Below are 1,051,978 nucleotides of genomic sequence, written 5' to 3' on the forward strand. Positions count from 1 at the left end.
CAAATGAGTTGCCTGAGGTAGGAGGAGCCAGGTGTCCCAGAAAATGGCCAGAAATGTGGGAAGCTGTTATAAGATTACCTGCCATGTCTGCAGGACAGAATTCAATAAGGATGAGGCCAATAAGCACTGAGATAATAATGAGTGTTACATAATAATAAGGGCTGGTAGTATTTATTGAGCTCTTACTACGTGCCAGATACCACCCACTGTATGAACTCTCCTATTATTGCTTCATTTCATCTTTACTACTTCACAAGGTAAATCCTATTATTATTCACACAATGTAGAGAAAAGGAAAGTTTCATAGAGATTGCAATTTCTATAAACCCAAGGTAATGTAATATTCAAACCTAAGAGTTGGAACACTGGTACTCTGGCTCTAAATAACACAGGCTTAACCATCATACTTTAGCTATCTGTAAATAAAGACAAAACTATTTTTAAAGGTGTTTCCCTGGTTCCCCAAATGTGCCCACACTTTTCCCCTTGGCCTCTCCTACACAAGACTTACCTTAAATGGAAAGAGTCTTGAAAGCTTCCAGTTCACTCCATTGAACACCAAACATGAGTACCACCAGAATTAGCCACACCAGGAAAGCCTGATTCAAGTCCAATTCAGTGGAGCTCTCAAAGATTTGTCTTTATTTCATTAATTGACTTATGAATTCATGACTTCCTTGCCCTGATTCCACTACCACCATCAGGAACCACAGCACTCATACTGAGCCATCCACCTTGAATTCTGGCCTTGTATGGGCAGTGTCTTGAATTCCCTGCTCTCTGAAAAGGGCTTGGTCTTGGTGCTCCTTCTGTGTTATCCCTGATGAGGACAGTGTTCCCTCTCCCCAGTATATTTCAAACCACATCATTCCCCTGCTTAACTCCCTCGTTTACTAGATAAAGCCTAACCCAGACAACCTGCCTGCAAGTCTCATCAGAATGTACCCTTTGCCTTCGCTGTTCCCTCTGCCTGAAAAGCTGTTCCTCTGAGCTGGGCACCCTCACTCCTTTCAGATCAGCACCTCAATGCACATATTAACTTAATGCAGCCCTGACAATGGTTCTCTATATGATTCTCTTCTTTCATCCTGGTCGAAAATTATCTTATTTCATTTATATGCATGTTTATTTAGTTGTTTTTCTGTTTCCCCTCACCAGAGTATAAGCTCCAGAGACAGGGGTTTTGCCTTCCTTGCTCAAAGCTGTAACCTCCAGTGACTGGCACAGAGAAAGTGCTCAGAATAAAATGAATGAATAAATGAATGAATGATCATACCCATAGCCAGATAATGACTGAGCAAGTGTTTAAACCTTGGTAACTTGACTCTAAATAACAGAGGCTTAACCACCATACTTAATTTACCTATAAATAAAGACAAAACTTATTTTAAAGGCATTTCCCTGGCTCCTGAAGTATGTCCACACTTTTCCCCTGGCCTCTCCCACACAAGGCTTACCTTAAGTGGATTGAGTCTGGTAAGAGAAATAATTTTCCTCTGAAGAAAGACAGTGTTTGATTACTTTCCCCTCTTGTCACATTGTTTTTTCTGAAAAGTTGTTTTCACTGGTCTTTTTTTTTTTTAATAAAACAGTCTTCTCTATCCTATGTTTTACATGGGCCACTGGGCATCTAGATGCTGGATTTAGAACATAGATTTACCATTTCTGGAGAACACAAGTCTCTTTACTAACATGAAAGAAGATTTCTTATCTGAGAGAGAGAAGAAACAGCTGGAATTTTTATCTTTGTCTTATCTATTATTAACAATTTTCAATATTGGGTGTCTAAATCTGTGTATTAGGATTTAGAAATCTGCATTGGGTATTCACAATAATTACTTTTGTTTGCAAACAACCCATTACACAGCCATACTCCTTTGGGTATGTAATAGCAGGTTTTTTAACCTTTAGTTAAGTTCCTTTTTTTTCCTGGAAGGAGGATCTAGAAAACTGTAATATTTTCCCAAAATTTTGGACTTAAACATGTTGTGAAACTGGCTGGCAGGAGAATAGATCTTACTAGAAAGCAGCTGGATAATGCTCAGATTCAGTTCAAGCAAGATTTAACATAGATCAAATCTATTTCTTCTGGAAAAGAAGCAATGAGCAGTCCTTCTTTAATGTCCTGGAGAGTCAACCTGGAGGACACGTTTGAGTACATGCCAAAGTGGACTTTGCCCTAAGAGAGCACATGCTTCTGGAATCTCAGGACTAATTAAGAGTGTGAGCATCTCTTCCTGTCAATTTCAGCTATGTGACACTGACTTTTTAATATCAAACCAACACATGAAAAAAATTTTAAGAGATGCATAATAGCCAAATATCCAAATAAAAAGTCAAGAGTTTACCTATCTAGTCAATTACTTGGTCTTCCTGACACCAAACTGTGCACAAAATATCTAAGAAGCTGATGACATTTTTTAACTTTTCAAGAATGTTCTGACATCATAACAATTTCACATCTTATTGAATTTTAACTGAAGTGACTCTAATATGATATTTTACTTCTAAAATATCAACCTACTTTAAAAAGACCACAAATAATTCTAAATAGCAGAATTAAATTCCAAGTCTTTTTAATTTTGTATGTTTTGCCACTATAATCACCAAAGCTCAGTAAAGTGATCCTTATAATTTCCCAAATCTGTCTCAATAAATCAATGAATTTTAGATAAAGGCTTTTTTTTCTCCACTTAGTTTAATCCTTGATTCAGTGTTCTATAAGAGTCCATTAAGGTCAAGTGACAGTTCATTGACTGAAAAACATGAGAAACACTCCCAGGGCAAAAGATCCCAATGTCGCTGAATGTATTTAAAATAAGTGGTTTTGACTTAAGCAAAGATTTCTACTTAACCCAGAAGAAAAGCAGTCACTCCTTGGAAATACCACAGAATTCAAGAAAGTGAAATGAATGATGGCAAAGGATTAAATTTACCTATTCCAGCCGGTACATATATCTACTGAATATATACAGGAACACGATGGCTCCACTCACATGTCATTTGTGGACAACCCTCTTCTTCTCAACCCAGGAGCATGATCCTCTCAGTCATGAAGATATGTCATAACAGAGATTAGTCAGTACATAAGCGCCATCCCTTCCTTGTTCTGCATGCTCCATTCAAGAATGTTTGAATATATCTCTTTGCTATTTAAAGTGGTATTCAATCCTTATGATAACAGCATCTATTTCAAAATTCAACAACAGAAAGTAGAAACAAATAATAAATTTCAAGAGTCTGTTTGTTGGGACTGAATTATAGATAAAGGAAATAAAAACAGTTTAATCCACGTGGAAAGTAATAGCTGTAACCTGGATTGATAGTCTACTCACTCACACATTCATTCATTCACTTATTCATTCATTGTATTGTTTTCTCATTCAACAAATATCCATGGAATATCTACTATAGATCATCAACCACTCATTTAACAAGCATTTATGGTATACCCATTCATTCATTCATTCATTCATTCATTCATTTAGCATTGTATATGCCAGATCATGTTGGCTTGTCCATTTTAGTCAACAGATAATTACTGAGCACTCACTAGGTGCTAGATGTAAACACTATCCATAAGAAAGTCCCAAATGTATGGGTGACATGGAATACCAAAATGTGTTTGTGAACATATCCAGGATGTTACTGCTGCTTGGACAAGGTCACTGGGCCTGTGGCCTCTTTGGTCAGTGGGTTTAAAACAGGGTTTAAAGGGCTTAAGAACCAAGTTCAACATTAGGGATGTCTCCCTGTGCTGGCAAGCCACTCTAGAAACCCCAAGGAGGATCAGCAGGATAGAAGGGTTACTTGTACCCAGTGGGTCACCATCAAAAGAATCATTTGTATATTGCTATATCTCTAATGAAGTGGACACATGGCCACAATTCAATTTCATTTATTTATTTGTTTATTTGTTTTTTTGTTTTGTTTTGAACCCCGCTGTTCAGTCTCATAATAGTACATTCTTTCATTTGCTTCCAAATGTCACTCTTCTTGGTGGAGAGTTTTCACTTGGGCCATAAAATGGTGAACATATTTTTTAATGAGGTCTTGCAATCCAGGAGTTTGATGCCTGAGTAGTACATCTGTTTCTTCCTTTGTTTTTTGTTAAACTTCCCTTGATATCCTACTATGTACCAGGAATTATGCTAAGTGTTGGACATGCAGAATGAATGAGCAATGGCTCCTACTCTCAAGAGCTCACAATAATGCCTGGGATCGAGGCATGCACAATAATGATGAGCAGGGTAATGCTTATTAATGCTACACAGTGAGGTATGTGAGAGTCACAGCAACAGAGGAAAAGCAGACCTGTTATTAAAGAAAGAAGATAAAGGACTATGTCAGCTTTGGAGACAGGACACCTTTTCTAGATGCTTAGAGTTGTTGCCTGTCCAGCATTGTTTACCCCTTCCTCTGGTGGGAGAACCTGATTGTCCTTTGAGGATTCACCTATACTCTTCTTCCTGTCCAGGAGATTTGGCAAGGCTGCCTTTGCCCCCTGATTCAAGCTAGGAGTATGTAACTCAGGCCTGGACAATCCAAGAAAAGTCATGCGACACAGATTAGACCAATGAATGATGATCTCAGAATTTTGTTTTGGCAAAAGTGAGATAAGGGAATAAACTTTCCTTTGAGGGTACTAACCTGGTTGGCTGTAAGTGTGGAGTTTCAGGGTGAGGGGTTGGAAAGGACCTCTTGACATAAGCAGTGTTAAAAATGAAGGCATCATAAAAGTAAGCAGAGCCCAGAAATGAAGAAAGAAAATGAGGCCTTGGTCTTTTGACATTTTGGAGCCCTGGGGTGAGGCCCATATTAACCCTTCTTATCTGTCTTTCATGAAATCGGTTTGCATTGGGTTTTATAGCTTTCAGTTCAAAAAATTTTGACAATATACAACATTTGGTTGTTTTAGGAAAATTAATATTTAAGTAAAAGAGGCAAAGCTGGGTAAATGGCAAATAACCTGTTCTCTGCTGAGGTTGGACCAGCCCCCAACGACTAAAGGAGATTTGATCTCAGACCATCCTCAGCTCCCTTGAGACAGGACATCCTGTCAGGCCAGTTCACTCATGGGGAGTGAACACTAATGTGCTAATGTATGAGTGCTCTAGAGTGGGAATAGAACCTGTACGTGAGTCAAGCAGGGATTTTGGGAGCACTTTGAGGATAAGCCACTGAGGTCCAACCCAGGAACAGAATACGTGAGGGTTTTCTCTTAGAGACAAAACACTCTGCAGCTGGGTGATGAATGATGCAGCCTGTGACCTATACCTACATGTACAGGACATCTGGCTTCAACATATTTGAGTCTACTAGTGGAAAAGTCAGCAACTACCTTTTAAAAATAAGCTCTGGATTGCTGTGGTCTCTCTGATACTGTTTCATTTGGAAACACAATTAAATAATTTAAATAAATCAATTATGGGTTGACTTTGGATCTTAAAATCCAAATATTGAGGAGGAGGGAAAAAAAGGACCTTACATTCACTGTACTCATTAGGAAAATAATTTTAAATAACTAGATTTTACATGTAGATTCATCAGTTTATTCTACAAAAAATACTTCTTGCAAGCCTGTGTGCCTGGCACTGTGCTCCAGGAAGGGCTACAGAGGTGGGCAGAGCTTAGATAAAGTTCTTGCCCTGATGATGCTAACACATCTTCCTGCCTAAGAGATCTTCCTCTTCCATAGTAATGAATATACTCATTCATTTATATACTCAGTCATTCATTCCATTGTTATTTATTTGCATCAACTTGTATAAATATATGTATTATGTATATCAAAGTAAAGCCTCAGGTAGCTGAATGTTCAAAGAAAAAGCTATTCTTTGAGGGTAAGTTAATTGTTTGGTAAATTGAGAATGTAAAAATTAACATGCAAAACCCATTATACTTTTAAAACTCCCCTTTTATTACCTTTGTTAAGAATAGAAAATCTATTAGTTTCTTCTTCAGTAAATACAGTGGTAAACCTGGTTGACACAATCTTCAAAGACTAGGGCACAACGGGGCAGTGGTTAGAGCTACACTGCCCAGGACCATGGTCATGAGTCACGTGTTGTTGTTGAACACACAAAATGTGCTGGCCCAAATTAAGATGAGCCAGAAGTGCAAAGTAGAAGTTGAATTTCAAAACCTTAGGATGAAGAAAAATTCTAAAATATCTCATTAATAATTTTTTATATTGATTATGTTGAAATGCTAATATTTTGGACATATTTGATTAAAATATATACTATTGAAATTACTTTCTCTTACTTCTTTTTACTTTTTAAAAAATGTGGTGACTAGAAAATGTAAAATTGTGTTCATGGCTCACATTATTTTCTGTTGGATAGCACTGGCTTAGAACGGGACTGTGATTCAGAGAGAGAATTGAAATCTGGCTTCTCTGTCTAATAACTGCATCGCACTGGATAACTTAACTTCACCAAACCCTAGTGCCCTGGCCTCCCTGTAAAAGGGGTTCCCAATAATACCTACCTCCCTGGGTTGTTGTGACTACAAATGAGAAAATAGATTTGTGGTGCTCAACACAATGCTTGGCATGTAGTTTCTTCTGAGTAAATGTCAGCTATTCAGAGCCACTCTGCAGGTCTGCAGCTGGAAAGTCAAGAGGCTGGGCCAGATCAGAGAGGACAGAAAAATATACCATGAGAATTTTGCATAAATACCTGACACTGAGTTGTTTCCTTTTGACTTGCTATTTTCCTAAATCTAAACTGCTCACAAAATGAGGGTCTCATTAATGGGATAGCTGCAGTTTGCTAGATTCTGGGAAAGCATACGATCTGAAGAGTTAGGTTTTGGTTAATTGGGGACTAGTCATCCCTAATTCTGCAGTTATTGTTACACATACTATTACTATAGGTAATGTTTCCTGAGAGCTGACCATGTGCCGGATATTGTGCTAAGCATTTTACCTGAAGGTTGTGCTACCAATGGCCCTGACGCATAAGAGGGTTGAGAGATTAGCTCAGTGTCACCCAGCCAGGGACTGGCAAAGACAGAACTCAACCCAAGCTTGTTAGACCCCAAAAGTCAATCAATATATTACTGAAATAGAAAATTGCAGTTGTTGGTTCATCCCCTGTGGCCACGAAGCCATGGTACCTTCCTCAGAGCTCCATGGACTTTTTAGAGGAGAAAGATTGGTTTACCTCAGGAGTTCCAGATTGTTGCACCAGCAAAGGAGAATCAGAGATTTCATAGTCATGGAAAGGTCTGCTTTCAAAAGGTTTCCATTCCTTAGTGATGTGGGAGCAAAGAACACCCATCTGTAATAATGATCCCATTAAATTCAGCCTTTTTTCCCTGCAATTCTAAAACATCACCAGCCAGAATTGCAAATGTGGTAGAACTTTTCCTCTTGGGAATTTTCTAGGACCTTACAAACATGACCCCATTAAGCCACTCAATACCCAGATGAGATATGTAGTTGGAAGTTATTATTATTGCCAGTTTCCAGATAGAAAACCTGAAGCCAAGAAAGATTAAGCAATTAGTCCAAGGTCAAATGGTGAGCTAGAGGTAGACCTGGAAATGAAACAATTATCTTGTGAAATTTGAATCAAATGCACAAACTGATTGGCTAGTTACCACCATGGGCTACTATCCAGTCAGGTGTTCTTAGTGCAAAATGACTGTCTTTTAAATGAGATTTCTGCAGCTACATTTGACTGAAGTTAAATGGAGTGTTTTAATACCAATGCTCAAACTGACATCAGATTATTTCAAAGCACTGGCTGAAAGAAAATGCAGCTCCTTGCTGCAAATGTGGTATCCATTTTACCCAGCTCTGTTATATTTAATCATACCTATGAACATAGTTTGGGAGGATAAAGGGAGAATTGTTCTACAAAGAACTGCTTCTGCTTTCTTTTCTTCAGAGATAATCTGTGAGACATAAAAAAGTTTAGGGGGATCTTGTTATTTACTCTGATATGAAGACTAAGGAAAGATGACCATAAACTATCTCTGAACTGTACAAAATCTGGAATCCAACTACCCACCTTTGTGCTTACCATCACTCTTAGTCAAATACCCTTTACTATTTTTAGCTGTATATTTATTTTTTTAATTTATTGATTTTAAAGAAACATTAATTTGTTGTGTCCACTCATTTATGCATTTATTGATTGATTCTTGTATGTGCCCTGACCAGGGATCAAACCCCCAAACTTGGCATATTGGGATGATGCTCTAACCAAATGAGCCACCTGGCCAGAGCCTCAGTTGCATGCTTTTGACACCAAGCAAATTGTATGAACCCAATCTGGGGGAAAAAGACGACTTCCTGGTGAACCAGCAGGAATCTATGCTTTGAGCTAATGAGTCCAAGGGCATATGCACAGATAACCAGTGTACTGGACAAAATGCTACTACTGGTTCCTCTTCTTCAACTTTGAAAAAGGCACTGCCCCTCCAAACACCTGGAGGAAATGTTTATATCTTTCTTCCCACTTGAGTCTTTGGTGGTTTAAAGTCAACTACTTCGTTATCAATTTTGACTGGTCTGGGACAACATGAGATGTAAACATTGGAAGGAAAACAAGGCCCCATTCCATGCACTTGGTAAGAGGGCATCGACACTTTCAGAAAAGCCATGTGCTGTGCTCTGAGCTTGTTCTTTAAGAATTGGTCACTTTTGGATTTCCTGGATTTGGGTTTCTTTGACCAGTCAAATCAGACTCTTGGAGAAATTCTTCTCCATGACTTCTTAATTTCTGCAAGTCCAGGAGATTTGGGACTGGTCATTCTAAGAAATTCCAATTCAGTCCCCCAATACTGCTTAGCCTGCTCTACCTTTTGTCACCTGCTTTGGTCTTGTGCTGATATGGACAGCTCCTTATCAAAGTCAAGTCAAGCTTACTGCAGTAATGTTATCTTGCTCACACATAGGCACTGCAAAGGAAAAATTAAGCTTATTCATTTTCTTCTTCCCCATAATCAAACACTTGGGGGAATCAAAGGCAAGGCTCTTCCTTTCTCAGAAGCTAAAAACGTGATGCTCAGAAACAAACATATCTTCAACCAGAGTGTGGGGCCTTATCCTACAACCTGCAAAGGACTATGCTGAGCATTTCCAAATGAAGTAATGGTGTCTTAATATTTCCAAAAGTCCTAGCTTGTTTCTGTCTTGGATATTTCCATGGAGCTCATTAAGCTGCCCTGTTTGAAGGATGTTGAATAGCATGGCATCATTTGCAAACAACCATGCTGTAAAACTAAGAAAGGCTACTTGCCTTGCCAAAGAAACGTTAAAACCAAGGTCATGGATTCTGGCCACAGGCAAGGACACTGGTCCCCAACCAATCCCTGGCTAATTCTAAAGCCTTAATTCCTCTTCCAGATGTCTGCAACATTTGGGAGGGAGCAGGGAAATGGTCCCATCCAATGCAAAGTCTTCTGAGGGTGCTTTGCAACATCAGTATTAGTCCTTTTTCTGTTTTTCTCACCAGGCATACATTTTGTATCCTACAAGTAGAACAGGTTTTGCCTGCATTTTAAAAATCTGGTGCTTTATTGTCCAAAACCCTTGCTCTTGACTTGAGTGCATGTGTTTTGTGGAAGTACAAGTGGTAATTACACAAGTCTTTCCTTCCCTGTCATTGGCAACAGTCACCAGGGAAATTTACAGCCCCCAATATCCAGATCTGGAAACTCATTATTAAAAGTGGTCAAGGAAAACCCTGGTGTAGCAAATGGCATCTGAATAAGCACAGCTTGGCAGCAGACTTGTGAGAGTGGCTGGGAGTCAGCAAGTGACCATCAGTTTTATTTCATTAAACATTTTTACTATTTATGACAATATTACTACTACTAACAGTTATAATTTCCATTTGTTTAGAATATATTATGTGGCTGGCATTATGTTAAGTGCCCATTTGATCTTGTTGATTTTTTAAAAACAAACCCCTGGGAATGTATTATAATTTTAGAGTGAGGAAACAAACACAGAGAGGCTAAGTAGCCAGCCCAGGGTCATTTGTTTGGGACATGATAGAGTCAGGATTTTAACAATTGCTGAAGCTTTGAACTCAGATATGTTCAGGGTCCAGGCAAATAACACACTGAGATGAAGTTGGCATGTATGGACTTTTAGAGAACAATGAGGAAAATGGAGAAATGGCAAGTATATCTAATACTTTCCCAAGACTCCAAGCTTACCACTACTGCCCTGCCAAAAAATTCTAAGACATAGTGCTGGCCAGAAATACTTGAGGCCTAAATTTATCTTGCAAGCCCTTGTTTTCTAGCCTCTGTAATTTGAAACTTGATTAATGTTTAACAACATTAAACATTTTTAGTATAACATTTTAAAATTAGATATAACATGCAGAAAGAAAAGTAAATAAATCTTAAGAATATCATTTGATGAATTTTGCAATACTGAACATAATCATATAACCAACTTCCCAGATCAAGAATCACAATATTATCAGAATCTAGAAACTCTTTTTTTCACCTTTATCAGTTATTAATACCCTAAAGGTTAGCTAGTGTCCTGACTTTTAACCTCATAGATGAATTTTGTCTGTTGCTGAGCCTTGTATGATAAAATTGCATGGTTTGTTCTCTTGTGCCCCCCTGCTTTCACCTAATATCATGGGAGATTCATTCATGTTGTGGCATACGACAACAGTTCCTTCTCAATGGCTTGTATTCTCAAATCTATTGTTTGACATACTCATCTCAATACTTTATACCTGAGAAGCTAAGGAGGAAGAGTTCCTTCTCTGAATACAGGTTCTAAAAATTGAAACAAGTCACTCTAGGACTTCATTAGAGTTATGGAGAGATTTTTGTTGTTAAACTATTTTTTCTAAACATGTTCTCATTTTATCCTTTCACAGCCTGTGTTGGGTAGTTAGGAGACTTATACTTCCCATTGGATACATTCACAGAGGGTGCATACAGCAATATGATTGTGTGCTACCTACCCTAAGAGCAAGTGAAGCAAATAACTATACAACTGAGATTTCAGTTGAGGTATGTTGATTGCCATTCTGATGCTGAGTACACATCTTGTTGCTCCTCTCTGGGCCAAAAGTCCATTCAAAGGAAAAATGAATCAGTCTCTACGGTTGTTTTTCTGTGACCATGTCACACTACTGTGTGCATTCGATGTTTGCCTCCTCAGAATTCATTTTCCTTTCTTATTAGGGCATCCACCTTTCCCCTTTCTTTATTTAAAAAATTGTCTGTTGATTGTTTTCTAGAAAGAGAGAGAGAAACATTAATTTGTTGTTCCATTTATTTATTTATGCATTCATTGGTTGATTCTCGTATGTGCCCTGACCAGGGATAGAATCCACAGCCTTAGCCTACTGGGACAATGCTCTAACCAACTGAACTACTCATCTTCTTGATCACAAGACTGAAGTGGGCCCCATTCCTAGGAGGAAAAGCACATGACTCCTCCCCTTGGGAGATAAATGTAGGTTCTGGGGCCTCACATTCAACCTTGAGAAGGCTTGGTAGTACATTAACATGAAAGACACAGAACCAAGAAATGAAGAGTAAGAACTTCAGCTTCTTGGACAAGCCACACCTGAAACTTACTACCTCTGAACTATTTATTGCATGAAGCAATGTGTGTGTGTGTGTGTGTGTGTGTATTTTATATTTGCTCAAAGTATCTTGGGTTAGTTTTTTTTATTTTTTCTTCTTTGGAGGGGGTACTTACAAAAGAAAAATCCTAAAAGATGCATTTATTCAAATAAATTATCATATTTCTCCTCTCAAACTCTAAGAGCCATAACGCCCTTATCCAGTGAGTGGCAGTTATGTAGACATGAAGGTTGTGTCTTGAATTTATGCAAAGTTTCTCCTGAGTTCTCCCTAAGTGAAGTCACTGTGTTGACACAGACAACATCTGTTTTCAAACCATAAAAATGCTGGCTTTGCCCTACGTTTGGGAAAGGGTCTCTACCACCCACATCGATCATTCCTGCCATAGATGCTCATGTAATCCAACAGGGGAAGGCAAGTCTAAGGGAGGCAAAGATATTTTCAAATAGTAGGGAAAACTGGTCCAAACAACACAGCTGTTGATTCAAACAATTTTTATCCAAAGACTTTTGGAATTTTTTTGTTTCTAGCCAGTGTATCATCTGCACTGCTGGTAGAACATTCTTTCCAAGACTGAGGTTTATTCATTCATTTCTGCACTTTAAAAATCTACCACAAAGAGGGAAAGAAGTAACTACAGTGGAGAAACCTGACAAACACTACTTCAGCCAGGTGATCAAGGCCAGAAGTCATGGTGAGAGTATGTACACTTGATATGATGTAATGAGAGTAGAGCTTTACCTCTGTGGTCTTCCTCCCACAAACCAAACCTCCATTCTAATCATGAGAAAAAGACCAGATAAATCCCAGGAGACGGGTAACCTATGATAGACTCCTCAAAACCATCAAGATCTTCAAAACAAAGATGGTGTGAGAAACTCAGAGCCACGAGGAGCCTGAGGAAACATGACAGCTAAATGTAATGTGGTACCTGGATGAGATCCTGGAACAGAAAAGGACATTAGGTAAAACTATGGAACTCTGAATGAAGTGAAGACTTTAGTTAATAACAATGTACCAGTGGTGGTTTAATTGGTGACAATTGTACCTTACTAATGAAACATCTTAATAATATAGGAAACAGTACATGTGGGGTGAAGGGAGCTTATATGGGAACTCTCTACACTACCTGCTCAACTTTTTGAAAATCTAAGACTATTCTAAAAAGTAAAGTCTATTAAAAATAAAGTTTATTTTAAAATCCATCACTGGATTTCTTTTGCTGCAGGAGGCTTTCCTAAAATTCACAGACCAAACTGGGTCCTTGAAATGATTTTAGATGGTTCACAGACAAAGGCTGAAGTAACCCTAAACCACATGGGTAAAAATTCCTTCATTGATCATTTCTCAGTCCTGATTCAGTAACAAGGAGAAACTCCCAGTTTAGCTCTGGAAATATACTTCACTAACCTTTGTCAGCTCCCACTTTTAACAAAAAAAAGGAAGCTCAGAACTTTGTTTCCATTATTTTTATTGTTCTTATATTTGGTGATGTATGTAAACTGAAAATGATCCTATTTTCTCATTTATGATAGAGAGATTTCTTTTCCTGAAGTAAATTTATTTAAAAATGTGAGACCATTTAATTTTTTTAAATTATTTAACTACAATGACATATTGTATTCAGATATATCAAAAACCAGGAAAGTGGTATTTAAATGTCTGAAGTTGAAAACTAATGGCCAAAAGCATTATTATGTCCACACCACTCAACATGGCACTCAAGCCCTCTCCTACCTGGGGACACCTGTCCAGTCTCTTGTCCTAGATACTCCACCCTGCAAACCCAAAGATACATAGGAGGACAGAGATGCTGATGTCCAAGGCTCAGAAGATATCAGAGAGACCCATGGATAACAAGTTTAAATCCATTGTACTAAGCATTGTCTGGATTCTCTTTTAACATGTGGCTTGTTTTCACTGGGATCTATGGCTATTCTCTCATGATATGGGTCAACTGTAGCATTGATAAAGCAACTGATTCCTTTTAGCCCCTGTGAGCTCTGTAGGTGTGTTAGAGGCCAAACCTACAAGGAAGCACTGCTGGGTGGGCACCAGTAGGATCTGAATCCCAGCCCCATATGTCCCTTCCCATCTGGCCTGGAGCCTGATGCATGCAAGAAGCAGAGGAGCTTGCTGAGCACTAGGTTCAAAGCTTGACTCCACCACAGAACAGACCACATAGGGGACCTTGAGTAAGATAGGTAAGGTCCCTGGATGCCCTCTTTCTTGTGTATAAAGTGAGAATAATAATAATATCTGTCTCATGGGATTACTGGGGGGATAAATGAGTTCATGTAAGCACGATGCTTAGCACAATGCTGGTACCAAATAAGTGCTCTATAAATACGCACGGTTACTTGTCATCCCTGTGGGCCCCACTTCCCTCACTGTCAAAGTGAGTCATGACAGTACCCACCTCGTAGGACTGTTGTCAGGAATGAAAAAGTCAATGAACATTAGTCTTTAGTCCTGTGGCCTGGCTCCCACAAAATGCTCAATATTCAGTTATTTTTATCCATGTTTACTTATTATTAGTGTGATGATTATTATGGATCAGCAATTCTAAGAATTAGAATGTCTCTCTAATCGTTTTTAGTAGTTCACAGATACTAGGAGCAGTCAAGGTAGATTTGCAAGGTCACAACCTCGAGCGTACTGAAATTAAGTCTATGGGTCCCTGCATGATTTTGTGTGTGTATCCAAGTCATGGCAGGGCTAGCCATTATTTCCACCTACCAGCATTCTTGCCCTCCTCTTCTAGAAGAAAACCCATCTTTTTCCCTTTGGAAACTGCCCCTCCCACACCCACTCTGACTATCAATCACTAGGGCTCACCCTCCCAACTCCCTGGAATAAGGTAACTGGATGCATGATCCAAAATGAACAAATGAAAGTCCCTTTAAGGGGACTGACATGGATGTGGGGGAGGGAAGGACTCTCCCCTAAAATTCAAGAATCCTCAAAGCCATTGGGAGTCAACTTTGCCACCAAGTGAAGAGAACCTTACAGAGGCTGATATCAATCCCATGGAAAGTGCAGAGGAAACAAGGAGAAAAGGAGGAATGGAGAAAAGAGGGAGAGAAGGAGAAAGATAAAGAGCGAACCATTGAGAGAGAGAAAAGCAAAAAGGGAAAGAACGATGGAAAGAAAGAAGGCAGATACCACCAATGACTCAATTTTTTAATACTAATTTCTAGATCCAGCAATGCATACAGAGAAATTTATACCTTGGCTGTTCTAGTAAAGTTAGTCCCTAACTTTCCTTTTCCTTTTTTTCCTTCAAGTCCATAGGTTCTTCAAATGGGTACCCATGATCCCCCCGCAAAAAAAAAAATTAGAAACCACCACAACTGGAACATTTATTAGAGATGGAATGAACTCATTTCAGAAAGAAACGAAGTTTATTTGATGAATATAAATAAGGCGATCAGCACAAAGTACTTCTCATACACATGATAACAAATTTATGAACTGTACGTATCTTGCACATTGTACTTCTAATAGACACGAGGTTACAATGACTGGCTAATACATGCCCACTGGTAGTTTCTGAGGGTTCCTTAGTTTTATTTAGTTATTTATTTCCTATCGAAGTCCATAATCACATAGTCAATATCACAACCCACATGCCACTCACTTGAAGAAATATTACAAGAAGCACTATCAAACTAGGGTCTTTGGGAATTAGATACACTGACCCCTGGCAGCATTCAAACGCCACTCAACACAAAAACATCTCAGATAGAACTTATGTCAACACATCTGAGGTCTTGTCATAAACACTGTTTAAAAAGTAAATTGAAACCCACTTTCAAATGAAAGTTGACACGTTGTTAACGTGCATACTGGATACACAAAAATCATTAAATACAAAATCGAGACTGTACACGGAAATCATATCGGGTATAAAGGACAAGCCTGCTTTTGCACAAGGTGAGAAGACCACCTTCTCCCAAATGTTAGCCTCGACTTCTTTTATTTCCAACTTCATTATAACTAGAGGGTGACCTACTAAAGTTTGCACAAAGGAAATATCTTCCCAACATCACAGTGTTTGTCGTAAACCCAGAGACTATTTTTATTATATTAAAAGAGAATTTTTGTGACCTCCACACATCAGGAATATTACATGAAATGGGAAGAGATGCTATGTTAGACAGAATTTAATTTTTCAGGGACTAAATGATATGCCCCCATAAAGGTAAGATCAATAATATTTTTAATAAACAAAAGTGGGGCAAAAATGTTCCCCCAAACAATAGCTGTGATGAAATTGGCACATACTTAGAAATAGCTAACTGTATGCTTTTGTCTGTTTCAAAGACCCTATTTTCCCTAGCGGATTTTCCACTTCCTACTTCAAGTCTTCAGTTGCAGAGTTCAGGTCAGGACTTGGCTATAAGAAGCAGTGAGGACCTCCTATGTGAGGACTTCCAAACCATTCATAGGGCCACATTTGTGACCTGGGTTTTCAGTGCAACATTGTGTCAAAATGTGCTAAATACATGTGCAAAGAATTCTGCTTACTTTTCCAATCAAGACCTATACCCCATTGATAGTTAAAGGACAAACTTTTAAAACATGAATGTATTTGGATGGTTTATGCAACACATAAGCTTTACAGAGCTCACTATACTTAGAACAAGAACAAAGCCAGAAGCAAGAAACCTGCTTGAATAGGTTAGTCCTAATGCACCAAGGATGAACAGTGCAACTCAGACACAGTTTCGTCTTTCCTGACAAATAAGGTGCCTTTAAATATCTCTATGGCTCACGGGAGAGGTCCAGTTAATTGCACCAACATTTGAAAAAGTAATAATAACAACTAAATTCAATGCAAGACTTCAGAAACATCTGTTTAGAATCCTTTCCACAGCAGCAAAGAAAGACAACTATATTTATTAAGGCCACTCATGCTTAAATTCACTGTTTGTCCTTTAAAAATGCAGATTTTCATCTCCCACTTGCATACACATGGAAGGGTTTCTTCCATTGACAAAAAAATGGATCAATACAAGAGTTGCACATGTTTGCCAGACTTGGTCATGAGTTTTATGAAGTTATAACACTTTAATTTCTTTTTAATCTTCAGAGGAAGCAGTAGGAGTTTAATTCTCCTTAGTACCATGTCACTGTATGTAAAAGACCTCAAAATTTGGTCTCTTTTCCTGGCATGTGCTTTAAGTAATGACTCTGTGCCCACAAACATGTTGTGTAGAGCTATATACAGATACACAGCTTTTGTGACTATTTCTCATTCATCAATGTTTTCATGTTTGATGCTGAAAATGCTTTGGAATCCATGTTGGAGACATTTTTTAAAAATTGAGAAATGACCTTTCATTTACAGAAGATCTAAGCTCACACTGTTTGCACAGCATTTGGATCTGGAAATGTGAATGAGTCCCAGCTTCTTCATGGAGACCTGAATGTACGGGAATAGTAAGAGTCTGAGGCTTGGCCATTCCCGAGCCACGGGGGTGCATGGAGCACGCAGAACAGAAATATACAGGTGCCTCAGGCTTTTGCCACTCTCCGGTACAGAAACAGGGTCAATAAAATTATGAATGATCAATTTAGATGTGCCACACATTGTCAGAGACACACACCACGTTCTCATAAGGCGATTTCTTGGCAAGTATTAGTGGTTTAAAAAACTGATTTCATTTCCAACCTGGCCCAGAGGTAACTACTGGTTACACCATCAAAATGTGGTTCTTTGAACAGCAGATTAAAGAAATAGAGGAGGGTAAAGGCTCGCCATTTTTGGTGTTTTGGTTTCTTTGTCAAACGCTCCATGCATCTTCATATACAAACACTGCCAACACCACTCACTCACAGAATTCATACCTTTTGATAATCTAATGCATTAGGAATGACCCCTTAGACTGAACCAGCAGAAAAATTGGAGATGAAGCTAGTTGTCCAAAAAAAGTTGAAGTCACAGTTAAAATCCCATGGAATTCAAAATTTAGTCAATGATGTTGAAGTAACATAAATAAAATGTTATCAAATAATGACATTCAGAAGAGATGGTCCAATTTTAAATGCCCAAATCCTGACCAAAAAAAAAAAAAAATGGAGGATCTAACACTTTTCTCCTTTGCCACATTTTTCCTCTCCAACCAATGGAACGACATGAGATGATGAAGGAAATATCAGGTAGAACAGAATTGTGCTCAATAATGGAAGTGAGACTCCTCTTCAGTCCTGATGAGCATTCCAGGTGGTGATGGACGGTGATGTGAGCCACGCTGCAATAGATTATCAGAATATTGCTGCAGAGCTGCGTTTTCCCTTTAGTCAGCCCTTCTGATAGCTGCAACAAGAAAGCACATCATTTAGCATCCCAATACCTGGCAGTGATATTGGAGACAATCCTCCCAGAGGCTCCTCACCTCCCTCCCTTGCACCGACCCTCCACCACTCTCTTTGTTGGGATTGGTTGAGATTGGCAAAGGGAGTAGGTAGCAATGAGAAGAAAGCATATAGGAAGGCTAAAGTGAGCAGAAAATTAAATTGTGTCCTGTAAACACATTTGAAAAGGAGTCTTTTTCAAAAGATGTCAAATATAGGTTTCAGCTGTCTCCTGATATGCAAAAAGAAATTGAAAGGAAATATGCCAAAATGTTCCAGTGATTATTCTTTTGTGATCAAATTACATGTCACTTTTTTCTCTCCACACTTTTACAATGAGTATGGCTTTTAAATTATTTTTTAACTTGACTTTATAGAATTTAGAGAGTTAAAGATGGTCAAAGCTTTAAGTTTTCTCATGAGAAAACTTAACATTCACTTATAAACCATGTGCAACCATTTAAAGAATACTGGACCCAGCGATTTCACATCTAGGTACATACCCAGAAGAATGGATAACAGGGACACCAACAGATACATGAGTGTTCATAGCAGCATTATTCACAATAACCAAAAGCCAGAAACAACTTCTGAGTGTCCATCAACACACGGATGAAGAAACAAAAGGTCATATATACACACCGTGGAATATTGTTCAGCCCCAGGAAGGAATGAATTTCTGACACATGCTACAACATGCATGAACCTTGGTGACATGGTAAGTGAAATAAACTGGACACCAAAAGGACAAATACTATATAATTACACTTACATGAAATATCTGGAATAGACAAAGTCATAGATGCAGAAAATAGATTAGAGAATACCAGGGGCTACAGGGGAGGGAGAATGAGGAGGTATTGCTGAGTGGGTACAGACTTTCTGTTTGCAGCTATTAAAAAGTTCTGGAAATGGATAGTAGCATTAGTTGTACAATTCTGCATATGTGCTTCATGATACTAAATTGTACACTTTAAGTTGGTTAAAATGGTAAATTTTATGTATATTTTACCACAATAAAACTGCATTTTAAGAAAGAATATTGGCATCTCTTTAAATAGAGCAAAATGAAACAAAGTTGGCTTTCATCTCCACATCTAAAGGTGTGTAAGCTTAAACTCAACCCTAAATGGAGCAGTGTGCATTTGCATGTTTCGTGCTCTGAGAAACAGGTATCCAGAGCACCTCAGGTGTTCTCACTGTACTAGTGAGAGGCCCTGAGTGTGGAATACAACTGCAGCCTGGGAAGAAAGAATACGATGGGTAAGAAGAGAGCACCATCCCACACTGACCTTTCAAATGATGACTCTCTTCCTTTGCTGATGCTCAGCTTTGTGAGCCTGCATCATTATCATTCACATATGGCCTTTGAATACTTTGGGAGTTTCCGGGCATATGGCAATAGTGCAGCTATCTGGGGAATATGGCAGGGAGGGAAAAGATCAAACACACGCACACACTAACACACGTGTGAGCCATTTTTTATATACAGCCTGAGCTGTCTGATTTGGTGGTTGATACACAGCACTTCTCAAGTCACACTGAATAATGAGTGTGCCAAAGATCCCAGTGTCTGCCCAGGTAGGCCATTATTTCAAGCCATCATTAAACAGTGTTAATGCAGTATGTGGCTTGGATGAACTCTGCTAATTCATACTCTGAGGAGTTTGGTGTAACTCTTCTGGTTAAGAAACTTGAATAGGGGCAAAAAAAATGACTTTTGCAGAGCCAGAAAGCTAGGGAGTTCCTAGAGCAGATCATATTACTCATTCCGGCACATAAAATCTCTGCAAAATTTGTATGAACATTGTAAGTCAGAGCACGCTTTCTGCTTCGTGAGCTGTGCATAGCTCTAATTCTTTAGTGCAGTAAGCATTTCTTAATCATCCTTTTAAAAGGCTGACCAATATATTAAAAGGGCACCTGATTAAAAGGTAAAGAGAAACCCAAAGTAGTACTAAAATGCACCAGTTGTGTTTAACTGATGGGGAAACGGATGAAAAATAATTACAGTGAATGTCCAATGGCCTTGATGTTTTTCCAAGATAAAGTAGCAAAAAACAATCATTTATTCAGTTGAGAGAAAGATTTGCAGCTAGGCAACAGGTTACAAGGCAGTGCAGTGTTTGGGGATAAGGTTTATGCTGTGGCAATGAGAAGTCTCAAACAGTGTCCTTCAATCAGACAATCCAGTAGCCAGAAGCTCTAAATGGATTCAAGAGGAAAAACTCCAGGGACATGGTCAGCTCTTGGAAATGCAGATGATCCCTTGTCAAGGGGCAAATATGCACATGCATTTAAAAAATTGAAAAAGGAATCCTGGTTTTCAGCAAAGAGGTACCCACTGTGGGAGAATCTCTGGCCAGTCCTCCCTCACCTGGATGGCTGCAGCTCACCCAACCATCCTATCTTACAGCACTGGACTCTGTATTCTCATCCAGTGCAGACAACAGTGCTACTTCAATGACGACAGCAACTTCATCTTGCATTCCATGCTTACAGCCCTCACGTATAATCCCACTGTCCTCAGATGGAGGATGGACTCCTGAGAACCCAGGCCTGGCCCATCTGGACCCTCTCCAGCAATGTGCTCCATGTTCTGCCTCTGCTGAACTTGCTTCTGCTGTCCTAATGTTTTCTTTTTCTCTCCACCTCACAATCTTTTCTTTCTGTCTGACGTGCATCATCCCACCCTTGACCTGATTGATTCTTACTTGTCAGTCTCAGTTTAGATGTCATGTCTTCTCTAGAAGTCTTTCCTGACCCCTCTGAGTTTAGGAAGTTGCACAGGATGTCTCTCACATACTGCATTGTCCCCTTCTGGTGACTTGTCTAGACTTTTACTGTTCAATATGAGAGCCACTGGTCACATGTACCTACTCAGCACTTGAGATGTGGCTAGTCCAAATTGAGATATGCTGTAAGTGTAAAATACACATTGGATTTTGAAAATGTAGTATGAAATTAGTTTTTTTTAAATACTTAAGTTGAATGAGTATAAATAATATATTAAATATTAGATTTAGTGCTAATATTTTTATATCAATTTCATGTTAAAATGACATTTTGGATGTACTGATCAAATTAAATATATTATGGTAATTAATCTCAACTCTTTCTTATTACTCTTTTTAGTAAGGCTGTAGTGTTGTGGCTCGAAATTACAGACATGGCTTGCATTATTTTTCTACTGAACAACACTAGTCTGGGCTCTAGGATGGTGGAGCAGGCCAGTCCTGCTCAGGTAGCCTCCCTGTGTCTAGCACAGTTCATGGAACAGAACATGTTGATTCCCTCATTCATTCCCCAGATATGAGAGAGCACCTAGAGTAGGCAGGGTCCTAAAGCCACTCCCCCCAAAGACTTCCTACTCTTATCTTTGGTACCTGGACTGTGAACATCTCATCCCATGATCATGTCACCTTATAAATGTAATTAAGGTTACTAATCCCTTAACTCCAAGTTAACAAAAGAGAGATGAGTGTACCTAATTTAATCACAGGAGTCTTTCAACAGCAGAGACTTTCTTCTTTCTGCTAGCAGAAGGGAAAGTGAGAGAATTTGACACACTAGAAGGATATGCTGTGCTGAGATGGAGGGAGCCATGGGGCAGGGACCTCAGAATGCACTGAGGGATCTGAGGGTCCCCACCTGACAGCCAGCAAGGAAACAGGACCTCAGTTCTACCACCTTCAGCTCACAAGAAAGTGAATTCTGCTAACAATCTGAATGAGCTTGGAGGTAGGTGCTTCCCCAGAGCCTCCAGGTTAAAGTCCAGCCTGGCTAATACCTTGACTTTCCTCTTTTGAAACTACAGAGACAACCCAGTGGAGCCTGACTGATCTTCTGACCTACAAAACTATGAGATAATCAATGGGTACGGTTTTAAGCTACAAGTTTGTGATTTGTTATGCAGCAGTCAAAGCCTAACATAGCTCTTCTCTGTGTTGGGCAATGTGTTTGGTGACAAGGATATAACGGTAAAAAAAATAAAAATAAAAACAACAGACAAAATCCATGTCCTCATGGAGCCTGTAATTCAGGAGAAAGGCAGACAACAAATAGACTTACAAATAAATAAAAGAATGAGGATTTTAAAAATTTGTGATTTGAAGGAAATAAATACAGAGTTGTGATGGGGATGCTCAAGATTTATTCAATGGCTATGTGAAAATTATGAGGTAGATTATCTATTTTATTATACAGAGAGATATTTACATTTTTTCAGTGAAAATAGCAGATTACAATTTTATGTGTGTAATTCAATCTCATTTTTGCCTCAATACACATAAACATTAGCATTGCACATGTGTATACTAGAATATCGTTAATTACTTCTGGACAGTGGTTTTACATTTTCTTCTTTAGAATTTTGTTGTTGTGCTTTTTGGATATTCTAAATCAAAGAATGTGTAACTGGTGTCATAGTAAAATAGAAAACTATTTGCATTGTGAAAAATCTTGAGTTGGTTCTTCCAAAGGGAACCCGGCAGTGGGTGTGCAGGGGTGGGGGTGGGTTTGGAGGTGGGGCGGGGGAGTTGAGGGGCAAGCCGAGTACAACAGACAGATTCCACCCCAGGACCAGCGCCCCCAGGAGAGCAGGCTATAAATGTGTGGTATCTCACAAATATGCCTTCAGACTGTTTTTCTTTGGAATAAAGACACCTGCCAGATTATAGCTTTCTTCTCCTGGCCTTTCAGTAGTGATTTGCAGAAACAGGCTGGGAGAAAGGGGTCTTTGGTAAACACGGAGGGGTTAAAGGGGAAACTGTTTAATAACAGTAGTAAAACGCAGGCTATTTTTGACATCTGGGTTAATGTCCATTACGCTCCATGTGCTTTCCAAATGTGAGCCGTGTGCCCCCAGGTACAAAAACAGACACCCATTCACTATGGCTTTGGATGCCCCAACATTGCACAGGGTGCCCACATAAAAGGACGCCCCCCTTAGGCTAATTAACAAGGGTTTGAAGAGACAAGCTCCTTTTAGGGGGCAGTAGGCATTGTGCAGAGCAATTCCACTCAGCGACTCTGCTCATAGGAAAACCCAATAGAGTCGTTTCTGCTACAAAAAAAAAAAATTCTATAACTACATCTGTGTTATTACTTAACATCTTTTAAAATGGGCCGGAATGGGTTTCCCATTTTCCTCATGAAGATTTATTTATTATTGTTGTGATCAAAGTGGCAACAAATTATGTTAAATCATTTAATTTTCTTGATAGGAGCAACCACCTTGAAGCCATAATTCAAAAATATGAGTGGAGAGCAGCATTTTACCTTGTGAGTGGCCTCCTACAGCTCCACAGGGCAATAAAATGTAACACTTCAGAGCCCAGAGGTTTGGGGGCAGGGTGGGTGGGGGCGGCCAGTAAGCCCTGGCTTGGGATTGCAAACTGCTGTTTGCAATGAGAGCTTGCTGCTGGGCAACTCAGAGATTCCGAACTTCATCTTTGGTTTCTGTCTGGTAGTGCAACCATTCAATATTTTATTTATTTTTTTAAATTTTATTTATTGATTTGAGAGAGAGAAAAAAAACATGGATTTGTTGTTCTACTTATTTATGTATTCATTGGTAGATTCCCGAGAGTATGTGCCCTGACCAGAGATTGAACCACCAGCTTTGGTGTACGGGGACAATGCTCTAATGAACTGAGCTATCTAGCCAGGGCCACCACAGTATTTTAAATGAAGGAAATCAGACCGATTCAGATGAGTACATAAAAATGGCAACATACTAGTACACTGCTATGTGTCCTTAGGATTTATTTATGACATTATTATTGGGGTCAGAATTATTCATAGCTAACGTTTGGTGCATGCTGTCACAACTACAACATCGTGTGCTTCTGCATGAATTACCTCAAATGAGTTGGACAATGCCACGGCACTGACCTGGTTGCTAGTCCTGAGCAGCTAAGGAAACTGAAGCTTAAGGGAACTGAATGCTTTGGGTCAAATTCCTACCATCCTGGGGTCTGACTTGCAGCCCAGAGCCCATTCTCTTTACCATGAGTCCAGGACTCGCTAAGCTTTAGTCTTTTGTGTTCTATCATCCCAATTTTGTAATCTCTCCATTACACCTGCCACATTTTTTTTCTTTAAAAAATCTTTTCTAAAAACTGAAATTTCCTTTTTAAGAGGAATTTTCTTAATACCATAATGGTGCCAGTATTTGTCCAACACACATTTTAATATGTGTATAGTTATTAAATGAAAGTGCTCACCCACCTAACACCTAAAACTATCCCCTGTAGAAGTGCAATGCCCTGCCTGTCCTGGCCTTGCCTCGGAGACCATCTTCTTTGCCCGGTGGTGACCAGGTGCTCCAGTGGGCAGCACCTGGCACGTGTCAGCTGGGCTTGCACATGAACCATACTTGGGCCACCAGCCACCCCCAGCACCACCTCAGGAAACATTTTAGCTTCCTTGGCTGCAGGCCAGGCTTCTATCTTCTCCAGGGCAAACAGCTGGCAGCAAAAGTAAAAATCAAAAGTCTGCCACTCAACATCAGCGTTAGGTACTCTATGCAACTTTTAAAATATTTGCTGAGATGAAATGTATTTTTAGTTGTAATTTTTTCTTAAAATAATAACTTCATTAGCATAAGGGACTGCCCATAAGCCAAGAGCTTTGTCACTCTACTTCCGGATTTCTCAGTCTTGGTCTTGTGGACGTTTGGGGCTGAGCAATTCTTTGTTGCGAGGCCTGTTCTGTGCATCATAGGATGTTTAGCAGCATCCCCAGCCTCTACCCACTAGCTGCCAGTAGCGTCACCCCCTCACCCAATCACGACAATAAAAAGTGTATCCAAATATTGCCAAATATCCCTTGAGGGAAAATATCACACCCAGATGAGATCCATTGGTCTAATCTATTTTTTAAATTTAATTGGTTGACTGTGCTGTTTTAAATACAATTATATTTTAATAAGATATACTTGCATACATGTATCTACCAACCTATACAAGATATAAATAATTTGTGGAAAATTAGAAATGAACTTCTAAGCTGCTATCATATTATTTCTGATGCAGCTGCAGAGATTTAAGTGTCCCATGAACATAGGTACAACCTAAGTAATAAAAATAATAAAAATGTACAGCCTATCTGACATAAAATAGAAATGCCACAATCCTGAGATAGCAAGACACCTAAGACACTTGCTGAGCTAAGTGAAAAGGTAAAATCTAGTTTAAATTTATAGCATTCCTTCAGTGTCCCTCCAGGAGTTTGGCATTTTGCCAGGGTTCCTTGTTAAAAATTTGTTAAACGTGTTTGGCATTAATGCAAACACAAAGTGGTCATTTGTTACAAATTCTATTGGAATGCATTCATTTAAGGCAATGAAGTAGTTACTAGAAAAGAAAAAAATGTTCATTAAGTACATTTTAAAAATACAATGATGTATGCAGTGTGTAACTGTGGCGCCCTAGTGGCTATATAAATCGCTGACAGAATAACCACACATTGTGTTTAGTTTGAAATTGGAATCTTTTAAACATAACTGATAGAACAAAAACTGGTTTTGTTTGTTGTCAAAACCAATGTTAGTCTTTCTTTTCTGAACTAGTGAAAATAACCAAAAGTTTGGCATACAATTTCTAACATCTCAAATCAGTGAAATGTATAGGTTAAATCAATGATTCGGGAATCTTTGGGGGTGTCGTGAATGACATCGGAGACAGGGCCAGTTCAACTGGCAGAACACCCACACTCCAGAGATCCAGGTGAAGCCCTGGAGAACCCCACTCAGGGAGGCCCATACCTCCATGCCATCATCTGGTATATCAGGTTGTTAGATTACCTGCAGAGGAAAAACCACCCACTTGCATCACCAAGACATTGGGATCCTATGAGAACATATCCTAACCTGGTGTACAGAACTTCCACCTTCCTGACCCACCCTCAACTGTTCATATAAAGGAATTATTGCTGAGTAATGGTGACTCCTTTGTTCCCCAACCAAATGGTTCTGAAGCTCAGCTTCTAGAGAAAGAGGCTATTTGACATTCTATGAAGTTTGGCCCTGCATCATAGCTTCCAATTGATGTTTAATTTAGCATGGACTATATCATTTCAGGGTCCCTAAATGCTTGCTAAGAGCTGATCTTAAGGCGAATAGAAAATGCAGACTTCACAAGAATATTCAGAAATTATTCACAGCTTTCTCCCTACCCCTCCTGCCCCATTCAGACATACTTATTGCCTTGAAGATGCCCAAATAATAGAATCTCAGTGGCCCCTGAACCTCTCTTTAGGTTGGCCTCTTTTGCCATCTGAGGTAGGTATTATCCAGGCTGCCCTCGAAGGGGATGGATCTGGGATCTCTAAGCCCTGAGCTCTTGAAACATTCTCTCGTTCAAGGGTAGAAACATTCTCTAGTCAGGCTTAGACAAAACCTAGCATCCTGCACATGGCCTGGAGAATTTTGCCTTTCCCCTCACAAATGACAAACAGAACTAGAAAGCAAAAAGTCAAAGAATATCAAAGGGAGAAAATACTTATCTGTAGAAACAACATGATACAAAAGGTAAGAGACACACCTGAGTGTTAAAGAGCACATCTTGGTTTTATATTATTCAGTGGGCCCTCTTTTAGGAAAGGAATACACAGATAGCTGACTGCTCCAAACTTGACAAAAGGAAGTATATGGCTGTGTGAACACATCAATAGGGGCCCCTCCGGCGTCTTGGGAAGGTCTGTGTACTCGAGGGACTTCAAATTTAAGCCCCATTAGCTCCTGGACATATCCTGTCTGCCTGAACTTAAAGTTGGTTTCTGAGATAGCATTTTCAAATTCAAATGAGAATAAAGTAAAACATTTTTTAATTCCCTTACTGAAAAGAATTCCATGTTAGGATGAGCTTGCCAGAGAAACAGAGATGTCTCTGCAGCGCGGGTGCTCAGAAAGCTGATGCACCTCTGAAGAAAGAGTCAGCAAGGCACTCTGGAGAATCTGAAACACTAAGGAACAATTTGATATCTCAAGTTTGCCGACCAGAAGTGACTCAGATGACAAGTGTTTACAACAGAATCTTCATAGAGCCAATAATGGCAATTAGTCCCCAGGATTTGAAGGCACCCTTCCCGCCTTGCTGAGGTGGAATGCCATTTACTCTTGGGCCAGGGACTAATTAGGGGTCTCTTTTGAAGATCAAGGTTTTGCGATCCCTGCTTCTTAATAACATGGTTTGCCTGTCGGCCACCTGGGTCCAGGCGAGACCTCCCTTTCCCCCACCCCAAATAACAGGCATTGCCTTAGGCCAGGAGCAAGTGTGGGCAGGAAAGCACACATCCAGGCAGGCGAGCAATTTAACCTCTTCACCGCCAAGGTCCTGCAACCCAGTGCTTGACTGGGCTGCCTAGAAATGGAGATAGTGACCTCGTTTCTCAGGCACAACTGAAGGCCTGTGTGTAAAGCAAAGAAATCACCTTCAAGGTGCAAATGACATGCAGCTACTTTCTTGTGTGGGAAGAGAGGCAGGAAGACTTCACTTTTCAAGATGAGTAGTGAGTCAAGGGGCTCTTTGCGTTTGCTTCACCTTGGGCCATTTCCAGAACTGATTTTAAAAGTGACTAACTAAAGAAGGCTGGAGGCAGAGGAGGAGGACAGTCAAGTATACCTTCTGGAGCCCTTATCTAACTGTCATTAGACCCAGAGGCCAAGGTGCTGGCCTCTGTGGACCTCTCATCGGGGACCCTGCAGCCTTGCTGTAGGAGGCTGACTGGCTTCTATGCTCTTTAAGACAGGGTGGGGGAGAGGCCAAAACAGCAGGAAAAGTAAGCTGCAAAGAATTAAAGTTGTAACAACTTGGGCAAAGTACAAACAGCCATGGAGGTTGGTCCTTTGGCTGTTGACACACTCTGGCCTGGGTCCGTTGTGGTCACTAAACCCATTAGCGTTCCAATGTGGCAACAGCTAATGTAGCAAGTTCAATGTGTTTTTGTTTAATTTCTAAATGCTGGGTGCACGCCGGCAGTGATGGCAGTGGGAGGCAGGCAACCTCACTGCCATAAACACAGTCATCATTGTCAGCAATCTGAAAATCATTTCTTAAACTATTTATTTTTGGCAGATAGGGGCTGAATGGAGTTTTGCATTTGATTAACTGTACTTTAATTTCAACGTGCTTCAAACTTTTTTGTGTTTTCTTTTTTTCTGTCGTAACACAATGCAAGAATTTATTGAAACTGACTACACACTACACCCATCTTCCACAAGAAATATAAGCCATTTCTATATCTACTTATGTACAATGATGAATAAAGGTTACACAGTGCGTTCACATATTCATCTTCAACTCTTCCTCATTGAGAGACTGTTGATGGCAGAGAGAATAATTTCGTATCCATCTTTTTCTTCCAGGTCCAGAGAATTTTTTTCTATGTGTTTATACCTCATCATTCAATTCTTTCTTTAAAGTGAATTTACTGGGGTGACATTGGTTAATAAAACTATATAGGTTTCAGGTGTACAATTCTATAATACATCATCTGTGTATTGTGTTGTGTGTTCACCGCCCAAACTTTTTTGTGTTTTCTAAGCAACTACCAAATCAGAGTTCTTGCAACAAAAGAAACTAGCCCTCTTGGGGGAAGAGACTCCTTTAGTAGGTGGAAAGGGAAAAGGAAAATGTATAAACACAAGCTGTCAAACAGCTGAGTGAAGTCAGGTTTTTGAGAGATATTCAGGGTCCCTGAGCCCTAGGAGCCCTAGTCCACACTCACCTGCAAAGAAAGAAATATGGAAAAAGCTACCTTATTTTAGTCTGTATAGTTGGACATGAAATGAGTTCTTAAATGGACACAAAGGCAAATTCAGGTTGCATTTTATATAATCTTCGAGCTATCTTTTTGAAAAGTACAAGAATCAATCCTTCTTTCATTCTTCCCTCCCTTCCTCTCTCCCTCCCACAATTTTTAAAGCATCTACCAGGAACCATGATAAGTCCTGGGGACATGTGGTTGAATGAGAGAGATGCTAGCTCTGACTTCATGGAATACACATCTAGTGACATGTAGGACATTATATTCAACGAATAATTAAACTGCACATGTGATTCCTTAATTAAAATAATGGCAAGTACCAAGAAGAATGACCCATCAACATTCACTGAGCACAGACTCTTTTGTTTTATGGCATCCACTCTTCACACTCTGAAGAGGTTGCTATAACTAACACATTGCACTGTTCCAGAAACAGGCACAGAGAAGTAAAGTTACTCAGTCTCACAGCTAGTATGTGGTGGGGCCATGGTGTGATTCTCCCACACTGAGATATCAAATCTCCAGCTTACAGGAACACATTAGAGCCCTGACCTAGTCTGACAGGAGGGTTGGAAAAGATTTCCAAGGAAGTAACATCCCCGATGGTGTGCATATGCCTACTGAAAGAGAATCTCTCCTCCTCCTTCTCCTCCCCCCTCTTCCTCCTGTTTTTCACAGGGCTAATTGAAGAAGTAAGTCTGTAGATTTCTATGCATTCCTAGAGTTTTGTTCAGACTCTCTCCTTTCAAATAGATTTTTCATCTGTGCTCTTTGTCTTTCATCATGAGCTCACCTACAGCCTCCTTCAAAAACCTGTACTTCAGAGCATCAAGACACATGCATCCTCCTTCCCCTCCAAGAGTTTGCATTGTAGACTTCCAGGTTCATGGTATTTTGGATGATTAATCACTTTTAAATATGAAAAAAATTAACATGTCTGAAGCATTCTTCTCCACTGTCAAATGTTTCGCTTTAACATAGATCCAGAATGTCTCCTTTTCCCAGTGATTCCAAAGCAATACATTTTCTGTTGAAAATTCAACTGCAGAAATCCCATCCAGAAGCCCCAAGCAATATATCTTAACATCTTAATTTCATTTAGGAGGAATGCAGTGATTGATCATTTATCATTCTGAGATTGAGTGAACTATCTGGAGGATTTCAATCTATTGCTTCTATCCAACTGATGGGATATTCACATGTCTTCTGGCTGCATGAGGGCTTTGGGGTCTAAGTTACCTTTGAAGGAGTGGGATGCTAAAAAGATTATTGAGGGAGGGCCTGCTTTTACCAGCAGAGTATAATTCCAAGGCTTGACTTGCTCAAAATTAGAGCGTCCCCCAGTGATGACCAGAATGTCTGCTCCTGAGTTACCCCTACTCCTCCATCCCTGCACATGGAATCTTGCTTTCCTGCCCTTATCTTTTCATAGGTAACTGGAAAGTCCTGGGGAAAACCTTGACATGAAAGCTACTTGGCTTCTCATCTAGGAGATTTCTAGTTAACCTAAAGCTATTTTGTCAAAAAGGAATTTTTACTGCATTATAAATAAAATGGCACCTTCCCGAGATATCTGGGCCAGGCCATTGGCATATCAACTGCCATTTTTGTTTCCATATAGGACATCATTATAATCTATTCTTGTTGGGTAGGGTTGCTCGTCAGCCGCAAAATTGGCCAGAATGCTACAGAACAAGATTATTGGAGTACCTACACACCCACTGATCTTGTGATAGATGTGGGGGTGGGAGCAGGAAACAAAAACATGCTCCTCCAGTCCAAGTATGTGCTTCATAGGGGTAGATCCCAATTAAGTACCTAGTCTGTGTTTTACATGATTAGGTTTTAAGAAACACACATAGAACACTATGCCTCCAAAATCACAACCAATCTACAAATATGCATATACAGTTTTCTCAGAAAGTCCATCAACCAATGGGCCACCTTAAAGGGATACAATGCTGTCCCCTCAAAAAATGAGGAGTTTGAGAAAAGCAGAGGTTATTTCAGAAGGAATTGAAGGTCAGGTACATTTGCACACTGCTAAAAAGTAGACATGCTCTCTGGTTTGAGTTTGCATGTAATTCCATGCTGAAGTCTGTACCTATAGTTCTATATGAAGCACATGGTCCTCCATCTGCCATCTCCTGCTCCTGCTTAGGAATAAGTGAACTCAGTAATTTTCACTGGGATTGATGGGCTCCAAGTGTAACTGAGAGAGTAACACTGGGCCACTCAGGTGGACCCATTTTCCCAGACGTTGGGAGGCTTTGGAGTGGAGGCACCTTGAGAGGGAATTCCTGCACTTCTTTTCCCATTGGTCACTTTAAAAATTAAAGAGGGGAAAACACATTTTCATAATACATGAACTGACTGGAAGTTTCCTTGTTAAATCCCAAGGTCCTGGCAGATGGAGGCTAGTTTAACTCTTCTAAGATAGGCCTGGAATCCAGGATTGAGGACTAGGAAATACCTTGGTGAAAAACTGGGCCAGAGCTCAAGGAGCCAGGGCATGACAAAGTGAACCCTTGAGGCATAACATCAGTAGGTCTGAAGGTGCCCTTGGAGCCACTTCCAAAGCTCAGTTCAGCAGGACTCCTTGTTTCTCTAGCAGTCCACATATGACCCAGGCAGGGTATACCAGTGGTCTCAGCTTTGCTGCCGAGGAGTTCCTTACGATCCAGCCCCATTTGATATTGCAACCCCATGAAAAAGCACAAGAAATTCCTGACTGGCAGTGACTCCAAACTATGAAGCAGGCAGATTCCTCCTGCAGGAGGAGGCACATAACTGGGTCCACCTTCAGGATTTCCAAAACATGCAGTTCTGTCTGCCTGGAGAACCTTCCCCATCACCCTTTACCTGGTTGCTTTCTGCTTGTCCTTAGAGGTCAGCTTATGGGCTACTTCTTCAAAGGGGATTCCCTTGACTTTGTTCCCAATCAAATCCCCTTGCTAAACACTCCTTTAGCATGTTCTCCCACTTTGACCCCATATGCTCTTGTTTTTGAACAAGTTGGCATTATGTGTTTGTGTTAGTATTTGGTTAATGTCTGATTGCAGCTTTGGCTGCCTTCACAGGGACAGGCTATGCATGTCTTGCAGTATTCCTTATATGTCTGCCATATAGTAGGTGCCAAATAAATAGTGAATTAAGGGGAGAGGTGAATGTATTGATTACAACAAATGTTCACCATGTGTTATTATGTGCCGGGAATAGTCCTGAATGTTTACAGCAGTGATTTTCCACGTTGGCACTATTGACGGTTTGGACTGTATAATTCTTTGCTGTGGAGCTGTACTGTCTTTTGAAGGAGGTTGAGCAGCATCCCTGTCCCCCACCCACCAGATGCCAGTGGCACTCCCCACCCCCTCCCACATCATGACAATCAAAAATGTCTCCAGACATTGCCAAATGCCTCCTGGGAGGGCCACCCCATTCCACACTCCCTGTTGAGGACCACTGATGTGCACATATTAACACATTTAATCTTTGCAATCACCCCATGAACTGGGCACTGTTATTTTCCTTCTGTTAATGTAAAGAACAGTGAGGCCCAGAGTTGTTAAGTAACCTGCCTAAAGACACATATGTGCTAGGAGAAGCTGAACCAGGTCAGAGGCAGTTCAGTTTCTCCCTTTAAAGAGGTGTTGGAATGAGAAAGGAATGGCTCAAGTTAATGTATGTAAGAGGTAACCAGTGTGGGACTGAGGCCTTGCCTTCCTCACCTTCACCCAGGCAACTTCTTGGCCATGGCCCTGGGCTGCATTTCCAGACTATCCCAAACTAAGTCCCCCCTTCACTGGGGCTCAGCTGGGTTTCTGGAGGAACTCCTCATAGATTAGAAGTAGCAGCGTATCTTCTTTTCACTGACTGTTTCTCTTTCCCTGGGTCAGTGGTCAGCGCTGTCCAGCCCCTATGGGAGTAAGGCTATCAGGAACCAGCAAGGTGAAGTCAAGGCCACCTCTCTCCTAGGCCTAGGGAAGGTTGGCTGGAATGTGATAGGGAACCTGGGATTCAGACTCAGGTCTCCCTATATCTCACCATGGGGGGGGAGCAAGTTCTAGACTGCAGCTGAGCCAAGCCAGGTGGCAGTCTAACTTTCTGTACCCACTCACGTGACTCCATTACAGGATGCTCAGTTTGTCTGACAAAGATGGGTGAGAAGGATGGCACTGCCTACCTGTGGGGGTTGCCATGAGACAGGGCCTAACAGGAGCTCTGCACATGTGAACCACCTATCACTTCTCCCTTTTCTAGTTTAAGTGACCTCAGGTAAGTCATTTAACCTCTCCGAGCCTCAGTTCTTTTAATCTACAAAGTGAAGATAATAATTCTAACCTCTCCAGGTGCTTGAGAAGATAAAATAATATGATTTTTTTCTGTAAAGCAGAGCTGCACAATCATAGTGATGTGTAATAGGTACTCAATTACCAATAGTTCTTACTACCTCCTTCTCTATACTAGCACAGACAGAACAGAGCTGGGCATCAGGACCAGCTTGATCCAGATGCACAAAGCTCCAACCCAGGTTCTACAGGGAGCACATCACAGGGGCTCGGAAGGAAGAGAGGGAGAAGGAACCCACACCTTCCCCCAAACTGCAAGTGCCATGTGTTTGACCTGCGGCAACTCCGGCAGCCAGCCACGTTGGCAGCCTCTCCCTTTCTCTTTGGGCCCTTCCTGTTGGCACAGCTCATCCATTTTACAAAGCCTCAGTAGGGGTTTTTCACAGCTCCAGCTGTTAGATAAACTTTCAAGGATATTTCTGTGGCAGGTACAAACCTGGACAGGAAGCCTCAGGAAGAAATCCTAAATTAATTATATGTCAACATTTAAGCCACAAGAAGGAGCAGTTGTCATAAATTTTGGGGAGGTTAGAATCCAATTTTAGTTGTAAATGTGAGCAAGCTCACTGACTCACTTGTGAATGGTGCCAACAAAATGATATATTTTACATTCTTTCACAGCTTGTTTTGGCAAAACACAATGAATGGGGTGGGGGAGGATTACCGTTTTTATTTTTCAGTGGGCCAAAATGTTCAATCATACAAAAGAGCTATACCACACATGTGCCAAAGCAGAAGAAATTAGCTCAGTTTACCCACTTTTTCCATTGCCATCCACCTTTATTGAGAAGGGAACTGGGGCTGAAAACTCAAAAGGAGGCCACAGGTACTCCATCCCCTTCAGGATAGCCCAAGGCTGGACATTCCCCTCAACAAACCATGCCTGCCTTGGAACTGCCCTCCTGGTCTGTCCTCAGACCTGATCAAACCCTGCCATGACAACAGTCTCTCTGAAAGGCACTTTCTCTGAGCATTGGAGCCTGCATGAATTTGGTGGCAGGTAGTCATTGGCAGAAAGGCAGAAATGCTTTTAATTTTCACAAAATTAGGAAGGCAGCTGAGCTCCTGTTATTCTTTTTGCTTTCTGCTTTTTCTTTTAGTCAACTAATTCAATTCAAGAAGCATATATTTTTGCCAGCCATCAGCTAGGACTGTAAGGGGAGTAAGATACAGACACTAATATTAAAGCCTTACAGCCAAGTAAGGCCATAGACAAGCCAGGAAACAACAGCAGCACAGTGTGATATGCGAGCTGAGGGGGCAGGACAAGGGGTCTGGGAGGCACCTGATACAGTATCAGGGAGAGTCAGCAAAGACTTCTCATGGGCAGTACCTTCCAGGTTGAGAAGTGAGGAACAAGAAAGAGGAGTTAGCCAGAAGAAGACAGAAGGAAGGCATTTTCTGGCTGGAGATGCAGAGTACAGAGAGGCCTGAAATTCAGAACCAGTGCAAGGCCCACGCGTAGAACTGCAAGCACAAAGGACAGCTGAATGTGGAATATGAAAGGAGAAACAGTAGCGACAGAGTGATGAGGAAGCAAGGCCGAGCCACCAGGACTTTGTGGCTATACTGGGGATGCTTCCCTGAGGGCAGCAGAATACTTCTGAAGGGGAGTGAGTAATTTGGGAGGGTCCCTTTCAGGCAACATGGAGGCTGGATGGGGGCAGCTGATGAGGCTGTGGGGAGGTATACAACCTTTACTTAAGGGACAAACAACCCCATGGGTAGGGTATAGGTTGAAATGTTCAAGTACCTGTGAATGTGGCCTTATTTGGAAATAGGGCCTTTGCAGATATAATTAAATTAAGATGAGGGCATACTGAATTAGGGTGGGTCTTAATGTAATGACAAGTACCCATTTAAAAAGAGGGAAATTTGGATACAGGGAGAATGCCATGTCACAGCAGAGGCAGAAAGTGGAGTGATACATCTACCTGTCGAGGGACACCAGGGATTACCAGCAAGCACTAGGCACTGGAAAAAGGCAAGGGAGGATCCTCCCCTAGAGACTTCAGAGAAATTATGGCCCTGCTGATGCCTTGATTTTGGACTTCAGGACTCAGAACTGTGAGAGAATAAATTTCTTCTGTTTTAAGCCATCCAGTCTATGGCACTTGGTCACAGCAGCCCTAAGCAAACTAACACAGGAGTCATAGTGGACCACTGTATTAACACTTCCAACACTGCTCTCAACAATGCCAAACATCAAGCTGCCTGTTCACTGAGACTGCTGGGGTCCACTGCAGATAGGGAAATCTGAGACACAAGGAGCATCTCCCCTTGACCCTGGCTTCCTGTGACCTGGGTGAGCAACCAGTGCTTGGTAGCCTGACATGGCCTCTCCCAAGACTGGCCATCCATGAGAGAGTTAACACCAAAAGTCAATATTTGTCCACATGCAACAGTGGTGTTTGCACTATGGAAGCCCCAACAGGGTTTTTTCCCCCCTTTCCCAGAGGTTTCAATCCATGTGGTCTTTTGTGTCTGTGTGTGTGTGTCTTTTTTTTAAAAGATTTTATTTATTTATTTTTAGAGAGGGAAGGGAGGGAGAAAGAGAGAGAGAGAGAAAAACATCAATGTGTGGTTGCTGGGGGTCATGGCCTGCAACCCAGGCATGTACCCTGACTGGGAATCGAACCTGTGACACTTTGGTTCACAGCCCGCACTCAATCCACTGAGCTTCGCCAGCCAGGGCTCTCTGTGATCTTTAATCCATGGAGTAACCTTGTCCTAAGGAAACCCCTGAAGATGAGCCAGGAGGGACAAAAGTCCCAAACAGTAAGGAGGCTCTGGCAGGGAGTGGCTCAGGAAGCATGATGGGACTGGTCCCAGGGCCAGGGGGGTTGGGGCGAGAGGACTCTGCTCACATCTCTATGCTTGTATTGCTGGTGGGCTGGACTTCCTCATGCAACTCAGCTGAACTCCCAGCTGGAAGTGCTAATATCATCTGCCTCCCAGGGACACAAGCGGACACAGCTGATGGATTCAAGGCCAGCAGAAGCACACATGTCCCCACACCTCCTGCGAGAGAAGGAGCTGCCCTGCCACCCTGGTTCTGCCTGAGTGAGGGTTCAGGAAGCACCTGCAGGACCACTCAGAGCCTAGCACAGTGTCTGGCACTAGGAGGTACTTAATGAATGAATAAGTAAATGAATGAAGACCATGCGGTTTTTACTTCACCTAAATTTGAGTTCAATCCTGGCCTGGTTAATGGGTAGCTGTGTAACCTTGAATGAGAAATTGTACTTTCCTGGTTCTTAACTACCTCACCTGTGAGACAGAGATACTAAAAATATAGAGGTGCTGAGAGGATTAAATGAGATCATACATATATGCACTTAGTGAAGTGCCTGATAGAAATTGGGGCTCAACAGACATAAGCTATCACAATTATCATTCTTTTTCTTCATGAAATCGTGTAACAGAAGTGCTAATATTTGCCAATTGTAGACTCTGAAGGAGGAGCTTGGGAGGAGAAGAGAGTGTGGATAAATCCTCATAAGAATTCAGTTTGCAAACTCTTATTGCCTTGGTCACTATTGGCTGTCATGACAACTCTGTGACACAGGTCAAGGCTGTCATTTCCACTTCCTATAAGAAAATCTGAAGTTCACAGCAGTTAGGAAACTCAGGAAAATTCAACCTAGTGATAAGTGGCAGAACAAGATCCAAATGCAGAAGTTTTCCTATCATATCAATGACAGACAGAGCACAGAGGCACTCAATGACTCTTTCCTGAATGAATGAACTTGACCCAATTTCAAAATGCTCTTCAGAACTGGGCAGGGAAATAAGGACTGAAAAAATTAAGATGGAAGCATCTGGAGACCTGCCTGGGGACCACTTCCTGTGTGGGTTTGAGCAAGTCAGAACCCCTTCTCTGACCTCTGCCCCTAAATCTCGTGTAGTTCTCAAACCCTAGGAGAGGGTAATAAAAAGAAATCTGAAGTTACTGACTAGCAGTCATTTAATTTCCTAAGCCTCAGTTTCCCTATCCTTCCATGTATGAGCCCACAAGCTTTCTCTGAGGCTCAACGTGATATGTACATGAAAGGCCTCTGTTCTGCCAGTAGCACTGATATTAAAAAGGATGAAGCAAAATATGATGGCAGATTGGAAAAGAGAATCGGAAGGAAATGCCCCAAGATAAAAATGCATTAATATTAACCAACAGGTTTCTTCAGAACAGCAAAGAATGAAACAATAATTTGGAAGAAATAAAACTCAGCCTAGGGAAAGTCTGCCAGAGGGAGCGGAAATGAAGGCACAACCAAGTGGCCCTTGGCTTACCTATCTGGAAAACACAAGATAAAAAAGATTCTTTGTAAACCAATATTTGTAAAAGCCCCACTGGGCTTTGTGCCTGCACAGACTGCCTATTATCTTGGCAAAGGATGAAAACAAGTGAATTCTTATTTAAAACAAGTATGAAGCAAATTCAGGTAAATGTTATCACATCATTGTAAGGTACCACTTACTGAATACCTACTATGTGCTAGGCACTGTGCTGGGGACTGTGCATAGATACTAAATTCGGTAAAAAAAAACCCCCACAAAAATTAGCACTCATAAGGCAGGCTAAAGAGTCAATCATACATATTCAGAAATTTTCATAAGTTTATTTGTTGAACAGCTATCTCTTGCATGTTCATAAGATGGTGAATATGGCACTGTTTGGTATACATATGATGATGGACAAGGTCTAATCCCTTTCTGCAAATCAAGATTTCTTGGCCCTGGTTGGTGTGGCTCAGTGGACTGTACAACTGCCTATGAGCCACAGGATTGTCGGTTCAATTCCCAGTCAGGGCACATGCCTGGGTTGCAGGCCAGGTCCTAAGTAGGGAGCACGAGAGAGGCAACTACACATTGATGTTTCTCTCCTTCACTTTCTCCCTCCCCTCCCCTCTCTAAAAATAAATAAAATCTTTAAAAAAAGATTTCTCAATGTCAGCACTTCTGACTTTCAGGACCAACACTACTTTATTTGATAATTTGTTGTTTTTCAGGAGTATGTTATGAATTGTAGGAGGTTTAGCAGCATCACTGGCCTCTATCCACATAGATGCCAGTTGTGCCCTAGTTTGACAACCAAAAATGCCTCCAGACCTGGCCAAATGTCCTGGGAGTAGGGTGGGAGTTGCTCTTAGTTGAGAGCCAGTCCCTTAAGTAAAAAGATGAGGAAAATGAATCTTAGAGAAGCAAAGTCCAAGGCTGCACAGCTAGTAAGAGCACCCTAGTAAAGGCAGAATCAGAGCTGATTTTTGGCACTGACATGACTTTGTTTCCGTATGTTGAGATTTGGAGGTGGGAGTATCCAGACTAGAGCCATTGTGATCTTGTCCTGTTTACTGTCAATGCATGACCACCCTGCATCTCTAGCTTTGCATTCGTTGGCTTTTTCTCACCCTACCTGCCAAATTTTATCAGTCACAAACATTTAATTCTTCAAAGTTGGAGAAACTTCTAGGTAACCCACATTCTGAACCCAAGACATCCCTGAGCATTGCTACAGACATAGATCAGTTCTCCAGTGAGGCTCTGGATGGCCCTTTGGAACACAGTTCAAGTTTTGATTCTTTAAACAGTAACTCAGTGGGGATGTACAGAAAGTCTTAGAGAATTGTTAGACTTCAAAGTTGTCTTTCAGTTCCAAGAGTAGCCTAACCTTTGTAAAGGTTACTCTGCAAATACATGCAAGTTAGGAATTCCCTGGGAGAATGTCTGCCAGGATCCTAAGCCTACATTCATATCTAATTTATAATCACCCTGGAAAAAAATGGGTTCCTTTTACAAGGAGCTCACATTACCCCTAGTCTGGCATTGTGCAGAGGAGTGACAGGTGCAATTTATGTGAATAATCACTGCAATCAGCCTCACTTAAGAAGTAACCAGGGACTTATCTTCAGAGAGAAAAACTGCTGAGGCCCACAGTCAACTATTGCTCTCCAAAACGCTTCCCAGGCCACTGGTTACTACGGACCCAATTTACAGGACATGACAGAAGTAATACAGCCATCCCTTGAGATCTAAGTACCATGGACTGGGAAACTAAAATTCTAGTTCGAACTTTGCCATTAACTCACCATGTGATCTGGAGCAAGACTTTCCTTTCAATGAGCCTCAATTTCCTCACCTGTAAAATGAGGTTATTGGACTAGATGAGAACAAAAGACTTTTCTTGCTTTAATGGCCAATGATTTTCCAGAAGTGTCCTCTTCTCCATAGCAGTCATGGCCTACAGCCTGGAAGTTCCTCAGGCGAAGGGCTATGGAGATGATGACATTGATAATGATACCTCATGGCAAACATTCCCTGAATGAATGACTCAACGAATGAATGTGGGAGTGATTTGCCTGCAATTTATGAACTGAGCTGCCTCTGACATCTTATTTGATCCCAAACCAAGGATAACTTACTCTGGGATGTAGGGATTTACAGGTTTATGAAAACCATCATGTGGACCAAGGGTTGGCAAGTTAGTAAAGGGTCAGAGAGTATGTACTTTAGGCGTTGTGGGTCTTATGGTCTCTGTCATGACTACTCAATTCTGCAATTGTGGCACGAAGGCAGCCATAGACAGTAAGTAAATGAATGGGTGTGGCTGTAATCCAATAAAACAAAAATAGGTGGCGGGCTGGATTTGGCCATAGGCTATAGTCGGCTGGCCCTCGTGTGTGGTCAAAGCATCTGACGTGTGTCCTCTCCACCTTGATCAGCTCCGGGTGCTCTGGGAGTGGAGAGCGGCACAACCACTTCCTGAAATATCTGCAATAATAATAGGCTCATCTCTCTGTCTGCTCATCTTCCTGTATTCAGAGCCTACAAAAATCTCTCCACAAGAGCCCACGATTATTGGCATCAAAAGCCACACTGTCTCCCTGCATTAGGCTGGGGCCTCAAGGGCCAGGAAATGAGATTGAGGATGGGTGGAAATGGAGCACCCATGCATGGGAACTTGGCTTATCTCCCCTAAAAAATCAAATCCAAGTGTTAAAAGAATTACAATGCCTGATTATTACAGGCAGCAGTTACAGGTGGAGGTGAGCTTTGCTCCCATCAGAACACCTTTCAAGCTCACACATGAGCACAGTTTGAATTCTAATGGGACTGTGAAGAAATACTTCAATTTATAAGGTCATCATATGGGTCTCCAGAGCTGAATTGACCTTTTGAAGTCTGCTCAGGGAACCTCGTAATGTTGCATTTCTGAGTCGATCCCTTCTCTGTTTTTTTTTCCCTAAGTCTCTTTGCCCCTGCATTCCTTTGACTAGATTTTTGCCTCAACAGAGAGGCACCAGCAAGGGGAGGGGAGCCACAGTGGGAACCCAAAGGAAAGACCTGATTATAAGTGAATAGTCCACCCTGGGAGTGTTGGCCTGCTACTCCTTGGGTGTGGGTTTGCTGGCAAGGATGTCCTTAAGGAGCAGTAATTCTCTAAAAGGCACAACTGCCATCGCTTACCAACACAATTGGGAATGAATTGATGAGACCCTTGTGTTGTAAGCAGGAGCCCCTGCCAGAGCAAACATGATGTTTCCCATCTTGTAAAGTAGTCATTGGGAGTAGCTTCCAGAAAAAGGAAGTCAATCCCTCCACATGACAAGCCACCCCTTCCTTGCCCCATGAACATGAATGTGTTTGCTCAGCCCACTGTCTGCCCCTGATGTGCATTTGCATCCCTGCTGCCATTTTTCATAGTAATGACTCTCAACTTCCCACTAGCAGATTGTCAGAGCATGGAGAGGTCCCCAAAGATTTTTGGTTCCCTTTAGAAAGATGATAAAGGGTGGCTTGGCTTATAAGAACATGAACAAATCACTGATACTCAGGAGCTAGTCAGGAAAGGATGTAATGTTCCCCCTGATTTTAACCTGCTGACGGGAACTCTCAGCCCAGCCCAGACTTCCAGCTCAGTGGCAGAAACCACCTCCCCTGCCTGGCTGCCTTTCTTAGAAAGCTGGGCTTTCCCTGAGCCACCACCAATAATGATAAGACACATCCCCCTCTTCTCTCTTTCCAGCTTCAACATATTTGAAGAGTTTAAAGGCACAAAGCAAACCTGCGGGGCTCCTCTCATGTTTGAATGAGAGGCTCAGAAATTTCACAGTCATTAAACATGCTTGTAAAAAGACTGGCAAATAAAACCCAGGGAACCATCCTCTGGGCTTCAGCCTTTGCATGCTGATATTCTGTAGCCAAGGATGCTTCATACCAAGATTGCTCGGCCAGACCAGACCATTGCCTAAGCCACATCGCCCCTCCATAAGAGGTCCTGATCTCTTTTGTGGTTTAAAGATTGGGGGCCATGTCAAAGTAACTGTGACTTGGGGAAGCTGCCATGTGAATGGAAGGACCACACAGCAAATGTCTAGCCCTTTCTGGGCCTGCATCCCTGTCCCAGCTTCAACATGAACACATAAGGTGACCTGGTTGAAAGTGCTCAACTTTTTAATGGTTTGATCAGGGCCCTACCAGGTGTACAGGTTTCTCTCTCTGAGAAGGACCAACACAACAGGATTACTTTCCCTTTATCATTTCAAACATCACGAGCAATAGGAGGTTCTGTTACAATGTAGACATGAGCTAATACAGGGTATAAATCTCAGTAAGACCCATCCTTGCCCTCAAACAAACAAGCAAACAAACCTCTCTGTCTAATATCTTAAGTGTGTGATACTGATGATAGTACTTACTGAGCACAAGCCAGAAGCCAAGTTTCTATATATTAACTCATTAATTCTCCCCAAGCTCCTTTTAAGTACGTTCTCTTTTCATCCTACCTTGAGACATTATACCAAGGACCTCACATATCAAGCCACAGGGTCACGCAGATACTGAGTGATGGAGCCAGGACCAAATTCATCCTGACTATAGGTCCCTCTCAAGCTGCACTACCACCTTAAAGGCACAGAGGTGGTATGGGGTGCCTTCCTCACTTGGACTGTGCTCTCAGTTAATCAGGTCACCTTTTCATTCATTCCAAAACATTTTAAGAAATTTCTCACATGTGCTAGGTGCTGAGATTATGGAAGCAGCTGAGAAAGACAAGGGTTCTTCCTCCCAGGGGTCTCACAATGGAGCAGGAAAGAACACAACCCACCCCTCTACCACCACCTAAACCTTTTCTTCACTGGTAAAGACACTTTGTCCCTAGAACCTGAGGCATGAGTCAGAAAATGTCTCCCCAGCTGATAGGATGGGCTACCCTGGTCAATGCTGGGAGGAACTCAGGGTAAGGCCTTGTTTTCCCAAAGTACATTTCACACCTGATGGGAGTTTTCTCGGCCAGCAAAAGATGTGTCCTTTAGGAGGCACAGTGAAGTCTGGCAGGGAGCCACAGACAGGAGTGGCCAGGCTAAGACAGAGGCCTCCTCAGCATGGAGGCTGAGTCTGAGCCTTGTCCTCCAGTGTCTCTGAATGTGGGGTGAGAGGCAAGGCAGAGAGAGAAACATGTGATAGGAGATGCTAATCAGGACTCAGGACTCTTCAAATGTTCCCTCATCTCCACCTCCCCTCTGGGTCCTTAATGATAATGGTAATATTCATGTGAATCATGTTGGGAAGCACCAATAGTCCAGTGCCCTGTGCCAGACATTAGGCTGAGCACATGCTGCATATTTGGGCATTTAACCCTCACCACCATCCTACATGGTGCATGACCATATTTCCATCACAATTCCAATCCCACTCTTGGTATGTCTTATCAAGAGAAGGCAAAGATGGCATAGCTCAGTGGATTGAGTGTGGGCTGCAAACCAAAGTGTTGCAGGTTTGATTCCCAGCCAAGGTACATGCCTGGGTTGTAGGCCATAACCCCCAGCAACTGCACATTGACGTTTCTCTCTCTCTCTTTCTCCCTCCCTTCCCTCTCTAAAAATAAATAAATAAAATCTTAAAAAGAGAGAGAGAGAGAGAAGGCAAAGAAACCAAAGAGACTGCAAAGAAGGGAAGAGAAAAATGAGAAATTGTAAGACAAGAAGTTGGGGAGACCCAGAGGCAGTTGTACCCTTTGGGCTGGTGTGTAGAGGTCAGGTTTACAGCTAACAAAATGGCAACATGTGCAACCCTCCTGGACGCAGGTGTGGCTCAGAGCTTCTTCCTGTTTACTTCTGACTCCTATGTACCCACACTTCCTCCAGGTCAGCTCCACCTTTCCTCTCTTCCATGTTTTGAGATGCCTTATACAATTTCCTATGAACTAATAGTCCCATACCATCTTGATGATGTAGAGAAAGTGAAACTCTGAGAGGGGTGGGTGAGTGATGGTGCAATGAGCCGGTCAAGAATGTGGCCTCTATAGTCAGAGGCATCGGGCTTGAACCCCAGCTCTGCTGCCCCCGGACGTGTTAGGCAAGAGACGCTATCTCTCAAAGCCCAGTTTCTTCCTCTGAAAAAGGAAAGGAACTCCTCACTGGATGGATGGAAGGACTTGCTAATAACCTGCACTAAAGAACTTTCACAGAGCCAGGTATGAAATAATAGCTCAATAAATAGTAGGAAGCATTATTTTCAGTCTCATTCAAATTCTCATTCTTATTCTTGGAGTCATTCTACAACCTGAAGTTAGCACCAAGCAATGACATGAGGTTGCTAGTCCTTTCAGAACCAGGACCCAAACAGAAGAGTGTGGTGGCCCCCAGGGCTTCAGAAAGAAAACAGTTAAGTATCATAAAATGGAAGGCATAAGGTGGAAAGGTGCATGTCCCCAAGGAATCCAGTGATTAGCATCCAGCTTCTGAAACAGCCTGGTGGACATGTGGCTGTAACTCATCTCCAGTGCATCCAGAATGTAGTATTTGTGATGTGTATCTTATGTGATGTCAGCATGTGAATGGGGCTGTCTATACACTCTCTAGGACCCATGACCTGGGAACAGGGATGGGACCATCTCTCCTACCCCACATCTCTTTCATCCCTTGTTATTAAAACAAAACAATAGCTTGAAGTCCCAAATTCCAATCCATTGTCCCCAGTGTGGTCAGAATGAACTTACTAAAGCACAAAAGCCATCAAGCTCCTTTCTTGTGTAAGATCCTGCAGTGACTCCCTCTTGTTCTCAGGAGAAAGGCACAATAAGGCCAGTACTCCCACTTCTTTTGTATCCCAGCTGCCTCCACATTGATCTAGCTCTTTCCTTTCATTATTACCTGACAAACTAAAACTCACCCTTCAGATCTCAGGTTAGATAGTAGCCCCCCTGCACCACCCCCCCCGCCCCCGCCCACCAGGTAGTCTTCCCTGAGTCACTACTCCCAAGGACTCCATCCCTACCCAGCCCTTCCTGGCATTTCCCACATGTATCTGCCTGGTCTTCCCAGCTCCAATTAGAGCTCCATGGGGACAGGGACCCCATATACCATCCACTGCTGTGTCCTAGCATAGTGCCCAGTAAGTATTTGGCAATTAACTAAGCTGGCTTGATGTAGGATCTGGCATAAGGTCTCAGAAAACCCAAATTTATCAGTCTTTATCTAAGGAGTTGAAGTTATAAACTGACATATTGTGAAATATAAAAACTGAAACCCACAGAATTTTATAATAATGACTCTGAACCTCCTGCCCTCTATGGAGAGGCTGTGCTACACACAGGGGTGTGGGCAATGGCTGGAGCAGGGGAACCCTCCTACTCTCCAACTCAGGTGTCAAGAGATCCTGCTGACAGTGGAAGCAAGCCCTAGATAATTCAGCCTGGTAACAAGCTGATGGCTGCCCCCCAACCCCCACACTGCCCTCTCTGCCCAGTGCCTCAGCCCTCCCGGAAGGGACTGTGAAACCTCAAGCTTTTACCTTGAAATTAGAGGCAACTAAACCTGTAGCTTAAGAACTTTTGCCACATGTAATTATTGACCTGAGACATCAGTCACCTTCAAAAATTCTGCACTGACAGAGGGCAAAAGAAAAGCGTCTAGAATATCAAAAGGTAAAAGGTCCAGATTAAAAAGGGAGATGCTAGGAGGGCTTTTCCCAAGGCATAGCCTTTAATTGACTTCAGTCTCTGCTGAGCACCTTGGCCTCCTTTGCCAGCATGCTGGGAGGTGGACCTCTCTCTGAAGACATGGGCAATGCACGGCAGAACAGTGCGGCCAGAAGCCACACGTCCCGGAGAAATCTCCCTCACTACAATGCTGGTGCCACAAGCAATCAATATCTAGAATGACAAGTCTGCTGAAAGAACAGTCTTAGAAGCTGGGACAGGTTAGAGCATAGAGGTAGAACATGGTTCCCCCTCAGAAGTGACAGACTCTAGAAAAGCCTCTAGAATATTACAGGGTGAGATGTCAGTCCTGAGACTTGACAAAGTCTGGGCCAAAGGGAGACTGGCAGGCTAGTGTTTTTCACTTAGAGGTCAGTTGAGCAAACTTCCTACTCAGCCCATTCCTTTGGGCCCTGGCTTACCAATCTGTGAAGTAGTTCTAGAAAACTATCAGTGTCTCTGCCCTTCCACACCCATTTTAGAGCAGAGGCGTAGTTTTAAATAAAAGGAGGACCTTGCTTCTCACAGAGGCTGTGTGTGTAGTTTGGATAAGCCTCTAGTTGAGTATGAATGCAACTCTGCACTATTTCAGGTATAAAGGAAGTCCAGAGAGCATTGGAAGGGAATTAGATGAACCCGAGTAATTCCCACAGAAAGCCTTAGAAATAAAAGTCCTACTTATCCTGAATGGAGAACACAGGCAATGGGGACACACATTTCATTATCTTTTTTGTTGTTGTTTTTTTTCATTAGCATTTTAACTTTCTGTGAAGGAGTCCAAAAATAAACCAATGGGCTTTTGAACCACAAGTGATGGCTGTGCCTACTAGTCTATCAGAACACTGCACCCTTCCTTAAGTTGTGGATGAGCACCAACACCTTGGATTTGTCTCTTTGGTAGGCATGTAGAGGGTAGTAAGGAGGACATGCTATGTATGACCAACCTGGCAAATCCTCTCAGCTCATTCGGGATAAAAACTGGTGTCAAAAGGAATGTTAAGTAGAGAAATCTAAGTACTAATTAAAATTTGTTTAGTGACTATAGGCAGACCACCATCTCTTTCTCTTTGGGTTTCGTCCCTAGATTTTTTCTTTTTTTCTGAATTCCCTACAAACCCGTGAGACTTTGCTGGGCAAAACCCAGCTCTCCTCTGGTTGCTGGGCTGTGCTTATTAAATGCAGATGAATGTCAATGTCACCCAGCTCATTAATAATTGATTTCCAGCCCTGTCTCTATTTGCAGAGCAGAAGCCACTTACACAGTCTATTATTCCACCTCTGTGTGTGGGTCATGGGGCCAAAGAGGTTCCACCAGGGGTAACCTTTGTTGACAGCAATCACCATGGCAACTCCACACACTTCCAGCCTCAACTCAGATGCCCAAGAAGGTGGAGAGTCCTGCCTTGCACTGGTGACTGGGCTGCAGTTTGCTGAGCTAAATGGTGATATTAACAACTCTGCTGGCAAAATGAGATCCTTGTGTTTTAATTTTTGGTCTTTGTCAAACAACATTGCATTAAGGAACACTTTTGGATACCTTCACAGAAAAGAGCATTTTTAGATTTAAAAAACAAAATCCTGTTTTTCTTTCTGTCTCCTCAGGCAAAAAATAAAGACAAAGTAAATCCCCCTTTGGCTGCTTTTAGGTCATTTTAAGTCAATGAAACCTATATAATCCCGGAATAACCGATTGTTTCTTTTCCACCCGACCAAAGGCTGCAAGCTTAGACGGGAAGAATTATTGTTTTGCCTTTAACCACCTATTAATATTTTGTCCTACCAGCCACGCTTCCTCTATCCCTCTACCCCTTCTTTGAAGATTTCCCCCACTAAATTAATGTTTAACAATTAAATGAAGCCAACGGAGAGTTTTGAAAGATCCACACAATTACGGATTGGGTGGGCATGCAAAGCCTTTAATTTAAGTGGGAAATGTTTCCCAAATTATGGCCTGAGACCTCACAGCTAATTACATAATTTTCTGCATCTGAAAAAACATAAGCTGAGAAAACGCAAACAGAATCACACTGATAATGAGAGAGAAAAACCTGGAAGTGGGTCCATCTATTATTTTAGAAAATAGAGCTACTAGACATATCAAGAAAGAGTGAATGAAAGAAGTGCGTTGCTAGAACTCCACAGGGTTGGCGAGACCAGCCGTCCTACACTTGTCAAGTTTAGTCAGGGCACTTAATTTAACTAGGCCGTCGTGGCCACGTATGTTTGACAAACAGTGTGTATTTCATTTGTGCTTGGAGATTTTCCAAGACACATTTCCATATTTAACACTCTGCTAAGTCCTGCAATGAAATAACATATTTTGTTTAGTTCAGGATTGGCCACATTTATGTGACTTTTCTAAAAAGAATACTGATTTGAGTAATACTGATTTGAAGGCAGAATGCACATGGGGAAATCAATTATTAATGAGCTGGGTGACATTGACATTTATCTGCATATTTATTGAGATAAGTTAAAGGTACTTAAAAATACTTATTTTAAATAAGTAATACTGATTTGATATAACCATGGCGAATTGTTTTTTTTGTGTGGGTTTTTTATGTTAACTTTTTATGATTCTGTGGGGCCTGTTTTACTTAGAATACACTTTCGGAAAGGCAAAAGGAATCCCGTACCTTATAAATGAAGGTAACTGAGACCCAGAAAGAAGAGAGAATTAACTCAAGTCCCAAGGGTATCTTAGGGGGTCTTGGAGGCAGGGGATGGTAGATTGCTGCCTCCCCAGGCCAGGACCTGTGGATTAGAGCTCAATACCTGAGAGGAGAGAAAACAGCTTTGTGACATAGGCTGGATGGTCTTCCTCTGGCATCTTTAAAAGATTGCACTTTTTAAGTGAGAAGGCAGAATGCACATAGGGAATTGGGGTGATGTGCACTTGGCAGACTGGAGTGCCATTCATCAGAGGAGGTGCCCACTGAGCATTCATGTGAATCACTTCACATTTTTCTCTTCTGCTCTGGCTGAGGATAACTTGGTGTGGTAGGAAAGTTACAGACAGAGAGCTAGAGGATTAGGCTGCTGCTACCTAAGGCTGATCCTTGCTACATAATATGGACACTGAGGTGACTGGGGGGTTGGGGCAAGAGGTAGCTACTTGGGAGAACAATAACAGTTAATGAAAGCTTGGCCGAAGATTTGCTTTTTGAGCTCAAGACATACCTTCTTATCTGAGGTCTTAGATTTCCCATCTGTAAAACAGGGGAGGTGAACCCCAGTATCTTGAAGGTGCCTCTCAGCTTTAACATTCTTTATCCTACTCTCCTGAGAGTGACACTCAAAGCCACATTCACACAAAGGCTGTACCATGAATAGCTGCTTTTAAAGTCAAAATCCTCTTCTCTGGGAAAGAATCCTCTTTGTTCCTTTAAAGAGTAAGGTCAGTTCAGACCAGCACCCCACAGACCAAATGCTTATGCAAAGCTTATGCTGTTTCTGGGAGGCACCTACAGCCCTCCAGTAAGGGGCAGGCTGTTCCTTACTCCCCAGGGACTGTGAGTCTTTCAGATAACAGCTTCTCTAGTTATAGTCTGGCTCCCACTTCCTATGAGGAAAGCTAGAGGTACAGATATGCAGAAGCCTATATATATATATATATAAAGTTTTCTTTGGAAGGGAATTTCAGAAACTAAGATAAGTTAGGTTCCAAGTTTGCATTTCAGCTCAGGTCTTCCTCCTGATCAAAAGTCCCCATTCCTGAAATGCTATTTGAGAAAACAACTTCCTCTAGGACATCAAGCCCTGAAGTCATCAACTTTAAAAAACCACCAACCTCCCAGACCATACCATCTGTTATGCAAGCTACATGCAACGTACAAGGTTGCTAATTTTTTTTGGCCAGAACTTCAAATTCCATGCTTTTAAAAAATTAAGATGACAAACAACTTACTTTTATAGACCATAAGCCAGCCAAAAATAGTCCAGCTCCCCCTTAGGTCTCAGCAAAACCACAGCTTTGACAAGAGGTCAGATTTGCAAGTTGCACCAGGTGCTTGCTGGGGTTTGGGCCCTGAAGCCCAGCTGACAAGAGGTGGTGGGGATTCTAAAGAGTAAGTTATGACTCTGCATTGTAAATAAAAGGTACGAATGGTCATTCTCATTCTTGGCTCTTATCTGGCTTGTGCATCTGATTATCTCTAGTTAGAAACATTCACAGGACAGTTTAATGGTTCATCAAGAGGAGATTTCACATCTTTATGTTGCCTTCTCCAGCATAAAAATTGGTCATTTCTCAGCACATACCATAGGTAGAATGCAAGAACTGTGTAGCTAAGTGTCTACACAGAATGGCTTGTCTCAAAAGCCAAACAAGGACTGTCATTAGATTCCAGGTAGTAATCCAAGCAGGAATGTTTCTTTCCTGCTAGTTAGTTTCACAAACATTGATAATAGACAAGTCAATGTGCTGATGTGCCGAGTCAACACTGTTGGAACTGACTCACTCCAAAACACACTAAGTTGAATGGGTAGACCTGAAAGAGTTTCAGGGTTTCCTCAATTTTTGTACCATTTTCCAGTCACTGTGAAGAGCAATGACAAATACCATCTTTAATCCTCACAGCAACTCTTGCATAAGTCAATATTTTAAAGCCCATTTTATAGTTAGGGAAATTGAGAGTTGAAAACCTAATTTATCGAAGATCATAGGGCTTGTATATGATGAAGGCAGGATCTGAATCCAAATGTGCAAAGCTGGGTTCCCTCCCCTGTGGCCTGAGTAGAACCCCAGTCCAGGTTCTTTTCAGTACAGCTAAACAGGGGTCACCACTCTGCCCACTTACTTCTAAAGTCTAAGGCTATGGACGACTGTATCCAAAAAAGGACATTGCCCAAGATGACAAACACGTCTCATCTAGAGTGCGAATTGAGACGAGCTGGCCCTGGCTGCCTGGGGTGCTCTAGTCACCATGACTCAGTAGAAAGACAGCTGGGATGTACAGCTGATTCCAGCCATGGGAGAGCAGAGTAACAGCACCCGTATCATATAGTTTCTGCCTCTTAACTGTAGGATACTATCAGATACTATCAGGACCAAAATTCACCTCTCCCCCAACCCCCTTGAAAAAGCAACACTCAGTGACTCCATGACATGCCACCGAACTTTATTTCCCCACTTCCCCAGGGACTTACTCTACCAGTAACAAAGTGAAGAATAGAAAAAGGAGAAGGAGAAGGAGAAGAAGAAGGAGGAGGAGGAGAAGGAGAAGGAGATGGAGGAGAAGGAGAAGGAGAAGAAGAAACAACTAATCTCCTTTAATGGAAAAGTGAAGAGCCCTGAGTGTCTTCCAAATCATTTCCTCTTTTGCCCCTTCTTAACAATAATAGCTGTGAGCCATCTTTTTTATCCAGATTTTTGTCAACTTCAAGGTGACCTATACCTTGCCTAACAGCAGACCAGATGTCTCTTTCTCAACACAAAGAGGAATGTCCAAAGACTTCCTCAAGTCTTCTAATGAATTCCACTGTGGCCAGTACTTATCTTCCTCTTGCATCCTATTTCTATCCAGAAAGGCATCTGGTCTTCCTACACTCATATATAGTCATTCTTGGCTTCTGCCCCTTAGGGGAGGAAAGCGTCTATAGGGGTCCCCCCCGGTCCTGTATCTGCCCAAAGCTTCTATATCCCCACTATTACTTTGCAAGCCCAAGAGGTTCTCTTCTCCTGGTCTGCCTTCTTGACTTCCTGCTTCCACTGTGTTTAATCTGTCCTCCCATCTGTCCCTGAACTCCATCAGACCTCTGTCTCTGGGAGGAATGGGGGAGCGAGGCTGAGAAAACAACAGGGGCTGTTGAGGAGTTGTTTGGAGGGAGAGAAACAGCAAAGGGCTGTCCACGTGTAAGCAGTCAAATATCTGAACTCCAAGGGAGAGCTGCGGGGAGACAGGGTTTATATCAGCCAGTAACATCGAGAGCCAGAGCTTAGACTAATAGGAAGAAATAAAAAATGGGAATGCTTCGGCTGGACATCAAGAAAAACATCCTGATGAAAAAGGAAGGCTCCCATGTGGGGGATGTTCTCATAAAGATGAGTGAATGGCCAGGTCACTGCTGCGCTCCCACAACTCAGCTCCAGTGCAGTTATAAACAAGGCCTCCCTGCCTCGCGGGTTAGAGGCTGGCCTCCCTCCAGCTTCCCTTCCCTTGAAGAAGACCACAGAGGTGGGGCTTGTAGATGATGCAGCCTGAGACCAGTTTTGGTTGGAGGAGTCAAGGAGGCAGTTCACAGCTAAATCAAGAAAAACAGAAGTTTGGAGAAGGATGCTGCTGGTCCAGAGGATGGGAAGTGTCAGGAATTGAGCAGTTTAGGGAAGGATGCTGCTAGTGCAGAGACTCAGAAGTGTCAGGAACTGGGGGAACATGGAACTCTTCTCTACTGCTGTGTGTTTCTGCATGCTATCTGAGTCTGTCTGCTGACCCTCTTCTGGTCCCTCCCACAATCTGTATCCTTATAACTTCAGCTTTCAGGTCAAGGCTGCCCTGGCCTCTCTTGCCTTTCCTGCCTTGTGGCCTTACTTCTTTCAGCTAATCCACTCTCTCTCTCCTCAATCCATATTCCCTGAAGACAAGAACCTGCCTAGCCCATTTCATCAGTTCCTGGAAGGCCAGTTCACAGGTCACCAACCAGACACCCAGCTCTTATCCAGACAGTGATGGCTGGGCAGTGGGATCTACACATGGCTGTCTATACAGCAAGAACTACAGACAGTGAGGTTTCTTTAGCAAGTGGTGTGGGCCCTTGGATACCATCAGACCCATCTGGGACATTCAGTCCTCCAAGCCCCATGTTTCTGCCTCCCTATTAGATCTAGACCCCCTCCTGAGCGCCAAGGCTTTTCTGGCTTGGCTGGGCGAGTGCTCGGCAGATGGAAAAAAGGCAACCTTCCCACTCACACATCTGGTCTGGTGACTGGCTACTAGGTTTATTGGGCCTCAACAACAGCCTTTTATCAGTGACGGATGTGCCATTTGTTCTCCTCCCCCTGTCCAGTTCTATCACATCCACCCTTTGCTTCTGGCTGTGAAGAGGACAATCCTTCCCCACCTCTGATGTCCTCCTCCTCCCAACCCCCATATCAATCCTTCTATGAATTGTTCCCTAGAGAGTTATTTGTTTTCCTTCCACTATCAATGTCATTTAGGATAAATCTGAATTCCAAAATGTTTGCCAAATGCTGGCTCCTTGCTTGATATTCTTTTAATTTGTTAAAGAAGTCATTTTGAAGTCCAGGGCCCACTTCTGAGACCTTTACCAGGCCAGAGAGGTGGGGGGGGCAATACAATAATGAGTTTCATTCAACATAACAAAGTACAAATCATCATAACATGCCACACAGACATTGTGCTATGGTGATCCCTGCCTTGGACTCTCAAACAACCCTAGGAGACAGAACTCAGTATTATGTCCAATAAGCAAATAAAGACATACATCTCAAGGTCTATGATTAGTTCCAAACATTAGATTTTATGTTAGTCTTTGCTACAGGCATATACTTTTGTAGTTGTCATTGTTATATTAGTGCCACATAGTATAGGATAGCTCCTGCTTATGGAGTAGCTAGTCAGTTGTATTGTTGGTTATCACTTTTATGGCTATAAGAGTGCTTTCTCCAAAGGACTTCCCCTCTACCACCTAACCCATCACCAAGTCCTACTGCTTTCACCTTTGGAATGTCTCTGGGAAGTGGTGCCTACTTCTCATCCTCACTGGCACAGCTGCCACATGTCTCCCAGACTCCCACATCATGTCTCCACAGGGGTGCCTGTCTTCCAGTCTCGGCACCTTCCCCATACACACCTCAAACTCCAGATCCAATTCTGTGACTGCTGAGAATGACTAGAAGGATGGAGTGGTGAGAAGCAGGAAGCCCAGAGGACACACAATGGACACTGATGTCCTACTGAATTTCTGCAAAGCTGTGATGGCTCTGAACTGCTGTGCTTGGGATCAGGTGGATGGGTCACTGACTGCGTCAGGCCTGAGCATCTCAGGAACAGATCACCCTCTCAGTGGGACTGCCAAGGATAATCTTCCCTATTGGCAACTTTCTTCCACAAGGAATTCTCAGTATCAGCAAATGCCTGCTCTCCAGGAAAGAGTTTCTGGATGTGTCTTATGGAGCAGAGGCAGTACAAAGAATGGGATGAAGAGGAAGGACTCAATAGGAAGAAGACAGGATGGCACACTGTGCTCATTTCTGCTGTGCCAAGGTATGACCCACTGGGCCAGTGCCCTCCTGCCATTCTTGTAAGAAGCATAGCCCAGAGTTCTGGGACATGATTCAGAGCATGGCTGGGCAGCTGGCAGCTCCCACTGTTCCTGGAGGAATCCATGGAGCAGGGGAGCTAGAGAACCCCATTTAGGGGGCTGTGAGTTCCTTTGCCCCATTTTCGGTGTCTTCCTTAGAGTCTCTGAGCATTCACTGGCTTGTAGCACACATAGCAGTCCTCAGTAGTTATTTGAGAAGGGAATAGGAGGAAGGTAGAGCAGGAAGGGAAGACCCAGTGGGCTGGAACAAGGCAGCACCAATACCTATGTTGGGAAGGTAGACTAGGCAAAACTTCAGATGGGTGTGGAGGGTCCAGACACCTGGCTCCATTGTTAATTAATGTAATGAAAACAAGAATAGCGAAAGTAACAGCTACCCAGGGGCCAGGTGCTGTGCTGGGCACTTTCTGGTGGTCTCCATTCCAGACACCCTGGCCTCAGGGCTGCTCCTCCTCAGACCAGCCTGGCTCACCCTGTCAAGGCCTTTGCCCTCCCTGTGCCCTCTGCCAGAAGCACTCTTTCTCACCTCTGTCAAGTCTCTGTGCTAAATCACATTTCAATGAGACCCTCCTGATCACCTCTTTAACCCTGTTCCTCACTCCCACCCCCACCCCTTCTTCTGGGCTGTATTTTTCTCCAAGTCACTTACATCTTCTTCTGACACATGATATAATATCCTTATTTAGCATATTTATTGTCTATCTCCTCCACCAGAATCCAGGCCCCATGAGGACAGGGATTTCAGTCTATGCTGCTCACTGCTACATCTGGCACACAGAAGTTTCTCAAGAAACATTTGTTGACACTAATCAAGACCGGGTGTTGTGGCTCTTCCCATTTCCTAGATGAGGAAGCTGAGGCTTAGTGAGGAAGAGGAACCAGCTAAGCACAGCCATCCAGTAAGCAGTGAGAGAGCAAAATGCTTGTGTGCCGTGGTGTCTCTGACACCTGACAGCAGATTCCTCCCCACCCCAGCTCTGTCGCTTCCAACTTACATGGAGAATGAGAAGTTTAGGCTCCATGGCTTTTAAGCCTCTCTTTCCTGAGGTCTAAAAGCCAGTTTAAGTCCACCATCATTTTCTCATAGGAGGTGGACTCACAGGTGGTTTGGGGCACTCTCTCTGGAATGAGAGTTTGGGTCCTATTTTTTCCACTCAGCCATGGGACCTTGGGATGCTTCTCAACATCTCTGAACCTCTGCTCCTTCTACTGTAAAATAGAAATGATAACAGTACATGTCTATTGGAGAGTCAGCAAGATGTTCAGGATGCATATAAAGGCTCTCTCAGTGTCTGGCACCAAGTGAACGGTCATTCTACTGCTGCCCAGGATCCCTTTCCCAGAAGCCCTGCTTCTGTCCAGACCCACCACCACTGACTCTCCTGGGGTGGGGTGGGGCACCCCAGCTTTGCATACTCTAGACCTGCCAGGTCTGGATGATTCAGCCTCTGAGAGGTGGGGTAGGGCCCAGCGGCCTGTTTGCAACTCGGTAAATGTTCCTGGAGCCTTGTTTTTTGTTCTGTTGCCGGGCCATTTGTTTTTATAGCTTATCGTTTCTGCAGGGGGGCTTTGAAAGGCTGCCATTGCTCCAATGGATGTTTCCGGTTCGCCTCCATCAAGCCACGTTTAATGAAAACCAGTTTAAGGTCTTCTTTCTCATAAAATGTCTCATTGTTGCCCTGGCAGCTCCTCTTTGGAAATAATGAAGATGAATGTTCCCTCCGTGGGGTAGCACACAAACCCCTCATAGGCAGGAGAGCCTTGCTCCATCCCCAGGAAGTTCCCAAGACTGAAGGAGAAAAGAGCCAGTGCTGCTTCTACCAAGGAGGAGGCCAGGAGGCCTGAATGCTGGAGATGCTGGGCATGGAGCTTGGGTCCTTGTCAAACCAAAAGGAGTTGTCAACCAAAGAATTTCTGCTATAGAAGGTGGTCTTCTATAAGCTCCTCAACAAACATGTTTGAGGACTAGAGATATCAAAGGCTTAAGGTCACCCAACAGAGTTGGGTTAGTTGAAGCAGAGCTGAAAAGAGAAGTCAGTTCTCCTGGGTCCCCATCTAGAGCTTTCTGTTCTGGGGGACTCTGTGAGACAAGGCCAAGGGACCTCTTTCAGGCTGTCAGGCCTTGGCTGGGCTCAGGGATACCAGATGAGGATCTGACGGGTCCACATTGGGTGTCAGGGAAGCAGCTCGTGGCCAATTTCACAGACAGCAAGAGGTCTCTTCTGCATATAAAACCTAGGACTTTACAATAGATTAATGTCCTTGACTGCCCAGGCACTCCATGGTTAGGAACTGATGTGAACACCCATGGCACAAATCTGGTCCTCTCCAAACATGCCACACAGGGGAGGTCCTACACAGCACACTGAGGCTCTCCTGGAGATATAGCTCTTTTCCTTTTTTCTGATTACCTTCATGGTGATAAATAATTTTGGAACTACTCTGTCAATTAACTCCTTTGTCAGTTGTTGCAGGAGATAAATGAGTTAAATATCATTGAATGATTGGGCCTTTTTTTTTTTTTTTTGCAAAAGTGACATGGACTTTTCTCCCCTAACTGTGTCTACACACTTACTCCTAATTTGTCCATCACTCCATCCACCACACTTGCTCTCCTTTGAGCCCTTTTTTTCTGGGTGGGAAAACCAAGAGCAGAAAGGAAATAGCCATGGAGGAGCCTTTCTTTTGGACCCAAGGTACTCATGCCAGCAAGGAAGTGATGTGGGCTGAGCTGGGGTTAAGGCACCCAAATTCTCCTCAGTTCCCATCCTCACATCCAAAAGCTGTGTGATCTTTGATAGGTAACTTGGCCTTCCTGGAATCAGTGTCCCCATTTCTAAATGATGAAATTGACTTAGATTAGGGGTCACAAATGTACAGTGTTTACTTGGGCACCAGGCAAGTGGCAGTCCCAAGGTGGGAGTGGAAAGAACAGTGGTAAACTGGGAGAGTTCCTGCACCTCCTAAGGGTCAGCCGCCTCTCTGTTCCAGACAATGCTGCTTCTTAGAAATGGAGACCTTCAGTGGCCTGACTATCCATTTCAAGAGAAACTAAAAACTTAGGTTTTAATATGAACCACCGAATTCTTACATCTTAACAAGATCACATGTTTAAGACATAGTGCACGCAGGCAAAAAAAAAATCCATTTGTTGATCTCTAAAGTAAGCCAGGTTTAAAACTCTGTGATCCATACTTACTTGCTGCAGAAAAGCAGAGTGTGTGTATAATAGAGATCTAAATCTGGCTGTACAAGACAGCAGCTGGAGTCCTGGATTCAGAGAATCTATTGCTCCAGGGTCGGATCTCTTTGTCCACAAAATGGGAATGTGATGCCTGGCCTACCATTCCATGGGACGATTAAATGGGTTTCCTTTTGCGAAGGGACTTGACAAAGGGTAAAGTGTCATGCCCTGGTTATCCTCATTATCTAAAAATTCTTCTCCTTACCACTGGGACCCTGAGGCCTAAACCTGGAACTCAGCAGTCGTCTCGGAGGCTGCTCTCCCAAAGCAGAATGCCTGAGACAATATGGAAACCAGATGCTCAGCAAACACCGCCTTACCTTTTTTTTTTTTCCTGCAGTGCTTTTGTAACTTTTCAAAGTCATTCCACATGCATGAGCGCTGATATCACTACACTCACAGCTGCCCTGCAAGGCTGTTAGGTCAGGTACTATTACATTACAGATGGAGAAACTGAGGCTCAGAGATAAGAATGATTGGGCCAAGGTCCCAGGGGAAGTAAGTGGTGTGAGATGGTGGTCCTGTGGGCTGCTGCCTGCTGGCAACCCTTTCTGGGTGGCTAGCTGCTTGCAAATCATGCACTTTTTTAAATACAGGCTTAATGTGCAGGGCCCTGCCCTCAGCAAGCATTAGGACAGCTGAAGAATCTTGGTAAATATTATTTTTGGTGGCAGTAAGAACAATGGGAAAAGTAGCAGCTGTCATTCTTGCCTAGAGAGTTGCTGCAGCTGACCCCTGGGCTCCCTCTGCAGTTTTACCAACCCAGCAAGTCTTCAAGTCCAGGGTCATCTTTCCTAACGGCAAATTAGTCTCTGTCTCTGTCTCTGTCTTTGTCTCTGTCTCTGTCTCTCTCTCTCTCTCTCTCTCCCTCTCTCTCTCTCTCTCTCTCTCACACACACACACACACACACACAATGTTAGTAGAAAAAACTTTCCATGGCTTTTTACTGCCCATTGTGAACACACACACACACACACACACACACACACACACACACACGATGTTAGTAGAAAAAACTTTCCATGGCTTTTTATTGCCCATTGTGGTCTGGACCACACTTGTCTCATACTTTTCAGCACGACTTCCAGACTGGCCCAGCCTGGCTCAAGCCTAGCTCCTGAGAACCTCTGACCTCTGTGATCTCACTGGCCTTGTGCTCCCTCTCTCTCCACAGGCCTTCTTGAAGTAACACTGGCCTCCTTCCCTCTCTCTTCAGGGCCTTTGCACCACCTGGTCCCCCCTCAGCTTGACCATCACTGGGTGACCTTCCTAAAGAACCTATTTGTGGTCATATTTCTTTGCTCTGAACTCATATAGACTCATGGTCCTTACTTTAAAGTCCTTTTTCCAGTTTTTGATTCTATGTGTGAGGGTGTGAGGAGGGTGTGATCTCATTTAACTCCACTAAAATCTAAGCTGTTTGAGGGCAGAAGTCTCATCTTTTTGCATTCAATGTCACAATGCAAATACTAGGGATCATGTATAGTAAATATTTGCTGAATCCATGCATAAATATATGAATTAGGTTATACCCACTGTCTTATGTAATTCTCTCCAAATTCCATGAAATAGATACTATGAATTGTCCCTTGTTGTAGGCAGACAGCCTGAGAGTCTCAGAAAGGTCAGCCACTCACCCAAAGTAACACATCTAGTGAGATTAGGCTAGGATTTGGCCACAGGTATGCCTGACTTACAAGCTATCAAACATCTACTACTTAAGAAAAGAATACAGTGATATTCCATATAGTCAGGGTTCTCCAGAAGTTCAGAACCAACAACGTGTGTGTGTGTGTGTGTGTGTGTGTGTGTGTACAGATAGGTTGATAGATGAATAGACAGTTGTATTTCGAGATATTTTCTCACATGATTTTGGAGGCTTGGAGAGTTTAAAATCTGATGGTAGAGGCCAGTAGGCTGGAGCTCAGGGAAGAGTTGCAGTTTAAGCCCAAAGTCAGCCTCCTGGCAGAATTCCTTCTTGCTCAGTGGAAGTCAGTCTTTGTTCTATTAAGGCCTTCAACTGATTGGATGAGGCTCACCATATTATGGAGGGCAATCTACTTTATTCAAAGTCCACTGATTTAAATGTTAATCTCACCAAAAAACAAACAAACAAAATAGCAACAACAAAAAATGCCACCTCACAGAAACATCCAGAATAATGTTTGAAAATACTTGGGCATCATGGCCCAGTCAAAGTTGACACATAAAGTTAAGTAATACAACTTTTATATGCTCATCACTGAGATTCCATAGTTATCAAGAAGTTGCTACATTTGCTTCAGGTAGCCTTCTTCTTCTCCTTCTCTACCTCCTCTTCCTCCTCCTCTCCTTCCTCCTCCTCCTCCTCCTCCTTTTTTTCCTGTTGGTGAAGTGTTTTGAAACATACCCCTGGTCCTATCTACTTTTGAACTCAAGCCTACCTAGCTTTAATGCATGCCCCCATATTCCCCTGTACCTCAAAGAACAGGCTCTTGTCTCAGAAGAACTTGGCCTCTCAAAATGGCGAGGAGGCATCATGCTGCTTGGGCCCAATCTCTACTTCCTGAAATCAGAGATCTGATTTGTGGCACAATTTCTATGGTCTTAGCAAGTCAGCACATAAGTTGACCTTGGCCAGAGGTGGGGTGGAGGGGGCAGATGGCAAGGCTTACCCCTTCCACTCCAGAAAATCATTCTCCAGTTTTCTACAGCTCTACATTGTTTTCATTTTCTTGTTGTGCTGGCCTGCTCCTGGTCTGTTTATTGCTTTCTCCTCCCTCTGCCTCCCCCTCATTCTACTTTTCTGGCTTTGAGGAGTCTGGACTTGGGCACACTAGAGAAAGGGACCCATTTAATCTACCATATTTACAAGCTTTGTAAACAAGGTACAGTGAGTAAATCATGGAAAAATGCATTTTATGTGAAAAAGTTCATTATATGACTTTGTTCTATTAAAATTGCCTGGTGTAACTAACCCCACCCCATGAATTTGAAGGGAGAGAAAGAGAGAGAGAAGAAAGGGACCTCTGACAATGCCTCAATGGCATATACATCCTATAATTGCATACCAACATTCATTTTTTTTTTGGTGTAGAAACACTTGAGCGGAGTTTCCTCTAGGCAGGAGATAGGGGTACTTATTTTTTGTTGCTTTCTAATAATCTCTTCCTTAAAAATTATTTTTTAATTCTTCAAATGGGTTTAGGAACTAAGGTTAAAAACCAACCAGCTGAATGAATTCTTGTACTGAGTGGTTGAATAATTTGCAATCATTCTTTTATTTCAGTATCATTTTGTTTGGATTTTGTAATGGAATAATTCTGTATTGTTATGATGGTGGGGCTTCCAGAGTTTCTGTTTTTCTTGTGATGATAACACAGAATGCATCGAGCCCTGTGCTGAAGGTTCTATGTTAATAATTTTGTTTAATCCTCATAGAGCTTGATGAGGACACGAGGGCTTTTTGGGGTTAAGTAACCAGCTGCAGGTCATAGCTAGAAAGTGACAGCACTGAGACTCAAACCTCATAGCCAAATGTCTGCATCATTTAAAGTCTACTTTTTTAAATTACAAAAAGAGAAAAGGAGACCAAGACATACTAATAATCATGGAATTGTCTTTTAGGACATAGGCCTATGGGTAGCTTTTAGTTTCTTCCTTAAAGTTATTAAACTTTTCAGATTGTCTATGACAAATCATGGAATAGTGTTTTTATGACTGTTTTGTAGGGGAAATAATGTAATCCAGCCTAGGCTTTTACAGGGAAGACTGAGTGTCTTCCAAGAAGTGTCTCAAATCCATCTGAGAGGGAATAATACAAAATATGCCAGATTCTCTGCATGTTGCGACAGAAGGCAATGTTCCAGGGTGCACAGGACCTGAGCTGTGCCAGCCGGCCAGTCCCTCATCCATGACCATGTGGGTGAGCTCCTCTCTTTTCCTCCTCAGTTGTATCTCATCTGTGACACGGGACTGATATATTGAAATGCTCCTAAGGGCCGTCTGTCTGTGAACTTCTTTGACCTCTTTAATTGCTTATGAAATAACTTGATGGCCTCTTTATCACCAAATATTCAAAAACACTGCTTTATGGGAGCTCATGATATCCTTAACAAGTAGAAAGGACTTTCAGGCATTTTCCATCCTTTTATTATGGTTTTTAAGACAGGTTCAAAAAGGGCCGGATGGGATTACAATGGGCCTCTTAGGGACTGTAGGAGGAGACATAGGCTTGTTATCAGGAGACACCAAATAGATGACACCTTCTCTTGAGGTACACTACTGTAATCAGCTCTTTCTCCTACCACTCCTACCAGGGCAGCCTTGCAATCTCCATCGATGCTAAATAAAGTCACTTGTAAATTGCATGGTTGTGATTTTTTTGTGCAGCTTCCCAGGAAGCTGGGTTTCCACACATGTGCTCCATGCTGCAGGCTGCCCTTGTTTTAAACCAAGACTTAGGGCTAAGCCAAGGGGCATGGCCAGTCTGGGATCTCAAAACTGGCAAACATCTCTGCCAAAGCCCTAAGGGAGGCTGCAGCTGCTCTGCCTGCTGAACCTTTAGCTCACACCTGACCCTGGAAAGGAAGGAAGGGAGCTTTGGGCTTCCTGCAAGGTGGGGCCCAAAGCTGACCCAGAGCTCTGGCCCCCAGACAGAAACTACACCAGTGATTCTGGGGATGCCATTCCCTACCTTGGGGAAGTCAGTACCAGGCACCATGGAAAAAAATCAAAATGCAGGCACAAATAATAGAAATAATCCTAATAATCTGAGACCTGCTGCCCTTGCTAACAGGACCATAAAGGGCATTTGTTTCTAATTAAACACCAAAACCCTAAACCTTTCAACTCTGCATCCACAACTACTGTAAATGTTTATGAAAAACGGGAAATTCTCCTTTAATTCAAACCATGCCAGAAATGAGTTTTCATTGTCCGGACTGGGAGAAATCCTATCAGCTCCAGCTTGAGCACATCTGAGCTTTAAATTAAGAAAGGCAGGATGCCTGAGAGCAGAACTAAGTCATGGGCAAAACTTGTGTGAGGAAGCAGCGTCTCTTCACCACTGCCAGACCCTCAGATGTGTCTCGGGCAGAAACCAGAGCATCTCCCAGAAAGACAAATGGGTACTAGAGGTACTAACATTTTGAGGGGAGGATCACAGGTACCTCAGAAATGGAGTAGGCTGCCCAGCAAAATGGTCACGAGTGGAAGTTCAAGAATTATACAACCCAAGTCAACTTTGTGGCACCAGGGTGACCCTATGCAAAGTCATTCAACTTTCTGAGTCTCAGGTTCCTTAAGGATCGTGGTAATAATAGAGAGTAAGACCTTAGCACAGCAGTGAGCAAAATGAGCGTGCTCCCTGCTCTCAGGAAGTTGATGGCCAGGCAGAAAAGCTGTGTTAATGGGTACTCATGCCCAGCTCTGGGGTGTCTCCTGGCAGTCCTGAACCCTTATTAGTAAACACCCTTAAAGTTGCTGAAATTGTTTCCCAGTCATGGAGAAAGCAGTTCAGAGAAGAAAGGTTTCAGCAGGAGAGAGGAGCTTTTTAATAATTCCAACAAGACTGTGTCCAAGAAACCATAGAACTTCGAAAGTTTCTAGCCCCAATCCTACTCTGGAGGTCACAGCACCTGAACTGTCACACTGATATCCACCAGGGGCTGTGGGAATTCCCAGGGCAGAAAGAATCTCTGCCTTCGTAATCAGAGGATGGGAGTCCTCCCTTACAGACAAACATTTCATTTTGGCAGAGAAAGAGCAAGGAAGAAGTCCTAAGGAGTTAGCATTTCCTAAATCTTCATCCAGCCTTAAAAATCATGGGGTTTGCTTTGTAGGTCTTAGAGAAGAAGGGTTAGGACCTAAAATCTAGGGCTAAGTAATCCTTTCTCTCACTCTCTGGGTAGTCCTACTCTAACAATGTCAGCAGTGGCCTTTCAAAAGTAGGGAGTCCAAAATGGGGTCACATTACTGCCCTCTAGGCAGATAAAGAGACATGGGTTTTTGCCCCATAGCATCCAGTGATCTTACTTCCAAGAAGGTAGACCTCCTTGCTTCTGTCCACATGCTCTACTCCCAGCTCCAGCCACAGATTGTGTGACTCAGCTTGACCAATCACCATATCACACACCCTGGCCCACAGTGACTCATTCAGATCCAACGAGGCTGGTTGAGAGTTTTGCTGGACTATTGGAAGACAAACACCTTATCTTTGCCAATGGACCTGAACCTGAAAGGATGAAGGCTGGGAGTCCTCTTGATGCCAGGTGGGACCTGGGAAGGTAACCAACACACAGGAATTAAGGCACAGGGTGGAGAGTATTCAGGTCCTGACTGCATCATTTGAGCCCCTAGATCCCACCATGCCTGAAGGTGTGCTTTCGATCTTCTAATTCCACAAGCAAGCAAATACATTCTCTTATTTGCTTATGTGACTTTTGAGGTTCTTTTTCTTTCATTCAGCACTGAAAAGAGAAGAGGTAACTATGTGATAGAGAAGAGCAAAGCCTGTTAGCAACATTCAGCAATTATTTACTGGAAGCCTACTTTGTGCCTGGCACTGTGCTCGGTATACCACATGGTTCCAGGGTATGAATACACACACAGACCTAGAGTTTATCATCTTTCAGGAGAGATGAGATATGAGCTTAAGTGACAGAAATACATGACAAAATGTGACAAATGCTGCAAGAAGGGGATCAAAAGTTCTGTTCACACCCAAGGAGTGAGAACTTGCTTCTGACTAAGGGCCTGAAGATGGCTGCATGGAGGTGGCATTGTAGCACCACTGTATAGAAAGCTGGAATTTGACATGCAGAATTTGGGGTGGGAAGTGACACATGGCACCCCTGGTGGAAGGGATAGTGTGGGCAAAGGTGAGGAAGATGTTCTGGAATGGCAGATGTCCACACTGACAGACTAGTAGCAGGGAAAACAGTGGGTGAACAATGGAAATTCTGTGGGGCACAGCCAAGGCTCTGCTCCCTCTCAGTGCAGGTCTCATGTCTTATCTCCAACCTGTAGCCATTCTGGCAGAAGTTCTGCCATCTTGGCTGCCTAGGGAAAAGCTTTCTACAACAGATTGTGGACTGCAAAGGAATCTAGCTTTCACTTATTCTGGTGGCCTCTGGAGGGAATACTTTAAGCACTGAGTAGCTGCCATTTGAGTTCTGCTACTCTGAAAGCTAAACAACTGCTCTCTTGGAATGCCCCCAAAGCTGCTTCCAGCATAAAGCCATGCAATGTGGGCAGGAAATCCATTTGCAAGAAGCCTGGAAGGAGCATGCCAGTCAATTCCCTGCATGGTCTGGCCACTGCCAACTGCTTCTCACTCCACCATTCCCTTTGCTTTCTGCATTCCCTATACCTTCAGCCACAGGGCCTTTGCACAAGCTCTTCCCTCTGCCTGGAACATCATCTCTTTACCTAATTGACTCCAATTTATCCTTCAGATCATGACTCAATTGCTACTTCTTCATGAAAGCATCCCCTGGACCTTCAGAGCTCAATTCCTCCTAGGGTATGATTTCAGAGTCAAAATGCCTCAGTTTAAATCCTGGCTCTAGTGAATTCCCGCTCTAGTGCTTACTATGCATGTGATCTTTGTGTGCCTCTGTTTTCACATCTGTAATATCAACATAATAATGGAGAGGTTCAATAATGGCGATAGTGTTAACACATAAAATCACTAAATAAACATGAACCATCATCATATGATTTCAGAGAACCACTTCCTTTGGTCTCTCTGCCTCTTCCCAGAAAAAAAAATTAATGTACTCAAGTAATCATTTGATTGACACCTATCTTTGCCAACTGACTGAACCTCCATGAGGCAGGGGTAATACCTAGTTTGGCCCACTCTTTACATCTAACACTTAGTACACTGCCTGGCACATAGTAGGTGCTTAATAAATACTTCAGGAATGCAGGTGTGAGTGAAGGAATCCAAATGGAAAAAAGTGAGATCCCAAATATCCTTATCATTTATAGAAACTATTATCTCAGGAGGTCCCTCCAAATAACTCAGGGATGATATCTTAAAGTTGCAAACACGTAGCTACAAAGGATGAAGAAAACAGGTTCCAGAAGAAGCTCCAGCCACTGAATTCCCCTTTAGCAATTCATTTCCTTCTCAAAAATGGACACAAGACTTGGAGCAAACCTGGCCAGCTAAACAGTTGCAACACTCTGAGTTAGCAGAAGTCAGTCTGATGTGTGTCAAACAACTACAATTCCTCTGCTAGCATCCCTGACAGTTTCAGAGACGTCTCTGTGTTTGTGACCTTTGGCCCAGATTTTAAATAATATTATGCTTTGTTCTGCAATGCTATTGTCTGAGAGTTTACATGTTTGGGATATGTTTTTAATATGCACCTCATACCATAGAATGGGCCAAAGTCTCCTCTGAGATCCACACTGAAACTCTGAAGTGTGGAATGTGTTATAGATAGAGGGGTAAACAGTGGTTTGCATGCCAAACTTTTGATCCATCTGTGGTCGTCCAAAAGGACTACTCAGATCTGAACGACCAGAAGTGGGCATGGCATGCAGGGGGGACATGAACACATCCCCCTGCAAAACTCCTCCCATTAGTCCTACAGCCAGGTCTGGAGAGGCAGAGGCCAAGTGAGCACTGACACAAATGGAGACAGGAGAGGCAGGGACTGGAGCTTCACCTTTGAGTCACCCAAGGCAGAAAGCCCTGGCTGCACCCTGCAGCAGGGATCCTGGACCTGCCTTCCCCTCGGCCTGAGTGCCTGAGCCAGCCCAGCTGTGCTCACTTCATGCATCCCTTTGTATGTCTGAACCACAGAAATTGTTTTCCTTCACTGACTGTTCAGCCTTCTGCAAGTTTTTCTACATCTTTCTTCCTTTCCTGAAACAAATGTGTCCCCAAATCAGGTTCTGATTCAAGGCAACATCCATGTGGTACAGTTCTGAGCCACAGTCTCCCTGCACAATGGCTTCTTACTTGGGGAACAAGGTGAAATGCATGCAGACACCCAAAACCCACACACACCCACACCGTGAGACTGAAGCCACAGCTCTGGGCTCCTGTAAGATCCAGCCCCCTCTTATCTTACCAACCTAAACTCCCACCTCTTAGTGGTCCTACCTACCTCAGTAGCTCATTTTAGGTCTCAATATCTACTTGTTTAGCAACTAACTTATTGGAAATCAATGCTAGAAATTTAAATTAGCAACATCAGACAACATATATGTCCCCAAGAGTCCTGGTTGGTGAAATGAGGCCGGATGGAAACCCCTGATGGATGGGGTCTGAGCACTGTGGTGCGCTAGGTTTGCAGGGTACAACCCAGATTCCTCCAAAACTCCACCCAGAGAGGCTTCAGAGGACAACACCCTCAGTCCATCCATCAACGTCCTCCTTGCCTTTGGCCCCTCTCCACAAGAGATGGCGAACAAAGAGCGAACAAGAGAGATTAATTTACTTTTAATCCTTCCCTTCCAGCAAAGGCCTGACCCCAGGCTTTGGCCTGTTTTAGTGCTGTCCCAGGGAAGGCCATATTTCAGGCTGAATCATCAGTTTCTAGGGGAACAAGGCACTTACCCCATGGGGTATGGATGGCCATCCTATCTGGAAGGAGCCCACAGGGGCTGCTCAGACATGATCTCATCCATCCCCACCCTCTGGAGCAAGGTAGGGGCAAGGAGTGTTATCTCAGCTGGGCTGCTGAAGAAATGTTAGCCCAGAGGTGAGGCACCCCCTCGAGTCATGAAGTACCAGGAGCGGTGCCCGTACCACCCCCCTCAACTCCAGGCAAACCCTTAGCAGCCCAGCTCTTCTTGGGCAGGAGGTTAGCATGGTGGTGACAAAGTCACTGCACCTCAGAAGCAGCTATAGGTAAATGAAGGGCATGGCTGTGTTTCGATAAAACTTTATTTACAAAAACAAACCTCATTTGGCTCACAGAACAGGTTGCCAACTTCTATCTTATTATAAGGTATGACGGAAATAGAGTTCCCTCTCAGAAGTTATTTTAGAATGTCAGACTGGATCTCAGACTCTGCACAATTAACATTTGGGGCCCCATAATTGCTCTGAGGGGCTGGCCTGTGCACTTTTTATAGCTACTCTCTGGCCTCCAGCCATTAGCTGCCAATAGCTCCTCCCTTCTAAGTCTTGACAATCAAAACTGTCTCCAGACACTGCTAAATATCCCCTGGGGAGCAAAATCCCTCAGAAGTTGTGAACTACTGGGTTGGAGGGAACTTAAAGAGATCCTGACATTTGAGTCCTTTCAACTGTTGTCCCTGCCCAGTTTTGCATACCTGGAGGCAGAGGGATACTTGATACTTGACACTCTTACTTGGAACAACCACTCCACCTGGAATCAGGATACCTGAAGGGGCCTATAGCTCCTACTTACTGAGCATAGCCTATGAGCCATGCTCTGTGCTACAGGCTTTGCACATATCATCACAACCACCCCATGCAGTGGGCACTGCCTCTCCCTACATTAGAGCAAAGCCTGGTGCATGGAGCTACACTCCTCCAGAGTCCACACTGATTCTGAGCCAGGGTGCACCTTCCTACAGCCTCAGGCTCCTAGGCAGTGAAGTAGGAATGCTAATAGTACTGCCCTTGAAAGGCTGCTGGAAGCCCAAAGAGATGGCTACAGACACATCAGTGCCTTTACTGTCACTGAGCTGATGGTCTCTTTCTGTAGGGCAGCCACTACTTTTGGATGACTCCCTCCCTAGCTTCCTTCTAAGTTTTTAGTGTTCATTTTAAGTTCAGAGACCTCCGAGCCCTTCTCTGAGGTTCTCTTGGTGGCAACTGCCCAGATCCGAGGTGCTCATGTGCCGGACCCTTCACCCAGAGCACCTCTGCTTCTATCTTCTGCACATATTGAGTCTCAACTTGTGATGCCTTTTGTAAAATGGGCTCAGCTGCTAAACAGAGCTAAAACTATCACTCTAGGGCCTTGTTCTCTAAGTGTGGGTCTTGAACCAGAACATGTTGTCAAGGCTCATCAGGGAGATCATCAGATATGCAGAATGTCAGGCCTTGCTCCAGACTTGCTATCTCAGAATCTGCATTTTCATAAGCTGAGAAGCAGCTCTGCTCCAGGGTCCTCTGATGCAGATATTTACATTATTGTTCCCTCTTGGGAGCTCCTTTACTGGATAAGGGACACTGCTTTGACTAAGTCAATCCAAGGCTGCAGCTAAGAAATTTTTTGAAAATGCACAGATTTCTGACTGCAACAGGGGAGGTGGGGTCTATGGTAAGGTACTATGTAGATTAAAGGTGACCCTGAGGAGTGAGATCACTTTACCCCCTTGAATCTGCTCTGGCCTGTGACTGCTTTGATCAGCTGCATGTGGTGAAAATGATGCTATGGCCCAGCCTCTACAAGGACAAGCAGCTCCTGCCTTGGTTTCCTAGTGCCCTAAACCACCATGCAAGGAACCAGGCTACCCATGGACAGGACCCAAGGAAGGGCCCCAGGAAAGGCTCTGCAAGCATATGGAAAAGAGGGGCCCCACTGAGGCTAGCCTCCAGCTGTCCTCACCAAAGCACCAAGAATGAGACTGAAGCTTTCTTGGACTCTCCAGCCTAGTCACCAGCTGAATAGCATTCAGTGTGATCTCAGTCTACACCACATGGAGCTGAATAGCCTAGCTAAGCCCTGATGGAATTTATGACCCACAAAATTGTGAGCTATAAGAAAATGCTTATTTAAGTCACTGAGTTTTGGGGTAGTTTGTTATGAAAGAAGAGATAACTGGAATAATTTCAGAGAAGAATAAGAAAAACCTATCTTATGATCAAGGCTTACCAACATAGATTAGAATACAATCAAAAGGGAATGTGATCAGAAACCCTCTGCTGTGGCAGAGTACTTAGGTCACTGTCTTGGCAGGCTGTTGGCACTTTTAGCCCCTAACATCCCCTTTCTCAATATGTTGAACCTTTTCTCCCACTAAGGCACAGGGAACCAAGGGATGGAGGGTGCTCTAGACCTCCTCCCTATACCTTAGGATGCAAACTTGAAAGATTGGCTCATCAATGTAAACACAGCTTCATTAGTTCAGGCAGATGGTTCAGGTGGGGTAAACATATTCCCAGTAGAAAGTATATCCAGCTACTGCTTCTTTTCTTAGAGAGAAAAAGAGAGAGGAGAAAATCTTTGGGTTAGAAATAAGATATCCTTGAAATTAGGACCAGCTCTGTCCCCTTGAAAGGTGACAAGCTTTTGTTCTTAGGAAAATTCCTTTGCAGTCCTGATTTTTCATTTTTCCATGTGTCCATTATGATTTTGTATAAGCTCTAAGATAATCACATATAGTTCTTGGAAATTCACAGAAGATCCTTGGAGATTGGTTGCATTCATGTGGTAGAGAGACGGACGAAGGAGGATTTAGCAAATTGGATTTGGGTCCTTCAGCTTCACTTCAACCAAAGGAATTTACTGGCAATTGGCAGAATATTTAATTTGAAAATAAAAGCTGAAAGCATTCCTGAATATTGCCAGTTTTCATGATTTGTGAAGGTCCTTCTAGAATTTTCATCTTGAAATTCTTGGCTCCTGATTTGGAGGGGGTGTGGCGGTGTGTTTATCTAAAGTGTTTCCTCCACTGCATCTTTCACAATGGTAGGCATAGTGGGCCACTCATCTTTTCTCCTGCATAATATCCACCACCTTCTTCTAATAATAACACCCCAAATTTGGGGGGGACCACCCATCCTCCATTCTCAGCCTATGCCCCATCTAAGGAGAGAGTATGTGACCAGATATTATCAAAGTACAGCATCTTCTTGGTGTATTTTTCAGCAACAGGTGGTACTGGTCCTTAACCATCCTAATGAGCACTTGCCTTGGACTTTTACAGGCACTGTTAGAAAAGTAGCCATCTCTTAATGGGGTTGTAAGATGCCAGCCTGGAGCTGACAGCAGCCATCTGGCCACCTCAGTGGGAAAGCCAGCCTAAGAATGCATCCAACCCAGAGGAGAGCAGAGCAAAGCAAAGCCAAGAGATGGGAAGAAACAGTATCTTGATGACATCACGTGTGCTTCTGGATCAAGCTATACCTGAAGTCCAAAGGTCCTAGACCTTATGGTTATTTAAGCTAGAAAATCCTCCATCTCTCCTTTCTTTTTAAATTAAGCCAATTTGAATTGGGTATTTGTTTCTTGAAACCAAGAGTCTCAACTAACAGAGTAAGTACATACAGCTGAATTGAGTCTGTGCATGTCATATGAGAAAAGCCCAAGTGCTTTGCATACCCTGCCTGCAGAGAAAGCAACCTGCCAGGTTGGTGTTGAGAGTTTATGCAACACCGACAAACACTAAGCTCACCCACCCTGGTGGTGTTCCCAAGCCGTTTTTTCCCATTTCTCTCCAGCTGCACCTTCATTTGTGGAGTTCATCTTTCTCCAGCCGAGACATCCAAAATGACATGCTATTGAAAGGCATTTCTGTCCATGCTAATACCTGCATTTAAATTTTTTGTTGTGTTTAAAAAAAAAGATCATGATGTGATAGCAAATGAATGTTGGCAAATTACCAACTGACAGGCGTAAAATTTTATGAACATGCACATTCCAAAGGAATGTGGAAATAAGCCATCTACTGTAGTCCAGTTTGGCAGAAATATTACAAAAATATAAGTTTGGCATCTATTGTAATTCATTTAAAGATGCTTAAAAACCCATCCATCAACCTTGCACGGAAGGTCAAAGAAACATATGAATCCCAAATAAACAGTAACTGATGTACAAGGAAAAGGCCTGAATATCAGTCCTGGATACTGGAGAGAATGCACACATGTGAAGAAGATGGTGGTGAGGTTTGTTTGGAAGGCTGTGCTTCTAAACCCTTCGTCAATGTTTAAAAAGAAATAGTAATGACTTCTAGCAATAAGTAGGCTGGACTGTTTCCCCCTAAATGGCCATCTGAAGTCTGCTCCTCAGAGACGATTTTGTTAATGGACTGATGAGTGGCACCCTTAGAGACTTTATGTTTTTTACTTCATGGACCATGTCTGTAAGAAGAGTACAATCAATTGTTCTTGCATATCTGGTATCCAGACCTTCTCTGCCTCATCATGTACCTGGAGGGGCTGACCCACTCCTTGCCAACCTCAGGATGGACTCCTCACTGGAACCTGGCCAATCAGATCATTCAAGCTCTGATCATGGTGATTGATTTAAGGGTAGTAAGTGTCCCAGCTGAGTGTTCCATAAGATCTGGTTAAGTGAACGAGAAAGAGAGAAAGAGACCCTTTTTCTTCAGGATCCAGAGGACCATGAGATATAAAGAAGTTGCTACCTTTCCCCCAGCCTCCTATAGAAGGGAATGAGGCCAACATGCTCAGAGAAACAAAGAATAGAGACAAATGCAACAGGGGTGGGATATATATCTAAGTGAAAAGGAGAGGGGGCGGGGGGGAGGATCTGAGACCCAGCTGTGCCGGCACACAGAATCACCCGTGCTCGGACTTCTCAGTAACATTAGCCAATAAATATTCTTTTCAGCTTCAGCCAGTTTGAGCTGGGCTTCTGCCACTTGGAACTGAACTAATTTTGACTGATACAGTTACCCACAATATTTGCAGCATGATCAAGACCATAAAAAAGTTGGATACAGGAGAAGAATGACACGGTTCTTACTTCAAAGGAGCTCACAATCTAACTGTGCTGACTTTGGTAATGGCTTGCTAAGTATCTTCTCTGTTCCAAGGCCTGTGTGGGGTTCCACGTGATCCTAAGATGAATATGACACAGGTCTCATCCTAAAGGAGCTCCCTGTTGAGCTCAGAAGTGGCTTTCTTCCTGGTGTTTTGAAGATGGAGGAACCTGTGGCTATCTGGAACCAGGGATGCAACATTCTGCTCTTAAAGGTGAGTGAAGTAGGGGGGAAGAAGGAAAGCTTAGGGGATAGGGACTTGGAAGTCCAGGTAGAGTATTTTAGTACAGTGGAAAAATATTAAAAGAAGATGCTTCCTTGAAAGCTTCTAATCCCCCAATTGTAAGTGGCCTATTTACCATCACCCACCCCACATTTTAACCATTTGTGAAACTAGGATGTGTCTTACAAATTGCTTCAGTGCCTGAGTTTCAGCTTCCCCAACTGTCATGTGGGAATAATATTACCCATGCTGCAGGATTCCTGTGACACAAACACTACTAGCTGTCCACCCCACTTTTTGTTTGACATTTTTGAGTCATAGGATCTCTGACTCTTAGACTCACAGCTGTATTTCCCAGCCTCTCTTCCTGCTGTGTGTGCCCTACCCATTTGTCTAAATTCTGATTGATGAAATACAAGCAGAAGGGTTATTTATATGCAATGCCTAGGACATGTCTGTAGAGGAAGAAGGAGGGCCCTTCCTTAACTTTTCTTCATTCCAATTGCCCAAAGTACAGCTGTGAAGGCTGGGCTTACATGGCCATTTTGAATCTGAAGGCAAAAACCATGTCCTGGGACAGAGATCAGCAAACGTTTTCCTTTCAGGTTCAGATAGTCAGAATTTTTGGCTTTGTGGGCCATATGTTCTCTGTGGCAGCTACTCAACTCTGTTGTGAGAATGCAGGATAGACAATACGTAAATAAATGAGCTTGGCGGTGTTCCAATAACACTTTATTTACAAAAACAGGCAGTGGGCTGCAGGCCAGTTTGCTAGGATGAAAGAGCAGCAAGTTAAAGAAACCAGGGTCCCTGATGACATCATGACACCCCTTACCTGGACATGCACTGCCTCTTACCAGACTTACTTTATATGAGAAAAAAATTAATTTCATGATTGTTTTAGAATTTCTGTCATTCTAAGCCAAATCTAATTCTAACTAAAATAGTTGTTTAAGAAATGAATAAATGGTGCATGTAAAATATCCAGAATAAATGTTAAAAGGCAAGTGGATATTGAATAAATGGGTATTTCATAATGATAACCAGATAGCTGTATTCCAAAAAATCTTATGGGAAGAGAAGGACAGAGGGTGGGCCACAGGCATTGTGTGCAGATTAACCCTTTCTGCCCTGGCTATGCACCCCTGTTCTGCTCAAGGTCAGGGAATGCACTCTCCTCTGTTCTCTCTGGCTGGTGTTCTTTCCCAGCCTGCTGAGATGCTGCCATTGGAACGACAATAAACCACTCAGACAAGAAAATGTGCTAAACTTGATTAAACATAATAAAAAAGATGTGACTGCTTAGGCCCGTGTAAGCTCACTGGGCTAGAGCACCCAAGCTTGGCCGTAAGTCACCCTCTGGCAACTGAAACCACATGAAGCACAGTGTTGAAAACTTGCTAAATCATTTGTCACTCAAAGCCTTTTAAAATAAAATACTTTCAGAAATAATCATTTGATTTCAGACTCTGAACTGTGGGCTGCACTGAACGGGATATAAATACTCTGTCTTCACAGGCATGTTCAATAGCAACTGAAGTGAGGGCCAGTCAAGAGACTTTTGCTGTCAAGTTTCAAATCCCAAAATACCCTTTCAAATTCCAAATTTCTTCTTCTTTATGCCTCAAATTAAATTATTATATCCAGTAAGGAGGCACAGAACTCTAAGCTTGGGAGAAAATATCCTAGCTGCTGAGTTCTCTGGCTCTGTATTTAAGTAGGCTTGACTTTTGTCCTATGAAATGAACTTCCTATTGTGTGTCAAGAACTTCTGCTCTGTAAGTTCAAATCCTGCCTTCATCACTTACCAACTGTGACACTGTGGACAAACGTAACTTCTCATCTGTAAAATGGGTGACATGAATTAAATTCACTCATTCACTCACTGTGAAAAAATTTCTGAGGATCTGCTCATGTACTGATATGCCAAGGATTTGGAGAAAGCAGCCCAGGAGTTCCGGCCATGATGGAGACATAGGTAGAAACGTTTCACTTCCTCACACAACTAAAAGAGGGACAACAATAAATTTAAAAACAAAAAACAGCCAGAACTGCTAGATATTCAAACTTCATGGAAGTCTGACAACCAAGGAGTTAAAGAAATATTCATCCAGACTGGTAGGAGGGGTGAAGATGGGCAGTTGAGGTGGAGAGGGTGCATAGACAAGGAGGTGGCTGGTAGACCAGATGGTCCCACATTCGTGGGCTGATAAGCTGAGAAGAACCATTGGGAAGCAAGACAGACTGCAGAACCCAGGGTTTCAGCATGAGAAAATAAAGACTCAAAACCTCTGGATGTAAAAATCTGCAGATGTTGTGGCAATGGGAAAAACTCTCATGATCACAGAAGAGTCCATGGGAGAGACACACAGGTCCTAGAACATACACAAACCCACTCACCTGTGAATCAGCATCTGAAAGGGCACAGTCCACTTGTGGGAAGTGAAGGAAGTGATGGAAAGTGGGGATAGAGCAAGTGGCATTGTTCTCTCTCTGACCTCTCCCCCACATAGAGCCACTACAATGCATCAAAGAGGGTTGCCTGGCCCTGGTGAATACCAAAGGCTCCACCCCTTACAACATAACAAGTGCACCAAGACAAATAAATATGGCCCAAATGAAAGAACAGATCAAAACTACAGAAAAAGAACTAAGCAATGAGGAGATAGCCAACCTATCTGATGCAGAGTTCAAAACACTAGTAATCAGTATGCTCACAGAAATGATTGAGTTTGGTCACAAAATGAGGGAACAAATGAATGCTATACAAAGTGAAATAAAGAAAAATATATAGGAAACCAAAAGTAAAGGGAAGGAAAGTGGGACTCAAACCAAGGATTTGAACCAGAAGAAAGAAATAAACATCCAACTGGAACAGAATGAACAAACAAGAATTTGAAAAAATGAAGAGAGGCTGAGGAACCTCTGAGACAACTTTAAATGTTCCAACATCTGAATCATAGAGGTGCCAGAAGGAGAACAAGAGCAAGAAATGGAAAACTTATTTGAAAAAAAAATGAAGGAAAACTTGCCCAATCTGGCAAAGGAAATAGACTTTCAGGAAGTCCAGGAAGCCCAGAGAGTCCCAAAGAAATTGGACCCAAGAAGGAAAACACTAAGACACATCATAATTAAGTTATCCAAGATTAAAGATAAGGAGAAACTCTTAAAAGCAGTGAGAGAAAAGGAGACAGTTATCCACAAAGGAGTTCCCATCAGATTGTCAGCTGATTTCTCAAAAGAAACCTTGCAGGCAAGGAGGGGCTGTAAAGAAGTATTTCAAGTCATGAAAGGCAAGAACCTACATCCAAGATTGCTCTATCCAGCAAAGTTTTCATTTAGAATGGAAGGACAGATAAAGTGCTGCCCAGATAAGGTCAAGTTAAAGAAGTTGAACATCACCAAGTCCTTACTATATGAAATGTTAAAGGGACTTATCTAAGAAATAGAAGATGATCAAAAATATGTACAGTAAAATAACAAGAAACTCACAACTATCAACATCTGAGCCTAAAATTCAAAAACCAAGCAAACAACTAGAATAGGAACAGAATCACAGAAATGGAGATCACATGGAGGATTATCAGTGGGGAGGGGGAGAATGGGGGGAAGGTACAGGAAATAAGAAGCATAATGGGTAGGCACAAAATAGACAGTGGGAGGTTAAGAATAGTATAGGAAATGGAGAAGCCCAAAAACTTATATATACAACCCATGGACATGAACCAAGGTTGGGTGGGTGGCAGGGGGCGGGGGGCGGGGAGAGGAATGCTGGGAGGGTGGTGGGTGCAGGGAGGAGGAGGATAAAGGGAAAGGAAAAAATTTTTGACCATCTATTATGCATCAGATACTGTTAGCTGTGCAGGGGAAAAAAACATTAGATAAATGCCATGCATGTATTATGCAAAGTAGTAATTATTCAATTAATGCATGCTATTATTATGCTGGTCTTTCATTTATATAAAAATGTATATGTATGTATATGAGTCTCCATTCTAGGTGCTAGAAATCCAGAGTGAAATGAGAGAAGTCCTTCTTCTCAAAGTACTTGCATATGAGTGGGGAAGGCAGGCAATATAGAAGCACATTAACAAGACCCTTTCCTATGGTTATAACTGCAATGGAGACAACTAGCTGTGGTTATAGGATGAAGAATAATCAATGATGGTATGGGGGGTGGTTTGGGAGAAGACTGCTTAAATCATCAGGAGCAGATCTGGGAGAGAGCATTCCAAGGAGCGGGATGGGCCCGTGCCAAGGCCCTGGGGCCCAAAAGGGCTTCACGTGTGAGAAAAATGGACAAGAGACTAATTAAACAAAGGAAAAAGTTGTTGCAAGTACAGTTGAAAAGGTTAGCAAGTAACCCATTATGGGACTGGGAAGCCCTGATAAATGTTTTGGATTTTAACCAACTGAAACAAGATCCCCTTGACGGACTTTAATCTGATTTCATTACTAAAACCCAGTCTTTATGATGACCAGTGGGGAGGATGCTACAGTCCAACGGGGAGATGATGGACTGGGGGTAAATGGTGAGATGATAAGAAATGGACAGTGGTAAGGCTGGTGTACTGGGTACAGGAGGTGAAAGAAAAGGAAGAGACAGTAATGACTCCAAGGATTTCCGTGAGGACTAGATTTGGAATGCGGGGAGAAGATTTCCCAGTGTGCATAGGAACAGGGGTCTGGAGGCCTGCTTTGGGCTCTCAGTCATCACCCAAGAATGGAAGATGAAGCCAGGGGGATGGTGAGGTCACTGCTGTGATTAGGGGATCACAGACAGCAGCCTGGAAAATTCCCTTCCGGACTTTTCCCTCACAACTGTTTTATCGCTATCTGGTGAGTTCCACTCCTGGTGATGGCTTCCCTCTTTGGGCCCTTCTAATCTGTTTCCTTTTAGAAGATGGCTGTTTTCAGTGGTTTTTCATTTCTTTCTCTGGACTAATTTTATTGCTCATAGCCTTCTCTTCAGCTGCCTTGGCAGGGAGATGCTGTATATTAAAATAGTTATTATTTTATTTTATAGCTCAGTCGAATCTATATTCAGCTCATTACAAGTCTATGGGCTCCACTAGCCAAGTACATTTCATAATGGTGAGCTCTTATTGAGAGAGAAATCTCATGTTCTCTTGGTATCTCCCAGAAAGCTGCCCCTAAATTGTGATGAATCTCATGTGGTCACAAAAGGCCCACAGTTTGGGTCAGTTCAGGTTAAGCTATTGTCCTGGTTCAATCTGGAAAACTTATAAAGCTGGAACCCATGTGGTCTGAGCTCAGAGTGACAGGAAGCTGAGAGAAGAATCACCCAGCAATTGATAGTTAGTAGGTATCTCAAAGTGAACATTTCCCAAACCTAGCTCCCGATGATCATCAATATATCCCCTCCTGTAACCATCCTTGTTCTACATGGCAGCAGCTCCACTTTATTAGTGGCTCAGGCCCAAACTTCGGATCCGTCATTGTCTTCTTTCACGTTCTATAGCAAATCTTTCAGCAAATACTGTCATTTCTCTCTTCAAAACACATAAAAAATCCAGCTACTTCCCTTTACCTCTACTGTCACCATTTTTGTCCAAATGCTTAACATTTCTTTTCTGGATTTTTAAAATAGCCTTCCTGTCCCTGTCCCCATCCTGCCTCTTCTCAAGTCAGCCAGAAATGTCCATCAAAATGAAGTCAGATCATGACAAATATTTGTCCCAAACCTTCCAATGACTTGCTTTCTAACTCACAGCAACAACAAGAGTCCTTATTGTGGCTTATGAGACCTTACTGGTCTGGCCACTTTCCTCTCTGACCCTGTGCCTGCGGCTCTCCCATGCTCACCATGCTCACACGGAGTGTCATGAGCACATGTCAGACACATTCCCACCTCAGGGCTGTGGCATGTACTGTTCCCACCAGGAATGTTCTTTTCCCAGATACAAGCAAGGATCGCCCTCACCTCCTTCATGTCTTCAAACATGCCTTTCTCACTGAGGCCTTCCTACAAATCCCTATCTAAAATTGTAACCATCCTGCTTTTTCATAGCTTCTCCTTTTGTGGCTCTATTCTTCTTCTTAACAAGATGAAGCGGAAGCACTTATCATCAACAAATATTTCAAATATTTATCTTTTTCAAATGGTCTGGCACCCAAAACTGGGATATACTTGTAAGCTCACTGAGTGCAGGGATTTTTGTTTTGTTCATTGCCATACCTCTAGTGCCTGGCATACAGCAGGTGCTCAGAAAACATTTGTTGAATAAATGAATTAATTGACTTTCTTTAAAAAATTCAAGTTTTTTTTATTGGATTATCTTTACCCTAGGAAGGATATTGGTCACATATAAGTCAGGACATACCAAGCTGTGCTGCAGTAGCAAACAAACTGAAATCTCAGTGGCTTTACACAGCAACGTTTATTCTCTGTTCATGCCATGTGTCTGCTGTGGGCCAGAATGTGGCCCTGCTTAGGGTGGTTACTTGGGCTCCATTTTGGCACAAGTTTCCACACTCAGAAAGACAGAGAGAAAAAAACTAAAATAAATTACATGAGACTCCAAAAGCTTCTGTCCAGACATGACACACATTACCTCTGTTCTTATTTCATTAGTCAGAGCAAGATACAAGGTCAAGTCTGACTTCAGAAGGAGAGGAGGTGGAATATTGCCTTGTGACCTGAGTGAAACTGGGGAAGGGCCCAAATGCCCATCCCAGTCCAGAAGAGCACAGTAGAATCCCCTTCGTCTGCATGTACTTACCTCATTCCTTGCAGCCTTCTCAGTTCCAACCACCTCGTCCCCCAAACCTCCTCTAACATGACTCTCCTTTTTTCACCAGGGAACATACCTCTCTAGACCTAACTCTTCCCCTGGACACACACACATATCAATTCCCAGATTTTGCATCACAGAAGCCAAGAGCTGGGTTCAGCAGGGCTGGCCCCATCAGAAAAAGAGGTTGGCAGGGGTAACTCAGCTGACAAAGCCAGACCTTTTCAGGGGGATGGCTGAAGGGCATGCCTGGGGAGGCTCACAAGTAACTAAGCTCTGTCCAGTAGCACAGCACATGGCATCCTGCCCACAAGCCAGAGCATGGTGCTGGCTGATCTCCACATGGCTGACACCGAGACCTTAAAATGATCAGAGAAAGATCCAGCCTTTTGGCATTCTGTGACTTTAAAAAAATCTATTATGATTAATTTTTTAAATAGATGGAACCTATGATGACTAATCAGACTATTTGGCCAGCAGAACACCTATTTCCTCTACTATTCCTTTTAATAGAGATGTTACTATGTCAATAATTTTGTGAATACTTACATCTCCATTCATCGTTTCAACAAATTGCTACTGAGTATCAACTATGTGTTAGGGACATAGTGAACAGGTCAAGGATCCTTGCCTTCAGGGAGATTAAATTCTATCAGAGGTGACAGCCAGTGAACAAGATAAGTGAGTAGTTGCAATGGTGTGGGGAGGGTTAAGAGATATGGTGAAAGTAGAGGTGAGAAGGAGGAAGGGGGCTCTGGAATGTGGTGGGAGGCAGATCTGTTGTTCCAGTCCCTGGCACATACAATGTGTGTGTGGGAAGGTGATACGGGAAGATTATGGCAAACTGTCGGGTCACCTGTGGCCCAGGCAAGCAGAATGGAAAGCTAGTGTCCCAGGGACGCTGTGGGTGGCTCTCATCACCCCCTCGCTCAGGGACCACCTCTGCTTTTTATCCCCTTCTTTTCAGAGTGATGAAAAATGGAATGGGTTCTCCATTTTCCTCACCTTTCATTCATCTCTCATTGGGACCATTCCAGGAACTTCTGGGTAATGTGATTGAGGGAGAGGGGCTAAAAGTTGCCTCTGGACCTGCTTCAAGGAAATGCCACTGAAACCCCAGAATTCATCTCACTTCAGTGAGCAGGTAGAAACTTTCCAACCTATCTGATTAAACAAACACACAAGAAGACCACATTTGGCTGCAACAAAGGATTAAACATCCCCCTGTGATTATTGGGCCAAATCTGAAGAAGGAATCTGCACTCATTCCAATAACATGGTAAAGTTCAGTGGCTGAAAAATCTGCGGAACAAGTTGGGTCCCAGTGTGGAAGGGCCAGGGAAGGAGCAAGCCTCATTCTGCCAGTGGGGAGGAAAAATATTTTAACGAGGGCAAGATAAGAGCCAGACGTGTGGAAATATTTCTCTTTGAGGACATTCTTTGTACCAATTACTCTTCAAAGATATCACGTTAGCGTTTTTGGCACAACTTGACAATTAAATTAGACGAATGGTTTTCAATGTTTTTGCATCTGATGTGCCTGAAACTCTTCTTAACGCTAACATTTTCAGCCTGTCACACACATTTTAAAAACTTTGGCAAGTCATGTAAACACTGATTTCAATTAATTAAAAAAGTTTTAAAAACATTTCACTATTCATCTTATTTTAAAAATGACACAGCAATTATTTGGGCTTGTTGATTATCATTATGTGGTGCCTGAAGTGTCTGTGTAGGAAACTAACACAGCCAATATATTTCTCCTTGATGCTTCCTGAGATGGCTTCATTTCTTGCATTCATTGACTCTCCTTTTTTCCCCAAAGATTAATGTAGCCTTGAATCAACCCCTTTCCAATTTTATGCTCCAAAATTGTTCCTATCCTGGTGCTTTAGGTCCCAAGTCCACCCCAGGTGGAAGGAGACTGCTGTGCTGGACGTTGGAAAGGAGCACAATAACAGCCTGGTCAGAATAGGAGCCTCAGCCAGAGGAAAAGCAAATTCCAGGTCTTATCTCTAGGGTTATAGTTTCCCAGTTGCTGATGTGACAATGTAACTTGACAAGATAATGATTTCCAGGCTGGTTCCAAATGGTCTGGGATTGGAAGGTGAGGGTGGATGGAGGGCCAGGTGGAGTTGCAGCAGCCAGATGACGCATGAATTGGAAGAGGTGGCTAATTCTGCAGGACATCTCTCCCAGGAGTTCAAAGCATTCTGCCGATATTCTCTAACTCACCACTGACAAACTCAGAGAAGAACAGATGGTCTATAGTCAGATAAGCCATCAAGGCTGGGACATGATAAGGAAGTTCAAGGAAAACTCTGAAACCTTGGAGCTTCCCTTTCCTTCTCTGCCCTCTCTTCACTTCCGGCCTTTCTCCTTGCACAAGTCATTTCTTTCCTTCTCACTGCTGACACATTCCCATTCTTAACCAGTTTTGTCAGTTTTGACCAACACTGCTAAAGAGAAGTAATGCTCCTGTCTCCATACCCATTGTCTGTGCAGGGGGCTCTTTCAAGCCATTAATGATAATTACTTATGAAAAATCCCACAGAAAGCTGTTCTTTCCCTATTTCATTGATCAGTGCATTTTATAATGATCAGTAATTTGATGTCTTCTTCCTTGTTGAATAGAAAATTCCACAGGGAAAGAAATCAGATCTGTTTTGTGCACCATGATCCCCCCTACCCAGAGCTGAGCTATGTTAACCATGTCTTTTTATTCTGAGGTTTTGACACTGGGGCCTTATGACCCTAGGAAGATGGCTCAACCCAGGGTTAGCCAATTCCTAGAGATAGTAAATGACTTGTGTACCTTTCATATGCAAACCAACCAACCAACCAAAGCCCATTCTCCCCAGCCACCTCCTTTATGGGGCATTTACAGGACTCTTATACTCCAAGCCTAATCACTCCAGGGCCAGATACCAGACAACTCTGGACAGCTTCTACCCTCAAGAGCCTGCCAAAATTATTCAAACTAGCCACTCCTCAGCCTGTTTACCCTGCCTTTTCTTTCCTTTCCTGTAGAAACTACAATAAAAACTCTTGTTCACCCCTGACTCCTGACTGACCCCGGGGCTTCCCTGCAAGGCCTGGCATGACATGGCATGCCTCCTCTTCTTGGAAACTGTGAGTTGCCAATTTTTGTGTGTGTTTTGTTTTGTTTTTCTGACAGTTGTCTCCTGATCTGTTGGCCTCACCAGGCCTCAATAATAACAAACACACATTTTAAAACACTAGCACAGTGTCTAGCAAATAGCAGGTGGTCAATTAATACTTGTAGGGGACTGACTAAATGAATAAGTAGATGACTCTTCCAGTCCTTTATCCAAACTTTAAAGTCTATGAAAATTCTTGTCCAAGGTTTCCTCACAAGATAAAGTCAACAGTAGGCCACTGGCTTCAGCCAAAATTCAAGCAGTCCTCCCAACCCAGGGAGTGGTGTTCTTCCCACAATCTGCAGGGTCTGTGTGGCCCAAGAAGGCAAGCCTAATGATATTGCTGAAGGGAGATGCTGTTAGGACATTGAAGGGGCTTTTTCTGGCTGCCTGTCATTATGAGACATTCCAGCCAGCAAGGAGAACAAAGACAACAGTCTGGGAGCCTTGCCTTTTACGGTCCCATCCTGGCAGCACTTCAGGAGCAGCCCAGAACGTAGACTGGGGCCAGGCAGGCCTTGTCACCCACTTATGTGCATCTTGGCCACTAGTCTTCCAGCTAGAAAAATACTCATCATAGTGAGAAGCATGGGGATCGGAAAGTGGGAATGTGATTGTTGAGGGGACACAATGCCTGGCAATTAGCTTTCCTTATACTTATCCCCAATCACCTCCCATAAACAACTGTGGGGCATCAGAAAGAAGAGACTGAAGTAATTCCATGCTTAAATAATAGCAGTGGCCATTTTTGACCCCTGCAGGATATTTGGAATCTTCTACAAAATAATAGGTAATATTTATACAGCAGTTAGTATATGTCAGGCACCATTCTGAGCACTTGGTATGTGTGCTAAACAAACCTCTCAATAACCCTGCACAGGGTTATCACTGTCCCCATTTTCAGATGGGAACATGGAGTTTAACTGCGGTGAAGGCACTTGCCCAAAGTTACACAGTGAGGAAGCCAGGTTTAAACTAGAGCTATCTAGCTTTAAAGTCTTTCCACTGCCACATAAGACCACCTACAAATAGCAAGATTCTGTTTAATGTTCAAAAGCCTGAGGTGGGTGACCTCTCAGGGCCTCAGTTTCCCTCTCTCTACTGTTAAGCAGCTGCCCCACTGGCTCCCACTAAGGGGCATTTTATGACCTATTACTTTGACTCAACAAGTGATAAGTCCATGCACTGCAGATTTTCCTATCTGAGGAGATGGCAAGGTGTTTAAAGCCCCATTTACAATCTATGTGACCTTGAGCAAGTTGCTTAGTTTCTCTGAGACATGTAAAAAGGAATAAAATAGTCCTCAAGAAGATGTGACCCCCCAAACCCTAATTTTTTCCCAAGTATTCTTTACCTCCTTCCTCAGCAATATCCCTATCTCAAAATATTTCTGGAATGTTATAGAATTACAGGACATGGCACATAGAGGTGAGTAAGATGTGAACTTTGATGTTGGACAGACTGAATGTTACACCCAGGACTTACTGGGAATGATTTAGCTTTCTCTGTACCTTGATTCTCTTACTAGTAAAATGGATACTGATAGTCATTGTTCCATGGAGTTAGCTGAGAATTGCCTGAGATGATGCATTTTGTTTGGAGCTGGGCAACAGTAGCACTCAATAAATATTACCTATTAACATGATCTTTATGATTGGACTTTGTGATGACTGTTCTCTGCATGCTTCCTATATTAAAAATGATGATGTGATGGCAGTCAGCATGGTGGGGTCCACAGGAGGCACCTGTCAGTGAGCTGGAAGGCAGCACCAAGAGCCTATGTCATAGCTAGTAGACAGGCATGCTGTAAAAGGGAAGACTGGTAGCTGGATGACCCATTGGGACACCCCCACCATGCAGTCCCTCACAGTTGTTCTTACTTCTTCCTCCATTTGCTCAGCCAAGGTCTGATCCTGTCCCTTGGTCCTCTGCTTGCCAGAGTCAGCTGCCTGGCCCTTCCTGAGCCCATATGTCCCTGCCTCATCTTCACCCCACAGGCACACTCTTCAGGCACTGATGAAGCCTGCAATAGGTCATCATCCTAAGTAAAACTGACTCTCTCTCTAAACTCTTCTAGAGTATGGAGGAGCCAGAAATTCCCATAATCCTAAAATGTATTATTTTCCTATCTTTAAACTTTTCTGAAATGAGAATACAGTTTACCTTTGATGAGTGCTCTTGATGTAGGATTTCTCCTTATCATCAAACATCTGTTAATAAATGGGAAGGGCACTTTAGAATTGAGGGAATACATTTGTTTGTCATTGTATTCTGTGTGAAGATTAAATACTGTCCTGCTGGGGGTGGTATTAGTAATATTAATTACTATTACTATTCCTAGCAGCTACTTGGTGTTAGGTTCTTACAAAGGCCCAGAACTTTGTATGTGCTAGTTTTAATACCTAAGTAATAGGTTCTGCTATTCCCATTTGACCAATGAGGAAACTGTTGTCCATAGAGGTGAAGTGGCTTTATAACTCTCTGGCCAATGGGCCTAGATTTGAACTTAGGCCCACTTGGCTCCCAAATGCCTCCTGCTTCATCTACACGATTTGGTAGTTAGTGTTTGTCTCTCAAATCCTTCATGAAATCTTTGATAGGATCTTCCTTTGCCAATGTCCCTTTAGGGAGCACTGCAATAAAACAAACATTTATCTCCCAAGTAATCTGGCCAATGCATGAACCTAAATAAAACGATGCAGAGAATAGATCATTCCATGAGTGATGAGCCCTCTGCTGCTAGATAATGTCTGAGAGGAGAAAGATGCTCCATGATGGGGTGCCAACTAAGGTTCCTGGAGCCTTGGGTCACTCACCAGCTGTGTGACCTGGAAGGAATCACTGTGGCTATCTGGGCCACCACTGGCTCTATATTCTGTGAGTGTGCAATGAGAACAAGAGTCTTATAGAGCCATTTAGGGATTCACAATGTTTGCAAGGCAATCCTCAGAGGAAAGCCCAAATGGTGGTGGCTCTGTCACCATGACTATGAAGACTTCAATTGATCGCTAAGGCTATCCCTTCAAGCTTCAAAGTTTCATAACTTCTTCTCAGAGGGGCAGAGCCCAGATTAACAATCACCAGTGCCCACCAGATACAGATCACAATGGGACCTCTGTTTCCCTGGGGCCAGTTTTAAGACTGTAGCTGGTCTCCACTGCCTACACAAGCACCCACTTGTCCATCATAGAGAGAACATATATGAAAGGAGTAGCAACTTTGGGTCCCTCTTGTGAACTACCAGCTCACTGAAGGTTTATTTCCCTGTCCCTTTCTTGGTCTGGGCAACCAAGGGTTCTCCTGGCCAACAAACTACAGCGGACTAATTGGGGTCCTATGATGGGTCCAGATCCTCCTGTCTCACTCTGACTAGCCTATATGACCTCTTGAAATCATGTAACCTCTAATTTATCACATCTACAAAAAGGGGATAATGGAAATAAACCCACCCAGAGGGGCTGTTATTAGAATTCTTTGGAGAGGATGTACATAAACTAAGTAGCACACGGATGTCAATTAATATTATTCTGGTGCTCACTAACCAAGAACCACACCTGATTCTTGGCCTCAGAGGCACCCCCCACACCATGCTGGGGCTTGAGAGCTCCTCCAGCCCCACTAGGGGCTGAGGTCAAGGCAGGCAAGGAGAAGGAGCATGGGTTCCATCAGAACATTACCAGACTAAATTCTACCCTCCCAAGGCCCTCTGGTTGAAACAGCATAGCTTTAGAGAAAAATCAGAACAGCAAGAGCAACCAAGCTCTGCTGGAATTGTGCTCAGCCCTGGGCTGTGCATTAGCCATACCTGTTTGCATTTAATCCTTACTGTAACTGCTCACACAGGTATTTATATTATGCTCATTTGACAGAGGAGCCAGCTGAGACTCAGAAAGGCTGCTGAGTGGTCTGCTTAAAGCCACATGGCTAGTTAATAACAGGTGGAATTCAAGCTTGGTCTGTGGGAATCTAAAGGCTCATATCCTTCCCCTCTACAGAGTCCTACTCCAAAATAAAGACATTTTATGGAGTCCCTTTCATGCACCAGGAACTACTGGCTATTTATACATATTAACATATTTAATGCCCCAAATAAGTGCCCTTGATGTGTCATTTTTCCTCATCACCAAAGAGCTGGCAATAAATAGAAGGGGCATTTTAAAGTTGAGGGAATACAATTGTTTATTTCTCAAAAATTAGTATACTTAAAATGCTCTGAGGAAGAGATATATAATTTTACAGATGAGGAAACTAAAGCTCAGGGATGTGAAGGGACATACCCAAGGGCAATGGTCCAACCTGACCACTGACCTCCAGTGTGCTGGGCTCCAAGCACTTGCCCTTAGCTACCCTGTTGTTCCTGCTCTGGGGCTTCTCCCAATATCCAGGCAGAAGCAGGAGCTGGGCTGCCTTTCAACTCTGAGCTAAGAGAGGAGGTAGAGAACCAGCCTTGAAGAAAGCTGACCACCTTGTGGGTCTTCCCACTGACTGAGAGCCCTGCCTGTCTCCTTAGAGGCTCAGCTGCTGGCCTCTTCTTGGTTCCAAGCCTTCAGTCCCTGTCCCACGGAACCATGTTAGAGAGCTACAGCTCTGAAGTGGCGACAAATGTTAGTGACACAGCATCGTGAAAGGCTCAGGGGAGAATCTCCTGGTGGGAAGGGGTGGGGGTTGGGTGTCACATCCTCAGGATCCCCTGGCCTTTCCTGAACCCTGTTCAGAGTCCTAGGACCATGCCTCTGGTCTCTCTCCAGAGGAGGGATTTGCCACACTTGGTCCTAGACAGATCGGTGATAGAAGATCAAAAGGCAAGCTGAGGCTCCCAGCTGGCCAATAGGCTACTGTCTGCCTGCTCCCCAGAGCCGCCTTCCAGGCCTCAGAGGCCTGCGTAGCCCCTCTGTACTGGGCCACCTTCTCTTTCACAAATGATTAAAAAAAATCCCCTCCTGCTCTTAATTGCATGCTGTGTGTTCAGATTTCCTGAAGTTCATGAACTGCTGTGAAATTTAAGACAAGTCTGCATTCCCGCTGCATTGCTACTTTTTAATTCTAAATTCCACCCACCCTCCCTAGGAGAAGATGGAAAAAAAAGTCAAGCTGAGTCAAAGAAAATTTATGCCAGTTGAAAGGAGAAAGCCTGCCCCAAATAATTTTACTAATAAAAGGGCAGTGAGACACAGGGTAAAAATAATAAGGTTATATCGTCATAAACATCCTTTATTTGTGATTCCCAACACATTGGGGAATGTTAGCTCATCAGGGGAAGGTCCCAACTATAGCATCTGTTTCCAGTGGCTGCCTTCATCACTCAGGGTACTCCATAAACACTGAACCACCATAGTCTAGGGCCTTCAAGGTAGCTTGGTAGGAAGCGTGAACTAGAGGAATTTTATAGCAGGAGAAAGAGGTGCCAAAACCCTAAAGACTTCCTCACCATCACCTGATGAGTCAGGCTGGACCTCAGACAGAGCCTAGGCACGCTCTGCATTCCAGGCTTCGGAGAAGAACCTACTGGGCAGTGGCCACAGCCATTAAGAGATGCTTTGTAATAACAAAGGCTATGATCTGGAGTTTCATGGGGCCTCCACAGCCTTGTGAAAGAGGAAGAGCACTTCTTCCTAAGCCACTGCGGTGAAAGCAAAGGGGAAAGATTGGATAGGACATCAGAGTGTGGCAGACGTTTACTAAGGCTTTGCTGTGTGTGAGGCAAGGGAGATGGGAGATGAAGGAGCCATGGTCCTCCCTCAGGGAGCTCACCAGCATCTGTGGGAGCACAGTTGGGTAAACAGAAGACTTTAAGCAAGGAAGTAGCAGGTCTGCAGGGGGTCTTCCCACTTAGGGCCATCCTCATCTGAGTCACCAGCATCTCTCATCTAACTTCTGCAGTGGTTACCAACTGGTTTCTGTGGCCTCTCTTGCCACCACACAACAGCCAGAAAGTTAAAAAGCAAAAACAAATAGACAAAAAACAAAACAAAACAATCACTCCCCTGTATCAAAGTCCTCCAAGGCTTCTCCCAGCATGTGTACTAAAATCTGAACTACTCACTGGAGCCCACAGACTCTGGAGGTCTGCCCCTGCCCCTCTCCCAGATCTTTCCTCGTACCATTCCCTTCCTAGTTCATTAGTCCACAAACCCTGTCCTGGGACCTTCACAATGCTCTTCTCTGCTCCAGGAACTCCCTTACCTCAACTGCTCCCACAGTCTGCATCCTCTAACTGCTCAGATCTTGGCTTACCTGTCTCCTCCTCAGAAAAGCCTTCATTCAACATCTTATACGCAGTAGCCTGTGCAAGCCCCTCTCTATCATGTTTTATTCCCCTCAAGGCAGTTGTTCCTATTGGAACTACTTACTCTCCCTGAAGTATTTGTTTGCTGACATATTGCCAGTCTCCCTGTATTAGTTATCTATTGCTGAGTAACAAACTATTTCAAAAGTCAGTGGCTTAAAATAGCAATGATTTATTATTTTTCATAAGTCTGCAGATCGATGGGATGACTCATCTGGTCTTGAGAGAGCTCCTCAAGTGTCTACAAGAGCTAGTCAGGTGGCTCTACTCATCTTGGCTGGGCACTCTCATAAGGCTGGGGTTTGGCTGGCAGTGACCTGGTGTAGGATGTCTTGGCTGGGACAGCTCAGCTCTGCTGCACATGTACAGAGCCTCTTATCTACCAGCAGGCTAGTGCAGACTTGTTTTTATGTAGCTAGGAGAGAGAAAGGGGCGGGGAGAGGGAGAGGGAGGGAGAGAGAGAGAGAGAGAGAGAGAAAGAGAGAGAGAGAGAGAGAGGATGCACAGGAGTTCACAAGGATTAAACTCAGAACTGGCATACTGTCATTTCTACTGCATTTTGATGGGCAAAGGAACCTCAAGATTAGCCCATATCAAGAGGGGGAGGAGAATTCCACCTCCTTATAGGAGGAGTTGCAAAACCACATTGCAGAGGGTATAGATATATGGATCCTGAAGAATTTGGGTCATTTTTACAGTTCATCTACCACATTCTCCTTCTACAGTATAACTTCCACAGGAGGAAAGACCTCAATGAGTACTTGCCATGCACCATACACAGCTTTAACCATTCCCTTACATAGTACACATAACTCATGGTCTGTGTTTGGTGTGTTTGTCCATTTTTTAAAAAAATGGCACAAACCCCTTTACAACGCTGGATTCAGGGACAAGGTTGTGTTCTGGGTTAGACAAGTTAAAACAGGCAACTGCTGTGTGGAGCTGTTCTATGCTGGGAGACATATTTGCCCCATGGGATATCAAAATCCACGTAATAACAGGTCACGTTATAATGAGGTTTCTCTGCACATGCTTGCTCTCAATTTAGACAGCAAGCCCTGCCAGGTCTCTGTACAGCTGCTGGCTTCAGACCTCTTTCCAGAAGGATAAGAACTACCTGTCAAAATGCAAAGCTCTAACAATGAAATATACAGCGCATGCTGTGGGAAAGCCCTCGGTTTACTTCCACAGGCTGCAGCTGGTGTGCACGGCTGAGATGATTCATTCCTTCACCCAGCAAAACAAGTCCGTTTACAGGGTCTCCCAAACAGAACACATCCTCAGCCTTTCACATGCACTGCATTTGGCTTATGATTTAACCTCCTTTGCGTTGAAGAGCAGCAGACTCAGCAGGCTTGTGCTGGAAAAGGAGGCTCCTTCCTGAATTGCTCTCTCTTCCAAGACAGTATACTGTTACATTTCTAGGAAATCAGAATGTCTTTTAAATCCTACTTCAAGTATCTACACATTCCACACTAAGCTGCAATGCTTAATTTAATATCTCCACAGCAGTGCTAAGGGTTTTGAACGATAGAGCCCACAGCCTCTGGGACATAGGAAGAGAATTCAAAGGGTGATATAATAGTTTGAGAGGATTATACATGAGATGAGGCAAAAGTGAATGTAAATGGCACTTCATAGCAACCCCAAGAGCATCTTTTCTCTAGGGGATGCTTGAGTTATACAGGGGATTCCACTTTTGAGAGTCCAGTGCTGCTACAGGCCAAAGAATGGGGGCATCACTGAGCTGAAAACCCAAGGGCAAGAAACCTAGTTCAGCCCCCAAAAGCAGCAATGGCTTTTCAATGTCATGGAAATCTAGAAGAAAAGACAAAGGAAGGAGAACAAAAGTAGATAAATTTATTTCCTTTGGAAATCACTGCCTGGATCAAGGGATCCTCAAGTTGTTACCTATTCCCACAGGAGCCTTGGACTCAATTTCCAAATCGAAGGTGCCAATTGCTTTTCTAAGGGTGCCCATTGGAATGGAACCCAAGAATGTGGCAAGTGTGATGTTTTCATTTCTCTGAGCCTGAGGCATGCTTGAGTTTTAGAAGGTAAGCCTCTAGGTTGACTACATACATATTCTGTCCCTGCGATGCTTATCTTCCTCACACCCAACCACAAACATTATTGGTCCATTAATTCATTAAATATAGATGAAATACCCCTGACATGAGCTATGTATTATTCTAGGCTAGTCTGCCTGGGACTTCTAAATAAAATCAATAGTTAAATACAATAGTACATTAGATGATAAGTGTCCTAAACCAGGGAAGGGGGTGGAATTTATTTTTAAATAGGGTAGTCAGATGAGGCCTCACTAAGTCTGTGACATTTGAGCAAGGACTTGAATGAGGTGAGTGGTGATTTGGCGGAAGAGAATTATAGGCAGAGAGGACAGGCAGTGCAAAGGTCCCCTGGCAGGGGGTGCCCAGCTTGTTTGTGAAACCTCTATAAGGCCCATGGTGGAGGAGACTGATGGGAGTGGGGGCAAAGGGACCTGTCTGACACCAATTTTAAGGATGTGTTTCTTTAATAGGAGGCCATGCTGGGTGATTCCCATCAGCCCTTGAAGGAGTCACCTTTAGGATGAGCAGGTTAGAGGGGAAACAGAGATGTTGTCACTCTTTCCCTTTTTAAATACTTAAGCAATGGTTTTCCCATTGCCACTTCCTATGAAGAGAAACACATAAATGGGAAAAAAATGGCATAAATGTATAAATAGAAATGCAATAATATCATTTAGTCCTGACACAGGGAGGGAAGAGGAAATGTCTGGCGGGTCACCCATTAAGGTGAGTTTATAGACTATGTAACTTCTTTAAGACAGTAATTACACTGATAGCTGATTAACAATGGGGAAGTGAGCCAGAGGTGGAGACTTGATGTGTAAGGAGAAGCCTGTGCGTGCAGGAAGAGTGGCAGGGTTTGCACAGAGGCAATGGGATGCCTGTGGCCAGCGCTGTTTCTCAATGGGTATCAAGGTGAGAACGAAAAAAACAGGGTTCCTGACCAGTGGTCCTTGCATCCTCACTTCATGAAAGGGTTTCAGAAGGTGCCTGTGAACCTCCTAAAGTCATGCGCAACATCTTATATGTGCTGAGTGCTTTTTTCTAGGAAAAGAATCCAGAGTGTCTCAGAAATTTTTATGACCTCCTCCAAAATGAAGAACCATTGATTTAGCATAGAGCAACCTGTGCTCTCACTTCTCTTCCAGGATGGTGGGGCAGCAGATGACTCTTGGGAGAACTCTGCAATCAGGGAGAGCATAACCAGTATCCTCGTATTATAGGAGTCTTCATTCAGAGTCATGAAATGGATAATGTTTAACTCAATACAAAAAAAAAACCATTGAAAAACACATGTATACTGTCCCCTCCCCACTCCAAAATCCAACCGTCCTGAGCATTGGCTAGTGCTCCAATTGTACACAGGCTCTCATTCACCTCCTGGCTTCTACCCATGCTATTCCATCTGCTTGGAACACTCTTCCCAGCCTTTCACATCATTCAGGTCTCAGCAACCTACATGTCCTCTATCACAATTTATCCATCGCAATTTATTGTGTGCATGGTTTCATAGCTTTCCCTGCTATAAAGTAAGCTCTGTGAGGGCAGGAAGTGGGGCTCTCTTCCTTGACCAGCATCCCAGACCTAGTAGGTACCCGATAGGTACTTCTAGATAGATGGGTGTGCTGCTCAATTAATCTTCTCAGACAGGCAAGGTCTTCTGAACACCAACCTGCTCTCCTTCCCAACCACTGGCCAGGTTCTAGGAAGTGGTTTACTACAACCTGTAACTGCCTGTTCCCATTGACCTGGGTCATTACATCTAGAAGTTGGATCAATCTTTTGAGGTGAGACATTCCTTTTAAAAAATTATTAATGTACCTCAGTGACTGAATGCTGCTCAGTTGATTGATTCCCATTTCAAGTGAGTTCTTGAGAAAACCTACACTACTGACTGTCTTTGTACCATATCAGTCTTCACAGCTCCATGTGTCAGTCCTTTTTCTGCAGGGCTCCAAGCTGAGCCTGACCTTCAGAGTGTTTGCTAAGACAGACAGGATAACATAGGTAGCCTGAGTTCAAGTGTAGACTTTATTACAAATCAGCTGAGGGCTCTTGGCAAGCCATCTAGCATTTCTGAGCCTCAGTTTTTCTGCACTTGATCAATTCAATGTACTACAGGGTGGTTAAGAGTATGAGGCTTCAGAGGCAAAGCTGAGTTTGAATGATGACTAACACTTGTCAGAAGAGAGGCCATTCACAGGTGCTTTAATCTTTGTGGGCTTCAATTTTCTCCTCTGACAAATAGGACTAATAAAGGCTATTGCAAAACTATTAACTGCTTAGCCCAGAGACAGAACATAGTAAGTACTAACTAGTTATTGTATTGTCCTCATAATTGTTGTTATGCTATACAGACCAGAACATAATAAGACAGATATTCCTTTACTCAGAATTACTCAGAGTCTTTAGAGTCAAAGCAAAAATGTCATATTTTTATCCACAAAAAGCTGACCTTTAGTTTCTTTGTATTAGTGAATATGAATCTAGAGAAATCATATGTGAAATTAAGTATCTGTTAGCTATTGGTTAGTTTCCAATGCAGAAGCATGTATTCATTCATTCATTCATTCATTCATTTATTCATTCTTGAAAAAAGGCATGGATGCACTGGGTGATATCAGCTCCCTAACAATTTAGTGAGTGCAGTTGTGTCAGCTACTACGTTCAGTGCTAGACTGGTATCAGACAACATGGGCTGGTGGAAGCTGGGGAACCTGCTCAGCACAGGTGACAGAACCAGCCAGCTGTATGATGGGAAAACCCCAGCTCTTCTACATATGCAAGGACTTGTTGAGCTGCTTCTCCCCTTTGGCCTTCAAAGGGCAGCAGAGGGCCTAGTAGGAGTCCTCATCAGCAAGTCCACTATAGCCATAATCTCTAGCCTCCTATCCCAACACAGGCACAGAGGTTAGGAGTCCAAGCTCCCAAGACTCCCTGGGCTAGAATCTCGGCTCTTCCACATATTAGTTAAATAATCCTGAGTAAGTCACTCAGCTTCCCCAAGCCTTAGTTTTTTTGTGTGTAAAAGAGTAATAAGCACTCTATCTACTTCAGTGAGTGACTGCAAGGATTAAAGGAGATAATGCAGAGAAAATGTTTCTTTAATAGTGCCTGACCCAGGGAAAGCCCTCAGTAGACAACCATTATTATTATTATTATTATTATTATTATTATTATTATTATTGGAAATAATGGTAGCCTCAGAGTCCCCACATCATAGCCTACTGGTTAAGAGCTCATGCTGGAGCCAGATGACCTGGGTTTGAAGCCTGGGCCTGCAGCTTCCTAATTGTGTGCTGGGGCAAGGTGTTTAACGTTGTGCAGACTCAGCTTTGCTATCTGCAAAATGGAATCAATAACAGCACCCACTTCCTGGGGCTTTGATGAGAACTCACTAAGTTAATAGGCATGAAACCCTCAGAGCCATTCCTGCTTTATGTCATTATGCACTAAAAACAGCTGCTATTACTATTAGCTATTTGTGCCAGGTGTTCTGGGCTTAGTTCCTGGCTCTAGGCATCTTGCTGAGACTCAGAGGAAAGGCAATATCCCTCATTTAGAGGAGGTTTTAAAACTACACCTCTCCTACTTTCCAACCCACCTTGCTTAATGCAGAGCCCCCAAGGCACAGAGCAGATTTTGTAGAGGCCAGAGACTCTCCGCTCTCTCACCTGCAGGTCACTTAAATGGGCTATTTACAACCTTGTTCTTGACTGCCTACAGGCAGCCCTAGCCCACATCTCACTGCTGGCTATGGCTGCATCTTTCAAGAGCTCTCCAAAGTGGGGTGAGGCTACAAGGATGTGTTCAGGAAGGACAACATAAGACAGAGAACAGCAATTCCTCACTGAACTGGGAAGATTGACAGGGCAACTCCACCAGCAAATTGGAATCTCCCACACAGCACTTGGGCATTCACATCCGAAGAGGGAGGTGTCCAAACAAATGGCTTGTTTCAAGCTGAGCAGACCTCTGATTTTATCACCAAGTCAATGGACTATGAGAACCAGACTTGCCTGCAAACACCCGGGGAGTTACAAATCCAAATACGGTCTTCTTTGCTGTTTCTGGAGCCTGATATATGTCAGTCCATTTGGTGGGGAGGAGCACAGGCAGAAACTGGGCTTTTCAAGTGAGCTGTTGCTGCTATAGTCTGTGAGATTTGGTTATTTGAGTTCCCCTGTTTACTGTAGAACTCAACTGCTGCTACCTATTCAGTTCAGATTCTGTGGCTTGTTTTAAGATAAATGGCACTCAGCATGGTCTCTGGAGCTGTTTGTGCTGGGCAGCACTTAGCAGGATGGGGTAATAGCCTTAGGACTAATTTTCTAAAAGGAGCCTCCATCTGTTTTCCCATTTCTATGTCAGAGCTCAGGGGTTTTGCACCAGGAACTGTCCTAGAGCATCAGGTGGCCCATTCAATGGCTAGGCTCCAGGGGCTCCATTCAGTCAAGGGTTCCTCCAACAAGCAACTCAACAATTGTGACTTCAGGTGGCTGCCAGGACTTTAATAATCCAACTAAGGGTCCAGTTATTAAAATATGAAGAAAATTCCTAACACAGCCTCCTCCCCTCACTGCAGCTGCTGGGGTTCTAGACTTTCATGATTAGATCTTTGTCATAGGGTATTGCTGAAAAATAATAAGCAAGATTTCTACCCCAAATTCCCTTGTTAGAGAGCTTTTGGGGGAGACTTCACCCTGGAAGATAATAAAACCCAAAGCTGCATCAGTATGCTTAATTGTTTTTCCTAGTCATCCAAGCCAAGGGCAGGGCTACTGAGGGGCCTCTGTGGGTTTGCATTTTTCTGACCCCAGTCCTTCCTTGTGGCCATGTGAACTACCTTCTTGATTATTAAGAACACAGAGTGACCTAGAAAAATCCCCAGGTTTCATGGAAATGAAAGATCCACAAATAAACACAGCTGGTTTCAGCTTTGATGCTGATAAACAAAGCGAAGCAGAGCAGAACCGCAGAACAAAAATCAAAAACCAGACTGAAAACAAGACAAGAAAATCCTTTCCCCTCAGCCTGTATTTATGGGAGGGAAGGCTCGAGGAAGCTTTGGAAAGAGTGTGTTTGAGAGCAAGGCCTCCTAGAGGGGAATCAGGGAGCCCCCAGGCTATATCCTGAGTCACACAGAGACCCCCCACTGCTGGCTTGACATCCAGGGCACGGTGCACCGGTGCACCCGAGGTGACCCTGAGCCAGAGAGGGAACAGTGATTATGGACACAGAGGAAGGACCAAGAGGAAACCAAGTGGGGGCTTGATATTTCCCAAAAGGGAGAAGATTGGCTGGATGGGGTCATTTTCCCAAAGGGAAGACTAGTATGATTGTAGAAGAGGAAAGCAGATGCCCACCAGCTGTCTTCAGTTGCAAGTGGAGGACCCTGATGTGTAAATGCCCCAAAGAAGTCCTGGGAAGACATGTAGAGTGGTTCCTGGACTGTTCATCTTTTCCTGCATTCTCAGTGCTAATTCCAAACCATCCCAGGCCAGCACCAAGGAGGATTCCGACCATGACACTCAGAAAAATGCTCTTCACAGATCCCACGTTACTCTGGGAAAAGATTTTATAATTAAAGTGTAACTTTATATTACTGCATTTGACGGTATATTCCCCATTCTGCCTTCACAAACATAGAAACACAGTCATGGTTTTTAAACTATTTTTTAAATCTCCTAATGCTTCAAACATTTGTGACACAAAATAAAGTTCTTTTCTCACCCACTCCTTTTACTGTAGGAAAAAGAAAGCCAAACTTCTTGAAAGAAATATTTTTACCCCTTTATCATTTCTTCTTTTCCGTAAAACAACTTAATTTTATTTCAATTTTTACTGTGGAATATTTTAAATGTGCAAAATAGAATTCAAAATAGTATTTAAAACATTTATATCCCCACCATCCAGTGGAATAAATAAATCTTAATATTTTCCATATTCCCTTTAAATATTTTTTCCAGGGACAAAAAATACAAATATAATTTAAGCCCCTTACATCCTTGATTTCCTTCTCCTCCCTCCCCAATCCTAAAGTAAACACTAAAGTTGAGAGTATTATTTTTATGCATGTTTGTTATACATTTAATACTGTTGTTCTCCATGTATTCATTTATTAATAAATGTAATATAAATCTACAAGTTCTGAAATTTTAAATAAATGTTATCATACTCTGTTTATCACTATTAAACTTGCTTCATTCATTCAATATTATGTTTTTGCAATTTACCCATGTTAATGCAGTTGGTTCCAGTGCATGTTAATGCTGTGGTATATCCTACTTCACAGATACACAGAACTTCTATTGTTGAATATTTGGATTATATCTGTATGTTTGCCAAAGCTTCAGTGACACTAATTGCACATGTTCTCTTATACACAGATTCAAGCAATTCCCCAGCATATCTGCCTAAAAGTAGAATTGCTGTCACAGTGACTGTCTAAGTTCAACTTGAATAGAGTTTGCCCAGTTGTACTCTAGAGTGGCAGGAAAGTGCACAGCAACAGAGTCAGGACTGTCCATTTCCTCGGTGGGTGGTGTACAGTACCTTGTCTGCTGAGCTGGTGATAATACTGTCAGTGGTTCTATGTGTCAGGCCATGGGCTAAGCTCTTCACACATGTTATCCTGTTAATCATCCCATGCAATCTAGCAATGACCTTATAAAACAGGTCTTATCAATCCCATTTCACAGACAGGAACTGGAGCAGGGAGGCCACTTACACAGGGTCAACAAGACATAGAGTGATAGCTGGTAATAGCAACCAGCTGTGTCTAGCTTCAGAACTCTTAAAAAGTAAATAATATTGCCTTCAAAACTGCAAAAAAAAATCCTTTTTCATTGACCAGGCACATGCTTTGAAGCCACATAGATAGTAAAATTACCAAAGTGAGCACAAAAGCAGTATGTGTTCCTAGGCTGAACCCAGAGCTTCCAACTCCTTCCTCCCAACTGGAGGCTGGTGCAGACCTCAGGGTTGTTTCCTTGATGGTTTTCCTCAAGGAGCCAGCAGAAAGCTCCAAGCTGAATGGCATGAAGGGTAGCCATCTCTTACATCCAAAGCCTGGCTACAATGGTATTTCCAAGCCCCAGCCCCTCTTTTCAGGACAGGCCTCCAGCCAGGGCCTCCCTAACATCCATCAGGGTGCTATGCAACACATCTGACATGCAAACCATTTGGAGCATTTTTCCAAAAGAGGGAACAACATCATAAAGCCTTGGCACTTGAATTAGAACAAATGGATCCTAAAGACGACTTTTAACTTAGGCCCCAGTAGGCCAACAGTATGTTAAAAAGACACATGAACTTCAGAAGTGAAAGCAGAGAGCAAGAGGGAAATCCCTCTTGGCCTGATGAATCAATTCCAGAAAAACCTTTTCACCAGGTCCAGTCCCCATCCATTGGCACCATCATCAGGAGATGGGAAATGTTGGCTCTCATTCTTAGCACCTCTGAGTTACAGTTACCCACATTCAGAGTGTGGTCAGAGAAAATGGGTCCTGGGATGGAGACCAGGAAACTCTGACTCAGAAAGAGTGTGCTTCAGAAAAGTGGGGTTCCTCCTTCCCATGTGAGATCCAGAGGTGCTGACCTCCTGATGACATTGCTGTAGGGCAGGAGCTGGGCTCTAATGCTTCAGTGTTAGTCACAAAAAGGCACTGTTGGCTCATGAGGGTCCCTTGGATAGTTTCAAGTTCACCCTGGCTTCAGCAGTACTGCTCACTGACCATACCACCATTCTAGAGTGTTGTAGGGAGATAGTGGTGGTCTGAACCCAGTGCTTGTATCATAACCATGGCTTGAGGTATTGCAGAGGACCATTTGGGGGTAACAGAATCCCAATACAAAGAAAGGGCAGGCCAAGAGTTGAGCACAGACTTTGGGGTCAGATGGACATCAGTCAGAACTCACTAATTAGCTGTGTATCTTGGGCAAGTAACTTAAACTCTCTGAGGCTGTTTCCTCAGCTTTAGAGAGGGAAGTAATATCACCAACCTCAGCAGGCTATTGGAATGATTTAAAAACTATTGTATTTAAAGCACATAGCCGTAAATACATCGTTAACCCTGCTGCCCACTATTTTGGTGATTCTGTATCCATTTTTTCCTAAAAAGCCCCTTCTTCAAGACACTTAACTACCATCTGGCAGAAATAATTCTGCAAATCTACAATGATTACACAGTGAATGGTGTCCCCTGCAGTTGTGCAATGGACTACTTAGACAGTCATAAGCATTGGCCTTACATATGGTAAGTGCTCACTAAAGACTAACTAATTTTTATTTGTAAGAACAAAAACTACCATCACCCAAGGGCTTCATGAGGAGTATTTCAGATGGCACTGAATTCCTGAAGGAGGTCGTAAAGGACTCCCAGACTCCAAGTGTGTAGGGCTCATGTGGGATTTGGGAGGGGTGGTGTGGGGACGGAAATGAAAGGTTGTCAGGCAACAGTCCCAGCAGGAGACAGGCAAGCAGAGGATTCAGAATTCTCAGGTCAAGCCCAAGAGGCAAGCCTCATCAGTCAGGGGCAAGTTGAAGGTCTGACAGCTTGGAGGTCATTCGGAACTCAGCCTACCTCCCAGGACTGCACTGAGGAGCATATGGGGGCAATAATACATGTGAAAGAAAATGCTCATGAGCTGCACGGCACACTAAAGGAGTTATTACTACCTTTCATTCACCCAACTCCACTCTCCCAAACCCTTGTCTGTCCAACAGCCTTGGGAGGTCTTGCATTCTCAAAGTACCTATTAAAAATCACTGTATTCATTTTTTTGCTAATTATAAAACAAGATAATATATTTTTTAAAAGACAGTTTTACTCAAAAGGGCACAAATGGGCAATTTTCAGGACAAAAGTTGCCAATAAGCAAATGAAAATAAGTTAAACCTAAGTAAGAGAAATAAAATGAACACAGAGTGAGACAATTTTCCACTCATCGGATTGGGAAAAAATTAAGAGTGGTGATATCCAAAGCTGGTAATGTTATGGGGTAATGGGTGGTCTGCACTGGTTATTGCTGGTTATGTAAGGTGCTTTCAAACATTGTAGAAACCAATTTGGAGGTTTTCATTAAAATGTAAAGAGAGTATACCCTTTAACTCAGAAGTCATACTTTTAGGAGTTGATTCCACAGAAGTAAAACCACCATAATATGTAGTAAAACATAAACATTGTTTGCTGCAGCCTCCTTGGTACCAATGGAAAGACTGGAAACAACCTATTGCGCATCAAAAGTGTATGACTGAATAAACATGGCCTTCCCATAATATGAAACAGTATGCTGCATTAGACATAGGAGGGACATCTATATACACTGACCTGAAAGGATGAACTTGATATAGTATCAAGTGAATTGCAACAACCCAAAAATGCAAAATGCAGTCCACCATCCTGTAAAAATCACATACATATATATGCACCCATGTAAATAGAGATATGTATTTTAAACTTAGGCGGAAAAGTAGGAAGGACATACACCAAACTGTTGGTGTGACCAAACTGCCAAAAGCTGGGGGGTGCAGAAAATTGGCTTCCTACTTTATACCACTGTGTAACTTTAAGGGGTAGAACTGTGGTTGATTTTCACTTGTGTTTTTAGTATTTTTTAAACAAATTTTTGAAAGCACATGCTCTTCATAGAGTAGTATTTTCATTTTACTTTTGTGTTTTGTCTCTTTTCTTACTTAGGATTGCATTATACTGCACACAACCTCTTGTTTCCACCTTTGTGGGACCCAGCACTGGGATCAGGAGAGGAGGTCTCAAATGTAGAAAGTCTGGTGGAGAGTCCTCAGGCATCAGGGCTGGAATGAACCCCCAAAGGTGGTTCAAATGAATCAAAATCGAGTTCATACCCTTTGTTTTCCAGATGCAGACACTGAGACCCAGAGCACAGGCAGGGCTGGGAGGATGTTGTCGCTCATGCAGGCTAGGAACTATTTACAGAGAGAAGGATCACTCAAAACATGATCATGTGCGTGGTTCTGATCGAAGAATCATCTGACTAAGGCCCAAACCAAACATCCACAACAAGGGTAAATCAGCACATGTCTTGACTGGGTCCTGGGTCTCTCCAGCCAGTTTCATTGCTAACACTGACCTTCTCTTTGCCAGACGATCTGTCAAATACACCTCATCTTCATCATCTTATCCTTACCACACCCAATGGCACAGGTCTGATTTATTCCATTTTACCAACGAGGAAACTGAGGCTCAGAAAAGGTAACAAGTTGCTTAAGACTGCACAGCATGTAAGTGGCCAAGGAGGATTTTAAATCTGGTTATGTCTTGTCTAATGCTCTGACACGTGGATTCTAAAGGAAAAAAAATGACTTTCCTGTTTCAAAGGTCTTTTTGTAAGAAATATTTGTGGAAAAGAGCAGTGCCCAAAAACATGCCAGCTAAAAAGTGGGCTTTGTGAGGGACGTCTCTTCAGTCATACCAGGCCGACTGCCAAGGAATGCCTGGTGAGGCTTCTTTGGGCTGCTCTAATATGTGGGCAGGGCAGGAAGTTGGGATCCTAAGTGACCCAGCAAAATTGGAAGGACAGCCGTGCCAGACACAACCTTCCTGGAGCTTACGCCTGGCTCACTGGTGAGTCCTGCTTACTCAGAAGGTGCCGCCAGAGCAAGAACAAAAGCCACTCTTGCTGACTCAGTAGCTTGGGCCACTGTGGGCATGTCCCCAAACCCAGGTACAAGCTTTGCTCATTCCATTTTTCTCATCTGTTGAAAAGTACCTGATCTGTAAGCTCTTGTTTTGAAAATAAACACCCTCTAGGATTCCACACACTCTAGGCCAATCCCTTTAGCCTTTATTGATGCTTCCATCTCTCCCCTCTGCCCTCTCCTTTTGAAGACATATTTTTCTTTTATTCTGTTGGGATTTGGCTGACAATGGATTTCTCCATGCTGGAGGAGTCATGGGGAAAGGTAGAGAAAGATCTTATTTAGGAGAGAGGGGCAGAGAGTATAGAAAGTGTAGATGAGAAATAAGCTCTATTTCTTTATTTAGAATCTATTTTCATCTCTCTTTGCCGTGCCTGGACCATAGCTTCTAGTCTACAATAACAAATCACTATATATTGTTTAACATCAAGAATAAGAAATGACTAAAACACCTTGGGTCAGATTACTGAAGAAATAGGAGCTGATTTATTTGTAAGCCAAACCAATAGATGTAGACATCTAGGTGGTTAAATCTAAGCAATCCTGGAGAGCCCACATGCAGCTCTGCTAAAAGAATCTCCTTTCACCTGCCCACCGGTGGTAGCTTACATTCTGCTATTAGTCATTCGTTGGAATGATATTGACCTGCTAAAATGCACTTAAGAATAAGAGTCCCTCACATTTGCATAGAATACTGGGAAGTTTGAAGATCTTTAATTGTCTCTCTCCATTAATCCATTCAAATAAATTCTATGAGCACCTATTTTATATTGTGTAATGATAACAGGCAAGCAAAAAAGACATGATACCCTGTGCTATAGATGGGCACAATACTTGACCTGGGGGACCACTTCATGCCCTTGACTCCTGATTCTGTGGTCCTTCCACTCACCTACTGGTCACACTAATGCCTGGGTGTGATGAGACCTTTGCAATCTTCCTCACCTTGGTGCAAATTAGTCTATTGGTTCATTTTTATGTAATGACCGTCTGATATCTGGGCTGGGTACTGGGTAAGGGAGGAGGAAAGGGAGGGGCCCATGGGTGAAGCGGGAGCAATAAAGGGCCATCTGTGGGATTACAGGGTGCTTATGGTGCACTGAAGATCCTAGAGATTAAAACCTGGGCAAGATAAAATGGGAAGATCTAGAAACACACACCTTCTCTGCCTTGGCAAGCATTCTAATCAGTTACTTGACTTCCTCTCCCATTTCAGACAGTGGTTCTTGTTAGACTCTCTCCCAAAGTCCATATGCCTCCAAACATCTCTTTCGCTCTCCCATCAGAGATCTCACCTTCTTTTAACAAAAGGTCAAGATCATTCAAAATAAGCCTCACAGATTATACTTTTCCTCACCTGTTTGTTCACTAGTGACCTGGCAGGTGGTTTTATGGGCCAAAGAACTTCTCCTTTTCCCATTTCTTTTGGGACTAAGTATCTGCTTGCTTTTATATCTTCATATTCAGCTTCCCCTGGCTCCTTCCTCTTCGTCTGTAAATAGGCCTTATTCTCTCCTATCTAAAAAATGTCTTTCCAGTGTGCAACCTCCTGTCTCTCTTCAATGTCTGTGGCCTCCACTGCCTCACCCCATTCTTCCTCTTTTAACCTCACAGTGATTTTTGTGTCAGATGCCAAAACTGAATTTTCATTGCCAAAAGTAATGGTATTGCCCAACCTTCCTCATCCTCACCATTTCTCTGATATTCAAAAATACTGACCTTCTTCCTGTACCTGAAACTGTCACCCTTCTTTGCTTCAGTGACACTAAGATTCGGTCCCAACCTTCCCATTGGCTCTCTTTTTTTCCTGTACTGCCTTCTCTAAGTTCCACACTCATGTATCTAAGTGATTAAAGAAAGAGAAGTTGGCAAAGAGATGACAGAGAAATGTTCAAACACACAGGAGAACTCCAAGACATCCCATGTCATAGATGCTAAGCAGTGAGCAAGCTTTACAAAGGAGGACGTCAACAGGATCAAATGACTCAAAGTAACACTTCTTGGCTTTTTCAAAGATAAATCCAGGCCTGAAAACACAATTTTATGAGTGAACTAGGCTTTTGTGGGTTTTGTTTTGTTTTGTTTGGTTTGGTTTGGTTTGGTTTGGTTTTGTCTGTAATAGAATTTTATTAAGAAAGTACCTCCTAATGACTAAAAATGCCCAAGTAGAAACTAGAGAACTGTAGGTCAGGTAATAATAGATAATTCTGCCTTTTCTCAAGTTATTTAATTACCTCTCTGAGCCTTTTTCAAAGGACTCCTAACATCCAGTTAACCCCACTACCACCGCCATCATCTTCCTCACCATTATCCCTAGCATCAACATCCTCATCACCACTACCACCACAATCATCATCTTTATTACCATTGTCTCTACAACTACTACTTTCTTCATGATCATCATCATCATCTTCCTCATATTCTTCACCATCCTACTATGTACCACATTTTGTGCTGAGTGAGCACTCCACATATATTGTTTTTACTTAATGTTAATATCAACTCTGAAAAGTTGATTTATTATTTTAATTTTAAGGATGAGAAAAACAGCTCAGAAAAGTTCATTAACACATCCCTCATTACACAGTTAGTATGTCCTGGAAGTATAATTGAAATGTTGATCTGCCTGATGCATAGAATTTGACTCCTCATGCTAGGCTGCTTCTCTTGAAATGAAAAAAGCAGACAAACCTTCCAATGACATATTCAACAAGTTAATATAGAAGAGGAAGTTCCTTTTAAAAATAAGAAACAATCTTGCCATAAATTGCAAACTTGTTGATTCCAGGAAAGTTAACATTTCTAGCCCTGTTGTATGAATACAAGTATGTCTTTCAGCACATACATTTTCCAGCTTGTTAAATTGAGATGACTCTACATTTGTCCGTGAATAGTTTGGCATCTTCTGAAAAAATGTTGAAGATATAGTGAATGATCAGAAGATAAATATCCTCCATTTTCTTATGCTTAGAAGGACCCACAGTTTAAAATGTTTTCTGTACTAATATACACAAGAGAGTTTATTAATCCCAAATCAAGATATCTGTTTAAATGTAGACCAAAGGATTGAGGTCACAAAGACATAGATATAACTTGCTTATCTTAACAGGATATTTTGTTGAAACTAAGTAGTGGTTTAATAGCATCTTTCCAACATTTTGTCTCCTAATGGACTCTGCAGGATATTTTACATTGAAATTTTGTCTGTCCAATACCAAAGTTCTTCAAAGACTCTATTTTCATCCCTTACATTTTTAGGAGATGGCAGGGGGAGGGGAGGGAGGCAGTGAAAGAAACGTCTTCAAATCCTTTTCCAAAAATCTTTGGCTGAGCAAAGACTTTCCCATTTAAGTGCAGGTGACAGTAAGATCTCCCTTATAGGCAGCACATTAAGACTCTCTGCAGAAGTAAACAAATCCATTATGATGAAAGCTGAACACTCCTCAGGGCCAGGATCTAATGAAAATGTCAGTGTTTTATGCAGTTTAAAAACTGACAATTCAACAGTTTTACAGGAGCTATTTAATGTGTATCATCACTTACAAGAGCTGAAATGCAGACAAGGCAAAGGGCAACAGAGGAAACCATGTGACTCCTTGCTTAGAAGCCACAATCCATGAGGGTTTTACTGTTCGTCAATTACCAAAACCCTCAGTCATCAGGGCACAGGTCTTGGCAAAGGCAAATTGAAAATCCATACTCCAAGATATAATTGTCACAGTGACCATGTCCTGCACTTTCATCTACACTCTTGCCCATTAAAGACCCAACCGGTGGGGAGTCAGCCAGGACACTAGAGAAAGCCATTAAACCAACTAAAGGTGATGCATTAAGAGCCTCTGTGTGTTTTCCAAAATCTGCTTTAGATACTACCCAAACAATGAAGAGAAGAAAAATGGAGTAGGTAACTTCCTAATCAGTAGAAGGAAAAAGACAAAGAAATAAAGAAAGCACAGTTGATTGAAACAGGGTAGTAAAGGAGAGAAAAGGAAGGGGAAAAACACCCATGATAACAGAACATGCAAAATAAGAAAACAAAATTAAGTCCAGATAAATTAATTACAATAAATGCAAACAGCTTAAATTCATTCTTCAAAAGATAGCGACACAAGATTTTTTAAAAATAAAAACTTTGTCATTTATAAAATGAACCAATGACATACAAACACTGAAAAATAAAAGGATGAAGAAGCATATTCATACACATTAACCAAAGGGATATTGCTATAGCAATATTATCAGACAAAATAAAAATTATAGGTAAAAACATTAATAGGGATAAAGGGAGGTAATAATTAGTAACAGGAACCCCAGGAAGTTGTAACAGTAGATAAAGAAAACTAGTAGATTATAGCCTAGAAATAGATGAGACAAAAAACTGATAGAATTACTAAAAGAAATGCCCAAATCTATAATCATGAGTATTTGAATGATTACATCTCAGAAACTGAGCAGTCAAACAGCTAAAACATTAATAGAGATATAGAAGATTTAAGTTATATAATTCATAAGCTTCATCTAAAAACATACAAAGACTATGCATTCAAGATCGAATACACATTCTTTTCAAGTAGACATAGAAGGTTTACAAAAAACTAAACATATGCCTGGTCCTCATAAAATCTCAACAAATCTGAAGAAGTAATATCACACACTTGACATCTGAGATTCTCTGTTGAAAGAACAATGAAATTTTAGACCCTTATGCATTAAACATATTCCACTAGTTCCTTGCCTAGAAAGCTGTCCTCATTTCCAAGGCTTATTTATATTTTTTGGTGCCATTTCCTCAGAGAAGGCTTCTCTGATCACTTTAGAGAGAAACCTTCTATTTCCATTCATTATCATATCACTCTAATGTATTTTTAATGCAATTAATGGGCCTCTGAAATCACCTTATTTGTTTGTTTATTGGTTTATTATCCCCCTGCCAAATGAAATTCATCTGCAATCTCTCACTCCTAGAATGGAATCTGACACATAGTGGGCACTCAATAAATATTTGCTGATGGCAGCCTGATGTAGCAGCCTGCAGTGTTCAGAGGTATTCCCAGAGCTACAGATTATTCTTCTAGAACAGATCACATAACTTTAGAATTCATGTGATAACTTCATAGATGCCAAAGATGGTTGTTAAATAAACTATGATATCCCATGTGCCAGAAGAAGTCTGAAACCTTGAGAAGCCATGTGATCAGCTTAAAGCCCCATCTTATCAATGGAAATGCCAGCTTCTTGACTGGAATATCACTCGGATCCCCTCCAAGTGACCTCTGTATCATATCCCATCATGCATAGAGGCTGCAAGTGAGGAGAGAAGACAAGTTGGAAATACTTTTCTCATCAAACTTAGTGTTTCCATTACTACTATATATACTAGCTTTTTCCAAACCTATTAAAATGGACTCAAATAATCATTTCTTACGATGACTGTGTATCTATAAGAAATTCAATTTCCAATTAAAGATATAATAGATACAGCTTAAAATAATAGCTTGTTGACTCAAAATCAGCAGTGCGGCTATATTATCATCTTAGTAGTTAAAGAAAGAAGAATCACTGTGTGACTTTGGACAAGTTGCCTAATGAGCCTAAGCCTCGGTTTCTATATCTGTGAAATAATCATAAGATCAGCACTTACTTCATAGATTACTATGAAGACTAATTAGATTAACCCAACAAAGCATTGAATATAGTATATGTCTCAATGAGCTTGATATATGTCTCTAAGATTTCAGACTTATGCATAGCCAGCTCGATTACTTTGCATGAGTTGTTTGCAAGTTTAGCTCAAGAAACTGGTTTCTGATAATCTGCCTTCAGGAGCTCTTCTGGAGATGTAATACTATAGAATGAGTCTTAAAATTCTTCTGAATCTGATTAAATCCATTCCTTGTTGTTATAACTGAGCTAGAAAAATTCTGGCCAATGCCAGATATACTTGTTGAATGGCCTTTTCAGGAAGATTGGGCTGCTAGAGGGGCAGCCAAGATGACAGCATTGATTAACAAAAGGGGCATATTGTCTGGCACATTCTTCTCTGACCTAACCTTCTTCCTGCCTCAGAAGAAACTATTCTAGAATGGAAAGTTTCCACCAGAAACATCTGCTTTCCAGATCTGCTCCAACACTGTAGCCACTGGTGAGAACCATCAGGCACTAAGGATTTTCCTTTGGATCAGGATCTACTGGACAAAGGCACAACCAAACTTCAGATTTGTCATGAAAGATATAAGCAGCACAGTTTTGATGGGGAATCCTTTAAAAGATCAAACAATTTTGCATATTCCTCCACCAGGGTAATATTATTTTTCCTATCATTTGATTCAGAAAAACACCTGATGATGAAAAGCTAGTAGGAATTCAGTAATCTTTTAAAATTAATTAATATTTTAGAAGTCACAATACTATCTATATACATATCAAAAATCATCACACATAATTTATGAAGCATTGTGTGTGTGTCTGGGGCGGAAGGAGGCAGATTCCCAAGGAGTTTTAGTCCACAGGTAGAATGTAGTTCACTGATTTAAAATGTAGAATTTTTTCCCTCTAAACTAAAGTTTTGAAACATCAGCACTATTGATATTGTGGGCTGGACAAACCTTGTTGTGAGGGGCTGTCCTCTGCATTGTGAGATGTTTAGCATGGTCCCTGGCCTCTACCCATTAGACACCAGTAGTACCCTCCTCACACACAACCTGGTGGTGAAACCAAAACTATCTCTGGATAATAACTCTGGATATTAACAAATAATAACTCTGGAAGGGGTAAGCAAAACTGCCCCCAGCTGAAAAATCACTGCTTTAACCTTTCTCCATATTCTAGCTTGCTCTATAGATAGCTGTTATTAAGGAAAGCTATGCTGTAGAAGAAGAGGGGTGAATATGGGGCAAGCAATGCTCAGTTGGAATATTCACACTTGATGGGTGTGAGATTTTAATTAGATTCATGGTAATAATGATTTTATCAATCTAATTAGTTATTTTGTACCTCTACTAAGAGTTGATCTTGCAAGTAGAGTTTTGGGGATAATAGAGTCCAAGAGCCTTGGACTGGTGAAAACCAGAATTTTATTCCCATCTCTACCAGGAACCAACTATGTGACCTTTGGCAAACCACACCCTTCTCTGGGCTTCAGTTTCCCTATCAGTCTAAAAGCCCCTATGGGGCACTGAGGCAGAGGATGGAAAATAGAAAGGAACTTTTGCCATCTATCACCCACCAAAAAATGCAATAATGGACTCACAATTGGCATCAGAAGCAGCTAAATGCTCAGTTACCATTATAAAAAAATAGCATCTGTGAAATAAAGCATACACTTGTGGAGGTTATCCCAGAATATAGAGATGCAATGTACAAGGGTCAAGATGATGGATATGGACATTAGATAGTGAAGAATCTGAGGATAACAGATGCACAAAAAGATGAGGCTAAAAATATGAAAAGAAGCAATAAATTTATATAGATGGACAATATAATAGCAGGTTAAAATGGCTTAGTGATCACCAGGAAAATTTAAAGGAGGCAAATACTCGATATACTCTGGCAAAAGTAGTGACTTGTTTACACAAAGGAAAAAAAAAAACAATTCACAATCATCTAAAAAGAAATTACCAGGCTGCCTATAAGAAGCACAAATCTACACAGTCTCAGGAACTTGCAGACATAGAAGTGCCTCCCACTTTTATGCACAAGATAAGATAAGCATTTGTGTTTACTATCTTCCCCACCCAAGTCCTATTTTTGTTTTTATAGTTGGGGTTTAAAACTGAAACATTTTTGTATTTTGTGTTATATTTCTTTTTAAGAGACACTTTTGACATGTGTGTTTTCTTTGATTCCATGTTCATGACAGCTTTTGTGATGATCAAGACCCATTCAGGAAGAGGATCTAGCCCAAGAAAAATGCTGATGAGAGCAGAATACTTGTCCAGAGAGCAGGTGAGCTGGGCACAAGCCACACTGAAGGCTTTCCAAAGTTCATGTGATCCCCCCAGAGCAACTGAGTCAGAATCCTTGAAGTGGGGCTTAGGCAAGTGCCCACTTGGTTTTTCTGAGAAGCTCAGGCTGGGTGGCATTCCACTGACATTGACCCTATAGGCCCTGACATGTGGCATCTGGACAGGTGACTGCAGAGCCAAACCTGGATACTATTCACATGCTGTGGATTGCAGCAAGCCCACCACAAGGCCATCTTTTCCAGGTCTCTATTAGGGTTGTACACTGTGCTGACAGAGACCAGGGAGGTAACATGAATGAGAAACATGAATGAGGCCTGGTGTAAACAAAGCAGGCAGCAGTGACCAATAAACTGGAGAGGGCACACTGGGACAAAGGGGGTGGCTGCCAGAATCTTGGTATATGGTCTTATGTAGCTGGATCACCTAATTTTTTCCCCTAATACAGAAAGCTACATTTAATGTGATACTTGCAGGTTTTAGGGACCCTGTGTGGGCCAGAGAAACTGGCACTTGGGCACAATTGACTTGTATCACAGGCTCAAAATTTCCAGGTCTGCAGAAATGGTCCCTTCACTTTAATTAAAGAAATCCTCAGTCCTTGAAATAGCAAGTAGAAACATAGATGCTTCAAATGATTGTCTTCATTAGTTAATATTTTAAGGAGCCGGCCAGAATGCCCTGAAGTTCAAGTACTCCCTGTCACTTCATGTTCACCCTGGCTTTGTGCAGACGGCCAGTAAGCTGTTCTTCAGCACTTTAAAATGTCAGAGCTCAGGCCACAAGTCCCCTTCTATGGGAGAGTTCTGCCTCTCTGAAGAGAAGCAGACACACTCAAAGCCTGGAACCCTGGACTCTCACTTCCAAATAGCAGGAGAGGGGGGACCACCTGGGGCTTCTGCAAAGCTCAGTGGGACAACATGAAGCCAGATGCCAGAGCATCAGAAGCCAGAGCTGGAGTTCTGGCCAAGATGGAGGTGTAGTAGAAACTCTCACTTACTCAAACAACCAAAAGGAGAATAATGACCAATCTAAAAACAATAAACAACTGGAAGTGCCAGAAAATCAAACTGCATGGAACTCTGACAACCAAGGAATTAAAGAAACAGTCAACCAGACCAACCAGATCAGTGTGCTGAGACAAAGAAATGTGGCCCAAATGAAACAACAAATCAAAACTCCAGTAAAAGAGCTAAGCAACAAGGAGATAGCCAACCTATCTGATGGAGAGTTCAAAACTCTGGTAATCAAGATGCTCCCAGAACTGATTGAGTTTGGTCACAAATGAAGGAACAAATGAAGGCTACCCAAAGTGAAATAAAATATTCAGGGAACCAACAGTGACAAGAAGGAAACCATGACTCAAATCAACAATATGGAACAAAAGGAAGAAATAAACATCCAACTGGAACAGAATGAACAAACAAGAATTCAAAAAAATGAAGAGAGGCTTAGGAACCTCTGGTACAACTTTAAACATTCCAATATCCAAATTATAGGGGTGCCAGAAGGAGAACAACAGCAAGAAAATGAAAATTTATTTGAAAAAATAATGAAGGAAAACTCCCTCAACCTGGCAAAGGAAATAGACTTTCAGGAAGTTCAGGAAGCCCAGAGAGTCCCAAAGAAGTTGGACCCAAAGAGGAACACACCAAGGTACTTCATCATTAAGTTACCCAAGATTAAAGATAAGGGGAGACTCTTAAAAGCAGTAAGAGGAAAGGAGAGAGTTACCTACAAAGGAGTGCCCATAAAGTTATCAGCTGATTTCTCAAAAGAAATCTTGTAGGGAAGAAGGGGCTGGAAAGAAGTATTTGAAGTCATGAAAGGCAAGGGCCTGATACAAGACTACTCTATCCAGCAAAGCTATCATTTAGAATGGAAGGGCAGATAAAGTGCTTCCCAGACAAGGTCAAGTTAAAGGAGTTCATCATCACCAAGCCCTTATTTTATAAAATGTTAAAGGGATTTATCTAAGAAATTGAAGAAGATCAAAAACTATAAACAGTAAAATGACAACAAACACAACTATCGACAACTGAACATAAAAAAAAAACAGTGAAAACAAATACTAAGCAAACAACTAGAACAGGAACAGAATCAGAATCAGAGAAATGGACATCACATGGAGGGTTTTCATCTGGGAAGGGAGAGGAAGAATGGGGGGAAAAGGTACAGGGAATAAGAAGCATAATTGGTAGGCATAAAATAGATGGAGAGAGGTTAAGAATGATACAGGAAACAGAGAAGTCAAAGAACTTATATGTAAAACCCATGAACATGAACTAAGGGGGTGAATGCTAGAGGGTTGGGAGGTGCAGGGCAGTGGGGGGATAAAGGGAAAAATTGGGAAAACTGTAATAGCATAATCAATAAAATATATTTAAAGAAAAAGAAGCCAGAGCTAGTTTTGCACTTCCTCTATAACAACCACAATTGATTGTGAACTACTATGTTCCAGGCATTTCAGCTACACAGTTAAACAGTAAGTCCTGAAGAACTGCCTTTGGGTGGGTAGATGAATACACAAATGAATCAGTCGTTGGTTGTATTTCACATTCCTAAAATCAAGCATCTGTATTGCAAGGACATTTGGATTTGCAGAATCTCTTCTTTCATTCATCAGTTATTTGTGAGTGCCAGATTTGTGCAAAGTCAGTGTGCTAGGCACGGATTAACAGAGAGAGAATCTGCCCTCAAACTGTGTTCTGGCTAGGATGGGTGACACTTGTGCAGTGATGACTCTGGGTCAAGAAGGCAATGGGTAGAGGCAGTTTCTCCTTCCTAGGAGCTGCTGGCTACATTCAGAAAGATTCTCTGAAGATGCTCAAATGCCTCCCTAAAAGCCATGTAGGAATCCTCCAGGGAATAATTATTGTCCCCCACAGGCAGTTTGGCTCTGAAGAAGGAGACCAGCAGAGGCTGCCCCTGAAAGGAAGGATCTCAGAGAGGAACCAACATAAGGAAGAGAAATACATGCCAAGGTGTTGATGTCACACTTGGGCATGGTGTGTCTGCTGTTAGTGAACATGGGGAAATCTTGTGTCTGTGTGGAAGAGCCCTTCCCCTGGGGTTTCTTCAGGGAGACTTTGGGTGTTTCACTCCAGTCTAGCTGTTGTAGCAGCTTCTATGGGCAGAGTTCCAGCTAGTAAGGGAGGTGGTCCCAGGTCCCTGGGCACACTCTCCCTTACCCCCTACTATTCCACCAGCCAAGACATGTATGCAAATGATCATCCTTCAGTTCTCAACCTTGAGCCCACAGAGATGCCCTCCCTGCCAGCCCCAGAGCCTGCTTCCCTCTTCTCTCCTCTCCCAGCTCTCTTATCCTTCAATGTGACACTTTGTATTATTTGCTGAAGTTTCTGGCCTCTGGGCTATGGGCTGCTGGAGGACAGGGACAGGGCATGCCTGTCTTATTCATAGCCACTTGAAGCAGACTAGCTTCTCCTTCCAACAGGAAGAGCTTCCAGGCGTGTCAGGAAGCTCACAAGGCAAGATTTGATTTCCCTGGTTTCCTGGAAGAACCTGACAAGGCAGGGGATGCCGAAAGGCCAAAAAGCTGCTGGAAGCCAGCACTTCCCCTCTGCCTACCCTCCAAGATGGCTTCTCCTCACCGACCTTCCCGTCCTCGGCTGAAAATCTTCAATGAGAAGCCTCCTACACAGCAAATAATACCCCAAACTGCATGTGCGCCACATAAAAAATATTGCCTGAAACCATGAAAGAGCTGTCAGAACAAAAATTCAGACAAAACCCCAAACCAGAACCAGTGCCCTAATCTTGGCTCTACTAGTCCTAAATCTTTAAGAACCCCTTGCCTCTTTTTTTTTTAACAAATTGTATTTAAAATATCTGTTTCCCTTTCTTATTGTAAAGAGAATCCTAAGGGAACACTTTTTACATTTAATAAAAACCTAAACAGCTGCTTTGTTCCCAAATCACATTGCACACTTAATATCCCAAAGGTCAAAATTAGCATTCATAGATAAGTTTTTGTAGAGTTAAAACCTAACAAATGTGGTTATTATCTTTCCTTTAAGTAGGTGAAGACAGCAAGAATCATGTGTTGGCTCCATTCATGCTCCCCCCACAGGTGAGCCCCCCTCAGCACCTGGTGCCTCCAGCCACGGTTAGTCATTACAGTGTGTGGCTGCTGAGCACTGTGTCTGCCCCACCAACTCTCAGAGAGAGAAAGATCAGTACAATTACATGATGCTAGGATTAAACTGAACTATATTTAATAGTTCCTTAATGATTGTAAAAGTCCTTTCATATGGCTACATTATAAGAGAGGCCATTAATATTATTACATTGAATAAGGTCACTATATACATATATAAGTATCAGTATATTAATATTGATGGGGACATTATATTAATGGGACATTGGTTGAGAAATATTGTACTGTATGGGAAAATACTTCAGTGACCAAGCCTATTACTTAACCTTTGTGATTCTCTTCCCTTCCCTTCCTCGACATGAATTCCTGCTGACCCTACAGACAGTGGGGGTATTTGGAGATCAGAAAGAAGGCCATTGTGGAGTGGCAGAGCACCAGGGGAGGGAGGGAATAAAGGTAATAGTACCAGGTGAGGCTGGGCAGGTAGGCAGGGGATGGAGAATGCCAGGCTTTGTAAGCCTAAATCAAGCATATTTATTTATATCACTACAAAGGGAAGTGCCCAGAGGAACTTAGGAAGTGAGTGTATGAAGTAATTCACATTTAATAAAGATCATTCTGCCTAACTGATGAATTTATGTCATTTGCCCAGGATTGGATCACAAGCTCCTGGATGATAGGGCTATAGGAGCACTCCTGTTACTGCCCTCACCTCATGCACTAGCACAAGTTTTAAGCCAGTAGTTCTCAAACTGTTGTGTGCAGCAGAATCAGTGGGAAGCTCATTTAAACTCAGCTTTCTGGACCCTGCCTGCAGAGTTTCTGATTTAGTAGGTCTGAGTGTGGCCTGAGTATCTGCATTTCTAACAAGCTCCCAGATGATGCTGAGAAGCAGGTTGCTGGTCCAGGCAGGCACTTAGAGAGCCAATGTTTAAATCTGCTTGCTGAATAAATCAGTCAATGAAGAGACATGAAAATGTTTTCTCCAACAAAACAAAAGAAACAATCAATGGTTTGAGTTTGACCTAAGATGGCAATCATTTATTCAAATTTTTCTTTTTCTTTTCTTAGATTATTCCCTTTGCTATGTAACAAAGAGGACTAACCCCTGCATGCAGAAGTACACTGAAAGGAAAAAGATTGTTATGATTAGACAAAATGAGACACTTCAGACACTGCATCACCAAGTTTAATTACAAATCAAATGTCATTCAGAGATTTTTTTGTTTGTTTCTTTGGCGTAAATATGTGATTTGTGTAGGCAATAATTACCTGCCTTAGTCCAGAAAGGATATGAGGTAAAGAGGCATCCCCCGGAGCTGTCCCAAACTAAAAATTAAACTTAACTTTGCCTTGGAATTCATGAGTAAAGCCCACCATGGCCCATCCTGTTTGGTTCACAGTACTCAATGTGGAAGAACACACCTGCTTTAAGAAGAGGTTGTTCAATAATGTTGGGATAACTATCTATGGGGCCAGGTGGGTACTAGAAATATCACAGGGAACACTTTGTAAGGAACACAATTATCTAACCACTATGCTGCATACCTGAAACCAATGCAAAATAATATTAAACTTCAATATCGACAAAAAATTTAATTGACAAAAATAAATAAATAACATAGAAAAATAAAAAAGTTGCTCAAACTCTCTTTCTTGTAGGAACCTCCAAAGATTCCAATTTATGTGTTTATTATGCAACTGATGAATGTAAAGTAGACTCAGAACAAGCAGAGGAAGAGTATTCAACAGACCTGGGAGAGACCTGGGACAGACCACTATGCAAGAGCACCCGAGGACACTGAGAGTTCACTGTGCCCCACCACATGCGAGGCTGTGGTTTCCACAAGCAAATGTCCATCTACCCAGAAACTGTGATTGCGGCCCAACCAACAATGAGCAGTCCAGACTTAGGGATGGCTGGGGGCCTGGGAGTTCACTAGGAAGCCCTCTTGCCTGAGGCCTACATTGTCATAGATTTACATTCTACTTAGGGAAAAAACTGGTTAAATATATCCCAAAATTGTGTTGGGTTATGATTAAACACTGAGGGCCTGTCCTAAATGAAATCTTATCTATTCAATAGTTATTCAGGATCTCATGGTCTTAGAGGTTGACCCTGGAGGAGGGGATTCAAAACATCAAAAGCCAGAGAATCAAAACAAGAAAGGCCATTGAAAATCATAAAGCTTAAAAAGAAAATAACAAATATAAGTCACGAAACAGGAACCAGTAAATGAACCATACACTCTGTCCACAAAGCAAAACACAAACAAAACACACCAATGTGACAATTTACCTCATGTGGATAATGAACCTGGATTTTTGTTCTATGCGGATGGGAATCATGGAACAGTCTGACTATGAATTAAATACACAAGTAGCAATCCCTACACTATAGCAAAATAATAAAGTATATGTGAGCCATGAGCCCCCAAATCCAAGGTCACAGGCAGACTCCAAAAGCCCACTCCCCATGGCATTTTCAGTTACCCACCTCCAAAAGGGTAAAAGTAAACATTGGACCTGCTCTGGTGTTACACTGCCACCGGATCCTCCCGCTGTCTCCCTCCTCCTCTTCTTCTTTACAGACAGGTAAAGTTGGATCTCTTGAAGGAACTGGGGGCTCCCACTCTAGGCAAAGGTTGGACAGATGATCAATGTACAGCATGAGATTTGACTGTGCCTCCGTGCCTCCAACAGAGCTGGATCATCTGGGGCAATGAAAATTATAAGCAACAAGAAAGCAGTATTAACAGCAAGGGTGGGAAGCCCATGCAGCACACACCATGATTTCCTAAGACACCCAGCAACCATTCCGTTCCTAATTCAGTCATTCCAAACACTCATCAAGCACTGTGCCCAGCTCTGCAGATATAGTAGTGACAAATATAAACACAAGCTAGGCCCTCATAAAAGTTACAGGCTATTTTGAACAATGAGACAAGCAATTAAAGGACAATAGGTACAGGAACTTAGAGGATGCCATGGAGCACAAAACAAGGGCAGCCAAGCCATACTTGTGATCAGTGGTCAGGGAAGGCTTCCTGGAAGAAGTGACATTTAACACTGAACACAGGGCACCCACTGAGTCAGCTAGCCAAGACTGGGGTGTGTACAAGTCTGAGATGGTGGGAAATTGAGATGAGAAAGCATGACTGGTCAAATGGCTAAAAGTCCTTTCTTCTGAGCAATTCTCCAACCCAAAATCCTTCACCAAAACCAGAGCACCAGATTTAGAGTCTACAGCTGTCATCACAAGGTACTTCTCTAGTTCCCACAATCCAATTACATTTCAATCTCTTGGGGTGAAATCCCAGGAAAGGGAAGAACTTAGAAAATAGTTTGTTCTATAAAAAGATAGAAAAATGAGCAATAATACAGAGTTGTATGCTATACAGTGGACTAAACTGCAGCAATCTGTTTTCTGCACACCAGCATCACAGGTGAGTGACATGCCATGCTCACTGAGGGCAGTTGAAAAAAGACCCTGGAGTATAATTGGGCTTCTTCACTTTAGCTCTCAGTTCGCCTTTCCTTTTTCTCCAAGTCCCTGGGAATTAGCAGAGGGATGCTTTGCTGCTTTCCCCTTGGTGTTTTTGATGTCTAAAAGGCAACCACACACACAGTACCTCCCACTTGCCTGATCCAATCAGTGAAGGAAAACCAGATAGCTTATGAAGCCAATCTTGTCAGGGGCCTCCATACAAGAAAACAAAACAAAATAAACAAAATACCTGTGAAAGCCCCAGTAGCTTGAGTATTGTCCAGGGTTCCAGCTGCCCTTGCATTACAAAAGAGGCCACTGAAGGGGATGGTTTAAGATATGGCAATAGGCACATGGTCATTTTACCAAAATGCACAGTCCAAAGTGTCTTGCCTTTACATTTTCATACTATCATATAATTCAAGTCTGCAAGTGACATCCCTGACTGAACATGGGGAGAAAACCCTCACTTATAAAAAGCAGAGCAGGGAGCTATTTTAGAGACAAAGAAAGGATGTCTTTTTAACCTATGACAACACAAATTTGTTTAGCTTTTCCCTCTACTAGGAAAGTAAGCAATTAGGCTTTTTCCAATAAAAATATCCCCATGCATGTGCAAACACCAGAGGCAATCATATAATTACCCTGCCCAATCAGATTCAATAGCTGACAGTTGAGTTCCCACTGCTCGTTAACTTCAGATCGAAATGAGGTCTTTATGGAAGCCCTTTCCCATCTCTTCACAAAGGTTCCTGTGATGCTGTGAGCAGTCCCAGCACTACCTCATGCAGGATAATCATCCCAAAATGGCCAGGGCCAAGGCCAGCCTACTCTGACTTCCCTCTGAAAAAATAAAAAGAGAAACTCGAAGAAAGACTGGCTTACACACCCTGGCTTCACTGGGGATCTCACTTCTAAATATAATAGTAACCTTTCACCCCCACACCTTAAGTGCCGTAATTATACAATTAAAACCAATTATGTCATTTAACAGACAGACTTTTTCAAGATCCATGGCAAGCCAATTACTTCAATCATTGACCTCAGAAGATTTCCCACACTGAACTACAACAATGATGACTGGGATAAATTTAGATACTGGCTTCCGAAGTGACCTGCCATTGACTAGCTGGGTGGGTTGTAGCTGGCCTAGCTTCTTTTAGAATCTAGAAGCTGAACTGAATTCATTGGCTGATAGCTGGCATCTAAATAACTACTTGTGTGCACAATGCTTCCAACATCCCAAGATGCCTGCTTGATTTTCATAACCACCCAAGTAGTATTACTACTTCCATAATTCAAATTATAAAAAGGAGGCAGGGAGAGAGTTGTAGAGTTATCTCAAATTATGCAACTAGTTAACAACAAAGCCAGGGCAAGGAACTGGGTCTTCAACTGCAGAATCCAAAGCATCTTAATAGCAAGTAGTGTGGGTGTGTGTTTATTTTCCTGGAAATCCATTCCTCCTATTTTGATAATTTTACCCCAATTTTCCTTTAAGGCAACACATCTGTCCACTTTCATTACACATGGGTCACAAGGGGCTTAGGGGTATGCTGTCACCTAGGCCTCAGCCAATTGGCTCCTAGCATTCCCCTGGCCACAGCATTGGTTCAGGGATCAGCACCTGAGCCAATCAACACTAATGAGAGACACTGTGACTTTGCCGAGAATCTTGGGAAAGAGTCTTACACATCCTAAAGGGGTTTGCATGTAAAAGGAGGGAAGGTCTGCTGGTTAAGCATCCATCTCTTGCTACCACAGAAAGAGTGTGGGAGAATGGAGCCAAGAGATGTAGTGAGAAAGTGGTTCTAGGAAACTCCCTGAATCCCTTCGTGTTGATAGCTGCAGCATTTAGAACATGCGGCAGTTGAATAGCATGCACACACACACACAACATGAAGAACATCACCACTTATATAGCTTGATTATAGCTACCCAGCTTGCTTACAAGGATGCACATCATTGACCATGGCTCTGAGCAATAGTCCTGCCTTCTGCTCACAACACAGTTAAATGCCTCCAATTTTTAAGTTATTTAAAGAACATACCATTTTATGGGCAGGAGGAAGCCCTTTAATCTGCAAAATGATTTTTATCACAAACTAAACATCCTTGTAACTTTTTGGTCCTCTGCTTCGGTCAAAGTTGTCTCTCCTTGGAGCTGAGACAGCTGTTGGTGCTGAGAAGGCCTGCCTTGACCTTGCACTTTGCCCTGCTCAGTGGCACTCTTGTGCTCTCCAATTCCTGGGTCCATATGGGATGTTGGACACCAAGACACATGTACTCATCAAAATTGAGAATTTCTTTCTTTTTTCTTTTTTCCCAAGCCTTGAGGAAAAAGAAAAAAAGAAGAAGATTCCTCTAACGCAGGATTTTCAACCTTGGCACTATTTAAAGTTTGTTGTTGGGGCTGTCTTATGCATTAGAGGATGTGTAGTAGAGTCTTCTCGCCTCTACACATGAGATGCCAGTACCACCCCTCTCCCCAAGTTGGCACAACCAGAAATGTCTCTCAACATTGTCAAAAGGTTTAGGTGTTGGGCCCAGATCACCTCTGGTTAAGGCCCACTACTTTAATAGAATATTTGTGGTATTTATTGGATTTGCCTCACAGCATCTTTGAAAATATAAGCTCATGTATTATTGTGGTGTCTTTTACTTAAAGTGTAAGGAGTGAGGGAACCACACATTCACTAGAACTTTACAAGAGCCACATAAGCTGTCCATGGAGGAGAACTGACAAAACCAGAGTATCCAATGTAGCAGTACTGCATTCTATTGTGTCCTTGAAACCACATAAGACAAAATGACCCATTAAGGACCAGGGTGGGGGAAACCTTTATGAAATATAAATAATTTTACCTAAAGACCAGAAAGAGGAAGAGGATATGGAGAGGAAAGTAGAAATGAAGGACAGGCATTTATAGGGAGAGTTCCAAAGTGGCTATTTGATTTCTCACTTCCACGGGAAAGACAATGAAACCTCAAGAGTGCTGCTGGGTTTCCTGGATTCAAGTTCAGCCAAACAGGCGGAAGAGGCTGGAGTCAAACAAACAGGAATGATCTCTCCAACAAAGACTTAAAACTCTCTCTGCAGAGAAAAAACCAAGAATGGTAAAGCCTCACTTATTTGGACAAATGTGGGCAAAGACATTTAAAATAAGCAAAATTGAAGGATTTATGGACTTTTTTAAAGGAAAGGCATTTACTTTCTTTCAAATGCCAGGAGTAACTAAGAGCAGGCTGGCAGAGCTCCTTCCTTTCCAAGAATAAGAAGTTAAGATAGCATTCACTTAATTAGTCTATGCATTGCTAAGTCTTCAAGAAGGCCTTTGAATTGGTTGATCCTTTCAAATGAGTTAATCAGTTATATCTTCACCCAAGTAGTTAGCTGAGGCCAGCACAGGAATTCCACAGTAATGGGATTTCTGGTGAGGCTTGCTTCAAGGCATAGACTTCTGCAGACCTCAAAATACTGATTTCTGATCAAGCCCCTCAAAAGAATCAGATTGGTTTGTGTGTGAAGACTGGTCTTTGCTCAGGCTTCATTGGAAAATATTTGGATTCTAGCGATTTTCCTCAGTAGAAGTTTCAGTTACTTGGACATTGGAGACATATATGGGGAAATTCAGGTTATCAGAGCTGGGTCACCACTGTTTCCTCAGGTGCCAGGCAGCCCTCCCTCCAGCCAGCACCCTTGTTCCAACTGCCCCATCTGTCTGGCCCTCATTCTCCATCTGCCTCACTTCCCTGCTGCAACCAGTGAGACCTGGCTGCTAGGGTGTGACCATGTCTCAAATGGAGAAACAGCAAGAATGAGAGGGTCTCTGAGGAGACTTTGGCCCACTCCCTATTAGTATTTCAAGCTTATTTTTTGTTTTGGTGAAGAGGTAATATTTAAAACAAACAATACTAGAAAAATACAAGGTCTGTCCAGAAAAAGTCCAGCCATTGTTAATATAATTACAATGGTTTGCACATGGTTACATTGATGTAACTTGGTAGCCAAGGGGAGTGGACTGGAATGCACATGTGTAAACAATGGCAACCTCACTGTACTAGTCAATGGGGATGGTAGATGCCATTGAGTGAGCACATGTACTGTGTGGCCCTCACATTCAAAATGACTACATGAGTAGAGCAATGAATCTGCATTAAATTTTGCATTAAGCTTTAACATTCCTCCGCAGAAACTGTGTGGATGATTCAGAAGGCCAGAGCTATGGGAATCTCAGTTTCATCACAACAACGTGCCTGCTTATGCATCATGTCTCATGTAGAAGTTTTTGGTAAAACCTCAAATCACCCAGGTGACTCAGCACTCCTACAACCCAGATTTGGCACCTTGCAACTTCTGACTTTTTCCAAAACTAAAATCACCTTTGAAAGGGGAGAGATTTCAGACCATGATGTGATTCAGGAAAATACAATGGAGCACTGGGAGAACTATGTGAAGTCCCAAGGTGCCTACCTTGAAGGGGACTGAGATGCATTGTCCCATGTACAATATTTCTTGTATCTTCTTTAATAAATGTCTCTATTTTTCATATTACATGGCTGGATACCTTCTGGACAGATTTCATAGACATACTCATCTGGAGACTCTATAGAGATCAATAGGGACTCCTGTAAGCTGTATAAAGAACTGTCCTTTGTAGAATTTAGTAATGAAATCTAAAGGAGCTAGTTCTCAACTGGAGCTAGTTCTCAGCTCTTGATACATAAAAAATGAGTTTCTCAGGGCACCTATGGATAAGCATCTCCAGCCCAACCCATTCTACTGGTTATATCGTCCTGAGATAAAAGAGAAGACTACCCTACCTCTCAATTCCAGCAGACACTAAAACCACAGGATGATTTGTGTGTGTTCTGGCGGATATGCCTCCTGACTAAGCCTACCTGCTAGCATGTGAGCATTTTGTTTGTACCAAAGGCATTAGCCAAGATGGGAACATGGGTCTGCTTGACCAGATATGTGCCACTGGTTCTTAAAAATAAAAAAATATCATAATAAATAAATAAACTAAGGCTCTCCATACACCTTAAGACAAATACTGCCCTCTTCATGCCCTTCTCAGAATGAAGTGTGGAAAAGGAGTATCACTGGGGTGGCAGGTCACCTCAAGTCATCTTCATCACAACTGGACAAGACTTCCAGGAACAGCAACTCTTTGCTTTAGCTGAGTGTAGGCCTTACTCCCAAAGGTGCAGAAAAGGATTTTAAGCATGTGGAATCCGGTTAAGGTGGGAGGTGGTATTAGAGATGAGCTTCAGTAGATCTAGAAATTGTATACATCATTTGGTGTAGGCACTTTCATGCTTTATTCTGAGGACTGGATTTATGGGCTTTTTTAATCACATTCTCAAATTAGTATGAAACCAAAAATAAGAAATTAAGCAATAGTTGTTATAAAGCTCTCCCTTAATTTTTAAAAGAAATTTTCTGAGCTATAATTTACATACCATCAAGTCCATCCATTTTCAGGATAAAGGTCAATGAATTTGAGTAAGTTTATAGAATTGTGCAACCATCACCACAAACCAGTTTTAGAACATTTCTATTACCTCCAAAAGATCCTGTGCTGGTTTATTGTAAATTTTTCTTTGTTTTCACAACAGAAGTTCTAGGGTTGAAAGAAGGCTGTTTGTGTGTCTGCAGGGGTGATCAATTTTCATCTTCTCAAGAGCTCTATTAAAAAATTACTTGTTGTTTATCTGAAATTCAAGTATACCTAAGTGTGCTGTATTTTTTTTATTTGTGAAATCTGGCAACCCTAATCTAAAGCCAAAGTGAAATTAAGCAAGTAAATACACACTTTTCTGGAGCACTACAAATAAACATGCATTATTTTATCAACTTTAAGTCTTCTAGGTTCAGAGATATTTAGAACCTAGTTCCATTTAGAATTCAGGCTGAGAACTAAAGTTGCAGAAACAACCTGAAGAATTCAGGACCCAATTGCTCTTTTACAAGCAAGCCTGGGACCTCAGGTACTCATAAGGTTATGTGCTACATTTGCCTTGAAAGGTTAAGAAAGTGGATGTAATTGTTAACCTTGCAGCTCACAATTAGAACTAGAACTGTGACTTCAGGGACTCAAATTATCAGGAAATCATTGTTAACCCTTTGAAGGATTACAAATCCCTTTAAGAAAATAGAATAAAAGTTAAGGACTTTCTCCATAAAAAAATTCATGTATACAGATTCAAAACATTTTGCACAGATACTTTCTGAGTGGGGGGAGGGGTTGAAGATTCTATGGGAAGGGAAGAAATCAGGGTAATGGCAAAGGAATTGTATAAAGCAAAGCCACTGTCAGACATCAGTCATGAGAACTATAGCAACTCACTGAACTCCATGGGCTCAAGGTTCATTGTCTGTAAAATGAACAGATCTGCCGAGCTCTGTTCTCACAGGTTATGTCCCATGGATCTAGCTGACAGAGGTACCTGAGAAGGGCCCTTTTAGATCCTAGAGCACTACACAGAATTTTTGTATTAAAATAGGTTTCTAAACTACTGGACTATATAGTCACTAAAGTCATCTGATTATCTGGTTGAATATTCTACAGAACAGGGGTCTGGAGACAGTTGGGGAAGATCTGGGAATTCCTCTTCTTGGGGTCCAAGGGAAAAAGGCATTTGGCAGGGAGAGAGAGAATGATGTCCTGGTCCTTACTGCTCTTCAGCTCTGCAATGTGTCTTTCCTCCTTTCTGCTGCTCTCCCTTTCTTCATATGGAAAACTCCAAATTGCCCCATTTTCCTTTGGTAAAATAAAAATAGTTTTCCCAGTTCCATGAACTTAATTGAATCAATTTCCATTGGGTAATAAGGGAATAGGATAGTCTATTATATCACTATGTGATAACATAGCGACTATAATTTTACTCCAAATGGACAAAGAACATGGGTGCTTAGCTCTGCATTTTAGAAATAGTATCTTATAGCACCTACAAAATAGGTCCTCGTAGTATAATCCCCATTTTTCTGAAGACAAAAATGAGAGAAAAAGGTTAAATGACTTACACAATTCACCCAGCTAGCCAATGGCAAAAGGGGATTTCAAGTCCTAATGTCTACACTCACAACTACTCTACTATATTGAAGAGGTTAACTACAAAACTATGACTTTAAAAAAAAGGCAAGCATTACTCATTTATTGTCTCTCAAAAACAAATAATTTACCACTTTAAGCAGATCTACTATGTACATATTTATCACCTCAAAGGAAAATATATTATTTAGTTTTGGAGTTTTATCTTAGCCATTCTTGGTCCTTGAAACAGCACAAGAAATGCATATACTCTGTTCTTATTTGTTGTCATAAGATACAAGTGGCATGCTGGGAAAAGCATGCTGGGAAGTAATGTTCCACATTGTGTTAAGACTTTTCTTTTTCAAATACAGCTTATGTAAATCACAGACAAAGTTGACAAATTTCATGGTTTAGTCATGGCTAACATATCAGATAACAAGAAAATCATATAAGAGTTGCAACTATTAGTAGATTCTTAGATACTTGGTAAAGAAACTCCAAGCTCTCCAAACTTCATTGCCCACTGCACACCACAGTCACCTTTCTCCCCCAAATGCAGAGCTTCCATGGATCCAGGGAGCAAATGGGATCCTCCAGTGTGTTCCTTGGTCATCTCCTGGCTATCTCACCGATGAGCCAGGGCCTAATGGGTTCCAGGGAAAGACTACCATCCATGGAATAAGTCAAGGTTTAGCATATATGACCCAATTCCTAAGAGTGCCGGGAGAAAAAAAAACACCCCGTTTGTCCATAACACAAGCATTTGACCCTAACATCGCATGCACTATGGAGAGGAAATGAATTATCATAGTTGTTGAAATGAAAATATTTTAGGTAAAAATTAAGTTTTCACATCTTCAGAAGGGGGCATGTCAGCAGAGGCCTTGTTAAAAGTAGGGGCATGCAAGCAGAGACTTCAAAAAGTCTGCTGACTGCCCAGCCATTTGGCCTGGGGGCTCTGCATATCCTCTTTCGGGTAGCAGCCCCACTTGCTTGTCAGCTTTGCATAAAAGACAGCCAATTTGTCAGCCATTTGCTTTAATTCTCTTTCCAAGTCTCCCTAATGATAAACTCCCTATACCTTCTGGTCTTCAATATCATATATCTGACTGGAGAATGAAAATTCACTCGTGGCTAGGCCCAGTTTCCTTCCCAGGCGATCCTCCTGGGTCTTATAGGATGTCCTTAATCAGAACCACATTACTGGGCTAGAGGAAGTCCTTGCACAGACCCTGGCAAGACACTATGGCAAATTAGTTTCAGAACACAGAAGGTCAGATTGAGAATAAAAGCTGCAGTTATCTATTGTGTTTTCTTTAGTTCAGACAATTAAGACAGGGTTCCTAACTCTTAAGAAACAAAGATTTGGATAAGCAGCAGCCACTTAGGAAGGAGTTCTATTGACAACTGAGCACAAGAGTCAGTTGTGGAAACTGAAAGACTTCACATTCCAGGTTTTCTGGACATGAGCAAGGACTTTCTTGTTTTATCTGGATAGGTTTTTATATTTCTGTAGCATCCTAGATGTGTGAAATAAAAATATAATTGTCAACTAAGTGTGTGTGAGTGTGTATGTATACACAAATCTATATATATTGCAATACGTGTGTTAAATAAAGCATATTTTAATAACAATAATAACAGCTACTATTTATTGTGTTCTTATGTGACAAATACTATGCTAAGAACTCTCCATACATTATTTCATTTATAGTCTCAACAAACTAGCATGGTAGGGGCTATTGTTGGTCCTATTTTACCAAAGAAAAAACCCCTTCGATTAGCCATAGTTAGCAATAGAGCCATAAGTCAAACCCAGGGCTTGCCTGACTCCTTAGCCAGTGAGAATGTCCTGGACATTCTCATCAGTTTCATTGACATGAGTCCCCAAGGTGAAAAAAAAATACAAATTTCCTGGGGGTGGGGATGAGGAGCTATATTATTTCACCGACACATGAGTGTGAGAGTTCTGCCTGCAAGGCTTTTGGAGAGGGTGAAAAAAGGAAGAAGTTGTTGCAGAAATTCAAGACCCAACTCCTTCATGATTCTGCCCAGGACTAGCCTGTCTAGAGACCCTCAGAGAACCAGAAGGACCAGAGGGCTTTGTGGAAATATTCCCCCATCCAATTTCAAACTGATAGACTTCCCGTCTTATGACTGGAATTGCCCTAGAGATTTGAGGCAAGAAACATTTCCAGTATGTCTCTACCTTAACTAACACTGTGTGTGTGGGGGGGCAGCTAACAAAGGGAATGAACTTTTTCATCAAAAGCCCTTCCATAAAACCATTTCCCAGGAAATGTAACACAGCATGGAGCTAGCTGACTGCAATTTTCCACCAACAATGAGCATCGTGGGGCACAGGTACTATACTTAAATGATTTTCCTCCAGCTTTTTGGCAAGAATTCCTCTCGAGGAGACTTAGAGTTGGGCTGAGGTCTCACTCCCCTCCAGCCAGCAGGATTGGAATGTTTAATACAGCCCTGTGTCTTCAACACCCATGTGTAAAACACCAATAAACAAGCCGGCAAAGACCTGCAGGCCTAATTGCCTTTTAACTCCACCAAGATGATAAACTCCCAGAGCAAGGAAGGAAAGACTCCTAGGGATTTAACAAGTTTATCTGCCTGCCACTTGAACATTTTCTGTCTGCCTACACTTCAGTGAATTCACCAATAAAAGGATAAAAGGGCCCCGAACCTAAGACCCCTCAATGGCCAAAAAGCCCCAGATTCAAAACGTATGCCCAGCAAAAATCAACCCAGTAACCAAATTTTGTTTTACGTGTTTGTGAGGTCTGGAGGGAGGAGACTGGGGCCACTTGCCTGTTTCTAGCACCCGCCATTTCCTGTTTATTGACCACGGACCACAAATCTTTACCTACAATAAAGAAAACTGTTCTCACAAGGAAACTGGGAAAGGCAAGTCATTGGGAAACCTCTAAAATTCAAGTCAGGGAATTGTACTGAGCAAAGAGAAACCATACAGCTCCCGGTGGCAGAGGGATGGAATGCCATCATTGATGGCGACAAGCATAATCATTTTGAAGGACATTTTTCATCTTTCCCTCCTTGAACTGACTTTCAAGCTTAGAATTTTAGTGGTTTTTGTTGATTTGCATGCTACCACCCAGAAGAAAAATTCTGAGAACTCTGTACCAATTGGAGTTAAACTGGAAAAGCAAAGTAAAACAAAACCAAAAGACTTGGGGGTAGTACAGCAAGGTTGTGTCATCCAAGATGTAAAACATAGGACAAATGGGCATAACCTCTCTGGGAGGCCACTTCACAATATTTATCAAGGTAAATGTGCAACTTCCCTTGTGGGGATTTATTCTACAGAAATTACTGGACAAGTGCTTGAAGGTGAAGCCCCAAAACTTGTAGCACTATAATAGGAACAGTTTAAAAGGAACTAAATGCTCATCATTAAGAACTGGTTAACCAATGCAAAATTGTTATGCTTCTGCACTTATAAAAATGATATTGTAGGTATATATCAATTAGTGTGCAAAGGGGTCCAACAAACAATATTAAGTTCAAAAAGCAAGTTATAAAAACATTTATAATATGGCTTCACTTTTTCAAAGAGGCTAGATATAGGTAAAAGACTAGGAAGGCACATAAGCTTATTAAAATGTCAGTGTTTCTCAATGGTAGTCTTCTGCAAAGACTTTTGAGTTGTTTGAAATTTTTAGTAATGAAAATGTATTGCCTTTAAAAGCAATGAAAACACTGAAGCTAAAAAATAAAACATCCCACCACCACTACCACCACTGCTGCCTCCACCACCACCAGCATCACCACCATCATCACTAGCACCATCACAATCACCACTATCATCATGAACATCACCACCCTACTGCCACTCTCACTGCCACTTTCATGACCAACAGAAAGAGAATCACATCTGTAATAAGTTATGGAAAGAAAGATCCAGCTTTCCTTGCTCAAGGAGACATGAGCAAAGAACATTAAAGGATTTAGTCTTGATTTATCAGCACATCTAATTGTTATTTAAGTATACTGTCGGAAGAAATGAGAATAAATGGTAAAACTATAAGTGGACTAAAAAATCCCAGAGGGTGTATTTCCCAGGTGGCCCATGCTTCTCTCTTCCCTGAAATCAGGGTACGAATGCTGAGAACTCCTCTATTAAGCCAACCTGTTCCACTTAATAAAACAAGAGTAGTCCTAAAGTAGGGTGGTTGCAAAATGAATAGCTGGAGCACTATTTTTTTCTATTAAAATCTTATCCATGTTTTTTCTATTGGAATCTGGAAACTGGACAAATTCTGAAGGAATGCAAAGGAATTTATTTAGAAAAGGTTCTGTTAACACCAAAAGCTCCCCAAGCACTACACAAAACAAATGTTAGATTGCATTATAATGAAATGTAAAAGCAGGGGTTCAAACCAAAAATGACCTGAAAAGGCACAATGTGTCCTTTGCACCAGGCTTAGCATGTATCGGGGCTTATGCATTTGTACACTTATCCCCATGCATTTCTGCATCTCCTTGCTTCATAATTTCATAATCAGTTCCAGATTTTCTATTTCTCTCAAATTGTAAGGCATGGAATTCTGGATTTTAGAGATGCAAGCTTTAAGAGTATGGTAGTACAATGGAAAGTATGATAAAAAATAAAACCAAAATTGAAGTTTTGTTTTATACCCACTGAGAACTAATAAATTGAATGCACACCACAAGACCCACTAGAAACTGTCAGAACAGAGACACATGTTACAACATGTACACATGTGCATGAAATTCATGTGTAAGACTGTTTAATTAGGACTCATTACCAATGGAGCTATGGGAAGCTAAAATCACTCCTACATGCCATAATACATCAATGATAGGTACATCTGCCAAAGCACAATAATACTACTCCCAAAATTCAGACCTCTGTCCCTGATAAACAGACTAAACTGAAAGATCACATTCATCTAGGATAAATTCATCTCTAGAGTTCAAAGACAACTGGCTTCTCTATGGGTTTCAATTGGAGGTTTCTTTGAAGGATTGTTCTCAAATTCATTAAAGAAATTTCACTGATTTCACAGACTTTGGCATAAAATAGATAATCTGAACTCTTTATTGCCCTGCAAAATGACTGTTCACCTTTGAGCTCTGCAAATTGGGATTAGGCTGGCTGTTCGCCTTTTACCCCAAAGATGACTCCACTTTGTTGATCATTGAGTCCCAGGGCAATCATTTGGTTGATCAATAATATAAGATTTGTAACTATAATGTGTCTCTTTCAGAATACTCATCCTTTCATGGGTAGGCTTTGTTATAATTTTTGCTTTAGATGTAGGAATACTGCTTGCTTTTAATGCCCTCCCTCAGTAAAAAACATCAGGAAATCATGTTATAAAAATCCATTTAATTTTCAACTAACTTGAAAGATAGGTGGAATTATTAGATACGTAAATTCTCTACTCCAAAAGGCCGCAGAGGCTGAGGCTTCTCATCTTTGGAGCAGCATTCACTGGCTTTTCACAATGACTCTGCACATTCCTAAGAGGGCTCCACATAAACACATACACCAGCCTTCAGCTTTCACCCTCTAACCCCATGTCTGCTTCCTGAGCACCCCATAATCTAAAACATCTCCTCTTCACAGGTATATGGTCTTGGATTTGTCACGGTGAATGCGAGACTTTACAAGACCAATAAAATGACAGCTGCACAGAGGAGATGGGGTGGCTTTTACCAACTCTGAAATACCACTGCCTTTAACTCCCAGGGATCAGGAACTTGAAAGCACTCCAATTCACTTAGCTCTGGGTTTGTTGTAAAGTGAAGGCTAATCAGATTTCTCCCAACTTGCAGCCCTATCTTAAATCCCCAAGCTTCTCCTATGCAAACTTAACTGATGGAAGATGTGATTATGCCTTCTCAGGTCGTAAATTTTAGATATTTATAACATAACTGTTGTCATTTAGGTCAATTAAGATGCTTTTACTGGCTCGGAACAACTACCTATGGGTCTTGTCCAATACTCTGGCAGTGGTTTATGACCTTTAGGGTGATTTTATCTTACAGGGATATGAAAGATGGCTATGCATGAAAATGGTCATGAGACTCTCGCAGCATTTTTTTCCATATTATGATCAACTATGCCCATTTCCAGTCTATCTATCCCTGGAAGCTTAGACCCCTTCCCTATCCATAAAAACAAACAAACAAAACAAAACAAAACAAAACAAAACACTGTCTGATTCTAAAATTTCCCTTAGAGTTGGTTTCTTTGATCATCTTTTCTCCTCCAAAGACCTGAGAGAAAAGATAACACCTCCTGAGACATTCTGATAAAATTCCCAACTGGTGGGCTGGCCAAACACCCAGCTGGGAAATGCTAGACTTTCCACATGCATAATATGTCCCTAAAGACAAACCCATTTTACTTTTCACATGGGGTAAACTGCTCCCTCATGAAAGGCAAAATAGGGTAACAGCAACAAAAATGAATAGAACATATCTGGGTATTTCAAATAGACAAATTGTACCTCCTTTTCCTTTGAGTAATATCTCTTATTTACCACCATCTTCTTCAAGCTGTGTATTCTTTCAACAATGCCCCTGGACACCCTCTGTATTCCAGGCACTGTGCTATGTTGGGAAATAGAGATCAAGGAATTCTCATGCTGGCTGCAAACAGAGATACATCAATAATTATAATACAAAGTGTTAATAGGCAACAAGAGAGTTATGAGTAGTAAATTCTGAAAGCACTGAGAAGTAGCATGTCAGCCTTTGGATGGGAGGGAAGTAGTATGGAAAGGTTCCTTGAAAAGAAAGAAGTCCTAGTCTGAGGCTTAGAAAATGCACGAGACAGCTAGGTTAAGCAGGGGAGAAGAGCATCATCAACAAGTAGAGCAGGAGCAAAGACATGGGCTTGAGGAGGGCACAGAACATGTGAGAATGCCAAGAAGGTCAGTGTTCGGAGCATCACATTCCTGATGGGCTATGGTGAAAGTTGAAGCTGGAAAGGAAAGCCAGGATGAGATCTGGGAGGGCTTTGTATTTATGTTACATAATCTATTACCTTCTTGTTCAAAGAAGACCTCGTATAATACTTTTCACAAAAACAACTGGATGTAGTTGAGCAGGGACAATTTTTTTCTCATCCAAATCTATTTGCTCCATTATCTTCATGAACAGCTAGCATTGTAAAATCCCCCAATCTAACTTGACAAACATAACTCCTTGAGACTCCAGTCACACCTCCATTTGTAGAGGACACTGTTTTTGATTACCAGTCTACCACTATTTCCAGAGGCCAGGTAAAATGACCAAAATTCTACCTGGTAAACATATACTATGTGCTGACTCCATACAAGGTAAAGTCCTTGGGTGAGTCAGAAATGTGGTAGACGAGGCATGACCTCATCAGTGTGCAGTGTGATTTTTAAAAGGATTTTATTTATTTATTTTTGAGAAAGAGGGGAAGGGAGGAGAAAGAGAGGGAGAGAAACATAGATGTAAAAGAAACATCAACTGGTTGCCTTCTATACATGCCCTGACCAGAAACTGAATCCACAGCCCAGGCCTATGTCCTGACCAGGAATCTAACTGGTAACCTTTTGCTTTTCAGAACAATGCCCAACCAACTGAGCCACACCAATTAGGGCTATGCAGTGTGATTTTGAGGCACAGAATGACATACCCTGGGTCTTAAAATTTAAAAGTCTTTTAACAATTTGATTTTTTCTTGCATTTCTGATGGTGATGATTTGGTTGAATTTTGCTGAAAAACACCCCAAAAGCACAACATCTACTAGGCACAAGGAGGATACAATGTGAAGATATGCTCCAGTAATAGCATGTGAAAGTGCAGTAGGAGAAAATGCAAGCTACCAGCAACTTAATGAAATTGTCTGCTTAAATGTACTAGAGAGATGCAGGGTCAGAATGCGACAGTGTTGACTCTGGTTGTCACAAGTTTCTCAAAACAATCAAATTGTAGTTAATTTTCAAGAGTAAAAGTTTTTGCTGCTGTTAAAAATTAAAATACTTGACTTTGCTTGCTTCTGTATTCTACCTTGTTCCAAAAAGGATTAAAATGCCTAATACCAAGTAGAAGAGGCTTTTATTGCCGGAGAAGGGAGGAGTGGGCGCTGAGTCATACCCACCAAGCAAAAGTCAGGTTGGTTCCAAGTAGGACTCAGATAGTGCTGATGAAACTTATAAAGCTCTTCTAAAATAGAACATTCTGATTTAAAACATAAATCAGCTGCTAGGTGATAGAGGAGGAGCTGAGGACCCATTTCTAGAGGAAGTCTGGGAATCATGAGCTTCATCAGTTGCATAAAAATCTTAGATAAAGAATTCACACTCATTCATTTGTTCTCTATGCCCAGATGTGTGTTTACATGTATCTTACCCATAGGCCAGTATCAAGCAGCACAGTGTAGTGTATAGCCACTGACTTTACTATCTGGTCACCATTTCCATTTCAGCATTTGGGAAAGTTACCTAATAGTTCAGTTCCTCAGTTTCTGTGTCTGAACATGTAACTAATAGCAGTCATCATGGTAGAAGATTATTGTGAAGACAACAAGAGTTAATACATGTAAACAGTGCTTGGTGCAGATTAAGTGCTCAATAAATGTTAGCTATCATTATTATTTTCTAGTTCTCTGTTAAGTACAGAGAGGACAACAGAAATAAAGGCCATTGCTTTGTCATAAGGAGCTTACAGTCTAGCTGTAACCAAAATCATCATAGAGAAAACCACTGTGATCAAGAAAAGAAAATTTGGGGGTAAATTAAATTAGGACTCTTAAGAGCCTCAGGAAAGAAGGAGATAATAACATTTTCAAAATTCAAAGTTTTAGAAGAGGCTGGATCCAATAGGTAGGATTTTGGCAGAAAACAGGGCATTTCAGATAATGGCAAACAATAGTCACAAAGACATGGAAAGAAAAATAAACCCTATATATTTTTAGAAGAGAAAAAAAATATCTCATTATCTGGGAATAGTGGAAAATTCATAAAAACTGCCCAGGGATCCTATTTGGGAGGTATAAGAGGACAGAGTAGTGGTAGTTGAACCTAATGTGAAAATAGGGGGCCTAGCAATTGGGCATTGGGGGAGGGACCCAGAGAAAGTGGTAAACCTGGTTGAGGCATGAAGGTTAGATGAGCTGGGAAAGTTCTGAGTTAGATAAGCCACCAAGAGGCCAGTGGAAGGGTGAGACAATCTGGTCCACAGCAGACCAATGCTGAGAGGACAGACACAAAGTGGAAGATGGGAGAAGAACTGGCTGGCCTTTGTCAGTGATTAGACATCTATCCATGAGGTATAAATGCACAGGGTCTGGGCTTCCAGAGAACCCATCTGAGGCCCCAGCACTGCCACTCAGCAGCCCTGAGCTCAGGGTACTGACTGAGTGTAAGTTCAGCTTCCTCCTTTGCAGAATGGAAGTGAGTGCTTACTTCACATGAATCACTCCTGGCTTATCCCAAAGTGGTAAAAAAAAAAAATAGTAAGCATTTCTTTGGTATTGGCATAAGGAAGAAGAAAAGAAAAAACAAAAAGCAAGAAAATGGATGTTCTCTACACCTGGTCCCTAAGCCACTGACTGAGACCCAGACCTGCCTCTTCCTGGAGACCCCATTAACTACAGTATCAGCCATTTAATGTTTTGGAGACAAGCAGAGGTGTCAGTATGAACAGAGACTAATTGTATTCTTTTTACAACATACCAAACTCATACTCACAGCCACCTCAACATGGAAACCAAGTCTTTCCAAAAATATCAGACCAAAGGAAAATGGTGATAACTTTGCTTCATTTAAAAGAATTAGCTTAAGGGACAACTGTAATTGAAAAATAATAAAAAATAAATAAATAAGAGAAATAGCTTAAGATTTTTTAAAAAAGGTAAGTGCTTTGCACTTTATTTCATAAGAAGAGGAGGAAAAAAGATGACACATTGTACCAGTGATTACCTGCCCATTTTAAGCTGTGTCAGCAACACGAAGACTTAAACCAAAGCTAAATCCAGGGCACATTATCCCTTTAAGCTCCTGTGTTAGCTCAAGGGGACTGAAAGGCATGTCTGTATTTCTACATGAGGTTTGTGGTGGGCTCAGAGAACTTTTAAAGAAATGCCCTATTATCTCAGGTAGGTGTGTTCTAAAGAATCCAGACTGAAGGATCTTTTGTTTTAGTTCCTGAAGAAATGTTTCTCATCTACCTAAGTTTCCCAAAGTCCATCTTGCATAATGCAAATTGTAGAGATGGGTTGTGTTTGACCTAATAAGCCTGGAATGAAAAGCTAAGGAAGTGAGTAACACAGGGAAATTCTTCATCAGCACGCCCTTTTGACCCCCGCAGAAGTGTCCTTGATGGCCCTGAGTGTCCCAGGCTTTGCTTCCCTCTTAAGCTGTGAGGCATTTGAAAACAAAGTTTTGAGAAAAGTCACAGAATCAAAGAAGAATGGGCAGAATGACCTGCTGCTGATTAGTGCTGATAATCAGCCCTGGTGGTCACCAAGGTAAGGACTTTTGACCCTTCAAGAAAGCAGTGGGAGAGAAATGATGGAATAATGTCCCTACATCTGCTTAAGCATATTTAGTGAGGAATGGCCCCTTCAGTCCACAGACTCTCCTAAACTATGGCATGCCAGACCAATTATTTTTTCCATCCTTTATGTATGCAACTGACTAATATTATGACATAAATGAGCTTTTACAAGGCAGCCTTGTTTCCTTAATGACTATAACCCAACCCAGTGACTGCTTTGATTACAGAAGGAAATAAATGGCTTCTCAATGTCCTTTGGATATGGTGACATTGGAAAAGTAACCTCTCAGATGTATAGAACAGAAGAATTGCTATTTCTCACCAAGGACATAAAGCCCAAAGAAAAATACCTTTAGCTGCCACAGAAGTCCCACAAATACTCATAACATGTTGTCTGTGAGTAAGAGCACAGATTGCAGGGTCTCTTTGGACCTGAGGTTCTGTTCAACACATAAGACCCACATGCCCTTGGTCAAGCAACCACATCTCTGAGTTTCAGTTCCTAGCCTTCAAAATAGAGCCAATATCTGCCTACCTTACAGGACATCATACAGGTCAAATGGACTAATGTCCATGGTACATTTAGATTATGCTGATGTATGAAAATCATTCTACAATATTAGCTGTTGCTATTAATGTGAAATCCAGAAAAGCACAATCCCTATCCACTGGGCGGTGTTGTCATTCAGATCTAGCAGTAAATTCTTTTCAGTGGAGAAATTCTCCCTGAATGAGACAGGAACAAGTCAAACTTTGGCTTCAGCTCCATAATAATATTGGGTCAACTGTTTCTTTAGAAATTTCTTTTTTTCTCTGGGTCTATTTAACAATCACCTTCAGCACCGCAAGTCAGATTGGCCATATGGGCAGTCTAGTACCATCACTTCAACACCTGGGAATGGTAAATGTGCAGACAAGGATAGCAGGAAGACCGCCCACTTAAAGTCTTGGAAACTGGGGCCAAGGAGCTGCCCAGGCCATTGAAAGCCTTTCAGTTTAACTGCTTCAGAGTACAGACACCAAGAAGGAAGGTGTCTTACCTTGGGACACAGGCCATGAAAGAGAGAGATGGACTAAAATCCTCAATCCAGGACTTTCTGGCCACTGCCGCTTATAATTAAGAGAGTAGCTGTTCCTTGGAGATTTAGTATAAATTGACTGTAAAATCATCTTGACTTGGTGTCATATTTTGGTGGAGAGGAAGGTTGTATGGTCATATTTTAGCTACTCTCCTGTTCTTTCAATAGTTACTGAGATATTCAAGCTAGCTTTCTATTTTTTTTTTGAGTCAAATTCAGAAATATGTACCTTTTCAGAAAATTGCTCATTATATCTCGTTTTTAAACATGACACCTTTTACAATAAAAGCCTAGATTGTATCTGTCATTATAACCCTAGTTTTTGTCCTAATAAAGCATTCTGTACTTTCTCTACTGTCTCTGTTTTATTTAACCTAGATGAAAGTTAGACTGTAGAAGAGATGTGCAACAGAACTTTCTGCCACACTGGGAATCTTCCCTTATCTGCTTTGTAAAATATGGATAGACTGGCACTGTCCACAGCCATCAGCTCAGTGTGTTACTGAACACTTCAAATATAACTAATGTGAGTGAGGAATTCAATAGACATTGAAATTTAATTAATTTAAATGTAACTAGTAATACGTGGTTACCATATTGGATCTTTTCAAAGATTCAGCTTCCTTTTCAGCTTTTTTTGTGAGTGTTATTTCTTGTTATTATTGTTGTTTTTAATTTTATTTAACCTAGCTGGGTTGTGATCTATGCCTCTGACTTTTACAATAAACGTTTTTCCTTTTACTTTGTTTTCACTGTTTTTATAAAGACGAGTCACTAGTCAAGAAACAGACTTGTGCAGAGTTCTTTCAAGGCCTGAATTCCTTTTTCCTTGCATTCAAATCCCAAAGGCTTAGTAGGAAAGGCCCGTGGAAAGGTGATTGAAGAGAGAAGATGAAAAGCTAGAGGCCTCCCAGATGAAAGCCAAGCCAGAAACCTAGCTGTTAAGAATATTTTCTCTCCTCCGAAAAATGAATTAGTTGAATCCAATGTGACACTGAAAGGAAAATCAAAATGCTTGAAGAGCAGGTTGTGGACTTGAACTCCCATGTAACTGGATTCCTCCTTGGGACTTAAGGCTCTGACACATGATACTTTATAGAGAGGGTCCTGCCAGCCCTGCTGAAATCTCGATACCATGGGCCTTTTTTATATGGGGAATTTTTAATATAAATGGGGTTGAGAACCAGGAATTTAGCTATCCAGGGATTTCATTCACTTGGGATGAAGATTGGGGATAGAAGCAACAGGAAAAAGAAGCAGATGAACTACTGTAAAGGGACAAAAAGAAATCTCCTTCTGCCTGGAGGGAGTCAGTCTCCAGGCTTGAAGATGAGAACCACCTTCCATAAAGCAAGAATTCATTACATTTTCAGTCCCCCAGGCCTTACTATAGTTTGAGCCAACATTAAATATATTTTGTGAAGCTCAGTACCAGAAGGGATGCCAGGGAAGTTGGGTGACAGGGAGGCCACAGCTCCCAGAGATGATCAGAAGCTACTGAGCACTGAACCCTGGAAAGCCCAGACTGTTTCTGCTTTGATGCCTGGGGTTAGGAGGAAGGGGAGAGGCTCACTCCAAAGGGACTCTAAAATGCCAGAGATAAAGTGAATGAATCTGAAACACTCTGACTTATGGTAACTTGGAGAGTACTTCAAGTAAAGTTAGCTTAAAATTTTGAGTGTTCCTGGTAATTTTACTACAATAATTCAAGTCTTCTTAGACTATTTCTTGCCTCTTGCTACTTTTGGATTATACTTTAAATGGCCAAGGAATCCTAAAAACTTACATTATATAATTATACCCAGAAAGCTACAGACTCAGGTACTACCTGTTCCATGATAATTTATCTCATTAAACAACCAATTACAGTTCCAGGCATTATGCCAGGAACTAGACTCACAACGGTAAACCATATAGATAAAGGCACTTCTCATGAATGGATATTCTACTGAAGACAGGCCTGTTCACAAATAAATAACATAATTCACATGGTGACAAGTGCTGTCAAGAGTACAAAAGAGAGGAATATGACAGGGAGGGCCTGGGGGGCAAGGGAAGAACCTCAGATGGTATGGTCAGATAGGGACACTTTAACAGTAACAGCTAAGCTGAGACCTATATGATGAGAAAGAGCTAGCTCTACAATGATAGAGGGGAATGGGTTCTAGGCACAGGAGGCTGAAGGCTCAGAGGTCCTAGGGTGGGAATAAAGTTGGGATGCTGGGGGACAAAAAGAGAGCCAGGGTTCTAGGAATTTGGTGAACCAGGGCAAGGTAATGGGAAAGGAAGAAGAAAAGGGGTACAGGGGACAGACCAGAGGGGATCTCAAGAATCAGTATAAAAGCTATGGATTAATTATGGGTTCATGAAATATTTAAGGCTATTCTCCTATAGTACATTGTCAGCTGAGACAGTTTTTATACCTCCTTAGTGACTCTGAAAACATAACAGACCTTGATCTGAGCAAGTTTTCCTCAAAGAAAGGGCAGATCAGATTGGTGCTTTCACTCAATTAGTTGGGCAAAAAACCAAGTTCTTCCAAGAACTCCCCATGTGTCTCTGACCATCAAAGATACTACTATTGGGGTTTCACAGAGCTCAGGGCCCTCCCTCATAGGCACACGGTCAACTCATGGACCTAAGCCCTTTGGCAATCGTCCCTGCTTCTGCCTCTGGGTTTTACACAAAGATTTTTTCCTCTGCCACTGGGAAAAGTACATAAAAATAGGTGTGCCACTTGAAAATTAAACAAAGAGTAAATACACAGAGCAGCTGGGTTGTGATCTAGATAACACTGGAGAATCTAAGAGGGGGAAGTCACGTAACATAAAAATAAGAAAGAAAGAAAGAATCATGGCAGTAATGATCAGTTTGGAAAAAAAAAAAGAGAGAGAGATGGAAAGAATTTGGAAGGTAACAACTTCCAGATGGTCCTGGTGGTGAAGATAGCTATATATAGAGAAAGAGGGGCTAATTAGTTCCTGGGCCGAGGCCCCAGTTTCTGTTAAGTGAGTGATTGTCTCGTGGTGGTTTAGTTCAATACTAGGGGACACACACCACATTGCGAGTAAATTAAGTATTTGGCATTTTTTTCCCCAAGCAATGGGAATTGCCCAACCTTAATACAATTAATTAAGACTCAATGAATGTTTAATTTCGTTCTGGTGCTTGTACGAGGGACACAATGGGCTCTTTGTTTTGATCAAGGCTCGTACATATTGGAAAAAGGGAGACAGGCTGAAAGAGAACAAGGGTTGTCAACAGCTTTTCCCCAAATGCTCAGATGCACAAGTTGGTTTCCAAATGCAACAGCCAATTCAGTGAAACCCAAGAGATTGCTCTAGAAAGAGGCTGTGGACCTTCCAGGAGAAAAGGAAAAATACTGCCTCATGCCCCTAGGTTGGCACCAAAATTTACAACCTAGTCTTTCAAACACTCTCTCCAAAACTCTAGCTCTGTCAACTAAATGGACCATCTTTCCAGTGCATGCTCAACTAAAGTCTCACTTGGTTTCTCCCCATTTTTGGGTCAGGAGCTCTCGTAAGTGAAAAGAAAGTTTGAGAAAATGTAGGTGGTAGGAAGAGTGGTTGGAATGCTTCTTCCAAGATACTGTGACCAAATGAGCCACTTTGGGCTGGCCACCAGCCATCACCTAACAAACCACTGGACAACCATGAGGGGACTTTTATCACTATTGAATCCACACTATTGGATCCTGAGAGAATTCCACAAAGAACAGCAATAACTACATTATAAAGTGCTTTTGTTGACTATGTATCTACTGTGTGTCAACCCTGTGTGTGTGGTATCCCATGTAGATTATCTCATTTAACTTTTGAAACAAGGTTGAGCAGAGTTCTTATCATCCCCTATGGAACACATGTGGAAGCTAAAGCTTTGAGATACTAAGTTCTTTGCCCAAGGTCTCATAGTTAGTAAGTGGACAAACCTGGATTGCAACCAAGGATGCTTGACTCTGGAGGCTGCACTAACTTGCTCATGCCTGATACTGTGTTAGGTTACTCACTAAGTGAACTCCCACTGGGTGGAGGAGCTAGAGGGATTGCCAAACAGCTGGCTCTGTATGTACACCAGCAGAAGTCTCGACATTTAAGCCAGAGAGCAAACATGGGCTGTGTGCCCATTTAGATACCAACTTGCAGAGCTGGCAAGTGGTGAGATCTACCAATGGATCCATAGAACAATGGTTTCCCATCTTGATCATGCTGGACCAGAAAAATTAACTGGCTGGAGAAGAAAAGCATGTGTGGTTCAACTCATTTTTTTTCCTGGAATCTGGTCCTGTTCACTTTTAATCCACTGCTGGAAAGCTGTCAGCCAATTCTAGGAGACAGGGTGAGATGGAGGTGAGGCAGCAAGGATTATTATCCCAAACTCCCATCTTTCCTTTTTCTCTTAAGTTTGCTTTCAGGGGAAGCCCAAGAGGTAATCCAAAGACATCTGGTTTGGCCATGTGTTAATTATATCCTACCTTCACCCTATCCTATAGGATCTGTAGTAGGCTGAGGTGACTGCGGTCAACCTAGAACTTTAAGACTACTCAGAAGATGTAACTCATATAGATTTTCATTACATCACAATATTTAGAGTTGGTAGGACTCTTGGGGGTAAATTAGACCAATATCTTCTTCTTCCTAATTACCACCAACCTACAGCCAAGATCTTCAATACCATTCTGTGAAAAAAAGGAAGAAATAGAAGAAAGCTGGTTAGTTAGTTAAGTTTGTAAAAGGTTAAATGACTTATGAAGGGTCACCAGATTGGCAGAAAAACCAGGACAAGAACTTAAGTATCCAAATTCCAAGTATGTGGTCTTCCCATTATATCATCTTGAAAGTCTACAAGTTGTCCATATATCCACCTATCCATCCAATAAGAGAATCCTTATTGCCTACTATCTGCTAGGCACTAGAAAGTGCAAAAATAAGTAACTTGCCTCTTTTGTGGGCTCTAATACTGTGTCAGTCTGCAGTATCAATTTTGATACTATGCCTGGCCAGCAGAAGCCCTCAGTAAATTTTTGCTGCAGAGAAAGTACTCTCTAATATTTGTTGAATGAATGAATCAATCAATCATTCAATAAGTGAATGAACCAACAGAAGTGAATCCAGCATAATCTTCACTGCTGGGCTTTAAGAACAGTACACAACAGGGTCTGTAGAGGAATTACTCCCTCACGTGACCTTTCCTGGGTGGAGGGTGGAAGGTGTTCTTCTGTTAGTTCAGAAGCAAAGATCTCAGGGCTCTGAAATCAGAAAGACTTATATTAGAATTTATTTGCCATTTACACATCATATTCCCTTGGACAAATTAGTACTTTGTTTTCTCTGACTCTTGTTTTATAAGAGGGCAAAATGACAGAACCTCCCTCTTCAGGTTGTTGGGAAGATTAGAACTCAGTAAAGTAAAATGCTCAAGAAACATAAGAAATTCCTACCAGGAGTTCCTATCAGTTGTTACTAAATGCTTCTCTATTTTATCCATCCATTCATCCACTCATTTATCTATCAGCACTTCCTATTTATCAGGCATTATCTTAACACTCTAGAAATATAAACACACTCAATCATCATAACAACCCTATGAGTCAGGTACTATTATCTCTCATTTTACAGACAAGAAAAAACAAAGAGCAAAGGGGATAAATGTCTTGGCAAAGTCACAGATAAAAAGTGGCTGAGTTGGGATTCCCAGGGGAGCATGCAGCTTGGCCCCAGAGTCCGTGCACTTGGCCACTATGATACGTTGCTTGCCAACAGTGGAAAGAGGCTCACTTCCTGTCCCCTGAAAACATGAACAGTCTTTTCACCACTGTTCCTGAATGATTCAAAACTCAGGGGCAGTAAATTTTAAGAGATTAGTACCTTATACCTTTTAAAAAGTGTAATCACCAAAATGGTCGTGGCAGACTGGCAAGGCAGAGGAGTGACAGGTTCAGCAGCACCAGGACACTGGCGACTAGACACTCATCACCTCAGTCTGGCAGGACCATCAGGTTGTGGCAATGTGGTTTCCCAAACACAATACAGCTGGGTTGGTCTGGAACCTTGATTTGATGCTGGGGAGAGCACAAGATGTTCATATAACTCTGGTGGCATTTCTTACCTTGGAAGACCCAGTCACTGCCTCATGCCACCTTCTGAATTCTTTCCTATATACTCTAATTCTTCATCATTATAATCATTTATAATAATAATACAAATAATAGTCTTTAATTTTTAGCACAGTAAGCCAGATATTTTGTGTTATCTCATTTAACTTTGTAACAACTCTATGAGCTAGGTGTTGCTGTCCACATTTTAAAATAAGAGAGTTTCCTTCATTTCTCTATCTATCCACCTGCCCAGCACCATGATATGCCAGGACTGTGCCAGGTACTGGGCCTCTGAAGACAAGAAAAACCAACCTCCTGCTTTCATGGAGGTTAATCAACTAAATTATATGAATAGTGGTAACATGACAAAGGATATGAGGAGTAGGAAGGAGAGGCTCAGACTATGGGAGCATAGAGTAAGGGGACCAGTCCAGGTGGGGACCAGCCCAGGCAGGGTCCAGGGAAAATTTCCCTGGAGAAGAAGAGGGAGGCAGTAGTTGGAATGAACTGGGTTAAGGGGACAGAGTGCAGGTGGCATTGCATGGAGCGACCCAGGCAATGGAAAGAGCATGCACACAGGCTTGATAGTGCAGAGCATCATGAGGCCTTCAAGGGTGGGGCCCTTCCCTGCCTTGCCCATGGTTGACCAGCTCATCCTGCCAGGAGTGTAGCATGCCACCAGGTTCTCCTTCCACTACACAATTCTTTCTGCCCTTTGTATAGCACACAACCCCATGGCCCCCTCATGACAATATTTTTAGAAATCACACAATGACAACACACAATCAGGAACACATTAACCTTTTTTCAGTTATTTTATATTTTATCAACCATACCAAATCTACATACATTTGAAAAATAGTCAACTATACTATATTAGTTATTTATCATCCAGTGGACAGGTGGGCACATTTGGGGATTTTATAAAATAACTCCATGTCCCTTGTCCACATGTTCTGAAAAATATGGAAACTGTTGGCTGGCTTATGTGTCTCCCTTTGCTGGCCTGGGAGCTCTGTGGGGGCTGCTCCTCACTTTAGTGCCTGGCATATAACAGTTGTTTAATTTAACATGTGTTGATGGGACAGATACACACACAGACACTCAGTGGCCTTTCATTCACTCAGCAAGTATTCACTGAGTGCCTACTGTCTGCCAAGCACTGGTTTAGAACCTGGGACTACAGCAGTGAAAAAGAAAATGGGTGAAGTATCTGCCCTTTCAGACCTTACATTCTACTGAGTCCAGAAAGAATTAATATATTTCTCCTTTGACCATTCATGCAAAAGCAAAGCTAAACCTTAAATGACTTTGTCTTTAATTCTTTTTAATTAAAATAAAGATGTTTCGTATATATACAGATGCTCCATTCCCCTTTCTTTTCTGGTTCCAGGCTTCAACATGAAATGTACCAGGCTGGCAGTCAAGGGTCTCAGATGGGAAAGTCCAAGTGCTCTGCCCGCCTCCCACATGGCCTGTTAGGGGCTCCATGTGTGTTTCAAGACCAGGGACCTGCCCCTCCAAGGGAGCCCCTTCAGATGTGGTGAGTTGGTCATCACTTATCAAATGCAACTGAAATCTCTGCATTAGGCCAGCTTAGCACAAAAGGGCCTGTTTCTTCCTCTTCCTGGGTACGTGTATTTTACAGGGGATCTGAACGGGTGGTTAGGAATTCAGTTTGTGGAAGACTCCAGACATGAAGACAGTTTATAAGAATCTGCTCATGGCATAAGTAACAAGCAAAAGTTGAAGTAATTTATTTTCTTTAAATATTACATTTTATGTATCCATGCATTCTCCCAGGATATTCAATTCACAGACTGCCTTGAAGCTACTTGGGATGTATGTACACCATACATCCACGTTCCTACTATTTATTGGGACCAGCTTGCTCCATTTCTACAATCCTGCCTGAATTTTACCTATTAAATATTGTCAGTCCCAGCTGTAACATAATCCTGGCTGAGATTCACAAGCAAGATGTAATCTTGACAAGCCATTTGGAATCTCTTCTTTAAAAAATGAAAAAGCCAGCATTCTTTCAGAGGAATGAATCAGCCTGATAAAAATGTCTACCTACAGGGGAAGCCCAATCAGTTCACATGAGAACTTGTCAGTAGAACCTCTACTTGGACTGTAAGATTAAACCATCTTCATAAATTGTCATTAGTGAGAAGTGTGGTCCATTCAGCTAAGATACTCTTCTCTTATTTCCAGTTAGAAACCCTGGTTTGCATTTCTCAGATGAGGATGCTGGCAAAAACCATGTCTAGTATGAGCATCAAAAATGAAATTGCACTTTTGCTCACCAGCAATAGTTCATTATTAACTGGCAGGATGGGTACTCTTCTCTCTCCCCCAGAGGTTTGGAGTGTTCTGAAAAGGGAAAGTTTCCTCTCTTTATTATTTCTTTTTTTTTTTTCAAATACATCCTTTTTTGACCTCTTGTCCAGATAATCACCTACAGATTATTTTAAAGGTACGCTACTATTTAGACAAAGCCTCCAAGATCACTCTCAGATTAGAACAGGAAATGCTTTATGTCATTTTAATGTTTATCAACATCAGTGGTGAAATCACATCATTACAAGGGAAAACATTTTCAGATGATTTTTTGATATCATCTAAAGCAATTAGTGTGTGAGTTCAGGACAATGTACAATGAAGGACCATCTCAACAGAAGCTTTGCCAAGTAAGTAGCAACTTCATTCACCCATTACATTAAATAGCAAGAGTTTCCATCAATGCTTTTTTAAAATAAATTGTTTTCAACATATTCATCTTTCCTCCCTTCTCACAGGAATCCATACTTACAGGGGAGGATAAGAACAAATGTGATTCTAGTCCTGGGTCTGCCACTTACTGGCTGAATGGCCTTGCGAATGTCACTCAGCCTCCCCCAGCCTCAATTTCACCATCTGCAAAATGGGATGATACCATCATGGACTCACAGCTATTACACGGTTTGGGTACAGCACCCAGGACACTTGGTGGGTAGCACAATAGGTGGGTAACACTTGGTATAGGGCACCTTGGATGATAATTATTTGTTCAATGAATACATCAATGAATGAATCTATTCCTACCAAAACTATAATGTTCTAGATGAGGGGTTAGCAAACTTTTCCTAGAAAGGGTCAGAGAATAAATATTTTAGGTTCTGCGAGCCATATGTTCTCTGTCACAATTACCCAAGTCTGGGATGTAGCATGAAACCAGCCACAGACAATAAACAAATGGGTGTGGCTGTGTGCCAATGAAACCTGATTTGCAAAGGTAGGCAGGGGACCGGATTTGCCATAGTTTTGCCATCAGGGGTCCGGATTTGCCGGACCTGCATGCCATAGTTTGCAGACCCATGTTCTAAAGTGCTAGACCATACTAATTCTTAAAATAAGGGCTTGGTCATGACTTATAGGGAAACTAGGAAGCAATAAAAATCAGTCCTTCCCATTTGCTGTATCCTGTCACATTTTCCTTCACCATGGACAGGACCCCTCATGGTCCTGCAGGTATGCTGGGGTCCTTCCAGCTGTCTGGGGACTCACCATCCTGTAAAACAACCTGTTTCACCCCAGCATACCTGCATACCTGGTCCCTCCTGGGACCAGGCCTGTGATGAGGCCCTTGAAGGTCAAAGGCCCTCCTGGAATATCAGTATACCCCTTATTTTCCTACTTAAACTAATGACAACTCTCTTTTGTCTAAAATCTTCAGAGCTAGAGATGGGAACTTTCTTGTCCACACCTAGGCAAAGAAAGGGAAAGGATGAGCCACAGATACTAGATGCTAAAAGGATTAGCTGGAGCCTTATTAAGGTAAAATTTCTATGTGCTGAGCACCTACTGTATTCCAGTCACTGCTGAGAGTCCCCCACCACCCACCAACTGACCCCTGGCTACAGAGAGAATGAGAAGCTCAGAAAGCATGGGAGAATTGCCCAAAGACACAGGCTGGGAGCAGGGACTAGTGCCCAAGATGCTCTGACCCAGGACTGACTCAAAAACCCAAGTTATGAAAAGCCACTCTCTGCTCATAGATACCCTGCCAGCTCGAATCCACTGAGTACTCACAGGAGCCCTGAGTACTCAGGGCTTTCAAAGTTAGTACAGTTGGCAAGCATTTTACTTACTGATGTGTTCACATGTAGGTTATTTTTTGCCATTTCCCTCACTATAAATTTAAAAAACCCTGATCTGCGTACCCAGTGTAGTCCCTGGCACATTGTTTATTATATATTTGTACTATTAGTTAAGACAGAATAATTATGATACTATTAGGTAGCAGTAACTACCTAGTTACTTTCTATTAGAATTTCACAGGAGGGATCTCAGGGCCAGGCACAGGGCTAAGAATGTTACATATATTAATCTCAACAACCCCTTAAACTCCACAAGTTATTTTCCCCATTTTATTGATGATAGAACTAAGGTTCTGAAAGGTAAACCCTTCCAGGTCAAGGTCAGAAAGCTAGCAAATGGTAAAAGCAATAATCAAACCCAGTTCAGTGAGGCTCTTAACCCAGATTCCTCTTATTCCATTTAGTTCTACCCAATACAATAATTGCCTTTGTCCCAACCCAGACAGTGAGTTCATTGGCCCAGGGCTCTGTTCATTCCACAACAAAAGTCACCTTTCCCCTTTTTTCTTTGACCATGTTTGTTTCTAGTCTGGAAATTGCCCTCACCTATAAAGCCAGGATAATTTTCCATTGTCAAGACATATCACAATCTCCTCCATGGAATTTTTGTAAGAATTAACTCCATTTGCAGTTATTAATTAAGTTGTTAAAAGTACAAGTAGCTTTTTCTCCATTTTTACATGGCTTCCCAAATGGTTAATGCCATTTTCTTTCTTGGTGCAAACACAAGGAGCTCATAACTTTTCAATGGCTTATGCAAGTTATTCCCCCAGGGGCTCAGCAGGGCAGTCATCACTGGGCATAGCTTTGACATGATGTCAGTGAATGCAGTCCTTCCCGTGCTCATGGTAGTTTTTTGTAACATTATTGGAATTATTATTACCTTCAATTAAAAGGTTGGCCATGAATGACTGACTACTTCAGAGAGATTCCCCAAAGAATCACGTCAGAGTTTGCTGTCTTTCTGCCAAAGGGCACCATAAGAACAGAGTCCTTACCCATCCCCCTAGTAAATACATTAATTAATAAACATACAGCATTCAGATATTTTATGATTTTGGCTGATTACCAGGTTTTAAATTTACTTCCTTAAAGGTGGATAGGGCTGGTTGATCACTACTACTTTGTTTTGAAAACTAAGAGGAAATCAAGAAAACTTTATTTTTTTTTCACTTTTACTCACTAAACATTAGAGTACTATTAGCAGTGCAGCTGCAGCCTTCACAAAATGACCCACCTCTAATCTTGCTGTAGACAGGGAAGCATATGATGACAATATGATGAATGGTTCCTGGTAAAAAAAAAACTTACCTATTACATCTCCCTTGACAGTACCCCAGGCCTGAAGAAAGGGCTCTGAAGCCCAGTGAATTGTTCATTGGATTCAGGATCAGTGAGCTTGATCTGCCTCGACTTGCTAGAGTTGACTCTACCAAGTGATGTCTTCTACTTTAGGCAAATAACATTTTTAAGTCTGGTCAGTGACCTATAGCTTGTGGCCTAGTTCTGAGATTGACCAATGAGCTTGTTCCTCTAGGGACTGAGAAAGAGAGATTCCAACAGACTGAGTCAGTTCATAAAAAGGTGGTGGAGACATGCAGGCCATGGCAAGAATACAATGAAGGTAGAGGAAATTAGACGAGAGGGGAGAGAAGAATACATGAGAAATACAAGACAAACATCCTGCTCTGGCTTGTGTGGCTCAGTGGATTGAGCCATGGCCTGTAAACTGAAAGGTCTCCGGTTCAATTCTGGTCAGGGCACATGCCTGGGTTGTGAGCCAGGTCCCCAGTCAATCAATGTTTCTCTTGCACATTAATGTTTCTCTCCCTTTCTTTCTCTCACCCTCCTTCTCCTCTCAAAAAATAAATAAATAGGGTGGGTGGAAATGGGAGGGAGGAGGGGAGGGCTGGGAGGGTGGGTTGGGATGGGAGTGAAAAATAGAAAATTGTACTGCAACAACAATTAAAATAAAATTTTTTAAAAAGAAAATAACTGTAAAGAAAAATGCAACAGATTTCTGAATATAAATTTTCTATTTTGCTGTATTACTGAATTCATTTATCAGTTCTGCTAATGGTTTGGTAGAATCTTTATGGTTCTCAGTATTATATCATCTGCAAATAATGAGAGTTTTGTTTCTTCTTTCCAATTTGGATGCCTTTTCTTTTTTCTTGTATTATTTATGTTGCAAGACTTTTATATTATGTTGAATAAAAATGTTGAAAATGGAAATAAATAAATAAAATATTTTAAAAACAAACAAAAAAATGAACACAAATACCCTGATTTTCCACTCTTCAGATCCAGTCTTGAGCAGCTCAGCTACACATCCAGCCTTCAACTTTGTGAAGAATTTTAACAAATTCCCAGCAGGAGATGCTCTTTTTTCTTTGCTCATCCTTCAGTACAGTTTATTTTTGTAGCAATATCTTGACTTTTTTTCCCTTAGAAAATCATACTTCACCCATTGTCAGACCCTGGAGGACATGACACAGGCCAAATTATCAAAATATCCTACTTCTTAGGTACACAATGTTTGGTTCATGGGTGGGAATGTGGCAAAGGCTGGTGTAATGAGTTTCACTGCAGCACATTTGCTGGAACTACTAGGGAGCAGGTTTCCATGCTTCTGGGGGTATCTATATTATTATATAAAGATCTGTGGATGTCAGTGGCTGTTTTTCTATCTTCTGGTGAAGCTTTTGGTAGAATTCTGCTAAAGAATAAATATCTTTAGGGTAAGGCAAAGCTGAGATGGTGAGAGACAAGGTTTTAATATTTTTCTTTACTCCCTTGAATCCAGCCATACCTGGTGCCATTACACCTTGACTTTTTTAGATATAAGAGCCAATATATTCTTCTTCTTCCATTTAAAAACTAGTTTGCGTTGATGCGAGGGTCCTGCCTACTTCATATTCCTTGTGGATTCAGATAGCATGGTTAGATTACTGTCCTTGGCAGCACAGAAACCTGACCTCTCAATCCTGTCCCCTTTTCCCTTATACTACTTACCATGTCAAAAGAAAGGTATTAAAAGAAGAGCTGACATTTCTACCTTCAACTACCTTGGTGCCCTTGTAAGCACCATATTCCCTTTCTAGCCATCTTCTCCACACATCTTGCTATCTCATTAAATTTCTCAGTTTGAGTAAAGTAGTCTCATATATCTTCTGAGAACATAAAAAGATTATAAAGTCTATTTTATGGGAAGAATAGAAGTGTTGCCCATCACTTCCACTCATGTTCCATTGGCTGGAACTGAGTTGCACATTGGAGAAATGCAGTCTTGCCCTGTCTGCAGGAAGAAGAGACAGCGCTGGTGAGAGGGCAGTTCCTGCAGCACTGATGCCCTACTGGTCCACAGTAGGCACTCAGTCTCTGTTGAATGAATAAATAATGAGGAATAGGTAGAGCTGGGGTTTGTGGATGATTAGAAATTCCTTCTTATAGTCCAGGAAAAGAGGAAAACACACGGAACCTGAAAAGCCCTATTCCATTATTTTCCATGGGTGAGCACCTTCTCTCCTTAGAGGACCCTGTTAAATTCCATCTCTGTATCTCATCCCTTCCACAAAACAGATGTTTAATTGATTTTTGCTTTCTACTCTGATATGTACTCTCTACATAATTATACTGTACCATTACTACAGCATTCCAAAGTATGTCTGATATTTGGTTAGGAGGGGTGAAGAAAGGAAGGTGAAGTTTGCTCATTATGTTCAAATCGTGTATTAATGTAGAGGTGTTTTACTCTCAGACTCAGCAGTTCAGAAGTAGATGAGGGTCAATATTTTTTATGACTGGAAAAAAAAAGATAGTTTTACACAGAAAGTCACATACACACAGGTATATGTATGTCTCTATTTGCTTAAAAAGTAAATAATTATGAAATCTTATTACTACTTGATTTACCTAGGTTTATATTTTCATGATAAAATATGGCATAGAAATTTACTGTTAAAAATTTTAGAGAGATTTTTCCACAAGTTTGGTCCACTTGTGCTCATGGGTGGGCTCAGCAGTACACTTGTCCTGCTGACACTATTACAGTTGGTCAGCATGGGCACAAACTAAGAAAGAGGTTGTTTTTGTCACAGGTACAGGCAGGTGTGACTGATGAATATTTTTTTTACTTTCCCTCCCATCTATGGGTATCTTTTAGTTATAGACTAAGCCTTGAAGCCTTTTGAACTTTCCCAAAGTCAACATTTTTTAAAAGATTTATCTTCCTGTAAAGTTAAATTTTTAATTTCTCCCTAGATTTTTTAGGTCAACACAGAGATAAAAATTATATACATATATACACACACTATATATATATATATATATATATATATATATATATATATATAAATATATGTATATGTATGTATGTGTGTGTGTGTGTGTGTATATACAATAAACTATTTTTCAATAGGATCCAGGTATTTTGTTCACAGGAGTATTATCAGATTTTTATAAAGGTAAATAATGGAATTAGCAATCAGAATTAGAACGCAACTTTAAAAATACATTTAATAGAAAGCTGGTCTAACACATCTTTGAATACTTCTTTGATATTGATATTTCCTTGATGATCCAGCTGGTTTTTCAAAATTATATTCTGCCTTGAGGTAACCATTATGAGCATCAATCATCATGTAGACACAACATTCTGGTAAATACAATGTTAGATAAAGGAGGGTCTCTAGAGCCTCCTCTGGGGTGTAGGTCTGTTTTCAAGATACTTGCAACTGTATCACCACATTGAATTTTACTAACTTTGGAGGAACTTGCACACATATTTCTTATTAGTGCTACAATCTTGGGCAAGCAACTCAACCTCTCTATGCTTCAGTATCTTCCTCTGTAAAATGAGGATAACAATAATTCCTACCTCTTATGGTTGTTGCAAAGATTACCCAAGTTAACACATGTAAGATACTACATAAGGTATTTGGCCCAGGGTCAACTTTATTGCTATGATTATTTTCTCATAATTATCAACATATTACTGGACAGGCATATTTTTATGGAAATTTGTGGCTCCCTTTTATAGTGAAATCAGATTTTAGTCAGCATCTAATACTGAAAATAAAATATTTACAGAAAAATGAGTGTTAAATTTTAAATAAAATTGGACTTTGAATTATTAATGCAAAGCAGTTTTCACTATAAGTATTAGGTCTCTGAGTTTCAAGATATTTGGAAATAATAACAAGAGCCAAACTCACTAATGACCTCCAGACTCTGTGATGCTAAGGTAAGCTAAAAAGTGACTGTGGACATATAATGATAAAGGGGCCTTTGTGGACATGATGAAGGGGGTCAAGAGATGCCAAAAGCAGGGTGGGGTGTGAGAGGGCAGCATGGCCCCACACATAGGCTCAAGGCCCAGGCTAGGCACCCTGAGTTACAGCATCAGTGAGCTGCCAGCAAGTTGGTTGATCTTGGCAACTCATTGAAGTCCCAGTACCTCCATTTTACCATCTATAAAATGTGAAGAATAATAATGCCTCCTCTTTCTTTAACCTAAAATGAAAAAAAAGAATGGGGAACACTTAAAAATTTAGAAGTTAAAGTGTGTAATTGTTTTACAACAAACATACATTTCTTGTATAATAAGGGAAGATTTTGTAAAAGTTACTAAATAAGAAAAAAAGTTAGTGTACACTATGTGAACATACAGAGTTGACCTAATGTTATAGAAAAAATAAGGGGTTAGGCCTTGGAACACGCCTGTGTTTGAAATGCAAAAGTAGGCCCTTACTATAGCTTGAGTGAGCTTCTTAACTTTTCTCAGTGTTTAGTTTTTCCATATGTTAAACTTAGGACAATATCACATACCCCATAGGATCACTATCAGCAACAAAAGAAGAAAACAAGATATAAAATGCTCTGGCACTTAGTAGGGGTGTGTGTGTGTGTATGTGTGTGTTAAATAAATACAATATGTTTGGGAGTCAGGGTTATTTATACCTATGATCTGGTATCTATGGTCTATGGATAAACATCAAGAGAGTAGATGAATCCCTTGAAATTTATTTTGTGCATGTTCATTTTCTAGAGAGAGACTCTCCAGTTATCATGTTCACCATCCATAGGGACCATGGCCTTGAAAAGATTACATGTCAACAGTGTAGACAGGGAAATCATTAGATTGATGGATACTTTGTTCCCATGTTGCCCTCTTCTCCTCATCCAGAGTGCATAGACAGTGGTCATCTAGAGTAAGATCATTCCCAATGCAAATACACCAGTTTCTCTTTATTGGAGGAAAACTGGAACCTGGACCCCTTTAACAGGACCAAAAACATCATGGTAAATAGTAGGGAGAGATATGGGACTTAATGTTTTAAAAAGAGACTAACATTTTTATAAGTGCATATATATATCTTATTTTTAATAAAATGTATGTTACAATTTCAACAGCTGACTAGTTTTTATAAAATAGGTATTTATTTACTTGGTCCAATTTTTTCTTAACTAGGTTGTATGAGTGCATGATATGACATCCTTCACTTTCATCAGCACAACCATCAAGAGCATGATATTTACAAAAATATTGGAGACTTGTCCCATTTTCCCTAGAATTTGTCAAAAGTTTCTAACATCCAATCATTCACTTTGAAGTCCCATCTTTTTTTAAGGGATAATAAGTTATCTTCATTAGCTAATGAATTTGCATGTGACACAAATTTGATTTCCAACATCAACTTGATAAAAAATTTTATCTTTTAAATAACTTGCTACCTCATTTTATAAGTAATGTGTAATATATTTTCACTGTATTTCTGGATATTGGGTAATTCAGAAAAAACAAATTCCCAAAGAGTTGACTCTCAACATAATGGGCAGCCCAGCATTAAATTGGGAGGATATTTAATTGAGACTAATTTGGTAGGTGCTCAAGTAATTTATGAATGTTTTAATGTTATGACAACTTCCACTTTCCTGCAATCTTTGAACAACTAGTCTTTGATAGTGAATTTTCAGATAAGGGGAATTGCTATAAAATTAGTGCAGACTGATACTGGGTCAGTACAGGACAAGCTGGCCACCTCCACGCCTTCTCCCATAGTTGCATGCAGAGGCTAGTGAGGGGAAAGAGTACATTTCAGTCCAGTGTATGTTAAGTAGGCTTGAGGATCAGTGCGTGAACTCTGGTCTAGTGAAAAATGAGGCCTGCATTCCAAACCACTTTCACAAACACCCTCTGCCTTAATTTTAATAACAGCTTGTTTTACGTAGGGGATGGCCTATTCCGCAATTCTGTAACAGTGAATTTTTGCTTATTGTGTTTCTGGATAACAAGGTGTGCCTGTGTCTCTTTCTTGTGTATCAGTTTGCAGAAAGTAATTGCCCTGAGATTCTTAATCCAGCCCCTTTGCGCATTCCTTTCTGCGTTATTCCAGTTTGTCATGTCTGAGCTGTCACCTGAGAGCTGATCTTCCTTTGCTAAAGTCCATTCAAGAAGCATCTTTATCCTTCAAGATGTCTGCTGCAAAGATGGACTGTTTTGACTGATCTAGCAAAACATACACAGACCATCTATTCCCAAAGCACTCTTGTGTTACTTCTCAAAGAAAATCAGTTTTTAAAATAAAACAGTGGACTTTAGACTCATGACTTATTTTTTTCTTTTTCTTTTTGAGGGGGAGTGTTATTTCATAAATACAACCTAAAGAATAATAATATTAGTATTTGCTCTTTTTAGCCAAAATCAATGTGCCAGGCAACGTGCTAAGGATTTTATATGCACAATCTATTTTAATCTTTATAATAACCTTCCCTGTACATTTTGTTTCTCCAGTAGAACAGAAGTTTCATAAGGCTGGTATTTTTGTCTTTTTGATTATTGCTTCATCCCAGGTTCCTACAACAGTGCCTGGAAGAGCATAGGCACCCAACCAATATTGGTTGAATAATGAGTGAATCCCTGTTTTCAGGGCACTGTGAGGCCAATTATAAGCAATTTGCCTAAGGTAACAGAGGTAATAAAGGACAAATGATAGTTCAAACAAAATCTAACATTAAAACTTGTAGTCTTGAAAGATAAGTTCCCTCCCATCCAAGACACACTCATATACCCACAGGTTCACACATACCAACACATGCAGACACCCACCCAAACGCACACAAAGAGGCCACCCCAGCTCATCTGCTTCCTCAGCTCAGCACTGGTCAATTGCTAAAGGAAGCCCCTCCCCTGCCCTAACTTTTCCTCCTCCAACAAAAGTCCTCCATGGGTTCTTCTGTTGGCAGTTCTCACCAGCATTTGGTGACCTCCCTGCCCAGTTTTGATCCCCCATGCTACAGCCCCTGCCCCCAAAGACTTGTTAATTAAAAGCACCACATAGTCTACACCGGCCTGGGAGGGAGGCTGTTTGGCAGCAGCTGTGAAAGCTGAACTAAGTTATTTGGGGATTAATCCGCTGCTGAATGTAGTCTTACAAGTATGGCTTTGGGAGGGAAAAAAAAGATAAAAGGAGCTAATGCTGTTCACATAAATGTGAATTTATACACAACACAGACACAGGCACACCCACAAGTACATTGACTAAAAGTTAAAATATGATTATCAAAGGATAAGAAGGACTTACAACTGTAATGTAAAACATTAAGAAATACGTCCTGGCTTTGTGTGTTCTGCAGGGATACAAGTGTGCTCTGAGCCAAGGAGAGGGGGAAAAAATGAAAGATAGCAAATAGAAATATCTTTAGGTAGACTTAAATATAGCTTCAGAGATTATAATTCAGATCAAGGCTAGAGCTCCATTTCAACATTCCTTTACTGCTAGTAATATAACAAAGGCCTGCAAATTGGGAGGTACGTCTGCTTGAGAAGGGATGCTTATCTGATCTCAGCCCATCTTTCTTCATGTTTCAATCCCAGAACAGCTGCCCTCCGCTTGGTGAGAGACTCAGCAGTGGCAGCATAAAACTCAACAGGCTGAAAGCCCAGCTGACTGATTCAGCTGAGACTGCGTCTCCCTGTGGCATGTGGGGAGTGGATATGGGCTCCTGCTGGCAGGTAGCTGCCTTGCCCCATAATTACATAGTGTCCCCATGTACCCTGAAGCAGGGGATGGGACAGTGAGAGAGAATGAGACCCTAAGAAGGTGGTGGCTCAAAATGGGCATGGCTGCTTTTTCCCAAGGACAGGTAGGCTTCTAGAAGCTGGGAGTAAGATGGGGGCTACCTGTCCCTCACATGTTCATTTGTTCATTAATTCACTCATTCATTCATTCACTCAACTCACTCATTCATTCACCTTCCATTCATTCAAACATCAATAGAGCAACGCAGTACAATGATCAAATGCACAGACTTGGGGGATAGACTTGAGTGAGACTTCCAGCCTCCCACAAACCAGCTGTGAGACTTTTGGGAAGTTACTAAGTCTGACCAAACCTCAGTGTCCCCACCTGTATAGTAGGAATAATATGGGGTCCACACCTCACAGGGCTGCTGAGGGGACTGTGAATTAGTGTAGACAAATCTCTTTATACATTGCCTGGCTCATAGTAAGTGCTCAACAAATAGCAGACATTAGAATGATGAAGACAGTCCCATGGTGGGCATTAGAGATGCATCACACTGGCTCTTGCCTACTAAGTCACCTAAAAAGGTCTCTAGGGAAAGTTCCTAGGGAGAATGAGGCTGCTGTGGTCCGGGCGCAGGGAAGAGGCTGGAGTACACAGAAGGCTCCTAGTGGGAAAGAAGCTGTTCCTGTCCTCATGCTCCTTTGGAAGATGGCTTTTGTGGGTCACTGAATGGGACAACAGAGAGGGGATGAAGGTTGGGCAGGGGAGGGGACACACATGACAGAAACACTGAACAATGTCACTCTATGCCCTTGATTAATAAAAAGGAACAAAGACAGGAATAGAGGCTCCCTTTGATGTCAGTGTCTCGGAACCTCAGGCTCATCTGCAAGACAAGTGTCCTGAGGAGCACAAGTTCTATGAAATGTCCCCTCAGAAGCATTCCAAGGCCATGCACATAAATATACCTGTGGCGTGTGTCAGGCTGTATTTCTCCCTTGGTGGTGCTTGTTAGCACAGTAAAGGCTCTGAGAAGTCCTGCAACAAACAGCCTGTTCAACTTAGTTTGGTTCAAAATTATTTAAAGTAACTTTTCAATAAGGCCTATGCCCCAATCCTCTCATCTCATACCTAAAAGAGTGCAGGTCCCGAGGGAAGAAGGAACTTTCTCAAGGTCAAACAGTCCATCTAGGCACCCCAGAACCTGAATTCTAGCTCTGACAAACAGCTCTTTGCCTTCCTCCTTATTTTCTCCTGGAGCCAGGGCACTGCTGGCATGTGCCGCTGCTCCTTGGAGTAGGTGGTGACAATACTGACACTTCTGTCAAGCAGAAGTCACTCAAGGTGACTGCCTTTTAACACACTACTAAAAACAAATCACAAAAGCCCTCTCTGAAAGGTCTGATGGGGAACAGATTTTAAATCCAAGTCTTTGGAAGATATGCTTGTGGGTAAGGAGGCAGAACACACAGGCAGGAGAAAAGCACAGGATTGGGCATCCCAGATCCTGTGCCCAGGCCCAGCCCTCCCATTGCCCAAGCTGGCCACATGTGTCGACATTTCGAGCCTCAGTGTCTTCATTGTGAAACAAAAGGATTATGTTTTCTTTTAGGTCCACCTATTTATGTTCCTAATGAAAGGCCTGGTGGAATTCCGGCTAACTGCCTGGCATTCCGGCAGTCACTCCACCACTACAATGCCTACCATGGCCGTTTTTATGCTTCTCTGCCTCCCAGCTCAAACAGCATAGCACTCTCCTGCTCAACACCCTCCCAAGACTCCCTCGTTCTCCTACAAGGACATTCAATGGCCCTGTGCAAACAGACTCATGTCCACCTCTCCAGCTTCTCCCAACACCTTCCTCCACCACCTGGGGTCTTCTTTGTGCTGACCCCTTCTCAGGCCAGGGGTCACACCAGCCTTTTATCTGAGGCAGCATCCTCACCCTTAGGCTTTCCCATCATATCGCCACCTTTGCTTCTAAAATCATCTTATTTATCCATTTATTTACCTGTTTCATTTCTTATCCCTTCCAAGGGGCTGTAAAATCCCTGAGAGCAGAGTATGTTTACTGCTCTATTTTTACTGCTCATTTACCTGCCACAAAGATGGGCAAAAAGTGAATTTCAATTAAAAGAATGGATGAATGAATGAATGAATGATGGACTGCTTTGCCAAGAAAAAGCTTACTCATCCCTTCAAGACCCAGGTCAAATAAAACTCTTTGAATTACCTAGGCAGAACTGAAAAGTCCCCTCATTACATTGCCAAAGCCTCTCGGGGACATCAAGTATGGCTCTGCCCCTCATTGCTTTGAGAACAGAGACCAGTGTGTACCATCTCTAAGTCCTAGGCCTCCCTGGAGGCTGGCCCTCTGCAAGTCCAGTGCTTAGAGAATTAACAAATTGCTCTTCTAAGACAAAATGACTCTGTAGTTGCACAATCAGGTATTTTCTGCCTCTCCAAAAAAGAACAGCCATGAGAGTTTTTTTAAAGGTTACATTTAAACTGTCAATAGTTTTTTGTCCATGTGTGCCCCCCACAAGAAAGATCTGAAAGTAGCATTTAGCGGAAGCCTTGAATCCTGGGCTCTAGTCCTGGGCCTTACAGAGGGATCTTGAGCTGGCCCTTTCACCTCCTTGAACCTTTCTTATCTCTTCAGCATCTGGAGTGGGTCTAAAAACATGGAATCCAAATATCCTCCTAGCTCTTACTTGTTTTGACTTTGTGGCTCCATCCTCCATATTCTCCCTCTGAAAGCCAATACGTACCTAAGGTTTGAGAAGGGGCATGTCTGATAAGTGTAGCCCAACAAGTATTTGGCAAGGGAAATTTTATCCTAAGAGAAACAAGAGATCATCCTTTTCACTGTAATTGGTGTTTTAATTCAGATTCAATCTGTCACGTACCAGGTGAAGTGATTTTCATATCTGTTAAACATTTAAGTCTTTTCACAGATTGCAAAAAAGTCAAAATTACAGCAGCTCCCAACCCTATTGCATTTCATTTTACTCAGCCTTGCAGATTAGCTTCAAAGCTTGCTTGGTTGGCAAACATTTCTGCTGGCCTGGAAAAGCTCTTCAGTTTTTCCCAATCAATACCTACCAGGACTGCAATGCCACAGCTATGAGTAGTGGGATAAGCCATTTTCCATTCCTGTGAACATTTCAGGGCTTGAAGTCTGCCTTCTTTCAGATTCTGTGGGCCTTTGCTAATTTGTATGACAGCTTCAATGTAAATAGGACACATCTGCATGGGTTAAAAAAATAGCCACTCATTGTAAAGGGCAGTATACTGTGTTTATTTATCATCTACAACTGGAAATCGGGTTCTGTTTCTGGTCTAGAATAGATGATGGTTTGCGACAACCTCTGAGGCATTTTGGAATACTTTTAGTTGACTATTGACTTTAAAAATAATTTTACACTCATTTTATTTTCCACAATTCTTTCTCAACTACCTGGCTGGGAGAAGACAATGAGCACATGTAAAGGGTGATATTTATAGTGTGTGTATCTCATATATCTCATAAGGCATACATACCTGACAGATGTCAGCTGTCTGCTGGTGATCACACTCCTGTTCCTACTACTAATAACCCCTGTTTGCTGGTCAAGTGCCAAAAGCAAAGGCTTCTTAGGCCTTCTCTCCTTTAGTCCTCTCAGCGACACTAGCAAGTACATGCCATCATTTGCTGTGAGAAATAAGGAAACCAAGCCACAGAGAGAGATAAGCACACAGACTAAGACTGTAAGCATCAAAGTTGGTATCGGAGCCCACAACCTATATTCTTAATCACCTATAGTGTCTTCCAGGAGCCTTATACTTAGCTACTGAGCAGCAATGCCAGTTAAGAAGTGCACACAAGCCTAAAATTAAATCCTGGCTAATGGGTGAAGTAATTCATTTAGGAAAAGTTAATTCAGGTATAGAAGTAACATCTGGTTTTACTTAGACAGCTAATTATCTCTCTTGAATTTTATCACACTTTACACACTCACACTAAGATGTTTCATATATATATATACATATATATATATATATATATTCAAAATCAGTTTCTATAACCATTTTTATGACTTCCTCCAGTCTTCACTTTAATTCTATTGAATTAAAGAGATAAGATAATAAAAGATTACTCCTGCCAGAAAGGATAACAACAATCAGCTAGTAACATTTTTGTTTGTTTAGCATGGGCTGGCAATTTGGGAAGCACTCTAAGTCACCTTGAAAGGTATAACACATTATTGTAATCTATTAAAAGAGCACCACAAAGTAATGACAAAGATTATACTGATGTGGAAAGATGTCCAAAGTTCAGAAGTGTGAAGGGGATAATTTATAGAGTACAAGCTCATTTCTTGTAAAATATGTATGTGTTAGTGGGTGCATGCCTATGTCTAGAAGAATCTGTGGAAGGACAAAGGGGTGGAACTTGTGGATGTTGAAGAGGAAACTTTCATTTTTCACCTCATGCATCTATAGTCTATCTTTTTATTAGCATGTATTTATACTTTAAAAAGTAATACATATGACATTTAACAGCACTCCCAGCCAGCTCACGCTGGCAGCCCATTGCCATTGGTAAGCTCTTTGTGGTGATTCCTGCCATTGAGGCCATGGCTGCTTTCCTGGATCACCTGCCTCCTCACTCCAGCTCTGTGTTAGAATGCCGACTCTGATTCAGCGTCTTTGGGCTGGCTCAACCAGCTGAAAGACATGGAGCATCATTCTGTATCGTTTTCAGTCATCCAGGTCTCTTCTCATTCTGGCTACATATCCCCATGGCCTCACCTTCTGCCTGCACCAAGGACCAAGTAGCTGGAAACTATGAGGCCCAAACAGTGGTACTGGACTTAGCCTTCTAGATGAGGAGGGTTGTGACAACCCAGCTGGTCAAGAGGATACCAAGAGGAACACACAGATCTCAGCTCCTCGGCAGAGCAACACTCCAAGCTCATTCTGACTTTGCCTCCAGCTGCCTGGCTGAACCAGCCACACTGGTATGAAAATTCGCTCGCCTGGCTTCTCAGAAGGCACACTGCCTGGCCTAGCTGCAGGACACACATTGGGTGCTGGGTGGCAGCACCTGCCAATCAAACAGCTTCTCTATGTGAGCCTTCCCCCCACCCCACCCTGAGCTTTGAGAATGTGGTTTTCAATCTGACTTTCATGTTTCAGGGCTGAAGTTTCAAGGACGCATCTGGACAAAATATGCTTTCCATATAGGCCAACAATTTATTTATTTATTGCTTATGACATTGTACTTGGCAGCTAAGGAGATATAAAACAATTTGAACCACTCTGCAGAAAACGGTTGCAGAGTTGCCACTGGAGACCCCTGTGGAAGATAATGGAGGAGAACGGAATCTCGTAGATCTTTCTGTAATTGACAGGCAGATCCTCAAGAGACAAGCGCGGTGAGCAGGCATTCCCGTCAGGAGCTCACATCTCTTTCCAGCCTCAACTCCTGCTTTGGCATAAGCAAGAGACCAGAGCCATGTATTGGAAGCCTCATCTGATGGGACAAATGAAGCAAATGGGAAGGTCTTCACCATCTACCCCCAACCGCTGGAGTAGATGGGGCATTTTGAAGGGTCTCTTGAATATTTGCTAGTGTAGTGGCTGGCGCTGACTACATCCTTCTGCCCCTCTCACACTGGCACTCTCTGGGTTCCACCTACCTCCAGGGGCTGATACTAGCCTGCCTTTGTCCGAGGGCTGCTCTGGCCCCACAGTCCACCCTGCTCAGGCTTGTGGCGGGTAAGGAGTGTCAAGGTACTGATGCTCCTAGAGGTGCCCTCAGTTGATGACTGAGAGGAGGGTATTTGTACATACCCCAGTCCCTAACCCTCAAGCAGGTGACTCTGAGGCATGTGTCTAACATTGGTGGTCTCTGCAGGAGTAAGATCCAGTCACCAATCACCCACAGTGATGACTTGAAAACACCCCCTATTGGCTGCTTTCCCATCCCTGCCCCACTCCCCACTGCCCTATTATGTCTTCTGGGATCCTATCCCAAATTAACTGCTTGTAATATATCCTTGTTGTGGGACCTGCTCCTAGGGAAACCTAAACTCAAACCCCCTACACCCCCAAATTCTGCCCAGCCTTTAAAGTAGAGATGGTAAGTTAAAGCCCTAAGAGTTTCTGTTACGTGGGCTGGCTGACCTCATGGAATCTTTAATTCAAATTAGTTGCTCTAATGTAAAAGTGAGATGTTTCACAAGGAAATTTAGATTCTTGGTTTTTCATAAAAAATACACAGATATGGCCAGACTGGGCCTGTATTCCCTATGACACATGAATCTGGAGCTTACTTGTGATGCCTCTTTAGCCAGGCTGACTCTCCAGTCCAATCAGTCCCCCTGGGCCCATTTCCCTTATTGACAATTTCAGTCTGTACCCTGCGGCCAGCCAGGTGGCCAACCTATCTATTAGGCCAGCTACTCTTTTTCTCCAAGTCTCCCTGCCTTCCTGAGGGCCTGCATCACTGTCCTGGACACACAGGTCTGGATTGTATATAGAAAAGTATGTGAACAGAGGTGTGTACTCTGCCAGAGGATGCAATGACATCAGTGATGAGAAAGCCACTAACTGCTAATGAGTGCAGTTATGTCAAAGGTGCAGCTAAACCCTTTCCAGTCATTTTTCCTTCCATTTTTGTCCTCATAGTCACTCTGTGGTAGATCCTGCTATCATTCTCATGTTTTACATGAGGGAACTGAGACTTAGAGAGTTGAAAAACTTGTCTACACAGCTCAGTAATGGAAGCTGGGACTCAAGTTCAAGTTAATTTAACTCCAAAGTGCATGCTCTTCTTTCTGTCTGTTCAGCCCCTCTTTTCAAGGCATAGGTATGCACATGGAAGAATGTGCTTTAAATGGCCATTGTCATCGTCCAGACCTGACTTCCAGTCTGGGAAGTTCTGAAACCCACGTTGTCAGTGGATAGTGGAAATCTATTTCCAAAATAGAAGCTTCCAAAGTTGCCAGCTCCAGGCACTTTGTGATTATTTTACATGGACAATTCTAATAGATGTATGGACCCAAAGGCTTGAAAGCTTTTGACCAACTCAGTCTCTTGCAGGCACACTTACAAAGGAAGCCAAATTAGGCTCTGCATGCCAGTTTGCTCATTTACAGTGATATTAGGCCATCAGTGCAGAATGTCTATGTGTGGCAAACAGTCTTTTCCCTACAGAGCAGTGGTTTAAAAAACAATTTAAAGAGAGAATGGTAAGGGTCATGGCAAAGAGGAGCCTGGAGTCCAGAGAACTGAAGGTGTTGACTTAAGCACTCATTTAAGGCATCAGGCTAAGAGGCCCAGTGTGCTGATCCACAGTGGAGATGGAGGCTTTCATGGGAAGAGAGACTGTTGGGTTCCATGGCCACCACCTCCTCTCTTATCTTTCCTTAGGGATAGGCTGACCACCAGAAAGTCGTATGGATATGACTCCCATGCTGATAGTGCTAGAACAGGCATCCCCAAGGACTTTCTCTCCAACCCCCTTATTCTGGGCTTCCATGGTTGGCTGATATCTCTTCTGACACACCCATTACTTCTCAGCTGCCAATACATTCAGGCAGCTATATCTAGATTGGTTGGCTGGGAGCCATTCTGCATCTTTAGAGAAAGTTGATAAACTCTGCTCTGATCTACTCCATGTTGCTTTCATGAATGTGCAATCTATATCTCCTATTTCCAAGTCTCTGGGGATAGAAGGGAATAACTTTATCTGCTCTGCAGCACCCAGTGGGGTTCCTTTACGTCTCTGTGACTGGAGTGTAAGCACCAAGTTAGAAGAAGGCAAGAAAGCAGGGGAGTAAGAACACAGGCTTTGGAGCCATAGTACACCCAATTCCTAACTTGCCTCTTCAGCGACTAGCTATTATTCTTATTATTACATTGGATATATTTCTTAACCTTTCTGGGCATAGGTTTCCTCCTCTGTAAAATGCAAGTAATTCAAATGTCTGCTCATAATATCAAATAAATAACATGTGTAAAGTGCTGAGGAATGTCTAATAATGGGAAATGTCCAATAAATGGAACAATAATTATAACAATTGCGGCTGTGACTATATCATGCCTTGCGCATTTGCTGTAGCTCTCTGAGGTATAGCTCCCACCATAGACCTCAAATAATTGCTAAATTGACTTGAATCAGGACTCAATAATGGACACAATTTCTGTTCATCAGGACTCAAACTGACTTACTGAGAAAGACATTTATTAGTTCTCGTAGCTAAATTATTCAGGACTGGCTTTAGGCACAGATGGATTTAGGGGATCAAACAATGATCCCAGGGATCTGTCTCTGCCTGCCTCTCTCTCTTCTCATGCAATTCTGCTTTCCTCTTCTTTTTTACTTCCTTCTCAGGCAAGTCTTTCCTCCTGCTGTAGTTCACACACCTAAAACATCACCACACTAGATTACAATTCCATTGAATAAGTATTTCTTTTTCCAAATTGTCCTCACCCATTTTTCAGAACTGAGACTCATTGGTCTAGTGGAGTCATGTGTCCATTCTTGAGTCAATCACTCTGGCCCAAAGGACAATTCCCTCTGAGTGATCAAGTCTGAGGGTAGGGTAGGGAATTATGATTGGCTGGCTTGAGTCATGTGCCCATATCTGACATAGTCTGGGCAAACAGGTAAACTGACCCAGAACTGCAAAAACTAAAAGGAATTCACCAAAGAAAATCTGGCTGCTGACATCAGAAGACAGGGAGAGAGATTATGTGCAGAACAAAGCACATAATGCTAGGCACTGAATGCATTTCACATACTTGCTCATGAAAAATCTCCCTGACTTGCTGCAAGGCTATAGTAATAAGAGGACTGAAGAACCATTATTGTGTAAGTGGATCTGAGTTATCCTGACTTGTCAGTCTGTCATAGCTTAGCCATGGGGTCATAACAGTCGCAGGTGTTTAACCAACCAAATGCTACTAAGCCCCAGGTTTGCCTGCTCTTCCCAGAACCCAGTCCCAGCTCACTGGCAGCTGACATGATATGCCAAGGCCAGGAGTCAAGACACATTTTAAGACATCACAGAGCCTTAGGGTACATGATGTATGCAGATTATAACTGCACTGACCCTTCCTCAGGCCTACAGAACAACCTGCACTCACCACCTTCAACAGGAAAGGCATTCTTCTCTGCAGAAAACAAGGGCACAGGAAAGAAAGAGAGCATTTGAAACTGTATCATTTCCTGTTTTGTTAAGAGGTTGGGACTTTGTTTTCTTGAAAGCTTTTATTCTTCTGTCAGCATATTCCAAACAATCCAGTGGAGTCATCTGCTCTGAGAGCCCCAAGACACCAATCTACAAAGGCGCTCTTGGCTGCCCCATGCAGCAGGAGGAAGATGTGCTTCCTGGCACAAATTACACATTTTAATCCCATCTCACCTCTGCAGACCACAGCTTGGGCCTGTCAGCCATAATGATATTTGGATGATGATTTAGCCAAGGCAGGCCTGGCTGTCATCCTAGACTCCCTTTTTGCCCTGCATCCCACCACCGAATCCCTTTGACTTTCCCAGATATCTGTGGAATCCAGCTGCCTTTCTCCACCCCTAATGCCACCCTTCCTTTATATACACCATATTCTCCAGCCTCCCAGGGGCCTCCTTCCATCCATTTTTTACTCTTCCACCAGAGAGATCCTTTTACAGTACCCACATCTGATTATATTCCTGCTCACTTTTTTTCATTGCTTTCCAAGTTCACTTAAAATAAAGTTCAATCTCCTTAAAATAGTAGAAATCCTTTCTGACCTCAGTTTCTACTGATACCTTCAGCCTAATCTTTTGTCATTCTGTCACTTTGCCTTCTATACTCCAGATAAATTTATGGACAATTGTATGTTTCCAGATCAGACCTATATTATGAAATTCCCTCCATCTGGATCAGTCTCCCCTACTAGTATTTATCTGGCTAACTCCTACTTTTCCTTTAGGCCACGTTGAGGGCCACTATCTCTGATTTCTGAATCTGGGTTTGACATTTCTTCCACATGTTTTCATGGCATCCAGTACCTTCTTCATCTCAGCATTTAGCCTGCAATTACCTGCAGATCCATTCTCCTTTCTCTAGCCTGGGAGAGTCATGAACATGGAACTCATCTTATTCATCACTGTATCCTCAGCGTCCAATGCAAACTCTGGCCCATGAGAAGCTCAGTTCATATTTGTTTAATGTTTAAATATGTGAATGAATAAATACAAGAAGGAATTTGTTGCATTCTCAGAGTTTGAGTTTCCACTGGTTGAGTTTGAGCTCACACTTTCTGTACAGACAACTGAGATCAAATTAGCACATTGCTCTTCCCAGATAAATTGTCAGTTATGCACCACACTCATTCCACTTGATACTCCTTCTGTGTATGTCCAAGGTATAAAAATGTCTCCATCACAGCTTACACCTCTGGAATTGAGTGCCTGGTGCAGGGAAGAGAGTTCAATCTTTGACACAATCTAGAGCAAGTGGAACCTCCAAGGATTTGAAGAGAAATATAAGAGTGTGTGCTGTGCTTTTGCTTGAAGAGTCTGGGGGTGGGGGAGGGGAGTGTCTTGTTTCCTTGACCATACAACTTTGATTTTTTTCCCCTCCTTGCTCAGCATCTGCTGGAATAGGATTCCAAGGGCACTGAAACAAGGTCAAGGGGCTTTATGTGGCAAAAGGCATTTTTGGACGTGAATGTTTAGCAGGAGTTTAAATATCAGTGATTTATCTTCATATTTTATTGGATAGGTAGTCACAGTGGTGCACTGTGAAACAGTGTTGACATGCATAGACTTGGGTGTGATGTCCCATAGATGCAGGTTTGAGTCCCAGCCTGCCATTTATAGGCCCTATGACCCCTGCCCATGGACCCAACCTCTCCGAGGCTTAGTCTCTCATCTATAAAATGTTGATTATCATAAAAGCACTAATCCTTATGGACAGTAAGGTGGGGCTATTGTGAAAAATTAGGTAGGGAAAGCACATAAAGCAGCTAGCAGAGCACATGGTAGCATTCAGAAAATGTGAGCTCTTTTTCACATTATAATATTGGTCCCTATCCTACTTCAGATGCTAGGAAGTAAGAAATGGACCAGCCTGCCCTATGGGTACATTTCTGTTATTTAACACATAGATGTTGGATTAACCTCTGATTAGTTTTCTATTGTTGTCACATATTTAGCAACTTAGGAAAATCCATTTATGATCTCTCTGCTTTGGGTCTTCCAAGACCAAAATCAATGTATGGGCAGGGTGGTAGTCCTTTCTGAACCTCTAGAGATGAATCCACTTCAAAGTTCATTGAATTCATTGGCAATATTCAGTTCCATATGGCTGTAGGACTTTGCTGGTGGACTGGTGTCAAGGAGTCATTCTCAGCTCCTACAGCTCTCTTTCATTCTCTGGCTCATTGACCCTCCCTCCAGGTTCAAGAGCCTCTTCTTACACTTAGTATCCCTCTGACCTCCCCTTCTGCCTCATCTCTCATCCTTCTTTCCTTTTCCTCCACATGCCTCTGACTCTTCTGCTTTCCTCTTCTACTATTATGGACCCATTTCATTACATTGGGTCTACCTGCATAATCCAGGACTATTTCGAGATCAGCTGGTTAGTAACTTTAATTCCATCTGCAAAGTGCCTTCACCCCATGCCTGGATTAGTGTTTGACTAACCAGGAATGGGAGTCTTGGGGAGACATCTTTGAAATTCTGCCCACCACATCCTGTTAGTTATACTTTAAAATCTCCAACAATATTCATGTCAGCAGAGCATACTCATTAGGTTTTTAGTTTTGACTATTTGTGGAGTTGGCTTAGCTGAGAAGAAAACATGAAAAAATTACTTTAAAAAACAATGGCCTATCTTCTTTCCTGACAGACTAATGTTCTGTTCAATATGGAGGTGTTAATCCATTTATCAGGGAAACTCCCTTTATTCCTCTCTTTTCCACTTTCTGCTCAGTGAAGTTCATACCATTTTAAGGCATTAAATATTGTAACTCTAAGGTTTTTATCTATGAGGCTCAACTCCAGCTTTCAAAATGTCAGCCAGCAGTGTCCAAACATGGAAGGCTCTCAGGCAATCCTGAATTATTCTGACATGACAGCGTGGGCTGAGAAACTCAAGATGCAGGTTGGAGTGCATTTGCCAATTGGCAATGAGTTCTATTCTCATCAGTTTATCAAACCCATTCAGAAAAACTGGCACGTGTGCCCAAAGACATATACACAAAATTGTTACTGCAGTCTTATTTGTCAGGGCAAAGAAAAAAAAGGCAAATAATCTAAATATCCACCAACTGTGAGGAGTTAAATAAAACTTGGCAGGGGAACTCCATAGAATACTCCTTTAGCTACTAGGGAAAAAGTAGGTAGATTCATATATACCAAAATGGAAGGTTTACCAAGATATACTTACTGGAAAGTGAAAAATGCAAAGCTCAGAACCATCTGTATAATAAGATCCAATTTGTTACAAATGAAACTTGTAAATGTACATATATATGTAAATGCACATGAAGAGCACATCTACCAATTAATTGATGTTTACTGCTTCTGGGGAGAAGCATGGAGCTGGGGAGCAGAGTGGAAAAGGCACATTTGGGCTTTAAGTTGTTTACTTAAGTAAAACTTAAATCTTTCACAATGAGAATTGAATCATGAATTAACTGTAGACTTTTCAAAAGTTGGTAAAATATGCCACGTTTTGCACACCACTGAGAAGTTAGGGGGCATTTAGTACTTCTAAAAAATGGGACTTTCAGAAATTAAAGTCTGCCACTGTACTATATAGTAAATAACCCGTGAACATTTCAGCTGAAAATCACATGCCTACTCATTGCTATTGTAGGACTAAACAGTCTAGACAAGAGAGAGCTGTTTGTCCTCTAGTTTCTGAATGACTGTGGCTTTCCATAGATCTAGCACATAGTAGGCACTCAATAAATACTTGTAGAATAAAACTGCTGGCACTATTTAATTTGGTAAAGTATAGTGTCTGCCTTTGATTAATTAAATAAAGTATAGTGAAATCATGATAGACATATATACAAGATGCGCCTAGTCTCAAGAATGGATGGACAAAAGGGAAATGGTTTCCACTAGAGAATACAGACAAGGAAGGTTTAGAATATAGGCAATCCTGCTATACTTTAAAATAGAACAAAAACAACAACAACAACAAGAAACCCCTGAAAAACCAGATCCTAGAAATCTGATTCTAACCCCATGTATCCCCCTTGGGATAAAGCTCTTATAAGGTGCACATCAGAATAGCCAGCAAGAGAGCAAGGGGCTCAAGGAGGAGGAAGTTCTCCACAGCTCTGCCCCTCCCTTTGTGGGATTCAGGGGCTGGAATAAATGATTGCTAAACTGCCTTCAGGTACCAACCTTCTGGCAATAAGTGGCTGCTCAGGTGGCTCAGTGGCCTCAAAGGAGCTGGAATCAGTTCTCTTAGCTTCAAAGGAACAGAGAGCATGTCAAATGTCAGAGTAAACCTAAGCCCAGGACCCCACTTCCTCTGCAGATCACCTGTCAGGAGCTGAGCTGCAAGGGCAGTCATGGTGGCCCCTCCATTTCCAAGTGCAGGTTGGGAAGGGAGGCTGAACGTGGCAAAGCGCCATCCTAAGGCCCTCAGCATAAAATTTGGCATTGTTTTTAGCTCTTCTGGCCCCCTTTTACTGTGAAAGCTGTAACTTCACTTTGGAGTTATCAATATTAACTAAGTGACTAAGCCAATAAATATATAAAGCAAACAGGAGGATTCTAGGCCTGGGAGTGCAGGTAACCCCACTTGCAGAGCTGTATGTACAGTTCTGCTGCTACAGTTTTGCTGCTATTGGTTTGTTTCTGCCAATAACTGAGAAACTCCGTAGTGTGACTATCCTGTGAACCATGAGCTTGTTTTTAAATTGTACCAGATGTGCATCCATCCACTAACTCAGCCTTATGTTTTCATCCAATTTTTATGTTTTGATGATGTACACTCTTGCCACTCAAAGTGTGGTCCACACACCAGCATCATTAACATTGCCTGGGAGTAGGGTTGCCAGATAAAATATAGGAAATTTAAATTTTACTAGGCATCCAGTTTATTTTTTTCTTCTTTCTCTCAATCTGGCAACCCTACCTGGGAGTGTGTCAGAAATGCAAAATCTCATGCTCCACCCAGACCTGAGGACTCAAAATCTGAATTTAATAAGATTCTGTGTGGTTCTAAAACCCAAGAGGTGCTGGTCTCCTGGGCTGCTGTGATTTTACCCTTTTACCTGGAGGTCCTGCTGGCAAATTCTGATCTCACATCTCCACCAAATGCAGATGAAAAGAGTAATCCGTCAACAACAATGTTGGTTTATCTGTCTCCCTGATCAAAGATTTTCATAATGTATTCTATTTGCAAGTGGGTGCGTTATTCAACCTGGGCACATGGCCTCCCACTTTCAACCACTGATCAGTTAGAGCTGGTCCTGTGAGCTGAATCCCTGTCACTGGGGGGAGGAGACGCCGGGCTGTGTTAATTGCTTGCTGGGTGGTGGGGAGGAGGGGCGGGGTTACCATCTTGGCTTTGATCAGAAGGGAGAAGTAATGGTTTTACTTACATCCTGCTTGGTCTCCACTCAGGCCCAGAGCCCTGGGATCCATTTCAGGCTCTCTCTTTCTTCCTAGTATTCTGTTACTGACTACATACTGCAACCCAGGGCTTGGGCGGGGGGGAAACCAAACGCTCTTTGTGGTACACCCACATGACAGGCTTCAAAATGGAAACAATATTTAAGTTAAACCTGGAAGATCAAGTTTGCTAAGATCCTGCAACACAGGGAGCTTTTGAAAATAAAGCAGCATGTCTGAGTTTGATGAGGAGAGGCGAGCAGGGATGGAGAAGCTGCTTCCCTGTTAGCAGGGAAGGTCCTGCTAACAGCCCAAATCCCCACATGAGAATCAACATTTCCCTTTATTCCTTACAAAAAGAAGGATAATAATAATACACCTAGACAGAACCTGGAGAGTTTCAAGTTGTCTCTACAACCACTCTTCTGTGGTCCACAGAATAATTATTTTAGATGGGGGTGAAGTTGTAGAAAGTTGTCATTATTAGCCCCATATAACAAAGAAGGTCTAGCCAAGTAGACAAATTTTAAAAGTTAAAAAAAAAATCAAGACACTTCCCTGGAGTGGCACATTGCCTGACTCCTAAAAGAGTACTCTTTCCCTTGCTCATACGGGTTCATTTATTTGGTCACCCTAAACTACTCAGACCTCAGTAATCTCTCATGGGACTTCAGAGCTGGAAGAAACCTTAAAAAGATTCACAGAATGCTAAATTCAATTGTGTCTCCTCATATTTCATGTTGAAGTCCCCACCCCCAGTACCTTAGAATGGGACCTTATCTGAAAACAGGGTCTTTCAGATGTAATTAGTTAAGATTAGGTCATCTTGGCGTCCTGACTCATTGTGAATGACATCCTTTTCATAATGTATTCTATTTTCAATAGAATACAAAGGCTCATAGCCACCCAGGAAGAATGTCATATGAAGGCAGAGGCAGAGGCAGAGATCCAGGTCCTGTATCCATGAGCCAACTGATGACAAGATTTCCAGCAAACCAATGGAAACTGGGGAAAGGCATGGAACAGGTTCTGTGTCACAGCCCTCACAGGGGACCAACCCTGCTGACCCCTTGACTTCTAGCCTCCAGAGCTGTGGGACAATCAGTTTCCTTTGTTGAAGCCATGCAGTCAGTGGTACTTTGCTTTTTGGTACTTACAAACTAATACAAACCTTAAGGTGCAAAGTGCCACCATGTTGCTCACTAATGTGGACATCAGGCATGTTGTATGCCTCTTCTCATAGTCCCATCACATTGAGTCTGGGAGGTAGGGACTACAAATGAGGAAGTGGAGGCTCACAGAGGCTGAGCTACCCAGTTGAGATGATACAGTCAGCAGGTGGCCAAGCTGGACTGACACTTGGGTAGTCTGAGTCTAGATACTGTTTCCTTCACCATGAAACACCACAGCCTCAGGTGGAGTGGCCAGGACAACTGCCTAGCATCTACTGGGCCCTTTCTATAAGTATGTAGGCAATTGTAGGAACTCATAACACAACCATGAGGTAGAAACAAAAACATGGTATAGATTTTGTAGGGGAGAAAGCAGAAGAAATGAGGTTAAACGACTGGCCCGAGGTCACACAGCCTATCAGTGGTAGAACTGAGGTTTGAACCAGGTCTGTAAACTCTAGTAGGAGACCAGATAGCTCATGTTTTCTGGGTTCTCAGAGGTAGATGTATGTCCCTTTCCAGATCAGAGTCCATCTCTGTGTCACCACACAGGCATCATCTTTCTGTATCTCTACTCACCACACATGTCCCTCTTTCCATATCCGAATGCACACATGAACATTTTCAGGAAGTTCATTTCCTCCTTGCCTCTACAAGAAAGCTCTGCTTCTTCCAAGTAGTGCAGAAGGAAGGTGGATTCATGACTATAAAGTCCGTGAAATTGTTTCAGTCTGTGGGTCAAACTCTGATAATGTTCTAAGTCAATTCCAGGAATTCTCCTGGGCCACACATTTACAGCACATCTGGGTGTAGAACAGGGGTGCTTAACTGAGGGAAATTTTGTCCTCCAGGAGACATTCACAATCTCTGGAGTCATTTTCGGTCATCACAACTGGTGTGTAGGGACATACAGCTGAGGCCAGGGATGCTGCTAAATATCCTGCAATGCATGTTTGCACAGCATGGATGTGTCTAGCCCCAAATGTCAGTAATGTTGAGGTTGAAAAATCCTGACAGAGTTGCCCTGAAGAGGCAAACTGCCCATGTTCAAATTCCAGCTTGGGGCTCACTAGTTCCACAATCCGGGGCAATTTTCTTAGACTCTGCAGGGCATAGTGTTCTAATCTTCAAAACTGAAACTAATAATAGTCCCCACACTGTGCCTAGTACAGTGTAAGCGCTCAAGATAGTCAACCTTATTATTTCCAAAGCTGGAAGTTAGGCACCTGACCATGGGACTTCAGTAGCTGAGGTTCAGTTGTACTATTCTGCAATTTGACCTGAGGTGGGCATTCTTGGATTCATGAATGGCTGACTTAGGTACTTACTCTCCGCACAAAAGGCAAGGTGCAATGTACAAGGCAACTCTTTTGTTTCAAAGTAAAGGTATGCAGGTCATTCCTCTCTACAATCTTTTTAAAAGTATTCAGAAATTCCTTTAAGAATGTTTCAAAGGTCTCCTTTTATCCCTGCCACTAGCATTTACATAGCTTTTACAGCATGCCAGACACTACATGGCTTAATGGAATTAATTTTCAAAACAACTTGTGAGATGACCACTGCCTTCTCTTCTTCCTTTTAAACAAAATCACTTCTCCTGAAGTATCAGGACCCAAGGTCAATCAATGCCTTATTAAGTTTTCATTCAATGTTATTACTTTTCCTATTACCTTACAACTATTATCTTCTAATAGTTTCTCCAACCCTGTTCACAAGTATAGGCAATTTAGCAACATGACAGGCTCTATGGGTTAGCCTGGGCACATAACACACTGCTTAGCATATATAATATGCACTATATAACATGTACAATACATGATCAATTTTATATAATCACTCTTTGATTTCCTTCCCCCAAGCCATCTGACTTATGAGTTCTTAGAACTTAACCCACCTGGGGAGAGACTTCAGTATGTGATTTAAGGAGCTGGAATTGAAGAACACCTTGCTCTGTGGTGGCTGATGGTGGCCACATAATATTGAAAAGAGAGCATAGGACATGGTGGAGATGACAGAACTGGGTTCCAGCCTGGGATTTCCACCTCAAGCTGTGTGACCTCAGAGGCATGACGTTGCCTCCTCTCTGTAAAATGAGACACCTGAGACCCACATGTGGAAGTAGAATAAGACTAAGCAGAGTTACACGAAGAAGGAGACATTTGATAATGGCTGCCTTCCACCACTGAATAAATTTTGCTCCTTTTATGACTTGATTCTATGGTGACCAGGCTTATGAGACTCCAGTGGGGTCTGTTAGGTAACCACAACCTCACAGTTAAATGTCATTGTGTCACTGTCCTTTTAGTTCCTCTGTATGTTACCCCTCTTTGTTCTTACCCTGGTCCTGAATTGTTCATACTAATCTATTGCCATACAGGGTCAGTAGCAATATAGATCATGCAATGTAAAGTTGTCCTGTGCTAAAGTGCAGAGTCCTTGAATTCTTCGTATAACCTTATTGACAGATAATTAAGAATATACCTTAGTTGGACAAAATAAGGCAAGAAGAGCAGAGACCATTTCTGTCTAGTTTCTGTTGAAGTAAACATAGTAGGTACTAGATAAATATTTGTTGAACTAATTACTAAACAGGTGAGCATTAGTTAAGTGCTACATAAAAGGTATGTGGCATTTTTCCCTCCCAGTGCCTCCTTTCATTTCTTTTCAAATAATCTGAATAATTTGTAGGCAGAAGCATAAGAGCTTAGCTTTTAATCTCATCAACAAAGAACCTTCCAAAGAGGAGACATTCCTTTGGCCTTGGTTGTTGGCATTTCAGATGTAATTACATTTTTCACCCTAAAATTTCCCAACAAGATTAAGAGTCACACACAAAGTTTCCTTAACACTCTACTCAGAACTTGCACAAGGAGATCTGCCCACTTTTCATAGGATTTCTGAAGGATGCCAGCTGCTGGCAACCATGAAACCTGAAACACAAAGGACTCATAATCGCCTGGAACAACCGTGCTTGCACAATTCCCTGCAAGCCTCTCTAAGAATATGCTGGAGCCTTCAAGTGTGCACATGCTGTCCTGCAGGGGTAAAGATGCAACATTTCCTTTCTCACCAAGCTATTCCTAACATTTCATTTACTTATTCTGGATCAGACAAGATAAGAGTGTACAAACATCTAAGACAGGGGTGATGTTAGCATTTTCTTTGTAATTTTACTTGCTTTATGGCTTCTGTTGAGAGTTTCTCCTGACTTCACATCATGGTGATATTTCTGATGACGGCTGAAAAGTTTTAAGCTTCTTCAAGTACCTAATTCCAATTGGCTATTAATTGTACTAGTACACTGGGAGTGTGTATTGAGGGTTTTTGAATTTGTGCGCATACATTTTTTGTTTGATCCTAGGAAAGTTATGACCAACCCATTCCAGGGACTCCTCCCTTTTGGTGGCAAGCATGAAGATCCCCACAGAGATGGTTTCCACTTGTTTCTTTGAGGATGTGAGTCCATGTAAAGCAGTTACAATGGGCAGACTGGTGCTCAGTGCCCAACCTGATTTAGGAGATAGACATGGAATAAACATTGAGTTCTTTATAATGCACAGTATGACTGACAAATCATTACAGAAATACTGGTGCTGTAAGGGATGATCAGTGAAGAAGATATCAAAGGAGGTGATAGTGGGAAGAAAATAAGACAAAGTACTCACTATGTTCTAGCACTGGACTAGCATTTTAAATCATTGTGTTCTTTGGGATTCACATTCCCCTACCCCCCACTTTGCAGATAAGACATGGAGGCTCAAAGAGACTAAATAATGTGCCCAAAGTCCCACAGCTACTAAGGGACAGGTCTGGGAGATAGAGCTCCCACCCTCATTCCATGAACTTCCACATGAAAGATGGACATTTTACTCATGAAAAAAAAGGGAGGCAAGAAGAAGAGGAGAAGTTAAAAAGAAGGTATGAGGAGAAGGAAGGGGAGACACGTCCATGGAGCAAAATCCTGAGATACAGAAGAGGAAAATGATGGAGTCCTGTTCACTGTCTTCATGATTCTTGGAAAACAGCCGACCTTCTTGTCCCATGAGAGAAGACTGAGGGAGGAGCTTGGAGACTGAAGTGGAGATCTGAAAGAGTCACTTTGGAGAATGCAGTGTGACTCAGTACAGACAAACAGGAGTCCTAGAGAGAGGCTTTGGAGTCATATACACCTGGGTTCAAATCCCAGCTTCAACATTCCTGAGCTGTGTGATTTTAGACAAGGAACATCCCCTCTCTGTGTCTAAGTTTCCTCATCTTGAAAACAGGACAGTAGTAGTACCTACCACAGAGGGAGCTGTGAAGGTTGTACAGGGCCATCGATATGAAAGCACTTAGGGTGATGGTGGCAAATGATGAACCACTGGATCACATGCAGTAGCCACTGACTTTTGTACAACCTGCAAGCTACAATTAGTTTTTACATTTTTAAAGAGTTGGAAAAAATTAAAAGGAGAACATTTTGTGACACATGAAAATTATATGAAATTCAAATTTGTCCATCAATACAATTCATATTGGGACACAGCCAGGACCTCATGTTCCTTTGATGTCTTTTGCTACTTCTGTGTTGCAGTGGCATGGAGTACCTATGCCCCAGGCAGCATGGGGCACGCTCATGGCTGCACAGAACTGCAGATGGCTGTAGGGCAGTCAGGCCTTGACAGCTGACCAAGTGGCCCATGTATCACCTCTCAGTGGGGATAGACATTTTTAAACATGAAATAATAAAATACCACTCTGGATCAATACTAACAGATGAACATTTGCATAGATTTTGATGACAGAGAATAATAACTTTGAACCCCAATTAAATAGAATGTCATTTCCCTCCAAAAGAATCCTATTCTTCACATTAGTAGATATGTATTACAAAAAATGAACTCATTATATTTTTCATTTCATCAACAAAAAAGTTGTGAAAATGCATTTTCTTCCTTGTTATAGGGATACTATATAATATTCTTTATTTTTCCTTTTGCCCACACAACCTAAAATATTTACTCTCTGGCCATTACAGAAAAAATGTGCTCAGCCTTGACTGAGGACAGTGACTGACACAGGAAAGGAAGTGCTGGCTCTCACCTTGCTGACCTCACAGCCCTGACACCATTTCCCTTGTTAAGGCACTTGGCTAAAGGCCCAGTTCCTCTTTGTATGTCTTATTAGATACTGCATATATATGTCCATCAAGTTCCAGGTAAAAATACTAGGCATACATAGCTGCCCAACATAGGAAGGGAGACGAAAGCTTAATGCTGGTGCTGGGCTACATGCCTTCTCCTTTTCAGGCCCATTCATCTCTTTTTTTTTTTTGGCACAGGATCCTGTGGACTCCCAGTTAGCTACCCCCACATAATGGTGGCAGCTCCACCTGCTAGGGCCAAAAGCTTATCCTGAAGACCAAAGAGAAGACAGATTGTAGCAAAGCTCTCCCCATACATATTCTGTGGGCACTAATTCTATATGAGGGTCTGGGAAGAAAAGGGCCTATGAACAATATGCACAGCCACCCCAGCTAACTCCCTCTTTCTCTTGGAGTGTGATAACTAGCCTGAGGATCCTGGCCTATCAAAGGCTCTAAGAAGGCCCACAATGGAGAAGCCTATTTCATTTTGTTTAATCCAGTTTCACTCAAACTTATTTGAACACAGAATGCTTTTATTATAATTTTTAAAAAGTGCCTTAATATCCAAGATCATCAGTTTTCTGAGGAACAACTTTAGCAAATTACTATTACAGGGGGAGGAGCAGTTGACCAAGAATTAGATGTTTGAAGTTCATGTTCTACCTCCCATGTCCTATCTCTACATCCCTGAAAAAATCTCAACGGTTGAAACCTCAGGTTTTTACTTTGTAAAGCAGGCATGATGCTACCTGCCTGTCATCCCCCTGGAGCTGATGGGGGCTCAGACATGAGTGAGACAGGAATAGGAGAAGTGGCAATGTCAGCCCTTGGCACTTTGAGGATGTTTCTGATGATGAGTGGACTAAGCACAGAGCTGCCAGGTGGAAGACTTCCCCTCAGCTGCCCCTGCCCTCAGTGTTTGTTGGAAAAGCAGAGGCTACCTGAGGGGGTATGAGGAGAACCCATCCTTCTGTGTCCAGTTGCTGACCAAGGTGAGAGACACACTGATAAGAGACCCCCAAGTACATAAAACTCCCTGAAGGCCTCCAAGGATGGGAGTTCTGGGCCTCAGACCAGGTGCTCACATTCACTTATGAAGTGTGGAAAAGGCTTAACTGTCTGGCCTCTGCAACACACCAAGCACATTCATAATTTAAAAAATAATAACACGGAGAAAATTCCTCCAGCGAGTCTCAGCTTGCACCCTTACCCATAGTCACTGCCTTATCTGACATATCAGATTTCTCTGAGTCCCAAGCCTGTTGTGTAAGGAGGGACAGGAGTGCTCTGTGGCTCTGAACACTTCCTCATTCCCCCTCTTTGGTTTCCACATTCCGTGAGAAGGAAGGACAAGCCTTTCTGCCACTGATGGTATTGATGACCTGGGAGGCTGAACTGTGTTTCAAATCTGCTGGTGGCGATGCTGTCAGCTGGGTGAGTCATTTCTCTCCCAGTAGAAAGCAGAAGTGTTTCCATTTCCCATTGTGTCATCTGCCTCTGGACAAAGAGGAACACAAAGGATGCCTCTAATGTGATTTCACTATATTCCCAAGCTAGAGCCTTGGCACCAGTGGATGGATACAGGTGCAAAAACAAATCAATAAAATATAAAAGCAACCAACAACAGCAGCCCATAGCTCTACCTGCAGAACCTCATCAGAATCCAACACCATGGGCAATGGAACACCCCTTTTTAATCATGGAGGGTGTCTTGTTTTTGTACAGGGATTTGTACAGAAACTCATATCAAATAATGCAGTTACATCAGAGATCAAGGTGCACTGAAAGAAGAATGATGCTGGGGATCAGCAGGGCTGCTAATTCCACCACAGCTGACTCAGGGCAGCCACAGGCATCTGGGCTTCCTTGCTGATACCTGAGCATGGAACAAAGCAGTCTCATACTGCTGCCAAGAATAATCAAACTGCAGCAATGCTCGTTACTCCCACTCTCTCCAGACGGTTGCTGTGGGCCCACCCCAGCCTGATGAGGCTCTCTGACTGCTCAGTGCAGAGCAGAAATCAAAATTATACACAGGTATGTTAACATGGAAGAGAGTCATGTGACACGGAATAAATAACAACAATAACAGCCTTCCAAGGCTTAGCCAGCATGTAAGACTGGTAGAACTAGTATCTGAACTGGGTTGGTGTGACTCCAGAGCCTCAGTGCTTACCAGCCACATAGCACCAAAGACTAGGCAAAGTTGGATTCTGTTCCTACCGGGCATGTATTTGCATGACCATGTCTGCATGGGAAAATGTGCCTTAGAATGGCACTTTCTCTGAATGAGGATTACAAGAAGTGTTTTTTTCCTGATTCCTCATTAACTTTCTAAGTTTTCTACAGTGAACATGAAAGTAATAAATGGAGAAAATGAAGCAGTGGCTGTAAAACTCAGGTTTTCCAGTGAAAGTGAACTTTGTAATTTTTATTTCAGAGTTCCATCCTATATTTTCTTCTGAAGGATGAAGGTGTAATGGATATAGAGGGTCTTTAGCCACATATGGGTAGTTGCCTTTTCATTCTGGGTCTAACAAGTTTCACTAAGAAATGATCTCTCAGAGATTTTTATAACAACTTTTCTTTTATATCCTTCTGTAAGTTTTATTTCTACCAGACTATATGTGTACAGAGACTGAGGCACTAAGGAAATACTGCGGATGGATGGAGTTCTCAGTTGCCCAAGCCCTGCAACCCAGACACCCAGACTCAGACATTACAGGAAGAACCAGCTTACTAGGACACACAGTGGGGTTGCAAAGGAGCCAGGCTCAACCTCATGCTGTGGGAAGCTCCTGAAGGCTAAAAGAAACAACAGGAAGGGCTCCTCATATGCAGATAAGCATCCCCGAAATTCTGTTTCCTTGGGAACAGCCCCATGAGCTCAAAGGCAAGTGTCAGCCACTGCAGAATCTGCATGGGAGAGATGGGGGCAGCTCAGAACAGCACCCTGCAGGATGGAAGTTCTCAGTTGTTATATGCTGCTCTTCCTAGCATTTGCATTACATTTTCTGGAAAACATAGCTAGAGGGAATGTACACTTTTATCCCAAAGTTTCTAATAGGCATGCTCCTGGGAAAGGTGCCTTGTGGCCACTAAGGCAAAGTGGAGATTGCAGAACCTATTTCATGGGATCATCTAGTAGCTAAGAGGGCCGGCGGTCTTGCTGCAGAGATCATGTTACTCTGGGGAAGGCATATATGGGAAAGGCCTGAGGATACAGTTTAGATACATCTGGGCATGACCAAGGGCCTCCAACCAATTGATACCTCAATGGCAGCAAGGAATATAGTCATTCCAGTTGGTGGTGACCATAAACATGCACTCTTATTTTGGATGTTGTCTGTTTTTTCATTTTGGGGGGACTCTGGGAATGGTTGGAAAGAGGTAGAATTGGAGTTCCTCTCTCTGAAACACCAAGAAAGTTCTGGCTCAGCTTGTTAACATTGCCTATCAATTGGATGCCTTCCCAAAACAGGCCTCTGAGAAGTGTCTATTCTTGGTCTACTGGTCTAGTCAGGAACCTTATTAAATCCACATTTACATATCTTAACAGGAATCTGTTATGCTCTCCCTGAAAATGCCATTCTGGCCATGTGTTTGAATGATAACATTAGGAATTGAGAATCAACACCTGACATTGAATGGTGTTCTGATATCACTTAGTGGTTGTGTTCTTTAAAAATCCATCTTCCTGGTAATTTGGGTGATCCTCCGGAAAAGAGACTGAATAACATTGTGATGTCCTGAGTGTAAGACACAGTTTATGGGCAGCATTGTCACAAAGGGTGATGCCTGTCTCTGGCACCTGCTAACCTTCAGACAGTGCTGACTGCCATTGGTGCTTGCTTCTCCCTGCTCTCACTCATGGCTGGATTTCCCCAAGTCCATGCAGCTTATTATTTTTCTTCTAGCATTCAGTTTTCCATACTCCTCCCACCCATTGATATCTGATTAATTCTCACCAGATGTGAGTGTCTGGACTTCTCCAAGATTTGTTATTTTCCCTGCCATGTTCCTAACCATCTTCAGGCCATTTGTGTGATTTTTGTGACCTCTCTAGTGTTTCCAACACCTCCCAAATTAGTGTCATCTGTGACTTTCCTTCACATGTTCTTTACTCCCCTTTACAGATCATTAGTAAAGAGGTTAAACAGGACCAGACCATCACAACACTGTAGAGCAAATGACAAAGGGGTGGGAGAGGCTGGGCTACTCCCTGAGCGCCAGCCCTGGCACAGGAAGGATGTAATGTAATGCAACAACACTCCGCTAGACTCCTCCCGCCTCTGGCCCACATTCATTTATCACCACTGTTTGTTTATGAGTTCTCAGCCAGATTTCAGGTCCTGAGAGTGTGGTCATATCCAAGCTAACATGCATTGCTTTGCCAGGTAACTCTTACAAGCTCCAGAAAGAATCCACAAGAACTTATTTACTGCTCTTTACTCAGCTTAAAAGCTTCTATCCCAGCATCCGAGGCCATCATAGTTGAGAGCAGAAAGAGGTGGACTGAGACATTTTTAATATTACTCTTTTCTCTCTTCCAATTCATCAGCTCACAGTTGTTCGTTAAAAATATTCATTGGCTTTTCACATTACTCACTAGATTTTTCTTCCAGCCAAAAGAAACCCTCTGCTCAAAAGACAGACTAATCTACAGTCGCCAGCAATCAAACCTTTTTTTTTGCTATTCCCAGGTGTCATTAAAATCAAAGGTAACTGAAGAGGGTGTGTTTTTAGGGTAAACATGCTTTAAGACGTGCTGGAAATTGTGTAGCTGGCTTATGTAGCTATGGTCATAGGAATAAATTTCTCCTTTTGATTTTTATTCCTTCTGTCTTTCTCTTACACTCTCCAGCCCCCAAATTCACCCACCCCAGAGTTATCAACTACTTTCTCCAGTTGCCATAAACAGTCTGCTCTTCTGAGCCCAAAAGTAACAATATCAGTGATGTTCTATTGAGCTCCTCACCATGCAGCAGGCATGGCTAGGCATCCTACTCACCTCATCTCATCTAATCCTCACCATGTCCCTGGGAGGTATCCTGACATCACTTAGTGACACATGGTGTACAAAACCTTCTGCCACTGAGAACATGAGGTAGATTGAGAAGGACAATTACCCAAGGCCATCCAAACCCAGACCCATCTGAATCCAGAGACCCCACTGTGAGCCACTCTACACAGTGTCACCTAATCTCTATTAGATGAATGGTCAGTTCTTCACCTTTCTGAGTCACAGGACTCCTATAAATCTCTGTTGAGGATTCAAGGTACTCTCTCTCCTTGGGGAATGTGCACATACCCACATTAAAGTCTGTTAACTATGTGAAGGGATTTGTAGATCTTTGGGGTACATGGACACCAGCTTAAGAATCTGTGTACTATGAATTTTTGTACTACTCTAAGTTCTTCCAGGGTGAAATTGTACTTAGCTCACTGCCTCAACTTCAATACTAAGATGATGAATTATTTCTGAATGAATTATTGATTGGAAGCAGGTTGGGTAGTTCATTCAAGCTGTAGCTCTGAACAATAAATAGCCCACAAGCCTGACTGGAAGATGTAAATATATACATATCTTCCAGAGAAACAGAGGTGTCAAAAAAAAAAAAAGGTGGCAATGGAGGAAGATAACAGAGCACAAACATCTCACTTTGCCTAGCAATTAATTTTGCAGTTGGTGGTTCTGAAACATCTCATGGCTACTTCTAGTGACTTCTCATCTTAACTCCTTAAAACGGATGATTGGAAGGCTCTTTTGAAGAAAATAACAGTTGACCCCTGAACAACACAGGTTTTAGTGCACAGGTCCACTTATATGAGCCACAGCTGGGAATCTGTGAATGCAGAGGGCTAATTATGTGCATTGTCCTATGCCATTTAACATAGGAGACTTCAGTGTTCTCAGATTTGGGTGTCTGCAGGGGGTTCTGGAGCCAATACCCACAGATACGAAGGGACAACTGTAAAGTTTTGGGGGGTCAAAAGTTGTATGTAGACTTTTGAGTATATGTGGGGTCAACTCCCCTAATCCCTGCATTGCTCAAGGGTCCACTGTATATTTGGGATTTCAAGAGGGGCAATCATTAATTAAAAGCAGCCAAAATCTCATGAGGCTACCCCTTAACTGACAGAATTCTTGATTCCTGGGGAGTTCAGAGGGTACAAGAGCCAATGACCTTGTTTCCTTCTTTCTCTGGGTCCTTTCCAACCTTCTACAACTTCAGGAATATGATTTTTCCACAGATCAGTTTGCCCCACACATCTCCATATTCTATTACTGCTGATTTCTCTTTGCAATTTTTTGCTATTTAAGTTCTCTTCTTTTCTTTGAAAATCAGAGGAGCTGTATATTCTAGAAGTTAGACTTTAGCTATGCTGTAAACCTGACTTCCTAAAAATCACTGCAGTGAGAGGCAAGAGATTCCCCCCACTTGTACACAGGCAAATGGAAAAGAGGACAAGTCAAAAGGCTGCCTCTCAGTTGGCCTTTCCAACTGGATATCAAGGGAAAACAAAACTCTGGATTCCTACTCTGCCCCATATTGTTCAACAATGGCTTGCCCCAGTTTCAATACCCATGGTAGAAATCTGGAAGCATTCTTGATTTAGTCCTTTCTTTTACCTCCCCATCTGAATCTTACTGGCTCCACCTCCTACTCTCATCTCCAACTTATCCATTTGCCTGCATCTGCCTCACTGATTCCCTGGGTCAGCACCATCAATTCTCTCACAACTGATGGAGCAGCCCCTACTTCTGCTTTTCTTGCCATGACAATTCGTCTTCTACAAAGCAGCCAGGGCTGTTCTACAACATAAATCAAATTGTGTCATGTCTCTGCTTAAAGCCAATGATTGTTCTTTTCATTTTTTAATTTTTCTTAGGCTAAAACCCAAACTCTCTACTTTGACTTACGTGATCTGGCTTCTTCCCACTCCTTCAATTTCACCTACTGTCTTATTCTTCATCCAGAGTCGTGATCTTGAAGCTCCTCCAGCCCATAAAGCTCTTTCCCACCTGCAGCCCTATGCACAGATACCTAGGACCACCTCCCAGGCATAGATTCCTCCTGGTTCTCCCCCTTTTAATGTTTGGCATGAAACTCATTTCTTTGGAGAGATGCTCACTGAACATCCTTTTAGAAGTAGGTTCCTTTTGTTAATCTCCATATCTTTCCATTTGCCACTAAAGCAATGATCAAAATATGTAAGGTTTTCATTCATATTTTAATTATGTGATTTGCTTTCATTAACTAGATTGTAACATTCACAGAGTAGTAATAATGTCTATCTTACTCATCATTGTTTTGTCAGCATCTAACCAAGAATTTAACCATTTGATGAAAGGATGCATGAGTAGGTAAAATGATAAAATCAATGGATAAATACATGAAAGAAAAGCCTTTGCAGCCAATGGCACAAAAAGGAGATGCATCAGATCCTCAGTCATAGGAGATACAGATTGAATTAAAAACTTGTTACTCTATACAGGAGGTGCAAAAGAAAAACTCCACTTTGCAGAGAAAATAGGGCTTTGGTTGAGAGTCTAAGAGCACAGGGCTCCTTCCACAATTTCTTTCCCAACCCCTGGATTCCTCTTGCCCCAGGACAAATGCAGGCCTAGCGTCTAGACCCTGTCTATTCAGGGAATGCAAGGAAATCATACACTTTCAAGCCACAATAAAACACACCTCCTTCCTCATTCTTCCTGAGGGGAGGCATCCAGGGAGCTCCACCAGCCTTCAAGCTCTGCTTCTATGTGTAAAAAACCCTTGCTGGGGCTAAGTGCGCTGTAACTCATACTTGCACTCTGTAACATGGCCCATGTGCTGGTGGCATAGGGCTCCAATTTTTCATTTTGAACAGGATGTGTCTGCTGGCATCACAGCTCCGTGCCAAAACTTGTTAATGCCCACATCTGTATTTTTATGAATCAGGTCTGAAAAATTTGCATGTGTTTTCAATCTAAAAAGACTTATCCCTTTCTAGTGGTTTAAGAAATAAAAATGGTCTTGTGCTCTATGTATGCTCAATTACCAGAGTTCACAGTAAAAGCTGGAATATTCAAATGTCAAGGCCGACGTGGCACCAGATCTCACAAGGTGACTTGATTTGGTCCCTCACTGCCCCGTCTCATTAAATGTTCACAAATCAAAGAGGGGTCCAAGGGAAGCACCTCCATTCAATGGAAATAAAGAGTTATTTGCTGACACAAATGATTGCCACATTAAGTGGATTTTCCAAAAATAAAATAATGGAGAATTAAGTAGCTGTTTTCCTGTATTTTGCAAAGCAAGATAGAAAATGCAGTAAGGGCTCCAGGAGCACATTTTCACAATCAAAAGTTGGGGGCGAGAGGAGAGTGTTAGAATATGCATTTGAGGGATGCCCATGAGGGCAGCAACATGCTGGAAATGTGATCCCATGGAGTCTTCGTGAGAAAATCATCACAATAATGCAAGGCAAAGGTAAATTGTAGCCTTGAAGAAACAGGGGATGAGCCAATAGAGAGAGGGAGGGAGAGAATTTGGGGGCAATAGAGTATACAGTGGATCGAAGCAGCATTGTCTATGCAATTTGTAGTGCCAAGTGCAAAATGAAATCATGGGCCTTCTTCTTCAGTGGCAGCAGAGCATTATTAAACCAAGAGTGGAGCCTTTCTAAGCTCAGGGTTCTGTGGACTACATAGGTCACATGCGGATAATGTCAGGCTGGGTGTGAGGTTTGTGGTGGGGGGAGGAAGAGTGGCTCTAGGGGCTATCAAAACTCTTTAGAAAAGCAAAGTTTCCTCAGTCCGCTTTGCTCACAGTAAACACTACCCTTGAATGATCATAGCAAAAAAAATAAGTTGCACCTAGGCTCATACCTAGAAGTGACAAAAAAGGGAGGAGCTGTCAGGGTTGTTACACTAATTCCAATTTGTTGTCATTTTTGGAACAACTTTTCCTAAATTATGATTCATTTTAGCACCAAAACACCAGATTCTAGCCAAGGCCTTTTAATAGTATTATAAGTATATTACTGATGCTTAGTAAAATAACTTCTTGTAATGTTTCTTTTATAAGGGCCATAAATCAAAATATTCAAACAGTTAATTTTTAATGTGCCATTATTATCCATCCTTAGTTATAAATTTAATGTCTCCTTAGTCCCCACAGATTCCAATGTGACTCAAAACAGGCAACGGCTGTTCCAAAGCAGACAGTTCCCCAGTATCTCATTATTTAAGTCTCTAAGATTTGGTTTTAAAAGCCTGAAGATATCTGAGTAAACTTGTTTAAAGGAGTCATAAAGAAAGATAAGTAGTTTTCCTCAGAAGCCTATAAAATTTATTACAACATATTAAAGTAAGATTATATATTGACTAATTATCAGAAGACATTTGTTTTCTGGGGCACATGGTGTTTGGGGAAATTCACGAGCAAAGCAAGGTTTTCTATGAGCTTTGGCACCAATTCTACCCTGAGGATGACAACAAGGTTCCTCCTATCTCAGGAAATGGCAGGGTGGATGTCAGGAGTCTTATGACAGAGCAATAAAGATCTTTATGATCCAGGAGGAGACCGAAATGCAGCCCAGTACACCAACATTTATGGTACAGAAGAAGCAGCTTCATAGAAAAGCCCCAAGGAGGACCCACATTTCTTGCAACAACCCCCAAACTCTTAGGAGCTTACTCTGCCTACCTATTCTATGCATGTGTGGGTAGATTTGACATGCTGGTGTTTTTAGCATTTTAAAACCTTTTCTTCTCATTTAATATTGTATTAGGTCAAATGATTCTTTTATTAGCTTTTCAAGACACAGGGAGACTCTTTCAGACAGGCTCTTAAGAGTTTCTCTGACTTCCCTGCCTCCTCATACTGACAAGCTTCTCTTTGGAGCCACTTTGCACCTGACAGACATAATTCCAGTGCCATTTTTCACTTTACCCAGGAAAGAGTGAAGAGAGGAAATACTCTGATGTGACCATCAGGAAGGCTCTACTGGCAGCAAATGGACCCAGGAGGTGTTACATCTTTACTATACAGAAAGATACTGTATCTGAAAATCAACCCCTCCTACCACCTGGGTCCCCCCACCTGGTGTATTTCCTGCTGGACCAGAGAAAGCAATCTGACTTATTGGCAGGAACTACAACAAGTTCAAACCAAGTAATTGAATACATCATTGAAGCTGTCACCCATGGGCAAAACACACCAGTGATTGTTTTAAGATACACCCAAAGCCCCACTGCCATGAAATAAGAGGGCAAGACTTGAGGAAGGGTACACCTGTTGTTACCCCAGGTAACTGCCTCTCTAGTCACAGACTTGGTGATTCTCCAGTACTGTGATGTTTCATGTTTGTCCTAGAAAAAGAACTATATACTCAGTACTTTTGACCATAAAAAAATCACATGGCATACAATCTTTCACATTCCTACCATATTTCAGGTAACCATAGGTAACTCCAGGGAGCTGTGACTTGGTGTTAAACAGCCTACAGTATACTGGAGAGATGTGAGTCCCAGCAGCAAAAGTCACTAGAGTTTAGTGTTCTGTTTATAACTGTGGCAATTACATGCATAGATGAAACCATTATAATGCAGATAGGACAGAAATAAAGGGTGGGTTGTTAGTAGCTAAAAACCCACCTTTAGAACAGCAAAACATTCAGAAAAACTCCATGCATGAAATGTATAATGCAAAGATCCATAGAACACAATTGTAAAAAAAAGCAACAGATATAATGCCACCAATGAGACCTGCCAATATTAATATATCTCTTCTAATTTATTCAAAGAGGTGTAGTTACCCATTCACCATTACTATGCCTTGATCCTTGTGTTTTCTTCAGAACTGCCATAGAAGAGATAGTATAGTCCATTAAACAGGCTTTTTAGAGATGACATTTTCAGCTCCATACAAATATATCATTTCATTTTCCTTATTCCTTGCCAAACAGTTGAACAACCAGAAAGATGTGAGAATCACACCACACTGGCATGTCTGGCAAAAGCAAACAGTGAGCAGAAAACCACAACTGGAGAATTGTGACAATTTCTGAGTCCTCAATCATGCCTTTAAAAATGTGCATAAATCCTAGTGAGGGTGTAGTTTACATCTTAAATAACACAGAAGCATTAGAATTGTGCTCAACCCAGCCCCAACACGGCAGTGTGATAGTGAGGTCTCAGGTGGCAGGGAAGGGGCCGTAGGTAGGAAGGAGAGGGTTCTTGAGCATGGTCACAGAACACAGGGGCAAACACAGGGCACAGTCACAAACATCAATGAACATTATTGATCACACACACAATACAACACCAGATTGCAATCTTTTAAAGAAAAATGATATAAAAGATGGTTTCTCACCCCTCAAAACAACACTGGAACTTTGGTTTACAGGCCCGGCTATGCCCATATGCCCTCCTCGTCATCCTGCGGCCGGCCCAGGGAGGGAGGTGTGCGAAGAGGAGGGAGCACCGGAATGAAAGAAGAGAAGGTTAGTTACACCGTGATGCACTGCAAATGCACACTGATCTTCACTTTGTTATTTAATCTTAAAGAATGAGAAAAAAAATCCATAGTAACTTAAGTTCCACATCACTGACTTGTCAAATACATAACTAAGTTTGTATCTATGGCAACCCCCACACAAAAACATTCCACCCACCCAGCTCTGACTCTGTGTCAAGATTGGATTAGAAGATTAAAATTAGTCTACATTAGCAGATGATTATTTTTTTGGAAAGCATGCAATCAGAATTGCATATGCCTAAGGAGTAGATTAAACCTTTTAAGTAAGCAGAGAAGTAATTATAGTAATCAAATACCCTTAATATCTCTTAAGCTTAAAGTATCAATAAAGGCTGAAGAAGAATTTTTAAAAAGATCTACTTTTGTAGCAGGTGATAATTCACACTGGTTATTTCACAAAGACTCAAACCGGGCTGTGATCTTCTCGATTTGTCAGGTTCTATTTTGCTCTCAGCGTAAGGGAGAATGTGGCTGCCATGGGACGATTATACATTTGCAATCAAATAAGTTTCAAAGAAAAGAGAGTACACTTTCCATTCAGTAGAATGCTTATAGAAAGAAAATTTTGTTTAACTTAAAATTGTATTCAACTGTGGATAAACTGAAACTTATTTGGTCTGAATTCTTGTTGTTGAAAACATTTCCAGAATGGCTCTGGTGAGTTTCCTCACTTAGTGAAGTGGCAGATAGGCAGGGAAATTCAACCTTTGAAGACAGAAGTGAATTCAAAATAGGACCACCACCACCATAAGGTTCCATTTGCAACAGGAATGCTCATGGTTTACTGCAAGGATAGACAAAATGTTGAGGACTGAGTGGTTCACATCCTGGTCTCACACAGATTTGGGAGTGGTGTCTTTTAATAAATCCCTGATGAAACCAGTTTTTGCCATGACATGCTTCTTTGTTTTAAAAACCAGGACCAGAAAAAAAAATAACTTGGAACATTTTCTTACTACTGGATCTTTATTGCTTAAGTTGTTGCACTATTAGGTTGAATCATATGAAAATGCCAATACTTGGCCATTTTTGATCTAGGAAAACAGCAGTTTCATGCAGTTCAATCTAATCTTACCAATAGGCAAAGGTAATTTTCATCTACTCAAAGATTTATTTCTGTGATCTTGAAATGAATTTTCACATAATTTGTTTCCTTTTTATCTATTCATACTTTATTTTCTGCATTTAAAAGTATCATTTTGAGAAGAGGTTCAGAGAGTTCATCAGACTGCCAAAAGAGTCCATGGATCACAGAGGGTTAAAGAGTCCCTGACTGACAGAAGTCAATTAGGGGATTTGCACACAGTCAAAATTGGACACAGTACAAAATTGGACAATTTGCACTGGAAAGTTCAGATAGAAATATTCTGGGAAAAATAAGATACAATAGATATTTTTGGCTGAGTCTTCTCATGTAAAATTTACCTGTGTTTGTCACTATGCAGTCTAGTAATTACTCCTGACAGAAAAAAAGAAAAACAAAACAAAACAAAACAAAACATTATCTTTTCCCTACATCACTTGAGAAACATGTATTTTTATGTTCATTAAACTCCCTTTCAGTTCTTGGAGAAAAGCAAAGTTGATGTCCCTTTTTATGCTAGTAAAGAAGGAAAAATCTATAGCATCCACAAATGGATTTAAAGGGTTTTAGCAACCCCTTGAAATTCAGTGCAGAACATTGTGGGGGGTGGGGGTGTGAAAGTACATTTCTCTAGATGGAAACTTTCATCATCGGGGGTTCTTGACCCCCAGAGTTACTGCTATAGGAAAACCCCAGGCACAGAGAGATGCTATGATTTGCCAAAGTCACAAAACAGAACAACACTTTAGCTGCAATGCAGCCTACAGCCTCTCCTGACTGCTTCTAAAAGACTATAAAATCACTTTCCTTGCAGAGTAGTTTATTTCATTTTGCATTTAAAATGCAATAGCATGGATACATTCAGTTTGTTTCAAATCCATTCATACTGGGTTTTAAACTTCAAAAAAGAAGAAAGAAAGAAATGAAGAAAGCTACTGCCACCAACATCTACTACTATTTTCTTAACAGTGAAATGTGGTCTAATGCAAATCACTTTTAGCAAATTAAATACATTAAAAAGTGGTAATTAATTATGATTGAATGAGACAGGAATCGTAACTTGAAAATATACACTGCCAATATCACTACTGTGCCTCGTCCACCATAGGAATAAAAAGGAGCTCCCAGATGTCGAGGGTTATTAAAAACCAGATGTTGAGATTGACATCTTGTAAGCTGGTGAATAAAGTAAGGAAATATGACAGTCCAATATAAACTTTGCTAACATTTAACATGGTAGAAATGTGGATAAATTCCTTGAGTGAACTTGTAATATTATGCATATTTTTCAAGTTTTTAGTTTCTAAAGTTTAAAGTTTTTAAAAGAAAATAGAAAGGGAAGTGGCAGCCATTTCTGTTCTCTCTAATCTTCAAAGCTTAAACATGAATTGACCCTAATCACCAAGTGATCTGGGTCAGAGTGAGTATCTGCTTAGGGAATAAAAAACAAAAATGCAGGAGCTAATCAGAGAGGGAGCTTCAAGTATTGCCAAACGTTCGCAGCTGTTTGACTCCTGACTGCATCTCTGGATGCAAATATTGATTTATTCAGCAATCTTACCATAGAGGAATGTATAATTGGGGACCAAAAATAAGAAACAGATAGATATCACTTGGTCATTAACTTTATGCCAAGTTATTCAGAAATACTTGAGTTTTACAATGCATCCATCCTGAGAGAGTCTATTTCCTCTCCTTGTTTTTCTGTTTCTAAATCAACTCTGCACTGGCTCTCCTGGATGCTGCCTGTTGTTTCTTCCCTTGGGTGTCCTTTGTGTGTGATGGCTGTGCCAGGAGTTGCCAAAATATCTGGATGGAAAGAAGGCCTCTTGTCCTTCAGTCATCCAAGTGCTTTTGTCCATAGCATCTAGGGATGGGAACGTTCAAGGTGGGCTGAAGCCCAGAGCCCAGTGACCACAACACACAGCAAATTTTGAAGGGAGAGGAGGCTTAACTACCAAATAGCATCAGGATGTATCTATGGCTTCAGAGATGATACGAGGCCTTGATGGTAAATCTGCAAACCCAGATGCTGAGCCCTAATGGGATTCTGTAAATACTGAGATAAAATAAAATTCCTCACCAGATGGCCACTCACGGGGCCATGCTGATGACAAGATCTAACGGCAAAGGACAAAATCATCACCGATGAGACAGGAGACTCACTGTTGTGGGGGCATTTATTGGCCCCAGCAAAGCAGCTCTGGGAAGGAATGCTATGATCTGATGTGATGAATGGCCCAGAGTAAACCTTTAATTGGTCTGTATTTTGAAGTATTCAGTAAAACAGCAGGCAAGCCCCAGCCCATCACTGGATATTAAAAAACAAAACAAAACAAAAACAAAAGCTGGCAGTTCTCTTTGATTTGCTATGCAGCTTTTCTTCTTGAAATCAGAGGATGAGGTTCCTAATGGGGGCCTTGCTGTCATACCTGGAAATGAGAATAAAATTATGGAAGTGTCACCTTCAAATCAGCCCACTGCTGATTTGAGATCTCACTGCCTCTGTGAGAACTCAGCTGCCATCTCTGTCAGGGAGACATGGGAAGAGATGCAAGGAGGCTGTCCTGGTCATAGCAGAGACAGTCACCAGACCTGCCGATGCCCCTACTTCAGTCAGGGCTCCTCTGACACTTTCAGAAAACTTCAAGCCCCAGGGGTCTGTAAATTTTGGCTGCACAAATTCCAAAAGCAGGACCATAGTATGGGATTTATGATGTGCCCTGTACCTGGGTTTCACCAGAGCAACCCTCCTTGGCATATCCCACTGAAGGCTTGGCCAGAGCTGGGACAGACAGATACATGTGTAAAGGGAAACAATGGGTGGGAACCTGGAGAACAGGGGTTCTGGGCCTCTTCATGGCACTAGTAAGTTTTCTCTCAGGGTCAAGACCTCTCATTCATGTCTTTCACCTCTCCTGCCTCCTGGAACGCTTAGCCCTTAGATGGATGTCTTTGTTCGGGTGATGAGGTCAGGGATGGCCATGAACTCTTACTGGATTTGTATTTAGTATAGCCTGTAGGGCCCGTTTGCAGACAAGTTCCCCCAAATAATAGGAAAGTCCTATCTGTCTTCAGACACCCAGTTGGGGCTCTGTTTAAATATATATGTTGGCTTATTTCTGACCTGGGCTAGACACCAGCCAACAGGTATCAGCACCTGCTACAGGTTAGAGACAGTATGACACTTTCTGTGCTTCTTCCCTGAGTCTCGCCACAGCCTTGCAACACAGGTGTTGGCAGGCTTTTGTGCAGATGTGGAAAGGAAGGCTCAGGGAGAAAGTTCAGGAAACTTGCCAAAGGACACCTGGCCAGGACCTGTGGAGCAGGGTCAAATTTCAGTCTGTCTGGCCACAAAGGTTTACCCTTTCAGATATGGATGCTCTGAAGCTGCATAAAGAAGAGCTCATTTTGACTACGGAAAGCATTTGCTGGTTCTGCTGAGCTCAGTTTAGAATATTTTGGATCTTGTATGCCTCTTCCCAAGCTGTTGAAGATCTTGGTGTTGGATGATACAACTTAGTTGGGTCCCTCTGGCTCTTGGAAGACAGAGAAGTTCCCATGCAAGAACATGGGTCCCTTAAACAGGAATGTCAATAGCACCCAAACAAATTCCAAGGTCCCTGAGGAAGAAGATGGCACTTTCAGCCCCTTCACACTGCCACTCAACATCTCAGATCTGGGAACTTAACAAATATTTCCAAAGGAGGAAGGATATAAGGCTCGATTCTTGCTTTCTGCCTGACTGGACTCTGACAGGGAATGGCCTGGATTTCAGAGTTCCTGAGGGTTGGCCCAATTGTGTATCTTTGTTTCTCCACAGCATGGCTCCCTCTCCTTTGTCACTGCACCAGCCACATCCCTGGTTTATTCTTCTAATCCCAGGGGGTGAAAGCTGAAGTCACTGGAGGAAGGGAAACATGATGGGAGACACCCATATTTTATGACACACTGGGTTGGTTCTTCTCAGCAAGAGTACCTCACAAGAACACCCTGAGGAAGGGCAGCCATCTGAGTCCTTTTTGCCAAGCCACTGAGAACATTAGAGAGGCTTGGGGGGTTTTCTCCTTCACTTCTAAAATTTTTGGACCATCATTTTGGGGTGACATAGAAATGAGCTTTCTATTTCCGTCAAGCAAAATAATTCTGACAAACCGGTGTTTGGTATTTGGTGCATGGCTCCAGCTCTCTCAGCTGAAAGATATAAGATACCCAACTGAAGATAGAAATGCTGGGAGGCTCTATGTTGGCCAACAATATCGTATCAGAGCCCAAAGTCAACATCTGCTAAAAGCTGAGCCATTGCCAGATAACCATAAAAAGGGGGCAGTGGTGGAGACAGGCTTTATTTTCACTTCCTCATCCATCAGTCATTAAGGCTTGGCTTTGTTAAACACAGTGAAAATTGTGTTTTTAACATGAATCTGGTTCTGCCATTTCCTGGCTAGTGGGCAACCATATCCGCTGGCCCCTTGACCCTTTATTCCCTCTGTGGCCTCAAAAAGAATATGGGATCATATCCTGCCCCTAACGCTTCATGAGGATGCCATATACATTAAATTGGAGAATGTCAATTAAGCCACTCTGTAGACATTACAAGCATATGCAAATAGAACTGGACACACCACCCTTGTTGGTAGCATTTGATAGTTTGTTACTATTACAACAAATTATGTGATTTTGCACCAAGGCCAAAGACAGAATGCATGTGAAAAGAATCTGATACTGTATAAAACCATTCTTAGACATTTTAGCATCTCTGGGCTGTTCAAAGTTAGAGTTTATTCAGATCATTAATATTTAGAAGCTGAAATGATTTTTAGAATGCTGTTGTCTGCAGGAAGGCAGTTTTCTGAATCTGTGTGTGTGCAGTGTATGTTTAAAGGATGTTTCTGATTCTCTTTGCTCTGCTGTCCCATTATCTTCAGAGTGTGTTGAGTGCCTGGAGTGTGTAAGTCAAACATGATCCTTATTACATCAGTTCCAGAAAAAAAGGAGAAGCAATGGTGTTTAGCAACAGAAAATGGATTTCCCTGCTTTGAGATGTTTTAGGGTTGGCCACCTCCTTTCAATGGGGGAGCTACAGTGCTGCCTCGTAGACAAATGGGGACTGGATTAAAGCAGCAAGTTGAAAAGGAATCAAGCCTCATCAAGCCTCTGATGTTGCCAAGATGAGTTATACCTACAAGCTGGGGAGTGCAGGCTGTGTCTGAAAACCCCTGTGTCTGAAAATCCTGTTGACTCAAAGGATACTGCAACAAATCTCTTAATGAAACTCTAATACTACAAACAAGCTTTAAAACTAAGAGGAATCACTAAAAGGGTGGGGTGGGGGGATTTTACCAAAATAGAGTAAGACTGGAATTCTTAATAGGCTCAAATCTCCTTTAAGGAGAAATCCTTTTTTTTTTTTTTTTTTTAACAAGAAGATCCTAATGCATTAAGCAGCTCTGCCTTTTCCCATCCGTGAGGACCCTACCTGGCAGCGTTTATCAAATCAAACCCAGATTAAAGAGCTTTGGCAGTAACCTGTTCATCTGCAAAGCCAGCTTCCCAAAGGCTGTGTGTCACCCTCTACCACCTGTCCTCTTCTGTGGCTTGTAATGGTTGGATGAGAAGGTAACTGCTCCAGAGGCAGGAGTAGTTAAGCACCTCCCTCGACAACAATTTAGACATTTGTCCTATTCTTTTTCACCTGTGGCCTCACAGAGAGCCAGGGCCAGGTCATTCCAGAGTTCCTGCTCTTAAACACAGTAACTGGCACCTTTATTTCCCAATGGTGAGAAAACGCATTTACCTTCTGGTTCGTGTTTTAGTAGCTTTGGGGATGTTTAGTAGTCTTTAAGGGATAAAGCAAAAAGTGACATCTGAGTTATCTTTCTATTTCAAGTACTTAAAAAAAAGAATCTGTTGTGTTTTAAACACAGCATCTTCCAATCTAGTCTATGATAAAGGAAGTCTCAGAAAAGAGGCAAATAATCACACACACAAAAAAACCCAGTTTGTAACAATGGGTGGTAATAGATGTTAACTAAACTTATTCTGGTGATCATTTCACAATATACAGATATCAAATCATTATGTTGTATGACTAAGACCAAATACAATTATATCTGTTTTTAAAGATTAATCAATTGACTTTTTAAAAAGGAAAGAAAACAGGCAAGAGGCTCACAAGATTTGTTCCAAAAGGTACCAAAAGACACCCCAGGACACCTTGGCTCTGATTCCGACAGGACTGACCCAGGAGTGGGAACACTTAACATCTCTGAAACCCTCTCCCATCTAGTAAGGGTCAGCCCAACCAGAGGTTTCTTCCTGGGTTTTTGAATTTGAAGGCTTCATCCCCACATGAAGCCAAAACCCAAGGATTCTTCCAAGAAGTGGGCCAGGAAGTGAGGTTTGCAATGCAAACCACTTTGTTGTTTCTGTTGCTTCTTAACTGGCAAGCTAAACCAGCTCAGATGAGAAACAGGTATTAAAAGCCTAACACATGTAATGTTTCTTATTAGGTTAAATGAGGTTAAATTATTATTAGGCTAAAGTTCTCTGTTCCTTTACTTGTTCTGTAAGAATACTTTAGTAAGCTCTGATACGTGGTAAGTTTTCTTTTATATAGGAAACATGGAAATGTATTTACACACACAGGAACATATATATGTATATATAATGTATATTCAAACATGCTCTCAGGGGAAGTTAGGGAGAGAAATTTCTAGTTAAACATGATCTTGAGAAATTCTTCCATATGTGGAAAAGTCCTCAGTTCATCTGACATATAGCGATACATACATATATACACTCAGGACACTATGTATACATTTATCCCACATTCATTTAACCTCAAAACATAAAATAAATTCTTTTTTTCCTCCCTAAGCAAAAGCTAGAAATAACAACTTTATATACAGAATCCATCTTCTGGGGGCAATGGAGCAAGTTAAACCCCTCGTCTGTTTGTTAGAATTCAAAGGGCTGCACTTTGGCTAAGCTGTTGGTGAAAGTGCACAGAAAGCAGGGCATCAATCACAAAGCCCTGTCCAGCATTTCACACAGGGGCTGAGGGTAAGTGTAGAATCTGAGGGCCTTGAGGTGGCTTACTGAGAAGTAACAGGGCCCCAAGGGGGCTCATGTGACCCTTTCATTTTCCTGGTGGACGGTGAGACTCCACCAACTCCTTGTTGACCAAACATTAAATGCAGGCCCCTGAGAAGAGGAGGAAAAAAGCAGGAAGGCGATTTACCACACACATCTGAGGCCAAAAACACATGTGGCTTGCAAATACTGTCACCTTCTTCCAGGTACCACCTCAAGAGGACCTGATTGTAGGGGTGGCTGGAAATCTCCCTTGTATGGGAATGCTCTGCAGGACACTAACTCGTTCTACCTGTAAGCAGGTACCCAAGGCTCGGGTGTGTGCAATGTGGACAAAGGTGGGAAGGTGAAAGGGTAAGAACCTTATGTTTATTTTCTGAGCTAACTCTACCTTATGCCTCTTTTGCCTGTGGGAAGAGGGGAGAGGGGAAGAGGGGACAGCCAAGCCTTTATGGGGCAGGGCCCAGGTACAATCAGCATGAGTGGGCTCACTGGGATTGTGTTGTTGTATCTTAAATATACAGTCTGTATATTTGACCCATGTTCTCTCTCTTGAAAGAAGGCCAAATCTAGGTCTGAGTAAGTTATTTGATGGCTTATGGCAGAATGACATGTATCCCAAACAGAATTCTATAAGGATTTTCAACAGGAAATGGAATTGGACATTCAGTGCTCTAAAAGATGTCCAGCACTACAGACTCACATCTCAGCTGAAAGCCAACATGTTCCAGGACCACATGGTAACCAGGAGCTGCAGAGAAAGGACCAAAGGCCACTCACATCTACAGCTGGGTTTCAGAAATTGCCAAGTGGACTGGGTAATATATATGACTAGGGCAATTAATTTTCTGGGAATAAAATAGCTGAGTAGTTGTCCTAAAGTTAAAGATGCAAAATGAAAACCCACTTCCTGCCATTATCTGCAAGTATTCAGAAAACCCTAGCTGATCTGATGGCAGCCTTTGGCCGATTGAAGCATCCTTAACTTTGTTCAGGGGGACTGGCTTGTACCAGGCCCTTGTGTGTGCAGAAGCTCAAGGGTGAGTGAACAAAGGAATGTGTGTCCTGGCAAGCCATGGCCAAGGTCCTCCTATAACCTAGAGTGACTCCCCCTGCCCTCTCTGTGTCATGCTCTCCACTCCTTGAGAATCTCACTCTGGTGATTACATGGCAGTGGGGGAGTTGGGAGAAGACATATTTTGTTTGGCTCAAGGACAATGGAGATAGAGAAGAGAAAAGGTGAATAGGTGAAATGGGAGGAAAATGAAAGGAATGAAATAAAAAAAACAGAAAAAGGGAAATAAAGAAAATGAAAGCTGAGGCAAATGGAAAGAGAACTAAGGAGATAACATTTTAATTCAACATTGATCAGAATAAGAAATAGGATAAATTTTCCTATAATTTAATGGGGAAAAGAAAGCATATTTGCATTAGAGGAAAACTTGATATTATAGCCATGCAACAATATTCATAACATTTTGTTGCACAAATATGATGCAGGATCCAAAAAACCCATAATTTATTTATAAAAAATTATGTGTTTAATTTTACATGTTTAAACTTCAGTCACCTCCAAAGTACTCTCCATATGATGCAATATATCTATCAAGACTTCCTTTCCACTGCTCAAAATAGTTTTTGAACTCATCAAGTTTGATGCCTTTTAGTGATTCTGACATTTTTATTTCATTTCTTCTACATCAGCAAAACACTTGGGGCGAGATCAAGTGAATAGGGAAGGTGGGGTACTGGGGTCATGTCATTTTTGGTCAAAAACTGCTGAACACACAGCACAGCATGGGCAGGTGTGCTCATAAATCACCCATTGTGAAATGGGCAAACACAATGAAAGAGTCTTCAAAATAAATTCACTGAAGCCAAACACAGCCTCTCATAACACCACCAGCTGGTACACTGATACAGGTGGATTCCTAGAACACTCACCTGGCAGAGGAAGCCTGTACTAGAAAGGGCCTGCCCTCTAGGAGATAATTCCAGTTTTTGGGGGGTCCTCCCTTGTACATCCATACTAATATCCAAAGAGGTTTGCCACCAATGGACAGCACTCAGACTGAGACTCAGGTTTTCATCTTGGCCCTGTTGACTTTCAGAGGTGTGACTCAGGATAGCTAACAACCTTTCTGAGCTCCAGTTTCTTTATCTAGAGATCTCTTTCTTTACCGCAGAGATACTTCCATCTGCTCTTCCTAGTTCCCAGAGGTGCTGTGGAAACAACTCACTCAGATGTTCACAGAGTGCCTATTATAGGCCCGACAGGTATAAATGTGCTTTGCAATATGAAACAAAGAATATGGATAACATATAAAACTTGACCAACTCCTTCCATTATCAATTTAGTAAATATTCTGCCTCCATGCTCCTGGACTCTGGCTCTTCTTTAGAAGTGGGACTTCTATAAGTGAAATGTGAAATGCCTCTTCAAGGCAGCGAACATTTTTTGAGATTCCAAACTCCTGTGAGAGAGCATTTCCATCCAAAGGAAGGAGCAAGAGGAGAGGCGAGCTCTGGGCTTGGAAAGTGGCCACATATTCTGCGGTTTCCAGCCAAAACATGTTTAGGTTCTTTGCCATTTAGGCCCCTACACATTAGAATCAGAGTGGCAGAAGCTTTAACAAATGGAAGTGAATTTTTCACACACACACAAATAAAAACAAAACAACAACAACAACAATAACAAAAACAACAACAAAACAGTGCAGTTCAGGGCCAAAGGGGCCCAACACCAACCCAAAACCCAGGTATGGAAACTGGAGTCCTGAATGCCAAAGGGCAGCTTGACCAAGACCTGGCATTTTAAGTTGGCTGGAGTGTGGAGCTCACTCTGATGGTGTGCTTTTCTTACCCATGGGATTAGTTCACACCTGGGAGCACTGGAAGGAGATTAATAAAATATAACTTTTTTCAGGAACAATACAAATCATATGATGCCTGGAAAAAGGAAAGTAAAAAGGCTTGGCATCATAGATAAGTCAAGGAAAGATCCTACTTAAAGAAAATAACAGATGATACTGATGATGACAGGTACAGAGGGCATTTAGGAGAAGTTGAGCTTCCACTTAGTTTTCCTAAAATAAATCTTGGTGACTTCACAAAAAATAAAATCACTGATGTGTTTCCAGCATGTTCCATCAGTTCTTTGGTCTTTGGTGCTTCTCAAAGCTCATCAGTAGCTTGTATCATGGGAAATTTTTGTTGTCTGCCCTTGTGCCTGCTTCTTGGTTTAAAGAATTTCCGAAAGGTGTTACTGAGATTTGTCTGAATGTTCTATTTGGGCATATTCAATGACTATGGCCATCCCATAGGGGGGTCACAGGGCACCAGCTATTAACTGCTCCTTTTTGGCTGTTGGATTGCCATACCCTTGATTTCTCTTATATGTTCTCCAAATCCTCCTTTGTCTTCATCACACTCATTTTCAATCCCTGGGAGGCTTCAAATTTATGATTATCCTGGCTTTTTTGGGTCCTCATCATTACAATGGCTCCCTGAGTTCAGATCTTTTGGGTTTTGGGTGGCATAACACATTCTCAGATGTTATATCCTTTATAAAGGTATCCCAAGAAATAAATGAAAGGGGAACTCTCATTTTCTGCTATGCAAAGCATAAGGGAAATACTTCAAAACTCCACCTTAAGATGAAAAACACTGCTGGAAACTAGATCAGCCATGTTTTAAACTGGGTAGTCTCTTTCTTCACCTGATACTCTGAGAACAGTATTTCTCAGAGCACAGATGTTACTAGAAAAGGAAAGAAAAAAAGATTCTATGATCAAATAAATCTGGGAAATGCTGGATTAAATAAAATTGGAGAGTTTTCTTTCTTACATGACTTTTTCAGTCCTTTGATCTGCTAATTGCACCAAGACTCTCCAAGATTGAATTATAATATGCAGTACTTTCCCAAAATTCCTTGCCCACTGAATCTTTGTTACAAGACTATCCTCATGGGACTAATGTTCCAAAAGTTACTTTGGGAAATGTTAGTCTAGACTTATAACCCTTGGATTCAGTTTCTCCTGAGGAGAAAGAAAAATCATAGTGAAAGAGAGAGGGACAGGGAAAAAATGGAAAAAGAACTGAATTCTGCAAACCTGGCAATACTTAAATTGAATTTCCTAAGGAAAAATGAGTTTCTCTGGAAAAGTAGCAATGGGATGGATTTTTTATATTTCTTCATTTTCATGTTTCGATCTGTAATTAAATCACAGAAAGCATTGTCAACAAGACATTGGAAGAGGTAGGCCCTCTTCCAGAACACACTGTTGTCAACCTTCAGGGCCATAGGAAAGTTGGGGCTGGAAGACTGATGGGAAGGGGATTGGGAATTCTAGAAGAGATGTCTCCCCTTTAAATCAGCTCAGTTAGCATGGATACATTATGGACATTTAATTAAAATCATAATCAAATCATCTGTTATTTAGAATCCAGTGTTGTCACATACTGATATAAGGCTGTCACTTTCTCCTGAGAAGTAACCCACTCCATACATATTAGTATATAGGCTTACACAATTAATTATGTGCAGTTTTTAATCAATTGGGAAAGGCTTCTCAGCCTTTTAAGACTGTTACATTCTAGGACTTGGATTTATAACAATGCATCTATTGATAGGAGCTGTTGATGATTATGAATCTCAAATCTCCAGTATAGCAGGGGTCATCCTTTCCCCAGACCTAGGACAGCTAGTCCAAAAAGGCCTTACTATCGATAGCGTCAGCACACTCATACCAGGGCTCCTTGTTTAATTCTCCTTCTCTAACTGAAAGAATGCAGCAAAGGAGTATTATAAGTTTGCTGATTCCAATTTAAAACCAAAATTATCCTCCTGGCCAAGGGTAAGTCATTTCCTGGTGCACCCACTTCAGAGTAACTTCCTAAGTCATTGGCCCCTAATTAAATTATAACTACCTTTTATCTGTCATGTTCTGATTGGCATGATCCAGACAAGAATTAAATGAGACATCAGATGACCTGAATTTTTATCCCAGGACTAGACAGCAAACTCCTTGAAGGCATAGTGGTTGGCATAGAATATATGCTCCAAGTATTAGTTGAATGAGCAAATAACCAGCAGCAGGACTCTGGTCAAGTTCACCCCCATCCTCTCAGGGCTGGCTTTCTCATCTGTAGAGGATGGGATTATCTGCCTCCATGTCCATGGGTTGCTTAGAGTGGGCACTGAAATGAAGGATGTGAAAGTGAAAGGGCATCACCATCTTCCTAACAGTAGCATTGACAAAGGTGTGTCAGAGGTCCTGATGACATATCTTAGCCAGACACTCCTCAAAGAATGCTAACTCTTCTGGAAAGGGCACCACCCCTGAGTCATGATTTCTCCCCTGTGACAACCTCTCATGTCAGTGGACTAGCATAAGAGGGTCAACCAAGCAGGCAAGCATTCTAGTTTATGATTAAAGACCTCTGGGAAAGCAGCAAGAGATAAGCTTTTGTAAGAAATATCATTTGCAAGGCAGATAAATTTGATCTGCTGCCCTGTTGGTAGGAGAACATATTAGCATATGTGTCTCTGTGATGAAACAAGCCTGTCTGTGATCTCAACACATCCTTGTGTGATCCACTCCCCCAATGGAGCTCCAAATCCTTCTTTCAGCTTGTACAGTTCCTGTTTCTCTTGGGGGAAGCCTTCCGGGAGCACAGATAAAACCTTACACTCACCCCTAATGGGAGAAGTTTAAGGAACAAAGGGTCTGGACTAAGAATGAGAATGAAGAGATCTGATTAGCAGGATGCCAGTCATACTGTGACAGGTTATGGGGAGGGTATTGGTTGTGAGGAATGAGAACTGAAGAAATAAAACCAAATCAAACTAAAACCACAGTCATACAAGATAATGACATAAAAATAACATTTCTCTCCACTATGCTGATCTCCAAATTGAGACCAATTTTTAGCTAATAACAAACTGGTGCCTTTCTGTACTTGACCTCAGATACTGAGGTGTCCTGTGTGTGAACACCTTCTGCAGCATTGAGGTCTCTGAGGACAAATGTTTCCCAGTACAAGGGTAGGGCCAAGCTGGGGGTGAGGGTATGGGACTTCCTGGTTAGAGCAACCTCACTGCACACTCCAGGGAGCCTTTTCATGTCATATACTATACAAATGGCTCCCCCTGGAGTTGTACTCCTGGTAAACCTAGAATCCCCCTGTACTCCCCCTGTACACCTAGACTCCCCCTGTACTCCCCCTGTACACCTAGAATCTTAACCTCCTTTGGGATGTGAGTAACATGAAGTGAAAATGGAAGCCAAGCCAGCTGAAGCATATTAAGTACCTCTCCCTCCAACGAACAATTTAAGCCCTGTTCACATAGGTAATTCCAGTAAGTCCTCTCCTCACATTCAGAAATATATATTCAGAAATATATAACAAAAGCATTCACACTTATCCAGATGATTGTATTCTGTTACCTATGCCCTACCCCTCTTGAAATTTTGTAAGTTACACTAGGATCACAAAGAAAAGGTAATAGTATGATCAAGGTTGAAATACTGCTAATATTGACTATATCATCCTGCTAGTTTGCATTGAATTTAATAGTTTCCGTGAAACTTACCTTCAAGAGTTTTAATACCAAATGCCATAAGTAGTTTTTGTATTTGGTGGGCAAATGCAAAATAGTTAAAAATCACAGGAAATTATTGTTTTTGTCAATCCATCTTTTCACTTGTTTTACTTAGTCAAAGGAGAAGATATGGTCCAAATCAAATAAACCAGACCCCTTGATTTCACTGGCTAAAATACAAGCAAAACTGATTTTTTTTTCATATTGTTTTACCCCACTGTTAATTTGCATCACTGAGGAATTTTCTAGAAAAGCGCTCAGCAAATTCAAAACTTCTCTGATTGCCAAGCTCATGGAAACAAAGTGCTTTCTCTTAAAACTCTGAAAAAGACATTCCAAAGTCACCCACCATTAGATACTGAGCCAGCAATAGATGACATATCTATGAAAGAAGAAAGGAGGGGAGGAAAGAAAATGCATAACATAAACAAGAACAGACAAAACCTTAAAGAGGAAGGAGAAAGGAAAACATTTAGATTCCTTGAGTGATGGAAATAAATACCAAAGCTATTAGTTTCAGTTCAAAGAACGTATCACTTTATGCTGTTTATTATTTCTTGAGGATTATTTATTTTATCTTAAAATATCCAAAGGGTAAAAGGGGTCCTGGAGGTAAGCAGCAATGAAACTGACCTGGTCGGGAGAGGGCCTGTGATTGGAATGTTGCGACCTCCCAGGAGATCGGTGGTGGTGGTGATGGTGGTGGTGGTGGTAATGGTGGTGGTCCTCGTCATAGTTGTCTGCCATCAGCTTCATTCTGTTCTGGGTCTGTGCACACAAAAATCAGGGGAGATTCCATCAGGAGCTAGAAGACCAGCCAGAGACTCATGGCATCATTATAGCACCTAGAGGGCTCCCTTTGTTCCTAATCCAGAAATTTTTATATTTAGTCAAATTGACACTTCATGAAGAATGCACCATGCTTTGGTGAAAGAGGCTTTGTCACATCTATGAAGTTACTATGTTCTTGGACCTACATTTGTAGATGTAAATGTACTTCTCCCACATGATTTAAAAGGGGGAAAGAATGGACAATTCCTAAGGTGCATATCAAACAATCACAGAGATCCAGAGGAAGCTTAGGATCACAAACTGCCAACAATCATGTCCTACACTCTAGAGCAAGCAAGAGAAGGAAGTCCTAAGTGGAAAAATGGGAAAGGACTGGATGGAGACACAGAGCCACAAATAAATGATGGTTTTGCAAGACAAAGCAGAGAAATCCACTAGAAAGCTGCCAAAGGCAAAAATGTTAATGGAGATGGTTTGCTGCTATGATGACTTCTGGTAAATGGGCATGCTATGGACATTTTAACTCAGAAACTTTTGGGGGGAAACTGAGCAAAAGGAGCAAAGTCAATGGTGAAGAGCTGACCACTCTAATTTACTTCCCACTGTTTGCCACAGGAGGCAACTGGGTGTCATAGTAAAAACCCTTGGGCCATAGAACTGTTTTATTGTATTGTTTTGATATGCAGGGCAATAACATAGCAGTGAACTGACTTAACAGGGTCAGAGAATTTAGAAAAATACCTAAAGACCATGGAAAAAGGAAGATAAAAATATCCAGCCCAGAAAGTCTACAAATGTGAGTTTAGAGATAAGACTGTCTGGATTCAAGTTTTATTGATTATGTTATTACAGTTGTCCCAATTTTCCCCCCTTTGCCCTCCCCCATCCAGTACCCCCTACTCCCTCAGGCAAACTCTCTTCATTGTTCATGTCAATGGGACATGCACATAAGTTCTTTGGTTAACTATTTCTATGCCTCAATTTCCTCAACTCTAAAATGGGAGTAATAGTGCCACCCTCCTAATGATGAACTTCAAGCATCAGTTCAGGACCTGGCACACAGTGGCTCACAATAAAAGTCAAATGCTATTATTACTATTATTGTTGTTTACTTTAAGGCATTTCCCCTTCTTGATACATATTTTCTTTGCCTGAGACAGTTCCCCCAGCCACCTCGTCTCACCTCTAACTTCTGGGTCTGGCCAACTCACAGCCTTTTCCTGACTGCACCTTTGAGGCTAGGCGATGTGTACCTCTGGCTTACTACCACTCTGTAACCAAGGATTTATCTGTCTGTCTTTCTTCCATCTGCCTCACTCTAGAATCTAGCATATGGTCTAGCAAATGTAGATGCATAGGCATGTTGGTACAATGAGAGAAGGAAAGAAGGGCCATGATTTTTGAGGGATGCTGTCCTTCTAGGGGCAAGATGAGATTTATTTCCAGCCAGAGAAGGTCACTGAGAGTTGAGGATATCTCATGAATCGGCATTACAAACTCACTGGTAGCTAGGGATGACAACGAGCCATCAGCACTTTAAGAGTGTGAGAAGTCAGAGGTTAGCAAAACCTCAAACCAGTTGGAATTTTATTATGTGATATAAATAATACACTGATAATAATTCTGGACCTCGCATAGTGTTTTCTTATAGTATTTTTCATGCACAATCTAACTTATCCTTAAAACTTTCCTGGGAGAAACTATTATTATATCCATTTTCAATCAAGGCACAGATTTCAGCCCCCAGAGCTTCTTTCTTGACATAGAACATGGGTGTTTTCTGGGAATTCCAATTCTTAATCACTAGACTTTTCTCTTTGCCATGCTGCTAGCAAAAATGACAAACAGCTGAACAGGTAGAAATAACTTTCTTATACATGCTTTGATTCTGTTAAGTTTTGAAAACACCTCACATCTCTATTCTACCTGCCAAAGGATGTCTCATGATTTACTCATTTCATTTTTTGAAATGTGTACAATATTTGAACAGCCCCAGAACAGATGTAAAAAATGCATTATATGGATAAAATCAATAAAATTGAGGTGAAATAACAAATTAAAAATCCCAGGCGACCTTTGGCAGCTGACACCATTTCTATCCTTCACTTGGACACTTCGAGTATCAGAAGACCCGATGGACAAGTTATGTCTTGTGAGAAACAGAAGGTCAGTGGGGCTGTTGCTGACCAAGTACTGAGATATCCCTCATATAGCCTACCCTTGTGTAGGAAATTCTGAAATTCAGTGTTCACACATAAAATTCCAGTATTGTTAAGAGCCTGTACTTTTGAACTTGTGAACTAATAAATCTGGAATTGTGTCTTCTAATAGAATTCCAAGGGCCTAAAGGGACTTATAAGATCTGCTATGGTCAATAAGGAAGGAACTTGCCCAAGAATGAACGATGGAGCCTAAATGAACAAATAATAACTGCTATTGTAAATATCATAATGTCCTTATCCTTTGGGGAAGCTCCTGTGATTTTATGAGATTATTTTCTTACCAGCGACAAGCCTAAAGTTCCCTACCTTTGAACTGTATCCCATAAAAGAATGTACAAGCTAAACAAGATGCTATATGCAGTCCTAAATGTGTCTGCTGAAATGAGGTGTTGGAGAGTAGGCATGTCATGGGATAAAGACTGTAAATGAATGATGTCATCTTTCCAATTTGGTGCTGAAATATAAATAAACCACGTTGTTCATGTGAATACCAGATCTGGGGGAAATGTACACAGAGCAATTGTGAGCGGAAGAGGCTTCTTTTGATTAGTCTCGGCTGGAAGAGAAGAGCATGAAACGGAGATGAAAAATGAGAGTTTGGCCTGATACTCTAGACTACTTTTATTTATCTTGCTTGTAACATATCCCCTAAACTGTGACCGATTTCTTACAGACTGGTTGCTAGTTTTTTCTCCTACAAGAAAGTTTGACCAATCCTGCTTGCTAATTCTCAGATTGAAAATAAATCTCCGTTCATTTGTTTGTTTGTTTGTTTGTTTTATCTACACTACCTATCCTCATCACTACCCAATTGTATTGATTTCCTAACACACCCACACTGGGCTGGAAGGATAGAAAGCCATGAATAAGACTCCCTAAAGGTTAATGGGGAAAAAAAGCCTGCAGAAAATTTTAACAAGCTTTGGAACAAGAATATCATTTGCTCAAATCACTTCAGATATATTTACTGGGTGATTCCATACATACTGGTTCATAACCATCAGACAACATGGGGTGCCTACCACAAAGATTTAAACAGCAAATCTTTTGGGCAGTCATAGCTGAATTCCCAGGAAAACTAATATAGGGTTGGAAAGGGATAACTTTCCAATGCACTGCACTTGGGAACTCAGACTCATTTAGCAAGTCACTGAAGCCCATTTTTATTTCTTTTTCAGTGTCTACCAAATGACTGACTTGACACTTTCACTTTTGGCTGTGTTATATTCGTTTTATGATATTATGTCATGACTTCTGAGACAAATCTAATCAGATTTCATTTTCTACTTCCTTTTCCTTCCAGGCACCACCTTATTTCTCAAGGGCAATTGGACCCTAACAGTTCTCCTGTTGTATTCTTGCCTTCCATTGAACACAACCTGTAGCCAGAATGACACTCCCTGAAGTGAGCAACCTGAAGGCAGCTTCTCTTTGGCTTCAAGTTCCCCAGAGCTTCCCACTTCCTCAGGAAAACAGCCCCATTTACTCTGCAGCTTACATGGCTCTTGGGAGGTCACTGCTCTTCACTTCCCAGCCTCACCGCTACTTCCCCCTCTCTTTTGCCCTGGATATGTTGTCTCTGTTCCTATCATGCCTTCATCCTCTATCTTTACCTGAGTTAGACCCATTAGTTCTTCTGGTCTTAGCTTCAACACTGTTACTTCCAGAAATGCCTTCCCTAAGCCCACCTCAGAAGAGAGTAAGTTCTCTTCCACTGCCTTCCCCCAAATCCCAAACCCTCCTTCAACCCCTACCCCATCATAGCACTTTCCTCAGTGAATGCTAAATAACTATGTGCTTTCTTGGCTTTCTCCACCACTAGGTTGAAAATAGGGTTGGGTGGGTGGGCTAGAATGGGAGTAAATGGGAGAAAACTGTACTTGAACAATGATTAAAATAAAAAAATAGAAAAAAAAAAGAAAATATCTTGAGGGAAATGCTATGTCTTAATCACCCGTATACCCATCACTTAGCATAGAGTCTGGTGTATAGGTAGTATATATATATAAATGTATGAAGGAATAAATGGAAAGGGTATAGGCTACTGGAACAAATGAAAGGAAAAATACACAATCAGCATCTAGGATGGGCCAGTTGAGTGTGTAACTCTCCATATGATAGTTTAACTGTTCCTGATGTATATTTGTTTGTGATTACTGTTGTTCTTGGAAGTGGAGAGAGCAAGATAAATGTACAGCTTTGGGCTGTTGGAAAAGCAAAATTGGTCTTCTTTGAGAAAGATTCCACTCTTTAGTAAAATGGATCCAGTAATATACTCCATCATGTCCCTGGGTACTTGTTTCATTAATGATAAGGGGTATTGGGTTATTATGGGCTTCATTTTGTTACTCTCCCCTGGCCTTCGGAAGAGTAGGGGGCTTAGAATACTTTTGTAAGCACCAAAAACCAACCATAGTAAACTGAAACTTGCTCCATTAACTAAAATCCCCAATGAACACCATATGTGAAAAGGTGTCATTTAGTCCATCTCTCTTGACATTTTTGAAGAGTTTATCTAAGAAGCTCTTGAAACAAAATTAAAATCCTTGATTGACCAGTAATAGACTCAATAGCTTAATGGCAATATGTAGCTATAAAGTGTAATATTAAAACTGCCTTTAAAATATTTTAGCAAGGTGGCAATAACAAACTATGCTTTGATCAGTCATCTGGATCAAGTTAACAATAAAATCTTCATGAATATGGTTTAAATAAGAAAAAATATCATAAGATTTGTTGCTATGAGATATGGAGATAATACCATACAATAGCAAATACACTTTATCCTATCAGGTTTTCTTTTTCTCCCTCTTTCTTTCCAGGAAAATCCAAAATAGTCCAGAACTATTCTACCAATCTTATTTTTGCTAAATCAGAGCAAGGTCAACAGTTCTTGTTTCCGAGTAAAAGATGGAGCAACCAGGTGACAAGTGGACAATGAGGAAGGGAAGGATTTCCTGAATATCCATTCACCAGGCCAACCTGGTAATGAATCACAATGGACATTCATGTGGGTCTGGGTTCCAATGCCTGGGTCACTCTTGGAGGACAGAAGTGAAGCAGAAGGATAAAGAAGCAGCATATTAGGAGGATATGCTGCATTGGGGAACTTTATGGGAATAAGTAAGAATCAATGATGGAAAGGCTTTTACTGTGGATACTGCGCAGAAATTCATTCAAGACACACTAAACTTCTGCAACCACAAAGACAAGTACCACTTGTGTCAGGCTAAGTGCTTGACCAGTATGTTTTCAATAAATCCCTGCTTTTGACGTAGCCATTTTCAAGAGGAAGGAAGCCCATGATTGCTCAGCTAACAAGTTAAGGAAAAGGGCTTCACTCAGGTTTCTGACTCCACAGCCCTACTATAGTAACAAAGTGAAGATGAATAAAACATGAATAATTAGAGGACCAACGATAACACAATATGGAAAGGAAAACAAGAATAAAGGGATTGGCTTACATGAATGTCCAGAGGCAGGAGAAATGTCCTCTAGCTCCATTGGTCAGGTGCCCTTTGAGCTAAGACTTGAAAAGTTGGCATGGATACAGGTATAAGGAAAAGTGGGCTGGGGGGATTCTATGGTAAACTTACCCTCTAATCACCTTGAGAAGAAACATAGGTCAATATGGGAAACTGAAACCCAAGACATGAGGGGTGTGTGTGTGTGCACGTGCGCACATGCGCTGCTTTCTTCATTCCTTTAGTGGTTGTGGACAGAGCAGAAAACATATTTGAGATAATTCACTTTCTTATTTCTCAGTTCAACTTATCAACATGGGTCATTTTGGAAGGAATTTAAGATAGCCATAACCATATACATGTATGCTCACACTTGTCATACTATGACATTTTTGGGAAAATGCGCCAATCTCTTGACATTTATGTTTTTACAAATATCTACACAATCCACTGCTATTGCATCAGTCCTGCCTCAAAAATTCATCTGATCTCTCCCAACTCATTCAGTTGATCCGTCCCCCTGCTAAACAGGACATTGATGAAACTCTCCCTCCCAACTTTGGTGAAGACTCCTCCCTCAGTCCTTATTTATAGACAGAAAATTAGTAGGTCACCATAGAGGGCATGGCTGCTATTTTTGTACCTACTCTTTAAGGACCCTTATTTTAATTATTATAGAGAATGTTAGTGCCTCTCCACATCCTCTTGTTCTACCCTGGAGGTCACCTGCAGCTTGAATGGAGAATATTAGATGTGCTGCTGTCTTCCCACCTCATGCCCCTGCATCTCTCTCTCTGCTTGAAGTCTTCCTCTGGGCACAGAAACATGTTTGGCCAGGGAACAAGGCAGACCAGAAATGATGGAGAGCTCAGGCTCTCCAAACAACTCCCAATCTATGAGGGAGGGAGGTAATTAATAAATAACCAGCACTCTTACACCTTAGTGGGACAGCACTATGACATGTTCCAGAATGTCTCAATAGGTCCTCAGCAGGGTGCAAGCCTTGTTGATTATAACACAACATTTCTCATAATGCACCTTTATTCACCTTTTGCCTTCGTTGTCTCACTTTATTTTTTTCACCATGGGAGCTTCTTGGGATCACCTCCCAAATAAACCACCTACTCAAAATTGTTGACTCTGAGTCTGTTTTGTGGGAATGCCAGCTCAAACCTATGTTGAATGATGAACAAGCCAGTGCCTAACTGTTGCAGAGGACACATTCCTGTGGTAACAGGCCTTCCCAAGCTCTGCTCTTGAGATTTCTCATCACCTAGGGAGATAGATCTTTCACCTTCTGTAGGGAAGTAACACAGTCCTGGCACTAGTTCTTTTTTTCTACCAAATAGTCACTTTGAGACTCAGTGACTCACTGAGTGAGAATCACTTTCCTATGAGTCTCTGTTCCTGGAACAGAGGTAAATGGGAGAGGTAGGGTAGAGTGTCTTTAGCATGAACCACATTCTACATGGATAGATATTGGTGTATTGTTCTTATTTCATATTTTACATTTTGTGCAGCTTTTTTCCTGATAAAATCATGGGAGGGGTCTATTCCGGTAAACAACTTTCTGCTGCCACTTTAGGAACCCAAGGAATTCCACAAAGGATTAAGGACAATGACTGCCCAGGAGCATCATCACTTCAGTTATGCTACCTGCCAATGCGAACCATGGAGGGAGAATTATTTGTAGAGAGAGTTCTGTGTACTCTGCTGATAAGGTGGAGTTTAGGATCCCTAATAGTGGCAGAAAGACTACTGGCCCTGTGAGATGGAGCCAGCTACAGATATCATCGATAATACCCAATGCTCACCTAGCCCTTGCTGCTGCCAAGCATAGCACTTATCCTGTCATCTCATTGGGACAGTCACACTGACTCTGTGATGCAGGCTGCAGGAGGCTGTATTCAGAATCTTTAACAGTTGCTAGGAAGGGGCAGAAACTCTCAAGAACTAAGAGTGACTCAAATATATATGACCCAAATGTCAGCTCTGGCAGAGGCTGTTGTTATCCTCACTTTAGTGATGAAGAAACCAAGGCTTAGAAAGACAAAGAAGCATACCAAAGATCACACAACTAGCAGACTTGGAACAATTGTTTCAAAGCTTCCTACGTAACCACTGTACCCTACTGCTCAGATCCATAAAAACTGACCCTTCATTTAAAAAAAAAAACAACAGCAATTAAACTTAATCTGGAAATGGGCCCTGACTCTCTGGACATTGACCCCAATCAGAGCTGAGAAGAGAAGCAACTCACTTTAATTTTAAAGTTCTAAGTGAAAAGGAGGGAACTCAGACACATTGTAAAATCTTGATCAAGCTGGAAGGGAGTCTATGTTGGTGACCTATCCAAATATAAACTCGAAAGTCATTATCCACCATCTACACTAATTTTTAATGCTCCAACCAGCAAAACCTTTTTGAACCTAGGCTCCCACATGAGCAACTGCAGACAACCAAGGGCTTTCTAACATGAGCCCCTCCTTTGGAGATGGGGGGTTGTAGGGGAAGGGGAAAGCTCTAGAAGTTTCCACCACAAAGTTACTTAGTTAAGCGCAGGTCTGTTTAATTAAGTAGTGGGCAGCACATGCTATACTTAGCTTTTAAACACTTGTAAAGCCCTCTTCATTCATTTATCTTACTTGTCACTGACAAGCTCTTCAAGGACTGTAACAGTATGCAGAGCATGAAGAGCCTGGGTAAACAACACATATTTTATGTGGAGTCTAAACTGTTTCAGCTCAGAGAGTCAATAGAGGGTCTCCAAAAAAAATCCCAGACTCTCCTCATAACTAAGGATGCATTCTGTGTATAGTTTATTATGGGTTTCTTCATAAAGTGAGCTTCAAAATCAAATCCCAATTCTTTAACTAAGAGGAAGAAAAGAAAAGAAAAGAAAGGAAAAAGGGGAGGCCATGAAGAAAGGAAGGATGGGAGAGAGGGAGGAAAAGAAGAAAAAAAAAGAGAGGAGGTAAGAAAAAGAGACAGCTATGTGCAGGCATTGGAATTCAGACTCTAAAACTGTGCTTGCTGACAAGGGAGGTAAAGTTCTTCATTCACTCAATTCATACATTCAACACATATTTATCATTGGCCTAAGCAGAAATGGCATCACCAAATCATCTCCTCAACTAGGGAATTTAAGACAAAACACCTCAGAACATGGCCTAACAAAATTGGCCAATATACTGAAAACTGACAGTGCAGGTGACTAGTCTAAGGAGAACACACAGTGGCGCCCCAAGAAGGAGTAGAGAGTCTTACACAGTAAGGGCTAAGAAAAGCAGTGTCCACGTACCTGGAGATACACAAAATGATTCACAAGAGTAAACAGCCTTTTAATAGTTATGGGTTGACTTTGAAATGTATTTGAATAAATTAGAATGAGCGCATCAGAGAACTCATAGAAATTAAGTAATAGGACATGCGAGACATTGTGAAGGTTGTTCTCAAAATGACTGAAGCTTGAGACACCCTCATTGGAAGGCAAAAACTAAGCAACTCAGAGTGGACTGCATAGCAAACAGCAGAGACTAGAAATTCAGAGCAGCCAGGAGAGAATGTGTCCCCAAGGATTGTCAGAGTAGAGAAGGACATTCTCCCTCAGGAGCTTTGACCTCAGCATAGAAATGGAGCAAATGAAATCTGGGCCAGCTCCCAGTTCTGAAGCTCAGTGGAAGGGCATAAACCCAAATCCTCTCTACCTCACCTCTTTCAAAACAAAACAAAACAAAAAAACAAATGACAACAAAAGCGGGAGAGAAAGGAGGATGTGAGCAACACAAAACATGTGGTGGGGCTGCTGGCCCTGCTGAACGAGCAGCAGAGCTCCCAGCAAGAACCCTAGGGAGTGGGGTGGTGAGACAGTGAGGAGAGGTTTGGCAGGGTGGAAGGGGCCTGGAAACTGGGGGAGGGAGAGGCAGTCAGAAGAAGAGACAGCTAGGGGCCTTGGACAGAGAACAAACCCCCCTCTCTCTCCCAGCTGCTTTCACACTTGGGTGAAACAACTGGAGAAAGTGTAAACACACTCATTAGTAGTTCTCCAATCAGTTGAAAAACAAATGGAAAGGGAGAAATGGCAATGGAGTGTCCCAAATACCAAATCTATGAAACATGCCCTCCTATGATTATCTTCTCTTTGGGTTGCTTGCTGTGACATTCTCCCTCTGTTTGGATTTCCGTGCTCTCACTAGCTTTATGTGGGATAATCTGGACTTACCCAGCTAGGACCAATTTTGTTCTACATGGAAGGAGAGTCTGAGTCACATATTCCACTCTGGATAGAAGGTCCCTATGGACACTCCCAGAGGCACACAAACAAGACAGATGTATCATTCATTCACAGATCCCCTCACTCGCTCCTCCAAGCTGACACTCTCCCAGCACCCCAAAATGAAACTCATTTATAACCACCAGCCCTTCTCCTGGGACAACTTAACCCCCAAAGACAAGGCAAAGTGGAACTTCTGGGCTTGGGGATCTGACAGAAATCCAGTTTGAAATCCAGTTTTCAAAAAGGATGAAATTGTATTCTAATTTCCTCTAGAAATGCCCAGTGTGTTGAATTACACTGCTTTCCCCCTCCCAACACATCAGATTAAATTTATCAATGAACACATATTTAAAGTCAATTTCTCTTAGTCACTTATTTAAGGTGGAATTCAAAAAAACCTCATTTTCTATGACCCTGATGTTGAAATAGTGTTAAGTACAAAATGTCCAAATGTATTTAAACTTGAATCTACTCAGGAACAGGTAAAAAAAAAAAGTATATAGCTAATGTTTCTTCACAGCACTAGGAGATGCTGAAGTAATTTTCTCAAAGACTCCAGAGAATTTCAGGAGCTATCTCAAATCTCTCTCCTACAAATAAGGATTTGCCAGAATAATCTGGCTTCATGCAATGTTAGTTCTAGGCCACAAGGTTAGTCACAAACTCAGGAGGAAGCCCCAGAATACTTAACTGCCGGTCAGTCCAGGTCCTTCCCCTGCCCCTGGCTGTCTTCCTATTTGATTTGTATATGCAGACAGGTCCACCAGGCCCATGACCAGTAATGCCACAGGCCCACCTCATGTCTTTAGTTTTACATTCCAAAGTACTATGGTATTAATTTCCATTCCTACAATCTGAACAGCATCAAACACCTAATCATTTTGGTCTCAATGCCTACAGATAGGTTATGGAATTTTCCATTTTCTTTGAGATATGAGCCTTACTTCTCTAGCAGAACTACTGATTTAGCTTTATGATTTCTTCCTTTTTAGAATACCTATAAGTTTTTCATTATATAAAGCATACATATTAGCTATGAGAAATAGTACAAAAGACTTCATAAAAAGAAAAAAATATTCTCTTTCTCCCTACCCCAATATCTAAGGTTTTTGACCAGTCTTTCCAGAAAATGTTTACATATAATGCAAGCACAGACACATGCACATACCCTTTAACAATAAAGTGTCTAATATGTCTTGGCCATCCTTCCATGTTGAAATCATGTTCAGCTACCTAATTTTTAATGGATAAATACTATTCAATTCTATGCATATATTATCTTTAGTTATCAATCTTCTATTGATGCACTAAGATAGTAGGCAGGAATCTTTGTATATTTTGTTCCAAGATATATCCCAAGCAGGTAAACATTGTCTGGTGCATAGTAAATGTCTGTTGAATAAATGTCTGTTGAGTGAGTGAATGAATGATGGCCATATAGGTCATGTCCAGTTATTCATTATTAGAACAATGCTTTAAAGAATACTTTTCCAAAGGAATAGCTTTGCTTGTCCTCATGTACTTGTTTTCAACACAGATGGATGCTTAAACATATAATAGCTGTTTCTATAATGTGCTAAAGAAATTTGAGAAAGATTCCTTGAATAGAGCATATATGCTTTAAACTTTGAAAGATATCATCAAATTTATCTTCAAAAATGTTGGCCAACATCCAGGCTGCACCTCTTTGCTTATACTGTACCAACATGGAGTCTATTCAAATTCTTTAATCTTCAAAAATACGGTACATGGATATTCATGGATTGGAAGAATTAACATCATCAAAACGTCCATACTACCCAAAGCAATTTACACATTCAACTCAATCCCTATGAAAGTACCAATGACATATTCCACAGATGTAGAACAAACATTTCAGAAATTTATATGGAACCATAAACAACCCTGAATAGCCACAGCAATTTGGAGAAAAAAGAACAAAGTAGGAGGGATCACAATACCTTCTACCAAACTGTATTACAAAGCCACTGTAAGTGAAACAGCCTGGTACTGGCATAAGAACAGGCACATAGACCAATGAAACAGATTAGAGACCCTGGAAATAAACCCAACTCCTCATGGTCAATTAATATTCGACAAAGGGGAAGAAGCATAAAATGGAGTAGAAATAGACTCTTCTGCAAATGGGGTTGGGAGATCTGAACAGCTACATGCAAAAAAATGAAACTCCATCACCAACTTACACCATACACAAAAATAAATTCAAAGTGGATAAAAGACTTAAATATAAGTAGTGACACCATAAAAGTCCTAGAGGAAAACATTGGCAGGAAAATCTCAGATATTCCACACAGCAACATCTTCACTGATATGTCCCCTAGAGCAAGGGACATAAAGGAAAGAATGAAAAAATAGGATTTCAACAAGATAAAAAGCTTCTGAAAGGCTAAAGAAAACAGAATTAAAATGAAAAGAGAACCAATCATATGGGAAAACATATTTCCCAATGACACCTTGGACAAGGGTTTGATCTCCAAAATATATGAAGAACTCACATGACTCCACTCCAGGAAGACAAACAACCCAATTAAAAAATGACAAAGGACTTGAACAGACACTTCTCCAAGGAGGACATACAGAGGGTCCAGAGACATATGAAAAGATGCTCAGCATCACTAGCCATCAGAGAGATGCAAATTAAAACCACAATGAGATACCACTGCATACCGTCAGAATGGCCAACATAAATAAATCAACAAACAACAAGTTTTGGAGAGGATGTGGAGAAAAGGGGACCCTAGTGTACTGTTGGTGGGAATGCAGACTGGTGTAGCCACTGTGGAAAACAGTATGGAATTTCCTCAGAAAACTAAAAACGGAACTGCCTTTTTATCCAGCAATTTCGCTGCTGGGATTATATCCTAAGAGCCCTGAAACACCAATCCAAAAGAACCTATTCACTCCAATGTTCATAGCAGCACAATCTACAATAGCCAAGTGCTGGAAGCAACCTAGGTGCCCATCAGCAAATGAACGGATCAAAAAACTATAGTACATTTACATGATGGAATACTATGCAGCAGGAAGAAAGGAGCTCCTACCCTTTGTGACAGCATGGATGGAACCAGAGAGCATTATGCTAAGTGAAATAAGCTAGGCAGTGAAAGATAATAGCATATGATCTCACCTTTAAAAGGAACATAATCAACAAAAGAAATAAGAAAAAAATATAACCAGAGACATTGAAATTAAGAATGAATTGACAGTAACCAGAGGGGAAGTGGGAGGGGATAATGGGGGAAAATGAGGGGAAAGGTTTTCAGGAACATCTATAAAGGACACATGGACAAAACCAAAGGGGGATAGGATCAAGGGTGAGAAGTGGGGATGGCTGGGGTGGGGGGGAGTTGTGTGGGGGGGAGGAAATGGAGACAACTGTACTTGAACAACAATTAAAAAATTTTAAAATCTGGTACATGGAAAATTGCATCCCATTCACATTTCTCCAATTATAACTGAGGTTGAGCATCTTTTCATCCATTTATTGGTCATTTCTATTTCACTATCCATGATGCTCTCTTTATGTCCTTTTGTCTACTCTGGGAGGGAGAAGGTTTGGGGGACGTTTTACTTGCTGCTTATGAAAATAATTGTATATATTAAGAAAGTTAGTGGTAGCTGCTTTCAGGAGCTACCACTACTGCTTTAAGTAAAAGTGGGCAGAAAGCAAGTAAAAGCAGGCTAAGTGGGAAAGGGAAATGTGCACAGACAGGGAAGATTTGAGGATGCCAGGATCAAAGGAACACATTAACATCTGAAATGTTCATCTGAACAGGAGAGAGAAAGGGGGAAGCCTGAGCTAGTTGGTGTGCTGGGAGGTAGAGGCAGCCCCTTCCTTTTGTGCTGCAGCCCTAGCAGGTGGTGGTTATAGGTGAACCACTAATAGGACCCCTAGTGTGAGCAGTTAAAATGAGGTTTTACTTCTCTGCAAAATATTTTTTTTAAGTCTGGGTTATCCATGGAAGAATACTGGACATGTAAATAAATTACACTCATCATGCATGTGTTGGTAGAAAGAATCTAGTGCAAGCTTCTTACCCAAGCAGGAATTTCCCTACAGCTGCCCTGGAGGATGCATTATCAATAGGGATGGGAAACTCAATTGCTTATGAGACAATGTATTAAATGGCTAAAATGAGATGTCCTCCCTGCCTGACATACTTGGAGCTTTTGGCTGCAGTTTCAGTCTTTTTGCCCTAATTCTGCCTCTTTGGAGGGTACTGAGGGTTTTAGACATTTAAATGCAGTTATGCCCATTGCCTCTAGCTTATCGAGCCTAAGTATTCTGTGTCCTCTTGATTGGCCAGTCACTTCTCTGTACCCAGTCATATAATGTGTCAGGGATTCTCTTAGTGAATTCCCTGCACAGGGTCTGAATGCAATTCTTTACCTGCACTAAACACTTTTTTAAAATAATTACTCCCTGGCTGGCATAGCTCAGAGGATTGAGCGTGGGCTGCGAACCAAAGCATCGTAGGTTCGATTCCTAATCAGGGCACATGCCTGGGTTGCAGGCCACGGCCCCCAGCAACCACACATTGATGTTTCTCTCTTTCTCTCTTTCTCCCTCCCTTCCCTCTCTAAAAATAAATAAATAAAAAAATATGCAAATAATGTTACCTTAAAAATAAAATAATTACTGTACTCCTACACTGTATTGATTTCTTAACATCTGCTGTGTCATGATGACTTATGTTTAGATTTTCAATTAATTAAATGCATATCCTGGTGGGCAGTTCCTCTGCCATTCTCACGTGTGCGCGTGCGCACACACACACACACACACACACTAGGGTTTTAATTTTAAGTATAAGCTTCATTCTTTTCCTTACTACATATTTGCTTTAGACTTATCCTATCTAAATTTGGGTCCACAGTTCCATCTTGCTGAGATATTTCTCAATTCTAATTATGTCTTCCATTGTATTAGATAGCCTTCTCAGCTAAGAAGCATCACATTTTCAAAAAGTGTGCCTTCAAAGGCTGTATATACAGTTGACCTTTGAATAACATGGGTTTGAACTACATGGGTTCATTTATATGCTGATTTTTTTCGATAAATATAAAGGCATTCCTCTGTATCCCCAGGTTTTTGTATGCATGGATTCACCCATAGATTCAATGGAAAATACTGTTTCCCATTCTCAGTTGGGAATCCTAGGATGCTGAGGATTGACTATATGCATTGCTTTACACCATTTTATTCAAGGGACTTCAGCATCATGCTTTGGCATTTGTGGGGGGTCCTGGAACCAAGTCCCTGTGGATACTGAGGGACAACTGTAACTAAGTTTTTTGGGGGCCAAAAGTTTTGGCTGTCCTGGGGTTTGGCACCCCTAACCTCTGCATTGTTCAAAGGTCCACTGTACTTAAGTCTGTGTACAGTTTGGAAGGACAGAGCACAGCCTTGCAGCCTGCCTTTGGAGGTGACAGGATTCCCTAATCAACCTGCCTAGGATGGAGCTGTTCAATCAACTATAAACCCATCTAGCTGAACCACCATTCAGTCCTTATTTCTCTATTTGGTAAAATAAATAAATAAATGAATAAAAATATATGTATATGAGTTTGTTGTATCAAATGCTTAGCTGAAATCTTGGTACCCTGTGTCCATGCCATTCCCTTGATCTGCTTTACATTAACCTTAGCAAAAAACAAAGTGTGTTTAGCATTAGTTAATTTTAGTGAACAAATAAAGAATCTTGGTAATTGCTGATTTTACTGCAACTTCATAAATGCATTTGTCTTTTAGACATTGAGAGGTGAAGTTCCAGGGGCAGGTAAAATTCAGAAAAGCTTAGAAAATGGAAAGTTCATTTCCCTATTCTTTAGGCATTTCCATCCTGTTGGCAGGATCGCAAATTGGAATAAATGTTCTCAAGGTCAATTTGGCACATTTATGAAAATTCAAACCATGCATACCCTGGAGTCCAACAATCTCCTCCTGAAAAGAAAGCTGGACAGGTATGCAGGAATGAAAAATACAAAGGGATGTTCCCTGGGATGCACATCACAGTAGCAATTAATGAGAAATAAAGTGTCCATACATCTGGATTTTGCTTAATGAATTAGTGAATATCCACTATCCATATAATAGAATCCTTAGAAGCCATTCAAGAGCAATGGATATTTATATTTATTAGAAGGAGAAAGTATCACACATGTAGTTGAATTCTTAGAAGTAGCAAACAATAATAAACCATGTTCATATAAAATATAAAAAATGCTGAGATATAGATCATTTTTCAAATTAGAACGAAATGGTGTTGAAATCATGTTAGTTCAGGGAAGAGACTCCTGAGACTGATATTGGGGTAGATAGACTCCTGCTTTTATTTTGAACTTCAGCTGCCCAGAATTAAATGAAGCCCTGCTTTACTGGCCACAGCACTCCTCCTTTCAGCCTGATCCTTTAAAATTCTGATTACTCTGAACAATCAGGATCAACAATATCCCTTTAGTCCAGCAAGGGAACACAGAAACTTCTTCTTCCAGGAGAGGCAGTTAACAAACCTGGCCCCTTTCAAATGCTGAAGAATGCAACAATACTTCACAACTGCAATGAGAGCCATGGCTGTGGCTGTGCACCACAGCTCCACGGAAAAAGTTTCCCAACTCCCTGTCAGACTATGAACGAATATACTAGTGCCAAGTTCAAGTCCTCCCCCAGGAGTCCCAGGCCCTCAGCTGGATCAAGTCACTGTCCATCTGAGTTTTGCATCATGGGCCAAAGATTGGGAGTATCTCTTTGCTGGGTCTTTTCAAGTTGAGAGAGTTAATAGTACAGCTTCAAGTTCAGGAAATATCTTGTAATAATACAGCATTTGCAGTAATGTATGGGCTAAAGTCATGCAAAAAATATTTGTCTCATTCCCATACACTGAACTTGGTAATTACATAGGAGTTTGAACATTAAGGACCCAGACATAAAGGAGTGGGTTAAAAAGCATAATTATGGCTCAGAAACTGCAAGTGCCTGGGGACATTTCAGACCTACTCTACAAAATAAGAAAATAGCACCCAAAATCAAATGGTAGCCTCTCTCTCTCTGAGAAATAACCCATTAAAAGGATAATGCACCATAATGGTTATTTAGGAATAGACATAAGTTGGAAACTGGTAATACACTGAGGTCTTTAGTTCTAGAATTATAACATTGATGGTGCAAGGACTTCTCAGGTCCTGAAGCTTTATAGGACAGTATTTGAAATTTGTGCTAAAGAGGAAAGACTTCAAATTTCCATGTCCCATAGACTGTATAATTTAAGGAAGCTGCTGTTTTATCCTTGGTATGGCAGGGGCAAGGGGGGCATTAATGAAAGGCCCAAATCATTACTCACCAACTACTCTCGGGTATGTAGAAAACAAGAATGTGCCCTGGGAAGTGTGCACGATTCATCCAACCGAAAGCAAACTCTTATGAGCAGAAATGACCTAGCAATCTAATCTCAGAAGCCATTTTATCATTAATAAAAAATGCTGGTTCTAACTTGTTTCGTGTTGACAGTGTTCATATCATACTCTTCCATAATACATGGTGGCTCCCTATTATGCATTAGAGAGAAGCAGTTCAGGTGCAAGGACAACCTTTCCCTTTCCTTTTGAACAATCTACCTCTTTCCAGCTTCCTCCATAAAAACTCTCCCCAAATATGGTCTGTATGTAATCCCATGAACTAGGATTCATCTCTATCCTAGCCAGAAATGATCCCTCCCTACAAAACCAGGTCCTACAGACTCCATCACAGCTGGGGTCAGAATGTGCCCCATTAAGATAATTTCCATAACTGAAAGTGTTCTGGAGAGTGAAGAAAACTAGAAGTGGGATCAGAGGGCCTGGGACAAATGGTCAAAGTCAGGTCACTTAATAGCTGTTCAACTATCAGCACAAAGTTATTCAGCCACTCTGGTTCTGTGCAAAGGGCATCAGCAGGCTGGTGGATATCAAGGGAGGCACTCTAGGTACCTGAGCACAGTCTGTGGCTTCTAGTCCTTTTTATAGCCCTGGAAGGTCTGGACCAAGGCTTGGATCCTCTTTGTGTTCAATAGACTCTGTTGACCAACTGTTTCTCTTACCTGATATCATTGCATGCCCTGTGCTGACAGGCTTATCTCTAATTCCACCCTTGCTCCTGTTACATGGTCCTGTACCAGCCCTCAGTTACACCTCTTCTGACCACAAATGCAGCCCAAAGCCATTTCAAGTCTTGCAAATTATATTAAGTTTACAGTTCCTGAATTTGCAAGCTGTCTATACAGAGAGAGCAGGCATTTTGTGACACAAGGATTTCTACTTTTAAGGGTTCCTTGCCTCCTTCTTTAAACTAATGCTGTCAGAATTGTGGTCTGTCAATCAGATTTGTCAACTTTCTGGTGTCTCTCTCCTGAGATTCTGACTACGTAGGTGGAACGGCTGGCCTTGGAGTTGGTATTTAATGAAGGTGGGAAGAAGCTCATCAGGCCATGTCAAAACAGAGCCAGGTTTAGCTGCAGTTAATATAACCGTTTTAAAAATTAAGACACTTGTAAATTTTTTTTTGCCTTGAGATAGCCAGAAACACCACAGAGAACTGGAAGTTAAAATAATAATCTCTAACACTTTAATAATTCTTTCCTTTTATTTTCCCTTCTAATTTGTGACCTTCCTTCTTTATCTATGAATTGGTGGGCATAGCTTTAAGCCTTTTGGAGTTCCAAGATGAGAATCAAGCTTAGAAAAGGTCCAGTGTTTCTCCCCCTCCCTTGTCAGTGTGCCACTGCTGAAGGCCAATCAGGAAAGGATTCCCTCTTCCTCTTTTTGAAGTTTTCTCACATCATCCTTACCTTTGGGAACCTTTTGTGTCCATAAAGATCTTGGTATTTTGGGGAATGAAAACCAGCCTTAGCATATACTAACTCTGTCCCTGAATAACTGTGGTTTTTGTTTGGTTTGGTCCAGAAGCTCTTTCTTTGGTTGAGATTTCAGCAGTGTAAGATCTGAGAAACACCCTAACATCGTGGCAAATTATCAGGAGGATATTGATTTAACTGGAGAAGGTGGTCTTCTCTTTCCTGGAACTTTCCTTTGCATTCTCTGAGACTGAGAATAATATATAATATTTAAAAAAAAAACAAATAAATGAATCAACAAACATACATTAGGAGTTACACCAAAGACTTTACTCAGATGGTTCAAGGTAAGGAGAATAATCTACAAATCAATCAACAGATTGAGCAGAGCGGGGAGATACTGTGCTGTTTCCTTGATCCGTATCTGGATTCCCAGAGTTCACGGAACATTCCAAAAGTAATTTGGCTTTTGTGCACAGTGCACAGGGACTAACGTTTTTCAACAGAATTTCATAAGGAAATATGGGGATAATTTTGGGTCTTGCTCTCAGCAGAAGCTGAAAATTGGGTGTGGCAAAGAGGAGAGAATTGGGCTTTTTCATGTGACCATTCCTCTGAAAATCCATTCCAGTGATGAAAAATTGCCACCTGAACCTCACTGAGAAGTAATGGTGGATTTGCCTAAGAGGATTCCTGCTCATAAAAATCTGCAAAACAGATCTGTTAGAGCAAACCTGCAATTATGAACAGAACAAGAATCTCAGTTAAATAATTTTGCAGCTATAATGCCAACAGATTAATGACCCCCTAACCTGATCAGACTTGTCAAACTTGACAAGATTGGAGTCCCCTAAAGGTGATTACTGAGCATGCATGACTGACAACCAAACTATGTGAGATGCTGAAAAAAGAAAAAAGAATTGGACAACAGCTTTCAACCCAAGCAATTTAAAGTACTCAACAATGGTTTCCAACATAAAAGTGTTTGGCAGAAAAAAGGGAGAACCTATTGTCAAATATATTATTGGACCAAATTCCAGGAATGGAAGTAAAATGACAGGATGTGCCCAAGGTCATGTATATGTGGGTGACCCGGTAAAGGAATGTGGAATGCCTGACTTTTAGCCAACACCTAGCTCCTTCCGCTTAGAGGAAGGAGGACTGAGATTGAGAAGGATGCTCTGTGAATTCTTGTGGTTGTAACCTGCATCCTCATAGACTCTTTGATGCTCAGCGGAGTCATTATTAAACTAAAGCATCACACATCACTCTACAATTTTCCTCAGAGAGAAATTCTAGCTTTCAACTTCCTCAGTTCTCTTGGTCTTATTCAGAACATTAATATTTGTTGGACAGCCTGTTTTTTTTTTAAAGTGGAAAGATATTTCAAAAATCAAATATTCTGGTTTGTTTCAAAGAATATGTTCTCAGCTAAATTCTGATGCTTTCTTCCTGTGGGGGTGAGCCATAGTTGGCCATGATTCACCAAAGTTTCCACCAGCTAACAATAAAAAATTATGTCCCATTCTCAAGAAATAAAAGAAAAATTATAATAAAGTTGTGCATTTCCTTTCCAGTCCCCAAAGACAATCTGAAGAACTGACTCAACATGCCAAATTAAGCCATGAGAATTTATCCATATCTAATAGGGATTAGTAAATGTTACAACACTGAACATGGCCTTGAAATAGTTTATATTCCAACTTCTAAGGTGCTGGGTACAACATGGTCTCATTCCAGTCCTAACATGGGAGTAGATGTAGAACAGAAGCAGCTCTGCGGTACCCTCTGAGTCCCAATCATGTGTAGGACAAGCAGGAGAGCTCTTCACATTACAGAAGGTTTCTTTATACAGAAACAGTATCCTCACAACTGGAACATGGTGACTGAGCTTGAAGAACTAACTATCCAAGGGAGATGCCAGCCTTTCTCTCCTCGAGCCCAAGAGATAACTGTTCTGGAAGCAGAAGTTGTAGTGATGGAAGCCACTCCGCCTCTTGCCAAAGCTGGGTGTTCACCTGCAACTTGAGAACCTTTGGAAACAACACTAAGTTACGTATTTGGAGTGAGGAAGATTAAGACTCCTGAACTTAGGGCTAGCCAGCTCTGATTGGGTCTCCTCCACTCCATTTCTCAGCCATACTTGCCAAAAGCACAAAGAGACAACTGGGACTTTTGCTCATAGAATCTGCTATTAAGATAAATCAGCAACACTTAAGCGTCTTTGGTTCATAAAAAATAGTCCCCTGGAGATAGCTCTTTCCCGTCCAAAATATCAGCTTTTCATTTCCCTGCTTCACCAAGGATTGCATCACTAGAAAGCTCAGGAACACAGCGGCACTCTCTGGAAGCCCGACCTCATCTGGGAAGCCTCAGGAGACCCTGGCCCCAGCAGACCCCCAGGAGCCTGCACAAGCCAAGACTGGGTCTGGGAGGTCTGGACACTCCTTCCCTGGAAGGAAGATTTCTGAGCCCATGCCGAACTGGGTTCTTTCAAGGCAATGTTTGTACCTTCTTCAATATTTATTTTTCTCCCAGGATAAATCAGGGTCTGGATCCCAGAGAAACAGAAGAGGATGGCCTGTTTATGAACATTGCCACTCAAGTTCTTTCTTCTTTGGTCAGGGGAACAAGTCATGTGGAGCAGGTTTGTGTCAATGGAGTGTCACCTGAGACAATTTGGGACCATTGCTCCTCAAAGCACAGTGCTACCCTGTGGGGAAGAATGAGATAGTTCTGTCTTTGCACCTGGGAACTAAGATCAACATCCTGTGCATTTATGCAGCCCCCAGGGTAGATACTTCATGATAATGTTTCTCTGTGAGTTAGGTAGGAAACAACATACCCATTTTACAGGAAGGTAAATTGACCTGCCCACCATCATATACTAATAAATGGAGATTAGTCAGGATTAATTACTTAAACAATATGAGCAAACTTCAGAGCCTTCCTCCTTTCCTGTCACCTTTGAAAACTGGAGTTCTCAAATACTCCCTGAGGGGAAAGATGGCAACTTCACTGCAATGGGAAAACAAAGGGGCTAAGAGTGCGACCACCACAGGTAGATTCACTGAATATCTTTCTTACCACTCACCAGCTCTGTGAGTTGGTTTTTCTGTCTGCAAAGCACCTAATAATGGTACTAGGTCTTCAAGTTTTTGTGAGGATTGTGATAAAACAAAATTACAAAACTGTGCCTAGAAATGATAGCAGTATCAATGTCCTATTGAAAAATGCATCCTCCTACTCCACCACAGGCTCCATGAAAGCAAATACTGCCATTTGCTTGTGCATCCTTCAAATCCTTGTTGTTAGTCAGGTACTCAACACACTACATGTGAATGCCATGGAATAGTGTGTGACTATAGAAACTACAAGGAGCTCAGAGGTCTCTTAGCTCACTTCCTTCACTTTACAAATGGGGAAATTGAGCCTGCGACTGAGAAACAAATGAGGTGTCCATGGTTTCTCAGTGTGTTGAGGTCAGAGCTGAGTTGGAACTCTGATCCTCAGATCCATTCTCAGACGCTGTACCTTCTCAAACCTGCCAGGGCTTCTATGGTGAGGTGGGCTGCCTTGTTTTGTTTAAACATTTAACATCATACTTTCTAGATGGCTGCTTGTGTCAGACATCTTCAAGAGCATTGAGCTCCCAAACCCAAGAAGACTGACAACAGAAACTCTGCCTGGCCTGGTGACCCACACACCTGCTTCCTATCCTAGCATCCAAAGGGCACCAGGATATCCAATGTACCCTAGCACACCCAATGTAGTCCAAAGAAGTAGGGTTTCTGGTTGGCTTCTGACCTATGTTTGTAATTCTAGGAGTGCTGGACCATGAGAGAGAGGAAATAAACCAGCCCCAAGATGATCAGTTAATTGGAGGTTTCTGGGCATAAGAACCACTCTGAATTGAAACCTTCTAAGTTGCCATTCTTATTCATTCTTATTCATTTTGTTCAGAAAACAAAACAATTTTCATTGTTTTCTGAAATGACAGCCTGTCTGTCCAATCTGAACTTGTAACCTCTTTGCACAATCCTGTTCTCAGACTGTATCAAAGATCATCCGAATATAGATTTGCTGGCTGTGTCCAGCCGGCATTTCCCAATGGCCTATCAGGGCAGAGATAAGAATGTGGGGTTTTGGTCCTTGTTTGTATATTTAAAAAAATAATCTCATCTAAACATTGGTGTTGTGGGGTTCTGGCTCCCCCACCTTGTCAACTCAGCAACTGCACTTGGGTCTGGGATCTGAAAAGAATAGATTCCAACTCTCCTGGGTACAGTTTGTCCCCACCAGGGACTCCCTCCCTGCATAGTGCTCCACAGGGCTCACCCTCCACCTGTCTGCAAGTCTTTGCTCACGTGTTGCTTTCTCAGGGAGTTGTCTCAGGAACACACTATTCAGAATCACCTCCCCCACACTTCACAGTACAGCATCTTTATTTTCCCCCTACAATTCATTGCCATCTATCATGTCACACATTTGATGCCTTTGTTTCTATTTGTCCCTCATAGAATACAATCTCCCTTGGGGCAGGGATTTTTGTGTTTTGTTCACTGCAGTGTCCCCAGTGTCCAGACAGTATGTGGCACATAGTATATGCTCAATAAAGATTTTGTGAATGGACTGTCCATTTGTTCCCATGCCTACTCACTCCTCTAAGAAGTTTTAAAAATCTCCCTCAGCCTCTTGCTGTCTCAGTTTACTGACCATTTGCATTGCCTATAGTAAGATTCTACCCCAAATCTGAGTGGCATGTTATCAGACTTTGGCTTTGACAAACTTAACACAAATAGATGGCATTTCTGTAAAAACTTATAAACGTCAAGTACTTTACTGGACAGAACTATTTCTTAGTTCCCTAAAATACTTAAAATGACCGTAATTCCAATATGTCAACTTTGGGGCATTAATCCTAAGAAAAATAATGGGGGAAAATAATAGAAAAAATAATGTTTGCATACTGAGAGGTTCATCCAGTGAGATTATAAAAGTGAAAAACTAAAAACAAATTGAAATCACAATAGAAGAGTGATAAAGTTAATTATGGTGATGATGGAAATCATACAACCAAGATATATATTTTTGAAGACTTTTAAGGACATGGGAAAATGCATACAACTTTAAATGCTTATGAGGCTAAAAAAAAAACTTGATTATGTAGTATGTCATATTTCTGTTCAAATATCTACATAGACAATGGAATGTAGGAAACTATAAATCTTAATGACAGTTATTTCTGAGTGACGGGAATATGGGTGTCTTTAATTTTTTATTTATATTTTTCTAAGTTTCTCTACTGAACATGTTATTTTTATGATAAAGGATTTACGTATATGCTTCCAACTATGAAAAAAAACATTTATATAATAAGGATGGTTAAAATTAGGTCCTTGTTACTTTTTAATATAGTTCATTAGCATGGGTTAAATTAAAAAAATAAAACAGTAAACATGTGAAATTCTGGAACTTTTAACTCTGCTATTACTGTGTTGTAGAGAGTGAAAAAAGAAAATTGCATCTTCTCCAGAAGAATATGGAGCTGAGTAAGACTATAGATAAACTACTGGAAATGTTAAATTCTGTGTTTGATAAGTTTCTTTCTGTAATCATGAGAAAGGAGGGTGAAAAATCCTTTTCCTCTTAAATTATTACTTGAAAAAGCAAAAAGAGAAAATTGTGAAGCTGTTTTGCAACAATGCTGATCAATAACAAAATCGGTATGATTTAAACACAGTTATTCAGGAGGGAGTATGAAGTGAAAAGGGAGGGGAAAAAGGACTTTCCTTTCATTTTTGAAATTCAGCATCAGGAAGACACAGGGCAGGAAGTCGGATCTTTTTTCAATTCATTTGAAATGATAAGGTGAAGACAGCCTGAAAGGACTTTTAATTATATGATGAGAGGAAGAAAAGGAGGGAGAGAGAGAAAGGGACCAGGAAGAACCTGTTTTTATATGTTAAATGATGAAGAAGAAAAGGGAAAACTGAAGGGAAAAATGGCTTTCAAGCAAATAACTTGACAATGAAATACAAAGTCTACAAGGAGCAAATGTGGACATTTCATGCTGGAGACTAAAACTGCAGCCACTTGATCAAGCCCATAGCCTCCTCCCCCACCTCACCTCCCACCCCCAGCAGCAATGATGGGTGATGGATGCCCTGTGATGCAGAGTGAGATAAGTCCCTCTCCCCAGCCTGCACATGTGACCACAGGTCATGGTAGGGGCTACCAGGGGCCCTGGGGAGGGGCTGGAAGTGCTGCTAAGGGTCACAGAATAAAGTCTTCTTTTTATGCTACTTTTTAGCCCCATTCATTGCATGCAGCTCTGATCCAAACGAAGTATTGCACCAGCTTGGGGTCATCTGCTGGGAAGAGCCTGGATGAGCTTTGGAGTGAGATGCCACACAGGCTGAAGCATCTTGAACCTGTACCTGAGTTTCCTCATCTCTAAAATGGAATGAATAACACCTGGCTTTCAGAGTTGTGAGGATGGAGATAATATATTTAAAATCGCTACCAGTGGTCAGGTACATGGTAAGAATTTAAATATTTCAGTTCCTACAACTCTAAAATGTGAGTATCAAAACTGTTATGAAGAGCAAGAACACTGGACACATTACACCCAAACTTGTTCTCATGAAGCGATGTGAATCCAAGATCCCTCATATCTACCCCGTTCAACAGCAGAGTCCCTCTCTTCCCACATTAGGACAGCTTTTGTGGTGGAAGTCTTGGGAACCCTTCCCCATATCACACTAAGTGGTGAATTAGTGTGGCTTTGGTGGTGAATCCGAATGTTTTTGGAGGCAGTCATGAACAGGTTAAAGCTGAGGGGATTTCAAACATGTCTAATCCAATAAGAGGCTTGGTAAAACATGCGTTATCACTTAAAGAATAAATGTTTAAAAATAGAGCACAGATGTGAAATTTGAATAAAAAAAAGGGAGGGAGACAGCGCGTGAGAGATCTTCTTGGCACTTGTACACTAGTCTCTGTTTGGGTCACCTTCAGCTAAGCCTGCTATTCTGATGTGCTCTGCCAACTGCTAGATGCTATGGGGGTGCTTCAAATTACTGAAGCAAAGTTGGCAAATCACCCTATAACTTAAAAGTCAGACCCATCTCTCCTTTTTTGTATTTCTAAGAGTGGAAAACAAAACGGTAAAGTTGATCTTTTCACATTTTTCACTTAAAAAGGTATATTTGAAAAGCAAAGAATATGTTCTTCTAAAACTGGAACTATTTAAACTAGGGTTTTTGAAAACTTAAGAGAAAGTATCATGGTTCAATAGGCATTTGCCACAAAAGACAGTTTATGGATTGCCAATTATAAAATTCATAGGAATACCTGCTTCTGTAGGAAGCATTCTCTGACCCCTGCAGAATGAAAAGAGTTTGAATTTTGGTAACACTGCTGCATCCCCAAACAGTAATTTGCCCTGTTACTTGTTTCATGCATTGGCTTTGCCTGGTGGTAGAAATGATAAAACTCCAGGCTCAGAAACAAAGTCAATACCTCCTTCCACAGCCCAACACAGTCCCACTAAAGGCCCTCTGTCAATGTTTAGGAAAGAGAACAAAAGTAGTTTTTAGAACATGGCTTTGTTTAAATAAAAGACTCAGAAAGTAGTCCACTAGAGTCAGCTTGATAAACTTCTAAAGGGATTTCAGAAACATGGAATCTCAGAGAAAATACTTTGCCTTCACAAATCTTTGAGTATTATTTTGTGTAGCAGCTAGCAAACTGAAAGGATTCCCTGAGTAGAGGGGTGGAGGCCAAGTCTCCAGGCTCAGAGAGCACACAAGTCTCCTGACTGATTACCTGGACAATAAAAGGAAACTGCTTCCAGTAGCACTGGGCAGTTTTACCTCCATGAGAATGCCCTGCTCTTGGCCTGCTGAGGAGAGATCGGAGTATTTCTTTCCCAAACGTGTTCTCTACAACATACTGGAAGTATACTCTGCATTGAAGTCAATGATAAATAGAGATGTGGCCAGATTCTACCAGTGGGACATGAAAAGCTTAACCCAAAGTGAGTCTGCAGTGAAAACCAATGCATTTGCATTTCAGCAATTCGATCTGGGGCAAGTCTGTGATGCATTACAATGCTGGATTGGATCAAGCTTTTCTGGAGCTCATCCAACCACAACATGAGGCTATGGGAACCCTACTGCATGGAGTTCCTCCACTGCTGTTTAATTGTGCTCACCTCCTGAACCACAAAGTGTAACTCAAAGTCATCTACAGACAATACAAAGGACCTCTAAGTAGGAAGCACAACCTAGTGTGGCCTCCAGTAGAGGGGAAAGAACTGCCTGACCAACCATCCTACTAAGGAACTCCCCAGTTCCCCTGACAAGATGGTTCTACCTCTGCCAAAATCCAAGTTTGACTAGGATCTCATCCTTAACTACCAGCTTTCCTGAACACTTTCAGGTTCAGCTCTACCTTCACCCATTCTTAGCCACACCTGTCTGGATAATTCTTGAAGACAGTGCTATGACCTTCTGGATGACATAGAGGAAAAGGACACTCCACCCTAGTAGATTAGACTACATGGACCTGATGTAACTTCTAGAATGTTGACCTGGATGTAGCATTTTTCTTCTCTATAAACTCTGGGGGAAAGCACAGAGAACCACTGGACTCATCTCCTGGTCTTAACATTTTCCTGCTACCAACTGGCCAGGGTGTTTCCTGATAACCAAAAGCAATGACCAGAACTGGCAGGAAAGAAAACCAAGTACAATTTATCTCTGATCATGAAAGTGTTCTGACCAGTTCTGAGAAATAAGATGGTTCTAATTTTAACTAAACAATAGTTTCTGGCCCCCATTTTAAAAAGGCATTTTTATCTAGGATGTGCATATCACTACTTCAGCACACAGGGGAGCATTTGGAAATAAGGCTGAGGGGGTAAGATTTAGTTTTAAGCTTTCTTCAAAAATCCTTTAGCAGCAGGAAAATTCAATGATTTCAGAATTAATTATTTTGATATCAGTCCTTTCTTCAAGGGTAGAGGACAAGTTGGAGGAATTGGATCCAAGACACAAAAGAAGATGGTAATTTTTAATAATATATTTAGAACCACTCTCCCTAGAGAAAGAACAAAAACAAACACAAAAAGTTAACTCATTCCCAATTGAGACCCTCTCCCAAAAATGGAAAAAATCTGGAAGCCAGATTTTTTTAAGAAAAAAGGTCGACTAAAAGTATCAGGGGTATATGCTTGTGAAGAGATGGAATTAGGAAGAATACAATTATCTACCACCAAACTATAATTAATCCTTTATCCTTTTTTATACAACATGTAACAGAAAGTTAATCAGTATTGCTCTCTTACCTTTACACTGTACTGAGCCAACAACACCAACAACCAGCGTTTGCATCAACACTTGAAGAGTATCGTAAAGATTCTTTTATTGTTAAGCATAGTTGGAATTTCTGAACTCATTTCATTTCATCTTCCCTGGCTCTCCTGACAGATGTTTAACAGCAGTTCAGGTATTTCTAGGCAAACTGATTTATGAGACACTCAGTTTACAGGGATAATATGGATGGGTTCCCTTCCTAAAAAGTGATCTCTGTCACATCCAGAAACACAGTGGCATTTTAATTAGGAAGAATCCCCCAAATTGGAGAGGATTTGAACTAGGACATGAAAAAATTCAAAGAAAAGGTACAAAATGGTCATGACCGCAAATAATTCAAGTATGAGAAAAAGCATTTCTGTAAAATGTCTTGCAACATGGCAAGAAAGTATATGCACCATTTCTATGGTCATCATTTGGCAAAAAGGTCTCATCTGTCCTATGAATTCCTGGAAGTTGGTGGTTATTTGCTTAGAATATTGGGATAAGAAGAATTATGAGGTTGACTCTTGCTTTAAAGTCATAATTGATCAAAGATGTGTGTCTCTTTTTTTAAGATAAGCTGCCCTGAAAATTCATTTATTCATTCATTATGTTTAACAAATAATGGCCAAACGCCTACTATGTGCTAGGCCTGCAGATAAATGGTCAGTTTTCTACTGACCATTTGGCCACATTCTCAGTCCTCATGAAACTCATAAACTAGCAGAGTACATAGTTACTATTTAAATAATCGCAGAAAAAAATGCTAAAATGGTATCCATTACAGTGTAATTAAGTGATGTACACATGCTATAAGAGTGCCAAATTGGGGGTGAAAGTCCCAGAAGGCTTCCCTGAAAAAGTGATGTGGCACTGAGATGGAAAGGATGAGTGGGCATTAAGTAGATGAGGAAAAGAAGAAAATGTGTTCCAGGCAGTGGGAATCACATGTACAAAGCAGAGGGCACACTGTCCTGAATTTATCTCTGTCCCAACAGTGAGGCAAGACAGGGAAGGTTTTTCAGAAGTGAGGACTGGAGGGTAATGAGTATCCTAATATTTATCTTTAGAAAAGATCATTCTTCCGCCCACTGAGGTTTGAGAATCTCTGGCCAGTACTGGAAACTGGTTACATTTCCCCAAGGCATGGCCATCATCCTGAGCATGGTCGTGGCCACTTCTGTCCACCTGCCAGCCTCCTTACAGCAGGCAGAGTGCAGGGGTTTGGACTCCAGTGGTATGTTGTTGAGACTGCCAGACAGTCAGGGAGGGCATTTTGTTTTAGGGCCCTGCGCCTTCTCTACTTGAAAATCTCATCAGCCTTGACAAGCAAATTCTGGCATTCATTCTTTGTGGTTACAATAAAACTGGCAATGCTATTTTAAAATGCAAGCTAACTGGGATTTCTTAGAGCCTGGAACCAGGGGATTTGTAGAACAGTCTCAGTTAGGCAGGCTTAAACAGAGAGCTAGGAGTGGTCCCTGAGGGAGGCCTCCCTATTCTAAGGCTGCATGGATGGTGTATTCTGCTTCCTAACTGTACAAAATTTTTGCTCTCAAACATACCAGTTTTAGAACATTTTGCACCAGTTATTCCCTCTGCCAGAACACTCTTCCTCTAGATATCCACAAGGCTCACTCCCTCACCCCCTTCAAATATTTGCTCAAATGTCTCCTTCCCAATGAGGCCCATCCTGTCTACCCTATTTTAGAGTGTCACTAGCACATCGGTCGTATCCTGGTACCCCTGTTCTCCTTTATACTAGTCTATACTTTTCTTTTTCTATCATATAATTTATTTATTAATTATGTTCATGATTTGTTACTTTTCTTTCCCCTAATTATAAACTCCATGAGGAAGCAGACTTTATCTATTTTGTCACTAATGTATTCCAAAAATACCTAGCATTCTAACACAGAGAAGGCACTCAATGAACAGCTGTTGAAGTCCAACATGGCACTTGGTCTTGCCAGGCTACCCCCATCTTCTCACTCTCATGTCCCTGAACATCTTGGGAGCCACAGGCTGATGCATTGGAACTGGGCTCCTCTGATGACATCTGAGAGGGGGTTAATCCATGGCTCACAGTGTTGCATTAGGGAGTAGTGTTCAGCCCATTGTAGGAGACTATTCTGTGTGGCATGGGCCCAGCTCCCACTCAGAGATGCACAGGACCCACGCCCATGGATAGGTTCTCCCATGGGGAATCAGGTCTGCAATGTCTCGAGGCCACTTTGAGTCTTGTGTTTTTGCTAAAACTCCCTCACCCTGAATTGAGGACATTTACTGCAAAGTAACTTCCTAAAATCCATGCTAAACCTTCTAAGGATGAGTGTAACCAGTTCAACCACTTTTGCCTTTTCATTTGCAAATATCCCTCTTCTTCTGTGATGTCATTAGCAGCATTGGCTCCTTTGTTTTCTTTAAAAGGTAACCACTTAAAGCGAACCTGTGCATAGTAAATGAGGACCATTATGTAATGATCCGAGAGATAGAAATAAAGGCCTGTCATGGCAGAGGCCACGGCTTTTGCTCCCCTTAAGAGAAAAGCCGTGCTGTCCCTTTTCTCCCAACAGGCTCAGTAGTCCATGTGAATGTCTCATTTCATCCATGACTCAGACACTGTTGAGCCAGTGTCCACATCAGCCCAGCAAAGAGTAAAGTGTCAGCATTCCAAAAAAAGTGGGGAACAACTCTATTCTGCCAGGTATGAGTGGTATGATGGCAGTTGAATCATCTGTTCTTTCTGAGCCTTGCTTCTTCGATCAACTGAAAAATGAGGATGATGCTTTTCTCATTGGGACAGGTAAAATATCTGTTGGGGTGAACACCTAGAACCTGGCAGAGAACATAGCGCATATGGTTGGCTGATTGGGAGGAAAATATGAAATAATGTTTGTAAACTTATGTATCTATAAAGCACCTGGCATAGAGCCTGGCACGGGGGAATCATGCATTCATTTACACAACAAATGTTGGTTGAGTGCCTACCATGTACTTAGCAAAGTGCAATAACCATGGGGATTGTTGTATGAGCTATTCATGTCCAGTCACTGGGAATGTCATCAGCAGTGGGGAGACCTTCTGCATGAGATGAAACAAGCTCAATAGGCAGTATGAGGAGAGTGGCATCTCTCCTGACACTGTCTGCCTCAGCATCCCTGGAGAACATCAGACAGGTGAATACCCAAACCCACGGCCTTCCTCTCCCATTGTCCTGGGCATCTAAAATAGCTCTGTTCTCCTAAGTCAGTCACACAGATGGTAATTGAGGTTTGAGACTTGCTCTCCTGGGGATGTCCTCTGTTACTGATGTCTATGTGGGCTGGATGCAGAAACCAAGCAAATTCAATAATAAGTCTGTTCAGTGCAGGCTGAGAGCTGAGGTCTAGCATTCCCAGCATGTCTGCTCTCTGTTTCCCAAGTGCTTGGGTTTGAGGGTAGGGAGGACATCTGTCTGCTCTGCCTCCCATAGTTCAATAGTACATTCTCTGAACCGTGTTCAGTGAGTTGTGACTCCCAGGCATGTGAAAAACAGCAATGATGAAACTAAATTGCGTCTGAGGGTTGGTAGTGATAAAAACAATGATTATTAATCATAGTAGCAATAGCACCTCACATATAGTCAGCGCCTATCATGTGTTAGCCATATATAAAGTACTTCTATACACATTACATATCACAACAACCCATTTAATTACATAGGCTATTAACTCAATTTACGAATGAGAAAACCAAGGTTCAGGCAAGTTTAGTTTCTTGCCATGATTGCTCAGCTAGAAGCGAGATTCACCCTTAGCAGTCCAAATCCAGATGGCATCTGCAAAATCCATTTGTGGTTGTATGGCAAAGGGTCTCTTCCTGCTTCATGGTGCATCCAGCTGTGAAGCCCGAACAAGGCACCTGACCTCTCTGGACATGGTGCCTTGTCTATGTCCAAGCACAAGGCACCATGTCCTTTTCTGTAGGAGCATCGGTTCTTCAGTTGTGTTGAGAGTTCATTAGTTTACATATGTAAACCCCTCATACATATACCTGTCACTGGCAAATGGTGAGAGCCAAAAAGCATTAGTAATCATAGATGTGATTAAATAGCCTAAGTCTAAAAGCTCTGGGGAGAACCCACTCTTTGTGAATGATTGGAGAACATTGTTAAATGAGGATTTAGGCACCTAAACTTTGGGAACCTCACACTTTCTGGAATAGCCTTTTGCTTGTCACTCTGAATTCCTTCCTGAACTTGGTGGGGCATGTGTGGACTCAGATGGGCCACCCAAAATCCAAGCTCTATTGCTTATGAGCTGTGTATCCTGGGCTGGTTATTCTGCATGCTGAGTCTCAGTTATGCCCCTAGAAAAGAAAGGTAATCCTGGTACCCATACCACAGGGCTACTGTGAGGATGGCAGGACCAAATCCTCTGGACACTGAATACGCATCCTGGCATAGAACAAACACTTAATAAAAGAGGATGCTTCTATAAGCAAATTAAGCATTATTCTTAGAATCATTATCATTTATAAGAAGAATAAATAAATTGATGGCCTTTTCTTGCTCTGTGGTAGATAGGGTATGGAAAAGGATTTCAAACCTAAATCACCAAGGAGCCCATCCTCCTCCTTTGCTGCCCCTTTTTCTACAGTAGCCCTCCACACCCTGCCTTAGCCCAGGCAGGAGCCTACTTCTGCATGGCTGGGGTTTCCCAAAGGTGCCCCATGATACCCAAAACCAAGCCTGTCGTGAATAATGAAGGCTTTGTGCAGTTCCCCAGGAGTCAGTTGAAGGGCTACACTCAATCCTTCCTGGAATCCAGGAGTGCATTTTCATGATGCTGAGAAAGAAAAAAGCAGCCTTAAAAAAATTCCTTATTGGGAAAAAGTACAGGGATATATGAGGAGCAAAGTATCTAAGAGACAGAAAGAAAAACATAATCTGCTATGCCTGACAGTGAGGCCTCCAGCAGCCTTGGCTCCACAGCAATGCCACACCATTTCAGAAGAGCTGGCCTTGTAGGGCGGCCACCAAGTCTGGAACCCTTGGCAAACATATAATAAATGAAAGTATACCACAAATCAAAATATAATGCTGTCACTTATGTTCTCAGACTTTATGCCTACCAAGTACTGGAAATCATCAGAAGAGGTGAAGGTCAAGATGTAGCTCTTATTCACCCCCACCCCCGTGACAGGGGCAAGTGTCTCCTTAGCAGCTGACTGACCTGAGACCTTTGGATCATGTATGCATCGTAGCTGGACCCGTGGTACTTGGCCGTAATATCTGGGCTGTAGCAAGCATCACAAGTGCATGGTATATTCGAGCTCAGGGCCTGTTTCCTAGGTCTATAAACCTGTAGGAAAAAGCTACAATGGTTAGGTGTAGGAGGGGAGGGCGCAGGGCGCACAGCAAAGGAATTAGGAGAAATTAAAGAAGGAGGCTCATCTTGACTTACTGTGGCCAAGTGGGTGAAAAACCCAGTGTAGAAGATGCACAGCCCCAAACAAAGAGATCAGATGGAAGTGGCTCCCAACCCCCGGGGCCAGCACTAGCAAGGCATGCTGCTCTGTGGAATGACCCCAATGTCTGGCAGTGACTGGGACCCTTCCTCTGCAGAAGGCGCCCAGGCATGGTGGTGGTCTCTCTCTTTCAGCAAGGCAGCCCCATGAGAAATGGACTCTGGTTCAAGGCCAAAGGGTGCCTTTTCCTTCCTGAGGAGGGAGGGTTGGCTGGGCTTCCCTTCCACTCACTTTGCATTTTGTGCTCAGCCCAGATTAGCCTAGCAGGCAGTGATCCAGGCCAGGGGCTGAAATCAATGTGGACACACTCCACATGGTACCATGTGGCATTTGGAGAGTTTCAGAGCCACATGTGGCCCGAGCTAAGATGTGGCAGCCACCTTGTGAGACCACAGACCATTGAGCCATAATATTTGCTGGCTTTCATAAGAAGCTAGAATCTGAGTGAATATCTTTGACCATTGCTTCCCAAAGCCCCCACATTGTATAAAGAGCAGAAATAATGTCTGAAGAGTTTAGGGTTGATTTTCATAACATGCTTTAAGTACAATTATTTCTATTTAAGCCACTTCCAGAAAACCCTACAGAAAGTAAAGAACTTTCTGCACAAATTAGGAATTTGTCCCTCCTTCCTTTTCCCTTAGAAGAAATACTGTGATCTAGTGAGAAGGGTAAAAAAGCAGGATAATGGGGTAAAGAGGTGATAAAAAGAATATTCAACTGAATAATGGCCAGGGAGGTCTCCAAACATAGTCTGGCAGTGCCAGGGCTGGGAGGTGTTCCTCAGCCGAAAGGTCCAGAAGGAAATAGTTGAAGTACCAAAGTTGGAAGTATGTAAGAAAGAAATATAAAGAACTGGTTGAAGGGGTTTTTTTTATAGGGCCCAAAGAGTGAGCAAGACAGAAGACAACAGGTAGAGGATGGACCCAGAATTTAATTAGTAGTTCCTAGGATTGAGTCAGAAGTCATACAAAGTCCACGGGAAGGAAGAGAGCTGACAGCTATTTCTGCGGAAATGATGCTAATACAAAAGAAAGGAAAACAGCGCTGGCTGCAAACCACACAAGCCCAAGCACATGCACATCCACAGAAAGAAGCAGTAAATGGTGTTCCAGTGGCAACTTGGGCAACTTCACGCCTACCTGTTTTTAGCTGTTTGAGCCTGAAGGATGGACATAGGAAAATGAAGAGTAGCTAAACCCAGAGAAAGCACCCAAGGACCAAACCCAGCAAAACACACTTTCCATGCAGGAGGCCCCACCTGCTGCTTTAACTGATGCACCAGTCGGTCTTTCTCCCGCTTGAGGGCCATGACTTCTTCCTGTGTCTTTTTCTTTTTGGAGGCAGACAATTCCAGCAAGGCAATGTTTGCATCTTTTTCACTGATTGCCGCAAGCAATGCTTCCTGTCTGGTAAAATAAAGATTATTGTGATAATTTTTTAAAGTAAAAAAAAATGTCATTTATAATTGAAATGAGCAATGAAGTATTGTCTCAAAGGGAATGAATTATGGATAATATTTAAGACAAACTACCTCCTTGACTCTCAGAATGGACAAAGTTGTATGAGTCAAAATCCCTGAGACCCCACACACTGTGACCTCTAAGCAAGACATCTTTCAGTGCTTCATAGATATATCTGTATATGAGAAATGGAGGGAGTCAATCTGAACATTCACTTCTAAAAACACTTTCATCCATCTACCCATGTGTCCATCCAGTCATTCATCCATATGCCCATCCATCCTTCCTTCTATCCATTCATCTGTTTATCCATTCATCTTTCCATCCATCCATCCATCCAGCCATTCACCAATCCATCCACCCATCGATTTGTCAGGTAAAGTTCTATGTACTTTAAGACAACCCAGCAAAATTGGGCAGCAACTTCAATATTAAGTATTATTTTTCCCCTGCAAGATTTCCTTTTGAAGGCAAGAAGAGATATTTACTAGCATTCCCTTTTTATTTTCAGTGCAGTTAGTAATTCTTGTCATTCCACAAAAAAACCATACCTTCTTCAGTATTCCTCATCTCAGTAATTATAGCACTACCCACCAAGTAGCCCAAGCCCCAAATTTAAAGTCTTCCTTGATTTCTTTCCTTCCTTCTGCACCCAGAGATAATCAACAACATCAGTAGGTTTTACTACAAAATATATCTCTTATCTAAACTTACCTACTATCTAGGAAATGTTTCCCAGCCACTAGCATCTACTCACATAGCTCACCCACTGGTCTCCTTGGTACAGAGGCCAAAATAATCCATAAAAACCTAAGTCCAGATTCCAGCATCCTGTAGCATGAAAAATCCATTGCATCACTCATTAGACTTCAAATCCAGACCCTTTACTGATGCCTGCAACTAGTTATACCAACTGGCCCTAACCACCTCTGTGAGGTCATCTTTTTCCATTTCTCCCTCTTCAGTCACTAGGCTCCAGCACATTCTGTTCTTGAACTCATTTCTAGTCCTTGAAAATGTTACACTTGCTCTCACCTCATAAGCTTTGTCTGCATAGTTCCCTTACTAAAATGGCTTCACCTCACGCAGCTCCTTATCCTTCAGGTCTCAGGTCAAAGTAGCTTCCTCAGAAAAGCCATCTCCAGCTGCTGTCTCCAGCAGTCTCACCACCATCTCCCTTGTACCCAAGCTGCTGGCCTGTCACATTACACTGTTTTCTTTTCCCACAGGACTCTTCACTATTTGAAAGGATCCTAGAAATTTATAATTATACTCATTTTTCTTGTGTACCACTAACTCTCCAGCTTCTAGAAGAGCACAGAAAGGGTGTCAAAATTGTTTGTTCAAGGAATACAGACTTTCACTTTATACTTTTCAAAAGCTTTGAGGAAACCAATATACAACTCTTCCTCTCACTATAAAAAATATTTACAATGCTTTGATCCCTGATTACTCTGTGATCACTGCTTACTAGTAAAGTGTTAACATTGTCTCCTCCCATTTTATAGTCCAATCTTCTGGCAACATCTGTTGCAAATTTTAATCTGGAATTTTCCAGGACCATTATGAACTAGGAAATGGTTCTCCTGGTGTGTTTCATTTAGCTCTTTCTACTGAGGGAAGTCTTATCCCAGCTATTTGTGTCACCTCAGCAATACTCTAGATCACTAAGAAGATCCTACACTCCCAGGAAAGCCTCAATATTGGGACTTTTTTTTTGCGTACAAGTCCCAGGACTAAAACCTGGTCATGATTCTGTTTTGCCTTTCTTTAATTCCCACCACTAGACCAGACCCTCTCCAGATGTTTGGATAATATGGTCATTATTTGGATCTCACATATTTCCCCTTTTCACTGTAGGAATTTGTATGGACTTTTCTAGGCCCTGCTAATGCCAGGTAGCAGAAGCTTCTGACTGGGGCTCAGGCATGTAAGCAGTGAAAATATCTCCACTTTCCAGAGGAAAACCAATGCAGCCTGGACTACCAAAGCAGCATTAATATCCAGCCTCACAGAGCCTGTCTTTTTCTGGATAACATCTTGATAAAATTGACATACTTGTTGTTTATAGCCAATGCATACTTATGCATAAGGCCAAGCTGAAGAGGCTGCATGGGCTTCAAATCAAAAAGAACCCACTGATTACAATACTTTACCCCACTCTGTCCCAAATTAAAATGTCCAGATGAAAATTTTCAATGGAAAAAACCTAAAAAATCATTATGAGGAAAATTAGGAGTTGATAGTAAATTATTCTACATCCCTATGATTCACTCTTTATGGCTACAAGCAGCCATGTGAAATGCTGATGCAAAATAGCTTAATAACATGTGAAAACAGTTATGTTTATCAAAAGACAATTCTCCATGAGTCTTATATTTTGTATATTTTTATGAGCATAGGCACTACCTTTTTTTCTCACAATTTTTCAAGGATGCTTATATAATAAATAGCCTTGGAAGACAGAAGCAGTGTCTCCTTTAGGATCAGGAATAGTCACACTTACTGTCCTCTATAACATTGCCTCCTTCCAGACCAGAGGGCAGGCATGGTACTGCCCATTATAAAAGATTTGGGCTTCCTAAGCTTAGGGTTGCTCTCACTGAAACTATAGCTATTTATCAGGTCCATTTGCCTTGTCTTTATGGAACTTTGGGAATGAAGAATTGACATAAATATGATGATGATGCTGTCTTCACCTTGAGCAATAAAGTCCTTTGTCTCTGACCTAGAAGTCCCTGGTCTGCTGCCTGCTTCCATGAAACTGAAGCAGGCTAATCTATTAGTGTGCCACAGCGAAACTGTCAGACCCTTCACAGTTCTTGACATGGAAACACATTGAAATGTTAATAGTCATTATTTCATGGTTGGTAGAGTGGATAGGCTAGTTTTTATTTATTTTCTGTATATAATTTTCTGTGCTATTCTTTCATTCCACAAAGTATCATAACAGTAAAGATGAAAAAATTGTAAATGAAGCTTTTCAGTCACCAAATAAAATACAGGAACATGCGTCAAATACTTGGCACATGTGAAATTTGCTCATTTTCTCATCAAACTATTTATGGATTCCCTGCAGCTCTTGCCCCACATGCACAGTAAGTGCCCACACACACGGTCACACACACATGTCTGGTGCAGCTACATCCTCTGCCACAAGGACAGCTGCAAGCATCTTCTAGCCAGGCTACCTATGTCCATTTTTATAGCTCTCTGTCCTATGGTCCTTTTTAACACATTTTCCTCTTTCAAGTCAAAATTCAGAATTATAAAATTTTAATAGCACATAAAAGTCATCATCAATCTCAAGAGTGATCCTTAGAAACTCCCTTTTTTCCTGTAATTCTATAATTAGGCTTTCCAGAATTTAACATGTATTTCTCAATAAATTAATTTCTATCACTTTTCGGTCAGAGAATAACATATAACAATTCCTAAATCTTTATAGATGTTATCACTAAATACAGCCCCAAATCTAATAACATTTAAATTGTTTTTATAAAAGTACATTAAAAACACTCACTAATATTAATATACATATACAATATAATCAATTTTGTTCTTCATAATCATTTCCTCATTGCATTATTTTTGTTTGGTTTTGGCTAATAAATCTATTTTATAAGTACTGGCATTATGTAATGATAAAACTCTGAATAAAATTAGTGTAAGGAAGGTTATATATATACATATTTTGAAACCCTCATTTAACTAGTGACCACAATTAATGATAATGTCTCCTAAAATACCTTCATAGAAATCTACATTCAATAATCCCAGTCTATTTAAATCAAAGAGTAATTCTCAGAAGGTTATAAAAGTATATAAAAATAGAAAAAAAATGAACATTTCACACTTTAGGATCCTTACAAAGATGTTCTATATGTGACCATTACCTATTTGTATGGGAATGCCAGGGAAAGCAAACTTAGTTCTAGAAGACAGAGTCATAACATTAATTTTTTAAAGCAATGAGCTTTATAATATGAATTTAAATAACTTTTTATTAAGCTAATACATTTTAACTAATAGTTTTAATCACTGTGAGTTAATTCTGTAGTTATGGGCTTTCATTACCTCTGCTTTAAAAGTTGAGGTTTTTTGAGGGTGATGATTTCTGAACTTACATTTTTACAAAAGATTAACTTCATCTGCCAGCCCTGCATCAGATCCTACACCTTCACAATTCCCAGAAGCCAATTTGCCAACACAGCTACTTACTTAAAGCACTTAATGTTGAATACTTAACTGAAAATACACAGAGGTCTATTATGAGAAAATGGCAAACATTGTAATAAATTAAGAATGTTCCTGTTTTTTATTTTTCCAACAGGGAATTTTGATTCAACCCTCTAAATACTGAGAAAACGAAAATATTTAGAGTTCTGATGCTTCCTTTATATCTACAACTTTTTAAAAAGGCACAGTGCAAAGACTGTATCAGTGACAAGGCACTTGTATAGAAATCGGAAACACAAAGAAAAATCCTCATTATTTTCCCAATCAAGTGAATCACCTTCTAGATTCAAGGTCAGATTTGCATTTCTTCAGAAATTGCTACTGCCCCATCAACCTGAAGAAAGTTTCCATAGGCCTGAAATCACTTTCAGCACTTAATCTGCTCTTAGCTTATTCACAGACAATGCAAAAAGAACATAGGTATGTACTCTTATTTAGACAGTTAGTGGGGTTAAGTATGTGCTAAAGGCTTGCAAAATTATCTTTAGACATTGCAATGCTCCAGTGTACAATTACTAAGGTGATCTATCTTTGCCCAAAATGTAACTTAAAATATAAAAAGGAAGCCCAAATATTCTAGAAAGGAAGATAAGATAATGCAAAGAGAAATAAATGTGTAACAGCCTGCTGAATGCCAAACTAAGAAAGTAGACCATAGACAGCATTTTATCAAAGTGCAGCCTAAACAAATGTCAAAGGGAATAATTTCTTTAACAAATATGGGCAACAATGGGCAAGCAGGGGGTAATTCTGTGCCTTTGTATGCATTTAGTCAGGGTTAACAATGGATAAAAAATATGTGCAAGAAAACATTTAATAACCCTAAACTGTCATTCAGTTTGTAGGAGGTAGTCAAGATACAGCTAATAAAACACAAAAAAATGGTTCTAGCCACACTGAAAAAAATCCTCTATGGAATAAAACAAAAGAGGACTGAAGGGCTTCTCCCACCAAGATAAATGCCTTCTTCTGAGTGTTGCCTATGACCTTCACAAAGAGAACTCCAGAATCATCTGATGGTAATACATTGCTACTTCACTTATCACAGTCAATTTAAAAGGGAGCTTTATAAACATTTCTATTTCACTCCCTGTTGCTGTCTTTCATTAATGATGACTTGAGCTCTGAGGGAGGTGTCTAAAATTAATTTTCAGAGTTGTAAATGAGGCAGGCCAATTAGAAACTGTTATAAATTGGTTGGAGGAAGAAGCATTAACACAATTTTTTCTTGTGGGATTTTGTTTTAGTCAGCTGACCCATCTTTAGGAACACATTCAATTATAAAAGCAGAGGCTTAAAAAAGGCATTCCATTAAGAAATGTTTAGATAATGACATACAAGAGAGAACCTACATTATGTACGGTGCTCAGCCCACAGTCATGTTCTAATCACACTGTGGGAAAAAAAATTCCATTCAATCAACTTTGCCAGTTAATTACTGTTTTCTTTCCCTCATGACTCTGAATCTTCAACCATAAGTTCAGTAGGAGGTGACTTAAGACAGACGGTGACGAAAGATCCTGTTCAAAACAGCCTCTGTCTCACCCCTGGGGTGAGGGTAGGTGAAGGTTCGCTGGGATCAACCCTGGAGAAAGATGCTCATTTGCTTAAATTTTCAAAGCTGTATTTTCAAATTGCATCTTGAGAATGAAAAAGCTTTTGATATCAATTAATACCAACACTACTCATCAGTAGAATGATGTAATATGTATGCAGAACAGCCCACACAGAGAATGAAGTAGCTCACCTGAGTTGGGGCCCACAGGGTGAGACATATTGAACAGCTATGCGATTAAGCAAGGACAAAGAACAGACCAGATCTGTAAAGGCCAGGCTTTGGCAGCCCAGACTGCCTAATGCAGTTTGTTCTCTGTTGCCCACCTATAACTGACATCAAGCAATAGTTTACTCCAATTCTGCAGAATTTTGTCTTTGAAATCTAATAGCACATGACAGGAATTTCTTAACATGGGAGCCAGAATGTTGTGGAAAGTCTTAGGTCCATGCACAAGCTTCTACTCCATTACTCACCCAGGGCATGGCTCAGGGATGCAGCTGGCCCATCCTTGGGATCCTCTAAGTGCAACTGGACCAGAAAGCTCAAAAAAGCCAGTGTATGTTAGGGCACTAAGATGCATATGCTATCACCACTTGGCATTCTGCTACAAAGGAGTGTTGGTGAGTATGGGGGCCATATGGAAAAGGCCCAAGGCCAGATGAAAATGAGTGTCAGGAAGAGCTCTTGCCCCATCCTAAATTGCTTTCTCTAGCCCCATCCCCTTCGAAAATTGATGAAAAGTCAATAAGGGATTAAAGGGACCACTGTTTGGGTCCTGGCAGAGGACGTCTGTGAGACAGAACTTTAACAGTATGCCAGATCCATCAAAAATTAATTTTAAAAATAGAGAAAGACACCTTAGCCTATTACAATTTTTGTTAAACTTATCTACACAAATAAAATATCACTCAAGTCCTTCAGAGAAAAAGGTCCTGGGTTAGTGTCTCAGCTTTGGAGTTCAATATACTTGGATTTGAATCTCTGCAATACCTTTTGTTTTTATGAACCTGAGAAAGTTACTTAATGTCTCTAAAACATAGATTTCCTCTTAAATGGACTAAAAAGGATAATAATAACTCCCTCTTGAATTGTTGTGAGATTTAAATGTGATAATGCACACAAAGATTTTGTTCAGTGCCTGACACAACAATACAAAGGTCAGCAATTATTGTTTTATAATATGCACACCACCAAATGTAAAGATTCAAAAGTTTTTGCATTATTTTCTACTGGGCTCTCCTTTGTAAATGTAAATGTGCAAGTGGATTTCTTATTTCCAAGACAGACTCTCAGAGAAGCCTCTGGAATTGGTTTCTGGTAAGCTGCACATTTGACTTTCATAAGCTGATGTCTTTGTGCAAATAAAGGAGAAAACAGTGTTTTAGTGTGAAGAGGAATCTGTTCATCATAAAAGAATCCCTGGAGTTCCAACTAAGATGGAGGTAGAAACCGTTCACTTCCTCACACAACCGAAAGGAGAAAAATAACCAATCTAAAATCAATAAAACACCAGAAGTTCCAGAAAATAAAACCTCATGAAATTCTGAGAACCATGGAATTAAAGAAATAGTCAAACAGAACAACCAGGCCAGTAAGGCAGCAGACACAGAGAGAGAAACCTGTGTGAGGCTGCAGAACGTGGAGGCGGGGCTGGCTGCAGCAGGGCATCAGGCTGCATGGGAGGGGCTGACTTAAGGGGAAACTGAGCCTCAGAGGTGACTGTGGACTACAGTGGTTGCCATGGTGGGAGAAACTCCCAGTCTCACATGAGAGTTGGTTGAAAAGTGCTCTAGAGATGAGCAGGCAAAACTGCACTGTTCTCTTTCTGGTCCCTCTTCCACAGGCAGCACAAAATTGCAGCAAGGAGTGTTGCCCTGCCTGAGTGAATACCGAAGACCCCGCCCCTTACAACTTATTAGGGGCCCTGAGCAAAGAAATAGGGCCAAATGAAAGAATAGAGCAAAATCTCAGAAAGAGAGCTAAGTGAGAAGGATATAGCTAACCTATCTGATGGAGAATTTACAGTCCTGGTAATCAAAATGCTCACAGAACTGACTGAGCTTGGTCAAAAAATGAAAGAACAAATGAAAGATACTCAAAATGAAATAAGGCAAAATATTCAGGGAACAAACGGTGACAGGAGGGAAACCAGGACTTAAATTAATGATTTGGAACAAAAGGAAGAAATAAACATCCAATGGGAACAGAATGAACAAACAAGAATTCACAAAAATGAAAAGAGGCTGAGAAAATTGGAACAGCCTGAAATGTTTCAATATCCAAACTATAGGGGTGCCAGAAGGAGAAGAACAAGAGCAAGAAAATGAAAACTTATTTGAACAAATAATAAAGGAAAACTACCCCAATCTGGTGAAAAAAAAATAGACTTTCAGGAAGTCCAGGAAACCCAGAGAATCCCAAAGAAGTTGGACCCAAAGAGGAACACACCAAGGTACCTCATCATTAAGTTACCCAAGATTAAAGACAAAAAGAAAATCTTAAAGGCAGCAAGAGAGAAGGAGTGAGTTACCTACAAAGGAATGCCCATCAGGTTATCAGCTGATTTCTCAAAAGAAATCTTAAAGGCAAGAAAGGGCTAGAATGAAGTATTTGAAGTCATGAAAGGCAAGGACCTACATCCAAGAATGTTCTATCCAGCAAAGCTTTCATTTAGAATGGAAGAGCAGATAAAGTGCATCCCAGAAGGTGAAATTAAAGGAGTTCATCATCACCAAGTCCTTATTCTATGAAATGTTAAAGGGGCATATCTAAGAAAAGGAAGATAAAAAATATGAACAGTAAAATGACAACAAACTCACAACTATCAACAAATAAACCTAAAAAAATAAAAGAAAGAAAAACAATGAAAACAAAACCTCCGCTTACCGCTTACTAAGGTTAGCTACACTAACCTCCTCCCAGAACCAACCTGGGATTACAATTAAATTGTGGAGAAATTATCCAGAATAACAAACTGAACAACTGCAAAGAAGCCTTAAAACCAGACAGACAGAAGAAACCACTTCACCACAATGTGACTTGTACGGAGTGCAGAGGAGGCACAAGAGGGCAGGAGGGGCTCCCACAGGTGGCAGCTGAAGTGCTGGAGGAAAATTTCAGTGGCCAGGGGGTTCCCCCTGAGAAGTATGGGGTCTAAGCCCGAAGCTGGGCTCCCTGGCATACAGCACCAGAGCCGGTAAAGGAACCGAGGTAACATCCAAAAAAATGGCAGGGTTTCTGCCTGCCAGGGAGACATGGCTGGAGTCACAGAGAGCCTTTTAAAAGGGCCACCACATAAAATTTCATTTGAAGCCACTTACCCTGGGCTCCAGCAAAGGGTGGGCAGAGTAGACAATAAAAACTTGAGAATTTGGGGACAGTGGCTTTTGGGAGACAACTGTGGGAGCAGCCACAAGGATCCAGGTATTGAGTCATCCTCTATACCGCAGGAGCCATCTTGCTTAGGCAAAGCATTCCCTTCCAAGTGGCATCAGCCTGAGGGGAAGCAATAGCCCCACCCTCAGGAGTTACTCTGCTCCACCCTGTGGTACTTAATCCTGACAGCTGATGACAAAGTTACTAGATTAATAACTGAAGGAGAGAGCCACAGGCTGTGGATTGCTGGTAGCCTCCAATAGGCTGCGTAGGGCCAGACTGGGACACCATCTGACGTCACCAGGGGCAGATCCAGTAAGAGAAAACAGTGCTAAATACTAGATACTACTGAGAGGAATTACACCACAGTCTTCTTCATGATTTGCATTATTTTCATTCCTGCATAGCTTTTTAACATTCATTAAGTTTGTGCATATTGTCACTAGTTTTTATATTACAGTTTATTTCAAATCTCAAATTTTGCTCCTCTCTTCTCTTACTCCATTTTACCTTCATATGTCCTATTCTTGTTTTCATTTTAAATTTCATTTTCTTTTTTTTTAAAGATTTTATTTTTATTTATTTTTAGAGAGGGAGGGGAGGGAGATAGAGAGAGAGAAACATCAATGTGCGGTTGCTGGGGGTCATGGCCTGCAACCCAAAATTTCATTTTCTCTTGCTATGATTTGTTTCCATTTATTTATCCCCTTTCCAGCCACTCAAAACCATTTTTCTTATCATCAGTCAGATCATTTTATTTTTCCTGTTCTTAAAATACCCTTATTCTCTCTTTCCACCTTTATCAATCTTTGCTGGTTGGTTCTAGATAGGGTGGTTGTTGTTGCATTTCTTCAATTTAATCCTAGATCTTCACTGTTTTTCTATTTCAAATATCAAATTTTACCATTCCCTCTCCTACTCCATTTTATCTTCCTCCAGCCCTTTTATTCATTTTAAATTTTAATTTTTCCTTGTCTTAGCCTGGTTTTCATTCCTTACTCTTAGTATTCCTTCTTCCTCTGTCATGTCAAAATCACTTCCTTTTCCTCTAGACATATCTTAAGCTTTTTGTTCTTTCTTTCTTTTTCCCCTCTTATTCCCATCCCACCTATATTAATGTTTGCTCATTGGTTGTTGATAGTGCTGTGATGGATCTTTTTCTCCAATTTAGTTGCTATATTTTCTCTCTCTCACTGTATATATATTTTTTATTTCTATTTAAACCTAATACTATACTCTTCTCTCTCTTGCTCAATTTAGCCTTCTCCCCTCCCTTTTTTATTTACATTGTAAATTTTACTTTTTCCTCTCACCACCTTTTCCCTGTTCCCTACACTTATTATGGCTCCTTTTCCTACCCTCTCAAAATAATTTTTCTTTCACTTAGTCATCTCATATTCATTTTCCCTTTCTTATAATGTCTTAATCTTTTTACACCTTTATTAATACTGGCTCATTTACTCTTGATAGTGTGATTGTGGATGGTGGTTACTTTTGCAGGTGTGAGTTTGTTTCCTGTGCTGCCTGATTTTTTTTCTGGCAACACCAAAGAACAGCATACAAGACATAGTGGGCAGAGTGACTCTCAGTCAGCCAGCTGGAGGGAAGATTCCACCAAAGAATGACTCAACAACCAAAACTCAATTATAACCAGAGAAACCATATAAATGGCATCCCAAGAGCATCAAGTTTAAGAGATCAAGGAGATTGCAACACTGAATCCCACAGGTCTCCTACCACAGAATTCATGCCAAGAAGACAGGGAGTCAAACTAGATCAATTAAGAAACAGAAACAAAAAAGAAGATTCATCTAAAATGGAGAGATAAAGAAACAACCCCCAATTAAGAGCAAAGAAGGAATTTAGCACACAGAAAGAGTGCTAAATAAAGGACAGAATAAACAAACGGGACCTCATCAAATTAAAAAGCTTCTGCATGGCTAAAGAAAACAGAATTAAAATGAAAAGAGAACCAACTGTATGGGAAAACATATTTGCAAATGACACCTTGGACAAGGGTTTGATCTCCAAAATATATAAAGAACTCACATGACTCCACTCCAGGAAGGCAGAAAACCCAATTAAAAAATGGGAAAAAGACTTGAACAGTCCAAGCCCTCTCCAATGAGGGCATACAGAGGGCCCAGAAACATATGAAGAGATACTCAGCATTACTAGCAATCAGAGAGATGCAAATTAAAACCACAATGTGATACCACTGCATACCAGTCACAGTGGCCATCATAAAGAAATCAACAAATCAACAAACAAGTGTTGGAGAGGATACAGAGAAAAGAGAACCCTAGTGCACTGTTGGTGGAAATGCAGACTGGTGCAGACACTGTGGAAAACAGTATGGAATTTCCTCAGAAAACTGAAAATGGAACTGCCTTTTAACCTGGCAATTCCACCACTGGGATTATATCCTAAGAACACTGAAACACCAATCCAAAAGAACCTATGCACCCCAATGTTCATAGCAGCACAATTTACAATAGTCAAGTGCTGGAAGCAACCTAAGTGCCCATCAGTAAATGAATGGATCAAAAACTGTGGTACATTTACACAGTGGAATCTATGCAGCAGAAAGAAAGAAGGAGATCCTACCCTTTGCAACAGCATGGATGGAGCTGGAGAGCATTACACTAAGTGAAATAAACCAGGACAAATACCACATTATCTCACCTTTAAAAGGAACAGAATCAACAAAAGAAAAAAAGAAAAATATATATAACCAGAGACATTGAAATTAAGAACAATCTTACAATATTCAGAGGGGAGGGAGAGGGGACAATGTGTGGGTTTTCAGGAACTACTATAAAGGGCACGTGGACAAAACCAAGGGGGAGGGTGGAAGCAAGGGAGGGAGGTGGGTTTGGCTGGGGTGGTGGGGAGTGGTGGGGGGAAAAATGCAGATAACTGTAATTGAACAACAATAAAATAACTTTTAAATAAAGAAGTATAAATGTTGGGTACAAAATAGACAGGGGGAGATTAAGGATAGTATAGGAAATGTAGAAGCCAAGAACTTACATGTACTACCTTTGGACATGAACTAAGGGGTGGTGGAGGGCATCTGCAGGGTGAAGGGGAAGAAAGGGGGGGGGGAATGAAACAACTGTAATAACATAATCAATAAAATATATTTTTAAAAAACTGGTAAAGACACAATGAAGAAAGAAAACTACAAGTCAATATCGCTGATGAACACAGAAACTAAAACTCTCAACAAAATATTGGCAAACCAGACACAGCAATACATTAGAAAGATCATATACCATGATCAAGTGGTACTCACCCCAGGGATGAAAGGATGGTATAATATTCACAAATCAATAAACATAGACCACATAAACAAAATGAAAGATAAATATCATATGATCATATCATTAGATGCTGAAAAAGCATTTGATGAAGTATGGCATCAATTCATGATAAAAAACTCTCAGCAAAGTGTGACCAGAGGGAGATTCCTCAACGTAATAATGGCCATATATGAGAAACCTACAGCCAACATCATACTCAGTGGGCAAAAAATAAAAGTTTTCCCCCTAAGATCAGGAACAAGACAAGGGTGTCTGTTTTCATCACTTTTATTCAGCAGAGTATTGGGAGTTCTAGCCACAGGAATCAGATAAGAAAAAGAAATAAAAGGCATCCATATTGGAAAGGAGGAAGTAAAACTGTCATTATTTTCAGATGACATGATAGTTTATATTGAAAATCCATATAGAAAATCCGACTCCACCAAAAAAACTACTCAACTTAATAAATGAATTTGGAAAAATAGTGGCATACAAAGTCAATATTCAGAAATTGAAGGCATAGTTTGTACACCAACAATGAAATATCAAAAATGGAAATTAGGAAAAATATTCCATTTACTGCAGCAATAAGAAAAAAAAACAACCTAGGAATAAACTTAATCAAGGAAGTAAAAGACCTGTACTTGGAAAACTATAGAACAGTAAAGAAAGAAATTAAGGATGATACAAATAAATGGAAGCATATATTGTATTCATGGATTGGAAGACTTAATGTCATTAAAATGTCCATTCTACTCAAAGCAATCTATGGATTCAATGCAATCCCTATTAAAATACCAATGACATATTTCACAGATTTAGGGCACATATTTCAAAAATTTATATGGAATCAAAAATGGCCATGAATAGCCTCAACAATCTTGAGAAAGAAGAAGAAAGTAGGAAGGATCACGATACCTGATATCAAACTGTATTACAAGGCCACTGTAATGAAAACAGTCTGGTACTGCTGTAAGAATAGGCACATAGACCAATGGAACAGAATAGAGTGCCTAGAAATAAACCCAAGTCTCTATGGTCAATTAATATTTGACAAAGGGGGCAGGAGCATAAAATGGAGTAAAAATAACCTCTTCAAAAAATGATGTTGGGAGAATTGGAATGGTACATGAAGAAAATGAAACTACACCACCAACTTACACAATACACCAGCCTAAACTCAAAGTAGATAAAAGATGTAAACTTCAGCTATGATACAGTAAATCCCCTAGAGGAAAATACAGGCAGTAACATTTTAGATAACCCACACAGCAACATTGTCACCAAAATATCCTCTACGGCAAGGGAAATAAAGAAAAGAATAAACAAATGGGACTACGTCAAATTAAAAAACTTCCACACAGCTAAAGAAAACATCAAAATGAAAAGGGAGCCAACTGTATGTGAAAACTTGTTTGCCAATGATACCTCAGAAAATGGTTTGATCTCCGAAATCTATAAAGACCTCATATGACTTGACAACAGTAAGACAAATAATCCAACTTATAAAATTTGCAAAGAACCTGAACAGACACTTCTCCAAGGAGGACATACAGAGGGTCCATAGTTATATGAAAGATGTTCAACATTACTAGCTGTCAAGGAGATGCAAATTAAAATCACACTGAAATACCACCTCACAAAGGTCAGAATGATCATCATTAACAAACCAACAGAAAACAAGTGCTGGCAAAGATGTGGAGAAAAGAGAACCCTGGTACACTGTTGGTTGGAATATAGACTGGTGCAGCCACTGTAGAAAACAGTATGGAATTCCCTCAAAAAACTAAAAATGGAACTACCTTTTGACCCAGCAATTCCACTGCTGAGATTATACCCTAAAATTCCTGAAACATCAATCCAAAAAACCTATGCACTCCTATGTTGATAGCAGCATTGTTTACAATAGCCAAGTGCTGGAAATGGCCTAAGTGCCCATCAGTAAGTGAGAGTATTTAAAAACTGTGGTACATTTACAGAATGGAACACTACTCAGCAGAAAGAAGGAACTCCTACCCTTCATGACAGCATGGATGGATATGGAGAGCATTATGTTAAGTGAAATAAGTCAGGTGCTATGTAAGATCTCAACTATAAGAGCAACCACATCAACAAAACAAACAAATGAACAAAATAGAACCAGAGGCATGGAAACAAGGAACAGACTGACAGCAACCAGAGGGGATGGGGGAGCAGAATAAGGGGGGAAAGATGGGGAAAGATCTAGTCAAGGAACAGGTATAAATGACCCATGAACATGGACAATAGGATAGAGATTGACTGTGGGAGTGGGGGATGGGTGGGACAGGGGAGAACAAGGGAGGTAAATTGGGACAACTGAAATGGAAAATCAATCAATCAATTAATTAATTAATTAAATTTAGAAAACACTCTGCCAAGGTAGCTGTCTGTATAAAATACACCCAACCAGTCTGCCTGGAAGGGTTATTATGAATGATAGTAAGAAACCAAATACATGTGGATGCACCGTGAGCCAGAGCTTTGTGCAGCATTCCCTAAACCAAACCAACTGTCCATGGGTGATCAGTTACTATCATGAGGCTTGCCTCATCACATTAAATTTTTCATGGGAAATGAACAACTGTCAGAAAATAGGTCAATGACTGCAAAGTTTAGAGCCCAGGACATCTGATCAATTCTTTTCATATTATTATTATGAGATATATGTATATGTATGCATATGTGTATATGTAAATTTCTAAAAGATAATATATTTTAATTCTCTCTGTACTCTATATCAAAGCTAAGTTTGTTAATAAGTCTTTGCACAGAACAGCAAATTGCCCTCCTGTATCTTGAACTAAACATTCCCCTTCTTAATTTGAAATTTTTGTTTTAAATCAAACTTCTCTTTGTTTATGTTTACTTGAAATAGAACATTGCCATAGGTTAAATTATAATGAAAAACAAAACAGGTGGTTATATCATTGCTGTAAGAGGGATACAAGCATAAGGGGGCACATTCCAGAATTTTGCTAATGCAACATTTGAAGAAAATCAAATTAGAGTTCTGTGAAGCAGATCCTTGTAGAGAGAAATACAAAAAATGAGTTTTTTGGAAGTGGCTCCTCTGAGAGAATTCCTACTCAGGGGAAGTGTAAAGGTGGCTGGGCTTCCGCCCTTGGGGAAGGAAACAGAGTGCTGTGTCTGTGAGTTCTGTGGGGACGTTAGTGGCTGGGGAAAACATAGGTTTCTAGGAAGGGCAGGAAGGCATGATACCACTAAACAGATTCTCTTCGACTTGAAGCGGCTCTTTCTTGCTGTGCCTACCACAAAACTGAACAATTCAAGGTAACTTATAGGAGTCTTTCTCTAGGAAGCTGACAGCTTTTAAAGCATCCTCAGCCATGCAATTCCACACATCAATCTTTAGCTACTTTGAGAAGGCTGGATTTGAGGTCTGCCATCTCGTGGCCATTGCAATAAATACTGCCCTTTTCTATTTTTTCCAAAGTAGTTACACCTCTATAATCTATATTCTAAAAATGCACCATAAAGGGCGTTCACTTAAAAAAAAAAAGAACTTTAGCCACAGGAGAGCTCTACAATGCAGAGGGAGCTTGGGCATTTCACATTCTAATCCCCCTTCTACTCACATTGTTCATTCCTCAATGAAAGTCTTGATATAAATTATAATTTATCAAATTACCAAATAATCATTTGGGACAGGGCTGGTCCTCCTAAGAAATCGGTTGAGGTGATAGATATTTTTTAGGTGACTTTTTTAAGAGGTAACTTAATGGACATATAGCTGTTTCCAAATGAATGAACATCTCTGCATTTCTGAACTTGCCACAGACTTGCTAAGAGAATAAGAAACAAACTAAGAGAATAAGCAGAATAAAATAGATTGTAAATACAAACAGGCTTAGTACCTGAAAGCTTGGAAGATACGTTTTCCACTTAAAGTCCCAATGACAGAGGTTAGAAATACATACTTCACATTGTGAGGAAAAGAAGGTCAAATTTGTCACAGTTATATTAGAAAGAAATTGCTAAAATGCCACCATGTAAACACACTGAACCTGTCTAATGCACACTTAGCACCAGTTGTTGAATGTCACCTGCACATGGCCACTTTCTCAGCAAGTTTTCACAAATGTACCATAAGCCCTAAACTAAAAAGAGGTACCAGAGAAGATTTAATGACCGTAAATTAATTTCAGATCCCAAGTTACAGAAGTATAGAACTATGCACATACATACTCTTAAAATATTGCATTGCAATGGATTCAAATGACATATAGCTGCAAAAATCAGTCAGTGAATCCACAAATAATAAGTTATATCTGTCAGTTACCTGAAATTTCTGGATTCACAAATATAGTATGTGGGACGCTACCAACATGTCCCTTCTTCAAAGGGTCAGAGAATGTGAAACCAGACAGCAGATGCAGAATGAGTCTGGTAAACTACCTGAAAGCACTCCACATCTGGAAAGAATTGTGGGGAAACCAGCCCAGGACACAATGGTATAGAAAGCAGTCTCAGATTTACAGTATGGGTGGCCTTGTGGCTCATGGAAGTGAAATTTCCACTCCAGGAGGAGCAATCACTAGAATACTTCTGATGTAAAATTATGAAGTCTAACCCAAACCAACTGAACTGAATGTGTTCCTTTGGGTGGCTATTTACTGGCCACACAAGCAAAGTGCCCAAATGATCAGAGCCCAGATCTTCAATCCTTCAACACACATTTACTAAGTGCCCACTGTGTACCAGGTACCAGGGACAAAAGGATAAACCAGATAGATACAACCCCCACATTTGGGAGCTTATAACACAGCTGAGTCTCCATAGTAATAAGTTGGGTTGACCCTGTGATGATACCACAAAAGAAAAAAGAAAGAAAGAAAGAAGTATCCTTCTATTTCCATCAGGAACAAATACCAGATCATCAGCAATGCCACGTAAAGAAGATATCCATGAATCCTGTTTATCAATCCAAAGGTTTGGCATAACAACCCACATGGCATTTTCACTGACATGTGTCATGTACTGAGATAACTGATTTGTAAGCTCCCTCTCATCCCATCCTCTTCCTTCTGAATGTCCAATGCAATCCAGCTGCAATCCAGAAGCTAAAAAACCAAAAAATAAACAGAAACATGAAACCTCAAACTCAATGGCTACAAGGCTGAGTGATAAGTGTACTTTTTTGTGGGACAGAAAGAGTTGAATATCACTGACTTCCCTAATAATGGCAGCTTTATTGGTTTCTTTGCTTGTTTATAATATATGTCCATAGATAATTTTTAATTTTTTATCACTTCTACCCACAAAGACTTAAAAGGATGAAGTAACTTTCTCTGCATAATATGCAACTATTATCCTCCATGCATTCAAGACTAATCACTAGAGGCAATTAGACCAATCTGTAGGAGAGAGCCTGCTATGCAAATCAAAGAGGAAGGAGGGGTACCAGAAGCCTAGAAAGGTAACACAGCTCAGTCCCTTCACAGGGGCCCCCAGACCTGGAAAACCACTTAGTGAGAAACTTCCTGGTGACCAGACCCCAACCTGACACTGATTATCACTCCCCAAGATACTGACCTGTTGACTGATTGTTTTGAGATCACATCATTTATCTCCCAGGACAGCCTTGAGGCTGCCCAGCCCCCTGGGCAGCAGTGGAGCACCTTCCTTTAGATTTGAACTTCTGGTCACAGGACATAAGGCAGAAGTCAAAGAAGAATGGGGCTGCAGAATTCTTAAAAGGTTTTTTCTGAAGTCCTATTGATGAGCGGTCTAATACGAAAGTGTCCTTGAGGATAGTGACTCATGGTGGCAGCCTAAGAGGGCAGTCTAATGTCAACCAGTGTCTTAATATCCACCCACATCTGAAGGGAATTTACTATGGACAAAATACTGTGCTAGATGTTGAGAAAGATTACAAACTCTTCTGGCAAAGAAAACAAATGCATATGAATATGTTAATCACAAAACAAAAGATAAATAATTCTTGATTAATGACTCAATTGTTAGGAAGACAAACAATTATTAATAGTTATCAGTTTGTTTGTTATATGCATATATGAGGCATAAGTAAAGCACATTGTTTAATTTAGTCCTCTCAAATTACTCTCTAAGGAGAAAGTTAATATTATCCCTATTGTGAAGTTGTGTAAACTAAAGCTGTGAGATTTAAGCAGATTGACCAAAGTCACATTGCTTTTAAATGATGAAACTGAAATTTGGATCCAAGTCTGTGTGAATTCATAATTTTACTAAAATGCTTGATTGTAGGAAGGAAGAGACAATCAGTTTGGTCTGGGATGACAGGGGAAAACTTCACAGAGGACAGAAGTGATGGCTGGTGTGAAGGAGGGCTGGACTGGTAGGGTTCTGGGAAAAAAGGGACTCCCAAATGAAGATAAGTATGTGAGGAAAATCTAAGAAGATTCAGTCATTTAAATTATTTCTCTCTTCCTTATTTATGTCCCTATTTCCAGTTTCATAGCTTTCACAAATTAGTTAAGAGTACCACCAAGGAAAAATTGTGACCAATTTAAGTAATTCCTAGGTGCCAATCCAATGACTGGTATTAGCCTGTGCTAAAAGTCTTCATACATGCAATGATGTACTGACACACATACACACTCATTTACATAGGCATGCGCATGCACGAGGACATAGATAAATATTGTGGGAATGAGATTGCCAACACCTTTCTAGGCAACAGCAATTGAATTGCCTTATTTAATTTAAAAGTTTAAGTAGGTTATCAAGTTTTGTGCTGTTTTCAAAAATATATTTTTTTAAAGATTTATTTATTAATTTTTAGAGAGGGAAGGGAGGGAGAAAGAGAGAGAGAGAAACATCAATGTGTGGTTGCTGGGTGCCGTGACCTACAACTCAGGCATGTGCCCTGGCTGGGAATCGAACCTGCGATATTTTGATTCCCAGCCCACGCTCAGCCCACTGAGCTATGCCAGCCAGGTCAAAAATATTTTTATATTATTGGTTAACTGCATCCAAAGTCTGGAAAGCACTCATTTAGTTGCCAAATATTATTATAATTAAGGTGTATTTGAGGAGCATCTGAGGTATCCCCTCTTGTCCCTCTTTAATCTGCATAGATGGGGACTTGTCTTTTCTTTTCAAAAGTGCTAGATAATTCCCTAAATATTGTTGAGGCTTCCAAGCAGGCTGCCTTATAAATGTCATGTTGAACCCCAGTTGTTCTTACTTAGTGACCATTCCTTTGACATCTATATGAGCTATCATATATCCTTAGGATATAGGAGGAGTGTAATCTTTAATTTCACTAATAAGCCCTGTCAGCATGAGGTATAGGTCTTTCTGGGGGCCCTCAATGACCAAAGAAGGAAAAGAAAAGCTGAGTTGGTCCATATGAATTCTTAGGAAAACTGCATGTAAAGGTGACCAGGGGGTCCAATGTGAAATATGACATACTCTGCCTCTCCTTCTATTGTCCCTTTTGTTGGATTTTTAATGCAATATTTATGTAGATAGAACCTATGAATGTAGGAATAATCAGTGTTTGAGAAGATTTGGGAACATGATAGTTATTCCTTTAACTATCTGCTAGAGTGAGTACAGATGAGATCCACACTAAGGGGAGCCTAATATTTGAACTAAGACCTAAGGATGGAAGTCACAGGTAGGTGTAAGGCTAATGCCAATTCAGTAACAGGAAAAATTCTAGCTAAGTCACAGCTGTCGAACAACAGAATGGGCTGCCTCATTCCCATCTCTGAAGGTACTGGTATAGACAACAGAGGACCACGTTGAGCAATTCCCAGAGAAAGAATTCTAGTAAACAATAAGTGGTGTGACTAAACACGTGTTTTGGTTGAACTTCTTTGAATTGCAAGCAACAGAAACTGATTCTGGCTAACTTAGCAAAAAGAGGAAGTAGTAGAAGGATACTTGGATAACTCAAAGGAAAAAAAGAGCTAACAAGTGAACTTTAGGAAGGTCAATAAGAAAGTTGCTCCAGGACCGTCATGGCAGGAAATCCCAAATCTTTCATGGGAAGACCTACCATTTATATAACTCTGCTTCAACTTTTGGGCTTAATAGAAAAAGAATGATGGTTGACCTTCCTAGAAAGAAACAGATTGGCCCAATCCAGGTCATTCAGCTATAGTCTGGGGTCCCTGTCACTGGGAACCCACCCAAAATAATGAGGTCACATTTAAAAAAAAAGGGGATAGCTATGATTTGAAGGCCATGCTAACTGGCAATTACTCTAATGATCTTATAGCCTGAAGGGTCTGTTTCAGTGGTGTGCTGGAACTGGATTTTACTGACTAGTGAAAGTCAATTATATGCATCTCTTTCCAACTCCAGGGCAGTCTGTACCTTGGCCATGGTAGGATTATTTATACCATAGAAATAGGCAAACATTATCAATCAGAGTTTTTTTTTCATTGACCTGGTTTATCAGCACACCATTGGCCTATTTCAAGATTGGACAGTTTTGCCAAGACTGTTATACATCCTAGAGGACATGCCATAGATCCCACAAGAGGGAATATATAGCTAACACTCACCAGCACTTTTTCTATATCAAACACTGGCTATTCTACAGCACCACAGTACTATAACCACAGAACTATACACTATACTGTTCTAACTCTTTTATGTATATTAACTCATTCAGCCTATACAACAATCTAATGAGGTAGGTATTATTATTTCCCCACTTGACAGATAAGGAAATCGAGGCAGAAAGGTTGGAACCCAGATAGCCTATACTAGGTCCTCAAAATAAAATGGAAAATGTGTAGCTATTGCCATGAGTGGTGATACCTGTGCCACGGTAAAAAACTAACAACTCAACCACTCTGAACCCAGTGGGGACTTATCTGGATTCCAATAAGAGGCTCACTCCTCAGTGACAATCCTGATGTCAGTGAGAGTAGCCCTGGAGAGCTCTAAAATTAGTGCTTGGGTGTTCGCTCCTTTCATTACCAGGGATGATGGTAGACTGTATCCAAATCCACAGGGAAGAGAGTGATTCACAGGGGACAGTGTCAGATTTCCCATGTAACAGAGGGCAGCATTTCAGGACTCTGTGGGGAGTGTCTATCCCATCAGTGCTCTCGAAATGGCCATGATGCCGCAACCCCAGTGAGAAAGGGCAGAAAAATCTGAACTTTCAACCTCCCTCTCCCACTACTCCTACTGGGAGGTAGGTATGGGTAACAGCAAGCAGAAGGCTAATAGAAAAAGCATCACCTGATTTTAGATGCGTGCCTTGGATAAGTCACTTGACTTCATGCATCTTAGCTGTGGGACCTATAAAATGAAAATTATGTTACCTACCCCTAAGGTCACTGAGAGGTTCAAATGAGATGGCCCACAGGAAGGCATTAGGTAAACTGCTCAGTCTCCCAAAAATGGTGAACATTACTGTCAGCAGAATCCCTTCTCACATGGCAGTGGCCCCTAAAGCCCAAACTGTGACAATGCAATTTGATTCATTTGAAATGGTACCTGACATGAACCTACTATGAGCTAGGCACTACTTCTATCAAGTAAGTCAAACTTGTCAAAGTGTCCAATCATCAGTCCAAATGGCTGATGAGAGTTTCAGCTGGAACAAACATAAGTTCAGGAAGGGAAAATGACAATCTGAAGGAAACATAAGGCAGCTTTCCTTTTCCAATGATTCCTTGAGAGAAGTGACCATAATCCAGTGGCAAGAAAGACAATTGCTGTTTTTCAACAGACTTTAAAAATTATCAATTTTTAAAATCTACTGAGGATTCAATGAATATTTGTTGAATGAATGAATGCAATTCCACAGGCCTGGATTCAAATCCTAGTTCTGCAGTGCTATCATTTGTGTGATTTTGAAAAGTCCATTAGCTCTGTAAATCTCAGTTTCTTCATCCGTAAAATGAGAATAATAATCCTCACTCTCATGGGGAATTATATGAGGTAAAAGTGTAAATCATTTAACAAATTCGGTTGGGTACAGCAGTTATTATTATAAATGCAAGCTATAGTTTTCTTAATTATTATTATTATTTACTTATTTAGTCCATTAACTTACTATTATCATCAGCTACAAGATAAATATGCTCAAATCACCAATTGCCAAGAGAGTAATATGAGTATTCCCAGCTCCTTGAGACCAGAGTAGAAAGCTATCACCATTTTTTTTAACAAAAAGGAATGCTGAGTAGCAATAGTCTCGGTTTTCTGTATTTGTATCTACATATTTGATATGTTCCTAGTGTTTACCATGGTATCAACATTCCACTTACACACACTTACACAAATGTACATTGGAAAGTGAAAATGAATTTTTCTGATAAGTGCAAGAAGAAGAACTATTTTAAAATTGACAGGATATTCCAGACATTTCCACTCTAGACTTTAACTTCTTTTTTATAATCTAGCAAGACTCTTTTGAATGTCCAAATCCAATATGTCAATGGATCTTCAGAGCCAAAAAATTCTCTGCAAAGGATAAAAGAGGTAGCAAAGTGTCATTAAGAACATGAATTTAATTCCCTTCAAAGAAAAATAAAAGTTGTGGCTATGAGAGCTCCCCGGTTTGATGTAAAGAATTAAACAAAAAACAAAAAAATCATACCAGGAAAAATATTAACAACATGCTATGGTCAAGTAAACTAAAGTCTCATCAATTTATTTGTAGTTTCTCTTTGAACCTCAAATAGACCCAGGTGCTAAATGTCTTTCTTTGTCCCATTAAAGAAGTCTGAAATTCTTAGGCCTTTCTACCCTAAACAACTCAACATGAGCCCTGGCAAATCTTTGCTCAAATCAAATTAAGTTAGCTTCTAGCTTAAAAAAAAAGTAAAGTGTCTATTACCCACAAATTATAATAATATGGCAAAATAACTGTGTTGTATTCTTCAATGGTAGTTGCATTCTTTAAGTCATTCCTTAGTTTTAAAAAAGAGAGGGTGAAGGAGATACAGCAATTGTCCTGATATGAAAACAAAAATCTATCTCCACTTTAATACTTAAAAAACCTAATTATGAATGAATGCTCAGCTAATAATTCGCTATTAATCTATTTTTCAACTGACCTATTTCCTCAAAGATCAATCTACACTTCATTTATTTATTTCCACATAAAGACAGCTTATAATTCACTTAACCCAAATTTTAAATACTGGTTTGTCTGCAAATATGGAAGCGCCTAGAAGAAGCCCTGGTAATTGGTGCTTTTAGCCGCCCACTTAATCTTACTTAAATTACCAGCATTCACAATGAGGAATGACCAAGAGGCACAGGTTGAGTAACCACCAGGATGGAAAATGCAGGGGATGAGGTTAATAAAGATTATTGTCAGGAATCTGAACATTATTCCAAATCACGGTAACCAGCAAGTCACAAATTAAGAGCACTTGCTAACTAGAAGCAAGGTGACGGCCAACTGCGGTAGTTAAGATATTATTGCTTCTGTAAACGCTAAACTCAAGTATAAAGTAGACATGTAATCTTCAACTCCCCAAACACCCCAATTTGGCCACTAAAGATGCTGTTTTACATTTCCAAACATTTTCCCCTGTCACTACTTTTTATACTTCAGTTCTCAGGTTGTAAGTATTTGTTACTTGCAAAGCAGCCCCCTTTGAACACTGAATCATGGGAGGCATTTGTAACTAACTGCCAATGCCGCCTGCCAAACAAAAACTCCCTGCTGGTGACATGACCACCTAGTGACCTCTAAAAATGTTGTAACAATGTGAAAAATAGCTCCCTCTTGTAGGAAACAGCAATTTTTTAAATTAAACGTACATCGAACGTTCGCTTATATACAGATAAATGGTGTTCAGAGTCACCTTCTCTGTTTCCAATTTCAATCTTTTGAAACCCAGCCCAAACCTAAATAAATAAACGTTGATACTAAGAAGAAACTAAGAGCTCAAGAGCCTTGTGATTTTGCAAACAGCTTTTTTCCATTTTCGAAAATCTAAACTCTGGGCCAGACACAGAACAGGTAATGAAAAGGAACAGGCTTGGCAGTCCCTCTGTGGTTCTAAGCTGAAAAATACGTCAGGCAGAAATAAGTGGCTATAATTTGGCAGGCTTAATGTCTTTAAAAGTTTGCAGCTTGCTAGAGAAAAAAATTTTTATAAAACAGTTATAACATTTACAAATTGAAACACAATCACTAAGCTAAAAAGTCACCTTGATGTAATTTCATTATCCTCAGACTTTTTAACATACTTTTAGCATCATCTTCAAGTGTTTTTGCAGCTACAGAATTGTAGGCACTGATAATTATTAAAACTGGAGCACCAGGAGGCTTTGTGATGCTAACATAATCTTAGGTGACTGTAATATTGGTGAGTTTAGTTTATGCCATTTGACATCAAAATATTCAAGGCTAGTCTCACTTTAAAAGGTGCAGTGGAGCTTCCCCTACGTGCCCAGTGGGACACAAGAATGGGAAATTGGACTTGACAGTAAGGATTTTTGAGGCTGTGGATCACTGTTTTTCCGGTTAGCTTATCTTTCTAAAATTTCAAAATTAAAAGTCTCAAAGCACCAGAGGTATGACATGTCAAAGGCTGTTTGATTCTAATGTGTCTGTTGTTCATCCTGACATCTCCTTCTGATGAATTATTTCCAAACACTGGCCCAAGCCACGAAAAATCAGATCAGCTTGAAAACAAAGTGGCACCAGCAACTGTTTGTTTCCAAGCAGTTAAAATGCCGGTGCAATCATTCATTTTAGAAAGGATCCAGTCCTTCTTGCCTCTTGGAGTCTCTCTCACCTAGCATCACACTGCACCCTCCTCCTCCCTAGGTCCTGAACCTCCCTCAAAGCAAGTGTATCCACTTTCAACTATGACGTTTTTCTAAAAAAAAAAAAATCATGAGATGCAAGGAAAAAACAAAAAACTGCATACCCAAATTCATGTTAACACATGCTTCTACCTTTTCAAATTTTAGCTTCGAACCCACTTTGTTTCTATGTGAGCATACCAAATGTAATACTCTTTGGGAGAAGTGCTCCACTCTAAGTAAAAGTGAACCTTTGGCAATCAAGAAACACCACCAAATGATGTTAGTGCATAGCATGCTGAATTATCGCCATTTCCAGCAGAACAGGGCTTCTCCCTATTTTGTGGTACTTTCCCCTGCTTTAATTAGCAAGCCTAGGATATGCAGTTGTTCTAGAAAACTTATCTTCTGCAAAAGAGTACTGTGCAAATTGGGGGTTTTAAAGAAATCCCAGAGGTAGCAGAGAACCTGCCTTCCAGGCTGGTCTCTCTCTCCCAGGCTTTGCAGTGAGGCAGTTCATACCAGCAGTATGATGTCCAAGTTTATATGCTAGTTACAATTATGAATGTAATATCAGTATAACAAAATTATTTTTGATGGATCAGTATAAAACTTCTAGTGTCCAGGTATGTTCACCCCCCAAAATGACAGTATCATTTCAACCTAATAATAAACTATGTTACTTTCTTTATGATGAGTCTAATAAATAATTATCTCACAGGACTGATGTGGAAAGTCAGTGAATACTATAAATAAAGGACTTAATGCATTGCCTGCACATGGTACACATTTGGCAAATGAAAGTAACAGTAGGAGGGAGGAATTACGAACCTACAAATATTGTTCATTTGAACATTCTAACAGTTTTAGCCTATTGCCACTTACATGAGCAAAAGCTTCTTATAAAATTGTCTATAATTTAAGAAATGTAACCATAATTCTTAGTTAATATTAACTAAGTGTTTTCAGTCAGTGTAATATCTTTAAAAGTCCATTTTATTTTAAGTTCAGGTAATATTTCTCTTTTATAAAAGATAATCATATTAAATCAATTTTTTATTTTCTGTATTTAAACTAAAATAGAGACCATTTTTGTTTCACCTGGAGAGAATTACATTTGATCACTATTCATGTGGCTAAAATATTAACTCTTTTCCAATTTCTTGGTGGCCCAGCATTTCCCAGCAAGCTCCTGAGCTGTGCCAGGGGATTCTAGCAATCTGCTGCTGTCCCCCAGACTAACATGGATTGTTCTAAATGCATGAAGAAGAGATAGAGCTCCATATGTTAAGTGTCACCTTAAAACCTGCTATGCAAAAAACTGTATCATGCTAAATAAGGCTTCTGAAAGAGTAAGAGACTGGACTCTATGGCTAAGATAGTCTAGGACTCTGAAATAGGTTGAGCCAAATCATGTGAACTGGACCCCCCAATTCCAAACAGCAACATCACAGCCACACTACTCATACCCAGGAAAATCACAGAGACCTCTGTCTCTTCTCATTTCATACTTTTCCTAGAAACCCATCATTCTCGAAACCACTTCTCCTTTGACTGGTATTGTCACAGGTGAGGGCCATCTAACGAGGAGGGCTCCCTGCTGTCCTTCAGAACCCTTCTGCGGCAATACAACCCTTAGGAATCCCTGGACTTTTAAGGTCCCTGCCCCCATTTTACAACTTTCTGAGTTAGAGTTTCTTGTCTCCTAAGACATTGCTAGCCTGCATACTGTGGGCTGGCATTCAGACAAGGTGGGTCATGCCTTCTGCCAAAAGAAATCCAGCCATTTAATCTAAGAAATTGTGGATATTGGATCTTGCTACTCTCCTTATTATACATTAAAAAGCAAACCAAGTCCCTTGCAAAAAGCTCAAACTATGTAACATTTTCAAAGAAGGTTACAGTGGGTTTATGTCAATGAAGGTGAATAGATCAAATATATTCTTCAGTATGGTCTCTACCAACAAATAAGGTTTATGTATATTAAAAGAGGGTCCATTTTGGAAATTCAAAACATTTGGCTTGCCAAGGTGAGGGCTAACCACCAAATTCCACCAGATAAGGTGGTTTTATATTTTTCTTTTAAGATTATAGACTCTGAGTAATTCTTGATATTTTTAGTTCTTTGCAGTGGAATTTCAATTTAGAATAAGATTTTACTCCCTAACAATTAAGCCAAACCACAAAAGCAACTCTGTTTTACGACATTTCAGGCTCCCCCAGTTTACCTATCTGTGGAATTCCTCCTTTTATATCAATCCAACAAAGCATAAATTAAAGCAAATTATGAACAGTATTCTAAAAGAAATAGACAGTACACTGTTGTGTCATTTTCCTTCTCATTTTGAAAATTACAATCATATTAGAATTTTAAGAAACAGCTTTCTAAAATTTTTCATGAATACAAGAAGATAACTGCTTCCACAGTTCACTTAGATCTCTCAGGTCTTCCTCCAGCTTCTGGACACTTGAACAGGAGAAAAGTTCGTAGTCTCCTCCCCTCACTGGGAGCCAGACCAGCTGGGACATTTTAAGTCTCTTTCATTAAAAAAAGAAGGTAAAGGTCAAAATAAGTATGGTAAACATGCTAGTTTCTATTCTCAATACTCATGTATGAAAGACTAAACAACAAAAAATTGTAACATTAAAATTCACTAAATGTATGATGAAGATTATTTTTTCTTCCCTTGCAACATAATCATGAAGGAAAAAAGGTTCTGGAAAACAGCAGACTTTACCTTTAGTAAATCTAGTCTTTTAAATGAATCCAATAGTTAACTTTACAGGCCACATTCCTTAAATTTATATGTTTCCAATTAGCTGGATGACTGACACTTTCAAGTTTTACAGTTGATTTGGAAGAGCAGTGCACTTAAATGTACATAAAGAATATTTTCACACACACAAAGAGTAAGGAAATTGTGCTTTGTTTTAATGAGTTCATCTTTGAAGTTTTAGCATTTCAGTTGCAAGTTCTTTAAAAGTTAGCAAATTCCAATTCTGTGACTTTTCTTAATACAAACCTCATTATTGGGCTTAGCTTCTTTACTGACAGTGTCAGCACCCTTCCCTGACATAGGCCCTACCAAACAGTAGTCTAGTGTCAAGGTTATCACATGAAAATAGACCATGGGTTTCAGTCTCATCCTTCTCTAATAGCTGATAAAGGCAAACTCACAGCACCAGCAGAGTAACACATGGGCATCAGAGAGCCTGTGATATCATAGGTAAATTAATGTGCCTCCCTCTGCCCAAAGTCAAGGAGCAGACTGGATTCTTCAGAAACACATTCCGAAGCCATTTTATCTTCCAATCACCTTCTCCCTTAAAGGTAATGGTCTACTGTCTGTAATGTAAGCAAATACCTCAGGTTGTAAAAAATTGACTAGGGGCACTTTGGAGACCCCAACACAGTGTTTTTAGTAATAGCTACATGGATCAGCTTTTTGATAATTTTGTTTATAGATGCAGACAGACTCCCTTTACTTTTTAAAAAAAAACTTTTACTCTTTTACTTAGCTCAGAAGCACTTGATGTAGACTGAGTAGCAAAACTTGGTTGCTATTCAATACATTATTAACATATTTTCACATATACAATATGTTGGGAAGAAAAATAAGTGAACTGTGGTGCACAACTAATACATTGCTTCACAATTTGAGGAATGGATCACAATAATAGATAAGTTTGGGAAGACTGCCTTGAGACTATCTCTATTAAAAGCTTGTTCATATCAAATCCAGCTTCATGCAGAGTGTCTCTGCTGGACTGCATGGAGGTGGTTCAGTACATGAGAAGGTGCCATATAAAAACAACTCTCAGATAAAATAATCCAGAAATAATGTCATGTTTTTTGACACATATAATAAGTGAATTCCATCAGTTAACCAAGGAATGAAATGCAGCAAATGATAGTGGTTCAGGGGTGCCTTGACTTATTTCTGAGATAGCAGAGCCTAAAAAGTGATATAAATTCTGTGGGAAAATGATAACCCACAAACCTGCCCTCAAAAAAGAATAGGTAGGCCCAGGGTAGACTGGGAAGTGCCAATGAGGAGACAGGTGATGTAGTCTTAAGCATCACCATGTGCTCACTGTGTGATCCAGAGACTCTGCCAACATTAAGGTAGATGCCGCAAGGATTACATAGATAGTGCAACTGACACTGATAATGCAAATAAAAGAGGTCATTGCTGTTATTATTATTGTTGTTTTTATTCCTGCTATTCCTTTGTTATCAGTATTGTTATAGCTGATGTGTCAGCAAACTTTTTCTATAAAGTTTAGTAAATATTTTAGGCTTAAGAAGTAAGATTGTCAGATTTGACAAATAAAAATTGAAGAGTTTAGTTAAATGTTAATTTCAGATAAACAGTAAATACTATTTTTAAGAATGAGTATGTCCCATATATTTGAGACATGCTTATATTAAAAATGTATTCATTGTATACTCTGGTTTCTCTTCAGATTGTATAAATCTTTTGCCTTTTAAAAATGTATTCATTGTTTATCTGATTTTTAAACTTAGAGTTCTTATTTTATCTGGCAAACTTATTTACAGGCCATGAGTTCTCTGTTGCAGCTTCTTGATTCTGTTATTGTGGTGTTTATGACAGTGCATATACATATGGGTGTGGCTGTATTCTAATAAAACTTTATTTACAAATGCAGATGGGATGATGGTAGGACTTGGCCCATGGGAAATGGTTTGTCAATTCAGACCACAGCTCAAAATTTAGCCTACATTGAGTGAAATAATTATATTTAATAAAAGGAGGAACTATTCTAAACATGGTAAATGGAACTTTTCTTTTTCATTTGTATAAACAGCATGAGCCTTCAACACTGGACACAATTCCCAGGGCTTTCCACCTGCTACTATGCTCAGGAAAATGTTTCTAACATTGCAACACATGTGAGAACACAATATTTGACACACATACATGTTCCAACATTCTATCAACTATATCAGATACACAAATGAGACCTTGATCCTGACTTTAAAGGTCTCCCACTCAGATTATGAGAATCCACTTTTATAAGTAGTGTAATAGGTAATCAATATTGTAAGCTAGTTGGGTCAAGCAATCCTTGGTCAAGGTTGGTAGAAGAAACTGACTAAGGGACCTCATCTGGCTCAAACTTGAGAAGGTAATGTGGCTTTGTATTAGTGACAAATGACATGAACTCAGGTTGTTCACCTAAATGTAGTAGAAAAATATAATCATACTAGGATGTTTAGTCAAAGAAGAAAATGCTACAATGAAGAGAAGCAGGGAAGAGTGGCTGAATATTTAAAGGGCTACTGTGCTGGGGAGAGATTCAGTTTATTCCATATAGGTTCCAAGGTATCTGAATTATTTAGTATAGCTTGGGATGGCAGAACCAGAGGTCAGTTCAGTTCAACATAGTAATTCTCTACCGAACACATACTAAGTCAGCCAGCCAAAACCCGGCCCCATGTAGGTTACAGTTTAGCTGAGAAGATAGAGGTCAATTCATAATTAAACAGTGCATCAGGGGAGGGATTTCTGAGAAAATGGCAATATCAGGGATTTCAGGAATAACCAGCATTTGGCTAGAAGGGGTGGGAGGCAGCCTGCAAGCAGGTGGGAAAGCGCTGACAGATGCTAAAAGAATAGAAACAACTGGGCATGCAGAAGCAACAACAAGAAGTTCAATGTATCTAGGGAGTGGCGGAGTGGCGGGTGGAGGGGACAGTGAAAGAATAACTATCTCCCAGGGAAGTGGGTGAAACATTAAAGGATTATACTAATTAGCAGGTAGGTATTAATTTTACAGAGGTGGAATGTAGCTCAACTTAAGAAAGAGGTATCTACCATTGATGGAATGCTGCCCACCCATTGAATTCTCCAAGAAAGAAGAGAATGGACATTTTGACAGAGACTGACTCTGGGCAGGAGACTGCACTCATGAGGAAGATCTATGGGGTGTGTCTGGCATTAAACATACCCAGATACAGAGTTGGACTCTGCTTCCTACCAACTGGGTGATGTGGGCTTCAGTTCTGCCATATTTAAAGGAGGATGGTTTTATTGTCCTTGCAGGGTTGCTGTGAAATTTAGAAATGATGGATACCTAAATATCCAAGCATAACTGTCTGGCACATAAAAGGTATTCAGTAAATAATATAGATTTTCTGACTGTAAATTATGGACATTTTCAAACATACAGAAAGAGGGAGGAGAAAAGTATAATAAACACAAACCCATCACCAAGACTTAACAGATATACCATATTTTCTTATATTTTATTCCTGAAATATTTTAAAGTTAGATAAACATCAAGACATTTTGTCCCTAAATGTCAGTATGTGTTTCTAAAAAATAATAACTTTTTTCCTATATAACAGCATGTAATAAAATAAATAATAATATAGATATTATAAGCCTCTCTCTTTTTAAAATGTTGGATTTCTCATGATACAATTTTATTAAAATTATTTTAGTGAATTCACTAACTTACACATGCAGACCTACCCTTTTTAATCCTTTAGAGTCACTAAAACAAGTTCTAAATATTGACATTCACAGTAATACTTTCCTGACTCACTTATCCTATTTAGTTCAGAATAAGGCTTTGCAAATCTTACTTTTGAGCCCTGCAATGTTCTCTAAATTTAAAAAAAAAGTTTTTATCTCTCTGAAAACAGACATTTTAAAAAAATGCATTTATTTTAGAGAGAGAGAGAAGGGGGAGAGAGAAAGAGAAAGACATCAATTTGTTGTTCCACCTATTTATGCATTCATTGGTTGTTTCTTGTATGTACCTTGACCAGAGATTGAACCCATAACCCTTATTTATATCTCAGGACAATGCGCTAACCAGTTGGTCCACCCAGCCAGGGCTAGACAGTTTTAACTAATTTATGTTTCTGCAACAGTCTCATAACAGATTGTGAAACACAGGTGTGATTACTGGCCCAATTTATAAGCAATTTATTTTTCTTCTTAGGGAGTTTTCACTTCCAGGTGAACACAGAGCTCCTTCCTTTTTGTCTCCACTGCTCCTTGTGAGAGAACTGACCTCAGCCACATCTGCTGTGCACTTGCACTGTGTTTACTTGTTAGCGGATTCTTCTCCCCTGTGTACACAGGGCCTGTGTTCACAGTCTCCAATCCAATACCTAGCCCAGAGTTTGGAAGACAAACCCACAATACATGTTGGCTGAATGGCTACATGAATGAATAAGATGACTTACAGCTCTAGTCATGCTTTTATTTTGCTCGTCAAACTTTCCTAGACAGAGCAAAGACAAAGTGCTGCTTACGTCATATGATCCCACAGTCCGAATCGATGGATTCTAAAATAATAAATAAGGTTTTCTGATAGTGTTTTTGGCACCCCTAAGACATTTTGGCGATCACTGAGTGAATCTTCATTTGTGTTTATTCACATTGCTCCAGAGGATTCATCTGCAGACCAGCTAACACCAAATAGGGTCTAGAGCTCTCCTTTTCCTTGCTTCTTAAATGAGGGGGGTACTGCTCTCCACTGTGTGTAGCTGAATGTGACTATGAACAACGGAGCACAAACCAGCCAGGCTCATTTTTGGTGGGGCTTTTCTTCTTTTTGGCAACATGTGGAGTTAGAATACAGCTGCCAAATTCTAGAGCCCTTCAACTTTGTGCCAAACTGTCAATTTCAAGAATTGCTTATTAGAACAATTTCTAGGAGACAGGTTTTAATCTGACTCAAGATAGCTTCTTAGAAAATGTCAACATACTACTGGTTCTTCCAATGGTCATAAAAGTAAGTCATAATCAAGTCTCCCTACAAATCGACATACCTATTTCTTTCTTCTTTTTCTTCTCCTTATTGACTAAATGAAGCTGAAATTCTTAATATAAAGAATTCAGATCAGGGCACATATGTGAGTCTAGTATCCTCATAAATCAAATTATGCAAAACACATGCAATTACCCACATTACCTGCTTAAATAAAAAGTACATTTTTTCTCCCAAGACACAAGAGCCATCTGAACTCTTACTTTTCTTGGCAGATTAAGTTGCCCATCCATCTCCAGCCATTGGTATTTGTTCCAACTGGTGTAATGGTTCTACAAAGACTGATCCTAAAAGGTCCCCAGATTCATATTTAATCTAGCGATAAATGCAGTAATCAATCTTTCCCAGGATCTAAGAGAGCTATTGTATTCTACCCGATGACGTAGCACGTGCAGCTATTGTTATGGCTTTCTGCCCTAATGACTCAAAATGAACATATTTAGACAATCTAAACTGGCAGAGGCATCTTCAACAGAGGGAACAAGCATCAGTGAGTGGATTGTTACTTGAGATTTTTCCCTGAGGTTTGGGGAGTAGCCATCACTGGGACTATTATACCAGGCTGATAGTGAAAAAATGCTGCAAAAGTTGCTTTAAAGAGGGGGCAGCAGTCTAGACCAAAAGCCTGAGCAAGTTGCTCAGGTGAGATCAGTTTTAGTGTATTTTGCTACATAAAATAATTTGGTGACCCCGCTGTCTCTGTTTTATTTTTCATTAATCTGAGAAAAAAGTTCCATAGGATGAGTGTCAGAGGGCAATAGAGTTGGATGCAGCCTTTGAATGAGCTGGCTCCAGACTAGACTCCAAACTTGGGGAGGAATCTGCTAAGGGGCTCGGACCCCACACAGGGTGTGCCCAGGTTCTACATCCCAGAACATTAGTGGAACTGTGGGAATCTACTACGGAAGCCTATTGGGAGGAGGGCTTGATTTCAAAGTCCAGCCCATTCAAAGCAGCACTGAAACCCACCCAGTCACCAAGATCACTGCTGTTGCAGAGGGCTGAAGAAGGGGCATCTGCTCCACTTACAGGTTAGATTATGCCTTCTGGCTTTCTCCACAAGGAAAGGGAACAAAGACCCAAACAGAATACAAGAGGAATGGATATAGTGTTTGGGTGGATGATTTTATTGAATCAACAACAGTATGAGAGCTCTCCTTGTTTTGCCTTGGAAACAACCCAACATGGCCAGGCAGGGTTGGCATTTCAAGTGGATATGGAGGGAAGCAGACTGAAGATTACCCCAGGAACAATGAGGGGGAGAGGAGGTTGTGCAGAGCTTCGTACAAGGGCTGAAAACCCTTAAGGGATGGTATTCTATCTTAGAAGGCAGTGTTCACTCTCTGATCCTATCTCTTATGTCTGGCCCAGGCTGGGAAGGGTTGAGGGTCCTCTTGGAGACCCCAGGCACACTTGGGATTTGGTTATGTGCAGAACTTGGAATATAACTCACATTCTCTGAAAGGCCAACATATGGAAAAAAAAGGGTTGCCAAAAAAGCACACTATCTTTCTCCTTTGCCTTCCTATCTCCATTTCCTAGAACAGGAGGCCTGATTGTGGGCCGCCTACCTGACCCCCAACATCATAGCCCAGTTTACCTCCTCCCCTTACCATGTTCTTCCTGTCACTTATGATCCACAGGTGATATCAGCTTGGGGTTCAGAAAGGCTTTATTTACTCCCTCATTCATTCAGGCAGCAAATATTTATTGAGTACCTACTGAGTGCCAGGACCTGTGCTGGGCATCAGGGATAAAGGGTCCTGTTGCATTCATGAAGTTATGACTTTATGGGGGTGGGGGGTAATAACAAGTACTAATTAAATAGTCATATAAATAAAATGTAAACTTTGGAGCTCCAGCAGCATAATCAATTAACAAGAAGTATTTCTAAAATGTAAATTGCTCAGAGGGGTTTGGTTTCTTGCCAGGAGTGCTAGCTTCCAATTCACTAGCACTTACTTCCATTGCTAACATATTTGCCAGCTCCAAAGTGGCTGGTTCCAGGGGCTGTCAAAGGCCCCAGAGACTTCAGAAAGGCAGTCTATTCAATGTTTGCTGGCTGTCCTTGACTTCAGGTACAAGTGAGAGGGAAGTAAAACAGAAAACTCCCTGTGTGACAAGTGCCCAGCTCCACTCAAAGTCACTTCCCCTTTCAGCCCAGCATTCCTTATGATGCTTTATACTCCCAAGAGACAAGGTAGTCCTTCATGTGTTAGACCTCTAAGGAGCCTGCCTGGTCAGATATGCCCAGGTCCATGAAGGTTCAGTTTAAACCAGGGATGGCAAATAGTCCTGCTCTGATTTATGGGTGATGACCACCCAAAATACTAGGTCAAAGAGGATTTTAAGGCTGAGCAAGAAATCATTGCTTTGAGCAGTTGGTGATGTCTGCTATCGACATGGAAATGATATGTCCTCCCTACAAGATTCAGTCTATGAACACCCTCAATACTCATTCAATAAATATTTGAGTGCCTACTATGTACCAAATATAGAAGGATGGCAAAAAGGCTGATTTACAAATTGGAATACCACTCCTAGAAAGAAGCGCCATCTGGGTTTGCATAAGCCAGCCTCTTCACACTATTTGTTCATTTTTTCATTCATTCATTCATTCATTCAACAACTAGTAAATGATCATCAGTTCTATAATAGGCAACATGCATGGTACTGAGGACACAGTGGTGAATACAAAGGACTAGATTCTGCTTTCCTGAAATTGAAAGTCCATAGGACAGAATAACAATGAACAAATAAAGAAATAAATGTAATTTCAGATCAAGACAACATAAAAGATTAAATTGATAAAGAGTTACAGGGGAGAAAGAAGACTTTAGACAGGCTCTCCTTTGTGAAGGAGACAATTATACAAAGCCCTGAATGATGGAGGAAACAGGGTCATCCATGAGCAGATCAGAGGGGAGATCATACCCAGCAGGGGCCACAAGAAGTGTAAAAGCTGTGAGGCAAGATGACCTTAGAAAAAGTAAGTCAATGGGGCTGGAGCCTAGAAATGAGACGGAGGTGGATATCTGATGGGTTTAGGGAAGCAGGCAGCAGGCAAAGGCAGGTTGCATGTCCTAGCATGGGGTTTGGATCTTACTCTTTTGTTTTAGTGTTATTTAATTATGTAATACAGTGATATACATCTGAAGATTCAGTTCAGGAAACAGACATGTTCTAACTTGTGCCTCAAAACCATACCTGTGGCTGCCATGTAGATGGATTACAGGGCTGGATAGAACCAGGATTACATTTTCCTCACCTGTAAAATGGGGATATTGGGCTACAGGGACTCCAAGGTCCCTTTAGCTCTAAAACTCTAACTTGTGTGATGTACTGGGCTGAGCTCTAGGGCAACAGGGCACCTGTCTGCCTTGTTCACTGTAAACTCCTTGGAGCCCTTGCCTAGGGCCAGGCACACAGAGGTGGTCAGTAAATATATGCTGAACGAGCATCTATGTTCCACATACATAAGACCTGTTCTATTGCCATTTAAGGAGGCCATCACCACTGCTGACAAGGTTAAGTCATTCAACAGTTATTTGGCATGAGTTGAGATCTGAGTCAGCCCAGCCTGAGTTAGGAGCTCTGTGGCACATGAGGGTCCCTGCTAGTATTTTATATCCTTAGGGATGGCCTTCTTTCCCTCCCTTATGATCCTATTCCTGAGCAAATTTTAGGGGCAACACCAGAGAGTCTCTGCCTCAGGTAGGTGGAAGTAGGGAAGGTACATACAAGCAAGAGAAGAGCAAGAACAATTGAATGCAGCTGGAAGCGATAGGATATTGTTATGCAATGTTGGAGAGTCCAGCTTTTAGCAGAGAGTAAAAAGTTCCAAATATGTTTGCTTAAATGAGGTGAAATAATCATATTTCAGATTAAACATAGATGACTACCAGCAATTTCAACCTAATATATAGGTCCAAGTTATATGAGCACAGATGGCCTGAGTGACATGTTGAGAAATTGGGCATTCATCCCACAAGCCACAAAGAATATACTTGGTTCTAAGGAAATCTATATATGCTCTGATCTGCATTTTAGATGACAACTGGCAACAACTGAACAAAACTCTAGAGAAGCAAGTGAATGGAAGGAGGAAAATCATGCAGAAGTTTCTTGCTGTAGATTATTTTACCATTTCTAATTATTTGCTCTGTACCCCCCCCCCAACAAGAGTAGTCAACACACCTTCCCATTGGCAGGTGATTTGTAGGGTCTCCTATAGGAAGAGTACATTCTCCAGCCCTCATAGTCAGGCTTGGCCATGTAATCTGTTTGGCCAATAAGACATAAGAGGAAGTGATGCATGCCAGTTCTAAGCTGATTCTCTAAGGTCATTGTGTGCTTCCTCCAATTCTTGTCTCTCTGCCATGAGAATGGTATGTGCCAAACAGAGGCAGCTGTTTCATCCCAGATCCTCAAGTGAAGGTGACATAGAGCACAGCCCCTACTGACCCATGACTGACATATAACCATTGAACTGTGGAGGTCATTTTTACACAGCAAAGCTGACTACTATAGTTTATAAACTGACAGCCTTCAGGCCACATCTGACCCACAGGAACATTTTGTTTGGCTTGCATGGAATTTTAAAAGTTTGTTTTTTTAAAATTAGTTCTATAAAAATCCCAATGTGGGGCTTTCTTTAACAATTTAAAGAATTAGTAGTAATAAGGCTGTGTTTTTGCATGACAGAAATCACCCTAAACTGATGAGTTGTGACTGTCCCCTTCAAAGGGGCAGATGTGCTCATCCTCACTATCCCACAGTATCTCTCTAATTCTGAATCACAGAGCTGGTTGCCATTTTTTAAACTTATTTTAGAGAGGGAGAAAGGAAGGGGAGAGAGAAAGAAACATCAGTTTGTTCCACTTATTTATGCATTCATTGGTTGATTCTTGTATGTGGCCTGACAGGGGATTGAAACAGCAACCTTGGCGTATTGGGATCAAGACAATACTCTAAGCAGCTGAGCTACCTGGCCAGGGTCCAAGTCAGTTGCCATTTATCACAACTGTTAAAGTATTCTACTATGGAATACTCAGGTTACAAATTATCTTGATCATTTTTCTTAAAGATGAACTGAAGAATGACATTGGCACCACCCATCCTGCTAGGTACTTCCCATGGGTTATCTTACTGAGCCTTCATATCAACCCTGCTACTACCGTACAGATGAGAAAACTGAGGCTTGAAAAGACTAATAGATGCTCAGGCTGAGACAATTAGTAGAAAGTGAACCAGGACTTGAACCCAGCTCTGTCTATCTCCAAATCCCATGCTTATAACTTCCTTTATCAACTTGCTGATGGTAGAAAAATTAAGAGATGAAAATAAGTAAAAAGAATGACAGAAAAATACAACAAACCAGAAATTTATGATGTGGTTATTTCTAAAGTTCACTTAACAACCTTTCATAAAATTTAGATGTACCTTTGTGTTCTCAATAATTTTACTTGCAACATCCTTATCCTGAGCTTTTCCATTACATGGGACAGCTATAGGAATAACTTGTCTCAAGACTGATTATGAGCAAATTCTAAGAAAAGCAATCAGTTAACTGAGATGATCTAATCACCAGCTCCTGCCACTGGAACCTAGCCAGCTGGTATTTCTGAACACCAGGTCTTTCTCCCCAGACCTCCATCTTCACTTCCACCCAGGTGCTGAGGCACAGACCCTCCTAGGCTGGCTGTTTGAATACGTACAGAGCATGAGCAACTTAATCAAAGTGGGCTTCCAGTTAACTACTGTCCTCTTCTCCTGAGACCCTATGAAGGCAGCAATGTTTCTCATTGACATGGGGCTGAGATGAGATTATTAACCCCGAACATTTGATGAGACTGTGTCTTCTGCAAATCCCACCCAGCTCCACTACATGCCTGATGAGGCAGGATCTCCACCTGCTGTGGGAATTCACCTTTGAGCAGACTACCTAGCATGTCAGTGGATACTTATTTTCTCAGAAGTCCAAATCATATCTAGTCTTCTGCTTTTACCCAGTGGTGAGTCTCACGAATAACCACTCACTTTGATAGGTGAAATAAGCCATAAACAAATCAGGAGAAACTTAGAAAGGCTTTGGATTCCAAGGCCTCATGCCTGTAGGCTTCTCCCTGCATCAGAGAAGTCAAGGTGCTTATTAAATAAGAAAATCCATGCTAAAAGGATAGCATGGCACTCCAGGTATACTGTAAAGGGGTCAACACCTATTCTTAGAATAATAATAATTATTATTATTACTAATTATTATTCTTAGTAAAAAGGCTAGTTAAGGCTATTTCCCTTCCTTTCTGCCACCTATGCATTTTCACTCATCAGAACTGAGTCCAGCATACTGGAAGTATAAACTCTGCCAAGATGGAAAGTCCCTCAGCCTGAGCCAGCTACTGCTACAGTCACCTTTATTTTTGTTCAGAGCAACCACCTCTCAGAACCAAAACCTAGTTTCTACTTTAACACCCCCCATACCCAACTTCTGATCCTTCAGCACTAATGTTGGCCATACCTTCTAAATAAATCCAGAAGTGGATGACCACACCCCATCCCACTGTCATCACCTGGTCTGGATCACTATTATCTCTTGCCTGGATTATTGTTATTGTTTCCTAATTGGTCCCCTTACTTCTGCCCTTGCTCCTGCAGCCTTTATTCAACGTATTAGCCAGGGATCTTCTTAAAATATTATGTTGGAGCAAGTCATTACTCCATACAAATTTTCACAAAGGGCTTCCCCTTTTACTCAGAGTCAAGCCAAAGGCATCCTGATGGTACCAACCCTATGGGACCTAACCCTTACTTACCTAACATTATTCCTACTCATCCTTCACCCACTTACTCTATTGGCACTACTCAGGCCTCTTTGAGGGTCTCACTCAGGGCCTTTGCATATACTGGTTCATTCTGCTTAGAATGTTATTTTTCCCAGATATGTATTAAAAATTCAATATTTATCTTACTTATCTTGTTTATTGCTTTTCTTCCCCTCTAGAATATCAGCTCCATGAGGGCAGGGATGTTGGCTTTTGTTCACTATATTCCCAGAACCTGAGAAGAATGCTTGGCACAAAGTTGGCTCCCAGTCAATTACAAAGAGTATGGCTTGATGCTTTAATTTCAGTAAGAAAATGAAAAAACAATTAAACTGCTGACAGGTGCTCTTGGAAAAGGCAATTTTGGTTAAAAGTATCCTGGGCTTCTTGAAAGTGCACTGGGAAAATCTTTAAGGGTGTTTTTTGGTTCACTAAACATTTGGGATATACTGCAAGGAACAGAGATTACAGAGGGAAAGAAGGCAGCCTTTGTATATATACTTATCCAATTTGAGATTCTTGTCATTTCATTCTCTTCTTCCCTAAATTTGGGCTGCTACCCCTGCCTGATGCCCAAAGGACTCTAACCAGAATCCCCATAATCATAATCTCTTTAAAAAAAAACATCCTTCTGGCTGCCCTGCTTAAGTTCAAGGTAGTAATTAACCCAACAGCATTTTGAGACATGGAGCACCCTCTTTTAACACAGTTTTCATATGATACATGAACTCTCAAACCAGGCTGGGTGAAACATGGCTCTTACTTTAGGGAAAGAGGAGACAATGGGACATAACCACAAAGTTCCCAGTAATCCAAGAGACACCTAGATGGGTTGAGAAGAAAGCTTGTTCAGGGAGGTTTATGTCACCATTGGTTCTTCTAGCAAGTTAATATGAATTCCACAACCCAAACTCAAGGCCAAGTGTGCATTTCAACATCAGGGAAGTGAAATTTTCAGAGCTGTGGGCTGGAGCAGGACAACAAAGCACTCAGGCACTCCTGGATTCCATGGTATTTTGTCAATTTTATGATGCTGTGGTAGCTCCTGTCCTCGGCTCTCTTTTCCTGGGGTTGGTTGTCCCAGTCCTGCTCCCTAGGTGTCCCAGAGGTTTCTCACAGATGTGGTTCACAGATGATGACTTTGGTCCTCATTCTGCAGACTCAGCTTTGCAAGGCCAAGCCTTTAGAGGCGCTCATCTGCCCCAGACCCTCCACCTTCTGTCTGGGTAGCTGCTACCAGGTAAATAGCATGGTCTGGCTCAGCCAAGGGGAACATAATATGTTTTTCCAGTCAATTTCCTTTATTCCCCATTTAAAAAGGGCCTTTATCAAAATATCAAGCCATTAATATTAACTAATTACTAATATTTATTTTAATGTGGTTAAGAGAATGGCATGTTTTAAAAGTTTTAGAGACATAAAAGACAAGCCCAGAATGGTTCTTGTCTCATTAAATTTTAAATTGTTAGAAGTCACTGCTTAACACCAACACTCATTCTAACCCCCTGTTCTAACTAGAGAAAATATTTTAATTCAGCGAATATTTTAGGAAAGCTCCCACCCTTTATACAGCTCAGGCAGGAATCTATCTTGTCTCCAAAGTCCCCCCCACACAGTCCTTCTGCCTTTAATCTCCTTACATAGCTTTCAATCTACCAAACTTCAGGAGACAGATCTTCTCTGTTTTTAATTTGCTGTATCTTCCCTCAATTCCTCCCTCCCTCCCTCCTTTCTCTCATTGATGTTAAAGGAGAGAGAGAGAGAGAGAGAGAGAGAGAAGATACAAATGAGTGAGAGAGGATGAGATGGAGAGAGAAAATATAATGAGAATGCCTTCCCCAAGCTTGACTAGAAATGTCTGATCAGAGAAATAATTTTACTTCTTGACCTTTTGATAGTCATAGTGGGCAACAATTATTTATAAGCCCAAACCAACTCTTTTCTGCCAATCTCTGCCAGTTTCCAGATAACTTGCTTTATTCTGTGTGATGTAGGGCAGCCCCAAATGGATCCCCCAGGGGAAGTCTGTGGGTCAATATGATTCAGATAATCCCTCTGCCTTTCAATCTTAAAGGAAAGAAGGACAAGTGAGCATGTACACAGAGGGAAAAAGGATTAGGAAGACAGGTTGGTGACAGTCCCCCAGCAACCCAGTCCCACTGACCTGGGTCTAACCTTCTTCCACCCTGAGACTGGGCAAGACAGCCAGCCCCCTGGGCTTAGGCTCCTACTCAGAGGACATTGCATATATTATAACATCAACATCCGCCCCCCCCTCCCATTTTTTGTCTTTTCTGGCTCTTGAGAAAGTTTTTTTGTTGTTGTTGAAAGTTGAGTAGCTGACCAAGTAAACTGAAATTACAAAGAAGGACACATGAATCAAACTGGGTCTCTATTTGTTCTCCTGGAAATGTAAGAAACAGGCCTGTCTATACCCCACAGAGAGAGAACAGGGTGGAAATTGAAGGAAAGGTTGTTATGAAGAGGACTAAAGACTAAGAAGATACTGATGATTTAATTCCTCAGGCACAAATTGTGACTGAGAGGGAAGATGTCTAGACAGGAGAGAAAGGAGAGAAGGCAGACCCCTCCTCAGGGGTGGAGCAGGGAAGTGGCTGGGTGGCTAGAACAGGACCCAAGAGGGTATATTTCAGGAACTCACTAGGAATATCAACTTGAGATTCTTGAAACCTGAGGAACATAGGAGCAGAGGGAAAAGTCCTACCCAAAGAAATGACATGAATCCCTGATATAGACCCTGGAGGGACAGAAGGGGCCAATTAAGGGGCAAGCTGTGAGCCAGCCAGACCTGAGTAGAATACTGGCTCCAGAGCTTTCTAGGAAAAATGAACTGGAGCCAGTGACCTCAGACATGCCAACCAGAGCTCTCTAATGCTTGGGTTTCTCGCTGTAGATGGTAGAAGAATGTGAGAAGGCACATGGAGAGTAATAACACACAGTACCTGACACAGAGAAAATATACACAAACATTAAACATTAGTACTACAGTTAGAATCACCATCAGTATTCACTTTAGTATTAGTATTAATAGTAGCTTTTCTGATTAACTTGATTCCTTTTGGCTGCTGGGTCTTAAGAAACACTGTGGACATCTATAACTCATCAGCCACATCTTTTCTGGAATCTTGCAAATATTTACCTCTGGTTTACAGGCCTATGTCTCCCTTGTCTCTTCTCCCCTCTCACTCCAAAAGGCATATGATTTCTCTCCCAAAGCAAATGGTCTGGCCAGGCAGAAGCACCTGGCAGCCTATAGCTCACATCTGGTATGCATGTTCCAGTGCCAGGAGTATGGGACTTCGAGGTGGCACCTGAAGCCCATGCATCACCAAGTTCTGGGGCAACACTGTGTGGAAGGCAGAACAGCACCCAGCAAGGGCAGGAAACAGCTGCAGCTGTGTTACAGTGAGAACAGCATTTCCTGTGATGTGCTACTGATGGGGCAAAACAAGAAAGTCCTTAATCTACACCTGAGACACACCCTCCAGGCTATCTCTGCATGGAAGTCCCATAACAGAATCCAATGTGCAGCTGCCCTCTCAGAATAGCAGAAGGAAGAGGAAGTAAGTCTTTGTGTGTAATCTGAATTTATGATAGGCCTCCAGATCCTGTGGAAATGTTGCTCATTACCCAGAAAGCCATATTTGTGCAAGTTAATTTACAACTAAAGACGTAATGTTATGGAATAATCTAGATGTTGATTTATAGTAAATTTCCTACTGGCATGAATTTTTATACACCAGGCTTTAGCTGATCCCCCTAACCGACAAATAATGCTCAGCAATTATACACTATCAGGCAAACAAGCTGTAACATATACTTTTACCCTTAATCCTGTATATAAATTTTACTTTTTTACACTTGTGTGTCTCTCTTCCACTCATGAATTTCAGAATACTGTGCCCATTTAGTGCACAGTTTATCATGTATTTCCTATTTGAGGCTATTTTTGAAAAATCAGCTTTGTGGGGTTTATTTATATTTTTTAAAAGAAACAGGACTTTCAGGACATAGGAGACTTCCCTGACCATGTTTTACATCCAATTAGGTAAGATTATTAATGCTCACTGATGGTCAACATGACCCTTTTTCTTTTTTCTTTTTTTTAAAGATTTATTTATTTATTTTCAGAGAGGGAAGGGAGGGAGGGAGAGAGAGAGAGAGAGAGAGAAACATCAATGTGCGGTTGCTGGGGTCCATGGCTTGCAACCCAGGCATGTGCCCTGGCTGGGAATTGAACCTGCAATGCTTTGGTTCGCAGCCCACGCTCAATCCACTGAGCTATGCCAGCCGGGGCTAACGTGACTTTTTTTCAGTGGAAGAAATCCAAATACCCATGGGGACAAATATATGTTATAATTTTAAAAAGGGGCTTTGTTACACTGTCACCCATATGTACATGTGTGTGTGCTCATGCATAATGAAATGAGCATGTGAAGGCATGTATATACGTCCCTGCACCCAGGACTAGATGAGTGCAGATGATCCTTCAGTCCTGATGCTACTGATAACTGTGGAGAAAATCAGGTCCTCTGCAAATATTGTTTGGTAAGTCTGTTTCTAAAACTCTACTTTTGGCACTTTTTTCTCCACTCAGAGTGCTGCTATGAGTGGGAGGAGGAAAGAGCAGGAGGAAGAAAAGGGTAAGGAGGGACATTTGTTGAGTGTCTACTGTGTCTCAGGTACCTAGCTAGACATAATGTCCAGTTATTTTATTTCCCAATTCTATTTTTGAAATCTTGGCATTGAGGGCACTTTTGAAAAGACATGACATCCAGACAAAATAAAGAAAAGGCTGAATCCATATAATTACAAAAGTCCCCAAATGAGAGAAGGAGAGAATTCTCCAGAAGAAGAGCTGAATGAAATGGAGGCAAGCAATTTATCTGATAGAGAGTTGAGAGTAGTGATTATAAGGACACCCAACAGCATGAGAAAAGACATAGAAACCATAAAAAATGACCAGTCAGAAATAAACAATGCAATATCTGAAATAAATAATACACTGGAAGGGATAAACAACAGGTTAGATGAAGCAGAGCATCAAATCAGTGATTTGGAAGACAAGGTAGAAAAAAGTTCTGTGGAGCAAAAAATGAACCACAACAACACAAAACAAATAGCAGCAAAAGACCTCACATAAGCAAAGGTGTAAGATAAATGACAATTATTAGATAAGCACATTTCAGATAAAGAATCAATACTCACCTATGACTAAAGAAAAGGTCTAATAAATAGCCCAGGCAGAAATATGGACAAAGAATACGAAGAGACAAATCACTGACAGGAGACAAGCAAATGACTAATTGATGAAAGGATGTTCACATATAGCAGTAATTAGGAAAACAAAAAATAAAAACAACAGAAGAGCTCTTTCTTGGGAAATCTAATGAAAAAAGTGGGGGAGAATTCAAATAAATAATTATAGAATGAACAAAACATAAGAGAATATAACAGATAAAGAAGAGATAGGAATAAGGATAATAAGATACATGTGAATAAAATTGAAAATACTCTGGGAAAATAAAAATAATTAAGTTCATTGGCAAATAGGAAGATAATCTTAATGGATTAACACCCTAAAAATCACAAAATAAATGGAAAATCTTGTCAAATAATTATCTCCAATAATGGCCCTGGGTTTGGGTCACTTAAGAGGAGAGCATTTTTATACTTTCAAGAATAAACCAATTTTTTGACTGCTTAAGGATTTCAGGAAATACAGATTGCTTCACAATTTAATTTTCAAAGCTGCCATAGCTTGGATACATAAAAGAAGAAACTAGAAGTGAATTCCATTTGTGACTGTGATATAAAAACAATAAGTCATAATACTTCCAAAGAAAACCCAGCAGCATATTAAAAGAATAATATAAACATGGCCAAGTGAAATAAATTCAAGGAAAGCAAGGATGGTCTAATCTTAAAAATTCTATAACATAACTCACTGCATTAATAAATCAAGAGAGACAAATATATATGTAATCATCTGAATCAATTTTTCTTAATCAGTGGTATACCTCAGAATCATGGGTCTGATTTCTACCATGGCACATTATCCTGCAGCATATTTGGAATAAGTCTTTTTATTTTTTTTAAAATGCTCTTTGGAAACTCTTATGTATCTTTTGAGAACCACTGATTTAGAAAAATACTTAAGAGATGTGACAAAAATGGATCCCTAATAAAAAATATATTGGAAACTAGCAATATCAGTGTGTCTCTTAATAAGAATGATTTCATCTGAATAGTAAAGATGATAATGGTGAACTACTGGCAGTGGTCCCATGAGTACCAGGTACAAGACAAGGGTAACCACTATAGTCACTAGTACTTAGTATGGATTGTTCCAGATATTCTCACTAAGAAATAAGACAAGAAACTGATATTAAAACATAGATATTATAAAAGATAATCCCAACTGTGATTATTTACAGTTCATATGATTATCTGCTCTAAAAGTACCAGAGTCAACTATAAAAACTACTTGAACTTATAAAATAACTCAGAAAGGCAACAGGCTAAAAAATTTTGCTAAGCTCTCTTATAACTTAAAATGCCAGTTGAAAAAAACACTGTGAATAATTTCCATTCATTATAGCCAATAAGTATGTACAATACCAATAAAATCAATTATGAGCTCCACTTTGAAAAATATTAAAATTGAAAAATATACATCTTAGAATTAAGCCCATACAGTAAGTAAATACAAATAACATAACAAAACATTCTTTTAAATCTCAAATTACTACTTATTGAATGTATAATATGTACCAATAATTGCATGGAAGTAATTGTTTTACATGTGTTATTTCAGTTCCTACTCACAATTCACTCCTAGTTGGGACATGCCAATACTATACTAATTTTATAGTTGCACCTTTTGCCCAAGGTCACAAAGCTAGTAGGTGGCAAAACCAGCCAAATCTACCATGCTCCTGATCATAAGCTCTGTGGAAAGTATCTCCCACCAAGGGATGAGAGCATCTTGTTCAGCAGTCCTGTGCTGTGTGCTAGTAAATGATACTCCAAGAAGAGCTCATAAGAATAAAGATCTTTCACATCACTATTTAATAAAACTCCCTAAGTGGGGAATAGCAACAAAGGGCTTTGAAGGAAACTACTGGTGATGTACAGGGCCTTGGCTTGTGGTATGTCAACCAAATACATTTGGATACTCTGTCATGGCTGTTATTTTGGGCTCTTGCCCAACACTTTGTATAAGACCTTAGACAAGGAAGTTTACCTTTGCTAAGCTGAGTGCTCTTTGTCAACATTCAAAATAATACTGAGGCAGCCATGGCACAGCCCAGGAAGGGATGTCCAAAGCCATGACACTTTGTGGAGGGCATCCCATATTCATCACTGTGTTTCAAGCTCAGACCGGCCCTTGGGACCTCTTCCAGAGTTCTTCGTATGACACTGAAAGCAACACTTGAACTGTTGGCAGTAGAAACACTGGGGAGGGAGTAAGACCCTCTGTCCCTAAAACTGCAGGCCCTCACTGCCAGCCCTGCTCTCCAGGGCAGATACTTAGTGAACATTTCCAGACTTCTTCATATGATCATAATGGAGGTGTGAGGGAAGAACTGTTTGTTGCCTGTAAATTTTCAAGTTTATATAATGTATTAATTGAAATTTTTAAAAACTTTTAGTCATGCTTCAGTTCCTGAATATTTCTCTCAAAAAGTCTGAGGAGAGAAATAGTCCTTATATATTTAAAAAAAAAGGAAGAGGCATATGAATGGTAGAAGACCGTATTGGTAATGCAGCCTGCAGGTACCTTCTTTCATTCCAGTTACTTCCCTGTAAAACGGGAATAATTGAGTTGTAAGGTAAGGAAAAGGGACAGGAGGGAACATCTCACTGCCCCTCTCTGCTCAGGCTCCCATACAGATAGCTCTGGACTATTAGGCAGGGGTATTCCATATTTGTCCCCACTGTGTATCTGAAACATTCTTTTATAGTTCCAAGGCTTTCTCACACCTCAATTAAAATTTCTTTTCTGCCCACCTCTCCAGGAGAGACGGCCCGCTGAGAAAAGTCTGCTTGTGTCAGGCAGACACTCTTGCTGCTATCAAAGACCACAGGAATCTTATGTAAGGGGTAATGCCAGCATTTTGCTGGTGCTTGGAGTTGCTCAGTCCCATTGATTTTTCTGCTTATCCCCAACTCCTACATCCTTACCGCTTCCATTGCATTTTAGCAAAAGACAACATCATCTGGCTATTTAATCAGACCAGATATCCTTGCCTTCTATCTCTTTCTTACCTACCAGGTTCACTCCATTTACTCAACCTAAATCAGTACTTTTCTCTCCATTTGCATGGAGAAGATTGTTATCGTGTCACATGTCACAATTCCAATAATGTTACTGACTGTTCTACTTTTATTCATTTATTCCACAAATACCGAGTCCCTACTATGTTTCAGGACCTATTCAAGGTATAGGAAACACAGCAGTAGAAAAACAAAAACAAACCCAGCGAACAAAAAAACACAAAATGGGGAGTGAGGAGTACTGCATTACTATTATGATGAATAGGGTGCATCTCCTGGTAGGATTTCACAGTGGTTCTCTGGCAGCCACTCTCTACTAGACCTTCCCCACCCCCACCCCACCTTCATACCACAGGGAAGATCATCTTTTCAAATGCAAATCAGATTAAGTAGCCCTTCTACTTGGAAACATGCACTGACATTTAGAATAATGTTCATCAGCCCACCATCATTTCAACAAAGTAACTCTGTGCCTACTGTGCTTTTGGTACTCTATCCGCCACTTTGATGGAAAATACTGGAGGAATCTGTAAGATATACACCATACCTCCAGGGATTACAGTTACTGAAGCAGCAATTTCTTAAGCACTTACTGTGTGCTGGGAGTTTGATGGCAAAATACAAGCAAGGCTCCATTCTGCTCTTAAATTCTGTCTCCTCAACTAGTTCACAAGCTCTCTTTTAGGATTCTAATCTTCCCACAGCTATTCTTGTGTTGTTTTATGTACAGTGGGTACTCAGTAAACCTAATGAACATGCTAACATTGTATATGTTAGCTTGACAGGAAGTTTGTTGCCGAGACAGGTGAAATATCATGTATTTCTATCATTATGACAATAATGAATTTTGGGTTGACCAAAAAGTTCTTTTGGTTTTGTTCCATAAGATAGCTCTAGTAGTGCTTAGTTGTCTTTTTCATTAGAAACAATTTTATTACATTGTATTATCATAGCTGTAATATCAGTGTACATTTTTGAAAATATTTATCAAAATTGGTGAATTTTTACATAGCCATTTAAATATGGAATATGGAAGAAAATATACAACATTTTCAGCATATCATGCATTATTATGTCAAGAAAGGTAAAAACGCAACTGAAACGCAAAAAAAGATTTGTGCAGTCTATGGAAAAGATGCTGTGGCTGATCAAACATGTTGAAAGTGGTTTGTAGAGTTGCATGCTGGAGAACTCTTGCTGGGTGCTGCTCCATGGTCAGTCTGGTAGACTCGTTGAAATTGATAGGCATCAAATTGAGATATTAATTGAGAATAATCAATGTTGTACCACACAGGAGATAGCCGACATACTCAAAATATCCAAATTAATAAAGTTATTGGTGAAAATAAAAAAAACATGTCTTTTACTTCATGGAAAAAACTAAATGGACTTTTTGGCCAACTTAATACTACCATTCACTGAGCACTAGGTAACTGCTTTCTTCATGTTTTCTCACTTAATTGGCACTCCACCTCTATGGGGAGGGGGCTGTTTCCTTACCATTTACCAAAGAGTACAGTCAGGTGCAGTAGATAGTAAATGGCAGAACCAGAATTTACACCTCAGACTCCAAAGCCAGAAGCAGGTACTGTGGCTGCCACAAAAGAGGCCATGAAATGGGCACCCTCCTGCAGTATCCCTCACAGGGGACCACAGTTTTCACTTACATCACCTACTAAATTCTAACCCAGCAGCACCTAAAGGGGTGCAGAGAATACTCACCAAAGCCTGAAGTGGAGGATATATGTTTTGGGCACAAACACATGTGCCCAATAGCAAGGAATACAGACTCTGAATGAGTTCAAATGCCAGCTGGGCCACTCCCTGTCTGAGTAACCAGCCTGGGCCTCAGTTCCCCCATGGATAAAGAAGGAGTAAATATTTCTAGTACCTTAGCATAGTGCCTGAATTGTTATTTTAGAGATTATTCTATAAACAAATGTGATTTTTCTTAATCCGACAGTCCACTTATCACTGCTACATTTACTAGTGCCAAAATGATTCAATATCAAGGTATGAGAAATGTAAGTTTTACTTTTAGAAATATTTTGCTCTTTCCCCTAGAATGTCAGCTCTAAAGAAAAGTATTTCTACTGACTCCATTTAAAAACATTATTTTGTCTGCAAGCTAAATTCAGAAGTAGATTGATGACATGCCATCAATGTGCCTATCACTTCTGGTTATCAAGGTGGGGGAATACCATTTTTGAGTATATAGGACAAATAGTCATTTGCCCTAGGTGACAAAATATCAGAGCTGGCCCCTACGGGTAACAACATGAAGATCACCAAACACACAGTCCCAGAGCAGGGTCCCAAAAATAAAAGCCACAGTGGACATTAAAACATAGGCTAATAACTAGGAAACCAGGGTTAGCTGTCAAATAATCAAATGGTTTGACTTTCTTGACCTGTCTATATATTTCACCCCTGACCACTATAGGTTACCATATTTCATATCCTTAAATACAAAGATTTTAAAAATTAATTTCATGTGATTAGGATGTTTTTGTTCTAGAGCAGAAAAGTACTGGTTATAGTAGATAAAATTCATTTTAAACAGAGAAAAATGGAGTATGCCCTTGAGGAGTAATTTGTCACAGGTTATATAAAAGATGCATATTCCTTAGTTTTCTGGACTCTTAATGTATTTTCTGTTTTAGAGAACTCTGATTGGTCTCTTTTGTCTTTGTGATGTTCCCTTTATCTTCACAGAGGAATGGAATGAAGGTTAAGAGGAAACTGTAATTTGTTTCACAGGAGATTTAAAATTTATAGATATGTCACAAAAGTTCATCATTTTCATCTTTGCTGAAAAACAAAGTTTCAAGAGAGTTTCTATAGAACTTGTCAAGATTTTTCATTTCAGTTACCAATTTATGTAACTGTGTAAAAAGGGCTGTCTGGTGAGGTCATAGGGCCCAAACCAGTCATATCAACAACAGGACTCTGTGAGACTTTGAAATACTTCATAGGAACTCATAAATTATGTCTGTAGGTAAAAAGCCTCCCACAGTCTGTTCATTGTTTCAAGTCCCTCTCCTAACATAGGTATATGATTTGGAGAGATTTCTGTACCCTTTTCATACTTTACCATCCTACTATTCCCTTTTCCTCCCATATTTTTCATAGCTTTTGTGGATTCTACTCAAAGTCTACACAAATCACAATAACGTTGGTGAACTCTTCTTTGATTTTGAAATTATGCTTCAATTGTCACCCACATGAAGCTAACTGGAAAACATCCCTTTGTCTCTTGGCATTCATCAGGAATTAGTTCTTTGCATGTGACTGGGGAAGTTGTTACCACAAGCTTGAGTTTTCACCAGGGCCATCAAAGGAAAGAGTTGCTCCTGTAGGCTTTCATTATATACTACTTAGCATTTAATACTTGTGAATAATTCTGGATTAGAAGGGTATTCTGGATAAGAAAAAAGTTTTATGACAGAAAGCATCACAAGTGAAGGAATCCGAGTACAATGCTAGGAGGGGTTCAGAAAGGGTAAAGGTTACTTCCAGCTTTAGGGAAGACCTCTTGGAAAAGGTGTCATTTGAGCTAGGCCTTGAAGGGATCACAGGATTGTTACCCAGGAATAGAAAAATGAGCATTTGACCTAAACAGATTAACTGAAAAACTACCTGGAGGTAGGATCATTTGGGGTGCCCCTGGAAAATCTTAAAGTAAGTCCTAATCAGAAGACTTTTTAAATATTTCTGCTTAGCGTTTGAGTGTTCAGAATTCAAAGAGTTCCTTCACAAATTAACTACCACTATCCCTTCCCTTCTCCCCAAATCTCACTTCATATTATTCTAAAAAAAAAGATTCTATTAAAGCTATGAAGTTTTAAGTTTTCAGGCACCATTTTTCTCAGTTTATTCTTTTAGCTAACTTCTGTCCCTTGCTGTAATTTTGAGCCTATGTCTTCTTCCTGCCTCCATGGGAAATAGCAGCTTTCTGTGGTCTTTACATCAACTGTCTTTCCTTCCTTCCCTACTCCCTAATGCCCTGTATATCTCAACCTCAATTGTCTCCTATACTGTGGACCTCATATTACATTGAAGGTCACTCTGCCTTGTGCCAGTGTAAAGTAGTGAGAGATGCCTCATGAGACCTGTGCAGTCCACATCTTCTCATTAATGTTGCTTAGAAATGCTCCTGACTTTCAGCAATGCCTCTGCTGGGGTGGGTTCCCTTGATGGGGTGTATACAAAGCCAGCTCTGCACCAGCTTCTGATCATAGCTTATTTTCCTCCTGACCTATTGAGTTCAGTCTGATTGTTCCTGATCACTTCTTTAATGTATCAAGGACACAAGGAATTCTAATCCTTTCCTTCAAAGTGCCAGCTACTTCTGAGTGGGTTATGTTCCAACTCAGTGGTTACAGGGACTTTGAAATCAGCCATGTGTTTAAAATATTGAACAAAGACTTAGATCTTGAAATGTGCATTTATCCTTTCACTTATTTTCTTAATTCATGAATTGACTACCACTTATGGATCCTGCCTGTACATCTGTTTTAAATGTGGGATTTTTTTTAATTCCTTCATCATTTGAGTTAAACACTCCATCGTATGTCACACACAACTTGCAATATGCCAACATACAGTGGAACAATTATCTTTTCTATTGCAAATCTGATCGAAAATGAGCCAAGTCCTGTCCTTCTATGGAAAGTATATATAAATAGCAGTAGGGTGGAGGGGCAGGGGATTTCTTAGAGAAAGCCAGAGTCTGGCTTACCGTACATTTTGGAAGGGATTACAGAGCCCTCTATACACTGAATCTAATGCCATGGTAATTATTCAAATGCCCTCCAGGTGCTAATGCCCATAGCCATTGAATTCATTCCAGAGGGTCAAGAGAGTCTAGTCTCTGGCTCTCCATGCTGGAATCAGGCCTCACAACTAATTCCATGTATGTGACTGTGAATGTGGGGGTGTCCATGAGGCTCTCCTGTTGTTATTGCTGATTATATACAACCATATCCATACTTCTGTGATGCTTACTATGAGCCAGGCACCATGTCAAGTATTTTGTGTAAACTTCCCACTTAGCTTCCCCAGTAAGTCAATTATATTGGGTTAGTACTATTATTATCTCCAATATACAGATGAATAAACTGAGACTAGAAAAAGTAAAAATCCCATGAACTAAATTCTGTCTACTCCAAAGTTTGTGTTCTTAACAAACACCTGAATGTAAGTAGCTAACTCAGAGTCCCAGGGAATGTTGATGCCAGGTTTTAGCTGTGGCTAGAGTGGAGGGCAAGTTGAATGAGCTCTACCCAAGGCCAATGGTAGCCTTTCCTTCCAGACTGTGAATAATGCAAAGTGCCCCTGGCCCAAAGGAAATGTCTACTCAGCTAATGCCCCATTCCTTGGAAGTGCCACATATAGGGTGAAATATATAATGCTTTGAGTCCCTGTGCAGGAGTATATGTGGATGAACTGTGGGGTTAAACAGAACCTGGTTTTAATATCAGCTCCCCTAATTACTATCTGTATAACCTTACAGCTACAAGGTACTTAGTGTCCTTGAGCATCAGTTTTCTCAACTGTAAAATGGGGATATGAATAGCATGTATCTATTAATACCTAGTAGTAGTTATGAGAAATATGTCAAATAAAGCCCAGTGCTTGAATGCTAAGAAATGACTTCTATTTTTATTGTTAGCCATGCTCAGTCATCAGATATAGGGCTTGATTTGGCATCTTAATTATTTTTATGTGGCAGAATATTTCCCTATAAACTTTTAATGCATTTTACCTCTTATAAGATCTTTTACTTACTAATATTTCATTTTATTTTAAATGGAAAATAGGAACAAGGGAAATAAAGAGCATTAATCTCTCCAGTAAATCTATGAGGACTCAAAACAGATCTCCATTAATCATAAGAATTCACTAGAGAAAATTTACCACTCCACATCTGACAATACTACCCCTGCAGGCTCAAAAATGCCTCGAGGCCAAATATTCAAGAGACCACAGCTCAAGCCCGAAGAAGTCTCACGGTAGTTTCTGAAACGCAGGAGCTTCCTAGTTCTTGGACATTTTAGTACCTATGAAAATAAACCCATGTCTGGAACACATCTCTACATCTCTCCAATCTTGAGAGAGTTTTGATGTACACCCAGCCTCAGCTCCGAATATTATTGACTAAGAGGCAAGAGCACATCCATTCTTGCAATCCTTTCATTGTGTAAACCACATAAAATAATCTAGTGTTCCAGAACCTTCTTCATTAGGGTTACTAGAAGAAGAGGGAGGAGAGGGATCTTAACAGATTCTTCATAACCCAGGGAAACCCATTTACTTAAATATTGTTTAGGGCAAGACTTGCCACCTGTTTTCTGTCATCTGAAAGCCAAGGGAATGTGGCAAGGGTTAGGCCAGTTCTAGGGATAAAGAACCATGTGCCTGCCTTAAGATATGGTCCAGAATCTCCCCTAATGGTTTCAGAGTTTCTTAAGGCAGCAGAATACACTCCTCAGAGAGTATCTTGAGTCCTGGCCATGGGCTGGGCAAGGGCCATGAAATTTCTGCTTTTCCCCCGCAGGATCATTGGCTACAATGTCAGGATAGGAGGAGGACATTCAAAACAAAAACAAAAGCAGCACAGAAGTATCTTGATCCTCTTGCCCTGTGGATTTTTGTCTTATAAGTATTTTCCTTAAAAATTCAACTCCCACCTGGGTATACTGAGCCTATCATGTCATTAGGATGATATGGAGATAGGAGCAATGGCCTAGGAGAGGGTCCCTTTGGGTGCCATATCAGTTCTGGAGCTGGGCAGTTGTCTGTCTTGGGTCCATGAATGCTGTATTCCTTTTATGTCTTCGAGAGTTATGCCCAGAGAAGCTGAAATCAAAATGTCTATGGCACCAGACTTACTTAAGCAATACCTTTTTGTATTTGTTAATATTCCATGAGACTTATACAGATGAAACCCCAAACCCCTTAGGAGTTTCCAAGCTAAAAAAAGACAACACTGATGCACAGAAAGACTATAGGCACAGGCAGAAAACTCAATACACAATCCAGTTTAGAGAAAACACATTAAGTATAAATGGAAGAAAATCATTGATGTACAAGAAGAAGGAGAAAGGCATTTTGTGGGGTTATATCAGGTAAAATTGCTACCATTTTTCCAAACAATTAGTCCGAGAAAAACTCACAAGGAAGGCTGGAAGAAACAGTCACAGGGCAGTTGTATTCTGAGGATAATGAACTGGACAGAGTTAAGAAAAATAACCACATTTTTGAAAAAGGAAATAAAAACCTTCCCATTTAAGCAAATGATCAAACATAAAGGGTAATAATCCTACTGGTGATGCTGAAAGGCAAGAGAAGTTCCAGAACTATCATTCACATCCCCTGACAAGGCCAGGAGACCTTGGCATCAACATGATTTGATTTGGCAGCCAACACTGACACTGTTGGGATGTGTCAGCCTGAAGGGAGGCTGTTCTATTGGTCAGGTTTAAGACACTGACTTAACCTCACAAACCTGGATTATTGCAACATAATCTTAACTGGGCTCCCAGTCTCCAACTGTAACTCCTTCTCTACACTCTCTGAACTGAAGCCTGAAGGATTGTCCCCAAGCACAAACCTAATAATGATATGCCTCCATTTAACATCTTTCCACAGTTCCGTATATTGACCACAGGATAAAGTCCAAATTCTCCATTGTGGCTTTCAGTGCTCTTGGGATTTCACCTCTGCCCTTACCTTGCTCATCTCTCATCACACTCTAACCACATAAACATCTTCTCGTTCCTATGCTAGCACTCTTTCCCCTAGCCTTTACCAGGCTAATTCTGTGTGCCTCACCTGTCTCAGGGAACTACCAGTTTCTTATAAAAGGCTCCTTTGATGGCCCCTCAATGCTCCTGTAGCCTCCCACAACACACTAATCACAGATTGCTGCCTGGTTCTCTGCTGAAGCAGCCATGGCCAGTGCCTTACCCTCACCCCCTTAGCACTCAAAGAATTTGCCAACAGAGTCCCACTGTGGTCTCTTGCCACTCCACCTGTGGGCTTCTTCTTGGCCTCCCTGCACACATAGGCCAGGAGCACCAGTAGTTAATGCTTCTGGGAGCACCCACAGTTAATAATGTAATGAAGATGAAAGGTGAGTGCTCCTGATTTTCCCCCCTCCAGATAAGCTGCTTGTACTCAAATCCTGTTCAAAAGTGTAATTCTGGGGAAATCCAACTGGCCCATTGCCCGGCCAGACAGAGAGCTCAGTACAACTACAGACTGGAGTCTCTCATTTATCAGTGGGCACCACCAGTGTCTACCACATGCCTGGCACATAGTAAATAAATGTTTATTAAATAAAAGGGAAATGACACTAAAGAAACAGTTATTTCATTGTTGGTTTTCTGTTTAAAGGTAATATGGAGACTAGCAAAAAGTACCAGCTCTGGAGCCAAAAGACATGGTTCAATTAAAAAAAAAATGGAATCTTCCACTTCTGATTGGTGTGAGCTTGGGCAGGGTGGGGATGTGGGTTAAGACTGCAGAGCCTTAACATCTTCTTCTTCCTCTGTCCAAATAGGGGTTTTTATAAAACTCAAGGAGAGATGTATAAAAGTATGGGAGTTACAAAATTATAAATAGTTCTTACTTTAGGTGTTCATGCAATTCTTTGTGGCTGAATAAGGAGAAAGAAATCTCATCCTACATACCATAAACTTGTGTGTGGGGGAGAAAAGGTTGATGAAAACAGGGGTAGGGTAAACAGCTAATTTGATTTGGAGAGTCCTTAGAGGCTGACATCTTTTTTGATAAAGATCATCTAAATTTTTAAAAAGGACTAAAACAAGAGAGTAAAATAGGCTTTAAAAAGTCTAGAAATAATTGCTATTATAAACAGGCATAAAAGATATATTTATATCTATCTCTTTCAGATATATGACAGCAGACTTGTAATGAACCATATTAAACATGAACAATCTCAGTATGTTTTCTTAAATTACAGTTGACATACAATATTATTTTAGTTTCAGGTGTATAGTATAGTGACGAGACATTTATATAACTTAAGAAGTGATCATCCTGATAAGTCTAGCACCCATCTGACACCACACATACTTATTACCTCATTACTGACTCTATTTTCTATGCTCTACTTTACATCTCCATGACAGTTTTTATAATGGGAAATTTGTACATCTTAATCCCTTCCCCCTTTTTATTTTATTTTTTTTCCTGTAACAGCTTCAAAATTCCAAAGTACAAACACATACATGCTGAGAATTTCTCAGATCATGCTAAAATTAAGTGCCATCTCCATAATGTTATCTTCATAAAATAAAATATATTCATAATACTGGTTTTATTTTTAGAGACTTGCCAAAACTTATATTAACCCACCAAGCCATACATAAGACTAAATAAAAAAATAAGAGTAAAAAATAGAATATGGTTTAAAAAAGTAAAATTCTTAGTTTTGGACAGTATTGAACATCAATATAAAATTAATTAAACATCCTTTGGCATCCTTTTAATCTGAGGACCAACTTTTTAAAAAGAACCAAAATTTAGAAGTAAGAGAAACATAAACTCATTTCCTTCCTCTTGTTTAATAACTATGTTTTGGGGGGCAGGAGGAAAACAGAAAACTCTGATTCATCATCATATTGATTAGTACTCTATAAGAGTGAAATATATGTGAAAATTTTTACCTCAAAGTTAGCGCTTGCAGGGCTGGGCTTTCTCTCCAGACCCTCACCCACGACTGTGTATCTTATGTATCCATGCACATGGAGGACATAAAATACATGTCAAACAAAATAAAGCAAGTTATTAAGTCCAACAAAACCCTAAATCTTAGTGGAAGTCAACAGATAAACAGACTATAGCAGCAGAATAGTCTAAATACACAATGCATAATTCATGGCTAACTCAAGGCTGGGCTTGTGCAATATTTCACCGCCTCCCCTTGCAGCCTTTGAGGTTAAGACTGGGTAAATTGCACTGCCTTTGCTAACTCAGCAAAACTCTAAACAATCAAAAAGTAACTTCCATCTATTCCAATATAGGGAGTAGGAAAGAAGGCAGAGGGTGGAGAGGGTGTTATTCAGCTCTTGAAGCCAGACATTCAAAAAGGTGCCATGGACCAGGCTACCCAGTATCTTATTAATAGATAATTTTATTGTTGACAAACGTCTGTATCTTCTTCAGGCTATTGTGTTACTGAAATGAAGAGAGCTGACCAACCTCCTTCTCCACACTACACTGCCCACCCTGGGCTCAGTGCACAGTAGGCATCCAATAGACATTCCTTAAAGAAAGTTCCTTTTGCTTTCTGTTTGTTGTCTTCTTGATGCAGCACTGAAGTGCACACATGAATGTACAATGCCCAATAACAACAGTAATGAAAACTGAATAAAATCCAACATCTCCATGCAAACTAGAATCTGAGGTAATATCTTATGTTTCTCACTTTCAAAACTGTAGGATGAGCTAACATGAATGTACATGACTTTCCCAAAGCTGACAAGACAACCAAGTCCTTGGCAGCTCTCCAATGGCCGAAAATGAGGCTCTGTCCCGCTAATAAGTACCATATCTCCCAGAGACTAGAGAGCTGAATGGGTTGTGAGATACAGTGTAGAATGCAGTGTCATTTTTGGCAACTAAGAAATAAGAGAGGGATGACAAATGTCAAGTCATCACCCGCAAAATGTTCATGTGCTCACTGTACATGGCAGAAGCATATCTGGTGGGACTACTAGTCTGAGCCTTGGGCACTAACAGATCTTTCCAAACAGCAGTATTAGTGCTGAGCTAACTGTGGGTGCAATTTAATTCCTTCAAGGAACTCTGCAAATATTTTAAATAATGGCATTTAAAAGAATGTTGAGAACACAAAAAGGTGAAAAATACTGGTTTACCCTTTCCGAACTAATGGATTCTACCAATTGTTAACACCTTCTTTTGAGTATGTGGTGGTTGTTTGCTGATAAAAAAAAATCCAGGTGAACATTCCAATTACAGAATGTCTGTGACAGACAGTGTCTGCAGGACTGTTTTTATTTAAGAGGGATGATTAGGCCCACACTCCATCACCCTTCTCTGTGCTCAGTTCACAGTAGGCGTCCACAGAGCAGAAAAGATACTGGGTCTGCTAAGTATCTATTGCCATGAGAAGCTTTCCTCCACAGTTTAAATGTTTAAAGGGGTAGAAGATTAAAAAAAATGTATTTGATATAGTCACTCTATAAATACAATAACAAAATAATATAGAAATTAATATTTAAAACAAGTAGGAAAACCTACATGAAGAAGTAATTTACACTGAATCTGTTTAAAGGGATAATATTATCCCTTCTAAGAATAAGCATGTAATTTAGCACATCCGTATACACTTAACCAAATCACTGAAAACCTTACTACATCATTAATGAATAAAGAGAGAGGTAGACCAATAGAAAAACTTGAGTGCTAGCTCAGAACTTCAAAACATTTAGAAGATGATGGTGAGTAGAACTTTTTAAATGTGTGATATATGCAAGTAAAAATCCCCAGGGAAATACCTAGATATAGAAATAGTGCCAGAACTCTACAACACAGCCACACAAATTAGGTTTTTTCTTTGGACCTTTATAATATGTATTGAAAGTAAAACCATGCACCTTTCACCACATGGGGGAGGAGGGATCCAGTACTCTTACAAAAATGAGCCTTCTTTAAGCTGCACTCAGTGTTATGGCACCAGCTTTTATTGGGAGTTGTTAGAGGAGACGGCTCTAGGAAAACCACATCTGCATTGCTGGAAAGAGTTGTTGAGGGTATTATCCATTATGTGGTTCAATATTCCTATAGAAAATCATACACAAGAAACTCCCTTTAATATCTGGTGCCAGGAAAATCTCTATCTCCAGGAACTGGTCTGTTTCCTCCTTTCTAATAACAAAAATGGTACAATTTATCCTGTTTCCCTTTTTGCCCTGGCTGCCAGGGAGTTCAGGGCCAAACTTGATGATCAATCATAGTAATTAAAATGGACTTTGTGGTTAGTAGAGTCACTTCCTTATGGTTTTCAAGGTTTTATTTTCAATTTTTATTTTTATTAATCATGGTGTGTGTGTGTGTGTGTGTGTGTGTGTGTGTGTGTGTAGATTTGAAGACATGGCCTTTATTGTATTTCAGTTACTTTTTGGAAAATGATGGATTATATGTATTGCATAAAAGTAAAAAATCCAGAAAGGTCAAAATATGCTTCTTCTTGGTACAAATAGTTTTCATACACATGTGTGTGAGCATATGTATCTTGTCTTTCTCTCTGGGAATAACTTTTATACAAGTTAAGTGTGAGTCAATGTTATTATACCCAAACAGTTTTTATTCTGTTTATGGATCATTTCTTTGACAAAATAATATATCTTTATTTATAGTTGATGCCTTTCAGAAAATTAACACCATAATTCTGCAAAACCTTGTTATGCTCACAGTTTTCATGAAGCCCTTAAAGTTGGCTCTGATAGTTTGGCTGAACTTACAGAATCACGGTAGAGAATTCATTTATGTTACGTTTACAAATGTTTGAAATGGACCATCATGTCATTTTCCCTTTGCTTCAATGTTTTCTTTTTTCTTAAGTAATACAGATAAAATTAATGGTTGATTTGCTTCAAATGGTCTATTTTTCTGCCCTGAGTCTGTTCTATTGGCCAGCTTACATTTAAACATATTTTAGTCATATAGATTTTCCATTAATAAGCAAACACTGCTTCCCAAAGTCCTAAGAAATGTACATTAACTTTCTTTTGAATGGTTTAAAAAAAATTCCACATTGAATTCCCAAGCTTGGGACAAACCGGAAAGATCCCGTGAGTTTTTAAACCATATTCATTTCCCTGAGCAGGGGGCTCTGCCTCCTGGATGGTGCAGTGTGTTCAGTCCTCCTGTCAGTTAGAATTTAGGAAGTCATTTCTCTTTAATGGTTGCCAGACCTCCTGGATAAGCTGGGGCACTTTGCTTTGCCCCGGATCTCCACTGAGAATGGAGCCTTCCTACTTACTTTCCCTTCACCACCATAAGAACACTGGAATCCCGCTGGCAAAAAACTGTTTTGACCTCTGAATCATAAAGCTATACCTTAACAGTGGGATTGTTTGCAATTAAGTAACTGATCCTTTTCCTATTTAACTTGAGTCAGTTCATTTGATACTAACACCATGCTTCTGTAACCTCACCTCTCCACCCCCCATCTCTCACTCCCTTGACAGGTCTCCAAGAATAGCTGGGTGGCTTTGTTCTTCAACTATGCACATAACCAAGAAACCAAGAGGCCACAGTGGGGCTGGATATCAGCACAGGGCCTGAAAGCAAACAGACCCACCTCAGATTCAATCTGGGGTCCACTACTTTCTAGCTATAAAACTTTAGGTAAGTTATTTAATTCTGTGGAACCTAAGACCCCTCATCTGTAAAAGGTGGATGCTAGTAATAGCTCCTGCCTCACAGGGTTGCTTCACTTATCAGTCAATTATTCAGAGTAGCTACTGTTTTCAGGAACTGTGTTAGGTACTAGGTACATAGTCAGAATATACATGGATCCTGCCCTCATAGAACTTTCAGTCTAATTGAGAAGTTAGATACTAAATAAGCAAATGAGAAATAGTTTTAGATTTGGATAAGTGCTCAAAATGAAATGACAGAACTCTGGCAAATAAAATGAGAAGTGAAGGGAAATGGATTTATAGAGGGAAATCAAGGAAAGCCTCTGAAACAGGAAGCACTTAGATTATGATCTTGAAGGCTATGGTGAGAGAATCAGATACGAGACATGTGGAAGAACATTCCAGGAAGAGGAACAGAATGTACAAAGGCTCTAAGAAGGCAAAGTCTGGCTTTTTGAAAAAAAAAAGAAAGTGGACCACTGTGTCTTCACTGGACTGGGTGGGTAGGGATAACCTCCAAAAAGAGGTCAGTGAATATCAATGGAGATCCAATATGTATATATATATATAAAAGAAAGGAGATCCAGAGTTTAGAATAGATCAGGTATCAGGAAACTACACTCATGTGCCCACTGCCTATTTCTGTAGTAAAAGTTTTATTGAAATGAAGCCACATTCATCTGTGTGCTGTCTATGACTACTTCACACTGTAAGATCAGAGCTGAGTAGCTTCAACAAATCTGAAAGTCTAAAACATTTACTATCTGGTGCTTTAAGAAAGAGTATGACAACTCAAATAAAGCAGCCCTCCATAAATGTTTAAATAAAACAGCATAAAAGGTAAGCTAATACTTTATGATTCCAACCATACAGTATTCTGGAAAAGAGAAAACTATGGAGAGAGTAAAAATATCAGTGGTTGTTGGTGGGTAGGGAAAATAAGAATAAATAAGCTGATTGCAGAGAATTTTTAAGTCAGTGAACTATTCTGTATGATATTACAATGGTGGATACATGTAATTAAAGATCTGTTTCAATCCAAAGTATGTTCAACACCAAAAATGAATCCTAAATTAAACTATGGACTCTGGGTGATAATTATGTGTCAATGTAGATTCATCAATTGTTACAACTTCACCACGCTGATAGTAGGGTAGAGCAGAGGGTAGAGGGGAATTCTCTGTACCATTTACTCAGTTTTGCTGTGAACCTAAAACTGCTGTAGAAAATAAAATCCATTTTCTTAAAAAATAATAATACAATCTTCAGCAGCAATGCTTAATTGCAGCTTGGGGAGGAGGTGGGGAATTGAGGTAAATTTCTCTGTATCAGTTAAAAAGAAATTTCTTCTTTCTAGATTCCACATAAAATACAGTAACTCAAACTGAAGTCTCCCTGAATTTCAAGATACATATATTCTCAAAAAAATGGAATAAATATAAATTTTAAGTTTTAAAAAAGGTAAACCATCTTCTATATCCATGGGAATTAGTAAAGGATGGAATTTAACATAAAAATCTTTGCAAGATGAGTTAAATTGAAAATCTTAGATAATTTAGGATGCAGAAATATGGTAAAAACAAAATTTATAAACTTAAAATATTTAAAGATTTTTCAGAAATTATTTATATTAATACATTGAGAACAGGAAGTAAAAACACTTCTGCTCCCTGCCTCATGGCTAACATAAAGGGCCCTTTGATAGAATAATTTTTATTGCATTGTTGGGCTCATGAGAACTATGATAAACCTATAAAGGACTTGGATAAACAAACAAAACTCTAGAATGGAGCTGAAACCAGAATAGCGTGCTGGAAACCCACATAAACAGAAGAGGCTACTCTAACAGCAAATACCAAGGTCATTTGTACAATTGAGAGATCAGTGGTGAGTTGGAAGCACTCAATGTGCATGCCCTGATTAAACCAGGATTCTTGAGAAAAGAAAGTGGTCCTTGGTTTGGCAGTAGCCCCTTGCTACCAGAAGGAGCGGAAATAAATCCGCTCTAGAGAAAAACTTCTCTATTTTAGTAACTTGGGGTTTCTACCAAGACATGTCAAATATAAATCCCTGAATATTACCAAGCATTTGAAGAAACAAATCACCAAAGATGGAAAGAAAATTGAATACATAAGAATAAGTGCACGTTTATACATATATCTCCAATGTGTTCAGATATTAGAATTATTAATTCCAGAATATAAAATAACTATTAAAGATATGCTTAAAGAGACAAATGAAGTAATTAAATAAAAATGAGCATGCAATGAGAAACTGTTAAAGATGACTAGAAAGATTTGAACAATTCAAATTAAACTTTGGGGAATAAAAACAACATGATTGTTAAGTTAAAAAAACTCAATGGATGGGTTTAGCTACACATTAGAGGGAATTGAAGAGAGAATGAGTTAACTGGAATATATAGAGAAGTTACCCAGAATGCATCTCAAAGATAGTAAGAGAAAAAATAAGAATGAGATGTTAAGCAACATGGAGGGCAGAAAGGGAAAGTCTAATTCACATGTAACTGGAGTCCCAGAAAGAGAAACTAGAGACATGGAGGGGAAGGTAATATTTGAAGAGATAATGGCTGAGAATTATACAGAAGTGGTGAAAGATATAAATTTATACACATATAAAGTAGAGTAAATAAAATAAAATTCACACCTATACATTGTAGTAAGTTCACAGATTGAGGCAAAAAATCTTTAGAATAATCACAGAGGAAAGTTAGTCACTTACTACTAGCCAGACAGCAGACTTTTTCATAGAAATCATGAAAGCCAGAAGTTAGTGGAATAATATGTTGCTGAGAGACAATAACTATCAACCTAAAACTGGGTGATTCAAAAGTGAAGGAGAAATAAGTACATTTTCAGAAACACAAAATTTGAATGACTTTATCATCAATATACTTACACTAAAAGAACTTTTAAAAGCATTAAGGATTATAAACTGAGAAGGAAAGTTTGAGCTGTAACAAGAAATGATAGACAAAGGACATTATTTTCTTAAATAGTTTATATACAGGGTTGCTTAGAATTGCCTAAAATAGTGCATAATTTGTTGATTAAAAAAGAATTATTAAAGTACTGGATGAGAACATGTCTATAGGAAGGTGATAGATAGATCTAACATGTTTAATCATCTTTATGTTGTCTAGAAGAGGGAATTCATTGACCACACTGGTAAGGATAGGGGCCACATACAGCTCAATTTTAGTCTTCTTCTCACCAAAATTGATCCAGCTACTGCAACAGCTGAATACCAAACCTACCCATGGCAAAGGCCAGTCCTAGGATGTAGTATTTACTACCTAGGGAGAGACTGATGACATTGAACTTCTCTGACTTTGAAGAACTCAGTGTATTGCTTTAAAATATAGGAAATTTGCCCTGGCTGGCATAGCTTAGTGGATTGAGCATGGTCTGCGAACCAAAGCATTGCAGGTTCGATTCCCAGTCAGGGAACATGCTTGGGGTGCAGGCCACAGCCCCCAGCAACTGCACATTGATGTTTCTCTCTCTTTCTCTTTCTCCCTCCCTTCCCTCTCTAAAAATAAATAAATAAATAAATAAAATCTTTTAAAAATATTTAAAAAATAAAATAATAAAATATAGGAAATTTATATTTATGCACTTTCCTTTTCTTCTTCTGCACTTCTGCAGGATCAAAATTCTTGGACGTACAAAATACCTTATCTATCACATGATATTCTACACAACATCACCTCTAACCATGGGACACATTTTATAGCTAAGAAAGTATATAAATGGGCCCCAAACCTAGAAATATTGGTCTAGTACCAGCTGGGAGACAACACCCAAAGGGGTTGAGATACTGTCCTATAAAAATACAGCAAATGTCTTAAATCACAGACCAAGATATTAATGCCATCTCTACCACAGGAAGGGTAGATAGGTCAAGAATCTGAGAGGAGAAAGTAGAGGTGGCACCTCTCATTAAAACACCTAATTACTCACTAGAAGAACATTTTGCTTCCACCAAAGAACATTATAATGGAGTGATGAATTAGAAGCTGAAATTGTCCCTTGGTTATTTTGGGCTCCTCATTCCATTGAGACAACAGTCAGGGGAGGGGGTTACCGTTACTGCTATGCAAAGGGTATAGAAAGGAGATATGTAGCCCTGGCTGGCATAGCTCAGTGGATTGAGCATGGGCTGCGAACCAAAGTGTCGCAGGTTCGATTCCCAGTTAGGGTACATGCCTTGGTTGCAGGCCATGACCCCCAGCAACCGCACATTGATGTTTCTCTCTCTCTCTTTCTCCCTCCCTACCCTCTCTAAAAATAAATAAATAAAATCTTTTTTTAAAAAAGAAAGGAGATATGTAGAACTGAAGCATTCACTGGGGTAAACTTAAATAAAAGTGTAAAACTGTGACAGCCCAATAAAGTCAAGTTCATAAAGGACTTACATCTTATAGGAACGAAGCTCCTAGAAGGTGTGTTTCACTCTATTCAGTGTAGAACCCTATGCAACTGAAGCATCAGAAAAAGTAAGAGGATCACAGAAGAGGCAGTGGAAGAAGGAAATCATGGGTACCAAAGAAGGAAACTATGGCCAGCTATAGAGATGAGGCTACAGCAGTTATAGTTTGTTTTATAAGTAATTTGTTTTTAAATTTTCACCCTTTGCTACCTTACAAGACTGGCGATAGCTCAAGTTTTAGATAGGAATAGGACTACACTGACATTGCCTCGCAACGATTCGGGGGATGTGGTGACTGCACATCTCTCCTGTTTGGGGGACATGAACTCTACACTGGAAGAAAAGATGAGAGTAGATGCTATGAGGCAAATGGAGTGAACCATGCTAGACTTTGTCCATTTGTCCCTCTAGATCCAACTCCATGCTTCTTCTTTTGCTTTCTTCCCCACAGGCTGATGCATACAGATCACATCAATGTGCTCTGTGTCCCCAGGTTTCCAGCAGAACCAAACTAATTGCAAGACATGGACGTGAGAAGTGCATGCATCCCTTTGGTTCCCACCCTGTAAGTTCACTTCACACTGGCTGTGTCCCTTGACAGGAGGCTATTATCCCTCTCAAAACAGCTTTATCTGATGCTCTCTTCTTCCAGATTCTGAGAACCTCACTTCTCTTGTTCATTTGGGCCTAGAAGTAGTGACATCTTTGCTACTGCAGCCTTGGCTTCCTGTACAGTTCCTCTACACTATATCCACATCTTTGGAATTAATCCCTTTATAAGATAACAGTGGCAATTCGCTGTGTTAACAACACTGGTAAACTGTTTGGCAGCACCTCACAGGCTCAGGATAACCAGGAAGAAGTCAATCCAGGATGAATATAAAAATTAAGGAGCACTCTATTTCTGGCTGTAACTACTGGGCACATGCTACAGAAAGTCAGGAAAGAGCAAAACAGTTTGTCTAAAACCCAGGTTACTAAGTTAAGAAAAATAATGACTAACATTTCTCAAGACCAATTTTCTTAGTGCAATTTTAATAGGCTTTTATTTATAATCAAGTGACCAACTACCAGATACCAGATACCTGAATATTTCTCAAAGATAGTGGTTCTCAAAGTCTGCGTGTGCATGGGCATCATTTGGGGTTAGGCTTGGACATAATCAGGGAGAGTTCAGGGCAAAATGAAAATGTGGGTCTGTTGCCAAAAAATTATAGAGTTCCCAGAGAGTGACAGCAGAACCATTAAACCAAGCACAAGGCTCTTCTAAATGTAGAGTCCTATGGAAAGCTTGTTACAACACAGAAGGCTGCACCCAGCCTCCAGGACTTCTAATTCAGTAGGACTGGGGTAAGGCCCAAGAATTTGTATTTCTAATGGGTTTCTGAATAATGCTGATCCTGCTGGTCCAGGGACCTTACTCTGAGAATCACTACCCTACAGAATATAAAAGGGAAGAAGTCTCAGGATGAAATCAACACATAGCCAATATAATTAGAGTTGAAACAGAGTCTAAATGAATTTTGTATTGGATACACAGTATATATTTATAATGTATAAAAAGGTAAATTTGTGCAAAAGATGGCGGCTTTGCTTGAGGGAGCGTGATTCTCTGCTTCTGTACAGGGGAGAGAAACTCGCAGATTGGCGGAGGAACAGAGCAAGTGGCCTAGGTTACTGAAACATTTTTGAAAACAGGACATCAAAAATTATAGCGGACATTGAAAAAACAGACGGTAAGGAGACTGCTTCAGGACAACAGGGACCCAGGGATCAGTGCAGGGACCAGGGGAGTTGGAGTCCCCAGGCCTGGTGCTACCAGATCTGCCTTAGGGCACCAGGAGAGCGGAGTCACTACTCCCTCCCCAGACAATGGGGGTTGAACACCACCAGGGGAGACCTTATGGCTTGAAGGCACAGAGAGGGGAGTTGGACTGGGAGACAATTGCACAGGGGCTGTGAGTGCCCACTCATAGCCCTGGGAGAAGTGAGTGCCTCCAGCTGGCACGACCAGGGACAGCCTGAACACGCACCCTCACCCCCAGCCCGGTGGGAGTGTGGATCGGTGGAAAGCCCAGACCTCGAAGCCCTGAACAAGGAAAGGGCGCGGGCATTCTCTGGTTTTTGGAGCGTGCGGGGTGAACTGTGGAAGCTTGCGTCCCCTCAGGAATCCTGACTCTCAAGCTGTGAACCCGGAAGGGACGCAGCACTTAGAGGGTTCCTAGAGCCGGAAACTGAAAGGTTGGTGGAGGTGTGCGTCCCTTTACGATCCCCAGAACTTGCACCATGAATCCAGAAAGATGCAAGTGCCCCCCCGAGAACATAGTGCCTGCTGCAGTGAAATTTGGGGCAAGGGCACATCTCCTTGTGATCCCTGGAGCTTGCATTGTGAACCCAGAAAAGATGCAGGAGCTCTGTGGGGCCCCAGAGCCCAGGAGACCCCAGCAGTGAGCTCCAGAGAGCGTGCTTGGGAGAGACAAAGGTTCTGTGGGGGAAAGTCAGATTGGCTCAGGGGAGAGCATCCTGCAGGCCCTGGACACAGTACCCCAGAGATTTCCTGAGTTTTGACTGAGGAAGAGTGATAAGCATTTCAAACCTACCTCAGCCTGGTGGCCAAGCAAGACCAGAAAAACTGGTCTGGCCAGTTAGAAACCAACAAGAGGGTTTTTTTTTGTTTTTGTTGTTGTTGTTTGTTTGTTTGTTATTGGCTGTTGTTGATTGATTGATTTTATCTTGTGTTTTAAGTGTCTTTTGATTTTTCAATTCTTATTATTTTTATATCTCTCAATCCCTTATGTTTCTCTTCCATTCATCCTAGTATTATTCCTTCCACTCCAAATTTATCTCTCCTGCACTCCATCTTCTGCTTTTTTTCCCCCTTTTTTTTTGAGCTTGCAAGTTACTGCAAATCTGTATTATCTTTTTCTCACTTTTCTGATATTTTTATTTTAATAGTGTTTTGGTATTCTTTCTCTTTCTGTATAATCTTCTTTGCTTGGCTGCTTATACTGTCATTTGATAGGTTCCCCTTGTTATCTCAGTCACAGTGTGTTGATAAGTTACAATCCTTCATTTGTGTTCCATTAGTACACCTCTCAAGGTTCTATACTCCCTATTCGTGTTAGCTAGATCTCATAGATTCTGCCACATGATTGTTGCTTTAATATTACTGTAAATAAGACCTAGTTCATACAATTGTAAATACTACTCAACACCCCTACCTGATCTCAGCCCACTTCGCAATTTCCTGAACTATACTATTGTGGGGGTTGTCTCTATTCTTTTACACACTACTCCTATTTACTAATCTTTATCCCAACCCTACATCAGAATCTAACCTCCCACAGCCTCACAGCTTTCTAGATCCAAATAACAATCCTTTCATCCCCAATAAGAGTCTTACCTTCTTTCCATCCTTTCTAGAACGTGGCTAGTGGGGATGAAGATCATGGTTAACACTATAAGTAGCCAAAAGATATCCCACCTCTTCTCTACTGGCTGCTAATGTAAATATCATAGAATACTGTCTTGCTGTCTTAAGCCATTTTGCCTTACTCCTCCAACTGATTGCGAAAAAGAGTAGGGGGAAGTTGTGAACACCAGGATACATGAAGGAGACTGCACCACTGAATCTCACAGGTATTCTACCACAGAAGTTCACACCATAATCACAGGGAACCAGAACAGATCAATTTAAGAAACAGAGGCTAACAAGAAGAATCCCACGAACAATGAGAAAACAAAGAAACAATCCCCAAATGAAGGGAAAGGAGGAAGCCTCAGAAAAAATGCTAAATGAAATGGAGGCAACTCAACTATCAGATATTGAGTTCAAAACAATGATTATCAGGAAGCTCAATGAACTCACAATGAGCTACCAGAAACTAGAGAGAAGCTACAACGATCTCACTGCAAACTATATAAACATGAAAAAGGAAATAGAAACTACCAACAAGGGCCAAGAGGAAATGAAGAATGCCATTTCTGAACTGAAGAACACAGTAGAAAGAAGGAAAAGCAGGAGTGATGAAGCAGAAGATTGGATTTGCGAGCTAGAGGACAAAGTAGAAAAGAAAACTCAGAAAGAGCAAGAAAAGGAAAAGAGGCTCAGAAAGAATGAAGAGGGATTAAGAGAAATGTAAGACAATATGAAACGTAATAATATCCGTATAAGAGGGATACCAGAAGGAGAAGAAGAAAAGCAAGGAATAGAAAACCTATTTGAAAAAGTAATGATGGAAAACTTCCCTAATTTGATGAGAGAAAAAGTCACACAAATCCAGGAAACACAGAGAGCTCAAATCAAGAGGAACCAAAAGAGGCTCACCTCAAGACACATCATAATTAAAATGGCAAAATCTCAAGACAAGGAGAGAATATTAAAGGCAGCAAGGGAAAAACAGGAAGTAACATACAAGGGACCCCAATAAGGCTAACAGCTGACTTCTCAATGGAAACACTTCAAGCCAGAAGAGAATGGCAAGAAATATTCCAAGTAGTGAGAACCAGAGGTCTGCAACCAAGGCGACTTTACCCAGCAAGGCTCTCAATCACTATAGAAGGCCAAATAAGAAGCTTCCCAGACAAAAGAAGTCTAAAAGAATACACCTCCACCAAACAAGCTCCGCAAGAGATTCTAAAGGGACTGCTTTAAGGAAAGGAAGGAAAAAACAGAGAGGAACACACGTATATAAAAGACAATGAATAAGTACCTATCAATAATAACCTTAAATGTAAATGGATTAAATGCTCCAATCGAAAGACATAGAATAGCTGAATGGATAAGAAAAAATGACCCACATATATGCTGCCTATAAGAGACCCACCTCAGGATAAAAAAGACCTGCACAGGCTGAAAGTGAAAGGCTGGAAACAAATCCTCCAAGCAAATGGACAGGAAAAAGAAGCCAGGGTAGCAATACTCATATCAGACAAAACAGACTTCCAAAAAAGGGTCATAGAGACCCAGAAGGTCACTTCATAATACTCAAGGGAAGAATCCACCAAGAAGACAGAAACATTGTAAATATATATGCACCCAATATAGGAGCACACAAATACATAAAGAAAATCTCAGAGGACTTCAAGAAACATATTGACAGCAACACAGTTATAGTGGGGGATTTTAACACCCCGCTATAAAAAATGGACAGATCTTCCAAACAAAATATCAACAAAGATATTGTGGCATTGAACAATACCCTAGATGAAATGGACTCTACTGATATATACATAGCCCTCCATCCCAAAGAAGCAAAATACACATTCTTTTCAAATGTACACAGAACATTTTCGAAGATAGACCACATAATAGGACACAAAACAAGCCTCAACAATTTCAAGAAAATTGAAATCATACCAAGCATTTTCTCAGATCACAAGGGACTGAAACTAGAAACCAACCCCAAGGAAAAAAACCCAAAACACATAAAATCATGGAGATTAAATACCAGGTTATTAAACAATGAATGGGTCAAGATGAAATCAGGGAAGAAATCAAAAGGTTTCTGGAAACAAAAGAAAACGAACTCACAAAAACCTAAAACTTATGGGATACAGCCAAGGCAGTCCTGAGAGGGAAGTTCATAGTGATACAGGCCCACTTAAAAAAGATAGAAACATTTCAAACAAACAACCTAACCCTACGTCTACAAGAACTCGAGGAACAACAACAAAGACAACCCAGAGCAAGCAGAAGGAAGGAAATAACCAAGATCACAGCAGAATTAAATGACATAGAGACTAAAAGTACAATTCTAAGGATCAATGAATCCAAGAGCTGGTTCTTTGAAAAGATAAACAAAATAGACAAGCCTTTAAGCAGACTCATCAAGAAAAAAAGAGAGAAGATCCAAATAAACACAATCAGAAATGAAAGAGGAGAGATTACAACAGATACCACAGAAATACAAAGGATTGTAAGAAATTACTACGAAGAACTGTATGCCAAAAAATTTGAAAACCTAGATGAAATGGACAACTTTCTAGAAAAATATAATCTTCCAAAACTCAATGAAAAAGAAGCAGAAAGCCTGAACAGACCAATAACAGCAAAAGAAATTGAAGCAGTAATCAAAAAACTCCCAACACACAAAAGCCCTGGACCAGATGGTTTCACAGGAGAATTCTACAAAGCATTTAAGGAAGAGCTAACCCCTATCCTTCACAGACTATTCCAAAAAATCCAAAAAAATGGGAGTCTCCCAAACTCTTTTTATGAGGCCAACATCATCCTAATTCCAAAACCAGATAAAGACACAACAAAAAAGCAAACTTCAGGCCAATATCACTGATGAACATTGATGCTAAAATCCTCAACAAAATATTGGCAAACCGCATCCAACAATACATTAAAAAGATCATACACCATCACCAAGTGGGATTCATTCCAGGGATGCAAGGATGGTACAATATTCGCAAATCAGTAAATGTAATACATCACATAAACAAAATCAAAGACAAAAACCACATGAACATATCAATAGATGCAGAAAAAGCATTTGATAAGGTACAGCACCCATTCATGATAAAAACACTCGGCAAAGTGGGAATAGAGGGAGCATTCCTCAACATAATAAAGGCCATATAGGAGAGACCTACAGCCAACATCATACTCAATGGGCAAAAACTAAAATCTTTTCCACTAAGATCAGGAACAAGACAAGGCTGTCCACTTTCACCACTTCTATTCAATATAGTACTGGACGTTTTAGCCACAGTGATCAGACAACAAAAAGAAATAAAAGGCATCCAAATCAGAAAGGAGGAAACAAAACTGTCACTGTTTGCAGATGACATGATAGTGTACATAGAAAATCCTATAGACCCCACCAAAAAACTGCTTGACCTAATAAATGAATTTGGCAAAACAGTGGGATACAAAGTCAATATCTAGAAATCAAAGGCATTTCTGTACACCAACAATGAAACAGCAGAAGCAGAAATCAAGAAAAAAATCCCATTTGAAATAGCAAAAATGAAAAATAAAATACCTAGGAATAAACCTAACCAAAGAGGTAAAAAACCTGTATTTAGAAAACTATATAACACTCAGGAAAGAAATCAAGGAAGACACAAACAAATGGAAACATATACCGTGTTCATGGATTAGAAAAATTAATATCATCAAAATGTCCACACTACCCAAAGCAATTTACACATTCAATGCAACACCTATTGAAGTACCAATGGCTTATTTCACAGACATAGAACAAACACTTCAAAAATTTATATGGAACCATAAACAACCCCCGAATAGCTGCTGCAATTCTGAGAAAGAAGAGTAAAGTAGGAGGGATCACAATACCTGACACTAAACTATACTACAAGGCCACTGTAATCAAAACAGCCTGGTACTGGCATAAAAACAGGCACATGGACCAATGGAACAGAACAGAGAGCCCAGAAATAAACCCAAGTCTCCACAGTCAATTAATATTTGACAAAGGAGGCAGCAACATAAAATGGAGTAAAAATAGCCTCTTCAACAAATGGTGTTGGGAGAACTGGACAGCTACGTGCAAAAAAATGAAACTTGAGCACCAACTTACACTTTACACAAAAATAAATTCAAGGTGGATAAAAGACTTAAATACAAAATGTGACACCATTAAAGTCCTAGAGGGGAACGTAGGTAGGAAAATCTCAGATATTTCACGCAGGAACTTTTTTACTGACATGTCCCCTAGAGCAAGGGACATAAAGGAAAGAATAAACAAATGGGACCTCATCAAAATAAAAAGCTTCTGCACAGCTAAGGAAAACAGTATCAAAATAAAAAGAGAACCAACTGTATGGGAAAACATATTTGCCAATGATACCTTAGACAAGGGTTTAATCTCCAAAATATACAAAGAACTTACACGACTGCACTCTAAGAAGACAAGCAAGCAACCCAATTAAAAAATGAGCAAAGTACTTAAACAGACACTTATCCAAGGAGGACATACAGAAAATCCAAAGACACATGAAACCATGTTCAATATCACTAGCTATCAGAGAGATGCAAATTAAAACCACAATGAGATACCACTTCACACCAGTCAGAATGGCCATCATAAACAAAGCAACAAACAACAAGTGTTGGAGAGGTTGTGGAGAAAAGGATACCTTAGTGCACTGGTGGTGGGACTGCAGACTGGTACAACCACTATGAAAAGCAGTATGGAATTTCCTCAGAAAACTAAAAGTGGTTCTGCCTTTTGACCCAGCAATTCCACTGCTGGGACTATATCCTAAGAACACTGAAACGCCGATCCAAAAGAACCTATGCACTCCAGTGTTCATAGCAGCACAATTTACAATAGCTAGGTGCTGGAAGCAACCAAGATGCCCATCAGTAAATGAATGGATCAAAAAACTATGGTACATTTACACAATGGAATCTATGCAGCAGAAAGAAAGAAGGAGCTCCTACTCTTTGCAACAGCTTGGATTTAGCTGGAAAGCATTATCCTAAGCGAAATAAGCCAGGCAGTGAAAGACAAATACCATATGATCTCACTTTTAACAGGAACCTCAACAACAAAACAAAGAAATATAGCAAAATATAACCAAAGCAAAAGATAACCAAAGACACTGAAATAGAGGACAGGCTGAAAGTGACCAGAGGGGGGAGAAGAGGGAATTTCAGGGGAGAATGGGAAGGGTTTACAGGAACAAATTTAAAGGACACATGGACAAAAACTAGGGGGAGGGTGGTAATGGGAGGGAAGTGGGGAGGTTTGGGTGGGTGAGCTGGATTGGGAGTAAAAGGGAGAAAACTGTACTTGAACAATGATTAAAAAATAATAACAAAAAATAATAAAACAGGTAAATTTACTCCCTTATAAATTTATAGATACAAATTTAATATCACAAATAATATTAACTGCCTACTAAATTAAATATTCTTTTCCCCAATAAGTTCTTAACAAATGCAAAAGTTTCAACTATGTTCCAAGATATGAGGCTTGCTTATGCATTATCTATAAATAAATGAGGATATTATTTATAATAGTGATCTCAAGGGTCGGGGAAGGGAAATCAGAGTTGGGATGAATGAGATCGCCCAGGTAGGGAAACTACAATGTGGGAAACCTATATCACTGAGAAAATATAGCTTATCAAAATCATCTTGGTTTTGATACAATTAATAGATGATATACAAAGAGCATCATAGCTGAGTAATATTTTTTTAAAAGTGGAAAATGCCTCATTTCAAAAAAGGAGTGAGATATTAGGTTTGCATAGTGACCTGTACAATTTTATTAAGCATTATATACTTCTATCCTATGTTGAAATACTCAGCCTATAAACAAAACTTTTAGAAAGCCTCAAATACCTTACTTGGAAAAATCAAGTTATTAGCTGAGAAAATCAATGAGTCTAGAGTGAATTTTTTCTGATGAAATAACAAAAAGTTGGACACCTTCTACAAAGAAGATTAACCTCCCTATTGTCTCAAAGTCTCACAAAGCCACAGACAATTTATTTTCACAAACAACCCCTGCATCACAGCCTGTAAGAGCCCATACCAGCTTCAGGGTTCTGGTTTCTCCTCCTGGATATACAGTGTGGCTGGCTGTTGACTATTCATCATTATGATTTCAAAGGATGAAAAGTTTGCTCATGTGGAATGTAGGTATTCTTGACCTCTGAACTCCATTGTTCTGAAGCAAGGGAAAAAATATGAGAACTCTGGTGATACTAAACAAATCTGATAAGGTCATGTCTGGCATCAAAGAAAGATCAGCAACAATTGTACAATAGTCTGAAATTTCCACTATATTCTTCTCTCTAGGCCTCATGTTGATAATTAACTGCCTACTATTCTAAGCCTTTCTGTTGTAATTTTAGTAAAATTAAGTAATTGTTTTTGTAAAATTTTCTAATGACATTTTTATGACATCGAGAAAATAAAGTAAGTGATTTTTTCCCATAAGCTTCCAATCTCCCACTGGAATGTCAAGATTAAGGTATATGTAGCACTTTATAAGTTTACTGAGAAGAACGTTGATAAAGAATGCTAAGGAAACTTTATGCTAGACTTCCAAAACATAATAATAAATAAGGGAAACACTGATTTTCAATGAAAATCTTCTAATCAAAAGTAAATGCAACAGATGAATATTTACTATGAGATCCTGGTAATGTTTTTGCAAGGGCATTTTTTTTAGCACAGATCAAAGAATATTTTGTATCTGGTCCTCCCTTGATTTATATCAGTTTAACTGCCAATACTTTTTAATTCACAATGAAATTGCACAGAGCTCAATTTATAAATATTTATCTATACAGTTAACAACTGTGAACTGTAGTGGTGTTTCAGACTGTAAACATAGTCATGGAATATTGGTTCATTTTGAGAACAGATGTTGGGCCAGCACCACGGTGGGGTTGATTGCAGGAGACACAGTAATGATTTAGTCTCTTTTTTTCTAGCAACTTCTAAAGCACACAAGTAAATGTAGGAAAAGCAAAACTTGAACTTGAGTCTTACTCTTTATTTCCAGCACAGTGACAGACATTATTAAATGCTCTAAAACTCTTTAGTGCTCTGACTGGCCTCACTACAGTCCTTAGCACATCCCTTTGGTAATTGCTGTCAGTTCACTGTGAGTAATACAAGATCAAACTATTTTCTCTGGGTATAATCTTTATACTCTGCAGTGGTTCTCAGATATTTTTACAAGTAATATATTTTCAAATATTAGAAAGTTAGCATGCTCAAAGAGATTAAAAGATTGAAGTAATTATAAGTAAATAAATTTCAACAACAATAATCTAATCTGTCACTGCCTCATGGGATCTAGAGAAGCAGCCACAATTATCCAGTTTATCTCTCTGTATCTAGGTTACCTTTGCAGGCAACCATTTTCAGCTTTGGTTCTACTCCTAGAAAAAAGCTGTGTGCATCCATTAAATGTGCCATGTCCTTTAGGTTCTCCTGGTATGCTGCTTAGGAGAACAAACTTTTATCAAGACAAGGGGATATGATGCTGTCAATTAGCTTTTTAAAAGAACACTTTGGTGAATGAGTGTTCACCCAATCCAAGAGGCAGAGAAAACGATTAGGAGTCTACTGGCTTTGCTAGGTGAACACAATTAGTTTACTTGGTTTATTTATCTTACCTCTTTCAATCCTCTCAGTGTCCCATGTGAAAACTGAGGCTCCTTGCCCCACAACCCACAGTGAAGATGTGACAGAGACACAGTTCCAACCAGGAGACATGGCTGACTCCAAAGCCTGTGCTTAGCTTCTCTGCCACCCTGATGTCTGGTGGCTAACAGAAACCAGTCACCTTCTGCAGCAGGAGTGGATCTTAAAAGTCAACAGCAATAACTGGTAAAATGAAATAGTCACCATCATTCTAAAAACAGGCTTTAGTCAGAGCCTGTTTTATTGAGGGCAGGCATCTACTTTCTCCTTGGACCTGGTGTCTGAAGGCAGCTGTCACTTAAGAAGGCCACTTAGTATCAGGATTACTTACATTTAGCGCCTCCCCCCACCCACACACATAAGAGCAATATTTTTATCACTTTACAGGTGAAACAATTCAGGAAAGAAGAGAAGGACCCTACAAACCTTAATTATGCACCTACATGTCTATGCTATTCTATATGGGTGGTATACATAAGCTCATTTAACCTGCACAACAGATACCAAGGATGTATATTTTAATTCTTTGTGGTAAATTTTATTGCCATGTCATCTACTATATGCTTAATGTATTTAATTTGTTTATTATCTTTGTCCATTAGAGTCTCCATTCCATAACGGATTCAGATTTTGGAATCCCTTAAATTTCATTTACTGCTATATCCACAATTGTGCATAGCAGATAGTAGATGTGCAATAAATATTGGTTGAGTAACTGAATGGAGGCTCAGCAAGATTCAATAACTTGCCTGAGGCCACACAACTCAGAACTGAGCCTTCTGTCATCTGTACCTAATTACCACATCAACACCCCAGTTCTTGGTTCAGGGCTATTAAAATGACTGAAGAGTCCCACCAACAGGCAGAGGGCTGGGGGTTGTGCAATAATATCACTTAGCAGTGCATTTCACAGGGAATAATGGCACCCTTTACCCAGCAGTGTCCTGAAATTATTGCTTTCTCACAATAAAAAAGAAAAAAACAAAGAGAGGGAGGAAGAGAGAGAAATATATAAATTTTAAAATATTTATTTATTTATTTATTTGTTTGTTTATTTATTTAATTTGGTTCAGAGATGGCAGCTTTATCTCCAGATTTAGAAAACCCTAAATAAATGGTCCCATGGGATTACACCAGCAGGAGACTCTATCCACAGTTCCTCCTTGCTACTTCCCTGCTAGTGTTCAGGCCCTGTTTGGTTCAGATGGCTGCAATTCAACTCAACAACTACTGACTAAGGGCTGCCTTGTATCATCAATAGGTGGTAACTAGGGAAGATGCATCCCTATGCCAAAGTAACTCACAGTCTACTATGAGGAGAAAGGCAGTGAAACACCTAGGTTTAGTATGAAGCATCATGAAAGTGATAAAAAAAACAGCATAGAGTAGGAGTATACACAGAAAGAAAGGCTGGCTATCTGAAGGCTGCATCAAGGAAGAATTCAGGGAGTAGGAGCATGTAACCTGGGCCAAGAGGAGGGTCACTACCCCCAAGGAGAGAAGAATCCCAGTCGCCACCAAGATGAGGCAGGGTTTCATGGATTCCTGGATCACTAAATCAAAACTGACAGGCAGTAGAACTCAGCCTAGTGCTTTTCATCTGCTTAAATAAGGGATATGTTTGCCACACAGGGGACATTTGACCATGTCTGCAGACATTTGTTACAACTAGGGGGATGCTGCTGACATCTAGTGGGTAGAAGCCAGGGAGGCTACTAAATATCCTGCAATGCACAGGACAGCCCCCATCCCCACCTCTGACAAAGAATTATCCAGTCCAAAATGCCACCAGTGACAAGCTTGAGAAAACGTGGCTTAAAGTAACAAGTATGAGCTTTGAAGGCAAACGGACCTGGACTGTGCCCCAAGTAGCCAAATGACAAATGGATACTTAGTAGCCAAGAGGTAAATGACTTATCCTCACTGAGCTTCATTGTGTTCACCTGTTAAATGAGAAATGCCGGTAGTACTTACCTCACTACAGTATTTACCTTACTCCTTCTTTCAGCAGATATATCTAAAGGGGCTCCTATGTGCCAGGCACTGTGCTACGTCCCAAGACAGTGCAATGGGTAAGATTAATGTAATCCCCATCTTCATGGAGTTAAGCATGGAAAACAGGTATATAAGTGAGCAATAATAATAAAGATATGAGCATGCTACTGGAGAGATGTATTGGGGCTAAATGAGCTCCAAGAAGGAACATCTGCCCTAGACAAGAGAGATGTGGCCCAGACCGAACTGCAGCCATACCAAGGCTGGGTAGCCAAAATGTTTCTGTAAAGGGTTAACAAACATGCTCAGCTTTGGGGTCATATGGTCCCTGCCACAATGATTCAACTCTTCTGTTCTAGCACAGAAATACCCACAATATGCAATAAATGGGCATGGCTGTGTTCCAATAAAACTTTATTTATAAAACAATCAGAAGGCCTAATTTGGCTTTCAGGCCACAGTTCACTGACCCCTGTGCTAGGGGATGAAGGGGCAGTGAGATGGAAGGAAACTGGATTCATGAGAGATGGCAGGCAACCAAACTTCCCTATCAATCTAGACTCTTCCTCACCTTGGAAATGTTATGAGAAAGAGAAATAAACATATATTCCTGAAGACCAACAGCATAGCCTTACCCTAACTAACACATGGGTTTCTCAGGATTCTTCAGGTTTATTTAGACTGCTCTAGGAATCCAGTTCCTATACACAAATAACAGCATCTTGTGGTAAAATGACCTCTGAACACCAGGCTGTCAGAAGCAAGGCTGCCTTCAGGCTGGAGGGGACTCAGGCGTCAGCACCAAGGGATCTGGAACTGAACTCTCAGCATTCCCTGCCCATCCAGCTAACAGAAACAAACCTGAGATATCACCATCATTTAAAAATCTAAGGTTTACTAAAAACCTAACAAATTATCCTAGTCAGGCTGCTGAGCACCTGTTGTCTTCCTGGAAGCCCCCGTCTAAGTAAATGGCTGGGGTCTTCAATCATGGCAGAGAGAACATGGAAGACACAATGGAACAGCAAACAAGCTCTGGGTACTCACAGCTGCTGGTGACACTGGCTGGAAGATGCTCAGAAACTTTATCTAAGTGGAAGGCTGAATTTCTTACCAGCCTCCAAACCTAACTCATTGGTGGTAAGCATTATTTCTGGCTCATTCAGCAACTGTCTTTGCAGGAGACGTGGGAAAGTAAAAGTGTCCTAGGAAGACCTCTTTCCAAAAGAGTTGTAAATAAAATTATCACAATTATTTTTATATTCATAATCCATTTACATCTAACTAGATTTTAGGCAACCTGACCTTCATCAGAAATTAACCATTGCCAATTCTGAATAATCCCTACGCCACGATGAAATGGAGTTAAATCAGCTTGAGACATGGGGGGACGCTGAGCCAGACAGCACTGATGAGATGTCTGAGCTGGATGTAATGAGTGGATAAAACAACTGTGGGACATTTACACAATGCAATACTACTAGGCTATAAAAAAAAGAAGTATGGATGGACCTGGAGAACAATATGCTAAGTGAAATAAGCCAGTCAGAGAAAGACAAACATTATGATTTCACTCATGTGTGGAATCTAATGAATAAACTAACTAACAAGGAAAATGAGGACACACTCATAGATGGAGAGCTGGATGATAGCTAGTTGGGGGGGGTGAGGGTGGTAGAGAGATTGAGCAAAAAGGGAAAAGGACTTGTGGACATGGATAACAGTTTGGTGATTGCTGGTGCAGGGGTGTATAAGGGGATGAAATGGTAATGGAAAAAAATACAATAAAGATGAAATCAAATACAAAAAATAAATAAAATTTTTAGATATAGAATATTTATTTATTTATTTATTTTTAGAGAGGGAAGGGAGGGAGGGAGGGAGAGAGAGAGAGAGAGAGAGAGAGAGAGAGAGAGAGAGAGAGAGAGAGAGAGAGGGAGGGAGAGAGAGGGAGAGAGGGAGAAACAACAATGTGCGGTTGCTGGGGGTTATGGCCTGCAACCCAGGAATGTACCCTGGCTGGGAATCGAACCTGGGACACTTTGGTTCCTAAGCCTGCGCTCAATCCACTGAGCTACGCCAGCCAGGGCAGATATAGAATATTAAAAAAAAAACACACAAAATACAATAAAAAGTATCTTGTTTTGTCTGATTTTCCCTTTCCACTGGTGAGAAAACTGAGGCCCAGAGAGATTAATCTTTAAAGGTCACAAATCTAAGAAATAAAGTATTTGTGTGGTTTGGAGTGGAAAAACAATGGATTTGAAATTTGTTAAATTTGTATTTATTGATTTGAGAAAGAGAGAGAGAAGGAGAGAGAGAGAGAGAGAGAGACATTGCTTTGTTGTTCCACTTACCTACGCATTCACTGGTTGATTCTTGCAGATGCCCTGATGGGAGATCAAACCTGCAACCTCAGCATATTGGGAAAATGCTCTGACCAACTGAGCTACTTGGCCAGGGCTCAAAAATTTGTCTATTTGAAACTGAGGAGAAAAATACAACTCTACTGTTCATTTTCCCTTTGTTTTCTCTATTGAAAAGATCCAGTGGTAAATGTGAACTTCAACTTTTTTTTTAAGATTTTATTTATTTATTTTTAGAAAGGGAAGGGAGGGAGATAGAGAGAGAGAAACATCAATGTGCGGTTACTGGGGGTCATGGCCTGCAACACAGGCATGCACCCTGACTGGGAATCGAACCTCCGACACTTTGGTTCGCAGCCCGTGCTCAATCCACTGAGCTACGCCAGCCAGGTGTGAACTTCAACTTTTAAATCAACTTTTATAATCAAATCACAAACTCCTATGAAACTTGGAGTTAATATAATTTTCAGAATTTTGACTGATTTCTTAAATTTATTTAGTTTTCTAGAGAAAACATGGTATGAGTAAGATATTTGCACATGTTCCTGTCAAACAATGGCAGCTGCGTTTCTCAGTACAGCCTTGCCTTTCCTACTGAATTCTGTAGCTTTTGGAAATAGTCGAGGGTAGAGGGACAGCTAATTATGCCTAAACTGAGATGCAAAAGGGGCATCCTAAGCAAAATTCATTTTTCTGTTCTCAATTTCCCTGTATTTTTGCATGGGTTCTTCTCTGTTTTCCAAAGCATCTCACTCCAAAGCCTAAATTTAGAAAGATAAACATTCCAGCACCATTCCACATGGCAGGACCCCTCCTTGGACGAAGTTGCCACCCATCATGTAAATCTCAGGAGCAGTTATTCCCTGTCTCCCTCAGACTGGCACAGACACTCAAGAAGTCAGGAAGACTCTGGCTCCTCAATTCCATAAGCCATCTTGTCTTTCATAAGACAGAACTATGACATGAAAATGTTTAGAACATGAGTGCCATGCTGTGGATTTACATTTAAGCCATGAATTTTAGAGTACTTAGTGCAAATATGTATAAATGTTAAATTAGGTAGCCTGGTATTCAAAAAGCTATGGTTGGCTGTGAAGTTCTGGGGTTGCAATTCAACACCTGGGAGCTCACACCAGGACCATTTGTCTCTTGACACAACCAAAGTATGAAAGTCCCCACTTAGCTATCCTACAAGTTGGTTGGCATCCATGCCTCAAATCACGGGGGTTTTGTGGTAAGATATTAGTTGGCCAAATTTTTGATCCCCAAAACTGCAGGGGAAATGTGCCTACAAACCTTTTCAACACAATTTCAGATACACCAAATATGTTACTAGTGAGGGCATCTCAGGTACAGAACACTTCTCCAATTTTTCAAGCCTAGTGCCAAAGGGACTGGGAAGGTTTCTAGAGCAAAGATGTTTTTCACACTGAATAATCCATGATGACAAGATTTTAAAGACACAAATCCATCTCCTCACAAAATATGTGTAACTCACTGGCATGTCTGCAAACCATCAGGCAACTACTGAACATTTTGAAAATCTGTCTTAATAGTCTGCTCATGCAGGCATTTTCATATTCAGACATGTGCAAATGTTTTGACTCCTTTTTCTTTCTTGTTTGATTACATACACACAATTCATAGCCTTAAAAAAACTCTAAAGAAAAAATAAAAACAACAAACTATGATCTCATCAACTAAAAGTAAACAATTTTCAGGCCCTTGTAAATATCCTTTCAAATATTTCTATTTCTCTCATATACCCTTTATCTCCTCCCATCTCCTCCACAAACACAACATACAGACATACACATCCTAAAATGATGTACACTGTATATACCAACTTGACTTTTTTTCACTCAGCGATACTTGTAGAATATCTTCTAATGAAAATACATGCCTATCTGCATTATCCCTTTTAATGGATATCTGGTATCCTATTATTAGTATATGTAAATATATGTATTTGTAAACACATGTATGGGTACAACACATCATTATTTATGTAATCAACTTCCACTACTGGACAACTGAATGTCTTCTTTCCTTCCATGGTTCTTTAATAAATGTGGGCATACATGAACCCAGATCCCTACATATTTGCCCATTTGTTTCCATAGGCTATAAATTCCTAAAAGAATGGTTACATTAAAGAATGTAAATATGTTAAGACTTCAGAAGCCTACAATACCTGCATTAAAATGAATATTGTCCATAACTCTTCAACAGAACTCTGTGACATAGAAATCTTGTTCTATATCTGTACTATCTCATACAGTAGCTACTAACCACATGTGGCTACTGAGCATTTGAAATGTGACAAGGGCAAGTGAAGAACTGCTTTTTAATTTTCTTTAATTGTAATTTAAACAACCATAGGTAGCTAGTGGCTACCACATTGACATCACAGATATTAGATCAACTTAATACTACTTGAACTTTTCAGAGGAAATTTGCCATATCAATCATGTCTTTTCTTAAGGAATTCCATACACAATCTTGATATTAAACACTATCTTTCCTTTCACAGAGTTTTTATGTTCAAGCCCTCAAACAATCTGCACAATATCTTTAAAGGAAAAGAAGTTAGGTGTTATTTTTTTCCTATTTCATACATAATACAAACTGGAGTTGAGGGAGGTGATATGATTCACCCATAGTAAGTTAAGAGAAAAAAGTGGGGCCAGGATCCATGTTTTCTGCTCTTTTCTCATTGTTGTTTGCTTTTAGAATTGGCTTGTACAGTATTACCTGAACCTTTCACACATGGAGTTCCACTGAAACCACAAGCTCAACTTCTTGCCTCCCAGCCTTTGCCTGTGCTGTTTCCATTGCCTGGGACACTGGTCTAGTTCCTTCCTCTTGGTCTACCTACTTAGGCTTCATCTTCCAGAAATCAGCTTAGATGTCACCACACTTCCTCAAGAAACCCTTCCCTGTGTACACCCCCAAGGGCCTAGGCTATGTGCCCCATTCATCAGCTCCTACAATATTCTTCCCTCATCCCAGGCATCATAATTACCTGTCCTGTAAAGTCAGGGGTCATGCCATTGTTGTTCACCTCAAGACCTTTAGCAACTAGCTGAGTGCTCCTCTTCATACAGTATGCTTTGATAAACACGTGCTAGATCAATGAGTAAAAGCATAACAAAAGAAGGAATCCACAAAGCATGTTTGCTAGGAGAGAATATTCTGATATTGAAAAATAACTTCAAATAATCCACTAGTATGATACTCAAAAGAATAATCAATAACTAATATAAACAAAATCATTAAACAAATATTTATTGTCTATGATGTTCCAGGCACTGTGGATTCCAGATCCTGATGGTCTCATAGGGAATAAATGAGACACAATCACTGCTAATATCTGATGAAACAGATAACCAACAAAGTACCCTATTATAAGTGGAATGAACTGTGATGAAGGAGACTGACAGGGCAGTCAGAAAGAACTATAGGGAATACCTACTCAAAAAGGGTAAAGGGAGGATTCTCTGCATAGGGGACAATGTATACAAACCCTAGGAAAGAGTGTGGAACAGTCAAGGAACTGAAATGGGGCCAGTGTGGCTGCAGCCTAGTGAGCAAGGAGGGCAGTGAGTGGAGGCAAGTATGGGGAGATAGGTTGGGGTAGAACACACAGGGCCTTGAGGACCAGGCTAAGACATTTTTGGTTCCTTTGCCCTCAAATCTAATCCACCCAGCTCTCCCTCACTTTATTAGCCTGCATATGTACCCCTGTAATTTCTGACGATGTCCTCAGAACAGACTCTTTCATTCCTGATGGCCAGAGTAAAGACTGGCCACTTTGAAGATTTCCTATCACATGCAACATTTTAATCACCAGGCCATTTACATAGGGTCCTATCTTCAAAAACCCAGACACTTGGCAGAAGATGAAACCTGAAGACTTCATTCTGTTTCTTCTGGACCCAGAGGTGTTTAGAACACCAATAACCCATTTCACATTGCCTAACCTTGTCTTGGAGGACCCCCAACTCTACTCCATAGACAACCCACTCTGATACATTTGAACAATACTCTTTTCTTATACAAGTTCCTGTAAGTAATGTGATTACATGTGTATGTAGTAATTAATTTAAACATGGAATTATTCAATAGATCTCAATATGGATCTTATATTTTTTTCCTTCAGTAGAGTAGAGTTAAAATCTATCCACACTGCTATATAATGTGCCTAGTCTGTGGCTTCTCATCCCAGTAGTCCACTACATGTATTCCATCCTATGTGTCCATTAAAGTACTAGAAGCTTATATCACCTCTAAATGTCCATTACACCAATAATACTGCACTAAGCATTCTCACTCAGGCCTTTGGTGGTTCTGTGTGAGGATTTTTTCTGAGTTTGTACCCAAGTGAGGTTGCTGGATCACAGGTGAAAAGGCAGATGACTCTTTGTTGTAGGGTGTTGTCCTTGTACATTGCAGGATGTTTATAGCACTTCTATAGCTACTAGATGTGAGTAGCATCACTCCTGCCCTCAGATGTAATAACCAAATATGCCTCCAAACATAACCAAATGGCCTTTGTTGGGCAAAATAGCTCCTAGTTGAGAACCACTGAAATAGGCAGTATGCAGGTAATTTGACTCAGTGCCACCATGATTTGTTCTCCAAAAGACTACACCCATTTAAGCTCTCACCTGTAATGCAGGAGACTTCATACATCTCTGCCAACTCCCATCTTTCCAATTTGGACCAGTCTAGTAAGTATGAAGTGATATCTCATTGCTGTTTTAAATTGCGTTTCTCTAAATCTTAATGTTTGCAAGTCTGAGCCCCTCTACACTTTGTTATTTTTCATTTCTTCTGAGAATTGCCTTTTCATGACTTTCATCTTTTTTCTATTGAGTTATATGTCTATTGTTTGGTGATCTGCAGATGTTCCCTATATGTTCTAGATATTAGTCCCTTGTCAGTTTTGACATGGTGAATATCTTCTTTCAGTCATCATCTATTTGTAAACTCTGCCCATGGTGTCCATCCTTGGATAAAAATCCTTGATTGTGATGAAATTAAATTATTTTTTAATGACATGGTTTATTCCTTTTGGATTGTGATTAAGATCCCTATTCTTAGGTCTCAAAAATGGTTATAACTAATCTTCCATTAGCTTTAGGGTTTTGTCTTTCTCTTTTGGGATTTTAATCCACCTGAGATGCATTTTTTTATATGGGGCCAAGTAAGGGCACAATTCTGTTTTTCCATATAGTGATCCTATTTTTCCCAACTGTTACAAAATGGCTGGCTGTCTTCTCTCCACCACTTTGTGGTGCCACCTTCATTAAAAATCAAGTTCCCAAATACCTACAAGTTCCTTAATCTTTCTGAATTCTTCACACATAAAATGGAAATGAAATTGGTACCTCTTGGGATTGTAGTGAAAATTAAAGAGAATGCAGAACTTGTCAAACATGAGGTTCAGATCTGGTGGGCATCCTTGCCTTCCATTTCGCCTAATGAAATCAACATAGAAAGCCAAGACAAGGGTGGTATGGTATGATGTGCTTTCTATGTGAAGACAGACTCCAGGAGACAAACTCATGAGGCTAGAGTTCTCTGTGAGGGAAAGGGAGCCCAGGCTCACTTCTTATTACAGCCAGCATCATTTCTTCTTCTCTCATCTCATGGCTCACCTCCTTACTCTCTCAGCATTCCTCCTTTATTCTCTTCATCTGTTTTCCTTGGCCCTCACAGTCTCCCATGAGTATTGTCAGTTTGATTCAGGCTTGTCCTGGCCTAATGACTTAGTAAAGAGTATTTCCTCCATTCGTCCTCTCTGCATCCCTGCTCCCATTCCCCACCAATAGGCTACGCATTTGAATATTTGCTTTATCTGTATCTTCGCATAGGTTTCCCTAGTGGCCAAAATCCTATCTTTCTCCTACTTAACTCCCTCTGAACAATATTAGCCCTCTGTTCCCACAGGCCACTTAAACTATAGGAATAGAAAGTGACTCTTTACCTCCTAGTCTTCAGACCAAAGGGTATAGCAAATAATAAGGCACATTTAAAAAAATGAAAGACATACACTTTATTATAAGTACAAAAAGATGTCTTTATCATCATGGGCTATTTCTTCAGTCTTTTTTGGCTTTAGACCTCACCTTCCCAGCTATGTATTGCAGGCAAATACCTTTCTAAATTGTAAAATCCTACAATTCTTACCTTGCCTATTTCCTCCAAACTTCTTACACAGATTAGGAAACAGATCCACAGAAGCCAAAAAACAGTTGTAAGATTAAAATAAATAAGAATGAGAATGAGGATAAAAAGAAGGAAAAGGAGGCCCTGGCTCAGTTGTTTAGAGCATCATCCTTAAATGCCAAGGTTGTGGGTTTGATCCTCAGCCAGAGCATATATAAGAATCAACCAATAAATGCATAAATAAGTGGAACAACACAGTGATGTTTCTCTCTCTCTCTCCCCCCTCTCTAAAAATCAATAAATAAAAAAATTAAAGAAAAAGGAGGACAATTACAAATATCTATGAGTCAGGACACATACCAGACACAAAGAAGATTTGTACACTTATTGAATGAATATAATTTGTAACATCTTTGACCAACAAAGCATCAGTATCAAGAATACATAAACACCTCAATAAAAAACAGACAATCATAATAAAAAATGGGCAAAATGTATGAACAGGTATTCATAGAAATGGAAATGTGCATGGCCAATAAACAGGTGAAAAGATGTTCAACCTCAAATCAGGAAAATAAGATGCCATGTCACATATTCTAACTGGCAAAATTAAGAAGTTATACCACATCAATGTTGGTAAATATGTGAACCTTCATAGGATCTCACACATGGCTTAGAGGGAGCATACTGTTGAAATGACTTCTAAAACAACTGAGAATTTGTCACATGCCCTATGATTCAGTGACCACACAAAGTATATAACCAAGAGAAATTCTTGCACATATGATGAGGTCTGTCCAAAAAAAGTCCAGCCATTGTTAATGTAAGGAGAATGGTTTGCACGATATCAATATAACCTGTCAGCCAAGGAGAGTAGACTGAAATGAGCATGTGTGAACAATGACAACTTCACTGTACTTCACAGTGGGAGCAGAAGGTGATGTTAAGTGAGCATGTGTACTGTGTGGCTGTTGCATTCAAAATGAGCAAGCAGAACAAAGAATCTGCATCAAATTTTGCATTAAGCTTGAACATTCCTCTGTGGAAACTATTCAAATGATTCAGAAGGCTGCAGCTATAGTCAGCTGGTGATTAGCAGCTTCATTGCAACAACACACCTGCTCATGCATCACGTTTAATGCAGAGTTTTTTGGCAAAACATCAAATCACACAGTGATTCAGCCCCCTGACAGCTCAGATTTGGTGCCCTGCAACTTTTGGCTTTTCCCAAAACTAAAATCACCTTTGAAAGAGAAGAAATTTTTGACCATTGATGAGATTCAGGAAAATATTACCAGGCAGCTGATGGTGACTGAGAGAACTGTGTGAGGTCCCAAGGTGCCTACTTTGAAGGAGACTGAGGTGTCATTGCCCTATGTACAATGTTTCTTGTATCTTGTATCTTCTTCAGTAAACACCTTTATTTTTCATATTACATGACTGGATACCTTCTGAACAGACCTTGTATATGTGAAGAGACTAATGAGAATGCTTTTAAGAGAAAAAAATAGAAATAGCCCCAAAGGCTATTATAGGATAAAGGAAAAAATTGTATTCAGCTCACACATAAAATGTTATACAGCAGCAAAATCAATAAACTAAAGCTATATGTAACAAAATAAATCATTTTGGGTAATACCATATTGGGAGGGAAAAATCAGGCTCCAGAAGGCTGAACACAGTATGCTATCATTTTTGTACTATTAAACAAATAAATACAAATTACACCAGTTTAAGCACTCACATATATGTGATTTATTTTTATAAAGAGGGTGGCAATAGCAAACACAAAATCCAGGGTTAGGGTTATACATTAGGGCAAGGCCACAGGTTAAGAAGGACACAAGTTACTGATCTGATTTTGGTGTAAGTGATAAGTATATGTGTGTTTTGGTATGTGTGTCTTGCATGCTGCATGGACCAATGATAGCAGTATGTCATGAACCAAGTATCATGTTAAACAAATTCCACAATCTGAAGTCCATTTAAGAAACAAATGATTGTCAGGCACTATGTTAAGCACCTTATAGATTTTCATTAAATTCTCACAAAAGTCCAATGACATAAGTACTTTCTATATCCCCATTTAACAGATTAGGAAACTAAGGCATAGACAAAACAAGTACCTTGCCAAGGCTCTCTGGCAAGCAAGTGTCAGGATTTGCACCAAAGCAGTTTGACTTCAGAGCCACAATCTTCTAAATCACTATGGCACATCTTCTTAAGCTATGCTAGTTATCTGCACAGCCCAATATGGTTTCTACTAGCCCCATGTGGCTATTTACATCAAAATTAAATAAAATTTGAAGTCCAGTTTCACAGTTACACTAGCCACATTTCAAGTGCTCAGTAGTCACACAGAGTAGTGGCTACTATTTTAAAGAGTACATATGGAGAACTCATTATCACCAAATAATGACAGTCTGGTTTAGATGGCTGCAGCTCAGGTTGATTCATCCCCCCACTTTGTTCCACTGCTCTATACTGCTTCCCAAACACATGGCCCTGGTCCTGAAGCCCCTTACAGAATCTCAGTATCTCAGGAAGGTTCTTTGATACTGCCTTGCACTGGGCTGAAAGAACACCGAGGGACCTGGGGCTGTCTGACTAGCTGGCCAGCTTTTGATGCTAGCTTTTGCTCTGCACTGACCATTTTTCTTAACAAATGAAAAACTAAAACTTATGTGACACAGAAATATTCACCATGTGTAAATAGTTACATAAGAGAAAATAAAAACTTGTTACAACACCTTCAAAGAACTGGTCTTATTGTAAATGCCAAATTTTTATCATTCTTTCAAAATTATTTCCCCTATTAAATGCAAGTCCCTCCAACAAAGCCACATTTGCTCATTTAGACAACCGCTCTCCTAGCCTTGATCAGCACACACTTTTCCACTTCTTCTCATGTAACCCTCTTGGCTACTGTGAATACTACAAAACCCACTTCAAAGCATGCAAGAGGCGGGAATGGGATCTACAAGGCCAAGAAGAAAAGATTCCAGGGATGCGATAACATGAATTTTGGAAAGGAAGATAAAAGCTTTATTAGGACATCTTTGCAAATGCATGAGCATGAGCAAATTGTAGATGCAACAAAACAAAAAACAAAACTAAAATTGTATCTCTGGCATCCCCATCAGATGCCTTTTCCAGGAACCTGATTATTCAAGTGTTCTAAAATTCGGGAAGATGTAGGTTAGAAAAATGCTCACTGATCGTTAGACATGCATAATCAAATCCTCAAGATCACTTCATGTTCATTTTCTTTTTCTGATGACAACCCTGCAAAGTACACAAAAGTAGTAATAGTATGCTCATCTTACCAGCAAGAAAACCAAGACAATTCAAGCTTGCAAATCACCAGAGATATAGTATCAAACAAAGATTTCCTGCTACCAGTTCTGGAGAGTTTTTGTTACAACATGCTGCTTTTTACTTTATTTTTGCATTTTGAAGCATGAATCAGATTCTCTACTCTTCCCATTCAACTTATACAGAGACCAGGCTTATGTAAGGAAAGTCCTTAAAACCCATAGCTTGGGCATGAAATAATTAAGAAAATAGAAAAATTGGCTGATGTGGTCAATCATTCTATCAAAGTAGTTACCTAGCAGATGGAAAACTGTAAGATATATGTAGGCTGGCCAATGTGGGCTACTTATGTACAAGTTTACATGAAAGCTGGATGAGTATTTGGCTCTGCTTATCTTTCTGTGTCCCACATGAGACCATTTTTCCTGACTCTCTCCTTCCCACTGAACTCACAAACATACAGTCATGCTGGAACTCAATGGACCCCATGTCATGTCAGCAAGTCATCTAAAATAGGCAAGAGGTTTGCCAAGAGGCTGTTCTGCCCTTTGCCTCTTTGTCTGATTAAATCCTCATTTGTAGGTCTATGTTTTGGAGGTACTGTCCCATCCACAAGCCCTCCTTAACTCCTTAGCACCCCTGACTCTTTCCATAGGTGCCGCCCATGTCATCTCATTGGGAAGGCCCACTCTGTTCTAATGCCCTGTTTAGTCTGTATTTGCCACCAGACTATGAGCTCCTGGCAGGCAGATTCTTCAATCACCGGACCTGAGTCTAACATAGAGCAGTCACCAGTAATGTTTGTTGAACAACTACTTGTTGAAGTAATGTTTGTTTGTTCATGTATCTATGACAGGAACAAATAATCTAACAAGTGGTCAAAGCTCCAAACAGGGCTAAAATATTATAGAGATGTTCATCTGGATATTTATTTAGATACCTGTTCTCTTAGTAAGGTGTGGTAAGCAGAACTCAGATTCCCATTGCCTTCGTTCCTTGGTGCCACACCACGTATATTTATATTTATGCTTATATTTATATTTATTTATATTTATACAAATAATAAGTTTGTAGACATAATTAAGGTCACTAATGATCTGACCACAAAATAGAGTATCCTAGGTATTGTGGTGGGACCAATGTAACCACCTGGGGCCTTAAAAGCAGGAAAGGAAGTCAAGAGAGATTCAAAACCTAAGGACTCAGCCTGCCATTGCTGGCTTGAAGCTGAAGAGGTCATGTGAAGATGTTAATTTTGCTAAAACCAAATGAGCTGGGAAAAGGGACCTGAGCCCTAGATAAGATGTGCAACTCCAACTGATACCTTGATTTTAGGCTGGTGAGACCCTGAGCAGAGAATCCAGCTATGCCATGACAGAATTCTAATCTTAGAAACCAAGGTAATAAAGATGTGATGTTTTAAGCTGCTATATTTGGGGAATTCGTTATGGTAACCATAGAAATCTAACACAGGAACTTTCTCCAGAAGGAGCAGATTCTGTGACAGAGATTGACTCAAAGTTTTTAACTGGGGAGGTGATCACCAAAAAGTGGTAAGAGAATGAGGAAGTGAGCCAATAGGCAAAGAAAGTTAATACAAAGTGCATTACCTGAGCAGGTTACCACTGTGGGGAATGGAGCCTCAGTCCCACTGTGGACCTGTGGGAAACCAATGAAATCTGTAGGATTTGCCTCCATTATCCTTTCTGAGGGCAGGAAGCCATCTGCTCTCACCCGGCATTGGTGGGGCCTGCTCCCAAGGGCATTCACTCTCCAGCCCTCTCTATATTTCCTTTCCCCTTGCTGTCTTTCCTCTAGGAAAGAAAAGCAATCTGATAAATTAATTCTTTCAAAAGCATTAGAGATTAAAATACTTCCCCTTGGGTTAGCTATGCACTTAAAACATGATTTACAGAGAATGGGTAATGTTTAACCTTCTCAACAGTAAACCTCAAATAAAGGAATTTAGAATCGTACTGATGGGAGAGGTTTCCCCAGTCTCCCTACTCTGCCTCCCTTCTACCTCATCTCCATCCCTACTGCCTGCTACATCTGCTGACAAGACTTGTTTGATCCGGGCTCTTCTGCAAATGAGCCTTTACCAGTGACACAGGTTTGTGTGTACAGGTGTGAGCCCTATCAAGACTGTGTTTGGTGTGGCCTCTCTATATACAACTGTACACATCTTTAGCCACTTGGAGCTTTTGAAATGAAAGTCATATTATAAATAAAAAGCATATTCTTGTTCACCAGTAAGGATGATAATAAATCAAAGAACAGGAGTGAAACCTAGTGTTTGGGTATATTCCAATGATGTATGACACCCATGGTGGAACTGGTTTCTTAGTATATACAATCTCACTTCCCACACAAATCCATTGTTAGAAGACAATTCAAATCTAACCTTTTTTCAGACAAGGCTGAGATTGCAAAACAAAGGTTCTTTGTTTTGCAATCTCATTCTTATAGCAAGAATGAACTGAATTGGTATACAGAACATATTGTACCTGAAAATAGTATGCCTAAGCAAGCTGAGGAGGCCTAGGGGAGATGCCCATTAAGTCACCATGTGCAAGGAAAGCTGGACAGGTGACAATTCCTTATGCAAACTATGAAAGGAACCTGAAAACCTGTTCTGTGTCTCATGTGTGTGGCAGTGCAGAAAAAGTCCTGGATGAGACACTGCTTCTTAGATATAGCAGGATTCCTCAGAATATTTATTTCAGAGCTAAAGTCTTATATACCACTGAGCAACAGATGCATCAAGCCCTACTTCTCAAAGATAAGGTTTATAGGACACAAAGGGCTTCTACCTAGTTTCCATCCATGCCCAATATATGTGTGTTGTTTTCTATTTTCTAGACCCTAGGCTAGGCATCCTTCGGGTAATACTCATAACCATCTTCTCCTGTTATTATTAAGCCCATTTTACAGATGAGGAAACTAAGGCTCCAAGAGATTAGGTTACTTGTCTAACTAAAGTCACAAAGAGCTAAGATTTGAAGCCAGATCTGATGCTTCCTTCAAACATTTCCCAGCTTGTAGTGTTCCACACTTGAACAGGCACAGTTTCAGGTACCAAATGATTCAGCCTTTCTAGCAGTGAGGTGAGCAGTCCTCTGCATCAGGCCAGTCCTGACTGTGCCACAGTACCCACTACTGTACACTTCCAGAGCTCATCCAAGGAATGGGCAGTCCTCAGCTTCTCAAATCTAACCTCACACCTTTCATTCAAGAAAGCACTTCAGTTGTCAAATGACTTATGGTGTTATAAGAATAACCTTGAATCCAAACTCATATACAGAGAAGTCAACTATCCCCAATCCTTGGTTGGGACACTTACTGCATAGAGGTTAAGTATCTGGGCTAGGAAGCCCTCTTGAGTTTACCTGCTCGATTTAGACAATTACTAGCCAACTTGTGGAACAAAGCAATTAAGTTATGAGTCTCAGTTTCCCCATTTGTCAAGTGGACCAATGTATAGTATCTGCTCATGGAGTTGATGTGAGGATCAAATGAAATCATGCCCGTAAAAAGCTTTGCACTCTGCCTGAAATATAACACGTCTTCCATAAATGTTAGTCTCACCATCATCATTATCCTCTTATTATTTTCCAGTTCCTTGTTGTTAGCAGGAAGGCTCCAGATGATGAGGACATAGAACTCCAGAGAAGTTATAAGAAACTGCCCTCTAGTTTTCTAACTGAATAAGGCCCCACACTTAGCCTTTCCCTGTTGAACTTTTGACTCAGCCATCTGATGGCTTGTCACCACCTCTTTCATGGGGCACCACATTTCTGGTGGATCATAAGTAAGATTTAAAATCTGCACGATGAGACTGTTGAGTGGATTTTTTTTTCTTTTGGCAAAACTGCCAAGGCCTTCCAGAGCTGCTCTGGATGAAGACCATATCCTGAATGTTTCAATTCATTACAGTGACATTCATGAAATACACAGTCAGTGTGCCAAGCTCCATACTCATAACTGGGGCCTCTTAGATGAATCAACCTGGTCCTTGCCCTGGAGGAAAGCTTGGTGAAGTGCCTTTCACCTTACAAGCATAGAGCAAGACCTCAAAAGAACAAATAAACCCTAGAAACCAGAATTATAAAACAGTGGTATCAATTTTCATGCTTAGATGTATGCTGTCCACATAAGTGTCTTTCTGGATTAAATACTGACCAATTGTCAAGTGTTATTACACTGAGAAAATTTCTATAAAACATACTATACAATAGTACAATAATCTTTCTTCTTTCAAAGAAAAATAAACACAGAAGGTGATCTTCAGCTCAGATAGATCCAGGTTTAAATCTTGCCTGAGGACTTCTGGTCAACATGGTGGAACAGGCAGACATGGCTTGCCTCTTTGTACAACCACATCAAAATTACAATAAAATATAGAACAATCATCACTCAGAACCATCAGAAATCGAGATGAATGGAAGCTTGACAACTATGGGGTTAAAGGAATAACATCCATCCAGACTGGTAGGAGGGATGCAGACATAGAATGGGTTTGTCCTTCACGCACGTGTGGTAGATAAAAACTCCGGAGGGATATCTCGGGATCAAGGAGCCCACACCAGGCCCCCCAGCCCAGGGTTCCATTGCCAGGAAGATAAGTCTCCATAAATTCTGGCTGCAAAAACTAGCGGGGATTGAGTTGATGGAAGAAACTTCTGGAGCCCCAAGCAGTTCCTTTTAAAGAATCATGCTCAGACTCACCTATTCAAACTTACACCCTCTGAACTTCAGCACCTGGGTACCAGCTTGAAATGCACCAGTGATATACAGGAAGGAACTGAATTATATGACCTCAAGGCAAGCAGAGGCCATTGTCTTTTCTAAACCCTTCCCCCACAGAGCCTGCAAACTGGTGTCATACCTGAGACTCCATCAACCTGGCTAACACTTTTTGACCTGCCTTGGAGATCCCTAGAAACTCCACCCCACCCAACTCATGGACACACTTAAACTGCTTTTCTGTATGAATGGCTGGTCTTGGCTGATGCTTCACAACATCCTAAATTCTACCAAACAAGCAACAACTGGCCTCAGTGAACCTCAGGCTCAGCAGCCAGCATAGATTCACAGCTTGGCTTTACTTGCGAATCTCCAAGCACAGCACAAGTAGCAGCCATATCAGATTGTTTTATGGCTCAGGCCGGGTGGCCCCGGGCAAAACACAGGTGGGGGTTGACCTTGACTTGTACCACCCAGGAAACCTCAGGGTCAGCACACCCAGTGGTTAGCTACAGACTATGTTGGAGCACCACCACCTGGCCCTGACACAGCTGAACCCCCACAGAAAGCAGACATTGGTGGAAAGTGGTCATAGTTAGTTTTTACAGGTTACTGGCCTGGGTAAATCCTTCCCATTGATCTGCCAACTACACGAGGAGGGTGTACTTATCTCATACAGAGGGTGCACCTTGAGTACCCAGCTTGGGTGATAAGGGAGGCTGTGCTACTGGACCCTATAGGCCATCTACTACATTAGGCCATACTACCAAGACATTAGGCCATACTACCAAGACATAGTTAAAGCAGCTCTACCAAAATGCATAGAAAAAAAAAACAAAACACAGGGAAGCTGACAAAATGAGGAGACAAAGAAACATGGCCCAAGTGAAAGAACAGATCAAAACTCCAGATAAAGAGCTAAACAAAATGGAGACAAGCAATCTATCGGATGCAGAGTTCAAAGCACAGAATATAAGAATGCTCAAGGAACTTAGTGAGGACCTCAGCAGCATAAAAAAGATCCAGTCAGAAATGAAGAATACACGAATTCAAATGAAGAACAATTTATAGGGAAACAAGAGTAGAGTGGGTAAAGCCAAGAATCAAATCCATGATATGGAACAAAAGGAAGAAAAAAGCCAACCAATCAGAACAATAAGAAGTAAAAAGAAGCCTCCCCCCAAATGAGGATAGTATAATCAGCCTCTGGGACTTAAAGAGGCCTAACATTCACATCACAGAGGTGCCAGAAGGAGAAGAAAAAAAGCAAAAAATTGGAAATCTATTTGAAACAATAATGAAAGAAAACTTCCCTAATTTGGTGATGGAAATAGACAAGCAAATCCAGGAAGCACAGAGAGTCCCAATTATGATAGGTGTAAAAAGGCTCACTCCAAGACACATCATAGTTAAAATGCCAAAGGTCAAAAGTAAAGAGGGGATCTTAAAAGCAGCAAGAGAAAAGAAGTTAGTTGCCCACAGAGCAGTTCCCATAAGACTGTCAGGTGATTTCTCGAAAGAAACTTTGCAGGCTACAAGGGATTGGCAAGAAATTCTAAAGCAGAGCCCTACAGTCAAGACTACTCTATCCAAAAAAGATAGCATTTAAAATCAAAGGGCAGATAAAGAGCTTCCCAGACAAGAAAAAGCTAAACGAGTTCATCATTACTAAACCATTATTATATGAAACATTAAAGGGACTTATTTAAGAAAAAGAAGAACATCAAAACTATGAACAATAAAATGGCAAAAATTACAAATCTATCAACAATTGACTCTAAAAAACAAAGTAAGAAAACAAGAAGAACAGATACAGAATCATGGATACAGAGAACATTTTGATGGTTGCCAGATGGGAGGGGGTTGTGGGGAAATGGGTGAAGAAGTGAGAGGATTAAGAAGTACAAATTGGTTAGTTACAAAATGGAGATGGGGATGTAAAGTAGAGTATAAGAAATGGAATAGCCAAAGAATTTATATATATATGATCCATGGATATAAAGAATGGTGGGGGAATTGTCTGAGGGAGTGGTGGTTGATGGGTGGAGAGGGGGCAAAGGGGGAAAAACCAGGACAACTGATTTTTAATAACATAATCAATAAAATATAATTTTAAAAATACCCTGCCCAGCTACTGAACTTGGTAGCAGTTGACTTAATAATCTAGATCTCACTCTTCTCATCTGCAAGATGGTAACAAGACCACCAACCTCAGAGGGCTGCTGTGAATGTTAAGTATTAGAAGGTAGTTACAATAGTTACCACAGCATCTGGTATTCAAAAAGATATTAGAATCTTTTCAGTTATTAAAGTGCCTCAAAACTCATTAGACAAATTCACTGGCAAAAATTCAGCAGAAAAACTACTAATGGATTTAGAAATGGAATAATAGGTTTATATTTTCTAATGTGAAGCATTTCAAAGTTAATGCACATAACTTGCCTCTGCAAATCCGTAAGTGTGCCTGCATCTACTCAGGCACTTGGGAAGGGATCAGTTTTTGCAGAGACTAGAGTATACTTCAAAGTTGATGTTGGTGCCAGCTAATGTGGGCCACCCCATGGAAATTCAGTTTTCTGCATTAGCTTTTAATGGTCCTCTTCTGCTGGGCATTTGGGGCTTTGGTTTGAAGTAAGTGCATTCAAATAAACATCTTTTGGTGCCAGAACTGCCATGGGCACATACTTTTCCTTCGATAGTCCCGGGAAGTGGTTTGTTAAACTATTGTTCTCGATTAAAAACTCATGTGTTTTTTCAGTCCAATATGGGTCACTGCTTTGAGTGAAAGATCCCCTTGACATGGCAAAACCTCTACTGTGACAAGCCAGTGCCAAGTATGTCTTAACCAGATGTGAGCCGGGGTTTGATGCAGCCACTGAATTCCATGTAAAATCAGATAATGATGGTTTTTCCCTTCTCTGCTGAGCAAATATCCTCAGCTTTTAATCAAGTCTATATATAAAAAACCTCTATGTAAATAACTCGACACAGTACAATGGATTTAAAACTATGGTTCATCTCAACTTTTCTGACCTCTGACTGTTTAATCTGACAAGGACCTGTGCAATACCAACTGAAAATAAAGGGACTACAATATTTGTTTTGGCAGATACCATATAGATATAATAAAAGGACATGTGGTGAGTGGAAATTCTCTACCACACATGGAGAGAAGAAAAAGGAAAGGCTCTGGCGTCCATTTTTGTTTTTCCACTTGTGGGATAGCAGCTATTGGATAATGATGATATTAGGACTGCAAAGACACGTGTTGCTCTGAAATGCTGCACCAGACTCTGTGACTCACACAGAAAGCTCCTTCTCTGCCTCTTTGGATGTTGAAAAGGTCCAACTGCAAACCTGGGAAACATGAGCTTTTTCAGAAGAGCTGGAGTCTCAGCTTGGGCTTCATTTCCTTTCTTGTGGGCACAATTTGGGCGTCTGCAGTTAATTATTTGCAGGTGCATTTCTGCTGCATGCAGTGGACTGAGTTCTCAATTAGGCTCTTGCAGGTGTAATTAGCAATTTCCCCCTCACTTTGAGGGGGCAAGTGGATAATTGTGCCCATGAGGTGGTAACGGTTCCTGATCAGTTTGGGCAGAATGTCCCACTGCTGACTGCTGTGTGAGTATCTTGATCCATGAAATGGTATGCTGGGCATTGAAGAATAAGTGCTGCATGTGCATGTGGGGTTTAGAGGTAGAGCGCATGGAGCTGCAGAACAGAGTCGAGAAACAAGGACCACATGCCACAAGAAACAAGAACTCTCTGAGCCACTAGGAAGTAAAAGCTCTGGGATGATGACCTTCTGTAATTTTTTAAAAACTAGCTCCAAGAGAAGAGTGTAGTAGAACTATAATTAACTTGTTTATAGAACAAGAAAAGTAACTCAGTGAAAAAAACAAGTCTCTATTAACTTTGCAATAAACTTAATACTTAAAGCATTTTCACATAAATCATCTCATGTGAGCTCATATACTTAAAGCTACAATATTCAAAATTTTTAAATAACCACTCTTAGAACTTACTGCATGAGATGTTACTGTAAGAGTGTGTTTGTGTATATGTGTATATGTATTCAAGTAATGCTCTTCACAGACCACTTTAAATAATTATACCCACTTTAAAGAAGATAAACTGAGGCACTGGGAGATGAAGTAATAGGCCCAAGGTCACAAGACTAATGAGGACCAGAACCAGATCTCAAAGCAAGGCAGGCTAGCTCCGGAACACTAGCTAACTTGCCATCAAAATGAGAAACTTTCAAATGAGAAGAAATCAGGTAGTTAAGGATTTGCTATGTAGGACATGAGAGCATTCATTCATTTATTCATCCAAGTATTCATCCATTTAACAATTTAAGAAACATTTAGTGAGTGCTGTGGTCCAGCCACTCTGCAAGGAACCAACATAAGAGAGAGGGAGACAGCCTTGTTGGTACAAATGTCTCATAATCTAGAAGTTTCCCTGGATACTTGTTTAATATGGGTAAAAAAAACTGGGAGAGAATAAGAAAGAAGGAAGGAAATAGAATGAGCAAAGGAGGGAGGAAGGAATGAAGTGAGAGAGAGAAGGAAGGCAAGAGCTACAGAAAATGAAGGAAACAGGGGAAAGAAATCCTTATGAATTAATTTGTCTTCTGAAAAGGAGTTTCTTCATGAGGGAGGGAGAGAAGTCTCATTAACCAGTCAGTGGGATTGTACTGAGGAATGCCAAAGAGAAACCCTGTCATACCCCCCAATGCTTATTTCTTGTTTAACTGCAAGAGCAGGTGTTCTATGGGACTGCCAAAAATCATTCCCCACGTTGAAATCTGAGCACCAAAATGGACCCAGTCTCCCTGGCCTGTGTGGCTGCAGAAGGGGCTAATTCTGAGTGTTTGAGTTCTGGGCAGTCGATCCAATGCATGGCAACAATCTCGAAGAATCTCTAGATGTGATGGGGCCAAGTACTGCTGAGCCAAATTCCACTGACCCATTCCCTTACTGATCGGCCAACTGTATTCTATCATCTTTATTGAAGCACATTTGAACAGCATAATTATATATTAGCCTATTGTTAGGATCAGTGTCTCAGACTGAAACAGAAGATCAGTAGTAGTGTTTCCTAAAGGATGAGCAAGACTTGACAGGAAAGAAACCTAACCATTGCTCTTGATGAGGCTGATGGTCATTACAGAGAGAGCTGACCCCATGTCCATGCTGAAGTTTCCCCCTGGGACCATCATTCAATCCTCATAACAAAAGTATGAAGAGTTGTGAATTTACAAACCTCCTAACAGCTAATATGTATTGAGAGCTTCCATGTGCCCTACACTGTGCAAAGCTCTTTAAGGAGACTATCTGATGATGGAGCATATTTCACACTGATCCTTTGAAGTTAATACCATCAGCTGGGGCTTAAAGACATACAGTACTTAGCCCAAGATCACACTGCTGGCAAGGGCAGGGCAGAGAAAATATTGCAACTTGGATGCATTCACTTTGCTGCCAGTGTACATGTGGAGGTGGTTCAAAAATGATCTTTCTTTGATGTTTTTAGGATCTAACTTACAACTTCAAACATATTTTCTTTTTTCTGAGAGGGCAATAAGAACATTTCCACTGAAAAATTCCACTTTGCTTTACTATTTTCATTAAATAGGTGGATATTTACTCCACTGGTTCGCTCACTATAGAGCCATGCAAGAGTACATTTTAGCTGTCCTTTCTCAAATGCCCTGAGATTTGAACCTGGTAAAGTGTAGTCACTCAGGAGATTTTGAACTTGGCATGGTGATAGTCATCCAAAATAATTTCCTTTAAGATCCTTGTTTACTCCACAAAGAATTTAAAAACAACTAACATGTGGGGCCTGTTTCTAAAATCCATGCTGTTACAACATAATCTTCAAGTTACTCTATTAGGGCCAAGACCTATTATAGCACTTTATTTAAATTATTCTGTCTTACTATGAATCACATGACAATGAAAGTAGGGGCTGAGAGACCTACAGTGAGCTTGTTTGATTGTTTTTCTCACCCTCCTCACTGACTCTGTAACTAGCCGGACTGTTCTTTACTTGCAGGGACTGTTAACAGTCATTATGCTGCCCGGAATCATTATGGCTAACACCTCCCTCCTTTCATTCACCAATCAGACATGGCTTTGCCAGTATCATCTTGGCTAAACTGATGATGTCGGTTACTGTGTAGATCCTTTCATTTCCATTTTAAAAGACATGAAGGACTCACTTGGCCTCTTTGTGCTGAGTTAGCAGACCAAAACTGGGTCCATTATAATGAGATATTTTATGCTCATTGTAATAGAGCTGGCCTCATAAGAAAGCTGGTCATGGGCAGTCACCCATCTGAGTGATTTGAAGTGACCCCAGAGAGTTCACCTGCCCCAGAGCCTTAAATTCCCATCATTCAAGCTGGACCACATGTGATGCTCTTTGAAATGTCAATATCCTCCCAGAGGAAGCACAAACTGACTTCAGAGTGGACAACTCTTGTCTTTATTGGCCCAGTACCCTTCACGCTTTGGCAAATGGCCTTCTTATTATGCCCTGTTGTCCTGGTGAATATCTCAAGCATGGATCCTACTCCTTCCCACCACGGGGTGGGCATTTTACCCGGTTCAGACCCATAGTACATGCCTCTTCTCTTCCTTACCCCCACAGCAAATGACTGGTTCAGAGGTTGCCTGAATCCAAGTGGAGCCCAATAAGAGAAGGGAACTGGAGACTGCTGTTATCCACTACCTGGAGAAAACCCACCTCTAACAGGAGGGAAGGTTGCTATACAGAGAGAAGACAGCTGAGGTCCATCAGGAGGGACAGGGCCCTGATAACTCTTTGGGAACTGCATCTCTCTAGCTTTTCTCGGTTATGAGGACCAACTAAACTAATATGCTTTCTGTCCTAAATGTCTTTGCATTGAGTTTGTTAACTGCAGTGCACTAACTAGTAGAATGCTTCATAACTACTTTGGAATTGATTTTATTTAAAGTTAAAATGGACTGAAGTGAATGCAACAAATAAGCAAATGTTGACAAGGGAGGCATATGGCAGGCCTATGTGAGGCCTCTTCTAGGCTGGTCTGACAGATTGAGGCCTTGAGGATCAGTAACAGGTCCATAGGGATGCAGCAGGAAGGATATTTTTAGAGTGGGACAAAAAGGGAGGAATAGGACATGGAATAACAAATAAACTCTTTTGGTACAACCACTTTGAAAAATTGTTTTGCAATATCTGCTAAAGCTGAAAATGAACATACCTGTGATGAAGCAATCCTACTCCCAAGAGAAATGTACATATATTCTCAAAAAGGAAATATTACAAATAGCAGCACTATTTGTTATTGCCTCAAACTAGAGACAGCCTAAATGCCCATCAAGAAAAGAATAAACAAATCAATTATAATATAGTCATGCTGTGAAGTCCTGTACAACAAGAATAGGTAAACTATTAAACTGGATACACACAACATGAATGGATCTCATGTCGAGTCAAAGAAATAGATACACAGCAGTACATAGTATATGATCCCAAATGTAAAGTTCAATAGGTGAAACTAAACTGTGGGGTTAAAAGTCTGGATAGGGGTTACCTTGGAGTGTAGTGACTGAAGAGTATAAGAGGCTGCTGCAGTGATAATCTTGTATTTTATGATCTGGATGCTGACCTCATAGGTAAGTTGAATTTGTGAAAAGTTTCTCAAGCTGCACACTTAGGATCTGTGTTCATTTTGTATGTATGTTTGCCTTAAATTAAAAATTGTAAAACACTCCTCTACTTCACAATGTTGCAGCTAATGGACTTGCTATTAAAACAAGCCTTGCATTTTGGGCTAATGGACTTGCTATTAAAACAAGCCTTGCATTTTGGGTTTTGGACAATGGAAATGGTTACCACCCTTGGCCTCAGTTTCACGTGTCCTGTTCTCTTTTTTTACTTTTCCTCACTTCCAACAACCATGTAATGAATGCTCCAGGCATGATAGCTTGAGGGCAGATGAGCCAGAATCTTCAAGTAATTCTTCCCATTTTTCATTTACCTCCCACCAAAGGAGAACTTTGTTAGAGCTAGAGAAGAGAGCTGATAATATGGTTTACTAGAATTAATAAGCTGATGATACCCTTAGATGCATAGTACAAATGCAAAAGATGAGACAAAAGGTATGGCAGACACTATTTACCAATCTCATTTTATCTTCTCCCTGGCATGTAGCCAGGTTACACTTTCCAGACCCCACTGTACTTAGGAAGCCATGTGATTAACTTCTAGTTAATGGAGTATGAGTGAAAATCATGTGAAAATACTAGTTTACTAGGGCTGCCATAACAAAATAACACAGATTGAGTAGCTTAAACAACAGAAATTTATTTGCTTACAGTTCTGGAGGCTAGACATCCATGATCAAGATGTTGGTAGATTTGGTTTGTCCCAAAGACCTCTTGCCTTGGCATCTTCTTGCTGTGTCTTTACATGGTCTTTTCTCTGTGCACACACATCCCTAATGTTTCTCTGTACATCCAAATTTTCTCTTCTTATACAGGCACCAGTACAAGTATATTGGATTAGGGCACACACTAAAGGCCTCATTTTAACTTGATAACCCCTTTAAAGGCTCTGTCTCTAATAACAGGGCCATATTCTGAGGTACTGGTGGTTAGAGCCAGTACCATAAATGGGGAAGGGGCTGGTGGTACATAATTCAGCCCATAACACTATTCATGATTCTCCAGGCTTTCTCACGTTTCACCAGCTGGCTGTCAACACCCAAGTGATATTAGATGCCATAAGTTGAAGATGGCCAAGACTCCATCTTCCTGCTTCCCATAATGATTATGTGGGGGCAAGACTCTATTAACCTAGACCTTACTTGGACTAATTAGGTGAGTAAAAAAAACAAACAAACCAACTTCTATACAAGCAAGAAACTAACTTCTATATGTTTGAGGATTTACATTTTCAATCTATGTGTTAAAGAATCAGTTGGCTCCAACTAATGTAAAGGGCAATGCATTTTTTGATATTTTGCCAAAAATCAGCCAGGGTGGAATGATTATTTATATTGAGGGTTCTGAGGGCTCTCACAGTACTTTATCATTTCTAGAATTATCATATGGTTTATATCATTGTTTCTCCACATGTTGTAAAAGAATATAGTATCCTGGGCTTCAACCCACACCTGCTAATCAAAATCTCAGTGCATTTGGGAGTCCTGCATTTTTAATAAGCCTATATATCACTCAGATAAACATGAAAATTTAGGAAGTATTGCCTAACCCAGTGGGTCTCTTTCTAATTTTAAATGAACATTGAATGGGCATAGCAAAGTTGTTTTTGCCTAAATGTGGTTAGGTGCTGATATAAGGTTTTAGATTTTTTTCCATGGAATTATTGAACATATTCATTCTATTTCTTCTCTGTTCTAGGTAAAATAAATAATTTTTTCTTTCCTTAAATCAACTCTATTTTATGATGATTTACCCCAGGACTGAGGCTGCTGCTGGAACTACCATTTGTTTATTATTATGAGTTATCTTAGTAACTTTCAACTGAAATTCATTTCAGTTGGCAATAAACTTCACCCAAAGAGCTCTTCCTTATGTCCTCATTTCAAGCTGTGAGCAGGGTTGCTTAGCTCTCAATGTCAATTTCATGCTGATTAAGGGAAGCAAGTCACCCTGAAATACATTCCTATTTCACTTGATACATGTGAGTCTTGGGCTGGCATTTCCAAAAGTGTGGCAATAGTTCTTTAGGATTTTAATAGTTGTTAACAAGTAAAATGGTTCCATGGTCAAAGTTATTGGGAAACAGAACATAAAAATTTACCAGATTTCTCTTATCTAATGATTATATTTTGAATTTTTAAACATCCAAGAGTAGGATATACTCTATAAATCTTCCCAGACTTAATTTGCCACCAAGTGTTTGCATATCTGTGTAAAAGTTTATAATATCCCTGTTCGTCAGAACACAAACATCTATCTCAAAAACCCACAATAATTATTATTTGATGTCATATCATGCTGATTCTTTTTACTATCACAGTTACTTCTAAGTTTTTTAATATTAGGACCATATGTATATATAATGGTTCTTTCAGTCCTGTGATAATTTAGGCTATCTCTCAAAATCTATTTTAAAGAAAAGAGCTCTCCTCTGGAAAACTAATACTTTGCCTGTGGTGATATCAAAAAGCCCTAAAGTTAATGGGAAATGATGTAAACTGAAATACCGCTATATTTGCTAGAGGTAGCATCTTAACTAATGAGTTCAGTGTTTTTGTTGGAAGGGCCCTCGGTAACCACCTGGTGTGGATGGCAAACACTGGACATGGGTGCCCTCATTTTGCCCTCCTGTGCCATTTCAGGGGTCGCTAATCAATTAGAAACTATTCTAATGCATTTAGCCAGGATGGGCCTTGAAACGACTATGAATACAGCACTCCAGGAAGCCACTACTAAACAATCAGAACATGACTCCAATTGGCCTCTACTACTGAGTAGTTTCAATCTTCAAGAGTCTACCAGAGTTTAGAGTCAGGAAGCATTAATTAGAGGACTAACTATTTGACTTTGGCAAGTCAAATAAAACTTCACTGGGCCTCAGTTCCCTCACCTGAAAAAAGAAAATATTAATAGTTTGTATATTAGAGTTGCTATGAGATTAAGTGAGCTAATCCCTGCAGTACACACAACACAAAACCTGACAACTACCATTATTTAATAATTTTCATTTTTCTTTGCACTATTAATAAATACCCCCCCATTATACAAAAGGCTGAAACTTAGGCCCACAGTGTATCTTCAACTGTGTCAAGTTAATAAGTCCAAGATTCCTGATTTCCATTTTGATTTTCTCTCCCCTATATTCATTCTATAGATAAATTTTATTAAACTTACCTGTATATTAGTAGTGTATATTTTCCTACTTTATCTCTACTTAGATAGTTTCAAAAAGATTTAAAATAGCTCTCAAGTAGAAGGGCTGGTAAGGCATATTCTGGCCTGGGAAGGGTTCCAACTCTTCTGCCCGATTTTCCCTGGCGCCAATGGCTATCATAGGAGACCTGGTTGTAGTGAGAGGTCACAGAGAAAAGCACGGCCTGTTTCATTTTAACAACAGCCTCACTTTACTTGTTGCTGACAATGCCCTTCTTTACATTAGCTATGACCCCAGATGACTGCCTTAACAAAAAGAGGGAACACAGTCTAATTGTTCTGGATTCCTCTGCAATAATTCCCTCTTGGGTAAGGAGCATTCCTGGCCTTATTCCAATATACGTATTTATTCCCTCCATGTGTTAAAGAAAGAAAGAAAGAAATGATAAAGTCACATGGTCATAATTAGCCCCTATGTTGCTTCTACCAATGCTCTAATTATTCATAGATACCAATGAATGTGTGGGTAAAGACAGTAACTGAATAATCACTACACAAATTTAATCAGTCAATATACCATGGGAAAAAAACCTTGGGCATAATATAAATCAAGTTGTTCTTTTAATATCCATTTCCATAAAATGAGCAGAAATCCTCTTTGAAAATACAATTCTACCCTCCCCGTTGTCCATGGGTCCCTACAAATTCTATATTTCTTCATTCCCCATAGTGACAAAACCTGGGCTTAAGACTGTGAGAAATGTCAGGAATCATTGGGAGCTGTATGACTCATAGAGCAAAAACAAAAATTCTCACCAGCAGAAAGTTCCAAGATCTATGATAATTATAGAGTCCCTCATGAGAAATTGTCATCTGTGACGTATACAAACCTGTTGCACTCAGCACTGGTGGAAGCCACACAACGTGGCCTGTGTTCCATGCATCCATCACTGTGGCCAACCCGATCGAAACCAGCTGGAGTGCTGTCAGCCATTTTAAACACTCAGCTTGGATTACAGTTGTGCTACCAACTGTGACTATTTAGAAAAATCATTTAAACACTAAGAGGCATGAAAGAATAAATTCTGAACTGAGCTTTTAAAGAACATGGGAGAAAAACATTTAACCCTTTAAATAATGCCCTGAAACTTCTATTACAGTCCAGGATGGAGTAGCCCACTCCAGCCTATTCCTCTCACTGATTTCAACTAAACAATCTGGACAAAATATAAAAGCAACTCCCTGAAAGCCCTGAAAGTGAAGTGCCAGCAGCAGCTTATACACCTATAGCTCCCAGAGAAATCTTTTTTCTCTGTAGAACTGGGGAGAGAGGCCTCTGAGATCAAAGGAGTGTAGGGGAAATCCCCATATCCTCCCTCTTTTTCTCTCTTCCAGCTTTGCCCCAGGGTGAATCCTAATTGTAGCGCTCTGCTGCAATAGCCTAGCAGTGGGCAGTTAGACCACAATGAGAAATACCATCTTCCTAACCCTCTGAGAAAGAGGGCCCTATAAACTGCAGAATGTGGAGGAAATTCTGAAAAGGAAAGAGCTCAAGACGAAAATTTTGTTAACTCTGTGAATGGATCAGAAACACTACCCGGCACATATCTAAGCTATGTAAGTGTGACCTAGATCTAAAAGCTTTGAGAATTGAACTAGCCTAGGAACCACCACTCACAGAAGATGAAACAGTGTGAACCTAACTAGGTGGACTGCCTGCTAAGCCAAAAATAAAAATAAAAATAAAAATAATAAATAAAATAAAATAAAATTCAATATTCTCTGGAGGATTTTAGCCGGATGCAAAGTCTGAACTATATAAAATTTAGATTGTTCAGGATATCTGACATACAAAAAATAGGGAAATGTGACCAATTTGCAAAGAAAAAGATAATTGATAGATGTCAACACCAACATAATCACGATTATCAGACAAAAAACATTAAAGCAACTATTATAAATGTGCTTCATGAGATAAAGGTTAAAATCATTAAAATGAGTAGAAAAATAGAAATTTTAGTAGCTATAGAAACTATAAAAATAAAATATCTGAAATTAAAAAGCATTGAATGTTTTAATGGCAGAATAAATATAACCAAGGAAAGGGTCAGGACACTTGAAGATAAATCAATAGAAATTATTCAATCTAAAGAAAAGGAAGGAAAAAATTTAACAAAACATAAGCAGAGCCTCAGGACCTGTGGAACAATATCAAAATGTCTTAAATTTATGCCATTGCAGTCCCAGAAGAAAAAGAGAGTCTCATGTTGAAAAACAATTTTTATATGGCAGAAACTTCTGAAACTTGGTAAAATATATAAATTTATAATTTCAAGAAGTGCAGCAAACTTCATATAGGATTAACTCAAAGAAAAAACACAAATAGCTACATCAAAACCAAACCACTCAAACCCAAATTTTTTTTAAATTATTTTAAAGAACTAGAGAAAAATGACATGCTGCAAAGAGAAGAACAATGAATGGAATGATTGTGCATCTCTCCTCAGAAATCATGGAGACTAGAAGACAATAGGATAAGTTCTTTAAAGTCCTGACAGAAAAATAGCATGATCACTTCAGCAGAAACAGGAAGTGTTCAAATCATGAACAAGACAAAGATGTCTGCATTTACCCCTGTAACACTGTACTATAGGTTTTAGTCAGTACAATAAGAAAAAAAGAGAAACTGTAAAATACCTAAATTTAAAGGAAGATATAAAATTATCATTTTCACAGACAGAATGATCATTTCCATAAAAAGATCCTAGAAAATGTAAAAAAAGTTTCTAGAATTCGAGTTTAGTAAGTATACAGAGACAAGATCAAAATATAAAGCATACAAAAATAAAGTGCATTTTTATGTACAATGTACAGCCATAAATTAAATTTTTGTAAAAATATTTACAACAAAATAGCAAAGATGAATAGGGATAAATCTAACAAACAAATATATAACACCTTACACTAAAAATTATAAAATGTTGCTAAAATAAATTAACGATCTAAATAGATTGACAAGTATACTGTGTTTAAAGATTAAAAGGCTCACTATTATGATGTCATTTTTCCCCAAAGTGACATATAGGGTCAACCTAATTCCAATCAAAATTCTAACAGACACATTTGTAGAAATCAATTGGTTCAAAAATTCATGTGGTAATGCAAAAGACTAAGAATAGCTAAATAACTTGGAAAAAGAAAATAAAAGGTGGAGGACTTACATTACCTGATTTTAACACTTAATAAAAAGTAATTGAGACACTGTGGTATTAGCATCAACACAGAAAAACAGACCAATGTAACAAAATAGAATACAGAGTCACAAAACAGTTCTACACGTTTATGGCCAATTGATAGTCAACAAGTACAAAGACAATTCAGTAGAGAAAGGATAATGTTTTCAACTAATAGTCCTGGAACGATGTGACATATATATGCAAAAACAAAACTACCTCTGATCTACACCTTACTCCACTTACAAAATTAACCTAAAATGAATATTAGACCCAACTGTGGAACGTAAAACTATAAAATGTCTAAGAGAAAAATCTGTATGTCCTTAAATTAGGCAACAATTTCTTAGCCATACAGCAGTTAATAAAAGAAAAACCATTGATAATTAGACTTCTTAAAAATTAAGACTACAAATGAAGGCTATTGTCTTCAAAAGACAATATACACACTAGAAAAAGTATTTGCCAATCACTCATGTAGTAAAGCAGTCAAATGTAGAATATATAAAGAACTCTAAAAACCCAAAAATAAAGGAACAACCCAATACAAAACAGGCAAAATATCTGAAAAGACACTTCACCAAGGAATCAACACAGGTGGCAAAAAAGCACATAGAAAGATACTCAGCTTCATTAGTCATTAGGGAAAGAGAAATTAAAACCACAATTGGATGCTACTATATACCAATTGAAATGGCTAAATTAAAATGACTGACCATACCAAGTGTCAGTGAGGATTTGAAGGAACTGGAATTCTTATATACTGATACTTGGAAAGTAAAATGGTATAACCATTTTTGAAAATAGCAATTTCTGCCCTGGCTGGCATAGCTCAGTGGATTGAGCGTGGGCTGCGAACCAAAGCATCACAGGTTCAATTCCCAGTCAGGGCACATGCCTGGGTTGCAGGCCATGGCCCCCAACGACCGCACATTGATGTTTCTCTCTCTTTCTCTTTCTCCCTCCCTTCCCTCTCTAAAAATAAATAAATAAAATCTTTTTTAAAAAAAGACCACGTTGCAATGCTAACTCAAAAAAAGGCTTTTTTTAAAAAAGAAAATAGTTAGCAATTTTTAAAAAAGTCAAAAATATCCTATCATATGACCCAGCCATTCCACTCTCAGGTACTTAACCAGGAGAAAAGGAAATGTTCCTCCCTACAAGGACATGTACAAGAATGAACATAGCAACTTTATTTATAATAGCCCCAAATTGAAACACCCCAAGTGTCCAACAATAGGTAAACGAATGAATAATATGCCAATGTTACTGGCATACTAGTCAGCAATAAGAAGGCATGACCTGTTGATTCATGTAACATGAACAAGTGAAAATAAGCAAGTCATGAAATAATACATATGTACCACATGATTCTATTTATATAAAATGTTAGAAATTACACACTAATCTGCAGCAACATAAAACAGATCATCAGGGGAGTGGAGTAGAGAGATTTTAGAGAGGAAGGAGGGATAGATTACAAAGAAGCATAAAGAAATTTTGGGAAGTAATAGGTACATTATCTTCACTGTTTACCTGGGTATCCATATGTCAAAATCAATCAAGATTTACACACTGAATACATGCAGTTTAATGTAAGTCAATCATATCTAAATAAAGCTGTTCAAAATTCAACAAATAAATTCTTTTTAAAAAGATTTTATCTATTTTTATTTTTATTTATTCTTAATATATTTTATTGATTATGCTATTACAGTTATCCCATTTTCCCTCCTTCACTCCCCTCCATCCTATGTATCCCCTCCCACCCACATCCCCCCCCCTTTAGTTCATGTCCATGTGTCATACATGTAAATTCTTTGGCTTCTGCTTTTCCCATACTATTCTTACCCTCCCCCTATCTATTTCCTACCTACTATTTATGCTTCTTATTCTCTGTACCTTTTACCCCTCTCTCCCCACCCACTTCCCTGCTGATAACCCTCCATGTGATCTTCATTTCTGTGGTTCTGTTCCTGTTGCAGTTGTTTGCTTAGATTGTTTTTGTTTTTGTTTTAGGTATGGTTGTTAATAATTGTGAGTTTGCTCTCATTTTACTGTACATATTTTTTATCTTCTTTTTCTTAGATAAATCCCTTTAGCATTTCATATAATAAAGGCTTGGTGATATGAACTCCTTTAATTTGACCTTATCTGAGAAGCACTTTATCTGCCCTTCCATTCTAAATGAAAGCTTTGCTGGATAGAGCAATCTTGGATGTAGGTCCTTGCCTTTCATGACTTGAAATACTTCTTTCCAGCCCCTTCTTTCCTGCAAGGTCTTCTTTTAGAAATCAGTTGACAGTCTTATGGAAACTCCTTTGTAGGTAACTCTCTCCTTATCTTTTGCTACTTCCAAGATTCCCTCCTTATTTTTAATCTTAGGTAATGTAATTATGATTGCCTTGGTGTGCTCCTCCTTGGGTCCAACTTCTTTGGGACTCTCTGAGCTTCCTGGATTTCCTGGAAGTCTATTTCCTTTGAATGGAGAAGTTCTCCTTCATTATTTGTTCAAATAAATTTTCAATTTGTTGTTCTTCCTCTTCTCCTTCTGGCACCCCTATAATTTGGATGTTGGAACGTTCAAAGATGTCCTGGAGGTTCCTAAGCCTCTCCTCATTTTTTTGAATTCTTATTTCTTCATTCTTTTCTGTTTGGTTGTTTCTTCCTTCTGGTCTGCACCATTGATTTGAGTCTCAGTTTTCTTCCCAACACTATTGATTCCCTGTACATTTTCCTTTATTTCACTTAACATAGGCTTCATTTTTTCATCTAATCTGTGACCAAATTCAACCAATTCTGTGAGCATCCTAATTACCAGTGTTTTGAACTGTTCATCTGATAAGTTGGCTACCTCTTTGTTGCTTGCTTGTATTTTTTTCTGGAGCTTTGATCTATTCTTTCATTTGGTCCATTTTTTTTTTTTTTTGCCTTGACGTACCTGTTATGTAGTGAGGGGCAGAGCCTTAGGTGTTCACCAGGATGGGTTGTGATGCTGTATGTGTGGAAGGGGTCTGAGAGGGAACAATGGCACTTGCTCTGTTCTCTGCTGGATTTCATTCACTTCCCTGCTTCCCACAAGCAAACTGGGCCCTTCTGGTGCTGATTCCCATGTGCGTGGGTTTGTGTACATTCTAGGAGCCTGTGGGTCTCTCCAACGAACTTTCCTGTGAGGCTGGGAGTTTCTGCTCCTCCTTTGTTTCACCTGGTTTATCTGCAGGCGAATATGGGATCACCAGGTCCACCAGCTACAGCCTTCAGTGCCCCGTTCCACAATCCACTGCCTTGCTGAATCCGCCAGCCACCACCTTGCCAAGAGTCCTCTCTGCCCCAGCTGCCCGACTCCATCCCTCCTGCTGGTCTGGATAAATATGTTGGTCTAGATAAATATGTCTTCTTTAACTCCTTGGTTGTCAGGCTTCCATAGAGTTCAATTTGCCATCAGTTCTGATTGTTTTTTTGTTTTTAAATTGTTGTTGTCCTTCTTTTGGTTGTGTGAGGAGGCACAGTGTGTCTACCTATGCCTCCATCTTGGCCAGAAGTCCTAAACAAATCATATTCTGCAATTCTGAGGCAAAGCTTGTAGACTTCCCTGTATTTCCTCCACTACTTGAAGTGGCAGTAGACATTGGGGTTGGCTGTAGTATTATTCATCTCTCTATTAAGAACACTTGTAGGCACTGATGCACATTCTGTGTGGAGAATGTGGGGATAGAGATGGTACGATTTCTGCTGCTGCAACACAGGACACACTTGGATAGGGGCTTGTGGGAGTGGGCTGAGAGTGTAGAAAGGGAAAAAGTGTTTCAGCTGGAGTGGAGCTCACAGAGGTGGGGGAAAGATGTCATGAGCCCAACTCTCACTGTGGGGTGTGGGTTGCAGAAACCAAGGAAGGAGCACTACAGATGCCCCCAACACTGGCTTCCCAGGTGCCAGATTTTATCTATTTATTTTTAAAGAGAGAGAAAGGGTGGGAGAAAGAGAGAGAGAGAAACAGCAATGTGGGGTTGCTTCTTGTGCACCCTCCACTGGAGACCTGGCCTGCAACCCAGGCATGTGCTCTGACTGGGAATCGAACCAGCGATGCTTTGGTTCACAGCCTGTGCTCAATCCACTGAGCTACATCTGCCAGAGGAACAAATAAATTCTTAAATTAAAAAAAAACAATCTGACAGCAAACAAAACAATATAGCAGCCATATTTTACTGGGCACTTACTATGTGCCAGGCACTACATTAAATGCTATCCATAAATTATATCACCTAATTTTTTTTGAAACCCTAAGGTACCTGCTATGAAAGGGGCTCTGAGATACAGAGAGAATATATTTGCCTAAGGTCACATAATTAGAAAGGAGTACAGCTGGGATTTGTTCCAGAATCAATAATCTTAGTGAAAATACTACAAGGAAACAGAGACCCAGAGAAGGCTACACAGAGCTGGGGATCCAGTCTAGATCTGTCTGACTTCAGAGTCCAAGCTATTCATTGCTTCATTACACTACATCTCTTGCTAGAAATGTCCTCACAGAGATAACAGTCACCACATACGCTGACAAAACCTGTGCTAATTAAATGTGTGCCTTCCGGCCTCCATCATCAGCATGATGGGTCCCACACACTCATCCTCTTCAGTGTTCACATAACCAACAACTCTTGAATGAATGGAAGGTTACAAGCAAACTTTTCCCATGTTATCAACACAAGAAAGAAGATCAGAAGAAGGTAAAGAAACTCACCAAAGCTACATGACAAAAACATAGGGGTAGAACTGGAAGTCAAACTGGGCTTAGCAAACTGCAGAGCTGGACGGCATCTGACTCTGAAAGTGATGCTGAAAATGTGCCTGCCAGAAAATTACACCTTCTAAGACAACCACAAGTGACTCAGAGGTGTTGAAGGCTGCAGATGAGCTGAGACAAGTTTACAGAGGAATGTGGCTGCTCTGTTTCTGGGACACACAATGAAGGCTCAGCAGTCCTGTCTCAGAAGACAATGCATTCCAAGCTCCCATTGCTCTTGAAAAGTGGAGGCATTCTACTATTCAGCTGCCCACCACCCCTGTTATCTCAAGGTTAGCTAATTATTTTCCTTTATAATTCACTGGAGACTGATAACTACTATTTCCCTAACACATACTTACAAGTGCACTGGTTAAATATAGATTGCTAGGTATTGGGATCAACTTTTTTCTTTCTTTTTTTTAGCTCAACTTTGCCAAGGGCATTCAGACTAAAGTTTCTAGAACTATCCCAATTATCTCTGAGAAATTAACATGTGAACTTAGTAATACAAAGAAAAATTTCTGTTCTCTCAGCTTAAGATCTGGGAAAGGACATGTAGGATCATAGGGTTTGCTGTCCTTTTCCTGGTTAAACACAGCAACTTCCAGAGATCAGAATTGAGTTGTGGTGCTTTAATGGATAAGTTCTAAGCAAAAAGAAAAATGTAAGAAAGACAGGAGTGAGAGAGAGGAAGAGATCAGAGTCCATAAATAAAAATATGTGACATAATAATAAAGGCTCCAAGTCCACACAGGACTATTAGTTACTTTCCACTATCCACTACCCTTTCATAGTTATGAAATTTTAGCTGACCAGTAGCCCTCAGCTAAGGACTACATTTTTCAGCCTCCCTACCACTGGATGTGGCCATGGGACTAAGTTTTAGCCAAAGAATGAGCGTGGTAGAGATGTACATAGTATCCAGACTGTGCCCTTAAAGAAAGGAATATGTTGTTCCTCTGCCACTTACTCCTCTTCTGGTGGTTAGAGCACAGACTGGATGGAGAGAGCTAGAGCAGCCATCCTGAACCATGAGATAAGAACCATTATGTGTTGAGGATGGAAGAGCAATGCAATCAAATGGGTCTGAGTTCCTTTCACTGTCAATCCACCAAGGTAATCCTAGGTGACCTACACAGACTAATGTCAGGGAGAAGTAAATTTCTATCTCATATAAGTCACTGGATTTGGGGATCCTTTTGTTACTGCAGCCTAATCTGATTCCTAACTAATACATCAGATCACACAAGACTGATAATTAAGATAATGATATCAAATTATTTTGATTAAAAGGAGGACTTGATTTCATTGCAACACAACCTTCTGGACCCACATACTCCAACTACCAGGTGGTATAAGTTCAAGAAGAGATCTAAAGTGTGATTTATGGCCATAGACTTCAAATCTAGAAAGTATAGTCAAGTTGTAAAGCCAGTTCAATTTTCCCTTGTAGCTTCTTCCTGAAGATATGTAATATTACACTATGTAAATATGTCCATATATAAATATGGACTGTTTGGGAGGAGGACTCTGTGATGCTGAAAAGCACAATTCTTCCATTCCCTTAATCTGACTGCAAAAAATGGGTGGCCCTGATGTTTTATGTCAGACCTGTTGGCTCCTTCCTTGCAAAGACTTTAGTTGTTACCTTAAAAATCACACTGGATCATATTAGTTCTCTTCTCCCAATTTCCTTTTCTTAAAACTTGGAGCCTCCTCATATCACAATGAAGCATTATAAAAATACAGAGTAACAAATGTTTTCCTCTGGACTTGGTAAATTGGAATGGGGCAAGATTGTGCATTTACACCCAATTTACTTCAGACCATATGACCTATAGAATAACTTGTGACTTCTCAGATAAAAGCAAATAATGGAAACCATGCCAAAGAAAATGAACATTTTTCAATTTCTTTCAAATAGTAAATACTGATATATTCCCCCAGAAATATAAAAATGCATAGCAGCACAGTCCACTTTCATGCAAAATGCAATACCTACCCTCTACCACCACTTTGGAAAGGCTGAACATATACTTTTTGTACATGCCTCCTATCAGAATTTCTACTCCTGAGTATTAAAGCAACAGAAAAGTGTGCAAATGCTAACTAAAACAAAGCTAGTAGACTGTCATAGCAGTACTATTCATGATAGTCCCCAAACGGAAACAATCCAAACACCCATGAAAAATAGGATGTATTAAAAAAAATGGTATACTGAAGCAAGGGCATACTCAGTTGGAAGGAGAATGAATTGACTACAAGTGCACACAATCATATGGGGGAATCTCACAAATAAAATGTTATACAAAAGAATCCAGGAAGAAAAGAAAGCATACTTTATGATTCCAATAACATGCATTCCATAACCAAGCAAAATTAATCTACAGTGTTACAAATCAGAATAGTTATTCTTTGGAGAAATAATGACTGGGAAGGGGTATGGAGGACTTCTACAGTGAACAGATGTTCTGTTTCTTTTTCAGCTAGGTGCAGGTAACATGCGTGTGTTCACTTTGTGGAAATTTATGACACTGAAATCACATGATTTGTACACTTCCATGCATGCATGATATATATCAATTTTAAAGAGATTTTTCAAGAAATACATGACTTCCAAACATCAGATTTGTTATAATATCAAAAACAAAGCAAAGTAAAAAGATTGTTGCTACTGTCCATCTGAAACAGTGACACTAAAGAATACCATGAACTAATCAATAAAAATGGATGTTACCTTAAAGGACAGACAAACAAACAAACAAACAAGAAACATTATAGAGAAGAGACAAAAATGGAAAAGCAGGAAGGACTGCCTTTTAGGAAATCTACTAATAATGTTTGGTTTTAATGCTAACAGTATATAACTTCAATACCAATTGTTTCACTTAGTAATAGCAATTTTCACTCTTAAAACTCACCATTTGAATTATTTAAAATCTATCTTTTGCAATGGAGATCAAAACAAGATCACATAATTTTTAAAATCTAGATTATCCATGGAAACCTAGAGTCCCTTGGGTTTATAATGCCAGAACATTAGACTCAAGAAAGTTGTTGTGTATAAAGGAGTGAAGGCATCTCAGTTTCCAGGAGCCTAACTTAATTTTTCAATACGGCAGCCACCCAAACTAAAAGTTGTGCAAATAGACCAAGCACCTGGTGAAGTTCAGGTTGCCTCTTTGGTATCAAACACAAATACATTTGGCACAGAAATGTCAGCTAACACCAACCACCATTGTGGATAGAAAGGACTGAGAGAATGTCTCAGGGAGAAGGGCAGCTTCTGAATTGCAAATGATTTTTGTACATATTTAAATTCGATCTGTCTATCTGTCTCTCTACTATCTCAGCATTGATTTCGATTTTGGGTTATGTTTGTATGAAGTGTTTTGTAAGGAGAAGAGATTTCAGATAGATTGCAGGCTTCCATTTCCAAGGCCGTCAGAGTTCATGATGACACCTTTGCCTACCTGCCACAAGGAACCCAGCAGAAAGCTTACAGACCATGGGGTAAATGGCACAGCCTCTAAGCAAGTACCATAACCATTTATTCAGACATCTATCTGCTCTTCATGGAGGTGAAAGAAGCTCCTTTTAGGCATGAGCTAAAACTAAAAACCATGAAGGAACAATTGGCTGATGGGAAAACATGAATATTTAAAAGACAAGCACACAATTAGAGGGAGTACACTATAAGAAGACACATAACACATTCCAAGGAAATAACAAAATTTTCCTGGTTTTTGTGCACAACCCACAAACTTGAGAATCACCAGAGTTCTATTTGGTTTGTTTCACGCTGTCATTATGTGAGGCATGTTAATAATTGGACTCCAGAGTCCAGAGCTTTGGTTTTAGATAATTCTTCCTTATCTCTCTTGCCTAGAGGTTTAAAATAGCTTTTATGATATTATTTTTTTATTTTTCTTCCCACCTAACTTTTTAAAATTCTAGGTAAACCATCTTTTCTCATTGAAACGATCCACGACAAAACTGCATTTTAAAAACTGAGTGCACCAATGTTGGTATTGGGGTCTGTCCTATTAAAGAGAGGGCATAGCAGCAAAAAGAGTGCAACATCTCAGGCCTCTTGCAGAGAACATAGTGCCATTAGTGGCAATCAGCTTCAGGTTTAGCCTACTCATTTATTACAAAAGCAAGGTTTGGTTTTACTTAAAAAATCAGTGATGGAGGAGGTTGTGCTTTAAAACAATTACAGCATAACAAAAAGTCACTTGCTGGAATTTTCTATTTTACTTGTGCCAAAGATATAGACTTTTAATGGTAATTCAATTCCTTCATTTCACAGATGAGGAAAATATGGCCCAGGGAGAGAATCAGAATTGTTAAGTATTACACAACTACTAAGTAGCAGAGCAGGGATGAGAACAAGGTCTCCTAGCTCTGGCTCCATACTTCACAACCTCCATGCAGCCCCCGGATGCCATTACCACATGATCTGCAGAGAAATGCAAAAAGTTCTAAAAGAATGTTTAGCACAATTAAAGAAGAGAAACGATATCCATGCTTTTAAATCTTCCCACTTTCATGACTGCAGTTGCTCCATGAAGACAAAAACTCAGTCTGAATTTGCTTGTATCGAACCCCTGATATTTAATGTTTCACTAGATTAGTAATAAATTGATGACAGTGTAGAAATGTATTTCAAAACTACTCAATATAATATGTCCAGTATTTTTCTCCAGATTTTTTTTCCCATAAGTAACTGGCAAATTTATTAACCCTTGACAAGGTTTCTCAAACTTGGCACTTTTGGCATTTGGGCTAGATAATTCTTTGTTATGGGGCTGCCCTGGGCATTATAGGGTGTTTAGAAGCATGCCTGGCCTGTGCATTCATAGATGCCAGTACCACACCATCTTCCCCACCCTGACTCAATCTTGAGAATCAAAAATAATGTCTCCAGTTTTTGTCAAATGTTCCCTGGGATACCCCGTAGCCCTTGGTTGAGGACAACTGATCTGTGGAGACAGCACACCCCCATGCCATTTATGAATCAACCAGCTGCACATTAAAAGATACACATATAAAGGACTCAGGCAATATAAACTAGTTTGATATACTTTAATCTGCTTACCTCAAACTTCATCACCCTTGAAGATACTAGCCCATCACAAAAGGATAAATACTGCATGGTTCCACTTACATGAGGAACTTAGAGTATTCAAATTCACAGAGACATAAAGAATGGTGTTTGCCAGGGGCTGGGGGAAGAGGAAAGTGGGGAATGTTGTTTAATGATTATAGAGTTTCAACTTGGGAAGATAAAATATTTCTGCAGATGGATGGTGGTGATGGGTATACAACGCTGTGAATGTACTTAATATGACAGACTGTACACTTAAAATGCTTAAAATGATAAATTTTATATTATGTATATATCTTACTACAAATTTTTTAAATTTTTACTTTTTTTGTCATTATGAGCAAGGCCTATTCCACAAAAGTACCTACATATGCTTTAAAACTCCTTTACAAAGAACCTGGGTTTTTGTTGCTGTTTTATTTATTTATTTTTTGGTTGGCTTTGTTTTGAAAATAAACTCCATAGCTAAGGAATCCAAAGACTACAAAAATCTCCCTCTTAATTCCTGGACAGGCTTTCATGGCCAGAAGGAGCAGCAGCAGCAGGGCTCTAGTCCCTGCCACAGAGCACACACGCACATACCAGGGTGCAGGCCCTCGGGAAGGCCCCCTGATTTAAGAGTCTTCTCTGTGTGAAACACAGCAAGTCCAGATCCCCTGGGGACGGGGCCTGTGGGCCACATCAGCCCAAAGCCCTTCCAATTGCCAGGATGCTCTTGACAAAAGATGGTCTGGCACTGAGCGGCAAGGCCATTATTTTCATTTAAACCATACATGTCATGTCCTGTTTGTGAGAAACACGTTAAACAACTCAGAAACACATTCACAATGGGCTCCGAAGTGGGATTCACATTCCTATGGGCTGGCGTACTGTAAACTGCTGGGGGAGGCTGGTGGGGTGGTAGGCTGGCTCATCCACCCTTGTTTTAACAGAGGGCCCCTTTCTGAAGCTCAGCTGACAATGGGGCCTTCTCTTCAGTGTTTGATGTGGGTCTTTACTGTTTTCCTCAAGTGCTCAAAGCAGGAGGCACATTATCCAAGAGAGCCCAGAACCTTGAATTCCTTTAAGATTCTCTCTTAATAATTTTTATTTCCATTAAAAAAAGAGAGTAAGAATTCAGCCAAGGAAATACCCCAGAGGAAGATGACTGCCCCATTTCCACCTAGATTGCAACAGCAGATGATCTGTCTGCCATGACTGAAAGGCATCTTGGAGACATAAATAACCCCCAATAAAACCAAAATCTATTGTCCCGAGCTACCTTATCACAAGACCATCTTGGATGGAAATGCACTCACCTATAACACATAAGCTGAGAAAGTCATTCACTGATGAAAATAATAACTACTAAACATGAAGAAAATAATTTAGTTAAGTGTAATTTCAATTACTCTGCTGCTCACTTACTCAGCAAACAGATAGTATTTATATGCAGACCTTCAAGAAAAGTATATTCTAATATTAAAACTAGAACCCAAATCTAGGCTGTTGGCCAAGTCAAATAATAAACAGTGTGATAACTATGTCTGCTTTCGTGCTGTGACATTTCTTTAGGGGGAAAAGATTTATCATTTAAACTGTACATATCACATCCTGTGGAAGTTTTTTAAAAATGGAACTATTTTCTCCAAATGCTAAAGGCAGATTAACTATAAAGAAAATCTGAATCAAACAGTATCAAAGTTTAGTAGAATCCATAAAAATATGTTAAAAGGAACCATATAGTTAATTAGAACAGAAATAGAGCTAGCCAACAGAATTACTAAAAGCCAAAATAATACCTCCCAGGATTTGTTGGGGATATAAAGGCAAGTGATAGAACACCTTATTTCCCTTCTCCTGGGAAGGGTACTTTTCTTGTTAAAGTAGCCAAAAGTTCTGCAGTAATTTAAATTTTACTTTGGGTTTGTGTAAAAAAAATATTTCTGGCCCCTTAAGTGCAACTAGTGAATAATACAGTACTTGGTCATTAACCCCCAGACTGCAACATCCTGTTCATCCTGTTCTTTCCTCTCTGGCATGTCCATCAAAAAAGAGATGAACATCTCTCTTCTCAGAGATGAAGATCATGCTCTTCTTGGCACTACTAAAAAGAAACTTTATTTTTGCTTTTATTACAAATCCAAGAGGATGTCTGTCACAGACAGAACAGATTCTCCTCTATCAGTTATTGGCATCAAATTAAACTTGGGCCTGTGGCCGGTTAAGACATCCCAGCTCTGTGTCTTCAAACATCAGCCTGGCACACAGCAGGCTTGGTTGGGTCTCCCAACGCTCCTGTGACAGTGAGTGACAGGTCTCTTTTTTGAGTGATCCAGCCTGCCATATTCCACCCAAAGGATGGCTTAAAAGAAAGAAAGACCAAAGGGCACACTCTGGGGCTTGGGAAAGATTTTGTAGCTCATCTGATTCAGAACACCATTCATTTTTCGTCAGCTAATTCATTCCACTGGTATTCTTCTCAGCATTGGAGAGACAGCAAAAAATAGGATAAAGTCTATGCTTTCCAAGAGATTACAATTTAAAGTGGGAACTACAAACAATGAGGAAAAAACTAAATACTTATATGAGGTCTGTCCAGAAGGTATCCAGCCATGTAATATGAAAAACAGACACATTTATTGAAGTATATATAAGATACAACAAACACTGTACATGGGACAATGATGCCTCAGTCCTCTTCAAAGTAGGCACCTTGGGACCTCACACCATCTTCAAATCACCATCAGCTGCCCCATCATATTTTCCTGAATTTCACTGATGGTGTGAAATCTCTTGCCTTTCAAAGGTGATTTTAGTTTTGGGAAAAGCCAGATGGTTAAGGGCACCAAATCTTAGCTCAAGTGGGGCTGAGTCCCCTGGGTGATTTGATGTTTTGGCAAAAAACTCTGCATGAGACATGATGCATGAGCAGATGTACTGTTGTGATGAAGCTGCCAATCACAAGTTGCCCGTAGCTGTGGTCTTCTGAATCATCCAAATAGTTACCATGAAGAATGTTCAAGCTTAACACAAAATTTTATGCAGATTCGTTGCTGTACTGTCTCAATCATTTTGAATGCAATAGCCACACAGTATACATACACACTCAATGGCATCTACCAGCCCCCACCCCCACATTGACTAGTACAGTAAAGTCATCATTGTTCACATATGTGCATTCCATTTCACTCTTCATGGCTGACAGGTTACACTGATGTCCCATAAACCATTCTTGTTATATTAACAATGGCTGTACTTTTTCTGGACAGAGTATGTATATACACACACACATACATACACACATACATACAAATACACACACATATAGTGGTGGTTTTACAAGAAAATATCTACACCCTACAGAAATGTAAATCTATATCCACAAAAAAACTTGTACACAAATATTCACAGCAGCATTATTCACTATAGCCAAAAAATGGAAACAACCCAAATGTCCTTCAACTGATGAATGGATAAATAAAATGTGGTATATTTATTCAGTAGAATATTATTTGGCAATATAAGTATGGATATATATTATAAAATACATGTACCTTAAAAACACTATGCTGTATGAAAGAAGGCAAACACAAAAGTCCACATATCAATTTCATTTATGAGATGCTCCAAATCAGCAAATCCACAGATAGAAAGTACATTAGTGGTTACCTGGAGCTAGGGAAAAGGGGTAATAGAGGTTGACTACTTAATAAGCATGGCAATTTGGAGGGTGGTAATAATGTTCTGAAATTTGATAGTGGTGATGGTTGTACAACATTGTGAATATACTAAAAATGTCTGAGTTGCACATTTTTATTGGTTAAAATGATGAATTTTGCATGTGAATTTTATTTAAATTATAAAATATTTTGTGTTAATTTTATTTAAGTTTTAAAATGATGTTTTTAAAAATATATAAATTAGGGTATGGGGACAAAGAGCAGCAAAAACAGTTCTATGTATATTTTACCTAATGTGGTCAGAAAGCTGTCTCTGATAGGGCAACACTGAAGTAGAAATCTGAATGCAATGCTGTTACAAAGAGCCAGACAGATACCTGGGGCTTTGTTCCCTACTATTCCTATCTCAATACCTCTCTCTCTGTCTCTGTCCCCCAACAATATCATCATCTTTTATGGGAAGTTATGTATAACACAAAATTTGTCATTCTAACTATTTTTATTCACAATAAGGTATAACCAACCCAATCTTTTTTCATTGCCTTAACAAGAAAACTTCTATCCCTCTTTTAATCCTATAATTTGGCCATTAATGCAGAAAACAAAACAAGAAAAATGAAAATTTATAAGAAAAAAGGTGAGTGGAAGTGTGCTTATATCACTATTTTGTTCTCTCCTGTTCAGTAAAAGGTTGATGATGACAATGGCAACAATTGTGTCACACAGTCCACTCAGTCTCTGTGTTGAGGGACAGTAGGGTAGGGGTGATGGGAAGAAAGAGGTATCTGGCAAGATTAGCCTTTCAGTGAGAAAAGTCCTTCTCTCATCATGAAACATTTGCTTTTCAAATATTTTTTGACTCATGGGGGGAAATGTGAAATGGCTAGGCACCTCCTCACATCCATGTACTCTACAGAATGAATAGCTATCCAACCAAACCCAGGATTAAAAATCCTAACTTCCACTCCTTGGATAGTATAAAACTTGAAAACGTAAGTATTTTCCATATCTTGGCATCAGATCTTAATAATTCACAGAGAACAGTGCTTTTTTCACTTTAATTTGAAATATATGTTTGTACACACACAAATGATAACTAAACCTCTACTTTGAAAAGGAAACATACACTACCTAAAGACAAATAAACGTAAAGATGGCTAAATTTTTATTGGCTTGAAATAATGAGTTGATTCCTATTAAACACAGCATTCTCAGCTTTATTTTCTCATAATGTCATTCTCATTTTGGCCATAACCTGGTTTATATGTTACATGTCTTTGTGCTGGGAAGAGAAATAGATTTATACACTCTAAAACATAAGCCTTTATTCAACATACTTAAACATATTTAAACTACTACTGATAGTGAGCTGCCATGAGGCATGTGCAATCTAAATAACTCTTTGAGCAAAAATAGTGAAATAGGTTCTGATGCATATTGTAAAAGCACACTGATGCTCACAATGAAGCTGAAGATAGGTGTCATGGCCCTGCTGGAAAGCATCCCAGCTCCGCAGCAGGTATGTCTACCTTAAAGTATTCTGATTCCAAAGTGAGAAGGACCTTTTTGATTCAAAACACAAGTCCCCATGTTATGCAACATGACAAAAACACTCTGCAATACAACTAGGCCGAAAATACCAAAAATGCAATCCTTGTGTGTTCTTTAAACCAATAATGTCGTATAGCTGACAAGGGTAGGTAGAATTTAGGCCATTGCTCTATACTTCAGAGCCTGCTGGCTGGATCCTGTTTTCCTGGCATGTAAGACCAACATTCTCAATGTACACATTTGCTGAGGTCTGAACCAGCCAGTATCCACCACCCTTGATTCCTGCTCCCCAGCACAGCTTGCCTCCAGGCTGCAGCACTGCATCTCTGTTCTCCAAGAACTGGCCTTTCCTCTTACAGCTCCATGTTCTCTCAGAGCCTTACCATGTTGCATCCAGCAACTTTATCAGTTGGACATGGTCATGAGCTTGTCCTAGCAAGCCCCCAAACACTAACCACTCTCCAGCAACCTTGGGCTCCTCACACCCCTCTTTTCTGACTGTCCCTATCCCTTTGTGGGGGATACTTCCTGGGATGCTGGAGGGAGTTTGCAGGACTTCTCAGCTGTGAGCTTGCTGTGCTTACCTCCTAGGAATCACTTACCCATGAAATTGTTTCTTTTCATTGTTTTTCCTCTTCTTGGTCTTCCTTTCCACCACACCCTTCTCCCACCCTCAGTGTAACTCTAAACTGTTTGAGAACACCTTTGTTCCTGTAAAGCTGCAAATAGCAGTGTGTTGTGGCAATGCCTGGATGTGCAGGGGCTACTAAAGCTGTCTTTACTGCTATCCCTATCACTGGGGCAGGGGTGTAGAATGACCTTAAGTTTCCAGGCTCCCTACCACGCCAGCCCAGCCAGGCTGCTCCTAATGAATAACAAATGGGCCTTCCCAATGCATTTGCTCAAGACAAGCTGCCATTACAAGCCGTTTTGTTTTTTTAATGTTATGGTAATGTATCATCTTGCTTAGCTGGATGTCATCTCTGAGAAGGTCACCAAAGGTATGTGAGCCCTTTCCCTAGGCTCTGCTCCCACACCACCATCACCACCACTCCTTCAAAGCATACTCAATACCTTTATTTGGACCTAGGGAATCAGAAAATCTAGGACTCCACTCCTGTTTAGCAGCTATAAATGCTCCCTGTTTTGTAAGTGAAATTCTGCAAAAGGTGCTACATGTCTAGCCCAGAGAAAAGTCACAGGGGATAGAGGGGAAGGCACTGTGCTTTCAACATTGATTTAGGGATGGGAAGGGTGGGGGTGTGGAAAGTTCCCTTTATCATAGAACTAAAAAATCAGATCTTGATTCGGGGAGTAGAAAAGGTTTTTGTTTTTTTGTTTTTTTTTCCAAACCTCCTACTATTCATCTTCATTTCACAGATATTTAAAGCATGTATTATGTTGCTATGGACAATTAGCCTTTTATCCAATTTTACTTGAGAATTTAATTCTCCCACCCGAAGGTTTTAATTATACCCTCAGCCCCATACTTAGGCCTCGGTTCCTGCAGCTGGAAACCTGCCCCAGTGATGTTATAACCTTGTTAATGTAACAAAAGAGGAGTTTACTTAAAACTGGACTGACTATGGACTTAAGCCAAATTTACTTGAAAGAGGAAAGAGTCTGTCAAAAATCCTATAGTAAACACGGCAAAGCAGTTCTTTCATAGCCTTCCCTTAATTCATAGCGACAAGCAATTTACATGTAAGTGGATTCATATGCTCCACCAAGAGGCCACCTCTCTCCATACTGGGGTGGTGTGCTCTCTCTCTCCCCCACTGCAGCCTGCCTCCCCTTTTTCTTTTCTTTCCTCCCTTTTCATTTTTTTCTCTTTCTTGGTATGTGGAGTAGGCTATTCTCTTCAGTGAAGCAGCATAAATTCACAATGTTTTAATCACCCCAAAGCATAATTAGGGCCCTCCAAACATTTACTAAGCCAGTCGCTCTGAATAAAGGCAGCTGAAATTTCCAAAAGGCCCTCTTAGACCTGACTGTTGTCCTGTCAAATACACACTTTCTATTCTGCTGAAGCCTGCTTATAAAGAGCAAAAAATCCCCCTGCTAACGAGGTAAGAATGGTGAGCCATAAGTAGAAGTTGTTGATCAAATACCAGAGCCCACGATTTTCCTCTCTTGCCAAAATCCTGCAGGGCTTCTTACCTTCTACTGTTAATTAGATTACCTTTTTTAGTCCACACACTAACAAAAAACATACATTAGACTAAACAAGATACGACAACAAGGAAGGGTTGAAGAGAGAGCCTTCTGAGGAAACTTTAAAGAAAAACATCACTGTTAATATCACTGTATTAAGAAAAAAAGGAACTTCAGGTAATTTCAGCCTGCAAAAGGGGAAATCCTAACATTTTAGAAGCAAAATCAAAAAATTAATTCCCCCCAAGTAGAAAGCCAGGCAGGGGTATGCTTTAGTTACATAATTTTCAACTATGCTCTTTGACAAAATCCATCCATAGCAAACAACTGGCCAGTACTCAAGTTTCTTTCATGCACATTGAAAATTTAATTAGTTCTAACTAGATCAAAAGTTGTTTTTCCCCCTTTTGGCATGTATCTGTATCATTTCTGTGCTATTTGGAAGCTGCTAGACATCAAAGGCAGATCCATCATTCTTGGGGAACCTCCATTCCTTGGAGGCAATTCCCATCTACCTTTCCTTCCACGCTACCGGACCTCATGGCAGCCAGGGGCCACTCTGGCAGGGGCTGGTTACACTCCAAGACATGCACATAGCTCCTTCTCATTCCTCCTGAACAGCACCAAGGGCCTGACTGTTCCTGAGAATGCCCCTAGACAACCCCACACAGACCATTACCATGTGGAATCATGGCAAATCCCCCAAAATAAGGGACTCCCCAAGTCCCTCAAATCCCCCATAAAACACAGGGTGGGACAAAGGACATTTACAGTTGTTCATATGGAAAATGATATTATAATCAATAAATAATAAAAAGGATAAACTCTGTGTTTTGTGTACTTATAACTGTAAACCCAATTTTGCCCTACTCTGTATATCCAAGATTGAGAGATTCCAGAACTTAGCATCATTTAGGCCTTTAACAGTCCATGATATGAAGACCTACATCAATTACTCCAGTTATCCTAACTTTTTTGACCTTTTTAAATTTACTCTAAGGGCTTTGGTTCTAGGTTTTGAACTGGGTTAACAAATTACTAGGCAAATCAACTACCTATCAAGAGCCTTCTACTTATTGGAGAGCTTAGAGGTTATAACAGCACAGGCAGAAAGCAAGGGTTAGCATCCCAGACCTCCTCCACATTAGCTGTGCACCTTAGGCAAATTTACCTAGCTCTTCTCAGCCTCAGTTTCAGTCTCTGCAACCTGGGAGGAACATCTCCTTCATCAGAAGTGAGATATAAAGCACTGAGCCTTGTGCCTGTGTTCTCTAGGCTGAACATGCCTGAAGGACATTCTCAGGAAGTGTTAGACACTACTCTCATTAAAGGACCCACCGCCACTTCTAGAGGACATAGTTGTAGTGTTGCCTGGGCTGGTCTTTTAACTACAAGGGGAAAACTGTTTTAAGATCCATGTTTTTATGATATACTGTGTGCCAAGAAATGAACTAGGAGCTATTTACAGAGACTATATTTTCCTTTGCTAGAGTAGCAAGCTCTATGACTCCACATTCTAGTTGCTTCTTCACCTACTCAAGAGTCCCTGGCATGCCTATGGGAGAAGTCATGTGACCCACATCAGGCAGATGACATAGGCAAAAGTTCTTGGAAGAAGCTGTCCTTCCCAAGTGAAAAAGGGTGTCCCTTCCTCAGGTATAGCTGTTTGGAGCCTACCCTTCCTTCTGCTAGAACACAGATGTGATGGCTGAAAACTGCAGCAGCCATTTTGCAAAATAAGGACAAAAGCTGGCCATGACGAAGGATAAAACAGGATGGCAATAGTAAAATACCCTACACAGCCTGGACTGTCTACATCCAGACCCACTGTTATGTGAGAAAACATATTATTCAATTTAGGGGTTTTTGTTGGGGCAGGCAAGTATATCCCTAGCTGATATACTCATTTACCCTGATTTCTCTTTTTCCTAGAAGATATGGCTATAGGGAAAAGAAAATTTCTGGACACCCTGCAGGTTTGCCTGGGCCTATTTAAGGAAGGATTAGAAGGGAACTTGAGACACAGAATGTCTGCTGCTCAAACTCGTCATACTTCCCTTTTGAGCAGCCCCAACACACGCTGCAGGATCACACAACACAATTACTAAATCGTGGTTTTATCACTGTCTGTGATATTTTGGCTTCCCTTGGGTTCCAAAATATTATGTTTAAAAATCTCCATACTTGCCCTTGGTTGTGTTCCAAAAAGAAAAGACATTACTGGCTAGCATGTGCCTTCCTAAGAAGCACTGACAAGAGTACATCTTGAAGTGAGCACATTAATGGGTGTCCTTTAAACCCTCCACTTCCCATTTTCCCATTAGAGTCTCCTTAATTTAGCACCCCAGGATTCTACTTAAATTACCTTCTTACTTGGGATTAGGGGAGCAAAAGGAGACCACAGGGCCCTGACCCTGACAGTTCAAATTGTCAGCGCCAGGAGACTGACACACATTCCTCCCCACTAATCCCACACTGCATGGCATGGTCTCAATTTCGAAGAAATCCAAATGCTTAGCCAATCCCCAAGTGATTCAGATAAACTCAGTACTGAATAAGTGAGGCATTTATGTATCTTGAATATCTCTACTTGCTTGATGCCAGGGCCTCAATATCTTGATAAAGTGATGACAAGAAGAACACAGAAAACAAAAAGTAAAAGCAAAGAAAATACTATAAGTACATGGAAAAACTATGAGCTGCTAGAATTTATTTTGTATATTAGAGAGCAAATATATGTCCATAATGCAATTTTCAAAATATAGATTTTAGAAGCCAGATTGCTTTTCCTTCCTTTTTCAAGGAAACTGAAGCAGATTTGGGTTCAGTGTATTCAGGTTCAAGGGCAATTTCTTCTTTTTTCCCCAATCTCTTTTTTTTATTTTAATCATTTTTCAAATACAGTTTTCTCCTTTTTACTCCCAATCCAGTCCCCCCTCCCACCCCTCCCTACTTCCCTCCCATTACCACCCTCCCCTTAGTTTATGACCATGTGTCCTTTAAGTTTGTTCCTGTGAACCTCAAGGGCAATTTCTAAAAGCCTCTTTGAATTGTCTTCCTTCTGAATCTGCCAAAAAGTATACTCAAAAGTTCTTTAAAACCCTGTCTGTAACAACACTGTCAAGTAGAAATATAATACTAGCTAAATTTTCTAAATTCTCACATTAAAAAGGTAATAAGAAACAAGCAAAATTAATATTTTTATTTAACCCAATTATCCAAAGTATTATTGTAACATGTAATTAATATAAAAGTTATTTTTATGCTAAGCTTTTATATATTTTTTCATACTAAGATAATTTATATTCTTTTTTTCATTCTACGTTTTTGAAATCAAGCATGCATCTGATACTTAGAGCTCACCTAAATTTGGACTAGCCCCATTTCAAATGCTCCATAGCCACATAAGGTCTATGGTGACTGTACCAGACAGCACTAGTCTATAATACCTATCCTGTACACACACATACACACAGTCAATGGCACAAAGGCTTTCAATAGCAGAATAGCATGTATCTTTTTTTTTACCTCATTTTATCCATCCCACACACTTAGTAAAGGGATGGGGTTATAAATCAGCATCACGTATTTTATAGCTTAATCAAGATAAAATTGCTGACAGTTAACTATTTTTGACCTAGAAAAATGGTAATTTCATGTAGTTCAACCTACTATTTTAACGTAAAGTTTTTAGGAGAGGGGTCATGATGAGACCCAGGACTTAGGCCCATGGCAGGCCTCCAAAAAAGTCAGTGACATTAGTGGTTACCAATGGCAAGAGTATGGGGCACTTTATTTCAGAGCCAAGTGCAGAAATTCATTAGCTGCTAAAATGTTTGGCTTCTCTTTTATAGGCTAGTACATAATTTCTAAAAGCCTGGCTGAACTACTTGATCAAAAAGCAAGGTACTGGCCAATGACAGGTGCTCCAGGCCACAGTGTGCATTCAGCTCAAGTCCTACATCTGCAGATGCCTGGAAGCATATCACTTAGAAGCCTTTGAAGCTCCTCAGACTCAGTCTTTGCAAAACCATCACCTCCAAAACTGCCATTACCAACATCATCATCATTATTATCACCATCATCAATGTCATCATTATCTTTACCATAATCATTATCATTGGGTCATCACCACCACCTTCATCACCATCACTGTTGTCATCATCATCACCACCATCACTCATCATCACTGCCAACACCATTATCACCATTATCACCATACTTCCTATTTAATAAGTTTTCACTTAGTTTCTTTTAATCACTTCCCTAAGATATTTTCACTCCTTCATCCACTGAACTTCTATTCAGTCTTTAAGACTTAGTTTAAACATCACCCCTCAGAATTCTTCCTACCTCACAGACCAAATGAATGGCTATCTCATTTCTGTGGAACCAACATAAAATCTTTTGTACACATCTAGGTTATAAATAATGACCCAATTACTCAATCTTCTCTCCCTACTTTCAGCTCCTAGCACTGGGTCAAGCACCTGCAGTAGGATTCAAAATAAATATCAATCAGTTGAATTCAAATGAATAGGTATCATTTCAAGCACATTCACTGGGTAGTACATTCTTTGGATGCTGTGCTAAAAAAATGATTTTGAGACTATCTAAGATTCGAATCACTTTTATATATTCTGTCTTCAAACAGATTATAAATAAGTATGAACATGGATCATAACTTTATATTTTTGTAGATTATATGGCACCTCCCTTTCAATAGCTTTATAGAGATATGATTAACATATCATACAATTCATAGATATCATACAATTCATATGATTAACATATCATCAATTCAAATCCCCATAGTTAAATGGGGATTTTGTATGTTCAGTCCTAAAACCATCACCACAACTGAATTTTAGAAAATTTTCACTACTCCCAACAAAGCTACATACTATTACTAGTCACCCCTCTCACTTTATCTACATAGCCATAGACAATCACTAATCTGTTTTTTGTCACTGTATATTTGCCTATTTGCATATAAATTGGATCCTACAGTATATGGTCTTTTATGATTGGCTTCTTTTACTTAGCATGATGTTTTCCATGTTGTACCATCTATCAGTACTTCATTTTTTTTTTAATTTGAAATGACATTCCATGTATGAATAGATCTCATTTTATGTATCTATTCATCATTCATCATCAATTCATCCATTTGAATTGTTCCCACTTTGGACTATTATTCATAATATATCTGTGAACACTCATGTATAAATGTTTAGGTGAATATTTGTTTTCATTTCTTTTGGTATGTACCTAGGAGTAGAATTTGCTATATCATATAGGAACTCCGTATTGTACATTTTAAGGAACTACCAAACTGTTTTCCACAGTGGCTACACTGCATTATATTCCCATAAGCAATGTATGAGGGCTTCAATTTCTCCATATCTTCATCTTGTTAGTGTCTGTCTTTTGCACTGTAGCCATCCTAGTGGGTATGAAGTGGTATCTCATTGCAGTTTTGATTTATAGTTCCCTAAAGGCTACCAATGTTAAACATCTTTTCACACACTTATTGGACTTTATATATCTTCTCTGGAGAAATGTCTATTCAAATTGTTTGCCATTTTATAATTGGGTTTTTGAATATTTATTATTGAGTTATAAGATTTCTTTATATATTCTGGATACAAGTCTCTTATCAGATATGATTGCAAATATTTTCTCCTGTTTTGTAGATTGTTTACTCTTGAAGGTCCCCTGAAGCAAAAAGTTTTTCATTTTAATGAAGTCCAAGTTTTTTTCTTTAGTAGCTTATGCTTTTGGTTTCATATCTAAAAAGGCTTTGTCCAACCCAAGATCACAAAATTTGTACCTATTTATTATTCCCGGTGTGTCACAGTTTTAAGTCTTACATAGGTCTGTGATCCATTTTGATTTAATTTTTGTTGTACACAGTGTGAGAGAGCCCTTTACATAACTTAGAGTTTTCAGAAATAAATTATCCACATTTTTTTTGTGTGACTCATACACATTACCAGTAGTTTCTTCTTCAATGGGAACAATACTGGAGTATGCTACCTCACGAGCACTTTAGAGAGACACCAGGCACTTGTGTCCTGAGAATTTTATACAGGGAGAATCTGGGAAAGCTGAAAAGACTGTTCATCATCAAGACATTGTTAATGTTGGTAAAATTCCTCAATATTTGACTTTATATTATCCTGAGATATCTTTCACTGTCTTAAATGATTTCCATATTCTGAATACTGAAAATTCAATAGATGTTATGGTTTATTGGTTTTTCTTCTTCCCTCTCTCTTTCTCCATCCCTCCCTCAGTTTCTTCTTTCTTCCCTTCCTTCCTTCCTCCCCTCCCTCCCTCCCTCCCTCCCTTCCTTCCTTCCTTCCCTCTTTCCTCCCTGCCCCCTGATCAACTCTCTTCCTAAGTTCCTTCCTATCCCCCCTCCCTGCCTCCCTCCCTTCCCTCCCTCCCTCCCTTCCCTCCCTCCCCTCCCTCCCTCCTTCCCTCATTCCTTCCTTCCTTCCTTCCTTCCTTCCTTCCTTCCTTCCTTCCTTCCTTCCTTCCTTCCTTCCTCTCTTATTTACTTCTTAATTTCTTTTCTTAATTATCCTCCTAAGTAAAGTGTAAGCTCACTGAAAGCATCCTCTACAGGTCTTGGTCATCTTGGCAGCCACCACCACCCTACTTCCCACACACAGTAACTAAAATAGGGTCCGGCATGTGGTAAGTACACCATAAGTGTTTTTGCAGTTTAATGTGAGTAGTCAAAATTTGTCCATGAGTTCCAAACCTAAACTATAAAGATTCCTTTCTCCCACAGTGACTGTGCATATACTATTCTATCCCTATTCAATTTAAAAATTATTATATAGTAACTGGGAAACAAGAAGCATTATTCCATGTAAATGAAAAATATCAAGAGAAAAAATAGTTAACAGTACAATCAGGACTATGCAAAATTAACTATGTATGGGAAAAGAGACTGGGAAGAAAAGACTTCAAAATATTAAGTCATTTTCCTGGGTAAATACTTTATTTCCTATACAATTATGACTTACTACTCTTATTTTTAATAACAATAACACAATGAATCAATATCACCCAGTCCATTATGCCATTAAAACATCTAGCACCGAGGAATTCTGATCACCTAATGCAGATAATTTTCTATATTCATGGGACCATGTCATTAATGATAACATACCTCTTTCTATTCTCTCCTGCCTTACTGACCATATGCCAGTGCATATTAAAGACACATTTCTATATATTAAAGGTGAATTTACTGGTTTCTTAATCAATAAGTGAAGTAACACCTCTGCCTCTGTGCTCACCATGTGAGTGGGGTGAGTCCTGCACACAGTGCACAGTTAAGTCCCGCCTATCCAAGAGACAGGCTGTGTTCCTGCAAATGGGCAAGCTGGTCACAGTGTAACTTGTGTCTAAGATGCAGGAATATCTGCTGGATTTAAGAATGCTGGAGCATGTAGTTGATCCTTTCTGCTCTGGGTGCCACTGCAGCCCAAGAGAATGAAGCTAAGAGAGTTTCAGGAGACAAAGGCATAATTTAGTCAGCTTATAAAAAGGGGTGGGGAGCAATCCCTGGCAAGGGAAGTCAGCTCTTTTCCTCTCCCCACTGACGTTGGAGACCCCTTGTTCTATGGGCTTCAACATCAGAGGCCAAAGCTCTCCTGCTCCTCCACTGGCTGCTGCTCAATAAAAACACTATCCTATTCCATCATTTTCATCATTATTGTTTCCTCAGTTAATAAAACCTAAAGAAAGCAGGATTTCAGAGATGCTGATGGGTAGGGGCCAATTTTGGCTGAGGTCAGCCTTGGCAGGAGTCAACACTTTTTTCCCTCTTTTTATATTCTTTTGGTAAAATTGTTGTATTATTTCAAAAATAAAATAATAAAACATTAGGTTATGCAATGGAAAGTGATTCAAGTTTGCTGCCACAGATTTTCACGTATGCACTTATAGTTGCATTAAAAATCTAAACTCCAAGCCTGAGTTTTAAATATTTTCAAAGCTCAATATCTCCGTGAATAATTCTAGACGAGTTCTGAGAATCTCTTACATTGTGTATCTTATTTTTACAAGCCTTTCTTATTATAAACATATAAATTGTTTCTGATACCATCATGGAGAAAAGGTAATGCTGAAAATTTCATATCCAGTTACAGTTGACCAATATGAAGGTAAACAGTGTTACTAGACATTGTGGAGATAGCATCTCTAATAACAGCTTGGAAAAAATGACTTGTGTGAGTAGCCAACCTTTAACAGCCACATGTAAAAAAGAATGTGAGAATGGAGTGAAAAGGGGTTCTATCCCTGCTTGGAGGGGAGTTATTCATTTTAAGGCAAAGACAAGATTAGGAGCCAAGGATTTGTGGTAGAAGATTAGCTATTATTGCATAAATATGGGAGGGACATTTTTGAACCCCTCCTCCAAATAAATGGCCACTTTTAGCAGAATCTTCCAGAGCGGTATTTGCCTTTTAGCAGGACCTAATTTGTTCAATCACTGAATTTCTTTCTTGGCCATTTGAATATTGTATTTGATTGTATGTCCCATATAAAACACTCCTTGTTTCTCCCTTCTGTACCTGCCCTACTTTTCTCACCCCTTAGGTCTCCCAGGATCTGTCTCTTCCTCCTGGAAGTTTCCCTTAACCCCATCTTCCTTCCATTCTGGATCACATGTCCTAATACCCCCAGGACTTGCCCTGTAAGAGCTCTTACCACATCCTCCTCATCCTCCTCGTTAGTGCCTGAACCTCACCAGGCAGAAATTGTGTCCCAGGGCCCTTCTGAGATAGGTTCTCTCCCCATCTTCTATTGCAGCCAGGTCTATAATGCTGCCCACATTCCTGGCCCAGCTATTATACCATCCTTAGAGGAGTCATTCTCCTCTAGAACAACTGGATTTGTTTTTATGGGTTTTTTTACATTTTTTAATCTTTATTGTATTTTTTCCCATTGTCATTTATTCCCTTATTTCCCCTCCCCCTAGCAACCACCTCACTGTTATCCATATCCATGAGTCCTTTTTCCCCTTTGCTCAATCTCTTCACCCCCTAACCCCCTACTAGCTGTTATCCTGCTCTCCATCTATGAGACTGTGTCCATTTTCCTTGAGAACAGCTGGATGTGAAAGCCAAGCCCAAGGCAATAATCTGGCTCAACCTAACTAATCCCCATGGTTACCTAGTTGAGAGAGAGAAGGGCACAGAGGATATTTGAATGAGGTCCCCCAAATCATCAAGGTTGGATGTACAATGGACAAGTGAAACATCAACACTAGAGTGAGCTTTGGGAAAGCTGGGACTATGTCTGAGCCATGACTACATCAGTATCTAGTGCAATGGGAGGTCCCTAGTTATTGCTCAATAAATGAAGGTTGAATTAAGTAATGAACAAATGTTCTAGAGCAACACTACATAAATTAATTTTATTTACCCAATGAAATGGGGTTTTCTGGTGACAGTAGATGTGATCACTAACAAACACAGTACTAGAAACTAAGTGGATATGTCTGGGCTTCACAGATTTAAGAGTCTCATCTCATTAGAAAGAAAGCTAATCTCAGTTTCATTCTATGCAGGAAAGCTATCATTAATCAATCTCCAAAGCCCTTAGGTGCAGAAGATGTGACTAGATCACTAGTTCATATTCACACTTTGAAAGTTGTTTATTTATTCAAAATCTTAAACAGTTACCATTCAGTCAAAAAGTAGAAAAGAGACCCATCAAGAAAAGGCCTTCCCTTTCAGTTATGAGTAGAAATATCAATGATCATTAAGAGATAATGAAAATTCTACCCAAAATGTAATTATGTCAGTCTGGGAACATTGAGACTTAAGTGTAAGCAAGGGAGAAGAGAACTGAAAATCAGTTAAGGAATGTGTCCGGTAGTGTCAATCCTTCTGATTTCCTTGTATAATACCACTACATGCTCCATTTTGTTGTTTTCTAACAAGATTTTTTAAAAATTGAAATATAAGCCTCTCCCAGGGAGTTTCAACTTTATGGGCAAAAGCCTTCATTAGAATTCTCCTGCACCAGAGGAAGATGGTGGTGAGGTAGAAGGGAGTAGATTCCACTTTCCCCTACACATGGGAGAAAAAACTAGCTGATCTATGGAGGAACAGAGCAAAAAGCCAACAGTACCCCCGCATATATGAAAATAGGAGATCAAAAATTGTAGTGGACATTGAAAAATCAGATGGTAAGGAGAGTGCTTCAGGACAATAAGGGCCCAGGGATCAGCACACGGACCAAGTAGGCAGCAGCCTCAGGCCCAGTCTGCCACAGGGCTCTTGGGCGAGAGCTGGGTCAACAGCTCCCTCCCCAGCCAAACAAGGTTTGAGCAGCACCAAGAGAGACCTGGTTGCTTGAAGTCTCAGAGAGGGGAATAAGGACTAAGTGGCATACACACAAGGGTTGTGAGCAACCACGCATAGCCCTGGGAAGAGTGCATGCCCGAACCCTCGTGACTAGAGGCGGCCTGGCTGAGCATGCGTGCCCACAACCTGGGGAGAGTGTGCTTTGTGGAAGGCCCAGAGCCCACACCCAAGGCCCAGCCAGAAGGCGCCAGGCTAGCTCTGGGGAAAATGCACAGCAAGCCCTGGGGAGAGTACATGAAAGTACACCCAAGGCTGACTGAGTGCTGAACAAGAAGGGAGAAAAGCAATACCAATTGCTCCTCATCCTGCTGCAGCCAGCAAGACCAGAAAAACCAGTTTGGCCATTATGAAACTAACAAGAGGGTTTTTTTCGTCATTGTTGTTGTTTTTGGTTTCTATTTTAAGTAATTATTTTTATTTTTTATTTTTTAACTTTTATTTTTTAATCTCTCAATTCCTTTTGCTTCTCTTCTTTCTTGTTTTATTCCTTCTTCCTTTCTTTCCAATTTTATCTCTTCTTCCTTCCTTCTGCTTTTTTTTCTTTTTCTTTTTCTTTTTAAATAACCACAAGTTGGACCAAAAAAACCCTGGAACTGTGAAAAGACCACAGTTGGGGCCAAAGAGGGGAGATCCCAACAGCTGAGACAGTGAGACAAATTGCACTTTGCTATTACAGAGAATCTGCAAGTTATTGCATATTTGTATTATTATTTTTTTCATTATTCTTACATCTTTTATTTTAAGAGTATTTTTGTATTCCTCTTCTTTCTGTTTAGTCTTCTTTGCTTGGCTGTTTATATTGTATTGTGTGATAGGTTTCCCCTGTTCTCTCATTCATAGTGTATTGCTAATTTACTGTCATTCACTTCACTTGCCTTCCATAAGCACACTATTCGAGGTCCTATACTCCCTATTCTTGTTATCCAGATCCCATAGATTCTGTCATATGATTGTTGCTCTAATATTGTTGTAAATAATAGCTGTTCCATACAATTGTAAATACCAAAGAACACCCCTCCCAGATCTTAGCCCACTTCATGGTTTCCTGAACTCTATTACTATAGTGGTTAACTCCATTCTCTCACACACTACACTTATTTACTATCCTTTACTCTCACCTTACCTCAGAATCTGACTTCCCACAACCTCACTGCTTTCTAGATCCAACTCACAATCCTTCCCTCCCAACAAGAGTCTTATCTTCTTTCCATCTTTTCTAAAAAGTGGCTAGTTGGGTAGAAGATCATGGTTAACACTATACATAGCCAAAGGATCTCCTATCTCTTCTCTACTGGCTGCTACTGTAAATATCATAGAATATTCTCTGGCTTTCTTAAACCATTTTGCCTTCCCCCTCCAACTGATCACAAAAAAAGAGTAGGTGGAAGCAGTCAACACCAGGATACCCGTTCGAAGAGGAAACCCACAACAAAGGAACCACCAACATATAACACAAGAAGGTGAAGGAGGGAGTGGAAGCCACACTAACCTCAATTCAGGACCTATCTGGAAATACAACTAAATAGTGGAGAAATTACCCAGAACAAATAACTGAATAAGAGCAAGAGAGAATCCTCAAAACCGTGTACACATGGAAGAACCAGCTTTAACACAACCTACCCTCACCAGCACAACAAAATACAAGAGGTAGTGGACAGAGTGACCCTCAGTTAACCAGCTGATGGGAAGGACCCACCAAAGAAAGACCCAACAACAATCAAAACCCAAAGACAAATACAGAGTGAACTTAAATGACACCCCAAGACCAGTGAGATTTGGAGATCAAGGAAACTGTACCACTGAATCTAATAGGTATTCTACCACAGAAGTTCAGGCCATAAACCCAGGGAACCAAAACAGATCAATTTAAGAAGCAGGGGCTAAAAAGAAGAGTCTCACAAACAATGGGAAGACGAAGAAACAATCCCCAAATGAAAGGAAAGGAGGAAGACTCAGAAAGAATGCTAAATGAAATAGAGGTAACACAACTATCAGATATTGAGTTCAAAGCAATGGTTATCAGGAAACTCAATGAGCTCACAGTGAATTACCAGAAACTACAGGGAAACTACAATGAACTCACTGCAAACTATATCAACATGGAAAAGGAAATAGAAACCATCAACAAGGGGCAAGAGAAAATGAAGAATATAATTTCTGAACTGAAGAAAACAGTAGAAGGAATCAAAAGCAGGATCGATGAAGCAGAAGATCAGATTAGCGAATTGGAGGACAAGGTAGAAAAAAATACCCAGATAGAGCAAGAAAAGAAAAAGAGCCCTGGCTGGCGTAGCTCTGTGGATTGAACGCAGGCTGCAAACCAAAGTGTCGCAGGTTCGATTCCCAGCCAGGGTACATGCCTGGGTTGCAGGCCATGACCCCCAGCAACCACACATTGATGTTTCTCTCTCTCTCTCCCTCCCTCCCTTCCCTCTCTAAAAATAAATAAATTTAAAAAAAATTTTAAAAATACTAAAAACCTATATTTAAAAAAAAGAAAAGAAAAAGAGACTCAGAAAGAACGAACAGGTTGTAAGGGAACTGCAAGACAACATGAACTATAAAAAATATATATATATAATAGGGATACCAGAAGAAGAAGAAGAAGAAGAGGAAGAAGAAGAAGAAGAAGAAGAAGAAGAAGAAGAAGAGGAGGAGGAGGAGGAAGGGATAGAAAACCTATTTGAAAAAGTAATGATGGGAAACTTCCCTAATTTCATGAGAGAAAAAGTTACACAAATCCAGGAAACACAGAGAGTTCCAATCAAGAGGAACCCAAAGAGAGTCATGTCAAGACCTATCATAATTAAAATGGCAAAATTTCAAGACAAACAGAGAATCTTAAAGGCAGCAAGGGAGGAACAGGAAGTAACATATAAGGGAGCCCCAATAAGGCTACAAACTTCTCAATGGAAACACTCTAAGCCAGAATAGAACAGCAAGAAATATACCACGTAGTGGGAACCAGAGGCCTGCAACTAAGGCTACTTTACCCAACAAGGCTCTCAATCAAGATAGAAGGCCAAATAAGAAACTTCCCAGATAAAACAAGTCTAAAAGAGTATACCTTCACCAAACCAGCTCTGCAAGAGATGCTAAAGGGACTACTTTAAGGAAAGGAAGGAAAAGACAGAGAGAGAGAGGAACACAGGTACAAAAATGGCAATGAATAAGTACCTATCAATAATAACCTTACACATAAATGGATTAAATTCCCCAATTGAAAGACATAGAATAGCTGAATGGATAAGAAAACATGACCCAAACATATGCTGCCTACAAGAGACACACCTCAGGATAAAAGACCTACACAGACTGAAAGCAAAAGGCTGGAAACAAATTTTCCAAGAAAACGAACAAGAAAAAAAAAGTAGGGGTAGCAAAACTCATATCAGACAAAATAGATTCAAAAAAAGGGCCATAAAGAGAGACCCAGAAGGTCACTTCATAATACTCAAGGAAAGAATCCACCAAGACGACATAAACATTGCAAATATATTTATATCCCATATAGTAGTACCCAAATACATAAAGAAAATTTTAGAAGACTTCAGGAAAGATATTGACAGCAACACAATTATAGTGGGGGATTTTAACAACCCACTGTCAAAAATGGACATATCTTCCAAACAAAATATCAACAAAGATATGGTGGCATTGAAGAATGCCCTAGATGAAATGGACTTAAATGATATATATAGAGCCCTTCATCCCAAAGAAGCTAAATACACATTCTTTTCAAATGCGCATGGAACATTTTCAAAGATAGACCACATGACAGGACACAAAACAAGCCTCAACAAATTCAGGAAAACTGAAATCATACCAAGCATTTTCTCGAATCACAAGGGACTGAAACTAGAAACCAACTCCACAGGAGAAAAAAAACCCAAAACATTCAAAATCATGGAGATTAAATAGCATGCTATTAAACAATGAATGGGTGAAGAATGAAATTAGGGAAGAAATCAAAAAGTTTCTGAAAACAAATGAAAATGAATTCACTACGATCCAAAACTTATGGGACACAGTGAAGGCAGTCCTGAGAGGGAAGTTCCTAGCAATACAGGCCTACCCAAAAAAGATAGAAACATTTCAAACAAACAACCTAACCCTATGTCTACAAGAACTCAAGGAACAGCCACAAAGACAGCCCAGAGCAAGTAGAAGGAAGGAAATAACTAAGAGCAGAGCAGAATGAAATGACATAGAGACTAAAAGCACAATTCTAAGGATCAATGAATCCAAGAGCTGGTTCTTTGAAAAGATAAACAAAATCGAGAAGCCTTTAAGCAGACTCATAAAAAAAAAAGAAAGAGAGAGGACCTAAATAAACAGAATCAGAAATGAAAGAAGAGAGGTTACAACTGATACTACAGAAATAAAAACGATTGTAAGAAATTACTACAAAGAACCGTATGCCAAGAAATTCGAAAACCTAGGTGAAATGGACAAATTTCTAGAAAAATATAATCTTCCAAAATTGAATGAAGAAGAAGCAGAAAGGCTGAACAGACCAACAGCAGCTGATAAAATTGAGGCAGTAATCAAAAAGCTTCTGACACACAAAAGCCCTGGACCAGATGGTTTCACAGGAGAATTCTACAAAGCATTTAAGGAAGAGCTGACCCCTATCCTTCACAGACCATTCAAAACAATCCAAAATGATGGAAGACTCCCAAACTCTTTTTTATGAAGCTAGCATCATCCTAATCCCAAAACCAGATAAAGACACAACAAAAAAGAAAACTTCAGGCCAATATTGCTGATGAACATAGATGCTACAATCCTCAACAAAATATTGGTAAACCACATCCAACAAAACATTAAAAAGATCATACACCATCACCAAGTGGGATTCATCCCAGGGATGCAAGGATGGTACAATATTCGCAAATCAATAAATGTAATATATCACATAAACAAAAGCAAAGACAAAAATCACATGATCATATCAATAGATGCAGAAAAAGCATTTGATAAGGTACAGCACCCATTTATGATAAAAACACTCGGCAAAGTGGGAATAGAGGGAGCATTCCTCAACATATTAAAGGCAATATATGAGAGGCCTACAGCCAACATCATACTCAATGGGCAAAAACTAAAATATTTTCAACTAAGATCAGGAACAAGACAAGGTTGTCCACTTTCACCACTTCTTTTCAATATAGTATTGGAAGTTTTAGCCACAACAATCAGACAAGAAAAGGAAATAAAAGGCAACTAAATTGGAAAAGAAGAAACAAAACTGTCACTGTTTGGAGATGACATGATAATGTACATAGAAAATCCTATAGACTCAGTCAAAAAACTGCTTGACCTAATAAATGAATTTGGTAAAACAGCAGGATACAAAGTCAATATCTAGAAATCAAAGGCATTTTTAAATACCAACAATGAAACAGCAGAAGCAGAAGTCAAGAAAAAGTCCCATTTGATACAGCAAAAAGAAAAAGAAAATACCTAAGAATAAACCTAACCAAAGAGGTAAAAGACCTATATTCAGAAAACTACACAACACTGAAGAAAGAAATCAAGGAAGATACAAACAAATAGAAGCATACACTGTGTTCATGGATCGGTAGAATTAACATCATCAAAATGTCCATACTACCCAAAGCAATTTACACATTCAATGCAATACCTATTAAAGTACCAATGGCATATTTCACAGACACAGAACAAACACTTCAAAAATTTATATGGAACCATAAATGACCCTGAATAGCTGCTGCAATTTTGAGAAAGAAGAGTAAAGTAGGAGGGATCACAATACCTGACACCAAACTGTATTACAAGTCCACTGTAATCAAAACAGCCTGGTACTGGCATAAAAACAGGCACATGGACCAATGGAACAGAACAGAGAGCCCAGAAATAAACCCATGTCTCTACAGTCAATTAATATTTGACAAAGGGGGCAGCAACATAAAATGGAGTAAAAATAGCCTCTTCAACAAATGGTGTTGGGAGAACTGGACAGCTACATGCAAAAAAAAAATGAAACTTGAGCAACAACTTACACCATACACAAAAATAAATACAAGGTGGCTAAAAGACTTAAATATAAGCCGTGACACCATTAAAGTCCTAGAGGGGAACATAGGCAGGAAAATCTCAAATATTTCACACCACAACATTTTTACTCATGTCCCCTAGAGCAAGGGACATAAAGGAAAGAATAAAGGAGTGGGATTTCATCAAAATAAAAATCTTCTGCATAGCTAAAGAAAAGAGTATTAAAATAAAAAGAGAACCACTGTATGGGAAAACATATTTGCCAATGATACCTCAGATAGGGTTTAATCCCCAAAATAAATAAAGAACTTACACAGCTCCACTCTAAGAAGGGTTTTTAATTTTGCCAATTAAAAAATGGGCAAAGGACTTGAACAGACACTTCTCCAAGGAGGATATACAGAGGATCCAGAGACACATGAAAAGATGCTCAGTATTGCTATCTATCAGAGAGATGCAAATTAAAACCACAATGAGATAAGACTTCACACCAGTCAAAATGGCCATCATAAACAAAGCAACAAACAACAAGTGTTGGAGAGGTTGTGGAGAAAAGGGAACCCTAGTGCACTGGTGGTGGGATTACAGACTGGTACAACCACTATGGGAAACAGTATGGAATTTTCTCAGAAAACTAAAGATGGATCTGCCTTTTGACCCAGTAATTCCACTGCTAGGATTATATCCTAAGAACACTGAAACACCAATCCAAAAGAACCTATGCACTCCAATGTTCATAGCAGCACAATTTACAATAGCCAAGTGCTGGAAGCAACCTAGGTGCCCATCAGTAAATGAATGGATCCAAAAACTATGGTCCATTTACACAATGCAATTCTATGCAGCAGAAAGAAAGAAGGAGTCCCTACCTTTTGCAAGAGCATGGATGAAACTGGAAAGCATTATGCTAAGTGAAATAAGCCAGGCAGCAAAAGACAAATACCATATGATCTCACCTTTAACAGGAACCTAAACAACAAAACAAAGAAACAAGCAAAGTATGAGCAAAGACACTGAAATAGAAAACAGGCTGACAGTAACCAGAGGGAAGAGGGGAGGGAATTTCAGGGGTAAAGAGGAAGGGTTTGCAGGAACAAGTATAAAGGACACATGGACAAAAACTGGGGGCAGGGGTGGAAATGGGAGGGAGGTAGGGAGGGTTGGGTGGGTGGGCTGGGATGGGGGTAAAAGACGGGAAACTGTACTTGAACAACAATTAAAATAAATAAAAAAAAAAGAATTCTCCTATACCTTAAAGTGTTTGTAATTTGATGTTAAAATGTTTATCTGAAAAAAAAAACTTTATATTGAATATTTATGGGTGAAATGATAGAATGTCTGGGATTTCCTTCAAAATAACCCAGAGCCAGGAATAGCGAAGTGTGTGATAGAAAAGAAACAAGATTGGCAGTGAGTTGAATAATTACTGAAGTTAGGTGAAGGGTATGTGGGGGTTCATTTTACTTTTGCATATTATTAACATTTTTGAAAAGATTGAACATATCCAAGTCCAGTGGGGTACCAATTAGGAAAGAGGTAATTCCCATAGGAGCACTCCTTTCTGTTACATGGATGTCCCCCATGTTTCTGAAGGGACAGAAAGCACCACTCTTCAATACCAGACTTACATTCACACCTCATTTGGATGCTTATGGGTTTCTCCCAAGATATCTGTATGGATCCCACATTAAAGGGCAGGCCTCTCAAGGTACTTTATAAAAGATATGACTTGGTAGGGAATTTTCAACTGACCAAAATTCTTTAAAATTCTCTTCTCTTAATTCAGGTATTTGATAAATTCACCTTTAGAAATGTGAAGCTTATCTAACTTTAATATATTCTTCATTGAAAGGCCTTCTAAACAAATGAAGTCTGCATAGAAAAATGTTGAAGCTGTTTAGGAAATGGTTGCTGCAGAAACATGAGATGCAGAAAAAGCTCAAACATGAGAGTAGATTAAAGAAGTTCATGTTGAAATCAGTTGCATTGAACTTAAATGTCCATGTCCACAAGGAAAAGCAAATAGGTCTAAGTGATGGCCAAGTGTCTATGCCACCCCAGTAAAGACTGTTACATGGATGACATTGTTGAATGTGAAAGAGGCTTCTTTCTAAGCTTTCTGAATCAACCTGGTCTGGGGCCACCTGCCTCCAGGCAGAAGAAGGCCTATGTGATAGGTGTGAGCCAATGTTAAAACCCTGTTACTGCCACAACGAACTGGCTCAAGACCCACAGCATTCCAGGAAGGAGATGGGCTGCGGGTTCAAGGTGAGAAATTATAAACTTACACAGGCTAGGTCTAGACCAGCCCTTTATAACCAGGGATGCTCTCATTTCAGGGGACTTCTGGCAATGCCTGGAGACATTTTCAATGATTACAACTGGAGGAGGGGATTGCTACTGGCATCTAGTAGGTAAAGGCCAGAGGCACTACTGAAACACAAGAATGTCCCCCCAACAAAGAATTATACATCCCAGTGTTAGAAGAGTTGCTGAGAACCCCCAGACTAGAGCAATATTGCCACAACAATTTTCTCAGAGCCCCACACATGGAGGAATGAAAGCGCTCAGGAGAGCAAAACACGGAGCTGGCAGGAAGGAGGATCTCCACTGCTTCTGTGGCCAATCTAACCCCAGTCCTATAAATTCAGCTTTCTACAGGTCTCTTGAAATCTTCCACTTCTTTCCATCTCCATTGTGAAAACCCGAAGACAAGCTCTACCTGGGAGACAGCAAAGCTTTCAAACTAGTATGCGCATGTCCAAATCTATCCTCTCTGGCACAGAAGTCTGACTGAGGCAGTACGGTGCAGTGATTAAGCATGTGGCAGAATACATACAATCCAGAAAGGTTTGAATATCACCTTTGCTAACCTCTTTTTACCTCTGTTTTCTCAAATGTAAAATGGGAATGATAAAACTTAGAGGACTGTGAAAAATCCAGTAGGTCAATGTTTACAAAGCACTGTAAAAGTTTTTCACACATATGTACACTGTAATCACTTTTTATTATTTTTAAATCATAATCCCATCATATTCCCCCCTTTTAGTGGGTTCCTGTTCTTCTTAGAATAAATATCAACAATTTGACTGTGACCCCCTATGTCCTGGGTGGTCTGGCCATCCCTCCAACCTCAACAAATCCCTTTAGTCTCTGTACTCCAGCTACACAGGCTTCCTGTGAGCTTATGGAAGGCATTATTCCCTTCTGCCATTGGGCCTTTGTACAGGCAGTCCCCTCCTCTTGAAATACAGTCCCTCACCTGACCCCACTCACCAGCTCCACCTCTTCACCAAATGAACTCACCCAACACAACGTAGGTCATAGCCACATCCCCAGGCAGCCCTTCTACTCCCTTCAGGATGTTCCCATTGCTCCTCAAGCCTTTCTTTTTGTGCATGTTTATCCCAGCCATAATTTTGTATTCAAATTTCTAATCCTTTGATTATACATCAGATTGTTCATTCATTCTCTCAATAAATGGCTATGACTGCCCAGAGTGATTTGTTTTATGAGTGAATGAGTCAGTGACTGAACATGTGATTGAATCAACAAGAAAGAGGGCTTAGCTCCTACCTCAGCCTAGAGTGCTGTGTTAGAGAAGCTGCTGCTCAGAGCTGCCATGCCTTTAGCTCTAAATGAAAACCCCAGATGCTCTGAGCTTAGCTGAAAGGCTGCTGCACAGCCTGGAGGCAGCTGGTTTGTACTCTTGCCAGGGTCCCTGAAAATGCTCTTCCCTGCCATCTCAGGAACTTCTTCCTTGCTCAGTCAAACCTACTTCCCCAAACTTGAAGATAGGGAGGGAGGTTTTTTCCTCATATGTGATGGAAGCAGGGGGCTGTCTTCACTAATCCTAATCCTAAAACTGAGGCTGAGTCTAGGAACATCAGCTGCATGACTTTCTGGGATAAGGGGTGCAGCAGTCATTCATGTTGAAGGGTCATTTGGAAGCCAACTGTTTTTAGAAAACCACAGAATGGCAGTTTTGTTTTAGTGTTTTGATTCTAGCATCAAGCAATCTGCTTATTTTTCCAAAATTACTTAACATGGGAAATGTAAACACTTTCTAATAACACTTTCTCAAATAATCTTATTAAATGTCACACATGTGACCATGGCACGTGGCCTGCCCCACTGTTCTGGTCTGGGTCTGGCAGGAAACAGACTCCAGCACAGAAGGTTCAAGGAGGAAACTTCAATAAAGGGACTACAGAGGAGAGGTGGGCAGGGTTAATGAAACAAATAAGACATGTTGAGGCATCTAGAAAGCGGCAACAGTGGGCATTTGCAGAAGGAAACATGACTGAGTCTCAGTACCAGTGGGAGCCATGGTGGGGCACTGCTAAGGAGCTATGGTCACAGAGAGAGTTCCTACTGCACCAAAGCAAGAAGGGAATGGGGAGGAAAGTCTCTAATGTTTTCCTCCTCCCAGCCTCCTACCTTCTACAGGGCCTCCATTTGGCCTTGGACCCAACCAGGAGTCAGGTTGGCCCACAAGGGAAGTCCAGGAATGCAGCACAGCGGGGGCAACTTCCAGGACACAGTCTCCCCTCCCAAAGAATGGCAGGGGGAGGAGGAAGCAGAGAATAACCACTGCACCTACACAATCCCACCCTGTGTTAGAGTAAAGCCTTAGCTGACATGAGTCTTAAGAATGCATTAAAGGAAAAGTTTTCCAAGAAAACTTCTAGAGATAGAGCCAGGAACAGAAAGAAGCTCCAAGCTCATGGCTCATGAAGTGAACACACAAACACCAATTTCAAAATCAGAGAGACAGCAATTTCACTTTTATCCTAACTATACACTGGCACTAGCCTCAGTGTACTCTGCAAATCTCTTCAAGTAAGTGAAACATCAGGTAGGAAGAATAACAGATTCTCAAAGTTGGCCACAGCCTCCTGCAGGTTCAAATTAAGATCCCAGGAATATTGGCTTAACCCAAAGATCAAGTCAAACACTGCATTTCAATTTTCACAATCCGTTGGTTCCAAAATTCCGTGACTGGAAAACAAAAGACTGGCTGCATTTGACTGGCGGCTTGGCTTCAGATTATAGTTTTCAATTGTTTTGCTCCTGGGGAACTCAGTGGTCTCCCCTTCAACACCTCATTCTCCAGGCAACATTGCCAGATCCAGCCCCTTCTCTGCCTCCAGACACGTGAGCATGCACACACACTCCTTCCAGGTGCTTTGTCTGCCTCCTGTACAATACTCAAGATTAGAATCTAGCAAAACAACCATTTTTGTTGAGAAAATGCAGGAAATATTTTTCATCCCACCAGACTATGCATAAGAAAGGTGGAGAAAAGGAAGAAGAGTAGGATAGAAGGTGCAGCAAAGTAAAGGACAGGAGGAAGAGAAGAAAGATGAGAATGGATAGAAGAGAACATGGGAGTGAATAAGGTAGGTGGAATACGGAAGAAACCACTAATAAGAGACAGGATATAATTTTCATCATCATTCATTCACTCCTTCCACAAATTTTTATTAAATTCTTCACAGGGACCATGAACATTCAGAGCCTTCCCCACCTCTGTGCTATGTCTCACCCTATAATCCCATAACCCTATAGCCCTGTAGGTCTAACTGACTTGGTGCCTTTTGTGATGTCCTCTTCCAATGAGGATGCAAATCTTAATGTTTACCCTCTCCATTCTTAGGGTTGAGGTGTCCCCTGATTACATCTGGAATATATTTTACCTAAGCAAAAATATTACAGGGAGACAGAGACTCCCCCAACCCCACCAAGTAGGGGTTTGCCCCAAGTCCTGCCCTTCACAGTTCTGGCAGGCAGTTGCCATCAATTGGTTCCCACATTCCATGACTGGAAAACAAAAGACTGGCAACAGTCTGTTTCCCATTGATGCCCCTCCTCTGGCCTATATTCTCCCACCTTTGCAATGTCTTCATTTTTCTTCTACCCTTTCTGCTCTACTGACCATTGCAAGAAGTGGTTCCCTAAGTAAAGACAGCTCCCCAGAGGAATGCGGTGAAGAAAGAACAAAGGGAAAGAAGGGACAAAGGTGAAGAAAGAGTAAAATTTATAAGCTTGGCTAGAGGACTGGCCAGTGGAGGACTATCCCAGTTTCATTCTCTTAATTGATAGTTGGGCAAAATGAGGACCAGAGAGAGCCACAGGTTAATGAATGATGGAATGCTGGAGCTGTAGAGGATTGCATGGTCTGCTAAGCAGTAGGCATTGATAGATCAGGCCTTTGAATCTTAGCCAGGATTGATATCTTATAGGGAATACAGTCTCCTGGGTATTTAGATCTGAGACCTGTTCCAGTTCCACCAGGGAGATACATGGCAAGCTGATCTATAGTCCCAAGAAAGCAAGCCTGAGTCAAGAGGTCAAAATCATCTATACAAATTGGATGTCCCCAGGTCAGCATGCCCTATAGGATCATGATTCTGAATGTGCAAAACACATCCTGTGTGAGTTCTCTAAGAAAATAAGTCAAATTATATTGGAGAGGAGCTACGACAAAGCTTTTCTTTCTTCCCTAGTTAAATAAACACAAGTCTTAAAAAAGAGGTGCTAGTTATGGGTTTTTCAACCTTGGAACTATTGGTATTTGGGACTGGATAATTCTTTGTTTGTATTTAGGGGGTAGGGGGGAGAGCTGTGCATTGTAGGATGTTTACTAGCATCCCTGGCCTCTATCCCTAGATACCAGTGGCATCTCCCCTCTAGTATGACAACCAAAAATGTCCCCAGACTTTGCCAAATGTCCCTAGGGGGCAAAATCCCTCCACCACCCTGGGGTTACAGCCATTGCTTTAGAGGATCATAGACTGTTAACACATCATCTGAGTCCAGAGCCCTGTTCACAATTGGAAATGCCAGGTCAGGCTGGCCTTGGCTCACGCAGCTGTAACAGCCAGATTCAGGCTGTGAACTCAGGTCCTGAGAGCCAGGCTCACTGCACCAGACAATTCTTGTTTCAGGACTTGATGTATGACCCTGGCTATACTGTTTGCTCTTTGGTTTCTCTGTGTGATGTAGCTGCCCCATTCCTTGCCTCCTGGGGCTAAACCTGACAGCACCCCCACAGCTTTAGAGTGAGTACTTTACGAAATTCCTCAAGAGGATGTTGCTTTTGGATGGGAAGAAAGGACCACAACTGCCCCTTTGCCTTGCTCTGTGATGGGAGGTTGGAAGGCCATACATTTCTCTTTCTTTTTAAAAGGTCGACCTTCCCTACCCCCATGGAGCTGAGCCAGGGTGGAGATAACATGAAGTATAGTGCTTAGAATTATTTAAGCTTTATGATTCACAGGCATTTAGATTATTTAACTACTGATTATGATTATTTAAGCTGAAAGATTACACTGCTCTAGCTCAGAAAATGTTTGTATTTCCATTAAAAACCACCAGGCTGAGGGCTCTTTTGACTGACATTTTTCACTATTAAAACTATACAGTGCATGTTTTTTGACAGAAGACAATGTGTCCCTTATTTTGTTTTAAGATAAGGAAGCTGACTTCAAAGGTCTCCTCCAGCTAACTCTCTTCCTGCCCCCTCCCTCCTACCATCACCTCAGCCTGTTGTCCTCATCCCCCCACCCCTAAGCAAGTTGGAAGAATCATCTATCAGCCCACTGCCTTCAATTATTTAATCAATACTGGTTCTTCCATTTGCAGGCTTGAAATTCGTACAATGGCATCCCAAGTTCTTCACTCTGAGACCGTGTGCTCAGTGTTGAAGATCACAGACTATAATGTCAAACAGACTTGTATTTGAGTCCCAGGTTCCTGTGCCTCAGTTTCTGCATCTACAGAGTGGGAGTAAAAATACTCTCTGTCTCCCAGGAGGTGGCAGCCTATGAAGGCGAAGTACTTAACCTCTGACTGACATGTAATAAGCATTTAGTAAATGTTCATTGGCGACATTAATCCCATCACCCAAAATCTCCATGCACTGAATAGTATATGTGCCTGGGCTAGCTTAATTTTCCAAAGGCATTTTTATCAGAGGTATTACAGTCTTTAAGGTAGGGACAATGAAGGACCCTTGATTCTACCCGACATGAAATTTAATCATTGATTCCCTATCATGATTTGTGAAATACATCTCTGTTTGACACATACAAACTCTTTACATCTGAAAAGTTTTGTTAAAAACAAATGCATTATACAAAAATACAGACAAATTTTATTGTGGTGCTATTGGAGAGGGCAGTGTACTAAACCAAGAGGTCATTTTTGTTTTTGGAAAAGTTTCTGATTTCAAATAGCATTCCTCAGTGGAATAAAAAAAGAAAGATTACAATATCAGCTAAATATTATCCATGTTTCTGTCCATTTATTTAGTGGAATTATGAACAGACGCCCACATGGGAAGGAGTTGTGAATATCACCCTGCCCCCTCCTCCCTGGACATAATTCCCTCTATAGCACCCAGAACAAGTAACTTTTCTTCCCCACAGGATTTGCTGACAAACTTCAAGAGCTACCTCAAAAGGCTACAGAGTTCCTACTATTACAAAGTTCCACAGAGCATTGAAGGAAGGTCTTCCCCTCTTAAATTTTAGACCCCAGCTCTAGCACAATCTTCTGAGGCAGCAGAAATCAATCCACTTCTTTTCTTATGTCAGCTTTCTAATAGCTGATGGAAGCATCTGTCTTTTTTGCCCTCTCTAGAGCAAATGCCTATTACCCATCAGCTATCCCAAGCATGGTGAGATTTTCAGTTATCCCTCAACCTATTCACTCACCACATGACTTGCCCATAGTTTACCAACCCTGGTATCCAGAAATGAACTCAATCTACTGAACACACATGCATATGAGTAAATGTCTATTAGAATTACTCTCTAAAGGTGTAGTTTGCAGGGTTGCTTTTTTTTATTTCAAAGTGTTGATTTTGGAATTCTTTTTTTATTGCTATTCAGTTACAGTTGTCCCCATCCCCCCTCCTCACTGCTTTCCTCTGCCCCACCCAACCCCTTCTCCAAAAGGCAACCTCTACTCCATTGTCCTTGTCCATGGGTCCTTTGTACATGTTCCCCTTCTTTCCCCTGTTATCCCCCTCCTCCATCCCCTCTGGTCACTGTCTGTCTGTTCTTTATTTTCATGTCTCCAATTCTTTTTGTTCATTTTTTTTGTTGATTAGGTTCCAATTATAGGTGAGATCATATGGTATTTGTCTTTCACTGCCTGGCTTATTTCACTTAGCATAATAGTTTCCAGTTCCATCCAAGCTGTCATGAAGAGTAGGAGCTCCTTCTTTCTTTCTGCTGCATAGTATTCCATCATGTAAATGTATCATAGGTTTTTGATTCATTTATTTACTGATGGGCACTTAGGCTGTTTCCAGCAAAGTTGCTTTTAAAAGCTCAGTGAGATATTTTTTTATACTTTATTTCAGCAAAGACTGCTAATTTCTCCTATACCTATTCTCTCCTTCTCTTCCTTGGTACTGAATTCCCTGAATGTCATCTGGACATAGAGCCACCCAGCTAAATGTTGCATCTCCCTGCTTGAATTGTACCTAAGTGTAACTTTGTGACTTAAATGGTGGCCAGTGAGTCCCTTCCCCTGCCCTGGTTTTGTACCTACTTAGAATGCAAGCTACAGAAATAAAGGGATTTTGTCCTTCCTGTTCACTTAATGTTTAGATCAGTGCTTAAAGGCACAGAACTGCCCTTGCATGTAGTGGATGCTCAACAACTATTTAATAAATGAACTGTTAAATGACTCAGATGTCAACAGATGGTATGTGCAGCTTAAAAGACAGAGAGGTTCCTTTCTCCTTTCTCCTTTCTCCTTTCTGTGGGCTGGAATGTGGATGGGATGGCTGAAGCCGAAGCAAAGCCTCAAGAGAGAGGAGTGTGGGTTCCTGATGACTAAACAGCTACTTGTATAAGCTTCTGGAATGTAGGTTTTTCTGTTCTTTGCAGTTGAAGCTAGTCAGACTATTCCATTACTCTAAAGTTGGGGGGTTTTTGTAGTAAAGTTTTAGTTACCCACTGTAAGCTTTGTGTACTGTAAGCCTTTTCTCTCCCACTAAAAGCTCTAGGCTGCCAACTTCAGGGTTACAAGAAAGAAACAAAAATCATGAGTGGTAGCAACTGTATTCATGTGACTGACTGCAGCTCAAACCACAACTGATGTTGAAGGAGCAGTTCTTCATGACATGTACTCCCTCTCTCTCTGCCACCTGTCCTCAATCACTGCAGGTAACTCAGAAAGCTATAGCCAGCTTCATTAGGGTTCTAGCTGACTCAGTTTATTTTTGGAGCTGAGCAGGTGGTGCATAGTAACAGACAGACAGAATGGAATATTCTAGGACACATTGCCATAGCATTTAATATTTTTTAATTAGGAAAGTTGATATTTTTCTAAAAAATATTGGTTAGAGAAAAAATTGCATCATAGCCAAAAAAAAAATGTTGAAAGCGTAGGCCCATTGGAATTTAAGACAGAATCAGTGCATACTAACTGTACTGGGTATACCTAACATATATTAACATGTAACACACACACACACACACACACACACACACATATATATATAGTTTTACTACTTAAAAATAACTTTATCATAAATATATAAGTTCATTCAGTCCCCATAACATCTCTGTAAGTTGGTGTATCCCTTTAGCAACTGAGTGTATCAATTTTAAGTAATGGTTGCCTTCAAAATTCCTCTCCCAGGCTCCATTTATCCTGTCTAAATTGCCAGGCACTTAGAATTCCTCCCTGAAGAAATGTGATTTGTCTTCCCTCATGTTGGCATGAAGTAAAGAATAAATTGATTATATCATTTTTCTGCACCCTGCCTCTCCTTTGAAGGGTACTTACCTAATGAGTGGGTCTCTCAGAAAGGATCCTAGATCAAAGAGGCTAACAGGATAATGCTTTGGAATCAGCTGCTGCCTTACCTCACTATAAACTTCTTAAAATAGCTCAGTGTTTACAAAAGCTTTTGAGACTAGCTGGAGAAGATGTGTAGAATGCAACAATACCCAGTAAATTAAGATCTTACACCATCATCAGATGAATTAAAAATGTAGAGATCCCCTTAAAATCTTTACATAACATAAACACAAGAAACCACCAAAAAATCTAAAATATACACTTTGAATTATGTAACTATTAACCATCTCTAAAAACCTTTATTCATTCAGTATTTAATGCTAAATGGAACATATCAGTTAGCCTGCCAGTCTGCCTATTAAATTACTATGTAAGTTAAAATTGTCTGAGAAAATGCACACAGATTTTAAGTACTGTATCTCAAGTCCTTCAGTTCCTTTTAGCCACAGATATCAAATTCACCTGCCAGAAATTAAATAATTGAGCATTGGTTACTGGAATGTAAGCTTGTTAACCAGCATTAATAAAACCAAACATAAAGAATGATGTTTTTAATATTATTTTAATAAAATCTCTTTTAAATAGGAGCAAATGTAACAAAGATGAACCACTATGAAATGTTTTTACATGAGGTTTTAGATATTTTTAGATATTTTAAGAAGAATAATCTTATACACAAGGGAAAACAAATATAATGTTCTTCTATGAAAACACATGGTTGGGGAATGTTAGTTCCTTCCAGTGGGAATAATGACTGGCAGTTACAATACCAACCAATGAAGATCAAACTGAAAAAGAGGTGTTAGGGTAAGAATCCTACATGAAATACAGTCAAGGCTGTCCTCTGTCTTCAGTTCCTAAAAGGGTTCTTTGACCATAGGAGGGTACATTGCATTTTTCTAAGACTCTCTTTACCCCAAATAACCATGAGGATCCTTACCTTTGGAAAGAGCTTTCTAAGTAGTATTCCAAAGTTCTTTGGTTATACAAGAAGCTACTTTATTCATCTATGTACTAATTTATTTTCTTATTTACTTGTCCATTCATTTCCTTCTGTCATTTTACTAAAATGCAAACTGGATAAGGTCAGGGATTTTTCTGTTTGTTCACCTAGAACAGTACCTGCAACATGGTAGGAGCTCAAAGAATATTTATGAATTTTTAACTTAATTTGTCCTTTTATCCAGTGCCTACCACATAACAAGTTTTAGATATCCAATATTAAAAAGAAATTCCACTGTAAATAAAACTAACTCATAAGAAATCTTTTTTGCATATTTTTAAAAAAAAATTTTAGAGAGTGGGGAAGGGAGGAAGAAAAAGATGGAAAGAAACATCAATTGGTTGCCTCTAGTACACACCCTGACCAGGAACCAAACTGGTGACCTTTTTCATTGCAGGATGATGTCCAAACAACTGAGCCACACTGATCAGGGTGAGAAATCATTAAATTAGAGGAATGAAGTATTATTTTCTCACTTTAAGTTCAGTCTAAATTTTAAAATAGAAGGATAGTACCCTCCCCTTTCAAAGAAGAATGGCAGGGGAAAAGGTACACTACTATGGCACATGTCCCCAAATGATTTAACACAAAACAAAACTCTGGTTAAAAATGAAATAGTTGGCTGTGGGTGTAGCTACCAAAAGGTAGCATGAGGGGTCTTTGTAATGATGGAACAGTGTTGTATCTTGACTGTGATGGTGGTTACATAAATCTATACATGTGTTGAAATCGATACTGCTAAGTACACACACACACACACACACACATAAATGAGTGTGTATGAAACTGGATAGATATGAATTAAATTAATGAACTGTACCAATATCAATTCCCTGGTAGGATACTGTGCTATAACTATGCAAAAGGTGACCATTGACAGAAATGAGTGAAGTATACAAGAGGCCTCTCTGTACTGTTTCTTGTAACTCCATATCAATCTATAATTATTTAAAAATAGTTAACAAAATTAAATAGCAGGAAGCTTATCAAATGATTCTTTATATTAGCAAAACATTGGCACAAAGATAAATGTCCAGTGAATGAGTGAACCTATATGACAATTTATTGAGTAATTACAAATAGTACAATTCTATGTTTGAGACATGGAGAGTATTCCCCCTTCAGTAAACAGAAGAAACAGAATTTACACAATATAAAAACAATTTAATTTTCTTAAAAAGTAAAGAGCAGTTGTAAAGGTATACACCAAAATGCCATCAGTGTCTATCTTAATTTTGCCTCTTTGTGTTCCTTTTTTTTTTCTAAAATAAACACTATTACCTAAACATCTGAAAGGCTTTCTGTACTCTGGATGGGGTTCAGGTAAATTTTTGGTAGCTCTGGAACAAAAACCAAGACAAGTGGGAAGATTACATGGAAAGCCATTTTAGTTCCATACAGGGATGAATGAGCTACCTGCAAGAGTCATGGAACATGAGCCATCACCTTATGAACCCAGGACTTCCAATGTGAATGGTGTCCACCAGGACCTGATGAATTCCTTGTTAGTAATGATGTGGATGGGAGTCTGGCTGATGCAGGTTGGGATGCTGGACCCAGCTGCTTTCCAGTTCTAAAACTCTGGGCCATTTGATTTTGCAATGAATTTAACAGACACTATCTTTCATTTCAACAGCCCCTTTTACATTTCAAAGCATTTTCACATATGCTGGTTTATATTAATTTCAGTTTATTACTTTTTAAAAAAATCCCCTACAACAATTCTACAGAGTAGGCAGGGCAAGTATTATCACCTCCATATTACTGAAGAGAAAACAGAGGCAACCAGACAGCAATCTCCTTTTATGGGTGAATGATGAGGTCACATCTCTGAACTCTTGCATTATGGCCCACCCTCTTCCCTCTAACACCACACAGCTCTCCCTTCCCACCAGAGATTAGAAACTGGGTAGACTTGGCTGAAAGTTACTTGCATGTTTCCTGCCAGAGGAAAGAAAATCAACAGTGCTTAGCACAGAGTGATAGTAAGTGCTGACAATGATATAACCATCTGCTTGTTCCCACATACTCATGTGGACAGGGTTAATGTCAAGTAACCCAGTAATCAATATGTCAATCTAAAAATCAAGTAATGTTAAATAATCAATATGTCAAGTAATCAATATGTCAATCTAAAAATCAAGATCAATCAAACCAGTTGGATGATTTGAACAGCCCAAGAGGTTGATGAGTTATTCTCAGTCAATATAATTGCTCTATACCTCTGTCCCCATAGTCCCAGGAAGGAGCCAATAAGTGGAGCTTCTAGGCCAGTTAAATAGTGAATGGGGTCCATATTGGGCTTAATGAAGTGGGGCTTTGTTACTATTACCAAAGGAATTAACAGAAGAATTTTGTATTTATTTTGTACTGGTAGCAGATTAAGCACTTCTACAATAATGTGGCAATTCATCAAAAGAACTCTTAGGTGCTATCTAAAATCATGAAATTAAGTGGGAAAATATATACTCAGAAAAGGTTTATATGTTTTAGAAAAATAAATTCAAATTCTAGATAAATGACACTCTTCACAAAGTATACTAAACGAATGACATAGTTTCATTGGCTAATAGCGCCATTCACACACATAAATTATTTTGCACATGCCAAGCTCTCCTCTGAGCACCTCTCCTCAGAACCACCCCAGGAAAGTCACTACAGGAGGTAACTGGAGGGTCAGCAGTTGTAAGGGCATTTCCCTCAAGTCAGCCAGCCCCCTAGAAACAGCAGGATTTCAACCCAGGTCTGATGACTCTCAAACCAGCATGCTTCACCATTGCTTGTTCTCTCATAACATGGAAAGAATACACTCTTTTTATAAAAAGGAAGAAATGAAAATTTCCTTAAAATGGCATAATAAATCACTCCAGGAAATAAAAAGTTTAGTTGGAAACAACTGGAGAACAATGAGAGAAACTATGCTGAACACGACATGTAACAACACACAAGGAGGCAGGCGTGGAATAGGTGAGTGGAAAAGAATAAAGGCTGATGAGTTCAATGTGCTCGTACTGTAAATAGATTATTAATTAAGGCGATAATGTCAAACATGCTTGAAATACTTTGCTTTTTATTTACATAAAACCCAGTCTGCACATTCAGTCTACTCACTTATCCAACAAACAATTACTGAGCACCTACCATATGTCAGGCACTGTTCTAGGCCGTATGATTGCCACATTGACTCAAAGAACAAAAGTTACATACTTGGTGGCATTCACATGAGGTTCTTGAGAAAATGAGGTAGTAGAAAGGGAGCTTAAGACAGATTTTGGTTTTAATCCTGGCCAGATGGCCTTAAGCAAATTACTTGAAATCTTTCTGAATCTAAGTTCCCTGACCTCTAAACTGAGGATAAAAATATCTGTTTTTATTATATCATCTTTTATTAGGAAAAATTAATTTGAGTTTATATGTGAAAAATACATATTCTTTAGTCTTAGAGAAACTGAGGTAGTTGACAAGGAATAAAAATTTTGTGCTCATTATTAAATCTTTCAAAATATTTCATTCCATATTTTCCATGATCTAAGCTCTCTGGGTTTAATGTTAACCATGTGTAAGACTTGTAGGGTCAAGAGAAGGTCATTCTTCCATACCTAGCCACCAATTTCAGTCTATGTTACAGGCTTAACATGCCATAATTATGTATGTTTCCCCTTATTTTAGAAGGAAGTCAGATTGGAATTGTATCTTAGTGATTATTTCATTTTAAATCTTATAGAGAGAGATGTTGCTTCTTATCACTTCTTCAGAAACAGATCCACAGCAATTGATTTTTTCTAAAATATTTGAGTAAGTTTTTTTAGTATGTTCTTCTATAATTATATTATTTCATTGTGAGAGCAAAATAAGACCTACATGGAGATGGTTGTGTCGTATGACACATAAGAAGGCCCATAAGAATGACCACTGCCCATCATGTGGCCATACTTGATTGATTAAATCAAAGAAAAGTGATTGGTTCCAGTCTCTCCCACTACCTAACCTTCCCCAGGAAAGGATGGGGTATCCAGGACTTCTAAACCTGTTTTTATCATGATACTCAGCAAGTCAGAGTCTTGCTTTCTAAACAAAGGTGCCAACCTTGAGACTCCATGAAAGCCAACACAAGCCAGGAATTGTACACAAGTGAAAAGAATATAATTAGCAAAGTTATAGTCACAATTAGGAAAGACCTCTTTGGAAAAGTTTCCACTCAACTGTGAACAGTTCTCAAATTACCATTGTGCTTAATGAGGCCCCTGTCTTTTGGCCAATTTAGATCTTTGTGACAGATCTAAGAATGCCAGCACCATCCACAAAACACAGACATACAAAATCTAATGCTGGACATTTTTTGAATAACAGATGTGAAAAATGTGCAAATTGGAACATGGAAGCTGTAATTTAAAAATGGTAACATGTGTAGTCCCAGAAATGACTAGTCAAGTGTTAGCTAAAGTATTCTTCCTCTAAGTTTTCTTCACCTTCTCTAGCCTTCCCTTCCCCATCCTCAAAGAGATTAGAAAAGAGAAACTCGGAAACAAAAATGGGTACTCACTTCATCTCCAGGATCTCCTCTAGCTGTTTTCTTCTTTCTATTCGGAGGTTGGCCAAATGAGCTTCCTTTTCAGCCAGGGATTGCTGCGTGGAGGCAAGACGTGCCTTGGTGGCATCCAATTCCTGCCTGGTCTTGTCCAATGCATTCATCAGTTCCTCTATCTGAAAGGCACATGGAACATGCTGTGTTATCTCTCCTTTGCTCAAGTGCAAGGCATTGCTTACTAGGCTGTGTTCTGAAATACAAAGGAATCAGAGCCATCCTTGAACTGAGTATCATGAAGTCCATTTTTTATTTTGTCCCTGGTTAAAAAATAAATGTCTCAAACACAAGAAATGTCCAAACTTCTTCAAGATCCTTATTCCACTGGACTGCCAAATAATCTTCAGAGAAACTATTTGATATATTTATTAGAAGTGGAGGGTGAGTGACTTGACCCAGTTTCAACTGTGGCAAAAATCTAAGACATTGCCTCACAGTTGGTGGAAGGCAACATTCAAAATGCACTTTGCCCAGGACAATGTTCATTTGTGTGTAGGCCCCAGAGTATACTTACAGGAAGTTAATCTACATGTTTCAAATTTATTCATGTTTTAACCTATCAAAGCCTTATTTGGCAAAAGTGATTTGATGTCCAAGGGGCCTCAGGAGCCCCCATTCACCTCACCTCCCAGCCTCACAGTCTGGAAGCAAGATTTGGCCAAAGGTAAACAAAATTCTAGCCACAAAAGGTTCAAGTTTGGTTTGCCCCTGAAATTTGAGAGGGTTCTAAACTTGAAATAAATGACATGTAACTTTTATAGGGTGCTAATACACCATAGAAATCAGCCAGACTATCAAATATCCAGAATTTTCAGCCAGGTCCCCAAAAACTGGACCAAGAAGCCCCAAGGCAAGATCTTATCCTCCCCAAACCATGGGGGGCTTTTAAAAACCAATGCGCAACAAAGAGCTGGTGTTTACAGTCCTGTACCAGAGACTTCTGTGGAGCAAGCTGGTGGCATACCACCCCCTGCACAGATGCAGCTGCATCCACCCTGCTGATTTAAAACTACTGAAGTTCCAGGAAGTTTCTAGATTCCAGAGTTGATGTTTGGGTTTCTAAGCTACCCTTTTCAGCTAAACTTGGCAGAATGGGATCATCCATCACTAAAGGCAAAGGAACACTTCAGAATGTGTCAGTGACATGTTAAGTTCCAATTCATAAAGACTCTCTACACCATTTCTGTAGCTTTTCATGGGATTTATTCAGGATAAGCCTCATAGTTCACATCCAAGGTAAATTACAGGCTTTTAAGAATCATAAAACCTTCCCTTTTGCCCTGATAAAAAAAGGAAACCTGATGATCCATGTAGTGTAACTCCAAGCCAAAACCAAAAACAATTTAAAAAGCAAGGGATATAAAGGCTAATCTATTAAAGTCACAGAAACACACCTGTTTAATTAGAGAACAAATAGCATTGTTCTTTAACTTTAAAAATATACAGAATATATGCCCTGGCTGGCATAGCTCAGTGGATTGAGCACGGGCTGGGAACCAAAGTGTCCCAGGTTCGATTCCCAGCTAGGGTACATTCCTGGGTTGCAGGCCATAACCCCCAGCAACCGCACATTGATGTTTCTCTCTCTCTCTCTCTCTCTCTCTCTCTCTCTCTCTCTCTCTCTCTCTCTCTCCCACCCTTCTTCCATCCCTAAAAATAAATAAATAAAATCTTTTAAAAAAAGAGAGAAAAAAATATATACAGAATGTCATTTGTTCATTTAAATTGGATTTTTTATCTTCCTGGAGCAGAGTCGTGTGAGTTTTTTATATATTTTGGAGATCAAGCCCTTGTCTGAGGTATCATTGGCAAATATGTTTTCCCATATAGTTGGTTCTCTTTCCATTTTAATGCTGTTTTCTTTAGCCATGCAGAAGTTTTTTAGTTTAATGAGGTCCCATTTGTTTATTCTTTCCTTTATGTCCCTTGCATTAGGGGACATATCCATGAGATGTTGCTTCATGGAATGTCTGAGATTTTCCCACCAATGTTTTCCTCTAGGATTTTTATGATGTTATGTCTTATATTTAAGCCTTTTATCCACCTTGAATTGACTTGAACAGACACTTCTCCAAGGAGGACATACAGAGGACCCAGAGACATATGAAAAGATGCTCAGCATCACTAGCCATCAGAGAGATGCAAATTAAAACCACGATGAGATACCATTTCACACCAGTCAGAATGGACATCATAAACAAATCAATAAACAAGTGTTGGAGAGGATGTGGAGAAAAAGGAACCCAAGCGCACTGTTGGTAGGAATGCAGACTGGTGCAGACACTGTGGAAAACAGTATGGAATTTCCTCAGAAAACTAAAAATGGATCTGCCTTTTGACCCAGTAATTCCACTGCTGGGATTATACCCTAAGAGCCCTGAAACACCAATCCAAAAGAACCTATTCACCCCAATGTTCATAGCAGCACAATCTACAACAGCCAAGTGCTGGAAGCAACCTAAGTGACCATCAGCAAATGAGTGGATCAAAAAAACTATAGTGCATTTACACAATAGAATTCTACAGAGCAGAAAGAAAGAAGGAGCTTACACCCTTTGCAACAGCATGGATGGAACTGGAGAACATTATGCTAAGGGAAATAAGCCAGGTGGTGAGGGACAAATACCAAATGATATCACCTTTAACTGGAACATAATCAACAAAAGAAAAAAGCAAACAAAATATAACCAGAGACATTGAAATTAAGAACAATCTAATAGTAGCCAGAGGGGAGGGGGTAGAGGATAGTGGGGAGAAGGGTTTTCAGGAACTACTATAAAGGACACATGGACAAAGCCAAGGGGGAGGGTGGAAGCAAGAGAGGAAGGTGGGTTTGGCTGGGGTGGGGAAGAGGGGTGGGGGGGAAATGCAGACAACTGTAATTGAACAACAATAAAGTAATTAAAAATGAAATAAAAATAAAAATATAAAGAATGTAAGATACAATCACAAACTTGTTAGTTTCTCATGTAAATTCATAGAATATCATGAACATCATGAATATGACTAGAAGCCCTTATTTTTCTTCCCTTTTTCCTATTTTTGATTCATTCAAATTGCAGTATAAAAAGAGATCAGGAGGGTTCCAAATAGTGGCATAGGAAGACCCTAAACTCACCTTCTCCTGAAAATACATTGAACCTACTCCTACAAACAGAGAAATTCTACCTGAAGAAGAACCGAGGGCTGACCGGACAGCTTCTGCACAGGAATTGACAGAGAAACCACACAGAAACCAGTAGGAGAGGTGGAGACATGGTATTATGGGAATCCCATGTCCAACAAATCAATTTGCATTGGGGTGGAACACTGAGGAACCTTGTGTAGACACACCAGCCCTGGGGTACAACACAAAAGTAGTCACTCAAAGGGTATCTAGTCTAAATGGGAAGAAAGTCAATTGTCTAACATTAGGGCATCTGCCAGTTTATATGAGGGGAAGCTCTCTCTGGGGTTGGAGGCTCCAGAGAGCAGCATTTGCTGTGTTCCCCCACCATCCTGAGGGCACAGGCAGGAGGTCAGTCAAGGAGCTCTAGCCAGCTATCCAAGGCCATCCTAGAGCCTCTTGGCTCTAGGCCCCAGGCGTCAGGCCCACATCAGCTCCATCACTTGCCCTGGGACCCCATATGGCTTACACCTGCTCCAGCCATAGCTCCTGGCCCATGCTACTTACCCTCAGGACTCTCCATAGTCTGCTTCAACTATAGCTTTCACCTCACCTGCCAAAGCAGCCTCTGGTGAGGCTTATCCCAGGGACACCTTGTGGCTCACAGCTGTTCCAGCTACAGTTTCAGGATCTGGTGCAGCTTTCCCTGGGACTTCACATGGCTCATGTTCACACCAGCTACAGATCCAGCCAGCCTGCCAAAGACAACTGGCACACTCATTCTACAAAGGGGAAGCCCCTACAAAAGTCCATTCCTTCAAGACCAAGAGAGGTAGATAAAAACACAGAGAAAAAAACAAAATGAGGAGATATAGCAATATGTTCCCAATGAAAGAACAATACAAAAATCCCAGAAAAAGAACTAAATTAAACAATCTACCACATAATGAAAACACTGTTATAAAGATGCTCAACAAACTCAAAAAAAGAATAAATGAGCATAGTGAGAATGTAACAAAAGAGACAGAAAACATAAAAAAAGAACCAATCAGAGCTGAAGAATACGACAACTAAAATGAAAAATATATTAGAGGGAGTCAATGGGAGATTACATGATACAAGAAGGCTGAATCAACAACCTGAAAGATAGTGAAAACCACATAATGGGAATAACAAAAAGAAAAAAAGCAAAAGAAATGAGGGTACTTCAAGGAAACTCTGAGACAACATCAAGCACACCAACATTTGCATAATAGTGGTCCCAGGCAGAGAAGAGAGAAAAGGACAGAGAACTTATTTGAAGAAATAGTGTTTGAAAACTTTCCTAACCTGATGAAAGAAAATGAACATCCAAGTCCAGGAAGCACAGAGAGTCCCATATATGATGAACCCAAAAAGACCCACACCAAGGCACATCATAATGAAAATACCAAAAGTTAAAGATAAAGAGAGAAGTTTAAAAGTAGCAAAGGAAAACCCATAAGACCCTCAGCTAATATTTCAGCAAAAACTTTTCAGAACAAAAGGGATGGCACAATTTATTCAAATCTTGAATAATGAAAGGAAAAAAAACCTAAAACCAAGAATATTCTTCCCAGAAAGTCTGCCTTTCAGAATTGAAGAAAAAAATAATTTCCCAGACAAGCAAAAGCTAAAGGGGTTCATCCTCACTGAACTGGCACTATGAGAAATGTTAAAGGGGCTTCTTTAAGTGAAAAAGAAAAGGCTGAAACTAAAAAGAAGAAAACTTAAAACATCTCACTGATAAAGGCAAATATTTAGTGAAAGAAGCAGATGGACCAATTATAAAGCTACTATTAGTGTTAAAAGACAAAAGTAGTAAGATTATATGTAACTACAATAATAAATTAAAGGATACACATGCAAGTACACAATGTAAAGTATAATTCCAAAAAATGTAAATGTTGCAGGGGGTGAGTAAAATATGTAGTACTTTTAGAGTGCGTTTGATCTTAAGTAACCATCAACTTAAAATAGACTGCCATAAACATAGCTTGTTATATATGAATCTCATGGTAACCATAAACTAAAAACCTATAATAGATATACAAAAAAATAAAAGGAAAGGAATCCAAATTATTAAAGAAAGTCATCAATGTACAAAAGAAGCAAGCAAGAGAAAAAAGAAAGGAACAGAAAAGAACTACAAAACAATTCATTGCAATGACTACTTACCTACCAAAGAACATTTTAAATGTAAATAGACCAAATGCTCCAATCAATAGGCATACAGTGGCTGAATAGATTTAAAAACAAAAAACAAGCCCCATACATGTGCTGCATACAAGAGACTCACTTCAGATTGAAAGACACACACACACTGAAAGTAAAGATTTGAAAAAGGTATTTCATAAGATTGAAATGAAAAGAAATCTGGGTTAGCTATAAAATACATCAGACAAAACAGACATTAAAACAAAGACTGGAACAATAGGCAGAGACAAAGATGGGTATTACATAATAAAAAAAGGGATCAATCCAAAAATTGTATATAATTTTACATTATATACATTAGGGCATCTGCCAGTTTATACATTGAACCTCTATATACTTGTCAACATCTATGCACTGAATGTAGGAGCACCTAAACATAAAAAAAGAAATACTAACAGACATGAGGGAAAGATCGAAGTACTACAGTAATAGTAAGTGACTTCAATACTCTGCTTACATCAATGGATAGATCTCCCAGACAAAATTCAACAAGAAAACAGTGTTCTTAAATGAATGGCATTTTCGATCAAAAGGCCTTAATAGATAGTTGTAGAACATTCCACCCCCAAACAGCAGAATAGGCATTTCTTTTTCAAGTGCACATTCTTCAGGATAGACCACAATAGGACACAAACTAAACCAATTATTATGGTATGAAACTAGAAAGCAGTTATAAGGAAAAAAACTGTAAAAATCACAAACATGGGAAGGCTAAACAACATGCTACCAAACAATCAATGGTTAATAAAGAAATCAAGCAAGGAAGAAAAACAATTTCTTGAGACAAATGGAAATGTAATGATTCAAAATCTATAGGATACAGCAAAAGCAGTTCTAATTCATAGCAATACAGGCCTATCTCAAGAAACAAACACACAAAAATCTCAAATAAACAGTCTAACTTTACACCTAAAAAAAATAAGAAAAAGAAAAACAAATGAAGCCCAACATGAGTGAAAGAAAATAAACAATAAGGATTAGAGCAGAAATAAATGAAAGAGAGACTAAAAAATGCATAAAATATCAATGAAACTAAAAGCTGGTTCTTCATAAAATAAATAAAATTGATAAAACTTTAGCCAGACTCATCAAGAAAAAAGAGCATCCAAGTAAATCAAATCACAAATGAAGAGAAAAGATGACAACTGACACCACAGAAATGCAAAGAATTATAAGAGAATACTATGAAAAATTATATACCAACAAACTGGAAAACCTAGAAGAAACAGATAAATTTCTATAAAAATATAATCCTCTAAGACTTAATTAGGAAGAAACTGAAAATCTGAACAGACCAATTATTAATAACCAAATTGAATTGGTAATCAAAAAACTCCCAAAAATACAAAATCCAGAACCAGACAACTTCACAGGTGAATTGTACCAAACATTCATGAAGATTTGATAACTATTCTGAAACTATTCCAAAAAACTGAAAAGGAAGGAAAGATTCCAAACTCAATCTACAAAGCCAACATTACCCTGATACTGAAACCAGATAAAGACGCTGCTTTAACATTTATTAACTGTATAGAACCTTGGGAAATGTCTCAGCAGTTTCCTCCTCTATAAAAACAGTACTTGTCATACAAAGTACTACTAAATACCAGTATTAAATAAAGCAGATCCAGTGAATGTTAAGTGCTCAGTGCAAGAACTGGCAAACATGAAAACAATACCTTTTTAACAGAAGAGGCAGCACAGCATAGCAGTTATGAACAAATTCAGGAGCTCTTCCACTACTCACTAGCTGGGTCACTCTGAGTGAGTTATGAAAGCTTTCTAAGTCTCCACCAACTCACTTGTGAAGTGGAAGTAAAAAAAGAACTTAGTTCTAAGGGGTTTTGTGAAGATTCAATGGGTTAACATGTGTGATCCCCTGAGAACAATGCCTAGTACTTGGTGCCTAGCACCTGGTGTTAGCTCTTATTAATACAGTGCCTGATAAGTGTTCAATTCATTTTATGTCTGCTTATTACCAAATTCAAGATTTTGTGCTTGCTGTCATCTACCCTAAACCAGATGCACCACTGGACTGCCCAGCGCTGACCCCTCCAGTTACTGAAATCACCCATCTGTCAAGGCTGTGTCACAGAGCTCTGGCCTCATCACAGGCTGCAGTAATTAAAAGTTTGAGCTCTGAGAGTAGGCAGACCTGGGTCAAGTTCTGGCTCCACCAAGAGAATCTCTGTGACCTTAAGCCAATCTTAACCCAGCACTTCCTAAACTTTGTTGCACACTACAATATATCGGAAAGCTTTTTAAAATCCTGATGGCGTGGTCACAGCCCTACCAACTAAATCAAAATGCTTGACAGTGGAAGTTAGGCATCAGTATTTTATTAAAGATAACAGATGATTCCAATGTGATTACAAAATGCAGCCAAGTCTGGGAACCCTGAGTGTTAGTGACCTCACTCAAAGCCTGCAGGCTCTCCCCTCTAAAAATCAGGGAGGAAATATAGGCTATAGCACAGGACTGGCAAAACCATAAATGGAGATAATATACATAAAGCCTCCATCCCTCTCTGCAGGACCTCCTGAAAGTGTCCAGTGCACGTCAGTTACCATTGTCCCTGGTGTGGGTTTCTAGCCAGGCTGCATTCATGCAACCCAAGTGCCTTCAGTTCCTACTGTCTACACCTGACTTTCTGCCACCTAATCAAATACTTCTTGCCATTTCTGCACAACCATGTCATGTGCAGGCTAAGTTGCTACAACTGGATTGTAATCCCTGGGCAGGCAAGGGTCATGTCTCTATCCTCCTTGGAAATTCCAACAGCACCTGACACAACATCAGTGTCCACACTCAGTAAATACCTGTGGTATGGCAGTAAGGGGAACCTCCTTTGACCCACTTAGTACAATGATGAAGGAAGTGTAAGCCTGGACTTGATACTCCCCTACCCTATAATTCAGTGGTCCACTCACCATCCTCACCAAACATCCTTCAAATTTTGTTCTCTGTTTGCTTCAAGTACCTACTCTTTTCTATGGAGACAAGAGGGCTCAGTTACTCAGCTCCTGAATGGATAGAGGACCTACGCCCACTGCCACCCCAGCAACTACCAAGAGGACCTAGGAACCTGCAAGTTTCAAGTTGGCAAAATAAAAATGTTCCAGGCCTTGAGTTGGAGTAGAAACAAGTAGCTTTCAGTTCTGCTATGCTTTCCACACCGTCCCCTCTACTTGGGAGATATGTGCTCCTTTCTGCCTTCACTCCACCACCTCAATGGGTATTTCCTATGTGCCAGGCACACTGCCAGACACTAGTGACAGACCTGTCCTCAGAAGCTCTCTGGTTTGCCAGGCAAGCTTAAATCAAACAACTATTTAATCACAACTGTGATTTAAAAAATTTATTAAAGTACTGAGTGATTAGCAAGAGTAGAACATGAGCCAATCCTGCCCTAGGCCTCCTGGCCAGCCTTCCTAAAGCAGGGAGTGAGAGAAGCCTGCTGTAAGAGGAGGGTAAGAAACAGGTGCTAGTGTCCCAGGCTTCCAGGGAAGGGGTGGCGGGGTGTGATCCTGTTCACTAGGAAACTGCTGCTTGGAGAATCACAATGATCATGAGCCAATAAATGTTTGTGAGAAGTCCAGCAGGAAAGCAACCTATCTGTGGCAATTTGATATAACATTTGCTTCTTTTAGCAACATATCTATTGGTAATTTACCAGACAATATTTCCTGAAGGGTGAAAATATTTTATAAAAGTTATTTAATTCCTAAAACACTATCTGCAATGAAAACAGAAGAATTCACAGCAACTTCAGAAGTCTTCTGTATAACTCAAAATGTTTCATTTAAAATAATTTCCTGAAAATAAATAAATAAATACTACTTTTAAAAAATATTTTATGTATTTATTTATTCTTAATATATTTTATTGATTATGCTATTACAGTTATCCCATTTTTTTCCTCCCCTTTCTTCCCCTCTGCCCTGACACACCTCCCACAAGCACTCCCCCACAACCTTAGTTCATGTCCATGGGTTGTACATATAAGTTCTTTGGCTTCTCCATTTCCCATACTATTCTTAACCTCCTCCTGCCTATTTTGTACCTACCATTTATGCTTCTTATTCCCCGTACCTCTCCCCGTATTCTCCCTTCCTCTCCTCCCCGCTGATAACCCTCCATGTGATCTTCATTTCTGTGATTCTGTTCCTGTTCTTGTTGTTTGTTTAGTTCATTTTTGTTTTTTTAGGTTCAGTTGTTGATAATTGTGAGTTTGTCATTTTACTGTTTATATTTTTGATCTTCTTCTTTTTCTTAGATAAGTTCCTTTTACATCTCATATAATAAGGGCTTGGTGATGATGAACTTCTTTAACTTGACCTTATCTGAGAAGCACTTTATCTGCCCTTCCATTCTAAATGAAAGCTTTGCTGGATAGAGCAATCTTGGATGTAGGCCCTTGCCTTTCATGACTTGGAATATTTCTTTCCAGCCCCTTCTTGCCTGCAAGGTTTCTTTTGAGAAATCAGCTGACAGTCTTATGGAAACTCCTTTGTAGGTAACTCTCTCCTTTTCTCTCGCTGCTTTTAAGATTCTCTCCTTATCTTTAATCTTGGGTAATATAATTATGATGTGCCTTGGAGTGTTCCTCCTTGGGTCCAACTTCTTTAGGACTCTCTGAGCTTCCTGGATTTCCTGGAAGTCTATATTTCCTTTGCCAGACTGGAGAAGGTCTCCTTCATTATTTGTTCAAATAAGTTTTCAATTTGTTGTTCTTCCTCTTCTCCTTCTGGCACCCCTATAATTTGGATGTTGGAACATTTAAAGTTGTCCTGGAGGTTCCTAAGCCTCTCCTCATTTTTTTGAATTCTTGTTTCTTCATTCTGTTCTCGTTGAATGTTTCTTCCTTCTGCTCCAAACTGTTGACTTGAGTCCCAGTTTCCTTCCCTTCACTGTTGTTTCCCTGTACATTTTCCTTTATTTCACTTTTCATAGCCTTCACATTTCTCTTCATTTTGCGACCATACTCAACCATTTTTGTGAGCATCCTGACCACCAGCAGTATTTTGAACTTGGCATCTGATAGGTTGGCTATCTCTCCATCACTTAGTTGTATTTTTTTTCTGGAGCTTTGATCTCTTCTTTCATTTGGGGCATATTTCTTTGTCTTGGTGCACCTGTAATGTAGTAATGGGAAGAGCCCAGGCTGGGCCGCCCTCTTCGCTGTGTTGTTGGCACTGTGTGTGGGGGGAGGAGTCTGAGAAGGAACAATGCCACTTGCTCAGCTCTCTTCCAGATTTTAGTCACTTCCCCTGCTACCCACAAGTAAATTGGGCCCTTCTGGTGCTGATTCCCGGGTGGGTGAGTTTGTGTATTTTCTAGGACGCTGTGGGTCTCTTTAACGAACTCTCCTGTAAAGGTTGGGATTTTCTCTCACTATCTCAACCCCCACAGGTTTTTTTTTAATCAGAGGTTTTGAGGCTTTATTTTCCCGCACTAGAATCCTGGATTGCTCGGTCTCACTCCTCAGTTGTTACCCCATTTATCACACACAAGTGTGATGGACTGGCCGATCCACCAGCCACTACCCTGCCCTCCCCGGTCCTCCAGCAGCCACCTTGCCGCAAGTCTTCTCCACCCTGGCTGCCCGTCTCCACCCCTCCTACCAGTCTGAATAAATATTTCTTCTTTAACTCTTTGGTTGTTGGACTTTCATACAGTTCGATTTTCTGGCAGTTCATGTTATTTTTTGTTTTTAAATCTGTGTTGTTGTCCTTCTTTTGGTTGTACATGGAGGCAAAGTGTAACTACCTATGCCTCCATCTTAGCTATGGCAAGACTGGTATTCTAATTCTATATCTAGAAAGCTAAGATTGCATTTTAAAACATAATGGCTTAGTATTACATATTTAGAACACAATATCTAAAGGTTTCTTTAAGCTACATGTCTAGTTAGCCTCACCAGTTTTTTAAAAAGCAAACCTTTAAATAACCATGTGTCATTTCTGATTTTATTAGTCATCCTATGTGACAGATCATAAAAAAATCTTTTATAAAATGTTTAAGTTACCAAGACTATTCAATTGTATTTGAAGAATGCATAACTGTACACTTTAAGAATAATAAAGCCATCAAATGAATTTCTAAAGAGTCTAGTGCTTACACCCAGCTCTGGAGAAACTGTCAGAATTTTTAAAGTGAATGGCAAAGCTTAAAACAATAAAATAAAAAACCTGTTTAAGACCTTAAATCATTAACATGTGTTGACTTAAACTTACACATACATTTGTGTTGTTTAACTAAATATTTGAAGACCAGCTTCTCTCTCAGTTATCTGCCAAGAGCCATGCTCTGGGTTCTGTGTGTCTTCCTGACACGTGGCAACGTCCAGTGCTTTTCAAGAGGCTTGCTTGGCAAGAGCAGATCTTCAAATATTTTGATAAAACAAACTTATTTTTCTTAAGTTATATCCCAGTATTGAGTTAGTATCTATTTTGTGTTAATAATTTGGAATTTTTAAACAGCTTTTAAAACTGTATGGGGTCTCCTGCCTCAGCCTTCACCACTCATCCTGGTGTTAGTCTTCACTCCATCCTGACTGCAAGAGGATGATAGTCAGTTTGCACCAAAACATGCAGCCAGTGAAATCCCTGTGTCCCAGGTTACAGCAAAACCAGAATTTGATTGGTCCTGTAGGAATAGCTGGGACTGGGCTCAGCTCTGCTCTGGGCTCAGAGAAGGTTACCCTGAGATCAGAAGGTGAAGGTAATGGCTGAAAACCTCCCTCCTTAACAGCAAGGACTTCACAGACCATGCTACTGAGGGATGAAGAACCTGTTAATAAAACAAGGACTACTAATCTTATTTTTCCAATTACTCTTATCTGTCTTTTCCATCTCCACCTCCTTACCACCTCCCCACTGCTGCCTTAGAGTGACACCTTTTGGAAAAGGCAGAAAATGAAAATCCCCAGACTGCTTTCGCCAGGATCTGACCACCACCCTCAAGACTGAGTTTGGGATTTTTCTCCTCACTAAAGTTTAAGCATCTGGGAGTTCTGCTTAAATGTGTCACCTCTGATCCTTCAGCTGCAACAAATACCCACATCAAGTATCTGAGGCCAAGCTCTTAGATTTTGACATTTTAAAATCCCCTATTCCCCTCTTCTCTTCCCAGACTCACTAACAAAACTTCATACTATAATAAAAGACAAGTGGAGAAGAAATGTGTCAAATATATACATCTGACTTAACAGATTAGGTTAAATCAAACAGTGTTGGAGTACCAGTGAATACCAGTGTCTCCAGACTGTCCTTGAACACTCTTCACTCCAGATCAGAATGGGCTCCGCAGAACCTCTCTGAGAACAAGGCTGTGTAGGATATGCTTCAGTGTATGCTTGGTGTCAATACTTCCTGAGCAACTGGAAGGTATTCTTTATTTATGTGTGCATAGCTCTGCAGCATGGCAAAGAGCTGTTCTTTCCCTAGCAGAGTCTCAAACATTTTTGAAAAGCAATATAGAAAATTGTTAAGAGTGTGGACTCTGAAGCCAGAGAGTGTAGGACCCAATCAGAAATCAGCACATGCTGACTGTGTGACTGTGGAAAAAGAACTACCTCCTAACATCCTTGTGACATTACAATAGTTACAGTAGTTATGTGCTTGCACATATAGCAAACACACAGTAACCTCCAATTATTATCAACAGTGATGTTAGTTTAAACACTGGTATTTAGTTTACAGCCTATTAGAGAGTGAGCAAGCAGGACAAAGAACTGAATGTCCATTTCTCACATTCTCATATGATACAATATTTTTAATTTTCATTAGCATGGTGAATTTTTTTACTACTATATCTGTCTATGACAAACCAAATTAATCAATGCAAAAATACATGTTCATGTTTTAGTCTTACTTAGCTAAATTCCAAACACAATCATGTAGGAACTCACAAAGGTATTAGAGCTGTACTGTCCAAAAGAACTTCTTGCAGGGATGGCAAGCTCCCAATTTGAGCTGCATGTGGCTGTAAAGCACTGGAAATGTGACTGGTGCAACTGAGGAAGTGAATGCTTAATTTAATTTAATTTTAATGAACTAAAATTAAAATGTAAATAGCCATATATCTAGTGGCTACTGTATTAGGAAAAGCCAGAGCATCCAAGTTTTACAACTTTATTGTGCAATGGTGATGTTTAGAAATTATTTCAATCTTTGTGGAAAGTTTACCTTTCTTGAACATATGAGATAAACTTTTAAATTCAGTGTAACTCATGAATTACAATTTTACCATGTAATTCTACTTTAGGAATTAAGTCTATGAACATAATGAGGGATGTACCTAAAGGAATTTATTCTAAGGATATAATAAACATATTCATTATAGGTTATATTTATTGCTTATAAAAATCAGAATAAAAATTGTGTATGTATGTATGTACATGTGTGTGTTTATGTGTTGCAAAGAAATTAGGTAATAGCATCGCAGGCATCCAATTGTTGACATATTGGTCAGACACTAAACACTAAGTAGAAAGATTTAATGTGAAGGAAAGATGCTCATGAAATCCCAAGTGAGAAAAGCAGGTAACTAATTAGTAAATACAATACAATACCAACTAAATGTGAGTTTTTCAATGTATCGTCACAGAAAAAAAAAGACTAGAGAGAAATGTACCATAATATTTATGGAACGTTTGCTACTATGCTTAGAGATTTCAGGTAATCTATTATATTCTCCTTGGTACTTACTGCTGCAAATATGAATTATTAATGTAAAAAAGTAATTTTAAAAAAATTGCAACCAAGGTAGGTTTGCATAGAAGGTACTTCTGTGAAACAGTTGCTGGCAGACCATAGCTCCCACAGGAGAATGATAAAGCAGGACTCCAGAGCAGGGTGGGCCCCCTGGTGGTGGTAATGGTGGCAGCTACCCTACGCCACAATGACCTTAAGACACTACACTTACTTCCAGGCATGGCTGCTTTGGCCCTGACAGTCACTTAGATTTATGCTGATTATAATCTGGGTTCACTAGGGAGTGCCTGAGTGTTAGTGACTCCAGAGCTGTCAACAGTCATTCCTGCCACCTCCACCCTGCCCACAATGCTCTTGAACATTGCTCCTTTCACCTGTTCCCTACCAAAGTTCCTACAGGTTTTGGAAGTCCAGTATAGTAGTTTGCTTGCTTAATTTCTTTTGTGCTTGCTCAGTATTTTCTGATTTTGTTGTTACCATTTTGTTTCTGCAGCATGCAAAATAAGTTGTCATGTGCTAGAAAATCAAAACCATGTGTCTATTCCACTTGGTCACTTCTATTATTAAGGTGTATGCATTCCCATTCAACAAATCAGGACAGTGTTGTCAAACAGACCTAATGTTTGCAATGCAAAGATCAATTCTGAGGCAATTCCGAAGAGAAATGACAGGGGAGGCCTATTTTACTCTGAATTTTCCTGCTGGCTTCACTCTGCAGGAGATACTGTTGATGACAACAAATTTCAAACAGCCCATTTTAACTCTGACTCCAAGCCCTTTCCTGATCCCCTTGGGATCCTTGCATCACAGTTCTCTCTACCTTAAGCAGTAGGTAGTGGCCTCCCTGATCTCATCTTGGTCCTTGAAAATGTGACATCTAATGCATCTTTGTATTTTCCCTCTGGGCCCTGCATCTCAAAAACACAGTAGATGGTCAATAGATAATAGTGGGAGGGGTGCCAAGAGACAGAAAAGAAAAGATGAAGCTATACCATAGAAAAGTAACCATTGCCTCTGACTTAAATAATGTGGTTTTCTATATCCCATTTGATCCTCACATATTCCCAAAGAAACAGGGTATTTAATTGATGGATAACTCAAGCTCAGAAAGGGTAAGGTGTTTACCCAAGAACTGCAGATGACTTACTCTTTACAAGGATGTGAGTCTGATTGTTGAGTACAAATATAATGAAATGATTGTTAGAGGGGACTATACTGATGGAACTGAGCAATTCCCTCAATGGCAAGGAAAGACCTTGGCTTATTCTAGTAGCCCCAGTTCTGGAACCAGAACCCACAAATGCATGGATGAACATAATTTAGTGAATGGACCTTGGGTCCCATTTGAGTCACTGGAGTAGAATATCCACCATGCACTTTGATTCTAGCAATGTTCCAAACTATCTTACCTGACTTTTATGTTATACTCTATCACTCTTTAACAAATTACCACAAACTTGGCAACTCACAGTCTGTAGGTTAAAAGCCTAGGCAGGAAACACAATATGACTAGGTCCTCACAAAGGTGAAATCAAGATATTGGCAGACTACATTCTCCCCTGGAGCTCAGGGTCCTCTTCTAAGCTTATGTGGTTGGAGTTGAATTCAGTTCCTTACAGATGCAGGTCTGAAGTCCCTGTTTCCTGGACACTTCTAGCTCCTAGAGACCATATGCTTTCTTTGTTATATGATTCCCTCAAATCTAAAGAAGCCAGCAATAAAAAAATATCTCATGCATCATATTTTCCCCATGCTTTTACTCTCTTTCTTCAGGAACATCCCAGTCCCATTTAATGGCTCCCTGATTGGATCAGTCACACCAAAGATAATCTACCTTTCTTAAAATCAGCTGTGCCATGTAACAACCTAATCATGTGTGTGCTATCCCATCATGTCCACAGGCCTGAGTAGTATGCATAGTGCTATCATATCCACAGTGCTGGGGAGTAAGAGACCCTGCTCATAATCACATGAGTGTTATCCCTTCAAATCTAGGGATTACACCAGGGATTACTCCACTGAGAGAGAATCTTGAGGATCATCTTATAATTCTGCCAAGTACAGCTTTCTTTACATTATTGATCATATAAAACAAAATGAACATGATAAAATATTCTCCACTATTTAGTTCTCTTTTACTTCAAAGATATAAAATTGCATTCCAAAATGTATATGCCAAATATAGGGGAACTTCCCAAACTTGATAAAGAGCATTTACAAAAAAAACCCCCAAAAACTGCAGACCCCAATGGTGAAAAACTGAATGCTTTTCCTTTAAGATTGGGAGCAAGGAAAGAACATCTGCTCTCACCCCTTTAGTCGGCATAACACTTGGAGTTCTAGCCACTAAACTAAGGCCAGAAAAATAAATAAAAGGCATAAAAATTGGAAAAGAAATAATACAACTGCTCCTATTTGCAGATGACATAATTGTCTATGTAGAGAATCCTAAGGAATCTACCACAAAAAAAGCCCAAAACTAATACATTTGTTCAACAAGGTTGTAAGATACAAGATCAACATACAAAAATCAACTGTATTTCTATATGTTAACAACATATGAAAACAAAAATTAAAATCATACCTACCTGAGTGGTTGAAATAAAAAGTAGTGACAATACCAAATGCCAGTGAAGTTGCAGAAAAACTGGATCCCTCATATATTGCTGGTGGTAGTATAAAATGGTGCAACCACCTTGGAAAACAGCTTGAGAATTTCTTATAAAACTTAGCATACACCAGTGTGGCTCAGTTAGTTGAACATCATCCTACAACATGAAAGGTCACTGGTTTGATTCCCAGTCAGGGCACGTGCCTGTGTTGTGAAGGGCTTGGTCCATGATCAGGTGTGTGTACAAAAGGTAACCAATCCATACTTCTGTCTTACACTGATGTTTCTCTCCCTCTCTTTCTTCCTCCTTTCCCCCTCTCTAAAAATAAATAAATCCTTTTAAAAAATATAATGCAACTACCGTATAACCCAGCAATTGCACACTTTTTATCATTTATCTCAGAGAAATAAAAACTCATGTTCACACAAAAACCTGTACATGAATATTCATAATATCTTTATTAATAATAGAAAAAATGAAAACAACTTAGATGTGCTTTAACTGGAGAATAGTTAAACTGTGACACATCCATACCTGGGAATACTACTCAGCAATAAACAGGAAGGAAGTACTAATGCACACAGCAACTTGGAGGAATCATCAGTGAATTATGCTAATAGAAAAAAAGCAAACCCATCAAGGTCACATCCTATTTGATTCTATTTATATAATGTTGTTAAAATGAAAATATTGTAGAAATGAAGAACAGATTAGTGGCTGCTAGGGGTAAAGGATGGGCATGGTGGTGGGGTTGGGTGCAGTTAGAAAAGAGCACCATGGGGGATCCCTGTGGTGATGGGACTGTTCTGCATCTTGACTATACCAACATCAATATCCTGGCTGTGATACTGTACTATGGTTCCTCAGGATGTTACCATGGAGAGAAACTGAATAAAGGACACATAAGATCTCTCACTATCATTTCTTAAAACTGCACATAGATCTACAATTATCTAAAAATAAAAGTTTTAATTAAAAATAAAGTACATGCACATATGTTAGGCATTCACTTCGGCAGGGCAAAGGATAGCCAGGTCAAGTGCAGGGGAAGAGGGAGGCAGATGCTCACATCCTGTCAATGAGGCCAATCCCAGCCTCTTGAGCAAGAATCCTCCCAAAATGTCATAGCTAAGGAGGATCTCAGGAGAGAATTTCACATTGCAAATGCCTTCCATTCCCAAGGACAGCTACATGCCCACATGGTACCTTCAACATTCAAATCAATGGGTTTAAATCAGGATGTGACATCCTAATTGGTGATAAAAGAGTAACATGATAAAAATATCATAATTCTGGTCCTCTTTTATAAAACCAACAATTGCACACACAAATAATAGAATATTTTAAGTGCCATGTTCAACAACAGATACTAGTGCATCATAAGCTAACCCATAAAGGCCACCAGCAGGTACCGGTTTCCTCATAATTATAATCCAGGTGAGTAAAAATAAAAAATCAGAGTGAAGCTTCATTATCCTCAAACTAAAACACATCCTTCAGAAGGCTGCCTTAGTTAGTTCCTCAGTGGAAGAAAGCAGAAGCCAGACATGAAATACCAAAATGAAATCTTCTTCTTCAATTTCCCCTCTATTTAAAACATTTTATAGGGGCTTCATGTTGACCCTGCAGCTTCAGGAGAAGGAAATGCTCCCAAATGTATCCCCAGGGCACAGCATCCCCCACAGTGACTTGGCTCCTTCCTTTCAGAGAAATTACTGCTACGTGGAAAAAAAACAATTCTTAATTGGTTAACTTTGGGAAAATAGCCTCATAAAGAGAAGACTTGGAACAAAAATGCCCACCCAGTCAGTTCTCCCCAAGCACAAAGCCGTGGAGACGAGTATGAGACGCCTCAGGAGCAAAGCTGACAGGCCGAACCTAGATGCCCTTTCCAGCTGAAGGGAGGGCTGGCTATTCTGCTCTCCTTCCATCCCCAAATGGATTAATATTGCCCAGTCACAACAGCAGATCTGCTCAGTCCTGCCTCTCTTCCAATCTTGAGTTATCAGTGTGCCGCTCAGCATCCTCCTTGTACCCTAGGAAACAAGACTTTACTTTCTGGCTGGCCAGCTGAACTAATGAGAATGGGGTTATGACACTGGGCTCCCAGGACCAGTGACTCTGCCTCTCACCTGCCTAGAGATTGTCCCTGAACCCCTGCTGGGAACTGTGTATTGGTCCCTAAAGGAGCCTGGAGGGGAGTGGGTGGATGGCAAGGGTCAAATCCAGCCAACTCCTATAAAAACAACCAAAGTACACATCCTGCCGAGCATAATTTTCATGCTTAAAAGCAGCAACTTTTGTTTTTCCTCAATTATCCTGACGCATGGGAGCATTCACTGTTAATCTGAGCAGAAGCAAAAACTACTCAAAGCTTAATGTGTGACACTTTGTTCTTCAAAACTCCACAAATGTGATGAAAAGTGCTCTGCCAGATGGTATAACATACACTCACATATTAAACACCAGGCTTTACCAAATACTTGTATCATGATTTGGAAGATGTCTATGTTTTCCCCAAAGAATATTTTCTATAATTTATACCTTTGAACCTTTTTGAAAGTAAGTAATGTTTTTCCCTAGTAGACGTTTTCAGATATATATATGTGCATATATATATATATATATATATATATATATTCCATTTTCATTACCAATATGAGATTGTAGTCTAGTCCCAAATAAAGTGATAAAACATAAGTCTGAATCAAACATAACTCTCATATTAAAATAGTCTCAAGACAAACACAAGTGAAAACACTGGATTCCTTGCTTAACACCAAATATTCACTTAAAGATCTGATTTCTTCAGTTGGGACTTTCCTCCCTTTTATGACTTCTCAAATATTTAAATCACATTGTTTAAAAATATTTCTTATTATTTCTCCTCTTTTCTTCAAGAATTAATATTGCTGTAACTGGCTATAAGGAAATCATGATTCCCAAACTTCAACAGGCGAAACAGCCTTGATATTTAAAATAACTAACAACTATACATATATGGAAATGAATACCCCATTTTGATGGGTCACATTCAGTAACCTTAGAGGCGCCTCCATCTGGGCAATAGTTCCTTTTGGATGAAAAACAATTAGGCTGTGTAATGTGCTGAATCCCTTCAGATAAACCATGCGCGCACAGCCGGCCACTCTCGCACTGGCTTGAAGGCCAGGGCTGTCAGGCCCACTTCTCTGGTTAATGTCAGTAGCACTATGTATAAAAGGTGACTCCAGTGTGTACAAATGTTGATCTTTGGAGAAGTCATGCCTAGACTCACACACACATCCACTCTTCCGTACACTAGGTCAACGGCAGGAACAGAGGGCAACCCCGAAAGGGGCTTGCCAAGAGCACACTCTTACTTGTCAGGTTACATTGCCCCAAGGGACTTCCTTGCCTGTGATTAATTCATAATCCTGTTTTGTGTTTAAAAAATTCAGGTTCTAAAAGCCTTGCCTTTGAGACAGTTTCAGAGGCGACAGGGAAATGGTCTAATATACAGTAACAAATTAAGTGCCAGTGCAAGTAAGCACTGCAAAGAAAGGAACTGTGTGGAGGAGGTGGCACAAAATGTTTGCCCTTGTCCAAAATCATTTCTTTAAGGTTCCAAAATAGATACTAAAACCATATTTTAATGGCTGAAGTACCTATATGTTAAAAAAAAACAACAAAGCTGAAACCATCTACAATTTTTCTGCTTGCTGCAAAAGCTAAGAGAAACAAAGATGCCCCTGATCGAAAACACAGCCATGGTTCTAAAGAAATATAATATTCGCTGATGTGACTTCCAAACTAAATTTCATCTGAATACCAAACAGTAAGAAAGCTCTCATCTCAGGTCTGAATGATCCCATTTTTATTACATCAAACTTGTTTCTTCCTTTGCCAACCACATTCTACCCCTCCTTTTTGCTACTGAATTAATGTCCAGAAAGCTTTCTTTTACAATTCTAGCAGACCCGACCAAAAAAAAAAAAGCAGGAATTCCTAATACTGTAGAAGCCATCATGAACATATTCTCACTGAATGATTCTAAAAAGTGTAACTCAACCCACCCTACACTGAAGAAAGAGAACATCAGGGGGAACACAGCTCTGAACAAGATGGCCATTTGAACTCCTTGACACTCATGACCATTGAGGTGTGGACAGAGACAGGTGTTTTGGTGGCCTCTTCTGTTTGATTCAGAGAGAAAGAAAAATCATGGCAGTTAATAATACAAGCTTCTGTTCAATTTGTGACTCAGTCTGGATTTACAGTCATTCCTCATAAGATTTAACTGACAGCCTTTGGCAATGTGTTGACCTCTTCAAAGGCAAAGGTAAAGGTGTAAAGAGCATTTTCGACCCAGGTACAACCCTCTCTAACAAAAGTGCCAGTTACCAAATGTGAAAATAAGGAGACAAGTTACCAATCTTGTTACTCAGAGTTTGAAGTTGCATGTGTTGTGTGTATATTGGAAGGGGGTGGTGGACACACAACATCCTTTCTGCCCCCTCCTACCAGGACCCCCAGAACATTCTCCTACTTCAGTGATAACCGAAGGTGAATTAGTGTGTCCTTTCTTTTGTACTATGGGTGGAAGAAGCTAAAAGCCTACAAGTGAGTAGACTAAGAAATTTTCACATCTGTAAGTACTGACTTCCAAAATCAAAACATAGTTTTAATTTTGAACCAGAGAGTCAGTATGGTTCCTATTGCCTTTCAAATAAAACCCCAACTCCTTTCCATGGCCACCATGAGCCCCGTATTATCCACCCTCTGCCTGCCTTCCCAGCTACATGCCATTCCATTCCAGGTCTCACAGAATCTCTTCTTTCTCCTTTACCTTGTCTTGTTTTTCTGGCCACCCTTCCAAACTCTGTAAGCAACAAGCATCTCATCTGTCAGGACTCAGCATAAATGCCAACACCTCCAAAAGTCCCTTCTGAAACCCCTGAAAGTAGATGCCTGCCTCCCACCTATCCCTGGTATTCCTCATCTCAAGCTCCAAGTCTGTTTCCTTCATACCATGTGTATCATAATTTTAAATTACTTAATTTATTTGTATTGGCTTCTCATTTCCTTCACTGGGCTCTTTGTTCCATGTCTAATTTACCCACCCAATTATCTGTAATTCCCATCTGGGACAGGGCACATGGCTGACAGTTAGTAAATACTCACCTAACTCATAAGTAGAATCAGCCAAAGCAATAATACCTGATGTTCACACCAGTGGTTCTCAAACTGGGTCCCCTAACCAGAAGCAGCAAATTCACCTGGAAATTTGCTGGAAGATACATTCTGGGTGCCCTTTCTCCTGCCCCTGTGCCTCCACCTATTGAATCGGAAACTCAGGGGGCTCCAGCCCAGCAATCTCTATTTTAACAACCCTTCACCTTGACTCTAATGCATGTTCAAGTTTGAGAATAACTGGTTCACACAATATTGCCTACTTTCCAAAGAGCATTCAAGCTCAGGTGTCATAGATCCAGCTCTTTTAGGGAAAGAAAGAGTCTACTTTCTTATAGGGGATTTATCTTTGCAAGCAAAGGAACTATGACCATTCAGCCCAGAAAAGACCCTAAATTCACAAATACTTTTGTGTTCAGGGAAAGGAAACCAATGTATGTATCATGTAGACAGAGTGATCAGGCTGGGTCTGAACACGCTGCAGCCCAGACCTTTGACATGAGACTCCTGCCCTACCCACAGGGATCACCTAGAAAGGACCCTGGATTTGACAGGGACCTGTGCCTCCCCATCCCCACCCTTATGGTAAGATTTTTGATGATACAGACCTTCCCATACTATTTTTGCACTCTGGCCTTGACCAATGACTAGCACATAGTGGTCACTCAGAATGTGTCTGCAAAAGAACCACTGCTGAAGTAGCTGTCATGTTACCTGTACAGCTGGAGAGAAACAAACAAAGGGGCTTTGCTTGCTAGGTTTATAAATGGGCTTTAATATGAGAATAGAGAGAGAGCTGGTAGTGGGTAGGATGCAGAGTCAAGAAAGATCCAGGTTAAATCCTGACAGCTTGCTGCTATATGTCTTTGGTCAAGATACCCAACCTCATTGAGCCTCTGATTCTTCCACTGGACATGGGGATTATATGGCCTGCCACATAGGGCAGTCATGGGCATGACATGGAGCTCCAGGGCAACTTGAAGGTAAATGTCCAGAATAGATTAGGAATGTAATGAATACTCAAGATACTGTCATGACTCTATTGTAATGATCACTTAATTGTTTAGCTTGGGAAAATGAATCCAAGTTCTGTGTCTCTCATGTAGTATGTATTCTGGAAGCATTACATGTAAGAAAGTTAGAGTCTCACATTACTGTCCACCCCATAGCCTTCAATGTGATGGGAAAGTATAAAGCAGGGGAAACACAGGCACTGAGGTTTGGTGGATGATGGCTTGAATTCCTTCTCTGCCATTACCAGCTGTGTTACCTTGAAGAAGCCAGTTACACTCTCTGGGCTTCTGCACTTGCAGAGTAGAGATAACAATACACTTCACACAGAGTCATAGTGAGGCCTGGAGATTAAAGTGTCTGTGAAACACTCAGCCCTGTGGCCTGCCCTTAGTGAGCACTTGATAGATAGTGAATATTATTCACTAAAACCAATAACAAGCAGGACAAAATTCTATCTCTGCTTCAGAGGAGGCACAAGCTGAGTGTTAGGGGCATAAACAAGAAGGAGATGATACATTCAGAAAGCAAGATAAGGGGAGGGAAAGTTTCTCAAAAGTGAAAGCATTTAAACACTATCTTAAAATAGGGATCATAACCCCAAACACTAGCAGAATAAAGCACTTTTCATCAGGAAGCGAGGCCAGCCAGGCAGGGAAAATGCTCCTTACCTGCCACTAATGCCTACCAGGCCCAAATGCAGGTTCTATGTGGCCAGATCTCTTATCAAATGAAGGAAAATCTACCTGAACTTTCCTTGTGAAATCTTATTTTTTTAAAAATGATGCCTTGATTAATTTTTAAAAACCTACCTGAATTCACAAAATACATTTGTGGACCACAGTTGAATCACTGGGTATCAGTTTTGACCTTCTATTTTAAAGGATAGGTAGAATTCTCTCAGGCTGGGTTGGTGGGGAGAACATTCTAGCAAAGAAACTGTGTGGACTAAGGCAGTGGGGCAGGAACGGTTCAGAAAGGAGAATGTTGCTTCAGGGACTGAAGGGAGAGAATGAGGAACAGAGGGCCAGGAAACAGTGAGCTGCTGGAAAAGTTCTCAGGGAGAGGCTTAGGCTGAGTTACAGGAAGAGCTAGGAATGCTGACATGGAGAAGGAAGGACTTGGAAATGCCCAAAGAACAACAAGCCTGCCAGGTCACTCTCTGTCTTCCTTGGGCCTCAGTTGTTCCATTAGTAAAGCAAACGTTTGAATTAAATGAGCTCTAAGCTGCCCTCCAGCCCTCTCTGCACCATTCAGGGATGCCACAGTAATCTCACCTAGGGACACCAAAAGTATCATCTGTACTCTAATTTGTGGGGGATGTGACTCTAGCTCACCATCAGGAGGGAAGGAGCCAAAGTCTGTTCTAAGGACCACCTTTACTAGTCACGGAGGACAAGCTGACCTGAATAAGGTAGAGGGAAATAGAGGTCTTGAGTGCAGACTAGATCTCTGGATGAAGGAATAGCTCAAGTAATAACACAGTCACCTCCGCTGAGTATCTGCTTTGGGTCAGACTCTGATCTATTTACTGACAGAATCATTTCACTGTTGGGAATCGCCCTGCCTGGTATCAGAAGCTGTAACCCCCACCTAGGGTAAGGCTAAGGGGATACCCTTGGAACCGTAAGCCAGCAAGGAGACAAAAGCTTATCTTCCTGGCAGGAGCGCTGCTTCTGCTGCTTCATTCATAACTGAACCCCAGTGCTTGGTCGGTTAGCCAAAGAAGGGTAAGATTCCCCAAGGGGGGAACAACCTAAGACAGGCATGATCACGTGGGAGGCCCCCAAAAGAAGGACTTTGGGGGCTACAGCAAAAGGGGGTGATGGACCCTTGCTCCTTGGCTTTGACATAGCCTGAGTCCTCATCGTCTGGGAGAAAATCTCCTTATTTCTTGGTTGCCTTAGTTCCCTTGCTCCACCTAAGCCTGAAACAATGACAGGGTGGTGCAGCTCAGTGCTGAAAAGGGCGGATTCCCCAGGTGATCAGTGAAACTTGCTTTGTTTAGAATGCTCTCAGTTGAATGAGAAGGATCCAAGGAGGAAGTTAGTTTGTTCCTAAAAGTTTTACAGCTGTTTGACCCTGACTCAAAATAGGCCCTCAGACTTCCTTGTTATCTATTGTTTGATCCTTACTTCCTAGCAATGAGTAATGAGCGTTTACCTGACTTCTTATGCAAACAAAACCAATAAAAAGCCTCTTCGGAGGGGGAATGGTGCCCTCTCCCCACCAGGGAGGGTGGCCAAGCAGCCCCCTCCAGGAGAGAGGGTGGCCAAGGCGCTCCCCATGTGAGGAGTGGCCCTGCTGTTCCTATTCCCCCACAGGACCTGGTTGTCTCTGTGTATGTTTTTCTCGAGCTTCAACGAGCCATCCACAGCATTCTGTGATCACTGCTGGCCGGTGACCCACGCATCATTTCACTGGATGAGGCAGGTCCTACCATTCAGGACCAGGCACTGATGGTTAAATAGAACCAAAGTCTAATAACTACAAACTGAAGGACAACAGTCAGGCCAGGTAATCGTCTGCTCCAGACCCCTCAATCCCAGCCACTCCATCAAACTCTGTCCCGTCTGCTGTCTTTCACATGTGTGTTTTGGTTCTGTGTTCCTTTCACAATGGTGCCAAAGTGAAGTAGCAGGCTAACCCAACTCAGAACATCCCTTGGCTGTGGATATGAGGAAATGCTCAGGAAATCCAGCGGGCGCAGGATTTGAGTTCCAGGGAGTTTTGTACTTCTCTTGACATAGAGGAACAGTAAAAGGCCTTTATTTCCAAAACCTGGATTTTTGGTCTGAGGAGTCAAATTGTTAGAATGAATTTGGATGAGTAAGGAACCACTGGACTTAAGAGATATGGATTCTACCTGGTGGCTGAAGGATAGTGGATTTCACAGATGTCAGGGACCTGCTTCCCATTCTAAGCAGCTCCCTAGAGAGTGAAGAGATAAGGAACCAGGGAGCCAGTGCTAAGGGCAAGGGTTCAGGCAGCCATGAAAAGAGATATGTTAGCAACTTGTTTTCCATGGATCCCAAGCATCCCAAAGGTAGCTACCAAGCACCAGGGTGAACAAGCCTAGGGGATCTTATACGAACCCTGAGGGAGAAAGAAGGGCCCCCATAGTGCCTGAGATTTGTTCTTCTGCTAAGCATGGCTTACATGGAGGGAGGCTGTACTCTAACATTTAATTTGACTTAGAAAAAAGAAAATATTCTGTTTTTGCACCCAAATATCATGGAGTAAATTTAGTGAATTATAATTATTTTCATGGAAAAATATTTATATTGAGAAGGCTTCATATGTTTAAGGAATTTTGTCCATTTGATTATGAAAAATCTCTCTGTTATGTTCATATGCACTATTGTTTTCTCTTTAAATTCTCTATTTTTATGTTGAATCAATGGCTGGTCTATAAGTTAAATATAAAACTCTACTAAAACATTAATGTATATGTCTCTATGCAGACACATGAAATATTTGTTTCTATCCCCACTTGAAATGAGAGACAAGGCAAATATTCCAAGAGTTTTCCTAAGCACTAATACAAATACATACTAATTAACTAAGTATTAATACTAATTAACAATTATATGGCATCTACTCTGTGCCAGACATTGACCTGAGTGTGAGTAATTATTTGCAGTGCCATTTATTTCTTACAACACTCTTGAGTTATCATCCCCATTTTATAGATTGGGAAATTGAGGAACACAAAGGTTAGCTAATTTGCCCACAGTCACACAGCTACTGAACCCACGCTGTGAAGTTCCAGTTTTTGACGACCACTAGAACACTTTACTTCCTAGCATCTGTTGTAAGGGTTGAAGGTGAGACTATTAGCATGTTTCAAAGCTCTCTATAAATTTATTCATTAACCCAACAAAATTTACATATTGTGGCACTATGCCAGTATACAGGATTCAGTCAGTCCCTGATTCCTGATATTTACAGTCTGGCAAGGAACTTGCCCTTAATTCCTTCCCTCCCTCCTTCCCTTACTCTCACTGTTCCAAGGAAGTTATCCATGTGAACAGAATTCATTTCACAATTTCATCCAAAGCTCACATGCACATACCTTGGTAATAAAGGTAAGTCTAATACACAACTTAATGGGTATGAAAAAACTGAAATTTAAAAATTTTAAAATGCAAATTAAAAATATTGATCTCACAACCCAAATATAGCAGGACATGGTCCAGTTAGAAATAACCCCAAACTGCCAAGACACATAAACATGGAAATCTAGAAGGCTGGAAAAATTATATTTGCCACCGTTAAGAGATTTCTTTTGTGTTTATAGTTCACAAGTTGAATGTGGTTCATAAACATCCTAGGGTTGGAGGCCCGTTTAAATGCAATATTCTTGTAGGGAAAAGAGCATTGACTTCATCACAAGGCAGGCCCTGCTGATGGCAGACTAAGACTGGAATGTGCAGATAATTATCTTTAAGGCCAGTCAACAGCTATATGTCTCCTATAATATCACCTTTAAGATCAGGCCAAGACATTCCAGCCTGAATCAAGGTTTATTTATGAAAGGATTTAACACTTTTAGATCCCATATTGCTTGGAGGACCACCAATTTCATTCCCAAATATCCAATTTCTTCAATTTCACAGAGCATGAATGAGATTTCAGGTTCCCATATGTGAAGGGAAAAATTTAAGACACTAAAATTCCTTTTCTTCAATAAGGCAAATTTCTTTGCTAACACCACCACAAAATAAAATCATGGTCCATGGAACTGAAGTTCACTAGGAACTGAAAGTAGAAAATACCATAAGTCATAAAGCCACATTCATGTAGATATGACCAAATTTTCAGGTAATTCTAGCTGAATGGTCTCCCTTGTTCCCCTCAAACTTGAAAGGTCCAAAGAGAAATTTGATTGTGGGTGCTCTATATAGGCCACAGAGAGGAGAAAGAATGTCCCTTCTAGCAGCAAGGACACAGGATTTAAAGAGACACACAGATATTCCAAGAAAGCAACAAAATCCATATATACCCCCATATGTTGGGGTGATCTACTGGAGGAAACCAGTTAATCTGGAAGAATACAAGTTCCTTCATTAGCAGTGTGAGGGACAGATCAGATATCCTTTCTGAAGAAATGGCATAAAGTGGCTTAAATTAGACTAGGGTGGCACAGCGTGTGGTGTGCAGTGAAAAGTGATAGCACCCACTGAGGAGCAAAGAGATATGCAATCTCAAAGGAGGAATCCCTCAGCCCAATATTTCAATCCTGCAGCTATTTGATAACTTCCCATGCTAGTGAAAAAGATAGTGATGACCCTGAAGACCACCACAGGTAAGAAAATCAATGTATCTTTATAGAAAACATAGTAATAGTCACTTGATAACATGAAATAATTTTAGTCATTTGACAACCAAAAACAATTTAGGAATTAAGCAAGAAAAAATGAAAAATCATTTATGCTGAAGAATGATCAAATGCCTTATCTTTATTATTATTTACTAATGGTATTAATAACTACATCATATTAATAATTAATATAATTTTAATACTATGTTAATTAAAAGATTAATATGTATGCTTGTGTGAGTATACATTTATTTATTGTTTTCTAATTTTATACCTTTTAAGTTATTTTTGTAAAATTTCTCAACAATAGTTGACATATTATATTAGTTTCAGGTACACAATGTGGTAATTACATATTTATATGACTTCTGAAGTGATCACCCCAATACGTATAGTACCCATCTGACACCATACATAGTTATAAAAATATTATTGACTGTATTCCCTATGCTGTACTTTATATCCCCATGACTATAATTATAATTGTTAATTTATACTTCTTAATCCCTTCACCTTTATCATCATCCCTGTAAACATCCTCCCATCTGGCAACCATCATGTAGATACATGTTCTCTGTATCTATAAATGAGTTTCTGTTTTATTTGCTCATTTATTTTGTTGTTTAGATTCTACAAATAAGTAAAATAAAAGAGTATTTGTCTTTCTCTGAAATTTCACTTCCCATAATATCCTCTAGGGTCCAACTGTGTTGTCAGAAATGACATTGAAAAAAGAAATTGAAGAAGATAGAAATTATACTGTGCTCATAAATAGGAAGAATTAATATCATTAAAATATCCATACTAATCAAAATACCAATGGCATTTTCATAGAACTAGAACAAGTAATCCTAAAATGTATATGGGACTACAAAAGACCCTGGATAGCCAAAGCAACCTTGAGAAAGAAAAACAAAGTTGGAGGTATCATGCTACCTGATATCAAACTATATTGCAAGGTTATAGTAATCAAAACAGCATGGTACTGGCATAAAAACAGATACATTGATCAATGAAACAGAACAGAAAGCCTCCAAATAAGCCCATGCTTATACAGCCAGTTAACCTATCACAAAGAAGACAAGAATATACAATGGAATAAGACAGTCTCTTCAATAAATGGTATTGGGAAAATTAAACAGATACATTAAAAAAAACTAGACCAATTTCTTGTACCATAAGCAAAAATAAACACCAACTAGATTAAAGAATGAAATGTAACATCCCAAACCATAGCATTCTTAGAAGAAAACATATACAGTAAACTCTGTGACATCACTCTTAGCAATATTTTTTTGAACATTTATCCTTGGGCAAGGGAACCAAAAGAAAAAAAAATAAACAAATGGGAAAACATCAAACTAAAAAGCTTCTGCACAGTAAAGGAAACAATAAAAAAGATTAAAAGATAATCTATTGAATGAAAGAAGATATTTGCATGGATACATCTGATAATGAGTTAATATCCAAAATATGAGCCCTGGCTGGCGTAGCTCAGTGGATTGAGCGTGGACTGTGAACCAAAGTGTCGCAGGTTTGATTCCCAGCCAGGGTACATGCCTGGGTTGCAGGCCCTGGCCCCCAGCAACCTCACATTAATGTTTCTCTCTCTCTCTCTCTCTCCCTCCCTTCCCTCTCTAAAAATAAATAAATAAAATCTTTAAAAAATATATCCAAAATATGTAAGGAACTCCTGAACACACACACAAACAATCTGATTAAAAAATGGGCAGAAGTTCTGAAGAGACATTTCTTCAGAGAGGACATATGGATGACCCACGGACATATGGATGGCCCACAGACATATGAAAAGATGTTCAACATCACTAATCACCAGGGTAATGCAAATAAAAACCAAAATATAATATCACCTCACACCTGTCAGAATGGCTATGATCAATAAATCAACAAACAACTTTTGGCAAGAATGTGGAAAAAAGGGAAACTTAGTGTACTATTGGTGGGTATTGGTAAATTGATGCAGCCACTATGGAAAACAATATTGAGGTTCCTCAAAAAAAAATAAAAAAATAGAACTACCATATAATCTAGCAATTCCAATTTTGGGTATTTGTCTGAAGAAATCCAAAATCCTCATTTGAAAAGATATATGCACACCTATGTTCACTGCAGCATGATTTACAATAGTCAAGAGATGGGAGAAACCCAACTGTCCTTTGAATGGATAAAGAAGATATAGCACATATGTACAATGGGATATTACTCAACCATAAAAAAGAATGAAATCTTCTCATTTGCCAAGTGTACATTATTTTTATAGGAGAACTCAACACTCTTGATGGTCATATATATCATTCTAAATTAATAGAGTCATTATAAATTAACAAAGAGACATTCTCATTTTCTAAAACAAAATGAGAATAACACAGATATACATTCATGCACACAGCAGAGAAGTTTAGAAAGAAAAACATCAGGGAATTAAACATGGTTTTTCTTAGCTGTGAATCATGAACTTTTTTCTATTTCTCATTATCCAGACTCCAAATACTTTACTGATACCTTGATTTCAATTGTAGAAATAATACATGTTTACATATTTTTAATTCTTAAAATATGGGAAAGTATGAGAGAGAGAAAGAAAAACAGAAGAAAAACAAAAACACAACTCCAGGACCCAGAGAACCACTGATGCCACTGTTACAGCCTTCCAGACCTCTTTCCATCTACATCCTTGCTTTAACAAGTCAGTCATGCTACACATACTGGTTTGTGGCCTTCCTTTTATCTTCACAAAACACCATTCATGTTTTCCCTGTCAATAAACATTAATCTAATTCATTCTTTAATGGCCATAGTGTAATCTATAATAATCATCCCCCAGTAGTCCTTGAGGTTGTTTCCAGGTTTCCAATTTTATAAATAACTGTACAAAAATGATCTCTGAACATTTTCTCCTCTCATGATCCAGTTATTTCTTAAGGTAAGATCCTAGAAAGGCAGCTGCTAGGTCAAAGGGCATCCATATCTTTAAGGTATAGAATATACACTAACAAACAGGTCTCCTGGAAAATTATGCAAATCCAGAATGAGGGGCAAATCTTACTTTCTTCCTTTTGTTTCTCTGTATATTCTGGAGATATTTTCTCTAACTTATATTTTACTTATAAATTTCTTACATAAATGAACAAATTATCGGTAGTTTATGGAAAAATAAAGAAAAAGGGATGATTAGAAGGTAACTTTCCACCACAGAAATTTAACCTATAGGACAGGTTTTGACTAGAAAGAAGATGGGGACACATGACTCTCCAGCTTGATGCTACTGTCTATTAACCTCACCTATTCACTGCCCTTGCTCATGTCCACCATGCACCCTTTCCACACATGGCCATCCACTGGTGGAGAATGCAGTGATCAGCAAGCTTGAGTACCCAGGCTTTTCAAAGGTTGTAGTCTTCATTCTATTAATAAAAGGCCATGGGTTTTTGAAAACAAAATAATGGCTTCCTTTTTCTCCCCTAGGAACAGCTCTTTTAAGCAGAGATTCCAAAGTGTCCTCATTAGGTTAAGTTAGGACTTTCCAGCTCCCCACCCTCATCCTGAAACCAATAAAACACTCTTGCGTTTTCCTGTTACCAGAAAGAATTGTTTTTGTTTGGTTGACTTTCTGTCTGTCTGTCTGTCTGTCTGTTTGTTTTTAAGGAAGATGCAGGGCATTGAGCCTTGGGGGAGAGAAGCAATGAGATTGGACATTCATCTTGAGCAAAGTCTCCAAAAGTGATATATTTTAAAAATATATTCAGTTAATATTTTGTCATGAAGTTTATTAACTCTATCATAGAAGATGTAGCATGAGAAAAATATTTTTCTTAAAATATATTTTATTAATTATGCTATTACACTTGTCCCATTTTTTCTCCCCTTTATTTCCCTCTGCCCTGCACCCTGCTTCCTACAAGCATCCCTTCCCTTAATTAATGTCCATGGGTCACACGTATAAGTTCTTTGGCTTCTCTATTTCCTATACTATTCTTAACCTCCCCATGTCTGTTTTGTACCTACCATTTATGCTTCTTATTCCCTGTATCCTTTTCCCCATTCTCTTCCCTCCCCCTCCCCACTGATAACCCTCCATGTGATTTCTATTTCTATGGTTTTGTTCCTATTCTAGTTGTTTGCTTAGTTTGTTTTTGTTTTTAGGTTCAGTTGTTGATAGTTGTGAATTTGTTGTCATTTTACCGTTCATATTTCCGATCATCTTTTTCTTAGATGGTCCCTTTAACATTTCATATAATAAGGGCTTAGTGATGACCAGATAAGGTAAAATTAAAGGAGTTCATCATCATCAAGCCTTTATTATATGAAACATTAAAGAAAAAAATCTTTAGATACATGCAGAAATTAGTCAACAATTGAGGGTTCTTTTTATGAACTAGCTTTCCACCAAACAGGACCTTGAGGTTTCCAAATACCCTCTGTTCTCTAAGTCTCACTTCCTCTACTGTCAAAAGGGAGGCTAGAACTGGGTCCTCTTTTCTTTAAATACTAAACTGTTCTTAACACTCTTTATTGGCTAAGAATGCAATAAAAAATCAGAGAACTTAGAAGCCATAAATCTGCATCAGAGGTCACCTTTAACCTTTGAGAATAATGCCAGTTTTTCTCTTTAGAATGGAATCCATCTTTACCAAAATCCTCTTTCTGTTGATACATAGAAAAATCTCTTAACTGTTTCTATAAAGCCATCGTCCTATAGCTCTTCTTCCTACAAAAAGGTCTGATAAGCTCTTGAATTCCCCCAATGCAAGTGACTTTTTGGCTAAGCATTACCCCAGACCAAGAGAAATGATTTGTCCATTTATGTCAGTATTTGCCAACAAGCAGATGTACAAACAGGCAAATCTAGACTCACAAAGGAAGGAGCTGCTTTTTAAGTTGATTCTGAAGCACTTCTGAAGCTTATCCCACAAAACTAGACACCCACTATTGGAAGGTGAAAGAAAAGGAGCCAACACACACTTCCTTCCCGGATGTGCTTCCTTCTATGTGCTAACTGTAACTGCAGTCTTCTATTTGGGTACTTGATTCGTTTTTGGAAAGACATGTAAAAATCAAACAATTCAGACAGAACTAAATATGGTTAAAGTGTCTAACTATGCCTAGCCTTTCAGATGCAGTCTTTTATGAAATACAAACAATTGTCCCATATTTTGTACATGCTCTTTATTTAATCAAGTCCAAAGTTGAAAAGCTCACATCCAAAACATCCCTGATAAAGTCTCAGGATGGGCATTTGTCAGGACATTAGTAATTTCCATATTTGTCTTAACTATATCCAGTATAAAAACCTTGTACTCTTTATCATTATTTTTAGCAGCTTTTAAAATAAAAATAAAATGAGATTAAGAAGCTCATGTAATTACACAATCATCTGTATATCAGCTAAGGCTGATGCTGTTGTCTTGCAAAAGACATTCTCACAGAATAGACAGAAAGGATCATTTTACCTGATCTAAAGAAAAAATCTGAATGCAGTACAGAAAAGGCTGTTGCAGAAGTATGTAGGATATAAAATGAAACACACACAAAAAACAAAAAACACATATATTAATTTATAACATGACTTGTTTTCAAGAAATAAATTGCTGTGCTTTTAATATTTTAGGCCTTTTGGTAAAATTCTGCCACTTGACAACTGTAATTTTGATTGTGAGAAAAGTTGAGTTGGTTTGTATTTATAAGAGACACATAATATTTGAGTCAAAAGGAACGTGCAATAAGATCCCATTATTCTTACTGTAAACACACCTACTCACAAGTAATGTCTTTTCTGTCTCCTCACTGGCTGAGGGGTTGGAAGCAAGGTAACCACACTCTCATTAGATATATGTGTTTATAAAAAGACAATAGGTTCTAATTAAGTTATTGGGGCAAAATGATTTATTTATTTATTTATTGGGCCTGTTCAGAGGCTTGGGATTTACTTCTTTATTCACTGCTATATTTCATATAGTGAAAATACTAGATTAGTAAATTCCTAAAAAGTTAGGAGTTACAGATTACCTCAAAAATTATTTGGCCATTTAAAAAATCATGATATTTTTAGACTATAAGACAAAAATAAAATATTACTAAAATTCTTCCTAGTAGTTTTTTGTCTTCTCAATAGAATATACATATCCATAGTATTTGTATAAGAACAACCCAACCCACACACAGCCTCTGCTGACCCAGAGCATGAACTTCATCTTGAGGTCAAGCCAGGTGATTCTGAAAGGAGTGCTAAATCCTCCAACTACTGCCAACCCATTCAACTAACTGTGGCAACATGTGGTGAGTATTTCACCTCAAAGGCCTGGAAGAATGAGTGTACTTCACAAAGCACCCAATTTATTCCCATAAAATACTGGGCATGCCAGTTGACTTTGGGCTCACTTTACACAAAAATCCAGGTTTTTACAAAGATTTACTCTAGGATTTCCAAATGTTTATTTCCTCACAGACAGATTTTTTTAGATTAATACTTGTAACAGGTGATTTTTCACACCACTAGGAATCCAGAATGTGATTCTGGAACAGTGAGCAAAAATCGTCTCTAGGACTCCAGTTGACAGCAAAGCACATATATTCTAGACTCTATGCAAGCAAAGAAGTAAAAATACTTCTTACATTAGTGATCATATGTGAGATACTATGGCATCATCAAAAGTTATACCAATTCACCTTCCATTCACCCTCTATAAGGTCCATTCACTCTATAAGGTCCACACCTACTGGCATTTTCTCTGTTCCTCAGATACACTGAGCTTGTTCCTGCCTCAGCGACCTTGCACTTGTTGTTCCTGACACCTGGAGTCCATTCATCTCAGTGCTTTATAAAGTTGGCTCCTGTTCATCATTCCATTTCAAAAGTAGCCCTCCTGCCTCTCCAAGACACACTGTATATTTAATATGACTTGGAAATTTTCTTCACAGCACATATTACAATCTCCAATTATCTTGCTCATTTTAAAAAATGTATTTCTTGTTATCAAGGGCTGGGTCTTGTCTTGCTTGTCCACAGTCACACAGCCCTAGTACCTTGAACAATATATAGGACAATATGTAGGAACCAAATAATGTAAGCTAAATAAATTAGTAAAAATTTTAATTAATCCAGAGTTTATTTAATCCAAAGTTTGGGATTCTGCATTAAACTATAGTGCAAAGCTATAAGGTATGAATTGTATTGTATTCTAATTGCTCCATAATTATAAAAACAAGATATACTATAGTCCGAATAAGACATATTAAGATCAGGTTCATGATCTACAGAATGAAGGGGATTATGCTACTTTACTAGTTCCCAGAGTTTCATCATGAAGATACCCTGTTGTATTTTTTCTTCTATGACACCAATGGTTTAAAATAGTTTGCTGTTCAAATAAACTTTCTTCTATTAAATTGGTAGTACACCATTATGCACTTTCTATCAGGATATTTTAAAGATAAAAGTGTCATGTGGAAAAATGTACAGTGAATGTTCATAGCAATATTACTCATTATAGCTAACAAATGGAAACAACCCAAATGTCTTTAATTCATAAATGGATGAATGAAATGTGGTATACCCAAATATCGATACAATAGAATAGTATTCATTCATAAAAATTAATAAAGTGCTGAGACAAGCTATAACATGAAGGAACCTTGGAAACAATATCCTAAATAAAAGAAACCAGATGCAAAAAGCCACATTATTATAGAATTCTGTTTGTATTAAATGTATAAAATAGGTAAACTCATATAGATAGAAAGCAGATTAGTGGTTATCAAGGGCTGGGGATTGAGGTGGCAGGATGGGGGCAGAAATAGGGAATAACTGCTTAATGAGCCAGAGTTTCCTTCTAAAAATGAGTTTCCATTTAAAAATGGCAAAAATCACTTTGATTAACCAAAATTCAGTAATCTTACCATACCTAATTACAACAAAATCTGGAATTGTAAGCTACTCATGTGAAGGAGAAGGGTGAGGAATCAGGTTTTGTTAAATGTGTAGCAGAGACTCAGCGGGGTTTACTACTTAAAGAAAAGACAGATTTAGGAGGGACCCATGAGCATCTGTTTTGTCATACACACTGTTGATCCAAAGATATTCCCTCTTAACAAGTAGTTGGTATCAAATGGAAAAATACATTGATAAAACTACTTTTTAGAGAGAAATGTGGCAACATCTAATGAAGTAGAAGATATACTAGATTAGAAAACCAGGCCACAATATTTTGCAACTTCTCTTATGCCTGAAATCTGGACTGGCCTTGTGATTTGCTTTGACCAACAGAATATGGTGGATGTGATGCCATGTGCATTCCAGAGCCTAGGCCTTAAAAGGCCTTGCAGCTTTTGCTTCAAATGATGTCTCAAGAATGTCATGCTATGAGGAAGGTGGTCTACTCTATGGGGGATGAGAAGCCATGTGGAAAAGATCTGAGGTACCCTGGACTACAGACAGACCCAATGGTCAGACATATAAGTGAGGCCACACTGGGCTATTCATCCATTCCAGCCATCATCTGATTGCAACCAGGTGAGGAAAACTGGCAAAAGCACACTGCTTACCCATAGAACTATGTAAATCATTATTTAAAGCCAGAAACTTTGGGGTGTTGTGTGATACAGCAATAGATATCTGATGCAAACAGGAATTTTACCTGGAAGCATACTACAGATAAACTCAGACTTTAGCCTAAAGAGAATTTCTCAAAAACATCCACCACGGGACTAGTTGTAAAAGGAAAAACATGGAAAAAACCTAATATGTCAACCATTATAATAACAATGGATATTTTTAATATATGATTTAGGTAGCCAATGGAACATTACACAGCAATGACAATAAAACAAAGCTACAGGTTTCAACTTTAAACTTCAAAAACATACTATTAGGAAAGTGAATTTCCCTGTCTGATATAGCTCAGTGGATTGAGTATGGCCTGCAAACCAAAGGGTAGCCAGTTCAATTCCAGTCAGGGCACATGCCTAGGTTGCAGGCCAGGTCCCCAGTGTGGGGGTGCATGAGGGGCAACCACATTAACATTTCTTTCCCTCTCTTTCTCCTTCCCTTCCCCTCTGTCTAAAAATAAATAAAATCTTTTAAAAATGTTTAAAAAAAAGAAAGTGAATTTCCCAGCAATGTACATTCAGTCATAAAATATTTACTGAACACTAGTAGGTGTCTAGGATAAAGCACTTGTGAAAACAGACCACAAAAAGAAAAATGAACAAAAAAACCTGTCCTCAATGAACTTGGCATCATTCTAGATCAGGGAGAAAGAAAATAAGTCAAATGTTCATCTAAGTGGTGAAAAGTACTAAGATCAATAATGAAGAAGGAAAAGAAAAAAAAAAGATTGGAGGGATTTGCAGTTTTAGATGGGATATCCCAGGAAGGTCCTAGGCAGAGACTTTTATATTAAGACTTGAGGAAAGTGGGAAACTAGCCATGTGGATACCAGAAGAAGAACATTCTAGATAAAGGGAACTGCAAATGCAAAGTGCCCTCAAGCAGAACTACTGGTGTATTCAAGGATCAGAGAGGAGGCCAATGGGCAATTAGCCTAATAAGTATAGAGAAAAATATGAAAACATGAATTGTGGATTTAAGAATGCATAAACTAATCACATGTTATTTATGAATTTATAAATATCCAGTATAATTATGTTTTAAAGTTCATATTGGTTAAGAATGCACAAAATATGACAAATAAGTATAGAGAAAAGTAAGGAATGATATGCATTAACTTCAGAATAGAATTCCCTTTGGGGAAAATGGAAGTAAATGGGATTGAGGTAGAGTATAATAGTTTATCTCTTTTAGAAAATGTCAAGCAAATATGACAAATTTTATTTATTTATTTATGTATTTAAGTAAAATGTCCTTAGTGTGGGTATTGGGTAAATGGGTTTTAATTATAACATTGTCTGTGTTTTCTAATATGTTTAAAATGTTTCATAACTGGTTTTAAAAGGAAATACAGTAATAAATATTTAATCAATAACCAGCAATTGTTTAAATGGAGAGAAGTAGTTGAACTACACATACACAGTGAGAAGGGTATTTACTGATGGTCCAAAAACTCAGCAGGGCCCTGGATGGTGTGTCTGCAAACCAAAGGGTCGCCGGTTGGATTCCTAGTCAGGGCACATGCCTGGGTTGTGGGCCAGGCCCCCAGTTGGGGGCATGTGAAAGGCAACCACACATTGATGTTTCTCTCCTTCACTTTCTCCCTCCCTTCCCCTCTCTCTAAAAATAGATAAAATCTTTAAAAAAAAAAAAAAACCTCAACAGGCATCTGGATTGGGCCATAATAAAAATGATACCATCTCTTCTTAGAGGTAGCAGCCATCACATTTCACACTTAATATCATGCAGGATTTAATCCATATATAGTTAGCACAGTTCTGTTTTGATGGAGGCAGACACCAACATTGGTTCTACTTTAACCCTTTAGTGCCTCTCTATATGCTTCTAATATAATGTCAAAGCAATATTTATATGTAAAATTATATTCAAAATAAAAGAGCACATGTTTCTATAAAACTGGGCAGGAAAAGAGGTTAATGATGATGATAATGACAGTAACAGCACTGACAATTTTTGAGTGCTCAGTATTTGCTAGTCCCTTTTCCAAATTCCCATTTTGTATGTTTAGGTCATTTAATCTTCCCAACAGTTTTGTGAAGTAGGTGTTGTTGTTACCCACACTGAACCAATGAAGCACAGAGGTTCAAAGAGGTGAGTGACTTGACCAAGTTCACATAGCTGGGAAATGATTAAATCAGGCTTCAAACCCAGCAGTGTATCTGATGGCAGAGGTTGAACTTTAACCACTAAGTTCTGCTGGGAATGCAGAAACCTCTGAGTATACCCTAAACTACTCCCATAATTCACCACTTGTATACTAAAGTTAAAACCAACTCTCAATATGTTTGTATGACTGGGCAATAAATAATTAACTATATGGTTTATATTTGCTTCAACTCATGGGATTATAGGCTTCAGTTGAGTAAATGTGAACCTTCATTGCTCACCAATGTGAATTTGAAATTTTGCTGACTCTTATAAATAAAAATATATAAATAAAATTGCATCCGAAATAGTTAAGACTCTAAACTCTTTTTTAAATATTTTGCAAATCTTATTATTTTATTTTATTCGTATTTTTTAAATTTGTAATTTAATTTTTTTAATTTTTGAATTTATTGAGTGGCATTAGTTAATAAAATTATATAGGTTTCAAGTGTAAAATCTATAATACATTACCTGTATATTGTATTGTGCATTTACCACCCAAAGTCAACTCTTACAAACACTCTCATCCTTACAATAGTATTCGTATTTAAAGAAAAAGCATAAGGTCCAATTTAGCTCTGAAAAATGCCTCCTGAATCTCACTGCAAACCATATTCATTTCCCTAAAGGCTGTATTTGTACATGTATCAGTCTTTCAGAGTCATACAAAGCAGTTTGGGAACTGCTTCTCAACTAGGAATTCTCAACATGGCAGGCCAAAATTTGCTACCATCACACATAAAGTGATCAAAACTAAATATGGTTGCTGTTTTTTTAAACAAAGAGAGATTTTAAGACCAAATGAATGCAATGTAAAGACACCTAAAATCGCCAAAACCAACGCTAAAAAATGTAAGTTATCTTATCTTTAGCCACAAAAATGAAAAAGAACATATCACTTTTCTACTAGCTTTTGTTTAATAATAGGAGATTAAACATGTATGCAATCCATATAACAAGAAAACTAATTCTTATAACTGGAAAATCATGTTTGCTAGGAATTAGATGCAATACAGGTAACATCAATAAGAGTATTGTGGGACATATAAAAAACAAATTCACTGCTCACTTCTTTCAGATAATCTCTATTGCTAATATACTTAATATGTTCCCTCATTTAAGCAAAGGTTTGTTAAATAAGATCAGACATATCTATGTCTATCTCTTAATAAATTCTAACAACTGCATAGTATCAATCCAGAGATACTGTCTCATCATACAAAGTAGCTTGTACAAGGAACATTTAAACAGACGCCTTCCCAAACATACCTCCTGCAGTCATTTATTCTTTAAAATAAGTGGACTAGAATCTTCTGTCAACTGTCCAAGAATGTTTCTGATCCATATAGTTTAAATGAGTAACTTTAAGTAGATTAAAGCTTAATTCAAATTATTTCTATTACGGGAGTCAAAATAAATTCAGAGCTCCCTGAGTGATATTTCTAACAAAACCAACTCAAACTTTGCTTCACTAAAATACAGCCAACAGAGGGGAAAACACCATAAACATAGTAATTATGGCGAGGTAATCAAAGGCCTCTACACTCAGAAAAAAAAATGTCCTAAAAAATGTCACTTGTGGGTTTTGCGGGTTTAGAGTCTTGAAAGGGTCCTATTTTAAACAGAAGTCAAGAGGAAGCAACATACTGTGGATCTCTCTCCCCTCCCCTTTCTCTCACTCTTGGGAAGAAGATACAAGTTGAGAAATCAAGCAACATTTCTCCCCCTACTCCGTTCTTTCTGTCTTCACTTCCACAGGGGCTTCCAAACAGCTCCACTTTACACAGAATCTTCTTCCCATCATATTTCCCTAGCTTGTAATTATAATCACAGGGAGCTTCTACAGGACCATCCTAGAGAACTTTCAGGCCTTGCACAGGGAAATTCCTGGCTGAAAGTGATTTGTTTTATTCTCTTTAAAGAAGCCAGCAGTGTGAAGTAACCATTAAAGTTGATTCAATTTGAATATTTCTCCAAAGAAGACAAACAATAGGCACGTGGAAAGATGCTCAACTACACTGGTCATTAGGAAAATGCAAACCAAAACTACAATGAGATGACACTTCTCACAGACTGACTGGGGTGGCTGTTTTCAAAGTGTTCATAAGAATGTGACTATTTGGAGCCCTTTACACCTTGCTGGTGGGAATGTAAGCAGTAAGTCACTGTGGAAAAGTGGGTCAGTTTCTTTTGAAAAAATCATAGAATTACCCTATGGTCCAGAAATTCTTCCGGATGTACACTCAAAGGAATTGAAAGCAGACTCAAAGAGTGTACATAACAGCATTACTCACAATAGCCAAAAAGTAGAAACAACCCAACTCTCCATCAACCACTAAATGGATAAACAAAATGGGATATAGACATGTAATGAAATATTATTTGTCCTTAAAAAGGGAGGAAATTCTGACACCTATCACAATGTGGATGAACCCTGAAGACATTGTGCTAAGTGAAATAAGTCAGACACAAAAAGGCAAATATTGTGAGATTCCTTCCCTTCATATGTGGTACTTAGAGGAGTTAAAATCATGGGGTCAGAAAATGGAATGGCAGCTGCCAAGGGTGGAGGGAGGAGGGAAAATGAGGAGTCATTGTTTAATGGGTACAAAGTCTCCGTTCAGGAGATGCAAAAGTTCTGGATGTGAATGGGGGTGAAGGTGGCACATCATTGTAAATGTACCTAATGCCACAGAACTATACACTTACCAATGGTTAAAATGACGAATTTTCCATTATGTGCATTTCACAATAACAAAGTTGACTCAAAGGAGTGGATGGGTTCCAGTTAATTATTACTTTTATAAATCAATAACCTATCATTCTGTAGCTCCAGACTAGTGTAAACTGTGATGGCTCAGGGCTACAGAAGATCTCCTCTCAGTGACCATCAGACAGGCTCCTTGCCTCTGATGTAGGCTGAACAGTCATGCATGCCTCTAAACTTTCTACTGCTTTAGGAAGAAGGCATGAGCTGAAGACAAATCAATCACCTTTCTCTCATGCACAGGTACTGATGACATCGAGAGCCATTCACAATTCTGCTTTGTGCTGACATCCTGGGACTCCATAACTCTTCCCAACAAAGGGTCCAAGCAGCCATCAGTTAATCAGAGCTGTCTGTCAAAATGAAATCTATTTACCACAGTGGTCTAGGTGGCAATCTAGTTATTTTTACACAAACTAAAAATTTACACATTATAAACCAGTTATAATTAAGCAGAAGACACCAGATGATAGATGTCAGGGGACAGGTGTGTTTGCCAATCTCTGTCCAAGGCTCTTCCTTGTCTTGGATTCCGACACATATAGGGCCAGGGTACAAGAAAAGCACCTTGGGTAATACAGCTCCAGTGACCAGAGAGACAAGGGATTCCTGTAGTGTAATAATAAACAGGAGATTGCCAGTACAGTGAAACCTCTTGTTGTGAAAGTCTTCATTGTCTTCTAGCATAGGGGATGACAAACTTTTTCTGTAAAGGCCTAGAGAGTAAATATTTTAGACTTTGTTGGCCATGCAGTCAGGCTCTGTTGCACTCGACTCTGCTCTGTGAAAGCAACTATTCACAATACCCAAATGAATGGGCATGGTTGCATTCCAATAAATACTTACAAACACAAGTGTCAGGTGGGACTTTTCCCATGGGCCATAGTTTGCTGACCAATGTTCTAGATATTCAATCTTTAGTCTAGATGTCTCTGAAGGCCTCTTTCCCCTCTCCTTTAACCTACCTTTAGAATTTAGAAACATTTCTATCCCCCTTGAGCACCTTCCCCCTCCCCCGATATAGCTGACTGAAGGGCAACTGGCACAGCAGGCAGAGTACCAGGCAGGATGTGGAAAAGAGCAAGGAGAGAGGATCTGAGAAGGTTGATATCTTGGGGCATGGGTGGTGCATGTAGACTTGAGGACTAAAGCTGAGAGTCAGATCAGTGGAATAAAGGAGCCACTCTCGAATGTCCACCCATGCACAAAAGCTGGACACATTGGAATGTGGTATTCCAATCTGTCCAAAGTGAAGCCTATCTGGATGGATGTGTTCTTGGATTCTGCATGTGAGCGTGATATTACTAGGAGTGAGACTGGTTATGGGCTGTACTATTGTGATCAGAGTAGTACAGAAAGTGATATTCTTAGAGCATTCTAGAAACTGGTGCAAAGCAAATTCAAGGCTAAGGTGACTTCATCCACTTCCACTTCCAACAAATTCTGCTCAACAATAATTAGATACATACTAAGTATGGAGGAAATCATAGCCAGCATACCTCAGTCCTGGGCAGGCTGCTATAACACACTGACTTTGAGCAAGCCAGTCACTGACTGTTTCTTATATTTACAGTGGGAATCCAAATACTGGTATATCCATGTCAACAAGGATATATATTCCACAGGATCTGCCTTCAAACTGAATGATAACAGCTAATAAAAGGAAGAAAATCCCTCATTCCAGTAAGTATTTGAAGGTCTGCCTTCAATGCAAGGTAGGGCTGAAAGAGATAAAGGTACTTGGTAGGGAGAAATGTGAATGTAGAGAAGAGATAGGGAGAAAAATTTCAACTTGAGAAATCAACACCTAAGCCAGCTTGCAGGAACAACACATAGCTTCTTGGAAAAGTTAACACATTTGTTGAGGGATGTGAGAATAAGCAGGAGTTAGCTGGGGAAGATAAGTGGGAGTGCGGGCATTCTAGACAAGAAGAATCACAGGGACCAAGGCCCAGGGGAGAGAAAGTGTATGTAAAAAGTGGTTCTGCTCAGTGTTACCAGACTCTGAAGCTGGAGGCAGGTTCTGGTACAAAATGAGGCTGAGGGTTAGGCCAAGGCAAGATAACAGAAGAGCTTAACTATCCCAAGAAAGGCCACAGAGTTTATCCTGTGTGACAGCAGAGATGTTGAACGTATTAGGTAGGGCAGTGATGAGGAAATGTAGAGTTAATCAGAACAGAATCAGGCTGGAAACAGAGGGATAAGTCAAGAAGACAATGCATAATCCAAGCAAGAAAAGTCAGAACAAAGGCAGATGACAGAAGTGATGGTGAGGAGGGGTGTGGATTCAGCAAATATTTATAGGCTAAAGCCAGCAGGATCTGGTGAGCAATTAGATGCAAGGGAGACGAAGGAACTAAGGGTGACTCTGACTTCTAGCCTGGATAGCTGGGCAAATGGCCAGTCTGTGTCCCTGTGAAGCCAGACCACCCCATACCCCAATATAATCTTTCCTACTACAGAGACAGTCTCCCAGAAAACAGGCAACCTGGAAAAAGTTCCCAAGATGGAAAGATGGTAAGACAAAACCAAGTTTGGAAATATCCTGGTAACGAGTGCTGAAAATCATAATTACACATGTATAAATAAAAGGCCAGCAGAAATGAACAGCTATACAATGCTGGTGTTAAATCAAGGTTCATGCTACGAGGTAGTATTTCTACAATGTTTCAATGTCTTGCCTGCAAAATATACAAAGCTATAAAATGTATATAACATGTATGTCTGGGTATTTTACAACAACCCCTGTAGCTCAGATGAACACTTTCTGTCCTGTAGTATTTCATCAGAATGTTTTTAAACAATGGAGGAAATTTCAGTAAGTATACTCATATATTTCAAATTACCCATAAAAAAGATTTGATTGGATAGGCATACACTTACTGTTTAGGTTTATAAATTATTGTTATTCCTATAACTTTTAAAATATTTTCAAGTTGTCTTAAATAGTGTATATATAATTAAACAGATGTCAAATTATTATAAAAAAATGACATGGAATTGCCGGACACTTGAAGCACCACAAGTCCTGTGTAACTAAATGCAAAACGGCCTCATGAGGTAGGGGAGAATGAAAATGAGCAATGCAAGTTTCAGAGTTTAACAAAATCTGTTCTGTGAAGGGTCATTCAAGGTCTACAGAGTTGTGTCTAAATTCAAACCAAGAACCAGGATTCTGGCTTTTACATTCCAATTCCTGACCTAATGAAACATTCTATAAAAACTAGGAGAGAAAACACCCTACAAACTGAAGGACAAACAAGGATCTCATGTAGTTTGTGAGGGATTAAAATAGATTATTCTCACAAACAGACTCCTGATCTTCCAGTTTCACACTGCAAAACATACCTGTGTTCCACTGACAGTAGATGAGACAAGACCTAACCATGTGCCTTTCCAGGCACCCCCTCCAACTAGGTGGCTGCAGTAAGTCCTCCCACACTCTTCTCCTCCATAGCACTCAACAAGCTTGTCATTAATTTCCTGTTCAATGTCAGTCTTCATGCCTGGAAGGCAGCTCTGTGAGGATGAGTCTTGTAATCTTGTTGATTTCTGTATACCCAATGCTCAGTGCAGGGCCTGCCACTCAAGAGAAGCTCAATAAATATTTTCAAGTAACGAACAGCTTCCAGAGAAGTTCTTTGCCAATCCTCTTTGTCAATATGTTTAAGTTTAGGTATAATTGATATACAACAAACTGGTTTCAGGTATATAAAAAAACCTTTTATGTAGTTACTAACAATGCCAGAATTGAGATCTAGCTTTCCCAATACACCCCCAAGGAAGGAGGACAACTCAGTTTCAAGTTGGATCCCTGTCCCTCCTGCCTTTGCTGTCACACCTTTAGGGGACTTGCCTTAGCAGAAGCTTTCCCAGTTACTGGTTTCTCTCCCATCAGGCCCTGGAGGGCCATATTCCTAAACTGTCCTCCAGAGCTTCCTAGTTCTTTTAAAAGAAAACAAACAATCCATTTAAATTTGTCTCCAGTTTTATGTTAGTAACTATTAAGAGACTGAACATGGTTTTTTAAAATGGCACATAATAGGGAAGTTAAAAACATAAGCACAATGTTTAAGTAATTTATTAGAACTAAGCCTTCTCTTACCCAATTTCTTTCTCTTTCTAAAGATTGCAGGGAATGACCCACCCCAGGGAGTTTCACATCCCTGTGTTCAGTGTGTAGAGTCAGGCTCTGGTTTCCTGCACCATGGGTGGCTCAGTCAGTTGAGCGTTGTCCTGCAAAGCAAAAGGTTGACTGTTGGATTTCCCTGGCACATGCCTGGGTCTTGGGCCTGGTCCCCGGTTGGAGCATGTGCAAGAGGCAGCCCATCAATATTTCTCTCACACATTGATGTTTCTCTCCCTCTTTTTCTCTCTCCCTTCCCCTCTATCTAAAAATAAATACATAAAATCTTTTTTAAAAAACCCCAAACCTCTGGTTTCCTCCCCATCTCCCTGTCCAGGGTCCCTCTTCCTCAACGAGCAAAGTTACCACTCCTAACTTTCTTTCATCACAGTTGGCCCTTCATATCTGCAGGATTTGCATCTGCAGATTCAACAAACTGCACCAAAATATTCAAAAGGAAAAAATGTTACATTTTGCTCACATGTACTATATAAACATGCTATGCTACATAAACAATATAGTATAACAACTATTTACATAGCATTTACCTTGTATTGGGTATTATAAGTAATCTAGAGATGATTTAAAACACACAAGAGAATGTGTATAGGTTATGTGCAGATAGTACGCCATTTATATAAGGGACATGAGCATCCTTGAATTTTGGTATCCCCAGTGGCCCTGGAACCCATCCCCCAGAATACTACACACTGAGAGAAGACTGTATTTCTATCCCCTGATTGCTGATCTCCCTCCCCTGAGCCTTGGGCCCTGGGGAAATGGTTGTGGCTTCTTCAAAGAAGGAACTCCAGACTAGTGTAAACAAACAACTCAGTCTAAAACTGCAGTGCACAGTCCCTGAGTCTCTAAGGCAGGACTGCCTCATATTGCAGAAGGGACACTCCTGGCAAGGAACCCTGAGCCAGCCACGACCCTCCCAGGCCTCTCCCCTCCATCCTCAATTACTTGAATCTACCTCTTGCCACTAACCCAGGTCAAGTTCAAGTTTTGCATATTTTTTTCTGTTGACTTTTTGTCTTCCCTATATGGCCATTTTTTTTTATTCCAGTCCAATGTGAAAGTTTTAAAGCTTGTTTTTAAATAGACAAACAAAAAAGTAGACAAAGCTAATATATAATTTGTAGGTATACACAATTGGGTAAGAAAAATTACAAAGGAAAAGTATGACAGGGATTACCACAGAAGTCAAGTAAGCAGTTATTTTGGGGGGAAGCTATGAGTTGGTTTGAGCAAGATCTCTTTCCTGGAGGGCTTCTGGGGTAACTAGAATGTTCTAGTTCCTTTCATGAGTGATAGATTCAAAGATGTTATAAATTAATTAACTGTGTATGTGTTTTAGCTGTTTTCTGTATTTGTATTATACTTAACAATAAAAATTTTTGTTTTTTAAAGCTCTCATCCTCTTTGACTCTACAATTTAAGGAAATAATAGTCGATGAAATTTCTGTAAATAGAGACACATACATGTCTCTTCTCATGTTCTTCAAGCTCTCATCACTGCAAGAAATATTTCATATCCAACTACCATTTGCTTGTCTCCATTCATGAATTAAAGCAGATCTGTTTGAAGACAGAGAGTATGGGTAAGGAGAGCTAGACCCAAGAAAACTTTGGATGATAGACAATCAGGACAATAAAAGGCCTGAGGAGTCACTAAAAATATAATATCCCTTTCCTTTTATGTCTGTTAAAGTACTTTTAAGAATTACTGTGTTCAGAGAAGAACAATCAAACACATGAAAGCAATAATGATATTATGACATGTGTTGTTACCCTGTGCCTGCAACTAAATATTTAATAGATTTTATCAAATTTAATCTTTATAGCAACTATAGGATATAGTTATTACTTTTCTTAATAACTCTATATTGTGTATATGGTTATTCCTCTGACAAGTCAATCCTATTCTCACCTCTAGATCTTTGCACACTCTCTTCTCTTTCCCTGCAATACTTTTCCTCCAACTCTGTGTGACTGGTTCCCACTCCTCCATCAGGTCTGAGCTTCAAGGTCACACACTCCTCATGTCACAGTTAGACTTCTTCCTCATTCTGGTACCCATTAAAATATATTCCCAACACTTCCAGCACTCAGAAAAACAACTATCTATTTCCTCATTTCCTATGCACAACTGTGGTAAAATCTTCTAAAAGTAACAGATCCTCCTGATGATTGGTCTTCTCTGGAGTTCTTCTCAATAAATAACTGGCTGGAATGAGGCAATCTATCTTGAGATACACATACCTTTTAACAAAGAATCATGAAAAAGCAAGCATTTAATACACGGGCCAGCAAAAAAGTTCTTGTTAATCACTACTAAGGATAAAGAAAATAATGGTTCCTGATCATGACCACTAATCTTCTGGCTAGGAAGAAAGAAAACCTGCCCTCTGTGCAAAGATAAAGCCAAGGAAAAGAATTCTAGTTCCTCAGCAAAATAACTATGCATGGGTTTCATTAGGTCAAGTTTTAATTGCAAACTTTCAACAACAATATAGATGGCAAACAAAGTCCTTCAGCTATTAGAATAACAATTAATAGCCACATTCTCTTAGTCCAACCGGAAAGTATACAGAGTGTGTCTAAAAGTTATTTCACAGCTAAAGTTTACATCTAGCTTGGTTTTGTGGCTGCCTCTGCAGCCTGTATATGCAGAGCATTATTAATCCTTTTCTGGGGTCCTGCCTCCCTCACGTGCCCCATTGCATCAGTCAAATTAACCAAGTAACCTTTTGGAGAGTGCTCTGTGGCCCAAACCAATTGTAGGCAAGCCACTTGGCCACAGGAGCCTTGTCATTTCCTCCACAATCTCTTTGCTCCTGTGGTCTCAAGCCTGGAGATGGTGTCCAGCCTCTCAATTTATGGGAACCCCCAGCCCACCTCCTGCACATAGGCATGCAGGAACATGTTTAGCTCAACCTACTCATACTTCACTTTGGCAGACCAGGTGAAGCCAGACACCACATGAGCACAAAAAAGAAAGGCCTTCTGTGTTAACTATCTGTCTGTGCAAAGTCAGTGGCTTTTTAAAGGCTACCACTTTGGTGCCTACACATCAGATTCTTTGGGTGTTTAATGTAGAGGCAGAAAATACAGTCATCTAATACCAGCAAGCAGAATTAAGGAAGCTATGATGTTTCAAGGGTAGAAAACAAAACAATTTTGGAATGACTATACATGTGTGTATATATACGTGCATATACATGTATAAATACCATATGTGCATGTATGCTCAAACAATGAGGGCATGGCTTGCTGCCAAACATTAAAAAAGGCCTTAAAAATTTATGATGCTGAGAAAACATATAGAAAGACATAAATCTTAGATTTTTCTCCCAATGTTCAAGTACCAGAACAGGTATGCAAATCTTTAAAATAGTACAACCCCCCAAATTGAGAGTTTAACCTAGAACTGAGAGAAAATCTAAAATTGACAATGGCCTCAACAATCATGTCAGAAAATGACTGATTCTTCAGACAATTCTAACTATAGCAGTATCAATGATAATGGCAAAGTAATCGTGTCCATCATTTCCTGAGCACACCCCACACGCAAAGCACTGTGGTAATGACCTTACATAGAGACGTCATTGATTCGTACAGACCTATGAGGTAGGTAGGTAGTCTTCTTGTTCCAGTTTTTAAAAGAAGAAACCTGAGGCACAACAAGATTAAGAAATCTCAACATCACTCAGCTATAAACGAGAAGAAGAAGGGATGGATTCCAGGCCTGTGTAACTCTAGACAAGAGAATTAGAAGTGACAGCCTTTGATGTTCAGCCTCCCCTATGAAATGGGAAAGAACGAAACAAACCCAAATCTAGATAAAGGAAGAAAATTATGAAAAACTCAGGGAGTTTTCTGGATAATTTAGGCCTCTAAGACCGCAATGTTATCCACGATGTCAACATAATTTTGGCAACATAAAGATTTTGTGTGGTTGTAAATGACTCTGAGATTTTCATGGTATAAAAGCATTCATTTGAAAAGTTGGAAACCCAATCAGTGTGTCATTTATATAATGCCTAAAAATTGCCTTGCTTCTTTTCAAAATAAAATAGTGTGGTCTGAAATAAAAGAGATAAATTTATAAAATATGCCATAACATTCCCACCTCCATGCACATCATCCCTATTCCAAATGGTCACCATGGAGGCTGCTATTTATTCCAGTGAGGCAGCCTTTTCTCCAAGGCATCTTGGGAAGCCTGCCTTTGGATCCATCTCCAGAGTCTGGCACATGTTTGTGAAAAAGTATCATGCCAGCAGCATAACGTTATAGCCACATGTATTCTAGAACCAAGTCTGGGGAAGAAGGCTACTGATTGAAAAAAAGAAAACTCTGTTTTTAGGAAAGAATGTGCTGTGATTAAAAAAAAAAGTAAGGTCTTTTGTGTGGCTGTTTAGGGGCCAGAGGAATGCCAGAAAGCTTTTGAGTAACAGCCGCCATGCTGGGAAATGAACACACATTCCACTGGGTGATAGATAAGATGGAAAACATTCATTTGGAAGCATGAGTGTTAAAAACTAGACTGTCTGAGATGTTGGCAGTGACATAGTCACCATGCCTACACAGGTTTGGTGCTCCCCGCACACTGGCCAGCACACAGCAGGTACCTACCACATAGTCGTGAACTACTCAATGACTCTAACCATCTCCCAATCAAACAAACTTTGCTAATGAGAAAATTCTTTGCTCACACAATAGTTATCAGGTCAAAGACCTAAACACTCACAAAAATATGCCTTTGTTGGAGGACTAATACAAAGAAAAACCTGCTTTAAGGGTCTGCTGCTCATTTTGCCACCTCTCTCCAGGTGTTTCCAGTCTGCAGACCATGTTTCCTGAACGTGTGCACACAGGTGCCTGCCACACACAGCAGTCACTCTGAGGGCAGGGTGGGAATTAAGTTTCCTTTGGCCCCGCATTATGCTGCCCCTCCCTGCTGCCCTGACAGCCACTCCAAGCAGCTTCCAATGAGGACAGTAACCCCTGCAGCTTAAACGAGAAAGTAACAAGGACAACCAGGGCAGACCCCTAGCAATGAACATCTTCAAGTGTAACAAGAATGTCTCTTGCAGGAAAGACCTGTTCAAACAAACCTCATCTATACAAATCTGGTGCTTCCTCTGTTTATGGTTAGTCTATCAAATTATTTAGCCATTCACTTATCCCAAAATTTGTTAACAATTAATAAATTATTATTATCTTACTACCTATTGGCAGTGAAATGACACAGGTCCTCACTCCAAGGAGGGCACCCTAGAGTGTCAGTCAGAACACACAGCTCTCTGCTCTCTCTGTGGCCCCAGCCCGCACAGCTGTCCAGGTGAGCATACTTCTCTCCTCCCAGGCCACCTGCCCTCTGTGACAGGCTGCTGCTCCCAACCAGCAAGAAATGCTATGAGAGCTTATTTCCCATTCTGTTTACCTATAATAACTCACTTATTCAGTTACTCAAAAGTATTTATTGAATGCCTACCATAGGCCAACCCTGTTCTGGATACAAAAAAGAGTCCTACATTATAGTGAGAAAAATGGATAGAGTCCCATGTGCCCATGGAAATGACAGTGGGAAACAAGTACACAGGTAACTGACATTATTATTTTTAGGCTGGATACGCATGATAAAGAAAGATAAAGTCAGGAGGGGATGTGACAAGCATAATTATTTAGAGCACTCAGAGAAAGCTACTCTGGGGAGGTAACATTTGAGCAGAGATCTACACAAAATGAAGGAGTAAGTTACACTCATTTCTGAAGAAAGAATGTTCTAGGCAGAGGAAGAATAAGTTGCAGGATCTAAGGGCAGGGCAGGCTTGGAGACTGGTGTGCTGCAGCAGTCAGTGATGGGGACAGCGGGAGGAGTGGGAGAGAAAACCAGGGCCAGTCACACAGGGCGCAGGCTATCATAAAGTCTCTGAGGAGCCCTCCCAAGTATAAATGTTGAACAACAACATGACATCATCAACACCCTCATCAGCATTGTCACAACACCAGCCAACACTTACTCTGTGCTGGACATCATTTTTTGAATGACTATAGCATGAGGAGGTGGGTACCATACCACCTGAGATCCAGACATTTAACAATCTGTCACACATCACCCGGCCAGGAAATGCTAACATCAGGGATCAACCCAGGATCTCATGATTTTAACCAGAGTAGTAAAAATACACCTTACAGAAAGGAGTTATGATTATGCATGATAATGAGATAAGAATTATTTACACCTATGAAAAAATTCTAAAGCAAGCCCTTTTAATATTGTGTGAATGGATGTCAGTGGCTTCATATAAGACTCCAGCAAGCAGCTCACACATGAATTTCCAAAATACTGGGGTAGAACCCCTCAAAAGTGAAGACAGATAGACTGGGAAGACTGTGCAGATGATGGAAAAGCCCCTCTGGGGTGAGGGTGGGGGTCACTGACTACCAGGTAGCAGAGAGTTTGAGTGAGATTGTACCATCAAATACAAGAGTGGCAAAAAAGTAATGTGATTTTAGTTGTAACTAAATTGACAAAATAAACATCATAAAGAAGACACCTTGACTATTTTATCTATATGCTAGAAAATTTATATACTGAAACTTGAAAAAAATTTTGAAATTTCTCTTTGAGAAATAGTAGGTGGCTTTATAATCAGGTTAGCTTATATTTGGGCATATACAACAGTATTTCCTGGCTCATAACTGATGGAAGAAAGTGCTCATTGCAACCAGAGAAGGAGCCCAGCCCTCAGTCTGGAAACATTTACAAGAAACCCCAACAAACCTGCAGGAGCTGCGATGGGTGGAGAAACTCAGGTTGCCTTTGCTTAGAATGTTCATCTTCTGAAAGCTGCCTGTCCAACCTATGAAAATTTTTTTTTCTTTGGGCTGTATCCCCCACTTCCTATATCTCTTATATTATGATTATGTCTTTGTGGTTTTGTCTGTCCATTAGACAGGGTGAAGGAGAAGCAAAAATCTAGTCTCAGAAACCCAAAAGATCACTATATAGCCTGACACAAATGGCTGTGGAATGAATGAATATATAAATGAAACTTGTACTTCATATGCATTTAAAATATAAAGGTGTAACTTGTGTTTATATGAGGGGAAAACAAATGTAAAGCATTGAAAACATTGCAGAATCTGTTACAACTGAAAAGAGAGTTCTCCCACCATCTTAACTTATCTCCCAGATTTCATAGCCCCTATAGAGCCCCTAGTAGTACAATTCTACTACTCCTCTGGTCTCAAACGTTGGACTCTACTGTACATGTGAAGTGAAACTTTATCCAGAAGAACCAAGCCACAGCCTCGTACGGCCTTAATATTTACAGTAAGGTGGAAAACAACCTTGTAAGATGAGTAAAAGGGTAAAGCCATCATTAAGCAAGGTTAAGAGAGGTGCAGTTCATTCAGAAATTATAGGCCATTTTATGATCAGATCCAACATCCAGGAGACATATATTCAAGGTTTTATTGTTTAAATGTTAACATTTTCAAATTTGTGGTTTTCTAATTTCTCATAAAGATCCTTTCACAGCCAAAAAAGTACAACTCAAATAAAAATAAACCTGCTAGTAATGACACAGGGACGCTCTGTGCTCCACTTTCAACCCACATAATTGATTTTGACAGCAAAACAGGCACCTAAAGCACTCTATTCCACATTGACAATGAACTGCTTCAGCAGGAAGAGGTCAAAACTGCACCAAGTGAGAATGAACAATGGATACCTTAAAATTTTCAATTTTATATTTTAAGCCTGGAATAATTTCCCCATCTTCCTCCAAAACATTCATCATCCAGTTTGGATTTGGAGCACAGCATAATGTGAGCTTATAATCAGAAGTCAGTGCAGATCCCAGCATCAAGAGTGATCGATGGAAAGACTACTATACCTCTCATAAACATTTTTCAAGTTTGTTTCACATTAACTCTCTTAATGAGGTGAATTTTTTAAGGAGTGTATCAGAGGTAGAATTTTCTTAACCTTCATTCTGACAGAACTGTGTTTTAATCAAGTGGCAGGCGCAAAGCTATTGCAAGATGCCCAGGTGAATTGTGATTCAGCAAAGATAATATTATGTTTAATAAAAAGTAACACTGCAGAGTTTGTTTGGCCTCAAACTGTAATCAAAGAGCTGATTGCATATCTCAGTTATTAGCACTGTGACTTGCTTGGATCAGCATTTACCCAAGTTCCATAAAATACTAATTCTTTACAATGTTAATAGATGTTCCAGAAAAAAAAAAACAACTTCTTTTATTAAACAATTTGAAGAAATTTTGGAGAAAAGACATTAAATAGCTCTCTTGGCTGCCAGACTTCTCGGACTTCTCTTTAATATGCTAATATGCACGGTGATTCTCTAAGAGGGGGGCAAAGTATGTATTGTTTTTCAAAGGCATTTGACAAATGGAACCCGTCTTCCTAATAGTATTTTGCAGAACTTCACTTTGATAATATGCTTTGGGAAATGTGAACCTAGATAATATCAACCGGTTTTTATCAAATTAAACTCTTTTCTATTTTTCCACAGATCACTATGATCTACAGAGACCACGAGGGGGAAAAATAGCCTCAGTTGACATAGTAGCTCATTAAAACAATAGTCTACATCACAAACAATTACATTTAAATGCCACATACTCCTGCCCTTGAGAAATAAATCTGTAACCCAAGTGGTTCAATTCTGAGGACCTCCTGTATTATGTATCTTGTTTCCAAGACTGTCACAGTTCTAATCTTTACCTTATAGCAAAATAATAATAATAATAATAATAGAACATATTATTAAAACCTACTATTCTAACAAAGAAAATGCAATGTTTTAGTGCACAGTACAAAAGTCTTCTAAAATGGTAGACTTTGCACCTTAGAGCACAGAATGTATTCCTAGAATATATTACACTTAAAGCTAGGTAATATATTACAGGGCTAGTCCTTAAGGAGACTGATTTCTCCCATTTTACTGGATTCCCAACTAGAGGACTTTCTCTGCCACTAACATGAATGCTCTATATAGGTGGCAGCATCCCCCACTGGCCCATAAGTCATCCCCTCAGCTCATGGTGCTTTCCTTAAATCATTACATATGTGCATCCTTCAGTTAGTCCCAGGACCCCAGGAACTAAGAGTTGAAAGGGGCCTCACCTCAATACAACCTTGCCATTTTATAGGTAAGAAAACAGGCTCAAAGAGAAAAAAAATCACTCAAAAGTCACACAGCTAATTAGTGACTGGGTTTAGAATGGAACCCAGATCCCCAACTCCCTTGGTAGCTTCATTCATCACCCACTTAGATACTTGTAGCTCTACTGCAGAGCTGTGGTTCAGAAGTCTTTCTGGAAGCTTCTGCCAAGGCTCTAGCTGCAGACACATCTCTTCTAAAAGGTCTTCCATCCCAGAGCCAGCAGCAGCCCAGGAATGCACACTCTGGTTTCCTTACAGAAGTTGCTGCAGATCAGATGCCTGGAAAAGGCACCTTTGTCAGAAGAAAAGATCTCGAGACATTTGAGGGGAAAGAATCTTGTCTTATTGATTGTGAAGTCCCAGCAGATAACACAGTGTCTGGCACACAAGAGTCCTCAAAAAAATATCAGCAAGACCATTTGCTGAGCTAAAGTCAGAACCTTATAAGCCTTGAAGAAGCATTTCATTTTATCCCATTAGTTAAAAGAAGCTCATCTATTACTCCATAAAACCCATTCAAAGCCTCCTTACCTAAGTTTTTGCCACTTAATTTTTCTATCTGTTTTTGAAGTAGCTTGACCATTATTTTCACTGCTGCTATAGTTGTTGTAGATGATCTAAACCATAAAGAAACAGTTCTGCACAGGAGAGGAGTGCTTCACTCATGACTGAGACCTGAAAAAAATGCCAGCTCTTTTTCTTATTTAACATCATCAAGCCTCAATCTTCCCACTTATAAAATGGTTTCATAGAGAATAGCAACCTCATTAGTTGGAGAGATTAAACAAGTCAGTGTGTATACAGAACAGCTTGGCCAACTAGGATTGGCTTCTTAAGAGCAGCTTGTATTCAAAAGAAATATGAAGGTGGGTGGCAAGAGTCCTGAGACTAGCTGTGCGTGTCTGCCAGGGTGTCCAAGGGGAAAGTGTAATACATTAGATATCTGCTGTAGATGCAGTGGTGCACTGCCCAGATCCCTCTTCGGGACTGAGGCACTGATTCCCAGATGCCAGGGATGAGCCTTCCTGGAGAGCTGTCCTTCCCACGATTATACCCTTCTCAGTGATTTGTTGATGGGGGTTTACAGAGGCCCACTTGTATCATCTCATTTGCGGTCAATTCCTTCCAAAGAGCCACCCCAACTCCAGAGCAACTGATGGGAACTGCTGAGGCCTTTGCTGGAATGTTACAATTCAGTTTCTCTCATGCCCAATCCTCCATCTCTCCCTTCCTGAGAACAATCCCAATAACCTCCTGCGTGTTAATCTCAAGCTCTCAATTTCCCAGGGAACACAACCAAAGACATTGCCCTCGGCCTAGTTCATTGCCCAATAAAAAGTAGCAACTATTATTCTTATTGTTGAATTGCCTAAGTGATCCATGACAAGAGACTTCCTGAGTCTCTTTATGGGTGACATCCCTTCATGGATGAGGAAAAGTGGGAAAGATATAAATAACTTAAACAAATTTTTATTCATCATCTAAAGAATCCCAAATTCCATAGTCTGTTCTCACAGCAATTTTCTCTACCACCAATTTGCCCCTTCTTTAGTTACTCTAATTATAAAGACATAGAAGAGACATAGGAAATAATAGAATATCATGTTTATAAAATATGAATAAAGCATAGCTTATTGTTAAGATATAATTTTATGTCATCTTAGAGGATCAAACTAATATCCAGCACTGATGAGCACAGGCTCCACCTTTGGGCTCAAAGGTTAAAGGTTAAAATCCTATGGAAGGCAGACATAACTTATGGGACCAGTGGGCTGCACAAGCAGCCCTGGACAAGGATGCAAAAGGCCCAGGGTGTGTTCTTCCCCCAGCCATTAATTCCCTCTGGGACCTTGGGCAAATTATTTGCCTTTGTTGGGTCTTACTTTCCTCATCAGCAAAACAAGGTGGCTTGTATTAAATAAAATCTAAGGTCTTTTCTAGTAAGAAAAACTTATGATTGCTTAACCTTGCAGAGATTTTCCAGGCAACATAAATAAGTGAAATGCAGAGGGAACATGTAATAGCAGAGAAGAAATTAAAAGTATCATAAATTCAAAGTACCAGTTCCCAAGTGTGCATTACAGAAGAGACCATTAAGTGAATAGAAACAGATTTTATAGTTGTATTTTCCTTTCACAAAATTTCTATATAAATTATTGCCCATGTCATTGATTGTCATTTCCTTAATATGGAGTGTCTGAATATACAGCTTAGCAATGCCTTGGACACACCATAAGTCAAAGTTAACATTTTTAAAAATTAACCATGCCCAGGTCTCCGCCTTGGGCAGCAATGTGCTGAAATACCAGCATCTATTAGAAAGAAATTATTGATGTCAGGGTGACATGCACTGTGATTTGCATGTGACCCCGGACTAACCTCTAGTAGCCGTATCGCAAAGTAAACGTGCCATAATTACTCTGGCCAGGAAGAGCTGGTTTAAGTGGACTGGCTCTTTTGATGCATGTTGAACACAATTGCCCCCTAGGGATTATTGAGTCTCATGTGTGTGAGTTATTATGTAAATTCTACCTTTGACAAAATTATAAGGTGTGCTGTCAGGATTTTTTTCTTCTTTCAGTGCACTTGCTTCCAATAAGGCAAGGTTTTCAGTAATGCCTTCATCATATCTACTTTGAAGATTATACTGCACATGCTATGATTCAAGCAGAATACAAGAACATATAGATGTGGCCCTGGCCGAGTAGCTCAGCTGGTTAGAGCATCATCCTGATAAGCCAAAGTTGTGGGTTTAATCCCCAGTCAGAGCACATATAAAAATCAACCAATGAGAATAGGCACATATTCTTTCAAATTAGTATTTTGGCTTTCTCTGGACATATTTTTCTAGAAGTGGATCACTAGGTGATAGGCAGTTCTATTTTTAATTTTTGAGGTAACTCCACAATGTTTTCCATAGTGGCTGCCTTAGTCTGCATTGCCATCAACAGTGCACCAGGGTTCCCTTTTTTCACATCCTCCCTAGCACTTGTTCTTTGTTGATTTAATGATCTAGTCATTCTGACTGGTGTAAGGTTTTAATTTGCATTTCTCTGATGATTAGTGACATCAAGTATCTTTTCATATGTCTATGGGCCATCTGTATGTCCTCTTTGGAGAAATGTCTCTTCAGATTCTCTGCCCATTTTTAATTGGTGAATTGGGGGGGTTGGTTTTGTAAATTCTGTATAATAAGTGGAACAATAAATCTCTCTCTCCAAAATATCAACCAATCAATCAATAATTTTTAAATTTTTTTTAAATTTTATTTATTTATTTCTAGAGAGAGGGGAAGGGAGGGAGAAAGAAAGGAAGGGAAACATCAGTGTGTGACTGCCTCTCACATGCCCCCTACTGGGGACCTGGCCTGTAACCCACATATGTGCCCTGACTGGGAATCAAACCAGTGACCCTTTGGTTTGCAGGCTGGCAGTCAATCCACTGAGCCACACCAGCCAGGGAATCAATCAAAAGTTTTTTTTAAAAAAGAACATATAAGTGTTCCCAAGCACACACCACCAAGATCTCATTTCTCTGTGGCTTTTAAAGCATGACTTCTGATTCAGAACCTTTTGCCTGAGAAAGCCTTTTCTTCATAGTCCAAAAGCTGACTGAGCTTTAGCCCGACCTTCATAAGGAAAACTCTCAGGCCTTGGTGCCTCCTCAAAGCTTTGCCTTTAATGAGACCCATAACTGCTGATGAGCCACTAAACAACTGCCTGAGGCTCAGTTTCTTCATCTATATAATGAAGATACACAAACGTAACCCACCCAATCCTCAAAGTCAATAGGAGGATCCTATGTGAAGATCACCCCCTGAAAGCACTTGGTGAAGCACACAGGGCTCTGGCTGAGATGTATTACTATTGTTACTGTTGACTAAACTGATTATCAGCAGTGATTTTAATAAATATGTAACAAGGATGTCTCTGGTTTATAGCCCAAACCATCCTCAAAAGAAGCCCAGAGGTCAAAGTAAAGGTAAACAGAGGAAAAGCAGACTCTGTGAAACAAGCCCTCCCTCCTCTCTCCCTGGAATTGAAGTGCACACTTTCCTATAGCAGATATACATCTGTTTCCAGTTCTCACTGGAGAACCCAGTAGGATACATACTGTCTTTCCCTTATCTATTTACATTTTAGGGGCCAAAGAGCACAAAATGGGATGACATTTTAAAAATAGTCTGATCTCCTTAGTAACCTCTCTCAAAATGAATAAGAGATCACCATATCATTCTACCAAGACTTCTTTTTCAGCCCCCATCCCCTCAAGCTTTGTCATTCCAGAGCATTGACAACCCTCCTTCCTTAATAACCGTGATTTCATTTGATAAATATGTTGCATTTCATTCTTACAGGATCTTCAGCCTTTGACAAACAAACATTCCCTTTGCCGAGGACTGCTGAAGAGCCACTAATGGAGTGAAACCTGAAAACCCTTCAGAAAAGAATAATGAATTCCACTCTGTCTCCAGGGGGTAATTTAGGAGGTAGATTAGGCAACACTTGATTAAAGGTACACCACTCTTTTCCATAGAAATATATTGTGTTTGTACAGAGGGGCTGTATATTCTGTTTGTATGAAGTGGAGAAACCACTTTTTCCTTAGGTCAGAAATCCTAAGGAAAAAGCAGAAGATGGCTCTCAGAAGAAATATGCAAATTACTGTACATTTGGAAAAAACAAGTAATGCTTTATTGGGAAGAAAGAAGAAAAACTACACATAAAATTCTTTACCTACCTGATTTTACTTGGCTTCTTGGAACATTTCTAAGATATGGTTAGTTCCCAAATACATTGCACAGGTGGCCTTGTCACCCCTGACAGTCTGTGAGTTACTGCGGAGAGTAACTTCAACCTAAGACTACTAGGAACTGATTGTCAAATAGGATTTTCTGAGATTGCCTATGGAGACCTCTACAGCAAAAGTCATTTTTGACTCATGGGGGATTATAGTGTGAAAAACAAACAAATGTTAAAATAAATCCCCAAGGATTGAAGGCACTTCTGTATTAACCCTCCATCTTATTCATTCACCAATGTTTTGCATCCTCTGCAGACCTACAAGTACTTGAGTATTTTTTGTCATCTAAGACTGTGAACAGAGCCTGGACAGGTTGGATACCTCTGGAATTTGTCCACAGCTTAATGGAACACGCCAGTCTCTATCCATCAAGGAAGAAAATCATAAGACAAAAAACAAAACAAAACACCCCACTGTGTTAAAAAATTCATGCTAAATTCTAATGAAAATTTAAACAAATGTGGATTTTTCCTTTAAACTGCTGCTAAAATGACTTTTCCCATCTTCCCATACATTGAACAAGATGGCTGAAATGGACTTCCCTGTCACTCCACACCATGCCTACCGAATAGCCATGAAAAACTAGGAACTAAATAAACATGTTTAGACAATGATAAATCTCTTAGCTCTGCTGGTCAGGTTTCTTCTAATGGCAGCTCTCAGAACTGTACCATAACATAGGAACATAGATCAATGTTAAGAGTAACAGTTTTGAGCTTAGGGAATTGAAAGAGAAATTAACTCAGTGACTTGGAGAAATGAACATATAGATATTAAGGCTTAAAAATTGCTTCTTAAAACATCAGTGTCCCTCTGAGAAAAAAAACTTAGCAAAGCTTGGGAATTTCATAATGTTTTTGCTGAAAGCTAGGCATTTATAAGGTTTATGTTGCTTGTTACACTTCCTCTGTTAGCTGATTCCAAGTCTAATTGGAGGAGCAAACTAAAAGAGGTGCCCTTGGAAAAAAGATATGGATGTCCAGAGTTGCACAGATTGAAAAATAAAATTGTCTTTTTAGCTTTTTTTTTTATTTTTAAGAATGCTACTAAAACAACAAGAATAAATGGGAACATTCACTTGCTTTTTAAACTCATCACACTTGGGTTTAACCACTAGCAGAAAAGAAACTTTACAGTTCCCTGGGAACCTATAATTTGGAAACGGAAGCACACAAGAACAGACTTTAGTTTTCAGGCAATAAATTGAAGAGAATTCTGCAGACATACAACAGAAAAGGAGCATAAAATATTGGCTTGTGCACTTCTTAGAATGTTAGTTCATTAACTTGATAAGCTACACAGGGAAAAATGCAGCCAAAATCTACAAAGATGTCCACTGGGATTTCAAATTGGCATATTTACTCAGCAAGAAATAGCTAGAGGTTAGAGGAAAAAAAAATGCATCCCATTCTGGCAATGACGATTTAGTGTGAATCTTCGTAAAAACACTTTGTTGAAAAATCTCCATGTGGACTCTAAGGGGACACACAGAAGCCCAAAGCCCCAAGAATAGACATAAATACCATGACATAAATAGCATGCTCCATAATCTATGTCCTGGGGAAAAGTTCTATGAAATTACACAAGAAAATCACAATCTTTCACATCTACTTTTCACACATAATTCAACATAAACTTGAAAAATGTTTTAATTTTTCTTTCTTATTGCCCAGAATGTTTTTAATGCTTTATGGGAAACTTTCATTTACTGGTGTGTGCTCTAGGTCTGTATTATTCATCAGTACAGAAGAGTTACAAAGGGATTGTTGGGCGATACTTCCAATGGGCACTGTCTTCTACAAATAGAAGCTCATTAGCAGTCTCTCTGGGAGAAAACTCTAGTAACTGCATTCTATGTAGGTCAGTTACTGTGCTAGGCTCTTTCATGAACTTAACCTTATTTGACCCACACAATGAGGTACAAATTGTAATCCCCACTTACAGATAAGAATGGAGACCACCAGAGAGGTTCCCTGCCTTACTCAGGATATAATTAGTCCTGAACTAACAATAATAAGGGCCAGTATTTGAACACTGGAGAGTTCAACCTTGTCATTCTTTATCTTTCCCTTCTTGTTCTCCTTGCCAGGCTCCAAAAAAACTGATTCAAGAAGTTAAACCAAGAGCATTCTCCGTTCCTATAGATTGTAGGTATTTCCTCCAAGAAACAATAATTCAAGGTATTTCAGACAAAAAAAAAAAAAGAACTCAGGACAATCCCACTACACTGCCATCTGTCTTCAGTGGGTCAAGTTGAGTTAACGTGGGTGCATTCCTAGTCTCTTTACTTATAGTATATGAACCCAGTGGGAACAGAAAGTCATGCTGTGTACTGGAGGCTACAAGCCAGTGGTCAATTCACTTACAAATGTGCTTAATTGGACCCACAGAGTCGCTAAAACATTGCACTATTTTTTAAAATCTATTCACATAAAGATTTATATTTTACGGCAATCAGAAGCGCCCTTCACCCTAGGCCCACATTTATGGCCACATTCAGCCAAAACTTAAAGGTCCCTAGTCCTTTCCATGAGGCATGGACTCAGTTTCCCAGAGTTCCCACTACTCTCTACTACATCCATGCACTCAGGCCACTGTAATTTTTCATTATATTTATGTTATTATTTTTCTTATAAAAGAACCATTTCAACAAACCTTGTCTCTTCACAGATTGGAAGATTGCACTGCCCCTTCACAATGTTCTCTTTATGGATAAGTGCCCTTCCCCAGTCTTTGGTCTCCAACTTTCAAACCAGCTGGTTGAATCTCTTCAATCTCTCTTTGGAACATGATCCAAAAGCCATTACTGTTGCAGGCAGTGCTCTACCTGAAATTTTTCTGGATATAATTTCTATTTGGTTGTTTGGAATCATGAAGTCAGGGTGTCCAACCATTACAAAATGCTGGCATAGAAAAAAACAATTTTGTAGGTGCCAATCGCATAACCACCAACTAATCAACCAATCAGTCAACCAACCAACAAACCAGCTCCCAGGTGAATGAAACTTAAAGGGCTTAACAGACTAACTTATAAACCAGAAGTACCTAAAACAACAGCAGTATTAAAAAATCGAGTGCCCCCAGAAAGGAAAGTTCTGCCTTCAGAAGGCAGTAACTGTTGCATCTGAGCACATCTGCTTAACAATCCAGGAAAGTGGGAGTTTCACTCTCTATTAACCTTAACCAGAGACATTTTCATCAAGATTAATCGTGATTACTTTTTATTGCATTTCAAATGCTATCATTTATTTGGGGTGGTCAGGAATGCAACTAAGCAATTCCAGACCATGCTATCTTTTATGAATAGGTCTATGAGGTGGTTACCAAGCCCCCTTATGAAAATATTGCTATGCAAAAGTTCATGGGTCAAAATGAGACTTTAATTTCCATAACTGGATCTGTCCTTAGAAAGGAAAAAATTACTTTATATAGAAAAAACAAAAACTTTGATGCTAAATGAATTATCAGAGTAGAACTATATAAATACCCATCGGTATCATAGACAATATTGAAATTTTTTTGCCTTTCCTTGTTATTATAATAACAATTAATCATTAATACTTATTTGGAATATAGCTTGTGCCAAGTACAATCCTAAGTTTTCTGTATGCACTGACACTTTAATCCTCACAACTCCAGAGTAGTTGTAATTATTATTCCCATTTTATAGAGGAGGAAACTAGTCCTAGGGAAGTAAAGCAACCTGCCCAAACACATTCAGCTAGTAAATTCTGAAGCCTGGATTGAATTGTAGGCATTCTAACTCCACAGCCAGTTAACAAAATAGAATAATGACACTTACCTCACCATCCCAATGATCACCTGGTCCGTTGTGTTTTGTGCCAACTGTATCTTGTTCTGTGCAACCTCTGCACTTTTGTTAACAGTTCTCCTGCCTGAAAGGCCTTCCCTACTGCTGTGTCAAACTCATGTCAAACTCATTCAGCCCCAATCCCATCTGCTCCATGAAGATTTTCCGACACTCCAAAGTTGCCTTGCCTTCCTCTCTTAATTCTCCAGAATCCTTACCATATCCACAATCTACCCCATGTGACACTGGTGTGAAAAAAAACCAGAGGTGGTTTTACCTGCCCAGCACCCTGTCTGGCAACAGAACTCTCTTTCTTGTGGGGAATCACCTGTCCCCACTCTCAGCCCATGGGCTTCAGGTAAGACTAACAGCTGACCTCGAGGTTCCAAGTGATCACATGACCTGGTCCTAGCCTGGCCAATTCATGAATTTTACCAGCCTTTGAACTTTTTCTAGAACTACTGAGAAATAACTGAACTCAAAGAATCTAAGTTGGCTGCTGGTGGCTATTGTTGGCATTACTGTGCACAGCCTTCCTGAGAATCAAGGCAACAAAAAGCAAAGCACACCTGTAAGTAGGATAAAGACAGATTCCTGATGCCGTAGTTTGAATAACTAAAGGTAGTCATGTGGGAAGTCCACCCCTAGCCTTTTCAGTTAATTGAACCGACAGTTCCCTTTTTCGCTTCGTTCAGACTGAGTTGTATTCTTGTCACTTGCAGCTATGAGTCCAGTCGACATATGAGTTAAATAGCTGTTATAAAGAGCACAGTACTCAGCATATTAAAAAGTTTAATAAAAGGTACATACTACTATTACTACTTCTCCACATAAGTTTCTTGAAGGCAGAAGACCTGGCATCAGATCTATCTCCACCCCAGATACCACTTCATTATTTTTTTAAACTACTTTTACCGTATGTAAAATCACCAATATGTATGTGAGGAATAAATGAGAATATATGCCTGGTAAAGCAATAAAATGTTCTACAAATTTAAGTTAACTGTTATCTGAAACTGTAGGCTCCAATCTAACATCTCATAAGACTGATGGGGAAACTAAGACTCGAAACCCTGGGATGTAATTTGCCAAGAACACTGAGGAAGCTGTGGTTTTAAATAAGCTCCCAGTCCATGCTAACTAAAGTGGTCCCAGGACTGGACAAAGGAGCTGCTCCTAATATTGTGCTATCCAAACCAGGCATCAGTGCAGAGAGGCTTGACTGACAACATCAGGGCAGCTCCAGGACACACAGAAGAAAGAACTAATACTAATGTGCCATGCTCTGTGTAAGACATTTCCTTATATTGCCTACTCTGGAATAATTTGTTTCTCTTTTGTTCCATTAAAAAGATGAACTATGAGTACATATTGAAATTATCTAACTTAATCTCCAAGGAGGAAACCTAATATATGAGTATAACTGGGGAAAGACACTAATTAATAAGCAAAATTTAAAATGAACTCTGGCCAACCTGAACTTGAGCTGCTGTGTTTGGAGGCACACTGGAATAAATAAGGAAACTTCAAAGCAAATGCCATGTTTTAGCCCAAATGTTTTATTGAACAATGGAAAAAGTTCCTTTGCCTAAAATAGGAAGGGTTAATAAGGAAAAAATGGTGTTTTCACCATTTTGGTCCATCGGTCCACCAAAAATGGTCCATCGGTTTCTGAGAGCCATCCATTCAAAGATAACTATATTTCACAGAGAAGACAGAATAATGATCTGTCTCAGAGCCTCAGAGTTTTAAGCAAAACAAAATCAATTTTGTAAACTATCTGAGAAGCATCCTTTCTCAAATAGCTTCTGTGATAATATGCACACATTTTCCTTCTACTAAAACCAAAGCAACTTCAATGTAATACTAAAAAGAAGACATTTGTATGTTTTAAGCTTCTTGCCAACTATATAAACACAGCTCTTAAGGTTAGGTATAGGAACCAAGAGACTATGTGAAGTATTAGGGGGCTCTACCATAATCAGCTTTCCTTGGATACCATTTTGTAAATGATGCTTCATATTACAAAAGACTGACTGGGCTCCCTGGGAGTACATTATTAGTACTGAATTCAGAGCAGGGGCAAGTCCTCTGTTTCTGTGCACATTTTCCCACAGGAGTATGTTTTAGAGACAGTCAGTCTCTGATTATCTGGGGATTAAGAGAAGAAGCTGGGGCTCACCTGCAAGTGCTGTGTGTTGTCAGCCATGCTATCTTCTCGCCTGCGGACTTCTTCCAATAACTGGGCATTCTTCTTTTTTTCCAGCTGTTGATTGTGCTTGAGGTTGGCCACCTTCTTATTCTGATCCTTCATATGCCTGAGAAAAGTAAGCACAGCTTGGTTAAATCCAACCACTAGAGGATCATATGTTATCACAATAGCAGTGCTAAGTATAGAATATATGATATGGATTCAGGAAAAGTGGCAACTTCAGAATATTCTAGCCATTCAACCACAAATACACATTGAGAACCTACGTAATGCCAGATGCCAGGATGGCCCTGGGGTTGCAGTGGTGAATAACATAGTACAGTCTTCACCCTCCTCATGGAGCTCTGAGTCCAGTAGAGGAGACAGACAAGTACCAAGAGACACAACTTAGGTTTCCTAACATTGAAGGAGATAAATAGCATGGTGTGAGAGGTGATGATGATGTGTGCTGCATGTGCGGACAGGCAGTGGGGTGGAGCAGATGACTTCAGTCACTGTTTGAAGTCATCTTCAGGGACCCCCCTAAGGAAACAGGATTGTGAGTGAGACTGAGAGGAAGCAGCCAACGAAACAACAGGAAGGAGCCCCCAGGTAGGACAAGTATAATTACCAAGGCAGGAAGGAACCTGGCTACTTCTAGGAACTGGAAGGTTGCAGTGGGGCTACCCCAAAGTGAGGGGTGGGGCGTGGGATAGGAGATGGAACTTCAAAAGTAGGCAGGACTCGGGGTACACAGGGCCCTATGGTCTGTGATAGGACATTTACTTTCTTCTAAGTGCTTGCCATCCTAATTATTATTATTCTTTTGGATCATGTTCTATTCTGAAATCATAATCCATTACTTTGGTTTTAAAATAACAATTACAAGGCTCCAATCAAATACATTGTCATCACTTAGCTCAAACAGCATAATACTTTGGCTAAACCATCATGTTGAATAAAGCCCCAGTGCTGGACTAAAAGTTCTTAATGAATCTATAGAATGTCAAAGTGCAAAATCATAAAGTGATCAAGTGAATAAAAGACTAAGGATAAAGGACCAGTTTTATAAAAGCAGGGAGTGGGGGGAGTTACGTGCTTTATGTGGACTATTTCACCAGCAACGTTTAGCAAAACATTCCACAGATTTAGGCAACCATGTCCACAGCAGCTGTTATAAATCTAATCCAACATGTGAGGAGGCAGAAGGGCAGTACAGAGAGCTCAGGAGCAATGATTCCAAAAGCAGAGGGTCTTGGAGCAGAATCATTTGGGGTTCTTTCTAATCCCTTCAGCCACTCTCCTCAGCATTGCTATCAGCCACTGTACCAAACCCTGAGTCCCCAAACCCTGAGTCCCCAAACAGGCATTTTGAGAAGCACTGTTCTTGTGGAAGGATGAATGAGGTGAGAACTAGATGATACACAGAAAACATGCCAAAATAAAACAACCAATAACCAAATGGAAGCCATTCTCAACAAGAAACTCTTACTGCCCGTGCTCATTAAATTATATACATCTTTACTCCCTCCCATTCTGAGAAAAGGAAGTTCAAGAGCATTGTTTATTGAGCTGAAAAATCTTCTATTAGGGACCTTGCTAATAAAAATATTTTGAGCACTTTGGCCCTATAAATATTTATAGAACGAACTGACACAGTGATTTAAATATTCCTGGTGACACTTACTAAGAGGATATAAGGTAAGAGAGAAAAAGCATCCCCTTAGTCATTATTTGGATTGGATTATTTCAGTCTTATACTTCCTTTTTATCAGATACAGTAATGTACACATATGAAACTACCAGCAAGGTCTACATGCTAATCTACTTTTAGGAAAGTATCTTTTGGTTACTAGAAAGATGTTAAGAATGACCTCTTGCTTTTGAACTGAACAAAGCTTTAGTAGTTCCAAAGCTCACACAAACCCAGGGCAAGCATACTCTCCAGTTTCTTGGAAGACAGGTCAGTGCACAGTAATAGGATGTGATGAAGAGGTCAGTATTACAGCAAGATTGTTTAATTACAGGACAATTTTTATAAAGAAATACCTTTTATTACTTTGAAGCATACTCTTAAATAGAACTAACTGCTAAATGTTTTCCCCCAAGTATCAATGATAAATAAAACAGATTGTAATTGCAAACATCATTTGCACAGTTAAAGAACTCCCACAAAGTTCCTGGAGCAAACCTTGCTTCCTGGAATACTGCAGTGTTTTTTCAACCTGAAAAGAAAAAACAAACTCCAAATCCATGCATCTTTTAAAACTTTCCTGAATTAAGAATGAGCAGCAATCAACTTGTGATATATAATTTAATTCAAGAAAAATATACAATTTTGGATGTACAGTTCAATGAGTTTTGACAGATGTATTATACCCATGTAATTCCCACCACAATCAAGGTATGCAACATGTGCTCCACCCAGGAGTTCTCCTGTGCTCTTTCACAATCAATCTCCTGCCACCACCTCCAGGCTTGGCAACCACTGATCTGCTCTCTGTTACTATAGATTAATGAAACCACACAGTGTGTACTATTTTGTTTCTGCCTCCTTTCACTCAGAATAATGTTTTGATTATTATTGATTAACAATACAGTTGTCAGTATCAGTACTTATTCCATATGGTTATTCCAAAGTTTGTTTATCCATTCATATTTTGATCAATATTTGGGGGTTTTTCCAGGTTTCTAGCTTTTAAAGTAAAACTGCTATGAACATTTTTTAAAAGAATGAGTACCTAAGAAAAATGAGAAACTGAAGTGCTGACGCTGAGATTGAGGCATATCCTCAGTGTTCTCCAACCAACCATTCCCTCAAATACTGTTTTATATAGGATGCCAACGATTCAAAAACTAGGGTTTTGAATGGACTTATGCACAGCTTAGGACTTGGGCCAATAAAATCCATGCAGAGCAAAGTGATGAAAATGATCATCTTGTCTTTGTATATGTGAATACTAAAAAATATAAAGTGTACATATTTCTTTGTAGGATTGCTACAGTTTTCAAATATATTTCTAGTAGTAGAACCCTTTCTTCTAATAAAAGTTTACTTAAATTCCAAAAAAGGAGAATGCTCTGCCAGAGGCATGAAAGAGGTAAGGAGGAAGTGGGCTGGGAACAGGTAAGCACCCCAACCACTGGACAATTCCCCTCTTGGGGCCCTGCGGGGAATCCCTGTAGCAATCCACGGGGTAGGAAGAGAGAATGGGAGGCAGATAAAAAAGTCATGATATTTAAAAATGTTAGATCTCTTAGAAAAGAAAAAACAGCTCTACACAAGCTCACCTGACACTTGTTGCAGGACTGACCACAGTGATTTTTGCTAGTAGTAACATCACCACTTCCAAGAATAAAACCTGTAAGTGACCAATCAATCTCCACATTTTTCCCATCTGCAGAAGTAAACCCATACTGCATAGATCATGCTAAAGTTAAAACAGCTTTCAATTTTCTCTAGCCTCAGAGAGGTGGAGCCCCTAGGCATTCAGACTACAAAGCCCTCTGACAGTCCTGCCTGAGAAGAAAGTGTGTCTGATACCAGCTTCCCAAATTCCTACCTACCAAGCAGCTTAGCTTCTAAGATTCCACCAGAGACTGACCTGCTCCATGCTTGGGGGGGAAAAAAGTTATTTTGGAGGGATTTTTTTTTCTCCAGGAAAACACCATTAAAAATATATCTAACATGTAAAATTTTTTAAATTTCACTTTTCCAACAAGTATATAAGCCATGACCTCAGAGTCCTAGGGTAGGATGTACCCAGGTCCCTCTTCACCTCCCTGGAAGAAGGATGGAGGACAGAGGACTGGGAAGGGCGGTGCAGCTAGGTCAGGTCTTCCCAGGGAGCACAACTTCTGCCCAGAAGTCATCCTAAGCTGACACTCGAGAGATGGGGAAGAGGGACTTGCACACATGCCTGTACCATTCTTACTCACAGAGATATCACCCCTTTAGTAGTCATTGCCTTCTCACAGTGGTGGACGTCCAGGTACTTCTGCCAACAGTTCCTGGCCTGGTTGTAGTTGGGGAAGCAGCTGGCAGAAGGGACAGTCTGGGCCCGGTAGTTTTTGATTTTGGTCTTGATGTCTTCTGCCATGTTGCTGACTCCTAAAGACAGCCCTGAAGCTGCTCAGCGTGACCCTTGGCAAAGACCCATGATGCACTTTTTTAAAAAAAGCTATCACAAGAGTACAATTTGAGAGTATAGTGGTCAGTTTTTAATGTGTGACTTAAATTGACTAGTCTCATTAAGTGAGTCATGTCACTTTTCAAATTCAGCCATCGTTAAGAAATTTCGATTAACTAAATAATTCCAGCAAGTATCTAGATCAACAATGGCTACTATGTTAAGAATGAATGTCAGAGAGGACAGACTCCTGCTATTTTCACTCCAATAGTCCATCAAAGTAAAATTAGAATGTGTTTTCTAACTTGCTGGTGAGAGATCATCAGGCTTGGAGGCCTCTAGAAACACAGAGCCAGGAGCTGCATGTTTCTCCAAGGGCTTATGTATATTTGTACATAAAAGAGAAAACCAAACCTTCTCTTCCTTTAAAATCTCAGCAGAAACAACATGCCACTTTTACCCATCTCTTCTCAAAAACTTTAAAAGATGGATAATATTCATTGTAAGACAGGATGAGGAATCCAGTTCTCTCATATGTGATTAAGAGGAGTATAATTGAAAAGGCATTTTTGGAAACCAATTTGGCAGCATCAACAAAAATGTATGTACATTTTGCCCAAGCAAACCCACTTCTAGGAAAGTAGCCTACTAAAATGTTTGAACAAATACATATGTACAGAAATTTTCATTACAGCACTGCAAAAGTGAAAATTTGAAAACTGCCTAATCATCCATCAGAAGGAAACTGGTTGAAAAATCAAGTGCATGAATGCTATGGAACCTGAAGCTAGCTAAGAAGATGAAGGAAAAACTGTCCTGGCTGGTGTGACTCAATGGATTTAGCACAGGCCTATGAACCAAAGGATTGTTGGTTCAATTCCCAGTCAGGTCACATGCCTGAATTGTAGGCCAGGTCCCAAGTAGGGGGCACATGAGAGGCAACCACAGAGTAATGTTTCTCTTCCTCTCTTTCTCCTTCCCTTCCCCTCTGCCTAAAAGTAAATAAATGAAAATCTTTTAAAAAAAGAAGACGGTGAAGGCAAAACTGAAGCATGGAGGTAGAAAAACCTTCAAGACATATTGTTAATTGAAAAAAAAAGTAGGTAGCAGAATGATGCATACAGTCTGATTTTGTTTATCTTAAAATATAAAGGCCTGTTTGGATGGATATATACAAGCATGCATGGAAATTGAAACTCCTAGAAACCCCACTCAAGTCTGTAAACTATGGTTACCTTTGAGGAAAAAGGGGAAACATTCACATGTTTCTATATGCATTTGTGTGTGTGTGTGTAAGTGAGGTATAAATACATATAAGAAAATGCACAGATATTAGGCATACAAGTCAATAATTTTTGACCAATCAAAATATAAAGTATCACCATTCCTGAAGTCAAGTATCCCCTCCCCAAGCCCAGAAGTTATCACTATTCTAACTTTATTTTTAATCCTCACCTGAGGACATATTTTTATTGCTTTTAGAGAGAGGAAGGGAAAGAAAGAGAGAAAGAAAAAAAAGAAAGAAACATCTATGTAACAGAGAAATATTGATTGGTTGCCTTTCGTAGGCTCCCTGACAGGGGATTGAACCTGCAACCCTTGGTGGATGGGACCATGCTCCAATCAATGGAGTCACACCAGCAGGGCCTAACTTTTATTTACATGAATTCTTTTTGACTGTTCTTGAATTTTATTACATGGAATCATATAGCACATGTTCTTTTCGGTCTGACTTCTCTGACTCAGCATAAAGTTTTTGAGATACATTCAAACAGTTGTGTATAAATTCCATCTTATTGCTGAGTAGCATTCCATTATACAATATGAATATACTACACTTTGATTTGCTATTCCATTTTTAAATGGATATTTGGGCTGTTTCCAATTTTTTACTGTTAAGAATAAGGTTCCTATTCTTATAAGAATGAACATTCCTATAGCAGTTTGTGTGTGTGTGTGTGTGTGTGTGTGTGTACATACATATATTTTCTTTTCTCTCGGATACATAACTAGATGTAGGTTTACTGGTGGTGCAAATGGTACAACCCCATGGAAGATGGTTTCTGGGTTGCATGACTCTTCCAAGAGCAGCTGCAATGCAGGAGCTGGCAGTTTAAATTCTGGAGCCAAGCTGCCCAGCCCCCATCAGAAACCACCACTTTCTAGCTGTACAACCATGGGCAGGTTTCTTAGCCTCTGTGTAGCTCAGCTTCTTCACATAAAAAATGAGAATGATAACAACCTCTTAGGGTTCTTATGAAGAGTTGATGAGTTAATACAAGAGTTACAAGAGTTGATGAGGTAAAATGTTTAGAACAGACTCCAGCATGTTCCCTCTCTGTTTCACTTTGGCTTACAAAGAGTGCAATCATGTCTTGTGCAATAGCGTGAACGCACACTTAGTGTCTTGCTTCCCACACAGGAACAGCAGGTATTTAAAGTACCTCAAACAATGAACTTAGGAATGCATTTTTAAACCCTTTTTGTCATACATTTTACTTCCACTTGCACTTCCCTTAATAATCAAATGAGCTACATTCCTGGAAGATTTTCCTAATGGAAGCATTGCAGGAAGGTCACAACAAGCATGGGTAAGTGAGCTGGGATCCTGGGGTGACTGCACAAGCAGATGGGCCACACACACAGTGGAAGCTGACAATGAGTACTGCGTGCAGAATTTCCAATAATAAAAGCTTGTACTTTTAACCACTGAGATGATCCCATTTTTTAAAGCTTGTAAATACCATTCAGTACTTCAGTATAGCTATAAATTTTAGAAAGCTATCATACATATTCTAAAGATATATATACAATTGTGTTAAGTGTCATGAGCATGATATTCCCTCCTGGAAGAGAAGGTGCTTGGCCAGCTTTGGCTACTTGAATCCAGCCCTCCTCCCCACAAAGAGTAACAAGTAGGGCCAACATCTTGGGACTTAGCTCCAAAATGAACCCAGTCTCTTGGACTTCACATTTTGCAGCAGCTTCTCCAGAGCAGCCAGTCTGTTTGGCTACTAGCTTTGATGACTGCCTAAGTCCTTGCCAAAAGTCCTTGAGCAGGTGCCCATTAATTTTCCCACACTTTCCATTGTAGCTTTCCTCCTCAGTGGATTCCTCCTCCACTCTGTACCTATGGTCCTTGCTCCTTTCACTCCCTGAAGTGATACCCTCCCATCACCTGTCTCTTCTCTTCCTACCTCCTCTATGGTGTTTGGGGCTGCAGAAGAACCCAGAGACATGGGCACCCTCAGTTAAAGCACATAATAACAACACACCTTTAAAAGACATCATTTACCATTTACTGGGCCAGCAGGACATCCCAGAAGCTGATAACATAGCTAAAGAAAGAAGGTGTTAAGGGGAAGGAGTATTCAGATATGAAAACTTGAGAAATGGAGCTTTGCGGAGGCAAAGGGAGACTCGGCCTTCCGCTTTGTCATCTCAGGTTCCACTGACAAAAGTCTCCTTGAAGGAGATGATTCTATCAGGCTGTCCCCATTCAGCCTGATAAAATGGCTAAATTGTTTGAGGCCGAGGAGGGCCTTTGTTGCTAGATTGGCTGCATTCTCATCACAGAAGAATCCTTTGCAAAATGGGTGACGCTGCCCAAGTTGTTTCAGCGGGGGTTGGGGATGGATTGAAATAATTTAATAAACCTAACACTCTTAAAACCATAACTGGCACACAATGAGTGCTTTATACATGTCAGCCTGATCCTACTGACCCAAACACTCCTCTAGAGTGAATATCTAGTCTCCCTTTCCCCCACCATCAACCGCTCCACCCACGGTAGGAAACCCTAGGGAACAGGTTATATGGCAGATCTTCATAATTAACAAGAGAGGGATTTATTTTCCTTATAGATATTTCACTCTGGGGAAGGTTCTGAATGGCTGACTCCCTTCAAATGCCCTCCCTCATTCTAGCCCTGAAGAATCACCTCCCTCCAAATATCAATGCAGTGGCATCCTGAATATGAATAGAACCAAATGATGGAAAGCCTAAGCTAATGACAGCAAATGCTGGGTGCCTATTAAGGAAGACCATAGGGTTAGAGAACAGAGAGAGCCAGGCCCTTTCTGCCATTGCCTGACCCTCCGCCAGATATACTTGATAGGATTGGCATGCACAGATGGGAAACACAAAGGTGTTTCTGCACCCTGTTCTGCACCCTCCTCAGGACTCAGTGGTCAATCCACAAGCATTTAATAATAAGGTCTTCGTCCTGGCAAGCAGACCATAACTAACAGGGCTGGCCCTGATTTACTTACTATTTGCCAAATAAATTTCTTATTGCTTGGCCTCCCATGTAGGTGTGGTGACCCAGATAGCACAGGATAGTCATATAGATTTAAGAATGGTATCCCTAGAATGATTATTTTTCTCACTGATGAACAACAGATGTGTTGTGCTGTTCTACATCCTTCTCACTAGACTAAACTACATGTTCCGGCTTCTCAGTCCATATGGTCACAGTTGGCTCCCCACAAGAAGAGCCCAGAGCAGAGTCCCCTCATCATCTTCACCTGCCCAGCAAAGTATCCTCTACATCATTACATCATGGCGCCACACATCCTATGGTGCCTCAATGCCCTGCTGAGGGAAACAGAGGCTGGGCAGACCCTTTCTCTCCATCACCTGTGCTGCCACAATAGCTCAAGTCAGCATCATTTCCTGCCTGGACCATGATGTTCTTCACTTCTCCCTGGTCTCCCTGCTCCCACTCTCAGTTCCCCTTTAATTCACCCTCCAGCCAACAGCAAGAGTGAGTGTTTCATAACAAGTCAGATCACACGTTTGTTGTCATACGACCCTCCAATGGTTTCCCAGTTCCCAAAGAATAAAATCACACCCCTATGAACCTTACACCACACCATTTTTACCTCTACCCCAGACTCCAGAATCCAGTCTTCTGTTTTTAGCTTCTAGCGCACACCAGCTCCATGCTGTTCTGTCTGTCTGTGACTTCCTCCCTTCCTCTGTCCCCAGCCACCCCCTCTCCATGGCTGACTTTCACCCTGAAGAGCTTAAATAGCACCTCTTCAAAGGGGCCTTTTCTGGGCACCAAATATAAGAATGCCCCCTTCCCCTCATCAAAAATTTCTTTGACTGCACTCTGTGCACCTATTTCATTGCATACACCATAATTTGGAACTGCACATTTATTTGTATTTTAATTGATTGTTGACCTTTCCACCACCAGATGAGCATTAGTGTCAGAACCTGGGTCTGCACCTGTTGTAACACTGCCATGCACTAATGATAATCATAGCAGCAAATGCTCAGGTCACATGATATACTTAATATATTAGAACTAATAATTCATTAGCTCATTTAATCCTCACAATAACCCTATTAGGTGGGTCTTTTGATTATTCCTCTCACAAATAAGAGAAGTTCCCAAACTCACATAGCGAGTGAGTGGCAGAGGCAGGCTTCTCACTTGGTCTGGTTTCAGAGGCCTCCTCTGTCCCTTAACCTCTGTGCTGTGACAACCAGCTGTGGAGAAGGTTGCAGAGATCCTTCACACCCCTGTCCCACATTCTCTTCTTTCAAGCAACCCAGAAGTTCTAGCATAGAAACAGAAATTCCCAGGATACTATCTCTGCTCAGTAGCCCAGCTACTTTAGGATGCAATACTCTGAACTTCACAGGGTGTCCTGACTAGTAATGAACTATATACTAGCAAGTTGTTTGTCTAAGAACATGAACTTTCCACCAGGAGATCTTTGGAATGGAAGGCAGTAGCTTCAGACTTCATGGCAGCAGTGATACTTACTAAAACGAAGACCCAAACAGGAGGCAGAAAATAAGAATGTGACCACTCTTGGAACAAATTATTAGATTGCATGGATGAATCTACCACCACAAGTCGACATGTTTAGTCATATTACAAATCCTGAAACTTAAATACATCATAACAAATTTGGTTCTTCTTCCTATACAAATAGGTTTAATCAGAGGTGGAGAGTTTGAAGTTTAAACAAAGAGGCAAGGACAATAACAGGTAGCTGGTAACAAAACTCAAGACAGAACTCCTGGGACCACGGGGACAAACCCAGGGTAGAACCAAGACATAAGATTCAAAGTCTGTTCCCACCTCATATCTTCTCCTTGCACATCATTTACTTCTTTTCAGATTAAAAAAAAAAGGGAATCTGAATACTTTAAAAACATTTGTATAATTGCCCCAATTCCATGGAGTATTGTATTATTCTAAAAACCTATGACTCCACTGTTAGACACAGGCACATTAGGGCCAATTTGGTAGGGTGTCAGTTGTATTTACAATTTGGGGTAATATAAAAACATATGGAAACTGTGAAAATTGACCCCTGGGGGGCCTATGTTGTAGGAAACCAACATTCCACAGTCTGGCCAGAGGTTGGGGGCAATTTGCCCAGACAATACACAGCAAAGCAACCTTTGAGCACAAGGGCACTCCATATATGCAAGACCTATTTTTATTGCATCCAATCTGGAATTAGGCTGTAGCAACCCAGACATAAAATAAAGGAGGCATAGGAAGATAAAAATCTTATATGCTGACTTTCCAAATTAGAGTACAGGAAAATGTATCAGAGTTTATATTATTTCCTATAAGAAATCAATGTTGGAATATTGCTAAATAATAAAAACACCCTCTATTTTTATTTTTGGATGTCATATTATGTGTAAGGTGCTATGCTAAGCACTGTAAAAATATAATATCAGTTAAACGAAACAACATCCTAACATGAAGAGTATTTTTAGCCTTACTTTACAGATAAAGAAACTGAGGCTTAGAGAGGTTAGGTAATTTTCCCATCATCATAGAGTTAGTAAGTAATGGATCCAGAATTTGAACCATCATTTCTATGATGCCAAAGCTTATTGTGTTATCTATCATGCTATAGAAAATATTAAAATGTTATACATTATTACGAGATCTTTGCCATAAAAACAAATGGAACATTCTAGCCAGGCCTGGACATTGCTTTTTTAGATGTACAATATTACCTCTCTAAAAGGAAGGCAAAGCACTAGCCTCAGTAAGCTAGTTATACTCATTTAGGATCCGGTCTATTTGAGGTATGGCTTAGACCATCCTAAAGATAGACCAACACAGAATCAGTTTACATTGCTGCCTAAAAAATCACCACAAATTTAGCAGCCTAACACAACACTGATTTATTCCCTCATGTCTTCTGTGAGTCGGAAGTCCAGGCACAGCTTGGCTGGCCCTTCTGCTCCCAGTCTTACCAGGGTGAAATCAAGCTGTTTGTGGATTGCATTTCTCATCTTCAGGCCTAACTGGGGAAGAACGTACTTCTAGGCTCATTCGGGTTGCTAGAACAATTCCTTTCCTTGTAGCTGTATGAATGAGGTTTCCAGCTATTCACTGGCTCTTGGCTGTAGCTGAGGGCTGCCTGCAGGCCCCTCAGGAAGCTGTTCATAGCTCCTTGCTCTGTGGCCCTCCATGGGCAGTTCACAACATGGCTGTTTGATTGGAGAATCTCTCTCTCCAGTCTGCTAAGATGGGATCTGGTATAATGCAAAGGCATCATGGGAGTGACATCCCATCACCTTTGCCATATTCTATTAGCTAGATCCAGGTCCTCCGCACATCAAGTGGAGGGGATTATACAGGGTGTGAAAACCAGGGGTCATGTCAGAATTCTATCATATGCGCTAATAGGAATTTTTGCAATTATGGACATGTTCCAATTCTCTGCTGTCTACTACAGTGGCCACTTGTGTGTGGCTATTGGGCATTTGATGCATAGCTAATGCAACTGTGGAGCATATTTTTCAACATTACTTAATCTTATTTCATTTAACTTTAAATAGTTATATGTGACAAGGGCTACCATGCTGAACAGCATAGATATGGACTTTAACAAATATCCAGACAATATGTTAATTATTTTAAGAAATTTTTTAAACTTTTATTTTGTTTTGTTTGAGTTAATCTTTCAAAATACTTCACAATCATTTCACTGTCAATTTCAAACATTTCATAGGGACTATTTACCTCACTATCTACCAAATAGACTTCATTTTTCCATTTTCCAAACTTCTTCCAAACCATTTTCACTGTTGAAACATAAGGAATCTGGAAGGCCTAACTTATGGCCAATGAGGGGTTATAAAAATTTATGCATCTTTACACTTGCCCAACTATGTATCCCAATGACAACATATTGCAAAAATAAATGCCCGTTCTTTCCACTCTTCTTCTCATAACTCAAACCTCTTCTAACTCTTAGTCTAATGTCAATGAGTAAAACAGAATCAGTGGTGGGTGGTGGATAAAGTGAAAATCAATGAAGGAAAACAAAATTGCAGAATTATCAGCAAAAAATCTGTAAAGCACTTCCCCCAATTACGTCAGAAGACAGAACAAACCACTTCCACACATGATTGCTTCAGCACAACGAACCACTTCCCAAATCCCTCACTGGAATACCACCTGTTTCAGTTTCACTGGATGAGTTTTTCTTAACTCAATGGTTTACAAACAATGCTCTGGTAGCACTAGCTCCAGGGGATGTTAATAACTGCTACCAAAACAAAAACAAAAAGAAGGGTTAGGCTGAAATGAGTTTGGAGAGCACAGGGGGGGAAATGTGAACAGGTTTCTTACACTACAGGAGTTTTCAGAGCCTTTGCTATTGTAAAGCACACTGTGAATCTCCAAGAAAAGGAGATGGTAGAATATGTTTATTGGGTTTATTTTACTCAAAGCCTTTTGCACCCCTTCCCCTGTCCAGGATCATCCTACTGAATTATTGCTCTGAGGTATAACATCAGAGGAATAATAGTGTTAGTCAAGGTTTCTCAAACGTTAGTCAATAGGTATCATCTCAGTGATTTTTGCTATACCATGACTGCCTGTGCTACTTAATATATTTCTTTAAATATTTTTACCTCACAAACCTTTTAGTCTTAGATTCTATCTAAGCAAGAATTAGTAAAATCATATGTTTGCTCTGCAAGTTAGAGAGAAGTTCTAATACAAAAAGGCAAAGCTAATAAAATACATAAGTTATTCATCTGTACCATTGTTACAGGGTGCAGCCAAGAGTGGGGACCCCAAATGGGCATTTGAAATGGGGTCCAGAACTCAAGATGTCCAGGAGATTTTAAGATGTCTCCACCCCTTCCCCTACAGGTGTGAGTTGGGGGAAGGGGCACACAGAGCAAGAACATGCAGGGGAGCTTTGCAGCTAATCCATGGCATGGTCATTTAACATACCTATAGCCTTTGGCTGGTCACTTAGATATGCTAAATAGCTATGGCCATGCTCTAGGTCAGGGGGATGGAAAGGGACCTCCCCCCCAAGATGTGACTGGGGGGCAGGTCCCCCGAGTTACAGCGCCTGCATGGGAGCTTGGAGAAGATTGGCTCCATGACATGGGGTCACACCTGCTCAGACCCACAATGACAACCAGAAAAGCTGGAAAAGACAGCTGATTGAGGGCAAGTGTGCCCAAGTGTAGGAGGAGTCAGAAATGGGGCTGCAGAGGAAGATTGGCGTGGGGATTTAAACCCAGACACGGCAGCCACTGAGGGGAGAAGCACGTGGTTTTGGCTGAGTGGGGACTCCCATGGCCCTGGGAGAGAGGACCATGTGCCTTTGCCAGAGTGGGGACCCCTGCAGCTTTAGAAGGGGGAACCGCCACCTGGTTTTAGCAGAGATCCCAGTGACATAGCTGAGGGTGCCAGGAACCCAGGGAGGTCTCCCAGTCAAGACAGAGTACTAACTGGGAATAACCAGAGGACTGCCTGAGCCATGGACTTCTATTTCCTTTCCTGAGATATAGTACTCTGGACTGGGCAAAGGGGAAAGGAAGGACTGTGTCTGTTTGTGGTGTTTTAAAGGGACTTTAGGATTTTTGATAAAGACATTAGGTCACTACTTTAAGTTTGTATAGCATTAAATAAACATTTCCTTTCCTTTTCACGAATCTCTGGTATTGAGAGACGTCTTTCCTCTGGCGGTGGACATAACGGGCCTGGGGGCTTCTTTCAGTAACAGTATATCGTCCCAGGTCCCCCCTTGTTTGTTCTGTATCACCATCTAAAGGCATCCTATTGTTTAAACACGTGCCACTAATGACAAGAAAGTATCCCTGGTACTACTAAAGCTGCGCTAGAAATGAGAGACATCATTTAAGAACAAGAAGGAACAAGAGCTGAGTTCCCACCTTCCATGTATGGCTGAAGAGAGTACTGCTCAAAACAGGTCACTGATTGCACACACTCACTTGGTTGGTAGTCTTAAGACCCTCAGTGTCTCTAGAAATTGCTAGGTGAGTTATAAGGTATAAGCGGTTACCCCTGGTTGCCACTGAGCTGGTTCCTGAGTCTCACCAATTCAAGCTGCTTAATCTCTTTCATTTGGCACTAGAGTAAGTCACTCTCTCAGCTTCTTCATTATTCCCAAACAGGTGGAGACTACTGACCTTCACTCTCCCCTTAAGAAATTCTAGCCCTGACCAACCTGGGGATTCTGCTTAGAAGCAGAACAATGGCTTTTATTTGCTTTTCAAAAACAACACCAGTGGGCCATCCAGGCTGAATGGGGTGGGGGGGGGCTGGATCAGCTCTAGTGACTTCAGACTAGAGGCAGGTCAAAAGTGACAGTGAGACATAGGGAGATTAAGAGCTGTGACTTGAAGCCTGATTCCATGAGTTCTAATCTCAGCTCAACTATTTCATCACTGAAGAATCTCTGGACTAGGCAATGTATGAGTTAAATCCTTGGGACCGCTTTATGATGTAGATATTACTATCCCCAATACACACCAGAAAAATGAGGATGAGCAGGTAAGCAACATGTTTAGAGGGCTCTTCCAGTTAGAAGAAGGAAGAGCTGGGTTCCATCCCAACTGTCAGACCCCAAACTCATGTCATTTTCCTAACCTCTCATTGCTATTCTTGGATTTAAATATCTCACTTGCTAATTTCTTATCAGGGCTAACCAGAATAATCCTTGCCATAAAACATCGATCATTGCCTGGCTGAGATTGTTTTCCCAAGGCTATATCACCACTGCTCCCCATCAGCAGTTCCAAGCATTTTCTCTTACTCTCATCACAGAAAACTCAGCAAAACGTTCTTAGACAAAAGATACACATGCACACACACATATTTAATTCACATACCCATGCTACTTATGTTTCTATCACACAAACATACATACAAATGGAAAAACATACATATGCAGTCTGTCTGGGAGAAGCCCAGCCATTTTTAATATCACGAGAATGGATTGCATGACATCAATGTAACCTAGCAGCCAAGGAGAGTGGACTGCAATGTGCATGTGTGAACAATGACAACTTCACTATACTAGTCAGTGGGGGCGCAGTAGATGCCACTGAGTGAGCATGTGTACTATGTAGCTATCGCATTCAAAATGACTGAGCTAGTAGAGCAACAAATGTGCATCAGATTGTGTTAAGCTTGAACATTCCTCCATGGAAACTGTGTGAATAATTCAGAAGGCCACAGCTACAGGTACCTGGTGATTGGCAGCTTCATTACGACAACATGCCCACTCATGCATCACATCTTGTGCAGAGTTTTTTGGTGAAACATCAAATCATCCAGGTGACTCAGCCCCCCTACAATCCAGATTTGGCAACCTGTGACTTCTGGCTTTTTCCAAATCTAAAATCACTTTTGAAAGGAGAGAGATTTCAGACTGCTAATGAGATTCAGGAAAATATGACAGGGCATCTGATGGTGACTGGGATAACTGTGTGAGGTCCCAAGGGGCCTATTTTGAAGGGGACTGAGGTGTCATTGTCCTATGTACAATGTTTCTTGTGTCTTGTATCTTCTTAAGCAAATGTCTCTAATTTTCATATTACATGGCTGGATACCTTATGGACAGACCTCATATATATATATTAACATCTCTCTCTCTCTTCCCCCCCTCCTTCCCCCATACCTTCCCTCCCTTCCTCTCTTGCACAAAGATATACCTGAGCAGTGCCTACGAGGCATCTCTCCTTTAGGCAAATACTCTATCCATTGTATAAAACAGACACCACAGGAGACTAAAAACCATTTGAGACTCTGTGAAGACAGATGGACAGACAAGAGGAGGCCTGCTCTAACATTCCTCATATAGCATCCAAGGAAACCATTTACCCAGCGAATAACTGATGTTTGGAGAATAACTGAAGTTTTACAAAATTCCTACAAAATAATGATAAATGACTCTATTAAATGTAGCTATGGCATAATTTAGAAATGAGAAATAACCTAAAGTCATAGTGTATAGGCTGATTTTTCTATACCAGTAGGTAATAAGTCATGTTAATGTTTTACATCTATGAGAAAAACACCACCAATATTAATTAGATGAATATGGAAAATGTTTAATATTTAAATATAAAGCAGGAAAAAAAGGAATTCATTTGCAAAAAACTGGGTCTTCTGCTGTGCTAACAGTGTCTCAATCTCATATTTTTCACCCTATTCCATAGTTCTTCTTATTATTAAGCCCATTTGCTGGTATAAATCCCAAATTCTTTCTTGTTATACCTTGTAAAATCAGAGTTCTTCATCCAAAGAAGAGATCAGAAGCAGGAAAGATTTTCCCCTTTCCCAACTGAAGAAACTTGAAACCCTTATAAATTTAACACATCCAAAGCCCAGCCCATGATAAAATAAAGCAACATTCTATTAAAAAATAATCTGTCAAATTAACACTAAATTTTTATTCCATAGTGAATTCAAGCCCAATGTTGCTTATATTTTTAAGTAATTGATTTTCATTTCATTTGATCTTTTCCTTTTTAAAAAAGAAATTACATTTAATTTGCCTCTTCTAGTAAACTAAGCTATTTGTTTACATTGTAAATGTAGATGTGAAATAATAAGGAACTGTCACTTCCCAACCTGTTGGCATTTACTTTCTATATTGTTGTTTGGTGAAAATTGATTACAGAAAAAGTCCTAGCAACAAATGAACACATGATGGTTAAAAAAAAAAATCAGAAATTTCTCACTGACTGACTTGTTGGGAATGAAATATTTTATAATACAGATTTACAAATTTCCATGAACTGGAAACATTTCCTGGGCAATTAATCAAGGGGAACTTTTATGTAAAAACACATCTCGATTGAGCTATTCACAAACAATCCCACAAGCTGCAATGACTAATTATAAGTCTCAGACCAGGGCAGTTTGCTGAAATGCTTTTCTTCAGGCCATTAAAAATACCATGACAACATACAAATTCAGCAAGAAGAATAAACTAACTACGGGAAGTTACAATTACAGAAAGAAATTATTCAAAGTATGTGACCTTTGCACAAAAATGATGCACGTTTATTTGATACTACAGACTCTCCTCTATTTTTCCCTTTGATAGGTCTGTGTAATTCCCACTAACATTAATGAGAGATATGTGCTAAAAATGAACAGCTGCTAACTCCAGCCATCTGTGCATTCCCGGTACAAATAAAACTGAATGTCATCACTACCCTATTGGATTTCTCAGTAATGCTCTTTGCTGATAAGACTTTGAAAAAAATACCAATGGCTTTTTTCTTTTTCTTACTCATACAAAGCATGCCCATTCCCCTTGCTATATAAAGGAGTCTATTCTACTCTGAATCCAGGCAGCCACTGAGAGGTGGGGTGAGATAAATCCTTGCTTATCAAGATAACTGTTTCCCCACTCAGTATAAATGGAGACAAAGTATACCCAGACTCGAATGATTAAAATGGCCAAATTCTTAGCAGGTTAACTCATTACTTTTCATCCTTCCTCTGCCAGCCCTGAAAGCTAAGTAGCTGTCTTAACAGCCTGCAGCAATCACTTCCAAACAACTCTCTTGCCCTACAGCTATACTAAAATGGAGTTAATTCATTTTTCCTTTATAAATTACTGGCTGTCAAGAATTTGAGAAGGGCCCAGGCTTTAATGGAGACCTTTGGAAAGAGACCATGTGCTGAAGAACCCAAGGCGGTGTGCTGGGGAGCGAGGAAAGCTACAAGATTGGAAAGCCACTGATCAGGAATCAGAGATAGATATCCAGTGGGAGATGTCCATGTGACTATCTCCAATCACAGCCAAGTGTCTCCTCATGAGAACTAGGAACACACCACACAACAGGGCAGTTATAGCTACACTTCCCTGAGAACCAGCCAGCTTCTCCTCAGCAAGCCAAACCTCTTCACAGGCCCCTTCATTGAGGGTGTGCATCTCATGGGTGTGTGTTAAATCTTGTTTCTGAAAACCCAAGGGTATGATGATCAGGTGTATCATGTCTTCCTCTCAAGCTGTACAGAAGGCTGTGGTGCTGGGATCCTCACTTAGATTTGATCATTAGATCTAGTTTTATATGACATATGATGACAAAACTGCTAATAATATTTACTAGTTTGGCTAACAACTAAAGAAAAAATGGTAATCACAGCTCTCTAGAGAGGTTTTTTAAATTTCATTTTATGATACTATAAAATGAGGCCATACCCTGAATTTAAATGGGCAAATTATTTGGTTGGAAGTGGCTCAAATTTGGACGCTCAGTCATATCAATAGACAGAAGCTAAGTGAATATTTGAGGTAAAGTCCATTTCAAAGGTTGCTAAGGCAGCACGAAAAAAGGGCAAGCATCTGTTTAATACAAGTGACCACATATGTGTTTGTAGGAGTCTGTGAAGGGTATATTTTGTAAAACTTCTTAATATTTGGTAAACTGTTCCTAATCCTACTTTACAGCACCCTCAAAAAAGCAGCACCAATGTAAAACTGTCAACTGGTCATTTATTTGTAAGCAACATATTTAATTATACATATAATAGTACAAATGCATTTACTCTCCCTGAGAACATAATTTCTTAAAGCTATCACCCTTTCAACATACTTAAAAAGTGTTAACTATTATATATTGGACAGAATTTTTTAAACAGAAGACAGCAAATACAAGTGGAAAATTATTAATACAAAAGAGGATACAAGAAATCATATATCTAACATGTCTAGTATCCAGAATACAGAAATATAACTCTTACAACTCAACAATAAAAAAACAAATAATAAAAAGTGACAAAGGATCTAAATAGAAATTTCTCTAAAGAAGATATATAGATAGTAAAAAATCACATGAAAAGATGTTCAACATCACTTGTCATCAAGGAAATGCAAATCAAAACCCCAAGGAGACACCGCTTCATATTACTAGGATGACTATGATCAAAGGGGAAAACAATAGCAAATGTTGGTGAGACCATAAAAAAGTTGGAACAATTATATTGTGCTAGTGGGAATGTAAAATAGCACACTCACAGTGTAAATAAGTTTGACAATTCCTCAAGAAGTTAAACATAGAGTCACCAGCAACCCCACTTCTGGGAATATATCTGAAGAAACCCAAAACACTAATTCAAAAGAACAAAAGTACTCCTATGTTCATTCTGGCTTTATTTACAATCACTAAGATATGGAAGCAGCCCAAGTGTCCACCAATAGATGAGTGGATAAAACAACTATGGGACATTTATACAATGGAATACTACTTGGCCATGAAAAAGAAGAAAATTTACCCTTTGCAACAGTATGGATGAACCTGGAGAACATTATGCTAAGTGAAATAAGCAAGTCAGAGAAAGACGAATACCATATGACTTCACTCATATGTGGAATCTAATGAACAAATTGAACTAACAAGGAAAATGGGGACAGACTCACAGATGCAGAACAGATTATAGCTACTGGGGGATTAGGGAGTGGAGGAATTGAGCAAAAAGGAGAAAGGACTCATGGACATGAACAAAAGGTGGTGATTAGTGGGTGCACAGGGATATAAGGGGACTAAATGGCATGAAAAAATATAATGAAGATTAAATTAAAAAACAATGGAAAATGCTATACATTTTATAATATGTCTTGGACATCTTTCCACATCAGGAACATATAGACTGGGCATGGATAAAGGGGCTGGCAAGAGATGTGAAGCTTAAAGAGGGAATGCCAGGCAGCAACCTGAAATCCCACTCTCTGGAGGAGCAAGGCTCTGTAAATTCCTAAATCTTCAAATGTCTATTAAACAACTCTGCCTGAATATTCCACACATAACTCAATATGTTCAAAACTAAATTGTCAACTGTCCCCTCTCCAGAGCCAAAGATCACCCTATTTCATTGGAGTTTCTTCTCTACGAACTCATCTAAGATTGAGAGTCATGAAGTAAGTCTTCCTTCTTCCTAACACTTTTCTTAAAGTATATTTTATTGATTATGCTATTACAGTTGCCCCATTTTTCTCTCCCCTTTACTCCCCCCACCTTGTAACACCCGTCCTCCTTGTTAGATCATATCCATGGGTCATATATATAAGTTCTTTGGCTTCTCCATTTCCTATACTACTCTTAACCTTCCCTGTCTATTTTGTACCCACCAATTATGCTTCTTATTCCCTGTACATTTCCCCCATTCTCCCTCTTCCCCATCCCTGCTGATAAGTCCCTATGTGATCTTTCTCTGAGTTTGTTCCTGTTCTACTTGTCTGTTTAGTTTCATTTTGGTTTTGTTTTTGTTTTTTTTTAGGTTCAGTTATTGATAGTTGTGAGTTTGTCATTTTACTGTTCATATTTTTGATCATCTTCTTTTACTTAAATAAGTCCCTTTAACATTTCATATAATAAGTGATAATGGACTCCTCTAAATTGACTTTATCTGTCCTTTCATTCTAAATGATAGCTTTGCTGGATAGTGTAATCTTGGATGTAGATCCTTGCCTTTCATGCCTGAATACTTCTTTCCAGCCCCCTCTTGCCTGCAAGGTTTCTTTGGAGAAATCAGCTGATCATCTCATGGGAACTCCTGTGTAGGTAACTCTCTCCTTTTCTCTTGCTGCTTTTAAGAATCTCTCCCTATCTTTAATCTTAGAAAATATAATTATGATGTGTCTTGGTGTGTTCCTCCTTGGGTCGAATTTCTTTGGGACTCTGGGCTTCCTGGACTTTCTGGAAGTCTATTTCCTTTGCCAGATTGGGGAAGTTCTCCTTCATTATTTTTTCAAATAATTTTTCAGTTTCTTGCTCTTCCTCTTCTCCTTTGGCACCCTTATGATTTGGATGTTGGAGCATTTAAAGTTGTCCTGGAGGTTCCTAAGCCTCTCCTCATTTTTTTGAATTCTTGTTTCTTCATTCTGTTCTGGGTGAATGTTTATTTCTTCCTTCTGCTCCAAACTGTTGGTTTGAGTCCTAGTTCCCTTCTCCTCACTGTTGGTTCCCTCTATATTTTTCTTTATTTCACTTTGTATAGCCTTTACTTTTTACTCTATTTTGCAACCATACTCAACCATTTTTGTGAGTATCCTGGTTACCAGTGTTTTGAATTCTGCATCTGATAGGTTGACTATCTCTCCATCGCTTAGTTCTATTTTTGGAGTTTTGATCTGTTCTTTCACTTGGGCCATATTACTTTGTCTTGGTGTACCTGTTAGATTGTAAGGGGTGGAGCCTTAAGTATTCACTAGGGTGGGGGAACCCACATTGTTGTGCTGTGGCACTGTATGTTGGGGAGGGTTCCAAGAGGGAAAAATGCCACTTTGTTGGCTCTCGGCTGGCTTTCAGTCACTTCCTCCACTACCCACAAGCAAATTGGGCCCTTCAGGTGCTGATTCCCAGGAGGGTGGGTTTGTGTATGTTCTAGGACCCTGCAGATCTCTCCAACAAACTCTTCTGTGAGGCTGGTAGTTTCTCCTGCCACAACCCCCACAGAATTTTACAGCCAGAGATTTTGAGGCTTTCTTTTCCTGTGCTGGAACCCTGGGTTGTATGGCCTGTCTCACTCCCCAGTTGTTCCTCCCGCTTTATCCACATGCAAATGTGGGACCACCCAGTCTACCAGCTGCCCCCTTGCTGCTTGGCCTCTCCTTCCCAGCTGCCTGTCTCCACTTCTCCTACCAGTCTAGATGAATGTTTCTTCTTTAACTCTTCGGTTGTCTGACTTACATACAGTTCAATTTTCTGGCAGTTCTGGTTATTATTTGTTTTTAAATTTGTTGTTGTCCTTATTTTGATTGTGGAAGGAAGGAAAGGCCATCAACCTACACCTCCTTCTTAGACAGAAGTCTCTAACACTTCTATGCATGCAATGCATCACCATGATCTGCCACTTTAATTTATAATATCTACCAATACAGTTACCTCCTATTTTTACTGCTGCCATCTTGACTTAGGCCTCTGTTTTCTTTGACACTGAAATAGCATTTATCTGATTTCTCTGCTGCTAACCTATCTGTCCTTCCATCCCTTCATCCATCTATTCACCTGACAAATATGTATGAAACATTAATCATGTGCCAGGAATTAAAGACACAAAGACAAAGAGGAAATTATCTTTATCGCTAGGTAGTTCAAAGTTTAGTGGAAGGGAGAAAAAAGTAGCCTGAACATCACAAAATGTTTATTATAACAATATTAACCAAGTACTGTCAGAATATAAGTTGAAACTACTGTCCTTTGAAAGGAATTAGAGAGTGACATGTGAATTGAAACTTCAAGGATGAATAGGGGCTTTGCACAAAAAAAGGAGGAAAGGGGCATTTGATCAATGGGAAGAGTTTGTTCAAAGGTAGAAGATGGAAATGTCTCATAAGCACAGGGAATGAGAAAAAAATCAGTATCACAAACATGGGTGGAAATGAGAAGGTATAGGAGTTTTTGTGTGTGTTGAGCTTTAAGGTAAGACTTGAAAGCCACCTGGGGCCAGAATGTGAAGAACTTTATAAGACAGGCACCGACTTTGTTATTTAGCCCAATGTATGAGGAGGAGGAAACAAGAGTGTTTAGGCACAGGGTATTGCCTCACTGTTTTTATCTCGAGTAGAGGATGAGGCAGACTCTGACTCTCTGGAGGCTATTGCAATAGACCAAGTGACCAATCTGTGACAACAGCAACTAGAATGGGGGAAAGGGAATAATAAAAATAAAATATGGTGGATTAGATACAGTGAGGGATGAGCCAAGGGCCACTTGGAGGTTTCTATCTTAGAAGCCCAGGTAGATGTGTACCAGTTCCTTGACTAAATGCCAAGTATATGGAGTACTGGGAGGATAGGTGAAGGAAAAGGTATGAGACCAATTTCCATTGTATTGGAAATATAAGGAAGACATCTTTCTAAAACACAGTCCTGCCCCCTTGCCTTCATAATAAAAACAAATTTAATTGTTTTTATTGTGGCATGCAAGAAAGCACCCACATGTGCTTGTATCCACATGTCCCTTGCTCTTGAGTTAATCTGGGTTCAAATCCACAGTGACCTTGAGAAGGTTACTAATAACTTCACCAAGCCACAGTTTACTCATTTGCACACTGCAAATTAATACTATCCTTCATTCGGGTTTGTTGTGAGGGTTAGAAAAAAACATTGCACATTAATGTTTTGCACAGAACCTGGCCCATGGAAAGTGCTTAATGAATAAGCAGCAAAGTTTTTTGTTTTTTTTTAAAGGCACTTAGATTTACCTTTCCCCCAAATTATGTTAAAAATACAGCATCTTGCCCTGGCTGGTGTAGCTCAGTGGACTGAGCTTGGGCTGCGAACCAAAGTGTCGCAGGTTCGATTCCCAGCCAGGGTACATGCCTGGGTTGCAGGCCATAACCCCCAGCAACCACACATTGATGTTTCTCTCTCTCTCTCTTTCCCTCCCTTACCTCTCTAAAAATAAATAAATAAAATCTTTTAAAAAAAAGAATTAAAAAAATATAGCATCTTTTGACAGGTCTTGCGTGTGCTTAAATTTTATGAATCTTAGTTGATGGTATTATTTTAAAAAATTACAAATAACATGTAAAGTGTAAAAAAATTGAAAACTATGTTTCTCATTCTATCCAAAACATCTTGATTTTAGCAGATGAGACAAAAGTAAAACATCCATGGGAGATGAAAAGGTAAACCAAACAAACTGGCAACAAGTTCCATTCTGTGCAGCATCTGTGAGAATTGAGACGCCAACATGAATCCCTCCCATCAGGCATACAGGCGAACTCATTCAAGCTTAAAAGTTCAGAGTTCAAAGGTGGCTTTTTTTAAGCTCTGTGGGAGGAAGATCCTGCATTTTGGTGGCATGCTCTCTGTCCTGTGACTTCACATAATGATGAGAAAGAAATGATACCGCAGTATAGATTACTGCCTGGACAGGGCACAAGCACATGGACTTGAATTCTCCGCCTTTGTTACGTGCTGCCAATCCTCCCATTTGCCTCAGACAAGATCAAGGAAGATGCAGATATTATGCTGCAGAGAAGACCATCTCTCTGTCAGAGAGTTGTTCTATTTGGGGCTGATTTCTTTTTTCAAAAGAAAAATCATATATCACAACCAAGACCTTTCTTTTCAAATTTTATACTGCTGGAACTCTCTGATCACACTGTGTGGGGCCATGAAGAGTGATCCCAAGAATAATTCCTGGAAGAAGCAGAAAACCCTCCTGGAAATGCATCTTTTCTCCTGGCTACTTCCCCAGAACTCTCCACTGGGAACTGTGTCAGGCAGGCAGGAGGATGGATAGCTTGAGGTCTTCCCCCATCCCTGCTGTCGATGTTTCTTGAAGCCCATCCAGAGCTGATGACTGCCTCCAGTCTACAAAGCTGCTGCCGCCTCCACAGAGGCCCACTCACAGGCCACTCAAACTCTCTTCGAAAAGAGAAATTCCACATTCTTACTCAGGAGAGGGTGAAGATTCAGACAAGCAGCTCAAAAGAGGCTGCTGGAACTGCCAACACAAACAGCTTCTCAACTTCCATTATAAGAGGTTTTCATCAACACTTGGAATCCTTTGTATTACAGAAATATTGTAGCTTCCAACCCCAAATGAAGCACACTAAATAGTGGTGTCTATACTACCAAGAGTTCTTGGGCCAAATCAATTTATCCTAGCACAAAAATTCTCACTGTGGAATAGGATGCAGTGGTTGATTCTAGGGTCTGGAGTTAGAACAGCTCAGTTTGAATCCTGGCTCCATTAATTACAGCTGTGTGACAGTGGGCAAATTACTTAACTTCTCTGAGCCTTGTTGTCCTCTCTCACAAATGGGAATAATCACAGAAACTACTTGGAGTTACTCGAAATAAAATCTGAGATAAACCTTGGGGAATGTACAGTACCATGCGTAGCACCAAATTAGTACTCAACTAAGTCTTGTCTTATTTCTGCTGCTGTAACAGCAATAGTAACAACTATAGAGCTGAGCAAATTATCTGCCACCACACCTCTATTTTGTTCCTGCTATTATAATAATAGCTAGGTTGTGTGTGTGTGTGTGTGTGTGTGTGTGTGTGTGTGTTTTAATCTTGCTGGATTTTGCTAAAACATGGTCCATTAGTTTCTTCTAGAAACTATTCAGGCTGCTGATTTTTGTTTTGTCTGTGTGCTTCTTAATTATCCTTGGGTCTCTTAACACTCTTCCCTCCCCTTCACCTCTAATGTCACCATCTTATCTCAGCACCATTGTTCCTTCCAGCTTGTGCTACTGCCAACTCCTCCAGCATAGTAATGTTACACAGTTAATCCTTCTATAGGATACTCCTAAATGTGCTCTTCCCAGGCTCAAAAAGCTCCAAATCTTTAGCTAATTACTCAAGAGCTTCCTTGTCCTGGCAAACCCCTATTTCTGACTCTTTCCCCAACTCCAGAGCTTAAGCTACAGAACCCCACCCTCTCTTTGGAGCACACCTTATACCTTCCCACCTCTGTTGCTTTTGCTCATGCTCCCCACTTAGTTCTACACCTGATAAAAAATCTTTTCCACTTTTCTGGTCCAGTGGAAATACCATCACATTCATAGCAACCTCCCTGAGCCCTCCCTCCTCTGACTGCCCCTGACATTCATATAGAGTTTGTCACACTATGCCATGGGTAATGCCTCTTTGTCCAGTTCCAGGTTTTCATTCCAACCTGCCTATTAGACAGGCACACCTAGCTATCCCAAAACATCTAAAACAGAGCCTATACAAAACCTCTCTGTTCTTAACTCCCCCTACATGTTTCACACCTCTTCCTCCATTCAGTAACAGGCAGGAATCTCAGCTGTGTGGGTAGGTCTTATTGAACCCAACAAAAATGATATTCCTGCTGGGTCTCAGGATAGGAAAGCTATCCAGGGAAACAAGGTGACTCTAGACACAGGGTTGTTCTCTCATCCTATCTAGCAAGAGCTAGCTAATCTTCCACCACATCCACCCTGTGGACTTGGTTCCCCTCTATGTAAGCCTCAGTGGCTCACACTCCACTCTGTATCCTTTTTCCATACCTTTAAGTTAGCCATAATTTCTACTGCCTCATAGCTTCAGTTCTTTAGAACTCACATCATTAATTCATTATATAAATATTAAGTGTCTACTATTTTACAAGCACTGGGTGGATAGGACAAGTCTTTTCCAGATTGAAGTCCCACTCTAGACTGAAAGACAGACAAACAAGAATTAAGATGGTGCTTCATGTTCTAGTGGGAAATTACATGAATTTGCAACAGACAAACCTAATCTGGGCTGGGCTAGCTCCAGTGAAAGGCAAATGAAGGAAGTGACATTTAAACTTCACTTGACCTAGAAAAAAATAAAGTTATATCCATACTTCATACCTTACAGATAAGTTCCAGATGGTTCAAAGACTAAATGCAGAAAATAAAACCATAAAAAGACCAAAACAAAAAAAAAAATCCCAGGACAATTGTTCTTACACTCTTGTAGTGTAAAAGAGGTTTCTAAATATGACACAAAATTGAGAAGACATAAAAGACTGAATATGACTGACTATATAAAAATAATGCTTAAAAATTTCTGTGTAACAAAACCCACCATTAGCAAAATTTAAAAAAATACAAACTGGCAGGGGGAATATTTCAAATTAAAATCAAAGACTAATATATAATTTTTCTAATATATAGTCTCTACAAATAAATCAGAAAAATACCAACAAAAATATGATAAATTATGCACATATGTAAAGATGCTCATCTTCACTTGTAATAAAAGCAAGTGAAAACTACACTTAAATGCCATTGCACAGCCTTCATATTGACAAAGATCAAAAAGCTTGAAAACCATACTGAACTGACAGAGTTAATAAGAAAAAAAACTTTTATGTACTGCTGATAAGACTAATAAATGGTTAGACTAATAAATGAATGGTAAATGGTTTAGTCTCTGTAGAGGGTAACTAACAAAATCTAGTAAAACTAGAAATATATTGTCCTAACAGCTCCATATCTATAAATTTATCCTACATATATAATCATATGCATATTCAAAGTTATTAAATATAGAAGTATATATGAGAGGAAAAGACTTGAAGCAAACTAAAAGTCCTTCAGGGGAACACTTATAAAATGGAACGGTATGCAAAGGTAAAAAGGAATGGAAAGATTTTTATGTATGGATGTGGCAAGATCTCAAAGATATTTTATTTAAAAATAAAATCAAAGTGCAGAACAGTGTGTATTACATTATATACTTGCATAAACATCATACTACAAAGCCTATTATTTTGCTTCAATCACTCTGGACACTTTAGTTATATCACAGTGCCTGCTACAGAGAAGACATACAATTACTATTTGGTGAAAGTAAATAAATTAATGAATAAAGGAAATAAATGGATGAAGGAACACACTTGGGTACTTGGTCAATCCTCTAAACTCAATTTCATGTCCTTTATACATAGATACAAAAGGGCTATAGCTGAAGCCTGGCTGTTTAGTTCCAAAAAGTCTAAACTACATCTTTATACAAGGTAACCACATTTTAAATGAATTATATTATTGAAATGCACATATATGAAGACTACTTTTCAATATGTATACAATGAATTTTCTAGGTTCACTTATTAATATTCCTCAGAAAAAAAGCATTCAGAAGTAAAATGTTATTTTCAAACTTACCCTCAAAATCTCTCTATGGTTTAAGGGGGAAGAAGTCTAAAGTCAATTTTATTCTAGCAACTGAGTTTTCTACAACTAGGAAAACCAAGGAGGCTACCTTGAGAGGATCATCTCTTACTTCTCTTTCACATGAACTCCCTATGCTCACCTGTTATTCTTGGCATGAAAACCATCAGCACAGCCATAACCATGACAACCACCACCCTCATCACTTAATCAACACCTACTATGTGCCAGACTATGCTCCATACTGAATGTGCATCCTGGTCACAAGCTCATGAGGAAGGAACTATAACACAATTGTCCCCATTTTACAAACCTAGGGACAGGCTTAAAGACATGTGGGCATGTGTCTAACATGCCACAGCTATGATGATACTGTTTCTTAGGATGGAGTTGATTTAATGTTCTATATGTAATGTTCTGACAGTAGATGGCTATTTGCATAACCTGAATTACAAGCAACATACTAGTGTAAAGTAAAGTAATAACAGGCCCAGGATAGATGACACATGCAAAATCCAAGAGCAGTGCTTCTTTATCTGCTCAGGAATACTTAGAAAGCCCCTGCTTTGCATGTTAGGTGGCAGAAGAGCACCCACACTCTCCTAAGTGATAGGACACCTAGGTGCCAATTGCCCAGTGAGTGTTTCTCACCAAGGCCCACTCATCGCAGGTTATCAGAAGATTCCCGGCTATTCATTATTATAACCAACTCATTCTCTCCACGGTAATTATCTGTGAGCAACATATCATGCTGTCCTTGGAACCATCAAACTGACATATGATTAAATAACAGAGGGCTCTGAAGTTAAATTTAAAACCACTCTCTTACACTTCAGCTCACACATCACATCAAGATCTGTCCAGCCATGGGAATATTCCAGTTGATCAACTCCAAAGGCCAGTGAGACACTATTCTGTTACTTCATGTTCCCATCTGAGAAAGGTGATGGTTATGTTCTCAAAACTTTCTAAAGATATTTTTCCAGAACATAAAGAAAAATTTTGCAAAGCAATTCCCTGTATGAAGTTCTGACCTTGTCTACATTAAAATATCTTAAGAGTTGCTTATGTTCACTGTTATGTCTTTACAGCTCTGTGTGGGGTCTCACAAGAAATAGCATATTTATCCAACACACTGAGAATCACATACTTTTTAACTTTCATTGAAAAAATTATGGTAAAGCATAAGTTACTGTGCACTCAGGTCTGTATGTATCAATAAGAGTAACACTCGTATTAGCAATGTCATCAGTTAGAAAACAAACTGAAAGAGAAGGTTGATGGGCATGCTGAGTTAAAACATTAGTCTCACTGCTCTTGGACTCAAAAATAGGAGCAACAAGAGGTGCTTCAATGGAAAATTTGTTTTCATTTCCCATCTAGTTCTAGAATTAAAGTTTTTCTACAAAAAATAATTCTGCATGACCCACCTTTATTTTTGCAGATGTTATTTAGAAAAAACAACATTTTGCATCCCCAGTAAAATAGCTGCACCCAAAGCAAAATCAGTCATGTTCTCCTTTCCAATTCTATTCTATTTTTACCTATATAGTATTCATTGAATTTAGAGTATATTAAAATCATCAGAACTTTTTACAAAGAAAATATCCAAAGCCTTTGCTAGATATACCAACAACACAGTATTTTCTTTAGAAAATACACACAGTACCCACTCATTTTTAAATTGGTCCCCAAAATGTAGGCTTCGTAAAAATGCTACATTATGCAGTGTGAAAACTCCACCCACCTTCACCCAACATGGAGGAAAGCCCCAGACACCAGTTGGATAGGTTTCCCTACAACTTGATCTGGTATTGTGGATAATGAAGTGATAGAATTCACATTTCATAAGAAAAGTCATATAAAGGAAATAAGATACTATTTTTCTAGAAAGTGATTTATAATAATACTGAGAAACTATTTTTTCAAATTCCTTCCCCTTCTCAACATTTACAGAAAAGGCTAACATATCTTGAGAGATTTACTATTTGCTGATATTCATCCATATGGTAGTACCAACCAAAAGCCAGGGGTAGCAGAGGAATAGGGAGAAAATAGTTTTGAAAAACTACAGATGAATGGTTAATTGTACCAACTTGGTATCTTTTATTCTGGAGCCAAGCCTTATTAGGCCAACCTCTAACTATCTCTTGATTGTGCTGTGTTGTTTTCACTGTTGTCACTGTTTGATCAGATTTGCACTTTGAGAGTGTTTTACTCATCTCTAAGGAACCTCAGAAACATATGCACCACAAAGCATTTCATCTACAATACAAAGTGTGTTTTGTCCATCCTGCTCGCCATCCTAGAGGGTACAGATAAAATGCCAGAGCAAAACTAAAAAGTAAAAATAGTACACAGCATAAAGCCCCAGTTCTACAAATTGGAGCTACCTCAGCAAAACGTTAGCCGTGGCAAGTCCCACCAAGGCCAGGTCGGAAAGGTGTAAGAACCAACCCCTGGCTACACCTCAAAGTTAAAAACCATTTCTAAATATAGAACATACTTTATGTTTGCAGAAGCTGTAAATCAGGGAAAACAACATTTTTCCATCCCCAATAAAATATTTGCACCCAAAGCAAAATCAACTGATTTCTGGCTTTCTACCAGTTCTGCTTGGGCATAAAATTTTCTGACACTTCACCAGAAATGTCAGCGTTAGTATAAGACAGCTTTAAAGAGGGAAATGATTGTCTGACCTATGGATAACCCCCTCAACCCCAACAGGAAAAGGAGTTTTAAAAAACACCTGAAACCCAGTTTTTCCAGTTATTAGTATAAATGGGAAAAACTATTTTCTTAGTGGCCAAATCCTTCCTTATAGGAAGTGTTAGTCTTTGAATTCAGTGAAGGGAGGGGGTCATGTCTTTTTTACTGCTATATTCCCAACACCCCACACTGAACCTTGCATGGAGAAGAATTTTAAAGCATAATCAAGAAAAGAGAGAAAAGGGTGGAAGGGAGAGAGAAAGGAAAGGAAGGAAGGAGGGCGCACAGGAGGGAGGGAGAAAAATAAGAAGGGAAGCAAGAAGGGAGAAAGGAAGGAAGGAGGGAGGTAAAAGAGAGGGAGAAAAGAGAGAAACTTCAGAAGGAGATCTTTTCTCCACTCCTTTATTTGTGTTTTTATTTTTCTTGCAGGGATCGAGTAAAGGGTGGCAGTAAAGGGTAAAATGAACTAATGGAAGTACCTGTCTCCAATAGTCATTTACTCAACAACATTCAAAGGTATGACTGCCACCTCCAATGTGAGGTCTCTGCATCAAGCTAGAGGCCCATCCAAACTCAAGGAGGCTACTCTCTACTAAGAGACATGATACACTAATTAACTACCTTAATTTGAGGTAGAGTATGACACAGCAAAATAAGAAAAGGGATCAGATAGAGCACTGAGAATATCAAGGAGGGGAGAAATTGCTTCTGCCTGGGGGTTTCAGAGAAGGCATGGTGTTGGATGTTCTACCTGGGCTCACCCTGCAGAAGCAGCATCTGTGTACAAGGAACCAGCCCAGGCTGGGAGATGGGGTGGGAGACAGGCATGAATCTCACGGTATCTCCTCAAAGTGCTTAATGGAATGTATTGTGTGGACGCCATGTCTGGGAAACAGATGACTGAACACAAGTGCACAGGTTCCCCAACTGCAGGCCTTCCCAGGTACATTTTTACTCTGCACCTGGAGCCAAAGATGCAAGAGATTCAATCTGTACATCGGAAAGGAGTAGCTTTGGGGGGGAAATCATCAAATCCTTCACTTATATGCTGTATCAACTTGAGAAAAATATTTAATTTCTATGAACTCCAGTTTCCTCTTCTCTAATATGGAAGAAATGACATTCCAACGTCATACAATGGTTATGAGAAGTGCTACAAGAAGTGATTAATTCAGTATTTACACTCAATCTGCATTGTAATTACTGCTGCTGCTATTTCTGCTATTTCTATTAGTGATAGGTAGCATCAATGTGCATCATGAATATTAAAAAATGTAATATGCAGGGTTTCTTAAACAGTTTCATTAGTTTTTCAACAGCACATATGTTTAGCCTAGCACACAGTAGGTATTCACTATGTATTTTGAGGAAATGGAGCCAAGAACAGACCCTACAAAGAGTGAACTGAAGGATAGCAGGGGATGTTCTGGGCAAGATGGTTTTCATTACTTCTTTGGGCAACAGGCCTTTGAGTTCTGGGAGGAGTGACGTCATCTTTTGCTAGAATGAGAGATTGAGAGCACAGTGCTCAACTTTGGGGAAGCATCACAAAGAGTTTATTTTGGTAGAAGTGTTTGAAGTGACTCTATAACAATGAGCTCATGCCTGCTGCCAGGTGCCAGCCCACTCGCTAGGGAGATGCACTAGGCCTTTCTGTCACCAAATCCCCTTCTTCGGATACACGCAGTGAGGATCCCAGGAAATCTTCTCCAACAAGAGTTCCTTCCTCTCCAAGAGGGGACACTGAGGCACAAAGAAGCAGCTGACCCAGGATCCAAAGCAAACTGAAGGATGAGAGAGCCTTGGAGAGGCCTGAGCCTTCTGGTTTTACTTGGTTGATTCTCTGACAGGATTTTAAACTGATTCCCAAAGGATCCTTTTTTTTTTTTTTTTTTTTTAGTCAAATGCTGCATGCATTGATCTAGATAACTTCATTTGTCTTAAGTCACACAGTAATCTTGCAAATAGTTCCTAGAAACAAGCACAGTTCACATAAACCCTCCCCCTGAGTACAATGCAGGGTCCTGTTCAGCTTCTCTGCTTTCCCACTGGTTTGTGTGTAAAGAGTTTCTTACAGAAGTAGAATTTTCTACAGAGAGAACCTAAACAGGTTTAGATTATGACATTTGCATTTTACCAAACACAATTCTTCTTATCTGTTCACCAAAATTTAAGCTAGAGAGTCTACATAGAATTTGAAAAGGAAATAAGGCCATTTTTAAAAAGTAGTTAGAGCAGAGAATTTCCCCTGGAGTCCACTGCACATAGAACAGACCCAAGAGTTAGTGAAGTTTTCAAAGTTCAGATTAGGTGACAGGGAGGTACCAGGCAGACTACAAACTTCTATGGTAATATGACATCATTTTTAAATATATTATAAATATATATACATATGTATTTACAAATATGTATCTGCATGTGTGGACACACAAATATATATATCTCAGTTGTGACCCATATAAAGAAAGTACTTGGGCTATAGATTCTGTATTCAACCAGTTGTTATATTTCATTTCATTTTAACTGGTAAACCTGGAAGTGGTTGGGAAAAAAAGCATAGTTAGCTCTGGAAATTTGTCACAGCTCAAGAAAGCTTCCAGGACTCTACAAACCTTTTTGTTTCCAGGAGAACAGGGCTGTCCGATTCCTTGTACACTGAAAATATAACTAGAGACTATTTACAAGGATTGTATATTCTCTCCATCGTGTTCACTTGGGGCAGGAAGTTAAATGATATCACAGTTGTCTGAATCTTGGTTTGACTACTACATACAGTCACACAATGAGGCTTGGCCTAAACATTTTACCAAACCAAACCAGCACACCTGGCTCCTTGTCCAGAGAATCCCTTCTAACTTACAGCTGCTCCCAGCCCTACCCTGGCTTCCTGTGTTCTGAGAGTCAGGGTTTGTGTCAATTTACTGTGAAACAGGAAAAGGCTAAATGCCACGCAAGACAGTTCCCGGAGAAACACATACACACACACCTACACATACACATACGGTAAAAGGCCTGTAGACAACTTCTGAAAGCCTAGGCAGGAAGCCTGATACGTTAGAGGGAAAGGGGCCCCTGGGCTCAAGGACTGCAATATCAACAGGTGCAGACTAGGGGTAGCAAAGGGAAAGCAAAGGAGTAAGAAAACGAAAAGATAGACAAGGAGAAAAACTTAAAGCTTCATTAAATGAGCAGATCCAAAACTTAAAGGAAAGGTTTAGATGCTATGTGGCCAAGCCCTTCCACCCCCACCCACACAGTGATCTACTGTTTCTGCACACAGAGACACCAGAAAGTGATTTTCACAGTCATTAGGTTTTTGGTGAGAGCAGTTCTCCGGGGCTGTTTTAGGCCCTGTTTAGAAGTCTGTTTGGGAGACTATGGAGAACCAGCTTTCTTCAGTGTGATGGAGTTCAAGGCAGTTCCTATGGCATACCCTGGGTGGTAGGTGGGAAGGGCAGAGAAGGGGTTTCATTTTCCAGGACTATGAGTCACAAGGGTTGGGAGCAGGCAGTGGGACATATTGGTGTGTGGGCAGCTGGTGGCATTTTGAAATTGTCTGCAGCCAGTGTAATGCACTGGTCTGGTGGTTTAGGTACTGAGCAGTGGACAGGACAGAGAGGTGCAGACCTGACTAAAGAAAATAATATAGCGTAACTCTCAAAAGAGCAACTACATTGGCTGCCAACTTAATATGAGTCTCTCTCTTTTTTTTTAAGTCTAGGCAGCCCAAATAATACAATGAGCATCTTTTAGTAAACTCATTGATTCAATGATAAAGAAATCACTATATATTCCTATATATTATCGTAAAGGGAAAGGAAAACTAGTTATTGAGTTTAGTCCTCATCTTAGATGAATCAAACTTGGGATGTGTTTCCAAACAAAATGTCTGTTTTGCTTCTTAACATTGGGGTGCACATAGTCCACACTGAATCTAGTTTTACATTTGGGCCCATATGCTATGCCCTAGGTAATTAAAGTATGTCTTATAGCTAATAAAAATAAAGTTAAGTTAAAAACCAAAACAATGACAGGAAATAACATGTGTGTACAATATGTTACTAACACACTGATAATTTTCAAAAGTGACTTTAAAAAAAGTATTATAAATCTTTCAAACAACAGTGATTTATTAAGCGAAAAGTCTGAATGGTTTGTACTATTAAATTTAGCTTTTAAGTTGCTGTGTCCCAGGCAAATCTTTTGTTCTCCTAGGTTAAATTTAGTATCTTGCATTTTGTTTTTTTTTCCACTGTTCCATATTTTATCATCATGCAGTCAATTTTGCACTAGGAAGTTTCCTTGATGATTTCTCTTATTGATTTTTATAATGCAGGAATAGAACATATCAAATAATCCAACAGTGATTTATTTCCATCTTCTTTTTGTCTTTTCCCACTTATACAGCCTTCTCATAAAATAAACCTTCTCTAGGCATGGGATGAAATTTTTTTAAAAAAAGTGGTGGCCAGAGGAAAATCATTTCAGAAATGTGTTTGCTGAATAAGTACAAGCAATTAATTGAGCTTAGGAAAGAAAGGCGGTTAGAAGAAAAACTGAAAATACTAACCTGAAAGTCAAGCTGAGTGGAGCGAGGGTGAAAGCAGCAATTTGGAGGATAAGCAGAAAGAAAAAGGAATAGCAAAAGAGAATAAAAGGAAGGAAACACATTAGTTTTAAACATACAGCCAACAGATGTAATATTAGCAGGTTTTATAACCAAATAAAGGACTTTTATCTGATATTACCACAAAAAGTCCCGGCACACACTGTAAGCTGTTATATTAAATGTGATGCATTAGATACTGTATCTGCTCTCATATGCATAATCTCAACAAGCACTGATGTGAGCTAGAGGGGTCCTCTGGCAACTCAATGGCAGAATTTGCCCTTTCCTGGAGGAATATTTATAAAGTTCCTATCTGTGCTCATATAAAACTTTATTATTTAATAAAATGAAATGAAAATTACTGAGGTATTAGAGCTGGCGGTAAGCACTAATGTCAGATTTTATTTGAACCAGTAAGTGGGATGGTTATATCACTTGAGATGTTTTTCCTTCAACCCTGAAAACCTAAAGGAGCTGGGCAATTTGGCTTTCTGTTCAAAGATTTCCATTTTAGACACTCACAGAGCACTGCACCTAGACATGATCAAAGACACCGTGCAGAGGGCTTCCGGGGAGGGGCCGTCTGCACAGCAGCCTCCCGAGAAAGGACAGAGTAACTTCCAAACCTGAAAGTAATTTTTTTCAGTTGTGAAAATGAGACTCATACTTCATCACTGAAAATATCCAGATGCTTGAAAACTTATTTGTATAAAAATATTTAACATGCCCTTCTAATCAGTCAAAGCAATAAAGTCTCTAATGCCAAGCAAAAACTAAAAGAAAAAAATCATGATTCTCTTCAGGCTACCTCAGGAGCACACAGTGGACACTCATTTTGTTAACCTATAAAAAAACCACTTGCAACAAATAAAATGAACAAACAAATACTTTACCAGCCATCTACTCAGTGGGACTCCACCATTCTATACTATTCAGAAGTAGCTTTAAGCTTTTCACATGAGAAGGAAAAACAAAACAAACCCTCAGAAGAAAGCTTAAACATGACCATTTCACATGAAAACAGCATTTAGTATAGTGATAAAAATCAAAGAGAAAATTGAAGATTAAACACATGGTGAAAGAATTTTCCTTGTAACTTAAATCCCCTCCAGAGTGTTTTGTAATTATGAATGCGCAACTGATCAAAAATAAGATTTGGGTCAGGCCATGGTCATTGTGGGGACTCTAGTGACGCTGGCCCCAGCTGCTGTTTCAAATCCTTCTGGATCAAGCTGAGATTCATAGCCAAGCTTTAGGGAATCCTGAGCTGAAATAGCAAGCAAACATTTAAGATTTACTTGCCTTTTTTCGAGGGTTCCTAATTTTCATCAAATTCTCAAAGGATCCATGGTATCTATGACTTTCCCCCAAAAGGTGGTTAGGGATGGTAGAAAACAATTAGCCACTAATGGTTTTCTTTAAAATAGATGTTATACTTTAATAAAATGTTATTTTAAAGAAATTCCTTCAAATATATTAATAAACATAAATGAAAATTACTTAGCAAGATGAGTTTATATCAAAACAAATAGAAGTGGTATCAAGTTTCTTCCATGTACCATGAGACTTCTAGAATATACTATCACAATTTTTTTTTAAATGAAGCTTAAGTTTACATTTTGTGAAGAGTGCTGAAAGGCATTAAAGAAATTATGTCAGCACATTATTTTAAAAATTCAGGAGAAAAAATAATAGTGTGTTTCTCAACCTTAGATAAGGCACTTTTAGGCATCTAAAATGATTTCTCGATGTCCAAATGTCGGTGGCATTAGTCATGATCCAATTAATGAAGTGCTATCTTGTTTTTTATTCTGATGTTATGCCTTAGGAGAAGACCCCAAGGGAGCTACCCTCCTCGCCACAGTAGAGAGGGATGTGATCGAGGACTTGATTTGGGCATTCCCCATCCTTTAGACAAACACTGACAAACCCCCTAACATATTTAAGATAACTACATGAAAGGTCACCTGACTGATTCCTCTCCATGAGTCAGATGCCAGAAATCAACTGGTAGCAGACCCTGTTTGATAGACTCTGTTAACCTCTCTTTCCCCAAAGGCACCAAAGGATTAATTCTGAAACTCTTAAATAAAACTCAGAGATTTTGATGGGCAATGATACAGAAAGATCACATATTTCACTGTCTCTAATGTTTAATTTGCTATCCGATTGTGTAGCCTTGGTGATCAATCTAGCACTGGTGATCAAATAAAGACTTCAGCTTGATTTGGACCAATTCTCCAGGGCTTGCTCAGGGCCCCACCCCGACCTTGTATCAAACTTCCCCACAGCAGCCTGCATTCCAAGGCAGAAACTGCCTGCTGAACCATCAGGATCAAGTGCAAGGGTTTACAGACAGATGCACATGGGGACCACACTGGAGCAATATGCACTTTGGAAAGCAAACTCTTTAATGACTGATGAAAAACATCATTCATGTGAAATTTAAGAGGTAAATGTATCCAAGTAAGTGCCAGGGATGTGTTATTTGCAATATATACATTATGGGGGAAATTTAAAAATGGGAAGATTCACAGAATAGAAAGCAAACATGAATTGCCCTCTGAGAGAGAAGAAGGCCAGGGTCAGTGTCGTTTGAGTTATTCTGAATGCTATACCTCTTGTTGCACATGACTGAAGTTCTAGAATATTTTACAGGACTAGCTGCTTTTAAAAAGAACTCTTTCTACTCTGGTAGGTCATATTACAGACCAGAGACCACAAATTTATTTCAAGTTCAATTTTTTGGTTTTCAAAATCACAAATTTAATTGCAAACACTCCTCCATGATTCCAAAATGGAGATATATGTCACATTGCTAAGAAATCTTTAGTTCCCAACATTATGAGGTATTAATTTTGTAGTTTCAGCCAGCAAATGGAGATACTGCCCAATTTGAAAAGGGCTGCCTGAGAAGCTGAGGAAGACATTTTGTTCAAAATATCCATGAAGTCCAGCAGATAAGTCTTCAGAAAGCCAGGCCAAGGGTACACTCTCCTTTTCCCAAGAAATTTCCCCTCTCGATCTCTAGCCCCAACTCCTCAGGGGCCTGGGCTGGGGCTGGGGCTGGGGCTCAGATATTTCCCAGACTGTTGTTCTGCTGCTGGACCCAAGACAAAGGCAGGCAAGAGAACTGGGACAGACAGAGTCAAGTCCCACCACACGCTTTATGAATTATAGTGCCTGGGAGGCATCAGCTTTAAGGAAAGGCAAAGGCAGAGATAAAGAAAATGTGCAGAAAGTACATAAAGATAAATGCTTGTAAAATCACTGTTGTTTTAATGCATTCCATATTGAGGAAATAAAAATGTGAATATTCTTGATGGTTTAATGGCAAGAGCATCCAGCTAAGACCTGTTTGTCCAACTACGCAATTATGCTATTTTATGCAAATATTTATAGTAGCTGATACTAATATTCAATCACAGTTTTGGAGAGCTGGTTTAGTGCAGAAAAATGCTTCCTTAATGTGGGGCACATCACTTTCCCTCATGAAAGCTAATAAAGATGAGGCAGATCTCTTGGGTTGCAGCTACAGTGGCTCTCTGCTGGCTGAGTGACTATCTGGTGCTGCACATATTTTCTCATCTGTCAGGCTTGAGTTCAAAGCCAGACTTGATTCTTATGAACTCTACAACCTTGAAGAAGTTACCTAATTTGTATAAAGTCATAGTTTTCTCATCTATAACATGGGGATGTGTTGTGGGTAAGATTAAACAATATATAGTAACAGATACACTGTCAGCATAAACTATATACACAACCTATTACTAGGAATCTAATGGCTATTATTAATATCATCAGTATTGCTATCTAAGGCACCTCAGTGGCTCGCTGTTTCTCACAACAGTGGACTACATTACAGTGTTGTCTCTTTCTGACCACAGAATGAACCCAGAGGATTGTTTAATCTTTCAGAATCTCAGTTTTTTCACCAATAAAAGACACATGATCATAACTTCCCTGTAATCTGATACCAGCTTTTTAAGAAAATTTTTGATCCTAAAATATAGTTCCAAAATAGCTGTGTGGATATATCTACAATTAACAGTGTTTTTAAGAACTAGTAGGCTAGCAGAACATTCCCACATTTTAATGTGGGAATTAAAATTAAAATGAAGCTCTTAAAATATTTTAATTTGTATACTTAACTCAGGAAAAATATTGGTTTGATTGCTAAAACTGGTCATATGCAACAAAATTCAGATTATCCAATTAATGCTAAGATTTTTAAATGGTTATAAATTGATTTGGGGGTTGAATATATTAAATACTATATTTCAAAATGTTGGACTCTAGTTGGTATGACTCATTGGATTGAGCACCGGCCTGTGAACCAAAAGGTCACAGGTATGATTCCTGGTCAGGGCACATGCCTGGGTTGCAGGCAGGTCCCTAGTTGGGGGTATGGGAGAGGCAACAGATTGATGTTTCTCTCACACGTGTTTCTTTTCCTCTCTTTCTCCCTCCCTTCCCCTCTTTCTAAAAATACATATACAAAATCTTTTTTAAATGTCAAAATTTTATTGAGAACTAATCTATCCACTCAATGTAGAGCTACATAATATTGAGAATTTATTTGTTTTAGCATTAGCTTTTCATCATGATATAACTGTCCCACCCTACACTGGGAATTGGTACCTGCAAAGTATGATACATTTTAACAGGTTTTCAGAGGTTCACTTCTAACAAGATTCAAGGTCATAGAGCTGGCATGAAGAAGAGGCAAAACCTGAACCCAGGTGTTTCTGTTGCTAAAGCCTGTGATCTTTCCAGAAATCCACAGAGAGCTACGCTGCATGTATTTTCAAGTCCTTTAGGCCCTCCCAAGTGTCTTGATCAGGACTGGCAAACATTCATTGATTTATTCAAAACTAGGCTGATCTCTTCCATATGTACTGAATCTAGGAAGGACAAATTCTTCCTTAGTACTAAACCAATAAGGAATCTTGAAAGGTTATGGAGTTATGTAAAATTATTCAGAAATTCTTCCTTATATGAAATATAGGAAAAAAAACACTAATAGCTCATTTTTAGAGTCCATACTATAAATAAATATAACATGGATACGATTTATCTAAAAATCTAAATACTCTGGAACCCCAATGTAACCCTCTTTGTTTTTAGACAGAATTTGCTGTCCAGTAGGCCTGGCTTAAACCCTTCTCAAACATATTTATTTATCAAATGTCACAAGGTCCTCTTAAAAAATAAATCCCAAGATGGATCTGTTGTGTACCAGAAAACACTGGAAGGATGTGAACTCCTCATCCTTTCTCCTATATAGAATAAATTCCCAACTACTACATAGTTCTCTAAATTCTTTGCTTGAGAAAAACATTAACCACAGATGTTTATCGTTGATAGGAGAAAAAACCCTGAGACTTCAGGTACTCGAAGCCTTAATTTCTCACACATTTTGCTGGCACCAGTGCTAGACTATTATTTTCTTAAATACTTAAATACATAAGCCATCAAAAGATAAGCCAATTGACTTCTGAATATCCCACAGAAACACAACATCATCCAAATAGACCATATTCCTCATACATAACTGGTTTCCAATTTGAAATATGAACGTGCCTTCTGAATCCACTGTGACCTGAGATGTGCAACTAAGCAATCAGTGTTCACTCACTGTTGACAGTCCACAGCATGACTGCAAAATTTACCTCTCGAGTTCTGCAATCTTCTTGTCTTTGTCATTCTTTTCATTCTCCACCTCCTTGAGGATCTCCAGCAACCGGTCAACTTCTGCTTGGGCCTTGCCACACTCATCGCGGTAATAAGATGCCTCTTTATCAAGTTGTTTTATTCGGTCTGCAAACTCGGGGTTCATCCTGGAGTCATCTTCAATATTATGAGCCTTCAACATTATATTTTTAAAGAATGTAGTTAAGACAACAATTTAGAATAAAAGACAGTGCAGTCACCAATGGCCCAGAAATTAACTTTGGAGGGAAAAAAATAATAATCACCAAGAATTATGGGTATACTGTCAGTTAAAAGGCAAGATAGAAAAGCTGCACATTCCAGCTACCATAGAAAAATGTTGGTTTTAAATTATATTACAGTTTCACTGGAAAGTTTCTGCTACTGTTGATATTTTGTTGTTCCATTAAGTGTTTCTACTTTTTGCTTTTTTTTCCTTGCCAAAAACTCAGGGATGATGAAGGCAGAGATTGTGAAGTCTTCCTGGTCATTTGTCAAGAGGAACTAAGACAAATCATCTCACAGTTAAGAAGATGATTCATACCAACAGCTTCCTTTCCATTACCAGAGAAACCGAGATAAAACAGCATTAAATTATTCTTCCAAGAACCATCAAGGGCATATGTAAAACCAGGTAACATATAAGAGACTTGTTGACTGATCATGGCACATTTCATCTCACTGAGAAATTTCAGCAGAAGACATTTGAAAGGAAGACCTGGAAGTGAGTAAGGGCTTTCCAGCTAACAGTCACACCCATAAATTCTTGTGCTATTGATTAAATTTAACCTGAACCAGGAGGAGGATGAGCTAATTCATGAACAAGCACACAGACGAGAATCTGCAAACACATGCATGGGAGGTGGCAGCATTACACACAAGAACAGACACAGCAACAACACAGCAACAACACTGCAGAATCATTTGCAGCCAAAGTATTTGTGGTTTTGTGTGTGTAAGACTGTGTTACGATTTTTTTTCCCAAAATAAACTTTTGGCTGAAATATTCCCAGACAGATGGAAATAACACTGCACTGCAATGTTTTGCCTACCCCTTGTTTCCCATTATTCCTAATTGACTTCTTCAAAGAGCAGGCAGGGAGAAAACAAGTAGTTTAACAACAGTGCACATTCAACACAGAAAGTTCATAGAAGTCATCTATGTATGTATATCCAACATCCGTGTGTGAAATAATAAAATGTTAACAATTTATTAGGACTAAAGTTGTTCTGCTGTCTTGCTATGGAGAGCAAATACATGTTTGTTGTGTTTTTATATACCTTCTTTTTATAATTTCAGGGAAAAAACAAGGCAAGCAAGCTACAGCTACTGTGGAGTCAAATGAATCATGCATGGTTAAAAAATACTACTGTTAAAAGGTTGACAGTCTGCAATTATTTAGTAGAAAAATTCAAAAATTAGTATAAATAAAAATAAATTTATTTATGACAAAATAATAATTTTTAGGATAGCATTTTGCATGTAACATATTATTTAAGCATGAGGATAGAAGGGGAATAATTTGTTTTCACTCTTTTTAAGATTTCCTTATTCAAGAAAAAACTCAACTATGCAAAATATCTTGGGAAAATATAACAATATTGTCAACATACTATCAGATACTGGTTTACCCCCTTTTACCAATATTTCTCAGAAAAGTTATTTTTCAATTTATTTAGTATGTACACTGGTTTTCATTATAATAGATAGTAAACAGTTTCAATATAATTAAAATAATCTGAAAAAATACTAAGCTAATATGTCTTTAAGAATTTATTTATCTAATAATTTTATTTTAATTATAGTAATGAATATTTTCATTTAAGGTCCTCTTTAAAATGTAGAGCAGATATTCTATTTTAAAAGAAAATATTCTATATAACTAATTCTATTTGTGATAATAAGAATCAATTCATTCCTCTTATAACAACAAAAGCATTAAAAGTACAGTTTTCAAATTGCTAGAAAATAAGAAAACAAAAATTTTCATATTAATTCTCTTCCACTTGTATACTATCTTATCATTATTTTATGGAGGCTAAAAAACTTTTCATGACATTTTTCTCAAACTATCCAAACAATAACATTAAAAGCTTATAACATAATTAATAAACTGAGGTATGAGTCACTAGAAACACTCAAATAAATGAATAAATATTTTGATTGGTTTCTTCTGACAAGTTAAAATGCTTTTCTTCACTCAAATTTAAAGATTCACAAGGAGCTAGAAGTCAACCACTGTGGTTTATTTTGGTTATTTTTATTCTTCAGATGATTATTATCACAATTTTTAACAAGTGGGTAGAGGATTACTAGTTGCAAGACCTAGATTCATCCATGGGGCTTGTACAGTTAAGCAAATAAGTTTATTTAATTTCCATTTGTAAGATATGACATACACCCTAGAGAAGCCTCCCTGCCAGGTTTACAGAGAAAGCTGCTAGTTATAGGTTTATGAGCACATTCCTTATTTTAGTTTCTTAAAGAGAAGAAAATAATCCAAGGCTAGCTTTCAACTTGGGGGTGAAATTAGATAGGCTGGTAGTCTTTTTCAACCCAAAAAGTGGGTGTGGTTACAGGACTCATGGGACGTTTGAGGTACAGAAAGCTGAGGAAAAAATATGCCTAAATCTAGACCACTGTTGGCCTCATGTGGTGCTAAAGTTGATTATATTATTAAAGTAAAGACCATAGCCAAGTTTACAGCTGGCCAGGTGTCTGTTAGATAACACATTGGTGTTAATGATTCTCCTTTTTAAAGGAATAGATAACCTCAAAAATACCTTTGAGTTAAATATATCTATCCATCTCTATATCAATATATACTAATTTCTGGGCAAAATAATTTCTATAAAACCACCTTCAATATTGATACCAGAATTTTTAGAGAGGTTATTAAATAAAGGTGTAAATAGATAGTACTTAAAATTCTTTAAGTTAGTGGAAAGCTGAAAGAAAGTGTCACAGAAAGATGGGAGAGTGACAGCTGCTTCTGGGTCAGCACCAGGGTCCAGGTAAAGACCCAGGGAAGAGAGAGTTTCACATGACTGAACACTGGTGAGTCCCTGATCCAGCCTGAGTACTGGAGCCAAAAGTCTTCACAGAATTTATAAAAGATAGTGCAGTTAATCAACTCTATTCATCCTGAATCACTACTTTTCAGAGGGTGGGCTGAAACTGTTTACTAGTATAGTGTGAGTGTGTTATGCTGTGATCTACAGAGTTGGGAGTGATACTAAGAAAGACAGGAAGAAACTGAGCTTACAAAGTCAATGCTTCCTTCAAAGTTATAAGGCCAGAGCTCCCATCTAAAAATGGAGTAAACAAAGTAGTTTATTTGCATTTAGATAATACTCTTGCATTTTCAAATTATACCATGGGTTGTTTGATCTGGACAGGTAGCTCCCAGTGGGGATAAAAAGGAGATAACAGATTTGGGCCTAATGCACTTTAGATACTACAGAAAAAAATAATAGACATATTGAATAAAGCATTTCCTGAACAAATTCCTACCAAGGCATTCTGACCCATTCAAGGTTTAGACTGAAAATGCACAGTAATTATTTCCCCTATGAACCTGTTGGTTCAAAATTAGCTCCCTGAAAATGTCAGGAAACTATTGCCCATTCCATTCTCAAAAGGCATATCAACTTTGTCCATTCATTAGGGATTTAGCTCTTGAAAATGCGGGTTGGTGTGGATTCTCCTTTAATGATTTCAGAACTTATTTACCATAAATACAGCCAAGCACACTGTCACTTTCAGATATCCACCAGTCATTAAAACCAAAGGAATATCAATGAGCACCCTTTTATAACTGTAGAGATTTAATTTTACTCATGATACAGCTCAGTTTAAGAGAAAATCCAGGTACCTGGCTCTCTCTCAAAGTATTTCTGCTAACTTCTAGAGCAACTCTCAAGCATCTACAAGATATGTTTCTATAAGAAACACGAAATATTGGCAAAAGAATACTTCAGACATGTCTATATAATGTATTAGATCAGAAAGTTTTGAGAGTCCCCCAATTATGTCTCTTGAATTTTCACATGTGAGAAAATTTTCCCACAAATGTGAATAATCAAAATAAAGTTTGGAGTCTCACTAACATGGGCAGGCCTTGGTATTTTGATGTGAACAGATTCTGAAAGCTTGAATCAAGCACAAAGGAAAAATCTGGTCATGACTTGGGATAAGTAGTACAGAACAATATTTAGTGGTTATTTTATGAAAGAATTTAGAATTATTTCAGGATTAAGGCAAAATTTCAGATAAATACTATATCTAAATCAGAGTTAAGAGCAAAAAGTGGCTAAAGCCAGGTATTGATAGTATCAATACAACAAATTACAAGTTCATTTACACTCTTCATGGGAAAATTGGTCAGTGATCACTTTCAATAAAATCACAGTTCTTCATTCCAAGTGCCTGGGAAGGAAAGCATTAACTTTGGTCCAGAAACCTGCTGCAAAACTAGGTGGGGAATACTCAATTATAATATTGTATGACATTCTCTTTGAAATGGGCCCTAGATTTGGGCCTAATAACAGATTTACAGATTTGGGCCTGAACAAATTCCTACCAAGGCATCCAAGTGATTTTAATAAAAAATCATGTCTCTCACCACACATTGATATATTTCTTTCCCTCTCTTTCTCCTTCTCTACACTTCTCTCTAAAAATGAATAAAGTCTTTAAAAAATTAAGTTAAATTAAATTAAAAATTGTGTCTCTCAAACAAATTAGTCATGGCCATAAAGTGCAAGCAGAACACTAACTAATGAATCTGATGACTTGTCTTCCATGTGGTTTCTGGGTTTTAGCAATAATTTGCTAAGTATATCCCTGTAAAAATATGATTCTTGATTGTAACACCTGTAGGGGTTTAGTGTCTGTTAACTGTGCTTTAACACTCCTTTAATATCTTAACAGCAGATCTGGCTATATAAACTACTTTAAACATATTTGATTTTAATACTCTAAAAGAAATTATAATCTTCACATAGTTCTGAGTTATGAACAAAATATTACTTTTTCAAATATAGTTTTAAGGGTTATTACACAAGTTTAACATATAATTTTTAATTTTATTTTAAACCCAATTAATTAATACCAAATATAATAGCTGAGACTAAATAATACATTTGTGAACTAATGAGAATGAGTCTTTGGATATTACACTATCTAGTTCTATAGAAAATTATTCTTTCAATAATCTAGCTATGTACATCCAGAATGATTACAATTTGTATATTATAGGTATTCCTAAAAGAAATTTCTTGTTATTGATGGAATGAATAGGATATTTATAAATAAACATAAACAAATGATCAAAATAATTTTTCTAATGTCACATATACAAAATGAAAAAGAATCAACTGGTATACTTAACACTTTTTAAGACCCTTCAAACAAGCAAAATTGTTAAGATAATACCTTTAAACTATGGAACCTCTTAAAATTAGCAATGTAGAGAACTGAGGTAATTACCTGGATGTTCTGAAACAAAACATGTAACTTCAAATGATAGTGTCATTTCCAGTACCACTTGAGTTCTTTAGATATTGAAAGCCCAGATCAAGTGTAAAGCGTGTGTGTGCATGTGTGTATTTGTACATGCTCTATGTTCTGAATTATCTCTTAAATAGTTGTTTTCCAGTCCAAGAGTGAATCAACTAAATTTCAAAAATAGGCTAAAAATCATAAAAAGAAACCATTGTATCCAGACAAAGACTGTTGAAGAAAATATAATTCAGACCATCATGCTCATGGGATTACACAATCCTACATGTGTAAATCAGAAAGACCTCACTGATCATTAACAAGATTTTTTTTTCCCACTGGACTGGAAAAATGCTTGATCTTTTTCTTACAAACCCTTATATAAAATGTGAGCCCTGAAAAAGAAGCATTTGCAGAAGAGATAGGATTTCAATGGATAGTGACTGGGTGGGGAAGGGGGCCATGAGGAGGACTGAACATGTGTGTGGGAACACCAGAGTGTGCTCTGGCCAGCAGCAGGGTTCCCCCAGTGCCTCCAGATCAGTCACTTGCCTTGTAGCAAGAAGGATGTTATAGAAAGCACTAAACTGAGGACTCAGAGGTCTAAAGATTTATTTAAAATGTATAAGAGAATTCTAGATACTATCTCTGGACACTAGGACCACAGCAAAGAAGGTATTTGAGAATGATGAAAAAAAATCATATTATTTGTTTAGAATTAAGAACTAAGGAAAGAAAATAACTCAACTGAAGGTAATGAGCACAGTGCTTATAATGACAAGACAAAATCTCTCCAGGAGTGAAGATGAGTAGTTAAGCTGCAGAAAGGTTATTATTATAAATGGTAAGGATAGAGAGGCAAAATTTTAGATTCCTAAGAAATGGCAATAGGGCATCACTTAATAAAAATGTTTTTAAAAGTAGGTTTATTGCTACTCTAAGAAAACATTACTCTCAGGAGGACTTTAAAGCTTATTTACACTAATTTAGTTTAAATTGATGAACATAGGACTGACTATAAAATTGTCTTATTTAACAAAAACAACTAAGTTATAATTCAACAAATTTTGTAGGTGGTCATGTTGAAAATAAGCATACAAGAATAAAATAAATTTTATATGTACCTTTAACTGGTTAGAAAATAAAAGGAGAAATACAGCATTCACAACAATAACCTAAAAATTATGTATATAGAAATCCTTAGGACTATACATAAAAAGAAATACAATAGGTGTATAATAGAAAAAATGTCAAAAATTCACTGTAAAAGATCACTGAAATAAATAAGTTTTATCAAGTTCATGAATGGGGAGAAATAATATTGAAAAGATCAAACATCCTAAAATTATTTTATAGGTTGAATAATATTCAAATTAAAAGCACCAACACTTGGGCTTTTTAATTGACAAGGCAATCCTGAAGTTTACTTGGAACAGTAAAAAAATTAAAGATCATTAAAACAAGACAACATGAAAAGCAGAAAGAATTGGGGTGGAATTTGTTTCATTAGATGTTTAAAAATATTTTAAAGACACAATAATTAAAATTCTGACCCAACAAGCAACTGACATTGATAAAAATGAACAGGAGCTCAAAAACCAAGATATTTGCCTATATGAAAACTTACTATACAATAAAATAGTGTCAGGATCAGTAGTTAAAAAAAATTTGTTAAAGGGCATTAGGATAATTAGTTGATCCATTGAGAAAAATGTAAAGTTGAAACCTCATCACTCAACATACATCAAAATAAAATAAAGTTAAGAAAAGGAGTAAAATTGATGTAAAAACTAACATTAATTTTTTTAATATAACTGAGTATCTATTCTTGAAATCAGAAGTGACTTCTAAGTATAAAGGCAATAAAGAAATCTAAAAGGGAAACACAGGAACCTAAAAATAGTTCTCTATGTAAAAAAATTTAAGTTAAACATAACTTTGCTATAAATTTGACAAAGGTTCTATCCAAAGCATAGAACTCATAGAAACCAATGAACAAAACAGTAAACTCAAAAACAAGTACTTAAATGATTAAAATGAACATTTTACAGAAAAATACAAATAGCTAATTAATTTGTTTAAAATCTCAATCACACTAGTAATTAAAGAAAGAAAGGGAAAGATGAAAAAAATCGATATATACATTTGTCAAAGGTATGTAAAATGATGGTTCTTGGTGTTGGTTGGGGCGTGGCAGAAAAAGCTGCCTTTATTATTTCCTTTCTTTGAATTTATTGGGGTGACACTGGTTAACAAAATTATACAGGGTTCAGGTACACAATTCCACAATACATCATCTGTACACTATGTTGTGTGTTTACCACCCCAAGTCAAAAAATGCTGCCTTTATTCAGTGCTGGAAAAAAGGTGAGTTGGTAGAACTTCAGTAAAATGCAAATAGCAAGAACTATCGGGAGCTTTTTAAAATCACTGGCCAGAAACTTATTCTATAAAAAAAATAGAGAAATGGAAAAATTAATATGGAAAGATGTTCTTCAGAACATTGTTTATATTGGCAAAAACATACACACGTAAGAGGAAAGGAATGGCCCACATTTGGAAAATGAGAAAAAAGAGTGGAATAACCATTAAAATAGTGTTGTGAAAGAACTGTTAATTATATAGGAAAATTCTGATATGTTATTAAAAATAGGATATAAAACTCAATAAACACTTTAGAAAAGGAGGGAAGGAAGAGCAAGGGAAGAAAAAATGAAAGGGAGAGAGGAGAGAACAATACCAACAAAAAGATGTCTGGGTCAGGAACAAATCGAATGTTCCTAGTGATTATTTCTATCAAGTGGGATATCCTGTTATTTTTATTTTTCTCCTATGTCCTTCCACTGTGGCCATATATTATTTTTATAACCAGAAAAACATAGTCATTTCATAAAAGACTATTAAGGATAGAAAATCCATCATGCTGCATCCCTATCAGTCCAAAAAAAGAATGGGGCCCCAAGAATATCTGCAGACAGAGAGCTAACATAATGAGAGTTTGGCTATATTCCCAGGATGCCAAAACAGTGGGTCAGCTTAATTAACTCAGGGAGAAAAGTCAGTCAATGACCTTTAGATTACTCACCTACAAGACTGAAAAGTTCGCTTTTATACCCTGGAGACCCAACACTGGGATAAATAAGGCAAAGTCCAGTAAGAGCCATGTCGTCAATATCCCGGGAAATGGCCTAAAAGTCTACAGAGCCATTTTTTCATCCCTACCTACCCAACAGAAGTCCAACAGGGATGGTGAACTCCTATCATGGGCCTGGTAAATCTAAGCTGCTGCAGAAACAAACTCCTCCCCATGTATTCTGCACACCCCCAAAATGTGGCATACTTAGGTTTTCTTACTGTCCTTAACTAGCAAGCATGAAACAATTTCAGTGGATTACTTTATATCTTTTTTTAAAATTACCTAAAGAAAACACTCATTTTTCCCCATGGTCAATTTTCAAGCTTGAAGGTACCCCATTCTTATTTGTCTTTCTTCACCTCCCCACTGTCTTTTTCTTTTTCTTTTTTTTTTATTGTTGTTTAATTATAGCTGTCCCCATTTCCACCCCATTACTCTACTGTCTTGAGTCTGCTTATTAATACTGCCATGCAAATGTTAAGAGAAAGGAAATATGGATTATTTTTGCTGCTCTGCTAAAAGTCACATTTAGGGAAAGAGTTTAATAAAGATGCTCCAACAGTTCACAAAACCAAAATTTGTTTTGAAGACTGGAGTATGGAGCCTGAATCTAATTAAATACACCAAAGCATCTCATGTTATCATGTGGTCTGCAGTCTGGAGCAGTGGCTTAACAAAGAGTTGTTGGCTGAATTGTTTCCTTTATCCATGCTATTCCTGTCCCCTGTGATGGGAATTTATAAACAGGAGGTAATTAGAATACATGATGGCTCAGATTACATCTGCCAAATAACAAATTCTGGCCACCCTTATGTAATATTTCTCCCAGTAAGGCTCTTCAGTTGGCAAAACAAACAAACAAACAAAAAAAGCCTTCCTTTAATATGTTAAAGAAACAAATAAACTTCTTCATATTAACGCATACCTGTCATTAGGATAAAAATGTCAGTGATGGCATCTTGACCATCTTACACATATTTTTAGTAGTTACCTGTTTTTGTGTTATTAAGCTATAATCAGAATTATTACTATCTGTTATTAAGAGGCTATATTTTAGCTTGTCCTTAGCCAAATGACATGCTTTTAACTCTTATAAAACATACAATAATGTTAGGAATTTACCAATCTCAAAGAGCAATGCCCTATTTTTAAATCTAAACCTATCTTAACTTCCATCATTTGAATGTAACATACATTGAGTTGTTTGCTCGATAAGTATGCATTTAAGGATCTAAAAAAGAATTCCATGAGTCTAGATCTGCTGCTGACCTCTGCTTTTCTATAGCCTTAGACTTGAAGTTAAGGTGGAGGTAATATCCAAGCTGGCAATATTTCCCTGACTTCCTAGTTTTTAAATTTCACATTCAAAAGAAATGGCAGTGGACTACGGACAGGCCATTTCTTTAGACAAAATGGAAATGGGAAGAGATTCAAATATTTTTAAAAACTCCCCAGTATAGCACACCATGACATGTGATCAATAGATCCTCATGCTTTGATATGTTACAGCGGCAACATTTAGGAATGACTTACTGGGTTGTACATCTGATTGAACAACTGCTCAGCTTGCTACATTGCAAAGTTGGGGAAGCATTGAAGCACAGACAGGGAAAGAAGGAAAGATCCAGAAAAACAGCATTAGCTCAACAAATCCAGTGCATTTGCACAGACGACTGGTCGTTAAAAAAGAAGAAATTTCAGTTTCTAAACATTCCACAGTGAAAGTGAGAGGCTCTAGGGAAATAGAAATGTTGACTTTGGCTCCTAGAAAAGAATAGCTGGAATAAGAAATTTAAGGTTTGTGTTACTTTCCCTTTCTCAAGTTAAATAACCCATGAAATAAAGAAAGCTGTCCACTTTTGATGATACATGAAGTGCTGGCTTCTAGCAATGAATCAGGAGAAGTACTTTTGGCCAAGTTTGCGATTTATTACCTGAACTTCAAAGATGGTAATAATAAAAGATTAATTAAATCTTATCATTGAATTTATAGCTCTTCTTTTATATTAACACAAGCCTGAATTTTCTATTCAGTCTAACTTTAGAAAAACATAGATCAGCAAACAGCAGATTAGCAATGGCAAAAAAACCTGTAAGCAAGAAATTACAGGATTAGCAGTGAATGGGGGAAGTAAAAATTTAAGTGCACAGGAAAAACAAAGGGAACCAAAATACAGTATTACCCATTGCTCATTACCAGTTCCTACTGTTAGTTCATAATCAGTAAAAAATATAATTTTTACTAACTATCCCATTACATTCTATGTGCTTAAGAATCTGAAATGCTCTCCTATTTTGTGTAGAAGAGTTAAATATTTGTGGATTTAACTACACTAAATATTATGTTAAATAGTGCTGTCAAGTTATATTTATTAAGTAACTGCATTATTAATTTGGGATCAACATCAAGGTATAGAAGGCAAAATATTACAGAAAATGTTTACTCTGCTTTACTCGAAGACATGTGCCTTTGAAGAGCCTGAATTTTTTTTATTTGATCAACTTTAATAAAATAAATAATAATTTTGCCATGGTTAAAAAATAACTTCTTCAAAGATAATATTAATTGGAAAATAACATTTTTTAAAGAGAGCATAAATCATAACATTTCAAATTGCTGTTGCTTCTCAACTGATTTCTAGTCATGTAAGGTAAATTTATATTCACATTTTGAACACCAAATACTCTTGAAAGAAAAATTGATCAATGTTATCACTAATTGGTTCTTTTCAACCCCCAGGTGTCTATTTCGACGGATGAATGCACTAGTTTATAAAGCACCCTCAGAACTAGTAGCTATGCATTATTTGGTTAGTACCATTTTATCAACCTATCAGTAAAGATTTCCTCATGTGTGAACATTTCATTGCATTGTTTTTAAGATGTCAGACAGAATGTATAAGAAATAGTTCCTCTTCTGCCTATAAGCATTTTTCTTCACAAAGTATCGATATTTGGAAATGCATTAAATTAACACATATAGTAAAGGGTTAAAAACAATTATGTATGCGACTGTTTCCCATAAACTTTTATAAAATGATTCACTTTACCAATTTCAAGAATTGTTTATAAGACAAAAACAAATTTAAATCTCCATTTGGATTCCATTGTCACAGGCAGACAAGGTTTCTGTTCAGCTAAACACATCTACATTGTGTAGATTTTATGGCAAAAATACCTGGACACTCACAAATCTTGAGCAAAATTCCACTGGGAATTCATGGTTTATTTATGACATAATAAAACTATTATGTTTTCAGCTTTCATTTAGTAACCCTTTATATTTTATTCACAAGTCACATACCCTTTTATTTAAAGGGAAGCCCAGACACTCCTTAAGCTTTTATAGCTGCTTATTTTTCCATGAGTAAATGATGTGTTTATATGTATATTCACATACTGTTGGCTTATATTTTCAAATATTTCATGTAGATCTCAATTCTTTTTAAGTAAGGTGATGGGTACTTGGGGTTTTTATGGAACTATTTATTAGCAGAAATTAAAGACTACTAGAAAAAGTATTTTAAACTTTTGAATTGAGTTGATGCTAGAGAGCCAAAAATAACAAAATAGCATCTGCAGGTTAGGTATGAAAATATTTAAATTATAATTACCTTATTTAATCTCACTGTACTATGCATTTAGGAGATGGTATATGCAAAGAGTATTTATAGATTTAGAAATAAATTATCTTTTCATAAATTAAGTAGGGCCTTTTCAGTAAGATAACCATATTGGTTACTTTAATTCTAGTGATATGACAGACTATTAAAATATTCTCAGGAATAATGCTGAGATGTTTACAAAATTTGATTTGTGAAGTCCAGTATATGGTGTCTACCTGTGAGTTAAAGGAAACCACATAATCGAAATGATTTCTTGGGCCAACCATAGGTATTTTGAGAGAAACTAGTCAAGTCATATACATGGAAACTATAAGCATCACTATGTGAACCTTTTCCTTTTAATCACTATAGCATTTCAAATTCCATAAATGACTTAAACTAAAGGGGAGGATGTCTAGAAAAATAATATATGGAGTGCCATCATCTGCATAACAGCTCTTTGGAGTTGATGAAGGGAATCTATCATGCCCAGGTCTATCTGAGGTCCTCCTTCCTCAGGACTCAGCACAATAGAACTGAGGTACAACAGTACAAAGGACCACCAAAGAAAGCCAATGAAGTTCTCTTTTCACAGAGTTATCTTTATGATCTCCATAGAGCCTGCTCTATGATCACAAAACTCTTGGGTAAGGAAAAAGTACATTTCTTGACATGCATGAGCATGTATAACATTGCAGGACATATTTATATATGTGTTAAGAATGTGTATGATACACCCAGTACATAAATATCCAAGTCAATCTCCACTTAAACACCCTAAAATGGACAATTAAAATTATTCTATTTATTGTTCAAGATTTCTGCTTAACTAGATATTTCTTGAAAAAAGTGAGTTGTTGAGAAGATTGGAAAATAGATTTTGCAATACAGATTTTCTTGTTATTTTGTTACAAAGGGATTTGATTTGTATATATATATATATGTTCTGTATTGGTGAGGAGACTTTATTAGTGTGAAATTTCTCAAGACAATTTCCTAAAGTTCCATAGTAGTGAATACAGTATAATCACATTTCAGTTATATATTGCATCATACAAAATAGTATATTAAATTTAAAGATATCCAGAATAATTTCTCCAAAGATACAAATGCTTTCACATCCCTATCATCCATATCATATATTTCCATAATTTTAGCAAATAAATCCCCATTCCAATGTGCTGTGAAATATACATAGTCAAATTTTATTATATGCTTTGTTTCATTTTTTTAGATTCTTATCTCCTTTGAATAAATTTATAGTCATCAAAGGGAAACAAAATGCTTAAACTCATAGTGTTATGAGTTTTATGTACACAATGAATGCAGACGTACCGAACAACACAGGGCAAAGTCAAAAAAACAATGCGTGACTGGAAATGTGCTCCACAAAAACGTCCAGTTCAGAGAAAACATGTCAGTGCTGCAATATGAATATCCTTCATTCTTTTCCAAAGCCTTCTACATAAAACAAGCTTTCTTAGAAATTAGGGCCATTTCAGGTCAAATATAAATACTCATCCCACAGGTATTCCAGGGACTTGACTATTTTGGTGAACTTCTAGAAATTTAATGTCATCAGGTAAACTTTGCAAAGCTCTAATAGAAATGTTGACCTATTTCTAAAAGAAGAAAAGTTTATCAATGCATAATCGAGCCCCTGGATTCTTTGGTTTGTTGCAAATTTCCATTGATCTCTTTTGACAGTTGAGATTTGCCCAGAGAGTGATGCCTGGCTTTTATATTTGTTATTTCCACTACTATTTTCATGTATTTTTCAAGGTGTTGTTTTTTTTTCAGACAGGAAACCTAAGATAATTTCCAGGTTCACAGACAGATTTGATGCAGACTTCTTAGGACTAAAGAGTGTTTAATTCTTTTATCAGCAGACAGCAAAAGATAAGGGTTTTTTTTTTTCTTTTCCTTTCCCATTTTGTAATTCATTATAAAATAAGCATGTTTTTCCCCCCTTAGGCTTCACTTACCTTTTTTAACTGTGCCTCCAGTTTGCTACATTCTTCTTTCTTTTGTTCGATGGCTATTTCTAGAGATTTTAATTTAGAGTCCCTTTTCAGCCCTGCTGAGGCTAACGAAGATGCATGTTCCTTGAGGTCAATTAAACTAGACTAAAAGGAAGAGAACACTAGTAAGTAAAACACTGCAATTTCTACTAGCACTGTTGTCTATTTGAATACATTGATTCTATATATAGCAATAAAGTGTGCATTAGACAAATGAGTAAATATAGTCTTACTAGGGTAACAATAGTCTGCTCTGGCCCGGAAATTAAAGTTGGCCAGCTTACAGAACTGAGCAGGATCTAATTGCAACACAATCAAATGTGACCAAATGGTGCAGTCAGTAAATGCATGTTTCATGTCTCAAAGCCATGCTAATGATGTAAATCCCAAGGTGGTCTTTACATGTCATGGTAAAACAGACACCCTGAACCTTCCATTTACATTTATTGCTGTCAGGTCATGCAAACCCTAAGACAAATATGAAAGAAAATACTGACTTTAATGCTTTCCCACCCTCCCTCTCAGGGAAAATCAAGTATAAAACACCCTATTAAATTTTGATAAAATTCCCTTTCTTTAACAGACAACTGGCCAATGGTTTTTCAAACATCTTTTGTGTAATCAAAGATAAAATTATTTTAAAATTCAGAGTAGACTTTATGTTCTAATCCTTTGTAAATCCATATTCAACAGATATAATGAGCCTCTCCAATTAGACATGGGGTTACTTAAATTCTCCCACTCATCTTTCCCACCCAGAAACCAAAAGCTCCCCTATGTAGTCTGAATTTTTTAAACTAAAAGAAATAAATACTTGCATATTATCACAGAGCATAATTTTGCTAGCTATGATGGCAAGGTCCATCACTAAATATGAAATCATTAGCAACATCTGACTATGTGACTAAAATGTTCAGGTTTCCCCTAAAAGCAGATGTTGTGCATTTCCTTTATATACATTTTCAACGCACAGGGAGAGACTAAGCACACAATGTTCTCTCTGTAGATGATGTTGCCTAACACATCACATCTGGATAACCTTGTTGATGAAGATACTACCACCATCACCCAGCAAACAGCCCAGCTAGTAACCTTCTAAGGGACAGGTTAACCACTCTTATTTTTCAGGTCAGGAAACTGAAGCTCACATGAACTACGTGTCTTCGCCAATGTTACCAAGCTATTAAAGGGAGATACAGATCTCAAACCCAACTCAAATATCAAAACTTTTTATATTACTCCCCCAGAAATAATAAAAGACCTTATAACCCAGGCATTTGGTTATGGTAAATATTATTATCACCCCATCTAAACTATAAGCACCCTGATGACAACAATTATATGTTTTCTTGACAGCTTTTAAGTTGCTGGGTATTATAGCTTCAGGTGTCAACTCAGCTAGGCTCTCTTCCCCAGATATTCAGTCAAACACTGATCTGGTGTTGCTATGAAGTTGTGTTGTAGATGTGACTAACGTCTACAATCAGTCAACTTTAAGTAAAGGATATGATTCTCCATAATATGGGTGGGCCTGATCCTATCAGTTGAAAGGTCTTAAGAGCAGAACTGAGGTTTCCCTGAGAAGGAAGAAATTCCACCTGTGGACAGCAGGTCAGCTACCATCTGTGAGTTTCTAGCCTGCTCTTCCTGATGTCCTGCCTTATGAATTGTGGACTTGCCTAGCCAGCCCCCCTAACTATGTAAGCCAATTCCTTGCAATAAATTTCTTAATATGATTAAATTTCTTAATACAGTTCTGTTTTTCTAGTGGAAGCTTGACTGACACACCCAGCCTACTGGCAGGCACATTATACAGGGACAATAAATGTTTGCTGAAATGCCTGTCTGAAATTCATACACTATAGGCATTGTTCACTAAATTATTTTCATTTAAAATGTATGCTCCACCATGTCATCAAGATCTCTTTTCAATAAGATGTGTGTGGTGTGTGTATACTTTTTAAGGAGCAAACCCATGAATAGCACTTGCAATCAGTGGCTGCAAGTGAGTCAAAGCCTTCTGTCACATATCAACTGTAGTAATTATAGATTCCCCCAAGTTACATTTAGCAGGAAAATAGTAGGAAGAGGACTCATAGTCTTTATTTTCATATCAAAACAATCATCTCCTGCCTAAAAACTTAAATTTTAAGTTTAAATTTTAGAGAGTATAAATTTTGCTTGTGAGTTTCCTCAAAACTCCTATTATTCATCAATTCTTCCCTTCTTGGATTCCTAATGCAGAGAATTATCTCTTAGATTCCTAATTTATAGAGAATTATCAAAAACTAGCAGAGTGAAAGGATCTGTGCTGCCCCTAAAGGAGATGGACATTTCCTGGTAGGGGGTGGTGGGGGGATAAAGGTGAAGGGGCCAGTTGTGAACAATGGCGCATATGTCAGAGTTTTGACAATTGAATAAAATAATGTGTATTGCTGCTTCTCAAACCTCTTCAGTGAAGTATTCCTAAGTAAACTAAAGGGTTATAGGTATACCTCAGAGTAGGGGGCTATAACCCAAAACAGTCTCTCTATGACCCCCAATAAGATATTTCTTTAAAGTATATTGCTTTACTGAAAAAATACAGGTGAGATCTGCTTCGGTTTCCACATTTGCTCTAATGTGAAAATATTGTTTTAAATTTTTACCATAACATGAAAATGATGTCCCAGAAGGGAAGCCACATTTAACCTTTTGTGTCCAGCCTGGTACCAAACCTCTTAAGCTGGGGGTACTGAGTTATCCCCAGAAGCACAGATGAATGTAAATCACCCAACCCAAGAATTAGGATGTTAAAAGCCTTCAATAAAGTGGAGCTGCTATTATTATTATTAATGCTTTTGTTGTTATCTCAAACAAAAAGTCAATGGACACTGAAAAAAATATAGAATCCTGTAAGCCACACAAATGCAATAAGACATCCAGAAGAATTTTAAGGTGCTCCATCCTATGCAGTTAGTGGAGAAGATGTGTATTGAGCAGCATTGATGAAGAGTTACAGTAAATATTTTCCTTTGAATTCAGACAGCTTTACAAAAGAGGGGTAACTATGTTCCCCAAATCTTCACAAAGTTCCTCAAACTAAGTCTCTGGTCTCTTGAGGCTACCATAAATACAATTTTATGAGGACCATCAATATGGTTCAAGTTCATTTGTTTTTCCAAACTCACCTCTTTTTCAGTCAGTTCAGCTTGTAAAGCATTGACTTTCTCCTTTAGGTCTTTATTCTCTTTTCGGAAAGATTCTATCTCTTCTAGTCTTTCCCGATCATCTCTCTCTCGCTGTTCTTTCAAACGTTCAATTATTCTTTCCTGTGAGGCAATTGTCAAAAAAAGAAGAGGTGAGGACCCACCTCTCACTTTGTCGTATGCCAAGATACCCTACAAAATGAGGCAATACATGTAAGAAATTCCCTACAAGAATCAACACACATAGATATTATTAAACATTTGGTTTATGAAGAGAGGCATAAGAGAGAACATAGCTTTTGGCTTGTTCATAAAAGGTAGCATCACAGAGTTGCAAGGGGCATTAATGTTCACACTCTGAAGCTGTTTCGATTCATGGTACTTAGAAAATTTCAAAAGCAGTTCCAGAAAAGGGAGGTTCAGGCACCAAGACCCTGGACCTGCCAAAGCCTTGTCTGGGCAAGGGAAGAAGCAAAAGCAAACTCTTGGCTCTACCCTCCTTGCTTTGCTTTCCCACCTGATGCAAAAAGACTTTCCTTGGTTTCTGAAGACTCTTCTCTGACTGGAAAGGGGACTGGAGTGGGGCAGGACCTCCACCATTCAGGACTGAGGACCGACTCACAGTGAGAACTTGAAACAAAATAAAAATAAGCCCATTGTATAAGTAGTTTCCCAATGTGTCAGAAGATGTTTACTTACTTCTAAATTTTCCCAATGGCTTATTGGCAATGAGTAAAGACTCCAAAACATTTCTTGACTTTAAGCAAAGTTCACATAGCAGCTTTCCTGTATTGAGAGCTTACTACACATTAGGCATGGTAATGTGCCCCACTTACCCAGTCTTCATCGCAACTGTGAGGTCTGAAGCACTGCTACTGGGAATACTGTAGAGGTGAGGAAACCAGGCACAGAAAGACTGGCTGACTGATTCATCGAAGGTGACCCAGCTCATAAACAGAAGGCCCACCCTGACATCCAGAGATCTCTTAGTCTTAGCCAAGCCCATGAGACCACACCGACACAAACAAATGCCTGGAGACATTCAAGGAGATCTGAGGACCTGCCTGCCCTTGACTTTCATACTGAAATAAAAATACTACTCTGGTAGTCATGTTTCCTAAGCTGTGCAATCTTGCCAATATCAAAATAAGAACCTTCTTTTTTAAAAGAAAATTCCACTTGAGAAAAGTTTGAATTAGATTTCTAAAGTTGGTTTTCAATTACCCAACACATATCTGAACTTCCTTTTGGATGTCATCGTTAAAAAATATTGGTGCAACAATGACACTTAAATATTTTTATATTATCCTCTATATTTTTATAAGTAGATAGTAAAAGGCAATTCCTGATACATAAGACAACTGTAGAACAGTGTTTAAAGCAGAGGAAAGTTAGCTGGAACACTTAATCTGTGATTTAAGAAGAACTGCCAGGGAAGCAACTCTTCTACCTCAATGACACTAATTTTTGTATCTAATGTTTTCAGGGGAGAAGAGAGTAGCATCATTGTTTTGCAATTATTTCAAAATACTTTAAAGTGAAGTATATCATTATGACAGCAGGAGTGAAAATAGAATAAATGAGTCTATTAATTGCCTATATTTGTTTCTTCTTGATTCCAGCAACAGTCCTATTTGACTTTGTCTGTGACATTGTAGATGATTACGTGATCTACAGAAGAAAGAAATGGCCTCAGTGGATGGTAAATCTCTCAAGGGCTTTCCATGATTTCAGCAAATGAGCCCTCACTGCCTTTTGCCTATACTTATTACAAAAACCTCATGACTGGTCACCTGGCTACCAGGCCCTCTCCATTTCATCACTTCTACCACATGGTTGTTGGAATGATATTTTTAAAGCCCCAAACTGACCATGTCACCCCACTATTTGACATCCTTCCCAAGAATCACTTTGGTCCAATTGTGTGGCATTTATTCCCACTCAGCACTGTGCCCATGGTTGACTGCACGCTCAACCTCCCAGGCCAGCTTCTCCAAGGGCAGCACTCTAGTCCAAAGGACTGGGCAAGCTGTCTGGCATACAACAGGCAATTAAAAAGGCTGATGGAAGAAATAAGAACTCAACTTAAGAATCATCTTGTCTTCAAAGGAAGGGAAATGAAATTAAGTATGTGTTTTAACATCTAGAAGGTGTCAGAGTCATTTGGAAACAACGTTGATTTGCTCTAAGCACTTGTACTATTGACTGGGCATTGATGACAAAAAACATCAGCAAGCAGTATAACGTTTTTAAGTGTTATTGATGATTCAATACTCCAAAATATTTCTCCGTCAATCACAAAACTAATTTAACTGTCAGCCACACAGGGCCAGATGTCAAAAACATGTGTTAAAAAGCCTTAATATGCCATGATCTACTTGATTAACAGCTAACTTGTAGAAATTCCAACAATGTGTTCTTGTTTTAGTCTTATTTGCATTGGCAAGTGTTCCTTGCATACTCATCTGGCCCTGCACAGGTCTAATCTTTTTGTGCTTTATCACTGGGTAGGAACTGAATTACAGTGGCCTCCAGCGCTACTATCTGGCTTTCTACTGCTTATCTAGTATGTGGCTGCAGCAAGGCTTGGGAGACCAGCTTTATAAACACCATGCACTCTGTCTCTTGAGCTTCTGTGTGTCAATCCTAGAACGAGGTCATACTCAATCTTAACTTGCTAAGTGGCATTATTTTTTGCAAACTCTGAGTATGTGAATAAGTTCCTGGAAATTAAAAGAAGTAACACACTCCCTGGGATGTAATAACCCAAGTGGAATGGTGAATAATGCCTAATGCATTCTATTGGCCAAAAGACAGCAAATAATTCAATGTTTTTATGAATCTATAATTGTTAATAAATCATTTTACTTTTTGCATCATGCCTTGTTCCAGAAGATCTATTCAATTACATGTGGATAAAATTAAGAACTTGTGAGGTAAATGCCATTAAGGAGATGATGATGTCAAAAGCACAAAGATCAGAAAGTTTGAGATTTAGTCCTACTCCATCACTGGTGAGCTGAGTGGCCTTGGGATAATACAGGGTAGGCAACAAAGTCCCAGCCAAGGGACACCTTAGAGCATAAGTGACTTCCTGGAGTGCTGGGTTAGAAATTAGCTGTGCCAAGGTTGATTAATGATGTCTGCTCAGGGCTCGGAAGTGGCAAGTGATGCAGCATATCTCCCAAATTTTATTTCTGGGCAAGTCATTTTGCCTCACTAAGCCCTTTTCCCATCTTTAAAATGATAGAGCATAGATTTAGTGTTTATCAAAGTATGGTCTTCTGACCACATGCATCAGAATCACTGGGCATGATGCTCTTAGAGTTGTCTCATTGTTTCTCCCCTTTATTCTCCTCCACCCTGTACCCGCCCCCCTCCCACCCACACTTGCCCCAACCCTTAGTTCATGTCCATGGGTTGTGTATATAAGTTCTTTGGCTTCTCCATTTCCTATACTACTCTTAACCTTCCCTGTCTATTTTGTACCTGCCATTTATGCTTCTCATTCCCTGTACCTTTTCTCCCATTCTCCTTTCTCCCCCTCCCTGCTGATAACCTTCCCTGTGATCTCTATTTCTGATTCTCTTCCTGTTTTAGTTGTTTGCTTAGTTTGTTTTGTTTTTGTTTTTTAGGTTCAGTTGTTGATAGTTGTGAGATTGTTGTCATTCTACTGTTCATAGTTTTGATCTTCTTTTTCTTAGATAAGTCCCTTTAATATTTCATATAATAAGGGCTTAGTGATGATGAACTTCTTTAATTGGCCTTATCTGGGAAGCACTTTTATCTGCTCTTCAATTCTAAATGATAGTTTTGCTTGATAGAGTAAGATATTAGGATGCACACAGAAGTTTGATACCCATTGGAATAAATACTGAAATCCACTATTCTTTCTCCTATGATAGAAGGCCTTGCCATTTCCTATCCAACAATTTTATGTTTTTTAAATACATTAGCATTGTGGCTGTGGCACCTTTAGGAAATTTCCTCTAAATAAATTGCTCTGTTTGCTTTTATTCTTCATTACTATGAAAGGCAAAGAAAAAAAATCAGATGCAAATAGCATTTACAGACTAACAGCTCACAGGTCAAAACTAGCCCACACAGCTATACTATTCTTAACCTTATTCTTTTGTTTGGCTTGAGCATTCTTATTGTTAAAAATCTGAACTTGGATGTTTTGAAACATGTCAAGGACTACCCAGCTGACCACAGTTGCCAGTACTCCCTACTCCATCACACCAAACCCACTTCCCTCATTTTGTTCCCCACCAGCCCTTTGAGGAGACGTCTAAGCTCTCAGCTCCTCACCTATGGTCCAATTCAGATTTCATGTGCCTGAGACAGGATCAGCAAATTGAACAATTATGGTCATGGTAGTTCCAAAATTGAGAATGGAACTTAGAGATCAGCCAATTTAAACATGCATTTTGAAAATAGGGTACTAAGAGACACTTGCAGTTGAAGAGGCTTGCCCCAATTGATGCAATTATCAAGCAGTGGAGGCAGGATGAGGGGCCAGACTCCCACAGACCCCGGCTGTCCTTTCCAGTTATCCCCTTGGCTGCAGAGGAAGTGCTTAAGGAAGGGAGTAGTTTCAGATTTGGGAATTCTTTCAGATTTAAACTAGAATAAATCAAATCTTAATAGAGCCCAGGGAAAAAAAATGATAGAGTTCTGCCAAGAATTCACAACATGGAAAATTATATGGTATATGTTTATTTCTTTACATTTGGAGAAAGAAATGAAGAGGTACAAATAGGCTGACATCCTACCACTCAAAAACTGCAAGAGGGTTACATAATCATTAATAGTTTGAACCAACATTCCCTCATTCAAATCTTACAAAGGAAATTATTACAAAGAGCTTTGGAAATATAATCCTTTTTTTTTTTGGAAATACAATCTTGAAAACTAAAAATAGAAGAATATCTTTCCCTGAAAAATCACTATATTTACACTTCTTATAAGTCTTCAAGTGAAATCTTAAATCTTATCATATAATCCCAAATTTATAATCTTATAACTTTTAATAGAAACATGAAGACCATCTAGCCATAGAATATGACTCTTTTTTCTCTCCTATATTTTTAACATAGGTTAGTGGTTCTCAGACTGCAGTGTACATCAAAATGATGTACACCCTGGGAGGTGGCTAAATGCAGATTCCCAGGCCCAATGCAAGGTTCTGATTTAGTGGACATACCTGGAGCCTAATAATTTAGATTTTCAACAAGCACCACCTGGTAATTCTGAAAAAGCCAAAGAAGGCCTCTTTAATATACACTGATTTACATAGCCTGTGGGACCATTTAATCTAATTTCTCCATTCCACAAATGGGAAATTTGAGGCCCTAGGAGAGAGAGAGTTACTTGACTTCTGAAATCCTCAGTATTTTACTTATTTATTTATTGTCTGTTTCTCCTTCACACCCATTAAAATCTGAACTCTATGAGACCCAGGATTTTGACTCATTTTTTTTCTTTGCTGCATCTCCGGTGCCCACAGCAATGCCTGTCATACAATGGAGACTAGCTCAACCAGTGTTTGCTGAGTACTCCCCCGAGCAGGTATTATTATACGAGGCACTGGGTAAAAGTGAGCTAACACACATAAATGGCACACAAATAATGGGCATAAAGAGACAGATCAATAGTAACACAGTCCCTGTAGGGGACATTAATACCCTATTGATATCAATGGATAAATCTTCCAGAAAGAAAAAAAATGGTCACCAAATATGTGTGCACTTCTTGGGTATGGAGTCTAGCAGAGAAGACCAATTAATCACCAAAAAAAACAACAACACACAGACAAAAGCACAATTAAGTTTGTAACACAAGCTCTGGGAAGTTCACACTATTCATGAGAACATAATGAAGGATTTTACCTAGCAGGGTGCCCTGAGAAATGACTCATAAAATAATAATAATAACCACAGCTATAAGGTATTATACCTATTGTTCTAAATCAGAACTGAGGAACAAACTAAGGAAGTGAAAGACTACGTAGTTTGTCCAATGTAGTAAATGTCAGACCTAGGATTTGAAGCCAGGCAGTCTGGCTGCAATGTCCACATTCTTAACTATTGTACAATATAGCTTCTCAGGAAACTGAGCTCTCAGAAGAAGAATTAAGTCTACAGAAAGCATAAAACATGTCTGTATAACATGTAATAACATGTAAAATAGCATGTGCAAAGGGTCTGAGGCAGTATAGAGAATGGTACAGCTGAAAATCTAGAAGGCTAATATAGTTACAACACAGAGAACAAGGGAAGAGAGATGTGGGATGAGGCTTGAAAGGAAGGAAAGAAGGAAGAAAGAAAAAACAAAGAAAGGGAGTGGGGGAGAATAAAAGGGAGAAAGGGAAAAGGAGGGAGTGTGGCAGAGAAAGAGGAGTATGACAGGCAGAGGGGTAGTTGGTCAGATAAGAGCCAGATTAGATGAAGGGATGGACTCTATGGGCCAGGTTAAAGATTTCCCTTTTGATCATCTTAAGAACAAAAACAAGCTAGTAAAGGTTTTAAAGCAGGGCCAGGGGTGAGGTGATCAGGTTTGCAATTCTAGAAGACACCCTGGTTTCAGTATGCCAAGCCTCCTAAAGAGGGTTAAGCATGCGAGTTGGTGGCCCAGCTGGGGTTGTTAGTGGTGTGAGTGCATGGAAAAAAGCAGGCACACTTCAATGCATCTGGAAGATCTCCTCCCAACCATGTTTCCCTAAATCCTGATACCCTGCTTTGAGTCCAAGCTCACCTTCTCTGACAGAGCCTCCTCCAGCGTCGCCAGGGCAGTGTCTGTATTACTGGAATCTGTCTGCAGGGACTTCACTCTGTCTTTCAGATTGGTCAATTGTTTGTCTTTATCCCTAAGTTGTTCTTGCAAGTTTTCAATCTGAAAATAAAAATCACCATATTTATTGCACATTTGATTATATATGTAGGGCCACAATTCCAGAAGTGAACTTGTAAAAAAAAAATAGACTTGAGATTACAGAAATTGTCAGTATTACGAGGTTACACTTCAGCTTAGAATCAATGTTGTTTTGATGAGGCCTTCTGTCTTCCACATAATCCAAACTTGCATTTAAATAGTGACACAGGTGAGCAGAATATCTCCCTCCATATAAATGCAATCCCATCAGACATGTAAGCACTATTATTTCTATCTATTTCTATCCCTCTCACCAGCCCTTTAAGTCTCAAATCCATAGACCTTACTATGGTACAGTAAATCAGAGAAATATACACACAGGATTTATTCACTCAATAAACAGAATGGGTACTGAGTCTGCACCAAACACCATATCAGTATAGAGCAGAACCTATGTAGTCATTCACTCCCTCCTTTATTCAGCATTAAACTTTGTGATATGCCGAATGTTGTCAAGTGGCTGTTTCAAAGTAGCCACATGAAAAGCCAAGTAGGTTATCACCAGTAGACTGTTAATGGGAAGAACTTGTGATATAAATCAAATGTAACAAGTACTAAACACTCCATTTGGCAACTAAGTCATGTGCTGGCAACCTACCAGGCACTTTCATCCACTATCTGCAGCCTGAAATAAACACACCAAATAGGCGATTATAACGCCTGGCAAGGAACAGCAGCCAGGACCTTCTAGTGGGCATTGCATACATTATCATTCATGTTTTTATTCTCTGCTTTCAAACCACATATTTCTTATCTAAGGATTTAAAAAAAAGCTGCGCTGTACAAACAATTTATTCATATTAAGGGTTTTAAAATGACAAGGAAAAATAGTAGTACAACTCTGAGATAAGTCCATTCAAAATATTTGCATTCTGTACCCAGGCTTTCTCAGGAAATCATTCCAAATGCATGTTTCACAATGTGTGACTGAAACAAATTTTCAGATTACTTGATTCATTTAGCATGAATCTGGAATGGCCAGTGGTACCAGCAATAATGAGGAGGAGAAAGTGACAGCAGAGGTGGCAGCTGTAGCAGCATCAAAATGACTGTGACTACAAAGACAGTGCTGCTGCTGACCCTCAATCTATAGCACAGGTGGCAAACACAAGCTGAATCCGGCCCTCCACCTTCCTTTATCCAGCCTGGCACCTTGTTTCTACCTGGCAGCAGCACTGAGCTCTTGCTTAACTGTTAAGGAGTAGTTACATTTATACAGTCCTAAAATTACATTTGGCCTTTTGAAGGCAAACTCAAGGCTGATGTGGCCCCTAGTGAAAATGATATCCCGATCTACAGGATGCAACTTGGTGAATTTTTCCAATGGTTACATGGTGGTGGGAGAGCAGAGATGAATTTTTCCTAGTCCCCTTCTTCCTTCCCTCCTTCCTACCTTCCCTTCTCCCTTCTTTCTTTCCTTCTTTTTTTTTTTTGCCCATGTATCTTTTTAATAACACATGTTTTCTTCTTTGAGACACATACCCTGGAAACTCAGGTATCAAATAATTAACTTTGTCCTTCATCAAAATGCAATATGTTCCTATCCAGCCACCACTGTGAGAATTCACTGTTTCGCCATGGAAAACAGGAATTCAAAAGACATAATCATCTGCAGTCAAAACAAAGGCTTCCTCCATCCCAAACAAGTGTTCATAGAGCTATATAACACCATAAGCAAACACATGACGGAGCAAGAATATGGACACTTACATGTCAAAATGATGGTTGTTCTATAGTAGAAACCAGCAGCTGAGAGGATTGATTCTTCTTAATTTTTTAAAAGAATTTTATTTATCTATCTATCTATCTATCTATCTATCTATCTATCTATTTATTTATAGGCAGAGGAGAAGGCAGGCAGAAAGACAGAGAAGAAACAACAATGTGTGGTTGCTTCTTATGTGTTCCCCACTGGGGACCTGGCCTGCAACCCAGGCATGTGCCCTAACTGGAAATCAAACCAGCAGCCCTTTGGTTTACAGGCTGGCACTCAATCCACTGTGCCACACCAGCCAGGGCCCATTATGCAAATATTTAAAAGCATGTTTGCATACAATTGCCACCAAATGGAAATAGTAGAATGCAAAGGGGAGAAAAGCAGGATGTGAAAAAACATAATTTTGTTTTAAAAAGTTCTTACAGAAAACAAAATATATATAAAAGAAACTCACTTAAAATGTTTTTTTCTCAATGGTATGACTAATGATTTTAGTTTTCTTCTTTATACTTTCCTACATCTGCTGACTTGTTTTCCTTGAACATGATAAACGGAAGACCAGGGAACCAGAATGAGGAAAAGTCTCCCAGAAAAACGCTCCAAGTTTTGATGCAAATGCTACTTCTGCAGATGTTGTTGCCCCAGCTGCTGAATTCCAGAAACTGAGCACAAAGCCAGTGGGATACCACCACTAGCCCTGCAGCCATGCAGTGCCATGGCCTTGCAGTCACTGCAGCAGAGAGAGCTCTTCATATTCCCAACATCCCAACAACTCTGGAGCAGAATAAAGGTCAGGCACACAGCCCACCTGCAAAGGAATCTGAGAAACCAAGTGTTGACAATTTCACCCTCCAGCATGAGAGGCCCTTCATAAGCTCAGAAGAAAATGAGAGAATGGGGTAGCCAAAAAAGGATTCATACCTACAACACCAAGGGAGAGACCTGGTGTTAGCTCCTAAATCCAGCAAATTACACTCTCCTGGAACAATTATTCTAACTTTCTCTCTTTGAAATTCTTACAGTGCTATAAATCTAAGCTTTGATTCAGACACTTGCCCAAATGTAGTTCATGCAACTCTGCTACCAGTCTGTGATAAGAACACTGGAGACATAGAGAGTGTCCGTATATCACTCCAATATTCAAGAACATGACTGACAGACTTCTCATCTTGAGCAATATATAGACAAGGTGAGATGTTTTTGAATTCATGTGTCATTTGTGGTCAGAACCACACAGCGATCATACACAGTAGGACCACATATTGTTACATGACAGACTGGAAATTTTAAAAAGAGATTGCTTAGTAAGCATAAATTTATAGGCCTGCTAATCTCTCAATGCTTTAGAAACCTTTCTTTTCCTTTTTTACTGTAGTAAAATACACATAAATTTACCATTTTAACATTTCAAATGTACAGTTCAGTAATATTAAATAACTTCATGTTGTGCAGCCATCGCCACCATCCATCTCCATGTGTCTGCCCTTAGTTCTACACAACTGTATCACACATAGATTCAAGTGACCACCACCAAAGTCAGGATACAGAACAATTCCATCACAGCAGGAATGTCTTGTGTTGCTCTTTTATAACTGCACCTACTTAGCTCAGGCAACTATGAATCTGTTCTCTATTTCCATAATGTTCTTATCCCCAAAACGTTATGTAAATATAGTCATAGAGTATATAACCTTTAGGATTGGCTTTTTTTTTCCACTTAGCATAATTTTCTGGAGATCCATCCAAGATGTTATGTTTACCAATAATTTCTTCCTTTTAATTGCAAGGCAGTATTCCATGACATGGATATACCAGATTGTTGAATGATTCACCTATTAGAGGATATTGGGTTGTTTCCAATTTGTGGATATTACAGGTAGACTAGTATGACCTTCTTGAATAAGCCCTGAGCTAAAACGGCAGAAACTAGGCTTACAAATAGAGTAGTATGACCATTCATGTACAAGTTTTTTCTATGAACTCAAGCCCCCATTTCTCTGAGGTAAACATTGCAGGAGTGCTATTTTCAGGTCATGTAGGATTTGAGCAATTTTAGTTGTATGAGAAACTGTCAAACTTTTGCAGAGTAGCTGCACCACATACATTCTGCCCACAATGTATGAATGCGCTGGTCTCCCTCCATTCCCACCACCAACTGATGGTGTCACTACTTTCTATTTTAGTAATTCTGATAGGCATGTAGTGACATCTCATTATGGTTTCATTTGCATTTCTCTTGACTAATCATTTTGAGCATCTTTTCATATGCTTAATTGCCATCTGTAAATCCTCACCAGTAAATGTCTGTTCTTGCTTTTTTGCCCATTTCTAACTGGATACTTTTTACTATTGACTTTTGACAGTCCTTTATATATTTCAGGTACTCACTCTTTGTCAGATATATAACTTACAATTAATTTCTGTATTTCTTTCCAGGCTGCAGCTTGTCTTTTCATCCTTTTCACAGGACCTTTCACAGCATAACAAGTCCAGTTTACTATCCTTTTTCCCTCTATGTATCATGCTTTTGATGTCAATTCTATGAAGTCATTCTTAAGCCCTAGATTCTGGAGATTTTATTCTATAGTCTGTCTAATAAATTTATAGTTTCCTGTTTTACGTTTAAGTCCATGTCTACTTTGATTTAATTTGCCTAAGGTGTGATATTTGGCCAATATTCATTTTTCTTGCCTATGAATGGCTCAGTACCATTTATTAAAAAGGTTATCCTTCTTCCATTGAAATGTTTTTGCACCTTTGTAAAATAATCAGTGAGGCATATTTGCATGGGTGTGTTCCTGGATTCCCTACTTTATTCTATGGATCTATGTTTCTGTCTCTCCGATACTACCACACTGTCTTGCTTATGATAGATGCATAGTAAAGGTATGAGTAGAGTGATACTTCCCACCTCATTATCCTTTTTCTTTCAAGATTGTTTTAGTTAATCTGGGGCTTTTGCTTTTCATTAAAAAATTTATAATAAGTTTGTATATGTCAATAAAAATCCTCAGTGAAATTTTTATGGGAATTTCATTAAACCTAGTCAGTTTTTGGAGAATTGACACCCTTACTATGTTGAGTCTTCCAAACCATGTATACAGTGGGTGGGTGTGTATATATATAATGTATATGTGTATATGTATATACACACATACATATATAATACATATATCATACATGCATATGTATTGTGTATTATACATATATGTGTATATGTATGTGTTGTATATTATGCATATATACATTTACTTATATGTATATGTATTGTGTGTATATGTGTATATTATGTATTATATATGTGTGTCATGCATGCATATATTATACATATATTATATCTACATACATATATACACATATACATACAAATTGGTTTAAGTCTTTCCTGATTTCTTTCATTAACATTTAGTAAATCTCAGAATGAAGATCCTGTTCATGTATTGGTAAGTTCACTTCTAAGTATTTCATTTTCTTTGGTGTTATTATAAATGGTGTTATATTTTTAATTTTAGCTTCTATACATTCATTGTTAGTATAGAGAAATATAATTAATTTTTATGAGTTGAACTTGTATCCTGAGACTTTATTGAACTAATTAGTTGTAGGAGATTTTATTTTTCTTTTCAATTAAGAAAATGATAAGATGATACCTTAGGATTTTGATTTTCTATGTAGACAATCATGTCATCTGCAAAAAAAGAAGAGAACTTTGGAGTACTACATTGCATAAAAGTGATGAGAGTAGATATCCTTGCCTTTTTCCTGAATTTAGGAAAAACATATTTAGTCTTAATGATGAAAGACAGATATTAGCTACATGCTTTTGTTTTTATTTGCAGATATTCTTTATCAAGTCATTGTGGTCTCCCTCCATTCCTCACTTGCTAAGACTTTTTATTATGACTGGGTGTCAAATTTTGTAAAATGCTTTTTCTATGTTAATTATCATGATCACATATTTTTTCTTTAGCCTGTTCAATGATTAATTTTTGAATACTGATCCAACCTTGCATACCTGGGATAAATCTCAATCATAGTATATATTATTCTTTTCATGAATGTTTGCATCTGATTTTCTAATATTTCATTGAGGATTTTTTGCAGCTCATTTGATAAGAGATAGTGATCAATAATTTATAATTTCAGATTTGGGGAGTTTTGTGGGGGTTCATGGGGTTGTTCTTTTTTTATTTTTATTTTTATATTATCTTTTTCTCTTTTAGTATTGAGGTAATCCTGGCCTCATAAATTGGAAAATATTACCTCTTCCCTTTTCAGTATAAGATTGAATAAAATTTGTGTTAATTCTCTTTGGTAATATTCTCCAGTGAAGCTAACTGGGCCTGGGTATTTCTTTTTCAACTACTTTTAAATTACAAATTCAATATATTTAATGGGTATGAAACTATTCAGGTTATTTATTTCATATTGGTTGAGTTTTGATATTGTGTTTCCTGAGAAATTAATCCATTTCTACTAAGCTGTCAAACTTATGAGTATAAAGTTGTCTATAATATTCTCCTAAAACTTGTTTAATGACTACAGAATCAAAATATCTCTTATTTAATTTCTGATATTAGTGGTTTGTCTCTTCTTTCTTTTATCTTTGTCAGTGTTGCTAGAGTTTTACCAATTTTACTGATTTTTCCCTAAAAAGTAGCTTTTAATTTTATTGAGTTTTTCTATTGTTTCTATTTTCAATTTTACTGATTTCTGATATTTTTATAATTTCTTTCCTCATACTTGCTTTACATTTATGCTGCCCTTTTATGTTTTGGTTTATTGCTGTAAGAATTTTATTATTTTGTGATATTCTCTCTTTTCTAAGTAATCATTTAATGCTACAAAGTTTCCCCTTGGCACTGCTATAGCTGCACCCCACAAATTTTGATACATTGTACTTTCATTTTCATTCAGTTACATGTATATTTTTCCTTTGAGACTTCATATTCAAAACATGGATTATTTATGTAGCTTCTTTGAATCATGGATTATTTGTAGATTCTTTAGTCTTTCTACTATCTATTTTTAGTTTGATTCTGATGGTTTGATAGTATGGTCAGAGAAAACATACTCTATGAATTCAATTCTTTTAAATATGTTGAGGTTAGTTTTACATCCCAGAATATGATCTATCTTAGTAAATGTTACATGTGTACTTGAAAAGAATGTATAGTCTGTAGTTTTTGGGTCAAGTATTCTAAATGTCAGTAAGCTCTTGATAAGAGGTCAGTTTTCCTATATCTTTGCTAATTTTCTGTTATTAGTTCTATTAGTTGCTAATTGTATGGTGGTAAAGTCCCTAAGTACAATTGTGTTTGTCTATTTTTCCTTTTAGTTCTATCAATTTTTATTTCATATATTTTGAAGCTCTTTTGTTTGGTGCATACCCATAAGGATTGCTATGTCTTCCTGGTGGATTGCTTTTTTTATTATATAATTATGTCATCCATTGTCTCTGGTAATTGTGTTTGCTCTGAAGTCTATCTTATCTGATATTAATATAGACATTACTCCTTTTCAGTATTAATGTAAACATGATATATCTTTATTCTTTTACTTTCAGCCTATGTCATTGTGTTTGAAATGAACTTCTTATAAATCTCATATAGTCATGTTACGAGCTTTTAAAAAATCCACTCTGACAATGTATGCATTTTAATTGGTATATTTTGACCATTGATGTCAGGGCTTAAGTCTGCTATTTTATTATCTTTTTCAGTTCATTTCCTCTGTTGTTCATTCTTCCATTTCTCTTATATTCCTGAGGGTTATACTTGAAATATTTTTAGGATTTCATCTTCTCCTATAATTGGAAGCCAATAAATGCTTTTTAGAAATGAATCGCTTAATTCATCTTCAAAATCCCATCCTGGTTTGAAATAAAAAGAAGCAAAGTAACTTTTTAAAAAAGTGACCCAGAAAAACTGGTGGTGAAGGGAAGATTCAGACTATCTGACTGCAGAGACCCCAGCTCCGCGCTTGAGCCTCCTCTCACCTGCCCCGGAGCCTTTAGAGCAGGAATTCTTGGCCCCCTTCCTGCACCAGCAAGTGGAGGGCTCATTTTCCACCAGAAGATGGAGGGAAGAGAACCCAGAGTCTGGCTGGGCAGTTGAGTAATTCACTCCCAAGTGGTGTGTAGCTACCTGGCAAACAAGTTCTAACAAACTCAAGCAAACTCTGTGTTGCTAAATATTTTCTCCACTAAAATGTGAAACACAGGGTTTGCATGACACCACTAAGATCTACATTTCCTATCATGAGGCTGGCACATAGTGGGCCCTCATTAAATGTTCCTTGACTGTAACCAAAATGAAATAATCCTTTGAAATACTGCAGGAGCCTTGGCTCAGATTACATCCACCAGCCTTCCAGAGAACAACCAACCACATCATGACACCCTGTGGAATATTTGAGATACTGCACTCTTCAACTTCTCCCAAAGTCCAATTCAAGTGGATGGGGGGAAAGCAGGAAAGAAAACAGCTCCCCAAAGTGCATAATTAATATTTAAAGTCTAGAGTGTTCTTTTATCATTGGCAGTCTGACCCCAGTGGATAAGCAGTCTCAAATAGAAGTGCCACCTTCCCAAGCTCAGTGCTTATCTGACCTCCAGAACATTTATATGATTTCCTTTCTTTTAGAACTAATTTTAAAATGTGATCCAAGCCCTAACCAAGACAGCATGTTCCCAAATAGTATGGAATTTTCTGTACTTTTTCTTTTAGACATAAAATGAATAGGCAGCAAATTTAAAACATCCCTAAATTGTTATAACATGGAATATCCTGAAAATGTCCAATGATAAAATGAGAGGCAAGGTCCAAGGGAGCTTCTAGAATTCTCATGATGTACAAATATTACTAAGTGATTGCTGTGGACAAGAGCTTCATGGTTTGCTAGCCATGGGTAAACATACAGACAGCATGGCAAGGTGGTGCAGAGGTTTGGAACCTCCAGAACAGGAAAAAATCCTAACACTGTACAAACACATTTCTGCTGTCATGATAGACAGAAAAATGATTTTACTTTCAGTTTCCACATTGGAAACTGAAAATCCATCAAAAACAGCATGCAAAACATTCCAATAGTTTTGCTCCTTTTAACTCCCAAAATAACAACAACTACAACAACAAAAGGCAAGATACACACAAAGGAATCACTATATGCAGCAAACATACATTTGTGCACACACTGAACAGGAAATAATTAAGAATTTTTTATGACACTAATTTTATCTGAAAGTCACAGCTTTCAGATTTCAGGTACATTACATAGCTTTTTGTACCATGTTTTGCATGCAGGAGCTGGGGACTGGATGAAAGGAATTAAACAAAAAAGAAAGAAAGTTGTGGGCACTGGCTGTGGTGGGGTATGTGGGCTGCATGGAGGAGGGCAAAAATTGGGACAACTGTAATAAAATAACAATAGAAAGAAAGAAGGAAGGAAGGGAAGGAGGAAGGAAGGAAGAAAAGCAAAAACTCAGACAGACAATAGATAGTATGGTGATTACCACAGGGAAAGGGAGGTAGGGGGAGATAAAAGAGGGTAAAGGGGGTGATAAATGGTGATGGAAGGAGACTGGACTTGGGGGTGGTGAACACACAATACAATATATAGATGATGTACCATAGAATTATACACCTGAAACTTATATAATTTTATTAACCAATATCACCCCAATAAATTCAATTAAAAATTTCAACCATGCATACATCTTTCATTTTTATAGACTTCTTTACTTATTCAAATAGTACCTGACATCAGAAAAATTGATTCAAAACACTACAGAAAAGGGGAATTAAAAAAGAAATAACAAGACAAATAGAAAAATTTTATAACATCTTTAAAAGCTCATGAAAATCATATATAGATGATTCTGAATCTCAGATACAACTGATCTTCTACAGATTTTTGTTTATGTATTTTCTTTTAATATTTACACATTTATTTTCCACTCCCTAACTTTATTCTAAACTTGAAATTTAGTTAGCAAGATACTACCTGCCTTTTATGCTTGCTTTGTTTTTACTTAACTCCTAGGCTGCAATTCAATTGTAAGTAACTTTAAATTTTAAGTATATAAACTAATCTTTGATTACTTCAATAATGTATATTTTAGTAATTAAAAATTGCCATTAAGACTAAAAAAAATCATTAAACTCTTCAGGATAAAAGCTTTTTTTTTTTCTTCTTCTTTTTTTTTTTTGGTCCACACACTGTCAATAAACAAAGCTCTAATCTTGTCACTTTTTTGGCCACAGCCTGAGGAATGCTTCTTAAGTACTCAAAGGATTAAATTAAATCTCACCTGCAGACAGGCTTTACAATTCCGCCAAAAACCTAGTTCTCAAAGGAAAATTACCTTCATTATCTTAAGTTAAAACTAAAGATTCTGTCCTCTGGAATTTGCAGGAAAATAGCAGCATCAAAGAAAACAATTCACTTCAAGAGAGTTTATTCTTCAAGATCCTGTCTAAAAGAATTATTTAAGATAGAATTTGTTTAGGGAAATATTTTCTCAAGGTCATTCTAAGATAGCCATAAAACTGTGTCATTTAAATTATTTCAAGTGGATGTCTTTTCACAATTTTGACTGTCTTCTTGAGTTTTTAAGAGACTTAAAAAAATATCATCTTTGCTTTGAAATATAAATTTGGCTTATGCTCTTTTGCTTTTCTAAGAAATTATTTAATTTTGTGAACTAAACATTTAAAACCCATGAAGGCAATAAAAATAAAAGATTTATTTCTCTTAAGTTCAAAAGTGAAATAATAAAATAAATTGATTTTGAGATTAAAGTATGTATGCATTTGGGTAAAAAAATTACAGCACTGTAGTATTCAAGAAACTATTTTCCAACTTAAAGTATTCTACTATGCTCTTTAATTTAATTTAAGAAATAATAGGATAAAATACTCACATTGCAGAAAACTTCCTCCTAAGAAGAGATAGCATTTCAAAAAGGTCCCCCACCATGTTGTTATAAGAGCCTCTGGGGGGAGGATTAGGACGTGGTTCATTTTTAGACTCTTGCATCTACTTCCTAAATAAACAAATCCTGGCTCTTTCTCCCCAAATCAAATACAAACCCAGAGGAAGGGCAGGGAGATGTACTACTAGGCTGAAAAATAGAAACATTATGTCAAAGCACCCTACATCATTATTTGCAGACAATTTATTTTGTTATTGGTTAGTATCCTTCATGCTAAATGTTCTGTCCCCTAAAGCAAATGTTCCATTTCAGAAACATAGTAACATGTGCTGGAAACAGAAACCGCCAAAGCAATGGTTTTGGTGGCTATAGAATGTGTTTGTGGTAGATGAGAAAAATAAAATGCACATTATTACTGAAGCTCAGTATGTATGAATTTCACTGTCAATATAATCTGTGAATAATAATAAAAATTAAATTCTATACATCAGAATTCTTTTTCAGTTGGAATAAAAGCTCTGTGAAATGCAGATTAAAGTATTTTTTTTACTACCATCAAGCTATATCTAAAAGAAGGCTCTGTTACATGCTAGTATTGAAGGCAATATTTGCAAACTCACTTTTTATTTTCATCTTAGAAACTACAAGAAGTATCAAGAGTAACATTTCTTCATTTAGGTACATGGCCATCACTTGCTGGATTATTCTATAAATTAGTATTTTCTCCTTCGATTTTTGCACTTGAGTCTTTAAACAATGTGCTTTATCTATACTTAGCAACAGGTGCCTCGGCCTTACCCCCCACCCCTCCCCCCACCCCAGTCTGGAACGGCTCTGACAGGGATTCAGAGGCAGATCCAACTCCTCTTCACTTCAGATGGATTTCTTCAGGAACATCTAATCGTATGTGTCATTGTAACTAAAACCATGGTGCTGTGTCTGCACTTCACAAATGTTATATGTAATTCTGAACATAATTAATGTTTCTCTCAAATATTTTGAGAACTAAACATGAAAGGATCTCCGGACATGAAATTTTTATGAGGTTAGGGCCAAATCCTTTCTCAAGAGTTTTTGTGACACGATGTGTTATGTTCTTCATTGGAACCAAGGGTGGGTAGACAAAAAGCCCACATGAACGTAGGTCAGCCACCTCTGACAGACACCAGCATCCAAAGACATCATCTATTTCTGTCTCTCATTGTGTTGTGATGAATCACACATCTGCAATATACTCAATTACTAAAATATAAAAATTATCCAAAATAGTGTGGTTTCCAACTTGACCACATTTAAGAATTATCTGGCTACCTAATAATGCAGGTTCCTGGGCCCTAGGACCAGAGGTGCTGGCTCATTGGGTACAAGGGGAGGTTTCATAATGTGCATATTTAACAACTGCTTCAGGTGATTTTGATACAATAATCCATGAACCAGTAAAAAAATTTAAAAAAAAAAAACAAAAAAACCCCACTGGAGCTGAAATATTTTTACATTAACCTGAGTCTGGAAAATAACAGCGAGTACCCATTTCCCTCATTATTCATCTTCTTCAAGAAAAATCAGCAATAGCTTCATTATTCTCTCATAACTAAAGTTATTTTTCAAAGGTCTGAAAATTCAGAAAGCATCTCCTGAGGCTGGTAGGGTGATTCCTCTTCCCTGGCACCTTCCTTCTCACAAACAGAACACACATCAGTGGCATTTGCATTTGGTAGGAGCATCTTCTATGAGAAAACAAGGGCCTGACCCAGAAGATCCAATCTCCCTGAACAGCTCTGTAAGTGGGAAGTCACCAGTCACTTGTAACAAATTCTAAATTCACAGACAAAACCACTGGAAGCCTAAGATTTAACAAAGAGGCTGCAGATATAACAAACACACATAAAAAGAACAGGACCTGACAAATTCCAGTGGATAGAGCTTCAACACAAATGAAACAGGTTCTGTATATTCTCTGCCTCTCAAGTTCCTGGTCAAAGAACTTCATGGAATTGTATATGTATTTGAAGAAAAGAAGCACAAAAAGATTGTGAACAGCAAGCCTGCAGGCCTATGATCTAAACCCTGGGGCTGGACAGACAGCTGAAATGGTTAAACAAGCCTTTCATTTTCTTCCTTTCAAAGTTGAACATCGCCCATTCCTCCAAGCAGTAACCATCTGCATTTGAGAGGTCTGATTACAGTACATGCAGAATTTACAAAATAAAATAATGACACAGGCTCCAGATTCATTTGGCTAATGGAAAGAAGTCTGTCTTCTGCAAAGTGTCAAAAATTCAATCTCATCTGCTAGCTTGACACTAAAGAAAACGTAAACCCACTTTTTTCCCCCAATTAAATTCCTTAAGCTTTCCTGGGAGGCTAGGAAATCAGAGATTTAAAGAGGCAGTCTGCTTTTGTTTATGCACTTTTGTTTCCTATTAAAATCTAGAATGTGTTTTGTTCTTTTATTGTTCAAGGTAGGTCTCCCACACGTAATTTCGTAATCTTATGGGTCGATGTTTCAAGATAGCCACCAACTTCTGTCCTTTGTTAATGAACTCTGGTCCCCTAATACCTAACTTGATGAAAAAGTAGGATTTGAACCCAGGTGTACCAGATTCTAAACATTATGCTTTCTTTTCTATTTTTTTTATTCACCTAGCCACTAGTTTAATATTTATTTTTTAATATTTAATATGGACTGAAGACAGAATGACCAAGAACAGTTCTTCTATAAGCATTTACTCTAGACTGGTCTGACTACATACTATTAACATGTCCCATTGCACCTCTCCTTCCTACAGGTATGGTCTCAGTAAAGATCAAACAGTTACAAAATAGTGCGTAGTAAATTATTCATATATTCAGTATTGGGCTAATATTTGAATATCAGGTATCTTTGCAGACCTGGAGAAGAAGCCAGACAAGTTCCCTGCCCCCATGGAACTTATGTATAGTAGAGGAAAAAGTTAATAAACAAGTCAACAAATGTTCATAAAACATAGTAACTTCAGACGGTGGTAAGTACAAGGTCTAGTAAGAAAACAAATGAAATCAGGGAACAGAGAATGATGCAGCTGGAACAGAGTTATGTCAGATGAGTGCTCAAGGAGGTTTTGTTGGAGGAGGTGACATCTGAGTAGAGACATGGATGCTATGAAGAAAAACTGGGGAACACTGAGATGCAAAGGCCCTGAGGTAAAAAGAAGATGGGGGAGTTCAAAAGAGCAAGAAGGCTTCCCAAACACAAGCCAACAGACAGCATCATATTGCCTGGTAACAAGGCATTTAATCTCCAAAGAAATGTGATTTGATGGCTCTGCAAAAGCAGAGGCAGTCACCCCTTCTTTTGTTATGTATTTATTCACACATTACTTTAACAGATAATTGTGGAGTGTCTATCTAGTTAGATGATTTACAGAAATAGGTTTCCTACCATGGGACTCCTAACCTAAGGGTCCATTCACCAACAGCTCATCGGAAGAGACACCACAGAGACAGAAGAGGAGCAAAATCTAATGCATGGAGACCCAACCAGAACCTTCCCTAGAAATCCAGAGAGTGAAGAAATGAACTCAGAATTAGACCAGGCAACCCTCCAAGGTCAAGCTGATCAAGTGGTATCTAGTCTCAAACCTGGGTGGGAGGCAAGAATACATTCTTGAACCTCAGAGAAGCTAGAATTCTATTTCTAGCTTTTGAGGTTCTAGGGTCTCTACAAGGTTTCAGTCAAGGTTAGCTGAGGCGAAGAAAGAACCTGCAGCACCAAGATATTTTGTAGTGCGGAAAAATGGTGAAGCTCCCTACATTCTGGAGTCATATCATGTATAAGAGCACATGCAGGCCTAAGAAAAGCAGGACTTCTCCCAATTCGCTGAGCAACATAAAGCAACTCTTTTAACAGTGCCAGGCTCTAATCTCTGTAGCTGAAATGATAATAATGTTTCCCCAGCCACATTCATTTATTAAACAGATACTAGCTGGGCACTGGGCACCCAATAGGTACTAGGACATAGCAGCAAACATTCCAGCTCCCATTTTCAAGGACCTTCATTCATGCCTAAGGGGAGAAGACCCAGAAATAAACAGGAAATTATAATACACTGTGATATTCTGAATAAGCACAGAGCTACTGTGGCACCTAGGAAAAGTATCTACCTCATTCTGTACAGTCAAAGAAGATGTACTGTAAAAAAGTGACCACTAAGCCAAGAGCCAAGGGACAAATAGGAATTAGCAGGTGAGAAGTGAGGCAGCAAAAGAGGAGAACGTTCCAGGCTGAGGGAGGAATTCGTGCAAAGAGTCAAAGGCAAAAAAGAGCAATGATGTGTTCTGGAGTCTGGAAATAGTTCCAAACAGTTGAAGGAGAGAGTGAGAGGGCACAGATGATACCCAGATTATAAAGGGTGTTGTGAGAATGCTGAGGACCATTATCCTCAGGGCAACTGGAACCTTTAAAGTTTGGAGGATGGGGGTGGAATGACTTGACTTGTGTTTGATGGTTCTGGCTGCTGTGGGTAAATATATGGGAGGGGCAGAGCAAGAGAAGGAAGAGCAGGCAGCCCCATAGCCATGCAGGTAGGATTACTGTACAGGGGTGCATATGACAACACCTGGACAACTTCATCAGTGAATGGACAAACAATTTCAGTTCTACCAGGCAATAGAATCGTACTTGGCAATAAAAAGGAAAAGACTACTGATACCCATGGTTGCATGATAAATCTTAACTGCATTATGTCACGTGAAAGAAGTCAGACCCAAAGTCTACATATGTGTGAGTCCATCTACATAATATTCTGCAAAGGGCAAAGATGGGACAAAACAACAGATCCGTGGTTACCAGAGGTAAGGTTAACTGCAAAGGTACCCAAGAAAATTTTACAGGATTATGAAACTAGTATATCTTGATTGCTGTGGTGGTCACATGAGTGTATGTATCTTTTACAGATATTTCTTAAATTTTTAAGATTTTTAAGAGAAATTTTAGGTTCACAGCAAAACTGAGAGTTGGTACAGAGATTTCCCACCTACCATGTGCCCCCACACATGTACAGCCTCCCCCATTACCGACCTCACTCACAAGAGTGGTACACTTCTTACAACTGAACCTACATCAATCATCATAATCGCCCAAAATTTGTACTGCACATTACAGCTCAGTCTTGGTGCTGGGCGTTCTGTGGGTTTGCACCAATGTGTAACACCTATCCTTACAGTATCAGAGTATTTCCCCACCCTGAACATCCTCTGTGATCTGCATAGTCATCCTTCTTTCCACACCCAGCCTTGGGTGACCTGGATCTTTTTACTGTCTCCATATTTTTAACTATATGCATTTTTAAAACTGCTTAGTTGTGTAGCAAAGAGGGTACATTTTACTGTATATAAACCATACCTCATATTTTTAAAGTGACTGGACTGGTAAAAGTGTGTATCGGTCTAAGGGTGATACTACTGAGATTCAAGGAAGAGAAATGGACTATGGGCTCCAGGAGTTGTTCCTATGCCCCTCCATCAGTCTGGAACACTCAACAGTTGGGTTTGGGATCATCGGGGGGAACTTGAGTGGATTGTTGGTGGACTGTCTCAGATTCATATACAAAAAGAGGTAGGAAAGTACTCAGGTCAAGTCTGAAATCCCTGCAGGCTTACAGGACTCCCCACCAAACTGTCTCTGCTTAAGTCCCCAGCTTCCTCTCACTCTGCCCCTTTTTTCGAGTCACAGTGAAGTCCTTGAAATGCTAATCTCCCGCAACTCCACATTCTTTGGCTTGGCACACACCTTGTCTTTCCCCCTTTCTTGAAATGCCACAGATCTGTTGGAGATCTTCCTGTCCCCAACAAGGGAGGGAGCCCCTTGCCTGCCCACCCCCCGCCCGCCCCCAGCCACCACTTCCACCCTCTATGCTCTCAGCAGCTACACTTTCTCATGACAGTCTCTGCAGCTGGTCAGATCATTGACTCCATAATCACAATTGCAGCTTGACTTTTGTTTTGACTGTCATTTTCCACTGAGGCTCCAACAGACATGGACTCCTCCTCTCTCATCTCCTGCTGTTTTCCCAGCACATAGTAGGCCCTCACAATACATATGTGTTGAATGAATTCCAACATATCACTCATTAAAAATGCCAGGTCTCTAGAAGATGCTCTGGAAAATCTTTTTTTTTTCTTATTCCCAAATGGTTTTCTTAAATTTATTTATTTTTTACTATTGTTCAAGTACAGTTGTCTCCATTTTCACCCCACCACACCCCCTACCTCCATCCCCCCATACCCACCTCCCACCCTTGAACCTACCCTCTTTGGCTTTGTCCATGTATCCTTTACACATGTATTGGGGAAAGCAATTGAAAAAAGTCTTACAAGGCTTTTGCAGAAAGAAGAAACCCCCTGCCCACACATTTCCCTGATGCATGCTGCTGAGGTACTAAAGACAAGACACATGCAGCCAGGACCTATTTAGAGTTCAGAATGAGATGCTTCTCTCAGCTATAGGCTTATTGAGAACTTTGCTCTCCTTGTTCCAGAATGAATGCAATTTGTGATTCATATATTCAGTAAGAGACCTAGGAACAATTTTCCAAGGCTTCTTGGAACTCAGATAAGTACTAGAATGAAAATATTTACCAACAGATTAAGGTGGTTTCAACATTTCCATTGTAAACCCCTATTTTCAGAGACTTACATGATAAGCCAGCTGTAAAACTTAATTCTAAACTGAAACTTGCCAACTAATGATGGACTGTCTTCACAGATTTTTTTTTAAAAGAGAGAGAGAAAGAGAGACAGAGAAGGACAGAGATCCAAACTTTGGCTGTTTATATGTTACTGAATTGCCGAACAAGAGAAACTGAAAAGCAGCTTTCAGTGTTTCTTTAAATTATCCTTGCAGAAACAAAATATTTTTGTTTTCAGCATCAGTCTTAACAAGCAGTGATCAGGATGAGACCATTGCATGAACATGAGAAATGTTTTCATGGGAAAGTTGACTCAGGCAAAATAGGATAACTTGCATCAACATAGCACACTGGGTAGCCACTAAAAAAGTCCACAAATTTAACATGGTCACATTTATTTGTCAGAATTAGTGTCCCAAGATATAAGGAACAGCAACCCCTGCTGTTCCATAGATGCAATAAATTGAGCATAAACTATGCTCTCTCAGATCCCCCACAGTCCCAGAGAGAAAACCAGGCTGAGAAATGTCAGCACTTTGTGCACTGTCCATTTTGCTTAAAAGAAAGTATAAATAACAGTCACACAATTCTAGCAATATGCCCTTGGCCCTGACTATAAAATCCCAGCATGTCTTCAGCCAAGTTCGGAGGCAATACCATCATGCATGCCCTATGGATAGTTTAACAATCATTACACACTTGTTCACTCTATGCAAAGCTACATATTGCCTTCAGCAAAAAAAAAAAAAAAAAGAGCTTGAAATTATGTGGCCACATGGATTCTCTTCTGGGTTCTGTTATGAATCCACTTTAGGCTTTAAATTAGAGACATTAAATAGGGAGTCAGTATTGCAGGAAAAGGCAGCACAGTGAAATGCAAGGTCAGCAAACTCTGGCCCACAGTCCAGTTTCTAGCCCACCACCTGTGTTTGTAAACAGAATGTACTGAAACCCAGCCATGTCCATTTATGTACATAATGTCTACACCTGATTTAGTGCTATAAATGGCAGAATTGAGTATTACAACAGGGACCATCTGGCCCTTTAAGAAGATGTTTGATCTCTGGTGCAGTGGATATGAAGAGATTAGATCTCTGTGTGACCTTAGGCGGGTTAGCTAATCTCTTTGAGCCTCAGGTTCATCAACTGTAAGATGGGATCTAAATATAATAATACATATCCCATAGGGTAATTATGGTGACTACAGGAGTTAATGCATCTGTAGAAAGTTGAGGAGGGGTGGAATTTTAAAAAATGGTATGTGAATTTCATTTGGGGATAAAATTGCCCTTGCTTAGAGAAATATGAAATATTACATAGTCCTCTTCATGTGGGAAGGATAAAGGGCTGGAGATGTGATCTGAAGTGAGGCAGGGGAGCATACACTATATAGTGTACTATAAAGTCCACTATATGGACATGGGGTAGGGCTACAGTTTGAAGGAAGATAAACAGGTGGACTATGGACAGAAGTGGGCAAGAGACAGGGCCAAGCAACTTGGCAAGCTGCTGAAATTAGGAGACAAAGGTAGCCCATGAGAAACTCCACATGAGGCGGCACAAGGCTTGTGAAGAATCAGGTATCCTAAGGCTTCGTGTTCCCAAGTCTGCCCTATTATGACCTGCTTTCCTGCCTCAAAGTTTTAGGAAAGTTTAGGAAAGCCTCACTGCCACAGGTCTTGTGTGAGTGGTAAAATTGGAAATGAGAGTAAGAGGGCTGTGTTTACAACTGGGTAAGTACAGCAACCAGAGCCACGGGGCAAGGAGGTGCAAAAAAGTTCCACAAGGCAACAGAGGTAGAAATTCACAATGGAAGGGCATCCTGAGAACAGGCTCTGAGGGGTGGTGAGGACTGCTAGGGAGGGGTGGGCTTCTTATTGGATGTGAAGTAGAACAGGCAAGCAGTATTTACTCATCTCAAAGGGCAAGGTGACCTCAGCTGGTACCTTAGTGACACATACCAGGAACTCAGCTTAGGATCTAAGTTCCTAAGTTTTTATGTGTCAGTAATCCTGCCTGACACATAAAACACTTTCCTGATCTTTCCTATGTACTTGCCATTATATGCTGGAAGCTGTCATTACTTGCTGGAAGTCAGAAAATTCGATTCCATTTCTTTTCTACCTCATGATCTCAATAAAACCATTAGACCACTTCTGGACCTTAGCTTCCTCATCTATAAAAATGCTAATCACAATAGCTGCTCTGATGACCTCAAAGGATTATGGAAAGAATCAAATGGAATAGTCTGGACCCTATGAAAATGGTGAAGCCCTCCCAATGTAATGTGGCATCATTAAGTAATTGACCTTTTTGGTAAAACATTTACCAGTCTCACCCTTTAAAACAAACACTTCAAAGATCGTGAAGCAGTTTACATTTTTGCCCTCTTAATTCCAGGCAATAAAACTGGTAACCTCCTCAAAGCTGCACTAGGAGATAAAGAAGAGGCAGACAGGCCAGTTGCAGCTCATGGTCTCCTCTCTGATAGACTGAGACCACTTATTCCAAGTACACCTTTGAACCATCTGTTGAACTCTTCCTTCAAGTGCCTACTAAGTTAAATTTTGCTAACAGCTATCAATTGTATGGCAATCATTATATCCACTTGGTTTATAGGATTAAGGCCATACTCCTAGGAAAACAGATGACAATAATATAAAGCATCCTTTTAATAAAATTATGTAAAATACCTGCATCCTGACTGAGGGCTATATACAGGGCTATTTCGTTAGGGGATGGCAGGTAGTGCTTAAAGAGAAATAGCAGGACTATGCCCGACTGATGAATCTCCTTTGAACTGGAATAAGGAAAAGCAAACATCACTGAACAGAGGAAAGCAAGTCTAAAGGTTTCAAAATGAAAATTCTGTAGACAGCCCATTTTATTTTGAGATAACATATGAGTGAAGTCTAAGCATGGAACACGATATGTGTACAATATCACTGAATAAATGACTGAATAAATGCTATTTTGTGTAAATGATAGTATATGTAAACATGATCAGCTATTGTGTTAAATGTTTATGATGGCCCATGTGCTCTGCTGGGTACTTTGAACATCCATTATCCCACTTCACTCTCATAAGAATCCTATGGAAAAGCCATTCTGTGTCCTTATTTTATTTATGAGGAAACTGAGGGTTAAAAGGGTAAAATAACTTGATTAAGTCCACACAGTCAGTAGGTCACTCAAAATACTGTCTTTCAATAAAAACACGGTTCACCTCTTTTGGAACAAACTCAAGAGGTTTTGCTAATACTCAAGCCAAGTTGAAAAACTGGTATGGTCACATAATCAAAAACTTGTTTTCAAAATGCTTCAATTTGTATTAAGCCATTCAAAATTGCCCTCACACTTAGTGTATGTACTTTATATCAAAGAGCAATTAAGGCACAGCCTATGCCAAATGGGGGTCTTCAGAGGGTCACAGCCTTCATGGCAGTATGTTGTGATGCAATAATCCAGCTCAGGGCCTCCATAAGACAATGCTAGTGTTGGGCTGCAGCACTGGCTACCTCAGGCGAGACACAGGCCCTCTGGGTACAAGTTATCAAAGCCCCACTAAACTTAAACTGAAATGCTGAACACTGTGACCTGGACCCCTTTAATCAACATCTGCTCAACAGTTTGCCTCTTTCTGCCAACCAGCAAAGGGAATGTGATACAGCCTTCCTGCTATAAAGCCTGGGTAGGCCCAGGGAACAGCCTGAGCTGGTGCATTCTAGATGGGATGGCAGAGCTCCCTGATGGAGAAGGGAGGCTGGGGGAGGAAAGACAGGCATCAGTTGCCTTCAGGTTTCAAGAAAATTTCTCTCCCAGCAGAACAGCAAATGAAGCAAGTCATTTTCCTCCATTCCAAGGGATGATATCACTTTTTTCAGATAATAAAATGCATGGAAAGTAAAATGGTTTGATTATCTTTAGCACCAGTAAATTTTATTGTAATCCGTGGCCAAATATATTTATGTCTGGTTCTGATATACAACCTTAACATCCATTGTTGAGAGTAAATTTGACTTAAAAGACATTACTCATCAAGTCTGCCCCAAAGAGTTCAAGCAGTACTTTTTCTACTAGAATGTCCTGTATAAGAGCAAGACAAATAGACTACAGGGATAACAAAGGCTGGCTTCCAAACCTGCCACTCTCTGCAGGCCCATCAGCCCCACCAGCGCCATCATTAGCCGCAGAGACGCAGCTTCAGAGACTCTTCTTGTTTCCAACAAATTCACTCCATCTCCACCTCTTGACCCTCTGAGTTTCTCCTCTTTCTACCTGCTCTTGTCCCTCTATGTTGAGTTGCCATGTTACAATTGGTACTGTGTGACCACACTTCAACAACAATAACAATAGTGGGGGATCCAGATATTGTGGAATCTGAATTGGAAGTGGGGACAGATGGAATGGGAGTGGTTCTTTAAAAAATACAGAAATATCTTAATTTTGCAAAATTTACAAAAACATATAAACAAAAGAACACACTACCAGGGCTTTGCAAGAGACTTGCACAAGGGAGGGGGCATAAACTTGACCATTATTAGCTTCCCAGTAAATTCATATTTGATAAGTCATAACAAATGCTTATTAAGCAATGTCCAGAAAAGCCTCAGATTATCCTGCCTTAATAAGCCAAGACTTTACACACTTGCTATGTGGCAAGCCTTCCTTCACCTGGAGACAAATGCTTTAGAAAAGCTGTCCTTAGAGGACACAAGGTTTAATCTTTTCCATTCCTCAGAGATAATTTACATCATTACCCAAAATGGAAGTGAAGGAAGATGTGAAATGTCACTGGGTTTTTATAGCTTTCTCTATGTCAGAAGATGTTCACACATTTGCTATGACTTTATGATGTTTCTTTTGGGGAACAGGAGAGCCCTACCTCTCAAAGCTCCAAATAAGAAAGGAAGAGTTACAACTCCATGGCCATTCTGGCAACTACCTCATATAGAAAAAAAAGATGCAAATCAACAACCCTGGCCAGTCATGTCCTTGAAACCAATCTGGAGTAAATGCGTTTCTAGGCTAGGACTCCTAAGGGAGTTCGGGTCTGCAAGCACTGCTCAGACATAGGAAAAATTCACACAAGGCATCAACCCTCAAGAGTTGAAAAATCAGTGTTAATACCTGGTCGTTACTTAATATCATCTAAGTAAAAAATAAAAAGACCGCATGGAGAGCACTCTCAGGCATTGGTCTTTTACAGCTCCCAATTCTGTACTCACAAACTTACAAAAAGAATCAATAAATATAGCAAGAATTTGGCAAGAGTAAAGGTGTCTACCTTGATCATTTGATCAGGAATTCACCTAAAAGAGAGATTCATTAGGAGCCAGGCACTGTGCCGGGCCCTTTTCACTCATTCTCTCATGAATTGTCACATCTCTATGAGGTAGGTACTATAACCACATTTATTGCAGAGATTGGGGAAACTGAGGCTAAGAACTGATCTAAGGCATAGAATCAGAAAAGCAAGAAGCCAAATTTTAACCCAAGGTGTTCTTGCCTCCCTTTGCCCCCAAAAAATATTTTTATTTTTCATCTTTCCCTCCTTCCTCCACATATACACATACATTATAAACAATGGCTAATAAGTCTTAACTCTTTTTTATTTTATAAACTTTCTTTTAACTGTGATAAACCATACATAACATAAAGTTTACCACCTTAACCATTTTTAAGTAAACAGCTCAATGACATTAAGGACATTCACATTGTTGTGTGATCATCACCACTATCCATCCCTAGTACTCTTTTCATCTTGCAAAACTAGATTCTGTACTTATTAAACAATAATTCCCCATCTTAGCACTTCTAATTTGTCAGCACTGTGCCCCACATTGCTTAAGTGCTTCTTGGCTATATTTTTCACCTGTGGAATCTTCAGAACTGCTGGATTCTTCTCAACGGCAAAGCCTGTGGCAAGACCCCAGCTGACTGGGTAGGGTTCTGACTTAGCTATACAATTCTTCAGCCTAACATGTATCTAAAATGCAGCACCAAAGTGACTTCCAAGAAACTCGTTTTCTTTTGTTCAACTAGGATAAATATAGGACATACCTAACTATCATAAGGGTGTCATTGGGATCAAAAGAGATACTCATTTAATATTCTACAAATATTTATTCAGCTCTCATTATATAGCAAAGGCAGATCTGTGCCCTTGGGCTACATCAGTACACAAAACAGACAACCACCCCTGCCATTGTGAAACAGATTCCAGCAAAGGGAGGTAGATGAAAGACAATAAACACAATTAATAAGTAAATGATGGAGTATATTAAAAGGTAAAATATTAAGAAAAAATTAACAAGTGTAGTGAGGTAAGAAAGATAAAGACTGCTGGGATAGAGGCAAGCAGGCTGCACTATCACAAAATAATCAGTGATCAAGGTGAGCTTCATGGAGAAGGTGACAGTAGAGGAAAGACCTGGTGAGGAAGTCACCTTGATAACATGTGAAGTACCTAACATACCACCTGGCCCACAGGAACTACTCAGTAAATACTAGCTGCTATTATAAAGTAAAATAATAATTACAATGATGATAGTAATCATAAATACCCTGTTGATCTTGCCCTCAGAAGGTCTGACAAATCTCTGAAAGAAAACATCTCTTTACTGAATTCCCATCCTTCTGCCTCCTCCATCAGAGTTTGGACTGCTTACAATAAATCTCCTGTCACACACACACATATCCTGTACATCATATAGCTATGGAAAGACAGAAAATTATAAGGATTCTTTGGCTAAGGAGGTAAGTGACTTCTGGCTACTTCCTTCAGCTCTGAAGGCCTCAGATTCCCCTTCAGAAAAACGCGATGTCTTCAGGCTCCTATCTTTGCCTAGAAGTCCTCTCTGAAGAGTTTAGAGTGCTGGACTTTTTGTCTGTGTTTAATTCTTTTATCACAAATTATATCCTATTGTGTTACATCACAATTTTCCCTCTTTAGTCTTATAGGAAAAGAATACTATGCTTCAATAGAAAACTATTGTTCAGATCAAAATGTTTAGGTTACCTCAACTGGTCCTTCACTGTCTTTGAGCTATTTTCTATTTTATAACTCATAGCAATGAAAATAATTCTTTTCTATAAACACATAAATTCTAACCTGCCCAATAGAGGTTATACTGACTCCTCTCCACTCTTGGGGAGAAACCAGTTTTGCTTCTATGTGCACATTCATTTCAATATTTCTGTGTATAAAAGTTTCTGTTTTATGGGTTCCCTGTCCGGTTCTACCTGCCTGGCTTCTTCACAAATTAATGAGTTGACTAAAGTCTTTAACACATATTCATTTTATATGTGTATCAGAGTCATAATTTTACCATTTTGTGAAAAATACCTATAATAGCTTCTGTTTCCTCTGCTATCCCAGGAACACTTTAGGATATTTGTAAAGTTAGGATGTTTGCTGAATGAATGAACAAATAAGTGAATGAACTAACAAATGAACAAACTCTTTCTCCATGATGAATACATAGGGATACTCTATGCATAGTTGTTAAAAGTAAAAAATTAAGACTACCTCAGTTGAAACCCACTGCTGCTACTTACCAGCTACATTATGTACAGTAATTTCCTATACTTCACTTTTCCCATCTGAAAAATGGAGAGAAGCCCAGCTCCCTCAGGTGTGGTCAATAGGATTAAAATAAGTAATCCATGAAAAAGGCTTAGCACTATACATGGCAGCCTTGTAAGTATTCAATAAATGGTATCTATTATCATTTTCAAATGGATTGGCCATTTAGACAATTGTATACATTCTATCTTTATTTAAGCACCTCCCAGAGTGCCCCATACCCAACAGGTGCTTCATAAAGGCTAATGACAGTGGTGGTGACCACAACAACCAAAACCTCCTGGCCTGCCAAGCTTAATAAAGTGTGTTATCCATTCTTCCAGACCACTGCTGGTGATGTTACAGCCTGACCTTCTATTGATCCCTGCATTGTCCCAATGGACCTTGTTCCATTGTAATTTATCACAATAGCCAAATTGAATCCACATGACAGTGCTCAGAGCCAATTTTCATTGAGCCTCTCCCCACCCCCCGTCCCACCTCAACTGCCCCCAAAGATTTGCGCAGACACTGAATTAGATGATTTACTCAATTCCAGATATTACAGCTATTGAATTCCTTTCTTTAATCTTGCACATCCACCTAGAAAACAATAAAGATAGCCTGGCATGATTTGTTCCGTACTCTCGTAAATTTATTATTAATGTGGAGTCAGTAACCTCCACTTGCCTCCTCAATTCTTCCCAGCCATAGTCTTTATCCTGAGGAATTCAAGTTGCTTGTTGCTACTGACATCTCCTATATTCCTCAAGCCTTTATTCTCAGTTAAAAAGAGGCAAGTCCAGGAAGATAGCTCTTTGGCTACAGGCATTACTGCACATAAATAACAACAGGAGTGAGCAGATTTACATGCAAGTTTGCCAAAAGATGTCTGAGCAAATTAGCGCCTCCCACCTACTGTACAGTGATTTCAATAGCTAAAATTGACATTCTTGATTTTTCCTTCCATTCAACACAGGGCCAGTGTCTCAGGTCCTTTCCCTTGTCATAGCTCATTGCTTTTGTAAGCATTTTGGACATAATTTTCTAGCTTCTTCTCTCCACAGGCTAGACTAATCCACACTGACACTCCAATTGGAGACTTATCTAACCAAAATAGTTTGTCAACTACCATAACACTTACAACAGCCTCTGCTTAGTTCCCATATCTTTGATCATAGAGATTCTACAAAAACAGGAAAGGGACTGTAAGGAATGAATTAGTCAAAGAAAAAAACATTTAGTTTAAAATTTTAAGTAAGGGTCATGTAGCACTGACGTGAAAAAATATATAAACCACACAGAAATGTACAACAAATGTTTAAATAAAATACCAAATCAAAGACACAATTAGAGTTCCTCAAGAGTTCCATAAAAACTCTTTCTGAGAGTTTAAAATTGAACTGGCAAGTAACATATATTTCCTTATGAAAATTGCCATGTTTATCAGAGATTTAAGTTAAAGTTATTGTAAACTGAGCAAACATATCAATTACCTTGGATGCTTAACTAAGTCTATACCTAAGACATTCAGTCAACTGATATAAAAATATTTTAAAAGGGAAGTTCAAAATAAGGCAGAGGAAGATGAGCAAATATGCACATGGGTATAAATGAGCATTACTGTGACCAACTTAAATTAGTGAATTAATGTCTCATGTTACTTATAGGAGTTTTTTTTCATATTAAACCATAAATCTGAACTATCCTTAAGGTTAACTGTTTATTTTGTCCATTGCATTATGTAATAAAATGGATAAATATTCCCATATAAAAGATTCCATTTTTAAAAAACCTAATTTGATTTTTAAGAAAGTAAAAGCTATTTTATTATTTTTTAAAAAGATATGGTACTCACATGTAAACTGTTTTTTATTCAGTTTTTATTTCATTTTTTCCATTGCCATTTAGTCCCCTTATATCTCCCTCCCCCTAGGAATCACCACACTGTTGTCGATGCTCTTGAGTCCTTTTTCCTTTTTGCTCGATCCCTCCTCCCCCTAAAATCCCCCCACAACTAGCTGTCTTCTGCATTCCATCTATGAGTCTGTCTCTGTTTTGCTTGTTAGTTCAGTTTGTTCATTAGATTCCATATATGAGTGAAATCATATGGTATTTGTCTTTCTTTGACTGGCTTATTTCACTTGGCATAATGTTCTCCAGGTCCATCCATTCTATTGCAAAGGGTAAAATTTTCTTCTTTTTTATGGCCAAGCAGAATTCCATTGTGTAATGTCCCATAGTTGTTTTATCCACTCATCTATTGATGGACACTTGGGCTGCTTCCATAACTTGGCGATTATAAATAATGCTGCAATGAACATAGGGGTGCTTACATTTTTTTGGAATGAGTGTTTTGGGTTCCTTCAGATATATTCCCAGAAGTGGGATTGCTGGACCAACAGACAGATCCATTTTTAATTTTTTGAGGTATCTCCACATTGCTTTCCACATAGCAGCACCAGTCTGCATTCCCACCAACAGTGCAAAAGGGTTCCCCTTTCTCCATATTCTCGACAGCACTTGTTTGTTGATAGATTGATAATAGCCATTCTGACTGGTGTGAGATGGCATCTCAGTATGGTTTTAATTTGCATTTCTTTGATGATTAGTGACTTGGAGCATCTTTTCATCTGTCTATTGGCCATCTGGATGTACCCTTTAGAAAAGTATGTATTCAGGTTCTTTGTGCATTTTTTAATCAGATTGTTTTTTTTTCTTTTTTTGGTGTTGAGGTTTGTAAGCACTTTATAAATTTTGGATATTAACCTCTTATCAGATTTATCAACTAATATGTTCTCTCGTTCTGTGGCTTATCTTTTTATATTGTTGATGTTTTCCTTTGCTGTACAAAACTTTTCAGTTTAATGTAGTCCCATTTATTTGTTTTTTCTTTTGTTTCCCTTGCCTGGGGAGATATATCTGATAATAAAAACTTCTTTCTACAGGCAATGTCCAAGATTTGGCTGCCTATGTTTTCTTCTATGATTTTTATGGTTTCAGGTCTAACATTTTGGTCTTTGATCCATTTTGAATTTATTGTGTGTGGTGTAAGAAGGTGGCCTAGTTTCATTTTTCTACACATATCTGTCCAATTTTCTCAACACCATTTTTTGAGTAAACTATCTTTAGTCCATTGTATATGCTTGCTTCCTGTGTTGAATATTAATTGACTATAAAGGTATGGGTTTATTTCTGGACTCTCTCTTCTGTTGCATTCATCTATGTGTCTGTTTTTATTCCAGTACCAGGCTATTTTGATTACTATGGCCTTGTAATATAGTTTGGTATTAGATGAGGTTAGGTGCATTCAGGGTGGTATGGCCATAGACTATAGTTTGATATTAGGTAGCATGATTCCTCCAACTTTGTTCTTCTTCCTCAGGATCTCTGTTGCTATACGGAGCCTTTTGTGTTTCTATACAAATTTTTGAAATATTTGTTATAGTTCTGTGAAATACATAACTGGAATATTGATAGGAGTTGTGTTGAATCTATTGATTGCTTTGGGTAGCATGGACATTTTAATGATGTTAATTCTTTCTACCCATGAACACAATATGTGCTTCCATTTATTTGTATCTTCTTCAGTTTCTTTCTGCAGTGTCTTATAATTTACTCTGCACAGGTCTTTTACATCCTTAGTTAAGTTCATTCCTAGGTATTTTATTCTTTTGGAAGCAATTGTGAGTGGGATTATTTTCTGAATTTCCCTTTCTGTTAGTTTGTTATTGGCATATACAAATGTGACTGATTCTGGATATTGATTTTCTATCCTGCTACTTTGCTGAATTCATTTATCAGTTCTAGTAGTTTCTTGGTGGGATCTTTGGGGTTCCCTATGTACACTATCATGTCATCTGCAAATAATGATAGTTTTACTTCTTCCTCTCGAATTTGGATATCTTTTATTTCTTCTTCTTGTCTGATTGCTGTGGCTAGGACTTCCAGTACTATGTTGAATAAGAGAGGTGAAAGCAAACATTCCTGTCTTGTTCCCAATATTAGGGGGAATCTTTTTAGTTTTTGCCCATTTAGCAGGATGCTGGCAGTGGGTTGGTCATATACGGCCTTTGTTATGTTTAGGTATGTTCCCACTCTTCCCACTTTGCTGAGAGTTTTGATCATAAGTGGGTGCTGGATTACATCAAAAAGTTTCTTTTGCATCTATTCATATAGTCATGTGGTTTTTATCCTTTATTTTGTTTATATGGTGAATCACACTTATTGATTTGCAAATGTTGTACCAACCTTGCATTCCTGGAATAAATCTCACTTAATCAGGGTGTATGATCTTTTTGATACATTACTATACTCAGTTCACTAATATTTTGTTAAGGATTTTAGCATCTATGTTTATCAGGGATATTGGCTTATAATTTTCTTTCTTTGTAGTATCTTTATCTGGTTTTGGATTTAGGATAATGCTGGCCTCATAAAATGAGTTTGGGAGCCTTCCCTCCTCTTGAATTTTTATGAAATTAGTCTGAGAAGGAGAGGTGTTAGTTCTTCTCAGAATGTTTGGTAAAATTCTTCTATGAAGCCATCTGGTCCAGGGCTTTTGTTTGCTTGGAGTTTTTTTTTTTTTTAATTACTGCTTCAGTTTAACTAAGTGTAATCTGTCTGTTCAGATTCTCTGATTCCTTCTGATTTATTTTTGGAGGATTGTATGTTTCTAGGAATTTATCCATTTTGTCCAGATTGTCAAGTTTGTTGTCATACAGTTGTTCATATTTTCTTACAATCCTTTGTATTTCTTTGGTGTCAGTTGTTATTTCTCTTTCATTTCTGGTTTTATTTATTGGATCCTTTCTCTTTTTTCTTGATGAGTCTGGTTAAAGGTTTGTTAGCCTTGTTTATCTTTTCAAAGAACCAGCTCTTGGATTTATTGATCTTTTGTATCATTTCTTTTTTTTTACTCCATTTCCTCTATTTATGTTCTAATCTTTATTATTTCCTTCCTTCTACTCACTTTGGGTTTTGTCCATTGTTCTTTTTTCAAGTTCCTTTAAGTGTTAAGTTAGATCATTTATTTGAGCTTTTTCTTGTTTTTGATATAGGCCTCTAGAGCAATGAATTTCTCTGTTAGGATTGCTCTCCCTGTATCCCACAGATTTTGGATTGTTGTGCCTTCATTTTCATTTGTTTCAAGGTATCCTTTTATTTCTTCCTTGATCTCATTATTAACCCATTCATTGTTTAATACATGTTATTTAGCTTTCATGTGTTTGCATGTTTTTAAGTGTTCCTTTGTGATTGATTTCTAGTTTCATAGTATTGTGGTCAGAGAAGATGCTTGATATGATTGCAATCTTCTTAAATTTACTAAGACCTGTTTTATATTCTAACATGTGGTCTATCCTAAAAAAGTGTTCCATGTGCACTTCAAAAGTATGTGTATTCTGCTGTTTTGAGGTGAAATGCTCTGAAGATACCAATTAAATCCATTTGATCTAGTGTGTTGTTTAAGGCTGCTGTCTCCTTGTTGATTTGCTGTCTGGAAAAATCTATCCATTGAAGTCAATGGGTTGTTAAAATTCCCATCTATGACTGTATTTCTATCAGTTTCTCCCTTTTTGTCCATCAAGATTTGCTTTACATATTTAGGTGCTCCTATGCTGAGTCTGTGAATGTCTACTAGGGTTACATCCTCTAGTTGGATTGTTCCCTTTACCATATGTATTGTCCTTCTCTGTCTCCTACTATAGTCTTGGTTTTAAAGTCTATTTTTGGGGGTATACCCCAGCTTATTTCTCCTTTCCATTTGCATGAAATATCTTTTTCTATCCTTTTATTTTTAGTCTGTGTGCATCTTTCAATCTGAGATGTGTCTCTTAGAGGCAGCATATGTATGGGTCTTGTTTTCTTATCCATTCAGCTACCTTCTGTCTTTAGTAGGGGCATTTAAGGATTTATACTTAAGGTGATTATTATAGATATGTGTGTTGTGCCATTTTATTATTAAATTGTTTTCCTCTGTTTTTTTTATTTTTCTTTCTCTTTCTCTTCTTTTCTTCTTAAAGCAAGCCCTTTAACATCTGTTGCAGTACTGGTTTGATATTAACAAAAACCTTTAGCTTTTTCTTATCTGGGAAGTTCCTTATTTCTCCCTCAATGTTAAATGATAGCTTTGCTGGGTAAAGTGGCCTTGGTTGTAGGTCCTTGCTTTTCATCACCTTGAATATTTCATACCACTCTCTTCTAGCCTGAAATGTTTCTGTTGAGTAATCAGATAACAGTCTAATTGGTGCTTCCTTGTAGGTAAACTACCTGCTTTTCTCTTGTGGCTTTTAGGATTCTCTCCTTGAGAATCCTAAATTATGATGTGTCTTGGTGTAGGCCTCTTTGGGTCCAATTAGTTTGGGACTCTGAACTTCCTGGACTTGTGTGACTTTTTCCTTCACAAGATTAGGGAAATTTTCAGTCACTATTTCTTCAAATAGGTTCTCCATCCCTCACTTGCTCTCTTCTCCTTCTGATATTCCCATGATGCAGATGTTGTTATGCTTCATGTTTTCCAAAATGTTTCTTAAGCTCTCCTCATTTTTTTTAATTCTTTTTTCCTTTTGCTGCTCTTCCTGGGTGATTTTTTTCTACCTTGTCTTTCAAACTCTGATTTGATCCTCTGCTTCATCTAACCTACTGTTTATTCTTTCCAGTGTATTACTTATTTTAGATATTGCATTCTTTATTTCTGACTGGTCCTTTTTTATGGTTTCTCTGTCTTTTTTCATGCTGTTGAGTATCTTTATAATCAGTATTCTAAAGTATCTGATAAATTTCTTGCCTCCATTTCATCTAGTTCTTCTGGAGAATTCACTTAGTCATTTGGTATAATTTTCTTTATCTCCCCATTTTGGCTGCTTTGTATTTTCTGCCTTAGCTGTTAAACTAATCAGTGTTAAATTGATCTGTTTGTTGATAAAATGAAGCCATAATCTGCAGCCTGGCTTAAGTACCACAGGGTGGGGCAGAGTAATGCCTGGGGGCAGGGCTATTGCTTCCCCTCAGGCTGATGCCATTTAGAGAGAAATGCTGTGCCTGAGAAACATGGCTCCTGCAGAATAGGAATGACTCAGCACAGGGATCCTGGAGGCTGTTCCCTCAGTTCTCTCCCCAGAGCCACCAACCCCAGACTCTTCTTAAGCTCCTCTAGTCTATTCTGCCTGTCCTTTGCCAGCACCCAGAGTAAGTGGCTACAAACAAAAGTTTGTGCGTTGGCCCTATAAGAGACTCTCTGCATCCCCAGCCACTTCTCCCTGGCAGACAGAACTCCTGTTGCTTTTCACAGCTGAATGTTATCTGGGTTCCTTTCTGGCTCTGGCCCAGTAGGCTGGGGAGCTCAACTTGGGGTTTAGACCCTATACTTCTTAGGACAAACCCCCCAGCTGCTGAAATATCCCTCCAACACTTTAGCTGCCACCTGTGGGAACCCAGGCAGCCCTCTTGCACCTCCTCCACACTCCCTACCAGTCTCATTGTGGTGAAGTGTTTTCTTCCATCTGTCTGTGGTTATGGGTTCTCTCCAGCTAGTGCTCAGTTGCTTATTCTGGATGATTTCTCTACAATTTAGTTGTAATTCTAGATTGGTTTTGGGAAGAGGTTAGTGTAGCTTCCACTTACTCCTTCGCCATCTTGCATCCTTCATAGCTAACATTTAATGAATTATAAACTATTTAAAATAAAATAGTACTATGCCTTCAGAAATAAAAGATAAAAAGGATAAATAATAAACAATAAAAGGACACTTTTTAATTCAGGCTTCAGGATAAAACTACACACCCCTGTGTGCTTCAAGAATCTGGTGTAAGCTTTTCTGTGGGGAACATGGTTCACAGTGGACAACCTTACATGTTTAAAATGCTTAGCCAGTCACCATATATCTGCTCCAGGGCCAAAAGCAACATCTATGATACCTGCTGACCACTCTCCAAACCAGTGCTTACTATGAATGCTAGGAAATGAAAGTGGGTTTATACAAACTCACCCCTGTTGCAAAATAATAATAATGATAGAAGGTCTTTTCTGCTTATTCTAAATAAAGTACTGGTTTGTTATCTGTCTAAAAATAATTTAATGTTGTCATTTCAACTCACAGACTACCTTTCTCCCTGCCCTTCAGGGACTTTTCCACTAGTCCATCTCCAGAATAGTTTACCCTCTCTGATTTCCAATATAACTTTGCTAGTATAGCATCAAGGCTGTGGATTCTGCTCTCACCTGGGGTAATGCATTTGATCTTTGGCTCTCAGAATGCCCCACCTTCTCAACAGGCAGGGTTAGATGAAGCTGATTCTCAAGTCTCCTTCAGCATTAACATCCCACACTGTAACAACTCTGGCTTCATAGCAACTTCAGAGATAAAAGAACTGTGTGGTTATGATATGAAACATTTCAAACAATAGGAGTTATCTTTAAAACTATTATCTTTAGAATGAACTACTGATAAAGGCTGCAACATGGATGAATTTCAAATGCATTATGCTTGGAGAAAGAAGCCAGACACAAAGACTATATAATGTATAATTCCACTTCTATGACATTCTGGAAAAGGCAAAACTATAGGGATAGAAACAAATAGGTAGCTGCCAGGACTGGGGGCTGGGGCAAGGGACTGACTTCATAGGAGGCAGCATGAGGATGCTAGAACTGTCCTGTATCATGACTGTGGAGGTAGTTACACAAGTGTATGCTTTTGTCAAAACCCACAAACTATACAACACAAAAGCTGCATTTTACTGTATATAAATTTAAAAACCAATTTAAAATACTCTTTATAAAGTAATTTCATCTTCTTTCCAAGTTCATTGAGTCAACGGGTCTAGCACATAAAAACTAATTTTTAATATAATTTTTTATGGACCAATACTGATGGGCACTTTGTTCTTTCAACAAATGCTTCCTGAATGCCTACTATGTTGAGAAGAATTGAGACTGAAAGAGAGATGTGAGTTTATCCTCATTCCAAAGATAGGGAAAAGTAAGCAAAGAGAGTGTAAGTAACTTGCCTTAGGGTAAAAGCCCATGATTTGAGATTCAAAGCCAGGCCTGTCATAGTTCCTGCTCTTATGAACTAATTAAACTGAAACAAACCTATAGGCATGTATATGTGTGTTTACATACACCTCTGAAACAAAAATAGGGTCAGACTATGGCAGCAAGAGTGTGAGAAAATGCATCCTCTGATCATTTCCTACATATTATAAGGAGTTTTTTTCCATTAATGAAATAATGTGAATATCTTTCTGTCATTAAACATTCCTCTATAACATAATCTCTATTGGCTGAATTTCCATGGAGGGATATACTATCATTTATTTAGTCACTCCTCTACTTTATAATATTTTCATGAATCAGACAAAAGAAAAGTTAAAGGATCATGCTATGAACAAGGTTGTGACTAATTCTATGCCTACAACTTTTTTTCTTAAGATGAATTCCTTGATGAAGAATTGGTAAACAAAGCAGCTTTGATTGACAGCTCCCATTTGTCTTCCACCCAGTTACCTCACATTTTGTACCTCCTAACAACCTCTTTAAAGAATGCTCCCCTACAAGGTCTAATTAAGTGTTGTTGACCCAGAATGGCAGCAAAGGATCCTTGTATCAATTCCTACCTTCCCACGGGGCACCCTCATCTATGCCTCTAGCTGTTCAAGCACACAAACATTCATAATTTGGACAGACCCTGAGGATATGTATGCTACTCTTCATAGTTTTATAAGTCAAAGTATCATATCTGACCTAAAGTTTAACTTCATATTTCAACACTAAAGAAAGTAATATCTCCACCCTAAGTCAATAGGTGCTATTCATTGGAGCCTATTCCGTTTGCTTAGCTTTGATTCATTCAGACTTTATTCACAAGAAAGCTACAGAATTGTAACAGAAACTTAGAACTCTAACCCATGGGAGAATATGACCTAACTTTCCATTACACCAGGATCTGAGGTAAATAGTAAATATAGCTCCCAAAAGAAGTACGCTTTTTTTCAACTCTATCAAATATTTGGAGTATATTTTAAAAATTTCGAACTTTCTATGAAGGCTGTTATATGTTACAATTGTTTCTAGGCAATAATAACTGTGATCTACACCAGAGTTCAGCAAGCTATACACCACAGGCCAAATCTGCCCAACTGCATGTTGTTGTAAATAAAGTTTTATTGGAACACAGCCATTCCTATTTGTTTATTCATCCTGAATCTCACCAAAACTTTAGACAGATTTGTTTATTCATTCATGTCAACCTCAATTTTCCAGGCAGGCTTATTAAGCACCTACAAGGTACCAAGCACAGTCCTTGGTACTACAGATAAAAAGATGAGTAAGATGTACTCATTTCCTTTGCTGAGCTCAGGACTTAAGGGGAAGCAGAGACAAACACATAACATCATGTTTTAATAAATCTTAGTTATGCAACCTAAAATAGTAGAATCTGAAAAGTATAATAAAGGCTCAATCCTATGTCTACTTTTAGAGATAATGCAATCCCCCTAAAATAAAAATTCATCACAACACCCATGGTTTCTAAGCTAAGCAGACAAAGGTATTGGAAACTGCTTGCATTACAGTTACAGTGATACCCTTTAGTGAGCCAACACTCCTCAGTATCCTGTGAACTCAGCCACTACTTACTTGCCTCTGGACGTCTGTGAAAAGTTTGTTACTGCTGAAGAGTTTTAATATTTCACTTGTATAAGTTTTCTCTTGCTGTGTAACAAATACCATCAATAATTTAGTGGCTTAAAACAACATCCATCTATCCACTTACAGTTTTAGAGGTCAGAAGTCCAGTGCAGTGTGGCAGAGTATCGCAAGGATGAAATCAGTGTCAGCCAGAATGAGAATTTGTCTAGAGGCTCCAAAGAAATGTCTGTTTCTAAGCTTATTCCTGTTATTGGCAAAATTCAGCTTCTTGTTGGCTTAGGACTGAGGCCCTTGCTCCCCTTTCTGGCTATCAGTGGGAATCACTTTCAGTCCCCAAGACCACCCCAATTCCTTGCCATGTAGCCCTCTCTATCTGCAAGTCAACAATAGAGAATTTCTCAGGCAGCAAATCCCCCTCATATTTTAATCTCTGCCTTTCCTATTTTTGACCTTAGGATCCAGATTTAAAAGGATCATGTGATTAGGTCTATGAAAGAATCACGTGAAAGGGAAAGATGGTCTCCCTTTCTTAAAATCAGTTGTGCCATAGCACATAATTTAACCATGGGTGTAAAGTACATCACAGTCACTGTCCCGGGCATTACTCAGGAAATGTGTATCAGGGAGGTGGGAAATCTGGTGGACCATCTTAGAATATGACCTACCATAGCAATTTTTGTTAGAATTGTTAATTACTTTTACAAACTATAATTATATTATCCAAGGGCTGATTACATGTTGGTGTTTTTATAGGCAATCTAAAAAGGAGGTAAGTGTGATAAAATGCTATGATGAAGGCACCATGTTAAAGGGTCTGTTAAAGCAATTACATCTTTTACTGTGCAAAGGGAGTATTATAATCAGATAAGTATGAAAGGGGAAAATGGCAATGAGACTGCACTATCAGAACAGTTTGAAGGTGCCCCTTAGCAGCAATAACTGGGTTATATGCCCCAATAACACATTACCCATAATTTACATTTATTCTTATAAATGGAAAACTTAAACATGTATTATTAAAGTTTTGAATTATGGACTTCTCTGTACAATATAATATGATAAGTGCTAATATAGATATGTTTAAACTCTTCACAGAAAAGTAAAATCCATTGCCAAACACAGGATAAGTAAAAAAAAAGACAGGAAATTTCCTTCCCCACATAAATAAGTTTGATTTAAATTAAACAGCCTGGGGAGTATGTGGGAAGCAAAACAGAATCATCTCCAGACTGAAATATGTAAAGGCTCAACCACCTCTAATCCCATACCACAAAATGACTGCTGGCAGCTGACATGGACAGGTGTGTCAAGATGTATGTGCCCATTCAGGTAGCAGCCATGGTCACTACAGTCTGGCCATTTTTATTTTAAATCTTCAAGGAATTGCAGGTAATTATAAACAAAGCTTTTTAAAAAATCTATCATGCTGAAATTGAGTACAAAATCTTAGGTCTTAATCCAGAAGCAAATATTTATTTAAAAGAGAATGTGCCTCCTCTGGCGCAGAATAAAGCTCTGTCACTGAATAAGAATCAGTTCTCAGAATGATATAGCCCTGAACTGCATTCTGAAATAACAAAGATAATCGTTATCACCACTTGCAAGACACAAGGGACTAAAAGAGAATATTTATATTATGGAAGTCAAGTTGACTCTCAAACTTTAATTATAAAACATATTTGATTGCTAGAAGACATAAAGAATATAAAAACTTCTATAAAATGTATTTCCTAAATGAGGCAGGGGAGTGGGTCCATCTATATGAAATTACTTCTAATTCTACCAAATGCACAGTGCTGCCTTCCAGTCAATCCTTCACAAATTCTGTTCTTGAGATCTTTGTCTAGTCATCAACTTTTCCAGAAGTCTTCTTTGACCATCTGACTCTCCATAATAGGTGAGATGTCCCTCCTATGTGTACCATGTACCTGGGTGACATAGCACAAATCACACACTGCCCTCTAGTTGCCTGTTTAGTGGTCTTTCCCCATGAGTATAAGCTCCCAGAGGGCAGAAACTACATCCTTTTCAATAACCTATGTATCCCAGATCATTATAGATGTTTACTATATATTATTGGATGACTGGATAAGAGGAAAGAAGGAAGTAAGACATGCTGACCAGAATAAGGCAGCGGCGCTCAATGCCTTGGATGTCATAGGGTCGTGGAGAGAAGAAAAAGGAAAAGTATAATCAGAGCCCAGGCTCTGTCACTAATTAGCCCAGTGACTCTAAACAAGTCATTTCATCTCTCAAGACCTCTGTGTCCTGAGTGGAAAAATTAAAAGGTTGGACTAAGAGACATGAAGTGTCTTCCAAGTATACTCTCATATCATTCTGTCTTTAGGATTATCCATGCTTCATCAGAATACTCATTTTAACATGTCTTTTAAAATCAAATAATATTGAGTTGTATTCAATAGAGTCAAGGGGTTGAAAGATGCAGCTAATTGAGGACAGTGATATAGATATTAAATGAATAGGCATCCCTATATCCCTTTAGTTGCTCTATTAGAAGGTGAATGTTTTAGCTTTGATTCTTTGGATAATAAAATTTCATTTCATTTATATCATCTCTAAAAGAAAGGCAATTTCAAATACCTTAGAAGAAAAGTGATATACATGAATGAGGAGGACAGTGAATTCACTGTTTCACAAAGAAGCTTAAGTTTACCAAGGAAGCCACAACCTCCACTCAAGAGACACAAAGTGACCTTCCAAACATCACTTCACTGGAGCAAAAGGGACTTCTAACCAATATGATCAACTAGTAAAATCACCAAGCTGTTTTTCCCCTAGGCTATCACTAACAAGAGTGATTATTCCAGGCTTGTCGATTATTTGTCCCATGGAATTTAATTAGCACTAGGACCCTAGGCATCAACTTCATGTCACAATAAAGACAGAATGCAGACTTCTGGCCAAGGTGGAGGCATAGGTAGACACACTATGCCTCTTCACACAACCAAAAGAAGGACAACAAATTCAAAAACAAAAAACAACAACTGACAGAAAATTGAACTGTACAGAAGTCTGACAACCAAGGAATTAAAGAAGAAACATTCATCCAGACCAGTAGGAGGGGCAAAAATGGGCAGCCGGGGTGGAGAGGACTCCTGGCAAGGTGGTGGCTTGCAGACTAGGCAGTACCACATTCGTGTGCAGATAAATGGGGAGGAACAATTAGGGAGCAAAACAAACCATGCAACCCAGGGTTCCAGTATGGGGAAATAAAGCCTCAAAGCCTCTGACTGAAAACACCTGTGGGGGTTGAGGCGGCAGCGGGAGAAACTCCCAGCCTTAGAGGGAAGTTTGTTAGAGAAACCCACATGGTCCCAGAACATACAGAAACCCACCCACATGAGAATCAGCACCAGACAGGCCCAATTTGATTGTGGGTAGTGGGGGAAGTGACTGAAAACCAACAGAGAGCAGAGCAAGTGGCACTGTTCCCTCTTGAACCCTTCCCCCACATACAGCATCACAACATAGCAATGTAAGTAGCACTGCCCTGGTGAAAACCTAAGTCTCTACCCCTTACTACGTAACAGATGCACCAAGTCAAAAAAAAATCGCTCAAATGAGAGAACTGATTGAAGCTCCAGAAAAAAATACAAGTAAGCGATGAAGAGATAGCCAAGCTATCAGATGCACACTTCAAAACACAGGCAATCAGGATGCTCACAGAATTGGTTGAGTATGGTAGCAAATTAGAGGAAAAATGAAGGCTATGAAAAGTGAAATAAAGGAAAGTGTACAGGGAATCAACAATGATGGGAAGGAAACTGGGACTCAGATCAATGGTTTGGAGCAGAAGAAGGAAGAAACAACCAAACAGAAAAGAATGAAGAAACAAGAATTCAAAAAAATGAGGAGAGGCTTAGGAGCCTCCAGGACATCTTTAAATGTTCCAACATCCAAGTCATAGGGGTGCCAGAAGGAGAAGAGGAAGAACAACAAATTGAAAACTTATTTGAACAAATAATGAAGAACTTCCTTGATCTGGCAAAGGAAATAGACTCCCAGGAAGTCCAGGAAGCTCAGAGAGTCCCAAAGAAGTTGGACCCAAGGAGAAACACACCAAGGCACATCACAATTACATTACCCAAGATTAAAGATAAGGAGAGAATATTAAAGCAGCAAGAGAAAAGGAGACAGTTACCTACAAAGGAATTCCCATAAGACTATCAGCTGATTTCTCAAAAGAAACCTTGCAGGCAAGAAGGGGCCAGAAAGAACTATTCAAAGTCATGAAAGGCAAGGACATACATTCAAGATTGCTCTCTCCAGTAAAGCTTTCATTTAGAATGGAAAGGCAGATAAAGTGCTTCTCAGATAAGGTCAAGTTAAAGGAGTTCATTATCACCCAGCTCTTATTATATGAAATGTTAAAAGGACTTATCTAAGAAAAAGAAGATCAAAACTATGAACAGTAAAATAACAACAAACTCTTAGCTATTAACAACTGAACCTAAAAACAAACTAAGCAAACAACTAGAACAGGAACAGAATCACAGAAATGGTGATCACATGGAGGGTTATCAGTAGGGGAAGTGGGAGGGGGAGATAGGCAGAAAAGGTACAGAGAATAAGTAGCATGAGTTGTAGGTAAAAAATAGACAAGGGGAATTTAAGGATAATGTAGGAAATGTAGAAGCCAAGGAACTTATATTTACAACCTATGGATATGAACTAAAGGGCGGAAATGTGGGTAGGAGGGGGTATGCAGGGTGGAAGGGAATAAAGGAAGGGAAATGGGACAACTGTGATAGCATAATCAATAAAATACATTAAAATAGTTTTTTTAAAAAGACAATGCATTAAATGATGCCAGAGCAAAGACCCATCTGCTTAGACTGGTGACCTACTGCTACCTAGAATACATATAGATAATTTATTAAATGAGACAGTAAGTTACTTTTTTCTTATATTTTTCTAGAATGAAGAAACAATATTCAAAAGATATTGAGTGGAGTAAAAATAACCTCTTCAACAAATGGTGTTGGGCGATCTGGACAACTATATGCAAAAAAAAAAAAAAAAAAAAGGAAAGAAACTCGACCACCAATTTACACCATACACAAAAATAAATTCAAGATGGATAAAAGATTTAAATATAAGTCATGACACCATATAAGTCCTAGAGGAGAACATAGGCAGGGAAATCTCAGATATTCCACACAGCAATATTTTCACCATATGTCCCCTACAGCAAGGGGCATAAAGGAAAGAATAAACAAATGGGATCTCATCAAAATAAAAAGCTTCTGTATGACTAAAGAAAACATCAGTAAAATGAAAAGGAAACCAACCTTATGGGGAAATATATTTGCCAATGATACCTTGGGAAAGAGTCTGATCTCCAAAATATACAAAGAACTCACATGACTCCACACCAGGAATGCAAACAATCCAATTAAAAAATGGCCAAAGGACCTGAACAGACACTTCTCCAAGAAGGACATAAGAGGACCCAGAGATATATGAAAGGATGCTCAACATCACTAGCCATCAGAGAGATGCCAATTATTAAAACCACAATGAGATACCACTTCACACCCATCAGAATGGCTATCATAAACACCAACAAACAAGTGCTGACAAGATTGTAGAGAAAAGGGAACCCTAGTGTACTGTTGGTGGGGATGAAGACTGGTGCAGCCACTGTGGAAAACAGTATGGAATTTCCTCAGAAAACTAAAAATGAAACTGCCTTCTGACCTGGCAATTTCACTGCTGGGATTATACCCTAAGAATACTGAAGCAGCAATATTCAAAAAAAGAAAAAAAACAGGAAAATTACAAACACTAATCTAGACAATCCTTTTTTTAGCTACAAATATTTAAGCAACACATTGGTTAAATCTACATTCAGTCCACACTAAACATACAATGTTACCATATTCTGAGTGACTAGATAAAATATATAAAATTATATATTCAATGTGAATATAGGAATCTGATTTTCAGCCCAAAAGGCTGCTATAATAAATTGCCTTTTGAGGGGGGTCAGAAAAAAATTAGTTTAAAAAATCACTTTTCCAAGTGACTAGAATGCTGGCATTTAGCCAAAGAAATTTAAAACTGGGCAATGCCAGCTGCATGACCCATCTCTGTTTTAAGTCAGATGCTTTATTTATATGTTCCCTATACTATAGCTGACCAGTATCCCATCCAAGTTAGTTGATATGATTAGTGTGGTCAGATCAGTTTTAATAATTGTAATAATTTGAATAGTTCAAGTGTGCTATATATATACTCTTAGTAAGTATATATAGTGAAAATATAAAATAGAAAGTAATAGTTCAAACATTATAAACACTCATACACACATACACATACATAAGATGTTCACCTCTATAAACTGCCTATAATTATGCCAGAGAGAAAGTGTAGCTAAAAATGTTAATCATATCAGCTGAGACAATATCCAGAGGGGAGAGACATTTCTCTCCCCTCTGGATATTATCCAGAGTATAAAATTATTTTAAGAAATACTATCTAAAGGCAGGGAGCTGTAAGAACCAAGATGAGTAGGGTAGTCCATACATAACAGGATAGACAAGGGTTTGGTCTGGATAATTACTTGTTTGGCAGGGGTGGAGGGCAGGGGGCAAAGGTGTCTCTTTGGTACATTGTAGGATGTTTAGCAGCACCCCTGGGTAGAAATTCCCCAGCTGTGACAATTCAAACTATCTCCAGACATTGTCAAATATTCCTGGAACAGAGGTAGTGGGTTGTAAAGTGTCCCTGGTTGAGAACCACTGCCTTAGAGGCATGACCTCCTTGGTTGTGCTCAATCCTGAGATGCTATCCCAGTTCCTGCCTTCAGAGGCAGTGGGTAGGCAGTTCGTCTACACCAAGGTTAGACATCAGGCCACCAGCCCCCTGCAAAGTGGGGCAGCTTCCCAGATGAGGTGAGGAGTTTCCCAAATTGTGAGTTCATCTGTGAATAGTCCAGGAAAGCTACTTAGATTTCTCAAATTATCTTTTGAGGCCTCAGTCCTTTAAGCCAACAATCAAAACAAACTGAAACAACTATGACAGCAAAAATGGTGTAATCCTTTGAAAATGAGGCAGCAAAACATTCAAATGGCTTAGAATAGTACAGGCACAATCTTGGGGGGGAAAATAAACAGAAACTAAAGGTCACCATGATCTTTATTTTTTCTAAATATGGCTTTATACATATATACACAAATATATGTATGTATTCAGACCCAACATTGTATTTTACTAATTATATTGCTTTTCTATTTTTTGTCAGATTATTTAGTAACGGCATCTCTGTTTGTTTGGTATTAAAAATAAGCAGCCTTTAGATCAACCTCAGGTATGTTGCTCAAATTACAATTTAGTTAATCTCTAAAAGTTAATGATCCCACTTGTCTCTTGAGGGAGGCAGGATCACAAAGCAGAAAAAGACCAGAATTGTGTGGTAATTAAGAAGAGCTCCATCCAGGGTCATCCCTGCCCTGTGACTTGGGGCAAGTTACTCTCTAAATCACAGCCTCCAATTTTTAACATATATTTTATTGATTATGCTATTACAGTTGTTCCATTTTTTTCTCCCCTTTATTCCCCTCTGCCCTGCACACCCCCCTTCTACCAGCATCCCCCTTACCTTAGTTTATGGGTCATACATATAAGTTACATGGCTTCTCCATTTACCCTAGCCCATGGGTCATACATATAAGTCACTTGGCTTCTCCATTTCGTACACTATTAATAACTTCCTCCTGTCTATTTTGTACCTGTCATTTGTGCTTCTTATTCCCTGTACCTTTTCTGTAATCCTCCCTACAAAGGAGTTCCCATAAGACTATCAGCTGATTTTTCAAAAGAAACCTTGCAGGCAAGAAGGGGCTGCAAAGAAGTATTCAAAGTCATGAAAGGCAAGGACCTACATCCAAGAGTACCCTTTCTATCCAGAAAGCTACCATTTAGAACGGAAGGGCAGATAAAGTGCTTCCCAGATAAGATAAAGTTAAAGGAGTTCATTATTACCAAGCTCTTATTATATGAAATGTTAAAGGGACTTATCTAAGAAAAAGAAGATCAAAAACATGAACAGCAAAATAACAACAAACTCACAACTATCAGTACAGCCTCCAATTTTAAAAGTAGAAATTATGATAGTACCTACATGTCATTAGGTTTGTTCTAAGGGCATATAACCTCAAGATGCAAAGCCCTTAGCACAGTGTCTGGTTTATACTAAGGGCTCAATCAATAGTAGATAACCATTTTACTATAAAAATTATCATTTGCATGTTCACAATTGGAAATGATCATGAATAATCAGCAATATCATTATGTCACTCTTAGAAGTGAGAAATGGAGGAGGAAGCATCCTCTTTATAGAACAAGACAGTATTCTTGATAAATGATACTTTTTTTATTAAAAAGGAAAATGAAGGAAGAATGGCCAAGGGCCCTTATTCAGGGCTTCATCCCTTTTTACCTTCCCAGTGTAATGGAACAGAAGCTGGAGGTATTATATGTGGGAAGGTCAACAGTCATTTCCTCACCCAAGTTTTATTATTCATTGGATGGTTCCCTCATGTAGTCTACACAGAATATACTGTCCTGGGAATGAGCGGATTTGACTTTCACCAGGGCAAATGATGCTTGTCACAGCCAGCAATATACTTGGGCCAAGAGTAGATCTCAAAGTGATTTCCCTTCTCCCAAGTTCTCATTCATTCAGAATTTGCTAATATAACTTATTTACCCAAAGCATATTGATTGAGGACCATCACCTGCCAAGAATTTTGCAAGGAACTGGAGGTATCTTGATGATCACAATTGGGGCACTCAAGAAACTTAGTCCTGGGAGGGAAGCCAACATTAGCTAAAGGACTGCATCATTTCAAACTGGGTCAGGAAGTGGTTCTCGAAGAGTGTGAGAGCTGTCTCAGACTGCAGTATCAGCAAAGATTTCCCTGAGTAAGTGACAGAACTGAGTGGAAAGTCCAGGTGGAAAGCTTAGAACTGCATTTCTGAGATTCCTTCTAGAAAGGGGCTGTTTAGTCCTGCCAGCAGAGATACTTGTCTCAGGACTTTGAATGTTGACCAACAGCATGATGTAAGGACAGAGAGATGAGGGTAAGAGGGCAGCCATCAGCATAGAAGACCTCTGACCACACAGTGGTTATGAGATCATGGCACTGCCTGCCTTTCCTTGGTCTCCTAGAGCTGTCCTGGTTCTTGATCGTTCCCCAGATCTGGTTCTACTAGTCAGACACTGAGGCTCTGGATATTCTTGCAATAAATTCCCTTTTGCATAAAGTAGCTAGAATTAGCTTCTGCTGTTTGCATTCATCAAGCTATTTGTTTCTGGTTATATGCCACATTGCTTTCCACCAAACACATATTTTGGATTATGCATGTCTATCTCCCCAATCAGACTGCCAGCTGCTTGAGGACTGGACAATGTCTTACTTCTCTTTGAACCTCCAGGATTCGGAGAAGTGACTGACTGACACATACAAAACACTTAGTACATGCAAAATGAATACGACTTTGCACATGTTCAAAAAATTAGGAGGTTTGCCAATAATAAATACAAAAGTTCAACTGGGTGTTTAAACACTGAGAAAGAGATTGAATCAAAAAGTCCTCTATATTTTACATCAATCTTACGCCAGTGTGGAAATTCTATGTTCTGTAGTTATCTTCTCAGATGTTACTTTTTTAATCAACTTCATGAAGAATCCAAGTAGGCTAATAACCATACTCCTGTAGTATCCTTACCTCTGAACCTTACCTATAGTCATTCAGAATTTTCCCCACCACCCTTCCAAATGGGTAGAAGAGAGCTGCTGATGTGGGCAGGTCCATAGCATCATTGCCAGGAGCCACCAACACTCACCTCTCCCTGCCCTTTGCAACCCTCAGGGCAATCCATGAAGCCCAGTAGAGAGCTACTAGATCTGGCTTCCAGAGAAATCACCATCTGTTTTTCTACCCCTAATAAATAAGGTGCCTCTGCTCTATAAATTCACAGTGCTTGTGGAACCGCAACTTAGAATGAAAATGGATATTGAATTTTGTTCAGTTTAATGGCTTTAAAAAAAATATCTTGGGTAGTAAGTTCATGCTGCAAGAATCTATAGGCTGCATAACAGAATTTTATCTGGGTCAAATAATACTACCATGTCCTAAAGCCCTGGGCATTATACACTTTCCAAATGTACAATGTCGTCAAGGTTTTATGACATTTCCTACAAAAATGACTCAATAGTCAGGTAGCACTTCATCAACTGCATTTTGAATTCAGGTATCAGAGCAGAATGCTATGCCTGCAGCAGGAAATCTGTGCTGCTCCTCTAACTTCAGTATCACAGCCACAAGGGGATATTCCACTAAACGATTTTCAGCCGTGCATATTTTTGTCCCCTAATAAAAGAATTCCATATCTTGAATTATGGAGTAAAGTCAAAAACATGGTGGTAAGACCAAAAATCCATTCTTGATGACTTCTGTTTTCCTATAAAAACTTAATCAGAGATATTCTGCCACATGGAAGGGGGAGTTCTCATTTTATTCAACTTCACTTCCTTCTTCAAGTAGTAAAATGGTTTAGAGCATCAGGCCTGTGCCTGCTGCCCAAACGTGTGGTCTGTCCATGTGGCATGTGAAGGACACAAGACTTCTGAGACTCAGGGCTCTGAAGGCAAAGCTGGCAGATAGGAGGTACAAGCCTAGCCTTGCCAGGTTAAACATGGCTATGAAAGAAGCATACCCAGTTCTACTGGCATCAAAACACAGTGCTGGTTGCCAAAGAGTCTATGAGAAAGAAATATTAAGTAATATTCCACCTCTGACATTGACATGAGTTTATTATTCTTCCACATCAACTCACTCTAGACCAAAGCTTATGCTGTTCCAATGGAGGTCTGCCCTTAAACAGCCAATTATGCTGAATTCAGTCAATACTTTAAGGAGTATTCATTCTCAAAGACAATGCGTCATCAGTGTATTAGCTTCTGCATCATTTCCACACTTTCAGTTGGTTACTGAACTCTGTGCATCACTTTAGGGATTGTTTCTCTTTGGTTACAGTTATAATAGAACCCCACCCCTTCACTATGTTGCCAGTGCCTCCCCCAATGTGTTGGTAAACATTCAGTGAAAAACACTCAAAGTGGAACAACCTCTTCAAATATACACAAAATATTCCCAAACTCATTACATACATGGTTTAAATACATGGAATTGTGACCATGTTGCCCTGAGGAACCATAATGTATAACTGCCTTTGTTCTAGGACTTGCAAACTGGTCCCCAAACCTTTGGGTCTGTCTTTGGAGAAAAGCGTAAAATTTTACAAAATATGCACATTAGCAAAAGTGGTCATTTGCCACTTAGTCATAGGAAGTGCCTTCCCAAAATCTCTACTGATATTATTTTTGCCACTTATTTCTCAAGAATGAGAGTGTTTAGTCTCACCTCCTGGCAAAACAAACAACTGTGATGTTCTTCCTTGATTCACTCCCACATGTGGTGTCATCACCATAAAACTAGAGTTCCAAAGGAAATGAGGCTTATTCTCTTAATTTGCCATAGCAATTTTACTCCATTTTCCCAAAGACAATTTAAAAAAACTTCTATCTAGATTGTATGGCCTTCGGCAGGCCTACCATAAGCCTCCATATTCCTCAGTTTCTTGGGGTTAATAATTGTACCTGCCTCACAAGGTTATGGTCAAGAGAAAGTAAATAGTGCATATGATAAGTTTAGCAGAGTATCCAGCATACAGTGCTCAACATTGGTAAGTTCAATAAATGTCAGTTTTTATCATCATTCTCTGTTTGGTATTTAAATGAAAAGACTTCTTTGCAATCCTCCATACATTTTCCAAGAACTCCCACTTAACTGGTTCTCTGTTAGTCCCACCTGCCCTAGATAGCCCCTTTGATCCAAGGGTCCTTGGTCATCTCTTCCCAGCTCTCTTCTAGTTATCTATATCAATTATCTGAAACTTCCAATGGGGGATCTAATGACCACGGCCTTATCTGCAAAGATCTTGCCAGAATTGAATTAAGAATATGATCCATCTGATCACCAGTATCCTGAGAGTGAGAATAGAAAGCCACTGGGAATGGAGACAGCTTCAACGGCATGCAACTTGTGTGGCAGCGTGGGGCCACTATTCAGAAGGGCCCCATGCTTGGTTAAATGCTCTGCTATCACCCCATCCTGAAATTCACAATAAAGTTTGAAAATGTGGCCCCACATTTTGATTTTGCACCGGGCCCCAAAAATTATGTAGCTGGTTGTGACTGAAGAGTTTTAATTAGCTTGGTTTTATGTTAAAAGGATTGCTCTAGCTTCTGTCTAGGAATAGGCTGTAGGAAAGGTACGGGTAGAAGCAGAAAAAAACAGCTAGGATGCTGTTGATATAAACAAGGTGAGAGATGATAGTGGCAAATGACACCAAAAGAAGAGGCCAGTTAGATTCCACTTGCAGCTGCAGCGCATATCACCAGCAATGTGCCTGCCCGTGGCAGTGTCCTTGCCAGCCAGCTCCTGCTGCCACCACTGGCTCCCATCCAGTTTCCATGCTGGCTGCCTATTAATCTGAGAACTCTATGCTTCACAATGCATTTTCTTAAAAGAGAAGGTGTTGGTTTCTCTTCCAGTCTACCCTTTTCCTAGGGAAAGGCAAGGGACCCTATGGTCCCACCAAAACTGTATCCAGTAGCAAATGGGAATTCTGCGCAAGAAAAGCAGGCTGCTGTCACAAAATCTGGATCCTCTACAATGGAGAAAAAAAGCTGCTGAAAGAAGGAAGGAAAGCAGGGCCTTAACCAAGTCAAACGTCTTTTGTGTTAGGTCACTGTAGTGAGAGATTACTATACATTCTCCACTGACCCCAATTAAGTAACAGATGTAAACATTACCCCTTCTAAAATCTGTATGGATTTGGCAGGATAAGACCTACTGAAGTTTCTGTAAATACAAAATGCATCTAAAGTATATTTAAGACCCACAAAATACTCTGCTCTACTCACCGTAAGAAAAAAGGAAAGATTAACTTGTTGGACTTTTTGTTTTAGACTTATGTCTAAATTTGTACAATAATCTCTATGCTTAAACTCTCAAATGAAAAATATCATCCTATTTAGTCTTCAGGTAATCAAATAGAAAATTCAACATGCCATGCTAAAAATGGCATGCTACAACCATGAGCAAGTTCAATAACAGTAAAAGTTTATATTTCTTAACCTAAAATTCTTTAAGCATAATATCTTTTTTTCAACATTCTCACAAATGTCTCAAGTAACAAAGTGTCAATGATACCAATTTCCAACCTAAAGGATTTGTGCCAGCTACTCACCTTTTTCTGAAGAACATTGATTTTTCTTTCCTTCACTTCTAACATATCCTTCATGTCACGAATCTCCCCCGCCAGTGTCCCCTTCTCTTCTGTGAGGTCCTGAAGCTGTTTTGTTTTTTTATTGAGAAAAGATTCTTTCTCTTCTAGTCGTAATCTCAGTGCATCTACCTGGAATTAAGAAGAATGAAGGAGGTACAGAGATCATCAGTGACCACCAGTCAAGCCCTGGGAGGGGCGGGCAGAGGTAAGCCTTCTGAGCACAGCAACACCACACCACTGCTCATGGGCTCTCATCGCCATGCCTTTTAACAGCCTGTATCTACATTAATGTCCCGCTGTATGTATATCTGATCAGTGGTACATTTTTAAATATAAGTTATTCATGAAATCATACATTATGAAATAGTAGTGTATCTCCACATTATGAAACCATAAGCTGGGAATCAAGGCACACTAATCCTCTGTGTCTGAGTGCCCAGGGAGGGCACAGTACTGCCCACTCTGCCGCACCCTTCAGGAACATGGAGAGCACAATGGGCTATGCCGCAGACATCTGGAAAAACCAGGTTGACATGTGGTGAAATGCTCCTACATTAGAAAAATACATGTTGCCAAGAGAAAGTAAATGGTGCTATAAAAAAATGTGGAAATGACACCCATTCCCCAGTTCTATGAAAGACTACTTTCCAAATAATAAAGAAAAAAAGATAAAACATACCAAAAAATGCCTATTTCTACCTTACCTCAAAAATTAGATTATTACAATCCCTGCTTTTCTTATGTCAGTAATAAAATGAGGAAACATAAGCTTTATTTTTTTCTGAAGACCACAAAAAATTCCATGGGTGATGTGGGGTGTTGGGGTGATAGAAAACTTTAATCCTTATACTACGTACTAGGAATCTGACAGACAGTAGCTTTATCAACAGTCAGGAAGTAGTGGTACCAGCATGTTATTTTGAGACATCAAAATAACCAGGCAAAAACAGTTAAAACCATTTGTCTTGGGGAAGAAGAAATGGTATAAGGGATAAAACAGTTGACTGCTGCATCTGATTGCAAGTTGTGCTGATTATGCTAAGAGCAAGTAAAATTTGGATGAAAACGAGGGGGGAAGGCAGAAGTTTAAAAATAGGATTCAGGAATGCTATCAGAAACCACAATAAACAGATATGTAAATACTGTGAGGACACAGAGTTAAAAGGTTTAACTTGGAACAATCAGAAGAGAACATTGGGTTTTAGGCTGGGTTCTGCTTCTATCTAGCTCTGAGGATCAGGACAAAACAACTCACTTCCCCCATACAGCCTTTTAGCTGCAGTTTCTTCCTTCAGGAAACACAGAAGCTGAAACAGAGTGCCTGACATTTTATGATTTTAAATGTATTTATTTACTTATTATTTAATTTTTAGAGAGAGGGGAAGGGAGGAAGAAAGAGAGGGAGAGAAACATCAATTGGCTGCCTTTCATAGACAACCCAGCTGGGGACTAAACCAGCAGCCCAGGCATGTGCACTGACAGGGAATCAAACCTCAAACCGGCAACCTTTTGGTTTGTGGGACAAGGCTCAACAAACTGAGCCACACTGGCTGAGGCACATTTTATGATTTTAAAGACAGGAATCAGTCTTAGGTAGAATACACCATGCAGAGATAGTGATATTAGAGATAAAAGTTACTGGGGTAGAATCTCCTTTTCTTACCCCTTTCCAAGAAAGAGGTATCAAAGTTGTGTTTCTAAAGGTCAGAGGTGATAAAGAGGTGGGTGAGTACAGTTTTCCCAGTTTCTGTCCCTGAGAGGAGAATGAACCTGGGAGGTACCATTGAAGCACAGGGTGACAACAAGTGCTTGAAGCCCAGTTAGCAGATTGACCCTGAATGCATTATGGAAGAGGATGGACATTCTGTGACTGCAGAGGGTGAGAACAGCAGATTCTTCCAACATCTGATGCCTGTGCCTCTTCTCACATAGTGACCATAGAGATCTAGGAGCTGGGAGGGTAAAGGAGATGCTCATGTTCTCGGGATCTTCACTCTCCTAAGTGAAAATTGATTCCAGCTGCACTAAAGTATAAACATGAAGATTCTCAAGTGGCCTTTGTTTAAAGTTATCTTCACCTACCAATCTGAAAATAACAGCAATACTTGTCTTGGGAGTTTCATCATATCTGGTAAAAAAAAATCTATGTATTTTTAGTTTATACATAAAGAATGGCATTTGTGGACTCCTTGTAAACTGGCTGAGCACTCCAGATTACAGGGTAGCTATAAGGGGCTACAACCTGACCAAGACTCAGTGTGAATCTGAGAAGAAACTGTGCTCCCATTAGCCTCCCACCCTTGCTATCAAAGATGGATGGTCTTTGTCTGGACTAAATACCTAATATCCAAAACTGTGATATAAATAAATTATAATATGGGAGATAGTGAGTGGTACTGAAGAGAGTTTAGAAAAAGACTCTGTTTTGATGAATAATATACTTAACATTTGTAGTACCTTCTTACCATGCATGATCTATCAGTACTCAGCTGTATCTTTCTGAGCCCGGAGACATACAAAGCAAACCTGGCTGTAAGAATATTTCTGCAGGCATACAACAGAGAGCAAGGATGGCTGTGATCAACACATTACCCCTAACACCCAACCTCTACATGGCAGGAGGGATTCTGTGCCAGCTGAGGTCTTCTGCTCAGGAGTTTATTTTCCACGCGCCCAAAAGCTTTTACTCAGCTTCAAAGGAATTTGAATCATACCCTTCAATCACCTTCACTCTATCTTTACAGCTTTGCACAGTCTCCTATAATCAAGAAACAAAGCTTAAGGGACTTTTTTTTTTACTTTGACCTGAATTGCATCCAATTCTCAACCAACATTAGCCCAGTTCATAGTAAGCAAGTATGACATCATTTCTAAAGTAAAATTTTAACTTCCAGATGGTGCAAAACCACAAGCAGGCACACAGGCCTTCCGATGTACATAAGTTTAAATACAGGGAAGATCAGGCAAGAAAGAAGATAGTCTATTAAAATTTAGAAAACATAGTTTCAAACTGGGTATCAATGAGTAGAATTAAAGTTCCCCTCACTAATATATGGACTTCAATCAACAGTGTACATCAGTTAAAAAAAGAAGAGCCTTGAAGCTTAGGTTATATTCTAACATCAGGTAGAGACATAAAAGTTAAAATGTTTGAGAATATGAAATACTTCTCTTTGTCTCTTCACTCAACACCAAATAATTTTAAGGGCCCTCGACGCTCTCAAACTTTGGCAGTTGGCTCAATAATAAAACTTGGCAAAGCAAAAAGAACCATCATTTCCCAGAAAAACAAAAGAAAATTAGAACTATATGATATAGTCAGTACATAAAGACCCATAGGTTGAGTTTCCAATTTTTACTTATGACTCAACTGCATGGGAACTAGCCACCTAATGTTAAAACTAGGACAATCTTTTCATTTTAGAAGAATTACTCATTTCCTTCTGATCCAGTTATGTGTGTATTTCTGTGTGTGTGTATGTGTGTTTAAGAGCATATAACATATGAAAATTTAACCTTTTATCTGACAGTATAAAACATGAAACATTTGTTATCACTTCAGTTCCAGGTAATAACTTGAAAGAAAAGGACCATGGCAAGGAAATTGGCAAAAAAAATGCCAAAATCAGAGTTAAACATTATTAATCTTCATGTCAGCACCCAGGAATTATAACCAGTTCCAATGGTGAGGTATGTTTGTAGAAGTTCTATACATAAGCCTCCTGACCTTTCTGCCATATTTTACATGAGCCTTCAGAAACGGTTTTAATGTTGTGACAAAACACTAAGTGCTACTTGATGTGCCATAAATAATTTTTTTTAAATCAAATGGTTCATTTCACTGTTAAAATGACTACAGCAACACTTGAGGGAAAAAGAAACACTTGAGAGAGAAAAAGGAGCCACTTGAAATTTTTCACAGATTAAATACTACTTACTTGACAACGCTTCAGGAATTGAATAAACATAGTATCACAAAGGACAACTTTAAAAGAAAATGAAACTGGAACACTCACAAAAGCTCCCAATGTAGTTTTATTTCACATTCAAAGTTTTGTTTGTTTGTTTTTCCTAATAGTAGACTTGTATATTTGAATTTGATTCAACTTGCAATCATTCTAATGGGGAGACAGTTTTAAAGCTGGAAGTATGCATAATGTACACAGCCTCCAAACACACAAGCACTAAAAATAACCTAAAATCTAAAACTTGCTGTGGTAGTAACCACTACTTCTCACTCACATCCAATTTCCCTTTCCTTCCTGAACACAGGGAAGCTCCCCCTTGCAGGAAGATGGGGCCATCTGTTTTATTCATAAAACATAAATAGAAGTGACAAATATCACTTCCTGTCCATGCCCCTCCCAAACTCTTTCCCTTCCTCAGAGATCTTGGAAGCTACATTTTGAGGATGGCAGACCTGCAGGATGGCAGAACCTCTCTAAATCTGAACCCTCAAGAGACCATGAGAAGGGGAACATCCCCCACCTCCTGCTCACCAGTCCACAAGCCCTGCATGGGTTGGACTTACAGTATAATGTATTAAAGTACTCAAAAGTTACTATAATAATTCCCCCTGTTTTAGCTAAGACATAAGCTCCTTATCACTGAAAAGATTTGTTTGTCTTTAAGGTTACCATAAACCTAAAAGAAATGGGGCCATTGTACCTCCCTCTACCCCTTCTTTATGTAGGATCTCAAAATCTACTTTCCTCTATCTTTTCACCCCAAATGCAAAGAGAGGGGAAATGAGAGAGAGCCAAGGGCATAGCTAAAAGGAGGAGGTAGCAGAACCCTGGGGAATGGACTAATAGGTTAAAGATCAAGACCTTGGGGAAGGGAGAAAGAGATTGAAGAAGAGTCCCCTTAAACTCACTGGCTTAAACTCCAGTTTGTATAGATAAGTGGCTCAAGTGGACAATTCTGCTCTGCAAAAGTCTCTGTATTACAAATATATTGTTCAAGTAACTCACGGCAATGGCCATGGACTTACCCAAAGGTCTTCCAAATGTTGGGAACAAAACTAAGGTGATGGAAGCAAAATTAGGATAATAACAGTACCTCCTTCATCAAGTTATTTTTGGGATTAAATTGAATAACCTGTAATGCACTTAGTACAGTGCCTGGCACCAAGAAACACTCAACAAATTTTTGCTATTGTTATTATGTTTTATTATTCTGCTTTCCACAGCTTCTAAGCCAGTGATTTATATACTGTAGGTATGCAATAATGATTGCTAATCAACAGCCCTCAGGAAAGGGGAGAACCAGCAAATAAGGTTTTGTGCTCTCATATGTATGGGGGTGTTATATTGTCTCTCACTTTAAATTATTTCAGCATATTCCACATGATCTGTGTGTCTGTGGAGGGGTGTCTGAGTGGGTGGGTGGGTGGCTGTATTTCTCAACAGACAATTAAATCCTCCAGAGTAGTTAATTAGCCTATGAAAGACTTTAATTAAAAGCTGACATGCTAGAGTTAGCTACTAAAAGTGACTCAGTATTCTTTATATTGATGAACACCTGAAATTTGGTCAATTAATGTAACTGATGTGAGGAGTGATTTTTCCTTGGTGGAATGAGTGGTGTTTGAGGTGTGTAGGTTGCCTAGAAATGTTGCACAGGCACTCCTGATCTTCCAGGAACAAGATTTAAGACTGTGAGTGGGTCCCATGGAAATATGATGCAAGCTGCATCTGTCATTTTAAATTTTCTATAGCCATGTTAAAAAGTTTTACAAGGTAGAATTAATTTTAATAACATTTAATTTAAACTACGATATCCAAAATGTTATTATGTAAGATGTAATAAATATGAAAAAAAATAATGACATTCTATTTTGTATTGTCTTCAAACTCCAGCATTTATTTTACTCTTTCAGCATATCTCAATTAGGACTAGCCCTAGCGGCTCATGGCTATCATATTGGACACTGCAGGCCCTTGTGTGCCCAGTAAGCCCCAAAGTTTCAATCCTTAGATTTTGGTCTCCCTTGTACATATAGATGCTTTAAGGTGGATTCTGGCCCAACAGCAAATGTGGTTGTTAGAGCCCTGCCTCAGGAAATATCACCACACTGGTCTAATATGAACCCTTTGTGGTCTCAAAAGGACAGCAAGCTGGAACTTCAAGGAGCACAGCTGAACACCTGTGATGCAACACCTAGAGGCTAGGCCATGGGGCAGGAGCCTTCCCTCCTCTAACTGTTAGAGAACCAAAGAAAACCACATAAGTGTGTCAGTGACCTAATTGGCTTAGTGAATCAGTGAGCATGCATGATCTTTCTGGAGTCTTGTTGAAAAGAAGAGTTCAGAGTAATTATGGCTTTTTAAAAGTTCTTTCACAATAATCTCTAATTATAGCAAAAGCCTTTCATAAAAAAAAATGCCCTTCAGTAGTTGTATCATCAAAACTGCTCTACAAATGAGGGCGTATATATCTCTTATCCCAGGCTTGGGCTATGTCCTTTTATTCTTTGACATTTGCAGATATTTTTATTTCAGATTTCTCCTCTCTGTAGGTACTTGTAGCTCCAGGAACTAGAATTATTTACTTATTCATTCAACAAATATATGATCAGTTTTGCGCCAGGCATCATTCTAGGTTAGAGATACCCCCTTTTAATAGGATCATCAGGTCTCTGACTTTTGAACTGTACATTGGTGAAGTTGGGGGTGGGGCACAGCAAATTATTAATACATCAATATCAGTAGTAAATAAGATTTTCAGGATAAGAATGAAGTAATACAAATATAAAAGCTAAGAACTTATATAAAATCCTTGTAAAAAACTGGACTGGCAAAAGGCTAATTTGCAGATACCTGTGTTTATTAGTGAAAATATGTATATTGTGTTTGTGTGCATACAAAATAATAACATTCATGATTTAGTGAATATCTACCAGCTATTATCAAATACGCGCCAAGACTTTGGTTTTCAACAAAAGGGCCTATTATTACTATTTTTAGAGAGAGGGGAAGGGAGGGAGAAAGAGAGGAAGAATAATATTGATCAGTTGCCTGCCCCAACTGGGGACTGAACCTGCAACCCAGGCATGTTACCTGAATCAAACCAGAAAACTTTTGCCCTGAGGGATGACACCCAATTAACTGAGCCACATCAGTCAGGGCCAAAATGGTTTATTTAACTGATGCCCACTCTTTATTGTGTAATCTCAGAACACTAACTGTCTTTATGGATCTTTAAACAAGTTTTGCTTTCTAACTGCTCCACTAAATTTAATATAATTTTGGATTTTAATAAATTTGGATCTTAAAAGAAGCCTTGTAATACTAATAAATATGAACACAATGTATTTTCTCCTTTGAAAAATTATTTTCTAGCTTTACCTATTATAAACATTTAGAAAAAAATTACTAGTAGCAATGAGCACCCACCTGAAACACCCAAATTTTAGGTGTGTGGCAAGAAACAGAAATGAGTACAGAATATCTCACTGAACCAGAAAGCAAGGAAATATTAAGGTCCAAATCTTATTGGCCAAGAACCAGAGAAGCTGATGCTATTCTACAAACAGACACTAGGGAGCAGGAATGAAGGCTGGGACAGGTACCTAGCTACTACAGCCAACAAGAGAAAAGGAAGTGGCTGCCACAACTAGGATGCAGGTGATAGAGAGGGAGAACATGGCTTTGTCTGAAACATCTTGAGGTATAATCAGGAGCAGGTAGACTGAGAGTTTGTATGTACAAGGATAAAAGGAAGGAAGGAATCAAAGATAACTCCTGGATTACTGGCTGAAGCAACTCCATAGACAGTGAAATTATTGCCTGTGCTCAGAAAGACTAGGGAGAATCAGACTTGATGGTGGGAAATCAAGAGTTCAGTATTAGGTGTGTATAGTTTGAGATGCTAGTAAACATCCACAGTGCAAACAGCTACATAACTTGGACTCTTCTGAGACAAAAGAACCAGGACTGCAGTCTAACCTATATGTGACTGAGCAGTCCTGTAATTACATCAATATTCCTCCAGCAGACAAATTAGGACATTGCCACATTTACAGATTGATTCCCAGGTAGATGCAGCTATCTGAGATCAAGTTAACAAAAACTTGTAAGCAGAGGAAATCTATCACAGTTGAATACCAAGAGAAATCCCTTTCCTAAAAGGGTCTCTAATTTTCAATCTTTAGTTATAATGTCTCTCCCCATCACAGTCTTGAGAAACAAGAGGGTTGGTTACTTTAATCACTTCCCTCAAGCTCTCAAGGTGGCTAGTTAACATCAGTGCTGTTTTGCCCTCCAGTGGGTCCTGCCGCCAGGAGAGTGACACCCACTGGGAACAAAAGGGCTCTACCGTCCAGCTCCAGGGGCTAGCTTTCACCTGCAACCAGAAGCCCATACATTTAACCAGGGGAAAGACCTAAATTATATTTTTAAAATATAACATTTAGATAGCACAAAGAAAAACAATAATGGCTGTGTTATAGAGTGCTTCATAATTTATAATATACCTTTCTGTTAAATTATAAATCTGTCCCCTTATACAATTTTAATTTAAAAATAAAATTCAGGGATACTTAGTATTGTATAGCCACATGATGTGCTTATGAAAGTTAAATTACAATCACCAGCTTGTTAATGACACAGTTGAGATTTTCAGGTTGTAAAGATTCATTTTGTCTTACCTATCTGTCAAAAAATTATACCCATGTCCCACATGCCACCTACTTTCATGCAGGAAGAAAATAATGCTGGGTTAAGAATGCTTTGTATCACCCACATGGAAGAATTCATATCATATGTGGGTTAATAATCCAGCCAACTTTATAAAGCCTGTTTTCATACTTAAGTTTTTGGCTACTTCTTACACTAAAATTAGGTGGTTTTAAGTGACTAGTCCAAAGTTCAAAATTTAATGTTCAGTTCAGTTCCAGCAAATTTCTGAAAACACATGGGAATTGTAACTCATGTGTTAATACTTAAAGTTTTTGTTAATAAAACTTCCAACACTAACCTTACCTCATTGAACTTACCTCACTACTTTTTATGCTTACTATAAAACTGTAGCTGTCATAATATTTTTGAATTACTACAAAAGGAAGTAAGCCATTCCAAAGTCAATGTTATTTTGCAACATGATGATAGTTATAAATTCAAAATACTTAAAACCAATTTGCAAAGCTATCAATCTTCATACCTCCTAACATTTGAAAAGACCATCTCCAAGACATTTATTATTATTAAAAAACAAGTTTAAGAAAACACCATGTATCATTCATATTGCACTTTCCCTTCAAGTAAGCACATTAAATTTAAATATGAAAACTCACTTTAACATAAAATTTTAAAGATTGGTCCTGCTTAGATATTCCATGAACTTTCTAAACTACCACTGAAGGCCAAAAATCTTAAGTCACTGATAATTTAGTACCAAGATTAAGTAATAATTTTGTGATCTCAAGGTTGTTGCTTTTCAATAAATCCAAATAACTAACCTCCATCCAGGTAGCTTGACAAATGCATTTACATATGTGTAAATGACTAACAAGTTAGGAACTGTAGTCATTTTATTTAAATGAGTATTAAACCCATATTTTAAAGTCATATCTCTCAAATCAGGGCCCATTTTCCTTCAGGGTGGGGACCAATGTTCAAAGATCCATGAGTTTACTACAAGAATTGTTTTATGTTATCTTTTCTTTTTGATGATGACCTCAAAATTAAAATGAACTTATTCTGCATGATGTAAATAATTCCTTATAATCAAATATTGTTAAGAGATTTCAATATCTGCCTTTGTGTTTGCACTTAAGATTCCTTTGGGGTAAATGGAGAAAGCACAAAAGGACTTCTTATTTCTCTGATATAGTCCCTCCAAATATTGGCCATGGGACATCATTATGACCATGCAAACACAGGTTTTGACAGCATCTGGGAACCGCCATCAGTGAGGAAACTAGGTCATCACACAGAACTCTGCAGACCTCCTCAACCAGCATCTGGGCATAGGAGTTGGCACCCTAGTCATGTGAAGTATAAATTTATGTCCAGCAAACACAACTGTTCCACATAAAGTTAATATCATTAATTTAAATTTTATAGGCTTTGACATTACATTTTCATTTAATGTGTAATTTTTACTTGGTTTCATAGTTCTGTAAGAGCTATAAGCATTCCTACTATTATCTTTGTATCTGATTAAGTAATACAAGTAATAATTATTACATAAAGCAATACTGGGTGTCTACAATGTTCTTTTTATCTTTTTTCTTCTAAAAGGAATCTCTTCCCAAGTGTGAGACACACTGCCCTAAAATAAACAGTATTTGTTCTTTGAAATCTTGCTGAGTGTTGTGGGAAAATTAAATGGGGGAGTGAAGGTATGTTCCATAATCAAGACTTGGGAAATGTAGTTTGCTGTCTTGATTTATGGTAGGCATTAGCATACTAAAGCAAAAATCTTACTTAACTTGATTTAACTCACCTTTTCCCACATCTATTTAACCACAGATCCCATATATATTTTTTTAAGAACACATAATAATATCCTCCAGAGGTTGTTAGGAAAGATTGTTCTCAAGTATCTTTTAGTCATCAAATGTTTAAGGCATAGCACAGATATGAAATGTTTGAGTACGGTGCAATGTGGACACACCACTAGATTAGATTCAGAAGACCCTGGCTCAAAGTCAACTAAATACATTGAAGCTGTCCTCTGTGGCTAACAACAATGTGTTAGGTGATGTGCCAGAATATCTTATGTAATTCTCAGGGTCAATGGTGAGGCGGGTATGTTTAAAAACATTAAAGCTCTGAAGGCTTACAGGGCTAATGTGGTAGGCTTTGTTAAAGCCCCATCCCTTGGTTGAAGATGCACACTACCAGCCTATATCCAGGTTCACTTGTGGCTCCACAGGCACCTGGGGTTGAGACCTTCAGGGAAGTCACTTGTTTCTGAGGAACCCAGCTATCTCCTCCATAAACCAACAAAGTTTTGCTCAGTGATCTCTAAGGTCATCACCTACCTCAAACTTTCATGAAGTCAGGAGGTAAGTGATCCAGATACTAAAATATATTTTAAAGCTTTGGTAATTAAAACAATTTGGTATTGATGCAGGAAGAAAAAAGAAACAGAAAGTACGAAATAGATTCACATACTTACGGAAATTGAGAATATGGTAATAGTGGCACTTAAACTCAGTAGAGAAAATATGGACTACTCAATTAATAATGCTGAAAATTGACTACTCCTTTAGAAAAATAATAAAGACAAAATCTTACCTAATTTCTGATGACAAAAATAAATTCCCAATAGTTAGATGTAAAAAAATAAACCATAAAAATATAAAAGAAAATATGGATCCTTCTTTCTGCTTTTGAAATATGTAAGTCCTTCCTAACCAAGAGAAAAGGCTTGGACACCATAAAAGAAAAGATAGACAAATAAGATTACATAAATATAAATTAAGCTCTGGCTGGTGTGGCTCAGTTGATTGGAGCATTGTCCTGTAAACCAAAAGACTGCTGGTTCATTTCCTAGTGAGGACACATGCCTGGGTTGTGGGTTCAGTTGCCAACTGGGGTGCATGTGAGAAGCAACTGATTGATCTTTCTCTCCCTCTCTCTCCCTCCCTTCCCCCTCTCTAAAATCAATAAGCATGTCCTTGGATGAGGATTTGTTTTAAAAGATTAAATAAATATAAATTAAAATATCTTCATGAAAAAAGACAAAGGCAAATTACAGAAAATTTTTGCAAAAACCAGAAGTAAAATGCAACATACGTTCCAGTATGTATAATATGTTTCTATTTGGGAGTAAGAAAAAATATATTTGCCTGTGTGTGCATTGAATGTGTCTGAAAAAGCAAATAGACAAATAAATAAGAGTTTATTAAATGCCTACTACCTGTTCAATTGATAAGTGATAAAAAATAAGAAATAAACTGACACACTAGTCAATTCCACTTGTAAGCTAACTAGGGCACAACACCAACTGCTATGGGGAGGTCAGAGTAAAATGAACCCAGTCAGACTTACAGCTCCCAGGAAATGAATTGATTACCTGCATTTCCAGTTGACCCCTCTTCAGGGCAGAAATGCTGCAGATAGAGGATGTAATCTGTCCTGGAAGAATTATTTACTTTGATACTTATTATAGCTGCTATGAATTTTTACCTAGTATATTTCATACACTGTTGGAGGTTGGAAAGAATAATAGCTACAGGTAGGGGCTCTTGAGTTAGACACCTCAAGTTCAAATCTTTTTGACTATCCATCATTTACTGAGCATGATTTAGTGAAAGATACAATCTCTCAAAACTTTAGGCCCCCCTCAATAAAGAGGATAATAATAATACCAAAACCACAAGGATTAATTGAATCAAGACTCTCAAGGTGCTTTATGGAAATGCACTATGAAATAAAGTAGAAAATAATCAATAAACAGCGACTGCTCTTTAATAGTGAATAGTGGCATAATTTATGACTACCATGATAAATTATATATTCCATCATCCACATACACTAAGTAAATTTAGTCACTAGAATACTATATGTTAATATTCGAGCAACTGCCATGCAAAACTCAATGCACTGAAAACAATGATGGTAACATAAGCCAACGCCTGTGGAGCAGTTTCATGTGGCCCATCAGCACTTTGAGCAAGTTACTGCTTTCCATTCCATAAGGCCCAGAGCTATCCGGCTTATGGGTGGCAAAGCCTAGACTTGAGCACATGTCTGTCAAACCCCAAAGAGCTTGATCTGAATATCAAGCTAAGAAGGAGAAAAGCTAGAAATACTTAGCAGCATGAATGGCAACCACAGATATGAAGAGAAATATTGTATGAAACAACATGGGTCTTTTACCCTTTCTGACATATTGATATATTGGTAGGTACTGTTTATAGGTGAAAACATTAAGTCTCTGAGGGGTCTTCAGTCTATCATGGTAGAAATGTGAATTATATATATATTTATTATATACAGATATATTATATAATATACACATATATGTTATGATTGTGTATTAAATATTAAATTATGTGATATAGAATTACATATTAAATTATATACTATATAAATTTATATTTATATATAAACATATAAATAATAACATATAATATATATAATTAAATTATATATTGTTTGTTCCTATATATTATTGTAACACAGCTGACCCTAGAACAACACAGATTTTAACAGTGTGGATCAACTTATATGCAGTTTTTTTCAATAAATACTATAAATTTATTTTCTTTTCCTTATAATTATCTTAATATTTTCTTTTCTCTAGCTTACTTTATTATAATAATATAGTATATAACACATTAACAAAATATGTGTTAATTGACTGGTTGTTATTAGTAAGGTTTCTGGTTAACGATGGGCTATTAATAGTTAACTTTTGGGGGAGACAAAATTTATATGCAAATTTTCAACTCCACAGAGGATTGGTGTCCCACATGGAGTTAATCATCTGTAATATATTACACTAAATATTAGCTCTATTCTCTATCCACGTCTAAAATTCTGTGAATAAAATGTCATCAAAAAGAAAATCCTGCAAAATTCTGCCATCAAGTATATACTACTCCCTCTATACATTCTTACCCTATGATGTTTCAACTTTGACCAAATATTTACTACTGAAATGGTTTTTACAGGTTCACTTTTAAAAGTAATGAAAACACTCCTCCTACCCTAAGATATTCAGAAACATCTTTTGCACTCACAAGTAGCTAAGGGAAAGGAGGGTTAACTACTGAAGTTCCATTGTAACACACCCCACTAGGGTTTGTATAGAATTTAGAAACACGCTTTTATTTACTTTTTTATAGGTCAATATTTTAAAGTATATTTTATTGATTGTGCTATTACAGTTGTCCCATTATTTTCTCCCCTTTATTCCCCTCTGTCCTGCAACCCCCCTCCCACCAGCATTCCCTCCCTGCCCTTCCACCCCCCTTAGCTCATGTCCACAGGTCGTTCATATAAGTTCTTTGGCTTCTGCATTTCCTATACTATTCTGACTCTCCCCCAGTCTGTTTTCTACCTACCATTTATGTGTCTTATTCCTTGTACCTTTTCCCCCATTCTCCCCCTCCCCACTGATAATCCTCCACTGTGATCTCTATTTCTGTGATTCTGTTCCTGTTCTGTTTGTTTGGTTTGAGAAACACACTTTTATTTTTAAGCCAAGTTGAATCTTCACATTCACTGACTTTCCGAAAGAGCATAAATGATTCTGAAAGGGGTGGTAACACCAAACCCTGTGCAAATTTACCTTGGCCAAAGCAAAAACTGTTTCTCTGTTGGGACTTGTTACAGACTCTTCCTACTTGGAAGCATTTTGTTACTAAGGAACAAACATGGGGCTGGAAATAAACTGAGCTCCAGGAGTGAAACCAAATTAAGGTAGAAGCAAGAACTGCTATGAAATTTTAAAAATTCATCATGCTACATACATTCTTTGGTCCTTTTGTTTCCTTCAAAAAAAAAAAAAACAGAAAAAAAGAAACACCTAACACCCTTCCCTTTCTGGTTCACCATCATTGCTCCTGAAAATATTTACTGTGATCACAGAACTATTATATGCATAGAACATTTTGGCGTGGAAAATCTATTTCATCTTGCAAATTTGCTGTGTGTATGTGTGTGTAAGTAAGTCAATTTATTGTGTGAGCAATGGGTCAACAATATTCTATTGTATTATTCTTACAGCACTGGTTTGTTTAGAGCTCTATGATTTTATGAGAGAAAAGCACAAGTGAGCTACTCATAGAGTAGCAAATGGTGATTGGGAGTTCTCATTTTCGTATCTGTAAAATGAGGAGTTTGAATTCACTGATCCAGTTCCAACTCTGACATTCTGCAATTTTATGATTCCATTTAGTTAATTCATATTCTGCAACACTGGAACCCATCAAACCACCCACAAAGTAAGGGACTATTGTTTCTGAGCAGGCTAATATCCTATAAGCAAACCTGGTCACTAGGCATTTATCCACTTAAACAGTAAACATTTTCAGTACAACCTAAGGGGAGACAGACGACAGTTGCATTGCATTTAGTCTCGCAAATTGAGTGTCTTAGGAAATACTCAAAAAGCATAGCTCCACTTTTTACAATGACCAATTTTACAGAGGGGGGAAATGTGCTGGCAGCATTCTCTCTAGCTGAAACACAAGAAATACCCAGAAGTGAGAGAAATGATCAAACAGGAAGTATGGTCTGAGCCAGAGGGGGAAAATCTGTCTAGAGACTACAACTTTCTGGTGATGAAGAAGCCAAATGCATCATGTGAGCTCTACTGGGGACTCTTATAAGTATGCCACTTTCCTGCACTTCACATACAAGCCAGTTTACACAAAGGACAAGATGAGTAAGGATGTTGGCAGGACAAACATTGCCAGGATTGCCAAACAATCTAAAGGATTACATCCACATAGAAAGCAGAACTTGCATCTTGTAAAAGCTGTTGTATCGACCGGAGTTGTCCCAATTTCTTCTGTAGATTCCCACGTGGAGCTCAGAGGAAGGCATTTCTTCCCTCCTGAGTTTCTTTTCACCAGGCACTTTGGATCCTGCGAGGATGTACATACAGGACAAGAAACATGCACAAACACCTCCACCCTATAGGAAAGCATTCCCTAAGAGGACTACCTGTTTTGCTAGACAGAAATAATATATGTTTTATATATATACGTGTGTGTGTGTGTGTGTGTGTGTGTGTGTGTGTATTTGCATCTCATTTCCATTAAGCTTGAATTCCCTGGCCTCTTGTGGAACTGTTTTAATGAGACTCTCTATTTATCTCTCTCAGAAAGTCTGCTCTGATTATCATCTGATGAATTGTGTCTGTTTGCTTCACATGCACACTCCAGTCAACTGGAGGAAGCTATTCATAGAGTCTGGTGTTAAGAATGCTGATCCCACATCCAAGCTTAGTGAAAGATTGGAAGAGGCGATATCTACCATGCAAGTTTGGAGAGCTTTGGTATGCCTATATGGGTTCTCTGTATTAGAACACTCAACCCTGAATCTTCTTCACGCTTATACACATAGCTGGCTTCATTACGTTTTTCTTAAGTATCCGCTCATCTTGAAAAACCTATTTAGTATCTAAAGTGAGTTGAATGGTTCTTCCAAAACATATGTTCTTGTTCCAGAACCTGTAAGCATAACCTTACTTGGAAAAAAAGGTCTTTCCAGATTTAATTAAGGATCTTGTGGTGAGATCATCCTGGATTACCTGGATGGGCCCTAAATCTAATAATAAAGGTCCTCATAACAAACATACTGAGCAGACACACAGAAGAGGAGAAAGGCATCTGAAGATACAGGCAGAGATTGGAGTTATCCAGCTCAACTGAAGGAACACCTGGAGCCACGAGAAACTGGAAGAGACAAGAAAGAATTCTCCCCTAAAGACTCTGGAGGGGGTGCAACAATACCAACACCTTGATTTTGGATAACTGGCTCCCAGAACTGTCAGACAATAAAGTGTTTTGTTTTTTTAAGCCAGCAAGTTTGTGGTAAATTATTATGGCATCCCTAGAAAAATAATACAATATCTTCTTTCATTCATTAACTCACCACCCAAACTGATGTTGGTTATTTTTAGGAGAATCCAAAGATAAATTAAATACCATCTCCACTCTCTAGAGATCCATGTTCTAGAGAGTGTCATGTCAAGCAAAAAATTATGAGAGAGAAGTGAGGAACACTCCCAAACAAGTGCTAAAGTGTCCGCAGAGAATGTAACATCTGACCTCAGTCTGCGAGAATAAGTTCACAACAGGAGAGGGGTACACAGGATGCCACAGGGTGTCCCTGGGGTGGGCAAACAAACACAGAGGAAGTCATCGAAGAAAGTGAGACACCACATCCTAAAAAGTATATATACCATGTTAATGAGCATGGCATTTTTTCCTGTGGGAAAAACAGAGAATCTGTAGCAAATGCCTTTTCTAATGATGTGAAAGATACATGAAGGTTTCTTTTCCCACCTCTGTCACATTGAAGTCAAAGTTCTAAACTGTCTCCCAATGTAAATACAGCCTTTCTGTTCCTAGTGCTGGATCTTGTCATTCCACCTTGCTAAGGACATTGGCAGGAATTTGTTATGTGTAATCCTGGCATTCCCAAAAGTATTTCCAGAGAAAATCAGTTCTATAAGTACATTTGGGGGGAAAAAACATGGAGTGAGTGGAGTAGGGGGAACATGCAACCATAAAATAAATTTGGGAAATAAAGCAGACTCTGAGAAGTCCAGTTTAACTTTGGGTAATCAGTATTTCCCAAGTTTATTTAACTCCCATATGCTCTTTTTTATACTATCACATTAATGTCCTAGGAAACATACTGCTGTAGAATGCTACATGAGAATAAGGTTCTTTTTGAAATATAAGTTTACTATTAATTTCTATATTCAGTAGGTTTTAATGTATATTATAGCTAAACTCATAGTATGAGCATTTTTCCCCTTTCTTACCCCAAACCCAACACTTTTATCAGAAAACATGAGCCTGAACAAATGCCCTCTGGCCCACCAAGCAAGCACCAATAAGCACTCAAGTACATGGCACAGTTGTAGGCCCTGAAGATGTAACATTTAGAAGATGGAATTGTGAAGGAAAAAAGAGCCACATACTAAACCTGATGAGCTCAAAGGAGGCCGGCATAGTAGCCTTACAAACTCAGACACCCAATCAGGGGATGGAGGTGGGGATGTCTGGGCTGGGGGGGTGGGGGGAGCAGTGGGGGGTAAATGCAGACAACTGTACTTGAACAATGATTTTTAAATAATTAAAAAAAAAAAAACCTCAGACACCTAAAGGAACTACATAGGACGTCTGAAATTAAAGCTTCCTAACTAAAAACTAGTCTGGGATGACAATCATGTCCTAGGGTAGTATTTTCCTTCACAGAGGTCAATCTTTACCTTAACTGAGACTGCCTATTGTCTTTTTGCAAGATAACAAACCTTAGGAATGTCAGAGTAATCCCCTTTTTCCAGATCCTTCAGGGCACAATCTCTCATTAGAGCACAAGACATACCCCCACAATCCCTCATTATTATCTTGTTCTTCTACATACTGTATCTATGTCCTATAAATGGTAGGTATACCCACCAATGTAAAAGAAGTATTTGTCTCTTCATTTTACTTTTTTATCCAATCTGAGAGATTTACCCACTCTGCTTTCTCCTGCTTCCCTAATCGACCACCATTGAATTTCATGTCACCTTCCTTATGCCTCCTCCTTTGATTGTAATGCATAAAATAAGGCATAGAACTGCCATTCTCTGCAGCATTGAGATTTTGCTTCTTGGCAATTGTTATCAGTTTGGTTCAAATATACTTATAAAAATTCTTACAGGTGTGGATGTTTCTTACACTGACATTTACTTGGCATAGTGCAGCAGATTTCCAAAAAAAGCCCACCCAGGACCACCTTGCAGACACAGACCCAGACCTAGGTACCAAAAGGTGCCTATTGTGCCCCAAATGACTCCTGATTTTGCATGATGAACTTGGTTTAGTGATTCTTGGAATTCTGGACCTCCGCATTTTAAGGTAAGAGGCCCTGACTTCATTTAAACTGTTTTAAAAGAAAATCCTTGAGGTGGAACTAAAGGTTAAGGGTTGAGATAACCCAGGCTAAGAATAGAGTTGCAATAATTCAAGACAGAAAAGGAAAAAAAATAGGTGGCTGGTTTTTAATTTTAGCTTTTCAATTGGAATTGTTTACTGAGAGTCTCAACAAAAGCTTTTGCTGGATAAATAAGAGTCTGCACTTATTCAGCTCCAAAGATAAGGGGCATTTATTCTCTCCAGCTCAAATTTTAAGTATCCTTAGGTGACTAAGAATCTATGTGGAGGTATCAGAGGGTAACCCTCAAGATGAATAGGGGCCCCATATGAAATTCCAGCACAACAGTAATTAAATAACTGACTTGTCTGGGGAGAGGCATATAAAGGCTGGATACCTAACGCTCTGAGTTCTCACAGTTGTACTGAACAACCTGGAAGAGAAACCAAGACATGTAGGACTGTTGAGATGACTCAGGAGGTAACAGTCCCTTGGAGCTCAACTCATGAGCAGCACACTTCAACCTACCATACAATATCCCTAGAAATTTGTGCAGACTCTACAGATCTCAAAATAAAACTAAAATTAACATGGGAAATTGTGCCTCCAAGGCTGAAAACTCCCAGACCCCAGTCCCCATTAATATTCCTGAAGACATACATTAATAGGAAGACTTTACTTGCAAGTACTTAAAGAAATGGGAAGATTTAATTAAAAGTGATGTCAAATTAAGATGACCCAAATGGAGCTTTTTTGACACCTAAATTAATTTGTTTGCACGCACAATTAGAAAATGCCGACTCTAAAATTAAGGTGAATGAATGAATCTCTTGATTGGAAATTAGGAGCTTCTAGGAGTTTCTCTACAAAAAGTTAATAAGAACTTGAAGAGCCTGTCTCTGAACAAAGGGAAGTGTGTGAAGCGGCCAACGCCACACTTTTCCCTCTTCTCCCACTGCCCTGCTGTAACCTTTACTTCATTGTCCAGACTTACTCTCCTTTCCTCCTCCCACTTCTGTCTATTCTCTGCCTCCTCCTCCACAACTCCCTACTGACCTAGGAAATAGTCAAATGGAAAACCAGACCAGGATAGACTAGGGAAAAAAAAACCACTCCAGAAATTCTGATAGCTTCCTTTGGAGAAAAGCTGGTCTGAGTCAGACGGGAACCAGTAATTGTATATGAGATTTGTCCAAAAGGTACCCAGCCACATGTCATATGAAAAATAGAGACATTTATTGAAGAAGATACAAAATACAAGAAACATTGTACACAGGAAAATGATACCTCAGTCCCCTTCAAAGGAGGCACCTTGGGACCTCACATAGTTCTCTCAATCACCATTAGCTACCCTGTCATATTTTCCTGAATTTCATCATGGTCTGAAACCTCTCACCTTTCAAAGGTGATTTTAGTTTTGGGAAAAACCAGAAGTCACAGGGCACCAAACCTGGGCTGCAGGGGGGCTGAGTCACCTGGGTGATTTGATGTTTCATCAAAAAACTGCATGAGACATGATGCATGAGCAGGCACATTGTCATGATGAAGCTGCCAATCACCAGTTGCCCATAGCTGTGGGCTTCTGAATCATCTGAATAAATTTCTGCAGAGGAATGTTCAAGCTTAATGAAAATCTGATGTGGATTCATTGCGTTACTCGCTCAGTCATTTACAATGTGATGGCCACATAGTATACATGCTCACTCAATGACATCTACCAACCCCATTTCTTAGTCTGTCTTGGTCTGGTTTTCCATTTGACTATCCCCTAGGTCAGCAGGGAGTTGTGGTGGAGGAGGCAGAGAAGAGAGAGAAGGGGGAGGAGGAAAGGAGAGTAAGTCTGGACAATGAAGTAAAGGGTACAGCAGGGCAGTTGGAGAAGCGGGAAAAGTGTGGCATTGGCATTGAGTACTAAAATCATCATTGTTCATGCATGCGTATTCCAGTCCACTCTCCTTGGCTGCCAGGTTACACTGATGTTGTACAAACAATTCTCATTATATTAACAGTGGCTAGACTTTTCTCAGACAGATGTCATATGTTTGTTGGACTAGAACAGAATTAAGAAACCTACCTAAAGATTTCCCCAACTTTCTCCAGGATTCTGATGGGTTGGCAAAAAAAAATAATTTAACTGTTAGAATGTGTGATCCTGGCTATTCTAACCTATTCCAATCAATATATCTACTGGATTCTGGGTGCCAAACAACAGAGTTACTAAATAGGGTTCACTAGAAAACTCCTGTAGAGGTGCCTGTTTGTATTGTGAAAAGCCAGTTCACCTTAACAAGGGAATAGAAAAACAAAATGGGATTTAAAAAGAAAAAAAGAAACAGTAACAAACATAGGGTTGCTCTGAGGACTAAGAGAAGGCATTTCCCCTTCTCCTTACTAATATTTTAGGAAAAACTGAAATTACCATAAAAGGGGAAATTACTAAAATCCTTGTAAATACTGAGGCTACTTTATCTGTTCTTAACCATACCCCACTAAGCTGCCCTTTCCCTTGGAGTAAAGCTTCTGTCCAAATGGTAGGGATATCCAACCATCCAAAGACTTTTTAAATCAGCCCCTGTTCCCTCCCAACTAGGGAAATGTTATGGGGCAATATATATTCTTGCTAGTCACATCTGCCCTAATTCACCTGATAGTGTGAGATCTTCTTAAAACCAATGAGGCCCACATATCCATTTTCCAGAGGGGTAAAATTTATTTAGAACTAAATAAGTCAGATATTAAACCAACTGGGAAAATAATGATTTTGAAGGAAATTCCACAAGAGAAAATTAATCTTGAGACTAACTAAACATTGGTTACAAGATGTTCCAAATCAACTACAGGTTTTTTCTAGTTACCAATATCCTTCATGCATGAACTGGAATTGAAGCCATTACTTTAAAGGTGGGATGCTTATTATTCCATGTACAAGCCCCTGTAATTCTCATATCTTTCTAGTATAGAAATCAAGTGGAAAAGAATGGAGATTTCTACAGAATATCATAGCTATAAATAAAATAGTTATTTTCAGGCATCCTGTGGTTCCAAATCCACATAACCTATTATCAGCTAGTCCTGTGGACTGCCAACGTTTTTTAATGATAGATTTATGTAATGTCTTGAGCATTCCTGAACAACAACAACAACAAGAAAAGACAGAAATACCTCTTTGCTTTTCCCTGGGAAGATCACAAGTTTACTTGGACAGTAAGGCCCCAGGGGTACATGAAGAGTCCCACCTATTTCTCTCAGACTCTGAAGGCTGATTTGAATGGTGTTGAATGTTCTAGAGATTTTACTCTGATCCACTATGCAGATGCTTTATGTTTATGCTCTAAGACAGTGTTGTCTAACATGCAGCCCAGAGGCTGGATGCAGCCCAGGGTGGCTATGAATACAGCCCAAAACAAAATCGCAAATTTACTTAAAATCTTACTTAGTTTTATTACTTAGATATATACATTTTCTATATTAGTGATCACAAATTTGGGACCTGCTCGACAATTTTAAAAAATTATTGAAAGGGCCACTGAATAATTAGGGTTATTATGTGAGGACTTTTTTGCTTATCTATGATGGGAGATATCATGAAAATTGTGCACAGACCTTTTTCTGGCCCACCAGTTTTCATTAGTGTTTGTGTATTTAATCTGTGGCCCAAGATAGTTCTTCATCTTCCAGTGTGGCCCAGAGACACAGAAAGGTTGGACACTGCCGCTCTAGGACTCATTAGACTCCCAAAAGTACACAATTAACTTACTACAACAGCTAGCCATGAAGAGGCATAAGGTATCAAAAGACAAGCTTTGATTCTGTTTACCCCATCTAGTATATCTTGGTTATTAAATATCTAAAGACAGGCTATAATTAATCCTGAAAGATGCAGAGGAATAATATGTTTTCCTCTTCTAAAAACAAACAAACAAGATACAGCTTAGAGGGTACGTGGGTCTGACTGGGTACTATCACAAATGGATTCCAAATTTTCATTGATAGCTTAGACTCTATATGTTTTATTAAAATCAAACTGACTAAATCTAATCCAGTGGAACCCAGAAGGTAAACAAGCTGTAAAAATCTAAAGAAAGAATTACCTAAAGCTCCTACTGTAGCACACCTTAATTATAAATTTTCTATACATGAAATTTTTTATATATGAAAATAAAGGAAATACTTTACAAGTTTTAACTCAAAAACACAGAGATCATCATAGGCCTACAGGATATTATAGTCAGCAATTGATCTCAGTAGTCAAAGGGCTCCTTCCCTGCATGAAAGCCATCTCTGCTATAGACACGTTATGTAAACAAAAAGAGAAGATAGTTACGGCCCTTCTTTTGTTTATGTTCCTCATTCTGTTGAATCTACATTAAATTCTCATCACACTCAACACTTCTGTCAGTTGACTGGCTCTTGCCTTCTGTGCCTAATATTACTTTAACTTGGTATAACAGTCTTAACAACTTTACTACCTTCTTTACAAGTTGAAGACACCCACAAGTGTGTTTTGCTTACTGAACACCTTCTTGTTCCTAGGAACAATTTATAGGAAACTGCTATTGATAATGCTGACTTAATTTGGTTTACAGATGGATCTTTAAAAGATGAATAGAGATGTTGCTGAGTTAGATATGCAATAACTTTTATGGTGGGCATAATTGAAGGTTCTTATATATCTGAATAAGATCAACCCAACAAGCTGAATTAATTGTTCTAACTCGGGCTTGTCAATTGGCCAAAGGTCAAATAGCCAATACTTGCACTTATGGCAGCTATACCCTAAGTATAGCTCACAAATTTAGAATATTATGGAAGCAGCAAGACTTCTTAAGTTTCTCAGTGCAGCCCATAAAGAATTTAAAAAATAGGTTGTAGAATTATCAGATGTCATACAGAAATTGAAACAATTGGCAGTTATCAAAATTCCAGAACATTCTATAACTGCCACCATGAAAATAAAAGGAAGTCATTTAACTGATGCTGCAGCTAGACAGGCAACATTAAACAGCCAAGTTATTCAGACCCTAGAATGTTCCTTGCTTCCTATTAAAGCAATAAAAGACTTCACAGTTCCAATGGACAGCTGCAGAAGAAGGAAAGAGGATATAGCAATAAAAAGGGGGAAACTTTGATCCAGACAGATATGATTTGGACCCAATAAGAAACCAATCTTACTTATAGGGACTTAATTACCTATAACCTAACATGTGCATGAGCTAACATAATGGGGGTCCTAAAAAGATGATTTCATGACGTAAACAGTATTATCAGAGACCTTCTCCTGCTGTAGCTTGTAAAGTATACAGCAGATGTTCTATTTGTCCAAAATATTAATCTGGAAAATCAATCCACAGGACCCAAGGAAATTTCCCACTTCCTTAAGATCTATTTGAGGAATGGTAATTGGATTTTATCCAAATGCCACTATCACAATAATACAAATATGTGTTATGGTTTGTATGCTTTCTCACTGGGTTGAGACATTCTCTTGCAGGAGAGCAACAACCTGAACTACAGGTAAACTGCAGCTGTAGGGGGAAAAAAATTTCAACTGGGGAATTCTCTCTGAGTCACAGTCACTGAGGGACTCATTTCATTGGGCAAATAATGCAATCCATTTTTAATACTTGGCCTATTCAACAGCATTTTAATGGTGCCTATTACCCCTGTCCCCTGGATTGATGAAATGTACAAATGGTACAATTAAAACTCAACTAGGTAAATTCTCAGAGGCTTTTAATCTCTCTTCACCAAAAGATCTCTTTATATTTCTCCCCAACCTGAAATCTACTTCTGGTAAACACATAGCTCTTCTCCACATTAAATAGTCACTGGTCACCCTATACATCTACATAAAGGGCATATGAGCCAATCTTACTAAAAGGAGACATTCTACATTATTATCAAGAACTTATTAACCAGCTTAAATAAATTGATAAATTAGTAGCTGATTCATGTCAGTGTGCTCCCAGGAGAGGAAGACTTCAAAGACCATGGCTTGCAACCAGGAAATTTGTGTCCATGGGAAAAGACATTAATTAAAGACTCTGCAACATTGCTGGACAGGACGCTATCAGGTACACAACTGACATTCTCTGGAGCATTTTCTCAGCCTGTTGAGATTTTGCTTCCTGGCCATTGTCCTCAGTTTGGCTCAAATAAACTCATAAAATTTCTTATAGGTTTGGAAGCTTATGTCTACAGTGTCCTTGCCCTCAGAAGTCTACATGGCCACACATTATATAGTATGACTTAATTCTACACATGACAAAATGGACATATCAAAAAAACAGAAGGAGATGTTTCATTTTGATTACTGATAATTCTAAGTATTGTTTATACCAGTGATTTTCAACCTTTTTCATCTTATGGTACATATAAACTAATTACTAAAATTCTGCAGCACACCAAAAAATGTTATTTGCTGATGTGACAAAAAAATATTCACACCAAATGGCCATTGTTATGTTGGCTGTTGTCGTTTTTTTTAATATGACAGTGTAAGGGAAAAGAAGTCAGTGCCCCTGACTGAAGAGTCAGGTATTGCATGTTGTAAAAGTTTTTGCAGCACACCTGTTGAAAATCACCAGTTTACACAAAGGGGCAAAGTACCTAAAAAATTTACGTTTTTCAAATGCCAAATTTTGCCACACTAAAAAAATCCCCATGAACTTGCCAGAAAACAAAGCATTTAATTAAATATCTCTCAGAAGATCAGGGCTCCAGTATACTTCTATGCCATTCCCTTCTAGTTCATAACTAGTTGCTTTAGGTTACAACATATTTATGGTTGTACCACAGTACAGTAAAAGCTATACAAAACAAACTTTTGGTTATTTCATGACTACAATGCTATAAAAATTATAAGAAAAATGGAATTCAAGAAAAGGAACCTAAAAACTCATTCTTTTACCTCTGACAATTGTCATCAACATAGAAATTTTGGGGTAAGTCAAATTAAAGAGAAAAGAAACATTCTTTCCCTGTTTTTCTCTTCTTGGGACCATTCTAAATGCAGTTATTTTCCAGGCAAAGAATGAAATTCTGCTGTTTCTAATCTCTGTAAAGAGAGTGAATGTAAAGATCCATTTCATCGGATAGGATGATCCACTCTGAAAAGCAGCCATGCTCTGACATGACTGGAGATGAGTGGGCAGGACTTGGACTCTTTGAGCTGTGGGCACGTGGGCCTCCAAACTGTACCTCCAGCATCCTTTTCACACCTTAGGGTGACAGACACCACAGAGCTGCTGACACCGGTGAAGGTAAGAGCACTTATAAGGCAGACGACAACAGTAATATATTTTTAAAAAGAAGGACTGTTTTCCCTCAAATAGTTCACATTATTCATATACATGCCTTCACTATTCCTGTAATTTTTTGAGGGGCTTCATTCTCATCACTCTTTAAAAACATTGTAATTAATTTTTTATTAAATTTATTGGGGTGACATTGACTGATAAGGTTATATAGTTTCAGGTATACATTTCTATGATACATGATCTGTATATTGCACTGTGTGCCCACCACCCAAAGTCAAATCATATTCTGTTACCATATAATTGGCCTCCTTTAACCTTTACTACACTCCCACCCACACTGTAATTAATAATAACAAAACCAACTGCTATTTAGTGAATGCCTTAAGCACTACATGCCAGCCTAAGGATGTGACGATGAGGTAGAGAGAATATTCCCTCCTGTTTTCAGAGAATGAAAGTGAACATCAGGAAAACGAAGAACTTAGCCTATGACCCCACATCCACTAAAAGTCAGAACTGAGTCTCATCTGCCCATCAGAATAGTCTTGACGCTAGGGGACCTGAAGGACGCAGGTAACAGACAAAGGAGATCCAACAACTCAGGTTCATGCCTCCCAAATCAGGGCCCAGAAGAACTACTACAGTGTTAGTGTCCCAATAATGTAAGGGAGAAAGCCATTCATTAAAGAATAAAATTCACTGGGTTGGAAATACTCCACCTAGCAACAGGAAACTGGGTAGTGCTGAGCCTCAGAGGAGTGAATTGAAAGCATAGGCTCAGTCCCACTGATCTGAGGAAGGTAGACTACACTGCCTGGTCTAAGGAGTGTTGCTGCTCCCTCTACTCCCTTTCATCCATCCTCTTGCAACCTGTGTTGGTGTTTGGAGCATGACAATGGACTCGGATTACACTTGCTTTCAGAATTAAACTTTAAATCCAGTAAAATGGTGAACTTTCAAAAGCAATTGCTACCTTGTTACCGTATCCCTGTCACCTGGATGTTCTTACACTCATATTTTATTCAAATATTCACTGGCTAAACTTTCCCTCCCTTAACTTCACTTACAAAGCAGAGGAAACACAGGAGTCACAAGCACCAAGGAGGTCAGGCCAGTGGCAATATAGGGTAACTGTGGCTGAATGGGGAAGGGGCCACCTGGCAGCCACAAGTGTCACCCCAGGCAGCAGGTAGCCCCTGCTGCCCCCACTCAGGGTTGCCAGAGGAAACCATAGCAGCACTACAGAGCCTCACCTTACTCAGGAGACACAAGACCTACACTATTGCCCTGGCTGGTGTGGCTCAATGGACTGAGTGCAGGCCGGCAAACTGAGGTCAATTCCTGGTCAGGGCACATGCCTGGATTACCTTCCAGGTCAGGTTCCCAGTTGGGGGCGTGCAAGAGGCAACTGCACATTGATGTTTCTCTCCCTTTCTTTCTCCTTCCCTTCCCCCCTTTCTAAAAATGTATAAATCTTTTTAAATAATCTACATTATTATGTGATATGGTGTGATCTTTTATTTCTAGTAATATTTGTTTTAATTTAAGAAAAAAATAAGACCCAAACAAAAAACTGGGTGAGAAGAGAAAACTAAGTCTGTGGATTGGTACCTTGTGGTTTTCCAGCTTGTATAACTTCTCCCAAACAAAGAATGAGGAATAAGTGAAGATCATTTAATTTAAAAGAACAGCAGAGACAGCTTCTTAACAGTTTTATGTTTTCCTAAGAAAAGATTTACTATGAATATATAATAAGACAAGAAATATGCAATTCTGTGTCCTTTTTATTAACACTTTAATATTCTAAAATTAAAGGTTGTGGGGGAACTGTTAAGTTGAGTTTCTTCCAATGAACCTATTTGTACTGATAAGTAGTTGGTACCTCAGAGGGTGTAGGTGGTGGGGGGAGGACTTTGAAAACTTGTCAAAAAACATGTGCACTATTCACTAAATTGATATACTAACACTATTTTCAACATTTTATTTTATACCTTTTGCAAGGGGTGAGGGGGGGGATGGTGGTCAAGCTCCAGGGTCTATGCAGAGTTCTAAGGAAACTATGGTGAAGGACATAGTCTTGTCTTTTTCAGTGGGCTGATAACCTAGCAAGAAAGAGGAGCAATTAAACAAGCAACTCCAATAAAGCCTCACTACCTGTTACAATAGGGAGAATAGAAAGTGCTGTGGGAGCACCTGATCAGTTTAAAATGAATTAGGGAGAACTGCCTGAAGGAGGAGATATCAAAACTTAAACTGAAGAAATAGAGGTCAGTGAAAGAAAAACTTTGAGACAGAAAAGACCTGTCTACAGGAAACCTACAAAGACTTTGATGCACCTGGAGACTTTAATTGACTGGGTTGGGTGGGGGCCAGTGCAGATATGAGAAAGATGACCTGAGTTCTGTTCTGAATTCTGGGTTTTATCCTGATGGCAATGGGAAGTGACATGATCAGATACGCCCTTAGAAGGAACGCTCAGCAAGGATGCACTGAGGCCAAAAGTGTTACTGCACGCAGAGACCCACCCTTCCCTCCTCTTTCAGAAAGAGAGGATTGCTCACTTGCTGGGTCAGTTCTCAGGTTCCCCTTTGTTGTACAAAACCAAGCAATAGACTGAGCTAGTGATTCTCAACCAGGGCATTCTTGCTACCCAAGGGGGATTTTGGCAACATCCGTAAACATTTTTGATGATCACAACTGGGGCACCAGAGGCTCCAACTGAGGTAGACTAAGATACAGGGAAGTACACAGAATCCAGAGAAGCTCCCCACCAAATAAAGATTATCCAGCCCAAAATTTCAATAGCTCCAAGATTTAGAAACTCTAAACTAAAAGATACTAAAAGTCAATCTACATATTTTTTAAAGGGGGCAGGAGAGGAGATGAGAGGGGTAGAGATTCCAAAAAACTACCACACCTTGGCATCAAAAGGAGCTTGAAGGGATTTTAAAGAGGTGAGAAGATACAGAGTAGTTAACTGAGTGTTAAAGAAGGAACCTAAGCTAAAAGTAAGGAATGGTTGATAGGAACCTCTTCTGTACGAGGTTCTTCTGGTATAGACTCACTGTAGGAAACCAATAAGTATTTTTTCAAATAAATGAATTAATGAATAAACAAACAGAAGAATGAATGAACTGGACCTCCTTTGATGAGTCACAAGTAAAGAACTGAGAATGGAGGCTATCTTTGTTACTATGACTTCAATATGACTGCTGACCCACCCATGTCAACATCTCCATTCTTCCTTCCAGGAAATCTTTGCCCAGGAATCACAAGGCTGTAAACCAATAAATAAATTTACTAGTAGCTTCAGAAAATACTCATTGATTGTTTTATTGGTGACAATAACCTATTCATCTGGTCAAACCATTCACTTACCAACCACAGTTATCTATTGTGACTCTTCAAGACCCTTACTTTGTTGTGCCCACCAACCCTAAATTATTATATCATAAACTGTTGCCACCTCTAGTGAGTTCTGTCCGAAAGGCCCATCTTAAACCACTTGAACCCAAAACTCAAAGCCCTATAAATACTCTACTTCCAATTTTCCCCTCTGAGAAACTATAAAGGTTTTTTCAAAGTAGTGTGCTCCGTCACTAACATAAGTTGTGATAAATTTAGCTGGTGGTATTTTGGGGAGTTAAACAGAATGGAACTACTTTTAATTACTTTAGTTATTGGGCTATGTGTATTTTAATGTGACAGGATTGGGTTACATGAGATCCTAGATTTTTTTTTAAATTATATTTTAGGATCTATCTGGGATTTTGAACTAAGGCTAAAGTACCAGATGTACCATTTCATATAACATCCCCTCAGAACTTCATTTATTTATCTAAAAATATTCATAGGATGTTTTACTGTTTTCTATACTTTAGGGAAATCAGTGAATAAAATAGCTTTCTGTCTAATAGGAGGAGGGAAGAGGAGAGAGACCTCAGGCCTCTCTGAGAAGGTAAAGATGGTAAAGAGAGTTAGCAATGTGGCAAGCCAGAGGAAAGTGGTCACAGTAGAGGGAAGTAGTACAAAAAATCAAGGGTGGGCACACACCTGGCATATTAGAGTGGAGTGAGCCAAGGGGACAAGGGTTAGAAGGCAAAGTCATGAAATAATGGGGTGAGGGTAGGGGTGAAGAGAGATCATATCAGCTCGATGTCACTGTGAGGACTTCGGGTAAAATAAAGAGCCCTTTTTGTGTTTTGAGTGGAGGAGAGAGAGGACTCGACTTACATGTTAACAGGGTCACTATGAGGAGGCACCGGGAGGGGCATGAAGACTAGTGAAGAGGCAATTGCAACAATCCTGACAAGAGACGACAGTGTCTGCAATCCTTAGTGACAATGAGGAGCAGTGGACCAAGACCAGGAAGAGCCAAGAGGATGATGCACTGACAGGTTGGTTGAGAAATATACTAGCAAACAAGCAGTAGAAACCTAAGCTAAACGGGCATTTTAATATGACTGCCTGACTGTCCGGGTCAGTTAGACACAGGCAGTTCTTGTCCTTAAAATACAATCTCAAAATCCAAAAGAAATGGGGAAATGACCCAAAGCTGGAATGTGATTATAGAAAAAATATACAATTTAAAACTGGGTGATTTTGATAAAGAAACTTACAAGGCATTATTTTAGTTCACTAAGAGAATTTTTCAAACTTCCTTTATGCAGTTCCAAACTGTATATTAATTTTTACTATAATCTCTATGGCATTTAGTTTCTTAGGAAAGTAGGGTCCCTTTTGCAGTAGGAGAGAGTGGGAACCTTGAGAAGGGCCTGTTCTTGAGATGAAAGTTCCCTAGAGAGGAACCACAATGAACACAGCCAAGCACAGCCTGGCAGCACCTCTTAGGGCACAGAATAATTACACTGGCCCCTAAAAGGAAGAGAAAAGATAGGGGTTCACCTGTAACCAGAATAATTCAATTATACATTATTAGATCTCTCTTTTGTGGGGTCTAAAATCATGAATATGGGAACAAAATTATTGTTTTTGCATAGACAAAATATAAATGTGCCCAGTGTCCCAGCATTGAAGGGAGAGCAGCCTTTTGTCTGGACTGTCTCTGGGCCCTCCTGCACTCCAAAGGAAATGCAAATGGAGGGAACATAAAAACAGCCCCAGATTAGGTCCATGTTTCTTAAAAAAATTGCTGAAAGGACAAAGACAGTAGAGAGAAAATCCACTGAAGTCAGAGGATAATGAGGAGAGAGTAACAGTAGACCTGGATATTCTTTCAAAATGGGAGAAATGTTGCTATTCATAAACTGGAGAGTGTGTAATATTCTTTAAGAGATACTGTGAGAAAAGATTACTTTCTAATTAACTTGTTGGCTGAAAGTCACTGACTGTGACCCAATCAATGCAGTGATTGGCTGAGAAATGATCAAGTGATTAAGCCCAGCTAATTACAGTCTTTCTTAGAGTCATGAACACACCTAACAGGGAAACCTATTTTATTCTGTTAAGGTTGCAAAGATGGAAGGATGTGATTCTGGGTTTGCTGATGGCCACAACTTCTTACAGAACACAGTCCAAAAAAAAAAAAAAAAAAAAAAGGCCAGGAAGTTGAAGAGAAAAACAAAAGAAGTGCAACAGTCCTGGATTCAGCTATGCCTGAAGTCAAAACAATCTTGGAATCCTCAACTGTACAAATCACTAAGTACCATTTTTTGCTTAAACTAATTTAAAACAGATTGCAGTCACTTAACGTAACCATTAAACCACAGTCTATTATACTTTTCAACCCTTCTTTAAAATGAACCTTAAATCCTCAAGCTTAATACAATAATCTCTGACACCTAGGTTAGGTGCTCAAGGTCAACCTGTGATTTTATGTTCACTCTCCCTACATTGTGGTAGACCTTATATCCAAGTCTGTACCCCTTCAGTTCACAACAGTCCCAGTCCCAGTCTTCCCAGGATATACACGTACTGATTTGTTCTGGTCAAGCCACAAAACTGATCTGTGCTTCAGTTTCCACATCTGAAAACTGAGGGGATCTCAATGACCCTCTACCTCTGATACTCTGTTTTTGCCTTAAATATGCAGGCAGACACAGGGCTGAAGTACTGGGAAACTACTCCCATCACCAAAACCACCTTTCTGATTTTTTAACTCTACAAAAATCTTTACCTAAGTAAAATAAAATTTACTGAGGAAAATTACTTACTAAAAAAGTAACTGTCCAAAATTCTCATTCTAACAAAATAAGGGAGAAACTTAAGATATGATATCACCCAAAAAGAAGAAAACCTAAATTGACAGAAAATTATTCCTTCTAAAATGACAACTAGTGAACTTTGTCAAACTTTCAAGGCACAAATAACTTTCATATTAAATAAACTACTCAAAAACATAGGGGGGAAACATTAATTTATACTACCAAGAAATGTGATTCTGATCTTAAAACCAATCTAGCTGTGTGTGTAATATTTTTCTTAGTAGTATAAATACAAAAGTCCTAAATAAAACTAAAATGAAATTGAAAAACTAAAATGAAACTAAAACTAAAATGAAATTTAAAATACTTTAAAAATCACACTACAGCAAATAGGCTTTTGCCAGGATCCTTCAGCAAAAGAAATTTTGTTAATGGAAACACCATAATAAAAAACAAAGTAGGAAAAAGCAATGAGCACTTTAATTTATATTTAAACATTATTTAAGAAAATGCAACTTTCATTCCAATAACATTTTTAAAAGGAAGCTGAGCCCTCTCAATATTAGAAATGTATCCCCATAGCAAAGAACCATAATACCATTACTGGAGAAACTGTTCAGACATTCTTACACAAAATAGAAACAAAAATGATTTGATATTGTTTTGAAATTTGACTATTACATAAGATCTCATAAAAAAGCTTTCCAAGGAATAAAAAGTGACAAAAGGATAAAAACATTATTTGCCTTAACATTATAATATGAAAATTTAAATGACCAATAATGTTTCATAATTCTTACAATAAGAGTAAGCAAACACAAAAATATGTATATACAAACACATATATATACACTTTATATAAATATATATTTTATAAAAACATCACAAAAGATAAGTCACATAAGAATAAACTTGAGGGTCAAAAAAAATACTGAAAGTCAAGAAAATTCTAACAAAATATATTACTTACTAATTTTTTTAAATTAATCAATTCTCCCCAAGTTAATTTGCAGATCAAGTGTACCCATGGAAAATTATTTTCAGAAATGGAGAAAAGAAAAATGGTTCTGAAAATAAACTGGGAAAAAGTCAAATAAGCATATCAAACATAATTCTAGAAAAAGCAATGTTGGATTGGGGAGAACAGTCTAGCTCCCTCTCTAGAACACAGAGTAGGGAGTACTGATGTAGGATACAGCACCAATATTTTATTGTTCTGACTGACAGAGGAAAGGGCCCAAAAGTAGTGCCAATTATTTACAGGAAATACATGAAAATTGAATCAAAAACAAGGAAGAAAAGAAGTTAAATAAATTGCATTAGGATAAATCAGTCAAATGGAAAGATTTAACTTAGATTTATATTTTGCAACATATGCTAAAATAGACTCTGGATAGATGCTAAAGAGCAAGGTTTTTCAAATAAAGTCTAACTGGACACATAAATTATACTCCCTGAAACCAGTGAAATATAATGTAGTACTGAAGGCATAGGTCAGCTACCACTTTTGGGTGGAATGAGTCCTTAGACATATTGCTCACTGAAAAACATGAAGGCACATAACTATGGACCCACGTGGGACAGTTCAACTTCAATGTTTAAATTATTTTGACCTTGTACCTGTACAATGTTTTCAAAAAGAACAAACCATAAACAAATGTACAGGATGGGACAAAAGTAGATTTACAGTTGTGAGTGCATGAAATACAGTTTAATCTTATATTCTTATTTATTAACTATTGTATTAATTTCCATATAAACAACTGCAAACCTACTTTTGCCCCACTCTGTATTTAAAACTGGTCAAATATTAAGGTATAGGACAACATGCTGAAATCAGAACAGAGTACTTCTCTGATCTTTGGAAGAACCAAGAAGTGAGACAGAAATGCTTAACAGATTCAACTACATTTACAGCCAAAAACTTAATATGAACCCTACAAAACCAAAATGCAAAAGGCAAACAATAAAATGGGGTAAATATTTGCATCAACTAAGACAAAGACATAATATCTCTAATGTACAATTACACTAAGAATCCACCATGTAAGTGTATCATGGAGAAAATACACACAGTAAACACAGCATGAAAATAAATCCTGTAAAATAATTTAAATAGTATCAAAACATAATAATGTTATCCTAAATATTTCAACATTAAAAGACCCAGTGCTAGCAAGATTGTGGGGAATTTAATATCGGCTTTTTACTGAGGCATTATATTTGGTACATGAGTACGTTTAAAAAAGCAGTTTAGGTGTATGGTTATATTCTTTGATCCAGCAATCCAAACATTCAACCACATTCACAATGAAATTTGTCTACATCAGTGAAAATTTGTAGGAACAACTCCAACGACCAAAAGTAGGAAAGTGGCTAGGAAAATCACACCACCCAGTGTGATTAAGAATAAAAATCAGGAGACTTATAATCACATGAGCAAACTTGTAATGACAATATGTTAAGTTAAAAATCTCAAAACCCTAAATTATAGTAAAAAAATTATAAAAGTAACCGTCAGAAATAATGTGAACACAGCATAACAAAGACGAGAAGGGAATATGGAAACAATTTTTAAAATTCTGTCACAAGGTTAAAACTGTGATTGATTTAAACATTAATAATATCATTAGAGCACATTAATAGTACATTAAAAGTGGGAGGAATGAGGATTTTTGAAAAGTGGCCTGGAGGCAGCACTGAAACGGGTTAGCATTTAGAATGATGTGACACATCAAATGTAAGCTTATTTGATTCTACAAATCTAAACGGATAATTAGAGACTTATCCAGAATGAAAAGCTATGGAAAAGCCTTTGAACTGGGTAATCTCATATCTGCCAAGGTCACCTCTGGAGTCCAGGACACACATCTGCTATTATTAGGGTCCCACCTGTTCATGTGGAATACCCTGTCTCTTTTGATTATTGAACTGATCCCTCCCCACCAGATGCTTTCACAGAGGTGAAGGGAGCCCACAGCCTGACAATGACTCAAGGACTCCAATTCGCTCTCCAGTTGCGGGCACAGGACCTTTACATCCTCGTTACAGACTTAGGACCATAACCCTTCACACCCTTCAAAGTAGGAGAAAGTCAACGGAGTAAAGGTACGCATGTGTCAGTCTCACACACGCGACTTCCAAAATGTCCAACAAAGAAATGTTGGTAGTCCATTCGAAAAACATGTGTAAAGAGAAAGTTTGTTTTTCAGGTGTGAATTGTAACCCAGAGCTCATGCTGAAGGGATGTGTCCCTGTGGTGTCCGTGAGGTTTTGTTCTATGGCCTGGAGTCCTGCCTTCTTTTCCGGCGTCTGCTGAAGTTTCACTTTCTTATCTACCGAGACCAGTACGTTTTGATAAAAACAAGAAGACAAACAACCAGCTTACTCTCTTTTTCTCTCCCCGCCCCTCTCTCTGATCAGCTCCTAGGATGTGCCTTCTGATTTTGGTGTTAATGATGTCCAAAGAACAGAAGGGAAAATCTGCCAAATAAGGGGAAATCAGAAAAACGGCGGCTGGTTCGGAAAGAGAGCAGGAGCGCCTTTCGAAGCAGACCCCTCTCCGAAGTACCCGCGCAAGAACACGTTTAGTCAGTTTAAACAGCCATACTCATCATCATTAAACTGTCTAAGCCAGGGAGAAAATGAAGATGATGGTCTGAAATTCATTCATAGGATTTCAGGACAAAGCCAATTTTACCTAACTTTACAACAGCCAGTTCCCCCTGAACCCTGTCACGGCTCCATAAGAAAGGCCAAATGGCTCATTATGATGTGAAAAGTTCCAACAACTGTTTTTTAATGTTTAGCAGCGGTTTGCTTGGCTAGGCCACTGCAACAAATATTGCTGAACTGTTTAACTTAACGAGAGACATTAAAAGCTAAAAAGCCCAAATTCTAAATATGTAATTCATAAAACAGCATATTTTCTTTAATTCATTTTCTCAAAGTTTACAATATCTGTACTAATTCTCTGTAACTAGATATGTTCTGGATACATTCTCAGAGAATCTGTGCAGAATAAAAATTTGAAACATCTTAAAACTAACTAAAAACATCTTTCTAGTATGCTGCAAGGCAAATGCTTTTTAGATGTTTTGCATTTTTATGCTAAACAGAGCAGCTGCGATTGATAAAAAGCAATCAAGCTAATTTAAGTCAATCAATTCCAGGAGGTTCTCATCACTTGGATAAAAATGCTCTCTCACTCCTTAGAAAATAAATAAAGATTTAACAAAGTAAATGTATTTTCTTGACTGTGCTTTCTTGACATTCCAAAAGCAGCATATAGCCAAGAAATCATGTTAGGCAATTTCTGTCACTAGTTTAAAAGTAAGGCAAACTTTTAAGTCATGTTTAATTAAGTAATCCTGGGCAATAGCATATTAGTAGAGAGCAACAAGCCTTGAGCAAGAGACTAACACACACACACACACTTATGAACAGTACAGAATGGCTGTTAGAGAGGCTATCAATTTCTCTTTAATCTCTAAGGGGAGTATCATGTTAAACAATTTAGTTCTGGCTGGTTATCATTATTAAAAGATGATCCTGAAGTTCTAAAATCACAATTTAAAATATGTAAGTTCAGGGATAAAATGGAAAGCAGAGTTCAGGTATTTAACTAACTCCATACATTATGAGAAAACCAGTAGGAATGGTTACAAAGCACTGTATTTTACCATGATGAAAATAATACATGTTTAATATTTGGGGGTGAGATGGGAGGAGAGAATCCAAATTTACCACTTCTACTAGCAGGTCACCACCCCATCCCTCTTGACGTAAAATCCTAAAATGCCTGCAAACATGACCTAAAAATTAAACCTGAGGGGTATCTTTTATAAGCCCATCAACAGAGATATTAGCTACCTAGGCAAGAAAAATAGAACAAAGCCATTTGGTTTTTGAGGGATGTGGTTATTAAGAGGCACTCTGGCACTGGCTGGCATAGCTCAGTGGATTGAGTGCGGGCTGCGAACCAAAGTGTCGCAGGTTCGATTCCCAGTCAGGGTACATGTCTGGGTTGCAGGCCATGACCCCCAGCAACCGCACATTGATGTTTCTCTCTCTCTTTCTCCCTCCCTTCCCTCTCTAAGAATAAATAAATAAAATCTTTAAAAAAAAAGAGGCACTATGAAAAATCAGTAAAAGTTTCTCTTGCTTGTCTTGGTATAAAACCCTGGACAAGTAACTCTAAATATATATATTTCTCCATCTTATAGATGGGGATGTTAATATCCGTTTTGAGAATTAAACTACTTGACAGGGCTCAGCATGCAAGCTCTAGTCCCCAGGAGACATCTGCTACTATACCAGAGCCTTGTGTAAACACAAGTTTTCTTTCTTAATGTCTTGCATATAGGAAGGGGTGCATTTTTTTAAAAGGCCAACAGTAAAACAAAGCAATGAAGTTTAAAACAATACTCTGAAAAACTTCTATGAAATCAGCCATGTAAATAGCATTGGAAAAAGGAATCGAGTGTTTTTATGGGGTTTGAGCATCAGTCCCCTCTCACCATAAAGAAGCCTCCTGCCTGGTGTTGAACACATGGATGAGAAGATGCCCTTCTGTAGCAGCCATCTGTGATGCAGCTCCTGATCACATGCTTTGCAGTGAGTGTGTATGTTTGTGTATGTGTTCTTCAGGAATATCGGAGTTTACTTAAATTCCTGAAGACACAATTTTTTTACATTATCAAGGATGTAAATATATTAATCATGTCTTTTTATTTTCTGTATTATAAATCTTTGTCAGGTGTGGCCTTACTGAACCCGGTGAGACTGCCCCTCTCAGCGGTACCCAGCTCCTCTGCTAGTAAAGGACTAGCAGAGAGAGTAAAGGACTCACCTGCAAGTGTGCTTTTCATATGCAAACCAACCAAACCAGAGCCCCACTATTCCCCTGCCCTAATCACTCCATGGCCAGGTACCAGGCAACCAGGGACAACACCTCTGCCCCCAGAGCCAGCTGACATTATTCCAACAAGCTAATCCTAAACCTGCTTAACCAGCCTCATCTGTTCCTTACCATGGAAACCACAGAAAAGCCTCTTTCCCATGTTTCCCCCCCCTCCCTCTGCCTCTTGACCCACTCTGGTACTTCCCCATGTGCCTCCCTCCCCTACTGTGGCATAGTATGTCCCCTTCTTGGGAACTACGAATAACAAACTATCTTTTCCACAGTAGTCTTCTCCTGACCTGTTGACCTCACCAGGCCTGAAAAAAATAAAATCTACATTTTAAAACATTAAGAAAGCCATGCTTCACTCTGTTTTACCTTGACCTAGAAAGTATGGCCCAGGAACCTGGCTTCAGGAACATTTAAGATCAGGGGCATGTTTTCTGCCAAGGAATTACATGTTGTAAGGGCAGATGTAACTCTGGTATTGAACGTGGGAGGGACAAAAGTGTCCTACCAATAACGTGGAGTAAAGGCATTGAAAGCAGTATATCAAGCCTTTATACCTTCCTGCAGGAGGAGGGGATCACTTTGTAGCCTCCAGGAATGGCAGGCATCCGCAGAAGGAGCGGTTGCACATTCATTGGGACACCACCATGTTCTCAGAGTCACAAGTTCCAGAAATACTTTATTCAACATTCAGAAAGTCATACTCTCCACATCATTCCACTTGCCCTCCCTTTCTAGCTACCTAACACCATGAAGAGTTCCCTGAACACACCTTTTCCTGTCTTGTCTATCTTTGTTCAAATTGTTCCCTCAGCTTGAAGCGCCATGCCTTCTCCTGGCCATTTTTGCCCATTAGATTCCATTATCCTTCAGTTTGTAATTTGCCTCCATTATAAAGCCTTTCCACACGCCCTCCATTCCCAAACCTGAAGAAATTGAGTCTTCCCCTACTAATACCTCTTTTATATTTCCTTGTTTGGTCCTTCTCTGGGGCTGTGTTTAACACTAGATAAACAGTTTATCTCTAGATAACATCTATGGACACAGTGCTAAATGTTTTATCTGTTCCTGTCACTGAATGCTGATGCTAATGTTTGAGGCAGGTATTCCTATTAACCCTGTTATTCAGTAGAGAAAACTAAGGTTATGAAAAGTTGAGCAGATTGCAAAAGATCATAGCATTAACCTAGTGACAGAACCTGGATTAAAACCTGGGTCCCTCAGACACAAAGCCTGTGCTCTTAATAGGGTGTATTGTCTTTTCTTGGGCAATAAATTGCCTTGGAGAATAAGACTGCCTCAGGCATTTGCCCTTGCTATACTTAGCTCAGTGCTCACTCTCAGTGGATAATGGGTGCTTAATGGGTGCTGTTAAACTGAATTAATAGTTCTGGTTATGTTTGAAAATTTAAATTGTAGTTTTTCATCCACTGTGCTTTGTCATTTATTTGGTAATGGGACATCACCCAGATTCTCCATGTCAAGGTGATATGATGTCAATTTGATATGATCCTTAGAATGGAACCATTTGGTCTCTATTCCATACAAGCAGCTGCCAAGACAAAGACAACTGGCCAAATGGACAACTTTGTCCTTAGTGGAAGCCCTTGACAACCACAAGGTAAAAGGGTCAAGAGCTCAGCCCCGGAGAACATTCCTGCACTTCACACCCACTTTACCTTCCCCAGGCCAGTGACCTTGGCCAGCCTCAATTTCTGCATCTGTAAATCAGGATAATAAGAGGACCCCTTCAAACGGGTGCTCTGAAAATGGCATGATGTATGTGTCATAAGGCCTGCCTCATACAAAGTGCTCAGTAATATATTCAAAAGGAAGAAGGAAGAAATCATAGTGGCAACTCACTAAATACACAGGAAAAAACATTCTAAATGAGTGCCTGCTCTGAGCAAGGGGCTCCTCCTAGTCTACACTGTATTGTCATTTCAGCATCCAATGAGCAGTCCAAATGGTGGGGAGGAGGTCACTATGGCAATGAGAACTGGCTTCTCTAAGATACAGAGGTTTAGAGGTGAGCAGATTTTAGACAGTGGGAAAGAAAAGTCATGACTACTCTGAGCAGAAAAAAAATTCAACAGAGATGCTGTACCAGGAAAAAGAAATGGGCTAGCCTGACCACAGTCCCTATAACCACTCTATCTTGATTACTCATGGGCCATGGTGTGGCATAGTGATGGAGAATATGTTCAAGGGCTTTGGTGTTAGACCAGCTGGAGTTAGAATCTCAACTTTATCATGTCAAAGATAGCTTTATAGGGACCTATTACTTATGTGAGCACCATGCTCAGGCACAGAGTAAATGTATAGGGAATGGAATGGTAGTGTTTGTTACTGATATGAGCAGAGTCTTATAAAGTAGGGATACCTCAATTTCAGCTCCCAGCATAATGTCTAAAACAACATTGGTGAGCAATTTTTTTGTGAAGTATTAATGTAGTAGTGGTACTAATAATATTGATATAATATATACAAGGCTCAGCAATTAGAACAGGAGTTTTTAAGAAGAGAACAAAAAGAAAGAGGATAATATTAGGAATAGTAATAAATAGCAGCAGCAGCAGCATATTACATGCCAGGTAGCAAGCTAGCTTTTTTCCACACACTAAGGTGTTTCTTTATATAGCCTCACACATAGGTAATATAATTTCCAGTTTTTTTGTTGTGGAGACTCCTACCAATTACTATTAAGTAGAAATTGGCAAAATTTTTAGTAAAAAGTCAGATAGTAAATAGTTTTGGCCTTGTGGGCTATATAGTCTCTTTCACAAGTAATCAACTCTATCATTGTAGTGGGAAAGAAATCATAGACAATATAAATGAATGGGCATACCTGTGTTCCAACAAAACTTTTTTACAAAAGCAGGCAGCAGTGGGAACCTTGCCTGTGGGTCATAGATGGTAGACCTATACTTTAAACTGCAAATTTTGAGGTTGTTACCACACCATAACCTAGAGTCTAGGTCCTAGACCACGCTATCTGATATAATTATTACTACACTTGACAAAGGAATCCTGTTAGAGAGCTGCATAGAAACAATAGCACTTTCATGTTTCTTGATGAGAATATTTGTCAAAATTGAACCATGTAAAATTGACCTAGATTCAGATCATGATTTAATGAGGTTGAATAATATCAGTGTGATTTCATTGCCTAGACCTTTGACCAGAAATGCTATTCCATCTTTTTCTCACTGGGTTTATTCCAACTCATCTTTCAGATCTCAGTCAAGTATTCCTTGCCACCAGGAAGCCCAGACTAGAGCCACCTTTGGTGTCGGCAGATCAGTTAACCTCCTTTTCTCATTTTAATTATGTTACTGAGATTTTTGATTAATATCTTTCTCTTCCACTGAACAGTGAACTCCAGAAATGCCAAAGCTATGTCTGGTTTTATTAACTGTGGCATCCCCAATACCTAGCCCAGTGCCTGGTATTTATTTGATACTCAATAAATATTTCTTGTGCCATAAAGCACTTAAAGCAGATCATTAGTAGTCACCTTTTACAGGTGATTCATAAAGCGGCAATGACCCATCCAAGGTAACAAAATTATTATGCAACAGAGCTATAATTCAATACAGATTTGGCTGATACTCTCAAGCTTTGATCTTAAGCAGAACACCTGCCTCCAAAAAATCTAGTGATAATATCTGTGGGAAATAAAAGTATCAAAGAAAAGACTGCTTTAGCCAAAAGGTAGGGAAGTTTGGAGGGAGGTGAGCAATTACCTTCAAAATAAGAAATCTCAAATTTGTTCTTTGGTTTACTAAGAGATTCCAAGCGATATCTAACAAATGCCTTTTGGGTGTCTTTTGTTTGGCTGTACACTATTGTAAATAATGTTTAATTAGTTGTCAGCATTTAAAAAAATAGGAATTTCCCCCTAAAAGTCTAGATTTCCTGATTCTCTAAAACTCAGAAGATCTGGCAACAATGGCCCCCTAATTCCTGAGGACAAGAATCAGCCTGAGATTGAGTGTCTGCTCTCCAATTACAACAGTCTCCTCTCAGTCGGCTTCTCTGAGTTAAGAAACCTGCCTGGACCTTGTCACATTGATATGGGAACCCCTGGGTTATAGGGAAGTTCAACAGAGGCAATTTAAGGGAAGTGGGCTGCAAGCTGAGTAGAAAGACAAGAGAAAGTGATTGTTTCATTTCCTTTGGAAAGGTTATTAAAAGGAAAGAAGGAATGAATGGAGAAATAGAGAGAGAGAAAAAGAGAGGAAGAAAGGAGACAAATTGTAGTGTTGAAATTAGAAGCCAAAGCAGAAATACTAAGAAGGTGAAAAGTTTTCATCTTTGCCACAATTTTGTGACTGTATAAATAAAGAACCAGGTGGGAAAAGAAACGAGCAGTTCCTGGAGCACATGACAGTGGAAGGGAACATCCACAGTGGTTCCTGTTAGAATGACCTGATTTAGTATCATCTGCTGCAAGGGGTTCTGTACACCTGAGGAGTTATCCACATGTAGAAATCTCAGCATCTATTTCATCCAAACCCTCCACATCTGGGAGCTATGTTTAAGAGCAGGGGTCAGCAGGCTGCTCAGGAAAAAGTCCACCATTTTGCTTGCCCTGACCTCTTATAACCTTAGGAATTAACCTTCAGAATCCTAAGGTTTATTTTAGAGTCACAGTTGGCCAGTGAATTTAATATTAATCATGATACTTTATATACCATAAGGAATGAAGGTTGTTTCAGTTCTTGGTAGTAAATGTATTGATGAATTCAAAAAGGAAGACAAAACAAAACAAACAAACAACAAAAAAATAAACAATACCAGAATCACACAGCTGAAAGGGCAATGAAGACATGCCAGCCTGAGGTTGAAATCCAGCCCTCCCACTTTTTAGCAATCGATGTCTTTCAGATACTTAATTTACTTCAGTTTTCTCACCTGTAAAATAGGTTAGCACCATCTATTTTGTAGGATTGCTATTCACAATTTATTAAAACAAGGTCTGTAAAGTGTGTACCACACAAGTTCCTCTCCCAGCCCTCCCATCTCCCTGAAACAAAAAGGTTAACCATTTACATTGTCTAATTGTCTTTACTTTTGAGAGTATTAACAAAATATATTTTTGTTATACAATAATATACAAATATACAAAAAATACAATAGTTTCAAGACAATTAGAACACTCATTGATTTTCCTCAAGCACAATGCTTTCTCTAAAACAAAGCTGTATTACTTCAAAAATACCCATGCCTTCCACGAACCTATCTACAGAAAGCATACAAATCTAGGGTGCCTTTATGACTTAAGTTACTTCAGGTTTTTCTATTAATTTTCAAAAACACAAATGCTCCAACTTTCAAAGCTCAAACATCCAGGCATTTGGTACATTTAAATACTTTTCCTTCTCAAGAAATAGTTATTACTTCTTAAGGCTGAACTTTGAAGATATTGTTTATCCTTTGCATGTTTAATTAAAACTGTTAAATTTAACTCAGAAATTCTCATTAAAGCTCTCTTTAGAAGACTATTTTAGGAAAGTTAATATTTTCTTTTACTAGGTGTTAATATAAACAAGGTAGTTTACTTCAAGTTTTTCTAGAGGAGACTGCAACATTCGAGGCTCACCCTGCCCAGCAGTGCTCATTCCTCCCTGCAGCAAGAGAAACGAGGAAAATTACTGCCACATGTGCCTGGCCTGTGATCCACACATGCTCCACTGACTCCCTCAGCCCAACCCCAGGGCTGACATACACCACACAGCCGGCAATGACAAAGGACTTCACCAAGACTACATTGGTTTTGCCCAAGTAGGTGAAAGGTCACACAGTAACAAAGCCCAGCTCTTAAAACAAGTCTGTAATAGAGAGAGTGGAAACAACCTAACTGTTCATCCATGAGAGAATGACTGACTAAGGCATAGCAAATGGAGTAATGGGCAGCCAGTGACAGTGAGGCAGGTCTGCATGTACTGATATGGAAAGATCTCTAAGAGACAGTAAATGAAAAAAAGGAAATGACTGTTTTTCACCCCAGTATGACCTCATTTATGTTTGGAAAATCCCCACAATAATATGTGTATATATTTGATAAGTATGCAACCATACAGAGCATTATATGAAAGAATACATCCCCGAATGGTCAGGGTGCTTACCCCAGGGGAGGGAAAGAACTTCAGTATGTTCAGAAAGATAAAAGAGGAATTAGTTCTGCATTTAAAATTTTTTATTGTAAGAATTTTTTAATTGACAATACAAATGCATTCTTGCATTACTTTAAAATTTAAAATAATAAAAATCTATTTTAACTATGCCACTTTGCATGTATAAAAGTTTTGTACAATAAAAATGTCCATCAGAATCAGGTAGTAGCAACCTCATAGGATTGATATGAGGATTATTTGACATCACAAATGGGCACTGGGTATGTTTAATAAACATGATATGCCACTACTGTGTCAGTTACTGATATATAAGACCTGCTGTTGGCAAAATATGTCAAGATGCATTAATGCCATTAGTAACTTCGTTCTACTGATTTTTCAATTGCAAGTATCTAAGGGGGAAAAAACTCACTTCATTTATGTTAATCATCAGTAATAAAGTATTAGTTTGCCAATAAATAAATAAATAAATAGAAAGTACTCAGCCTATAGGTAATGCAATGCCCAGATATGAGTTTGTGTAATCATTTATCTTTAAAAGACTGGCATTATAGCAAATATAAACTTGAAAATAAGTGCAAAACCATTGGGTTAGCTCTAGTAGCCCTTAGTTGTTTTTAACTTCATTTGAAACACTTTTGTTAGATTGTATTGTGACAGCTGTCATACCAGTGTGCATTAAAAAAAAACTTATCAAAATTGGTGAATTTTTGTGCAGTGCAGCCATTTTAATATTGAAGAGGGAAGAAGGTAGTCAACATTATGTTTTATTATTTCGAGAAAGGTAAAGATGCAACTGAAATGCAAAAAAAAAAAGGTTTGTGCAGTGTATAGAGAAGGTACTGTGACTGATCAAATGTATCAAAATGTTTGTGAAATTTCTTGATACTTTTGACATTTTTGCCAAACAATTCTTTGCAGTGGGGCTGTCTTACACACTGGAAGATGTTTAGAAGTACCCCTGGTCTCTACCCACTAGAAGCCAATAGTGGGAGACAGCCAATATGCTCAAAATATCCAAATCAATAAAGTTATTGGTGAAAATGAAAAGTGTGTAATTTATTTTATGGAAAAAATAAATGGATTCTTTGGCCAATCCAATATATTCACTTTTCAATAGTAGTCAATGTTACATCTTCCTAGGTTCTGAAACATTCCAAAAAGTTGTAAAGATTCTTTGATATAAACCCACACCTACAATAGCTAAAGAGAGTAAGTTGACCAAGACAAGACATTGCAGAACTAGGTAAAAACATAAGATAAGATGGCTCGATCCTCAAGAAATATAAGTCAAGTTAGAGAATACTTCTGAAAACTCAATATTAAGAACTATGCTGAGAGAGAGAGCAGAAAAAATGATAGAGGCCATGTCATCCAGGAATCAGGAGCACACATAGATGTCTACCACGACTAAACAAGTGTGCATATATGAACAAAATATAGATCCAAAGGAAAGAAAGAATTGGAAATAAGCTGCCAAAAACTTATCTGTACAAGTTCTACAGCTGAACAAAAGTATTTTCAAGTCACCCATGTCTTAATTCTCTCTCAATCTCACAGACATTAATGAGTAACCCTTTCTTTTTTATGTCTGCAAATACACTCTACAGTACATTAAGATACCTTGATAATAATCTTAGTTCTATTATATTTCATATAACATGTGGCATTACTTTGAAATTCACTTTCTAGAGAAATACTAGAGAAAACTGGCTTACTTCTTCTAGACTAGAATTTAAATGAACTTAATTTACAAGACACACACTGGCACATTCTAACAAATCCATATTGAATATGCTTCACTTTTTATAGTATTTAAGAGGCTTCAAAAAGTTAGCGTGGAGGAAGAATAAAATTAACAAGATTTTACTACCTGTATTTCATCTTTTAGATACTTTCTTTTTCTAAATTATGTAAGATAAATATTTAGAATTCCTTGAGTCAAACTTATGTTTTATTAATCAGAAAACATCCAGACTGCAAGATTAATAGAAGAATCCAAGCAGGCAAAATAGTTTTCTAAACTTCTAGACTGAGAGTAAAATAGAAATTAGATACTCCGATGACTGACACCAACCACTGTGGGTAAAAGAATGATGTCAAGCAAAAATCATGTGGTCAGTGTCTGCCTGGCAGTTTCCAGGGATGTTATCGAGGATCGACCTTGCCTAAATGGTGTGAATCATCAGCAGGTCCCTGACATCAGCCAGCTGCAAAGTTTTACAGTGACTGGCTAGATTGAAAAAAGATTTCTAAAAGCTCCAACATAAGATTCAGCTTCCCTATCAGATTTCCCAATGCTTTCTTCTTGTTTATATCCAAATTACTCCCTCATAAAAATGAAGACTTTGAAAAACTACAAAAAGTTAAAACAGTACTTTTTTTTCTGAAAAGTGTACTTCAGCTGATTCAATAAAAGGTCTGAAATTATCTTCAGGGTTACCATCAAAATTAGAGTCATGGAGCAGCAATAGCATTTGTAAAAATGAGGACGTGAATTCCAAAGGTAGGTGGGAGAGATCTTGTGGCATATCGGTGTCACTGGTAAAAAAATCCCAAGAGCCCATGCAAGCCACTGAGTCATTCATTTTTACTTTGTTTTTAATAATGTCTTGTGTAAGTATCAAACACATGTAAAAGTACAGAAAATAATATAATGAATTTCTATGTACCCATTCCCCTTCTTCAACAAGTATCCACTCATGGCTGGCTACTCTTGTCTCTCTATAACCCCAATCACTCCCCTTCTCCCGCCCCCCAGGTATTTTAAATCAAATCCCAGATACCATATCATTTCATCTGTAAATATTTTAGTATGTATCTTTAAAAGATAAGTACTCTATATTAAAGGGAAAAAATCATCACACCTTAGAAAAATTTACCAATGATTTCTCACTATCATCATTTCAACTGTCAGATTTCCCCAGATGCCTCACAATTTTACCATTTTGCTTATTTGAATCAGGATCCAAATAAGGTTCATGCACTATGATTGGTTAATATGTCTCATAAGCTTTTTAATCTTCAGTTTTCCCCTCTACCTCTGTGTCTCTCTTTTTCCTTGATGACTTTTGTTGTTTAAAAAGGAAAAAAACAAAAAACACAGTCATCTGTACTCTAGAGTTTCCCATAGTGGGGAGCTTGCTCACTGCATCATTTGGAGTTGTTTGCCAGTTTTCCCTGTCTTCTATATTTCTAGTAAGATTCTGGTTTGAATTTCTGGCAAGACTGCTTCATTGATAATAGAGCGTACTTCCATCAGGAGGCACATAATATTTGATGTGACAGCCACTAAAGCTCAATCCCCAGATCTACTAAATCATCAGAAGTTACAAAATGATAAGAGTCTAGTATTCTTTCTTCATTTGTTAGCTGAAATAATTCTATAAAAAGAATCTTCTCTTTGTCAACCCTTTGACTATCCTGAGATACAATTTATACAAGAGTGTTACAATGATTACTCATTTCTTTCCCTTATTTACAAGTTTCAAAAATAATGCATTGATTCTCTAGGATCTACAAAAGGTTTTGGGGTTACTTTAGTTATAACTCCCAATTCATGGATTTAAGCATATTTTATGTGTCATTGATACTCAGATTCTGTATCCAGTAGGCACATTTTTTATTTGCTCCTGAGTCCTTTTGACATGTGTTATCAATCTTTAGCTTCCCTGCAATCTGGTATGACAAGATGCTCTAGACTACTTACATATACCTGTTTTTAAATATGAAAGACATCCTAGAACTACAGTATTTTTTCTTAATTTCAGTCTAGCATCTGTATTTCCTTTCTCCCAAGCTCTTAAAATCCAGGCTCTTACTGATACCAACAGAAACACTCATTTGTTTTACCCCACTCTCCACACACACTTTTCTATTATGTCTTAGAATAATATTACTTACACTATAACCAATAATATAAGTACTGAAAAAAATTAAGATTCTTTGTAGATTTTTTTTGTCTTGGATTATATCCCACTAGAAATATATGCTCAGAGTACTATGGTTCAAAGTCACTTGGAATGGAACCTCCCTGGGTGCGTATACCGCCACTCAGATACACAGGCAGGTTAATCCCTAACATTTTAGGGATTGCCTTTTTGGGTTTAATTTTACTTTATAATTATGTAAACTATTTAAATGGCTCCAAAGTCAAATCTGCAAAACAAAATATTCAAAGAAGTCTAGGTTCTCTCCCTGTTGACTCATTCTATTGCAAAACAAGTAACATATTATTTTAATATTATAGTTTATCCACAAATTTTTAAAAATATATAAACAGAGATATATATTCATGTATATATGCAAATCTCTTAAGCAGCATACCCTATATACTTTCACTACCTTCTCTTCTTTTTCCACTTAACAATATATCCTAGAAGTCACTCCATATCAGTATATAGAGAACTTCTTCATCTTTCACATAGCTATATATTAATCCACTTTTTGGACCACAGCAATTTATTCAAACAATCCTCTCCTGGTAAACACCTTGGTTGTTTCCAGTCTTTTAGTATTACAGATAGCATTGCAATAAACAGTCTTGAATATTCTGTATTTTTGCCAGTGTATCTTTGGGATCTATTCCTCGAGTTGGGATTGCTGAGTCAAAGGTAAACATGTTACCTGCTAAATGTTGCCTAATTCCCCTCTGAACGGTGCTATACCATTTGCATTCCTACCAGCAATGTCACTAAACAGCTAGTTTTCCCTACAGCCCTACCAATAAATAGAGTAGAGTTCAAATTTTTGGATTTTTGCCAGTCTAATGAGTGAAAATTATTTTTCAGTATAGTTTTAATATGTATTTCTCTTATCATATGTTAGGTTGAGCATCATAAATTAAGCACCTTTACATATATTTTTCTGTATACTATCTACATATCAGGCCCACTCTTCTATAGGGTCATTGGTTCTTTGGTTAAAAACTACATATTGGGGATAAGAACTCTTTAATTGCAATATATCTTGCAAGCATATCACCCAAGTTATTTGTCTTTTACTCTGCCTATAATGTTTGCCATGCAAACATTCTTTATTTTATGGCATCAAATTTATCAGTCTTATACATATTGCTGCCAGATGTTGATTCATAGTTAGAAAGTTTTCCCTGTGCCTAAGTTATAAAGGAGTTAATCCATGTTTTCTCCTAATACTCATATTAAAGCATCACCTAAGACTGGATGTTTCCATTGCTACCATGATGCGATATCTCATCTAATTCTCTCACTACACCTCCAATGATACAGGAGAGCAGCAACAGATCCGATAAATATTTTTGGAGTTCCTATATTGTGCTAGGCACTGCTCTCAGAGGTCACACATCCCAGTGAAAAAGCCATTTTTTAAGAACCTTATATTGTGATAGTTTTCCTTCTATATAAATATTAGGTTAGTAAAGGGTTAAAATACTTAAGTGCAGCACAGTAATAAAAACCCCAGTGAGGCCACAATGTCCCTAAGAAATGAGATTATATTTTTGTGTCCCATAATATCAGAGACTTTATCCAAGAAAGTTATCCTTGAAAATTTAAGGATTTGTAAATGAAAAGAGCTGTAAGCATTAAAATAAGCTGTTCTTTTGGTCGGGTACTTTCATGCACTTACTCGGAGTCTGTTATATATGCAAGGCCTTCATGGGGCTTCTCTGTCAAGCAACCGACAGGCCACCTTACTGAATCTTTCATGAATCAATCCTAGTGGATACTCAGAGACAAAAAGAACTATAAACAATTCTTAAACTTTTTTCAATAAAATCATGGATGATAATGTTGGCAACATTTATTTCTTGTTTACTTCTATATTCCTGCCACCTAGAACCTTGCCTAACAAACAGTATATATTTTGTAAATAATCTACTGGAGATCCAACAAATTTTACCAAAATTATGCTGTGTACCTAATTTCCGTATCTTAGTTCTCTGCTCTTTCTGTCTTACATACACCTACACACACAGGAAAGTGCAAATATGATTATACTTTTCCAAATTAAATCTTTAAAAGTCATGTGCATCTTTCTGCAAATGTACTTTTTGACTTTGGATGAGACTGAGGTTGAAGAGTTGACAAAATCTGACATCTAGATCTCTGGCAGTCCAAGCAGTTGCCCCAGTCGAGCATTTCCCTCTCCCTGTACTGCTCCCAGAAGGGCAGCCACAGGTGGTGCACCATGGAGACTGCTGGCCCCTCTGATACCACCTTTGCTGGCCCTCGGCTAAGAAGTCATGCTCAGTAAATGAGCAGTTGGATTTTCCTTTTTCCTTCACATTTGGCCAGATCTTAATGATACAACTTAACAATCTGTCCAGTTTCAAATTAACAACTGACAGTATTTCAGAGGCCAAACGTCATTTTATTATAAAGATTTAAGAAATCACCTACATTTGACAAAAATAATAAAATAAAAAATAAATAACGCAAGAAAATAAATTTCACACACTTTATTCAAGATAGAAATACCTGCAATAAAAACAAACTTGTAGGGTTAAAATTATCTTCATCCACACAACTTATTACCTCAAGTTATATTCTCTGTCTTTTTGTAATAAAACAAGAGGGGGGAATATATGTCTGTATGGAATAAATATCTGTATTTAATTTTAAAAAGAATCAAGTTCAATGAAAATGGGTAAAAGATTCTTGCAGAAGCCCTACAATTTAACTTCACTCTGTAGATTTTGGTTTGTTATGTAAATATACACATAAAGAAACCCAACCACAGCAAATGTTAGCCTTTTTCCAGAGGAATGGAGGCAAGTGTTACAAATGTGGGTCCCATGTCAGGAGGACATAATCACAATATAAACTGGTTATTTCCAAATGGTGCCCCCCAGAAGGAAACAAAATGAATGGAAGTACTTAGTAAATTCTGTTTTCCATATAATTCATACTCCCCAAAAAAAGAAGGAATGTTAGCTCAGAGGTCAGCGAGAGTTTTGTTGGATTTTCCTCCTTCTAAATTCTGTCATCTCCTTTTTAAAGTGGAAATTCAGTTTCCCACAGATATGTCAGAAATATGTTCTTTTTTTTTCTGCAAACCATTCACCAGTAAGTAACATGAACCAGTGGACATGTACTTTCTCATGGATGATTTGCTAATTGGACACCGTCACTTCCAGTTGCAGCTTAATATATTATAGACAATGACTTTTTCAAATGGAAGTAAAACCAAATAAAAATACTAATGATGTATTTATTTTCCATCAAAAGAGATAAAGGGCTCTGAATCCATCTCCATATGCCAAAACAATGGATGCAGATCATGATGGGATTTAATGTAGAAATGAAAATGATTCAGCTATCTTAATTACATGTTTAGCCACCCAGGTCAAATAACATCCCAAGGAATACAAAAAGAAAGACCAAATTCTTTTGTTTCACTAGAAAAATAAGTTGCTCAAAATAAGTTGACAATAGGCTAAGCATTGGAAAGTTTTTTATTAAAAACGGATTTTTGTTGGAACACTTATAATGAGATTTGAGCTATAGTAACAATATAAAATTGAAAGCAGAATTACATACAAAACGAGTACTGTAAAACATCATTATTTTAGTACAATGGAAAATAAGGTGTTTGTGGTTTTACTCTATAAATTCTGTGTTGTCTGCTCATATGTATTCCTTCTTGGCTGTCTTCTGAACAGCCATTCTGATTTACCAGTCCTTCTGCACCAGCACCCATTTGTGGTGGGGGAGGGGGGCAGGGTACCCACACAATCGTCATCTCCTAGGCTCAACTTTTCCCTTCGTTTTATTGACTTTTCAGGACTAATTCTTGTCCATGCATCACACTGGCATTCAGTTACAGAGCAGACAAAGAATTTTCCTAATCCACTTAGTATGCTGACAGAGCCAGGTTCACAATTTATAGAATTTCCTTTTAGACATCTACCTATTTCACACTTCATTAACATTCAAACTGAACACCTGTGTTTGTGAAGTCAAAAGCAATTTTATACTAACAAGGTGTTAAATATGGCATTCTCTGGAAGCCTGAACAACAATAACAACAACAAAAGTACTAGACTCTTGGCCTAGGGAACAAAATAATGTCTAGCTATCTGCATCATCCTTTAATAGACAAGAAATTGCCTTGGAACTGCATCCAACAAGCGTAACACATTTCAATTTATACACCAGAAGTCTTTCATGTTTTATTCAAGAAAGTAAGTCTATGAGGCTGCCTTGCAAAGTTTACCTAGATACCTAAAATCTGCAAAACAGCTAAAAATTTCAGGAAGTAAAATGTGGCCCCTTTAAACAATGTCTTCTCTAGCTAGATACAAGGACACTTTCAGTATTCTGGGGCCCACAACACCTGACCCTGGCTCATTTTTATGTGACCCCAAAGTTTTCACATCATTAATAAAGAGAGAATCAAAACAAAGCCCACAGACATCAGGGGTGGGGGAGTGTGTAGTTTGGCACTGCCATCACACATACCCTCAAAATGAAAAGGGAAAAAATAGAATGTACGTAGCAGAGCTGGTGACCCCTGTAATGACTGTGGTTCCCAACACTTTTTTTCTACTGGTAATAAACCATTTTGCAGACCTCCCAATTGTGGCCACCATGATAGTTACAACTTGTGGGTTTATGTCTTTTTCTTGCAGTTAAGAGTGTTATCAATAAAAATTTCAAATGATGCCTTTCCTGGTCAAATAAAAACATTTTAAAACGTGAAGCCAACGATGGGATTAGAACAAAAAAATACAAGTGACACTATGATGTTGTTTTGTGTATTTTTTCACCACATCCCTTAATTTATTAATTTTTAGGACATTCCTTGCAAGTCTTGAAAGCACCAGGGTAATTTGACAATATTAAAAATTGGTTCTGTCGTATGCTACTAACTTTTTAAAAAAGCACCTCACTTTTAAATGTAGTGATTATGAAGAGCATTAAACAAAAATCTATCTCAGAAAGGACATTTAACATATTATTCTTTGAAGGCTAAACTGAAGTGATTAAAAAGGACTTCACTGCTTGCTGGTCAACCAATGCAGGAGGTAAAAAGGAAAACTGAAATTACTGATTAAAAGTAAGGCAGCTCTCCATGTAAATTCCACCTTATATATTGTGGCAAATATTATTTCCATCCATTAAAAAACCTCTTTTGCTGAAAACATGTGAGTGCAGAAGAAAGAGATATTCCTTAAGTACCTGGAACAGTTCGCAAAGCCCTGTATGAATGCATCTAGTACCATAGTCCCAAAAGGAAGCAAAGCATTCAGGCTTCTTGTCATGGTGACCTTTATACCCAAGAGTCTAACCTCACCATAAAGTGAGGTGGAGGGCTCATCTCAGTATGAATAAACCAGGAAACAAGGGCTCATAAAATTTATTTTCTCCAAGTAACAACAACATTTCCATTGTCAAAAGCTTGGTTTTTACAATGCAGCTTGAAAACTGACAGCTCAAGTCTGCTTTCTGGTTGCATTATCAGATACCAAAAATTGCTGCCATGGGCTCAGATAACACTGTCTCTGCTGCCAGTACCTTCTACAATCTCTCTGAAGAAATGATCATCACCACTTCTGTTAAAAATGTGCTTAATTCTGTACATTACAAATGTATAATATGTGAATCATAGATGATTTAAAGATCACTTGAGCCCTGGTTGGTGTGGCTCAGTGGACTGAGTGCCAGCCTCAAACCAAAGGGTCACTGGTTCAATCCCCAGTCAGGGCACATGCCTGGGTTGTAGGCCAGGTCCCCAGTTGGAGATCTGTGAGAGACAACCACACATTCATGTTTTTCTCTTTCTTTTTCCCTCCCTTCTCCTCTCTCTAAAAATAAAATAAATAAAATCTTTAAAAAAATTAAAAAAAAATAAAAATAAAAATAAAGATCACCTGAGTCTTCAACACAAAGAGAAAACATAGTAAGATACTATTTTCCATTCTTTTACTTATTTTTTCACAAAGTATGCATGCATGTGTGAATATGCATAATATATATATGCATAATATAAAGCATCTTTAAGGAAATAAAAACTAAATATTATATAATGAATTCTTGACTTCATGAAAAATGTCACCCTCTCTAGAGTTTGGGCACTATCCTTAAATATTATAGCCACAGTGTTAATATTATTATAGCCATATGATACTATGAGGATTTAAGTCCCAGAGTTATTCATTCTTACCCCTTTTTATAGCCAGTACAGGGCTGCGCCTACTAAGCCTTCTTGCAATCCCAAAGAACTCACCTATTTAGACATAATTATAAACCTTACAACAAACTTTGCCATGAAGATTAAATGTGATAAAGTATGTCGGTTCCTTGACACAAAGGAAACCCTCAATTCTCTGGGACTCATGGAAGGCCCTAGATTTAGAGTTAAGAGTTCAGGATTTGGGAACCCAGATCCTGTCACTCATCATTGTGTGAGCTTGAGCAAGTTACACATCCTCTTAGAATCTCTATTTTCTCATCTAAAAAAATGGGTCAACAATACCAACTTCACAAGTTATAAATCAGGTTTAAAATAAAGCATTGCATGTCAAACACTTAGCCACAGTTCCTGGAATTCAGTATGGCAGCTACAAGACACTTGGTAGACATTTGTGCGATACAGTTAAATTAAAAAAGTCTAAGACAAATAGCTCCTGAGATTATGGGTCCCACCTTATCCATCACCATGATCAATAAAATATTATCAAATGATACCTCACTCATTTCAACAAGACAAGGGAAGGGTCTTTCTGAAGTACAGCCTACTGAAGTATTTCTAAGCAGGTGAAGTAACTCCTGAAATAATCAAACCAGCAGAGCATCTGTAACCCCATAAATAGCCTTCCTTTTCTCAAAGAGACTCAGGTTGCTTGAGTGCAGACTCAAAAATAATCAGCTTTGAGAGGGGGAAAAGGTACAGAGAATAAGTAGCATAGATGGTAGGTAGAAAATAGACAGGGGGAAGGCAAGAATAGTATGGGAAATGTAGAAGCTAAAGAACTTATGACACATGGACATGAACTAAAGGGGTGAATGTGGGTGGGAGAGGGTGTGCAGGGTGGAAGGGAGTGAAGGGGGGAAAATGGGACAACTGTAATAGCATAATCAATAAAATATATTTAAAAAATAAAATGCAAATCAATACATTAAAAAAAATTATCGGCTTTAATCAAAACATAAAAACAGTGTCAGAGTAGCCCTGGCTGGCGTAGCTCAGTGGATTGAGCGTGGGCTGTGAATCAAAGCATCTCAGGTTCGATTCCCAGCCAGGGCACATGCCTGGGTTGCAGGCCACAGCCCCCAGCAACTGCACATTGATGTTTCTTTCTCTCTCTCTTTCTCCCTCCCTTCCCTCTCTAAAATAAATAAATAAATAAAATCTTTTTAAAAAAGAAAAAAAGTATTTTGAAATCAGACATGCATTTTAAAAAAAAGTGTCAGAGTAATCACCTTAGCAACATTAGCCTTCCATTAAAAGAAATATAAATGGATATTTCATATAACTTACATACTTTAGTTTTCAAAAAAGCTAAACATTTATTTCTTTTTATTTTCTCTCCTGCTTTTACTTACCTACTTTTAAACAACAGAAGGAAGATGGCATATAATTAAAATTTTGTGTGACATTATTAATAACCAGAAATTGCTGAGCATTGATGGTACTATAAATCAGTTCTGTATCCTATGAATATTGTCTGGATGAGGGCAAGAACCATATCTGGCACACAGCAGTTATTCAGAAACTGTGTGTTGAACGCAAAAATGTATGAAATCTATGGGGCAGGAATCTTGAATGGGAAATTCTTGGAAATGCTTTGGGGCATCTATAAACTGCCTGAAATTATATACATTATTGCATGTGAACTTGAGTGTGTATGTGCTGAGGTGAATTCTTCTAGGGACTAAGACTATAAATTACATGATATTCTCTTTTCTATGGATTTCATTTAAAAAACAAAACCAAAAATGTTAGGGACCCTGGCTAGGAGCTGCTGCTAACCTAATCTGCATGCACTGCCCCTTGCCTTCATAAACACAAAACCCCTACATTCTGACCTAATTAACAGGTGCTCAAGTGTTTACCCTTAAACAAGTAGAACTCTTCCCTGACCTTTTTAGAACAGCAATGAGTATAAGAGCTGTCATGTAACACTTCCAGAAACCATGCAAAAGAGTTGTCACATCTGGCCATTTAAAAATCATGCTGGGCTGGGGCAACATGTACTTGTCAGAAAACAAAAAGGAATCTCTTAATTTTGGATGGAACAAAAGAGATGGTACTTTTATAGTATCTTCATAAAAAATAATGACTCTATTGAAATATAAAAGCCTGAACTTGGTAAATGCAGACACCAAAAACTCAGAGACCCACAAAAGTAGAACAAACAGAATGGAAATAAGAAGTACGATGGAGTACTCCTCAAACAAACAGCCCTGATGTACAATAAAAATAATAATAATAGCAAGATGATAATCAACACAATTTATAGCTGAAACCATTTACTAGAGTTACAGCACTTTTCACACAGATGTGCCAGGCTGGTGCAAAGACTGCCATTTTATAGATAAGACATGGAGCTCAGAGAAGTTCAAGTCTGTCTCCCATCACAGTTATTCAGTGGGGAGGCTGAAGTATGTCCACACACCTCTTACTTCTTCTTTTTAAAAAGATTTTTACTTATTTAATTTTAGAGAATGTGGAAGTGAGGAAGAAAGAGAGGGAGAGAAACATTGTTCAGTTGCTTTTTGCATGTCCCCAACCTGGGACCTGGCCCGCAACCCAGACATGTGCCCTGACTGGGAATTGAACCAGCAACCTTTTGGTCCATAGAATGGTGCTCATCCACTGATCCACACCAGTCAGGGCAACAAACACCTCGCACTTCTCAATGCTGTGTTCTTCATACATTTTACTTCAGACCATGGAATAATATCTAGGCTTCTCTTTTTAATTTCTGGATATGTTGGTAATTATTTGTTGGAATCCAGAAAAAACAAAGTGCTAGAGAAAGCTAATTTATTATCTATACTGCCACGTAATTAATGTGTTGGTGGATGGGAGTAAGTTGGTACATAAAAACATCAAGGGAGGTAGCAAAATAAGAAACTTGGCTTTGGGGTCCTTTGAAGCTATTTTAAAAAGTAAAATGTTATGTTAGGAGCTATGTGGTGTATTCCCTCTGTGTGTGTAACTATTATTCCGTTGATTTATTGCACACATGTCAAAGAGCGTCTGGGCATTTATTCAAGTTAAAACAAACCAACCCAAGGGCCAAGCCACATAGCTGCAAACTTGGACAACTTGCCCCCACCCCTTGCCCCACTATTAATCCTGCTACCTCCCAAATGCAAACTCTCTGGTAGCAAGAGTCTTCTTCCTTGCAGAGATGAACTTTAAAGCCAGTGACATCTGTCATTTTCTAAAAGAATAGCTAAAACCAGTTGATAGCACAGATTGTCCAAAGAAACCAGAAAATGTCTTCCAATTTTAGAGAGAACCCTCTTCTGTTTTGGCAAAAGCTTTTAAGGAATGACTCAGGAATAAAGTTGGAAGGAGTAATCACATGTAACCTCCTCCAAGGATGAGTGCCATATCTTTCACATGAACTTAAACTCAGGTCTCTTGTTGTACGGCAAAACGGTACAGAACATATCTCATCTACTGAATACTTGCCCACTAAGGTAGGGATACTCTTTAGAAGTGGGAAAGGCACTTTAATATATTTTACCCTTTTGCCAAAAATCCTTTGCCTATGATCCAACAATTAGATCAAATTTTAACAGAGATGGGCATCATTGGGTGACTGTCTCCATTTTCATTGACATAGATCTTAAAAGAAGAAAAAAGGCAAAAGAAAATTCCTCAGATGTTTCCAGCTGATAAAATCATTAATCACACACTCCCAACCTCAAAGCAGAAGACTAGAAAATCATCTCACTCTCTCTGCATATGGAGGGTAATTTTTTTTCTACATCAAAGCACTGTCTTTTTACTGGGTCATTTTGCATTGAATGTGGGATGGAAGCTATCCACATAATGTCACCACTGTCTTTTTCATGAAATATACATAGGTCTAATTTTGACTACATTAATTCAAGAGAGGTAAAACACAGAGGAAAGAATAAGAAAAGAAAAATAGGCTGGGAACATAGCCCTTATCAGTACAAGGTAGTAAGAGAAAGGAAGTAAGCCTTTCTGCGCTGACTTTTCTCATTCCTTCCTACCGAGATGCCTGACTGCCTATTGGAGCAATACCTCAACAGACTGCCTTGCTACTCAAGTTTCCTCCTACCCAATACACTGCAACATGATTATACTAACTTGATTAGCAATGCTGGTATTATTGCCAACTTAAGACAGCTGTGGTACAATCAGTTGCTTTGTGAAGAAAATAACCCAGTTGCTGTGTGAAGAAAAACTTGTGCTCGAGAATGAGGATCAGCAAACTATCTGTCCCTGTTCAGAGTAAGACTACTGCAGAGAAGTCAGGCCAGGTATTCCAATTCCTATTCAGCCCTCTTCCCACAAAATCACAATGCTGTGAGTTTGCAAACTTTTTCTGGAAAGGGCCAAAGAGTAAATATTTTCAACTTTGTGGGTCATATAATCTCTGTTGCTACTAAAATCTGTGGCTATAGCTAAAGACAACATATAGATGAAGGATAGTGGCTGCATTCTAATAAAACTTTACTTACAGCCCTGGCCAGTGTGGCTCAAATGGTTAGAGCATCATCCAGTAACCAAAATGTTACGGTTTCACTTCCTGGTCAGGGCACATACCTATGTTGCTGGTTCAGTCCCTGGTTCAGGTGCATATGATCCCCAGCCCAGGCATGTACTGGAAGCAACCAATCGATGCTTCTCTCTCACATCAGTGCTTCTGTCTCTCCTTTCCTCTCTCTCCAAAAGCAATGAAAAAATGTTCTCACGTAAGGAAAGGAAAAAAAACCTTTACTTACAAAACCAAGCAGATGGCAGGATTTGTTCAACAAGCTATAGTTTTCAAACCCTATTCCAGACAAGTGCTAGAGGGTGAAATGTTCTATAGCTGTGCTATCCAATACAGCAGTCATTAGCCACATTTCACCATTAAATACTTGAAATGTGGCTAGTGTGACTAAGGAACTACATTTTAAATTTTACTGACTTTTATTATTTTTTCTTCTTTAGTTAAATTTACTGTGGTGATGTTGATTAGTAAGATCACATAGGTTTCAAGTGTACATTTCTGTGACACCTAATTTGTATTATAGCATTGTGTGTCCACCACCCACAGTCAAATGATTTTCTGTCAGCATATATTTGACCCCTTTTACCTAGGAACTACATTTTAAATTTTACCAAATTTTAGTAATTTAAATTTGAATAAACATGTGGCTAGTGGCTGCTGTATTAGATAGCATAGTGGTAGATACTATTCGCTGCTCCTCTTCAAAGGAGATACAAATCACCTTCCAATTTATGGAATAGTTTAAATTTTTGCCTTAAAAAAGAAAATATCCATGCTTCCAATTCAGAGTGGGACTACATACAACTGGAAATTATACTTCTTAAATGTGGAGTATATACATCATTGAAGCTAAAATGATCGTTCTGGTTTTAATCAATCAAATAACTATTAGCCAATGTCAAGTGCATAGGAGCTAAGTCGGGTGTATGCCCAGACTTATCCAATCTGGAACCTATTTCCTTTCGCCTGTGAACACTGTGCTGCATCTCCACTGAGGGCACAGACCTGCTGAATGGCCCCATTAACTCCTAAGGAAAATCCAAATCTTCCCACAGACCCAAATATATATATATATATATTGAAAGACATGGCTCAAAGCACACAAGAAGAAACATGCACTTTAATTAGATCACCTTGTCCTAAAGTGATCCACATAATGCACTGCCACTCTGCAAAAATCAGAGATATGCACATTCTTTGTTACTGCCCACATAAAATAATTTATTTTCTGTCACTGCTTTATTTACACAACAACTTGCTTGTGTTTTGCATTTCTTAGCAGCCCCAAAGATATAATCCATTGAAGAGAGGAAGGGAATAGGATAGTAACATATATTTACCTTTTCACCAAGTGTGAATAAGGAATAACAAACCAATATTTTCTTTAAGAAACACACCAACTTTCTTCAATGAGTAAGTGAATTTTGAAAATTGAGGATACTCCTTAGGAAGTAAGACCCTTTGGCACCACAGGTGCCAGGAAAGGGACCGATATAGATACATGACAAAGAAAGGTAAATGACATTCTGATTTTTAAAATGATTTTTGATAAAATAAAACCATTCTAGATTCAATCATTTATACACAATTCCCAAACCCAAAAAGCTCTGAAAAATGAAAAAAAAAATTTCCAAGCATGAAGCAAACTCCTTTAGTGGCACAATCTGACACTAACTGAGAGGCTATTTATATAGCCTTTATTTATCCTACATTGGGGTGAGAAACTTTTTTTCTGCATAAATATCCACGTGTTTGTAGAGCACTTCCAGCAACCCCACCGGGAGTGTTATGTAGTCTATGATACATGCAATGGGTCTTACCTTTCCCAAATCCCCCAAATATCTGATATACAAAATACCTCTGGCTCCAAGGGTTTGGATAAGGAATCTTGTGAAGAAAGTTGTTCAGGTAAGACATTTTCTATCAACTCAATGTCTGCTGTCTGGAATCCTTAGACAGCACCTTACCTCAGTTTGAAGAATGGCAGCCCTCTGTTCTTTGGCAGTAAGCGACTCTTTAAGCACTTCAATGTGTTGCTTGCAATCTGAATTTTGATTGCTAAGGGTTTCAAGCTTTGTTTGTAAGGCAAGAAGTTCTGACTCCTTCTTTGAAAGTTCCTGCTTCAGCTGATCAATCTGTAAAACAACAAAATTGCAAGACATTAGAAGTCACAACTACTACTCTATATGTGGGAACTACTCATTTATCTCATATTTCTTTCTTTTGTGTGTGTGTCCTTTAAAGTGACTTATTTATTTATTATTTTTATTTTCAATGGCCAATGATCAGTATCCCCACAAGGCAGGCTATAAGTTTGCTTAAAAGATGGCCCTGGGAGCCACACAGTCTGTGGGGTCTGGAGAGTCTCTGTACATGTGGGTAAGAATAGAGTAGGTAAGGTCAGCAGACTGCCTTCCACCTTCCACCCCTCTGAGAACCAAGGTTCACAGAGGAATGAAGGCTTCCTGGCCAAACCTACTATTCATCCATGAAACCACAAAGTCATTCACCAAGATCCTCATGGAGCTAATAAAGGCACTTAATCCAACACATAAGCCGGATCTTCTCTACTACTCCACAGTGAAAATGATCATTCAAGGGCATTATTTGAGAAAAGAGAATCCTCATTCCCCCCTCAAGATATGTATTGGGGGGGGGGGGAGGTTTGACTTATATCAAATAGTGAGAAAACACAAAAGAACATCAAATATATATCAAGTATTAAGGGAAAATAGTATAAGAAATATCCACCATTCAATTCACCAAAAAATGATTATTAGAATTGTCTGTGTTCCAACCCATCTCTAACTCTTTCTTTACCCCTTCAGAAACAATTACCACTCTAAACTTTGTGCTTGTCACTTTCTTGTTTGTCTTTTAGGTTTACTGTATACTTTTTGAATCTGTAATTGATATACCATTTAATTTTGTATATTATTTAGGTTTTTAACTTTATTTGCACTGTATATTTTTAGTATATCAATACTATGCTTTTTTCTACTCAACCTTATGTCCTAGAGATTATATTGTGTTGCTGTATATGCAATTTGTTCATTTTCATTGAAGAATAGTATTCCATTGTAAGATTTCACCACAATTTATTTGTTCATTCTGCTGCTGATAGATATTTGGGGTCATTTCCAGGTTTTTTTGTTATCACAACAATGCTATTCTGAACATTCTTATACATATCACCTAGTACACAGAGCAGAAATAATCTAAGGGTTAAATTGGTGGACCGCATGGTATGCACATCTTCAACCTCACTAGATAACCAAAATGTCTTCCAAAGCAGTTATATTAATTTTCATAGTCACACAGTGTAAGTGTGCTAACCACTCCACAACTTTATCAGTATCTTATGTCGCCAGCATTTTATATTTTGGCCAGTCTGATTGGAGAAGTGATAGATGATCTCCAAAGATAACTGCCACCCGTTTCTTCTTTTTTGTGTACACATGCTGCTCCTCCCAAAAAGGGGTAGAGTCATTTTACCCTCCTCTTGAACCTGGCTGGACAGTGACTTGTATCTACCAGCTGAATGCGGCAAAAATGTCCGAATGTTCTGACCCTAGGCTGTACAAGGAATGGCAGCTTCAGCTTTCTCCTGCTGGAGGCCAGCCACTTGTTAGCAGTCCAGTTATCCTCCAACCACTGTGCTCTAAGGAAGCCCACCCCGGCCACACAGCCAGGAAAGGCAAGAGAGGCCTGGTGGAAATGATGACTCCTTTGTCTTGTTTCTGGTGTTCAAGGGAAGAATTTCAGTGTTTCATCATTAACATTCATGTTTGTTTTAGCTTTTTATAGGCACTCTTAGGTTTCAGAAAGTTCCCTTTTATTACAACTTTAGCAAGAGGTTTTTTTTTTAAGTCATTAAAGAATGTTTAATATTATCAAATGTTTGTCTGCATCTCATGATTTATCACATTTTTGCCTCTAATATACTATTGTAATGAATTACATTAGTGGGATTTTAAAATATTAATCTCTCCTTGCTTTACAATAAAAACTCTACTTAGTCAATGTGTTATATTTTTTATATTTCACTGGATTCATATTGCTAATATTTTGTCAGGAACTTCTACCTATGGGTAAGATTGGTTTGTAACTTTCCTATCTTATGCTGTCTTTGTCAGGTTTTAGTATCAATTTAGGGTTCCAAGTAAAACAGAAATTGTTCCTTCTTTTAATGTGTTCTGAAATGATTTTTATAAAATCGAAAATTCTTCTCTTTAATGTTCATTACAAATCACAAGCAAAACCATCTAAAGCTGGTATTTTCTTTCCAAAAACCATTACTTACTTCATCTGTCTCTGTTGCTTATAGGAATATTCGTGTTTCTAATTATTTGAGTCAATTTTGAAAAGTTTCCCTCCTAAGAACTTTTCATTTCATCTGAATTTTTACCTTTATTCTCAAGAAGTTTTCATAAAACCCATTTATCTTTGATACCTACAGCAATTATGATTATGTCTTCTTTTTCATTCTCAATGTGTATTACTTTTATCCTTTTCCTTGATGAATCTCAGCAGAGGATATCATATTAAATACTCCAATTGTGGCTATCTTGATCATCTAACATTTTATTTTCTATTTCATTAATTTCTGCTCTTATTTTTAAATTATTTCCTACCTACTATTTGGGGGGGGGGGTTATTCTACTTTTCCTAACTTTTAAAGTTGGATGTCTATCTCACTAATTTTATGTCTTTTTTCTTCCCATGCATAATAAGCCTGAAGACTATAAATTTCCTTGTCAGTAGCACAAGTCCACTAATTTGATATATAGTATTGACATGATTGTTCGGTTCTCAATATTTTCTAAACTCCATTATTTATTTTTTAAAGATTATATTTATTTATTTTTAGATATAGGGAAAGGAAGAAAAAAAGAAAGAAAAGGAAGGAAAGAAGGAAGGAAGGAAGGAAGGAAGGAAGGAAGGAAGGAAGGAAGGAAGGAAGGGAGGGAGGGAGGGAGGGAGGGAGGGAGGGAGGGAGGGAGGGAGGGAAGAGAAAGAAAGAAAGAAAGAAAGAAAGAAAGAAAGAAAGAAAGAAAGAAAGAAAGAAAGAAAGAAAAAGAAAAAGAAAAAGAAAAAGAAAGAGGGAGAGAAACATCAATTAGCTGCCTCTCCTTCATGCCCCAGCCAAGACAGAACCCACAACTCAGGCATGTGCCTTGACCAGGAATCAAACTGGTGACCCTCCACTCTGTAGAATGACACCCAAACCCACTGAGCAAACCCTGTCAGGACATCAATTATTATTTAGAAGTATGTTTCTTAATCTCTAAATACATGCTTGTTTCCTATTTACCTTTGTGCTTTTTATCTTACTTTATTTTTGTGAACACAGAACATGGTGTATTTGATACTAATCATTTAAAATTTGGTCTCTATTATTGACATAGTACATGGTCAGTTATCAAAAATGTACTTTGTATACTGTGTACTTGAAAAGAATATGTACCAGCAATTGTTGATTGCAATATTCTACATATGTGTGTGGCACTTGATAACACTTTTAATTAGGTAGTTTCAGTCTTTCATATTTTGATCTTTTAATCTGCTTCATCTGTTAATTACTTATGGGTGGGTTGAAATCACCCACTTAATGGTGAAATAATACATTCTTCCTTATGGTTCTGCCAATTTCTCTAAAAATTGTTTCTTTGTTTTAAAGTCTACAACAAATTCATTCCTTTAAAGACCACCTGGCTGGCGTAGCTCAGTGGATTGAGCGCGGGCTGGGAACCAAAATGTCCCAGGTTCGATTCCCAGCCAGGGTACATGCCTGGGTTGCAGGCCATAACCCCCAGCAACCGCACATTAATGTTTCTCTCTCTCTCTCTTTCTCCCTCCCTCCCTTCCCTTTCTAAAAATAAGTAAATAAAATATTTAAAAAAAAAAAAGACCATGAAATGTTTTCACTAGCTGCATTTTTAACAGATTTATTGAAATATAATTCACATGACATAAAATTCACCTAACTAAAGTATACAGTTGATGGTTTTTAGTGTATTAATAGTGTACAAATGTCATCAAAATAAAATTTTAGAACACTTTCATGATCCCATCATTTCATTACATCTCTTGTAATTAGAAGTCACTCTCCATTCCCCAACACCTACCAGCAGCTGTAGGCAAACAATGATGTATTTTCTATCTCTCTGGATTGGCCTATTCTGGTTATTTCCTGTAAATGGAATCATATAATGTATGTACTTTGTGACTGGTTTCTTTCATACAGTGAAATGTTTCAAGGTTCATCCATGTTGTAACATAAATCAGTACTTCATTCCTTTTTATTACTGAATAATATTCCACTGTGTGAACATACCATATTTTGTCTATCAACTCACCAGCTAATGGGCCCTTACATTATTCCATATTTTGGTTATTATGAATAACACTACTAAGAATATTCATGTACAAGTCTCTGGAGACATGTATTTTTTCTTTTGGGTATATACATAGATGTAGAATTGCTAGACCATAAGGAACTGTATGATTAGCATTTTGAAGAACTTTTGCCAAAGTGACCACAGCATTTTAAATTCCCACCGGCAAATATATAAGGATTCTAATTTCTTCATACTCTTACCAGAACATGTTATTATCTGTCTTTTTAATTATATCCATTTCAGTGGGTATAAAGTAGTATCTGATTTGTAGTTTTGATTTGCATTTCTCTAACAACTAATGACAATAAGCATATATTCACATATATATTAGCCATTCATATATTTCTTTTAGACAGATATTCTGCCTGCTTTCTTAAACTTTTTCTTTACCTCTCTGATTTTATAGCTTTAATAGATAGAAATAGATAGGTTTCTTTTTATTCACACTATTTGGGATTCTTTGGACCTCCTGAATTTGTAGGCTGGTACTTGTTATCAGTTTTGAAAAATTCTCAGTTTTTATTTCTTCAAATATTGCTTCTGAGTAATGATTCTATCCCTATTCTATCTTTCCCTCTGAAACTCTATACTTTTGCTTGACCTTCTTATTCTATCTTCTATGTATCTTACCTTTCATTTATTGCATCTTTTTACTTAATTTCCTCTGCTCTGTTTTCTAGTTTATTAAGTCTCTCTTCTTCTGTGACTCTCCTCTGTGACCACTTTGTATTTATTGATTCAGCTTTGAAATTTGCCCCTTTATTTTCCCATTTCTAGAAGTTTTATTTGGTGCTCTTTAAATTTGATTGGTATTTTATGGCATTTTTATAGTCCTTTGCATTTTATTTGTACTCCAATACCTTCTTTTATTTATTTAAAAATATTAAACATACTTATATCGCAGTGTTTGTCTTAAATGTCCAGCTTCTGAAGTCCTTGCCATCTGCCTCTGCTGTTTGTTCTTTCTACTGGCTATCACTTAGAGTGATTTGTTTTCTTGAAGGTTTTGTAATTTAAAAAATATATATTGTGCGTTCATGTTTTTTGTAACTTTATCTATATAAATACTTTGAGGCCTAAGTTAACATGTGGCCTTCCAGAGCATTTGCCTCTGCCAATACCTGGGGCACTATCAACCAAGCACCCACCTTTAAACTACATTCTCTACTTGAAGAGTTTTGGATCAACTCACACTGCACATCTATGCAAGAGCCAGCTGTGGTTATAGATTCTCAAAGCCAGTTTTTTCATCTTCCCCTTGGCTCAAAGTTTTAAAATATATAATTTTCCCTGGAATCCCTAGTCTGAGTGGGAGGAGAGTAGAGTGGGGAGGTTATTTTTAGTTTACCCTCACACTAAAAAGTTAAGCTGTCTAGGATCCCACTTTATGTGGTACTGGTAGTGGGATTCCTATTTGACTCCTGATCTTGAGCAGGACCAGGCTTTGGTTTTTTTTTCTTAACGGTCCTTGTGACTATGAAAATGAAAGCTCAAGTTTATCTGCCTAGTAAATGTGCTATTTATCACTCTGTGCTCTATTTATCACTCCAGCTCCCTGCTTTGGTTTAGTTTTGGCCCTTGAGATTGTTTCTAACTTGATAGTTCACAAATACATTTTAAAATGTATGTTTCTAAAATATATTTCATCCAGTATTTTTTGTTGTTTTTTTCAGCATAAACAACAACAAAATGCATAAACGAGAACCAAGCTACTGACAATCACTGCTGAGCATGAACAGAATGAGATACCCAAAAAGAAGTGAGACCCCCATCTTCAGAAGTGTTAGGGTTGCAACAATTTACTAGGAATGTTTATATGGAAGGAAATCCCATTTGCAAAGAGAAGTTAGATTGACCAGGGTACAAATAGGTTATCATTCTTGTCATATCTAAAGGTTTGGTAGTGGCTGGCCAAAAAGTAGTCTTGAAAATGATTCTGAGTTTGCTGAAAAGTTCACCAGGAGAGAATCATGATGGATTACCAACATGCTCTAGTATATGTAAGCATGCTCAGGTATGTGTAGTCCATGATATACAGTACTATTTAATCATCTGTGAGTCTATGAACATTTTTATCTGGAATAAAATAAAAGAGCTCTCTCTTTCTAACACTCACACAACGACAACAACAACAAAACAGTATAAACAGAGGGGAAATCAGGATTAGGATTACCTACAATTATAAGAGAAATTAAATCTGTTGTGATCAGTACTCTTCTCAGGGGATATGGCTCCAAATCTTATGCAGTTGTACCTGACAGCATATACAGTTGACTCCACATACAAAACTGATTCATCTGAAAATAATGCTAAAAAAATCTTTCAACTCTAAGCAAAAATGATGTTTATGGTGAAAAAACTCATTTGTGCTAAGTTTTACAAATGCCAGACCAGAAATCTATGGTAAGAGTGGGGTATTAAGAGAGAAATTTGAATGAAATTAACTTGATCAACACAATGGTATTTAATAGGAAGAAGATGGCAAGTTCTATGTATACCTAGCATATTCAATAAGAATACATTGATAATGATAAAACTACTTCAGTCTATAAATATTAAATAGGCAGTTGCTTTAAATAGATTTCAGACTATTACTGCCATGAGATAAATTTTCAATAAATATTTCATGCAGACAATAACAGAAAAAAAGGCTTTTCTAAGGGGAATATAGTTACTGGGTAAAAAAAAATCATATTCTTCCATAAAAATATGCCTTTGGCTTCTTTTATAGCCATAAACTCAATAAAAATGGAAAGTGCTGCAATCAAACATACATGAAAGCTGAGGCTGGGGGGAGGTCTGTCTCTGTGACGGCAAGAAGAAAAGCCAATCGGAATTACATCACATGCTTTATATGAAGTCCATGTGGACATCAGGAACACTTCATCTCGTCTGAAAGTTCTTCCACCACTTATGTCTGTGACACAACCAACACCCTGAGAAAACCACTCTGCCAAGGAAAACAGCTTCTTTTTCACTGCAGATATGGTCCTCATGTATAGCAAATGATATGTTTATTATCATGCAGTCTGGGTTATGAGATTGTAATCCGTCAGAGATTAATAAGAAAATGTGTTACAAATTCAGAATAAAGGGAGACATGTAACACAATGGAATGGCATCTTTGGTGAACTCTGAAAACAGAGGGAGTGGCTAATATAGAAGAACTGGGATTGGAAGATGAAAAATGTGTTACACATATTACAAAGTCTTATATAGAATAGGGGATGCCATCATTCTTTCCCTACCATAAAAACAATTACTTATATGTTACATTCCATTCTTTTTTAAATTATATTTTATTGATTATGCTATTACATAATCAATAGTCTTGATTTTTCCCACTTTGCCCCTCTCCACTCAGCAACCCCCACTCCCTCAGGCAATCCCCCACCATTGTTCATGTCCATGGGTCATGCATAAAGCTCTTTTGGCTACTCCATTTCCTATACTGTATTTTACATCCCCATGGCTATTCTGTAGTTACTAATTTGTAATTCTTAATCCCCTCACCTCTTCTCTCATTCTCCCACACCCCCTCTCATCTGGTAACCATCAAAACACTCTCTGGATCCATGACTCTGTCTCTGTTCTTCTTGTTTGCTTAGTTTGTTTTTTAGATTAAATTGTTGATAGATTTGTGGTGAGGGTTTTTTTGCCATTTTATTTTTCATAGTTTTGATCTTCCTCTTTTTCTTAAAAAATAAGTCCCTTTAACATTTCATGTAATAATGGTTTGGTGATGATGAACTCCTTTATTTTTTTTTCTTGTATGGGAAGCTCTTTATCTGCCCTTTGACATCTTTGCTAGGTAGAGCGATCTTGGCTATAGGTCCCTGCTTTTCATGACATTGAATATTTCTTGCCAATCCCTTCTAGCTTGCAAAGTTCCTTTTGGGAAATCAACTGACAGCCTTATGGAAACTCCCCTGTAGGTAATGAATGTCTTTTCTCTTGCTGCTTTTAAGATACCCTCTTTATCTTTAACCTTTGGCATTTTAGTTATGATGTGTCTTAGAGTGGGCCTCTTTGCATCCATCTTGTTTGGGACTCTCTGTGCTTCCTGGACTTACATGTCTATTTCCTTCACCAAATTAGGGGAGTTTTCTTTCATTATTTTTTTCAAGTAGATTTCCAATTTCTTGCTCCTTTTCTTCTCCTGGCACCCCTATGATGTGAATGTTGGACCTCTTGAAGTTGTCCCAAAGGCTGCCTATACCATCCTCATATTTTTTGGATTCTTTTTACTTCTTGTTATTCTGATTGGTTGTTTTTTTTGCTTCCTTATATTTCATAACATTGATTTCATTCTCAGCTTCATACACTCTGTTTCCCTGCAAATTGTTCTTGATTTCAATTAGTGCATCCTTCTTTTCTGACTGGATCTTTTTTTTTTAATTACTTTATTGTTGTTCAATTACAGTTATCTGCATTTTCCCCCCTACTCCTTCCCTTGCTTCCACCCTCCCCCTTGGTTTTGTCCATGTGTCCTGAATGGATCTTTTTTGTGTTTTTGAGGTCTGCACTAAGTTCCTTGAGCATCCTTATAACCAGTGTTTTTGAACTCTGCATCTGATAGATTGATTATCTCCATTCTGTTTAGCTTTTTTTTTGGGGGGGGGGAGTTTTAATCTGTTCTTTTATTTGGGACATGTTTCTTTGTCTCCTCATTTGGGCAGCCTTCCTGTGTTTGTTTCTATGTGTTAGGTAGAGTTACGTTAACTCCATGCCTTGGTAGTGTGGCTTAATGTAGAAGGTGTCCTGTAAGATCTAGTGGCACAGCCTCCCATATCACCTAAGCAGGGTACTCAAAGTGCACCCTTATTGTGGGATGGGTACACTCTCTCCAGTAGCTGGGCCTTGGTTGTTGTTGGCAAACCCATAGTAGGGATTTACCCAGGCCAGTAAGCTGGCAGGATTGGCTATGACCACTTACCACCTATATCCACTCTCCATGGAGAATCAGCTGTGCCAGTGCAGTATTGTGATGCTCCAACCTGGTCTGTAGCGGTCCACTGGGTGCACTGGCCCTGGGATTTCCCAGGTGGTACAGGCCAAGGTCAGCCCCAACCTGTGTTTTGCCAGGGGCCACCCTACATGAGCTATAAAGCAATCTGAGATGGCTGCTACTTGTGCTGTTCTTGGAGATTCCCAAATGAAGCCAAGCTGTGAATCTACACTAGCTGCTGCTAGTGTTAGGCCTGATGCTCACTGAGGACAGCTGTTGCTTGTTTGATAGGATTTAGGAGCCAAGACCAGCCATTCATATGGAAAAGCAGCTTGAGTGGGCCAGTACATTAGGCAGAGCAAAGTCTCTAGGATCTTCAAGGAGAGTCAAACAGTGTTAGCCAGGTTGATGGAATCTCAGATAGGGCACCAGCCTCCCTGCTCAGCCAAGGAAATGCTTAGAAAAAAGACAATGGTCTCTGTTCATTTTCACACCAGACACTTTAGTTTCTCCCTGTATAGAACTGGTGCCCTTCAAGCTGCTACCTGGATGCTGGAGCTCAGAGGGAGTCAGTGTGAGAAAGTGAGTCTGTGTGGGGTTTTTTTTCATCCCAATTTTTCCTCCATTGCTCTCCCATGCCCTACACCCCCACCTGCTCCCACAATCACCCCCCACCCTATTGTTCATGTCCATGGGTCCTTTATATATGTGCTTTAACTGGCCCTTCCCCTGTTTTCCACTGCTACCCCCTCCCCTCTGGTCACTGTCAGTTTGTTCCTTATTCCCATTCTATTTTGTTCATTGGTTTGTTTTTCTCATTAGGTTCCACTTATAAGTGAGATCATATGGTATTTTTCTTTCATGGCCTGGCTTATTTCACTTAACACAATATTCTCCAGTTCCGTCCATGCTGTTGTGGAGGGTCAGAGTTCCTTCTTTCTTTCTTCTGCATAGTACTCCATTGTGTAAATGTACCACAGTTTCTTGATCCACTCATTTACTGATAGGCACTCAGGCTATTTCCAGCACTTCCCTATTGTAAATAATGCTGCTATGAACATTGACATGCATAGGTTCTTTTGAATTGTTGTTTCAGGACTCTTAGGATCACAGCAGTGGGACTGCTGGATCAAAAGGCAGTTCCATCTTTAGTTTTCTGAGGAAATTCCATATTGTTTTCCACAGTGGCTGCACCAGTCTGCATTCTCACCAACAGTGCACTAGGGTTCCCTTTTCTCCACATCCTCACCAGCACTTGTTGTTTGTTGATTGGTTAATGATGACCATTCTGACTGGTGTGAAGTGGTATCTCATTGTGGTTTTAATTTGCATCTCACTGACAGCTAGTGATGTTGAGCTTTTTTTTTTCATATGTCTACGGGTGCTCTGTATGTCCTTCTTGGAGAAGTGTCTGTTCAGGTTCTTTGCCCATTTTTTAATTGGGTCATTTGTTTTTCTGGTGTGGAGTCATATGAGTTCTTTATATATTTGGAGATGAAACCATGTCCAATGTATCATTAGCAAATATGTTTTCCCATAAGGTTGGTTCCCTTTTCACTTTGCTGATGTTTTCTTTAGCCATACAGAAGCTTTTTAATTTGAACTAGTCCCATTTGTTCACTTTTTCCCTTTTCTTCCTTTATCTTCTCTGCCCTAGCAGATACATCAGTGAAAATATTGCTGCATGGGATATCTGAAATTTTTCTACCTATGTCTTTCTATGGGACTTTCATGGTGTCATGACTTATATTTAAGTCTTTTATCCTTCTCAAGGTTATTTTGGTTTATGGTATAAGTTGGTGGTCTAGTCCCATTTTTTTTATGTAGCTGTCCAGATCTCCCATCACCATTTTTTGAAGAGGTTATTTCTACTCCATTTTATGCTTCTGTTCCCTTTGCCAAATATCAATTGACCACAGAAACATGAGTTTATTTATGGGTCCTCTATTTTGTTCCATTGATCTATGTAACTGTTCTTATGCCAGTACCAGACTGTTTTGATTACAGTGGTCTTGTAATATAGTTTGATGTCACATATTGTAATCCCTCCTACTTTGTTCTTCTTTCTCAAAACTGCTGAGGCTACTCAGGGTCATTTATGGTTCCACATAAATTTTTGAAATATTTGTTCTATATCTGTGAAATATGTCATTAATATTTTAATAGAGATTGCATTGAATCTATAGATTGCTTTGAGTAGTATGGACATTTTAATAATGTAATTCTTCCAATCCATGAACACAGTATATGCTTCCATTTATGTGTGTCTTCCTTAATTTCTTTCTTCAGTGTTCTATAGTTTTCTGAGTACAGGTCTTTTACCTCCTTTGTTGAGTTTATTCCTACCTACTTTATTTTTTCCATTTTTTAAATTTTATTTTAATTGTTGTTTAAGTACAGTTTTCTGCCTTTTACTCCCATCCCAGTCCCCACTCCAGCCCTCCCCACCTCCCTCCCATTTCCACCCCTTCCCCTTGTTTTTGTCCATGTGTCCTTTATACTTCTTCCTGCAAACCCTTCCCCTTTTCCCCTGAAATTCCCTCTCCTCTCCCCTCTGGTCACTGTCAGCCTGTTCTCTATTTCAGTGTCTTTGGTTATATTTTGCTCGTTTCTTTGTTTTGTTGATTAGGTTCCTGTTAAAGGTGAGATCATATGGTGTTTGTCTTTCAGTGCCTGGCTTATTTTGCTTAGCATAATGCTTTCCAGTTCCATCCATGCTGTCGCAAAGGGTAGGAACTCCTTTCTTTCCTTCTGCTGCATAGAATTCCACTGTGTAGATGTACCATAGTTTTCTGATCCATTCATTTACTGATGGGCACTTGAGTTGCTTCCAGCACTTGGCTATTGTAAATTGTGCTGCTATGAACATTGGAGTGCATAGGTTCTTTTGGATTGGTGTTTCAGGGTTCTTAGGATATAATCCTAGCAGTGGAATTGCTGGGTCAAAAGGCAGATCCATTTTTAGTTTTCTGAGAAAATTCCATATTGTTTTCCATAGTGGTTGTACAGTACTTTATTTTTCTTGTTGCTATAGTAAATGGGATTTTTTTTCCTAGTTTCTGTTTCTGATATTTCATTGTTGGTGTACAAAAATGCCTTTGATTTCTGAATATTGACTTTTTATCCCACTGTTTTGCCAAATTCACTTATTAGGTTGAGTAGTCTTTTGGTGGAGCCTATAGGGTTTTCTATGTCTCTTTAAAAGGAACAGCTTGGGGCTTCAGCAGTTTCTTCCACTGACTCAAATCCCACTGGCTTCTGTAGCCAGAAATTGTGGAGACTTATCTTCATGGCACTAGAACCCTAGGCTGGGGGTCCTGGTGTGCAGCTAGGAACCCTCTCTCTCAAGATAACCCTCTCAAAGTTTTATCCACCACACATGGGTGAGGGACCAGCCTGTTCCATGTCTGTTCCCCTCCTACCAGTCTAGATGGATGTAGTTTTTTTTAATTCTGTAGTTGTCACACTTCCATTTAATTTGATTTCTAATGATTCTGAGTGATGGTTGTTCTATGTTATGGTTGTTCTATATTTTAGTTGTAATTTTGATGTGATTGTGTGATGAGCGGAACCATGTCTGTCTACAGCACCATCTTGATCAAAAGTCCTACATTTCTTTCCTAAAGGCTTGATAGTGCTCCTAAAGGAAATTTATGCTTTTCATGGCCTCTTAGTTCTGCTCTCACAGTCTGATCTTTATTAGCCTTCTTTTTAAAAAAAAAGAGATTTTATTTATTTATTTTTAGAGAGAGACAGGAAGGGAGGGCATAAGAGAGAAACATCAATTAGTTTCCTCTTCTATTTGTCCTGAGCAGGGACCAAACCCACAATCCAGGCAAGTGCCCTGAACAGAAATTGAACCTGCAACCTTTCGCTTTGTGGGACAACGCCCAACCAACTGAGCTACATTGGTCATGGCCCTTCTCAGCCTTCTGAGTTAGGGTAGAAATTGAAGTTTCAAACAGGTGAGAGCTGCCCAGGTCAGGAGTTCTCTCAGTATCTCAGTACTCAGGGAGACTACACACATGCCAAAGAGCTTGCAAGATGTCAGGTTTTCCACCCAGGCTGACTATGTCTAGTATCCCCCAACATTTACACAGGTTGAGATATTGTGCTCTACTTTTACATTTTGACAATTCACCTTCCAGCTTACCAAAAATGCTACATCATGGCCTTTCTATGATATCATATTTTTAAAGCAATTTAGGTCTTCACTACTACTTAATTTAATCATGGCACTTTCAAGAGTCCCAGCCATCTGCTTAGTATCAAGATAAAATTGCATACCCTTTTATGTGACTATTGAAAATATTGCCTTTCTCTCCAACCTACATTGTTTTATTCATCTCAATAGTTAATGCAAGCAGCAATTCCTTTCATACCACAACATTGTTATGTTGTTCCTGTCAAATTTTCACTGAAAAAAATTATCTATTTCAAGACACTTCTATATCTAAAAAATGAGTTTGCAATTTTGAGAAAGAAGAGCAAAGTAGGAGGAATCTCAATACCTGATATCAAAATGTATTACAAGGCCACTGTAATCAAAACAGCCTGATACTGACATAAGAACAGACACATGGACCAATGAAACAGAACAGAGAGCCCAGAAATAAACCCAAATCTCTATGGTCAATTAGTATTGGACAAAGGAGGCAGCAACATAAAATGGAGCAAAGATAGCCTTTTCAACAAATGGTGTTGGGAGAACTGGACAGCTATGTGCAAAAAAAAAAGACTCAACCACCAATTTACACCATACACAAAAATAAATTCAAGGTGGATAAAAGATTTAAACATAAGTCGTGACACCATTAAAGTCCTAGAGGAGAACATAGGCAGGAAAATCTCAGATATTGCACACAGCAATATTTTCACTGATATGTCCTCTAGAACAAGGGACATAAAGGAAAGAATAAACAAATGGGATCTCATCAAAATAAAAAGCTTCTGCATGGCTAAAGAAAACAGCATTAAAATGGAAAGAGAACCAATTATATGGGAAAACATCTTTGCTAATGATACCTCAGACAAGGGTTTGATCTCCAAAATATATAAAGAACTCACATGACTCCACTCTAAGAAGAGAAGCAACCCAATTAAAAAATGGGCAAAGGACTTGAACAGACACTTCTCCAAAGAGGACATACAGAGGGTCTAGAGACATATGAAAGGATGCTGAGTATCTCTAGCCATCAGAGACATGCAAATTAAAACCACAATGAGATACCACTTCACACTGGTCAGAATGGACATCATAAACAAAGTAACAAACAACAAATGTTGAAGAGGGTGTGGAGAAAAGGGAACCCTAGTGTACTGTTGGTAGAACTGCAGACTTGCGCAACCAATGTGGAAAACAGTATGGAATTTCCTCAGAAAACTAAAAATGGAAATGCCTTTTGACCCAGCAATTCCACTGCTAGGATTATATCCTAAGAACCCTGAAACGCCAATCCAAAAGAACCTATGCACTCCAATGTTCATAGCAGCACAATTTACAATAGCCAAGTGCTGGAAGCAACTCAAGTGCCCATCAGTAAATGAATAGATCAGAAAACTATGGTACATCTACACAATGGAATTCTATGCAGCAGAAAGAAAGAAAGGAGCTTCTACCCTTTGCGACAGCATGGATGGAACTGGAGAGCATTATGCTAAGTGAAATAACTGAGGCAATGAAAGACAAATACCATATGATCTCACCATTAACAGGCACCTAATCAACAAAATGAACAAGCAAGCAAAGTATAGCCAAAAAGACTGAAATTGAGGATAGGCCAACAGTGATCAGAAGGGAGAGGGGAGGGGATAAAGGAGGAAAAGGGTGAAGAGCTTACAGGAACAATTATAAAGGACATATGGACAACAAGTGGGGATGGAAATGGGGGAGGGAGGCGGGAAGGGCTGTGGTGGTGGGGAGGGGTTGGAGAAAAGGCAGAACAGTGTACTTGAAAAACAATTTTTAAAAATTGTAAAAAAATTATATAAATAAATAAAATAATAAGTTTATATACAAGAATTATTAGATGCTTTTATTATTTATTTAGAGAAAATTACTACAGATTAAGATGAAGACTGATTTGAGATATCCTGTTAATGAAGAAAAATCAAATGCTGAGTCAATTTTATCACCAATGGATAATAAAAATAATTTTCAGCTAAATAATATTTCAAAAATATAAGCAAATGAGAACATTGATATGGGAATAATTTCAGGGGCTATTTTTTCATGTTAGGTTGAATTTTTCATCTTATCATTTGTATTTAAAAATTAGTAAACTTCCAGGTAATCAGGATAAAACAAGCTTTGAGCTCTGTTAAAGAAATACTCAAATCAATCAGCACCTCCAAACCTAGTTTTTGTAAACAGTGGTCATTCTGAAGATGCCTCTCCAAAAACCCCTGGTAAAAGACAAGCTTTCTGGGCCACTTTTAAAAGTTTTCTACATCTTCATTACAAATAGCAATTAGAGGTAACAATGTTTAGAAGCAATTTTTGCCTTTGTTTCCAAAGAATTATACTTCCCTCCTCATGCAGCATTTCATAAAAAATTCTGAAATGTTCTGCCATGATTCTTTGAGTCTTTGTAAACCATTAAAACAAAAGTTTGTAAAGTCAGCTCTCCCAGCCTCAGATCCAGCATTTTCTGTTAGTTGGGATCCAAAGTCATTTTATGATTTCCATTCATATCACTGACTCATTAAACCCAATGAGTTACAATTACTTTTCCATTTCTCAACTAAGTTTCAGACCCTCTAGGTTTTTGTAATTTAAATCTCATATTTCTTTTCTTTTTTGGAAAATCTGTGTTTTGACATAGACTTGAGTTCTTCCTACTTCCTCATCTGTGTGAAACTAGGGATGGAATGGTATTTTTACTTATCCTTCTAGGTTTGATCTGGCACCAATCTGAATATGCATTCTTCACCAGACCTGTCATTGCCATTTTGCCAATCTGAATATTTAGACAAAAAAAAAAGTACTACCTCTAAAACTAAACAACCTGCATTGCTCCAGCCAGAAGTAAACTCTCCTCCCATCAAATCTTCAGGGTAGTTTTTTTAGTATATTTCTTACATTACCAACTAAGTGGTCAGTATGTGGGAATGGAAGGTACTTTGAATATGCACTACTTTTCCTGTCCCTCAGTGCCATGTGCTAGAAACAATGTTCAGTATATCTAAGGGGATTGCAATACTCAAACTCCATCAATGACAGCATTCATTCATACAACTCTGCAACATTAAAGAGTTCAAGAGAGCCTTGGGTGGTGTGGCTCAGTGGATTGAGTGCTGGCCTAAGGACCAAAGGGTCACCAGTCTGATTCCCAGGCAGGGCACATGCCTGGGTTGCAGGCCAGACCCCCGGTAGGAGGCACACAAGAGTCAACCACACATTGATGTTTCTCTCCCTCCTTTTCTCACTCCTTCCCCTTCTCTCTAAAAACAAATAAAATCTTAAAAAAAAAAGAGTTCAAGAGACCCCAATGTTGATACTTAATTGTTTTGTCGTTATATGACCAAATATTGCAAAAATTAACCCCTCACGTATCTTTGATAATTTTGACAAGCAATATAGTCATGTAAACTTCATTTAAAAAGTATCCAAGTAGGTGGTAAAAACCATGAAATATGTAGTGATCCAATTTTAGTGAATATCAATCCATGCCTCTACAGTTTAACAAGTTCTATGATAAATAATTTACCCACTGGAACCAATTCATGCAGCCTAAGGGATCCCACAAAACACAAAACAGAAGCACTCAAGACTAAATACTTAGCAATAGCTATGTCTTAATAGATGTGCATGACCATTCCTAGGTTTAAATAAAGAATCAAACTCCCTTGTCAAAGTAGAAATAAGAAAAATAAGTAATTGAAGTAATGATATGAAGTATGAGCAATAAATGTTATGGTTCAATACAATAAAAACATACTTTCAATTGAGAAAATATGAAAAGCTAATTCTTACTAGTATTTTATCATTATTACTATTATCATCATCATCATCATCATCATCATCTTTGGTTAGATTTCAATAATAACGGGTATAATTATTAACTATGTGAAAATGAATAAACAGAAAACCTGATTTAATATGGAAGCGAGAGGCTAGGAGAGAAATCTCTCATGCACATGTAGACAATCTGACCCCAACAGGAAGAAACATACCTTGCATCTCCAACCAGAAGTAACACTATATTACTGCAACAGGAGGAAGATTCCTCCTTACTCAGTAACAGCTCAGCCAATGGGAGACTGCCATAGCTCAGCAATGAAAAGTCACTATACTTTGAACTTTCAGTTTCTTCCAGTGGACTCTTCATTTACAACAGCTCCTTCCAAGTCTATAAAATTCTTCTCTTTTGTTTCTCTCTACTTGTGCGTGGCTTACCATTGGACTGCATGTCCCAAATTACAATTCTTTGCTGTTCCCAAATAAACTATTTTGCTAGAGAAATATTTGGCTGTCTGTTAAAAATCAACAGCTTTTTTTTTTTTTTTGAGCCAGGCACTTAAACTACATTACTTCATTTAATCCTTTGAGAACACCTCTACAGTTGGTGGTGCTGCCCCATTTTATGGAAGAGGAAAGAGTGGTAGACTGACTAAAGTTACTCCCCAGGGGCATGCAGCTAGCAAGGGCAGGCTAGAGACTTGCCAGAGTCTGCCTTTGTCCTCAGCCTGCACTCTTTCCGCCAGACTCCAATACTTTCCTCAAACATTCTTCTGACCTGACCACTTTTGGAACCCTTCAAAGTAAATCTTTCCAACAACTGTGGGCCAATAAAGGCCATGACTTACTTGCTGAAGACCATATAAATGTTTTATTTACCTGGACAGAGTCCATGGTGAGGGATGAAGTTTACAAACTGCATGGGAGTCTCAGTTGTAGAAGAGGCTTGCACTATCTCCCACCATTCAATGATAGAGTATGGAGGAAAAGTTTAAGCTGAACTAATAATTTCCCCCAAAAATCATGAGTTCACTCATATCTGTGCCTCTGGTCTTCATTCCCAGAGAGATTTAGTCATCATCTGCAGGCCACCTTCCTACTGTGCTTGCTCAATACCTTAAGAGGGAAGAACTGCCAAAATGAAACCAGAAGGCAGGGCTGAGCAGGAAAACCCATTCTACATTTTGAGGCTGTCCCTGAAAGCAAGGGGTTAGATTCAAGTTCACTAGGCACTCTCTTTCTCATACCTCCACTCCTTGATGCAAATTTTTATTCATAATATCTATGTCATATTACAGATGAAAAGTTGGCAGAAGTAAGTACAGTTTTTGTTTTTTCCCCTGGAGAAATACACACATGTACACACATATAAATATGGGATGGAGTAGATGCTAGACACTATTTCCTCTCTATAATGCGCAAATTTTCTGCAATGAGTATGCATTTATTTCACAACTTATAAAAATCATAACCATCATTTAAATATTCTTCTCCCTACCCCAATTACTTTCTTGTCAAAAGCTGCATTACCCTTAAATCTACTGCATTTCATAAGGCAATAAACAAGAGTAAAACCTAGAGCAAGAACAGGAGTATTTAAGAGCAAGTAGTAGAAAAAAAATTTTTAATTACTGTGGTTATTATTTTCAGAAGCAAACTGATTAAAAGACAGGAATAGATAAAAGCATCTCAAAGTCTCATAAGACCTATTTGGGCTATTCATCAATTTAGTGATTATTCATATGTAAAAATAATGTATATTCAGGTGCGTGATCCATCTGTAGCCTAGTTCAGTTTTGAAAAATACAAGACAAGTTCTTCAAAACTGGCAATGAAAAATAACTTAATGGAACACATTACTATAATATCTTATAAATATCCCACAGCAACAGATAACAATAATATTAATAATCACTGTCAACAACAATGCCTTACATTTATCGAATGCTTTGTAGGGATTACACAATGGACTCAGTATTTTAAATGCATAGTGTCTTGGAATAGTCAAAGAACCCAATGAAATAAGTACTTTTCTTTTTCTTTCCCTATTTCATGGACAAGGAAACTGAGGCTTATAGAAGTTAAATAATTTGTGCAAATAGCAATGGGACTCAAAATCACTCTTATCTTAAACACTATGCTAAAACCCAAATGTCTTCAAAATACCACTGAAATCAGTTAGGTTGGCCTCTCAGATCAACAGCCTCTGAAACAATTCCTTCTAGGGATGGATCAAAAATGTGGTAATGATAGAAACTTCAAAAAAATAAAAAACTTAAGAAAACTCTGAAAATTTGGAACTGAGGGCACTATTAAAAGTAAATGTTAATTCCCAAGACAGTACACCACCAAAGGAACTCATTAGAAAATCCTGAATCCCTTTTTAAAAAGAAATTCTACCACAGGTTTTCCCCTATTTCTTTTCAGAACCTGTGCATCTGAACTAAAATCTTTATTGTCTGTATATTTCATGATATCATATAAAGCAGATTACATGGGTATTTGGAAAAAGTATGTATGTAAACCATAACTTTCCAGTTACACTAAGAGTATAAAAGTTTATAACTCTGGACCATACCTTGGTTTTCATGAACTTGGAGTGACTTTTGTAAACTTCTATTTGTTTGATCTCTTCTTCACGGTCCTCAGTGTTCAGCACACCATTGGCTTTTAACATCTGGATCTCATCCTCAAGATCCCTTATGTTTCGCTCCAGTGAAGCAATTTTTGTGTCCTGTTAGTTAAAAAAAAGGAAAGGAAAAGAAAGTTATTTTTCAGTGTCATCAAAACAGAATTTCATATAGAAATTTTGGTAGTAATACATTAACTATGATGTAGACATAGCCTTGAATTCAGGACATATTTTTTCTCTTTTGAGGATCATTTATAAGATTATTTTTTAAGCTCCCAATAACAATCATATCTCAGTATAATAGAGTTACCAAGATGTGTTTGTCTAATATCTGGGAATCAAATTACCAAAACAAGCGATAAAAGTGATCTAAAGTGTTGAAAAATAAAACACCATTTAAGTGACCAAATTGGTAACTTAAGATATAGTTTACTACTTTATATTCTTGAGTCTACTTTGTAAACACAAAAATAGTTTGTTCATGTGTGTATTCTGTGGCTGGTTTTATAAGGCATGCTTGGAATTTGACTGTGAGAGGAAAGGAAATTAAAATCTACTAATGGGAAAAAGGATTCTCATTTAAAATACATTAAGTAAAATTAAATAACAGAATCTTGACTTAGTATCACTGATATATTAAATATTAAAAATGTATAGCAACTAGAAATAATATATCACAATGCTATGATTTATTTGGCAAGCAGTCAGCTTCCTGTGTGACAAAAAACATTACTGCCTTGAAAGGCATCTCTAACCTATTCATTTACAGAGTCAACTAGAATGTGGGATTCATTGAGAAAAATCAACCATACACACATTTTTTAAAAGGAAATAATAGATTATACACACAAGATAGAGCATAATAAGAAATGATGCATTAGAAAGTAGAGAAGAGATAGCTCTTACAAGGGGGAAAAAATTCCCCAAACTTGATTATTAGATTCAAATCAATTTTGTGAATGAAACATGTGGAAAGTTTCATTTTAAGTTTTCTCACCATCACCATCCAACTGCCACCTAAATGTACAATTCCAAGAGTTTATATACATTTATAACTGAATAATAATTAAAAACAAAACACCAACTCAATTTTTAACAATTAATTTTTTAAGATCTAAAACACTAAGAGTTCCAAAAATAAAGACAATGAATATGCTATTCAATTCATAACTAATTCATTAAAAAACTTAGAAACAAATGAGTCTGTCCTGACTTTGTGGCTATTTTCTATTTTATTTTCCTGCAGTATGTAATCATTATCATCATTAAACTGTCATCATAGTTAAAAGGAAAACAAGGAACAGCAACAGCTACTTATTGGGCTCCACTATCTATGTGCCAAGATGTAAGTGCTCACAGTGCTGGAGAAATTTTATTAATTCTCAGAAAAAAAAAAACCCAAGAAGATGAAATAAAGAGAAGCTAAAATTTGTAAGAGTATGAACTGTTACATTCTGTAGTATTCCATTTTCCTTTTAAAACAGCATTTACTGCATTTTTTCCAGTAATAAAAGTAATACAATTTAAACTTATTGAAAATGGAGAAAATCTCTTCTAATGCCACCATCCAGAGATAACCATCATTAATGCTTTTATGTATAGCCTGCTAGTCTTTTTGTATTTTAGATGCAATTTCTGATGTCTTATGTACTTCCAGTTTGAATGAGGGGAGTGTTATGGACTGAATGTGTTGTATGCATCTAAAATTAATATTTTGAAAAACTGCATGTCCTAATAGAATGATATTTAGAAATGAGGCCTTTGAAAAGTAATCAAGGTTAGATGGGTCATTAAAATAGAGCCCTTATGATGGGATTAATGCCCTCAGAAGAAGACAAACTAGAAAGCTTGATATCTCTCTCTCTCTGTCTCTCCCTGCCCCACCAACATGAGAACACAGCAAGAAAGGGGCCATCTGCCAGCCAGGAAGATAGCTCTCTACAGAATCCTACCATGCCAGCACCCTGATCTTAGACTTTCAGCCTCCAGAATTCTGAAAATTTCTGGAGCTTCTGATCAAGATGGCAGACTAGGAAAATGCATTACTGGCATTCTCCTATGACCATATCAAAATTACAACTAAGCAACAGAACAACCATCATTGAGAACTACCTAAAATGTAGCTGACAGAAGTACTATAACAAAGGCTATAGAAAAGAAGCCACGCTGAACTGGTAGGAGGGGCAGAAATATGGAACACTTTAGTCCCACACCCACATATGGCAGTAAAAAGTCAGAAGGGATATCTCCCCACTGAGGTTCCCCACTGAGGAATAAGAGGTCTGAGCCCTACACCAGTCTTGCCAATCTAGACCACCAGTGTTGGAAAAAGAAGTCCTTATAACTTCTGGTTGTGAAAACCAGCGGAGATTGTGGCTGAGTGAGACAAAGGACTTTTGGAGTCCCAGGCATTCCTCATAAAAGGCCTGCTCACTGACTTACTTGCTGATAGATTCACTCACTGTGAGCTCCAGCACTGAGCAGCAGCTCGAAGGGCACTAGGGACATATGGGGTAGAACTGAATTGTCTTGCTTTAAGGTGGGGGCTGGAGGGGCACCTTTTCCCCAGACATTGTTCCTTTGCTGAGCCCTACTGCTTCAGATGCAGATGGGAAACTTACCTGAGTCTCCATCAACCTGGCTCACACTATTCACCCTGCCCTGATGATTCCCTGAGACCCCATCCACCCAAGCCACTTCTAGTGGCTTTTCCATACAAATGGCCTGCCTTGGCTCAGGCTCCATCTTTCCTAAATACCTCAAGAATTCACAAAACTCAAAACAAGCAGCATCTGACTGTAGCATGCTCTGTACCTCTTGCTCAGTGGTGCCGTGACTAGCACTAGTGGCAGCTGGACTTGGTACATACCTTTGCCTTTCCTGGGTACCTCCAAACCCAGCACAAATAACAACCATCTTCACATTGCTTTATAGCCCATGACCCATGGCCCTGGGAAGGCAGAGGTGGCCGCTGACCTTGGCCTGTACCTCCTGGGAGGCCCCAGACCCAGTGAACCCAAAACTAGCCTCAGACCACAGAGTGCCACCCAACCACCTCAACAAGTGACACACTCAAGGGTTGGATCATCAGGCCTCAGAGCCTCACTGAAGCAAGTTTTGTATCTTGGGGTTGGCTCCTGCATAGCAGCAACTCTGCTATAGTTGTGGCCATCCTCATAGCCAATAGGTCTGGAGATAAATCCCTCCCATTGATGCACCAAGAGCATTCAAGGCTCAAATACAACAGAAGGGTGCACACAGTCCATGCAGGGGGTGCACCTAGAGCACCTGGATTGGGTGACTGGGGAAGCTGTGCCACTGGATCCTACAGGACACCTACTACACAAGACCACTCTCCCAAGACTGGTGACATAGCAGATCTACCTAACATAATAAACAAACACAGGGAGGCAGCCAAAATGATGAGACAAAGAAACATGTCCCAGATGGAAGAACAAAACTCCAGAAAAAGAACTAAATAAATTGTATGCAAACAAACTACCAGATACAGAATTCAAAGCAATGGTTATAAAGATGCTCAAGGAACTTATTGAGAACTTCAACAGCATTAAAAAGGACATAGAAAACACACACACACACACACACACACACAATCAGAAATGAAGAATACAATAACTGAAATGAGTACATTAAGGAAAATCAATAGTAGATCAGACGAAGCAGAAGATCGAATCATCAATTGGAAGACAAGACAGCATAAAACAATCAGAGCAGCAGAAAGAAAAAAAATTAAGTAAGGATAATATAAGGGACCTCTGGGACAACATCAAGTGTAACAATGTCTGTTTCATAGGGATACCAGAAGGAAAAGAGAGAGAACAAGGAGTTGAGAACCTATTTGAAGAAATAATGACCTAAAATTTCCCTAATTCGATGAAGGAAAAAGACAAAAATCCAGGATGCACAAAGAATCCCAAAGAAGATGAACCCAAAGAGGCCCACACTAAGAAACATCATAATTAAAATGGCAAAGGTTAAAGATGAAGAGAGAATCTTAAAAGCAGCAAGAGAAGAGAGGTTAGTTACCTACAAGGATCTCCCATAAGACTTTCAGCTGATTTCTCAACAGAAAGTTTGCAGGTCAGAAGGGATGGACAAAAAATATTTAGAGATGAAAAGCAAAGACATGCAACCAAGCAAAGCTATCATTTAGAATCAAAGGACAGATAAAGAGCTTCCCAGATATGACAAAGCTAAAGGAATTCATCACCACCAAACCAGTAGTACAAGAAATGTTAAACAATCTTCTTTAAAAAGTATAAGAAAAAAAGATTTAAAATATGAATTATAAAATATCAATCAATACACATCTATCAACAATTACTTTAAGTGCAAGTAAGATTAAATACTCCAATCAAAAGACACATGATGGCTGAATAGATAAGAAAGCAAGAACTTTATGCTATCCACATTTTTGTTTTTTTAAGACCTACTTAAGATCATAAGACACACACACAGACAGAAACCAAAGGGATAGAAAAAATATTTCATGAAAATAAAAATGAAAAAAAAAAGCTAGGCTAGCAATACTTCTACCAGACAAAATAGACTTTGAAACAAAGGCTATAAGAAGAGATAAAGATGGACCCAGCAATTCCACTTCTGGGCATTTATCTAAATAAACCCAAAACACTAAATCAAAAAGGTATATGCACCCATATGTTCATTCCAGCATTATTTACAATAGCCCAGATATGGAAGTAACCTAAGTGCCCATCACTTAGATGAAAGGATAAAGAACAAGTGGTGCATATATACAATGAAGTATGTTTCAACCATAAAAAAGAATGACATCTTGCCATCTGCAACAACACAGATGGACCTATAGGGTATTGTGCTGACTGAAGTGAGTCAGAAAGAGAAAGACAAATGCCATATGATTTTACTTACATGTGGAATCAAAAAAACAAAATAAACCAACAAGCAGAAAAGAAACAGACTCATACTTACAGAGAACATTTGGAAGGTTGTCAGATATAAGAGTGGTCAGGGGGGTGGGCCAAAAAGGTGAAGGGACAAAGAAGTACAAATTGGTAGTTACAGAATAATCCATGAGGATATAAAATACAGCATGGGGGATATAGCCAATAATATTGTAATAAGTATCTATGATGTCAAATACAAACTAGATTTATCAGGGGGATCACTTTGTAAGTTATATAAATGTCTAATCACTGAGTTGTACACCTGAAACTAATATAATATTATACAAAAACTTTAACTGAAAGATAGAAATTATATTTTAAAATTTTTTGTTTTTTTAAGCCACCCAGTTTGTGGTAATTTTGTTATGGCAGCCCAAGATGACACATTAGGGAGTCATCCTTAGTGACTCACTTGAGTTCTGAGCTATGAGAACTCTGTATATAAAGAGAGCAGCAATAATAAAAAGGCTATAAAAAAGAACTTCTAAAAGTTCATATGAGGTTTCTTAAATAGCAAGTCTTTTAAATCAATATTTTTCCTGACTACAAAATTAAGACGTGCTCATTATAGAAAACTTGAAAAACTGTAGATGATTATGATTGTCTAATATCCCACAACGCAGATATACCAATTAACATTTTTATTTAATACCCATAAAAGCCTTAAGATTATTTTTTACTTTGCAACATAGAAAATATCAATATGATATAAATATCTTCCCTTTATTAAGCTCTAAGTTGACTACTGAAGAGATTTACAAATATCTAAGTAGAATATTTATGATTTTACTGTAAGTTAAGTGTGGAAGGAAGGGCAAGTATCTGTATTTCCTATATAAATCTCCTAGAAGTTCAGACCCAAGTTTGAAGTGACCATATTTATATGTATGTGTGTACACATGTACATGTATAAATGTGTCTGTGTATACTGCAATATCCTTCGTAGTCCTCATATCTCATACCTCACATTTTTATAGCATATGGTTGAATTTCAGGTCTCAATCACATAGGCAAAAGAAGAAGAACCCCTCAGTTTTCCTCTAAGACAACCCTGGATGCTTTATATAGTTAGCAATGACCACAACTGCCAACTTCTAAATGGGTTAGAAGGAGCTTTTCACTGAACTTTAAAAAATCACAACTGCTAAAGAAAGATCAGAACTGAGTTAAGCTAGAAAATATCTTAACATAGAAAATCCCCTGGATCTATAAACATCTGAGTTAAAATTTCATCAAATGGTGAAACACATTTTGAAAATAATATCTTTAACTTTTATTAATTTTCTTAAATTAACCAACTTTCCTTTTCCTCACAAACTTCTATCTTCCTTTAACTATAGGTGTCCCAAAACAGAAGGAGGAGGAGGGGGAGGAAAACAAAAGAAAAGAAAGAAGTGGGTATTGTGGAAGTCACTTTAACAAGGGTTAATTGTTTTCTGTTCTGATTAATACTTCTTTTCTTACATTGTAAGTCAATATCAGGGGCAACAGAACTCATACCTAAAATTATGAGCATATAGAAAAGGAGAGAGGAGAATATCATTAAAATCTAGAGAGAAGAACAGATACTAAATACATAAACATATTAGATGGTGTATTTATTGTGCCCAAGAAGATGCTCAAAATGCCAAATCAGAGAAAGACATGAGGAGATACAAGCATGAAAAATAAAATTGAACAACATGCCTGCCGTGGGCATGGCTTCCCAACTGACTCACTTTGAGCAGTTCAGGGGGAAGAGGGTTTTTCCTTTCAAAAAATCTCCAAAACTTGGACTTCTGGCCAAGAAGGAGGTGTAGGTAGACACACTGTACCTCCTTGCACAACTGAAATAAGGACAACAAAAATTTAGAAACAAAATAACAACCAGTACTGACAGAAAATTGAACTGTATAGAAATCCGACAACCAAGGAGTTAAAGAAGACATACTTATCCAGACCCAGAGGAGGGGTGGAGTCAGACAGCGTAGTATAGAGGGCGTGCAAAGCAGCAGCTGGCAGACCCTGGCAGGCGCACGATGTGGCAGCAAGCAGACTGGCATCGAGCAGACCCAGTGAGGTGGCGGATTGTGCACGGGTGCAGCTCGCAAGCTGGCTTGTGGAACCAGGTGGTCCCACATTCGCACACAGATAAACCAGGCAAAACTGGGGAGTGAGACAGACCGCATAACCCTGGGCTCCAGCTCAGGGAAACAAAGCCTCAAAACACTGATTGAAAACACCTTTGGGGCTTGAGATGCTGGGAGAAACTCCCAGCCTCACAGGAGACTTTGTTAGAGAGACCCACAGGGTCCTAGAATGTACATAAGCCCACCCATATGGAAATCAGCACCAGAAGGGCCCAGTTTGCTTGGGGGAAGCAGTGAAAGTGACTGAAATCCTGTAGAGAGCAGAACAAGCGCCATTGTTCCCTCTCTGGCCCCTCCCCCATATATAGAATCACAACGCAGTGATTGGGTTGCCCTGCCCTGGTGAACATCTAAGGCTCCACCCCTTACTACTTAACAGGGGCATTGAGACACATACAAAAAATGGCCCAAATGAAAGAACAGATCAAAGCTCCAGAAAAAAATACAACTAAGCAATGAAGAGATAGCCAACCTATCAGACACACAGTTCAAAACACTGGTAATCAGGATGCTCACAGAATTGGTTGAATTTGGTTGCAAGTCAGATGAAAAAATGAAGGCTATGCTGAGTGAAATAAAGGAAAATGTGCAGGGAACCAATAGTGATGGGAAGAAAACTAGGACTCAAATCAATGGATTGGACCAGAAGGAAGAAAGGAACAACCAAACAGGAAAGGAAGAAATAAGAATTCAAAAAAATGAGAGACTTAGGAACCTCCAGGACATCTTGAAACATTTCAACATCCTAATTATAGGGGTCCCAGAAGGAGAAGAGAACGAGCAACAAGTGGAATATTTATTTGAACAAATAATAAAGGAGAACTTCCCCATTCGGGCAAAGGAAATAGACTCCCAGGAAGTCCAGGAAGCTCAGAGAGTCCCAAAGAAGTTGAACCCAAGAAGGAACACACCAAGGCAATCATAATTACATTAGCCAAGGTAAAAATAAAGGAGAGAATCCTAGAAGCAGCAAGAGATAAGGAGACAGTCACCTACAAAGGAGTTCCAATCCGACTGTCAGCTGATTTCTCCAAAGAGACCTTGCAGGCAAGAAGGGGCTGGCAAGAAGTATTCAAAGTCATGGAAAGCAAGGACCTACATCCAAGATTGCTCTATCCAGCAAAGCTATCATTTAGAATGGAAGGGCAGATAAAGTGCTTCTTGGATAAGGTCAAATTAAAGGAGTTCATCATCACCAAGCCCTTATTATATGAAATGTTAAAGGGACTTATCTAAGAAAAACAAGATAAAAAACAAAAAACATGTATAGGAAAATGACAGCAAACTCACAATTATTAACAAGCACACCTAAAACAAGAGCAAAAACAAACTAAGCAAACAACTAGAACAGGAACAGAACCACAGAAATGGAGATTACCTGGAGGGTTAGCAACAGGAGAGTGGGAGGGGGAGAGAGGGGGAAAAGGTACAGAAAATAAGTAGCACAGATGGTACGTAGAAAATAGACAAGGGGAGGGTAAGAATAGTATGGGAAATGTAGAAGCTTATAAGCATGACACATGAACATGAACTAAAGGGGGGAATGTGGGTGGGAGAAGGTGTGCAGGGTGGAGGGAATGAAGGGGGAAAATGGGACAACTGTAATAGCATAAACAATAAAATATATTTTAAAAAGAAAAAATAAATAAGTAAATAAAATCTAAAAATCTCTAAAACTAGATATGTCTGAAAACTTATAGTTAAGTAGAACCATTAAAGGAAACTACTTCATAAGTCTTCATGCCTAATGTGGTCTTTGGATGGATTCTGCCTTTCAGGAAAGACACTAAATGTGCATGCTCACTGACTCTAAGCACTGACCTGGAATAGAGATTAAAGAATGAAATAGACACTGTGACATCATGAAAAGGAAAGTTTTAGAAGGCAGAGTGACATTTTACTCCAAATTATCAGAGATTTCTTCATCTGAACATCTTTAAATATTGTTTACAACTGATATTTTTACATAATATATGTAGTGATTTTCAGATACCTTGATAATGTTTCACAAATAAGCAAGCTGTCAAAGCAGAGAACTGTAGGCCTTCCTCAGACATGGGGAAAGTGAAACACAATGCAGAACAGATTTTATGTCCACCGAATACAAATGCTCTGTTGAAAGGGGGTTCCCAGGGTCAAACGAGTCTGAGAAATACCCATTGGAGATTCCCAGTGCATATGAGTATTCATGGCTCTGGGAAGTCCTGCAGCAAAGTATTTTATTTTATTTTATTTTCCCACTATTATTCCTATAGTAGTCAATTCTTAGGAAAAATAAATTAGGACTTGAATGATCACATTAAGCTCACAGTAATACATAAAAGTGAAGAGTCAAAGCAATAATTTGGATTCTTCAAGGGAAACTTGCCATGATTACATCCAATTTAAAGTAATTGGGGATTTAAATATCCAAATCACCTTGTCAGCTTCTGTCACTCGAAAGTTGTGTGCTCAGCTCTGCTCTGAGCCCAGAGCGGCAGAAGAATACTGAGGCTCCCATGCTCCTGGAACCCACCACTTCCTGTTTCAGGTGGTATTTTTCAAATAGTCTTGAGATACAACAACCATGAAACTGTTTTTCTTTTATACTATTTTATGATTAAAACTGTAAGAATGTGGTGGGGGGAGCAGTTAGGGAGAAAAAAAAAAACAACTGAAAGGTGTTTGCTTCATTCCCCATTAGTTAGAAAAAAAATATCTGAATTGAATATCTCTTTCAAATAATTTCCTCTCACATATTCATAAAATAATACTTGTAAAAATTTGAGACATAAATTGCAGATCACAACTCCTTAAAGATTCATACCAAAGACTATTTTATATCTGTCATTCAAAAGATAAAGGATAGGTATTTGATGGGAAGCTAGTAAGTAAACTACCAGAATTGAGCCCCTAGTAGGGAACTACCCAATGCTCCTACCCTGCTGGTTCTTCAACCAGTCATGAATATTAGCACCAGCCCATGAGTGCAGGAACTACAGCAAGGAGGATGAAAGTCACATGGGGAGACTGAAATAAGTTTCTCTCTGCTTTATCTTTTATTGGAAAATAATTTTTGGATTTTTCTAGGATATGTCTGCTCTAGTTGATAGTAAACTTAGATACAGGGAGCTCCTTCATTCAATAGACATATATTGAGAATCTGGTGGGTGCCATTCACCTTGCCAGATGTGTGAGTTACCAGGTAGATCTCAACAAGATTCGTGGTCATCCTTCTCTCCCTATCATGAAGCACATGCTAGAGCCTTGTTACTCAGTGACATCGCCTGAGAGATTTTTAGAAATGCAGAATATCAGGCCTCAAAAAACAACTACAAAATATAAATCTGCATTTTCAGAAGGTCCTCAGGTGAACAGGGTGTTTTAAATGATGGCAGGTGCCCATCATATATAAGGGACAAGACTGACCAAAGCTGAGGAGACCACGAGAACTTTACTGCCCAAGTATATGTAGAAAAATATGAACCTACTCTCAAAAGCTACCCAACTTGGCATAAGTGTAAAGAAACCCTGGGATTAAACTTTCTGGAGCATCTTTGCCAGGCTTTTGACTCTTTTTTTATGTTTGTCAAACATTACATTCCCCTTTAAAACAAAAAACAGATTTCGATTCTTGTATAGGAACTGTGAACACTGAAATGGTGAGTGGGTGAAACATCAGAAAAGCAACAACATTTAGTTACAAAAAGTAACAATTATGTTATTGGTGAGTGTCACAATGTGCCTTCCTTTCAAACACAGTAAGAATTACTGGTTTCATTTTAATATCAGACCAGGAAAGAAAACAGAAGCAGTTTTTACAAAGCATGGAACTCACCGTGATCACATATCAGTCTACAGAGGTTGATCAACAAAGTTAGGGCCAATTCTGTTTGAAGAAGATGTGATCTAATGTTCAGGAAATGTTCCTACATAATTATATTACACTTTATTTAGAATAAAATTCTAGACTATTATTACTGGATACCACAGAGGCTCTTGAAGGCTTAAGCTTTAAAAATCATCTAGTTGTAGTTGCAAACATAACTGAACAGCCCTTGGTCTTAGGCTGAGTAATGCCCTGCTTTTGGAAGTTTTTACTGTGTGGGATTAACCATGGTTATGTGAGTCCAAGCTCAGCACTCCAGAAAAAAATGTCAACTTGTGCCTAAGCCATGTTAGGAGGAAAACCAAACAAAAAAAATCAAAAACTTTTCTTCTTGGGCCTTATTAAAATATAAAGAGTTGATGACCAAAATCAGAGGATGACACGGCACATGCTCTTCTCTGGTGGTGGTACTTTTATGTTTGTCTGTTTGCTCAGAAGGTATCTAATTATTTATAACAAAATATACAAGCACAGTATCAGGTTGGACTAGTTAAAATTAAAAGCAGTTAGTGCTTTGATGTTTCTCTTCATGGCCTCATTTTCCTACTTCTGACTCACTCTTCATGAAGCCCGTGCTCTGGAAGTGTCCTTCCTTGCGTGCATGCTGTCTCTGTGCGTGCTACTAATGACTCATGGCAGAGATGTGTCTCTAGCAGTGTTTTCTAGATAATGTGTGGCCTTTGAGGTTTTGGTCTCCATGTATAAATTTCTTCAGGTTGTTAATGGACTCAAGTCAAACAAAAAGACCTAGAGACAAAATAATGCAGCTGACCCTTAGAGAGTTACAAACCTAGATGAAAATCCTGGATCAGGCTTTTACATATTTGAAATAGAACCATGCTCAAGAGCATGTTAATAAAGTTACAAGTAAAATATAATTCATGAAAGGTACCCATTATGGAACCTCACCCGGAGAGTACAAGTTTGCCATTATTATCACAAGCCCATTCACCAGTTCTGTGAGGTGTACACACAGAAGACAACAGCTGCTAGTTTCAGTCCACCCTGTTAAACTTGTAAGCACGTTCCTAACCTTCCTATTCCTATAACCTAAGGTTGTTATGCGAATTAAATGAGTGACATGTAAACCTTCCAGGACATAGCGAACACACAGTAGGTGCTCTGTAAAGATAACCTTCCTTCCTGTCCCTGTGGTAGCATATACCTATTACATCTTTGTCAGTCTGCTCAGCTTCTTTTCCTTGTGAACTCTACTTCCCCCAATTCCCTGTGGTTTTAATGGGGTTTTGATGTGTGACTGCCCTGTGGCAAGTTCCATGGATCCTCTGAACACAATGATTGATCCAGGAATGAGCTCAGGATGCTGCCAGGTGAGTAAGAGTCCTTTTAAGAGACTGAAATACAGACAGGGGTCTCTCCCTTTCTAAGTTTACATTTCTACATTTCTCATTTTCTGAGATGACAAGCAATAAAGAAAATACATGGCTTGGTTGTGACCTTTTTGATTCCATGAATTAAGTCTGCCTGAATTACTGGACCCTATAATAACATCATTTGAATAGCCAGATACAGCTATGTCTACATCATCCACTTCCCCAAATACCAGATTACGTAGCAGGGTTTCAGTCATTTGTAACCAGAAGAATATGACACAGAAGTGATAGTGTAAAAGATAACACCAAAATATAATTACATATAATATTCTAAAAGTCTATAGGTAGAGATATGAAAAATGGGTAAGACCACCATAGCAGAGTCAAGAAACCTAAAGAAAGCACAGAAGCCTATTATGGGGTTTGGAGATAGATATGAATAAGATTATAATAGAGAAGATGAAATTCTTTCCAGCCAGAAGTAATAATATACACAAATTTAAGAGTATTTAGCATGGTGTCTAGCACATAATATTTAATAGTATAAACTTTAAAAATAAGAGAACAAGGATAGAGTATGTATCAAGGAGGAGTAAGAAGATATGGCTTACTACCAAGAATAGACTACTTTTAGTTGCAGAAGAGCTGAAAATGAAAGGAAGATGAAACCAAATGATCACTGGTCTTCAGAATCAAGCCAAAGTCTGTATTTGGGTCTGACTGGGAGTCATTTATAACTAGTTAAAAAAAAAGCAGTAAGATAACCTGTGGAAAGTTAATAATCAAAACAGAAGCCAAAATGGAACTTGAGACAATAGAGATGATGGATCATCAGCCTAGAAGTGAAAGAATTCTCAGACATGGGTGAGTATCAAGGATAGGGAAAATGGTACAGGAATCAACAAAATAAAAAAGGGGTAAAAATTAATGAAAATCATGAAACTGTCACAGAAAATGAGAGTGAAGTTTCAGGAAGGAAGATAAGTCACAGAAATGTTTGGAAAGACTAAAGACTAAGAAAAAATATTAGGATGTCATTGGTGACATGAGGGCAGTTTCAATGGAGTTGCGGTACCATAAATGGAAACTGAAACCCAGCACTTTAAATACCATAGAGTAGGGGGTGATTCTTGAGTCTTTCAACAATAGTACAGCACAGGGCAAGAACCAACCAGAACAGATACCACCTGGAGTCCTGGAATCAGGTTTTGAAAGTCCCTGTGGGGCTAGGGTTTAACTCTTTAGTTGCTGGATTTGGGGATCCCAGGGTAATAACTCCAGTGAGGAGGTATTCCTCACATCCAGTGAGGGATGACCATGGACACACCTCAATATCTTAACAACTATTGTAGCTGCACCTGTGCCTCCCAGCTGTACATCAGCCCCATGTATAAAGCTGTTTCAGTGAATACTGCAAGGTTTGTACATCCCCAGTGCAGCACTCACAAATCCAAAATCACTTCCATTTCCATGAGTCTGTGACACACTAATGCAGAGTCTTTCCAATGCCAGTCTATGGACTAGGTTTATCAGAATCATCTAGGGAGTAAAAACTATTGTGACTTGGCTCCACCCGCAAAGTTTTCATTTCAGGAGGGAGGGTGACACAAAAGTCTGTATTTATTTGTAAGTTCCTCAGTTTGGAAACATCAAAAGATTTATTTTTATACATGTTTTCTTCCCTGCTTATGTTAAAATATATAAATACATTTGCATTATCTGTACATGGAAAAATGAATGGCATGGAACAGAAGCAAACACCATTTCTCCATTCTGGTATTAAAAATGCAATGAAAGCAACAACAGCTAACACCTATTGATTACTCGTGCAAGCACTATTCTAGAAAAATTTCATTACTCTTCCCCCTAACCCTATGAATTTAGTACTTATTTTATCCATTTTAAGGTCAGGAAATCTACAGAAGGCAAATATCTTGCCTAAGGTTTTCCCTTTGTTGAAGTAATTTTCTAGGCCCAAGGTGGAGCTGCTTCTGCCCAGTGTGCCACATGAACAAATCAAAACTCAGATAACTTGCAAGTCCCTGTAAGTGTTACACTTGACCAGATATGTAGAGTGTATCCAGTCATCCAATCCCCAAGTGCCAAGCTAGCTCTGGACTCTATGCTTATTTCCTTGTTCCTTCTCATGCCAAACAAGGTGAACTATGTAGCCCCAGCTATTAAGATATTTTCTATTTTTCTCTTCCTTTGGCCCTGTTTTTCAGTTCTCCAAATGGAGACTGCCTGCTTCATGAAATGTTAAATAAAATCTGCTTGTATCACTTCAATTGTTTTCTTTAATCATTTTTAACACCTTTAATAATCTGGAATGGTTCCTTCCACAAAGGCTTCCTTTGAGTAGGGAAGGAAGCCACACACTGGGAGGTGGCTGTCTGTCCCCACACCAAACTCAGGAGAGACTGGCTTCAGAGAATGTGTCCATCTAGAAGCTGGGCTGGTTTGGTCCTTTCCATACAGATTTTCACCTTTAAAAATCACAAAGCGAGGTGGAAAGAAAATGGCAGAGTTTGGGGTAAGGGGAAAAGGTAAGAAATTTCAGAAACTGCTTCCAGATGAGAGAGCAGTCTTCAGTGTTCTTGGCCTGGCCCGCCCTAAGGTGGGATGAACATCTACATTCACATACATTCAAGAGCAAAGAGGTTTTGAAATCCCAGAGGTTCAGTGAAACTCTACTTTGCAATTTCAGGAGTCATAAGAACTTGGTAATATGATCAGTCTATTCTCTTCCAATGCTCTTTAGGAAAAAACTGGGTGAAGAAGTTCTCCTTCCTGGCCTTCTAGCAACCTGAACTTGGTCTTCCCATTCCCTTGAACCCACCACTCCCAAGTCCCTGGCAGCCCTGGTTTGGGGCCTCATTCTTAGGATTTCTAAAACATACCGCAAATCCCTCTATGTTCAACCAGTTTGTCTCATGGAAAAAGCTACAGGCAGCAGAGGAATTCAGGCCACCCCAAGTCACCAGTGTGGCCTGATGGATGTGGAAACTGGACCATGCCTTGGGGATGAGACATGTGACAGCCGGCACACTGTCATTACTGAAACTTGAAAGGGGAAGTTCACATGAGGCCTGTGGTTGACTTCTAAACCCTGCTGGCGGGGGTGCAGGCCAATAAGGAAATTGCAATCCCTACATAAACAATAGACTAGGAACCTGAGCACCAGCAAGGGGGAGGGCAGGGGCTGCTGGCCTGATCAGGACTGGCCAATATGGAGCAAACATAGCAAAGAAAGACTTAAACTTTGTAAGAATGTCATGTCAATTCAGACACCCTAGGCAGGTCCTTTGAGAGTCCAAATAGCTTGCCACCAAGCCTCCAGGCTTGGAAGAATTGTAAAAGCAGGACACTAAATCCAATCCCTTCATGTGCCATGAGAATAACAAGAGCCAGAAGGGACAAGTGACTTGCCAAAGGCCCAACAGCCAAAAAGCTTAGTCCCTAGGTCATTTATTATGCCAAAAGCCCAATAGGAGTTGCTATTTTTTTCCACTCATTCCTCCTTTCAAAGATGTTTTTAAAATCTTTCTACAAGCAAACTGTGTGTGTGTGTTCAGAGCTAAGACTTGCCTGAATTAAGTTTATTAAATCCTTTCTCTCCAGTGGTCCTTGCTCAAATGTACCACCTCTTTTTTACAGGTAAAACTCATTTCCCAGGCTGAAAGGGAAGGGATGGAGAAGAAAAGGATTCCTTGAGCATCTATTATGTGCTGGGATTTTCCCATGCCTAACTCCATTTTAATCCCCCACTTCCTATGCATGCTAGCATCATGGTCCCATTGCACAGATGGGAAAGCCAGGGCTTAGAGAAGCAGGGAGAAGCAGAGCCAATTCTCAATTGTCATAAATAACCTAACCTTCTCCCTCTTGGAGCCTCCTCAGTTCAGCCTAGCAAAAGAAAACAACAATAGAAGAAATTGTGTATTTTAAAGCTTTTGGAAAAATAATTTTTCTTCTAAACAATTTATTGTTGTTTTTCCTAAATAATAATCCCTAATCATTCCTATACAATGAATGCACATTAATGATTATATAAAAATTTAGGAAGAAAAAAAATCCTTTATAATTCTCCAACCAGAACTAGTGTCAACATTTTGGTACATTTTCCCCCTAAGCTTTTATTCCACATTGATAAATATATCTTCTTTATATATTAAGAATATTAAATCTCTAACTACTATAAACCTTAGACTATATATATATCTCTTAGTTGGTTATTTTATAGTCCTATTTTAATTTTTTTAACTTTTAAATCATCAAAGTTATTTGTCCTTTCCTCTGTAATATCTTTATTTTTTAATAACAGTTTTATTGATATATAATGCACATACCAGAAAATTCAACCTTTAAAGTATGGTTTGTGCAACCATGACCACTATCTAATTTCAGAATATTTTCACCACCCAAACTGCTGTACCATTAGTGGTCACTACTTTTTCTCCTCTCCCCTAGTTCCTAACAGCCACTAATCTAATTTCTGTCTCCACGGATATGCTTATTTTGGACATTTCATATAAATGGAATTATATAAAATGTGGACTTTTGCAATTGGTTTCTATCACTTAGCAAAATGCTTTCAAGGTCCTTCCATGTGGTACATGTATAGGTTCTTCATTTCTTCTTGTTGATGAGTAATATGCCACTGTTTGGATATACCACATTTTGCTTATTCATACAAGATAATGGACATTTGCATTGTTTTAGGTTTTTGGCTTTTATTAATAATGGTGATATGACTATGCCTCCTCACACAACCAATAGAAGGACAACAACAAATTTAAATACAAAAAACAACCAAACTGACCAAAAATTGAACTATATGGAAGTCCAACAAACAAGGAGTTAAAGAAGAAACATTCATCCAGACCAGTAGGAGGGGCGGAGATGGGTGGCCAGGATGAGAGGACTCATGGTAAAGCATCAGCTGAAGGACCAGGGTGGGCAAGGCATCAGCCAGTGGACTGGGTGAGGCAGTGGCTAGAGGAGCAGGTGTCCAATGTTTGCGTGCAGATAAAGTGGGAGGAACAACTGGGGAGTGAGACAGGCTGTGCAGCCCAGGGTTCCAGTGTAGGAAAAGAAAGCCTCAAAACCTCTGACTGAAAAAAAACCTGTGAGGGTTGAGGTGGTAGGATAAACTCCCAGCCTCACAGGAGAGTTTGTTGGAGTGACCCACAGGATCCTAGAACATACACAAACCCATCCACCTGGGAATCAACACCAGAAGGGCTCAATTTGCTTGTGGGTAGCAGCAGGAGTGACTGACAGCTGACAGAGAGCTGAACAAGTGGAATTGTTCCCTCTCGGACCACTTTTCAACATACAGCACCACAACACAGTCAGGTGGGTAGCCCCAACCTGGTGAATACCTCAGGGTCCTCCCCTTACTGTATCACAGGCATGGCGAGACCCCCCCCCCCAAAAAAAAAGGCCCAAATTAAAGAACAGATTAAAGCTCCAGAAAAAAATACAACTAAGCAATGAAGAGATAGCCAACTGATCAGATGCACAGTTCAAAACACTGGTAATCAGGCTCACAGAAATTATTGAGTACAGATGCAAAATAGGGGAAGAAGTGAAAGCTATGAAATGTGAAATAAAGGAAAATGTATAGGGAATCAACAGTGAAGGGAAGGAAACTGGGACTCAAATCAATAGTTGGAGCAGAAGGAAGAAATAAGCATTCAACCAGAACAGGATGAAGAAACAAGAATTCAAAAAAAATTAGGAGGGGCTTAGGAACCTCCAGGACATCTTTAAATGTTCCAACATCTGAATCATAGGGGTGCCAGAAGGAGAAGAGAAAGAGCAAGAAATGGAACACTTATCTGAAAAAAAAATGCAGAACTTCCCCAATCTGGCAAAGGAAATAAACTTCCAGGAAGTCCAGGAAGCTCAATGAGTCCCAAAGAAGTTGGACCCAAAGAAGCACACACCGAGGCACATCATAATTACATTACCCAGGATTACAGATAAGGAGAGAATCTTAAAGCAGAAAGAGAAAAGGAAACAGTTACCTACAAAGGAATATCTATAAGACTTTCAGCTGATTTCTCAAAAGAGACCTTGCAGGCAAGAAGGGAATGGAAAGAAGTATTCCAGGTCTTGAAAGGCAAGGACCTACATCCAAGATTGTTCTATCCAGTCAAGCTATCATTTAGAATGGAAGGGCAGATAAAGTACTTCTCAGATAAGGTCAAGTTCAAGGAGTTCATCATCTAAGCCCTTATTATATGAAACATTAAAGGGACTTATCTAAGAAAAAGAAGATCAAAACTGTGAACAGTAAAATGACAACAAACTCATCACTATCAATAGCTTAACATAAAAAAACAAAAACAAAAATGAACTAAGCAAACAACAAGAACAGGAACAGAATCACAGAAATGGAGATCACATGGAGGGTTATCAATGGGGAGGGAGAAGAATGGGGAAAAAGATACAGAGAATAAGAAGCATAAATGGTAGATACAAAACAGACAGGGGGAGGCTGAGAATAGTATAGGAAATGCAGAAGCCAAAGAACTTATATGTATGACCCATGGACATGAACTGAAGGGGGGAGAATGTGGGTGGGAGAGGGTGTACAGGGCAGAAGGGAATAAAGGAGGGGAAATGGTACAACTGTAATAGCATAATCAATAAAATATTTTTTAAACATGAAAAAATGGTGATGTGAGCATTTGTGAACTGTTTTTTATATGTACGTATGTTTTCAATTAAGGTGTATACCTATGAGAAGAACTACTGAGTCACATGGTAACAGTATGTTTAATATTTTGAGGAACAGCCAAATAGTTCTCTAAAATGGACTAAACCATTTTATATTCCTACCATCAATATATGAGATTTTTCCATATCTCCCCCAATATTTGTTGTCCTTTTTATTTTAGCCATCCTGGTAGTAGATAAAGTGTATCTAGCTGTGCTTTTGATTTGCATTTCACTAACAACAAATCATTTTGGACATATTTTCCTATCCTTCTTAACTATTTGTATTTTTTTTATTACTTACTGGTTTTAGAGAGAGGGAATGAAATATCCATATGAGAGAGAAACATCGATCGGTTGCATCTCACACATACCTGACTGGGACTGAAACTGCAACCCAAGCATGTGCCCAGACTGGGAACCAAACCAGCAACCTTTTGGTTTATAGGCTGATGCTCAAGCAACTAAGCCACACTGGCAAGAACCATATGTATGTTTTCCATGGGACATGTCTATTCAAATCCTTTGCCCAATTTTTAATAGCATTATTTATCTTTTTATTGTTGAGTTGTTCTTCCTTTATTTTTAAGTGAATTGTTGAAGTACATTATATATAAGAAGATAGCCAAATCATAGCTTTTCAGCATGATGAATTATGATACAGTGACTATACCTGGGCACATACAAATCAGATCATGAAATAGAATATTATGCCCTGTCTGGTGTGGCTGAGTGTATTGAGTGCTGGCCTGTGAACCAAAGGGTCGCTGGTTCAACCTCCAGTCAGGGCACATGGGGGGTGTGTGAGAGGCAACCACACATTTATGTTTCTCTCCTTCTCTCCCTCCCTTCCCCTCTCTCTAAAAATAAATAAATAAAAGCTTTAAAAATATTACTTGTAATCCAAAAGTTTCCTTCATACCTTCTCTCAACCTCCATACATTTTTCCTTCTCCAGATTAACCACTACGCAGACATCTAACACCACTGGTTACTTTTGCCTATTTTTGAAACACATACAAACAGAATCCTATTGTGTGTTTTCTTGTCTGATTTCTTTCAAAACTGTTTTGGGGGTATTATGTTATTACATGAAGCAATAGCTTGGTCCTTCTCATTGCCGTATAGCATTTCATTGTATAAATCTCCACTGTTTATCCACTCTACTATTAATAGCTATTTCATTTGTTTCAAGATTTTGGTTAGTCTGTATATAATTATATTTTGTATCTTCTTTTTAAATTAGATCTTGTACAACCATTGTTGGATTTGCCCCTGGATATTTTTGTTTTTTTCAATACCATCATAAATGATACTGTTTTCTAAATTTCATTTTGTAATTGTTACTAGAAATGTAGAAATATGATTCATTTTAAAATACTGACAACTTCCCTGGCTGGTGTCACTCAGTGGATTGAGTGCCGCTCTGTGAACCAATGGGTCACCAGTTCAATTCCCAGTCAGGTCACATGCCTGGGTTGCTGGCCAGGTCCCCAGTAGGGGGCATGTAAGAGGAAACCACACATTGATGTTTCTCTCCCTCTTTTCCCTTCTGTCTAAAAATAAATAAAATCTTTAAAAAAATGAATATACTCCTTTTTAAATAAAAATAAATAAAAATAAAATATTGACAACCTATCTGGCTAAATTTATTTATTTCTCTAATAGTTTCTACATGGATTGAGACTCCTTACATACAAATTATGGTGCCTGTGAACAAAAGTAGTTTTACTTCTTCCTTTCCAATTCCTATACTTTGGATGCCCAGAACATTGTTGAACACCAGTGACAGTAATAGGCATTATTGTCTTGTTCCTTGTTCCACAGGGAAAGCTTTCAATATTTAATAATGAAAAATAATGTTTTCTGTAGCTTTCTTATGGCTACCTCTTATTAGATTAAGAAAATCCTCTCCTAATCTGAGTTTGCTGAAAACATTATTATTATTTTGGGGGGAGTCATGGCTGGATGTTGTACTTATCAGATGCTTTTTCCGCATTCACTAAAATTATATGAATTTTACTGCTTTATCCCATTAAATAACATTGATATTTGGTAAATAACATTGATTGATATCCAAAAGTAAGTCCTTGCATTCCTGGCATAAGGACAATTTAGTCCTGTGATTTAATTGTCACTGGATTCAGTTCACCAGATTATTTTACATCCGATTGAAAGAGGTTCCCTGTAAACCTCCTTTCTTGTAATGGCTTTGTTGGGTATTAATATGCAGGTCATACTGGCCTCAAAAATAAGATGGGAGTGTTGCGGGTTCCATTCCCAGCCAGGGTACATGCCTGGGTTGCAGGCCATGACCCCCAGCAACCACACATTGATGTTTCTCTCTCTCTTTCTCCCTCCCTTCCCTCTCTAAAAGTAAATAAATAAAATCTTTAAAAAAAATAAGATGGGAAGTGTTCCTTTTTTTTTATTCTCTAGAATAGTTTCCATATGATTGATGTAATTTTTTTCTTCACATGTTTAGAAAATCCACTGAAAATGCCATCTGGGCCTGCAATTATTTTGTTTGGTTTGCTTTTTGAATTATCAGGAGGTGTTGTTAGTGGTGGTAGTAAGATTTTAAATTCTAGAGTCATTTTTAAATTTTTTTTTAGATTTTATTTTTTTTTTGAGAGAGAGAGAGGAAGAGAGGAAAAAAGAGAGGGAGAGAAACATTGATGTGCAAGAAATACATCGATTGGTTGCATCTTGCATGCCCCCAGCTGGGGACCTGGCCCACAACCTAGGTATATGCCCTGACTAGGAATCAAACCAACAACCTTTTGGTTCACAGGCTGGTACTGAATCCACTGAGCCACACCAGCCAGGACTAGAGTCATTTTTTTTTAATGTATGAAACTCAGATATTTTATTTCTTCACATGTGGTTTTGACAACTTGTATTTTTAAAAGAATATATATAAAATTTCAACTTTATTATCATAACACTGTTAATAAAATCCTCTCATGTTTTTAATGTCAATTAAATTCATAGCAAAGGCCCTCTTTCATTCCTGATAACGGTTATTTGTGCTATCTATTTTCTTTGATTTTAACCAGGATTTGCATTTTTGTTAATCTCTTAAAAGAAGCAGCATTCGTGTAGTCTAATCATAATGCTGATAAATGTGTCTTTAAAAAAAAAAGCAGCAGCAGCATTTGGTTTAGGTCACAGGTACCAAACACAAGGCCCGCAGGCTGAATCAGGCCCTCCACCTTGTTTTATCTGGCCCAACACCTTGTTTCTACCTGGCAGCAGTGCTGAGCTCTCACTTAACTGTTAAGGAGTAGTTATATTATACAGTCCTAAAATTACATCTGGCCCTTTGAAGGCAACCATGAGGCTGATGTGGGCCCCGGTGAAAATGAGTTTGACACCCCTGGCTTAGGTATTCTCCTCTAGTATATGCCTGATTTGTATTTCATTAATTTCAACTTTTGTCTTTATTTCTTGTTTTGAATATTTTGATTACAGTTGACATTCAATATTATTTTATAATTGCTTCAGGTGTACAGCATAGTGGTTGGACATCTATACAATTTACAAAGTACTTGTCCCCATAAATCTAGTCCCCACCTGGCACCATACATGATAATTATAATATATTGACTGTATTCCCTGTGCTGTACTTTACATCCCATGACTCTTTTGTAACTGCCAATTTGTCCTTCTTAATTCCTTCACCTTTTTCACTCAGGCCCCCAAGTCCTCTCCCATCTTGGCAGCCCTCACTTGGTTGTCTGTATCTATGAGTCTGTTTCTGTTGTTTGCTTATTTATTTTGTTCTTTAGGTTCCACAAATAAGTGAAATCATATGGTATTTGTCTTTCTCTGTCTGACTTATTTCACTTGGTCCATCCATATTGTTGGAAATGGTAAGATTTCATTCTTCTTACAGCCAAATAATATTCCGTAGTATATATCTACCACATCAACAAAATGAAAGACAACCTACTGAATGGAAGAAGATATTTGCCAATGATACATCTGATAGGGGTTAATATCCAAAATTTATAAAAAAAAACTGATACAACTTAACACCAAAACAAACAAATAAACAATCCAATCAAAAGATGGGTAGAGGACATGAACAGACATTTTTCCAAGAAGGACATACAGAAAGCCAGTAGACATATGAAAAGGTACTCAACTTCCCTAATAATCAGAGAGATACAAATTAAAACCACAATGAGATATCACCTCACACATGAATGCTATTATCAATAAATCAACAAACAAGTGTTGGTGAAGATGTAGAGAAAAGGGAAACCTCCTGCATTGTTGGTGGGATTGTAAATTGGTGCAGCCACTATGGAAAACACTATGGAGCTTCCTTACAAAATTAAAAATAGAACTACCTTATAACCCAGCAGTTCCATTTCTGAGTATTTATCCAAAGAAATCCAACACACTAATTCAAAAAGAATTATGTATCCCTATGTTCATTACAGGGTTGTTTATAATAGTCAAGAATATGGAAGCATCCTAAGTACTCATCAACAGACAATTGGATAACTTTATTTCTTTTCTCTCACTTTCTTATGGTTTAATTTGATTTTCCATTGCTTTTAAAATCTAGTCTCCCCTCAGCCAAACTGAATGACCTGCTCTTCCCCAGACACTCATACTTTCCATCCACGTTGGCTTTGCTCATATCATTCTCATTATTAATAAGCCATCCTTCTCCCTTTTATCAAAATCATGCCAATCTTTTTGGATCAAGGCCCTCCTTGGGTGCTGCCTCCTCCAAGAAGAATCTTCCACCCCTCTCTCACTTGGTATGTTCTGAGCCCCTGCAACCCATTTTGTCACTTTTTAGATCACTAGACCCTGGTTTATGTACTTCTTTCATTAGCGTCTTAAAGACTGAGCTCAATTTTTCTGAAAGGCCTGTCACAGTGCTGTGTATAAAATAGATGCATGTTGAGTCACACTGGTGTTTGTGACTCAACTTCAGGAGTTAAATTCACACAAATTGAACCTGTTTATTGCAGAAATCATCAACTAGTAACTCATTTAGAATCAAACACATCATAAGAATTTGGGCAAAGAAGAAAAAAAGTCTCATTTTTTTTAATCTTCCTTGCTTCTAAATGACAACTATATATCATCCAGAGCTAACATTTAACTTGACATTTTGCTTTTTCTGGCTATAACTTAAAACCCACATTTCCCTCCTTATTTAAAAAAGTAGTTAAATAGGAAAAAGGTTTTTTTCTAAGTTGTAAAATGAGAAGATGAAGAAATTTCTCAAGAAAAAAATAAGCTAAAGGACAATTTTTGGTATTGTAAATGGATAGTGCACATCAAAAACACATGGTTTTCCAAATTTGAATGAGTTATGTTCCACACTGTTATAAAGACTTCAGAGCAAGACTTAAAACTCGGGGGCGGGGGGGCCACAGGGCATATGTTGGCTGTAGGGTACATATTTGGAGCCAATTTTTAAGGCTGATAACACATACAAGTAGAAAGGGTGAGTCTTGCTTTATAGCACAAAATACACCAGGCCTTGATCTAATCAAAAATACCAAATAGACCTTTCCAGTTCTCATGAGCTGCCTCAACCTATTCTATGATGCAAACCTCAATGCATCATTTCCAAAATAAGTGTTCAAAGTAAAAACAGCTGAATGTATGAGCCATCTTCAGTAAAAGAAGACTGGAGGACTAGAGGTATAAGAGCTTTGAAGGAGAAACCTGTGTTCAAATGTTAACTGCCAACCGACTAGCTATAGAACCCTGGGCAGGTTGCTTATCCTCTCTCAACCATGGCTTTCTCATCTGTAAAACAGGGCTAATTATGCCTCCTTGAAAGTTTTTATATGCCAGGTTCCCTGTGCCTGGCTACCTATGTGTGGTTAGTGGTGTTTGAGCTGTGGGTTGTCACTGGTGGTACAGGTGGTATCATTGTCCTTATTGCTGTTATTTTTTTTTCAGTTGCCACAAAAGGAGCTCAGGCATCTTTTAAGTCCTAAAATCCATCATAATGGCTTGACTAGAAAAACTAGGCTTGACACAAATTTTATATGAACACATCATTCTGGGAGAAGAAATAATTCTAAATAGAGTTTAGTGTTTGGACTCTAAGAAGTAACAGTTCAAAAGATAGATGAAATAAACCTACAGCCAGAAAAACATTTCAGGTATTACATGGTTTTACTGATTAGATCCTAGTACTTGAATTAAGTTCACAATGGAAACTGGTATGCATTCAATGGCCTAGGTTGGGAATCAAAATCTCTCCTTAGCTTGTGTGACCTTGGGTTGGCAAGCAGCTCTTGCCTTCTCCATGTTCCAGCACATTCCTTCCATGCCTGCTAGAACTGAAATGGCTGGATCTGACCAAACAAGAAGGTATCTTTTAAGGGAAACTGAACTCAACTGTCAGTCAGCTCAACCACATGGAGAAGAAGAGTAATCATCTTCCTGAGCACAAAGACAAGGCTTGGTTTTTAGTTTTATTAACAAAAATCAGCCTTGTCACTGAAGTTTAGCACCCGAATGCAAAGTTACAGTTTTCAACAGCACAACTACAGGTAGGCTATTTAGCCAAGTTTTATCTTGAATTACTTACAATGCAGTTCCCATAGCAAAGCCTGGTACTCTAGAAGGACCACACATGACACACACATGCCCTGGCTGGTCATGTGACTAGAAAGCTAAACACTCACAATCCTCACTTCAGTTGCCACAGAGATACCATTGCATGGTGACATTATACCCCTAGCTTCTTAAACCACTTTCACCAGATCAAGTATATTTTCTGCAACTTTCATTAAAACACTGACATCCCATATATGTCCCATTTGATAAATTCTGCTGAGTTTAGTGCTAGCATAAAGCTTGTTTTTTTGATTGCCATTTAATTCATAAGCAAATGACAACTAGGGAACTTTATGCATTTTCTTTTCAGTCTGAGCTGTTAAGTTTGAATGAGGTTTCATTCCCTATCTCAGTAATTATTATTAGGTTTGGTGGGGTTTTTTGCATTTTTTTAAAAACATAGCTCTCTTCCTGTTCCTTCCTTCTGTGGTTGTTGGAGGTGCTGCAGCCATCTTGTTCAGACGGGCAGAGAGAGGTGGTCTGAAAATGGAGCTCCCATGAAGGAAACCAAAATACGTGGTGGAATGAGAGAAAAATGGGATCTGTGAATACCTTTTGAATCCCTGGATCAAGCTATGCTTGAAGCAATACTCCTGGGATATTTTTCCATTTATATGAGCCAATAAATTTCCTTTTGGCTTAAGCCATTTTGAATTAGATTTGGTTTGTTTAGAAGTTCTGACTAAAAAAGAAAAAAATTGAGATTATCTGACAAGTACTGTCATTACTATAATTCATTGTCCTTAAAAAAAAAACAAACCTAGGTACAGCTTTGTGAATAAAACCAAGAAAGTGCAACTTTTGGACATCATATTTATACCATGTCAAATTTATAGTAAAAGTAGATTAAAAATACATTCTTTCAAAGGACTTAACATTAAAGAAAGAAAAAAAAGGGGTTAAAGCCTTTAAACTGTCATTTTTATTGACAGTTCTATATAAGAGTAGAAAAGAGGAGCTTAGTAAAGAATTTTTAGACACAAAAGTAAGAAAAGGAGGAGCACTGCAACATCCACAAGGAAACTAACTTTTCTGAGGAACACACACAGTGTTCTAACAGTACAAACCTGGAACATACCTGCCAGACCAAATCAGGATCAAAATTAAAATTTGGAGCTTCCTGTAAGAAGATAAATCACAAATAACTTTAATTCACTTTGCTTCTCTTCATTTTCATTCAGGTGACTTTAGGTCCCCTGGCTCAGCTGGCTGGCAACAAATGTGATAGCTGCCAGAAAATGGTCCTCCTTTGTGATGTGAGCAAATCGTCCTCCCCAAGGCTCACCCCACAATGAGGTATCTTCACAACTCTAAAAGTACTGAGGGGTATGTAGAAAGTCACTAGAAGTATGAGATCGTGGTTCTAAAGTACTTGGGTTGGACAAGATTTCAGATTTTCACAATAAATACCTTTCTTGAGTTGATACAAAGGATATGTGTGGAGAAGACAAGGGGTCAGATTCACTAAGAACCAAGGGATAAGTAGGGATAACTTCTAAGCTCTTAATTCTATCATGTCCCTGAAAATACAGATCCAATTTACTGTAGAAAAGCTCCATTTGACTTCAGATTTTGCCAATGTATTATAGATGACATTAATGTTTACACAAAGGTGTTTAAGTTAAAACAAAACTTAAATGTCTCAAATTCCACCCACCAGGATCAAGGGTCAGTTCTATTTGAGAGTAAACCCTAAGGCTTGTAAAACACTGGTTTCCAATGTGCCCTCCAATTTTAAAGAGATGTAATATACAAAATCAGAAGAGATCACAGCCTCTATCACAAGCCACACACATGCGGCTGAGGAAATGACCCCTCTCTATCAGCTGCCTCCTTAATTCAATTTACGCATGTTGAGTATAGATGCTAATGGGACTCAGACTTCTCCACTGACAAAACAGAAGGCCAGCTTTGTAAATGAGCAGTCATCCAAAAGACAACAGAAAATCTCCAGGCTCTATACCCTGACAAATATATTGATCATCATTTGTCCTAAATATGTGTTCAACAAATCAGCAACATTGTCATCATAAGAGAAAAAGTACTGACTCAATTTACTAATAATGTATGGGCATGAATTTGACCTAAAAATCATGTTTTTATGCCTTCTCCTGTAGATAGCCTAAAGAGTGCTTTTATTTATTAATTTTTTGTTTTCTAACAAAACATGATACTAAAAACAGTAAGCTAGAATCAAACCAATTTATCTTTATAGTGACCTTTACTAGGAAAATGCCCAAAGCACTGGGAGAGATGTCATTCCTGGTTTCTCCAAAGATTTTTAGAAGGCATTCTTTTCTAAAGAAAAAAAACATAATAATTTGAAAATAGATTTTACATGCATCTTCTTATCCATTACTAATTCTGCGGATGTATGTGTGGAGGTAGGTAGAGAGGGGACTGACTGGCTCTTTGCAAAACAATAAATAAATAAAATCATTTAAAAAATTATTTTTGTCTTTTTCTTTCCTTTCCTTTTCTTTTCTTTTTCCTCCTTAAAAAAGTTTCAAATTTGGTTCTAAGGAATGTGAAGTGAGGATGAAATCTCAAGTACAAGCCATTCCCCTTCAGGTGTGGAATAAGTATCTTTTCAAAATAACTTAAAATTACATAAATTCAAAATGAATTGATGAGCTAAAATCAGCAATTATTTTTTCATCTTACTGGCAGGTGGTCCCATAGATAACATATTTCAAATCAATCTGCTGCAAATACATTATGAGTGCTTGACCTATGTAACCTTTTGGAATCATATAGTTTGAAAGCAAATGTTCTACATTATTTCCACAAAAATCTACTTGGATGAAGACACTATCATTGAACAAAAAAAAATTCCTAAATCAGAATTGTACATGCCAAGAACTCAATAGTTCATATTAATTTCTTTTTCCCCAGGACATGGGAATTTTTTGGTAGACAATTCAAAATCATGTGCTATAAGGAAGACAGAAAAATCATTATCCTGTTAGCAAGCTTCTTAACTGTCTTGTAGGCTGATGGTGACCAGTGTTGACCTCAAGTGTGAAATTACTAAATTGCAAACATTGTTGTTATGAATTATTTCTCCTTATGTAGCAATTTAAATCAAGGACTATTTATTCTTAAGATAAATACTATTTGCTTCCTTCTGGCAAAAACTATAAGTAAAAAAGACTTCAAATCTCTAGATACTGACAGCAATTAGGTTTTATTTAGATCTGTTTCTTAATCATGTATCATGACTTGGCCATCATCATTTACTTCATTATTCTTTAAATGCCCTAAATCCATCCAGGAGGGTCTTTGATTCTTTTAAATAGCATATCTCTAATGCTTCCACAGCTAGAGGAATATCTGGAGAGTATTTTAAAAATTATTACTTCTAGGCTTGGTTAGGAGAATATACTGGAGTCAAGAGAAAGTATTATTCATTGATAAGTAAATTTTGCTAATAGTACCATTTAAGTTATTTAATGACTCCATTGCATATAAAACTCCTTCTCTTTGCCAAATCTTAGTTTCTCGTGGTGTCTTTCAATTGTAATGCAAGTGGGAGGAAAAAAAGAATATTTCCAGGTTTAGAAATTTACTTTTAAAGCACACACAAAACCTCCCTTAAGCTTGAAAGCATTGGCCATACTCTGGAAAAGAACTCAGCTCCTTTCAGCCAAGGGATGTTTGAGCCCTTTATTCTTTTGCTCAGAAAAAGAGTCCTAATTAAAGGGCCAAGAAATTAAATGTACCCAGGAAGGCAAAAATATTCAGGAAAAAAAGCACTCACCAGGGTGCCTAGAGAAAAATACAACGTTCAATTCACATGTTTTATGTTAGGCACCATCAAGTTTAAACAAACTCCAGAGGCACAGCTGTTTTTGACAAATGTGAACAGCTCCTACCTTCATTTCAATGACAGTCTGGAGAGCCTTCGTCTTGGCTGGCTCCGGCTGAAGTTGGCTTCTTCGGTGCAGTTCCTGGGGAGGAACACGATAGAAATAAGCCTGACGGTTCATCCTCCTGTTACACCATGACCTTTATACAGGTACCACACAGCCCACCAGATACAGGTTTGCTGTGCACAGACATAAACAAGCCACAGGTACCTCTTCCCCCACCCTCTTTAGCATCCCTCCTGCCTGGAGCCTGAGTTCCGGTGCAAAGCTCCTGGCACATGCGCTATTTCTGAAACTTCCATCAATAATTAATGTCAACTCTGACAAAGCCAGCAAGTAATTATAGCCCTAATACTGTTCAACACTGAGGCTGTTGCCCAGCCATCAAATCATAATTTAGTGAATTACATCGCTCTGCACTCCCAATACAAACACAGCAAGAAAACGGAGGAAAGAAAATGACTAATGTGGTTGCAAATCTGTTGCACGCATGGCATTTTGCTACTGAGGTAAGTTTGAAATGAGCAATTTAAAACCTTTTCAGTACAACTGTGTCCCTTTTTGGAGTGAACTGATCTGATGAAACCCTGTGAATCTCTTGCTTCCTAATTTACAGTTTCAGTCCTTGTTCAAAATCACACGTGTGTGTGATATGTTTGTGCCAAGAAATTAAAACTGGCATTAATATCAACAGTGTTAGAGCGGAGAGAAAAATGGGTAAAGCCAGATGTAGACTTAAGAGCTTTTGGAATATGATGAATATTTCTTTAGGTAAAAAGCTAATAATATAATTGCAACTTTTAAGCTTGAAGGCTCAATTTTTCCATGTCTCTTCTCAAAAGAACAGTTCTATTAAAACTTTAAAAGGCTGTCTTAGCAGAAGGGATGAAATAAACAGGCTTTTTTCAGTTCATGCTTTAATTTTCTTAATATTATCAACATTTTATGAAATTGACAATAACAGGAGTAAACAAAAGTGCTAACACATGTCCATGCTGCTGATACAAGTTACCTATAAAGTAATTCCATTAAGAATTATTTGAATTGAAGTCACATATGGAGTAATTCCATAAGACTTATTTGCTTCCAGAAAAATCATTTAAAGTCAATGTGCAGTAGTTTTAGGCATTTACATTCCATGGGACCACAAACATTTTTCACTTTTTTAAATACTTTATTTATTTATTTTTAAAGAGAAAGGAAGGGAGAAAGAAAGGGAGAGAAACATCAGTCAGCTGACTCACACACCCCCAACTGGGGACCTGGCCCTCAACCCAGGCATGTGCTCTGATCGAGAATCAAACCAGTGACCTTTTGATTTGCAGGCTGGCACTCAATCCACTAGACCACATGGGCCATGGCAGACCACAAACATTTTTAAAAATGTTTCTACAAGGAGGGCATGCAGAGGGCCCATAGACACATGAAAAAAATGCTCAACATCACTAGCCATTAGAGAGATGCAAATTAAAACCACAATGAGATACCACTTCACACCGGTCAGAATGGTCATCATTAATAAATCGACAAACTACAAGTGCTGGAGAGGTTGTGGGGAAAAGGGAACCCTAGGGCATTGTTGATGGGAATGCAGACTGGTGCAACCACTGTGGAAAACAGTATGGAATTTCCTCAGAAAACTAAAGATGGAACTGCCTTTTGATCCAGCAATCCCAATGTTGGGATTATACCCTAAGAATCCTGAATCACCAATTCAAAAGAACCTATGTACCCCTATTTCATAGCAGCATTATTTACAATAGCCAAGTGCTGGAAAACAGCTTGAGTGCCCATTAGTAAATGGGCAAATGATCAAAAAACCATGGTGCATTTACACAATGGAATTCTATGCAGCAGAAAGAAAGAAGGAACTCTAACCCTTCACAACACTATGGATGGAACTAAGTGCAATAAGCCAAGTGATGAAAGACAAATGCCATATGATCTCACTTTTAAGTGGAACCTAATCAACAAAACAAATAAATGAACAAAATAGAACCAGAGAATTGGAGATAAAGAACAAACTGACAGTGACCAGAACGAAGGTGGGAGGGCAATAACAGGGGAAAGAGCAAGCAAAGGAACACGAATAGAGGGCTCATGGGCACAGATAATGCAGGAGATTGACTGTGGGAGTTGGGGTGGGTGCAGTAGGAGAGATCAATGAACAAAAAGGCAAGACAACTGTAACTGAACAACAATAAATTTTTAACAAAGAGAATATATTAACATAAAAGTTGTCAGAAGAACAGAATCCCAGAATAAAATATAGTCCTTCCAGGATAAGAAAACAAACTTTTCCCCCATATCCTATCATATCATTCTTACTTGCCAGCAGCGCCTAAGAAGACCTGGTCATGGACAGTTGTGCCCATGCCCAGGGAGCAGCAATGCAGAATCACCATTGCAGCTCCACCATACTGTCACAGTGGGGGCAGTAGAGGGAGCATATTTTCTTCTCAAAGTCATCACGAGCATGAACTAGCAAACTCATGCAAAACTCTTTCTCAACCACCAATTTAAGAAGGATTAGAATAGAATTTGTGCTTCTTAATTATTCAAATATGTCTCACATCAGTTAGGAAACTTTTTTCCCTCTAACATATCCCTAAAAGGGATGGAGTCAAGTATTTTGGAATCCACTGTATGACTAGAGAAACAGAAATAGATTCCATGTTCTTTTGGAGTCTCTGAAAAGCGATGATCTGGCAACACTGGTCATTTTGAGACTCCATGGTAATGACAGAGATTTTCTGAAGGAATGACCTTAAAAGCCGCTGTCCTTTTTTTGTGCATCTACAATGTTCCTGGCACTATTTGTCTCCTCCAGGTCTCAACACACTGTGTGGAGTATGACCTGTGTGTGCATCCCATGAGCTGCTGGTAAATATATAACAAATAGCACCCCCCATGGCCAACTTCAAGCTACCTAAGTGGTGTCACTGAATGCAGAGCTAGGAAGAGAGGTGCAATAACATCCCATCATATGGCATTTCCATTATATGGACACAATAGATATAATAACCTCAAGAGCACATATAATAAGAAAATATAATAAAAATTAGGAAATTAATACAAGTACTTTAATCATAAGTTTGGATATTTAATTTGTAACATAGGTTCTTAAAACAAGTTTCCACTATTCAGCCATCATGGACTACTATAATCCAGTTCCAGCACGCCACTAGGTGAATCACATAATACTTCAAATTTCCATAGAAAGTGACTTATCCCTAAACATTAATTCCAAGAGAGGTGGAGATCACTTGACCAATAAAATCTTATAGATGAGAAAACAGAAAGTAAATCACCTGTCAGAGTTGTTCCACAGTAAGTGGTAGAAAAATATATTTCACAAGTCACTAGTTATGATACAATGTGGCATTAAAAGCATTTCAACAAAAAAGACGAGAATGAAATTCATGATAATTTCATACCATAGCCAATCCCAATTCCAAAATAAAAATCATAAGGAAGTTTGAGGAGAGAGGTTAAGCTCGCATAAAACAAATTTAAAAACCAAGAAGCAACAAAGTAACACAACACAAACAAAAATTCATTGGGTAAAGGCATATGCTGTTAAAATTTCTGCCAAGCACAAAAACATTTTTAAGGGAAAATATGCACTAACAAAGCTAAACTTGTAGCAATAGTTTTGCAACAGAATTCTCTTCTGTAATTGTAAAAGTTCTACTATAATATAAACCAGCTCAAAATCCATATTGTGTCCTTTCCCTCTGTGTCACTCCATAAAAAAATAAATGATTAATAGTATCTCTAATTACTCATGGATTATAATTTTCCTTTTTAACTATACTATTTTTCAATCAATACTGACTTCACAGTTTCTGAGGAGCACCTTAATTTCTAAGATGTCAGGTACATGAAGACTGTAATCCACATTCAGATTTCACGGACTGTCTGAAAGTCCCACCTCAGACATGTAATCCATCTCTTTGATTTAGAAACCTTAAAATGCTCACTCTGACTGTAGCAGAGGGAACCAGTTGTCCAATGAAGATTCATGCTTCTCTCCATTAGTATAGAACAGCAATTTTCAACCGTTTTCATCTCATGGCACACATAAACTCATTACTAAAATTACATGGCACAGCAAAAAATATATTTTTATTGATCTGCCAAAAATAGGTATAATTTTGATTCATTCACACCAGATGGCTATTGTTGTATCAGCTGTTGTCATTTTTTTATTTGACAGTCTAAGGGAAAAGAAGTCAGTGCCCCTGACTAAATAAATAGTAGGGTATTTCATGTTTTAAAAATTCTTGTGGCACACCAGTGTGCCTGCTGTGGCACACCAGTTGAAAATTGCTGGTGTAGAGTGGTTGTTAGGAAGCCTTATCACCACCACCCTTGTGTGGAGATGGACCATGTGACTTATCTGGCCAGTGGAATGTGGGTAGAAATGAGAAACAAAACTTCCAGAAAAACTTTCTAGCTTGTCTTCAACTCGCCTATTTCCCTGCCTGCTGGTGAGAAGTAAAGGACTTGAAGACCCAAAAAGTTGGCAGAACCCCAAGATAAAGGAGCCTCACTTCCCAAAATGCCATATGAAAAGTCTGCTGAGCACCCATATTGGAAGGTGGTGTACATGAAAAATGAACTTCTATTGTTAGTCTCTGCATTTACAGGATTTATCTGTACAGACCCTAGCTCTCTCTGCCTTAAATATTGCAACAGATACAAAGAGAAGTAATGCCTAATTAGCTCCCAATTGTGTGTTTCATTTGAATCACAAAATGATTTTAATATGTGAGTACTGGCCAAATTTTTCTAAAGAGACACTAAAATAGTTGGTACTCTGACTATCCCTAACCATCTGAAAAATGCACCCATTATGCATTGATCTTAAACAACTAAAGAATTTTGCCAGCCCTGGCTGGTATGGCTCAGTGGATGGAGCATGGGCCTGGGAACAAAGGGTTGCTGGTTCAATTCCCAGTCAGGGCATGTGCCTGGGTTGTGGGCCAGGTCCCCGGTAGGGGGGTGCTCAAAAGGGAACCACACATTGATGCTTCTGTCCCTCTCTCCTTTCCTTCCCCTCTCTCTAAAAATAAATAAATAAATAAAATCTAAAAATATTTTAAGACAATTAAAAAAAAAGAATTTTGCCAAGGGATCTGATGTTGGTATGAGAGATACATAAGATTTAACTTACTCTGGTAGTTTTTTTTATTATTTTTTATTGTACTTTTTCCCCATTGTCATTTAGCCCCCTTATGACAGTGTTAAATCATCCAGAGCAGTGGTACCTATGGTTTTCTGGGTCACCGATCTTTGTAAGAATCAGATGGAAGGTGTGGATTCTCTCCAGTAATGGTCACAAAAGCACACACAAACAGAATGGTGCACTCCATGTTAGCTGTTTCACAGGGCCTGGGCCAGCATGTAAGAAGTCTGTCTTTGAACCAGACACCAGGCTGAAAACCACCTATTGAGAGGGAAGAACATTGTACAGAGAATTGGGAATCAGGGGTCTGCAGTTCCAGACTGAGATCTTGGGCACACATACCCCCACTCTCTGATCTGCAGAATATGGAGCTTTATGAGTGGGTTTCTAATGGCCCTTCAAGCTCTAAGAACATCCAGATTTTTAATAGGCTGCTGACTCTGAAATGCTGATGTCTGGCTGGTATTTTTAGTCACAGCCATTCTCAGTTTTTAAAGCAGAGTAAAAATAAAAGAAGAAAATGGGCAACATCACAAAATTTAATATCTCACTATACCACTGATCCCCAGCTTAAATATTTTCCTATAATTTCATGACTAGATTGGCTTTAACTGATCTAAAACTTGCAGCTTCTCTAAGTGATCAACATGGAAATATACCAAGAACCCAGAATTTTCAGCATGAAATCTCAAGTGGTTCATTGAGATGACGTTTCTTGGCAGTTAATGAGCATGTAGAGTAATGGACACTGTATTTTGCATACTCACAACTACCCACTGCCAGGCTCATCTTGGAAGCCAGCATCCATAATTCATTCATACGGTAGCAATGGTTTGTCTCTACAGCATGATATCAGAAAACTGGAATAGCTAGTTCTGGCAGATCTACTTCCAAAATGGCTTCTTCACTCATTTGTCTGGTGCCTTGCATGATAAATGACTTGAAGGCTAGGAGTAGCAGAAATCACCAGCCTGAGCACCTATATATGGCTCTCCCAGTGGCTTGGGCTTTCCCACAGCATGGCAGCCTTGGGGCAATCCAACCTCTTACATGTAGGTGTACAGACTCCAGAAAAAAGTGTTGAAGCAGATAAACCAGAGACTGCATAAACCCTTTTATTAACTCACCTCAGAAGTCCCATAGCATCACTTCTGCAATGTTCTATTGGTTGAAGTAGTTACAAACCTGCTCAGATTCCAGAGCAGGGTTCCAAACAATCTGAAGCCATATTTTTAAAATTGCCACTGTTAAGGAACAAAACCAATTGGAGAAACCAACAAGACAGTAATGCCATAATCTCAAACATTAACTCACATCAGTTTTAAGATATGGCAAATTCATATATTCAAATAATAATTTGATGCAAGGGGGTATAGGAAATACAGTCATGAACCAAACAGACAAATATCTCAGCCCTCATGGGTTTTTATTTCAAATTCCAATGGGAGAAAGTCACAATAATTTTAAAAAGGAAGCCAAAACAGTTTGTCATAGTGCTATAAAGGAAAGTGAGTCAGGAAGGTGGAACAGGACATGTTGAGGGTAGAGATAAATTGCAATTTTTAAATAGAGTGATCAGGGAAAGATTCATTGAAAGGTGACATATGGACAAAGAGCTAAAGGAAATGAAGGGAACAGTTGTGCAGATATTCCAGGCAGTGGGAACAGCAAATGCTTAAGTGTCTGGCTAGAGCTGCATAAGGGATGGGAAAGGAGTAGATCAGAAAACTGCAGGGGTGGGGAATAATGGGAGGAGGGGCCCTACACTTGGAATCCGTTGTTAGAACACTGGTTTTATTCTGAGAAATACAGGAAGCCACTGGAACATTCTGGGCAAAAACAAACCATGATATGATACACTTTCTTTCTTGTGTGGGTATTTTATTGATTATGCTATTACACTTATCCCACTTTTTTTCTCCCTTTTATCCTGCAGTACCTTACACCCTCCCAGCAGCATCCCTCAACCCTTAGTTCATGTCCATGGGTCCTACGTATAAGTTCTTTGGCTTCTACATTCCCTCCACTATCTTAACCTCCCCCTGTCTATTTTCTGCCTACCAATTAGGCTTCTTATTCCCTGTACCTTTTCTTTCATTCACCCCCCACTGCCTCCCCGCTGATAACCCTCCATGTGATCTCCATTTCTGTGATTCTGTTCCTGTTCTAATTGTTTGCTTAGTTTGTTCTTGCTTTCAATTTTTATGTTCAGTTATTGATAGTTGTAAGTTTGTTATCATTTTACTGTTCATATTTTTTATCTTCTTTTTCTTAGATATTCCCCTTAACATTTCATATAAAGGCTTGGTGATGATGAACTCCTTTAACTTGACCTTATCTGGGAAGCACTTTATCTGCCCTTCCATTCTAAATGAGAGCTTTGCTGTCTAGAGTAATCTTAGATGTAGGTCCTTGCCTTTCAAGACTTGGAATACTTCTTTCCAGGCCCTTCCAGCTGCTTTTTTAAAAGGTTTCTTTTGAGAAATCAGCTGATAGTCTTATGGGAACTCATTTGTAGGTAACCGTTTTAGGTAACCGTTTCCTTCTCTTTTGCTGCTTTTAAGATTCTCTCCTTATCTTTAATTTTGGGTAATTTAATTATGATGTGTCTTGGTGTGTTATTCCTTGGGTCCAATTTCTTTGTGGCTCTCTAAGTTTCCTGGACTTCCTGGAAATCTGTTTCCTTTACCAGATTGGGGAATTCTTCCTTCATTATTTTTTCAAATAAGTTTTCAATTTCTTGCTCTTCCTCTTCTTCTGGCCCCGCTATGATTCAGATGTTGGAGCATTTAAATTTGTCCCAGAGGCTCCTAACCTCTCCTCATTTTTTTTGAGCTCTTGTTTCTTCATTCTATTCCAGTTGAATGTTTATTTCTTCCTTCTATTGCAAATCATTGATTTGGATCCCAGTTTCCTCCCCTTCACTGTTGGTTTCCTGTATGTTTTTCTTTATTTCACTTTGCATAGCCTTCACTTTTTCCTCTATTTTGCGTCTGTACTGTCATTTCTGTGAGCATCCTGATTAGCAGTGTTTTGAACTCCGCATCTGATAGGTTGGCTATCTCCTCATTGCTTAATTGTTTTTCAGGAGTTTGGATCTGTTCTTTCATTTGGGCCATATTTCTTTGTCTCAGTGCACCTGTTATGTTGTAAGAGGAGGAACTTTAGATATTCGCCAGTGTGGGGCAACCCACTGTATGTGGGGGAGGGGTGCAAGAGGGAACAATACCACTTGCTCTGCTCTTGCCCCACTTTCAGCCCCTTCCCCCCTACCCACAAGCACATTGGGCTTTTCAGGTGCTGATTCCCAGGTGGGTAGCTTTGTGTACATTCTAGGATCCTGTGGGTCTATGAAAAAATGCTCCTGTAAGGTTGGGAGAACCTGCTACCACAACCCCCACAGGTTTTTACAGCCGGAGGTTTTGAGACTTTAGTTCCCCACACCAAAACCCTGGGTTGCGCGGTCTGTCTTGTTCCCCAGTTGTTTCTCCTGGCTTATCCACACACAAATGTGGAACCACCAGGTCCCCCAGCCACCACGTGGCCTGCCCAGTCCACCACCTTACCACGTGTCCTCTCCACCTTGACTGCCTATCTCTGTCCCTCCTGCTGGTCTGGATGAATGTTTCTTCTTCAATTCCTTCATTGTCGGACTTCCACACAGTTTGATTTTCTGCAGTTCTGGTTGTTTTTTGTTTTTAAATTTGTTATTGTCCTTCTTTTGGTTGTGTGAGGACACAAAAGGTATCTACCTATGCCTCCATCTTGGCCAGAAGTCTGATGATATGCTTTCTTAAATGCTTATTCCAGCTGCTGGACTGCAGTGTGGTTTTGGATTGGGGTTGGGCATAATAAGTTGTGGAGGTGTTAAGGGCAGAACCACAGGGACTAGGAAGAAGCAATTGGAATAACCCCAGAAAGGCATGATATAACCTTGGACCAGGGTAACAGTGGAGGCAATGAGGAATTGAGTTTGTTTATGTGTTGAAGGTGAGGCTAACTTGACTTCCTGACAGATTGCCTGGAGACTAAAGAAAGAGAAAAGTAAAGACTTCTAGGCTTCAAGGCTTCAAGACTTCTAGTCCAAACAACAGGAAGAACAAAGATAGAATACAAAGACGGAAAAGACTGAGGAGGAGAAGTGGGAGAGATGAAACCAAGAATTTTGTTTCGCATGTGTTAAGTTTGTGGTGCCATTAGACATCCAAGTGGAGATGCTAATTAGGAGGTCAAATAGATGGGTCTCGATTTGAGGGGAGAAGAGCTACAATTACAAAATTGAGATTAGGGAATAGATAGCACTTAAAGCAGAGAGTCTATATAAGATTAACTAGGGACTGAGCATAAGAAGGAGAAGTCAGAAAACTAAACCCAGGAGCAATCCAACACTAGGGGTAGGAGAAGGGAGGATGAAACAGCAAAGAAAACTGAAGAATAGCCAGTGAGGTAGGAGGAGAACCAGGAGTGTGGCATCCTGGAAATTAAGTGAGGATAATGAGCCCAGGATGCACAAATAACCACCTAATCAATTACTGCTGAGAGGTTAATAGGATGAGGCCAAAGTATTGACCACAGGACTTAGCAACATGCAGGTCATTAGTAACCTCATTAGTAACCTTGGCTACAGCAATTTTAGTAGCTAGTAGAAATTAAAGTTTGGCTGGAATGTGCTATGGGAGAATGGAAGGAGAGAGGAACCTCAGGCTACTATATCTCCAAAAATTCAACTGATCATTTCTTTTATCAAAACTCTTTAAAATTTGTACACCCATGTTCATACCATTATCACATTAGCAAAAGATGGAAGCACCTGAAAAGTCCACCAACAAATGGATGGATAAACAAAATGTGGTATGTAAGTATAATAAAATATTATTCAGTCTTAAAAAGGAAGGAAATTTGAACACCTACTACAATATGAATGCACCTCAAGGGCATTATGATTAGTGAAATAAAGTAGTCACAAAAACACACATAGTGTGCAGTCTTATTTGAGGAATGTTGAATAGTCAAACTCATAGAAACAAAAAGTAGAATGGTGACTGTCAGGGAGTGAGGGTTAGGGGGAAACGGGGAGTTGCTTAATGGGCACAGTTTCTGTTTCACAAGATGAAAAAGTTCTAGAGATTAGTTACACAACAATGTGAATATATGTAACATTATTGAACTGCACACTTAAAAATAGTTAAGATGGTAAATTTTATGTTGTGTGTCTTTTTACCACAATTTAAATTTTTAAAAAAACATAAACATAACTGAAAGTGCCAAAGTCCCACAACCTTCTCCACTGACATTCTTTTAGAGAGAAACCATTGTCTTAAAGTCAGTGTCCATCTTCCTCATGCATGCTTTTGTGCTCTTTTTATAGATGTATGTCCTCATAAATAGTACATATCTAACAATAGAGTGCATCATATTTAATTTACACAAAATGCTGTCCATAGTGCACAAAGCTTTTGCATTTCAGTTTTTACCTCAACAATATTTATGTATTTAGAATTTATCTGTGTAAATAAGTGTTTCCTACTCTTTTTTCCATTACAAACTGTGTTACAATAAACCTCCTAGACATGGAAAAAACCCCACTGTTTCAGATATCTTTATATTCTTAAATTCACAATAATTCTAGTCTTTCTACAACATTCTGTTTCTTCTATTAGGAATAATCCTCTACCCTTTTACTCTCTTTTGTCTACAAAGGTCAGCAAACTAGCTCTTAGGCCAGATCCAGCCTACCATCTGATTTGGTAAATAAAGTTTTATTGAAATACTGCTTACCCATTACACATTGTCTATGGTTGCTTTAATGCTACAACAGCAGAGTTGAAATATTGTGACAGAAACTGTATGGCCTCACATATGACCTTTTACAGAAAAATTTGTCAACCCTTAGTCCAGAATATCTTCAATACTCATCCTAGTAACCTCAAAAAAAATACCAGTTCCTCATGTGGTAGTTTGACACATGCCCACAAATTCTTTAACTCTATAAAATGAAGCCTAAATATCTTCTCCTTAACCATGGCCTGGACTTAGAAACTTACTCCTAACAAATAGAATATGGTTGAAGTGGCATGTGTTACTTCTGAGGCTTGGTCATAAAAGCCACGTTGGCTTACTTTTTAATCGGTCTTGGGTTACTTGCTCTGAGGGAAGCCAGCTGCCACACCATGAGGATACTCAAGCTGCCCTACAAAGAGGCCCAATGGCATAAAATTGAGGCCTCCTTCCAACAGCTATGTGAATGAGCAGTCATGGAGGTGGGTCTTCCAGATCCAGTTAAGCCTCAGATGCCTGCAGCCCTTCCCTGCAGCTTGACTGTAATGTCATGAGAGAGTCTGGGCCAGAACCATCAGATAAGTGATTCAGTCTTTCTTTGTCCACAGAATCTATGAGATAATAAGTATTTGTTGTTTTAAGCCACTAAGTTTTGTGGTCACTGGTTATGATGCAATAGGTTACAAATATGTCACAGAAAGGTTATTAGCTCACCCTCCAGACTAGCCTACCTGCCACATCCTCATGTACACTCTCATACCATTGTGTACTCTCCTTTGTAACATGGGATATGACTGTAATTTCACAATAACTTATAAAATTAATGGAGTCACGTCCATGTTTACCATTGAGTGATAAACTTCATGAGCACAGAGACTCTGTATGTCCACTATATTTGCAGTAATCAATATAGTACCTGTCTATAGTAAGTGTTCAATAAATATTGACTGACACAGTACAAATGACATTATACTTATAGGCCTGGAAGTTCTATACCTTTTGACCAAAAGAAGTCTGATATGAGGGATAATAGCCAATAGTTACTTATACATTGCTACATTGTACTAAGCACTCTTCTAAGAACTTTATAAATATTAAATTGTTTAATCTTTACATTAACCTTCATAGGTATTATTATCATCACCATTTTTCACTCAAAGAAATAGAAGCATAGAGAAGTTAGTAACTTGCCCAGTCTACTGAATTACACTAGTGGGATTTACCCCAAGCAGTTTGGTTCCAAGGTCTCTGCTTCTAACAACCATGCTAGACTGCCTATTTTCACCAGTTAGCTTTGATTTGGTATTTGAAGTTGACACTAACATCTCTATTGGCTTATTTCACTATAGCTACCTCCTACTTCTCCTTTGATCCAGTCTTACATTTCTCATTCTTTTCTTGGGTACTTGAAAATTTAAAGAAACTTATAACAGTTATCTGATGCTGATATCCATATTAGGTATTAAAACTTAAATGACAAATATGGTTAAGCACACAAAAATGGAGAATAAAAAATTTCTTTCAAATATTAATACCCTTCTCACTCTTTGACAGATCAAGCATTAAACATAATAACTGAAAGATTTAAATGATATAATTAGTAAGGCTGAACTAATAGATAATCATACTAAACTTTGGATCCTATAGACATCCATGTCAAGGCTCCATGGAATATTTAAACAGATTGATCACATACCAGACCACCAAGAAAAACCTCAAATGGATTCCAAATGGCAGAAGTGATAAAAGGCCACATTCTTTGCCCACACATAATAAAACAAATTAATAACAAAAGTTAAAAGTGAAACTTCCCTGCTTGGAAAGTAAAGCTCACAGAGTCTTAAAATTCATCCTTTACAATTAAACAGATCCTGTCCTCTCCACCTCCTATGTGTATGGCCTTGGGCAATTCCGGAATTTTCATTGATCCTCAGGATAGTGAAATTAAAAAGAGATAAGCATGTAAAGTACCTGCCTGGGCTGGCATATAGTACACTCTCAATAATTGAAACTTATCCTTATTGATGTTGTTGCTCCTGAATGGTTATTAGTGTTCCTGAAAGTACATTAGAGAATGCATCCTGGAAAATGGTTTTCCCGGACACTTGTTCTGTGGTCTGATACTGCCAACCATTAAGACATTGACACTGGGTGTGACTAAAAAATTCAACTCAAGAAATACTTACTGAAGGCCCACAATGTGCCAGATAAAATACACAGAACCCCTGCCTTCATGACACTTGCATTCTAGTGCAAGCATTCTCTGTGGGGGTGATATCATGCCTAGAGGGTTCAGGGTGGGAGAAGCAAGTTGCTCAGTGTTGTTGGAGTGATAAAGAGAGTGCTGGGAGGTGAGGCCCAAAGGGTAAGGGGTGGAGAGGTGAAAGATTGTATAAGGCCATGTAGATCCTCATAAAGACCTTGGTCTTACACAGAAGTCTTCAGATTCTAGAAAGAGAAAGCAGTTTCCATGGAAATACATAAATATGATATAACCTTATTGTTAAATTATTTTTTTAGTCTTCACCAAAAAAAAGACATTGGGGAACATAACAACATAACAACTGAATCTCTTCATATATACATTTCCACTGAGTTTAATGTATAACTTACTCCTGTTGCTAAATCTGCATTAAAAATTGTTTGAAAGATTTATATTGGTCCTTCAGATACTATAAGCCTGGGAACCACAGAAATTAATAGAATGAGATACAGGCTTCCAAATATTTAGCCAGTGGTATTAGCAATGTCCTAGGAGAAACAATGAAGTTTAGTTATTTAATTTAATATTTATTGAGCATCTAATGCATGCTAGGCAATGCAGAGATAACAAAAATTAATGAAACACAATGACAGGTGTCAGGAAACTTAGTTGTCCAGTGGAGTGGGAGTACCTAACTGGAATACAAAACCACAATAAGAACATTATCCACCACTTCCAGAATGCTTACCATATGCCAAGCCCTGGGCTTCCTGTCTAGCCTGACTGGATCTGCAGAGAATCCCTTTAGATAGTAGTTACCATCCCCATGGGAAAGCTGCAGACATTCAGACTCAGAGAGTTGAGTAACAGGCCCAAGATTACAGAGCCAATAAGACTTAAGAGTGTGACCCTTAAGTACTAACACAACACTTAGTTTATATCACTATTTATGGTCTCTTCATACTTTGCAAACATTTAGGGTTTTAACAGGTAACTAAATCTGACATCTGGTTTGTTTCTCAGGTCCCTGATAGGAACCTACCAGCTCTGAATGGCATGTTATGGGAGAGAATGAGAGGCAAGCATCCTCAGTGAGGAAAGGAGAGCTATGGAAAGCTTCATGGACAAAGCCTGTGGCTGGTTAATCTTTGACCATCTTTGGGCTTCTCTGCTAGACTCCTCTGCTGGATTCCTCTGTTCCTAAGCCAAAACATGGGTACTACTCCTTGAACCTTATATATACTGGCCTTTGTTCTACTCATTTGGGAACATAAAGAACAAAAAGGATCCATTTGTTCCATGATGATAGCTTCCTGCTCAGAAGTACTTTCTTACTGAAGAGTCATTCTATCTACTGTGTCTTATATGGCACAGTGTTGGGTGCTCTCAGCAACATCCTGGTCATTTACCTCATTCAATGCCCCTGATTTCCTCTGTTCTTGGAAGCTAAGCAAGCTTGGGCCTAGTTAGTCCTTGGATGAGAGAGTGCCTGAGAAAATCAGGTGCTATAGGGTTTTAGTGAAACCAAGAACCATAGAGGATTATCCCCAGGGCTTGAAACCTAATAGAGTTTGCCCAGCTGGATTTCAAATCTACATTGGACTTGTGACTCCAAATCTTCCCTTTCTTCCCCATTTGAACTGGAATGTCTATAACAACGTATACCAGTACAGTTGTCATTTATTGGGAGGGGATAACATGTTTCTTTAGTTTCACAGGCCCAATGATAGAGAGGAATTGCACCCCACAAATTGTATTTCGTAGATTATACCCAGAGCTCCACCAATACATAAGTTAGATAATTTAGATATTTAGACTTTGAACTGATGATATCTGAGGCTTTGAGTTGGTGCTATAATGAGACCTTTGGAGACCTTGGGATGAGGTGAATATATTTTTATTTGGGAGTGATGTGCATCTTTGGAGACCTCACAGAGTGAACTGTGGTCAGCAAAATAGCACCCTTTACCAAAGATGTCTACTCCTGTTTCCAAAACCTGTGAACATGTTACATTATATGGCAAAATAGACTTTGCTGATATAATTAATGTTATAGATGCTAAGACAGAAAGATGATCCTGGATAACCTGAGTGGGCCCAATCTAATCACATAAACTCTTTAAAGACTCAGAACTTTCTCTGACTGGAGGCAGAAAAGAGATGCATCAGATGGGGAAGTCAGAGAGATCCTAAGCATGAGAAGGATTTGATGTGCCATTGTTGGTTCCAAGATGCAGGGGTCATGTGCAAGGACCAGAGGAAGCCTTTAGTAATGGGGACCTCAATCCTACTAATACAAGGAACTAGATTCAGCCAGCAACCTAAATAAGCTTGAGAGCAGACTGATGTCTAGAAAGGAACAGCCCTAACAACACCTTGATTTTGGCCTCATACAACTCAAAGCAAAGGATCCAATTAATCATACTATACCAGGACTTCCAACCTATGAGCTAATAAATCTGTGTTGTTGTAAGCTGCTAAATGTATGATAATTTGTTATGGCAGTAATAGAAAACTTTTATAGGTTGGTTAATCTTTCACTAGCCTTTGGACTATACTATTGGACAGTCCTTTCTACACTGAAATGAAATACATGCTCCTGAAGCTTCTATAGACTGGTCTTTGTTCTCCTCATTTAAGGACAAAAGAACAAATCAGGTTCCTCTCCCATGATGACAACTTCCTGGTCCAAAATTGTTCTTACTATTGTGGCCACTGTTTTTTATATGGCATGGTGCCAGGTACTCTCAGCAGTATCCAGGTCCCTTACTTTACTCCACCTCTATGTCTCAGGTCAGATTCCTAAGAAGCAGAGCATGAGACAGGGACTTTAATGCAAAGAAGTTAAGCAAGAATGTTGTGTAGAAAATAGCCTGAGCCTGAGCCTGAGCTTGCAGGGAGCTCTAAGAAGTAAACTGTGCTTCAGAATCTGTCCCTCTTGAGTCAAGGGAGCCAGACTTCTGTACCCCTGCTCTACTCATTCATCACTCGGGGATGGCCTTGGCACTTCTAGGCAGGAGGTAGTTTGACAACTCTAGCTACCCACAGGCACACCTCCAGTAAATATCGCAAATATGAGTCATTGGCAACAGCACCCACAGCCACTGGAAGATGGGCTTACCAGCCCAGTAATGGGATCCCAAGGGGTCTGAGCCAGGCAAAATTAGCATCTGCTAGAGCTCATGATTCAGAGGTTGTATACCAGAACTCCAGGTTTGATATGAACAATCATGGAGTGGGTAGTGTTGGATTGCATTTCTCCTATTCTACATATGTGGCTTCAACACTTTTATTTTAGCAGTATAAGTTTGTTTTGTTCCCAAATAAAATTCTACACCATAAACACACACACACAAACACACACATACACACTTGGTAAAATTAATCGAACATCCACTGTTTCCAACAGAGTGATAGGTCCTTTAGACAGGAAGAAAATAAGGCTGATCCTGCCATCACAAGGCTGTCTGGTAGGACAGGCATCAGAAATATGTAAAGAAGGAAAGTAAAAATCACAAATGTATACAGATGATAAATGCTGTACAAACAATAGCAACAAATGGATGCTGAATACTGAGATGAAGATAACAGGGGAGGGATAAAATCAACCTACTGAACATGTGGTCAAATTTCTGATTTTCTTCTTCTGAACTGCAGTATCAATTAAGGTACTTTGCTTTTCCTGTTATCATCCCCTTTAACTTTATTTTTATTAAAGTATATTTGCCATACAATATTATATTAGTTTCAGATATAAAACACAATGATTTGACATTTATATTCCTTAAAATGTGACCACCACAATAAGTCTAATAAACATTAGTCACCATACAAAGTTATTACAAAAATATTGACTATTGTTCCTATGCTATACATTATGTCCCTATAACGTATTTTTTAACTGGAGGTTTGCATCTCTTATTCCCCTTCAGATACAGAGGAAATTTTCACCATCCTCCTATTATCCTCCCCTCTGGTAACCATCAGTTTGTTCTCTGTATCTGTGAGTCTGTTTCAATGTCTGTTTTATTTGTTCATTTGTTTTATTTTGTTTTGTTTTTTAGATTCCATATATAAGTGAAATCATACAGTATTTGTCTCTCTCTGACTTAGGTCACTTAGTCTCTTAACTTTAATCTAGAAGGCCTCCCAGACATTCAGCCAAAACCTGAATAATGAGCAGAAACTGGCCATCCAGGCACCCATGGGGAGAGTTGTCCAGGTGGAACAAAGAAGTGAAAAAAAAAGTGGATCTGCTAAGATTAAAGGGGTGAAAGGGGAGGAGAAACCTGGAGACCAACCACTCAGTTCACTGCAGAGACCCCCAGAGGTACTTCCTGGGAATTCCAGTGTCCTCAGAACACCATTATAGAACCATCTTTCTGAGGATTATATTCTAGTTACAGATTCTAAATAATTCAATTCAAGATTGAAGAAAAATCACTGGTATTCTGTCCAGTGCCACCGGGGGCCCCCCAACCATCATTCTATGTTCCTAGGTCTTTACACATTTTCCCCATGACCCTTTCTCTCTCAAAGCCTTGGAGAAGGTGTGGGAAAGAAAGGGACTGGCATCTTCGCAGCTCCAGCTAGAGGGCCCATTTGAGAGATGCCAGCAGGGGGTGGCATATGAATCAGCAGCATGTTCCATGCACACCCCCACGGCCCAGATGGCTTCACAGCACAGGAGCAGAGGGCGGCTCCTACGCAGACAATTTCTCTGGCTGAAGACACACCACGCTTTAGACCATGAGGGAACAAACACGCTGTGGTCGTGGGGGTGACATTTTTACAGAAAAGGGTATGGTCTTTCTTTTACCATCTACAGTAAGACCTTAGTGTGTGAAAAGTGAGGGCTCACAGAAGTATAAAGCACCATAGGGGCTAGGTGGTGCAGCATCTCACTCACAGCAGAAATTTTTTCATATCCCTGATATGGGTCACTGAGCTGAAACTTGAACAATTCAGACCTGGAGGGTCACACCTCCACGAAGCAGCTCTGATAATTGGACAGTTCTCTCCTTGACTCAGAATCTGCTCCATCCAATTCTCCTCCATTTGGTCCGCTTTTTCATTACACAGGATTTAATAACAACATGTTGGCCATTCATCGAATCCTTGCCATGCCCTAAATGTTGTGCTAAGTACTTGACATGAAGTATTTCATCTAATCCTCATCCCAGACTTGGGAGGCAAGCATGAACCTTATCTCCACTTGTCACTAGGAAAGGAACCTAAACCCAGGTCTCAGTCTAGGAGCAAGAGTAATGGAATCTGAAGCCAGGACAGTTCTGAGTTGTCATCTAGCCCACCCAGCACACAGCTGAACCAAAACCACTTAACATTCATTGCCAAGTGCCTTCTCTATTCCTAAGCCAGGTTAGGTCCTTCTCATGAAATCTCTCACACAACCTTCATTCACAACTTCCTGTAGCCCTAGGATTATCCTCCTTTAGCAGATGAGGGGACTAAAGTCCACTGGTGAAATGATTAGGTGAAATGGTAATAAAATAACTGGGTCAAAGGCAATTCCACACCTATGTGGATCTTCATAACTTTCTTATGAATTAGACAAAGCTATGAACTTTATGCCCATTATGTAAAACAATAAACTGAGACTCTGAGTGCTTAATCAGCTTGAGAAGATCACCCAACAAGGTAGCCATTAGTTCTGGTCAAATCACTCATTGCCTGGGGTCTACAAGGCTCATAAGGTCCCTAAAGCAAGTGAAGTTTCTATCATGGTCATTGCTGTCTTGGTCATTCTAGCACCTAGCAAGTACCCAACAAATACTAGGAACTCAAAAAAAGCATGTTTGAAAAATGAAAGAAAAATTTCAACAAATATATCATGTAGTAGGTTACATGGTACCCATTCTCCCCCAAAATATTTGTCTCCCTGGAAATTGCAAATGTTACCTTATGTGGAAAAGGAGTTCTTGGAGATGTGATTAAATTAAGGATCTTGAGATGACATCAACCTGGATTATTCAGCTGGACCCTAAATTCAATGGAAAGTGTTCTTATAAAAGAAAGACAGGAGATTTGAGACAGACAGAAGGGGGAAGACACAGACACACAGAATAGGTGATGTGGAAGTACAAGCAGAGACTGGAGGGAGTGCTGCCACAGCCAAGCAATGCCTGGAGCCACCAGAAGCTGAAAGAAGCAAAGAATAAATTCTCCCCTAAGGCCTCCAGAGGGAGTATGATCCTGCTGATACCTTTATTTCAGACTTTTGACCTCCAGACGTGTGACAGAATAAATTTCTGTTGTTTTAAGCCCCCAAGTCTGTGACAACAGTCCTAGGAAATGAATACACACCACTACTAACAGCAGCACAGGTGTGGACTGCACTTTACGGGTTATAGCACTTTCACAGACATTACTTTACCTGACCTTAACAAAAGCCCCAGGGGATGCAAGGTCATTTGATCCATTTTTACACATCAGCACAATTAACACATAATTGGATTTACCCTGGCACAGAGGTGCAGTGGGGTGCAGCAGAGGTAAAGGGCAGCAACTTTCATAAGCTTTAAACGCTAGATTGAGTCTCTTGAGCTTAGTTTATGAGCTTTGGGAACCACAAAGTCAGACATATGCTCAGTGAAGATACATCAGGCAGCATCCTGGAGGCTAGGGAGTTCAGGGAAGGCAGAGCATCAGGAGGAAATGGGGAGCTGCAGAAAAGGGAGGCCATGAGCATGGGAAGTAAAGGGAGCACTTGAAGGATAATCAGGCCACATCGATGTGTCCAGAAAAATAACAATAGCTGCTGTTTATTGAACCCCTATGCTAGGTCAGGCCCCGTGCCAGCTGCTAAAAGATATTACTAAGCCATATTTCTTATCCTCACAAGGTTACCATCATTCCCATTTTAAAATGTGAATCTGGAGATTAAGGAGCACACCTGAAGCAGCCAGCCTGAAGCAGAGGAGGCAGACCTTGAACTGACACCTGACATGGGTGTCCACATACCCCACTACAAAGTGTGGCTACAGAGACAACAGTTAGTAAGCAGCTTTGGGTAGAGGGGACATACATTTTTTAAAAATGCTGATCATAGGAGCCATAACTGAAAATGGTAGGTGGTTTTTACCTTTCCTTTTTTTTCAAACAGTGCTTGGAAAAAAAGTGAAATTTACCTGTTATCCCCTCTATCAGAGAAAACTGCTATCAACAGTCGTCTGGCACAACCATGCTTTCCAGGTCTCTTCTCCATGAATGTGTGCACATGTGTACACGTGAGGAGTGGGGGAATATACGTGAGTATGTGTGTGTTCCCTTTAATTAAAATAGGACAATGTTGTTTACTATATTCATTGTGGGGAAGTCTGCTGTATACATTTAACATGAAATTATGCCATAATAACCTGGTCCATATATGAACTTAATCAGCAGGGAGAGCAGTATAAGTGATCCCTGCCATGGGGAGGACAATTTATTACTGGTATTGTTTAGAAACCCAAAAAGCACACCGATTTTTATTCAGCTTATTGTTTCTAAATCCTCCATAGACAATCCACACTGCTATCAACTATTCCTGAAGAGGGCCACTTGTCCTGTCCTCTTTGGCAAGCCACTGCACTAGGGAAATGGTGACTTGGGTGGGAGGGGGCAGAAGGTGGTGGTGGGTCTGAGAGACAGGGATGGCTCATCAGCTGGACCAAACAATGGAAGTTACATGATGCCATGATCCTTTTAGACAAGAAAACCATCCCCACTCCCTCCTCACGGAGATCTGGAGAAAACTTATGAGGCAAGATGCACCATATCTTTTGTGATCTTAAAAGAAAAAGTACCAGAAAAGGTTAATTTTAAGTATATTAAAAATACAGGTCATCCTCAATGGAGTCCAAACAACATCCATAGTCAGGAATTTCCTCTCTAAACCCCACTGCTGAGTAACAGAACTGATGACTGTCTGTTTTTCTTTCTTTCTCTCTTTCTCTCTTTCTCTCTCTCTCTTTCTTTCTTTCTTTCTTTCTTTCTATCTTTCTCCCTCCCTCCCTCCTTCCTTCCTCTTCCTTCCTTCCTTCCTTCCTTCCTTCCTTTCTTCCTTCCTTTCTTCCTTCCTTTCTTTCTTCCTCTCTCTCTCTCTCTCTCTCAACATGTCAAAGACCAAAACTTCCTTGAGATGAGTTATTGTGAAGATATAAGGGAAATTGAATAAACTGCTGTAAAAACAATCTGGCTGTCCACAAAGACACAATTGGAGCTTAGAATCTAAAAACGATAATGCCATAATTTTCCTTTTGGCCATTCCCTTGAAATAATCATTGAACTGGCAAGTCCATTCCTCATAAACACTTTCATCATCTGTGGCTTGACAAGGCCTAGCTGCTGAGCCACAGATAAAAGTTTCTTCAAGATAGTAAATCATGAGCCATCTGTCAGAAATTACCCTAACTCCCCTATAAATGGGACTATACCCTCCATTGTCCTTCCCAGAACAGTGGAAGGGATTTTTGACAGCCAGACACTTCAGAATCCCTGGAAATAACACTGCTAATCCCCAACATGACACTTTCAAGACTTCAGAACTGTGTTTCAAACAGTATTTTCACAGTGTTTGTAGAGACCATGTTTATAAAAACTGATTCAAAACAATTTTTTTAAAAAGTAACTGAAAACTTAGCTCTACCCACCTCAGGTGTGGGGGAAGCTCTTGGTGTTGGCCCCACCTGTGCCTGTGACAGGCACCATCATGAGAGGCAGTGAAATGTCATCAGGGAAAGCCTGGGGTCTACAGACCAACATCCTGCAGTCATATTCTGGCCCCACTAATTTCTAGCTCTGTGACCTTAAGCAAGGAACTTAACCTCTCTGTGTCTCAGCTTCAGTATCTATAAAATGAAAATGGTAATAGTACTTGCTTCATAGGGTTATGAGAATTAAACACAAAAGTCTCTAAACTTTTTGACTGACATTTTCTGAAATGTACCTTAGAATAGACCTCCAAGTACAGCAAACAACTTAAGTGACAAGTTGAGGCAAGGTTTTTAGAGACCATGCTTGGAAGTAGAATATTCAGTTTTGCTCATGTTCGCTTGGCCAGAACTTAGTCATATGGGCAAATATGCAAGGGTATCTGGAAAATGCAATCCAGCTGTGTGCCCATGAATAACAAGGGAATGGGGCACTAGTAACAACAGAAGTCTATAAAACATGGATGTAACAGAAATCAATTCCTCTACTTACTAAATAAACATAAGAAACCCTGGTGTTTCTATTTTACTCCACTATATTCTAATCTTTTTCATTTAAAACATGTTGGTCATGACCCAATTAGCTGATTTTTCACAATCCACTAATAGTTTGCAATTCACATTTGCTCAGCAAATATTAGTTGCTGTTACTGACAATGATGGTGACACCAACAGTGAGCAAAAGGACAAACTAGATACTTTAAAAATTTTCAGAAAATTCTTGGTATTTGGGCTCACAAGACTACAGTGAAAACATGCTTGGGTTCTGACTTCATATATTAGGAGTCTGAAACATGCATCTAGAAACTCTGGTCAATTCCTAGAGCCCAGGCTGCTTTGGGACACATACCTAATTACAACCATACATTGTAGAAACTGATAGAAATAAATGTGCACATGCACATATAAACACACAAGTGTGTGCATAAAAATAAAAAATGACTCCTAAAAAAAAGACCAGAGAAGACATAAAGAAGAAGGAAACATGGCAAAAAACAGAGATATTTGCCCTCTCTGAATGCACCACCACAAGCACAGAGCTCAGAGGAAGCACAGGTACCAATTTAACATTGAGTACACAAGCAATGCACCAGTCCTTGATCTTCATATCTTTTGGTACAAATTCCTCACAACTTGTTCATAAGTTCATACAATGTTCTTCTCTGGTAGCCTTAATGTGCTAAGGGATTTGAACTCCCTCTCAATAGTCATGGGGAGGCTATGTAAGGATCCAAGAAGGATATGATGTGATAAGATGTACATTCTGGAGAGATTCCTTGAGATATACTGGAGCTGACTTGACCTGAAGCAGAAAGACCAAAGAGGAAGCTGCTGTAGTAATAGGTCAGAAAAGAGAATGGCATGAGCTAAGGCAGAGATGGTAGGTAGAGAAAGAAGAGCCCTGAGTCAGAGGGTATACAAAGGTTCAAACTCATCAAGTTTTGGTGACTAACCTGAAAATAAGCAATCCCCACCCCCAAGGAGAATGCATGGGTTTCTGACTTGAATAACAAAGTAGATGAAAATGCTGTTTGTGGGGATAAGAAACAGAAAGGGAAACAGGGAATTTGATTAATTCAATTTTGTACAAGTTATGGTTGAGGCCCAACTAGCATTAGAATGTGGAGTAGAGGTAAGGTGAGAGTGCTACAGAGACCCAGACTTGGGAATTATCAGCAAATGAATGAGGGTTAAAGTCCGGGAATCATCCTGGGACTGGATCTAGAGTCTACAGACACCAAAGGCTAACCCCTACCACAGTTCCACCAGCCCACTATAAGACAGAATATGGGGGTGGGAAAGGGAATAGGAATGAGCTTATATGCTCACTAGACAGAAGAGGCAATACCATAAGACTCAAGTGACTTTGGACAATGACTCCGTTTCCTTATTCATTCAACATGATGGGCACAGTGCCAATGAAGAGACCATCCATGGTGAACAAGACAGATATAGTACCCACCCATGGTCTATCAGCAAAGCAACCGAAAATAAGAAAGCAAATAAAAAATGAAATAGAGAGTGCTATAGAGGAAATAGGGTGCTGAAACAGAGACTATCAGGGAAGAGAAAGAATCAACTTGGATTCTAAGATCAGAGAAGCCTTCTCTTAATAAGTGGCATTTAAAAGGAGACCTCAAGGAAGAGAAAGAATCCAATGGGGAGAGAAAGCAGAAGAAACTGGATTTTAGACAAAGGCAAAGGAAAGATGTTGGATGTTTGGAAAACTGACAGATCAGTGTTGTAGAGCTTAGAAAGCAAGGTGGAATGGTACATAAGAGTTAGATCATGGGAACCAGTCTGTATTTCACTCAAAACATGAGAGTTATTGATGGTGTTTTAAGCAGGATAATAACATGATAACAGCATCACCCTGGCTGTCATGTAGAGAATGCATGAAGGAGGACTATGGACTCAGGGTCACCAGATGAGAAGCCAATGATAATGGGGGTCTAGACCAGAGGATTAACCAGGGACATGGAGAGGAGTCAAATGGCTTTGAAATATAATTAGAGGTAAAATCATCAGGATTTGATTGTAAATATGATGCAGTGGGTGAGAAGAATGATTGAGGATGATTCCTAAGTTTCCAGCCTGAGCAACTCAGTAGATTTCTCTATCTACCTATCTCTTAAGGTTGTCACGAGAGATGAAGAATATAATGTGTGTACATCACTCAGCACCAAGGCCAGCACTTGAAGTGAGCAGCTATAAACAGGGGTCTTCTTCATCATCATCACTCTTCCCCTACAAGATCCCCACCAAAAGCAGACTTAGAGACTGCTCTGTTCTGGTTTTCTGCTATCCTCCATCACACAGAACCCTGGACTGTTAAGTTTTTGCCCACACATTTTTGTCTACTCAAGCCCTCATCAGAGGGGAAAAAAAACTAAAATGTACTTAGTATCAGTTTGCTAACAAAAATATCTTTCCTCCCAGTTCAAACAAGTAACTCACATTAGTCAGTTCCTGCCACCAGGGCCACCCTCATCCACAACTCAAAAAGTTCCTGTCCCCATGTCTATAACTCCAAGTGGCTCCTGTCCAAAGATGTGAATCTAGAAATTTGCCCAAATGAAATTCATGTCCCAAAGCCTAGCAATTATTTCCAATAATGTACCTCACATTAACATCATTTGTGCTTATAACTAAGTTAACTTTCTGTTGCTTTGGCCAGGGTGATGCAAGCAGAATAACCCACAGATATCACAGAGGGTTTGTTGCAAAGACCTCAAGCATTACATGAGGGAAGCAGTCAGTGGTGTGCTGCAACCAGCTTGTATGAGTTTGGGAGCATCTATTGCTCATTTCTTCCCAACACAGTTCAAAGATATCACATTGGTAGCTTGAAATCAACCACCATAGGAGTAATTTTACACCATAGAAATCTTCAAAAGCTACAAATCAGGTGTTTCCCTCCCTTTTTAAGAGGCACTTGTCAAACATTTACCAGCGCACTACCGGAAGGAAGCAGCTTTTATTTTTAAGGTTATTTTTGGTAGCTTAAATACTGGTACTTACTCTATACCAGGCACTGTGCTAAGTACATCACTCATGTTACCTCACTCCATTCAGCAACCCACAGACAGGATGCTAAGCTTGTCAGAGCATCCATCCCTCATCTTGCTGCCCCATTCCTCCTCCCCTGACCTCTCCTCAGTCCTTGTGTCTAGTTTTCTCTTCTTGCCTCGCCCCACCTTCACTAACATCTCCCTAACATCCAGCTCTGTTCTCCTTATGAAGTCTCTGCTGGATCCCTTGAGAATTATTTTCAGCCAACTACCTCCCATGTACCAAGCAAACAGAATTACCACTCTGGTGTCCCTTTTATGCCATGCACAGGCTTCTCTCATGGAAGTTTATTGTCTGGAAGTTTATCTTTATTATTTGATCTATATGAAAATGCTCATATTCATTTTTCTTTTTTCTTTATTACTTACAAAACACGAGATGGAATCAATTTGGGTCAGTTTGCTCTTCTTGGGAAAATTGTAAACCAAAACTGTATTCCAGGAGTATGAGAAATCAGTATGGCTCAAACCCTTTTTCAAAAACTTTCTTTTCCTTTTTAAGGAACTGGGAGTAAAGTTAGTAAAAAATAAAAAAATAAAAAAAAATAAAACCACCTTGAAGTAATTCTAAGCATCTCATTAAAACACAAGCCTAGCAAAGTATCCATTCCCAACACTCCATCATCCTTTGTCTACACATATAAACCCAGCCACCAGGGGAGGACTGATCAAAGCCACGTGCTCAGTGGGTACAATAGGCTATACCCTCATTAGAAGCCTGCATTGTTAAATGACCTCTTTTAAAAAATACTAAACTAATATTTAACCAAAGTACATACATTTTGCTATCAGAAAAGAATAGAAGTTTAAGGATCTGTTCTATTCACAATATATTAGTTCTTACAGAACAATTTTTTTTAAAACACTAGGTCTAGGATATGTCTTAATATGTTTCTACAGAATTCCTCCTTTCTTCTGGAAGCCTGTTGTCTGGACTGCTTTCAGAAAGGATGCTGTATTAACATGTTTGGCTACATGAGGAACAAATGTTGCCACTAACTCAGAGTCAAATTGCAAAAACGTAACTTCTACCAATGCGTGAATCAAAATGGTCATCAGACCTTTGGTTTGGCCAGCTTTGTATTCCACCATTAGGAGGAGCACCACAGGCCATAAGAGTGGAGCAGAGGGCTTTAGCCTGCTGGAAATATCCAGTCTGCAGCCACTTCTCCTAATAACCACTTGTAATGAAGAATGTCCTCAAGTGCAAACCCAGTTTGTATTGTGAAAGCCTCAAGTTACCCTATCCATGAATTGCAGCACATTTTAGGAGCATAAAAATGACTCATATTGAAAGTGAAAATTGGTTTCTCATAGTTATCCAAAACACTCTAAATACCCTTATAAATAGAGGTAAAGGTAAATTAAAATTACAAAATCTAATTATGATTTTGTGCCTGAATAAAGGTACAAAATCTAATTATGATTTTGTGCCTGAATAAAGCCTCCTGAAATATCCAAGGAACTTGTATGGAATTACACTGTGATACAGACCAAAGGACATTTGACCACCATTATACAGACTTCTGGGAGTCTCCAAACTCAAGCTCTTCAAAGACAATCAAGCCAGTGCTATTAGTTGCTTTAGAAAAATAAATTGCATTCCGCAACCACTGACACTAAAATCACATATGTCTTAGGTCCAAGAACCTTGGGCCCTCAAGCTAAGACAGCTCCTGGGAAAAAGACAAATTGGTATTGCACCTGGGCTCATATTTCCTGAAAAACAGTGCAGAAGTCTCTTTGTGCAGCTGAAACCTAAACCTTTTAAGAAAAACATTTCTGCCCATTACCAGCTTATCAGAGTCCATCAAGAAGGGGATCATCCAACATCTCTATCTTGACTTGATTAAACTATAATTAAGTACCTGAGAGGACAGAAGCCTGACAGCCCCTGACCTTAAAGTAACTCTAAGAGCTATTACTGGAGGCTAGAGGAAGCCAGATTTCTCTGGTCACTTTTGTAGATCTTGACTTCTGGCTTAAAAGGAGTTCAATTAAGCCCTAACCATCTTAATAAGGACAAAAGAGAATTATTTCTTACTTGAGAAAAATCCAATTGTTAAGCTATGGTATACTGTCTAATTATATATAATTTTACAGTATTTTCTTTAAAATCTGCATCAAGCCTTTTTTAAGGACTTAATAAAGTATCAATTTCAAATGCTCCAGATACAATGAAAAGGCACATTCCCTTATCTGTATTGTGCTTACAAGAGATCAGGGATTGAGTATTCCTTGAATATCCTAATTACTTCCTGGCTATTCTTCCAATAAGCTGTATGTTAAAACCACAAGACACAAAAGACAAACTGAAACCTTGGGAACAGAAATATTTATTTACCATGAGCTTAGGAAGTGCTAAGTAAATGCCATCTCATAATAAGTTCATAGGCTAACCCAAAGAACCATCTTGTGTAAATGACTTGAGGGAGATATTACCTATTGCCTTGGGGAAACATTTAACATACAACCTTGAGTGTACTGGTCAGAGTGCTCTAAGTTCCATACTCTAAGGACAACGCGCTTTGCTCCCTCACACCAGTGTAAATGTACCCCATCTCTCGACATGGGTGTGGCATAGAGTAGGCATTCAAAACATATTTGTGGACTGGGTGAATTTTTTTATTTTACTTTTGCCTTGCTAACTCTATTTAAGTTTTCATTTTTTTGATTCCACAGACAAACATTTGAAATTAGTTCCCCTGAAGTTTTTAATGACTCATATACATTTAATTAGATGCATATTTAGAAAGCACTGAAAAATCCTCCTGTTACATCAATAAAGACATAACATTGCCCCCAACAGAGTCACTTATACTCAGCATGAAAGGTTTTTTTTTTTTTTTAGAATGGCGTGTGTATGTGTGTCTCATTATGAAGCCACAAAGTTGGATCCAGGTTGTCTTTGAATTCTGTTTCTTCAAACTATTTTCCCATAAACTCTTTTAACACTCCATAAAACTCTGCCCTTTCTTAACGTAACTGCTTGTCCCACATAGAATCCCCATTTCTTTGAACAAAACAAACAAACACCCAGATCTAATCCTTAGTATCTGCCACCCATGCATCAACATCTCCTTTGTCAAAGGAATTAGCAGGAAATATGGTAACAAGGATTCATCTGCCCTCAGATTTTGTTTTTCAGGTCACAGACAACTGAATATTTAGTAAGAACAAGCAGGAATCCAGGTTCCATCATTGTGTGTGACAATACTTAAGATTGCTACAGAAATTTTCCTCATTAAGCCCATCTTCACATTGTTGTTCCCAAGTCCAGGGTGCTGTCTTAGAAAAGGGGAGCATTTTTTTATGATTTGAGTCACAAGAGTAAACTGCACTCTGAGCAGGATCCCCATTATTCCAGCATCTGATTAATGTCTGTCCAAACTGTTATCCAGTAGCAAGACCCTTCGAAACTCAGCTAACCACCTAACAACCCACATCATGAAGGCCCATTATCTTTTATAATGTTGATTCTTGATATCCAAGGTCTGTGGATCAGACAGATTATTTAAAGGCATTAAAAGAACAACAGCCTTGCCAGCAGTGGGCATGACAACCAAAACTACCATCAGTTCACAAGGCTAGATGCATCAGATCCCAGGAACAAGACTAAGACAGCAGAACACACACTTAAGAAAACAAATCCACCCTGGCTGGTGTAGCTTGGATTAAGCGCAAGCCTGTGAACCAAAGGGCCACCAGTTCCATTCCCAGCCAGGGCCTATGCCTGAGTTGTGTGCCAAGTCCCCAGTAGGGGGCATGTGAGAGGCAACCACACATTGATGTTTCTCTCCCTCTCTTTCTCCTTCCTATCCCTCTTCCTATAAATAAATAAATAAATAAATAAATAAATAAATCTTAAAAAAAAAAAAGAACACAAATCCACTTGTTTCCCAAAGGAGAGCATTGGCCAGCAAATTTCATGGGTGTGGAGAATTTATAGCTGGTAATATAAATGGTGGTACCACAAGTTCTTTGTCTAATTAGCTGATCTTTTAAATTTTATCTCTGCTCCTGTCACATTTTATCTTGAAAAGGCTGAAAATTTTTAAATCTTAGACAAATTTGATCTCCTTTTTACTGGCCACTAGATTTAACTCTACAAAAATCACATATGGAGTTTCTTACATCAACTGTCACTCACCACTGTTCTTTGAATTTAACCTGTGACTATAAGCTCATTCTGGAATAGATATTATTGTTGAGTTCTCTCTACTTGTCAGGTACTGTTAAGGATCTTGCCTGTATTATTTAATCATGTAACAACAATTTCTCTTTTACAAATGGGCAACAGAGTCAAAGAATATTAAATAACTTTCTCAAAGTCACACAGTCAGAAAAAGGGAGATTAGGATTGTAACCCAAGTCTCTCTGACATCAGAATTCAGGTTTTTAGCCATGACACTACACTGTCTACAAAGCTTTTGGTTCTTAGAATTTATATGAGATGTCCTCAACTAGAAGCTCCCAATTTTCCAAGGATAAAGAGACCTTTCCAAAGACAAAACAACATTTCATAAATTAACATATAATGAAGAATTTAGCATAGAATCTGATACAAACTGAACACTCAGGAAATATTAGATGTGTTATCATCATTAGCATTGTTATGAAGAACCTTAGGATAGTAATTGTATTTTGGGATACACCAATGATGATGCTAATGAATGAATTAACTTTATACCCATTATAACAGCATCCACATTCATTTGAAAAAAAGTACAGTATATATACACATATATACAATATATACAGTATATATATATACACACATATATGACTTGCTGATATGAAAACATACTTGTAGACATATACAATGGGACAAAGGTAGGTTTACAGTTGTTCATATGAAAAATAATACATTAATTCATAATAATACAAGAGTAAACTGTTTTGCATACTCACAACTGTAAACCTACTGTTACCCCACCCTATATGTGAGTGTGTGTATATGTATATACACACACATGCATGCACATACACACACACATATGCAGACCTTGTAACACAAAAACACATATACATGTGTACATACCAACAAACACACCAGACTCAGAACTCCTCTTGAGGTCCCAACTTTTTGCTAAGTTATGGTATAGGACTACCAGTCCTATTTCTCCCATTTATGAGTAGTATCCTATACCCTCAAAGACACCCCAAATAGATCTTCATATCATACATATCTTCAATTAATTTCACCACTTTTAACATCTCTAATTGTTAACCTAGGCTGGGATGCAGCTAGATGTAACATAGCTAGATAGGTCAGCCTAGAATTTAAATATAGTAATTTCACCCATATACCAATAATAATTCAATTAAATAATCAGAAAAACTTGATGAAGCAAAATGAGGGGCAGCTTCAAGGAGGGAAGTAAGCATTTAGAAGATGAGAAATAGCAGATAGAATTATAATCAGTGCTGCTCTCCTGATTACAAAAAACACCCTCAAGATGTTTGGTGCTGGCATCTTATGACAATAATGTCTACTTCATGAGGACTCAAGATTCGGGATTATTTCTAACAGTATTTTCCTTGATTACAAAATCGATACATGTTACTTTTGAAAGCAGAAAAGATATAAAGTAGTTTAGAAATCACTATGTCTCTACTCACACGTTAACATTTTTCTGTACTTCCACTCAGACTCTTATATATGTTCATTTATTTTTTTCAAACTATTTACAAATCTGCTTATATTTCTGTAGTTATAAAGTAAAACTGAATCAAGTACTAATATTACATGCTCCCTTTTTCATTTAGCATTATGTCCTGAGGTATCTCCCATGAACTATTCTTCAAAAACATTATATATAATGGCATTAGAATATTCCATCTCACAGGCTTAAAAGGATCTTAAAGATCACAAGTACTTTTTACTTACCTTTAGAAATTTGAACATAGGGTTGAGAGAATGCAAATTTTATCAAAGAAAGAAAAGCTTTTAAAAATTATTTTTGTGGGGTTCAGTTACTTGGTAAACAGCAAACAAAAACATACATCACAACCTAGGCACTATGAGATTGGGGGCATATCTGTCTTGTTCGCACCATGATGTCTTCACAACATAAAAGAAGCACTGGCACAATAACCATTTGTTTTAAGGGAAGGAAAACACAGGGTGGATGGACATTTGTGCTTGGAGTTTCTAGAAAACTCAGCTCCTCAACCACTGTGAGCCTCCACCAGATTACATGGAGATGAAGAAGTAAAGGGCTTGCACACATAATTGTATTTTACAGTTTCATAGATGGCATTTTCACTAAGTGTAAACTGCTTCTATTTTGCAATCATGCAAAGTAGCTGGCAACACAGCAAAGTCAACGGTGGTCATTTCATCCCCAAAATGCATAAGGGTTTATCAGATCCAGACAATGTGGGAATAAACTGATGCATCTTCAAGCAGATTTTCCAATCAATCTCTTCTGGGACATCACTTCCAGCAGGGTAGAATTTCCATGATTCATTCTATCAAATCATAAAGATGTCAGAGGGAATGCCACAAATGGATCACTAATTGTTGCCAGAAATACTAAGTTCATTCTTTTTGACTGAAAAGATGGCAGTTCCAAAAAACATTGAGAGATTCTGAACAAATATTTTAAAATAAGATTTTTGTCCACAATTTAAACAAAATTAACTCTAGCAAGTGTTTTTTTTTTCCGGTTGGCAGGTCAAGAATTCAAAATGTCTCCTTGTTTTACCTATACTTGTCTTAAATTGTAGTTTTTAAGCACTGTTTTACTATATTTTATCATTTTGCAGATATAATAACAAATCATGCTAAGATGTTATAAATGCTCAAAGCAGCTAATAAGAAAGAGCAACCAACACCTGACGAAGGGGATATTTGTGCTGTTCCTCATACTTAAAATCTTTCTTGTCCCTAGTCTGTGGCCAGGAGCTGATAACTTCTCAGTTGACTCAGTGACAAAGGACACCTCAGCACTTCATTAGAAATAGCAAATGGTAGTAGATTCTAAGCTCTCCAGCATGAACGAAATATGAGATATAAGAAAGTAAAGCACACCTAGTGGTATGGAGTGAGGGGCAGCTCTACAGTTAAGGGGCATATTCATCAGATAAAATAAAGAACTTAGTCATTGAATGAAACAGTGGGGCCCCACAGGAAAACTGAAGTTGCCAGGGAAAGCAGTGATCAGAACATACAGGCTAGAAAATGGTAGGGTGGCCACAGCCACAGTCCCCTTAGAAACTTGAGCCCAGAAAATGGGTACATGGTGATGGAGCAGAGCTCAGAGCCCACTCTCACCCTCCATCCAGTTTCCATGGATCAGCCATTGGATCAAATTTGATCACTCCTTTGCTCTGCTTAAATCCTTCAAAGCCTCCCCACTGCCCAATGGGTCAAATTCAAGCACCTTAAAGTAGCATTCTAGGCCTTCAGTCTTTCTGCCCAGCCTCCTTTCACATCACTCGCCTCCCTCTCTCACTAGCTTCAGAACTCAACTGATTTCAGCTCCAGCAGAACATTATTACACTCCTCCCTGTCTGGAGTCTTCATCCCTGCTCTGCATCCCTCCTATACCCGTCTCTCTGCCTGGCCTGTTTCTGGTCTCCATCTAAGTCTCCAAGATACCTTGCTTAACCTCTTAGACTACATTGTGATCTCCTAATATACAATACACTTCTCCTTGGTTTCATTCCTCATTCTGGAAATTTCCTTTGAGGTGCCTTTTAGATGGTAAATTCCATGAAGGCATATAACACTTCTGCCTATTCACTGCTCTATTTCCAGTTCTTAGTATAGTGTGCAGCACGTACCCTCAGTAGACCTCAGTAAATATTCATTAAAAAGGTAAACAAATAAATTTTCAAAGGACTCAGAAGGAAGATCATTGGTTCTTGCCTAGTGCAGGTAGCCCCAAAATCCTCTCACAGGTAGAAACAAAATGAGGGTTTGTCTGGGAGCCCAGGCCCACCTTGGCTGCTGACTTTCACTGTAACTGAATGGTGTCAATAATCCCATATATTATCCTTATTTTTAACCTGTAAACCACCACCACTTCCAGGTTTCAGAGACTTCTCAAGGAAGTTGACCATGAAAATTGACATTTCCATAAAGTAATGAATTACATCTCCTCAGACAGAGCAGCACTGAATTGAGAGGGAGTATATTTCCCTTTCTTACTTCACTTTTGACAACATACTATAGCATTAAAAAATACTTTAAACACAAATAAATCCCAAGCACGAACTTTAAGAGTACTTTTACAATCAACAGACATTTTCCCAGTATTATCAGTGGGACATATTTAAACACATACTGAGGTAAATTATATTGCAAGTAAAGATCCTGATCTTGTTTCTTTCTCCTAATTAACTGACAAGAGTTTTCTTATGTGCAAGAGTGAATTACCTGGGGGATGATAAATCAGACCTAAGAAGAGAACTTGGCAAGGTATTCTAGTCAGTTGCCATGGAGATGTGCATTTGTGGTGTTTCCTTCAATAAAAGTTATTATCCATGGGAAAAATAATTTGTTGAGCCTATCTAATTGAAAAGAAAAGAAGTACCAAAAATGGCACATTTTAATATTTATGACTCAAAACCTGTTTTTAAGCCCATAGAATACATATATGCATATAATAAGGCTACACTATTCTTACATAATGTAATTACTGCCTAACAGCACATTCTTGAGGGAATCTATGTAGGTGTGCTTCATACTAAACATTACGTTTTATGCTCTAAAATGAATAATGTATCCACACTAGCTGTGGGCCTTTACTTTGAGCTTAAGTTACACTATCAGGAATTCCTTAGGAAATTCCACAACTGAAAACTCAAAATTGAATTAAGCTAAGTAAACTGTCAGGGCAAGAGATCTCCATTAATGAGGAAATCTTGGATAAACCTCTGTGTCTTTTCTGTAAATGGTATTTTGTTTATATCTTATCTTTCAGATCTGCCTGTTATAAAACTGTAACATCAACATGAAAATTATTTGGCCAATTGAAGTCATCCTTGATATTCCATTACCATTTAATAGAGGACACCTTGTACCCATATTTGAGAATCTACAATACAAGAACTTTATGCACTGATGCTTTAATCTCACAGCAATCCTACAAATTAGACATTCCTAGCACCATTTTACAGAAGTTGAAACTAAAAACCAAAAGCTTAACCCATGCATTCTCAACAGGGACGATATTATTACCAAGGTGGAAAAACGATTCTGATGTAATGAGAAAACCTTACATACTACAATGGTTGGTGGTCCTTCAAAGCTCAACCCTACCCCGTATAAAATCTTATTGCCTATTAATTAATTTCTCTCATTATGGAGAACTAAAATTTTTCTTCTTGACTGGAGCAATGATTTTAAAAAGGTTCAGAAACACTGACCTAACCTCTGGTAAGTAATGGACCCATTTATGTATTAAGTGATATTTAGGGAATATCTATGGGCTAAGCACTGTGTGGAGGCAAGGTACACAGTGGTGAACAAAGACATAGATCCTGAGGTTCCCAAACCGTAAAGAATGCTCTGATAGAAAAGTAGTGTTCTGTGAACATGAAATGTCAGAACCTGTCTCTTTATAGAAGTGACTTTAGGCAAGAAAGCTCAAGTGCAGTGCATGACAGCAAAGAAACAGTGTCCAGCTTAGAGAAACAACCAAAAAGACCATGATGCCTTGAAAACAAGAAGGTAAGATTTGTACTCCCTAATTTGAGACACTTAAATAGCTTAGCGGTCAAAGAGTGTGGACACCAGGTTCAAATCACAGCTTTACTGCTGGTAAACTTGGGCATTTTTTAAAAATCATGTTGTGCCTCCATTTGGAAAATTGAAAAACAAGGATAATATTGCCCACATATAGCTATTATGAAGATTTAAATGAAAGTGCCTGACATATGCTAAGAGCATAAAAAATTGGTTGTCTATTATGATTGTTTATAACAAATAAAAGCAGGCTCCACTGGGTGGCACAAAGAACAAAACTGATCCTGGCCTCAGTTTGCAGGTACTAGTCATGGCTTACTTACCTCCTGCAATACCTTAACTGGAATTATGAAACTTTCTGCAGATAAGACTAGCTGCAGACACACACAGGGACACTAATTATGGTCATTTCCATAATTTGGCACTCTCCCCAGGTTTTGCTATATCATGCCATTCTGTGTTTCTCAACATGTTTTCCAACATGATAATTCCATGTAATGTGACATGAAAAATAGGCTATATGGACAAATAGTTTTGGAAACACTGCTTACAATGTAGGTAACTGAAGTTTGGGTTGCAAGCCAGAAATTGGCTGACTGAGGGGTCAGATCACGGGGAGGAATGGAAAATCAGGCTGAGAGGCATCACAGCTAGGATCACAACCCAAAGCATCAACACTGCATCTGGCACAGCTGCCCCAACCATCACCATTGCCCAATGACTGCTGCACATTGCCACTGCAATTGCCCCTAGAGCCTGATGCTTCTGACTGCCACAGAACATGTCACTACCTTCCATTCAAACTCCAGAACTAATGCATCTGATTGGCCAAGTCAAAGTCACTTGCATGGGAACTTAGGAAGTAAGAATCTGATACTTGCCATTCCTTTAAGGGAATCAAGTGCTGCTTTCCACAAGACTCCTAAGGTAAAGAATTCCCTCCACTTATTTTAGAAGGGATGTCACCATGGTAAGAGCAAGAAAAATAAAAGATGAATGTCTATAACAATGTGCTCTAAACATTTTTATAAAGACTTTTATCAGTAAAATAATTGAGCATACCCTCTTAATATATCTACATGTATTTCTAAATTAAGTATATGTAATATTCTAATATATGTTAGATAAAGCAATCTGCCAGAAGTCATACACATAAATAAATAACTGTTAGAGACACACTGTGAAGAAAGGAACTTCAAATTACATAATTTATTTTGATGATTTGGCAGCTGTCACTGAAATTCTCTTTTTTTCTCTAATTTTTGTCAGACTAACATTAGATGCTGACTAATCATTAGCAAGTATGTGTCATAGAAGCCACCCACTTCTGCAAAACTGGAAAGTGAACTTAAACACTGTTACTCTGCTGGATTTGATTATAGAAGTTGAAGGGGTGTCATTTCAGAGCACAACAAAAAGTTATCAGCTCATCAAATAAAAAACAACAATGACTTGTTTATTGAGGACCTACTGTGCAGCATGCTCAGGAAAAAAGTAAGTGCTTTACATGGAGTCCTGCTCAGCTGCTTTGCAACCTCCTACAAAAGAGAAAACCAATGGTCATATAGGTAAAGTCTGGCCCAAAGTCACTCTCAATTCCACGGCATGCTACCTACCTTCATGAAAATATCCTGCCATTTTTGCACAGAATTTAAAATTCCTAGATAAATTCCTAAAATTTAGGAGCATTTCAAAATTCCTAAAACCATCTGTTCAACAATACAATGAGAAACTCTGTCATCTTCTGATTAAAAAATAAAATTGAAGACACAAAAAGTCATGATGAATTGTGGAGGAAGCTTAAATAATTCACTCACTGGTACAAGGAGAGATGCCATTTTGCCGTCATTTACTGTCAAGAGCATGGTAAAATGCTTTTAGTGATCAAAGACAATGTTATCAACAACCTATCATGGGATTCCAGAACCTAAAAGATATCGAGGGTGCTGAATAAAAATTCTCTGTGCTGAGAGTGGCAGATAATACAAAAGGTATCCTGGTTTATTGAAAGGGCATAGCACATTATGGTCATAGATTTTATCCTCTGTTTTCAAATTTGTTCAAAATGTCCATAATGTATAGTTTGAACCCTAAGACCTGAGTTATCTTAGCACTAGCCATACCACTTTTCTCTCTCTCTTGCAGAAAGTGCCACTGTGCATGGAACACCATGGCCATGAGATTACCATCACCAGCAGCACGACCTGATCCCTCCACCACCCGTGAGCCAATTGCAGTTCCTCCCTCAGTTCTTAGCTGCAACATCAGTTGCTTGGGAAAGCCTTGCCTAACTGTTAAAAATAACATTAGGTGCTTTTTTATAACACTCCCCATATGCTCTTTTCCTCCCCTTTCTAAACCACCACAACACTTTTAACTATGTATCTACTTTTTGGCTTCCCTAGAATGGAAGGCTGGAGAATAGGCACCATGCTGATCTTCTTCAGTAATTAATTCTCTGCACTTCACCCATAATGAAGATTCAACAATTATTAAATAGATGAATGGATGAGTGAATGAATGAAGATAGCTAGATGTAAAATACATCACAGTCAAAAATAAAAGACCTATATATAGATACATTCAAGCCTGACCAAGCTTCATGCAGTGCCCAAACCTTTCCTGTCTTGGGCTCAACCACTTCCCAGAACAACTTGGCTTCTGATTAAGACCAGCATACTTTTCTTCTCCCTCATATCATCCCAGTAAGCAACTATCTCCCAACTGGGTGCCTTTTGTCATGCCAGGAATGAAGATACACACTGCACCACCACAGACTAAGCTCAGAAAGTAGAATTTAACCAGCTCCCTCCCAAACACAAAGAAGCCATCCATATCTGTTGGCAAATGGGGCTCTGTGGAATTTGGACTGCCCTCACCTCTCCATATTTTTAAAAAAGAATCTGTGTGCCTAAAATGAACTGTTGGACACCAGAAACAGAGCACCCAAGCAGGTCAGTATAAACAATCCCATTTGAGGAAATTCCTTTGCCGGGAAGGCAAGCCTTGTCAGCACTGTGGTGGGACCCCTGTTAACCACTGGCCCCATTTCACACAACACCAACTGAACTATGTCTCTTACTGGGAAAAACCTAGATGGCACAAAAATTGAAGGCAACATATGCTAGAAAATGGCAACCATGTATGTCAAATAGAGAGGAGACTAATAGAGGGGCAATAAACTCAGGGGTTACTGAAGAAAAGTAGCTGAAAAATGACAACCAATAGTTGACTTGGCAGGATAACTACACTATTTCTGCTGACACTTCAGCCCTGCAATTTATGTAACTCTTCCCTTTTTTCTATTCACTGCTCCTTGGCACCTACACCTTAGCTACTGAAGCTCTCTTTGGCATCTCTCCACAGTAATTAATCCAGCCCTGGTGGTCAACCAGAGGGTGGACATTTTACCAAAGGCCATTACTCCTCAAGTAACCATTTCTAGTTAAAATATATTTGCAGTTTTTAAAATACACGTTTACCAAATATGTTTTTAAAATATTCTATAATACAGCATCTCTGATAGTTAAAAACTGCCAAAGATACACGTTATTTTACCCATATCTTTCTGTTATATTTTTATATAACTTTGCATCAATAATATGTAAAGAGATATCTGTATCCACTTAGAATATAAAGAACAAAAAGTGATACATAGATTTAAAGTTTTTATATGTTCACTATGCCAATTAAATTTATTAAGTTATATATGTTAATATATATATTAAGGGCATAGCACATTATATACAACTATATATATAGCTATAACTATATATGTGTGTGTATATATATGTATGTGTACACACATGTATACAGAGTTGCAAATAAGCTTATTTTTAGATTCAGATCAGCAAACATGCTTAGGTTTAGCCAAGGCTGGTCAGAGTGTAGAAAAACAAGTCCTCTCAAATGTTATCAATGAGTGTCTAAACAGCACAATCATTTATAAAGTCACATGGCAAAATGTGACTTTTTTTTAAAGATTTTATTTATTTATTTTTAGAGAGAGGAGGGAGGGAGGGGGGCAGAGAGAGAGAGACAGACAGACAGACATCAATGTGCGGTTGCTGGGGGTTATGGCCTGCAACCCAGGAATGTAACCTGGCTGGGAGTCGAACCTGGGACACTTTGGTTCCCAGCCCGCGCTCAATCCACTGAGCTACACCAGCCAGGGCTGCAAAATGTGACTTTATTCCCACCAATTCCAGTGCTTGGAATTCACCCAATGAATTTATTTACACAAGGACTTTAGTATTTATGTAAAAGGATGTCTAAGGCAGCACTATTTACAACCAAAAAGAAAAAAGTACTGAATGTCCAAATTCAGAATAAAAAGGAAACAAGAAAGATAAAATGTCTCAGAAATTCTTAAAAGGTTTGGCTTCAATGGGGGCAAGAGGCTTTCCATGGTAGTGAAATAAGAATGGCCGGGTAAGGAAAACACAAAGCCAGTGAGGAGTGTACTTGTTTATTATTATAAAAAGTATTGCCACCGCCTATTTATCCTCCTTCATGGTATTTGAGAACTTTAACACAGACCTTTGAGCTACTTTGAAACTATTGTTGTGGATGCCAGACAGAGACACCACGTAAAGTCTGGACCAGGTGGGTCCAGGCTCTCTCAAAACACATACATAGACACAACCATACACAGGTTTTAATGTACACGTGTAACCAGGGTTACAAGACCTTTTCACTCCACAAACACACATGTATTCTACATGTAAACACACTCACACATCATTCTCTTCTACCCTCTGGGAGACCCAGAGATCTGAATAAAAATAAGAGAAACTCTGTGCACCCACTAGGAGCCAGACATACGCTGAGGGCATTACATGGCCACTAATGCAATGGCCAGCAGGCTGCCCAGAGAATTACTCTCTCCCTCAGCATGTATTTCCTATCATCACGTCAGGCTTGGTCTTTGGTGGGAAAGGATCTGCTCCCCCTCCTTTTGTTTTCTCAGTCCCTTCCTGTTACTCTCCCCTCAGGCAACCCCTTTCTCGTGAATACCAGAGTCTTACACAGGCTCCCAATCTTACTTCAGCCTTCTACCCTCCACCTGGGTTCTTTAGTAAATCTCTCTCTTTAAAAATTTCTTTAAAAAATTTCTCTCTTAAGATTTGGTCCCCTCTTTCCTCATGCCTCCTCTTTTCTCCCATTTGTTAACTGCTACAAGAGGAAGCTGAAACTGTCAGCATACTAATTATGAAAAAAACAAAGCAGTATTTTCTGACATCCAGAAGCTGGTCTGGTACTCAGAACCAGACCACGTTAATCTGTTGGACATCCGTGGACTCACAGAATACCAAATTCAGATAAAGTTACTCTGAGACCTTGATAAAGTGAGACAAGAACACATCATAATCTCATCTAAATACAGACAATAATAAAGTCACTGTGTCACCAACTAAATACCAAACAACCCCTTTTCTGGACTCAAATAAGTGACTGCTGCTTATTTACCAGTGATGACTTTATCTTCACTCTAGTCTCCCCTCCCTATACAGATAAGATTTTTGAGCTATTCAGTCATAGAATTGCATTCACTTTCCCACAGCATCTACTCTAGAATAAAACTCTCTTCCATGAATCAGCCAACCCAAGTCCAAATCCTATAATAGGTTTTTTTTCTAATAGCCTCTTACCGAGACACCTCAAGTTTCTCTACATTGTGTGTTCTCCTAACTGCAACAAGTAATAAATGCAACATGTACAACAAGTGTGCTCGTGGTGGTCACTGGATGGACATCACAGACACTAATATCAAGGAAAATGAACCTCTACGTCCCTAAGGAAAAGAGGATGTTGTCCTATTGATGCTTCGAGCCCGTCAACAACCAGGCAGTCAGCTACTCACACTCAACTCACAGGGTTCTGGCCAGAACCTCACCCCTGGCAATCTGCATCCCCAAGCATCACCATCTATAAAGAATGCAGATAATGCCTCGTGCAATTGTACCATATTTCTGTTTATGGAGTGACTATCGCAACTGAGATGCTTTTACTATTTTTCAATGAAAATATGTCATATATCATCTATATAAATAGTTAGCAGTGAAAGGGCCTGGGAACTTAATCAAGAGATATTATTTGTAATTTGCTCCAAGAAACAAATTATCTACCTACAAAATATTTATTACCTGTACTGATTGCTTCTATGAGCAATTAACTCTCACATGGTGAATTAGAGAAAATACTTCTAGCCCAAGTGCAAGAAGACTGTTTTCATTTTCTGTTTGTTTGGGGGGGGGGGTTGTTTTGTTTTATTTTTTTAGTTAATCTTCTGCATACTCTGTGGGTCAGGAATTGTGTTTTGTTTGCTATCATCTCTGCAGCACCTAGCACTATACTTAGAACAGAAAAGAAGTTTAAAATATTTGCTAATGTTTTGTAGTTATATAAAATTTAAAGTATATGCAAGGGGTTATTTCTTTTTAAATGGGAAAGAGGTGTGAAAAAGTGAAAGCTGACAGAGATGAGGAAATAGCCCGAGGCACTGCAGGTCCAAAAAGGGTCCCACACCCAGGATACTCTCCCATCTGGCTGGTGGTCAGGGAGGAAGAGTACATACCATGGTCCCATCAAGAAGTCCTAGGCTCACAGGCTCTCTTATACATCCCAACTCCCAACATCGTTATTGGTAACCTCTACCTTCTTGTGGAGGACTCATCCAGACTCCCTGGCCTCTTGTTTTTACCTCCTTAACCACAATAATCATTTTGTTTGCTCTATTGCAATATTAGTTACTCTAATTACCCACAATTACTCTCAAGACCTTGTCAACACCAAAAACTAACTCCTGTTTAAAATTTTTATGCTAACATCCTGGCCTTTAACCTCCCCCTCCACACTCCATCTTCCTAGCTCAGCTACCTTTGCCTCATTCTCATCTACAGCCCATGGATCCCACTACTTCATCAACAGCCCACTCTGGTCATTTCAAAACTTGCCTTGCTTAGATTCCAAATCAATCATCATAATGTTAGTGAATAGGTGAATAAATTCAATACAATGTGGAAGTTGTGTTGACACATAAGCAATTTTTCTGAAGTAATGAGAAGTAAAAATACAGCAACAGAATTACAGCCTCCAACAGGAAAGAAAGAAAATAGCTCTCAGTTTGATGGAAGCCTTTTTAGTTCCTTTTTTTTTTTCAACTTTTGAAAAAACCTGAATCTGAGCTCCCTCCCCAGGGTCACATTCCAGTCTTACCTGGTTTGCAGGTTGTAGCAAGTTGCACTTCTTCCTATGCCCTCCTTAAAAAGCCCCACTCAGTTCTATTTCCATCTGTACTGCCTCAGCACCCTAAAACTAGCCTTTCCATCCTACTCTTTTTTATGCTTTCTTACTCTTTCCTGAGGCCCCAGCAACACCGAGTCGATGATGAGGTAGCTCATTTGGAACACTCACACCATGTTAGTGTAAGTGTAAACCAATACAACTACTTTGGAAAACTACTTGGCAATATCTACTAAACTACCTTGTGCCTCTAGAATTCCAATCAAGTAAAATGAACAAAGATATACATAAGAATGTTCACAGCAGCTTTACTTACAATGAACAGAAGCTAAAAACAACCTAATGTCATGAATAGCAGACAAGATAAACAAGTATATTCATACAATGTAAAATTACACAGAAATAAAATACAACTCTATTATGAATAGCAGCATGGAAGAATTGCATATATGTGATGATTAGAAAAGAAGCCAAACACAAGAGTAAATATAAGCCCATTTATATGAACTTGAAAAACTGGCAGAATCACGGTCACTTCAAGGAGATAGAACTAATAAGGAGGGGCATGAGGGGTTTTCTGGGGAAAGAAATACCCTGCATCCTGATCTGAGTGGTGATTATATGAGTGTAAACATTTCTTCCTTCCTCTTTATATTTTTTACTTATGGCAAAATATACATAACATAAAATTTACTATGTTACCATTGTAAATGTATGGTTCAGCGGCATTAAGTGCATTCATAATCTTGTATAACCATCACCACTATCTATCTTTAGAAATTTTTTCCTCCAAATTGAAATCCCATGCTCACTAAACATACCCATACTCCCTTATCCCTAGCCCATGGCTGCTACCATTCCTCTGTCGGTGCGAACTGGACTACTCTAGATACCTCATATAAACAGAATCATATAGTATTTGTCTTTTTGTGATTGGCTTATTTCATTTAGCATAATGTCTTCAAAGTCCATGGATGTAGTAGGTTGTGTCATATCTTACCCACTTTTAAGGCTAATAATATTCAATTAAATGTATACACCACATTTGTTTATCCATTCACTTGTTGGTGCACACTTTCATCAGTTGTTTCTACCTTTTGCCTATTATGAAATATAATGCTACTACAAACATAAATGTCTTTTTGATATCCCCCCTGCTTTAAATTCCTTTGGGTGTATATACAGAGTAAAAACATTTTAAAAAATAATCAAATTGTATATTTAAGACATGTATGACTTACTGATTGGTACATTATATATTAATAAAAGTGCAAAAAAACTAAACAACCAAAAAATCATACCCCTGAAATACCCTCCAGTTAGATTAGATGCCTGCTTGAGGAGATCACTGATATCACATTTCCTTGGGGAGATGTGATATCAGTTATTGTTTTGGGTTTTTTACTTTCTTTTTATTTAACTTATTAATATATTTTGTTGCTTATGCTATTACTGTTGTCCCAATTTTCTCCCTTTCCCCCTCACTCAGACAGACCCTCCTACCCCCTGAGGCAACTCCCACACCATTGTCCACATCCATGGGCCAGGCATATATATGCTTTGGCTACTCTATTCCCTATGGTGTAGTTTACATCCTGATGACTTCTCTATAACAACCAATTTGTACTTCTTAACCCCTTAACCTTTTTAGCACATTCCCCTGACCCCTCTTCCATTTGGCACCATCAAAATGATCTCTGTACCTACAATTCTGTTTCTGTTCCATTTGTTTGTTTATTTTATTTTTTAGATTATTGATAAATATATATTTATTGTCATTTTATTGCTCATATTTTTTATCTTCTTCTTCTTAGAGAAGTCCCTTTAACATTTCTTATAATACTGGTTTGGTGGTGACGAACTCCTTTAGCTTTTTCTTGTACAGGAAGCTCTTTATCTCTCCTTCAATTTTAAATGATAGCTTTTCTGGGTAGAGTAGTTTTGGTTGTAGGTCCTTGCTTTTCACCACTTTGAATATTTTGTGCCAATTTCTTCTGGCATACAAGTTTCTGAAGAGAAATCAGCTGACAGTCTTATGAGAGCTCCCTTGGAGGCAACTTTTTCTCTTGCTGCTTTTAAGATTCTCTCTTTGCTTTAATCTTTGCCTTTTTAATTATGATGTGCCTTGGTGTGGGCCTCTTTGAGTTCATTTTGTCTGGGATTTTCTGTACTTCTTGGACTTGTATGTCTATTTCCTTCACAGGTTAGCAAAGTTTTCTATAATACTTTTTTTTACTATGTTTTCAATTTCTTGCTCTCTTCTCCTTCTGGCATCCCCATGATTTGAATGTTGGTATGCTGGAAGTTGTCCCAGAGGGTGCTTACACTATCCTCATTTTTTAAATTATTTTTTCTTCTTGATGTTCTGATTGGGTGTTTTTAGTTACAAATATGAATAGGTATTGAATGGTCTATACCATTCCTATGTTCCCCAAAGCCCCAATACTTTTAACGCATGATTTTACAGAATGCAATTTTTAACACTGCATGTATTTTGTTATAATACTTACCAATATATAATATATTTATTTAACATATATTTAGCATTGTTTATGTTTAGTGAAGATACAGCAATAAAAAAGACAAAGAAAAGTTCCTTCCTGACCTCTGGGACAACAATCAACATACCAACATTTGCCACACCTAAAGGATCTAGAAAAAGAACAACAAACAAAACCAAAGTGAGAAGAAGGAAGAAAATAAAAAAGATCAGGGCAGAAATAAACAAAATAGAGTCTAATGCAAGAATACACAAGACCATGAAAGCAAGAGCTGATTCTTTGGAAAGATAAACAATATTGATAAACCTTTAACCAGACTCATCAAGAAAAAAACAGAGGACCCAAACAAATAAAATCAGAGATGAGAGAGAAATGACAAGTGACATCATATATATACAAAGAATTATAAGAAAATATTACAAAGAATTATATGTCAACAAACTGAACAATCTGTAAGAAATGGATAAATACCTAGAAACATATGATCTTCCAAGAGTGAAAGAAAATACTCCTGGCCAAAAAAAATGGTCCTGAACCAAATATCTTCACTGGTGAATTTTACCAAACATTCAAAGAAGAATTAATAGCTATCCTTCTCCAAATAGTACAAAACATTCAAGAGGAGGGAATACTTCCAACCTCATTTTACAAGGCAGCATTACCCTGATTCCAAAACCAGACAACATTACAAAAAAAAGAAAATTATAGGCCAATAGATGCAAAAATCCTCAACAAAATATTAGCAAACCCAATTCAGTAGTACTTCAAAAAGATCATACACTATGATTGGGTAGGATTTACCCCTGGAATGCAAGGTTAGTTCAATATCCACAAATCAATTAACATCATACACCACAAACAAAATGAAGGATAAAAATCATATGATGATATCAATAAATGCAAAAGAAGAATTTGACACAATACAGCATCTATTTCTGATAAAAAATCCATTTATTATGTTGAGGTATTTTCTGTCTATTGCCACTTTATAAATTATTTATTTCACATTATGTATTTCAGAGAATATTGTCTTCTTTATAAAACTAAATACAATTAATATTTGTATTTTTTAAGCCTTTTACCATAAAGTAGGGGAAAAAGACAAACAAAAGATTGTGTCATAAAATTAAAATAGTACCATTGGCATTCAAATGTTCTTTCCCACTTACCCCAGAATCTCCAGGACATATACTACTTCTCACATTATTGCAATTATTGCAATTGCAATTAGATTATTGCAATATTTTTTATTTCACCCAAGTGATAGTAATAAAATTAAGATAACAACATGTGTCAGATGCTAAGGGGAAAGCATAGTTATATGTGTTTTGTTTATCTTCTCTTAATCCTCACAACAACCTTAGGAGATGGACCTGTTATTACTCCCATTTTATAGATGTAGAAACTGAGGCTTAAGCATATTTAAGTTACTTGGAATTCAAACCAGGACAGTCTGATTCTAGGGCTCATAGTTTTAAGCATCATAAAACATACATATCTCAGCTTCTATTCTGAATTTAAATTAAGCTGTCTAAAGCATGGTGCTCCAATACTTTGAGTGACTCCTTCTATATTAAGAAAAAATTATATTACTCAGTGTTCAATACTTTTCCTGCTCTGACTTTCAAGATCTGCCCCTCACACTTCAACCATTGAACTGAGCATTCTTTCTTCAATACACAACAGACTCCCCAAGCCCTTTACCTATATGCACACTCCCATAAATTCATCTTTTCCATTACCCGAGACCTAGACCAAAAAGCACCAGCTTTGTAGCATTCCCTCAACCAACTGTGCACTTGATATAGCATCTCTGACTGGCTGCTTGTACTTAAAACATTCCTCTCAGAATTTCATGGTAGTCCATGACATAACTGTCAATGCATTATAAATTAAAGTGGTTGATTATGCAGGGGTTACAGTTATGACACATTTATCTGCGCTAAACATATTTCTCTCTATTTTTTGAGCCACAGAGAAACAGGTCTAGCCTGACAGGCTGAATTTTAGCAGTCAATCATTACCATTAGCTGTTCTCTTCAAGAGTAATATTATTCAAATTGTCAACAGTGACTTTAGGAATAGACACATGGCCTAGTTACTGCCTATCAGACCATTTCTTTCATAGACTGTTTAAACAACAAAAGAAAATCATTCTAAAGAAATCATTTCTTCCGTTGCCTCTAAAAATGAACATGGCTACACAAAATAAACATTACACAATTTACATTAGAAAAAATTTCTTTATAAAATATAAGATCTAGACTTATTTCTTAATGTGAAGCAAAACAATGCAAAATAAAAAACAAAAATCTTTTCTGACCTAGTTACATGAAGTTTAAAAGACTAGTTTTTGGATAGTCTCCCAAACCAAACAGGGTCTCTCTTAGAGGGCTTTCTCCCAACAGTCTAGAATTTCCTTCCTTTCAAATTTTTCAGAAAACATCCTCCCATGTTCCAAATGATCTCCATTCCAGAAGAACCACAGGCAATTACGGGCTGTCTCGATGTGTGTGACTTCACCCTTGTGTAACAGCCACATACCCCAGGGGGCCTAAGCAGAGATAACATGCTCAATCTGCAACCCAAACAGGAAACTGAAAGTGAAGTGGTCAGGCCATGCTGTGACTGTGCTATTTTTATCACACATCACAAGGAGTGGTGCCTGCAACCAACATCTACACTGGGGAACTTGAAAGCATGTGGACAGATACTGCAAAAGTAGAATGATGAGGAAGTATTTAGGGATAAAAGTTACCCTGCAGAGCAAAGCTGCAGTTTATTGATGAAACTAGAAAGAAGGGAAGGAAACAAACATATCTTGACAACACTGCTGCCTGACAATGAGAGATGGTTATCCGAAGACACTCCGAAATGGAGCAATCCCTCATGATTGTGAATGTTGCTTCTCCAAAATTCAATGTTTACAGGCCTCACATTGGCAGTGATCTTGAGTTTGAAACCTGGTTTACCAGCTGTGTGGACTTGGGAAACTTACTCTCCTTGACCTTTAATTCCCACATCTAAAAAATAAAAGTGGTACCTCTCTCGGGGACCTGAGCATTGAGAGAACACTTACAAAGCAGACAGCACAGTACCTGCCACATAGTAAATGCCAATAAATTATTCTTGCTGCTATTGCCATTTGATGTTTATTATCTGAAGGCATTGAAACAAAGACTTGTCATCTAAACCTATGCTAGAAATACAATATTTTGTGATAATGGAATGTTCTATATAGTAGTTACCAGGCACATGTGGTTATTAGGCACAAGAAATATGGCCAGTCCAATGGAAGAACTATTTTTTAATTTTATTTTAATTAGTTTAAATAAACAGTCACATGTAGCTAATGGCTACTGTATTAGATTGTATGTGTTTAAAATAACTAACATACCACCTTCCTTTGAAGAAAGGATGGCCTAGCCCAATGGCTCTAAAATCTATTCATAGACCAATGCCAATCTGCCATCAAGTTTTCACTGAGTCCACAGCAAAACAAACCAAAATGTTCAAGTTTATGAATTTTTCATAGAGCTAAACCAATTCTATTTAAGGGACTATTGCCCCTTCTGAGATTAGATGTTCACTCTAAATTTTTATGAAATTCATTCATTTAGTAAATGTACATTATTCTCAGCATAATTCCGTGGATATGGAGTAAATAAAACCTTTTCCTGCTTCATTGAGCTTACATTCTAGTGGAGGAAGAAAGACAATGAACAAACACACATACATCTATAAAAAAAATCAATGAGCAGGATAAAGTACCAGAGGGAAAAGGAAAGGATTAAGGAAGCCCTCTCCCATACAGCAGCATTGGAGCAAATATCTGAGGGAAGTAAAGGAACTAGCCATGCACTAAGGGAAGAGCACTCCACACATAAGACACAGCAAGTACAAAGGCCCAGAAATAAAAGCACACGTGGCATATCCAACAAAGAGTTTATTATGGCTGAAGCAAGTGAATTATAGTAGATAAGGTCAGAGAGCATGTATCAGAACCAGATAACGTAGTACCTGGTAAGCCACTAGGAAAACTTTGGCTTTTTTTAAAGATAAAATTCTATTTTTTGAATAATTTTAGATTTGTTGAATAGTTACAAAGCTACCTCAGAGAGTGGTTCTCTCTGCCAGTTTCCCCAGTTGTTAAACATCTTATACAACTGTGGTGCACTTGTAAAAACTAAGAAAATAGCATCAGTGCAATAGCATTAATTAAACTCCAAACTTTATTCAAATTTCACCAGTTTTCCCACTGTCATTTTCAGTTCCAGGATACCAGATGCATCAGGACATGACTTCTTAGTCTCTTCCTTTCTGTGACAGTTTCTCAGTACTTCCTTTTCTGTCATGCCCTTGCAGTTTTAAAGAGTACTGACCAGGTGTTTTGTAGACTGTCCCTTAACATGGGTTCTCTGATGTTTGCCTCATGTTTAGCCTAGGGTTATGGGTTCTGGGAAGAATACCACAGAGGTGAAGTACCCTTGTCATCACATTCTATCAGGTGATGATATCCACATGATTTATTACTGGTGAAGGATTCTGGCTTTTATTCCAAAAGTGATGGGAGCCACAGAACTTTGAGCAGAGAATAGACATGGCCTCAACTTTTAAAAGAATCATTCTGGAAACAGGCTGTAGAAAGCAAGAAGCATGGAGAGCAACCAGGAGCTTATTAAATGATTCAGGAAAGAGATGATCATTGTGGTTTAGACTAGGATAGTGGCAGGTGAGGTTGGAAGAAGGGGTTGAATCCCAGGTAGATGCCGAAAGTAGAACCAGCAAGATTTGCTCATGGCTTGGATGTGAGCTGTGAGAGGCCAAAAGATAATGGTAACATTTTTTGTCCTGAGCATCAGATGGGAAACACTGAAAAAGGACTAAGGGAATGGGGGGAATTAAGAATCTAGATTGGATTCATTGCATTTGCAATGTCTATTAGACATACAAGCAGAGAGGTGGAATAGCGATTGAACAGATGATTCTAAAAATTGAAAGGTGAGGTTTAGGCCAAAGATATAAATTAAAGAATCATCAATAAACAGATGGTATCTGCAGCCATAAAATGGATGAGATCACCCAGAGACTGAGTGTTGAGAAGAGAAAAAGTCTGAGATTGAAAATGATGAAGGGAGTTGGTGATAGCTGTGTTTTTTCTCTCAATTTCCTAATTTGGAAAAATTAAAAGCTGGCAACCCTATAGCAATCTTCGAAGGCTTAGTGGTATACATATAAATAAATATACATACACTTACTATTTTACTGTATTTTGGTTGTTTTTTTTTTACTCCAAAGTCTGAGAACCATAAATAATATCTCCAGCTCCCTTTGCTATCTTTAGTGGTTTTTCAAAGGTTTTTCTGGAAGGCATTCTTTTCTTGGACTGGAAGTTTATACTTTGGAGAGGAAAAGGAGTTACAACTTTACGGGCTTTGACAGCATGAGTCCTCTGGCTGCAGAGAGGCCCAGAGAGCAGCAATCACTTAGTGCTGTCTTATGGCCCATGGACACTGCTGAGATGGCATGCAGTGGTGGTTCAGACAAGAGACTTTGGAAGGGGGTGTGGGTATACCCCAACTCAGCCACTTATTCCTACAGGACTATGAATAAGCAACTTCCCTCCCTGAGCCTCTGCTTGCTTCTCAGCACAACAAGGTTCTCCTTTTAATGTACAGAAGGCCCAAACACAGTGTTATGTGCAAAATTTCTGACCAGTTGCAATTTTGCTGCAATGTTGTCCAAAGCAGAACAAAAATGAATCTTCCTACAAGAAAATCTCTTTCAATTAGGGATGGAGGTGTGAGAAAACTAATTAATTTCACAAACAACCATTTACAACAATTTCTTCAAATGCCTAAACCTTTACCAGCAGCCTTACTAATAAAGAATAAAATCTTTCAAATGTAGCTTTGAGGTTTGCAATTTTCATATTCAAAACAAATAAACAAAATCCCAAGATGATGACCTTCTTAGAACAAGCACAGTAAAGGAGCTAAAGAAAAAACCAAGATCTTTATCCCAGATCTTACATATCACAATGTGCAGCAGGCAGGACAATTTTAAGCAATTTCCCCCCCTGTCTTCCAAAGCAGTGGTTATGAAGCATTAGTGTGAATCAGGATCACCTGGAGGACTTGTTGAAATGTAAATTGCTGGGCCCAACCTTGGAGCTTCTAATACAGTAATTCTGGGATGGGCCCTGAAATTTTGGATTTTGAACAAGTTCTCAAGTGATGCTGATGCTGCTTATCCAACCACCACACTTTGATAACCACTGCTCTAAAAAAATGCCCAATATGTCAGAACCATAGCTGAGAATATTTGAGTGGACACCAATCTCTTTTATTTACTTCCAGCAGGGTAATGATTGATGGACAATGCCTGCAAGATTTTACCATTTGATTTGCAAATCCAGCCCTAGATAGTTACTATATGAATCATTTTCCAGCCATGCAGAACTTCCAGGAATTCGTGGACACCAAACCACACACTTTTGAAAGCCTTCCCTAAAAGGAAAGCTTATGAGAAGCCCAGAGGATATGAAGTAAAGACACTCAAAAATAAATTCAATAATTACTTCATAGCATCATTGTCAATTTTGACATAACCAAAGGCCATATGAAATATACTAGAAATTGACTACACAGCAAAACCTAAGTAATTAAGAAAAAGTAAGACAGCTTAGCCCAACTGTGGGGGAAAATTAAAAAATAAGTGTCTTAGTACTTCTTTTAAAAACTATATACCATGACTAAGAACAAATAAGAAAAAAGAGGAAAATTCAGTTAAAATTGCTCTACATTATAAAATGCAAATAAAAATTCAGAATTATGCCACCTATTCAACAAGATTTGCATTCCTACTTCAATGAAGTAAATATTTATTAAAGCACTCTCTGGGCAAGGGTCCTGGAACGAAGTGTACCCTGCCCCTCATCCTCTGACTCAAGGATGTCCATAGTGTGAGCTGAGGAGTGTCATAACAGTAAAACAAATACACTGAACACAGAGGAAACAACCCATTATACCTCGTAGGAATGGAAGGGCATCCCAGGTGGGTGCACAGCAAACACCACGTTCTAAAAGCAGAAACAGTTCAGGGCATATTGGGGGAAGGCTGTACAATGTGACAAAAGTGGAAAATGCTATTAAAATGGGATCATCAGCCCACCAGAGTTTGGCCTTGCATCACATTTAACAGGAAGTCAATGAATAAAGGTGTACTCTGTAAAGGAACAAGAGTACCCCTGTGAGAATGCAGAATTTAGGCATAAATGTAGTAATAGCAATACCAGATGCCAAGTATGAAAACTTTAAGGTCCACACAAAATGGTAGAAAAAGAAGTTATAGAGATCATGTGTTTGCACATACCCTCACTCTTTCCCCATAATTATGCACTAGGCCGGACCTTTACAAGCTGCCCTACAAGGGATTCTAATACAGTGCCCTCTATTGGAAATCACTTCTAAAAACCAGTGATGAAAGCTTTAGCCGAGGCTGGAGAAATCTCAGCTCAAACCCAGACAAACCAGGGTGTTGAGTTCCTTGAGATATACCTTTGCTGCCACTTGTGAAACCTGTTTGTACATGACATGTCTTCAGAGGTAAGACTTATGAATTCTGTTGCAGCAGGACAAAGGAGACAGGTGTAGTGGAAACAGTCACGTCTTTCTGCAAAAGCCAGTGTACAGAGTAACTGATCTGCTTGAAATTATTTATCTGCAGATTTTATTGAAAAGTGTACTCTTATGAAGTTCTAAAAGGGCCATCTTCATGGCCACCACATGGCCCAGGCTACAACTATTTATTCTTGCTCAGTTTAGGATTATAGAAAACTCCTACTGTCCAGTTTGCTTGGGACAGTCCCAGTTATTGTTGTCCCAGTAAGTATTAATAGCACCCTCCTTCATTCTCAGAAATGCACCAGTATGGATGTATAGTCACTCTTCTCATTTATTCTTGTCTCACTTCAATCATTCCTCCACATAATAAGGAAATTATTATGACAGCCCCTGATTCCTTCCCAGTTTAAAACCTTTCCGTGGCTTCCACTGTATTGGCACCAAAGGCCTGCCCTGCTAGGCTCATTCCTATACTTTTCTTCATACCCATACCAGAATTCTTTAGTTCCTCAAGGACACTAGAGATTTCTACCCTGGGCCCTCACACATGCTGTTCCTGCTACCAGGAATGCTCTTCCCCATCGTCTCCCTTTTCCTGCTAATTCTCAAAAATCGCTTCCTCAGGAAAGCCCTCCTAGAGCACCTCTTCAGAACTTTGCATATGCACTTGTATTTATAACACCACATGTGTGACTCAATGCTTGTGTGCCTACTTGTTTAATGTCTGTGTCCATGGAACATAGCTCTCTGAGGACAGGTTTATTTACCATAGAATCCTCAGTGTCTAGAACAGTGTCCGCCACATAGTAGGTGCTCAATTAATATTATTGAATAAGTTAGTTCACTCAGATCACATGTTACAATTTTTAGTGTAAAAAATAAAGTCACCATTTACAAAAAGATTTAATTTATTCATCAATATAGTAATTTCCCATTGCTGCTGTTACAAATTACCACAGACTTAATGCCTTAAAATAACACAAATTTTTAATATTATACCACAAGAAGCAAAAAATCCCAAATGAATCTCTCAAATTATAACCAAAGTGTCAGCAGGACCATGATCTGAAGGCTCTAAGAATCCCTTCCTTTGCTTTTCCCAGCTTCTACAGGCTGCCCAAGTTCCTTGGCTTGTGGGCACATTCCATCTCCAAAGCCAGCAATTGCATTACTCTGGTGCATTCTTTCATCATCACATCTGCTCTGACTCTGACTCTCTTGCCTCCCTCTTTCACTTACAAGGATCATCATGACTGCATTGGGCTCATCCAGATAATTCTGGATAATCACCCCATTTCAATGTTCTTAATTTAATCATATCTACAAGATCTTTTGCCATGTGATTTAACCTAACCAGAGGTTTCAGGGATTAGGATACACACCTCCTTGGGAGAAGGAGCATTATTCTGCCTAAAATTTATTTTAATGCATTTCTCCCTTTACATGAATACAATAACAGCAATAACAGGAATGAGAATATATTGTGGTGCCCTGGATGGTGTGGCTCAATGGATTGAGCACTGGCTTGTGAACCAAAGGGTCGCCGGTTCAATTCCCAGTCAGGGCACATGCCTGAGTTGCTGGCCAGGTCCCCAGTGCGGGGCACACGAGAGGCAACCACACATTGATGTTTCCCTCCTTTTCTCTCTCCCTTCCCCCCCCCCTAAAAATAAATAAAATCCTTTTTAAAAGAATATATTATGGTTCTGTATCTTATAGAATCACTAAAAATTCATTTTAGACAAGGCAAAGAGTAGCAGCATGAAAATAAATGCAATTCATTCTTTCCTTGGAACAGTTTCTCATGTAGCAGACATTTCAGATGATTTGCATGTGGAATGTAGTAAAAATGGCATATATAAATGAAGAGAATACCTTTTCCTATGAGTGAGGTGTTTTGTTTGTTCATTTGTTTCAGTAAGCTCAACTGGATATTTGGAGACCAAAGAATTTAATTCCATTAAAATTCATGTTTTATACCAACACCCACAAAATATAATTCCATGAGCTAGACTATAACTAATGTCAAAAGTTCTGACCCACAGTTCTTAACAATTTTTGGACTATGAACCCTGGAATTTCTAGGAAATTCAGATGGTTTGGGGTATTTTAACAGAATGGCTTCAGTTAGGATACAGACACCATGATAAGTAGCAGCAGTAGCAATGGCAGCATTTTTCCTTATAATCTTGAAACAATTCATTCTTCCTGTTTCCTTTAGGGTTTACAATGGAATAAATGCTTTCACAAAGAGCCTCCCTTGTCCAGAATCCTTTGGTCTATGTCACCTCTTTCCCTTCTCAGGGAACTAGGTGTACTAGGCCACATACTATTGTACGTTCTTCTAAAACCTGGTATCTTTCCTTAAACCCACCACCATGCAACTGAGTTCTATCCAGAAGGGTTTGTCCCTTCCAGGCAACTGCTTATCCATGCAGAAAAGCAGGTTGGGTTTCATCCAAGGACCAAGTTTTCTGTCTCTTATCTCTTAGGTTTGGCTTTTCTTCTCCCTCTTTTAATTTATTTTTACCTTATGCATCCAATAGTCTTTCAATAAATATGACTAAATACCTGCTCAATACCAAGCTGAGTATTGAATTGTAATAGTAAACAGAAAGGCATGACCCCTGTCCATATAGAGCTTACATTTCATGGGGGAAACAAAATTAAATAATTATACCAACAATTATAATAGTGATATTTGTCATGATAAGTCATAGTAGAAGTCACAAAGTGGCTGCACATGAGTGAAATCTGGCCAAGAATTTTAAATAGTTACTGATTTTTTAAATAAAAAAATTCACAATAAAATAAGGAATTTCTGCTACTCTTTTTTAAAAAAGGGCTAGAACTGAGTAACAGCTATCCCTTTGACAGAGCACATGGCTTCTGATTCCACAGTCCTCAGTTCTCCCTCTGTCTCCCTGACAGTGAGCCACAGTTCAACCATTTGTCATCATGTTTATGCTGCTGTATTAAATATAGTAGCCACTAGCCACATGTGACTATTTAAATTTAAGTTTTAATTAGTTAAAAGTTCAGGTCCTTAGTTGCACTAGCTACATTAAGTGCTCAGTAGCAACCATAATGGACCAGGCAAATATAGAACACTATAATCAATACAGAAGGTTTTGCTATCAACAATCCATTTCATTCTTTATGTCACACACTTGTCTCCTACAGGCATACCAGTTTGCAAGCCCTACTATAGGATGATATGAAATTGTTTAAAGAGAAGAACCAAATTTGATCTGGAAACCCAAGGAAGGCTTCCCAGTGGAAATGACCAGGCAGCTGGGATCTCAAAGACATGCCAATGTTGGTGGGTTGAAGGTAGCTGGAGGAAAAGTGATCTAGAAAAAGAAAACAATGTATAAGGAAATACAAAGAGGGAATCTATACTTATAGAAATCTTTCCTGATTATCTAGGCTCACTTCACATCTCCTTACTAAAAAAATCCTTGTTTAACATATATCCAAGCAGTAGAGGGCTACATATAAATTCAGATCTTCAAATAACAATGCTTATGTTTTTGAAACTTGAAAAACCATCTCCATTTGAAGGGCACATACCCAGAAAATCAACTTTTCTTCCTCTCCAATTCAGGATGATAGTTTCTAATCCCGAGACTATCAATGCCTTAAATGTGAGAACCATCTGCTAAGCAGACCGTTTCCCAGGGAACAGCAAATGCTCTTCTTGAGTGAATTCCACTGTAATAGTTTTCCTTTCTAAAGGACAGTGACTTCTCTGTGGAAGAAAGCATTCTTGATTTTTTTCACAACTTCCATCTTCTGGAAAATGATGTGCTTTAGGAATTGTTTCAGACCCCATGCTGCTGAAAGCCCAGTTTTTGCTAATAGTTTCTCAAGTGCTGGGGCCTATTTATTATTTATTTGACACTTTTTTTGGACCCTCAGCAGTAAAAATATGGAAGCAGTTCTGATCTTTCCACTGAGGAGACCTTGCTCTTTTGGCCCATGTAACCAAATGACAACTAATTCCATGCAACTAAATTAGAACTATTTCTGAAACATCATTAGTTCTGTTGGAAATAGAAAAACACATGACTAAGTACTGCCCTAAAAAGCTCACAGCTAATTCCTACAATCAACACAAAGGTTGACATGTTACAGGCGTTAAATGACCAACTAACACACACACTGGTAAAAAACATCAAGGCAAGTCTACATGTGCAGCCTACGGGGGGGAAGCATCCCTCACACAGTTCTTCCACTGAGTTCTGAAGGAAATCTAGGGGCAGTGTTTTAGGCAAAAACAAACCCAACTTATTACTTCCCAGCCTAAGCCCTTCTGCCCACTTTCCTCTCACAGATTCTTGAGACCAACAAGATTTAAGACTTTAGTCCCATCAGCAGACTCCCAAACCCACAAAATTCCTGCCTGTACTTAATGCTACATTTTATACTTCATTAACGGGATCCTTTGCCAGCATCAGTGGGGATCTTCATCACGCCACCAGATGACGGCATCACCCTTCCCGGACTGCACATGTGCTTATTGCAAGAAGAAATATAAAATCCCCTACTCAAGCCCTTCCAGTTGGCCTGTCTACTACTTGCCTGTACTTTCATCTTTACTGTGAAGCAACCTTGTTAAAAAAATTTTATTTTTCAGGTGCCACCACAGATAAATCATCCTTTTGATCAGAAAAAAAAGCATAGTGAAATTAAGAAAGGACACATTTTCCTTTTTCTGGGAAGGTTTTGGGGATGTCAGTCACTGTAAAAATCTTTCCCTGGGAATGCTGTCCACATCTGCAAACTGTTCCCACAAGGTCTATGCAGAAATCCATTTAAGAATATACCTTTGCTCCATGATAAGCAATCTTTCCTGGAAAATGCCAACCCTGCCTCCTCAGCTGAACTACAAAGTCACATTGCTTTCTTTTTTTCTATGGCAGGACAGAAGGAAGTGATTCACACACCTGAATTCTCTAAGAAACGGAAAATTTCTCACAGGAGAGTGTTTTGATAGCTTTACTTTCTTTCAAAATCACGACATACATGTGAGTTTAAGGGTTCCTTACCCAGCAGAGAAAGAAAACTTAAGATAGGATCATGATAATGTGAATAATACCTTATGTAAATAAGTTCTGCACTTTCATTTCCTTTCTCTTTTTGCATTTTATCAGAAGTGAGAATTTTGCAAATTATAATGTAGATGGAACAAATCCCATCTTCAGTAGTTTCTGAAGATACCGTCATGCCTATACTTAGTTGTGTGATCTTGTCCAAGCTCCTCGACCTCTCTTAGGCCTAAACCAGAGGAGCCCTTGTCCTGGGCCATGAACTCTAAAAGGCTCCACACATGACAAACCTCAAAAGTGCAATTTTTTCTTTGGTAACATCCTGAGCCAATTGGGAGGGACTCGTTAACTGAACTTGGCCCCCAGAGCATAGGATGCTGAGCTGAGAGCCCTTGAGAAGATGAACCACAGTCTCTGCCCTTAGCAAGGACAAAAATGGTGTCTAGCTGTCCCAAATTACCCACATAACTCTGCTACCTCCCCACCCCCTATTCAGAGGATGTGGTCTGAGACACACTTAGAACACTCTGGAAGGCCTGAGCCAGACAAGTACAGCCTGGAGGTGGAGAACCTGCCCAACCCACCTCCCTGGGGAGCTGGGCAGTTCATCCCCATTTTTGGTTGTGAGGCTCAGGGGTGTGGGGCCTGGGCCAGTTCCCATCATGCCTTGCTCAAGCAGAACCATGCTGCCAAGCAGGCTCACAGGCCACAGGGCTGGCCCTGATAAGACTGAGGCTCCTGTAGCCTCCAGACACTGGGCTGCAGCCGCAGGAGAGAAGGCAGGCATAGCCTGATTAGACAGACCTTTAGCACATTTAGAATTTGGTCTATGGGTCTCCATTAGCACTTGTGCTGGCCCCACAAATGGTAGAGCATCCTGTTTCTGGTTCCTTGTCTAAAAATAAGAAGACCTGCTCCAAAATGTCATTATACTTTTCCCTTAAGTACCTTAAGGGAAAGCAAAGTAAAAATTACAATTCAAGATGTCAGAAAATAAAATAAAATAAAATTTACTTTTCCAGAGTTATTCCAAGAAGAAATCTTTCAATGAATTGCAGTTTCTGGCTTGCCCTTTCCTACCTCTCAGGTTGCATGCCCTATAAAAAGAATGTCATTAAGTAAAACTATGGTTTAAAATGCTTAGGGATACATCCACACAAAATACCACAAATACCACACTGTAAAATTCTCCATGTGGTATAAGAATCACAATTTATCGTTCTCTAATGATCAATTGGCAATTAATATTTAACCACCTACTTGCACTGAAGACCTTTTCTAAAATACACATGAGGAAAAAACTATGGAGAGATTATTTCAAGACTCAGCATTCAAATAATTTTAAAGAGAACAAATAAACAAAAGCCATGCCAAACGGAGCCCAAACTTCAAACACTGAGGAGTATTTACTATTATTACTGAGAAGCATTAACTTAAAAAATCTAGAGATACCAGTTGTGAAATACTAATCTGAATTTTCATTTTTCTGATTTTCATACTAATTACAAAGACAGATGTACTTACAATAGTAAGTACATGGTGCTTAAATGATAAGCACAGTATAAAAAAGAGCTTTCCCCCTCTGATCAGAAGCATAAATAATGTTTCTATATTATGTCATATTCCCATATATCATGGAACTGGCTGAAATGTATCTCTGGCTACTGTAAATCATTAATACATTTATGTTGAATCTCCTCCTTGAATGTAGAAAACAAGCACATAGCAATGAAATCTGGAATTATACACAATTTGAGTGTGAGTTTCTTCATAATCCATTTTAATTGATTTATATAGACAGGAAAGAGGGAAACATTAAACCATTTACAAACCTTCCCAACCTCTCCTAATTAGGCCAGTCCTGCATAAAGAACTTCATAGTTTTAGAAAATCTGAGAGCAATGAAATTAAAATGAGATAAATTGGGGGAAAACACACATATTCAACACCTGTTCTCAAATTCTGTGTTCCAACAAAGGGAAAGTTATAGGTAATAGACACAGAGGGCTATGACCAGGTTCCTCACTGGCCACAAAATGGTATTTCAGAAATTACTGTCCATAATTTACCATTATGAAGAAATCTGTGAAATAAGCCAAAAGCATCAAAGAGCACAGAAAATGTGCTTGACATGAGAAGTTTATTTACCAAAACATTAACTGAGACTTGTAAAGTAACCAATCTCTGTCAGGAGTTAAGGTATTAGTTGTTTTTTAAAAAGCATTTGAATCTCTATTTAAAATGTTCTCAGAATCTTTCTGTGTAGCAAGTTGCTGAGTAAATGTAAATGTAAAAACTAAAATATCTGAAGTAAATGACCCCGTTCTAGAATATATATAAGGCAGTACTAAAACATCTACCATATTTCTTCAGAATCTAACCCACCATTGATGGTAAGGCACTTCTTAATTTATATCAGCAGAGAAAGAAAAATCTTATCATAATAACACCATCAAGTGTGAGATGTATCCCAATTTCAAAAGTGGTAAAATGTGTAAAGTAAGTCATTGAAATATGGAACAATGATGCTTGAAAAAACTAGAATGAACATTTTGTGTATGATGACCACTTAGCAAATATTTGTAAGATAAATGAAAAAAAGTGGAAAGAATAAAATTTCTATACAAATGATCAAAAGACAAACAGCCTCTCCCTCACTACTCTGGCCCAACTTTCTCTCCCACATCAGAGTTTCTACAGAGTTGCAGTAAAAAGCACACACTCCAACACTAATTTTATATACATATCTACACACTCACCCCAGTCTAGTGAAGGGGGTCAATAAAGTATGACATACCCTAAACCCAGCTGCCAATTTTATAAATAAACTTTTATTTGAACAGAGTCATGATTTATATATTGTCTATGGCTGTCTCCATTATGCTATAATGACTGAACTGAGTAATTGCAGAGGCAAAATAGCCCAAAAGCTTAAAATAGTACAGGGCTGGTGAAATATTCCATTTAGTTTTTTCCATAAAATAAAAGATACATTTTTCACTTTCACCAATAACTTTATTGATTTGGATATTTTTTTTAAATTTTATTTATTTTTAGAGAGGGAAGGGAGGGAGATGAGAGAGAGAGAGAGGGGGAAAGAGAGAGAGATCAATGTGCGGTTGCTGGGGGTTCTGGCCTGCAACCCAGGAATGTACCCTGGCTGGGAATCGAACCTGGGACACTTTGGTTCCCAGCCCGTGCTCAATCCACTGAGCTACGCCAGCCAGGGCTGATTTGGATATTTTGAATACATTGGTTATCTCCTGCTATTCGCTTCTAGTGGGAAGACACCAGGGGTGCTGCTAAACATCTTCCAATGCATAAGACAGACCCACAGCAAAGAATTATTTGGCCAAAATGTCAATAGTACAAAGAAACTTTGCAAACCACATTTGACATATTCAATCAGTCACAGCACCTTCTCCATATACTCCACAAATCTTTTTTTGCATTTCAGTTGTGTTTTTACCTTTCTTGAAATAATAAAGCATAATATACTGAAAATGTTGCTTATTTTCTTTCATCTTCAACATTAAAATGGCTGCACAAAAATTCACCAATTTTGAGGGGTTTTTTTTCAGTGAACAGTGGTATGAAGCTGTCCCAATAGAATCTAACAAAACTGTTTCCAAAGAAGTTAAAGACAACTAAGCATTACTAGAGCTATCATGCAGAAAAAAACTTAACGAACTTTTTGGTCAATCCAATATTAATTATCTGGCTCTTTAAGAAAAAGTTGGCCAACCATACACTAGAACATGAGGCCCTAAACAGCAGATGCCACATTATAAACTGGTCTTACTCTCCCAGCAGTATCTGACACCAAGTTAAAAGCAGATAATGAATGGCTAGCAGTAGATTTTAGTAATCTAAGAACACCACATTTCTAAATCAAACTGAAAGGTCTTCTGACACACATACCTTTTCACACTTATCTTTATTCAAACTAATTTCCATTTCTAAAAGACTCTTTGTACTCCATTTTACCTTTCTTTTAAGATTTAGCATATAAATCAGTTCCACACAAGCTGCATGACTAATGCAGAGATTAACTCCATCTATCTTCCTTATTAAATTCATTAAATAGATGCTTTACAGAAAAAAAGACTAACTTCATCTATCTTTCTGATTAAATTCATTGAATAGATGCTTTTAAAAAATAAACAGATTTTAACAAGTTAAATGCTGAATTCAACATTGAATTCATATGTTCAGACTTTTTTTACATCACTCATTGAATAGATACTTGAGGACCTTCAATTGTCTTTCACACAACAGACTACATAACAAAGAAGCATTAGCCACCTAAGAGTAATTCAAACATCAATCATTTCCCAGTTAGACATGCTCTTTGTGTTACTCTAGGTAAGGAGCTACCAAATAGAATTTGGCACAGTCCCCATCCTCACAGGGTCAGTCCACTTAGACTTTAATCTCCTTAGACTCATTTCAAAGTAAACACATAGTAAACAGCTTGATAGTAAACAGACCTCAAGTTGACGATTAGAGGAAGATTCACTAAGTTATTCAATCAGGACTTTCAGGTATTTGCTGTGTGCAAAGGCCCTAGGGCAGATGGGAAGATGTACAGTCCTCGTTCCTTGAGCTGTGTACAATACAGAGACAAGGGTATTTTGACCAGCTCTAACAAAAGGCAAACTATAGAAAAATGCAGGCCTTTGTGTTCCTGAAAAGAAAGGGATTCATTTTGAAAGGACTGAGGGTTGAAGAAGAAAAAAATGAAGATCTGATGAAGGAGGTTTTGGGGTGGATTTTAAAAGAGAAGATGAATTTGGGGTGGATTTTAAAAAGGAAAAAGGAAACCTTTCTGGGTGAGGGAGGAATGAAGGCACAAATATGGGTGCATCTGTACATGCAACAAGGGAAGATATTAATATACAGTCATCAAATGTACCTTACCTGTGCTGTGCCTGCCCAATATATCTGGGAGCAAGAGAAATACTGTGTAAAGACAAAAAATGGCCTCTAAAGTTGATTTCATATTGTCATCACTCTGGTCTAAGGAAAGCCCTCTGTGGGTGAGGAATATGGTAATTTTTTTTAATTTTTTTTTTCAATGTACGGTTGCTACGGGTCATGGCCTGCAACCCAGACATGTACCCTGGCTGGGAATCGAACTTGCGACACTTTGGTTCGCAGCCCACACTCAATCCACTGAGCTATGCCAGCCAGGGCGGAATATGGTAATTTTTAAAAAATCTATATGGTAAATTAAATGTGTGTATATTTAATATATTTTAAGTTCTGCTCATATTTTAGAGCACTGAAGATGATTTTAACACTAGTCTTCAAAACCAATTGTTTTTATAGCAAAGTACAGAGCAAAATGTGAATTCAACTCACTATGAAAAGTACTACTGCTCATTCTCAACTGCTTGAACTCTATCACTTTAAGCAACACAGAAGGCACCCAGTGTACATTAGCGTAACAGCCAATGTACTGCTAGCTGTGGATCAGAGGTTAATCCCAAATGATCCTAACTTAATACTCTATTCAGTTTGCCAGCCTGTATTTGTGTGTGTTAAAGAAGACACACCTTTAGTTTTATTTAAGAAGGAACAAAAGTTCCTCCACTCCTTAAATGCTTCTTTATAATCTGTCTTGGGAAGTGTCAGGAAGAACATACATTTCAGCAATTTAATCCCCAAACACTAGCAGCCCCAAGACTTTCTCAACCATGTTCCACCAACTCTTAGGTCCTAGGTAGGCTGTTTCCTAAAAGCAAGCTTCTTTTGCCTTTCCTGAGTGATATTTCTTCCCTAGTCATCACAGTAAATCTATTCCTCAGGTGAAATACTTATCCTCCTGACTTGCCTTCCCATGATATACTAGAGTAATTTAATATTTAAACATCATTTAAATATTTAACAAAATAAACAAAAATATTTTCTTGGCTGACTTATCTTCACTTGGCATGTACTTATTAAGCTCTAAACTAGGGCTTCTCACCCTTGACACATTGACAGTAGAGACCAAAGAATTATTTCTTGCAGGGGCTGTCCTGTACATTGTATAATGTTTAGCAGCACCAGCAAGGCACAGAGTCCCCAAAATAGACATGACTATTTTAAAAAGAGATGAGATCCTTGCTTGTAAGAAATATGAAACTTCGCCCTGGCTGGCGTAGCTCAGTGGATTGAGCGCAGGCTTGCGAACCAAAGTGTCGCAGGTTCGATTCCCAGCCAGGGTACATTCCTGGGTTGCAGGCCATAACCCCCAGCAACTGCACATTGATGTTTCTCTCTCTCTCTCTCTATCTTCCTCCCTTCCCTCTCCAAAAATAAATAAATAAAATCTTTAAAAAAAAAAAAGAAATATGAAACTTCATGGGTGAGGCCAAAGCTCCAGAAATGAAACAATTTAGAAAGCATGTCACACAGCAATAACTTCAACTAATGGTAAGGAGAACCCACCCTGATTGCATCAAAACTTAGAATTAAATTTTTAAAAATTTAAAACCATTTTTAAAAGCAAGTAATCAAGTGGTAAATAAAATGTGGATTAACAGTACTTAATAAGTTTATGTAATGGATGTCAAAATGACCTCAAATTCACCTGTCAATTTGTTTATAATGAATACAATTTTCTGTTATGGTTGAAAGTTATTTGTGCTCTTTAATAGGACAAACATTTCCCTTATACTCCAGTGTGATCTATAATTTGCTTAGCAAATCATTTCCAAAGGCAAACTTTCACGCAGCCCATACAAACTGATACAAATTTTAATGAGTGGGTTATCAATTAATTAAACTTTTGCTTGAGAAATAATTGACCTCACAACTATTAAAGCTGATCAGGAATAATAGGGGCAGGGAGAAGGGTTCTCAGTCAGCTCTCTCTTCCTAGTAGAATAACCTGGGCCTCATTTCCAGTGATCTGATTTATTTAACCTGTGGTGGGACTTGCTGTCTGCACTTGGAAATTCTCTGGATTGTTCTAATGAGCCCCAGGGCTGAGAACAACTGGATTAAAGGAATGTCAGAGCAAACTGGGCATCAGGAACACTTGAGCAAACCCCACTGCAGACTGTAGGCTCTTGAACCCCAGAGTCAATCAACTCTCCTACCAGCTCCTACTCTGAAACCTTAAGCAGATTACTTCTCTCTGATCTTTGGCTTCTTCATCTGTAAAATGAAGATCTTCAGTTGAGTAAATGAGAAAACTCATGTAAAGCCTAGCATACTGACTAGAGGTGCTCAGTATATTTTAGTCATTACTATAGACTTTCCAGAAGAGGTGACTTTAGAGTTGAGTCTTGGTCTTGATGATAAAAATAAACCTATGTGCCTCTGTCCAATAATTTTTCATTCCTACCAATTAATTTCTTTTAAAAAGTGTTGGGGGAAGTCACAAAATTCAATGATATGTTGTGTGGACTTTCTGTTTACAATTAACATGCAAATTAAAGAACAAACTGCATTTGCCAATCAGGCATCCAAAATCCAACTGATGTGTTATACTTTGCCACTTGAATCTTTGAGGTCCCTGAACTATTCCAAGAGCCACCCTACCCTTTTCAACAATTATACAAATGTTTGCAGCAGCCCCAACTGCTAAGGCAAAAGTATGTTTTCATCTACCTGCTTCCTTGCAATAATTAATCCTGCAAACACAATAAAGTAAATTCCAGGCAGAGCTGAATTTTTTACAGTATTAGTTATGAACCCCTAAAATGATTTATAATGGAAATTCTGAAACGTCCTTCATTCACTATGGAGGATATTGGTCTTAGGCCCAATGACAGAACATGTGTTCACAGGCGCACACAACTGTGTGTATGCAATATGCATACACAGAAAAGGGTTCCTTTCACTTAACTCAAATTTATTCAGAACAGTTTTATGTTATTTATTTTCATGAGTTTTAGACAAGATCTTTTTTAGCACATTACAGAGGCCTGGAGGGGCTTTCTGCATAAAAGACAAAGCCAAGCACTGTTAATGCGAAGTATAGTAACTCAGTGTGTTGAGAAATACGGCCAAACATATTTGAATATGAAACCATCAGGCCAAGAAATCTTGGTGTCTAGAGCTGAGAGCAAAATTGGCAGTTGAGTTCTCTTTATCAGGAGATTTCTTGCTACCTTGTGGCCTCCTGGCCTAGCCTGACTCAACCTAACAAAGATTCATACTCATGTTCCACAAAACATTTAGGATGGAACATTTCAAATCATTCATGTGATGGTAAAACACAAGTCATGAAAGAGCAGATCAACAGTCTGTGCTGGGCCTCTATGTGACATTACTTAACCTTAATCCTTCTAACACTCAGTTTGTTCATCTGAAAATGCCATAGAAATAGCATCCATTGCACTTCGCTCTCCCTCTTGAGCACACCCACGGGTTCTGCCTTCCCCTCCATCTCCCCCCAGGCACTTTGTCTTTACCTTTCTCTCTCTCTCCTAAGCTCCAAGGGCCCTTCTGTCACCTCTGTAACTTGTTCACTTCATCTACCTCTGTGATTTTCTAAATAAACTCTTGCTTATAGTTTGGGAAAAAAATTAGAAAGAAAGAAATAGCATCTATCCCCAACAGGTTGCTGTGAAGATTAAATGAGCTAATACATGTGAAATGCTTCGGCACAATGCCTGGAACAATAAGTGTTCAATACATATTAACTATGATTATTACTATCTGTTTTATCTGATATTTCCATTATAAACCACACTCACAAAATCTGCATCAAATTTCTTAAACAGATATTCTAACACAAACTGTTTTACAGTCTACCATGCTAAAAATCTAAGGCTCCACGATGAACTAACTACAAACGAGGGCCAATGCAGTGCTGACCACTATGGAGGAAAAAGCAAACACACAAGCACAACAATTGAAGCAAGAGATAAGGGAGGATCTGACAGCCATGCTGAGAAAATCACAATGCAGACAACCTACCTTTAGAAAGTATGAGAATTTTAATGTCCATGGGTTGCTATTTGAGGTTTGTAAAAGATCTTTTCCTGGAATAAGATTAACAGGACTTACAAAGAATTTACCTTCAAAAGACAGTATTGAAAGAGCAAGATGAGCCTCCAGGCACAGAGTTTGGCTTCTCACCCTAGCCCCCACCCCACCGTGTGCACACACACACACACTTCAGGTAATTCAGGAAGCTGTACAGGAAGCCTCCTCATTATATTTTTAAAAGCTCCCTTTCCATCATTAAAAAGGCACACATTTCTAATAGGTAAACATCCTTCAGTTGAACAACCTCGAAGTATGACTATTCCTAAGTAAAGTTGCCTTTATTTTCCAAAACTCCTGGGCACACTTAAACCAACGTGTGAAATTCCATGAACTCCAGGCAGGAGGTAAGGGGGTGCTAAAGTGTTTAAGCTTACAACAGTGAGACCCAGTGAAGGACAGACTAACTGACTAACCCACAGAACAGGAACATCTTAATGTGTAATAGCAAATTATTTTTAATAAAGAACCAATCAAAAATTTACTAGAACATGAAGGAAACTTTAAGAGACCACTTTACACAGCCTGCTGGAGAGTGAGACCTTCTGAAAGTACACACCACCTAAACATAATAATATTTCAGTGATCCCTAACAAAATTATACATTTGTAAGAGCTGAAGACACTGCTTACCCATCATAGGAACTAGGGAAATTTCCCAGGTACCACCGGATTCTCTCAAAGTCTCTCAGTTCAATGTTTCAAGTTGATCAGTAGAACAACCCAAATGTGTAATTAAATTTTGTCTGGCTAGTCTCATGTAAAACATTAAAAAATAAGATACACTGGCATTGTTCACATAGTTGGGTTTTTTTTTAAATAGCTATTGTGAGAAAAATTAATATACTACTTCAATCTTGGCTGATATTTATCCCTATCGTTGATACAACTGTTTTATTTTTAAATGGCTTGTAAAATGTTAACAGAATGGCCTTCAAATCAGTTTAATAACTGATCTGCTCTTTCCCAGTGCATGGGAAAAGCAATGTTCAAAAATGTCCAAGAGAAGCCAATCAAAACTAAAAAGCAAATCTCATTCAAGGGTGCCATCTAGTGGGCAAATCAGGTGGCTGTAACGTTGCTAAGCAACATTTGGATGGTATGTTTAAAACCCCCGGATGTTGGAATTTGGAAAAAACTTTGTTTAGTGTTTCCCAAAATATGTTCCCTGCTAACAGGATTCTGTCATCAAATATATTTAAGACATGCTGGTTGAAACACTGTGGAAAATACATCTTTACTGAGAAATTCTCGCAGCCTAGAATATGCTCACGCACTTTGGGAATCTCCAAAGCGGGGTGCGCCATTTCTCATGTGTATTTGATCAGGGCAACTCTTTACTTGTGGGTGCCTCTCAACTCCTCACAGAGCATGAGAGTTTCTCAGAACAATGTTTAGGAGATGCTCATCTAATCCAACTGCTGCCTCCACATGAAGTAATTTGTCCTGATTCCCAGCACTGTTTGTCAAGACCCACTGCCTGCTGGTGTAGCTTTGTAAACTGGAGGCTGACTGGAGTTGACCTGAGGAAGGCCAACCACAGGACACTTCCTTTGTCTCTTTTCTCTAGCATTAAAGTTGTATCGTAGCATCCTATTGCACTTAGATTAAACATTGATTGAAAACTAAAAATAATATCCCTCTTTCAAGTTGTGACGATTATTAATTTTTTTAATCTGGCTACAAATTTATCTTCTTGTTACATATCAACATGGATAGCAGTTCAGCCCTATAAATTTTGTTAATTTTAAAGTTATATTTTTGCAGGAAAACAACTTAACTGTTGGAAAGTTATTTGTGACGCCTCTCATACATGTTCCATTTGAGTGTTAAGCTTGAAGGACAACCATGATACCTAACTGCAATTTTGCAAATCAAAAATCAAAGAAGTATAAACTAAAATAATAAGCTTGAAGAAAGGCAGGTCTTAGATACCTTCCCTACCTACCCTAATACCAGAAAAATATTACATAGTATAATAACAATGGCATTATTGTACAAAAGCAGTTTCCAAAGCTATTGCTACAAATTACCCTAAAAATTAAAATATACTTTCATTTGGCTGTGTTTACGGGCATCCCAAGGAACCTATGAAGCACCAGACACACAGCTCCTTTCAGAGAACTTTGTTCAGGTGGTGCTGGCTAAGTGACCCCAGGCTCCACACCCTCTAGGGACAGCCCTGCCATAACCAACTCTCCTGATTCTTGACTCAGTGTTCGTCACTGCTATACCTTCTGAGCTGGCTCCACAGCCCCTTCTCTTCAGTCTCTAAAGACTGAAAATTGGGATAATAATAACTTCAATAAAGGTTAGAGAATAAATGCAATTAATAAAGTACCTTATTACTTTTTAAATTGTTTTGATGGTTATATAATATTCTGTCACTGCCAGTTTCATATTTGGAAATGTTTAAGATTTACCTTATTTAAAAGAGCTTTCTCGACCCCTGGCTGGCGTAGCTCAATGGAATGAGGGTGAGCTGCGAACCAAAGCATCGCAGGTTCGATTCCCAGTCAGGGCACATGCCTGGGTTACAGGCCATGTCTCCAGTGGGGGCCACGTGAGAGGCAACCACACATTGATGTTTCTCTCTCTTTCTCCCTCCCTTCCTCTCTCCAAAAATAAATAAATAAAATCTTAAAAAAAAAAGAACTATAAAGATGTTTGATTTGTAAAAAAAAAAAAAAAGAGAGAGAGAGAGAGAAAGATTTCCCTTAGTTAAAAAAAAACTGGAGTTTTTTCTTATTTAAAAAGAAGGAAAACTGTTCTCAATATGTGGGCACAAATTTTTTTCTGCAGTAAGACTTATCTCCAAAGGATAGATTCCAGATGTAGTATTACAGAATCCAAGGTTGAGTCATTTAGAGTGACTAGTTTTTTCCCAATTATGGTTGTCCCAATTATACCATATACAAGATTTCTTATCCCTCAATGATAGAAGAGAGGCTTGAAAGAGAACTGCAGACATACAGATCATTCTCAGTGCCGTCCAGGTCAAACAGGCACCGCCGCTGAAAGGTGCTCAGGAAGTGCTCAGGTGTTTGCTGTATAATTCAGACTTTACTGTAAAGAACCACCTCCCATGTGTAAGATGCAAATTCTAAAAATTCCCAAAACTCTAAGACCATACATTTTCAAAAGAACTTGTGCTTCTAGTAGGTGAAAAAAAAATCTCTTAATTAGGACCCCATACCTCAAAGTGTTAACAAGAGATGTACCACCTATTTATAGGATTGGTGCCTTAATCAGATTAACAGAGACCCAAGTACAAAGTGGAAGCTGGACAAAAGTATTGTCAGTTAGACAGGATAGGTTAGGAGAGGGTTGGCGTCGGAGTTCGAAACTGACACTGCTTTGTACCAGAGAGCTGGCTGTGAGTTTTTTAGATCTACTATGGAAGGCTATGTGCTTATTCTACTCATGGATTTCAGCGGCATGATGGGATGTTGTGAGGTGACTCTAAGAGGCATGAACTGATTTGAAATACTTTCTTGGCCCCTCCCATTTCACCCCTTACCCCCACTATACTTAGTCCAATAGTTATCTTTCCTCAGTTAACTAAACCATACATTTTTTTTTACTTCTAAAACTCTTTTGTTTTCTGAGTATTTTCTGATAGGATCCACAAATATTTCCAAAGGCTTAGCTCTGAGTTAGAATGCACAGCACATCAGGGATAACTAATTCACTGAGATGAGCCTCAGCTCTGATTTATTTCTCTTTCCTTATCTTGCTCGGAATAAGGTTCCCAACATAACAAGTGGTCAGCTCACATTGCCACACAATTGAGCCATAATTCACTCAAGTATTTTCTGTGCTTTTATCATGTATAGGTTCCATGCTAGGTGCTTAGAATCCAAAATGGATGTTAAATTGATTAACTCCAGCCTCACTCATTTACCAGTTGTGTGACCTTGGCTAAGTAAGCTAATTCCTCTGAACTTTAGTTTCTTCAACCATGAAGTATGGAATAACAATGGTACCTAAGAAAATATTTAATTATACATACTTCTCAAATTAAGTGAAATAATATACATGATAAACATGCTTTCCAACACTGTTAAATATTCAAAAAGTGTAGCTTAGTAACCAATATGAAAAATATTAGAAGCACAATTAATTTAGCTGATTCTGGTTAAAAGTTATCAAGGCAATTCTTAACAGAGAATGGGAAAAATAGAACCTTATATTTGATGTTCAAATATATAATGTTCCATCTCTATAACTGAATATCAATGTGGCCTACAAATTCCTAATTTCAACCCTTAGTGGAGATTAAAGTACAAGTGACTAAACCTTGGCAGTTAGAAGTAACTCAGTCACCACTAGTTAAACATTAGTCTTCTAAGATTCTTTTCTTTCCCCATCTTTTCATTTACCCCTGACTTCCTGACACTGGGAAAGCAGCCTCTGGGGCACACTTGCTATCCATAGGTAGTGTCAGAGTAGTTGGTGCCACCTGGATTTCTGTCATCAACTAATGATGGACTCCAACAAGGTCCACTGAGTCCTTCTGCTGCCCACCCAGATCTCCCCAGTCTACCAACTCTCTCAGCATCTGCCATAGCTTCCCTTGAGGACTCAAGACCTCTCGGCTGCTTTTCCCATGTCACACTGGGTCTTGAGTTCTATATGGCTATCCTCAGCCACCACCCATTCACTCAAGAGGCCAGTTGAGTGCACATAATGTAGTCCCCCTGGGCTGTTCTGGGAAGCAAGCTCAGTTGTCCCACTGCTCTAGATTCCTCCAGAATTATCTTGGGAGAATTCTAGATCTGAGAAGACCATATCTAGTTCTCTCTATCCTCTCATGTAATGTGGCAGGGTACAGAGGATCTTTTCCCAGGCACCCACTGGCTTACCAACTTCAACCACATCCCCTTTGAAAAAACTGGGCCAATATGCTCAAATACTTAATGGCTATAAGCTTTTGAAGTGCTTAATTAACTAGTTTCCATATCTGTATAACAGGGATAGTAAGTATCCATCTTAGAGAGACACTATGAAGATTAAATGAGATAATATATGTCAAACCTCTAGAATGAAGTAAGTGCTACCCACTTCCACCCCTTCTAGGTGTTCCCTTCTAGATGACCTTCTGGTCACTGCATTTGTGTGTATAAATTGTGCTTGTTCCAGTAACAAATTCTGTCCTCCCTGATCCTGAAAAGTCATTTGCAAATATGGGTCCCAAGTTTCTCCTCATAAAAATTGGCAAAATCTTGCAATTCTTTTGACATATGATATGCCTTAATGCATCATGTTTCAAAGTCTTCATCAAGCATGGCAAGCCTGATAACCACCTGCAGTTCAGGTGACTTAACCTAAAGTAAATCAAATAGCCTCATCCTTACCCTCCCAATCCTAAGGTTTTATTTCCCACCCCAAGTTACTCTTACAGCTCACATTTAGATTTTCACTTCAGTTACAAAAGTCAAAATACTTGAAGAAATTAGGTAAGAGGCCATTTTCAATGACATCAACTTCAAGGGCAAATTAATGTGTTGATGCTTTAAGAATTAAAACCAAAACATGGCACATTTTACTTTTCAGCCATTACCTTGTATATCTAAACTTCACCTTTCAACAACTCTAGTCATATCTTCCTTTTTAAATCTGATGACACCACAGAAAGTTAGCATCTTTGCCCACAAAAAGAGAAAATGGGCTGCCAGAGACCTAAAAGCAATTTCCAGCAAGTCATTAATTACAGGGGTCCATCTCACTTTTCAAATTCCCATCTAGGACATTTTTTCAAGCTGGAGACATCATGTCAAGGTAACAACCACTTGGGCTAACAATGAAGATGTGTAATTAGACATCCTCAGAGAGACCCTCTCTGTTCTGAATGCCTTCCTGTATTTTCAGATCAGTAGCTTTAACAGTACTTTTCAAATAACACAATCTTTCTTTCTTCTTCACAAGTCATATGCAGAAGCCCAACAAAGCACGTAGGGCAGCCAAACTGCTCTGGACGGAACAGGACCAGGGCTCATATGCCTTCACTTGCCTTCTAGGTCTCACCCCATAGCCTGCCTCCAGGACTCTAGGACCCCTCAGTGCTGCCTCGAAGGATCTAAACTAGGGGTTGGCAAACATGTTCTGTCAAGAGCCAGATGATATGCATTTTCAGCTTTGCAGGCCATGTGGTGTCTGTTGGCACTACTCAGCTCTGCCATTGTAACATGAAAGTAGCCAGAGATAATACATAGACAAATGCTTGTGCCAGTCTTCCAATAAAACTTCATGTAATGAAACAAGTAACCAGCTAAATTTAGTCCAGGGGCTATAGTTTGCTGACCCGGAATTAACTAGTGATGCATCTTTTTATTGTCTCTTGGTTTGCATCACACTCAAGATGGAGAAGCAGAATATCTCTGCAGCACCAGAAACTCTACTTTGTACATCTAACTTTGATTTATTTTCATTTTACCCACAATCTTTACTAATGTCATTAAAACATAGAAATTGCATCTCATTCATTCACCAGGTGGCTGATTAGGACCTTAAAACTATATCTTACTCCATAAATTATGATTACGTCAAATGTAATCTTTCACACACAGTGAATTTTAATTCTTGGTAGATGGATGTTTACTGCAGTTCTACAGATTGGTCCCACTCCTTCTAAAAAACTATATTTCATAAGTACCACATAAAATTAGGTTTTGCCCTTCCTCTCTCGTGTGTAAATAGCTGATACTATGAAACACAGGTCAGAGTCAAAGGAGGTTCATTGTAAAAAGCGTTATGCCAGAGTTCCTGGGAATGCAACAGGTACAGGGGGAAACTTGGGTTGTACAGTAATCTTCTATATAATATCCTAGACATTGCTCAGTATGTTATATGCTATTTGCATATTGACATTATGCATTTATTATATGATATATGATATGACATGACATGACATGACATGACATGACATGATATGATATGAAACACCATTCTAACAACAACCAGGCAGAATTCCTGCTCTACAGAGTATGAACCAGGAGGCCCTGAAGCTATATTTGTTCCATGTGGTCATTCCCAGCAAACCAGGCCTGGTTGGAGCAAGGATAAAAACTGTCCCAAACAAGACCTTCTCCCAGGTTCCAGATGGATCTATCAAAGGTAAATTCAAGAGCTTTGGGTTGGCTAATTTTACCACATGAACCAAGATGCCCCACAGGTAAGCCTGTGCTCAAAGGAACTGGAACATTCTGGCAGCCATGGGGTTCCAAGGCCAGCAGCATCCAGCAATTGAATTCCACAAGCTACCCTCTCAGTAAAGACTCCTTTTCTAATTGTGCTAGCTAGTCTTTCTTACAACCAGAGTCTCAACTTCCACATACACTGCCCTGCTCCAATTCTCACTTCCCCTTTCTAGCCATACCTCTCAGTCTTCTCCAGAGAGAAAGCAAATTTGTTCCATCTGTTTGGTCTGCAACTGGGGAAAACAAGCTCTATGAGAATGTTGTGGGGGACCCTCAGGAAATCACTCCTCTCCCATAAGTCCTGGGACTCTCTGCCACTGCCAAACACTTTCTTATGGGAAGCAGATGAGACTAACAGACTTTCCATAAAAGTTTTGTGAAAAGCTTACCAAATAAGGTAAAAGAAGATTGAATGAGATGTCACCAAGGCCCTTCACTTCTGCACCAAGTGACACAAAAACAGGAGAACATGGCCCCCATGCCCCACCCGCAGAATGACAATGTGCAGTGGCTCCCAGAGGCTTGGCTGCAACCTCAAGCAGCCCTCTGTCATCGCCCTGTAGTTGTGTGAGCCAAACCAGCTCTCTCTGGGTCCAGGCACTGCCAACACAGTTGAAGCATCCTCCTTCCAGGCAAACCAAAAATGGCAGACCCAGAATTTGGCTCTGGCCATCATACTATGGAGCCTGCATCATTAACCACATGTTCTCTCTCCACTCTGATCAGGTCACCTTCGGCCATCCCTGTCCAGTCCATCCCACACCCCACTCAAGATCAATGTTCCTTAGGGACATATTTATTACAAACACTTCTTGCTCAATTTCAGCAGTAGAATCCTGGTCCCAGGCCAATCGCAGGATGCTATTTTGATTATGTACCACTCTTTCATGAAACCCTTAAGTGGCCTCCCAAAGCTCTAGAATAAAGTCTGGACTGCTCACCAGGGTCTACCATATCTCAAAATATCTCTCCAATGCTCCTCTTCAGCCTCATGACAACCCCTCTATTTTTTGTCCACTCCGTTATAAGTATACTAGTCCTATGCTGTCCAGTATATTCATCACCAGCCAGGTGTAACTAATTAACTCAGTCCCTTCTTTGCACCAGCCACATTTAAGTTCCCAAAGTCACCTATAACTATGGCTACCATATTGGATAGCACAGCTCTAGACTTTCCTTACTTCTCATTATGAGCTCAGCTCTCTACTCCCTTTGCCTCTACTATGTCCCCACCCTCCCTTTCCCTTCCTTGAATTTCTTTGACCCTTCAAGTCTCAACTTACATACCACTGAGCAGGAAAGCTGCTTTTGCCCCCTATGACTAAAGTAAGTAACTCTATTAAACACCCCCAGGCATATGTAATAATTAAAATGACTTAACTATATACAATCTGTTGTTTCCCATAAGGACTGGCCCTATCTTATGAAAAGCTGTATCTACAGTGCCTGGTGAGTGGTTAATATAGACTTCTTGAGATCTGCCCCCTTTCAAATGCTACTTCCTACACTTAAGAGCTTCCCAACGCTTAATGGAAATCGTTCATTCTTTTCACCTTTCATAGACTTTGTTTGACAGCACTGCTCTTCAAGTGTCTCTTCCTCCTGCCCCCTGTTGTATAACTTGAAGGGCAGGGACCATGTCATCCCAGCACCTAGCACCATGGCTGGCACACTTTTTGCACTGAGTAACGGTGAGTTGGGAGGAACCACTGAATCTCAGAGAACCTCAGACAGAGCCATCAAGTGACAACAGAGCTGGGATGAGTAACAAGGATAATGCAGGATAGGAACTTCAAAAGAAAATTATCTGAATAGCAACAGATTAAAGAGGCTACTGGGAAATCTGAAGAAGCTCTCCAGCATATTTTTGGCAAAATGACACTTTTTAAAAAATGGTAGTGCAAAGGTCAAACATTGAATGGCATGCTAGCTGTCAATTTTATTAGAAACATTCAGCCCAAATAAAATTGATACTGGAGTTTCATTACTTACTGTTTTTAAAAATTAGCACAAGGTATACTTCTCACCTACATTTTGTTAAATGTAAGATTTAGAAACTTATTTCATATTTAATTACATTTGCAAGATGAACATCCAATCTAAACTTCCTAACTTTACTCTGATTATTTACACAAATTTTGGTCCTCAATTTTGTTCTTAATTTGATCCCAATGCCCTCACTTAAGGAATACCTCCTTCATAGGAATACGGCCTAATTACCTGTAACAAAGTAACATTTCAAAGATTGTCTCTTCTTTGGTCTTGCATTTATACTACAGAAGTTATAACTTTAGCTGTCTCATAGCCACAAGCTAATTCCCCTAAAAAGAACTATCCTCTACTACTCACATGAAGACTGACCAGAGAAGGCATTTTCAGAGTAGGAGGATGCACAGTAACAACAAGAGAAATACAACAATACTAGCTTATTTCCACTCATTTTATGTCCTTGTAGGTAGAAGAGGCTGAAAGGACATAACGAGTCATTCTCAGGTTACATAATTTTCAAAATAGTAACAAGTTCAAAGTAATTTTTATTTTTAGTCTATTCAGTCATATTTGGATTGACTCACAAATGCAAAATAGGAGATGTGTAATATAAATATTTGTTCTAGCCCCCTACACAAATATAGAAAGTAAAGGTTTGAGAAATTTTCAGTAGGCCAGAATAATATACAGAATAATATATACTATATATTAATATAATATACTAATTATATTGATAATAATATATTAATAATTATATGCCAATAACCTAGTGTTGTATGATATATGATAATTTCTTGGTTGATATTATTAATTAATAATATTAATATTCTGCAGAATTATAATAATTATTCTGCAGAATAATTAATGCACAATAATATTTTGTGCATTAGTTTGTAATACACAAACCTTTCATTGATCTTATATTAATCCAAACTAGTATAAATGAGTTGTCTTTCCCACTTAATCAAAAGGAAGTCTAATTATTTTAAAATTTCAATCAAACATTGAAAGATCAAAACAGATAGGCTGGAAGTTTGATAAACTTAACTTTCATGGTCTAATTTAACCTGCTGTGTGGCTTCTCCAAATTTGGTAACTTAATGTGATGCCATTCCTATTTTCTAGTTACATCTGGCTTGGTTGAGGTTAAAGACATAAACAGGAGGCTAAATAATAAAAGGTTTTTTTAAATTCCAGAATCTATCATTAAGAGAAAAAAGAGGAAATGCCATAAATACTAGTACTTTGGCTAACATTATAAACATACAAAAACTGAACAGCTTAAATAAAATTCTGTTACATGTTCAGATATTAGAAAGTGTATTGGAAAAGAACTGAGAGTTCCCATCAACATTTTGACTAAAAAGAAGTGAAGACAGCCTAACATTCTGAAGCCTGAGATCCTTCCTGGTACTGATCTCAATTTCTTCACAAGCTATATTTCACTAGTGTCACAACTGAACAGAGGTATCTGAACACACTACATTTATCTAGGAGTCCTACCTTTGATAATCAAGTTCTACACAAAGATACATTCAATTTACTCATAGATGAATCTGCTCAGACCCTAGTTACTTTACACAATTCTAACAATTATGGCAATCTGACTCCCCATCTGTAGAAATTAGCAGTAAAATTATGAAATGTGAGAAGAGTACTAGCAACACCAATATCATCAACAGTGACAGGTAATCTCTAGCATCATAGAACAAACCAAAAAAAAAGAAAAAACAACCCAAAGGTAGACATTAAAGGAGATAATCTGAACCCACTTAGGAGAGAGGCAACTAACCTTGTTTTCCCAAGACCATGGAAATACACCCAACCCCTTCACTGGAAAGAATAATAGACACTTCTATTCTTGAACCTGAGCTATGAAGAAATTATTCCAATCTGCTGAGGACACAATCTGTGTAGGAAAGCCAGGAAGTATTCAAAAAGCTGTAATTTATAAAGATTTTCCTCTAAGTGGTTAATCATTTTTGAAAGTGTTGACATGTAAAGAGCAAGGCTCCAGTCACTAGGGGAGTTGTCTTAGAAGGAAAAGTTCTCCTCTCCCACACCATCAGTTGATGAAGCACTGACTACGGACACTCTGCCTTGGGAGCTGTTCCAAGGACAGCATTCCACAGACAGCTATAACAACAAACAGCAGATGTCCTGAAGAGGCACAGATATCTCCTCTCCACACCCAAATGGTTTGAGAAGGAAAAAACAGACCAAGAAAAACAAAAAAACAAAAACAAAAAACATGCAACCAGATAGGCAAATGATTTATATATTTTTTTAAATCTAAGTTTCCAATGAGTACACTAGACCCCCTAAAATTTAAGACAAATCATTCTCATTTTTACAAAATAGTAATCAAATAAACTGCTTGTACAATTGGCAGGCCCGTAGGCAGATCTTCCAACATGAGATAATCAAGCCTAAAAGAATTTCCTTGAAGGAGTAGACACTTCCAAGTAGCAAATTTCCATTTTAAAATCAGCATATTTATGCTATTTTCTCTAGTACAATAATATGGGTGGTTGTTAAATATTAAATTCTAGTTTCTAAACTCTTGTGAGGGAGGAAAACAGTTCACATTCAGGGTGGGGTCCTGTGAGGGTAAGAACCGCATATCCCCCTATCCCACCGGCACCAAATTACTGGAATCCATCTACTGAGAGAAAGACAGAACTGAGACATCTGGCTGAAATGCAACCATAGTGGCCAAGTAAGTGTGTCCCCACCATCACGGCAGGCTCTTTATGCATTTATTTATAACTTCGTCACCTGCTTCTAGAGAAACCCTGAGGATTCTGCCTGATGAGCTGCAGACCTAACTTGTACTCTCTTTATATCCTGAAAAAGTTTAATAGAAAAACCACAAATTCATCCAAACTCTCCAGAATACACATAACAATAGCAAGGAGGATGAAGCAATTGGTGTTCCCACCTTCTCCTTCCTTACCTTGTCCCCACCACAGCATGCAGCAGTGGGGTGACAAACTCCTCCTGGTTTGCTCAGCACTTCTCCAGTTTTTAAACTGGAAATCCTGTGTCCTAGGACTGACTCCCTTACTACCATAACTGGGACAGCTAGTCATCCTAACACAGAACAGTGACATTCACACATCTGTGTGGGCAGTGCCCAGAGATGTGGTTATGTACAACCACTCGTCTTTTTAGCTTACGGAAACATAACTGTGAGTGGAAATCTGTTAGCCAGACTTGGGTTCAAATCCCATTTCCTCCACTTCCCAACAGTATAATGTTCACCTCTCTAAGCCTCAGTTTCTACATCTATGAGATAAAGGTAACAACAGGAACTTTCTCCAGAAATTATATGAGAATTAAGTGAGATCATGGACCCAAAGTAAACTTTCTATTATGTAATCTACCTAATCTTGCACCTATTATTTCTATCATCATTATATTATAATCATATATAATTCAGTTTTAATACATTATTTGTGAATTTCATGACCACTATTAAGAACAAATTGTTTCCCCCACATCCCATAACTTGTGCTTATAGTTGAGAAACCTAGCACTAACAGCCGTGAAAATGACATCACCACAAAAAAAATCTAGGGGAGAGTCTTCTTTGCAAACCAGTAAAAATGACCAATGTGGGCGCATCCAAACCCAAGAAACACAAAATTTTACCATCTGAAAAATAAAGTTGAGTTCCCTGTCTAGCTCCCTGTCAGTAATTGCACTCTCTCTTTCCTGCTCTGCCCATCTAGAAGAGCATCTGTTGTCTGCATCATCAATGCTGCTGCACCTAGACAGGCTGAGTAGAAACAGACATTTTCCCCTCCTCAGTAACTATTCAGATACAATTCCAGGTAAAACTGCAGGCTATCTCTAGAAAGAAATGGAGATAAAGTAGAATAACTACAAGACCATGTATGACATGTGGCAACCCAAGGGTATGATGTATGACCAAGTTGTATGTTCACATGACCAATACTAAGTTACATGAATAGCCCTCCAATCCAAGAAGCAAAGTGCTGAAAAAGAATGTACTCAAGATGCAGTCTCATGTAGGAAATGGGTATTGTCCCATCTCTCAGTACAATGATGGTCCTTCACATCAGCTGATCATCAACCAACCTAAGCCAATGAGATTCTTTGTATATCCTAACTACTGTTTGCTGGACTTAATGTTGGTAAACCTCTTCTGCCACATTTCTTAAATTATTTCCGGTTCACTTGGGAAAGATGGCAACATACACACAACCACTAGCAATAGTTTTAAGATGAAAGTGATAGTGGAGGACACCACTTCAATGGAAGATTTTTTTCATATTCATCAAATGTGCAAATTAAGTAAATTGTACCTTCCTAAGGCTCCTGGGCACATTCTGACTTCAAGAATAATGATTTGTACAGTTTTGCATACTAGAGTAGAAGCTCCCAAAGAAAGGAAAGATGGTGGGTCTACAACCAGTCCACATGGTATCCTTGTGCAAATTAGAAAAGGAAGCCCCTTCCTCAAGACACTTTACCTCCATCTGCCAGAACACTGTTGCTATATAGTGATTTCATTAGGACAAGGACTGTGTTGCCACCTTCTGACAAACTGTCATGATATTTATGCAAATCTGTTATGTCCTCAATATACCTGGTGCTCCCACAGGTGTGCAGTACCCAGCCTACACAACTGAACATTGGTCTTGGACAATGTCCCTTCATACATTGCTTTGTGAGTATGTGATTACATGTGTGTGCATGCCTATTTCATACATTATTTTAAAATGAATTATGCAAAAGCATTCCTGGCCAAAAGCATGAGATCAGCTATTCTTGATATATCAGGATGAGAAATTTAAAAATACAGGCTTTTATGTGAAGGCAATGTCATAGTAGGAGAAAGAGAAAAGGGGGAAATTTTGGAATCCTGGGACAGTTTATTCCAAGGCAGGGATATTTATCCTTATTTTACACAACTAAAAATTCTACTAATAGTCATAAAAATAATTGCCCCATCTCAAAATCCACTTGCTATAGGACAGGAATAAAGTTTGCTAGTGTGAACTTCTTCCTTAAATAGTTTTACATTTAGCTGCCATCAATTTCACCTTTCCCACCTTTAGAATCTGGCTTCTAAATGAGACCTTTAAGAGTTCACAAGGACCAGGATAATGGGTTTTCCAGAAATGGGATCCCAGCTTTCCAAGCATTGGGAAGGCCAGACCACAAGAGCCACAGCTCAAAGAAAGTAGATAATTCAAAAATAAAAATTCGTAAACAAGCAGATTTTTTATGGCCCTCTGTACTTGCGGAGCACTGATCCAGACACATTGTTTTTCCTCCACATCTTATATCATCACTACAAGTAACCGTGAGTGCAGCAGGGCCAAGTAAAACAGTTTTCTAAAGAGAGGAAAGCAAACCAGCCCATTTGAGATTCTAATAAGAGCCAGGTGTTCTTTTTGCTGATTCAGCTGGATCTCACCCTTTTTACTCTCACAACACAAAAGGTTTTCTTAGTCCCATTTTACAGAGGAAGAAACTGAGTCTCAGAGAGGTTAAACACCTTGATGAGGTCACACAGCTCTTAGTTAAGCCATGTTTGGCTCCAAAGCTCATGCCCTTCTGCTACACAACACTGCCCTGGGCAGAGCTTAGTACTTCTCAAACCTTCATGTGCTCACAGGTTTCCCACAAATCTTATCACAGTGCAGATTCTCATTCCAGGGGCTAGGGACAAAGCCTGAGGTGCTACATATCTAATGAGTTCCTGGAAAATACAGACGACCTGATGTTTGTTGGACCACACTTTGAGTAGTAAGGCTTTTGGCCAGTGGTTCTCAGATAGGGAAGGTTTCCCACCCCCTGCCCCACAGGGACATCTTGTAATATCAGGAGGCATTTCTAATTGACACAGCTACTGGTGGTGATGCTACTGGATGTTGTAGATGAAGGTCAGTGGTGTTACTAAACATCCTACAACACACAGGGTGGGTGCCCACCCTGAACAATGAATTATCTAGCCCAGAATGTTGACAGTGATACAGTAAAGAAACTCTGCTTTGCAGGTTCCAAGTCCATTTAAACTTCTTCCAAAGCTGCTGTAATTTTACAAACTTGCACTAGGCTCTATTCTCCTAAAAGACCAATAGAAAATTTGGTGCCACACTACCAATGGCTAGAGTACGATAAAGTTTAATTTCCTCACAAATATCCTGCCATTGTACTGAAGAAAATCAAATTGGCTGATTACACAGAAGGGTTTCACAAACTGTCCAAGTTTCCATGAGGTCTTTGTTTCTTCACGCTGGAGGTCACAAATGAAAAGGCAAAGGATAAGATTATTTTTAGATGCAAATTTTATAATTTCCTGTCCTTGCAGTTCAAACATCCACCCCTTTGATAAGGATCACATGAAGCCATCTTTTATTATTTAGCATTAACTATTGCAACCATCCATCAATAACATGCTGGGATATTGCAGTGATTCTCACCCAGATCCACCCAGTAAAGAAACCAGTCATTCATTTGAGTCTTTAACGTTCATAGTCCCAAAAGAAACAAGTTCAATTACAGTGTTTTTCACTGAAGTAACCATGCATTACAGCATTAAGAGAAACTTCAAATATAGTTTGATTATAGTATATACTTTAGGAAGACTACATGTGAATACAATTTGGGCAGTAAATTAAGGTTTGGTTAAAATTAGATAGCTTTTGGGAGAGTCTAAGAAGAAACATTGTATATGCTAATGTGTCTGACCCCCAGGCTATACCCATCCTTCTGTCTTTCCGACCTTATTTATCAATGGACTTCTCCTCATCCCTGGGGACCTAGCCCAGAGGTCCCACCTTCACATAACCCCCAGGACAAGGGCTCTTGTCACCTCAATGTCCCCCTGAAAACAGAGGTTAGAGTTGAAGGCTCTCCATAAAATGACTGAGTGAATGAATGAATGGATTCTCTTGCCCTTGAACACTCCCTCCTCCCTTCACGTTTCCTTCTCAGTTTTTTTTTTTTCACTGCTTCCCTTCCTCCTTCTTTGTCCTAAACACAGATATTCCCCAGCTCTATCTTTGGGTCCTTCTCTCTTTGTGAAGCTCTAAACCCTACCTCTTACAAACAGTTCCCAAATCTACATTTCTAGCCTACTTTTCTGCCCTGAAATACAAACCTGTGTTTTTGAATGTGAAGCTCATCTTCCCCTCCCCAAACCTGCCTCCCTCATAACTATCACAGGTGTTATCAAAAACCTTATCACCCATGCCACCAAATCTGGCTTCTTTCTGGTATCTCCATCCTCCTCATCTTTTATATTCTTAGCTGCCATACACCACGGTTCCTATTTCAAAGCATCACATTCTATTCCTTTCCGAGTCAGTTCCTGCTGTTATTACCTCAATTCTGCCTCATGACTGGTTTCCTAGCTTCAAAACTAGCTCCTATTTGATGGGCACAGAATTAAGGAGACCAGTATGGGAGCCAGTTGTGGAGAAAGTCTAGGCTGTAACTGCCCCATGATAAGCCCTCATGACCCCAAATGCTGGTCCTCTGGACCCCATCTCCAGCTCTCCCACACACAAAGGAGGCAATGCAGCCTCATGGCTTGGAACACAGGCCCTGAGGCCACCCTCATTGTATCTCCCTGTAAGGCTTTGGGCAGAGTGATCTACTTTCCCTGTGACCCAGTTTCTTCATCTGTAACAAGGGGGGATTAATCCACTTCATAACATTCTGAAGAAATTAGAGTGAAACTGGGGTAATAGAGAGAAGGTCACTCTTGAGTTTGCATAATTCAGTACAAACACCTGTGCCCCAACAACTGCCCTATAAAATGGCACCAGACGAGGTTTGATTCTGTAGAGAAATCTATATTTTGTAAAGGAAGCATGGACTTGCTTTACAAGGAGACCAATTGATGTGAAGGCAACTATTGCTTACCCCTTCCTCACCTTTCGTCAAAGAAACATAAATGATATTTGTTGAGCCAAGACCTGTGCAAAGTGCTCTGTATAGGCCATTTCATATGAGACTAGACTAGAGTATCAACTCATGGAGATGAATGAAAAGGTTTTGTAGGAGGCAAAGAAAACTGCTGATTAAAATTATATTAGGCCAGAAGTCTCCTATAGATTTCACTAACATCTCTAGGTCTCTTGCAAAACCTCAGAACTGCTACTTGGAATATAACAACAAAGACAAACCCATTAAACAATGCAGATGACCTGGCTGGTGTAGCTCAGTGGATTGAGCTCGGGCTGGGAACCAAAGCATCCCAGGTTCGATTCCCAGCCAGGGTACATGCCTGGGTTGCAGGCCATAAGCCCCAGCAACTGCACATTGAAGTTTCTCTCTCTCTCTCTCTCTCTATCGCCCTCCCTTCCCTCTCTAAAAATAAATAAATAAAATCTTTTAAAAAAAAACAATGCAGATGAAAACACCAGAGGAAGAAAATGACTGAGGTTCAAAATAAAAGAAAAAAGAATGAACATATTAGGAAAAAGAATAAGATTTTAAATGAAGCCATAATATAAACCAGATGAGAAACCTAAATAGAACAGAAAAGATTCAAAGAAAACAAATCAGAGAGGGGAGGAAATGAGTGGGGAAAAATGGCTAGAAGTTATTTTGACTTTCTACAAAACAGTAGATGATACAACGATTCTCATTTCTGAGGTCAAGTCCCCTGTGTGGTCTTAGGCAAATTACTTAGCTGCCCTGATTAAGTCAGGGGACGATGTCAGCACCTACACCTCACACAGTTGCTCTTAGGAGTATCTTAGTGCAGCACTCAGCTCCATGACTGCACCAGATTTATGCTAAAAACAGCAACCTGCCAGGACCTCCCAATATGAGGCCCCATGAAGCTTTCTGTATCTGTCTGATAACCCTCAGACAGACCTTGCCTGTCACACAGATTTTGGGGGAGGCTGCTGTGATTTCAGGAAATATGGTCATTTTGGACAATTCTCCTTGAGTCCTTTATGCAAGAAGTAGCACATTTATGTCTGTAAAGCAACAAAGCAAAAAGACAGCATGAAAAGATAACCTCAGCCTAGAAAAGGGGGGGAAATAATGAGTTCTTCAAAAAGATTTCACAACCTCTGGAAAATCCTGTGTCATCACATGTCAGAAGTCTCCATGCAGCATGAGCATCCTCAAGTCGCCGCTAAATTCCCACAATCTCTGTACCTATAACAGTTGCTTGAGAAGATATCTTAAGGATACCCACTGATGTTAGCACTGGGCAGGTTTTTAAGTTATATCAAGTTTCCAGTGTGTAACTGGCAAGGATCCAGTCATTGCACAGCATCCTATTCTGTCTTTTAAAGCAATGAAAGCCTGAGTCCTTAAAATTGTCTAAGTCCCGACATAGGTCATAAAAGTAGTACCATAGAGACCTTTGGCAGGAACACTGCTGGGTATCATAAAGGTACAGCAGAATATCTACATTGTTATTTCTACTGCCTATGGTGCAATCAGGTTTTGCCTCTTCCTTCCTATATGAACTCTGCCAGAATGACAAATATCTCCCCTGCCCTTTAAAAGAAATGCACCTTGCAACACACTATTTAGATGGAATGGAAAATGCAATTCTTTAAAGAAGAGCATGTCTAAACCAGGATTATTTCCAGCACACTAAAATGTGCACACAGGCGGCAACGGAGTTCTCGATTCCAGAATCAAGTAATTAAATTGAAAGAGGTATTTTTTTAGTAACTATTTAGAATAATGTGTTTGATACTGACCAAGAAATATTTTAAGTGGTACTAATAAACTCAAAAGAAATTAAGAATAGAGCAGCAGCTAATCTCCATGAACAGGTTTCTGAGTGGGGGTATGTTGAATGGTGATAAAGCATTTCCTGCACACAGGACTGCTGGCCTCAGGGTGTGGCATGTGAAGAACACAGAAACTCTGCCACCCATTGTAGATTCTCTCAGAGAAGAGAACTTTCCTCCATTAATAACTTTTAAAAACATGCACTAATTCATGCTGGCAGTTCAAATCCTCCCATCAAATTACATTAGATGATCAGGCTGAGTTCAAAGACATATGCAGGTTAGAGAAAAACTCATGCACAAAATCCTACAGTCTGAAGTTAAAGTGTGAGAGTCAAGAAAAGAGGGTAAAACTAGAGGACTTGGTTAAGTGGGTCAAAAAATAAAGGTTTCAATTGCATAAAAAGCCAAATATGAGGTTTTTTAGAGTGATATGCATAAATGCTTGCTGCTATTTATACACACAAATATTTGCCTTTACTTTAGATTTAGTGGGACTCTGCCTGAGGCAAGATTTTTTTAAGAGTAATAATAAAAATATTTAATGGTACTTATAGCAAAGCATGTGTGGTCATGATGTTTTAAAGGGGAGAAAGAAAAGGTAATTCTGAACATCTGTACTACATTTCCACATGATAAAACCACCACACTCCAAAATTATTCTGAAGTTTGGTGGTGCTAGGGGGTGGGGCAGAGTGGAGCAATTCATGTAGAGAAATGTTTATTTAAAAAACAGAAAAGGAGAAAGGACAGAAAACTGTACTTGAACAATGATTAAAATAAATTAAAAAAAAACAGAAAAGGAGAAACAAAGGCCATTTAGGGAAAGCAGGGACAACAACCTTTATTGTAAAATAAAACTGCCAATTAATAGTGAGAGTTGGATAGTCAAAAAGTGAGGTTTATGTGTCTTCTTGGATCCATAATTATTATCTCCATAAATACTCCTGAGAATTAAATCTTTATTTTCACAAAATCTCAACTTTCCCAAGTGGCACCTCAGATCAAATCACTACCCCCTAGCCCCTCCCTTAGATTTCTTTTCGAGGGCTTTTTTCGCTCTCAGCCCCACATTTTCTGAGAGGGAAGGAGTAAGGTAGTTGAAGCAGCTTCTCTCTCAATCCTGCCCCCTCTATTTCTCTCTCCCTCTCTCTCATGTACACACACACACAGACACACACATATACACACACTCTCCCCACTTCTGTTTTCTTTTCAGGCTCAAACCCCTACTGTTCCTCAGCACATCTGTTTCCTAGTTCAATCCCCTGCAGTCAGTCTTTGGGTCAAGGAGTATCATGATCTGGGCTGCCCTTCCTCAGTAAAATGGTTTCAAGAAGGTGGGGCTGGGAATCACTCCATTTGCCACAGCCACAAGAAGGATGTGTCAATCACTCTACACCAGCAGCTCACAAGCCTGGCGATTTTGTCACCTAGGGGATATTATGCAATGTCTAGACACATTTTGGTTGTCACCAGTAGGAGAAGGAAAAAGGCACTATGTGCTTCTAGTGAGTAGAGGGCTGGAATGCTGCTCAATATCCTACAAAGCACAGGGCAGCTCCCACAACAAAGAATTATCCTGACCCAAATGTCAAGTGCTAAGATTGAGGAACTCTGGAGTAGAGCAAGGAAGCAAAATCCCAATAATGGGCAGGTTCTTCTCCCATCACTAAAAGTGCACAAATGGCTGGCAACCCAGCCTGCATGCACCAGAAGAGATCTGACTGTTTTGGAAGCTGAAGGAGGGGCAGAGGGTGGTGAGAGCACTGTCTCAGTTGTCAGGTCCTATCTTCTCTTGATTAAGAACACTTTCTATAGGACGGCCTAGCAATTCAATGGCACACCAGCAAGTACTGTTTGTGAATATGTTGTCACATGACTTGTATATATAGTACATAGACAGTTTCTTTTTCAGACCATTTCCTTCAAAGCAGCCACAAATTTTTAAAACACTAATTGTGCAGGCCTATAAAGTACCAACAAACATGGCACTTAAGAAAAAAAGGAGTTGGGGGAGTTGGAAGCTTATTTTTTAATTGTCAGGGATTCCTAAATCTTTTGGAGTTTTTTGTCAATCTCCATGTCTCTGGCACATTGTAGGTTGGTGAATACTTTACAGATAGTCCCCTTTTAATCCACATAGGTTTGTTTTTTATATTCCTATTTTATTATTAATTTGGAATATTTCTTATTTCTATGGTATTTTTCCATTATCATTTAGTCCCTTATACCTCCCTACCCCCTACAATCACCACACTGTTGTCCATGTCCATGAGTCCTTTATCCCTTTTTGCTCAATCCCTCCAGCCCCTCCTCTCCCCTGACACTTGCTGTCTTCCTGCTCTCCATGTATGAGTCTGTCTCTGTTTTCCTTGCTAGTTCAGTTTGTTCATTAGATTCCACATATGAGTGAAATCATATGGCATTTGTCTTACTCTGATAAATTCACTTATTTCACTTAGCATAATTTTCCCTAGTTCCATCCATGCTGTCACAAAGGGTAAAATTTTCTTTTTTTACAGCCGAGTAGTATTCCATTGGATAAACATCCCATAGTTGTTTTTAGCACTCATCTATTGATGGACACTTGGGCTGCTTCCATATCTTGGTGATTTTAAATAATGCTACAATGAACATAGGGGTGTTTATGTTTTTTCAAATTAGTGTTTTGGGTTCCTTTGGATATATTCCAAGAAGTGGGATCGCTGGGTCAAAAGGCAGATCCATTTTTAATTTTTTAAGGTATCTCCATACTGCTTTCCACACACTTGATAATGCTTCAGACTTTTGTGATAACTGGCAATACTCAATGTGCTATAACTCTGAAGATTAAAATCACAGGTCTTATATTATAAAAGAAAAATGGGTAGAAATGACATAAAAATGTTGCCTCTTCATTTAATAAAAAAAACCCTTAAAAGCTATACATAAAAGTAGTAAAATTTGATACTCTAAATGTAACTAATTACACATAGGCTTGTAACCAAACATCTTGATTCAAAAACCACTTACATATCATCTAAATCAGGAGTCACCACCCTTTTTCTTAAAGGGCCAAAGAAGTATATGCTCTAGGCTTTGAGTGTCACAAGGCAAAATAGAGGATATTATATCAGTTCTTACATAACCATTTCAAATGTAACCATTTTAAACCCAGTCTATTAAAAAAGAAAGAAAAGCAGACGGTGGGACACATTTGGCCCACAGGTTATCATTTTGTCAACTCTTGATCTAAATAAATAGTAAGTCTTTATAATTTTTACTCTAAAGTCTCACTCATTTTTCTTTCTTTTTTTTTTACTTTTTCCATGTAATATATGTAATTACTTATGTAATATAATTATATTTTCCTTTAGTAAGGAGGATTTATACCCAGCAACTTGATATCCAACTGCTGTAGCCATAGGCCCATCCTAGGGATCACCCAGCAGCCATGCACACTGCCCTATTTAACACCACCCGGAATATTTAGGATGCCCTTGAACCTATATCCCAAACTGAAAACATAAATAAAGCTGCCCGTTTCACATCTAAGCCATGGTGGGTGGAAAAACAAATTTTGCTCTACTGAATTTTAGTAATTGGAAGAATAATAAAACAGGGCACCTGTCAGGAGGTTTTAAATACAATTTTAATGTCTCACAATTGACATAGAAAGAAACTAAAAATACTGAACAAAAATTAAATAAAAAGTAAACTTAGTTTGAGGAGGCAAAGCATTTCTCTAGGCAATAAGGTAGTGATAAATTTTAAAACATAAAAAGGAAGGCTAACTATGAGCAGATGAAATAGGGAAGGTACAACTCTAAGCACCACTCACTTTTTCCTTATTATCTGCTCACAAAGATTCATTTATTCCCTAGGAATTTATGGAGGATTGAACGTGCAATACTGTTACTTGCATTTTAAGTAAGCACTTTTATTTTCACCAGCCACAACTGGACTGGGGAGAGGGAGCCATGATCTTGCCTTCTACATGGCACTGTTCGCCCTCTTCAGCATCCATGAGCTCACAAATTTACAGGTCCTGATGAGATGTGGCAAAAAGAAAAAAGCAAAGCTTTTCGTATTTTTTTTCTTTTTGGCACTTACAGAAAAAAATATCCCTGAGAAGAAGTCAGAAGACCATAATTCCAGTCTCTGGTCAACTCCATATCAAGTAACTGCAGATTCTTTTGAGCTAAAGGCAATTTTAGCTTTAGGCTCAAGAGAAATCCCTTGACTACCGGGAAGAACTTGAATGAGAGTCCCTTCCCATAATGGGAGATTATCAACTATCTCTTTTTTACCTATCAATAGGTCAGGGGAAGCTTCTATTTATTAAAGATCTGCTCTTGTCATTCAGCGGTGACCCACTGAAGCCCCCAAGGCCCTAACTTCACCCTAGCTCAGCATGTCTTATATACCCATGTTCCCTTTCTATCTTTGAACCCCTTCTGCATGTGGAGTCTCTGACTTTCTCATGTATATGAGGTTCCCATACATATGTATGTATTAAATTTGTTACTTACTTGCTAAAAAAATAGAGAAAAGGGAAGAAAGAAAAGAAAGGAATAGAAAAGAAAAAGAATAAAGAGAAAAAGAAGTGATTAGGAACAGATGCCTGGAACCAGCAGACCCAAATCTGAACCGCAAATCCATGACTACTTACTCTGAGAACCTGGATCAGACACATCACCCTTCTGGACCTCAGCCTCCTCCTCTGAAAGGCAGGAAACCACCTCCCACCACAGAGAATTGTTGGAAGGATTAAATGGCACTCCCAGGAAAATAATTAGCAATGATATTCTCAGTACCCAATAAATGTTACATGTCATCTCCACTTAATTTCCCTCACAGGGTTATGGGCAGCATCAGAGGAAATCATTAAAATGGAATGTGTTCCATAAAATATAAAATCTCCTCCATTAATTAATGTTACCACCCAAAACACCAGGATCTTGGTATAACTGCACCCATCTCAACTTCCCATTGTTGTAGCTTGTGAAACACACTGAAGCATCTATAGTACTGGTGCTTGCAGGATTTTCTCATTCTGGAGGTTTCAACTGTGGTGCACTGTTTTACCAAATGATACGGATAATAAATTAGGTCAGCTAACAAAAGAACATCTTTCAAAATGAAGTCATACCCAAGGCAGAGCAGCAGGACAGGATAGTAAGGACAGTAATCAGAGTCTCTCCCAGCAAAACCTCCCACCATTCTCCCAACCCCATCCTCCCCTGCCACTTTCTTTTTCTCAGCAGGTGCCAAAATACCTTGTGTCTAATGGCTCCCTGGAGCTCCACCAGCCTCTGTTACTTTTAAAAGCCAACAGTTACACTCATTAAAACCAATAAGGGGTAAAACCTGAACCATTTTAAATTAGCATAGAGTGTTCAAACTTTAAAGAATGTATTAAATTTTAAAGATAGGCAAATAATGCTAAACAAAAATGAATACACTTCTTATATTACCAGAAATATTAGAGTAAAGGTTATGAAATCTTGCCTTTGGGTGTGTGGTTAATTAGGATCCAGAGAGAGCACTTTTCTGTTAAAATGCTTCACTGCATCCATCCTGTACAGATGGTTTAGAGAAAACGAAATGCAGTAAGAACAAAGGGAATCTGTACCAAGTTGGTATCAGTCAATGAAAAGTCTATGTAATCTTAAAAGACATATCATATTCAAAATTAACTGCTTATTCAAAAGGAGGCATGAAGGAGAAATATGCAGTTCCTTGAGTCTCCTACTAAATAACAGTAGGAATAATTGACAAGGCAGACTTTAGAAGAATTACACAAATGTGGGCTTGGTGACCACAAATTAGCAGTGTGTGTGTGTGTGTGTGAAAATAATAATAAACAAGTAACCAGTGGTCAGAAATGCCTTGGGCACTTGACTGGAACTTCATAATCATTTCCTCAGCCATAGTCTCATCCTGGTTGGACAGCTCCACCAATATTTTCATCAAACACAACTCATTCAAAGACTTCCCTCAATCCCAGCACCTCCTGCTGATGACTCACCTGCCCACTGTCCCACTATCAGTCTCCATCCAGGCTCACAATGATTGTCTGCCTCTTATAGCTCCTGGCACACAGGTCCTGAGCCATCACCCAGATTCATACTCTTGGTCACCTAAACAACCACAGTATCCTTCTAACTTACCTCCATCTCTTTGGTCCCTTCCTAGACAATCCACTATCATTTCACACTAACAATCTTTTCTGATAATGCCATTCTCCAGGGAAAATTGCTGCCCAGGCTGTACAGAGCCTAAATATTAAAGGCCAACTTCCTTTGTCCCATGGACAGAGCCCTCAATGACCTGATCTCAAACCACCTGCTCATCTTTATCTCCTTTTCCTCCTGACAGGTGGAGTTTCAGCTGCTCCAAACTCACTGTGCCCCAAACCAACCACAGCCCCCAACCCAAGGCTTGGCTCCACCATTGCTTTTCCAATCACACTTCTCCACCACCCATGTGTGTTGAAATTCTTTCTGCCTTTAAAGACCAGCTCTGTCGTCAGCTCTCCTATTCTAAGCTGTATAGAATTTAAGTACCATTTGAGGTCTTCTTGGTGCACCACCTGAGAGGCAGTAGTGTGCAGTGATGTCAAGTGTACTCTCTTGAGACAGACTTCCCAGGTTCTGATGTTGATTTCAGCACTTGTTGTGTATGACTGGGAACAATAACTTACCTCTTTGTGCTTCAGTTTCCATATCTGTGTATGAGGATGATGACAGCAATATTTACTTAGTAATCTGGCACAGAATAAGCCTTGATAAGTGTGAGCTGATTCTCTTAATGCCCACCTGAATCCCTGAACAAGACCATAAACTTGTCAAGGGTGCTCCCACAGCATCCTGCACATGGATGTTCAACATGTGTCCAATGATGTCCAACACACTTTGAAAACAATGAAAGAAAATTTCCAATTCAGGTTGGAATTTTCAAAGTGACTACTCCACTCCAAACACTGCACAGTGATAGAGAAAACATAAAAGAACAGGGGACTTGCATAATCATTATAAACCTTTCTTTCTTTTTTTTCTTCTTACCAGAGGATGTTTTTTCATTGCTTTTAGAGAGAGAGGAAGGGTGAGAGAGAGAGAGAGAAAGAGAGATAAACATTGATGTGTGAGAGAGAAACATACATTGGTTGCCTCCCATACATACCCAGACCAGGGATCACACATGTCTGGACCAGAGGTCCTACACACCCACACCAGAGATTGAACCTACAACCTTCCGGGTTATAGGGCAATGCTCCAACCAACTGAGCCACACTAGCCAGGGCATAAACTTTTCCAATACTGGCAAAATAAACCACAGAGCAACACTCAAGTTATTTTTAACTATTTTTCAGTCTTTCAAATACTTATTGAGCACCTGCAGGCAATATTTGAGGTCTGGGAATATTGATGGAATGTACTGATCAGGTAAGAAACTTACTTGATTAAAATAGGGAGAAATTGTTAGGTTCTATAGTGTATTTATAGGAAACAACTCTTGGAAAATAAAGTATGTGAAATGCTATGTTTATGTGATCACTTGTGTTTGGGAATGTTTTCTGTGATATGCTTTGTTGGTAGAAATAGAATGTATTGAATCTGTGGACTCAGAATTAGAAAAGCCTGCATCAGCAAAACCATGGCTCATCCTGCAAAATTGGAGATAAGTGTGTATTAAAGAGAAAGAAGCCATATGGTGTTTAGAGAGGGGAGACTGGAGTGGATTTTAGAAGTTTGGGCAAAGACTATACTAGAGGGAAGTCTGAGCTATCCATAAAAGGTTTATGAGCTCAAGAACTTCTAGGTCACAAACTTTCCTTTGGTGGATCTCCCATTGGCTTGGGGACAATCTGGATAAATAAAGTAGGAGATAAAGAATTCTCATTGCCTTGCCCTCCTCCTTGCTGCTTTCCCCTCTCACCCCATCCCCCCACACACACAGCATGGAGGAAAGCCCAGGCTCGGCCTCCCGGGGGTTATACTTATGCTGGATTAATAGCAGTTGTGGCCACTGATGACTTGAGGGCTCCTTTCCCCTTGTTACCAAAGGAAGGCGAGCTGCTCAAGGGATTAGTATAGGAAATCAACATGCATGGCAGAAGAACTTAGATCCCTTCCTTTCAAACATCTTACAGTCTAAAGATTGCTGACTCTGTTCTAAGGGCCAGCCAAGAATATATTAAGGAGAGTAAATATAGGAGGATCCTGGTATATAAGCCCACTTTTTCTTTAATAAGATCAGTAGCATTTTGGGTACTTGATTACTAAAAACCTTTACATGGAACAATATGTTCTTTGCAGAAAAACTAGAGAACAAGGTAAACTATTACTACATCAAACAAAGTCTTATCAAATCAACCTGTATCCAAAAGCACCAGACAACACTAGTGAGTAATGCTGCATTTCAGCCAACACTTCAGCTCATTTTAGCACATCCGTTGTAGTTCTTGAGCAATCGTTTTGGTCCTCCAAATAAGTTGAGATCATAATCTTTCTGTTGTTTCCTGACAGGCATAGAAATGGTTTCACCCTCAGTCTTTTCCAGACCACCAAAACGCAAGGCACTGAAGCAACCTGACCCTCCAATGTACAACTCCTGCCAACTCAAAATCTCCTAAAACAATAGGCTAAACAAGGCCACTATTTCAGAAGATGGGGTTTACATGAGGTCCAACACCTTTGCCTAAGAATGAATCATAAAACCACAAGCTCTCCATTCCCCAGCATTATGCCATCTAACCCCAACAGGGTTGAACCGTGCAAAATGAAAAAGAAATCAGGAACACACTAAACTTAAACCTTCAAGTATATTTTAAATCCTGTTTTAGATTAATTTAAATAAACTGAAGTCAGGCAACTTCTTTGTTCAAGTTGGGTTATTCTTAGTGGTCTAATACCAAAAGCAGTCAGTCACATTTTTTCCACTAAAAAAAATACTCTGACAAAAGAACATTCTAAAACTAAGTAGAGAATATGAAAACAGCTTACACTAAACTTTGCCTCTGAAAATAACTAATGAAGAATATTACTCAGTTATTTGACCACGGGAAACAACTATCTGAATATTATTACATATTTTTCAGGTCACAAATTAAAAGCATGAATTTATTTTCTAGCATAGCATTTTTCCAAGGTGTCTTACAAAGAACACCAATGCAACGGGAGAATAGCAAGTCAAATAAGTGTGAGAAGCTCTGTCTTCCCTACACTGCTTCTTGGAAATGACTGATGCACATTTGTAGTGAACTCTTTGGAATCCAGCATTTCCCTGAGTTTATTTGGCTTTGCAGCGTTTTTTCTCTCTTAACACATACCAACGCCTCAAAAACTGGCTGTTCAGTAGAGCATACTTTGAGAAAGATTCTTACAGAAAAGGGATATAATGAAATGGTCCAATAGCTGAGACTCTGAAGTCAGCCCAATTCAGATACCAGCGTAACCACTTGTTAGCTGTGGGACACTGGGCAAGCTTCATAACATCACTTGGCCCTCAGTTTCCCCAGGTAAAGTGGGCAAAATAATAACACCTACCTCTTAGTCATGGGTCTTTCCATATCATTGCAACAGTCTTCTGAGAGCCTTACATGGCTGGCTCCTTTTCATCACTCAGATCTCTCTTCACAATGTCACCCCTCCAAGAGGCCTTCCCTAATCACCCAATATAAAGGTGGCCTCATCCAAGTCACTTGTTCTTCATCCTTTTCTTTTCTCCATGATTGTTCTCTGTTTAATTATTAAATAGATATTTGTGTTCTAGTTCACCCCAATAAATACAAACACCATGAAGTCAAACTTTATCAGCTATTGTTACTCTATCCTAAAATCAATCCACAGTAAGTGTTCATTCAAAGGATGGGTGGGTGAATGAATAAATGAGGTGTTTGTGAGAATTAAATATGAATCATATAAAGCATTCTTTATAGTACCTGACACATAAGAACCAATCCAGATGTTGTTATGAAAACTTTTGATGAATGATGTGGTTAATTTTTACATTATTTAACTTGCCTTTTCTTTCTGTATTGCATGTAAACATTTCATGGCACTTTTTTAGAGGTGTGTTGGTAAATAGGCTTTCAGGCGTGTGTGGGTAGGCCCTAAGAATAGCATTTTACTGATTGCCATGGTGTAAACACTCCCACCATAACCAACTTCAAGCTATCAATGGTTTAAAAGCAGGCTCAAAAAATTCCTGAAAATACAACAAATGGCTCTCAAAATTTCTTTGGAAGGGTCCTTTCAGGCCTCCAAGTCTTGTTTGTTTAGTTCAAGCTTAAAATAAGATTTTTACATATAGAAACTTTTTTCCATATTCTCCCTTCTTGATGAGCCAAGATAAGGGCTATCCCCTGACTAGCCTAATCCTGAAGGAAACTAGTTGGATATATTGGGCTGCATTTTCTGTACCACTCTCTGTGGGCTCTTGGACTGATGTTTAAGGCTCTAAACATGATCCATATCCATTCCAGATTGTTGTGAGGACCAACTAATCTCATAAAACACCAATTAAATTGTGTTTAGATTCATTTCATTGAAGACACAACAGAATCAAGGCACCACCTATTAAGGGTGACCAATGAGCAAAATCTAATAACAGAATAAGAGTGACTCTACCCTGACCACAAGATTCCAACATAAAGTAAAGGCCAATGTCATAGATGGAGGTTTCTTTGGTACTACAGCTTTTTACAAGTACAGCAATCTACCAACCAGAATTTTGAGATACAACCAAAATTTCAAAATCCACAATCACTCTACATGCAAGTGATGCCATGCAAGGAATTATTGCTTCTCTTCTGTAAAATAAATGGAAAGTCTATGGAGTAAGGCAGGAAGAGATTACTTTCTGATCAACTATATCAGCTATCTATTGCTTTGTGATAAATTACCCCAAAATTCAGCAGCTTATTATCACATTTATTATCTCAGTTTCTGTGAGTCTGGAATCCAGGCACAGCTTAGCTGAATACTCTGATTCTAGTCTCACAAAGCAGATGTCAGCCCACAATCAAGGTGTCAGCCCAGAACAGAATTTTGTGTATTTTGACTTGATGTCCTCTCATTGGACAGGTTCAGCTGGGGAAGGAGCTACTTCCAATCTCACTAAGTGGTTGTTGGCAGTTTTCAGTTCTTTGTGGCTGTGTGAGTGAGGGTCTCAATTCCTTATTGGTATTGGCTGGAGGCTGCCCTCAGTTCCTTACAACATAGGCTTCTCCCACATGGCAGCTTGCTTCAAAAAACCATGCAAGTTGAGAAAGCAATTGAGGCTGCTAACAAGAGGGAATAACAGTCTTGTGTAACCTAATTGTGGAAGTGTCACCAGCATCCCATTACCTTTGCCATATTCTGTTGTTTAGAAGCAAGTCACTAGGTTCAACTTATACTCAAGGGGAGGGGATTACACAAGGGCATGAATTACAAGAGGTAGGGATCATTACAGCCATCCTAGAAGTCTGCTCATAATAATCACCCCCTTGGAATATGAATAGGAAGACCAGGGCCCAACATAATGCCTCTTTAAGTATCTTAATATGAACTAAGCCATGGGGTTTCCCAAGCATATTGCTAAGGTCTCATGGCTGGGGGCAGGGGAAAGAGGGAGTGGGAGAGGAAAATGAGCACAGAGGATATCAAATCCAAAAACACAAAATTCTGTTCAAATGTTCTAAGCAAATATAATCTACATCAGAAAAAAAACAGAAGAACATTCATATTAGTTAAGTCCCACCATGGAAGGCATGTTTCTGAACAACACAAGTGACTCATCTGAGCAGGTATATAATGCCAGGAAATCTAGCTTGGTCTGTAAGCAAATATCTTTCAGAATTTTTATTTATTTCTGTAACATATTTTTAAAATATACTTAATGCCATTTTATTGTTCACTATTTTCTGTGAGATCTCTGTCTCCCAAGGCTTATATGGTACTTTTGAGATCCACCATAGTGGCAGAGAACTGCTGTAAAAATTTCAAATGTTGGCTGGCACCCAACTTTTTCTGAGCTCTGTCAAACTGCATATTCTCAGATAGATGAGCATGCCAACACAAAATGGTGGTGGCAGGCCAGAGAGGCTGCCTCTGAAAACTTTGAATGATTTAATCCACTAAGTACAAAACACGTAGAAAACCTGGAACACTCTGTCCTAGATTAATGTAAACGCAAACAGAGAGTACCTTAAATCTAAATGCTCAAAATCGGTCTGCACATTTTACCATAGTTTCTAGAAATATCCATATACTTTATTTTCTGGAAATTCTGCTCCAATTCAGCTATAAAAATACTTAGGTTTATTGTGTTGCTAATCACCTATTCCTTTTTCTCCTTTAGAGAAATGATATTTGATAAACATCTAAAACTTAAACACTACTATACTTAAAAAGCCCTGAAACAATGACCATCTGTGGCAAAGCAGCTGTAAACCACCCTACTGCTGACATGTGCTACACACGCTTGGATCCTGAATACGTGCTGAATAATAATGGAACACATGCAGGGTGAGCAGAGGGAAAAAGACTAATGCAAAATTCCAGTTTAAAGGTGATAAGCAGACAGGAAGGTTATAAAACAGGTGACAAAGGGAATTTTAAGGTTGTGGATGTTTTCCAACCTGTGAAAATAACTTGATAACATTTTAGCTTGTAAAACCTGACTTTTGGGCAATAAAATGAATGCCCTTACCTCTCTAAGATGTATGTTTTCCTTCTCCTTTTGGTCTAAAATCACCTCCAAATGGCTAACTTGAGACTCAGCCTCTGCCACCCGCCGCGTCCGTTCATTGTCATCCTCAAGACTTTTGGACGGCAAGCCTTTACTTTGTAACATCTCAAGAAGCTTTTTAATTGACTCATCTCGGGCATTGAGGGTCTGCTTCTGTGTTTCAATTCTCAGCTCCATTTCCTCCAAGGTCTTCCTCAATAGGAACAGCTCCTTAGCCTGTCTGTCATGCTCAGCTTGCAGGCGCCGGAAGTTCTCCTCAGTCAGCTCGATGGTGAAGTGCTCAGCTCCTCGATTGCCACTCTCTTGCTGGAGGAGGTGGTTGAGGTCTCTCTGGGTTCGCAGCTCATCCTGAAGGGCCTGGATTGTCAATTGCAGGTGCTGTGATGAGAAAGATGGAGCAGGGGAAGAGAAAGAAAGGAAAAGTCAATGGAAATGCCAAGGGCTATTTGCTGGTACCACACTATGAAGATGGAATGTTAATCATGAGGTCCAGAGGGCCAGCCGTGATGTCCTCCAGGGTGACTTCAGAAGCATGGGACAGCACATGGAGAGGGGGATATTAATTCAATGATGCTTTCTGAATGTCTTAGGAGAAAAGAAATGTACACAAACACAGAAACAGTATATTAGTGTCAGTCACAAGGAAAATTATGTATCTACAGATTTAATTTAGAAAGTGGAAAGAGTTAGAGGGAAACTTTCACAAACACACCTTCTTTATGCCCACAATGCTCCAGACTCAGTATTCCTTGTTTCCTAAGTGTTCTTTATTCTACTATCCATTATTTTCCATGATAAATGCACGTCCATTTATAAGTGAAAATAATAGCATCCACTACAAGTAGACACAAACAAGGACTTTATTTTTACAAATAAAGCTGTGACCATGTTTGGTAAACAGGATTACTGCATCTGCAAGCAGAAGGGAACAAACACAGACAGAGACAGACACTGAAACACACAAGGTGAGGCTGTGCAGAACAAAACAAATGAGCTGCAAAGAGTGGACAAACCTTGGTTCTTCTGGCATCCAGTAACTGAATAGCATGGGAAATGAAAAAAAAAAATGAAGCAAAAAATCAACACAAAGAAAAGTCCAGTGCAAGCAAAGGATATTTAACAGAAAGAACTTAATCAACATAAAGTACCTTCACAGAGAAAAAAAGAAAAAGAAAAACAATTTCTTATTATAGCAAAGACCCATAAGCTATACAGAAACTACAGTATCGATGATTGATAAACATGATATTTTTTAAAAAGTGAGGTTTATTCCACCTTTTGTTTTCCTAAATTTCCCTGACACAGTGAGTCTTGCATGTATCGCCAGGGAGAAAAGCACAGTACTCCAGAAGCACCTACATACCACATATCGTTCCAGGTCACCATTTTAACCAAAATCACAGTGAAAGCACCAGAGGAACAAAACAGTTACCGGTTATGAAAAAAGAAATTTGCATGAAGACAGTTGGTGTATTCAGCAACAAGTTCCCCACAGGCTGGTCACAACAGGCAGCCACAGGCCTGAAGGCATTTTTGTCCTAGAAACAAACCAGGAGGCTTCCAAATCACCCAGCACTTTCACTCACCAAACACACACTCCTGGCCTCTGGGTGGACCAGACACAACGCTAAGCAAGAGAATCAAGATAAATATAAGGCATAGCTCCTGGACACAGGGAACTCACCGTATTATAAGGGATGGATAATACCATGTCTAAGTTATATAAATACTGGAGCAGCCCACATTTTAAAATCTTTTTGAGGCCCTATGGCTAATGCCCAGAGGTGCTAAGACTTTCTGGGTGTGGCCTATACCCAGAAACTAGCAATGAGTGATGCATCACCTTGATAAAACCTTTTATGGATATCCACTCCATCTGTACAATTCCACTGCAATATGGAGCACAGGGAACAAGTACTCTCTTTCTCCTCCATGTGCCACAGTGCCTCACAGGGAACTGACTTGCAGTAAGCAACTGGTATGTATGTAATGGTGGTCATTATGAATTATTTTTTTAAATATAATGCACCCTTGTAAAAAGTATAAAATTCAGTAGTATTGTAGTATCTTAACAAACTTGTACAACCATCAACAGAATAAATTTTGGAATATCTTCATCATCCAAAAAAGGAACCCTATACACTTTAGCAGTCACTCTCCATCCCCTTCCATACACCCAGGCCCTGACAATCACTAATTTACTTTCTGTCACTAGTATTCACCTATTCTGGACATTTAATACCAATGGAATCATGCAAGAAGTGGTTTCTTTCACTTGGCAGGTTTTCATCCATGTTGTAGCATGTATCAGTATTTCATTTATTTCATAGATGACTATTATTCTGTTATAGGTACATATCACATTGTATTTATCCATTCATCAGTTGATTCATACACAAATATTAACAGTAGCTTTATTCATAGTAGCCAAAAAGTGGAAATGACCTATATCTCAATCAACTGATGAATGAGTAAATAAAATGTGAAATATCCATACAAAGGATATTACTTAGAGATACAAAGCAATAAAACACTGATACACACTGCAACATTGGTGAACCCTGAAACATTATGCTGTATGAAAAAAAAATAGTCACAAAAGACCACATTACATGATTCCACCGATATGAAATATCCAGAATAAGCAAACCCATAGACAGAAAGTAAATCAATGATTGCCTGGGGAGTTGAAATGAGGGGAATGAAGGGTAATTACTAAAAGGGACAGAATTTCTTCATGGGGTGATGAAAATGTTCTGGAATTAGACAGTGGTGTTCGTTGAACAACTTTTCGAATATACTAAAAACCACTAAATTTTACATGTTAGGTGGGTGAACTGTATGGTACATAAATTATATGTCAATAAAACTGTCATGAAGAACATGAAATGGGACTATAAAGTAATATGACATTCCTCCACCAGCTACTCATGCCTAAACCACATCTAAACAAAATCCACAGGAGTATCAACAGCCTTCAACCCAGCAATCTGGCCACTGTAAAGCCTTCTGGGAGTGGAGAGTGCATCTTTAAATCATTTAAATATTTTTAAAGATGACAAATCTTTGTCCTTTGAAAGTGGCTTGGATTTCTAATGTGACCTAATTTTATTTGAATTTCACATGTGATGAATCAGGATGATCAGACTAGAAATAATCTTTTCTGAAAGTGAGCAAAAATAAGATTGGTTTTCTTAAGTGATTCATAGGTTGGCCATAAGGGAATTCCAAAGACAAAACGCCAAAATTCTTTCAACAGAGACAGCAATATGGAGACAACTCTGTAAAGGGGCTGCCCCTTTGGATGGGCAAGTTGCCTATTGCCCTAGTCCTTTGTTTCGATACCCAAAAATGGGAATTATCATAACACCTACATCATAGGCTTCCTGTGAGGAATAACTAAAACAATGCATGAAGTGCTAAGCTTAAATGCAAAGGGAGGTAGGAAGTTTGGTAGAAAGGAAGGTAGAAAAGAAGGAGGGGAAAAAGAAAGGAAGAATAAGAGAGAGGAAGAAAGGAAGGGAGGGAGAAAAAAATTGAACTATTTATCAATTCAATGTACATTTACCCAGCATCTCCCTCATACTCATGAAACATTAAAAAAGGAAAACAAATGGAACATGCTCATAGTCCATGTGGACAAGTAAAATGATAGTAGAAATATTATGTTATAAGAGTTATGACAGAAGTCATATCTAGGTGGAGGAAATACAGGGAGGATGTAACCTAGGCTACAGACATGCAGGAAACCACACCAAACCAAGAGAAACCACTGAGTTGCTTCTGGAAGAGCAAATGAGAATCAGCCCCATGAAGAACAAGGGGAAAAGAACAGGAAGTACAAAAGCCCAGAAGCATTGAGCATCTTTACATATGTCTATTGGCTGTCTGTATGTCCTCTTTGGAGAAGTGTATATTCAGGTCCTTTGTGCATTTTTAATGGGGTTGTTTATTTTTTTTGGTGTTGAGTTTTGTAAGTTCTTTATCAGAGAAATGCAAATTAAAGCCACAGTTATATATCACCTCACACCTGTCAGAATGGCTATCATCAATAAATCAGCAAACAACAAGTGCTGGCGAGAATGTGGAAAGAGAGGAACCCATTTGCACTATTGGTGGGAGTGCAGCCACTGTGGAAAGCAGTATGGAGATACCTCAAAAAATTAAAGATGGATCTCCCTTTTGACCCAGATATCCCACTTCTGGGAGTAAGGAACCTTTAGATAAAGGAACCCAAAACATTAATTCAAAAGAACATAAGTATCCTTACATTCGTTGCAGCATCATTCACAACTGCCAAGATATGGAAGCAGCGCAAGTGTCCATCAGTAGATGAGTGGATAAAGCAACTATGGGACATTTACACAGTGGTATTTTACTCACCCATAAAAAAGAAGAAAATTTTACCCTTTATGACAATAGGGATGGACCTGGGGAACATTATGCTAAGTGAAATAAGCCAGTCAGAGAAAAACAAACACCATGTGATTTCACTCATATGTGGAATCTAATGAACAAACTGAATAAACAAGGAAAATAGACAGATTCATAGATAGATAGCAGGATGACAAGTTAGGGGTTGTGGAGAGTAGGGGGTGGAGGGACTGAGCAAAAAGGAAAAGGAGAGACTTCCGGCCAAGATGGAGGCATAGGTAGACAAACTGTATCTCTTTGCATAACCAAGATAGGGACAACAACAGTTTAGAAACAGAATAACAACCAGAACTAACAGAAAATTGAACTGTATGAAAGTTGCACAACCAAAAAGTTAAAATAGACACGTTCATCCAGACCAGTAGGATAGGTGGAGTCGGGCAGCTGGGTGGAGAGGGTTTACAGCACAAAGAGCAGTGGAACAAGGCATGTAAGGCCTCCTGGGTGCACAAGTCCTCAGTGGGAGGACCCTGGGCTCAGGGTGGCAACTGGCAGACCCCAAAAGGCAGCAATTGTGAAGCCAGGCACTGGGCGCAAACCAGGGTCCCACTGCCAGGAAATGGAGTCTCAGGTCACTGATTGAAAACACCTGTGGAAGTTGAGGTACCAGCAGAGACTCCCAGCCTCACAGGAGAATTCGTTAGAGAGACCCACAGGGTCCTAGAATGTGCACAAGCCCACCCACATGGGAATTAGCATCAGAAAGGCCCAGTTTGATTGGGGGAAAGAGGCAGAAGGGACTGAAGTCCTACAGAGAGAGGAGCAAGCGCCATTGTTCCCTCTTGGACCCCGCCCCCACATACAGCGTCACAACTGAGTGACTGGGTTGCCCTGCCCCAGTGAACACCTAAGGCTCCACCCCTCATAGGTAACAGGCAGGACAAGACCCCCCCCCACAAAAAAAAAAGGCCCAAATAGAACAGATCAAAGCTCCACAGCAAATACAACTAAGCAACCAAGAGATAGCCAACCTATCAGATGCACAGTTCAACGCACTGGTGATCAGGATGCTCACAGAATTGGTTGAATTTAGTCACAAATTAGATGAAAAAATGAAGGCTACACTAAATAAAATGAGGGAAAATGCACAAGGAACCCAATAGTGATGGGAAGAAAACTGGGGCTCAAATCAATGGAGTGGACCAGAAGGAAGAAAGAAACAGCCAAACAGAAAAGAATGAAGAAATAAAAATTCAAAAAAATGAGGAAAAGCTTAGGAACCAAGAAATCTTTAAACATTCCAACATCTGAATTATAGGGGTACCAGAAGGGGAAGAGGAAGAACAACAAGTGGAAAACTTACTTGAACAAATAATAAAGGAGAACTTCTCCAGTCTGGCAAAGGAAATACACTTCCAGGAAGTCCAAGAAGCTCAGAGAGTCCCAAAGAAGTTGGACTCAAGAAGGAACACACCAAGGCACATCATAATTACATCAGCCAAGGTAAAAATGAAGGGGAGAATCCTAGAAGCAGCAAGAGATAAGGAGACAGTCACCTACAAAGGAGTTCCCATAAGACTGTCAGCTGATTTCTCAAAAGAGACATTGCAGTTAAGAAGGGGCTGGAAAGAAGTATTCCAAGTCATGAAAGGCAAGAACCTACATCCAAGATTGCTCTGTCCAGCAAAGCTTTTATTCAGAATGGAAGGGCAGATAAAGTGCTTCTCAGATAAGGTCAAGTTAGAGGAGTTCATCATCACCAAGCCTTTATTTTATGAAATGTTAAAGGGACTTATCTAAGAAAAACAAGATAAAAACATGTATAGTAAAATGACAGCAAACTCACAATTATTAACAACAATGCCTAAAACAAAAACAATCTAAGCAAACAACTAGAACAGAAACAGAACCACAGAAATGGAGATCACATGGAGGGTTAGCAACAGGTGTGGAAGGAGGAGAGAGGGGGAAAAGGTACAGAGAATAAGTAGCATAGACTGTAGGTAGAAAATAGACGGGGCGGGGGGCAAGAGTAGTATGGGAAATGTAGAAGCTAAAGAACTTATGACACATGGACATGAACTAAAGGGGGGGAATGTGGGTGGGAAAGGGTGTGCAGGGTGGAGGCAAATGAAGGGGGGTAATGGGATAACCATAATAGCACAATCAATAAAATATATTTTTTAAAAAAAGAAAAAGTATGGGCTGCGAACCAAAGCATCGCAGGTTCAATTCCCAGTCAGGGCACATGCCTGGGTTGCAGGCCACGTCTCCAGTGGGGGCCACATGAGAGGCAACCACACATTGATGTTTCTCTCTCTCTCTTTCTCCCTCCATTCCCCTCTCTAAAAATAAATAAATAAAGTCTTTAAAAAAAAAGGAAAAAGGACTCATGGACATGGACAACAATGTGATGATTGCTAGGGGAGAGGGGGCTATAAGAGGACTAAATGGCAATGGGAAAAATGCAATTAAAAATAAAGTAAAAAATATATAAATAAATAAAAGCCCAGCAGCAAGGACAGACCAGACCTATTAAGAAACAGTTATAGCAAAAATCTGGACAGTGCTTACCACATGGCACACATAGTTCTAAGCTCTTTTAATACTCAGAACCACTCTGTGAGATAGCTACTGTTATGATCTTCATTTAATGGATGAGCAAATGGAAATGCAAAATGGTAAAGAAACTTGCCTAAGGTCACCCCGCCAGGTAAGTGGCATAACCAGGTGTTCATCCAGGCAGTCTGACCTCAACACCCCTGCTGAAACTACTCTGTACCAACTAGCTTCTGAACTGACACAGACACTTCTGAATGACTGAATATACATATATTCACTTTTCATAAATAATCAACTGAAAAGAATATTTTCTCTGTCTCGGTTTCCTTATTTGTAAAAGGGGGAGTGTAATAATTCCTATCACATAGAGTTGTCACAATTAAATGAATTGATACATATAAAGTTCTAGAAAGTGTCAAGTACAGAGTAATCACTTATACAGGGTGGAGCAAAAGTAGGTTTACAGATGTGAATATGCAAAACAGAGTGTATTATTGCACTATTATTTATTAATTATTGTATTATTTTTTATACAAACAACTATAAACCCACTTTTGCCCCACCCTGTATCAGTCAGGATAGGGTAGAATATGCTGCTGGGACAACAACAACAAAACCCCACATTCTGAAAAACAAAATCCACCTTACATGCTGAGGACATGGAATAAGAACCCTTAGAACTCAAAAAGACCTTAACGATTTACATGTTGACCTATTTTACAAATGAGAAAATCAGATCACACAATTTAAATGTCAGGCCCAAGAGCACACAAACACTGCCAAAGTCAGAGGTCCTGGACTCCATTCTGGCCTGTATTCCGATAACCCTAAGGGTAGACAAAAAGGGAGTGGCTCTCCACTTTAACAACTTATGAAATGGCAGTTGTGTTAGAGGCAGAATGAGTGATAATGTAAATCAGGGGTGTCAAACTCACTTTCACCAGGGTCCATATCAGCCTCGAGGCTGCCTTCAAAGGGACAAAATAATTATAGGACTGTATAAATGTAACTACTCCTTAACTGTTAAGGAGCTGAAATTACATTTGGCTCTTCGAAGGCAACTGAGAGGCTGATGTGGCCCCCAGTGAAAATGACTTTGACACCCCTGATCTAAATCATTTCATTTACACATCACTGGGTCCTATCCAATAGTTAAGTAGCATGGGACACACATGGACAATTATTGAGACCTCCTTTCTAACTGTTTGGAATTAGACTGGTAGCTGATTAGAATTAGCTATGAGAAGACAAACTCTATAAAAATGCCCTCTAAAAGAACAGTACACAGTACAAGTGCAATCTGTAACTAAGCCAAAGTACCTTCTCTAAGGGTCAGAAAAGTAAGAAAAACTATGCCCAGTTTTTAATTCCCCCCTTCCCAGATTATCCAATTCCTTCAGACTGAATCATTTCCCCCTTCTCAACTTTGAAAGTATGTTTCTTCTAAGGCAGTCATCCTAACCCCACTGGATCAATCAATAACCAAAAGCATTCATTTCAGCTTGTTAGCTACATCAGATACCAACCTACGAGAACAAGCAACCTGCAAGGCTATATTCGAGGGCTGCCTCTTTGGAATCTCACGGTTGTCACCATGATCTCAACCTAAGCCTCAACCACTACTTCTGTAGTTTCTATTCCACCACACAAGTGGAGAAAGAAGCCCTTCCAATGTCTACCTACATCAAGATAGGACATCGCCACATGATCCAACCTGTACCTGGGTTCCAGTCAAACTGCTGACAAGTTAGCATTTGTGGCACAGGTAAAAGGGGTGGTAAAGCAGCTAATCCTCTTCAAGTACAAAAGTAACTCTGCGGTTGAATGAGAATTCAGAAAGCTTTCTACCCTGATTCTGGGATCCTTCTCCCAATGCTCTCAAAGAATCAAAGCTCAGGAAGCCAACTCCCTTCTCCACAGCCTGCCACTAAGGACACCACAGGGGGAAGCAAAGCAGGTGTGACAACAGCATCCAGGCCAGTCTTTACAGTCACTGAGCTAGGAGTACAAATAAAATGCATCACGTTTGTCATGATACCTAGCCTTTAACCCAGTTTGTTTTCATCTTTGGCCCCCCACATTGAATCTCATACTTTGAACTCTGTCCTGGACAATAAAGACTAGTGCTATCTCCAGTCTGCAGAAGGGAAAAAGTTTAGAACCCTTGGTCTGTCCTTGAAACATAGGTAAACAACATGGGAGCTGAAAACATTAGTCTGTCCAATGGGTTCTAAGTCTCAGGCAGTAAAGGAGGTTATAGCGACTCATCTTTCTGGTGTTATGGCAAGCTACATTTTCCCAGTATACAACAGCTAGATAAGAGCAAATATATCTTACAAAGCATTGTTGTGCTTACACAAAAAAAGTAATCTCCAAGAAAGAGAGAGAAAGTAAGCTTCTCAAGGGCAGGTTCTGAGCCAAAATTGAACTATACCTCCAAATCTAGCACATAATACGTATGTAATAAATAGTGAGTAAAATATGAACAGAAAGATGAGAAGACCAAAAGAAAAACTGTCTCTCCAGACAGTTGGCCCAGGGGGACAATATGAGGGAGAATGGGTTTTCATTCCTCTTTGCTTTGCTGTAGTTAGGTTGGAAGTGAGAAAATGGGGAGAGGGAGAGTGTCCTTGACCTCAGATTATTCTACCCTGTTCTCTTCTCCAAAACTCAAAATGCCTCACATCCACCCACTCACCCTTCTGACAATATCGCTCTGAAGCTGCCAGTACTATGTCCACTTCACAAGAGGATAAATTGGCTGGCTTAAGGGATGTGACTGTAATGACATCATAGCTGATACAGCCCAGTGTCTAAAATTGAGGTTTCCTCCAGCCAATTCTAAGAACTTCATTTTGTACAACTCTGAAAAGTTCCCATAGTCAATAATCTTGAAAAAAGGAGAACAATGAAAATATAAGAAATTAAGTCACACTTCACTTTATATGAAACAGGAGGGAAAACATACTTTGCCTGAATCAACATTTAGGAGAGTTACTTCCAATTGCTACTGGAGTCAGAATCTAATCCAGATTTCAGGATATCTAAAACACAAAAAGGTAAATAGAATGAAAATATAGTCCTGTGTGTGTGCATGTACACACACACACATATGGAACACACAATTATTTAAATAGAAACTAACCAGATGTTTAGACTCTACTTGTCTTATCCCCAAACATGGAAAATATGAATTCCTGGCAGATTTGAAAAAAATCCATGACCTTAAGCTCTTTTCCACACTATGGGTAAAAAACAAAAAAATGATAAAGCTTTGTACTACAAAGAAGTTTAGGGTTTCATTGCTATGAAAACCATCTCTGAGCTATATAAAAATATGAATTGGCTTATACCCAAAAGTCTTGAACTTTTTTTTAATAAATCCATACGCCTTCTCAAGCAAGGGCTTAACATAACTCTTTCAAAGAAAACAGAATCTCTCTGCAGACAACTTGGCCTGCTCTACTTCTTCCGTGACTTTATTTTCCTATTTATCATTTTCCAGTTTGTCTCTAATCAAATTTTAAGGGCAGGTTCTCTGATCCCTTTTTCCATAATCCTGCGTGCAGGATGTACAGAACTCCTCATGGCTCCAAACCTTCATCTGTGTGAAAAGACAAACAGCAGACGTTGGCTGAAAACATGTGGCCCCCGTGTGCTGTGGAAGAGTTGCTCTGCTGAGGAAGGTATAAAAAAATTAATATTTAGACATATGGTCTTAGGCATTCTCCTTTAGGATAGAATAAGGACACTAGGTGATTTTTAAAAGCACTGAAGTACAAGGACCCTGGGTTCCTCCCACAGACATGCTGTCAGCAATAACTGTGGAACCCATTTTGGTTGATAATATGTGACATTTTGCCAAGATTCATAACAGTAAGAACAGTATACATGGGAAAGCCCTCTTGGCAGCTGCTTTCATAACAAGGGGTTCTGGTTTTCATTACAGACCAATACTGTTAGGTGGCACAGTGTCAGAATATTGCCCTGAACTGAGAATTAAGGACTCAAGTTTTAATTCCTACTTTGCTACTCACCAATTATGTGATCTGAGGAAAATCATTAAACTTATCTGGAATTCCAAGAACAATGATGAAGAGCTGGGCTTTGTATTGTACATCTACCCATGACAGTCTACGTCACCTTGGACAAATTACCTAAGTACTCAGAGAGTCAAATTATTCACCCATAAATAGGCAATAATAATCATCACTAATTTCCAGGGTTCACACAAAGACTACATGAGATGCTCATCAAGCAAGTGAACAAATTCCCACAAAGCACAAAACACAGGGCCTGGCATATGATAAGCGCTCAATAAACATCCAGCATTATTACCACGGTTGAGACAGAGGTGGTAGCTAGAGGCCCAAAGTTAAAATTTCTCTCCCATTTGAGCATGGTAAACAAATGTTTTGATCATCAAATATATGTAAGGGTAGGAAACTAAATGCTACCCACATTAGCATTCTGTAAATAAGGGAAAATAGGAAACAGTTTTAAGACCAACTCAAAGATTGATAAAATTGACTTCCCATTAACTAGTACATAAATAACTCTACAAGAAGCTCTTGAGAATATCAAACATTTCTATTTCGAAGGCCAGGTTCTTTTCCCACTAGTAGTCAGTAGTAAGTAAATAGCTAAACGATAGCGGCATCCCCTGCTGTGGACACCACTCAACTTGGCATAGGTTAAAAAAATTTTAGTAGTATTGATATTTTTAAATGTGTTCAGAGAAGCAACCCAAAACATGTAGTCATAGAAGTTATGGTTAGAATTGGAACTTTCTCATTAATAGTCACAAACAGTTGTTAGAAAACAGCTCCTTTATTTGAATTGCTTAGCAAATCTTTAAGTGATGTTTTCATATCTTTGCTGCAGTTTCCTTCCCTGTCACTTTGTCTCCCCTCTCCAACATGTTCATTTAACAAAATTGCTAATAATCTAAGTATTTTTAAGATGGGTAAGAGGTTTTACCTAAACTAGTATCACTTCAAATAGGCAGGTGGCAGGCATTGAACTACTAATTTTTCCTTGCTCTGAGCTACATGGCTTCCTTAGCCAAGCTCTACTCCTTGCCATTCAAAGTTTTCATAAGGAGAGTTTTTCCCTAAGTAGTCTCCTGCTTCTCTCAGCTTCTGGAGTCACTCCTCCCCTGGAAAGAGGGAATAACTGACCTCCATTCTACTCAGAGTCTGGTCACTGGACCAGCAGCAACAATATCACCTAGGATCTTATAAAAAGGTGGAATCTCAGGTCCCACCTCAGACCTGCAGTTTCAGAACCCGCATTTTTATGAGACCACCAGGTAAAGTATAGGCACATAAGGTTTGAGAGCACTTCTCTAGACTTCAAGAAAAGGTTCACTACAGGTTCAATACAATCCCTATCAAAATACCAATGAAACTTTTCATAGAGCTAGAACAAATAACCCTAAAATTTATATGGAACCACCTGAATCACCAAAGGAATTTGAAAAAAAAAAAGAACAAAGTGGAAGGTATCATATTCCCTTATTTCAATTTATACTACAAAGCTATAGAAATCAAAGCAGCATGGTATTGACACAAAAACAGACCCAAAAATCAATGGAACAGAACAGAGAGCCTAGAAATAAACCTATACTTATATGGTCAATTAATCTACAACAAATGAAGATACAATATACAATGGGGAAAGATAGTTTCTTCAATAAATAGTGTTGGAAAAACTGGACAGATACAAGCAAAAAATAAAATAAAATAAAAACATAAACCACTCTCTTACGGCACACACAGGAATAAAACCAAAATGAATTAAAGACTTAAATGTAAGACCTGAAACCATAAAACTCCTAGAAGAGAACATAGGCAGTAAACTCTTGTCGAAGACAAAACATATCCAAATATTTTATTGGATATGTCTCCTCAGGCAAAGGCAACAAAAACAAAAATAAACAAACAGGACTCCATCAACAAAAATCCTCTCATATAGTAAAGAAAACTTAAAAAAAAGCAACCTACTAAATGGGAGAAAATATTCATAAATGATATATCTGATAAGGAGTTAATATACAAAATATACAAAGAACTCATACAATGCAACATCAAAAAAAATCCAATTGAAAAAAATGGGCAGAAAACCTAGTCCTGACCAGGTGGCTCAGTTAGTTGGAACATCATCCTATGCACCAAAAGGCTGCGAGTTCAATTCCCGGTCAGGGCACATACATAGATTATGGGTTCAAACCCCAGTCAGGACACATTCAGGAGGTAACTGATCAATGTTTCTTCCTCACATCAATGTTTACCTGTCTGTATGTCTGTCTATCTATCTATCTATTTAACAACAAAATGGCTGAACATTAGTGAAGACAGGGATCAGGCATCTTTTTATAAGGGGATAAACTGAGGCCTAAAGAGGGGACCCCTTCTCACCTGGAGGAGTCACAGCAAAGAGGGCACATGGTAGTTATAAAGCCCAGGCACAACACTCGCAGAGCACTGATGGTGCCTTTCCAGCCCATGCACCAGTCTCACTCAGTCACAGGACTATGAGAGGATCCCGTTACTACACAATGAGTGTCAGGGTACATGCAACAGCTGCCACAAGCCAGGTTTCCACACTGAGTCAAACATGTTGGGCCCAAATGCACCCCTTCCACCAAGTACCACTGATGATGCAGCTGCTATAACCACAGTCCACATGCCAGTGGTTGAAAGAATTAAGGAGCTGGAACAGATGCTTAATTGCAACCAGCATGAAGTATCTCTTCTCTCAGAAAGGATTTCTTGAAGAACACCTTTAGGGAATTTTGAAAGATTTAGCATTTTTCCACCTGAGAGCTTAAAGACTGTGAAATGCATTTAGAGGAATCACCCCCACCCCGCCCCCCAAAAGTGGAATAAATGTTAAGAATGAAGATGCCACATAGGAACCTGGAAAAAATAATAAGTCACAGGATGTCCATGCTATTGTTGGGTAAGTCAAAGCAGGGATGGGGGGAGGGGGAGGAATGGTTCTTTCACAGATAATATCACCGAAAGAACATGAGAATGTGTTATGTCACTGAGAAATAAGATCCCTCGATACCAATCTCAAATAATATCAAGTTAAGAATATTTTTATTTTATCTGGGTAATTTTGTGTGTGTTATTAATAGCAAGAGTTTTCCTTAGCAAAGACTCAGAAATCCATGTATGGATTCATGAGCATAAACATACATTTCATATGCTTTAAGACTCTTTTTCAAATCTTAAGCCAGTGAAAGAGAATAATAGAATTTTCTCCAAAAAGACAGTAATAAGTATTTTTAAACAAGGGCTTGCAAAGTGCTTTTCTCATCCTTGGATATTCATTTTGTTTTATAATTCATTTGAGACTTTTAAAATAGGGAAAGGAGGAAAAATGGTTTTCAACGTTGAGTCTGGAAGAGAGCTAACTTATCAAGTCCAACAGGGATATAAAGAGAGTCCCTAGCAGTGCAGACACTGCCGGTGCCTGGAACAAAAACATTATTGAATGGAAGAAGAATTTAAATTGAAGCAAGCCCTAATGTAATACCTCACTAACTCGATGTCCTACTGCCATTTTTCTTAATAAGATCAACTATTAGCCCTGGGTTACATAAATTTCAACATACCAGAGCCCTCAGCAAGTTATAGGGATGTAAATGACCCTCCTGATTCCATTCATCTGTATGCTATTTAAAAAGCATGATTATCCGTCTCATCATCTTTTGTACCCTTGACTGTGGACTAGGAGAAGTTTATAAAACCAGTGTAGACAAGGGCTTGCAAATTAATTTTTGGCTGCATCTCTGAAGGTTTCATTTCTTTAATTTAAAAATGAAAAGGGATATAAGAGTAGAAAGAATTGTAGGTTTTATGGTTTTTTAAGGTGAAAAAAAACAGAATGAGTTTATAGTTTACAGTGTCTGCAAAAAAAGACTCCACATTTAGTTCTTTAAATAAGCTTTGAAATCACCTTTTAATGGGACAAAGAAAACTGTTATTATAGGAATAACTAAAATCCAGTGTGGGTGACACATTAAGAAGTTTTTTTAAAGGATATGACAAAATCTCCCCTTCAAGCCCCCTATCTAGCAACAATTATTCTACAAAGAATTCTTCCTTTGTTTGAGTCCACTCAGAGAGTTACAGAGAGTTGCATCCTTCATTTCTGCCACAGCCACTCCCAGGCACCATTCACTCAATACACTTTTACTGAGCATGTACTCAGTATACTAAGAACTATGTTAAGGCAAAAACAAAAGAAAATACAAAAATATCACTTTGTATCATAGATGAGCATGCAAGACAGTAAGAGAGGTCCTGAGGGGCCAAAGCAAAGAGGAAAAACTAAAAGTCAGATGGGTGAGAGGAGCTGAGGGCCTGGCTGTCAAGGAGAAAGGTAGGGACAGGGGGACAAGAGAAAAGGATCTGGGCAAATTGGAGCTGAGGCTGCTTCGCAAAATTGGATCAGTGAAACGGTGAGCACCAGGACACAAAGATGATAGCCTGAACTCTGAGCTCAGGGCAGGATAAATTTAGTTTCTCCAAGGGTCTACCTTCACGTGAACTTGGGGTTCATTTTACAGTGCCTAGAGGTCAGGGAAACCCAAACAGAAAATAAAATTAAATATAAAAATGATCTGAAGGTGATACCAGGCAAAACAAACACAAAAATATTCTGGAGGAATAATCTCTCAACCTACACCATATAGAATCCCAGAGATCAAACAACATTCTAAGAGACAATTTAAAAAATTCTAATGCTCATTAAAGATTGAGGGGAGTAAAATGTTTCCAATCAGGATAAGTAAAATTAAATGCATACTCAAGCACAGCAAAGTAGAACTACAGAATTCTAAACACAAAGAAAAGGTTTTAGAAGCAACCAGAGAGAAGGAACAGATTAACCACAAAAGAATAATGTAAGATGACCATAGACTTCTCAAAGGAGCAACAGTTTGAAAAGTGCTAAATGAAGGTGGGAAAATAACTCTCAGCCCTAAAATTTAACTCCCAGTTCATCTGCCATTCAATAATGAGAATGAAATAAAGATGTCTTCAGATAAAAACATAGTTAACCACTAACATAATCCACCTGAAATAATAATGACTGATAACAGTCAAATTTTAAGGAATTTTGAGAGTCAGTTGATAACATGTTAATAACTTGAATTCAGCCACTGTGGGAGTATTTATATCATGGAAATAAGCAAACACTATAAATCAGGATTTTTTGCCCTCAGGAAACCAGTTGTTAAACATTTACCACCATAGCACTAACATTAAGGAACTTCTAGAATATGTACTTCAAGAAAAATCTAGGAGGAGGAGTTGATATGAGTATAGAACAATAATGATCATAACTGATTGTGGAAGGGGTGGGAATCAGTTTATCCATCAGGAATGCTATGGTAACACTCCCAAAATCTTTATGGCTTAAAACAATAAATTTTTATTTCTCACACGTGCTAAATATCCTTCAAGGGTCAGCTGGGAGACTCTCTAGCTGCTCAAGGACCTTGTCCCAAAACCTTCTTCAGCAAGTGCTACAGGTCACGTTGTGAACTACACACTGGCTCTTCAAGCTTTCTGTTTCTCATACATCACTGGCAAAGCAAGTCACACAGTTATGCACAATTTCAAAGAATATAGGAAAGCTCAATACCACCATATTCACAGGGGGAGTGTAAAAAGAAAAGCATGAAAGACAGGAGGCAAATGGTTGATATAAAATGTTCCAAATTCTTCATGGATTTTTTTTTGAGAAAACAGAATATAAGTTAACTATAGACTTTAATTCTAGTGTATGTGTTAACAATTTTTTTCTTTTTTTTATTGTTGTTCTATTATAGTTGTCACAATTTCCCCCATTGCTCTCCCCTGCCTCACCCACACCCCACTCCCACTGTCAGTCCACATCCTGTTGTCCATGTCCATGGGTCATTCATACACCTTCATTGACTAGAACCTTCTTTTCCCCCTTATTCCCCTCCTCCCTCCCTTCTGGTCACTGTCAGTCTGTTCCTTATTTCCATGCTTCTTGTTCTATTTTGCTCATTTGCTTGTTTTTTCATTAGGTTCCTCTTATAGGTGAGACTCTTATATATGGTACTTGTTTATTGCTGCTTGGCTTTTTTCACTTAGCATAATGCTCTCCAGTTCCATCCATGCTGTCATGAAAAGTAGGAATTCCTTCTTTCTTTCTGCTGTGTAGTATTCCATTGTGTAAATAGAATGCATTTTTTGTACACCAACAATGAAATATCAGAAACAGAAGCTAGGGGAAAAAATCCCATTTGCTACAGCAACAAGAAAAATAAAGTACCTAGGAATAAACTTACAAAGGAGGCAAAAGACCTATACTCAGAAAACTATAGAACACCAAAGAAAGAAATTAAGGAAGATACAAATAAAGGGATGCATATTCCATGTCCATGGACTGGAATAATTAACATCATTAAAATGTCCATGCTACCCAAAGTAATCTATAGATTCAATGCAATCCCTATTAAAGTACCAATGACATATTTCACAGATTTAGAACAAATATTTCAAAAATTTACATGAAACCAAAAATGACCTGAAATAGCCTCAGCAAACTTAAGATGTACATTTTAAAATTATAAGGGGAAATTTAAGAGCAATAGTTAAATGAATAGGAGTAGAATCATAACTTTCAAATCTGTAAAAAAGGAGAATAAAGAAAATACAAACAAAAAAGAGGAAACAAACCTACAAAAGGCAGAGTAAATTGGAAGCACAAAATAAAGCTAGAAATAAATGCAACCATATCAGTAATTATAATAAATGTAAATGGAATAAACTTACAAACTAAAAGGACAAAGTCATCTGTTTGCACTATTTTTAATGCTGTTATATCTGTTTGTAAGAACTACTCCAAACACTTAAGGACACAGAAAAATTGAAAGTATAATAATGGATTCAGAGTACAGGCATAGAATCACCCAATATCAGACATAACCTCAGGCAAATCATTTAACCCTTGAGGAATGGCAGTTTCCTCATCCTGAAAATGAGCTTTACCCTGTGGAGGTCAAGGCTGATCTGAGAGACACAAGTAAACTCTTTCCTTAAATATTGTTACATATATCCTGTGCATAGGTTCAAGGTCATGACTAGCTATGCATTTGTACACAACTAATATTAAGCCATGTTTAAGCCCTCAGTTTGATTATAACACATGTTTCATACAGGTGTGTGATATTGGACAGTAAATTGTATCTGAGAGATACCACAAGTGCTGTGAAAAAAATATTTATACCTTGAGCACAGGAGTATTGTTTGTGATGACTGTCACAAATGTTTTGCAAAGCCAACTACTGAATATTCTGATTAATTAATGTTAAAGACATTTTTAGTTATTTTAGCAATATCATCAAAGTTTCCATTATTTGAAAAGAAAAATTTTTATTCTTTATGTTCTTATATTTCTTTGTTGAATAATTTATAGATTGTAACTGAAACCAAATTTTAAAATTAAGTATTTTATTGTATAAATATAACAAATGCAAATTTGTGGTGTTTTAAATTTTTTTCACATTTTAGCACAGACTAGTAATGAATGTATCTCTTGGATACACTCAAGCTATACTGTAATTTTTTTTACCTTTGCAGGGTTTACAGTGTTATACTTGTTCTACATATGAACAATATTACACAAAGTTCACAACCTTTCACAATGTTATTAGGATTAAATGAGCTATGTACAAAGTGCTTCATACAGAGCCCCATTCATAGAAGCAGCCTAGCAAATGATAGTTATCATCTTATAATTAATCCTCCCTGCCCACCCAAAGTGGGCTAGTGTTTGCAAACAGAGCTTAAATAATTTCTCCCATCCCCATCCTCATGTGTCTTTGCAATACAACTTTATCACTCCTCCCATCATAAAGTCTACTTCTCCACCCTTTGAGTATGGGCTGCCCTTGGTCTTGTTTTAACTAATAAAATTCAAAAGGATGTGATGTCTGGAAGTTCCAAGCTAAGGCCTCAAAAACCTTGCAACTTCTACTTTTATTCTCTTGAGACTTCTTTCTCCATCTAAGACAGATTACAGAGGTGGAATAAACTTCTTGCCTGCAACAACTCAAAAACTGGACAACATATATGAAACAATGGTTTCAAGAATCCATTGTTTCCCTGAGAGATGGGAATAAAAGGAGTTGAGCAATACCACTGGCCCAGCCTACTGGGAGGAGACAGTGTCTAGGCTGCAGCACCAAGAGGAGAATGCCAGGCTGGGACCTGTGGCCTCTGTGACTTGAGAGACATCTGGAAATATCAAGTCTACTGGAGTTTGGGGAGCTGCACAGGGTCTCCCTTGAGCTATTAATCATCACATATATGTGAAGAAACTGTGATCAGAGAAAGAATCACAAAAGGACAGAGGAAATCATATTTGGTGATCACATTTTACTCTCTTGATGTGAAAAATCTCAGACTACCCTATTTGAGGATAAGAGACTGTGAGAAGAGAGAACCAACCAAAAGACAACAGCAACCACCAAACATGTGACAGGTCATCTTAAACCAGAGTCTGTCAATTCACTAGATGACTGCAGCCTGATGAATGACTGACCCTTGAAGAGATCAGCAGCAAACCACCCAGCCAAGCCCAACCAAAACTAATGACCCTCCAAGCTATGAACAAATACAAGAGTTATCTTAAGTCTCCAAGTTTTGGGAGTGATACATAATTTGGGAGATATATAATAAGTAATGATTTATTATGCTGAAATAGAGAAGTGATACACAAGATGTCTAAAGCAATGTTGTATATACAAAAAGTGAGCCATAAATGTCCAGTAAATAGCCCATCTCTGCCACCCAACAGCATGAACCAATACCTAAGGGCAGCAAGTCCCACTGCAGCAAGAGTCACAACCTTCTTCACTTGTAGGAAGTTAAAACCATTATGAAAACAGATGTTTTGAATCAAAGAACTCTGAAATATCAGAGCTCAAATGTCACATCCACTGTGAAGCACTCCCAAGATTCTACCAATAAAAATACCTACTTTTCCTCTTGTTTCCATGGAACATTGAGGATAGCCCTACCCTGGCACCTATGTCAGTGGGTGGGCTTCCTACCAGCAGCAGCAGTTAATGTGGGGTGCAGCTAAGTAGTTCACTTCTTACTTGTGGTGGTGAGTCACTCAGCAGAGTTCTTATCCCCAAACAATAACCACACTGGGTACAGCATGCCAGGCTATTTCAATCCTGGAGAAAGAGGTCAGAACACAGAGACAGGATTAAGTGATGACTAAGGAAGCAGCTCTATGACAATGATGACAGAGGGAGCTTGCTTAAATTTATCAGGACCCCTAATCCATGACTCACTCTATCCTGGTGGGGAGAAATACTAAGTGATCTCAAGAGCCAATAGTCCAAAAATAGTTTAAAACACTAAGGAGCCTTTGTGCATTTCACAAAGTCCATCTCCTTTAAAATGGGCATCTGTCTGCCACCCTTAATCACAGAGGAAACTGACAAGCTAGGAGTTCATGCCAACCTGAAAAAGTAAGATGAGCCCCAGACACAGGATATAACTGAACCTGGAAAAAAGTTAAAAATTAAAATCACCCCCAGCCCCTGGGTTCCTCTGAGACCTCATTTCCCACTCTTCTCACTTTCACTCACTGTAGCTCCAATGACCCAGCCTCCTTGTTGCCTTTTGAACATACCAAGCACATGTCTACCTCATGGCTGTTGCCTTTGCTCTTCCCTCTACCCAAAACACTCTTCCACCAGGTGCTATTTAGTTTAGTTCTCTGCTCAAATGTCAATTTCTCAGGGAGGGCATCCTGGTCTACTCCTCTAAATTAGACCCCCTACATACACCCCAGCATTCTCTAGTCCCCTACCCTGCTTTTTTTTCTCATTGGACACAGCATCACCAGATTTTATCTATCTATCTATCTATCTATCTATCTATCTATCTATCTATCTATCTATAGTGTGTGTCTACCTTCTAACTATAATGTGAGCTCCATGAGAGTACAGACTTAACTATTTGCTTAAAACTCTACACTCAGTGCTGACAACAGTGCCACACACCTAGTAGGTGGATAAGAAATATTTGCTCAATGAGTTACTTTACTAACTATAAGATATACACTGTGAATGTATTAATATTAGTGCACTAAATGAATGGCTCATAAAAGTTATTTCCTTCTTAGACTATAAGATCTAAGACGGGTACTATCTTTGTATTATTGACTTACAGACTGTATATAAAAATAACTAACATTTACAAAGTGCTTACTCTGCACTGAGCCTCTACTAACTTCTATACATGAATTTTTTTCACATCTTCTTTGAAACAACTTTATGAAGTAAATACAATTAACATCCCCTTTTTACAGATGAGGAAAGCAAGGCTTAGAGAGAGAAAGTTACTTACTCAAGATCACAGCCAAGATTTGAGTCTGACTCTGAAACCCAAGCTCCACCCCAATGCTATGCTGCCAGGTAGGAAATGGAATAAATAAATGACTGGACAACTAGAGATGTCCATCATGAGTTGCTCTTGTAATGGCCTATTCCATGCAATTCTGTCCCTCCACAGCTACACTCCATGTCACATGTTCCTTCTCCTGGCTCTCCCCATCCCAGTAGCTAAGTGGACCAAGGAATTGACCTCTCATGCATAGCCTGACTGGGCCATCAGATGCCTCTCTGAGGAAAATTAGAATTGGAAACTGAGAGCATGAGCCTTAGTCAATAGAGGAGGCAGAGTTATAATGAATCCCTCAGGGATATATGGGGCCTTAGTGAACCAAAGCCCCAGGTAAGCCCAAATACTAAGGAAGCAAAATGGACATAGAGATGGCTATGGAAGGAAGAGGTAAAGAGGGGAGAATAGAGAAAAAAAGCCAAAGAAATGCCCAGAGACCCTCAGACTTAGATCCCATTAGTGCTTCAGTTTCAGTTCCAGTGAACACCTGTTTTTTTTTCTACTTGAGGTAGCTAATAGTGTCGGCCCACCCAATCAACCACATTGCAATACACTGGTCACACTAAAACAAAGTATAGGACAAGAAAGGGCATTCTTGTCCAGTATGACTTTCTCTGGAACTGTTCTCCAGAACTACCTTGAATTAAATACTAATCCTGGACATGTAGGAGTGAGAGAGGGGTTAATTCCAGGTTTCATATTTTTCTCTCTGTCACCTTCTCAAGTTCCTCAACTTCTACTGCTTTTACCCCTTTCTGGCTGGAAGGTAACTCTGTGGCCCCACAAGACCAAGTGGTTCAAAAAGAGTTTCTATCAGCAGAGGTGATGGGTTCCTAGTGACTCATTCCTCTTTCTTTATAGCACAGCCCTCTCATTCTCAGGAAGCAGCAGGCTAGAGGCTTCCGGAGGCCATGGTTAGGTACCTACTCCACAAATCCTCTACTCCTTTGTTCTCTGTGAACTCTCCTCATTCACAATGATTTCTTGTCTCAAAGGTCCTATCACCTCTGTCTCTGCAATCTGGCTTTCCTTGGAGATCCTCAGTCCATCAAACTTGGGCTGTACATGTCTAAATTCTATTTATGTTAAGAGATCAAATTCTTTCTCAGAGATGTTCCATGATGCCTAGGAGGCAGGCATAGGAGCATACAAAGTGGGTGCTGCTGTTTAACTCCACCTTCTGAACAGTTTCAACTTGGTCCCAGTTAAAATATCCTCCATTATCTTTCAGTGGACCCCTTAGGAGACCACTGAAAAATAATGAACCTAAATTTTCATATCACCACTATAAGCATCCATTCATATTTTCATCCATGCAACACTTTCCTCCCACCAGATTCCTTCAAGAGAATCACAGAAACCCTAACCAGAGGACACTAATTCAACCTTCCAGTCTGCATATAATAACTGAGTTATAGGAAGGCAAAGAGGAACCTCAGACACAAATGAGCCAAGCATGAGTAAGGAGAATTCCTTTGTAGGATCTACCCTCCTCAAAGCACAATGTGGTTTAGTTAAGAAACTAACTGAAAGTCTATTTGAACAGGGTTATGCAGGAAACTATGACCACTAAAAGATCAGTAAGTTCTAGTCTTCCTCCTCAAGGTGTTTGTAACTCAGTGGGAAAGAGACAAACCTGCATACTTATAAGATAAATAGGAATCTGCACATGTGATGTTTGAGGCAGAAATAAGTGCTATAGTAATCTACTAATAAATCAGGAGTGTAAAAGAATAAATGTGACCAGGAAGAGCTCCAAGGAAAACATGGAATTTGATTAATCCTTGAAGGACCTATTCATGCTTCCAGGCTCAGCTGAATGCTTCCTTCTTTCACAACCTAACTGGATGGGTTTGGAACACAGTGACTTTGATCTGATCTCAGGAACTGAACTCTTCATCAACACTTGACATGGAATTTGGAAAAGAACAAGCAGACTTTGTGAGAAGAGAGAGGAAGAAGTCTAGCTTTATTGTTTGGAAGAGCATAGGGGCATCTTCACTTGAAAGCTACCTTCTTGAAGGATGCAGTCCTATCCTAAAAGCAATTAAAGTAAAAATGGTGGAAGAGCAGAGCAATGGACAAGTCCATGAACACAGAACCTTAGATATGTCCCTATTTCTTCCCACTGTGCCTCACACCTCTGTGGTCACCTTCATTTCTTTTTCAATAAAAGGACACTTGTGGATCCTGAAAATAATTAAAAGTAAAATCTTTTTGCAAATTATAACATGAAAAGTTATTCTGATATTTAAAAGATTATGTTATAAACAAACTAAAATATAAATTCTGTTCTGAGGGGAAGGTAAGAATTTCTTAAATTTTCTTTTACTCTTTAACCTAGCTTCATTTAAAACATAAATCAGAAAAACATCCAGTTATACAAAATGTCCAACAACTAAAATTATTCAGCACAGTGGCACTTGTTAAAAACAGTTCAAAGGACCTTCAAAGGCAATGACTGCTTAAATAACTATGTGGTATTTCAAGTAAGCCAATTAGTTCTATGACTTTCTAGCTTTGGGTAGACTTTGAAGATTCACCATATTCTGTGGACACAATTCACAATTTTTATTCTGTAATATATCATCCATTTTACTACCTGTTTTCCTCTAAAGGAACCAAAGTCAGGTGGCTTATTCTTTTCATCTAGTCCCCTTTTTTTCAAACCACACACACATGTGTTACATGCATCTGGTTGTAACCCCAAAACAGCTATACTTTTGCTGCTAGCAATTATCATTATTCTAAATAAATTCCTTAAGTGGTTGCTAACCCTCTTCCTATGTCCAATCTATAAGCAAATGGGAATAGAGCAAGAAAAATATGTTATTTCACTTCTTAATTTTAAAGAAAAAAAATATTATTAAAAAAAAAAAAACAGGGGAACCAAATCTTGGCAAGACCCAAGACTTTCATAAATTTTACCTCCAGAAGCCCTACCAGGTTCTTACAGTGAAGATGGGGGAAAATACCTTGGTTCTTCCCTCAGAGGGCTGGGGAAAGTGGTCATTCTGAAATAGTGCCAGAGTATTCTGCTCTTCTTAATAGGTCTGCCCTCAAAGGAAGCCATTTTAACAGAACCTAACTGACTGAAGAAAGAGAAATGCCCAACTCCAGCTCCTCCAGCCTTCCTATCTCACCTAAGGAGGAAGATAAAATAAAACTGAAAAGCACTAGTGAAGGCCAGAGCCCAGGGGCACAGGCTCATTAACAGACTGAAACCTAATCATAGGATTAGTAAGAAACAACTTTACACAAATTTTGATTAGGTGCTAAATATAATCCTTTCTAGTTTTCCAGATATATTGTCATGTATATTTTGTCACTTTATGCCAACCTTGGGATAGGTAAGAAAGAGAAAGTAGGGCCTTTGGGAGCTGATTAAACCATGAGTGTGGGCCACTCATTAATGGGATTAGTACCCTGATAAAAAGAGACCCCAAAGAGCTCTCTTGTTCTCTCTCTGCTATTGAGGCTACAATAGAAAAATGGCCATCTGCCACCTGGAAGACAGCCATCACTAGAAATTGACTATGCTGATACTTGGACTTGCAGCCTCCATAACTGTGAGAAATAAATTTCTATTTTTTATAAATAAATACCTAATCTATTATAGTCTGTTATAGCAGCCTAAACTAAGACATGCTTTGATACTATAATTGCACTCCTAAGAATCATAACCAAGAGGATAATTAGAGAACCTCTTTTATTATTGAGGGAGAAAGAGTAGAATGAGAGAATGGTGGGGAGAGGGAGGGAAGAAGGAGGAGGAAGAGGAGGAGGAAGAAGAAGAAAGAAGAAGAAGAAGAAGGAGGAGGAGGAGGAGGAGGAGGAGGAGGAGGAGGAGGAGGAAGAGGATAAAAGGAAGAAGAGGAAGAAGAAGGAGAAAAGAGAAGAGAAAATGAGGACATGAAATGAAAATAAAATAGAAAAAAACAAAGCCAATATGGACACTGCATTTTCCATTTACTTAGCCTTAATAGTACAAATGTGGCATTTTTAAACCAAGAAATTAATCCTTTGGAGGAAGTCATGTGTTTATTTCTCACTTGAAGGTAAAAATTTTTAGCTCATGCTCCAAGATCCTTTTCCAGAATCCAACACGTGGTCACACTTGGTTCACACATACTAGCCCCTCACAGATAAGAAAAAATCCGTTAACTGGACACATGAGCTAATGTCAGAGACTGTTCGTTAAAGTGTTATGCTCTCTCTCCTTCACTGATGGTGAGAATGTAAACTGAAACAACTTCTCAAAGGGCAGAGCAGCCATCTGGATCCAGAGACTTAAATGTGTGTCTTCCCTTTGATCTCCTAAGAGTGGAACCCAAGGAAATCATCTGAAAGGTAAGAAGGATTTGGATGCTAGCACATTCTTTGCATTTCCCATGTTAACAAAGTTTAGCAAACAACTTTAATGTACAATGCTGGAGGAATGGTCAACTCTGAAGGACAATAACAAAAATCCTATTTCTAACATATATTTCCTTTCAAGGGATATGCTCATGATAAAACACTAAATAAAAAAAGCCAGATTCAAAACTGTAAGAACAGTATTAAGCCAATTTGTCTAAATATTATGATTAGATCAATTATTTCATCTTTACATACACACATTTAAAGACTATAAAGACATTCTCCAAAATGCTAACTAACCAAGATGCTATTTCTGGTTATTAGAATTATTTTTGTTTTCTTCTTTATATTTTAGCTCTTCCAAATGACCATATATTTTTTCTTCAGAAGAAGAAAGGGAATTTTTCTTTTTTTAAAAGATTTTATTTATTTTATTTTTAGAGAGGGAAGGGAGGGAGAAAGAGAGAGAGAAAGAAACATCAATGCGCGGTTGCTTAGGGTCATGGCCTGCAACCCAGGCATGTACCCTGACTGGGAATTGAACCTGCAACACTTTGGTTCACAGCCCATGCTCAATCCACTGAGCTATGCCAGCCAGGGCTCAAGAAAGGGAATTTTTCAATAAATGAATTTTTAAATCTCTATTCACCTTTTAGTGAGTTTATTTGCAATATCTATAATATTCAAATCATCCCAGGGAAGTGACTATTTATTAAAATACAATAAAATAGGACAGTCCAAAGATGAAACACATTCTAAAATATAACTCCAGGAACTTTCAGGAGGCTTCCTTACATTTAACCCATCCCCCACACTGTAATTTATGCCCATTTAACTTACTTTGCAATCTTTGAATCCCTAAGGTGTAGCATAGTGCCTGGCATAGGAATCACTCAGTACTTGTTCATTCAATTTCAAAAGCAACCATCCAGTGGAGTATGGAAACCATGGTTCCATTATTCTCTCAAGGGTATTTGTTTCCCTTCTCCTAGCAATAGTCCCCCTTCACTTTGGTTAACTCATGTTTGCTGCTCATGGCTCAGCCGGGACTGTTGGTCATTCACAGCCTCCCCCCCACAAAGAACAGAAGGACTATTCAGGGAGAAGGGGTAGGGGCCAAGCAGGGTCAAAATCCTTCCCTAAAAATCAATTCAGGGATATTGGGAAATAGATGTACTTCCTCCCACTGCACCACAGGAGCCAGGTGTGAGAAAGTATATAGAGCATCTGGGGACCATCTTCTCCAGACACATGGAAGAAGCCACGTCTGTAGAATTGCAAATGGAACCAATTAGGTAGAGGGAAGGCAAGCATGAATAAAGAGAGATGAGGCAAGGGCTGGACAACAATGGCATGGGCCAAGAGGAGCACAGGCCAATGAAGGCAGAGAAATAGTTCTGGAAGCCTTGAGACCCCAGTTTCAGCCCTGATAACCCCATTCCTGCCATTTAGCTTCCATTCTATTCTTCTCAGCTATGGTGAGACAATAAATTCCCATTTATCTTAGGCTGATTTGGTTTGGGTGTCTCTATTTGTAAATAAAACTTTCCTGACTTCTTTGTGTCTCTAATAACTATAAACATGTGGTATTAAATTAGAATCTTTAAGAAATATAACATAAAAATTATTTCTGAGAGTCTAGAGAAAGACTGATAAACTTGTGTTAGAATAGCTGATAGCATTTGAAAAGTTGCAAAGCTGATTGGTACTGATGACAAAAATGACCAAGGAAAGATCTCTCATAAAAACTTGAAAATAAGACAAAGTTTATAGAATTGAAATACCAAAATGTATATATTTATTGAAGGGCAGTATTTATACTGGTACAATTGGTAAAAGTGTGGCTTCTTAAAGGGTAGTAGATTCTCTATTCAATTAAATAATTTAAGAAGACTATTTAACATGCTCACAACTAAAGAACCAACTCCAAGGTCATTTCACCTCAGGGTCCCACTTTTTCTCAAATTAGCACATAAAGGGCCAATATGGAACACATAGATGTCAGATGCAATTTTCCATGATTTCACCTAAAAGAGGTCATGATTTTCATAGATATATGACTAGAAGTATTGTTTTGAATCAACTGAGAAAGCTGTAATTTTTTTAAGTGGAGGAATATTCTGATAGGCAGCCACTCCAGCATGCACCATATATAGATTAAAACATTCTGCCTAAGCATTATTAATGACCCATAAACCATAAGATGAAATGCAACACCATGGGCAAGACACCTTAAGCTAATGGAGTCTTATAAATTAGAAAGCAGTGTCTGACAGAAAGCAGATTGAGAAATAAAAATACATATTAAAAATCCAGATCAATAGGGCACTTGACCAAAAAAGCCATTTAAACAATTAGAAGCTGAGTTCATTTAAGTTAGGGCTTACTTGAAAGCTATATCTAGGGAGAGAAAATCAACTGCCTCTATACTCCACTGTGAGCCATGCTCCCATTCATTCATTCACCAAATGAACCAACACATGAAGTATGCAGCTGTGTGCCAAGCATCGAAGACCTGGGAATGACCAGGGTAGGTGGGCCTCAGCCCTCCTGCAGTTCACAGTCTGCAAAGGAAAGCAAAAATATCCAAAAGTAATTTTTTTTAAAAAAAAGGGGTAGCATAAGTATTTACCTCAGCTTGTAAGCAGTTCAAGCAAGTACACTAAAGCTGGTTTTGAGGAGGAAGAATGCTAACTGGATGAGAAAAGGTGAGAGAAGAGCATCTCAGACAGAAAGAACACCACGTGCAAAATCCCTGAGGGGAGAGAGCACAGTTCAGTGGGGGGGAACATGGACTCTGAAGCCAGTAAAGCTGGGTTTGAACCCCAGATCTGCCCAACATTTACTAGCTTGTGGCCCTGAGCAAGTTAGTTAACCTGTCTGTGCTTCTCATTTAAAATAAGAAAAATACTTTGCATACAGTGTGATAATTAAAATAGTGCCTGGTATGTGGATAAGTGTTTATTGAATATTGTGGCTGGAACACAGAGATAAGGGGAGAGTAGTGTGAGGCTGGAGAAAAGTAGTTGGGACCAAGTCATAGAGGGACTTGGTGAGAAGACATACAAGCAGACTAGGTCTTTTAAAAGATTCCATTGGCTATAGGAAGAACAACTGATAGGGGTGTGGTAATGAAGGTAGACGTACCAGCTAGCCCATAAGGAAGCTTCTGTGGTGTGTGGCTGAAAAGGAGAAAAGGGTCAATGTAAATAGTACAGAGGCCATGGAAAATGTTTATCTGACATCATTACTCTATATGTTTAAGATTTCAATTTTATCACTAATAAAAAAAAACTTAAATAGAAAAGCCAATTACTTACCTATTAATAATTTATTACTTGGATTCCTATTAGTGAAACAGAAGGATATTCTATAATTTCAGAATTTTAATAGGGGCATGGAGATATAATCAAGGCATTGTCTTCTGACACTTTGTAAAAACAAACAAACTTCAATGGATGAACACTTCAGGTAAAGTCTCAGCACCAGGACCAGCTAGGCCTGGCCTTAATGGTACATAAACCAAAGAAGACTTAAATGCTTCAGGCTCCCAGACAACCCATTTTCTTCCATGATTTTTCTTCCTTCTGGAGAACAGAATCTTTCTTTAAGTGAATGGCTGCCAACAGGCTTGACCCACATCTGTAGGCAGGAAGGCAAGTGTGCACTGTGCCAAACCACAGTTCCCACACTCTGACTACCAGGTAAATCCCAGCCTTTCAGCATTGAGGTAAGAGCTCAGATTTTTGGAATTAAGGAGCTCAGACCCAGGTTTAGATCCTGGCTGTAGCACCTGCAGATTGTGTGACCCTAAGAAAGTTATTAATCTCTCTCTAATCCTCAGGGTCCTCATCTGCAAAAAGGGGAAAGCAATCTAACCTGTCTCCACAGGCTGTGGTGAGCATGACCTGATATATTTAGCACAGATTCTTACACAGAATAAGCAATTAGTGAGTGCCAGTTGTGATTATGATCCATCTTTCGATCCTGTAACAACACCAAAATTTGAGATTCGAAGAGGTAGAGAAAGAAAACACTCATGGTAAACTGGTCACCTGTTTTGGAACATTGGCATATCAACTAATAGTGAAGATATGCCTACCCTGCGCCCCAGAACTACCACTCTTAAGTGTCCACCCAACTGAAGTTCATTCCATGTGCACTGAGAGATGAGAACAAGTCACAGGAGTATCACTCATGATAGCCAAAGCTTGAAACAACCCAAATGTCCATCAACAGTAGAACTGAAAAATTAATGATGAAATGATGGTATATTTATGTAATAGAATAACATATGGGGCCAAAAATGAAGAAATCATGGTTACACTCAACAAAAGGGATGACTCTCAAACCCAATGGTGAATGAAAGGAAGCAGACACACAAAAATATACTAGATGATTCCATTTGCATGAAGTTCAAAAAACAGGCAAATTAACTCTAGTGTTTAAGGTGCATACTTAGGTGGTAAAAGAAGAAAGAAAAGAAAGAGAATACCATGAAGTCAGGGTAATGATTGGCTTTGTGGGGAAGAGCAGGGTCATGACTGGGATGGAGAACACCAGGGCATCTGGGCTTCAGTTTCTTGTTCTGGATGATGGTCACATGTGTGTTACATAGATTCATTAAGCTGTACACAGGTTTTGCATACTTCCTGTATGTATGCAATAATCCACAATAGTTGAAAAACTAGTCAATCTACCTGTTCCATCTAGTCCATGCCTCTTTTCAAGAGTGTCAAAGGCTTGGGGAATATGGTCTATGCAGCTAGCTCTGCCTTTCTGAACCCCCTGTCTGCTTGAGTTAAAATCCTAGGGGGGCTGACAGGCAGGGAAAATGCAGGAGAGGTGAGGAGACAGACCCACCACCTATGATTTTTGATAGAAATGTCTAACCTTTCTATCCCAGCCTCAAGGGATACTCCTAAGGTCAGCCTTTGTCTTGGATTGTGTCACTTCTGAAACATGGAAATGAATAGGCTTATAAAAGGCACTAGCAAGAAATAAAGTACACAAGGGGAAATGCCACATGACTATTCATTCAACATATACGAAGCATCTCAGGTTCGATTCCCAGTCAGGGCACGTGCCTGGGTTGCAGGCCAGGTCCCCAGTGGGGACCATGTGAGAGGCAACCACATATTGATTCTCTCTCTTTCTCCCTCCCTTCCCCTCTCTAAAAATAAATAAATAAAATCTTTAAAAAATATATATGAAATGCCAGGCCACACTGATTGTTCTGAGGATGGGCATCTGACCCAAACAAGTCCAATCTCCTCTAAAATCCATGTAGGGATAATATAAGAGAGAAGACCTTTCTCCCTGAGGCTGCCAAGCTGTAAGAATTTATCTGGAGCTTCTGGAGGCCCCTTTCCCCAGCCATCCAGTTTAAGTCACACCTACAAGTAGGCAAAATAAAGTGGACAAAAGAGGGAAAGAGACTAAGAGTTACAAAGAGATAAGGCAAGGAGCTGAGAATGGTGCCTCACGCCAAGAGGAACAGAGGCCCCACGAGTCATGGAGCAGGTTTGGAAACCTTGAGTGTCCAATCCTACCACTGATGCACTGACTTCTGAAACCTAACCTTAGTTCTGTACTTTCTATCTATGGTAAGACAATGTGGATGAGGTTTTGTGCTTGAGTCTAATGACAGAGAGGTAAATAATGCAAAGATCTTCTCTTAAAAACATATATCAACAGAGACACATCAACAGAGAGTCAAAAAGCATATTGACAATATATAGAGGTGGTGCATCTTAAGCAGACTAGAGAAGAGAAAATGGCCAGGGAAAGATTTTAAAAAGAGTAACCTTGAACTGAGCCTTATAGAATACTTTGGATTCATCAGGAAAAAGTGAATAAAAATGGTGGTCCAGGCAATGTGCAGGGTGGAGGTAGGGTATGAGGGGCAGCTAGAACAAAGGTGGGGAGTAAGGTAGGAACTTTGTAGGGCACTAAGAGCACATTGACCTTGCTGCAGTGAGGTGTAGCTAGCAGCAGAAGCCAGAAAGGCGGATCATAAAGGAACTGAGAACCAATTAATGGAGTCTGGACTTTGTCATGTAGGAAAAGGGAGCTAGCTGCCTTTGAAAAGCTTTCATCGGGGGGAAATGGAGGGAAAGTTAGAATTTACCTTTTAGAAAGATTAAGGAACTGTTTCCTAAGGCCATTATCTAACTGAAGAAAGACTCTCTTCTCTCTCTTTCTCTCTATCTCCCTCTCTTCCTCCCTACCTCCCTCCTTCTCTCTCCTTTAAATTTCAACAGCCTAAATCTATAAAACTTGCATTAACCTACAAGTTTATTTCTTGCATTTGGCACCCTTTACAATGTAAACAATAGGGACAGCTAATGACAAGGACAGCAGAACAACTGTCATGAGATCTGGGTTCTCACCCTTCCCTACCATTACCAGGCCTTGTGAACTAGAGCAAGCCACCCATGTCTTGGGCACTGTCTTCTCTCTGGGAAAAATGAGGATTAATAATATCAGTTCTACAATCTTCAGAGGGCTGTTGTGACCATGATAAAGTGGGTTGAAAAATCACATACCCAGTATCATTGAATCTGCTGAAGGACTTTCGTAAAAGTAGCATCCTGGTGTAAAACAGTATTACTGATCACACGATGCATTCTCTTATTAATCATAACACTTGGTAAATACCTAAGTTTTATTTAAAATAAATTAACAAAAATTTCTCATAACTTGGGGTAATCTGTTTTGACTTCACTATTTTCTCTCTAATAAGGACAGAATTAAATACTACCACTAAGAAGATATATATTGACAGGTACCTAATGTTTAGCTCAAAATGAAAGAAAGAAAAACACACTAAAATATATTGAAAACACAAAGCTTAATGAAAGAACGCAGATACCCAGAAAAAGTTTTCCACAGGTAATAAAGCACTGGTACCTCAGCAGGGTATGAAAATCCCTTAGGAAGAATTAAATAGTTCCTGAAATTAGATAGTAATAGTGCCTCTAAGATAAGGCTACACAAACCCAGTCGAATAATAATTAGGGTTTTTTAATCTAACTAATTTACAGAGCATACATTTTGAAAATTAATTATCTTGGGGCAAGTTTTTTCTTATTGACATGCATAATAATCTAACAATTGCCCACAAGGTGGCACCAAATTCATGCCCAGAAGATAACCAAGGGAATTTTTTTTAATCATAAAGCAGTGGTTCCAAATACTCAACAGACAGATTCCTTTATAGCCAACTTTACAGATATTAGCATCCCCTTCTCCCTATATGATACAAAAGTTAAAACCTATTTATGCCTACAAGAAAACTTTTAAAATAGACATGCTTCCTCTCAAGACAGAACTGTTCTACTTCTGTAGAAAGTTCTCAACAAAAAGAAAGAAAGAAGGAAAGAAAGTATGTAAGTCCTAAAAATAAATGTCCCATTTCTTGAGGGGAAAGAATCCTGAAACTAATTTAAGACACTGACTCATACCCAGAAGTTGATCATTTTTTTCTTTGTTTTAAATTTGATTTGATTGAGCTTAGATGAGCCCATGTAAATCTTTAAAGAACTGAAAGTTATTTAAAAATTGAAACAGACCTGCAATTAATACCTAATGTAACAGGTCATGGTTATTTTAAAAGTGTGAGATCTATTATTGGAGACCTTCTCCTTCCTACTGCCCTCCACCCTCTTCCACCTCACAAAGGCTCTTCTAAGGTGAACTAGGTTAGGCTGGCATAGAGCTTGGGGACCCCATAATGAAAGTCATTCTGGGAACAGACACGATGCAACACTATTGGGTTAGGGGATATTTCTGCCAATTAAAAACAGTATGTTGGCCTGAGCCCCTGGGAGCCAAGCCTTGCATTTTGAAAAAGCAAAGGTTGTGCAGAGCAATAGATTATTCTCAAAGAGCACAGCTTCCTGTGAGCATGAGAAGAGAAAGCTCTCTGCTAAGCAGAAAAATTTATTTGTTCCCATTTGCAATACCCACCACAGATAAGAGTGAACATCTGTGAAAGGCTTGTGCCATGAACTAAAAAGTTAAAAAGCTTCTATCATTAACTAAAAAGCTAAAAGAAAAGAACAAGGTAGATGAATCCCAGTCTGAGACCAACAAGCTACCTATCACCAAGCATCCCACTGGGCATGCCTGAGAAGCTTCCCTCGTCCTATTGGCAATTCTGAGTCATTTGTTCAGCCTCCACATCACTGTTCCAGTAAGGAAACACCCTCAACTGTAACCCCTTGGCTTCTATATATTTGTGATTCCTGACAATATGAGGTAAACTTCCTATTCACTTATTTCTGTTTCCTAAGCAAGGCATCACACACCCCTAGACCATGTTCAAGTGGTTTGTCATCTCAAAGACAAGATGCTCTGGGAGGCTTGTAAAGATACTTCCTGTAGCCCAGGCCACCCAGCAGGGCAGGCACTCCCACAGACTGGCTGGACGAGCACAGAGGCAAAACAAAGATGCAGTTGCATTACCAATGCTCTTGGAATCTGCTCATTTGTCTCTCTGCATGCTGCAAACTTGCTGTACCGACCCAGCCACCCAGCCCCTCCCTCCACATGAGGAATACAGAACTCCAGCTTCTCAAAGCTCAAGTCTCTTCCAAGCAGTCTAAGCTCAGGGCAACCTGGCAGACACTTTAGCTCAAATATCCCAGGCCCTTTAAAAAATGCTGCAGAAGCTCTTTCTTACCCTGATTTTTAAACCAACAATACTACTCATTGACATCACAAATTGAGAATGAATTCATACAATAAAATCCTGTAATCACAAAAGCATGTATAACTTATCTTAATTCACTAAGCAATGAAAGAAGTGTAAGACTTTAACAGAAGAATGGCATGGAGTTTCAATGTTGGAATCCATAATAAATATTCCTAGTGATGCAGCTTTTGATTAAAATAGGTAGGAACCTACCATTCACTAGACCAGTGAGTTTCAACCTTTTTCATCTCATGGCACATACAAACTAATTACTAAAATTCTACAGCACACCAAAAAAATACAGTGTTTGCTGATCTGGCAAAAAAAATAGATATAATGTTGATTCATTCACATCACACATCTATCACTGTGTTGGCTGTTGTCATTTTTTTATTTGACAATCTAAAGGAAAAGAGGTCAGTGCTCCTGACTAAATAGTCAGGTATTGCATGTTTTAAAAATTCTTGCAGCACACTGGTTGAAAATCACTCCACATGCCAGCAACTATGCTAAGCCTGTGTCAGTTTCCATTTAAAAAATTATTTCATAACTGCAAACTTCCAAAGGACCCATCACAAATCCATGAGTGTGCCCTTTTGTAGCATTCAACACACATTCACTACCAAACTGCATCAAGCACCATTATGGAGCAGCCTGGTCCCTGCTGTCAGAACCTTACACCCTGGTAGGGGTGGAGAGCCCACACACAGTACCTGCAAGGTACGTACCAAGAAGGGCCAAGAAGGGAGCAATGAATTCTAGATTCAAGAAGGGAGCTTGGATTCTAGACCCTACTTGTATTAGAACAATCCTTAATTAAAGAAAAAGAAATAAAAGGGAATACAAAATTGAATAGAGTAGAATAGAGAGAGGTCACTAAGAACCTGAGAAATGTTCATCTGTGCAATGAAGAAATGATCTCTCATGATGATTCTCTTCTGGCTCACCAAGGAAAAATAAATCCTCTAAGCAAGGAGGTGTTTACTCTGATGAAGTTCAAGCCCATCAGCCTATATTTTCCTGACCTTCCCTCTGCCCCAAATCAAGCCCGAGGGTGACCATATCTCTTCCTGTTGAAGTTGACCACAGCTAAGCCCTTGCCAGGCCATACCAAGCTTTCTCCTCTTCATACCACATGCTCTTTCTCCCTCCACAAGTCACATTCTGATTGTTCTTAAGGCCCACCTCCTTTGTGCAGCTCTCCCAGATCTCTCTCTCTCTCTCTCTCTCTCTCTCTCTCTCTCTCTCTCTCTCTCTCTCACACACACATGCACGCACACCAGAGTGCTACTTAGAAGCTCCACAGCCAGCATTGCCCCACTAGACTGTAAATTCCGTGAATCATTGCGTTCCCAATGCCTGAAACATACTAAGCATTTGATAAATAATTGTTAACTTATAAAATTTTAATTTTTAGAAATCTTGACTTTCTCCCCCAAAAGACATTAAGCTCATAGAAGACCAAAAATGTCTGGCTTCCACGAAGTGCACAAGAAATGTTCACTGACTAAATAAACAGCAAACATTAGGCCACAAAACAGAGTTGTCTAAATTAAATTATTGTTCCTTTGTAAAGTTGGGGTTTTTTCATCATAAATTTCCTTCCTTCACAAAGTCTTGTCCTCGTTAGCTTTGCAAATTCTGTTATTTGTATTCAAAAGCCACAGTATAATGCCAGACTGAAGAATTCAATAACAACAAAGAAAGGATTACTTATTTCAATAACTTATCTGTTGAAATTTAACATTCTTTCCCCCCAGAGAACAAACTGCATCATCCCTGTCTCCTAACCCAGCCATGCCTGTGTTACTAGGACTTATCAGAATAAACAGGCAGAGACAGGCAGATGGATATTTCAAATATCACATAAGACAAAATATACTTTACATTTATAAAATATAATTTCATTGCTGATATTTCCTAGATAAAGTGGCAAAAAGAAGTGAAAAAAACAAAAACAAAAACAAATTTAAGAAAAAGACCCACAGTCTCTCTAAGTTTAATAACTTAGGTCAGAGATTTTCTACTGGTGTACTGCAAGAATTTTTAACATATTCACTACCTGATTATTTAGTCAGGGGCACTAATCTTGTTTCCCTTACATTGTCATAGAAAAAATGACAACAGTTAACAAAACAATAGTTGTCTGATGTGAATGAATCAAAATTATACCTGTTTTTTTGTCAAATGGACAAAATATATATTTTTTGGTGTGCCACAGAATTTTAGCAATTACTTTGTGTGTGCCATCAGATGGCAAAGGTTGAAAATTGTTGACCTAGGCTAAGCTGGCCACTTGAGTCCTGGAGCACAGTTAGGGCTCCACTGCCCAGACAAGAGCCCTTCTCTTCCCTTCTCCCTCTCCTTTTCCTCCTCCTCTCCCCCCTCCTACTTCTCTTCTACTCTACCCTCCCCATGAGCACACTGAGGGAGCCTGACAGCAGCATGCCTTCTTATGGTCTGTTGAGCACAAAGTTCACAATTACTGTAACCAAGCACCCTCAAGTCTGCCTCCAATAAAGGCCTGCACCATTGTTCAGTGTGGAGAACCAGGAGCTGCTCCCCACTATACTCCCCACCCTCACCCCTCCACACCAAAACCTCAAGAAGTGACAAGGGAAAATACTATCCTTTAATAAAAGGTGGACCCTGACATGAATATACAAAGTGTTTACTATGAAAATGGATTTAAGTTATTCCCTCAGTAGATTTTTTTCTATTATGAAGCCACCCTGTCACACTGCACTATTAACTCCAAGCAAAAATAAAACAAAAAGCAACAAACAAAGTCATACACACAGTAGAATGATGGTTACCAGAGGGGAAGAAGGGTAAAGGGAAGATGAAGAGGGTAAATGTGGTAAAAAAATATAAACTGAAGGAGTCCAGACTTTGGGTGGTGAGCACTCGGTAGAGTATACAGATGTTGTACTATAAAGTTGTATACCTGAAACTTATATGATGTTATTGGCCAATGTTACCCAATAAATTTAATTTAAAAAAAAGATATCAGAATTGGAACATTTTCACTAATGGTACATCAGTTGATTCCAACCCAGTGACGATGGGTCATTCACTCAACAATAACTGAGGGCCTACTATGTTGCAAAGGTCATTACACTTTATCTTCTACTTACCTGTTAGATATTTTAATGATAAGTCCATATATTCCCAGTCCTAAGCCAAGTGCCTGTTACACAAAAAGTAGAAATATGTACAACCAGTCTCTGTTGAATGTGTTGATGAAATTGTTATGAGATGTGTCAAGGAAAAACTGAGGTACCAGTACCCAGTGTGCATGTTCCTTCTCATCAAGGCTACTTAAAGCATCAAGTCATATTATAAGGATCCAGTTTACATTCTCCAAAAACAACAAAGTTTGAACACAGGTTTGCCTTTAATGTGTTTTGTTCAATCATTTATTCAATAACTTTTATTGAACATCTAACTTGTGCCAGACCCTAGAGACACAACACCAAAAAAAGCAAGGCACAGCCCAACCCTCAGTCTAGTTGGAAGAGTAAGCAATCAGCCAAACATCACCTATAAGGAGGCACAGAGTCTATCAAAGTAAAATACAAGTCCTCTGGTTCACCTAAGGCAGAAAAATGGAAATAGCTGGTTTATGGGGAAAAAAATCATTTGTTCATATATGCTAAAAGAGAAAATGGCATTGGGTAGCTGAAGAGGTGAAATAGGGTTGTCTGGTTCAAAGCAATGTGACATTTATACAAAGAGGAAGATAGGAATGGGAAGTGAAAAAGAGCAATGACAACAGTAAAAAAAAAATTGTCCAGAAACTACCAGCAGGTTTCAGCTGGAAGGTTCTACAGTGAGCTTATGTTTGAGAGGAGTACAAAGAGCTTCAGAGCAGTACCAAGACTTCTACTCTTTTAGATAAACTGTTTCTCAGAAGCAGACCCCCACCTGGGAATATTATGAGATATGTGAGCAAACACAGGACTGTAATCTGTAAGAATATATCATGGAGCAGAGGATTTATTAGGTGTCTGAGGCCCCGAGTGGCCTCTGGAAAAATCCTTCCCATCCTGCCTGTTGCCTCTGCCAGGCCAAGGGGAGAAAGAAAGTGACCTCACACAGCTTGCAAAGTCTCATTCCTTTTATTATTTGGAGACCCACCCCTCACCCCATACAGGGATACCACAACCACTCAGAGGGACATCATCCCAGAGGAGGAATCACTGGGTTATATGATATGAATATTTTTGAGGCTTTTAATATATTTTGACCATTTGTCTTGATTTTTTAATTTACCAAAAATCTCTATGGAACACAATTCAGTGTAGCACTTTTAGTGAAAATGATTGACTGTATATATTTTAAAAGCTGCCCTTTCTGAATTTGCTAACTTATTTTAGAGGCTCAAGTGTGGTTTCTATGGCTGTGTTGGTCTTTTCTAAATTTCTACTTGCTAACTAGAATATTTTAAAAACTGATGCTTGCCAATTTGATGTGATTATTAAAATAATATCACTCATTCTTTTATAAGACCATGACAATAAAAATAACAACTTTTCACTGACATTGATTGAGAGTATTTTAGTCACCTAAACCTTTTTTAAATATATAAGGTCTTCTGATCCTTAAAATACATGTCAACTTCCCCTCAAAAAGAATAACAACTACAGTCGTTAGTAATTTTTGTCATTGAACTTAAATTGTTTCTGTCATGTCTTTCTTTTTTAAAACATTTATTCTTTACTTAAAAGTAACAGTAAATCATTCACTCACGATTATAATTACCTAAGTGCTATATACTTTACTAATTACTTGGGCCAAAGGGGAAACAAAATCCAGAACCTGCCATCAAGATGACAATCCAGTAAGAGAACCAGGCTTGGAAGCAATTGTATTTAATGTTAATTTATGTAATGAAGTGTATACAAAGAACAAAGGGAACACTGAAAAAGTATACTTGGGAAATTCAGAAAGGGCTGCATAGAGGAGGTAACTCTTGAACTAAAACTTGAAAACATAGAGGGATTGACAGGCAAACAGAAAGAAAGGTCCTTCTGGGCAGAGGACACAAAGGGTAGTTCACTAGAGACAGTGTGCACAGACAGTGTATTGGGAGACTGAGTAGATTACAGAGAGGTTGGCCCACAATGCTGAGGAGTTTGAGTTTCTCTCAGGGACAGCATGAAAGTCATGGAGATTTATGAGAAATGAAGGGACATTATCCAATTTAGACTTCCTATAGGAAATAGGGTACACTGGGATAAAATTATAAATGAGTGAGTAGTTATGCTGGAATTCCTGTCAAGTAAACACAGCTTGCCTCCTTGCACAACTACATCAAAATTACAACTAAACTATAGAACAACTATCACTTGGAACCATCAGAAATATAGTTGAATGGAAGTCTGACAACCACAGAATTAAAGAAACCACATCCATCAGACTGATAAGAGGGGCAGAAAAGCAGAGATGCATAACAGGCTGGTCCCACACACACATGTGGTGGATAAAAATTTGAGAGACATGTCTCTTGAGCAAGGGTTCCCAGCCCCAAAATAGGCCCCTTAGCCCAGGGTTCCAGTGCTAAGCAGATAAATCCTCATAACTTCTGGCTGCAAAGTGGAGACTGAGTCAGTGGAAGAAACTTCTGGTGTCCCAAGCAGTTTCTCTTAAAGAACCCACACATGCCCTTACTGACTCACTCCCTCTGAGCTCCAGCACTGGGGTACAGTTTGAAAGGCACCAGTGGCACACAGGGAGGAACTGAAGTGTCTGGCACCAAGGCAAGAGCTGGGAGACAGCTTTTTCCCAGACAGAAAGGTGGGCAGAGGCCATTGTTCCTTTTCTGAACCCTCCCCACACACAGCCACAGAGCTGGCAGGTGAGTGCCATATCTGAGACTCCATCAACCTGGCTAACACTGTTTGTTCCATCCTGTTAATTTCCTGAGACTACACCCCACCCAATTCACAGGCCCAGTCAAGCTGTTAACAACACTGGATTTTTCATACAAATGGCTGGTCTTGGCTCATGTTTTACAACTCCCTAAATTCTCTCAAAGAAGAAACAGCTGGCCTCAATGAGGTCCCAATCCTTTGCTAAGTGTCCCTAGGCCCAGCTCTAGCAGCAGCCAGCCTAGGTTCATAGCTTGGTTTCATCTGGGAATCTCCATGCCCAACGTAAGTAGCAGCCATCTCAGATTGCTTTATAGCTCATACAGGGTGGCCCCAGGCAGAACACAGGTGGAGGCTGAACTTGGCCTGCACCACCCAGGAAACTGCAGGACCAACACACTCAGTGCACAGCTACAGACAATACTGGAGTACCACCACCCTGACCCTGCACAGCTGACTCTTCAGGGAGGGTGAAAATTGGTGGTCAGTGATCACAGCTAGTCCTTGCAGCTCATAGGCCTGGCTAAATCCCTCCCATTGATCTGCTAACAGAAATCAAGGATCAATTATAAGAGGTGGTTGTACTCAGTCCACAAAAAGAGCACACCTCGAGTACCCAGCCTGGGTGATAAGGGAAGCTGTGCCAGTGGGCCCTAAAGTACACCTAATACATTAGGCCATGTTACCAAGACACAGAGTCAAAGCAGCTCTAACTCATATACAGAAACAAACACAGGAAGGCTGCCAAAATGAGGAGACAAAGAAACACAGCCCAAATGAAAGAACAGATCAAAACTCCAAAAAGGAACTAAACAAACTAGAGATAAGCAACCTATCAGATGCAGAGTTCAAAACAATGGTTATAAAGATGCTCCAGGAATTTAGCAAGGACCTCAACAGCATTGTAAAGGAACATGTATAAAGGACACATGGACAAAGACAAATGGGGGCAGGATTAAGGGTGGGAGGTGGGGATGGCTGGGGTAGGGGGCTGGTGAGAGGGGAAATAGAGACAGTTGTACTTGAAAAACAATAAAAAAAGAAAAAAATATCCAGTCAGAAACACAGGATACACTAATTGAAATAAAGAACAGTTTACAGGGAAACAACAGTAGAGTGGATAAAGCTGAGAAGTAAATCAATGATTTGGAACATAAAAGCAAAAAACAACCAATCAAAGCAAGAGGAAAAAGAATCCCCAAAAGAGAGGATAGTGTAAGCAGGCTCTGAGATAACTTCAAGCATTCCAACATTCACATCATAGGGGTGCCAGAAGAAGAGAAAGAACAAGAAATTGGAAATCTATTTGAAAAAATAATGGAAGAAAACTCCCCTAATTTGGTGAAGGAAATAGACATGCAAGTCCAGGAAGCACAGAGATTCCCAAACAAGATGGATACAAAGAGGCCCACTCCAAGCTTCATCATAATTAAAATGCCAAAGGTTAAAGATAAAGAGAGAATCTTAAAAGGAGCAAAAGAAAAGCAGATAATTACATACAAAGTTCCCATAAGGCTGTCATCTGATTTCTCAAAAGAAACTTTGCAGGCTAAAAGGGACTGGCAAAAAATATTCAAAGTCATGAAAAGCAGGTCCCTACAGCTATGAGTGCTCTACCCAGCAAAGCTATCATTTAGAATGGAAGGGCAGATAAAGAGCTTCCCATACAAGAAAAAACTAAAGGAGTTCATCATCACCAAACCATTATTATATGAAATGTTAAAAGGACTTATTTAAGAAAATCAAAAGTATGAACAATAAAATGGCAAAAATGCATATCTATCAACAATTGAATCTAAAAAATACAAACTAAGCAAACAAGAACAAAAACAGAATCATGGATGTGAAGAGCATTTTGATGGTTGCCAGATGAGAGAGGGGTGGGAGAAGAGGTGAGGGAATTAAGAAGTACAAATTGCTACTTACAAAATGGCAATCAGGATGTAAAGTAAAGTATAGGAAATAGAGTAGTGAAGGAACTGATAGAAGTGACCAATGAACATGAACAATGATATGGGGATTGCCTGAGGGAGTGGTGGGTGGTGGGTAGAGGGTGGGCACAGGGGAAAAAATTGGGACAACTATAATAGCATAATAAATAAAATATAATTTAAAAAAGAGTGAGTTGTTAGAAAATTATTGTCCAGTTGAGAGAATACATACACCCTGAAATAAGACAATAGCAGTGGGAATCAAAAAAGATGTATAATATAAGTGGTATTAAGAAAATTGAAGCTAAGTGATCTGATAATTGACTGGATACTGAGAGCAAGAGAAGATATAGAAGAAAAAGATAATTCCCAGGCTTCTGGCATGTAAATATGTAGTTGTGCCATCTTATGACCTAAGGAATAAAGAGGTTGTAGACATGGAGAGGAAGATAAGAAGTTCTAGATGGGCAGTGTGTTGGGCAGTGTATTGGTCAGGGTAGATTAGGATAAACTATGATTAACAAATATCCCCAAATCTCAGTGATGTAAACAACAAAGATTAATTTTTTACTCATGCTACATGTGCGTTGCACTTCAGTAGGCCTCCCTCTGGTGACCAAATTGATAGAGGGCCTATCATCTGGAATGCTTAGCCCAGAAGTGACACACATTACCTCTGCTCACAATCTATTGGCCAGAAATAGACATGACTGTGTCTAACTTCGAGGGGACAGGAAAGTTGCAGTCCTCTTAGAAGTAACCCAGAAATATGCCAGAGGTAGAGGAGAACCAGTTATCAGTGGTCAGTAGTAATATCTCTCAAAGACATGTTAGAGCTGAAGTACTTTATAACAACCAAGGCATGCCATGTAGAAGACCATCTTATATGCAGGCTAGAGCTCAGGAAAGGTATTAGGGTGGAAGGTATAGACTGAGGAGCTTTAGGGCTAAATGTGAAAACTCTACTACTCAGTGCATCTATGTGAAAATTCATCTCAGAGGTTCACTAATTGTCCACAGTCACAAACAGCATGGAGGTGGAGGGACCAGGCCTCCAGGAATCTGACTTCAAACTCAACATTCTCTCTGCTCTACCTCAGATGCCTTTTGTGCAGAGATTTTCAAACTTATTCATCTCATGGCATAAACTAATTACTAAAATTCTGTGGCACACCAAAAATATATTATAATTTTGGCCAAAGTGACCCCAGAAATAGGTATAATTTTGATTCATTCATACCAGATGACTATTATGTTGGCTGTTGTCATTTTTTATTTGACAATCTAAGGGAAAAGAGGTCAGTGCCACTAACTAAATAGTCAGGTATTGCATGTTTTAAAATTCTTGCAGCACACCAGTTGAAAATCATTGCTCTAGTGGAATGTCCTATTTGGACAGATTCTGTGCAAACAGCTATTATCTATCTGTTCAAAAAAAGATGGCATTATTTTGATTTTATCAGCAAGTCAAAAAAATTTCCCATATTACCCCATGCTCTCAGAAGGTCAAGGTAAATTTTAGTGGTACTCACTTACATTTGAACAATGTCTTTATTTTTTCAAATAAAGATCTGTCCTATGTTTGGTTTTTATATTGTGAGACTTATTTTTCTAAATATATATGTCATAGTCCTCTAGTGAAAAGCAGAGGTTAGTGGGAGGGGGGATCAAAGAAAAAGGACTCATGGATATGGACAACAGTGTGGTTATTGCTCAGGAAGGGGGATACAAGGGGATTAAATGGGAATGCAAAAAAATACAATAAAGATAAAAAAATCAGAATGGAAGAAAAACTGAAATTTGCATTATAGGAGTGTGAAATATCTTCTGGTAAACAAATGGGCATGGCTATATTCCAGTAAAATTTAATTTATAAAAACAGACAAACAACCATATCTGGCACATGGGTTATAGTTTGTCAACCTCTTCACTATAGGGCAAAAGCAATTAATAACAATAAAGTAACTTTGGGGTATATTATAAAGAAATCATCATGGAAACTAGTGTTGTACAAGATAGAAACCTGGAAATCACAAGAAGAAGGTGGGACCTATTCCTTCCTATTGGCTTCCTGCTTCTGCAGGCGTGGCCCAGCCATGCTTCTCCCAGGTAGCAGCATTTCTGTCCTGTGGCAGCTGCTGAATTCAATTTACAGCCTTTCTGCAGTCAACTTCAGTGTGTCCCCTCAGAGACCACAGTCCCAGCCTGCCTCCTCCTCAGGTCTAGGTCCCAGCCTTCTTCCCCTCACCTGAGCTCAGAAACTCCAAAACTATCCAGGATACCAACCAGGTGGTACCACCTCTTGGAGTTCTGGGTTGAGCTCAGAAGGGTCAGCACCAACCATCATGTTGGAAAAGTGAGTTCAACCCCACAGGGCCCCACTTCCAAGCTTCTAAATTGTAATAACCCCAATAATAGGAGTGGAAATGCCTCCTGTAGTTGTTACTTTCATGATGTTAGTGTTCTTTTATTGCTTTTTCAGTTCTTCAATATCAAGTTGAAAATTTTTAATATTAAATTCTCTCTGTTAGAATAATTGGTATAGCTTCTGTCTCCTGACTCAACCCAGACTGATACAAACACAGTCCGGCAATTTCAAAATAACTCAAATCCTTATTTGTGTTTCTTGAGCACTATGAAATAGAAACACAATTCTGTACTTGATTTAAAATCCATCTGCTGCTCTCAAATACTCCAGCTGCTCCCAGGCCTGAGTCTTCAAGAGTCTCCTCTTCCCCTGAAAGCCCTTCTACCCTTTGCTTCTGCTCTCATCTCTTTTGTCTTCCTCCCCAACTCCTTTTCTCCTAATCCTCCATCACAAAATCTCAAGGGTCAGAAAGGAGGAGCTTCACCCTGGCTAGCGTAGCTCAGTGGATTGAGCACGGGCTGTAAACCAAAGTGTCGCAGGTTCAATTCCTAGTCAGGGTACATGCCTGGGTTGCGGGCCATGGTTCCCAGCAACCGCACATTGATGTTTCTCTCTCTCTCTCTCTCTTTCTCCCTCCCTTCCCTCTCTAAAAATAAATAAATAAAATCTAAAAAAAAGAAAGAAAGAAAGGAGGAGCTTCAGAGGGTGGCAGAGCCAAGTCTAGAGTCCAGGATACCTGGGGTCCTTTCCTCCAGTCAGAGGTTATAAACTGAAATGCCCTCCCCAGACTGAAATGAGAAGGCAGGAAACTTGTCAGGCATAAGAACTCTGGGACTGCAATGTTATCAGACTCAAAGTGAGTGTGGTGTTACAACTACACTCAGTCTCAGAGAGAAGTGGGGAGTTGTGAGGATTGCAAAGTGTGTGCCCTGTCTAGATGTCAGAGCTTTCAGTTTTTCAAAGGAGGCCAAAAAATAAATAAAGTTTTATGTGAAATCTTCATGTTTTTAAACATTGGCTCAATTTTTTTAATAGTCTGTGCAGGTTAAATGAAACTTGTCCAATCCTACCAATATGACCTACTACTGCCCCATATTAGCCCCAAATCCATTCAATATATTCCATTTTCTTAACAAAGATTTGATGATTAAGTTTATTTATTTTTCAATAGTTGCCTATAGGGCTCTGAGCTATAAGAGCAAACCAAAAGCAGGATCCATTTCCCTGCTACTTTTCCAAGTACCATCAAAATGAAAGAAAGCAAGAAAGAGTTGAGTTATAGAAGATACTACTTGACTTAAACCTTTAGAAAATCTGGGATTCAACTTTAAAAATATTAACAGAAGAAAATAGCTCTCTAAAACAAAGCTTTTAAAGTTTATTTTAGAAGAACGTGGTAGTGCTGCATTATTTCTAAAGTAATATTTAAAGAACAGTTTGTTCCAGAGTTTTAAATGACACAAATAGACTAGGCCTGGTATATAGATGCCAAAATGGTGACAATGAAATTAGGGTTCGATCCAGTGGTAAATTACCCTCTGCTCATCTCACCGACACCTAAGGCTCCAAAATGGAGAAGGCATCAGATGAATAAGTAGGCCATTTGGGTATATATAAGGGTACACACCCACTTACCTCTCAAACCCCCCTTGTGCAATTACCCAGTCTGTAAGAGAAAGACACACACTAGCTCTATAATTACCAGATGTGAACTAAACAATCATGCCTTTTTAAAAGCTAAGCTATATTTCCAGACACACTTTATCAGCCTCAGAGCAAACTCCATAGCAATATGATGCCCACTGCATAGAATGTCTCATAACACAGAACATCATGAAATTTACCAGCTGGGGGACAAAGCAATGTTAGTAATGATAGAGTCAGGGATAGGTATGGAAAAGAAAGGGTTAATTTCTTATTCCTTATTCTAAGATATCCCCATGTGTTATTATTACTAAAGAAGGAAAAAATTACAATTTCCCACAACCAACTTGTTTTGCTTCACCTCCAGAAGTGCTTACAGTCAAGTACAATAAGAACTAGCCTACCTAAAACCCACAACCTTACTTTCCAAAAGCCAGAAAGGAGCCATAAAAGGCAGAGTTCATACAGCTGGCACAAAGGCCATGCCCTAAGGATACCTCAGAGACCTATATTATATCTTCAGTCCATTGACTCTTACTTTTGATTTCAAAGTTGACAGATCAGACTCAGGAAATTTCAGTCTGGAGGCGAATCAGACACTTAAAAAAGAAAAGGACACACTATAAGTTGTGAAATGCCACAGCACATGGTGGAGACAGCAAATGTTGAAGGGAAGGTACATTAAAGAAATGAGGAAGAATGTATAAGCCCATTGCTCAAAGTTGGTCTTAAAGAGACAGTGCTACTTGTTGAAAGGTGGGGAAAGACCAGAGCCAAGTAAAAGAGGGTAGGACAAAAACAGGCTCAGCAGGAAAAGAACCAATTTGAAATAGCCCAAAGGGGCAAAAACATCATGATTATCACAGCTGTTAAAGTAGCATCTGATGTTTATAGTGAACTTAGCCATGCAGTCTCTGTGCCAAGTGCTTCACCTGATTTCTCTTATTCAACACTCTAGCAGCCCTATAAGGTGGTATTATGCCCATTTGCCAAAGCAGCTATAGAGACTCAAAGAGTTCAAGCCCAAGGTCACCTGGCTAAAAAAGGGCATAGCCAGAATTGAATTTCAGATCTGCCTAGTTCCAAAGCCTGCCCTCAGGGCAAGTGGAAGAGGCAAAGGAAGGGGGGAAAAAAGCATGATACTATCAAAGGATGCAAAGTACCACCATGCCCCTGGCTCTCTGAACTCTACATCTGGGCAGCTCTATGAGGGCAGGAACCATGTCTCTCTTGCACAGCATCTGGTACATGGTCTGTGCTCTCTCTGTCTAATGAAAGAGTGCATGATTCTTTTCATAGGGCAATCCTATAATGTAGATATTGGTATCCCCACTTAACAATTCTGTAAAGCATTCATTCTAAAAAAGGAAATAAATAAACTTTCCAGGTGAAAGATAATACAAGGGATTATTTTGACAGGCCAAATGTCTGCCCTTATCAAACAACTGACAGAAAACTAGGAAGGAAAATAAAGTAGAACTACTAGGGGATATAAAATGAGACAGCTTGTACTATTCCTTTTTGTTTCAAATGTGAGATAACATAACTTGCAATAACATCCTCAAACAGCTCTCTTTGTAACCAAATTTCATTTATAGCCCATACCCTTGAAAAGTTTACCATGACAATGATGCAGGGCATCATCACTTGAAATTAAAAAAAGAAGAAAAAGAGAGAGACTGAGGGAGAGAGAGAATCAGAGACAGAAAGAAAAGAAAACTAACAACCCAGAAAACCAGCAGCTCATTATGTGTTCTCTTCCAAATTCTGCAGAATAACACGTGAAGTGACAGATGTGAAGAGGAAGGAGGTTCACACCCAGCAAGGCAGGACAACTATTTTTGTGAGGTTTTCAAAGGACATGGCAGAGTGCCTGGAGAACAAGTGCACAGATGTAACTCCAGCACATGTATTCATTAATTCATTCATGTATGCATGTGTGTGTGTGCACGTGTGTCCATGTATGCATGCAACAAACATTTACCAAGCCCCTACTATGAGCCTGCCTCACTAACAGAAGCTGGAGATACTTTGGGGGAACATAGTCCCTGCACTTAAGAAGCTCACAACCTGCTAGAAAATTTCAGGCAAGTTATAAGTTAATTAATATTACCCATAATGCAGAATGTCCCATGGACTCTAGGAACTCAGTCTGAGGGAGGAGAGGCTGAGAAGTCTTCTCAGATGGGATATGTGAGTCTTGAAGTGAATGGCAACTAAGGAAAGAAGTGGAAGGAAGGTTTGAGAGGTTATCAGAGGTAAGAATTGCATTCTATGTCAAGAATTTTATATTTTATCCTGAATGGAATGAAAAGGCATTCAATGTTTCATTTTTAGGGGTATTACATGTCTAGATTGACATTAAAAAATAAAAATCAGGAGACAATGTGGATAGAAAGAAGTTTAGACTGGAGGCAAGAAAGTGGTAAGTCAAGAGACTACTGTAATTGTTCAGGCTAGAACTATTGAAACCTAAGCTAAGGTAAAGATGGGAGAATAAAAATGTCAATGAGAATTTGGGATGAATATGGACAGAGATTATGAAGAAGGAAAAAAAGAAGTCAATGATAGCCTCAAATTTTGTGTGGTGGGGCTGGGATACTGGAAACATTCCCAAAGAAAGGGACACAGGATAAGATTCAGGGAAAGTATTAGTAGCAAGTTCCTACTTGGACAAGGTCAAAGGGCCCTAGTCATGTGTCTCTATATCGACCTCACTGTAATATGACCAAGTTGGTCCTTCTGCAAGGCTGTGATCAATAGGTCAGCCAGGGCTGAGTTCTCATCTAAAGCTCAATTGGGGAAGACTCCACTTCTGTTCCTTAGCTTATGTGATTATTGGCAGCATTCAGTTTGCTGCAGACTTAGATTGAGGGCATCGGTATCTTACTGGCTGTTGACTGGAGTCCATCCTAAGCTCCTTGCCATACAGCCCTTTCCATAGGTAACTGATAAAATTGCAGTGCTCTTTTTAAAGCTAGCAAGAATGAGCATCTTTATGCAATACAGTCATTACGATTTTGTGTAACATAATCACGTAAATTTAATTGCATACACACCATCAACTTTGCTGTATTCTTAGTTATAAGCAAGTCACATATTCCTGCCCCCCACCTTATTCAAGGGCAGAGGATCACACAAAAGTATGAATCCAGGAAGTGGGAATCTTTGGGGGCCACCTTAGAGTTTACCCACCACACTTATTTTTGTTTGGTCTCCAACAGTTGGAAACCCTTGAACCCACTATCTTACTTCCTATGGCCCTATGGCCTAAGCAACTAGACACCAAGTGGCATGCAAATATAGACCCACAACCTATCCATCTCTCTCAATTCAATCTATTTTATGAAAACCTCTCAAGGAAGCAATCCTCTTCCCTTCCCCCTCCACCTTTCTGGTCTCATACCACTTAAAAATAAACTAAGAGTTTTAAGAATTTGAGGGTCAAAAACTACATAACTCCCCCCAAATAATAATTCCATTTATTAAGTGCTCACTATATATGGCTCACTATACTGAAAACCATATATGCAATGTCTCCTTTATCCTCACAATGATACCAATGTAAGTGCAAATATCATTCCTATCTTACAGATGGAAAAATTGAGACATGGAGAGGCTAAGATACTTGCCAAAGTCAAATAGTTAATTAAGTGGCAGGTACTGGGTAATCTAACTCCAGAGCCCACACTCAAAACCAGTTCAGTCACTTAAACATAATCAGTTGCATTTCTAGGATCTTCTAAATGAGAAAATATAAAAATTGCCAAAAGCTACTTTGAGTTCAGTTACTTTTATATACATTTGTAGATTTTTCCCCACAATAGAAGCTACAAATATTTGCAAAACATAGTACATACATATGTGTAAACACTATTCTCTCCACAAACAGTGAGGACTGACAACCATTGGCAGAGTCTCAGAGCCCTCCCAACATGGCTCCTCAGCTGGGCACTAGTGGCCCCTGTCCTGTTCTTTTGGTAGGTATCTCACCCAGAAATGATTTTGCCATCCAGGGGATTTGGCAATGTCTGGAGACATTTTTGATGGTCATGACTAGGGAGAGGTCACTACTGGCATCAAATAGGTAAAGGCTGGGGATGCGGCTAAACCTCTTACAACAGGGCAGCCCCAACAACAAGGAATTATCCTACCCAAAGTGTCAACAGTGTCAATCTTGAGAAACACACCTGTATATCTTCTTTTTTAGAGTTCTTTTTTTATTTTATTTTAATCATTGTTCAAGTACAGTTTTCTCCCTTTTACTCCCATTCCAGCCCACTCACCCATCCCTCCCCACTTCCCTCCCATTACAACACTCCCCCTAGATTTTGTCCATGTGTCCATTACATTTGTTTCTGTAAATCCTTCCCATTCTCCCCTGAAATTCCCTCTTCTCTCCCCTCTGGTCACTGTCAGCCTGTTCTCTATTTCAGTGTCTTTGACTATATTTTGCTTGTTTCCTTGTTTTGTTGTTTAGGTTCCTGTTAAAGGTGAGATCATATGGTATTTGTCTTTCACTGCCTGGCTTATTTTGCTTAGCATAATGCTTTCCAGTTCCATCCATGCTGTTGCAAAGGGTAGGAGCTCCTTCTTTCTTTCTGCTGCATAGAATTCCATTGTGTAAATGGACCATAGTTTTTTGATCCATTCATTTACTGATGGGCATCTAGGTTGCTTCCAGCACTTAGCTATTGTAAATTGTGTTGCTATGAACATTGGGGTGCAAAGGTTCTTTTGTATTGGACACACCTGTATATCAATACAAAATTCTCTAATTCTTTTATACATATCTGTCTTAACTCTCCAAGTTAAACCAATATGCCATAGAGCAGGGACTTCTTGAGTTTTTCATCATCCCACCTTTCTCCTAACCTAAGTTTCAAACATAGTGAGTGTCCAAGAGATACTTTTGAATTGAAATTTATTTCAAAAATACGGTAGGCTTTATTTTTATATGAGTTATTTTTTCAATGATTAACACACTCCCTCTGAATTAAGAGCTTCTACTTTGGGTTTATTGAAGGTTAATTTACTTCTGGAATTAATACACTTCTACCCTGAGCAGCCTCTGCCACCTGTATAGTTGAATTACCAAATCAAATCCTTGGTTTACAAAACCAGGTAAATGAAATAATATGTAAGAGTGAGACAAACAGAGAGGCCCAGAAGCATCATCAAATGCCAAGGACTGGAAGATGTTTATTTCTTTATGCAACCACTCAGCCCTAAAGAAAGCCAAGGACATGCAAATAAACTAAGTTCCAAAATTTTATTATTCCTTTTATTTTTTATCCTTTATTATTTTATAATAAAGGAAAACTAAGTTCCAAAAATTTTATTATTTCCTTTTATTTTTTTATCACAAATCATTGTGAGAGAAGAAAAGAGACCATTGTTTTAAAGCATGTCAGGTGTATTTGCTGAATGATAAAACAGCCCCATTGTGTATATATTAAGGCAAGTATACCTTATAATTTTAGGAAGAAAAAGGAGCTATTATTCCATTTTCAACATAAAGAAATTTAAACCTGTATGTCAGACAATGAGCCAAATGACTATCCCAACGAATTTTCTACCAAGCAGGGAAATGTCTGTAGTGGATTGCCTTGCCTCTGTGACTCCATCTCAGGTTACAGGCTAGTTCCTCATTCCCTCTCAGATAAACAAAAAACAAGTCCACTGAATCCCAAAATAACCTAAAATTTTTGGGACCACACCCACACTGCGAAAAAAGCTCCAGAATTATTCTGTCTTCTCCAGCACTGTACTTTCCAAGGAGAGCTAATGAATCAGACTGGACAGGACCATGCAGTTTTTGAAGTTCAGGACCGTCTTGATTACACGCAATTAGTGAGGCTGTGTACAGAAGTCCAGTGACTCACACAGCCTTGCAATCCAGCACAGTCAGCAGGGCTAGAAAACCAAGGTCATTAGCTCCTGCTGTTTCCCACCTCTCAAAGAATCAAATTCATGCTGGTTGTTAAAGACCATGGCTGGCCACTTTGTACAATCAATCGCAGATTATTTTTAACGGGAGTATGAGAGATTCAAAGCAGTGGGGAACCCCTAAATCACTAAGAGTTACATTTGGAATTCTCTGGAGGTTTTTCTTTGAAACAACTGATCTAATTCCTCAAATACAATTTTCCCAGGCTTATTTTAACATTTTCTCTGAGCTCCTTGAGTACATGCTAAACAGCATCAGGAAACAATGCAGGTATGTACCAGGGCCTAGGATAAAGTGGCCTGGTGGTAAAGCTCATCTGAGCATTAGCCTGGTTCTGCAGGATCAGTGAGCTCATGTGGGTAGATTGAGCCTTTCGCTACTAGCCCTCTTTTTATTAATTCCACCTACCCTGGTTAAGCATTTACTCACATGTAGGGCCTTTATTCTGACTTTCCCTTCCTTTCCTGGTATCTGCTTTACCAGATTCTACACATTCTCCACAATTCAGTGGCCTAAATCAAGCTTCACCTCCTCTAAAAAGCCAGCCCTGACCAACTCCAGCCAACATAGTTTCACATTATTCTCTGAACACTGGGTATCAGGGCCGTTGTTTGTTGAGCTCTCATGATGTTCCACACACCATGCCCAAATCTTTATACAACTGACCTAAGTTAATTTTCCTTGGGCAGTCATATATCATTACTCTCAGTTTATGGACGAGAAAACGGAGCCTAAGAGAAGAAAAGTAACTTACCCCAGATCACACAGATAGTAAGTAAACAGTGAAACTGGAACTCAAGCCATATCTGTCTTGGACACTAAATCAGGGCTCAGGAAACTTTTCTGTAAATGGTTACACAGTAAATATTTTAGGCTTTGCAGGCTACATATTCTCTCTTGCAACCTCTCAACTCTGTCTTCAAATGTAGTGTGAAAGCAGCCACATTTAAAAATGTAAAAATGAAGAAAACATTCTTCACTCAGCAGTGGTATGAAAACAAGTGGCCCATGGGTCTGTGTGAAACATTCTCCTAAGTAAAGTTAATGGGTGATAGCCATTCTGACAGGTGTGAGGTGATATCTCTTTGTGGTTTTAATTTACATCTCTTCGATGATTAGTGACATTGAGCATTTTTTCATATGTGTACTGGCCATCTGTATGTCTTCTTTGGAGAAGTGTCTATTCAGATCCTCTGCCCATTTTTTAATTGAATTGTTTGTTTTTTTGCTGTTGAGTTATATAAGTTCTTTATATATTTTGCATATTAATCCCTTAACAGATGTATCATTGGCAAATATGTTCTCCCATTCAGTGGGTTGCCTTTTCATTTTGTTGATGGTTTCTTTTGCTGTGCAAAATCTGTTTAGTCTAATGTACTCCCATTTGTTAATTTTTTTCCTTTGTTTCCTTTGACAAGGAGATATAGCAGCTAAATTACGGCTACAAAAACGGTCTGAGATTTTATTGCCTATGTTTTCTTCTATGATTTTTATGGTTTTGTGACTTACATTTATGTCTAATCCATTCTGAGTTTATTCTTGTACATGGTCTAAGTTGGTAGTCTAGTTTCATTTTTTTTTTTGCACGTATCTGCCCAATTTTCCCAACACCATTTACGAGACTGTCTTTACCCCACCAAGGAAGTTCTTGTCTCCTTGTCAAATATCAATTGGCCACAAAGGTGTGGGGTTATTTCTGGGCTAGTTCTATTCCATTGACCTGAATGCCTGTTCTTATGCCAGTACAATGCTGCTTTGATTACTGTGGTCTTGTAATATAGCTTGATATCAGGTAGTGTGATAGTTCCAATTTTGTTCTTCTTCCTCAAGATCACTGATGCTATTTGGGGTCTTTTGTGGTTCCTTATAAATTTTTGGAATATTTGTTTTAGATTCATGAGATATGTTGTTGGTATTTTAATAGGAATTGTGTTGACTCTAGATTGCTTTGGGTAATGTGAATATTTTAATAATGTTAATTTTTCCTGCCCATGAACATGGTATATGCTTCCACTTATTTGTATCTTCCTCAATTTCTTTCTTCAGTATCCTATAATTTTCTGAGTATATGTCTTTTACCTCCTTGGTTAAATTTATTGCTAGGTACCTTATTTGTTTTGGTTGCAATAGTAAATGGGATTGTTTTCCTTTTTTAAAAAAGTATTTTTTTATTGATTGTGCTATTACAGTTTTCCCAATTTTTTTCCTTTATCCCTCCTCCACCCTGCCCCCCTGAACCCTCCAGCATTCTCCCAACCCTTAGTTCATGTCCATGGGTTATACATATAAGTTCTTTGAGTTCTCTGTTTCCTATATCATTTTCATCTCTCCCCATCTAGTTTATGCCTACTAATTATGCTTCTTCCCTGTACCTTTTCCCTGTTATTCCTCCTTTCCCCTTCCCCGCTGAAATCCTTCAATGTGATGTCCATTTTTCTGATTCTGTTCCTGTTCTAGTTGTTTGCTTAGTTTTTGTTTTCATTGTTTTTCTTTTCTTTTAGGTTCATTTGTTAAGAGTTGTGAGATTTTTGTCATTTTATTATTCATATTTTTTATCTTCTTTTTCATAGATAACTCCCTTTAACATTTCATATAATAAGGGCTTGGTGATGATGAGCTCCTTTAACTTGACCTTATCTGGGAAGTACTTTATCTGCCCTTTCATTCTAAATGAAAGCTTTGCTGGATAGAGAGATCTTGGATGTAGGTCCTTGCCTGTCATGACTTCAAATACTTCTTTCCAGCCCCTTCTTCCCTGCAAGATTTCTTTTGAGAAATCAGTTGAAAGTCTAATGAGAACTCCTTTGTAGGTAACTGTCTCCTTTTCTCTTGCTGCTTTTAGGATTCTCTCTTTATCATTAAACTTGGATAACTTAATGATGATGTGCCTTGGTGTGTTCCTCTTTGGGTTCAACTTCTTTGGGACTCTCTGGGCTTCCTGGACTTCCCAGAAGTCTATTTTCTTCATCAGATTGGGGAAGTTTTCTTTCATCATATGTTCAAATAAGTTTTCAATTTCTCGCCATTGTTTTTCTCCTTCTGGCACCCCTATAATTCAGATATTGCAACGTTGCAGGCTGGAATGTTACAAATCCAGAAGTTTGTAAGTCTCTCTTCACTTTTTTGAATTCTTATTTCTTCATTCTGTTCTGGTTGGATGTTTATTTTTCCCTTTTGTTCCAAGTTGTTGCTTTGAGTCCTGGTTTCCTTTCTGTCACTGTTAGTTCCCTGAATATTTTTGCTTTATTTCATTTTGGGTATCTTTCACTTGTTTATTTCATTTTTCAACCAGGCTCAACCAGTTCTGTGAGCATTTTGATCACCAGGCCTTTAAATTCTCCATCAGATAGGCTGGCTATCTCCTCATTGTTTAGCTTTCTTTCTTGAAGTTTTGCTCTGTTCTTTCATTTGGGCCATATCTCTTTTTCTCAGCACACCGGTCTGGTTGTTCTGGTTGACTTTTTCTTTAATTTCTTGGTTGTCAGAGTTACATGCAGTTTGATTTTCTGGTACTTCTGGTTGTTTTTTTTATTTTAGATTGGTTGTTATCTTCCTTTTGGTTGTGCAAGGAAGTGAAAAGTTTCTACCTATGCCTCCATCTTGGCTGGAATTCATTGGATTATTTTCTTTATTTCTCTTTCTGAAAGGTCACTACTGGTATATAAAAATGCCATCAATTTCTGAATATTTATTTTATATCCTGCTACTTGACAGAATTCATATCAGTTCTAGTAGTTTTTTGATGAAGTCTTTAGGGTTTTCTATATACACTATCATGTTATCTGCAAATAATGACAGTTTTACTTCCTCCTTTCCAATTTGGATGCCTTTTATTTCTTCTTGTCTCATTGCTATGGTTAGTACTTCCAGTATTATGTTGAGTAAGAGTGGTGAAAGCATGACAAGTTACAAATGACAGATATTAGTATTTCCATTTCAGTGTTACACTCACAGCAGGTAATAATCTTGTCCAAATTTTACACCCCAGTTTAGATGAAGGGCTGGGTATAGAAAAAAAATCAAGTTTTCTTGTTTTTTTTTTTCCTTGTGCCACTATGTACCTCAGATGCCACAAGACTAGGTTATCCTACCTGTGCCCAAAGGACTACAAATGAATTTTATAAAAATATCATTGTAGTCCTGCCCACTGTGGTTTGGTTGGTTAGAGCATCATCCATAGCTGAAAGGTTGCTGATTGATTCCTTATTAGGGCAAATACCTAGGTTGCCTGAAGATTCTTGAATCTTATAATAAACTACATTTGTTCAGCTAAGATGTTTATGGGAATATGAGTGGCACAGTTTGAGAATAACATATGTGAAGGAATTATTTTGTCAGTGGCTACTTTAAATTGTATGTGGAGAACTACACTTCTAAACTGTTTCTAAAAAAATTATTTTTGTAGTGCTGACACAGACAAAATGGCAGATTGGGACAGGGCTCTTTAGTGGGGCAGGACCTAGTCCAGAGCCCAGAGAAGCATTAGAGATCTTGCAATAGAGCCAAGACCCAGGTCAGGGGACCCTCAGAATGTGGCAAGGTAGCAGGAGGGCTGGTCTGCATCCATCCTGACCCGGACACACAGAGCCATGGGTAACTTCTCTGCAAGCTGCACGAACATGCAGGAGAAATGAAGACAATGGTGTCTTTCACAATAGCCATGAACAAAAATAATCAGCATTATAAAAAATAAGAAATGCAAATACTTCACCAAGCCAGACTCACAAATTCGCAAGTGCAATGAGCAGCCAAGCCAAACTAGATGGATGATGACAGAATGGACACTGAGTTTATGAACCTGTGGAAAAGGGATGCAGAGCTGACAAGTGGCATGTATGCAACAACTGAGCAATGGAACCAAGATGAGGGTCCCAAAAAGGATGGTGCTAGGCCTTAACCTGCCTCTGGCCAGTGCTGTGAGTGCCAGGACAGCACGACCATTGGGAGGCGGGAGCATGGTCAGAGTATTTGGGCAAGTGTGGCAAGATGTCCATCACTGGACCTTGAGGTGTATTAACCCTAGAAATAAATGTGTCCTCTCCATCAGACCCAGGGAGGCTGAGTGAGGGCTGTTGTACCTATGGTCAATGGGTGACTGGGCTAAGCCTGTCATAGGAACTTCAGATTTTTTTTGTTTAACAAAAAATATTCCTAACACACTGAGGTCAAAGCCCCTCTTATGAGCTCACTGATTCTGCCCCTTCATCCAGTTACCATGGACACTCAGCTAGAGGAAGGCCAACATTCCACATTCTGAGCTGTTGGAGAGGGAAGAGTGAGAAGGAAAGAGAGGAGAGTTATGTGAGCTGTTGGAGAGAAAAGAGTGAAGCGATTCAGGAGCATCTTCCTGTGCTGAGCTGGCATGGGAGTCCACCTGAGAAACTGGTAAAAATCAGGTATCACAGTACCCATCACTGGGACCACAGTGCCACACAGATCTGGAGTACTCACCGCTGCAACCACAGTGCTGCTGCAGTCCATAGATCCCACCACTGGGAGTAACTGAAGTCTGGAGCACCCACCACCAAAGCCACAGTGCCGCTGAGGTCTAGAGCTCCCATCCCCAGGCACATGTTGCCCTCAGGTCTGGAGCATACAACCCAGGGACCACAGTGCCAATGAGGACTGGAGCACCCACCTGCAGGAACATGTTGCCTCTGAGGTCTGCAACGCCAACCAGAACCTCAGTGCCACTCATAGACAAAGCAACAACCAGAACATCCATGGTACTCAAGCCTGACTCAGCCTGTATCCAGATGAGCTGGGACCCATAAGGCTTCTGGATGATGGACACTAGTGCTAGGTTCAGACCCCAGGAACCAAGAATGTTTCCCAAAAGGGAGGACTCTAGTAGCCCTCTATGTTACATTTTCCTTTAATAAGTCCTGCTTTAAAGCAAGAAAAGCCAACAACGGCAATGATGGGCCTTATAAAAAAGGCAATGGAAGTGATGAAGGTGGACCACCAAATAAGAGAAACTCAAATCCAACAAGGGAAAATGGAGAAAGCTGGCCTTTTGCTCAATGAAAAGTTACCATTCCAGACTAACACTAAAGTCATGATAGTGAATTTGCCCAACAATGCTAAGAAGTATTGAAGGGAAATAAAAAATCAGTGGGATAAATATGCCCAAGAAAGTGGTGAGATGTTACCAATGAGACATGAATCAGCCTCCAAATATGCAAAACAAACTTCAGAGCTTCAAACAACACAGCTCTTGGAGAAAGAAAATCTGGTCTCCAATTTCCAGCAGAAGCAGGAGTCAGTGAGGAATATTTCACTGGGAAGGAAGAAGGCCAAAATACAGAGAGCTGCAGAAAATACAGGAGGAGCTAAAGAAAGCCCAAGCTGAGACAGCTGCAAAGGCCCAGGCCTGGTACCTCCAGGAAAAAGCATTACTGGAGAGGCAACTGAATGAGCCAGCCGTGAGCATGCTGTGGGAGAGAGAAGAAAAGGAGTTTAAAAGGAAGGCCCAGGATTTGGAGGTGGTAGCAGAGAGGCATGCTTCTCAGCTGTGCTGCCTCAGAACAGAGAGCCTGGACTTACACAGAGAGTCCCTCCAGCAGTCCCAGGCGTACCAAGAGAAAAAGATCCTCCAAAGCTGGTTAAAAATTCAGAAGCAGCAGCTGCAGCAGGAAAAGTGGTGGTCTGGAAAGAGCTCATATGCAGACAGGCTGGAACAGGAGTCCACAAAGAGTTCACTGGCTGATGTGCCAGAATACCTGCTTAAAAGATAGGCATCTAGGAAGAACTCACAACAGGGTGCTCCAGGGTCTCAAAGAAGTGCCCAATAGGAATGCTAGAAATGCTAGATATTTGTGTGGCCAGCTTCCTTAAATAGGTTTTTCTTTAATTAGCTCCTGTTGATAAACCAGGTATTCCTCACACCTCCAGCTCATGTAACACAACTTGCCAAACACTGATACATGAAACCAGGTAGAGAAAACCACCTTGAGTATTGAAAGGAAAACAGTTGTGTGATTTATTCCATCTAGCTGAGGTAGATTTCTTTATAGGAATACTCCTTTAAGGATAGCATCTCAGATTAACTATATTTAGTACTTTCAGCTTATAACAGAGGTCATTCCTAATGGCCAAGAGAAGGCAGGGGACAGGGAGAAAACCCCAAAGTGAAATTGAAGGTCAAAAGTGACTTGCCCTCCCTGTGAAAGGAGGGTCTGCCAGAGAAGGAAGCTTGTACAGAGCTGGTGGGACTAGAGACCTTGTCCACTTGCTAGGCACAATGGCCAGAAGAAGGGCAAAGGCAAACATAGCCAATACTGGCCTGCATTGTTTGTAAAAGGGGACACTCCCACTGGCTTTCAGGGCACATGGGATTCTGGGAGGGGACTTTTAAATGGAGTGTTCTGGGAAGCAAAATCAGTTGTTTTTTTTCCCCTCCCCCAGTAGGGGGTGGCCACAGTCACCAGCAGGCCTGCCAATGGCAACCAGTGCAGTCCTGTGAGTGGAGGCCTAGGGGCACAGACTCCAAAAGATGCCTGGAGCTAGATAGCAACCTGAGACCAGCTAAGCCACCTACATTTATGATACTTTGGGGTGGCAAAAGAGGTTCCTGGAGCCACCTTGAACTGAGCTGGTAGAGTGTGACAGGGTGATTTTTGGGGGGAGTCTGACAGGAGATGGGCTTTCAGGCAGAAACTTGCCATTATTTACAAAGACCTTGGTGATAATAGCACTGTGAACAGATTTGTTCTTGTGTTATTTTCAGTTCTGAACCTATGTAGTAGTTGTAATGACAAATATTTAAATAGCTATTTTTGATGTCATACTCATTTTCTCTCCCCTTACATTTGTTACCCAGATTTTTTAGGCAGAAACTTCCCCTTATTTCAAATTATAATATTGTTAAATAAAAGTGGTGAAAAAGACAACCCTGTTTTGTTCCAATTCTTAAGGGAAATGCTTTCAGTTTTTGCCCATTGAGTATGATGTTGGCTGTGGATTTGTCATAAATGACCTTTATTATATTGAGGTATGATCCCTCTATTACCCCTTTGATGAGAGCTTTCACCATACATGGGTGCTGGATTTTATCAATGCTTTTTCTGCATCTATTGATATGATCATGTGTTTTGTATCCTTAAATTTGTTTAAGTGATGTATCTCATTTATTGATTTGCAAATACTGTACCAACTTTGCATCCCCAGAATGAATCCAACTTCATAATGGTGTATAATCTCTGTAAGGTATTGCTGGATTTGGTTTGCTATGATTTTCTTGAAGATTTTAGCACCAATGTTCATCAGGGATGAATCAACAAACAGCAAGTGTTGATGAGGGTGCAGAGAGAAGGGAGCCCTCATGCACTGTTGGTGGGAATGCAGACTGGTGCAGCCACTATGCAAAACAGTATGGTATTTCCTCAAAAAATTAAAAATTAACTGCCTTTTGACCCAGTGATTGCATTTCTGGAAATATATCCAAAGGGACCTAAAACACTAATTTGAAAGAACATAAGCACCCCTATTTTCATAGCAGACTATTTACAATAGCCAAGATGTGGAAACAGCTCAAGCACCCATCAGTAGATAAGTGGATATAAAAGCTGTGGTACATTTACACCTTGGAATATTACTTGGCCATAAAAAAAAATAAGGAAATCTTACCTTTTACAACAGAATGGATGGACTTAGACAATATTATGCTAACTGAAATAAGTCAATCAAAGAAAGACAAGTATATATGATCTCATTTATATGTGTAATTTAATGAACAAAATAACAAATAAAATAGAAACAGAGGCACAGATATATGGAACAGACTGACAGCTGTCAGAAGGAAGGGGTGTTGAGGGACTGGATGAAAGAAATTGAAAAAACCTATATATAGAACACATAAATGCAAATAACAGTATGGTGATAGCCAGAGGGAAAGAAAGGTGGAGGGAGGTAGAAGAGGGCAAAGGGGGGATAAATGGGGACAGAAAGAGACTTAAATTTGAGTGATGGGTACATGATGCAGCATGCAGATGATATTCTGTTGAGTTGTATACTTGAAACCTGTATGGTTTGGTTAACCCATGTCACCCCAATAAACTCAATAAAAAAGTATAAATAAATAAATAAAGTCAATGCACTACAAACCCTTTGTCAAGCTCCCCTACCCCAGTGAGCATAGCTCTAGACTTACCCACTTAACCTGTACTAAAGGCTTGTTGAAGCCAAACTCTATCAGTGTTTCCCAAAGACCTATAACCACCCTCCCCCAAGACAGAGGTCATTACTATCCCCATTTAAACAAATATACTTTGAGAAGCAAAGGAACTTCACAAAGTTAATTCACTGGTTAAGCATGTGCTGAAATTTCAACACAGGCAGCCTGACTCCAGAGCTGCTTTTTCATCTCCACAGCCAGTACATGACCAGGCTGACTGAAGCTGGAACTGACACCTCTTCAGTGTGAGTACCCTGTATGGAGTCCTGGTCTCTTGGCTGCTCTGCTATCCCTGTGTTCACTGGAGATATTTCCAGCACCACTGCAGTCTCTGGCCTCATGCTGCCTCTCACCACTTTAACCAGGCAGAAAACATTTCAGCTAACTAAAGATCAAGGGTCATTTCAGAAGGCCTGATTTCACATTCCATTGTTAAACTTTAATAAACCATTACATTCAGTAGAATGAATGATCTAAGGAATCAAATACATTACATCTCATTATGTAATTTTGTAAATTATAAGTAAATATTACAAGCACCAAGTAAATCATTTCCCAGAGCCCCTTACAGTCCCCACTCCAGCTGTGCCTGATGCCATTCTGAGGTACTCACCTGCCATAATAAACTAGGTTGTCATGTAACACTTCCTCCTCTATAAGACTTCTTCTGCCCTTATTCTGCAAAAAATGGATTAAAGACAAGCCCTATGCTGGCTGAGCAGAGAAAATGGGAAAACAGGTCCTGATTTCAAAGTAATAAATCCTTGTTCTCCTCATGGGCTGATATGTCATCTGATAGAGCAAATGTGAGTTTCAGATCCAGAAAACCAGTTTACTATCAGAGTGACCTTGAACCTCACTAATCCTCAGGTTCCTCATCCAGAGCATAAGAACAAAAATCACTATGGCACAGGCTCTTCACTGAATGAAACAATATTTCTAAAGTGACTGGCCCAAATACTAGTCCCACCCTCTGCTTTTCCTCTCAGATGCAGATTTTATTTTTAAACCACATGAAATAGAATAACAGCCAGAGTGTCTATTGTTTTACTTTCCATCCACATAATTTTAAACTTCCACAAGTAAAAGAGGCACTGTGATACATTTAAATTGGAATTATCTAAAGTGGTGGTCTTCCTAGATTTTTTTGAGGTCCACTGTGAAGTGTAAAAACTAGTTAGTAAAGTAAAAGCATATTTTGATCTAACTTACACACTCACTGCAGGTAATATAATACAACTATCACCTAATTGGCCAAACATAGCTTGGTTTACAAAAGGCAACTATATCCAAAAGTATGCAGTAGACACCAGTCAGGCTGGTGGCTTAGGCCAGGTTCCTTGGTTCTCATCTCAACTCTCACACTTAGCAACTAAGTGTTCCTTAGTCTTTCTGAGACTTGTTATCCTCATCTATAATAATGGAATGATAGTGCCTGCCCTGTGAGCTTGTTATGATGGCAAAATGAGAAAATCCATGTAAATGCATATTACATACCTATAAATCCATACTAAATGTAAAGCAATTGGTATGCTGCCTAACTCCTTGATTCAATACCTGTAGATTATGATGATCAGTGTTTTATAAATATTGGTTCATTAACATCACTGAAGAGATTCTAAAGAAAATGCTATCCTGAAAGAAGACCTGAAAGAAAATTCAGAGTAATAAAATTACTGGAAACAGTGGATGATCTAAGGTAACACCTTGACAAGAAATTTATTTCAACATGTTTGCAGAGATGTGTCTATGTAGAAATTCTGGCATGTTTTCTAAAAACTCCACCACATTATCATCATGCTCGTGTATCTAACCAGACTGGGGAGTCTATCACAGAACAAGTGTCAAGTTAAAATTGGATCATCGCTATCCAAATGAAGACAGTTTCTCAATTTCCTTTTTTATTTCTCCTTTCTCTACTTCTTGTCACCCTCCCACCAATGAAGTTGCTTACCCATGCCAAGAATATACAACTCAGAAATGAGATCAGGAACAAAATTAAAATGAAAAAGAAAGACCTAGGAGAATAAGAATATCAGAGAAAGAAATCAAAGAACAGCACCATCTGATCATTCACACAATAAGCACTGTGCACTGCCCTGCACAGACACTCTATGAACTGCTATGCTGTTGTCTCTAATCCTTATAACCAACATGCAAAGTACAGGTGTCCCTGAACAATGTAGGAGTTGGGGCACTGACAATCTGTGCAGTCAAAAATCTGTGTATAACTTTGAACTTGACAAATTCTTAACTATAGTCATTCCTCAGTATCCTAGGGTTACTGACTTAAGGAACCCCTGCAGACACCAAAATCTATTGATGCTCAAATTCCTTGTATAAAATGGCATAGAAGAATACATACAGTCAGCTCATCATATCATGAATTCCCAACCATGCATCAAAAATACTATTTTCAATGGAACTGCCTTTTGACCCAGCAATTTCACTGCTGGGATTATACCCTAAGAATCCTCAAACACCAATTCAAAAGAACCTACTCACCCAGTGTTAATAGCAGCATTATTTACAATAGCCAAGTGCTAGAAGCAACCTAAGTGACCATCAGTAAATGAGTGGATCAAAAAACAGTGGTACATTTACACAACAGAATACTACACAGTAGAAAGAAGGAGCTCCTACCCTTTGCAACAGCATAGATGGAGCTGAAGAGCATTATGCTAAGTGAAATAAGCCAAGTGATGAAAGATAAATACCACATGATCTCACCTATAAGTGGAACGTAATCAACAAAACAAACAAGCAAGCAAAATAGAATCAGACATTAAAATAAAGAACAAACTGACAGTAACCAGAGGAGAGGGGGAAGGGGGATAACAGAGGAAGAAGGGGAATGGTCATCAAGGACCATGTATATAAAGGATACATGAATAAAGCCAAAGGGGGGTAGGATTAAGGGTGGGAGGTGGGGGTCGGTGGGGTGGGAGAGAGGGGTGGAGGAGTGGGGACAAATGGAGACAACTGTACTTGAACAATGATTAAAAAAAAAACAAAAAACAAAAATCAAACAAAAATACCATTTTCAATCTGTAGTTAGTTGAATCCACATATGGGACACTGAAGGATATGGGGGACCAATTGCATAATTTTTAAAAAATATCCATGCATAAGTGGACCTGCACAGTTCAAAACCATGCTGTTCAAGGGTCTACTATGCATATTTTTATGCCCATTTCATAGATCAAGAAATCAAGGCTTTTACAGATGAAGTGACTTGCTCGAGGTCACACAGCTAGTACGTAGTACATCATGGAACCTTACTTTCTCTGGTAACAAAAACTCTTCGTAACAGCTACTGACACTTCTCCAAATCCATGATAGGCAGGGGTCCTGTATAAAGAAACTTAAGTTGGCTCTTGCCCTCAAAGAGCATATAGTTTAATGGGATGAAAAGACAGAAATGAAGAATGATGGTACAATGTAAAATACATGCTCATCAGGGCTAAAAACAATGTGTTATGGGAGTTCCAAGAAGAAAAAAACTCAATCCACAGTGAAATGAAAATGTAAGAGTTAGGTATTAAAGGATGAATAAGACATTGCCACCCAGAAAAGGGAAACAGACATGCAGGCCTGGGATAATCATGCAAACTGAAACACAGAGATAGGAAAGATCCTTGCACGTTAAAGGTAGTATAATGGGAGGTATCAAGCTGAGCAAATGGAAATAGACTGAAGACTGGAGGCTGACAGTGAAAAGTCTTGTCAGCCAGGTTATAGAGTGTGGAGTGGATTCTGTTGACAAATTGCAAGCAGAAAAAGACCAGCAAGGCAGCTGTTGCACCAGGACAAAGTAAAGAGGACAAAGAAGGACAATGGAATGAAATGACGGCAAATTCATGGGGTAGAGATGTCCTGAGAGGCATGAATATCAAAGGCTGACTTTAAACACATGGAAGAAAAGATTATACCTTCTCAAAGGAGGTCCAACCAGGCAAAAACAGCGCATATGAGAAATAAGGGGAGTATTGGATACTTGATATTTAAGACACATAATTGAAAACAGAACCAGACAATAGCATATTTGATTTGATCCAGTAATAAATAAGGAAAGTTTCAAAAATGACAAGTGATGGAAATTAGCACAAGGTTTCTAAAAGAACTCAAAATGTAAAAGGTAAGATTTAATATTCTATTTCAAAACATTCTTAACTGAAAGGAATAAGAAATTAAAAGCAACAAAATTATAAAAAATTAAAAACAAACATAGTAAGTTTGGTTTGGTGATGAGACCACTGGACCATGACATACTCACAAGGACATCAAGAAGTGAAACACCAACATCGGAGTGGAGCTTAACTGACCCAAGTACTAGAAATGGTATATATTGCCATAAGAACTGGGGTCACACCCACAGGGTCAGTTTTATGTATATTCCCCTATGAGAAAATCATGTATAGATGAGGAGCATGGATACAGGGTACAATCCAGGAAACACTAAGACCTGAAATAATAGCACAACTTCCTTGTTATCCTCAATACTGCCCCCATGATGCTGGCTGCAACTCATGACTCATACTCAGGAATTAAAATTCTCCCCAAAAAGCTGTTTCAATTACACACATGACTTCCACAGAAAGGAGGGTGATATATTTCTATTGATGCAGACAGAACTTTAAAGCCCAGCCAATCCTCTGTCTGGAGAATTCAAGGAGAATTCCCAATAGGACAAGATAAAGACTATAAACACCGTATGTCTTGCCAAATGGAAGGAAGGACAATGGTTGACCAAACAGGAAGAAAAGTCCATAGACCAAGCTGCCAGGAAATCAAGGGAGAATTTTAAGTGTTAGAGATGCCAAGTCCCTCAGAGAATACCTTGTCCAACTTGCTGCTTATAAATGAGGAAAACAAAGACCAAAATAAGAAAGATATTCCAGTCTCATATAGCACATTGAGACAGGAGAGATGGAGAGAGAAGGAAACCAAAACAGAGAGGGAGAAAAACCAGGACTTCTCACACCTTCCATTCCAAGGTACTGCTTTTCCTAGGGTCCTCAAGAAAAGCAGCCCCTCTCTCTCCAGTGGGCTCAAACCCCTCTTGGGGAATTAAAGAGAGACCAGAGATAAACCGTCCACACCCTGGTTCTGATGATGGGTGGATGATGTCTTTCAGTTCCACTCTCAGAACCTCCTACTGTTTTGTGAGCATCTCCAGTATGCCTCAGATTTTTTTTTTCCCTATGAAAATGCAGGAACAACTATATTAGTCCATTCAAAAGGGACAATTAGCTATTTACATCTGCTAGAGGGTGAGAGTAGGCTCTTCCTGACAGATGCCATCCTCATGCCACAAGAATGCTTGTCCCATTGAAATAAAAGGATTCTGCTCTGGAAACCCTGCCTAAGGAAGGAAGCTAGAAGGAAGCTCCTCCTTACTTACACCATAGCCTTTCTTGAGATTTTTGGGATTTCTAGATGTCTTAAAAATATGGCCAACAATTGTTAGACCTAATAAAGGATTTTGTCTCCTCATAGCCAGGCCTCTTTTGAGAAAGGTAAATAAGATGGTTACAATTACCTTTTAAGATAGTCACATGCAGAAACAAACAGTAGTCAATCTTCATGATACTTTTATGATACAGAGGCAAATAAAGAATCGAATCTGTGGATGGCAAGACATTAAAGAATAGACTAACAATAGAGCAGAATATAAAAGACTATAATAAAAAAGATTAAATATGTAATCAAACCTTAGGAATAAACTCCTGATGAATAAAAATGGCCATAATTTTTAAAAACAAAAATAGATTTGCTGAATTTCAATTTGAAGAATCCATCCACAGCACAAAAAAATAAACATACAATATTTCGATCCTAGAATTTAAGCCCCTGTTTTCAAATCAATTGATCAAGTACTCACGATTGCTGACTCTGGATTCAAACACCATGAGACATAGGAGGAAAATGTATAGCAGGCTTCTTATCCTAAGTAGCTGGAGACCCAATTTGGTGCAAGCAAGGTGTACACAACTGAATTAGGGGAAAAGAGAATTTATACAGTGAGAGGCAGAAGTCTTTAGGCTGTGACACAGCATCATGTGTTTTCTTCCTGTAAAGTAAGTCCTAGGGTGTCAATTTTCTTTGTGTTAAGATAGAAGTGAAACTACAGAGTGACTTTTGCTTCACTTTAAATAAAAAGTGCATTTTATCTACCAATGCAATTTAAAAACTCAAGTTAGGCAAAACTATAATTTAGTCTTCCAACTTTTAATCCAATGTTTCTCAAAATGAAGTCCAGGAACCATGTGCATAAAAATCAACCAGAACACAATTTTTTTTCAGCTTATAATGTTTTCCTATTGTTTAAAGATTTATCCCCTAAAGAAAAAGAATTTATAGCATAAAAACTCAGGTATCAGAAAGACTCAAAAGGCTGTTTTTCACTTTGTTCAAGTTTTGTTTCCAGGCATTAAGCATGCCATGCAGTTGTTGCCATCACTGTTTTCCAGATGTCCGCTGTGTGCTATGACTGACAGCTACTTTTCTCTGGGTCTGATCAAGGTTGCTGTAGACCATTTTTGTTTTCACTGCATCAATAATAAATGCTTCCACATTAACAGCTTCAAAGTAAAGCTCGCCTTCCAAATACTCAACTGGTTTTAAAGTAAGAAGATGGTCAAAAAGAAATGCACTCATGGAGCCCCTCTTAGAGCCTGCTTCTTTATCTGAGCAATGGGAATAATAATGGCACATACCTCATAATGTTATCAAGACAGTAAATGAAATAATTTACATGAAATACTTATAACCAAGTCTGACATCCAGTACTTTGATCTAAGGTTTAGTCAACTATCAGCTGCTACTATTTTTATTGCTGTTATTGCTCTCTTATATATGAGTATATGTTATCTATTCCCTCCTAGAGCAGGGATTGACAAACTATGGCCCAAGGGCCGAATCTAATCCACCACATGTTTTTGTATGGCCCCAAGATAAATAGTTTTTACATTTTTTTCTTTTTTAAAATTATTTTATTGTTGTTCAATTACAGTTGTCTGCACTTACTCCCCCACCACTCCTCCTCCACCCCAGCCAAACCCACCTCCCTAGTTTTCACATTTTCAAATGCTTGAAAAAAATCAGAAGAATCACACTTGATTACATGAATATTATGTAAAATTAAAATGCCAGTGTTCACAAATAGAGTTTTATTGAAACACGGTCACTCCTATACATTTATATATTATCTACTTCTGCTCTCAAGCAGTTGCAACAAAGACTGTCTGGACTGCAAAGCCTAAAATGTTTATCATGTGGCCCTTTGCAAAAAATGTTTGCTGACCCCCAAGGTGTGGTGCCCAAGGAGGCCCTTGTGCCTTGCTGCTCACAGCTTGTCAAGTCTGTGTCAGCACTGGGTCTGAACACCACTCTCTGCACTGAGTTCCCTGGCTGTTTATTCTCCGATTGGCAATACCCACATTTTGCTGTTGGTTCCCATCTGTTTGGAGGAATCAGGACAATCCTTTTAATTCCTTTTTGTTTTCTTTTCTCTTTCCATTTTGTGTTGTGCTATATAAAAAGAATTCCAGGGTAGAACATACGTAATAGGCCCTATAAGCCTGTTTTTTGAGCTAGTCACCATATCAGCGATTTTCTGGTTCTCACCGAACCAGTGTCCATCTGGACAAGATTTTCTGTGGGTCACCAATAAAACTAGGTAAGGTTCTCCTTCCATTTCTGCTTTTTTGTCCTGAGAATTTGATTTTAATATGGGCAGAGCATTCTCTCTGAAGGCCACAGATTGTCAGATCTGTGTTTGAAAGCAGCCACCTGTCAGGTTGAGGGTCCAAACACAAGCACCACTTTCAACAGCCACCAGGTCTCATGGGGTCATCTAAGTCCAGTTCCTCTCCTTCCCCAGGAAAAACCCCTACAGTTGTACTCTCTCTCATTACAACCCTAATTCTTGTGCCTATCTCAGCTAATTCCACCAAGGCTACATTCCTCTAGAGGCAGTTTGACTTAAAATTGTTTAACAGATAAGATGTTGTAGCAGGAAAAGGGAGGGAGTGGAGACTTCTCCGGCTCAAAGGGCAGCATTTTCAGGGGAAGAATTACAAACAAAATTCTGGTTCAAAAATTGTTTCACTGAAAGATTCTTTGACCAAAGGTAATAAACAATTTAACAATCTTAAGCAACAACAAATGAGACTCATTTCCCAAAAAAATCTCCCCACCCCACCCCCATCTTCATCCTCCTGCTGCCTCCCTACAGTCCCCTTATCCTTTCGTTCTCTCTCCATGGGCACCTTTGTCAAATCCTCTACTCTTTATCCAGGCCCCCTGCCTTTTCCCAATGACACTCTTAGGACCCTAAGATGCCAATAGTGTCTAAAGATCCATCCTGAATGCCATGAGCCTGATAGTCAGGCAACTATAGAATTTAAACCCTGGACCAATAAATACAGACTGGACTATAATTCAATCACACTGAAAAATGGTGAAACTGTAAAAGATTTTCAGGATAAACTGAAAAATAACTTTCAACCACATTCAGGAGTTAAATAAGGTACAGATCTAACAGGAGCTCTTTAATCTTGGCCAAAAATACTCCCACTAGCCCTTATGACCATGTGGTTCACTCACTTGGAGACACATTAGTTATTCTCCTATGAATGAGTAACTGAAAAGACCATACATTTTGAGATTTCACTTCAAATACTAGATCATGTCCTGCTGCACACAGACATGGCATAATGTTGCAAAGGACTCATTGTACTACAACCCTATCACCAACAAGTTAAGGCCCCCTTCCTACATCTTCCTAAACAGCCTCTTCATGACCTTCAGGATATTTGTCAATTGTAAGAAACATTAGAGAAAACCTGCTCCTGGACCTTGTTGTAAAAGACATTATCAGGTACTCTTAAAAATAAATACAGTGGCAAAACTCCAAGGAGTCACTCTCTGGGTTCATGTTTCACAATTAGAGAAGCAGAATTCCACTAGAACTGGAAGGCTATTACTATGTGGGGACCTCAAACTGAGGATTCTCAGAGACCCTCTAGGAGTAGTCAATTTTCAGAAGTGGAAAGCTGACCCAAGACCTTTGGAACAAGTTCATGAACTCAGATAAAGGACAGTTTCCACTCAAGGCATTGGACCAAGACTCCTATCTAATTCCTGTTTTATCATCTGCCTCCTATAATCATTCTTTTCATTTCTATAGACCCCTGATTGTTGTCCATCCATGATAGCCCTTTTTCTCTTTTCTTTCCTCAATTGTTAGGGCAGAAAATAATCATTTTTAGATTATCCCAAACAATAGCCACTACCTTAATCTTACTGATTGTTGGATATCCCACCCATTACCAGATACCCATGACACAGTTCCCCAGGTGGGTCAAGACTCATCAAATGAGACTGTAGAGAATTACAGTCAATGGCATTTCCACTTACATCTATGTGGCCAAATAACTTAAAACAAATCAGTGTGTGCCTTTGCTAGTGACCTTCTCTCCCAGAAAAAAAAAAGAATTACTACAATCTGTGGTTTATATCCTATGCAATTTCACACTTGAATTCAACAAATTTCCTAAAGTAATGATCAAAATATTTGCCACCTGAAGGAAACTCCTAGAGATTCAAATATGTAACCAGCTAACTTGATACTTTGGTTCTGATTTCATGTTATCAATAACTACTTTTGTCCTGTATCTCCATGAGCACATCCTGGGTATTACTCATTTTGTAGCCAAAATACCTGATTCCATTTGCCTCAGACTAATATCTCATGCATGTCAAGAATAATATTCTAAGACCTGCCCATGCACAGACACTCTTAAATCTATAAATCACCAAGACTGGACATGAGCTCCAAAATGAAGCCACCCTTGATTATTCAGGCATTCTACCTGGGCAAATGACTGACTTACTGTTGATGTAAATAATCAGAGCAATGTTTCCAACCTTACAAAGAGAAACATCTGCAAAAAAGTAATGACTAACTCTGGTAAGAGTTATTAAAAATACCACTTCAGTCCTGGATGAATGCAGATCAGTCTCAACTCATTAGCAGAAGCAGTGATGAACCAGTGCATTGCTCTAGACTTCTGGTTGGCTAGTCATGATGGTGTCTGTGCCATTGCTAATACTGCTTGCTGTGCTTGTATCAATGGAACAGGAAAGGTAGAATAGGCTAAACATTGCCTTAAAGAAAGAGTTACTGTCCTAGTTGGGAGGCTCAGTCAGTTGGAAGTCAGTTCGGTGGGTTGTCCCATACACCAAAAATTTGCAGCTTCAACTCCTGGTCAGGGCACATACCTAGGTTGCAGATTTGATCCCCAATAGGGGCATATATGGGAGACAACCAATATCTCTCTCTCCCTCTCTCTCCCCCCCAAATAAATATATCCTCAGATAAGAATTAATAATAACAATTTAAAAAGTTATTTGGCTTTCTACAGTTAATTCTCATGGTCTATAAAATTGTTCTTTTGGCCTGGGTTGAACAATTGGTATTCCTACTTCTGAAACAACTTCTAAAGACTATTATTGTTCTCACTTTTGTCATAGTGACCAAATGACTGCCCTGATTTAAAAGAAAAAAAGTCAGGAAGATAGAGAGCAAGATGACAGCTAAGGTGGGGAGGAAGTTAGGGGATGGAGGAATTGAGCCAAAAGGTATAAGGACTCATGGACATGGACAATAGTGTGGTGAATGCAAGACAGAAGTGGGGATAAAGGGGCTAAATGGTAATAGAAAACACACAATAAAAATTTTTTTAAAAGATCTTGTAATACACTTGACTGTGGAGACAACTAGATAATCTCTGACAGGTAAAGATCTGAATCTCTAGCCTTTCCTGTATTAGTCAACCACTCACAAGCAACAGAATGATGAAAAGAGAGGACTATAAGACTGAATATGTAAGCAGACATGGCCAAAAAAAAACTATGACCCAAAAACTGTTACAACCAGCCTGCAACTGTCAAGATTTGGTCAATGATGCAAGCTTCCCTATGTTTTTGTCCCTCCTTCTAACTCAAGGGCAAATAACTATAGGAAGCCAAATATTCTCCCCAAAACCAATCACATAAGATGCCTTGCTTCTAGTTAACCTGCCTTGCTTCTAGTTAACATCTCCCTAAACAAACCACATATAACTGGAGGTTCTCCTTTTTCACTGTAGAGCTTTCCCACTCTACCAACTACCTCTAAGAGTCTCTGTCAAAGTTAAGTGATGGTAGCTGCTTTCCTTGTGATAGATAGCAAGCTCTGAATAAATAGCATCAGTTTGGTCTCATTTGGATGGTCTTTATTTATTCCCACACTACATATAACTACAAACACACAAATAACAGGGTCATGTGCAAGACACTAGAAATTCCAGCAGGCATATACAGAGGGTTACTCCTCAATGAAGGAGCACTTTCTCACCTCCACCCTACTCACCAAGTGCTCAAGTGCAACTGCTACCACCTACAAATATGACCTTGCCAGGTAGGCAAATGTGGCTTCCTTGGATAGCCTAACATTCTATCACTACACCCAGACTCTGCTCAGAGATGGGAGAGCAAAAGGGGAAAATTGGGACAACCGTAATAGAATAACAATACAAAATCATTTTTTAAGATTTTATTTATTTAGTTTTAGGTGGGGGAGGGAGAAAGAGAGGGAGAGAAACATCACTGTAAGAGAGAAGCATTGATTGGTTGCCTCTCATATGCACCCCAACTGGGGACCGAACCCACAACCCAGGCATATGCCATGACTAGGAATTGAACCAGCAAACTTTAGCTTTGTGGGACAATGCCCCACCAACTGAGCCATACCAGTCAGGGCAGGGATGGCACTTTTTAACCATATGCCATGGTGCAACCAAAAATGGTTACAGGTGTGTTGAGAAGTCATTGGTTCCCACACCACCACCCCAGCAAGGCATCTCCAGTCATGGGCAACTTCATCTGCTCACTCTAGAGAGTGGCATGGAAATATTACCATTTTCTGTACATGCTATGGCTGAAAAAAATTGGAAAGCCACTAAGGAATTTCCATGCCATCTGATTCTTGAATTTCTCACACTGTGTGCCAGCCTTTGCCCAAGGGAGGAATTTGTATGGGCCAAACAGGCTTTGGTAAGATACCCAAAATGAGAAGGACATGAATACAATGCTTTGCATGGGTAAGAAAGTAACCTCCAAGGAAATGAGGTGAAGAGTTCTGTGACTAGGAGGTGTTCCTAGGGTGACTAGGATGCTTTCAAATTCTGAAAACTATAAAAGCCAGAAGCTGCAGCATGGCTCCAAACAGATGGAGCTGATAACGTTCTCACATTCCCACTAATGGCAGGACATCTAAATTATATTGATTAATATTATCAACATTAAATAATAATGCTAAGGCTACTTATATCATAACAATATATCTAGCACTCAATAGGCTTTCACTATATTCTAGGCACTATCACCAAGTACTTCACTTGTTTTTTTCTCAGGTAATCCTCACAACAGCTTGGTGATAAAGATTCTATTAATAAACCCATTATACAGAGAAGGACTCTTAAACTAAGAAAATTGGAGCAAGGTCACATAGCAGAACAGGAGCTAGAACCCAACTATAATCTATTTGACTTCATACCATGAGCTATTAACCTTGAATTACAGACCTATATATTTTTCATATTTAACTGACCATGCATTAGCAACTCAGGCATGACAGCTTAGTATGAAGAAAAACAAATGTATACATGGGGAAAAAAATCCTCATTACTGAGCAACTGGAAATTAAATTCTAATTTATGTCAAGTCAGCTATTAATATTTATGACAATTTTAATTAGATGCTTATATAGCACTTTTGACAAATATGGAATATAAATTCCTTTTAGTGTTTCATTTTACTGTGGTTTTAAAATTGACTTTGTGTCAGCAATTGTCTTCCAAATTATGTGAGATGATAGCCACTGAAGTAATTGCATGTATTGTAACATTCTATTTTGTGCATCGGGCCAGTGTTTCATCCGCATTTTCAGCCAAATGTTAATGGAAATTTAACTAATATATTTTAATCATAATGATCCATAAAATTACATGGAAGCTGATCTATATGTCATACTAATATTTTTGTTATTTCAAGAAAAGTAAATTCAGTAACTTGCTATTTTTATACAGTCAATTTCTATAAACTGATAAAGAGAAGGGAATTTGAAAGTCATTTAGTCTATTCAACCTCAGGATGTGTTACTTCCTAAATTTGAATACAGGATATAAATAATCTGGAGCATTGCCATATCATGAAAGCATAATGAAGGGTCAACAGGGGATTAGCTGCAGAGCTCTTCACCTTCCCCATCTCACCATCTCCACCCCTCCCAACTTTATGCTGGAAATAGACAGCAGCATATTGGTCTAAAGCAGCAATTTTCAAGCTTTTCATCTCATAGCAAACGTAAACTAAATACTAAAATTCTGCGGTACTCACACCAGACCGCTATTGTTATGTTGGCTATTGTCATTTTTTTATTTGGCAGTCTAAGAGAAAAGAGGTCAGTGCCCCTGACTACATAGTCAAGTATTGCATGTTTTAAAAATTCTCGGGGCATACCAGCTGAAAATTGTTGGTCTAAAGAAAAGGTTGGCAAACTTCTTTAAAGAGCTAGATAGTATTTATTTTAGTCTTTGCTAACCAGATGGTCTCTGTCACAACCACCATTGTAACATGAAAGCAGCCAGAGACAATGCTTAAATGAGTAAGTGTAGTTATTGTATAAACTGTATTTATAAATAAATAATTTTATATTTTTAAATTTTATTTTTTACTTTATAAAGTTTATGAACATGAAAATTTTTCATGTGCTGTGAAATATTATTCTTTGGATTATTTTCAACCATTTAAAAATGAAAATGCATTCTTGCTCATGGTTTATACAAAAATAGGAGGTGGAGCTGACATCGCCCTCAGGTTCTAGTTTGCTAACTGCTGGTCTAAAGCAGAGTTGCCCAGTTTGTTCTTTTAATAATTGCATCCTCAGTCAAGTTCACACCTTGCATTCTCACCTCCCTGGAGAGAGGTCATCCAGTATTTGTTTTCAAGCAATAAGTAGAGCTTATACTTGTTAAGTGCTTACTGTATGCCAGGCCATGTGTGAAAAAGTGCTTTGGATATATCATTTCATTTATTCCTCTCCTTAACTTTAATAGTCAGTTCCATCAATATCTCCCTTTTACAGAGGAGGAAACAGAGAGATTAAGTCATGGAACTGGTAAATGGTAGAACTCAGCAGTCCCTGTTATCAGTACCCCACCAATAGATGCCTTCCAAAAGAGGCTTCTGTGGGTCAGGAGGCAGAAGAGAAAAGTTACAGTCAACTGGGAAGCTTAATATGAAGAATAGCAAACAGAAGACATCAACAAAGCAAAGGACATAACCACCAATGGAATAAGGAATGTTCCTATTTCTATATTTCTTTTGAAAATTACTAGTCTTGCTTATCTCCTTTATTCAATGCTGAACTCTGTCAGTTTCAATGTAACAATATTCGCCACTGAGTATGAACAACTGGAGCCTCCCAAAATCTAATTGAGCATTTATTCACTGCCCAGAAAGGTAACCTTCATATTTTGCCTTTTCTGGATTGGATGAAACCAGCCAGCCCTGTGTGTTCTTCCTTGGTACTTGCATCAGGAGAGAGGACCCAGGATGCTCCCAAAGTTACCAGGTCATATCTGTGCATAACCAAAATCTCTTACCAAACTCTTTCCCTCTGGGAAAAAAAACTCTAAACACTCTTCTGTGAATGAGGAGGCCAGGACCCTGGAGACAGAGCTAGGTGTGGGAGAGGGTTACAAAAGAGAGAATGCAGGCAAGGAGAAGTGAGGTCTGGTGCCAAAAGGATTCCCAAAACATGGGGTCTAACAGCAGGGTGGGAAGTTAGGTCCAAGGTCAAGGATCCTTGGTTAGAGTCAAACAGTGTGAGTCCAGGAGACCCAGCAGGAGGAAGAATTTGGCAACAAATATGTACTGAACATCATTTTATGCTCACAGATTTAAGTTTTGGGGACACAGCTGTGGACAAGACAGACATGGTTCCTGCCCTCATTGGGTTTACAGACTATTGTAGGAAGGCAATCCACTAATGACAATAAAGGCAGAGGAACTTATTGGGCTGGCCAGAAAGTTCCATTTGTTTTTTATTTGTTCCATAAATGGCTCTATAGTGCTTAGTTTTCTTTAACTTCATTTGAATTTGAAACAATTTTGTTAGACTGTATTGTGACAGCTGTCATGTCAGTGTGCATTTAAAAAACTTTCCAAAATTGTGAATTTTTGTGTAGCTATTCTGATATTGAAGATGGAAGATAATAAGTGACATTTTCAGCATATCATGCTCTATTATTTGAAGAAAGGCAAAAACACAAGTGAAACACACACACAAAAAGATTTGTACAGTGTATGGAGAAGATGCTGTGACTGGTCAAATATGTCAAAAGTGGTTTGCAAAAGTTTGTGCTGGAGATTTCTCACTGGATGGTACTCTACGGTTGGGTAGACTAGTTGAAGTTGATAGTGATGGCATCAAGACTTTAATTGAGAACAATCAACATTATACAGCACAGGAGATAGCCAACATTCTCAAAATACCCAAATCAATAAACTTATTGGTGAAAATTTAAAAATGTGCCTTTTATTCTACAGAAAAAAATTATAAAGACTTTTTGGCCAATCCAATAAATACAATTAGGAAATCCTGAATCCTATAGGAATACCAATTGAAAAAGAACCATTAAGGAAGCTGTGACAGGCAGCCTTTAAAATGGTTCCCAATGATCCGCACCTCCTTATATGCATGCCTTTGTGTAATCCCCTCCCCCACCCCATAAGTATGGACTGGACCTAGCAACTTGCTTCTATTAAACAAAATATAGCAAAAGGGATGGGATGTCACTTCTGAAATTAGGTTATTAAAAACAGTAACTGCTGCCTGTTTGTATCCTCTCTCTTTTTTGGTCTCCCTTACACATTCACTCTGAGGGAAGCCAGCTACTATGTGTAAACTGCCCTATGAAGGAGCCCAATTGGCACAGAATTGAAGACAGCTTCCAACAATAGCCCAGGAGGAACTGAGGCCTGCAGTCCCAAGCCTGCAATGAACTGAGTCCTGCCAACAACCTCATGAATGAGCTTAAAAACAAATCCTCTCTCAGTTAAGCCTTCAGATAACACTGCAGCCCCAGCTAGCACATTGATTACAACTTGTTGGAGACCCAGAGCCAGAGGAATCAGCTGAGCTGCTCCCAGATTCCTGAACCACAGAAACCATGAGAAAATAAATATCATTCTTTAAATCCACTAAGTTTGGGGAAAATTTGTTATGTAGCAATAGATAAACTAATACAGATAACAAACCAATACACTCAGAAAATACCCACCTAAATTTTTTTCAAACTTCTCTTATTTACCACAAAAGAAACAGATTCTAAGGATATTCAGCGCCATAATCCAGAAGCTCAGATATCATAACATTGACTTTACAAGTGGAAATCATCTCTCCTAATGGGTGAAGCTGAGCTAGTTCCAACTATTCAATAGGAATATCACTGGCTCCCAGAAAAGAAGTGATGTGAAATAAGAAAGTGCCTCTTTTTACATGGACTGGGTGTAACAATGGGGCAGAGCAGGGGGATTCTAGTAGAACCAGAATGGCAGAAAAGTGCAGTAAATAAAGAGGTCACAATAAATGGGAGGCGGTAGATCAACTGGCTTTCCATAAGTTTACTTGTTCAAGGGTAAGATGCACATAAGTGTTCTTTAGTGCCCCATGCACTCTGGTTTTCCCCATTAAATCCCTTAAAATGCTGAACTGCCAATGAACTGTTTACTGTCTAGCTTCTCCCATTAGAGTGGTAGGACAACGTCAGTCTCCATCATCACTGTATCCTCAGTGTCTAGTACAGTGCCTGACACAGAGTAAGAGTTCAATATATTTTTTGCCAAATGAGCAAAACATGATCCCACTTCTGTGACAGGAAACATGCATAGAAAGAGAGTAGAAAGGCATGCATCAAAACATAAACAATAATGACCACTAAATGGAAGAGTATAATTCTTTTTTATTTGATAAATTTGTCTGGATTTTCCAGAATGTTTTTAATGCAGAGAGAAATACCAGAGACTACCATAAGACAGACTTTTTAGGCCCATTCAGATTATTTTTACAACTTTATGATCTTGAGATTGCTGCCATCACTTTCTAAATTCAAAGACTTATTTATAATAAGATTATCATCTCACTTGTCAATTTTTAACCTGACAACTGAATTCTCAAGCACCATGTGGAAACTTTCAAATATAAATTAAGAGATCAACACCTGCAGAACAATATTATGCAAACAGCTACAACTGGCTTTCATCTTCAAATAGAATGAACCACTTCATTCTTCAGGCCCCCAAAAAGATATCAAATGGCAGAACATATTGTATTAAAAATAACCACATGAGAATCTTTGGATTGTGCAGTACCTTGCTCCAACCTGTCTTTAAAAATGCATTGGAGCATCCAACCTACAAAACAAGATTACCCTCAAAGGCAGTCAGTTAAGTGGAAAGAGATTTTGTATGTGTGTGTGTGCGTATATTTTTATCATGAATCACTGGGCTAGCTCACAAAAGCAGCAGAGAACAGCAACTCTCCCAAAGGCTCAATACCTTCTGCTTTGGAAACAAAGGCAAACACCTGAACCTATTCCCCCGATGTACTCTAGATTTCTACAGATAGAAAGCATTTCTTCCATATAATTCTGAGTTTAAAAGAGCTCAAAATCATCCACATGTCCCCAGTTTAGAACTTCACAAGTAAGCCAAATGAACTGGGCTCAGAGACAGGCTACCATGCCTGTCTAGTCATGACTATACTCTCAGTGTGCCAGCAACAGTGATGGGACATCTCCACTGCCACAGGGCACTCTGATTCTGGTAGAACATGTCCATCCAAGAAGCCTTGCTGCTTAGGTAAGCCCCACACAGCCCATTGGAAATATGATGCAAACTATATATGCAATTTTTTTAAGATTTATATATTTAGTTAGCTATTTTTAGAGAGAGGAAAAGGGAAGGAAAAAGAGAGGGAGAGAAACATCAATGTATCATTCCATCTCACACCTCTTATAGGGGACCCACCTCGCAACCCAGGCATGTGCCCTAGGCTGGAAATCAAACCAGAGACCCTTTGTTTCACAGACCTGCACTCAATCCATTGAAATACACTAGATGGGATGCTATATATGCAATTTGCTATTTTCTAGGGGCTACATTTTAAAAATATAAAGACAAACAGGCAAAATTAATTTCAATATTACATTTCACTTAATCCATTGTATAGGGTCCAGCAGAAGTAACACCTGCTTGAGTGTGGTTGGTAGGGTAATAATATGGATATAGTAATTTATGGTTTTAATTTGAACATTCTGCCTAAAATGTCATATGGTGTGCTTGAGTGTGATACTGTTCTTTAAAGAATTACATGCTTATGACTTTGTAATTTTTTTAAAGGGTGTTTTTTGTGCCAGGGTCTGGCACAAAAAAATGAGATCATTTACAAATAATTTAAAAATTAGATCATTTTCAACATATAATAAATATTAAAAATTACTGAGATACTTTACAATCTTTGTATTCAGGTTTAAATTTCATGTGTATGTCACACTTTCAAACCCATCTCAACTTAGAAGCTCACATTCTAAATACTCAATAGCCACATGTGGTTCCTAACTATAGCGTTGTATAGGAGAAATGGAGGATTAGTGTGCCTACCTGATTGCTCAGGAGAAATCTTTTTGTGCTCTTTATCACTGATCAAGATAACTCATCTACCAAGACTTTAAAGCCCAACCACATAAAGATGAGAAAGCAAAATAACCTGGTGCAGCTTGTTTACTCATGAAATAATATACACTGAGCACCTTCTGTATGCAGGCATTGAATCAAGGGCTTTCAATAGCTCATTTCTAGAAATGCTCACAACAACCTTATGAGAAGATACAACATAACCCCCATTTTACAGATGACAAAACTGACACACAGAGATTAATTAATGTCACTAATGCACACTTCTAGCGGATTGTGGTGCTTGAATTTCAATCCAAGCAGTCTGGTTCTAAAACGTACACTCTTACCCACTGCACTTATGCAACAATGAGGTGGAAAGTAAGGACAGGAGACAAATGGTTACGAAATCTTAGTCTGATGTGAGTGTGCATATCAGAAAAGACTCAGGAAAGTACTTGAAAAGGCTGGGACAGAAGTCTAGGTTTGTGGTAAAGAGATAAATTGACCTACAAGGTAAGGAAGGGAAGAGAGCAAGAAACATGCTCAAGGGGAAAAAGAATTGGCAACCAATTGAACATTTTTGTGTCAACAATTGTTGATGATGACAGTGACAATGATAATGATGATGATAAGAACTAACATTTTTGGAGCCTTTGCTCTGGGCAAGGCATTGAGCTTAAATCAGGGTTTCTCAACCCAAGTACTACTGACAGTTGAGGCCAAATAACAGTGGTGGGGGTTGTCCTGTGTATCATAGGACGTTTAGCAGCATCCCTGGCCTCTACCCACTAGGTGACAGTAACAGCTCTCTACCCCTACCAGGTGTATCAATCAAAAATGTCTTTAGACATTGCCATATGGCCCCCTAGGAGGCAAATTTTTCACTAATTTAGAACCCCTGTACTAAGTGCTTCACATACATTATCTCATGTATTCTTCATAGCAGCCCTACAGGGAAGAAACATTATCACACTCACTTGACAGATGAGAAAACTGAGGGTCTGCTTAGACAGCTGACCTGAGGTCCCACCACTAATGAATGAAAGAGCTAGGACTGGAATCCAAGTTTGTCTGATTCTAAAGCATATTCTTTCTTCTGGTCAATACAACTTTCCCTCCTGTCTCAGATTCATATACAGATTTGCATGTTCCCCCACCTCTTCTGATCCCAGGGAGAAACAGAAACAAAACATCAGTTGCAGAGCTCATTGGTGAGAAGTTCTCCTCTCACCAAAACCACCCTTAGTTTACCCTTTAGTCTTCTGCTCTTTTAGCTCATTTTGTACCCATGTTTTCATGGCTAATCACCTTTCAGCATAGGTTGAATGAAAAAATGTTTAAAGCCTGAATACATTCTTATGGAAAGTGTGTTCTTATGTTCTTAATACAAATGTCTAATTGGCTGCAATTAAAAGCCACAAATATGTTTTTATAAGGAAAGTAATCTATCATCCTATTACCTTTGATATAAAGTGAGATGTGACTAAAAATGTAAACTTCACAAATGAAGCTTCAATTGCTACAAGTTGTAAATTTGTTCTTGAAAAATTAAACACATGAGAAACAGAAGCTAATTATTTTGTTCTATTTTAGTATGTGAAAATTACTTATGATCTGCCTGTTAAACAATTCAATATTATTTTATAATGATAATTGACATCAAACTAGGCCAATTTACACCTACAATTCCCTCTGAAACCACCTAAAACCCTGGAAAACAGTAGAAGAAAAACACTTCCATGTGTGTCAATTTACTTCTGTTTCTTAACCATCATTCCCCAAGGCTAAAAAGACAGGAAATCAAAAAAGCTTAACACAATTGATTAATAAGGAAGCACTTTTCAAGCATTGAAAGTTTTACATTATTTGATTTGACTATGCCAAGGAAAAGTCCATGACTCACATATAAAACAAGCCATTATTCCAGCATTGCTCATGGGGATTTTTTTAAGGAAAAAATAGGAATTTCTTCTAACCATTTCATTGTCAATATTTTAAAAAAAATATATGATTTGTTTAATGCCTTTTACCCCATCCCAATGAAGGAAAGAGCATCTGTATTCACACTAATTTTTTAAATGTGTTGATCAATTACAGAAAATAGATTCAATAGCAGATTCTTCTTAGTGTTCAGAAGGTCCAAGCTGGACAGGGGACAAAAGAGGAAAAGGGAGATAAAGAGAGGGAAGAGGAGGGAAGGGGAGATAAACAAATGAAAAGAGAAAAAAATAAAAGAAAGGGAAAGAAGGAAACAAAGAAAAATAACTGCCAAAGTGATATTTCTGATGGTTGTGTTAAGACTAATCTCCCCACAGCTCCATATACCATACCACTTCATCTGAATACATCTCCTTTCTTAAACTCTCAAAATTCCTTCACTGGTCATTCTGGAATCCAGGATCCTCAAGAGCAAAGAATACCTACACCCTCAAAGTCTTCCAGGGCAATAACTTCATCTTGACTTAATGCATTCACCTTTCCACCCTGTGTAGAAAATATCTCATACCTTCTCCTTCTTCAAAGTTCTAGCAACTCTTTCAGGCATCCACACTTGCAGCTGATCATCTTCCTACCCATTTCACCCAGAAAACGGAAGCTGCAAAGAGAACTTCCTTCACCTACTGCCACCTCAAAAACCTATGGACTTGCATCTATGCACAGATACTTTATCATCTCTCCTGTAACACCAGATGCCCTGTCCACATGCTTACCAATAGCAGTCCCTCCTCTTGTGTACCAGATCCCAATCCCCTCTCCTACTCAGAGACACTACTCCAGCAGTGCCTCCTGTACATCATATCAGCAGACAAATAGAATCTCAGGTCTCTCATTCTCAGAAACAGCCTCTCTTGACCCCTACTTCCTCTTCCACTTTCTGTCTCATTTCATTCCTTTTCAGCAAAACTTAGTGGAAATATTGTCTAGTCTATGGCCTCCAATTAGAATCAAGTTTTCCCCCAAGCCATCATTTCCCCAAAGCATTTCTTAGCCATACTGAAGTCATCAGTGACCTTTATAGTCCAATGGTCAATTTTCAATCCTCACAGTACCTGAACTATCTAAAGCATATGCAACAACTGAACATATACTGCCTGTGGATTTTTTTTCACTTGATTTCAAGGATACCATACTTTCTTGCACCATGCCACCTCATCTACTTTACCTCGTAATGTTAGAATATCCCAGGACTCAGTCCTTAACCATTCTCTCTTCTCTGTGTATACTATATATACTTTACATTATATTTACCCTCTTGGTGATCTGTTCCAGACTTTTGCTGATCAGTCCCAAATTTATATCTTTAGTCTATGTGTCTATCCCCTGCATTCCAAATTTTCAGCGTGAACTCCATAATCATCTCCACTTGGATATCTGATCAATATCCCAAGCTTCAGATGGCCAAAACCAAATCCCTGATTTTGCCTTCCAAACCTGCTCCCCTTAAACATTCCCTTCAGTAAATTGCAGCTCCGTCCTAACAATTGCCCAGGCCCCAAACCTTAGAGTCATTCCCAGTTCTTTTTCTCTCCCATCCTCCATCCAGCCTAAACTTGTAAATCCACTCAGTTTAAAAATCAAGTACATCCAGATTCTCACTACTTTTCACCGCATCACTGCTACCACCAGGGTCCAAGTTACCAATCTCACTCATCCACACTGAAGCATTTGCCTCCAATCTTGCTGTTTCTACCATTGCCCTCCTATGTTTTGTTCTTAACACAAAATCCAGAGGAATTCTGTTAAAATATCCCAACACCCTTCTATTTGAAAACAAAACAAAACAAAACAAAAAAAACTCCAATGGAATTGCACATAGAGCAAAACCCAGGTCCGTAAAATGGACAACAAAGTCCTTCATAATCTGGCATCTTTCACTCCAATCCTATTTTATTCTTCTCATCCCACTAATCTCCATCTCACATCAGACAAATCCTACTTGGATGTTGTTGATTACTGTCTAAATGCTCTAATGTAAGCTCCAAGAAGACAGGAGTTTTGTTTTTGTTTATTTTTATATTCCCAACATCTAGGACAATGCCTGGCACATAGGGGATACCCAACAAAGTATGCTGAATGAATGGAAGCGTGATAGCAAGAAAAGCACCAAATCACCTCTAAGGACTAGAGAGTTAACTCTGCCATGTTCTTTGTCTCTTGTTGGTTTTACTGTGATAAAACATATATAAAATTTACCATTTTAAATGTACAGTTTAATGGTATTAAGTGCATTCATGTTATTGTGCAACTATCACCATCATCCATCTCCAAATTTTTTTCATCTTCCCAAACTGAAATTCCATGCCCATTAAAGAATAATTCCCGACCTGGCTGGCGTAGTTCAGTGGATTGAGCTCAGGGTGAGAACCAAAGTGTCGCAGGTTGATTCCCAGTCAGGGCACATGCCTGGGTTGCAGGCCACAGCCCCCAGCAACCACACATTGATGTTTCTCTCTCTCTCTCTTTCTCCCTCCCTTCCTTCTCTAAAAATAAATAAATAAATAAATCTTTAAAAAAAGAAGAAGAAGAATTCCCCATCACTCCATCCTTCCAGTCTCTGACAATCACCATTCTACTTTCTAAGACTTGCAATTATTTTCTCCCATTCCATGGTTGCCTTTTCATTCATTTGATAGTGTTCTTTGATGCACAGAAGTTTTTAATTTTGACATAGTTCAATTTATCAATTTTTTCTTTTGTTGCCTATGCTTTTAGTGTCCTATCCAAGAAACTATTGCAAAATATAATCTAATCAATATTTTCTCTTATGTTTTAAGTGTTTTATAGTTTTAGCTCTTATGTCGTTAGTCCATTTTGTGTTAACTTTTTATATGGTTTAATATAAGGGTCCAATTTCATTCTTTTGCATATAGATGTTCAGTTTTCCCAGCACTATTGGGTGTGAAGACTTTCCTTTCCCCCGTAAATGGTCTTAGTACCCTTGCAGAAAAATTATTTGACCATACATGTGAGGGTTTATTTAGGGACTGTCCTTTGTTTCTTCTGACCTCTCCAACTTTAATTCTCAAAAATGTAAAAACAGATTCTACCAGTAGGAATCGCAGATAGGTATCACACATGCCCCAATACCCCAACCCATGCCCAAAACAGACATCACTAACCAACCACAGCACTCTTTTCCATAAGTTCAGTTATGTTATCAGTCTCCTTCTTAACAAAGAAGTCTAAACACTCCCTAATAGACAGACAAAGTTAGTACACAAGATGAAACTTGAGGTCATTAGCTATAATATCTAAGGTTCTTATCAACTATATATAGTTATCTGTGACTGCAAAACACAGCCAAAGTCCTATTCAATACGATAGACTTAGGGTCCACCCAGCATTAGTGAAGAATAAAATCCCCAACCATCATATATACCTAAATGCAACCAGTGGGTAAAAAAATCAACATAATGTATATTTTATAAAGATTTTACTAGTCACATGTGTAATAATTTCTGCAATATTGAAATCTCTATGTGAAAATATCTGCATGGTTATTTCAACTATGTTTGAATATCTCCTCCACTGATGGGAAACTCACTACTTTCAGAGGAATCCCATTCTATTTTTTAAAAAGCTTTGGCTCTTAGGAAAATCCATACACATACATATTCTTTTTAAATGGCTTGTTTTCTTCAGCTATGCTTATTACATTCAGTTGGGTCCCTTTAAGAGGATTCTCTAAAGATGCCAAGGCTGGTAAACTGTCTACCATGAATGAGACCACTCTAAAGGAAATAAGAACTTTATTTGCAGCTACCTTCCCTGAGCTGTAGATTAGACAGAGTATGAGAAAACTAACTTCCTGAGGCATCTACTATAAACTCAGATCTTTATCAAAGGGAAACTCCCATGAACTATCAATCTAACAATAGATAAATGGCCTCAAAGTTGTCTTAATTTCAGACAAGCAAAGAGAAAATGGAAATGGTTTTTTTATTATGAATAAACAGAAGACTCCAAACTACCTCTCAAGAGTGAACAAACTTCCATAAAAATTAGAAGTCCTGTGGAAATGATTAGAAAAACACTTAAACAAAGGCTTATATCTATACCTTGAGGCCCTGATCACTTAGTAGGGGAGTGATTAAAAGCAGAAAATCAATAGAGAATCAATATTCTGGAAAGCTTTTAAAAATACAGGATTCACACTAGATACTCTAAATCAGAATCTTTACAGTTGGAACTTGTTACCTGTTTTTTGAAATTTTTTAAATTTCCCCAAGGTGGTTCTAATAAGCAGGGTTTGGGACCTCTTGGTTCAGACCCCTACTTCTACTGGTTTTCTGTGCTGCAGATACAGCATTAATAATTGTCTCTGCCAGTGAACAGGATACCCACTGTCATTGGGAGACAGTTACTGCTATTAAAGATGAATTGCTAGGCCACATAGAAATGTGGAGGCATGCATACAATATAATGCTAATTATAAATCAAACACCAAATATAACACTGTATGTAAATTAAGACTTTGACCAGGTAAAATAATAGGAACAACAGAAGCACTTACATCCAACACATATAACATAAAATACTTCTATAAAGGTGGTTACAACAGAGCCTAAAACCATTTTGTTTTGTTTTGGGTTTTTTTTTATAGCAAGGAGTTGCCTAAAACCACCTGTGGGAGGGATTTCATTGGTTTTCAAGTGTTCTCCTGTCATAGATAATCCTTAGACTACGAGATGATCTGCCAGAAACATTCTCCCCTCACTGTACCATCTCCACTTCAGTTCAGTAGCAACAGAAATCCAAAGTGGTAGTCAAAACCAACAGATCTTTGTTTTCTTCACAAAATAAGAAGGCTAGAGTTAGATGGTTGCTGGCATCAGTTGTGCCACTCAATTAATGATGCCATCTAAGACCCAGATTCTTTCCATCTTTCTTCATCCTTCACACTTGTATCACCATTAACAAAATGGCCACTTTGGCTCTAGGCATCATGTCCATGTTCAAAGCAAAAGGAAGGGGGAAAGGGAGAGACATCAGCTTTTCCAGAAGCCTCCTGTGTCTTATTAGTCCAGGGGTTACATGGCAGATGACCATCTCTAATACAAGGATTGCTTGGAAATTAAAAATCTATCAAAGGAAATAGAATTATCTTGACTAGTTTATATCAGTCATGATTTACATTCTGGGCCTGAATATATAGCTGACCCAAATGAAATCAGTTTCTGTTACCAGGAAAGAAAGTGAGTAGCAGTTGTTGGGTAGAAATAGTATCTACTACAATTTACCTACCTCGATTTATAAATAAATGTCACAGCAAAAGAAATCACACAATTTAATTTAATCCCATAATATGTGAAGAACCATGATGGGCCAGCCATTGTGCTACTCATATCAAGGGCTAGAACTAGATCAAACAATGGATGTGTCTGGAACTTGCCCATATTGGGACTTATAGCCAAAACAAAGAGATAAGGCTTGACTACAGACAACCAGAATTGGGGCATGTTAAAATGTACAAACATATACTATTAAAAAGATACCAAAAATGTGCTGTGACTTGTGTGGCTCCATGGGTTGAGCATCATTCCACAAAGCCTGAGTTGCAGGTTTGGTCCCCCATCAAGGCATGTGTGAGTGGCAACCAATTGATGTTTATATCTCATATCCATGTTTCTCTCCCTCTCTTTCTCCCTCCCTTCCTCTCTCTCTAAAAATAAATAAAATCTTTTTTAAAAAGATACCAAAAATGTGTTATAGTGAAATAGCTTCTATAGGAATGTCACTAACATATAAGAATACTTATATTAAAATTAAGGTATGTTCAAATTTTAGCTAAATTATAAATAGAATACAGATATTAAGAAATGACAAACCAACTTTGAAAATACAAAAATGCTATGAATTGAAATCCTTTACAATAACTATGAAAGTATTTAATAACTTGTTATTATTACTATAGAGTTCCAAATACACATACAAAATCTGTTATGAAACAACAGTTTGACCTTCATTGAATTTTGCCTAAGCCTCAAGGATTCTAAACACACCATGGGTGTTCTTGGTTTCACTTTAACCTGCTCAATACAAAGTGATTTTTAAAATCCTCTAAACTGAACACAATGAAATGAGCAATGGACCATACTTAAAGATTACCTTTCTGCTGTTCCTCCCTTGTTTATTTGACTATTCAGAGTCTGCCATTTTTTGTCTGTGATACCTGGGGTTAGGTCAGGAAGGTGTGGGATAATAGGATAATATTCTTTCACCATGACAACACCATTGCCTCTGCTAACTTGTCCAAGCCTTTGAGAATGACAAAGGGATATTATAACATCTCTAGTTGGGCTCTTCTCACTGCCTGGACAGAGGAACAGCTAATCAAATTCCATTTCAAAGAAGAATATTATTACCCTTCTATCACCTCTTCCTTTTCCAAAAGTGTCCTGACAAGAAGTGTATGACCCAGCCATCAATGCTAAAGAGGCATGATTGGATAAGGAGACAGAGCAAGTCCCACATTCCTATTTCTAGTTCTCATTTTCAACAAAGGCTTTCTGCTTGTGACTAGAATAACTTGGTGTGTAGGAAAAGCTAGAATTAAAAGATGAAAATCTTCTTACACATTTGTAGACAGATATGATTCTCACAGATGACTCCTGTTTTCATCTTCCATTCTATTCCTCTGTGTAATCACTCCTTTCCTTTAGACTTTTCCAATGTCATATTTACATATCTAAATCCCAACTACTCATTTTCATAATAAATATTTATGCAGCACATACTGTGGGCTAAGGACTATACTTAGCCTTGAGCATACAATAGTATACAAGAGAATCCATAGACCCTACCCTCATGGAGCTTAAAGTCTAGCCTTCCTGTGGCTATTTCTAATGCAACCTCCCCTAAGGTCTTCCATGATTTATTTCCTTATTATACATGCTCACTGTACTTTACCCTCATTGTATTTTTGGTCTGTATCATTTTCCACTTTGTATGACATTGTGTATGTACATATCTCATCTGCCCTGTCCATTCATTCATTTTTGAATCCTAATAGCACCTCACCCAATATCTTGTTTATAGGTGGCACCCCCCAAAAATTAGAAACTGAATAAAAAAACATAAAGGAGGAAAAAATGTGCCAACCTTTAAAATTATCACTCATTACATTTCCAAAGTTGAAAGAAAAAGAGAAATTTATGAAAACTATGAGGCAGAACACTCATGTATTAGAAGACAGAATACCGAAAATATAGTGCACATATTACAGAACTGTTTTTGTAAGAATGAACAAATAATAGCCCACTTTCTAGCCTTACCACACTCAAATAAATGAGAAACGCAAAAAATATAAGCCAGTTAAGTAATAGCTGTTAGGTGGAAAATATTGATCACAGGGAAAAATTATTACATGGGAGGAGGAAAATACATCAAGGAGTTCAGGTAATAAATGCAGGAGAAATGCTGCCAGTCAGCCAGACTTGAGGTAACAGCCACACTTCATGGAAAAAGATAGCAAAATGCAGAGAAAAAAGCAGGTCTCGCTGTGGAATGAGCTGTATTTTTTAACCAGAAGAGTAAGACACGTAAAAGGAAGTTGATTGAGCAGTGCTCATGATCTCCAAAGCTACCTATATAATACTCAACTACCCTGACAGGGTTACCCCAGTTCATGACAATGGCATAAGAATAAGAAAAGCCACCTCCACATGAAGTAAAAACATCCCACCTACAATGGCAGGTGAGGTCCACATGTGGTCTTGTTAGTGCCACCTCAAGTGTTGTGGCCAGGAAGAATGATTTTCCAGAAAGGAAGACCACACATTAAGTGGAGCCTGTGCTCGCAAGGAAGCTGGCCTATTGCTTCTCCAGCTGACTTTGGCTAGAGTCAGCAGAGATAACAAATCATGTTATTGACTGGCCCCAGTAATTCACTCCATCTACTATTTGATTCTGCTGCTTGGAAGGAAATCCCAGAAATCAGGAAGTCCAAGTTGAGAACCCATAGATGTCATTTAGAGCATTCAAGAAACCTGCATAAATCTGTCATGTCTTGATCTAAGAGGCCTGGACCCATCCACACAGAGGCAGAGAACAGGAAGTTAACAATAGACCTAAAATTCCAACTTCACAAACGTTGCTAAATTTTAGTGGTTAAATCTACAGCTGACTCTGAAAGAGAGCCTAAAATAGGGCTGAAATTTTAATGATGAAAAATCATCTCTCAGTTAATAATTCCTTTTTCCATTCTAAAGCAGTGACAGTCAAGAAAATAAATGCCCATGTTGAAACCAGAAATGGAATGAAGTATCCTTACAATGAAAAAATAATCCTTTTATCAAAACCTCTCTCAACAGGATCAAATGCCCTGATTAGTAACTATTTGTTAATTAGCTTTCCCATCAACTTTTCCATCAAGTGTATTTTACCCTCCACAAAAGATCTATCACTCAACTTCTTGGGAATCCTCCCACTGATTTTCATGCAAAATAATTATAACCAACTCAACACTAGGTTTCTACAATGTTCTTATTTCTACAGCAAAAATAGAATTTCATGACGTTCTTTTCATAGCTTGCTTTTCAAACTAAACTAACTCCACGTCATTTCCCCTCCCCCCTACCCACACCTAAGGGATTAAGTAATGACAATGTTATAAACTACACTAACAGTGAAAAGCATTACAGGACAGCAAATGGTAGTGACTGGCTGCCTAATGCATTGGGTTTAGAAGGATTCTAAAGCCAAAACTAGGTTTAGTGGGAAAGTCTCATCATTGATCATTGATTTCTACCACTGGATGTAATTAACTGCTTACATCTAGGACTAATAGGAAGCTCTGCTCATAAGGACCCCTTCCAGGTTAGAGGAGACCATCCACTCAGGGTTGGACTCTGACAGACTAATAGAGTTGTGAACAAAGTGCAGTGAAAGAAAATCACTGAATTTAGAGCATGTGCTTCAGTTTCTATGTGTGATTCATACCATGTCACACTGACCCTTGAGCTTTCCTTTCATCATTAGTTCCAAGGGGATAATGGCTCTTGCATTCACCTCAAAGGATGGAGAGGGGTTAAAATGAGAACCTAAGTGAAGCATTCAGACCACAACATACCTTACCACCTTTCAGTCTCATACATAGGAGATGTTCCAAAAATAAGAGTTAATCTGGGTTCCCAAATACCAGCATTGCAAAGTATTCTCCATCAAAGGATCACCATAGAAAGCAGGAGGCTAAGTTCCTTGCTGTCCTCTGGATTGAGGCAACAGTGTCACTGCACCAAAATTTCCTGGTCACAGCTTTCAATGTGTATCATTGACTACACCCTGCACCCTCACAGTGAGTGGATAAGAACAAAATAATATCAGTGATTAACTTCTGTCTAGAACTTTAGAGTTTATCAATCACTGACGAAGAGAAGACCCTCATGTCAACTAGCAGTATTACCACCATTCCAATTGTAGGAATCAGGAGACTGGTAAAGAGAAAGAGTAAAGAAATGGGAAGTGGAGAAGAGGGAGAAGACAACATCAACTCTAAATATATTGCCTTGTCTACTGTGTAAGGTGAGTTATCAACCCAAGGTAAATTATGATATCTGAATGACAACCCTATATTCTCTGTTATCGCTTAGGAAGGAAGCAAAGAAAAGAAGTTTCAATTATAGAGGTAAAAATTAAGGTTTCATATAAGGTAGAGTGTACTAATAAGGTAACCATGTGCAGAAATGGGTTACTAATGAGATTGTGTAGAACATCTCTCCAGGGAGGAAAAAAATGTGCCTGCCATCAGATACTTTTTTAATTTGCCAAATTAAAATAGGCCTATGGGCTTTAGGAAAAATATTAAAAATAACCTTGTCTGTCCCCTGGGCACCATAATATCCCAAATCATTATCCAATATAAGATTAATTTTTCCATTCCATGTATACTATTCAATTTTAAGTCAAATCAAATACTTACCAAGTACCTACTGTGTACAAATCATGGTATAGCAGATGACATGCTATGTATGCAATGTATTCAAGTAAACATACTAGAATCCTGCAGTGAAAATAATAGCAAAGACATTATCCTCTGGTAGATAAAGGTAAAGAGGCACTTCAAAAAGACAAATTACTTTTTGAAAATGGTTTAAATGTTTCAGATATCAAAATTATCAAGATGCCAGTAGATTTATCCAAGCAAAGGTATGTATGTATGTATGTATGTATGTATATATATATGTGTGTGTACACACACACACAAACCCTATATGACACTTAATGCCACCACAAGTTTTATTTCCTTTAGAATGTTTTTGGACCTTAGCTGTGGAAATATCTCACATCTTTGGCTATCCATCCTAAACCAAGTTAACTTCATGAAATGAGTATTTCATCATGATATTTGCTACCAACAAAAGTATCTTCTATTTCTCTTCATGGGACTTATAATAGGACAATTTGAAAAGAAAGTAGTGAACATGTGCACAGTGACTCAAAAATTCTTGCTTCTCTAGGGAAATGAAAAGGATTCACACTGATTTCCTTACTGAGGTGCATTTTGTGCAAAGGTACAGGCATTCATTACCTTCTGTCTACCACCCTTCTTTGACCATGATACTAGGATTTACCATAGCATAAAGTCCTCTTTCAGGATAAACCAGCAGAAAAAGGAAGCTTAACTAGCTTTCCATCAGGGTAAAAAGGGAAAAAAACCTTGAATATTTATCTTAAACTGTCACTTGTATAAAGAACTTTTCTATGAGGTACAACAGGAAATGGCTTCCAGTAATGATGATGGTGGTTATGACCAAAGGATCTCAGTGAAAACCTGAGATGTTTCTAACCACCTTCTCCATTCTCCTCACTGGCCACTTGCTGTGCAAAGCCCAAAGTTGCCACAGCCTAGGAAGTCCTACCTGACGTAGCAACCACCACCCACCTCCATAATCTCACCTGAAACTCCTCTCCCTTTAGCTCTTTCTTGTCCACAGTTCTCTTTCAATTGCTCCCATTTGCCACTCCCACCTGCAAGGTCTTCACACCTGCTATTCCTTTTACCTGGAATGTTCTGTACTTTCACCCTTCCCCAGTCATCCTTTATATTATAGCTAAAATGACAATCCATCAAGGAAACTTTTTCTGTGCTCTACACATGTAAAGGTTTAGTAATGGCCCCCAGCTACATGTTCTTTTCATGACACTTAACATAATTCATTGTGTGTATAAATGCCTATTTCAGATATATCACACTTGACTATTGACTCTTAAAACCAAGGTTTAAGTCTCTTTTTCACTCCTATATCCCTAATAGTTAAGACAGTTTCTGGCACATAGTGGGAGCTTAATATACTTATTAAACAAATGAATGAATGAATTGAACTGAACTATACAGTGCTCTGGCCAAAAAACCTCTCTCCTTTAATTATGTTCCCAAATCAAACATGGGCCAGTTGACTGAAATCCAGGCTCAGCAAACCATCACCTATGCTCCCATAAACCTCTGTGAAGACTGCAAAAGCATCACAGTACAAAGTTCAGTGAGCCATCAACTGGAGTTTCTTTTTCAGATAATAAAATGTTCTAGAACTGATGGTGGTGATGGTTGCTCAACTCTCTGAATATACCAAAAAATAGGGACTGCACACTTTAAATGAGTAAATTGTACAGCATGTGAATTATATCTCAGTAAAGTTATTTAAAATTTTCAGCTTCTAAGCTACAAAAACCAAACACCTGAGGTCTTAAAGTACTTTATTTCAAAACTTAAGTTCTTTACATTGTCTCTGGATTTGGTTTTCAATTGTTAAAAGGGAAATTGGAGTTTTTTGTGGCTTAATAATTATTCAAATAGAAACTGATGTATTTTTAATGAGATGTTTGGGAAAGAGTACTTTTCACCAGTGGGTTGAGATCTCTCCTTTCACATGAATGAACAGCTTACCAAAGAGAAACTCCAAATGGGTGCAAAACTAAGATGCTTGCACAGAATTTTAAAAATGCAAATTAAAATTTTTCATATTTTTGCATATAAGACTGATAAGGTCAGGCTTAAAAAAATAATATACAAAAGGAATTCATACTCATGGTTGGTGGGAGTAGAAATTTGCACAAGCATTTGAAGGGCAATTTGTCAATAGCTATCAAAATTTTATATATTCATATTATTTTACCTAAATAGTATCTCCTAGTAGTTCATTATTCAAAAACACTTGTGGTGTTGAGCAATTGTTTATAATACTGAAAAACTAAAAACAAACCAGATATAGTCTGTCCACTCAATGGAATATTTGACAGTTGTTTTAAAAACTGAAGTGGTTTAACATACATTCTCATGGAAAGGTGTCCAAGATGTAATGTTAAACAAAAAAAAAGCAAGTTAGAATATAATATGTATGCATAATGTTAATATATGTGTAGGAAAAATACAAAGGAATATACATTGTATTTAATGGTAGTTATCTTGAGGAGCAATTTTCAGAGTGCCACAAGAATTTTTATTTTTATTTTTTAATATATAATCTTTATTATATTTTTCCATTACCATTTAGTCCCTTTATACTTCTCTCCCCCAGCCATCAACATCCTATTATCCATATCTGTGAGTCCATTTTCTTTTTTGCTCAATCCCTCCACCTCCTAACCTCCCCCACCCCACCACTAGCTGTCATCTGTTCTCCGTCTATGAGTCTGTCTCTGTATTCCTTGTTAGTTCAGTTTGTTCATTAGATTCCACATATGAATGAAGTCATATGGTATTTGTCTTTCTTTGACTGGCTTATTTCACTTAGCATAATGTTCTACAGGTCCACCCATACTGTTGCAAACAGTAAAATTTTCTTCACTTTTATGGCCAAGTAGAATTCAATTGTGTAAATGTCCCATAATTGTTTTATCAACTCATCTACTGATGAACACTTGGGCTGCTTCCATATCTTGGTGATTATAAATAATGCTGCAATGAACATATGGGTGCTTATGTTCTTTCAAATTAGTGTTTTGGGTTCCTTCAGATATATTCCCAGAATCACTGGGTCAAAAGGCAGATCCATTTTTAATTTTCTGAGGTATCTCCATATTGCTTTCAACAGTGGGTGCACCAGTCTGCATTCCTTGAAAGAATTTTTAAAGCATGCAGTACCTAACTATTCAGGTAGGGGTACTGACCTCTTTTTCCTTAAATTATCAAATTAAAAAAATGACTACAGCCAACACAACAATAGCTGTCTGGTGTGAATCAAATCAAAATTATACCTATTTTTTTGTCAGGTCAACAAATAAATGTATTTTTCAGTGTGCCACAGAATTATAGCAATTAGTTTATGTGTGCCATGAGATTAAAATTGCTGGGTTGAAAATTGCTATCTTAGAGTGATGGGATTTCCATTTTTTTTTATGTTAAATATTTTTTCCAAGTTTGAATTTGTTATAATTCAATATTGAATTGCATTGCTTTTGCAAGCCAAAAAAAAAGGAAAGATTTTTAAATTTTTCTTTTCCTTTGTTTGGCACACTAGAGAATGGGGTGGGAGGGGTGTCAACACTGAAGCAGGCAGCAATCACAATTGTCTCCAACACTAGGGACAGTTGCAACTTTCTACCTACCACTGTGAAAAGTCAGTCTCTTCTGTTTTTCTTATCTCCCACAGTCCTTCCTTTCTTCCTTTCTCTGCTTTCAAACTTAACCACTTTCTACCTCAAACTACTGAATGGAGAGCAAGCAATTCTTTAGGCTCTTGTTGAAGCATAAGCTCCTAGAAGACAAAGGACTCAATTCAGCTTATCTCTAGGTCCTCCACACTACAAAGAACAGTGCTTGTACACTGTGTTCTGGAGAGCTTCAGCAGCATGTCAGAACCTTTCAAAAACAGTATTTATTTTTTTAAGTTTTTTAAATGGTTTTGGTTTAAAAATTCAAACAGGACAAAAAGATAAAAAAGTTTTCCTCCCATTCTGGATTCTCAGTTTTCCAGTGACTGGCAATGACTATCACCAGTGTCTTGTCTGTTCTTTCAGAAATGGTCTACATATATGAGTATACATGTGTTCCTATAGACCCTCTCCTTTACCCAAATGGTAATATAAGCTCTGTTCTGTTGCTTGCTTTTTTCACTTATATAGTTATGCAAATGTTTCCAATTGGTACATATAGACCTGATTAATGATACCTTACTTATCTTGTTAAATGCTTCCCAAAAGTGTATTTTATGGCTGTCCCACAACCAGTTTAGCCAGTCTCTCCCTGACATAATTTAGTTTGTGTATTATTTAGAATAAGATCTAGCTGTACACAGTTAACAGTGTCTTACACAAGATAAAATTATCTCTCTTTAATACAAAAAATTATGGAAGTAAATATTTAGAACAGGGCTGCTCTGGTACCCTTAAATGTCGGAAACCCATGTCCCTAACCTCTTACTATTATTCTACCAGGCACATCCTCATTCCAAGCTCTCTTCATGGTCCAAGATGGCTGCTCTCACCCTGACTACAATGTTCATATTCCAGCCAACAAAGAGGAAGAAAAAAGGAGAAATGCATGCTTCCCCCTTTTAATGTACTTCCCAGAAGCTGTGCATGCTACCAACACTTACAAATTAGTAACATGATCATGCTTTGGTATGAGGAAGGCTGGGAAACGTAGTCTTTACTCCAGGCAGCTATGGGTCACCATAAATTAAGAATTCTTTTATTATCATATATGAGAAGAAACAAAGTGTTGGAAATAATAACACCTCTACCACAGGTTTCTTCCAATCTTTTGCAAGTAAGAGAAATAAAATAAAATAAAATAATAAAATAAATAAAGTAAATAAATAAATTCTTGTGCATCTGTATTTGTACACTTATATGAGAGTATTTTTGGACAAATTATTATACAGGAATATGAGAGGGTTTAGAGATCCTATTCCAATTCCCTCATTTTATAGGTCAGGATTGCCACCGAAAGAGGTGAATTGAAGTTACTTACCAAACATCACAAAACTAGCTCCCAGCCCAGCAGAGTAAGGTTCCAGATAAAATACAGGATATACAATAACATTTGCATTTCAAGTAAAGAAATATTTTTTTATTATAAGCATGGGACATACTTAGAAAAATAATAATCTGTTACTTATCTGAAATTCATATTTAACTAAGCGTCGTGTAGTTTTACTTGCTAATCCTAGCAATTCTAACTAAGCAGAGCCAGGTTTAGAATTTAAATGTCTTGACTTTCTATCCCACAGTTTTTCCAATATACAGCATGCCCTAGTCAAGTAGACACTCAGTTAATAAATGAGGTAGCACCAAAAAAGCATACCAATAATCCAAAGAGACAGGAAATACACCTTGCCAACAAAAATTACCTTTTATAAGGGCTCAGATATCATGATCTCATGCCATATGCTTAAATTAATTGAATTGTTCCATGTCGTAGACACATGGGTGACAAACCAACCATCCCACAGAGGTTATAGTAAATGCTACAATCCAAAAGCCATTAGAGGCCATGTGCTCCTATTCAAAATAAAATTAGCCTTAAATCAAAGCAGACTCCCAGAGCCTGAAAGAAGGCAAACCTTGCCAAAATTCTGGTTTATTATACATGCAGAGAAGAACACAAGTATGGAATATAGATATGATGAAGCACTCAGAACTCCTTTGAAATTCAGGTACTTTACTGTAGTGCTAAACTAAGGATGAGGAGCCAAGCTCAAAATCTCAATTATGCCAGTAAATATATTTCATTACATTCTGGATATATGGCTTAAAAAATTATAACCTAACAAATTAGGACTTTCTCATAGCCTTTCTTTCTGATTACAAATAAAGAGCTCTGCAGAATTTTTCACATGACAAGATTTTATAGGTACACACACATTTTATAACAATGAAATCAAGAACTTCAGGTCTAAGCATGTTTTCAATCTAAGTAATGTACATTATTCCCCTAAAAGAGAACTACCTTAAGCCTTAGCTTTCCAAAATTTATCATACGAGGGCAAAAAGAAAAGAAAGAACCTGATTATAATCCAGTTTCTGGATTCAGCTACCAATTTCCAGGAAACACAAGAAAAGAACATTTTAAACTCTACAGGAAAGTAATCAACAACATCCAGGTTATGGCAAGTTCAACAAGATAATCTGGTCTTCAATAACTAAATACCAAATGGAAAAAGTAAATGGGATTTAAAAAACATCAACTAATCACAATGTGTGGTCCTTATTTGAATCCTAATTCAAACAAAGTGTTACAAAACAAACCAACAACAAAAACTATTCCACTTATGAGACAATCAGAAATTTGAATACTGCCTGAATATTTGATATTAAAGAAGTATAGATAATTTTTCAGTGCATAAGATAATATTATTATACCTAGATCTTTTTAAAAGGCCTTTATCTTTTAGAGATAGGGACTGAAATATTTAAAGATGAACTGATAAGGTATCTGGGCTCTGCCTCAAAATATCAGAGGAGGAGGAATTGAGTGGGATGCAGATGGGGTAGTAGTGGTCACAGGATGATGGATTGGGAAAGGTGATGGGAACACATGGAAGTATTTCACTATTTTCTGTTTATGTTTCTTTTATGTTTGAAACTCTCCAATTTTAAAAAAATTTCTAGTATATGACAAAAATAACAATAAAATAAAGCCTGTAGCATAGTTATAAATATATCTGAAATATGGTAATATTCCACCAGAAAAAAATAATTTAAACAACTCCATTATTTTTGGATCCTATTATGAGCAATACATTAATTTAGGTAAAACACTTGTCTTGAATTTTTCAGAAATAAAGGTTTTACTGCTCTAAATGCATTAAAATGAGGACAAATACTACATAATAAGATTATTTAAAATGCTTCATTTTCCTGTAATAGTAGAGATGTGTATCTACCCCACAATTCTTTTGACATTGTTTCTGTAAATGCTTACTCTGACTAATATGTAGCTTGCATAATCTTAGGAACTAATTTCAAAAGATATAGACTCTGACCTTCAGTTACCCCAGCTCTGGGAGATTTGCTGACCTTCAACCACAAAACCAGGATGACACACACCAGACCATCACTTGACCAGTTTCAATGTCCTTATCGGAATGGACAGTGCTGGTTTGCATATAGAAAACTTTTCAACCCCCTCCCTTGATCCCTTTGTTCTGCTTTCCCTCTCCCTCCTTAAAAAAACTTCTTTCTGCATTGAGATGTTAAGATGGGCTTTGAGACAAGAGTCTCCCATCTTCTTAGTCTGCTGGCTTCTGAATAAACCACAGCTGTAATTATTCTAAAACTCATATAACTAAAATGAAGTCTAAACCCCTTTAAGTTCCAATCATTAATTTTAGTTATGCACTCTAGAACTACACAGTTCAATACAGTAGTCACTAGCCCAAGTGACTATTTAAACTTAAATGAAATTAAATAAAATCAAAAATTCAGTTCCTAAGTAATAGTAGACACATTTCAAGTGCTCAAAAGTCACATACAGCAGATAGATACCATATTTGACAAGGCAATATTGTCATCATCGTAGGTTGGATCCTCTGTTAGGGCACATCCCCAGGTTGCAAGTTCAATCCACAGTCAGGTCATGTATAAGAGGTAAGTGATCGATGTTTCCCTCTCCCATGGATGTATGTATGTATGTATCTCTCTCTCTCTCTCTCTCTCTCTCTCTCTCTCTCTCTCCCCTCCCTTCTCCCCTCTCCCCTTCTTCTTCTCTCTCTAAAGTCAATAAACACTTCCTCAGGTGAGGATTAAAAACTAATAATTAAATTTTAAAATATTGCCCTCATCACACAGTGTTCCATTGGACAGAACTGTTCTGGAGCCTTGCCACTCAGAGTGTGATCTACAGACCAGCAGCACTAGCATCTCCTAAAAGCCTGTTAGAAATACAGAACCTCAGGTCCTAACCCAGACCCATTAAATCAGGAACTTCATTTTAACAAGATCTCCAGGTGATTCTAGTGTCCTCTGAAATTTGAGAAGTATTGCACTGAGGGCACCAAACGTTTGAAGTCAGTTATCAAATTGCACTCATACCACAAGTCCATACTAAATGTCCTCAGCTTTTCATCATATGACCTAGTTTCCAAATCTCACAGATCCAATTCTTCACTGCCTTCTATCATCTTCCAGTCTACAAAGGGTAGAACCAGAGATTGCGCTTCAGGAGAGGTCTGAAAGTGAGACCATCACCTTCTTTGAGCTGTATACCACGTTTCTTTCAATATAACCTCACAGTGCATTAGTTCATTCTTGTTTAATAAGTTCCCATCAGTCACATCACACTGGAGGCATGTAGGAAACTCATGATCCACAAGTTCCTTGGGTCTTCTTCATGGAACTACAATGAAGTCACACATACCAAAGACTTTTTGTGGGTGACTGCTCAAACCAATGCTTAGAAATGTACAATTATCTACATTAAATTTAACCTTGTTGATTGTGTCTTTTGGTTTCATCTACTGAGTTCTTAATGCATCATAATTCTTTCACCCAATTTTGTCTGAAAACTTTATGAGCATGCCTATGTCTTCCACAAAAAACTCAAAACTCTTAAACAGAAGGAAGTCCAGAATAGTGACCTGGAGTCTCACACAGTCTTCTTCCTCCTACAGGATAGGAGTCCATTCAGGCTCTTGGGTCTCATCCTGACCCATGATACTGATGCTCGAAATCATTCCATAACTCCAGAATGTATTGTTGCAGAAGTCAAAATAATTTTTAGGCAAAAGACTTCAAGATTAGATTTATAGTATTAAAGATTGAAGACCATGCCCTGGCTGGTGTATCTCGGTGGATTGAGTATGGGCTGCAAACCAAAGGATTGCCAGTTTGAGTCCCAGTCAGGGCACATGACTGGGTTGCAGGCCCGGTCCCCGGGACTGGGCACACAAGAGGCAACCACACATTGTTATTTCTCTCCCTCTCCTTCCCTTCCCCTCTCTCTAAAATGAATAAAGTCTCTTTTAAAAAGATTGAAGATCAGTTAATTTTTTCCCACATTTTCTATTGCTACCAGTACTTTGTGACAAAAGCACAACACTCTTATTTATATCCAGTCCTCAAATTATGTAAAAAAAAAAAATAACTGCCTTTTCATTAAGATACATACACTCTTCTACATTGAAACAAACAAACAAAAGTATTTTAAGTAGTTTGTACCAACATTTAACTTATATCTGTGATGGGTTCAATTCTCCAATGCATAAGTGTGGTTATATGATAAAATAACTCATTATGTGTTCTGGGACTTCCGACCAAGATGAAGGTGTAGATAGATACACTTTGCCTCCTTGAACAACCAAAAGAAGGACAACAAAAAATTTAAAAACAGAAAATAACAAGAACTTCCAGAAAACTGAACTGTATGGAAGTCTGACAACCAAGGAGTTAAAGAAGAAATATTCATTCAGACTGGTAGGAAGGGCAGAGAGGATGAGAGGCAAGGCAGTGGCTGGTGGACCAGGGAGGACAAGGCAGCAGCTGGTGGACCTGGCAATCCCACATTTGCATATGGACAAACCAGGATGACAGCTGGAGAGCAAGACAGACCACACAACCTAGGGTTCCAGCCCAGGGAAAGAAAGGGTCAAAACCTCTGACTGAAAAAACCTATGGGGGATGTGGCTGTGGTAGAAACTCCCAGCCTCACAGGAGAGTCCTTTGGACAGACCCACAGGGTTCTAGAATGTACACGAACCAACCACCGGGGAATCAGCATAAGAAGGGCCCAATTTGCTTGTGGGTAGCAAGGAAAGTGACTGAAAGCTGGCAGAAAGCTAAGCAAGCAACATTGTTCCCTCTCTGAGGGGGCTCCCACATACCATGCCACTACACAGCAAAGTGTGTCACCCCACCCTGTTGAATACCTAAAGCTCTACCCCTTACAACATAACAGGTGCACTGCGACAAAGAAATATGGCCCAAATGAAGGAACAGATCAAAACTCCAAAAATAGTACTAGGCAATGAAGAGATAGCCAACCTATCAGAGGCAGAGTTCAAAACACTGATAATCGGGATGCTCACAGAAATGGTTGAGTATGGTTGAAAATAGAGGAAAAAGTGAAGGCTATGAAAAGTAAAACAAAGAAAAATGTACAGGGAACCAACAGTGAAGGGAAGAAAACTGGGACTCAAATCAACGATTTGAAGCAGAAGGAAGAAATAAACATTCAACCAGAACAGAATGAAGAAACAAGAATTTTCAAAAATGAGGAGAGGCTGAGGAACCTCTGGGACAACTTTAAATGTTCCAACATCCAAATCATAGAATTGCCAGAAGAAGAGGAAGAGCAAGAAATTGAAAACTTATTTGAAAAAAAAATGAAGAACTTCCCCAATCTGGCAAACAAAATAGACTTCCAGGAAGTCCAAGAAGCTCAGAGGGTCCCAAAGAAGATGAACCCAAGGAGGCACAATCTAAAGCACCTCATAATTACATTATACAAGATTAAAGATAAGAAGCGATTCGTAAAAGCAGCAAGAGAAAAGGACACAGTTACCTACAAAGGAATTCCAATAAGACTATCAGTTCATTTCTCAAAAGAAAGCTTCCAGGCAAGAAGGAGCTTAAAAGAAGTACTCAGACTTCCAGCCAAGATAGAGGCATAGGTAGACACACTGTGCCTTCTCGCACAACCAAAATAAGGACAACAACAATTTAGAAACAAAATAACAACCACAACTGACAGAAAATTGAACTGTATGAAAGTCCAACAACCCAGGAGCTAAACTAGACACATTCATCCAGGCCCGTAGGCAACGTGGAGTCAGACAATTGAGTGGAGAGGGGTCGTGGCACAAAAAGCAGTGGCACCGGGTGTACAAGGCACCCCAGGCATGCAAGATGGAAGAAGGTGGACTCTGGGCGCGCAGGCAGCACCTGGCAGACCCCAGGCACAGGGTGGCAACGGGCAGACCAGGCAAGGCGGCAATTGTGAAGCAAGACACTATGCACAAGGTGGCTGGCTGACCCAGCGATCGGTCCCACATCCACACAGAAAAAAAACAGGCAAAACTGGGGAGCCAGACAGGCCACACAGCCCAGAGTCCTAGGGCCAGAAAATAAAGCCTCAAAACACTGATTGAAAACACCTGTGGGGGTTGAAGCAAAGGGAGAGACTCACAGCCTCACAGGAGAGTTCGTTGTAGAGACCCAAAAGGTCCTGGAACGTACACAGGCCCAATCACATGGAAATCAGTGCCAGAAGGGCCCAGTTTCCTTGGGGGAAGCGGCAGATGGGACTGGGATCTGACATAGAAAGGAGCAAGTGCCATTGTTCCCTCTCAAGCCCCGCCCCCACATACAGTGTCACAACCCATCTACTGGGTTGCCCCACCCTGGTGAACACCTAAGTCTCCACCCCTCACTACTTAAAAGGGGCATCAAGGCAAAGAAAAAAAAATTGGCCCAAATGAAAGAACAAGATCAAAGCTCCAGAAAAAATACAACAAAGCGGCGAAAAGATAGCCAGCCTATCAGATGCACAGTTCAAAGCACTGGTGATCAGGATGTTCACAGAATTGGTTGAATTTGGTCACAAATTAGATTAAAAAATGAACGCTATGCTAAGTGAAATGAAGAAAAATGCACCAGGAACCAATAGCGATGGGAAGAAAACTGGGACTCAAATCAATGAAGTAGACCAAAAGGAAGAAAGAAACATCCAGCTAGAACAGAACGAAGAAATGAGAATTCAAAAAAATGAGGAGAGACTTAGAAACATCCAAGACATCTTTAAACATTCCCACATCCAAATTATAGGGGAACCAGAAGGGGAAGAGGAAAAACAAGTGGAAAACTTATTTGAACAAATAATAAAGGAGAACTTCTCCAATCTGGCAAAGGAAATAGACTTCCAGGAAGTTCAGGAAGCTCAGAGAGTCCCAAAGAAGTTGGACTCAAGGAGGAACACACTAAGACACATCACGGTTACATTAGCCAAGGTAAAAATGAAGGAGAGAATCCTAGAAGCAGCAAGAGATAAGAAGACAGTCACCTACAAAGGAGTTCCCATAAGACTGTCAGCTGATTTCTCAAAAGAGACTTTGCAGGCAAGAAGGGGCTGGAAAGAAGTATTCCAAGTCATGAAAGGCAAGGACCTACATCCAAGACCTACATCCTACATTGCTCTGTCCAGCAAAGCTTTCATTTAGAATGGAAGGGCAGATAAAGTGCTTCTCCGATAAGGTCGAGTTAGAGGAGTTCATCATCACCAAGCCCTTATTTTATGAAATGTTAAAGGGACTTATCTAAGAAAAACAAGATAAAAAACATGCACAGTAAAATGACAGCAAACTCACAATTATTAACAACCACACCTAAAGCAAAACCAAAAGAAACTAAGCAAACAACTAGAACAGGAACAGAACCACAGAAATGGAGATCACATGGAGGGTTAGCAACAGGGGAGTGGGAGGAGGAGAAAGGGGGAAAGGTACAGAGAATAAGTAGCATAGATGGTATAGAAAATAGACAGGGAGGGCAAGAATAGTGTGATAAATGTAGAAGCTAAAGAACTTATGACACATGGACATGAATTAAAGGGGGGGAATGTGGATGGGAGAGGGTGTGCAGGGTGGAGGGGAATGGGGGGTAATGGGACAACTGGAATAGCATAATCAATAAAATATATTTTTTTAAAAAAGAAGTATTCAAAGCCATGAAAGGCAAGGACCTACATCCAAAATTACTCTATCCAGCAAAGCTATCATTTAGGATGGAAGAGCAGATAAAATGCTTTCCAGATAAGGTCAAGTTCAAGGAGTTCATCATCACCCAGCCCCTATTATACAAAATGTTAAAGGTACTTATCTAAGAAAAAGAAGATGATCAGAAATATGAACAGTAAAATGACAATAAAATCACAACTTTCAACAATTAAACTTAAAAAAGACAAAAACAAAAACAAACTAAGCAAACAACTATAAAAGGAATAGAATCACGGAAGTGGAGATCACATGGAGGGTTATTAGTGAGGAGTGGGGGTGGGGGAGAGAAGGTACAAGGAATAAGAAGCCTAAATGGTACGTACAAAATAGATGGGGGCAGTGGGGGGATACATTAAGAACAGTATAAGAAATGGAGAAGCCAAAAAATTTACATGCACAACATGGACATGAAGAAAGGGCAGGGAATGCCGGTGGGAAGGGGGTACAGGATGGAGAGGAATAAAGGACAAATATATTTCACATAAATAAATAAGTGATGTACACAGCAAAGAAAAATATTAGGTATATTACAACACCTGTGACATGACCTCTTATTTTGTAAATAAGTTAAAATCATTTATTTCTGCCATGAAATGAATTCAAAATCCTAAATTTTTTTAAATCTTTTAATTTTAAAAACTTTATTTTAATACTTGTTCAAGTACACTTTTCAGTCCTTTACTCCCATCCCAGCCCCACCCACCCATTCCTCCCCACCTCCCTCCCATTTCCAGCCCCCCTAGTTTTTGTCCATGTGTCCTTCATACTTGTTCCTATAAACTCTTCCCATTCTCTGCTGAAAATCCCGTGAAATTCCCTCCCCTCTCCCCTCTGGTCACTGTCAGGCTGTTCTCTATTTCGGTTTCTTTGGCTATATTTTGCTTCGTTGTTTGTTTTGTTGTTTAGGTTCGTGTTAAAGGTGAGATCATATGGTATTTGTCTTTCACTGCCTGGCTTATTTCGCTTAGCAAGATGTTTTCCAGCTCCATCCATGCTGTCGCATAGGGTAGGAGCTCCTTCTTTCTTTCTGCTGCATAGAATTCCATTGTGTAAATGTACCATAGCTTTTTGATCCATTCATTTACTGATGGGCACCTAAATTGCTTCCAGCACTTGGATATTATAAATTGTGCTGTTATGAACATTGGGATGCATAGGTTCTTTTGGATTGGTGTTTCAGGGTTCTTAGGATATAATCCCAGCAGTGGAATTGCTGAGTCAAAAGACAGATCCATTTTTAGTTTTCTCAGGAAATTCCATACTGTTTTCCATAGTGGTTGTACCAGTCTGCAATCCCACCAACAGTGCACTAGGGTTCCCTTTTCTCCACAACCTCTCCAACACTTGTTGCTTGTTGCTTTGTTTATGATAGCCATTCTGACTGGTGTGAAGTGGTATCTCATTGTGGTTTTAATTTGCATCCCTCTAATAGCTAATGATATTGAGCATCATTTCATGTGTCTTTGGATTTTCTGTATGTCCTCCTTGGAGAAGAGTGTGTTCAAGTCCTTTGCCCATTCTTTAATTGGGTTGCTTGTCTCTTTAGAGTGCAGTCGTGTATATTCTTTATATATTTTGGAGATTAAACCCTTGTCTGAGGTGTCATTGCCAAATATGCTTTCTCATACAGTTGGATCTCTTTTTATTTTAATACTGTTCTCTTTAGCGATGCAGAAGCTTTTTATTTTGATGAGATCCCATTTGTTTATTCTTTCCTTTATGTCCTTTGCTCTGGGGAACATATCAGTAAAAATGTTGCTACGTGAAATATCTGAGATTTTCCTGCCTATGTTCTCCTCTAGAACATTAATGGTGTCACGGTTTATATTTAAAGCTTTTATCCACCTTGAATTTATTTTTATGCATGGTGTAAGTTGGGGCTTGAGTTTCATTTTTTTGCACATAGCTGTCCAGTTCTCCCAACACCATTTGTTGAAGAGGCTATTTTTACTCCACTTTATGTTGCTGTCCCCTTTGTCAAATAATAATTGACCATAAAGACTTGGGTTTATTTCTGGGCTCTCTGTTCTGTTCCATTGGTCCATGTGCCTGTTTTTATGCCAGTACCAGGCGGTTTTGATTACACTGGCATTGTAATACAGTTTAGTATCAGGTATTGTGATCCCTCCTACTTTACTCTTCTTTCTCAAAACTGCAGCAGCTATTTGGGGTCATTTATGGTTCCATATAAATTTTTGAAGTGTTTGTTCTATGTTTGTGAAATATGCCATTGGTACTTTAATAGGTATTGCATTGAACCTGTAAATTGCTCTGGGTAGTATGGACATTTTGATGATGTTAATTCTTCCAATCCATGAACATGGTATATGTTTCCATTTGTTTGTGTCTTCCTTGACTTCTTTCTTCAGTGTTATGTAGTTTTCTGAATACAGGTCTTTTACCTCTTTGGCTAGGTTTATTGCTAGGTATTTTATTTTTCTTTTTGCTATATCAAATGGGAGCTTTTTCTTGATTTCTGCTTATGCTGTTTCATTGTTGGTATACCAAAATGCCTTTGATTTCTGGATATTGAGTTTGTATCCCCCTGTTTTGCCAAATTCATTTATTAGGTCAAGCAGTTTTTTGGCCGAGTCTATAGGATTTTCTATGTACACTATCATGTCATCTGCAAACAGTGACAGTTTTGTTTCCTCCTTTCCAACTTGGATACCTTTTATTTCCTTTTGTTGTCTGATCACTGTGGCTAAACTTTCCGATACTATATTGAATAGAAGTGGTGAAAGTGGACAGCCTTGTCTTGTTCCTGATCTTAGTGGAAGAGATTTTAGTTTTTGCCCATTGAATATGATGTGGGCTGTAGGTCTCTCATATATGGCTTTTATTATGTTGAGGAATGCTCCCTCTACTCCCCTTTTCCTGAGTGTTTTTATCATAAATGGGTACTGTACCTTATCAAATGCTATTTCTGCATCTATTGATATGATTATGTGATTTTTGTCTCTGCTTTGTTTATGTAACGTATTACATTTACTGATTTGCCAATATTATACCATCCTTGCATCCCTGGGATAAATCCCACTCTGTGATGGTTTATGATCCTTCCAATGTATTGTTGGATGTAGTTTGCCAATATTTTGTTTAGAATTTTACCATCTATGTTCATCAGTAATATTGGCCTTAAATTTTCTTTCTTTGTTGTGTCTTTATCTGGTTATGGGATTAGGATGATGCTGGCTTCATAAAAAGAGTTTGGGAGTCTTCCATCATTTTGGATTTTTCAGAATAATCTGTGAGGGATAGGGGTTAGTTCTTCCTTAAATGCTTTGTAGAACTCTCCTGTGAAACCATCCAGTCCAGGGCTTTTGTGTGTCAGGAGTTTTTTTATTACTGCTTCAATTTCATTTGCTGTTATTGGTCTGTTGAGGCTTTCTGCTTCTTCTTCATTGAGTTTTGGAAGATTATACTTTTCTAGAAATTTGTCCATTTCACCTAGGTTTTCAAATTTCTTGGCATACAGTTCTTTGAAGTAATTTCTTACAATTTTTTGTATTTCTGTGGTATCACTTGTAATCTCTCCTCTTTCATTTCTGATTATGTTTATTTGGTCTTCTCTCTTTGTTTCTTGATGAGCCTGCTTAAAGGCTTGTCGATTTTGCTTATCTTTTCAAAGAACCAGCTCCTGGATTCATTGATCTTTAGAGTTGTGCTTTTAGTCTCTATGTCATTTAATTCTGCTCTGATCTTGATTATTTCCTTCCTTCTACTTGCTCTGGGCTGTCTTTGTTGTTGTTCCTCAAGTCCTTGTAGATGTAGGGTTAGGTTGTTTGTTTGAAATGTTTCTATCTTTTCTGGGTATGCATGTATCGCTATGAACTTCCCTCTTAGGACTGCCTTCGCTGTGTCCCATAAATTTGGGGTTGTTGTGAGTTCATTTTCATTTGTTTCCAGAAACTTTTCGATTTCTTCCCTAGTTTAATTCTTGACCCACTCATTGTTTAATAGCATGCTGTTTAATCTCCATGATTTTAAGTGTTTTGGGTTTTTTCCTTGGGGTTGGTTTCTAGTTTCAGTCCCTTGTGATCTGAAAAGATGCTTGGCATGATTTCAATTTTCTTGAATTTGTTGAGGCTTGTTTTGTGTCCTATCATATGGTCTATCTTTGAAAATGTGCCATGTGCATTTGAAAAGAATGTATATTTAGCTTCTTTGGGATGGAGGGCTCATGTATATCAGTTAAGTCCATTTCATCTAGGGCATTGTTCAATGCCACAATATCTTTGTTGATATTTTGTTTGGAAGGTCTGTCCATTTTGACAGTGGGGTGTTAAAATCCCCCACTATAATTGTGTTGCTGTCAATATCTTTCTTGAAGTCCTCTAAAATTTTCTTTATGTATTTGGGTGCTCCTGTGTTGGGTGCATATATATTTACAATGTTTATGTCTTCTATGGTGATTCTTCCCTTTAGTATTATGAAGTGACCTTCTGGGTCTCTCTTTATGGCCCTTTTTTGGAATTCTATTTTGTCTGATATCAGTATTGCTACCCCAGCTTTTTTCTCCTGTCCATTTGCTTGGGAAATTTGTTTCCAGCCCTTCACTTTCAGTCTGTGTAGGTATTTTGTCCTGAGGTGGGTCTCTTATAGGCAGCATATGTGTGGGTGATGATTTCTTATCCATTCAGCTATTCTATGTCTTTTTATTGGAGCATTTAATCCATTTACATTTGAGGTAATTATTGATAGGTACTTATTCATTGCCATTTACGTACCTGTGTTCCTCTCGCTCTCTCTTTTTTTTTCCTTTCCTTAAAGCAGTCCCTTTAGCATCTCTTGCAGAGCTGGTTTGGTGGGGGTCTATTCTTTTAGACTTCTTTTGTCTGGGAAGCTTCTTATTTGACCTTCTGTCTTGATTGAGAGCCATGCTGGGTAAAGTAGCCTTGGTTGCAGATCTCTGGCACTCATTACTTGAGATATTTCTTGCCATTCTCTTCTGGCATGGAGCATTTCCATTGAGAAGTCAGCTGCTAGCCTTATTGGGTCTCCCTTACTGCCTTTAAGATTCTCTTTTTGTCTTGAAATTTTGCCATTTTAATCATGATGTGTCTTGACGTGGGCTTCTTTGGGTTCCTCTTGATTGGGACTCTCTGTGTTTCCTGGATTTGTGTGACTTTTTCTCTCATCAAATTAGGGAAGTTTTCAAATAGGTTTTCTATTACTTTTTCAAATAGGTTTTCTATCCTTTGCTCTTCTTCTTCTCCTTCTGGTATCCCTATTATATGGATGTTATTACGTTTCATATTGTCTTGCATTTCTCTTAATCCCTCTTCATTTTTTCTGAGCCCTTTTTCCTTTTCTTGCTCTTTCTGGGTGTTTTTGTTCTACTTTGTCCTCCAATTCACTGATCAGATCTTCTGCTTCATCGATCCTGCTTTTGATTCCTTCTACTGTGTTCTTCAGTTCAGAAATTGTATTCTTCATTTCCTCTTGGCCCTTGTTAATAATTTCTATTTCCTTTTTCATGTTGATATATTTTGCAGTGAGTTTATTGAAGCTTCCCTGTAGTTTCTTGTAGCTCACTGTAAGCTCACTGAGCTTCCTGATAACCATTGCTTTGAACTCAATATCTGATAGTTGAGTTGCCTCTATTTCATTTATCATTCTTTCTGAGGCTTCCTCCTTTCCCTTCATCTGGGGATTGTTTCTATGTCTTCCCATTGTTTGTGAGACTCTTCTTGTTACCCTCTGCTTCTTAAGTTGACATGATCTGGCTCCCTGGGTTTATGGAGTGAACTTCTGTGGTAAAATACCTGTGAAATTCAGTGGTGCAGTCACCAGGTATCCTGGTGTTCACAGCTTCCCCATACTCTTTTTTGTGATCAGTTGGAGGGGTAAGGCAAAATGGTTTAAGACAGCAAGAGAGTATTCTATGATATTTACAGTAGCAGCCAGTAGAGAAGAGATCCTTTGGCAATGTATAGTGTTAACTGTGATCTTCCACCCAACTGGCCACTTTTTAGAAAGGATGGAAAGAAGATAAGACTCTTGTTGGGAAGGGAAGGATTGTGAGTTGGATCTAGAAAGCAGTGAGGTTGTGGGAAGTCAGATTCTGAGGAAAGGTGAGAGTAAAGAATAGTAAATAGGTGTAGTGTATGAGAGAATAGAGTTAACCACTACAGTAATAAAAGTCGGGAAACTGTGAATTGGGCTAAGATCTGGGAGGGGCATTGTACAGTATTTACAATGGTATGGAATAGCTATTATTTACAGTAATATTAGAGCAACAATCATATGACAGACTCTATGAGATCTAGATAACAAGAATAGGGAGTATAGAACCTTGAGTAGTGTACTAATGGAACACAAATGAAGTGAAGAACAGTAAATTAGCAATACATTATGAATGAGAGAACGGGGGAAACCTGTCAAATGATACAATATAACCAGCCAAGCAAAGAGGACTATACAGAAAGAAGAGGAATACCAAAACACTATTAAAATAAAAAAATCTAAGAATAATGAAAAAATAATAATACAAATATGCAATAACTTGCAGGTTCAAAAAAAAGAAAGAAGAAACAAAAAGCAGAAGATGGGAAGAAGAGATAAAATTGGAAAGAAGGGAAAAAGGAATAACACTAGAAAGAAGGAAAGAGAAACAAAAGGAATTGAGAGATATAAAAATAATAAGAACTAAAAAATAAAAAGTTACTTAAAAAAATCAAACAATCAAACAAAAAAACATCTAGTTGGTTTCAAACTGGCCAAACTGGTTTTTCTTGTCTTGCTGGCTTCAGCAGGCTGAGGGGTGATTCATATGGCTTTTCTCCCTTCCCAGTTCAGCTCTCAGTCAGCCTCATGGGTACTCTCTGCAGGGCTAGCCACGCACTCTCCCCAGAGCCGGTCTGGTGCCTCTCCGCAGGGCCCTGGGTATGGGATCCGGGCCCTCCTAAGCACGCTCTCCTGCATTCAAGGCTGTGAGCTCCAGTTCTTCCACAAAACACACTCTCCCTGGTTGGGGGCACAGGCGCAGGCGCAGGCGCAGGCGCAGGCCCGCAGCCAGGCCGCCCTTTGCCTCACAGGCTCGGGCACACACTCTTCTCAGGGCTATGCATGGATGCTCTATATTTAAAATGTTTATAGTCCTGCTTGTCCTTTTCTTAATTTGCTTTATCTTTTCTGTTTTATCCCAAGAAATTCCCTTTTTATGTTGCTCTCATTATGCATATTAATTGAACATATGCACTAGGCACTAAGAAAACATATATCAAACAACTCCTACAAGAGAGGCAAATTAGGTGATCCAAAGATCTGCAAGATAAGATCTCCTCCTTGAGAAGCTTATTAATCCAGTGGGGGGTGGGAAGATTTGCACAGAAATAATTAAGATAGAAAGCAATATACAGAGCATACTATATAAGTAATACAATAAATGAGGTATAAAAAAATCAGAGGATGGAATTCTTTAGAAAGAAAAAAAAAACAACTCAGAGGGAATAGCAGTTACAGTGGTTTAAAAAATAAATAGGATTTCAAATTGTGGGTATAGAGAATATTTGGAAACTAGTCCTGGCTGACCAAACAAAGGTGAAGAGCAAGGGAGTTGTAAATACAAATGATTCTACTTTTGCCAAAGTAAAGGATGCATAATGGGAAATTAGGCAGAAAAGGCTACAACATGATGGGGTGCACACAGTTGATAATGATGAGAAAGAAACAGATGTACCCAGACTGGGGCAGTGGCCCTGAGCAAGGTATATCCACACAATATCTAAGTCTGTCTATTACCAAGGTTGACTGAAGTAAAATATCAATGATTGTTTATTTATAATGCATAGCATAGGATATAGTAATTCCCATGTCATTAAATATTCTTTTTTTAAATGTTTGGATGGTATTTCAACATGTGATAATATGAATATCATCCATTATTGGATATTTAGGTTAGTTTCCATGTTTTGTCAATACTTAGAATAACTATGATGAATATCTTTTTATTTTGTGTGCATATGATTCCTAAGAAAGGAATTACTGGGTCAGAGGAAAGAATTTTTTTTTAGAAAGACAGAGAGAGAAACATCAATGTGCAGTTGCTGGGGGCTGTGGCCTGCAACCCAGGTATATGGCCTGACTGGGAATCGAACCTGCGACACTTTGGTTCGCAGCCTGCGCTTAATCCACTGAGCTATGCCAGCCAGGGCAGGAAAGAATATTTTTAAGTCTTAATACACATTACCAGTTTCATTCCAGGAAATACATACCCATTTAAACCTCCAAAAGCAGTATGTGGTTTTGCTCATCATATGTGGGTAGCTAGGTACATCTCACCAAAAGAATGTGGGCTTCTGATCACCTATCTCCTCCCCCAATGGTGTGAGGAGCCAGACCAGAGAAGAGAAAGTATACTGCCCCAGGGAGATGCAAAAAAGGTCCAAGAGAGAGTTGCTTTCACCCTCTCCATGAAAATGTGACTCCTCATTGGGCATCCCAGTATCTCACATCCAGGCTGCCTTCATGGTTGTGACCTGTGAAGCTTCACAGAGCCCCAAGCTAAGAAGGCCCCATGTTTGGCTTAAAGTCTGTCATCAGTAATTTCTGAACAAGGGTCCTACATTTTCATTTTGCACTGAGCCCCAAAAATTCTGTATCCCGTCTTATTCATCCCACAGTGCCTAGGAGAGTGTGATGCACATGAGACACATTCAAAACTTCCCCCAAGTAGAATAACATTATTGTGTTTATAGGAAAGGGGGAGGAGAAAAATCAAACTAAATCTAAATTAAATGCCTTTCTAAAGAGTATGCAATTTTTTCAAAAAAGTCATTATCAAATTACTGCTTAATTTTGTTAGTTACACAGACCAAAGGGACAATTAAGCTAAATTGAAGTCACAGAGGTTCAAAGGAGTCATGCAAAGAAAAAAGTAAACAAAGTTTTTTAAGATCTAGAGAGATAGTAATTCAGAAAAACACTAAGCTCAAAGTCAATGAAAATTTGTTTTTTTCCAAGACTCTATCATTTTCCCAGTGGGTTCTTGAACTGAATAAATGTGATTTTTGCTTGAAAATTTTCATGAAGGCCACCTGGAAAATTAAGACACACAGGATAAGTGTCTTTATTATTCTGAGCCACATAAGATAATTGGTCTCAGAGGCCAATAAAAACTAATCCAGAGGAACTCAGACCACAAATCTTGCTACCCCAACCACTCACCAACCCTAAAAGTTAATAAACTATTAATATTCCTAGTGTGAACACTGCCTTTTCCCCAAGTTTTAGTTAAAGCTTAGAAGAACCAAAAAGTATTAGAATTCTGCAGATGGATTCTCAAGGGAGGCCCTAGACTTCACCAGGCCAAAATCATTTCTGTCCAAGTCCAAGTCCATGTCCTCCTCACATTCCATGCAGGCATTGTTGACAATGTGTTCTTAAATTTGGTCCTGGATCACCTGCTTCAGAACTACACAGGGTATTTCTTAAGAATGGTGATTTGTGGGCCCCATGCTGGAACTTCTGAATCAAATTTCCAAGACACAGAAATCTATTCTTTTGACCAATGTTAAGTGAATCAGTGCACAAACCAGAGCTTCTCATACTTCATTGTGTACAGTCATCACCTAGGGATCTTATGAGAATGCAGGTTCTGATTCACTGGATCTTTGTGGGGGTATAAGGGTTGGTATTTCTGCAATGGCTGGGTAGCTCAGTTGGTTAGAGCAATGTCCCTATACAAAGTTGTGGGTTTCATCCCCAGTCAGGGCACATACAGGAATCAACAAATGAATGCATAAATAAATGGAATAAGTAATCAATGTTTCTCTCTCTCTCCCCCACCCACTTCCCTCCACTTTCCTCTCTCTCTCTAAAATCAATAAATAAAACAAAAAAAATTAAGAAAAAAAAGAGTTAGCATTTCTAACAGATGAAGTTCCCTCCTTGGCCACAAATTAGAGTCATATGGGGAGCTTTTTAAAATCTCAATTCTGGGGGGAGGTCCAAGATTGTGGACTAAGTGAATGCTGAGCTCGCCCCCTCCCACGTATACATCTAATGTATATCTATATTTAGAAAATTTCTTCTGAGAGAACATTATAAGCCAATTAAATAGCTTCTGCACAATAAGCAAGAGAGAGAGACCACATAAAGAAAGTTGGAGAACCACAAGAGCTTTCTGGAAGCTGAAGGAACAACCCAGGACCAGAGGAACTGGTGCGTGCCACTGTTTATATTTCCCCTGCATGTGGATAGCAGGTGGGACCTCCATCCAAGTTCTCTGGCCAATCTACAGGGCACTGTATTGTGTTCCCAGCCACTCCTCCTAGAGCTAAATCCAATAGAAACAGAAGAGCTCCATAGCATGCACACAAGGGGCCCCTCCACCCAAAGAATGATCCAGCGGGTATGGCACAGTGCTGCTACCAGAACCCACTGAGCTGCCCACATGTGTAGGGCTTCCCCAGCTAGAAAAAGTGTGGAGCCAGCAAAACACTGTGGTACCCATTTGCAGGGCTACTCTATACAGAGAAAGTGTGGGTATAGTAGAGTGCTACTGTGTGCTCATGTGGGGCTGCCCCTCCTGGAGAGAAAAAAGAGCTAGCAAAATGCCATGGTCACCACACAGAAGTCTTCCCATGTGGAATGAGTCAAGTGCTGCTGTGTATACACAGTACTGCCCCATCAGGAGAGGGTGCAAAACTAGCAAAGTGTTGCTGTGTATGCCCACAAGACTGCTCCACCTGGAGAAAGGTCAAAGCTAGTAGAATGTTAAGATGCAGACCCATAGAGAAGCCCCACCAAGACTCTGCTCTGATGGCAGACAATTAAAGCAACAAGGTACACACACAGCACTACACTACTGAGTGATTGGAGCTCAACTGAGAAAGTGAGGAGCTGCAGTGCCAAGAGAGGGTACGGAACAAGTAAAGTGCAACCATACACACAAGCAGAACTGCCCCACGGAGAGAGGGAATAGAGTGGGTAGAGCACTGAGTTGCAAGCACACAGGCAAATCAGCCCTGCCCAGAACCTTCACTGACAACAGACAGTTAAAGCAACAAAGCATGCCAAGAGTACACCAAGCAGCCTTGTCTACACCATGTAGTCCCACCTGGATTTAGAAAGGCAAGGAAGAATTCATACCCCATAATGCCTCATTTGGAACCCACTCCTTCTAGCCAGGCAAAACACTAGGCACAACATGCAACCTGCACAAACCCCCCCCACTAAAACCAGGCTGCCAAAACTATTCAACCCACAGTCTACACAGAGACCACTTTTTCAAGACTAAGGGAGTTAGCTATTCCATCCACCTCATGGGAACAAAGACAAAAAGCCAACAAAGTGGGGAGATAGAAGAATATGTCCCAAAGAAGAACAAATAAAAATTTCTGAGAAAAATCTTAATGAAACAGTTAATTTGCCTGATAAAGAATTCAAAGAAAGAATCATAAGAATGCTCAAAAAACTTAAGAGTAGAATACAGGAACTTAGAGAGCACTTCAACAAAAAGAAGGAAAATGTAATAAAGAACCAATCAAAGATGAAGAATACAATAACTGAAATGAAGAATATATGAGAAGGAATCAACATCAGATTAGTTAATACAGAAGAATGTATTAGCAACCTGGAACACAGAATAGTGGAACTCACCCAATTATAACAGCAAAATGAAAAAAGAATTGTTAAAGATGTGGAAAGTATGACATCTCAGGGATAACATCAAGTGCCTGGACATTCACATTATAAAAATTTTTAAAGTAGAGAGAAGGGGGCAGGAAGAATATTTTTTGAAATAATGGCTGAAAACTTTCCTAATCTTAGGCAGGAAACAGACATACAGGTCCAGGAAATGCAGAGAGTCCCAAACAAGATGCACCCAAAAAGGCTCCCACCGAGACATATTGTACTTAAAAAGGCAAAAGTTAAGGATACAGAGAAAACCTTATGGCATCAAGAAGGAAACAACAAGCCACATACCTGGGAAACCCCATAGGCTATCAGCTGATTTCTTAGAAGCAACTTTACAGGCTAGAAGGGAATGGCAGAAAATATAAAGTGCTGAAAGAAAGGAATCTACACACTAAAATACTGTATCTGACAAGGTTATCATTCAGAACTTAAGAGTTCCCCAGACAAGCAAAAACTAAAGGTATTCACAACCACTAAACCAGCCTTACAAGAAATATTAAAGGGTCTTCTTTACACAGGAAAAAAGCCATAACCAGAAATAAGAAAATGCAGGAAACAAAGCCCTGGCTGGCATAGCTCAGTGGATTGAGCGCGAGCTGCGAACCAAAGTGCCAAAGGTTCGATTCCCAGTCAGGGTACATGCCTGGGTTGCAGGCTATAATCCCCAGCAACCACACATTGATGTCTCTCTCTCTCTCTCTCTCTCCCTCTCTCTCTCTCTCTCTCTCTCCCTCTCCCTCTCTCTCTCTTTCTCCCTCCTTTCCCTCTCTAAAAATAAATAAATAAAGTCTAAAAAAAAAATTTTTAAATATTGTTATAAAAAAAAGAAAATGCAGGAAACAAACATAATCTTATTGGTAAAGGCAAACATACAATAATCACAGTTAATCAATCACTTAAAAGGGTAATATGGCCCTGACTAGGTAGCTCAGTTGGTTGGAGCAGAGTCCCACACAACAAAATGTTGCAGTTTCATTTCCCAGTCAGTGTACATACCTAGATTGTAGGTTCAGTCCCTGGTCAGGGCATATACAGGAGGCAATGGACCAATGTTTCTCTCTCTCTCTCTCTCTCTCTCTCTCTCCTCCCCTCCCTCCCTCCCTCCCTCCCTCCCTCCCTCTTTCTTACTTCTCTCTCTAAATCAATAAACATATCCTTTGGTGAGGATTAAAAAATAAAATAAAACTAATATGAAGGTTAAAAGGCAATAGTAGCAAAATTAACTATAACTACAATAAATAATCAGGAGATACACAAAACCAAAAGATACAAAACATGACATCAAAAACAAAAGAGTGGATGGGGAAATAAAATGTAGTGCTTTTAGAATAAGATTGAACTTAAATGCCTATCAGCATAAAACAGACTACTATAGATACAGTTAGAGATATATGAGTCTCATGGTAATTATAAACCAAAAACTTATGAAAATACACAAAAAATGAAAAGAAAAGAATCTACTCAAAACACTAATGAAAACCAACAGATCTAAAAAAAAAGATTAAAAAAAAACTAAGGAACAGAGAACAACCAAAAAACAATTAACAAAATGATAATAACCACATACCTATCAAAATTTCAAATATAAATGGTCCAATCAAAAGGCATAGAGTGGCAGAGTTAATTAAAAAACAAAACAAAACATGACCCATCTATATGTAACTTACACATATAGACTCACTTTAGATCTAAAGACACACACACACTAAAAGTGAAAAGATAAGAAAAGATATTCCATGCAAGTAGAAACAAAAAGAAAGCTGGTATAGCAAAACTCCTATCATACAAAATAGACTGTAAAACAAAGAACATAAAAAGAGACAAAGAAGATTATATAATTTTAAAGGTATCAGTCTAAGAGAATAAAATAACTGTAAATAACTCTGCACCCAACATAACAGCACCCAAGTATATAAAGCAAATATAAATGGACATAAAGGCAAAAATTAATAGTAACACTATAATAGTTGTACACTTTAATACTTCATTTACCTCAATGGATAGATCATTCAGACAGAAAATTAATAAGGAAATAATGGCCTTAAGTGTCACATTAGAGCAGTTTGACTTAATAACATTGACTTAAGAACATTTCATCCAAAAACTGTAGATTACACATTTTCCTCAAGTACATATGGAACATTTTCCAGGATAGATCACATACTAGGCCACAAAACAATCTTCAATAAATCAGGAACATTGAAGTCATATCAAGCATATTTTCTGTCTATAATGTCATAAACTAAAAGTTAACTACAGGAAAAAAAAACTGCAAAAAAACCCACAAATACATGAAGATTAGACAGCATGCTTCTAAAACAACCAATTGATCAAAGAAAAAATAAAAAAAGGAAATAGAAAACTACCTTAACACTAATGAAAATAAAAACACATTCTCACAAAAATTATGAGATAACAGTAAAAGTCATTTTAAGAGTAAAATTTGTAACTATATAGTCCTACCTCAAGAAGCAAGAAAAATCCTAAATACTCTATTGAATAATTTACACCAGGAATGTCAAACTCATTTTCACTGGGAGCCATGTCAGTCTTGCAGTTGCCTTCAAAGGGTCAATGTAATTTTAGGGCTGTATAAACATAACTACTCCTTAACAGTTAAGTGAGAGTTCAGCACTGCTGCCAGGTAGAAACAAAGTGCCAGACCAGATAAAACAAGGTGGAGAGCCAGATTTGGCCTTCGGGCCTTGTGTTTGCCACCTGTGATTTACACCTAAAGGAGCTAGAACAAACAAAACACAAAGTAAACAGAAGAAAGAAAATATGGAGACAACTGTACTTGAATAAGATCTAAAAAAAGAAGAAAGGAAATAATAAAGATCGGAGCAAAAGTAAATGAAATAGAAAAGAGAAAAACAATAGAAAAGATCGATGAAACTAAGAGCTGGTTCTCTGAAAGTGAAAACTGAGCATCTCTAAAAATCTCTCATGAAAATTATCTGTAAATAATGAGAAAGATGTTGAAATATTAACACCTCCTTCATGAGCATATCAAAATGCTCCCTCAGCCACCTTCCATCTGCTTGCCTGTCTCTCCCAACAGGAGCACCGCCTCGCTCTGTTTTCAGCTCATTTGATTTCTAAAAAAATTAAGCCAAAAATTGTTTCAGCATGCTGCAAAGTATGATCTTAACATTTCATATACATTTGGACACCCCAATTTAAAATATAGTGTGAAATAGCATATTTGTGGGCTGTTTCTTGCCATATTTTAGATTCATTCTTCATGAAGTGCATTTCTCTATCAAAATCATATGCATGAACTTAACTTCTAACTGAAGTAACAACACCAACAATAGTGGCTAACACTAATACAATGTTGTTCTAAGCACTTTCCAGTCATTCATTTAATCATCCTGTAATGTTACTATTATCAACTCCATTTTACAGTGTAGAAAACTGAGGCCAGAGGCATTCAGCAACTTTTTCGCAGTCACAGGGCTGATAGTAGCAGAGCCAATGTTTTAAACCAGGGCTCTGGCTCCAGATTGTAGGTTCTTACCTATATGCTGGACTGCTCAGCAGGCACTACCTAGCTTGAATCCTTTCTTTTCCAATATCAGTGGTCATGGTCATATTGCAGCATGAAAAAAGCTGGATGGGGTGATTATAGTGGGTTGAATAGTGCCCTCAAAAAAGATATACCTAAATCCTAATTCCCTGAACCTATAAATGTGACCTTATTTGGAAAAAGAGTCTTTGCAGCTCTAAATACAGATATCAGGATGACACGTGTCTTCATAAGAGAAAGGCAGAGGGAGATTTGAGACACAGAGGCTTACGAAGGAGAAAGTGTGAAGGCAGAGGCAGGAACTGGAGTGAGGCACCTGTAAGCCAATGAATGCCAAGGGTTGCTGGCAGACAGGCACCAGAAGCCAGGAGAAATGCATGGAATATATTCTCCCTCAGAGCCTCTGGAAGGAACCAACCCTGCAGACACCTTGATTTCAGATGTCTGGCTTCCACAGCTGTGAGGGAATAAATTTCTGTTGTTTTAACCCACCAAGTTAGTGCTACTTATGATGGCAGCCCCAGGAAGCTCCTATGGTGAGTTACACAGTAGGCCCAAAAACCTTGAACAGAAATCACATCCTTTACAGATCAGGAAACTAAGCCTCAGAGTAATGAATTCATCAGTGTGCTGTTGATCACACAACAGGTTTGTAGCAGAACCAAGCAGGACTCTAGGCTACATGCTGGTCCCCCAGTCCTAGGCTAGCCCCCTGTTGAGTATCTCTTACCCACCTCTTTGGGAGACAGAATCATACATGCACTTTAGAACCTGACCACCAAGGTCAGTGTCCTGATTCTACCATTTGCAACCTGTGTACATCCATTTTCTCATCTGTAAAATGGGGGAACAGAAATGACACCTACCTACAGTGTTATTCTGAGGAATAAATGAAGCAATATATAAGCTTGGTATATAACCTCTCAATAAGTATTAGCTTTACTATTATTTTATTCCAATATCTATTTGACTTTTGATAGAGGGTTAATTAAAAAAAAAAAAAAACAAGAATACCACAGTGCCTAGAGGAAAAAAACTGATAGACACATTAGCAGCATTTTCTTTATGTGAAAATTTATGACAAATATTCCCCAATTTCTTATGAGGAGGTTGGATATCAAGATGTAATGCCCATCACCCTAGATTTGCACCTCTCCGACAGATTTTAATGGTCCTGCCCCAAAAAAGGAGGGCCTAGTATGATTGACCAGTGACTAGAACATTGACTGGATGGTGTCATGCTAGTGGGCATGGTCATTCACAATGCCCCACTTCCTCTCTCCCATTTGTGCAGCCCCAATAGGGCAGGATGGCCCTAGGCCTCTCATCTTTTTCTTGGTCTCCTATGATGACCATTTTTGGAAACATTGCTTCCTCAGGCAGCTCTTCCATCTTCCAAGCTTTCCATGCCCAGGGACCAGTAAGGCAGGCAGAATTTTTCATGCCTTACAGGACAGGGCCCTGCCCACCCTCCTTACCTTTTTACTCTGGGTAGCCATGTGGTAAGAACACCAGAGCCTCCTTTTGCTAACCCTGATTTACCCTTGAGCATGGTGGCTACATGGGGTCAGCATGCAGCAGGCATGACCATTTTAACATCTGGTGGGGCAGGATTAGTAAGTTCTGTCCCTAATCAAAAACCCCTGCATGAGAGGACACTGAGCTCATCCTCAGGGATTAATAAAGCCATACGCTATTTCCCTTTGGACTGCTGGACTTAGTCAGACCCTAGAGAGAGGCAGAAAGAGCAGTAGCATTCAAACACCGAATCCCCACCTAAATTCCTAATAAATTCATATTATGTTCTGATGGTAAATGTGTACAATAAGCTATGTTATCTCAAAGAATACTGTTCATTATAAAGTGTCCTCCAAAGTATTGAACTTCCTATTAGTCATCTGAATGATAATGCAGACTTGAAGAATACCAAGAAATTGAAACACTTGGGGAAATTAAAGCCATTTCTCCCTAAACCAAATAACCATCAATCTGTTGCAATGGTTATACTGTTCTAATTATTGCACTGTATCTACACACACACACAGATGCATACACACCACACCCCTTGCCATATCTCTCCCAATATAAAGCCCAAGGCAGCTGCTGGAATAAGCTAAATACTATAGAAATTAATAGTGTCCTTAGAAAATGTGCTTCTGGGATGCTGATTTCATCACAAACAGATTTCTGTTTGCCAGAACTTTCTCCAGGAAGTTCAAGAACCATGAGCAGCTGTAGAAATCCAAGTCATTAGAATAAAAAGTTCTCCTTCAAAGCAAATTTCCTAAAAGGACCTCAGCATCTGCCTTTTTAGCATAAGAAGATGGGCACCCTAATCCAAGGTGAATTTTTAGTTCTCTCCTCCCTCTTGTTCCATTCATTTGTGAAACTTGATTCCTTTTACTCCAGGCCAGGCACCATACTTTCACTATCACCCATAATCATGTCAATCATTTTTGACTTTCAAGAATTAATCAATGCCTGATACACCTTACCCATTTCTCTTTCTGCAAAAATCCAAAAGGACATTCCTTTCCCATTTCCAGTCCTATGTTGAGTGCTTCATAAATTCCTGGAAGCCAAGAGAATTATTAAGGTGATACCACAACCCTCTCCTCCCACAGGTAGAGTCAGGATTCTCACCCAAGACTTTGAGCCAAAAGATGCTCATATTTTTTCTAACATCTGGAATTTTACATTATTCACTTTTGTTTTACCTTCAGACTAAGAATGAACATCTATCAACCAAAGGGTAAACCAGAGTGAACCAGAGAGTCGTCCCACCTAAGGCAAACAACAGCTTCTTAGCTCCAGCTCACTGGGTTCAGAGCTACCAGATCTGCCTAGTATTTAAGAAGATTCAGAAATCAAGTTTTCACATGATGTCGCTTAAATTTTCCATACTGGCACACAGCCAACTTGTGTCAGAGGGAGAATTAGACCTAGGCCTCCTGGCCTCATGAAGCCCGAGGGGCCTTGGCTTTACACATGCCTGTGCATTTCATACCACAGCTATTTACTAAACAACTGCTCCGTTCAGGGATATTGTTTTAACAAGTGGGTAGATGGATGGATGGACAGCCATCTGGAAATAAGGTAATTAAGGAACTTAGGAAGAAAGCAAAACATAACCCCCAAATTTACCACATATCTTTAAAAAACTGAGATACAACATTCAATCCATCATCTTCCATCCCAAAATAATTTTATTTGCAATTGACAATGATTAGGGAATAGATTACATAGTCTGAAAACTAAAAGTAAGGCAAACACAGAAATCCTATTTAAGCCAGAGCATCTTCCACAAAGAAAGTCATGACTAAGGAAGCACGGTAGCTTTGTAATCCACAGATAAAACCCATTCTTGGATTATTTAAGAATGTCTTTCCCCCTCTGCACTCTTGAAAACATGGGGTATATTTCTGCAGTATTTCTATCAGGAAGGTAATTAGTATAGCTGAGAAATGCCATCAGCAGCAAAATTAAAATTAACCTTTACTGGTAAAATTTATCCTGGGATATACCAGTAGTTCCTGTATCCACCAAACAGAATAATGGGTTTACGTATCATCCCACAGCAAACTAATCAACCCATCTGTAGCACCTGAATAAAACCAAACAACATATCAAACTGGACCACCAACATGTCAATCTTTGCTTGCTGCAACCACACCTGCCTCATCCTAACCCCTGGCCCCCATCAAATCACACTCACAAATCATATAACAGCACTGACATTTTTTGCTATCAAGGCACTCTAAATTTCCCTGAAAATTTTTTGAGTAATTTAGAGTTGTGGCATGGTTCAGCTAACATAAGCCTTTGGGACATTTGTATTTAGTATAGCGACACATCAGGGAAAGCTGAGATCCAAGGAAAGGAGGTAATTTGGCCAAAATCACATTGTTTGGCATCAAAGTCAAGCCTAAATTCCTAGCCTAGTGCTTTCTCTTTTTGTTAAACCTAACAGTCTCCCTAGGTTAAGAGTTATTCTTTTTACTCCACAGCTAGTAGGGTCTCTTTATCTGGACCTTTTCTGACCACCTCCTCCCTAGTTTGAGGAAGAAAAACCTCACCCCATCTGCAAGGCTGACCTTATTTTCTCCTTCCTGTTTGACTTTGTTCCACCAACAGCCCCTCTCTGTACCATACCATTCCTTACCAGGTTAGAAATGTGGTCGAGTATGTCATACATTAGTGGAGGGAGATTTCTTAAACTCTGCATCTCCTCCAGTTACCACTCTTCCAAGCTAAGCACCTTGCAGGAAAGACTATAAATATCAACATTACTACTTCCAACGTACTGCAGCCTAATATCCACTCTTACCACCCTATAATGAGGTCTAGCAGAGGCCATGAGAAAGCCAGTTCCACCAAACCCTCATCCCTGCTTTGCCTTGCCACCAGGACCAGTGAGACTTTACAACAAAACATGATCAAAGAATCAAACTTCTGATCTCCACCCTTTATGAGTCTTCCAAAGTGGCTCAAGCCAAATCCTTTGACTCCTTGTGTTTTCTGCACTAAAATGGAAGTTCCACACAAGCAGAAATTTTTGCCTACTACTATACCCTCAGCAACTAGCTCAGCACACAGAAGTTCAATGTTTGTTGACTTACTCCATTTAGCCATTCAGTCATTGTCTTGTTTGAACCCCTTGGGGAGCACCAGTAATGTCTCCAGTGGAAAGTGGAAGATACATCTAAAGGCCAGTGGAGAGGTTTGAGTTAGAGAACTTGATCTGGGAGACCATTCTTTTGATATAAACTACTGAAGTGTCATTATAAGAGTTTCAGCTGGACAAAAATGATCAGCAGATGAATTCAGTAGTCAGAGATGAGCAAAATAGGGCAAAGTTTATACAAGTCAATTAATCAATCACTTCCTCTGAGTTCTCAGGATTCTAGCTGGTTAGATCAGTCAATCTGTACCTGGAAGCCATGAGAGCTGCTTTGGGCAACTGGAGAGTTTGTCTTTCCTAAAGATTCAAACACTAATGTTTACTGTAAAGTCACCCTCGTCATTTTTTCTCTCTTACTCCCTATAGTGACACAAAAATTTATAGTTTCTACCTTGTGCCACAGAAAATATTTTAATGCAGACTACCAGAAAATGCAATGGGAGTCTTCCCATTGTTTTTTAGCACAAGAAAGGTCTGGCTGTGGCCCGGAATTCTCCATGGCAGTGATCTGCAATTCAACATGAACTGTCTTGGATTCAGCTAAGGGGATCCATACCTTGATCAAGAAAACTCTTTTAGCCACCCCTAAGAAGTTCATCTAAATTTGGTTTCTAGTGCAAGATATTCTAATTCCACTGGCTCAGTAAAGAAGAAGAAAACAACAGGATAATAAGGAAAAACTCTTCCCAAGATTGTGATATGGCATCTCTTTGGCATATGACAAAAATTATTCTGTATCTTGTGATGACAGTTTGGAGATGACATTCTCTCTCTCTCTCATTCACACACAAACACACACACACACACACACACATACACACATACACACTAATAATAGAAAAGGCACATCAAAGAATTAAGCCAAGGGAAACAAAATAGGCTGTTCTCACCTCAACAGAACAAGACTTTCTGTTGGGTTCACAATAACCCTTCCCTTTTGACCATCAACATGTTGACAAAGGAGCTTTTAAATTCATCCTTCTGCTGTTAACATAACAGTCCCAGAAGAGTTCACAGTGGTATTAACACAGGAAAAATCACAGAAGCAAAATGCAGTTTATTCCAACATATACCTCCATATAAATTAAGCACTATACTGAATTTTCCTTTTTTATTGAAGTGTAATTGGCATATAATATCCTATTAAATCATTATGAATAATGATTTAATATTCATAAACATTACAAAATGATCACAATAAGTCTAGTTATCATCTGTCATCCTATAAAATTATTACAATATTATTGACTATACTCCCTATGCTGTCTCATGATTTATTTTATACCTGGAAGTTTGTATCTCTTTATCCTCTTCACTTATTTCATCCACCTCCCCTCCCCTCCCCCCTTTGCAACCACCAGTTTGTTTACTGTATCTACGAGTGTTTTGTTTGTTTTTGTTTTTTAGTTTTCACACATAAGTAAAATCATATGGTATTTATCTATCTCTGTCTTATTTCACTTAGCACAATGCCCTCTAGGTCCATCCATGTTGTCTCAAATGGCAAGATTTCATTCTTTAATGGCTCAGTAATATTCCATTGTGTATGTGTGTGTGTATGTGTACATATATATATACCACATCTTCTTTATCCATTTATCTATTGATGGACACTTAGGTTGCTTCCATATCTTGGCTATTGTAAATAATGCTGCAATGAATATAGGGGTGCACATGTCTCTTTGAATTAGTGTTTTCATTTTCTTTAAATAAATACCCAGAAGTGGAATTGTTGGATCATATGGTAGTTCTGTTTTTAATTTTTTGAGGAAACTCCATATTATTTTCCACAGTAACTGCCTAGCACCAATTTACCTTCCCACCAACAGTACACGAGGGTTCCCTTTTCTCTACATCCTCATCAATGCTTATCTTTTGTCTTTTTGATAATAGCCATTCTGAGAGATGTGAAGTGATATCTTGTAGGGTAACTTCTCTTGATTCAGGGAAAATAATGACCTTCATGGGCCAACTTCTCTTCTCCTCTTTTAACATAAGTACAATATTTGGATGACTAATTTTGCCCTTCCTTCATCCCAATGCTTTATGAAATAAGTCTCCAATCATCTGTTTTCTCTTGGTCATTCTCTCTATTGAGAATCTGGACTCCCCACCAACCACCCCTGCTCCCACCTTCCATATTTTTTAATACTAGTCCATCCTCAGAAAGTGTATCCAATGCTACCCTCCCTATGTGAAGTCTTCCCTCATCTCATCCTTCTCTGGGCTCCTAAAGCATTTGAATTGTATACTTAATTGTGAGTACAACTTTCTTCCCCCTTTTTACAGGTTGTTTTTCTGTGGATTTTTATGAATGCAGCATTTTCCCTACTAAAATAGATTCTCACGGCAAGAGCTTGGACCTACTCATATTTGTAACCACAGAGCTTCTAAACAGAGAGCTGTGACTACTAACTAACCAGTCAAGATGCATTGGGCTATTACTGAGAAAACCTCAGCTAAATTGGCTTACACAGGACCACTCCATACTACAGTCAACCCTGACTTTGAAGACCAACCTTGGAGTTAATCTGCCTGGACTCAATCCCAGCTCTGCCACTTGCTAACTGTAACTTTGGACAAGTGATTTCCCTTCTAGCCTCACCTTGCTCACATATTAAATGGCAATATTACTAACAGTATCTACTTCACAGTGTCATTGTGTGGATTCAATAAAACACCATAGGCAAGTCCTTCCACACAGTATTTAAAAGATCATTATTTCATTTAGGGTACATGTAGGAAGTTCTTTATCAGCTATACCAATCATTTTTATCCTTATCAAGGGAACATACTGTAGAGACGTGGGTGTGCTAAATGGGAAAGTAATTCACAGCCTGACATGCTTGCCTGAGAAAGGCAGGAGCCCAGACCTTCCCCAATTCCTTCTAGAAGCCCTACTCTGGCAGGGGTTGGGAGGAGGCTGTATCCACTCTCCTGGACTCTGGCTAGGCTTCTACAAAGAGAAAGCTCACATCAAGGGCTATTCTCAGGAAAGTAAGTAAATTTGGCAAGTTCAAACTTCATGCTCACATAAAATTCCAAGGTAAGTCAACTGTCCATCAAAAACTACTGTGATCCCTCATTGATGTTCTACATAGAAAAAAGAAATGTGTCTCTAATGATTTTCAGTAGACAGTAAACAGACAAAAAGTGTGCTTCACATTCTTTAGAGTCTTCTTCAGCCTTAGCATATAAATGAGAACACAGTAGGTTCCCAATTAACCCTTACTTGATAATTCCCCAAAATCTTTTATTCCTTGTTCTATCACAAATGCCTACAGCATAATTTAATTTAAAGTATTAGCTTTTATTTGCAATTACAAAGTAATAAAATAGAATTATCCAAGACCCCAAAACCAACATAATGATCTAGAAGTCCTTAATAAACGAAAATATTTAAACAAGCATTTTACTGTGACACCCAACACTATGCAAACTCTGTTAAGGTAACTTATTCTGGAAGAAGGACTAAAACCTACCACCTCTAGTATATTCTACCTGAATTCATTCAATGAATATGATATAGTCCATCTACAATTTTCTACCCTACTAATAAACACACCTTTTAACCATCCCCAGAGTCCTGGCACATGTCCTCTACTTCTCAGCACAAATTGAACAGTAGTGAACTGAAGATATGTCTCGTATTACCAAAGGCTCATTCATTTCATTAAGTGCTAGGAACTACTTATTGCTAATACACATACAATATTAATATTAAATGACAATATCTAGACAGAGGTTTTACCTAAATATTCTTAGATGCCCTTGGGGTTCAGAGTAAGGGTAAGGAAGTGAAATAACAATTCAGGTTATGCACATTTTCTAGGGAAAATTACAAAGTTTCCATTGGCTTCTCAAAGAACATATGATTCCCCAAGTTTAAAAACCACAGACAGAGGGTTTTTTTTTTAATTTGGTAAAGCAAATTTTATTTATTTGCTACATTTCTAAATATGAGCAATTTCTAAATTTGGTCATTTTTTGCATTGTTTAACTTTCCACCTCGTATATTTATATATTTCTATTGGCTTCAATATCCCTTGAGAACTTTTATATATTTTATATGAATATTTCAGAAATATACCTATTTCTAAGAGTTGCAGATCATAACTAGCACCATAATATCACCTACTTGGAGACCGAAGTCTAATGGAATTTACAAAAAGTGGAGAATTTCTTAGATATTATATTATGTGGGTAGGTACACTAAGATAAGACATCATGAATTGATTCTGGTGTCAGTCAATAGCACTTCTGAAATTTCTCCAGTAGGCACAGTCAAGGATAGGGATTGACAATTTGGGTGTGAAGATCAAGAAATTCCAGAAGGCTACTGATGTTCCTATTGAAATAGCTAGGCATAAACAGGTGAGAGGAGGTAACTTTGTTTGATTGATCTTGGTCTTCCTAATAACTGAAATAGGGCAAGCTCCCAATTATGTGTTACACAAATATATTTCCTAGAAATGGCTGGCCTTTCTTCCAACCCACCTTTTCCACAAAGTCCATGGCTAGAATCTACCCATCATGCCTCTTTTTCAGAGTTTCTTTCCACAGCTCTGCTGGGGTGGGAGGGCATAAATCTCACCACTCCCTTGGTCACAGCTAACTGGACCTAAAATAGACTCTGGATTCAAGCTGGCCAATCAGATTATCAGATTCTTGGTTTTCTCAATTTGAAACGGAAACAGAGCAAATCTAAGCAGACTCCAATGAGCACTTGAATAGACAAGACACACATGCTTTCCTTGAGTGGCCACTTTTTCACAAGCCACATATAAAAATCTATCAAGAGAAAAGACAGAAAGTGAGAGACTGACTTTGTCATTATTACCATTTATTTTCCAAAAAAAAATTGATTCCAGCCCCCAAAATACCTGTCTGCCTACCTATCCTTAGGGTCTGGGAGGAACTCTTCTATATTCCCAGTAAATCCCCTTTTTTTCTTTCAATATGCTTGAATGGGTATTTGCTACTTGCAATTATATTCCCTCTTAAACAAGAAGTGATTGAATGAATTAGGAAATAAATGAGTTGGATTCTCAAAAAGGACAAAAAGGTTTCATAGGAAAGTTGTGGGAAGAAAAAGTCATTAGAAACACTGGTACCCAAGGGGGTAAGTTCTGACTTTCAGACACAAGATTTGAAACAATGTAAAAGACAAATCCTAAATAGGGCCACACAGGGAGGTCAAAAACCCCCTAAAGAGGAAGCTGAGAGGTGAGAAACTGCTAGGCCAGGAGACTATTTATGTACCCTGAAGTCCCTGTAGACAAAGGAAAGATCAGAAAGAACTCTACCTGAATTAATGAGATCATCTTCAATAGAGTTCAACAATCCATAGTAAAGAGTTTCCCCATTCCTGAAGTTCTGCTCTGAGGACCCAGTAAGTTTGTCAGTGAAAACTACCTGAAAGAATCTGTTGGACCTTTAATGAAGCATCCTGAGAGATAATCTCTCTCATTTCTCTGCAATGGTTTTAATTTTCCAGCTGGTCATGAAGTTGCTCCCTCCTGCCCTTCAGGATGTGTTCCGAAGATAGGAGTGTTCCTTTGGCATTCTCCTCTGCTCATTTGCTTGACAAGAATGCATTTGCTCCTTCCTGCTTTCCTTCTCTCCTCTGTTGCTTCCAACAACATACTCCCTTCCTCATTCTTGCTTTCCATCCTTTCTCTATGCCTCTTCAAGAACATCATGAAGATAATGCCAGGCAACACTGCTACTTCCACCCTATGTTAGGCCTTCCATTTCAGCACCAAATTGTCTATTTTTCAAGCAAATCTGTTGTATTCTCCTTCAAGGCAGTAAGAACACAGTTTTGTGGCTAAGCATACCTGAGATTCAAATCCCAACTATACCTAATGGTAAGGCCTCAGGCAGGCCACCTAATTAATCTCCCTGTGCCTTCTCATCTATAAATGGGGATGCCACATGTTTTGCAAAGCTGTTGAGCTCTCACACACAAAAGCAACTAGCAAATTCCTGGCACATAGATGGAGCTCAAAAATGCTTATTCTTTTCAATAAAAAAAATCCTCAAAGACACAGACAACAGTATGGGGATTACCAAAAAGAAAGGAGAGTGGGAGAAGGTAGAAGAGAGTAAAGCAGGGATAAATGGTGACAGGAGACTTGACTTGGGGCAGTGAACACACAATCCAATATACAGATGATATGTTATGGAATTGTACACCTGAAACCTATATAATTTTATTAACCAATGTCACCTCAATAAATTCAATAAATAAAAAATAAAATAAAATGCTTATTCTCCTTTCCTTTCAAGATCAATGTCAGACATAGACAAAAAAACACCATAAAAAATATGTGAAAGCATAAAGAAATGATACTTTTAAAAACAGGTTTAATTTCCTTAAAGGGGTTGTTCATTTCCTTATAAGATTGATCTCTATTTACCGAATGTCTACTTCTAAAAGAATTCAAGGTATTTGAAGATTCATGCTTAATAGTCCAGGTCAAGATTTTTTTTTAAAAAAAGACATTCACAATTAATTCCTTCCCTCAAAATGATGAATCAGGTTTTATCTTTTATGTCATTGTTTTTACATAAATATATACATTTTTAAAATATTTTTTTTATTTTTCAATTAGAGGTGACATACAATCATATTAGTTTCAGGTATATGAGTAATTGGACATTGTATAACATACTAAGTTATCACCCTGATAAATCTAGTACCAATTTGACCACATATAGTTTTTACAATATTATTGGCCATATTTCCTATGCTATACTGTATATCCATCCCTGTGACTACTCTGTAACTTCCCATTTGTACTTCTTAGTTCCTTCACCTTTTTCACCCAGCCCCCCAATCTCTCTCCCATCTTTCAAAATCCCAGGCCTCCAACCCCCATATACATATTTGATCATCATTTTACAAAGTGAAATAATTGTGTACAGGTAAATTATCAAGAAAATTTAAGATACAGTAATCATCCAATTAACTCAAAATTTCTGTCTTGTACCTATTAACATTTTCTACCAGATAATGTGGAGGGCTGTCCTATTCACTGTAAGATGTTTAGCAGTATCCCTAGCTTCTACCTACTAGATGCCAGTAGCATATCTCACACTGTTTCAACAACCAAAAATGTCTCCAGACATTGCCAAATGTTTCTTGAGGGGTAGAACTGTCCCAGTTGAGAACCACTAAGTTAACTTGATCAATAGCTATATCACCAAACCAGACAGTACAAGCATAGCCATAGATTTATAAGACATGAACTAGCTGCCTCAGTCTTTATTTCTTCTCTCCAAAATATTCTTACTAAAAAACAAAATGCCCGCATATCACTTCCAAGATGTAATTAAATGTTGGCTTCCCAGAGAGAGAGAGAAAAAAAGGCATGTGACAGAAGTCTGTTTGTTAGGCTGCCCAAGCTTTCTGCTGCATGCCCATGTTCTGCCTAAAACCTACTTCCCAAACTTTTCAAAATGCTTTTCACAGCTTTCAGAACCTGACCTTTAGAGCAGCTTTATGTGTGTGTGTGAAGTAGATTTACAATTTTCTACATTCTTGCAAAGCCAAACCACTTATTGAGTCCAAATGCCAACTGGGATGGTCAGAATTTGCACACAGATGTCAGTGGACTCCAAAACAAAAACACAAGAGCTCCACCTGCAACTAATTATAGAAATTGAAATTGCACTCTGGCCAGAAGAGGCCAAGTTCAGAACCCACCCCATCTGCTTTGGCTGATAAAATCACTGTTACTTTTTCTCCTGTCAGCACAGACTTGCTTCTTAAAATCCTCTGAGGATGTTGTCTATAGGGAGGGAATTGTATCAGGCAGTGAATGTTAGGGGTGAAGTGAAGGCAGTTGGGGTGACCACTCCTCTGCCTTCCCCTCCCAAAACTTGGTTTCAGTAAGTGTCTTTGGCATGTGTGAAACTAAAATCTCATTGAAATATTCCAAAATGTTTTCTTTGGTTGTGAGCTGTTGCTATCTCATAGCCAAAATAAAGTGATCCAGAGAGCAAATGGAACATGGAAATCATTTAGCTCTCCCAAGGTCCAACATACAAGAATGTTTATTTTCCTCTTATTAGCCAAGTCTTTCATAAGAAAACCTGGGAATAAAAATCTGTGAGGCTACTAATACAATGCATATGGCTGATTCTAGGGCTGACTGAAAGAGATTACTGAAGCAAAAACCAGCTGACATCTGTGACAAAGATGTATAGTTCACTTCATATCATTCTCCTACATTCTGGCAAACAAAGAAATCAACTTTTGGCTCAGTGCCATCTCATCTATCTTCAGAACCAAAGGAAGTTTTTACCTACCCATGAAAGGCATTAAAATTGTGGTTTCAGTCTAAGTAGATCATTGCCGAAGTCTGGACAAAAGTTTTTCCACCTTTCTGGAAAGGCAAACAAAAGCTACAGTTCTCTGAAAAGCTGAGGAAGACTATTTCAAGATGAGGGAGACAGACACTTTTTCTTTGGTCCTTCTAAGATTCAGCATTCCAAGTCATGTTATGGCACTAAACTAGTTCATATTATCCAGTTCTAAATCCATGAGCCTATGTAACATTGGGGAAAATACACACAGACACACACATCTCAAATCAGAGTTAAAATTTAAAAACATATATACAGATATGACATGTGATTGACTTAATTTATTGGGTCTCTTGGTTTTGCTTATAAGCCCTTAAAACATTGGGAGAAAGAGAGTGACCAACAACTCAAGTCAGTGCAGTGGACATCTGTTTTTATCCTAAAGTATCCCCTTCACCCTTTGTTTCAGTAACTTTGAAAACTGCTCCTCTCCCAATACCTACTGTTCCAATAGGGTCACCTGTCATAGTAACCCCTTTCCGCATACTTGTTCCCACCCCTTTCACATGCATTCCCCAAGTCTGGAAGCAGGATATAACAAAGGCAGGACCAAATCCTTTCATAAATTTTGCAAGTGGGAAGTAAAGACATAGGACTTGCTTAACTCTTCAGTTGTATTGGCAGCCAACACAGTCCACCACCTGAAGGAGAAAATGAGGCTTACACATAGAGATGGCTATCAAGAACCAGAGATGAAGCAATGGGTAGAGACATAGTCCTACTTCAGCTGGAGGCCCTGGGTACAGTCAACCCTGTGTACCACACCTCAGCCTTCCTGCAATTTCATTACAAGGATGTTGGGAACTGCCCTGACTGGTATCAGAAGCTGAAACCCCCGCCTAGGCTAAGGCTAAGGGAACGCCCTTGGAACCATAAGCCAGCAAGGAGACAAAAGCTTATCTCCCTGGCAGGAATGCTGCTTCTGCTGCTTTATTCATAACTGAACCCCCAAAAAGCTTGGTCGGTTAGCCAAAGACGGGTAAGATTCCCCACGGGGGGAACGACCTAAGACAGGCACAATCACTTTGGGAGGCCTCCCAAAAGAAGGACTTGGGGGGCTGCAGCAAAAGGGGGTGATGGACCCTCGCTCCTCGGCTTTGACATAGCCTGAGTTCTCAGCATCTGGGAAAAAAACCTCCTTGTCTCCCAGTTGCCTTAGTTCTCTTGCTCCACCTAAGCCTGAAACAATGACAGGGTGGTGCAGCTCTGTACTGAGAAGTGCGGATTCCCCGAGGTGATTAGGCCTAAGAAAGAACATGTAAATTACTGTGAAACCTTCTTTGTTTAGAATGCTCTCAGTTGAATGAGAAGGGTCTCAGGAGGAAGTTAGTTTGTTCCTCAGTCTTACAGCTCTTTGACCCCGACTCAATAGACTGGCAAAGTTCTTTGTTTTCTATGGTTCCTTACTTCCCCTTAATGAGCACTGTACTTTACCTGAATTATTATGCAAAATGAGCCCAATAAAAGCAGGTATGGATGGTAAATCGGCACGTTCCCCACTAGGGGGTGTGGCCATTTCGTCCCTACTTCCCCACAGAAACTAGTTTGTCTCTGTGCATGTGGTGTTTTTTCTCGCGTGTTTTCATCGAGCCATCCACAGCGTTCTGTGGTCACTGCTGGCCGGTGACCCACGCGCAACACAAGGACTAATAAATTTCCCTTTGTTGTTAATTCAGGCTAGGAGAAGCATCTGTGTCACTACTTTGGAGTATTGCCCAATACAATTAATAAGTAGATTCCTTCCTTCTAATGTATAAAGTCCTTTGAGATCTCATTTATCCTCCTGAAATGTACCTATTTTTATGGTTATCATGACTGGTAATTATTAATGATTTTCTATGTTTTATCAGTTAGAAAGTTATTGAACTGCAAGTAATAGAATAACCAACAGTGACTTAAACAACTAAGGGTTTATTTTCTCATGTGACTAGAAGTCTGAAGGCAGGCCACCACTGTTGCTGATGTACTTGCTCAGAGATAGCTAGGCATGTGTATCTGTGCTTGTCTCAGTCCCTCTCCCATGGTTACTTTGCAGACGACACAGCTCTAGGCAACACATGGGCACTCAAGAACCATTGCTGATGACATTCATTCCTTTTAATAGAAAAACAAAAGCTTTCCCAGAATGTCCCAGACTTCCACTTGGGTTTTATTTGCTTTTTATTTGATTTTATGTACATAAATCAAATATCTGGCAAATAAAAATTCATTCCTCTCCCTCTCTGCTTTGGCAGAGAGTAGATTTCCCTGACCTCAATGACTTAGGCCTTCACCATAGAACATGCCTTAGGCAATAGAATGTCAGTGTATATGATCCAAACAGAGGCTTTAAATGTGTCTGTGGGATTTGGTTGGATACTTTGGAAATACTGTCTTTGAGGGACCCATGGATCTCAGACAGAGTTGCGGAAGGAATGGAGCCTGTAAGAAGGTACAGCTATAAGACAGGTCTATTTGAACAATGAATATATTTAAGTCCTACCTACAAAGCTGAGGGAACCTGACACTCCAGGGCTCAGCCATTGATTCCACAAACATTCTCAAGGTGATTTGCAGCTGCATTTAACTGTCAGCAGGTCCTTCACAATACAACTGCCTCACTACATTCTCAAAAAAAAAAAAAAAAGAATTGATTCTGTCACCCACTTCCAATTGGGACAGCTCTTCATATATGGACATTCACAGTGAAATTAGTATTTTAGAACAGAGTTGAATGACCCCTATTGAAATAACCTACAATTATAAAAATAAAAGAGAAAATAGTAATAAAGGAATTACAGAAATGTGATCTATCTTGACCTTATCAAGTTACAGGCTGAAAATGAGAATCAAATCATATATTGCAAGTAGCTCAAAATCTCATCAAAAACCCATATTAATATTGATTTAGAGTAGATTATTTCCTATTGTGTTAAGCCAGAAATAGAAATTATCATGTAACCATGGCTTAAAAGCTATAGCATTCCCCAGCCAGGTTTACTTACACTTCTTAGGCTACGTTTCCCAATGACCTTGTCCCACTTCTGCACACACAAGATGGGTAAATATTAAACCTGGTACAATTTCCCAGTGCATGATGCTATTTATATTCATGCAGATCCTTGGCTAGCCATGCACAACTTGGGAAAATATTTAAAAATTGTTTTATTATACCTAATTTTGAAAAATAATTCATTAAAACTACAAAGAATAATTGCACAAAATATCCAGGAATATAACAAGTCACTAACTTATAGGCACCAAGTTGTAAGATATGTCTTTATGAACTTTCTGTAAATTTATTTTCTATTATGTTTTCTCTCTCTGATCTCCATCACGCAGGTAAATAGAATAGAGCTGTCAAGAAAAAAAACAACCATATAATCTTTTAGAAAAAATTGGATTACTTTACATCCATGTAGTTGCATTCTCCCACAGCCAACATCCACCCCAACCCCATACAGGCTATTAAAAATAATAAGGGGGCTGGCTCAAGTGGCAGCCAAACATCTATTCTAATTCTTTTCTCCTCACTACTCCCCAAATCAACCTACCAGTGTGACATTGAGGCATGAACTATGTGTTCATGCCATTCCAAAGAATTAGCCATAATATGCCACCACAGTCTACTTCCATTCAAGAAAGTACATTATGAAGCAAAAGGCACGAATGATAGCATAAAGATAACTCTACATCTATGCATTCTAGTTAAGTAAGCCAGTGATTCCAAATGTCAGTACTGTAAATCTTAGCAGTCACAAATGTATTTCTACTCATGCATGCCTGTATAGCTGAGAAGTATGGAGAAAAGCTGGGGGTGGGGGTGGTGACCTGGTGTATAATATTCATCCAGGAACCCGAGTATCGCCCCTTTGCACAGAAGAAATTTGGTCACAGCTACCTACCCACTGGCTCCAAGGTTCCAAACAGTCCTGTACATCTTGTAACACATGCAAGGTATTCAACATTCTCCCTTAGATCTGGGGTTGGATTCAGCTCCCTTGGACAAAACCACTAGGACTTCAAAATCTATTGCCAAAGCAGAGGTGACTGGGAGCCCTCTACAACACTGAACAAAAGGGTAAAAAGTCTATGCCGATGAGCATTAAATTCACAGAACAATAAATGTCATAAACATGAGCACTGTAGGTTTCTCACCTTTACTCTTTAATGGACCTGCCTCCATTTCTGTTCACAGAGTACAATTCAAATTGTCTTAGATTATTTGAGTTTAGATTAGTGAAATTCTAATTATCCAAATACCCTCCAATAGAACTACATTTGTAAATGCACTATCTGGTTGTTATGGATAAGAAACCATAATCAAGTGTCTCTTATCTCTTTCACAGTCTTTTCTTCCATATAGAAAAAAATTCCATGATTTTTTCTCTGAAATGAAATTATAGTAAGTTATAGTAAATGGTAGAAACCCTAAACAACACAAAACCATTTCTAGGAAAAATAAATAAGTTCCTAATTAAGAATAAAAGTACTAAGTACACTAAATTACATTCTTAATGATTGTATTAAAACTACAGATGCTTCTCAAATTACAGTGGGTTATATCCCAATAAACTCATCATAAGTTGAAAATATCTTAAGCTGAAAATGCACTTAATATACCTAACCTACCAAACATCATAACTTAGTCCCACCTACCTTAAACATGCTCAGAACACTTACATTATCCTACAGTTCAGCAAAATCATCTAACACAATGAACACACTGTAGAGTATTGGATATGATCACATGGCTGACTGGGAACTACATCTCTCTGTCACTGCCCAGAATCACAACAGAGTATCATACCACATAGTGCTAGTCCAAGAAAAGATAAAAATTCCAAGTACAGCTTGTACTGAACACATATCTCTTTTGCAACATCATACAGTCAAAAATAAGTTGAACCATCATGAGTTGGGAATCATATACTCATTTTTTACATCTAACATGTATGAAGTATGATCTTCCTATTATAGTAAGATTCTATTCACAGCTCAGTGATCCTATAAGAAGGTAGTGAACATAAAGTTAAGATGTAGACACTGGCACAAAATAGACCAAAGCTTGAAATTCTAACTCTGTCAATTACCAGCCATATGAACTTAGGCAAGCTGCTTATTCTCTCTACATTTATTTTTCATCTGTAAACTGAGACAAGTCTAGCACCTAATGTACACAAAGGTCTAAGCAGAATGCCTAACATATAATGCTCCCAACAGATGTCTGCTTGTAGCAGCAACATAATAATAGAAACAGCAGCAACAGCAGAAGTCTGCAGTATTGCCCAAACTTTATTTCATCCAGCTCTACTTTTTGATAAACATAAAAACCCCACTGGTAGAAATTTCTAGTTTTCCTTCACATCTAACTCTACTCTCCTTCTTGAAAAGAGGAGAGGACTACACCTCTCAGCCCTTTGGAACTGTGTCACTTCAAGTCCAAGGAACTGAGGAGACAATGAGCCATCTCTAGGTACTCTTGCTCTCCTTGGCCATGTGCCAAGATGCAAAAAGCCTGGATCCTGCATCACTGCCTGGAATAGAACTGCCCTGGAGAGTCACTTGGCCTGCTTCATACTTGAGGTGAATACAAAATAAATTTCTGATGTTTAAGTTTTGTTAATTACTAAATCATGACCAAAAGGTACTTGACCAAAGGTACTATCTTGACCAAAAGGTACTCATATACCCCTAAAAAGGATCCTGACATACTTCCAAAGGGGGAAGGAAGGGCGTTTCAATTTTTTTTAATAACTTGCTTTTTGTCAATCTTACTATTCTTTACTTTGTAATACTACCTCACATTGCAAGTAAATTGACTTTTCAAACTCTCCATGCTTCTTCCTCCTTTTATATTTTTAACCTAAAAAAGAAAATAATTACATTTTACTTATATTTAATATATAAATACTGGGGCTTCCCCTGGGTCTTATGTTACACAGTCACATGTCACCCATGTGTCAGCCTAGGATCATAATAGGTTCTGAACAAGGAAGGAGTACTGGGAGCACCTCAGCTGTTCACTTGCTTACAGCTTAAAGCAACATGGGACAGTTAAGTAGAACTGTGGATGTTACCTAGTTTAAACCGAACTAACCCTCATGAAATAAACAAAGGGGTCTAAATGTTTTTACTAGAAAACAAATGGTTTTGTGTTTCATTAAAATTTTCTCTGGTTGATGTGGTTCAGTAATTGAGCCCTGGGCCTGCGAACCAAAGGGTTGTCAGTTCAATTCCGTTAGGGCATATGCCTGGGTTGCAGGCCAGGACCCCAATAGAGGGTGCATGAGAGGCAACCACACACTGATGCTTGTCTCCCTCTCTTTCTCCTTCCCTTTCCATCTCTCTAAAAATAAAATAAAAATAAAATCTCAAAAATAAATAAATAAATAAAATTTACCTCAGTATTCTATTTATTTTATTTTGTCACTTCCATGTCTAAATTTTTGTGAATAATATAATGACACAGTCACATATCATATAATTTACAAATAATTATACATATGTAAGTAGGAAATCTACACTAAAAAATATTTAATGATCAAAGCATAAGATAAAAGTAATTTTAGAACTTTAACCACTTTCCAAAACAACCAACAAAGGAAGAAAAGCAGTACAGAACTGGGGAAACACATGTAGATGTAACAGGTTCACAGGATTTCATGAACCAGCAAAGTCAGAAAAAAACAGAAATAATAATTAAAAGCATTAATTTGATTTAGGAGTAAAAGACAAGGCTTTCTGCTCCAACTAAAAACCACATTTCCACATCTGAAAACCAGCATAGGCTCTGTCAGATAATCAAAAGGATAAGGTGATAACTTTACACTTAGAAGGAAAACAAACAGCAAGTTCTCATAAAAATCAGAAATGCTTCTATGAGTGCTTGGACTCCAGAGGGATGGTAGCCAGGGTAACAGAGAGGAGGGTCACCTCATTAGGCCAATGTAAAGATCAATTATTGGAGAATCACTGGTGTATAGCCAAGTTTAAATTATCTCAAATTTCTATATAAAGTTAAATGATATCTGAGAATTTTTTTAGCCAAATGGCATGGCACCCACTAACCTTCTATTCCCCATCTCTTAGTTCTTACTGGTATCTCACTACCAGTAAGAGCTGAAGCTGGAATTTAAACCCAGGCACATGCCAAAGCCCTTTTGAAAATAGCATCATATAAATGAGCCTCACAGAACAGTTAGGATGTGAACATCAAGATCAGCTGGGACTGAAAGGGAAGAAGCAAAGAGAGGAGGCACTGTGAAGTCCTCCAGCAGAAGATAATGGAAAGAGCAAAGGTATGGAGTGGGAACCCTTGAGTACTTGCAGGAATTACCACCTGGTGGTTCTGGTAGCATAGGAGATGTGAGGGAGGAGGTACAAGATAACACTGGAAAAGCTGATCCAGTAGAAGGCTGAGCCAAAAGGGTAGACTTCATTCTGGAGGCAATTACTGAGGACTTTAAAGCAGGGAAATGGCACAACTACAGGTAGACTCTGGGAAAACTAATCTTGCTATTACTTGAAAGATAGATCAAAGAAAAGTAAGAAGGTGTCATGAACATAGTATGTACTTATATTGAATGGATGAGGCAGAAATGTACTGTGTTTCTCTAACACAATTATCAAGCTCAGTCTACCCAACAGTACTTAATATTGCCTAGTTTGCTACTTAGAAAATAAACTCCACTCATTCTAAAAAGAAATAATCTGCTGGAACTAAAAAAAAACTCAATCCACCAGTCAAATGTGACCCACTAAATGCTGCTGTTAAAATGTCTACTCTTGCAAAAATTAACATTTTACTCTTCTATTCAATGGGAAGTACATCTGAGTTGCTCTTGTAACTGCTGAAAAAGAAAACAAAATTAACCAAGTGTAAAAGTTAGGCAGTGAGAAGTGATCCTCCCTCTTCTGCAACAATGTGAAAAGGTCATTAGAAAATAAAGAGATCACAAGCTGTAATCTCATATTTCCTATGACCTCTTGCAGTCCCCAAGTGAAACACATACTAAGTCAGAGCTAGTTTGATGATGCTGAACTTTCTTCTGCACAGGTTTTGGTAACATTTGCAAAGCATCAACTACTCAATGAGAAGCCAAGGTTGAAAAACAAGGAGATGAGTCATACCTACCTGATTTTCTTCATGGGAAACCCTCATCTGTTCCTTGAGGACAGACATACGGGCTGCTTCTTCCTTCCTTAAGACTCTCTCCTTCTTGAGCTCAGGACTCCAGAAGGTCTTGATACTGTTCATGGAGGATCCCAATTTGCTGTCCTTGATGTCTAGCTCTTTCCGAAGGAGATCATTCTCTCTCTGAAGTTCCTTGAGTTGGGCTTGAAGGTCTAACATTGTGCTATCCCTTACCTGCCTCAACATAGAGGGGACCTGGTGGTGGTGATGATGGGATGAGCTGGTCAGACCACCATGTTGATCTGTGTATGAAAGGACATCTGTGTGGGAAAGTCCAGCAGAAGCAATATTGGGACTACTCCCCATGGCTGTGACTCGACCTCCATATACAGCTCTATTTGTGGCCCTTCCCAGAGTCATGGTACCCTTTGGGTAAGTTGTGGAAGCTACCCCCTCATGATCACTCAGATACATAGGCCCAGATGTAGCATAGGCTGCATTAAGGGACTGGATGTTCTCCATGGACAGAGTCTTGCCTGTTCCTCCACCTCCCCCACTACTTGTTCTTCGGTGGCCCAAACGAGGAGACCTTGGCAAACGAGGAGATCTGGAAGGGCTCCCCTCCAGATTGGTGATTGTTCTTGCACTTCCATACATTTTTCTTCTATTATGAGGTGATACTGAGGAGAAGGAATGCTATAGTAAGCTGAGGATTAAGCCAATATTTCCACTGTTGACCAGAATTTTCACTGCATTTTACTCATAGTCTGTACAAGAAAATGACTCCAATCAGAGAGATCTGAAAAAAGAGAAAAAGGATAATCAAAAACAAACTTCTTTAGAACTATGACTATAACTTCATTATGTGTTTAAGTACACATTGATAAATATAGATCAATAGTGAAAATAAATACATGATTAATAGAGATACTCATGTTCATTTAAAAAGAAAGGTGACCTCCAAACTTTACTTGCTACATCTAAAGATTTTGTAAATTAGCCTACCCAGCTCTCAAGCAAGGTCAAATTTTCTCAGAACAATAAGACCCTTCTTTTTCCTTAGGAAGATAAACTCTGTACTTTTGGGTTATGTTAAGTGACAGTTGGGACCTCCAGAAAATTGACCATAGGATTCCTCATCACAGACACCTTAATTATAAAATACTCTATCTGGGGGAATGAACCCCCCTCACACACACACAAGTAGTTTGACAGTGACTCTGAGAAGCTGTTGCTTCCTCAGAGTAATGTCAAATAATAGTCAATCATATTCTTACCTCCCAGTCCTGTACCCTCTAACACATCTCAAATCCATCACAGTCCTTTTTTCCACTAGGTTCAGAACTCTTCTCAACACAGCACTCTAGATGATTTACCATCAATCAATGAGCACTGACATGTGTTAGAACCTATTGGCCATCTTGGAGCTAAAAGAAAAAGAGGCGTCTCAACCAATGAGCCTCCCTGCACATAACCAGGTCTGAAATGCTATCATTGGAAAAGATGACAGTCCTGTCTCTTTCCCCTTTCACTTAAATCTTTCAGGCTGGCATATTGGAACTTCCTTTCCTTTTTTTTTCTGACCTAAATATTCACATTAACTATTCCACACCTGTACAGAAATGGGACAGGAGAACAGTGCACCATGTTAGAGTCCCTGTTCCTATAACTCCTAGAGAAAATAGTAGAAGCTCCTGTATATTGGGACAAATTTATGTAGCAGGGCTTATCCCATTAATGCTAGTATCCAAATGGCCTTCATAAGGGTACATCATGGCCTCCTGCTTTTCTTATTATGGTGTGCTTGGTATACTCTCTTTTTTTCATCTTTAAGATAGTAAGGGCACAGATTCTAGACAGGGCCAAACTGAGGTTACTCCTCCCCATGCAACTTAGGGGCCCATCCAAGCTGCTTTTCTATATGAATGGCTTGTCTTGGCTCATGCTTCACAACTTACTAAATCCTCTCAAACAAGCAACAGCTGGCCTCAGTGGGCCCCAGGCTGGGCACTAGCAATAGCCAGCCAAAATTCACAGCTTGGCTTTACCTGGAAATCTCCAAGCCCAGCACAAGTAGCAGCCATCTCAGATTGCATTATGGCTCAGTGATGGTAGCCCCAGGAAAAACACAGGTGAGGGTCTGCACCACCCAGGAAACTGCAGGGCCAATGCACTCAGTGGACAGTTACAGACCATACTGGAGTACCATCACCCTACCCCTGCACAGCTGATCCTCCACAAAGGGCAGAGGTTGGAGGTAAGTGGTCATAGCCAATCCTTGCAGCTCACTGGCCTGGGTAAATCCCTCCCATTGATCTGCCAATAGCAACCAACACTCAACTATAAGAGGAGGGTGTACTCAGCCCACACAAAAGGTGTACCTCAAGTACCCAGCTTGAATGATAGGGAAGGCTGTGCCACTGTACCCTACAGGACACCTACTGCATTAGGTCACACTACCAAGGCATGGAGTCAAAGCAGCTCTACCTAAGACATAGAAAAAAACACAGGGAGGCTACCAAAATGAGGAGACAAAGAAACATGGCCCAAATGAAAGAACAGACCAAAATTCCAGAAAAAGAGCTAAATGAAATGGAGATAAGCAACCTATCAGATACAGAGTTCAAAACACTGGTTATAAGGATGCTCAAGGAACTTAGTAAGGACCTCAGCAGCATAAAAATGATCCAGTCAGAATGAAGGATACGCTAATTGAAATAAAGAACAATTTACAGAGAAACAACAGTAGAGAGAATGAAGCTGAGAATCAAATCAATGATTTGGAACATAAGGATACAAAAAACAACCAATCAGAATAAGGGGAAAAAAGGATCCCCAAAAATGAGGATAGTGTAAGCAGCCTCTGGGACAACTTCAAGCATTCCAACATTTGCATCACTGGGGTACCAAAAGAAGAAAAAGAAGAAGAAATTGGAAATCCATTTGAAAAAAATAATAAAAGAAAACTTCCCTAATTTGGTGAAGGAAATGGACAGGCAAGTCCAGGAAGCACAGAGAGTTCTAAACAAAATGGATGCAAAGAGGCCCACTCCAGGACATAATCATAATTAAAACACCAAAGGTTAAAGATAAAGAGATAGTCTTAAAGGCAGCAAGAAAAAAGCAGTTAGCTACCTACAGGTAGTTCCCATAACACTGTCAGCTGATTTCTCAAGAGAAATTTTGCAGGCTAGATGGGATGAGCAAGAAATATTCAAAGTCATGAAAAACAGGGGTCCTATAGCCAAGATTGCTCTACCCAGCAAAGCTATCATTTAGAATCAAAGAACAGACAAAGAGTTCCCAGACCAGAAAAAAACAAAGGAGATCCTCATCACCAAACCATTATTATTGAAATGTTAATGGGACTTATTTAAGAAAAAGTAGATCAAAACTATGAACAATAAAATGGCAATAAATATTAAAAATTGAATCCACAAACCAAACTAAGCAAACAAGAAAAACAGAGACAGAATCATGGATACAGAGAGCATTTTGATGGTTGACAGATGGGAGAGGGGTTGTAGGAGAATGGGTGAAGAGGTGAGAGGATTAAGAAGTGCTGATAGGAAGTTACAGAGTAGCCATGGGGGTGTAAAGTACAGTATAAGAAATAGAGTAGCCAAAGAACTTACACATGACCTGTGGATATGAACATTGGTGTGGGTATTGCTTGAGGGACTTGGTGGTGCTGGGTGGAAGGAGGCACAGGGGGGAAAATTAGGACAACTGTAATAGCATAATCAGATGAGATCAGGTGCATTCAGGGTGGTATGGCCATAGACCATAATCAATAAAATATAATTAAAAAAGAAATGGTGGGTCTGAGTACTACGATGTAAAAAGGGCTTCCCTGAGAGTGGAGATAATGCAAAAGAACTCAGAGCCAAACTTTTAATAGTGTGAAATCAAACCAAGTGACATCACTCAATACCCTGGAACCAGCAGCCACTGAAGGTACATCTATCCATAGGCCATTTTAGTTACATATGGCAGGTAGAATGACTGCATTAATGGCTCTAATTCTTTACTCCTTCCTGTATCTGCCTCCTTGTCAGTGCCCTCACAATCTGACCCTAGTTCTGTCATATGACTCCCTTTGGCCAATAAGAAGAAAACAAATGTGAAGCAATAGGAGGCCTGAAATAGCACTTGAGTATTTACTTTTTGTTATACTTGCCTGAAGACATTTTTTCATTATTTTTAGAGAGAAGAAGGGAGAGAGAGTAACATCAATGCGAGACAGAAGAATTGATTGGTGCCCAGACCAGGGATCACACACAATCAGACTGGGTATCAAACCCACAAACTAGGTATGCACCCTGACCAGGAATCAAACCCACAACCCTTCCATGCAGGGGTGTCCAACCTGTGGCCTGTGGGCTGCATGCAGCCCAGGATGGCTGTGAATGCACCCAACACAAAATCGTAAATTTACTTAAAACTTTACAACATTATTTTTCGTTATTATGTGTCACATTGTATTTAATGTATAGCCCAAGACAACTCTGCTTCTTCCAGTGAGGCACCGAGATGCCAAAAGTTTGGACTACCCTGCATGATGCTCCAAACCACTTAGTCACACTGTCCAGGGAGTGTATTTATTTTCTTGCTCAATTTTTTCTTACATAGGAATTAGATCATGCCCAGTCTAGCCTGCTGGGAAATAAGAATATAAAACAGAGTCAGGGTGTCCTAGATAGTAGCCAACCCCAAGACGTTTGAGCAAGCCCATCCAAGACCAGCAGAGGTGCCTAGCCAACCAACAGCTGATCACAGATGCATGATCAAGTCCAGCTGAGAGCCGTATACTGAATTCTGTATACTCATGGACTAAATAAATACATATTTCCCAATATGTCACTGATATTTTGTGGTTGGCTGTTTTGAAGCATTACTAGGGCAGCAGATAAATGATATATCTGTTTTAATATAAAACCCATAAATTTCCTCTTTTGCCACATTCAATTATAGTTGGAGTATTTGTCACTTTTACTCTAAAAAGTCCTCACATAGAGTATGAACAAATATTTTCCATAAAGGCTTTTCCTTTCCCTAAAAAGTCCCTACAAAGAATTATATATCTGTCTCTAACTAAAGAACTTAGTTTCAAATGTTTATATTGCTAAGAGCTTAATCCTGTTTTACTTGATAAATACACAAAAATCATTTTGTATCTAATTTGCATGAATAACCTGTTTTATTTAAAAAGGTAAATCAATAGTTCTAACCATCAGAATTCAGTTTACATAAATGATGAGAGAGTGAAATAATGTGACCACTATATGAATATTTAATGAGATGACAAGATGTTCATGACATACTAGTAGTCGGGGTGGGCAGAGAACCGACTACAGAATGTTGTGATTCACTCACTCTCTTCTTGTGAGACACATACACACTAACTGGCAGGAGACGGAAACAACACACATCAAAATGTTAACAGTGGTGTGAGTCCAAGTGGTTTTCACTTTCTCTTTTCATTTTAAATGTATGTCTATCTTTTATATTATCTTTTTACTCTCTATTTCATTTATTCTACTCCAAACTTTGTTATTTTCTTTCTTCTACTAACTCTGGGCTTAGCTCGTTCTTCCTTTCCTTGTTCTTTGAGATATAAAGTTAGATTGAGATCTTTCCTTTTCTCTTAATGTAGGTTTTTATCACTATGAACTTAAGAAAATAATTTCTTTTTTTTCCCTTCTAGAATTCAAACAGCCAAGTTAATTAATTTGTCTTGTGCTTAGAATCTAGGAATGAATCTAGGTCCACCTGGGCCACCACTTATAAAGTTGTCTTCCTATCTAAGAAGACAGAGAAAATTGGAAGCACAGCTGGCCTAGGCTTTGGAGAATTGCAACAACCAACAAACAAAATGTGGATTTGCTCCTTTTGGAAACATACATACATATAGCCCACTTGTAATATATGATATGCATAGATATATTAGATTGTTTGTAACTATGTTTCTTTATTTAAAGAACAACACATGTTGACAATAACCCATGATTTCCTTGGGTTCTCCTTTTCTATGTTTAACATCAGGTTTATGGATTGAGAAGCTTTCAGTGTTTCACATATTCTGACACAGTGGACATATAATGAGACTTCTCCATGCCTACAGTGTTTGAGACGACACACCCATAAACTGAGTGGGCTTAGTTGTTGATTATCTTTTCATTTTTTACTTTGCTTACTAATCTTATTCAGGTGAACTACCAATTTGTGTCAAAGGTCAAAAAACATTTCTTCAGAAACAGTCCATTCCATCTACGTTTTTCAGGCTTATTGGTCTTGCTTTGTAAACCTTTCCTTAAAATTTTTTAAATTGCCTCCAGTTGTATCCTCATCAGTATCATTTTATCCTTGATAATAAGTTGTACTTCCTTTGTGCTTAGTTACTGGTCTTTTTTGCATTAAATGTTCATTTATCTTCAATCATATTATCTGATTAATACTTGTAAGATTATACATGTTGACTGCATATTCCAGGACTGTATGTATAGAACTCTTGTCATTTATAAATAACTGCCTTTCTTTTGAAATTTTTTATATCCCAGGAATTATTCAGAAGGATATATTTAAATGTCAAGTTCAATAAAAGTTTTTAAATAAAACTTTGTAGTTTTGATTTTATGGCACTGGGATTATAGAACACATATCGTCTAATCTTTGAAATTTGTCAACAGGTTTTTATTGGCCTAAAGGAAGATCAGTTTCTTAATTGCTAAAACAACTAGGAGATGATAGCAGGAAAAGTTTTTAAGAGAAAATGGTTAATTAATTAATTTGTTTATTTATTTTAGAAAGAGGGGAAGGTAGGAGAAAGGAAGAGCAATATCGATGTGAAAGAGAAACATTGATCAGTTGCCTCTTGCATGCACCTGACAGGGGACTGAGCCCACAATTGGCATGTACCCTGATCAGGAATCAAACAGTGACCTTTCAGTTTATGGGACAACATCCAACCAATTGAGCCATGCCAGCCAGGGCTAAAAAAAAATTTGAATATAGATATGTATACAGAAGAAAATTAAAACAGTCTCAATTTTGTCACTCATAACCTCTGTTAACAAGTTGATGTTGTGGCTTCCAGCTCCTTCCAGCTCCTCCTTATACAGTGCATAAATGTATATATATATATTTACACATATACATTTAAACTATATTATATTAGTATTACATTCTACATGTCATTTACTCTCCTTTTTCCTCAATGGTTTTATTCTTAATGTCATCTCCCTTTTCCACTTAACATTAATGACATAAAATAGTTTTATATAACATGATTTTAATGTCCACCATGAGTCTGCAAAGATGGCCATCAACATTCTTTCCCTTCCTGTATACATTTGTCTCTCCTTCCATCAAGAAATGGATTCTCTTTACCTCTATTGGAACCTGGGCAGAGTTTGTGACTCCATTGACTGAAAGATGCTGCAAAAGTGACACTGTTCCAACTCTAGGCCTCAGCTTCTGTTTTTTTTCTCTTAATACACAGAGATGTAAGGCCCAAGCTATTCTACCGGAAAGAGAAGCCACACAGAAAGGTTCTAGAAGGTGAGATGCTACACAGAAAGAGAGATCATGACAAGGAGAACCAAAGTATCCCAGCTAATAGCAAGGACCAAGACACAGCCTACTGAGACAAGCCAATGAGCAGCTTCCAGCTCAGCCTCGCTGCCCTGTAAAATCAGCTGTCTGAGTGCCTGCCAACTCTGTGTGGCAGGAGGACTGCCCAATCAACCCACAGTGATGGGATATAAATTATTGTTTAAAGCCTCCTGAGTTAGGGGTCTTTTGGTTGTTGCTGTTACACAGCAAAAAAACTGAAATAGTCACAATGTTTCATTGAATGGTTTTCTAATTATTTACTGACCATCTACAGGACACTTAGGTTATTTTTATTGGAAATATCATACTTAATATTTTGATTGATAAAACTCCGTATACATATCTTATTACTTCACCAAGATAAAATTCTAGAAGTAAAATTACAACATGGAAATTTAAAGGTTCTTGATTCCCACTATCAAAATTCCCTCCAGAAATGTTGAAATAATTTATACTCACACCCTTACCATTGGCTATTTTTCCTCCCCTGCCTTTACTCTTTACTCTCAACATATCCTGGAAGCTACCATCTTTTGAAGCTACTAAAAATCCCAGAATTACTCAACTCAGGATCACAGCTCTGTATATTCAGTAAATACATATTAACAAGTAATACCAATCCTGTTCTACACCAGCTCTGCTTTAGGCCAGTGCTTCCCCAATAGTTTGGACAATGTTCAAATAAAAGAGGCTAACAGGGTTTTGATTTTATACCAAGATGTCTCAGAGACTTCAAGACACTAATGTGTATAATGACTATTCCAAAATTGAGTATACAATGTAGCTTTTTCTAAATCTATTTCACAAAAGAACCTTTTCCCCTTCAGAATACCTGAAAACATTTCACTAAACATTCACACTAATGTATTTAGTAATTTTTTAAGCATCAGCCTAATTCCCAGTGTTGAATGCTAGAGATAAAGCAGTAATTAAAACAGATACAGTTTCTGTCTGTGGAAAGTGTACCCATGAGAATAGAGTTTCTTCATCTCAGATCTAACACAGACAGAGGGAAAAGTGGTTGCAGGAACTAGCCACTGCTTTGAGGGCAGAGATATAAAATTGATCCAAAAGAATCAGAATTGAGCTTTAAGAAGGAAGTAGGGGCCTCTAAGAGGGACCAATGCGATGACTGGTTGGAGTTGGGGCCCTACCAGAACAAGAAATACATGCAATTCTGTATTTATTTTTCAAATACTCCATAAAGAAGCCAGAATGTCAAAAAGAATGCAAGTCAGTTATCGACATGCATGTGTTGAAGAAATGAAGAAACAGGTTGCTGTCCCACCAGACAAGAGGCATTACGTATAATTCCACAGAATTTATCAAATCAAATAAGAACTTAAGAGAACATTAAATGGTAACAACAATTTCTTTGCCACTATATATCTGCTTCTTATCAGTAAATTTTTTTTAAAGATTTTATTCATCCATTTTTAGGGAGGAAAGGAGGAGAGAGAGAGGAGAGAGAGAGAGAGAGAGAGAGAGAGAGAGAGAAACATCAATGTGTGGTTGCTGGGGGTTATGGCCTGCAACCCAGGAATGTACCCTGGCTGGGAATCGAACCTGGGACATTTTAGTTCCCAGACCGCGCTCAATCCACTGAGCTACGCCAGCCAGGGTCCTTATCAGTAAATTTTAATTAGCAATCTAGGCCAGACACTTTATTAAAAGTATTCTCTTCTACCAAATTTACTAAGAGCAGAGATGGTCTACTATTTTTTTTTACCCTTAAAGTACATTATATATCTTAAATTTTACACTTAAAGCACATAGAGTGATGTTGATTTCACAGATGAGGTAAAGGCCAGTTGACAAGGTAAGCCAAAGGTGAGTCCCCATGGCTGTCATGTCCTAAGTCTTAGGAGTCCTACTTCTTCTCCTGAGTCACGCATAGCACCCACCTCCCTGCCCCAGCTGAGTTTAGTCGCCTGATATATTTTAGGTACTTGTTTTGACACTCAGGCTTTTTTTGGTTAGCATCTCCTAATTCTTGTCTCTTCTAATTTTTTTTTTAGTTCTGTAAAATGAATCCCTGAGAAAAAGCAAAAAGATAACTTTATTCAGCAATCAATAATACAATAATGTCTGCTATTTCCCATTACTGCTTCAAGAAAACATTTTCTAAGCTTTTCCACATGCCTATAAATGCACTATAGGAAATAAGGTAGAACTTAAGATCTTATTGTTTTAAATATTATTATGAAGCCAAGATAAGCCCAACCATTGACGTTTCTTATAAACTCTCAAAAACACCTGTTTTCTTACATATTTGTGATGTAAAAATCCTAAGGACAAATTACTAATTAGACCAAATTGTGCATAAAAACAGAAATGTGTTGCTGAGTATGACACCAAAGAAATTAACTGCCTAACACATTTCACTTTAAAAGCACCTCATGATTAAAATTAGAAGTACAAGAATAAGTTCCATTTGAGGGTCAAATGCAAGATAAAATCAAAGATGGTTTTATGAACCTATAAGAATACTTTCTCTAATTGAATATGGATTCATAAATAAAATATATACTCATCCACTCTCTTAAAAGGTTTAAGGACACTTGAACTGTAAGCTCAGGGGGAAAAAATGTGAAGAGAGCCTTGATTCCTGTTACCTCAAGTATCGCAGACTAGCATGGTCTGGAATGCTCTATTTTAAGACAAATGCATTTCCTGCTATCTGTTCTAAATTAAGTTTATTCCCACATATCTCAGCCTCAGCTTATCACCTGAGCCCTGCTGACAGGCCATGTGAACTGAGATCATCAGTATCTCCCAAGATTTAGCCCAACTTAAAATATCCTCTTTTTTTTCCTTATTGGCCTCCCTAACTTTTTAAAAATTTTGTGTCAGAGACCATAATTAATTCTAAAAACTTGCTAGAGGAAGACATGATTTTGAACGGTTCTCAAGCAAGAAATGGCTGACCAGGAGCCAGATGCTGCCAGCAGATGTGTTATCTATGACTAGCCCAGTATTCTTTAGAATTTTGATCCAGTTGCCAACATAGAGAGATGCAAACATTTCACATTAAAATTCAGATCTGGCTTCTCCTGAAAAACCTGAAAATCTGACAATGTCAGGCCCGATTCCCCACGTGACAATGCCTGGTGAAAGCCAACCAGTGGCTGCCCCTTCAGGAGAGAGAATGCACCCTCCAGTGTGCCACAGTCCCTCCTCTCCTATTACCTTGCATCCAGTCCAATTCACTTTTTTCATGCTTGCCCCTGTAGGCATTTAAATTTTGGTGTTTACCCCTTCTACCCATGCAAAAGAACTTAAATAAGAATTTATTCTCTTCACCACCCACTTCAAGTTCATTACCAAATCCTACCATTTATACCTCCAAAGCTCTCTCAACCTGTTCCCTTGTTTCTGCTTCTACTATCACCACCTGATTGCACCAACATGATATCCTTAAACTATCCCATACCCTCCTAAAGCATCTCTTCTTTTCTAATTCTCCTCCACTCCATTTCTCACACATCAGCCAAACTACTTTAAGGTAACAATTCTGACGACAAAATATCTCCCCTTACCCACTTAAAACCATTCAATACTCCTCAGTGCTCTTTGAAGAAAGAACAAAATTTTTCCCAGGGCCATAGGCCCCACAAGATCTGGCCAATAGTTCCAGTCTCCTCTTTTGCCGCTCTTTCCTTCACTGACTCTGCCAGGTCTTCTTTCTGTTGCTCCAATGCATCCAGTCACTTCCTGTCTCAGAACCTTCATGCATGCTGTTGTCTTTGCAGGGCTGATTCCTAGTCATCATTCAGATCACAGCATCCAACAATACACCCTTTACATTACAAGGTCTCTCCCATCCCAAATCAGCTCTCTCAGCTATTTTCTTTCAAAGCATAATGCCTGATTTCATAACATGAATGACATGGTATTTTTTTAATAAGAGAATCTGACTGTATCTGCCCTACAAGGGTCTTCTGACTGGCTCTCTTATTTAGGCAATATAGTAGTGATTAGGTAGCCTGGGTCCTTTGACAAAGGTGTAAGAAAATCTACTACAACCCGATCAAAGATGCCCTCAGATCCTTGGTTTGCAAAATGGGAAACCATGAAGGGGAGGAACTAATATGCACAAAGGACTCTAGAGCCTGCAGGGAGGGAAGTCACCGACACCTTAGTCGTGATGGTCAGGATTTAGAGAGATCTATGGGAGGAGATGAACATGGTTGCTAAAAAGACTGAAGTTCCCAGAAATAAAGTAATTACTTCAAAATAAGGGGAAGCCAGGTCAGTGATTGGGGTTCAAGACAAGTGACCCAGTAACCATGAAGAAGCTTGTAAGTACAAAGCATGTGGGCAAGGCAGGAAGTGGCTGGAGCCTCACCACCACCACCATGCTGTGAAGAACCTGTGCAATGGAGCACAATGTTGTGCACAAGACCGTAACTCATAAGGAGGTTCATGTGTCCTAGTACGGTACCCCACAAGCAGTTGCTGAGATAAGGACCTGGGTACAGGTGGTTCACTTAAAAGGTACTCTCAGGAAAAATGAAGAAGAGAATTTGGCACCAAGACCAGCAAGTAAAGGAAGTCTATATAGGATGCATTTTAAGAAGGTTTCTGCTGTGTGCAATTCGGCTCAGTCCTGCAGAAAGAGCTCTAAGAGACAGTGTAAAATCTGCCTCACAGTTACACCTCCATTCATCATTGGCAGGAGACTGCTCCCCTGGCACTCCCTGCCTGCACTGCATGGAGGCCAAGGGAAAGCCCTCATGTTCCGATACAGAGATGTGAGTGGGGCACTGATGGTATCTGCTACTCCACACACGGCATACCTGTGGCTGATCCTGGCCACTGAGGCTTGGTTGGCCTTTTCTTATAAAACCATACAGTGGTGAGTATGAAAGGCACCTGCACCTTTCAGTCTGAGGAAAACTGGCCTCAACAGTTACACCTTGTGGCAGAAAGATGCAATCATGTGGCAGACTGGTTGCACTGAACTCATCTCCCATTCTTGGTTGTGGGATTTACATCCATATCCCCCTCACTTAGGAGCAGTGGAATCTTGGGGTAGACAGTCAAGGGAGGAGACAGGGAGAAGTGGAAAGAGGTGGGAGGAAGCCCTAGTGAAAAGACCTGGACTTCCAGCTATATAGAAAGGCAGGCTCCAGTATTTTTGTCTTAACTTGGACAAATGAAACTGGGAGCAAGGTTTTTGAATCAATATATGACCCAAAAAGCCCTTCCACACCTTATAATTACATATTAATTTGTATAATTATTTGTTGGAATCTCCCTTCCTGCCTACTTTAACTCCTACACTGCAACCCAAGGTTTAACATTCATCCTAACATTTGTGGGACCCAGGCAAGAATACAAAATGGAGACCCCAATACCATATGAATATACATCATTAAAGTTATAAATCAAGCCAAGAAACTGGTAAATAAGATACATTTTATCATTCTACCTTGAAACATAAAAATGTGGTTGTTGAGGTTTGAATTTTGAACTCAGAATTCCTGGACTCTTCAGAAATCTGGCTGAAACATGGTAGCAAAAGGCAGGCCTGCCCCAGCCAACAGCCCTCTCACCTCCACCCCCACTCAACAGGTAAACCCTGCAACCTGCACACAAAGCAAGCTCCATTTATACCAGGGGCCATCAAACTTCTTCTATAAAAGGCCAGACAATAAATATTTCAGGTTTTGTGGTCTATGCAGTCTCTGTCACAACAATGCAACTGCCATTTCAGCACAAAAGAAGCCACAGTTTGTAACCAAATGAGTGTGGCTATGTTACAATAAAACTTTATTTTAAAAAAACAGACATTAGCTGGATTCAGCCCACAGGCAGTAGTTTGCTGGCATCTTGTCTATACTTTCACAATTAGGTACCCCTCAGCAATTCGAAGGTTAAAGATGTACACGCTGGTACCGTGGTTTGTTCTAAGGAGAACAGACCTGGTAAAGAAACCCAAGCAGGCCCTGGAAGACAACTTCCAGGGAAGAATGACTCATGGTCATTTCGGCAGGGAGGTCCCAGGCCTGTGGGTACCCTGAGAGGGCCCTGGGATGCCAGGCACAGGTTCCTGGTGGGCACCTCCATTTGGCCCCATGCAATCAAATGAGGCCCTCTAGACTTAGCCCTCACAAGTCTGAGGTCCTGGGCAGGATTCTTCCTGCCCAGATCTAAGGGTACACAGGAGGTATACAGGAGTTTCTGAATATTTGAAAAAACATGTTTAATATAATTATACTTTCATCATATCATTGAAATCACTTACATGGCAGTTAATGCAACCATTTTGTAATTGCAGCTAGAAAGGTGAGACATAGTAGTTTTATAAAAGGAAAAGGGGACCTCAAAATCACATCTGGTTGGAGTCATACTCTAATTTCTTGATGCATAGCCTTAAGCAAATTACTTCACTTCTCCCATCCTCACTTTTCTCATCTATGAAGTGGGGACAGTAACAATATTTTTCACAATGATTTCTGAAAGATTACATAAAATGATAGAAGAAAAGTAATTAGCACAATGTCCAGCATACAGCTAATGTTCAATCAAAGCTAACTCTGATAATTCCAACTCTACCAGAACAGAGCACAGTGATTTTGAACTTCAAAAGTGTCTTACAATTCTCTAAGCCCAATATTTTGCCTTGTCTAACACTCCTGAGTCAAACTCAGCATACTATTCAAAAGTGCTCAAGACATCAACTATTTTTTAAAACTGGAAAGAAAAATGGGCATTTTGCTCATCATCTGTGGGTACAATATTATGCATCTATAGATATTGAAAGTCTCAATAATAAGCCATTTCTTCTTTAAATGTCACAATGATATAAATCAGGGGGTGGGGGAGGAGTCCAACTTGACAAAGCAGAGATTTTAAAAAATGCTTTCACATCATTCTCCAAGAAGCTATCTGCAGCTCTGACACATTCATCCACACAGTACCACTCTCTCTTTCAGTGCCTCCAAACTGTTTTATAATCACTGTTTTCCACATGCAAATTTAGCATGATGGTATGTCCAGCTGCCCTGGCTATGTTTTATAGTAAGGAGCTTGAGTGAAGAGGCTGACTACATTCCATACTACAAGGTAAGGACTCTGTATACCCAAGGTCTAGTTAACTGCACTTTCCATTACCTACTTCCATTGTTTTAATTTCAAACTCTAACAATGTATTCTAAAGGATTGTATTTAAATCCTAAAACACCTAAAACTGTTTGTTAAAGGAACAGGCCACTATCTAGTACACAGACAAATACAGGTTAAAAATACATATAGCAAAACCCCAAACAATAAACAGTAAATATAAAACATAATTTGAGATGCTATATCAAATTATATAAAGTTATAATTAATATAAAATGCTAATATAACAGTATTACTCATTGTCTCATAGTTTCATAAATATGACAGATTGAGTTGTACTGAACAAATAAATAGGGGTTTTAGATTAATTTTCAAAATACCTGTACATTTCCTTTAATCCACAAATGTAAAATGTCAGTTGGCAAAGCTTTGGTTATATTTACAAAAAAATTTCAGAAATTTCTGGGTCTTACACTAAAATATTCTCAATCTGTCAACTAACAGATGTGTCAGAGAAAATGATAGAAAGGTAGGAGAACAACACCCTCTTATCCTTAAAAATCCAATTACACAAAATTTTTCTACATTTAAAATCAACATGTAAGGATTATGTCTGAATAGCCTTTTACTAGAAAAGAATATGTGCATAATCAGATGGATAAGGAAGAATTTTGGCAAAGATTATAAGCTGTTCCAAAAGAAAAAAGGCCACAATCAATAGCAAGGAATGGGAAATGGTTTAAATGTGCAAATTTTAGAGACAAGCATTTATCTATGTATTCTGTAAAAAAGATAAAGAATAAATGTTATATCCTAACACTGGAGTATCTTAAAAATAACTGATCACCATGGAGGAATCACATGAGACTTTAGCAAGGGTCAAGTTCAGGGTGCTGGATGGTACTCAGAAACCCCTCTAAAAACTGAAATTATAGTGAATGAGAGTCAATAACTGTATTAAGTCATCAAGTAACTGAGTTAAATCTTTTAGTCAGTGTGCAGATAAAGGTAAGCTTATCTAAGTCAAAAAATATATTAGGAGAGAAATTATGGGACACGATTCAAATTATTCAACAAAAACTTCTAGAGAATAAATCAGTAATATGGTTTCTGACCTTCCAGAGACCCAAGTCCCTCCATTTCAAAAGGGAGCCACAGCCCTCTTATTCAGGTTTACATGAGGAACTCTAGTTAGTATGAAGGCTGCCAGGTATGTGAACACTAGAAATAGATGAGAGCCTCTCTGGGAGTGTAGGGTCCTATGAAAGTAAGAGGAGTACTAAAGAGGAAAAAAAAACAATTTTTAATGTGAGTAAGAATTGAAGAAGACAGGGCAGATCCATAGTCATGTGTATTAAAGAATTTACCAACATCATAAGAGCTTAAGGTTGTTTCTGTTTCAATAATATGAAAACAAATAATGCAAAGATATTCCTTTTTTTAATCCTCACCTGACAACATGCTCATTGATTTTAGAGACAGAAAGGAGAGAGAGAGAAAAACATTGATATAAGAGAGAAATACAGATTGGTTGCATCCTGTACTCACCCCGACAGGGGATTGAACCTGCAACCTTTTGGTGTATGGGACGATGATCCAACCGACTGAGTCACACAGGCAGGGCTGTAAGGATATTCTTGATTATCACAGCAGCTATTCTCATTGAGTTTCAGCAATAAACTAAACCCTAAAGAATCACTATGGGTCAGTGAGAAAGGAAAAAAAGATGAACTTGGGAATTAAATTTTTCAACTGGTGTTCTCACCAGTTGAAAAATAAGAATAGCAAGTTCCTCAGCATTAATAAAAGTCTCACAGAAACTGAGTATCATGGATATGATGGAAAAATTGAATTACCACCCGGCACACAGCAGGGTAGACCAGTTGACTGCCAAAGAACCCACCCAGAATAGTCAGCATGGTATTCCAGTTACAGACAGCAATTTAGTTAATGTGGCTAAATTAATGTTGTTAATTTGAATTAGTAATATTAAGTGTACTTAATTTCTAAATTGAGTTAGGATTTATAAAGGTATAGGAGCTAAAAAAAGAAACCTTACCAGCTTTATGTTTATACAATTAAAAGTATCATCACAATAACAATAATTTGAGTCAACCCTGGGGTTCTACAAGAAATTATTTTCTTTAAAAGGGATCTCATCCAATTTTCAGAAACCTTGATTAAGTGATTAAACATACATTGGGTTTTAGTCCTAAATCTCTCATTTATTTACTATTTAACCTTGAGAAAGTTAACAAACCTCTCCAAGCCTACTAAGTATTAATACCTCAGTAAGTAACAATGGCCTTAGGAATAACAACAGATACTGCACAAAAATAAGATGAGTCATGAGTAAGTCAGAGAGAGCTTAATTGCTACCACAGCCTGAGGCTTAGTAAATACTCAATACAACAACCCTCATCATCATCAATATTAACTACAAACACCTGTGTTGTTTTCTTAAGGCATGTTCATCCAGTTGGTAATAATTAGCTCTTTGTTTTCTACTAATTTCACATGACTATGAAAGCCATTCAGTTCTGAGCCCTAACATTCCCTTTAATTTCAATGATCAGTCTTGAAAGGCAGTATAATTGATTGAATTATTTAAAAAATAATACTAGCTATGTGGTTGATTTTACATGTATCCCAGGAAGACACATAGACCCTTAAGTACAATATGTTTCTTCCTTATGAGCAAAAGAGGAAAAACAATATTAAACATGTTGCAATGAATCTAAAAAGTTTAGCTGGTTTAAAAACTTTGCTAAGCAACTTTCACAAGAGTAAAATTTTAGCCAGTGCAATAAATTGCACCATTTGTTCTTAATATTCACTGTCCTCTCTAGTTGGCTCATGCCCTACAGTCTCTCTCCCATAGGAGGAGAATCCTGCCTGCCCCACTGATATCAGGCTTGGCCATGTGACTTGTTTTGTCAAATGCAACATAAGCTGAAGTGACATGCCATATCCAAACAGATGCAGTAACAGCCATCTTATGAGTAAACCATTGCTTTTTCCCTTCTCTACTATAAGAAAAGTTCATCCAAGAAAGGAACTACTCCCCCAGCCTGAGTCCCAGAATAAAGACAAAGTGGAGCAGAACCACACATAACTCATGAGAGAAAGCCACTGAGATTGGAGGTTCTCTCGGCATAACCTAGCAGTATCTGACTAATACACCCAGCTTGCAAAGATGCAGAACTAAAACAAAACATCTAACACTTAGGTAAAAATATAGGTAGGGCAGCATTTTCTCACTGATTTATCTCATTTCTTTCCTGCTTTGCCACAATACCAACCTAAGTAATGTCATCCTTTTGGAGACAAAATATCTCATGTTAGGTCTCTTAATAAACGCAAATCACTTATAAATGATATCTTTTAAGACACAGACACACATAACCAACTGTTAACTGCCTCCAAATATACATTTTCTTTATCATTCCTGGGCCCTGATTTCTTTCCTAACAAATAGCTATTCCTGATGCTTAGACAACAAGGATGAAGGCAATCATCAGAAAGGCTCAAAGGAGAATTAACCCTGCTAAGGTAAGATAGTTGTGCAACAATGGGTGTGGGCTGGAACTCATGACTCCAATGATCAGCACAGTGAAGGACTGTACTGGAGCACAGCTGCATGAAGAGTCCAGGTGTGCTTGGCCCAAGCCTCACCACAGGATGTTGAGAAAAAGGGGGCCCACATACATGTGATTCCATCTTATAATGGCCCCATGAGTTCTATATCACACCAAGTGATGCCAGTGCCTTCCCTTGAGCTTTCTGCAAAACAGATGATCCAAACCTGATAGGTCTGTAAAGGCAATAGCCATGTCTCATTCCTGTTTGTATCTCACAACTATTACACTTGCAATTAAAGGCAGCTCAGTGCGGATCAGTTAAAAGCATGGGCTTTGAATCAAGAGTCCAAGATTCAAATACCAGTTTTCACTTATTTGGGTAAGGACCTTGTGAGCAGATGCTGTTAAGTGTCCTGCTCTGACTTGAACATTTTAGAGTTCCCCAAAGGATTTTGCACTGCCAATATCAGCATCTCTGCTGGGGACTTATTTTGTACCTTGGAAAACTACCCTGCACTTGCAGGAGGCAAGATGGAAGTGCCAGAGAATTAACTACCCACAAAAACAACTGACAGAGACATTTATACACCAATGTTCATAGAGCCATCGTTCACAACAGTCAAAAGGTAGAAACAAACTAAATGTCCATTGATAGATAAACAAAATGTGACTTGTTTTGTCAAATGCAACATAAGCTCAAGTGACAGGCCATATCCAAACAGACACAGTAACATGTTTATCCAGATTCATTGCAACATGTTTAATATTATCACAGTTATGTACCATTTGTTTATCTAATGATAAACAAAACATGGTATGCAAATACAATAAAATATTATTCATTCTTAAAAAGAAATGAAATTCTAATTTATGCTTACATCATGCATGAACCTTGAAACTATTATGCTAAGTGAATTAACCCAGACATAAAAGGGCAGATATTACATGAACCTACTTATGTGAGGTACCTAGAATAGAAAATTCATTAAGACAGAAAGTAAAACAGTGGTTGCCAAGAACTGGGGGCAGGAAGAATTGGGGTGGGCCATCATTTAATAGGTAAAGTTTCAATTTGGGGTGATGCAAAAATTCTGAACATGAATAGTGGTAATGGCTGCACAGCATTGTGAATGTACTTAATACCAAAGAACTGTATACTTAAAACAGTTAAACTGGTAAAGGTTATATTATGCATATTTTATCATGATAAAATATAAACATAATAAAAATAAATTTTAAAAAATAAAAGAAAAAAACTGACAGGAGCTGCTTCCTCATCCTTTGTTTGAGATCATCCTAAAACAGGTATTTTACACTCTCTCCAGAGTATCCTTGTGAGATTAAACTCTAGTCACAACTACAGTAACTAACTGAATAGTCCCATCTACTGGCTGCATTCTCCACTCTGTGTCATATTCTTGTTCACCTACTGGTATTCCCTGTATGTCCCAAGTAATTACTTGCACTAGAATACTTGTCTGGGTGTCTGCTTCCAGAAGAAGCTAAAGTAAGACACATAGGCAAGTTTCCTAACTTCTCTAAATGTTAATTTCCTCATCATGAGAAATAATACCTGAATCATGGAGTTATTGTTAAGATTAAATGAAATAGTTCTTGATGTTCTTAGCACACTGCCTGACACAAAGTAGGCACTTAATGTGAGTTTCTTAAAGTTCTGGTTCAATAGTTACCTGCCTTTTTGATAGAAGCTGAAATACATCTCTCAGTTTTGGTAAGAGATATGAAATTCAAGAGCTATTCTTTACAGTCTTCTACCTGATTAATATTTCCTATGATTTAACATTAGCCATTTAACCACAAGGAGCATCAAGAAGAACTAGAATTTTGCATCCAACTCAATCCTCTCCTTAGAAGTGAGCTGAGCCCACAAAGGATGTTAGATAAGCCCGCATATATCAACTAGATCCTCCAGGGCAGACAGATCACCACCATAGAATCCTGACCTGAGGGATTAGAGAGCTGTGGGGTTAACTGTACACAAACCTTAATTCTTATCCTTCTTTCTTTTTGGGTCTGAATGCACCATCTCAGCAACACTAAGGCTTATAATGAAAACTAAGATGCATTAAGTCTTTTCCTGTTCCACATTGCACCAAATGAAACCATGGAATCATAAAAATCCATTCAGATGTATCCTTTGTGATGGGTCATTTTGTTTGCTTTGGTTTTTCTTTACTTGTTTGCCAAAATACACAGAGAATTTTAACACAATAATCACCTTTTCCAATTAACAAACCAAAGAAATAGGTTACTGACTTTGGTGGCCTCTCCTAAGACTGATGAGAAATCCAATTTCTATTCTACTTTTGTAAAAAAAGACCTTTCTAAATATGAGTTTTTTAAAAAAAAAAAGTTCAACAAACAAAAGTTGACTGGACTACATGTTAAAAAGGGAAGCTCTGTTGTAAAAACAAATGACAAAATCCTAAATTTTGCTCTTTATCATAATTTCCAAAGGTTTTTCCCAGCTTCATTCATCCATAGCCTTTAACTTTGTTCTTGTGCCTCACAACTACATACAGTTGGCCAACTTGAGTCCAAAGCGTCTGACTGAGGATAAACACCCTGCACACTGGGCATGTCTAATGGTTTCCATCTTTGCCTCAATTACATCACATTTATGAGGCTTGTACTGCTCCCAATATCACTGCCTGCATTTTTCCATTTTCCACTTACTTTTTATAAAATAATGACAAGATTCAAGAAATATTCAAATGATTGCACAAACTCTGATATACAAATATGGTGATACTAATGAAATAAAACTACTTGTTAGCAGGTAAAGCCATAATACAGTAGCTCAAAATGTTGGTTCACAAACTAATGCACAGAAGTCAAGATTAATGTATGAGAGGCAGTGCAGCAATGTTACCATCTAATGTCCAAAATGTGGGGTAAGTCATACAAAAATGTCAAGTCAGAGGCAGCTAGTATGCATGGGGCATTAAGTACAGTTCCAGCACATAACTCCCAATTTTGCACATTTCAGGGAATTAATAAACCATTTCCATTCACGAACTTATACTACTTTGAGAAGCTATATACACTATGAATTACTCTATTTCCAATTATATTAGTCTAACAGTCAGTTTAATTACATCCATTAATTGCAAACATTTACAACTTTTTTTAAACAAGAACCACACTCTTTGTGCTGTGCTCTGCTCAAAACTCACTGAAAACAACCTGGTCCCAGATGACATTCAGACATTCTCAAAACTAACGAGCAGTGTGGAGTCCCATTCCAGATCTTTTATCAGGAGAATCTTCACTTGGAAAATCGCCTTTTAAAGGCTGAATAAATTATGTTTAATCAATGAAATCAGAAGGGGCAAAACTAAGATTCTCAAGCCATATTCATAATCTTTCTGTTTGGGTCTGAATGCACCATCTCAGGTCATCCTGCCACTCCTTCACCCCGATTTCAAACCCCATGCTCCTACACACACCAAATGCAGGTAGTTACTGCCATGAAAGAGGAATGGAAGGAGAATAAAGAGAATTCAGCATCTCTGGTTGTGTCAGTCCTGTGTTGAAACCCCTTGATGATTGAGCTTGAACCTCATCTCCTTAATGGATCACAGGGTCTTCATGCCTGTCACTCTCTGGCCTCTTTCACCATCCCCCACCCCCAACTAAACTAATCTCCAGATCCACAGGTCTTCTTTCCCATTCCCAAGCCCCAAATCTCCAATTTTCTTGCTCACCTTTAGACCAGGACCCTTCCTTTTGTTATTTGTACCACCAAAACCAAGCTCACCCCAACTAACTCCACTTAGCGTTCCCCCTCACCTTCGGTATTCCCTTCTGCAAGAAGCCTTCTTTCCTCTTTCATGCATTAATCTCCTAAATCCTCTAGGACAGCCTGGGTACTCCCCCATAAGAGCTCCCATTACAGTAGACTTCTGGTTTGTCTGGCTACAATTCCCAAGTCTCCCAGAATCATCTGCTCTGTTTATGGTTGCATTCCCTATGCCCAGCAGAGGGCTGGAATAAAGCAAGCACACATACATATGGTAAATATATTATATAATGGCTTACCTTTTTGCAATAGAATCTATCATGAAAGCATGCCAGCATTCTTATTTTCCAGGATAAAACAGCTAATAAAATGACACAGTAAGTCCTTTGCATGAAAACAAAACTGTTGTAAAAAAAATCATTTTATATTGATTTTATGGTCCTAGAAAAGGGCTAGATGATTTTGAAATATATCAAGAAACAAAGACCCTTCAAATAAAGATAAAGCTGGTAGCAAAGCCAGAAGTGGAATTTAGGTCTCTTGACTTTTAAACAATGACTCATAGGTCATTGCTCACATCTTTATATCCAAGGTGTTCCCTGTCAATGTATTTGAAGCCTGTGTAGGAGAAGACGGTTCTTTCTCAGACTTAACAAAAAAGGAAATTTCCCTTCTGTATCCTGGCTAACTGCTCCATGTTCACAACCCTGATGAACATCAGTCACTGAAACTCAGGTGCCTTTGTGTCCACCCAACATCATACAGGACCTACTTTCAACAAGCACCTAAGAATGCCACGCTATCATCCCATTCACTACGCTACCTCCCACTTCTCTCCCCATGGAGACATTTCAGGAATAAGATGGCTAATGAGCCAAAATGGAAAACAAAGAAGAGATAGGAGGAAATTTTACCAGAAGGGAAAAAAAACACATCAAAAGCCCTCTCTTGGAAGCCCAACGTGAACAGAGTCAGCAACTCTACTCCACTAGGATCCTGCCCTTTGAAACACAGTCTTGTTTCTCCAGCGGACAACATTAAGCTTGGAGCTGGCTAGCAGTAACGCAGTATGGCTAGCTGGCCTTAAATGCGGCACAAGAAAGCCACCTTGTGTCACCAAGAAAATAGCAAGGATGATGGTACCAGTCCAACTTCACATCTTGCAAAACCACTCAAACTCCTACCTTCAGAGCAGAGGTCTCCACTCCCAGAGCAGCTCCCTGACCCAAACCCACCTTCAATCACCTTGGGGCCACAGAGGACAAAATTCCCACCCTAACCACACCCACCTTGTTTTAGGGAAATCCACTACCCTAGAACAAGAAATTACAGTGTACAAGTAGATTCAATTTCTTATATAAATCCCAGCCTTTTCTTGCTATAATTAGCTATACTGTTCTAGTGAAAGTTTCTCACAGTTTGCATAAGAATCTAAGAGTATTCCTAAAGAACAGTCACATTACTCAATTCCCATTCAAGTTCTGTCTTCTAAGTCACTAGGAAGTTGCCTTGAATTAATAGTTTGCTTTTAATACACTTACGGGGAATGTACTTTGCTGCCTGCAATTCATTCATACCCTGAGATCACAGAATGACAACTAACTTCAGTGGTGGAAAGCTGTAAGTCAGAAAAAAAAAAACAAACACTATCAGACACCCTCCCTCCTCCCCCACCACCACACACACATACAAGAGAATTAAGTGAGCGAAATGTAAAATCTGAAGAACAAACCAGGACAAAATAAAGTTTCTGGTATAAGGCACTTGTGAACACTGACACTGACCTTCCCCCTACAGGTATGCCACAGAGATACCTCCTGACCCAGCCCATACTCCTCGCCTGCTGGAACAGCCATCTCACTATTGACTTTCAGGAAAAAAGTATTCACTTAGTTCCTTCCTGAAGGTGCTGGCTGCCTTTATTTATTTGTTTCCATCACTCTTTTTCTTTTTTTTCTTTTTAATTTTGTTAAGTGCCACTGCATGCCAGCAACTAGAGATTTCCTGGAACTTCAAAGCAAAAAATCTGGAAGATGCAAGTGGAGAAGGAATGCCCAGAAGGTTAAAAGCAGAACTTGAGGTATATCCCTGGAAAACAGGACCACCCAAGTGCTAAGGAAATCAGCTAGGGCAGAAGTTGAACTGGCCCAAAAGAGGGGTGACTAATTAAATCAGCAAGTAAGTGAGTAAGGTCATGGCCTGGACTAGTACATCACAGAGGACTAGGCCCCATTTGTAAAAGAGTGACAGCCTATCTCTTCCTGGTGGCAGGGCTCAGTTGTTGCTTCTGTTGTATTCATAGGACCACGCACTGCTCCTACTACATCCAGAGAAATTTTAGCAGGGCTCAAATTATGTCTTTGCCATAGCATGAACTTTGAGCGCATTCTTCATTCAATCAACACACATTTATTGAGCATCTATTATGTGTCAAACACTCTCCTAGACACTGGGGACTCAGCAAAAGGCAAAAGCTCTTGCCTTCTTAGAGTTTATCAAATTCTTTGAGCTTTAGTTTCCTTACCTATAAAATGTGGATAATACACCTACCTTTACAGACAGCATGAAATAAGGGATATAAAGCACATACCACATAGTAAATACTCAATAAATGGTATCCTTCATAGAATACAGAGCAAACCTATTTATGACTGCAAACTAGAGTGTAAGCTACAAGTGAGGAACTATCTATAATTCACTTCTATATCCCCAATGCCTATCACATAAATATTTCACAAATCAATAGATAAGTATTCAATCAATAGTAGCCATTATTATGGTGACTGATGATCGTTATTCTTCCCCAAGCCATCTAGGTTCTATCACTTAAAAAGGCATCCATGGTCATATCACCCTGAACGTGCCCAATCTTGTCTGATCTTAGAAGCTAAGCAGGGTCAAGCCTGGTTAATACTTGGATGGGAGATAAAAAGGCAACAGGGCATTTTAGACTTTTTTAAAGAAAGGCAAAATGCATTACACAATATATCTTCCAACTTTTTAAATATAAAAACAAATACTATTGAGCACAAGTATTCCAATTCAGAGATTCTATGAGTACAAAGACCTGCATGGACAGCTATTATAGATGCCTGCCTAATTCTTTCCTGAGCACAAAGTAAGAACAAGTTGGCTTCAGGTTGATCCCAAAGATTAAAAAGTAAATTCAATATAGTTTAGCAGATATGCTAAAAGATGATCTATCAGTAAGAATAAGCTAAAAAATATGCTGCATAAACAATCATAAAATTTCAATAGCTTAAAACAGCAAAAATTTATTTCTCAGTCACATTATATGCCCAATACCAGTTGACTGAAAGCTTTGCTCATTTAATGACTCAAGGGGCCAGACAGAGGGAGGCTCTGTTTGCAAGAGGTGCTCCTGTGATCATCACAATAGTAGAAGAGATCACTGGCTGGTCTCACTCTGAAAATTGTGTTCTAGCTTACGAGTGACATAAGTCACAAGTCACTGGAAAGAGAAGAAGAGTGGCTATGGGGAACATTAACAGTCTCTACCACAGATGATACTAAGACACAACAAGCTGTAGAATAACAAAGGGATTTGTTAAAAAGGATGCTCAAATAAAATATCTGAACAACTCTAAGGTTCACATAATTCTGGACCTGGGAGGGTGTGTTGGATCATTTTAGAGCAGTAGCCTCAGCATAAAGATACCTCAGACAACATAATCCTGGACCTGAATTTTCAGAGCAATGCTGCCTTTCTCTATAAATATACTGAGGGTCCAGATAAGCTTTCATTTAGAAAATAAGAAAAGTTTCCACAGCTGAAAAACATTTGAAAACCACTAATGTAAGCCAATTCCTTTATTTTACAAATTAAAAAAGTAGAGAGAGGAGAAGAAAAGGGAAACCCAGAAAGTTAGACTGAACCCACCTCACCCCCCAAGAAAGCTCCAGAATATTTAGCAGATGTAGAAATAAGTCCACTGGCAGAATTTGTTGTACCATTGCACCACCCTCTGGCCTTACCCTTCATCTCAGCTACCTTGAACTGGCACAATGGAGCCAGATCTAGACCAAAATCATGTCACAGAGGTTCATCAAGGGTTCAATAAATGGTATGGTCAATAAATAGAAGTGCCTACCCTACTACCCTGAATAATTATTCACATTGCATTAGCAATTCTCTACATTACTCATCCCTTGCTTCCTGGCAAACATGAAGCCATTAGTAGAAGTTAATACTAACCTTCAGAAGACTATCATTTTGTTCTCAGATTATAGGTTAACAGCTAACTATGACTTGTGTTCACTCAATTCCATTTTCTTATGCTCCCAGCTTTCCTTTATACCCAGCCTTTCCTCCACCTTCATTCACACTGAAACACTGGGTGTCACTTACTGAAGCCTCAATGGTCTCTGTCATTTTCAAATCTTCTTATACTTGCTAGCCCATGAAATAAAACTCAGACTTTTCAACTTGGAATCCAGTTGTCTCCTCAACAGTCTTACCCCAGCCTACTTTTCCAACATCATCTCCACTGTGGTACTTATCTTACCCAGCCAAAGGCAGGATGCAGGGCCTGAAAGTCAAAATGACATAGCAACGAATCCTAGAATTTGTGAAAGTTCCTTAATGTGACTTTTGATGTCTCACCTGTAAAATAGGTATGAGGACATCTACTTTGAGAGGCTCTCGAGAAGGTATGTATCAGTGAGGATTATGTTTGACTACAAGTAACAAATAGTACAGGTTTCCTTGTACTATTAGCTTACAAGTAAGGAATTCATTCAGTTTATGCAATAGGTACAGGGCAGAGGTGGCAAACACAAGGCCTGTGGGCCAAATCTGGCCCTCCACCTTGTTTTATCAGGCCTGGCACCTTGTTTTTACCCAGTGGCAGTGCCAGGCTCCTTGCCCCTAGTTAAGGAGTAGTTACATTTATACAGTCCTAAAATTACATTCGGCCCTTTGAAGGCAACCTTGAGGCTGATGTGGCGCTTAGTGAAAATGAGTTTGACACCCTTGGTGTAGGGGAAGGCAGTCTAGGCTGGTACTACGGCTCAACAAAGTAATCAACACCACGATCATTTCAGAGTCCAGCTTTCCCATATTTAATACATGCCCCTCCAGGCATTGTACCTATGTTCCCAGAAGAAAGAAGCAGAAAGGGGCCAAAAGCTGTTAGGGTATACCAGCCAAGTGTGTCCTCCTCACTGAGCTTTCAGGGAAACCCCCATCCAACAATGTCCACTCACATTACTACACAACCTGAGCCTATGGCCACTCTAGGCTGTTAGGGAGTCTAGAAAAGTGAGGTGGACATATTCCCATCTTAAACAAAACTGGGGTTCTTTTAGTTAGAAAGGACAGAATAAATGTTGAGTAGTCAACCAGCAAGGTCTACCCCAATATTAAATTAGATATTTTATATAAAGTGTTAAGCACAGTAACCTCACACATAGTTAACTGTTTGATAAAAACCTATAATTACTGCTATTATTATAATTATTATTGTTATTATTCACATATCTTACATGTCTATTATATCCACGGTTCTCTGTCTGCATCAACAACACCATCCCTGCTTCAAGCACCAGGAGAATGTCATTTCATCCAAGAAGTCTTTCCTGACACCTACTTCTAATAAGAGATCCTATGGTAGCAGGACCCACATCAGATAAAAACCATGTTCATCACCCCATTCAGCATAGTCCCTTGAAACACAGTAGGTTCTAATAAATAGTACCTTGATAATTTAAGTAATTCATATACTTAAACCAGCTTTTAAAGTCAGCCCTCTAGAACCAAACATAGTATATTCCTGAAATGCAAAAGTTAAATGCTAAGTTCATGTGTATAAAGCTAAGGTTGGGAGTGAAGGGACAAAGACTGCATTCCCCAAGAATGAGAAGAAAAAATTATAAAATTATCTAATAACACCCTACTTTTTGCACATTGTGGGAGTCCAGATTATAGTTCATCAAATATTCCTTCCCTACCATGGGCATAGTCTACTTTTACCCACGAATGTTGGGCTTCCCCATGTGACTGCTAAGTCCAAAAGGTTGTTAGAGAAAATGGCATTTGTGCAGTTTGGCTTGGCTCTTGAATCCAGTGATCTGCCACGAGAAGAGCATGCCCCAAGCATCTGCTATCCCTTGAGCCTGGGCCCCAGAACACATGTGGAGCAGACCCGAACCCAGCCTGCAGTCTACAGCACAGACAACCCTCCAGCCTCAATCAGCCAAATCACATTCAACCTAAAGACTCATGAGTATGAGAAATATACCTGTTGCTGTAAGTCAGGGAGTTTTGTTATTTCCCAAAAGTTGACTAATAGATCCTTCACCATTTGATATACTTTAGCACTTCTTACATATTCATTTTGTTCTTTTTCTTCACATGAAAAAGAACAGGCTAAAGAATCTCTGCCTTTGGTATACCCAATTATTTCTATCTTTGGATCAACTGTTTTAAATTTATGAAACTGACATTGTTATTAATATCAGTGCTTTTTTGCTTTCTATTTGTTCTACTAGCTCTCAAAAATAAAAATCAAATAAAGTACCAAGAAATAATATAAACATTGCTGAAACTAAACTGTTGGCTGGAAAGCAGGTCTCTCCCATGACAGCCAACATGTTAACTTCTTAGCTAATAAAAGGGTAAAAGGATGTCTTAGTAAAACAACAAAAAAAAATGTAGATTGTACAAAGTCATCCTCATCAAAGTCAAAGACTATCTGTTGCAGTGAATTTGTGGACTCCAACACCGTTCATCTAAACACATTTTTCAGAATTCCTGTTTTGGCAAGCCATAACCACTGAATTTCACCAGTAGGAAGACACTAAGAAGGCTTAAGTATTATCATTTTTCCAATGTAAAAAAACAATTTGGGCATACTATTATAATCGAATAAGTTTAAATATGGTTATATTTAATCACTAATGAAAAACAATCTTTTTGTAAGTGAAAGAGAAAATAAAATTCCAATCCCTCAGCACAAAAAAAAAGAGAGAGAGAGAGAGAGAGAGAGGGAGGGAGAGAGAGAGGCAGTTGAATGATGTTAAAAGCATGTATTCAACCAAGATCAATTAAAAATTCTAGTTGGAAATTTGAGTATCAAGAAAAATGGAAGAGTGTGGATTTTGTTTTACTCTACCTTCTTGTAAGTCATCATCATTAATTCAGGAGCCAAATTTCCATTGGGCCAAAGCTGACCTACTAGAAATATATAAGCCACAAAGTTACTAAATTTGCCTACTAGTGGAAATGACAGCCTTACAAAGACCATCAACATCAAAATGAACTCTAAACAGCATAGGCCTCATGAAGGCTGGGAGAGGCCACACTTAAGACTGGACACATGCAGACAACAAAACCAAAATTTGAATTTAAGACCATGGCCAAAATTACAGGCTCTGGGTTAAAGAAACCTGTATTGAAGTTCTCAATCTCACACTAAGCTATAGCAAGATACTTAATTCCATTAATTTTTTCTATCTATAATTTGGGCATAATAATAGTACCTACCTCATAGAACCTCTGCCAAATTTTAAAAAGATAATGCATGTAAAGTACTCAGCAAAATGCTAGCACATGCAATAACAATAATAATGATAATAGTAATAGTAATAATACTACCTTGACAAACCTGGCTCATACATGAAGACTGTCCTAATCAGTGTACCCTGGCTCATAATCTGTTCATGAAATACTGAATGCACAGTTTTGTATTCACAACCAGGTACAGCTTCTATGAGGTGACAGCATTCTGGATCAACCAGTAATTTTTCTACTGAATTCAGGAAGAAGGATGTTGAAAAATAAGCTTTTCACTAATAGAAAATTGAGAAGGATCTGGTCCTTCTGCCCACAGTCCACCCACCCATGAAAGTCTTGCTGGCAAAAGCCATGTTTCTAGCACTGTCCACATACCACCCCTCCAAACTGTGCAAGGCTTTTATTAAAGCACAGAAGCAGACCTACAAGATGGCTCACCTCAGAAGCAAACTCACCTCAAAGGCAACTCTTCTACCCTCCAGAAAGGATCTGGCTTAACCCCACTGCCATTTTCTCCACACTGATATCCAAACTGGAGGTGAAGAAGGCAGCCTCACTTCCAGAAGTTGAGTTTCACTGTCAAAAACTAGAAGAATCCCTTCTATTTGTGGTAATCCCAAAAAATCATGCCTTTCTGCTTCAAAAATATCTTATAAATTCATTCAACAGAGCCAAGTATTGTACACTGAGAAACAATGTGACTTTACAAGGACAAGAGTGATTGTAGGAGATAAAGTGCCACACCCTTTTTTGGAGAGCTCAACAGTAAATGGTGTGTCTTATAATGGAGCCCGCAGTCCTAGAGAGAGAGGTGGAAAATTCTAACCCCCAACACCCTCTCTCCCCACGATTTCATTCTTTACACAGATCCATTTAATTTTTCAATCAATGACCTGAGCATCCCCAACTACAACTAATAAAGGGTGGTGGAAGAGACAAACACAAGTCAAACATACTTGCTTCTAAGCGCATTTTGGGAGACTTTTCTTCCCGCTTGTCTGCCTCTCACAGCTGGAGCCTTATACCTGGTGGAAACCAATGGTTAAATAAAACCACTGATTTTTAAAAGCCAACCAGGAAACTAACCATGACAAGTGGGAGCTGCCCTCCTCTCCCGAGCACTGATTGGTTCTTGGGGTTCCACTGGTCCCTCTTCTGCCCACATAAATGGCAGATGTGGCTGTCAATCACACAGGGAACTGACAATTAACTGCTCCGGGAGTAAATTGCCTTTCATCTAGCAAAGGCAGGTAGCTACCTAAAATCGATCCGCTAGTACAGAGAGGACCCTCCCTCTCTGGCAAGGAGAACAGAGACCCTTAAGTACAAAACAAATAAGGCAGGGCCGATCAGAGAGTTTACAAGCGCTGTTATATTATCCCGCACCAAAGCAGCCCTTAATCTTCACTGTCCTAAAATGATCTTTCAAAAGCTTGGACAGTAATTTAAAAAAGGAAAAATAGGCACAACCCTCTAAGTACCCCTCTTCTTGTATAATTCCGGAATGGTGAGGGGAAGGGTAGGAATGTCGTTCAGTTTAATTTCACATCGTATTCGTTTTCCTACACCACCACCTTTATCCTCCCCAAATTAATCCAGCTTTATTTTCCCTGACAGGGATTTTTTTTTTTTTTTAACACGCTCCCCTCAGAGTCCATCGAGGCAGCCTGGGACCCCACCCCCTGGGCTGCGGCTCCACCTTTCTCCACTTTGTCCTGCTTGAGGTTTCCCGAGACCCGTGTCCCCGCGGACACCCCACGCCTCGAAGCAAGAGGGGGAAAGCCAGGCGAAAGAGGGGTAGCTGGAGAGAAAAAAGGCGATGGCAGTGAGGGTGGCTGCAGGAGAGGGACTGCGGGAGGTGGCCCGGGCAGCCGGACAAGCGAACAGCGCCCGCACGCTCGAGGAAGCTGTGCACTTGTTCCGATCCCAGGGGTTCTACAGGAAGGCAAATCCGCCTTTAGGCCGCCCCATCCATTCCCCCACCCCAGAAAGCCCCGGTGGAGGCGGATGGTTCACCCCTCGGCTCCCCTGGATAACGCATTGCAGCTCCCCACGAGTGAGGGGCACCCGGCAATAGAGGTGCCGGGCACTGGCACCCGGAGGGAGCCGGGCGCCTTGGGGCCCCAGCCCCAGCGTCGACGTCTCACCTTTCGGATGCTCGCCCTGGGGCGGACCCACATGGATTTTTACAACCTCACGTCGCCTTGGCCCCGGGCGGCCGGGAGGAGCCGGAGCCGGCGCCTGAGCGCCAGCGAGCAGCAGCGGGAGGAGGAGGAGCCCGGCTGAGAGCAAGGGAGGGAACATGGGAGGGCGCCGCTCTGAGGGCCGGCCTGTGAGGGGCGGGGCGGAGCTGATGGCTGAGGGGGCGGTGCCCGCCGCAGTCCCGAGACGCGCGCTAGCAGCGGTGCTGCCACCGCACCTCTCAGCCGGCCCCCAGCCCAGCCGCTCTGCCAGCTCGCACACACGCCCGCCGAGGCCCTGACTCATTCCCAGCATTCCCGAGGAGCCGCTGGGGTAGGGAGGAGGGGTCGGGGCTAGGAAGAGGACGCCTCCACCGGAGGCAGCAGAGAGTGCTCGGCCGGGGCGTGGTGCAGCAAGGGTCTTCGAAGCGCTTTCTCCCCGGAGGCCAATATCTTGAAGCACCTGGTCCCCATCTTCTGCCCCTGACTCCCCTTCCAGGGCACCCGACTCCAAAAAGTGCCAGGCACTCCTGGACTAGTCAGGTGGCTTCGCGACAGGGGCAGGAATGGCAATTGGTGGAGGGGATGCAACTAGCTCGATTTAAGCTATAGAGTTGGGGTCGAGGTTTCCATACCCTGGCACCTTGACATTAACTTAAGCTTCTTTAGGAGGGTGAAGGGATTTTATAAGATCTTTACTTTCTTGTTCCCCCAAGGAATGGAGAAACTGGAAGATGAAGGAAGGGAGCAAGAAAAAAAATCATCATCATCATTGTCATTCATCAAGTGCCTCCTCTGTGCCTTGCAATGTCTGCGTGTCCTCCCATTTAAGGTAGTTCATTCACACATACACATGTGTATCTCAAGGTGAGGTGCAGGATGAGCTGGACAAGTTTTTCATTGGTAAAAGCTTCCACCCAACAAGTCTGGAGCCCCAGCTGCTCCATTTTATATTAGCCAGGGAATTCAAAATGTCATAGTAGTATCCAGATTTTGTCTCTCACTGAGAGTCCATTTGCAGGATTAGATCAGTAATTTCCTTCCATTCCTAATGAGTCTGCCTCCAGCAATTTCAGTAACCAGGTAGAAATATCTCCTGATGGGAAAATCAGACAAATGAAGCAATTTTGGCCATAGGATGACTAGATGAGCAGAGGTATGGAATCAGCACAGTGACTAGGGATGATTCCTCTTCCCTTCCCTTCCCTGATGGGAATTCAACTATTAAATGAAGACAGTGGATGCTGAAAGAAGAGGATGCCTTCCTGTTCTAGCCCATATGCCCTGTTCCTTAAGCCTCCCTTTTACATTTCTGGTATTGAAGGTTTTTCGCAGATTCATGGTCCCAGAGGCCTCTTTGCCCTAACCCTCCTCTTTTAGTCACCAAGAAATTGGCACTCTGTCGTCCTTCATGCTCCCTGGGCAAAACCAAGCTACACTGTTGTGTTTAGTTTCCCATGTACATCCTTAACAACCTCAGCTGAAAAGGTATATTATATATTTAAAAAGCCTTGTCAAGAGTCCTTTGAGAAGTCCTAAAATTCCATGTATTAAAATATGACAAGTGTTTATTGAATACCTCCTATGTGCTGCACTTACATCTTCTCAACTATTGTAACAAAAACTCTGTTTACTATCTACACCAGCCCACCAGAATCTAAAAAGTTTACATAGAGGCCTAATTCTCCCAAGGCTATGTCCTTGGGCATAACCATACATTCCAAGGACAAAGAAGGAGGTGAGGAGCCCCCAACTACCCAGGTGTAGCTCCTGGGTAACTGGCAGTCACTGTTCTCTCAATTACCTTCGCTAACAACAGGTGGTCTGACCCCAAAATCAACAAGGCAAAATTAACGGAACTTGGTGAGCAATTGGAGGAGCCAAGAATGCTCCCCAGTGCCTAATTTGGGAAACTAAATGGATAATGTGCCATTTGCTAATACTGGAAATAAAGGGGGTGGGGGAAGATACAGGTTTATAGAAAAGTTATGAACAACTTATGGGTTCAGTTTGGTCATTTTACATTTGAGGTGCCAGGGACCTCATCCAGAAGGTGACATTCTCAATATCACCTTCTTTGAGGTCAGATGAGAGATATATGATAAAGACAGTGTATGGGAGTCATCACATTTGGTAATTAGAGCCATGGTCATGGCTGAGTAACATAGAATAGTCATTAGCCATGGGAAGAATATAGTTAGATGAGGGGAAAAAATCCCTAAAAAAAATTATCTGTTCTTCTTAGGCATAACGTTATTTGTACATGTCTCTTAACAGCATAGATTTTAGTTCAAGAGAAACATCATTGGGCTACCATGAAAGAAAAAAGGCCCAAATAACTGACCCACTACCACCACCACCGCCTCATCCTTAGGAAGCCAACCTGAGCTAGTTCTCTTTGCCAGGAATGTTTTAAGACCTTTGTAGCCCTAAGCATCATAGTAAGCATGTCAACATTCAGCATCATCAAAATATATATATCTTTTTTCTGTAGAAATTTTTGGAAGTTTTTATAACATTCCCTTTTAATTTATTTAAGTAATTCATTTTATTTACCCATAGCTATGATTTGTCCATAATCATTAAGCATATACAAGAATTATTGTGAGGAGAGAAGAAAACCCAACCTATAATTGTTTTCAAATGGAAGGAAACGTTTATAAATATGAAAAACCTTAATATTATGTCTTGTATATTTTTATAATTAAACATTTACAGTTTTCTGTAAATCTGTAATCTCAAGGCATGCAAGTCTCTCAGGGCTTGCAAAACTGTTGATTAAATGTTCATATAACCTAAAATTATATTTATTTAGTTCCTTGGTTTTTAATAACTTTCCATATCCATGATTCTGGCCACTTATGAAGTCTGGTCACTCTTGCTGTCCTTGGGTTCCATGAGAGGTCCCTGTGCCCTTCCAAAAAATAGCATACCTTTCATTTTTCTGCCCTGGGTAGCTTGAGCAAGAGTCTCTTGCTCAGAGCTGTAAGTAGTCCCTGAACTGGAAAGCCAATATCCTTATGCTGAGACAAAGCCCTTCACTCCAATCTCCTAGATTCCAGTGGCAGAATCTGGCCCAGTGACCAGATTCCCCAAAGGAAAAAAAAATTTCTAGGGGAAAACTTCATAAGCAGATATTGTTGCAGTCATTAGGGATTCCTAGCTTTGCTCCCGGAAATATGTAGCAGATGGCCACGCTGAGCCCTGAGCCTGGGCTGTGTCTGTATGGTATTTTCCATGAGCTACTGCCCATCCCTAAGGCCTCCTCTTCCTTTCAGTTCCCTGGCTTCACTATTTAAAGGTAGGTCATTAGTACATTTTAAATTATCCTAAAGGCTGTAAAATTAAAAGGAACTTTTTACCATACCCACTTTTTAAGAAGAAGCTCAAGATAGAAAAGGCCCCTTGGAAGGCCTCGTGGAGAGGAAGAACTATAGATGCAGATTTTAAAACCTTCGAAATTCTGCTGGCTCATATATTCTTTTGGCTTCACCCAGACCCTGGCTCCTTTAGACTTGTGCTTTTTGCTACTAAAGCAGTTGCATTTGAATACCATCATGTTTTCCTCCTAAAAAGCTAAAGGCATTACAGAGAGTTAGCTTAACTCTCTATAGCTATTTTAGAAACCTATGAAGAGTTCTTACCTTGAATCCATCTGCATTTCCATCCATGTAGATGCTGAAAGGACCTGACAAAACTTTTAAGTGAGCTAATAATGGGATTCATTATGTGAGAGAAAAATAAAATTGGAAATAGGGTGTTGGAACATGAAAGATGTTTGAAATATCATAAGACAGCAAAACTAACATTTTTCAATTTTTCTCTGGTAGCAAAAGTTTGGCACTTAATAGTTGTGTGTCTTTTGTTTCCTTATCTGGAAAATAAGAGGAGTTCACAGTTTCTTTTTAATGTGGCTATGATAAGGATAAAATAAAACAATGCAGGCAAAGTCCTTAGATTGTTCAAGGAATGGTGGCTTCTGAGCCCAAAATGCTGGTCAGGTTAGGAAAAAGAGTAAAATTTACATGTAACATTTTCAGGAAGTTTAAACAAATCTAATGAAAACCTGCTAAATGGCCAGGACAAGGGTGAAGCGAGTAAGACACTAGCTTTGGGTGCAAAATGTAAGGAGGAACCAAAATTTAAATAATCAAGATAAATCATATCTTAATATAATATTTTTAAAAACAAACCTGCAAACAACAGCCCAGAAGCTGGCTGCTTGTTTTTATAAATAAAGCTTTACTGGAACTTCTGAGAAACAAAGAAAATAAATTGGAAAAAAACCGGAGCTTCAATAGGGTCTCTACACCCTGAGGTTCTAAACAAGAATTCCTTATACTGGGGGTGCTTACTAAACAACCAACTTCCTGATGTTGTGCTGGAAGATGCTGAGAAAGCTGCATTCATCCATTATCTTTACAGTCTGAATGAAGTCTCTCTGGGCAGGAGAGAAACACCTGCCCTTATGGTGGGTTACTGTTGTGAGAGAAAGGGTAACAAGCCATCCAGAAATGTAACCTGGGGCCAAAATAGACTTGTTTACCCAACTTAACCAAGGACCCAAGGTCCATAAAATACTAGCCTTAGCTTACACATTTGAAAATACATATTTGAGATAAATGTCTGAATATTCTCTGGGTACTCCATAAATATTATCCATTTTTAATAATAGGAGAATCGTTAATATAATTTAAAGAATGAAATCTGCAGTTGACCTGGAATGATATAAATGATAGGCCCATTAGTCAGCCTGCCTTGGGACAAGGCCAATGCTAGATAAAGGCAGAGTGGAGCATTCGAAAGCAGGAGAGGGTGCTAGCTTTCCTTCCATTCTTAGGTATGCATCCTACCACCTACAAAAGTGGCTCAGATTACTGAAGTTCCCACCACCAAGCAATTCTTAGAGACAGTACAAAGATTCATAACTTATGTTGCCAAAAATTCATCCATTTCTTTTTTCTTTTTTAAAAATTAATTTTATTGAAGTATTGATATAACATTATATGTTTAAGGTATACAATGTAATGATTTTATATTCATTTGTATATATATAAAATGATCACTACAATAGGTCCAGTTTATACCCATCATCATATATAGTTACAAAAAATTATTTTCTAGTGATGAGAACTTTCAAGTTCCACTCTTCTAGCTACTTTCAATTATGTAATACTGTATTATTAACTATAGTCACCACACTGTATATCACATTCCCACAACTTACTAATTATATAACTGGAAATTTGTGCCTTTTGACACCCTTTACCCATTTTGCCCACCTTCACTTCTCTCAGGCAACTATCAATCTCTTCTGTAAATCCATGAACTCAGTTTTTTGGTTTGTTTTGGGGTTCATTTGTTTGTTTTATTAGATTCCACATATAAGTATGAGCCAATGATATTTATCATTTGTTATTATTATTCTATTACAATTGTCCCAATTTCCCCCCTTTGCCGTCCTCCACCCAGCCCACCCCCAACTCCCACAGTCAATCCCCACACCATTGTCCATGTCCATAAGTCATTCATACATGTTCCTTAACTAGTCCCTTCCCCTTCTTTCCACTATTATCTACCTCCCACCTCACCTCTGGCTGCTGTCAGTCTGTTCCATGTTTCCATGTCTCTGATTCTATTTTTCTCATTAGGTTATTTTGTTCATTAGATCCCTCTTATAAGTGAGACCATGTGGTATTTGTCTTTCACTGCCTGGCTTATTTCACTTAGCATAATATTCTCCAGTGCCATGCCATCGCAAAAGGTGGGAGTTCCTTCTTTCTTTCTGCTGCATGGTATTCCATTGTGTAAATGTTTTTCGATCCACTCATTCAATGATGGGCACTTAGGCTGTTTTCAGCACTTGGTTATTGTAAATAGCACTGCTATGAACATAGGGTTGCATAAGTTCTTTTGAATTGGTGTTTCGGGATTCATCCATTTCTTGAAATAACCTTGAGTCAGGTCTGAGAAACAGTTTTTTTCCCCCAAACCACAGCCTTAACTACACAATTAAATGAAAACAAATTAATTTGCTTGGAAGAAGAGAATAATGAAAAAACAAGTTCACTTTAAATGACAAAATAATATATGTACCAAATTGGCAACAGTTTTAGAATGATTGCTTCTGGGTTTGGTTAATGAGATACATTATCAATTGAACAAAGAGTTTACAGGTTTAGGATCTTTTTCACTTAACCTTTTAATAAAAAATCTTTAAAAATTTTTTAGCTTATAAAATAAGAGAAGTGGTTTGTAAAATAAAATTCAAACATTCCAATGATAGCAAACTCACAATTATTAACAACCACACCTAAAACAAAAACAAAAACAACCTAAGCAAACAACTAAAACAGAAACAGAACCACAGAAATGGAGATCACATGGAGGCTTAGCGACAGGGGAGTGGGAGGAGGAGAGAGAAGGAAAAGATATGGAAAATAAGTAGCATAGATGGTAGGTAGAAAATAGATAGGTGGAGGGCAAGAATAGTATGGGGAATGTAGAAACTAAAGAACTTATGATACATGGGCATGAACTAAAGCAGGGGAATGTGGGTGGAAGAGGGTGTGCAGGGTGGAATAGAATGAAGAGGGGGAAATGGGACAACTGTAATAGCATAATCAATAAAATACTTTTAAAAATTTCAAACATTCCACCAAAAAAAGTGAAAATCTACCCTCAAAGAAAACCAACTGCTTTAAACAGCCAGGTGTGTATATTCTCTTGAATATTTTGAATGTATATTTTAAAAAAAATAGGGCCCAGTTATGGTGGTTGTCTTTGAGTATACTTTACCTCCTCCTTCCAGCTTTAGACATTTCCCTCCGGCTTCAGAAGTTGTCACCTCGCCTTCTGTCTTTGGCCACAGTGATGTACCACAGCAAGGCCAATCAGAATCCTCTCCTGCAATATTTCAACTGGAGCTTTGTTCTTCTCCAATCAAGGAGTTCTAAGAATATAATAACAGAGTTGGTGGCCACCATGGCTCTACTTTCATGGAAAAGCTGCAAACACTGAAAAGCAGAGGTAAGAGGAAGAGAATCTTGGCCCTGAGGAAATTCAGGTCCCTGATTTCATTGCTGAGAATCCTACGTTCCTGTCATCCCCAAAGCTTTGTGCAGCACTGTCTTCAATTCTCTGAGCTATTCTAGCCTCCTTCCCATGTATATGACTGTGCTAGACCCATAGCAAGTTTTATTTTTCACTGAAGCTATTCCCTGTTGTTGTCTGCCTCTTGCAGCCAAAATATGTATCCTAATATACATATTTTCCTGCTATCTGATTTTATTCAGCTAAAATTGTATACATTGTGGACAATTTCCATGTCAATGCACATCTCCCTCTTCTTTTTCAATGGCTAAATAATAGTCTATTGTATGCATGAATGTTTATGACCTTTTTTCTAGAGCCAGGAATACAAGGAAGTTTTTAAAGAGATAAACATAGGAAATTATGTTCAGATTGAAGAGCTGAAACCACACAGGAGTGGTGATAATTGTTACACAAACCTGATGAAGTTTATTAATAAGTAGCACTTATTCCCCAACCACCCATGCAGTACTCATCATACCTGCCTTAGGGAGAGTAATTTGTGGCATATATTATCACCTCTGCCAGATGACTAAAGACTATGCTTTACAAATCCCAGTTTCCCCACCAGATCTACCAGTAGTAAACTTGAGCTCATCTATTTGTTCAAAGGGTCTTTAAACCTCTGTTTGTTAGAGGAAAATTTTGAGTAAAGTTGAGATGATGCTACCTTTGCATTAGTTGTTAAGGCCTGGAACCATAAGTACAACTACTACTGATGTTAAATCTGTCTAGAGATCTGATACCCAAAGTTTCTGCCATGCTGTTTCTAAGACATGGAGCAACTGTAATAAAGAGTTCTACTTTGGCTTTGTAGTCACATTGTTGCTGGTGGAAGTGGGGTTCTTGCCATGTCACATTTTCAGGGACCCATAATAGAGAATGAAGTCTGGTGGTAAGATTTACTCAGGAAGCAAAATCAAAAGGATGCCCCTCCATGTCTGTTCTCTATCTGTCCTGCCATCCCAGAAAATCTGCCTGTCCTGCCATCCCAGAAAATCTGCCTGTCTCAGAAAATCAGAGGCAAAAATAAAGTCAATATCCAGCTATCCCATGCCATATTAAAGTGTGGTCCAGTCTAGCATCTGACTACTTTAGCTTGTGTTCCAGCTGCAATCCATTGCTGTACTGAGATATTTGGGCTCCCACTTGGAGCATGCATGTGGAGTCTGTGCAGGAATTGGCCATGTGGCTGCAGGGCCACATGGCTATGGAGAGAGGACAGACAAGTGCATGGGGCAAGTATGGGTCAAGAGCAAGAGACAGAGAGAGCTCTTTGTTTCCCCTGGGTTTCAATCAGGAGCTCTTTCAAAATAACCAATCAACATTCCAAGCTTTTGTGGATTTCTGATGGGTCCACCCCCTAGCCAATCCATTGTTCCCCAGGCTAGACTGACAGGACTCTAGGGTAAAGCACCTCCCTTTATACCATTTTGACTTCTACTGTGCATCTGCTTGCAACAGCCCCCCTCCCCATCCCCAAACCTCACACACATATCTGGTACCTGAGGCACAAGGGGAAGAGTGTTAATCCCCTTAGCAGAGCAATGCCATGATCCCCTGGGATGTGAAGCTATAGCTTTATGGTGAAGAAAACAGGCTCATGCTCCAATATCCTTTGCTCTCTTTCTTATCAATAACTAGTTAACTAGCACTGGCTGGTGTGGCTCAGTGGATAGAGTGCCAGCCTGCGAACCAAAGGGTTGCTAATTCAATTCCCAGTCAGGACACACGCCTGGGTTGTGGGCCAGGTCCCCAGTAGGCAGCATGCAAGAGGCAACCACATATAATGTTTCTCTCCCTCTCTTTCCCTTTCCCTTCACCTCTCTCTAAAAATAAATAAATAACATATTTTTTAAAAAATAACTAGTTAATTACCTATGGTAACAACACAATAGTGGAGTCAAGTCCCAGTCTCTCCATTTATGAGCTATGTGGTCTTGGTCAGTTTATTTAACTCTTCTAAGCCTATTCCCTCACCAGAAAAGGGAAAAAAAAGAGGTGATTAGTAGTACCTAGCTCATAGATAATATGAGAGAATTAAATAAGAAACCTTGTAAAAACTTCCTGTGACTGTGCTGGGCCCATAATAAATGTTCAGTAAATGAAGGCTAACTAAAATCATCTCCTTCAAATGTGCAACAAATTCAGTTTTCAGGGCTGTATGCTGTTTCCACTTTTCAAGTTTCCCAACTACCAGTGTGATTTTCAAAAACTGTTCTTTCTGAAGTTTTAGAACACACATAGAAAACTTGGTACCAAGGCACATTTGAAAGCAAAACAGGACTTCTGGCCAAGATGGAGGCATAGGTAGACACACTGTGCCTCCTTGCACAACCAAAATTAAGAACAACAAAAATTTAGAAACAAAAAAACAACCAGAACTGACAGAAAATTGAACTCTACGGAAGTCCCAACAACCATTCATCCAGACTGGTAAGAGGGGTGGAGTCAGCGGCCCGAGGAGAGGGGTCACAGCAGGAAAAAGTGGGGGCTAGCAGACCGTGGTGGCACACCCAAGGTTCAGGCTTGGGGAGGCAACAAGCAGACCCAGTGAGGCATGCAAAGCACCTGGCTGTCTGCAGTCACACATTTGCATGCAGATAAACCAGGTGAAAATGGGCAGTGAGACACACTGGCAACCCAGGGTCCCAGTGCCAGGAAATAAAGCCTAAAAGCACTGATTGAAAACACTTGTGGGGGTTGAGGTGCTGGGAGAGACTCCCAGTCTCATGGGAGAATTTGTTGGAGAGACCCACAGGGTCCTAGAAGGTACACAAGCCCACCCACCCAGGAACTAGAACCAGAAGGCCCAATTTGCTTGTGGGCAGCAGCAGAGGGGACTAAAATCCAACAGAGGACAGAGCAAGTGCCATTGTTCCCTCTCTAACCCCACCTCCACACATAGCATCACAACCCAGTGACTGGGATGCCCTGCCCTGGTGAACACCTAAGGCTCCGCCCCTCATACATAACAGGCTCAACAAGACACCCCCCCACACACACACACAAAAAATGGCCCAAACACAACAGATCAAAGCTCCACAGCAAATACAACTAAGTGACCAAGAGACAGCCAAGCTATCAGATGCACAGTTCAAAGCACTGGTGATCAGGATGCTCACAGAATTGGCTGAATTTGGTCACAAATTAGATGAAAAAATGAAGGCTACGCTAAATGAAATGAAGAAAAATGTACAGGGAACCAACAGTGATGGAAAGAAAACTGGGACTCAAATCAACAGTGTGAACCAGAAGGAAGAAACATCCAATCAGAAAAGATTGAAGAAATAAGAATTCCAAAAAAAGATGAAGGTCTTAGGAACCTCCAGGACATCTTTAGATGTTCCAACATCTGAATTATAGGGGTACCAGAAGGGGAAGAGGAAGAGCAACAAGTGGAAAACTTATTTAAATAAATAATAAAGGAGAACTTCCCCAATCTGGCAAAGCAAATAGACTTCCAGGAAGCCCAGGAAGCTCAGAGTCCCAAAGAAGTTGGACTCAAGGAGGAACACACCAAGGCACATCCTCATTACATTAGCCAAGGTAAAAATGAAGGAGAGAATCCTAGAAGCAGCAAGATATAAGGGAACAGTCACCTACAAAGGAGTTACTATCAGACTGACAGCTGATTTCTCAAAAGAGACCTTATAGGCAAGAAGGAGCTGGAAAGAAGTATTCCAAGTTGTGAAAGGCAAGGACCTACATCCAAGATTGCTCTGTCCAGCAAAGCTTTCATTTAGAATGGAAGGGCAGATAAAGTGCTTCTAAAATAAGGTCAAGTTAAAGGAGCTCATCATCACCAAGCCCTTATTATATGAAATGTTAAAGGGACTTATCTAAGAAAAAGAAGATAAAAATATGAACAGTAAAAAGACAGCAAATTCACAGTTATTAACAACCACACCTAAAACAAAAACAAACTAAGCAAACAACTAGAACAGGAACAGAGCCACAGAAATAGAGATCACATGGAGGGTTAGCAACAGGGGAGTGGGAGGAGGAGAGAGGGGGAAAAGGTACAGAGAATAAGTAGCATAGATTGTAGGTAGAAAATAGACAGGGGGAGGGCAAGAATAGTAAGGTAAATGTAGAAGCTAAAGAACTATGACACATGGACATGAACTAAGGGGGGATGTGGATGAGAGGGGGTGTGTAGGGGGAGGGGAGTGAAGGAGAAATGGGACAACTGTAATAGCATAATCAATAAAATATATTAAAAATAAAGCAAAGCAGTTCTAAAACTAGGGGGATGCACAACTTCTTATACATTGAGTTTCTTTTTAAGAGCAAAATTATACTGAGTAAAATCAAAATTACTGTTTTGTGACCCTGTTCAAAAATGAAATTTATTGGAGCATGACGCATGTCACATGTTCAGAGTGGCATGTGCCCTTCTCAGGACATATTGAACATATGCTGCACATAAGAACTTTTTTCTAGCGGGTGTTTCAGGATGAAAAGGGAAGAAGTGTTCTGTGTTTGACTACAACATCTGGAGTACTGCGGCTTGGTCTGGATTATGTTCTGTAAAGTATAAACAGGTAGAAAAAGACTAATTTCTTAGAGCCTTAAGGCAAATAGTTGTGAAATAGAATTCAAGGGCCTTTGAGGCCTCAGGAATTCAGGCTAATATTCATAGAAAATCCACAGGGAGAAATACTGCAACTTTCAAAAAAATGTGCCCCTTTCCATTTCTGCTGCTTAACACCCTCCTCTCCCACAATTCCACCTCGTTAATGTCCATTTAGCTTCAGCCTCAACTCAGATGGCATCTCCTCCAAAAGCTCTCCCTGAGCCTTCTGTTAGGTGCCCATTCTATCAGATTTCATTGCCTTCTGCACTTCTCTTTCATGGCTCTTATTGTAACTATAAGGAAGTAACTGTTCTATTGATGGTCTCAGAGATTTCCTCTCACCTGTATGCTCCAGTTCCATCAGAAATAGGACCACTTCTATTGTGTTGACCCCATTATCAGGTCCAGTCTCATGATAAATAGATATCTGTTGAAAATTTTAGAAAACTTTTATTCTATGAATTTCAACTCAAAGAATGGAAACTCTAAGAGTAGCTAATTTGCTAATAAGAAGCTTTCTTTTGTTTTTAAAAAAGTCAGCTCTTTTTTAAAAGATTTTATTTATTTATATTTATTTTTAGAGAGGGAAGGGAGGGAGATAGAGAGAGAGAGAGAGAAACATCAATGTGCGGTTGCTGGGGGTTATGGCCTGCAACCCAGGAAGGTACCCTGGCTGGGAATCAAACCTGGGACACTTTGGTTCCCAGCCTGCGTTCAATCCACTGAGCTACGCCAGCCAGAGCTAGAAGCTTTCTTTATGAAGGCCAGAAGAACATCTTTAATCCATGTAACAAAAAAGGCATTTGATGTCATATCATCTGCATTCTATGACATTAATAGGTCATTGGTTTCAGGAAAGTGATAATTATAACAATTAGCACTAATTGGATGTATAACTGGCTAGATCCAAAAAGGAATTGAAAGAAACTAAGATAAAAGGAGATTTACCTCCCTCGTAGGCCAACTTGAAAGTGAGGGTTCTGGTAAGGCTTATCTTCTCAAAGCACCTGCAACATTAGGTTCTAGCACTATGTTGGATAGAAGAAAATTCTGAGACAGCTTCTCCTTCCCAAAGCCAACTAAGCCTCTGTTGGATCCTCTCTGTGATAGAGGGCTCACTTATACCACAATGCAATCCATTCTATTTTTGAATGGTTCAAAGGGTTAGATAGTTTCTTCCTAACACATTAAGACAGAAGCATATCTGACTCTAATTCTACTCATTGAAACCAGAATGAATGGATATGTGAATAAATTAATATTTACTAATTCTGAAAACAAAATGAGGCTTACTGCTCTACTTCAAAACATAACAAACTTTTAAGTTTCCTCATTCTGTGTGTAAATTGTGAGCAAGCAAATGTAAATGTATGTGAGTGTGTATATGCATATGCATGTATATGTTTGTAAATATAATATACTTTGCCACATGTTGATGTGGAGTTACAAGATTCTGGAGTTATCCACTGTAGTTATTTTTATAACACTCTTTGTAAATTCTCAAAGCCATTAAAAACCAAAACACTTAAATAAAATAAACTTAATTATGGACTAAACCCATAGATCATTTTTAATATAAGACAAGAGATAAAAAAGACATAAATGTTTTGTCTTCTTTACCAAAGCCTAAAATCCTTCTTCTTTGAGGAAGGAAATACATGACAAGGAGTAATTCTTTAATTGCTTCTAATTAGGATAAATGCCCACTATGTCCTGGGTCTCCGAGAATATGACTAACACTTGCCTTACCTTGCAATGACTGCACATGAAGTGTGGGTGGAGGTGTAAAAATGGTGGGTATCACCTCAACACCATCTCCTCCTCTAACCTTACAGTAGAAATCAGGCACCCACTAATATCTGTGGCACTGGAAGCTCTTTCCAACAAGTGTGAGAATATTAGAGAAGCTCAAATATTGAGTCGTAGTTGAAACAGATATGGGGATAAGTAGCTTAGTATTTAGAATACTGTGGCTTTGGAGATCAAGAGACTGCCAAGTTTCATGCAGATTCTATCTCCAACTCAGCCAGGTGACCCTGGACAGCTTATTTAACCACTCAGTATAAAGGGAATAATGTCTTTTCTGGTTGTTATGAGGATTCTATGAGCTAATTCATAGAAAGCTCTTGGCACAGTGCCTGGCACAAAGTAAATACTCAAAAGTGTTAGCTACGTGTATATCTAAGACCATCCCACAGACTGATTTGATTGTCAATGGTGTTTATATGTTCCAGAAACCACCCCCCCACCAGACAAATCTAATGTGTAGCCAGGGTTGAGAACCACTAATTCAGTTTTGATCCAAATACTAACCAAGACTGAGAGAGGGACACCTGCTATTTGAGAATGAGCTCTAGAAGCAAATCACTTACATGTTTCAGAAGGAGGAAGAATGAATTTTGCCTATGGAACTTCCTGATGTGCAAAACAGTTTAGGGTCATTTGAAGAGTGGTTGTTGAGAATGAGAGGAAGAGGGTTACACTAGTCTTGGGGAATGACTGAGATGGGTGAGACAGCTTGTAGTCTGTTTCAGACACTTGGGATAGTCCGCACCCTCTGCCTTAGAAATTCATGTCTGAGTTCTGTGCAGAGGGAGCCTCTGCGTCAGAAGTAATGGAGCCATGAGCTGATTCAAGTTCCAAATGACAAGGGACACTCACAATAATAATGGTAACAGAAGCCACCCTTAATACACATATTCATGCCAAGCAACTTACATGCAATTTATATATAATAGCTGATATCCATTGAATGTTTACTACAGGGCACCAGTCAAAATGCTTTGCAGGCTTAATTTTCCTAAATTGTCATAGCAGCCCTCTGAAACAGCTTCCATTCCAGCCATGACATAAGAGAAAAGGGCAGCTATAAGAGAAAATGAGGTGACTTGACAAATTCACACATCTAATAAGATTGGACTCTAAGTCATCTACAGCCCAAGTCCAAGCCCCTGACCAACCACAACATGACTGAGATTCTCCCCATCTGATACATTCAAGACAGCTCCAGAATGTTCACCCCAGCTTTCAAATAAGCAACTGCCTCTTCATTGGGTTCTGCCACAAGATATAAATTTGTACCAACCTCCTCAATGTGGACTGTGGTTAGGTGTTCCAATTTTAATTGTCAAAAGCAGTGTCCAAGTAGTTCTGGCCATGCAATCCACTTTCTCTGAGAAAAGACAGCTGGCAGTCTGTCAAAGCAAGTGCTGCAAAACACTTAAAGGCAGGGGGTGGGGGGTAGATGTAGTCTCCAGTGGGAGCGGAGGCTAAAGAACACATTTCTTAAAAGAGAACCAACTGTATGGGAAAACATATTTGCCAATGATACCTCAGACAAGGGTTTAATCTCCAAAAATACAAAGAACTTACACGACTGCACTCTAAGAAGACAAGCAACCCAATTAAAAAATAGGCAAAGGATTTGAACAGACATTTCTCCAAGGAGGACATACAGAAGATCCAAAGATAAATGAAACAATGTTCAATATCACTAGCTATCAGAGAGATGCCAATTAAAACCACAATGAGATACCACTTCACACCAGTCAGAATGGCCATCATAAACAAAGCAACAAACAAGTGTTGGAGAGGTTGTGGAGAAAAGGGGTCCCTAGTGCACTGTTGGTGGGACTGCAGACTAGTACAACCACTATGGAAAGCAGTATGGAACTTCCTCAGAAAACTAAAAATGGATCTGCCTTTTGACCCTGCAATTCCACTGCTGGGACTCTATCCTGAGAATACTAAAACACCAATCCAAAAGAACCTATGCATCCCAATGTTCATAGCAACACAATTTACAATAGCTAGATGCTGGAAGCAACCAAGATGCCCATCAGTAAATGAATGGATCAAAAAATTATGGTACATTTACACAATGGAATTCTATGCAGCAGAAAGAAAGAAGGAGCTCCTACCCTTTGCAACAGCTTGGATGGAGCTGAAAGACATTATGCTAAGCCAAACAAGCCAGGCAGTGAAAGACAAATACCATATGATCTCACCTTTAACAGGAACCTCAACAACAAAACAAAGAAACAAGCAAAATATAACCAAAGTCACTGAAATAGAGGACAGGCTGACAGCGACCACAGGGGAGAGAAGAGGGAATTTCAAGGGACAATGGGAAGGGTTCACGGGAACAAATTTAAAGGACACATGGACAAAAACTAGGGGGAGGGTGGTAATGGGGGGGAAGTGGGGAGGGTTGGGAGGGTGGGCTGGATTGGGAGTAAAAGGGAGAAAACTATACTTGAACAATGATTAAAATAAAATTTTAAAAAAGAACACATTTCTTCCCTGAGACACCATTCTAAAACATAAAATGGCAAACAAACTTCTGTTCCTGGTCAGTGGAAACTTTTTCCAGATTATCACAAATGACTACAATGTGCTGATATTGCAGCATCTCTATGGCTGTTCTTTGTCTCTCAATCCATTGATTTAAGAAAATGCATAATTAAAAGTCACCCTTCCCAGCACTTTCATCTGAAGGGACTGAAGCACTTCCATGTCAGAAGTAAACCAGAGGGCACAGTGAAATTTCTGGCTCATCTATGCCTTCAAGACTTGCTTTTCTCCTGTGACCTTAGATAAGTAATTGTACCACAGGGAGTTCATTAAAGGAAGAAAACAGGATAAGCAACCCTCACAAAGTGGCTATCCACAGAGGAAGATCCAAAGACAATCAAATAAGGCTTTATTCTGTCACTGGGTCTCGTTATGGTCTGAGGCTGTTCCCTATTGTAGAATATGTCCTTTGTGTCATTTACAACCCACTAGAAGTTGACACTAATGACTGCTAGTAGCACATTTTAGCCTGCCATTTGTTGCATTTATCATACCCCTAACAACCATTTGAGGAATAGGGTGTTAATTTTACCCTCATTGACAAATAAAGAGATGGAGGCATGAGGCTTGCCTACTTCTACATGGCTGGACCTAGAATTATGACCTTTGACCTCTCCAATAAATTCACAACTAACCATGTTTGTACAAAGGACTTAAAGCTTCTGTCTTTAACACTCTTTGAAAGCAGGGGAAATAAATGGAGATGAGTCTAAGATGGGGAAGATTAAATATAAGAGAAATCATGAGCTAAACTTGAAGGATTCACCTAACTATATTAGAACCAGCCTCTACTTACTGAACACTTGCTGTGTACAAGGCACTGAGCCAAGAGCTTGACATACATATATTTCCTCATTTGGCACCCACCACAATCCGGGCGATGGGATGTAGTTTTCCTAGTTTGCAAGATGAGGCACCATATCCCAGAAAGTAACTCTCCCCAATCTGGGCACTTCTTACACCAAAGCCATTAGTGCTCACCAAAACACCATGCTCCCCTCTATAATTGATAGATTGGGGAAGGAAAGGCATTTCTTAAAAGTAACTCAGTGGTTTGAGTCATGAAAGTATATCAACTTAAGATTTTACATGCCAAAAAGAAAAGTCAGGCAAGTGTTTTTAAGAGATATTTAAATTAGTTCTACAGTTGCCAGTGCTATATATAGCATGGTGGGGTGGTGAGACAGTCTGGCTGGCTTTGGAGCAGGAAAACCTTTCTAAGCTTCAGTTTCCTCACCAGTAAAATGGAGATAATATTACCCCACCCCCTGTTGTGAGAATTCAATGATTTTATATATAATAAAATATTTTATTAATATTATATATAAAGCTTAGCACAGCTCTTGTTAAATGGTGAGCACTAAATGAAAGACAATTGCTATAACATCACAGTAATTTAGTGATATAGCTAAAAATAAATAAGAGAGATACAATTATAATAAGCAAGATATTCTGACTTCGGATCATAACTTTTTGTTTTCTTCTTTGTCAATAACTATTTCCCATTGATGAGTGATTTGTTGATGTTTATTTTCTGGAAGCTTATGTCTGTAACTTTGGTTGAAGGGATTTTGAAGTCATTATAGACTGATGGTTGATTCTGCTTAGAAAATAAAAAGCCAGAACAGCACCAGCAGCAAGTAGAAGATGTGATTTATTAGCTCTTCCCTGTTGCAAAACCAGCAATGCAGATGCACCAGGTAAGGACCATGCAGGACACAAAAATGATATTAGAATATCCACCAGCTGACATCCAATTATGTATGTATGGTGAATGGCCTTTCTTGTTTAAGGTGAGGAATACTGGTAATGGGTAGCAGTCCAAGTGTCTGAGTATCCTCACTGTAGGAAGAAACAGCAGCAGTTGCTGCTGACTGGCTTCCCTGTCAGGGTTCAGTGCCAATGGAAGTGTCGTGAACTCCCAGAACTTACTAATACTCTTCAGGAAGCCAGACAGAAAATTCGCCATGCCTACATCCCAGTACATCAAGGTTTGGTCAATGTTAATTTCTCTGTAGCCGTGTATCTTGCATGGGTTTGAGATCCCATTTTCACACCCATTATCTACATGACCTTGGACAAGTTCTTGCCCTCTCTGAGCCTTGATTTCCTCATCTGCAAGTTGGTTATAATAACAAAAAAAACAGATTTAGTTTAGAAGTAATATACCTTTGGAAATAACATTGCAATAAAGTTCTACCAAATTAATTGACACAATGTCACACAACACTGTGACTTAGACCTAAAAGCTCATTGGGGACTGACTCAGCTATAAAATTCTTTTTAATAGATAATTCTCTATTGTAATTTTTGGTGTTAGTTTAAACTCTCTGCTTCTAATTTAGAGCAGCGTTTTCCCCAAGAGTTAAAGTGCATTCCATGAAATGCTAGTCCCATGAGATGCTCCATATGAGGAATTGGATACCATAAACCTTTCTCAGAGATTCCCAATGCAAATTAGCAAATTAAAGGTTCTGAGCAAATGAAGTCCTGCAGTATAGAAACCTATCTGTATTTAACCAAGTGTTTCCCAGGTATTGGTATATGGAATCCTTTTGTCCTTTAACACTCATTTAAATCACATAAAGCTAGAGTTCCAAGGGATACACTTTGGAAAAATGGTTCTCAAACTGACATGTTCATTAGAATCCCTTGGAGACCTTGATAAGACAGATTTCTCAGCCAGGCCCCCAGAGTTTCTGATCCAGTAGGTCTGGGATAGGACCCAAGAATTTGCATTTTTAACTAGTTTCTGGGTATGAGCAACAACTGCGGATGTTGCTCATTTAGGGACAATACTTTGAAAACCACTATTTTGATATATGTAGAATTAGACTCATTTTTTAACCAACTTTCAGGCTGTTTTGGTAATAACTCTGGGCTTTCAAAGCCCATATCAGTCAAAGAATATTAGGTATGAAACAGAACTTCCATTCATTTATTTGGCCAATATTTATTGAGCACCAATGATTTGTGAGACACTGAAGTGGGAAGTTTGGAGACATGAAGAAACACTGGGGGAATATCTGTCTTTACACAAATCATGATATAGTGAAGAAAAATGAAAAACAAATAAAGATGATTATAAATTAGGATGAGAATATGAAGGAAAATCAGGGCATTGATGGGGAGGGATTGATTACCATGAATATTTAGTTTAGCTTGTCTGATACATTAAATATGGCCACAGAATCATGTAGCTTTTCCCAACAAGAAACAGAGTCAATTTTCCTACCCTTTGACTCTGAGCTGCCCTTGTGACTGGCTTTGCCCAGAAGAATATGGCAAAAGTGCTATTATGCATCTTCAAGAGTCTAGGCATCAAGAAGCCTTCGCCTTCCATTCTTACCCTCTTAGAAACCTGAAACTACCTTACCATGAAGAATTGGGGTGAAAATCATGTGGAGAGAGAGAGACCTATCCCAGCTGAGTTCAGCCCAGGTCAACCTGCCAGCTGACTGCCACCACAAGAGTGAGTGAGCCCGGGCAAGATGAGAAGAACCATTCAACCAATTCACAGAATTATGAAAAATGATACATATTTGTTGTTTTAAGCCACTGAGTTTTGTGGTGCTTTGATATGAAGCAAAAGCAATAGGGGATCATGCAAGAGCTCTGGGAGAAAGGGTATTTAGGGTAAAAAATAAGTGGGTGCTAGGAAGGCAAAAGGCAGAGTAGGAAGAGAATTCCAGGCCAAGAATGACAGCATCCTGCCCCAGGGTGGGCCACTATCAGCTTCTCCAATAGCTGAAGGGAGGGCCCAACAGGAAGGGAAAGATTGGAACACACTGTACCATAGATGCTGTGACAAGCCATCCAGAGATTGTCTCCCTTCAAGACTGAAACACAGAATCCCTGGGCTTCTGCAGCCAGTGATGACTGACAACACTCAGCCAATCCCTCTCTAGGAATTCACTTTGGCTGAAGAGAGCTGCCTAACCTAAGGTCATAGGCCTTCCTGGAGGGAAGCTTATATCCAATGACAAGTCTATATGCCAAATGGGAAGGGGGTTATGGGGCTGGGTATAAAAAGGTGAAGGAATGAAGAAGTACAAATTGGTAGTTACGAATAGTCATGAGGATGTAAAGTACAGCATAGGAAATATAGTCAATAATACTGTAATAACTATGTATGGTGCCAGGTGGGTACTAGACTTATGGGGAGATCACTTCATTAATTATATAAATATCTAATCACTATGCTGTATACCAGAAACTGATATAATATTGAGTGTCAATTGTAATTGAAAAATAAATACATAAAATAATGGGAAAAAGTCTACATGTATATCTGGAAAGGGAAGCAGATGTTGGTATAATGGCCCAGTTCCTTGCCACAGTGATTCCAGACAACTCCAGAACTTTCTGTGGGATCAGCTGAGGCCTCTGTTGTGACTATGTCATGGCTTAACTTCTCCATGTGCTCAATCCTGCCTTCCTCACTCCCCCTAGAGCACAGGGGAAAAACATTGCTAGGTGGGGGTAGCAGGGGTAAGAAGATAGGGGAGGGAGGCTATGTCAACAGCACAAGTGAAAGAAGATGGCTTGGACTAGCATAGTGGCTTTGGGGATGGAGATAAGCAGACAAATCTGGGGTTAGGGGTTAGGGCTTGAAAAACATGTGGTGATTTGAAAGATGAGGAAACAAGACAGGATCACTACTAATGTCATGGACAGCCAAATTGGCACCTGAGGCAAAATGAAAAATCATTAATACTGGTGCTGTCTTTATTTAAAATCTTGGTATTTTGTTCATCATGGATTTTTTTGCATCAATTTTGATTTTTAAAATATTTGTTTTTATTGCTGAGTTTTTTGGCATACCTTTAAGTTCTGTAATAAAGGCCTATAATCTCACTCAACAAATGTTTGTTGTTTTATTTTTTTATTATATATTATTGATTATGCCATTATAGTTGTCCTGGTTTTTCCCACTTTGCCCACTTCCACCCTAGCACCCTCTATTCCCTCAGGCAATCTCTCCATCATTGTTCATGTCCATGGGTCATCCGTATAAGTTCTTTAGCTACTCCATTTCCTGTACTGTATTTTATATTCCCATGGCTATTCTGTAACTTCCTATCACCTCTCCACCCACTCTTCCCTTCCTGCTCCCATCTGGCAACCATCAAAATGCTCTCCATACCATGATTCTGTCTCTGTTCTTCTCATTTTAGTTTGTTTTTTTTAGATTCACTTGTTGATAGATATGCATTTTTGCCATCTTATTGTTCATAGTTTCAATCTTCTTCTTTTTCTTAAATAAGTCCTGTTAACATTTCACATAATACTGGTTCAGTGATGATGAACTCCTTTAGCTTTTTCTTGTATGGGAAGCTCTTTATCTACCCTTTGATTCTACCTAATATGTTTACTGGGTAGAGCAATGTTGGCTGTAGGTATCTGCTTTTCATGACTTTGAACATGTCTTGCCAATCCCTTCTCACCTGAAAAGTTTCTTTTGAGAAATCAATTCACAGTCTTATGGGAACTTCCTTGTAAGTAATTATCTGCTTTTCTCTTGCTGCTGTTAAAATTATCTCTTTATCTTTAAACTTTGGCATATTAGTTATGATGTGTCTTAGACTGGGCCCCTTTTCATCCATCATAATTGGGACTCTCTGTGCTTCCTGGACTTGCTTGTCTATTTCCTTTACCAAATTAGGGAAGTTATCTTTCACTATTTTGTTCAGATAGATTCCCAATTTCTTGCTCATTCTCTTGTCCTTCTGGTACTTCTATGATGTGAATGTTGGATCTCTTAAAGTTGTCTCAAAGGCTGCTTATACTATCCTCATTTTTTAGATTCCTTTTTCTTCTTGTTCTGATTAGTTGTTTTTTGAAACCTTATGTTCCAAATCATTGATGTGAATCTTGGCTTCATCCACTCTATTATAAATAATCCCTGTAAAATACTCTTTATTTCAATTAGTGTATCCTTCATTTCTGACTGGATATTTTTTATGCTGCTGAGATCCTCACTGAGTTCCTTGAGCATCTTTATAACTAGTGTTTTGAACTCTGCATCTGATAGGTTGCTTATCTCCATTTCATTTAGCTCTTTTTCTGGATTTTTGATCTGTTCTTTCATTTGGACCATATTTCTTTGTCTCCTCATTTTGGCAGCCTCCCTGTGTTTTTTTTTCTATGTCTTAGGTAGAGCTGCTTTGACTCCATGTCCTGGTAGTGTGACCTAATGTAGCAGGTGTCATGTGTGGTCCAGTAGTACAGTCTCCCCTATCACCGAAGCTGGGTACTCAAGGTGTGCCCTTTGTGTGGGCTCAGTACACCGTCCTCTTGTGGTTGAACCTTGGTCACTGTTGGCAGATCAATGGGAAGGATTTACCAAGGCCAGTGAGCTGCAAGGATTGGCTAGGACCACTCACCTCCAACCTCTGCCCTCGGTGGGGGATCACCTGTTGGAGCAGGGTGGTGGTACTCCTGTGTGGTTTGTAACTGTCCACTTAATGCATTGGCCCTAGGGTTTCCTGGGTGGTGCAGGCCAAGGTCAGCCCCAACCTGTGTTTTGCCCAAGGACACCCTGCCTGAACCATAAAGCAATCTGAGATGGCTGCTACTTGTGCTGGGCTTGGAGATTCCCAGGTGAAGCCAAGCTGTGAATATAGGTTAGTTGCTGCTACTGCCCAGCCTAGGGCTCACTGAGGCCAGCTGTTGCTTATTTGAGAGGATTTAGAAAGTTTTAAAGCAGGGGTGTCAAATTCATTTTCACCGAGGGCCATACCAGCCTTGCAGTTGCCTTCAGAGGGCCAAATGTAATTTTAGGACTGTATAAATGTAACTACTCTGTAACTAGGGGCAAGGAGCTCAGCACTGCCACCAAGGAGAAACAAGGTGCCAGGCCAGATAAAACAAGGTAGAAGGCTGGATTTGGCCCACAGACCTTGTGTTTGTCACCTGTGTTGTAAAGTGTGAGCCAAGATGAGCCATTTATATGGAAAAGCAGCTTGGGTGGGCCCATAAATTGGGTGGGGCAGAGTCTCAGGATCTCCAAGGTGGGTCAAACAGTGTTAGTCAGGTTGATGGAGCCTCAGATATGGCACCAGTTTGCCAGCTCCATGGCCCTGTTGGGGGAGGGCCAAGAAAAAGGACAATGGCCTCTCCTCGCCTTGATGCCAGATAGCTCAGTCTCTCCCAACATGCCACTGGTGACTTCTAAGCTGCCACCCTGGCACCAGAGTTCAGAGGGAGTAAGTTTGAGTAGATGAGTCCATGTGTGGGTTCTTTAAGAGGAACTGCTTGGGGCTCTAGAAGTTTCTTCCATCGACTCAATCCCTGCTGATTTTTGCAGCCAAAAGTTGTGGGGACTTACCTTCAGGCCACTTGAACCCTGGGATGGTGGGGGCCTGGTGTGGGACTGGGATGCCTTACTTTTGAGATATCCTTCCCAAAGTTTATCCACCACACATGGATGTGGGACCAGTCCATTCCACATCTGCACCCATCCTACCAGTTTGGATGGATGTGGTTTCTCTAATTCTGTAGTTGTCAGACTTCTACTCAACTTGATTTCTGATGATTCTGAGTGATGGTTGTGCTATATTTTAGTTAAAATTTTGACATGGTTGTTCAAAGAGGCAAGCCAGATCTACCTACACTGCCATCTTGACCTGTTTGTTGTTTTAAGACACAAAGTATTGGTATAATTTGTTATGCAGCAATAGATAACTAGTGTGCTAACTATCAGTCCTTTGGAAATTTACGTACTCTCTCAAAGCCTCACTCTCTTAATCTATGAAACAGGGACAATATATTTCACATGGTTATTTTGAAAGTTAAATGAAATACTTTAGGAAAGTCCTTAGCATGGTATCTGCCACATAGCATTTCAATGTATCCACAATTATCATCAATAGAATCACAAATTACATTCTGACTTTAAAATCTCAGAGTAATATTGATCACTTTTTACAAATAGTAATGAGAATTTCCTGTTCTGCTTCCTAAATAAGTTTTCTACTTTTCTCTCTATTTTTATCATAATCTTTATAAAAGTGTAAATATGAGGGGCAATGTCTAGTTGCTTAAGAGAAACTTGTAATGCTTACCATTTCCAATGGAAACAAGGTACCAGGAGGCACTATTCTCATAACTATGAACATTTATTGAGTACTCATGAAATGTTCAGGTTTCTAAGCACATCTGTCATTTAATCCTCAAGCCACCTACAAAACAACATTCCCCATCCCTCCAAATTATTCTCCATTTTAAAGATCAGTAAACTAAGGGAAGCAGAGAGAAGGTAAACCCTTTGCTGAGGGTACAGTCAGAAGGCATTTGCCTCCAGCAACAGTGCTCTCAAGGGCTCCACAGCTTGTGTACCATTTGCAAGTAAAAGTCTTTCCCTCAATCCCAGCTGTGCCCTTGGTTGGGCAAATCACCTTTCCTAACCACATCAAAAATCATATCTGAGTGTGCTCACCCAAACTAATATGGGTGTTTCATCCCTTAGGAGTTAGCCATTTCAAGATTTCTCTATTCATAGTATGAATTGTAGGCTGATGCTAAGTCAGCATGTTGAGCCTTACTGGTATCCACGCTTCTGCATGAATAACAGCAAATGCTGACTAAGAGCTTTGGAGATGCTTTAATTCCTTCCCTATGGCTTTCGCCTCAAGAATTGGCTTATTGCACTGCTGTGGCCTGATATGCCAGCACAACACAGCAGCCTTCTTGGGTTGCAGAACTCTAATTTTCTCAGTACCTTATGGTCTCTTTTGCCCTTGAACTCCAGATATCGACTTTTCACTTGAATGCACATTACCTCAAGAAATCCAAGGCCAAAGAAAAACATTCCACCAGGCCTGCCTCTTTAGGAATTACAATTGAGTAGGAAATGGAAGAGATTGTATAAGGGCCATATTTGTTCCCAGGAGTCTGCATGCCTGATAATCACAGAACAATTCCCTGCACAGCTGGAGGGCTTATCTTGGGGAGACTCAACATGCTTGGAATCATCTGAATTTTTTACTTAAAAAAATATGATGTTTGACATCCAGGAGGCATAATGTTACATTTTTACACTTTATAGTTATTAAAATAGGAAATGTTTTGAGAAAGGGGATCATTGTTATTAGCATAGATTATTTAGTATTTGCTAAGCCCATATTAGATTGCTAGGCACTTATCATATATCTCATGTTCCAATGTTTCAAAAAGTTTAAAATCAGATCCAGTTGAAAATGGATGCCCCTCTAGTGAAGGTATAAATATACTAATCTAAGAAAACAAAACCCTTACCTGCATTATAGAAATCCTAGAAAGTGAGAGAAGCTTGTATACTGTACTATCTGTGTAAAAGGGGGAAAGGAATTCTTTATTCATGCACACCAAGGACAAATTTAGCTTCGTCAGTTCATGCCACATTGTATACAGTGTTTACCAAGCACTCTTCCCAGAAGGTCTCAGCCAGCTGGAGAATTCTCTGAGCTAATATTCATAAAAACTTACACGTGAATGGGCTTTTTGAAATCAACTTATTAAACACTTTCTTAGTATAGAGCTTCCTCCCTGAAATTCCTGTCAGATGGTTTGCAGATGCAGACTCTAGAAACTATCTCCCTTAGCAAACTTCCCCTGATTTTGGTCAGAATTCACTGCTCCTCCCAACAACACTTTATAAATCACAAATGCTATCATTGTAAATAACATAATAATGATTACAACTTCCTGGACACCTACCATGCACAAGGCACTGCAGTGTCTCATACAATAACCTTGCATAATAGGTATGATCATTCCCATATTTCAGATAGGAAATAGGATAAACTTATTCTCCAATAACTTGTTCAAGGTCACAAAGCTAGAAAGTGGCAAAGACATGTCAAGTAGGAAGGGTCTCAAGCCTGAACTCCTGCTGCCCTTTCCACGCCATGTCTATCTATTATATTGTAAATATTGTTGGAATTAAACTGTACTCATCTGTTTCCTTTCCATTGATAGTAAACTTCTTGAAAACCAATATGGTGTCCTTTGTCTTCTGATCTCTAGTCTCTACCACTGTGGCCAGCATATAAAGTGTCTCAATAAACATTACTTGTTGAGTAGGTCATTTCCCTGTACCTCTGCTTCCCCAAAGCCTCAAACCCCAATTCTAGATTGCTTCCTTTGTCCCTCTTGTATCACACTGATGGAAGCTAATAATCAGGAAGCAAAATATATTAATGTATTAATATGGTATATTAATATATTGAGTGAAATTCTTTAATCAAGTGGTATTGATGAAAACTTAGACTTGAAAGAGATTCTGTAAGCAGAAAGTTGTGATTATGTGAACCCACATGTTTAGAACTGTTATGTTTGACAGTAAGTCAATAAAAGCAGATAAATATGAGAATTCAGCCCAGCCAAATAAGAGACATGATGAAGAAAGAATATTTCTTACATAATCTTGGGAGTACAGGAAAAGGAGGGCACTGACATGGAGTTTTGTGTGCAATTCAAGCAGAGGATGTGGGCTGAGGTTATTGGAAAGATTTTGGGTTGGGAATAAAAGGGGGAAAAGATGCGCCCATCAAGAATTTTTGGGTACATCTCATGTATCTTTGGCATTAGCATCTCTGCATGAAGATCCCTTCATGTGACTGAAATAACAGAGCTTTCTTTCCTGGGTTGCTGACTATTGAGGCCACCTGTTGCACTTCCAATGCTCTCTCATTAGCCCTTTACTTGTTTCATCACCCATTCCTTAAATGCCTTCCACATTATATTCCCTGTCCACACTTTATCAGTCTTTCATAGTCTTCTTCTGCTATAAAGCTTTTACTGACCACCAGTTCACACTGACTTGGTTCAGGACTAAACTGTGCCCCTCCCCTTAATTCATATGTTGACCCTCTCCAATGTGACTGCATTTGGAGATAGGGCCTTTACAGAGGTAATTAAGTTTAAATGAGATCATAAGGATGGGGCCCTAAATCAATAGAATTTGTATACTTCAAAGAAGAGGAAGAAACACCAGGAGTGTGGTGCACAGAGGAAAGACCATACGAGAACACAGAAAGAAGATATCCACCTACAAGCCAAGAAAAGAGGCCTCAGGAGAATCAACCCCTGCCAGCACCTTGATCTTGGACTTCCAGATCCCAGTACTGTGAAAAAATAATTTTCTGTTGTTCAAGCCACCCAATCTTATAAATTTTGTTATAGCAACCTGAGCAGGCTAAGGCACTTCCCTCTAGAGTTTTTTGGCCTTCTACCTACTTTGCCTGCATCTTTGGTAGTTTACACTGTCTTGTTTTCCATCTTTGTATCATATTTAAGTCTATTCTATTTAATACTCCCTTCTTTACACATTACTTCATCAATATGTGACTTATTTCCCAAAGCACAGTATCAACTAGGAGAAAATTAGGTTATGCAAGCCTCTTTTATTCTAAACTGTCTAGAAAAAAGGTAAAGACTCTGGACATTCAATAAATTTAAATCACTTAAATAAGCTTCTCCTGCTAGTTGCAAATTGTATAACTTTGGATAAATTAATTCTCAGTTTTCACATCTGTAAAAGAGGAAAGATTCTATCTCTTAAATAAAATTTATCTGAGATTGTAGTGAGGATTAAATGAGACAAAACTGCTTTGCACATAGTAAGTGCTCCAATAAAACAGAACTATTATCATTATTAATTTGTTCTGATGAAGCCACATCTGCAAAAAGGGAAATGATCTCACACAGAAGGCACAAAATCACTACAGATTCATCTGTCCAGTAGACAAAGAACCTTATAACCTTGTCTGTCACTTTTTCTTGTTTTGAGATGAGCCCAACAGAATTTTACTGGTTGGAAGAAATAAAAAAATAAATAACAGAACCCTGATTCCCTTCTCTCCATTGGCACTGCAGAATTGAATACTGCTTGGCTCATTAGTATTTTCTAGTTCTATTAGCTGTTCCATTTCAATTGAGTATGGATTGAGTACCAATTTGATGCAGCCAAAGAGGCTTACATAACAATATACTTTATTTACTGAACATATAAAATGTGAGAATAAAGAAATATTAAAAGTTGGACTACCAATTCCCGAGTGTGAAGGTCCTGTTTTTTGCTTTACGTTACCTTTTTAAAATTTTTCAATGTTGCAAACATGACTCTGAACAGATTGTAAAGAAGAACAACTTAGCCACATTAGCATCTTATTAGAAAACTTCTAATTCCCCACATGTACAAGGGAGTGTGACCTGTCACAGGATTTCAGGCTTTGTGATGATTCACCAGCCCCCCTACACACACATACTGACACATCAGAAAATTATCCTCTGTTTTTACAATTTGCAAACATTGATAAGTTTGCTACAAAAGAATTTGTTGCAATATTCACCCTAGAATTTAGACTCCTCACAAAGGATCCTTTCTATGGCTGGCTTGGGACTCTTTCTCATGCTAACAGACTTCCTGCTCCCCCAAATTCACTTCCCCTCCTAAAGTCAAGAGTTTAATCAACACTAATTGAATCTCAGGAACATTATACATCCATACTTATTTCTTTAATTCTTAACTAATTTTGAACACTGTAGACAGTTTTCATTTTTCAAAGTTCTTATTTCCATATTTACATGTATAATCTCTTGTAAAATAGTAAAGTGAGGGGCCTGCCATTGTTTATAAACTATGTTACAAAGGAGTTTAAAGTTTAGGTTAAGTTAATTCACTGTAATAAAACATTTTTTAAAAAAGTATCTTCTGCCCTGGCTGGTGTGGCTCAGTGGTTCAGTGCCAGCCTGTGAACCATAGGATCACAGGTTTGATTCCCAGTCAGGGCATATGCCTGGGTTGCAGGCCAGGTCCCCAGTGGGGGTCATATGAGAGGCAACCACATATTGATGTTTCTCGGTTTCTCTTTCTCCCTCCCTCTGTAAAAAAAATAAGTGAATAAAATCTTTTAAAAAATTTAAAAAGGAAATTTAAATTTAAAATTTAAGTTTAAAGTTTAAAAAGGAAAATCTTCTTTTCCTAGGACATATTCTTTCCCAATTGTTGAGAATAAGGTAGAAATTTCTGGTATCTATTGTTAGCTGAATTTTCTACCCCAAGTTCCCAAGCTTCCAGTATCACCAGATTCCTAGTGACAAAATGTTATCTCTTTTCTTGGGTGAGGAGTATAATGAAATACTATCACTTGTCTACCCTTCCCTGACATGCTAGAGCTGATCTGTGGAATAACAGAGAGAATGAAAGAATTCAGTTCAGTTCCCTACTTCAACTGATTCCCATCTGTAAGGCTTGGCAGTGGAAGCTCCAACAGTCTTTCTAGGTCCCAGTGTTTCACTCCAGTGAGCGACTCACCCTACACACTTCAGTACCTGGACAGCTCTCTCAACACCAACTCTAGGGGGAGATTGTGATGAGCAGCTGTTGAGCCCTCTAGTGGTAGCTTTAGTTGTTGCACAACCGTCTTTTAATTACTAGGGTAATATACATAAATACATTATTGTTTTAAAAGACCCAAGCATCTTAAGAATATAAAGGGTAAATATGAAAGTTTCTGTTACCTTCTCCACTCACCCTCCTCACAAGCGAGCACTGATAATACACAACACCCATATACTTACTTATCAACATCTTTTGTTTTGTGAACTGATTTATTCTAGACCCATTTTGCTTTTATTTTCAGCTAATAAAATCCTTAGGAATTATTAAAAATCCAACAGCACATATATCCTAATTCCTGGAATACAGTATGAAAGAGAACTTGAAAGTGTGTGTGCTAGCCATAGTTAGGCCATGAATCCTAACTCTGCCACTTCTCAATAGTCTGACCTTGGCCAAATCACTTAACCTCTAATAACATTTTATACCTCAGAGGGGTTTTAGGATAAATAAATAATAAAATATAGATAATAATCAACATTAATTAATTAAGCTCTTAGCTTCTATAATTAATATTAATTACAGAGTAACTGGTACATAGAATTCTATAGTATAGAGATATCATAAACTATGTTTAGGCTCCCTTATTGATGGACATTTCTGTTGTTTTCTAATTTTCCTCTATTGCAAACAACACTGTAATGACCACTCTAGTGTATATGTCTTTATGCCTACGTAAAAGTAATTCTTTAAGATCTATTCCCAGCAAGTAAGTGAAAAACATTTCAGTTAATTTCCAAAGTCTCCTAGAGTCCACATCATTGGTTGACTTGCACAGTGCTGCTGGGAGAGAAAGAGAGGTTGGAAACTCCTCTCTAGAGATTTATGTTAGTGTAGAGATGACTGCTATGAAGAAAAACAAAGTGATGAGAAAGCACCCAGCAGACTGGGGGAGTAACAGGTAGGGCACCCTACTTCAGATGGGGTAAATAGCAAAGACTATCCCATCTAAAGGAAATGACATTCACAAAAGTGATCTGAATAAAGTAAAAGGCTAAACATAGTAAATGGTTTATAAATATGTGGGACCAGGAAACAATCTTGGCTTTCTGGTTCTTTCCTCTCCTCTTCCAATGAAAGTAAACGCTGTACCCACCCTGTATCCTTCCTACTTACCCATACATGGTCTTTATTTATCTTGAAATTTTCACTCTCTGTGTTAACTTACCATGAATATAATCATTTTGCAGGCAGGACTTAATTCCTTATGCTTCATAGTCCCCCCATCTTCTCACCAGAACAGGGTTCAGAGATGTGCATTTCATGAGCACTCAACATTAACTGGCTGGGGTGTGACTGCTGTTCCAGTTAAATAATCCTTTGAGGTTGCTATGCAAATGACCCTTGGCCATGTGTACTCACTCTATTCAGTGACATGGAAACATGAAAGGTGAAACATTCAAATATATATCCTACTTCATTCACAAAAGTGATCTGAATATGGGTGTCAGTATTCTGAACAAAATGAGTCCTTCACTAGGACTTTGGGCTTTAGCCAAAAGAAAAACTATTTTATGCTGGAGCAGTTTATTAGATGTAAGAGTTCATGCTTTAGGTATAGGCCTAAAGGCATCCAAAGGTTTATAGGACCTATTTCTCTCCATTGTTTTGTTCTAGGTTCCAATTATGCCAATTAGGATGCTTCTGGCTGCAAGTATGAGAAAACAAAACTTCAACTGGCTTAAAGATAAACTGCATAATCTCATTAAACAAGTCTAGAGGAGGTTGACTCCAAGATAATTTAAAAGGCATTATTAAGAATCCACATTCTAACTTCCAGTCAAGATGGAGGCATAGGTAGACACACTGTGCCTCCTCGCACAACCAAAAGGACAACAACAAATTTAAAAACAAAAACCAACCAGAACTGACAGAAAATTGAACTGTATGGAAGTCCAACAATCAAGGAGTTAAAGAAGAAATATTCATCCAGATCAGTAGGAGGGGCAAAGACAGGTAGCTGGGTAGAAAGGACTCAGGGCAAGGCAGTGGCTGGCAGACTGGGTGAAGCAGTGGCTTGTGAACTGGGTGGTCCCACATTTGCATGCAGATAAACAAGAAGGAACAATTAGGGAGCAAGACAGACCACACAACCCAAGGTTCCAGTACAAAGAAATAAAGCCTCAAACCCTCTCACTGAAAACTCATGTGGGGGTTGAGGCTGCAGTGGAGAAACTTCCAGCCTTGTTGGAGATACCCACAGGGTCTAGGATGTACACAACCCCACCCACCCAGGAATCAGCACCAGCATAGCCCAATTTGATGGTGAGTACCCAGGAAAGTTACTGAAAGCAAGCAGAGAGCCCGGCCAGTGGCACTGTTCCCTCTTGGGCCCCTTCCCAACATACAGCATCACAAGGCAGCAATGTAGGTTGCTCCACCCTGGTGAACACCCAAGGTTCTGCCCCTTATAAATAGCAGGTGTGCCAAGATAAAAAAAAATGGCCCAAATGAAAGAACAGGTCAAAGCTCTGGAAAAAATACAACTAAGCAATGAAGAGATAGCCAACCTATCAGAGGCACAGTTATCAAGATGCTCCAGGAACTTACTGGGTACTTCAACAGCATAAAAAAGACCTAGGCAGCAATGAAGGTTGCATTATGTGAAGTAAAGAAAAATCTAAAGGGAACCAACAGTGACAGGAAAAAAACCAGGACTCAAATCAATGGTTTGGAGCAGAAGGAAGAAAGACACATTCAACCAGAACAGAATGAAGAAACAAGAATTCAAAAAAAATGAGGAGAAGCTTAGGAACCTCCAGGACATCTTTAAAGGTTCTAACATCTGAATCATAGGGGTGCCAGAAGGAGAAGAGGAAGAGCAAGAAATTGAAAACTTATTTGAAAAGAATAATGAAGAACTTCTCCAATCTAGCAAAGGAAATAGATTTCCAGGAAGTCCAGAAAGCTCAGAGAGTCCCAAAGAAGTTGGACCCAAGGAGGAACACACCAAGGCACATCATAATTATATTACCCAAGGTAAAAATGAAGGAGAGAATTTTAAAAGCAGCAAGAGAAAAGGAGACAGTTACCTACAAAGGAGTTCCCATTAGACTAGCAGCTGATTTTTCAAAAGAGACCTTTCAGGCAAGAAGGGGCTGGAAAGGAGTATTCCAAGTCATAAAAACCAAGGACATACATTCAAGATTACTCTATCCAGCAAAGCTTTCATTTAGAATGGAAGGGAGACAAAGTGCTTCCCAGATAAGGTCGAGTTAAAGGAGTTCATCATCACCCAGCCCTTATTATATGAAATGTTAAAGGGACTTATCTAAGAAAAAGATAAAAAATATGAATAGTAAAATGACAACAAACTGATGGCTATTAACAACTAAACCTAAAAATAAACAAACAAACAACTAAGCAAACAGCTACAAAGGGAATAGAATCAAAGAAATGGAGATCAAATTATCAGTAGGGGAGTGGAGGGGAAGGTACAGAGAATAAGTAGCATAGATGGTAGGTAGAAAATAGACAGGGGGAGGTTAAGAATAATATAGGAAATGTAGAAGTCAAAGAACTTATATATATGACCCATGGACATGAACTAAAGTGAGGGAATGCGGGTGGGAAGGAGTATGCAGGGTGGAGGGGTATAAAGGGGAGGATGAGACTACTGTAATAGCATAATCAATAAAACATATTTTAAAAAAACAATCCATATTCTTTCTATTTTTCTGGTTTTCTATCTTCAGCAAGTCAGGGTAGCTCTTCAGGCTAGCTTCTCTAACAATCCCAAGATGCCTGCCACAGTTCTAGTCATCATTGCAGATATGACAATATCCAGCAAAAATATAAACTAAGCAGGGAACTGTGCCTTAGGTTATGTCTCACCATCTAGGAAAACTTTGAGACCCTCCAGATTTTTCACTTCTGATGGCCAGAACTGAGTCACATGTGCATATCAAAATCAATAACCGTCAAGGGAATGGACTTATCACCATTTTCATGGGCATGAATAAGATCCATTTCTCACAAAGGAAGGTGGACACCTAAACCAAGTTGGAGTTCTATTAGAGAGGAGGAAGGACATGAAGACTATTGGGGGTTGGGTACTAGATAACTTTGTTAGGGCTGTCATAACAAAATACCACAGACTGAGTAGCTTAAACAACATAAATTTCTTTTCTCAAGTCCTGGAAGCTACCAGTCCAAGATCATAGATAGCCATCTCCTCCCTATGTCATCACATGGGCTACCTTCTGTACTTGTCTGTGTCCACGTTTCCTCTTCTTATAAGGACACCAGTCATATGGGATTAAGGCCCAACCCAACCACCTCATTTTAACTTAATTATCTCTTTAAAGACCCTATTTCCAAATGCAATCACATTCAGAAGTACTGGAAGTCAGAATTTCAGCATACGAATTCTGAGCAGGACACAATTCAGTCCATAAGAGGTAGCAACAATGACTTCCACTAGTTATTTGTAGAGCATACAGAGAATCAAAAAGAAAGAAATCCAAATTACACATAATTACACTATCCACAGGGACCTGCTCTATATATCCTGCTAGTGGGTATCCTGGAGGACAGTGGTGCTTGATGAATACTTGTGGAGAGAAAAAAAGGATGATTGAGTAGCAAACACCTCCTGTACAGTTGACATGTGCCACACACTGTGTTAAGATCTGTATAAACATTCTCTTATCACAATCACATAAAGAAGGTACTATTATTTCCTCCACTTTACAGATAAAGAAACTCAGGCTTAGAGAGGTTTTAAAATTTTAAAATCACACTGCTAGTCACACTGCTAGTATGCAGCAAATTGAATTAAATCATGATCTGAACTCTAAACTTGTACTCTTGTCTATGACCCTATGCAGAAGAAACTCAAACTACTAGCAACATCCAGCACCTTAACAGATGATAATCCCAAAGAAAAGCCATAGAACTGGATCCTCTGGGTGCCATGATTTCCAGCTGTGTTTCGAAGAGTACCGTGAAACAAGTCACCCTCGCTGAACATTGGAGCAATACATCATTTCACCATTTCAACAGAGCAGCAACCAACTGGTTATGTACATGTATCTTAAAAGTAATTGAGGTGATAAACCTAATCTTTCTGAAATTCATTTGAAAGGAATGGACAGTCAAGGAAGCAGGTCACATGGGCTAGACTGTAAGTAAATACAGTAGCAATGTTGTAATTGATACATTTGTACAGTATTATTTTTCCCATGCAGTCAATATCTATTAGGCATCTACAAAGAATCTGTCACTAAAGAGACAGAACAAAAGTTTAACACATAATCCCCCTCTTCTTAATTTGTTGGGCAGTTAAGACAAACACACATGAAACAATTCAAAAGCCATAAATTAGTATATATACTCAAATACCAAGTGAGGCCCAAAATCTAATTTAATCCTCTCAACCACTCTGCTAAAGGTAGAGTTTGTTGTCCCTATTATATTAATGAGGACACTAGGCAAAGAGAGGCTAAATAATTCACCCAAGTCATGTAGCTTTTATGTGCGAGCATCAGGGCTGTCCCCACATTCATCTGATTCTGAAGCCCATCTGTGAACCACTAGACTTTACTGTCTCCAAAGAACATAGTTGAAGCCAAAGACATCAGGAAATGTTATGTGAAGAATAGGACTTAACTCTCACCTTGAAGTGCAAACAGGAGTTGGATGGGCAGCAAGTAACAGATCAGATACCATAAGATGCAGGAAAGGACCATGTAAAGGCCCAGAGGAGAGAATCTACCTGACTAATGAGAAGTGAGAAACAAGGAGGAAGTAAGTGGGGAATTATACAAGACCTTGACATGGAGTTGGGGTGAGAAAATGTGAGGGAAGGATTTGAATTTGTGATAGTCAAATGAGAAGCTACTTGAGTATGGAAGCCATATCAAATGCCACAGCTAGGACAGTGGTTTTCAGCCAGGATGAATGTGTCCTCCATGGTATATGTGGCAAAGTCCAGAGGTATTTTTGGTTGTCATACCTGGGAAAGATGCTGCTGCATCTAGTGGACAGAGGCCAGGGATGATGCTAAACATGTAAAATGCAAAGGACAGCCCCCCACTACAAAGAACTGTCCAGCCCAAAACATCAGTAATGCTGGAGTTGAGAAACCATGGTTCAGGAAGATAGTCTGACAGTAGCTATCAGGAATAAACAGTGTGAGAAGAATGGAAGCAGAGAGCCCAAGTAAAGGATGCTCATTCAGGAAGATAGGAGTGAGATCAGAGAAGGGAGATGAACAGGAAATGGCAAAATCTTCAAGTAGATCAAAAAAGAAAAATGCAATTTGTAATCCCTCTTATAGGAAGTTTTTCTACAAAAGGTTAAAAAGCTAAGCCTAACTTTTTTTTAACATTTTAACCTTTTTTCTTTTAAGTCATCTAAGGGCACCTGATTTCTATTCTAAAAAATTATAAATGATGCCTAATGTTAAGAAAATGTCCACCTTGAGGGCATAAAGCACAGAGCTATAACTATAGCAGTGGCATTTTCTTTCTTTTTCAAAGCAAAGTCTGAAGCAAATTTGGCAAAATGTTAACATCTGTTCAATTTGGATGGTGGGTCCTTGGGTGTCTGTTATATTACTTTCTGAATTTTATGTCTTACTTCACATAGAAATTTTTCATGATTAATAAAAACAAGGTGGGAATGAAAGAAAATGTCTTAGAGTAGTAGCTGATACCACTCCAAGGTAAACAAAAATGTTACCTTTTGTTAGCATTTTATTGGTATTTACAAATGTCATTTTCTTAATTACAGAAGTTATATGTGAACATGTGCTCATTGTGAAAACTGTCCAACAGTACAAAAATAAAAGTAGAAATTCCTCTTTTATTATTCTTCAATCTCTTTTATTTTCTCCTTAGTTAATTAATACTAAATATTAATGTGTACTATACATCAAGATCTTTTTCTATTCACATAAAGAAAGAAAGGAAGGGAGGGAGGGAGGTAAATAGGGAGAGGGCTATATGGTATCTAGATCTGTGGGTCTGCCCTACCCATCTGTCCTATGTTGGGCCATACCACTCATGTAACATGCTTTTCTGATTAATACATCTTTCCATGTCAATTCCTAAAGATCTACCTCTTTCTTTTACCTATCCACAATATTTCATAGTATGTATGTACCATACTTTTACCAAGATCTTGCTATATATTTAGGTTGATTCCGAAGTTTTTCCATTTAAAATAATGTTGGAACATAAAATTTTATGTTCCTTTGTAAGATTTTCTGTAAGGAAGATTCCTAGGAATAAAATTTCTGGGTCATAGATATGCATATTTCTAGTTTTGCCATACAGTAAGAGTGCTCCCCCAAACAGTGTATGAGCTACACATTTTCCCAAACCCTCACTGATGCTACATTCAATCAACCTTTAAAAGTTTTTCTGTATTTACCAAAAGTACATCTAGGAATCTACTCCACAGACATAGTCACACGTATGTGAAATGATGTCTATACAGTGATGTTTAGTAGGAAAATACAGAAAAAAATATTTCTACCTATAGGGAAACCTTAATAGACTGTAGTATGTCTACACAATGAAATTCTAGGTAGCTATAGAAAATAATGAGGACGCTGTCTAGGTACTCACAGAGGAAGCTCTTGAAGGTAGAAGAGAACAACACAATGTGCAGAGCAGCTATACTGTGGTGGATACCGGCCAGCAGTATCCATCTCTGCTGCAGATGGTCACGAAACACAAGAAAAACATACACAGAGACAACCAGGTCCTGTGGGGAAGTAGGAATGGAATGGCCACTCTCTCTAGTGGGGAGTGCCCCATTTCTATTCCCAAGCAGATTTTTATTGAGAATACAGACTTAGTTTGTGGATTCACAGTCTGGCAGAAAAGATCAAAAGAAGTAGGTGACTTACAAAGGCAGACAGAATCCCCGCTGTGATTCTGGGCAGAGCCTGGAATTTTATCATTTGAAAGGTCTAACAGGGCTCAAAGGGCTAGTTTTGGTTTTCTGTCTATGCCTTCAAATTCTAATCTAATAACATCCTCCAGCAAACAGATCTCACAGGATCTTGCATATTCTATGTCCCAGGCCTGATTACCCCGGGGGTCGGCTGTTTCTGGTCTGGGCTGCCCCAGCCCTGCTATTTCCACAGGCCTGAGTTAACAGAGAAGACAAACACAGCCAGGAGTCTTGGATTTCTCACATCTAAGAACAAGGACTCAGGCTTTGACAAAGCCAAGGGGGTAGGGGTTGATATCCATCACCCCTTCATTTCCACAGCCCCGAGTCTCTTCCCAGAAGCTTCCACATGATCATGCCTGTCTTAGGCAATTCCCTCCATGGGAAATCTTACCTGTCATTGGCTAACTGATCAAGCTTAGGCAGTCAGGCACAGAACAGGCAGCGTTCATGCCAAGGAAATAAATTTTGTCTCCTTAGTGGCTCCTGGTCTGGAGGTCTCTCACTCAGCCTAAGTCACAGGGGGTTACAGCTTCCTGAGACCAGGCAGGGAGGTCCCCAACACTATACAATTCCTGGCCACTTGTGTATACAGTGGTGGTGGTAAATATACACATTTCCTGTATGTGCATTAAATGTCTCTGGGAAATGCAGAAAATCCTGAAACACTGGCCACATTGGGGGAAAGAAAATTAGACATCTGAAAAAAAAAGACAGAAAAGGAATTTTCCCTGAACATTTTTAGAGCTTTTTTCATTTTTATCTTTGAAACTTGTAAATGTACTACCTACTCAAATAACTCATATGATTTGAATTAAAATATATACATTTTCCAAATTACAGATGAAAAATACTTTTGTTGCTCCTTTAGAGTGCAATTTTCTAATTGCTGGTGCAATCAAGCTTATTTTTATCTTTATTGGTCATCCATACTTATTTCTCTGTGAACTTCCTTCTTATATTTCTTTTACATTTTGCTATTAAGTTGTTGTTTTCCTGATTGTTTTGTAGTTCTTTATATATCAGGATTTTTTTATAGTTTTATAGAGATATATTTTATATCATAAAATTTTATATCATAAAAGTATATAATTCAATTATTTTTACCAAACATATAAAGTTGTACAACCATCATCATATATCAAGGATATTCATTCATTGTTCCAGAGTTCTCTTGATTACATAACACTTTGCAACATAAGTAGAGGAAAAGTTTTCTTCCAGTCTGATATATTCTTTTAGGTTAGACTGATATGGATATTTCAAAATTTACCTAATTAGCCCTGACTGGTGTAGCTCAGTGGGTTGGGCATCGTCCTGCAAATAGAAAGGTTGTCAGTTTAATTGCTAGTCAGGACACATGCCTGGGTTTTGAGCCAGGTGCCTGGTTGGGAGAGCGTGAGAGGCAACCGATCAATGTTTCTCTTGCACATTCATGTTTACCTCCTTCTCTTTCTCCCCTTCTCTTTATCCCTTCCTTTCCCTCTCTCTAAAAAATAAGTAAATAAAAATCTTTTAAAATTTTCTCTAGTAAATTTGTACACAGAAAGACATATGACAAAAACAAGGGACAAATACTCATCTCCTATAAATCCCAAGAAAAATAAAAAGGCTTCACTATCCAAACAGATCATATGGAATACTATTTGAATCTGTCATTAAGTTCATTTATAAAAATATTATAAATATGATCTATGGGTGTCTGAGTATATGTATCATTATTAAAGCAAGTATTATATTAAAACATAGTACATGAAGAAAAGAGCTCCTTCTGAAAAATTTAAAGGGTATACATACAAGGCCACATGTAATTTATACAGCTTAAAAATAATAAAACAAATCTGTATTCCTTAAACAGTACTTTAAAGTTACCATTGAAAAGGGAACTTTTCAATCAGAAGAATGACACCCTTTCCTGCCACCACCTCTAATGCAGGAACCACCTGGGAAGTGCTGATGCTTCTGCTCAGTGACAGCTCTGGGTCTCCTGTCAATTGCACCAGCCTCAGAATTTAAAAAATAACCAAAGCTAACATAACTGACCCCTCTTTTTTGTACCAAGCCTCATACCTAGCACTTTACAAATAATGTCTCTATTTTCACTGCAACAGTGAAATGGTGGCAGCATTATTGTGGATTTACAGATGGTGAACCTGGGTGGGACACACAGCGTGAACTACCCTCTCTAAGGCCAGACAGTTTGGAGTTTCTTAGGATTTGCACCCAGGTCTGTTAGCTTATAGAGTCCAGTTTCATCACCACTGAAATCTACTATCTCCCAAGCCTGCTAATGCTATTAAATGATTTGTGAAATTTTTAAATCTCATATTTCTAGGTAAGTTTTTCCCCCAGATGTTCCTGTACACCATTTCTCATTAATCAGCAGTGTGTGTGTATGTGTGTGTTTTCTTTTTACTTTCTCCATAATAAATCTTTTGTAGGTTGTCTAAGTAACTTAAAACACAACAGACCTATTCTGACCTTTAGATTTTCCTTCATCCAAATGGAATTTTTTAACAGCAGTTTTTACCTTTTGGGACCAGCTGGATTTTTTTTAAATTTTAAAACTAAGGGCAAATGATAAAAATTTCATTTGCTGCCTAACTTTCCCTCCCAGCTAGTCAGAGGCATATATTTAGACTGCTTTCCTACCGGCAAGTAAATACAGATGAAATATCTTTGTAGACATAACATTTTGATACTGATCATTTCCTACATGAATCTTTTCCTACTTTTCATTTTTGAGATTCAAAAGTGAGCTAGAAAACAATTCCACTCACTAAACAATATTTGCATGGTTCTCCTTGTTAAGACCTCTCTGGAGATCAGTCGAAGGCTAAACTGAATTTAAAAAGCAACTTCCACTTAAAGAGATCTGTTTCTAAGAGCAGCCAAAATTATAGGAGTCATACAAAAGAGTTCCAAAAACATCTTTTCCTGGATCCAGAATTTGTCTATTTTCTGAGTTATACATCTATTCTGAATGTCTTCTGCTCTGTGTACTCTACTACTGTAACCACTAAGAAGGTGGTAAGTTGATTTAACTGGGCAGTGCAAGCATCAATGGGCAGTTTGTGTCAAGTCTACAGATAACAATAACTAGATTCAGATTATTTGGTAATTTATCTTAATGCAGGCTTACACTGAGTTGCCAGATAAAATGTATGTCAGCTATTGCATGGGAGTTATGATGCTTTATTCAAATATTTACAAGGGAATCAATAGCTGATATACTCATTGATCTTTTAGAATAGAAACTTTCCCATGAACATGCTTAAAACAAATATGTTAAACTGCTCTAAAAACTTTTTTTGCTTTTTTTTTTTGACTGAACACAAACAGGCCCAACAGAGGTAGCCACATGTTGTGGATTGCTGATAGTTCCAAACAGGTTGACTAGGGCCAGTCATAAGCAGCGTCTAACAAAAGAATATGCCAGAGTCTTTGCATATCTACCTAATACACAGAAACTAATATAGGAGAAAAAGAGAAAGAAAAAACAGAGGAAAATAGTCTAACAGTAAAATGGCACTAAATAATATCTGTCAATAATCATTTTAATTGAAATGACTTAAATGCTCCAAGTAAAAGACATAGGGTAGCTGAATGGATAAGAAAACAAGACCAACATATATACTGCCTCCAAGAGACCCATCTCAGATTGAAAGACACACACAGACTAAAAGTAAAGAGATGGAAAAAGATATTTTAAGCAAATGGAAAGGGAGAAAAAGCTGGGGTAGCAGTACTTACACCTGACAAAATGGACTTTAAAATCAAGACTGTAATAAGAGATAAAGAAGGACACTACACAATGATAAAGGGAACAATGCAGTAAGAGGATGTAACCCTAGTAAACATTTACATACCTAAAATAGAGCGCCTAAATATGAGAAGTAAATTTTGAGGGACATAAGCAGAGAAATCAATAGAAATACAGTCATTGTTGGGGATTTTAACACCCCATTGAATTAAATGAAAATATATTCCAGACAGAAAATCAACAGAAGACAGCAGCCTTAAATGACACACTACATGAAATGGATATAATTGATATCTTCAGAGCATGTCATCTCAAAGCAGTGGAATATACATACATTTCAAGTGTACATGGAACATTTTCTAGGACAGACCACATGTCAGGACACAAAACAGGTCTTGATGTATTTAAGAAGATTGAAATCATATCAAGCATCTTCTCTGACCACAGTGCTATGAAACTACAAATCAATCACAAGAAGAGCACTGATAAACATGCAAAGACATGGAAGCTAAATAACATGTTAAACAAAGAATGTGTCAATGAGGTCAAGGAAGAAATCAAAAGATATCTTGAAACAAATGAAAATGAAAACACAACAATCCAAAATCTGTGGGACACTGGGAAGGCAATCCTAAGAGGGAATTCATAGCATTACAGGCTGATCTAAAAAAGAAAAAAAAAAAAAAAAAACAAGAAAAAGCTTAAATAAACAATCCAAATTTACACTTAAAGGAACTTGAAAAAGAACAACGAATAAAGTCCAAAGTGAGTAAAAGGAAGGAAATAATAAAGATCAGAGCAGAAATAAACAAAATAGAGTCTTAAAAATGATACAAAACCATTTCTGTGAGTATCCTGATTGCCAGTGTTTTGAACTCTGCATCTGATAGGTTATCTCTTCATTGCCTAGTTCTATTTTTGGAGCTTTGATCTGTTCTTTCATCTGGGCCATATTTTTTTTGTCTCAATGAGCCTGTTAAGTAGTAAGGGGTGGAGCCTTAGGTATTCCACAGGGTGGGGCAACCCACGTTGCTGCTGTTTTATGTTGGGTATGTGGGGGAGGGGTCCAAGAGGGAACAATGCCCTTTGCTCATCTCAGCTGACTTTCAGTCACTTCCCCCGCTACCCACAGGCAAATTGGACTCTTCTGGTGTTGATTCCTGGGGGTGGGGTGAGGTGTTGTGTACATTCCAGGACCCTGTGGGTCTCTCCTGTGAGGCCAGGAGTTTCTTCTGCCCCTACAACCCCCGCAGGTTTTTCCAGTTAGAGGTTTTGAGACGTTATTTCCCCACACTGGAACCCTAGGTTGCTCAGTCTGTCTCGCTCTCTAGTTGTTCCTCCTGGTTTATCCATGCAAATATGGGACCACCCAATACTCCAGCCACTGCTTTGCCACAAGTCCTCTCTGGCCTAGCAGCCCATCTCTGCCCCTCCTATCAGTCTGGATGAATATATCTTCTTTAACTCCTTGGTTGTCAGACTTCCATACAGTTAGATTTTCTGGCAGTTCTGGTTATTTTGTTTTTCAATGTGTTGTTGTTACAGGGTGCAGCCAAGAGGAGGGACCCCAAATGGGCATGTAAAAGGGGGTCCAGAACTTAAGGTGTCCAGGAGATTTTAAGATGTCTCCATCCCCCCACCCAGGGTGTGGGTTGGGGGAAGGGACAAATGGAGCAAGGCCATTGAGACCTGTTTTACATAGCAACAGCCTTGCAGCTACCCTCTGGCGTGGTCATTTAACATATCTATAGCCTTTGGCTGGTCGCTTAGATATGTTAAATAGCTGTGATCATCTCTGAGCCAGGGGAAATGGAAGTAACTTCCCCACCAAGACCTGATTGGGGGCAGATCCCCCAAGCTACAGTGCCTGCATGGGAGCTCGGAGAAGATTGGCTCCACAACATGGGGCCACACCTGCCCAGACTCATGATGGCAGCCCAGTAAAGCTGGAAGGATACGAGTTCTGGCGTGTGAAGCCGAGTGTGGGAGGAGTCGGAAATGAGGCTGCAGAGGAAGATTGGCCGTGGGGATTTAAAACCCAGACTTGGTGGCCATTAGGAGAGAGAACCACGCGGCTTTGACGGAGTGGAGACTCCCGCAGCCCTGAGAGAAGGGAGAACCATGCGGCTTTAGCAGAATAGGGAGGACCTCAGCCATTGAGGGAGAACCATGCGGCTTTAGCAGAATGGGGAGGACCTCGGCCATTGAGAGGAAGAGAACCATGCTGCTTTGAGAAGGAGAGCCATGCACAGCCCTGAGGAAGAGAACCATGTGGCTGTGGAGGTGCAGAGAGGATCACGGCCATTGAAGAGAGAACCATGCGTCTTTAGCAGAGTGGAGACTCCCGCATCCCAGAGAGAGAGAGAACCACGTGGCCTGGACAGAGTGGGGACTCTCCCCTTCCCGCAGCCCTGAGAGGGAGAACCACGAGGCCTGGACAGAGTGGGGACCCCCACAGCTTTAGAAGGGGAACCACCACCTGGTTTTAGCAGAGATCCCAGCGACTCAGCCGAGGGTGCCAGGAACCCAGGGAGGTCTCCCAGTCGAGATGGAGGACTAACTAAGAACCAGAGGACTGTCTGAGCCATGGACTTCGTTTTCCTTTCCTGATATACGGTACTCTGGATTAGGCAAAGGGGGAAGGAAGGAAGGACTGTGTCTGTTTGTGGGTGTTCTAAGAGACTTTAGGATTTTTTGATGAAGACATTAGGTCACTACTTTAAGTTAGTATAGCATTAAATAAACATTTCCTTTCCTTTTCACGAATCTCTAGCATTGAGAGATGTCTTTCCTCTGGTGGCGGACATAACAGACCCCGGGCCTTCTTTCAATAATAGTATATTGTCCCAGGCCCCCCTTGTTCTGTTCTGTAACATTGTGGTCCTTCTTTTGGTTGTGCAAAGAGGCAAAGTATATCTACCTATGCCTCCATATCAACAACTGAACCTTAAAAAAAAAGAAACAAAAACAAACTAAGCAAACAACTAGAACAGGAACAGAATCACAGATAGAGATCACATGGAGTATTATCAGCAGAGAGAGGGAGGGGGAAGAATGAGGGGAAAGGTTCAGGAATAAGAAGCATAAATGCTAGGTACAAAATAGACAGGAGGAGGTTAAAAATAGTATGAGAAATGGAGAAGCTAAAGAACTTATATATATGACCCATGGACAGAAACTAAAGTCAGGGAATGCTGGTGGGGGTGTGCAGGGCAGAGGGGAATAAAGGGGAGGAAAAAATGGTACAACTGTAATAGCACAATCAATAAAGCATATTTTAAAAAATGATATAAAAGATCAATGAGTCCAAGAGCTGGTTCTTGGAAAAGGTAAACAAGATCGACAAACTTTTAACCAGACTTATCAAGAAAAAAAGAGAGAGGACCCAAATAAATAAAATCAGAAATGAAAGAAAAGAAAACACAACTGACACCAAAGAAATACAAAGGATAGTAAGAAAATATTATGAACAATTACATACCAACAAACTGTACATCTGGACAAAATGGATAAATTCCTAGAAACATACAATCTTCCAAAACTAGATCAGGAAGAATCAGAGAATCTGAATGGAGAGATTACACCTAGTGAAACTGAAGCAGTAATAAAAAGCCCTGGACCAAAAGGCTTCACAGATGAATTTTACCAAACATTCCAAGAAGAACTAACACCTCTCCTCAAACTATTTCATAAAATTCAAAAGGAGGGAGGCTCCCAAACTCATTTTACAAGGCCAGCATTATCCTAATTCCAAAAAGACACCACAAAGAAAAAACAAAACAAAGAAAATTATAGGCCAATATATCTGATGAACATAGACACTAAAATCCTCAAAATCTATTAGCAAAACAAATACAGCAATGCCTGAAAAAGATGATATCCATGACCAAGTGGGATTTATTCCAGAAATGCAAGGTTGGTACAACATTTGTACATCAATAAATTTGATTGACCACATAAACAAAATGAAGGATAAAAAACACATGATCATATCAATAGATTCTGGAAAAAAAGCATGTGATAAAATCCAGCACCCATTTATGATGAAAACTCTCAGCAAATGGGATTAGAGGGAACATACCTAAATATAATAAAAGCCACTGCCAGCATCATACTCAATGGGAAAAAACTACAAGCATTCCCCTCAAGATCAGTAACAAGACACGGATGTTCACTTTTACCTCTCTTATTCAACAGAGTACTGGAAGTCCTACTCACAAGACAAGAAGAAGAAATAAAAGACATCCAAATTGGAAAGGAAGAAGTAAAACTGTCATTATTTGCAGATGACATGATACTGTACATAGAGAACCCCCAAAATTCCACCAAGAAACTACTAGAACTGATCAATGAATTCAACAAAGTAGCAGGATACAAAATTAATATCCAGAGATCAGTTGCATTTTTAAAAGATTTTATTTTCAATTACCAGCCAGGGTACATGCCTGGGTTGCAGGCCATAACCCCCAGCAACCGCACATTGACGTTTCTCTCTCTCTCTCTATCTCCCTCCCTTCCCCTCTAAAAATAAACAAATAAAATCTAAAAAAAAAAAAGATTTTATTTATTTTTAGAGAGAGGGAAAGGGAGGGAGAAAGAGAGGAAGAGGTACATCAATGTGTGAGAGATACATCAATGGGTTGCTTCTCATACACCCCCAACAGGGGACCTAGCCTGAAACACAGACATGTGCCCTGACAAGAAATTGAACCAGTGACCTTTTGGTTGGCAAGTCGGTACTCAATCCACTGAGCCACACCAGCCAGGGCTCAGTTGCATTTTTATATGCCAATAATGAACTGAAAGAAATGGAAATTAAGAAAACAATCACATTCACAATCACTACAAAAAAGAATAAAATACCTATGAATAAACTTAACCAAAGATGTAAAAGACCTGTACTCACAAAATTATGAGACCCTAAAGAAAGAAATTGAAGATAGAAATAAGTGTAAGCACATACCGTGTTCATGGATAGGAAAATTAACATCATTAAAATGTCCATATTACCCAAAGCAATCTATAGATTCAATGAAACTCCTATCAAGATTCCAATAATGTATTTCACAGAACTAGAACAAATATTTCAAAAATTTGTATGTAGCCACAAATAACCCTGCATAGGAACAGAGATCCTGAGAAAGAAGAACAAAGTTGAAGTAATCACACTGCCTAATATCAAACTGTACTATAAGACCATAGTAATCAAAATAGTATGGTAATGGCATAAAAACAGACCCATAAATCAATGGAACAGAAAAGAGAGCCCAGAAATAAACCCACACCTTTATATTCAATTGATTTTTTATACTTTTTTATTTTTATTTTTTATTTGTTTTCTTTTTTAATATATTTTATTGATTATGCTACTACAGTTGTCCCATTTTCCCCCTTCACTCCCCTCCACCCTGCCCGCCCTCTCCCACCCACACCTCCCCCCTTTAGTTCATGTCCATGTGTCATACATATAAGTTCTTTGGGTTCTACATTTACCATATTATTCTTACCTGCCCCCTGTCTATTTTCTACCTACCATCTACGCTTCTTATTCTCTGTACCTTTTACCTCTCTCTCCCCCTTCCACTCCCCTGTTGATAACCCTCCATGTGATCTCCATTTCTATGGTTCTGTTCCTGTTCTACTTGTTTGCTTCGTTTGCTTTTGTTTTTGTTTTAGGTGTGGTTGTTAATAATTGTCAGTTTGCTGTCATTTTACTGTTCATATTCCTTGTCTTCTTTTTCTTAGATAAATCCCTTTAACATTTCATATAATAAGGGCTTGGTGATGATGAACTCCTTGAACTTGACCTTATCTGAGAAGCACTTTATCTGCCCTTCCATTCTAAATGAAAGCTTTACTGGATAGAGCAATCTTGGATGTAGATCCTTGCCTTTCATGACTTGGAATACTTTCCAGCCCCTTCTTGCCTGCAAGGTCTCTTTTGAGAAATCAGCTGACAGTGTGATGGGAACTCCTTTGTAGGTAACTGTCTCCTTTTCTCTTGCCACTTCTAGCATTCTCTCATCTTTAATCTTGGGTAATGTAATGATGTTGTACTTGATGTGTTCCTTCTTGGGTCCAACTTCTTTGGGACTCTCTGAGCTTCCTGGACTTCCTGGAAGTCTATTTCCTTTGCCAGAATGGGGAAGTTCTCCTTTATTATTTGTTCAAATAACATTTCCACTTGTTGTTCTTCCTCTTCCCCTTCTGGTACCCCTATAATTTGGATGTTGGAACATTTAAAGATATCCTGGAGGTTCCTAAGCCTCTCCTCATGTTTTTGAATTCTTGTTTCTTCATTCTGTTCTGGTTGGATATTTCTTTCTTCCTTCTGGTCCACTTCACTGATTTGAGTCCCAGTTTCCTTCCCATCACTATTGGTTCCCTGTACATTTTCCTTTATCCCTCTTAGCATAGTCTTCATTTTATCATCTAATTTGTGACCAAATTCAACCAATTCTGTGAGCATCATGATTACCAGTGTTTTGAACTGTGCATCTGGTAGGTTGGCTACCTCTTCATCGCTTAGTTGTATTTTTTCTGCAACTTTGTTCTGTTCTTTTGTTTAGGCAATTTTTTTGTCTTTACATGCCTGTTACATCATAGCGAGGGGTGGAGGGGTGAAGCCTTAGATGTTCACCAGGGCAGGGTAACCCACATAGCTGGGTTATGACACTCTCTGTGGGGGAGGAGTCCAGGAGGGATCAATGGCACTTTCTCTGTTCTCCGCCAGATTTCATTCACTTCCCCCACTTCCCACAAGCAAATTGGGCCCTTCTGATGCTGATTCCCATGCGGGTGGGTTTGTACACATTCTAGGACCCTGTGGGTATCTCCAATGAACATTCCTTTGAGGCTGGGAGTTCCTGCTCCCCCTTTATTTCACCTAGTTTATCTGCACGTGAATGTGAGACTGACTGATCCACCGCTGCCTTGCCGGCCAGTTGCAGCCTTGCATGCCCCATTCTATAATCCAGCACCTCACTGGGTCCACTAGCCACCACCTTGCTGTGAGTCCTCTCTGCACCTAATGTCTGACTCCACCACTCCTACCAGTCTGGATAAACATGTCTTCTTTAAGTCCTTGGTTGTTGAACTTCCATACAGTTTGATTTTCTGTCAGTTCTGCAGATTTGGGGGGGGGGTGTTGTTTTTAAAGATTTTATTTATTTATTTTTAGAGAGGGAAGGGAGGGAGATAGATAGAGAGAGAGAAACATCAATGCGCAGTTGCTGGGGGTCATGGTCTGCAACCCAGACATGTACCCTGACTGGGAATTGAACCTGTGACACTTTGGTTCACAGCCTGCACTCAATCCACTGAGCTACACCAGTCAGGGCTATATATTTTTTGTTTTTAAATTGTTGTTGTCCTTCTTTTGATTGTGCGAGGAGGCACAGTGTATCTACCTATGCCTCCATCTTGGTCAGAAGTCTATATTCAATTAATATTTGACAGAGGAAGCAAGCACAAACAATAGGCTAAAGATAGTTTATTCCATAAATGGTGGTGGGAAAATTGAACAGATATGTGAAGAAAAATGAAACTAGACCATCCTCCTATACCACACACAAAAATAAATTCAAAATGGGTCAAAGATTTAAATGTTAGACCTGAAACCATAAAAATCATAGAAGAAAACATAGGCAGCAAAATCTCGGATATCGCTCAATATCAATATTTTATCAGATATATCTCCCCAGGCAAGGCAAACAAAAGAAAAAATAAATAAATGGGAGTACATTCAACTAAAAAGTTTTTGCACAGCAAAGGTAGACATCAACAAAATAAAAAGACAACCCACAGAATAGAAGAACATATTCACCAATACATCTGATAAGGGGTTAATATCAAAAATTTATAAAGGGGGAGGTGGGTTTGAATGGGGTGGGGGGAGGGGTTGGGAGAAAATGCAGACAACTGTAATTGAACAACAATAAAATAATTTTTAAAAAGTAAAAAAAAATTTATAAAGTACTTATAAAACTGAACACCAAAAAAACAAACAACCAAATTAAAAAATGGGCAAAGGACCTGAATAGACACTTCTCCAAAGAGAACATACAGATGGCCAATAGACATATGAAAAGATACTTAACATCACTAATCATCAGTGAAATGCAAATTAAAACCACAATGAGATACCATCTCATGCCTGTCAAAGTGGCTATCATCAATAAATCAACAAACAAGTGGTGGCAAGTATATATAGAGAGGAGAATGCTTTTGCACTGCTGGTGGGAATGCAGATTGCTGTGGAAAACAGTATGTAGATACCTCAAAAAATTAAAAATGGATCTGCCTTTTGACCCAGGTATCCCACTTCTGGGAATATATCTAAAGGAACCCAAAACACTACTTCAAAAGAACATAAGCACCCCTATGTTCATTGCAGCATTATTTATAATCACCAAGATATGGAAGCATCTCAAGGGTCCATCAGTAGCTGAGCAGATAAACAACTATGGGACATTTACACAGTGCAATACTACTCGGCCATAAAAAAAAGAGGAAAATTTCACCCTCTATGTGAAAACATAGATGGACCTGAAGAACATTCTGCTAAGTAAGATAAGCAAGTCAGAGAAAGAAAAATACCATATGATTTCACTCATATGTGAAATCTAATAAACAAGCTGAATGAACAAGGAAAATGGAAACAGACTCATAGATGGAGAGCAGGATGACAACTTGGGGTGAGGGAGATTAGAGGATAGAAGGATTGAACAAAGAGGAAAAAGGGCCCATGGACATGGGCAACAATGTGGTGATTACTGGGGGTAGAGACCAGATAGAAGGGGACTAAATGGTTATAAATAAAATAATAAAATCAGTAAAAAACAAAAAAAAGAAAAATTTTCAAAGAAATCCAGCAATTTACACTTCTGTGGCTAAAAAAAAAAAAAGCTATTTTTTTTAGTTCTCTGTGGCAGGCCCATTTTAAATATATACTTATCATCTGTGGAGCCAGTGTTATTATTCATATCTTAGAGATGAGGACCCAGTCCCAAACAGGCTGCATTACCCAAAGACACACAGCTGATGACTAACTGCTAACCTATGGTTATTTGACACCACTTCCTGGGTTCTTTTTACCCCCACCAAGTTTATTATCCCTTTTTTCCAGTTTCAGCAGGCTGATCAGCGACTTCTTGGACTTCATAACATTGTGTTTAGATCTTCATCTTTCTAGCAAGGAATCAGACTCCCTCAATAATTTCATTTCAGGCCATTTGCCATCAAGATAACAAATGACTCTCGGACTTCTGGCAAGATGGAGGCATAGGTGGATGCACCGTACCTCCACGCACAACCAAGATTAGAACAACAACAATTTAGAGTCAGAATAACACCCAGAACTGATAGAGAATTTATCTGAATGGAAGTCAGACAGCCAAGAAGTTGAAGAAGACCCATTCATCTAGACCGGTAGGAGGGGCGTTGAGGAGCAGGCGCGGGTCGCGGCACACAGAGGTCAAGGAGAACTGAATGCATAAGGCACTGGGAGCGCATAAGCCTTCCAGGATGTGCAAGATTGTAGCAGTGGACCCTGAGTACGCAAGCAGCAGCTGGCGAACCCAGTGAGGTGGCATTGTGGACCAGGGCAGAGCACGCAACCCAGGATCCCAGAGAAGGGACTGAGATCCCAGGAGAATAGAACTACCACTATTGTTGCCCCCCCGCCCCCTGCCCCTGCCCCAAATACAATGTCACAATTTAGCGACTGGGATGCCCAGCCCCGGTGAACACTGAAGGCTCTGCCCCTCACCATAACAAGAGTGACCAGACCGAAGGGAAAAAAAAAGGAGAGAGAGAGAGAGAGACTTGTCTCTAACAGAAGAACAGATCAGTCCCCCAGGACTCATCCTTTTGAGCGACCAAGAAATAGCCAATCTATCAGATGCACAGTTCAAAACACTGGTGATCAGGAAGCTCACAGAATTGGTTGATTTTGGGCACAAATTACATGAAAAAATGCAGGTTACCATAAAAGAGATGAAGGAAGATGCACGGAGAGCCAATAGTGAAGTGAAGGAAACTGGGACTCAAAACAATAGAGTGGACCAGAAGGAAGCAAGAAACAACCAAGCAGGAAAGCATGAAGAACTAAGAATTCAAAAAAACGAGGAGAAGCTTAGGAACCTCCAGGACATCTTTAAATGTTCCAACATCCAAATTATAGGGGTACCAGAAGGGGAAGAGGAAAAGCAACAGATTGAACACATATCTGAACAAATAATAAAGGGGAACTTCCCCATTCTGGCAAAGGAAATAGACTTCCAAGAAATCCAGGAAGCTCAGAGAGCCCCAAAGAAGTTGGACCCAAGAAGAAACACACCAAGGCACATCATCATTACATTAGCCAAGGTAAAGATGAAGGAGAGAATCCTAAAAGCAGCAAGAGATAAGGGGACAGTAACCTGCAAAGGAGTTCCCATCACACTGTCAGCTGATTTCTCAAAAGAGACCTTGCAGGCAAGAAGGGGCTGGAAAGTATTCCAAGTCATGAAAGGTAAGGACCTACATCCAAGATTGCTCTATCCAGCAAAGCACTTATTTAGAATGGAAGGGCAGATAAAGTGCTTCTCAGATAAGGTCAAGTTAAAGGAGTTCATCATCACCAAGCCCTTATTTTATGAAATGTTAAAGGGACTTATCTAAGAAAAGAAGACAAAGAAAAAACATGCATAGTAAAAGGACATCAAACTCACAATTATTAACAACCACACCTAAAGCAAAGCCAAAAGAAACTAAGCAGACAAGTAGAACAGGAACAGAACCACAGAAATGGAGATCACATGGAGGGTTATCAACAGGGGAGTGGGAGGAGGAGAGAGGGGGAAAAGGTACAGAGAATAAGTGGCATAGATTGTAGGTTGAAAATAGACAGGGGGAGGGTAAGAATAGTATGGGAAATGTAGAAGCTAAAGAACTTATAAGTATGACACATGGACATTACTAAAGGGGGGGATATGGGTGGGAGAGGGTGTACAGGGTGGAGGGGAGTGAAGGGAAAATGGGACAACTGTAATAGCATAATCAATAAAATGTATTTTAAAAAAGATAACAAATGACTCTCAAAATGGAGCAATGTTGATGTATTTACTAATCATTCCCCTGGTTTGCAGACCTTCATTGTACTCAGTCTGTAGTCATTAAAGAGATACTTCTGATCTTGCAATATAGTTTATAGAACAAAAATGGAAATTATGTGAGACATGTGCTATCCCAACAACTTCCCACACAACCTCTGTCAGCTAAGGAAGACAATGACAATCACATGTGGGAGCCTTCCCCACAGGGTTCAGGGCTGGCCTCAGAATCCTGCTCAGTCTGACATTTCAGGGAAACCAATCAATTAAAATTGGCAAGAGATGAAATTCATCTGCCGTCACTGATATAGGTAAACCTCCTTTAAGTTTATTAGATGCAGAAATCTTTCTTAATTAGCAAAATGTCTGGAGTACCAAAAATTATCCAAAAAAAAATTAACTTCCAAGTACACACATCTGGAATTCAAATTGTCTTCTGTAAATCAAAATGTAACCCATAATTGAGAAGAATTTGTAATTAAATCAGAGCACTGGCCAAATAAGCATTGATGTTTACTTTCAATGTAATCATAGAAGTACCTGGTGCTACTTTCCAGAAAACTGACGTCTCTGGACACCCAAAGTCCTTGTCTGCTTTAATTGGGGCTTGAGTTTTTTAGCATTTCAAACACAATTCCCAATCAATCAAAGGAGCTGTAAAAATAATCTGATTAGAAATAGAGGGGAATTAAATTTCCTCCTCTCTTGTTCAAAGAAACTATTTTATGTTTATTCATTCATGTATCAAATACTTACTGAGTGCCAATTCTCTTGGCCAGTGCCCAGTGCTGGGGATGCAAATGAGACCAGGATAGAGGAGAAGTCTGTCCTCCTGGCTGTGCTCCCCTGGGCAACAGACACACCTGTGGGCAGTTTAGAGGGCTCTGGAGCACCAGGACAGGACAGAAGGCCTACAAATTTCTGATCTTGCTTGTTGTAGATACTGCTGTAAATAGCTCCAGAAGTTCCTGATACTTCTATTTGAACCATATGGAGCATTTAACAGCCAACTTTACATATCAAAACAAACAAACAAGCAAAAAACCCTAAGCACAAATATGGTCTTTCAAGTATCAGGAAAAGTTGCTTTTTTTTCATGGAGTGCTCTAATGTAGTAATTCCTTGAAAGAATTATTCACTATTACTTGAGATAACAGACCCATATCCCAAAGTTTGAAGACTCTTTCCCTAATTTCTCCAGTTTATTTTAAAGAGAAAAAAATAAAATTAGAGGTAATGAGCATACAAGTTAAAGGTAGGAAAAAAGAGAAATAGATACTGTATATTAATTCCCAAATGTAAAATATGAATTTTTTTGGACTCTCCTGTGGACTTTGGACCAAGTCATAGTATCAGAAATATAATGAAATAATGAAATATTTAAATAGTCAAGCTATATATTTTTTAAGTTAACCTAAAACTGGAATGTGATCCCTGCTACAGTGCAAATTCCACATGGTCAGGGATTGTCTCCAACCCCCGCACCCAGAACCCAGCACCCAGCATAACACCTGGCAGAGGGTAGACACTTGATAAATAATTAAAAATAAATGAACAAGCAGACAACTGACCAGGGGACTGGTGAATTATAATCACTAAATTCTACTTTCTATCATTGCCATTTTCATTTTGCTTTTGCATCTGATTCAAAATTGTATTGCTCCATTTTTCATTTGACAGACTCATAGAGAGCAGGCTGACAGCTGTTAGAGGGCAGATGGAGGGACTGAGCAAAAAAGGGAAAAAAAAAGGAAAAAACTCATGGACACAGACCCAATGTGGTGATTGGGAGGGGTGGGGATGGCAGAGGAAGGTATAGAGGAACTAAATGGTGATGGACAGAGACTTGACTGGGCGTGGTGAACACACAATACAGTGTACAAATGACGTGTCATAGAATTGTGTACCTGAAATCGGTAGCATTTTGTTAACCAATGTCACCCCAATAAGTTTAATAAAAAGGAAAAATAAAATAAAATAAAATAAAATAAAATAAAATTGCTCCAGTGCTTTCTTTAATACATTGTGTGCATAACTATTTCTCTAGGTATTACTAAGCTTAGTTATTTCCTTCCTGAGATAGTCTACTGTTCTGATCTTAAAAAAAAAAATCTGCCATATTGAAGGGAGCTATAACTGTGAAAAAAAATTTCAGTATATTGGATTTACATTTCAGGCCTGCTATAAATAAAGGACTGAGTTTATAAAATGTAGTGGTATCTAAAAGAATATAATAAACAGAATATTTTACCCAACCTTGAGCTCCAGCCATAAAGGCAGATGGATTCCAGCCACCCTGTCCCCATATAATGGTCTTCAGAGCAAAGGAGGAAATTGTACCAAACTCCTTGACCTGCTCATCCTTTTACACTTGCAGCCTCTTGAAAAGAAAGGAACCACGTGGACATCTGGTGCCATTGCCTAATGAGCATTCTTGCTCTGTAAGGTAATAGTACACTGATTTTCCTTTGAATGTGCAGAACCCATTGAAAGCAGTCTTGGCAGACTGTCAACCACAGCTCTACCTAGCCCAGGTATGGTCACGTGATTTGAGCAAGCCCATTCCTATGATCTCTTTAGAATCTGAAGCAGGAACTCAAAAACAATGCAGGAAAAAAGAACTGAAGCATAACTATAACAGGGTGTAGCCAAGGGGGGCGGGCAAATAGGGATTTGTAATGGGGTCCAGAACTCAGTGTCTAGGAAATATTTGAAATATATATATGATGTATATAAATATATATATATATTTGACATCATATATATATGATGTCCTCACCCCCACAGGTCTGAGCTGGGGGATGGGATGAATGGAGCAGGGTCATTAAGAATTGTTTTGAATAGCAACACTTTTGCAGATAACCTCTAGAATGGTTGTTTAACATATCTATAACCTTTAACTGTTTCATGGATATGTTAAATAGCTGTGGCCCTGCTTTGAACCAGGGGGATGGGAGTGACTTCCACCCAGGACGTAACTGGGAAGCAACTCCCCCTGGTTACAGCACCTGCGTGAGAGGTTGGTGGTGATTGGCTCCACACCACAGGGCCACACTTGCATGGACTTACTATGGCAGCCCAGTAAGGCTTGAAAAATATGGAAATGCTGGCAGCTGTGACCAGTTATGGGCAGAGTCGGATATGGTGCGAGAGAGGAAGATTGGTGCTGAGATTTAAACCCTGGTGTGGCAGCCATGCAGTGCCTTTTCAGGACCACGCGTCTTTTTGGAACTACGAGGCTTGGGCAGAGAAGAACCATGGACTTCTATTTCTTTTTCTGAGATATGGTACCATGGACTGGGCAGAGGGCGAAGGAAGGACTGTGTGTTTGTGGGTATTCTAAAGGACTTTGGGACCTCAATGAAGACATTAAGTTATTACTCTTAAGTTTGTATAACTCTTTAAATAAATAATCCCTTTCCTTTTCACCAAACTCTGACATTGAGAGACATCTTTCCCTGGCGGCAGGCAAAGCAAACCTAGTATGGGGTGTGGGACCCCCAGAACACAAGAGTGGGTCCATTCACCCCGCCCCTGGGTCTGTTTAGTAACATAACCATTTCAACAGCACCCCCTCATATTCACTGGTTCCTAATTCCTAGGTTGCTTTCTGGGCCCTGTCTAGATCCCTATCCTTTAAGCTATTTAGTTGGCAAAAAAAGTTCACGCATTTTTTCCCATAAAACAAGAGATACATTTTTCATTTTTACAAATAACTTTATTGATTTGGATATTTTGAGTATGTCAGCTATTTCACCTATGGTATAACTAACTGTTCTCAATTAATGTCTCTATTTCATCGCTATCAATTTCAACTGGTCTACCTGACTGTGGAGCATTGTCCAGTGAGAAATCTCCAGCATAAAACTTCGTAATTCCCTTTTGACATGTTCAATCAGTCACAGAACTTTCTCCATACACTGCACAAATCTTTTTTTTGCATTTCAGTTGCATTTTTGCCTTTCTTGAAACAATAGAGATTAATATGCCAAAAATGTCACTTATTTTCTTCCATCATTAATATTAAAATAGCTACACAAAAATTCAAAAATTTTGATACTATTTTGTAATGCTCACTGGTATGACAGCTGTTACCATACAATCTAACAAAATTGTTTCAAATGAAGTTAAAGACAACTAAGTGCTACTAGAGCCATCTTACGGGGGGCAGGGAACTTCCACTAAGTCCTAGTTTGTTTTTGTTTTGTGTTTTGCTTAAATTGGCCAGTTGTTTCAGTTGTTTTGTTGCTTGCAACCAAAATCTCCTGGCACTATGGCCCCCCTAGCCTTTTCAGGTCAAAGTTTTTGAAACTTATCTGATAGCCCGGGGTTAAAAGAAGGCATGGTTAGACCTACCATGGGCCCACTGGCATGATAAGAAATAGGATAGGGATGCATATAAGCAACACAAAAGTTATTTCCTCATACAGGTGGGGAATAAGTAGGTTTACAGGTGTTCATATGAAAAATAATATTATAATTAATAAATAATAATACAAGAATAAATCTTTTTCACATATTCACAACTATAGACCTATTTTGCCTCACCCTGTATGGTAAGGGTGGACATTCCAGAGCTGACATGGCCCCATTCTGAGCCCAATGATAAAAGACAATGAATCCAGACATTAGAGTTCTTTCCATTAGACTTCTTACTCCTTACAATATGTTATGATCCCCACTTTTAAGGGGTGCCTCTACTGGATGGAGGAGGCATTGAGAAGCTGTGTCCACTCACTGGGTCCTGCATGTGTATCCTTTGCACTGAGTACTTGCTGGCTCAGTGATACAACTAAGAGAAGACAATTTTAAACCAAGTTTGAGTCACTCCTTTCTCTAGGATCCAAGTTCAGTGCACTTTTATGGCCTGGCCTAGTTCAGGGATAGCTCTCACCAAGGCCATAGAGATAAGAAGATGGGACACCACCACTCAAAAGAGGAAATATTGGGAAGATGGGAAGAGCCATGTGTGCTGACCTCTGTACCTGGAATCACGTGAACAGAGAGAAACCTTCAGTGTAGTTCCAAGAGGCAGCCCAAACCAGAATCCCATGCATCCATCTCTCCTAGTGGTGGACTGGCAGTGTGAAACAACCCACAGAGCTATATAACCCAGGGGCCGACAAGCCCAGCAAAAAGCATGCTCCCTAAGTGGAAAGCATGTCCTCTTTTGAGGAGATTTTGAGGCCTGGATTGGGGCTGCAGCAACAGCAGCAACAGCAGCAACTGAAACCAATAGGCCAGCAGCTCAACTCAAGACATACGTCTTTCAACTGCAGAGAGGCATACCAAGTGTTGGCTTTGGCGGCAGTAGTAGCAATAAGAGTATCAAAAAGAACGAGTATATATGGCCACTCTGGCATCTTTTCCAACTGCACAGGTTTCACTAAGAGATGATTCTAGGTCTCTGGTTCTGAAAGGAGCAGCAAATTCTGTAGCAAACAGCATTGTGAATAGTGCCTTGAGGGAGTCCTCAAGCCTCCAAGAGGCACACCCAAATTCCAAACTTGAGGCGAAAACCCTCAGAGTCAACTTTAAAGATCTTGGACCTAAAGGTCTATTAGAAGAATATGCCCTAGACAAAGGAAAAGGAATAACAGAGCTCATGAGGGAAAGATGATCTGTTTGTTTGGTGCACTGCTTACTCTGCTGTGTCTATGGAATGTTGAGACAGAGCTGACTACTTGAAAGTTTCATAATAGGTTGGTGTTCAAGAGGAATATTAGAGCTGAAGACATGGTATAGAAAGGCAAAGAAGCCATGGAAATGGATGGTATGCCTTGGGGACAAAGCATCAGGAGAGCAAATTTAAAAAGCTAAGGAGGGAAACTGGACAATTCCAAAATTTAAGAGGTAATAAGAACAGAAGGGTCCCATAAAGGAGACAGAAAAAAATGGTGAAGATCAAGATTTCTGAACCTCAGTGTGAGAGACATTTGAGGCCTGATCATTCATTGTCACAGGGTGCTGTCCTATGCATTTGTTTGACAACATCCTTAGCCTCTACCTCTTACCTGCCAGTAGCACCCTCATCTGCTATGACAACCAAGTGTCTCCAAACATTCTTAAATGTCTACCCCTAACTGAGAAAAGATCATCCCTAGTTGAAAACCACCAATGAGAGGTATAGAGGGGAAACTGGAAGCAAATTATATCACAGAAGCCAAAGGCTTGCATAGTAATTAACAATGAGAAATGCCTCAGAGGTGTTGATTAAAATGAAAGTCATTGATGAACTGAGAACAGTTTTAATGGAACAGTTTAGGATGGACACCAGTCTAGCTGAATATCTACACAACAAATAAATAGTAAAGAAAATTCAAAAGTTAAAAAGCTCTTTTGTTGAACTGGGTGACTCTTTTCAGGTCCCCTTTGACCCTGAAATTTTGTAATTCCTGATGACCTCCACATAAGATCTTTTGAGGCCCCTCAAGCCCTGTTCTGCTGGTGGCTGCCCACGTTGTTTACATGTTAAACCAGCCATGTCTCTGCTTGCCCTACTCAAGTCACATGAAATAAAAATTCAAGGAACTACAAATTGCTATGTGGTCTGGACCCAATGCATGATGAAAACTAAGCATGGTTTTCTTTGTCATCACATAACCAACAGTTAAGCAATAAAAAGTTGCCAGACTTTAAAGGAAGTTGTGGTTTAGAAAGAGGCTGAGTTCATAAGTGAATCTGAAGGTGTCAAGTTTAAGGTTGGTCTGAGAAGAAAGGAGTGGGGCTGAAGGCACCCCAGGGCCTGCTGGCAGCATTGTGCATCTTTCAACCACTCCAGACTTCATCCCAGGAACTGACTGGGATAAGGAGAGTCCTGTCCAGTAAGAGCTGTCATGCCCTGAGAAGGCCATGGGAAGCCAGCATGGCCAATAGCCTATGCAATTGCCAGTACCGTCTCTGGTTTTTGAAAAACAAAACCTCACTAGATGGATCACTTGGTTGGAGCGTCACCCATACACCAGATATGTTATGAGTTTGATCCCCAGTCAGGGCATATACATGGGCTGTGGGTTTGATTCCTGGTTTGGGTGAGGGAGGGAGGCAACTGATCAATGTCTGTCTCTCACATTGGTGTTTCTCCCCCTCTTTCTAAAATCACTAAACAAATCCTTGGATAGGAATTTAAAAACAAAACAAAACTAACTCCTAGAGTAAAAAAGAAATTTAAAGCAGAGATCAGGTTTTCCAACTAAAAAAGAAAGCATAGCAGAGATATTTTTTAAATGCTGATTTGAGAAATAAGAAACAAGGGTTTTAGTCCTGCTGCAGTTACTAATAAAAAGTGAATCACTCCCCTTCTATGCACTCAGTTTCTATACCCGAACTAGATGGTAAGCAAAATGTCTTCTGCTTCTCTGGTGGAGTAGGGCATTTGTGGCACAGGTTTCCACTGTTGAGGTTTTTATTACACTTTATACAGACAGGGTCTGGCAGAAGTAACGCCTGCCTGAGTGTGGTTGGTAGGTAATAACATGGGTCCAATTGTTTATAGTTTTAATTTGAACATTTCACCTAAAATGTCACATGGTGTGCTTGAGTGTGATATTGTTATGTTACAGAATTACATGCTTATGATTTTTTAATAAAATATTTTGTAATAAAAAAGGGGCATTATTTGTGCTGGACCCTATAGTCACAATATGGCTTGCTTAATTGGCTGTCCTCCCAGCAGACTGTCAGTTCCCCCACCACTGAGCACCCAGCACCCTGCAGTACTTGATAAATACCTGTTGGAAGAAATGAATACAAAATGCCAGCCCCAATGCCTCTAAAAGGCAGCTCTTGGAAAAGGTGACTTTGCATAAATTTTTAAGAAGTGAGCCAGATCAGAGCTTCCCCCTTCACTGTGCCTCTTTAAATTTTTATAAAAGTCTGGCAATTGTGTATAATAAGTGGCAATAACTTAAAACAGTTCCCACACTTCTGACATGAATAGCAATACCATCCTGTCTTATGACTTCCAAATAAAGCAAAACTGGAAACTGCATCTCAAGTCAGCTATTTTGAAAAAAATTCCAACACTACAAATCCTGTTATATATGTTTCTGACATGCCCTGAAGAGGTAATTTGACTTGGGATGCTGAGAGGATGAATAAAAGAACAACAAAATGAAATACTTTGAGCTAAAATATTCTGTTTGTGAATTTCTCTATAGGATAGATCATTAGGAATGGGATGTCTAGACACTAAGAACCTCTACAAGTTCCCAGAGTTACACCCAAGGATTGTTTATTTTAAACTGATTAATTTTATATTATGCTAATTTCACCTCAATAAATTTATTTAAAACATAGCATCTCAAATGTATTTTTCCTGTAAATGTGCTTTTTCAAAAAGAAAACAAAACACTTTAGCCCTGGCCAGGTAGTTCAGTTGGTTAGGGCATCATCCCAGTAAGTCAAGGTTGTAGGTTCCACCTCTGGTCAGGGCACATACAAGAAACAATCAATGAATGCATAAATGAATAAAACAAATTGATGTCTCTCTCTCTCTCAAATCAATAAATTATAAAAACACTTTATTAATTCCAAATTAAAGAATTCTCTCTGGATAAAGGCCCAGAAAAAGAATATAGAGCTGTTTATAATTCACTGTTAAATTGGAAACGCTGCTGAAGCCTTTCAGTGAATGCTTTTGCATAATATGGATCAGTCAGGTGTTTGGTGATGAGAGTTCATTGGACGCCATTTTTCCAAAATAGAGGATGCTATTTCTGAAATGATGCATTGTGTATTCACAGCTAAAGCTAATCTTTGTTTCTTAGTTTATGGAAAGACTCCTTTTTTTAAAGCCCCAGTTTGTGGCTTGAGTAACTAAAGGAGCCTAAGAATGCTACTCATTGATGATTGATCCTTTCTCCTCTTCAGATCCTATGTTTTTAGGCTAATGTAATAGTTAGCTCGGGCAACCATAACAGAATATGACAGAAATTAATTTCCTCACAGTTCTGGAGGTTAGAAGTCCAAAATCAAGGATCAGCAGTTTTGGTTTCCCTTGAGGCCTCTCTCCTTGGCTTGTAGATGGCACCTTCTTGTGTCCTGATATGCTCTTTTTCCTGTGCACACATCCCTGGTGTTTCTCAGTATCTCCAAATTTCCTTTTCTTATGAGGACACCAGTCACAAAAGATTAGGGAGGGCTCACCCCAACAGCCTCATTTTTACTTACTCACTTCTTCAAAGGCCCAGTCTCTAAATATAGTTTCAATACTGAGGTACTAGGTGGTAAGGCTTCAACATATGAGTTTGGGAAAAGTGCAGTTCAGCTCATAACAGGCAGTACCTAAACTGACCTAAACAGATTACAAAAGTTTCAAGTAATAGTGCAATATTAAAGTAGGCTCAACCTTACCATTGACAAAGACAGTTTCATGAGATTTTTTTCATTTTGCTTCTGTAGCCAAAAGAAAAACATAATGATTTTAAATAGCATACAGATGCTTTTACTTTCCAAAAATCTAATTTTTGCAAGGCAAGGCCTAGCTATCAAAGAAGGAATCCTAATCAAGTTCTGGATAATTTTAATACCCTTTCAAAATACATGATACGTTGTAGATTTAACTAGATGAATATTAGAAGACATAGAGATTTATTCCCATTGGGAAATACATGACTTTTCTGACCTGATTTCCAATTTGTAAAGTAGGAATGATATCCATCTTGTCTTGTAGATAGTATTGTAAAGACTTTGAAATAACATATAACTGTAGTGCTAATTTATGAAACACAACGTCAATACATGGTGAAACTATTAGTAGTGCCATCTAGTATAACAAATGGTGGGTGGTGTGATATATTAGACAAAAAAACTTTCATGAATGAAACCTTTTCTTAAAGAAAGGGTTATTGATCCAAAGGCTGGCCAAAAAAGGACCAGGTTCTAAGGCATGCAGTCTGTACCACCACTAGCAGGGCTATGTAAAAAAAGACAACCATTTCCACTGTCCCACAGTTGATGATGAACGCTTTTATACATTATGTTTTGGGGAGGAAAGATGTAAGTTGTTTTCAAAGAATTTACATTGGCTTCAGATAAGGAGGGTGGGGAAAGTGAAGCAGGGGATATTCTATGCCAAGTACATAGTCTAAGTAAGAAATATTTCCTTATTTTGATTGGTTACAAGCAACAGTTCTGCAAGTTCATGCACATGCAGGGTGCTGTGGCATCTGTGGTCACTACTGAAGTTCACTCAAAGTTGTAACATGCATTCAGAAATGTGAGAAACCTACTGTTAGTTGGCCCACAGCAATGAGCTGATTAAATGCTCTTGTCTCTCTCACCATACTTTAATTTAGGACATCTCAGAATTTTCCTCTTATCAAGTTAAATAAATTTGAGGGAGTATGGAAGATGGCGGCTTTACTCTAGGCAGCATTTTTCTCTGCTTCTGTGAAGAGGGGGGAAACTCCCAGATCGGTGGAGAAACAGAGCCAGTGGGCTAGGTTACCGAATCACTTTTGAAAGCAGGACATCAAAAATTATTGCACTCACTGGAAAACCAGTCAGTAAGGAGTCTGCCACAGGGCAAAAGGGGCCCAGGGATCAGCGCGGGGTCTAGGGGAGTGCAGACCCCAGTCCTACCCAGTGCTCTGGGGTCTGCCCCAGGGCTCCCGGGAGAGGGAAGTCACTGCTCCCTCCCTCCCCCTAATATGGGGGGTGAGCAACTCCAGGGGAGAACGGGTTGCTAGAAAGAACAGATTGGCCAGTTGGACTGAGGAAAAATCGCCCAGGGAATATGAACACCCACCTAGAGATCGGGGAGAAGTGAGAGCCTCTAGCCGACAGGACCAAGGGCAGCCTGGAAAAGCACCCGCCCCCCTGGCCCGGTGGAAGTGCAGATCGGTGGAGAGTACGAGCTGGGCTGTGCTGGGCTTGCGCCCCATAGGGAGGCTGGAATCGCGTGCTGTGATCCGGGGAGGGACGTGGCGCTGGGTGCGTTCCTACAGTAGTGGCTCAGAAACTTCCAGCCAGCCTGAACGGGGGAGCCAGGAAAGGCGCCAACACCCGGTCGGAGTGCAGTTCGGAGGGGAACACGGAGCTGGAAACGGCTGGGCTCGCGCACCGTCGGGAAGACGGACTCTTGCATGCCAGTGTGTTGGGGAGCGCCCAGGGTACCTGACAGACTTGCTGAGATCTGGCTGGGAGAGAGAGAAGCATTTCAAAGGCCCCTCAGCCAGCTGAAGCCAGCAAGATCAGAAAAACTGGTCTGGCCAGTTAGAAACCAACAAGAGGTTTTTTGTTTGTTTGTTTATTTGTGTTTTTTTGTTTTTTGGGTTTTTTTTTTTGTTTGGTTTGGTTTCTCTGGCTGTTGTTGGTTGATTGATTTTATCTTGTGTTTTATGTGACTTTTTTCAATTCTTATTATTTTTTTCTCGCAGTCCCTTATGTTTCTCTTCCATTCAACCTAATATTATTCTTTCCACTCCAAATTTCTCTCTCCTGCACTACATCTTCTGCTTTTCTTTCCTTTTTTTTAATCTTGCAAGTTACTGTAAATTTGTATTATCTTTTTCTCACTTTTCAGACATTTTTTATTTTAATAATATTTTGGTATTCTTTTTCTTTCTGTATAATCTTCTTTGCTTGGCTGGTTATACTGTCATTTGATAGGTTCCCCCTGGTATCTCAGTCACAAGGTGTTGATAAGTTAATATCCTTCATCTGTGTTTCATTAATACACCTCTCAAGGTTCTATATTCTTTATTCTTGTTATCTAGACCTCATCGATTCTGCCACAAGACTGTCACTTTACTATTACTGCTAGTAAGACCTAGTCTATACAATTGTAAATGCTTCTCAATCCCCCTGCCTGATCTCAGCCCACTTTGCAATTTTCTGACTATACTATTGTGCGGGTTGTCTCTATTCTTGTACTCACTACTCCTATATACTAATCTTTAGTCCAACCCTACCTTAGAAGCTGACCTCCCACAGCCTCACAGCTTTCTAGATCCAACTAACAATCCTCTCGGCCCCAATAAGAGTCTTACCTTCTTTCCATCCTTTCTAAAACGTGGATAGTGGGGTGGAGGATCATGGTTAACACTATAAGGAGCCAAAGGATAACCCATCTCTTCTCTACTGGCTGCTAAAGTAAATATCATAGTATACTGTCTTGCTGTTTTAAACCATTTTGCCTTACTCCTCCAACTGATCACAAAAAAGAGTAGGGGGAAGCTGTGAACACCGGGATACATGAAGGAGATTACACCACTGAAACGCACAAATATTCTACCACAGAAGTTCACACCATAATTACGGGGAATCAGAACAGTTCAAATTAACAAACAAGAAGAAAGAAGAAGAAACCCACAAACAATGAGAAAACAAAGAAACAACCCCCAATTGAAGGGAAACGAGGAAGCCTCAGGAAAAATGCTAAATGAAACAGAGACAACTCAACTATCAGATAATGAGTTCAAAATAATGATTACCAGGAAGTTCAATGAACTCACAATGAGCTTTCAGAAATTAGAGGGAAACTACATCAATCTCACTGCAAACTATATAAACATGAAAAAGGAAATAGAAACTCTCAACAAAGGTCAAGAGGAAATGAAGAATACAATTTCTGAACTGAAGAACACAGTAGAAGCAATGAGAAGCAGGATTGATGAAGCAGAAGATCGGATTAGTGAGCTGGAGGACAAAGTAGAAAACAGCATCCAGAAAGAGCAAGAAAAGGAAAAGAGGCTCAGAAAGAATGAAGAGGGATTAAGAGAAATGCAAGACAATATGAAACATAATAATATCTGTATAATAGGGATACCAGAAGGAGAAGAAGAGCAAGGGATCGAAAACCTAGTTGAACAAGTAATGAAGGAGAACGTCCCCAATTTGATGAGAGAAAAAGTCACACAAATCCAAAAAACACAGAGAGTCCCAATCAAGAGGAACCCAAAGAGACCCAACCCAAGGCACATCATAATTAAAATGACAAAATTTCAAGACAAAGAGAGAATCTTAAAGGCAACAAGGGAGAAAAAGGAAGTAACATACAAGGGAGCCCCAATAAGGCTAACAGCTGACTTCTCAATGGAAACACTTCAAGCCAGAAGAGAATGGCAAGAAATACTCCAGGAAATGAGAACCAGAGGTCTACAACCAAGGCTACCATATCCAGCAAGGCTCTCGATCAAGATAGAAGGCCAAATAAGAAGCTTCCCAGACAAAAGAAGTCTAAAAGAATACACCTCAACCAAACCAGCTCTGCAAGAGATTCTAAAAGGACTGCTTTAAGGAGGAGAGAAGAAAAAGAGAGAGAGAGAGAGGAATACACGTATATAAAAGACAATGAATAAGTACCTATCAATAATAACCTTAAACGTAAATGGATTAAATGCTCCAATCAAAAGACACAGAATAGCTGATTGGATAAGAAAAAATGACCCACATATCTGCTGTCTACAAGAGACCCACCTCAGGATAAAAAGACCTACACAGGCTGAAAGTGAAGGGCTGGAAACAAATCTTCCAAGCAAATGGACAGGAAAAAAAAAAGCCGGGGTAGCAATACTCATATCAGACAAAATAGACTTCCAAAAAAGGTCCATAAAGAGAGACCCAGAAGGTCACTTCATAATACTCAAGGGAAGAATCCATCAAGAAGACATAAATATTGTAAATATATATGCACCCAACATAGGAACACCGAAATACATAAAGAAAATCTTAGAGGACTTCAAGAAAGATATGGACAGCAACACAATTATAGTGGGAGATTTTAACACCCCAACTATCAAAAATGGACAGATCTTCCAAACAAAATATCAACAAAGATATTGTGGCATTGAACAATACCCTTGATGAAATGGACTTTACTGATATATACAGAGCCCTCCATCCAAAAGAAGCTAAATATACATTCTTTTCAAATGTACACGAAACATTCTCAAAGATAGACCACATGATAGGACACAAAACAAGCCTCAAGAATTTCAAGAAAATTGAAATCATACCAAGCATTTTCTCAGACCACAAGGGACTGAAGCTAGAAACCAACCCGAAGGAAAAAAACCAAAAACACTCAAAATCATGGAGATTAAATAGCATGCTATTAAACAATGAATGGGTCAAGAATGATATTAGGGAAGAAATCAAAAGGTTTCTGGAAACAAATGAAAATGAACTCACAACAACCCAAAACTTATGGGACACAGCCAAGGCAGTCCTGAGAGGGAAGTTCATAGTGATACAGGCCCACCAAAAAGGTTAGAAACATTCCAAACAAACAACCTAACCCTATATCTACAAGAACTCGAGGAACAACAACAAAGGCAGCCCAGAGCAAGCAGAAGGAAGGAAATAACCAAGATCAGAGCAGAATTAAATGACATAGAGACTAAAAGCACAATTCTAAGGATCAATGAATCCAACAGCTGGTTCTTTGAAAAGATAAACAAAATCGACAAGCCTTTAAGCAGACTCATCAAGAAAAAAGAGAGAAGACCCAAATAAACACAATCAGAAATGAAAGAGGAGAGATTACAACAGATACCACAGAAATACAAAGGATTGTAAGAAATTACTACAAAGAGCTGTATGCCAAGAAATTTGAAAACCTAGATGAAATGGACAAACTTTCTAGAAAAAATATAATCTTCCAAACTCAATGAAAAAGAAGCAGAAAGCCTGAACAGACCAATAACAACAAAAGAAATTGAAGCAGTAATCAAAAAACTCCCAACACACAAAAGCTCAGGACCAGATGTTTCACAGGAGAATTCTACAAAGCATTTAAGGAAGAGCTAACCCCTATCCTTCACAGACTATTCCAAAAAATCCAAAAAGATGGGAGTCTCCCAAACTCTTTTTATGAGGCCAACATCATCCTAATTCCAGAACCAAATAAAGACACAACAAAGAAAGAAAACTTCAGGCCAATATCACTGATGAACATTGACTCTAAAATCCTCAACAAAATACTGGCAAACCGCATCCAACAATACATTAAAAAAATTATACACCATAACCAAGTGGGATTCATTCCAGGGATGCAAGGATGGTTCAATATTCGCAAGTTAGTAAATGTAATACATCACATAAACAAAAGCAAAGACAAAAACCACATGATCATATCAATTGATGCAGAAAAAGCATTTGATAAGGTACAGCACCCATTCATGATAAAAACACTCGGCAAAGTGGGAATAGAGGGAGCATTCCTCAACATAATAAAGGCCATATATGAGAGACCTTCAGCCAACATCATTCTCAATGGGCAAAAAATTAAAACCTTTTCCATTAAGATCAGGAACAAGACAAGGCTGCCCACTTTCACCACTTCTATTCTATATAGTACTGGAAGTTTTAGCCACAGCAATCAGACAAGAAAAAGAAATAAAAGGCATTCAAATCGGAAAGGAGGAAACAAAACTGTCACTGTTTGCAAATGACATGATAGTATACATAGAAAATCCTATAGACTCTACCAAAAAAACTGCTTGACCTAATAAATGAATTTGGCAAAAACAGCGGGATACAAAGTCAATATCCAGAAATCAAAGGCATTTCTGTACACCAACAATGAAACAGCAGAAGCAGAGATCAAGGAAAAAAATCCCATTTGAAATAGCAAAAAGAAAAAATAAAATATCTAGGAATAAACCTAACCCAAAGAGGTAAAAAGACCTGTATTCAGAAAACTACACAACACTGAAGAAAGAAATCAAGGAAGACACAAACAAATGGAAACATATACCGTGTTCATGGATTGGAAGAATTAATATCATCAAAATGTCCATACTACGCAAAGCAATCTACAGATTCAATGCAATACCTATTAAAGTACCAATGGCTTATTTCACAGACATAGAACAAACACTTCAAAAATTTATATGGAATTATAAACAACCCCGAATAGCTGCTGCAATTTTGAGAAAGAAGAGTAAAGTAGGAGGGATCACAATACCTGACACTAAACTATAATACAAGGCCACTGTAATCAAAACAGCCTGGTACTGGCATAAAAACAGGCACATAGACCAATGGAACAGAACAGAGAGCCCAGAAATAAGCCCAAGTCTCTATGGTCAATTAATATTTGACAAAGGAGGCAGCAACATAAAATGGAATAAAAATAGCCTCTTCAACCAATGGTGTTGGGAGAACTGGACAGCCACGTGCAAAAAAATGAAACTTGAGCACCAACTTACACCATATACAAAAATAAATTCAAGGTGGATAAAGGACTTAAATATATAACATGACACCATTAAAGTCCTAGAGGAGAACGTATGTAGGAAAATCTCAGATATTTCATGCAGAAACTTTTTTACTGACTTGTCCCCTAGAGCAAGGGACATAAAGGAAAGAATAAACAAATGGGACCTCATCAAAATAAAAAGCTTCTGCACAGCTAAAGAAAACAGTATCAAAATTAAAAGAGAACCAACTGTATGGGAAAACATATTTACCAATGACACCCCAGACAAGGGTTTAATCTCCAAAATATATAAAGAACTTACAAGACTGCACTCTAAGAAGACAAGGAATCCAATTAAAAAGTGGGCAAAGGACTTGAACAGACACTTCTCCAAGGAGGACATACAGAAAATCCAAAGACACATGAAACAATGTTCAATATCGCTAGCTATCAGACAGATGCAAATTAAAACCACAATGAGATACCACTTCACACCAGACAGAATGGCCATCATAAACAAAGCAACAAACAACAAGTGTTGGAGAGGTTGTGGAGAAAAGGGGACCCTAGTGCAGTGGTGGTGGGACTGCAGACTGGTACAACCACTATGGAAAGCAGTATGGAACTTCCTCAGAAAACTAAAAATGGATCTGCCTTTTGACCCTGCAATTCCACTGCTGGGACTCTATCCTAAGAATACTAAAATACCAATTCAAAAGAACCTATGCATCCCAATGTTCATAGCAGCACAATTTACAATAGCTAGATGCTGGAAGCAACCAAGATGTCCATCAGTAAATGAATGGATCAAAAAACTATGATCCATTTACACAATGGAATTCTATGCAGCAGAAAGAAAGAAGGAGCTCCTACCCTTTGCAACTGCATGGATGGAGCTGGAAAACATTATGCTTAGCGAAACAAGCCAGGCAGTGAAAGACAAATACCATATGATCTCACCTTTAACAGGAACCTAAATAACAAAACAAAGAAACAAGCAAAATATAACCAAAGACACTGAAATAGAGGACAGGCTGATGGTGACCGGAGGGGAGAGAAGAGGGAATTTCAGGCGACAGTGGGAAGGGTTCACAGGAACAAACTTAAAGGACACATGTTCATAAACTAAGGGGAGGGTGGTAATGGGAGGGAAGTGGGGAGGGTGGGAGGGGGGACTGGATTGGGAGTAAAAAAGAGAAAACTGTATTTGAACAATGATTAAAATTTAAAAAAAAAGAAAAGAAATTTGATAAAACTTCTCAAATAATTTTATGTGGCTTTTACTTTTTCATCTTAGCTTTACTGTAAGAATTATTGAATGAATTTAGAAGGAATAGCAAAATGTATTTTTTGCCATTAAGCAAACTGCTCTTTCCATTAACTAAGAAAAGAATCTGGAGGTGGGGTTTAGGAATGGAGGATGCTCAGCTAGATTCTAATTTTGTTTCCCTCTATATGTGCATTTCTTTGGCATAAGTTTGTTTGAACTCAATCAGTACTTCTTTTTTGACAGAAATGTATGACATGAAGGGGACTTGAGAATTGGACTAGTGTCTATGGCAACACATCATTCTAAGGAATGGCAGTGCACTTCAATATGTACTACCTAATGGAAAAAGAGAGGAGCTAGATGAATGTCAGAAGAAAGATAGCAATCAGCATCAATTTGTCTTCTGTAAATAAGGATTCTCTTTCTTTCAACTCAGGTTCAAAGCTTTTCCTTTTTTGTCTTTCCTATCAACATAAATACTCATCAAGAAAGTGTTAGGCTTAGAGAAGATTCTCACAATTGGTCATTGCTTTCTGTTTTCTCCCTTGTTAGTTACATGTTGTGAATATGGTAGGAAGGCTAAGTTGTTAACACTAATTATTTCAATCCTGATTCATTATTCAGTTTTGCAACTGTCATTCTCCATATACCTCTGTTTCTACACTTAAATCTAAAGGTTATAGGTAAGATAAAAATGATGTATATATTAAAATGTTAATAAATTATTCCAGGGAATTAAAAAACAAAGAATAAGTTCCACATCATAATTTAAACTTAATATAACCTTGATATCAAAACAAAATAAGAAATATACAAGAAAAGAACATTCCATGCCAATTACATTCATATACATCAAAATAAGAATCCTGAAAATATTGGTAAACTAAATGATATACTATCATTATAACCAAATTGGGTTTATCCAAGAAATGTAAAATTTGTCTAACATTAGAAAATTCTAATGTACTTAACACATAGACAAGGAGAAAAAATCATGTGATCAACTCAATAGGTTCAGATAAAAGTATTTGATAAAATTTAACACAACAAAAATTCTCATCAGCCTCAGAATGAAAGTGAGTTTCCTTAATCTGAAACACACACACACACACACACACACACACACACACAAAACTACAACACATCTACATCAAATATTCTTCACAATGGCAAAATCTTAAACATTCTTGTTAAAAGTCAAATCACCATCACCACTCCTATTTACTAATTCTATTTAGCATTACCAGAGATCCTAACTGCAAGAGTAAGAATAAAGTGAAATAACAAAAGAAATAAAAGTTACTAAGATTGAAAAGGAAAAAATAAGTCGCATTTATTTGAAAATACCATTGTTTACATAGAAAAGCCAAAAAACTATAGATTATTACTGAATTAAAGCTATGAGACACAATTTATAAGATTAATTAACATATGAATAATAAACATTCAATATTGTTCTTTAAAAGATACTATTTACAGAAGCAAAAGCAACTATAAAAATACCACTTGCAAAGACAAAAATTGTGAGATATTTTAAAATAAATAAAAAAAATGTTCAAGACTTCCATAAAGAAAATTGTAAATTTAAAAAAAAATTATTTATTTATATTTAGAGAGGAGAAGGGAGGGGAAAAGAAATGGAGAGAAATAGCAATGTGTGGTTGCCTCTCATGCACCCCTACTGGGGACCTGGCCTGCAACCCAGGCATGTGCCCTGAGTGGGAATAGAAACAACAACATTTTGGTTCACAGGCTGGCACTCAATCCACTGAGCCACACCAGCCAGGGCTATAATTTTTTGAAAGACATTTAAAAGTAACTCAAATGAAGAGATATGCCCTGTTCATGGATAGGAAGCCTCTAGATCCTAAATATTTTAGTTCTTCTTAAACTGACCTATAGGTTCAATGTGATTCCAATCAAGGAACTTGACAAGCTAATATTAAAATATATATGTAAGAGGAAAGGCCTTCTGAGATTAAAATAAAAGTGGAAATATTTACCATACTGAAAGTCAAGATTTACTTTAAAAGCTTTCGTCATTAAGTCAATGAGATATTAGCACAAGATAAGCAAATATACCAATGGGGGGGAACAAATAAGCCCCCACATATATAGAACCTTGATATGAGAGAAGTGGCATTATAGAAAAGTGGAAGAAGGATCTGTAAACCATCTCACACACAAAGAATCAGTTACAGCTGGATTGAAGATCTTAATGTAAAAAAACACAGCTGGAGGGCAAGGAGAGATGAATGGGTGGAACACAGAGGATTTTTAGGGCACTGTACTCTGTAGATATTATAATGATGACTATGTGTCATTATTCATTTGGCTACACATAGAATGTACAACACCACGAGTGAAACCTAATGTAAACTGTGGACTTTGGTTGATGATGATGTGTCAAGCTCATCAGTTGTAACAAATGTATCATGCTGGTCAGGTATAATGATAGTGGGGGAGTTTTTGCATATGTGGGAAAAGGGTGTATGTGGGAAATCTCTGTACCCTCCTCTCATTATTGCTCTAAACCTAAACCTGCTCTAAAAATTGTCTTTAAATTTAGAAAAAAACACAATTTGGGAACTTTCTGGGGTAGGGAATATTTTCTTAAATAGGAGACAATTCAGGTAAATGATTAAGAAAAATATTTACATTTTTCACTACATTAAGAATTTTTTAAACAAATACATCATAAAGGGAACAGATATATAATCCACTAAGAACAGATTTGCACAATCCATGTAAGACACCAAGGATTAGTACTCAGAATATGTACAATAATAGGTCAATATAAGAAAGACAACCCAATATGAAGATGAACAGTAAGAGGAGAATGCACAATCTAATATAGGGAAGAGCAGAATATCAATTACTTTTCACATAAGAGGATATACAAATAATTAATAAGCATAGAAAAAATAAAATACTTCATTAATAATTAGGAAATGCAAATTAAAACTAATGAGTACCATTACATATCTTCCAGATTGGCAAAAATTAACACATCTGAAATACCAAATGCTGATGAGGATTTGGAACAACAGGAATGCTAGTGCAATGCTGGTGGTAGTATAACTGGAAACAATTTAAGAAACACTTTGGTCCTATCTGAAAAAATTAAGACTGCATGAGCAGAAACTGGTATAAAATTATTTATAGCAGCATTGTTTATGAGAGAAAAAACTAAAACTGATAAACAGATAAAAATCATGTAAACAATCTAGCCCTGGCTGGCGTAGCTCAGTGGATTGAGCGCAGGCTGCAAACCACAGCATCGCAGGTTCGATTCCCAGTCAGGGCACATGCCTGGGTTGCAGGCCACGTCCCCAGTGGGGGCAACGTGAGAGGCAACCACACAATGATGTTTCTCTCTCTCTCTTTCTCCCTCCTTTCCCCTCTCTAAAAATAAATAACTCTTTAAAAAAAATCATGTAAACAATCTAATTGTCCATTAATAGGTAAATGGAATTTTTAAGTGATATATTAAAATATTTATGTTCTACAGCAATGAAAAAGTGAACGTTGCCCTGGCTGGCTGGCTCAGTTGGTTGGAGCATTGTCTTATACACCAAAGGGTCTTGGGTTTGATTCTCTGTCAGGGCACATACCTCGGCTGTGGGTTCCATTCCTGGTTGGGGTGCATTGGGAGGCAACCAATTGATGTTTGTCTCTCACATTGATGTTTCTGGGTTTTTTCTTTCTCTCTCCCACTGCTTCTTCTCTCTCTAAAAATCAATAAAAATAAAAAGGAGTAAATGTCAACATGGATGGAACTTAGAAATAGGATATTTACTGAAAACAGAAAGACAAAGAAAACTACTTGAAGTATGAATCTATTTATAAAAAGTTCAAGAACAAATCAAATTAAACAATATATTGTTAAGGACACTATATTAATTTGCTTAGACTGCCATAACAAAGTACCACAGACTATGGAACAGAAATTTATTTTCTCATAATTCTGAAGGCTAGAACTCCAAGATCAATGTATAAACAGGAATGGGTTCTTTTGAGGCCTCTCTCCTTGGCTTACAGATGGCTGTCTTCTCCCTGTCCTTACATGTGCTTACCTGTGTCCATGTCTGTGTCCAAATTTCCTCTTCTTATAAGTATACCCATCATATTGGACTTAAGACCCACCCTGATGACCTCATTTTAATTTAATTATCTACTTAAAGACCTTATTTCCAAATGCAATCATTTTCTGAGGTACTAGGGGGTTAGGTCTTCAACCAATGAATTTGGGAGGAATACAATTTAGCATGTAATAGGTGTATACCTTGAGTAAAGCTGTAATGAAAAGCAAAAAAACAATGACTAAAATAACAATAGTGGGTCTTCTTGAGGGCCAGGAGAGGGATGAGCACGCTGGAGACTCCAGTGGTATTTGTCATGCTTTGTTTATGTGAATACCCTGATATTCATTTATTGTATCCATTATGGATGTTCTTTTGTGTGCTTGAAAATTTCGTAATAAAAAATCTTTAAAAAAATAGAAGGTACTTATAGCAAGACAATTTAGGGTGCACACAACAGAAACCTAACCAAATTAGCTTAGGAAATTTGTTGGGTCAATATCTGGGAATATTAGAAATCAAGGTGGCTTAAACATGATAGATCCTAGGATGCAAATATTGTCATCAGGTTCCTCACCTGCTCACTCTCTCCTCTCATGCATGTGCCCTTCCATCCACAAAAAGAGAAGTCCCTTTGGGTTTGAGCACAAAATTCGCTTGGTTTCCCTGAAGATTTTTTTATTGTCAAGTTGTTGTTTGTATTTAAATTATTTGGATTGCTTTATAATAAAATAGTAAATTAGTATCCTGAATAAATTTTTATACCTAGCCAGTACATTTAAATATATAAATAAAGAACATGTCAGGTTAAAGTTATGATTTTCCCATTTCCACAGCTAATTCATTTCAGACAATATTTCTGAAAAAAATGGTGAATAATAATTAGGTCCTCAAGTTTCTAGTTTTATAGTTTTGGCATATGTAGTTAAATTCCTGAATATGTGTTAAATGTAAAAGTTCCATATTATCTTACCTTCTAAAAATTTGTACTATAGTTTGATAACAAATTCTAATTCACATTTGTTTCTTTTGAAATATCTATAACCCAGGACAAAAGTAATTATGTGTAAATGACTAGATAAAATGTTTTCTTTTAAATTGGATATCCCATCACCCTCAAAAATCCAACTTAAAAAATAAAGAGCATCAAATACTTTTTATTATTTATTGATTTTTAGACAGAGACAAATGAAGAGGGAGAGAGACTTGTTGTCCCACTTATTTATCCATTCATTGGTTACTTCTTGCATGTGTCTTGACCAGGAATAGAACCCACAACCTTGGTTTATTGGGACAATATTCTTTTTTTTTTTGAAGACTAAAATAAAGTTTATTTTTTTGACATTTCCCTTTTTTTATTTTAATCTTTGTTTAAGTACAGTTTTCTCCCTTTTACTCCCATTCCAGTCCATCCACCCAAACCTCCCCACTTCCCTCCCATTATCACCCTCCCCCTAGTTTTTGTCCATGTGTCCTTTAAATTTGTTCCTGTAAACCCTACCCGTTCTCCTCTGAAATTCCCTCTTCTCTCCCCTCTGGTCACTATCAGCCTGTCCTCTATTTCAGTGACTTTGGTTATATTTTTCTTCTTTCTTTTTGTTGTTTAAGTTCCTGTTAAAGGTGAGATTATATGGTATTTGTCTTTCACTGCCTGGCTTACTTCGCTTAGCATAATGCTTTCCAGCTCCATTCAAGCTGTTGCAAAGGGTAGGAGCTCCTTCTTTCTTTCTGCTGCATAGAATTCCATTGTGTAAATGGATCATAGTTTTTTGATCCATTCATTTACTGATGAGCACCTAGGTTACTTCCAGCACTTGGCTATTATAAATTGTGCTGCTATGAACAGCGGGGTGCAAAGGTTCTTTTGGATTGGTGTTTTAGTGTTCTTAGGATATAGTCCCAGCAATGGAATTGCTGGGTCAAAAGGCAGATCCATTTTTAGTTTTCTGAGGAAGTTCCATACTGCTTTCCATAGTGGTTGTACCAGTCTGCAGTCCCACCAACAGTGCACTAGGGACCCCTTTTCTCCACAACCTCTCCAACACTTGTTGTTTGTTGCTTTGTTTATGATGGCCATTCTGTCTGGTGTGAAGTGGTATCTCATTGTGGTTTTAATTTGCATCTGTCTGATAGCTAGTGATATTGAACATCGTTTCATGCGTCTTTGGATCTTCTGTATGTCCTCCTTGGAGAAGTGTCTGTTCAAGTCCTTTGCCCATTTTTTAATTGGGTTGCTTGTCTTCTTAGAGTGGAATTGTGTAAGTTCTTTGTATATTTTGGAGATTAAACCCTTGTCTGAGGTATCATTGGCTAATATGTTTTCCCATACAGTTGGTTCTCTTTTTATTTTGATACTGTTTTCTTTAGCTGTGCAAAAGCTTTTTATTTTGATGAGGTCCCATTTGTTTATTCTTTCCTCTATGTCCCTTGCTCTAGGAGACATGTCAGTAATATTGGGACAATATTCTTACCAGCTGAACCACTCAGCCAGGGCAAGAGTGTCAAATCCTTGCATTCAGAAACAAAAAGTATCAGGACTTCCAGCCAAGATGGAGGCATAGGTAGATACACTGTGCCTCTTCGCACAACCAAAACAAGGACAACAACAATTTAAAAACAGAAATCAACCAGAACTAACAGAGAATCAAACTGTATGGAAGTCCAACAACCAAAGAGTTAAAGAAGACATACTCATTCAGACCAGTAGGAAGCAGAGATGGGTGCTCAGAGAGGACTTGCAGCAAGGCAGTGGCTGTCCTGGAGGACCAGAGCAGGCAAGGCAGTGACTGGCAGACCCAGTGCCAAATTGTGGAGCAGGGCATGCAAGGCTACAGCTGGCTGGCAAGGCTACAGTGGCGGCTGGTGGAGCGGGCAGTCCCACATTCGCATGCAGATAAACCAGGAGGAGCAATTGGGGAGCAAGACAGACCTTACAACCCAGAGCTCCAGAGTAGGGAACTGAAGCCTCAAACCACTGATTAAAAACACCTGTGAGGGTAGAGGCAGCAGTGAGAGAAATTCCCAGACTCACAAGAAAGTTCATTGGAGAGACCCACAGGGTCCTAGAATATACACAAGCCAACTCACCCAGGAATCAGCATCAGAAGGGCCCAGTTTGCTTGTGGGAAGCAGGGGAAGTGACTAAAGCTGGAAAAGAACAGAGCCAGTGCCATTGTTCCCTCTCAAAGCCCTTCCCCACACACAGCTTCACAACACAGCAACATGTGTTGCCCTGTCCTGCTGAACACCTAAGGCTCTGCCCCTCACTATGTAACAGGTGCATCAAGACAAAAAAAAATGGCTCAAACGAAAGAACAGATCAAAGCTCCAGAAAAAATATAACTAAGCGATGAAGAGGTAGCCAACATATCAGATGCACAGTTCAAAACACTGGTAATCACGATGTTCACAGAATTGGTTGAATTTGGTCACAAATTAGATGAAAAAATGAAGGCTATGCTAAGTGAGATAAAGGAAAATATACAGGGAACCAATAGTGATGGGAAGGAAACTGGGACTCAAATCAACAGTGTGAACCAGAAGGAAGAAACATCCAATCAGAAAAGATTGAAAAAATAAGAATTCCAAAAAAAGAGAAAGGTCTTAGGAACCTCCAGGACATCTTTAAATGTTCCAAAATCTGAATTATAGGAGTACCAGAAGGAGAAGAGGAACAACAAGGGAAAAAATTATTTGAACAAATAATAAAGGGAAACTTCCCCAATCTGGCAAAGCAAATAGGCTTACAGGAAGTCCAGGAAGCTCAGAGAGTCCCAAAGAAGTTGGACCCAAGAAGGAACACACCAAGCACATCATCATTACATTACCCAAGATTAAAGATAAGAGAATGCTAGAAGTGGCAAGAGAAAAGGAGACAGTTACCTACAAAGGAGTTCCCATCACACTGTCAGCTGATTTCTCAAAAGAGACCTTGCAGACAAGAAGGGGCTGGAAAGTATTCCAAGTCATGAAAGGCAAGGACCCACATCCAAGATTGCTCTATCCAGTAAAGCTTTCATTTAGAATGGAAGGGCAGATAAAGTGCTTCTCAGATAAGGTCAAGTTCAAGGAGTTCATCATCACCAAGCCCTTATTATATGAAATGATAAAGGGATTTATCTAAGGAAAAGAAGACAAGGAATATGAACAGTAAAATGACAGCAAACTCACAATTATTAACAACCACACCTAAAACAAAAACAAAAGCAAACTAAGCAAACAAGTAGAACAGGAACAGAACCACAGAAATGGAGATCACATGGAGGGTTATCAACAGGGGAGTGGGAGGGGGAGAAAGGGATAAAAGTTACAGAGAATAAGAAGCATAAATGGTAGGTACAAAATAGACAGGGGGAGGGTAAGAATAATATAGGAAAAGTAGAAACCAAAGAACTTATATGTACAACCCATGGACATGAACTAAAGAGGGGGAATGTGGGTGGAGGGAGTGTGCAGGATGTAGGGGGGTGAAGAGGGGAAAATGGGACAACTGTAATAGCATAATCAACAAAATATATTTTAAAAATTTAAACAAGAAAAAAATGTCAAGAAAGGAGAAAGAAGAACATTTATGTGATTAATTGAAAAATTTTTGTTTGTTGTTGCAATAACATTGAACCCAAATGGGCTCACGCAGACTTGAAGAGAGATAACTTCAGGGCTTTCATACTTTATAAGGTGGTGGTATTTATACCCCCAGAAAGGAACAACAGATGCAGTGACAATTACGGAGGGCTCTCGATGACAATGGAAACATTCAGGAAGATTTGAGTAAAGTACCAAAAGGGATAAAATTGGATATATTTCTCGTCTTTGTAATTCTTAAGGACATAGTATTTTACACACGAGTAAGAGTCCAAATATTAAAAAGTAATTACAATACATTCACAGACATTTATATATGGTATGTACCAGAGACTCCATTTATTATGTGCCATGAAGTACATGTTAAACTACAGTATATACAATTTCTCCCACATATTTTCCTGGCCCAGTTGAATTTATCTAGGTCAAAAACTTCTGTAAAGGGACAAAAAGTAGATCAGTGGTTGCCTGGGGGCAGAGGAGGGAGTGTGGATTAATGTCATTTATTTTTGAAATTGGATTTTTGAGATCCATGGGCTTGTTTAATCAACAACAGACTTTTAGTCTAGTAATTTACATATAATTATTCTTTCTTTTCAGCTTATGGTTGTCTCAAAAGAAAAACATACATTCAAGAGGAAACTTTTTTGAGTAATGGTAGTGTTCTAAAACTGGATGGTGATAATGAATGACTTTTTAAAATGTTTTCCCCAAAATCCAAGGAATTTGAAAATAGGGCCCAATGCAATATTGAAACTTTGTACTAATATTAAAAATGCTTCTGTGTATTAACTTGTATGTGAAGTAGGTATTTGTGCATGACAATTGTTTCTAAAGAAAAATTACAAAAGTTAATCTATGTTTTGTTTTCATGACTATTTTATCTTACTGTTAATAATATGCTAGAATTTTTAAAGCCCAAGCAAAATAATTATGTCTATGATAAACATTTAATTCTATTTAGTAGATAAGCTTTAAGGTGTTATATTTAATCATTATAAGCACAAATATGAAAACATCTGTGTGGGCTCTTGCAGTTTATGCAAATTGCATATAATTATTCTCTACAGAGAACAGTTCATTTAGAATAAAAATTCTTAGCCTTGGCCAGGTGGCTCAGTTAGTTAGAGCATCATTCTAATACATTAAGGTTGTGGGTTTGATACCCAGTCAGGCCATAAATAAGAATCAACCAATGAGTGCATAAATAAGTGGGATGAAAAACAAATAGATGTTTCTCTATCTCTCTCTCTGGAATCAAAAATAAATAAGCAAATAAATAAATACTTTGTCTTTTTTAAACTTTAATTTGCATTTATTTTATGCTGAATTTATTCCCAGGTCATAAATTTTTGTTTCTTCAGTTTCATCTGGTATATCTTCATCTGTGCAACCTCCTCTTTTGGTTTAAAAACAACCTGCTATTTTTCTGTAAGGATCTTCTCAATGTGGCAGAGAGAGCTCATATATGTGTTAATCCGTCTATGAGCTCTCTAAATTCTGGGCCACATCTTGGAAGCTTTGTTCATCTGGATGTGCTCAATAACCAGAGACTGTACATCTAAACCCATAAATTCAGAATTTTTCTCTGCACTTTTAAGCACATGCAGTAAAAATTCAGCACTCTTCTTGGGCCACTGACCTCACATCCAGCCCCAATTTTTGGCTTGGTCACACCTACCAACTCCACCATTCTAATGACTGAATGGCACACTTTGCTTCTGTAAAGTGACATCCTTCTTCAGATACTTGGTGGCTTTTTCTGATATGCATACCCTTGATGGCCTGGGAAGTTTCACAAATGTTCTTAAACTGAACATAAAGATATGAACCTCTTGATTTGCGTGATTTTGCGGGCATTTTCTGGGTCAAGTGAGTAGCAAACCATCAAGCTGCTTACAGGAAAAACTAAAATAAAGTTCTTAAACTTGCTTTAAAGTATGTTTTTACCTTATTGTGAGTTACATAACATGGTCCTGAATATCATACCATAGGAAGCCACAACTTGATAAAATTTGACTTAACTTTTACTGCAAAATTTATATTAAACCTCTAAGTATATATCAGTTAAAATACCAAAAAAAAGTAATCATTTGTGTTCTCAGAAAAGTAGGCAACGTAATTAACTCACATTTTAATTTTTCTTTCATTAATTGAAGTATACTGATATCACAAATAGGAACAGGTAGCATCATCTATAAACCTGTACTTTTGTCAAACTTGCCAGATGCTGAGAGAGAAGTCACATTTTCAGGATGAGTTGCTATTAGGGTATAACTCAGGCTCCCTCCAGCCATGGGCCCTTTGCACACACTGGTAGCACTGTTAGTCATTGCTCTCATTCATCCCTCAGATTTCAGTTCTGGCATCTTTTCCTACAGAAAGTCCTCAGCCACGAGTCAGATCAGAATACTTTGTTATACACGTTCCTAGAGGCATTCATTTCCTTCAGAACATTTAAATTAATGATTATGCAATTGCAAACCACAGTCCTACAAAGGGGAACAGAGCCTGTGTCTGATTTTCTGGGTCAAACGAATAGTAATTCATTTTCAGAGGTCATCTCAGGCCTGCCCTCAGTCTTACCCTCCAGGGAAGCAGAACCTGTGTCTGGTTTAGCTCCTTATTACCTATATCTCTTTTTCCTAATGAGTGCCTGGCACATAGCAAATGCATAAAGTACTCACTGAAGATGGAAAGAAAGAAAAGAAAAACATACTAGATTATTTTCCTAGAGTCATCCTTCTTCAAGTCCAGCCAACTTTACTAAAAGTGAATGGGGGTGATTAAAGTTACATTTTTATTACCCTAGAGCACACCAAATTTGCAGAGAAAACATACTGCAGAGGAAGCTGAGTCATGACTGCTTGAGAACCTGCTGTTCATGTGCAATTCTCCTTTGATAGTTCCTGGGCACTGTTGTCACGGTGATGATGACTGTCCTGTGTCATTTTCTATTCACCAACACTAGGAGAAGCTTTGCAGTTCGGATATTGTTTAACAGATGGGGTAGCTTCTGTTGGACACTAAGTACTGCTACAAATTTAAAAATAAATAAATAAAGTTACATATTCAGAAAGCCATCTGATTGTGACCATATGCCTTGAGGTAAATCAATCAGACATGTTCTGGAATTTTAATCTTCAGGTGATTACGCAGGAGACAAACCCTTGGAAGTGTGGTTGGTAGTCAGCTGGAAGGTGTGAGGCCATGTGGAGATAAGCCATTAGCTTTTGTTCCATTGCCCTCCGCCCACCAAACAAAAGTTTTTCTTGATCCTGCATCTTCCTGTGGCCTTTTTCTTTATTTCCAGTCTTCACCAAATCCACTGTAGTCTAGCATCCACACTTCTGATCCCACTAAACTGCTGCAATTCTGATCACAAAAAGGTTCTGCCAGGCACAGGGTATGTCATAGCTCTTTATTGAATTCATTCATCCATTCACCAGATGGGTTTGAACACTCACTCTGTTCCAGAAACTGTGAAATATGCATTGGGTATACAGCAGTGAGCAAACAGATAGGGTCCCTTCCATCACATAGGCAAGATCATCTCCTACCTGCCAGGTCCAGGAGCCACATTGGCTACTTCTCAGCTTTTCTCCTACTTAATCTCTGCTGTAGTAGTCATGCCAACCATTTCCTCCTTGAAATTTGGGCAGTCATGAAGTCTCTTATCCCTGCTCTTCCTCTCCTTCCAGGACCACACTTTCTCAATCATTTTATAGTTTTTTTTCTTTTTGCCTCTTAAATATTGGAGTTTCTTAGAGTTCTATCATGGAGTAAGTACCTCAAAGTCAGTAAACCCTAAATTCAATTTCCCCCATCTCATTCACTTCTTTCCTTTCTTATTTCTTGTTCTTGTTAAAGCAGTACATGCCACCCAATCTCCCTCTCCCTTTCTGCCTCCACAGTCTCATCCAATGGTCAGAAAATCCAGGTAGTATTTTTCATCTGTAGTTCAATTCTGGTTTTTTAAAAAATATCTTCTGCATCTCTACTTCATTTTTTAAATATAGCAATAATAATAACTTTTAATGCCATTCTTTGCTAATTCTAACATTTGTGTGGGTTCCCAGTCAGTTTCAATTGATTGGTTATTCCTCTTACTATGGACCATGTTTTCCTACTTCTTTGCATGTCTGGAAATCTTTACTTGGATGCCAGCCATTGTAAATTTTACCTGTTGCATACTGAGTCTTTTTATATTTCTATAAGTCTTATTGAGCATTGCTCTGGCATGCAGTTATAGAAACATGAAACAGTTTTATGTCTTCAGGTCTAGTTTTCTTGATAAGTTAGTCAAGTCACAAGCAGTGTTCAGTCTAGGGATAATTATTCTGGAGTACTGAGACAAAACCTTCCTGTTTGATCTGTCCAATGAACGAATTATTAGTTTTTTCTAGTCCAGGTGGTGGGAAGAGGTACTGCAAGAGTATTAGGTCCTGTTCTCTCTAATCCTTAGAATGGTTCTTTCTCTGGCCTCACACCTGTGCTGATCAATCAGCACTCTGATGAATACTGGAGAGGGAGGGAGTCTGCAGATCTCCAGGCTCTCCCTCTCTGTTAGCTCTCTCCTCTCTGTCCTATGAACTCAGCTGTCCAAAATCTCCAGAATCTTAGTTCTGTCTTCTCAGTCAGGGAGGCCTCTGAACCCAGCCTGGTTTCCCTGCCTGCTGCACAGTTTGGAAACTTTCTCAAGGTCATAACCTGGAGCAATCAGTCATAGGCCTCAACTCATTTGTTTCCTGCTTCATAGGGATCTTTGTCCTTTGTTGTCTGATGTCCAGTGCTTTTCCAAGCCATCATTTTATAAATATCATTGGTCTTTGCTTCAGTCAGGAGGGTAAAGCCAGGCTTGTTACTTCATACCAACCAGAAAAGGAAGTCTTGCAATGAAATCTAATAGATCAGCTTATCTCAAACTTTTGCAATCTACTCTTCTCACTTCACTAGCCTTATTTTTTCCTAAAACATTAATCTCTTATTCCTCTGCTTCAAGTTCTTTTATAGCATCCCAATTATTTGTAGAATAAAGTATGAACTGCTTAGCATGGCATATTTTATGCATTCCTGGTAAGGCCCCTTCCCATCCCTCTACCATCCCTACCCCAGCCATTTCCCCATATGTTCCATTGGCTCTGACCAATTCAAGATATTTATAGTCATCTTCTCCATCCCAATAATCAGCACCTGCCTCCCCGTTTTTGCACACATTGTTTCTTCTACCTAGAATATTTTGTCTCATCTTCCACCTGGTAAACTCTTCTTTAGCCTAGAAGATCTTTCTAAGCATGCACATATTTTTGCCACCAAGTATAGAATTGCTCCCCTGCTATATTGTACCACTATGAACTAAATATTGTGTATATCCCTTTTATAGCACTTAGCACTCTATATTATATGTTTGCTATGTGTCTGTTTCCACTGATATATAGAACATTCTAAAAGGGTAAAGAATGCACTTTATTTTTTTAATATTTCATTTATTTATTTTGAGAGAGGGGAAGGGAGGGAGAAAGAGAGGGAGAGAAACATCAATGTGTAGTTGGCTCTCGTGCCCTGCCTCCCCTACTGCAGACCTGGCCTGCATCCCAGGCATGTGCCCTAACTGGGAATTGAACCAGCAACACTTTGATTTGCAGTCCAGTGCTCAATCCACTGAGCCACACCAGCCAGGGCAGAATGTACTTTCTTTACATACCCATTGTTAAATTCATCCAACCAGTAACTATTTAGTGAGCTCTTCACCATGTCTGGTCACTATCTATGTCCTGGAGATACAAGGTTGAACAAGACAATGTCCTTGCCCTCATGGATTTAACATGGTGATGAAAGAGGCAGTTAATAAATGTAGAAACGTACATCATATTTACATATTAGAATAAGTTAGAATGCTGTTACCATCACCCAGGGAACAGGGATGATATTAGCATGAAATAGGGGGAGAGAGGAGGAAAAGGAGAGAACTGGATCCACTTGAGACACATTTCTAAAATAAAGTGAATAGGGTTCATATGTGGATTTCTTGGGGGCAAGAAGGAAAAAGGAGGGAAAGGATGACTTTTATATGATAGATGCCTAATAAATTCACGTAGCTTATGAATAAGCTCCTTGACAATTGAAAATTAGGGTTTTTTTAAGATTTTATTTATTTCTTTTTAGAGAGAGGAGAAGGAAGGAAGGAAGAAAGAAAGGGAAAGAAAGATCAACATGTGGCTGCCTCTCATGTGCCCTCTACTGGGGATCTAGCCTATAACCCTGGCATGTGCCCTGACTGGGAATCATTCTGGTGACCCTTTGCTGCATAGTCTGGCACTCAGTCCACTGAGCCACGCTTGCCAGATGAAACTAGTTTTAAAAAGATGAACCTATGATCCTGATCAGGTGGCTCAGTTGGTTGGAACATTGTCCCATACACCAAAAGGTTGTGGGTTCAATCTGCAGTCAGGACATATATGGGAGGCAACCAATCTATGTTTCTCTCTCTGTCTCTCTGTTTCTCTGTCTCTCTCTCTCCCTTTCTTTCTTTCTAACATCAATGAACATATCCTCAGGTGAGGATTAAAAAAAGAAGATGAACCTATGGATTTGGTTCAGAAGCTAAATTTTCCTTACCAGGAACATTTTCCTTACATAGACTAGTTACCAGAGAATAGTAAGCACTAAGCAAAATGGGTAAAGGTGGTCAAAATGTATAAGCTTCCAGCTAAAAATAAATAAGTCCTGAAGATGTAATATGTAGCATAGTGATTATAGTTGATAATACTGTATTGCATATTTGAAAGTTGCTAGAACAGTAGATCATAAAATTACACATAAGAAATTGTAACTATGTGTGGTAACAGGTGTGAACTAGACTTACTGCAGTGATCATTTTGTAATAGGTGCATATGTAGAATCATTATATTGTACACCTGAAACTAAAATAATTTATACATCAATTACATCTCAAAAATAAAAAAATAGTAATATTGAGGTTATGCTCTAGAGTCAGACTAGTTTAGCTTTACCCTTATTTGCTGTCTGACCTTACTGAAGTCATGTAACTTCTCTAAGCCTTAGTTTTATCATCTGTAATACAGAGATAATTCTAGTATCTACAGTTGGGTTTTTCTTTTTTATGAATAAATTAAGGTCATACTTAGTAATATGTCTAATATATAATAAGTATCCAATAAAGGAAGCTTATTTCAATATATTACATGTGAAAAAATCAATCAGTTGGTTGTTTTGTTGTTGCGTGTTCAAGAAGAATATCATGATTAAAATTTCTGTTCATATCCAGTGATTCTTTGTAAAATGAAGTTAGGTAATTTTTTCTGTGATATAGTTTGTGTTCTAGAAAAATTAATGAAACTTTCAAAACATATACAAAATTAAACTATCACAAAGTTCTCTCCAACAGAATGCAAATTCTACAATGCTTTAATACTTTCAAGTATCTTTCAAAAGTGGCCCATTTTCAAATATTTCTAACATTGGGAGAAAAGCCCATCTGGTCAATTCTAGCTGAAGCAAGGAGTTCTCAGTTCTCCTGAGCCTTTCCTGGGGAAAGGTGGGTGGACCTGAAGGGAAGATGGCTGTGTCCCCAGCAGGGAAGGAACAAACAAGGTCTGTCACTAATTTCTTTGGGAATTAGGAGCAAATGAAGATGAACACTGCTGAGCAAAATGAGAACAAAGTGAAGTTTCAGAATAGGAGAAAGAATGAAAAAAGAAAAAGAAAAACAATCAGGGCCTAATGAAGGGCAGCATATTGGAGACATATTGCTCCAAAGGAGGGGAAGGAAAGATGTCAGGTGATGGGTGTTTTTACACATTCTGCAAAAGCGGAGAGAAAAGAGAATATATGCAGGAGGGTAACAGTGAGAGTGGAGCCTGGCAGTCCTCAAGAACACTCATCTCTGGTAATACTGTGAATATATTATCACAATAACCCGAAATGCTAAATTCTACTATTATCTCCATTTTACAGGGAAGGAAACTGAAACTCACTGAGGCCAATTAACTTCCCTCACAGGCAGTGAGGAGGAATTTGAATCTGATCCTGTTGAATTAGCGCTTGTGCTCTCCTCCATCTTGCTGGACTGCCTCTCTAGTTCTTGCTACTGGGAGGAAAGCAGCAGGTTCAAAGGAATCTGGGAAATGGGGGTGAGGGGTGCAAATGAAATGTACTTGCAAAATCTCATATCTGGAGTTTTAAAATAAAACTCGATTTAATTTAACTCTCTGTTTAATTTTTTTTAAGTCATGCAAAAAATGTAATCTTACACTATGGTAACAAAACATGAATATTCTTAAGTAATTTTATGCAAAAGGGTTTATTTGCCAAAGATAACTGGAAGTACCAGACAATTACTGAAGTCTTGTGAGAATAGGGTTGCTCAGTATCTCTTTGGAGGTAATGATTCCTATTTCAGCTTAAGAATTTGCTTTCACTTTATTAATGAGTTATTTTAATGAATTTAAAATAACTAGAAAATATGTCTCTAAATCCTGAGGAGCAGAGTAATGATATTATAATTTTACCTTTTCTATGCTAACCATTTAAAACCACAATTTTTTGGCTACAGTCATTTTATCTGTGAACATGTCTGTATGTTATTGCTGTATGAGAAACTGGACCTACACTGCCATCTGCTGTGTCAAGGTTAGGTGAAAAATCACCCACATTAACTGGGCTTAAGGAATGCAAAATATACATATGAAAAGCTTGTATAACTTTGCTTTGTGGAAAATTAGTGTAGGGAAAAATATATGCTTGCACTAGGTATTTCAAATTATATTGGAAACATAAGGAAAGATTGGGTGTGTGTGTGTGTGTTTCAAATCACATGAAAGAAATAGAAAATAATGTAACAAAACTTGTGCCCCCACCACCTATATTTAGAAAATGAATACAGTAGCTCCCTTATCTGTGGGGATTCTGTTCCAGGACCCCCCAGTGGATGCCTGAAACTGTGGGCACTATTGAACCCTATATATACTATGTTTTTTCTTATACACACATACCTATGATAAAGTTTAATTTACAAATTAGACACAGTAAGAGATTAGCAATAATAACCAACTGTAAAATAAATTAGTCAATCCGATAACTGAGGTGGCTACTAACTAGCTGACAAGGAGGTAGAGAGATAGGTGAAGGGGAAGGGGAACGTACACAATGTGTATACAGCATAGATGTGCTGGACAAAGAGATGATTCACGTCTACAGTAGAATGGAGCTGGATGGTATGAGATATCATTATGCTACTCAGAATTGTGCAAAACTTAAAACTTATGAATGGTTTATTTCTGGAATTTTCCATTTAATTTTTTTGGACTGCAACTGAAACTGTGGAAAGCAAAACGAGGATAAAGCAGGGACTACTGTATTATTAATGCCACCGATGCTCCGTGCCCCGGGCCCGTTCTCTACCCCTCTCACACCCACCCCAAGGAAATCACTCTCTAACGTCATGTTCATAACTGGGAAAGGTTTTAATAGGCAAAGGTGTACACTTAATAGGTAAATGTGTTCACCTTTTACTTCTGTGTGCTTTGGTTTACCAGTGAAGACATCTCCATGCTAACCATACTTCATCCTAAAGAATTAGCGGAGAGAGCTCTATTCTTATATTCTTGTTCCCAAAAGTATTATCCCCAACTTTAAGACTAAGCCACGTGGGCAAATTCTTTATTGTTGCTAAGTCTTAAACAATCATTGTGCTTCCCTTTCTTTGGTATGTCTAAGATAATATATGCATTATGAACTTCTGTTGTCCCATTACAGTTACACCCTTGTTACAAGAGATTTTCCCCAAACTTCAGACTCAGAGCTGCCCAGCTAACCTCTACTTAGTTGCTGCTAAATCTTACACTTATCATGGTGTACCCCTTTCTTTGGTATGTCTAAGAAAATATGTAAATTATGAACGTCTATTGTTCTATGACAGATTTAGATGTAGCATTTTTCCATTTTACATGATTCCTTTTCAAGCAGGTAGTCACTGGTTTGTAACAAGTTTAATGTATCTTTTTTGCAACAAATATTTGTTCAGAACTTGCCATGTGTCAGGCCTTGTGGGGGAATGATGAACAAGGGCAGCATGATCATGCTCCCATTGATATTATACTCTAGTGGTATGCAAAGACAACCATGTCACACAGCATATTAAATGCTGAATGGCAAGAAGTAGAGGGTGTACCCTGGAGTGGGTGAGATGAGGGAGAGAGGGCAGTAAGAGGAGCACTCCCAGGAGGATGTGACATCTTAGCAAGAATCTATAAGATGAGTTACTGAGTAAAGGGGTGCTTTGAGGAATTGCTTTCCAGTGATAAGAAATGGCTCTGGGAGGGTAGGGATTTTGCCCAAGTGGTTATTGCTTTATTCCTTGTGCTAAAACAATTCTTGGGACACAATAGGCACTCAATAAAATCTGTAGTTTAAATGGCCACATAAAGGTGGGATATACGATCCAGAATGGCTACCTTTAAAGAAGTGAAAGGAGATGAGTGTAGGGAGGTTTGGAGTGTGAGGAGCAGTGGTGAGATGTGAAATTTAAACATCAAGATGAAGCCAGTCAATGTATGAAATCCTTCAGACTTTACATCAGGATTAATGCAGTTTTGTTGTTGTTTTGTTTTGTTTTCAATAGAGTGTTTAAATTATTGAGAGATTTAAAGCAGGAGAGTGACTTTAGCAGACATGTTTTAGAAATCATTCTGGCTACGAAACAGGAGGTTGGAATATTCCTGGGGAGAGATGAGAGCAGCCCTACCTAAGGTGGACAAGTGGGAGTGGGGAGAGATTGTGGATAATGTAGAATCATATACGTACAAACTGAAAGGAACCTTAGACAGCTCCTCTGATATTTGATATGAAGAATCTGAGGTCAGAGATCATTCATTGACTTACTCCTGTGTGGTTTTCTCTCTTCTTCTTCCTCTGCTCTTTTGGTATTTCTCCTTTTTTAAAAAATTGATTTTTAGAGATAAAGAGCAACATCAAATTGAACCTGCAACCTTGGCATATCAAGATTATACTCTAACCAACTAAGCTACTCCGCCATTCAGCCAAGGCTTTCTTTCAGTATTTCTTAAGACATATTTCAGAATTGCCCAATTAAGACTATCATCGGCTTTCCAGGAGGGGAGAGAAAGATGGCGACGGGGTAGCAGGGAGCAGATTCCACTTCCTCCTACACACAGGGGAAAAAACCTAGCTGATCTACAGAGGAACAGAGCAAACAGCAAACAGTACCCCAGCATATGAGGCATATGAGAGACTGAAAATTGTAGTGGACACTGAAAGGCCAGATGGTAAGGAGGGTACTTCAGGCCAATAAGGTCCCAGGGACCAGGTCCGGAACCAGGAGAGCTGCAGCCCAAGCCCAGTGCCCGCCGCCAGGCCTGCCGCAGAGTCCTTGGTAGAGAGCCAGGTCAACTGCTCCCTCCCTCCCTGGCCAATCAAGGTTTAAAAAGCACTGGGAGAGACCTGGTTGCTTGAAGTGGCAGAGAAGGGATCACCCGCAGAGTCTGTGGACATCGGCTTAAGAGAGTTGAGAGTTGCGCAGTGAGGAGCACTGCCTCGGATAATCACTGGTTTGGCTGGAGAATTGGGCTGCACGGAACCGCAGGCTTGAGTGGGAGCAACTTCCCAAGAAGAAGAACTGTTTGGGCAATACTCCGGCATCAGCCGCTCAGCCTCCTCCCCAACCAGCAGAGCAGCAATCCGAAGGTGGCAGGGAAGTTTGGCGGAAAGCCCTTCGCACCTTCATACCATTAGGAAGGGTGTGCACCCAAGCCCGTCGCACAGAGACAGCCTGACGGAGGAACGAGCAAGCACGCACTGCACCCCAGTTCATAGCAGTAACCTCCGGCGGGAAAGAGCACTCTCAGGAAGACCTGGGTCTGACATCCAAGGCCCTGGGGAGAGGTGTCAGACTAGCTCTGGAGAGAGTGGGCACAAGACTGGATGAGTGGAGAACGGGAAGGGACAAAAGCCATGCCAATCGCCCCTCAGCCAGCAAGACCAGAAAAACCGGTTTGCAGTTTGGCAAGTTTGAAAACAACCAGAGGTGTTTTTCTTTTCTTTCTTTTTTTTTAGAAATTTTTTAAAATTTTTATTATTGTTTTATATTTCAATACCTTCTTCCTCTCTTTCCTTCCTTTCCAATTTTATCTCTTCTTCCCCCCTTCTTCTACGTTTTTTTTTTTTTTGAATACCCACAAGTGAGACAAAAAGGAAGAAAAAAAAAACCTGGAACTGTGAAAAGACCAGAGTTGGACTTAAAGAGGGGCAACCTAACAGTTGAGACAGTGGGACAAAATTCACTTTGCTATTACAGAGAACCTGCAAGTTATCGCATATTTGCATTTTTTTTCATTATTCCTACATCTTTTATTTTAATAGTATTTTTGTACTCCTCTTTTTTCTGTGTAGTCTTCTTTGTTTGGCTGGTTATATTCTATCATTTGACAGGTTTCCCCTGTTCTCTCTGACATAGTGTATTGCTAATTTACTGTCCTTCACGTCACTTGTGTTCCTTTAGCACACTACTCAAGGTCCTATACTCCCTGTTCTTGTTATTCAGACCACATAGATTCTGTCATATGATTGTTGCTCTAATATTATAGTAAATAACAGCTGTTTCATACAATTGTAAATACTTAACAACACTCCTCTTGGATCTTTGCACAATTCATGGTTTCTTGAACTCTATTACTGTACTGGTTAACTCTATTCTCTCACACACTACACCTATTTACTATTCTTTACTCTCAACCTACCTCAAAATCTGAACTCCCACGACCTCACTACTTTCTAGATCCAACTCACAATCCTCCCCTCCTTAACAACAAGAGTCTTATCTACTTTCCATCCTTTCTAAATAGTGGCTAGCCAAAATAAACCAATAACAACAAATGAAATTGAAGCAGTAATCAAAAAACTCCCAACACACAAAAACCCTGGACTGGATGGTTTCACAGGAGAATTCTACAAAGCATTTAAGAAAGAGCTAACCCCTATCCTTCACAGACTATTCCAAAAAATCCAAAATGATGGAAGACTCCCAAACTCCTTTTATGAAGCCAGCATCATCCTAATCCCAAAACCAGATAAAGACACAACAAAGAAAGAAAACTTCAGGCCAATATCACTGATGAATATAGACGCTAAAGTTCTCAACAAAATATTGGCAAATCACATCCAACAATACATTGAAAAGATCATACACCATGTCCAAGTGGGATTCATTCCAGGGATGCAAGGATGGTTCAATATTCACAAATCAGTAAATGTAATACATCACATAAACAAGAGCAAAGACAAAAATTACATGATCATATCAATAGATGCAGAAAAAGCATTTGATAAGGTACAGTACCCATTTATGATAAAAAAAATACTCAGCAAAGCAGGAATAGAGGGAGCATTCCTCAACATAATAAAGGCCATATATGAGAGACCTACAGCCAACATCATACTCAATGGGCAAAAACTAAAATCTTTTCCATTAAGATCAGGAACAAGACAAGGTTGTCCACTTTTACCACTTCTATTCAACAAAGTATTGGAAGTTTTAGCCACAGTGATCAGACAAGAAAAGGAAATAAAAGGCATTCACATCGGAAAGGAGGAAACAAAACTGTCATTGTTTGCAGATGACATGATAGTGTACCTAGAAAATCCTATAGACTCGGCCAAAAAACTGCTTGACTTAATAAATGAATTTGGCAAAACAGCAGGATACAAAGTCAATATCCAGAAATCAAAGGCATTTTTGTATACCAACAATGAAACAGCAGAAGCAAAAATCAAGAAAAAAATCCATTTAATATAGCAAAAAGAAAAATAAAATACCTAGGAATAAACCTAACCAAGGAGCTAAAAGACCTGTATCCAGAACACTACACAACACTGAAGAAAGAAATCAAGGAAGACACAAACAAATGGAAACATACACCATGTTCATGGATTGGAGGAGTTAACATCATCAAAATGTCCATACTACCCAAAGCAATTTACAGATTCAATGCAATACCTATTAAAGTACCAATGACATATTTCACAGACATAGAACAAACACTTCAAAATTTTATATGGAACCATAAAGAACCTCGAATAGCTGCAGTAATTTGGAGAAAGAAGAACAAAATAGGAGGGATCACAATACCTGATATCAAACTCTATTACAAAGCCACTGTAATCAAAACAGTCTGGTACTGACATAAAAACAGGTACATGGACCAATGGAATTGAACAGAGAGCCCAGAAATAAACCCAAGTCTCTCTGGTCAATTAATATTCAACAAAAGGGGCAACAACATAAAATGGAGTAAAAATTGCCTCTTCAACAAATGGTGTTGGGAGAACTGGACAGCTACATGCAAAAAAATGAAACTCAAGCACCAACTTACACCATACACAAAAATAAATTCAAGGTGGATAAAAGATTTAAATATAAACTGTAACACCATTAAAGTCCTAGAGGAGAACATACGCAGCAACATTTTTATTGATATGTCCCCTAGAATAAGGGACATAAAGGAAAGAATAAACAAATGGGATCTCATCAAAATAAAAAGTTTCTGCATGGCTAAAGAAATCGGTATTAAGATAAAAAGGAACCAACAGTATGAGAAAATTTTCCAATGATACCTCAGACAAGGGTTTAATCTCCAAAATATACAAAGAACTTACACAATTCCACTCTAAGAAGACAAGCAACCCAATTAAAATGGGCAAGGGACTTAAACAGACACTTCTCCAAGGAGGACATACAGAGGATCCAGAAACACATGAAAAGATGCTCAATATCACTAGCTATCAGAGAGATGCAAATTAAAACCACAATGAGATACCACTTCACACCAGTCAGAATGGCCATCATAAACAAAGCAACAAATAACAAGTGTTGGAGAGGTTGTGGAGAAAAGGGGACCCTAGTGCACTGGTGGTAGGACTACAGACTGGTACAACCCTATGGAAAACAATATGGAATTTTCTCAGAAAACTAAAAATGGATCTGCCTTTTGACCCTGCAATTCCACTGCTGGGACTATATCCTAAGAACACTGAAACACCAATCCAAAAGAACCTATGCAGCCCAATGTTCATAGCAGCACAATTTACAATAGCCAAGTGTTGGAAGCAACCTAGGTGCCCA

General features: G+C 39.2%; 1 protein-coding gene, 2 non-coding genes and 1 pseudogene across 6 annotated transcripts; 1 reads left to right on the forward strand and 3 right to left on the reverse strand.

The window, feature by feature from the left end:
- Positions 1 to 14,985: 14,985 nt before the first annotated feature.
- On the reverse strand, positions 14,986 to 958,602 carry ERC2 (ELKS/RAB6-interacting/CAST family member 2). Of its 4 annotated transcripts, none has more exons than XR_006784936.1 (20): positions 958,537 to 958,602; positions 926,830 to 927,628; positions 785,602 to 786,018; positions 687,435 to 687,509; positions 657,898 to 658,053; positions 637,978 to 638,145; positions 577,252 to 577,419; positions 528,193 to 528,330; positions 521,419 to 521,559; positions 518,213 to 518,353; positions 514,156 to 514,191; positions 503,944 to 504,137; positions 498,233 to 498,244; positions 462,907 to 463,042; positions 396,997 to 397,157; positions 236,864 to 237,011; positions 201,760 to 201,894; positions 186,179 to 186,244; positions 114,967 to 115,183; positions 14,986 to 17,905 (listed from the first exon to the last, which is right to left on the reverse strand). XR_006784936.1 is itself a non-coding variant. In XM_045832534.1 (20 exons), the coding sequence occupies exons 2-19, from the start codon at positions 927,484 to 927,486 to the stop codon at positions 186,218 to 186,220; spliced, it is 2,952 nt and encodes a 983-aa protein (XP_045688490.1). In that variant the 5' UTR covers positions 927,487 to 927,628; positions 958,537 to 958,602; the 3' UTR covers positions 14,986 to 17,905; positions 186,179 to 186,217. The 4 variants fall into 4 exon arrangements, 1 of the variants encoding a protein (XP_045688490.1); XM_045832534.1 differs by lacking the exon at positions 114,967 to 115,183 and adding an exon at positions 684,638 to 684,679; XR_006784937.1 differs by lacking the exon at positions 514,156 to 514,191.
- Positions 749,171 to 749,242, reverse strand: LOC123814635. Its single transcript, XR_006784968.1, has one exon. It is a non-coding gene; the product is annotated as a small nucleolar RNA SNORD72 (small nucleolar RNA).
- A 79,550-nt stretch (positions 958,603 to 1,038,152) lies between the features above and the next one.
- LOC123814272 lies at positions 1,038,153 to 1,038,709 on the reverse strand (annotated as a pseudogene).
- Positions 1,038,710 to 1,039,579: 870 nt separating this feature from the next.
- LOC123814621 lies at positions 1,039,580 to 1,039,865 on the forward strand. The gene has a single exon (XR_006784957.1). It is a non-coding gene; the product is annotated as a small Cajal body-specific RNA 13 (non-coding RNA).
- The last annotated feature ends 12,113 nt before the right edge of the window (positions 1,039,866 to 1,051,978 follow it).

Source organism: Phyllostomus hastatus, unplaced genomic scaffold (genome assembly GCF_019186645.2).
Source record: "Phyllostomus hastatus isolate PE091 unplaced genomic scaffold, TTU_PhHast_1.1 phas_contig_16, whole genome shotgun sequence".
NCBI classification, from domain to species: Eukaryota; Metazoa; Chordata; class Mammalia; order Chiroptera; family Phyllostomidae; genus Phyllostomus; species Phyllostomus hastatus.

Excerpts from the sequence above, each read along its gene's own strand:
- ERC2 (XM_045832534.1), bottom strand. The coding sequence starts at position 927,486 with ATGTATGGAAGTGCAAGAACAATCACCAATCTGGAGGGGAGCCCTTCC. Across the intron at positions 638,146-657,897 it reads CCAAGTTCATGAAAACCAAG|ATTGATCAGCTGAAGCAGGA; the intron begins GTATGGTCCAGA and ends GTTGTTTTACAG. Across the intron at positions 201,895-236,863 it reads TGCATCAGTTAAAGCAGCAG|ACCCAGAACAGAATGAAGCT; the intron begins GTGGGGCCTCCT and ends TTGTGTGCACAG.